This window comes from Lissotriton helveticus, chromosome 2_1, assembly GCF_964261635.1.
Source record: "Lissotriton helveticus chromosome 2_1, aLisHel1.1, whole genome shotgun sequence".
Classification (NCBI taxonomy): Eukaryota; Metazoa; Chordata; class Amphibia; order Caudata; family Salamandridae; genus Lissotriton; species Lissotriton helveticus.
In genome coordinates this window covers 1,458,806,447-1,459,816,207 of record NC_136059.1, presented here as the reverse complement: position 1 = coordinate 1,459,816,207, position 1,009,761 = coordinate 1,458,806,447, and the positions used below count along the sequence as shown (strand labels likewise).

Genomic DNA, 1,009,761 nt, shown 5'->3' with positions numbered 1-1,009,761 from the left:
ACTGGATTCAAGATAGCCTGGCTGTTGAGGATTATGAATCCGAAACCGGTGCCAGGATGCTTGTTTCCGGTCCAGGGAAGACATGGCTTGGCAGTTCGGGCTGGACTGTTCCCATGAGGCACAGGGTCACACTGATTTGCATATGGCCATGTCTGAACTGGGGTGGCTGAGTGGGCTAAAGAATGGTGATGGATTAAACCCAGATCAGTTGACTGGGGGTGAGTGTTTGATTTACTCAAACGCTCCATCCAGGATCCCCTTTTGTATCCCTTTATTCGCCCTAAGTGTGGCAGGGTATGCTCAGACGTGAGTCCCTTGCTCACTTGGCCACTGGATTTAAGAGAGCCTGGCTGATGAGGATTATGAATCCGAAACCGGTCCCAGGATGCTTGTTTCTGGTCCAGGGAAGACATGGCTTGGCAGTTCGGGCTGGACTGTTCCCAAGAGGCACAGGGTCAGACTGATTTGCATATGCCATGTCTGAACTGGGGTGGCTGAGTGGGATAAAGAAAGGTGATGGATTAAACCCAGATCAGTTGACTGGGGGTGAGTGTTTGATTTGCTCAAACGCTCCGTCCATCATCCCCTTTTTATCGCTTTGTTCGCCCTAAGTGTGGCAGGGTATGCTCAGACGTGAGCCCTTTGCTCACTTGGCCACTGGATTCAAGATAGCCTGGCTGATGAGGATTATGAATCCGAAACCGGTGCCAGGATGCTTGTTTCCGGTCCAGGGAAGACATGGCTTGGCAGTTCGGGCTGGACTGTTCCCATGAGGCACAGGGTCAGACTGATTTGGATATGGTCATGTCTGAACTGGGGTGGCTGAGTGGGCTAAAGAATGGTGATGGATTAAACCCAGATCAGTTGACTGGGGGTGAGTGTTTGATTTACTCAAACGCTCCATCCAGGATCCCCTTTTGTATCGCTTTGTTCGCCCTAAGTGTGGCAGGGTATGCTCAGACGTGAGTCCCTTGCTCACTTGGCCACTGGATTTAAGATAGCCTGGCTGATGAGGATTATGAATCCGAATCCGGTCCCAGTATGCTTGTTTCCGGTCCAGGGAAGACATGGCTTGGCAGTTCGGACTGGACTGTTCCCATGAGGCACAGGGTCAGACTGATTTGCATATGGCCATGTCTGAACTGGGGTGGCTGAGTGGGCTAAAGAATGGTGATGGATTAAACCCAGATCAGTTGACTGGGGGTGAGTGTTTGATTTGCTCAAATGCTCCGTCCATCATCCCCTTTTGTATCGCTTTGTTCGCCCTAAGTGTGGCAGGGTATGCTCAGACGTGAGTCCCTTGCTCACTTGGCCACTGGATTCAAGATAACCTAGCTGATGAGGATTATGAATCCGAAACCGGTCCCAGGATGCTTGTTTCCGGTCCAGGGAAGACATGGCTTGGCAGTTCGGGCTGGACTGTTCCCACGAGGCACAGGGTCAGACTGATTTGCATATGGCCATGTCTGAACTGGGGTGGCTGAGTGGGCTAAAGAATGGTGATGGATTAAACCCAGATCAGTTGACTGGGGGTGAGTGTTTGATTTGCTCAAACGCTCCATCCATCATCCCCTTTTGTATCGCTTTGTTCGCCCTAAGTGTGGCAGGGTATGCTCAGACGTGAGTCCCTTGCTCACTAGGCCACTGGATTCAAGATAGCCTGGCTGATGAGGATTATGAATCCGAAACTGGTCCCAGGATGCTTGTTTCCGGGAAGACATGGCTTGGCAGTTCGGGCTGGACTGTTCCCATGAGGCACAGGGTCAGACTGATTTGCATATGGCCATGTCTGAACTGGGGTGGCTGAGTGGGCTAAAGAATGGTGATGGATAAAACCCAGATCAGTTGACTGGGGGTGAGTGTTTGATTTGCTCAAACGCTCCGTCCATCATCCCCTTTTGTATCGCTAAGTTTAAAACTGAGCATGGCGCTGCTTCATGGACACCGCGCTTGATTTCTTAACTTCAACACTGTGCACGGTGTCCTTGAAGTGGGCGCTGCGTTCAGTGCTAAAGTTAAGAAATATATCAATAAACCAAGTGCGACTCACAGAGCGTTTCCCTTGCGGGAGCGAGCCGGGGCACCATATGTTTGCTAGTTAATTACAAACATATGGTGTCAAAGCTAGCTCCTGCAAGGGAATCGCCAAACACGCACACGTTGCCATTGAAAGCAATGCAACGTGTGCACGTTTTTAGGGTGAAAAGCGAATCCATTCCAAAAGGTCTTTTTCCTAAGCAGTGCATGCGCGCTGCATACGCAAGACCTAAAAAGTGGTAAATGATCCAAGTTGAATAACAACCCATGCTATAAATGTGGTATGGCAGATGTGATTGAATAATCAGGAAAAGCCATAAAAGCGCAGTGATAAAAGACTAAAGTCCAGAGATTTAAACATTAGGACCCAATTATTAAAGGAACAGCAGCTAAATTAAAGGAGGAATGCACGTCCATGGACAGAAAAACTGAACTTAGAGCGAATCCTCAGCAGTGCCCAGACATCAATGTGAAACTATGATCAAAAGAGAAATAAGGAAAACAAGGAATCAGGACAGAATCTCAGGTCCCACAATGAACATGAAACATAAGACAAACCGGTCTCTGAGGGAAGGGAAGGGAAGGGTAGGGAAGAGAGAAGTCCATGTTGGGTATCTTTAACCGTAAGAAGCAGAGGAGGTCCCTCTCAGTCAGGTGTGTACCCTGATGCTTCTGGCGTCTCAGGAGATCAGGCCGTGAGTAGAAGAAATCCTTTCAGGAACCGCCTAAATGACGGTGTCAGATACTCTACTTCCAGAGACTCATGGACGAAAAGCCGAAGGGGCAAAGGCCTTGAAAGCTGATTGGAAAGATGTAACATAACAATATGCACCAAGATACTTCTTATCAAGATCATGAAAACGGAAGGAGAACCACTCTTCAGGTCAACATTATTAGTGGGTAAGGATGAGAGAAGCAGCGAAATAAAGAAAAGTCCAAGGACTAGAACTGCAAGGGGGCAGGAAAGTGATAAAAGAAAAAGAAAAAAAGGGAAAATCCTATTGGGAGCTTAAAATCAGCTCAGAACAAGTGGCCCAGAGATGGGCAGTTATGATAAAATACAGGTAAGTGGCCATCCTATGTTTCAAGCGATATGGCAGAGGACAACACCAAAGTCCACCAGAGGATGTTAGATAGCTTGTTCCCATGGAGTGGTTTCATTCAATCTCTGTGTTTGAGAGTTAAGGAGAAAAATCCAGAATACCTCCCAATTTTTATGAAGTTTGGTATCATCGCATCCTCTGTTATGATTTTGGGTGGGGGCATGGCCGGACCGCGCACCAAGATGGCTGCGTAGTTTCAAAGCTCCAACCAACTGCTGGGAGATCTGGCCCGTCCAGCAGCCACAGATGCAGAAAAGCTGCGGCGGGTGTCGCGTTCATCTCCGCAACTCTTCTGGTCTCTTTCGAGCCCCTCCTTGTGTTCCCCAGTGATCGGGAACTACAGCGGCACCGTGCTGTGAATGAGACCTGAGGTGCTTTGCGGAGCCGGGGACTCGAGTAGATCTGCGGCCCACTGGAGACACGCACCCTCGGCGTGATGAGGAGCGACTTCCCTTGACCTGGCCTGCCCGCCTTGGGCACTTTGGACCATCATTGATTGGCGCACAACTCGCCCCTGAGTAGTTGGAGAGCCTGGGAGCGGTGAGTCACACTTATCCAGCGTGCAGGAGCCTGCCTGATACCCCCAGAGACGCCTTGTTGATAGGGTCCACGAGCGAGCCTGCGGACTGGCCGCCCGGCATGATTGAGGTTGGGCCCCTCTCTCACTAAGGACCCCACTCCCGCCTCACCATTCAGCTATCCTGCACGTTTTTGGTGACCTTGTGCCCCCTGAGGCATATTTTAGTGACATTGGCCCTTGCATAGCTGCCGATTTTGCCGACTCACCCCAATGTGCCCTTGCACCATAAGTTGTTGAGTATTGGGGACTCGCTGAGGCACAGGGATATGGGTACAGTCTCTGCAGGGCTTCACCTCTCCTATTGATAGTGCCCTTGATCTGGTGGGCATCCTTTCCGTGAAGACGACTAGTCTGGCTAGCCCAACCCAATTTTGTGTCACTGGGCTACCATCTGACGCCCTCCTCCCGCAAGTCCAGGTGCCCTCCTTTTTTGCTCTCTCCCCCTTCACGGCCATGAGTAAAGTGGATCGAAACAGCGAAAGTTGCTGTTGGAGAAGACGGCGAGCAGCACCGACCCTCCTGGTGGCACCATGGCAGAGGGGGGTGCCTCTGGATGAATGCAAACATTTACAATGCATGCCTTTACAACACAGCTTTTACATCGCAACATCCATAACACCGCATGATTTTACAACGCATACCATATCAACGCATTTTTAGAAACTAACAACATGAGTAAGTGCCTTCTGTGAATCCCAAAATGAGTAAGTGCCTTCTGTGAATACCAAAATGGTAGTAAGTTTAGGATTTTGTCTTAAGTTAGTTCTGTGAATCGTGCCCTACATTTACAACACATGTCACTACAATGCATACCATTACAAAGCATACCATTAAAATGCATATTACTTTTAGGGCAACAGTAGGATGAGTGTTTGATAGTGTAGGGGTGAAATTACTATTCCCACTCCGGTGAGTGCAACAGTAGGGTAAGTGTTGGATAGTGTAGAGGTAAAAATTACTATTCCCACTCCAGTGAGTGCAACAGTAGGGTAAGTGTTGGATAGTGTAGGGTTAAAAATGTACTATTCCTCATTACTTACCTTATAATGCATTCTAATGGCTTACGTTGTAGTGACATGCGTTGTAATGACATGCGTTGTTGTGACATGAGTTTTAATGGCTGTGTTGTAATGGCATGTGATGTGAAGGATGTTGTGTTGTAATGACTGCGTTGTAAAGGTAATGCGTTGTAATGACTGAGTTGTAAAGGTTATTTCCCCTCTGGGTGCCCTCCCCAACCAACCGTGCATGACAATGAGGCCTTGATAGCGGAAGTGTGGGACGGATTCAAAGCCCAGGACACGAGATTTAATGTCCTAGGCAAGAGACTTGACAAAATGGGGGCCATAATAGATAAACACGACTCACGTGGAGGGCAGAGTTTTCCGATCATGAGGATGGCTCGGCCCAGGTGACCAAGCGCCTGGAAAGGATGGAAAAAGTGCTCAAGACCATCACCATGAAAAATGAGGGGAGACATAATAACGTACAAACCATAGGTATTTTGGAATGCATGAATACTGGGCAGCTTGATGGGTTTGTGGAGGGCCTACTCGGTGACCTGTTTGGCTGTGACTCTTTCACTCCTACGTTTGCCGTTGAAAGGGCACATTGCACCCTTGGTCCATGTCCTAGCCATGAGTGACCTCCTCGTCCGATTATGGCATGGCTTCTCAATTTCAAGGACAGGGATACCGCACGGCGCCTGGCCCGGGAACAAGGGTCTTTAGACTTGCAAGGTTCTCTATCTCCTTGTATCCCGACTTCACTGCATTGGTAAAGGAGGCCCGTCGGACGTTTTGGATGGTCAAAATTTCTCTTCATAAAGACAGTCTAAGGGACAGGATGCTGTACCCTGCACGCTTGAAAGTGGACATGGACGGTAGACCTGGGATCTTTGACTCCCCGGCTGAGGTGCAGGATTTCCTCAGACACCGGTCAAACAATACCCAGCCGAATAGGTCGCCCACCCCGGATTGCTCTCCTCGCCTACCAGACTCTGGAGCCAGCTCCGATCTGTTTTCTGCCCACGGATAGCTCCTCTCCACTTCTACGTGCTGATAAATACAGACCCCCTTTTTCTTGACTCGCTCCTCTTAATGACTTATGTAGAACTGCTGGATGTGTGGCCTTTACAATCATTTTCTAAGTGACTTTTTTTAGTTCCGGGGTTTTTGCACCTCTTCTGATTTATACGGTTTGATTGTTGCACTGTTTGTCATGCATCTATTTGGGATTTCTCGTATGTAATGGATATGGGGATGGGTGGGAATGTTGTAGGTTATTGACCTTTTTTTCCTTAGTTGGACTATTTGCTACATTTACTAGATTGTCTTATGGTCCAATATTCTGAAGTATCAGGAATTTTAATAATGTCTCGTAGCGCACACCACACTGAGAATATTACCCTGTTGTCTTGCAATGTTCGGGGGCTTAATGATTCCCGGAAACCCAAGCAGGTGCTTCATTACTTGCAATGCCTTCGGACAGATGTTGCCTTTCTCCAATAGATGCAACTCCCCCCTCACTCCTCCACGAACTTTGCCACGAGTTGGGCCTCAACAGCTATTTTGCAGGATACAGTAATTACACAAGGGGAGAGTTGATTCTGGTGCGAAAGCGTCTGCCGTTTAGAACGGTGGCGGTGCACTGTGATTCCGATGGTAGGTACATTTTGGTAAAGTGTGGGCTCCTTGGCCATACAGTCCTCCTGGTAAACGTTTATGCTCCCAATATAGACAGCCTGGATTTTTTCACAGAGCTTCAATCCTGTATTGATGCAGTGGGATCTGAACACATACTCCTGAGTGGGGACCTAAAAATATTGCTATATCCCCAGTTGGACAGCACTACCACTTATTCAGATTCCAAACCCAGAGTTAGAAGAACCCTTTCCACACTGATTGATACTTTTCGTCTCACAGATGCTTGGCGCCACATTCACTCAGTTGCACCCGCATACACATATGATTCTGCTCCTCACAACACTTGGACCCGTCTGGGCTATTGGTTACTCACCCCCAGCATTGCCACTTGGATGTACGGCATTACAACGCGGGCATTTACACCGCATGCCGGTACAACGCTGTTTTTACAACGTAAGTCGTTACAAGAACTTGCGCTGTAAGGGCTGGATAGTGGAATAGTTTAATTTTCTATTCCAACTCCAGCCCACGTTACAGTAGGGAAGGTGTTGGAATAGAAAATTAACTATTCCCTATCCAATAGCGCCCTCCAGCGCAAGTCGTCGTAACGACTTGCGTTGTAAAGGCAGCGTCGTAATAGCAGCGCGGGGTAATGCCCGCGTTGTTAAGGATGTTTCCCTTGCCACTTGGCCATGCTCAGTCCCCCACCTCCCACGCATCCTCTTGGACCACTCCCCAGTGGTGCTTAGGCTGCAGCTTCTGAGGGCCAGGGACAATGGCGCTTTCCCGAGATGGCCCTATGAGACTCTGTTTTTGAGGAAGAGTTGCATGCCGCTGTTGAAGAATATTTTGAGATCAATGTGAATAATGTTGATTCTAAGGCCACGTTATGGGAAGCTTTTAAAGCTTATATTAGGGGGGTATGTATTTCCAAAAGTACTGGCAAATTAAAGGATCTCCGCTGCATGTTGGTAGGGATAGTGACCAAGCTGGCAGCCCTGGACGCAACCTAGGAAGCTCTCTGCTCCGATCCCGACCTTCGACGTAGGGAGAGGGAGGCCCACTTTCTAGGGAAGTATGCTATAGCCCGGCGGTATGGGGAGGGGGAATGCCCAGGGCACACACTGGCCAGACTGATTCACCCCATCTGTGAGCCCTCATATATCACCACTCTCCGCGGCTCTCAGGGTGCACTAATCACTGACTGTACTGTCATTACCAACAGGGTGTTTTCTTATTATCAGGACCTTTAAAAGACCAGAGTTGACCCTGACCCGGCAGCTAGTAACTCTTACCTTGATGAGATAGCCATGGTTTGGATGGATCAAGCGCAAAGAGACTTCCTTGCTGAGCCCTTCACGTTAGACAAAGTGCTCCAAGCCATCGAAGATATGGAGGGTTCAAAAGCGCATGGTCTTGATGGGTTCCCTGGTTGTTCAAAAAGACCCTTGCCCTGCATTTCATTGATTTATTTCAGGAGGCCATTGAGTGTGGTGAACTACCCCCCATGCTTCGTGAAGCTGTTGTGGCACTCCTTCATGAAGCTGGCCAAGAAACCGTAGCAGTGCGAATCCTACAGGCTCCTTTTGCAAGTGAATTTTGATTACAAAATTCTTGCAAAAATGCTAGCCAACAGGCTCTCCCTGATCATTGATAAGATGATATCGCCCGCACAGGCAGGTTTTATCCCATGCCAGTCCCCCGCCTTGAATTTGCAACCTCTGTTCGCCACTCTCCATCAAGTCAATCCTTCTCTTCTGGCTGCGGCGGTCCTACTGGATGCCGAGAAAGCCTTTGACTCGCTGGAGTCGCCCTTTCTTAGGGCTACTCTGATGAGACTCGGCATTCCACCCAGGTTTATTTCCGTGATTTAATTACTATACACACGTCCAACGGTTAGAATACGGTTAAATGGCACACACTCTTCCCCCTTCAAGTTGTCCAGAGGAACCAGGCAAGGCTGCCCCCTCTCCCCACTCCTCTTTCTCCTTGCAATGGACCCACTCGTAAGGCACCTTTTCGACAAACATTCCGACAGGGGCATTCAATTTAATACGGGCCCCCAATTACTTACCCTTTACGCTGATGAGGTCATTCTTTATGTTTGAAACACAGGTGATGACTTAGAGCCAATCCTTCATGAATTTACCCTCTTTGGCGCCTTGTTGGGATTACAAATTAACTGGAGGAAGTCCGAGGTTTTTCCTCTGACAGATGCCCAATGCTACTGCACTTTGGAGATTCCCCTCAAGTGGTGTGACGACTCCATCAAATATCTTGGCAAACACATTCATGGAGACCAATCATAAATTATTCAACTCAACTATTGTCCGGCCTTAGCGAAACTCTCCGAAATCATACTTCCCTTATCAATGGCCGGCAGAATGGCTCTCATTTCGCAATTGTTATACTTGTTTCAGAATATCCCTATTCCGTTCGGGTTTCCTAATTTCCATATTTATTATTTGATTGCACAGTGTAGCTTATCGCGCCACTGGTTCCACGCTGGTGTTCGAATTCCGTATCTCAGGTCAGAAGTAGATCTCGCCCTCCCCTCCCCCTATCAACTCTATTGCCGATGGGGTTGCGTCGCGATCCCCAAGACTAACAATCCCTTTACACAACCAGTTGGGCTTAGAAACAACTGTCCCATGTTACTGGGCCGGCATTGCTTTACTCTCCATCCCTCCTGTTGGCTGGGGACCTATGGATTCCCATCACAAAGGAGGCTATAGTGCAGTGCACCATTTCAAAATTTAACCTGGGAACCTTTGGAGATCTATTCCCGAATAATCATGTCTTCTTGCGCTGTGAGGACACCCGCTTCTGTGAGGACACCCGCTTCTTGAGGCCACCTTTCTTGACCATTTCATATTGTGCCGGTTATTAGTGCACTGAGGTCTACTATCCCAACTTACCCTATAGAGCCTTCTGACTTTCCTCCGTTGTCACTCCTCTTCAAGGATACCAGCGATGACCACCTGATGTCCAAAATGTATGAGGCCGCTATCGCACTTCTTCCTCTCAGGGATTGGAAACTGAGACAGGCATGGGAGTGCGACCTCGGCCAGCCCCTTTCGGATGCCCATTGGCACTAATGTTGTGAACAAACCCATAAGATTTCCTTTATTTATAGGCATAAACTGTTCCATTTCAAATACCTTTGGCGGTCATATGTCACGCCTAGTATGGTCCACCAGATGGACCCATGCTTGTCCTCGGTGTAAGACCCCCATGGCAGATTTCACACACATGGCAAGGTCTTGTGCCAAGGTTGCCTCATTTTGGGGTAAAGTGTTCGAGGCGATATCTTCAATGCTCGACCGACCCCTCCTCCTTCCTCCCTTATGGCCTTACTGGGATATGTTGGAGATCTCCCCAAGTCCTGTAGGTGTTTTTGTGCTCTCGCACTATTGTTGGCTAAAAGGGAGGTCGCTACTTTTTTGGGGCAACAAATACTCCCCCACTTTGAAGGGCTGGTTGTATAGCATGACTTATTGTAACACCAATGCAGAATTGTACGCCCAGTACAGCCCAATGCCTCACACCCTCTTGATATTTGGCAGCCATACAGATCGTACCTGTTAGCCCAGACCTCGGTGAGCTTGCAAACTGAACCGGAGCCCGCTACTGAGCCGTGATAAAGTACTTGTTGTATTTCTTATGCTCTACAATGTATGTAATCAGGGGAACAGAATGAAAAAAACTGTTATGTTGTGGTGGAGGTGTATAGTTGTGGATCTCATGGTCTATTGATTGTCTTTGTTGGGAACATTTTTAAATAAATGTTAAAAAAAAATTTTTCGACTTGTGTTATCCAATGCGCGTTCTTATTTCTCTGCCAGTCTCCCCCACATAACAAAGGCTACACCGGCAGAGGATACAGTATACCACATACAGGTCCTACAGTTGGTCATATTGGTAAGTTCAATCGTTTTGTGTCCAATGTCGATTCAGTCAGATGTAATGGCATTGTCACATGCCTGGCATGCCCAGCAGCTATGGTTGCCATTGATGGGATTGGTGCCTGTGATAGATTTCTGCGCAAAGGTATTTGTTGCCTTAGGTTTGGCTCTCACTAGAAAGTTACGTAGATTCATGTTCCGTCTAAAGGAAAACGTGGGTCTGGGTAACTTGGCGACATCCTCTCTCATGTTGAGGAGATGTCACTCCGAGTATATGGCCTGTTTGATTTTTTGGTCTAGGCTTGAGTGGGGGCAAACATAGTTACCCTATTATAATATCTGGCTCTTTTGAATGAATCACAAACCAGTCTTTTAGGGTATCCTTGAGCTAAAAGTTTGTGCTTAAGGTTCTCAGCATGTCTAACGAACTCCAAGATGTTTGTACAGTTTCTGCGTTGACGTAGAAATTGACTAAAAGGAATGACATCCTTCTTACCGCGCGGTTGGAAGCTGCTGCAATGGAGTAATGTATTTCTTGTAGTGGGTTTGGTATAGAGAGATACAGAAAGATGTTGATTATCATGCTCTATCCCAGGGGTACTCATAGTACGGCCCGCGGGCCAGTGGCGGCCCGGCAAGCCTGCCCTGGCGGCCCGCGGACCTCGCAGACATCATACCCGTGTTTTAAAAGAACACATTTTTAAAGAATGTCTGCAAACAGCAGCAACACTCGGAGAGACTCTGCTGCTCTGTGGGGGCCGGGTGATTCATTCCAGTGATATGCAGAGCAGCAGAGTCTCTCTCACACACACAGCCGCACCCGAGCACTTTGACAGGTCTTTAAAAAAGACCATTTGTATGTTAGTGGAGCTTTGTTGATTTCACCTCTTCTTAGGCCCCTGCAGCTCCGCTCTGCCTATCACTGGAATTAATCACCCGGCCCCCACAGACCCACAGAGCGGAGCTGCAGGGGCCTAAGAAGAGGTGAAATCAACAAAGCTCCACTAACATGCAAATGGTCTTTCTAAAGACGTGTGAAGTGCTCGGGTGCGGCTGGAAGCGGGAAGCGGTTTCAGCCCTGGCAGACACAGTCATGTTAGCAGTCTACTCAAGGTGACATTTTACCACAGAGATGCACTGCTCTAAATGTAATACATCTAGTTCCTTCAGTATCGAGTCAAAGGCAGTTTAAATTTGAATATTGGAGTTTGAATTTGAATAAATAAATAAAATTAATAAATAGGTTTCCGATATGGTGGTGGGGGTCATGCACGTCTTCATCCTGCTTGGGAGTGCCGAAGAAGAGCATTTATCTATGCTGCTTTTGGAGAAACATGCAATGATTTTAGCATTAGAATATAATGCATCATAGTATGGCAAGGGTCTCGGAACACCTCAGGGTTCACAAGGTTGGTGGCACTCTGTCTGGAGTGAGGGCACGTAAGAGATGCTACTTCCAGAAAGTAAAGTGAATCAAGATTAGCCACTGCTAAGAATTAGTCCTATTGAATAGGAGTTCATGGGGCAAGAGCATTCTGAAGGTAGTGAAACTCTTTACGTCGAGGGAGGTAGAGGGAGACAGAGGGAGAGGGAGAGGGAGGGAGGGAAACAGAGGGAGAGGGAGGGAAAAGGAGGGAGGGAGACCAAGAAATGGAGACAGAGAAATGGAGACAGAGGGAGGGAGGCAGAGGAGGGAAGCAGAAGTGAGGGAGTGAGGGGAGTGGGGGGGAGGCGGAAGTGAGAGAGTGAGGGGAGGGGAGTGAGGGGAGTAAGGGGAGGGGAGTGAGGGGAGTGAGGGAAGGGGAGTGAGGGAAGGGGAGTGAGGGAAGGGGAGTGAGGGGAGGGAAAGAGGGAAGGGGAGTGAGGGGAGGGAAAGAGGGAAGGGGAGTGGGGAAGGGGGGTGGGGGCGAGAGGGAAAGAGAGTGGGGAGGGACAGAGGGAAGGGGAGCAGGGGAGTGAGGGGAGTGAGGGAAGGGGAGTGAGGGAAGGGGAGTGAGGGGAGGGAAAGAGGGAAGGGGAGTGAGGGGAGGGAAAGAGGGAAGGGGAGTGGGGAAGGGGAGGGAGAGAGCGAAGGGGAGTGGGGGCGAGAGGGAAAGGGAGTGGGGAGGGACAGAGGGAAGGGGAGCGGGGTAGGGGAGGGAGAGAGGGTGGGGGAGAGAGGGAAGGGGAGTGGGGAGGGACAGAGGGAAGGGGAGCGGGGTAGGGGAGTGAGGGAAGGGGAGTGAGGGAAGGGGAGTGAGGGAAGGGGAGTGAGGGAAGGGGATTGAGGGAGGGAGTAAGGGAAGGGGAGTGACGGAGGGAGTGAGGGAAGGGGAGTGAGGGAGGGAGAGAGGGAAGGGGAGGGAGAGGGAAGGGGAGAGAGAGAAGGGGAGAGAGGGAGAGAGGGATGGAGGGAGGGAGGGAGACAGAGAGAGAGAGAGAGAGAGAGAGAGAGAGATAAAGAGAGATGTGTGTATGCCGGGTCTGGTGGCTCAGTGGACGAAGGCGTCCGCTGCAGGGACCTGTGTTCAACCTCGTGGTCACAGTTTTTTGTTGTTGCTCTAGCCCCGCCCCCTCTCCCATTGACCCCGCCCCCACCGGTGCGGCCCTCGGACCCAAACCACAATGTAAATTTGGCCCCCGAGAGAAAGTTTGTGAGTACCCATGCTCTATCCAGATATCTAAGAATTTGACCCTGTCACTACTTTCTTTTGGAGTGAATCTGAGGTTGATTTGTTCTAGAGTGGGTTGTTGACCCACTCCAGAAATTGATCCAAATCATCCTCATTGATGAACCAGTACTAGGCTGGTATATTTTCAAAAAAGGGTGCAATTTTTTTATGAATGAATTGTTTTTCGAAGTTGCCCATATACAGGTTAGCTATACTGGGGGCGTAGGCTGCCCCCATTGCTCTGTTTGTATAGCTCTCCGTCAAATTCCAAAAAGGTTTCATTTAGGACAATCTCCATGCACTGAATAAGAAAGTTGCGTTTATGTTCAATCCTGACCAAGATCAAACAGTTTTGGGTCACTTCAAGTGCCTGTTGTTGAGGCACAATGGTGTATAAGGCCTCGATATCCATTGTGACCAATATTTGTCTTTGCTTGTTAAATTGAATCCCTTCTATATTGGAAATAAGGTGGCCAGTGTCTCTAGTATATAAGGGTAAAAGGCTCAAACAATGGCTTGAAAAATATATCAATATATTTAGATAGGGGTTTAGTGGCCCCCATAAATAACTGGTATACAAGTGACTTTAGGGGTAAGAAATTCAAATTCTTTTTTGCAAATTATGCCTTCCTGTTCTGCCCTTTATCTGATGTCAAATATTTTGCTTTTGATTCTTGTCTCTGGGTCACCTCTCACTCTGCTATTGTACTCTTGTTCATCAAACATGGCCTTGCGCAGGGGCCATATATCTCCTCTGTTTCGTTCCAATTTTACTATGTGTGCCACCAAATTCCTGGCCTGTAAAAAACAATTTAAATAATGGTCTCGAAAAGTGTGATACAGTGTGCAAAAAAGCATTAAGTGTGAGGTAGATTGAGCTGAAATGCCATCACATGGGCAACACAGGAGGGATTTAAATCAAGACCCTGTTTGAGAAAAAGCCCCTAGGTAATGAATTGTACATAATCGTAAACGGGTCAGGTAAAATCTGAACTCAAGGGTCTCTATCCAACTAACACATGGTTCAATATCCAAGGTTGTAGCGAGTGGGACATATCGAGAAATGGTGACAATATTTAAAGAAAATGCAATTCTATCTTTCTCCCTCTCTGAAAATACAAAGCCGTGTTTGCTAAATATAAAAAAGCCATTATGACCAAGAAGGCTGAATACTATGAGTCCAGGATTTTGATAATAAGCAGAATGAAACTTTACAAATTCTAAAAGAACTTAGGCAGAAACAAGAACAGAAATCCACTGCTAGCCTGGATGATTGTAATAAGTTCCAGTCATTCTTCCTCCATAAAGTCAGGGACATCCTTACTGACATACACAATATGCCCGTTGACCAGTGCTCCCTGGTGGTGGACCCACATCCTATACCTGTGGCAAGTTCCTCACCATTGTTCCAAGGCTTGCCTGAGACTCTCTGATCCATCTGATGGGCCGTGTCAAGTCCAGCTCGCCAGCGGACACCTGCCCACCAAGGGTGTCCGAATGGATCTACCCGGGGTAGAGAGGGACTTCCTCAAACTGCTCAATCGGTCTCTGGAAACAGGTTGTGTCCCAGCCAACTTCAAGGAAGCCAGGGTACACCCCCTACTGAAAAAACCAGGGGCAGATGCAGCCAACTTTAAGACTTAATGCCCCATCTCCCAACTTCCCTTCTTGGCAAAAGCTGTGGAACAAAATGTCCTTAAAACTCTATCAAACTTTATCGAGGAACAACAGCTACTCCAGGTGCGACAGGCAGGTTTTAGGGTCCATCACAGCACAAACCTGGTAATGCTGGCAGTGATAGACAAACTTAGACTCACGATAGACAGCAGGAAGCCATGCGCCCTGGTCCTACTAGACCTATCCGCATCATTCGACAAGGGTCAATCATGATCAACTATTGTCGCAGATTTCGGAGCTGGGTATCCGTGGGCTGTCACATCAATGGATCTCGTCCTTCCTGTCAGATTGGTCCCAAAAGGTCCAGCTGGGTGACCGTGTGTCCATATCGGCGCATTAACATGCAGAGTCCCCCAGGGTTCAGCGCTGTCCCCCCTTCTCTTCAACATCTATCTACAGCCACACGTTGAGGCTTTGGCCCTCATGGATTGCCAAGTTTTCAACTACGCCAATCACACTCAAATAATCATCCAGATTGACAACTCCTCTTCTGCCCACGCACACATGCAAAATATACTCAGGAATACTGTTAACTGGATAAAAGCCAATTCACTTAAAATCATTTGACAAGACCGAGGTTCTGGCCATCACCATTGGAAACAACCTGTGGAGCGACCTCTTCTGGCCACAAGTGTTGGGTACCACCCCTTCGCCAGTCCCGGTCGTAAAAAGCCTTTGCATAAAAATAGATGCAAAGCTCTCCATGTTGAACCAGGTATCCACTGTGGCTGAGACCTGCGTGGGCTTAGCCCCCTTTTCTGAATCATTTTGTCTCCTTTCTGGTGAAGAATTGGCTTGGTAGTTTGGTCTGCCCTGTTCCCATGATGCACTGGGCCAGGGACAGACTAATTTGCATATAGCCAGGTTCTGAGCTGGGATGGGGCAGTGAGCTAAATAACGGTGATGGATCAAGCCCTGATCTTTGGACTGGGTAAGAGTGGTCTGCTTAATTCAGACACTCTGTTCATCACCACCCCCTTTTCTGAACCAGTTTACATCAAGGCGCGCCTCAACAATTATGTGCCAGGACGTTACCCTTCGCTCATCTGAGGCAGGCAGACTGGTCTGCCCACGCTTCAGTACTACCACCAAAGGGGGCAGAGCCTTCTCTCTAGTGATCCCTCAACTGAGAGATGGACTACCGGAGAGTTTACGTAAGGACACTACCCTTCTCCCATTTAGAAAAAAGCTTAAGAAGCTTCTTTTTATAGAAGCTTGGGGCACAACATAGGCAAAGACCAGGAGCTGCTACATGCTGATCTTTGGCGTGGTTTAGTCTCACTCTCACAGAGCTAAGAGACCTGTCGGTGAACATGTGCTCTATAAATCCCAGTTAACAATAACAATAACAATGAGGTAATTATCGTAGAAGCACACTTGGCTTACAAGGATAGAGGCTTGCTGAAGCAGCTAGGTTTCAAAATAGTTGAGTGTACATCACAGGGAGTAGCAATATTCAAGGATAAGGGCTAATCTACCAAATACTCTATCGACCAACGAGGTAGATAGGTCATCGAACAATTCAAAATTCATGATAAAAGTATTTTGTTCTGTGCAGTTTTTAGCCCAAACACGGATTATCCCACTATTTTCAATAAATTAATGCTTGAAATGCTCGACTGGCCCAGGGAACTGATCATTATGGAAGACTTCAATCATACACTAAATTATGATATTGATTCTTCTAATAGGATGGTTTATCCAAGAATTCGGAGTGTTTGAAATTAGATCCATGAACTGGCTCGCCTACACTGCTTATCCGACGTATGACACTTCACCTCACATCACCGGGATAGAAATATTAATCTGCCACTCATCAGCATTATTCTAGAATAGATCTGGCCATGGCTAACAATAGTATCTGAACAACAGCCCTAAGTTGCTCACTTTGCCACTTGATTCAAGATAGCCTGGCTAATGACGACTGATTAGCCAGATACTGGTCCCAGGATGCCGTTTTCAGTCCAGAGAAGACATGGCTTGGCAGTTCAGGCTGGACTGTTCCCATGAGGCACAGGGTCAGACTGATTTGCATATGGCCATGTCTGAACTAGGGTGGCGGAGTGAGCAAAAGAATGATGATGGATTCAACCCAGATCAGTTGACTGGAGGTGAGTGCTTGCAATGTTCAACACTCTGTCCATAAACCCCTTTGGTTTTGCTTTGTTCGCCCTAAGTTGGCAGGGTATGCCCAGACGTGGGTCCCTTGCTGACTTTGCCACTGGATTCAAGTTAGCCTGACTGATGACGGCTGAGTAGCCAGAAACCGAACCCAGGATGCTTGCTTCCGGTCCCGGGAAGACATGGCTTGACAGTTCGGGCTGGACTCTTCCCATGAGGCACAGGGTCAGACTGATTTGCATATGGCCATGTCTGAACTGGGGTGGCGGAGTGAGCTAAAGAATGATGATGGATTAAACCCAGATCAGTTGACTGGGGGTGAGTGCTTGCAATGTTCAACACTCCGATCATCATCCCTTTGGTTTTGCTTTGTTTGCCCTAAGTTGGCAGGGTATGCCCAGACGTGGGTCCCTTGCTCACTTTGCCACTGGATTCAAGCTAGCCTGACTGGCGATGGCTGAGTAGCCAGACACCGGTCCCAGGATGCTTATTTCCGGTCCAGGGAAGACATAGCTTGGCAGTTCGGGCTGGACTGTTCCCATGAGGCACAGGGTCAGACTGATTTGCATATGACCATGTCTGAACTGGGGTGGTGGAGTGTGCTAAAGAGTGATGATGGATTAAACTCAGATCTGTTGACTGGGGGTGAGTGCTTGCAATGTTCAACACTCTGTCCAGCATGCCCTTTGTTTTTTCTTTGTTCGCCCTAAGTTGGCAGGGTATGCCCAGACATGGGTCCCTTGCTCACTTTGCCACTGGATTCAAGCTAGCCTGGCTGATGACGGCTGAGTAGCCAGAAACCGGTCCCAGGATGCTTGTTTCCGGTCCAGGGAAGACATGGGTTAGCAGTTTGGGCTGGACTGTTCCCATGAGGCACAGGATAAGACTGATTTGTATATGGCCATATCTGAACTGGGGTGGCGGAGTGAGCTAAAGAATGATGATGGATTAAACCCAGATCAGTTGACTGGGGGCGAGTGCTTGCAATGTTCAACACTCTGCCCATCATCCCCTTTGGTTTTGCTTTTTAATTTCCTAGACATTTGCTGACGGACGCAGAATTTATAACATCTACCCAAGTAGCTCTGAGTTTTTAAAGTCTAATGTCAATACTGCATCTCCTACCATAGTTTGGGACAAAATTAAGGCTTACGTACATGGCACCACACAACATTATATCTACTGCATAAATAAAATTAATGAGAATAATGCAAATCCATCTTGTAATGCACTAACACAATTAGAAATCCTGCATGTGGGGGAACTCAGGCTGGGAGTGCCAAACCAAGATTAATTATATGCGTCTTTAATAGATTTGCGTCTACGTTTGGGCAGAATATTATGGGAAAAGATTGCGGCTGCTTATAACAAGAACTGCTCTCTGCAATATGAATATGTGGATGAGGTTGGGAGAATTTTGGCATACGAGGTGGCAGACAAAAATATCTAAATAGCAGATAGATGCAATAAGGGACAGATATGGCAGGCTACATACTTCCCTGAATTCAATCTTAGAGCAATTTACTCCATTTTACAATGCACTTTACACTTCATCTTGTAACTTGGACAAAATGGGACTTGAAGACTTCTTAAAACTCTGCGACCTTCCATCTCTGTTTTATACAGTATAGGACAGGGTATTTAACAGATGAGGGAAATACTGGGCGCACAGCTCACTGGTAATACGCAGTAGCTATGGTGAGGCAAAGGTGCAAATGGGTTAGAGGTGAGACCCTAGACCTCTCAAAGTTGTGTCAATTGACACAACGTGAACAATCAAAACAGGACCCACTGCACACTTATAATGAGGGTTAGAGCAAATCAGATGTCACAATGGACATTAAAGTTCGGTTTTATCAGAGGACATGAAAGTTCGTTTTCAGCATTCAAAAAATGGGGACACCAATGTTCCGGCTCCTCTTTTATTCTTCAAACAATGCCAGCTGACACGTGTTTCGTCGCCGGGAAACACCTTTTCCCACGACTCATCAGGGCTGGGGTGGATACAAAATTACAGGATGGAGTACATGATGTTCAAAAAACAGCAATGATGCACACTCAGTTGAGATTAACAACGGTGCGGTCGTGCAGTGTGGGTGAGAGAGTATGATCATGCAAATAACACGAGTGGTGGTTGCATATTACACCAACCCACATGTCACTGTGAGCTAATCCGATTATTCGTGTATATGGAAGGTGAATGGACGGTGAATTTATAAGTGTTACGTGAAAAACCAAAATGAGGTAACCAAAGTGCATTCACCGGAGGCCATGTGAAGACGGTGAGTGCAAGGTATTGTGCAAAAACACGATATCATTGGATAGTGCAGTCTATGTTGGATAAACCGACCGGGGGTCGAGGTCCCGTCAATAATTCCAAAAGGTTGATAGTGTGCATCCTACCTGTAGATGGTCTGTGTAGGACCAAAGGTCTGTAATGTCACAAAACGAAAGGAGACAGAGAACCATAAGGTTGTGTACACGTGAACTGTGAGCTATTAAAAAATAGTTGCACAGTGAGTGATAATTTAGATTATTTACAAAAACTCACCGCAGTGCCGGTGATAATTCCGTCCCGGCCCTGCTCGAGACCGGGTTCCTCTTAGTACAAAATAAGTTCTTGGTCTAAGAATTAAAAGGTTCCCAACGAGTAACCAAAGTAGCTAGAATAAAGGTAAATGCAACCGATTAGGGTTAGCAAAGAGTAGGTCAGGGGTAAAAACTCTGCGAAAGGATTTCACCAAACATAAAACATTTGTAGTCCATTAAAGCTCACCTTTGTTTAATGGTGACACTTGTTAAAGTGGGGATCCAATCGCTAATTCCGTCTAGACTTCTAGTCAACATGTGTTGGGTGCAAACACTTGTAGTTTCCTTACGTGTGACACCCTTAGGGATGAAGAAAACGTCCACGTAGCATAGCGGGAGATGAAAGATAAAAAGGGGGGGGGGGAAAGGAGAAATTATAATTTTAACCTTTGCCCGGTATCCAAACAAAAAATAAATAATATCCATTCAAGTGCATGGGCCAACAATTGGATCAGTGTTAAGAAAGTTAGTTTAACGATACTTTCTTATAACAAAAGGAAAAATATGATCCCCGAGTACGATCCGTCCTGTGACGGACAATGGACCCCGAACGTGAAGGACAATATCGCTGGGGGATCTCGAGTTAGATAGTCGCCGGGGAGTTACCCGATGGCAAATAAAATAATATGTAACTGATAGTAACTGAGCCTCGAATTGCCTCTATCACGGAGGAGTACGAAACTCAGTGACCTCACGTACATTGTGTTGAGAATTCGTAAATTGCGTTGCGTGGGATCAAATTAAAATCACAGAACCTGTTAATGAGATGAAAGACCACAAGTTCATGTAACAATGACAATATAAAAGACATTTTATACATTTATAGCTGTTTGTCTCTAGGTCAGTAACAGTGTAATCGGATTAATCACCAAGGAAATATTGCATCTCCTGGTCGAAATTCAAACCCTGGTCAACCGATCGAAGACGAAGAATCCAAGTGGCCTCTAGTCGTCTGAGCTTGAGTTCCCTGTTGCCACCTCTGACACCTATAGGGACAGTATCTATTCCATAGAAGGACACTTGTTTATCGACACTCTGGTCACAGCATGCAGCCGCATGCAATGCTACTGGGTATCTGGGGTCCTGCTTGTGGATAGCCCTGATGTGTTCTGCTATTCTTTCTTTCAGTGGGCGAATGGTGCTGCCTACATATAACTTCTTACAGACACATTCAATGATGTAAACTACAAAACGTGTAGTGCAATTAATATTTTCTTTGATGGTGTATCTGTTACCTGTCGTATCATAGAATTCTTTCGTTTTGTGCTTAGCCCAACGGCACATGGAGCAAAAGCCACATTTGAAAAAACCTGAATTTCTGGTTGTGAGCCAGTTAGATGTGGTTTGCCTGGGAGTAGTGGGACTAAGTCTGTTTCTCAAAGTTCTCCCTCTTCTGTATGTAATTTGTGGATTTTCTCCTATAAACTCGTGGATGCTCTTGTCGGCTCTTAGGATTTTCCAATGTTTTGTTAAGCTCTTGCGCAGCAGTCTGTTGTGGCTATTGAATTCAGTTATCAATCGAATTCTGTTGGAGCTAGTTTCAGTGACTATGTGCTTCTTCTTGAGTGTGTCTGCTCTGGTGATTTTCTTAACACGGGTGGTAGCCCTGTCAAGAAGTTCATCAGAATAACCTCTTTTTCTGAAACGTGTTTGCATTTCTCTCAAATTCTGCTCAAATTCTCTGTCATTGCTACAATTCCTGCGTGCTCTTAAAAATTCACCATAGGGGATGGTGCTGATTTGGTGAGGTGGATGGGCACTCTGTGCATGCAAGATCGCGTTACAGGCAGTGCTCTTTCGGTACAGTCTGCTGTTAATTTTGTTATCGGCAATGTAGATTTCTAAGTCAAGGAATTCAACTTTTACTGTACTGGAACTGATGGTGAAACTCATATCCCAAGTATTGTTGTTCAAATGTTTGTGGAAATCCATTAGAAGCTCTTGTGAGCCAGACCAGATTAAAAAACAATCGTCTATGTACCTCCCCCAGAAAACTATGGAATCAACAAAAGTCGCACCCTTGATGCCCCAGATGAGGTCTTTCTCGAGGGCGCCCATGAATATATTCGCAAAGGAGGGCGAGAATTTAGAGCCCATGGTTACGCCTTTGATCTGTTTGTACCATGAATTGTTAAACATGAATACATTGTTTTTCAGGATGAGTTCCATCATAGTCGCCAGCATATTAGTATGTTGCCACATGGTGGCAGGTCTATTATGCAGTGCCTTAGTGACTGTTTCTAAACCAAGTTCTGGTTGGATGCTGGTGTAAAGAGCCACCACATCCAATGTCGCTAGAATGTTGCCTGATTGCCACTGTAGATCGGAGAGTAGGCTTAGAATGTGTTTGGTGTCTTGGATATAAGACGGAAGGTTACGTACAAGGGGTCCCAGAAATAGATCAACGTATTCTGCTAGTTTCTCAGTAGGTCCCCCTATACCGGATATGATGGGCCTCCCAGGAGGGAAAGGCAGATCTTTGTGTATTTTCGGTAGGGTGTATAGATAGGGGAAAGTAGGTTTAAAGACTTTTAGATAAAGAAATTCGTCTTCATTGAGTAGACCCTCCTCTTTCCATTGGAGAAGGTGTCTATTAATCACTGTTGTAAGGGAAGCCATAGGGTTATGATCAAGTAGTTGATAGCATGTGTTGTCATTAAGTTGCCCAAGTATCTCATCTTGATAATCTTTCTTGTTCATAACCACAATGTTCCCCCCTTTGTCCGCCTCTCTGATGACGATGTCTTGGTCTTTAGTTAGGGTATTGAGAGCGGCCCGTTCCCCTGGTGTTAAATTGTCTCTGAATCTAAAGGTATGATGGTTTCTTACTTTGTCCATTTTGTCTAAGTCTTCTAGAACTCTTTTGTGAAAATTGTCTATGGAATTCCCTCCTGGCAAAGTTGGGATCCATTTGGATTTGGACTTAAGTCCACTAGCAATACTGTAATCTGACTCAATATTCAATTCTTCAAGTAATCTCTCCATATCGTAGGGAGTGTGTTCATCATCAGTTAAGGAGAGTAAAAGCTGAGTGGCATGCATATCATTGATTGTTAAAGTACTCGGGTCAAAATCAGTAGGAATGTTCTTGGATTGTTTATTAGACAAATTTCTATTAGAAAAATGCTTCTTAAGTTTCAAATTCCGCACAAACTTAAACAGATCAATTTTGAGTTTACAAATGTCAGTGTAAGCGTATGGATTGAAATTTAAACCTTTGCTTAGAAGGGAGATGGAGGTAGGAGATAGAGGTTTGGAGGATAAATTAATCACTTGGACATCCCCTCCCTCGTTTCCCACTATTTCGGATTGTTCCCAGACCTGAGTTTCCTCGTGTATTCGTTTACGTTTCCCCCTTCTGCCCCTGCGGGTTTTGGATTTTGTAAACGATTGCCTTTCCTGATCCGTTGTATCTCGCATAAAAAAGGCGTGCTTTCGCTGTCAGTTCTATTTGAGTCATCTTCGCTGACACTGATGGTGCTAAGTGATGTATTACTTGAAGAGGCGGAACTCGCCTCTACTTCTACACGTTTGTCTTTACCTTTTAGTGTGGATTTCTTGATCATGAAGTCGTACTTCCTATCATAAGTAAAGATTCTGCCCTCTGCATAGTCAGCCTCGTCTCTCTTTAACTGTCTGGCTTTACGGTTCTTAATCTCATTCTGATGTTTTAGTAGAATTTCATCTAATGTGGTGTAATTCTTTACTGTGGGTTCAGGACGGTTCAAGTCCTTAATCTCCTGTTCAAGAGTGGCAATTTCGGCTTGGAGTTTCGTAACCTTTCGGTCTGAACTCTCAATTAAAATGTCCATGAGGGTGTAAGAGTTGTTGGTGAGGGAATCTTCCCATTTAACTAGGAGATCACCATCTAGGTCATCATAAATAGGAAAGATCTGTGCCCTTAGACCCCTTGGTATGCGTCTAAGTCTAACATATTGTTTCAAGGTGGTGCCATCCCACCATCTTGAGTTCTCCTGTTTTTTTAATTTCTCCAATTTAACAAACTTGTCTCTGAGACCTTCTTGCTTAGTGACACTAGGTGTGCCGCTAGTGGCAGCTCTGTGTGTTGACATACCCTTGGCAAGGTTGTCAAAGAGTTCCTCTGCTGCTTTGTCTCTGTTCATGATAAGGGATGGGAAGTGCCTATCCCTAGTGGTGTGTAGGATAGCTGCGCGGCGGCCGCCCCCCTCCAACAATAATATACAGTATAGGACAGGGTATTTAACAGATGAGGGAAATACTGGGCGCACAGCTCACTGGTAATACGCAGTAGCTATGGTGAGGCAAAGGTGCGAATGGGTTAGAGGTGAGACCCTAGACCTCTCAAAGTTGTGTCAATTGACACAACGTGAACAATCAAAACAGGACCCACTGCACACTTATAATGAGGGTTAGAGCAAATCAGATGTCACAATGGACATTAAAGTTCGGTTTTATCAGAGGACATGAAAGTTCGTTTTCAGCATTCAAAAAATGGGGACACCAATGTTCCGGCTCCTCTTTTATTCTTCAAACAATGCCAGCCGACACGTGTTTCGTCGCCGGGAAACACCTTTTCCCACGACTCATCAGGGCTGGGGTGGATACAAAATTTCAGGATGGAGTACATGATGTTCAAAAAACAGCAATGATGCACACTCAGTTGAGATTAACAACGGTGCGGTCGTGCAGTGTGGGTGAGAGAGTATGATCATGCAAATAACACGAGTGGTGGTTGCATATTACACCAACCCACATGTCACTGTGAGCTAATCCGATTATTCGTGTATATGGAAGGTGAATGGACGGTGAATTTATAAGTGTTACGTGAAAAACCAAAACGAGGTAACCAAAGTGCATTCACCGGAGGCCATGTGAAGACGGTGAGTGCAAGGTATTGTGCAAAAACACGATATCATTGGATAGTGCAGTCTATGTTGGATAAACCGACCGGGGGTCGAGGTCCCGTCAATAATTCCAAAAGGTTGATAGTGTGCATCCTACCTGTAGATGGTCTGTATAGGACCAAAGGTCTGTAATGTCACAAAACGAAAGGAGACAGAGAACCATAAGGTTGTGTACACTTGAACTGTGAGCTATTAAAAAATAGTTGCACAGTGAGTGATAATTTAGATTATTTACAAAAACTCACCGCAGTGCCGGTGATAATTCCGTCCCGGCCCTGCTCGAGACCGGGTTCCTCTTAGTACAAAATAAGTTCTTGGTCTAAGAATTAAAAGGTTCCCAACGAGTAACCAAAGTAGCTAGAATAAAGGTAAATGCAACCGATTAGGGTTAGCAAAGAGTAGGTCAGGGGTAAAAACTCTGCGAAAGGATTTCACCAAACATAAAACATTTGTGGTCCATTAAAGCTCACCTTTGTTTAATGGTGACACTTGTTAAAGTGGGGATCCAATCGCTAATTCCGTCTAGACTTCTAGTCAACATGTGTTGGGTGCAAACACTTGTAGTTTCCTTACGCGTGACACCCTTAGGGATGAAGAAAACGTCCACGTAGATTAGCGGGAGATGAAAGATAAAAAGGGGGGGGGGGAAGGAGAAATTATAATTTTAACCTTTGCCCGGTATCCAAACAAAAAATAAATAATATCCATTCAAGTGCATGGGCCAACAATTGGATCATGTTAAGAAAGTTAGTTTAACGATACTTTCTTATAACAAAAGGAAAAATATGATCCCCGAGTACGATCCGTCCTGTGACGGACAATGGACCCAGAACGTGAAGGACAATATCGCTGGGGGATCTCGAGTTAGATAGTCGCCGGGGAGTTACCCGATGTAGATAACACGGGAAACTTCCCCACATTCCCACCTAGGAAGAAGAACTGTATGTAAGAAATCTTACCCGTAGTGCGGGATGCGACGCCGACAGAGTGAGTAGGCTCAATGGCAGTTCCGGGTACAGTCACGTGTTCTGACGACCCGGAAGTGTATTAAATACTTCAGAACAGAGGCACCCGGATACGGGTGACTAGTGCGTCAACTAGTGATCAGGAAGTGGAATTGTAATGCAGAATAAAGACCCCGGATTCAGGTCACTAGTACGTCCACTAGTAATGTGGATTGTGCTTATAAGTGGTTGTGATACCCTGCGCTATGTAGCAACAGGCAGAAAAAGAGTCGCATGCAAAGAAAATTTTTGATGATGAGTGTAAAACACGCCGTAAGTGTGCAAAAACCGTTGTTGCATACAAATATGTGGAATATCGAGTATGCAACATATCACAAAGTATTTATGACAATTTCTAGAGATCACGTTATGGTATACATAAATGGAAGAATCGCAAGCTTATCTTTCCTCATACCTTTTGGCAAAATTAATGAAGCATTAAAATGATTCTGTCAGCGTTCACAAGTGCAGTAAATTTCTAAACTATGTACAATCATAGATCGAGTTATGGTTTTACAATAATTCATCAGTGGACAAATCAAAATCCCATAAGGCAAATAAAATAATATGTAACTGATAGTAACTGAGCCTCGAATTGCCTCTATCACGGAGGAGTACGAAACTCAGTGACCTCACGTACATTGTGTTGAGAATTCGTAAATTGCGTTGCGTGGGATCAAATTAAAATCACAGAACCTGTTAATGAGATGAAAGACCACAAGTTCATGTAACAATGACAATATAAAAGACATTTTATACATTTATAGCTGTTTGTCTCTAGGTCAGTAACAGTGTAATCGGATTAATCACCAAGGAAATATTGCATCTCCTGGTCGAAATTCAAACCCTGGTCAACCGATCGAAGACGAAGAATCCAAGTGGCCTCTAGTCGTCTGAGCTTGAGTTCCCTGTTGCCACCTCTGACACCTATAGGGACAGTATCTATTCCATAGAAGGACACTTGTTTATCGACACTCTGGTCACAGCATGCAGCCGCATGCAATGCTACTGGGTATCTGGGGTCCTGCTTGTGGATAGCCCTGATGTGTTCTGCTATTCTTTCTTTCAGTGGGCGAATGGTGCTGCCTACATATAACTTCTTACAGACACATTCAATTATGTAAACTACAAAACGTGTAGTGCAATTAATATTTTCTTTGATGGTGTATCTGTTACCTGTCGTATCATAGAATTCTTTCGTTTTGTGCTTAGCCCAACGGCACATGGAGCAAAAGCCACATTTGAAAAAACCTGAATTTTTGGTTGTGAGCCAGTTAGATGTGGTTTGCCTGGGAGTAGTGGGACTAAGTCTGTTTCTCAAAGTTCTCCCTCTTCTGTATGTAATTTGTGGATTTTCTCCTATAAACTCGTGGATGCTCTTGTCGGCTCTTAGGATTTTCCAATGTTTTGTTAAGCTCTTGCGCAGCAGTCTGTTGTGGCTATTGAATTCAGTTATCAATCGAATTCTGTTGGAGCTAGTTTCAGTGACTATGTGCTTCTTCTTGAGTGTGTCTGCTCTGGTGATTTTCTTAACACGGGTGGTAGCCCTGTCAAGAAGTTCATCAGAATAACCTCTTTTTCTGAAACGTGTTTGCATTTCTCTCAAATTCTGCTCAAATTCTCTGTCATTGCTACAATTCCTGCGTGCTCTTAAAAATTCACCATAGGGGATGGTGCTGATTTGGTGAGGTGGATGGGCACTCTGTGCATGCAAGATCACGTTACAGGCAGTGCTCTTTCGGTACAGTCTGCTGTTAATTTTGTTATCGGCAATGTAGATTTCTAAGTCAAGGAATTAAACTTTTACTGTACTGGAACTGATGGTGAAACTCATATCCCAAGTATTATTGTTCAAATGTTTGTGGAAATCCATTAGAAGCTCTTGTGAGCCAGACCAGATTAAAAAACAATCGTCTATGTACCTCCCCCAGAAAACTATGGAATCAACAAAAGTCGCACCCTTGATGCCCCAGATGAGGTCTTTCTCGAGGGCGCCCATGAATATATTCGCAAAGGAGGGCGAGAATTTAGAGCCCATGGCTACGCCTTTGATCTGTTTGTACCATGAATTGTTAAACATGAATACATTGTTTTTCAGGATGAGTTCCATCATAGTCGCCAGCATATTAGTATGTTGCCACATGGTGGCAGGTCTATTATGCAGTGCCTTAGTGACTGTTTCTAAACCAAGTTCTGGTTGGATGCTGGTGTAAAGAGCCACCACATCCAATGTCGCTAGAATGTTGCCTGATTGCCACTGTAGATCGGAGAGTAGGCTTAGAATGTGTTTGGTGTCTTGGATATAAGACGGAAGGTTACGTACAAGGGGTCCCAGAAATAGATCAACGTATTCTGCTAGTTTCTCAGTAGGTCCCCCTATACCGGATATGATGGGCCTCCCAGGAGGGAAAGGCAGATCTTTGTGTATTTTCGGTAGGGTGTATAGATAGGGGAAAGTAGGTTTAAAGACTTTTAGATAAAGAAATTCGTCTTCATTGAGTAGACCCTCCTCTTTCCATTGGAGAAGGTGTCTATTAATCACTGTTGTAAGGGAAGCCATAGGGTTATGATCAAGTAGTTGATAGCATGTGTTGTCATTAAGTTGCCCAAGTATCTCATCTTGATAATCTTTCTTGTTCATAACCACAATGTTCCCCCCTTTGTCCGCCTCTCTGATGACGATGTCTTGGTCTTTAGTTAGGGTATTGAGAGCGGCCCGTTCCCCTGGTGTTAAATTGTCTCTGAATCTAAAGGTATGATGGTTTCTTACTTTGTCCATTTTGTCTAAGTCTTCTAGAACTCTTTTGTGAAAATTGTCTATGGAATTCCCTCCTGGCAAAGTTGGGATCCATTTGGATTTGGACTTAAGTCCACTAGCAATACTGTAATCTGACTCAATATTCAATTCTTCAAGTAATCTCTCCATATCGTAGGGAGTGTGTTCATCATCAGTTAAGGAGAGTAAAAGCTGAGTGGCATGCATATCATTGATTGTTAAAGTACTCGGGTCAAAATCAGTAGGAATGTTCTTGGATTGTTTATTAGACAAATTTCTGTTAGAAAAATGCTTCTTAAGTTTCAAATTCCGCACAAACTTAAACAGATCAATTTTGAGTTTACAAATGTCAGTGTAAGCGTATGGATTGAAATTTAAACCTTTGCTTAGAAGGGAGATGGAGGTAGGAGATAGAGGTTTGGAGGATAAATTAATCACTTGGACATCCCCTCCCTCGTTTCCCACTATTTCGGATTGTTCCCAGACCTGAGTTTCCTCCTGTATTCGTCTACGTTTCCCCCTTCTGCCCCTGCGGGTTTTGGATTTTGTAAACGATTGCCTTTCCTGATCCGTTGTATCTCGCATAAAAAAGGCGTGCTTTCGCTGTCAGTTCTATTTGAGTCATCTTCGCTGACACTGATGGTGCTAAGTGATGTATTACTTGAAGAGGCGGAACTCGCCTCTACTTCTACACGTTTGTCTTTACCTTTTAGTGTGGATTTCTTGATCATGAAGTCGTACTTCCTATTATAAGTAAAGATTCTGCCCTCTGCATAGTCAGCCTCGTCTCTCTTTAACTGTCTGGCTTTACGGTTCTTAATCTCATTCTGATGTTTTAGTAGAATTTCATCTAATGTGGTGTAATTCTTTACTGTGGGTTCAGGACGGTTCAAGTCCTTAATCTCCTGTTCAAGAGTGGCAATTTCGGCTTGGAGTTTCGTAACCTTTCGGTCTGAACTCTCAATTAAAATGTCCATGAGGGTGTAAGAGTTGTTGGTGAGGGAATCTTCCCATTTAACTAGGAGATCACCATCTAGGTCATCATAAATAGGAAAGATCTGTGCCCTTAGACCCCTTGGTATGCGTCTAAGTCTAACATATTGTTTCAAGGTGGTGCCATCCCACCATCTTGAGTTCTCCTGTTTTTTTAATTTCTCCAATTTAACAAACTTGTCTCTGAGACCTTCTTGCTTAGTGACACTAGGTGTGCCGCTAGTGGCAGCTCTGTCTGTTGACATACCCTTGGCAAGGTTGTCAAAGAGTTCCTCTGCTGCTTTGTCTCTGTTCATGATAAGGGATGGGAAGTGCCTATCCCTAGTGGTGTGTAGGATAGCTGCGCGGCGGCCGCCCCCCTCCAACAATAATATACAGTATAGGACAGGGTATTTAACAGATGAGGGAAATACTGGGCGCACAGCTCACTGGTAATATGCAGTAGCTATGGTGAGGCAAAGGTGCGAATGGGTTAGAGGTGAGACCCTAGACCTCTCAAAGTTGTGTCAATTGACACAACGTGAACAATCAAAACAGGACCCACTGCACACTTATAATGAGGGTTAGAGCAAATCAGATGTCACAATGGACATTAAAGTTCGGTTTTATCAGAGGACATGAAAGTTCGTTTTCAGCATTCAAAAAATGGGGACACCAATGTTCCGGCTCCTCTTTTATTCTTCAAACAATGCCAGCCGACACGTGTTTCGTCGCCGGGAAACACCTTTTCCCACGACTCATCAGGGCTGGGGTGGATACAAAATTACAGGATGGAGTACATGATGTTCAAAAAACAGCAATGATGCACACTCAGTTGAGATTAACAACGGTGCGGTCGTGCAGTGTGGGTGAGAGAGTATGATCATACAAATAACACGAGTGGTGGTTGGACCACAAATGTTTTATGTTTGGTGAAATCCTTTCACAGAGTTTTTACCCCTGACCTACTCTTTGCTAACCCTAATCGGTTGCATTTACCTTTATTCTAGCTACTTTGGTTACTCGTTGGGAACCTTTTAATTCTTAGACCAAGAACTTATTTTGTACTAAGAGGAACCCGGTCTCGAGCAGGGCCGGGACGGAATTATCACCGGCACTGCGGTGAGTTTTTGTAAATAATCTAAATTATCACTCACTGTGCAACTATTTTTTAATAGCTCACAGTTCACGTGTACACAACCTTATGGTTCTCTGTCTCCTTTCGTTTTGTGACATTACAGACCTTTGGTCCTACACAGACCATCTACAGGTAGGATGCACACTATCAACCTTTTGGAATTATTGACGGGACCTCGACCCCCGGTCGGTTTATCCAACATAGACTGCACTATCCAATGATATCGTGTTTTTGCACAATACCTTGCACTCACCGTCTTCACATGGCCTCCGGTGAATGCACTTTGGTTACCTCGTTTTGGTTTTTCACGTAACACTTATAAATTCACCGTCCATTCACCTTCCATATACACGAATAATGGGATTAGCTCACAGTGACATGTGGGTTGGTGTAATATTCAACCACCACTCGTGTTATTTGCATGATCATACTCTCTCACCCACACTGCACGACCGCACCGTTGTTAATCTCAACTGAGTGTGCATCATTGCTGTTTTTTGAACATCATATACTCCATCCTGTAATTTTGTATCCACCCCAGCCCTGATGAGTCGTGGGAAAAGGTGTTTCCCGGCGACGAAACACGTGTCGGCTGGCATTGTTTGAAGAATAAAAGAGGAGCCGGAACATTGGTGTCCCCATTTTTTGAATGCTGAAAACGAACTTTCATGTCCTCTGATAAAACCGAACTTTAATGTCCATTGTGACATCTGATTTGCTCTAACCCTCATTATAAGTGTGCAGTGGGTCCTGTTTTGACCTTCCATCTCTGAATCAAGATGCAGCTGACCTCTTTCATCAGGAAATCACTAATGAAGAAATCGTGATAGCTATAGCCGTATTTCCGTCTGGTAAGGCCTCTGGGGATGATACCTTACCAATCAAATTTAATAAAACTTTCAAAAACTCTTATTTACCGCTACAGAATGATGTTATACATCAGATAGGGGATCAAATGAAAGTCCCTAAATCATGGCATATGACTAACATCGTCTTTTTTCTTAAAAAGGGGAAGTCAGCGGACCACTGCGGGTGTTACCGCCCAAAATCTCCCATCAACTCTGACACTAAAATCTTTGCCAAGATACTGGCTAACTGTTTAGCGCTTTTTATGCCAGATCTAGTATCCGATCAACAGCATGGGTTCATAACAGACAGAGATACTACGGCTCATGTCAACACAGTCATAATGGTATTCAACTTTGCAAATAGGACATCTTGCAATTTGGGCATGGTCCTATTAGATTCTGAAAAAGCATTTGATTGAGTGGTGTGGGAAGTACTATGGGCAACACTAACTGCTAATAGATTACAAGGCTGATTTACTAAATGGGTCCTTGCACTATAAATTAATCCACAGGCTAAACTTATTTACACTAACTTATACTCTGTGCCCTACCAGATACATCGTAATACTTGGCAGGGGTGCCCACTCTCACCGATGCTGTTTGCATTATACATTGAGCCGTTAAGTCCGCAGTAGACTTGCTGGCACCGGAAAAGAAGTTACCAGCAAGCGCACAAAGAAATCTGAACCCTAGTTCTGTGATGCCTTGCTCAAACAGAAGCGGATCTGTAGGAAAGCCGAACGGCGCTGGAGAGGCAACTATACTGTGGCTGAAAGAGAATTATATTCCCAATCACTGAACACTTACAAAAAGATGATAATGGACAAGAAAAGTAAATACTTCTCAGAAAAAACACAACAAGCAGGCAACTCCAGTAAAGAATTATTTTCAATACTGTAGAAACTTGTCAAACTCCCAGAACCTAAAATAAAAGTCACTAGTGTAGCATTCTGCAACCAACTTGCAGCTTATATCAAGGATAAAGTGCTCATCATCTTCGAATCCCTTTCAGACTGGGATAATGACGTGACAACCACCTCCGCTTCAAGCATCCTTTGTCCCATCAGCGTCCTAGACTCCTTTGCTCCACCTAGCATTGAACTTATAACACAAACTATCATGTCCATAAATTCTGGAGCACCATCAGACCCATGCCCACCCATGATATTCCACATGACACCAGACACATTCAGTGAACAACTCAGTACACTCTACAAAGAAGTCATAACATCTGGCATTTTTCCAGACGCCTGGAAAACTGTGTAAATTCTGCCTTTATTAAAAAAAGCCAATTCAGATCACAATGATCTGATGTAATTATAGACCATAGCCAGAACTCCTTTCCCTGCCAAAGTACTGGAAAAAATCCTTAACACCCAACTAACAATCTTCATTTCCTCAACAGACCTACTGGATTCCTCCCAGTATGTCTTCCGACAAGGGCACGGCACAGAAACTGCCCTGGTTATGGCAGCAGAGGAGATTCGGGCAATTCTGGACACTGGAGCAAGGGTCACCCTAATCCTATTGGATTTGTCGGCAGCTTTTGACACAGTGAACCATGACATACTAATCAAACAGATCGAAGAAGCAGGAGTCAAGAACTCTGCCCTAAAATTGGTCAAATCCTATCTGAACAATAGATATCAATATGTTCAGATCGGCAGCTCCCGCTCAGAGGAGTTTAGGCTCCCATGTAGAGTTCCGCAGGGCTCTGCACTGAGCCCCACCCTGTTTAACCTTTACGTAACTCCTCTGGCCAATCTCATCAGGAAATACAGATTTAAAATATTATCTTATGCCGATGACACCCAAATTGTGGTGTCAATTTCAAGCTGCCTTGAAGACACTGCCGATACCTTCAGACAATGTATGTCCCACATAAACCAATGGATGGGGTTGAATTGTCTGAAGCTTAAGGGCGCTAAAACTGAGGTCCTGCTATTCGGATCAGATACCTCGTTTTGGGCTCAGAACTGGTGGCCCCATATCATGGGAGTGCTCCCCACCCCTGTTCAAAAAGTGAGGATCTTGGGCGTCATCTTTGATGACAAATTGTCCTTTCAACATCAGGTCAAAAAAGTTATATCAATGACATTCCTGACTTTAAAAACCATACGAAAAATATGCACTTCCATTCCCCCTGAAGCAGTAAAAATTTTATTCACAGTTCTAGCACTGGCTAGACTGGACTACGGAAATGCCCTATACTTAGGCATCCAAAAACAGCATATGGCCAAGCTCCAGCGGATTTAAAACGCAGCTGCCAGAGTAATATTGAACATCCCTAAATTTCAGCCCATTTCGGAAGGGCTAATAAAACTCCATTGGCTCCCCATGAAAAAGAGAATAGATTTTAAGGCTCTCTGTCTAGCATACAAGGCATTACATGGTATGGGACCAGCCTTCCTGAAACAACATCTCACCTGGTACCATCCACCAAGACACCTTCGCTCAGCACAGAGCAAACTCCTCCGGACTCCAAAATTTAGGAAAGTCAACTAGGGCGGAAGAAGCTTTATCCTGGGCACAGCAAAACTATGGAACTCGCTTCCAATAAACATCAAGAGCTGTCCTATGCTACTCGGTTTCAAGTTCAGAAAGATTTTATTAAGTTTTAAGACAAAAATGAAAAAATACAATACAAAAAAGAGGAAGGAAGTTACAAGCGGAAATGATCAAATAAACAATATGAAATGCATTAAACCAAAATACGCAATAGTAATATATAATAATAAAAAGAATCGCAATTAAAGAGGAAGGAGAAGGAGGAAAAAAGGGGGGAAGAGGGGAGGGAAATAACATGTCATAGGATCATAAATTCATAAACTACAGAGTTACAGTGAAAATGTAATGTAAAAAGAGAACATAAGAAAATATATAACAATATCATTGCAGAACATATGAATCAATAGGAGACCAAAACCACTGAAATGATTGTGAATTATGAGTGACGCCTTTAAGAGATAGCTGCGCACCTCTTCTCGTAAAGGTGATCCATGACCACCAAGCATGGACTGAAAGAGAAGAAGCATCCTTCCAACAGAAAGTAATGGATTTTAAGGCAGCTGTGATTAGAAAATTAAACAATTTTGCCTCTGGTTCAGTAAGGGGATAAGTGAGGGCAATCAATTTGCAAATTAACAAAGTAAAGGAAAGATCATCTTGTAAAGGTAAAATTTTCAAAATTACACTCCATACTTCTAACCAAAATTTCATAATAACTGGACAATCAAATAACATATGGCAAAGTGAACCAGGGCTAGCTTTGCAGTGCCAACAAACATCAGAAGGTAACAGTTTTGCACGACATAGACGTGATGGAGTCCACAAAGTGTTAAATAAAATATAAGCATTGGTTTGGTAAAGGGACACTGGGAGCCAGCCAGAGATACTGTTAAGCCATATAGAGGATCAGGAGTCATCTGACAGGGAGATGGAAAGTTCATTGTTCCAGAACGAGGAAATAATCTGAACATTGGAGCCCTGTGAGGTGGTAAGTTTTTTATAAAAAACAGAGACAGCTTTTGGGGACGATGTTACAGCTGTAAGGTAAATTAATACGTCATTTGTGGTGGAAGAGGGAATACCATTGGGGAAGGAATCCAAAATAGAGTTACATAAAAATTGATATTTCAAAAGGTCTGTAGCTGGGATACCAAACTTTAACTGTAGCTGTTCAAAAGGAATAAAAGCATTACCTTTAAATACATCTTTAAGATATAAAAGCCCTCTTGAAATCCAAGAGGACCAGAAGGAAATGTTTCTGTTCAATTTAAGTAGTGCACTGTGCCATAAAGACAAGTGTACTGTGGAGAGTAGGGGTAATTCAAAATTAGAATCTAAATCATTTATTATCAATCTGGAGGACTTAATGATAGAGGATAGATGAACAACCTTCGCTGTGGAAGACATCGACAACAAGGAGGGTAAAGAAAAGGGCCGCACAATGGATGCTTCGATATCCAACCAAATTGGAGGTTTTACCATATGTGAATTATTAAACCAAAGGGCACTCTGTTTTAAGATAAAAGCTTTATGGTAAAGGTGAAAGTCTGGAAGGGAAAAACCCGCCTGGGACTTAGGAGTTTTTAACTTCTTATAAGCAATACGGGGAACTTTGTCAGACCAAAGGAATTTAGATAAGAGAGTGTCTACAGTTTTATAAAATCTGAGAGGAAATTGGGTGGGGATCATAGCTAAAGAGTAAAAGACTTTAGGCGCAATATTCATTTTTATAGATTCCATTCTTCCCCACCAAGTGAGATAAAGGGCAGACCACTTGGACGTTTTGTTTTTAATGTAGTCAATTATGAAATCAGAGTTAAGTTTCAATGTAGCTGGCAGCGATGACGCAAATAGAATACCCAAGTACTTAATTTTAGTTGATTGCCAAAGAATATCTGTGTTCTGAAGCATCTCCGATGTACAAAACATATTCAAAGGAAAAAATTCAGTCTTGCTTACATTCAATTTGTAACCTGAAACCATAGAATATTGAGCAATAATGTCTAATAGGGAAGGAACAGAAGATAGAGGTTTATTAATAAATAATAAAACATCATCTGCATAAGCTAAAGTTTTAACAGTAACATCATTGATCACAATACCCTGAATGTCATCACAAAGGCGAATATAGTTAAGAAAAGGTTCAATACCTAAGAGGAATAACAGTGGAGAAAGGGGACAACCTTGCCTAGTACCTCTAAAGAGAGGAAATTGACTAGAAATTTGACCATTAATAAACAAACGAGCAGTAGGGGCAAAATATAACGCAGAAATCATACGAATAAAAGGGGCACCAAAATCAAAGGACAATAAAGTTTTAAATAAAAATTGCCAGTGAATCTTGTCGAATGCTTTTTCTGCATCTAAGGCCATCACTCCCGCAGGAGAGGTAAGGTGAGAACTTTGCTCAATAATGTGTAGTAGAGTTCTAGTATTATTAGCAGAATATCTATTTTTCATGAAACCAAATTGATCTGGGTGAATAATGGAATGGAGGACAGGAGCTAATCTGGTAGCAAGGATTTTCGCATAAAGCTTACAATCCTGGTTTATTAGGGAGATGGGGCGATAATTAGATACCAAGGTAGGATCTTTATCAGGCTTGGGCAGAACAATGATTAAGGCGTCTGTAAAAGAGCCCGAGATAGTACCAGTGGAGCCAAAATGAGTGAAAAGGGTATTCAAATAAGGGAGGAGATGAGATTGAAATTCTTTGTAAAATTCTGCTGGGATACCATCCGGACCTGGGGATTTATTCTTGGGAAGTGACTTGATGGCAAGCAAAATTTTCTCTGAAGTAATTGGTGAATCTAGACTTGTTCTATCTGACAAAGAAATATGGGGTAAATTGCACTTATTTAAAAAAGAATCAATTAAAGATTCAGGGCAGGTGTCAGGTTTACTATAAAGGGTAGAATAAAAACGTAAAAATTCTTGTACAATATCGTTATGGGAAATAGCCACTTGGCCTTGAGATCCTCGTATTGAGGTAATCTGAGTCTTATCTCGTTTAATCTGCAAGTAATTAGCAAGGACATTTCCAGATCTATTGGCATTAAAACAAAATTTAGCATTGGATTTTGTAAGTTGGAGTCCTGCTCTCTGACTAAGGATAGCATTAAATTCATAGCGGAGTTTTTGAAGTGTAAGTTTGTACTGAAGGTCATTAGAAGAGATAAACAAACGCTCAATTTTAGCAATTTGTTTTTCCAAATGCTTAATGTTAGCGTTAAATTGTTTGTTCTCATGAGCCATAATAGAAATAGTGGCACCTCTAATGTAGGCATTAAATGCATCCCATCTGGTGACAATTGTAAATGTAAATGTAAATGTAGTTGAGCTTATATAGCGCACAGCTACCCGCAGTGGGTTTCCCGGCGCTTGCTTAGGGAACCCTTCCTGGTATTCCCCTGTGAGATAGCAGGGTATCCACAAGGTGAAAGTCAGGCATCCCGCCGCGAAGGGCCGTTGTGGAGATTAAGCAAGCTATTGCCCAGAGTCGCAGAGTGTGAACCCGTGAGTCGAGGAGGCACCGGGGCGAGAATTATCGAGTCCGTGGAATTTTTACCCCAAGACCCCGCCGAGGCGGGGAATTGAACCCTGGACCGATCTCAGCTTCCGGGTCTGCTGCCTCTAACCCCTGAGCCACACTTCTCCACAATTGATGTGGTATCTTCAGGGTTGAACAGAAAGTAGTCTTGTATAGCCTGCAATAATTTAGGTTTATGCTTGTCAGTAAGGACAATGCTCGAGTTCATACGCCATCTATTTTGTTTAGTAAAAGTAGAAGAGATATTTAAGACAAATGAAATTAGAGCATGGTCTGAAATGTCTATAGTACCTATAACAGGATTTGTAGCTGACTGAAGTACGGAAGGCGAAATCAAAAAATAATCAATCCTTGAATGAGAATTATGGGGATTAGAGAAAAAAGAAAAACATTTTTCAGTGGGAAAGTGCAGTCTCCATTTGTCAGCCAGTTTGGTTGTACTAAGGAAAGATTTAAAAGCATGAAAAACTTTAGGGGGTCTAAACTTGGTCGTAGAAAGTCTATCAAGTAGTGGATCAATGATCACATTAAAATCCCCTCCAACAATCAAAGGAACTTGTCCCAACTTTAGAACTTCTGTAGATAAGTTAGACCAAAACAATGGGTCATCGGCCGTGGGGCCATATATATTAAGCAAAAAGAAGGTGGAGTCATGAATTTTAACTTTAACAACAATAAATCTACCTTCTGTATCTGTAAACTTACTAATAATTTGACAGTGCAATCTCTTTGCAAAGAAAATCGCAACCCCATTTTTTTTACCAAGGGCAGGCGATGAGACAATATTGCCCACCCACTTTTTCTTCATATATTGTAAAATGTTGTCATCAACATGTGTTTCTTGAAGAAAACATATGTCAGCTTTAGAAGCCCCCAAGTAGTCTAAAAGTTTTGTTCTTTTAACTGGGTGTCGCAGACCTTTAACATTAAGAGAAACAATTTTAACATCATGAGTAGCAGCCATGAAGAAGTAAAATGAAGAGAAAGAAAGGAGTTAAAGGAAGAGAAGAGGGAGAACAGCCATGGACGATAAGTAACTCTACGTAGAAAGCCAGAAAAGGTAAGGAAAGACACAAAAGGAAGAAACAGAAAAGGAGGAGAAAGCTACAAACAGGGCACATAAATAAGGACACAGAGACGCACACCCGTTCCACAAGCATGGCCGGAAACCGTTGGAGCCCATGAAGAAAGAAGAATCGCCAGGAGTGCTCAAATTATATGCATTCAGGTAATAGGAGCTTGAGTATCCATTGATGACGAAGCTTGTTGGTCCAGAAAAAGTCTTAAGTCTTCAGGACGATGAAAAGATTTGGAGAAGGTATCTTTCCAAACTCGCATTGTAGACGGATCAAATAGACCATACTTAAAACCAAGGCTTCTCAATTGTGGACGAAGAGAGGAAAATTCCTTGCGAATAGCAACCGTTTTCTTGGCAAAGTCTTGATGGATAAATATTTTGGAACCATTTACCAGAAGCGAAGGAATGTCTCTGGCAGCTTTCCTTATGAGGACCAAGTGATGGTGACGCAAGACCTTGAAAATCATTTGCCTGGGTTTGGTGTGGCGTGGATTCCTGTGTGAGGGAATTCTATGCGCTTTATCCACCTCAAATTTTTCCGGAAACTTGATATTTAGAAGACCAGGAAGCAAAGATTCCAAGTACAAGCGACAGTCGGATCCCTCAACTTCTTCATGCAGATTGAAAATGCGGAGATTATATTGCCTATTACGGTTCTCCAATTCCAGTAATTGGTTATGCATTGGTACTATCTGAGCCATCAAAGGAGTAAAAGCGTCGAGCTTAGTTTTATTGTCCTGAATTTTAATAGTATTATCAGAAACTTTCATGGATATGGACGCCATATCTTTGCGAACATTTTTCATTTCATTTGCAATAGTATCAGTGTTCATGCGCAGCACTTTAATTTCTTCCAGTATCAGAGTAAGCGAGGGTTCAGAAGTTTCCACAACCTTAGATTTATTTGGGGGAGGAGACACCTGCTGCTTCCTTTTGTTAGTAGCAGAATTTTTGTTTTCCATTTTGAGGAGAAAAACCAACTTCTTACGTCAGAAAAATGCAGCTAGTCAAAAACCACCTCAAAACATAATAAATATGAGGGAAAAGGGTATAAAAAGCTCCAGAAGCTCTTGATAACAGGCAGTGCAAGAGTTAAGGTGGGACGTGGGAGTGGCTAGGCCCAAGCCAGGCCCTTTCTTTGTAAATGCACCGCCCCCTGTGCTGAGGAAATCGGCAGAGCTGGAGCAGAAGCAGGGGAGAGGAGCCAGGAAGCAGGCAGAGGGACCCCCTTGTGAGGAAACCGCTTGAAAAACACAGGTAAGGTAGGGGGTCGGCGAAGGAGACAAGCGGTGATAAAATTGAGCAAACCTTGACAGAAAAATCGGCGTAATTCAGCTCATTGGGCTGAAGAAGTTACGGAGCTCCGGTGGCGGCGGCCATCTTGTCGACGCGCTCGCGCGACTCCGTATGCTACTTGGTTTCAGAAAGCTTTTAAAGACATGGCTTTTCTCAAATTACTTTAACCTAAATTAGCCACACCTTGGAATTCAGGCCTCTCTCCTCTGCTATTGAGCGCCTAGACGCCTTCGGGCATTCGTGCACTATATAAATCTTTCTCACATCACATCACATAAAAGCACTAAATCGGAACACCCACATTGTTCCATTCAGTAACGGGACATGTGAAATAAAAGTTATCGCCTATGCTGATGATATCGCGTGTTTCTCTTCTGATCCGGTAACAGCACTTATTTCAATACAGGAAGAGGCGGAACATTTTGGCAGTCTTTCAGGGTATAAATTGATCCCTCACGAAACTCAAATTCTCCATAATTTAGATCCGACCACACCTATAACAGGCGGCCATACTATCACAGCTTATTTAGGGGTACGGATTTCCCCTCTTGTTGAACAGGTATGGAAACTTAATTATGAGTCACTGCTACACTCGGTCAATCAAAGCTTAAAGAAATGGAAAACATTTCTGATAACCATAATTGGCAGGTGCAACATCATTATAATGACTATTTTGCCTAAGTTTCTATACCTGTTTCGAGCTGTCCCTCTCTGCATCCCCAAATTATTTAAAAAAAAACTAGAGGGTGTCATTTAAAGTTTTATATGGGGATATAAGCAAGCAGGCAGTGAGATTCATCGTCTTAAATTCCCATTTAAGCAGGGTGGACTCCCCAATTTTAAACGTTATTTCTGGGTGACATTCACTGGGTGCTTAGAAAGCTTACTAACTGAAAAGAAACCATACTTTGGCTTCTTTCTCGCACTAGGTACAGACTGCAATATGTTTCTCTATAGGATCAATGATCCAAATTACTATAAAGTTTCTAACTTAAGACTATTACGGACATGGCACGCATATGGCATGAAATTCTTGATCACTGCTCACTGTCCCCTGAAGATCTAGTGCAACACGCTTATTTCCAACTATGGAATAATTCTACTATTCCATGTCTCTACGGCTTGGCGGTGGGCAAACCATGAATTGAGCGGCTAAGTCAGCTTTACGATCCTGATGGCTTCCGCACTTTCGTGTCTTTACAATCTGCCTATGATCTTCCGCAACAATTAATTTTTAAATACTTACACATTAGGGATTACTTTTTAAAGCGGCAACTGTTACAACCACCACACTCTCACGATTTACTGACATGCTTGCTAAATCTTAAGCTGAAATCACGAATTAGTACAACATATTTACAACTTTGTCGATTCAGGAGTGATGATATTCAAAGTCTAACTCTTACATGGAGGTAAGCTTTAGGCATAACTACGGCTACCACAGAAAGCCTCTGCTTTAGATATTTTATTTAACTCTATCCAGCTATACACAGCTCTATGCCTAAAGCTGCAACAATCTTGAACTATCTGCATGCTTTATTACACTCCTGAAAGTATTGGGAAATGGGCACAAAGGGCACAGGGGTATGGGAGGATGGGGGAGATAGGTCACGTTGCCCAAAGTGCGGTTTGGTTGCAGCTAACATTGTCCATATGTTCTGTACCTGTCCCATGTTAGGTATTTCTGGGGGGAAAATCATGCAATTTATAGATCAACGTCATGGCTATGATGTTCTCCCTACTAACAAGGAAACCATGTTAAGTCTTAAAGAGAATGCTGATAGAGGCATGAGATCTTTTTTCTATTGCTTTAGTGTCTGCTTGTCTTTGCATTGCAATAGCATGAATTTCGCCAAACCCCCCTGTCTTTTCTGAATGGTTTGCCTTTATAAAAGACATATACGAGCGGGAACGGGCATTGGCTAAAGTCAGAGGCATATGGGCATTACAAAAATTAGACTGAATGTGAGACGGCTTTGTCTGATCTTCCCTATTTATACACTTTTTCTTTCTCTTTCTAGTTTTCTAGTTTTCTGCTTTTTTCTTTTTCATATTTTTTGGGGGATGGGGATCACAATCTACATGTACGAAATAAATGCTACCTATTTCTTTATACCCTTTGTGAAAAATAAAAAATTCTATAAAAAAAAAAGAGGAACGAGGGAGAAAGTTCAGTTAATGTTAAGGTACAAAACTTACACCAAGTCCCCTTTGAGTAGCTATAAATCAAAGAACGTCCAAAGTCTTCTATAAATTATAGGGCCAAGAGCCGTAGTTCAGCCTCGGATGGCCATGGACGGGCGTAAACGGGCCTGCCCCTCACCCGGGCTTTGCCCAGTCGCATTCCACGATGCGGAGGAGGAGGCAGCGCCATGAGCAAGTTCAAGGCAACTCCCTCTCCGTGCAGCTGAAGCTGCTGCTGGTGATGAGGGAAACAGGACCCTGGGACTGCGAGTCCCACCAGGGTCACCAGGAGCCGTGGCTCAAATACGAAACCTTTTGGTCACAATCTGATAGAATATGTTTTTTCTCTGTGTTAAAGGAGTGGATTTGGTTATTAAGCAGGTTACATTTGTAATTATCTGAATATAAAAAATGGCATTCTGCAATCTCTGTATAAAAACCCATCTCTTATTTATAATCTTCGACTTGAGATGCAAGCAGTCACCAATTATAAAGAAAAGACGTCAGAACTCAACTGTAATAACTTCTTACAGTTGAGTTCTTATGTCACAATGCCTGCTGCCAGGGAAAGGCAGGTCTGGCCATTTAATTAAAGCAGCTGTTAAAGGCACAAAAGGAAGTGTGGCTTATCTTTCTTTCTGCTCTTATCTAGCTTTACAGTGACAACCAAAAAGGAGATATTCATGAAAACGTTAATTTTTTTGCAACTTAGGAAATTACAGAAAAGGTAAAATGTGTATGCATGCTGCTACAAGTTTTAACCCCTTCCATGCGTCGGGCGGTCCCTGGCCGTCCGACGTCACAGTGGGCGTGTGCAGAGAATGGCAAGACCGCGCCCACTCAATAAATCACCAGCACTGCGGCGGAATTCGCATCGCGGACAAGGTGTTAAGCTACTGTACCTTTTTTCTTTGAAACTCATCTGTATTAAACTGATTATAATATATTTTTATAACAAATATCTAACAGGTTTTTGATGTATTTTATTTTGCACTAGAGGTTCTACATGTTTACTTCATGTTTGCTATAATGCTCTCTCTTTTATATGAAGGAGCTACATACAAGCCCATTGTGAAGTAGGTGCGTCAAGTTTTATAAGGGAAAAGTGAATTACCGGCGGCGCAAGGTGTTTGTAAATAAGCCCCTAAGGTTTTAAGTGGTTGGTAGGAAAGGTGAGGATGTGACCCTATATTATGAGGGATAAAGTACCCCCTGTCATACATAATGGATGTTGCAAGTCACTCCGAAGTTTCACAATCTTATGAAGGAACATGCCTGATGACTTTGTTCCACTGTATGGGTATGGACCTCCTCTGTGACTTGCAATATTCTCATAATGCATTGCGGGGGGTACTTTTCACCAATGTATATTAGGCGACTTCTGATGCAGCCAGGCACCTATTATAAAGAAATGATATCACAACTCACCTGTAATAAACTATTACAGTTGAGTTCTGATGTCATAAGGCTTGCTGCCTGAAATTTAAAGCAAAGGCAAATAGGTCACGGAGCAAAATTAAAGCAGCATTTTAACCCCTTCGCTGCGGCGGCAATTCCGCCGCAGCGCTAGGGGGGCGGAGCGGCTCCGTTATGAGCATGGGAGGGGTTAAAGAACAAAAGCAAATTGGTACTTTTCATTTTTCTGCTGTTCTTCTAACTGAATCGTGATAGGCAGAAAGGAGATATTTGTGGATAGCTGTTTATTTTTTACACTTTTTTGTAGTTATAGAAAAGGCAGAATTTTTATTCATGTTTGTAAACATTCCAAGTTACAGTACCCTTTCTTTAAAAAAAACTGACTTGTATTAAACTGACTCTGATAGCTTTTTCCACAAATATACTCACAGCTTTTGATGTGATAAATTTAGCACCAGAAATTATATTTTCATTTTTCATGTTTGCAAACATGCTCTCACTTTCATATGATGAAAGAGATACACATCAAGGAATTAATTGGTTTGTGGGAAAGTTGATGGTATTACCATGTATTATAAGGAATAACATACTACCGGCTGTCCATGATAAGAATATCGAAAGTCAACTTGGAGTTTCATTAGCTATATGGTCATTGAACACTTTGTTGACTTGCAGTACTTTTATAATGTACACCCAGATTATTTTATGCTATATAGAAAATATCATTTGATAAAGTCTAAATAATGCACTATTTTATAAAACGTTCTGTATGGCTAAATGTTAGATCCATGGCTATGTTATTCAGCCATAAATTCACTAGCACACCCTTCTGACAACTCAGACAGCAATATCATTTCACATTATTATATACAAACATGTTGTTCTTTTGTTTGGTCATTCAATTAAATACTCATGACAACCTCAAGACATACACAAGCTGTTTTAAAGAAAAAAAATCCGCTTGTCTCTCTTACTGAAGAAGTTCTTCTTCGAATACTAGGTTCAAAGACTTCATCTTCTAATTCAGATCCAGACGGTTCATCACCTAATAGTACTGACTTATCCATAATATTTGCTGCACATCTGCTCCTTCGACAGATTGGTGATGGAGCGAGGCTGAAAAACAAAATTTTGTATACCCCTCATGAAGTCACTTACTCATAACAATAACATAAATTAATCATGTGGTTTTAGAAAACTAATCAACGTAGAATAAAATGCACATACACAAGTACACGCGGGAAACTAATTTGCCTATGTTGAAACCATAATCGACTAATTAAGTGATCTTGTCATGTCCTAAATTAATCAAGCAGCTATAAACTAACCAAAAGAGGCATAAATGTGCCTTTTGTTTATGTATTTGTGGCAAAAACATGAAGACAGGTGAGAATATCACACATATATGTGGCTTTATTTGCTAGGTAATACCTAATAGGGATACCTTAGTAAGGGGGAGGTAAACAGAAGGGTTATAATTCAATAATTAACATTTAATTGTGTTTGTTTCTGTAATAGTTCCGGTTTTGGCCGATGAGGCCTAAAACAAAATGGATGTTTTTGAGACTCCAAGGTTAAAGTGCAGTACGCATGCGCCGGAATGAAAGAAATTGTAGTCAAGCTCGAGATGCCTGTGCCTGTACTGGATGGGTCAAGGACAGCGTGCCCTGAAAACCTGACTGACTGCCAACAAAATGAACACGCATATTGAAAATCGTGTGAACACAAAACAGAGTATATCAATTTAAAGGACATGGACAAAGTAGACTTTACCAGAACAATGGCAAAATTCATTGCGCTGACTTTGCAGAAGTGTAATAATAAGATGCTCAGGTTATGCTCATCCACCCCTTGGACTGACCAATCAGAACTGTTGAAGACCCCAAATGTTTCAGAAATTAGATAGTTTAGTTAGAGAAAAGGGTATAAAAGAACGAGGCCAGAATTAAGAAAAAACTTTCTTCTTCGATTTCCATCTGTGTATCCTGGCATGCTGCCAGAATGCTGAATTTTCCTGGAGCGTAAGAACTTTGAATTCTTTTGAAATTTGACTTTATTTGCGTGAGTACAGAGTCTTTAGATGAGGCTAATAGCTAGGGAGAATAAGGAGATGAACTTTGGGAACCATTATGTCTTTTGCTAATATTTATGTTCTATAATCTCAATAATAATGTGCTTATTTCTGAGCTTTGAATTAAATTAAATATAAATGTATGAGTTAAATTCTATCTTTCCTTTAAATCTATTTGCAATAAACGAATTTAGAAGTGAATAAATACAGGTCATGCTAGGAGATTTTCTTTAAATAGATAAATGTAGAATTAAGCTGGTCTTGTTCATCTTTAGCCTAATTTTTTACTAGCAGATCCATTGACAAATAATGGTGGTGTGTCTGAATAAAATGTCTCATTGATAAAACCATGGTAAACAAGTTAAACTGCAAATGTATATATTATAAATAGTTAGTTTGATTTAGATACTCCGCTATGACACAGCAGCTTTTCTTTTGAGACATACCAATCCATGAAGTAGAGAGAAAGTGTGTAAGAGTGATTTGCAGTGTTATGGGCCCCACTGATGAATAAATGTGTGATTTGAAACTTCAGGGAAAGGTAATGAGGTTCTAGAAATTATTTCCAGAGTAGCGCTGCAACAGTATTATAACTTGGTAGCAGAGCATTGTTTGCTATAGAATTAGCTAGGATAATGTATAGAGCGACATATATAGGATTTGATGTACAGAATTATGACTAACTTCTTTCGAGTTCTTATTACGTTACATGTAGTCCTGAAAAGGCTTCTGGAAAGTGTGGGAAGCTAGTTACTCTGTCTGCAGGCAGAGGAAGTGTGACAAGTGAAGTCGCACATCACATAGTCTGTTTCAAAGTAGTGGTATCGTCGTATATCACAAGTTTAGGGACCTTTACGAGTGAAAGGGTGAATGTATAGCGAGGGCAACCTATAAAATCTTGGGCTTAAGCACAGGAATCATTGTGTATTCTGACTTAAAACTTATCCCTGAGAAAGTAATAGAGTTTAACCTAAGTTTGAAAGAAGGGTAAGGTAGAAGGAAGTGCTACTTTATCCGCGAGAGTCTAAAATTCTGTGGTAGAGAAGAGTTAAGTGCTGTCTACTGGAAATAAAGAATACTTGTGTGATTAAGTAAACTATCACTTTGGTTTAGCGAAACAGACGAATGGACTTGTTTTATGTAGTTACTAACCGATTCAGTTGTATAAAAGTGTAAATACGGCTTTCTTGAAAATCTTTGTAAAGGAGGGGTTAGTCAGCGCTGCAGAAGCCGGAGCACTGCTGACGTCAAAAGTGTTGCGCAGGGATTGGTCCTCATGACCAAGACAAAGTAAGAGCTGATTGGTGCATCAGTAAAGCAGCGAAACTATTGGTTAAGCACTAAGACAACGCATCTTGTTCTAATTGGTGCGATAGTGTGAACCGCGCTGTGATAGGCTGGTGTTGCGAAGCAGTATACGGAAGAGTGCGCAATCTTTTGAAAGACAGGAAATTATCAGAGAAATGGAGTTTTATTATGGAGAAGAAAATGAGAAACCTTCATTGTTTAAGAGATTGAAAAATGTATTCAAGAAAGACAAGGCGATAGTAACAAGAGACGGAAAATTATTACCTCCGCCAAAAACGCCTGCTTCTTATATGATGACGAAATTTGGCTATCATACATGTATTTGGTTAGAGAATTGGGCAAGATATACCAAGATTGATGGTGCACTAGCATTTCCAGAAGTAGGATCTTTTCATTTGGGAGTTTTGCGAAATTTGAGAGAAAAGATGATGAAGCTTGAACTGAGACCTAGACCAACTCAATTTGAAGCACTAGCTGAGTGGGAAGATGAGATGCATGAGCTAGAACGAGAAAGGCTGGAAAATCATCGAGGAACAAGCGGTAGAACACGTGGATTATAGGGAGAGACGCATGAAAGTAGAATGCGAAGATGGAGAAATGCTGACATGCGTGATGGAATTTATCCGGTTAGATTGGCAGACAAAATAGAAGGGCGAAAATGTACAGAAAAAAGGAATAATGTGGAGACAGTAAGGAAAAATTATGGAAAAATTATTCAGAGAATACGGTGCGGGAGGAGATATTAAATAGGAGACTACCCCCTTATCAACCGGGTTCTATATGGACCACTTCAAATGCTCCACCAATAGAGGATAGATTTACTGAAACCCCGAAATGATTTTCAAATTTTAGAGGCCTTCCAGAAAGGGTAGAAATGAGATATGATTCAAATACTCCAATGGTAGAAACTAGATTTACTGGTAGTCCTACACAAAATGATGAAATCAGGAAGAGTATAGCAAGAGTAGAGAGGCAAGCTGATGAAAAACCAAGTACTTCTGAATATATACGTTCTACAAATGAATTAACCGAAAAGATACAGGAGCTTACAAAAATATAGAAGCTGTATTAGTCCCAGTAACAATAGGTCCTGTAATTCCAGTATTTGAAAATCAGAAAATAAAAAAAACCAACTTTTACGATTCCTTTAAACCAGAGTTTACAAAAAGTAAGAGAAAAGATTTATCCGGATTTGACTGAAATTAAGCGAACAAATAACATAACACCGCCCGACTTGACTTTTAATCAAAGCTTAGAAAGAAATATAGAGAAAATAGATTTAACAAAAAACCCCACTAGGAGCATCGGAACAGGAATTGAGTGATTGGCTTAAAACTTTGAAAGTAAAGGATCATGAACCTAAAGTATTAGATGTGGCTAGATTAAAAATTGACATGGAAGAATTCATAATTGGGAGGACAATTGGAACAGATAGACTAAAAACATACCAAGATGATGAATTAATGTTCATGTGCAAAAGTATTATTTGGAAAGCGAAATTCATACATGACAAGTTGGAAGGATTAGCTAGTGATTTAGATGTGGATTTTTTTACAAAGAATAAAACACTACAAAAATCCTATAGAGTAGACAGACAACTGAATATCCTTGAGACAGAGTGACAGGTGCTCCTTCACCTGAAGAGATGAATGAATATGAACAAATAATAGTGTTTTTGAAGAATAAAATTCCACCAAGAGAGACAGAGTGGGTAAAGATTGACAGCACTTTACAAGAACCAAAATAATCTGTACATTCATTTTATGAGAGACTGTTGTTAGTGTTTAAGCAATACAGTGGATATGAAGAGTTGAGTGAAAAAGATATGAGTCATTTTGTGTATAGATTTGTGTTTGTATTAAGGAGATAGGAGACATGATTAAGCATAATTTAATGGGATGACAGTCATCCTCAGTTGATGAGGTACTGAGACATGCAAAATACTGTAGTGATGAAATTGAAGCTAAGCAGAAAAAGCTCAAAGAGAAAGCAATGTGGGCACAAGTGAAGGTAGCAGAACATCAAGTGTCACACTTGGAAAATAAAAATGCTGATGGAAGTCAGGGAAAATTGAAAGGGAATTTCAATAAATCTAAATTAGTAGGGAACATAGATGAGCTTAAGAAAAAGTACCCTTGTCACAATTGCGGCAGGATAGGGCATTGGAAGAAAGAGTGTAAATGTCCACCAAGAGTTAATCCCGAAAATACATAATTGAATCCACAGGTGCAGAATGAGGTAATTCAACAACCACCGCAACAGCAACAGGTAGTTACCCAGCAAAGTCAGGCGCCACAACTGCCACTACCACACAGTGTAAATCTACAGAGATACAGTGCAGAGACAGGATTCAGCGGAGGCGAGCACGTAAACCGATTGTCCAGAGTGAATGTGAGTCCTCAGTATTGGTTACAAGAGAAAGGTGGGAGTGAGTCGGATGACAGCTTCGACGGTGCCTGAGAGAGGAAGAAGAGTGTGTGCTTGGAACCACACTTGAGGTAGATCAGTCTGGTCCGTTTGTGAATGGAAAAGTGAATGATGTAAAAGGAACTTTCCTAGGGACACTGGTGCTACCGTTCTACTGTTAGATCAGTGGAAGCTCAAAATCTTCCTCTCTCGGGAGAAAAGATTCAGGTTGTAGGTGTAGCTAATAGACAAATTCAAACCTCCTAAACGAAACCTGTTGAATTAGAAATCGGAAATTTCAAAGACATGCATCGATTTGTGGTGTGTGAAAGTAGTCCCGTAAGTCTGTTAGGCAGAGACATTTTATGCAAGATGAACTGTGCCATATATTGTTCACCAGATGGCATAGAGCTCCGAACCCCAGATGAAGATAGCCTGTATAAAATGACCATGTCAATGATAGAGTCAGAAAAGCGTGAATTATTTCCTGTGTTTGATCGAGAAAAGATACCTGCTGAACTAAAAGAAACAGTAAAAGAACAAGTGTGGGATTTTACAGGAGAAGACATTGGATTAATGAAAGATGTAGATCCTGTGAAAGTGTCTGTAAAAGAAAGAGTGAGTTTCCCAAACATCCCCCAATATAAAATGACAGCAGAGGTAATTGAAGGAATAACGTGAGTAATAAACAAAATTATTGAACAAGGCATTTTGAGAGAAATAGAAAGCAGTCCTTGTAATTCACCGATAATGGGATTGAAAAAGCCAAATGGAACATTTAGGATTGCACAAAACCTTAGAAAGATTAATAAAATCGTTGCCCCATGTTGTCCGATTGTACCAAATACACCAGTAATTTTATATATAATTCCACATGATGCAGAATGATATACTGTGATTGACCTGTGCAATGCATTTTTTACGGTTCCATTACAACCAAAAAGCCTACCAATATTTGCGTTCAGGTTCGGAGACCGCATTTTGGCATGGTGCCGAATTCCTCTGGGGTATACTGAGAGTCCCTCCATTTTTAACCAATTGCAGAAGACATCGTTAGAAAGTTTGAGCATGCCTGGAGAATCGGTATTAGTTCAGTATATTGATGACCTACTAGTGGCATCAAAGACAAAGGATGAATGCATATCAGATACTGTTGCATTGTTTTTTTTAATTTCTATTTTGCATTTTTTTTATATTTCTTTTTATTAACAGCAGGCATTTCAATCAGTGTACAGTACAGAGAGTGAACCTTTCCACAATCGTTACATCATGTCAACAATACATTTGGGGATATAAGAAGAAAGGAGGGGGGGTCGTAAACCTTTACATACACGAGTTACGGGGATGCGAGTATATCTGGTATTAAATTAACTGGAGGCACACAGATCTCACCACTGTACCGATTCCATTGGCCCCAGACAGTTTCCCATTTGCGAGGTCTACCTCTGGCCAGATAAACAGTTTTCTCCCGAAACATGCACCAGTCCATACTTTCTTTCCAGTCCTCTAGCTTAGGTGGTGTCTTGGATGGTATACAACGGTAACCACGCAGTTTTTTACAACGCGGTACCGTTACCACGCTACTTTTACCACGCAAGTCGATACAACGACTTGCGCTGGGGGGCGCTCCAGGATAGTAAATAGATTAATTTACTATCCAACTCCTTTCCCTAGAGTCCACGGGGACTGGAGTTGGAATAGTAAATTAAAAAATGTACTATCCAGCGCCCCTCCACGCAAGTCGTTGTAACGACTTGCGTGGTAAAAGTAGCGTTGTAACGGTACGCGTTGTAAAAGTACGCGTGGTACCGTCATTTATCCGTCTTGGATCCCCACTGCTGTGCTATATTTCTTTTCGCTATCATAGGCCCTAGAGTAGCCCACCTCGTATGTGCTGTATTCAAATCTGTAGGTTCCCAAATGTTAAGGAGGCATCTCCTAGCCTCCGGTGACACTGTTACTCCGAATACCACTTGCATAACCTCGTGTATCGCACCCCAATAACCCACCACATAAGGACATTCCCAGAGGGTGTGGAGGAACGTGCCCACCTGACCACAGCCTCATCTGCACAAATCATCTTCGATAGCCCCATCCGGGTCAAGCGCGGGCCTGTGACATACACCCGATGTAGTATTTTCAACTGGACTAACCGCAATCGTGCCGGGATCGCAACCTCCCTCGGGGAGGACACAGCCGATTGCCAGTTCTCGTCGTCTAGTTCAACACCATCCCTCATCCATTTATCTCTCAACTCTGACAATAATTCTGCTCTATGGTTGATCAACTTCCTATAAATGAGGGAAATAGTTTTCTCCGGCAAATGACCATCCAATATTCTATCTTCCAAAGGTGAGGCCTCAGAAATGTCCTTCCCTACCGTGATCACCGACCTCAACGCATGTCGGACCAGCGCATAGCGGAAGTATTCCGCCCCATTCAACTCAAACTCAGTTTGCAGTTCAGTGAACGTCTTTATCCTATCCTTGACCCAGACATCACCAAGCCTAGCGATTCCTATCAAATTCCACTTATCGAAACCTTTCGTGTTCCAAAGTTTACCCAGCTTTTCCGAGCCAAATAATGGAGTGGCCAGCGTGATGCGGCCCCTCCATCCCAAAGAGTTAGTGGCGTCATGCCATATCCTGACTGCCAGATTAGTGGGTCTTGTCAAACTTTTCCTCGCCGATTTAGTATATAGGGCTCTATTATAGTTACCACCTGGGAGTATCCACCTATCCATTGCGTACCCCGGGTCTGAACCAGGCCCATATGTGCCTTGGTTTATGGCCGCCAATTGAGAATCCCAATAGTATCGTCTGATGTCCGGAGGGCGATACCACCATCATACCATGATAACGTCAACTTGGCCAGAGCGATACGTGGTCTACCCTCCCATAATAGTCTACGCTGCACTCCCTCCACCTCTCGGAAATACCTGTCTGGAACTATATCTAACGTATTTTGAAGGTCCTAGAGAAAGCGAGGTAGGGACATCATCTTAAAGAGTGTGGCCCTCCCCAAAAGGGAAAGAGGCAACTTCCTTCAATTGTCTACATCACTTTTTAGTCTAGCCAAAGGGGGAAGAAGGTTGCTTTCATACCGAATTTTAGGATCGAGTGAGATAAAAATCCCCAGGTATTTAAACCCATCAGTTGCCACTTGTATCGGGCAATTTTGTGGGGGAATCGGGGTATCGAGGTATCACCACTTAGAACATACATATAAGATTTCCCCCAGTTTATAGTGAGCCCCGAATTTCTACACTAGGAGGCCAAAACATCACAGACGACTATTAGGGACTTTCTGGGTCATGTCAAATAAAGTAAAATATCATCCGCATACAGGGAGATCCGGTCTTCCACCCGAGGGGACCACCGTATACCTCGAATAGAACGCTCCCATCTAATCCAGGCTGCCAACGGTTCAAGTGCAAGTGAAAACAACAAGGGGGAGAGTGGGCATCCCTGTCGGGTGCCTCTTCCCAAACCAAATGCCACCGAGACTCGATTATTGACCACCACTTGGCTCAGTATATAATAGTCTGACCCAGGCAATAAATTCCGGTCCAAATCCAAATTTAGCCAAGACCGCCCATAGATAGGGCCATTCTATAGTATCAAAGGCCATTGTTGCGTCCAGCGATGCTACTATCGCTTGTTCTCCCAAAGTATGGGCCCTGGCCAAAACTCTGAGTAACCTGTGAAGGTTCAACGCCGTGTTTCTGTGGGGAATAAAACCAGATTGATCGGCATGTATCAACCCAGTAATAACCTTGACAAGTCTATTAGACAACACTTTTGCAAGAATCTTAGGTTCTGCATTTAATAAAGAAATGGGCCTATAAGAGGCACACTTGGCCCTTGATTTACCTTCCTTGTGGATAACAACTATAGTGGCCACTCTTTGGTCATAAGGCAAACTTCCTTCCTCCCGAGCTGCTAAAAACATATCCCTAGGATAGGGCGCAATCCTATCGGGTCTGAGTTTACACAATTCAATTGGGAGACCATTAGGGCCCAATGCCTTACCCGAATTAAAGGCGCGTATTGCCAGGGCCACTTCATCCGCAGTGAGGGCACTGTCCATAAAGTCACGGTCTCCCTCAGTTAGGCCGAGGAGTTGTGTATCTCGCAACAACATGCGGGAGTCTTCTTCTGGTCGTCCCGCAACCGGAGTGTATACTGTACGAAAATAATCTGCAAAATTGTCTACTATACTCTGGGGATCTGTTATTTTTACGCCCTCTGATGTCTCCAGTTCCGGAACCACCCGATCAGCCATGTCTTTTTTATCCAGCCATACAATAAGCTTCCCGGCCTTATCTCCAACATCGTATATCCGGCCCTGCTGCTCTCTACCTAAGGCTCTAGCACTATCTGTGACCAGTGCTTTATATTCAAGTTGCTTAAGATGCAGAACATGCAGTTTGTCCCTGGTCACCTCTTGTTCTAAGTCCGCCTCTATCCTAGTAATTTCAGATTCTATGTTAACCACTTCTTCACCCCGATCCTTCTTCGCCCCTGTAATCAGTGACAGAGCCTGACCCCTTATGACTACTTTAAAGGCCTCCCACAGCGAAAGGGGAGATGTTACTGATCCTTCATTCTCTTGAAAATAGTGCTCCAACGCCTTTAGCAACTCCTTACGAATTTTAGGATTACGTATATACCAGGGATTGATGGGAGCTATACTGCCACTTGAGTCCGACGTAATGTCAAACCTGACCCAGATCGGTGAATGATCTGAGATGCCCCTAGCCCGGTGTGTAGCCTCGGTAATATAGTGTGCCTGTGCAGCCGGTATTAAACAGTAAACTATACGTGAGAGACTACCATGTGCCCCAGAGTGAAAGGTGAATTGTCGCTGGTCCGGATGAAGCAACCTCCAACTATCAGTCAGACCCAATGTATTAATAAACTCAGAAAGCCATAGTTGTGCTCGTCCCGTGCCCCCGGGGGGGTGTCTGTCCATCATGCCTGGGACCACCGCGTTAAAGTCACCTCCCAACATCAGAAGGCTACTCGGGAAGTCCAGTAGGGCTTTCCCTAAATCCAGAAACGTGGATGCTTGCATTCCTGGAGGAACGTACACTGACATCATGGACAGGATATGCCCCTCCCAACGGCCCGATATTCCCACGTACCTGCCCCTGTCGTCTACAACCACTGTATCAATTACCATCGGAAACATTTTCTTAACCATAATCCCCACCCCTCTGGACCCCGAGGTGAATCCTGCATGTGCAGCCAATCGGTACCCCTTTCTGTGCATAGCCCTACATGCGTTACCCACTAAATGCGTCTCCTGCAATAGAACAACATCCAGAGCATGACCTCGAAGATACTGAAGGACCACACCACGCTTAATTTTGTCCCCCAACCCATTAACATTACAGCTTAATACTGTCGGACCTCTACCCTCCATCTCGAAACATGAGGTGGGTCAATCCTCTCTCCAGTTCCTGCACCCAGTACATGCCACAATTCTGAATGATGCCTTGAAACATAATGCTTACAACATACAAAAAGAAGAAGAAAGAAATAAGTCCCCCCCAAAACAAACCCCGCTCACCACCCCCCACCCTGCACCCCTGCTCACGGTATCTATCCGTCCCAACTAGCAGTGTGCCTGTCACCCCATCATCTATCTACTAAACTATCGAAGAGTAACTGTGAGGAGGAGAATAGCTCCCATTGTCCTGCTCAGCCCCAGCCACGATATCAGGCTCATCTAAGCTATACAGTCAATCAACCATTTACCACACTGATCTACATGCACCCCACCCCAACCCCTGCCGACCACACCTGCAATGCCAGCAGTTCTTATTCTGTTTCTTGAATGCCCTCCTCATCAACTCCGCTCCGTCTCTGTCGCTCCTCTCAAGGATGAATCGTGTCCAACCAGTTTCGCTGCAACTTCGGGAATGTCAAAGAAAAAGGCCCTCCCCTCGTGTTCAATTCGCAGCTTGGCAGGATAAAGCATTGCATATTTTAATCCCTTGTCTCGAAGTCTCCACTTAATGCCCATAAAGGTCTGCCTTTGTTTTTGCACTGCTTGCATGAAGTCCGGGAAAAAACTGAGCGCAGAGTTTTCATACTGAAGTGGACCTCCATTTCTGGAGGCCTGCAGGATAGCGTCTCTGTCCCTAAAGTTAAGCACCCTCGCGATCATTGGCCGGGGAGGGGCTCCCGTGCGTGGTCTCCCACCAGGAACTCCGTGCGCCCTTTCTACTGTAAAAATGTTTCCAAGTCCTCGAGGCTTCAAATGGTTTAGAATGATATCTTCAACAAAGAGATCAGCAGACTGTCCTTCAGCCTTTTCCGGCACACCAATAATACGTACGTTGTTTCTACGAGCCCTCCCTTCGTATTCGTCCAACTTACGACTCGCAATATCACTGGCAGTTTTGAGATCACAAACTTCTCCCAGTAACAATGCCACATCATCTGTAAGACTAGCTGTTTTAATGTCCAGGGATTTCACTTTTTCAATGGTTTTAGTGAGGTCCGCACGGAGTAAATTAACTTCTATCGTTACCGTGTCCAATTTATGATCCAAGGACTCCATCTTCTTTCCTAGCGACGTACGTACCCCCTCGATTGCCGCCATTACATCCTGCAGCGTAGGTTCTACCGTGGTGGACAACGTTTCCAGCGCCCACCTCCTGAGACTTCCCAGTTCCAGACGGCGAGCCCCTTGGCTGCGTATAGCGATCCAACTTGTTGGTTTGTGTGAACCTAGAGCCCCGGGGCGCCTTCGACTGCTGCTTATCCGTCTCAAGCTTTGACGCCATGTTGTGACCCCTAAAGAGCTGTCCAAGCCTCTGCAGCGCTCCCACCACCGAAGATTATATACCGGAACTAGACGCAAAGTATTCGCGCCGGCGCGGGTGATACGATGAGTCGGCCAAATCCTGGGGGGTTTTATGCTCAGTTCCAACTATAGTCCAATACCCTGCAAATCCAAGAACCAGGAGGCCCTCACCGGCACCGGTACAGTCTTTAAGGGCGCTAATGTTGGCCAGGCAGGCGAAGGAAGTATGTTACAGAAGTGCGCCGTGCTACCGACATCCACCCAGGGTTCATCACCTGTGTATCCAGTATGCCCCACCAGGGTTTGTCGCATTACTAGATATAGGCCTCCTCCAACTCCCGGGGTCCAGTGCAACAATCACCCTAATAAACTTCAATGGGGGGAGAGGGCGACAATGGTCTGTTCGGGGGGGGCAATATTTTATCAGTTCCGCGGTGGACGCAAATGTTAGTAATGTACAAATGTTGCAGGGACCCAGGCCAAGCTTCTCAGGCCTCAATGCACCGTAGGGGGAGACGATCCAGTCAACGGCGAACTTTGTCTCCCCTAGCCACCATCCCGGCAACAATCACAAGTAGGAAGGGGGGGCGCTCCACTCAACCAAGGTGCGCCGCTGCCCTCGACCCTCCACAGCCCTGTACTCGTTCACCACACACTCCGGGGATGATTCGCGGCTCTCCCCACAGTCCAGGGGGAGGGGGGGGAAGGCGTCCTGAGCAAGGTATAAAGCGCCACACTGCGCCGGGCGATCGATGGCCCCTCCTCCACTCCCCACACACCTCTGATGGTGGCCGCTGCAGTAATTGATCCGTGGGAGGCTCACATGGAATTGCCACAACTTGTTCGGGCCGAGCCGGAGTCTTTCTAAATCTGCCCCGCTGTTGACGCACTGCAGCCGGGGCACTGCTGCAACTCAAGTCCCCGGCTTCTGGAGTCCAAGGCCGCAACTTTCAGAAGCCTCTCCCGTCTGTGCCTGACGTCCGATCAGAGCGCCGATTGCAGCTCCCTTCACTGCTTCAGTTCCCTCATCAGCGCTCCTAACTTGCGCTCAGGATATGTGACAGGGTGAGATCCGGGGCGGCGGGGGTCTCGGGAGCCCAAAACTCACGCGGCCATTTTGGTCGCAGTCGTAGCTCCTCCACTGTTGCATTGTTGAACCATCTGGCAGAAGGAGGACATAAAGTGTCTCCATCGAAATTATAATTTTGTCAGAAAGAAGTGCAATACTTAGGTCATAAGATTGCTAAAGGCACTAGACTAGTCACCGCAGAGAGAATCAAAATGATACAAGGAATGCAACCACCAAAAACACAAAGACAAGTGAGAATGTTTCTAGGAATGGTGGGTTTCTGTAGGCAGTGGATCAGTGGATTCTCACTAATAGCAAAACCTTTGCAGAGACTAACAAAAGCAGATATCAAAGACCCTATTGTATTGAATAAAACTGAAATGGAAGTATTTGAACAGCTAAAAACAAGTCTCTGTGAAGCTCCAGCTTTGGGAATGCCTGACTATAAAAAAGAGTTTGAGCTGTATTGCAGTGAACGAGAAGGGTGTGAATTGTCAGTGTTAATTCAAAGACATGGAAAACTAAGGAAACCAATTGCATATTTCTCAGCTGTTTTGGATCCAGTTGCAAAAGCCTTGCCAGGTTGTTTAAAAGCAGTAGCAGCTACAAGTGTGAGTTTGGAACAGAGTGAAGGAATATTGATGGAATTTCCTGTGAGGGTGTATGTACCTCATTCTGTAGAGATTCTGCTCCCTAGAACAAAAACCCAATACCTTACAAAAAACAGAATGACAAAATAAGAGAAAAAAATTCTAGGTGCAGACAATGTAACAATTTCACGTTGTGTCAACATCAACCCATCCACATTGTTGCCTGATGCTATGGAAGCTGAAGTAAGAAATTATGTTGATCACAAATGTTTGAATGTTCTTGAGTATTGTACCAAGCCAAGACCTGACATTAGAGATGAGCCATTGCCTGAATCTGACTATGTGATGTTTGTTGATGGGTCATGCCTAAGAACAGAGGAGGGTGCTTTGAGTGCTGCATATTCTGTATGTACAGTAGCAGATGTCCTGGAAGCATCTTGTCTGAAAGGAATTCGTTCTGCTCAAATAGCAGAATTGATTGCTTTGATTCAAGCATGTGAATTAGGAAAAGAGATAAGAGTTACCATAGTGACTGACAGTCAATATGGATTTGGGGTTGTCCATGACTACGGGCAATTGTGGTCTCAAAGAAGTTATTTAACTTCTTCAGGATTCCCCATCAGAAATGCTGAATTTGTGAAAATTTTGATTGATGCTATTCAATTGCCTGATAAGAATGCAGTAGTGAAATGTGATGCACATCAAAAGGGAGATGACTATATTACCAGAGGCAACCAGTGCATTGATTCCATTGCAAAATATTGTGCCAGAAACCTTGCATCCATAAATCGGGACAGAAAAGAAGAAAATGTTTCAAGTCCTTTAATGCTAACCACAGTAGTTGAGACTTGGCAAGAAGTGAGACAGATGCAGGAAGAAGCTAGTGAAGAGGAGAAAAACATTTGGCTAAAAGCAATGTAGACAAAGGGAGGAAGATGAAATCTGGGTTTACAAAGATGAAAGACCAGCAATGTCTGATAACATGATTTCAAACATGGCACGAATGTACCATGGTCAAGCTCATGTTGGGAGGGACGCTATGATTAGATTATTCAGACAAACATGGTATAATCCTAATTTCAGGATGATTGTGGAAAGCTTGTGCCAGAGGTGCCTGGTGTGCCAACAGTTTATTCTAGGGAGAAAACCAATTGTGAGCTTTGGAACCATAGTACGGGAGGGAGGTCCATTCACAAGAATGCAGTTGGATTTCATCAAACTGCCACCCTGTAACAGACTCAGATATGTGCTGGTAATCATCTGTTTGTTCTCTCGGTATATAGAAGCTTTCCCCACCAGGAGGAATGATGGAATAACTGTTGCAAAATTGCTTTTACGTGAAATCATACCAAGTTATGGTTTTCCATTAACAATTGAAACAGATCGCGGAGGTCACTTCCAAAATGAACTATTACAAATGATTTGTGAAGCACTGGAAATTCGGCAGAAACGGCATTGTGCTTACAGACCAGAGGCTTCAGGGGTGGTTGAACAAGTGAATGGAACAATAAAAAACAGAATTGCAAAAATGTGTTTGACAACAGGACTAAAATGGCCGGACGCATTGCCACTTGTTTTGATGACCTTAAGGAGTATACCTGACAAAAAGACTGGATTAAGTCCACATGGGATTTTGATGGGAAGAGTGCTGAAACAGGCATTTGTACCAGTTGATAAACTGTTAACTAATAATGATGACATCATACTGCATTACAGCAAAAATCTGTCTTACGTGGTAACTTCTGTGTTCCATCAGGTGGGAACTGAACCAAACACGAAAGATAAACATCCAGCTCATGATCTAATTCCTGGAAATTGGGTTCGGATAAAGGTACATCGAAGAAGAAACTGCTTGGTGCCTTGCTGGCAAAGACCAAGGCAGGTCATTCTGGCCAGCACGACTGCAGTTACGTGTGCTGGAGTAAAAAGATGGGTATATGCAAGTCACACCATCCGTGTGCCAGAACCTGAAGATCCACACGAAGAAGGTGAAAGCACAACTGATTCTGATTCTGAAGGAGAACCAGAAAGAAATCCAGGTACTCAAGCTGGACAAGAACGTCGACATCTGGAGGTATCAGATGCTAGTTCTGCACCTGAAAGAAAAGGTAAAACTGTTGAAATACCAAATTTTGAAGATCGACCTGAAAGTCGAGATTTGGTAAAAACTAATACCAGTAAAGACATTGAGCAAAGTGCAGATAAAACTGGTAATCAAGAGATTACTGAAGAACAGGCTGAAAGCTCCGGAAATAGGGGCCAAAATCCTGACACTGGAAAAGAGGAAATATCTCACAACAAGGATGAGATTCCAAGTACCAGTTATGGAGATGTTCCTAACAGAGTGAAACTGCTTAGTAAAGAAAAGACAGAGTCTGAGAAAGAAGCAGACATTATAAAGTTGATCATAAATGAAACTGTTGAAGATACTGAGAGTGAAACTGATGACAGTGGAGAAGAAACTCAATTGAGAAAGAGCTCAAGGTAAAGAGCTTGGAGAGTGGAACATAACACTACAGAACCAACGACAAAAAGAGCTTGTAAAGGAGACAATTGGCCTAGAGAAAATGATTGACTAGGATTCAAACTGGTTAACAAAGCAAGAAAACCAGAAGATCAAGTGAATGAGATAACAAGTCAGAAAGAACTGTTGGTAAAGAAAATAGAAGTTGTTCAGAGGCCAAAAAGAGTAAGGAGACCAAACCAAAAGTACAAATCACCTGAATGGACTTACCTATTTTTGCCTCCTATTGAGGAAGTAAACAGCAGCCAAGAGAGCCTAAATTCAACAAGTCAGGGAAAAGCAAGTGAGTAAAAGACTAAAATTCTAAGAAAGAAAAGAGATATTTGAACTGAGATTGCAAGGTAAGTAAGACTTGAAACCCTGATATAAGAAAAACACCATGAATGTAAAGTGTGAAGTGAAAGTCTATCAGAAACAGAAATCTGAGTAAAGAGAACTGTGAAAATCGCTGTGTAAAAAATTGCTGTGTAAAAAAAAAAATGGCTACTACTACTAATCATGTAACTACGAAATGTTCTATTTTTAGAAAATGGTGCAAGATGTGGCTGATATGTACTGGACTATTATTATTAGTATGTCTGATTTTAGTTATTATTATTCCTTTTAGAGAAAAGTTTGAGAAAATGAAACCAAATGGGACTATGAATGGGAGAAATAATTAATTAAAAACTGATTCACCACATGTGTATAAACCAGAAATTCATCAGGATAGGTCGATCAGCGACTTTTCCAAGAATACATTTTCAAGATTATTATCTGACCCCCCGGGAGCCCAGAGGGGGAACACCTTGAAGCATACCTGTCCTTCTGCCAGCGGGCAGTGCCGTGAGGGAAACGGCCGAGGCACAACACGCCAGGAGGCTGCAGGAGGCGGTCGAAGACAACGGACCACACTCCCCAGCAACCTCTTGGGCGGCGGCGCGCCCGTGACGCGTGCAGAGCGCCCGGAGGCGCCAGTAAAAGCCTGACCCCCCGGGAGCCCAGAGGGGGAACACCTTGAAGCATACCTGTCCTTCTGCCAGCGGGCAGTGCCGTGAGGGAAACGGCCGAGGCACAACACGCCGGGAGGCTGCAGGAGGCGGTCGAAGACAACGGACCACACTCCCCAGCAACCTCTTGGGCGGCGGCGCGCCCGTGACGCGTGCAGAGCGCCCGGAGGCGCCAGTAAAAGCCTGACACCCCCTCTCGCCCCGCGAGTCGCGCGCGGGAGCGCCCGGGGCTAAGCCCGGGCAAAGGGCGGGCCCTCTGTGGTCCTCCGTGGTCATCAGTGGTCGGGCGGGCCACCCCTCTAACCCTCTAAACCCTCCCGTGGTGAGTCTTTCTTACGTTCCTCTCCTAGTATGGCGTCTGCCAATATTGGTGTTACACAGGATGACTTCCCTTTTCCTCCCGCTACATTTGAGTCCTTACTCGAAAATGCACTGACCTTGGTTTCTAATGAAATAGCTGATACTGAGCGAAGAATGTCTATGAGTTTTACCAATAATGTTACACAGCCTATATCACTGACAAATAGTCCTGGTATTCCACTATCTCCAGCTGTTGTCATCACAAAACCGGCATTGGCATTAACACCCCCCCTGCCCTTATTGTCTGAAATTGTTCCAACTATTATAATTGCCTCCCAGGATGAAGCTACCACCCCGGGATCTTTGGAAACTGAAAATAAACAGGGAGGGGAAAAACGCAAAAGAGGCATCGCTAAGCCAAGTGCCAATAAAAGGAAGCAACCATTAATTAGTAAAAATCAGCCCACGCCCCAGAGTTTGTGGAACAAACAAAAACCGACTGGGGTACTAACCGTTACTGTGGATAAAGATTTAGTGGATGCAGATGATATCCCTACAGTAACTACCATTTCAAATGGGACCTCTAACACGATATGGACCCAAACAACATTAATGGGATACAACTATCATCTCACGAAACAGAATGGGAATTTAATAGAAACCATAGTTGAAACCATTTTTAATCGTCTACAGAAACAAATGATCAACCAGTTTAATAATGTTTTTAAAAGACTCGATAGACTAGATAACCTGGTTAAAAACGAAGAAGCAAAAAGAAAGGGGTCTGTTATCCTGGATCAAATCAGAGCTGACCGTCTCTTAAAAGAACTTGAATCGGTAAGCAACACACTGTCATCAAAGAAACAGGAAACCTCCTCTTTACTGGGTGGGAATATAAGTAACTCTGGATCATTACTACAGTCTACTGTACCACCCATGACTCTACCCCGATCTGCTAATGAAGGGAAGAACTTGGTAAAACCTAACTTACCCTTAAAATCCGTTCCAATACCTGCACCTAGAAAAACTGCCCCTCCTGTTATTCCTAATAAAAACACTACAAATGACAACGATTTGATCCATTCCACCAAAGCAATAAGATCAACTGCTGCTAGCAACAAAGGTACTGGGGAGGCAGGGTCAAACAGGCCTTTTAAACATCAAGGGCCTGCACTACATCTGCCACCGGACGCTTGTCCTTTTGTCCTGGTCCTTGCAGGAGTACCACCTTTGAGGGTGGACCAGGGGGAATCATGGGTGCAACTGCGAAATAAATGCACAGACTGGCTAACTAAACACAAAGGCGTCGGATATGATATCTCAAGTGAGATCCTATCGGCCCGCAGGGTGTCTTGGGTTGGGCCCTTACTCAAAGATAAGGAAGGTGACTGTATAGTTCTCAATTTTAAGAACCCTGGAACTGTAAGACACCTTCTCAGTAGAAATGGTAATTGTTCTGCTATCTCTACTGTTGCAACTATGTTACCTTTGAGCTATTTTTACAGACAATCGTTAATGCAATCTCGGCCACCCCTAATGCAGTTTCAACCCCCACCTATGCACTTTCAGCCACTCCCTATGCAATTTCAACCAGCTTCATTCCCACTCAATATGTTTAATAGATTTGCCCCTTTGTCAGATTTGGATATGTTAGACTGACCCACAACGTCTAATTCAGTTGAATCATTAGTGGCACCTATCATTGAAACCTTGGAAGTCCCACAACCCATACAACGGACTGTAATTAGAGAAAAACCCTTGAACCAAAGACTAATGCCCGAGGATTCCGATATATCTCTCGTGAGCTGGAACATAGCGGGTCTTAACTCCAAATTGAAAATTAAAGAATGGTCAGACTGGGTCAGTAACAACTGCGACATCTTGATGTTACAAGAGACTTGGTGCACTACCACACCCGTAATGGAGGGTTTTTGCTGCTATAATCTACAGGCTTCCCCCTCACTTATGGGTCGTCCCAGTGGGGGCTTATCCATCTGGACTAAAATAAAATCCGGGGTACAAACACAATTGATCCCTACTGTGGTAAATAAATAAATAATACCTCTATTTTTGACTAGATATAACAATAACAGATAGCTCAATAAATAAGAGTCAAGATTCGAGGTAGTAGGAGTTTGCAGGTTTAATACAGCATAAAGGACAGGAACAGGACAACCTGCACGGGCAAGATCTGGGATGGCTAGCCAACAGGGGGCCCCGACAGCTGTCGGGCAGGATCTGGAATGAGCGCGCTGACTTTTAATAACAGTACACAAGTATATATACTAAAACAATTACATTACAGTACATACAATAGGCGGAACAGTGGGTGGGGCCTGTAACAGTCGCGAGAGATAAGGCAGAAAGGAGGTGTAACAAGAGGCGTGAACAGGGCGTATACATAGACATGTGATGTAAACGTAACGGAATATGTCACAAATGGGGCGGAAACATGGAGGGGGCTACCTAAGGAGCCGGGACCTCTAACCTAGTGGTGCGCGCAAACTGGCAATGACGTGTTACCAGGGAGAAGCTGGGGGCTATGACTTCTGAGCTAGAAGGAGAGACGAAAGTCTGGAGAGTCAGAGCGACATGTACCTAAACACTATCTAGTATCTGATGTTTAGAGAACATATTGATAGAATCCAAAAGTTATCAGGGTAAAGGCTAACAGACACTAAGACTGGTGCATGCATTATTCTACATGTAGTGTGTGTTGAGGAATATTAAATGACCATAAATACAGTATTTCTCTTACATGGAGACGTAAAGGCTAGACGATGACTGAAACTATTGATGCGATTCAGTAGCTTTAGGAATGCAGAGAAGGAGGGCTGGACTGATAACTAGAATCATAACATACTCTTGGCAGACTGGCAGGCAGAGCCAGGCCGAGCCGGGCACTGTGAGGCAGGAAGTAAGTGAAGGGTCAGGGATACAGGTGGGGGCTGTATCGCTCCTCAGCGAGGGTTCAGGAGACAGGAGCTGAATCTGGTGTCCGGGCCCTTTTGAGGCCTAGAAACGGAGACTTTTCAATGAATTTAACGTGCACACTGTAAAACGTGGCAACATAACTTTACATAGGCCTGATGCTCGTTGTATTCACGAAAACTAGGAACTGGCATACTAGAGATGGACACAGCTGTAATTGCGTCTTTAATCGATCATGGGGAATACATATGCATATTAATCATGCACATACAACATAAGATGGGGGACACGTAGGGACACAGAACATGGCAAAATTTACTTTTCCACATTCCCTCCTTGTCACTACGTTTCCATCAGGAAACATCAATATTCATGATACCATCTATCATTTCATACAGTATCATTTGTTCGTCTCGAATTTTCTTGGAACGGGATTTAGGACGGGACTTGGGACTAGGAATACAAGAGGTAGCACAAATGCCGCAAATCGCAGGGCCACATTGTAAACAGAGGCAGCAACTGAAAATGATCATTACTGCTATACCTAGGAATGACAATACTTTCCATCCCCAGGCAGAGATTATACTCCAGAGCCAACCGGACCATGTCCAGGTGCCTGGATTCTGGTGTAACTGATGGGCAATTTTATGAAGTCTGGTTATAGCTGAATAAACAGACGGTGCGTTATTAGGAATGAAAATGCAGCAACTAGATCCGATGACTCTACATGCTCCTCCTCTATCGGCCAGTATGACGTCAAGAACAAGACGATTTTGGAGCACGACAAATCTCATAGCAGATTGCTCTTCGGTTAAGTTACCTAGGGCAGAAGCAGTCTCATTCACTACTGCTTCAAGGGTTCTGGTCAATCTACGGATTAACTTACTATTCTGGATAGGTCCTATAAAGAAAAAGAATCCTCTATTGAAATCTGTATACTGTTCTAGAGCAGTTTCAGTTTGATCGACAATCGGGGACTCAATCTCCCTTCTATGTCTAATGTGTACTAGATGTGTGTTTCTGTGATAATCAGATGGGGCTAGGAAAACTGGTGGCAGCAGGAAGGCAATGTAACAGGTTCCCTCCCAATCGAGGGGCAGACGAACATATACGGTCTGACCACAAACAAAATAAGAATGACGTGAAGCTTTAAAAATAGATTTCCCACTGTCACTATACTTGACAATAGTAGTACAATCACTATGTCCTACATGTACGGAACCATTATTTCTGACACATAATTCGCCTTTGACTGGTAATACTGAAATAGCAGGTAAGTCTGGAGTAGGATCAGACTGAACATTCAGGACCATAAAATTCGAAGAATAATTACCTAAATTATAAACTTCATTTTCTAGATCTAACCCTGTTCTGTGGGGAAGACCTTGCTTGTCTGGAAAACATGTACTGTTCAGAAGGGACATATCAGTTGAGGATGACGTTAACGTGGACCATGCTCCACACGAACCATTATGTGAGAACGGATAAGGAAACAGTGGCAGAACTCCCTTAGGTGTCTGGAAAGGGGGGAGTCGACCACACACCCAACAATTTGTGGCATTGCTGGTCTGGTGTGAATAATGTAACATACGGATAAATGAATTGTTGCGCATAGCAAGACGATAGGATAGTTCATGAGGAGGCAGATCACTAAACGTGTGCTCTACTGTAGCATTAGAAAACTTATTTACATGAGAAGTTGGAAAACATAAATGAAATGCATAACTCGTGCAGGTAATCATTAAGCTTAAAAACAATATAAAACTTAGAAAAACGATACATCGGATTGAGTTTTGACTAACTCTCTCACTATGGGGGTCTATTTCATACATGTCAGATACCTGTCTAACCGTTTCACCTAGGGGAGGACTTAGACAATTAAACTGGCTGACTTATTTTACTAGACCGTAGCTTACTTTTATACTCCTGCTGCGGAGTTTTTTCTAACAGGGAGGGCTTGATATCAATGTCATTTGCGGGACAGTCCTTAAGAATAGTATCTTGGCAGTCTTTAAAATCTTGACAATCCTTGGAAAAGTTCTTGGAAACAGCTTTTAGTCCGTGAAATGTCTTGACGTGTGACAGATGCACCCAGCCTTTCCTGCCTTCCAACTTCACGGCTGTGCGGGTGGTTAGAAGGACTAACTTCGGCTCCTTCCAGCGAGGCTCCAGCGGACTTGAACGATCGAAATTCCGGACAAGCACTAGACTTCCTGGAACGATTTCATGCGGTTTCACCTCGGTATTGTCTGGAAATGCGGCGGCAACCTGTGAACGACAAGAGTGTAGGGCAGACATCAAGGAAGCTAGGTAATCTGTCAGCATATTACTGGAAACATCTGTAATACTTCGGGGTCTAGGTGTACCCCACATATTCGGGGGACGGCCGAATACGACCTCATAAGGGGACAGACCTGATCTGGAATGTGCGATCATGCGCATATAAAAATAGGGCGACTGGCAGAGCTACTAGCCAGTCTACACCTTTCTCTTTACAAACTTTGGCGATACGGATTTTTAGGGTCTGGTTATGTCTCTCTACGAGACCGGCTGCTTCTGGATGGCGTACACAATGGAACTTCCACTGGTACCCTAGTAAAAGGGAAACATGCTTCATGAGTTCAGATGAGAATGGCTGGCCGTTATCAGAATACACGACCCTAGGGAGTCCATAACGGGGGAAGAATTCACGAACCAGCTGCTTGGCAGTGGTCGCGGCCGTATAATCTGGGACTGGATATGCTTCTGTCCACCTGGACAAAGCGCATACAACTACAAGGACATACTTGAAACCTCGACATCGCTCCATCTGAATATAATCCATCTGGAGGACTTCAAAAGGGTGGTCAGGGGGCTGGAATCCACCTTGTTCCACCGGGACACTTTTACCTGGATTGAACTGGCAACATATCATACAGGTACGGACTTTCTGCTTGGCTGCAGCTCGTAAATGCTTGTTAAACCAAATGTTCTGGATACTGTCTAACATGGCTTTTTCTCCTAAATGTGCAGGACTATGTGCGGTATTGATAATGACTTGAACCATTGAGTCGGGGAGAAACCATGTGGCTTTTCCCTTCGTCAACCATCCTTGATCTGTCTGGACCCCTCCTTGTTCGGACCATTTCTTGATTTCATCGGGAGTAGCATGTAACTGGATATCTATGACATCTTGAGTGGGGTCCTTAACTGTCATACAAGTAGTCGGATCTAGAGTGGATGTCGGTGTCTTGTTAACTGGTATGTCTGGTGTCTGTGCTGTAAGCTTGGCTGTTCGATCTGCTAGATCATTACCTTGGGAAATAATGTCAGTGACTTTCGTATGTGCTTTGCACTTCATGATAGCGATAGCTGTCGGTAAATGTATTGCATCTAACAGAGCTTGAATCAGGAAACCATGCTGAATCTTGGTTCCATGAGAAGTCATGAAACCTCTCTCTTGCCAGAGCACTCCAAAGTCGTGTACAACTCCGAATGCGTAGCGTGAATCTGTGTAAATATTAACTTTCAGGTTCTTGGCACGTATGCAGGCTTGTGTCAGAGCAACTAGCTCTGCTGCCTGAGCAGACAGGGTGTCAATACGGTGTGTTTCAATAACTTCAGTGTCAGTAGTCACTGCATACGCGGCTACTAGTTCTCCTGTACTCGTTCTCATACATGAACCATCCACATAAAGTGTCAGGTCTGGATCTGGTAATGGAATATCTGTCAGATCTTGTCTTGGCTTAGTCATAGTGTTAACAACTTCCACACAGTCATGTGTGGCAGGATTTGAAGTAACTGACGGTAACAGTGTAGCAGGATTTAGAACGTTGCAGCGTCTGATTTCTATGTGTGGCTGGAACAGTGTCAGTTCATAACCTGTCAAACGTGCAATTGTCAAGTGCTGGGTCTGTGTTCGGTTTAAAAGAACTTCCACGGAGTGTGGAACTTGTACTGTCAGGGAGTGTCCCAATACTATGGAATCACTTTGTCTGATAGCTAGTGCTGTGGCTGCAACTGACTTGAGGCACGCAGGCAGAGCCTGGGCTACTGGGTCTAGTGTACTCGAAAAATAAGCACAGGGCTTGTATTGTCCGGCTTGATCTTGTGTGAGAACAGATAATGCTGTACCATCGCGTTCTGTGACAAAAAGTGTAAAAGGCTTACTGTAGTTCGGTGTAGCTAGAACAGGAGCTTGGCATAAAGCTTTCTTTAATTCATTAAAACTAAGTGTATGTTCAGATGTCCAAGGGAGAACAGTCGATACGGCTGCCTCCTGTGTCGTTAACTGTATCAGTGGTTTGGCTAGAAATGCATACTGAGGAATCCATTGTCTGCAATAAGAAGTAAGGCCGATAAAAGCACGTACCTCCTTCTGTGTCTTGGGCTGAGGGAGACTCGCTATTAACTGGATACGGTCAGGTGTCAACTGCCTACCCCACTTGGACAGTAAGTGGCCTAAGTAGATCACTTGCTGGACACAGAATTGAAGCTTCGAAGGGGACACCTTGTGCCCCATCTCGGCTAGGAAGTACAAAACTGTAAGTGATGCTCGCTCGCAAGCACGTTCAGAACGGGCTGTGATCAGTAGATCATCGACATATTGGAGCAGGGCAGTGTCAGTTGGCATGTGAATATTGTCTAGTTGTCTCTTAAGTGCTTGACTGTAAATGCTAGGACTTTCTGTGAAACCTTGAGGAGCTCGTGTGAATTTATAGCTCCTTCCATTTAAACAAAAACCGAAAAGGTACTGGCTGTCTGGATGAATTGGAACACTGAAAAATGCGTTTTTGAGGTCTATGACTGTGAAAAATGTAGCCTCAGAATCAATGGCTGTCAATAGGGATGAGATATCTGGAACAACTGGATACTGGGGAATGATACATTTATTGAGTTCTCGAAGATCAATCACTAATCGATATACTGGGGGTGCATTTGGATCAGTACGTTTCATGACTGGAATGATAGGAGAATTACATACATTGGAGTCAGTTTCTACAACTACTCCTTGAGCAATGAGCTCGTCAATAATTTTGGATAAGGCTGCTACAGCCTCAGGTGGCAATCTGTACTGTCTGATTCGTGGCAAGACTATACCTTGCTTGAGAGTCACACGATGGGGTGTGATTTGCATGAAGCCAACATCAGTTGGACCTTGCGCCCATAGATGCTGCGGAACATTAGACAATCTCGGATCAAAATCTCGTAAAACATAGTGACCCTTGAAGTCACGTAAAAACAAACGTATTCCCTCTGGGGAACAACAAATAACTGCACCTAATTCTTTCAGTGTCTTAATACCTAACAAATTTTCTGGACAGGACTTCGTAAGCAATAGATCAGTAGTTCGGGACAATGGACCTACTTCTAGAGTAACTGGTTTGGAAATCTCGTTAACAATTGGCTTTCCTGAAAATCCAAGGGAAACATTTCTAGAGCCTGAGAGCGGAGCCCCTGGAACCTCGTCGTGACTAATGGTAGTCCTACTTGCCCCTGTATCAATCAGAAACTTTCTGTCTTTTTCTAATACTTGACTGTGAACATAGGGACCTTCTTGATCTACAGGAATCTCGATGAGAGGCAAGCCTACCTCCCTCTCTAGGCTGTTTCATGAATACGCTTGATACTCTGGATACTCTGTCTGTGCATACTGGTACATCTGCTGTGTAACATGCTGTGTTGCAGCGATAGGCTGCGGTGCTGGAACTGTCTGTTGTGCATTCTGTGGCTGAGAAGTCTGTGAAACTTGTTCTTGTCTAGGCGGACGTGGTCTTTCTTTAGTTTTACCAGTGGCTATATTGTGTTTCAGAACTGCACACTCGTTTATAAAATGACCTGGCTGTTTACAATAATTGCATGTCCCTTTAACGGGAGCTGCAGGATGACTGGCTTGATTCGGACCCCTCTTCTGACTGTCTTGTGGAACAGATTGTGCAACTAGTACTTTCATTTTCGTGTCTTTCATACGTCTTTTCTCGTGTTCTTGCTCTTCCCTGATTCTATTCTGGTGATACTGGAGCATCTGTAACATCTGGGATGGGGTACTAGCTTGCCAAGTACTTTCGACTTTCAAAACTCGATTTTTAACTTGTGGACTTGAATTCTCGACTAATTTAGTAACAAAAAGATGAGGGTATGACTCGCTACTCGTCTTCAAACCACTGTTTATTATAAAGCATTTCTCAAATCTGGAATAAAAATCACTAGTATCTTCGTCTTGTTTCTGTTTACAGGCTGAGATTGCATCCCAGTCTTCCATTTTAGTGGCTAATAATCTAGGTAAAACTTGTATTAATAATTCTGGTAATTCTTTACACTTGTCTCCAAGACCGGTACCTGGTACTCGAATCTTATCTTCAGCTTCTAGAGCTGTCCAATCGATCTTTTTCTCTCCCACCTCCCAATCCTTTTCCTTGAGTTTTTCATATATGCCTGCAGGCAACAGGACTTTTAGCATTTTAATAATATCTGGATACGTGTATTCTCCCATACGGAGCATGTCCTTTAATTCTCGGTGGAACCCTGCTGGATCTTTGTCGTGACAGGGAATTAATTTCTTCATCTCTAAGAGTTCCATCTTGGTAACTGGGGTGTAAACAAATACTCGTTGCATTTCACCATCTGGTGTCCTAACTGGGTGTACTTCTCGTAACGGATGCTGTCTATCTATGTAAAACGGTTTACTTTCTGGAGGTGAGACATGAACAAAATGCGGGTTCAAAAACGTTCTGTATTTGTGGCGTTGTTCTAGAATGACACTAATTAAATCGGTGCCTAAACCTTTCCATCTATACTGGAGTAACTCGTTCAGGACATCATGTAACGGACCTGGATCAGAATGTTGACCCTCATACAGTGTAATGAGGTGCTGGATCATATACATACCCACCAGTCGCTGCTCGGCTGGGGGCAGTTTCAGAAACATTTGTGCCACTATTTCGTCTGGAAAAGTGGTAGAATCAGTAATCCATCGGACTGCTGATCGGGCTAGTTCTTGTTCATGCATGGTACTTAATTCACTATAACCGATTCGTGATTTCAGAATTTGATCGGTAGCTTGAAATACTTGTTCTAGGGAACCTTGTTCCGGTGCTGGAAGATGAAAGACTTTCTTGTGTTCTAGGCGTAAATGTCGGTCTGGAAGTCTAGATTTACCTACATACGCTATTCTGGCGGTATTCTCGTCGTCTACCTCTTCAGTAGAAGAGTCATTTTCTTTCTCGCTTACTTGTGCTTCTTTGCGTTGTTCGTGTAACCTTATTATTTCTTTACGTATTTTCTTGTACATACTCTCTATACTATTGAGTGTCTTGTGCTTACCCTCGGCTATATTATCACTCCACTTTGTCAGAATTCTCATTTCGGTCGGATCTTTAGTCGGGGAATCTTGTTCCCGTATTAAACAATTGATCAGAAACTTTAATAACATGAACTGGATCTCAGCTTTCCTGAGAGACATGACTTCACCAATACTTTCTGGATCTTGTCCTGTACGAATGAAACGATACATTCTGTCTAGATCTTCTTTCATATTCGGTAGGGTGACCAAATACTCGGACACCTGTCTTATACGTACGGAATATATAACCATACTATCCTCGCCTGGGACTGGATCATAACAGCATTCAGTAAGAAGTCGCCTGATTTCTGCAACGGACTTATATTTGGGCGTACGCTGTAACGCACGTTCATGTAACTCGACTGCTCCTAAACGTCTACTTGGCGGCGGGGTACCAGGAGGACCTCCTCCCGCGGCCCCTAAACTGGAATCGTCGACTGATACTCTTCGTGCTGGCAGAGTGACTGATGTGGCGGGAATTTGTACTACGGGCTGGACCGGGGGTACCGTAACAGGTACTGCAACAGGTGCCCCGGTGGCTGGAGGAGCAGGAATTACATTATTCACGGGAGCTGGCTGAGCAGGATTTGCATATTCTGGGACTGTGTCGTCCAAATAGGACGAGAGAAAAATATCAGCTGCGGTCGGTTTGTGACGTAGCTTGGTCGGAACTAACGGTGGCGGAAAATTACTGGATGCTTCCGGGGTTGCTTTTGGCAAGCCCTCGGCAAGAAGAGGATACATACCCTTAATGAGGGCATTCCTCTGTCTGTCTGACTGTTCGGTTTTAACTCGTTCACCTATTTCGATTAATTCCCTTTCTTGGGCTCTTTCTAAGGATTCTCTACTTAATTCTGACTTTCTGATTTCTTTTTCGGTTCTTTTATGAGATTCTTTGCGCCATAACTCGATGGCATCTTTCTGTGACTGTCTGGCTTTCTTTTTCCATAATACTTCTTCTACTCGCATGATGCACTCGGCATCCCATGTACCCGATACGGGCCATCTGTACTTTTCTTCTAACTGTTTGGTGTACTCCACCCATAAATCTAGATATAATATGGCACTTATGCCATGCTTCTGATACATAAAATGACCTGGACTGTCCCTAGGCGGGACAGGAACTGCTTCTTCTAACAGACCTTTTCTAGTTTTTAACTGACGTAACTTGGAAAACAATGGCATGACTGGGCTGGAGTCTAGACACAATACAATACACAATGAACACGATGATTACTAAACAACACATTCATACCACGACATTGAAATACATGAATGACATTTAAATTAACAGTTTTGACAAAATACTACCTGGAATACTGAAAACAGAATACATGAATTTCTCGAGAACAGAACGGACTAGAACAGAAACTAGATGCACTGCTAAAACAGTACGAAACTTACCGGTCTCATAAAGAGACACGTCAGGACCCGCATCCACCTAAGTGGACACTTCGTGTTGGATCTGCGTACCCAAACCCACGTACCAGAGACAATGCAATTGACCCTGTCTAGATACTACCCCAGCAACGGTACTCACCGGGCAGCAAGAACGGAAGGCCTCGGACTGGACTGGACTGCTATGACGACGGACGGACTTCGGACTTCTGTTACGGGTGGGCCTCCGGATACCTCGGACCTTAGACTCTCGGCTTAGGCTCTGGTCGGGACTCGCCGCGTTCCTCCACCGCCTCGTCTGGATGCTGGACCGCAACCTCCGTCTCCTCCGTGGGCCTGAGGGATACTTGAAGCAGAAATATCTGCACGTGCACGGTATGGTTCCGTCACGGCTGCAGAGGATCAGGGGGCTTGCGTGGCTTCTCCGGCGCGTGGGGAAAGGGCAAGTCCCTATTCGGGCGCCATTATGTGGTAAATAAATAAATAATACCTCTATTTTTGACTAGATATAACAATAACAGATAGCTCAATAAATAAGAGTCAAGATTCGAGGTAGTAGGAGTTTGCAGGTTTAATACAGCATAAAGGACAGGAACAGGACAACCTGCACGGGCAAGATCTGGGATGGCTAGCCAACAGGCGGCCCCGACAGCTGTCGGGCAGGATCTGGAATGAGCGCGCTGACTTTTAATAACAGTACACAAGTATATATACTAAAACAATTACATTACAGTACATACAATAGGCGGAACAGTGGGTGGGGCCTGTAACAGTCGCGAGAGATAAGGCAGAAAGGAGGTGTAACAAGAGGCGTGAACAGGGCGTATACATAGACATGTGATGTAAACGTAACGGAATATGTCACAAATGGGGCGGAAACATGGAGGGGGCTACCTAAGGAGCCGGGACCTCTAACCTAGTGGTGCGCGCAAACTGGCAATGACGTGTTACCAGGGAGAAGCTGGGGGCTATGACTTCTGAGCTAGAAGGAGAGACGAAAGTCTGGAGAGTCAGAGCGACATGTACCTAAACACTATCTAGTATCTGATGTTTAGAGAACATATTGATAGAATCCAAAAGTTATCAGGGTAAAGGCTAACAGACACTAAGACTGGTGCATGCATTATTCTACATGTAGTGTGTGTTGAGGAATATTAAATGACCATAAATACAGTATTTCTCTTACATGGAGACGTAAAGGCTAGACGATGACTGAAACTATTGATGCGATTCAGTAGCTTTAGGAATGCAGAGAAGGAGGGCTGGACTGATAACTAGAATCATAACATACTCTTGGCAGACTGGCAGGCAGAGCCAGGCCGAGCCGGGCACTGTGAGGCAGGAAGTAAGTGAAGGGTCAGGGATACAGGTGGGGGCTGTATCGCTCCTCAGCGAGGGTTCAGGAGACAGGAGCTGAATCTGGTGTCCGGGCCCTTTTGAGGCCTAGAAACGGAGACTTTTCAATGAATTTAACGTGCACACTGTAAAACGTGGCAACATAACTTTACATAGGCCTGATGCTCGTTGTATTCACGAAAACTAGGAACTGGCATACTAGAGATGGACACAGCTGTAATTGCGTCTTTAATCGATCATGGGGAATACATATGCATATTAATCATGCACATACAACATAAGATGGGGGACACGTAGGGACACAGAACATGGCAAAATTTACTTTTCCACACTACACCGGGCAAATGTTTTATGGCTATGAAGTACACTAAAAGGATGAAACTATGTATAATTAACTTTTATAATAATGATTTTGTTAACCGTCCCAATGATAATTTTATCTTACTGTTTAATTTTATTGATGAGATTATGGAGGGGCAGAAGTATGGGCCCTTTGATGGCATTTGCATCGGAGGGGGATTTTAATGCTCATATGCACCGCGATAGCCCTGTATGTAGAAACGGTGAAGAGTTGAAAAACCATCTAGCCTCCCGTGATCTAGTAAATGCAATGGAAATTGCTGGTTCTAGTCTAAACAATACACTAACACCTACATATATAGGCCAGGGCTGCTCCTCCACGATAGATTATATTTTCACTTGTCCAATATTGAGTGACATAATTTTTAAAGCAGAAGTCATCTGTTCCGCATATAGTGACCATTATCCGCTTAGAATATATATTGACAATCCACAGAACCCGAAGGCAGCAGTGAGAGTAGAGATTGGGGTAGAAAATTTGTCATTATCTACTGATAGACTAAGATTAATATGGAAAGGGGTGGATAATAAAGAAATCCTAGCTAGAGTCATCAAAAAACACCCCAAGACAGTAGAGACTTGTCTGTCGTACACTAGTCCAGGCAACGATGTGGTTGTTGCCTTTGGTAATCTCTGTGGGGCTATCAAAAGAGAGTCCTCTAAACCAGCTAGGCATAATATAGATCATGGCCCACGCTGGTTCGACTCCTCTTGTTCCAAGGCTAACAGGGACCTGAGGGCGGCCTTAAAAATTCATCCCAGGGACGTCCAACTTGTGAGAGAATTAAGATCAAAATATAAATCCGCGCTATGCACTAGATCTGAGGCCCTAGTGATTAATCACTGGGAAACTCTCACACGTACTGCCTCACTAAAAGATACGACCGGTTTCTGGAGAGAAGTCAAGTCCCTCAGATCTTTTGGCTCTAACATCCAACCAATTAATTGCAACATAACTGGTGAGGTGTGGGTAGAGCATTTCTCTAAAATCTATGCTATATCAGCCTCTTCTTTAGATATTGTCTCCCTATCTAGTACAGCAGAACGACTGAGTTTTTTATTATCTGAGGTCGAGGATGCTATATTTGAGAGTGCTAGTGATAAAGCCCCCGGCCCGGATGGCCTTTCTATCGATCAGATTAAATCCGAAATCAATTTCTGGGCCCCTTTATTATGTAACCTATTTAATAATTTGACTGACAGCTCCATTCCTGAATCTTGGTCGAACAGTGTCATCGTACCGATTTTTAAAAAAGGTGACAGGGCGGATCCTGCCTGTTACCGCCCGATCTCACTGATCGATAACACACTAAAGGTCCTTGGAAGAGTAATTTTTAAAAGGATAAGGGATTGGGCTGAGGATAATAATGTTTTACACTATAGTCAATTGGGATTTAGAAGCCATGTGGGCACTGTTGAACAATGTCTTAATTTGAATTTGATCATGGCCAAATATACAATTGTTAAAAAGTCCCCGCTTTATTTAGGTTTCATGGATTTGAGTTCCGCTTTTGATTTTGTTAATCGTTCTAGGTTGTGGTCACTTTTGCTTGATTATGGTTTGGATGAATCATTGGTATATTTTCTTTCGTATTTACACAGAGATCTAAAGGCCAGAGTACGTATTAATAATGATGGCGAATTATCTGATGATATTTTAATTAGCAGAGGAGTTAGACAGGGCTGCGTACTCGCCCCACTGCTTTTTATTCTATATATTAATGGGTTGAGCAGCACTCTGAGCAAAATTACTAAGGATGTTCCAATTATAAACGGTTCCCCCATTACTACCTTACTGTATGCGGATGACGCGGTACTAATGGGGCGTACCCCAAATGCTTTACGCATTTTAATTACTGGGTTTGTTGATTTTATGTCCGATTTGGGCCTAAATACCAATTTAAAAAAATCTTTTATCATGAATTGTGGACCAAAAAAATATAAATCACGTCAATTAAGTCAGGTGACAATATATTAAAATGCACTAGCACTTTTCCTTATTTAGGGTTACTATTTTCTAACACAGGTTCATGGCAGCCACACGCTGCTTATGCGAGGAATAAAATTGGTAAGTCAATAAATTCAATTTTATCCCTCCGACAACCCAAATTGGCTGACGTTATTACCCCCCTGCTCAATATTTATCATACCTAATGTCATCCCACTGGTACATATGGAGCAGAAGTGTGGGGATATTGCAATATTACGTCCCTCCAATCGGCAGAAAATAGATTCTGCAGGAAGGTGCTGGGGGGAGTTCCCTGTGCCCCCACTTTTATCTGTCACAGCGAATTGAGGCTGCCATACATTGTTGATTTTATTAGATCAAGGCCCGCGCTTTTTTGGATAAAAATATGGACAAACCCAGCAGCATCCTTAACACGCAGTATAGTATCTGACTGTTTATTACATGAAAGATCCCACCAAATACCATGGTTAAATGTTGTTAAGAATAGCCTGTTAAGTGTGAGACATGGCTCCTTGTTCAGTTCCCCTAATACCATTGTCCCCACTCATAAGAACAGTGTAAAACGGGCATTATACGATTTATATAAGGAGGAACGAATGAGATCCGAATTTGTAAAACCGGCTGTCATTAAATATTTGCCACTTACAGAACCAGGCAATGATAATTTAAATAGGCCTTGCAGATACCTGACAACCCCAAAAGGAAGATGGAACCGGAGCCTTTTGTTTAGGTTCCGAGACGGAAGCATTGTTAACTTGCTACGCTTCCCCCTTGGCTATAATAAAAGCTTAGAAGAGCTGGATTGTCCCTGCTCTGTAGGTGGGAAACAAAGTCTGTTGCATTATTTCTTTTTCTGTGGCCACTATAAATTATACACCCGTCATTATTTAATGCCGATTCTCCGCAAACGCAACTTAGGGACTTTAATCTGGCATTGAGGTTCCTACAAATGTTGTCAACCGATGAGACTATTTACACTGTAAGCTGTTTTATAAAAGTCTGTGTAAGATCAAGGGCAAGTATGGAAAAAGCATAATTTAATAATGGCATTGTACTTGAACGCACATTGCACTTTATCACTTTGATATAATTTGCATATAGAAACATTTACTTGCGTATTTTGGATCTGTATGATTATTTTCAGGTAAATGCACTTTGTATTTTGCATTTTTGATTATTTCAGGAGTAGATAAATTGAAATTCATGGTAAAAACCATATCAATGGACCTATGTTATTTCTTACATGTAGTATGCACTTTACGATATTTATGCTGCTTTAAATCCAATTGGAAATTTGTTTTTAACTTTATAGGTTTTTATGTGTTTTTAATGTGTTTCATTCTGTATGTACTTTTATGGATGTATCAAAATTCCGAATAAAGATCATTTGAATTGAATTGAATTGATTATTATCTGAGTATGCTAGAACTATGGATGCTAGTGACTGTTATGTTTGTGTGAAATTGCCAGCATCAGTGTCAGAGGGGGTGACTTACCATCATCTCCTGCTTGCATATGGGATTACATGTAGTGTAATAGCAAGTTTGTTTTACAATACAGGGGAATTAGAATATTATTATTCGAATTCAGATGATGTTTTTGTAAGATTGAAAGGTATAAATGCAATGAACAAAGTCAAGCCTGAAAAAGTTATGGGGGAATTTTTCTTAGTAACTCAAGAATTGACTCATGATTACGCTTTTAGACATAATTTGATTTGTAAAATGAGAAATGAAGAAAAAGCATTTTTAGATATGGTTGAGGAAAGAAGAACTGTATACAAGAGGAATGAAAAAATGAAACATACTAAATCCAAATTTTGGGAGTCTGAAGATGAAAAATTAGATGGACGAAATGTGAATGTGGCCATAAATATAGACACACCTTCTTTAGTAAAATGTTGTATTCATAGAGATAATACTGTGTATGACAACTATTTTGTGGGAGCGAGTGAATGTGTATAATTCACTTATCGTATAATAGGGGGTTGGGGATTTAAAGGTGGTAGACATCCAATTTTTCCTGGGATCTATTTTATTTGCGGGAACAATGCTTATTACAAATTGCCAGATCATTGGTACGGGACCTGTTATGTAGGCCTGCTCTTTCCTAAAATTTTCCATGTAGATAGAGGTACTAATGGAATACATGAAATAGGTAAACATTCAAGTCGTAGAAAAAGGAAGAGTGTAGCAGAAATAATAGGTGATATTTTTGGAGCACTGATACCAATGATGGGGATATCTTTTAATGCAAACAAGATTCGGAAACAATGATAGTAGATCGTTTGTCAACAGACACTGCAGGTGGATTTTTAATGGTAAATACTGAATTAGTTGCCGTGAGAGCTATGGTGATGCAAAATCTTCTTGCTCTTGACATAATTTTAGCAAAAGAAGGAGGAGTTTGTGGAATTTTACATATACAGCACTGCTGCACATACATTCCTGATAAACGTCAAAACATTGAGAAATATATTAAAAACATTACAGAATTGCACAAGGAAATTGAACCACTAGAGGTTGATGGTGTTCTTGAACGACTTGGTAGAAGTTTTTCAGCAGTTAAGCATTGGTTACATGAAATAGGTCGTTCTATTATAGGTAAAATATTTTTTCCAGTTATAGTAAGAATAATAGTGATTTTGATATTAAGATTATGTTGCATGATTAGAAAAAGAAAACGTGCTAAAAGATCAATGAAGAAAGTGATTCAGGAGAAACAAGAAAGAGAACATGAAAAGAATTACAGAAATGGAAGAGGTTCAAGAGAAACTTTATCAAGACCGCAGAAAGATAGAAGATACTAGAGTATAGTTCATACTTATCGAAAAGAATTTGAAACATGTTCAAGATAAAAATTTGCTAAATTTTGGGAGGTATTTGGTGATAAATCACCAAAGGAGGGAGTTGATGGAGCGAGGCTGAAAAACAAAATTGTATATACCCCTCGTGAAGTCACTTACTCATAACAATAACATGAATTAATCATGTGGTTTTGGAAAACTAATCAACGTAGAATAAAATGCACATACACAAGTACACGCGGGAAACTAATTTGCCTATGTTGCAACCATAATCGACTAATTAAGTGATCTTGTCATGTCCTAAATTAATCAAGCAGCTATAAACTAACCAAAAGCGGCATGAATGTGCCTGTTGCTTATGTATTGGTGGCATAAACATGAAATCAGGTGAGCATATCACACATATATGTGGCTTTATTTGCTACGTAATAACTAATAGGGATACCTTAGTAAGGGGGGAGGTAAACAGAAGGGTTATAATTCAATAATTAACATTTAATTGTGTTTGTTTCTGTAATAGTTCCCGTTTTGGCCTATGAGGCCTAAAACAAAATGGATGTTTTTGAGACTCCGAGGTTAAAGTGCAGTACGCATGCGCCGGAATGAAATAAATTGTAGTCAAGCTCGAGATGCCTGTGCCTGTACTGGATGGGTCAAGGACAGCGTGCCCTGAAAACCTGACTGACTGCCCACAAAATGAACACTCGTATTGAAAACTGTGTGAACAAAACCGAGTATATCAATTTAAAGGACATGTACAAAGTAGACTTTACCAGAACAATGGCAAAATTAATTGCGCTGACTTTGCGGAAGTGTAATAATAAGATGATGAGGTTATGCTCATCCACCCCTTGGACTGACCAATCAGAACTGTTGAAGACCCCAAATGTTTCAGAAATTAGATAGTTTAGTTAGAGAAAAGGGTATAAAAGAAAGGGTCTGGAATTAAGAAAAAACTCTCTTCTTCGATTTCCATCTGTGTATCCTGACATGCTGCCGGAATGCTGAATTTTCCTGGAGCGTAACAACTTTGAATTCTTTTGAAAGTTTACTTTATGTGGGTGAGTACGGAGACTTAGATGAGGCTAATAGCTAGGGAGAATAAGGAGATGAACTTTGGGAACCATTATGTCTTTTGCTAATATTTATGTCCTATAATCTCAATAATAATGTGCTTATTTCTGAGCATTGAATTAAATGAAATATAAATGTATGAGTTAAATTCTTTCTTTCCTTTAAATCTATTTGAAATAAACGAATTTAGAAGTAAATAAAAACAGGTCATGCTTTGATTCATACCAATCCTTGAAGTAGAGAGAAAGTGTGTAAAGAGTGATTTGCAGTTTTATGGGCCCCACTGATAAATAAATGTGTGATTTGATACTTCAGGGAAAGGTAATGGGGTTCTAGAAATTTTTTCCAGAGTAGCGCTGCAACATTGGTTTATATCGATACAAGTCATACAACATCCCCATCCCCGCCCATGGGTCCGTAACTGGCACTGCCACCGGGATGGGACTGTAATACAAAGTGCAATAGTTTTGTTAATTGAAATTTATATATATTTATACAGAAACTTATGTCTAAAATACATTTTCGCCGAAAACAGTGGAAAAGAAGTCATTTTTGCAATCCAAATCCTAATAGTCAATAAGGTTTAACAATAATGCCCCAATGCACAGCCCATAACCTCACGCATGGTATCACAGATGATATCATTTTGATGACTTTACTTGTGGCAGAGCCGGACTGGGGTTCAAACTGGGGATCAAATGCAGCCCTGGAGAGTATGTTCTCATCATTTTCGCACTGTACCGAATAAGGAGTCGTAAGAAGAAAAATGCTCAGTTTCTATTTCACTGTCATTGCATCCAGGGTTGACTTACGTATTGGCAGAGCATGTAAAAAACATATAGGGTACTAAAGGAATACCTTAGATCCTTACTAGCTAACACAATATAAATGTCGCAGTTGCCCTCCAGTTTTAGTTAGGTGACTGTAATGTCGTGTTCTCCTCCTAAAGGATCACAGGACAACAGTTGCCTTGGTCTGCTTTATTACGAGAGGGGGATCGGGCTCCCACTGCTGCCAGTGCCCGTTACATCTGTGGCGCTCCGCCCGTGTCACACAGGGCTTAGCGGCAGTCACGTGGTGCAAGAACAACTTGTGCGCGACACCACACATATTCCCCCTTAACACAACAAACAAAACTAACTGAGCAATACCCCTCGCATTACAAGAGCATTTGGTTGACATTACCGTGATCAACACATTGGATAAGCTATAAGGCACTTTGAGGAGGAGCCGCGGAAGAGCCACAATGAGAATACTTATACCCCGGATCAGGTGTCAGGGCGAAGGGGAGGGACAGAGAGAGAGAGAGAGAGAGAGAGAGATGGAGAGTGAGAGAGATGAAGATGGAAGAGAGTTACATATCACACGCTGTACTTCTTGGGTAACACCCCTGTCCTGCCAGTGTGGGTGCGCCTGTGTGGGACCTGTGGTTCATGAGCTTCCCCTATGCGGGAGCTGCTGTCCTTCGTGCTCCCCTCCAGTCCATTGTCATGGGAGGAGGAAACCCCTTGTGTGATGTCTGGGTTTTCTGTGTCAGTTGTTTCCTGAGGTCCTTAGTGCAGATGTTTGTAGATTATGTCATATACTTTTGATTAAATTGTTAGTAAAATCCCTGTATGCTTGTGTGAGGGTATAAGTTTAGTATTGATTAGATCATATCTTCGAAAAGTGGCATTTCTGAAATAGTAATGAATCTGTTTTCACCAATAAGCAGGATTTATCATCACTGTGGCGCTACCCATCTCATGCCAGGAATTACCACTGAAGCACATACCAGGGAATCCCCCATGCATCCCTATGAGAGGGCAGCCTCACAACAGCGAGAAACCAAATAGGCTGTTAGTCACTACCAGGACATGCCACACAGTTAAAGTACATGTCCTACCTTTTACCTACACTGCACCCTGCCCATAGGGCTAGCTAGGGCCTGCCTTAAGGATGACTGATTTGTTTTAAAAGGGGAGTTGTAGATATGGCAACCACTTTATATGCCATGTCACGCAGCAGTAAACTGCATGTGCAGGCCCTGCAGTGGCAGAGGCCTGAGACAGGTTTCAAAGGCTACTTAGTTGGGTGGTGCAAGCAGAGCTGCAAGCCCACTAGTGGAATTTTATGTGCAAGCCCTGGGTAAATGGGATACCACTGTACAAGGGACTCACAGGTAAATTAAATATCAAAGTATCAAAATATCTTTATTTCGGTTAAAACAAGAACCATAAAAGATGTACATAAAATATAAATGCAGAAACCAATTTCCAATTCCACGCCCATATTTCCCACAGTTCATTTATGCTAATTGAGGGCCAATCAGAGGCACTTGCGATAATAAAACAAAAAATACATTTTTTAGATCTAAAAACATGAACCATTCATCAAAGGTAATATAATTACAACATTACAGTTAACAATTCATTAAAACATACTTTCTATGAAAGGTATTATTATTTTTTTTTCCTATTGAAAGAAAAAGAAACTAGATATATAAAAGTTATAGGCAGTACAGACAAAAACTCGTAGTTCCACATCCAGCCTCTAGTATTTGTAATGACTCAACTAAGAGTCTATCCAGGGGACATTATAGCTTAAAACCCCTTCTCCTTTGTACTTTTTCCACAGAAAAAATATATCTGCTTACACTAAAAACAATGGATTGGGTTGTTTCAGTTCTAAAAATTCTTTCCGCCTCACTGAAACGTCTGAAGCCTAAAAGACGGCAAAAAGGTTTTATCCATTTTCTTCTGAGGAGTGTATACGCAGTACAGAAGAGTAGTACAAGTGCTTCGTCCTCTATGGCACCATTACTACACAGTTCGCAACTAACCAAGTCGTCCTTCCCTGCATTACCTTTATTACATGCCCATCTCGCAGTATTTGCTTTGATTTGTAGTATGCCATAATGGAACTTTAGATACAGCGATTTAGCTAGGCCTGGTAGGATCTCATCCATAAAGGATTCAAACCTACTCTCTGTCTTCATAGCAAGGTACCTCAAAGTTAGGGTCCCCAATTCAGGGTTATGTAATTTTGAGTGTAAAACAAACGCCCAGTATCTTACTTTTAACACCTTTTTACAACGCAGAGTTAGGCCTTCAGGATCTTTTCAGTATGACTCAGCCCCAGCTTAACAAACCAGTTCTCAATGTGATTCAGCCATATCAGCTTTGTGGTATTCTTTATTTTCAAAATTTCTTTTAGGGCTTCTCTGTAATCAACTAATTCGTCTGTTGACCACACGCGGACTCAATACAGCAAGGGTTGTAAAGCCGCATGGTTATGAGTACGATGAATATCCAAATCCATTGTGAATGGTAGTAAAGGTGTGCGCTGTGGGACTGCTAATAATTTCCTAAAAAAAATGTTCTCTTGTGTCATAAAGGAATATTTGGCCGCATAACCCCATAGTTCGGCCCCATAAAGAAAAGCAGATTGGGCTTTGTTATACAACTCCAATGCTGGAGACACAGCTTTGGAGTAGCTACTCTTGTGTTGTCTCGCGATCAAGACTAGATTCTGGGTAAGGATTTACTTTTATCTACTTGAGTTTTCCAATCTAGTTTGATGTCTAGGGTAATGCCTAAATAACTAAAATTATGCACATGTTCGATCCTTTCTGTATTAACAGTCAGTGTTTTTTTTAAAGTTCTATGAGGATTAACCGCCTTATACTTAGTTTTAGACGAGTTGATCTCCAATCCTCTAGTCTCACAGTAAGACCAAAAGGTATCTAATAATATTTTGTAATCCTTTGGGTGTCTGTGATATTAAAATAGTATCATCTGCAAATAACAGTGCGGGCACATGGTCACCGCCCATCTTGGGAGAATCGTGTTCGCAGAGCAAGAGTGTTTCTGGTATATCATTAACATACAAGGAAAACAATGTCGGTGCCAACACGCATCCTTGCCTAACACCTCTATTTATATTGATAGGGTCAGTCAATTCTCCATTTGGGCCCCATCTCACCCTGGCATAGTTTGCCTCGTGCAACCTAACAATCTGTTCCAGAATTTCCCCAGGAACACCCTGGTCCCTCAATTTTAGCCACAGTGAATATCTAGGGACCAGGTCAAAGGCCGCCCTGAGGTCAACGAAGGCCACATAGAGGTGAGCCCTTTTTATTTTAATATACTTCCAGATGATACATAAAAATCTAAACACCTGGTCGATTGTGCTAAATTTGTCTCTAAAACCTGCCTGGTACTTGGTTAGGGTACTAGTTTCCCCAATCCAAGAACTCAGCCTACTTAAAACTTGTCATGCAAATACCTTCTGTAGGATATCTATTAGACTAATAGGTATATAATGGGCTGGATTCATACGATCTCCCTTTTTAAAGATGGTTACGATCTCGGCGCCCCACCATGTGTCAGGGATAGGGGCACCCTTAGCAAAAACGTTACAGAGACAGTTAATGTATGGGGCCCTTCATGTTTCCATAGGTCCCCAGGGATCCTGTCTGGTCCAGGGGCCTTCCCTGGTTTTATTGCTTTAATGGCTTCAATAGTTTCTGTCAAACTAAACAACAAGGAGTCAGGCTTGGATTAAGTCCTAAGTCGTCATTAGCAAGGATAGGCTCATTATTGGTTGGGGAGTACAATTCAGAAAAATGTGACACCCAGATATTGGCTTCTAAAACATATCCCTACTAGGGGTTCCATCTCTGGTGCTCTTAGCAATCAGGCCCCAGAATTAAGCCTGGTCATTTACCTTGCATGAATCGAGTAGTTCAGACCAGATTTTATCATCCCAGCATTTCTTTGCTTTAGAGTGTATACCCTTATAATACCTCCTTTCCTCCCTTAGTGCAAATACATCCTTGCTTATTGCGGCCGCTATAAGTTCCTTTTTAGTGTTGCGTCAGCCATTGTCATACCATATATCAACCTTGACTAAATTTCGCTGTCTGCTTTTTTTTATTGGCTTAATGGTTTTAGTTAATATTTTTGCCAGTCCCAGCAACATATTTCCATGGATCCCCATAATGGGGATCTCCTCTGCTGGGAAATTGATATAAGGGGAGACTGAATCTACATACATCTCATCATACAGTAATTTGATTCCCCAATACTGTTGGCCATTTTAATGCTCTGCGATTATTTGAAACCAAGGGATCAATATCAGTATGTTGAGGGCTATTCCTTCCATTGGGAGAAACATAAAATACTGACGCACTAAGCGTCAAGCTGAGAGGATAATGATCACTTTCAATACGGTTCTCCACTGCAAGGTCACTTACCATCGGCCAGAGTGAGATTGAAATCATTACATAGTCTATATGGCTATTGCAACTGCCCCGCTTGAAGGTTGGTTGACTTGGACTGTCTGATGGTAAACGCCCGTTGCAGGCGCGTAGGCCATGCACTGCGGTTAATCGCAGTAGCTGTGCTGCAGCAGTTGGGCATGGCACTGCTGGGATGGTCTCAATCCCAGGTATATTATTAGCATTATCCTCTGGTTCAAAAATATTTTCCAGGCCTATTATCGGCTCAAATTTACGATTAAACCCCCCCCCCAATAATAACCAAAGTTCTCTGATCGAGCATGGAGATAATATTATCTAATTGCTCGACAACTTCTGCCTCTTTATTGGCCGCTAATGGCCTACTTTAGACATTCAAAATACAAACTTTTCTTTTGGTGGGCCCCGCAAACCTGACTCCTAGGATGTCCGGACTATTAGATTCGATTTGCTTGAAGTCGGTCCCAAGCGTAATTTTTGTCCAAATTACCAGGCCTCCTGAAGGTCTTCCTTTAGTTGCAGTAATTGCAGGTACACTAAATGATCTATAACCAACTTTAAAAGGACTTTCAACAGCCCAAGCTTCTTAAAATAATACAATTTCACAATTATCAATGTATTCCCGCCACATGGGGTCACTTAAGTTTTTTTTAATACCTGCTATTTTCCAAGACCTCAATTTAATGCTAGGTTCAGCGCCCGTATCAAGTATGTTGCAGTTTATTATTGTGGTATTAACTTCTGTTACTTGCGGAGACTCTATATTAATGTATTGATCACTACTATTTGAGAAATCACCTTTGATTATGTCACCCCGGTTCTCTCGCACGAAATAGAAATCGTGCACCTTTGCTTGAGGGATTATGTGCATATGGTCAATCTCACAGACTCTTTGATTCGGTATTTCGATAATCGTAGTATCAGTGTTAGTAGTAGTACCCAGGTCGAAACCCTCACCATTACTATTTAGGAGCGGTGTAGGGTCCGTGTTATTAAAAATTGACCATGCTTGCACCTTAGGGTGTTTTCCAAAGTCATTTTGCTACTCACACATACTAATCTTTCATCCCCCATATCCAAAGCTGCTAGTCTGCTCAGTTCTTCATCTCTCAGTCAATCAACCCCTTCAAGGCCATGTAGCTCCGCAAAACGATCTGTAGTGGAGATGGTGAATTGATTTTTAAACCCACCCGTAGTCCCTACTCGTTGCATCCCAAAGGGATCATAATTGGATAATGCCAAGGGAGTTGGGCGATAAAAGTAGCTCAAATCGTGGGTGTGGATGCCACTGCTATCGCTTGGATAAAATCGGTCACAGATGTAGCCAACCAACTGTCTATCCCTAAAGTTAACAGTAACAGAATCCCTGGCTATATCCTTAGAACTTTGCCCAACCCAGCTTACTCTTCTGGCATACAAGATTTCCCCATCAATATTGCTTGGGAGGGGTCTATTCTTGTTTAATCAAAAGGTTACCTTGTTCTTCAATTCTGGGTAAGTTTCTGTTTTGTCATTCTTTAGCTCAGGAACCCCAGTGAGTACAACAACGTCTGGTGGCAGATCAATGCCTTAAGGCTTGTTTTTGCTTTGTAATATTAGGCGTTTCCCTAACTAGCAATAGATTATCCTTAATATGCCTCGCGGCACCATGCTCATTTATTGGCCTCCCCTCCCTCACCCCTCGGCTACTTCTCACTAGATCCCTTGTCCTGCTTTCAAGAGGTGTGGCAGCATGATTATTAGTAATGGGTATCACAGGGGTTGTATTAGGTGCAGTCAGGATGCACGGCGAAGTTGCTACAGCTACGGGATACTTTTGGTATATTTATTTCAGCCGTATTGTCTCTCGGTGTAGACTCAAGCAACTTTTTTAATATTCCAAAGTTCTCTATGGTATTCTGCTCGAGTCTCCCCAATCTTTCACTGATTACCTTTGTCCTCTCTAGAAGAGGTAAAATTAAGGACTTCATCAGTTGTTCAACTTGGACCATAGAGCCTTCCGGTGGTTTGCAACGAAGGCCAAGTTGGGTCAACCGTCTTAGTGGTTGGGGGTATTAGCGATGGGGTAAGTGTCAGTGCCTGTGATGGTGGTACAGTAACTTGTGAGGTCGAGATCTCTTCTACAGTATTATTAATCACTTTGGAGGTTTTTGATATCTTTGGGCATCTTCCCTTTTGGGCGCCCCATCCCCGCTTCCTCTTAGCAGCAGAGGCTGGTCCCGCAGTTTGCTCTGAAATTTGGGTTCTTGTGCTATGTTTTACAGAGGGCCCTGTAGAGGAGTAAGGTGCGACATTGTTAGGTACATTCTCAGGGGCTAGACTATTGGATAAAGCAGAAAGGCTAATCTCATTTGACACTGGTATATCGAGCAAATTATCCGCCTCGTGTTCGTTGTCTCCCTCATTAGTGTGTGTGTTATTAGCTTGGCTTTCTAAGTGGTTTGGGGAGATAACCGACATTATAGCCCCTAGGGAAGATCTCCTTACATACATTGGTTCAAGAGAAAGGCGACGTTCTGTCAGGGCTATTTCATGCTCGAGTCATGATGCTGCCCTGGTAATAAATTGGTCAAGTGTGCCACTTATGGTTCCTCGCACCCTTCCTCTCTTTCCCTGCGCGTGCTGCCAGCAATGTAATAAACGCAGATCAGGCTCGCCTAATCTGCTCCCCCACAATAGGCTACCAATCAATGCAGTACAACAATCTACAGGAAAAATGATAGTGTCCTTACACTTCTGAAGTTGTTCGGGAGTGGCCCAGCCTAGTCTCCTCCGGACTACGACGGCCCCACTCTTGGCCCGGGCTTTGTCTCGCTACGGGAGTTTGCGGTCCAATTTGAGTGCCTCCTGGCGCTGGGCTTTGACGCGCTGTTCCTGTGCCACCTAGGACTCTGGGTGATGTAGTCCCCCTTTGTTACGAGCACCAGTGGCGGTGTGGCAAGATGAATGCACCACGCCAAACAACAGCAGCCCCCCTCCTGAGGCCAAGCAGGAGCAGGAAAATGTGCAAAAATCCGGTAAGGGCGGGCACGGAGCAATATAGGTTGAATGCTTCACAGATGGAAATAAAATGCAGAGCCACGAGCCGTGGCCCAGCCCAGCCTCTTCCAGTTGATGACGGGCGCAGGATGGGCCTGTGCGCGTCCTGTGCCTCGGGAGCCCGCCGCAACATTTATGGGCCTGCTCCTCCCCTCCTCCTCCCTTCGGGGGACTACGCTGCCTCCTGGATGGTGTAGTACGCAGCCAGCGGTCCGCAATTGGTGCGGGTTGCGGGAGCTAAGGGCTGGCAGCAAGTCTTCACCCACACAGGGCACTGGGCAGCAAGAGACCCGGGCAGCAGAGCACAGCACAAAGAAAAGCGCGGCCACAGGTAAGGGTGTCCCGCGCCGCCGGAGCCCACCGCAAGATTTATGGGACTGCTCCTCCCTTCCTCCTCCCCTCGCGGGACCCTGCTGACTCCAGGATGGTGTAGTACGGCAGCCAGCGGTCCGCGATGGGTGGGGGTTGCGGGAGCTGACGGCTGGCAGCGAGTCTTCACCCACACGGGGCACTGGACAGCAAGAGAGCCGGGCAGCAGAGCGTAGCACAAAGAAAACCGCCGCCACAGGTAAGGGCGTCCCAAGCAGCGGGAGCGCGCCGCAAGATTTATGGGGCGGCTCCTTCCCTCCTCCTCCCTTCGCAGGACCGCGCTGCCTCCTGGATGGTGTAGTACGGCAGCCAGCGGTTCGCGATGGGTGCGGGTTGCGGGAGCGGGAGCTAAGGGCTGGCAGCGAGTCTTCAACCACACGGGGCACTGGGCAGCAAGAGAGCCGGGCAGCAGAGCGTAGCATGAAGAAAAACGCGCCCACAGGTAAGGGCGTAAATATGCCAAACAGGTGTATCTTATCAGGTGACTAATCTTATCAAGTATACAAAAGGGAGCACATGCACCTTAGCACTGATTAGCATTGGTAAAGTGCCCAGAGTCATAAAACCACCAACAACAGGTCAGAAAAAATACAGGAGGAAGGCAAAAAGTGCTGGGATGACCCTGCAATAGGGCCAGGTCCAACAACATCCATGATAATTGGTTTGAGTAATTAAGATTGAGGTTCGTTACCAAACCTTACTCAAACACGAATTCCGCCACAAGTTTGGTATGTGGTTTAATAGAAACTACAGAGTAGCCAAAAGCCATCTCCTTGGTGCCCTCAAGGGACGGCCCCACATTAATAGTCAGGCTGCTAAAACCAACTATAAAGCAGTAAAGAGATTTGCAAAAACAGACTGGGATACGGCCATTCGGACCTATATATTAACTGCTGCACATACAGGGACCTGGCAGTATTTTGGCATGTCATCTCACATGGCTCCAAGACATCGAGAGTGAAACTTGAATCCCACATTATTCCCCAGGACTGGGTATCCCATTTTAAAATACTATACTGTTCCGCTTCCTCTAACCCCGTACATGAGACTTCTGATAATAATGACTCCATACCGGCCACTATATATTGGCTACCTGGTTATAATACTGACTCAGGGATGAAGAATTCCTCACCAATGTCATACAAGCACAGAACCCAGGGAAAGCTCCTGACTTGATCAAATTCCATCAAACTATTTATTTCCGAACCCACTATCTGGACCCAATACTTTACCAACGTTGCTAATGCCGTGATGGCAGGTCTGGATATTCCAATGTCTTGGAAGGGCACGGAAAAGATTCCCATCCACAAGAAAGGTTTAAGTCAAATCCAGCAAACTATTGCCCAATAAGCCTTATCAATTCCAGTAAAGAGATATTCTGTGAATTAATACTAGATTGAGTGTTTCTCTGGATTGATGACTTCCTGAAACCATGATTCTGACTCCATTCCAAGATGGATTTTGCACCAAAACCAGTATGGTGTTTAGGTTCCAACTAATAGGAAGAAAGGAGGATGACCTTAGTAGAAGCAGTCTCAATGGTGTATTTGTCGATCTCAAGGCGGCATTTGACATGGCTGCTAGCCATGGTCCCTAGAGGTAAATTATGGTGTATTCTTAATGATCTGGAACTTTCTGCCTCCCTTCTAAATATCATTATTCGGCTTCTCTGAGATAATTTTGCACAGGTTCGCAGGGGAGTGAATGGGGAAACCACTGATCCTTTTGAGATCAACAAGGGGTAAGGCAAGGCTGTGCACTTGCCCCTACGCTGTTCCTGGTGTTTATCAATGGGTGTATTGACTATCTATTGGCCTGTGACAACAATTCTCTGATACTACAAGAAACTAAAATACCAGCTCTGTTGTTCGCAGGTAATACACTGTTAGTATCCAAGACTCCCAAACACCTTGAAACCCTTATAAAAAACTTCAATTTATTTTGCCTAGACCATGGCCTAACAATCAATGAAAGTAAACTAAGTTTATGATCATCCACCTCCACAGAGGGTTTTTAGAGGGAATATAACCCTAGAAGGGCGGAACCAGAGCGAGTGACAGATTTTATCAACCTTGGCATAAGCTTATCCACTTCCAACTCCTAGGCCAACCAGGGTGCCAAAAGCACTCCTATTCTGAAACATAGGGCAGCTGCTATTTAAAAATTTGCAAGTAAGACCATCTCACATCTACTTTTCCCTTAGCTTGAAGTCTGGAGGGTCCAAGCTGTAGCTGCTGCTACAAATGGAGTAGAACGCTTAGGCCAAGGGAAAGTAATAGCTTGAAAATAGCTGAAAATAAATTCCTGATAGCTACCATCAAACTACCTCAAAGTACTATATTAGTCTTCGAACATGACTGACTTAGAAATATGATCTATTGTTTCTGTAATTCGCTTGAAACAAATACTTTACTGGTGTCAAGTATAGTCTACTCCTGAATTGGCACACTATAGGGAGGGGTCTAAGGGATGTTTTGGATAGGTCCCAGGGTGGGGTGAAAAGTAAGTGGTTTGCCTACATCAAACAGTTTCTTTGTGCTAGGTTTTTTGCAAGAGCATTGGCTAGATCCAAGCACGTTTACTCTCCCCGCCATAATCAAAAGTTAAAAATCGCCTTTAGGGAGCATGAGGAAGCTAAATTATGCAATCAGAAAAGGCCTGGGGCACTTGACTGAAAGTTTCCTTGAGTTCAAACCTCTACCCTTGTTTGAGAATTACATGGATGAGATAGATCCTCCATTCACCAAAGCTCTAAATCTAAGATTTAAGCTAGGCTCACTTCCACAAGCTGAAGTTACAGCTAAATGCAAATGTGGCCAAGGAGGCAGTAAATCCTGTCCTCCATGTGGCTGGGGTGAGGAAACGTCTGATCATCCCTTGTTCTTCTTCCCCATCTTCTGAAAACAGAGGAAATGCTTGATTGTTTCCCTATTCTGCTATCTCGGTGTCCATCAGCAAAAGGCAGCCATGATTCTGCAAAGCAGATATATCTCCTGTCATAGCCTTTTATGTAGCTAAGTACCTTGGGAGTATCTGGCCCATTCAGTGTAAAATTCTCTCTGAACACCCTGGCCAAACCTTTGTTAGGTAGCACAGCACTTTGGCCTCCAATAGTATAGACATCATCACACAATATTGTACTGTATGGTTTTATTATTTTTATCAAATTAGTGTCATTTTTAGGTCTTGGCATCGAGACCTATTGTCGCCGAGTTCGCTCTCAAGGGAAGACAGAGCGGTGCACGAGCCTACCAGGGTCTGTGGACGCGCACACACACAGGCAGGCAGGCAGGCGCACGCCAGACACACACAGACAGACACACGCACGCATGCACATGCACACACGCACACACACACACCCCCTCCCTCTCTGCCCACTCCCTCTCTGCCGCCCCACCTCAACCCCCACTCACCGGGCTCTTTCCCTCCGCAGCGGGTCAGTCACGGCAGCAGGCAGACTCGGTGTCTTCTCCGGCGATCTTCAGCTGATGTGCACGCCCACGCTGCGTCTCGTGCGCGCCCACCACGCTGTTTCCGTTGATCCTCAGCTTGTGATTACTACTCCTTCTAAACCGGATTCTAAATTACTATTTCTTGGTTCTCTAACTCCACTCTGTTGATTCGTAACAAACTGATATTCAGCACATTTCACAGTCTCGCTTTTGCTTCTCATAAATACAATAAGATTATTTTAAGCAAATGTCTACCCTTCTTTTGGTCCTGTGCCTATTATGCTTCGGACTATAGAGTTTTAGAAAGTGTGGTGGAAGATTCCATGATATCAGCGGCGCACACAGTGCGGAACCTGGGTGTCATAGACATAGAAAAAGACTGGCCATGTGCCAACCTGTGTGCTGAGTGCAGAGTGTGAGTGCAGAGTGTGAGTGCAGAGTAGTGAGTGCAGAGTAGTGAGTGCAGAGTGCAGAGTAGTGAGTGCAGAGTAGTGAGTGCAGAGTGCAGAGTAGTGAGGGGAGAGTGCAGAGTAGTGAGTGCAGAGTGCAGAGTAGTGAGTGCAGAGTGCAGAGTAGTGAGTGCAGAGTAGTGAGTGCAGAGTTGTGAGTGCAGAGTTGTGAGTGCAGAGCGTGAGTGCAGAGTAGTGAGTGCAGAGTGCAGAGTAGTGAGTGCAGAGTGCAGAGTAGTGAGTGCAGAGTGCAGAGTAGTGAGTGCAGAGTAGTGAGTGCAGAGTGCAGAGTAGTGAGTGCAGAGTGCAGAGTAGTGAGTGCAGAGTAGTGAGTGCAGAGTGCCGAGTAGTGAGTGCCGAGTAGTGAGTGCAGAGTAGTGAGTGCAGAGTAGTGAGTGCAGAGTAGTGAGTGCAGAGTGCAGAGTAGTGAGTGCAGAGTGCAGAGTAATGAGTGCAGAGTAGTGAGTGCAGAGTAGTGAGTGCAGAGTAGTGAGTACAGAGCAGTGAGTGCAGAGTAGTGAGTGCAGAGCAGTGAGTGCAGAGTAGTGAGTGCAGAGCAGTGAGTGCAGAGTAGTGAGTGCAGAGTAGTGAGTAGTGAGTGCAGAGTAGTGAGTGCAAAGTAGTGAGTAGTGAGTGCAGAGTAGTGAGTGAGTGCAGAGTAGTGAGTGAGTGCAGAGTAGTGAGTAGTGAGTGCAGAGTAGTGAGTGCAAAGTGCAGAGTAGTGAGTGCAGAGTAGTGAGTGCAGAGCAGTGAGTGCAGAGTAGTGAGTGCAGAGTAGTGAGTAGTGAGTGCAGAGTAGTGAGTGAGTGCAGAGTAGTGAGTGAGTGCAGAGTAGTAAGTAGTGAGTGCAGAGTAGTGAGTGCAGAGTGCAGAGTAGTGAGTGCAGAGTAGTGAGTGCAGAGTAGTGAGTAGTGAGTGCAGATTAGTGAGTGCAGAGTAATGAGTAGTGAGTGCAGAGTAGTGAGTAGTAAGTGCAGAGTAGTGAGTAGTGAGTGCAGAGTAGTGAGTGCAGAGTAGTGAGTAGTGAGTGCAGAGTAGTGAGTGCAAAGTAGTGAGTGCAGAGTAGTGAGTGCAGAGTAGTGAGTGCAGAGTAGTGAGTAGTGAGTAGTGAGTGCAGAGTAGTGAGTGCAGAGTAGTGAGTAGTGAGTGCAGAGTAGTGAGTGCAGAGTGGTGAGTGCAGAGTAGTGAGTGCAGAGTGTGAGTGCAGAGTGTGAGTGCAGAGTAGTGAGTGCAGAGTAGTGAGTGCAGAGTGCAGAGTAGTGAGTGCAGAGTGCAGAGTAGTGAGTGCAGAGTAGTGAGTGCAGAGTTATGAGTGCAGAGTTGTGAGTGCAGAGTTGTGAGTGCAGAGCGTGAGTGCAGAGTAGTGAGTGCAGAGTGCAGAGTAGTGAGTGCAGAGTGCAGAGTAGTGAGTGCAGAGTGCAGAGTAGTGAGTGCAGAGTAGTGAGTGCAGAGTAGTGAGTGCAGGGTGCCGAGTAGTGAGTGCCGAGTAATGAGTGCCGAGTAGTGAGTGCAGAGTAGTGAGTGCAGAGTAGTGAGTGCAGAGTAGTGAGTGCAGAGTGCAGAGTAATGAGTGCAGAGTAGTGAGTGCAGAGTAGTGAGTGCAGAGTGGTGAGTGCAGAGCAGTGAGTGCAGAGTAGTGAGTGCAGAGCAGTGAGTGCAGAGTAGTGAGTGCAGAGCAGTGAGTGCAGAGTAGTGAGTGCAGAGTAGTGAGTAGTGAGTGCAGAGTAGTGAGTAGCGAGTAGTGAGTGCAGAGTAGTGAGTAGTGAGTGCAGAGTAGTGAGTGCAGAGTAGTGAGTGAGTGCAGAGTAGTGAGTAGTGAGTGCAGAGTAGTGAGTGCAGAGTAGTGAGTGCAGAGTGCTGAGTAGTGAGTGCAGAGTAGTGAGTAGTGAGTGCAGAGTAGTGAGTGCAGAGTAGTGAGTGCAGAGTAGTGAGTAGTGAGTGCAGAGTAGTGAGTGCAGAGTGGTGAGTAGTGAGTGCAGAGTAGTGAGTGCAAAGTAGTGAGTAGTGAGTGCAGAGTAGTGAGTGCAGAGTAGTGAGTAGTGAGTGCAGAGTAGTGAGGGCAGAGTAGTGAGTGCAGAGTAGTGAGTAGTGAGTAGTGAGTGCAGAGTAGTGAGTAGTGAGTGCAGAGTAGTGAGTGCAGAGTAGTGAGTAGTGATTAGTGAGTGCAGAGTAGTGAGTAGTGGGTGCAGAGTAGTGAGTAGTGAGTGCAGAGTAGTGAGTGCAGTGTGTAGAGTAGTGAGTGCAGAGTAGTGAGTAGTGAGTAGTGAGTGCATAGTAGTGAGTAGTGAGTGCAGAGTAGTGAGTGCAGAGTAGTGAGCGCAGAGTAGTGAGTAGTGAGTGCAGAGTAGTGAATGCAGAGTAGTGAGTGCAGAGTAGTGAGTGCAGAGTAGTGAGTAGTGAGTGCAGAGTAGTGAGTAGTGAGTAGTGAGTACAGAGTAGTGAGTAGTGAGTGTAGAGTAGTGAGTGTAGAGTAGTGAGTGCAGAGTAGTGAGTAGTGAGTGCAGAGTAGTGAGTAGTGAGTGCAGAGTAGTGAGTGCAGAGTAGTGAGTAGTGAGTAGTGAGTGCAGAGTAGTGAGTGCAGAGTAGTGAGTAGTGAGTGCAGAGTATTTAGTAGTGAGTGCAGAGTAGTGAGTGAAGAGTAGTGAGTGCAGAGTAGTGAGTAGTGTGTGCAGAGTAGTGAGTGCAGAGTAGTGAGTGCAGAGTAGTGAGTGCAGAGTGCAGAGTAATGAGTGCAGAGTAGTGAGTGCAGAGTAGTGAGTGCAGAGTGGTGAGTGCAGAGCAGTGAGTGCAGAGTAGTGAGTGCAGAGCAGTGAGTGCAGAGTAGTGAGTAGTGAGTGCAGAGTAGTGAGTAGCGAGTAGTGAGTGCAGAGTAGTGAGTAGTGAGTGCAGAGTAGTGAGTGCAGAGTAGTGAGTGAGTGCAGAGTAGTGAGTAGTGAGTGCAGAGTAGTGAGTGCAGAGTAGTGAGTGCAGAGTGCTGAGTAGTGAGTGCAGAGTAGTGAGTAGTGAGTGCAGAGTAGTGAGTGCAGAGTAGTGAGTGCAGAGTAGTGAGTAGTGAGTGCAGAGTAGTGAGTGGTGAGTAGTGAGTGCAGAGTAGTGAGTGCAAAGTAGTGAGTAGTGAGTGCAGAGTAGTGAGTGCAGAGTAGTGAGTAGTGAGTGCAGAGTAGTGAGGGCAGAGTAGTGAGTGCAGAGTAGTGAGTAGTGAGTAGTGAGTGCAGAGTAGTGAGTAGTGAGTGCAGAGTAGTGAGTGCAGAGTAGTGAGTAGTGATTAGTGAGTGCAGAGTAGTGAGTAGTGGGTGCAGAGTAGTGAGTAGTGAGTGCAGAGTAGTGAGTGCAGTGTGTAGAGTAGTGAGTGCAGAGTAGTGAGTAGTGAGTAGTGAGTGCATAGTAGTGAGTAGTGAGTGCAGAGTAGTGAGTGCAGAGTAGTGAGCGCAGAGTAGTGAGTAGTGAGTGCAGAGTAGTGAGTGCAGAGTAGTGAGTGCAGAGTAGTGAGTGCAGAGTAGTGAGTAGTGAGTGCCGAGTAGTGAGTAGTGAGTAGTGAGTACAGAGTAGTCAGTAGTGAGTAGTGAGTGTAGAGTAGTGAGTGTAGAGTAGTGAGTGCAGAGTAGTGAGTAGTGAGTGCAGAGTAGTGAGTAGTGAGTGCAGAGTAGTGAGTGCAGAGTAGTGAGTAGTGAGTAGTGAGTGCAGAGTAGTGAGTGCAGAGTAGTGAGTAGTGAGTGCAGAGTAGTGAGTAGTGAGTGCAGAGTAGTGAGTGAAGAGTAGTGAGTGCAGAGTAGTGAGTAGTGAGTGCAGAGTAGTGAGTAGTGAGTGCAGAGTAGTGAGTGCCGAGTAGTGAGTAGTGAGTAGTGAGTGCAGAGTAATGAGTGCAGAGTAGTGAGTAGTGAGTGCAGAGTAGTGAGTAGTGAGTGCAGAGTAGTGAGTAGTGAGTGAAGAGTAGTGAGTGCAGAGTAGTGAGTAGTGAGTGCAGAGTAGTGAGTAGTGAGTGCAGAGTAGTGAGTGCAGAGTAGTGAGTAGTGAGTGCAGAGTAGTGAGTAGTGAGTGCAGAGTAGTGAGTGCAGAGTAGTGAGTGCAGAGTAGTGAGTAGTGAGTGCAGAGTAGTGAGTGCAGAGTAGTGAGTGCAGAGTAGTGAGTGCAGAGTAATGAGTAGTGAGTAGTGAGTGCAGAGTAGTGAGTGCAGAGTAGTGAGTAGTGAGTGCAGAGTAGTGAGTAGTGAGTGCTGAGTAGTGAGTAGTGAGTGCAGAGTAGAGAGTGCAGAGTAGTGAGTAGTGAGTGCAGAGTAGTGAGTGCAGAGTAGTGAGTAGTGAGTGCAGAGTAGTGAGTAGTAAGTAGTTAGTGCAGAGTGGAGAAGCGTGGCTCAGTGGTTAGAGGCGGCAGACCCGGAAGCTGAGATTGACCGTGGACCAGGGTTTGATTCCCTGCCTTGGCGGGTCTTGGGCTCAAAAATTCCATGGACTTGACAATTCTCGCTCTGGTGCCTACTCAACTCACGGGGGTCACACTCTGTGACTCTGGGCAATAGCTTGCTTAATCTCCACTACGGCCCCTCGCGGCGGGATGCCTGGCTTTCACCTTGTGGACACCCTGCCGGGGTTTCTCACAGGGGAATACCAGGACGGGTTCCCTAAGCAAGCGCCGGGACGCTTACGGGCAGCCGTGCGCTCTACAAATCCAGCACATTTACATTTACATTTAGTGAGTAGTGAGTGCACAGTAGTGAGTAGTGAGTGCAGAGTAGTGAGTAGTGAGTGCAGAGTAGTGAGTGCAGAGTAGTGAGTAGTGAGTGCAGAGTAGTGAGTAGTGAGTAGTGAGTGCAGAGTAGTGAGTAGTGAGTAGTGAGTGCAGAGTAGTGAGTAGTGAGTAGTGAGTGCAGAGTAGTGAGTAGTGAGTAGTGAGTAGTGAGTGCAGAGTAGTGAGTGTAGAGTAGTGAGTGCAGAGTAGTGAGTAGTGAGTGCAGAGTAGTGAGTAGTGAGTGCAGAGTAGTGAGTGCAGAGTAGTGAGTAGTGAGTAGTGAGTGCAGAGTAGTGAGTGCAGAGTAGTGAGTAGTGAGTGCAGAGTAGTGAGTAGTGAGTGCAGAGTAGTGAGTGAAGAGTAGTGAGTGCAGAGTAGTGAGTAGTGAGTGCAGAGTAGTGAGTAGTGAGTGCAGAGTAGTGAGTGCCGAGTAGTGAGTAGTGAGTAGTGAGTGCAGAGTAGTGAGTAGTGAGTGCAGAGTAGTGAGTAGTGAGTGCAGAGTAGTGAGTAGTGAGTGAAGAGTAGTGAGTGCAGAGTAGTGAGTAGTGAGTGCAGAGTAGTGAGTAGTGAGTGCAGAGTAGTGAGTGCAGAGTAGTGAGTAGTGAGTGCAGAGTAGTGAGTAGTGAGTGCAGAGTAGTGAGTGCAGAGTAGTGAGTAGTGAGTGCAGAGTAGTGAGTAGTGAGTGCAGAGTAGTGAGTGCAGAGTAGTGAGTGCAGAGTAGTGAGTGCAGAGTAATGAGTAGTGAGTAGTGAGTGCAGAGTAGTGAGTGCAGAGTAGTGAGTAGTGAGTGCAGAGTAGTGAGTAGTGAGTGCTGAGTAGTGAGTAGTGAGTGCAGAGTAGAGAGTGCAGAGTAGTGAGTAGTGAGTGCAGAGTAGTGACTGCAGAGTAGTGAGCAGTGACTGCAGAGTAGTGAGTGCAGAGTAGTGAGTGCAGAGTAGTGAGTAATGAGTGCAGAGTAGTGAGTAGTAAGTAGTTAGTGCAGAGTAGTGAGTAGTGAGTGCACAGTAGTGAGTAGTGAGTGCAGAGTAGTGAGTAGTGAGTAGTGAGTAGTGAGTGCAGAGTAGTGAGTGCAGAGTAGTGAGTAGTGAGTGCAGAGTAGTGAGTGTAGAGTAGTGAGTGCAGAGTAGTGAGTAGTGAGTGCAGAGTAGTGAGTAGTGAGTGCAGAGTAGTGAGTGCAGAGTAGTGAGTAGTGAGTAGTGAGTGCAGAGTAGTGAGTGCAGAGTAGTGAGTAGTGAGTAGTGAGTGCAGAGTAGTGAGTGCAGAGTAGTGAGTAGTGAGTGCATAGTGAGTAGTGAGTGCAGAGTAGTGAGTGAAGAGTAGTGAGTGCAGAGTAGTGAGTGCAGAGTAGTGAGTGCAGAGTAGTGAGTAGTGAGTGCAGAGTAGTGAGTGCAGAGTAGTGAGTAGTGAGTGCAGAGTAGTGAGTGCAGAGTGGTGAGTGCAGAGTAGTGAGTGCAGAGTGTGAGTGCAGAGTGTGAGTGCAGAGTAGTGAGTGCAGAGTGCAGAGTAGTGAGTGCAGAGTGCAGAGTAGTGAGTGCAGAGTAGTGAGTGCAGAGTTATGAGTGCAGAGTTGTGAGTGCAGAGTTGTGAGTGCAGAGCGTGAGTGCAGAGTAGTGAGTGCAGAGTGCAGAGTAGTGAGTGCAGAGTAGTGAGTAGCGAGTAGTGAGTGCAGAGTAGTGAGTAGTGAGTGCAGAGTAGTGAGTAGCGAGTAGTGAGTGCAGAGTAGTGAGTAGTGAGTGCAGAGTAGTGAGTGCAGAGTAGTGAGTGAGTGCAGAGTAGTGAGTAGTGAGTGCAGAGTAGTGAGTGCAGAGTAGTGAGTGCAGAGTGCAGAGTAGTGAGTGCAGAGTAGTGAGTGCAGAGTGCCGAGTAGTGAGTGCAGAGTGTGAGTGCAGAGTGTGAGTGCAGAGTAGTGAGTGCAGAGTGCAGAGTAGTGAGTGCAGAGTAGTGAGTGCAGAGTAGTGAGTGCAGAGTTATGAGTGCAGAGTTGTGAGTGCAGAGTTGTGAGTGCAGAGCGTGAGTGCAGAGTAGTGAGTGCAGAGTGCAGAGTAGTGAGTGCAGAGTAGTGAGTAGCGAGTAGTGAGTGCAGAGTAGTGAGTAGTGAGTGCAGAGTAGTGAGTAGCGAGTAGTGAGTGCAGAGTAGTGAGTAGTGAGTGCAGAGTAGTGAGTGAGTGCAGAGTAGTGAGTGAGTGCAGAGTAGTGAGTAGTGAGTGCAGAGTAGTGAGTGCAGAGTAGTGAGTGCAGAGTGCAGAGTAGTGAGTGCAGAGTAGTGAGTGCAGAGTAGTGAGTAGTGAGTGCAGAGTAGTGAGTAGCGAGTAGTGAGTGCAGAGTAGTGAGTAGTGAGTGCAGAGTAGTGAGTGCAGAGTAGTGAGTGAGTGCAGAGTAGTGAGTAGTGAGTGCAGAGTAGTGATTGCAGAGTAGTGAGTGCAGAGTGCTGAGTAGTGAGTGCAGAGTAGTGAGTAGTGAGTGCAGAGTAGTGAGTGCAGAGTGGTGAGTAGTGAGTGCAGAGTAGTGAGTGCAAAGTAGTGAGTAGTGAGTGCAGAGTAGTGAGTGCAGAGTAGTGAGTAGTGAGTGCAGAGTAGTGAGGGCAGAGTAGTGAGTGCAGAGTAGTGAGTAGTGAGTAGTGAGTGCAGAGTAGTGAGTAGTGAGTGCAGAGTAGTGAGTGCAGAGTAGTGAGTAGTGATTAGTGAGTGCAGAGTAGTGAGTAGTGGGTGCAGAGTAGTGAGTAGTGAGTGCAGAGTAGTGAGTGCAGTGTGTAGAGTAGTGAGTGCAGAGTAGTGAGTAGTGAGTAGTGAGTGCATAGTAGTGAGTAGTGAGTGCAGAGTAGTGAGTGCAGAGTAGTGAGCGCAGAGTAGTGAGTAGTGAGTGCAGAGTAGTGAATGCAGAGTAGTGAGTGCAGAGTAGTGAGTGCAGAGTAGTGAGTAGTGAGTGCAGAGTAGTGAGTAGTGAGTAGTGAGTACAGAGTAGTGAGTAGTGAGTGCAGAGTAGTGAGTGTAGAGTAGTGAGTGCAGAGTAGTGAGTAGTGAGTGCAGAGTAGTGAGTAGTGAGTGCAGAGTAGTGAGTGCAGAGTAGTGAGTAGTGAGTAGTGAGTGCAGAGTAGTGAGTGCAGAGTAGTGAGTAGTGAGTGCAGAGTAGTGAGTAGTGAGTGCAGAGTAGTGAGTGAAGAGTAGTGAGTGCAGAGTAGTGAGTAGTGAGTGCAGAGTAGTGAGTAGTGGGTGCAGAGTAGTGAGTAGCGAGTAGTGAGTGCAGAGTAGTGAGTAGTGAGTGCAGAGTAGTGAGTGCAGAGTAGTGAGTGAGTGCAGAGTAGTGAGTAGTGAGTGCAGAGTAGTGAGTGCAGAGTAGTGAGTGCAGAGTGCAGAGTAGTGAGTGCAGAGTAGTGAGTGCAGAGTGCCGAGTAGTGAGTGCAGAGTGTGAGTGCAGAGTGTGAGTGCAGAGTAGTGAGTGCAGAGTGCAGAGTAGTGAGTGCAGAGTGCAGAGTAGTGAGTGCAGAGTAGTGAGTGCAGAGTTATGAGTGCAGAGTTGTGAGTGCAGAGTTGTGAGTGCAGAGCGTGAGTGCAGAGTAGTGAGTGCAGAGTGCAGAGTAGTGAGTGCAGAGTAGTGAGTAGCGAGTAGTGAGTGCAGAGTAGTGAGTAGTGAGTGCAGAGTAGTGAGTAGTGAGTAGTGAGTGCAGAGTAGTGAGTGCAGAGTAGTGAGTGAGTGCAGAGTAGTGAGTAGTGAGTGCAGAGTAGTGAGTGCAGAGTAGTGAGTGCAGAGTGCAGAGTAGTGAGTGCAGAGTAGTGAGTGCAGAGTAGTGAGTAGTGAGTGCAGAGTAGTGAGTAGCGAGTAGTGAGTGCAGAGTAGTGAGTGCAGAGTAGTGAGTGAGTGCAGAGTAGTGAGTAGTGAGTGCAGAGTAGTGAGTGCAGAGTGCTGAGTAGTGAGTGCAGAGTAGTGAGTAGTGAGTGCAGAGTAGTGAGTGCAGAGTAGTGAGTGCAGAGTAGTGAGTAGTGAGTGCAGAGTAGTGAGTGCAGAGTGGTGAGTAGTGAGTGCAGAGTAGTGAGTGCAAAGTAGTGAGTAGTGAGTGCAGAGTAGTGAGTGCAGAGTAGTGAGTAGTGAGTGCAGAGTAGTGAGGGCAGAGTAGTGAGTGCAGAGTAGTGAGTAGTGAGTAGTGAGTGCAGAGTAGTGAGTAGTGAGTGCAGAGTAGTGAGTGCAGAGTAGTGAGTAGTGAGTGCAGAGTAGTGAGTGCAGTGTGTAGAGTAGTGAGTGCAGATTAGTGAGTAGTGAGTAGTGAGTGCATAGTAGTGAGTAGTGAGTGCAGAGTAGTGAGTGCAGAGTAGTGAGCGCAGAGTAGTGAATAGTGAGTGCAGAGTAGTGAATGCAGAGTAGTGAGTGCAGAGTAGTGAGTGCAGAGTAGTGAGTAGTGAGTGCAGAGTAGTGAGTAGTGAGTAGTGAGTACAGAGTAGTGAGTAGTGAGTAGTGAGTGCAGAGTAGTGAGTGTAGAGTAGTGAGTGCAGAGTAGTGAGTAGTGAGTGCAGAGTAGTGAGTAGTGAGTGCAGAGTAGTGAGTGCAGAGTAGTGAGTAGTGAGTAGTGAGTGCAGAGTAGTGAGTGCAGAGTAGTGAGTAGTGAGTGCAGAGTAGTGAGTGAAGAGTAGTGAGTGCAGAGTAGTGAGTAGTGAGTGCAGAGTAGTGAGTAGTGAGTGCAGAGTAGGGAGTGCCGAGTAGTGAGTAGTGAGTAGTGAGTGCAGAGTAGTGAGTAGTGAGTGCAGAGTAGTGAGTAGTGAGTGAAGAGTAGTGAGTGCAGAGTAGTGAGTAGTGAGTGCAGAGTAGTGAGTAGTGAGTGTAGAGTAGTGAGTGCAGAGTAGTGAGTAGTGAGTGCAGAGTAGTGAGTAGTGAGTGCAGAGTAGTGAGTGCAGAGTAGTGAGTGCAGAGTAGTGAGTAGTGAGTGCAGAGTAGTGAGTGCAGAGTAGTGAGTGCAGAGTAATGAGTAGTGAGTAGTGAGTGCAGAGTAGTGAGTGCAGAGTAGTGAGTAGTGAGTGCAGAGTAGTGAGTAGTGAGTGCTGAGTAGTGAGTAGTGAGTGCAGAGTAGAGAGTGCAGAGTAGTGAGTAGTGAGTGCAGAGTAGTGACTGCAGAGTAGTGAGTAGTGACTGCAGAGTAGTGAGTGCAGAGTAGTGAGTGCAGAGTAGTGAGTAGTGAGTGCAGAGTAGTGAGTAGTAAGTAGTTAGTGCAGAGTAGTGAGTAGTGAGTGCACAGTAGTGAGTAGTGAGTGCAGAGTAGTGAGTAGTGAGGAGTGAGTGCAGAGTAGTGAGTGCAGAGTAGTGAGTAGTGAGTGCAGAGTAGTGAGTAGTGAGTAGTGAGTGCAGAGTAGTGAGTAGTGAGTAGTGAGTGCAGAGTAGTGAGTAGTGAGTAGTGAGTGCAGAGTAGTGAGTAGTGAGTAGTGAGTAGTGAGTGCAGAGTAGTGAGTGTAGAGTAGTGAGTGCAGAGTAGTGAGTAGTGAGTGCAGAATAGTGAGTAGTGAGTGCAGAGTAGTGAGTGCAGAGTAGTGAGTAGTGAGTAGTGAGTGCAGAGTAGTGAGTGCAGAGTAGTGAGTAGTGAGTGCAGAGTAGTGAGTAGTGAGTACAGAGTAGTGAGTGAAGAGTAGTGAGTGCAGAGTAGTGAGTAGTGAGTGCAGAGTAGTGAGTAGTGAGTGCAGAGTAGTGAGTGCCGAGTAGTGAGTAGTGAGTGCAGAGTAGTGAGTAGTGAGTGCAGAGTAGTGAGTAGTGAGTGCAGAGTAGTGAGTAGTGAGTGAAGAGTAGTGAGTGCAGAGTAGTGAGTAGTGAGTGCAGAGTAGTGAGTAGTGAGTGCAGAGTAGTGAGTGCAGAGTAGTGAGTAGTGAGTGCAGAGTAGTGAGTGCAGAGTAGTGAGTAGTGAGTGCAGAGTAGTGAGTAGTGAGTGCAGAGTAGTGAGTGCAGAGTAGTGAGTGCAGAGTAGTGAGTGCAGAGTAATGAGTAGTGAGTAGTGAGTGCAGAGTAGTGAGTGCAGAGTAGTGAGTAGTGAGTGCAGAGTAGTGAGTAGTGAGTGCTGAGTAGTGAGTAGTGAGTGCAGAGTAGAGAGTGCAGAGTAGTGAGTAGTGAGTGCAGAGTAGTGACTGCAGAGTAGTGAGTAGTGACTGCAGAGTAGTGAGTGCAGAGTAGTGAGTGCAGAGTAGTGAGTAATGAGTGCAGAGTAGTGAGTAGTAAGTAGTTAGTGCAGAGTAGTGAGTAGTGAGTGCACAGTAGTGAGTAGTGAGTGCAGAGTAGTGAGTAGTGAGTAGTGAGTAGTGAGTGCAGAGTAGTGAGTGCAGAGTAGTGAGTAGTGAGTGCAGAGTAGTGAGTGTAGAGTAGTGAGTGAAGAGTAGTGAGTAGTGAGTGCAGAGTAGTGAGTAGTGAGTGCAGAGTAGTGAGTGCAGAGTAGTGAGTAGTGAGTAGTGAGTGCAGAGTAGTGAGTGCAGAGTAGTGAGTAGTGAGTGCATAGTGAGTAGTGAGTGCAGAGTAGTGAGTGAAGAGTAGTGAGTGCAGAGTAGTGAGTGCAGAGTAGTGAGTGCAGAGTAGTGAGTAGTGAGTAGTGAGTAGTGAGTGCAGAGTAGTGAGTGCAGAGTAGTGAGTAGTGAGTGCAGAGTAGTGAGTAGTGAGTGCAGAGTAGTGAGTGCAGAGTGGTGAGTGCAGAGTAGTGAGTGCAGAGTGTGAGTGCAGAGTGTGAGTGCAGAGTAGTGAGTGCAGAGTGCAGAGTAGTGAGTGCAGAGTGCAGAGTAGTGAGTGCAGAGTAGTGAGTGCAGAGTTATGAGTGCAGAGTTGTGAGTGCAGAGTTGTGAGTGCAGAGCGTGAGTGCAGAGCGTGAGTGCAGAGTAGTGAGTGCAGAGTAGTGAGTGCAGAGTAGTGAGTAGCGAGTAGTGAGTGCAGAGTAGTGAGTAGTGAGTGCAGAGTAGTGAGTAGCGAGTAGTGAGTGCAGAGTAGTGAGTAGTGAGTGCAGAGTAGTGAGTGCAGAGTAGTGAGTGAGTGCAGAGTAGTGAGTAGTGAGTGCAGAGTAGTGAGTGCAGAGTAGTGAGTGCAGAGTGCAGAGTAGGGAGTGCAGAGTAGTGAGTGCAGAGTGCCGAGTAGTGAGTGCCGAGTAGTGAGTGCCGAGTAGTGAGTGCCGAGTAGTGAGTGCAGAGTGCAGAGTAGTGAGTGCAGAGTGCAGAGTAATGAGTGCAGAGTAGTGAGTGCAGATTAGTGAGTGCAGAGTGGTGAGTGCAGAGCAGTGAGTGCAGAGTAGTGAGTGCAGAGCAGTGAGTGCTGAGTAGTGAGTGCAGAGCAGTGAGTGCAGAGTAGTGAGTGCAGAGTAGTGAGTAGTGAGTGCAGAGTAGTGAGTAGCGAGTAGTGAGTGCAGAGTAGTGAGTAGTGAGTGCAGAGTAGTGAGTGCAGAGTGCAGAGTAGTGAGTGCAGAGTAGTGAGTAGTGAGTGCAGATTAGTGAGTGCAGAGTAATGAGTAGTGAGTGCAGAGTAGTGAGTAGTAAGTGCAGAGTAGTGAGTAGTGAGTGCAGAGTAGTGAGTGCAGAGTAGTGAGTAGTGAGTGCAGAGTAGTGAGTGCAAAGTAGTGAGTGCAGAGTAGTGAGTGCAGAGTAGTGAGTGCAGAGTAGTGAGTAGTGAGTAGTGAGTAGTGAGTGCAGAGTAGTGAGTGCAGAGTAGTGAGTAGTGAGTGCAGAGTAGTGAGTGCAGAGTGGTGAGTGCAGAGTAGTGAGTGCAGAGTGTGAGTGCAGAGTATGAGTGCAGAGTAGTGAGTGCAGAGTAGTGAGTGCAGAGTGCAGAGTAGTGAGTGCAGAGTAGTGAGTGCAGAGTTATGAGTGCAGAGTTGTGAGTGCAGAGTTGTGAGTGCAGAGCGTGAGTGCAGAGTAGTGAGTGCAGAGTGCAGAGTAGTGAGTGCAGAGTGCAGAGTAGTGAGTGCAGAGTGCAGAGTAGTGAGTGCAGAGTAGTGAGTGCAGAGTGCCGAGTAGTGAGTGCCGAGTAATGAGTGCCGAGTAGTGAGTGCAGAGTAGTGAGTGCAGAGTAGTGAGTGCAGAGTAGTGAGTGCAGAGTAGTGAGTGCAGAGTGCAGAGTAATGAGTGCAGAGTAGTGAGTGCAGAGTAGTGAGTGCAGAGTGGTGAGTGCAGAGCAGTGAGTGCAGAGTAGTGAGTGCAGAGCAGTGAGTGCAGAGTAGTGAGTGCAGAGCAGTGAGTGCAGAGTAGTGAGTGCAGAGTAGTGAGTAGTGAGTGCAGAGTAGTGAGTAGCGAGTAGTGAGTGGAGAGTAGTGAGTAGTGAGTGCAGAGTAGTGAGTGCAGAGTAGTGAGTGAGTGCAGAGTAGTGAGTAGTGAGTGCAGAGTAGTGAGTGCAGAGTAGTGAGTGCAGAGTAGTGAGTGCAGAGTGCTGAGTAGTGAGTGCAGAGTAGTGAGTAGTGAGTGCAGAGTAGTGAGTGCAGAGTAGTGAGTAGTGAGTGCAGAGTAGTGAGTGCAAAGTAGTGAGTAGTGAGTGCAGAGTAGTGAGTGCAGAGTAGTGAGTAGTGAGTGCAGAGTAGTGAGGGCAGAGTAGTGAGTGCAGAGTAGTGAGTAGTGAGTAGTGAGTGCAGAGTAGTGAGTAGTGAGTGCAGAGTAGTGAGTGCAGAGTAGTGAGTGCAGAGTAGTGAGTAGTGATTAGTGAGTGCAGAGTAGTGAGTAGTGGGTGCAGAGTAGTGAGTAGTGAATAGTGAGTGCATAGTAGTGAGTAGTGAGTGCAGAGTAGTGAGTGCAGAGTAGTGAGTGCAGAGTAGTGAGTAGTGAGTGCAGAGTAGTGAATGCAGAGTAGTGAGTGCAGAGTAGTGAGTGCAAAGTAGTGAGTAGTGAGTGCAGAGTAGTGAGTGCAGAGTAGTGAGTAGTGAGTGCAGAGTAGTGAGGGCAGAGTAGTGAGTGCAGAGTAGTGAGTAGTGAGTAGTGAGTGCAGAGTAGTGAGTAGTGAGTGCAGAGTAGTGAGTGCAGAGTAGTGAGTGCAGAGTAGTGAGTAGTGATTAGTGAGTGCAGAGTAGTGAGTGCAGAGTAGTGAGTAGTGAGTAGTGAGTGCATAGTAGTGAGTAGTGAGTGCAGAGTAGTGAGTGCAGAGTAGTGAGCGCAGAGTAGTGAGTAGTGAGTGCAGAGTAGTGAATGCAGAGTAGTGAGTGCAGAGTAGTGAGTGCAGAGTAGTGAGTAGTGAGTGCAGAGTAGTGAGTAGTGAGTAGTGAGTACAGAGTAGTGAGTAGTGAGTAGTGAGTGCAGAGTAGTGAGTGTAGAGTAGTGAGTGCAGAGTAGTGAGTAGTGAGTGCAGAGTAGTGAGTAGTAGGTGCAGAGTAGTGAGTGCAGAGTAGTGAGTAGTGAGTAGTGAGTGCAGAGTAGTGAGTGCAGAGTAGTGAGTAGTGAGTGCAGAGTAGTGAGTAGTGAGTGCAGAGTAGTGAGTGAAGAGTAGTGAGTGCAGAGTAGTGAGTAGTGAGTGCAGAGTAGTGAGTAGTGAGTGCAGAGTAGTGAGTGCCGAGTAGTGAGTAGTGAGTAGTGAGTGCAGAGTAGTGAGTGCAGAGTAGTGAGTAGTGAGTGCAGAGTAGTGAGTAGTGAGTGCAGAGTAGTGAGTAGTGAGTGAAGAGTAGTGAGTGCAGAGTAGTGAGTAGTGAGTGCAGAGTAGTGAGTAGTGAGTGCAGAGTAGTGAGTGCAGAGTAGTGAGTACTGAGTGCAGAGTAGTGAGTAGTGAGTGCAGAGTAGTGAGTGCAGAGTAGTGAGTAGTGAGTGCAGAGTAGTGAGTAGTGAGTGCAGAGTAGTGAGTGCAGAGTAGTGAGTGCAGAGTAGGGAGTGCAGAGTAATGAGTAGTGAGTAGTGAGTGCAGAGTAGTGAGTGCAGAGTAGTGAGTAGTGAGTGCAGAGTAGTGAGTAGTGAGTGCTGAGTAGTGAGTAGTGAGTGCAGAGTAGAGAGTGCAGAGTAGTGAGTAGTGAGTGCAGAGTAGTGACTGCAGAGTAGTGAGTAGTGAGTGCAGAGTAGTGAGTGCAGAGTAGTGAGTGCAGAGTAGTGAGTAGTGAGTGCAGAGTAGTGAGTAGTAAGTAGTTAGTGCAGAGTAGTGAGTAGTGAGTGCACAGTAGTGAGTAGTGAGTGCAGAGTAGTGAGTAGTGAGTAGTGAGTGCAGAGTAGTGAGTGCAGAGTAGTGAGTAGTGAGTGCAGAGTAGTGAGTAGTGAGTAGTGAGTGCAGAGTAGTGAGTAGTGAGTGCAGAGTAGTGAGTAGTGAGTGCAGAGTAGTGAGTAGTGAGTAGTGAGTAGTGAGTGCAGAGTAGTGAGTGTAGAGTAGTGAGTGCAGAGTAGTGAGTAGTGAGTGCAGAATAGTGAGTAGTGAGTGCAGAGTAGTGAGTGCAGAGTAGTGAGTAGTGAGTAGTGAGTGCAGAGTAGTGAGTGCAGAGTAGTGAGTAGTGAGTGCAGAGTAGTGAGTAGTGAGTGCAGAGTAGTGAGTGAAGAGTAGTGAGTGCAGAGTAGTGAGTAGTGAGTGCAGAGTAGTGAGTAGTGAGTGCAGAGTAGTGAGTAGTGAGTGCCGAGTAGTGAGTAGTGAGTAGTGAGTGCAGAGTAGTGAGTAGTGAGTGCAGAGTAGTGAGTAGTGAGTGCAGAGTAGTGAGTAGTGAGTGCAGAGTAGTGAGTGCAGAGTAGTGAGTAGTGAGTGCAGAGTAGTGAGTATTGAGTGCAGAGTAGTGAGTGCAGAGTAGTGAGTGCAGAGTAGTGAGTGCAGAGTAGTGAGTGCAGAGTAATGAGTAGTGAGTAGTGAGTGCAGAGTAGTGAGTGCAGAGTAGTGAGTAGTGAGTTCAGAGTAGTGAGTAGTGAGTGCTGAGTAGTGAGTAGTGAGTGCAGAGTAGAGAGTGCAGAGTAGTGAGTAGTATGTGCAGAGTAGTGACTGCAGAGTAGTGAGTAGTGACTGCAGAGTAGTGAGTGCAGAGTAGTGAGTGCAGAGTAGTGAGTAATGAGTGCAGAGTAGTGAGTAGTAAGTAGTTAGTGCAGAGTAGTGAGTAGTGAGTGCACAGTAGTGAGTAGTGAGTGCAGAGTAGTGAGTAGTGAGTAGTGAGTAGTGAGTGCAGAGTAGTGAGTGCAGAGTAGTGAGTAGTGAGTGCAGAGTAGTGAGTGTAGAGTAGTGAGTGCAGAGTAGTGAGTAGTGAGTGCAGAGTAGTGAGTAGTGAGTGCAGAGTAGTGAGTGCAGAGTAGTGAGTAGTGAGTAGTGAGTGCAGAGTAGTGAGTGCAGAGTAGTGAGTAGTGAGTGCATAGTGAGTAGTGAGTGCAGAGTAGTGAGTGAAGAGTAGTGATTGCAGAGTAGTGAGTGCAGAGTAGTGAGTGCAGAGTAGTGAGTAGTGAGTAGTGAGTGCAGAGTAGTGAGTGCAGAGTAGTGAGTAGTGAGTGCAGAGTAGTGAGTGCAGAGTGGTGAGTGCAGAGTAGTGAGTGCAGAGTGTGAGTGCAGAGTGTGAGTGCAGAGTAGTGAGTGCAGAGTGCAGAGTAGTGAGTGCAGAGTGCAGAGTAGTGAGTGCAGAGTAGTGAGTGCAGAGTTATGAGTGCAGAGTTGTGAGTGCAGAGTTGTGAGTGCAGAGCGTGAGTGCAGAGTAGTGAGTGCAGAGTGCAGAGTAGTGAGTGCAGAGTGCAGAGTAGTGAGTGCAGAGTAGTGAGTGCAGAGTGCCGAGTAGTGAGTGCCGAGTAGTGAGTGCCGAGTAGTGAGTGCCGAGTAGTGAGTGCCGAGTAGTGGGTGCAGAGTGCAGAGTAGTGAGTGCAGAGTGCAGAGTAATGAGTGCAGAGTAGTGAGTGCAGAGTAGTGAGTGCAGAGTGGTGAGTGCAGAGCAGTGAGTGCAGAGTAGTGAGTGCAGAGCAGTGAGTGCAGAGTAGTGAGTGCAGAGCAGTGAGTGCAGAGTAGTGAGTGCAGAGTAGTGAGTAGTGAGTGCAGAGTAGTGAGTAGCGAGTAGTGAGTGCAGAGTAGTGAGTAGTGAGTGCAGAGTAGTGAGTGCAGAGTAGTGAGTGAGTGCAGAGTAGTGAGTAGTGAGTGCAGAGTAGTGAGTGCAGAGTAGTGAGTGCAGAGTGCTGAGTAGTGAGTGCAGAGTAGTGAGTAGTGAGTAGTGAGTGCAGAGTAGTGAGTGCAGAGTAGTGAGTGCAGAGTAGTGAGTAGTGAGTGCAGAGTAGTGAGTGCAGAGTGGTGAGTAGTGAGTGCAGAGTAGTGAGTGCAAAGTAGTGAGTAGTGAGTGCAGAGTAGTTAGTGCAGAGTAGTGAGTGCAGAGTAGTGAGTGCAGAGTAGTGAGTGCAGATTAGTGAGTAGTGAGTAGTGAGTGCAGAGTAGTGAGTAGTGAGTGCAGAGTAGTGAGTGCAGAGTAGTGAGTGCAGAGTAGTGAGTAGTGATTAGTGAGTGCAGAGTAGTGAGTAGTGGGTGCAGAGTAGTGAGTAGTGAGTGCAGAGTAGTGAGTGCAGTGTATAGAGTAGTGAGTGCAGAGTAGTGAGTAGTGAGTAGTGAGTGCATAGTAGTGAGTAGTGAGTGCAGAGTAGTGAGTGCAGAGTAGTGAGCGCAGAGTAGTGAGTAGTGAGTGCAGAGTAGTGAATGCAGAGTAGTGAGTGCAGAGTAGTGAGTGCAGAGTAGTGAGTAGTGAGTGCAGAGTAGTGAGTAGTGAGTAATGAGTGCAGAGTAGTGAGTAGTGAGTAGTGAGTAGTGAGTGCAGAGTAGTGAGTGTAGAGTAGTGAGTGCAGAGTAGTGAGTAGTGAGTGCAGAGTAGTGAGTAGTGAGTGCAGAGTAGTGAGTGCAGAGTAGTGAGTAGTGATTGCAGAGTAGTGAGTGCAGAGTAGTGAGTAGTGAGTGCAGAGTAGTGAGTAGTGAGTGCAGAGTAGTGAGTAGTGAGTGCAGAGTAGTGAGTGCCGAGTAGTGAGTAGTGAGTAGTGAGTGCAGAGTAGTGAGTGCAGAGTAGTATGTAGTGAGTGCAGAGTAGTGAGTAGTGAGTGCAGAGTAGTGAGTAGTGAGTGAAGAGTAGTGAGTGCAGAGTAGTGAGTAGTGAGTGCAGAGTAGTGAGTGCAGAGTAGTGAGTAGTGAGTGCAGAGTAGTGAGTAGTGAGTGCAGAGTAGTGAGTGCAGAGTAGTGAGTAGTGAGTGCAGAGTAGTGAGTAGTGAGTGCTGAGTAGTGAGTAGTGAGTGCAGAGTAGAGAGTGCAGAGTAGTGAGTAGTATGTGCAGAGTAGTGACTGCAGAGTAGTGAGTAGTGACTGCAGAGTAGTGAGTGCAGAGTAGTGAGTGCAGAGTAGTGAGTAATGAGTGCAGAGTAGTGAGTAGTAAGTAGTTAGTGCAGAGTAGTGAGTAGTGAGTGCAGAGTAGTGAGTAGTGAGTGCAGAGTAGTGAGTAGTGAGTGCAGAGTAGTGAGTGCAGAGTAGTGAGTAGTGAGTGCAGAGTAGTGAGTGTAGAGTAGTGAGTGCAGAGTAGTGAGTAGTGAGTGCAGAGTAGTGAGTAGTGAGTGCAGAGTAGTGAGTGCAGAGTAGTGAGTAGTGAGTAGTGAGTGCAGAGTAGTGAGTGCAGAGTAGTGAGTAGTGAGTGCATAGTGAGTAGTGAGTGCAGAGTAGTGAGTGAAGAGTAGTGAGTGCAGAGTAGTGAGTGCAGAGTAGTGAGTGCAGAGTAGTGAGTAGTGAGTAGTGAGTAGTGAGTGCAGAGTAGTGAGTGCAGAGTAGTGAGTAGTGAGTGCAGAGTAGTGAGTGCAGAGTGGTGAGTGCAGAGTAGTGAGTGCAGAGTGTGAGTGCAGAGTGTGAGTGCAGAGTAGTGAGTGCAGAGTGCAGAGTAGTGAGTGCAGAGTGCAGAGTAGTGAGTGCAGAGTAGTGAGTGCAGAGTTATGAGTGCAGAGTTGTGAGTGCAGAGTTGTGAGTGCAGAGCGTGAGTGCAGAGTAGTGAGTGCAGAGTGCAGAGTAGTGAGTGCAGAGTGCAGAGTAGTGAGTGCAGAGTAGTGAGTGCAGAGTGCCGAGTAGTGAGTGCCGAGTAGTGAGTGCCGAGTAGTGAGTGCCAAGTAGTGAGTGCCGAGTAGTGAGTGCCGAGTAGTGAGTGCAGAGTGCAGAGTAGTGAGTGCAGAGTGCAGAGTAATGAGTGCAGAGTAGTGAGTGCAGAGTGGTGAGTGCAGAGCAGTGAGTGCAGAGTAGTGAGTGCAGAGCAGTGAGTGCAGAGTAGTGAGTGCAGAGCAGTGAGTGCAGAGTAGTGAGTGCAGAGTAGTGAGTAGTGAGTGCAGAGTAGTGAGTAGCGAGTAGTGAGTGCAGAGTAGTGAGTAGTGAGTGCAGAGTAGTGAGTGCAGAGTAGTGAGTGAGTGCAGAGTAGTGAGTAGTGAGTGCAGAGTAGTGAGTGCAGAGTAGTGAGTGCAGAGTGCTGAATAGTGAGTGCAGAGTAATGAGTAGTGAGTAGTGAGTGCAGAGTAGTGAGTGCAGAGTAGTGAGTAGTGAGTGCAGAGTAGTGAGTGCAGAGTGGTGAGTAGTGAGTGCAGAGTAGTGAGTGCAAAGTAGTGAGTAGTGAGTGCAGAGTAGTTAGTGCAGAGTAGTGAGTGCAGAGTAGTGAGTGCAGAGTAGTGAGTGCAGAGTAGTGAGTAGTGAGTGCAGAGTAGTGAGTAGTGAGTGCAGAGTAGTGAGTGCAGAGTAGTGAGTGCAGAGTAGTGAGTAGTGATTAGTGAGTGCAGAGTAGTGAGTAGTGGGTGCAGAGTAGTGAGTAGTGAGTGCAGAGTAGTGAGTGCAGTGTGTAGAGTAGTGAGTGCAGAGTAGTGAGTAGTGAGTAGTGAGTGCATAGTAGTGAGTAGTGAGTGCAGAGTAGTGAGTGCAGAGTAGTGAGCGCAGAGTAGTGAGTAGTGAGTGCAGAGTAGTGAATGCAGAGTAGTGAGTGCAGAGTAGTGAGTGCAGAGTAGTGAGTAGTGAGTGTAGAGTAGTGAGTAGTGAGTGCAGAGTAGTGAGTAGTGAGTAGTGAGTGCAGAGTAGTGAGTGTAGAGTAGTGAGTGCAGAGTAGTGAGTAGTGAGTGCAGAGTAGTGAGTAGTGAGTGCAGAGTAGTGAGTGCAGAGTAGTGAGTGCAGAGTAGTGAGTAGTGATTAGTGAGTGCAGAGTAGTGAGTAGTGGGTGCAGAGTAGTGAGTAGTGAGTGCAGAGTAGTGAGTGCAGTGTGTAGAGTAGTGAGTGCAGAGTAGTGAGTAGTGAGTAGTGAGTGCATAGTAGTGAGTAGTGAGTGCAGAGTAGTGAGTGCAGAGTAGTGAGCGCAGAGTAGTGAGTAGTGAGTGCAGAGTAGTGAGTGCAGAGTAGTGAGTAGTGATTAGTGAGTGCAGAGTAGTGAGTAGTGGGTGCAGAGTAGTGAGTAGTGAGTGCAGAGTAGTGAGTGCAGTGTGTAGAGTAGTGAGTGCAGAGTAGTGAGTAGTGAGTAGTGAGTGCATAGTAGTGAGTAGTGAGTGCAGAGTAGTGAGTGCAGAGTAGTGAGCGCAGAGTAGTGAGTAGTGAGTGCAGAGTAGTGAATGCAGAGTAGTGAGTGCAGAGTAGTGAGTGCAGAGTAGTGAGTAGTGAGTGTAGAGTAGTGAGTAGTGAGTGCAGAGTAGTGAGTAGTGAGTAGTGAGTGCAGAGTAGTGAGTGTAGAGTAGTGAGTGCAGAGTAGTGAGTAGTGAGTGCAGAGTAGTGAGTAGTGAGTGCAGAGTAGTGAGTGCAGAGTAGTGAGTAGTGAGTAGTGAGTGCAGAGTAGTGAGTAGTGAGTGCAGAGTAGTGAGTAGTGAGTGCAGAGTAGTGAGTGAAGAGTAGTGAGTGCAGAGTAGTGAGTAGTGAGTGCAGAGTAGTGAGTAGTGAGTGCAGAGTAGTGAGTGCCGAGTAGTGAGTAGTGAGTAGTGAGTGCAGAGTAGTGAGTGCAGAGTAGTGAGTAGTGAGTGCAGAGTAGTGAGTAGTGAGTAGTGAGTAGTGAGTGCAGAGTAGTGAGTGCAGAGTAGTGAGTAGTGAGTGCAGAGTAGTGAGTGTAGAGTAGTGAGTGCAGAGTAGTGAGTAGTGAGTGCAGAGTAGTGAGTGCAGAGTAGTGAGTAGTGAGTAGTGAGTGCAGAGTAGTGAGTAGTGAGTGCAGAGTAGTGAGTAGTGAGTGCAGAGTAGTGAGTGAAGAGTAGTGAGTGCAGAGTAGTGAGTAGTGAGTGCAGAGTAGTGAGTAGTGAGTGCAGAGTAGTGAGTGCCGAGTAGTGAGTAGTGAGTAGTGAGTGCAGAGTAGTGAGTGCAGAGTAGTGAGTAGTGAGTGCAGAGTAGTGAGTAGTGAGTAGTGAGTAGTGAGTGCAGAGTAGTGAGTGCAGAGTAGTGAGTAGTGAGTGCAGAGTAGTGAGTGTAGGGTAGTGAGTGCAGAGTAGTGAGTAGTGAGTGCAGAGTAGTGAGTAGTGAGTGCAGAGTAGTGAGTGCAGAGTAGTGAGTAGTGAGTAGTGAGTGCAGAGTAGTGAGTGCAGAGTAGTGAGTAGTGAGTGCATAGTGAGTAGTGAGTGCAGAGTAGTGAGTGAAGAGTAGTGAGTGCAGAGTAGTGAGTGCAGAGTAGTGAGTGCAGAGTAGTGAGTAGTGAGTAGTGAGTAGTGAGTGCAGAGTAGTGAGTGCAGAGTAGTGAGTAGTGAGTGCAGAGTAGTGAGTGCAGAGTGGTGAGTGCAGAGTAGTGAGTGCAGAGTGTGAGTGCAGAGTGTGAGTGCAGAGTAGTGAGTGCAGAGTGCAGAGTAGTGAGTGCAGAGTGCAGAGTAGTGAGTGCAGAGTAGTGAGTGCAGAGTTATGAGTGCAGAGTTGTGAGTGCAGAGTTGTGAGTGCAGAGCGTGAGTGCAGAGTAGTGAGTGCAGAGTGCAGAGTAGTGAGTGCAGAGTGCAGAGTAGTGAGTGCAGAGTGCAGAGTAGTGAGTGCAGAGTAGTGAGTGCAGAGTGCCAAGTAGTGAGTGCCGAGTAGTGAGTGCCGAGTAGTGAGTGCCGAGTAGTGAGTGCCGAGTAGTGAGTGCAGAGTGCAGAGTAGTGAGTGCAGAGTGCAGAGTAATGAGTGCAGAGTAGTGAGTGCAGAGTAGTGAGTGCAGAGTGGTGAGTGCAGAGCAGTGAGTGCAGAGTAGTGAGTGCAGAGCAGTGAGTGCAGAGTAGTGAGTGCAGAGCAGTGAGTGCAGAGTAGTGAGTGCAGAGTAGTGAGTAGTGAGTGCAGAGTAGTGAGTAGCGAGTAGTGAGTGCAGAGTAGTGAGTAGTGAGTGCAGAGTAGTGAGTGCAGAGTAGTGAGTGAGTGCAGAGTAGTGAGTAGTGAGTGCAGAGTAGTGAGTGCAGAGTAGTGAGTGCAGAGTGCTGAGTAGTGAGTGCAGAGTAATGAGTAGTGAGTAGTGAGTGCAGAGTAGTGAGTGCAGAGTAGTGAGTGCAGAGTAGTGAGTAGTGAGTGCAGAGTAGTGAGTGCAGAGTGGTGAGTAGTGAGTGCAGAGTAGTGAGTGCAAAGTAGTGAGTAGTGAGTGCAGAGTAGTTAGTGCAGAGTAGTGAGTGCAGAGTAGTGAGTGCAGAGCAGTGAGTGCAGAGTAGTGAGTGCAGAGCAGTGAGTGCAGAGTAGTGAGTGCAGAGTAGTGAGTAGTGAGTGCAGAGTAGTGAGTAGCGAGTAGTGAGTGCAGAGTAGTGAGTAATGAGTGCAGAGTAGTGAGTGCAGAGTAGTGAGTGAGTGCAGAGTAGTGAGTAGTGAGTGCAGAGTAGTGAGTGCAGAGTAGTGAGTGCAGAGTGCTGAGTAGTGAGTGCAGAGTAATGAGTAGTGAGTAGTGAGTGCAGAGTAGTGAGTGCAGAGTAGTGAGTGCAGAGTAGTGAGTAGTGAGTGCAGAGTAGTGAGTGCAGAGTGGTGAGTAGTGAGTGCAGAGTAGTGAGTGCAAAGTAGTGAGTGCAGAGTAGTGAGTAGTGAGTAGTGAGTGCAGAGTAGTGAGTAGTGAGTGCAGAGTAGTGAGTGCAGAGTAGTGAGTGCAGAGTAGTGAGTAGTGATTAGTGAGTGCAGAGTAGTGAGTAGTGGGTGCAGAGTAGTGAGTAGTGAGTGCAGAGTAGTGAGTGCAGTGTGTAGAGTAGTGAGTGCAGAGTAGTGAGTAGTGAGTAGTGAGTGCATAGTAGTGAGTAGTGAGTGCAGAGTAGTGAGTGCAGAGTAGTGAGTGCAGAGTAGTGAGTAGTGAGTGCAGAGTAGTGAATGCAGAGTAGTGAGTGCAGAGTAGTGAGTGCAGAGTAGTGAGTAGTGAGTGTAGAGTAGTGAGTAGTGAGTAGTGAGTGCAGAGTAGTGAGTAGTGAGTAGTGAGTAGTGAGTGCAGAGTAGTGAGTGTAGAGTAGTGAGGGCAGAGTAGTGAGTAGTGAGTGCAGAGTAGTGAGTAGTGAGTGCAGAGTAGTGAGTGCAGAGTAGTGAGTAGTGAGTAGTGAGTGCAGAGTAGTGAGTGCAGAGTAGTGAGTAGTGAGTGCAGAGTAGTGAGTAGTGAGTGCAGAGTAGTGAGTGAAGAGTAGTGAGTGCAGAGTAGTGAGTAGTGAGTGCAGAGTAGTGAGTAGTGAGTGCAGAGTAGTGAGTCCCGAGTAGTGAGTAGTGAGTAGTGAGTGCAGAGTAGTGAGTGCAGAGTAGTGAGTAGTGAGTGCAGAGTAGTGAGTAGTGAGTGCAGAGTAGTGAGTAGTGAGTGAAGAGTAGTGAGTGCAGAGTAGTGAGTAGTGAGTGCAGAGTAGTGAGTAGTGAGTGCAGAGTAGTGAGTGCAGAGTAGTGAGTAGTGAGTGCAGAGTAGTGAGTAGTGAGTGCAGAGTAGTGAGTGCAGAGTAGTGAGTAGTGAGTGCAGAGTAGTGAGTAGTGAGTGCAGAGTAGTGAGTGCAGAGTAGTGAGTGCAGAGTAATGAGTAGTGAGTAGTGAGTGCAGAGTAGTGAGTAGTGAGTGCAGAGTAGTGAGTAGTGAGTGCTGAGTAGTGAGTAGTGAGTGCAGAGTAGAGAGTGCAGAGTAGTGAGTAGTGAGTGCAGAGTAGTGACTGCAGAGTAGTGAGTAGTGACTGCAGAGTAGTGAGTGCAGAGTAGTGAGTGCAGAGTAGTGAGTAGTGAGTGCAGAGTAGAGAGTGCAGAGTAGTGAGTAGTATGTGCAGAGTAGTGACTGCAGAGTAGTGAGTAGTGACTGCAGAGTAGTGAGTGCAGAGTAGTGAGTGCAGAGTAGTGAGTAATGAGTGCAGAGTAGTGAGTAGTAAGTAGTTAGTGCAGAGTAGTGAGTAGTGAGTGCACAGTAGTGAGTAGTGAGTGCAGAGTAGTGAGTGCAGAGTAGTGAGTAGTGAGTGCAGAGTAGTGAGTGTAGAGTAGTGAGTGTAGAGTAGTGAGTAGTGAGTGCAGAGTAGTGAGTAGTGAGTGCAGAGTAGTGAGTGCAGAGTAGTGAGTAGTGAGTAGTGAGTGCAGAGTAGTGAGTGCAGAGTAGTGAGTAGTGAGTGCATAGTGAGTAGTGAGTGCAGAGTAGTGAGTGAAGAGTAGTGAGTGCAGAGTAGTGAGTGCAGAGTAGTGAGTGCAGAGTAGTGAGTAGTGAGTAGTGAGTGCAGAGTAGTGAGTGCAGAGTAGTTAGTAGTGAGTGCAGAGTAGTGAGTGCAGAGTGGTGAGTGCAGAGTAGTGAGTGCAGAGTGTGAGTGCAGAGTGTGAGTGCAGAGTAGTGAGTGCAGAGTGCAGAGTAGTGAGTGCAGAGTGCAGAGTAGTGAGTGCAGAGTAGTGAGTGCAGAGTTATGAGTGCAGAGTTGTGAGTGCAGAGTTGTGAGTGCAGAGCGTGAGTGCAGAGTAGTGAGTGCAGAGTGCAGAGTAGTGAGTGCAGAGTGCAGAGTAGTGAGTGCAGAGTGCAGAGTAGTGAGTGCAGAGTAGTGAGTGCAGAGTGCCGAGTAGTGAGTGCCGAGTAGTGAGTGCCAAGTAGTGAGTGCCGAGTAGTGAGTGCCGAGTAGTGAGTGCAGAGTGCAGAGTAGTGAGTGCAGAGTGCAGAGTAATGAGTGCAGAGTAGTGAGTGCAGAGTAGTGAGTGCAGAGTGGTGAGTGCAGAGCAGTGAGTGCAGAGTAGTGAGTGCAGAGCAGTGAGTGCAGAGTAGTGAGTGCAGAGCAGTGAGTGCAGAGTAGTGAGTGCAGAGTAGTGAGTAGTGAGTGCAGAGTAGTGAGTAGCGAGTAGTGAGTGCAGAGTAGTGAGTAGTGAGTGCAGAGTAGTGAGTGCAGAGTAGTGAGTGAGTGCAGAGTAGTGAGTAGTGAGTGCAGAGTAGTGAGTGCAGAGTAGTGAGTGCAGAGTGCTGAGTAGTGAGTGCAGAGTAATGAGTAGTGAGTAGTGAGTGCAGAGTAGTGAGTGCAGAGTAGTGAGTGCAGAGTAGTGAGTAGTGAGTGCAGAGTAGTGAGTGCAGAGTGGTGAGTAGTGAGTGCAGAGTAGTGAGTGCAAAGTAGTGAGTAGTGAGTGCAGAGTAGTTAGTGCAGAGTAGTGAGTGCAGAGTAGTGAGTGCAGAGTAGTGAGTGCAGAGTAGTGAGTAGTGAGTGCAGAGTAGTGAGTAGTGAGTGCAGAGTAGTGAGTGCAGAGTAGTGAGTAGTGATTAGTGAGTGCAGAGTAGTGAGTAGTGGGTGCAGAGTAGTGAGTAGTGAGTGCAGAGTAGTGAGTGCAGTGTGTAGAGTAGTGAGTGCAGAGTAGTGAGTAGTGAGTAGTGAGTGCATAGTAGTGAGTAGTGAGTGCAGAGTAGTGAGTGCAGAGTAGTGAGCGCAGAGTAGTGAGTAGTGAGTGCAGAGTAGTGAATGCAGAGTAGTGAGTGCAGAGTAGTGAGTGCAGAGTAGTGAGTAGTGAGTGTAGAGTAGTGAGTAGTGAGTGCAGAGTAGTGAGTAGTGAGTAGTGAGTAGTGAGTGCAGAGTAGTGAGTGTAGAGTAGTGAGTGCAGAGTAGTGAGTAGTGAGTGCAGAGTAGTGAGTAGTGAGTGCAGAGTAGTGAGTGCAGAGTAGTGAGTAGTGAGTAGTGAGTGCAGAGTAGTGAGTGCAGAGTAGTGAGTAGTGAGTGCAGAGTAGTGAGTAGTGAGTGCAGAGTAGTGAGTGAAGAGTAGTGAGTGCAGAGTAGTGAGTAGTGAGTGCAGAGTAGTGAGTAGTGAGTGCAGAGTAGTGAGTGCTGAGTAGTGAGTAGTGAGTAGTGAGTGCAGAGTAGTGAGTGCAGAGTAGTGAGTAGTGAGTGCAGAGTAGTGAGTAGTGAGTGCAGAGTAGTGAGTAGTGAGTGAAGAGTAGTGAGTGCAGAGTAGTGAGTAGTGAGTGCAGAGTAGTGAGTAGTGAGTGCAGAGTAGTGAGTGCAGAGTAGTGAGTAGTGAGTGCAGAGTAGTGAGTAGTGAGTGCAGAGTAGTGAGTGCAGAGTAGTGAGTAGTGAGTGCAGAGTAGTGAGTAGTGAGTGCAGAGTAGTGAGTGCAGAGTAGTGAGTGCAGAGTAATGAGTAGTGAGTAGTGAGTGCAGAGTAGTGAGTAGTGAGTGCAGAGTAGTGAGTAGTGAGTGCTGAGTAGTGAGTAGTGAGTGCAGAGTAGAGAGTGCAGAGTAGTGAGTAGTGAGTGCAGAGTAGTGACTGCAGAGTAGTGAGTAGTGAGTGCAGAGTAGTGAGTGCAGAGTAGTGAGTGCAGAGTAGTGAGTAGTGAGTGCAGAGTAGTGAGTAGTAAGTAGTTAGTGCAGAGTAGTGAGTAGTGAGTGCACAGTAGTGAGTAGTGAGTGCAGAGTAGTGAGTAGTGAGTAGTGAGTGCAGAGTAGTGAGTGCAGAGTAGTGAGTAGTGAGTGCAGAGTAGTGAGTAGTGAGTAGTGAGTGCAGAGTAGTGAGTAGTGAATAGTGAGTGCAGAGTAGTGAGTAGTGAGTAGTGAGTGCAGAGTAGTGAGTAGTGAGTAGTGAGTGCAGAGTAGTGAGTGTAGAGTAGTGAGTGCAGAGTAGTGAGTAGTGAGTGCAGAGTAGTGAGTAGTGAGTGCAGAGTAGTGAGTGCAGAGTAGTGAGTAATGAGTAGTGAGTGCAGAGTAGTGAGTGCAGAGTAGTGAGTAGTGAGTGCAGAGTAGTGAGTAGTGAGTGCAGAGTAGTGAGTGAAGAGTAGTGAGTGCAGAGTAGTGAGTAGTGAGTGCAGAGTAGTGAGTAGTGAGTGCAGAGTAGTGAGTGCCGAGTAGTGAGTAGTGAGTGCAGAGTAGTGAGTAGTGAGTGCAGAGTAGTGAGTAGTGAGTGAAGAGTAGTGAGTGCAGAGTAGTGAGTGAAGAGTAGTGAGTGCAGAGTAGTGAGTAGTGAGTGCAGAGTAGTGAGTAGTGAGTGCAGAGTAGTGAGTGCAGAGTAGTGAGTAGTGAGTGCAGAGTAGTGAGTAGTGAGTGCAGAGTAGTGAGTGCAGAGTAGTGAGTAGTGAGTGCAGAGTAGTGAGTAGTGAGTGCAGAGTAGTGAGTGCAGAGTAGTGAGTGCAGAGTAATGAGTAGTGAGTAGTGAGTGCAGAGTAGTGAGTGCAGAGTAGTGAGTGCAGAGTAGTGAGTAGTGAGTGCAGAGTAGTGAATGCAGAGTAGTGAGTGCAGAGTAGTGAGTGCAGAGTAGTGAGTAGTGAGTGTAGAGTAGTGAGTAGTGAGTAGTGAGTGCAGAGTAGTGAGTAGTGAGTAGTGAGTAGTGAGTGCAGAGTAGTGAGTGTAGAGTAGTGAGTGCAGAGTAGTGAGTAGTGAGTGCAGAGTAGTGAGTAGTGAGTGCAGAGTAGTGAGTGCAGAGTAGTGAGTAGTGAGTAGTGAGTGCAGAGTAGTGAGTGCAGAGTAGTGAGTAGTGAGTGCAGAGTAGTGAGTAGTGAGTGCAGAGTAGTGAGTGAAGAGTAGTGAGTGCAGAGTAGTGAGTAGTGAGTGCAGAGTAGTGAGTAGTGAGTGCAGAGTAGTGAGTCCCGAGTAGTGAGTAGTGAGTAGTGAGTGCAGAGTAGTGAGTGCAGAGTAGTGAGTAGTGAGTGCAGAGTAGTGAGTAGTGAGTGCAGAGTAGTGAGTAGTGAGTGAAGAGTAGTGAGTGCAGAGTAGTGAGTAGTGAGTGCAGAGTAGTGAGTAGTGAGTGCAGAGTAGTGAGTGCAGAGTAGTGAGTAGTGAGTGCAGAGTAGTGAGTAGTGAGTGCAGAGTAGTGAGTGCAGAGTAGTGAGTAGTGAGTGCAGAGTAGTGAGTAGTGAGTGCAGAGTAGTGAGTGCAGAGTAGTGAGTGCAGAGTAATGAGTAGTGAGTAGTGAGTGCAGAGTAGTGAGTAGTGAGTGCAGAGTAGTGAGTAGTGAGTGCTGAGTAGTGAGTAGTGAGTGCAGAGTAGAGAGTGCAGAGTAGTGAGTAGTGAGTGCAGAGTAGTGACTGCAGAGTAGTGAGTAGTGACTGCAGAGTAGTGAGTGCAGAGTAGTGAGTGCAGAGTAGTGAGTAGTGAGTGCAGAGTAGAGAGTGCAGAGTAGTGAGTAGTATGTGCAGAGTAGTGACTGCAGAGTAGTGAGTAGTGACTGCAGAGTAGTGAGTGCAGAGTAGTGAGTGCAGAGTAGTGAGTAATGAGTGCAGAGTAGTGAGTAGTAAGTAGTTAGTGCAGAGTAGTGAGTAGTGAGTGCACAGTAGTGAGTAGTGAGTGCAGAGTAGTGAGTAGTGAGTAGTGAGTAGTGAGTGCAGAGTAGTGAGTGCAGAGTAGTGAGTAGTGAGTGCAGAGTAGTGAGTGTAGAGTAGTGAGTGTAGAGTAGTGAGTAGTGAGTGCAGAGTAGTGAGTAGTGAGTGCAGAGTAGTGAGTGCAGAGTAGTGAGTAGTGAGTAGTGAGTGCAGAGTAGTGAGTGCAGAGTAGTGAGTAGTGAGTGCATAGTGAGTAGTGAGTGCAGAGTAGTGAGTGAAGAGTAGTGAGTGCAGAGTAGTGAGTGCAGAGTAGTGAGTGCAGAGTAGTGAGTAGTGAGTAGTGAGTGCAGAGTAGTGAGTGCAGAGTAGTTAGTAGTGAGTGCAGAGTAGTGAGTGCAGAGTGGTGAGTGCAGAGTAGTGAGTGCAGAGTGTGAGTGCAGAGTGTGAGTGCAGAGTAGTGAGTGCAGAGTGCAGAGTAGTGAGTGCAGAGTGCAGAGTAGTGAGTGCAGAGTAGTGAGTGCAGAGTTATGAGTGCAGAGTTGTGAGTGCAGAGTTGTGAGTGCAGAGCGTGAGTGCAGAGTAGTGAGTGCAGAGTGCAGAGTAGTGAGTGCAGAGTGCAGAGTAGTGAGTGCAGAGTGCAGAGTAGTGAGTGCAGAGTGCCGAGTAGTGAGTGCCGAGTAGTGAGTGCCAAGTAGTGAGTGCCGAGTAGTGAGTGCCGAGTAGTGAGTGCAGAGTGCAGAGTAGTGAGTGCAGAGTGCAGAGTAATGAGTGCAGAGTAGTGAGTGCAGAGTAGTGAGTGCAGAGTGGTGAGTGCAGAGCAGTGAGTGCAGAGTAGTGAGTGCAGAGCAGTGAGTGCAGAGTAGTGAGTGCAGAGCAGTGAGTGCAGAGTAGTGAGTGCAGAGTAGTGAGTAGTGAGTGCAGAGTAGTGAGTAGCGAGTAGTGAGTGCAGAGTAGTGAGTAGTGAGTGCAGAGTAGTGAGTGCAGAGTAGTGAGTGAGTGCAGAGTAGTGAGTAGTGAGTGCAGAGTAGTGAGTGCAGAGTAGTGAGTGCAGAGTGCTGAGTAGTGAGTGCAGAGTAATGAGTAGTGAGTAGTGAGTGCAGAGTAGTGAGTGCAGAGTAGTGAGTGCAGAGTAGTGAGTAGTGAGTGCAGAGTAGTGAGTGCAGAGTGGTGAGTAGTGAGTGCAGAGTAGTGAGTGCAAAGTAGTGAGTAGTGAGTGCAGAGTAGTTAGTGCAGAGTAGTGAGTGCAGAGTAGTGAGTGCAGAGTAGTGAGTGCAGAGTAGTGAGTAGTGAGTGCAGAGTAGTGAGTAGTGAGTGCAGAGTAGTGAGTGCAGAGTAGTGAGTGCAGAGTAGTGAGTAGTGATTAGTGAGTGCAGAGTAGTGAGTAGTGGGTGCAGAGTAGTGAGTAGTGAGTGCAGAGTAGTGAGTGCAGTGTGTAGAGTAGTGAGTGCAGAGTAGTGAGTAGTGAGTAGTGAGTGCATAGTAGTGAGTAGTGAGTGCAGAGTAGTGAGTGCAGAGTAGTGAGCGCAGAGTAGTGAGTAGTGAGTGCAGAGTAGTGAATGCAGAGTAGTGAGTGCAGAGTAGTGAGTGCAGAGTAGTGAGTAGTGAGTGTAGAGTAGTGAGTAGTGAGTGCAGAGTAGTGAGTAGTGAGTAGTGAGTAGTGAGTGCAGAGTAGTGAGTGTAGAGTAGTGAGTGCAGAGTAGTGAGTAGTGAGTGCAGAGTAGTGAGTGCAGAGTAGTGAGTAGTGAGTAGTGAGTGCAGAGTAGTGAGTGCAGAGTAGTGAGTAGTGAGTGCAGAGTAGTGAGTAGTGAGTGCAGAGTAGTGAGTGAAGAGTAGTGAGTGCAGAGTAGTGAGTAGTGAGTGCAGAGTAGTGAGTAGTGAGTGCAGAGTAGTGAGTGCTGAGTAGTGAGTAGTGAGTAGTGAGTGCAGAGTAGTGAGTGCAGAGTAGTGAGTAGTGAGTGCAGAGTAGTGAGTAGTGAGTGCAGAGTAGTGAGTAGTGAGTGAAGAGTAGTGAGTGCAGAGTAGTGAGTAGTGAGTGCAGAGTAGTGAGTAGTGAGTGCAGAGTAGTGAGTGCAGAGTAGTGAGTAGTGAGTGCAGAGTAGTGAGTAGTGAGTGCAGAGTAGTGAGTGCAGAGTAGTGAGTAGTGAGTGCAGAGTAGTGAGTAGTGAGTGCAGAGTAGTGAGTGCAGAGTAGTGAGTGCAGAGTAGTGAGTGCAGAGTAATGAGTAGTGAGTAGTGAGTGCAGAGTAGTGAGTAGTGAGTGCAGAGTAGTGAGTAGTGAGTGCTGAGTAGTGAGTAGTGAGTGCAGAGTAGAGAGTGCAGAGTAGTGAGTAGTGAGTGCAGAGTAGTGACTGCAGAGTAGTGAGTAGTGACTGCAGAGTAGTGAGTGCAGAGTAGTGAGTGCAGAGTAGTGAGTAGTGAGTGCAGAGTAGTGAGTAGTAAGTAGTTAGTGCAGAGTAGTGAGTAGTGAGTGCACAGTAGTGAGTAGTGAGTGCAGAGTAGTGAGTAGTGAGTAGTGAGTGCAGAGTAGTGAGTGCAGAGTAGTGAGTAGTGAGTGCAGAGTAGTGAGTAGTGAGTAGTGAGTGCAGAGTAGTGAGTAGTGAATAGTGAGTGCAGAGTAGTGAGTAGTGAGTAGTGAGTGCAGAGTAGTGAGTAGTGAGTAGTGAGTGCAGAGTAGTGAGTGTAGAGTAGTGAGTGCAGAGTAGTGAGTAGTGAGTGCAGAGTAGTGAGTAGTGAGTGCAGAGTAGTGAGTGCAGAGTAGTGAGTAATGAGTAGTGAGTGCAGAGTAGTGAGTGCAGAGTAGTGAGTAGTGAGTGCAGAGTAGTGAGTAGTGAGTGCAGAGTAGTGAGTGAAGAGTAGTGAGTGCAGAGTAGTGAGTAGTGAGTGCAGAGTAGTGAGTAGTGAGTGCCGAGTAGTGAGTAGTGAGTAGTGAGTGCAGAGTAGTGAGTAGTGAGTGCAGAGTAGTGAGTAGTGAGTGAAGAGTAGTGAGTGCAGAGTAGTGAGTGAAGAGTAGTGAGTGCAGAGTAGTGAGTAGTGAGTGCAGAGTAGTGAGTAGTGAGTGCAGAGTAGTGAGTGCAGAGTAGTGAGTAGTGAGTGCAGAGTAGTGAGTAGTGAGTGCAGAGTAGTGAGTGCAGAGTAGTGAGTAGTGAGTGCAGAGTAGTGAGTAGTGAGTGCAGAGTAGTGAGTGCAGAGTAGTGAGTGCAGAGTAATGAGTAGTGAGTAGTGAGTGCAGAGTAGTGAGTGCAGAGTAGTGAGTGCAGAGTAGTGAGTAGTGAGTGGTGAGTAGTGAGTGCAGAGTAGAGAGTGCAGAGTAGTGAGTAGTGAGTGCAGAGTAGTGACTGCAGAGTAGTGAGTAGTGACTGCAGAGTAGTGAGTGCAGAGTAGTAAGTAGTGAGTGCAGAGTAGTGAGTAGTAAGTAGTTAGTGCAGAGTAGTGAGTAGTGAGTGCACAGTAGTGAGTAGTGAGTGCAGAGTAGTGAGTAGTGAGTAGTGAGTGCAGAGTAGTGAGTGCAGAGTAGTGAGTAGTGAGTGCAGAGTAGTGAGTGTAGAGTAGTGAGTGCAGAGTAGTGAGTAGTGAGTGCAGAGTAGTGAGTAGTGAGTAGTGAGTGCAGAGTAGTGAGTAGTGAGTGCAGAGTAGTGAGTGCAGAGTAGTGAGTAGTGAGTAGTGAGTGCAGAGTAGTGAGTAGTGAGTGCAGAGTAGTGAGTGAAGAGTAGTGAGTGCAGAGTAGTGAGTAGTGAGTGCAGAGTAGTGAGTAGTGAGTGCAGAGTAGTGAGTGCCGAGTAGTGAGTAGTGAGTAGTGAGTGCAGAGTAGTGAGTGCAGAGTAGTGAGTACTGAGTGCAGAGTAGTGAGTACTGAGTGCAGAGTAGTGAGTAGTGAGTGAAGAGTAGTGAGTGCAGAGTAGTGAGTAGTGAGTGCAGAGTAGTGAGTAGTGAGTGCAGAGTAGTGAGTGCAGAGTAGTGAGTAGTGAGTGCAGAGTAGTGAGTAGTGAGTGCAGAGTAGTGAGTGCAGAGTAGTGAGTAATGAGTGCAGAGTAGTGAGTAGTGAGTGCAGAGTAGTGAGTGCAGAGTAGTGAGTGCAGAGTAGTGAGTGCAGAGCAATGAGTAGTGAGTAGTGAGTGCAGAGTAGTGAGTGCAGAGTAGTGAGTAGTGAGTGCAGAGTAGTGAGTAGTGAGTGCTGAGTAGTGAGTAGTGAGTGCAGAGTAGAGAGTGCAGAGTAGTGAGTAGTGAGTGCAGAGTAGTGACTGCAGAGTAGTGAGTAGTGACTGCAGAGTAGTGAGTGCAGAGTAGTGAGTGCAGAGTAGTGAGTAGTGAGTGCAGAGTAGTGAGTAGTAAGTAGTTAGTGCAGAGTAGTGAGTAGTGAGTGCACAATAGTGAGTAGTGAGTAGTGAGTGCAGAGTAGTGAGTGCAGAGTAGTGAGTAGTGAGTGCAGAGTAGTGAGTAGTGAGTAGTGAGTGCAGAGTAGTGAGTAGTGAGTAGTGAGTAGTGAGTGCAGAGTAGTGAGTAGTGAGTAGTGAGTGCAGAGTAGTGAGTAGTGAGTAGTGAGTAGTGAGTGCAGAGTAGTGAGTGTAGAGTAGTGAGTGCAGAGTAGTGAGTAGTGAGTGCAGAGTAGTGAGTAGTGAGTGCAGAGTAGTGAGTGCAGAGTAGTGAGTAGTGAGTAGTGAGTGCAGAGTAGTGAGTGAAGAGTAGTGAGTAGTGAGTGCAGAGTAGTGAGTAGTGAGTGCAGAGTAGTGAGTACAGAGTAGTGAGTAGTGAGTGCAGAGTAGTGAGTAGTGAGTGCAGAGTAGTGAGTGCTGAGTAGTGAGTGCAGAGTAGTGAGTGCAGAGTAGTGAGTAGTGAGTGCAGAGTAGTGAGTAGTGAGTGCAGAGTAGTGAGTAGTGAGTGAAGAGTAGTGAGTGCAGAGTAGTGAGTAGTGAGTGCAGAGTAGTGAGTAGTGAGTGCAGAGTAGTGAGTGCAGAGTAGTGAGTAGTGAGTGCAGAGTAGTGAGTAGTGAGTGCAGAGTAGTGAGTAGTGAGTGCAGAGTAGTGAGTGCAGAGTAGTGAGTGCAGAGTAGTGGGTGCAGAGTAATGAGTAGTGAGTAGTGAGTGCCGAGTAGTGAGTGCAGAGTAGTGAGTAGTGAGTGCAGAGTAGTGAGTAGTGAGTGCTGAGTAGTGAGTAGTGAGTGCAGAGTAGAGAGTGCAGAGTAGTGAGCAGTGAGTGCAGAGTAGTGACTGCAGAGTAGTGAGTAGTGAGTGCAGAGTAGTGAGTGCAGAGTAGTGAGTGCAGAGTAGTGAGTAGTGAGTGCAGAGTAGTGAGTAGTAAGTAGTTAGTGCAGAGTAGTGAGTAGTGAGTGCACAGTAGTGAGTAGTGAGTGCAGAGTAGTGAGTAGTGAGTAGTGAGTAGTGAGTGCAGAGTGGTGAGTGCAGAGTAGTGAGTAGTGAGTGCAGAGTAGTGAGTAGTGAGTGCAGAGTAGTGAGTAGTGAGTGCAGAGTAGTGAGTAGTGAGTGCAGAGTAGTGAGTGCAGAGTAGTGAGTGCAGAGTAGTGAGTAGTGAGTGCAGAGTAGTGAGTAGTGAGTGCAGAGTAGTGAGTGCAGAGTAGTGAGTAGTGAGTGCAGAGTAGTGAGTAATGAGTGCAGAGTAGTGAGTAATGAGTGCAGAGTAGTGAGTGCAGAGTAGTGAGTGCAGAGTAGTGAGTGCAGAGTAGTGATTAATGAGTAGTGAGTGCAGTGTAGTGAGTAGTGAGTGCAGAGTAGTGAGTGCAGAGTAGTAAATGCAGAGTTGAGAATGCAGAGTAGTGAGTGCAGAGTAGTGAGTGCAGAGTAGTGATTAGTGAGTAGTGAGTGCAGTGTAGTGAGTAGTGAGTGCAGAGTAGTGAGTGCAGAGTAGTAAATGCAGAGTTGAGAATGCAGAGTAGTGAGTGCAGAGTAGTGAGTGCAGAGTAGTGAGTGCAGAGTAGTGAGTGCAGAGTGGTGAGTGCAGAGTGGTGAGTGCAGAATAGTGAGTGCAGAGTGGTGAGTGCAGAGTAGTGAGTGCAGAGTAGTGAGTGCAGAGTAGTGAGTGCAGAGTGCAGAATAGTGAGTGCAGAGTGGTGAGTGCAGAGTAGTGAGTGCAGAGTGCCGAGTAGTGAGTGCTGAGTAGTGAATGCAGAGTAGTGAGTGCAGAGTAGTGAGTGCAGAGTGCAGAGTAATGAGTGCAGAGTAGTGAGTGCAGAGTAGTGAGTGCAGAGTAGTTAGTGCAGAGCAGTGAGTGCAGAGTAGTGAGTACAGAGCAGTGAGTGCAGAGTAGTGAGTGCAGAGTAGTGAGTGCATAGTAGTGAGTAGCGAGTAGTGAGTGCAGAGTAGTGAGTAGTGAGTGCAGAGTAGTGAGTGAGTGCAGAGTAGTGAGTGAGTGCAGAGTAGTGAGTAGTGAGTGCAGAGAAGTGAGTGCAGAGTAGTGATTGCAGAGTGCAGAGTAGTGAGTGCAGAGTTGTGAGTAGTGAGTAGTGAGTGCAGAGTAGTGATTGCAGAGTAGTGAGTGCAGAGTAGTGAGTGCAGAGTAGTGAGTGCATAGTGAGTGCAGAGTGGTGAGTGCAGAGTAGTGAGTGCAGAGTAGTGAGTGCAGAGTAGTGAGTAGTGAGTAGTGAGTGCAGAGTAGTGATTGCAGAGTAGTGAGTGCAGAGTAGTGAGTGCAGAGTAGTGAGTGCATAGTGAGTGCAGAGTGGTGAGTGCAGAGTAGTGAGTGCAGAGTAGTGAGTGCAGAGTAGTGAGTGCAGAGTAGTGAGTGCAGAGTGCCGAGTAGTGAGTGCTGAGTAGTGAGTGCAGAGTAGTGAGTGCAGAGTAGTGAGTGCAGAGTGCAGAGTAATGAGTGCAGAGTAGTGAGTGCAGAGTAGTTAGTGCAGAGTAGTGAGTGCAGAGCAGTGAGTGCAGAGCAGTGAGTGCAGAGCAGTGAGTGCAGAGTAGTGAGTGCAGAGTAGTGAGTGCATAGTAGTGAGTAGCGAGTAGTGAGTGCAGAGTAGTGAGTAGTGAGTGCAGAGTAGTGAGTGAGTGCAGAGTAGTGAGTGAGTGCAGAGTAGTGAGTAGTGAGTGCAGAGTAGTGAGTGCAGAGTAGTGAGTGCAGAGTGCAGAGTAGTGAGTGCAGAGTTGTGAGTAGTGAGTAGTGAGTGCAGAGTAGTGAGTGCAGAGTAGTGAGTAGTGAGTAGTGAGTAGTGAGTGCAGAGTAGTGAGTAGTGAGTAGTGAGTAGTGAGTGCAGAGTAGTGAGTGTAGAGTAGTGAGTGCAGAGTAGTGAGTAGTGAGTGCAGAGTAGTGAGTAGTGAGTGCAGAGTAGTGAGTGCAGAGTAGTGAGTAGTGAGTAGTGAGTGCAGAGTAGTGAGTGAAGAGTAGTGAGTAGTGAGTGCAGAGTAGTGAGTAGTGAGTGCAGAGTAGTGAGTGAAGAGTAGTGAGTACAGAGTAGTGAGTAGTGAGTGCAGAGTAGTGAGTAGTGAGTGCAGAGTAGTGAGTGCTGAGTAGTGAGTGCAGAGTAGTGAGTGCAGAGTAGTGAGTAGTGAGTGCAGAGTAGTGAGTAGTGAGTGCAGAGTAGTGAGTAGTGAGTGAAGAGTAGTGAGTGCAGAGTAGTGAGTAGTGAGTGCAGAGTAGTGAGTAGTGAGTGCAGAGTAGTGAGTGCAGAGTAGTGAGTAGTGAGTGCAGAGTAGTGAGTAGTGAGTGCAGAGTAGTGAGTGCAGAGTAGTGAGTAGTGAGTGCAGAGTAGTGAGTAGTGAGTGCAGAGTAGTGAGTGCAGAGTAGTGGGTGCAGAGTAATGAGTAGTGAGTAGTGAGTGCCGAGTAGTGAGTGCAGAGTAGTGAGTAGTGAGTGCAGAGTAGTGAGTAGTGAGTGCTGAGTAGTGAGTAGTGAGTGCAGAGTAGAGAGTGCAGAGTAGTGAGTAGTGAGTGCAGAGTAGTGACTGCAGAGTAGTGAGTAGTGAGTGCAGAGTAGTGAGTGCAGAGTAGTGAGTGCAGAGTAGTGAGTAGTGAGTGCAGAGTAGTGAGTAGTAAGTAGTTAGTGCAGAGTAGTGAGTAGTGAGTGCACAGTAGTGAGTAGTGAGTGCAGAGTAGTGAGTAGTGAGTAGTGAGTAGTGAGTGCAGAGTGGTGAGTGCAGAGTAGTGAGTAGTGAGTGCAGAGTAGTGAGTAGTGAGTGCAGAGTAGTGAGTAGTGAGTGCAGAGTAGTGAGTAGTGAGTGCAGAGTAGTGAGTGCAGAGTAGTGAGTGCAGAGTAGTGAGTAGTGAGTGCAGAGTAGTGAGTAGTGAGTGCAGAGTAGTGAGTGCAGAGTAGTGAGTAGTGAGTGCAGAGTAGTGAGTAATGAGTGCAGAGTAGTGAGTAATGAGTGCAGAGTAGTGAGTGCAGAGTAGTGAGTGCAGAGTAGTGAGTGCAGAGTAGTGATTAATGAGTAGTGAGTGCAGTGTAGTGAGTAGTGAGTGCAGAGTAGTGAGTGCAGAGTAGTAAATGCAGAGTTGAGAATGCAGAGTAGTGAGTGCAGAGTAGTGAGTGCAGAGTAGTGATTAGTGAGTAGTGAGTGCAGTGTAGTGAGTAGTGAGTGCAGAGTAGTGAGTGCAGAGTAGTAAATGCAGAGTTGAGAATGCAGAGTAGTGAGTGCAGAGTAGTGAGTGCAGAGTAGTGAGTGCAGAGTAGTGAGTGCAGAGTGGTGAGTGCAGAGTGGTGAGTGCAGAATAGTGAGTGCAGAGTGGTGAGTGCAGAGTAGTGAGTGCAGAGTAGTGAGTGCAGAGTAGTGAGTGCAGAGTGCAGAATAGTGAGTGCAGAGTGGTGAGTGCAGAGTAGTGAGTGCAGAGTGCCGAGTAGTGAGTGCTGAGTAGTGAATGCAGAGTAGTGAGTGCAGAGTAGTGAGTGCAGAGTGCAGAGTAATGAGTGCAGAGTAGTGAGTGCAGAGTAGTGAGTGCAGAGTAGTTAGTGCAGAGCAGTGAGTGCAGAGTAGTGAGTACAGAGCAGTGAGTGCAGAGTAGTGAGTGCAGAGTAGTGAGTGCATAGTAGTGAGTAGCGAGTAGTGAGTGCAGAGTAGTGAGTAGTGAGTGCAGAGTAGTGAGTGAGTGCAGAGTAGTGAGTGAGTGCAGAGTAGTGAGTAGTGAGTGCAGAGAAGTGAGTGCAGAGTAGTGATTGCAGAGTGCAGAGTAGTGAGTGCAGAGTTGTGAGTAGTGAGTAGTGAGTGCAGAGTAGTGATTGCAGAGTAGTGAGTGCAGAGTAGTGAGTGCAGAGTAGTGAGTGCATAGTGAGTGCAGAGTGGTGAGTGCAGAGTAGTGAGTGCAGAGTAGTGAGTGCAGAGTAGTGAGTAGTGAGTAGTGAGTGCAGAGTAGTGATTGCAGAGTAGTGAGTGCAGAGTAGTGAGTGCAGAGTAGTGAGTGCATAGTGAGTGCAGAGTGGTGAGTGCAGAGTAGTGAGTGCAGAGTAGTGAGTGCAGAGTAGTGAGTGCAGAGTAGTGAGTGCAGAGTGCCGAGTAGTGAGTGCTGAGTAGTGAGTGCAGAGTAGTGAGTGCAGAGTAGTGAGTGCAGAGTGCAGAGTAATGAGTGCAGAGTAGTGAGTGCAGAGTAGTTAGTGCAGAGTAGTGAGTGCAGAGCAGTGAGTGCAGAGCAGTGAGTGCAGAGCAGTGAGTGCAGAGTAGTGAGTGCATAGTAGTGAGTAGCGAGTAGTGAGTGCAGAGTAGTGAGTAGTGAGTGCAGAGTAGTGAGTGAGTGCAGAGTAGTGAGTGAGTGCAGAGTAGTGAGTAGTGAGTGCAGAGTAGTGAGTGCAGAGTAGTGAGTGCAGAGTGCAGAGTAGTGAGTGCAGAGTTGTGAGTAGTGAGTAGTGAGTGCAGAGTAGTGAGTGCAGAGTAGTGAGTAGTGAGTGCAGAGTAGTGAGTGCAGAGTAGTGAGTAGTGAGTGCAGAGTAGTGAGTGCAAAGTAGTGAGTGCAGAGTAGTGAGTGCAGAGTAGTGAGTGCAGAGTAGCGAGTGCAAAGTGCAGAGTAGTGAGTGCAGAGTAGTGAGTGCAGAGCAGTGAGTGCAGAGTGCAGAGTAGTGAGTGCAGAGTAGTGAGTAGTGAGTGCAGAGTAGTGAGTAGTGCATGCAGAGTAGTGAGTAGTGAGTGCAGAGTAGTGAGTGAGTGCAGAGTAGTGAGTGAGTGCAGAGTAGTGAGTAGTGAGTGCAGAGTAGTGAGTGCAGAGTAGTGAGTGCAGAGTAGTGAGTAGTGAGTGCAGAGTAGTGAGTAGTGAGTGCAGAGTAGTGAGTGCAGAGTAGTGAGTAGTGAGTGCAGAGTAGTGAGTAGTGAGTGCAGAGTAGTGAGTGCAGAGTAGTGAGTAGTGAGTAGTGAGTGCAGAGTAGTGAGTAGTGAGTGCAGAGTAGTGAGTAGTGAGTGCAGAGTAGTGAGTAGTGATTAGTGAGTGCAGAGTAGTGAGTAGTGAGTAGTGAGTGCAGAGTAGTGAGTAGTGAGTGCAGAGTAGTGAGTAGTGAGTGCAGAGTAGTGAGTGCAGAGCAGTGAGTAGTGAGTGCAGAGTAGTGAGTGGTGAGTGCAGAGTATTGAGTGCAGAGTAGTGAATAGTGAGTGCAGAGTAGTGAGTAGTGAGTGCAGAGTAGTGAGTGCAGAGTAGTGAGTGCAGAGTAGTGAGTGCAGAGTAGTGAGTAGTGAGTGCAGAGTAGTGAGTGCAGAGTAGTGAGTAGTGAGTGCAGAGTAGTGAGTAGTGAGTGCAGAGTAGTGAGTAGTGAGTGCAGAGTAGAGAGTGCAGAGTAGTGAGTAGTGAGTAGTGAGTGCAGAGTAGTGACTGCAGAGCAGTGAGTAGTGAGTGCACAGTAGTGAGTGCAGAGTAGTGAGTAGTGAGTGCAGAGTAGTGAGTAGTGAGTGCAGAGTAGTGAGTAGTGAGTGCAGAGTAGAGAGTGCAGAGTAGTGAGTAGTGAGTAGTGAGTGCAGAGTAGTGACTGCAGAGCAGTGAGTAGTGACTGCAGAGCAGTGAGTAGTGACTGCAGACTAGTGAGTGCAGAGTAGTGAGTGCAGAGTAGTGAGTAGTGAGTGCAGAGTAGTGAGTAGTAAGTAGTGAGTGCAGAGTAGTGAGTAGTGAGTAGTGAGTGCAGAGTAGTGACTGCAGAGCAGTGAGTAGTGAGTGCACAGTAGTGAGTAGTGAGTGAAGAGTAGTGAGTAGTGAGTAGTGAGTGCAGAGTAGTGTGTAGTGAGTAGTGAGTGCAGAGTAGTGAGTAGCGAGTAGTGAGTGCAGAGTAGTGAGTAGTGAGTGCAGAGTAGTGAGTGAGTGCAGAGTAGTGAGTGAGTGCAGAGTAGTGAGTAGTGAGTGCAGAGTAGCGAGTGCAAAGTGCAGAGTAGTGAGTGCAGAGTAGTGAGTGCAGAGCAGTGAGTGCAGGGTAGTGAGTGCAGAGTAGTGAGTAGTGAGTGCAGAGTAGTGAGTAGTGAGTGCAGAGTAGTGAGTGAGTGCAGAGTAGTGAGTGAGTGCAGAGTATTGAGTGCAGAGTAGTGAGTGCAGAGTAGTGAGTGCAGAGTGCAGAGTAGTGAGCGCAGAGTAGTGAGTAGTGAGTAGTAAGTGCAGAGTAGTGAGTAGTGAGTGCAGAGTAGTGAGTGCAAAGTAGTGAGTGCAGAGTAGTGAGTGCAGAGTAGTGAGTGCCGAGTAGTGAGTAGTGAGTGCAGAGTAGTGAGTAGTGAGTGCAGAGTAGTGAGTAGTGAGTGCAGAGTAGTGAGTAGTGAGTGCAGAGTAGTGAGTAGTGAGTGCATAGTAGTGAGTAGTGAGTAGTGATTAGTGAGTGCAGAGTAGTGAGTGCAGAGTAGTGAGTGCAGAGTAGTGAGTAGTGAGTGCAGAGTAGTGAGTAGTGAGTGCAGAGTGGTGAGTGCAGAGTAGTGAGTAGTAAGTGCAGAGTAGTGAGTAGTGAGTGCAGAGTAGTGAGTGCAGAGTAGTGAATAGTGAGTGCAGAGTAGTGAGTAGTGAGTGCAGAGTAGTGAGTGCAGAGTAGTGAGTGCAGAGTAGTGAGTAGTGAGTAGTGAGTGCAGAGTAGTGAGTAGTGAGTGCAGAGTAGTGAGTAGTAAGTAGTGAGTGCAGAGTAGTGAGTAGTGAGTGCAGAGTATTGAGTGCAGAGTAGTGAGTAGTAAGTGCAGAGTAGTAAGTAGTGAGTAGTGAGTGCAGAGTAGTAAATGCAGAGTTGTGAATGCAGAGTAGTGAGTGCAGAGTAGTGAGTAGTGAGTAGTGAGTGCAGAGTAGTAAGTAGTGAGTAGTGAGTGCAGAGTAGTAAATGCAGAGTTGTAAATGCAGAGTAGTGAGTGCAGAGTAGTGAGTGCAGAGTAGTGAGTAGTGCGTGCAGAGTAGTGAGTGCAGAGTAGTGAGTGCAGAGTAGTGAGTGCATAGTGAGTGCAGAGTGGTGAGTGCAGAGTAGTGAGTGCAGAGTAGTAAGTGCAGAGTAGTGAGTGCAGAGTAGTGAGTGCAGAGTGCCGAGTAGTGAGTGCAGAGTAGTGAGTGCAGAGTAGTGAGTGCAGAGTGCAGAGTAGTGAGTGCAGCGTGCAGAGTAATGAGTGCAGAGTAGTGAGTGCAGAGTAGTGAGTGCAGAGTAGTGAGTTCAGAGCAGTGAGTGCAGAGTAGTGAGTCCAGAGCAGTGAGTGCAGAGTAGTGAGTGCAGAGTAGTGAGTAGTGAGTGCAGAGTAGTGAGCAGCGAGTAGTGAGTGCAGAGTAGTGAGTTGTGAGTGCAGAGTAGTGAGTAGTGAGTGCAGAGTAGTGAGTGAGTGCTGAGTAGTGAGTGAGTGCAGAGTAGTGAGTAGTGAGTGCAGAGTAGTGAGTGCAGAGTGGAGAGTAGTGAGTGCAGAGTAGTGATTAGTGAGTACTGAGTGAAGAGTAGTGAGTGCAGAGTAGTGAGTAGTGAGTGCAGAGTATTGAGTGCAGAGTAGTGAGTAGTGAGTGCAGAGTAGTGAGTGCAGAGTAGTGAGTGCAAAGTAGTGAGTGCAGAGTAGTGAGTGCAGAGTAGTGAGTGCAGAGTAGTGAGTAGTGAGTGCAGAGTAGTGAGTGCAGAGTAGTGAATGCAGAGTAGTGAGTGCAGAGTAGTAAGTGCAGAGTAGTGAGTAGTGAGTGCAGAGTAGTGAGTGCAGAGTAGTGAGTAGTGAGTATTGAGTAGTGAGTGCAGAGTAGTGAGTAGTGAGTGCAGAGTAGTGAGTGCAGAGTAGTGAGTGCAGAGTAGTGAGTAGTGATTAGTGAGTGCAGAGTAGTGAGAAGTGAGCGCAGAGTATTGAGTGCAGAGTAGTGAGTGCAGAGTAGTGAGTGCAGAGTGCAGAGTAGTGAGTAGTGAGTAGTGAGTGCAGAGTAGTGAGTAGTGAGTGCAGAGTAGTGAGTAGTGAGTGCAGAGTAGTGAGTGCAAAGTAGTGAGTGCAGAGTAGTGAGTGCAGAATGGATAGTGAGTAGTGAGTGCAGAGTAGTGAGTAGTGAGTGCAGAGTAGTGAGTAGTGAGTAGTGAGTGCAGAGTAGTGAGTGCAGAGTAGTGAGTGCAAAGTAGTGAGTAGTGAGTGCAGAGTAGTGAGTAGTGAGTGCACAGTAGTGAGTGCAGAGTAGTGAGTAGTACGTAGTGAGTGCAGAGTAGTGAGTGCAGAGTAGTGAGTAGTGCATGCAGAGTAGTGAGTAGTGAGTAGTGAGTAGTGACTGCAGAGTAGTGAGTGCAGAGTAGTGAGTAGTGAGTGCAGAGTAGTGAGTAGTGAGTGCAGAGTAGTGAGTAGTGAGTGTAGAGTAGTGAGTAGTGAGTGCAGAGTAGTGAGTGCAGAGTAGTGAGTGCAGAGTAGTGAGTAGTGAGTGCAGAGTAGTGAGTACAGAGTAGTGAGTGCAGAGTAGTGAGTGCAGAGTAGTGAGTGCAGAGTAGTGAGTAGTGAGTAGTCAGTGCAGAGTAGTGAGTGCAGAGTAGTGAGTAGTGAGTGCAGAGTAGTGAGTAGTGAGTGCAGAGTAGTGAGTGCAGAGTAGTGAGTAGTGAGTGCAGAGTAGTGAGTGCAGAGTAGTGAGTAGTGAGTGCAGAGTAGTGAGTGCAGAGTAGTGAGTAGTGAGTGCAGAGTAGTGAGTAGTGAGTAGTGAGTGCAGAGTAGTGAGTAGTGAGTGCAGAGTAGTGAGTGCAGAGTAGTGAGTGCAGAGTAGTGAGTAGTGAGGGCACAGTAGTGAGTAGTGAGTGCAGAGTAGTGAGTAGTGAGTGCAGAGTAGTGAGTAGTGAGTAGTGAGTGCAGAGTAGTGCGTAGTGAGTGCAGAGTAGTGAGTAGTGAGTGCAGAGTAGTGAGTGCTGAGTAGTGAGTAGTGAGTGCAGAGTAGTGAGTAGTGAGTGCAGATTAGTGAGTGCAGAGTAGTGAGTAGTGAGTAGTGAGTGCAGAGTAGTGAGTAGTGAGTGCAGAGTAGTGAGTAGTGAGTGCAGAGTAGTGAGTGCAGAGTAGTGAATGCAGAGTAGTGAATGCAGAGTAGTGAGTGCAGAGTAGTGAGTGCAGAGTGCAGAGTAGTGAGTAGTGAGTAGTGAGTAGTGAGTGCAGAGTAGTGAGTAGTGAGTGCAGAGTAGTGAGTAGTGAGTGCAGAGTAGTGAGTAGTGAGTGCAGAGTAGTGAGTGCAGAGTAGTGAGTGCAGAGTAGTGAGTAGTGAGTGCAGAGTAGTGAGTAGTGAGTAGTGAGTGCAGAGTAGTGAGTAGTGAGTGCAGAGTCATGAGTGCAAAGTAGTGAGTAGTGAGTGCAGAGTAGTGAGTGCACAGTAGTGAGTGCAGAGTAGTGAGTAGTACGTAGTGAGTGCAGAGTAGTGAGTAGTGAGTGCAGAGTAGTGAGTAGTGCTTGCAGAGTAGTGAGTAGTGAGTAGTGAGTGCAGAGTAGTGAGTGCAGAGTAGTGAGTGCAGAGTAGTGAGTAGTGAGTGCAGAGTAGTGAGTGCAGAGTAGTGAATAGTGAGTAGTGAGTAGTCAGTGCAGAGTAGTGAGCGCAGAGTAGTGAGTAGTGAGTGCAGAGTAGTGAGTAGTGAGTGCAGAGTAGTGAGTGCAGAGTAGTGAGTGCAGAGTAGTGAGTAGTGAGTGCAGAGTAGTGAGTAGTGAGTGCAGAGTAGTGAGTAGTGAGTGCAGAGTAGTGAGTAGTGAGTGCAGAGTAGTGAGTAGTGAGTAGTGAGTGCAGAGTAGTGAGTGCAGAGTAGTGAGTAGTGAGGGCACAGTAGTGAGTAGTGAGTGCAGAGTAGTGAGTAGTGAGTAGTGAGTGCAGAGTAGTGAGTAGTGAGTGCAGAGTAGTGCGTAGTGAGTGCAGAGTAGTGAGTGCAGAGTAGTGAGTGCTGAGTAGTGAGTAGTGAGTGCAGAGTAGTGAGTAGTGAGTAGTGAGTGCAGAGTAGTGAGTGCAGAGTAGTGAGTAGTGAGTGCAGAGTAGTGAGTAGTGAGTAGTGAGTGCAGAGTAGTGAGTGCAGAGTAGTGAGTAGTGAGGGCACAGTAGTGAGTAGTGAGTGCAGAGTAGTGAGTAGTGAGTAGTGAGTGCAGAGTAGTGAGTAGTGAGTGCAGAGTAGTGCGTAGTGAGTGCAGAGTAGTGAGTGCAGAGTAGTGAGTGCTGAGTAGTGAGTAGTGAGTGCAGAGTAGTGAGTAGTGAGTGCAGATTAGTGAGTGCAGAGTAGTGAGTAGTGAGTGCAGAGTAGTGAGTAGTGAGAGCAGAGTAGTGAGCAGTGAGTGCAGAGTAGTGAGTGCAGAGTAGTGAATGCAGAGTAGTGAATGCAGAGTAGTGAGTGCAGAGTAGTGAGTGCAGAGTAGTGAGTAGTGAGTAGTGAGTGCAGAGTAGTGAGTGCAGAGTAGTGAGTGCAGAGTAGTGAGTGCAGAGTAGTGAGTAGTGAGTGCAGAGTAGTAAGTCGTGAGTGCAGAGTAGTGAGTAGTGAGTAGTGAGTGCAGAGTAGTGAGTAGTGAGTGCAGAGTAGTGAGTGCAGAGTAGTGAGTAGGGAGTGCAGAGTAGTGAGTGCAGAGTAGTGAGTAGTGAGTGCAGAGTAGTGAGTGCAAAGTAGTGAGTAGTGAGTGCAGAGTAGTGAGTGCACAGTAGTGAGTGCAGAGTAGTGAGTAGTACGTAGTGAGTGCAGAGTAGTGAGTAGTGAGTGCAGAGTAGTGAGTAGTGCTTGCAGAGTAGTGAGTAGTGAGTAGTGAGTGCAGAGTAGTGAGTGCAGAGTAGTGAGTGCAGAGTAGTGAGTAGTGAGTGCAGAGTAGTGAGTGCAGAGTAGTGAGTAGTGAGTAGTGAGTAGTCAGTGCAGAGTAGTGAGCGCAGAGTAGTGAGTAGTGAGTGCAGAGTAGTGAGTAGTGAGTGCAGAGTAGTGAGTAGTGAGTGCAGAGTAGTGAGTGCAGAGTAGTGAGTAGTGAGTGCAGAGTAGTGAGTAGTGAGTGCAGAGTAGTGAGTGCAGAGTAGTGAGTAGTGAGTGCAGAGTAGTGAGTAGTGAGTGCAGAGTAGTGAGTAGTGAGTAGTGAGTGCAGAGTAGTGAGTGCAGAGTAGTGAGTAGTGAGGGCACAGTAGTGAGTAGTGAGTGCAGAGTAGTGAGTAGTGAGTAGTGAGTGCAGAGTAGTGAGTAGTGAGTGCAGAGTAGTGCGTAGTGAGTGCAGAGTAGTGAGTGCAGAGTAGTGAGTGCTGAGTAGTGAGTAGTGAGTGCAGAGTAGTGAGTAGTGAGTGCAGATTAGTGAGTGCAGAGTAGTGAGTAGTGAGTGCAGAGTAGTGAGTAGTGAGAGCAGAGTAGTGAGCAGTGAGTGCAGAGTAGTGAGTGCAGAGTAGTGAATGCAGAGTAGTGAGTGCAGAGTAGTGAGTGCAGAGTAGTGAGTAGTGAGTAGTGAGTGCAGAGTAGTGAGTGCAGAGTAGTGAGTGCAGAGTAGTGAGTGCAGAGTAGTGAGTAGTGAGTGCAGAGTAGTAAGTCGTGAGTGCAGAGTAGTGAGTAGTGAGTAGTGAGTGCAGAGTAGTGAGTAGTGAGTACAGAGTAGTGAGTGCAGAGTAGTGAGTAGGGAGTGCAGAGTAGTGAGTGCAGAGTAGTGAGTAGTGAGTGCAGAGTAGTGAGTGCAGAGTAGTGAGTGCAGAGTCATGAGTAGTGAGTGCAGAGTAGTAAGTTGTGAGTGCAGAGTAGTGAGTAGTGAGTAGTGAGTGCAGAGTAGTGAGTAGTGAGTGCAGAGTAGTGAGTGCAGAGTAGTGAGTAGGGAGTGCAGAGTCGTGAGTGCAGAGTAGTGAGTGCAGAGTAGTGAGTACAGAGTAGTGAGTAGTGAGTGCAAAGTAGTGAGTGCAGAGTAGTGAGTAGTGAGTGCAGAGTAGTGAGTGCAGAGTAGTGAGTGCAGAGTAGTGAGTAGTGAGTAGTGAGTGCAGAGTAGTGAGTAGTGAGTGCACAGTAGTGAGTGCAGAGTAGTGAGTGCAGAGTAGTGAGTAGTGAGTGCAGAGTAGTGAGTGCAGAGTAGTGAGTAGTGAGTGCAGAGTAGTGAGTGCAGAGTAGTGAGTAGTGAGTAGTGAGTAGTGAGTGCAAAGTGCCGAATAGTGAGTGCAGAGTAGTGAGTGCAGAGTAGTTAGAGCAGAGTAGTGAGTAGTGAGTGAAGAGTAGTGAGTGCAGAGTAGTGAGTGCAGAGTAGTGAGTGCAGAGTAGTGAGTGCAGAGTAGTGAGTAGTGAGTGCAGAGTAGTAAGTCGTGAGTGCAGAGTAGTGAGTAGTGAGTGCAGAGTAGTGAGTAGTGAGTGCAGAGTAGTGAGTGCAGAGTATTGAGTAGTGAGTGCAGAGTAGTGAGTGCAGAGTATAGAGTGCAGAGTAGTGAGTAGTGAGTGCAGAGTAGTGAGTAGTGAGTGCAGAGTAGTGAGTAGTGAGTACAGAGTAGTGAGTAGTGAGTAGTGAGTGCAGAGTAGTGAGTGCAGAGTAGTGAGTAGTGAGTGCAGAGTAGTGAGTGCAGAGTATTGAGTAGTGAGTGCAGAGTAGTGAGTGCAGAGTAGTGAGTAGTGAGTGCACAGTAGTGAGTGCAGAGTAGTGAGTAGTACATAGTGAGTGCAGAGTAGTGAGTAGTGAGTGCAGAGTAGTGAGTAGTGCATGCAGAGTAGTGAGTAGTGAGTGCAGAGTAGTGAGTGCAGAGTAGTGAGTAGTGAGTGCAGAGTAGTGAGTAGTGAGTGCAGAGTAGTGAGTAGTGAGTGCAGAGTAGTGAGTGCAGAGTAGTGAGTAGTGAGTGCAGAGTAGTGAGTGCAGAGTAGTGAGTGCAGAGTAGTGAGTGCAGAGTAGTGAGTGCAGAGTAGTGAGTAGTGAGTAGTGAGTAGTCAGTGCAGAGTAGTGAGTGCAGAGTAGTGAGTAGTGAGTGCAGAGTAGTGAGTAGTGAGTGCAGAGTAGTGAGTGCAGAGTAGTGAGTAGTGAGTGCAGAGTAGTGACTGCAGAGTAGTGAGTAGTGAGTGCAGAGTAGTGAGTGCAGAGTAGTGAGTAGTGAGTGCAGAGTAGTGAGTAGTGAGTAGTGAGTGCAGAGTAGTGAGTGCAGAGTAGTGAGTAGTGAGGGCACAGTAGTGAGTAGTGAGTGCAGAGTAGTGAGTAGTGAGTAGTGAGTGCAGAGTAGTGAGTAGTGAGTGCAGAGTAGTGCGTAGTGAGTGCAGAGTAGTGAGTGCAGAGTAGTGAGTGCTGAGTAGTGAGTAGTGAGTGCAGAGTAGTGAGTAGTGAGTGCAGATTAGTGAGTGCAGAGTAGTGAGTAGTGAGTGCAGAGTAGTGAGTAGTGAGAGCAGAGTAGGGAGCAGTGAGTGCAGAGTAGTGAGTGCAGAGTAGTGAATGCAGAGTAGTGAATGCAGAGTAGTGAGTGCAGAGTAGTGAGTGCAGAGTAGTGAGTAGTGAGTAGTGAGTGCAGAGTAGTGAGTGCAGAGTAGTGAGTGCAGAGTAGTGAGTGCAGAGTAGTGAGTAGTGAGTGCAGAGTAGTAAGTCGTGAGTGCAGAGTAGTGAGTAGTGAGTAGTGAGTGCAGAGTAGTGAGTGCAGAGTAGTGAGTAGGGAGTGCAGAGTAGTGAGTGCAGAGTAGTGAGTAGTGAGTGCAGAGTAGTGAGTGCAGAGTAGTGAGTGCAGAGTAGTGAGTGCAGAGTAGTGAGTGCAGAGTAGTGAGTGCAGAGTAGTGAGTAGTGAGTGCAGAGTAGTAAGTCGTGAGTGCAGAGTAGTGAGTAGTGAGTAGTGAGTGCAGAGTAGTGAGTAGTGAGTGCAGAGTAGTGAGTGCAGAGTAGTAAGTCGTGAGTGCAGAGTAGTAAGTAGTGAGTAGTGAGTGCAGAGTAGTGAGTAGTGAGTGCAGAGTAGTGAGTGCAGAGTAGTGAGTAGGGAGTGCAGAGTCGTGAGTGCAGAGTAGTGAGTGCAGAGTAGTGAGTACAGAGTGGTGAGTAGTGAGTGCAAAGTAGTGAGTGCAGAGTAGTGAGTAGTGAGTGCAGAGTAGTGAGTGCAGAGTAGTGAGTGCAGAGTAGTGAGTAGTGAGTGCAGAGTAGTGAGTAGTGAGTGCACAGTAGTGAGTGCAGAGTAGTGAGTGCAGAGTAGTGAGTAGTGAGTGCAGAGTAGTGAGTGCAGAGTAGTGAGTAGTGAGTGCAGAGTAGTGAGTGCAGAGTAGTGAGTAGTGAGTAGTGAGTAGTGAGTGCAAAGTAGCGAATAGTGAGTGCAGAGTAGTGAGTGCAGAGTAGTTAGAGCAGAGTAGTGAGTAGTGAGTGCAGAGTAGTGAGTGCAGAGTAGTGAGTAGTGAGTGCATAGACTCCAAGAAGATCTGCCGCACGCTGGTCTGCGGTGATCTTGCTCCAATTCCTGTGAGGTACTACTCTGCACTCACTCACTACTCTGCACTCACTACTCTGCACTCACTACTCTGCACTCACTACTCACTACTCTGCACTCACTACTCACTACTCACTACTCAATACTCAATACTCTGCACTCACTACTCTGCACTCACTACTCACTACTCTGCACTCACTACTCACTACTCTGCACTCACTACTATGCACTAGTGAGTAGTGAGTAGTGAGTGCAGAGTGCAGAGTAGTGAGTAGTGAGTGCAGATTAGTGAGTGCAGAGTAGTGAGTGCAGAGTAGTAAGTGCAGAGTAGTGAGTAGTGAGTGCAGAGTAGTGAGTAGTGAGTGAAGAGTAGTGAGTAGTGAGTGCAGAGTAGTGAGTGCAGAGTAGTGAGTGCAGAGCAGTGAGTGCAGAGCAGTGAGTGCAGAGTAGTGAGTACAGAGTAGTGAGTGCAGAGTAGTGAGTAGTGAGTGCAGAGTAGTGAGTAGTGAGTGCAGAGTAGTGAGTAGTGAGTGCAGAGTAGTGAGTGCAGAGTAGTGAGTAGTGAGTGCAGAGTAGTTAGTAGTGAGTGCAGAGTAGTGAGTGCAGAGTAGTGAGTGCAGAGTAGTGAGTGCAGAGTAGTGAGTGCAGAGTAGTGAGTAGTGAGTGCAGAGTAGTGAGTAGTGAGTGCAGAGTAGTGAGTGCAGAGTAGTGAGTGCAGAGTAGTGAGTAGTGAGTGCAGAGTAGTGAGTAGTGAGTGCAGAGTAGTGAGTAGTGAGTGCAGAGCAGTGAGTGCAGAGCAGTGAGTGCAGAGCAGTGAGTGCAGAGCAGTGAGTGCAGAGTAGTGAGTGCAGAGTATTGAGTGCAGAGTAGTGAGTGCAGAGTAGTGCGTAGTGAGTGCAGAGTAGTGAGTGCAGAGTAGTGAGTGCAGAGTAGTGAGTAGTGAGTGCAGAGTAGTGAGTGCAGAGTAGTGAGTAGTGAGTAGTGAGTGCAGAGTAGTGAGTAGTGAGTGCAGAGTAGTGAGTGCAGAGTAGTGAGTAGTGAGTGCAGAGTAGTGAGTGCAGAGTTTTGAGTAGTGAGTGCAGAGTAGTGAGTGCAGAGTATAGAGTGCAGAGTAGTGAGTAGTGAGTGCAGAGTAGTGAGTAGTGAGTGCAGAGTAGTGAGTAGTGAGTACAGAGTAGTGAGTAGTGAGTAGTGAGTGCAGAGTAGTGAGTGCAGAGTAGTGAGTAGTGAGTGCAGAGTAGTGAGTGCAGAGTAGTGAGTGCAGAGTAGTGAGTAGTGAGTGCACAGTAGTGAGTGCAGAGTAGTGAGTAGTACGTAGTGAGTGCAGAGTAGTGAGTAGTGAGTGCAGAGTAGTGAGTAGTGCATGCAGAGTAGTGAGTAGTGAGTGCAGAGTAGTGAGTGCAGAGTAGTGAGTAGTGAGTGCAGAGTAGTGAGTAGTGAGTGCAGAGTAGTGAGTAGTGAGTGCAGAGTAGTGAGTGGTGAGTAGTGAGTGCAGAGTAGTGAGTGCAGAGTAGTGAGTACAGAGTAGTGAGTGCAGAGTAGTGAGTGCAGAGTAGTGAGTGCAGAGTAGTGAGTAGTGAGTAGTGAGTAGTCAGTGCAGAGTAGTGAGTGCAGAGTAGTGAGTAGTGAGTGCAGAGTAGTGAGTAGTGAGTGCAGAGTAGTGAGTGCAGAGTAGTGAGTAGTGAGTGCAGAGTAGTGACTCCAGAGTAGTGAGTAGTGAGTGCAGAGTAGTGAGTGCAGAGTAGTGAGTAGTGAGTGCAGAGTAGTGAGTAGTGAGTGCAGAGTAGTGAGTAGTGAGTAGTGAGTAGTGAGTGCAGAGTAGTGAGTGCAGAGTAGTGAGTGCAGAGTAGTGAGTAGTGAGGGCACAGTAGTGAGTAGTGAGTGCAGAGTAGTGAGTAGTGAGTAGTGAGTGCAGAGTAGTGAGTAGTGAGTGCAGAGTAGTGCATAGTGAGTGCAGAGTAGTGAGTAGTGAGTGCAGAGTAGTGAGTGCTGAGTAGTGAGTAGTGAGTGCAGAGTAGTGAGTAGTGAGTGCATATTAGTGAGTGCAGAGTAGTGAGTAGTGAGTGCAGAGTAGTGAGTAGTGAGTGCAGAGTAGTGAGTAGTGAGTACAGAGTAGTGAGTGCAGAGTAGTGAATGCAGAGTAGTGAATGCAGAGTAGAGAGTGCAGAGTAGTGAGTGCAGAGTGCAGAATAGTGAGTAGTGAGTGCAGAGTAGTGAGTAGTGAGTGCAGAGTAGTGAGTAGTGAGTGTAGAGTAGTGAGTGCAGAGTAGTGAGTGCAGAGTAGTGAGTGCAGAGTAATGAGTAGTGAGTGCAGAGTAGTGAGTAGTGAGTAGTGAGTGCAGAGTAGTGAGTAGTGAGTAGTGAGTGCAGAGTAGTGAGTGCAGAGTAGTGAGTGCAAAATAGTGAGTAGTGAGTGCAGAGTAGTGATTGCACAGTAGTGAGTGCAGAGTAGTGAGTAGTACGTAGTGAGTGCAGAGTAGTGAGTAGTGAGTGCAGAGTAGTGAGTAGTGCATGCAGAGTAGTGAGTAGTGAGTAGTGAGTAGTGAGTGCAGAGTAGTGAGTGCAGAGTAGTGAGTGCAGAGTAGTGAGTAGTGAGTGCAGAGTAGTGAGTAGTGAGTGCAGAGTAGTGAGTGCAGAGTTGTGAGTAGTGAGTGCAGAGTAGTGAGTAGTGAGTGCAGAGTAGTGAGTGCAGAGTAGTGAGTAGTGAGTGCAGAGTAGTGAGTGCAGAGTAGTGAGTACAGAGTAGTGAGTGCAGAGTAGTGAGTGCAGAGTAGTGAGTAGTGAGTAGTGAGTAGTCAGTGCAGAGTAGTGAGTGCAGAGTAGTGAGTAGTGAGTGCAGAGTAGTGAGTAGTGAGTGCAGAGTAGTGAGTAGTGAGTGCAGAGTAGTGAGTGCAGAGTAGTGAGTAGTGAGTGTAGAGTAGTGACTGCAGAGTAGTGAGTAGTGAGTGCAGAGTAGTGAGTGCAGAGTAGTGAGTAGTGAGTGCAGAGTAGTGAGTAGTGAGTAGTGAGTGCAGAGTAGTGAGTAGTGAGTAGTGAGTGCAGAGTAGTGAGTGCAGAGTAGTGAGTAGTGAGGGCACAGTAGTGAGTAGTGAGTAGTGAGTGCAGAGTAGTGAGTAGTGAGTGCAGAGTAGTGCGTAGTGAGTGCAGAGTAGTGAGTAGTGAGTGCAGAGTAGTGAGTGCTGAGTAGTGAGTAGTGAGTGCAGAGTAGTGAGTAGTGAGTGCAGATTAGTGAGTGCAGAGTAGTGAGTAGTGAGTGCAGAGTAGTGAGTAGTGAGAGCAGAGTAGTGAGCAGAGAGTGCAGAGTAGTGAGTGCAGAGTAGTGAATGCAGAGTAGTGAATGCAGAGTAGTGAGTAGTGAGTGCAGAGTAGTGAATGCAGAGTAGTGAGTGCAGAGTAGTGAGTGCATAGTAGTGAGTAGTGAGTGCAGAGTAGTGAGTGCAGAGTAGTGAGTGCAGAGTAGTGAGTAGTGAGTGCAGAGTAGTGAATGCAGAGTAGTGAGTGCAGAGTAGTGAGTGCAAAGTAGTGAGTAGTGAGTGCAGAGTAGTGAGTGCAGAGTAGTGAGTAGTGAGTGCAGAGTAGTGAGGGCAGAGTAGTGAGTGCAGAGTAGTGAGTAGTGAGTAGTGAGTGCAGAGTAGTGAGTAGTGAGTGCAGAGTAGTGAGTGCAGAGTAGTGAGTGCAGAGTAGTGAGTAGTGATTAGTGAGTGCAGAGTAGTGAGTAGTGAGTGCAGAGTAGTGAGTAGTGAGTAGTGAGTGCATAGTAGTGAGTAGTGAGTGCAGAGTAGTGAGTGCAGAGTAGTGAGCGCAGAGTAGTGAGTAGTGAGTGCAGAGTAGTGAATGCAGAGTAGTGAGTGCAGAGTAGTGAGTGCAGAGTAGTGAGTAGTGAGTGCAGAGTAGTGAGTAGTGAGTAGTGAGTACAGAGTAGTGAGTAGTGAGTAGTGAGTGCAGAGTAGTGAGTGTAGAGTAGTGAGTGCAGAGTAGTGAGTAGTGAGTGCAGAGTAGTGAGTAGTAAGTGCAGAGTAGTGAGTGCAGAGTAGTGAGTAGTGAGTAGTGAGTGCAGAGTAGTGAGTGCAGAGTAGTGAGTAGTGAGTGCAGAGTAGTGAGTAGTGAGTGCAGAGTAGTGAGTGAAGAGTAGTGAGTGCAGAGTAGTGAGTAGTGAGTGCAGAGTAGTGAGTAGTGAGTGCAGAGTAGTGAGTGCCGAGTAGTGAGTAGTGAGTAGTGAGTGCAGAGTAGTGAGTGCAGAGTAGTGAGTAGTGAGTGCAGAGTAGTGAGTAGTGAGTGCAGAGTAGTGAGTAGTGAGTGAAGAGTAGTGAGTGCAGAGTAGTGAGTAGTGAGTGCAGAGTAGTGAGTAGTGAGTGCAGAGTAGTGAGTGCAGAGTAGTGAGTACTGAGTGCAGAGTAGTGAGTAGTGAGTGCAGAGTAGTGAGTGCAGAGTAGTGAGTAGTGAGTGCAGAGTAGTGAGTAGTGAGTGCAGAGTAGTGAGTGCAGAGTAGTGAGTGCAGAGTAGGGAGTGCAGAGTAATGAGTAGTGAGTAGTGAGTGCAGAGTAGTGAGTGCAGAGTAGTGAGTAGTGAGTGCAGAGTAGTGAGTAGTGAGTGCTGAGTAGTGAGTAGTGAGTGCAGAGTAGAGAGTGCAGAGTAGTGAGTAGTGAGTGCAGAGTAGTGACTGCAGAGTAGTGAGTAGTGACTGCAGAGTAGTGAGTGCAGAGTAGTGAGTGCAGAGTAGTGAGTAGTGAGTGCAGAGTAGTGAGTAGTAAGTAGTTAGTGCAGAGTAGTGAGTAGTGAGTGCACAGTAGTGAGTAGTGAGTGCAGAGTAGTGAGTAGTGAGTAGTGAGTGCAGAGTAGTGAGTGCAGAGTAGTGAGTAGTGAGTGCAGAGTAGTGAGTAGTGAGTGCAGAGTAGTGAGTAGTGAGTGCAGAGTAGTGAGTAGTGAGTAGTGAGTGCAGAGTAGTGAGTAGTGAGTTCAGAGTAGTGAGTAGTGAGTGCTGAGTAGTGAGTAGTGAGTGCAGAGTAGAGAGTGCAGAGTAGTGAGTAGTATGTGCAGAGTAGTGACTGCAGAGTAGTGAGTAGTGACTGCAGAGTAGTGAGTGCAGAGTAGTGAGTGCAGAGTAGTGAGTAATGAGTGCAGAGTAGTGAGTAGTAAGTAGTTAGTGCAGAGTAGTGAGTGCACAGTAGTGAGTAGTGAGTGCAGAGTAGTGAGTAGTGAGTAGTGAGTAGTGAGTGCAGAGTAGTGAGTGCAGAGTAGTGAGTAGTGAGTGCAGAGTAGTGAGTGTAGAGTAGTGAGTGCAGAGTAGTGAGTAGTGAGTGCAGAGTAGTGAGTAGTGAGTGCAGAGTAGTGAGTGCAGAGTAGTGAGTAGTGAGTAGTGAGTGCAGAGTAGTGAGTGCAGAGTAGTGAGTAGTGAGTGCATAGTGAGTAGTGAGTGCAGAGTAGTGAGTGAAGAGTAGTGATTGCAGAGTAGTGAGTGCAGAGTAGTGAGTGCAGAGTAGTGAGTAGTGAGTAGTGAGTAGTGAGTGCAGAGTAGTGAGTGCAGAGTAGTGAGTAGTGAGTGCAGAGTAGTGAGTGCAGAGTGGTGAGTGCAGAGTAGTGAGTGCAGAGTGTGAGTGCAGAGTGTGAGTGCAGAGTAGTGAGTGCAGAGTGCAGAGTAGTGAGTGCAGAGTGCAGAGTAGTGAGTGCAGAGTAGTGAGTGCAGAGTTATGAGTGCAGAGTTGTGAGTGCAGAGTTGTGAGTGCAGAGCGTGAGTGCAGAGTAGTGAGTGCAGAGTGCAGAGTAGTGAGTGCAGAGTGCAGAGTAGTGAGTGCAGAGTAGTGAGTGCAGAGTGCCGAGTAGTGAGTGCCGAGTAGTGAGTGCCGAGTAGTGAGTGCCGAGTAGTGAGTGCCGAGTAGTGAGTGCAGAGTGCAGAGTAGTGAGTGCAGAGTGCAGAGTAATGAGTGCAGAGTAGTGAGTGCAGAGTAGTGAGTGCAGAGTGGTGAGTGCAGAGCAGTGGGTGCAGAGTAGTGAGTGCAGAGCAGTGAGTGCAGAGTAGTGAGTGCAGAGCAGTGAGTGCAGAGTAGTGAGTGCAGAGTAGTGAGTAGTGAGTGCAGAGTAGTGAGTAGCGAGTAGTGAGTGCAGAGTAGTGAGTGCAGAGTAGTGAGTGCAGAGTAGTGAGTGAGTGCAGAGTAGTGAGTAGTGAGTGCAGAGTAGTGAGTGCAGAGTAGTGAGTGCAGAGTGCTGAGTAGTGAGTGCAGAGTAGTGAGTAGTGAGTAGTGAGTGCAGAGTAGTGAGTGCAGAGTAGTGAGTGCAGAGTAGTGAGTAGTGAGTGCAGAGTAGTGAGTGCAGCGTGGTGAGTAGTGAGTGCAGAGTAGTGAGTGCAAAGTAGTGAGTAGTGAGTGCAGAGTAGTTAGTGCAGAGTAGTGAGTGCAGAGTAGTGAGTGCAGAGTAGTGAGTGCAGAGTAGTGAGTAGTGAGTAGTGAGTGCAGAGTAGTGAGTAGTGAGTGCAGAGTAGTGAGTGCAGAGTAGTGAGTGCAGAGTAGTGAGTAGTGATTAGTGAGTGCAGAGTAGTGAGTAGTGGGTGCAGAGTAGTGAGTAGTGAGTGCAGAGTAGTGAGTGCAGTGTGTAGAGTAGTGAGTGCAGAGTAGTGAGTAGTGAGTAGTGAGTGCATAGTAGTGAGTAGTGAGTGCAGAGTAGTGAGTGCAGAGTAGTGAGCGCAGAGTAGTGAGTAGTGAGTGCAGAGTAGTGAATGCAGAGTAGTGAGTGCAGAGTAGTGAGTGCAGAGTAGTGAGTAGTGAGTGCAGAGTAGTGAGTAGTGAGTAATGAGTGCAGAGTAGTGAGTAGTGAGTAGTGAGTGCAGAGTAGTGAGTGTAGAGTAGTGAGTGCAGAGTAGTGAGTAGTGAGTGCAGAGTAGTGAGTAGTGAGTGCAGAGTAGTGAGTGCAGAGTAGTGAGTAGTGAGTGCAGAGTAGTGAGTGCAGAGTAGTGAGTAGTGAGTGCAGAGTAGTGAGTAGTGAGTGCAGAGTAGTGAGTAGTGAGTGCAGAGTAGTGAGTGCCGAGTAGTGAGTAGTGAGTAGTGAGTGCAGAGTAGTGAGTGCAGAGTAGTATGTAGTGAGTGCAGAGTAGTGAGTAGTGAGTGCAGAGTAGTGAGTAGTGAGTGAAGAGTAGTGAGTGCAGAGTAGTGAGTAGTGAGTGCAGAGTAGTGAGTAGTGAGTGCAGAGTAGTGAGTGCAGAGTAGTGAGTAGTGAGTGCAGAGTAGTGAGTAGTGAGTGCAGAGTAGTGAGTGCAGAGTAGTGAGTAGTGAGTGCAGAGTAGTGAGTAGTGAGTGCTGAGTAGTGAGTAGTGAGTGCAGAGTAGAGAGTGCAGAGTAGTGAGTAGTATGTGCAGAGTAGTGACTGCAGAGTAGTGAGTAGTGACTGCAGAGTAGTGAGTGCAGAGTAGTGAGTGCAGAGTAGTGAGTAATGAGTACAGAGTAGTGAGTAGTAAGTAGTTAGTGCAGAGTAGTGAGTAGTGAGTGCAGAGTAGTGAGTAGTGAGTGCAGAGTAGTGAGTAGTGAGTAGTGAGTAGTGAGTGCAGAGTAGTGAGTAGTGAGTGCAGAGTAGTGAGTGTAGAGTAGTGAGTGCAGAGTAGTGAGTAGTGAGTGCAGAGTAGTGAGTAGTGAGTGCAGAGTAGTGAGTGCAGAGTAGTGAGTAGTGAGTAGTGAGTGCAGAGTAGTGAGTGCAGAGTAGTGAGTAGTGAGTGCATAGTGAGTAGTGAGTGCAGAGTAGTGAGTGAAGAGTAGTGAGTGCAGAGTAGTGAGTGCAGAGTAGTGAGTGCAGAGTAGTGAGTAGTGAGTAGTGAGTAGTGAGTGCAGAGTAGTGAGTGCAGAGTAGTGAGTAGTGAGTGCAGAGTAGTGAGTGCAGAGTGGTGAGTGCAGAGTAGTGAGTGCAGAGTGTGAGTGCAGAGTGTGAGTGCAGAGTAGTGAGTGCAGAGTGCAGAGTAGTGAGTGCAGAGTGCAGAGTAGTGAGTGCAGAGTAGTGAGTGCAGAGTTATGAGTGCAGAGTTGTGAGTGCAGAGTTGTGAGTGCAGAGCGTGAGTGCAGAGTAGTGAGTGCAGAGTGCAGAGTAGTGAGTGCAGAGTGCAGAGTAGTGAGTGCAGGGTAGTGAGTGCAGAGTGCCGAGTAGTGAGTGCCGAGTAGTGAGTGCCGAGTAGTGAGTGCCGAGTAGTGAGTGCCGAGTAGTGAGTGCAGAGAGTGCCGAGTAGTGAGTGCCGAGTAGTGAGTGCCGAGTAGTGAGTGCCGAGTAGTGAGTGCAGAGTGCAGAGTAGTGAGTGCAGAGTGCAGAGTAATGAGTGCAGAGTAGTGAGTGCAGAGTAGTGAGTGCAGAGTGGTGAGTGCAGAGCAGTGAGTGCAGAGTAGTGAGTGCAGAGCAGTGAGTGCAGAGTAGTGAGTGCAGAGCAGTGAGTGCAGAGTAGTGAGTGCAGAGTAGTGAGTAGTGAGTGCAGAGTAGTGAGTAGCGAGTAGTGAGTGCAGAGTAGTGAGTAGTGAGTGCAGAGTAGTGAGTGCAGAGTAGTGAGTGAGTGCAGAGTAGTGAGTAGTGAGTGCAGAGTAGTGAGTGCAGAGTAGTGAGTGCAGAGTGCTGAGTAGTGAGTGCAGAGTAATGAGTAGTGAGTAGTGAGTGCAGAGTAGTGAGTGCAGAGTAGTGAGTAGTGAGTGCAGAGTAGTGAGTGCAGAGTGGTGAGTAGTGAGTGCAGAGTAGTGAGTGCAAAGTAGTGAGTAGTGAGTGCAGAGTAGTTAGTGCAGAGTAGTGAGTGCAGAGTAGTGAGTGCAGAGTAGTGAGTAGTGAGTGCAGAGTAGTGAGTAGTGAGTGCAGAGTAGTGAGTGCAGAGTAGTGAGTGCAGAGTAGTGAGTAGTGATTAGTGAGTGCAGAGTAGTGAGTAGTGGGTGCAGAGTAGTGAGTAGTGAGTGCAGAGTAGTGAGTGCAGTGTGTAGAGTAGTGAGTGCAGAGTAGTGAGTAGTGAGTAGTGAGTGCATAGTAGTGAGTAGTGAGTGCAGAGTAGTGAGTGCAGAGTAGTGAGCGCAGAGTAGTGAGTAGTGAGTGCAGAGTAGTGAATGCAGAGTAGTGAGTGCAGAGTAGTGAGTGCAGAGTAGTGAGTAGTGAGTGTAGAGTAGTGAGTAGTGAGTAGTGAGTGCAGAGTAGTGAGTAGTGAGTAGTGAGTAGTGAGTGCAGAGTAGTGAGTGTAGAGTAGTGAGTGCAGAGTAGTGAGTAGTGAGTGCAGAGTAGTGAGTAGTGAGTGCAGAGTAGTGAGTGCAGAGTAGTGAGTAGTGAGTAGTGAGTGCAGAGTAGTGAGTGCAGAGTAGTGAGTAGTGAGTGCAGAGTAGTGAGTAGTGAGTGCAGAGTAGTGAGTGAAGAGTAGTGAGTGCAGAGTAGTGAGTAGTGAGTGCAGAGTAGTGAGTAGTGAGTGCAGAGTAGTGAGTGCCGAGTAGTGAGTAGTGAGTAGTGAGTGCAGAGTAGTGAGTGCAGAGTAGTGAGTAGTGAGTGCAGAGTAGTGAGTAGTGAGTAGTGAGTAGTGAGTGCAGAGTAGTGAGTGCAGAGTAGTGAGTAGTGAGTGCAGAGTAGTGAGTGTAGAGTAGTGAGTGCAGAGTAGTGAGTAGTGAGTGCAGAGTAGTGAGTAGTGAGTGCAGAGTAGTGAGTGCAGAGTAGTGAGTAGTGAGTAGTGAGTGCAGAGTAGTGAGTGCAGAGTAGTGAGTAGTGAGTGCATAGTGAGTAGTGAGTGCAGAGTAGTGAGTGAAGAGTAGTGAGTGCAGAGTAGTGAGTGCAGAGTAGTGAGTGCAGAGTAGTGAGTAGTGAGTAGTGAGTAGTGAGTGCAGAGTAGTGAGTGCAGAGTAGTGAGTAGTGAGTGCAGAGTAGTGAGTGCAGAGTGGTGAGTGCAGAGTAGTGAGTGCAGAGTGTTAGTGCAGAGTGTGAGTGCAGAGTAGTGAGTGCAGAGTGCAGAGTAGTGAGTGCAGAGTGCAGAGTAGTGAGTGCAGAGTAGTGAGTGCAGAGTTATGAGTGCAGAGTTGTGAGTGCAGAGTTGTGAGTGCAGAGCGTGAGTGCAGAGTAGTGAGTGCAGAGTGCAGAGTAGTGAGTGCAGAGTGCAGAGTAGTGAGTGCAGAGTGCAGAGTAGTGAGTGCAGAGTAGTGAGTGCAGAGTGCCGAGTAGTGAGTGCCGAGTAGTGAGTGCCGAGTAGTGAGTGCCGAGTAGTGAGTGCAGAGTGCAGAGTAGTGAGTGCAGAGTGCAGAGTAATGAGTGCAGAGTAGTGAGTGCAGAGTAGTGAGTGCAGAGTGGTGAGTGCAGAGCAGTGAGTGCAGAGTAGTGAGTGCAGAGCAGTGAGTGCAGAGTAGTGAGTGCAGAGCAGTGAGTGCAGAGTAGTGAGTGCAGAGTAGTGAGTAGTGAGTGCAGAGTAGTGAGTAGCGAGTAGTGAGTGCAGAGTAGTGAGTAGTGAGTGCAGAGTAGTGAGTGCAGAGTAGTGAGTGAGTGCAGAGTAGTGAGTAGTGAGTGCAGAGTAGTGAGTGCAGAGTAGTGAGTGCAGAGTGCTGAGTAGTGAGTGCAGAGTAATGAGTAGTGAGTAGTGAGTGCAGAGTAGTGAGTGCAGAGTAGTGAGTGCAGAGTAGTGAGTAGTGAGTGCAGAGTAGTGAGTGCAGAGTGGTGAGTAGTGAGTGCAGAGTAGTGAGTGCAAAGTAGTGAGTAGTGAGTGCAGAGTAGTTAGTGCAGAGTAGTGAGTGCAGAGTAGTGAGTGCAGAGTAGTGAGTGCAGAGTAGTGAGTAGTGAGTGCAGAGTAGTGAGTGCAGAGTAGTGAGTGCAGAGTAGTGAGTAGTGATTAGTGAGTGCAGAGTAGTGAGTAGTGGGTGCAGAGTAGTGAGTAGTGAGTGCAGAGTAGTGAGTGCAGTGTGTAGAGTAGTGAGTGCAGAGTAGTGAGTAGTGAGTGCATAGTAGTGAGTAGTGAGTGCAGAGTAGTGAGTGCAGAGTAGTGAGTGCAGAGTAGTGAGTGCAGAGTAGTGAGTAGTGAGTGCAGTGTAGTGAATGCAGAGTAGTGAGTGCAGAGTAGTGAGTGCAGAGTAGTGAGTAGTGAGTGTAGAGTAGTGAGTAGTGAGTAGTGAGTGCAGAGTAGTGAGTAGTGAGTAGTGAGTAGTGAGTGCAGAGTAGTGAGTGTAGAGTAGTGAGTGCAGAGTAGTGAGTAGTGAGTGCAGAGTAGTGAGTAGTGATGCAGAGTAGTGAGTGCAGAGTAGTGAGTAGTGAGTAGTGAGTGCAGAGTAGTGAGTGCAGAGTAGTGAGTAGTGAGTGCAGAGTAGTGAGTAGTGAGTGCAGAGTAGTGAGTGAAGAGTAGTGAGTGCAGAGTAGTGAGTAGTGAGTGCAGAGTAGTGAGTAGTGAGTGCAGAGTAGTGAGTCCCGAGTAGTGAGTAGTGAGTAGTGAGTGCAGAGTAGTGAGTGCAGAGTAGTGAGTAGTGAGTGCAGAGTAGTGAGTAGTGAGTGCAGAGTAGTGAGTAGTGAGTGAAGAGTAGTGAGTGCAGAGTAGTGAGTAGTGAGTGCAGAGTAGTGAGTAGTGAGTGCAGAGTAGTGAGTGCAGAGTAGTGAGTAGTGAGTGCAGAGTAGTGAGTAGTGAGTGCAGAGTAGTGAGTGCAGAGTAGTGAGTAGTGAGTGCAGAGTAGTGAGTAGTGAGTGCAGAGTAGTGAGTGCAGAGTAGTGAGTGCAGAGTAATGAGTAGTGAGTAGTGAGTGCAGAGTAGTGAGTAGTGAGTGCAGAGTAGTGAGTAGTGAGTGCTGAGTAGTGAGTAGTGAGTGCAGAGTAGAGAGTGCAGAGTAGTGAGTAGTGAGTGCAGAGTAGTGACTGCAGAGTAGTGAGTAGTGACTGCAGAGTAGTGAGTGCAGAGTAGTGAGTGCAGAGTAGTGAGTAGTGAGTGCAGAGTAGAGAGTGCAGAGTAGTGAGTAGTATGTGCAGAGTAGTGACTGCAGAGTAGTGAGTAGTGACTGCAGAGTAGTGAGTGCAGAGTAGTGAGTGCAGAGTAGTGAGTAATGAGTGCAGAGTAGTGAGTAGTAAGTAGTTAGTGCAGAGTAGTGAGTAGTGAGTGCACAGTAGTGAGTAGTGAGTGCAGAGTAGTGAGTAGTGAGTAGTGAGTAGTGAGTGCAGAGTAGTGAGTGCAGAGTAGTGAGTAGTGAGTGCAGAGTAGTGAGTGTAGAGTAGTGAGTGCAGAGTAGTGAGTAGTGAGTGCAGAGTAGTGAGTAGTGAGTGCAGAGTAGTGAGTGCAGAGTAGTGAGTAGTGAGTAGTGAGTGCAGAGTAGTGAGTGCAGAGTAGTGAGTAGTGAGTGCATAGTGAGTAGTGAGTGCAGAGTAGTGAGTGAAGAGTAGTGAGTGCAGAGTAGTGAGTGCAGAGTAGTGAGTGCAGAGTAGTGAGTAGTGAGTAGTGAGTAGTGAGTGCAGAGTAGTGAGTGCAGAGTAGTGAGTAGTGAGTGCAGAGTAGTGAGTGCAGAGTGGTGAGTGCAGAGTAGTGAGTGCAGAGTGTGAGTGCAGAGTGTGAGTGCAGAGTAGTGAGTGCAGAGTGCAGAGTAGTGAGTGCAGAGTGCAGAGTAGTGAGTGCAGAGTAGTGAGTGCAGAGTTATGAGTGCAGAGTTGTGAGTGCAGAGTTGTGAGTGCAGAGCGTGAGTGCAGAGTAGTGAGTGCAGAGTGCAGAGTAGTGAGTGCAGAGTGCAGAGTAGTGAGTGCAGAGTGCAGAGTAGTGAGTGCAGAGTAGTGAGTGCAGAGTGCCGAGTAGTGAGTGCCGAGTAGTGAGTGCCAAGTAGTGAGTGCCGAGTAGTGAGTGCCGAGTAGTGAGTGCAGAGTGCAGAGTAGTGAGTGCAGAGTGCAGAGTAATGAGTGCAGAGTAGTGAGTGCAGAGTAGTGAGTGCAGAGTAGTGAGTGCAGAGTGGTGAGTGCAGAGTAGTGAGTGCAGAGCAGTGAGTGCAGAGTAGTGAGTGCAGAGCAGTGAGTGCAGAGCAGTGAGTGCAGAGTAGTGAGTAGTGAGTGCAGAGTAGTGAGTAGCGAGTAGTGAGTGCAGAGTAGTGAGTAGTGAGTGCAGAGTAGTGAGTGCAGAGTAGTGAGTAGTGAGTGCAGAGTAGTGAGTGCAGAGTAGTGAGTGCAGAGTGCTGAGTAGTGAGTGCAGAGTAATGAGTAGTGAGTAGTGAGTGCAGAGTAGTGAGTGCAGAGTAGTGAGTGCAGAGTAGTGAGTAGTGAGTGCAGAGTAGTGAGTGCAGAGTGGTGAGTAGTGAGTGCAGAGTAGTGAGTGCAAAGTAGTGAGTAGTGAGTGCAGAGTAGTTAGTGCAGAGTAGTGAGTGCAGAGTAGTGAGTGCAGAGCAGTGAGTGCAGAGTAGTGAGTAGTGAGTGCAGAGTAGTGAGTAGTGAGTGCAGAGTAGTGAGTGCAGAGTAGTGAGTGCAAAGTAGTGAGTAGTGAGTGCAGAGTAGTTAGTGCAGAGTAGTGAGTGCAGAGTAGTGAGTGCAGAGTAGTGAGTGCAGAGTAGTGAGTAGTGAGTGCAGAGTAGTGAGTAGTGAGTGCAGAGTAATGAGTGCAGAGTAGTGAGTAGTGATTAGTGAGTGCAGAGTAGTGAGTAGTGGGTGCAGAGTAGTGAGTAGTGAGTGCAGAGTAGTGAGTGCAGTGTGTAGAGTAGTGAGTGCAGAGTAGTGAGTAGTGAGTAGTGAGTGCATAGTAGTGAGTAGTGAGTGCAGAGTAGTGAGTGCAGAGTAGTGAGCGCAGAGTAGTGAGTAGTGAGTGCAGAGTAGTGAGTGCAAAGTAGTGAGTAGTGAGTGCAGAGTAGTTAGTGCAGAGTAGTGAGTGCAGAGTAGTGAGTGCAGAGTAGTGAGTGCAGAGTAGTGAGTAGTGAGTGCAGAGTAGTGAGTGCAGAGTAGTGAGTGCAGAGTAGTGAGTAGTGATTAGTGAGTGCAGAGTAGTGAGTAGTGGGTGCAGAGTAGTGAGTAGTAAGTGCAGAGTAGTGAGTGCAGTGTGTAGAGTAGTGAGTGCAGAGTAGTGAGTAGTGAGTGCATAGTAGTGAGTAGTGAGTGCAGAGTAGTGAGTGCAGACTAGTGAGTGCAGAGTAGTGAGTAGTGAGTGCAGTGTAGTGAATGCAGAGTAGTGAGTGCAGAGTAGTGAGTGCAGAGTAGTGAGTAGTGAGTGTAGAGTAGTGAGTAGTGAGTAGTGAGTGCAGAGTAGTGAGTAGTGAGTAGTGAGTAGTGAGTGCAGAGTAGTGAGTGTAGAGTAGTGAGTGCAGAGTAGTGAGTAGTGAGTGCAGAGTAGTGAGTAGTGAGTGCAGAGTAGTGAGTGCAGAGTAGTGAGTAGTGAGTAGTGAGTGCAGAGTAGTGAGTGCAGAGTAGTGAGTAGTGAGTGCAGAGTAGTCAGTAGTGAGTGCAGAGTAGTGAGTGAAGAGTAGTGAGTGCAGAGTAGTGAGTAGTGAGTGCAGAGTAGTGAGTAGTGAGTGCAGAGTAGTGAGTCCCGAGTAGTGAGTAGTGAGTAGTGAGTGCAGAGTAGTGAGTGCAGAGTAGTGAGTAGTGAGTGCAGAGTAGTGAGTAGTGAGTGCAGAGTAGTGAGTAGTGAGTGAAGAGTAGTGAGTGCAGAGTAGTGAGTAGTGAGTGCAGAGTAGTGAGTAGTGAGTGCAGAGTAGTGAGTGCAGAGTAGTGAGTAGTGAGTGCAGAGTAGTGAGTAGTGAGTGCAGAGTAGTGAGTGCAGAGTAGTGAGTAGTGAGTGCAGAGTAGTGAGTAGTGAGTGCAGAGTAGTGAGTGCAGAGTAGTGAGTGCAGAGTAATGAGTAGTGAGTAGTGAGTGCAGAGTAGTGAGTAGTGAGTGCAGAGTAGTGAGTAGTGAGTGCTGAGTAGTGAGTAGTGAGTGCAGAGTAGAGAGTGCAGAGTAGTGAGTAGTGAGTGCAGAGTAGTGACTGCAGAGTAGTGAGTAGTGACTGCAGAGTAGTGAGTGCAGAGTAGTGAGTGCAGAGTAGTGAGTAGTGAGTGCAGAGTAGAGAGTGCAGAGTAGTGAGTAGTATGTGCAGAGTAGTGACTGCAGAGTAGTGAGTAGTGACTGCAGAGTAGTGAGTGCAGAGTAGTGAGTGCAGAGTAGTGAGTAATGAGTGCAGAGTAGTGAGTAGTAAGTAGTTAGTGCAGAGTAGTGAGTAGTGAGTGCACAGTAGTGAGTAGTGAGTGCAGAGTAGTGAGTAGTGAGTAGTGAGTAGTGAGTGCAGAGTAGTGAGTGCAGAGTAGTGAGTAGTGAGTGCAGAGTAGTGAGTGTAGAGTAGTGAGTGCAGAGTAGTGAGTAGTGAGTGCAGAGTAGTGAGTAGTGAGTGCAGAGTAGTGAGTGCAGAGTAGTGAGTAGTGAGTAGTGAGTGCAGAGTAGTGAGTGCAGAGTAGTGAGTAGTGAGTGCATAGTGAGTAGTGAGTGCAGAGTAGTGAGTGAAGAGTAGTGAGTGCAGAGTAGTGAGTGCAGAGTAGTGAGTAGTGAGTAGTGAGTAGTGAGTGCAGAGTAGTGAGTGCAGAGTAGTGAGTAGTGAGTGCAGAGTAGTGAGTGCAGAGTGGTGAGTGCAGAGTAGTGAGTGCAGAGTGTGAGTGCAGAGTGTGAGTGCAGAGTAGTGAGTGCAGAGTGCAGAGTAGTGAGTGCAGAGTGCAGAGTAGTGAGTGCAGAGTAGTGAGTGCAGAGTTATGAGTGCAGAGTTGTGAGTGCAGAGTTGTGAGTGCAGAGCGTGAGTGCAGAGTAGTGAGTGCAGAGTGCAGAGTAGTGAGTGCAGAGTGCAGAGTAGTGAGTGCAGAGTGCAGAGTAGTGAGTGCAGAGTAGTGAGTGCAGAGTGCCGAGTAGTGAGTGCCGAGTAGTGAGTGCCAAGTAGTGAGTGCCGAGTAGTGAGTGCCGAGTAGTGAGTGCAGAGTGCAGAGTAGTGAGTGCAGAGTGCAGAGTAATGAGTGCAGAGTAGTGAGTGCAGAGTAGTGAGTGCAGAGTAGTGAGTGCAGAGTGGTGAGTGCAGAGTAGTGAGTGCAGAGCAGTGAGTGCAGAGTAGTGAGTGCAGAGCAGTGAGTGCAGAGCAGTGAGTGCAGAGTAGTGAGTAGTGAGTGCAGAGTAGTGAGTAGCGAGTAGTGAGTGCAGAGTAGTGAGTAGTGAGTGCAGAGTAGTGAGTGCAGAGTAGTGAGTAGTGAGTGCAGAGTAGTGAGTGCAGAGTAGTGAGTGCAGAGTGCTGAGTAGTGAGTGCAGAGTAATGAGTAGTGAGTAGTGAGTGCAGAGTAGTGAGTGCAGAGTAGTGAGTGCAGAGTAGTGAGTAGTGAGTGCAGAGTAGTGAGTGCAGAGTGGTGAGTAGTGAGTGCAGAGTAGTGAGTGCAAAGTAGTGAGTAGTGAGTGCAGAGTAGTTAGTGCAGAGTAGTGAGTGCAGAGTAGTGAGTGCAGAGTAGTGAGTGCAGAGTAGTGAGTAGTGAGTGCAGAGTAGTGAGTAGTGAGTGCAGAGTAGTGAGTGCAGAGTAGTGAGTGCAAAGTAGTGAGTAGTGAGTGCAGAGTAGTTAGTGCAGAGTAGTGAGTGCAGAGTAGTGAGTGCAGAGTAGTGAGTGCAGAGTAGTGAGTAGTGAGTGCAGAGTAGTGAGTAGTGAGTGCAGAGTAATGAGTGCAGAGTAGTGAGTAGTGATTAGTGAGTGCAGAGTAGTGAGTAGTGGGTGCAGAGTAGTGAGTAGTGAGTGCAGAGTAGTGAGTGCAGTGTGTAGAGTAGTGAGTGCAGAGTAGTGAGTAGTGAGTAGTGAGTGCATAGTAGTGAGTAGTGAGTGCAGAGTAGTGAGTGCAGAGTAGTGAGCGCAGAGTAGTGAGTAGTGAGTGCAGAGTAGTGAATGCAGAGTAGTGAGTGCAGAGTAGTGAGTGCAGAGTAGTGAGTAGTGAGTGTAGAGTAGTGAGTAGTGAGTGCAGAGTAGTGAGTAGTGAGTAGTGAGTGCAGAGTAGTGAGTGTAGAGTAGTGAGTGCAGAGTAGTGAGTAGTGAGTGCAGAGTAGTGAGTAGTGAGTGCAGAGTAGTGAGTGCAGAGTAGTGAGTAGTGAGTGCAGAGTAGTGAGTGCAGAGTAGTGAGTAGTGAGTGCAGAGTAGTGAGTAGTGAGTGCAGAGTAGTGAGTGAAGAGTAGTGAGTGCAGAGTAGTGAGTAGTGAGTGCAGAGTAGTGAGTAGTGAGTGCAGAGTAGTGAGTGCTGAGTAGTGAGTAGTGAGTAGTGAGTGCAGAGTAGTGAGTGCAGAGTAGTGAGTAGTGAGTGCAGAGTAGTGAGTAGTGAGTGCAGAGTAGTGAGTAGTGAGTGAAGAGTAGTGAGTGCAGAGTAGTGAGTAGTGAGTGCAGAGTAGTGAGTAGTGAGTGCAGAGTAGTGAGTGCAGAGTAGTGAGTAGTGAGTGCAGAGTAGTGAGTAGTGAGTGCAGAGTAGTGAGTGCAGAGTAGTGAGTGCAGAGTAGTGAGTGCAGAGTAATGAGTAGTGAGTAGTGAGTGCAGAGTAGTGAGTAGTGAGTAGTGAGTGCAGAGTAGTGAGTAGTGAGTGCTGAGTAGTGAGTAGTGAGTGCAGAGTAGAGAGTGCAGAGTAGTGAGTAGTGAGTGCAGAGTAGTGACTGCAGAGTAGTGAGTAGTGACTGCAGAGTAGTGAGTGCAGAGTAGTGAGTGCAGAGTAGTGAGTAGTGAGTGCAGAGTAGTGAGTAGTAAGTAGTTAGTGCAGAGTAGTGAGTAGTGAGTGCACAGTAGTGAGTAGTGAGTGCAGAGTAGTGAGTAGTGAGTAGTGAGTGCAGAGTAGTGAGTGCAGAGTAGTGAGTAGTGAGTGCAGAGTAGTGAGTAGTGAGTAGTGAGTGCAGAGTAGTGAGTAGTGAATAGTGAGTGCAGAGTAGTGAGTAGTGAGTAGTGAGTGCAGAGTAGTGAGTAGTGAGTAGTGAGTAGTGAGTGCAGAGTAGTGAGTGTAGAGTAGTGAGTGCAGAGTAGTGAGTAGTGAGTGCAGAGTAGTGAGTAGTGAGTGCAGAGTAGTGAGTGCAGAGTAGTGAGTAGTGAGTAGTGAGTGCAGAGTAGTGAGTGCAGAGTAGTGAGTAGTGAGTGCAGAGTAGTGAGTAGTGAGTGCAGAGTAGTGAGTGAAGAGTAGTGAGTGCAGAGTAGTGAGTAGTGAGTGCAGAGTAGTGAGTAGTGAGTGCAGAGTAGTGAGTGCCGAGTAGTGAGTAGTGAGTAGTGAGTGCAGAGTAGTGAGTAGTGAGTGCAGAGTAGTGAGTAGTGAGTGAAGAGTAGTGAGTGCAGAGTAGTGAGTAGTGAGTGAAGAGTAGTGAGTGCAGAGTAGTGAGTAGTGAGTGCAGAGTAGTGAGTAGTGAGTGCAGAGTAGTGAGTGCAGAGTAGTGAGTAGTGAGTGCAGAGTAGTGAGTAGTGAGTGCAGAGTAGTGAGTGCAGAGTAGTGAGTAGTGAGTGCAGAGTAGTGAGTAGTGAGTGCAGAGTAGTGAGTGCAGAGTAGTGAGTGCAGAGTAATGAGTAGTGAGTAGTGAGTGCAGAGTAGTGAGTGCAGAGTAGTGAGTGCAGAGTAGTGAGTAGTGAGTGGTGAGTAGTGAGTGCAGAGTAGAGAGTGCAGAGTAGTGAGTAGTGAGTGCAGAGTAGTGACTGCAGAGTAGTGAGTAGTGACTGCAGAGTAGTGAGTGCAGAGTAGTGAGTGCAGAGTAGTAAGTAGTGAGTGCAGAGTAGTGAGTAGTAAGTAGTTAGTGCAGAGTAGTGAGTAGTGAGTGCACAGTAGTGAGTAGTGAGTGCAGAGTAGTGAGTAGTGAGTAGTGAGTGCAGAGTAGTGAGTGCAGAGTAGTGAGTAGTGAGTGCAGAGTAGTGAGTGTAGAGTAGTGAGTGCAGAGTAGTGAGTAGTGAGTGCAGAGTAGTGAGTAGTGAGTGCAGAGTAGTGAGTGCAGAGTAGTGAGTGCAGAGTAGTGAGTAGTGAGTGCAGAGTAGTGAGTAGTGAGTGCAGAGTAGTGAGTGAAGAGTAGTGAGTGCAGAGTAGTGAGTAGTGAGTGCAGAGTAGTGAGTAGTGAGTGCAGAGTAGTGAGTGCCGAGTAGTGAGTAGTGAGTAGTGAGTGCAGAGTAGTGAGTGCAGAGTAGTGAGTACTGAGTGCAGAGTAGTGAGTACTGAGTGCAGAGTAGTGAGTAGTGAGTGAAGAGTAGTGAGTGCAGAGTAGTGAGTAGTGAGTGCAGAGTAGTGAGTAGTGAGTGCAGAGTAGTGAGTGCAGAGTAGTGAGTAGTGAGTGCAGAGTAGTGAGTAGTGAGTGCAGAGTAGTGAGTGCAGAGTAGTGAGTAATGAGTGCAGAGTAGTGAGTAGTGAGTGCAGAGTAGTGAGTGCAGAGTAGTGAGTGCAGAGTAGTGAGTGCAGAGCAATGAGTAGTGAGTAGTGAGTGCAGAGTAGTGAGTGCAGAGTAGTGAGTAGTGAGTGCAGAGTAGTGAGTAGTGAGTGCTGAGTAGTGAGTAGTGAGTGCAGAGTAGAGAGTGCAGAGTAGTGAGTAGTGAGTGCAGAGTAGTGACTGCAGAGTAGTGAGTAGTGACTGCAGAGTAGTGAGTGCAGAGTAGTGAGTGCAGAGTAGTGAGTAGTGAGTGCAGAGTAGTGAGTAGTAAGTAGTTAGTGCAGAGTAGTGAGTAGTGAGTGCACAGTAGTGAGTAGTGAGTAGTGAGTGCAGAGTAGTGAGTGCAGAGTAGTGAGTAGTGAGTGCAGAGTAGTGAGTAGTGAGTAGTGAGTGCAGAGTAGTGAGTAGTGAGTAGTGAGTAGTGAGTGCAGAGTAGTGAGTAGTGAGTAGTGAGTGCAGAGTAGTGAGTAGTGAGTAGTGAGTAGTGAGTGCAGAGTAGTGAGTGTAGAGTAGTGAGTGCAGAGTAGTGAGTGCAGAGTAGTGAGTAGTGAGTGCAGAGTAGTGAGTGCAGAGTAGTGAGTAGTGAGTGCAGAGTAGTGAGTGCAGAGTAGTGAGTAGTGAGTGCAGAGTAGTGAGTAGTGAGTGCAGAGTAGTGAGTGAAGAGTAGTGAGTACAGAGTAGTGAGTAGTGAGTGCAGAGTAGTGAGTAGTGAGTGCAGAGTAGTGAGTGCTGAGTAGTGAGTGCAGAGTAGTGAGTGCAGAGTAGTGAGTAGTGAGTGCAGAGTAGTGAGTAGTGAGTGCAGAGTAGTGAGTAGTGAGTGAAGAGTAGTGAGTGCAGAGTAGTGAGTAGTGAGTGCAGAGTAGTGAGTAGTGAGTGCAGAGTAGTGAGTGCAGAGTAGTGAGTAGTGAGTGCAGAGTAGTGAGTAGTGAGTGCAGAGTAGTGAGTGCAGAGTAGTGAGTAGTGAGTGCAGAGTAGTGAGTAGTGAGTGCAGAGTAGTGAGTGCAGAATAGTGAGTGCAGAGTAGTGGGTGCAGAGTAATGAGTAGTGAGTAGTGAGTGCAGAGTAGTGAGTGCAGAGTAGTGAGTAGTGAGTGCAGAGTAGTGAGTAGTGAGTGCTGAGTAGTGAGTAGTGAGTGCAGAGTAGAGAGTGCAGAGTAGTGAGTAGTGAGTGCAGAGTAGTGACTGCAGAGTAGTGAGTAGTGAGTGCAGAGTAGTGAGTGCAGAGTAGTGAGTGCAGAGTAGTGAGTAGTGAGTGCAGAGTAGTGAGTAGTAAGTAGTTAGTGCAGAGTAGTGAGTAGTGAGTGCACAGTAGTGAGTAGTGAGTGCAGAGTAGTGAGTAGTGAGTAGTGAGTAGTGAGTGCAGAGTGGTGAGTGCAGAGTAGTGAGTAGTGAGTGCAGAGTAGTGAGTAGTGAGTGCAGAGTAGTGAGTAGTGAGTGCAGAGTAGTGAGTAGTGAGTGCAGAGTAGTGAGTGCAGAGTAGTGAGTGCAGAGTAGTGAGTAGTGAGTGCAGAGTAGTGAGTAATGAGTGCAGAGTAGTGAGTAATGAGTGCAGAGTAGTGAGTGCAGAGTAGTGAGTGCAGAGTAGTGAGTGCAGAGTAGTGATTAATGAGTAGTGAGTGCAGTGTAGTGAGTAGTGAGTGCAGAGTAGTGAGTGCAGAGTAGTAAATGCAGAGTTGAGAATGCAGAGTAGTGAGTGCAGAGTAGTGAGTGCAGAGTAGTGATTAGTGAGTAGTGAGTGCAGTGTAGTGAGTAGTGAGTGCAGAGTAGTGAGTGCAGAGTAGTAAATGCAGAGTTGAGAATGCAGAGTAGTGAGTGCAGAGTAGTGAGTGCAGAGTAGTGAGTGCAGAGTAGTGAGTGCAGAGTGGTGAGTGCAGAGTGGTGAGTGCAGAATAGTGAGTGCAGAGTGGTGAGTGCAGAGTAGTGAGTGCAGAGTAGTGAGTGCAGAGTAGTGAGTGCAGAGTGCAGAATAGTGAGTGCAGAGTGGTGAGTGCAGAGTAGTGAGTGCAGAGTGCCGAGTAGTGAGTGCTGAGTAGTGAATGCAGAGTAGTGAGTGCAGAGTAGTGAGTGCAGAGTGCAGAGTAATGAGTGCAGAGTAGTGAGTGCAGAGTAGTGAGTGCAGAGTAGTTAGTGCAGAGCAGTGAGTGCAGAGTAGTGAGTACAGAGCAGTGAGTGCAGAGTAGTGAGTGCAGAGTAGTGAGTGCATAGTAGTGAGTAGCGAGTAGTGAGTGCAGAGTAGTGAGTAGTGAGTGCAGAGTAGTGAGTGAGTGCAGAGTAGTGAGTGAGTGCAGAGTAGTGAGTAGTGAGTGCAGAGAAGTGAGTGCAGAGTAGTGATTGCAGAGTGCAGAGTAGTGAGTGCAGAGTCGTGAGTAGTGAGTAGTGAGTGCAGAGTAGTGATTGCAGAGTAGTGAGTGCAGAGTAGTGAGTGCAGAGTAGTGAGTGCATAGTGAGTGCAGAGTGGTGAGTGCAGAGTAGTGAGTGCAGAGTAGTGAGTGCAGAGTAGTGAGTAGTGAGTAGTGAGTGCAGAGTAGTGATTGCAGAGTAGTGAGTGCAGAGTAGTGAGTGCAGAGTAGTGAGTGCATAGTGAGTGCAGAGTGGTGAGTGCAGAGTAGTGAGTGCAGAGTAGTGAGTGCAGAGTAGTGAGTGCAGAGTGCCGAGTAGTGAGTGCTGAGTAGTGAGTGCAGAGTAGTGAGTGCAGAGTAGTGAGTGCAGAGTGCAGAGTAATGAGTGCAGAGTAGTGAGTGCAGAGTAGTTAGTGCAGAGTAGTGAGTGCAGAGCAGTGAGTGCAGAGCAGTGAGTGCAGAGCAGTGAGTGCAGAGTAGTGAGTGCAGAGTAGTGAGTGCATAGTAGTGAGTAGCGAGTAGTGAGTGCAGAGTAGTGAGTAGTGAGTGCAGAGTAGTGAGTGAGTGCAGAGTAGTGAGTGAGTGCAGAGTAGTGAGTAGTGAGTGCAGAGTAGTGAGTGCAGAGTAGTGAGTGCAGAGTGCAGAGTAGTGAGTGCAGAGTTGTGAGCAGTGAGTAGTGAGTGCAGAGTAGTGAGTGCAGAGTAGTGAGTAGTGAGTGCAGAGTAGTGAGTGCAGAGTAGTGAGTAGTGAGTGCAGAGTAGTGAGTGCAAAGTAGTGAGTGCAGAGTAGTGAGTGCAGAGTAGTGAGTGCAGAGTAGCGAGTGCAAAGTGCAGAGTAGTGAGTGCAGAGTAGTGAGTGCAGAGCAGTGAGTGCAGAGTGCAGAGTAGTGAGTGCAGAGTAGTGAGTAGTGAGTGCAGAGTAGTGAGTAGTGCATGCAGAGTAGTGAGTAGTGAGTGCAGAGTAGTGAGTGAGTGCAGAGTAGTGAGTGAGTGCAGAGTAGTGAGTAGTGAGTGCAGAGTAGTGAGTGCAGAGTGCAGAGTAGTGAGTAGTGAGTGCAGAGTAGTGAGTGCAGAGTAGTGAGTAGTGAGTGCAGAGTAGTGAGTAGTGAGTGCAGAGTAGTGAATAGTGAGTGCAGAGTAGTGAGTGCAGAGTAGTGAGTAGTGAGTGCAGAGTAGTGAGTAGTGAGTGCAGAGTAGTGAGTGCAGAGTAGTGAGTAGTGAGTAGTGAGTGCAGAGTAGTGAGTAGTGAGTGCAGAGTAGTGAGTAGTGAGTGCAGAGTAGTGAGTAGTGATTAGTGAGTGCAGAGTAGTGAGTAGTGAGTAGTGAGTGCAGAGTAGTGAGTAGTGAGTGCAGAGTAGTGAGTAGTGAGTGCAGAGTAGTGAGTGCAGAGCAGTGAGTAGTGAGTGCAGAGTAGTGAGTGGTGAGTGCAGAGTATTGAGTGCAGAGTAGTGAATAGTGAGTGCAGAGTAGTGAGTAGTGAGTGCAGAGTAGTGAGTGCAGAGTAGTGAGTGCAGAGTAGTGAGTGCAGAGTAGTGAGTAGTGAGTGCAGAGTAGTGAGTGCAGAGTAGTGAGTAGTGAGTGCAGAGTAGTGAGTAGTGAGTGCAGAGTAGTGAGTAGTGAGTGCAGAGTAGAGAGTGCAGAGTAGTGAGTAGTGAGTAGTGAGTGCAGAGTAGTGACTGCAGAGCAGTGAGTAGTGAGTGCACAGTAGTGAGTGCAGAGTAGTGAGTAGTGAGTGCAGAGTAGTGAGTAGTGAGTGCAGAGTAGTGAGTAGTGAGTGCAGAGTAGAGAGTGCAGAGTAGTGAGTAGTGAGTGCAGAGTAGTGACTGCAGAGCAGTGAGTAGTGACTGCAGAGCAGTGAGTAGTGACTGCAGAGTAGTGAGTGCAGAGTAGTGAGTGCAGAGTAGTGAGTAGTGAGTGCAGAGTAGTGAGTAGTAAGTAGTGAGTGCAGAGTAGTGAGTAGTGAGTAGTGAGTGCAGAGTAGTGACTGCAGAGCAGTGAGTAGTGAGTGCACAGTAGTGAGTAGTGAGTGAAGAGTAGTGAGTAGTGAGTAGTGAGTGCAGAGTAGTGTGTAGTGAGTGCAGAGTAGTGAGTATTGAGTGCAGAGTAGTGAGTAGTGAGTGCAGAGTAGTGAGTGCAGAGTAGTGAGTGCAGAGTGCCGAGTAGTGAGTGCTGAGTAGTGAGTGCAGAGTAGTGAGTGCAGAGTAGTGAGTGCAGAGTGCAGAGTAGTGAGTGCAGAGTGCAGAGTAATGAGTGCAGAGTAGTGAGTGCAGAGTAGTGAGTGCAGAGTAGTGAGTAATGAGTACAGAGTAGTGAGTAGTAAGTAGTTAGTGCAGAGTAGTGAGTAGTGAGTGCAGAGTAGTGAGTAGTGAGTGCAGAGTAGTGAGTAGTGAGTAGTGAGTAGTGAGTGCAGAGTAGTGAGTAGTGAGTGTAGAGTAGTGAGTGCAGAGTAGTGAGTAGTGAGTGCAGAGTAGTGATTAGTGAGTGCAGAGTAGTGAGTGCAGAGTAGTGAGTAGTGAGTAGTGAGTGCAGAGTAGTGAGTGCAGAGTAGTGAGTAGTGAGTGCATAGTGAGTAGTGAGTGCAGAGTAGTGAGTGAAGAGTAGTGAGTGCAGAGTAGTGAGTGCAGAGTAGTGAGTGCAGAGTAGTGAGTAGTGAGTAGTGAGTGCAGAGTAGTGAGTGCAGAGTAGTGAGTAGTGAGTGCAGAGTAGTGAGTGCAGAGTGGTGAGTGCAGAGTAGTGAGTGCAGAGTGTGAGTGCAGAGTGTGAGTGCAGAGTAGTGAGTGCAGAGTGCAGAGTAGTGAGTGCAGAGTGCAGAGTAGTGAGTGCAGAGTAGTGAGTGCAGAGTTATGAGTGCAGAGTTGTGAGTGCAGAGTTGTGAGTGCAGAGCGTGAGTGCAGAGTAGTGAGTGCAGAGTGCAGAGTAGTGAGTGCAGAGTGCAGAGTAGTGAGTGCAGGGTAGTGAGTGCAGAGTGCCGAGTAGTGAGTGCCGAGTAGTGAGTGCCGAGTAGTGAGTGCCGAGTAGTGAGTGCCGAGTAGTGAGTGCAGAGAGTGCCGAGTAGTGAGTGCCGAGTAGTGAGTGCCGAGTAGTGAGTGCCGAGTAGTGAGTGCAGAGTGCAGAGTAGTGAGTGCAGAGTGCAGAGTAATGAGTGCAGAGTAGTGAGTGCAGAGTAGTGAGTGCAGAGTGGTGAGTGCAGAGCAGTGAGTGCAGAGTAGTGAGTGCAGAGCAGTGAGTGCAGAGTAGTGAGTGCAGAGCAGTGAGTGCAGAGTAGTGAGTGCAGAGTAGTGAGTAGTGAGTGCAGAGTAGTGAGTAGCGAGTAGTGAGTGCAGAGTAGTGAGTAGTGAGTGCAGAGTAGTGAGTGCAGAGTAGTGAGTGAGTGCAGAGTAGTGAGTAGTGAGTGCAGAGTAGTGAGTGCAGAGTAGTGAGTGCAGAGTGCTGAGTAGTGAGTGCAGAGTAATGAGTAGTGAGTAGTGAGTGCAGAGTAGTGAGTGCAGAGTAGTGAGTAGTGAGTGCAGAGTAGTGAGTGCAGAGTGGTGAGTAGTGAGTGCAGAGTAGTGAGTGCAAAGTAGTGAGTAGTGAGTGCAGAGTAGTTAGTGCAGAGTAGTGAGTGCAGAGTAGTGAGTGCAGAGTAGTGAGTAGTGAGTGCAGAGTAGTGAGTAGTGAGTGCAGAGTAGTGAGTGCAGAGTGCAGAGTAATGAGTGCAGAGTAGTGAGTGCAGAGTAGTGAGTGCAGAGTAGTTAGTGCAGAGCAGTGAGTGCAGAGTAGTGAGTACAGAGCAGTGAGTGCAGAGTAGTGAGTGCAGAGTAGTGAGTGCATAGTAGTGAGTAGCGAGTAGTGAGTGCAGAGTAGTGAGTAGTGAGTGCAGAGTAGTGAGTGAGTGCAGAGTAGTGAGTGAGTGCAGAGTAGTGAGTAGTGAGTGCAGAGAAGTGAGTGCAGAGTAGTGATTGCAGAGTGCAGAGTAGTGAGTGCAGAGTTGTGAGTAGTGAGTAGTGAGTGCAGAGTAGTGATTGCAGAGTAGTGAGTGCAGAGTAGTGAGTGCAGAGTAGTGAGTGCATAGTGAGTGCAGAGTGGTGAGTGCAGAGTAGTGAGTGCAGAGTAGTGAGTGCAGAGTAGTGAGTAGTGAGTAGTGAGTGCAGAGTAGTGATTGCAGAGTAGTGAGTGCAGAGTAGTGAGTGCAGAGTAGTGAGTGCATAGTGAGTGCAGAGTGGTGAGTGCAGAGTAGTGAGTGCAGAGTAGTGAGTGCAGAGTAGTGAGTGCAGAGTGCCGAGTAGTGAGTGCTGAGTAGTGAGTGCAGAGTAGTGAGTGCAGAGTAGTGAGTGCAGAGTGCAGAGTAATGAGTGCAGAGTAGTGAGTGCAGAGTAGTTAGTGCAGAGTAGTGAGTGCAGAGCAGTGAGTGCAGAGCAGTGAGTGCAGAGCAGTGAGTGCAGAGTAGTGAGTGCAGAGTAGTGAGTGCATAGTAGTGAGTAGCGAGTAGTGAGTGCAGAGTAGTGAGTAGTGAGTGCAGAGTAGTGAGTGAGTGCAGAGTAGTGAGTGAGTGCAGAGTAGTGAGTAGTGAGTGCAGAGTAGTGAGTGCAGAGTAGTGAGTGCAGAGTGCAGAGTAGTGAGTGCAGAGTTGTGAGTAGTGAGTAGTGAGTGCAGAGTAGTGAGTGCAGAGTAGTGAGTAGTGAGTGCAGAGTAGTGAGTGCAGAGTAGTGAGTAGTGAGTGCAGAGTAGTGAGTGCAAAGTAGTGAGTGCAGAGTAGTGAGTGCAGAGTAGTGAGTGCAGAGTAGCGAGTGCAAAGTGCAGAGTAGTGAGTGCAGAGTAGTGAGTGCAGAGCAGTGAGTGCAGAGTGCAGAGTAGTGAGTGCAGAGTAGTGAGTAGTGAGTGCAGAGTAGTGAGTAGTGCATGCAGAGTAGTGAGTAGTGAGTGCAGAGTAGTGAGTGAGTGCAGAGTAGTGAGTGAGTGCAGAGTAGTGAGTAGTGAGTGCAGAGTAGTGAGTGCAGAGTGCAGAGTAGTGAGTAGTGAGTGCAGAGTAGTGAGTGCAGAGTAGTGAGTAGTGAGTGCAGAGTAGTGAGTAGTGAGTGCAGAGTAGTGAATAGTGAGTGCAGAGTAGTGAGTGCAGAGTAGTGAGTAGTGAGTGCAGAGTAGTGAGTAGTGAGTGCAGAGTAGTGAGTGCAGAGTAGTGAGTAGTGAGTAGTGAGTGCAGAGTAGTGAGTAGTGAGTGCAGAGTAGTGAGTAGTGAGTGCAGAGTAGTGAGTAGTGATTAGTGAGTGCAGAGTAGTGAGTAGTGAGTAGTGAGTGCAGAGTAGTGAGTAGTGAGTGCAGAGTAGTGAGTAGTGAGTGCAGAGTAGTGAGTGCAGAGCAGTGAGTAGTGAGTGCAGAGTAGTGAGTGGTGAGTGCAGAGTATTGAGTGCAGAGTAGTGAATAGTGAGTGCAGAGTAGTGAGTAGTGAGTGCAGAGTAGTGAGTGCAGAGTAGTGAGTGCAGAGTAGTGAGTGCAGAGTAGTGAGTAGTGAGTGCAGAGTAGTGAGTGCAGAGTAGTGAGTAGTGAGTGCAGAGTAGTGAGTAGTGAGTGCAGAGTAGTGAGTAGTGAGTGCAGAGTAGAGAGTGCAGAGTAGTGAGTAGTGAGTAGTGAGTGCAGAGTAGTGACTGCAGAGCAGTGAGTAGTGAGTGCACAGTAGTGAGTGCAGAGTAGTGAGTAGTGAGTGCAGAGTAGTGAGTAGTGAGTGCAGAGTAGTGAGTAGTGAGTGCAGAGTAGAGAGTGCAGAGTAGTGAGTAGTGAGTGCAGAGTAGTGACTGCAGAGCAGTGAGTAGTGACTGCAGAGCAGTGAGTAGTGACTGCAGAGTAGTGAGTGCAGAGTAGTGAGTGCAGAGTAGTGAGTAGTGAGTGCAGAGTAGTGAGTAGTAAGTAGTGAGTGCAGAGTAGTGAGTAGTGAGTAGTGAGTGCAGAGTAGTGACTGCAGAGCAGTGAGTAGTGAGTGCACAGTAGTGAGTAGTGAGTGAAGAGTAGTGAGTAGTGAGTAGTGAGTGCAGAGTAGTGTGTAGTGAGTGCAGAGTAGTGAGTATTGAGTGCAGAGTAGTGAGTAGTGAGTGCAGAGTAGTGAGTGCAGAGTAGTGAGTGCAGAGTGCCGAGTAGTGAGTGCTGAGTAGTGAGTGCAGAGTAGTGAGTGCAGAGTAGTGAGTGCAGAGTGCAGAGTAGTGAGTGCAGAGTGCAGAGTAATGAGTGCAGAGTAGTGAGTGCAGAGTAGTGAGTGCAGAGTAGTGAGTAATGAGTACAGAGTAGTGAGTAGTAAGTAGTTAGTGCAGAGTAGTGAGTAGTGAGTGCAGAGTAGTGAGTAGTGAGTGCAGAGTAGTGAGTAGTGAGTAGTGAGTAGTGAGTGCAGAGTAGTGAGTAGTGAGTGTAGAGTAGTGAGTGCAGAGTAGTGAGTAGTGAGTGCAGAGTAGTGATTAGTGAGTGCAGAGTAGTGAGTGCAGAGTAGTGAGTAGTGAGTAGTGAGTGCAGAGTAGTGAGTGCAGAGTAGTGAGTAGTGAGTGCATAGTGAGTAGTGAGTGCAGAGTAGTGAGTGAAGAGTAGTGAGTGCAGAGTAGTGAGTGCAGAGTAGTGAGTGCAGAGTAGTGAGTAGTGAGTAGTGAGTGCAGAGTAGTGAGTGCAGAGTAGTGAGTAGTGAGTGCAGAGTAGTGAGTGCAGAGTGGTGAGTGCAGAGTAGTGAGTGCAGAGTGTGAGTGCAGAGTGTGAGTGCAGAGTAGTGAGTGCAGAGTGCAGAGTAGTGAGTGCAGAGTGCAGAGTAGTGAGTGCAGAGTAGTGAGTGCAGAGTTATGAGTGCAGAGTTGTGAGTGCAGAGTTGTGAGTGCAGAGCGTGAGTGCAGAGTAGTGAGTGCAGAGTGCAGAGTAGTGAGTGCAGAGTGCAGAGTAGTGAGTGCAGGGTAGTGAGTGCAGAGTGCCGAGTAGTGAGTGCCGAGTAGTGAGTGCCGAGTAGTGAGTGCCGAGTAGTGAGTGCCGAGTAGTGAGTGCAGAGAGTGCCGAGTAGTGAGTGCCGAGTAGTGAGTGCCGAGTAGTGAGTGCCGAGTAGTGAGTGCAGAGTGCAGAGTAGTGAGTGCAGAGTGCAGAGTAATGAGTGCAGAGTAGTGAGTGCAGAGTAGTGAGTGCAGAGTGGTGAGTGCAGAGCAGTGAGTGCAGAGTAGTGAGTGCAGAGCAGTGAGTGCAGAGTAGTGAGTGCAGAGCAGTGAGTGCAGAGTAGTGAGTGCAGAGTAGTGAGTAGTGAGTGCAGAGTAGTGAGTAGCGAGTAGTGAGTGCAGAGTAGTGAGTAGTGAGTGCAGAGTAGTGAGTGCAGAGTAGTGAGTGAGTGCAGAGTAGTGAGTAGTGAGTGCAGAGTAGTGAGTGCAGAGTAGTGAGTGCAGAGTGCTGAGTAGTGAGTGCAGAGTAATGAGTAGTGAGTAGTGAGTGCAGAGTAGTGAGTGCAGAGTAGTGAGTAGTGAGTGCAGAGTAGTGAGTGCAGAGTGGTGAGTAGTGAGTGCAGAGTAGTGAGTGCAAAGTAGTGAGTAGTGAGTGCAGAGTAGTTAGTGCAGAGTAGTGAGTGCAGAGTAGTGAGTGCAGAGTAGTGAGTAGTGAGTGCAGAGTAGTGAGTAGTGAGTGCAGAGTAGTGAGTGCAGAGTGCAGAGTAATGAGTGCAGAGTAGTGAGTGCAGAGTAGTGAGTGCAGAGTAGTTAGTGCAGAGCAGTGAGTGCAGAGTAGTGAGTACAGAGCAGTGAGTGCAGAGTAGTGAGTGCAGAGTAGTGAGTGCATAGTAGTGAGTAGCGAGTAGTGAGTGCAGAGTAGTGAGTAGTGAGTGCAGAGTAGTGAGTGAGTGCAGAGTAGTGAGTGAGTGCAGAGTAGTGAGTAGTGAGTGCAGAGAAGTGAGTGCAGAGTAGTGATTGCAGAGTGCAGAGTAGTGAGTGCAGAGTTGTGAGTAGTGAGTAGTGAGTGCAGAGTAGTGATTGCAGAGTAGTGAGTGCAGAGTAGTGAGTGCAGAGTAGTGAGTGCATAGTGAGTGCAGAGTGGTGAGTGCAGAGTAGTGAGTGCAGAGTAGTGAGTGCAGAGTAGTGAGTAGTGAGTAGTGAGTGCAGAGTAGTGATTGCAGAGTAGTGAGTGCAGAGTAGTGAGTGCAGAGTAGTGAGTGCATAGTGAGTGCAGAGTGGTGAGTGCAGAGTAGTGAGTGCAGAGTAGTGAGTGCAGAGTAGTGAGTGCAGAGTGCCGAGTAGTGAGTGCTGAGTAGTGAGTGCAGAGTAGTGAGTGCAGAGTAGTGAGTGCAGAGTGCAGAGTAATGAGTGCAGAGTAGTGAGTGCAGAGTAGTTAGTGCAGAGTAGTGAGTGCAGAGCAGTGAGTGCAGAGCAGTGAGTGCAGAGCAGTGAGTGCAGAGTAGTGAGTGCAGAGTAGTGAGTGCATAGTAGTGAGTAGCGAGTAGTGAGTGCAGAGTAGTGAGTAGTGAGTGCAGAGTAGTGAGTGAGTGCAGAGTAGTGAGTGAGTGCAGAGTAGTGAGTAGTGAGTGCAGAGTAGTGAGTGCAGAGTAGTGAGTGCAGAGTGCAGAGTAGTGAGTGCAGAGTTGTGAGTAGTGAGTAGTGAGTGCAGAGTAGTGAGTGCAGAGTAGTGAGTAGTGAGTGCAGAGTAGTGAGTGCAGAGTAGTGAGTAGTGAGTGCAGAGTAGTGAGTGCAAAGTAGTGAGTGCAGAGTAGTGAGTGCAGAGTAGTGAGTGCAGAGTAGCGAGTGCAAAGTGCAGAGTAGTGAGTGCAGAGTAGTGAGTGCAGAGCAGTGAGTGCAGAGTGCAGAGTAGTGAGTGCAGAGTAGTGAGTAGTGAGTGCAGAGTAGTGAGTAGTGCATGCAGAGTAGTGAGTAGTGAGTGCAGAGTAGTGAGTGAGTGCAGAGTAGTGAGTGAGTGCAGAGTAGTGAGTAGTGAGTGCAGAGTAGTGAGTGCAGAGTGCAGAGTAGTGAGTAGTGAGTGCAGAGTAGTGAGTGCAGAGTAGTGAGTAGTGAGTGCAGAGTAGTGAGTAGTGAGTGCAGAGTAGTGAATAGTGAGTGCAGAGTAGTGAGTGCAGAGTAGTGAGTAGTGAGTGCAGAGTAGTGAGTAGTGAGTGCAGAGTAGTGAGTGCAGAGTAGTGAGTAGTGAGTAGTGAGTGCAGAGTAGTGAGTAGTGAGTGCAGAGTAGTGAGTAGTGAGTGCAGAGTAGTGAGTAGTGATTAGTGAGTGCAGAGTAGTGAGTAGTGAGTAGTGAGTGCAGAGTAGTGAGTAGTGAGTGCAGAGTAGTGAGTAGTGAGTGCAGAGTAGTGAGTGCAGAGCAGTGAGTAGTGAGTGCAGAGTAGTGAGTGGTGAGTGCAGAGTATTGAGTGCAGAGTAGTGAATAGTGAGTGCAGAGTAGTGAGTAGTGAGTGCAGAGTAGTGAGTGCAGAGTAGTGAGTGCAGAGTAGTGAGTGCAGAGTAGTGAGTAGTGAGTGCAGAGTAGTGAGTGCAGAGTAGTGAGTAGTGAGTGCAGAGTAGTGAGTAGTGAGTGCAGAGTAGTGAGTAGTGAGTGCAGAGTAGAGAGTGCAGAGTAGTGAGTAGTGAGTAGTGAGTGCAGAGTAGTGACTGCAGAGCAGTGAGTAGTGAGTGCACAGTAGTGAGTGCAGAGTAGTGAGTAGTGAGTGCAGAGTAGTGAGTAGTGAGTGCAGAGTAGTGAGTAGTGAGTGCAGAGTAGAGAGTGCAGAGTAGTGAGTAGTGAGTGCAGAGTAGTGACTGCAGAGCAGTGAGTAGTGACTGCAGAGCAGTGAGTAGTGACTGCAGAGTAGTGAGTGCAGAGTAGTGAGTGCAGAGTAGTGAGTAGTGAGTGCAGAGTAGTGAGTAGTAAGTAGTGAGTGCAGAGTAGTGAGTAGTGAGTAGTGAGTGCAGAGTAGTGACTGCAGAGCAGTGAGTAGTGAGTGCACAGTAGTGAGTAGTGAGTGAAGAGTAGTGAGTAGTGAGTAGTGAGTGCAGAGTAGTGTGTAGTGAGTGCAGAGTAGTGAGTATTGAGTGCAGAGTAGTGAGTAGTGAGTGCAGAGTAGTGAGTGCAGAGTAGTGAGTGCAGAGTGCCGAGTAGTGAGTGCTGAGTAGTGAGTGCAGAGTAGTGAGTGCAGAGTATTTATTTATTTTATTTTATTTAGCAATTTGTATAGCGCCTGGTGACCCGAGGGCATCCCCGCGCTGTTAATATTGAATCCTGCTGAGGAGGTGGGAGGTAGAGGGTTTATTTAGGGAACAGAAGGGTTTTAAGTTTTTTCCTGAATGTCAGGTGGTTGAGTTCCAATCTGAGGGAACGTGGGAGAGAGTTCCAACCGGTGGACGCCTTAACAGAGAAGCGTCGGCCTCCAGTGCGTGCTCTTTTGAATTTAGGGATGTTGGCCAGGTGCTCGTTCTCCGACCGTAGGGCCCTTGGTGCAGTGTAGGGGGTGACCAAACCCCTGAGGATCGCAGGTCCCGATCCGTTAATTAGTTTATGGGCCGTACACATGGCCTTAAACTCCACCCTTTGGCGGACTGGCAACCAGTGCAGCGCCTTGATGGCGGGTTTGGCGGATACCCTAGGAGGTACGCTCATAATTAGGCGGGCTGCAGCATTCTGGGTTCTTTGCAGTCTCGCTAAGGTGGCTTCCGGCGCACCTAGATAGACCAGGTTGCTGTAGTCCAGCCGTGACAGTATGAGGCCCTGTACTATTAGTTTCCTGGACACGGGCGGTAGGAGGGGGAGAATTTTGCGAACAGTTCGCAGAAGCCCCAGACAGGTTCCGGCGGTTTTGGCCGCTTGGGTCTTCATTGAGAGAGCGGGTTCTAGCCAGACTCCGAGGGTCTTGATTTCGTGTTTCGGGGTGGGAATTTCCCCGAACACGTCTGGCCATATTGCCGGGGGGATGGTCGCCCATTGTTTGCCCATGAGCATCACCTCGGTTTTGGAACCGTTGAGTTTTAATGACGATTCACACATCCACCCATGAATTTCGGTGAGACAATTTGATAATTTGTCTGGGTGGTCGTCAAGTTGGGAGAGGGAGACGACTAATTGTGTGTCGTCGGCGTAGCTCACGATTTTTATCCCGTATGGTGTTACCACATCTTCCAAGGGGGCCATGTACACATTAAAGAGTGTAGGGCTCAGGGAGGAGCCCTGAGGAACCCCGCTGGAGAGTGGAAGTGTGGCCGAGTGGAATTCGCCGTCCCAAACCTGGAATGTACGTTCAGTGAGAAAGGACTCTATCCATTTGAGTGCCGTCCCGGTGAGCCCTGCTTCAGTCAGTCGGTGAAGAAGAACACGGTGATTAACCGTGTCAAAGGCGGCACTCAGATCCAGGAGGATCACTGCCACTGATCCCCCTGAGTCTAGAATGCGCCTTGCTTCCTCGATGACGGCAAGCAGGGCGGTGTCTGTGCCGTGTCCCGGACGGAACCCAGTTTGGGATTGCCGCAGGATGTTATTAGTCTCGAGAAATCTGGAGAGTTGACTATTCACCAGTTTCTCGGTGATCTTGCTAATCCCCGGGAGAAGTGATATGGGCCGATAGTTAGCCATATCAGTAGGGTCGAGCTGAGGTTTTTTAAGGAGTGCCTTCACCACTGCCTTTTTCCAGCTGTGGGGGACTGATCCTTGAGCAAGTGAGCTGTTGATAAGCTCCGTGATTGTAGGGGTGATAGCGGGGGCCACGTTTTTAAGGAATCTCAGAGGTGCAGGGTCTAAAGGAGATCCACTTTTTATTTTATTCAATATCGTTTCCACCTCATTGGGCGTTGTCGGCTTGAATGTCTCGAGTTGGGGACGTAGTCCCGTCTCATTGGGGGGTTGAATAATGTTTCTACGGGAAGGGGAGCTGGAGGGAGGGAGGGATGTGAGGATGCGGGCAATTTTGTTGTTGAAGTATGAGGCTAGGTCATTACTTCTATCTACCTGAGGGGTGATGGGCGAGGAAGCGATGGGAACTTTCAGAAGCTCCTTCACAATGAGATAAGATTCCCTAGAGGAATTGGAGGATTCCTTTATCCTGGTGTCATAATGAGAGGCTTTGGAGAGCTTGATTGCGATTTTATAGGTTTTGACTGAGGAATGGTATGCCTCTTTGCTGGCGTTGTGCCAGTCTTTTCTCCAAAGCCGTTCAGCTCTTTTACAATTTTTGCGGAGCTGGCGGAGCTCTGGGGTGTACCACGGGGCAGAGCCGATGTTGTTGGTCTTATCTTCGCGCATTCTGAGTGGAAGCACAGAGTCAAGGGAGGTCGTGATCCAGTTTCTGAAGTTGCCATCGGCATTGTCCGGGATATTGTCGAGAGTAGGGGTGGTAGATGTCAGGGTGTTGGCCCATTCTTCAATCGGTAGTTTGGACCAAGTCCTGCCTTTGGTGAAGGAGGGGGGTTTCTGAGGTTTCTTGAGGGGTCCTGGGAGTTGGAATAGGACCAAGAAGTGGTCCGTCCAGGGAAGGGGAATGGAGTCTATTTCTTGCATCGCGGGGGTGCTGGTGAACACCGGGTCCAGCAGGTGGCCTTTGATGTGAGTGGCTCCTGCGTTAATGAGACGAAGGTCCGAGGCCGCTAGTTCGGAGATCAGGTCGACTACTCCAGAGTCTGCCGTATCTTCAAAGTGGATGTTCAAATCTCCCACTAAGATGAAGTTCGAAGCGGAGTGAGCCTGTGTTGCTACTATGTCTAGGAGGGCATTGGAAAAAGGGCCGGGGTGGCCGGGGGGACGATAGATTAGAATCCCTGAAAGGGAGTTCGTAGGGTCAAGTTTAATTGAGAATAGAAGACTTTCCGAGTCTGGGATTTGTGCATCGCTAACATTGCAAGTGAAGAAGTCACGGTAAATAAAGGCGATGCCTCCCCCTCTGCCAAGTGGTCGAGGGAGGGACTGGATGAGGAATCCCTGAGGTGTGGCTGACACTGTGTCCGAGTCAGAGTGTGGGGTGAGCCACGTTTCCGTTAGGAAGAGAATGTCAATCTTACAGTCTTCTATAAGATGGTGGATTTGTGTCGCATGTTTAGGGAGAGAGCGACAATTGAGTAATGCAAGTTTGAGGGTTGAGTGCTTCAGTACTCGTGTCGGGATTTGAAGCTGTGCAGGCTGGCAGTTCGTGCATCTGGCAAAGGGTCCATCCATGTCATGTATATATCTGCATGAGGAGGCGAGGGAAGGCCTGAGGCTTAAAAGATCACGGCGGGAATATGTGATTTTGGCGGAGGCTCTGGCAGCCAGGGGGTCTGGCCCTAGGCCCGGTCGTGCGCGGACGGGCGCAGACGGGCTTGCCTTAGGCGCGCCTTAGGCGCGCAAACGGCGCTCCCGCTGCGCTCGTCCGCTGCGCTGGGGGGGTCGACACATTTGTGCCGGAAGTTAGTGGGCGTGGCCTCGCAGGGGGCGTGGCTTCGCCTTTAGCGTGCTCTCGGTAATGGTGATTCCCCGAGGCTGATGAGCTGGATTAGCGCGTGTCAGCAGCGCTTCCAGTAGGTAAGGCAGAGCGTTTGTATGTTTAAAAAGAACAGTGCAAACAAGTTATTTCAGTGACAGTTTTAAAATCGAGCAGGTTACAAACACCTCCGGCTTTCCGCCTCAGAGGCTATCAAGTGATTGGGGATCGGTGCGCTAGGAGAGCGTTTATAGGCTGGGTCGGTGGGCGTGGCCTCGCAGGGGGCGTGGCTTCGCCTTTAGCGTGCTCTCGGTAATGGTGATTCCCCGAGGCTGATGAGCTGGATTAGCGCGTGTCAGCAGCGCTTCCAGTAGGTAAGGCAGAGCGTTTGTATGTTTAAAAAGAACAGTGCAAACAAGTTATTTCAGTGACAGTTTTAAAATCGAGCAGGTTACAAACACCTCCGGCTTTCCGCCTCAGAGGCTGTCAAGTGAGTAGTGAGTGCAGAGTGCAGAGTAGTGAGTGCAGAGTGCAGAGTAATGAGTGCAGAGTAGTGAGTGCAGAGTAGTGAGTGCAGAGTAGTGAGCAATGAGTACAGAGTAGTGAGTAGTAAGTAGTTAGTGCAGAGTAGTGAGTAGTGAGTGCAGAGTAGTGAGTAGTGAGTGCAGAGTAGTGAGTAGTGAGTAGTGAGTAGTGAGTGCAGAGTAGTGAGTAGTGAGTGCAGAGTAGTGAGTGTAGAGTAGTGAGTGCAGAGTAGTGAGTAGTGAGTGCAGAGTAGTGAGTAGTGAGTGCAGAGTAGTGAGTGCAGAGTAGTGAGTAGTGAGTAGTGAGTGCAGAGTAGTGAGTGCAGAGTAGTGAGTAGTGAGTGCATAGTGAGTAGTGAGTGCAGAGTAGTGAGTGAAGAGTAGTGAGTGCAGAGTAGTGAGTGCAGAGTAGTGAGTGCAGAGTAGTGAGTAGTGAGTAGTGAGTGCAGAGTAGTGAGTGCAGAGTAGTGAGTAGTGAGTGCAGAGTAGTGAGTGCAGAGTGGTGAGTGCAGAGTAGTGAGTGCAGAGTGTGAGTGCAGAGTGTGAGTGCAGAGTAGTGAGTGCAGAGTGCAGAGTAGTGAGTGCAGAGTGCAGAGTAGTGAGTGCAGAGTAGTGAGTGCAGAGTTATGAGTGCAGAGTTGTGAGTGCAGAGTTGTGAGTGCAGAGCGTGAGTGCAGAGTAGTGAGTGCAGAGTGCAGAGTAGTGAGTGCAGAGTGCAGAGTAGTGAGTGCAGGGTAGTTTGTATGTTTAAAAAGAACAGTGCAAACAAGTTATTTCAGTGACAGTTTTAAAATCGAGCAGGTTACAAACACCTCCGGCTTTCCGCCTCAGAGGCTGTCAAGTGAGTAGTGAGTGCAGAGTGCAGAGTAGTGAGTGCAGAGTGCAGAGTAATGAGTGCAGAGTAGTGAGTGCAGAGTAGTGAGTGCAGAGTAGTGAGCAATGAGTACAGAGTAGTGAGTAGTAAGTAGTTAGTGCAGAGTAGTGAGTAGTGAGTGCAGAGTAGTGAGTAGTGAGTGCAGAGTAGTGAGTAGTGAGTAGTGAGTAGTGAGTGCAGAGTAGTGAGTAGTGAGTGCAGAGTAGTGAGTGTAGAGTAGTGAGTGCAGAGTAGTGAGTAGTGAGTGCAGAGTAGTGAGTAGTGAGTGCAGAGTAGTGAGTGCAGAGTAGTGAGTAGTGAGTAGTGAGTGCAGAGTAGTGAGTGCAGAGTAGTGAGTAGTGAGTGCATAGTGAGTAGTGAGTGCAGAGTAGTGAGTGAAGAGTAGTGAGTGCAGAGTAGTGAGTGCAGAGTAGTGAGTGCAGAGTAGTGAGTAGTGAGTAGTGAGTGCAGAGTAGTGAGTGCAGAGTAGTGAGTAGTGAGTGCAGAGTAGTGAGTGCAGAGTGGTGAGTGCAGAGTAGTGAGTGCAGAGTGTGAGTGCAGAGTGTGAGTGCAGAGTAGTGAGTGCAGAGTGCAGAGTAGTGAGTGCAGAGTGCAGAGTAGTGAGTGCAGAGTAGTGAGTGCAGAGTTATGAGTGCAGAGTTGTGAGTGCAGAGTTGTGAGTGCAGAGCGTGAGTGCAGAGTAGTGAGTGCAGAGTGCAGAGTAGTGAGTGCAGAGTGCAGAGTAGTGAGTGCAGGGTAGTGAGTGCAGAGTGCCGAGTAGTGAGGGCCGAGTAGTGAGTGCCGAGTAGTGAGTGCCGAGTAGTGAGTGCCGAGTAGTGAGTGCAGAGAGTGCCGAGTAGTGAGTGCCGAGTAGTGAGTGCCGAGTAGTGAGTGCCGAGTAGTGAGTGCAGAGTGCAGAGTAGTGAGTGCAGAGTGCAGAGTAATGAGTGCAGAGTAGTGAGTGCAGAGTAGTGAGTGCAGAGTGGTGAGTGCAGAGCAGTGAGTGCAGAGTAGTGAGTGCAGAGCAGTGAGTGCAGAGTAGTGAGTGCAGAGCAGTGAGTGCAGAGTAGTGAGTGCAGAGTAGTGAGTAGTGAGTGCAGAGTAGTGAGTAGCGAGTAGTGAGTGCAGAGTAGTGAGTAGTGAGTGCAGAGTAGTGAGTGCAGAGTAGTGAGTGAGTGCAGAGTAGTGAGTAGTGAGTGCAGAGTAGTGAGTGCAGAGTAGTGAGTGCAGAGTGCTGAGTAGTGAGTGCAGAGTAATGAGTAGTGAGTAGTGAGTGCAGAGTAGTGAGTGCAGAGTAGTGAGTAGTGAGTGCAGAGTAGTGAGTGCAGAGTGGTGAGTAGTGAGTGCAGAGTAGTGAGTGCAAAGTAGTGAGTAGTGAGTGCAGAGTAGTTAGTGCAGAGTAGTGAGTGCAGAGTAGTGAGTGCAGAGTAGTGAGTAGTGAGTGCAGAGTAGTGAGTAGTGAGTGCAGAGTAGTGAGTGCAGAGTAGTGAGTGCAGAGTAGTGAGTAGTGATTAGTGAGTGCAGAGTAGTGAGTAGTGGGTGCAGAGTAGTGAGTAGTGAGTGCAGAGTAGTGAGTGCAGTGTGTAGAGTAGTGAGTGCAGAGTAGTGAGTAGTGAGTAGTGAGTGCATAGTAGTGAGTAGTGAGTGCAGAGTAGTGAGTGCAGAGTAGTGAGCGCAGAGTAGTGAGTAGTGAGTGCAGAGTAGTGAATGCAGAGTAGTGAGTGCAGAGTAGTGAGTGCAGAGTAGTGAGTAGTGAGTGTAGAGTAGTGAGTAGTGAGTAGTGAGTGCAGAGTAGTGAGTAGTGAGTAGTGAGTAGTGAGTGCAGAGTAGTGAGTGTAGAGTAGTGAGTGCAGAGTAGTGAGTAGTGAGTGCAGAGTAGTGAGTAGTGAGTGCAGAGTAGTGAGTGCAGAGTAGTGAGTAGTGAGTAGTGAGTGCAGAGTAGTGAGTGCAGAGTAGTGAGTAGTGAGTGCAGAGTAGTGAGTAGTGAGTGCAGAGTAGTGAGTGAAGAGTAGTGAGTGCAGAGTAGTGAGTAGTGAGTGCAGAGTAGTGAGTAGTGAGTGCAGAGTAGTGAGTGCCGAGTAGTGAGTAGTGAGTAGTGAGTGCAGAGTAGTGAGTGCAGAGTAGTGAGTAGTGAGTGCAGAGTAGTGAGTAGTGAGTAGTGAGTAGTGAGTGCAGAGTAGTGAGTGCAGAGTAGTGAGTAGTGAGTGCAGAGTAGTGAGTGTAGAGTAGTGAGTGCAGAGTAGTGAGTAGTGAGTGCAGAGTAGTGAGTAGTGAGTGCAGAGTAGTGAGTGCAGAGTAGTGAGTAGTGAGTAGTGAGTGCAGAGTAGTGAGTGCAGAGTAGTGAGTAGTGAGTGCATAGTGAGTAGTGAGTGCAGAGTAGTGAGTGAAGAGTAGTGAGTGCAGAGTAGTGAGTGCAGAGTAGTGAGTGCAGAGTAGTGAGTAGTGAGTAGTGAGTAGTGAGTGCAGAGTAGTGAGTGCAGAGTAGTGAGTAGTGAGTGCAGAGTAGTGAGTGCAGAGTGGTGAGTGCAGAGTAGTGAGTGCAGAGTGTGAGTGCAGAGTGTGAGTGCAGAGTAGTGAGTGCAGAGTGCAGAGTAGTGAGTGCAGAGTGCAGAGTAGTGAGTGCAGAGTAGTGAGTGCAGAGTTATGAGTGCAGAGTTGTGAGTGCAGAGTTGTGAGTGCAGAGCGTGAGTGCAGAGTAGTGAGTGCAGAGTGCAGAGTAGTGAGTGCAGAGTGCAGAGTAGTGAGTGCAGAGTGCAGAGTAGTGAGTGCAGAGTAGTGAGTGCAGAGTGCCGAGTAGTGAGTGCCGAGTAGTGAGTGCCGAGTAGTGAGTGCCGAGTAGTGAGTGCAGAGTGCAGAGTAGTGAGTGCAGAGTGCAGAGTAATGAGTGCAGAGTAGTGAGTGCAGAGTAGTGAGTGCAGAGTGGTGAGTGCAGAGCAGTGAGTGCAGAGTAGTGAGTGCAGAGCAGTGAGTGCAGAGTAGTGAGTGCAGAGCAGTGAGTGCAGAGTAGTGAGTGCAGAGTAGTGAGTAGTGAGTGCAGAGTAGTGAGTAGCGAGTAGTGAGTGCAGAGTAGTGAGTAGTGAGTGCAGAGTAGTGAGTGCAGAGTAGTGAGTGAGTGCAGAGTAGTGAGTAGTGAGTGCAGAGTAGTGAGTGCAGAGTAGTGAGTGCAGAGTGCTGAGTAGTGAGTGCAGAGTAATGAGTAGTGAGTAGTGAGTGCAGAGTAGTGAGTGCAGAGTAGTGAGTGCAGAGTAGTGAGTAGTGAGTGCAGAGTAGTGAGTGCAGAGTGGTGAGTAGTGAGTGCAGAGTAGTGAGTGCAAAGTAGTGAGTAGTGAGTGCAGAGTAGTTAGTGCAGAGTAGTGAGTGCAGAGTAGTGAGTGCAGAGTAGTGAGTGCAGAGTAGTGAGTGCAGAGTAGTGAGTGCAGAGTAGTGAGTGCAGAGTAGTGAGTAGTGATTAGTGAGTGCAGAGTAGTGAGTAGTGGGTGCAGAGTAGTGAGTAGTGAGTGCAGAGTAGTGAGTGCAGTGTGTAGAGTAGTGAGTGCAGAGTAGTGAGTAGTGAGTGCATAGTAGTGAGTAGTGAGTGCAGAGTAGTGAGTGCAGAGTAGTGAGTGCAGAGTAGTGAGTAGTGAGTGCAGTGTAGTGAATGCAGAGTAGTGAGTGCAGAGTAGTGAGTGCAGAGTAGTGAGTAGTGAGTGTAGAGTAGTGAGTAGTGAGTAGTGAGTGCAGAGTAGTGAGTAGTGAGTAGTGAGTAGTGAGTGCAGAGTAGTGAGTGTAGAGTAGTGAGTGCAGAGTAGTGAGTAGTGAGTGCAGAGTAGTGAGTAGTGAGTGCAGAGTAGTGAGTGCAGAGTAGTGAGTAGTGAGTAGTGAGTGCAGAGTAGTGAGTGCAGAGTAGTGAGTAGTGAGTGCAGAGTAGTGAGTAGTGAGTGCAGAGTAGTGAGTGAAGAGTAGTGAGTGCAGAGTAGTGAGTAGTGAGTGCAGAGTAGTGAGTAGTGAGTGCAGAGTAGTGAGTCCCGAGTAGTGAGTAGTGAGTAGTGAGTGCAGAGTAGTGAGTGCAGAGTAGTGAGTAGTGAGTGCAGAGTAGTGAGTAGTGAGTGCAGAGTAGTGAGTAGTGAGTGAAGAGTAGTGAGTGCAGAGTAGTGAGTAGTGAGTGCAGAGTAGTGAGTAGTGAGTGCAGAGTAGTGAGTGCAGAGTAGTGAGTAGTGAGTGCAGAGTAGTGAGTAGTGAGTGCAGAGTAGTGAGTGCAGAGTAGTGAGTAGTGAGTGCAGAGTAGTGAGTAGTGAGTGCAGAGTAGTGAGTGCAGAGTAGTGAGTGCAGAGTAATGAGTAGTGAGTAGTGAGTGCAGAGTAGTGAGTAGTGAGTGCAGAGTAGTGAGTAGTGAGTGCTGAGTAGTGAGTAGTGAGTGCAGAGTAGAGAGTGCAGAGTAGTGAGTAGTGAGTGCAGAGTAGTGACTGCAGAGTAGTGAGTAGTGACTGCAGAGTAGTGAGTGCAGAGTAGTGAGTGCAGAGTAGTGAGTAGTGAGTGCAGAGTAGAGAGTGCAGAGTAGTGAGTAGTATGTGCAGAGTAGTGACTGCAGAGTAGTGAGTAGTGACTGCAGAGTAGTGAGTGCAGAGTAGTGAGTGCAGAGTAGTGAGTAATGAGTGCAGAGTAGTGAGTAGTAAGTAGTTAGTGCAGAGTAGTGAGTAGTGAGTGCACAGTAGTGAGTAGTGAGTGCAGAGTAGTGAGTAGTGAGTAGTGAGTAGTGAGTGCAGAGTAGTGAGTGCAGAGTAGTGAGTAGTGAGTGCAGAGTAGTGAGTGTAGAGTAGTGAGTGCAGAGTAGTGAGTAGTGAGTGCAGAGTAGTGAGTAGTGAGTGCAGAGTAGTGAGTGCAGAGTAGTGAGTAGTGAGTAGTGAGTGCAGAGTAGTGAGTGCAGAGTAGTGAGTAGTGAGTGCATAGTGAGTAGTGAGTGCAGAGTAGTGAGTGAAGAGTAGTGAGTGCAGAGTAGTGAGTGCAGAGTAGTGAGTGCAGAGTAGTGAGTAGTGAGTAGTGAGTAGTGAGTGCAGAGTAGTGAGTGCAGAGTAGTGAGTAGTGAGTGCAGAGTAGTGAGTGCAGAGTGGTGAGTGCAGAGTAGTGAGTGCAGAGTGTGAGTGCAGAGTGTGAGTGCAGAGTAGTGAGTGCAGAGTGCAGAGTAGTGAGTGCAGAGTGCAGAGTAGTGAGTGCAGAGTAGTGAGTGCAGAGTTATGAGTGCAGAGTTGTGAGTGCAGAGTTGTGAGTGCAGAGCGTGAGTGCAGAGTAGTGAGTGCAGAGTGCAGAGTAGTGAGTGCAGAGTGCAGAGTAGTGAGTGCAGAGTGCAGAGTAGTGAGTGCAGAGTAGTGAGTGCAGAGTGCCGAGTAGTGAGTGCCGAGTAGTGAGTGCCAAGTAGTGAGTGCCGAGTAGTGAGTGCCGAGTAGTGAGTGCAGAGTGCAGAGTAGTGAGTGCAGAGTGCAGAGTAATGAGTGCAGAGTAGTGAGTGCAGAGTAGTGAGTGCAGAGTAGTGAGTGCAGAGTGGTGAGTGCAGAGTAGTGAGTGCAGAGCAGTGAGTGCAGAGTAGTGAGTGCAGAGCAGTGAGTGCAGAGCAGTGAGTGCAGAGTAGTGAGTAGTGAGTGCAGAGTAGTGAGTAGCGAGTAGTGAGTGCAGAGTAGTGAGTAGTGAGTGCAGAGTAGTGAGTGCAGAGTAGTGAGTAGTGAGTGCAGAGTAGTGAGTGCAGAGTAGTGAGTGCAGAGTGCTGAGTAGTGAGTGCAGAGTAATGAGTAGTGAGTAGTGAGTGCAGAGTAGTGAGTGCAGAGTAGTGAGTAGTGAGTGCAGAGTAGTGAGTGCAGAGTGGTGAGTAGTGAGTGCAGAGTAGTGAGTGCAAAGTAGTGAGTAGTGAGTGCAGAGTAGTTAGTGCAGAGTAGTGAGTGCAGAGTAGTGAGTGCAGAGTAGTGAGTGCAGAGTAGTGAGTAGTGAGTGCAGAGTAGTGAGTAGTGAGTGCAGAGTAGTGAGTGCAGAGTAGTGAGTGCAAAGTAGTGAGTAGTGAGTGCAGAGTAGTTAGTGCAGAGTAGTGAGTGCAGAGTAGTGAGTGCAGAGTAGTGAGTGCAGAGTAGTGAGTAGTGAGTGCAGAGTAGTGAGTAGTGAGTGCAGAGTAATGAGTGCAGAGTAGTGAGTAGTGATTAGTGAGTGCAGAGTAGTGAGTAGTGGGTGCAGAGTAGTGAGTAGTGAGTGCAGAGTAGTGAGTGCAGTGTGTAGAGTAGTGAGTGCAGAGTAGTGAGTAGTGAGTAGTGAGTGCATAGTAGTGAGTAGTGAGTGCAGAGTAGTGAGTGCAGAGTAGTGAGCGCAGAGTAGTGAGTAGTGAGTGCAGAGTAGTGAATGCAGAGTAGTGAGTGCAGAGTAGTGAGTGCAGAGTAGTGAGTAGTGAGTGTAGAGTAGTGAGTAGTGAGTGCAGAGTAGTGAGTAGTGAGTAGTGAGTGCAGAGTAGTGAGTGTAGAGTAGTGAGTGCAGAGTAGTGAGTAGTGAGTGCAGAGTAGTGAGTAGTGAGTGCAGAGTAGTGAGTGCAGAGTAGTGAGTAGTGAGTGCAGAGTAGTGAGTAGTGAGTGCAGAGTAGTGAGTGAAGAGTAGTGAGTGCAGAGTAGTGAGTAGTGAGTGCAGAGTAGTGAGTAGTGAGTGCAGAGTAGTGAGTGCTGAGTAGTGAGTAGTGAGTAGTGAGTGCAGAGTAGTGAGTGCAGAGTAGTGAGTAGTGAGTGCAGAGTAGTGAGTAGTGAGTGCAGAGTAGTGAGTAGTGAGTGAAGAGTAGTGAGTGCAGAGTAGTGAGTAGTGAGTGCAGAGTAGTGAGTAGTGAGTGCAGAGTAGTGAGTGCAGAGTAGTGAGTAGTGAGTGCAGAGTAGTGAGTAGTGAGTGCAGAGTAGTGAGTGCAGAGTAGTGAGTAGTGAGTGCAGAGTAGTGAGTAGTGAGTGCAGAGTAGTGAGTGCAGAGTAGTGAGTGCAGAGTAGTGAGTGCAGAGTAATGAGTAGTGAGTAGTGAGTGCAGAGTAGTGAGTAGTGAGTAGTGAGTGCAGAGTAGTGAGTAGTGAGTGCTGAGTAGTGAGTAGTGAGTGCAGAGTAGAGAGTGCAGAGTAGTGAGTAGTGAGTGCAGAGTAGTGACTGCAGAGTAGTGAGTAGTGACTGCAGAGTAGTGAGTGCAGAGTAGTGAGTGCAGAGTAGTGAGTAGTGAGTGCAGAGTAGTGAGTAGTAAGTAGTTAGTGCAGAGTAGTGAGTAGTGAGTGCACAGTAGTGAGTAGTGAGTGCAGAGTAGTGAGTAGTGAGTAGTGAGTGCAGAGTAGTGAGTGCAGAGTAGTGAGTAGTGAGTGCAGAGTAGTGAGTAGTGAGTAGTGAGTGCAGAGTAGTGAGTAGTGAATAGTGAGTGCAGAGTAGTGAGTAGTGAGTAGTGAGTGCAGAGTAGTGAGTAGTGAGTAGTGAGTAGTGAGTGCAGAGTAGTGAGTGTAGAGTAGTGAGTGCAGAGTAGTGAGTAGTGAGTGCAGAGTAGTGAGTAGTGAGTGCAGAGTAGTGAGTGCAGAGTAGTGAGTAGTGAGTAGTGAGTGCAGAGTAGTGAGTGCAGAGTAGTGAGTAGTGAGTGCAGAGTAGTGAGTAGTGAGTGCAGAGTAGTGAGTGAAGAGTAGTGAGTGCAGAGTAGTGAGTAGTGAGTGCAGAGTAGTGAGTAGTGAGTGCAGAGTAGTGAGTGCCGAGTAGTGAGTAGTGAGTAGTGAGTGCAGAGTAGTGAGTAGTGAGTGCAGAGTAGTGAGTAGTGAGTGAAGAGTAGTGAGTGCAGAGTAGTGAGTAGTGAGTGAAGAGTAGTGAGTGCAGAGTAGTGAGTAGTGAGTGCAGAGTAGTGAGTAGTGAGTGCAGAGTAGTGAGTGCAGAGTAGTGAGTAGTGAGTGCAGAGTAGTGAGTAGTGAGTGCAGAGTAGTGAGTGCAGAGTAGTGAGTAGTGAGTGCAGAGTAGTGAGTAGTGAGTGCAGAGTAGTGAGTGCAGAGTAGTGAGTGCAGAGTAATGAGTAGTGAGTAGTGAGTGCAGAGTAGTGAGTGCAGAGTAGTGAGTGCAGAGTAGTGAGTAGTGAGTGGTGAGTAGTGAGTGCAGAGTAGAGAGTGCAGAGTAGTGAGTAGTGAGTGCAGAGTAGTGACTGCAGAGTAGTGAGTAGTGACTGCAGAGTAGTGAGTGCAGAGTAGTGAGTGCAGAGTAGTAAGTAGTGAGTGCAGAGTAGTGAGTAGTAAGTAGTTAGTGCAGAGTAGTGAGTAGTGAGTGCACAGTAGTGAGTAGTGAGTGCAGAGTAGTGAGTAGTGAGTAGTGAGTGCAGAGTAGTGAGTGCAGAGTAGTGAGTAGTGAGTGCAGAGTAGTGAGTGTAGAGTAGTGAGTGCAGAGTAGTGAGTAGTGAGTGCAGAGTAGTGAGTAGTGAGTGCAGAGTAGTGAGTGCAGAGTAGTGAGTAGTGAGTGCAGAGTAGTGAGTGCAGAGTAGTGAGTAGTGAGTGCAGAGTAGTGAGTAGTGAGTGCAGAGTAGTGAGTGAAGAGTAGTGAGTGCAGAGTAGTGAGTAGTGAGTGCAGAGTAGTGAGTAGTGAGTGCAGAGTAGTGAGTGCCGAGTAGTGAGTAGTGAGTAGTGAGTGCAGAGTAGTGAGTGCAGAGTAGTGAGTACTGAGTGCAGAGTAGTGAGTACTGAGTGCAGAGTAGTGAGTAGTGAGTGAAGAGTAGTGAGTGCAGAGTAGTGAGTAGTGAGTGCAGAGTAGTGAGTAGTGAGTGCAGAGTAGTGAGTGCAGAGTAGTGAGTAGTGAGTGCAGAGTAGTGAGTAGTGAGTGCAGAGTAGTGAGTGCAGAGTAGTGAGTAATGAGTGCAGAGTAGTGAGTAGTGAGTGCAGAGTAGTGAGTGCAGAGTAGTGAGTGCAGAGTAGTGAGTGCAGAGCAATGAGTAGTGAGTAGTGAGTGCAGAGTAGTGAGTGCAGAGTAGTGAGTAGTGAGTGCAGAGTAGTGAGTAGTGAGTGCTGAGTAGTGAGTAGTGAGTGCAGAGTAGAGAGTGCAGAGTAGTGAGTAGTGAGTGCAGAGTAGTGACTGCAGAGTAGTGAGTAGTGACTGCAGAGTAGTGAGTGCAGAGTAGTGAGTGCAGAGTAGTGAGTAGTGAGTGCAGAGTAGTGAGTAGTAAGTAGTTAGTGCAGAGTAGTGAGTAGTGAGTGCACAGTAGTGAGTAGTGAGTAGTGAGTGCAGAGTAGTGAGTGCAGAGTAGTGAGTAGTGAGTGCAGAGTAGTGAGTAGTGAGTAGTGAGTGCAGAGTAGTGAGTAGTGAGTAGTGAGTAGTGAGTGCAGAGTAGTGAGTAGTGAGTAGTGAGTGCAGAGTAGTGAGTGCAGAGTAGTGAGTAGTGAGTGCAGAGTAGTGAGTGTAGAGTAGTGAGTGCAGAGTAGTGAGTAGTGAGTGCAGAGTAGTGAGTAGTGAGTGCAGAGTAGTGAGTGCAGAGTAGTGAGTAGTGAGTGCAGAGTAGTGAGTGCAGAGTAGTGAGTAGTGAGTGCAGAGTAGTGAGTAGTGAGTGCAGAGTAGTGAGTGAAGAGTAGTGAGTGCAGAGTAGTGAGTAGTGAGTGCAGAGTAGTGAGTAGTGAGTGCAGAGTAGTGAGTGCCGAGTAGTGAGTAGTGAGTAGTGAGTGCAGAGTAGTGAGTGCAGAGTAGTGAGTACTGAGTGCAGAGTAGTGAGTACTGAGTGCAGAGTAGTGAGTAGTGAGTGAAGAGTAGTGAGTGCAGAGTAGTGAGTAGTGAGTGCAGAGTAGTGAGTAGTGAGTGCAGAGTAGTGAGTGCAGAGTAGTGAGTAGTGAGTGCAGAGTAGTGAGTAGTGAGTGCAGAGTAGTGAGTGCAGAGTAGTGAGTAATGAGTGCAGAGTAGTGAGTAGTGAGTGCAGAGTAGTGAGTGCAGAGTAGTGAGTGCAGAGTAGTGAGTGCAGAGCAATGAGTAGTGAGTAGTGAGTGCAGAGTAGTGAGTGCAGAGTAGTGAGTAGTGAGTGCAGAGTAGTGAGTAGTGAGTGCTGAGTAGTGAGTAGTGAGTGCAGAGTAGAGAGTGCAGAGTAGTGAGTAGTGAGTGCAGAGTAGTGACTGCAGAGTAGTGAGTAGTGACTGCAGAGTAGTGAGTGCAGAGTAGTGAGTGCAGAGTAGTGAGTAGTGAGTGCAGAGTAGTGAGTAGTAAGTAGTTAGTGCAGAGTAGTGAGTAGTGAGTGCACAGTAGTGAGTAGTGAGTAGTGAGTGCAGAGTAGTGAGTGCAGAGTAGTGAGTAGTGAGTGCAGAGTAGTGAGTAGTGAGTAGTGAGTGCAGAGTAGTGAGTAGTGAGTAGTGAGTAGTGAGTGCAGAGTAGTGAGTAGTGAGTAGTGAGTGCAGAGTAGTGAGTAGTGAGTAGTGAGTAGTGAGTGCAGAGTAGTGAGTGTAGAGTAGTGAGTGCAGAGTAGTGAGTGCAGAGTAGTGAGTAGTGAGTGCAGAGTAGTGAGTGCAGAGTAGTGAGTAGTGAGTGCAGAGTAGTGAGTGTAGAGTAGTGAGTAGTGAGTGCAGAGTAGTGAGTAGTGAGTGCAGAGTAGTGAGTGAAGAGTAGTGAGTACAGAGTAGTGAGTAGTGAGTGCAGAGTAGTGAGTAGTGAGTGCAGAGTAGTGAGTGCTGAGTAGTGAGTGCAGAGTAGTGAGTGCAGAGTAGTGAGTAGTGAGTGCAGAGTAGTGAGTAGTGAGTGCAGAGTAGTGAGTAGTGAGTGAAGAGTAGTGAGTGCAGAGTAGTGAGTAGTGAGTGCAGAGTAGTGAGTAGTGAGTGCAGAGTAGTGAGTGCAGAGTAGTGAGTAGTGAGTGCAGAGTAGTGAGTAGTGAGTGCAGAGTAGTGAGTGCAGAGTAGTGAGTAGTGAGTGCAGAGTAGTGAGTAGTGAGTGCAGAGTAGTGAGTGCAGAATAGTGAGTGCAGAGTAGTGGGTGCAGAGTAATGAGTAGTGAGTAGTGAGTGCAGAGTAGTGAGTGCAGAGTAGTGAGTAGTGAGTGCAGAGTAGTGAGTAGTGAGTGCTGAGTAGTGAGTAGTGAGTGCAGAGTAGAGAGTGCAGAGTAGTGAGTAGTGAGTGCAGAGTAGTGACTGCAGAGTAGTGAGTAGTGAGTGCAGAGTAGTGAGTGCAGAGTAGTGAGTGCAGAGTAGTGAGTAGTGAGTGCAGAGTAGTGAGTAGTAAGTAGTTAGTGCAGAGTAGTGAGTAGTGAGTGCACAGTAGTGAGTAGTGAGTGCAGAGTAGTGAGTAGTGAGTAGTGAGTAGTGAGTGCAGAGTGGTGAGTGCAGAGTAGTGAGTAGTGAGTGCAGAGTAGTGAGTAGTGAGTGCAGAGTAGTGAGTAGTGAGTGCAGAGTAGTGAGTAGTGAGTGCAGAGTAGTGAGTGCAGAGTAGTGAGTGCAGAGTAGTGAGTAGTGAGTGCAGAGTAGTGAGTAATGAGTGCAGAGTAGTGAGTAATGAGTGCAGAGTAGTGAGTGCAGAGTAGTGAGTGCAGAGTAGTGAGTGCAGAGTAGTGATTAATGAGTAGTGAGTGCAGTGTAGTGAGTAGTGAGTGCAGAGTAGTGAGTGCAGAGTAGTAAATGCAGAGTTGAGAATGCAGAGTAGTGAGTGCAGAGTAGTGAGTGCAGAGTAGTGATTAGTGAGTAGTGAGTGCAGTGTAGTGAGTAGTGAGTGCAGAGTAGTGAGTGCAGAGTAGTAAATGCAGAGTTGAGAATGCAGAGTAGTGAGTGCAGAGTAGTGAGTGCAGAGTAGTGAGTGCAGAGTGGTGAGTGCAGAGTGGTGAGTGCAGAATAGTGAGTGCAGAGTGGTGAGTGCAGAGTAGTGAGTGCAGAGTAGTGAGTGCAGAGTAGTGAGTGCAGAGTACAGAATAGTGAGTGCAGAGTGGTGAGTGCAGAGTAGTGAGTGCAGAGTGCCGAGTAGTGAGTGCTGAGTAGTGAATGCAGAATAGTGAGTGCAGAGTAGTGAGTGCAGAGTGCAGAGTAATGAGTGCAGAGTAGTGAGTGCAGAGTAGTGAGTGCAGAGTAGTTAGTGCAGAGCAGTGAGTGCAGAGTAGTGAGTACAGAGCAGTGAGTGCAGAGTAGTGAGTGCAGAGTAGTGAGTGCATAGTAGTGAGTAGCGAGTAGTGAGTGCAGAGTAGTGAGTAGTGAGTGCAGAGTAGTGAGTGAGTGCAGAGTAGTGAGTGAGTGCAGAGTAGTGAGTAGTGAGTGCAGAGAAGTGAGTGCAGAGTAGTGATTGCAGAGTGCAGAGTAGTGAGTGCAGAGTTGTGAGTAGTGAGTAGTGAGTGCAGAGTAGTGATTGCAGAGTAGTGAGTGCAGAGTAGTGAGTGCAGAGTAGTGAGTGCATAGTGAGTGCAGAGTGGTGAGTGCAGAGTAGTGAGTGCAGAGTAGTGAGTGCAGAGTAGTGAGTAGTGAGTAGTGAGTGCAGAGTAGTGATTGCAGAGTAGTGAGTGCAGAGTAGTGAGTGCAGAGTAGTGAGTGCATAGTGAGTGCAGAGTGGTGAGTGCAGAGTAGTGAGTGCAGAGTAGTGAGTGCAGAGTAGTGAGTGCAGAGTGCCGAGTAGTGAGTGCTGAGTAGTGAGTGCAGAGTAGTGAGTGCAGAGTAGTGAGTGCAGAGTGCAGAGTAATGAGTGCAGAGTAGTGAGTGCAGAGTAGTTAGTGCAGAGTAGTGAGTGCAGAGCAGTGAGTGCAGAGCAGTGAGTGCAGAGCAGTGAGTGCAGAGTAGTGAGTGCAGAGTAGTGAGTGCATAGTAGTGAGTAGCGAGTAGTGAGTGCAGAGTAGTGAGTAGTGAGTGCAGAGTAGTGAGTGAGTGCAGAGTAGTGAGTGAGTGCAGAGTAGTGAGTAGTGAGTGCAGAGTAGTGAGTGCAGAGTAGTGAGTGCAGAGTGCAGAGTAGTAAGTGCAGAGTTGTGAGTAGTGAGTAGTGAGTGCAGAGTAGTGAGTGCAGAGTAGTGAGTAGTGAGTGCAGAGTAGTGAGTGCAGAGTAGTGAGTAGTGAGTGCAGAGTAGTGAGTGCAAAGTAGTGAGTGCAGAGTAGTGAGTGCAGAGTAGTGAGTGCAGAGTAGCGAGTGCAAAGTGCAGAGTAGTGAGTGCAGAGTAGTGAGTGCAGAGCAGTGAGTGCAGAGTGCAGAGTAGTGAGTGCAGAGTAGTGAGTAGTGAGTGCAGAGTAGTGAGTAGTGCATGCAGAGTAGTGAGTAGTGAGTGCAGAGTAGTGAGTGAGTGCAGAGTAGTGAGTGAGTGCAGAGTAGTGAGTAGTGAGTGCAGAGTAGTGAGTGCAGAGTGCAGAGTAGTGAGTAGTGAGTGCAGAGTAGTGAGTGCAGAGTAGTGAGTAGTGAGTGCAGAGTAGTGAGTAGTGAGTGCAGAGTAGTGAATAGTGAGTGCAGAGTAGTGAGTGCAGAGTAGTGAGTAGTGAGTGCAGAGTAGTGAGTAGTGAGTGCAGAGTAGTGAGTGCAGAGTAGTGAGTAGTGAGTAGTGAGTGCAGAGTAGTGAGTAGTGAGTGCAGAGTAGTGAGTAGTGAGTGCAGAGTAGTGAGTAGTGATTAGTGAGTGCAGAGTAGTGAGTAGTGAGTAGTGAGTGCAGAGTAGTGAGTAGTGAGTGCAGAGTAGTGAGTAGTGAGTGCAGAGTAGTGAGTGCAGAGCAGTGAGTAGTGAGTGCAGAGTAGTGAGTGGTGAGTGCAGAGTATTGAGTGCAGAGTAGTGAATAGTGAGTGCAGAGTAGTGAGTAGTGAGTGCAGAGTAGTGAGTGCAGAGTAGTGAGTGCAGAGTAGTGAGTGCAGAGTAGTGAGTAGTGAGTGCAGAGTAGTGAGTGCAGAGTAGTGAGTAGTGAGTGCAGAGTAGTGAGTAGTGAGTGCAGAGTAGTGAGTAGTGAGTGCAGAGTAGAGAGTGCAGAGTAGTGAGTAGTGAGTAGTGAGTGCAGAGTAGTGACTGCAGAGCAGTGAGTAGTGAGTGCACAGTAGTGAGTGCAGAGTAGTGAGTAGTGAGTGCAGAGTAGTGAGTAGTGAGTGCAGAGTAGTGAGTAGTGAGTGCAGAGTAGAGAGTGCAGAGTAGTGAGTAGTGAGTAGTGAGTGCAGAGTAGTGACTGCAGAGCAGTGAGTAGTGACTGCAGAGCAGTGAGTAGTGACTGCAGAGTAGTGAGTGCAGAGTAGTGAGTGCAGAGTAGTGAGTAGTGAGTGCAGAGTAGTGAGTAGTAAGTAGTGAGTGCAGAGTAGTGAGTAGTGAGTAGTGAGTGCAGAGTAGTGACTGCAGAGCAGTGAGTAGTGAGTGCACAGTAGTGAGTAGTGAGTGAAGAGTAGTGAGTAGTGAGTAGTGAGTGCAGAGTAGTGTGTAGTGAGTGCAGAGTAGTGAGTATTGAGTGCAGAGTAGTGAGTAGTGAGTGCAGAGTAGTGAGTGCAGAGTAGTGAGTGCAGAGTGCCGAGTAGTGAGTGCTGAGTAGTGAGTGCAGAGTAGTGAGTGCAGAGTAGTGAGTGCAGAGTGCAGAGTAGTGAGTGCAGAGTGCAGAGTAATGAGTGCAGAGTAGTGAGTGCAGAGTAGTTAGTGCAGAGTAGTGAGTGCAGAGCAGTGAGTGCAGAGTAGTGAGTGCAGAGCAGTGAGTGCAGAGTAGTGAGTGCAGAGTAGTGAGTAGTGAGTGCAGAGTAGTGAGTAGCGAGTAGTGAGTGCAGAGTAGTGAGTAGTGAGTGCAGAGTAGTGAGTGAGTGCAGAGTAGTGAGTGAGTGCAGAGTAGTGAGTAGTGAGTGCAGAGTAGCGAGTGCAAAGTGCAGAGTAGTGAGTGCAGAGTAGTGAGTGCAGAGCAGTGAGTGCAGGGTAGTGAGTGCAGAGTAGTGAGTAGTGAGTGCAGAGTAGTGAGTAGTGAGTGCAGAGTAGTGAGTGAGTGCAGAGTAGTGAGTGAGTGCAGAGTATTGAGTGCAGAGTAGTGAGTGCAGAGTAGTGAGTGCAGAGTGCAGAGTAGTGAGTGCAGAGTAGTGAGTAGTGAGTAGTAAGTGCAGAGTAGTGAGTAGTGAGTGCAGAGTAGTGAGTGCAAAGTAGTGAGTGCAGAGTAGTGAGTGCAGAGTAGTGAGTGCCGAGTAGTGAGTAGTGAGTGCAGAGTAGTGAGTAGTGAGTGCAGAGTAGTGAGTAGTGAGTGCAGAGTAGTGAGTAGTGAGTGCAGAGTAGTGAGTAGTGAGTGCATAGTAGTGAGTAGTGAGTAGTGATTAGTGAGTGCAGAGTAGTGAGTGCAGAGTAGTGAGTGCAGAGTAGTGAGTAGTGAGTGCAGAGTAGTGAGTAGTGAGTGCAGAGTGGTGAGTGCAGAGTAGTGAGTAGTAAGTGCAGAGTAGTGAGTAGTGAGTGCAGAGTAGTGAGTGCAGAGTAGTGAATAGTGAGTGCAGAGTAGTGAGTAGTGAGTGCAGAGTAGTGAGTGCAGAGTAGTGAGTGCAGAGTAGTGAGTGCAGAGTAGTGAGTAGTGAGTAGTGAGTGCAGAGTAGTGAGTAGTGAGTGCAGAGTAGTGAGTAGTAAGTAGTGAGTGCAGAGTAGTGAGTAGTGAGTGCAGAGTATTGAGTGCAGAGTAGTGAGTAGTAAGTGCAGAGTAGTAAGTAGTGAGTAGTGAGTGCAGAGTAGTAAATGCAGAGTTGTGAATGCAGAGTAGTGAGTGCAGAGTAGTGAGTAGTGAGTAGTGAGTGCAGAGTAGTAAGTAGTGAGTAGTGAGTGCAGAGTAGTAAATGCAGAGTTGTGAATGCAGAGTAGTGAGTGCAGAGTAGTGAGTGCAGAGTAGTGAGTAGTGAGTGCAGAGTAGTGAGTGCAGAGTAGTGAGTGCAGAGTAGTGAGTGCATAGTGAGTGCAGAGTGGTGAGTGCAGAGTAGTGAGTGCAGAGTAGTAAGTGCAGAGTAGTGAGTGCAGAGTAGTGAGTGCAGAGTGCCGAGTAGTGAGTGCAGAGTAGTGAGTGCAGAGTAGTGAGTGCAGAGTGCAGAGTAGTGAGTGCAGCGTGCAGAGTAATGAGTGCAGAGTAGTGAGTGCAGAGTAGTGAGTGCAGAGTAGTGAGTTCAGAGCAGTGAGTGCAGAGTAGTGAGTCCAGAGCAGTGAGTGCAGAGTAGTGAGTGCAGAGTAGTGAGTAGTGAGTGCAGAGTAGTGAGCAGCGAGTAGTGAGTGCAGAGTAGTGAGTTGTGAGTGCAGAGTAGTGAGTAGTGAGTGCAGAGTAGTGAGTGAGTGCAGAGTAGTGAGTGAGTGCAGAGTAGTGAGTAGTGAGTGCAGAGTAGTGAGTGCAGAGTGGAGAGTAGTGAGTGCAGAGTAGTGATTAGTGAGTACTGAGTGAAGAGTAGTGAGTGCAGAGTAGTGAGTAGTGAGTGCAGAGTATTGAGTGCAGAGTAGTGAGTAGTGAGTGCAGAGTAGTGAGTGCAGAGTAGTGAGTGCAAAGTAGTGAGTGCAGAGTAGTGAGTGCAGAGTAGTGAGTGCAGAGTAGTGAGTAGTGAGTGCAGAGTAGTGAGTGCAGAGTTGTGGAAAAGTAAATTTTGCCATGTTCTGTGTCCCTACGTGTCATCCATCATATGTTATGTGTGCATGATTAAATATGCATATGCATTCCCCATGTCTGATTAATGACGCAATTACAGTTGTGTCCCCCTCTTGTATGCCAGTTTCCAGTCCTCGTGAATAATACGAATATCAGGCCTATGTAAAGCTACGTTGCCACGTTTCTCAGTGTGCACGTTATTCCATTATAAAGTCCCCGTCTCTAGGCCTCAAAAGGGCCCGGACACCAGATTCAGCTCCTGTCTCCTGAAGCCTCGCTGAGGAGGGATACAGCCCCCACCTGTATCCTCGACCCTTCACTTACTTCCTGCCTCGCAGTGCCCGGCCCAGCCTGGCTCAGTCTCTGAGTCTGCCAAGAGTATGTTATGAGTCCAGTTATCAGTTCAGCCCTCCTTCTCTGCATTCCTAAGCTACTGAACTGCATCAATAGTTTCCGTCATTGTCTAGCCTTCACGTCTCCACGTTAGAGAAATACTGCATTTAATGGTCATTTCATATTCTTCATCACGCACTACATGTAGAATAAATGCATGCTCTAGCCTTAGAGTCTGTTAGCCTTTCCTCTCCTAACTTCTAGTTCATATCAACATGTTCTCTAAACATTAGATACCAGATAGGGTTTAGGTACATGTCGCTCCGACTCTCCAGACTTCAGTCTCTGCTCCTAGCACAGAGTTCATAGCCCCCAGCTTCTCCTAGTGATACGTCATTGCTAGTTTGCGCGCACCACCAGGTTAGAGGTCCCGGCTCCTCAGGTAGCCCCCTCCATGGTTTCCGCCCCATTCATGACATATCCTGTTACGTTTGCATCACATGTCTATGTATACGCCCAGTTACACCTACTTTTGTCCTTATCTTTCGCGACTGCTACGCGTCACACCTACTGCTCCACCCACTGCTACGCCCACTGCAATGTAATGCTATGTGTTTGCGTTATGTATATATGCTCATGTATTGTTATTAAAAGTCAGCGCGCTCATCCCAGACCCAGCCCCAGCAGCTGCTGGGCCCTGTCACCCTGTCATCCTATTCCTATGCAGGTTGTCCTGTTCCTGTCCTTATGCTGTATTAAACCTGCAAAACTCCTACTACCTCGAATCTTGACTCTTATTTTATTGAGCTATCTGTTATGATATACGTCTAGTCAAAAAAGAGAGGTATTATTTATTTATTTACCACATAATGGCGCCCGAATAGGGACTTGCCCTTTCCCCACGCGTCGGTGAAGCCACGCCGACCCCCTGACCCTCTGCAGTCGTGACGGAACTCTTCTGCGCAGTGGCAGATATTTCTGCTCAAGTATCCCTCAGGCCCACGGAGGAGACGGAGGAGGCGGTCCAGCATCCAGACGAGACGGTGGAGGAACGCGGCGAGTCCCGACCAGAGCCCAAGCCAAGAGTCCAAGGTCCGAGGTATCCGGAGGTCCACCCGTAACTGAAGTCCGAAGTCCGAAGTTCGTCGTCCGTCGTCGTAGCAGTCCAGTCCAGTCCAGGGCCTCCCGTTCTTGCTGCCCGGTGAGTACCGTTACTGGGGTGGTATCTAGACAGGGTCAATTTCATTGACTCTGGTCTGTGGGTTGGTGGTACACAGTCCCACAAACGAAGTGTCCACTTCGGTGGATGCGGGTCCTGACGTGTCTCTTTATGAGACCGGTAAGTTTCGTACTGTTTCAGCAGTGCATCTAGTTTCTGTTCTAGTCAGTTTCTGTTCTCGAGAAAATTTATGTGTTCTGTTCTCAGTATTTCCAGGTAGTATTCTGTTCGAACTGTTATTTTAAATGTTTTTCATGTATTTTAATGTCGTGGTATGAATGGGGAATAAGTATCGTGTTCATTGTGTATTGTATTGTGTCTAGATTACAGTTCAGTCATGCCCATATTTTCCAAGTTACGTCAGTTAAAAACTAGAAAGGGTCTGCTGGAAGCAGCAGTTCCCGTCCCGCCCAGGGACAGTCCAGGTCACTTTATGTATCAGAAACATGGCATAAGTGCCATATTGTATCTAGATTTATGGGTAGAGTATACCAAACAGTTAGAAGAAAAGTATAGATGGCCCGTATCGGGTACATGGGATGCCGAATGCATCATGCGAGTAGAAGAAGCATTATGGAAAAAGAAAGCCAGACAGTCACAGAAAGATGCCATCGAGTTATGGCGTAAAGAAGCTCATAAAAGAACTGAAAAAGAAATCAGAAAGTCAGAATTAAGTAGAGAATCCTTAGAGCGAGCCCAAGAAAAAGAATTAATCGAGATAGGTGAACAAGTCAAAGCCGAACAGTCAGACAGACAGAGGCATGCCCTTATTAAGGGTATGTATCCTCTTCTTGCCGAGGGCTTGCCAAAAGCGACCCCGGAGGCATCCAGTAATTTTCCGCCACCACTAGTTCCGACCAAGCTACGTCACAAACCGACCGCAGCTGATATTTTTATTTCGTCCTATCTGGACGACACAGTCCCTGAATATGCAAATCCTGTTCGCGCTCCGCCAGTCCCTGTAAATCAGGCACATCCTGCTCCTCCAGACACCGGGGCACCCCATGCAGTACCTGCTACGGTACCCCCGGTCCAGCTAGCATTTCAATTTCCCGCTCCGCCACGAAGAATATCAGTCGACGATTCTAGTCTAGGGGCCGCAGGAGGAGGTCCTCCTCAAACCCCGCCGCCACGCAAGCGTTTATCAGCACTCGAATTACATGCTCAAGCATCACAGCGTACTCCCAAGAGTAATAAGTCTGTTGCAGAAATCAGGCAAGCCCTTGGCGAATGTGCCTATGACCCAGTCCCAGGCGAGAATAATATGGTTTTATATTCAGTACGCGTAAGGAGGGTGACCGAGTATCTAGTCACCCTACCCAATATGAAAGAAGATCTAGACAGAATATATCGTTTCATCCGTACAGGGGATGATCCAGAAAGTATTAGTGATGCCATGTCTCAAAGGAAAGCTGAGATCCAGCGTATGATATTAAAGTTTTTAATTAACTGTCTAATAAGAGAACAAGATTACCCGTCTAAAGATCCGGCCGAAATGAAAACCCTGACAAAGTGGAGTGATAATATAGCCGAGGGTAAGCACAATACCATTAGTGCCATGGAGAGTATGTACAAGAAAATCCGTAGAGAAATAATAAAGATACACGAACAACGTAAAGCAGCACAAGTAAGCGAGAAAGAAAGTAACTCTGATCCTGAAGAGGAAGACGACGAGAATCCCGCCAGGATAGCGTATGTAGGAAAATCTAGATTTCCAGATCGCCATTTACGCCTAGAACACAAGCCAATTTTCCATCATTCAGCACCAGAACAAGGTTCCCTAGAACAAGTATTCCAAGCTACCGATCACATTCTGAAATCACGAATCGGTTACAGTGAGTTAAGTACCATGCATGAACAGGAACTAGCCCGATCAGCAATCCGATGGATTACTGATTCTACCACTTTTCCAGACGAAATAGTGGCACAAATGTTTCTGAAATTGCCCCCAGCCGAACAGCGACTGGTGGGTATGTATATGATCCAGCACCTCATTACTCTGTATGAGGGTCAGCACTCTGATCCAGGTCCGTTACACGATGTCCTGAACGGTTTACTCCAGTATAGATGGAGAGGTCTAGGTACCGATCTAATTAGTGTCATTCTAGAGCAGCGCCACAAATATAGAACGTTTCTGAACCCGCATTTTGTTCATGTCTCACCCCCAGAAAGTAAACCATTTTACATGGAAAGACAGAACCCGTTACGAGAAGTCCACCCAGTTAAGACAGAGGACGGTGAAATGCAACGAGTGTTTGTTTACACCCCGATTACAAAGATGGAACTCCTCGAAATGAAGAAATTAATTCCCTGTCATGACAAAGATCCAGCAGGGTTCCATAGAGAATTAAAAGACATGCTCCGTATGGGAGAATACACTTACCCAGATATCATTAAAATGTTAAAGGTCCTGTTGCCCGCAGGGGTGTATGAAAAGCTAAAGGAAAAAGAATGGGAGGTGGGAGAGAAAAAGATCGATTGGGCAGTTCTAGAAGCTGAAGACAAGGCACGAGTACCAGGTACCGGTCTTGGAGATAAATGTAAAGAATTACCAGAATTATTAATACAAGTTTTACCCAGATTATTGACAACTAGAAAAGAAGACTGGGATGCAATCTCAGCCTGTAAACAGAAGCAAGACGAAGATATTAGTGATTTTTATTCTAGGTTTGAAAAATGTTTTAGCATCAATAGTGGCCTCAAGACAAGTAGTGAGTCATACCCTCACCTTTTTGTTACTAAATTAGTCGAGAATTCAAGCCCACAAGTTAAAAATCGAGTTTTGAAAGTCGAAAGCACCTGGCAAGCTAATACCCCGTCCCAGATGCTCCAGATGCTCCAGTACCACCAGAATAGAATCAGGGAAGAGCAAGAACATGAGAGAAAACGTATGAAAGACATGAAAATGAAAGTACTAGTTGCACAATCTGTTCCTCAAGACAGTCAGAAGAGGGGTCCGAATCAAGCCAGTCATCCTGCAGCTCCCGTTAAAGGGAATTGCAACTATTGTAAACAGCCAGGTCATTTTATAAACGAGTGTGCAGTTCTGAAACACAACATAGCTACTGGTAAGACTAAAGAAAGACCACGTCCGCCTAGACAAGAGCAAGTTTCACAGACTCCTCAGCCACAGAATGCACAACAGACAGTTACAGCACCGCAGCCTATTGCTGCAACACAGCATGTTACACAGCAGATGTACCAGTATGCACAGTCTGAGTATCCAGAGTACCAGCAGTATTCATGAAACAGCCTAGAGAGGGAGGTAGGCTTGCCTCTCATCGAGATACCTGTAGATCAAGAAGGTCCCTATGTTCACAGTCAAGTATTAGGGAAAGACAGAAAGTTTTTGATTGATACAGGGGCAAGTAGGACCACAATTAGTCACGCCGAAGTTCCAGGGGCTCCGCTCTCAGGCTCAAGAAATGTTTCCCTTGGATTTTCAGGAAAACCTATCGTAAATGAGATTTCAAAGCCAGTTACTCTAGAAGTAGGTCCATTGTCCCGCACTACTGATCTGTTACTTACTAAGTCATGTCCAGAAAACCTATTAGGCATTAAAACACTGAAAGAGTTAGGTGCAGTTATATGCTGTTCCCCAGAGGGAATACGATTGTTCCTACGTGACTTCAAGGGTCACTATGTATTACGAGATTTTGATTCAAGACTGTCTAATGTTCCGCAGCATTTATGGGCGCAAGGTCCAACTGATGTAGGTTACATGCAAATCACACCCTATCGTGTGACTCTCAAGCCAGGTGTAGTGTTACCACGAATCAGACAGTACAGATTGCCACCCGAGGCTGTAGCAGCCTTATCCAAAATTATTGACGAGCTCATCGCTCAAGGAGTGGTTGTAGAAACTGACTCCAACGTATGCAATTCTCCGATCATTCCAGTTATGAAACGTACTGATCCAAATGCACCCCCAGTATATCGATTAGTGATCGACCTACGAGAGCTTAATAAATGTATTATTCCGCAGTACCCAGTTGTCCCAGACATCTCTTCCCTATTGACAGCCATTGATTCCGAAGCCACGTTCTTCACTGTCATAGACCTCAAGAACGCATTTTTTAGTGTTCCAATTCATCCAGACAGCCAGTTTCTTTTCGGATTCTGTTTAAATGGAAGGAGCTATATGTTCACACGCGCTCCTCAAGGTTTCACAGAAAGTCCTAGTATTTACAGTCAAGCACTCAAGAGACAACTAGACAACATTCACATGCCAACTGACACTGCCCTGCTCCAGTATGTCGATGATCTACTGATCACAGCCCGTTCTGAACGTGATTGCGAGCGAGCGTCACTAACAGTTTTGTATTTCCTAGCCGAGATGGGGCACAAGGTGTCCCCTTCTAAACTTCAATTCTGTGTCCAGCAAGTGGTATACTTAGGACACTTACTGTCCAAGAGGGGTAGGCAGTTGACACCAGACCGTATCCAGTTAATAGCGAGTCTTCCTCAGCCCAAGACCCAGAAGGAGGTACGTGCTTTTATCGGCCTTACTTCTTATTGTAGACAATGGATTCCTCAGTATGCATTTCTAGCCAAACCACTGATACAGTTAACGACACAGGAGGCAGCCGTATCGACTGTCCTCCCTTGGACATCTGAACATACACTTAGTTTCAATGAGTTAAAGAAAGCTTTATGCCAAGCTCCAGTTCTAGCCACACCGAACTACAGTAAGCCTTTTACACTTTTCGTCACAGAACGTGAAGGTACAGCATTATCTGTTCTCACACAAGATCAAGCAGGACAATACAAGCCCTGTGCTTATTTTTCTAGCACATTAGATCCAGTCGCCCAGGCTCTGCCTGCGTGCCTCAAGTCAGTTGCAGCCACAGCACTAGCTATTAGGCAAAGTGATTCCATAGTTTTAGGACACTCCCTGACAGTACAGGTTCCACACTCAGTAGAAGTTCTTCTAAATCGAACACAAACTCAGCACTTGACAATTGCACGTTTAACAGGTTATGAATTGACACTGTTCCAGCCACACATAGAAATCAGACGCTGCAACATTTTAAATCCTGCTACACTGTTACCATCAGTTACTTCGAATCCTGACCCACATGACTGTGTGGAAGTAGTTAACATTACGACAAAGCCAAGACAAGATCTGACAGATATTCCGTTACCAGATCCCGACCTGACACTTTATGTGGATGGTTCATGCATGAGAACAAGTACAGGAGATCTAGTCGCCGCGTATGCAGTGACTACTGACACTGAAGTTATTGAAACACACCGTATTGATACTCTGTCCGCTCAAGCAGCAGAGCTAGTTGCTCTGACACAAGCCTGTATACACGCCAAGAACCTGAAAGTTAATATTTACACAGATTCACGCTACGCATTTGGAGTTGTACACGACTTTGGAGTGCTCTGGCAGGAGAGAGGTTTCATGACTTCTCATGGAACCAAGATTCAGCATGGTCTCCTTATTCAAGCTCTATTAGATGCCATACATTTACCGACATCTATCGCTATCATGAAGTGCAAAGCACATACGAAAGTCACTGACATTGTTTCCCAGGGTAACGATCTAGCAGATCGCACAGCCAAGCTTACAGCCCAGACTCCAGACATTCCAGTTAACATGACACATATTCCAGATCCGACTACATGTATGACAGTTAAGGACCCTACTCAAGATGTCATAGATATCCAGTTACATGCTACTCCCGATGAAATCAAGAAATGGTCCGAACAAGGAGGGGTCCAGACAGATCAAGGATGGTTAACGAAGGGTAGAGCCACATGGTTTCTCCCCGACTCTATGGTTCAAGTCATTATTAATACCGCACATAGTCCAGCACATTTAGGAGAAAAAGCTATGTTAGACAGTATCCAGAACATTTGGTTTAACAAGCATTTACGAGCTGCAGCCAAGCAGAAAGTCCGTACCTGTATGATATGTTGTCAGTTTAATCCAGGTAAAAGTGTCCCGGTGGAACAAGGTGGTTTCCAGCCTCCTGACCACCCTTTTGAAGTCCTCCAGATGGATTATATTCAGATATACAAAACACCAAACAGGGGTATCAGGCAAAATGCTCTGCACATTTATCCTATCTAGTATGGTTCGGTAAATTTCTTGTGGGTGCTATTAACCTGAAGTCATATACCCCTAGACTCCCAATAATTCAAAGCAGCACAATGGTACAGCACCCCACACAATATATCATTTACAATAACATTGAATACATTCTTCAAAGAGACAATTCAGTAGGACTGGAGGTTCTTTTTTTCTTTGCTTTTATTAACAATTTTCAAAATTTTAAAATGAAGAAACGTAGCCAACGCGTTTCTTCCGTAGGACTTCTTCAGGGCTACAATAAACAAACATACAAATACATATATTATACAAAGAGCTATTTACACTTTAAAACATAAATTCATGATACATTTTCTGATTATAAAAAACAATTAAATCACATCATATATTGTTTCATAAATGTCCTACTGATCTGAATGATTTAGTGACATTTTCGGGTTTCTTAAAAAGTAGAGGACAACAGATTTACATCAACTTGTTCACTAGTTTATTTGACTATCTTTTTAGTAACATATAATTTTCTTTATCAAAGACAATCATTGGAATTACATAAGCATAATTTCCATCATTGTTGTGATGAAGCTGGGCATGCTCCGCATTTAACTAAAGTCAGAGAGGAACTGAATTGTATGGAGACCCTATACTGTGATTTTTTCTCTCATCTTTATAAAAATCACAGTATTTTTTAAGAAACCCGAAAATGTCACTAAATCATTCAGATCAGTAGGACATTTATGAAACAATATATGATGTGATTTAATTGTTTTTTATAATCAGAAAATGTATCATGAATTTATGTTTTAAAGTGTAAATAGCTCTTTGTATAATATATGTATTTGTATGTTTGTTTATTGTAGCCCTGAAGAAGTCCTACGGACGAAACGCGTTGGCTACGTTTCTTCATTTTAAAATTTTGAAAATTGTTAATAAAAGCAAAGAAAAAAAGAACCTCCAGTCCTACTGAATTGTCTCTTTGAAGAATGTATTCAATGTTATTGTAAATGATATATTGTGTGGGGTGCTGTACCATTGTGCTGCTTTGGATTATATTCAGATGGAGCGATGTCGAGGTTTCAAGTATGTCCTTGTAGTTGTATGCGCTTTGTCCAGGTGGACAGAAGCATATCCAGTCCCAGATTACACAGCCGCGACCACTGCCAAGCAGTTGGTTCGTGAGTTCTTCCCCCGTTATGGACTCCCTAGAGTCGTATATTCTGATAACGGCCAGCCATTCTCATCTGAGTTGATGAAGCATGTTTCCCTGTTATTAGGGTACCAGTGGAAGTTCCATTGTGTACGCCATCCTGAAGCAGCCGGTCTCGTTGAGAGACATAACCAGACTCTGAAAGTCCGAGTCGCCAAAATATGTAAAGAAAAAGGTGTGGACTGGCTAGTAGCCCTGCCAGTTGCTCTATTTTACATGCGCATGGTCGCACATTCCAGATCAGGTCTGTCCCCGTATGAGGTCGTTTTTGGCCGCCCCCCTAATATGTGGGGTACTCCTAGACCCCGAAGTATTACCGATGTTTCAAGTAATATGCTGACAGATTACCTAGCTTCCTTGATGTCTGCCCTCAACTCATGTCGTTCACAGGTTGCCGCCGCATTTCCAGACAATACCGAGGTGGCACCGCATGAAATCGTTCCAGGATCCATGGTGATGGTCCGCAACTTTGACAGATCAAGTCCGCTGGAGCCTCGTTGGAAAGAGCCCCGACAGGTCCTCCTCACCACCCGTACAGCCGTGAAGTTGGAAGGACGCAAAGGCTGGGTGCACCTTTCTCATATTAAACTTTTTAATGGACTAAAACCCGTCTTAAAGAACATTTCCCAGGATTCAAAGGATTGCCAGAATATTGTTCTCAAGGACTGTCCCGCAAATGACATTGTTACAACCCCTCCCCTGTTAGAGAAAACTCCGCAGCAGGAGTATAAACAGAAACTACGGTCTAGTAAAATAAGTCAGTCAGTTTGATTGTCTAAGTCCTCCCCTAGGTGAAACGGTTAGACTGTTTCTGACATGTATAAAATAGACCCCCATAGTGAGAGAGTTAGTCAAAACTCAATCCGATGTATCGTTTTTCTATGTTTCATATTGTTTTCCAGCCTTATGATTTCCTGCACCAGTTATGCATTTTACCTATGTTTCCCAGTTTCACATGTAAATAAGTCTGCTAATGCTACAGTAGAGCACACGTTTAGTGATCTGCCCCCTCATGAACTGTCTTACCGCCTCGCTATGCGAAACAATACTTTTATCCGCATGTTACATTACTCACACCAGACCAGCAATGCCACTAATTGTTGGGTATGTGGTCGACTCCCCCCTTTCCAGACACCGAAGGGAGTTCTGCCACTCTTTCCTTATCCCTTTTCACATAATGGTTCGTGTGGAGCATGGTCCACGTTAACGTCATCCTCAACAGATATGTTTTTCCTTAACAGTACATGTTTCCCAGACAAGCAAGGTCTCCCCCACAGAACAGGTTTAGATCTAGAAAATGAAGTGTATAATTTAGGTAATTATTCGTCGAATTTCATGGTCCTGAATGTTCAGTCTGATACTACTCCAGACTTACCTGCTATTTCAGTATTACCAGTCAAAGGTGAATTATGTGTCCGAAATAATGGTTCCGTACATGTAGGACATAGTGATTGTACTACTGTTGTCAAGTATAGTGACAGTGGGAAATCTATTTTCAAAGCTTCACGTCATTCATATTTTATTTGTGGTCAGACCGCATATGTTCGTCTGCCCCTCGATTGGGAGGGAACCTGTTACATTGCCTTCCTACTGCCACCAGTTTTCCTAGCCCCACCTGATTATCATAGAAACACACATCTAGTACACGTTAGACATAGAAGGGAGTCCCCAATTGTCGATTATACTGAAACTGCTCTAGAACAGTATACAGATTTCAATAGAGGTTTCTTCTTCTTTATAGGACCTATCCAGAATAGTAAGTTAATCCGTAGACTAACCAGAACCCTTGAAGCTGTAGTAAATGAGACTGCCTCTGCTCTAGGTAACCTAACCGAAGAGCAATCTGCTATGAGATTTGTCGTTTTGCAAAATCGTCTCGTCCTTGACGTCATACTGGCCGATAGGGGCGGGGCCTGTAGAGTCATCGGATCTAGTTGCTGCATTTTCATTCCAAATAACGCGCCGTCTGTTTATTCAGCTATAACCAGACTCCATAAAATTGCCCATCTGTTACACCAAGATCCAGGCACCTGGACATGGTCCGGTTGGTTCTGGAATATAATTTCCGCATGGGGATGGAAAATATTGTCCTTCCTAGGTATTGCAGTAGCGATCATATTCAGCTGCTGCCTCTGTATACAATGTGGCCCTGCGATTTGCGGCATGTGTGCTACATCCTGTATTCCTAGTATAACTCCTAGTCCCAAGTCCCGTTCTAAATCCCGTTCTAAGAGAATTCGAGATGAGCAAATGATACTGTATGAAATGATAGATGGTATCATGAATATTGATGTTTCCTGATGGAAACGTAGTGACAAGGAGGGAATGTGGAAAAGTAAATTTTGCCATGTTCTGTGTCCCTACGTGTCATCCATCATATGTTATGTGTGCATGATTAAATATGCATATGCATTCCCCATGTCTGATTAATGACGCAATTACAGTTGTGTCCCCCTCTTGTATGCCAGTTTCCAGTCCTCGTGAATAATACGAATATCAGGCCTATGGAAAGCTACGTTGCCACGTTTCTCAGTGTGCACGTTATTCCATTATAAAGTCCCCGTCTCTAGGCCTCAAAAGGGCCCGGACACCAGATTCAGCTCCTGTCTCCTGAAGCCTCGCTGAGGAGGGATACAGCCCCCACCTGTATCCTCGACCCTTCACTTACTTCCTGCCTCGCAGTGCCCGGCCCAGCCTGGCTCAGTCTCTGAGTCTGCCAAGAGTATGTTATGAGTCCAGTTATCAGTTCAGCCCTCCTTCTCTGCATTCCTAAGCTACTGAACTGCATCAATAGTTTCCGTCATTGTCTAGCCTTCACGTCTCCACGTTAGAGAAATACTGCATTTAATGGTCATTTCATATTCTTCATCACGCACTACATGTAGAATAAATGCATGCTCTAGCCTTAGAGTCTGTTAGCCTTTCCTCTCCTAACTTCTAGTTCATATCAACATGTTCTCTAAACATTAGATACCAGATAGGGTTTAGGTACATGTCGCTCCGACTCTCCAGACTTCAGTCTCTGCTCCTAGCACAGAGTTCATAGCCCCCAGCTTCTCCTAGTGATACGTCATTGCTAGTTTGCGCGCACCACCAGGTTAGAGGTCCCGGCTCCTCAGGTAGCCCCCTCCATGGTTTCCGCCCCATTCATGACATATCCTGTTACGTTTGCATCACATGTCTATGTATACGCCCAGTTACACCTACTTTTGTCCTTATCTTTCGCGACTGCTACGCGTCACACCTACTGCTCCACCCACTGCTACGCCCACTGCAATGTAATGCTATGTGTTTGCGTTATGTATATATGCTCATGTATTGTTATTAAAAGTCAGCGCGCTCATCCCAGACCCAGCCCCAGCAGCTGCTGGGCCCTGTCACCCTGTCATCCTATTCCTATGCAGGTTGTCCTGTTCCTGTCCTTATGCTGTATTAAACCTGCAAAACTCCTACTACCTCGAATCTTGACTCTTATTTTATTGAGCTATCTGTTATGATATACGTCTAGTCAAAAAAGAGAGGTATTATTTATTTATTTACCACAGAGTAGTGAATGCAGAGTAGTGAGTGCAGAGTAGTAAGTGCAGAGTAGTGAGTAGTGAGTGCAGAGTAGTGAGTGCAGAGTAGTGAGTAGTGAGTATTGAGTAGTGAGTGCAGAGTAGTGAGTAGTGAGTGCAGAGTAGTGAGTAGTGAGGGCACAGTAGTGAGTAGTGAGTGCAGAGTAGTGAGTAGTGAGTGCAGAGTAGTGAGTAGTGAGTAGTGAGTGCAGAGTAGTGCGTAGTGAGTGCAGAGTAGTGAGTAGTGAGTGCAGAGTAGTGAGTGCTGAGTAGTGAGTAGTGAGTGCAGAGTAGTGAGTAGTGAGTGCAGATTAGTGAGTGCAGAGTAGTGAGTAGTGAGTAGTGAGTGCAGAGTAGTGAGTAGTGAGTGCAGAGTAGTGAGTAGTGAGTGCAGAGTAGTGAGTGCAGAGTAGTGAATGCAGAGTAGTGAATGCAGAGTAGTGAGTGCAGAGTAGTGAGTGCAGAGTGCAGAGTAGTGAGTAGTGAGTAGTGAGTAGTGAGTGCAGAGTAGTGAGTAGTGAGTGCAGAGTAGTGAGTAGTGAGTGCAGAGTAGTGAGTGCAGAGTAGTGAGTGCAGAGTAGTGAGTGCAGAGTAGTGAGTAGTGAGTGCAGAGTAGTGAGTAGTGAGTAGTGAGTGCAGAGTAGTGAGTAGTGAGTGCAGAGTCATGAGTGCAAAGTAGTGAGTAGTGAGTGCAGAGTAGTGAGTGCACAGTAGTGAGTGCAGAGTAGTGAGTAGTACGTAGTGAGTGCAGAGTAGTGAGTAGTGAGTGCAGAGTAGTGAGTAGTGCTTGCAGAGTAGTGAGTAGTGAGTAGTGAGTGCAGAGTAGTGAGTGCAGAGTAGTGAGTGCAGAGTAGTGAGTAGTGAGTGCAGAGTAGTGAATAGTGAGTAGTGAGTAGTCAGTGCAGAGTAGTGAGCGCAGAGTAGTGAGTAGTGAGTGCAGAGTAGTGAGTAGTGAGTGCAGAGTAGTGAGTAGTGAGTGCAGAGTAGTGAGTGCAGAGTAGTGAGTAGTGAGTGCAGAGTAGTGAGTAGTGAGTGCAGAGTAGTGAGTAGTGAGTGCAGAGTAGTGAGTAGTGAGTAGTGAGTGCAGAGTAGTGAGTGCAGAGTAGTGAGTAGTGAGGGCACAGTAGTGAGTAGTGAGTGCAGAGTAGTGAGTAGTGAGTAGTGAGTGCAGAGTAGTGAGTAGTGAGTGCAGAGTAGTGCGTAGTGAGTGCAGAGTAGTGAGTGCAGAGTAGTGAGTGCTGAGTAGTGAGTAGTGAGTGCAGAGTAGTGAGTAGTGAGTAGTGAGTGCAGAGTAGTGAGTGCAGAGTAGTGAGTAGTGAGTGCAGAGTAGTGAGTAGTGAGTAGTGAGTGCAGAGTAGTGAGTGCAGAGTTGTGAGTAGTGAGGGCACAGTAGTGAGTAGTGAGTGCAGAGTAGTGAGTAGTGAGTAGTGAGTGCAGAGTAGTGAGTAGTGAGTGCAGAGTAGTGCGTAGTGAGTGCAGAGTAGTGAGTGCAGAGTAGTGAGTGCTGAGTAGTGAGTAGTGAGTGCAGAGTAGTGAGTAGTGAGTGCAGATTAGTGAGTGCAGAGTAGTGAGTAGTGAGTGCAGAGTAGTGAGTAGTGAGAGCAGAGTAGTGAGCAGTGAGTGCAGAGTAGTGAGTGCAGAGAAGTGAATGCAGAGTAGTGAATGCAGAGTAGTGAGTGCAGAGTAGTGAGTGCAGAGTAGTGAGTAGTGAGTAGTGAGTGCAGAGTAGTGAGTGCAGAGTAGTGAGTGCAGAGTAGTGAGTGCAGAGTAGTGAGTAGTGAGTGCAGAGTAGTAAGTCGTGAGTGCAGAGTAGTGAGTAGTGAGTAGTGAGTGCAGAGTAGTGAGTAGTGAGTGCAGAGTAGTGAGTGCAGAGTAGTGAGTAGGGAGTGCAGAGTAGTGAGTGCAGAGTAGTGAGTAGTGAGTGCAGAGTAGTGAGTGCAAAGTAGTGAGTAGTGAGTGCAGAGTAGTGAGTGCACAGTAGTGAGTGCAGAGTAGTGAGTAGTACGTAGTGAGTGCAGAGTAGTGAGTAGTGAGTGGTGCTTGCAGAGTAGTGAGTAGTGAGTAGTGAGTGCAGAGTAGTGAGTGCAGAGTAGTGAGTAGTGAGTGCAGAGTAGTGAGTGCAGAGTAGTGAGTAGTGAGTAGTGAGTAGTCAGTGCAGAGTAGTGAGCGCAGAGTAGTGAGTAGTGAGTGCAGAGTAGTGAGTAGTGAGTGCAGAGTAGTGAGTAGTGAGTGCAGAGTAGTGAGTGCAGAGTAGTGAGTAGTGAGTGCAGAGTAGTGAGTAGTGAGTGCAGAGTAGTGAGTGCAGAGTAGTGAGTAGTGAGTGCAGAGTAGTGAGTAGTGAGTGCAGAGTAGTGAGTAGTGAGTAGTGAGTGCAGAGTAGTGAGTGCAGAGTAGTGAGTAGTGAGGGCACAGTAGTGAGTAGTGAGTGCAGAGTAGTGAGTAGTGAGTAGTGAGTGCAGAGTAGTGAGTAGTGAGTGCAGAGTAGTGCGTAGTGAGTGCAGAGTAGTGAGTGCAGAGTAGTGAGTGCTGAGTAGTGAGTAGTGAGTGCAGAGTAGTGAGTAGTGAGTGCAGATTAGTGAGTGCAGAGTAGTGAGTAGTGAGTGCAGAGTAGTGAGTAGTGAGAGCAGAGTAGTGAGCAGTGAGTGCAGAGTAGTGAGTGCAGAGTAGTGAATGCAGAGTAGTGAGTGCAGAGTAGTGAGTGCAGAGTAGTGAGTAGTGAGTAGTGAGTGCAGAGTAGTGAGTGCAGAGTAGTGAGTGCAGAGTAGTGAGTGCAGAGTAGTGAGTAGTGAGTGCAGAGTAGTAAGTCGTGAGTGCAGAGTAGTGAGTAGTGAGTAGTGAGTGCAGAGTAGTGAGTAGTGAGTACAGAGTAGTGAGTGCAGAGTAGTGAGTAGGGAGTGCAGAGTAGTGAGTGCAGAGTAGTGAGTAGTGAGTGCAGAGTAGTGAGTGCAGAGTAGTGAGTGCAGAGTCGTGAGTGCAGAGTAGTAAGTTGTGAGTGCAGAGTAGTGAGTAGTGAGTAGTGAGTGCAGAGTAGTGAGTAGTGAGTGCAGAGTAGTGAGTGCAGAGTAGTGAGTAGGGAGTGCAGAGTCGTGAGTGCAGAGTAGTGAGTGCAGAGTAGTGAGTACAGAGTAGTGAGTAGTGAGTGCAAAGTAGTGAGTACAGAGTAGTGAGTAGTGAGTGCAGAGTAGTGAGTGCAGAGTAGTGAGTGCAGAGTAGTGAGTAGTGAGTAGTGAGTGCAGAGTAGTGAGTAGTGAGTGCACAGTAGTGAGTGCAGAGTAGTGAGTGCAGAGTAGTGAGTAGTGAGTGCAGAGTAGTGAGTGCAGAGTAGTGAGTAGTGAGTGCAGAGTAGTGAGTGCAGAGTAGTGAGTAGTGAGTAGTGAGTAGTGAGTAGTGAGTGCAGAGTAGTGATTAGTGAGTGCAGAGTAGTGAGTAGTGAGTGCAGAGTAGTGAGTGCAGAGTAGTGAGTGCAGAGTAGTGAGTAGTGAGTGCAGAGTAGTGAGTAGTGAGTAGTGAGTGCAGAGTAGTGAGTAGTGAGTGCAGAGTCATGAGTGCAAAGTAGTGAGTAGTGAGTGCAGAGTAGTGAGTGCACAGTAGTGAGTGCAGAGTAGTGAGTAGTACGTAGTGAGTGCAGAGTAGTGAGTAGTGAGTGCAGAGTAGTGAGTAGTGCTTGCAGAGTAGTGAGTAGTGAGTAGTGAGTGCAGAGTAGTGAGTGCAGAGTAGTGAGTGCAGAGTAGTGAGTAGTGAGTGCAGAGTAGTGAGTGCAGAGTAGTGAATAGTGAGTAGTGAGTAGTCAGTGCAGAGTAGTGAGCGCAGAGTAGTGAGTAGTGAGTGCAGAGTAGTGAGTAGTGAGTGCAGAGTAGTGAGTAGTGAGTGCAGAGTAGTGAGTGCAGAGTAGTGAGTAGTGAGTGCAGAGTAGTGAGTAGTGAGTGCAGAGTAGTGAGTAGTGAGTGCAGAGTAGTGAGTAGTGAGTGCAGAGTAGTGAGTAGTGAGTGCAGAGTAGTGAGTAGTGAGTAGTGAGTGCAGAGTAGTGAGTGCAGAGTAGTGAGTAGTGAGGGCACAGTAGTGAGTAGTGAGTGCAGAGTAGTGAGTAGTGAGTAGTGAGTGCAGAGTAGTGAGTAGTGAGTGCAGAGTAGTGCGTAGTGAGTGCAGAGTAGTGAGTGCAGAGTAGTGAGTGCTGAGTAGTGAGTAGTGAGTGCAGAGTAGTGAGTAGTGAGTAGTGAGTGCAGAGTAGTGAGTGCAGAGTAGTGAGTAGTGAGTGCAGAGTAGTGAGTAGTGAGTAGTGAGTGCAGAGTAGTGAGTGCAGAGTAGTGAGTAGTGAGTGCAGAGTAGTGAGTAGTGAGTGCAGAGTAGTGAGTAGTGAGTAGTGAGTGCAGAGTAGTGAGTGCAGAGTTGTGAGTAGTGAGGGCACAGTAGTGAGTAGTGAGTGCAGAGTAGTGAGTAGTGAGTAGTGAGTGCAGAGTAGTGAGTAGTGAGTGCAGAGTAGTGAGTGCTGAGTAGTGAGTAGTGAGTGCAGAGTAGTGAGTAGTGAGTGCAGATTAGTGAGTGCAGAGTAGTGAGTAGTGAGTGCAGAGTAGTGAGTAGTGAGAGCAGAGTAGTGAGCAGTGAGTGCAGAGTAGTGAGTGCAGAGAAGTGAATGCAGAGTAGTGAATGCAGAGTAGTGAGTGCAGAGTAGTGAGTGCAGAGTAGTGAGTAGTGAGTAGTGAGTGCAGAGTAGTGAGTGCAGAGTAGTGAGTGCAGAGTAGTGAGTGCAGAGTAGTGAGTAGTGAGTGCAGAGTAGTGAGTAGTGAGTGCAGAGTAGTGAGTAGTGAGTAGTGAGTGCAGAGTAGTGAGTGCAGAGTTGTGAGTAGTGAGGGCACAGTAGTGAGTAGTGAGTGCAGAGTAGTGAGTAGTGAGTAGTGAGTAGTGAGTGCAGAGTAGTGAGTGCAAAGTAGTGAGTAGTGAGTGCAGAGTAGTGAGTGCACAGTAGTGAGTGCAGAGTAGTGAGTAGTACGTAGTGAGTGCAGAGTAGTGAGTAGTGAGTGCAGAGTAGTGAGTAGTGCTTGCAGAGTAGTGAGTAGTGAGTAGTGAGTGCAGAGTAGTGAGTGCAGAGTAGTGACTGCAGAGTAGTGAGTAGTGAGTGCAGAGTAGTGAGTGCAGAGTAGTGAGTAGTGAGTAGTGAGTAGTCAGTGCAGAGTAGTGAGCGCAGAGTAGTGAGTAGTGAGTGCAGAGTAGTGAGTAGTGAGTGCAGAGTAGTGAGTAGTGAGTGCAGAGTAGTGAGTGCAGAGTAGTGAGTAGTGAGTGCAGAGTAGTGAGTAGTGAGTGCAGAGTAGTGAGTGCAGAGTAGTGAGTAGTGAGTGCAGAGTAGTGAGTAGTGAGTGCAGAGTAGTGAGTAGTGAGTAGTGAGTGCAGAGTAGTGAGTGCAGAGTAGTGAGTAGTGAGGGCACAGTAGTGAGTAGTGAGTGCAGAGTAGTGAGTAGTGAGTAGTGAGTGCAGAGTAGTGAGTAGTGAGTGCAGAGTAGTGCGTAGTGAGTGCAGAGTAGTGAGTGCAGAGTAGTGAGTGCTGAGTAGTGAGTAGTGAGTGCAGAGTAGTGAGTAGTGAGTGCAGATTAGTGAGTGCAGAGTAGTGAGTAGTGAGTGCAGAGTAGTGAGTAGTGAGAGCAGAGTAGTGAGCAGTGAGTGCAGAGTAGTGAGTGCAGAGTAGTGAATGCAGAGTAGTGAGTGCAGAGTAGTGAGTGCAGAGTAGTGAGTAGTGAGTAGTGAGTGCAGAGTAGTGAGTGCAGAGTAGTGAGTGCAGAGTAGTGAGTGCAGAGTAGTGAGTAGTGAGTGCAGAGTAGTAAGTCGTGAGTGCAGAGTAGTGAGTAGTGAGTAGTGAGTGCAGAGTAGTGAGTAGTGAGTACAGAGTAGTGAGTGCAGAGTAGTGAGTAGGGAGTGCAGAGTAGTGAGTGCAGAGTAGTGAGTAGTGAGTGCAGAGTAGTGAGTGCAGAGTAGTGAGTGCAGAGTCGTGAGTAGTGAGTGCAGAGTAGTAAGTTGTGAGTGCAGAGTAGTGAGTAGTGAGTAGTGAGTGCAGAGTAGTGAGTAGTGAGTGCAGAGTAGTGAGTGCAGAGTAGTGAGTAGGGAGTGCAGAGTCATGAGTGCAGAGTAGTGAGTGCAGAGTAGTGAGTACAGAGTAGTGAGTAGTGAGTGCAAAGTAGTGAGTGCAGAGTAGTGAGTAGTGAGTGCAGAGTAGTGAGTGCAGAGTAGTGAGTGCAGAGTAGTGAGTAGTGAGTAGTGAGTGCAGAGTAGTGAGTAGTGAGTGCACAGTAGTGAGTGCAGAGTAGTGAGTGCAGAGTAGTGAGTAGTGAGTGCAGAGTAGTGAGTGCAGAGTAGTGAGTAGTGAGTGCAGAGTAGTGAGTGCAGAGTAGTGAGTAGTGAGTAGTGAGTAGTGAGTGCAAAGTGCCGAATAGTGAGTGCAGAGTAGTGAGTGCAGAGTAGTTAGAGCAGAGTAGTGAGTAGTGAGTGAAGAGTAGTGAGTGCAGAGTAGTGAGTGCAGAGTAGTGAGTGCAGAGTAGTGAGTGCAGAGTAGTGAGTAGTGAGTGCAGAGTAGTAAGTCGTGAGTGCAGAGTAGTGAGTAGTGAGTAGTGAGTGCAGAGTAGTGAGTAGTGAGTGCAGAGTAGTGAGTAGTGAGAGCAGAGTAGTGAGCAGTGAGTGCAGAGTAGTGAGTGCAGAGAAGTGAATGCAGAGAAGTGAATGCAGAGTAGTGAGTGCAGAGTAGTGAGTGCAGAGTAGTGAGTAGTGAGTAGTGAGTGCAGAGTAGTGAGTGCAGAGTAGTGAGTGCAGAGTAGTGAGTGCAGAGTAGTGAGTAGTGAGTGCAGAGTAGTAAGTCGTGAGTGCAGAGTAGTGAGTAGTGAGTAGTGAGTGCAGAGTAGTGAGTAGTGAGTGCAGAGTAGTGAGTGCAGAGTAGTGAGTAGGGAGTGCAGAGTAGTGAGTGCAGAGTAGTGAGTAGTGAGTGCAGAGTAGTGAGTGCAAAGTAGTGAGTAGTGAGTGCAGAGTAGTGAGTGCACAGTAGTGAGTGCAGAGTAGTGAGTAGTACGTAGTGAGTGCAGAGTAGTGAGTAGTGAGTGCAGAGTAGTGAGTAGTGCTTGCAGAGTAGTGAGTAGTGAGTAGTGAGTGCAGAGTAGTGAGTGCAGAGTAGTGAGTGCAGAGTAGTGAGTGCAGAGTAGTGAGTGCAGAGTAGTGAGTAGTGAGTAGTGAGTAGTCAGTGCAGAGTAGTGAGCGCAGAGTAGTGAGTAGTGAGTGCAGAGTAGTGAGTAGTGAGTGCAGAGTAGTGAGTAGTGAGTGCAGAGTAGTGAGTGCAGAGTAGTGAGTAGTGAGTGCAGAGTAGTGAGTAGTGAGTGCAGAGTAGTGAGTGCAGAGTAGTGAGTAGTGAGTGCAGAGTAGTGAGTAGTGAGTGCAGAGTAGTGAGTAGTGAGTAGTGAGTGCAGAGTAGTGAGTGCAGAGTAGTGAGTAGTGAGGGCACAGTAGTGAGTAGTGAGTGCAGAGTAGTGAGTAGTGAGTAGTGAGTGCAGAGTAGTGAGTAGTGAGTGCAGAGTAGTGCGTAGTGAGTGCAGAGTAGTGAGTGCAGAGTAGTGAGTGCTGAGTAGTGAGTAGTGAGTGCAGAGTAGTGAGTAGTGAGTGCAGATTAGTGAGTGCAGAGTAGTGAGTAGTGAGTGCAGAGTAGTGAGTAGTGAGAGCAGAGTAGTGAGCAGTGAGTGCAGAGTAGTGAGTGCAGAGTAGTGAATGCAGAGTAGTGAGTGCAGAGTAGTGAGTGCAGAGTAGTGAGTAGTGAGTAGTGAGTGCAGAGTAGTGAGTGCAGAGTAGTGAGTGCAGAGTAGTGAGTGCAGAGTAGTGAGTAGTGAGTGCAGAGTAGTAAGTCGTGAGTGCAGAGTAGTGAGTAGTGAGTAGTGAGTGCAGAGTAGTGAGTAGTGAGTACAGAGTAGTGAGTGCAGAGTAGTGAGTAGGGAGTGCAGAGTAGTGAGTGCAGAGTAGTGAGTAGTGAGTGCAGAGTAGTGAGTGCAGAGTAGTGAGTGCAGAGTCGTGAGTAGTGAGTGCAGAGTAGTAAGTTGTGAGTGCAGAGTAGTGAGTAGTGAGTAGTGAGTGCAGAGTAGTGAGTAGTGAGTGCAGAGTAGTGAGTGCAGAGTAGTGAGTAGGGAGTGCAGAGTCGTGAGTGCAGAGTAGTGAGTGCAGAGTAGTGAGTACAGAGTAGTGAGTAGTGAGTGCAAAGTAGTGAGTGCAGAGTAGTGAGTAGTGAGTGCAGAGTAGTGAGTGCAGAGTAGTGAGTGCAGAGTAGTGAGTAGTGAGTAGTGAGTGCAGAGTAGTGAGTAGTGAGTGCACAGTAGTGAGTGCAGAGTAGTGAGTGCAGAGTAGTGAGTAGTGAGTGCAGAGTAGTGAGTGCAGAGTAGTGAGTAGTGAGTGCAGAGTAGTGAGTGCAGAGTAGTGAGTAGTGAGTAGTGAGTAGTGAGTGCAGAGTAGTGAGTAGTGAGTGCAGAGTAGTGAGTAGTGAGTGCAGAGTAGTGAGTAGTGAGTGCAGAGTAGTGAGTGCAGAGTAGTGAGTGCAGAGTAGTGAGTAGTGAGTGCAGAGTAGTGAGTAGTGAGTAGTGAGTGCAGAGTAGTGAGTAGTGAGTGCAGAGTCATGAGTGCAAAGTAGTGAGTAGTGAGTGCAGAGTAGTGAGTGCACAGTAGTGAGTGCAGAGTAGTGAGTAGTACGTAGTGAGTGCAGAGTAGTGAGTAGTGAGTGCAGAGTAGTGAGTAGTGCTTGCAGAGTAGTGAGTAGTGAGTAGTGAGTGCAGAGTAGTGAGTGCAGAGTAGTGAGTGCAGAGTAGTGAGTAGTGAGTGCAGAGTAGTGAGTGCAGAGTAGTGAATAGTGAGTAGTGAGTAGTCAGTGCAGAGTAGTGAGCGCAGAGTAGTGAGTAGTGAGTGCAGAGTAGTGAGTAGTGAGTGCAGAGTAGTGAGTAGTGAGTGCAGAGTAGTGAGTGCAGAGTAGTGAGTAGTGGGTGCAGAGTAGTGAGTAGTGAGTGCAGAGTAGTGAGTAGTGAGTGCAGAGTAGTGAGTAGTGAGTGCAGAGTAGTGAGTAGTGAGTAGTGAGTGCAGAGTAGTGAGTGCAGAGTAGTGAGTAGTGAGGGCACAGTAGTGAGTAGTGAGTGCAGAGTAGTGAGTAGTGAGTAGTGAGTGCAGAGTAGTGAGTAGTGAGTGCAGAGTAGTGCGTAGTGAGTGCAGAGTAGTGAGTGCAGAGTAGTGAGTGCTGAGTAGTGAGTAGTGAGTGCAGAGTAGTGAGTAGTGAGTAGTGAGTGCAGAGTAGTGAGTGCAGAGTAGTGAGTAGTGAGTGCAGAGTAGTGAGTAGTGAGTAGTGAGTGCAGAGTAGTGAGTGCAGAGTTGTGAGTAGTGAGGGCACAGTAGTGAGTAGTGAGTGCAGAGTAGTGAGTAGTGAGTAGTGAGTGCAGAGTAGTGAGTAGTGAGTGCAGAGTAGTGCGTAGTGAGTGCAGAGTAGTGAGTGCAGAGTAGTGAGTGCTGAGTAGTGAGTAGTGAGTGCAGAGTAGTGAGTAGTGAGTGCAGATTAGTGAGTGCAGAGTAGTGAGTAGTGAGTGCAGAGTAGTGAGTAGTGAGAGCAGAGTAGTGAGCAGTGAGTGCAGAGTAGTGAGTGCAGAGAAGTGAATGCAGAGTAGTGAATGCAGAGTAGTGAGTGCAGAGTAGTGAGTAGTGAGTAGTGAGTGCAGAGTAGTGAGTGCAGAGTAGTGAGTGCAGAGTAGTGAGTGCAGAGTAGTGAGTAGTGAGTGCAGAGTAGTAAGTCGTGAGTGCAGAGTAGTGAGTAGTGAGTAGTGAGTGCAGAGTAGTGAGTAGTGAGTGCAGAGTAGTGAGTGCAGAGTAGTGAGTAGGGAGTGCAGAGTAGTGAGTGCAGAGTAGTGAGTAGTGAGTGCAGAGTAGTGAGTGCAAAGTAGTGAGTAGTGAGTGCAGAGTAGTGAGTGCACAGTAGTGAGTGCAGAGTAGTGAGTAGTACGTAGTGAGTGCAGAGTAGTGAGTAGTGAGTTCAGAGTAGTGAGTAGTGCTTGCAGAGTAGTGAGTAGTGAGTAGTGAGTGCAGAGTAGTGAGTGCAGAGTAGTGAGTGCAGAGTAGTGAGTAGTGAGTGCAGAGTAGTGAGTGCAGAGTAGTGAGTAGTGAGTAGTGAGTAGTCAGTGCAGAGTAGTGAGCGCAGAGTAGTGAGTAGTGAGTGCAGAGTAGTGAGTAGTGAGTGCAGAGTAGTGAGTAGTGAGTGCAGAGTAGTGAGTGCAGAGTAGTGAGTAGTGAGTGCAGAGTAGTGAGTAGTGAGTGCAGAGTAGTGAGTGCAGAGTAGTGAGTAGTGAGTGCAGAGTAGTGAGTAGTGAGTGCAGAGTAGTGAGTAGTGAGTGCAGAGTAGTGAGTGCAGAGTAGTGAGTAGTGAGGGCACAGTAGTGAGTAGTGAGTGCAGAGTAGTGAGTAGTGAGTAGTGAGTGCAGAGTAGTGAGTAGTGAGTGCAGAGTAGTGCGTAGTGAGTGCAGAGTAGTGAGTGCAGAGTAGTGGGTGCTGAGTAGTGAGTAGTGAGTGCAGAGTAGTGAGTAGTGAGTGCAGATTAGTGAGTGCAGAGTAGTGAGTAGTGAGTGCAGAGTAGTGAGTAGTGAGAGCAGAGTAGTGAGCAGTGAGTGCAGAGTAGTGAGTGCAGAGTAGTGAATGCAGAGTAGTGAGTGCAGAGTAGTGAGTGCAGAGTAGTGAGTAGTGAGTAGTGAGTGCAGAGTAGTGAGTGCAGAGTAGTGAGTGCAGAGTAGTGAGTGCAGAGTAGTGAGTAGTGAGTGCAGAGTAGTAAGTCGTGAGTGCAGAGTAGTGAGTAGTGAGTAGTGAGTGCAGAGTAGTGAGTAGTGAGTACAGAGTAGTGAGTGCAGAGTAGTGAGTAGGGAGTGCAGAGTAGTGAGTGCAGAGTAGTGAGTAGTGAGTGCAGAGTAGTGAGTGCAGAGTAGTGAGTGCAGAGTCGTGAGTAGTGAGTGCAGAGTAGTAAGTTGTGAGTGCAGAGTAGTGAGTAGTGAGTAGTGAGTGCAGAGTAGTGAGTAGTGAGTGCAGAGTAGTGAGTGCAGAGTAGTGAGTAGGGAGTGCAGAGTCGTGAGTGCAGAGTAGTGAGTGCAGAGTAGTGAGTACAGAGTAGTGAGTGCAAAGTAGTGAGTGCAGAGTAGTGAGTAGTGAGTGCAGAGTAGTGAGTGCAGAGTAGTGAGTGCAGAGTAGTGAGTAGTGAGTAGTGAGTGCAGAGTAGTGAGTAGTGAGTGCACAGTAGTGAGTGCAGAGTAGTGAGTGCAGAGTAGTGAGTAGTGAGTGCAGAGTAGTGAGTGCAGAGTAGTGAGTAGTGAGAGCAGAGTAGTGAGTGCAGAGTAGTGAGTAGTGAGTAGTGAGTAGTGAGTGCAAAGTGCCGAATAGTGAGTGCAGAGTAGTGAGTGCAGAGTAGTTAGAGCAGAGTAGTGAGTAGTGAGTGAAGAGTAGTGAGTGCAGAGTAGTGAGTGCAGAGTAGTGAGTGCAGAGTAGTGAGTGCAGAGTAGTGAGTAGTGAGTGCAGAGTAGTAAGTCGTGAGTGCAGAGTAGTGAGTAGTGAGTAGTGAGTGCAGAGTAGTGAGTAGTGAGTGCAGAGTAGTGAGTGCAGAGTATTGAGTAGTGAGTGCAGAGTAGTGAGTGCAGAGTATAGAGTGCAGAGTAGTGAGTAGTGAGTGCAGAGTAGTGAGTAGTGAGTGCAGAGTAGTGAGTAGTGAGTGCAGAGTAGTGAGTAGTGAGTGCAGAGTAGTGAGTGCAGAGTAGTGAGTAGTGAGTGCAGAGTAGTGACTGCAGAGTAGTGAGTAGTGAGTGCAGAGTAGTGAGTGCAGAGTAGTGAGTAGTGAGTGCAGAGTAGTGAGTAGTGAGTGCAGAGTAGTGAGTAGTGAGTAGTGAGTAGTGAGTGCAGAGTAGTGAGTGCAGAGTAGTGAGTGCAGAGTAGTGAGTAGTGAGGGCACAGTAGTGAGTAGTGAGTGCAGAGTAGTGAGTAGTGAGTGCAGAGTAGTGAGTAGTGAGTGCAGAGTAGTGCATAGTGAGTGCAGAGTAGTGAGTAGTGTGTGCAGAGTAGTGAGTGCTGAGTAGTGAGTAGTGAGTGCAGAGTAGTGAGTAGTGAGTGCATATTAGTGAGTGCAGAGTAGTGAGTAGTGAGTGTAGAGTAGTGAGTGCAGAGTAGTGAGTGCAGAGTAGTGAGTGCAGAGTAATGAGTAGTGAGTGCAGAGTAGTGAGTAGTGAGTAGTGAGTGCAGAGTAGTGAGTAGTGAGTAGTGAGTGCAGAGTAGTGAGTGCAGAGTAGTGAGTGCAAAATAGTGAGTAGTGAGTGCAGAGTAGTGATTGCACAGTAGTGAGTGCAGAGTAGTGAGTAGTACGTAGTGAGTGCAGAGTAGTGAGTAGTGAGTGCAGAGTAGTGAGTAGTGCATGCAGAGTAGTGAGTAGTGAGTAGTGAGTAGTGAGTGCAGAGTAGTGAGTGCAGAGTAGTGAGTGCAGAGTAGTGAGTAGTGAGTGCAGAGTAGTGAGTAGTGAGTGCAGAGTAGTGAGTGCAGAGTTGTGAGTAGTGAGTGCAGAGTAGTGAGTAGTGAGTGCAGAGTAGTGAGTGCAGAGTAGTGAGTAGTGAGTGCAGAGTAGTGAGTGCAGAGTAGTGAGTACAGAGTAGTGAGTGCAGAGTAGTGAGTGCAGAGTAGTGAGTAGTGAGTAGTGAGTAGTCAGTGCAGAGTAGTGAGTGCAGAGTAGTGAGTAGTGAGTGCAGAGTAGTGAGTAGTGAGTGCAGAGTAGTGAGTAGTGAGTGCAGAGTAGTGAGTGCAGAGTAGTGAGTAGTGAGTGTAGAGTAGTGACTGCAGAGTAGTGAGTAGTGAGTGCAGAGTAGTGAGTGCAGAGTAGTGAGTAGTGAGTGCAGAGTAGTGAGTAGTGAGTAGTGAGTGCAGAGTAGTGAGTAGTGAGTAGTGAGTGCAGAGTAGTGAGTGCAGAGTAGTGAGTAGTGAGGGCACAGTAGTGAGTAGTGAGTAGTGAGTACAGAGTAGTGAGTAGTGAGTGCAGAGTAGTGCGTAGTGAGTGCAGAGTAGTGAGTAGTGAGTGCAGAGTAGTGAGTGCTGAGTAGTGAGTAGTGAGTGCAGAGTAGTGAGTAGTGAGTGCAGATTAGTGAGTGCAGAGTAGTGAGTAGTGAGTGCAGAGTAGTGAGTAGTGAGAGCAGAGTAGTGAGCAGAGAGTGCAGAGTAGTGAGTGCAGAGTAGTGAATGCAGAGTAGTGAATGCAGAGTAGTGAGTGCAGAGTAGTGAGTGCAGAGTAGTGAGTAGTGAGTAGTGAGTGCAGAGTAGTGAGTGCAGAGTAGAGAGTGCAGAGTAGTGAGTAGTGAGTGCAGAGTAGTAAGTCGTGAGTGCAGAGTAGTGAGTAGTGAGTAGTGAGTGCAGAGTAGTGAGTAGTGAGTGCAGAGTAGTGAGTGCAGAGTAGTGAGTAGGGAGTGCAGAGTAGTGAGTGCAGAGTAGTGAGTAGTGAGTGCACAGTAGTGAGTGCAGAGTAGTGAGTAGTACGTAGTGAGTGCAGAGTAGTGAGTAGTGAGTGCAGAGTAGTGAGTAGTGCATGCAGAGTAGTGAGTAGTGAGTAGTGAGTGCAGAGTAGTGAGTGCAGAGTAGTGAGTAGTGAGTGCAGAGTAGTGAGTAGTGAGTGCAGAGTAGTGAGTGCAGAGTAGTGAGTAGTGAGTGCAGAGTAGTAAGTCGTGAGTGCAGAGTAGTGAGTAGTGAGTAGTGAGTGCAGAGTAGTGAGTAGTGAGTGCAGAGTAGTGAGTGCAGAGTATTGAGTAGTGAGTGCAGAGTAGTGAGTGCAGAGTATAGAGTGCAGAGTAGTGAGTAGTGAGTGCAGAGTAGTGAGTAGTGAGTGCAGAGTAGTGAGTAGTGAGTACAGAGTAGTGAGTAGTGAGTAGTGAGTGCAGAGTATTGAGTGCAGAGTAGTGAGTAGTGAGTGCAGAGTAGTGAGTGCAGAGTATTGAGTAGTGAGTGCAGAGTAGTGAGTGCAGAGTAGTGAGTAGTGAGTGCACAGTAGTGAGTGCAGAGTAGTGAGTGCAGAGTAGTGAGTAGTGAGTGCAGAGTAGTGAGTAGTGCATGCAGAGTAGTGAGTAGTGAGTAGTGAGTGCAGAGTAGTGAGTGCAGAGTAGTGAGTAGTGAGTGCAGAGTAGTGAGTAGTGAGTGCAGAGTAGTGAGTAGTGAGTGCAGAGTAGTGAGTGCAGAGTAGTGAGTAGTGAGTGCAGAGTAGTGAGTGCAGAGTAGTGAGTACAGAGTAGTGAGTGCAGAGTAGTGAGTGCAGAGTAGTGAGTGCAGAGTAGTGAGTAGTGAGTAGTGAGTAGTCAGTGCAGAGTAGTGAGTGCAGAGTAGTGAGTAGTGAGTGCAGAGTAGTGAGTAGTGAGTGCAGAGTAGTGAGTAGTGAGTGCAGAGTAGTGAGTGCAGAGTAGTGAGTAGTGAGTGCAGAGTAGTGACTGCAGAGTAGTGAGTAGTGAGTGCAGAGTAGTGAGTGCAGAGTAGTGAGTAGTGAGTGCAGAGTAGTGAGTAGTGAGTAGTGAGTGCAGAGTAGTGAGTGCAGAGTAGTGAGTAGTGAGGGCACAGTAGTGAGTAGTGAGTGCAGAGTAGTGAGTAGTGAGTAGTGAGTGCAGAGTAGTGAGTGCAGAGTAGTGCGTAGTGAGTGCAGAGTAGTGAGTGCAGAGTAGTGAGTGCTGAGTAGTGAGTAGTGAGTGCAGAGTAGTGAGTAGTGAGTACAGATTAGTGAGTGCAGAGTAGTGAGTAGTGAGTGCAGAGTAGTGAGTAGTGAGAGCAGAGTAGTGAGCAGTGAGTGCAGAGTAGTGAGTGCAGAGTAGTGAATGCAGAGTAGTGAATGCAGAGTAGTGAGTGCAGAGTAGTGAGTGCAGAGCAGTGAGTAGTGAGTAGTGAGTGCAGAGTAGTGAGTGCAGAGTAGTGAGTGCAGAGTAGTGAGTGCAGAGTAGTGAGTAGTGAGTGCAGAGTAGTAAGTCGTGAGTGCAGAGTAGTGAGTAGTGAGTAGTGAGTGCAGAGTAGTGAGTAGTGAGTGCAGAGTAGTGAGTGCAGAGTAGTGAGTAGGGAGTGCAGAGTAGTGAGTGCAGAGTAGTGAGTAGTGAGTGCAGAGTAGTGAGTGCAGAGTAGTGAGTGCAGAGTAGTGAGTGCAGAGTAGTGAGTAGTGAGTGCAGAGTAGTAAGTCGTGAGTGCAGAGTAGTGAGTAGTGAGTAGTGAGTGCAGAGTAGTGAGTAGTGAGTGCAGAGTAGTGAGTGCAGAGTAGTGAGTAGGGAGTGCAGAGTCGTGAGTGCAGAGTAGTGAGTGCAGAGTAGTGATTACAGAGTAGTGAGTAGTGAGTGCAAAGTAGTGAGTGCAGAGTAGTGAGTAGTGAGTGCAGAGTAGTGAGTGCAGAGTAGTGAGTGCAGAGTAGTGAGTAGTGAGTAGTGAGTGCAGAGTAGTGAGTAGTGAGTGCACAGTAGTGAGTGCAGAGTAGGGAGTGCAGAGTAGTGAGTAGTGAGTGCAGAGTAGTGAGTGCAGAGTAGTGAGTAGTGAGTGCAGAGTAGTGAGTGCAGAGTAGTGAGTAGTGAGTAGTGAGTGCAAAGTAGCGAATAGTGAGTGCAGAGTAGTGAGTGCAGAGTAGTTAGAGCAGAGTAGTGAGTAGTGAGTGCAGAGTAGTGAGTGCAGAGTAGTGAGTAGTGAGTGCATAGACTCCAAGAAGATCTGCCGCACGCTGGTCTGCGGTGATCTTGCTCCAATTCCTGTGAGGTACTACTCTGCACTCACTCACTACTCTGCACTCACTACTCTGCACTCACTACTCTGCACTCACTACTCACTACTCTGCACTCACTACTCACTACTCACTACTCAATACTCTGCACTCACTACTCTGCACTCACTACTCACTACTCTGCACTCACTACTCACTACTCTGCACTCACTACTATGCACTAGTGAGTAGTGAGTAGTGAGTGCAGAGTGCAGAGTAGTGAGTAGTGAGTGCAGATTAGTGAGTGCAGAGTAGTGAGTGCAGAGTAGTAAGTGCAGAGTAGTGAGTAGTGAGTGCAGAGTAGTGAGTAGTGAGTGAAGAGTAGTGAGTAGTGAGTGCAGAGTAGTGAGTGCAGAGTAGTGAGTGCAGAGCAGTGAGTGCAGAGCAGTGAGTGCAGAGTAGTGAGTACAGAGTAGTGAGTGCAGAGTAGTGAGTAGTGAGTGCAGAGTAGTGAGTAGTGAGTGCAGAGTAGTGAGTAGTGAGTGCAGAGTAGTGAGTAGTGAGTGCAGAGTAGTGAGTAGTGAGTGCAGAGTAGTGAGTGCAGAGTAGTGAGTGCAGAGTAGTGAGTAGTGAGTGCAGAGTAGTGAGTAGTGAGTGCAGAGTGCAGAGTAGTGAGTAGTGAGTGCAGAGTAGTGAGTGCAGAGTAGTGAGTGCAGAGTAGTGAGTAGTGAGTGCAGAGTAGTGAGTAGTGAGTGCAGAGTAGTGAGTAGTGAGTGCAGAGCAGTGAGTGCAGAGCAGTGAGTGCAGAGCAGTGAGTGCAGAGCAGTGAGTGCAGAGTAGTGAGTGCAGAGTATTGAGTGCAGAGTAGTGAGTGCAGAGTAGTGCGTAGTGAGTGCAGAGTAGTGAGTGCAGAGTAGTGAGTGCAGAGTAGTGAGTAGTGAGTGCAGAGTAGTGAGTGCAGAGTAGTGAGTAGTGAGTGCAGAGTAGTGAGTAGTGAGTAGTGAGTGCAGAGTAGTGAGTGCAGAGTAGTGAGTAGTGAGTGCAGAGTAGTGAGTGCAGAGTATTTAGTAGTGAGTGCAGAGTAGTGAGTGCAGAGTATAGAGTGCAGAGTAGTGAGTAGTGAGTGCAGAGTAGTGAGTAGTGAGTGCAGAGTAGTGAGTAGTGAGTACAGAGTAGTGAGTAGTGAGTAGTGAGTGCAGAGTAGTGAGTGCAGAGTAGTGAGTAGTGAGTGCAGAGTAGTGAGTGCAGAGTATTGAGTAGTGAGTGCAGAGTAGTGAGTGCAGAGTAGTGAGTAGTGAGTGCACAGTAGTGAGTGCAGAGTAGTGAGTGCAGAGTAGTGAGTAGTGAGTGCACAGTAGTGAGTGCAGAGTAGTGAGTAGTACGTAGTGAGTGCAGAGTAGTGAGTAGTGAGTGCAGAGTAGTGAGTAGTGCATGCAGAGTAGTGAGTAGTGAGTAGTGAGTAGTGAGTGCAGAGTAGTGAGTGCAGAGTAGTGAGTAGTGAGTGCAGAGTAGTGAGTAGTGAGTGCAGAGTAGTGAGTAGTGAGTGCAGAGTAGTGAGTAGTGAGTGCAGAGTAGTGAGTGCAGAGTAGTGAGTAGTGAGTGCAGAGTAGTGAGTGCAGAGTAGTGAGTACAGAGTAGTGAGTGCAGAGTAGTGAGTGCAGAGTAGTGAGTGCAGAGTAGTGAGTAGTGAGTAGTGAGTAGTGAGTAGTCAGTGCAGAGTAGTGAGTGCAGAGTAGTGAGTAGTGAGTGCAGAGTAGTGAGTAGTGAGTGCAGAGTAGTGAGTGCAGAGTAGTGAGTAGTGAGTGCAGAGTAGTGACTGCAGAGTAGTGAGTAGTGAGTGCAGAGTAGTGAGTGCAGAGTAGTGAGTAGTGAGTGCAGAGTAGTGAGTAGTGAGTGCAGAGTAGTGAGTAGTGAGTAGTGAGTAGTGAGTGCAGAGTAGTGAGTGCAGAGTAGTGAGTGCAGAGTAGTGAGTAGTGAGGGCACAGTAGTGAGTAGTGAGTGCAGAGTAGTGAGTAGTGAGTAGTGAGTGCAGAGTAGTGAGTAGTGAGTGCAGAGTAGTGCGTAGTGAGTGCAGAGTAGTGAGTAGTGAGTGCAGAGTAGTGAGTGCTGAGTAGTGAGCAGTGAGTGCAGAGTAGTGAGTAGTGAGTGCAGATTAGTGAGTGCAGAGTAGTGAGTAGTGAGTGCAGAGTAGTGAATAGTGAGTGCAGAGTAGTGAGTAGTGAGTACAGAGTAGTGAGTGCAGAGTAGTGAATGCAGAGTAGTGAATGCAGAGTAGTGAGTGCAGAGTAGTGAGTGCAGAGTGCAGAGTAGTGAGTAGTGAGTGCAGAGTAGTGAGTAGTGAGTGTAGAGTAGTGAGTGCAGAGTAGTGAGTGCAGAGTAGTGAGTGCAAAGTAGTGAGTAGTGAGTGCAGAGTAGTGAGTGCACAGTAGTGAGTGCAGAGTAGTGAGTAGTACGTAGTGAGTGCAGAGTAGTGAGTAGTGAGTGCAGAGTAGTGAGTAGTGCATGCAGAGTAGTGAGTAGTGAGTAGTGAGTAGTGAGTGCAGAGTAGTGAGTGCAGAGTAGTGAGTGCAGAGTAGTGAGTAGTGAGTGCAGAGTAGTGAGTAGTGAGTGCAGAGTAGTGAGTGCAGAGTTGTGAGTAGTGAGTGCAGAGTAGTGAGTAGTGAGTGCAGAGTAGTGAGTGCAGAGTAGTGAGTAGTGAGTGCAGAGTAGTGAGTGCAGAGTAGTGAGTACAGAGTAGTGAGTGCAGAGTAGTGAGTGCAGAGTAGTGAGTAGTGAGTAGTGAGTAGTCAGTGCAGAGTAGTGAGTGCAGAGTAGTGAGTAGTGAGTGCAGAGTAGTGAGTAGTGAGTGCAGAGTAGTGAGTAGTGAGTGCAGAGTAGTGAGTGCAGAGTAGTGAGTAGTGAGTGTAGAGTAGTGACTGCAGAGTAGTGAGTAGTGAGTGCAGAGTAGTGAGTGCAGAGTAGTGAGTAGTGAGTGCAGAGTAGTGAGTAGTGAGTAGTGAGTGCAGAGTAGTGAGTAGTGAGTAGTGAGTGCAGAGTAGTGAGTGCAGAGTAGTGAGTAGTGAGGGCACAGTAGTGAGTAGTGAGTAGTGAGTGCAGAGTAGTGAGTAGTGAGTGCAGAGTAGTGCGTAGTGAGTGCAGAGTAGTGAGTAGTGAGTGCAGAGTAGTGAGTGCTGAGTAGTGAGTAGTGAGTGCAGAGTAGTGAGTAGTGAGTGCAGATTAGTGAGTGCAGAGTAGTGAGTAGTGAGTGCAGAGTAGTGAGTAGTGAGAGCAGAGTAGTGAGCAGAGAGTGCAGAGTAGTGAGTGCAGAGTAGTGAATGCAGAGTAGTGAATGCAGAGTAGTGAGTGCAGAGTAGTGAGTGCAGAGTAGTGAGTAGTGAGTAGTGAGTGCAGAGTAGTGAGTAGTGAGTGCAGAGTAGTGAGTGCAGAGTTGTGAGTAGTGAGTGCAGAGTAGTGAGTAGTGAGTGCAGAGTAGTGAGTGCAGAGTAGTGAGTAGTGAGTGCAGAGTAGTGAGTGCAGAGTAGTGAGTACAGAGTAGTGAGTGCAGAGTAGTGAGTGCAGAGTAGTGAGTAGTGAGTAGTGAGTAGTCAGTGCAGAGTAGTGAGTGCAGAGTAGTGAGTAGTGAGTGCAGAGTAGTGAGTAGTGAGTGCAGAGTAGTGAGTAGTGAGTGCAGAGTAGTGAGTGCAGAGTAGTGAGTAGTGAGTGTAGAGTAGTGACTGCAGAGTAGTGAGTAGTGAGTGCAGAGTAGTGAGTGCAGAGTAGTGAGTAGTGAGTGCAGAGTAGTGAGTAGTGAGTGCAGAGTAGTGAGTAGTGAGTAGTGAGTGCAGAGTAGAGAGTGCAGAGTAGTGAGTAGTGAGGGCACAGTAGTGAGTAGTGAGTAGTGAGTGCAGAGTAGTGAGTAGTGAGTGCAGAGTAGTGCGTAGTGAGTGCAGAGTAGTGAGTAGTGAGTGCAGAGTAGTGAGTGCTGAGTAGTGAGTAGTGAGTGCAGAGTAGTGAGTAGTGAGTGCAGATTAGTGAGTGCAGAGTAGTGAGTAGTGAGTGCAGAGTAGTGAGTAGTGAGAGCAGAGTAGTGAGCAGAGAGTGCAGAGTAGTGAGTGCAGAGTAGTGAATGCAGAGTAGTGAATGCAGAGTAGTGAGTGCAGAGTAGTGAGTGCAGAGTAGTGAGTAGTGAGTAGTGAGTGCAGAGTAGTGAGTGCAGAGTAGAGAGTGCAGAGTAGTGAGTAGTGAGTGCAGAGTAGTAAGTCGTGAGTGCAGAGTAGTGAGTAGTGAGTAGTGAGTGCAGAGTAGTGAGTGCAGAGTAGTGAGTGCAGAGTAGTGAGTAGGGAGTGCAGAGTAGTGAGTGCAGAGTAGTGAGTAGTGAGTGCACAGTAGTGAGTGCAGAGTAGTGAGTAGTACGTAGTGAGTGCAGAGTAGTGAGTAGTGAGTGCAGAGTAGTGAGTAGTGCATGCAGAGTAGTGAGTAGTGAGTAGTGAGTGCAGAGTAGTGAGTGCAGAGTAGTGAGTAGTGAGTGCAGAGTAGTGAGTAGTGAGTGCAGAGTAGTGAGTGCAGAGTAGTGAGTAGTGAGTGCAGAGTAGTAAGTCGTGAGTGCAGAGTAGTGAGTAGTGAGTAGTGAGTGCAGAGTAGTGAGTAGTGAGTGCAGAGTAGTGAGTGCAGAGTATTGAGTAGTGAGTGCAGAGTAGTGAATGCAGAGTATAGAGTGCAGAGTAGTGAGTAGTGAGTAGTGAGTGCAGAGTAGTGAGTAGTGAGTGCAGAGTAGTGAGTAGTGAGTACAGAGTAGTGAGTAGTGAGTAGTGAGTGCAGAGTAGTGAGTGCAGAGTAGTGAGTAGTGAGTGCAGAGTAGTGAGTGCAGAGTATTGAGTAGTGAGTGCAGAGTAGTGAGTGCAGAGTAGTGAGTAGTGAGTGCACAGTAGTGAGTGCAGAGTAGTGAGTAGTACGTAGTGAGTGCAGAGTAGTGAGTAGTGAGTGCAGAGTAGTGAGTAGTGCATGCAGAGTAGTGAGTAGTGAGTAGTGAGTGCAGAGTAGTGAGTGCAGAGTAGTGAGTAGTGAGTGCAGAGTAGTGAGTAGTGAGTGCAGAGTAGTGAGTAGTGAGTGCAGAGTAGTGAGTGCAGAGTAGTGAGTAGTGAGTGCAGAGTAGTGAGTGCAGAGTAGTGAGTACAGAGTAGTGAGTGCAGAGTAGTGAGTGCAGAGTAGTGAGTGCAGAGTAGTGAGTAGTGAGTAGTGAGTAGTCAGTGCAGAGTAGTGAGTGCAGAGTAGTGAGTAGTGAGTGCAGAGTAGTGAGTAGTGAGTGCAGAGTAGTGAGTAGTGAGTGCAGAGTAGTGAGTGCAGAGTAGTGAGTAGTGAGTGCAGAGTAGTGACTGCAGAGTAGTGAGTAGTGAGTGCAGAGTAGTGAGTGCAGAGTAGTGAGTAGTGAGTGCAGAGTAGTGAGTAGTGAGTAGTGAGTGCAGCGTAGTGAGTGCAGAGTAGTGAGTAGTGAGGGCACAGTAGTGAGTAGTGAGTGCAGAGTAGTGAGTAGTGAGTAGTGAGTGCAGAGTAGTGAGTAGTGAGTGCAAAGTAGTGCGTAGTGAGTGCAGAGTAGTGAGTGCAGAGTAGTGAGTGCTGAGTAGTGAGTGCAGAGTAGTGAGTAGTGAGTGCAGATTAGTGAGTGCAGAGTAGTGAGTAGTGAGTGCAGAGTAGTGAGTAGTGAGAGCAGAGTAGTGAGCAGTGAGTGCAGAGTAGTGAGTGCAGAGTAGTGAATGCAGAGTAGTGAATGCAGAGTAGTGAGTGCAGAGTAGTGAGTAGTGAGTAGTGAGTAGTGAGTGCAGAGTAGTGAGTGCAGAGTAGTGAGTGCAGAGTAGTGAGTAGTGAGGGCACAGTAGTGAGTAGTGAGTGCAGAGTAGTGAGTAGTGAGTAGTGAGTGCAGAGTAGTGAGTAGTGAGTGCAGAGTAGTGCGTAGTGAGTGCAGAGTAGTGAGTAGTGAGTGCAGAGTAGTGAGTGCTGAGTAGTGAGCAGTGAGTGCAGAGTAGTGAGTAGTGAGTGCAGATTAGTGAGTGCAGAGTAGTGAGTAGTGAGTGCAGAGTAGTGAATAGTGAGTGCAGAGTAGTGAGTAGTGAGTACAGAGTAGTGAGTGCAGAGTAGTGAATGCAGAGTAGTGAATGCAGAGTAGTGAGTGCAGAGTAGTGAGTGCAGAGTGCAGAGTAGTGAGTAGTGAGTGCAGAGTAGTGAGTAGTGAGTGTAGAGTAGTGAGTGCAGAGTAGTGAGTGCAGAGTAGTGAGTGCAGAGTAATGAGTAGTGAGTGCAGAGTAGTGAGTAGTGAGTAGTGAGTGCAGAGTAGTGAGTAGTGAGTAGTGAGTGCAGAGTAGTGAGTGCAGAGTAGTGAGTGCAAAGTAGTGAGTAGTGAGTGCAGAGTAGTGAGTGCACAGTAGTGAGTGCAGAGTAGTGAGTAGTACGTAGTGAGTGCAGAGTAGTGAGTAGTGAGTGCAGAGTAGTGAGTAGTGCATGCAGAGTAGTGAGTAGTGAGTAGTGAGTAGTGAGTGCAGAGTAGTGAGTGCAGAGTAGTGAGTGCAGAGTAGTGAGTAGTGAGTGCAGAGTAGTGAGTAGTGAGTGCAGAGTAGTGAGTGCAGAGTTGTGAGTAGTGAGTGCAGAGTAGTGAGTAGTGAGTGCAGAGTAGTGAGTGCAGAGTAGTGAGTAGTGAGTGCAGAGTAGTGAGTGCAGAGTAGTGAGTACAGAGTAGTGAGTGCAGAGTAGTGAGTGCAGAGTAGTGAGTAGTGAGTAGTGAGTAGTCAGTGCAGAGTAGTGAGTGCAGAGTAGTGAGTAGTGAGTGCAGAGTAGTGAGTAGTGAGTGCAGAGTAGTGAGTAGTGAGTGCAGAGTAGTGAGTGCAGAGTAGTGAGTAGTGAGTGTAGAGTAGTGACTGCAGAGTAGTGAGTAGTGAGTGCAGAGTAGTGAGTGCAGAGTAGTGAGTAGTGAGTGCAGAGTAGTGAGTAGTGAGTAGTGAGTGCAGAGTAGTGAGTAGTGAGTAGTGAGTGCAGAGTAGTGAGTGCAGAGTAGTGAGTAGTGAGGGCACAGTAGTGAGTAGTGAGTAGTGAGTGCAGAGTAGTGAGTAGTGAGTGCAGAGTAGTGCGTAGTGAGTGCAGAGTAGTGAGTAGTGAGTGCAGAGTAGTGAGTGCTGAGTAGTGAGTAGTGAGTGCAGAGTAGTGAGTAGTGAGTGCAGATTAGTGAGTGCAGAGTAGTGAGTAGTGAGTGCAGAGTAGTGAGTAGTGAGAGCAGAGTAGTGAGCAGAGAGTGCAGAGTAGTGAGTGCAGAGTAGTGAATGCAGAGTAGTGAATGCAGAGTAGTGAGTGCAGAGTAGTGAGTGCAGAGTAGTGAGTAGTGAGTAGTGAGTGCAGAGTAGTGAGTAGTGAGTGCAGAGTAGTGAGTGCAGAGTTGTGAGTAGTGAGTGCAGAGTAGTGAGTAGTGAGTGCAGAGTAGTGAGTGCAGAGTAGTGAGTAGTGAGTGCAGAGTAGTGAGTGCAGAGTAGTGAGTACAGAGTAGTGAGTGCAGAGTAGTGAGTGCAGAGTAGTGAGTAGTGAGTAGTGAGTAGTCAGTGCAGAGTAGTGAGTGCAGAGTAGTGAGTAGTGAGTGCAGAGTAGTGAGTAGTGAGTGCAGAGTAGTGAGTAGTGAGTGCAGAGTAGTGAGTGCAGAATAGTGAGTAGTGAGTGTAGAGTAGTGACTGCAGAGTAGTGAGTAGTGAGTGCAGAGTAGTGAGTGCAGAGTAGTGAGTAGTGAGTGCAGAGTAGTGAGTAGTGAGTAGTGAGTGCAGAGTAGTGAGTAGTGAGTAGTGAGTGCAGAGTAGTGAGTGCAGAGTAGTGAGTAGTGAGGGCACAGTAGTGAGTAGTGAGTAGTGAGTGCAGAGTAGTGAGTAGTGAGTGCAGAGTAGTGCGTAGTGAGTGCAGAGTAGTGAGTAGTGAGTGCAGAGTAGTGAGTGCTGAGTAGTGAGTAGTGAGTGCAGAGTAGTGAGTAGTGAGTGCAGATTAGTGAGTGCAGAGTAGTGAGTAGTGAGTGCAGAGTAGTGAGTAGTGAGAGCAGAGTAGTGAGCAGAGAGTGCAGAGTAGTGAGTGCAGAGTAGTGAATGCAGAGTAGTGAATGCAGAGTAGTGAGTGCAGAGTAGTGAGTGCAGAGTAGTGAGTAGTGAGTAGTGAGTGCAGAGTAGTGAGTGCAGAGTAGAGAGTGCAGAGTAGTGAGTAGTGAGTGCAGAGTAGTAAGTCGTGAGTGCAGAGTAGTGAGTAGTGAGTAGTGAGTGCAGAGTAGTGAGTGCAGAGTAGTGAGTGCAGAGTAGTGAGTAGGGAGTGCAGAGTAGTGAGTGCAGAGTAGTGAGTAGTGAGTGCACAGTAGTGAGTGCAGAGTAGTGAGTAGTACGTAGTGAGTGCAGAGTAGTGAGTAGTGAGTGCAGAGTAGTGAGTAGTGCATGCAGAGTAGTGAGTAGTGAGTAGTGAGTGCAGAGTAGTGAGTGCAGAGTAGTGAGTAGTGAGTGCAGAGTAGTGAGTAGTGAGTGCAGAGTAGTGAGTGCAGAGTAGTGAGTAGTGAGTGCAGAGTAGTAAGTCGTGAGTGCAGAGTAGTGAGTAGTGAGTAGTGAGTGCAGAGTAGTGAGTAGTGAGTGCAGAGTAGTGAGTGCAGAGTATTGAGTAGTGAGTGCAGAGTAGTGAATGCAGAGTATAGAGTGCAGAGTAGTGAGTAGTGAGTAGTGAGTGCAGAGTAGTGAGTAGTGAGTGCAGAGTAGTGAGTAGTGAGTACAGAGTAGTGAGTAGTGAGTAGTGAGTGCAGAGTAGTGAGTGCAGAGTAGTGAGTAGTGAGTGCAGAGTAGTGAGTGCAGAGTATTGAGTAGTGAGTGCAGAGTAGTGAGTGCAGAGTAGTGAGTAGTGAGTGCACAGTAGTGAGTGCAGAGTAGTGAGTAGTACGTAGTGAGTGCAGAGTAGTGAGTAGTGAGTGCAGAGTAGTGAGTAGTGCATGCAGAGTAGTGAGTAGTGAGTAGTGAGTGCAGAGTAGTGAGTGCAGAGTAGTGAGTAGTGAGTGCAGAGTAGTGAGTAGTGAGTGCAGAGTAGTGAGTAGTGAGTGCAGAGTAGTGAGTGCAGAGTAGTGAGTAGTGAGTGCAGAGTAGTGAGTGCAGAGTAGTGAGTACAGAGTAGTGAGTGCAGAGTAGTGAGTGCAGAGTAGTGAGTGCAGAGTAGTGAGTAGTGAGTAGTGAGTAGTCAGTGCAGAGTAGTGAGTGCAGAGTAGTGAGTAGTGAGTGCAGAGTAGTGAGTAGTGAGTGCAGAGTAGTGAGTAGTGAGTGCAGAGTAGTGAGTGCAGAGTAGTGAGTAGTGAGTGCAGAGTAGTGACTGCAGAGTAGTGAGTAGTGAGTGCAGAGTAGTGAGTGCAGAGTAGTGAGTAGTGAGTGCAGAGTAGTGAGTAGTGAGTAGTGAGTGCAGCGTAGTGAGTGCAGAGTAGTGAGTAGTGAGGGCACAGTAGTGAGTAGTGAGTGCAGAGTAGTGAGTAGTGAGTAGTGAGTGCAGAGTAGTGAGTAGTGAGTGCAGAGTAGTGCGTAGTGAGTGCAGAGTAGTGAGTGCAGAGTAGTGAGTGCTGAGTAGTGAGTGCAGAGTAGTGAGTAGTGAGTGCAGATTAGTGAGTGCAGAGTAGTGAGTAGTGAGTGCAGAGTAGTGAGTAGTGAGAGCAGAGTAGTGAGCAGTGAGTGCAGAGTAGTGAGTGCAGAGTAGTGAATGCAGAGTAGTGAATGCAGAGTAGTGAGTGCAGAGTAGTGAGTGCAGAGCAGTGAGTAGTGAGTAGTGAGTGCAGAGTAGTGAGTGCAGAGTAGTGAGTGCAGAGTAGTGAGTGCAGAGTAGTGAGTAGTGAGTGCAGAGTAGTAAGTCGTGAGTGCAGAGTAGTGAGTAGTGAGTAGTGAGTGCAGAGTAGTGAGTAGTGAGTGCAGAGTAGTGAGTGCAGAGTAGTGAGTAGGGAGTGCAGAGTAGTGAGTGCAGAGTAGTGAGTAGTGAGTGCAGAGTAGTGAGTGCAGAGTAGTGAGTGCAGAGTAGTGAGTGCAGAGTAGTGAGTAGTGAATGCAGAGTAGTAAGTCGTGAGTGCAGAGTAGTGAGTAGTGAGTAGTGAGTGCAGAGTAGTGAGTAGTGAGTGCAGAGTAGTGAGTGCAGAGTAGTGAGTAGGGAGTGCAGAGTCGTGAGTGCAGAGTAGTGAGTGCAGAGTAGTGATTACAGAGTAGTGAGTAGTGAGTGCAAAGTAGTGAGTGCAGAGTAGTGAGTAGTGAGTGCAGAGTAGTGAGTGCAGAGTAGTGAGTGCAGAGTAGTGAGTAGTGAGTAGTGAGTGCAGAGTAGTGAGTAGTGAGTGCACAGTAGTGAGTGCAGAGTAGTGAGTGCAGAGTAGTGAGTAGTGAGTGCAGAGTAGTGAGTGCAGAGTAGTGAGTGCAGAGTAGTGAGTAGTGAGTGCAGAGTAGTGAGTGCAGAGTAGTGAGTAGTGAGTAGTGAGTAGTGAGTGCAAAGTAGCGAATAGTGAGTGCAGAGTAGTGAGTGCAGAGTAGTTAGAGCAGAGTAGTGAGTAGTGAGTGCGGAGTAGTGAGTGCAGAGTAGTGAGTAGTGAGTGCATAGACTCCAAGAAGATCTGCCGCACGCTGGTCTGCGGTGATCTTGCTCCAATTCCTGTGAGGTACTACTCTGCACTCACTCACTACTCGGCACTCACTACTCTGCACTCACTACTCTGCACTCACTACTCACTACTCTGCACTCACTACTCACTACTCACTACTCAATACTCTGCACTCACTACTCTGCACTCACTACTCACTACTCTGCACTCACTACTCACTACTCTGCACTCACTACTATGCACTAGTGAGTAGTGAGTAGTGAGTGCAGAGTGCAGAGTAGTGAGTAGTGAGTGCAGATTAGTGAGTGCAGAGTAGTGAGTGCAGAGTAGTAAGTGCAGAGTAGTGAGTAGTGAGTGCAGAGTAGTGAGTAGTGAGTGAAGAGTAGTGAGTAGTGAGTGCAGAGTAGTGAGTGCAGAGTAGTGAGTGCAGAGCAGTGAGTGCAGAGCAGTGAGTGCAGAGTAGTGAGTACAGAGTAGTGAGTGCAGAGTAGTGAGTAGTGAGTGCAGAGTAGTGAGTAGTGAGTGCAGAGTAGTGAGTGCAGAGTAGTGAGTAGTGAGTGCAGAGTAGTGAGTAGTGAGTGTAGAGTAGTGAGTGCAGAGTAGTGAGTGCAGAGTAGTGAGTGCAGAGTAGTGAGTAGTGAGTACAGAGTAGTGAGTAGTGAGTGCAGAGTGCAGAGTAGTGAGTAGTGAGTGCAGAGTAGTGAGTGCAGAGTAGTGAGTGCAGAGTAGTGAGTAGTGAGTGCAGAGTAGTGAGTGCAGAGTAGTGAATGCAGAGTAGTGAATGCAGAGTAGTGAGTGCAGAGTAGTGAGTGCAGAGCAGTGAGTAGTGAGTAGTGAGTGCAGAGTAGTGAGTGCAGAGTAGTGAGTGCAGAGTAGTGAGTAGTGAGTGCAGAGTAGTAAGTCGTGAGTGCAGAGTAGTGAGTAGTGAGTAGTGAGTGCAGAGTAGTGAGTAGTGAGTGCACAGTAGTGAGTGCAGAGTAGTGAGTGCAGAGTAGTGAGTAGTGAGTGCAGAGTAGTGAGTGCAGAGTAGTGAGTGCAGAGTAGTGAGTAGTGAGTGCAGAGTAGTGAGTGCAGAGTAGTGAGTAGTGAGTAGTGAGTAGTGAGTGCAAAGTAGCGAATAGTGAGTGCAGAGTAGTGAGTGCAGAGTAGTTAGAGCAGAGTAGTGAGTAGTGAGTGCGGAGTAGTGAGTGCAGAGTAGTGAGTAGTGAGTGCATAGACTCCAAGAAGATCTGCCGCACGCTGGTCTGCGGTGATCTTGCTCCAATTCCTGTGAGGTACTACTATGCACTCACTCACTACTCGGCACTCACTACTCTGCACTCACTACTCTGCACTCACTACTCACTACTCTGCACTCACTACTCACTACTCACTACTCAATACTCTGCACTCACTACTCTGCACTCACTACTCACTACTCTGCACTCACTACTCACTACTCTGCACTCACTACTATGCACTAGTGAGTAGTGAGTAGTGAGTGCAGAGTGCAGAGTAGTGAGTAGTGAGTGCAGATTAGTGAGTGCAGAGTAGTGAGTGCAGAGTAGTAAGTGCAGAGTAGTGAATAGTGAGTGCAGAGTAGTGAGTAGTGAGTGAAGAGTAGTGAGTAGTGAGTGCAGAGTAGTGAGTGCAGAGTAGTGAGTGCAGAGCAGTGAGTGCAGAGCAGTGAGTGCAGAGTAGTGAGTACAGAGTAGTGAGTGCAGAGTAGTGAGTAGTGAGTGCAGAGTAGTGAGTAGTGAGTGCAGAGTAGTGAGTAGTGAGTGCAGAGTAGTGAGTGCAGAGTAGTGAGTGCAGTGTAGTGAGTAGTGAGTGCAGAGTAGTGAGTAGTGAGTGCAGAGTAGTGAGTGCAGAGTAGTGAGTGCAGAGTAGTGAGTGCAGAGTAGTGAGTAGTGAGTACAGAGTAGTGAGTAGTGAGTGCAGAGTGCAGAGTAGTGAGTAGTGAGTGCAGAGTAGTGAGTGCAGAGTAGTGAGTGCAGAGTAGTGAGTAGTGAGTGCAGAGTAGTGAGTGCAGAGTAGTGAATGCAGAGTAGTGAATGCAGAGTAGTGAGTGCAGAGTAGTGAGTGCAGAGCAGTGAGTAGTGAGTAGTGAGTGCAGAGTAGTGAGTGCAGAGTAGTGAGTGCAGAGTAGTGAGTAGTGAGTGCAGAGTAGTAAGTCGTGAGTGCAGAGTAGTGAGTAGTGAGTAGTGAGTGCAGAGTAGTGAGTAGTGAGTGCAGAGTAGTGAGTGCAGAGTAGTGAGTAGGGAGTGCAGAGTAGTGAGTGCAGAGTAGTGAGTAGTGAGTGCAGAGTAGTGAGTGCAGAGTAGTGAGTGCAGAGTAGTGAGTGCAGAGTAGTGAGTAGTGAGTGCAGAGTAGTAAGTCGTGAGTGCAGAGTAGTGAGTAGTGAGTAGTGAGTGCAGAGTAGTGAGTAGTGAGTGCAGAGTAGTGAGTGCAGAGTAGTGAGTAGGGAGTGCAGAGTCGTGAGTGCAGAGTAGTGAGTGCAGAGTAGTGATTACAGAGTAGTGAGTAGTGAGTGCAAAGTAGTGAGTGCAGAGTAGTGAGTAGTGAGTGCAGAGTAGTGAGTGCAGAGTAGTGAGTGCAGAGTAGTGAGTAGTGAGTAGTGAGTGCAGAGTAGTGAGTAGTGAGTGCACAGTAGTGAGTGCAGAGTAGTGAGTGCAGAGTAGTGAGTAGTGAGTAGTGAGTGCAGAGTAGTGAGTGCAGAGTAGTGAGTAGTGAGTGCAGAGTAGTGAGTGCAGAGTAGTGAGTAGTGAGTAGTGAGTAGTGAGTGCAAAGTAGCGAATAGTGAGTGCAGAGTAGTGAGTGCAGAGTAGTTAGAGCAGAGTAGTGAGTAGTGAGTGCAGAGTAGTGAGTGCAGAGTAGTGAGTAGTGAGTGCATAGACTCCAAGAAGATCTGCCGCACGCTGGTCTGCGGTGATCTTGCTCCAATTCCTGTGAGGTACTACTCTGCACTCACTCACTACTCTGCACTCACTACTCTGCACTCACTACTCTGCACTCACTACTCACTACTCTGCACTCACTACTCACTACTCACTACTCAATACTCTGCACTCACTACTCTGCACTCACTACTCACTACTCTGCACTCACTACTCACTACTCTGCACTCACTACTATGCACTAGTGAGTAGTGAGTAGTGAGTGCAGAGTGCAGAGTAGTGAGTAGTGAGTGCAGATTAGTGAGTGCAGAGTAGTGAGTGCAGAGTAGTAAGTGCAGAGTAGTGAGTAGTGAGTGCAGAGTAGTGAGTAGTGAGTGAAGAGTAGTGAGTAGTGAGTGCAGAGTAGTGAGTGCAGAGTAGTGAGTGCAGAGCAGTGAGTGCAGAGCAGTGAGTGCAGAGTAGTGAGTACAGAGTAGTGAGTGCAGAGTAGTGAGTAGTGAGTGCAGAGTAGTGAGTAGTGAGTGCAGAGTAGTGAGTAGTGAGTGCAGAGTAGTGAGTGCAGAGTAGTGAGTGCAGAGTAGTGAGTAGTGAGTGCAGAGTAGTGAGTAGTGAGTGCAGAGTAGTGAGTGCAGAGTAGTGAGTGCAGAGTAGTGAGTGCAGAGTAGTGAGTAGTGAGTGCAGAGTAGTGAGTAGTGAGTGCAGAGTGCAGAGTAGTGAGTAGTGAGTGCAGAGTAGTGAGTGCAGAGTAGTGAGTGCAGAGTAGTGAGTGCAGAGTAGTGAGTAGTGAGTGCAGAGTAGTGAGTAGTGAGTGCAGAGTAGTGAGTAGTGAGTGCAGAGCAGTGAGTGCAGAGCAGTGAGTGCAGAGCAGTGAGTGCAGAGCAGTGAGTGCAGAGTAGTGAGTGCAGAGTATTGAGTGCAGAGTAGTGAGTGCAGAGTAGTGCGTAGTGAGTGCAGAGTAGTGAGTGCAGAGTAGTGAGTGCAGAGTAGTGAGTAGTGAGTGCAGAGTAGTGAGTGCAGAGTAGTGAGTAGTGAGTAGTGAGTGCAGAGTAGTGAGTAGTGAGTAGTGAGTGCAGAGTAGTGAGTGCAGAGTAGTGAGTAGTGAGTGCAGAGTAGTGAGTGCAGAGTATTTAGTAGTGAGTGCAGAGTAGTGAGTGCAGAGTATAGAGTGCAGAGTAGTGAGTAGTGAGTGCAGAGTAGTGAGTAGTGAGTGCAGAGTAGTGAGTAGTGAGTACAGAGTAGTGAGTAGTGAGTAGTGAGTGCAGAGTAGTGAGTGCAGAGTAGTGAGTAGTGAGTGCAGAGTAGTGAGTGCAGAGTATTGAGTAGTGAGTGCAGAGTAGTGAGTGCAGAGTAGTGAGTAGTGAGTGCACAGTAGTGAGTGCAGAGTAGTGAGTGCAGAGTAGTGAGTAGTGAGTGCACAGTAGTGAGTGCAGAGTAGTGAGTAGTACGTAGTGAGTGCAGAGTAGTGAGTAGTGCATGCAGAGTAGTGAGTAGTGAGTAGTGAGTAGTGAGTGCAGAGTAGTGAGTGCAGAGTAGTGAGTAGTGAGTGCAGAGTAGTGAGTAGTGAGTGCAGAGTAGTGAGTAGTGAGTGCAGAGTAGTGAGTAGTGAGTGCAGAGTAGTGAGTGCAGAGTAGTGAGTAGTGAGTGCAGAGTAGTGAGTGCAGAGTAGTGAGTGCAGAGTAGTGAGTGCAGAGTAGTGAGTGCAGAGTAGTGAGTGCAGAGTAGTGAGTAGTGAGTAGTGAGTAGTCAGTGCAGAGTAGTGAGTGCAGAGTAGTGAGTAGTGAGTGCAGAGTAGTGAGTAGTGAGTGCAGAGTAGTGAGTGCAGAGTAGTGAGTAGTGAGTGCAGAGTAGTGACTGCAGAGTAGTGAGTAGTGAGTGCAGAGTAGTGAGTGCAGAGTAGTGAGTAGTGAGTGCAGAGTAGTGAGTAGTGAGTGCAGAGTAGTGAGTAGTGAGTAGTGAGTAGTGAGTGCAGAGTAGTGAGTGCAGAGTAGTGAGTGCAGAGTAGTGAGTAGTGAGGGCACAGTAGTGAGTAGTGAGTGCAGAGTAGTGAGTAGTGAGTAGTGAGTGCAGAGTAGTGAGTAGTGAGTGCAGAGTAGTGCGTAGTGAGTGCAGAGTAGTGAGTAGTGAGTGCAGAGTAGTGAGTGCTGAGTATTGAGTAGTGAGTGCAGAGTAGTGAGTAGTGAGTGCAGAGTAGTGAGTAGTGAGTAGTGAGTGCAGAGTAGTGAGTGCAGAGTAGTGAGTAGTGAGTGCAAAGTAGTGAGTGCAGAGTATTGAGTAGTGAGTGCAGAGTAGTGAGTGCAGAGTAGTGAGTAGTGAGTGCACAGTAGTGAGTGCAGAGTAGTGAGTGCAGAGTAGTGAGTAGTGAGTGCACAGTAGTGAGTGCAGAGTAGTGAGTAGTACGTAGTGAGTGCAGAGTAGTGAGTAGTGAGTGCAGAGTAGTGAGTAGTGCATGCAGAGTAGTGAGTAGTGAGTAGTGAGTAGTGAGTGCAGAGTAGTGAGTGCAGAGTAGTGAGTAGTGAGTGCAGAGTAGTGAGTAGTGAGTGCAGAGTAGTGAGTAGTGAGTGCAGAGTAGTGAGTAGTGAGTGCAGAGTAGTGAGTGCAGAGTAGTGAGTACAGAGTAGTGAGTGCAGAGTAGTGAGTGCAGAGTAGTGAGTGCAGAGTAGTGAGTAGTGAGTAGTGAGTAGTCAGTGCAGAGTAGTGAGTGCAGAGTAGTGAGTAGTGAGTGCAGAGTAGTGAGTAGTGAGTGCAGAGTAGTGAGTGCAGAGTAGTGAGTAGTGAGTGCAGAGTAGTGACTGCAGAGTAGTGAGTAGTGAGTGCAGAGTAGTGAGTGCAGAGTAGTGAGTAGTGAGTGCAGAGTAGTGAGTAGTGAGTGCAGAGTAGTGAGTAGTGAGTAGTGAGTAGTGAGTGCAGAGTAGTGAGTGCAGAGTAGTGAGTGCAGAGTAGTGAGTAGTGAGGGCACAGTAGTGAGTAGTGAGTGCAGAGTAGTGAGTAGTGAGTAGTGAGTGCAGAGTAGTGAGTAGTGAGTGCAGAGTAGTGCGTAGTGAGTGCAGAGTAGTGAGTAGTGAGTGCAGAGTAGTGAGTGCTGAGTAGTGAGTAGTGAGTGCAGAGTAGTGAGTAGTGAGTGCAGATTAGTGAGTGCAGAGTAGTGAGTAGTGAGTGCAGAGTAGTGAGTAGTGAGTGAAGAGTAGTGAGTAGTGAGTGCAGAGTAGTGAGTGCAGAGTAGTGAGTGCAGAGCAGTGAGTGCAGAGCAGTGAGTGCAGAGTAGTGAGTACAGAGTAGTGAGTGCAGAGTAGTGAGTAGTGAGTGCAGAGTAGTGAGTAGTGAGTGCAGAGTAGTGAGTAGTGAGTGCAGAGTAGTGAGTGCAGAGTAGTGAGTGCAGAGTAGTGAGTAGTGAGTGCAGATTAGTGAGTAGTGAGTGCAGAGTAGTGAGTGCAGAGTAGTGAGTGCAGAGTAGTGAGTGCAGAGTAGTGAGTAGTGAGTGCAGAGTAGTGAGTAGTGAGTGCAGAGTGCAGAGTAGTGAGTAGTGAGTGCAGAGTAGTGAGTGCAGAGTAGTGAGTGCAGAGTAGTGAGTGCAGAGTAGTGAGTAGTGAGTGCAGAGTAGTGAGTAGTGAGTGCAGAGTAGTGAGTAGTGAGTGCAGAGCAGTGAGTGCAGAGCAGTGAGTGCAGAGCAGTGAGTGCAGAGCAGTGAGTGCAGAGTAGTGAGTGCAGAGTATTGAGTGCAGAGTAGTGAGTGCAGAGTAGTGCGTAGTGAGTGCAGAGTAGTGAGTGCAGAGTAGTGAGTGCAGAGTAGTGAGTAGTGAGTGCAGAGTAGTGAGTGCAGAGTAGTGAGTAGTGAGTAGTGAGTGCAGAGTAGTGAGTAGTGAGTAGTGAGTGCAGAGTAGTGAGTGCAGAGTAGTGAGTAGTGAGTGCAGAGTAGTGAGTGCAGAGTATTTAGTAGTGAGTGCAGAGTAGTGAGTGCAGAGTATAGAGTGCAGAGTAGTGAGTAGTGAGTGCAGAGTAGTGAGTAGTGAGTGCAGAGTAGTGAGTAGTGAGTACAGAGTAGTGAGTAGTGAGTAGTGAGTGCAGAGTAGTGAGTGCAGAGTAGTGAGTAGTGAGTGCAGAGTAGTGAGTGCAGAGTATTGAGTAGTGAGTGCAGAGTAGTGAGTGCAGAGTAGTGAGTAGTGAGTGCACAGTAGTGAGTGCAGAGTAGTGAGTGCAGAGTAGTGAGTAGTGAGTGCACAGTAGTGAGTGCAGAGTAGTGAGTAGTACGTAGTGAGTGCAGAGTAGTGAGTAGTGAGTGCAGAGTAGTGAGTAGTGCATGCAGAGTAGTGAGTAGTGAGTAGTGAGTAGTGAGTGCAGAGTAGTGAGTGCAGAGTAGTGAGTAGTGAGTGCAGAGTAGTGAGTAGTGAGTGCAGAGTAGTGAGTAGTGAGTGCAGAGTAGTGAGTAGTGAGTGCAGAGTAGTGAGTGCAGAGTAGTGAGTAGTGAGTGCAGAGTAGTGAGTGCAGAGTAGTGAGTGCAGAGTAGTGAGTGCAGAGTAGTGAGTGCAGAGTAGTGAGTGCAGAGTAGTGAGTAGTGAGTAGTGAGTAGTCAGTGCAGAGTAGTGAGTGCAGAGTAGTGAGTAGTGAGTGCAGAGTAGTGAGTAGTGAGTGCAGAGTAGTGAGTGCAGAGTAGTGAGTAGTGAGTGCAGAGTAGTGACTGCAGAGTAGTGAGTAGTGAGTGCAGAGTAGTGAGTGCAGAGTAGTGAGTAGTGAGTGCAGAGTAGTGAGTAGTGAGTGCAGAGTAGTGAGTAGTGAGTAGTGAGTAGTGAGTGCAGAGTAGTGAGTGCAGAGTAGTGAGTGCAGAGTAGTGAGTAGTGAGGGCACAGTAGTGAGTAGTGAGTGCAGAGTAGTGAGTAGTGAGTAGTGAGTGCAGAGTAGTGATTAGTGAGTGCAGAGTAGTGCGTAGTGAGTGCAGAGTAGTGAGTAGTGAGTGCAGAGTAGTGAGTGCTGAGTAGTGAGTAGTGAGTGCAGAGTAGTGAGTAGTGAGTGCAGAGTAGTGAGTAGTGAGTAGTGAGTGCAGAGTAGTGAGTGCAGAGTAGTGAGTAGTGAGTGCAAAGTAGTGAGTGCAGAGTATTGAGTAGTGAGTGCAGAGTAGTGAGTGCAGAGTAGTGAGTAGTGAGTGCACAGTAGTGAGTGCAGAGTAGTGAGTGCAGAGTAGTGAGTAGTGAGTGCACAGTAGTGAGTGCAGAGTAGTGAGTAGTACGTAGTGAGTGCAGAGTAGTGAGTAGTGAGTGCAGAGTAGTGAGTAGTGCATGCAGAGTAGTGAGTAGTGAGTAGTGAGTAGTGAGTGCAGAGTAGTGAGTGCAGAGTAGTGAGTAGTGAGTGCAGAGTAGTGAGTAGTGAGTGCAGAGTAGTGAGTAGTGAGTGCAGAGTAGTGAGTAGTGAGTGCAGAGTAGTGAGTAGTGAGTGCAGAGTAGTGAGTGCAGAGTAGTGAGTACAGAGTAGTGAGTGCAGAGTAGTGAGTGCAGAGTAGTGAGTGCAGAGTAGTGAGTAGTGAGTAGTGAGTAGTCAGTGCAGAGTAGTGAGTGCAGAGTAGTGAGTAGTGAGTGCAGAGTAGTGAGTAGTGAGTGCAGAGTAGTGAGTGCAGAGTAGTGAGTAGTGAGTGCAGAGTAGTGACTGCAGAGTAGTGAGTAGTGAGTGCAGAGTAGTGAGTGCAGAGTAGTGAGTAGTGAGTGCAGAGTAGTGAGTAGTGAGTGCAGAGTAGTGAGTAGTGAGTAGTGAGTGCAGAGTAGTGAGTGCAGAGTAGTGAGTGCAGAGTAGTGAGTAGTGAGGGCACAGTAGTGAGTAGTGAGTGCAGAGTAGTGAGTAGTGAGTAGTGAGTGCAGAGTAGTGAGTAGTGAGTGCAGAGTAGTGCGTAGTGAGTGCAGAGTAGTGAGTAGTGAGTGCAGAGTAGTGAGTGCTGAGTAGTGAGTAGTGAGTGCAGAGTAGTGAGTAGTGAGTGCAGATTAGTGAGTGCAGAGTAGTGAGTAGTGAGTGCAGAGTAGTGAGTAGTGAGTGCAGAGTAGTGAGTAGTGAGTACAGGGTAGTGAGTGCAGAGTAGTGAATGCAGAGTAGTGAATGCAGAGTAGTGAGTGCAGAGTAGTGAGTGCAGAGTGCAGAGTAGTGAGTAGTGAGTGCAGAGTAGTGAGTAGTGAGTAGTGAGTGCAGAGTAGTGAGTAGTGAGTGTAGAGTAGTGAGTGCAGAGTAGTGAGTGCAGAGTAGTGAGTGCAGAGTAATGAGTAGTGAGTGCAGAGTAGTGAGTAGTGAGTAGTGAGTGCAGAGTAGTGAGTAGTGAGTGCAGAGTAGTGAGTGCAGAGTAGTGAGTGCAAAGTAGTGAGTAGTGAGTGCAGAGTAGTGAGTGCACAGTAGTGAGTGCAGAGTAGTGAGTAGTACGTAGTGAGTGCAGAGTACTGAGTAGTGAGTGCAGAGTAGTGAGTAGTGCATGCAGAGTAGTGAGTAGTGAGTAGTGAGTAGTGAGTGCAGAGTAGTGAGTGCAGAGTAGTGAGTGCAGAGTAGTGAGTAGTGAGTGCAGAGTAGTGAGTAGTGAGTGCAGAGTAGTGAGTGCAGAGTTGTGAGTGGTGAGTGCAGAGTAGTGAGTAGTGAGTGCAGAGTAGTGAGTGCAGAGTAGTGAGTAGTGAGTGCAGAGTAGTGAGTGCAGAGTAGTGAGTACAGAGTAGTGAGTGCAGAGTAGTGAGTGCAGAGTAGTGAGTAGTGAGTAGTGAGTAGTCAGTGCAGAGTAGTGAGTGCAGAGTAGTGAGTAGTGAGTGCAGAGTAGTGAGTAGTGAGTGCAGAGTAGTGAGTAGTGAGTGCAGAGTAGTGAGTGCAGAGTAGTGAGTAGTGAGTGTAGAGTAGTGACTGCAGAGTAGTGAGTAGTGAGTGCAGAGTAGTGAGTGCAGAGTAGTGAGTAGTGAGTGCAGAGTAGTGAGTAGTGAGTAGTGAGTGCAGAGTAGTGAGTAGTGAGTAGTGAGTGCAGAGTAGTGAGTGCAGAGTAGTGAGTAGTGAGGGCACAGTAGTGAGTAGTGAGTAGTGAGTGCAGAGTAGTGAGTAGTGAGTGCAGAGTAGTGCGTAGTGAGTGCAGAGTAGTGAGTAGTGAGTGCAGAGTAGTGAGTGCTGAGTAGTGAGTAGTGAGTGCAGAGTAGTGAGTAGTGAGTGCAGATTAGTGAGTGCAGAGTAGTGAGTAGTGAGTGCAGAGTAGTGAGTAGTGAGAGCAGAGTAGTGAGCAGAGAGTGCAGAGTAGTGAGTGCAGAGTAGTGAATGCAGAGTAGTGAATGCAGAGTAGTGAGTGCAGAGTAGTGAGTGCAGAGTAGTGAGTAGTGAGTAGTGAGTGCAGAGTAGTGAGTGCAGAGTAGAGAGTGCAGAGTAGTGAGTAGTGAGTGCAGAGTAGTAAGTTGTGAGTGCAGAGTAGTGAGTAGTGAGTAGTGAGTGCAGAGTAGTGAGTAGTGAGTGCAGAGTAGTGAGTGCAGAGTAGTGAGTAGGGAGTGCAGAGTAGTGAGTGCAGAGTAGTGAGTAGTGAGTGCACAGTAGTGAGTGCAGAGTAGTGAGTAGTACGTAGTGAGTGCAGAGTAGTGAGTAGTGAGTGCAGAGTAGTGAGTAGTGCATGCAGAGTAGTGAGTAGTGAGTAGTGAGTGCAGAGTAGTGAGTGCAGAGTAGTGAGTAGTGAGTGCAGAGTAGTGAGTAGTGAGTGCAGAGTAGTGAGTAGTGAGTGCAGAGTAGTGAGTAGTGAGTGCAGAGTAGTGAGTGCAGAGTAGTGAGTAGTGAGTGCAGAGTAGTGAGTGCAGAGTAGTGAGTACAGAGTAGTGAGTGCAGAGTAGTGAGTGCAGAGTAGTGAGTGCAGAGTAGTGAGTAGTGAGTAGTGAGTGCAGAGTAGTGAGTGCAGAGTAGTGAGTGCAGAGTAGTGAGTAGTGAGTGCAGAGTAGTAAGTCGTGAGTGCAGAGCAGTGAGTAGTGAGTAGTGAGTGCAGAGTAGTGAGTGCAGAGTAGTGAGTGCAGAGTAGTGAGTAGTGAGTGCAGAGTAGTAAGTCGTGAGTGCAGAGTAGTGAGTAGTGAGTAGTGAGTGCAGAGTAGTGAGTAGTGAGTGCAGAGTAGTGAGTGCAGAGTAGTGAGTAGGGAGTGCAGAGTAGTGAGTGCAGAGTAGTGAGTAGTGAGTGCAGAGTAGTGAGTGCAGAGTAGTGAGTGCAGAGTAGTGAGTGCAAAGTAGTGAGTAGTGAGTGCAGAGTAGTAAGTCGTGAGTGCAGAGTAGTGAGTAGTGAGTAGTGAGTGCAGAGTAGTGAGTAGTGAGTGCAGAGTAGTGAGTGCAGAGTAGTGAGTAGGGAGTGCAGAGTCGTGAGTGCAGAGTAGTGAGTGCAGAGTAGTGATTACAGAGTAGTGAGTAGTGAGTGCAAAGTAGTGAGTGCAGAGTAGTGAGTAGTGAGTGCAGAGTAGTGAGTGCAGAGTAGTGAGTGCAGAGTAGTGAGTAGTGAGTAGTGAGTGCAGAGTAGTGAGTAGTGAGTGCACAGTAGTGAGTGCAGAGTAGTGAGTGCAGAGTAGTGAGTAGTGAGTGCAGAGTAGTGAGTGCAGAGTAGTGAGTAGTGAGTGCAGAGTAGTGAGTGCAGAGTAGTGAGTAGTGAGTAGTGAGTAGTGAGTGCAAAGTAGCGAATAGTGAGTGCAGAGTAGTGAGTGCAGAGTAGTTAGAGCAGAGTAGTGAGTAGTGAGTGCAGAGTAGTGAGTGCAGAGTAGTGAGTAGTGAGTGCATAGACTCCAAGAAGATCTGCCGCACGCTGGTCTGCGGTGATCTTGCTCCAATTCCTGTGAGGTACTACTCTGCACTCACTCACTACTCTGCACTCACTACTCTGCACTCACTACTCTGCACTCACTACTCACTACTCTGCACTCACTACTCACTACTCACTACTCAATACTCTGCACTCACTACTCTGCACTCACTACTCACTACTCTGCACTCACTACTCACTACTCTGCACTCACTACTATGCACTAGTGAGTAGTGAGTAGTGAGTGCAGAGTGCAGAGTAGTGAGTAGTGAGTGCAGATTAGTGAGTGCAGAGTAGTGAGTGCAGAGTAGTAAGTGCAGAGTAGTGAGTAGTGAGTGCAGAGTAGTGAGTAGTGAGTGAAGAGTAGTGAGTAGTGAGTGCAGAGTAGTGAGTGCAGAGTAGTGAGTGCAGAGCAGTGAGTGCAGAGCAGTGAGTGCAGAGTAGTGAGTACAGAGTAGTGAGTGCAGAGTAGTGAGTAGTGAGTGCAGAGTAGTGAGTAGTGAGTGCAGAGTAGTGAGTAGTGAGTGCAGAGTAGTGAGTGCAGAGTAGTGAGTGCAGAGTAGTGAGTAGTGAGTGCAGAGTAGTGAGTAGTGAGTGCAGAGTAGTGAGTGCAGAGTAGTGAGTGCAGAGTAGTGAGTGCAGAGTAGTGAGTAGTGAGTGCAGAGTAGTGAGTAGTGAGTGCAGAGTGCAGAGTAGTGAGTAGTGAGTGCAGAGTAGTGAGTGCAGAGTAGTGAGTGCAGAGTAGTGAGTAGTGAGTGCAGAGTAGTGAGTAGTGAGTGCAGAGTAGTGAGTAGTGAGTGCAGAGCAGTGAGTGCAGAGCAGTGAGTGCAGAGCAGTGAGTGCAGAGCAGTGAGTGCAGAGTAGTGAGTGCAGAGTATTGAGTGCAGAGTAGTGAGTGCAAAGTAGTGCGTAGTGAGTGCAGAGTAGTGAGTGCAGAGTAGTGAGTGCAGAGTAGTGAGTAGTGAGTGCAGAGTAGTGAGTGCAGAGTAGTGAGTAGTGAGTAGTGAGTGCAGAGTAGTGAGTAGTGAGTAGTGAGTGCAGAGTAGTGTGTGCAGAGTAGTGAGTAGTGAGTGCAGAGTAGTGAGTGCAGAGTATTTAGTAGTGAGTGCAGAGTAGTGAGTGCAGAGTATAGAGTGCAGAGTAGTGAGTAGTGAGTGCAGAGTAGTGAGTAGTGAGTGCAGAGTAGTGAGTAGTGAGTACAGAGTAGTGAGTAGTGAGTAGTGAGTGCAGAGTAGTGAGTGCAGAGTAGTGAGTAGTGAGTGCAGAGTAGTGAGTGCAGAGTATTGAGTAGTGAGTGCAGAGTAGTGAGTGCAGAGTAGTGAGTAGTGAGTGCACAGTAGTGAGTGCAGAGTAGTGAGTGCAGAGTAGTGAGTAGTGAGTGCACAGTAGTGAGGGCAGAGTAGTGAGTAGTACGTAGTGAGTGCAGAGTAGTGAGTAGTGAGTGCAGAGTAGTGAGTAGTGCATGCAGAGTAGTGAGTAGTGAGTAGTGAGTAGTGAGTGCAGAGTAGTGAGTGCAGAGTAGTGAGTAGTGAGTGCAGAGTAGTGAGTAGTGAGTGCAGAGTAGTGAGTAGTGAGTGCAGAGTAGTGAGTGCAGAGTAGTGAGTAGTGAGTGCAGAGTAGTGAGTGCAGAGTAGTGAGTACAGAGTAGTGAGTGCAGAGTAGTGAGTGCAGAGTAGTGAGTGCAGAGTAGTGAGTAGTGAGTAGTGAGTAGTCAGTGCAGAGTAGTGAGTGCAGAGTAGTGAGTAGTGAGTGCAGAGTAGTGAGTAGTGAGTGCAGAGTAGTGAGTGCAGAGTAGTGAGTAGTGAGTGCAGAGTAGTGACTGCAGAGTAGTGAGTAGTGAGTGCAGAGTAGTGAGTGCAGAGTAGTGAGTAGTGAGTGCAGAGTAGTGAGTAGTGAGTGCAGAGTAGTGAGTAGTGAGTAGTGAGTAGTGAGTGCAGAGTAGTGAGTGCAGAGTAGTGAGTGCAGAGTAGTGAGTAGTGAGGGCACAGTAGTGAGTAGTGAGTGCAGAGTAGTGAGTAGTGAGTAGTGAGTGCAGAGTAGTGAGTAGTGAGTGCAGAGTAGTGCGTAGTGAGTGCAGAGTAGTGAGTAGTGAGTGCAGAGTAGTGAGTGCTGAGTAGTGAGTAGTGAGTGCAGAGTAGTGAGTAGTGAGTGCAGATTAGTGAGTGCAGAGTAGTGAGTAGTGAGTGCAGAGTAGTGAGTAGTGAGTGCAGAGTAGTGAGTAGTGAGTACAGAGTAGTGAGTGCAGAGTAGTGAATGCAGAGTAGTGAATGCAGAGTAGTGAGTGCAGAGTAGTGAGTGCAGAGTGCAGAGTAGTGAGTAGTGAGTGCAGAGTAGTGAGTAGTGAGTGCAGAGTAGTGAGTAGTGAGTGTAGAGTAGTGAGTGCAGAGTAGTGAGTGCAGAGTAGTGAGTGCAGAGTAATGAGTAGTGAGTGCAGAGTAGTGAGTAGTGAGTAGTGAGTGCAGAGTAGTGAGTAGTGAGTGCAGAGTAGTGAGTGCAGAGTAGTGAGTGCAAAGTAGTGAGTAGTGAGTGCAGAGTAGTGAGTGCAGAGTAGTGAGTGCACAGTAGTGAGTAGTACGTAGTGAGTGCAGAGTACTGAGTAGTGAGTGCAGAGTAGTGAGTAGTGCATGCAGAGTAGTGAGTAGTGAGTAGTGAGTAGTGAGTGCAGAGTAGTGAGTGCAGAGTAGTGAGTGCAGAGTAGTGAGTAGTGAGTGCAGAGTAGTGAGTAGTGAGTGCAGAGTAGTGAGTGCAGAGTTGTGAGTGGTGAGTGCAGAGTAGTGAGTAGTGAGTGCAGAGTAGTGAGTGCAGAGTAGTGAGTAGTGAGTGCAGAGTAGTGAGTGCAGAGTAGTGAGTACAGAGTAGTGAGTGCAGAGTAGTGAGTGCAGAGTAGTGAGTAGTGAGTAGTGAGTAGTCAGTGCAGAGTAGTGAGTGCAGAGTAGTGAGTAGTGAGTGCAGAGTAGTGAGTAGTGAGTGCAGAGTAGTGAGTAGTGAGTGCAGAGTAGTGAGTGCAGAGTAGTGAGTAGTGAGTGTAGAGTAGTGACTGCAGAGTAGTGAGTAGTGAGTGCAGAGTAGTGAGTGCAGAGTAGTGAGTAGTGAGTGCAGAGTAGTGAGTAGTGAGTAGTGAGTGCAGAGTAGTGAGTAGTGAGTAGTGAGTGCAGAGTAGTGAGTGCAGAGTAGTGAGTAGTGAGGGCACAGTAGTGAGTAGTGAGTAGTGAGTGCAGAGTAGTGAGTAGTGAGTGCAGAGTAGTGCGTAGTGAGTGCAGAGTAGTGAGTAGTGAGTGCAGAGTAGTGAGTGCTGAGTAGTGAGTAGTGAGTGCAGAGTAGTGAGTAGTGAGTGCAGATTAGTGAGTGCAGAGTAGTGAGTAGTGAGTGCAGAGTAGTGAGTAGTGAGAGCAGAGTAGTGAGCAGAGAGTGCAGAGTAGTGAGTGCAGAGTAGTGAATGCAGAGTAGTGAATGCAGAGTAGTGAGTGCAGAGTAGTGAGTGCAGAGTAGTGAGTAGTGAGTAGTGAGTGCAGAGTAGTGAGTGCAGAGTAGAGAGTGCAGAGTAGTGAGTAGTGAGTGCAGAGTAGTAAGTTGTGAGTGCAGAGTAGTGAGTAGTGAGTAGTGAGTGCAGAGTAGTGAGTAGTGAGTGCAGAGTAGTGAGTGCAGAGTAGTGAGTAGGGAGTGCAGAGTAGTGAGTGCAGAGTAGTGAGTAGTGAGTGCACAGTAGTGAGTGCAGAGTAGTGAGTAGTACGTAGTGAGTGCAGAGTAGTGAGTAGTGAGTGCAGAGTAGTGAGTAGTGCATGCAGAGTAGTGAGTAGTGAGTAGTGAGTGCAGAGTAGTGAGTGCAGAGTAGTGAGTAGTGAGTGCAGAGTAGTGAGTAGTGAGTGCAGAGTAGTGAGTAGTGAGTGCAGAGTAGTGAGTAGTGAGTGCAGAGTAGTGAGTGCAGAGTAGTGAGTAGTGAGTGCAGAGTAGTGAGTGCAGAGTAGTGAGTACAGAGTAGTGAGTGCAGAGTAGTGAGTGCAGAGTAGTGAGTGCAGAGTAGTGAGTAGTGAGTAGTGAGTAGTCAGTGCAGAGTAGTGAGTGCAGAGTAGTGAGTAGTGAGTGCAGAGTAGTGAGTAGTGAGTGCAGAGTAGTGAGTAGTGAGTGCAGAGTAGTGAGTGCAGAGTAGCGAGTGCAGAGTAGTGAGTAGTGAGTGCAGAGTAGTGACTGCAGAGTAGTGAGTAGTGAGTGCAGAGTAGTGAGTGCAGAGTAGTGAGTAGTGAGTGCAGAGTAGTGAGTAGTGAGTAGTGAGTGCAGAGTAGTGAGTGCAGAGTAGTGAGTAGTGAGGGCACAGTAGTGAGTAGTGAGTGCAGAGTAGTGAGTAGTGAGTGCAGAGTAGTGAGTAGTGAGTGCAGAGTAGTGCGTAGTGAGTGCAGAGTAGTGAGTGCTGAGTAGTGAGTAGTGAGTGCAGAGTAGTGAGTAGTGAGTGCAGATTAGTGAGTGCAGAGTAGTGAGTAGTGAGAGCAGAGTAGTGAGCAGTGAGTGCAGAGTAGTGAGTGCAGAGTAGTGAATGCAGAGTAGTGAATGCAGAGTAGTGAGTGCAGAGTAGTGAGTGCAGAGTAGTGAGTGCAGAGTAGTGAGTGCAGAGTAGTGAGTAGTGAGTGCAGAGTAGTAAATCGTGAGTGCAGAGTAGTGAGTAGTGAGTAGTGAGTGCAGAGTAGTGAGTAGTGAGTGCAGAGTAGTGAGTGCAGAGTAGTGAGTAGGGAGTGCAGAGTAGTGAGTGCAGAGTAGTGAGTAGTGAGTGCAGAGTAGTGAGTGCAGAGTAGTGAGTGCAGAGTAGTGAGTGCAGAGTAGTGAGTAGTGAGTGCAGAGTAGTGAGTGCAGAGTAGTGAGTAGGGAGTGCAGAGTCGTGAGTGCAGAGTAGTGAGTGCAGAGTAGTGAGTACAGAGTAGTGAGTAGTGAGTGCAAAGTAGTGAGTGCAGAGTAGTGAGTAGTGAGTGCAGAGTAGTGAGTGCAGAGTAGTGAGTGCAGAGTAGTGAGTAGTGAGTAGTGAGTGCAGAGTAGTGAGTAGTGAGTGCACAGTAGTGAGTGCAGAGTAGTGAGTAGTGAGTGCAGAGTAGTGAGTGCAGAGTAGTGAGTAGTGAGTGCAGAGTAGTGAGTGCAGAGTAGTGAGTAGTGAGTAGTGAGTAGTGAGTGCAAAGTAGCGAATAGTGAGTGCAGAGTAGTGAGTGCAGAGTAGTTAGAGCAGAGTAGTGAGTAGTGAGTGCAGAGTAGTGAGAGCAGAGTAGTGAGTAGTGAGTGCATAGACTCCAAGAAGATCTGCCGCACGCTGGTCTGCGGTGATCTTGCTCCAATTCCTGTGAGGTACTACTCTGCACTCACTCACTACTCTGCACTCACTACTCTGCACTCACTACTCTGCACTCACTACTCACTACTCTGCACTCACTACTCACTACTCAATACTCTGCACTCACTACTCTGCACTCACTACTCACTACTCTGCACTCACTACTCACTACTCTGCACTCACTACTATGCACTAGTGAGTAGTGAGTAGTGAGTGCAGAGTGCAGAGTAGTGAGTAGTCAGTGCAGATTAGTGAGTGCAGAGTAGTGAGTGCAGAGTAGTAAGTGCAGAGTAGTGAGTAGTGAGTGCAGAGTAGTGAGTAGTGAGTGAAGAGTAGTGAGTAGTGAGTGCAGAGTAGTGAGTGCAGAGCAGTGAGTGCAGAGCAGTGAGTGCAGAGTAGTGAGTACAGAGTAGTGAGTGCAGAGTAGTGAGTAGTGAGTGCAGAGTAGTGAGTAGTGAGTGCAGAGTAGTGAGTAGTGAGTGCAGAGTAGTGAGTGCAGAGTAGTGAGTGCAGAGTAGTGAGTAGTGAGTGCAGAGTAGTGAGTGCAGAGTAGTGAGTGCAGAGTAGTGAGTGCAGAGTAGTGAGTGCAGAGTAGTGAGTAGTGAGTGCAGAGTAGTGAGTAGTGAGTGCAGAGTGCAGAGTAGTGAGTAGTGAGTGCAGAGTAGTGAGTGCAGAGTAGTGAGTGCAGAGTAGTGAGTAGTGAGTGCAGAGTAGTGAGTAGTGAGTGCAGAGTAGTGAGTAGTGAGTGCAGAGCAGTGAGTGCAGAGCAGTGAGTGCAGAGCAGTGAGTGCAGAGCAGTGAGTGCAGAGTAGTGAGTGCAGAGTATTGAGTGCAGAGTAGTGAGTGCAGAGTAGTGCGTAGTGAGTGCAGAGTAGTGAGTGCAGAGTAGTGAGTGCAGAGTAGTGAGTAGTGAGTGCAGAGTAGTGAGTGCAGAGTAGTGAGTAGTGAGTAGTGAGTGCAGAGTAGTGAGTAGTGAGTAGTGAGTGCAGAGTAGTGAGTGCAGAGTAGTGAGTAGTGAGTGCAGAGTAGTGAGTGCAGAGTATTGAGTAGTGAGTGCAGAGTAGTGAGTGCAGAGTATAGAGTGCAGAGTAGTGAGTAGTGAGTGCAGAGTAGTGAGTAGTGAGTGCAGAGTAGTGAGTAGTGAGTACAGAGTAGTGAGTAGTGAGTAGTGAGTGCAGAGTAGTGAGTGCAGAGTAGTGAGTAGTGAGTGCAGAGTAGTGAGTGCAGAGTATTGAGTAGTGAGTGCAGAGTAGTGAGTGCAGATTAGTGAGTAGTGAGTGCACAGTAGTGAGTGCAGAGTAGTGAGTAGTACGTAGTGAGTGCAGAGTAGTGAGTAGTGAGTGCAGAGTAGTGAGTAGTGCATGCAGAGTAGTGAGTAGTGAGTAGTGAGTAGTGAGTGCAGAGTAGTGAGTGCAGAGTAGTGAGTAGTGAGTGCAGAGTAGTGAGTAGTGAGTGCAGAGTAGTGAGTAGTGAGTGCAGAGTAGTGAGTGCAGAGTAGTGAGTAGTGAGTGCAGAGTAGTGAGTAGTGAGTGCAGAGTAGTGAGTACAGAGTAGTGAGTGCAGAGTAGTGAGTGCAGAGTAGTGAGTGCAGAGTAGTGAGTAGTGAGTATTGAGTAGTCAGTGCAGAGTAGTGAGTGCAGAGTAGTGAGTAGTGAGTGCAGAGTAGTGAGTAGTGAGTGCAGAGTAGTGAGTAGTGAGTGCAGAGTAGTGAGTGCAGAGTAGTGAGTAGTGAGTGCAGAGTAGTGACTGCAGAGTAGTGAGTAGTGAGTGCAGAGTAGTGAGTGCAGAGTAGTGAGTAGTGAGTGCAGAGTAGTGAGTAGTGAGTAGTGAGTGCAGAGTAGTGAGTAGTGAGTAGTGAGTGCAGAGTAGTGAGTGCAGAGTAGTGAGTGCAGAGTAGTGAGTAGTGAGGGCACAGTAGTGAGTAGTGAGTGCAGAGTAGTGAGTAGTGAGTAGTGAGTGCAGAGTAGTGAGTAGTGAGTGCAGAGTAGTGCATAGTGAGTGCAGAGTATTGAGTAGTGAGTGCAGAGTAGTGAGTGCTGAGTAGTGAGTAGTGAGTGCAGAGTAGTGAGTAGTGAGTGCAGATTAGTGAGTGCAGAGTAGTGAGTAGTGAGTGCAGAGTAGTGAGTAGTGAGTGCAGAGTAGTGAGTAGTGAGTGCAGAGTAGTGAGTGCAGAGTAGTGAATGCAGAGTAGTGAATGCAGAGTAGTGAGTGCAGAGTAGTGAGTGCAGAGTGCAGAGTAGTGAGTAGTGAGTGCAGAGTAGTGAGTAGTAAGTGCAGAGTAGTGAGTAGTGAGTGTAGAGTAGTGAGTGCAGAGTAGTGAGTGCAGAGTAGTGAGAGCAGAGTAATGAGTAGTGAGTGCAGAGTAGTGAGTAGTGAGTAGTGAGTGCAGAGTAGTGAGTAGTGAGTAGTGAGTGCAGAGTAGTGAGTGCAGAGTAGTGAGTAGTGAGTGCAGAGTAGTGAGTAGTGAGTGCACAGTAGTGAGTGCAGAGTAGTGAGTAGTACGTAGTGAGTGCAGAGTAGTGAGTAGTGAGTGCAGAGTAGTGAGTAGTGCATGCAGAGTAGTGAGTAGTGAGTAGTGAGTAGTGAGTGCAGAGTAGTGAGTGCAGAGTAGTGAGTGCAGAGTAGTGAGTAGTGAGTGCAGAGTAGTGAGTAGTGAGTGCAGAGTAGTGAGTGCAGAGTTGTGAGTAGTGAGTGCAGAGTAGTGAGTAGTGAGTGCCGAGTAGTGAGTGCAGAGTAGTGAGTAGTGAGTGCAGAGTAGTGAGTAGTGAGTGCAGAGTAGTGAGTACAGAGTAGTGAGTGCAGAGTAGTGAGTGCAGAGTAGTGAGTGCAGAGTAGTGAGTAGTGAGTAGTGAGTAGTCAGTGCAGAGTAGTGAGTGCAGAGTAGTGAGTAGTGAGTGCAGAGTAGTGAGTAGTGAGTGCAGAGTAGTGAGTAGTGAGTGCAGAGTAGTGAGTGCAGAGTAGTGATTAGTGAGTGCAGATTAGTGAGTAGTGAGTAGTGAGTGCAGAGTAGTGAGTAGTGAGTAGTGAGTGCAGAGTAGTGAGTGCAGAGTAGTGAGTAGTGAGGGCACAGTAGTGAGTAGTGAGTAGTGAGTAGTGAGTGCAGAGTAGTGAGTAGTGAGTAGTGAGTAGTGAGTAGTGAGTGCAGAGTAGTGAGTAGTGAGTGCAGAGTAGTGTGTAGTGAGTGCAGAGTAGTGAGTGCTGAGTAGTGAGTAGTGAGTGCAGAGTAGTGAGTAGTGAGTGCAGATTAGTGAGTGCAGAGTAGTGAGTAGTGAGTAGTGAGTGCAGAGTAGTGAGTAGTGAGAGCAGAGTAGTGAGCAGTGAGTGCAGAGTAGTGAGTGCAGAGTAGTGAATGCAGAGTAGTGAATGCAGAGTAGTGAGTGCAGAGTAGTGAGTGCAGAGTAGTGAGTAGTGAGTAGTGAGTGCAGAGTAGTGAGTGCAGAGTAGAGAGTGCAGAGTAGTGAGTAGTGAGTGCAGAGTAGTAAGTCGTGAGTGCAGAGTAGTGAGTAGTGAGTAGTGAGTGCAGAGTAGTGACTAGTGAGTGCAGAGTAGTGAGTGCAGAGTAGTGAGTAGGGAGTGCAGAGTAGTGAGTGCAGAGTAGTGAGTAGTGAGTGCAGAGTAGTGAGTAGTGAGTGCAGAGTCGTGAGTGCAGAGTAGTGAGTGCAGAGTAGTGAGTACAGAGTAGTGAGTAGTGAGTGCAAAGTAGTGAGTGCAGAGTAGTGAGTAGTGAGTGCAGAGTAGTGAGTGCAGAGTAGTGAGTGCAGAGTAGTGAGTAGTGAGTGCAGAGTAGTGAGTTGTGAGTGCACAGTAGTGAGTGCAGAGTAGTGAGTGCAGAGTAGTGAGTAGTGAGTGCAGAGTAGTGAGTGCAGAGTAGTGAGTGCAGAGTAGTGAGTGCAGAGTAGTGAGTAGTGAGTAGTGAGTGCAAAGTAGCGAATAGTGAGTGCAGAGTAGTGAGTGCAGAGTAGTTAGAGCAGAGTAGTGAGTAGTGAGTGCAGAGTAGTGAGTGCAGAGTAGTGAGTAGTGAGTGCATAGACTCCAAGAAGATCTGACCCACGCTGGTCTGCGGTGATCTTGCTCCAATTCCTGTGAGGTACTGCACTCACTCACTACTCTGCACTCACTACTCTGCACTCACTACTCTGCACTCACTACTCACTACTCTGCACTCACTACTCACTACTCACTACTCACTACTCTGCACTCACTACTCTGCACTCACTACTCACTACTCTGCACTCACTACTCACTACTCTGCACTCACTACTATGCACTAGTGAGTAGTGAGTAGTGAGTGCAGAGTAGTGAGTAGTGAGTGCAGATTAGTGAGTGCAGAGTAGTGAGTGCAGAGTAGTAAGTGCAGAGTAGTGAGTAGTGAGTGCAGAGTAGTGAGTAGTGAGTGAAGAGTAGTGAGTAGTGAGTGCAGAGTAGTGAGTGCAGAGTAGTGAGTGCAGAGCAGTGAGTGCAGAGTAGTGAGTACAGAGTAGTGAGTGCAGAGTAGTGAGTAGTGAGTGCAGAGTAGTGAGTAGTGAGTGCAGAGTAGTGAGTAGTGAGTGCAGAGTAGTGAGTGCAGAGTAGTGAGTGCAGAGTAGTGAGTAGTGAGTGCAGAGTAGTGAGTAGTGAGTGCAGAGTAGTGAGTGCAGAGTAGTGAGTGCAGAGTAGTGAGTGCAGAGTAGTGAGTACAGAGTAGTGAGTAGTGAGTGCAGAGTAGTGAGTAGTGAGTGCAGAGTGCAGAGTAGTGAGTAGTGAGTGCAGAGTAGTGAGTGCAGAGTAGTGAGTGCAGAGTAGTGAGTAGTGAGTGCAGAGTAGTGAGTAGTGAGTGCAGAGTAGTGAGTAGTGAGTAGTGAGTGCAGAGTAGTGAGTGCAGAGTAGTGAGTAGTGAGTGCCGAGTAGTGAGTGCAGAGTATTGAGTAGTGAGTGCAGAGTATAGAGTGCAGAGTAGTGAGTAGTGAGTGCAGAGTAGTGAGTAGTGAGTGCAGAGTAGTGAATAGTGAGTGCAGAGTAGTGAGTAGTGAGTAGTGAGTGCAGAGTAGTGAGTGCAGAGTAGTGAGTAGTGAGTGCAGAGTAGTGAGTGCAGAGTTGTGAGTAGTGAGTGCAGAGTAGTGAGTAGTGAGTGCAGAGTAGTGAGTGCAGAGTAGTGAGTAGTGAGTGCAGAGTAGTGAGTGCAGAGTAGTGAGTACAGAGTAGTGAGTGCAGAGTAGTGAATAGTGAGTGCAGAGTAGTGAGTAGTGAGTAGTGAGTAGTGAGTAGTGAGTGCAGAGTAGTGAGTAGTGAGTGCAGAGTAGTGAGTGCAGAGTTGTGAGTAGTGAGTGCAGAGTAGTGAGTAGTGAGTGCAGAGTAGTGAGTGCAGAGTAGTGAGTAGTGAGTGCAGAGTAGTGAGTGCAGAGTAGTGAGTACAGAGTAGTGAGTGCAGAGTAGTGAGTGCAGAGTAGTGAGTAGTGAGTAGTCAGTGCAGAGTAGTGAGTGCAGAGTAGTGAGTAGTGAGTGCAGAGTAGTGAGTAGTGAGTGCAGAGTAGTGAGTAGTGAGTGCAGAGTAGTGAGTGCAGAGTAGTGAGTAGTGAGTGTAGAGTAGTGACTGCAGAGTAGTGAGTAGTGAGTGCAGAGTAGTGAGTGCAGAGTAGTGAGTAGTGAGTGCAGAGTAGTGAGTAGTGAGTAGTGAGTGCAGAGTAGTGAGTAGTGAGTAGTGAGTGCAGAGTAGTGAGTGCAGAGTAGTGAGTAGTGAGGGCACAGTAGTGAGTAGTGAGTAGTGAGTGCAGAGTAGTGAGTAGTGAGTGCAGAGTAGTGCGTAGTGAGTGCAGAGTAGTGAGTAGTGAGTGCAGAGTAGTGAGTGCTGAGTAGTGAGTAGTGAGTGCAGAGTAGTGAGTAGTGAGTGCAGATTAGTGAGTGCAGAGTAGTGAGTAGTGAGTGCAGAGTAGTGAGTAGTGAGAGCAGAGTAGTGAGCAGAGAGTGCAGAGTAGTGAGTGCAGAGTAGTGAATGCAGAGTAGTGAATGCAGAGTAGTGAGTGCAGAGTAGTGAGTGCAGAGTAGTGAGTAGTGAGTAGTGAGTGCAGAGTAGTGAGTGCAGAGTAGAGAGTGCAGAGTAGTGAGTAGTGAGTGCAGAGTAGTAAGTCGTGAGTGCAGAGTAGTGAGTAGTGAGTAGTGAGTGCAGAGTAGTGAGTAGTGAGTGCAGAGTAGTGAGTGCAGAGTAGTGAGTAGGGAGTGCAGAGTAGTGAGTGCAGAGTAGTGAGTAGTGAGTGCACAGTAGTGAGTGCAGAGTAGTGAGTAGTACGTAGTGAGTGCAGAGTAGTGAGTAGTGAGTGCAGAGTAGTGAGTAGTGCATGCAGAGTAGTGAGTAGTGAGTAGTGAGTAGTGAGTGCAGAGTAGTGAGTGCAGAGTAGTGAGTAGTGAGTGCAGAGTAGTGAGTAGTGAGTGCAGAGTAGTGAGTGCAGAGTAGTGAGTAGTGAGTGCAAAGTAGTGAGTGCAGAGTAGTGAGTAGTGAGTGCAGAGTAGTGAGTGCAGAGTAGTGAGTGCAGAGTAGTGAGTAGTGAGTGCAAAGTAGTGAGTTGTGAGTGCACAGTAGTGAGTGCAGAGTAGTGAGTGCAGAGTAGTGAGTAGTGAGTGCAGAGTAGTGAGTGCAGAGTAGTGAGTGCAGAGTAGTGAGTGCAGAGTAGTGAGTAGTGAGTAGTGAGTGCAAAGTAGCGAATAGTGAGTGCAGAGTAGTGAGTGCAGAGTAGTTAGAGCAGAGTAGTGAGTAGTGAGTGCAGAGTAGTGAGTGCAGAGTAGTGAGTAGTGAGTGCATAGACTCCACGCTGGTCTGCGGTGATCTTGCTCCAATTCCTGTGAGGTACTGCACTCACTCACTACTCTGCACTCACTACTCTGCACTCACTACTCTGCACTCACTACTCACTACTCTGCACTCACTACTCACTACTCACTACTCACTACTCTGCACTCACTACTCTGCACTCACTACTCACTACTCTGCACTCACTACTCACTACTCTGCACTCACTACTATGCACTAGTGAGTAGTGAGTAGTGAGTGCAGAGTAGTGAGTAGTGAGTGCAGATTAGTGAGTGCAGAGTAGTGAGTGCAGAGTAGTAAGTGCAGAGTAGTGAGTAGTGAGTGCAGAGTAGTGAGTAGTGAGTGAAGAGTAGTGAGTAGTGAGTGCAGAGTAGTGAGTGCAGAGTAGTGAGTGCAGAGCAGTGAGTGCAGAGTAGTGAGTACAGAGTAGTGAGTGCAGAGTAGTGAGTAGTGAGTGCAGAGTAGTGAGTAGTGAGTGCAGAGTAGTGAGTAGTGAGTGCAGAGTAGTGAGTGCAGAGTAGTGAGTGCAGAGTAGTGAGTAGTGAGTGCAGAGTAGTGAGTAGTGAGTGCAGAGTAGTGAGTGCAGAGTAGTGAGTGCAGAGTAGTGAGTGCAGAGTAGTGAGTACAGAGTAGTGAGTAGTGAGTGCAGAGTAGTGAGTAGTGAGTGCAGAGTGCAGAGTAGTGAGTAGTGAGTGCAGAGTAGTGAGTGCAGAGTAGTGAGTGCAGAGTAGTGAGTAGTGAGTGCAGAGTAGTGAGTAGTGAGTGCAGAGTAGTGAGTAGTGAGTAGTGAGTGCAGAGTAGTGAGTGCAGAGTAGTGAGTAGTGAGTGCTGAGTAGTGAGTGCAGAGTATTGAGTAGTGAGTGCAGAGTATAGAGTGCAGAGTAGTGAGTAGTGAGTGCAGAGTAGTGAGTAGTGAGTGCAGAGTAGTGAATAGTGAGTGCAGAGTAGTGAGTAGTGAGTAGTGAGTGCAGAGTAGTGAGTGCAGAGTAGTGAGTAGTGAGTGCAGAGTAGTGAGTGCAGAGTTGTGAGTAGTGAGTGCAGAGTAGTGAGTAGTGAGTGCAGAGTAGTGAGTGCAGAGTAGTGAGTAGTGAGTGCAGAGTAGTGAGTGCAGAGTAGTGAGTACAGAGTAGTGAGTGCAGAGTAGTGAATAGTGAGTGCAGAGTAGTGAGTAGTGAGTAGTGAGTAGTGAGTAGTGAGTGCAGAGTAGTGAGTAGTGAGTGCAGAGTAGTGAGTGCAGAGTTGTGAGTAGTGAGTGCAGAGTAGTGAGTAGTGAGTGCAGAGTAGTGAGTGCAGAGTAGTGAGTAGTGAGTGCAGAGTAGTGAGTGCAGAGTAGTGAGTACAGAGTAGTGAGTGCAGAGTAGTGAGTGCAGAGTAGTGAGTAGTGAGTAGTGAGTAGTCAGTGCAGAGTAGTGAGTGCAGAGTAGTGAGTAGTGAGTGCAGAGTAGTGAGTAGTGAGTGCAGAGTAGTGAGTAGTGAGTGCAGAGTAGTGAGTGCAGAGTAGTGAGTAGTGAGTGTAGAGTAGTGACTGCAGAGTAGTGAGTAGTGAGTGCAGAGTAGTGAGTGCAGAGTAGTGAGTAGTGAGTGCAGAGTAGTGAGTAGTGAGTAGTGAGTGCAGAGTAGTGAGTAGTGAGTAGTGAGTGCAGAGTAGTGAGTGCAGAGTAGTGAGTAGTGAGGGCACAGTAGTGAGTAGTGAGTAGTGAGTGCAGAGTAGTGAGTAGTGAGTGCAGAGTAGTGCGTAGTGAGTGCAGAGTAGTGAGTAGTGAGTGCAGAGTAGTGAGTGCTGAGTAGTGAGTAGTGAGTGCAGAGTAGTGAGTAGTGAGTGCAGATTAGTGAGTGCAGAGTAGTGAGTAGTGAGTGCAGAGTAGTGAGTAGTGAGAGCAGAGTAGTGAGCAGAGAGTGCAGAGTAGTGAGTGCAGAGTAGTGAATGCAGAGTAGTGAATGCAGAGTAGTGAGTGCAGAGTAGTGAGTGCAGAGTAGTGAGTAGTGAGTAGTGAGTGCAGAGTAGTGAGTGCAGAGTAGAGAGTGCAGAGTAGTGAGTAGTGAGTGCAGAGTAGTAAGTCGTGAGTGCAGAGTAGTGAGTAGTGAGTAGTGAGTGCAGAGTAGTGAGTAGTGAGTGCAGAGTAGTGAGTGCAGAGTAGTGAGTAGGGAGTGCAGAGTAGTGAGTGCAGAGTAGTGAGTAGTGAGTGCACAGTAGTGAGTGCAGAGTAGTGAGTAGTACGTAGTGAGTGCAGAGTAGTGAGTAGTGAGTGCAGAGTAGTGAGTAGTGCATGCAGAGTAGTGAGTAGTGAGTAGTGAGTAGTGAGTGCAGAGTAGTGAGTGCAGAGTAGTGAGTAGTGAGTGCAGAGTAGTGAGTAGTGAGTGCAGAGTAGTGAGTGCAGAGTAGTGAGTAGTGAGTGCAGAGTAGTAAGTCGTGAGTGCAGAGTAGTGAGTAGTGAGTAGTGAGTGCAGAGTAGTGAGTAGTGAGTGCAGAGTAGTGAGTGCAGAGTATTGAGTAGTGAGTGCAGAGTAGTGAGTGCAGAGTATAGAGTGCAGAGTAGTGAGTAGTGAGTAGTGAGTGCAGAGTAGTGAGTAGTGAGTGCAGAGTAGTGAGTAGTGAGTACAGAGTAGTGAGTAGTGAGTAGTGAGTGCAGAGTAGTGAGTGCAGAGTAGTGAGTAGTGAGTGCAGAGTAGTGAGTGCAGAGTATTGAGTAGTGAGTGCAGAGTAGTGAGTGCAGAGTAGTGAGTAGTGAGTGCACAGTAGTGAGTGCAGAGTAGTCAGTAGTACGTAGTGAGTGCAGAGTAGTGAGTAGTGAGTGCAGAGTAGTGAGTAGTGCATGCAGAGTAGTGAGTAGTGAGTAGTGAGTGCAGAGTAGTGAGTGCAGAGTAGTGAGTAGTGAGTGCAGAGTAGTGAGTAGTGAGTGCAGAGTAGTGAGTAGTGAGTGCAGAGTAGTGAGTGCAGAGTAGTGAGTAGTGAGTGCAGAGTAGTGAGTGCAGAGTAGTGAGTACAGAGTAGTGAGTGCAGAGTAGTGAGTGCAGAGTAGTGAGTGCAGAGTAGTGAGTAGTGAGTAGTGAGTAGTCAGTGCAGAGTAGTGAGTGCAGAGTAGTGAGTAGTGAGTGCAGAGTAGTGAGTAGTGAGTGCAGAGTAGTGAGTAGTGAGTGCAGAGTAGTGAGTGCAGAGTAGTGAGTAGTGAGTGCAGAGTAGTGACTGCAGAGTAGTGAGTAGTGAGTGCAGAGTAGTGAGTGCAGAGTAGTGAGTAGTGAGTGCAGAGTAGTGAGTAGTGAGTAGTGAGTGCAGCGTAGTGAGTGCAGAGTAGTGAGTAGTGAGGGCACAGTAGTGAGTAGTGAGTGCAGAGTAGTGAGTAGTGAGTGCAGAGTAGTGAGTAGTGAGTGCAGAGTAGTGCGTAGTGAGTGCAGAGTAGTGAGTGCAGAGTAGTGAGTGCTGAGTAGTGAGTAGTGAGTGCAGAGTAGTGAGTAGTGAGTGCAGATTAGTGAGTGCAGAGTAGTGAGTAGTGAGTGCAGAGTAGTGAGTAGTGAGAGCAGAGTAGTGAGCAGTGAGTGCAGAGTAGTGAGTGCAGAGTAGTGAATGCAGAGTAGTGAATGCAGAGTAGTGAGTGCAGAGTAGTAAGTGCAGAGTAGTGAGTAGTGAGTGCAGAGTAGTGAGTGCAGAGTAGTGAGTGCAGAGTAGTGAGTGCAGAGTAGTGAGTAGTGAGTGCAGAGTAGTAAGTCGTGAGTGCAGAGTAGTGAGTAGTGAGTAGTGAGTGCAGAGTAGTGAGTAGTGAGTGCAGAGTAGTGAGTGCAGAGTAGTGAGTAGGGAGTGCAGAGTAGTGAGTGCAGAGTAGTGAGTAGTGAGTGCAGAGTAGTGAGTGCAGAGTAGTGAGTGCAGAGTAGTGAGTGCAGAGTAGTGAGTAGTGAGTGCAGAGTAGTAAGTCTTGAGTGCAGAGTAGTGAGTAGTGAGTAGTGAGTGCAGAGTAGTGAGTAGTGAGTGCAGAGTAGTGAGTGCAGAGTAGTGAGTAGGGAGTGCAGAGTCGTGAGTGCAGAGTAGTGAGTGCAGAGTAGTGATTACAGAGTAGTGAGTAGTGAGTGCAAAGTAGTGAGTGCAGAGTAGTGAGTAGTGAGTGCAGAGTAGTGAGTGCAGAGTAGTGAGTGCAGAGTAGTGAGTAGTGAGTAGTGAGTAGTGAGTAGTGAGTAGTGAGTAGTGAGTGCAGAGTAGTGAGTAGTGAGTGCACAGTAGTGAGTGCAGAGTAGTGAGTGCAGAGTAGTGAGTAGTGAGTGCAGAGTAGTGAGTGCAGAGTAGTGAGTAGTGAGTGCAGAGTAGTGAGTGCAGAGTAGTGAGTAGTGAGTAGTGAGTAGTGAGTGCAAAGTAGCGAATAGTGAGTGCAGAGTAGTGAGTGCAGAGTAGTTAGAGCAGAGTAGTGAGTAGTGAGTGCAGAGTAGTGAGTGCAGAGTAGTGAGTAGTGAGTGCATAGACTCCAAGAAGATCTGCCGCACGCTGGTCTGCGGTGATCTTGCTCCAATTCCTGTGAGGTACTACTCTGCACTCACTCACTACTCGGCACTCACTACTCTGCACTCACTACTCTGCACTCACTACTCACTACTCTGCACTCACTACTCACTACTCACTACTCAATACTCTGCACTCACTACTCTGCACTCACTACTCACTACTCTGCACTCACTACTCACTACTCTGCACTCACTACTATGCACTAGTGAGTAGTGAGTAGTGAGTGCAGAGTGCAGAGTAGTGAGTAGTGAGTGCAGATTAGTGAGTGCAGAGTAGTGAGTGCAGAGTAGTAAGTGCAGAGTAGTGAGTAGTGAGTGCAGAGTAGTGAGTAGTGAGTGAAGAGTAGTGAGTAGTGAGTGCAGAGTAGTGAGTGCAGAGTAGTGAGTGCAGAGCAGTGAGTGCAGAGCAGTGAGTGCAGAGTAGTGAGTACAGAGTAGTGAGTGCAGAGTAGTGAGTAGTGAGTGCAGAGTAGTGAGTAGTGAGTGCAGAGTAGTGAGTAGTGAGTGCAGAGTAGTGAGTGCAGAGTAGTGAGTGCAGAGTAGTGAGTAGTGAGTGCAGAGTAGTGAGTAGTGAGTGCAGAGTAGTGAGTGCAGAGTAGTGAGTGCAGAGTAGTGAGTGCAGAGTAGTGAGTGCAGAGTAGTGAGTAGTGAGTGCAGAGTAGTGAGTAGTGAGTGCAGAGTGCAGAGTAGTGAGTAGTGAGGGCAGAGTAGTGAGTGCAGAGTAGTGAGTAGTGAGTGCAGAGTAGTGAGTGCAGAGTAGTGAATGCAGAGTAGTGAATGCAGAGTAGTGAGTGCAGAGTAGTGAGTGCAGAGCAGTGAGTAGTGAGTAGTGAGTGCAGAGTAGTGAGTGCAGAGTAGTGAGTGCAGAGTAGTGAGTGCAGAGTAGTGAGTAGTGAGTGCAGAGTAGTAAGTCGTGAGTGCAGAGTAGTGAGTAGTGAGTAGTGAGTGCAGAGTAGTGAGTAGTGAGTGCAGAGTAGTGAGTGCAGAGTAGTGAGTAGGGAGTGCAGAGTAGTGAGTGCAGAGTAGTGAGTAGTGAGTGCAGAGTAGTGAGTGCAGAGTAGTGAGTGCAGAGTAGTGAGTAGTGAGTGCAGAGTAGTAAGTCGTGAGTGCAGAGTAGTGAGTAGTGAGTAGTGAGTGCAGAGTAGTGAGTAGTGAGTGCAGAGTAGTGAGTGCAGAGTAGTGAGTAGGGAGTGCAGAGTCGTGAGTGCAGAGTAGTTAGTGCAGAGTAGTGATTACAGAGTAGTGAGTAGTGAGTGCAAAGTAGTGAGTGCAGAGTAGTGAGTAGTGAGTGCAGAGTAGTGAGTGCAGAGTAGTGAGTGCAGAGTAGTGAGTAGTGAGTAGTGAGTGCAGAGTAGTGAGTAGTGAGTGCACAGTAGTGAGTGCAGAGTAGTGAGTGCAGAGTAGTGAGTAGTGAGTGCAGAGTAGTGAGTGCAGAGTAGTGAGTAGTGAGTGCAGAGTAGTGAGTGCAGAGTAGTGAGTAGTGAGTAGTGAGTAGTGAGTGCAAAGTAGCGAATAGTGAGTGCAGAGTAGTGAGTGCAGAGTAGTTAGAGCAGAGTAGTGAGTAGTGAGTGCAGAGTAGTGAGTGCAGAGTAGTGAGTAGTGAGTGCATAGACTCCAAGAAGATCTGCCGCACGCTGGTCTGCGGTGATCTTGCTCCAATTCCTGTGAGGTACTACTCTGCACTCACTCACTACTCTGCACTCACTACTCTGCACTCACTACTCTGCACTCACTACTCACTACTCTGCACTCACTACTCACTACTCACTACTCAATACTCTGCACTCACTACTCTGCACTCACTACTCACTACTCTGCACTCACTAGTGAGTAGTGAGTAGTGAGTGCAGAGTGCAGAGTAGTGAGTAGTGAGTGCAGATTAGTGAGTGCAGAGTAGTGAGTGCAGAGTAGTAAGTGCAGAGTAGTGAGTAGTGAGTGCAGAGTAGTGAGTAGTGAGTGAAGAGTAGTGAGTAGTGAGTGCAGAGTAGTGAGTGCAGAGTAGTGAGTGCAGAGCAGTGAGTGCAGAGCAGTGAGTGCAGAGTAGTGAGTACAGAGTAGTGAGTGCAGAGTAGTGAGTAATGAGTGCAGAGTAGTGAGTAGTGAGTGCAGAGTAGTGAGTAGTGAGTGCAGAGTAGTGAGTGCAGAGTAGTGAGTGCAGAGTAGTGAGTAGTGAGTGCAGAGTAGTGAGTAGTGAGTGCAGAGTAGTGAGTGCAGAGTAGTGAGTGCAGAGTAGTGAGTGCAGAGTAGTGAGTAGTGAGTGCAGAGTAGTGAGTAGTGAGTGCAGAGTGCAGAGTAGTGAGTAGTGAGTGCAGAGTAGTGAGTGCAGAGTAGTGAGTGTAGAGTAGTGAGTAGTGAGTGCAGAGTAGTGAGTAGTGAGTGCAGAGTAGTGAGTAGTGAGTGCAGAGCAGTGAGTGCAGAGCAGTGAGTGCAGAGCAGTGAGTGCAGAGCAGTGAGTGCAGAGTAGTGAGTGCAGAGTATTGAGTGCAGAGTAGTGAGTGCAGAGTAGTGCGTAGTGAGTGCAGAGTAGTGAGTGCAGAGTAGTGAGTGCAGAGTAGTGAGTAGTGAGTGCAGAGTAGTGAGTGCAGAGTAGTGAGTAGTGAGTAGTGAGTGCAGAGTAGTGAGTAGTGAGTAGTGAGTGCAGAGTAGTGAGTGCAGAGTAGTGAGTAGTGAGTGCAGAGTAGTGAGTGCAGAGTATTTAGTAGTGAGTGCAGAGTAGTGAGTGCAGAGTATAGAGTGCAGAGTAGTGAGTAGTGAGTGCAGAGTAGTGAGTAGTGAGTGCAGAGTAGTGAGTAGTGAGTACAGAGTAGTGAGTAGTGAGTAGTGAGTGCAGAGTAGTGAGTGCAGAGTAGTGAGTAGTGAGTGCAGAGTAGTGAGTGCAGAGTATTGAGTAGTGAGTGCAGAGTAGTGAGTGCAGAGTAGTGAGTAGTGAGTGCACAGTAGTGAGTGCAGAGTAGTGAGTGCAGAGTAGTGAGTAGTGAGTGCACAGTAGTGAGTGCAGAGTAGTGAGTAGTACGTAGTGAGTGCAGAGTAGTGAGTAGTGAGTGCAGAGTAGTGAGTAGTGCATGCAGAGTAGTGAGTAGTGAGTAGTGAGTGCAGAGTAGTGAGTGCAGAGTAGTGAGTAGTGAGTGCAGAGTAGTGAGTAGTGAGTGCAGAGTAGTGAGTAGTGAGTGCAGAGTAGTGAGTAGTGAGTGCAGAGTAGTGAGTGCAGAGTAGTGAGTAGTGAGTGCAGAGTAGTGAGTGCAGAGTAGTGAGTACAGAGTAGTGAGTGCAGAGTAGTGAGTGCAGAGTAGTGAGTGCAGAGTAGTGAGTAGTGAGTGCAGAGTAGTGAGTGCAGAGTAGTGAGTAGTGAGTGCAGAGTAGTGACTGCAGAGTAGTGAGTAGTGAGTGCAGAGTAGTGAGTGCAGAGTAGTGAGTAGTGAGTGCAGAGTAGTGAGTAGTGAGTGCAGAGTAGTGAGTAGTGAGTAGTGAGTGCAGAGTAGTGAGTGCAGAGTAGTGAGTGCAGAGTAGTGAGTAGTGAGGGCACAGTAGTGAGTAGTGAGTGCAGAGTAGTGAGTAGTGAGTAGTGAGTGCAGAGTAGTGAGTAGTGAGTGCAGAGTAGTGCGTAGTGAGTGCAGAGTAGTGAGTAGTGAGTGCAGAGTAGTGAGTGCTGAGTAGTGAGTAGTGAGTGCAGAGTAGTGAGTAGTGAGTGCAGATTAGTGAGTGCAGAGTAGTGAGTAGTGAGTGCAGAGTAGTGAGTAGTGAGTGCAGAGTAGTGAGTAGTGAGTACAGAGTAGTGAGTGCAGAGTAGTGAATGCAGAGTAGTGAATGCAGAGTAGTGAGTGCAGAGTAGTGAGTGCAGAGTGCAGAGTAGTGAGTAGTGAGTGCAGAGTAGTGAGTAGTGAGTGCAGAGTAGTGAGTAGTGAGTGTAGAGTAGTGAGTGCAGAGTAGTGAGTGCAGAGTAGTGAGTGCAGAGTAATGAGTAGTGAGTGCAGAGTAGTGAGTAGTGAGTAGTGAGTGCAGAGTAGTGAGTAGTGAGTGCAGAGTAGTGAGTACAGAGTAGTGAGTGCAAAGTAGTGAGTAGTGAGTGCAGAGTAGTGAGTGCACAGTAGTGAGTGCAGAGTAGTGAGTAGTACGTAGTGAGTGCAGAGTAGTGAGTAGTGAGTGCAGAGTAGTGAGTAGTGCATGCAGAGTAGTGAGTAGTGAGTAGTGAGTAGTGAGTGCAGAGTAGTGAGTGCAGAGTAGTGAGTGCAGAGTAGTGAGTAGTGAGTGCAGAGTAGTGAGTAGTGAGTGCAGAGTAGTGAGTGCAGAGTTGTGAGTAGTGAGTGCAGAGTAGTGAGTAGTGAGTGCAGAGTAGTGAGTGCAGAGTAGTGAGTAGTGAGTGCAGAGTAGTGAGTGCAGAGTAGTGAGTGCAGAGTAGTGAGTGCAGAGTAGTGAGTGCAGAGTAGTGAGTAGTGAGTAGTGAGTAGTCAGTGCAGAGTAGTGAGTGCAGAGTAGTGAGTAGTGAGTGCAGAGTAGTGAGTAGTGAGTGCAGAGTAGTGAGTAGTGAGTGCAGAGTAGTGAGTAGTGAGTAGTGAGTGTAGAGTAGTGACTGCAGAGTAGTGAGTAGTGAGTGCAGAGTAGTGAGTGCAGAGTAGTGAGTAGTGAGTGCAGAGTAGTGAGTAGTGAGTAGTGAGTGCAGAGTAGTGAGTAGTGAGTAGTGAGTGCAGAGTAGTGAGTGCAGAGTAGTGAGTAGTGAGGGCACAGTAGTGAGTAGTGAGTAGTGAGTGCAGAGTAGTGAGTAGTGAGTGCAGAGTAGTGCGTAGTGAGTGCAGAGTAGTGAGTAGTGAGTGCAGAGTAGTGAGTGCTGAGTAGTGAGTAGTGAGTGCAGAGTAGTGAGTAGTGAGTGCAGATTAGTGAGTGCAGAGTAGTGAGTAGTGAGTGCAGAGTAGTGAGTAGTGAGAGCAGAGTAGTGAGCAGAGAGTGCAGAGTAGTGAGTGCAGAGTAGTGAATGCAGAGTAGTGAATGCAGAGTAGTGAGTGCAGAGTAGTGAGTGCAGAGTAGTGAGTAGTGAGTAGTGAGTGCAGAGTAGTGAGTGCAGAGTAGAGAGTGCAGAGTAGTGAGTAGTGAGTGCAGAGTAGTAAGTCGTGAGTGCAGAGTAGTGAGTAGTGAGTAGTGAGTGCAGAGTAGTGAGTAGTGAGTGCAGAGTAGTGAGTGCAGAGTAGTGAGTAGGGAGTGCAGAGTAGTGAGTGCAGAGTAGTGAGTAGTGAGTGCACAGTAGTGAGTGCAGAGTAGTGAGTAGTACGTAGTGAGTGCAGAGTAGTGAGTAGTGAGTGCAGAGTAGTGAGTAGTGCATGCAGAGTAGTGAGTAGTGAGTAGTGAGTAGTGAGTGCAGAGTAGTGAGTGCAGAGTAGTGAGTAGTGAGTGCAGAGTAGTGAGTAGTGAGTGCAGAGTAGTGAGTGCAGAGTAGTGAGTAGTGAGTGCAGAGTAGTAAGTCGTGAGTGCAGAGTAGTGAGTAGTGAGTAGTGAGTGCAGAGTAGTGAGTAGTGAGTGCAGAGTAGTGAGTGCAGAGTATTGAGTAGTGAGTGCAGAGTAGTGAGTGCAGAGTATAGAGTGCAGAGTAGTGAGTAGTGAGTAGTGAGTGCAGAGTAGTGAGTAGTGAGTGCAGAGTAGTGAGTAGTGAGTACAGAGTAGTGAGTAGTGAGTAGTGAGTGCAGAGTAGTGAGTGCAGAGTAGTGAGTAGTGAGTGCAGAGTAGTGAGTGCAGAGTATTGAGTAGTGAGTGCAGAGTAGTGAGTGCAGAGTAGTGAGTAGTGAGTGCACAGTAGTGAGTGCAGAGTAGTCAGTAGTACGTAGTGAGTGCAGAGTAGTGAGTAGTGAGTGCAGAGTAGTGAGTAGTGCATGCAGAGTAGTGAGTAGTGAGTAGTGAGTGCAGAGTAGTGAGTGCAGAGTAGTGAGTAGTGAGTGCAGAGTAGTGAGTAGTGAGTGCAGAGTAGTGAGTAGTGAGTGCAGAGTAGTGAGTGCAGAGTAGTGAGTAGTGAGTGCAGAGTAGTGAGTGCAGAGTAGTGAGTACAGAGTAGTGAGTGCAGAGTAGTGAGTGCAGAGTAGTGAGTGCAGAGTAGTGAGTAGTGAGTAGTGAGTAGTCAGTGCAGAGTAGTGAGTGCAGAGTAGTGAGTAGTGAGTGCAGAGTAGTGAGTAGTGAGTGCAGAGTAGTGAGTAGTGAGTGCAGAGTAGTGAGTGCAGAGTAGTGAGTAGTGAGTGCAGAGTAGTGACTGCAGAGTAGTGAGTAGTGAGTGCAGAGTAGTGAGTGCAGAGTAGTGAGTAGTGAGTGCAGAGTAGTGAGTAGTGAGTAGTGAGTGCAGCGTAGTGAGTGCAGAGTAGTGAGTAGTGAGGGCACAGTAGTGAGTAGTGAGTGCAGAGTAGTGAGTAGTGAGTGCAGAGTAGTGAGTAGTGAGTGCAGAGTAGTGCGTAGTGAGTGCAGAGTAGTGAGTGCAGAGTAGTGAGTGCTGAGTAGTGAGTAGTGAGTGCAGAGTAGTGAGTAGTGAGTGCAGATTAGTGAGTGCAGAGTAGTGAGTAGTGAGTGCAGAGTAGTGAGTAGTGAGAGCAGAGTAGTGAGCAGTGAGTGCTGAGTAGTGAGTGCAGAGTAGTGAATGCAGAGTAGTGAATGCAGAGTAGTGAGTGCAGAGTAGTAAGTGCAGAGTAGTGAGTAGTGAGTGCAGAGTAGTGAGTGCAGAGTAGTGAGTGCAGAGTAGTGAGTGCAGAGTAGTGAGTAGTGAGTGCAGAGTAGTAAGTCGTGAGTGCAGAGTAGTGAGTAGTGAGTGCAGAGTAGTGAGTAGTGAGTGCAGAGTAGTGAGTGCAGAGTAGTGAGTAGGGAGTGCAGAGTAGTGAGTGCAGAGTAGTGAGTAGTGAGTGCAGAGTAGTGAGTGCAGAGTAGTGAGTGCAGAGTAGTGAGTAGTGAGTGCAGAGTAGTAAGTCTTGAGTGCAGAGTAGTGAGTAGTGAGTAGTGAGTGCAGAGTAGTGAGTAGTGAGTGCAGAGTAGTGAGTGCAGAGTAGTGAGTAGGGAGTGCAGAGTCGTGAGTGCAGAGTAGTGAGTGCAGAGTAGTGATTACAGAGTAGTGAGTAGTGAGTGCAAAGTAGTGAGTAGTGAGTAGTGAGTGCAGAGTAGTGAGTGCAGAGTAGTGAGTGCAGAGTAGTGAGTAGTGAGGGCACAGTAGTGAGTAGTGAGTGCAGAGTAGTGAGTAGTGAGTAGTGAGTGCAGAGTAGTGAGTAGTGAGTGCAGAGTAGTGCGTAGTGAGTGCAGAGTAGTGAGTAGTGAGTGCAGAGTAGTGAGTGCTGAGTAGTGAGTAGTGAGTGCAGAGTAGTGAGTAGTGAGTGCAGATTAGTGAGTGCAGAGTAGTGAGTAGTGAGTGCAGAGTAGTGAGTAGTGAGTGCAGAGTAGTGAGTAGTGAGTACAGAGTAGTGAGTGCAGAGTAGTGAATGCAGAGTAGTGAATGCAGAGTAGTGAGTGCAGAGTAGTGAGTGCAGAGTGCAGAGTAGTGAGTAGTGAGTGCAGAGTAGTGAGTAGTGAGTGCAGAGTAGTGAGTAGTGAGTGTAGAGTAGTGAGTGCAGAGTAGTGAGTGCAGAGTAGTGAGTGCAGAGTAATGAGTAGTGAGTGCAGAGTAGTGAGTAGTGAGTAGTGAGTGCAGAGTAGTGAGTAGTGAGTGCAGAGTAGTGAGTACAGAGTAGTGAGTGCAAAGTAGTGAGTAGTGAGTGCAGAGTAGTGAGTGCACAGTAGTGAGTGCAGAGTAGTGAGTAGTACGTAGTGAGTGCAGAGTAGTGAGTAGTGAGTGCAGAGTAGTGAGTAGTGCATGCAGAGTAGTGAGTAGTGAGTAGTGAGTAGTGAGTGCAGAGTAGTGAGTGCAGAGTAGTGAGTGCAGAGTAGTGAGTAGTGAGTGCAGAGTAGTGAGTAGTGAGTGCAGAGTAGTGAGTGCAGAGTTGTGAGTAGTGAGTGCAGAGTAGTGAGTAGTGAGTGCAGAGTAGTGAGTGCAGAGTAGTGAGTAGTGAGTGCAGAGTAGTGAGTGCAGAGTAGTGAGTGCAGAGTAGTGAGTGCAGAGTAGTGAGTGCAGAGTAGTGAGTAGTGAGTAGTGAGTAGTCAGTGCAGAGTAGTGAGTGCAGAGTAGTGAGTAGTGAGTGCAGAGTAGTGAGTAGTGAGTGCAGAGTAGTGAGTAGTGAGTGCAGAGTAGTGAGTAGTGAGTAGTGAGTGTAGAGTAGTGACTGCAGAGTAGTGAGTAGTGAGTGCAGAGTAGTGAGTGCAGAGTAGTGAGTAGTGAGTGCAGAGTAGTGAGTAGTGAGTAGTGAGTGCAGAGTAGTGAGTAGTGAGTAGTGAGTGCAGAGTAGTGAGTGCAGAGTAGTGAGTAGTGAGGGCACAGTAGTGAGTAGTGAGTAGTGAGTGCAGAGTAGTGAGTAGTGAGTGCAGAGTAGTGCGTAGTGAGTGCAGAGTAGTGAGTAGTGAGTGCAGAGTAGTGAGTGCTGAGTAGTGAGTAGTGAGTGCAGAGTAGTGAGTAGTGAGTGCAGATTAGTGAGTGCAGAGTAGTGAGTAGTGAGTGCAGAGTAGTGAGTAGTGAGAGCAGAGTAGTGAGCAGAGAGTGCAGAGTAGTGAGTGCAGAGTAGTGAATGCAGAGTAGTGAATGCAGAGTAGTGAGTGCAGAGTAGTGAGTGCAGAGTAGTGAGTAGTGAGTAGTGAGTGCAGAGTAGTGAGTGCAGAGTAGAGAGTGCAGAGTAGTGAGTAGTGAGTGCAGAGTAGTAAGTCGTGAGTGCAGAGTAGTGAGTAGTGAGTAGTGAGTGCAGAGTAGTGAGTAGTGAGTGCAGAGTAGTGAGTGCAGAGTAGTGAGTAGGGAGTGCAGAGTAGTGAGTGCAGAGTAGTGAGTAGTGAGTGCACAGTAGTGAGTGCAGAGTAGTGAGTAGTACGTAGTGAGTGCAGAGTAGTGAGTAGTGAGTGCAGAGTAGTGAGTAGTGCATGCAGAGTAGTGAGTAGTGAGTAGTGAGTAGTGAGTGCAGAGTAGTGAGTGCAGAGTAGTGAGTAGTGAGTGCAGAGTAGTGAGTAGTGAGTGCAGAGTAGTGAGTGCAGAGTAGTGAGTAGTGAGTGCAGAGTAGTAAGTCGTGAGTGCAGAGTAGTGAGTAGTGAGTAGTGAGTGCAGAGTAGTGAGTAGTGAGTGCAGAGTAGTGAGTGCAGAGTATTGAGTAGTGAGTGCAGAGTAGTGAGTGCAGAGTATAGAGTGCAGAGTAGTGAGTAGTGAGTAGTGAGTGCAGAGTAGTGAGTAGTGAGTGCAGAGTAGTGAGTAGTGAGTACAGAGTAGTGAGTAGTGAGTAGTGAGTGCAGAGTAGTGAGTGCAGAGTAGTGAGTAGTGAGTGCAGAGTAGTGAGTGCAGAGTATTGAGTAGTGAGTGCAGAGTAGTGAGTGCAGAGTAGTGAGTAGTGAGTGCACAGTAGTGAGTGCAGAGTAGTCAGTAGTACGTAGTGAGTGCAGAGTAGTGAGTAGTGAGTGCAGAGTAGTGAGTAGTGCATGCAGAGTAGTGAGTAGTGAGTAGTGAGTGCAGAGTAGTGAGTGCAGAGTAGTGAGTAGTGAGTGCAGAGTAGTGAGTAGTGAGTGCAGAGTAGTGAGTAGTGAGTGCAGAGTAGTGAGTGCAGAGTAGTGAGTAGTGAGTGCAGAGTAGTGAGTGCAGAGTAGTGAGTACAGAGTAGTGAGTGCAGAGTAGTGAGTGCAGAGTAGTGAGTGCAGAGTAGTGAGTAGTGAGTAGTGAGTAGTCAGTGCAGAGTAGTGAGTGCAGAGTAGTGAGTAGTGAGTGCAGAGTAGTGAGTAGTGAGTGCAGAGTAGTGAGTAGTGAGTGCAGAGTAGTGAGTGCAGAGTAGTGAGTAGTGAGTGCAGAGTAGTGACTGCAGAGTAGTGAGTAGTGAGTGCAGAGTAGTGAGTGCAGAGTAGTGAGTAGTGAGTGCAGAGTAGTGAGTAGTGAGTAGTGAGTGCAGCGTAGTGAGTGCAGAGTAGTGAGTAGTGAGGGCACAGTAGTGAGTAGTGAGTGCAGAGTAGTGAGTAGTGAGTGCAGAGTAGTGAGTAGTGAGTGCAGAGTAGTGCGTAGTGAGTGCAGAGTAGTGAGTGCAGAGTAGTGAGTGCTGAGTAGTGAGTAGTGAGTGCAGAGTAGTGAGTAGTGAGTGCAGATTAGTGAGTGCAGAGTAGTGAGTAGTGAGTGCAGAGTAGTGAGTAGTGAGAGCAGAGTAGTGAGCAGTGAGTGCTGAGTAGTGAGTGCAGAGTAGTGAATGCAGAGTAGTGAATGCAGAGTAGTGAGTGCAGAGTAGTAAGTGCAGAGTAGTGAGTAGTGAGTGCAGAGTAGTGAGTGCAGAGTAGTGAGTGCAGAGTAGTGAGTGCAGAGTAGTGAGTAGTGAGTGCAGAGTAGTAAGTCGTGAGTGCAGAGTAGTGAGTAGTGAGTGCAGAGTAGTGAGTAGTGAGTGCAGAGTAGTGAGTGCAGAGTAGTGAGTAGGGAGTGCAGAGTAGTGAGTGCAGAGTAGTGAGTAGTGAGTGCAGAGTAGTGAGTGCAGAGTAGTGAGTGCAGAGTAGTGAGTAGTGAGTGCAGAGTAGTAAGTCTTGAGTGCAGAGTAGTGAGTAGTGAGTAGTGAGTGCAGAGTAGTGAGTAGTGAGTGCAGAGTAGTGAGTGCAGAGTAGTGAGTAGGGAGTGCAGAGTCGTGAGTGCAGAGTAGTGAGTGCAGAGTAGTGATTACAGAGTAGTGAGTAGTGAGTGCAAAGTAGTGAGTGCAGAGTAGTGAGTAGTGAGTGCAGAGTAGTGAGTGCAGAGTAGTGAGTGCAGAGTAGTGAGTAGTGAGTAGTGAGTGCAGAGTAGTGAGTAGTGAGTGCACAGTAGTGAGTGCAGAGTAGTGAGTGCAGAGTAGTGAGTAGTGAGTGCAGAGTAGTGAGTGCAGAGTAGTGAGTAGTGAGTGCAGAGTAGTGAGTGCAGAGTAGTGAGTAGTGAGTAGTGAGTAGTGAGTGCAAAGTAGCGAATAGTGAGTGCAGAGTAGTGAGTGCAGAGTAGTTAGAGCAGAGTAGTGAGTAGTGAGTGCAGAGTAGTGAGTGCAGAGTAGTGAGTAGTGAGTGCATAGACTCCAAGAAGATCTGCCGCACGCTGGTCTGCGGTGATCTTGCTCCAATTCCTGTGAGGTACTACTCTGCACTCACTCACTACTCGGCACTCACTACTCTGCACTCACTACTCTGCACTCACTACTCACTACTCTGCACTCACTACTCACTACTCACTACTCAATACTCTGCACTCACTACTCTGCACTCACTACTCACTACTCTGCACTCACTACTCACTACTCTGCACTCACTACTATGCACTAGTGAGTAGTGAGTAGTGAGTGCAGAGTGCAGAGTAGTGAGTAGTGAGTGCAGATTAGTGAGTGCAGAGTAGTGAGTGCAGAGTAGTAAGTGCAGAGTAGTGAGTAGTGAGTGCAGAGTAGTGAGTAGTGAGTGAAGAGTAGTGAGTAGTGAGTGCAGAGTAGTGAGTGCAGAGTAGTGAGTGCAGAGCAGTGAGTGCAGAGCAGTGAGTGCAGAGTAGTGAGTACAGAGTAGTGAGTGCAGAGTAGTGAGTAGTGAGTGCAGAGTAGTGAGTAGTGAGTGCAGAGTAGTGAGTAGTGAGTGCAGAGTAGTGAGTAGTGAGTGCAGAGTAGTGAGTGCAGAGTAGTGAGTGCAGAGTAGTGAGTGCAGAGTAGTGAGTGCAGAGTAGTGAGTAGTGAGTGCAGAGTAGTGAGTAGTGAGTGCAGAGTGCAGAGTAGTGAGTAGTGAGTGCAGAGTAGTGAGTGCAGAGTAGTGAGTGCAGAGTAGTGAGTAGTGAGTGCAGAGTAGTGAGTGCAGAGTAGTGAATGCAGAGTAGTGAATGCAGAGTAGTGAGTGCAGAGTAGTGAGTGCAGAGCAGTGAGTAGTGAGTAGTGAGTGCAGAGTAGTGAGTGCAGAGTAGTGAGTGCAGAGTAGTGAGTGCAGAGTAGTGAGTAGTGAGTGCAGAGTAGTAAGTCGTGAGTGCAGAGTAGTGAGTAGTGAGTAGTGAGTGCAGAGTAGTGAGTAGTGAGTGCAGAGTAGTGAGTGCAGAGTAGTGAGTAGGGAGTGCAGAGTAGTGAGTGCAGAGTAGTGAGTAGTGAGTGCAGAGTAGTGAGTGCAGAGTAGTGAGTGCAGAGTAGTGAGTAGTGAGTGCAGAGTAGTAAGTCGTGAGTGCAGAGTAGTGAGTAGTGAGTGCAGAGTAGTGAGTAGTGAGTGCAGAGTAGTGAGTGCAGAGTAGTGAGTAGGGAGTGCAGAGTCGTGAGTGCAGAGTAGTGAGTGCAGAGTAGTGATTACAGAGTAGTGAGTAGTGAGTGCAAAGTAGTGAGTGCAGAGTAGTGAGTAGTGAGTGCAGAGTAGTGAGTGCAGAGTAGTGAGTGCAGAGTAGTGAGTAGTGAGTAGTGAGTGCAGAGTAGTGAGTAGTGAGTGCAGAGTAGTGAGTGCAGAGTAGTGAGTGCAGAGTAGTGAGTAGTGAGTGCAGAGTAGTGAGTGCAGAGTAGTGAGTAGTGAGTGCAGAGTAGTGAGTGCAGAGTAGTGAGTAGTGAGTAGTGAGTAGTGAGTGCAAAGTAGCGAATAGTGAGTGCAGAGTAGTGAGTGCAGAGTAGTTAGAGCAGAGTAGTGAGTAGTGAGTGCAGAGTAGTGAGTGCAGAGTAGTGAGTAGTGAGTGCATAGACTCCAAGAAGATCTGCCGCACGCTGGTCTGCGGTGATCTTGCTCCAATTCCTGTGAGGTACTACTCTGCACTCACTCACTACTCTGCACTCACTACTCTGCACTCACTACTCTGCACTCACTACTCACTACTCTGCACTCACTACTCACTACTCACTACTCAATACTCTGCACTCACTACTCTGCACTCACTACTCACTACTCTGCACTCACTAGTGAGTAGTGAGTAGTGAGTGCAGAGTGCAGAGTAGTGAGTAGTGAGTGCAGATTAGTGAGTGCAGAGTAGTGAGTGCAGAGTAGTAAGTGCAGAGTAGTGAGTAGTGAGTGCAGAGTAGTGAGTAGTGAGTGAAGAGTAGTGAGTAGTGAGTGCAGAGTAGTGAGTGCAGAGTAGTGAGTGCAGAGCAGTGAGTGCAGAGCAGTGAGTGCAGAGTAGTGAGTACAGAGTAGTGAGTGCAGAGTAGTGAGTAATGAGTGCAGAGTAGTGAGTAGTGAGTGCAGAGTAGTGAGTAGTGAGTGCAGAGTAGTGAGTGCAGAGTAGTGAGTGCAGAGTAGTGAGTAGTGAGTGCAGAGTAGTGAGTAGTGAGTGCAGAGTAGTGAGTGCAGAGTAGTGAGTGCAGAGTAGTGAGTGCAGAGTAGTGAGTAGTGAGTGCAGAGTAGTGAGTAGTGAGTGCAGAGTGCAGAGTAGTGAGTAGTGAGTGCAGAGTAGTGAGTGCAGAGTAGTGAGTGCAGAGTAGTGAGTAGTGAGTGCAGAGTAGTGAGTAGTGAGTGCAGAGTAGTGAGTAGTGAGTGCAGAGCAGTGAGTGCAGAGCAGTGAGTGCAGAGCAGTGAGTGCAGAGCAGTGAGTGCAGAGTAGTGAGTGCAGAGTATTGAGTGCAGAGTAGTGAGTGCAGAGTAGTGCGTAGTGAGTGCAGAGTAGTGAGTGCAGAGTAGTGAGTGCAGAGTAGTGAGTAGTGAGTGCAGAGTAGTGAGTGCAGAGTAGTGAGTAGTGAGTAGTGAGTGCAGAGTAGTGAGTAGTGAGTAGTGAGTGCAGAGTAGTGAGTGCAGAGTAGTGAGTAGTGAGTGCAGAGTAGTGAGTGCAGAGTATTTAGTAGTGAGTGCAGAGTAGTGAGTGCAGAGTATAGAGTGCAGAGTAGTGAGTAGTGAGTGCAGAGTAGTGAGTAGTGAGTGCAGAGTAGTGAGTAGTGAGTACAGAGTAGTGAGTAGTGAGTAGTGAGTGCAGAGTAGTGAGTGCAGAGTAGTGAGTAGTGAGTGCAGAGTAGTGAGTGCAGAGTATTGAGTAGTGAGTGCAGAGTAGTGAGTGCAGAGTAGTGAGTAGTGAGTGCACAGTAGTGAGTGCAGAGTAGTGAGTGCAGAGTAGTGAGTAGTGAGTGCACAGTAGTGAGTGCAGAGTAGTGAGTAGTACGTAGTGAGTGCAGAGTAGTGAGTAGTGAGTGCAGAGTAGTGAGTAGTGCATGCAGAGTAGTGAGTAGTGAGTAGTGAGTGCAGAGTAGTGAGTGCAGAGTAGTGAGTAGTGAGTGCAGAGTAGTGAGTAGTGAGTGCAGAGTAGTGAGTAGTGAGTGCAGAGTAGTGAGTAGTGAGTGCAGAGTAGTGAGTGCAGAGTAGTGAGTAGTGAGTGCAGAGTAGTGAGTGCAGAGTAGTGAGTGCAGAGTAGTGAGTGCAGAGTAGTGAGTGCAGAGTAGTGAGTGCAGAGTAGTGAGTAGTGAGTAGTGAGTAGTGAGTGCAGAGTAGTGAGTGCAGAGTAGTGAGTAGTGAGTGCAGAGTAGTGAGTAGTGAGTGCAGAGTAGTGAGTGCAGAGTAGTGAGTAGTGAGTGCAGAGTAGTGACTGCAGAGTAGTGAGTAGTGAGTGCAGAGTAGTGAGTGCAGAGTAGTGAGTAGTGAGTGCAGAGTAGTGAGTAGTGAGTGCAGAGTAGTGAGTAGTGAGTAGTGAGTAGTGAGTGCAGAGTAGTGAGTGCAGAGTAGTGAGTGCAGAGTAGTGAGTAGTGAGGGTACAGTAGTGAGTAGTGAGTGCAGAGTAGTGAGTAGTGAGTAGTGAGTGCAGAGTAGTGAGTAGTGAGTGCAGAGTAGTGCGTAGTGAGTGCAGAGTAGTGAGTAGTGAGTGCAGAGTAGTGAGTGCTGAGTAGTGAGTAGTGAGTGCAGAGTAGTGAGTAGTGAGTGCAGATTAGTGAGTGCAGAGTAGTGAGTAGTGAGTGCAGAGTAGTGAGTAGTGAGTGCAGAGTAGTGAGTAGTGAGTACAGAGTAGTGAGTGCAGAGTAGTGAATGCAGAGTAGTGAATGCAGAGTAGTGAGTGCAGAGTAGTGAGTGCAGAGTGCAGAGTAGTGAGTAGTGAGTGCAGAGTAGTGAGTAGTGAGTGCAGAGTAGTGAGTAGTGAGTGTAGAGTAGTGAGTGCAGAGTAGTGAGTGCAGAGTAGTGAGTGCAGAGTAATGAGTAGTGAGTGCAGAGTAGTGAGTAGTGAGTAGTGAGTGCAGAGTAGTGAGTAGTGAGTGCAGAGTAGTGAGTGCAGAGTAGTGAGTGCAAAGTAGTGAGTAGTGAGTGCAGAGTAGTGAGTGCACAGTAGTGAGTGCAGAGTAGTGAGTAGTACGTAGTGAGTGCAGAGTAGTGAGTAGTGAGTGCAGAGTAGTGAGTAGTGCATGCAGAGTAGTGAGTAGTGAGTAGTGAGTAGTGAGTGCAGAGTAGTGAGTGCAGAGTAGTGAGTGCAGAGTAGTGAGTAGTGAGTGCAGAGTAGTGAGTAGTGAGTGCAGAGTAGTGAGTGCAGAGTTGTGAGTAGTGAGTGCAGAGTAGTGAGTAGTGAGTGCAGAGTAGTGAGTGCAGAGTAGTGAGTAGTGAGTGCAGAGTAGTGAGTGCAGAGTAGTGAGTACAGAGTAGTGAGTGCAGAGTAGTGAGTGCAGAGTAGTGAGTAGTGAGTAGTGAGTAGTCAGTGCAGAGTAGTGAGTGCAGAGTAGTGAGTAGTGAGTGCAGAGTAGTGAGTAGTGAGTGCAGAGTAGTGAGTAGTGAGTGCAGAGTAGTGAGTGCAGAGTAGTGAGTAGTGAGTGTAGAGTAGTGACTGCAGAGTAGTGAGTAGTGAGTGCAGAGTAGTGAGTGCAGAGTAGTGAGTAGTGAGTGCAGAGTAGTGAGTAGTGAGTAGTGAGTGCAGAGTAGTGAGTAGTGAGTAGTGAGTGCAGAGTAGTGAGTGCAGAGTAGTGAGTAGTGAGGGCACAGTAGTGAGTAGTGAGTAGTGAGTGCAGAGTAGTGAGTAGTGAGTGCAGAGTAGTGCGTAGTGAGTGCAGAGTAGTGAGTAGTGAGTGCAGAGTAGTGAGTGCTGAGTAGTGAGTAGTGAGTGCAGAGTAGTGAGTAGTGAGTGCAGATTAGTGAGTGCAGAGTAGTGAGTAGTGAGTGCAGAGTAGTGAGTAGTGAGAGCAGAGTAGTGAGCAGAGAGTGCAGAGTAGTGAGTGCAGAGTAGTGAATGCAGAGTAGTGAATGCAGAGTAGTGAGTGCAGAGTAGTGAGTGCAGAGTAGTGAGTAGTGAGTAGTGAGTGCAGAGTAGTGAATGCAGAGTAGAGAGTGCAGAGTAGTGAGTAGTGAGTGCAGAGTAGTAAGTTGTGAGTGCAGAGTAGTGAGTAGTGAGTAGTGAGTGCAGAGTAGTGAGTAGTGAGTGCAGAGTAGTGAGTGCAGAGTAGTGAGTAGGGAGTGCAGAGTAGTGAGTGCAGAGTAGTGAGTAGTGAGTGCACAGTAGTAAGTGCAGAGTAGTGAGTAGTACGTAGTGAGTGCAGAGTAGTGAGTAGTGAGTGCAGAGTAGTGAGTAGTGCATGCAGAGTAGTGAGTAGTGAGTAGTGAGTGCAGAGTAGTGAGTGCAGAGTAGTGAGTAGTGAGTGCAGAGTAGTGAGTAGTGAGTGCAGAGTAGTGAGTAGTGAGTGCAGAGTAGTGAGTAGTGAGTGCAGAGTAGTGAGTGCAGAGTAGTGAGTAGTGAGTGCAGAGTAGTGAGTGCAGAGTAGTGAGTACAGAGTAGTGAGTGCAGAGTAGTGAGTGCAGAGTAGTGAGTGCAGAGTAGTGAGTAGTGAGTAGTGAGTAGTCAGTGCAGAGTAGTGAGTGCGGAGTAGTGAGTAGTGAGTGCAGAGTAGTGAGTAGTGAGTGCAGAGTAGTGAGTAGTGAGTGCAGAGTAGTGAGTGCAGAGTAGCGAGTGCAGAGTAGTGAGTAGTGAGTGCAGAGTAGTGACTGCAGAGTAGTGAGTAGTGAGTGCAGAGTAGTGAGTGCAGAGTAGTGAGTAGTGAGTGCAGAGTAGTGAGTAGTGAGTAGTGAGTACAGAGTAGTGAGTGCAGAGTAGTGAGTAGTGAGGGCACAGTAGTGAGTAGTGAGTGCAGAGTAGTGAGTAGTGAGTGCAGAGTAGTGAGTAGTGAGTGCAGAGTAGTGCGTAGTGAGTGCAGAGTAGTGAGTGCTGAGTAGTGAGTAGTGAGTGCAGAGTAGTGAGTAGTGAGTGCAGATTAGTGAGTGCAGAGTAGTGAGTAGTGAGAGCAGAGTAGTGAGCAGTGAGTGCAGAGTAGTGAGTGCAGAGTAGTGAATGCAGAGTAGTGAATGCAGAGTAGTGAGTGCAGAGTAGTGAGTGCAGAGTAGTGAGTGCAGAGTAGTGAGTGCAGAGTAGTGAGTAGTGAGTGCAGAGTAGTAAGTCGTGAGTGCAGAGTAGTGAGTAGTGAGTAGTGAGTGCAGAGTAGTGAGTAGTGAGTGCAGAGTAGTGAGTAGTGAGTAGTGAGTGCAGAGTAGTGAGTGCAGAGTAGTGAGTAGGGAGTGCAGAGTAGTGAGTGCAGAGTAGTGAGTAGTGAGTGCAGAGTAGTGAGTGCAGAGTAGTGAGTGCAGAGTAGTGAGTGCAGAGTAGTGAGTAGTGAGTGCAGAGTAGTGAGTGCAGAGTAGTGAGTAGGGAGTGCAGAGTCGTGAGTGCAGAGTAGTGAGTGCAGAGTAGTGAGTACAGAGTAGTGAGTAGTGAGTGCAAAGTAGTGAGTGCAGAGTAGTGAGTAGTGAGTGCAGAGTAGTGAGTGCAGAGTAGTGAGTAGTGAGTAGTGAGTGCAGAGTAGTGAGTAGTGAGTGCACAGTAGTGAGTGCAGAGTAGTGAGTAGTGAGTGCAGAGTAGTGAGTGCAGAGTAGTGAGTAGTGAGTGCAGAGTAGTGAGTGCAGAGTAGTGAGTAGTGAGTAGTGAGTGCAAAGTAGCGAATAGTGAGTGCAGAGTAGTGAGTGCAGAGTAGTTAGAGCAGAGTAGTGAGTAGTGAGTGCAGAGTAGTGAGTGCAGAGTAGTGAGTAGTGAGTGCATAGACTCCAAGAAGATCTGCCGCACGCTGGTCTGCGGTGATCTTGCTCCAATTCCTGTGAGGTACTACTCTGCACTCACTCACTACTCTGCACTCACTACTCTGCACTCACTACTCTGCACTCACTACTCACTACTCTGCACTCACTACTCACTACTCACTACTCAATACTCTGCACTCACTACTCTGCACTCACTACTCACTACTCTGCACTCACTACTCACTACTCTGCACTCACTACTATGCACTAGTGAGTAGTGAGTAGTGAGTGCAGAGTGCAGAGTAGTGAGTAGTCAGTGCAGATTAGTGAGTGCAGAGTAGTGAGTGCAGAGTAGTAAGTGCAGAGTAGTGAGTAGTGAGTGCAGAGTAGTGAGTAGTGAGTGAAGAGTAGTGAGTAGTGAGTGCAGAGTAGTGAGTGCAGAGCAGTGAGTGCAGAGCAGTGAGTGCAGAGTAGTGAGTACAGAGTAGTGAGTGCAGAGTAGTGAGTAGTGAGTGCAGAGTAGTGAGTAGTGAGTGCAGAGTAGTGAGTAGTGAGTGCAGAGTAGTGAGTGCAGAGTAGTGAGTGCAGAGTAGTGAGTAGTGAGTGCAGAGTAGTGAGTAGTGAGTGCAGAGTAGTGAGTGCAGAGTAGTGAGTGCAGAGTAGTGAGTGCAGAGTAGTGAGTAGTGAGTGCAGAGTAGTGAGTAGTGAGTGCAGAGTGCAGAGTAGTGAGTAGTGAGTGCAGAGTAGTGAGTGCAGAGTAGTGAGTGCAGAGTAGTGAGTAGTGAGTGCAGAGTAGTGAGTAGTGAGTGCAGAGCAGTGAGTGCAGAGCAGTGAGTGCAGAGCAGTGAGTGCAGAGCAGTGAGTGCAGAGTAGTGAGTGCAGAGTTTTGAGTGCAGAGTAGTGAGTGCAGAGTAGTGCGTAGTGAGTGCAGAGTAGTGAGTGCAGAGTAGTGAGTGCAGAGTAGTGAGTAGTGAGTGCAGAGTAGTGAGTGCAGAGTAGTGAGTAGTGAGTAGTGAGTGCAGAGTAGTGAGTAGTGAGTAGTGAGTGCAGAGTAGTGAGTGCAGAGTAGTGAGTAGTGAGTGCAGAGTAGTGAGTGCAGAGTATTGAGTAGTGAGTGCAGAGTAGTGAGTGCAGAGTATAGAGTGCAGAGTAGTGAGTAGTGAGTGCAGAGTAGTGAGTAGTGAGTGCAGAGTAGTGAGTAGTGAGTACAGAGTAGTGAGTAGTGAGTAGTGAGTGCAGAGTAGTGAGTGCAGAGTAGTGAGTAGTGAGTGCAGAGTATTGAGTAGTGAGTGCAGAGTAGTGAGTGCAGATTAGTGAGTAGTGAGTGCACAGTAGTGAGTGCAGAGTAGTGAGTAGTACATAGTGAGTGCAGAGTAGTGAGTAGTGAGTGCAGAGTAGTGAGTAGTGCATGCAGAGTAGTGAGTAGTGAGTAGTGAGTGCAGAGTAGTGAGTAGTGAGTGCAGAGTAGTGAGTAGTGAGTGCAGAGTAGTGAGTAGTGAGTGCAGAGTAGTGAGTGCAGAGTAGTGAGTAGTGAGTGCAGAGTAGTGAGTAGTGAGTGCAGAGTAGTGAGTACAGAGTAGTGAGTGCAGAGTAGTGAGTGCAGAGTAGTGAGTGCAGAGTAGTGAGTAGTGAGTATTGAGTAGTCAGTGCAGAGTAGTGAGTGCAGAGTAGTGAGTAGTGAGTGCAGAGTAGTGAGTAGTGAGTGCAGAGTAGTGAGTAGTGAGTGCAGAGTAGTGAGTGCAGAGTAGTGAGTAGTGAGTGCAGAGTAGTGACTGCAGAGTAGTGAGTAGTGAGTGCAGAGTAGTGAGTGCAGAGTAGTGAGTAGTGAGTGCAGAGTAGTGAGTAGTGAGTAGTGAGTGCAGAGTAGTGAGTAGTGAGTAGTGAGTGCAGAGTAGTGAGTGCAGAGTAGTGAGTGCAGAGTAGTGAGTAGTGAGTGCAGAGTAGTGAGTAGTGAGTGCAGAGTAGTGAGTGCAGAGTAGTGAGTAGTGAGTGCAGAGTAGTAAGTCGTGAGTGCAGAGTAGTGAGTAGTGAGTAGTGAGTGCAGAGTAGTGAGTAGTGAGTGCAGAGTAGTGAGTGCAGAGTATTGAGTAGTGAGTGCAGAGTAGTGAGTGCAGAGTATAGAGTGCAGAGTAGTGAGTAGTGAGTAGTGAGTGCAGAGTAGTGAGTAGTGAGTGCAGAGTAGTGAGTAGTGAGTACAGAGTAGTGAGTAGTGAGTAGTGAGTGCAGAGTAGTGAGTGCAGAGTAGTGAGTAGTGAGTGCAGAGTAGTGAGTGCAGAGTATTGAGTAGTGAGTGCAGAGTAGTGAGTGCAGAGTAGTGAGTAGTGAGTGCACAGTAGTGAGTGCAGAGTAGTCAGTAGTACGTAGTGAGTGCAGAGTAGTGAGTAGTGAGTGCAGAGTAGTGAGTAGTGCATGCAGAGTAGTGAGTAGTGAGTAGTGAGTGCAGAGTAGTGAGTGCAGAGTAGTGAGTAGTGAGTGCAGAGTAGTGAGTAGTGAGTGCAGAGTAGTGAGTAGTGAGTGCAGAGTAGTGAGTGCAGAGTAGTGAGTAGTGAGTGCAGAGTAGTGAGTACAGAGTAGTGAGTGCAGAGTAGTGAGTGCAGAGTAGTGAGTGCAGAGTAGTGAGTAGTGAGTAGTGAGTAGTCAGTGCAGAGTAGTGAGTGCAGAGTAGTGAGTAGTGAGTGCAGAGTAGTGAGTAGTGAGTGCAGAGTAGTGAGTAGTGAGTGCAGAGTAGTGAGTGCAGAGTAGTGAGTAGTGAGTGCAGAGTAGTGACTGCAGAGTAGTGAGTAGTGAGTGCAGAGTAGTGAGTGCAAAGTAGTGAGTAGTGAGTGCAGAGTAGTGAGTAGTGAGTAGTGAGTGCAGCGTAGTGAGTGCAGAGTAGTGAGTAGTGAGGGCACAGTAGTGAGTAGTGAGTGCAGAGTAGTGAGTAGTGAGTGCAGAGTAGTGAGTAGTGAGTGCAGAGTAGTGCGTAGTGAGTGCAGAGTAGTGAGTGCAGAGTAGTGAGTGCTGAGTAGTGAGTAGTGAGTGCAGAGTAGTGAGTAGTGAGTGCAGATTAGTGAGTGCAGAGTAGTGAGTAGTGAGTGCAGAGTAGTGAGTAGTGAGAGCAGAGTAGTGAGCAGTGAGTGCAGAGTAGTGAGTGCAGAGTAGTGAATGCAGAGTAGTGAATGCAGAGTAGTGAGTGCAGAGTAGTAAGTGCAGAGTAGTGAGTAGTGAGTGCAGAGTAGTGAGTGCAGAGTAGTGAGTGCAGAGTAGTGAGTGCAGAGTAGTGAGTAGTGAGTGCAGAGTAGTAAGTCGTGAGTGCAGAGTAGTGAGTAGTGAGTGCAGAGTAGTGAGTAGTGAGTGCAGAGTAGTGAGTGCAGAGTAGTGAGTAGGGAGTGCAGAGTAGTGAGTGCAGAGTAGTGAGTAGTGAGTGCAGAGTAGTGAGTGCAGAGTAGTGAGTGCAGAGTAGTGAGTGCAGAGTAGTGAGTAGTGAGTGCAGAGTAGTAAGTCTTGAGTGCAGAGTAGTGAGTAGTGAGTAGTGAGTGCAGAGTAGTGAGTAGTGAGTGCAGAGTAGTGAGTGCAGAGTAGTGAGTAGGGAGTGCAGAGTCGTGAGTGCAGAGTAGTGAGTGCAGAGTAGTGATTACAGAGTAGTGAGTAGTGAGTGCAAAGTAGTGAGTGCAGAGTAGTGAGTAGTGAGTGCAGAGTAGTGAGTGCAGAGTAGTGAGTGCAGAGTAGTGAGTAGTGAGTAGTGAGTGCAGAGTAGTGAGTAGTGAGTGCACAGTAGTGAGTGCAGAGTAGTGAGTGCAGAGTAGTGAGTAGTGAGTGCAGAGTAGTGAGTGCAGAGTAGTGAGTAGTGAGTGCAGAGTAGTGAGTGCAGAGTAGTGAGTAGTGAGTAGTGAGTAGTGAGTGCAAAGTAGCGAATAGTGAGTGCAGAGTAGTGAGTGCAGAGTAGTTAGAGCAGAGTAGTGAGTAGTGAGTGCAGAGTAGTGAGTGCAGAGTAGTGAGTAGTGAGTGCATAGACTCCAAGAAGATCTGCCGCACGCTGGTCTGCGGTGATCTTGCTCCAATTCCTGTGAGGTACTACTCTGCACTCACTCACTACTCGGCACTCACTACTCTGCACTCACTACTCTGCACTCACTACTCACTACTCTGCACTCACTACTCACTACTCACTACTCAATACTCTGCACTCACTACTCTGCACTCACTACTCACTACTCTGCACTCACTACTCACTACTCTGCACTCACTACTATGCACTAGTGAGTAGTGAGTAGTGAGTGCAGAGTGCAGAGTAGTGAGTAGTGAGTGCAGATTAGTGAGTGCAGAGTAGTGAGTGCAGAGTAGTAAGTGCAGAGTAGTGAGTAGTGAGTGCAGAGTAGTGAGTAGTGAGTGAAGAGTAGTGAGTAGTGAGTGCAGAGTAGTGAGTGCAGAGTAGTGAGTGCAGAGCAGTGAGTGCAGAGCAGTGAGTGCAGAGTAGTGAGTACAGAGTAGTGAGTGCAGAGTAGTGAGTAGTGAGTGCAGAGTAGTGAGTAGTGAGTGCAGAGTAGTGAGTAGTGAGTGCAGAGTAGTGAGTAGTGAGTGCAGAGTAGTGAGTGCAGAGTAGTGAGTGCAGAGTAGTGAGTGCAGAGTAGTGAGTGCAGAGTAGTGAGTAGTGAGTGCAGAGTAGTGAGTAGTGAGTGCAGAGTGCAGAGTAGTGAGTAGTGAGTGCAGAGTAGTGAGTGCAGAGTAGTGAGTGCAGAGTAGTGAGTAGTGAGTGCAGAGTAGTGAGTGCAGAGTAGTGAATGCAGAGTAGTGAATGCAGAGTAGTGAGTGCAGAGTAGTGAGTGCAGAGCAGTGAGTAGTGAGTAGTGAGTGCAGAGTAGTGAGTGCAGAGTAGTGAGTGCAGAGTAGTGAGTGCAGAGTAGTGAGTAGTGAGTGCAGAGTAGTAAGTCGTGAGTGCAGAGTAGTGAGTAGTGAGTAGTGAGTGCAGAGTAGTGAGTAGTGAGTGCAGAGTAGTGAGTGCAGAGTAGTGAGTAGGGAGTGCAGAGTAGTGAGTGCAGAGTAGTGAGTAGTGAGTGCAGAGTAGTGAGTAGTGAGTGAAGAGTAGTGAGTAGTGAGTGCAGAGTAGTGAGTGCAGAGTAGTGAGTGCAGAGCAGTGAGTGCAGAGCAGTGAGTGCAGAGTAGTGAGTACAGAGTAGTGAGTGCAGAGTAGTGAGTAGTGAGTGCAGAGTAGTGAGTAGTGAGTGCAGAGTAGTGAGTAGTGAGTGCAGAGTAGTGAGTAGTGAGTGCAGAGTAGTGAGTGCAGAGTAGTGAGTGCAGAGTAGTGAGTGCAGAGTAGTGAGTGCAGAGTAGTGAGTAGTGAGTGCAGAGTAGTGAGTAGTGAGTGCAGAGTGCAGAGTAGTGAGTAGTGAGTGCAGAGTAGTGAGTGCAGAGTAGTGAGTGCAGAGTAGTGAGTAGTGAGTGCAGAGTAGTGAGTAGTGAGTGCAGAGTAGTGAGTACAGAGTAGTGAGTGCAGAGTAGTGAGTGCAGAGTAGTGAGTGCAGAGTAGTGAGTAGTGAGTATTGAGTAGTCAGTGCAGAGTAGTGAGTGCAGAGTAGTGAGTAGTGAGTGCAGAGTAGTGAGTAGTGAGTGCAGAGTAGTGAGTAGTGAGTGCAGAGTAGTGAGTGCAGAGTAGTGAGTAGTGAGTGCAGAGTAGTGACTGCAGAGTAGTGAGTAGTGAGTGCAGAGTAGTGAGTGCAGAGTAGTGAGTAGTGAGTGCAGAGTAGTGAGTAGTGAGTAGTGAGTGCAGAGTAGTGAGTAGTGAGTAGTGAGTGCAGAGTAGTGAGTGCAGAGTAGTGAGTGCAGAGTAGTGAGTAGTGAGTGCAGAGTAGTGAGTAGTGAGTGCAGAGTAGTGAGTGCAGAGTAGTGAGTAGTGAGTGCAGAGTAGTAAGTCGTGAGTGCAGAGTAGTGAGTAGTGAGTAGTGAGTGCAGAGTAGTGAGTAGTGAGTGCAGAGTAGTGAGTGCAGAGTATTGAGTAGTGAGTGCAGAGTAGTGAGTGCAGAGTATAGAGTGCAGAGTAGTGAGTAGTGAGTAGTGAGTGCAGAGTAGTGAGTAGTGAGGGCAGAGTAGTGAGTAGTGAGTACAGAGTAGTGAGTAGTGAGTAGTGAGTGCAGAGTAGTGAGTGCAGAGTAGTGAGTAGTGAGTGCAGAGTAGTGAGTGCAGAGTATTGAGTAGTGAGTGCAGAGTAGTGAGTGCAGAGTAGTGAGTAGTGAGTGCACAGTAGTGAGTGCAGAGTAGTCAGTAGTACGTAGTGAGTGCAGAGTAGTGAGTAGTGAGTGCAGAGTAGTGAGTAGTGCATGCAGAGTAGTGAGTAGTGAGTAGTGAGTGCAGAGTAGTGAGTGCAGAGTAGTGAGTAGTGAGTGCAGAGTAGTGAGTAGTGAGTGCAGAGTAGTGAGTAGTGAGTGCAGAGTAGTGAGTGCAGAGTAGTGAGTAGTGAGTGCAGAGTAGTGAGTGCAGAGTAGTGAGTACAGAGTAGTGAGTGCAGAGTAGTGAGTGCAGAGTAGTGAGTGCAGAGTAGTGAGTAGTGAGTAGTGAGTAGTCAGTGCAGAGTAGTGAGTGCAGAGTAGTGAGTAGTGAGTGCAGAGTAGTGAGTAGTGAGTGCAGAGTAGTGAGTAGTGAGTGCAGAGTAGTGAGTGCAGAGTAGTGAGTAGTGAGTGCAGAGTAGTGACTGCAGAGTAGTGAGTAGTGAGTGCAGAGTAGTGAGTGCAGAGTAGTGAGTAGTGAGTGCAGAGTAGTGAGTAGTGAGTAGTGAGTGCAGCGTAGTGAGTGCAGAGTAGTGAGTAGTGAGGGCACAGTAGTGAGTAGTGAGTGCAGAGTAGTGAGTAGTGAGTGCAGAGTAGTGAGTAGTGAGTGCAGAGTAGTGCGTAGTGAGTGCAGAGTAGTGAGTGCAGAGTAGTGAGTGCTGAGTAGTGAGTAGTGAGTGCAGAGTAGTGAGTAGTGAGTGCAGATTAGTGAGTGCAGAGTAGTGAGTAGTGAGTGCAGAGCAGTGAGTAGTGAGAGCAGAGTAGTGAGCAGTGAGTGCAGAGTAGTGAGTGCAGAGTAGTGAATGCAGAGTAGTGAATGCAGAGTAGTGAGTGCAGAGTAGTAAGTGCAGAGTAGTGAGTAGTGAGTGCAGAGTAGTGAGTGCAGAGTAGTGAGTGCAGAGTAGTGAGTGCAGAGTAGTGAGTAGTGAGTGCAGAGTAGTAAGTCGTGAGTGCAGAGTAGTGAGTAGTGAGTGCAGAGTAGTGAGTAGTGAGTGCAGAGTAGTGAGTGCAGAGTAGTGAGTAGGGAGTGCAGAGTAGTGAGTGCAGAGTAGTGAGTAGTGAGTGCAGAGTAGTGAGTGCAGAGTAGTGAGTGCAGAGTAGTGAGTGCAGAGTAGTGAGTAGTGAGTGCAGAGTAGTAAGTCTTGAGTGCAGAGTAGTGAGTAGTGAGTAGTGAGTGCAGAGTAGTGAGTAGTGAGTGCAGAGTAGTGAGTGCAGAGTAGTGAGTAGGGAGTGCAGAGTCGTGAGTGCAGAGTAGTGAGTGCAGAGTAGTGATTACAGAGTAGTGAGTAGTGAGTGCAAAGTAGTGAGTGCAGAGTAGTGAGTAGTGAGTGCAGAGTAGTGAGTGCAGAGTAGTGAGTGCAGAGTAGTGAGTAGTGAGTAGTGAGTGCAGAGTAGTGAGTAGTGAGTGCACAGTAGTGAGTGCAGAGTAGTGAGTGCAGAGTAGTGAGTAGTGAGTGCAGAGTAGTGAGTGCAGAGTAGTGAGTAGTGAGTGCAGAGTAGTGAGTGCAGAGTAGTGAGTAGTGAGTAGTGAGTAGTGAGTGCAAAGTAGCGAATAGTGAGTGCAGAGTAGTGAGTGCAGAGTAGTTAGAGCAGAGTAGTGAGTAGTGAGTGCAGAGTAGTGAGTGCAGAGTAGTGAGTAGTGAGTGCATAGACTCCAAGAAGATCTGCCGCACGCTGGTCTGCGGTGATCTTGCTCCAATTCCTGTGAGGTACTACTCTGCACTCACTCACTACTCGGCACTCACTACTCTGCACTCACTACTCTGCACTCACTACTCACTACTCTGCACTCACTACTCACTACTCACTACTCAATACTCTGCACTCACTACTCTGCACTCACTACTCACTACTCTGCACTCACTACTCACTACTCTGCACTCACTACTATGCACTAGTGAGTAGTGAGTAGTGAGTGCAGAGTGCAGAGTAGTGAGTAGTGAGTGCAGATTAGTGAGTGCAGAGTAGTGAGTGCAGAGTAGTAAGTGCAGAGTAGTGAGTAGTGAGTGCAGAGTAGTGAGTAGTGAGTGAAGAGTAGTGAGTAGTGAGTGCAGAGTAGTGAGTGCAGAGTAGTGAGTGCAGAGCAGTGAGTGCAGAGCAGTGAGTGCAGAGTAGTGAGTACAGAGTAGTGAGTGCAGAGTAGTGAGTAGTGAGTGCAGAGTAGTGAGTAGTGAGTGCAGAGTAGTGAGTAGTGAGTGCAGAGTAGTGAGTAGTGAGTGCAGAGTAGTGAGTGCAGAGTAGTGAGTGCAGAGTAGTGAGTGCAGAGTAGTGAGTGCAGAGTAGTGAGTAGTGAGTGCAGAGTAGTGAGTAGTGAGTGCAGAGTGCAGAGTAGTGAGTAGTGAGTGCAGAGTAGTGAGTGCAGAGTAGTGAGTGCAGAGTAGTGAGTAGTGAGTGCAGAGTAGTGAGTGCAGAGTAGTGAATGCAGAGTAGTGAATGCAGAGTAGTGAGTGCAGAGTAGTGAGTGCAGAGCAGTGAGTAGTGAGTAGTGAGTGCAGAGTAGTGAGTGCAGAGTAGTGAGTGCAGAGTAGTGAGTGCAGAGTAGTGAGTAGTGAGTGCAGAGTAGTAAGTCGTGAGTGCAGAGTAGTGAGTAGTGAGTAGTGAGTGCAGAGTAGTGAGTAGTGAGTGCAGAGTAGTGAGTGCAGAGTAGTGAGTAGGGAGTGCAGAGTAGTGAGTGCAGAGTAGTGAGTAGTGAGTGCAGAGTAGTGAGTGCAGAGTAGTGAGTGCAGAGTAGTGAGTAGTGAGTGCAGAGTAGTAAGTCGTGAGTGCAGAGTAGTGAGTAGTGAGTAGTGAGTGCAGAGTAGTGAGTAGTGAGTGCAGAGTAGTGAGTGCAGAGTAGTGAGTAGGGAGTGCAGAGTCGTGAGTGCAGAGTAGTGAGTGCAGAGTAGTGATTACAGAGTAGTGAGTAGTGAGTGCAAAGTAGTGAGTGCAGAGTAGTGAGTAGTGAGTGCAGAGTAGTGAGTGCAGAGTAGTGAGTGCAGAGTAGTGAGTAGTGAGTAGTGAGTGCAGAGTAGTGAGTAGTGAGTGCACAGTAGTGAGTGCAGAGTAGTGAGTGCAGAGTAGTGAGTAGTGAGTGCAGAGTAGTGAGTGCAGAGTAGTGAGTAGTGAGTGCAGAGTAGTGAGTGCAGAGTAGTGAGTAGTGAGTAGTGAGTAGTGGGTGCAAAGTAGCGAATAGTGAGTGCAGAGTAGTGAGTGCAGAGTAGTTAGAGCAGAGTAGTGAGTAGTGAGTGCAGAGTAGTGAGTGCAGAGTAGTGAGTAGTGAGTGCATAGACTCCAAGAAGATCTGCCGCACGCTGGTCTGCGGTGATCTTGCTCCAATTCCTGTGAGGTACTACTCTGCACTCACTCTACTCTGCACTCACTACTCTGCACTCACTACTCTGCACTCACTACTCACTACTCTGCACTCACTACTCACTACTCACTACTCAATACTCTGCACTCACTACTCTGCACTCACTACTCACTACTCTGCACTCACTAGTGAGTAGTGAGTAGTGAGTGCAGAGTGCAGAGTAGTGAGTAGTGAGTGCAGATTAGTGAGTGCAGAGTAGTGAGTGCAGAGTAGTAAGTGCAGAGTAGTGAGTAGTGAGTGCAGAGTAGTGAGTAGTGAGTGAAGAGTAGTGAGTAGTGAGTGCAGAGTAGTGAGTGCAGAGTAGTGAGTGCAGAGCAGTGAGTGCAGAGCAGTGAGTGCAGAGTAGTGAGTACAGAGTAGTGAGTGCAGAGTAGTGAGTAATGAGTGCAGAGTAGTGAGTAGTGAGTGCAGAGTAGTGAGTAGTGAGTGCAGAGTAGTGAGTGCAGAGTAGTGAGTGCAGAGTAGTGAGTAGTGAGTGCAGAGTAGTGAGTAGTGAGTGCAGAGTAGTGAGTGCAGAGTAGTGAGTGCAGAGTAGTGAGTGCAGAGTAGTGAGTAGTGAGTGCAGAGTAGTGAGTAGTGAGTGCAGAGTGCAGAGTAGTGAGTAGTGAGTGCAGAGTAGTGAGTGCAGAGTAGTGAGTGCAGAGTAGTGAGTAGTGAGTGCAGAGTAGTGAGTAGTGAGTGCAGAGTAGTGAGTAGTGAGTGCAGAGCAGTGAGTGCAGAGCAGTGAGTGCAGAGCAGTGAGTGCAGAGCAGTGAGTGCAGAGTAGTGAGTGCAGAGTATTGAGTGCAGAGTAGTGAGTGCAGAGTAGTGCGTAGTGAGTGCAGAGTAGTGAGTGCAGAGTAGTGAGTGCAGAGTAGTGAGTAGTGAGTGCAGAGTAGTGAGTGCAGAGTAGTGAGTAGTGAGTAGTGAGTGCAGAGTAGTGAGTAGTGAGTAGTGAGTGCAGAGTAGTGAGTGCAGAGTAGTGAGTAGTGAGTGCAGAGTAGTGAGTGCAGAGTATTTAGTAGTGAGTGCAGAGTAGTGAGTGCAGAGTATAGAGTGCAGAGTAGTGAGTAGTGAGTGCAGAGTAGTGAGTAGTGAGTGCAGAGTAGTGAGTAGTGAGTACAGAGTAGTGAGTAGTGAGTGCAGAGTAGTGAGTGCAGAGTAGTGAGTAGTGAGTGCAGAGTAGTGAGTGCAGAGTATTGAGTAGTGAGTGCAGAGTAGTGAGTGCAGAGTAGTGAGTAGTGAGTGCACAGTAGTGAGTGCAGAGTAGTGAGTGCAGAGTAGTGAGTAGTGAGTGCACAGTAGTGAGTGCAGAGTAGTGAGTAGTACGTAGTGAGTGCAGAGTAGTGAGTAGTGAGTGCAGAGTAGTGAGTAGTGCATGCAGAGTAGTGAGTAGTGAGTAGTGAGTGCAGAGTAGTGAGTGCAGAGTAGTGAGTAGTGAGTGCAGAGTAGTGAGTAGTGAGTGCAGAGTAGTGAGTAGTGAGTGCAGAGTAGTGAGTAGTGAGTGCAGAGTAGTGAGTGCAGAGTAGTGAGTAGTGAGTGCAGAGTAGTGAGTGCAGAGTAGTGAGTGCAGAGTAGTGAGTGCAGAGTAGTGAGTGCAGAGTAGTGAGTGCAGAGTAGTGAGTAGTGAGTAGTGAGTAGTGAGTGCAGAGTAGTGAGTGCAGAGTAGTGAGTAGTGAGTGCAGAGTAGTGAGTAGTGAGTGCAGAGTAGTGAGTGCAGAGTAGTGAGTAGTGAGTGCAGAGTAGTGACTGCAGAGTAGTGAGTAGTGAGTGCAGAGTAGTGAGTGCAGAGTAGTGAGTAGTGAGTGCAGAGTAGTGAGTAGTGAGTGCAGAGTAGTGAGTAGTGAGTAGTGAGTAGTGAGTAGTGAGTGCAGAGTAGTGAGTGCAGAGTAGTGAGTGCAGAGTAGTGAGTAGTGAGGGCACAGTAGTGAGTAGTGAGTGCAGAGTAGTGAGTAGTGAGTAGTGAGTGCAGAGTAGTGAGTAGTGAGTGCAGAGTAGTGCGTAGTGAGTGCAGAGTAGTGAGTAGTGAGTGCAGAGTAGTGAGTGCTGAGTAGTGAGTAGTGAGTGCAGAGTAGTGAGTAGTGAGTGCAGATTAGTGAGTGCAGAGTAGTGAGTAGTGAGTGCAGAGTAGTGAGTAGTGAGTGCAGAGTAGTGAGTAGTGAGTACAGAGTAGTGAGTGCAGAGTAGTGAATGCAGAGTAGTGAATGCAGAGTAGTGAGTGCAGAGTAGTGAGTGCAGAGTGCAGAGTAGTGAGTAGTGAGTGCAGAGTAGTGAGTAGTGAGTGCAGAGTAGTGAGTAGTGAGTGTAGAGTAGTGAGTGCAGAGTAGTGAGTGCAGAGTAGTGAGTGCAGAGTAATGAGTAGTGAGTGCAGAGTAGTGAGTAGTGAGTAGTGAGTGCAGAATAGTGAGTAGTGAGTGCAGAGTAGTGAGTGCAGAGTAGTGAGTGCAAAGTAGTGAGTAGTGAGTGCAGAGTAGTGAGTGCACAGTAGTGAGTGCAGAGTAGTGAGTAGTACGTAGTGAGTGCAGAGTAGTGAGTAGTGAGTGCAGAGTAGTGAGTAGTGCATGCAGAGTAGTGAGTAGTGAGTAGTGAGTAGTGAGTGCAGAGTAGTGAGTGCAGAGTAGTGAGTGCAGAGTAGTGAGTAGTGAGTGCAGAGTAGTGAGTAGTGAGTGCAGAGTAGTGAGTGCAGAGTTGTGAGTAGTGAGTGCAGAGTAGTGAGTAGTGAGTGCAGAGTAGTGAGTGCAGAGTAGTGAGTAGTGAGTGCAGAGTAGTGAGTGCAGAGTAGTGAGTACAGAGTAGTGAGTGCAGAGTAGTGAGTGCAGAGTAGTGAGTAGTGAGTAGTGAGTAGTCAGTGCAGAGTAGTGAGTGCAGAGTAGTGAGTAGTGAGTGCAGAGTAGTGAGTAGTGAGTGCAGAGTAGTGAGTAGTGAGTGCAGAGTAGTGAGTGCAGAGTAGTGAGTAGTGAGTGTAGAGTAGTGACTGCAGAGTAGTGAGTAGTGAGTGCAGAGTAGTGAGTGCAGAGTAGTGAGTAGTGAGTGCAGAGTAGTGAGTAGTGAGTAGTGAGTGCAGAGTAGTGAGTAGTGAGTAGTGAGTGCAGAGTAGTGAGTGCAGAGTAGTGAGTAGTGAGGGCACAGTAGTGAGTAGTGAGTAGTGAGTGCAGAGTAGTGAGTAGTGAGTGCAGAGTAGTGCGTAGTGAGTGCAGAGTAGTGAGTAGTGAGTGCAGAGTAGTGAGTGCTGAGTAGTGAGTAGTGAGTGCAGAGTAGTGAGTAGTGAGTGCAGATTAGTGAGTGCAGAGTAGTGAGTAGTGAGTGCAGAGTAGTGAGTAGTGAGAGCAGAGTAGTGAGCAGAGAGTGCAGAGTAGTGAGTGCAGAGTAGTGAATGCAGAGTAGTGAATGCAGAGTAGTGAGTGCAGAGTAGTGAGTGCAGAGTAGTGAGTAGTGAGTAGTGAGTGCAGAGTAGTGAGTGCAGAGTAGAGAGTGCAGAGTAGTGAGTAGTGAGTGCAGAGTAGTAAGTTGTGAGTGCAGAGTAGTGAGTAGTGAGTAGTGAGTGCAGAGTAGTGAGTAGTGAGTGCAGAGTAGTGAGTGCAGAGTAGTGAGTAGGGAGTGCAGAGTAGTGAGTGCAGAGTAGTGAGTAGTGAGTGCACAGTAGTGAGTGCAGAGTAGTGAGTAGTACGTAGTGAGTGCAGAGTAGTGAGTAGTGAGTGCAGAGTAGTGAGTAGTGCATGCAGAGTAGTGAGTAGTGAGTAGTGAGTAGTGAGTGCAGAGTAGTGAGTGCAGAGTAGTGAGTAGTGAGTGCAGAGTAGTGAGTAGTGAGTGCAGAGTAGTGAGTAGTGAGTGCAGAGTAGTGAGTGCAGAGTAGTGAGTAGTGAGTGCAGAGTAGTGAGTGCAGAGTAGTGAGTACAGAGTAGTGAGTGCAGAGTAGTGAGTGCAGAGTAGTGAGTGCAGAGTAGTGAGTAGTGAGTAGTGAGTAGTCAGTGCAGAGTAGTGAGTGCGGAGTAGTGAGTAGTGAGTGCAGAGTAGTGAGTAGTGAGTGCAGAGTAGTGAGTAGTGAGTGCAGAGTAGTGAGTGCAGAGTAGCGAGTGCAGAGTAGTGAGTAGTGAGTGCAGAGTAGTGACTGCAGAGTAGTGAGTAGTGAGTGCAGAGTAGTGAGTGCAGAGTAGTGAGTAGTGAGTGCAGAGTAGTGAGTAGTGAGTAGTGAGTGCAGAGTAGTGAGTGCAGAGTAGTGAGTAGTGAGGGCACAGTAGTGAGTAGTGAGTGCAGAGTAGTGAGTAGTGAGTGCAGAGTAGTGAGTAGTGAGTGCAGAGTAGTGCGTAGTGAGTGCAGAGTAGTGAGTGCTGAGTAGTGAGTAGTGAGTGCAGAGTAGTGAGTAGTGAGTGCAGATTAGTGAGTGCAGAGTAGTGAGTAGTGAGAGCAGAGTAGTGAGCAGTGAGTGCAGAGTAGTGAGTGCAGAGTAGTGAATGCAGAGTAGTGAATGCAGAGTAGTGAGTGCAGAGTAGTGAGTGCAGAGTAGTGAGTGCAGAGTAGTGAGTGCAGAGTAGTGAGTAGTGAGTGCAGAGTAGTAAGTCGTGAGTGCAGAGTAGTGAGTAGTGAGTAGTGAGTGCAGAGTAGTGAGTAGTGAGTGCAGAGTAGTGAGTGCAGAGTAGTGAGTAGGGAGTGCAGAGTAGTGAGTGCAGAGTAGTGAGTAGTGAGTGCAGAGTAGTGAGTGCAGAGTAGTGAGTGCAGAGTAGTGAGTGCAGAGTAGTGAGTAGTGAGTGCAGAGTAGTGAGTGCAGAGTAGTGAGTAGGGAGTGCAGAGTCGTGAGTGCAGAGTAGTGAGTGCAGAGTAGTGAGTACAGAGTAGTGAGTAGTGAGTGCAAAGTAGTGAGTGCAGAGTAGTGAGTAGTGAGTGCAGAGTAGTGAGTGCAGAGTAGTGAGTGCAGAGTAGTGAGTAGTGAGTAGTGAGTGAAGAGTAGTGAGTAGTGAGTGCACAGTAGTGAGTGCAGAGTAGTGAGTAGTGAGTGCAGAGTAGTGAGTGCAGAGTAGTGAGTAGTGAGTGCAGAGTAGTGAGTGCAGAGTAGTGAGTAGTGAGTAGTGAGTGCAAAGTAGCGAATAGTGAGTGCAGAGTAGTGAGTGCAGAGTAGTTAGAGCAGAGTAGTGAGTAGTGAGTGCAGAGTAGTGAGTGCAGAGTAGTGAGTAGTGAGTGCATAGACTCCAAGAAGATCTGCCGCACGCTGGTCTGCGGTGATCTTGCTCCAATTCCTGTGAGGTACTACTCTGCACTCACTCACTACTCTGCACTCACTACTCTGCACTCACTACTCTGCACTCACTACTCACTACTCTGCACTCACTACTCACTACTCACTACTCAATACTCTGCACTCACTACTCTGCACTCACTACTCACTACTCTGCACTCACTACTCACTACTCTGCACTCACTACTATGCACTAGTGAGTAGTGAGTAGTGAGTGCAGAGTGCAGAGTAGTGAGTAGTCAGTGCAGATTAGTGAGTGCAGAGTAGTGAGTGCAGAGTAGTAAGTGCAGAGTAGTGAGTAGTGAGTGCAGAGTAGTGAGTAGTGAGTGAAGAGTAGTGAGTAGTGAGTGCAGAGTAGTGAGTGCAGAGCAGTGAGTGCAGAGCAGTGAGTGCAGAGTAGTGAGTACAGAGTAGTGAGTGCAGAGTAGTGAGTAGTGAGTGCAGAGTAGTGAGTAGTGAGTGCAGAGTAGTGAGTAGTGAGTGCAGAGTAGTGAGTGCAGAGTAGTGAGTGCAGAGTAGTGAGTAGTGAGTGCAGAGTAGTGAGTAGTGAGTGCAGAGTAGTGAGTGCAGAGTAGTGAGTGCAGAGTAGTGAGTGCAGAGTAGTGAGTGCAGAGTAGTGAGTAGTGAGTGCAGAGTAGTGAGTAGTGAGTGCAGAGTGCAGAGTAGTGAGTAGTGAGTGCAGAGTAGTGAGTGCAGAGTAGTGAGTGCAGAGTAGTGAGTAGTGAGTGCAGAGTAGTGATTAGTGAGTGCAGAGCAGTGAGTGCAGAGCAGTGAGTGCAGAGCAGTGAGTGCAGAGCAGTGAGTGCAGAGTAGTGAGTGCAGAGTATTGAGTGCAGAGTAGTGAGTGCAGAGTAGTGCGTAGTGAGTGCAGAGTAGTGAGTGCAGAGTAGTGAGTGCAGAGTAGTGAGTAGTGAGTGCAGAGTAGTGAGTGCAGAGTAGTGAGTAGTGAGTAGTGAGTGCAGAGTAGTGAGTAGTGAGTAGTGAGTGCAGAGTAGTGAGTGCAGAGTAGTGAGTAGTGAGTGCAGAGTAGTGAGTGCAGAGTATTGAGTAGTGAGTGCAGAGTAGTGAGTGCAGAGTAAAGAGTGCAGAGTAGTGAGTAGTGAGTGCAGAGTAGTGAGTAGTGAGTGCAGAGTAGTGAGTAGTGAGTACAGAGTAGTGAGTAGTGAGTAGTGAGTGCAGAGTAGTGAGTGCAGAGTAGTGAGTAGTGAGTGCAGAGTAGTGAGTGCAGAGTATTGAGTAGTGAGTGCAGAGTAGTGAGTGCAGATTAGTGAGTAGTGAGTGCACAGTAGTGAGTGCAGAGTAGTGAGTAGTACGTAGTGAGTGCAGAGTAGTGAGTAGTGAGTGCAGAGTAGTGAGTAGTGCATGCAGAGTAGTGAGTAGTGAGTAGTGAGTAGTGAGTGCAGAGTAGTGAGTGCAGAGTAGTGAGTAGTGAGTGCAGAGTAGTGAGTAGTGAGTGCAGAGTAGTGAGTAGTGAGTGCAGAGTGGTGAGTGCAGAGTAGTGAGTAGTGAGTGCAGAGTAGTGAGTAGTGAGTGCAGAGTAGTGAGTACAGAGTAGTGAGTGCAGAGTAGTGAGTGCAGAGTAGTGAGTGCAGAGTAGTGAGTAGTGAGTATTGAGTAGTCAGTGCAGAGTAGTGAGTGCAGAGTAGTGAGTAGTGAGTGCAGAGTAGTGAGTAGTGAGTGCAGAGTAGTGAGTAGTGAGTGCAGAGTAGTGAGTGCAGAGTAGTGAGTAGTGAGTGCAGAGTAGTGACTGCAGAGTAGTGAGTAGTGAGTGCAGAGTAGTGAGTGCAGAGTAGTGAGTAGTGAGTGCAGAGTAGTGAGTAGTGAGTAGTGAGTGCAGAGTAGTGAGTAGTGAGTAGTGAGTGCAGAGTAGTGAGTGCAGAGTAGTGAGTGCAGAGTAGTGAGTAGTGAGGGCACAGTAGTGAGTAGTGAGTGCAGAGTAGTGAGTAGTGAGTGCAGAGTAGTGAGTAGTGAGTGCAGAGTAGTGCATAGTGAGTGCAGAGTATTGAGTAGTGAGTGCAGAGTAGTGAGTGCTGAGTAGTGAGTAGTGAGTGCAGAGTAGTGAGTAGTGAGTGCAGATTAGTGAGTGCAGAGTAGTGAGTAGTGAGTGCAGAGTAGTGAGTAGTGAGTGCAGAGTAGTGAGTAGTGAGTGCAGAGTAGTGAGTGCAGAGTAGTGAATGCAGAGTAGTGAATGCAGAGTAGTGAGTGCAGAGTAGTGAGTGCAGAGTGCAGAGTAGTGAGTAGTGAGTGCAGAGTAGTGAGTAGTGAGTGCAGAGTAGTGAGTAGTGAGTGTAGAGTAGTGAGTGCAGAGTAGTGAGTGCAGAGTAGTGAGAGCAGAGTAATGAGTAGTGAGTGCAGAGTAGTGAGTAGTGAGTAGTGAGTGCAGAGTAGTGAGTAGTGAGTAGTGAGTGCAGAGTAGTGAGTGCAGAGTAGTGAGTGCAAAGTAGTGAGTAGTGAGTGCAGAGTAGTGAGTAGTGAGTGCACAGTAGTGAGTGCAGAGTAGTGAGTAGTACGTAGTGAGTGCAGAGTAGTGAGTAGTGAGTGCAGAGTAGTGAGTAGTGCATGCAGAGTAGTGAGTAGTGAGTAGTGAGTAGTGAGTGCAGAGTAGTGAGTGCAGAGTAGTGAGTGCAGAGTAGTGAGTAGTGAGTGCAGAGTAGTGAGTAGTGAGTGCAGAGTAGTGAGTGCAGAGTTGTGAGTAGTGAGTGCAGAGTAGTGAGTAGTGAGTGCAGAGTAGTGAGTGCAGAGTAGTGAGTAGTGAGTGCAGAGTAGTGAGTAGTGAGTGCAGAGTAGTGAGTACAGAGTAGTGAGTGCAGAGTAGTGAGTGCAGAGTAGTGAGTGCAGAGTAGTGAGTAGTGAGTAGTGAGTAGTCAGTGCAGAGTAGTGAGTGCAGAGTAGTGAGTAGTGAGTGCAGAGTAGTGAGTAGTGAGTGCAGAGTAGTGAGTAGTGAGTGCAGAGTAGTGAGTGCAGAGTAGTGATTAGTGAGTGCAGAGTAGTGAGTAGTGAGTAGTGAGTGCAGAGTAGTGAGTAGTGAGTAGTGAGTAGTGAGTGCAGAGTAGTGAGTGCAGAGTAGTGAGTAGTGAGGGCACAGTAGTGAGTAGTGAGTAGTGAGTGCAGAGTAGTGAGTAGTGAGTGCAGAGTAGTGTGTAGTGAGTGCAGAGTAGTGAGTAGTGAGTGCAGAGTAGTGAGTGCTGAGTAGTGAGTAGTGAGTGCAGAGTAGTGAGTAGTGAGTGCAGATTAGTGAGTGCAGAGTAGTGAGTAGTGAGTAGTGAGTGCAGAGTAGTGAGTAGTGAGAGCAGAGTAGTGAGCAGTGAGTGCAGAGTAGTGAGTGCAGAGTAGTGAATGCAGAGTAGTGAATGCAGAGTAGTGAGTGCAGAGTAGTGAGTGCAGAGTAGTGAGTAGTGAGTAGTGAGTGCAGAGTAGTGAGTGCAGAGTAGAGAGTGCAGAGTAGTGAGTAGTGAGTGCAGAGTAGTAAGTCGTGAGTGCAGAGTAGTGAGTAGTGAGTACTGAGTGCAGAGTAGTGAGTAGTGAGTGCAGAGTAGTGAGTGCAGAGTAGTGAGTAGGGAGTGCAGAGTAGTGAGTGCAGAGTAGTGAGTAGTGAGTGCAGAGTAGTGAGTAGTGAGTGCAGAGTCGTGAGTGCAGAGTAGTGAGTGCAGAGTAGTGAGTACAGAGTAGTGAGTAGTGAGTGCAAAGTAGTGAGTGCAGAGTAGTGAGTGCAGAGTAGTGAGTAGTGAGTGCAGAGTAGTGAGTAGTGAGTGCACAGTAGTGAGTGCAGAGTAGTGAGTGCAGAGTAGTGAGTAGTGAGTGCAGAGTAGTGAGTGCAGAGTAGTGAGTGCAGAGTAGTGAGTGCAGAGTAGTGAGTAGTGAGTAGTGAGTGCAAAGTAGCGAATAGTGAGTGCAGAGTAGTGAGTGCAGAGTAGTTAGAGCAGAGTAGTGAGTAGTGAGTGCAGAGTAGTGAGTGCAGAGTAGTGAGTAGTGAGTGCATAGACTCCAAGAAGATCTGACCCACGCTGGTCTGCGGTGATCTTGCTCCAATTCCTGTGAGGTACTGCACTCACTCACTACTCTGCACTCACTACTCTGCACTCACTACTCTGCACTCACTACTCACTACTCTGCACTCACTACTCACTACTCACTACTCACTACTCAATACTCTGCACTCACTACTCTGCACTCACTACTCACTACTCTGCACTCACTACTCACTACTCTGCACTCACTACTATGCACTAGTGAGTAGTGAGTAGTGAGTGCAGAGTAGTGAGTAGTGAGTGCAGATTAGTGAGTGCAGAGTAGTGAGTGCAGAGTAGTAAGTGCAGAGTAGTGAGTAGTGAGTGCAGAGTAGTGAGTAGTGAGTGAAGAGTAGTGAGTAGTGAGTGCAGAGTAGTGAGTGCAGAGTAGTGAGTGCAGAGCAGTGAGTGCAGAGTAGTGAGTACAGAGTAGTGAGTGCAGAGTAGTGAGTAGTGAGTGCAGAGTAGTGAGTAGTGAGTGCAGAGTAGTGAGTGCAGAGTAGTGAGTGCAGAGTAGTGAGTGCAGAGTAGTGAGTAGTGAGTGCAGAGTAGTGAGTAGTGAGTGCAGAGTAGTGAGTGCAGAGTAGTGAGTGCAGAGTAGTGAGTGCAGAGTAGTGAGTGCAGAGTAGTGAGTACAGAGTAGTGAGTAGTGAGTAGTGAGTGCAGAGTAGTGAGTGCAGAGTAGAGAGTGCAGAGTAGTGAGTAGTGAGTGCAGAGTAGTAAGTCGTGAGTGCAGAGTAGTGAGTAGTGAGTACTGAGTGCAGAGTAGTGAGTAGTGAGTGCAGAGTAGTGAGTGCAGAGTAGTGAGTAGGGAGTGCAGAGTAGTGAGTGCAGAGTAGTGAGTAGTGAGTGCAGAGTAGTGAGTAGTGAGTGCAGAGTCGTGAGTGCAGAGTAGTGAGTGCAGAGTAGTGAGTACAGAGTAGTGAGTAGTGAGTGCAAAGTAGTGAGTGCAGAGTAGTGAGTGCAGAGTAGTGAGTAGTGAGTGCAGAGTAGTGAGTAGTGAGTGCACAGTAGTGAGTGCAGAGTAGTGAGTGCAGAGTAGTGAGTAGTGAGTGCAGAGTAGTGAGTGCAGAGTAGTGAGTGCAGAGTAGTGAGTGCAGAGTAGTGAGTAGTGAGTAGTGAGTGCAAAGTAGCGAATAGTGAGTGCAGAGTAGTGAGTGCAGAGTAGTTAGAGCAGAGTAGTGAGTAGTGAGTGCAGAGTAGTGAGTGCAGAGTAGTGAGTGCAGAGCAGTGAGTGCAGAGTAGTGAGTACAGAGTAGTGAGTGCAGAGTAGTGAGTAGTGAGTGCAGAGTAGTGAGTAGTGAGTGCAGAGTAGTGAGTGCAGAGTAGTGAGTGCAGAGTAGTGAGTGCAGAGTAGTGAGTAGTGAGTGCAGAGTAGTGAGTAGTGAGTGCAGAGTAGTGAGTGCAGAGTAGTGAGTGCAGAGTAGTGAGTGCAGAGTAGTGAGTGCAGAGTAGTGAGTACAGAGTAGTGAGTAGTGAGTAGTGAGTGCAGAGTAGTGAGTGCAGAGTAGAGAGTGCAGAGTAGTGAGTAGTGAGTGCAGAGTAGTAAGTCGTGAGTGCACAGTAGTGAGTGCAGAGTAGTGAGTGCAGAGTAGTGAGTAGTGAGTGCAGAGTAGTGAGTGCAGAGTAGTGAGTGCAGAGTAGTGAGTGCAGAGTAGTGAGTAGTGAGTAGTGAGTGCAAAGTAGCGAATAGTGAGTGCAGAGTAGTGAGTGCAGAGTAGTTAGAGCAGAGTAGTGAGTAGTGAGTGCAGAGTAGTGAGTGCAGAGTAGTGAGTAGTGAGTGCATAGACTCCAAGAAGATCTGACCCACGCTGGTCTGCGGTGATCTTGCTCCAATTCCTGTGAGGTACTGCACTCACTCACTACTCTGCACTCACTACTCTGCACTCACTACTCTGCACTCACTACTCACTACTCTGCACTCACTACTCACTACTCACTACTCACTACTCAATACTCTGCACTCACTACTCTGCACTCACTACTCACTACTCTGCACTCACTACTCACTACTCTGCACTCACTACTATGCACTAGTGAGTAGTGAGTAGTGAGTGCAGAGTAGTGAGTAGTGAGTGCAGATTAGTGAGTGCAGAGTAGTGAGTGCAGAGTAGTAAGTGCAGAGTAGTGAGTAGTGAGTGCAGAGTAGTGAGTAGTGAGTGAAGAGTAGTGAGTAGTGAGTGCAGAGTAGTGAGTGCAGAGTAGTGAGTGCAGAGCAGTGAGTGCAGAGTAGTGAGTACAGAGTAGTGAGTGCAGAGTAGTGAGTAGTGAGTGCAGAGTAGTGAGTAGTGAGTGCAGAGTAGTGAGTGCAGAGTAGTGAGTGCAGAGTAGTGAGTGCAGAGTAGTGAGTAGTGAGTGCAGAGTAGTGAGTAGTGAGTGCAGAGTAGTGAGTGCAGAGTAGTGAGTGCAGAGTAGTGAGTGCAGAGTAGTGAGTGCAGAGTAGTGAGTACAGAGTAGTGAGTAGTGAGTGCAGAGTAGTGAGTAGTGAGTGCAGAGTGCAGAGTAGTGAGTAGTGAGTGCAGAGTAGTGAGTGCAGAGTAGTGAGTGCAGAGTAGTGAGTAGTGAGTGCAGAGTAGTGAGTAGTGAGTAGTGAGTGCAGAGTAGTGAGTGCAGAGTAGTGAGTAGTGAGTGCCGAGTAGTGAGTGCAGAGTATTGAGTAGTGAGTGCAGAGTAGTGAGTAGTGAGTGCAGAGTAGTGAGTAGTGAGTGCAGAGTAGTGAATAGTGAGTGCAGAGTAGTGAGTAGTGAGTAGTGAGTGCAGAGTAGTGAGTGCAGAGTAGTGAGTAGTGAGTGCAGAGTAGTGAGTGCAGAGTATTGAGTAGTGAGTGCAGAGTAGTGAGTGCAGAGTAGTGAGTATTGAGTAGTGAGTGCAGAGTAGGGAGTAGTGAGTGCAGAGTAGTGAGTAGTGAGTGCAGAGTAGTGAGTGCAGGGTAGTGAGTGCAGAGTAGTGAGTAGTGAGTGCAGAGTAGTGAGTGCAGAGTATTGAGTAGTGAGCGCAGAGTAGTGAGTGCAGAGTATTGAGTAGTGAGTGCAGAGTAGTGAGTAGTGAGTGCAGAGTAGTGAGTGCAGAGTAGTGAGTGCAGAGTAGTGAGTGCAGAGTAGTGAGTAGTGAGTGCAGAGTATTGAGTGCAGAGTAGTGATTGCAGAGTAGTGAGTGCAGAGTAGTGAGTAGTGAGTGCAGAGTAGTGAGTGCAGAGTAGTGAGTAGTGAGTAGTGAGTGCAGAGTAGTGAGTAGTGAGTGCAGAGTAGTGAGTGCAGAGTGGTGAGTGCAGAGTAGTGAGTAGTGAGTAGTGAGTGCAGAGTAGTGAGTAGTGAGTACAGAGTAGTGAGTAGTGAGTACAGAGTAGTGAGTAGTGAGTGCAGAGTAGTGAGTGCAGAGTAGTGAGTAGTGAGTGCAGAGTAGGGAGTGCAGAGTAGGGAGTGCAGAGTAGGGCGTGCAGAGTAGGGAGTGCAGAGTGGTGAGTGCAGAGTGGTGAGTGCAGAGTGGTGAGTGCATTGTAGTGAGTGCAGAGTAGTGAGTGCAGAGTAGTGAGTGCAGAGTAGTGAGTGCAGGTGCAGAGTGGTGTATGCTGTTGAGTGCAGAGTGGTGTGTGCTGTTGAGTGCAGAGTGCTGTGTGCTGTTGAGTGCAGAGTGCTGTGTGCTGTTGAGTGCAGAGTGCTGTGTATTGGCAATGTAAATGACAATGCCATTTATTTATGATTTAAAGAAAAAAAAGAAATGTCATGAGCAATGCCAATAGCTCTACCTTTAATGATGCAGAGACCATTTCATTGTAAATGCTTGTTTGAGTATGTAATACATTTAATTTATAAGAACAGTTTTTATCTTTTTTAATCTATGTTGTATTTGTACTTGTTTTAATGTACTTTTATTGTCTGACAGAATAAAGTACCAACTGACTGAAGATTGCTTCTCCCTACATGTAACTGTTTCCGGGAACCTTGCTGGTACCCTTTACTGGCTCCCTGTCTGAGTTGGTCACTCAAGGTAAATGAAAGTAATCAATTGATATTTACCCAGGTTTTTCTTGTTGGGTTGGAACTGAGTGGATTGTGGAGTGCTAGGGTTCACACTAAAGAGTCAGGACCCAAATGACGCTGTCGGCAAACTTCTCCCAGATGGCTACACACATGAGCCTCCAAAAATTTAGACACAGAAATATGCTTTGGAGGAGGACTATGCGAAATGTTCAGTGGTATTCTGGAGAATAATTCCCAAAGTCCAAACTTCTTTTCAGGGCATGGTGTGCCGTTTTAATTCAGAGGTGCAATTTAAAAAAAAGAGACAGAAAAAACAGCTGACGTTTTTGCCCGGTGGCTCACTGGTCTAGGGCTTTTTCAAGTCTGACATTTACAGTACAAATTACATGTGAGACAAATAGGCGATAAAATGACATTGGTACAAATGGCAAGTGAGACGAGGAGCAAGGAAAAAGGAAGGAATCCCAATCCCAATAGGCGGTTACAGGGGAACATGCAAGTGTACACACAATATTGGGGAGAGGAAGGAAATGGGGGAAAAATATGAAAAATGACATTAGACTTTGAGATTAAAGATACATAAATAAGGCCAGAATGAAAATAAATATAAGATAAATGTATGCAGATAAAACTAGGTGGAAATCAAAATGGACGAGTATACATGCGGCAACCTGCATAGGTCAAGGGAGTTACATGGGTTCTGTGATTAATTCTTACATAGAATCTGTGCATACAGCAGAATATAGTGCACGTTATCAAGGTAATATCAAGATTCACATCAAAGGGTCAGCCTGGACTCAACCCAGAAACTTGTGAGATTAAATCAAGGGGTAAGAGCATCCAGGGGGAGGGAGGCCACATTGTAAAAACATTAACATTTGAAACCATTGATAAAAGTCAAAATAACCAGCACTCGTTTGGCTCAGTAATTGCAGCTGAGTGTAATAGTCGGTAAAAATATGCTCACTTACCAAGAAATCCCTTGCGGTCAATTGATCTGTGGGAAGCGGTGGGAGTAAACAAACTCTGAGAAATGCTTCAAAATAGGTCGCACCGGTAATAGTGATTAATGAGTGGCGGGGATGCGAAAAACTAGCAGGCATGTAGGCAGGCCAAAGCGCCGCAAGAGTCCATGCTAGAGGTACATGAACAGATGCAATTAATGAGTGCCGGGGATGCGAAAGGCTGGGATGCGTGTAAGCAGGTAAATGAACTGCAATAGGCCATGCTTAAGGTACGTGAAAAGGTGTATGGCAGGATTGAGCTAACCAAAAACGTGTTGAAAAGATCCGAGCTGCAAGCCCATAAGTAGAGGTGGGCGGAATTTGCGTAGTCGCGCTACGCAGAGCTCAGCGAAACAGTAAAAAGTCTCCACGAGCACGCAAAAGTTCAGCGAACACGTGGAATTGCTTGTTCCGCCCGTTCGTAATGCTTTTTTCCTGTTCGCAACGCTGTTTGCGTGCTCGGGGAGAAATATCTTGTGAACATGCATTTTGAAAGCGCGAATAAGCAAAAAATTCTGCTAAGCCGCGGATCGCAGAATTTTGGGCAATTCCGCATTCTCCGCGGAACGCAAAATTATCCAAATTCCGCAAATTCCACAAGCGGAATGGAATTTACCGCCCAGGCCTACCCATACATGAGCGGGCACAAACCAAGCAAGCTGGAGGCATGGGCAATGTGGAAGAGTAAAATAATATTATTATTATTTTTTTTTTCTTTTTTGTCCTCATATTCGCCCTTGGTGACCAAATAATAGTGGCTGGAGATGGAAATATTACTGTCACAGATAAACTGGTAGGGGCACTAGATGGTGGTAGGGAGTGAGTCACCCAACAGTAAAGAATACCAAACTCCAACAACACCACTTTGGAACTATCGACAGGGAAGTAGCCTGCAGTGAAATACCCAATCTTATATCTAGCCCGCCCTATTGGGTATACAAGGGTGCAAACCGGTGTCAAGCAGCTTAATCATTGGACCTTGGGGGGAAAAAAAAAAAACCCCAAGGTGAAGTATACCCAGTTTAGTAAAAGCCAGAAGTTTCTCTTGTCGGTATTACCCGATCTTAATAGGTCCATCTTGGATGTTTGTAACACTGAGGTGCGCCAGTCCAGCAAAGTAGGAGGTAATGGATCTTTCCACTTCTTGCATATCTCCCTCCTGGCCAGCAAGATCCAATAGAAAAGTAGATTTTTAGCTCGACCCTGAATCTCTGGTGCAATCCCAAAAATGACAAGAGAGGGACATGTCAAGATCTGAGATTCCAAGGCAGTATTGAGTGATGAGCAAACCATGTTCCAAAAAGGTGATAAAAGTGGGCAATCGAAAAATATGTGCAGGTCAGAAGCAGCTGTTAGGCCACATTTGGGACATGCCACCGCAGCGTTATTCGAAAACTTTGACAATCTTTGTGGCGAATAGTAACCCCTATGCAGGGTGAAAAGATGATTTCGGCGTAGCCAAGAAGGTTTCACTATATTCCACATGATCTTAAAAGACTCAAGCCACAGATTCCCCAGACTATGATTGATAATATGCCCAGCCCACAAGAAATCAGGCAAATGGAACTCACTCTCAACCTCATCCAATAAAAGATTATACCAGAGTGAGACCTCTTTCTTAGTTGGAGGCTTATCTATTCTGAGGGATACCATGTTACTATCCCCCCCAACAGAAACCTACCCTTAACAGAAATCTGTGAGTGCGCCCAGCTTTTCATTTGGAGGTACTTAAACCTGGAAAGACCTGCCCCTATTTTGGAACTCAGCACCTCCCACGGGAGTAAGTGACTTGGAATCTGCTAAATCTTTTGGGTGGCGCTGTTGAGCAAGTTTGAGAGGAGTCCGTGGAGGAGAGAGGTGCGAGAGAGGAGCATGCTGCACCGCCGTTGAGGTGCCGCTGAGGTACCGCGAGCCGGGGGACTGCGTTGTACACAGCCGGTCTCCTCATTTCTTCATTTCCTCCCTCCCTCCCTCGTGAGGACGCAGTCCGTCAGCGGCGGCGGAAGAGGAGCGAGCCGAGAGCCGCGAGCCACAGGCTGCTAATCCCAGAGCCGCGAGGAGCAAGGAGCAGCTGTGCCGGGAGGAGCTGCGAGGGGGGTTGTGAGAGGGCAGCCTGAGCTGCGACCATCGGAGCAAAGCGGCGGGGGTTCTATCCATCTACCCACCTTGCTGCATTCTGCTCCCTTGCTCCCCTGCTCTCCTGCGTTGGAGGGAGCCGTGTATGGTATCATGCAGCAGTAGGGGACTGCGGAAGCGGCAGTGGGAGTGGAAGTGAGCAGCCACCACCACAGGAGACACAGGGGACACAGGTCAGGCCGCGAGTGACAGAGTGGTTGCACATTCTAGGTGCTGCTTGTCTACCCTATTCCTCTGGAGCCTCCCTGCTGCTGCAAAGCCCGTCAATTCTGCTGTATCGCGCTGAAAGCAGTAAGCGCGTTGGGACCTGGTCTCTCGCTTTCAGGCAGCCAAGACTTTTGTCTGCTACATCGCGCTGCTAGCGCGCCAAGTCCTGGGCTGTTGTTCCCCCCCGCCGCCACCAGTTCCATCAAGTGGCTGCAGAGCGGGGGGACCACAAGTCCCACAATTCCTGGTGGCTCCTCCCCACCCACCATCGCCGACTCTCGCACCTGGAGGCGCAAAAAGCATTGCGGCGCTTCCCGCGTCGCGGGACCGCGTGCGGGACAGTGCTTGGGGCTAAGCCCGGGCAAAGGGCGGGCCCTCTAAGGCCCTCAGAGGTTGAAGCAGGCTGGGCTGGGCCCACTCATTTTAATTTTATTTTCTTTTTTTTTTTTTCGTTTGTTTAATTACATTGTTTGTTTACTCATTCTCGGCATAGACATTGACTCTTTTATAGATAACTTCAGCTCCATATAATTTTTCTTGCCCTAACCCTTATATTGTCATCTTATTTATTTATTAGCCTGTATTAAGTATTGCACTTGGTCTCTCTCTGTTACAAAATTAAATATGACAGCTAAAAAGCTTCGTTCAGGGAGACTCTTGGTGGGAAGGTCTTGTGCAAAGACTAAGTCTAACCTACTTCGAAACAAGGATGTCCAAAACCTGCAACTAAAGGGCCAGTGCCAGCTATTCCACTTATGGGAAAAGTCTAAAGATAAGAATACGACAACAGGGGCTGGCTCGGAGCAATTTACTGTAAACAAGGTTATTGGTGTAGTCTGTTCCCCAGTGGAGACGCCTGGGCCGGCATTGGAGGGTCCGATTTTGGAAAATAACTTAGCCGAAAACTCACAGGTTTGTGAGGGAATTAATCCAACACAATTTTCTGCTTCCCTTAGCGCTAAGTCGCCTGCTTTTAGAGCTGAGTGTGTGTAGCAGCATAATATTTCCCCAAAGTCTGGGATCAACTTGATACATGAACTAGCAGGTGGTTCCCACCCAAGGGAAGTAGATAATGGGGATTCCCAACTGCTAGATATTGATCTGGAGCTTTGTGGGCGGTATTTAGCAGATGGATCCTTGAAACTATTTGAGACCACTAAGTTCCCGTTCGTCTCTATTCCTTCAGGCCTTCAACTCTATAGTAGTACCCCTTCCGTTAAATCCGAAGAGATATCCTTGCAGTCCAACATCTCATAGAGCCCCGAGCTGAACATATCAGGTATTCATCCAATTTCCCCCCCCCCCTGTCCAGATAGACTTGATAAACCCCTTTCCGAGTCCTTGATCGCTTTAGAACATCTGCTGTCCTCTATACTATTGTTATTAGGTAAATTTGTGGGAAGTTCTGACTGTGTCTTGGAAACAGTTACCCAGATACTGAAGGTCCTATTAAATAAATCTCCGGAAAAGGTACCCTGTTTAGATCCTCATGTTGGTTTGCTAGGGCCCAAATTCTGTAGTGATATCTCTCCAGGAACTAAGCCCTTGGACTCCTTCCTTAAATAAGTCCAGAATGCCCCGGCTGTCACCGTTAGAAACGAGTTACTACCGGCACCTAAATCTTCTGCATATAATTGTATTGTGGACTCTGATCTTGAAGTTGTAGAGGAAGCTGGTGAAGTAGTTGATCTAAAACCTGATAAAGAGCTATTCCCTATTTTTACCCTAGAGACTAAGGAGAAGGAGGAAAAAGTAAAAATGGAAAAGCCAAAAAGGAGTAGAGGAAAAAAGAGGAAACCTATCCGCAGATATAGAAAAAAGAGGCAGAGACAAATAATTTTTGATGATTTTCAAGACTCGCATATTAAGAGCGATGAAAATAATTCTCTGCCCGTCTCTGCTGGAATCAACGATGGAAATCTGAGGCAGGGTTCAAATACGCAAATAGACGATGTTCTAGCTCCCCCCTTAGAGCACAATGACATCATCTCCAGTTGCACGAATCCCAATTTAGGAAGTCCTAATATTGGCTTGGGAAGGTCTACAAATCTCTTTCCGATAGTGAAGATGATAAATCCTGTTCCCAGCGTAGCATCGGCCCTCAATCCAACGGCTCCCTCTTTTTATGCCACGGTAGAAGGTGCAGTATGCTCTAAAAAATCAACGGTAAACTTCTTAGAGGAAAGTATAGACACGCTCACGTTAGACTTCCTCCCTCTCTTTGACCCTGACTTAATACTGAATAGAACCTTGCTTCTTAAATGCTTCAAAGAGATGGAGAGTTTGAAGTTAATCCAATCTAATGACATCGATTTGGTCTCAATTTTGAGAGTTGAGGCTGGGTCGTGCATTAGGGTAAAGTTCTATTCCAAACTTATTGTGAACCTTATTCTGAAGCAGGCTGAGAGCTTTCAGAGTCGTGGGATTGACGTAATGCCTCGTTTCCCCAACTGTAGAGACAGCTCCTCAGAAAGGAGGTCTCTGGGTTCGAGACAAGCCGGTCCTCCTACTATTTTTGAGGACTTAAAGATCTGCATATCCAAAACTAAACGGCTAGTGACACATGTAACTCCTCCCTCTCTACCCATAAACAGTAATAAAGCAGAGGACAGTCAGCAATGGAATTGGTTGCCTGGTGCTCTTTCAAGTAAATCAACAGACAACCCTAAACTATTTTCTCATCTTTAGCTGCAGCTTAAAAATTCTCTCATGGAACGCTGCTGGAATTAATAACAGTCCCGAAAAGTTGCAGTATCTCTATTCTCTGAATGCTAGTGTGATCTGCATTCAAGAGACGTGGTGTGTGGACAAAATGATTGTGGGGAGGGACTATTTTGTCCTGGAAGGAGGGGCTTCCCCCTCTAAGAGAGGGCACGCAAAAGGGGAGATTGCGTGCCTTCTCTCTAATCGGATAAAGTGGAATTACTCCCACCACTTAGATCCTAGCAACCTTTTCCAAGCAGTGACATTGTTTAGTCTCGACAATGTGGCAAAGAAGAACCCCCTGGTAATAATAAATGCTTATATCCCCCCTGATGATTGTTTTAATACAGTACTAAAACAAGTCTTTGTTTTTATTAAACATATAAAGGATACAGTTCCTACCCCCATGTAATTTTATTGGGAGATCTTAACTGCAAAGTTTCGAACTCAAGCCTGGACATATTTAGAAACAAGTTTAAAGAGGAATCCTTTCAGATTCCACAAGCTCTATTTCCAGTTAAAATTAGAACAAATAAGAGAGGGAAACTGCTCCTGGAAGAACTGTCCGAAACAGAGGGTATCATAGCAAATGGAAGGCTTCCTTCCGATATTCCGGCAAACTTTACACATAACTCCAATCAAAGTGAGTCGATCTTGGATTACGTAATCATTGAGTATTGCTTCTTTTACCTCCTGAGAGATCTGGCGTTCTCTCAGACTATATTCAGTGACCATAAGGTGATCACTATAACCCTTTCTATATACCCTCCCAATGCTGACCCTGGGTCCCTTAATGGTGACTCGGTCAATTTCAGTAATAAAACAGGAAGATGCTTTTGGAACTCAAAAGCCATGAAGGGCCTGGAGCACATCCTGGATAAAACAGTAAAAGATCTTCATTTCTGGCAGGGGGCGAATTAATTCATTTTGAGGATTTTATGAAGGAGGTTACTTTAGCCGCAAGAAAATCCAATCAAACCACAAAGAAGACCATACTCCCCAGATCGGTTATCCTCCTAAATAAGGAAATAAATAAGCTGGTGAGGGAACAATATTTGTACAGATCCCCCGAAAGATACCGCAAAATAGTCCTCTTAAAAAGAAGGAGACGTAGGGCCAAGATTAAAATAAAAAAAGAAAAAGAGGATTCTCTATGGATCAATTTGCGAGAGGCCGTAGTCAACGGTCACGCAAGATTATTCTGGTCTCTAATCGGGGAGGGCTGTGGAACAAGAGTCAGTCCCCGTCCAATCCCCATTTCTGAACAAGTATTGGTCAATTACATCGCTAATTTATATGCTAGTAATGGGCCGGTGGCCGAGTATAGGGGATCCTGTGCAGATAGTAATTTTCCAATAGATTTCCCTTCTGAAAAAACTATTGAACTGGCTATAAAGGAACTGCGCCCCTCCGGCGCAATGGGGCCTGATGAACTCCCGGTATCAGTCTTGAAACAGGACTCAGTCGCCTGGAGCAAAATTCTTTTTCCCATATTTAGGTTCTGCTTCATGAGTAAAACTGTCCCCTTGTCTTGGAAAGGGAGCATATTGGTGCCATTGTTTAAGAAGGGCGATAGGAATGCACCCAAGAATTATCGCCAAATCGCCCTGCTCAACGCTATTGGTAAAGTCTTCTCTAAATGTCTCTTATCCTTTATTAATGATTGGGTTGATAGGAGTCACATATTACCCTTAGAACAGACAGGCTTTCATAAGGAACATGGCACCCTGGACAACCTTTCCGCTCTTCAGATAATCTCTGATAAATATGTACGGGTTCGTGGGGGAAGAATCTTTGCGGCTTTTATTGATTTCTCCACAGCGTTTGACAAAGTGGATCGGCCCTTGTTGTGGAGAAAGTTATCTGTCCTAGGCATGCCTCGTCTCCTATTAGATTTGGTTCAGGCTCTCCACTCAGATACATGGTGCCAAGTCCTTCAAGGAGGGGAAAGGGGGTTGTCTCAAGCCATTCCTTCCATTAACGGACTAAATCAGGGCTGTCTTTTGGCTCCTCTGCGTTTTTCCCTGTACATTACAGATCTCTCTATGTCTTTATCTACTTGTGATGGTATAGCCCCAGTATTGGGGGGAACTCCAATTTCCTGTTTGCTATATGCGGACGATATCCTTATATTGGACTTAACACCCAAAGGGTTAAACAATCGTCTGCACGCTCTGCACCATTTCGCAGAATCCCACTACTTGAAGATAAACGCAGAAAAAAGTAAAATCATGTGTATTTCAGGGAGGAAAAAATCAAAATATGAGAACTTTGGTTGGTCAGTAGGAGGTCATAAGCTGGAGGTGGTAAAGTCTTATGTCTTCCTGGGGAAAATAATATCCGATAACCTAAGTGACAAGGCCCACATTTATAATAACACCCGGAAGGCCCTGTCTCAGGGTAGAAGCTTGAGTGCATTATACTCTGCCACTGGGAGAAGACATTTCTCTTACTTGCTAGAGGTCTTTCGGGCAAAAATCCCGTCATCCCTCTTGTACGGAATTGAAATAGTCGATCTGGGGCAATGGGGTTTTTTACACGTTGCAGAAGGAAAAATCTTACGGTCTTTAGCCTCTACTAACACCGCCTGTACAGTGGCAGCTCTCAGACTTGAATTCGGCATCCGTAGTAGTTGGGTGCAGGGCTTTGGCAGGGTTAGTGCGCTGGGTTAGCTGTCTGGCTAGAGGGGAAGTGGGGACTTTGAGACACTTGATGAAGAATGAATTGCTGGGCTCCTTAAGGGAGTACTCCTTAACTGTAAAGAATTTTAGAAGGGCTGTAGCCCTTCTACAATTGGAGGAGAGTACGCTTTTTTCCCTGTCTGCCGGCCAGTTAAAATCACTTTTGAAACAGGCCTCATGGGATCTTAGTTTTAGGTTGGACAGGGAGTCCATTCTCGCAAAGAAGGGAGTCACTCCTCTTACTGATACTTGCGTATTAAAACATATGCAACCCTATGTCGCCTGGAACTTATCCCACGGCATACGGCGGTTTTGGATTCTCCTGAGGCAGTATCTGCTGCCCTTAAATAATCTTATGGCTACGTGGTATGGTTGTTCGGCAATTTGTAATTTTTTTAACTTGTTTACTCAAGATTGTATACACGTTCTCTTTATATGTCCTGTACTTCGATCATCTTGGCGTAAGTGGCTGAGACAAATATGCTTGAAATTAAGTATTCTTACTGCCAACTCCTTTCTAAACGCTTCATATAATCCCCCCAATGAAATGTTTTGTTTTAGTATTTTTAACTTTTTTAAAAGTTTTTTTAGATATTTATTAGATGGTCTTTTAACTGTGTTGTGCTGATTATCTTGTATTTTGGTAAATTTTGTAAATGTCTTTTGTATTTGAATGAGCACTCTGTATTGTGTATCTTTTTATGTGAACCTCTTTGGAGTTCCAAAACATAATAAAAAATAAACTTGAACTTGAAACTTGAGTAAGTGACCATCCGCAAAAAGGTCCCCCCAGACCTCCATTCCTGCCTCTCTCAGCGGCGCTGCAAGACTATCAAGTAGCCAACTCGGGGACCCGGGCAAATTCCATAACGGAGCCCTAGCAGAATAATAGTAAATTTTAATGAAACGTGTAAGTTTCACCCATGTCTTTGATGTTTCCCGTAGCACCTTCAATTTTACTTTTTTTTAAAACTTGTGGTCAACTTTTCCCCTCTAAGCAATGCCGCAAACATGTGCCCACAGCCAGAATTTATAGGAGATTTTAATAACATCCTAGCATGGGAGAGTTGAAAAGCCCACGCATAAAGTTGTAGATCAGGCGCAGCCAACCCACCCTTCTCTCCACGACGTCTGATCTTCTTCCAGGCTATTCTGGGAATACGATTGCTCCAGATGAAAGAGCTTATGTCACTTTGAAGTTTAGCTATCATCGAGGGTTCAAAAAAAAGAGGGATTGTGTTAAATAAAAAAGTAACCTTTGGGAGAATGATCATTTTAATTAAGTTTGATCTGCCCAGTAGTGATATTGGAAGCGATGACCATGATTTCATTAACCTACGACACTCCTTGGCAAAAAACGAAAAATTTGATGGAACTATTTCATTTATATCATTATATATATTTAGGCCCAAGTAACGCAGGACTGGACTCAACTGAACCCCTGCCACCGGCTCAGGATCATTCCAGACCATTATATCCGTCTTTGCGGTGTTGACTTCATAGCCGGAAACGGATCCGAAATCTTGGGCCAAAGCAATTACTGTGGGGAATGCTAAACGGAGTTCTGAGGTGAAAATGAGAACATCATCTGCATACAAGGCAGCTTTCCTCTCCCATCCTTCATAACTAAAAGGCTTGATGTTACAGTCGTCACGTATCCGTTGAGCAAAGGGCTCAATGTATAGATCGAATAGGAGGGGAGAAAGAGGGCAGCCCTGACGAGTACCCTGCCTTATATTAAAAGGGTTTGACAATTCCTCATTGACAAGCAAAGAAGCGGATGGGTTCTGATACAGAAGCCTATCTGCACGCCTAAATTTCTCACCAATGTTAAATTTTGCCAAGACCTCCGATAGGTAGATCCAATTAACCCTATCGAAGGCCTTGGTGGCGTCCAAGGTGAGAACTGCCAGGGGGAGTGATGCCATGGAAGCCATATCTATGGCACCTATGAGATCGTAGGTCAACTCACACAGGTGACGACCCCTTACAAACCCCTTTTGGTCTACGTGCAAGATATTTGTTGCCACCAACCTGTTTGCCAACACTGACGCGAAGATTTTATAGTCAGTGTTTAAGATAGAGATTGGTCTATAAGACCCGCAACAGGCTGCCGATTTTCCTGGTTTCAATATCAGCGTTATCGAGGCATTATTCCAAGAAGCAGGAGGAGGCATTCTGTCTTGAAGGATCTTATTAAACAGCTCAGTTAAAAAGGGGAGAATTATTGATGTTAGGGCCTTATAGATTTCTGACGGCAACCCGTCTGGGCCTGATGCTCTACCCTTTTTACTGCTGATAATTGCCAGTCTTACTTCTTCCTGAGAGATAGGATCTTCGAGCGCCGTGCTTTGTTCTGATGACAATGCAGGAAGAGAAATTCCAGTTAACCAATCTTCAGCTTGTTTGGTCTCAATGTTTTTATCCTCATGATATATTTCGCTAAAATAATCACGGAAGGCGCCCCTAATGTCTGCATCCGAGGAGTATGTTATGCTGCCAGAGATAATTGAATCAATATTATTTCTGATCTGCTCGGTCTTTGTCTTCCAGGCGAGCAGCTTTCCGGCCCCCTCCCCATACTCAAAATGTGCCAGTTTACTGGTTTCCCATCTCTCTAAGACCCTGGCATTCAAAACTGATCCCAATTCCCCTTTTAAGGAGACCGCTTTATTTTGCCACTCCTGTACCGTGGTGGAATGGGCATCCGGGTGCATAGCTATTTCTGATTGTATTCTAGTCATCTCTGATTCCAGAGAAGCCACTGCTTCCCTGTAGCTCTTGTTCTTATATGCCGCTTTATTAGTTATATAGCCCCTTAAAAATGATTTTAAGGCATCCCAAACGCCCCCCGGAGAGGCAGTTCCAATATTTTCTTCACGAAAGTGTTGCACCTCCACATTCAAAGCGTTGATAAAATCCAACGAGGAGAGTAATGAGCGATCAAGAGACCAGTTTCTTTAAACGACTCTTAGGAAAACCCTCAAACTCAAGATAATTTGCTGCATGGTCTGACAAGTGAAAGGGTAAGGGGGAAGCCGATTTAACCAGATTAACTAATGATTGACTAATCAGAATAAAATCAATGCGTGACTGGTGATGGTAGCTATAATTACGAAATGTAACACCTTTTTGCCGCCCATGTAATGTTCTCCAAATGTCATTATACCCTAACTGCTTCATGTTATCTAGCAGGTAAGACCTAGTTTTAGATGGAATTTTAGCTCTATTGGAAGGGGATTTATCCACAAGGGGATCCAAAACTATATTAAAATCCCCTGCAAGGATAACCGGCTCGGGAAATAAATACAGATGTGAAAAAAGAGTTTTCAATGCTGATGGGTCATCCTGATTAGGACCATAGTATCCCACTATAGTAATTGGGGACCCTGATATTATAACTAATGCAATTGCCCACCTACCTCCAGGGTCAACCAGCTTAGAGACCAATCTCGCCTTTATGGGTTTTTTAAAAATAATTGCCACTCCTCTAATGTGTGTAGATTGTGATGTCATTATACAATTATCAATCCACCTATTCTTACTAACCAGAGAAAGCATTTCAGATTCAGCAAGGTGGGTCTCCTGAAGCACTATAATCTGTGCGTCTGAGTCTCGAAGATATTGCATTATATTGTTTTTTCTCGGACTAGTACGCAATCCATTAGTGTTCCAGGAGAGAATCGCTAATTTACTCATCATAATAAGAAACTCTCGCCCTGTATTTTCCCACCAAGCTCTTCATCATACCTATGTCAATACAACATATTTTATACAAGCAAACCCACCAAAAAATTAGGAATACAGTCACATGTCCCATTAAAAGAGTCAACAGACATAAAACAAGACTAGAGCGAAAATGAGGATTTTTTTGTTTTTTCCCTGTGCACCCCAACCCCCCCTTGCTCTCCTGACTACCCCTCCACCCCCCCCCCCAGGGAAACCCTTGCTCTATATATCTGGAAAAAACAGAAGATAGCACCCCATCGTGGGTTCCCGTCCAATTCATGACCGGGAAAAAAGTGTTTTATATATTTATATATTACTTTTTTTTTTGTCATATGTGCGTTTTCTTTTTCTTTTTTCTTTCCCTTTTCTTTTTTTTTTCCCTTTTCCTTAATTATACTTTTGTTTCCCACTATACTAAGGCTTTCCAGTTTTCAGAGGACAGACTAACATTATCTCACCAAGACATATCAGGTAGCAAAATGTATTCACTATTCCCACCTATTTCTTTAATTACTTAACACTCAGACACTCAAAATCACCTTGGGCAAGCCTAGCTTAGCCCCGTTCCCCCTACTTTGATGCTCCTTTCTCTTCCCATGGTCAACAGTAGCTCGTCCGCTGCCTGCACTGATCTAATGTTATGCATAGTATTCTTGTACATAACTTTCAATGCTGCCGGAAAAACTAATTGAGCCACTGCACCATAACTTCTGAAAGCCTCAAGTCTTTTTCCAAACTCCCATTGTTTGTCAAGGGTGACCCTAGACAAATCTGAGCGAATCTGAAAGTCGAACCCCTTGCCACTCACAGATTTCTGCTTCAGAGCCAGGTTTAAGATAGACTCCTTAAGGGAGTAAGTGTGGAAGTTGACCAAGATTTTTCTAGGCTTAGACCTATGGGGGTTCCTTCTGAAAGGCTCTCTATGAATGCGTTGAATGTCTAAGGCTAACTCTTCCTCTGACTGATCCAAACGCAATGCCTCTCTCGGTAGTGAGATGACAAACTGTTTAATGTCCGAACCTTCTTTGTCTTCAGGAATATTCAGGATACGGAGATTATTCCGTCGGGCATTGTTCTCTAACGTCTCCATCCTTTCTACTAACACTTGATCCTCCTTCCTGAGCGCGTTAATTTCCACTTTTGCTTCGTCTAGATGTAAGGACAAGCCCGTTACTGTATCCTCTAATGACGCTATTCTCAAAGAGAGATCACTTAGCTTTTTGTCCAGGGATTCACAAAAACATCTAATATCTGCCTGATTTGCAGCAGAGGTCTCAAATCCCTTTCTTATATCAGCTGGCAAAGATGTAAACATACCCTGTAGAGACACCTGCAGGGAAGTGGTCAAATTTACGTTATCCGAATTAACCGGCAAAACGCTGGACCAGAGAGCAGGTGTCCCCTCTTGCATATTATCATGAAGACTACCCCCTTGCGAACCCCCATCAAGAGTGCCAGGTATCAAAAATGGGGGAGCCAACAAAAGTGGTGGAGCCGGTGGAGGGGCCAGAACTAAGGCAAGAGGTGGAGGATAACCCGATGAACCAGAAGGATCCAAATTTTCCGTCACTGAGACAGAACTGTCAGCAACTTCGGTAAGAATTGGAGTAAGGATCGGGACGCCAGGAATGCCATGTATTCCATTGATCTCGCCTTCTTTAACTCTGTCTCCATCTCTGTCCAAATCAGGTTCCAAATTAGCGCCCAAGTTTTCTGTGCCCTCAACATTACCTGTCGCCATATCAATTGGAGTATTATTAGGTGTAAGCCCAGTATTCACTTGTTCCTTAGGGCCTATCACCTCTAATAATGACTTTTCCAAGGGAGCCGTGGGAGAGATATTATCTGATAATAGTAACACTTGAGGGACCACCTTGAAGAAAGACCTAAGAGATGGTGTTATTTTAGACCCAGCACTAGCAGAGCTAACAGAACTTGAGGTTTTGCACTTAGCAGTAGGGCCTTTAGACCCCTTAGACCCCTTAGTAGATTTACACGTATGGGCTCACTTCACCTTAACTTGCCCTGTCAAATAGGTGGAAAGTTTCTTCTTGGCACTACCAATGTTGTTGAAAGTGGTGTTAACAGGCTCCACAAGGACTGCAGGCTTAACCACGTCTAAACCTAAGGCAGGGGCAATGGCAGGGCTTGAACGACTTACTACAGGGAGCCTAATATTTTGAATTTGTTCACTCCTAGTGTTCTCCCCTCTTTTACACTCTCTCTTGTGCCCCCTTGCGTTTTCGCATATAATATGTGCTCCCTGTCTCGGGCTGCACTAAGCCCACACCGCCATTGTCACTGTTAGCCCCCTACCGTTGTTACCACTGCTGCCGCCGCCTATACCAAATTCGTGGCCGTGCTTGACAGAGGGCTGTCCGTCCTCAGGATCACCCTCCGACGTCTCTACCGGTACCTCTGACTCAGCAACGGAGCCCACAGCAGCACCAGGATGACCCGGAAGAAGACAGCGGGTCCAGCAGCCGCGTCGGAGCTCCAGGGCGGCAAGACTCCAAACTGGTGGACCCGAGGATAGCGGCAAAATCACAGGTGAGCTCCGGTGCACCTTCAGACCCCCGGGCCGGGTTACGGTGTCAGCAGTACTCGCGGCGGCCGGAGCACTGGTGGTAGTTTCCACGGTAGAACACGCCCCCTCCAAACACATGAGGGCTAATGGAGACAGGACGGCAAAGTAAACACTGCAATTTTACTCCAAGGAAACTCGCTTACACAGCGCTTACACTGCACTGAGTAGGAACAGCCTCACACCGATCATAGGGAGTTTTTCTCAGCCTGGTATCATAGTAAAAAAAATTACGCGAACGGGAACCCAGGAACAGAGAGCTGCAGCAGCTCAACTAGCTGCCGCCATGTTTCCCCCATCTCGGGACCGGAACCTAATTGTCAAAACCATACTTAGAAAAGTCTACTTTTATATAAGTTTGTGTGTAAGGACCGTGTCGAAAGAAGACTAATGAATTAAAGAGAAACAAAAACACTCTGTGACTAACAGTGCAGCCGGAGGAAAGACGTCTTTGAGAGAGACACAAGCAGGCAAAATAGCTCTGTCGTGTTACCTGCTGGTCAGTCAGGAAATCGTCTCTTCAGTCATGCAGGAGGTTATGTCTGCGTAAGAAAAGCGTATGTTCAATAGGTCATGGTGTGAAAAAACCTCAAACATCACAAATGTGTCAAGAATGATGGGGGAAGTGGCATGGTAGAGTTACTAGACCTCTGGAACCCGGGTGCCATAGGGGAGGGGTTGTGAACCAGGAAAGGAAAGGGGAAAAGTAAGCAATGAAGAAAAATATCTCAGACACTACAGAAACTGGAACACAAATAAAAATCAAATAGGACTATGTCATCACAACAGATCAGGTGGTACAATACGTGAATCAGTAAACATGATAAAATAAAAGTATGTCACCAAAACAGGTCGGGAAATGCGATACGTGAATTGGTGAACTAGTGAGTTGTGCAAAACTGCTGATGATGCAGTAGTGGTAGCACAGGTTGGATAGCCAACACAAAGTCCAAAATCAAGGGAAGAAACTGGTCTGACAGTGGTGAGACAATCTACAAACAATAGTTGGCATACAGTACACAATAGAGATATAGTGAAAGTCAGTTGATACTTAGCTTACTGTGGTGTCAGGGAGCTCCTTGGAGCATAGGGAGTTCAGCACAGCGCTAGGGGAGTAGAAAGGGGATGTGCTCAAAGTGCTGTGCAAATGGTCCCGGCAGCAGAGAGTGAAGGGAAAAAAAGTGAAGGGGAAAAAAAGAAGTTCTAAAGGAAGGTAGGGGAAATCAGACTTGCACCAAAAAAGCATGAGGATAGTAGCGGAAAGTGTGCTTAAGAGGAGGAGAGATTTACAATACACCAGTGAGATGTCTAATATTAGAGACTTGAAAACAAAGAAGAGAGCCTGTAGGGACAAACCTGTATTAACGTGAGGGATAACTGCGAAGATGGTGGTTGCAAAACAATCAGTCAATGCGGCCAATATTGCATTTCTGCATCTTTGTTCAGTCCTTTCATGACAGCGTCCATGTGCAAGATGTATTCACTCTTCCTCCTCTTCAGGTGTAATTCATGGTTACCACCTCTTGGTAGTGGTTTCACATGTTCCAATCCAAAGAACTTGCATTTGTTACCATTGGGGTGGTGTTCTTGGAAATATTCTGTCAAAGAGGGTCCTGTTTCAGTTTTATCAATGTTCCGGTAATGTTCAAAATCCTGATTTTTAGAGGTCGGATGATACTGCCAACATATACTTTGTTGCAGGGACAGATTATGACATAGATTACGTATGTTGAATTGCAGTTCATCCAATCTCTGATCATGATTGTGCTATTTGACTTATCTCTCCATTGGAGTTGTTTATTCATTCCCAGTTTGCATGTGTTGCAGTTGTGGCAGGTGTAGAAACCGAATATATACCTTTACAATGCAGATTTTACTCCGCAATACAATCACAATGCGGTCGTTACAACGACTGTGTTGTAACCACACAATGCCATTACTACGCATTTCATTACATCGACCTGCAGTAGAAGGTGCCGTAACATTAGAAATGTATAATTTACTATTCCAACTCCTACGTAATAGTACGGAAGGTCTTGGAATAGTAAACTATACCAATCCTTATGTTAGAGCGCCATGTACTGTAAGTCGATGTAATGACTTGCGTAGTAATGGCACTGCATGGTTACAACACGATTGTTGTAACAACCGCGTTGTTATTGTATTGCGGAGTAAAATCCGCGATGTAAAGGTTGTTTCCCGTAGAAACCACATAGTTTGCTCATGAAATTGGGTCACAGTATCTTTTGTCGGTCAGTTTATTCCGATCTGCATAAAATGTGTTTCAAGTATTTTGCTCTCCTGAAGCCCATTTGGGGAAAATCTTTAATCCGTTCCGTTAATGTTATATTGATTGGTTAAAAGGTACCAGTGTTTTTTCAGGATTTTACGGATGTGATAGTGCCAATTGTAAAAAGTCAGCTAAGAACCTGATGGTGTCCGATTTTTCATTCTTGGTTGGATCTTTAGGTTGTAAAAGTTTGGTGCATGGTATTTTTTCGATTTCCTTCGCTGTTTTCTTCAATTGTGCGGTAGGGTACCCGGGTTGTGTAAGTCTGTTCGTCAAGTATTTTGCCTACTCTTTGTATATGTTCATATCACTGTAATTCCTTTGTATTCATTTGAATTATCCTTCCGGAATGTTCTGTACTGTTTTCGATGGGTGACAACTGTCTGCCCTGAGAATGGAATTGGCTGATGTGTGTTTGTGGAAGGCCTTCGTGTGTAATTTATCCACTTGCACATAGTGATGTCCAGAAAATCAATTGATGATTTGGATGTGTTCGAAGATGTCTGGATATTCCATTTGTTGGTATTGTATTTTTGTAGGAACTCATTAAGGGAGATCTCTGTGCCCTGCCTGTTGCACACAATGTTGTCGATATATCTCCCCCAAAAAGCATGTGGGGGGTGTATTTCCAAAAGGTGTTGTCCCATAACCAATATTTGTTAACTTCTCCCAGAAAGATACAGGCATATGGTGGTGCAAATTTTGCGCCCATGGCGCTGCCCTGTAGTTGTAGATAGTACTTGATAAATGAAAACACATTGTGAGGCAAAAGAGGAGCCTTTCCAAAATCATCTGGTTGGACTGCCTAAAGTGCACCAGTTTTGTGGGTAGTATTTTCCATACTGCTTCCAGTCCATCCACATGATGAATCGAAGTGTGGAGACTCACTAAATCGATGGTAGTGAGAATGTAATCCTTATCCCATAGTTGTTATCCAGTTTTAGTAGAATGTATTTTGTATCCCTTATGAATGATGGAAGATCTTTTATATAAGACTGGAGTTAGTAGTCAATGTAATCTCCATGTTTGAAGCAGATGGGGATCATGCCAGCTATAATCGGTCTTCATGGTGGGTTGGTGACATTTTTGTGTATTTTAGGCAAGAAATAAAGTGTTGCCATAGTGTGATGTTCTATAAAAAGGTAATTCTTTTCTTCGGCAGATGGTACGTTTTTTGCTACCATATGTCCATTTTGATTTTAAGGTTTTGGAGAATTCTTTCAGTAGGGTTGGTTTCTAGTACCTTATAGCATGTTTTGTCACCCAGCTGTCTATGTGCCTCTGCAATGTAGTCATCTGCTTGTAGTAAGACTATGTTACCCCCTTTGTCCTCATTCTTAATCACAATTTCAGGATTAGGCTTGAGTTCTTTTATTGCAGTAATTTCCAAATCATCCCGTTTTTTTTGGGTAGGAAACGCTTTTTCTTCTGATATTTGTGGTATTCCAAAGCCAAGTCCTTAGAACCTGCTGTGTGAAACTGATCAATAGTGTTTCCAGCTGGTGATTAGGGACAGAGAATCAATTTGGGGTTTACGTTACTCTGAGCGGTGTACGTAGTGTCAATTCCCAGCTCTTGGGCCGCTTTAGGTGGAGACAGCAGTTGTTCATCCAAATCCTCCAATAAAGTGGGTAGTAGATGTATGTTTTCTAGGTCTAGGACCATTAAGGAAATAGAGACAGTTGGTCTGGTATCTCTCTGAACATCTAGCTTGTTGTAGAAAAAGGTGGCCAGTTTCAGTTTGCGTGTGAACTTGAAGAGATCTTTCATTGTTTTGGTAGGGTCCCACAAAGCTGTTGGGCAAAAAGACAATCCCCTATTGATAATATTTTCAAGTGGCATTGTGTTCTGTTGACCAGTGGTGTTAATAATTAAGTTGCTTGGTTCTTCCGTTCCTTGTTTCCTCCTTGCTCGTGATGTTACTCCTCTGTTTGGGTCTCCTGTTGGAGTATTTGGTGCATTTTTTCGGTGGGGATTCTGTATCTTCAGGAGTTTGATTTCGAAAACCTCTTAAAACTTTCTCTAAAAAATTCACCCCTAATCTAGTTGTTGAGGCTGTCATTTCAATTCCTGGAGATTTGGCTTCAGAGCTTGTCACTGAGTCCTGTGTCTCTAGTGTTTGGGAAGATAATACACTTTGTGTAATGTTATCGTAGCGTTTGTCAAATGTATACTCTCTCCCTAACTGGTAATCAATCTGGTCACGGAGGAATTTTCTGTTTTTACGATGAATCAAATCCTCTTCATATTCATCAATACCTCTACTCAAAATTTCATAATTCTTGGTCGTAATGTCTACCCAGTTGGAGTCCTCAATTTTCTTGGTCAGCTCATCCACTTCCAATTTGTAATTAGTATGCTCTTCTTCTGCCATGTCAATAAGTTCTCAAACCATGTTATTAGATGCTTCCCTTAGATTTTCTTCCTATTTCGCAATTTGATCTACTTTGTCGTTTCCACTGGCGGAAATATCAGGATGCGAAGTGCTCTTGGTATTCTTTATGCTTCCAAAAATTTCTTTAGGCTAGCTGCTCCCACCATTTGGTCGTATCCTTCTTATTATGCTCACCGATTAACGTATCATACCACCTGATCTGGTTTTATGACATACTCCTATTTGATTTTCATTTGTGTTCCAGTTTCTGTATTGTCTGACATATTTATTTTCTTTCTGGCCGTATTTATGTATTTTTAGTCTCAAAGTCTAATGTCATTTTTCATATTTCTTTTTCCACATTTCCTTCCCCTCCCCAATATTGTGTACCCTTGCATGTTCCCCTGAAACTGCCTATTGCGATTCCTTCCTTTTTCCTTTATCCTCCTCTCACTTGCCATTTGCACCAATGTAGATTTATCGCCTAATCGTTTCACATGTTATATGTACTGTACATGTCAGCCCTGAAAAAAAAGTCGTCCAGTCAGCCACCGGGCGAAACACGTGTAAGCTGTTTTTCTATCTCTTTTTTTTTTAGTTGCACCTCTGAATTACAATGGCACACCATGCCCTGAAAAGAAGTTTGGACTTTGGGAATTAGTCTCCAAAATTCCATCGAACATTTGGCATAGTCCTCCTCCCAAGCCTATTTTCACATATTTCTTGAAACAGTTTCTGTCAAATTCATGCATATTTATATATGTTGTAAAACTTGTATGTCTGGAACCCTCTAGTCTGATCTTTTTCATTGTGGTGTTTAAAAATGGTGTCTAATTTTAATTTTGGTGTCAGATTACGTGAGTGCTTTGTTTATTGCTTCTGCAGTTGTCTTGGTGCTGTTTAAATGCTTTACACCTCCTTCCCTTGTATATGTCTTGCTGCTCAGTGCCACAGCTACCCAGGGTTGAGCTAGAGGGTTTAGCAAAAGAAACCTATTGGTGCTAAAGGGATTAGTAAGTATGTTACATAGAGAAGTTGCACAGCCACACCAGGTTGTGCACCCCTTTTCATCAAATAGAAGTTTCATACGGCTCCATATCAATCAACTGTCCTAAACAGAGTTTTCAAAAGGTTGTTATTCACTGCACGTATGTCGCAGCAGTGAGAAATAAACCTTGTTTTTCACTGCTGTGATGTAACAATCCTCAATCCAGGAGCACCCCTCCTTCAACACATGTTTATTTCACTTAAAAAGTATTTTTAGAAGTGAGGGCAGGTTTTAAGCCCATATTAAAAACACACGTTCAAATTGCCATGACAGGAAACTAAAGCTTCCCTCTCAGTGCCTCTTTTAGATTAGTCCTGGTCTGGGCTAAAGCTGCCAAAAGCCACCAAGGACTGCAGTGAACAGAGAATGAAGCATGAATTGATTATTTCATATGCTGACCAAAGGCTGAAAAGAGACTGTCTTAGAAGCCTAAATTTCACACTCATGAAGAAGACCTTCAATTCTGAATGAGGTCTAATAAAGAGAATGACCTACTGGAAATGGTCATGTTTTGTATGAGCACTTTATTATTCATATATTGCTGTGTGTGAAAGTAACCTATGTTTAATGCTGACCTGGGCTATGGAAATGCTTATGGCCAAGATTATGTCATTTGTGTTTTATTATTGTGCCAAAACCCAAAGTGCCACTTTTTTTGTCCCTGAAGTCTGGGGTTATACTGGCTCTCAGAAGCTGGCAGTGGAAGAAAATCATTTTGTTAAATCTCTTATTCGGGTGCCTACCAGCACCCCGATTACTCCACTGTTCTTTGACTTTGACACCAAACCATAGCAGGTATGGCTCAGCTAAAACCATTGATGTACTGAATAATAATAATGATAATAATGATCATCTTTATTTGGCATGAGTCACAACCATCAAAGAAACAACATTAAAAAGAATAAAAACGTCGACAACAGGATCAATTGTTAGTAGCATAATGCCAGGGTGCAAGCATCACAAATTAACAATGTAAGCATTAATTACTTCCACCATCAATTGAGAAACAAGATACAGTTCTGATACACCCACCGATCTGATTGTTGACATAGAAGAAAACCCAATATTAAAATCCTGGACCAATTTGTTAGAGCCAACTTATCACATAAAGTGTGTAAGTAAGTAATTTTTATTTGCATAGTTAATTAAAACCATTGCAATTCAAAACATCAAGACTTAAAACCGATCTAGTTACATTATTAAAATAGTATTTCATAATCCATCATTTTTCGTTTTGTTAAAATCATAACATTATATACTTTTAGGCGTAACTGAAAATACTGTTTTGTGTTATAATACTTTCTTATAGTTAATTATGATTCTAATCTTGGCATTTTCCTATCCACCACCTTCATAAATTTTACAAAGCTGCAGTTCAGCTGTGGGTCCTGGGGTGCAAAGCACGCAAGAACTGCTTATCTTCATGAGTGTATCCCTCGCTGATTAAAATGGCCTTTTAACAGATACTTACGTTCTTCCAAGAGTTCGTCACAAGAACATAACAAATACAGCATATCTTCAGGTGCCGCACCACATAGAGGACAGGAGGATTCCACGTTATCCTTGAGCCAGTATGGAAAATGCTGAATACAGGGTAGCAGGCCCAGCCTGTACTTTAAGAACTTCATTTTAACAGTTTTGGCATGACCCAATTCAAAGTAGTTCTGTAGTGCTGGTGTGGAATACGAGTTCAAGGTCATCCAGCCATGTGACCTTTTTGTGAGGGATGCCTTGTCTTCAACCTACGAAATATGTTTGATTGTTTTCCTGACCAGTTTTTTGAGCATTAAGTGATTTGTAGGAGTATTTCAAAGCTGATTTAAGCCAGTATTTGATAGGCTTCAGTTTAGGTACTTGGCAGCTGGTGAAGCTGAGTTTTGCTCTAACTCCTTCCATAAAAAATAATTTAGAGTCCCTTCCTTGGATTTTCGCACTTTGTCCCAGGTAGTTATGTACGCCCCTTGTATTGCCAGGAGCTGTTTCTGGACACCAAACTCTTGCCTAATTTGGGTCGGTGAGGTATGTTTGGGCAAGCTAAAAATAATCCTGTATGCAGCTATGCCTATTATCAACAGTTGTTGCATCTCTGCCTCTCTATACTTCACTCCCATAAGTGATTGTCGGCAGGAGTTTGGCTCGTATTACTTGTACCAGAGGTAAGAGAGATGGGTCAGTGAGTTTACGGTTTAATGCTTTTAAAGAGATTGTTAAGGCGAGGCCTTTACCTCTAATGATGGTTGTATGTACTGTGAACTGACCGCCTTTATCGATTTTTACTCCCAGATATTTATATACAGACGTGCCCTCAATACGAGCGTTGTTCCAAAACCAGGTAGATGATTTTTTACTACTTTTGCTGATGGTCATTGTCTGTGTTTTCTCCAGGTTTATGGTCAATCCATTTCCTTCTGAATAGCCCTTTGTAGCATTAATAAGATGCTGTAGCCCTACTTTTGTATGGCTAATTAGGACTATATCGTCCCCATAGAGAAGGCAGGGTAATAGTATCCCGCCTAACTTAGGAGCGTGAGAGTTACAACTATTTAAGATCATCGGAATGAGGTCTGCTAAAAACAAATTAAATAGTGTGGGTGCTAAAACGCAACCCTGTTTGAGGCCTTTGTTAGTTGGTATGCGTCTTGACAGGTGTGATCCATCACCCAGCTTTATCTGGACCCATGTTTCTGTGTGAAGGTGAATCAGTAAGTCTAACAGAGACCTTGGTATCCCCCGGCTGTTCAACTTGGACCATAAGATGTTCCGATTTATATGGTCAAAAGCAGCCTTATAGTATATAAAGCAGAAGTGCATGGGCATTTTAGTTGATCCTGCCTTATCTATTAACATACGCATGGTTAGGGTATTAGTGGATGTTCCAACTGATTTAGCGAAGCCAGTCTGATTAACCAGAATTAAAGAATTCTCTATGGCCCAGGCCAGCAACTCCTCCAAGAGTAAACCTGCAAAGTACTTTGCCTCATTATCCATTAGGGTCACTAAAATTTTGAGGGAGTGATTTGTCCCCTGACTTAAATATTGGAGAGATAATTGAGCCCTTCCAGGAGCCAGGCAATCTGTTAAAATGTCTTATTACAAAAAAAGTGTGGGTAATAGCCAATCAAATCAAATCAAAAGAGACTATATTTGATTGCTTTTTGAGACAATCATAAAAGTACATATAAACAATTCATTCATTAAAATTGTGAAATAGAAAAAAAAACTATACATGATTACATTAATAAAATCAACATACAAACAATCTTAATAGTCTCCAAAGTTACAAAGTTTTACATCTCCTGTGCCTAGGGACTTTTAAAAAAAAACATGCCAATTTGCTAGCCTCTATGTACATCGTCCAGGAGCTGCAGCACCAGCAATGCAGGGCGACATTGTCTCAAGTCCAGATCCTTTAGAATGGGGACAATCCAAAGTTTCTTCAGGTTACTATAAAACCTGCAAAATACCAGGACATGAATTGTCGATTGGACCAAACAGTTGTCACACGGACACAGTCCTAAAGTTCGCGACCAATCATTCATTCCTGGGAAGCTTACTAGCCTGTGGAAAATGTTACTTCTAAAACGGGTTAATAAAAATCTGTCACAGCCACCAGGTACAATCAATAAATAGGACTGAATGTTAAAAGAGGATAAAATCAATTGATTATATTGCACAGTGGGATTTGAGCTCTCGCAAGCCAATCTAATTGAGTCCAAGTGAAGTAGGCCCTGTTTTTTCAATTCCTATCTACTGATCGATTACATTGAACTCGGGTTATTATAGTACTCCGAGTGGCCGAGATCAGACATAAAATTTCTAATAAACCTCAGCCATGAGATCAGCAGTGCCCCTTCAAGCTTTAGACTATCTGCTAAAACTTCCTGATTTAGCTTGGTCTCAGGTTTCGACCAAATTCTGTGCCAAAGAAGGATGGGCTCTATTTTTATCAGGTCTGAAATAAAAGGCAGCCCGAGCTCTGAGTGACAGGCGTATACTGAGATACTACTGGGAACAGCTAAAATATATCTCAGAAAGATATTCTCCACCGTTTGAAGTGAATGAGTCTCCACAAACCCCCATACTCCCGCTCCATACATAGCTGCAGAGACGCACTTCGCTTTAATAACCAATCGCCAATCATCACACCTTTTTAGTCACCTCTAGAATGTGCAGCTCTTAAAAAGCTAACAACACAAAATAGGTTTTGGGCATTAGGCAGAAGTTGTAAATACAGTAAAGCTACACGGGCATTCCTAAATCTCATTTCTTTTAAAAGTGGTTTAAGAAAAGGTTGCCTAGGGTACATAAAATATTGGCAAAAAACCCAAAATGTTCCTCTGGAGACGTATTGTCGCAGCCACAGGGACCTCTATCTTCTACATGCGCAAAAAATCCAAGAGGTGATGATAATAAATTATACAACAAGTTCAATCTAAAGCGGGTAATTAAAAATGTATCATAGGAATTTGTTAAAATGGATAAATAAGTCTTTTCTAAGCACCATTTCCTCCCTAGAGGCCATCGCGTGCTTAAAAAGTAATTATTTCACTAGGTGCTTATCCTGTACTTTCACTGTGTCGTGTTGTATGAAGATATTTGCTCTGCTTAGAGCCATAATGGTAACCTTAACTTATCTTATCCATGGGATTTTTAATCCATGATCAAGCGAGAGACAATACTCAATCACTAGTTGATTGAAACCCACCTAATTACTGGATCAAATCTTTACTCAACATAACGATGGTTTAACCTCCACTGAATCCAGGATATACTTCATTTCTAATTCTTAGTGTACTGTGTACACGGCAATACCCTGGGGCACTTTCAAAATTCTTCTGAGGTATTTATTTTCTGTGGTTTGAAAATTGTTAACTGCTAAATAATAAGCATGGGCGTAAAATCCGTTACGCTCGCGGATTTTTCGTATTTTCGGGGAATCCGCAATCCGCGAACTCTCGCGGATGCGGCGAGAATACGCAAAATCCGCGCGAAGCGGATTTTTTGTTTGTGTTCGCACTGCTCGCGCTGCTCGCGGTCCGCGGCGCGGGCAGGAACAATCTCGCACTAGCGAAAGTACAAAAATTACTTAGTAAAGGAAGTGGCCCAGTCTCCAACTTCCTGTTCCTGTCCAGCAAGCTCCTCCCATAGGGGTGGGGTGAAGGAAGTGCCCCAGTCTCCAACTTCCTGTTCCTGTCCAGCAAGCTCCTCCATTTCCTGGCCACTTTTCGATCATTCTTGACTGGGAAGGATTACTTTTTGTGGTTGCTGCTGGATATTTGGATTTGAGGCTTATTGGATTAATTTTGGATTCGAATTTTGATTTCACAAAGAAGTAAGTTGATGTTGTTTGTTTGTGGTGATTTTTGTGTGTGTTTTTTTTTTCGACTTTTTGGGGGGAAAATCTGCAAGTTCGCGAGCTGAGGATGTTTTTGCTTGTGTTCGCACTGCTCGTGTCCCGCGCAGCAACAATCTCGCACTCGCGAAATTGTAAAAATTACAATTCTGCTGCACATGAATTGAAAACCACCAGGCTTATTTATGGGTGCATGGATGATACAACTGTTTTGTTGAAATTATTTTTGTTAACATGATTCTGTGCTCTGATGTCATCCATTATGCCCAGGGGGGCCCAGAATCGGTCTGTTCGCGGATTTTGTGGGTTTTTGCCACGTTCGCGCCGTGAAGCAACAATCTCGCACTCGCGAAATTGTAAAAAATGCAATTTTGCACCGGAAAACCACCAGCAGGCAGCATAAGCCTTCTGAAAATGGATGGATGGCATTGGATTGTGGTGATTTGATTTGTGTTGTGTGTTTTCACTTTTTGGAGTAGGGGTTGGGTGCTGGCTATGTTGGTGGTGGCCATTTTGAGGCATGGTCCTGGCCATGTGGATGGGGGGGTCAAGCGGCCATTTTGAAGGCAGGCAGTGAGCTATGAGACATAGGCCTACACCCATTGTGCCTTGCTTTCACCCATGGTGCCCAGGCGGAGTCAGGGGTACATGAAAGCACAACCCTCTGTGTGTGTGCTCTCTTGGATCATTGTTAAATTCCTGTTTCCCAAAAATTTAGCAAATCCTAATTATGAAAATTCCATATTGTGTGGTGTGCACGTGTGTATTCATAAATGCCTACTTGCTAACTGTTTATTCAAGCGCTAGATATGCAACATTTATATTTACTGATGTTCCTCTGTCTTCATTTGCGTTTAGGTGCACAAAACTACGCATCATCATTGAGCATCAGTGCCAGGAAGAAGTGCTGCTGCGGCCTGTTGTTAAGACATCTGAAGAAGATGGCTCCAAAAAGAGGTGCCCGTAGGTCCTCTTCCAAGAAAGATGTCTCTACTAAGGAGAAGAAGAAGCAAGTGGCACCACTTACCAAGGCGACTGGTTGCTCAACCAAGACATTTTTTGGGCAACAACAACCAAAAAAACAAAGGCCCACCATGAGTGCTGCACAGGTAGCCTGTTTAGTTGTTGAATCACCAACGACCAGTGATGTTGGATCATCGCAAGAAAGTAGCAGCACGCCATCAACACAGGTTTTAACTCATCTCACAAGTACTATTCAACAACCAAAGCCGCAACAACAACTGCATGGGCTACTAGTACAAGCAGAAGTACATGCGCAAGGAGCTGTCCGAGAAGGAGCTGTCCGAGAAGGAGCTGTCCGAGAAGGAGCTGTCCGAGAAGGAGAAGGCCGAGAAGGAGAAGGCCGAGAAGGAGAAGGCCGAGAAGGAGAAGGCCGAGAAGGAGAAGGCCGAGAAGGAGAAGGCCGAGAAGGAGAAGGCCGAGAAGGAGAAGGCCGAGAAGGAGAAGGCCGAGAAGGAGAAGGCCGAGAAGGAGAGGTCCATGGAGACTTGCAAGTAGAGGTCAGTGAAGATGGCCATGGAGCGGTGCAAGTTCCCACAATGGTTGTTCTTCCAGAAGTAGGGGCACAGGAGGAAATTGACTTTGGAGCCGGGGTATCATGTCAGGAAGACGAAGCCACTCCTCCTGATGATTCATTTTCTCCCAGCTCCCCAGCAAGGAAAAGATCAAGGAGGATGTGTAGAAGTTCCTCTTCAAGCCCCGCTCCATCAGACGATGATCTGGATCTGGATTGGCAACCATCTCCGATGTCTGAGAGGGAGGCACACCATGAGCTGCGAAAGGTATCAAATGTTAAAAGGAAGGGCCCCGGAAAGCTTATACTTATGGATCCGAACGTCGGACTTGATGAAGTGGTGCATTCTGATGTTGTTGAAGAGGATGACAGCAATGACCTAGTCATCACACATGTCAGTCCAGCCACACCGGCCATGCAGCAGACAGACATTTACACCCTATCCCGACGTCATGCTGAGCGTGACCCTGGCGACGTGCCACTGGTAGCACCACCAACGCAGTCAAGTAGTACCACAAGTTCAACAAAACCTACAGCTCCCATATTTTCTCCCCGGAGGGGGACTCCATCCCGCTCGACTCCCTCAAGTAAGGTTGCTGCAATAATTGCACAACCCAGTAGATGTCTGCAAGGCTCATCCACCACTGCTTCATCTGGCATTGGCAGCAGTATCACCTCGTGCGGCAAAACCAGAAGTTTCCAGTCCCCAGTTTGGAACTTTTTTAGTGTCCATGAAAAATATGATAACATAGCCGTTTGTTGCATTTGTAAGACTAGAGTTAGCCGTGGTAAGACTGGTACCAACTATGGAACCGGAGGCCAGATAGGTCATCTTGAAAGAAAGCACGCTGTCGAATGGTTTCCGCACCTAGCAAAAGTCAAGGGAAAGCGATCCCAAAGGGCAAGTGGCCAAAATATACCCATAGTAGGTGTTTCATCTGAAGATGATGGGGAGGTAGAAGAAGCGTCAGACATGTGTCCGGTTGCACCCAGTACCCCTTGCAGCATCACACCCTCCGTAACACATAGCAGGCACACTGAGAGTCTGGGAGACACACCAATGCGGAAAATGTCAACACTGATCAGAAGTGGGTCGAAGAAGGCATCCGCATCATCCCGTAAATTTGTCCAGCGCACCATTTCAGGCATGTTCTCCTCAGATGCGCAATTTCAACGCAACCACCCAACTGTACGCCTCTATAACACTAAGCTGGCAAAAATGCTAGCGGTGGACCTTCTCCCTTTTTCGTTTGTCGAATGTGTGGGTTTCCTTGAACTCGTGGCAACATTGGCCCCTAAATGGAAGGTTCCTAGCCGGTACTATTTTGCCAGGGTTGCTGTTCCAGCACTACACAAAGAGGTGCTTGAGTTGGTGGGGGCAGCTTTGCAGAAGAGTGCTGTTCACACTATACACCTGACAACAGACATGTGGACCAGTTGCCAAGCCCTTGATTACATGTGCATCACTGCACACTGGGTCTCTTTTTCAGGGGTTATTAAACAGATAAATGCAGGTGGTGATTTGGTCGAGATTTTTAAGGGTGCTCGTAAACATGCAACATTAGCCATGTTTGGCATGGAGAAAAGTCATACTGCAGTCAACATTTTGGCTGACTTTAACAAAAAGGTCTTGAAATGGCTGCGCCCAAGAAATTGCAAGGTTGGTTATGTTTCTACAGATAATGGCAGGAATGTAGTTAAGGCCATGGAGGACGGTTTCTATATCAGAGTGCCGTGTTTGGCGCACTGTATCAACCTTGTTGTGCAAAATTTTTTGAAAAAAGAACTTGCAGTCGACAAAACACTGACCATCTGCAGAAGAATATGCACACATTTCAACCATTCTTTTAAGGCCCGGAAGGAGCTGAGGCGCAAGCAAAATGAACGTAGAATGCCAGTGAAAGCACTTATCCAGGAGGTAGCAACACGTTGGAACTCAACCTTCTACATGCTTGAGCGTCTGCATGAGCTGTTTCCAGTAGTCAATGAGTATTTCTACAACCTGGGTGGTGATACGACAGGAATGATGCTAGCGGTGGAGCAATGGCAGCTAGTTAAAAGCCTGACAGACATGCTTCGGCCTTTTGAGGTCTTCACGCGTGACGTGAGCAGGGAGGACTGTTCTTTGAGCAAAGCTATCCCACTGTTGCTGAAGCTCGAGCACCAAGTCAAGGTGGTGTCTTCACAATTAAAGGACGTTGGAAAGAACGAAGCACATGAGTTGGCGCAGAGATTATTACAACGCCTAGTTAGCAATGAACGGCTTGTAAATATCAAGAAACAACAGCACTACATTTGTGCTACTATTCTGGATCCACGTTACAAAAAGCCATTGTTTGGCAAAGTAATAATTCCTTTTGAAACATCGGATGTTACAGAGTACAAAGGTTGGCTAGCTCAGTCAGCCATTCGTTTTGAAATAGAACGGAAGGAAACTGTAGGAGAAGACAGTACTACTAGTCAATCAGCAGGCGATCAGGCGTCCCAAAAAAGCACTTCACCATCTGTGCCTGTGGCAGAAGTGAGTGACTTTCCCTCTGAGCCGTTAACCACACCAGCAACCGTATCATCTGCACCAGGCACATGCGATATGTCTGAAGCGAGTTGGCTAACTCAGCTAGGGTTTCCTGGTCCTAGAAAGGACACAGAAGTGCAAAGTACAGGAATCCGGGAGGACATTCTTTCAATGGTGCAGGCCTATCTGGATGACTCAACAGAGGTCAATATTACTGAGGACCCATTGGCGTATTGGCATGGGAAAAGAAAAATATGGCGAGAGCTCACCAACCTGGCTATCAATTACTTGTCTTGCCCACTCGCAAGCGTGTCTTCAGAACGTGTTTTTAGTTCTGCTGGTGGCATTGTGACTTCCAAAAGGTCCCGCCTCTTGCCCGCAAATGTGGAGCGGCTCACCTTGATAAAGATGAACCAGCACTTCATACCACCAGATTACAGAGTACGAGAATGCACGCAGGAAGAAGAGGACACCGCCCTACCCGAGGAAAGTTCTCCTCAGTTACCAGAAGTAACCCCGACTGATGATTTAGCAGAGTATGAGGACGAGTTCTGCTTCCCTGACAGCGAGTTCTGAAAATGACTCAATCAATCATTCATTAATTGTAAATAGTCCTCCTTATTCACTTTTATTCCTGTATGTCTGTCTTTCTTTAGCAAGTGCTTCATCACATTCCCAACAAAACTGTAATCACCCAATCAAACAACAAGCACATCAGCAGAACTGTCTTGATTTTGATGCAGCAGCATTCCACCGGTTCACAACAGTTAGTTGACAAGAACTCAGTCCTGGTCGTCTATCCTGAGTCCTCCTCCTCCAGACTCACCCTATCCATTACCCATAATGCTGATGCCTGGATTCTGCACAATGAAGAAATGAAGAAATGAAGGAGCCAGCCCTCAAACACAAATTACAGGTAAGATAAGCTTTTGGATGGGAGGTAGTATAAAGGAGTATTCGGAGAGGCGAGAGAGTGACAGTGGTACTAGCAGCAAAGTCCTAGGGCTCTTGAATTAACAAAGTCTGTGACAGGCATTTACTTAGGAAAAAATGTGGCCTATTGCACGTGAACGTGTAGGCGTTCTATTGCTCGCTTGCCTGTCTCAGGGGTGCTGTCTCTGGGGTTTCTAGGTTTTAGGGTTGTGTCAGCACCGCTACCACATTTCTAATGTTGATTGCTTTTGATTTGCAGAAAATCCACGCCGGGAAACTCCAGTTGTGGCCCTGCTGCAGAACGCGTTAGGACTCTGTGAATTCCAGGTGGAGCCAGCCCTCAAACACAAATTACAGGTAAGATAAGCTTTTGGATGGGAGGTAGTATAAAGGAGTATTCGGAGAGGCGAGAGAGTGACAGTGGTACTAGCAGCAAAGTCCTAGGGCTCTTGAATTGACAAAGTCTGTGACAGGCATTTACTTAGGAAAAAATGTGGCCTATTGCACGTGAACGTGTAGGCGTTCTATTGCTCGCTTGCCTGTCTCAGGGGTGCTGTCTCTGGGGTTTCTAGGTTTTAGGGTTGTGTCAGCACCGCTACCACATTTCTAATGTTGATTGCTTTTGATTTGCAGAAAATCCACGCCGGGAAACTCCAGTTGTGGCCCTGCTGCAGAACGCGTTAGGACTCTGTGAATTCCAGGTGGAGCCAGCCCTCAAACACAAATTACAGGTAAGATAAGCTTTTGGATGGGAGGTAGTATAATGGAGTATTCGGAGAGGCGAGAGAGTGACAGTGGTACTAGCAGCAAAGTCCTAGGGCTCTTGAATTGACAAAGTCTGTGACAGGCATTTACTTAGGAAAAAATGTGGCCTATTGCACGTGAACGTGTAGGCGTTCTATTGCTCGCTTGCCTGTCTCAGGGGTGCTGTCTCTGGGGTTTCTAGGTTTTAGGGTTGTGTCAGCACCGCTACCACATTTCTAATGTTGATTGCTTTTGATTTGCAGAAAATCCACGCCGGGAAACTCCAGTTGTGGCCCTGCTGCAGAACGCGTTAGGACTCTGTGAATTCCAGGTGGAGCCAGCCCTCAAACACAAATTACAGGTAAGATAAGCTTTTGGATGGGAGGTAGTATAATGGAGTATTCGGAGAGGCGAGAGAGTGACAGTGGTACTAGCAGCAAAGTCCTAGGGCTCTTGAATTGACAAAGTCTGTGACAGGCATTTACTTAGGAAAACATTTGGCCTATTGCACGTGAACCAACACGATGACAGTGTTCTGTTAAATGAAATTACTGCAAAACCACCACCCACCCAGCTCAAAAGTAGTAAAAAAACAGGTATGCTCAGATAAAGTTTGAAAAAGTATATTTATATCCCTAACAAAATAATCTCCCGCAAGACCCTCCCTAACCCCAACAAATAGTCCTCAAAAGTCCCCAAAAAACCCAACTCCCAATTCCCACCCCCCAAAAGTCTCAAAAAAAGGGGCAAGGGACACTCTATGGATGCAAGCTGGTAAGTTTGGCCTCCAGGGCATCATGCTTTAGGGCCAGGGCATCATATTTTTCCTGGAGGATGGCTTGCTCTAGGCGGAGGCCCTCCACCACATTTTGAAATTTGTGCCATTTCTGGACCTCCGCCTCTAGGTCTGACACTCTGCGGAGTGCACGGCGCAAGCGACCTTTAACAGTGCTGCGAGGTGCAGCTTTTGCTGCTCGGCGGTGGCGTCTTCCGGCACGGCTCCGGTTCGCTGGAGCACTGTGCTTACCGGCAGAACGTGGGGTAACAGAGGAGGATGTAGACGATGTTAAGTTGGATGCACTGGAGTGCGTGTCATCCCCCTCGAGTTCCACCAGTCGCCGATATTCCGCAACAGTTGCTTCCAGCCTCCGTTGCCGGGCCAGTACAGCCAGCATACTCCTCGTTGGTTTGGAGGTTTTAGTATTGCCAACTATATGAAGAAAGAAAGACATAATCTGTAAGCAATGCTCTTTAGGAATATGATTAACACAAAATGATTCAGCAGGAAGTTGTGTCACAGTACAACTAGCAACTAGCCAGGGCAGTACAAAACTATTCAGGCCAGTATCATGGGCGTCCGCAGGGAGGGGCGCTTGAATCACCATTTCCCTTCCCACAACTCTCTTGTATCCTTGGTTTGGTGCTCTTTCATATGAAAGAGATCTGGCAGAAGTGAGTGATTTTTCCTCTGAGCCGTTAACCACACCAGCAACCGTATCATCTGCACCAGGCCCAGGCGATATGTCTGTTTCCCTCCCTCTCTCTCTCTCTCTCTTTCTCTCTCTCTCTCTGTCTCACTCTTTCTGTCTCCCTTTGTCTCCCTCTACCTCGCTGTCTCTCTCTCTCTGTCTCCCTCCCTCACCCTCCCTCTGGCTCCCTCCCTCTCTATCTCTCCTTCTGTCTTCCTCTCTCTCTGTCTCTGCCTCTATCTGTCTTTCGGTCCCAGCCTGCTGTAATTACCATATTGTAATTTGTCACTGGGCCACCACTGGATACACATCATATCCTATCTAAGAGTCAGATAGTACCATGATCCAGCTTACCTGTACTCGCCACCGCCACTGTCTCCTGCCTCACAGTCTGTACTTGTTCTTGGTCCGACTCCTCCCCAGATTGACCCTCGGACTCCGAGTCAATGATGACCACATCCGAGCTGGCCCCGCCACCAGATGTTCCACCTACAAAATAGATTTAAGAATGTTAGATTACACCACTCCACTAGTATTTGGACTATGAATGAAAAAATGTGAAAACAACTGAAAAAGTAATTGACTGTCTACTGTAGTCTAAAGTAAATGTCCCTCCTTCCAGGGAAAGCTGTTGTCTTGCTTAATTTTTTTGTCACAATTGTTGAATGCTTGCTTAATTTTTTAACACACATTATTTTTCTCTGAACAGACAGAAACTGGACTTCTAATGACAAGAGAGGAACATCAACTTGAAACCAGGTGAAAGCTCGGCTCGACCACAAGAAATGTGTACCATTCCAGAACTCATCAAATCAGCACCAAGCACTTTTCCATTTCCAACTAACTTTATTTTAATATATGTGTTTACTTAAACTTTTAATAAAGCTTTTAAACTTGAATTGACTCTGTAGTTTTTCCTCTAGAGAGTCCGGACTAGAGTGACTGAGCGAAAAGTTTTGCAATTTTTGGAAGGAGGAATCTGTGCTGCTGACACTACCAGGTTTATTTATACAGTGTGCCAAACACGCCCCTCTGAAATATTATTACTCTGGTCTTTGGTGTCCATAGTTCGGTTTGTGGAGAATTGTCCCTGCAACAGTAGGATTATTGATTTTGCTCCTATCTAAACACTATTTCAAAACAATTAAATTAGGAATGCTTGGACAACAATAGGTCCTCTATATTTAAAAGAAAACTTACTGGGGCCAGCAAAGGAGCACTCGCCGCCCTGGCCTGCATCCTCCTCCTTTGGAGCCACTGCTGCAGCAGATTTGCCCCTGGGCGGACCTAACGTACAACATGAAAGAAATAACAGAAAACATTGATGATTGCTGCTTGCCGATGTCCTTGTCAACCAAATCAAACATTTAGAAAGAACAAGAACCTACTATTTCATCCAAAAAGAGGGCTACAAAGGAAGGACTGCACCTGAGCCTCTACTCTAGGGGCAGATTTACAAGCCCCTTGCAGCTCTTCTGCTCCATTCTTGCGTCAATTTTGTGACGCAGCGCCACAAGAGAGGCGCCATGGTGTGGCGTATATTAACACCCACCCCCCACTCCCCCCCTGCGTGGGAACGCACCCATTGAGGCGCAGGCCCAGGCATTCACGTGGCGCATCTCATTAGATGCATCACGTTGTGCATGACTCGCAGGGATGCGCCACGTTTACGTCGCTGTGCATCAGGTAAGGCAGTGTAAACGTGGAACAAGGGGCTTGTAAATCTGCCCCTTTGTGTCTAGCATTACGCAGTTCTGTAACATACACTCATACTCAGCCCAATTAAATGAACACAAAATAGATAACAAATAAGCAGTGGCACCGGCACAGAGAAGGAGAACAGTGCACATGAAATGCACAGAAGATTTTGAAATATTAATGAAAAAATTGCTACTACTACTCACCAAGACCGGGGACCTCCACTCCCAGCACGTCTAGCAGGTCACGCTCTCGGTCAAGGATGTCGGTCCAGCGGTGGGTGACCTGATTGTAGGTGCGCTGGACCCCCGTGATCTTAAAAAGGGCCCGGCACACCTGCGCCCACCGCTTCCGTCGCTCCTGGCTGTTGGTGTAACCAGCAGCAATCCTGCCGCCTGCCGCGATGGTCCTGGGGAGACGGCGCTGCACGTAAAAAACAAGTGCGCCCACCTCCTCAGGGCTGAAAATCTCCCGAGGCACCACCATTTCCGCCCTCAATCGACCACACGGGAGCCGGGCACGGGCTGCGGTGCCCGTCTTGGGCAGCTTCACAGCTGTCTTGACCATGTTCTTGTTCTGGGCAGGTGTGAGCAGTAAAGAAGAGACAAAATGAAAAAAAATAAGAGTAGGGAAGAAGGAAAGTAAAAGTTTAAAAAAGTAGTTCAAAAGTAAACAAAAATAGCCTAAAACACAAAAATATAGATCTAGAAAAATACAGGGATAGAAAATAAGTTAAATAGATCAAAAAAATAGTAAAACAAGCAAAGGATGGCAGAGATATAGAGAGGATAGAAACACCATACCCAGACACATAGGAATGAATGAAAAACAAGATGGCGGCCCGATCACGCGCGAGTAAGTAAGTTCGCACGCGATTTCTCTCGCGAACTCGTGCGAACTTGTATTCGCAAGGCGCGAGTCGGGCGAGATTACACTTAGCGGGCGGAAACGGAAATACGTCACGCAAACAAAATGGCGGCGCCCATACTCAACCTTGAGGTAACTCGCACGAGTTCGCGGCTTCCACGGGCGAGTTCGCACTACGACGCGCCCCGCGAATAGGGCGAAATTACCGAAAAACGAGTTTTGCAAAAGCAAAACGAACGAGCAGGTGCAAAAGTTCGAGCTATTCATTTGTAACCATTTACCTGTAGTGCTTCCTGAAGGGGCCCTCCAGAATCCGGTTGCCTACTTGCAACTATTGTGTGACCCTGCTCTATCAGTCACAGAATAGTTACAAGTATGCCATTGCATCCTGTTAAAAAAAATTATTTACTTTGCATTTGCAACAAAAAGGAAAGGGAGCAGACAAGCAGGTGCCAGCCTTCATTAATGTCAGTTGGGGCAGGGCAGGTGTTGTTGTTTGCAAAACTTAAGGCACTTAGCAGGTGTTTGTTCACTCAGTGGTCAATCAGAGGGTGTTGTGATGACACTGAGGGTGGCATGGGTGTGCCAGCCAGAGGGTGGCATGGGTGAACCAGAGTGCCAGTGTTGACAGAGGATGGCAGTGCTTTGCTTTGCCCCAATAATGTACACTGGTGAACTAGAGGGTGATGTGATGACACAGAGGGTGACATGGGTGAGCCAGAGGGTGGCATGGGTGACCAAAGAGAGTGCCAGTGGTGACAGAGAGTGGCAGTGATGAAGAAAGCTTAGCAAACAGACTGGGCACGTACAAACAACAAGTTCGCTAAACTGGCGACCCGACAAGTAAGTTCGCAATTTGCGAAATAGTACAAAACCCTCGCGAACTTGCAGAAACCCGTGCGAACACACACACCCCCAAAAAATCCGCTAATCCGCGAGAATTCGCGGATTTCGCGTATTTTCGCAATCCGCGAATACGCAAATCCGCAAATTCGCGGATCGCGAATCCGCAAAATCCGCCCATGCTTACTAAATAACCCCATACCTCATTTCCATATAGCGCCTTAGAAAAACATAAAGAGTTGTACAATTTACCCCCAGTGACCATGCACCTACCCTGTGTGTATAATTTGCGATTGCTCCCTTTGATTTTCTCACATCAAGTGTCTTTGCCTCCAGCTAAAGTATAAAATTAAGCTTTTCATCAAATAAAATGTTGAAATAAGAGAAGGCCGGTAGCTTTGCTAGCCTATGAGTACTTACTTTATAGGTATTGTTTCTAGTGGCCTGCTTACCGAATTCCATAACATACTATTTTGACAAGTTCGGTGAAAGGTCCATCCCACTCATAAAGGCCACAAATCCATCCAATACAACCTGCTTGTCTCTAGGGGTTCAAGCTAACAATACTGCGTCATTTGCATACAACAGGACTGGGACAGAATTGCTGCCTATTCTGGGGGTATCAGCCTGTAAAGCGGTTAGAGATGCTTCCAGTCCATTAATACATGCGTAAATACAAATGAGGCCAATATACATCCCTGTCTCACCCCTCTAGAACATTTAAAAGGATCAGTCACATTCCTATCCTGGGTGTATCTGACTGTAGCAGTAGTATTAAAATGTAAGGTCATTAAAATATTTATAATCGCAGGGTCAACCCAGAGGTCTCTGAACAGGGATCAAAGTTTGCTGCGGTTCACACGATCAAATGCTGCGGTAAAGTCCACAAAACCAAAAAGCATATGGTTTGGCTATTGTATATTTCGCTACCAAATGATAGATGTTTATGCATTGGTCCATTGTTGACCTACCTATGCAGAACCCATATTGTACCTCTGAAATGATTTGGTTAGTGTCCGCCCAGTCTAAGAGCCTGCTTAATAGTACTAATAGGGTCACCCGACTCGTTTTTACCATACGCACCTGGGCCCATAAAACAACATATGATGAGTTTTAATCAGGTAACCTGTGAACTTTCCTCTAATCAGTGAGTTATATAAATACGTTTTTAGGACCTATACCATTGACTTACCAATCCTTGTCACCGGTACCTAAAAGTCCTAAAGAATCAGGGAGTTAGAAAGAAAATAGGTAGAAAAATAACATTTGCACTCATATAATAACCACAAACTCGGGAACAGTTTAAACACTTTATCTAAAATTCTTTAAAAGTCATAATCCAAACATTTGTAACCAGAAAACTTTTGATCAGGAAAATAACGATTAGAATAAGTATATGCAAAGATTTTATAAGGCAGTCTTTACGCATTTGACATTAGGGTGGGAAGAGAGAAGGAAACAGCACAATGACATACCCACATGGAATATTACCTAGAATGGTGTGAAGAACTAACCCTGGCCACGGGTCAGTTAGAGGATAGAACACCAAAAGTGCAATTGCCAGCAATACAACAGGTGCCGACCAGAAATCAGGACAGGTTCAGCCAAATTGATCAGGATAGGACCACCACAGGCTAAGACCGGCACCCACAGTTAAAGTTGCTACGCCAGCGCCACAACCCTCTCTGCAGCTAACAGCCTAACCCTAATTGGCTTATCGAATCTTCCATCAGAGGGCTCCGCCAGCACCCTTGCTCCCGAACCCCAATTGGGTTGTCGAATCTTTTGACAGAGTGCTCCGCAAGCACCTCTGCTCTCGATCACCTATGGGTCAGTGACAGGTCAGCTATTCGGACAAGTCGGACAAATTAGCTAACTAAGCCTACCCTAGTTATACTATTTTCCAGGTCAGTGTACCACCCCCAATGTTGCAAGTGTAAGGATCCCCAATGTTGATTGGACAAGAAGAGAGGAGAGGTCATCACACCATACCAAAATGAAACTTTTCTAGATGATATTAACATTGATGTTCCCGCCCATAACTTTATTTTCCCATGCACTTTTATTCCACCCGGCAATGAATGTATCAATCAGTAACAATAGCGTTCAGTATTGTACAGTACAGCTTCCTCTCCTGGGGTTGAAAGTTCACGCTCCCAGGCACATCTTCTCACAAGTTTGGACTTGGCTTCCATTCAATGCCAATGACTCTTGAGCTTTTGGAGTCTTGTGCGCATGTTTGAAATGGGTGCAGTGGGGTTTCATCAGGCCCGAAATGTTACATGTAAAAAATAAAAGACAAACAATTTTAGAACAAAGAATAAATTAATGTTCAGTATACCACCTATCACTACTCTATTCCCATTATTTTATTTTAACTATTGTATTAGAAATTAGGCAGAATGAACAGCTTAGCAAAAGCAGCTATGCAAGCTTCTTGCACGTTAATAACACATAGCAGCCATCTTAGTTCTAGAGCGCAGAAGCAAAAGTTTCCCTCCAAGCAGAATAATACGTCATGTCAAGCGAGTGAGACAGACGCATGGGCAGTAAGACATCCCGCGTAGCAGCAGCCATTTTAGTGCAAGCGAATTATGTTTAGTAAAAGCACATAGACAAGCTTCCTCTAGATATCTAATATGTTGTGTAATGCAATATTAATAAGATACACATGTTAGTACATTAGGAGTTATTAGAGAGGGTTGAATACAAGCAAGTCACTTTACATGCGCAACCTTGCTCCATCAGTACTCGGTCAATGAGGGATATAGGGCGGTAGCAGTGATTATTGTCCCTGTCCCCCTTTTTGAAAATTGGGACAATAGTGGCCGTAGAACACAAAGGGGTCATTATTGTCCTCACAGCAGTATTTAGTACCCTAGTTAAAACAGTGGCCCAGACCTCTATGTTGTCATGAAAAAGGTCCGGGGGGATCCCATCAGGACCAGGGGCCTTATTCTGTGACAACCCCTCAATGGCCAATATTACCTCATCAAAACTAAAAGAGATAGCTCTGGTGCCAGAGAGAGAACTGTCATCCATGATGGGTTCCTCACTATGCCCATAATTATACACACCCTCGAAATGGTCCTTCCACTGGTCAGGGGTAATGTTATGAACTAATACTGGCTACTCTGGGCAGTTTTCAAGCATTCGAAGCAACTGCTCCCATAAGGAACGCTAAATGAATGAGTCCAAGAATTTAATGGAACGTCTCATCCAGCGGGGATATCCAAAAAGACTGGTCAAAAGAGCGAGGAAACGGGCGTGGTTCAGCCCTCGTGAATCTCTTCTGCAACCCAAGGAACATGTGAACCCTGAGGAGCAGCGTCTGATTTCTGTAATAACTTTTTCAACCAAGAGCAATGACATCAAAAAAACGATAAACAAACATTGGAACCTGATATCTGATGATCTCGGTAGTGACATGCCGCCCATGCATTCCTTCAGGAAGGCCAAGAATATCTGTGACCACGTGGTTCGATAATTTTTGGATCCACCAGCAGCGACTACAATATTATCACTTTGGAACTTTCCTCCTGTCCTCGGTCATCAGAAGTGTGGTAATTGTAAGGCCTGCGCTAGCAGCATTCAGACCAAAGAATTCCAATTCAAACAGCACAAAAGTCCCTCTCAAATCGCATACGAACTGCAATACATCTGACGTCATATACTGCATTATTTGCCCATGTGACTTAATCTATGTCGGACAAATTCGACAGAAGATAAAAATGAGGATTTTACAACACTGCAGTCGGATTAGATGAGAAGTAGTTGGCGCACCACTGGTGGAACATTTCGTGCAAGCCCGACACTCCCTGGAGTGTTTTAAATGGATTGTCCAGGAACGAGTGACCCTTGGCCCGAGGGGAGGCAACATTGGCCCATTACTCAATATTCGAGAACTCAAGTGGATAACTACTTTTGACTCACAGTGGGCTAAATTAATCAGGCAGTAGCTATGCACAACTTGCAACATTATAATCTATCTATAACCTTACTGTTCTCTCGCTTTGACATAGTCAGGCACCTACATGTCTTTACCTTCATGTTTTGAATGGTACACAAGTTAGGGTTTGGCCGTGACCTTCTTTTCTTTAATCTCTAATTTTGGAATTAGACCAGAGCATTTTTACCACCCTGCTTGGCAGGTATGCGCACGGTTTAAATGGTTAGTTATGTTTGCATACATGTGTCCGACTCCCCAGCGCCTTTACCACCCTGTGCGGTAGGTTCGCGCTTTTAGTAGACTTATATATTTATACATTTTACATGCCTTTTGTGCAAATTCGTGTGGGTTGACCTCTCAGTGCCTGTACCGCCCTGCGTGGCAGGTTCGCGCTCTGAGCCAAAACCACTTTACTCCAATTAAATGTAGGTCCTTTGATTGCTGCTACCATGTGCCACACTGCTATGACTGGCCATCTGCGTTGCGCTACTATGTAACCTATTATACATGATTCAACTTGTTTATACATGCGCCTATAACCACCATGGTTAGCTGGTATGCGCATTATATTTTATTTCTTGGTTTGTCCTTACCATTTATTGAATTCTGACTGGGCTGTTATTTTATGTATATTGAATTCCAAAAACACGATCAGTTACCATGGTTACTATGAGCCATAATCTTTCTACCATTTCAATCATGACGTCACACGCTCCTTAACTCCCTGTCAATCGCTACCCTTTGGCTGCCACATATCGACATGAGGTTACAAGCCGTCATCCGTTTTTCTCCCGATTAAATCAGCAGCGTTGCCAGGTAACCACGGGCCGCCAAACCCCCAACCCCCAGTGGCGTAACGATAATTGAGGGGCCCACCTGCCAGGTACGTGGAGGGGCCCCCTCCGGACTCTATTAAGAGCTCTCAGGCCGAAGTGCAGTGCTGAGGAGGCCCCTTTGAGCTTGAGGGCCCCTCCGCACTGCGGGGGATGCGTGGGCCTGTGTTACGCCCCTGCCAACCCCCCCCAACCCAGCCCCCCGCCCCTTGTTTCCTTCCTAACACGGTTCCGCCGCTTTATTTATTTCTCCAGCTACCGACGGCAACAAACTTTTACAATCAATCCGAGGCCCACGTCGAGGTGGAGTTCCAGCCTCAGTTATTTGAAGGTACCTGTCATGGTATACATTGTAAAAAATGAATTTTTCGATCGCAGACGCTAATCCCCAGCCTCGCCTGATGGTACTAGTAATACGAGGTTTTTCTACCCCATTAGAGGACTGCGCCCTTCCACAAATGTCTCCCGATTGCCTGACCTTGTTTTTTGAAGTTCGTTTGTCAAGCAGTAAGTGCTCGTATTTAATGTCAACCAGGTTTTGCTACAAGTTCCTAACAGTCCCCTTACGGCCTGACCTTGATTTCTGAAGTTCTTTTTACAAGCAGCTCGTGCTCGCATCTAATGTTAACAGTTATGCCTGTAGCACAGTTTTGCCACACATGGATTTTATCGGCCTGATTACCTTATGCATATAGTAAGTGCTTCCGTGTCTAATCTACAGCCCACTATGGGGGTCCACTGTATTCATGAACGTCTGTCTGAGGCTCAATGGTTTATTTATTATTTTTTAACATTGTGTTAGCAGCTAGGTTTCCTGTATTCAGTCCTCAACCAACATGGTTGGTGTCCAGCATAATTTGGCCACCATGTAATGATCCTCTGTGAATCTTATTCCTGGGATCCCATAAGGCCCTCTACTAACTCTTAATTTATGCCACCCTTTAGGAACTCTGCCCACCCCTCCTTTCCTGTCCTGAAGAAGACCCGTTCATAAGTGAACAATTACCCTACACCAGTCAGGGTCGAAACGTAGACATCTACCCCCGTACCAGCTTCTACCCCCAGCAAGAATTACACAGCTTACGTCGGAAGCCTGGTTGCTTGAAAAACTATATGACCATTTGTGATACTCTTGTTTGGCTCCTGTGGGAAGCCAAGAACTTTGTTTGTTTGTAAATAATGTATTTCCGACCTGCACCAAGTTCCCTACCATACACCACTTCCTACCACATCACCCCCTCTTTCTCACCCCTCCCCTCTTTTTGGGCACTAATGCATATCAATGGATATTTCTCATGCAATGTATACCAAAGATGTGGTTGAGTACTCTCTGAATTAATAACATGGTACTCCTAACTCAACGAATATTTTTCAATTTCTTTTGACTTGTTTTATCTGTCCTCCCGTTCTGGGACCCTTTCCACTAAAAACTTCATATGCAGGTCCCAGTGACTGTTTTTGGGTTGATCCTACTTTTGTAATGGACTTAACTTTCAGCAATTTTTTTCAGAGTGTCTCCAAGGGCTAGAGGTAGAACTTTCCCCCTGTTTAAGAAGTCTCAGGAGCAATAAATACTTTAAGTTAATTTACTACCCAATGCCTCTGCCGGCTCTGTGATCTGAAGGCACCACAGAGGGCACTGCAGCATCTTGCACCGTAACCTGATCTCACCGATGACGCTGTTCAACCACACCTCCAAGCTGCTGCTTGCACTGTGACCTATGGGTACCACACTCTGCACCGCCTCTCTTCACACCACTACCCTGGTATCCCCGACGACACTCAGATTCTGTCACTGAGGCTGCTACCTGCACTGTGGCCTGTGGATACCACTTGGGGAGAACATCGAGCACCTGTCGCGCTTCACACCGCAGCTCTGGTCTCACCAATGCTGCCGCTCCAAGCTGACCTTGATGCTACTGCCTACACCGTGGTTTTGGGGGCACCGCTCATTAGTTACACAATGCACTGCCCCATTAAACACTGCAGCCTCAGCCTTCTGGTGCCATCAACTCCATTTTGTCAGCTAACAACAGCGCTGCAACTACAACAACACTGATGCCTGCACCACGACGAGCATCGCCCCACTTCGCACAGCAGGCCTTGTCTCACTGATGCCACTCGGTGCTGTCACTGAGCCGCTGCCTGCGCTGCAACCTGAGGGCACCACACGCCGCACCACTCCACTTCGCATAACAGCCTGATGCCCTCCAAAGCTCCCGCCTTCAACCGCAGAGAATTTGTTCTGCAACGTGTGTGACTTCAAGGGTCTGACGACTCCAGCGCCGATCTCCTGAACCGACACCTGCCAATGCCAGCTCTTCAGAGCTCACTGCTAAGTCTCCAATGCCCTATATTTCTTAAGGGACTGGTTGTGGGTCTTCACAACACCATAGCTGGCCCGCGATGCAGCTCTATGCCAGAACTGCTGGATTTGTTCACAATGCAGCGATTGCCCTGGACAGAGCTCGCAACTTCAAGGAACTGTTTTTTAAGTCTATCTTTGCTTAATTAGATTTATGAATAACTATCTTGGATTCCGGGGTGCGCTAGAGGGCGCCAAGCAAGATGGCTACACTTACGTGAGGCTCTTGCTGTTCGGGCTGTTATCCGCCTGATATCCTGGTCATCTCTCTGGGAAAACAGCTGTGGAGAATGGATATGGCTGTGTAGACGGCCCGGCACTGTGCTGAGACCGAAAGCGGCGGTGTATTGGCCACTGGAACTCAGAGACCTGTCACCCGACTCCGGAGCTGCGGCCCGTAAGATGGCGGCAGCCGAATCTGACTGCTAGCGGAGGTGGGGCGTGTGCCGTGCTCATACACTGTGGAGGAAGCGCTGGAATTAACGGGTGGCGGGGAACGCGACCGACTGTTGCCCATAATATGCGGGGGACACCTGCCCGTGCCAATCTCAGGGCGATCTGCCGACGCTGTGTGGAAGGCCCCGGTTAAGACCACACTGCTGCCTGGTGGAGGAGCAGAATGTGCAGCGGCCCCCTGGGCTGCCCTTTGCTGACTAGCAGATCTGGGCTCGGAGCTTGCCTGTAACAACTGTGGGGGGGGGAGGACGGTGCGACGGCTCTGCCACCACGCACGTGAAGACCCGCTGCAAGCCCCCACTCGCGGCCTTGGGAGCTGTAGAGACCGTCGATGTGCGGGATCCCTGCTGGGCATACCTGACCCCCGCCATCCCTCCAGCCAACTTAGGGTATTCTGCCTGCATTGCTGGGGACATCGTCTTGAATCGCTGTGGACCGGGGAGCCTGCGCTCGGCCCGCCGCGACTCTGCTGAGGAGCATAGGAGTGGCGAGGTTGCCTGCCGTGGGAAGAGGCCTGGTCCCCGCTGCCGCCCCCCCACGGTCAACCGATCCTCTTGGGGCTGCGTGACGCTGGTGCCCGTTGAGGGTGTGTTAACCACTGCGAGTGTGGAGGACATCGGGCTGCCTGCCTGTTTCGAGCCCCCCTGCCCGGCCGGCATGGCGAGACCCTGCGCGCCGGTGTAAGACATCAAGGCAGAGCTGGGTGTGAAGAATCGTGGGACGCGGCGAGGCTGTGGGACGCCGCGAGAAGCCGAGCTGGCCCCGTCCCTGGAGGAGGCACCCAGAGGGAGAGAAGGTGGTGAGTGGGACCTGAAAGGGGCTTCTGGGCCTGCCACCGAGATTGAGATAGACAATGCGGGCATATATAAACATCTTTATTGCCAGTTTGAGTTCTGGGCTGAAAGGACATTGTGGAGGGTCTGCTGACTGTCTGGACCGGGGCCCAACCCTTGGAGTGTTGAGTAAAAGGCAGTGAGCCTGCACCATACATAGAAGGGCACAGCGGACTGAAGATCCTGGGGAGGCGATATCACCGGCCCAGCAGAGGGCACTGCAGTGTAGCTGGAGCAACTACTGACCGCTGGGACTGGGGCCCTGTTGGGGACCTGGACAGCACTGAAGGGGGGGCATCCAACTTTGAAGAGGGCCTGCTTGCAATAGCACTTGGGACACCCCCCCTGCTTGCCCCATCCCTGGTGTGAGAAGAATTGGATTCTGGCCCTCTCCCCCCTGAGTGCCTCCTGCTGCGTGGCATTGTGTTTGGAGGTGAGAGACTTAGAAGGGGGCCATCATCTTTACTATCTGACCGGGGAGGAAGTCAGCCGCTGCGGGCCGCGCTCCGTAACTGGACACCATAGTTAAACTCAACGGCTGCCAGCCAAAACTAAACTTTGAAGCGCAAAAAGGCATGCACTCGAAGGAGCAGGCGGAGGCCCAGGCTCCCTCAACGGCCGACCTGAAGGAGCTTCTCCTGGCCATGCAGTCCAGTTTGACCTCCATAGAATCCAAAATGGACTCCATGTCTGCGCGGCTGGATGGAGTGTCGCATAAAGTAGACAAACATGAGGAGCGCCTGGGGGAGACTGAACAGCGGATTTCGGATCTGGAAGACGCATCTACCATGACTACGACTCGCACACTGGAAATGGAGAGGGTGCTACGTGTGATTGAGGCCAAAAACAAGGATCTTGAATCCCGTTCTCGAAGGAACAACCTCCGCATATTGGGCATGTCAGAAACAACTGCGACTGGGAGGATGGAGGATTATGTGGAGCACCTTCTCGTTGCTTTATTCAGAAGGGTGACTTTCTCACCGGTCTTGGTGGTGGAACGTGCTCATAGGTCGCTTGCGGCCCGCCCGGTACCTGGGGCGACACCACGCCCAATAATCGCCCGCCTGCTCAATTACCGAGACCGGGACATGGCCCTGCGCCTATCCAGAGAGAAGGGACAGCTCCTACACGAGGGGATGCACATCTCGATATACCCGGATTTCACCATGGCGGTCCAAGAGCAGAGACGGAAATTCCTACCGGTGAAGAAGGAACTACAGTAACTTAACATCCCTTATGCAATGCTCTTCCCCGCAAAACTTAAAGTAACCTATCAGAGTAAGCAGCATTTCATCAACACTCCGCACCTAGCTCAGGACTTCCTAAAGACCCTACCGAAGGCGGCGGCGGAGCAGGCTTCACCGCCTCCTCGTCCTGAGGCTGGCGGAGGCGCCTCGTATGGGCAAAATTTGCGAATTTATGGTACAGGAATTCGCGCGAAAGCGAATCCGCGGTCTGCAAAATCTGTGAATTTGTGGATTTTTTTTGTCGTGTTCGGGGGCACTTTGCGTGTTCGCAGGGACTTTTTCGGCGCGTCGACCGCAAAGTTACCCATGCGGTCGTACATTGGTACGGCCATCTTGTTTTCAGTGTTCGCGTTGCGTATTTCCGTTTCCGGGCTCTCGTTGCATGCTCGCGTTGGGCATTTCCTACGTGTGGGGTGCAATTACGTGTTCACGTGCGTTTTTGCGTGCTCGCTGGGGAAATATCGTGCCAACTTACCCACATGGTTGCAATGGGCGCGGCAATCTTGTTTTTCATTCATTGCTATGGTTCTGAGCATGCTTTTTCAATCCTCCCCTAATTTTTGCAATCCTTTGTTTCTTTGAACTTTTTTTGATCTTTTTTACTCATTATATATCCCTCTATTTTTCTACATTTATATTTTGTGTTTTTTTTCAACTTTTTCTTACTTTAAAAACTACTTTTTTTACCTCTTTTATTTTATTTACTTTTTCCCTATTCTTTCCTATTTTTTATTTAACTTTCCTGTCCAGGACCATGGCAAAGGGAGCCGGGAAGAACCAGAAGGGGAAGGGTCCCGCGTCCGTACCCGGCTCCCATGCAGGCCGCTTAAGGGGGGAGGCAGTAATAGCCCAGGAAATTTTCAGCGCGGTGGAGGTGGCAGGACTGGTTTTCTTCGTTCAGCGCCACCTCCCCAAGACCGTAGCGGCAGGCGGCAGGCCCGGTACCGGGTACAGGCTCCGGGAGCGTCGCAAGCTATGGGGGAAGGTGTGCCAGGCCATGTATGGGGAGTCTGGGTTCCGGCGCACCTACAACCAGGCGACATACCGGTGGTCCGACGTCCTGGACCGGGAACACGATCTGCTCGACCTGCTAGGCGTCGAGATCCCTGAGCTTGGTGAGTAGTAGCAGCTATTTAATCACTACTCTGTTTTCTCCTGCTCTATGTTATCATATTGCAAATGTTTGTTTTTTCCGAAGAGCAAGAATGCTGCCAATTACATTGCAGGTAAATTATGTTTCAAAATCTTCTGTGATTGCAGGTGCTCGCCTGCTCAGTGGCGGTGCTACTATGCTTACTTATTTTCAATTTTGTGCTCATTTGGCCTGGGTGATGATTATGTATCAGTGTACTTTACAGAACTGCGTAATGCTAGACATTAGAGACTCAAGTCCAGTCCTTCCTTTGTACTCCTGCCACTAAGAAGAGATAGTGGTGGTGATCATGACGGACTGTGTCTGTCACTTTGCATGCTGCGGAATGCTGCCTGCCAGTCCTAGTAGAACCTTTTTGCAGTTGGTTTAGTGAGTTACATAACTTTCCAAGTAGACAGTCCGCGAATCCAGCAATACTATATCCTAGTAGACCACATCAGATAGGTCAATACATTTAGTGCAATTGTTATCTATTTCACCGAAATAATTTGTTATTGTTTTTTTTAAATGTTTGATTTGGTTGACCACAATCATCCATGTTTGTGTCTTTCTTTCATGTTGTACATCAGCTTCCCCCAGGGGCAAGAGGACACAGGAGGAGGTAGCGGCGCTGGCGGAGCAGGAACAACACCAGGAAGGCCAGGATAGGTCCGCCGAGGGCTCCTCTGCTGGACCCAGTAAGTTTTCCTGTTAATATTAATAATTATACATTATACTTCCCTATCTTTTGCAGCCCCTATTTTTTCTAAATGTTCTTCATTCTATTTTTTCCTAAATCGTCTTTGATCTTCTTGTAGACTGTTTCTAAATTCTTATCCTGCCTTTACTATGACTCCCTGTGGTACTACTAGATTAATATTAGTTAGTCTGTTTAGCTAACTTAGCTTGCACAGTTGGCAAAAGGTGTTAAACAAAACTCCTATTCTATTCAGCAATAGCTCTATGCACTGAGTGCAGTCCTCTGGGTTGTCCATAATGTATATTGAAGTCTTCTAAATGTTTATGCTTTGACAATTCCCAACAATAAAATGTCAAAGGCCACCAAGAATAAGATACTAGTTTACTTTTTGATTGGAGAGGAGGACAATCCATTCTTCTACTGTTACAGGGACTATTCTGCACAAACAGAACTATGGACAAGAAATAGGGCATTGATTATAAATTATAATAGGCGCAGTTAGACTTTCCACATACCTTAGTCATAACAGAAGTTCAACCCCCAATCTCCTTACTGACTAGCTAGTGTGTCAGAGTCATTATTTAGCTCCCGAATGCAGCGATGATCCCCAATGATTATACAACCCAGAGCATAAGACTACGGAGTCAGAGTACCGACCTCTCAGAGCCACGGACTCATGCTTGCAAATTTCAAACCCTTTCGCTCACTCACTCATGAGCAAAAACCAGAGTCCATGTAAGTTTTAAAGCTTTATTAAAAGTAAAAACATGTATTAAAATCAACCTCATATAAGATAAACGGTAAAGGATTCAAAACTGAAAAGTGGCTGATTTCACACATTCATTGTGGGAGAGCCCTCACCTGGTTGGAACTTAAAGTCTTGATGGGGATGAATCATTGACGACTCCGTCCAACATTATATGATGATGATCTTGCTCTTGTTCTTAGAAGGGAAGCTTCTGTCTGTTATGAGAAAAATGGTGCGTGTTAAAAAGCAAGCATTCATCAGTTGTGCCAAAAAGTGTAGCATCACATGTTATGGCTAAACATAAATAAAAAACACCCTTCCCTGAAGAAAGGGAAATTTGTAGTATAGACTAGAGTCACAAATTAGTAAATTTGTTTATGTAGTACTAGTAAAACATTTTAATTCCTAGACTAAATAGGGAGTAGTGTATATGGCATCTAAAAATATTAAATGTATTTTCTAGGCGGAACATCGGCACAGCCAAGCACCAGTGCCGGGGCCAGTGCGGAGGTGGGCACTCCAGGGTCAGATGCCGCGCAAGAGCCATCAGGAACTGCTGTGGGGGATGCCACCTGAGTGGCGGGCAGTGGTAAGCAAAGCTATTATATTCCTTTACTTATTGAGATTACAGACTGCAGAGTGGGCTCTCTGCAGGGATGTATATTTTGTACAGTACAAGTACACTTTACTGTTAAGAAGACTTACACGTTTAGAACTAAGTTTTTGTCAACCAGGTAGAAGACATTCACCCTTGACTTCTTATTAGCAATAGCATTAGCGGCGGGAGTTGACGAGTAACCAATGGCCTCCTCTAAATTTGACTTCAACTCAGCTGTGAAAGTTTTATCGAGAAGCCAAGTTAGATCAGAGATGAACTTGATGGATGGGATGAACGAAAAGGGAAAGAAGGGTGTAAGGAAGGACGAGCGAGTTAAAAGTAATGACTGGCAAAGAATAAGCATTTTTGAATGCTGCCCGAGGTGGCTGGGAATATGATGCATGGCAGGTTGAAGGCTGAAGCAAGGATGTGTGGAAGGAGAAAGGAAAGAGGACTGCCTGGGTAGGTGAAACAGAAACTGTATGTGTGCGCAATATATCCTTTGGTTCAAATTCAAATGTGAGTCATGCATGGATGCATGGCTGGCGGTTTAAAAATAAAATAAAAAGGTAGTTTTTCCGTGAGAAAAAGTAAGGTTTGTCCAGTTGAGACATTAAGAAGAATGATTGACATTTACTTTGAATGGATGGATGCCTGAATGATGGTACTCAGATGTAAGTTGACTGCGCTGGCATTATGCCGGCTTCCACAAGTTTACGTACCAATTTCGCTAAACAAGAGAGAAGAAGAAGAAGACTGGTGTACTGTCTGAGTCTAATGCAGTGAGTCCATATAGTGCTAGTAGAATTCCTGAAACTCCCACTAATGTTAGAGCAGAGGCCGACGAAGTGGGAGGTTAGATAAATACAGGCCATAAATGTTATGTACTGTGCTTGCAAGTTTCTAGTGCTACTGTGACACAAGTTTCTGCTGAATTATTTTGTGTTATTCTTAAAGAGCACTGGTTACAGAATATTTTTCTTTCTTCATATAGAGGCTTCTTCCAAACTAACACGGAAGGAGCTGGCTAGACGGGCACGGCAATAGAAGCTGGAGGCGATTGTCGCCGAATATCGGCAGCTAGTGGCCCAGGAGGAGGAGGACACGCAGTCTCAGTCGACATCTACAACATCCACGAGAGCTGCATCCTCCTCCGCTCATCCTGGGTCATCCAGTCAGCGCAAGCCTTCAGCGTTGTGGAGCCGTGGTACCTTAGCCACCCGCCACTGCCAAGCAGCAAAAAAATCAGCTGCCCCCCACAGCAGCTGCAAGGCTCGTCTGCACCGCTTGACCCTCAGGGTATCCAATCTTGAGCAGGAGGTGGAGAGACTGAAAACCCTGCTCAAGGACCTCCGCAGGGAGCATCAGGACCACCTGGCCAAAGGACACCGCTGGCGGCAGTAGAGGAGGAGAGACTGTCCCTTGCCCATTTTTTAAAGATTTTTGGGGGGGGGGGAATTAAGCGTTGGGGTTTTGGAACTTTTCTTCGGGACATTTCATGGACATTGGTTAGGGTTAGGGAGGGGGTGGGTCTGATCTTGTGGGTTAGTTTATTTTTGTTAGAGTGTAAATAATTATTTATTTTCAACTTAAACAAAGCCTACGCGTTTTTACTGTTTGGTGGGCGAGGCGGGGGGGGGTTTACTCTACTGTACGTTTGTTTTCCTGAAATTTAACTGGCTGGTTGATTCAAATTGTCTAATCGCCCACATTTTTAGAAAAGTGCCACTGACAGAGTTAGTGAATTCAATTGTCCTACTACTTTACTAGTACTACCGTCAGTCTCTCCTCTCCTCCTACTCCATTATTCATCCTCCCCCAAAATGCTTATTTACCTGTGATTCGTGTTTGAGAATAGGGCTAAGCACAGGGCTGGGTGCATGGCAAATGGCGATTAAGGTTGAATCCTGGACAGATGAAATGTCATCGTTGTGGTAGTAGTAGTAGTATACTACACACTGGCAGTAGCAGCATATAAAAAAAAAGGATATGAAACATTGAGTGGCCCGAGCGTAGCATTAGAACAGTACGATAGATAGTACAGTGCATAGTAAGAACATATCCTTGATTCCTTCACCATCCTTGAAATTTATTTTCTGTTGCTTTGACCTTATCCTCACCAGCAAGTGTGTGGAATTATTGTTGTCATTTAGTCACACCTCAATGAAAACCACACATCCCGGGGGAAGAGGGTTAGGGTTTGAAAATTGGATGGGAATGGGGGTTTTTGGGTAAGTTTTGTGGAGAGAGGAAAATAAAACACAGCAAGGACAAACAGCAAATGAAGAAAAAACAATCTTTGGATACGAAGATATCCATTAATCTTTTAAGGGACATAAAGAAAGTGCATGCACTACTGCATGCATGAAGTTGCTTGCTAAATGGATGGTTAGGTTACTGAAAAGTAGTACTTACTACAACTTACTAACTATGAAGAAACAATGTGACAGTACAGGGCTGCAGTAATTACACAATTTCACTTGCCTATCTGCCCTCAGAGAGAATAAACACTTAGTACATTACATTAGTTTTAAAAATAGCAAAGAAAAAGCTAAACAATGGCTGGAGGGATGAATTTGAAGCAGAGAGCAAACAAATGCACAGTCACACTCATAGAAGTTCACAGCAATAACATTATTTAAAAGATAAGGAGAAGTGAAGAGGATACTGTAACTGTATGTTGTAGTGGTCCTGTTGAATTTGGGAAGTTGCATGCATCCAGCCATTCCTCTTATTCGCAGTACTCCTCCATTCCATCTGACACTCCGTCGATCAATCTTGGTGACCAGACACACTGTCCACTGCCTGACTGGCGGATGCGGAATTGCGGATCGCTAATGGTAAGACTGAGTTAATCGTTCTTCCCATCGCACAGGGTAAAAGCCGGCCTGTAATTGTTGATGGAAAAACAGGAAGTGATATTAAAACACCACGGAGAAAAAAATATAAGGTACGCTGTGTAGTGCACAAATAACACTTTCTGTTTCAGAGGCGACAGTATGACATACAAGCATCATTTCTAAAGTGCGTACTCTGAGTCTCCTTTTCAAGGATAGTAATTAGCACACAGCAGGCCAGGGCCATGCAACCGGTCAAGGCAGGCACCACTGAGTGAAGCAACCTGATGTAGCATACCTCTTTGACACAGACAGACAAAGCATATCTAATTGTATGCAGCAAGCCACATAGCCGCAATTTTACATGAACTGGTGTCTGGACTCTGGCATAACAACACTACACTGGCTCGACCACTCCATACCACGACTAGACAGACATGTAGTTCTGCTGTAGTAGTTGTTGTTGACTGGTTTACCTGTTTGCCACTCACGAATTGGCTATAGTTCTTCCGTAAACCGACGATGATGATCCATCCATCTCAGTGAGTGACTGTAAAGAAAAAAGATATATTATTTAACTTTGATCATCAACACTCATCATCATCATGGTATATTGGCAAACCTTGAGTCCAAGGACATTTTGCATATTGGAAAATGCTACGTAGTCAATCAATCAATCAAGACATTTATATAGCGCACTACTCACCCGTAGGGTCTCAAGGCGCTAGGAGGGGGGGTGCCGTTACTGCTCGAACAGCCAGGTCTTGAGCTTCTTCCTGAAGGCGAGGTGGTCTTGGGTCAGGCGCAGGTCGGTCGGGAGGGAGTTCCAGGTCTTGGCGGCCAGGTAGGAGAAGGACCTTCCTCCTGTTGTCGCTCTTCGGATGCGTGGGACATCGGCGAGGGCGTGGCTGGTTGATCTGAGGTGGCGCTTGGGAGCGTAGAAGTTGATTCGGTTGTTGAGGTAGCTCGGGCCTTGGTCGTGTAGGGCTTTGTGTGCGTGGGTGAGGAGACGGAAGGTGATTCTTTTCCTGACGGGGAGCCAGTGCAGGTCTCTCAGGTGTCCGGAGATGTGGCTGTTTCGTGGGAGGTCGAGGATGAGTCTGGCTGAGGCGTTCTGTATCCGCTGGAGTCTCTTCTAGAGCTTGGCGGTGGTTCCGGCGTAGAGGGCGTTGCCGTAGTCCAGTCGGCTGGTGACGAGGGCCTGGGTGACGGTCTTCCTGGTCTCGGTGGGGATCCACCAGAAGATCTTCCGTAGCATGCGTAGGATGTTGAAGCATGATGAGGAGACGGCGTTGACTTGTCTGGTCATGGAGAGGGAGGAGTCCAGGATGAAGCCCAGGTTGCGTGCGTGGTCCGTTGGTTTGGGTGCGGTGCCCAGGGCGGGGGGCCACCAGGAGTCGTCCCAGGCGGAGGGCGAGGAGCCCAGGATGAGGACCTCCGTCTTGTCTGAGTTCAATTTCAGGAGGCTGGTCGTCATCCACTCGGCTACATCTCTCATCCCTTCGTGCAGGTTGGTTCTGGCGGCGGCGGGGTCGTTGGTCAGGGAGAGGATCAGCTGGGTGTCATCAGCGTAGGAGATTATGTTGAGGTTGTGTTTGCGTGCGATGGCCGCGAGGGGGCTCATGTAGACGTTGAAGAGGGTGGGGCTCAGCGAGGATCCTTGGGGGACGCGGCAGATGACTTCGGTGGCCTCTGACTTGTACGGTGGTAGGCGGACTCTCTGTGTTCTTCCTTCGAGGAAGGAGGTGATCCATTCCAGTGCCTTCTCCTGGATTCCGATGTTGCCGAGGCGCTGTACTAGGGTGCGGTGGCAGACAGTGTCGAACGCCGCGGAGAGGTCTAGGAGGATGAGGGCCGCTGTTTCTCCGTTGTCCATCATGGTTCGGATGTCATCGGTGGCAGCGATGAGGGCGGTCTCGGTGCTGTGGTTGGCTCGGAAGCCAGACTGTGAGGGGTCGAGGGATCCATTCGTCTCGAGGAAGGCGGCCAGCTGTTTGTTGACGGTCTTCTCGATGACTTTGGCCGGGAACGGAAGGAGCGAGATGGGACGGTAGTTCTTGAGTTCGGTGGGGTCCGCTGTAGGTTTCTTCAGTAGAGCGCTGAGTTCCGCGTGCTTCCAGCTCTCCGGGAAGGTGGCGGTGTCGAAGGAGGTGTTGATGATGTCCCGCAGGTGGGGTGCGATGACAGTGTCGGCCTTGTTGAAGATGTGGTGAGGGCAGGGGTCGGTTGGAGATCCGGAGTGGATGGAGTTCATAGTGCGGATGGTGTCTTCGGTGCTGATCGGAGTCCAGGCGCGGAGGGTGGTGGTGGGTGGCGTTGCTGTGGTCGTGGCGTGCGTTGGTTGGATGCTGAAACTGTTGTGTATGTCCGCGATCTTGTTGTGGAAGAATGAGGCGAGGGAGTTGCAGAGGTCTTGCGACGGGGTGATGTCGTTGTTTCCGGCGTTGGGGTTGGAGAGCTCCTTTACTATGTTGAAGAGTTCCTTGCAGTTGTGTGCGTTGTTGTCTAGCCGGTCCTTGTAGGCATTTTTCTTGGTGGCGCGGATCAGTTGGTGGTGTTTCCGGGTGGCGAGCTTGAGGTTGGTCATGTTGTCCATTGTTGGTTCCCTTCTCCACACTTTCTCGAGGGCTCGGCAGTTCTTCTTGGAGCTCTTGAGTTCGTCGGTGAACCATGGGGCTTTTCTGCTGCCGGGTCTGCTGGGCGGGGTCCTCAGAGGGGCGAGTTCGCCCGCGCAGTTGCTGATCCACTTGGTGAGGTTGTCGGCGGCCTGGCTGGGGTTCGTTGAGCCGGCGGGAGGGTGCTGGCTCAGGGAGGTGGTGAGCTGGTCGGCTGTGATCTTGTTCCAGCTTCTTCGGGCAACCTGTTGCTGGTGGTGGTGGATCGTCGTTCTTTTGAAGGTGAAGTGGACGCAGCTGTGGTCCGTCCAGTGGAGTCCTGTGGCGTGGCTGAAGGCGATGTCTTTGCTGGATGAGAAGACGGCGTCGAGTGTGTGTCCGGCGAGGTGGGTGGGGGTGGTCACCAGCTGCTTGAGTCCGAGGTTGGCGAGGTTGTCGAGCAGGGTGCTGGTGCTGCGGTCGCTGTTGTTCTCCAGGTGGAAGTTGAGGTCCCCCAGGAGGATGTAGTCGGCGGAGGGGAGGGCATGCGGGCTGATGAAGTCGGCGATGTCTTCGCTGAATCGTGTGCGTGGTCCTGGGGGGCGGTAGATCAGGGTGCCTCTGAGGGTTGTTCTGGGGTCCGTGTGGATCTGGAAGTGCAGGTGTTCGGCGGTGGTTAGGGTGTCGTCGGTGTTGGTCGTGATGCGGATGGTGTCTCTGTGGATGATGGCGATGCCTCCTCCCGTCTGGTTGGCGGTGCGGTCCCTCCGTGTGATCTTGTAGCCCTCTGGGATGGCGATGGCGATGTCGGGCGCTGAGGAGGCGTTCATCCAGGTCTCAGTGAGGAAGGCGACGTCAGGGGCTGTGGTGTCGAGGAGGTTCCTGAGTTCGATGGCGTGTCTGTGGACGGAGCGGGTGTTGAGCAGGATGCACTTGAGGTGGTTGCTGCTGGTGTTCGGCTTGGCGGGTGGTGGAGCAGGGTAGGTCCGTATGCAGGTGAACTTGCAGGCGTGGCAGCTGAAGGGTCCGTGGGTGTGCTTCGGGGTGGCTCGGTGACATCCCGGGATGCCGCCGGTGTTGAGTGCGAGGAGGTCGGCGGCGTTGTAGGTTCGTCGGGTCGGCTTCCGTCGGTGGGGGCCAGGGGTCCTGGCCCTGGGCGCGGTCCAGGCGCGGACGGGCGCAGACGGGCTTACCTTTGGCGCGCCTTCGGCGCACAATCGGCGCGCCCGCTGCGCGTCAACGCTGCGCGTTCGCACGGTCGCCATATATGGCGAAGTGCGCGGGTGGGCGGAGCAGCTGGGAGGCGGGAGCGGGGAGGGAACAGAAGGAAAAAAGGGGTGGGGTCAGCGTTGGTGGCGGGAAGCGGGGAGCAGGGAGGGACGACGGAGGGCGGCAACAGGCAGGAAAGAAACAGGAAATACAGCGGGAGAAACAACAATTATAACAAATACAATTCTACTCAGTAAATACAGTAAATACACCAGGGGCACAGGGAGAAGAGCGCTGATCACGGACCACGCCGCTCGAAGGAGGGGGCGTGGTCACGAGGCGGCAGTCGGGCAGCAAGGCACAATGGAAGGGGAAGCACACGCAGCAGCTGGTGGCCGTGCGGCGCGGGAGCGTCCTAGGACTAGGACACACTCACCTGCGTCGCACGGTCGCCATATATGGCCAAGTGCGCTTGGGTGGAGCAGCTGGGAGGCGGGTGTGGGGAGGGAACAGAAGGAAAAAAGGGGTGGGGTCAGCGTTGGTGGCGGGAAGCGGGGAGCGGGGAGGGACGACGGAGGGCGGCAACAGGCAGGAAAGAAACAGGAAATACAGCGGGAGAAACAACAATTATAACAAATACAATTCTACTCAGTAAATACAGTAAATACACCAGGGGCACAGGGAGAAGAGCGCTGATCACGGACCACGCCGCTCGAAGGAGGGGGCGTGGTCACGAGGCGGCAGTCGGGCAGCAAGGCACAATGGAAGGGGAAGCACACGCAGCAGCTGGTGGCCGTGCGGCGCGGGAGCGTCCTAGGACTAGGACACACTCACCTGCGTCGCACGGTCGCCATATATGGCCAAGTGCGCGGGTGGGCGGAGCAGCTGGGAGGCGGGAGCGGGGAGGGAACAGAAGGAAAAAAGGGGTGGGGTCAGCGTTGGTGGCGGGAAGCGGGGAGCGGGGAGGGACGACAGAGGGCGGCAACAGGCAGGAAAGAAACAGGAAATACAGCGGGAGAAACAACAATTATAACAAATACAATTCTACTCAGTAAATACAGTAAATACACCAGGGGCACAGGGAGAAGAGCGCTGATCACGGACCACGCCGCTCGAAGGAGGGGGCGTGGTCACGAGGCGGCAGTCGGGCAGCAAGGCACAATGGAAGGGGAAGCACACGCAGCAGCTGGTGGCCGTGCGGCGCGGGAGCGTCCTAGGAGTGGCCCCTGCAGTTGAAGTACAATTTGAATTAAACAAGGTAAAAAAAACTGCAGAGTAGACTTGAGTTACATTTACTGTGTAAAAGAATAAATAATAACAGTAGACTTATGATTCATTTCATGCACAACAAACAAACAGCAATTGCTTTCATCAGACCCAGACAGCCATTGCTGTCCACTGCATGCCATGCCATCTTCTCATTATTCATTACCTGTTCCACTTTTTGTCCGCATCTTGTTTTTAAAGGCCCACAGGGCAACCTCTCCTGTCAATTTCAGAAGTAACTGTCAGCAATCAGCATGTAGTCAGTAATTCCAGTCCCACTTGAGGGGACTCGTCTACGAAGCCAAAGTTTCTTAATTCTGCGTAATCTAGCCATCTGCCTTGAGGGAAATGGATAGGGGGAGTCTGGAGGAGGAGGATAAAGGAGCATGACTGAGTTGTGAACTTGTGAACCTCAGGAATGCAGACAGCGGCACCTTCAAATCAGTAAGGAAATATGCTGATGGATTTGTTGTGATTAGGTGATTAGAGTTTTGTTGTGGTAAAAGTTGCAAAACAAAGAAAGATGCACAGGAATAAAAGTGAATAAGGACAGAAAAAAAGGAATCATTTTCAGGCCTCGGTGTCAGGGAAGTAGAGCTCGTCCTCAAACTCTGTGAATTGAGACGGGAGTAGGTCAGCTAACAGAGAAGAACTTCCGTCACCTAAGTCGGTGTCCTCTTCTTCCTGCGTGCATTCACGTATTTTGTAATCTGGTGGTATGCAGTGCTGATTCATCTTGATCATTGTTAGCCTCTCCACATTTTTGGGCAAGAGGCGGGTCCTTTTTGAAGTTACAATGGCACCAGCAGCACTGAAAACACGTTCAGAAGAGACACTTGCGAGTGGGCAAGACAAATAATTTAGAGCCAGGTTGGTGATCAGTGGCCATTGACCCTTTTTCCCATACCAATACAGCAATGGGTTCTGATTTAAGAAGACCTCTGTTGGGTCATCCAGATAGGCCTGCACCATCCACTCAAGGTTCTCCAGGGGTGCTCCACATTGCGTACCATCTGTGGCCTTTGCATCAACGCTGGAACGAGCAAACCCTTGATGAGTTAGCCAATTCGCTTGCAACAATATTATGGCTGGGCCTGGTGCAGGTGAGGATGATGATACGGTTGCTGGTGTCGGTAACGGCTCTGAGGGAAAGTCACTGCCTTCGGTCACAGAAGTGGACCTTGACGCCAGATGGCCTGCTGATTCAGTAGTACTTCTGGCGGTTCCTTAAATTTCCTGCCGCTCTTTTTCTAACCGAGTGGCTGACAGAGCTAGCCAATGTTTGCACTTTGAAACATCTGCTTCATCAAAAGGAATGAATGTTTTGCTGGCCACTGCCTTTTTGTACTGTGGATGCAGAATAGTGGCACAATTGTAATGTTCTTCAGAATGTATTTTTTTAAGCCTTACATTGTCAAGTAGGCGGGTTAATAATCTCTCCGCCAACTGATATACGTCTTGCTTTTCAGTATCATCTTTGAACGTTGAAGACGCCGCCTTCAGTTGGTGCTCTAGCATGCGCAACAATGGGATAGCTTTGCCCAAAGTACAGTCCTCCCTGCTTACTTCACGCGTGAAGATTTCAAATGGACGAAGCATGTCTGTCAGGCTTTTAACTAGGTCCCATTGTGGAAAATGACAATGTATATGTACATAAGCGGCGTTCATTTGTGTTCACCATACCCCTCGCTGTAAGCAGAACGAGTACCACGAAGCATTGACCGCATCATCTCGCCAATATAGGCCCATGCACGCACGTACACGTCAGCCATTTTAGGCACCAAGGCCTCTCTGCCCACTCCCGATAGCCAGCGTCTCTCTCTCTCCCCCTCACTCCCCAGCCTCGCAAGCATCCCCGACAGCCCCCGGTCTCTCATGCATAGGCCATAAAACCCTCTCCCTCTGCGCGACCCCGCTCTAAAAGTGACACCCCTGCCTGACCGACACCCCCTGCATTCCTCCCAGGAACACCCTTCCCCTCTTCTGATGACCCCACCCCGGCTACACCTGGCCTCTCGACCCGGTCCCATGTCATAAAACAAAGCCTCATGGATGTACTCCCCCTGGCCCCACATAGCAAAACGTGATACACCAACCGAAGTGCCCGATCTTATCGCCTGCCCAACCTTAGATCTGACCACCCCCTCTTGCCCTCGTGTCCTGTTGGAATGTCCGGCTGCAAGATTAGAATCACATGTTACATTTGGGAGGGGAAACGACATCCGAGCGACTGGTGTGGGAATAGGCCTGAAGCTGGGATTCCAAACGTGCCTTCTCGTACTTAAAAGTTTCTTTATTGCAATAAGGAATGTTTGTGCATCATAAACCTGTGTATAAAAGACGGAGCCTCAGAGAAACTTGTTAGAGCACCTCCTGAAGACATTGTGCGTATGTCCGAAATGACAAGCTCTCCTCATGAGAAATAAAAACTCTGTTCTTGCACTCCCGCTTCCAGCGCCCGTCTCTTTATTTGGTAACTGATCAAGATGGGAACTAAGAGGCGTCTTGTGCCAGCAGCCTGGGCATCTGTTGTAAATTGGGCTGTTTTTCCTCAATTGGCGACCCAACGCGGGGCCCATCAGCGACATAAGGTCCGGTAAGAGAGGTCCAGACGATGGGGTGAACATCTGAACGATTGGAGTATACCTGCCTTGAGAGGGCCCTCGTCCGGCTGCCGATTGAATGAACTTCACCGATTCCCAACGGACCTCTCTCAAGTGACCTACTGTCCTGACTGGGATCCCACAGGAATGCTGCGGTAAAAACATGGAGTAAGAGAACGATCGGGCGCTGGAAAGGGAAGGCGAAGAACTGTCCACACGGTCCGGTCTGGGTAAGGTTAAGTAGGACGTCTTTACGTCTGATTGATTGTTTATATTGGAATCGGTATTTAAATACTGGTATTGTTCATTGATTGGTTCATTTAGCCTTGGTTGCTACTTAAAGTATTGGTTCTCTTTGAGACATTCTCTGTTTGCAAACAGCGACGAATAGGAACGTTCCTCTCTCTTTGCAAATAGTGAAGGATAGGTAATGCAGACTTTTGTCCCCCGTTGTAATCCGTCATGCCTATTTTTCTCCCCACTGATTGATTGGTTGCTCTGTTGCTCTTTGAGACATTCGCTGTCTACAAACGGGGAAGAATAGGAATATTCTGTCTCCCTTTGCAGATAGCGAAGGATAGGTAATGCGGACTTTTGTCCCCCGTTGTAATCCGTCATGCCTGTTTTTCTCCCCACTGATTGATTGATTGTCTGGACATTTATTGTTCAAGGAATAGTTCTTTTGAGGTATTCTCTGTTTGCAAATAACGTGGAATAGAAATATTCTGTCTAGTCTTTGCAAGTAGTGAAGGGTAGGTAATGCGGACCTTTGTCCCCCGTTGTAATCTGTCATGCCTATCTACTCCCCACTGATTGGTAAACTAGTTCCACCCGGACCATTTATTAGAGGTAGATCATCTGGCTCAACCGGAGGACGCCCCTAATAAAAAGGACATATGTAAAATACGAAGTAACCACCGTATCCTGTTAACAGAAACATTAGCGCAAAAACACACTAGAAAAGGAAGAAAAAAGAAATCGAGCAAAATCAGTAGGCCACTGATGAGTTTTTTGACTTCGCTAGAAATAAGAAACGTTAGAAATAGCCCGCAATAAGAAACATGAAAGTGGTGAGAGAAGCCAAGCTTGACATCACGGCAGCCACGAGGTAGCTAGGCTCCGCCGCCCCTCACTGCTCCAAACATGTCTGTCCCACCGCCCGCCACGCCCAATAACGGTAACATAAGATAGATACAAGTCAGCAGATACCTACCCCCATTCCGGAAGCTCCCGAAGTGCAACAGGTCCACGGTCACGCCCATCCGGAAGACGAGGCCTCGACACGTGCAGGGCGGGGCTGGCCGCCATCGGCCGGAGAGGTCGTGGGGTGGATGGCCCGGAATGTACTGGTCTTCCCATCCTCTTCTTCTAGCGCCTTGCAGGCCACGGGGGGGGGTGATGTCTTGCTTATGCCTCCGACCCCCTCCCCCTCTCTCATCGCCTGGTCCGGCCATCACGAATGTCAGCGGCCGGAGAGGTCGTGGGATGGATGGGCCGGAATGTACTGGTATTCCCATCCTCCTCTTCTGGCGCCTTGCAGGCCACGGGGGGGGATGTCTTGCTTATGCCTCCGACCCCCCCCTCTCATCGCCTGGTCCGGCCATCACGAATGTCAGCGCCAGAAGACGGCGTGGGGTGCACTGGGAGGGAGAGGCGGCGCGGACGAGCCTCTCCCACCTCCCCAGGTGGAGGCCCCTCAGCTGCACCCCCAACGCTCCACTCACCCGACAAGGGTTCGTCCACTGTTGCGGTGCAACGCCACGCCCGACATGCTGGAGTCCGTCTGCTCTTACGATCCAGCGACTGCCGGTTGCCGCGGAACTCATAACATGGCGGTCGACTCTGCAGGATTGGGCCTGGCGTGCAAAGATGGCCAGGTCGCTTGCCAGCTAGAAAATGAGTCCCCCGTCCAGAAGCGTTCTCCTCAGCTTTGAAGATTCTATGAGAGCTGCAGGGGCCCCCGACCCCCGCGGGCCCCCCGATGGGGAATGACCGCCATGATTGCCCGCGGAACGACCAAGACGTAGCCACGAGACGTCGGCGCTCTCATGCTGGCGCCAGCCTCAGTTTGAATGACCAAAATCCTGCAGACTACCAATTTGATCAGTTCCGGTGGAACACCAGTATGACCCGGTAGGAAAGATTGTTGCCTCCTTCCCCGCTTTGACTGATGGTTCTTATCGACGGCCCCTTCTGTTGCCCTTTAATGAAACTTTTGGACTGCCGAAAGAGGCTCTGGTCCAACCACGAGTTGGCGGAGACATTTTGACTATACTTGGACCTGCCTGACCTCACCCAAAATGGCGCCGGTAGAAATGAAACTCGCAACTCCCTGTTGTGTTCCGGTTGCTCAGCCTTGATATCATGAGATATGTATGCAGTGTTTGAAGCACATGGCGGGAGGGGATGGGTACTGATCGAACATTCGGACAATGAATTGATATTAAGTTCTGACGCGTCACTGTTTACCGTATTATTGAAAGTTCGAATTTTCGACACTTATGGTACTTGCCCACAATGAATTTTCGATATGATTTTTATTGCACTTGTCACACCTTTATGAAATCAACGACCACCGACTCCGTTACGTTTTCCTCATATAAATATCCCCTCATGTACAGTTCCAGTCTGCTCCGTGGCTGGCTCACGTGGTTGTAGGCCCGTATTTGTGCGCCAACATTTTTAAATAAAGGTTTTTCTGAAAAGCAAACATAGTTGTAGCGCTTAGATTGGTAAGTTTCGAATAAATGGCCACTGTTTCCGATATAAGTAAAATACAGGTGAAATGAAGCAACTCGATTACTTAAAGGTTAAAAAGCAAAGTACACAGAAATATTGCAAATGTAAATGGTCCAGGTTTGTTGTGTGTGTGTTTTTTTTATATATATATATATTTTTATTTTTGTGCAACGTAAAGCAATCAATAAAGGTCCCGGTATTTAGCCTTTACTTTATGTGCCACATGTATCAGGGAAGTTGTTCAGATGCCCCTAAGCCACTCCGAAGGAATGCCACCTAGCCCCTCTAGTTTCCGTGCCTGATGAACAAAAACGACCCTGTAGACCATCCCTCCTCCTCGAAGGAGAGCACGAGTTCACCCCCCACTTTACACTGACTCCCCTTTGTTTTGACCCTTCCCTACACACAATCCGTAATACCGCACTTGGGCGATCTATGCAATACACAGTCCATCAATGATTATCTCTCCCGCACTACCGGTCCCTCTGGGCTTAAACGCCGAGATGAAAGGGACTGCATCCCGCGGAGATAGGTCGAGTATGTGGTAAGTAAAAACATTTTCGGGTTTATGCGCGCTGATGTGTTTTAAAACGCTGCCCCCACCCCTTCTTTTTCCCTTCTTTTCTGCAGGTCACATCGGAACGTCGACTAAAGTATGGAGAAGACCTAAGCAACACGCCATGGTTCCGCACGAAAAAACAAATTGTATATTGTCTATGGGGACTGCCCCTGAGAACGTGACGAATTTGTGTGATATGAATGCACGCGTGTATGCCCTGATGTGTATAGCTCGACTGAATATACGTTGCACACGTTTGGATTGATAAGAGAAATGTTTTATGTATGACTTAAGTGATGATCGAACGGCCGATGGAATGGGGAAAAGGGGTCTGAACATGGTGCCTATACACGACGAACAAACAAAGATATAGCACTCCCTTACTTAGAAACGACTGTCTCTCTCTCTCTCTCTCTGAACCAAGCGACTGGGAGGGTGGCCTGAAGCAGAAACTTGACGGGTTATTGCAGTATGACAAAATATGACTCCAACCGGCGCCCCAAATAATGCAACCAAGAATGACGTGCACCCATGAGTAAATTGATACGGTAACTAAATAGGGAGAGGTTCAGGAATATTCCGGGGTGAGGTTTACCCAAGTACCCTCCTCCTGGAAGGCTAGGAATATTGCCAAATGTTTAAGATTTACCACCTCCTTCTTGCACCCTCATAGACATGAAACTCAAAGCTGCCCCATTGTTCTCCCGACTGACACCCTCCGTTGCCTCAGCCTGGATACCCATTCACTAAAAATGATTTGAAGATCCCACCGTGAGTATTAGCCCAACCAGGTTAGTTCCCGAACAATTGACAAAGGTGTATTTGCAACCGAGGCCACCAGCAAAGGCAGCCAGATGAATTAAGTAGGATACTAAGGATGCGCAGCATGCAGGAAGGAATCTTTTTGGCCAAGTACTGTTCTATGTTTTGTCTTGGATTCTTGTATATAATACATGTACTATTCCCCCCTCCGCCTGAATTCATGTGTACGTAATGTATGGATCTACCTCTTCCCTCAGCCTGTGTTTCTATATAACTTGACCCCTGCTGTTCTGTGTTGTGTGCGCACTAAATGGCCTATTATTGTACACGTTTCTCTCTCTCTCTTTCTCTCTCTCTCCATGTCGTACGTGTACCGAATAGTTTGTTTAAAATGCGGACGACTCTCTCTCTCTGAGGGTCCCCCTGCTCCCTCTTCCTTTGTGTGGTAACATTGTGCCCTGCCGGCACAAGCCTAATTGGTTTTTGAACACAAAGGTGTTCGGCAAAATTGACAGAAACTAAAACAATTGTAATTTGCCATATTACTACCTCTCCTTTCTGTAAAATGATGGAACTTGAATTGGCTAAGAAGGAAAGGACAGGTAAGACGACTGATGTCCCCTAACCTGGCCTTTTTTATAGGGGGACTATATGTCAGTGGCCTTCTGTTCTCAGTTCGTTAGAAACACAATCCCCAATGCTCAGATTGCCCCACCTCTCTGCACCCAAGTACGGATGTCCAAGGCGTCCTCGTTTCTCCGGATTGACCCCAGCTCCATATCCCGAAGTATAACTGATGACCCTGATTAACCGTTGCTCCCCGAGAAAAGAATGTTTAGCCTCTGTCCCTCTCTCATGATAATAGAAGATTGCCAGGGCTTGGGTTAGAAAGACGAGTCTCTACCGTAGGATCCGATTTCGAGTTTGATGGAATACGCAGTTGATAGGAGTCTGACTTCTCTCCATATACGTCATGAATGAACGCCAAATAGACTTAGTACAAACTCAGTAGAAATGCCCGCATACATACTCCATAGTGATAACTTCTGACCGTGACCGATGAACGTATCCCCAACTACTTAAGATTGGGGGCGGAATTGAAATGTATAAATGTCTTCTCCTGCCAGTTCTCTAAAGCTTGTTTTGTACCCATTCAAAGATACACAATCACCGGAGGAGAGGGGCCGGACGTGACGCACAGCCTAGCCGCAGATCATGAAGCACATGTGACCTCGACCAAAGGTGGAGCCGCAGAGCAACGAGACGCGGGACGAGGCACCACTCTCAAACACGGAAAATGAAAGGATGGAGGGCTGCCTTGAAACCCTCTGCTTGCTGACCCACGTGTGCCAGAAGTCCCCGCCCCTTTGAGCCCGATTGATGGGCCTGCCTGCTCGTTATCCTTTTCTCCCTTGGTTTGTCTCAAAGATCTGATCCCACTCCGCCCTCTCTTCCCTCGATTATCCGACAACACCCCCTTTTTTTTCACATGGATTTTGACTCAGAGAAGAAGAACAGCATTTAGGTAGGATAGGGTTTGCCACGAAAGGAGAAAGAAATGCAGGTGCCCAGCATGAGGCACCCTTAAAAAGATTAGTTAGGAAACAGGACTGTGGTCTAACAGCAGAGGACAGATCGCACCCTGCGACGTGTAAGGATGGATCCGAGCTGGACCTATAGCTCCACCGCCGGTGCTCAACAGCGCCAACGGAAGAAAACAAACTACTAGAGCCTACCAGTGATGGCTCACTGCTAAAAAGACACTGTGACGAAGACCACCCCCTCCCCTTTCCGAACTTTCTACCCCCCCCTGACTACTTGCTTGTATTGAACTGAATTCCTCCCTCAACCACTTTGTATTGCTTTCAAAATGTTTCATCGGTCACTTTTGACTGTACATTGATGCCGCCGGAGAAAGAGTCAGAACATGGTTCCATAATGTGTATATAACACGACAAATGTAAATTCATCTGTATTGCACCTCGTCTATCGCATCGACTGCACATGGGTATATGCAATCCGCCAGTATTGACAAACGCTATTTCATTGACCACACATGGCTATATGTACACCCCGTCAGTTATGATAAACACGGAAATGAACTAACTTATGTTAAAAAGCGGCGACTGTGGAAAATGACAATGTATATGTACATAAGCGGCGTTCATTTGTGTTCACCATACCCCTCGCTGTAAGCAGAACGAGTACCACGAAGCATTGACCGCATCATCTCGCCAATATAGGCCCATGCACGCACGTACACGACAGCCATTTTAGGCACCAAGGCCTCTCTGCCCACTCCCGATAGCCAGCGTCTCTCTCTCCCCCTCACTCCCCAGCCTCGCAAGCATCCCCGACAGCCCCCGGTCTCTCATGCATAGGCCATAAAACCCTCTCCCTCTGCACGACCCCGCTCTAAAAGTGACACCCCTGCCTGACCGACACCCCCTGCATTCCTCCCAGGAACACCCTTCCCCTCTTCTGATGACCCCACCCCGGCTACACCTGGCCTCTCGACCCGGTCCCATGTCATAAAACAAAGCCTCATGGATGTACTCCCCCTGGCCCCACATAGCAAAACGTGATACACCAACCGAAGTGCCCGATCTTATCGCCTGCCCAACCTTAGATCTGACCACCCCCTCTTGCCCTCGTGTCCTGTTGGAATGTCCGGCTGCAAGATTACAATCACATGTTACATTTGGGAGGGGAAACGACATCCGAGCGACTGGTGTGGGAATAGGCCTGAAGCTGGGATTCCAAACGTGCCTTCTCGTACTTCAAAGTTTCTTTATTGCAATAAGGAATGTTTGTGCATCATAAACCTGTGTATAAAAGACGGAGCCTCAGAGAAACTTGTTAGAGCACCTCCTGAAGACATTGTGCGTATGTCCGAAATGACAGGCTCTCCTCATGAGAAATAAAAACTCTGTTCTTGCACTCCCGCTTCCATCGCCCGTCTCTTTATTTGGTAACTGATCAAGATGGGAACTAAGAGGCCTCTTGTGCCAGCAGCCTGGGCATCGGTTGTAAATTGGGCTGTTTTTCCTCACCATTCCTCCATCTCTAGCCTCATCTCTTTCATAGTAGAACCCAGTGCATAGACATACTCATTGATTACCAAGCACTGCTCAGTCAGACGCTTAAGCATGTAGAAGGTTGAGTTCCAACGTGTAACCACCTCCTGGATGAGTCCTCTGACTGGCAGTCTACGTGCACGTTGCATGTTCCTCAGATGCTTCCGGGCCTTAAAAGAATGGCTGAAATGTGTGCAGATTCTTTGGCAGGTGGTCAGTACCTTGCTGACTTAGTTTTCTTTTTTCAAGAAATCTTGAACAACTAGGTTAATACAGTGCACCAAACACGGCACTCTGAAATAGTCACCATCATTCATGGCCCTAACTATATTACTAAGAAAGTTTAGGAGGCCCCCTCTATTGGTTTGTCTGGGACCAGGGGGAATAAGAAAGAGAATCACGATGTGTCCCACAACAACAAATCCTCACCCTGAACTCAAGGGCCACTGTGTAGATATTATTGTGGATCTAATAGTAAACACAAATAAGCCTATCTGATGTAATTAATAAGAGGACAAAGACCAAGAGGTAAGAGGTTTCAATCCCACAGAATATAAATGAAAAGAGTTTTCACAGGTTATCATAATATTTGGTACACAATTCTAAAACACACTATATGAATAAAGTTGTTCTCAAAACGTTAATGGTAAAAACCATATTCGAAATTTATTATTGGTAACTCATAAAAATGTTGTGACAACAATTAATTAAAAACATGAGAGAAAATACATTTCAATTTCCTATACAATTCATAAAATACAAAACATAATACATAAAAAAGAATCACAATTTATGATTCTTTTTTGACTGACCTTGTGCACCTAAAAGCAAAGGAAGCCAGAGGAACATCAGTTAAATAAATGTTGCATATGTCGTGCTTCAATTAATATTTGCAACTAGACATTTATTTTTACAACACACCCAAAAACGGAACGACCCAAAATAAAAATTGCAATTCTAATGAAAAATGGATGTTTGTTTACATTAATAGAAGAGAGACAACACAGACAGAGTTGTTTCATGCACCACTGAGTACCCCTGGGCATAATGAATGAAAGCAAGGCAAACTAGGTGCAGGCCTGAGCACACTGCCTGGCTTCAAAATGGCCCCTTGACCCCCACCCACATGGCCAGGCCCTGCCTGTACCAGGCCTCAAAATGGCCCCCACCCACGTGGCCAGGCCCCAACAACCCACCAAAAAGTCAAAGAACACACAAAAATCACCACAATCCAATGCCATCCATGCCCTCAGTGATGGTTAAATTCAAGACACCCCACAGAAAGACTTGGTCCATGCACCACTTAGTACCCCTGGGCATAATGGATGAAAGCAAGGCAAACTGGGTGCAGGCCTGTGCACACTGCCTGGCTTCAAAATGGCCCCTTGACCCCCACCCACATGGCCAGGCCCTGCCTGTACCATGCATCAAAATGGCCCCCACCCACATGGCCAGGCCCCAACAACACCCCAAAAAGTCGAAAAACACGCGAACATCAACACAATCCAATGCCATCCATGCCCTCAATGATGTTTAAATTCAAGACACCCCACAGAAAGACTTGATCCATGCACCACTCAGTACCAATGAGCATAATGGATAAAAGCAAGGCAAACTGGGTGCAGGCCTGAGCACACTGCCTGGCTTCAAAATGGCCCCTTGACCCCCACCCACATGGCCAGGCCCTGCCGGTATCAGGCCTCAAATGACCCCCACCCACATGGCCAGGCCCCAACAACCCACCAAAAAGTCGACAAACACACAAAAATCACCACAATCCAATGCCATCCACGCCCTCAATGATGTTTACTTTTCAGACACCCCACAGAAAGATGTGGTCCATGCACCACTCAGTACCCCTGGGCCTACTGGCTAGTGTGGCTTTACAGGCACCCCAACATTTAAAAAAATTCCTCATATAACAGTGAGCTAAAATTACATGACATAAATGAGATTTAAGTTCAACAAAACTCACAGAAACAGTTGTATCATGCACCCATGACTAACCCTGGGCTACTGGATACTGTGGCTACCCTCAATATATATTTTTTAAAGTTGTGAAATAGTTTTAAAATTGTAGTTGCAGCAACTGCAATGCCCCAAACAAACAACAGCAACTTACTTGTAAAATCTCAAATCCAAAAGTGATCCCTTCCAAAGTCCAAAAAGTCCTCAAATACAAATATCCAGCAGCAGCCACAAAAAGTAATCCTTCCACCTCCAGATCCAAATGAAAAGTGACCAGGACATGGACAAAGCACTGGGAGGAGCCTGCTGGACAGGAACAGAAAGTTGGAGACTCTGGGGCACTTCCTTCCTCCCACCCCCCCACCCTCAAAAATGGACTCCTTGCACAAAAAAGTGCAGCCAAATCTGAGGAGTTATTCTGATCAAAATCATAATTTTCAGGAGGTTTATGCTGGCTGCGGTGGATTTCTTGAGCAGAATTGCAAATTTTGCAAGTTCGGGAAAGTGAGCTGGTCAAATCTCCTGGCGGAAGTCAGCTGCGCGCCGCATCTACGTGTTCGCAACTGTTTACTCCCGCGATGCGTGTTCGTGGCCCCTTATGACGTACTCGCGTTGTCAAACTCTCGCTGGTCAAGATGGCGGCCTGCGATGACGTACTCGTGGTCATAGTTGGGAAAGGTCGGAAAGACGTTTGATACCGCTAGTGTGCGGTGCGGGGCCAAACGGGCAGGGCTTCTATGCGTGTTCACAAACATGCCTCTTGTGTAAAGGGTCAGAGAGTGAGCAGGGCAGCAGGTGAGGAGAAAGCATATAGCCAGTGTCTAACCCAGGGTGGTGTGGAGTGCAAAAAAACGATGGATTTAGGCCCAGATCCTTGTACTGGGGTGAAGGTAGGACATTGTTCTACATTCTGTCCATCAACTGTGTTTTTTGCAATTTTCACCCAGAGTGGGCTGGGTATGCTCAGACGTGAGTCCCAGGCTCTCCACACCACTGGAGTCAAGCTATCCAGGCTGATGAAGGCTGATAGCCAGAAACCGGTCCTTGGATGCTTGATTCCAGTCTGGGAAAGACATGGCTTGGTAGCTCGGACTGGACTGTTCCCATGAGGCACAGGGTCAGAGCTGATTTGCATATAGCCAGTGTCTAACCCAGGGTGGTGTGGAGTGCAAAAAACGATGGATTTAGGCCCAGATCCTTGTACTGGGGTGAATGTATGACATTGTTCTAAATTCTGTCCATCAACTGTGTTTTTTGCAATTTTCACCCCGAATGGGCTGGGCATGCTCAGACGTGAGTCCCAGGCTCTCCACACCACTGGAGTCAAGCTATCCAGGCTGATGAAGGCTGATAGCCAGAAACCGGTCCTTAGATGCTTGATTCCGGTCTGGGAAAGACATGGCTTGGTAGCTCGGACTGGACTGTTCCCATGAGGCACAGGGTCTGAGCTGATTTGCATATAGCCAGTGTCTAACCCAGGGTGGTGTGGAGTGCAAAGAAACAATGGATTTAGGCCCAGATCCTTGTACTGGGGTGAATGTATGACATTGTTCTACATTCTGTCCATCAACTGTGTTTTTTGCAATTTTCACCCCGAGTGGGCTGGGTATGCTCAGACGTGAGTCCCAGGCTCTCCACACCACTGGAGTCAAGCTATCCAGGCTGATAAAGGCTGATAGCCAGAAACCGGTCCTTGGATGCTTGATTCCGGTCTGGGAAAGACATGGCTTGGTAGCTCGGACTGGACTGTTCCCATGAGGCACAGGGTCAGAGCTGATTTGCATATAGCCAGTGTCTAACCCAGGGTGGTGTGGAGTGCAAAAAAACGAATGGATTTAGGCCCAGATCCTTGTACTGGGGTGAATGTATGACATTGTTCTACATTCTGTCCATCAACTGTGTTTTTTGAAAGCAGCCTCCTGGTCACAGGAACTACAAGGGGATCACGCTCAAGAAACTCATGGATGCAAAGACCTCCCCAAAGTAGTAAACCTAATTTCCGTCGGCAGAGAAAAGGGTTAAAGCACACTTGCTCAGCCTCGACCGTGCTCACTAATGTTTTGGGCTGATTAAAACATTACTGAATTTGAGCTTCAACTCGGGCACCTGCTTTATCTGTAAGTGCTTCCTGTTGAGGTTTCATTTTTGTGACTGGAGCCTCGTGCCAGAATGAGTCCTGCCTGCATAGTTATCCACGAAGATGCCACCATTTTGTGCAATACTTCTACTCAACTGGAGTACTTTTACTGGCTAATCAGTAAGTGCTACCTCTTTGGGTACATGTATAGTGCTTTTCCTACACTGCAGCTGCATAAAGGGCCAGAAGATTTGCCTCCAGTGACCCTTTGTGCCTGTAACTTTGCCAGCGCGCCAAAAGGCGCCGAGGTCCCTTGAGTGAGCTGTCCATCATAGTTGGAAAAGGGCGGGTAGACGTTTGATACTGCTAGTGTGTGGTGCGGGGCCAAACGTGCAGGGTTTCTATGCGTGTTCACATGCCTTTTGTGTAAAGGGTCAGAGAGCGAGCAGGGCAGCAGGTGAGGAGAAAGCAGCCTCCTGGTCACAGGAACTACAAGGGGATCACGCTCGAGAAACTCAGGGATGCAAAGACCTCCCTCAGGTATTACAGCTAATGTTAGACAGCAGAGACGGGGTTAAAGCACACTTGCCCAGCCTCGACCGTGCTCACCAATGTGTTTGGGCCGATTAAAAAAACGTTACTGAATTTGAGCTTCAACTCGGGCACCTGCTTTATATCTGTAAGTGCTTCCTATTGAGGTTTAATTTTTGTGACAGGAGCATTGTGCCATACTTGTAACTATTCTCTGACCCTGCTTCGAGGGTCAGAGCAGGGTCAGAGAATAGTTGCAAGTAGGCAACAAACTCTCTGGAGGCGCCACTCAGGAGGCACTTACAGGGTTACAGCAGGTGCCAAAGTTGAAGTTAATTTCTTTGTAACCATTTTGTAAATGGTTACAAAGAAATTAGCTTCAACTTGGGCACCTGCTGTAACCCTGTAAGGGCTTCATGTACTGCAGTTTTGGAAAATTCGTCCCGCTCGCGGATTTGCGGATTTTTCGACAAATTTCGCGAGATTCGCAGATTGCGAAATTGCAGAAAATCTGCAAATTCCGCAAGCGGAACAAATTTTCCGCTCACCGTTAATCGGATGTAGAATGACTGCCGACCTCCTTTATGGTACACATGGAGGAACATACAAACCTGAGGATCCTGATTCGACTATATATAGGGGAGAGGGGCAGTTATGTAAAGCGGGAGGACAATTGTAGGGGTTGCAGCTCATCCTCTCCTAGAGGGGAGCGAGACCTAGTTGAGAACTCTGCTGTGCTGGCGGTCACCCTGGTGGCGTTGATGGAGATTATTGGATTGACATTGTTTGGGATTGGTGCCCGCCCCCGGCCCGCTTACATAGATATGGACATTTATAATTCGCCCCTATGCCTGCTGCAAGAGGGGGTTGTTCTAGTCCATGTCTTTATATGTAACTAAGTTCTGGATGACCACTATATACCTTCCCGAGCACCCTCGCTATGGGGAGGACGACCCCTGGACACCCTCTGGACGCCACCTCGCAGGTGACCCCTTACTGAGATGACTATGGACTTGCACCACTAGTTATGGAAATGGTAAAAATGTTCTCCCCTGTTGGGAGTCTATTTTTGTGGGAAGGTGGGATGGGGAAGGGACTTTGGCCACAGCAGGATTGGACTGCTGATGTGGGTGAGGGGTCTGGAACTGTTGGTTGAATTTTTGAATGATGATCACTCTCAGGCCCTGCCACAGGCCACTGTTCTTTGAGCTAATTGTGTAATGAGTATAAAGTACTGCAATGCCACTGGATGTTGCTGGAGAATGCAATGCCCTAGGTTGTGTAATGGATGAGCGCTCAGGACCCCCTGCCTACCACTTCCTTACCTGGAACGTCAGAGGTATGGGGGAAGCCCGTAAACGCAGACACATACTATTGTATTTGGATAGACACCACATAACACTATGCTATGCTACAAGAGACGCATTTCAGCCCCACTGTCCCCCCTACCTTTGCTGCTCGATGGGCCAGTCACAAGTGTTTTTCTTCTTACTCTACATATTCAATTCAATTCAAAATCCACTTTATTCGATTATTTAAAATCATAAAAGTATGGTATTCAATTACATTTTTAAAATCACATTTACAAAAATAATTATATTTACATATAATACAATTCATATACACAACTCACGTAGTTCATCAAGTACACAAATGTCCAAAATATCTTGTCAAATGTACACACGATCTCTAGGTCAAGTCGACAGGAGTTCTTATTCATTTGTCTAATCATTTAGATCTTTAAGTTCTCTTCCTTCATTTAAAAATTGTTTTTACTCTTGCTCACGATTTGTATCCTCTAGGTCTCTAGTTTTTTTATTACGGATAGATGTTACAATAAAATTAGCTACCCCGAACATGACAACCGAGGATTCCATCAGCTGTAAGTATATTAGGGCAGGTTTTGCTTGTATAAAACCCCTATTTTTCAACAGTGGTATAATAAACTTTTTCCTTCCTCCCGTAAGGAACAAAAGAACACAAAATGCATCGTGTCCTGGTATGAATGATGATCACAGTTACAGGGGGCGGTGTCCTCCGGTTTACTCCACTCCCTGTAGTTTCCCAATAACACATACAATTGATTAAAACGGAATTTAGTTAACAGCCATCGATAGTAAGGTTTGGTAACAATTGTCAAATAAGGTTGAATAGACATTGTCAATAACAATAGATAATGAGCCCTCACTGTCGGTTTTCAAATTTCCTTAGCCTCACGTTCCAAATCCCTAGATTTTGTGAAATTGTTTTTTACCCAATTAATATCAGCTTTGATTAAGGTTTCTGGGTTTAAAAAAATTTCTGGGCGCCCAAGGTAGTTAGATGTTGTTTTAATATAAGACAACCATTTTATTTCTGCTGCTTTATCTAGTGCCAAGCAATCTTTAATAATCTTATGGTTCAGGGTCAGGGCCGGGTTTATCCATGTTTTAATCCATTGCAGGATAGGGGCCATATTTAGATAATCTGAGATGTATCCCATCCCTAACTCACAATGTACCGCAAAGCTGGGAGTTGATTGAGGGAGGCCCAACAGGGCCCGCAAAAATTTATTTTCCTCCCTCTGTATACGAGTTATATCCTTGCATCCCCATATTGCCGCCCCATACCTGGCCATGGCCACAGATTTCGCTTTATAAATAGACAAAATTGCTTCTCCCGGTTTACCACCCAGTCTCTTAGCAAAACCAAGAATAGCAGATGTTGATCTCTTTATTGCAGCTACTTTATTTAGTAATTGGGGAACCCAGGAGCCTACATCATCGAAGACCACTCCTAAATAGGTGAAGACTCTAACCTTAGTTATTATATTGGCATTACATGACACTGTTTTAAATTGCTTTCTACTTTTCCCTAGAGACATAACATGGGATTTCTCTGTGTGTTAACAACCAAGTCTAACTTGTCCATAAACTCTCCAAATGAGTCTAGCAATCTTTGTAAGGCGTTAGGTGTTCTTGCCAAAAGTACTGTATCATCCGCGTATAGGAATGTACGTTCCTCCCATACGCGGAATATCTGTTGTTACAGTTGCCAGAACTTTTTCTAGGGAGTTGATATAAAGTGTGAACAGCATTGGGGCCAATATACAGCCTTGACGCACCCCTCTACCTGACTTAAATTTGGCAGTGCATTTTCCCTCTTGCGTCATTCTGATTGATGCCGATAGGTCCCTGTGTAGCTCGGCAAGAAAATTTACCAGAGCCTGGTCTAATCCCAACTCCAGGAGCATTTTCCACAGCTTTGATCTGTTAACTAAATCAAAAGCTGTGGATAGGTCCATGAATGCCAAAAAAATTGAGCCTTTTGATGCTATTGTATATTTATTCACTATTAGATGTAAATTTAGGCATTGATCTTCCGTACCTCTTCCTGCTCTAAACCCGTATTGGGCGTCACATAATATGTCTTTATCCATCAACCAAGCATTTATCCTTGTCAAAATTACTTTTCCTAATATCTTGATCGACGTGTCAATCAAGGAGATAGGGCGATAACATCTTGGGTCCCCTATTTGGCCCTTCTTGAATATCGGTATTATAATAGAGCGGGACCAAGTCTTGGGGAAGATAGACGGGCTAGAGTTAGCTGCTAAATTGAAAACATTAGTGAGTATTATGGACCAGAACTCGGGGTTGGCTTTATACAAGTCAGATGGTACCCCATCTGGTCCTGGTGCTTTCTTAGCAGATGTTTCAGCTATTGCTAACTGTACCTCTTTGATCGTGATAATCTGTACGGGGCCCACTATTTCTTTAGGGCACGTCTCATAACTATCCAGTTCCAAATTACTGCCATAAACATTCTCAAAATGGGTTAACCATTCTTGTTCAGTAATGTTTACTTCTAATGGGGCATTATCCTGCCCATTGAACAAAGGAGAATTGACTATAGTCCAGAATTTGGAACTGTTCCTTAAAGTGTCTTTTTCAAATAGTGAGTCCCATGCGTCTTGTTTTATATCATTTTTCCTAATTTGTAATGTCTTTTTGTATAATTTCCTTAAAAAGGAGACCTTACTCTTATCTCTAGGTTTCTCATTTAGGGCTTGCAGGAGCTCGCCATGTATTTTGGTACAATTGTGGTCAAACCATCTATGCTCCCTTTTTGGTTTATGTGATGTCTTCACTGTGAGTTCTGATGTAACCTGTTGGCAGATCTTTTCGAACGAGGTTATAACATCACCCCCAAATCTGAGTGGGTCTATACAGGTATCAATTTCATTCCCCACCTTAGTTTTAATTGTAGATAAGAGTTCCTCAGGTATGATTTTGTTCCATTGTAGCCTCCTCCCTTGATCCTTGGCTGCAACACTAGTGATAATTTTAGCAGTCTCCATTTTGTTAAAAGAAAGTGTGGTATTAGCCAGTTCCATAACCACTGGGTTATGGTCACTAAACGTAAATTGAATAGCATTGTAATATAAAACAAAACTTAATAAAGCAGGGGATATAAACATATAGTCTATTATGGTTTTGCTTTCCCTTGCATTATATGTAGGTACACGGTCCTTTATGTTTGCAAAGCCAGGTTCGAACAGGTCTGCCTCTGTGAGTAGTTCCTCTAGGGCAGATCCCTTTGCTGAGTGTTCGAAGTGCTGATAACTTGAATAGGCCGGGTAGTCAGCTTCTAAATACTGACAATTTAAATCACACAAATGCACGTTAAAATCACCCATTAGAATAATGGAAAAAAAGTGGTTTGAGCTTCTTTATATGCGTATAAAAATTTGGTTAATGCATCAATGTTCTCATTTGGGGAGTCTCCCTGTGGTGCATTGTAAAAATTAATGTATAACACTTTATTTTTGTTTGGCATTAAAACTTCTATAGCTAAGATATTGGGGGAAAGTGGAATTTAGTTCTTTCACAGATCCCAGAATATTTACCGCAATTAGAAATATCAATCCTCCTTTATCCCTCCCTGATTTGGATATACATGAAGGTACAAAGTAAGAGGTGAACCCATCCACCCAAAAATTGCACTCCCTATCCCAAGTTTCTTGCAATGCTACTATATCATATTGCCTCAGGAATTCTATCCATGTCTTATTATCCCTCTTAGCATGTAATCCTGCGATATTCCAACTCATAAGCTTCACAGGGATCTCCCTTTTTCCTGTTGTTCTATCGGGCGTGTGAGAGGGTTAGATGAGCATTCTTTTGTCAGTCAATCATTGTCCTCCAATTGGGATAAAGGTGTAAATCTATTTGACGTTACAATTCCCTCGTTTGGTGCAGCACTAGTATAGTAACCTGCTTTAGGGTGTAATCCAGGTTTTTTTGTTGCCCAACTATTTAAGGGAGGTAGTGCAGTTTCTGGGTTTCTTGCTGATTCAGTTCGCACAGTCTCTTGTAAGCTCTTCCTACAGGAATGTGGTCTGGGATAAAAGAACCCTAGTGGTAATGCTCTTATCTCTCCCTCTTGTGGGAGCATGTCCGTCGCATCCCAAAATAACCGTGAAACTTCATATGGTCTATTAAAATTCACAATCAGACAGTCTCCCTTGAGATGTTTTTTGGTGTTTCCTACCCAGCTCACCCGTCTCCCCATATTTATATTAACAGAGAGATTTTTCCCCCCGTGCAGTTTTCATCACACCACACCTTTATATTTCTTAGTAGGGTGTCATGTGACTCTAGCTCGCCAGGGTGGTACATTAACTAGAATCGCACGTAAGGTGTGGCCTCTGGGGGTAAATGCACGGTACGTTTCAAATCCGCATCCTTATTATTAGTGTGATGTCTCTCGATCAAAGGGTTCTCTAGATGAGGTTGTGAGCTGTCTTTGGCACTAAGCTGCCTGCTCTCTTCAGGAACCTTGACACGGTCTGTTAATGACATTACATTATGTTCCATGGGTGAGATTGGTCGGTTCGGGACTGTTGATGTACTGCAGGCATTTAAAGACCTCTTTGTTACACTAGACTGGGATCTTGGTTTTTTAATCAACTTAGTGTTGTCAATACTGACAGAGTGATCCTTGGAAGCTAGGAATGTGTTTATCCGTTCACATTTTTTCAATATTTCTAGTACACACTCTCTTAATGTTTCAGTAATATCACTGCAAATTTGAGACAAGGTGGTTTCCAATTTTTCTGTGAGTATATCCTCAACCAAATCTCTCATCGAGGTTTCAAAATGTCTAGATACAGCTTGTCCTTGTTTCATTTTAGACGGTGTAGGTTTTGTTGCTTTTTTTGACTGCTTCTTAACATACTTAGTACCTACAGTTTTAGCCTCCCCCGTAGGTATTTTGTCATTTGGGATGTTTACACCCTCTTCATTCTCTGGGTTAGCTATACTGGTGGAAGGTATGATATCAGTCGTTTTCCTAATAGTGACCTTAGGTTCCAGGGGGATGTACTGTGTATCAATTACAGGGCTTTCGGGGAGTTCAATTATGGATGTTTCAAGTCCCAATTCGCGTTCTGTGGTTGCAATTTCCTTGTTTAATTTACCCACAGCAGAGGTGAGGTATGACAGTATATTGGACGGGTTATTGGAATTTCGTGGGACTTTAGATATGACACCAGTCGCATTATCAGAGGTTTGTAGCTTACGCTTACCCATTTTGATCGATGCCTCTCAAGGGGGTAGCCCGTCCCGTCCCCTGTCGACCCCGGACGGCCACAGGCAGCCCGCCCTTTGCCCGGGCTTCGCCCGGCGCTGCCCGCGCACTCCCACGACGCTGGGATACGCGCTGGTCTTTATGCGCCTCCTGGCGCGCTGTTGTGCAGTGTCGGTTTCCTGCCGCAAAAGGTGCTGGGAACTGTAGTCCCGCTCTCCGGACTCCGCTCGGCGGCCGCTCTCGAGTGGTCAGTGGAGCGGCGGCGGGAGGCGGGAGGCAGGCGAGTGCTGTGGCCCCGATGATCCCTAGCTCCGCAAGGTACGGCAGCTTCTGGTGATGTTAGGTCCCCCTCTACATATGCCAGAGGCACGTGTATACTGGTGAGAAAGTCCCTCCCATACACCCCACTGGGAAATGTCACTGATAAGCAGGGGAGGTACTCCATCCTATGGGGGCAGATGGCTAATCAAACATTCACCCTGGTGTCATGTTATGGACCTAATACTGATGATCCGGAATTTTTCCGGGTGCTTTGGGGAAAGATATTGGAGATTGGGACGGTACATCTGTTATGGGGAGGAAATCTCAATGTGACAATCGCTCCTGGTATGGACTGCTCCCACCCGCAACCACACCAATACTCCCGTTCACAGGCTGTCCTTAAGACATTACTTGAGGATTATGATCTGGTTGATGTTTGGCGACAGTTACACCCGACTAGGCAAGAGGGTACTTGTTATATTACCGCTCGAGCGTCTTGGTTAAGGATAGATGTGTGGATTATTTCAAAGGGCCTTGCCATATGGGCTACACATTCTTAGCATTTGCCTCAGACGTATTCTGATCACTCCCCGGTACTGGTTGCTGTGACCCTCCCGCACACGGACTCTCCTTTCCAATTCTGGCACTTTAACCCGCTCTCCGTACTGGACCCAGTTTTCAAGCAGGAGTTAGAACAGGAGATCACAGACTTTTTCCCCAGGAATGAGGGCTCGGTGGTGCATTACTCCACCTTGTGGGACGCCTTCAAGGCTAAGGGTGCGGGGACTATGTATTGCGAAGAGTGGCATAGTCCTGAGGGACATCCGTTCCACTTTGCGCCATCTGGAGACAGACATTGGGCACATCGAGACTGAGCTGCAGCAGTGTCCCACCCCTGATTTGCAGGCTAGACTCCATAATGCTCTTAGTGAACATCAAGAGACAGCAGAGAGGGAATGCAAACACAGAGGGAAGTATCATGGGGCACGACAATATGGGGAAGGAGATAGGCCCGGAAAGATCCTGGCGGTTTTGGTCCGACCCCCACGCTTCTCGAACACGGTGCTGGAGATTGAGGGGGACGATGGGCAAATGCACAATGACGCGACCGAGATTGTGGAAATTTTTAAGCGATTTTATAAACAGATGTATAAAACTCATAGAACTTAGACCGTAGACTTTACTTCCTTCTTTGAGGATACCGCTATTGCCTGGCTGGGAGATGGGCAGCGGGCATTTCTTTTACGACACCATGAAGATGAGGAAATCCCGGCTGAATTTTATAAGACCTTCCATCATCTCCTTATCCCAGTGCTGAGACGGGTGTTTGAAGAGGCTTGGGAGAGCAGTATACTTCCCCCCACTATGAGAGAGGCGCGTATCATTTCAATACCTCTCTTTACTAAATGTTGACGCGAAAATCATGGCCAAACTTATTGCTAATCATATCAGCCCCCTTATGACAGCACTGGTGCGTCCGGACCAATCAGATTTTGTGCCTACTCGAGGCACGACCATCCCATAACCTGAGGACGCTGTTCGCGCTCCTTCATGACATTGATCCGAATGCCAACGCCGCAGCTGTATTTCTTGATGCCACTAAGGTGTTCTATTCTTTAGAATGGGACTTCCTTGCATTTGTCCTCCAGCGCATGGGATTCCCAACCCCTTTTCTGGAGTGGATCAACCTGCTCTACTCTGGGGTGCGTGCCAGAGTGGTGGTGAATGCAATTCAGTCAACACCCTTCACTATCACACGGGGAACCCATTAGGGATGCCCCCTGTTGCCGCTGCTTTTTGCCCTAGCCATCGAGCCCCTAGCAGCGAAGTTCCGGCAGCACTATCGTGAGCATGCCCTAATATATCCTGAAAGACACATTTTGATCTCCTTATACACGGATGACTTAACACTCTACTTGCGGGACCCTGCAGTTAGCCTAACCCCATTCTCCGCTTGCTCATCCTCTTTGGACAGCTTTCTGGCATGAATGTGAATTGGGGTAAATCCCAAATCTCAGATTTTCCACTGAAATGGTGCGGAGACACCATTACCTACCTGGGTATTCGAGTCTCTTGATGTCCGAAGGAATTGATGTGATCCAACTATGGCCGTGCGCTTGACACTATCAGACAAAGTGACTGGCTGGGTCTCGATGCCTCTTTCTATGGCAGCTAGAGTGTCGCTGATCAAGATGATCATTTTACCTCAACTCCTTTATCTTTTTACTAACATCCCCTATGCCCGAGCCGTTTTTTATTTAACTGTATTAAACGCAGTTGATCCGATTAACGTGGGGAGGGAAACAGCCAAGATTGGGTGGGGCATTATGACTTGGCCCTTCGAGGATGGTGGATTTGAGATCCCGGATTTGGATCTATACTTTGCTTGTGCACAAGCACACTTTGCGGCTTACTGGTTCCATCCCCCCATATATGCCTCATCTGGCTATTGAAGACGGGTATATGGCGCCCACACCTTGCACTGCATACCTTAGCACGACCACGGTGCCTAGGCACTTGGCGGCCACCACGGTTCAGTGCACGACCAGCGCCTGGCGCGACTTAGCACGTATACTTCAGTGCCCCCTTCTTTACTCGCCACTAGTGCCCCTGCACGGGAGGCAGGATATACCAGTCACTACGGAGGGACGGTGCCGTCGCATGCTGTGAAAACTGTCTTATCCCACTTGGGGTCACTTATACCAAAATGGGAAGTTTAAGACGAGTGAGGAGTTTTTTGGCCCCTGCACCCCTACTTCTTTTTTTATTATGTACGACTTAGACAAGATATCCGATCACTAACCCAGGACTTCCCATTGGAACCCCCATCATGGTCCCTTTACATACCTTACTGCAACAGGACCCCCCTGAACATGTGGTGTCGCGTTGATATAGTTCCACTCACAGAGCTAAAGGGAAATGGAAGAGGAGTTGGGGGCTCCCATTTCGGAGGAGCAATGGGCATATTGCTGTCGCCAAACAAGGGCTATCTCTGCAAATAGCAGGCTATGCATAATACACTACAAATACATTTATCGGTTATATTATACGCCTGCTAGGCTGCACCGGCTACGCTTACGCGACACGGACTGCTGCAATAGATGCGGGGCTGCAGGCGCTGACTTTGGGCACTTGGCATGGGACTGTGCGCTTGTTCTGGAGTACTGGAGAGAGGTACTGCATGCGCTGGATGCAATGACTGCGATACATGTGTCTGATGATCCCCATAAATAAATAAGTGGAAAAAAAAACTATCTTGGTTTCTGATCACTTTGGTCTTCTTTTACACAGATAAATATTGGCTATTTTTCTGAAACTGGTAGTAATTTAGTAGTAATTGCACTGTATTACTGCATTGTTATGTCCAAATGCTTCACAAACTGACACTAAGAGAAGCTTGACTGCTCGTGCCAAGATACCGAGGTGGTGATTCAGGGGTGATATCAGAACTGTACCTCCCTTATCCTGACCAGGAAGAAGGGTCTCTACCTTAACAGGGTAAGAACCTGCTAACTAGAGACCCCATTTCTAATAATTTGTCATCAGCATTTGACACTGTCTCTGATACGATTGTATTGAATAGGCTCAAGGACATTGGAATCCAAGGGTAGGCTTGGGCTTGGCTTAAATCTTATCTTGAAGACAGATCTCAAGCAGCATTTTTCTTGCCCCTTTTATGTCTGCCACAAATCTTCTTGATTGTGGGGTACCCCAGGGATCTGCTTTGAGCCCTACTCTTTTTAATATTTACCTGGAACCCCTGGCAAATATGGTAGAATCTTGGAGCTTGAAGGGGAGCTCTTATGCTGATGACACACAGCTTACTTCTGTCCTTCCAAGATAAAGTGACTGATGCTTTCAATTCTTTCAGTTGGTGATTGGATGAGTGATAGTTGCCATACATGGAATTTTGACAAAACTGAAATATTTTTGGCACTAGTCTGTACCCTCATTCACTCAACTTGTGGCCTTCAGAGCTTGGTGCTCCTCCTGCTCAATCCTCCTGCGTCAGAAACCTTGGGTTTCAAATTTCATACCACCTTGGAATTTGAACCACAGGTCAAATGGTTTAACCTAGCTGCTTTGCAACTCTGAAGTCTCTCAGGAGGAGGCTATGGCTATACCTAATTCCGGTAGCTGCCCAGAAGACCATTGTCGATGCTCTGCTCACCTCAAAGTTAAACTAGACAATTAGTCTATATTTGGCTCTGCCAACCTACTTACTCCATCGACTGCAGATCATTCAAAATGGTGCTAGACATCCATAACTGCCAACTAAGGCCAAATTTTCAGTGCGAGGATGGGGGCAGGTATTGGAGGGACATGGCCTTAATGGATGTCAGCAGTTCAAAGCCCCCGGAAATGAGCTGGAAATCCTCTGTTTACAATGGATTTCCAGCTAGTTTTTCCTGCCACATAGTGATTGGTAAAGGGAGCTTGTGAGTTAGGTATGCATATCATATCCTTCAAGTTCCAATGCACCAGTCAGTGTCTGCCTATCTACGCCAGCTGCACTGGCTACTTATCGCTAGCTGAATCAAATTCAAGGCATTCATATTGCCAACAGAGCACTGGAGCAGAATGGTCCATAGTACCTTAGAAGGAGGCTTATGGCCTTCTGACAGGGCAGATCATGGAGGTCTAATACTTTAGAACTCTTGCAGCATACCCCTAGGGTCTGCAAGATGAGGCGAGCTGGAAGGTCCTTTGCATTCTTAACTGTGAAACTTTGGAACTTGCTTCTGACTGCTCTCCGTTGTTTCCCCATTTGCAACTGTCTTTGGAAAAAGTCAGAAGATGTATCTCTTTAATGCTTAGGCTAGTTGTCCAGGAATGGGATGTTAGTGTGTCTGTGATCCTTCTGCTGGAGCACAGGCACTTCTTCAGAAGAAGCTGTGTGCTTTAGAAATGCATATTGTATTTTATTGTTATGCCACCGATGGTTTATCTTGCTCCAAAAGGGTAACCCTTTGATCGAATAACCTGCATTGTGGACACAGCTGCCCTGGGTAGTGTGGTAAATAAATAAATAATACCTCTCTTTTTGACTAGACATATATCATAACAGATAGCTCAATAAATAAGAGTCAAGATTCGAGGTAGTAGGAGTTTTGCAGGTTTAATACAGCATAAGGACAGGAACAGGACAACCTGCATAGGAATAGGATGACAGGGTGACAGGGCCCAGCAGCTGCTGGGGCTGGGTCTGGGATGAGCGCGCTGGCTTTTAATAACAATACATGAGCATATATACATAACGCAAACACATAGCATTACATTGCAGTAGGCGTAGCAGTGGGTGGAGCAGAAGGCGTGACGCGTAGCAGTCGCGAAAGATAAGGGCGAAAGTAGGTGTAACGGGGCGTATACATAGACATGTGGTGCAGACGTAACAGGATATGTCATGAATGGGGCGGAAACCATGGAGGGGGCTACCTAAGGAGCCGGGACCTCTAACCTGATGGTGCGCGTAAACTGGCAATGACGTATCACTAGGAGAAGCTGGGGGCTATGAACTCTGTGCTAGGAGCAGAGACTGAAGTCTGGAGAGTCAGGGCGACATGTACCTAAACAGTATCTAGTATCTGATGTTTAGAGAACATGTTGATATAAACTATAAGTCAGGAGAGGAAAGGCTAACTTGATTCTAAGACTGGACCATGTATTATTCTACATGTAGTGCGTGATGAAGAATATTAAATGACCATTAAATGCAGTATTTCTCTAACGTGGAGACGTGAAGGCTAGACAATGACGGAAACTATTGATGCAGTTCAGTAGCTTAGGAATGCAGAGAAGGAGGACTGAACTGATAACTGGAACTATAACATATTCTTGGCAGACTCAGAGACTGAGCCAGGCTGGACCGGGCACTGCGAGGCAGGGAGTAAGTGAAGGGTCGAGGATACAGGTGGGGGCTGTATCGCTCCTCAGCGAGGCTTCAGGAGACAGGAGCTGAATCTGGTGTCCAGGCCCTTTTGAGGCCTAGAAACGGAGACTTTATAATAGAATAACGTGCACACTGAGAAACGTGGCAACGTAGCTTTACATAGGCCTGATATTCGTAGTATTCACGAGGACTAGTAACTGGCATACTAGAGGTGGACACAACTGTAATTGCGTCATTAATCGGACATGGGGAATGCATATGCATATTTAATCATGCACACATACCATATTATGGATGACACGTAGGGACACAGAACATGGCAAAATTTACTTTTCCACATTCCCTCCTTGTCACTACGTTTCCATCAGGAAACATCAATTTTCATGATACCGTCTATCATTTCATACAGTATCATTTGCTCGTCTCGAATTATCCTGGAACGGGATTTAGAACTGGGCTTGGGACTAGGAATACAAGAGGTAGCACAAATGCCGCAAATCGCAGGGCCACATTGTATACAGAGGCAGCAGCTAAATATGATCGCTACTGCAATACCTACAAAGGACAATATTTTCCATCCCCATGCGGAAATTATATTCCAGAACCAACCGGACCATGTCCAGGTGCCTGGGTCTTGGTGTATCAGATGGGCAATTTTATGGAGTCTGGTTATAGCTGAATAAACAGACGGCGCGTTATTTGGAATGAAAATGCAGCAACTAGATCCGATGACTCTACAGGCCCCGCCCCTATCGGCCAGTATGACGTCAAGGACGAGACGATTCTGTAAAACGACAAATCTCATAGCAGATTGCTCTTCAGTTAAGTTACCTAGAGCAGAGGCAGTCTCATTTACTACAGCTTCAAGGGTTCTGGTTAATCTACGGATTAACTTACTATTCTGGATAGGTCCTATAAAGAAGAAGAAACCTCTATTGAAATCTGTATACTGTTCTAGAGCAGTTTCAGTATAATCGACAATTGGGGACTCCCTTCTATGTCTAACGTGTACTAGATGTGTATTTCTATGATAATCAGGTGGGGCTAGGAAAACTGGTGGCAGTAGGAAGGCAATGTAACAGGTTCCCTCCCAATCGAGGGGCAGACGAACATATGCAGTTTGACCACAAATAAAATAAGAATGACGTGAAGCTTTGAAAATAGATTTCCCACTGTCACTATACTTGACAATAGTAGTACAATCACTATGTCCTACATGTACAGAACCATTATTTCGGACACATAATTCGCCTTTGACTGGTAGTACTGAAATAGCAGGTAAGTCTGGAGTAGTATCAGACTGAACATTCAAGACCATGAAATTCGACGAATAATTACCTAAATTATACACTTCATTTTCTAGATCTAAACCTGTTCGGTGAGGGAGACCTTGCTTGTCTGGGAAACATGTACTGTTAAGGAAAAACATATCTGTTGAGGATGACGTTAACGTGGACCATGCTCCACACGAACCATTATGTGAAAATGGATAAGGAAAAAGTGGCAGAACTCCCTTCGGTGTCTGGAAAGGGGGGAGTCGACCACACACCCAACAATTAGTGGCATTGCTAGTCTGGTGTGAGTAATGTAACATGCGGATAAAGGAGTTATTTCGCATAGCGAGGCGGTAGGAGAGTTCATGAGGGGGCAGATCACTAAACGTGTGCTCTACTGTAGCATTAGCAGACTTATTTACATGTGAAACTGGGAGATACAGGAAAAATGCATAACTGGTGCAGGAAATCATAAGGCTGGAAAACAATATGAAACATAGAAAAACGATACATCGGATTGAGTTTTGACTAACTCTCTCACTATGGGGGTCTATTTTATACATGTCAGAAACAGTCTAACCGTTTCACCTAGGGGAGGACTTAGACAATCAAACTGGCTGACTTATTTTACTAGACCGTAGTTTCTGTTTATACTCCTGCTGCGGAGTTTTCTCCAACAGGGGAGGGGTTGTAACAATGTCTTTTGCGGGACAGTCCTTGAGAACAATATTCTGGCAATCCTTTGAATCCTGGGAAATGTTCTTTAAGACGGGTTTCAGTCCATTAAAAAGTTTGACATGAGAAAGGTGTACCCAGCCTTTGCGTCCTTCCAACTTCACGGCTGTACGGGTAGTGAGGAGGACCTGTCGGGGCTCTTTCCATCGAGGCTCCAGCGGACTTGATCTGTCAAAGTTGCGGACCATCACCATGGATCCTGGAACGATTTCATGCGGTGCCACCTCGGTATTGTCTGGAAATGCGGCGGCAACCTGTGAACGACATGAGTTGAGGGCAGACATCAAGGAAGCTAGGTAATCTGTCAGCATATTACTTGAAACATCGGTAATACTTCGGGGTCTAGGAGTACCCCACATATTAGGGGGGCGGCCGAAAACGACCTCATACGGGGACAGACCTGATCTGGAATGTGCGACCATGCGCATATAAAATAAAGCGACTGGCAGGGCTACTAGCCAGTCCACACCTTTTTCTTTACATATTTTGGCGACTCGGACTTTCAGAGTCTGGTTATGTCTCTCAACGAGACCGGCTGCTTCAGGATGGCGTACACAATGGAACTTCCACTGGTACCCTAGCAAAAGGGAAACATGCTTCATAAGTTCAGATGAGAATGGCTGGCCGTTATCAGAATATACGACTCTAGGGAGTCCATAACGGGGGAAGAACTCACGAACCAACTGCTTGGCAGTGGTCGCGGCTGTGTAATCTGGGACTGGATATGCTTCTGTCCACCTGGACAAAGCGCATACAACTACAAGGACATACTTGAAACCTCGACATCGCTCCATCTGAATATAATCCATCTGGAGGACTTCAAAAGGGTGGTGAGGGGGCTGGAATCCACCTTGTTCCACCGGGACACTTTTACCTGGATTAAACTGACAACATATCATACAGGTACGGACTTTCTGCTTAGCTGCAGCTCGTAAATGCTTGTTGAACCAAATGTTCTGGATACTGTCTAACATAGCTTTTTCTCCTAAATGTGCTGGACTATGTGCGGTATTAATAATGACTTGAACCATAGAGTCGGGGAGAAACCATGTGGCTCTACCCTTCGTTAACCATCCTTGATCTGTCTGGACCCCTCCTTGTTCGGACCATTTCTTGATTTCTTCGGGAGTAGCATGTAACTGGATATCTATGACATCTTGTGTAGGGTCCTTAACTGTCATACATGTAATCGGATCTGGAGTGTGTGTCATGTTAACTGGAATGTCTAGAGTCTGTGCTGTAAGCTTGGCTGTGCGATCTGCTAGATCATTACCTTGGGAAATAATGTCAGTGACTTTCGTATGTGCTTTGCATTTCATGATAGCAATGGATGTCGGTAAATGTATGGCATCTAACAGAGCTTGAATAAGGAGACCATGCTGAATCTTGGTTCCATGAGAAGTCATGAAACCTCTCTCCTGCCAGAGCACTCCGAAGTCGTGTACAACTCCAAATGCGTAGCGTGAATCTGTATAAACATTAACTTTCAAGTTCTTGGCGTTTATACAGGCTTGTGTCAGAGCAACTAGCTCTGCTGCTTGAGCGGACAGGGTATCAATACGGTGTGTTTCAATAGCTTCAGTGTCAGTAGTCACTGCATACGCGGCGACTAGTTCTCCTGTACTTGTTCTCATACATGAACCATCCACATAAAGTGTCAGGTCGGGGTCTGGTAACGGAGTATCTGTCAGATCTTGTCTTGGCTTTGTCATAATGTTAACTACTTCCACACAGTCATGTGGGTCAGGATTCGAAGTAACTGATGGTAACAGTGTAGCAGGATTTAAAATGGTGCAGCGTCTGATTTCTATGTGTGGCTGGAACAGTGTCAATTCATAACCTGTTAAACGTGCAATTGTCAAGTGCTGAGTTTGTGTTCGGTTCAGAAGAACTTCCACAGAATGTGGAACTTGTACTGTCAAGGTATGTCCTAAGACTATGGAATCACTTTGTCTGATAGCTAGGGCTGTGGCTGCAACTGACTTGAGGCACGCAGGCAAAGCCTGGGCGACTGGATCTAATGTGCTCGAAAAATAAGCACAGGGCTTGTATTGTCCTGCTTGATCTTGTGTGAGAACAGATAATGCTGTACCTTCACGTTCTGTGACGAAAAGTGTAAAAGGCTTACTGTAGTTTGGTGTAGCTAGAACTGGAGCTTGGCATAGGGCTTTCTTTAATTCATTAAAACTAAGTGTATGTTCAGATGTCCAAGGGAGGACAGTCGATACGGCTGCCTCCTGTGTCGTTAACTGTATCAGTGGCTTGGCTAGAAATGCATACTGAGGAATCCATTGTCTACAATAAGAAGTAAGGCCGATAAAGGCACGTACCTCCTTCTGGGTCTTGGGCTGGGGAAGACTCGCTATTAACTGGATACGGTCTGGTGTCAACTGCCTACCCCTCTTGGACAGTAAGTGTCCTAAGTATACCACTTGCTGGACACAGAATTGAAGCTTAGAAGGGGACACCTTGTGCCCCATCTCGGCTAGGAAATACAAGACTGTAAGGGATGCTCGCTCGCAAGCACGTTCAGAACGGGCTGTGATCAGTAGATCATCAACATACTGGAGCAGGGCAGTGTCAGTTGGCATGTGAATGTTGTCTAGTTGTCTCTTAAGTGCTTGACTGTAGATACTAGGACTTTCTGTGAAACCTTGAGGAGCGCGTGTGAACATATAGCTCCTTCCATTTAAACAGAATCCGAAAAGGAACTGGCTGTCTGGATGAATAGGAACACTAAAAAATGCGTTCTTGAGGTCTATGACAGTGAAGAACGTGGCTTCGGAATCAATGGCTGTCAATAGGGAAGAGATGTCTGGGACAACTGGGTACTGCGGAATAATACATTTATTAAGCTCTCGTAGGTCAATCACTAATCGATATACTGGGGGTGCATTTGGATCAGTACGTTTCATGACTGGAATGATCGGAGAATTACATACATTGGAGTCAGTTTCTACAACCACTCCTTGAGCCATGAGCTCGTCAATAATTTTGGATAAGGCTGCTACAGCCTCAGGTGGCAATCTGTACTGTCTGATTCGTGGTAACACTACACCTGGCTTGAGAGTCACACGATAGGGTGTGATTTGCATGTAACCTACATCAGTTGGACCTTGCGCCCATAGATGCTGTGGAACATTAGACAGTCTTGAATCAAAATCTCGTAATACATAGTGACCCTTAAAGTCACGTAGGAACAATCGTATTCCCTCTGGGGAACAACATATAACTGCACCTAACTCTTTCAGTGTTTTAATGCCCAATAGGTTTTCTGGACATGACTTAGTAAGTAACAGATCAGTAGTACGGGACAATGGACCTACTTCTAGAGTAACTGGCTTTGAAATCTCATTTACGATAGGTTTTCCTGAAAATCCAAGGGAAACATTTCTTGAGCCTGAGAGCGGAGCCCCTGGAACTTCGGCATGACTAATTGTGGTCCTACTTGCCCCTGTATCAATCAAAAACTTTCTGTCTTTCCCTAATACTTGACTGTGAACATAGGGACCTTCTTGATCTACAGGTATCTCGATGAGAGGCAAGCCTACCTCCCTCTCTAGGCTGTTTCATGAATACTGCTGGTACTCTGGATACTCAGACTGTGCATACTGGTACATCTGCGATGTAACATGCTGTGTTGCAGCGATAGGCTGCGGTACTGTAACTATCTGTTGTGCATTCTGTGGCTGAGGAGTCTGTGAAACTTGCTCTTGTCTAGGCGGACGTGGTCTTTCCTTAGTCTTACCAGTAGCTATGTTGTGTTTCAGAACTGCACACTCATTTATAAAATGACCTGGCTGTTTACAATAATTGCAGTTCCCTTTAACGGGAGCTGCAGGATGACTGGCTTGATTCGGACCCCTCTTCTGACTGTCTTGAGGAACAGATTGTGCAACTAGTACTTTCATTTTCGTATCTTTCATACGTTTTCTCTCGTGTTCTTGCTCTTCCCTGATTCTATTCTGGTGGTACTGGAGCATCTGGAGCATCTGGGACGGAGTATTAGCTTGCCAGGTGCTTTCGACTTTCAAAACTCGATTTTTAACTTGTGGGCTTGAATTCTCGACTAATTTAGTAACAAAAAGGTGAGGGTATGACTCACTACTTGTCTTGAGGCCACTATTGATGCTAAAACATTTTTCAAACCTAGAATAGAAATCACTAATATCTTCCTCTTGTTTCTGTTTACAGGCTGAGATTGCATCCCAGTCTTCTTTTCTAGTTGTCAATAATCTGGGTAAAACTTGAATCAATAATTCTGGTAATTCTTTACATTCCTCTCCTAGACCAGTACCTGGTACTCGTGCCTTGTCTTCAGCTTCTAGAACTGCCCAATCGATCTTTTTCTCTCCCACCTCCCATTCTTTTTCCTTTAGCTTTTCATACACCCCTGCGGGCAACAGGACCTTTAACATTTTAATGATATCTGGGTAAGTGTATTCTCCCATACGGAGCATGTCTTTTAATTCTCTATGGAACCCTGCTGGATCTTTGTCATGACAGGGAATTAATTTCTTCATTTCGAGGAGTTCCATCTTTGTAATTGGAGTGTAAACAAACACTCGTTGCATTTCACCGTCCTCTGTCTTAACTGGATGCACTTCTCGTAACGGGTTCTGTCTTTCCATGTAAAATGGTTTACTTTCTGGGGGTGAGACATGAACAAAATGCGGGTTCAGAAACGTTCTATATTTGTGGCGCTGTTCTAGAATGACACTAATTAAGTCGGTACCTAGACCTCTCCATCTATACTGGAGTAACTCGTTCAGGACATCGTGTAACGGACCTGGATCAGAGTGCTGACCCTCATACAGAGTAATGAGGTGCTGGATCATATACATACCCACCAGTCGTTGTTCGGCTGGGGGCATTTTCAGAAACATTTGTGCCACTATTTCGTCTGGAAAAGTGATAGAATCAGTAATCCATCGGACTGCTGATCGGGCTAGTTCTTGTTCATGCATGGTACTTAACTCACTGTAACCGATTCGTGATTTCAGAATGTGATCGGTAGCTTGGAACACTTGTTCTAGTGAACCTTGTTCTGGTGCTGAATGATGGAAAATTGGCTTGTGTTCTAGGCGTAAATGGCGATCTGGAAATCTAGATTTTCCTACATACGCTATTCTGGCGGGATTCTCATCCTCTACCTCTTCAGTATCAGAGTTACTTTCTTTCTCGCTTACTTGTGCTGCTTTACGTTGTTCGTGTATCTTTATTATTTCTCTACGGATTTTCTTGTACATACTCTCCATGGCACTAATGGTATTGTGCTTACCCTCGGCTATATTATCACTCCACTTTGTCAGGGTTTTCATTTCGGCCGGATCTTTAGACGGGTAATCTTGTTCTCTTATTAGACAGTTAATTAAAAACTTTAATATCATACGCTGGATCTCAGCTTTCCTTTGAGACATGGCATCACTAATACTTTCTGGATCATCCCCTGTACGGATGAAACGATATATTCTGTCTAGATCTTCTTTCATATTGGGTAGGGTGACTAGATACTCGGTCACCCTCCTTACGCGTACTGAATATAAAACCATATTATTCTCGCCTGGGACTGGGTCATAGGCACATTCGCCAAGGGCTTGCCTGATTTCTGCAACAGACTTATTACTCTTGGGAGTACGCTGTGATGCTTGAGCATGTAATTCGAGTGCTGATAAACGCTTGCGTGGCGGCGGGGTTTGAGGAGGACCTCCTCCTGCGGCCCCTAGACTAGAATCGTCGACTGATATTCTTCGTGGTGGAGCGGGAAATTGAAATGCTGGCTGGACCGGGGGTACCGTAGCAGGTACTGCATGGGGTGCCCCGGTGTCTGGAGGAGCAGGATGTGCCTGATTTACAGGGACTGGCGGAGCGCGAACAGGATCTGCATATTCAGGGACTGTGTCGTCCAGATAGGACGAAATAAAAATATCAGCTGCGGTCGGTTTGTGACGTAGCTTGGTCGGAACTAGTGGTGGCGGGAAATTACTGGATGCCTCCGGGGTCGCTTTTGGCAAGCCCTCGGCAAAAAGAGGATACATACCCTTAATAAGGGCATGCCTCTGTCTGTCTGACTGTTCGGCTTTGACTTGTTCACCTATCTCGATTAATTCTTTTTCTTGGGCTCGCTCTAAGGATTCTCTACTTAATTCTGACTTTCTGATTTCTTTTTCAGTTCTTTTATGAGCTTCTTTACGCCATAACTCGATGGCATCTTTCTGTGACTGTCTGGCTTTCTTTTTCCATAATGCTTCTTCTACTCGCATGATGCATTCGGCATCCCATGTACCCGATACGGGCCATCTATACTTTTCTTCTAACTGTTTGGTATACTCTACCCATAAATCTAGATACAATATGGCACTTATGCCATGTTTCTGATACATAAAGTGACCTGGACTGTCCCTGGGCGGGACGGGAACTGCTGCTTCCAGCAGACCCTTTCTAGTTTTTAACTGACGTAACTTGGAAAATATGGGCATGACTGAACTGTAATCTAGACACAATACAATACACAATGAACACGATACTTATTCCCCATTCATACCACGACATTAAAATACATGAAAAACATTTAAAAATAACAGTTCGAACAGAATACTACCTGGAAATACTGAGAACAGAACACATAAATTTTCTCGAGAACAGAAACTGACTAGAACAGAAACTAGATGCACTGCTGAAACAGTACGAAACTTACCGGTCTCATAAAGAGACACGTCAGGACCCGCATCCACCGAAGTGGGCACTTCGTTTGTGGGACTGTGTACCACCAACCCACAGACCAGAGTCAATTTAAATTGACCCTGTCTAGATACCACCCCAGTAACGGTACTCACCGGGCAGCAAGAACGGAAACCTCGGACTGGACTGGACTGCTACGACGACGGACGACGAACTTCAGACTTCGGACTTCAGTTACGGGTGGACCTCCGGATACCTCGGACCTTGGACTCTTGGCTTGGGCTCTGGTCGGGACTCGCCGCGTTCCTCCACCGTCTCGTCTGGATGCTGGACCGCCTCCTCCGTCTCCTCCGTGGGCCTGAGGGGTACTTGAGCAGAAATATCTGCCACTGCGCAGAAGAGTTCCGTCACGACTGCAGAGGGTCAGGGGGTCGGCGTGGCTTCACCGACGCGTGGGGAAAGGGCAAGTCCCTGTTCGGGCGCCATTATGTGGTAAATAAATAAATAATACCTCTCTTTTTGACTAGACATATATCATAACAGATAGCTCAATAAATAAGAGTCAAGATTCGAGGTAGTAGGAGTTTTGCAGGTTTAATACAGCATAAGGACAGGAACAGGACAACCTGCATAGGAATAGGATGACAGGGTGACAGGGCCCAGCAGCTGCTGGGGCTGGGTCTGGGATGAGCGCGCTGGCTTTTAATAACAATACATGAGCATATATACATAACGCAAACACATAGCATTACATTGCAGTAGGCGTAGCAGTGGGTGGAGCAGAAGGCGTGACGCGTAGCAGTCGCGAAAGATAAGGGCGAAAGTAGGTGTAACGGGGCATATACATAGACATGTGGTGCAGACGTAACAGGATATGTCATGAATGGGGCGGAAACCATGGAGGGGGCTACCTAAGGAGCCGGGACCTCTAACCTGATGGTGCGCGTAAACTGGCAATGACGTATCACTAGGAGAAGCTGGGGGCTATGAACTCTGTGCTAGGAGCAGAGACTGAAGTCTGGAGAGTCAGGGCGACATGTACCTAAACGGTATCTAGTATCTGATGTTTAGAGAACATGTTGATATAAACTATAAGTCAGGAGAGGAAAGGCTAACTTGATTCTAAGACTGGACCATGTATTATTCTACATGTAGTGCGTGATGAAGAATATTAAATGACCATTAAATGCAGTATTTCTCTAACGTGGAGACGTGAAGGCTAGACAATGACGGAAACTATTGATGCAGTTCAGTAGCTTAGGAATGCAGAGAAGGAGGACTGAACTGATAACTGGAACTATAACATATTCTTGGCAGACTCAGAGACTGAGCCAGGCTGGACCGGGCACTGCGAGGCAGGGAGTAAGTGAAGGGTCGAGGATACAGGTGGGGGCTGTATCGCTCCTCAGCGAGGCTTCAGGAGACAGGAGCTGAATCTGGTGTCCAGGCCCTTTTGAGGCCTAGAAACGGAGACTTTATAATAGAATAACGTGCACACTGAGAAACGTGGCAACGTAGCTTTACATAGGCCTGATATTCGTAGTATTCACGAGGACTAGTAACTGGCATACTAGAGGTGGACACAACTGTAATTGCGTCATTAATCGGACATGGGGAATGCATATGCATATTTAATCATGCACACATAACATATTATGGATGACACGTAGGGACACAGAACATGGCAAAATTTACTTTTCCACAGTAGGGATAACAGGCAGGGGCCCCCGGACCCAGGGAGAAGGCTCTCTGTGAGTCAGGGTCATTATGTGTTTTGATTTTAATAAATAAACTCAGTTTGGTTAATTTTTCCTTTGTAGTAAAAAATGTTGACAAGCAAGAGCATCAAACATGATATCAAGCTGGTAAGCCTTCAGTGCGTTCAGCAGGGCTGTTTAAGTTTAGTGGCACAGAGATCCAAGCCAACACGGCCAGGATCTCAAAATAGGGTGGGTGGCCTCCAGTATGGGAGTAGAGGTTGTACCCTACGCTGGCCCGGCAGGACAGTGGACTGCCCACTTTGTCTTGAAAGGGCCGAGCCCATACGTTCTAGATCTGTTCTAGACTCACAAGTCAATCGTTCTGTTTCTCAGCATGAAAGCGTGGAGGGGGGAGAAATCATAAAAATGTCAATCAGTTTAAAAGCAAGATCCCCTTGCCACATGGTAACCACAAATTACTAAGTAAGGTTAGTTAATGTATTACAAATCCAAATATAACTGGACATAAAGACACCTCAAGATGAGAGTGTAGAAATACAATGGAATCAACCGAAAGACAAATCTGTGAATAAAGTTGTTGATGCAGCAAACACAAGCCCTTAACTCAGGAAATAGAATGCAGAGCATCAAAAAGCAATGGTCCAAATTTCCCTGCATTGAAGGTTGATGGAAATAAAGCATTAATCTATCCCTTCACTAACGCTAATGTGACATCCCTACTTAAGCATAATTCGGGGTAGGATAGAGAAAAGGTGTCAGCATGTAGAGTCTTCCTTGGAAGTCTCTCCACGCCAGTGGGTCAGGTAGCATGAAGCTACTGAGAACACAGCTCATTCTAAGATGCTCTCTCTCGAAAGGCAGAGACGAAGTGGGGCTCTTTCCCAACATTATAGCAGGTATCGTCCCAGGATGCCTTTCAGGTCACGTCATTCACTCTGACCACATTCTCACAGGCTCTTTTCCAGAAGACAGTGTTGTTTCTGAGCAGTAACATGTTGACCTTGATTCCCGGGCTTTCTCCAATGTGTAAATAAAACAGTTTTAGAGGCCTTAAATCTCAATGCATCCTCTTCTCTCCTTGCCTAACTTCTAAAAACAAAGACATTATTCTAACTAACAAGGGCGCTTCTTCCACCTCAGACACAAACATGAGAAAGAACCAAATCCACAGCACACCTGAAATTTCCTGTTACGTCTAAAGGGAGAGCTTTCAGGGAAATGTATTTCAGGCCTACAAGATTCAGCTAACATAAGAAAAATGGAACATGAGCTTTACAAATTACTTAGAAAACAAGTAAGATGGGGCAGTAAACTCTGCTCCGTTCACAGAGTTTTCAGAATTTTCCAAACTCTGTGCTCCACGGAGAATGCAGAGTTCGGAAAAACTCATTTTCCTCGCTCTCGCTCCCAAAAGTCAAGTCGGTGTGCATGAGTGAGAAAAATCCGCATCCCGGCAAGATTTCTCAACGCCGGCTGTCGGATTTCTCAACGTGTGCAGTCGCAGGTGGTCGCGTCCACTCGTGTTTGGAAACCTTCTATTCATGTTAAAAAAATTGCTTCTCGAGTAAAAAATCTACTCGACCGGCAAATAAGAAGCAGCGCACTCTTGCGCTGTGCATGGGGCCAATGACGTTGATTGTCCAGCACAGGACAAACACCTGGCGCTGAAAATTGTGGATGTCCGAGCAGTGCAGCGAAGTTACACGTAACTCCACTCAGGCTTTAAAATAAGGCTCATTCTGTTAACATCCCTACCTACGTAAAAAATTACACAAACTTATAAACTTATTCAATAACAGTTGTCAGCTGTACACCACAAATTCTTCACGTTTGTGTGTTTCCTGCTAGTTACATTTGGCTTCCGCATAAATTCTTCATGTTTTCTATGCAACGGCCTAAATACATTACATTTATGTTATTACGATTCAAAGTCCTAACACCTTATGTTAGCACGACAAAGGATTATAGGCCAGATGAAGGTAGCCCAATACCGGTCGGTATCGGCCGAAATTACCGAATTTCGGCCGTTACCGACCGGTATTTAGGGTTTGAGATGTAGGAGGCAGGTTTAAGGATTCGGTAATTTACTGAACGGAATTTAAGGAATCAGTAAATTATCGAATTCTTAAAATACCCATTCGGTAAATTACCGAATCCTTAATGTAGGGAGCACTCAAGTGAGTACATTTTTCATTTAAGGATTCGTTATTTACCACCAACTACAAGTTGGTGGTAAATACCAAATACCTTTAAAAAAGCAAGTATTTGCTTTTTTTTAAAGTTCCATGTGGCAGACATACATGCCCTTGCACCCATGCACTATTCAGGGGTGCAACAGGGTGTCAAAGTGACACCCTGCCACCCTTGAAAATGTTTCCCCTATTACCGATTCGGTATTTGCCGAATCGGTAATAGTGAATGGCTTCCCATTCATTGCTATGGGCCTCCAGGCCCATGGGAATGAATGGGAATTACCGATTCGATAAATACAGAATCGGTAATACCGAATTTTACAGATTTGGTAAAATTTACCGAATACTTATCTACATACTATTTACCTATTCTTAAATACTGAATTGGTAAAATTCGGTATTTAAGAATCGGTAAATAGTATTTACCTACATCAGGCCTATATGCGGATGCACTCCATACACTCCACATGTGTGACTATAATGCACCCCAACAAATGAAAATTAATTTTGCGTTACATCAGTCTAAATGACCCAATGGCTCCTAATTTATACATGACCGGAATTTAGAAGCTTGTGCTTTGTTTTCTTCAGCACTGATGTCACATGGTTTTAGATATGGCTGTCAATGCTTTAATAACCTTTTGCCTTTGCTTATTTATAATTCAACTTTATTTAATTATGCACTTTTGTAGCATCCTCACAGCACTGGCTGACAGCATCACAGCAGAGGGAAGGGAAGGCGGAGAGATCGGAAGAGAGGTTGAGTTGAGGGCAGTCTGACAGAGTAGCGTTGTGACCTACAAACCATAAATGTGCATAACAGATGGCTCTTTAAGACTTCTAATGTTCGGTTTTAGGGGTGAGTGGGAGTTAAAAAGTGACAAGTCTTCTAAAAGTAAGGATCGCCCCAAAACAGTAGGTTGTAGGAAGCTATTGGTAAAGCTATTGGTTGTCACATCATATGATACTGTACCTGGGAGAGCGTGGAGGTGTGTTGCATGAAATGCACGGGGCAGCACCAGGCTAGAAACAAGAAAGACAAATGCTTCTATTAGATTAACATATAGCAACAACTCAGTAATAAAGCCTAAACTATAACTGGAATATTTTAAAAACACACACACACACGCACACACAGACAAGTCTGTTTGATTACTAAAAGTTGTGTGTTGAGTTTACGGACTCACTTATCGTGCATGGTCTGTCACTCATCCTTGTACTGATGTGTCCATTCAGCCGTTGACTCATTTTTGTATCCACTTATTCACCCATCAAAAATAGCACATAGTCACAAACTCATCAATCAGTCAAAAGGCATTTTTAGCAGCAAGCCATTCCAACAGGCTTTGTCAGTACATATTTCAAAATAATTGACCCAACATGGGCGTAGCTTCAAGGAGATGCAGGGCACTTTACAGCCCCTTCTAGTTTAGAGAATGGTACTTAATTCACTCCTCGTGCTTAATTTGCAAAACCGTAAATGCCAGGGCTCTCTTCAGGAGGCCACTGCACGTTGCCCCTGCCAGTGCCGCCAATGATAGTAAAAACAGAAGTTCTAACATTCACATTCCTACAAGTGTGACAGTTCGGACTATTTCGGGGCCCCAAAGCAATAAGAATGGCTAGGACGCAAGGTAATATTTATTTTTGATGTACATTGAGTTAATATTTAACTATTGTTGTGGTTATCTTTAAATTAGTCAGACAGCGCCACCTTGTAGCAGAATGTCACAGGCCCTGATGCTGACACTTATGCGCCTGTGCTGAGCACTGGAAACAACTGGCTCAAATTAAGCACTTCGCAAGACTCAATTAGGGGTCATCGAGGTACCCAAGCTTTGCAATCCAAGGTAACTGTCATTTCCCACCCCGCTTGAAGGCGCTTCTAATGCAATTCACAATATGAAGGGCGAATTGCATTTCCCACACACATCTCTTTCCAACAACTGCATAAAGTACTTGTTCCTTTTTAGGCATGAGATTAGGATGTTACTTGCGTTGACGTAATGCTTTGAAGTTTGAGGTAGAAGAGATAAACTCGAGAATATTTTTGAATGAGATCTGATTGAGATATTCCGCGAGGATTACCTGCAAGAAGTTTGGAACCAGTGATAAATAGAACTATGTATGAGAAGAAGGCTGGAGTAGATAGAACAACAGTGCCTTGTACCCTAAGTAAAGCACAAGGAATGTGCAGCCCTATTCTAGTTAGGTACTATATAATAGCCATAACTTGGCTGCAGTGGGCCTCGCATCAGTGTCATTGAGCATGCTACAGCGACGGTGGCAAAGCTCCTGCGAGAGTGTCTGCTGGGCTGGGGCAGTTATTCACATGTTGGCCCATCAACTTCAACCTAACTGCATCTCTCTCTCTTCCTCTCTGCAAATGAGTTAAAACCACATTATATTGGAGTGACAGACGCTCCATAAAGAGTGGGTGATAGTGGGGAGACATTGCCATTGTGGACTCCACTAAATCCCTTGGAATAACCCTAGACAGCAGCTTAAACATGCGGGCCATATCAACTCAATGGCCAAAACTGCTAGATTTTACCTGAGTTACCTAAAAAACCTGAAACCCTTCCTCAAACCTTCCAACCTAAAACCGGCAATCCAGGCACTAGTCATCTCTAGACTAGAATATGGATGCTCTACTCTCGCAGGTCTACCCAAGATGTCTCTGGCCCCATTGAAAGCCTGCCTCAATGCCACAAGACTCCTAACAGGTTCTAAGAAATTCATCCACATCTCTCCCCACCTTAAAGCCCTGAACTGGCTTCCCCTCGAGGCCAGAATCCAATTTAAGCTGGCCTACATTACTCACAAGGCTCTATACTGCAATTCCCCTGCATTTCTCACCCAGAAACTCGTGATATCCGGAGGAGCCAGAAACTCCTGATCTGCCAGAGACCTGTTGCTCCAACCAGCACGCTTTTGGAAAAAAAAACTACAATCGGGCCTTCTCTGGGGCTGATCCAAGAATATGGAACTCTCTCCCGCCCGCCATCAGAAGACTTCTGTCTTTGGCACGCTTTAAAAAGGAGACCAAAGCTTTCCAAATGGGCAAATTTCTCGCCTAACGATCACATTACAATCACCTAAGCGACCTGTTCAACCCACCATTAAGTCATTGTCCATGGCTTTTCCGGATGATACCTTCCCCGCACTTCTGGGCATCCCACCCAAGAGTTGAGACTGCGTGTTGTCTTGTATAATGTATCTACCTGTTTTTATCCCAAAAGTATCTGGGACATGAGACTGTTTGTTGTCCTTGTATAATATATCTACCTGTTTTTATCCCAATGATATCCTCCCCTCCTAAGTCTTTTGTATACCACCCGTCAATCCTGTAAAGCGCTCTGATACCCTCACAGGTCTGGTTTGCGCTCTATAAAACTTTACAATAAATAAATACAAATAAATAAAATTGCCAGGAAGAAATAATGAGGCACTGCAATATGGAGAGGGAAGAGTGACAAAACGAGAAAATGGTGTTTGTATGATAGAAAAATCAAAGGAAGGAAAGGAGAAAGAGAGGACGAAAGAAAGAGACTCAAATTAAATCGAACTTTTTTGTGGCTAAAAGAGATAGTGCGATACAAATGGGGATGATGGACGGAGCACTTGAACAAATCAAACACTCACCCCCAGTCAACTGATCTGGGTTTAATCCATCACCATTCTTTAGTTCACTCAGCCACCCCAGTTCAGACATGGCTACATGCAAATCAGTCTGACCCTGTGCCTCATGGGAACAGTCCAGCCCGAACTGCCAGGCCATGTCTTCCCTGGACCAGAAACAAGCATCCTGGGACCGGTTTCGGATTCATAATCCTCATCAGCCAGGCTATCTTGAATCCAGTGGCCAAGTGAACAAGGGACTCACGTCTGAGCATACCCTGCCACACTTAGGGCGAACAAAGCGATACAAAAGGGGATGATGGACGGAGCGCTTGAACAAATCAAACACTCACCCCCAATCAACTGATCTGGGTTTAATCCATCACCATTCTTTAGTTCACTCAGCCACCCCAGTTCAGACATGGCTATATGCAAATCAGTCTGACCCTGTGCCTCATGGGAACAGTCCAGCCCGAACTGCCAAGCCATGTCTTCCCTGGACCGGACACAAGCATCCTGTGACCGGATTCGGATTCATAATCCTCATCAGCCAGGCTATCTTGAATCCAGTGGCCAAGTGAACAAGGGACTCACGTCTGAGCATACCCTGCCACACTTAGTGCGAACAAAGCGATACAAAAGGGGATGATGGACGGAGCGCTTGAACAAATCAAACACTCACCCCCAGTCAACTGATCTGGGTTTAATCCATCACCATTCTTTAGTTCACTCAGCCACCCCAGTTCAGACATGGCTATATGCAAATCAGTCTGACCCTGTGCCTCATGGGAAGAGTCCAGCCCGACCTGCCAAGCCATGTCTTCCCTGGACCGGAAACAAGCATCCTGGGACCGGTTTCGGATTCATAATCCTCATCAGCCAGGCTATCTTGAATCCAGTGGCCAAGTGAACACGGGACTCACATGTGAGCATACCCTGGCACACTTAGGGCGAACAAAGCGTTACAAAAGGGGATGAGGGACGGAGTGATTGAACAAATCAAACACTCACCCCCAGTCAACTGATCTGGGTTTAATCCATCACCATTCTTTAGTTCACTCAGCCACCCCAGTTCAGACATGGCTATATGCAAATCAGTATGACGCTGTGCCTCATGGGAACAGTCCAGCCCGAACTACCAAGCCATGTCTTCCCTGGACCGGAAACAAGCATCCTGGGACCGGTTTCGGATTCATAATCCTCATCAGCCAGGCTATCTTGAATCCAGTGGCCAAGTGAACAAGGGACTCACGTCTGAGCATACCCTGCCACACTTAGGGCGAACAAAGCGATACAAAAGAGGATGATGGACGGAGCGCTTGAACAAATCAAACACTCACCCCCAGTCAACTGATCTGGGTTTAATCCATCACCATTCTTTAGTTCACTCAGCCACCCCAGTTCAGACATGGCTATATGCAAATCAGTCTGACCCTGTGCCTCATGGGAACAGTCCAGCCCGAACTGCGAAGCCATGTCTTCCCTGGACCGGAAACAAGCATCCTGGGACCGGTTTCGGATTCATAATCCTCATCAGCCAGGCTATCTTTAATCCAGTGGCCAAGTGAACAAGGGACTCACGTCTGAGCATACCCTGCCACACCTAGGGCGAACAAAGCGATACAAAAGGGGATGATGGACGGAGCGCTTGAACAAATCAAACACTCACCCCCAGTCAACTGATCTGGGTTTAATCCATCACCATTCTTTAGTTCACTCAGCCACCCCAGTTCAGACATGGCTATATGCAAATCATTCTGACCCTGTGCCTCATGGGAACAGTCCAGCCCGAACTGCGAAGCCATGTCTTCCCTGGACCGGAAACAAGCATCCTGGGACCGGTTTCGGATTCATAATCCTCATCAGCCAGGCTATCTTTAATCCAGTGGCCAAGTGAACAAGGGACTCACGTCTGAGCATACCCTGCCACACCTAGGGCGAACAAAGCGATACAAAAGGGGATGATGGACGGAGCGCTTGAACAAATCAAACACTCACCCCCAGTCAACTGATCTGGGTTTAATCCATCACCATTCTTTAGTTCACTCAGCCACCCCAGTTCAGACATGGCTATATGCAAATCAGTCTGACCCTGTGCCTCATGGGAACAGTCCAGCCCGAACTGCCAAGCCATGTCTTTCCTGGACCGGAAACAAGCATCCTGGGACCGGTTTCGGATTCATAATTCCCATCAGCCAGGCTATCTTGAATCCAGTGGCCAAGTGAACAAGGGACTCACGTCTGAGCATACCCTGCCACACTTAGGGCGAACAAAGCGATACAAAAGGGGATAGTGAACATGTGTGTTTGGGGGCAGAGGATGCAAGCGCAGGTTTTTGGTGGGCAGAGGATGCTAGAGCGGGCTTTTGGAGAGCAGAGGATGCAAGTGTGCATGAACATTTTTTGTTTATAAACACTGCATCCGTAAAACTGGACACAGTGGGTTTATTTCATCTCAGGGGGGCACAATAGGTAAAAATAATTCTATGTCTTGTGGCTTCTGACAGAGCTTCAGCTGATTTGAGGCACATGTTAGAACGGAAGCAGATTCACTTTAATGCCCCATTCTGTTGTAATCCATTGAACACTGGAAATGACAGTTTAGCCATGTGCTCGCAACACAAGTTGCAAGCTTACGCAGGAAATGCAGATTCGGTTCCAAAAACTTTATTTGGAATGTTTAAAATAACTACAAAAGTATACATAGATTAAAAAAAGCTAAATGCATTACACATGGATAGCATAAGAGTTATAAAAGATTTCACAAAGCAATACTCGGTATACAAAAAGGAAGCAAAATTGGTCATGTCTTAAAACCTTTAACATTTTTTAAAAGGGGTACAATCTCCAGTTGAAAATGTAGTTGAGTCATCACTATGATGAAACAGAGATGCTTTTATTTATGGTAATTGCATTAATAATAAGAAGTGCTACATTAAGCCAAACCCTGGCATCATTTATTTCGGGCAAGTATTTTAGGGCTGCAATATGCGATCCATTGCCATACGCAAGCAGAATTAGTTTCAGGAAATAACTTCTAAGAGCAGAATAAAAACCACAAAACAACATAAGGTGCACAGTATTATTGCTTACTCTGTCCATCAAACTGACAAAGAGTCAAATCCAGGGGACAAGTTTTCATGTTGGGGAAAGCAACAAGGTGGTGGACAATTCCCAATCTGAGTTTAACTAGTGCAAAACAATGCATAAGATTAGGAATAAAAGTTAAATAGTCTTGACAACCTTCCCCATCACAGTAAGTGCAAGATAAAACTTGACAGTTGGTTTTCTTATCTCGCAATCCAGCTGGACTTCCCTCTGAATATTCATAAAAGCTTCTCTAATAGACTGCTTACTAAGTGATGAGATTAGTAGAGGGTTAGTCCGGGCTGAAGCCTCAAATAGTTTACTGTACATAAAATCAATGTAGTGTAATCAAGGGATCGCCAATGCATTGTAAAACAATCTAAAATGATGGACTTTGTAAAACTAGTTTCTTCTTTGATCCATGTGGAATGCCAGGGCAGCAGAGGTCAAAGTGCAACTATCTCTAAAAGGTGCTAGAGCTCTACTTCTCTGTGAATGATAATGTAGGAAGCCCCAGTGGACCGACAAAAAAGGCGTTTGAGGAAACCATTTTCCTCAGTCTGAAGCACTTTACTGTTGTAGTAGCCCCACACATCAGCCCCATATGTGGCAATAGATAAAACCATTGCCCTATAAATTGATGTCCTCTCCTTAACTTACCTGGAGGACAGCTTGGCAGAAGATCTAAAGACTCCATGAGTGTTTCTGTTAATTTTTCTTCTAACGTTAGTAATTTCATGGGACCATGAACCGTTACCCGAGAAGATAATACCCAGGTAGGAAAAGGTATCAACAGAGGCTAATGGCAACTTATCCATAAAGAATGTTCTAAAATGCTTGTCCCTTAACCCACAGGCCAGTGTATTAGTTTTACTTTTGTTAGTAATCAATTTCCTAGTAGCAATAAAATCCCCAAAGGTATCCATTAAATGTTGCAGCCCCACCAGAGTCCTGGCCAGCAGGACAGCATCATCTATTTACAAAAGCACTGGTGTGGGACGCCCGCCACTTGTGGGGCATCAGCATGCACACATTGTAAAGTCTGGTCCACCCCATTTATAAATAAAGAAAATAAGAAGGGGGCAAGTACACAGCCTGGCCAAATGCCAAGTTTAACTGTGAAGTTGATGGTACATTTACCCCATGGGCCATAATGTACTTTACTCGCCAGATTCTCATATAGTCTTGCCAGAAAGAAGATAAAATACCAGCATTTGTAAAGCGCACAGCTACCTCCAGAGAGGTGTCCTGGCACTGGGGGCAGTCGGGAAGATTAAGCAAGCTATTGCCCAGAGTCACATGGTGCTGGGCTTACCTGCCGTCCGAGCCGGGGATCAAACCATGAACCCTGTGGTCCGGAGTCAGGCACCCTGCCCGATGGCCACACCTCTTCCAGATGATTGGTAAAGGCGCCCCCATCGAGAGCAAAGCGGACCAGAGAATTGTATGTTCTACTAGGTCAAAAGCACTGCTCAGGTCAGCAAAGCAGAGGTATAATCTTCCACCTTGGCACGTGCATACTTCCCTCTGAGTAAATCCAGATTCAAACATTGCTCAAGGGTTCCCACACATTTCCTGAAACCAAACTGTGCTGGTGAGAGTATTGGTACAGAAAAGGGGGTGGTGATGAACAGAGTGTCTGAATTAAGCAGACCACTCTTACCCAGTCCAAAGATCAGGGCTTGATCCACCACCGTTATTTATCTCACTGCCCCATCCCAGAACCTGTGAGAGTATTGAGCAATTGAGCAATCCCAAGCCCATTCTTCTAATATCTTGAGCAATATTTTGCTCATCGCTTTTGCCGATGAATCTAACAATAAGATTGGCCGATTGTTCTTAGGGTCTGATTTATTACTCTTCTTGAAGATGGAGACTATAATAGATGTCCCCCATGAAGGCAGGATTGTTATTGTCGCAGTCAAATTAAAAACTCTAGTAAGGATTGTGGCCCATAAGTCAGTGGCAGTCTTAAAAACATCGAATGGGCCCTTCAGGGCCCACGACATTCTCTCAGATCGTAATGTCCAGAGGTAAGGGGGGCCAACTTGGCTGTTCCTTGATGGAAGTGGTTACCATTTCAGCCGTTGAGTAGTTAAAAACTCCAAAGAAGTGAGAAACACAAGCGTGACAGGTGATGTGTGACCCCAATTCGGGGAAGGAGTCATCCTTCAAAAAAGGGGAATTAACAGCATCCCAGAATAATTTACAATGTCCTATGTCAGCAGCGTGTGACAGTTCAGACCATGCCACATCTTGTAGTTCCTATTTCCTAGCTGAAAGCATCTCTTTTTATTTAAATCTAAGTGATTCAATCAGCAAATGATCTCTAGGTCATTCTCAAAAGGCCAATTTCAGGATCCTAGAGGCAGTGGTACATGTATGGACGAACAAACCTAAGGTTTGGCGTGGCCTGTCATAGATGGACGAATTAGAAGGTCATTTATTGTCTTGGTAATACCAACAAAACTATAAAGTAACTGCTTAGGGGTAACCATATCATCTAAGCAGCAAATAATATCATTAAAACCCTTAGAACAAATATTGTGTAAAACTTCAGTCAGGTCCCATTTAATACGGACTCCGTTAGGTCTTATTGGGGCAATGTCAGTAGAGCGACTGGGAGTTGTGCCACTGACATTGCCCCATTAAGAAACTGTCAATATGATCAAGTTATGGTCTCTGAGGCCCAGACAGGTAACCCTTGGTATTGTATATCACTTACGTGCATTGGCAGATATCAGGATATAATCAATAACCAAAGCTGAATTCCTCCCTATAAAGATTGGAATAGGGTCCCCATTACTGTCGTGTTCACATTGTAATAAATGTAAGTCAAACTTGGTAATTAAGGAATTCAATTGATTGCCATAGTCATTGTGGTGGATATGTGAGTAACCAATCCCAGCCTCAGCAGTGACTCCGCATACATGTGTATCAGAGAGTCTGCAGAGACGGGTATTAAAATCTCCAGTCCAAATTATTAAAAAGTTATCGGTAATCGACTATAGTAAAGATTCCAATATGCCTTCAAGGGCTAAAACCACCTGAACCCCGGGCATTGTTAAAAACGTAGGGCCCGATTCACAAAACTAATCTGAAACAAAATTCTGACTTTACGACTTTCGGTATTCACAAAAGGCATTTAGGAGTAGTAAAGTTAGGATTACTAACTTTACTACTCCTAAACTGAGCCAAAATACTAACTTTATGACTTTTGGTATCCACAAAAGGCATTTAGGAGTAGTAAAGTTAGGATTCCTAACTTTACAACTCCCAAACTGAGAAAAATCCTAACTTTACGAATTTCGGAATTCACAAAAGGCATTTAGGAGTGGTAAAGTAGCTACCAAAAGTCGTAAAGTTAGGATTTCTCTATTTTAGGAGAATTAAAGTTAGGATTCCTTTTACATGAGCGACAAATTGTAGCATATTTATCTAAATGTGTTGACACCAGGTCATTGTAAACACAAAAGAATATGAATGAGGATTGGATGTTTATGTCTTGATTGAAGTTAATTTCTTTGAAGCACAAACAATTGTGTTATAGTAGAACAACTTGTATTATAAAATGCATTTCAAAAACCCATATCTGTAGACCTTCACCTCACCTTTCTTTTCTGTGAGGAGATCGATTTGTAGCATATTTATCTAAATGTGTTGACACCAGGTCATTGTAAACACAAACGAATATGAATGAGGATTGGATGTGTAGGGCCTGATTCACAAAGTTAATTTCTTTGAAGCACAAACAGTTGTGTTAAAGTAGAACAACTTGTATTACAAAATGCATTTCAAAAACCCATATCTGTAGACCTTCACCTCACCTTTCTTTTCTGTGAGGAGATCGCCGCACACCTGGGTATATGATTCAAAATATTTACTATGAAATGACAGGGCTTAGGGAAAGGTATGGAGGTGTGTAGGGAAGCACATTATTATAATCCAGAAAGTACATCAACATAAGTGTAAAACCATTTCAATACGTAATATGCACTTATAAAGCTAAAATAGTGTTAAAAATGTCAAAACAAGCCTTGGAGTAAGTGATACACCATACATTGCCAACCACTGGTAATGTGGCCTACCTACTCCCACACCACTGCAACTCGTATTTAGGACCTTAGAGCCTGTGTACGACCATGTCATTTAGCAACTCGCAAATTGCTCTCTATTGCGAGTCGTAATTTGCTAGTCGATCAAGGACATGTACAACAGTGTCTGAGACACTGTTAGCGATTCCTAATGGGGTCGCAAGTTGCATGCCTCATGCATACTAATGAGGCACTCGCAATTTGCAATCCCATTAGGAATGGCTGACACTCCCAGGTATGGAGGTCTGCTGGGCTCAGCAGACCTCCATTACTGGGACGGCTTTAAAATAAAGCATTTTTTTTTCAAATGCAGCCAGTTGTCCTTAAAGGAAAACGGAAGGCATTTAAAAAAAGAACAAGCATTTGCAATGCAATAGGTCTCGCAATATTAAAGTTTGAGCTATTGACATTGCTAAATAATGCAACACCAAAAGCTTAAACTTTAATAATGCGAGACCTATTGCATTGCAAATGCTTGTTTTTATGTTAATCTTGACAGAAGTGCAGGATTGCATTGCCCTGGACACGCACGCACACACATAGAGGCTCGCGCACACACGCACACACACACACATGCTTTCACATACACATACAAACATACACAAGCATGCACACACACACAGATACACACACATGCCCAGGCACGGACACACACACAGAGGAGCATACACGCCCTGGCATGCACAAACAGGCCCAGGTATGCACGCACACACACACAGATGCGCATACATATACAGGCACACACACATAGGGACGCACACATCCCCAGACACAGATGCTTTCACATACACAGACAAACACACACCCACAGATGCTTTCACATACACAGGCAAACACACACAGATGCACACACACGCCCAGGCATGCACACACACACTGATGCACACACACACAGATGCGCACACATACACAGGCATATACACATACACAGATGCGCACACACGCAGGCACGCACACACACAGATGCATTCACATAATCAGGCAAACACACACAGGCATGCACACATACACAGATGTGCACACACACCCAGGCACACACACACCAAACACACACATAAATTCATGTTTCCGGCTGCGAGGCTGCGAGAAAGAGTCAATTCCAAACTCAACAAGTAGAAACCCTTGGTGCACAATTTGCACCACAGCTGGAATTCCGTTTTGGATGCAAATTTCTTTTGCAGCACATCGGGATGTACACGGCCCTTGAAATACAGAAACAGTGTCCATCAGAAAACAAGTAACACAGATTAGGAGGCAAGGCCAGCTTTCAGACTGCAGAGCTATCCCTAGGGTTACGTGGCCAATGTACACTCATGAATCATACAGCATACAGGTTACAGAGATCCAGACCTACTAGTTCATACATTTTTGTCCATCGCTTAAAGAGGGGCATTGCCGGGACTGAGGCACTTTAAATTCACCGCCTTCAACACCAAAAAACAAAATGTGGTGTAGTCCAGTACACTTACTTTTATTTGAGATCGAGTTTCTTGAACCGATCGCTAGAAATGGCACGAGAGCAGAGGGCGACCCCCTGTAGTCACAAAGTCATCAAGGGTGGTGCACCGCCACCAATTTGGTCCCTCCTGGTGCCGGGATGTTTTTTGTGTGTGGATACTTACTTTGATGATGGTGTAGTAAAGTGTTTTCCTTCTCCCCCGTACCTTGTGTTAAGTTTGTGACCTCATGGGCACAGGTTCAAATCCTAGAGGGTCCATTCAGCCTTTCATCCTTCTGAGGTTGGTAAAATGAGTTCCATTGAGTTGGGTAGCAATAAGCATCTGTTATTCAGCACCAAGGCCTGCTCGGTGAATGTATTTTTTACAAATACGCATGTTGTGTTATTATTCAGCCTGCATGAACTACAAGCGGTTATATATGAAGTGACGTCACCAGGCACTACTCAGGCCAGACACAGGCCCACTTCTCGTACACATCAGTGATGCAGGCATGCCTGACAGGGACGGCTGAAGGAATGCCACTGTGTGGAGGTGCCAGCTTGCCCTCCCATGGGGGAAGGGGGGCACGGCAGGGGGGGAGCCTATGCCTCGCTGCAGGAATGCCGGGCGCGGCGGCTCCATCAGATGCGGCCTGGTCCTCATGCTTCAGGGAGCCGCCCTGCCCCGCTGCCCTGCAGTTGCCCGCCGCTGCCCCGCAGCAGCCCCGCATTCCTTCCTCCTCGTTTGCCAGAAACATATTGAGCATCAGTGTCCGAGGGGCTCGCATCTGCTTCAAAGATTGGGGAAGAGGAGCATTCCTCAAAGCAAACTCAATGACGAACACAGATGTTGCCGGGGCACTGATGTGTTCTACGCAGGACCTTGTGTTCCACAGATCAAGTAAGCATTGGCAAGGCCAGTGGGTCGGACTTTTGTGCAGTGTGCGTGTAGGGGAAACGGTGCATGTGTGGCAGGCACAGTGGTGCTGTCAGCCACCCTAGCCTGCCCCGTGCTCTCTCTCAGTGGACTCGAGTCTCTGTCAGTCCACGGGGCCGCTCCAGGGGTTCAGTGGCCAGCGCCAGCAGAGCACCAGCCTGTGATCTTAGACACAGACCCCTTTAACCAGGCATCGGGGCGCGTGATGTTCACGGGCTGCTGATAGCAGTGAGGGGAGCACGCCGCCATCTGCGCCCTGCAAGGGAGGCGGACTCTCTCCAGCCCCCCTTTACATGGGGCCAGTGTTTAACTTGTAAAACAAAAAACTACAATGGGAACAAGCATGCATAGCTGTGTAAAGAAGCACAGTGGCAGAGAGGAGGGGGCAGAGAGGAGGGGACCAAAGGGGAGTGGGGAGGGAGGATAAAGGCGATTGCTTTGAAACCGAAAGTGATCGCCTTTGTGAAAAACAAAGCCGCGAGTGGTGCTTGAGCACCCACATGCTTTCAATTATCACACCCGTGTCTGGGCATGATAATTCAAAGCATATGGCAGGAAATGCGTGTAATAGACACCAATAGGCCAGGGGCGGAGGTATGCGCCCGCCTCTGGCCTTTTGGTGTCTATTTTACAAAACAACATGCAGGGAAAGGCCAATAGCAGGCCGCAAATGGAAAATCACATGCACGAGCGTGTGCATTTGCCAGGTCCATTTTTAAAACCCGGCCAAAAGGACTCTCGCTGCGCGAACACTGCTGCGCAGTGTATCGCTAGGCGCGAGACCTAAAAATGAAATGCTTTCGATTAATTTGGGATCACTGCCTGCCCCTAAAAAATGTTTCCCCTGCCTTCGCAAAAAGGCAGGGGTCCGCGGCGACCCCTTACCATTTGCAAGTGCTTTACCATTCTCTTGAAGAGAGCAGTAAAGTGCAAGTAATTGCAGTAGCAAAACATTTTTACATAGGTCTCTGACTCGCTATTAGGAAGGGACGCCCTTGGAACGCCCCTTCCTAATAGCGAGTCGCAAATAATTTGTGACTCGCTAAATAGGGTAAGTACATGGCCCATTTGTATTTTGCATATGCGAACGGGTCGCAAACACGTTTGCGCATGCATAATAGGGTCGTACATCTGGTCCCTGGTTTTCTTCTGCATTCAGGCCCACTATCTCATTTTCTACAGACTGGAAACTTGGAATATGCTTGGCAGTACAGCGGCTGTCCCGCCAAATGTATTGCTGGCTCTATCCTGCTGTGCCAATACCTGGAAATGACGGTTTACTGCAGGCAGTCCCTGAGCGGTCCGACTGCCCAACTCATATTAGGACTGTCCAACCGCCGGTGCAGCAGTCACTGGACCACCAACGCAGGGCTACCATGAGTCTGGCTGGCCCTAAGGCTCTTACCAGTGGCCATAGGAAAACAGGCAAATATCAAAGTATCAGTACAAGGAAAGTGAGAGTCTTGCAAATGAATACAATGGAGCAAAAGATTGATGCAAGTAGTGAGGCAGCATTGAGTTCATGACCTTCGATAGGGTGCCTGAGAAGGTTCACTGACTCAGCTAAAGGAGCAGAATCTGATTTGGAAGAGTACTGCTGCCTCACTTTCAAAGACATCAAACTGTGTGACTATATTCATGGAGGAACAAAGCTATTCTGCAAACAAGCAAGGCAGGAACTTAAGGGTACACAGTGTTCTATGTTATCACAGCATATTTCAGCTGCATGAACTACTTCACAGGTGGGCAAAATATATACCATCTAACATGCAAAAACATTCAAACACTAATTACCTGTGTCCGCAGGAGCTTTTTTATTTTGTAACCAGAATAATTTTAGAATCATTTTTTTAAGTTTATTGGTTGGAATATGGGCATTCCCAGAGCGGACCTTTAAAGGTCAGAGTGAAAATGTTCCACCATCCTCAAACATCAATATGTATATTCACAAATATCTCGACTGAGGGATTCCACCAAACAACTGGCATTATCTCAGAGTTTCCTTCCAATACACCATTTTGGGGGCTTACTGTGCCACTAATGGTCATGTTCAACCATTTTCTCACCGATCTCTTGACTCCGCCCCAAAAGAGACAGTTCATGTGAAACTGCTAGCCCACATCCCATCCAAAGATCAATACATACAACCCCTGGTGTGCCCCACTGTAATGGAGCTCCAGTTAATGTGACACAGTAGGCTACAGAACCCAGGTCTAGGCATACCTTGACACCCAACGTGGCCAAATGAGAAAAACAGTGATAGATTTAAACGCTTGAACTCATGATAATTAGTGGAAGTTACTCTGTATCGGGAAACTATTAAGTACAGAAACTGAAGAAATACTATATACTTTGGAGAAAAAGATTCTTTGGAGAAAATGAAATCAATTTAAAGAGGTAATCAAATACACTCAATTCAAATATAGGAAAGACTGATCTGCTCTGGGAAAAATAGGTGTCAACAATTAATATAAATAATGATTTCAAAGGGAATCCATCCAAAGTTATGCAGCCGATGCATAGATAGGATAAAGTATATATATTACTACAATATTAAATATTGAAACAATGTAGAAAAATGATTGAAAAATCAATAGGATTTAATCATGAATAACCCCAAATGAAGCAAGATAAAGATGTTCTTTTACGAGGCCTCAGAAATAAGGCAATGGTATAATGCATACTTTGTCAATTATAGAGTTAAGTTCCAAACACAAACACAAAGGGACGCTTTAAGGAAGTTTAGGGAGGAAGAAACAAAAATGGTCATCAAATAATTCACAACAAATCAGCACAAGAACAATGTACACAAATGTTTTGGGCACATCCAATTTTATGGACCAGATTAATTAAATCTGGATAGAGATTCATAAAACCACGCACAATCCTGTAAAAAAATGAAAAATAAATATTGACAACATTATAGAATTGTCAGTGGGAAACCCTAATCAAATAGCCAAAGAACATCTGCCCTAAGTAGTGTAAGATATTTTAGAAATGGCAACACTTGAATGTCACATGAAATACATCGTCAGGGCAACGTGACCACAAGTAGAAGAAGACAAAGCCAGAAAGGCTTAAACAAAAAGACCCATACCTCAGTGGTAGCTGCACCCCTAAGTCATTAATATTAGACTTCATTCCAGTCCAAATTAATTTAGAAAATGGCGCAAACAGAATATGTGAGGACGCTAGGAAGTCCAAGGTCCAAGTAAAGCAGCACAAAGAAAATGTTAATATATATATTTAGAAAGAGGCAGAGCGCCCCACTGTCTACAGCAGCTACAGTCACAATATAAAAAAATACTAATTTATCTACCATTAGTGATTGGAAAATCTGTGATTTTTTCTAAGGCAATGTGACATGCATACTATGCAAAATAACATTATTACTACTTACAATAGCAATCACAGATAATTTGAGGGAAGCATTATGACATTATTAACGGCCCTTACAAGTGCAAATAACAAGACCCATATAGCCTCCTTATTGTGGAGAAACGTAGAACGAACAGCAATAGAAGTCCCAGGGAACAATGTGGACAAAACATCAGGGAATGATGACAAGGGGCTGGAAAAGTAGGACACAGTAGAGTAACAGAATAAATCACTCCCAGTCAAACCTAGGAGGTTAGGATAAACCTGCAAGAAAAGGAACAACTTGGAAGATAATGACGATTCTCCAATTATTATGCAGAGAGAATCTTGATTTCATTAAAGACATACAGAGGCCACTCTTTTGTTAGGTGCATAATGGTAGCCTCTGGTCTTGTAATAAAAACAGGGAAACTACTTAGAAAATAATGGTCAAGCTCAAAGTGACATAGAAAATACGAAATAAGACCCACTATCTTGGAAAGGTGAAACAGATAATATACTCACTTTAATGTCTTTAATGCATTTTCATATTTCCAGTACCCTGAAGCTAGAGAAAACTGATTTTATTGGGAAACAATGAGGCAGCATCCTATCCTGCTTGAAACCCATTGAAGTGGCTAATCAGTTATGTGATCCACTGCTTTAGTGTAGAACTTGCAGAAGGTGGCTGCTCGAGTTCACATTTGCAATTGCTCGACTTCACATTTGCATTTCAGAGGATGTTTTCCAGCCACAAGCTAATGATGTAAGCATTAACATGGTGGAGGTGCCCACAAAGAGAGAAGTATCAATGGATAATCAGAACACATTTCCGATCTACTTATTTGAAAAAATTCAAATCATCTGAGACTCCCAATCTCCCATAATATGTCACCACGACCAATTAACTCTCAAAACAAGCATACAATGCTGTTATTTCAAATCTATATGCCTGAAGATCTCACCTGTATCATTTAGAACTTCTAGCCTGCCTACCTATTACCATTAATATTTATCACAGGGAACAACACCAAAGAGACCTTTACCACTGCTACTGAGAAATAGAGTGAAATAATGCACTACTCTATCTCTGGATCATCCTGGAACCTCGAAAATGTGGTTAAATAACAACTCTTCTACAGAATGTGAACTTCAAGTTCAGTCTTCCTTTGAAATAATTACCCATAACCAACCTCTTAAACTTAAGAAAAGCAACCAAAAAGGTGTGTAACCACTCAAAGTTGGCAAATCTCCCACCTTGGTGTACATGAGTCCACCCAGGTTATAATGGTAACACAACTAAGGTGAAAGTCCTGCACAATTTACACAGGATGGAGTTAATTGCATCAGCTGGCACTTATATCTCAAACGGTGCCATTTCACATAATTGAACATGGGCACCTACTGTCCGTTTTGGAAAGTCTCATGGGAACTTGTTCACCTTTTTCATGTCAAAGGGATTCCAGTTAGTAATTTTGATTGCCATATATCAGTCGCCACTTTTATGTCCTTGGGGTGCCTCAGATCTGTCATGGCACCCAGGTTATTCAAAATAAAATGAATTTGTTCTCTATATCAGAATGCAAACAATGCACACTTCTACCTTAAAACCTCACTGATTCAAAATATCATCATAATGCGTTCTGTGCTCAGCAAGTTCAAATATGGACAACAAAAAATATAGAGTTTAAACTGTTCTCACTGAAATTCAAAAACAGCTTTGATTCTGGATTTCTTTAAAAAATTGGGCCTCGGTGATAAACTCCGCTTCGCTGGCAGAGTTTGCAGATTTTGCCACTCTGTGCTCTGCTTGAAGTGGAAAGTTTGGAATCCTAACTTTACTACTCCTAAACGCCTTTTGTGAATACTGGAAGTCGTAAATTTCGGATTTTTCTCAGTTTAGGAGCAGTAAAGTTAGGAATCCTAACTTTACTACTCGTAAATGCCTTTTGTGAATGAAAGTCGTAAAGTTAGGATTTTGACTTAGATTACTTTTGTGAATTGGGCCTGTAATGTTTACTCCTCCGCTGTCCAACACTTTCTCTGGTGAGTGGAAATAGTAATTTTAAGCTCTCCACTGTCCAGCACTTTCGCTACTGTTGCACTCACCAGAGTAGGAATAGTATTTTTGACCCCTCCGCTGTCCAACACTTTCCTACTGTTGCACTCACTGGAGTTGGAATACTAATTTGTACCCCTCTGCTATCCAACACTTTCTCTACTGTTGTACTCACTGGAGTGGGAATAGTACTTTTTACCCCTTTGCTATTGAACACTTTCCCTACTGTTACACTCACTGGAGTGGGAATAAAACATTTTCTACCTCTGCTAACCAAAACTTTCCCTACTGTTGCACTCACAGGAGTGGGAATAGTAAATGTTACCCGTCCGCTATTAAACACTTATTCCAACACTTGCACTTACTGGAGTGGGTATAGTCATATTTACCCCAACGCTATCCAACATGTTTTCTACTGTTACACTCACTGGAGTGGGAATAGTAATTTTTACCCCTCCGCTATCTAACACTTTTCCTACTGTTGCACTCTTTGGAGTGGGAATTGTAATTTTTACCCCTCCGCTATCCAACACTTTCCCTAATGAAGCTCTCACTGGAGTGGAAATAGTAATTTTTACCCCTCCGCAATCCAACACTTTCCCTACTGTTTCACTCACTGGAGATGGAATAGTAAATTTAATTCCTCTGCTATCCAACACTCACCCTACTTCTGCACTGACTGTAATGGGAATAGTTATTTTTAACCCTTTGCTATCCAACGCTTTCCCTAGTGTTGCACTGATTGTATTGTGAAATTTTAGTTAAAACATTTTTTTAATTGTTTAATGTTTTAATTATTATAGATTTTTGTTTTTTTATATTTTCAACCATTACTATATATATATATTTTTATTTTTCAATTATTTTTAACTTTTAACATACATTGAAAATAATAGTTTATTAATTGTTTTAAAGTAAATATATATGTATGAATTATTATGTTTGTTTATTTTCTTATTTACTTTTTTGTTACATTTTATTAAAATATATTACATTTACTTCATTTTGTAAAAATTATATTTAGTATTTAATATATTTACTATATATTATTTTATGTTATATTTATATAAAAGTTGATATGTTATACATCTATATGTTTCACTTCGATATTTTTTTGTTGATATTTATGTACTTACCTGTTCAGGTATAGGAGTCGATATTTTTGTTGTCTATATTTTTTCATTGATGTTTTTCACATCAATATTTTTTACATCAATGTTGTGACAGTGAACCTTGTGGCGCCACCTCCATCTCATGTTGTGCGCGTCATTTGATTTCCTGAGAGTTAACTTGCTACAGTTGAAGACAGAGATGCTGCGCAAGCCTGCTCGATTGGAGAAAGGTAAAAATTGCCCCATTGACTGTGCGTATCTCTCCTCCATTGAGGGTGAGGGCATCTGGTGTGAGGGATGCACAGCAGTTCCCATGGTTGGACAGGTCTGTAGCTTCCTTCAATTCTACAAGGGGCATCTCAGCGCTTTTCAGATGCCATTTTTGGACAAAGGGCAGAGTCTCCAAGGGGTCTAAAAGTTAACAGCCCACAGGAGCCAGCAGCCTGCTGGCGATGGTGGTCTCAAGATGTGTGGGGAGTGCTAAACCAACCAGACCTTTGTGAACAATAATGGAAGCATGCAGATGTACACCGCAAGGTACTGTCAGGATTGCCCCTCCCGATCTCTCAGTTACATTTAGACCTGCTAAGACAAGGGATGTCACTGGATTGGTAATGGTTCTGTCAAGCCTGCAGTGACATGGTTTCAGGCGAGCCATTTCAACTCCTGCCAAGCTCTGGTCACAATTAGTGCATAGGAGATTGGTACGCAGCATTTGCAAGAATCTTAAGATGGCCGCCGGTTTGCCAAACCGGTTGCCGGTCTAGTTGTTTGTCAGGAATCACAGCAGTTGTTGTCGCGAGCTTACTGATTTTCATCTGCGCACTTCAACTGTTCGTTTCCCCGAAGCGGCTGCCTATCCTCCGGTGGCGCTTCAGTTTTTGTATTTCAGGCGGTTCGTGAGTATAATTTTCCTCACGAGGCAATTCCTGCTTACAGTGTAAGGTGAGATATTCCTGTAATCTCGTTAGGTGAATTTGTATATATTTTCTTCGACAAAGAATACGACAGTTCGTCACAGGAATTCTGGCCAAATTGAACTCAACTCTTAGTGACTCTTAACTAGAGATAATTCGAAGGCCAGTTACTAAGTTAAATCCAGAGACTCTTGTACTCGCAACTATAGAGACTTATATTCAAGTTTGGTTGACATTCTGAAGAAGACACCAGTCCAGTAGAGAATCTACAAGTAGGTGTGCATTATATATATATATATATAAAGATACTTACCACCTTTAGAGAAGACTCCTCCACTCTACGTTTTCTGGTGTTGAATTTCAAGGTTCCAGTTTAAAGACTATTAAGATTTAGTTTAGGTAACCAGATTTACATCCCATGCAGTAAGGTCAGCAGTGAAAGCGAGTGGAGAATAATCAGGTGTTTTATGTTCTAGGTACACTACCACTGAAAGTAAGACAAAATTCCAGTACAAGAACTCAGTAGAGATTCGCTAGCCACCCTGAAGGTTAAGGTAACATAGATATAAGGTTTAGAGTCTAATCTTAGTACAACGAATTCCCAATATTTGAATGCATGAATTTGGTTGCATAATAACTCTTTTGACAGGAAGAAGAACAAAGCTGATTCCAAACTCCCTTCAGGCAAGAAGACGTGGCGTGTTTCTCTCTCTCAATCCACTTCTCCTTTCCCCCCTCCTTGCTGTCGGAATCTGTACGATTTCGACATCGAGGTGTGGGAGTTAGAGGCTTAGCATCGGCTCCTGCGGAACTCATCGTTGGAACTCAGGTACTTGACAGATTGAAGTGCCAAAAGAACCAACTTCCGCTTGAGCAGGATGGCTGAAGGGATTGATTTAAAGTTGTTAGCCACAGTTCTAGATGGTATCCAAGCCCAATTGAATGACACAATGTTAGAAAATCAGGTCCTAAAGGAAGAGATAAAGAGGTCCAATCAAGAGACTCAGTTTTTGAGAAAGAGAGTAGACGAATTATCTACTGCGTCAGTAGTGGGTCACAAGGGCAGTAAACCTCAAGCTTTTGCTCCAGCCCCCTCAACAACAGAATTAACCACTCAGGTAACCCATGCTATGTCCCCTACTATACCCTTGTCTGCTCCAGAGAGGTTCAATGGGGATCCGCATAAGGCCCAGATCTTTCTCACACAATGTTCTTTGCACTTTCTTTGTAAACCAGTCATATTTAAGGAAGACCAATCGAGGGTGGCGTTCATGTTGTCCTACCTGAGCGGCGATGCAGCGTCTTGGTCATTGCCATTAGTGAATAAGGATGATCCGATTCTGTATAATTTTGATAACTTTAAGAAAGAATTTCTGCGAATTTTTGATCGTCGTTCAGTATCGCAAACCACTGACAATGAGTTGTTAGACCTAAAACAAGGCAATCGAGAGCTGGTAGCCTATCTGGCACAATTTAATAAACTCATTGTAGAGACAAATTGGCCGGAGGCAAAGCGAGCTTCCATTTTTTATCGTGGTCTCAAAGATGAACTGAAGGATTGCCTGGCTCAAATACCTCGCAGGCCTACAGAGGTTTCAGAGTTGATTGACCTGGTCTTGCAAATTGATCAGCGACAGGAGAACGAAAAGGTGAAAGAAGGAAAGACGGTAGAATCTTTACTCCTCGTTTTGATCGCAGCAAGTTTGAAGGCTTGAGGACCAAGGAGGTCCAGTCTGAGGAAGAGCCAATGCAGATAGGTTCAGTTCGAGGACCCCTCTCTAAAGAAGAAAGAGAAAGAAGACGGGCTGGAAAGTTATGTCTATACTGCGGGGATTCAGGACATTTCCTGAAAGATTGTCAAAAGAAACCCAAGAGTCAAATTCCGTTAAAAGACAGGCTCCACCAGTAAAAGGGGTTGCCCTGGTGGAAGCGAAAGAAGAGTCAACTCCAGAGACACAATCGGCAGCAAATACATTGCAATCAGCAGCTCCCCATTTAATTGTGTTGAGCAGAATTGAGTTTGGGGAAAAAGGTCAGGAAGACATTTCAGTAATGATAGATTCCGGAGCAACGGGAAATTTCTGTGACATCGGGTTTGCAAAGGAATTGGGAATTCAATTTATCAAGAAGGAGAGACCGGAACCAGTTTGTGCTGTCGATGGCACCAGTTTGTCCTCTGGACCAATTGTTTATCATACAGAGGAGATTCGTTTGTTTGGTCCAGGGGAGCATGAGAGTGTTTTGAATTTTAGTCTCATTGATGCTCCTCAATTTCAGTTCATTCTGGGCCTTCCATGGCTAACAGAACACAATCCAAAGATAGATTGGGCAAAGAGAACTATTCAAATGGATTCAGAATATTGCTTAATGAATTGCAAGCATGTGAATACTGAGAAGGTTCCAATGTCGTCATGTTGTTTGCTTGCCAGTTCGGCTTCCTCCATTTGTTCTGTTTCAGTTCAAGAAATTCCAGAGGAATACGCTGATTTGTCTGCAGCTTTCGATGAGGTGGAGGCTAATAAGTTGCCGCCTCATCGGGACTACGATTGTAAAATTGAGCTTGAACCGGGAACTTCATTGCCCTGTAGTCGCATCTACGCACTCACAGAAAAAGAAAATCAGCATTTGAAGGAGTATATTGATCGATATTTGGCAAATGGGTTTATTCGACCTTCCACATCTCCTGTTTCTTCGCCGTTATTTTTCATTCCAAAGAAGGATGGCAATTTAAGAACTTGTATCGATTATAGAGCGCTGAATTCTGCAACTAAGAAAAATCGAAATCCATTGCCTTTGATCTCAGAGTTGCTAGACCAAGTAAAAGGGGCCAAATATTACACCAAATTAGATCTGCGTGGTGTTTACCACTTGGTCCGAGTAGCTGAAGGAGATGAATGGAAGACTGCTTTCCGCACCAGACTGGGGCTTTTCGAATATCAGGTCATGCCTTTTGGTCTCTGCAACGCTCCTGCAGCTTTTCAGCACTTTGTGAATGACGTATTACGGGAGTGTTTGGATCGATTTGCAGTCGTCTATATTGATGATATTCTAATTTTCTCTGAGAATTTTCAGGAGCATATTGAACACGTACGATGGGTATTGAAGAAATTATTGGAGCACCAGTTATTTGTCAAGTTGGAGAAATGTGTGTTCAATGCTCAAAAGGTGGAATTCTTGGGGTTTGTACTCTCTCCAGAAGGTATTGCTATGGACGAATCTAAGGTGAAGGCAGTGGAGAATTGGCCGTCTCCTCTCTCAGTGAAACATGTGCAGAGTTTTATTGGCTTTGCTAATTTTTATCGACGTTTCATCGAAGGATTTTCGGAGAAAGTTGCCCCGTTGACGAAGTTGTTGAAGAAAGGAGCTAAATTTGTTTGGTCCGAGGAAGCCGAGAATGCCTTTAAGAATCTCAAAAGCAAGTTTATCTCTGCTCCGATACTACGACATCCCAAACCTGAAGAACCATTTTTTGTGGAAGCCGATGCTTCAAATTCAGCTCTAGGAGGAATCTTGTCTCAACGAGACAAGGTTACCGGACAGCTTCATCCTGTGGCCTTTCGCTCTCGTAAGTTGTCTCCTGCAGAGTTAAATTATTCAATTGCAGATAAAGAACTGCTAGCAGTGAAGGATGCTTTTCGGGAGTGGAGGCATTATCTCTTGGGTGCCAGGCATGAGATCACAGTATATACAGATCATCGAAATCTTCAATTTTTGAAATCGGCTCGAACTTTGACTCCTAGGCAACTGCGATGGTCACTTTTCTTTGCAGACTATAATTTTATTCTCACTTATAAGCCTGGGTCTAGCAACGGAAAAGCTGATGCCCTGTCACGTTTAGATATCAAGGATAACGCTTCAGTTCCACAGACTGAGTTAATCATTCCTAGAGAAAAAATTATTGGATTGGTTCAATTTGCGGATCTCGAAGAACGTTTAAATCAAGAATTTGCCTCCTTAAATCTTGCAGAATGGGAACAGCAAAGTGAGAGTCATGAGATCAAGGATGGTCGGCCTTTCGTCCAAGGGAAACTATTTGTTCCAACTGAAGAATTACAAACTGTGATCATTCAGCACTTTCATGATGAACTGTTGTCTGGTCATAAGGGTACAAAGAAGACGCTGGAATTGATTCAACGAGAATTTTGGTGGCCATCAATGGAAGCTCAGGTGGGAAAATATGTGGCCTCTTGCGAACAATGTTTAAAGGGAAAAACTGTCCGGCAGGCTCCCCAGGGGTTGTTGTTACCATTGCCATCCGCACCATACCCTTGGCATACAGTATCCATGGATTTCATTGTTGAACGTCCCTCTAGTCAGGGTTTTACAGTAATCTGGGTGGTGGTAGACCATTTCACCAAGATGAGCCATTTCGTACCTTTGCATTCCCTTCCCAATGCACCTCAATTAGCTGAACTTTTCACTCAACACATAGTCCGAGCGCATGGTATTCCTAGAGTGGTTATTTCTGACAGGGGACCACAATTTGTATCTCGATTTTGGAGATCTTTCCTGAAAAGATTAGACATCGATTCTCGTTTGTCTTCCAGCTTCCATCCGGAGACTGATGGTCAAACGGAACGGGTGAATCAGGAACTGGAGCAGTATTTGCGACTGTTTCTGATGGACCATGAATCTGAGTGGCCAGAAATCCTTTGGGCTGCTGAATTCGCATATAATAATGCGGTTCATGCTAGTACTGGGTTTTCCCCTTTTTACCTAAATTTTGGTAGGCATCCAAACACCATGATAGGTAAACAAGACAGTGAAGCCCCTGCTGTAGAGGAAGTGATACAGAATCTCCAACAAGTCCATAAGCAGGCCACAGTTAATCTAAATAGGGCCAAGGCTTCTTATAAGAAGTATGCTGACAAGAAAAGACGTCCTAGTCCTAGGTATGAAAAGGGAGATCAGGTCTGGGTTTCTACACGTAATCTGAGATTAAAAGGGAATAGAAAATTTCAGCCAAGGTTTATCGGTCCTTTCTCGATAGAAAAAGTGATCAACCCTGTCTGTGTGAAATTACAGCTTCCCTCAAAATTTAAGATTCATTCGGTTTTTCATGTTTCCTTATTAAGGAAAAGTCCTCCCAACTTAAGACAGAAAGGCCCACCAGATCCAGTGCAGTTTCAGTCTGAAGAAGAATATGTGGTTAAACGGATCCTAGACTCCAAGATTAGGAAAAATCAGTTATTTTATCTAGTGGATTGGAAAGGGTTTGGTCCTGAGGAAAGAACTTGGGAACCAGAGGACAATATTCATGCACCCAGATTGTTAAGAGAGTTTCATAAAAGACATCCATTGAAACCCAAAAGAGCAGAGGGAGGAGTTTTGGTGGGGGGTACTGTCAGGATTGCCCCTCCCGATCTCTCAGTTACATTTAGACCTGCTAAGACAAGGGATGTCACTGGATTGGTAATGGTTCTGTCAAGCCTGCAGCGACATGGTATCAGGCGAGCCATTTCAACTCCTGCCAAGCTCTGGTCACAATTAGTGCATAGGAGATTGGTACCAGCATTTGCAAGAATCTTAAGATGGCCGCCGGTTTGCCAAACCGGTTGCCGGTCTAGTTGTTCGTCAGGAATCACAGCAGTTGTTGTCGCGCGCTTACTGATTTTCATCTGCGCACTTCAACTGTTCGTTTCCCCGAAGCGGCTGCCTATCCTCCGGTGGCGCTTCAGTTTTCGTATTTCAGGCGGTTCGTGAGTATAATTTTCCTCACGAGGCAATTCCTGCTTACAGTGTAATGGTGAGATATTCCTGTAATCTCGTTAGGTGAATTTGTATATATTTTCTTCGACAAAGAATACGACAGTTCGTCACAGGAATTCTGGCCAAATTGAACTCAACTCTTAGTGACTCTTAACTAGAGATAATTCGAAGGCCAGTTACTAAGTTAAATCCAGAGACTCTTGTACTCGCAACTATAGAGACTTATATTCAAGTTTGGTTGACATTCTGAAGAAGACACCAGTCCAGTAGAGTATCTACAAGTAGGTGTGCATTATATATATATATATAAAGATACTTACCACCTTTAGAGAAGACTCCTCCACTCTACGTTTTCTGGTGTTGAATTTCAAGGTTCCAGTTTAAAGACTATTAAGATTTAGTTTAGGTAACCAGATTTACATCCCATGCAGTAAGGTCAGCAGTGAAAGCGAGTGGAGAATAATCAGGTGTTTTATGTTCTAGGTACACTACCACAGAAAGTAAGACAAAATTCCAGTACAAGAACTCAGTAGAGATTCGCTAGCCACCCTGAAGGTTAAGGTAACATAGATATAAGGTTTAGAGTCTAATCTTAGTACAACGAATTCCCAATATTTGAATGCATGAATTTGGTTGCATAATAACTCTTTTGACAGGAAGAAGAACAAAGCTGATTCCAAACTCCCTTCAGGCAAGAAGACGTGGCGTGTTTCTCTCTCTCAATCCACTTCCCCTTTCCCCCCTCCTTGCTGTCGGAATCTGTACGATTTCGACATCGAGGTGTGGGAGTTAGAGGCTTAGCATCAGCTCCTGCGGAACTCATCGTTGGAACTCAGGTACTTGACAGGTACATCTCAACTACCTTCTCTTACTTGTGCCCTTATCAGGGACAGGTGCCCTTTAAGTGAGCTAATCAGCCAACCGTGTGAAACCCAGTGGCAATGATTCTATCTTTCATCCTTCCGAGGTCAATAACACAATTCACCATTAAGTATAATACAATGGGATGAGCTTTTTCTACTGGTTTGGAAGGTGCAGGAGAACGGAGATGTAGTGAGTTTGGCACTTTGCAAGGTTACCTATGTATGGAACATAAGCATTGGACATGTTTTATGGATACAAATAATAGAAAGTCAGGACGACCTACCCCGGTGGTGAGTGGAATCAACGGGAGAGTGCAACTGATACCAAAAAGCAGAAGAGCACCCCCCTTGCAGCAGTTCCGATCAGAGCACAACAGATGGTTGTTTCTGACTACGGCCAAAGAAAATTAAATCAGCATGCCTTAAAAGCATGAAGAATCCTAGGAACTTTCAGCCACAGGTCGACAGCAGCTGTAAAGTTAATGGTTACATGATTAGGCCAGAGAGGTAGCCTTTTGGAACCGCTTATTATATCTGATGGCTAGATAGTGAAGGGGAACCTATTCCCCATGAGCTGCAACAACCAGGAGTCGCCACTGCTGTATGGTGTAAGTGATTTGAGACTTCTCCGATGCCGCTGTGGTGCTGCTGTTTTCTTCATCTCAAGATGGCACCAGTTGCCACGCTCAGCCAGGAGGAGTCGGCCTGAGCTGGGGCGCAGACAGTGCTTCCTTTTTTATCAATTGGTCAGCGGCCTCCCCTCTGATTTTGAACATTGTTGGTAAGTGTGGGGTGCCCAGGGCTGCATATTCAAATAGTGCTTGGTAGGTCAATGCCTAAGCGCATTGAGGTGGCGGACCCGTCCCTCTTTTTCATTCTCTCGGAGTGCAGCCATTTAAAGTGCTTGGCCCGACCCAACCCAGAGTCCTAAGGGCATCCCTTATAAGCCACACTGCAGCGGCACAAAAACCACAACCAGGATGTTATCCCAGGTTCTATCTGCAAATCTCTTGCCACACACCTTCTCCCCATATGGACCACCCCGGTGAAATCTTCTCTCAAACAGGGTCTCTTCCCAAAACAACAAAAAAAGGGTCAAATTGTTCCTCTCTTGAACAAAAACTCTTGATGCAGGGAACCTGGACAACTACCACCCAGTCTCCACATCAAAAGTTGTGTAGCGTCCTAACTAGCCTCACACATTCGAACAAACGACCTCCTAGACTCTCTCCAATAAGGTTTCCGATAGAACTGGGTGGAGTTTGCAGAATTCTGTGTAATAGAACTCCGCAAATTGACAAAAAAATTCCATGCACTCCGAGGAGTTCAGAAAGGAGTGGAGTGAGGTAAGTTGCCCTGCTCGCGCTGATCTTTAGTGCAGTGAGTTTGTCCTGTGCTGTAAAATCAATGAGCATTGCACCACAAGCAGCACAAGAGGTCAAAGCTTCTTTCTGCAGCTCAAGTAGAAGTTCAATTCGAGCAGCAGCTTCCTCAACACGAGCGTTGTTCGCAGATGGTTCATAACATAGCAATGGTCGTGAAGCATTTTTGATGTTGATTTGTGCATGTTGGTGCATGTACTATGAACTTGACAGTTTGAAGGACATTCAGTGGGTTTGAGAGGTGTTACACTGGAATATATGTTTGGGTCTGAGTTTAGTTGAACACGTATACATGTTTCCAACTTCTTATAATAGGCTATAAATTAAAGGAAATTGTGTTATATTTGCAGTGAATTTAAGCCAAACCCTGATGACGGTCCGTACAGCTCAAAAAGCATTGAGTGTACATTATACAAGGCTAATTATTTGTGAGGAGGCAAAGAATTATGCTGACAATGTAAAAATAAAAATTGGGCTTTAGCTAACCCACAACTACATGATTGTTGAAGTGGATTGCTGCCTCATCCCTATGGAGAGTGTGCAGGATGAACCGAGGGCAGAGTAACCATAAAAATATTTTATGAGGTTGGCATTGGCAATGAACCACGAACAGGCTGGAATCTACTAACACATTATTTGCCGGTATTACAAAGCCAGTTCAGTGCTAGAGCAGTGATCAGCTGCCTGCAAGGGTCCATCCAAACTTTGATACTAGCAATGTGGCAGCTCGTTATACTGTAAAAGACACCTGCAACATGGGCACCAAGAGCTGGTGCCAGATGAAGCCCTGACAGTGTGCTGTACTTGTAGTATCAAGGCAACATATACCTCAGTAATAAGATTCTCCCAGACTGCCTTGAGTGCATCAAGTGTCAATATCTACTAGCAGATGACACATGGAAGTCTCACCACCGGAATGTCATAGGACTACTGTGAGATTTATTTTACAATGCACCACCTGGCATGACCTTAGCCAATGCTGTCAGTTGCATTCCAATCTAAGTGACAGGAGGCAGAGGACGTGGGCCTCCAAGCATTCAAAAGGAGACACACATGCATCAGGAAGAGGAACCAAGGACAGGGAATACTTCTCCCACTAAGACTGAAGCTAAAAATCATGTTCAAAGATAAGCTCTGGTCTGATACAGAAAATGTAGGGGACAGGGACATTGATAAAAAATATATTACCCTGCCTCTGCTTGCACTTCATCCTTATTGTTTAGATAACTGAAGAATTCATAAACTGCCAATAGGCAGATGTCCCTGCCATTGTTGCATCATTCTCTTTCCATGCTGAATGGCAGCTCTTCTGAACCATCTGGACAGTGGCTGCAGATTATGGATCCTCCGGATGTAGTTAGCGTCATGAAATTTGGAACTAGCACGGTGTGTGAAGTGATCTGTCTATCGCTATTTTGAACATGTCCGCTGAGCCTTTTTCCTCAAGTTTGCTAAGCTCACTCTCTTCATTTTGGGAAGTTTACGGTTAAGCTTCCATATTCTTCATTGGTACAAATTATATCTCAGGCAAGGTTGTGCCCCAATGTTTCTTCATGATGAAATTTGTAAAGATATGAAGCTTTACTAATCAGCAATTTTAGAAAATACCAAAAATATAGCAATGTATTTCTGAAAAAGTAAAGAAAGTGATGTGCCAGAAGGTTTATATGTGGAATCAATAATAAATTTGCTGTGCTAGGAGATCACGCTCTTTCCTATTTCCACAAACCAGAGGGTTAAAATAATTTCTTCACCAAATTTTTGAGATTTATAAGTAGTGGGCCATATTTCTAATTGTTTTGGTTTCTTACTATTAGAAATTGGGTTACTGGTTGACTGAGGTATGAGCCCTGGTCAAGCAGCAGTCACTAATCTAGTCCGGGCAAGAAACAAGAAAATCCCAAAGTAACCTGTTCTCAACCTCTCTGGTAGCTTGGCACAGAGCAATATAGCTTAACTTGTAGGCATGTGTAAACTATGTGTGCAACACTTCAAACAGTAAAACATAATTTTAGGCCAAAACAACAAAAATCCAAATCGGTAGTACTGAAGTTATGAATTTTTAAAGAACAAATAAAAAAATTGTTCCTAAAAGCATAACGCGCCCATCGCAGCTTTCTGGTCCCTCTTGACAGGGTCAAGAATAGATTTTCAGGCTGATCACGAGTATGGGTGGGTTGGATATAGTCCCAGATTAGTCCCACTGCACTTTTACCTTCTAATGTTTTGTGTTAAGAATTCTGTTTACAATGGAGGGGGTCCTGGGAAGCAAGGAATGTTGCAGATGGTGGTTGACATGACATGAAGAGCAGGCCGGTAATTTGGGATAGGTGGTTTGGAGCTTTGCTTTGGTGGGCCTCACCAGATGATCAATGCTTGCTGTGCGAAGAGATGGAATATTGGCGTTGCGCGCTGATTTTCTGTGCCAGTGCCACAGTTAGGGTGTGAACAGGCCCGTTCAAGGTTGTGCAGTGCCCTAAAGCTTGATTTCAAGAGCCCATTAGCAACACCAAGGTTCCAGGATCTGAGAGCCACCACTTAGGTATCAGGAACGTGACTGTTGGAGAGCCTTTATGTCCCTGAGGCTCAGATCATGATGTCAGAAAACTAGTCCTTTGAGAAACTCTGGGGTTCTGGGTTCAAGATAAAGTTTCAGGTCCAGTTCTTCTTCCTGAGCCAAGAGGACAGCAGGTCAGTACAGCAGGGCAGCATTTCCTTCAGAGCAGTAGTTCAGCAGGATGGCAGTCCTTGTAGCAGCACAGCAGTCCTTGTTCCTGCCAAAGTATCTTCAGGTCCAGAAGTGTAATGAAGTGTTGGGGTCTAATATCTTTTTTTATAGAAAGTTATGCCTTTGAAGTGGGAAGAAGCTTCAAGAGGCATGTCTATGAAGTTCACAGATGCCCTGCCTTCCCTGCCTTGGCTTCAGATGAACCTACAGGGTGTATGCAACCCTGTGTGTGGAGGCAGGACACAGCCTATTCAAATGCAAGTAACGCTGCGCCCAGCTTATCTATCCCATCAAGCCAGTGATGGCCCATCCAGACAACCTAAGTCCCCTCCCCATTTTGTGTGGTGGTACCCAGTCATGTGACAGAGAGACAGGCTGCAGACATCAAATGGCTAAGACTAGAAAATGCCAACTTTCTAAAAGTGGTATTTTCAGAATTGTAATTTAAAATCTAACTTCACCAATAATTAAGATTTTAAATTGTGATTCCAGAGACAACAAACATGAGCTGATTATCTCTTCTCATTTGGAAATGACACTTTTAAAATGTAATAAGGAACTCCAATGTTATCCTCTGGGAGAGGTAGGCCTTGCAGTGGTGAAAAATGAATTTAAAAGGTTTTAACTACCAGCACATGTAAAAATGAAAAGTACATGCTCATCATTTTAAATAAAATGCACCTTGCCCTTGGGGTTGTCCAGGGCACACCTTAGGGGTGACATGTATGTTTTGAAAAATGAAGGTTTGGGCATGGTAAAAGATCTACTTTGCCAAGGCAAAATGACCGTTTGAAACTGCACATGCAGGCTCTGCGATGTCAGGCCTAAGTCATGATTTAAGTGCTACGTAAGTGGATGGCACAATCAGTGCTGCAGGCCCACTAGTAGCATTTAATTTACAAGCCCTGGACACAGGTAGTGCCTGCTGTAAAGGGCCCTTTTTTGGATGATCATCCCCCATTTTTTGCTGGTAGATGCTGTGATAATTGATCTTAAAGTGTGCTGGGTCTTGCCAACCAGGCCCAGCATTAGTGCTCATTTCCTCAAAGTGAAAATGTTAATTGGCACACCCAATTGGCAAAGTACTTTTCATCCCTGTAAGGCCCCAGCATATGGTACATGTGGTACCCAAGGCAGGGATGTAGAAAAGGAAGCAGAACCGCAACATGTATTGTGCCACCATGAGTGACCCGAGCAAAGTACAATACTCTAGGTCTGCCATGTCAGACCTGCACAAGCAGCTTGCATGCTCAAGTTCGAATCTACACACCCCATGTGTGACAGGGTCACCTCACTGCATGTAATATATGCCAGTCACCGCTAAGGTAGGCCTTCTATGGCTCAGGAGGCAGCGTGCATTATATTATATGTGTGGCAGTACATGTACAAGCTTATACTGCCCTGTGGTAGCATTCTAAACATAATTCTACTGCAAGTGACCAACGGTCCATAAGATACCATGGGCTTGCATTAGAACGCTACCTATATATCCAGCTCTATGGGAGATCGATTAATTTCTTTTGGGTTTGTTGTGAAACATCATGCTTTTTAACCCCTAACACACTGGTGGTGTTCAAGGTTTAACCAGTATGTACCCAGGTGGCACTTTAGACAGTGCCAACGTAGTTTAACCAGCACTCTCATGCCCTGGGTGTGATTTTTTGAAGCGTTGCCACCAAGACAGAAGTCTGACCTCAAGCTGAGTAGTGTGTGCCACTTCCAGAGGTCAGACACAAAGGACCTGTGTGACCAAGAGGTACACCTCTGCTCACACAGGATGGCTAGTGAATTGCACCGATGTGGGAGTGAGCCTTAAAAGCTTTGCTGGTGCCATTGAACAAAGGAACTGTGCCCCACTCAAGGACAAAGCCTCCCAATGCCCCAGGCACTGTTTTTCACAGGCAGGTGGAGAATTAGGGATGCAGGATGCGTACACCTCCACAACACTGACCACACCTCTAGAGGCTGGCAGCTGAGGTGTACAACGGAGTATGGTTCTGGCCGTCTTGAATTTAGGCTTTAAAACAGGTTTTGACTAGTTTTAGTAACATACACCCACAGGATGTTGTCACTACAGGGGCAGATTAACCTGCAGGACTAGATTCCTTTTGTCTACTAGTCCTCACACACACTAGCTTGAAATATAGGACTTAAGGGGCACACCAGACACAAGACCCTCAGATTCAATGTGATACTAAGAAGAGAACCATTTACACATCAAGGCAGGACTCAACAAAGATACGTGCTAAGTTCTGCACCTGTTTTGAAAAGGACAATGGTTCATAAAAGGCCAATCGGTCCATAGAAAGACCTATTATCAAAAGGAGTTTATTAATCCTATAAAGTCTGCCAGGAAAAAAACTCTGTTCAGCAAATGTTCGAAGAGACATAAAAAAAACTCTAGAAAATTATTATTTTTACAGAAAACAGTTTTGTATATTCAGTAGTATTGGTTGTTTAGATTTAAAGAACCAGTGGTCACATAGACATGAAAAAGGGCGTGAAGTGGTGAGAGAAAAAAACAAAACCATACATCGCATTGACAACAAAGGTAAAAACTCCTTGGTACAAATCATTAAGCTTAAATGGAGTTTTTGTTGTTACCAAGTCGACAAAGTAGTCCTAAGGCAGACCCCCATTGTGATGTTTTTATGAACACGCTGTGTTGAAAAGGGCGAAATGTTGATGATATGAATAGGTGTTCCGTACCATAGTCTCACATATCTGCTGTCAAGATATGAGGAAACGTGTTTGAGTATACAGGAGTTGTAAATAGACACCCAACTGAATCTTTTTTTTGTATACTGTTCTGTGTTTTGTATTATATCACCTGTGACGCACGCTTTTTATGTAGCCAATTTATCTTACATAACAGTCCAAGATATGTAACATTTGCGTATCTCCACTATATATAAAAGTTCATATACCATGCAAAGTACGTTTTTGTGTTGGTATTGAGTATTTTTCTTTTGTCAGACAATATGTATATGTCACTCCGTTCATTTGAATTTCCTGGGTAATCAGGATATAAATGTTCTAACTTGAAATGAGTTGAAAAATATGGCTCTGGTGCCCCACCCTTATTCATAGAGACAACCTCTAGCTAACCCCCCATAGATTACTCACTGTGGAATGTACAACTAGGGTGTGGGAGCAACTGGGCAGGAGAGCAGGTGTGGGGCCATCATTCTCCGCTGTTTCCTGCAGAACTTCCACCCCCCCGCTGGCAATCACACATCAAAAGCTCAAGATATCCCACCTTTGGGAGAATTGGCTGATCAGTTGAGGCAACCTCTATTGGCAAGCAGTCTTCCTCACTCTAGCAGGTTCCAAGAGAGCTTGCCTTGTGCCACAATGTATACCTTTATTTACTATCGACTCTGAAGTAGCTGCAGACTTGCATTGCCAGAATTCCCAGCAAAGTCCTCTGCTGTCCCTAAGTTGGATAGACTACTAGCTGGCCACCTTTTCCTAACATCTAATCACAACACTTTAGCTCAGAAGGAGGTTGGGGTGATACCCTGAGTATCTATACTGGGATGTGAAAAAGTGTTAGGACATTTGCTTTTGGAGAAGAGGTGACGATTCTGATGCACACAGGCAGGACTGACCTCCCCCATTAGTCGTCCCAGGATGCCTCTATGTACTTCCGTAGATTTGAACTACGCAAGGATGAATGCTAGATATTGTCATCTACGGCAAGGTTCCTTCATCTGGTGTGGCTCTGTTCAAGTGCGTATTCATATTAGGAGGTCGCCGCTGCTCTATCCACAATGATAGATGAAATTGTGCGATTTGATACCTTGGGGGTGTTTTCTGGGCTATGTTAAGGATATAGTGCAGTGGTTCCCAATCTGCGCACCGCTGCATCCCTGTGCACCATCAAAAGTATCCAGGGGTACCGCGCACCGCGCACATAGTTTGGGAACCACTGCTTGAAGCAAATATATGTCACTGATTGTGTTGACATTTAAAGCAAGTTTCAGATAATGTGCAGCTATTGAATTACAGAGCCTTATGGCCCAAAGAAGAAAAATATCTAGAAACACACACAAAAAAGCTATGTAATCATTTAACAGTAATAGCACATGGTGGAGAAACATGCAAAAGGACGAAATATAGTTTCTAGTAGACAAAACTTCTACGGATTTCCCAAGAAGTTGATCTCATTATTTCACATAATCCAAAAGGCAACTGCCAGAGCATGCAGTGTTTCCCACCAGGTTCATGCATACATCCCCAGTATTTAAGAAGACACAATGGCTTTAAATTTGCTTCAAGTATTGCATTTTAAACGTGCCCCATATGTACCACTTCCCATTGAGCCTTCCCACTATATCTGAAATAGATACTGACATAGCGTGCAGTGTTAGCTCTTCAACTGTGAGAACGTTTCTGTTATTTATTTGTATTATTTGGTTTAACTGGGTATGTGAGAAGTTGGTCTGGTATATGCTGTCCACTAATTAAAGTGGGCACCTTGCACCAGTCCAAATGACCCTTACTGATGATTGGGTTAAAGACAACCTTTATTGAAAGCTATCCTAGTGGTACCTGTGGAGAGCAACCTTCAGGCTAAGTCTCGAAGGAATGTAAAGCAGCTTGTTTTACCAGATCATAACCTCCTGAATGACCAAATGAAAGGAGAACCACACAGGAGAGATATATAATATATATATATTTATTACTAAGCACTGTCTACTAACCTCTTTATGAGATTAGAGAACAAAGCACACAATATTAAATCACTAGAACAACAGTAAATAGCACAATACATAGTGGGCTCCAGGGGGAGACCAAACCATATGCTAAGAAAGTGGTATAACAACCACAACTTGACTAGACACAGTGCCTAGAGCACGTAGAATCACTGGGACCCCAAGGTAGTGACACAGGGGACCCACGGAGGTTGAGTGCAGTGTTGAACACAGGCATGAGCTCCGTACAACTCTATGGGAAAGTTGCGGATGGGAATTTAAAGATTAAGGACACTTCAGAGAGAACTTTAGGCAAACCCAGTTAAACATAAAATGTTCTAAGGCCAGCAACCTTGAGAGTACCGAGGTACCCGTGTTACCTATCCCAGAGGAGCTGGGTGCATAGGTGTCAAGTGATGTTAGAAACCTTCGTCGTTTTCAGTGGCGTGCTGCTGGCGGGAAGATGAAAAGTGTCCGGTGGGATCCAAGCCTGGATCCGAGGTGAGAAGAACCTGAAAGCGGAGGGGACACAGTCTGGGTCACTTCACAGTGACCAGGGGTATGATAAACGAATGCCCACCGGTGTCAGGTGAAGCTTGACTCTGCAGTCACGGGGACCAGGAGTTGTCGATGATAACCATAGTCTGGAGGTGAGCTGTCCCACAAAGTATGTCGAGTGCTGGGGGTTAGTGTCCGGATTGAACACTAACAAGCCTTGGCAACTGCAACCCACGCGGGCAGAAGAAAGATGCTTCAGTGAGGACCAGCAAGTCCTGGGTACTCTTTAAGCTATCGAGAGTCAGGGCACATCTGGAGCAACCAGGAAAGCCCACAGAAAGTCAAAGCTACCTTCACAGGGACCCAAAGGTTGACGGACCAGGGATCGCGAAGGGACCTCGAGCTGAATCACAAAGTACCAGCCCACGGAACACTCATGAAATGTGGGCTGGAAATCTTCAGAGGAATTACTGCTCAAGGTCAGGACTACAAGTAGCTCAAAGCACAGCCACAGGGATCGCCAAAAAGCATATGCTTCTGCAAAGTTACATGGTGCACAGGGGTTTGGGTTGCACAGTACCCACGAGGGATACAGACCTCAGAAATGCTGAGAGCACAGATCAACCTCAGAGACTTCAGAAACCCACCTCCTGTGTTTCAGAAATCTTCGGAGTCCTCAGGAGCTCGGGAGATGCAAACCGGTCAAATGCGTTTTAGGTCCCTGCCTTGCAGGGGAGTAACTCCTTTACTCCAAGGGAGATTCTTCAGTCATCCAGTGTCGTGCAGATCGACAAAGTACTTGGTTTCTGTAGAAGAGTTTAGTCCAGGTAAAATCTTAAGTCCTGTAGTCAGGGGTTCCTACTTTATACCCAAGGAAGGGATAGGACAAACTCTGGGGACCCACCTACATGCACCACCTTACACAGGCTGCTGTAGCAGACCTGTGGTGTCATTTTGAATGGTCTCTCAGGGGTGGCAAATACATGCTGCAGCCCCTGGGAGGCCACTGCGGTACTTAGGTCCTGGGTACATAGTATAACATATACTAGGGACTTATAAGGGTACCACAGAATCAATTCTGTAGTGTACCTAAAGTACATGCAATCAATTTAGAGGAGAAAGCAGCTAGACCGGAATCCTCAATAGCAGGATCCCAGTCAGACTAAGTCAAAAACAGTGTTACACCAGCAAAAAAGTGGGGGTAACTATAAGAAGCAGATCCTACTCTCCAATAGGGTATATGACAGGTATAGCAGTTGTAAGGAGTGCAATATTTGTTAGCAAGGTTTTTGGATGCGAAAAAAGGTCTAAGTTGATACGGGTGTGACAACAAAATTTATCAAATCATTTAGTGTTGAGTGTTTTGCAATAATATGTGTATCTGTCTTCATGGAGTCGTTTCCTTTCTACTGCAAACCTCGGTTCCTCTCTGCCCTTGCTGCAGAGTTCCGAGTGACACATTATAACTGTTCTGGAATGCTTAACGAAATAGCCCAGCTGTTTGGGAGCCAGTGTGCTAACACTTTTTTAACTTGTGAGAAAGCTCAGTGGGCATAAAGTACTTGAGAAATGTATCAGTAACTGTGTTGAGTGTAACATGCCAGTCACTGGTCCACACTGACCAAAACATTTCAGAATCTTTAATCTGATGACTGCCGAGATCAGTGCACTAGCTCAACAGGACGTGTGCCATTAAAGATAGCTCAGCGGGCTAAGGCACCTGTCATAAAGATCATCAGTAGCCCACAGAACATAACATCCAGTCTTTAAAGTGCTATTCGCTGTAACACTGAATTTGCAAGGGACACAGTTGTATATTACTGAGGCAAATAAATTTGGTGCACCTATGCTACATAAATAGTTACCACTTACAGGGCCCTGCTGGGGAAAAGTCATATTACTTGAAAGCGTCATCTGCTCCAGGCTTTCTATACCACAAGCAATGTCTGCTCCTCATTCAGAACTCACTGTTCAGTGCTGATCTGAAGCTCAGTCCGACGAAGAGCTGTTATTTGCTCAGAAACAGAAGCAAAAACTAGTTCAAACCTGAGTCAGCATCATGAACCAGGACCAATTCAGACCTCAACGTTCATACAACACAAAGTTACATGGATTCACCCGGGACACCAACCTCATATTTAAGGACCACAATGCCAAAGAAACAAGTACAGACTGCTAACATCAGACTGAATGTGTAAAAAACGAAAAATTGAGATATGCACCCAGGATCTAAAACCACATTCCTATATCTATCAGGTCCTCACAAGCCCTGCTCAAGAAAAGGTATAGACACTGCTCTTAGACAAGCAATACATCACTGTTAGAAATGGGGTAGCGTGGTGCAGAGCGGGTGGGCCAAACTCCAGAGGACATGTGCAAAGCATTCACGCAGTACACACAGGCGACACACAAAGCACTCTCCAAAAAGAGACACGACACCAGGTTGTGTAAGTATAACATTTGTATTGGGTCAAACATGCAATAGTAATCACAGTAGTCACTATACTGCGCCAACTGGCGCCAGGGCAATATGTACAAGGGGATTATTTACATGGCAGGGCCAATCAGGCCGCTGCCAGAACCATTGCAAAAAGAACAAGTGATAAAGTAAGGGTGAAGAATAAAGGGGAGCTCTATCACTACATATACAACCGCCAGGACCTTCAGGCTAGATCCCGACCTGGGCGACCCTGTCAAAAGTATCAGGCCTAAACATAAGGCATCCTTATTAGCATAAAGCATAAACAATGGGCCCAGAATACACGTCAGGTTAGCATATAAACACATTGAGCGCAAGCCTGGAAGGAAGAACACGTTAGTCATCTAACAGTAGGCATGAAAACTCTAGTAGATTGTGCATACCGGTATTGGCATAATTCACGTGGACCTAAGCATGAAGCACTATAACATCTGTGTTCAGCATCAATCCCCTTTGCCGTAGGCCTGGAAGGAAAACCAGCATGGCATAACATCTGGCAATAACTGCATGAGGCATAGAAACAACCAGTACCGACAGGAGCATAGGTGTTTGGCATGAATATCAGCGATCCTCATAGGGATCCACCTGTGGCCTTAAGAGCATTAGGCACCGACTCACCAGCGCACACACTAGGGGAAGCAAAAACACATTTGCCGTAAATACATTAGCGTAAAACCTGCATAATCTCATGCAGTAGGCATCAGGCGCATGGGTGCATTAGGCATCAATCATGAGCAGGGAACTGAGTGCTAACATAAGTCCCACCCTGCATTGGGCAAAATCCTGGGAGCTCAAGGGGATCAACCTTAGTAAACACCCATTAGGCACATTAGTATTGATGCATCACCATGGGGGCTACACACATTACCATTGGGGACATTCGCCTGCGACGTAAGCAGTAGGAGCAAACAGCCTATCCTGTATTAGGCATGGATCCTGACGTAGGAAACCCCTTTACACCTAAAACCAGCACTTAACCCCCTGGAGCTGCAAGTCATAGGAGGCCCCGCAGGCATAAACTCTATGGGCCCCAACCGTTGCCACTACCCACTGTCCACCTGGGCAGTGGGATAAAGTCAGTCCTGTACTGTTGGCGTGTGGGAGTCCCTCTTCTGGGGCTCTCTAATTACACAATTGCCCCCAGTGTTGGAGTCCCCTCCCGGGACGCAGTAATGGGAGCACTGTGGCCCCCAGTGTAGCAGCTGCCCTCACTCTAGCAGGGCAGCGGCGAAATTCCTGGAACGAGGGTGGGCACCGGCAATGTACCCCGAGGCCCCCTCCACACTGCCTCTTCAATGTCGGAGCATCCCGCCGTCCCGCGGGTCCGCTCAGTCGACCAGGCACCAGCAGGGTGTCACCCGCTCGCTTCCTCGGGCAGCCCCCACTCACAAGCAGTCTGGGCGCTGCTGGCGTCTCTCCTCAGGGGCTCGCAGGGCTCTCCTCACCTGCGAGAGCCCCTCCTGGACCCCGGCAGTACTCGGGGCTCTCCTCCTCCTCCGGAGAGCCCCCACCATGGAGCGGAGTCTCTGTCGATGTAAGCCTGCGCGGGGTAGGCTCCCGCCTGGCTTCTTCTGCCACCACGGGGCTCCCTCGGCACCACAGGAGCCACGCAACTCCTCTACTGGCTTTCGGCACTCATGAGGCTCTGCGTGTCTTCCTGCAGGCCCCGCCCACAACTAGACGTGGGCTTCTGGGTCGCCGCAGGCAGAGCAGCGGCCCCAGCTACTCCCTGGGTCGTGGCGGTGATTCCCGGCGAGTTGACAGCGCGGGGTAGGCTCCTGCTTTTGAAATAAGCCTACGGGTGGCTCCACTCCTTTTTAGGGGGCAAAGCGGGGTGGGCACCTGCGGGGTTAATTAAGCACAACAACGTGGCAACATTTGCATAAGGCGGGGTAGGCACCCGCCAGAGGACACCAAAACGCGGGGAAGGCACCCGTCATTTCAATTAGGCGAAAGCGCGCCAAAACGCGGGGTAGACTCCCGCTCCGCTACCACTGCCCACAATGCGAAAGGGGGGGGTAGAAATATAGTGCTTTCTCAGGCCAGCGCTTCAGCCACCAGCTCCCCTCTTCTCCTGGGCAATACCCCTATAGCGCTCTTCTTGGGAGGGGTGCAGGCAGGAGACAGTCACCTGAAGTATAGCGCCCACCAGATACAGCACTCACACTCCTCACCTCCTTCTTCTTCTTGGGGGAGTAAGTTACAGCGCTCACCATGCGCTGGAAGGCACAGTCCATGGGGGCATAGCGCTTTCTCAGCCCAGCCCTGCAGAGGACTGACACTCCTCTTCTCCTGGCACTTTTAGATGTATCACTCTTGAGGTCAAGGTCCCACCAGCAGCCTCAGGGACCTAAGATGGCACTCCTTCCTTCTTCAGGGGACAGATAGCAGAGCAGCAGGGACTACTGGGCAAGGACGAGCCGTCAGTGGGCACTCATCAGAACAGAGCGGTAGGTCTTAGAAACCATCCTCTTCTGTAGCGTGGCACTCCTCCTGTACAGCAGCCTTTACTCCTACAGTGGGGCTTCCACTAGCCCTGTGGACAGCAGAGGGGTTTCAGTTGGGTGCAGGGTCCAGCACACAGGTCCAAGTGGCGTTACCTACTGACAGCAGGACCCCTCACGTTCATGTCCATGCTCTGACTGAGCACATGGTGGCACAGCCCCCTTATTTATATGCCCCTCACACCACCTACCAGACAGTGCCAGAAGCTTCTAGAAGAGTCTGGGGAAACTGGTTTTAACTGGCTCAGGGGGAGGAGTAGAGCACCCTGGGTGCCAGGCGTTCCCTCCAAAAGCTGGGATGGCTGGGAACTGAACATCTAGACTGCTGACCCACCACAGTCAGGTGGCACCAGACACAGCCATGGCATCCATTTTAAAAGCAACATTTCACCAGGGTGCATTATTGCTTTCAGGGAATTACAGGTGCGCACACCATTGTATTACATTTAACATGGCATCTCACACCACACATGGCTTATACATTTCCCTACCATGGGGGAGACATCCTAACACAGGGGGGTGAAAAACGAAAAATGTTGGGAAAATCGGCCAAGTCCAACAATCACAATGTAGTACCAGTTCACTTCTCTGAGAAACACATGTTCCTCCAATCAGACGTTGACACTGCTACAGGCTACACAGTCGATATGATAGGATTACATTTAGGATTATAATACCTTCAATGGCTTCAACCCAATGATTTTCAGGGAGAAAATGATATACTCCCGAGGCCGGGATTACATCCCTTACCACTTGACAAATATAAAGTAACATAATAGGGAGCCGCGGCCAATGGCAATACGTCGAGGGAGCCATGGGTTGAAAATGCTTAAGAACCACTGTTATAGGAAATTTGTGTCCTTTACTTTTTCGATGGAGGGAGGGCCCCTCAGTTTAAGCATTGGCTTGCAGATCGTGTATGCTGAAACTAATAGTTGGATCTATATTCTGATTAGCTGCACCCATCTCCACACCAAAATACTTATGTAAGCATCTGAAGTCATTCTTCCTAAACCATGTAGAACTGTTGTCAATTAGACTCTGGATAAGGTTCCTCAGGTGATTATTGCAAAATTGAAACAAATGCTATGATTCCTGCTAAGATCATGACAGTTGAGGGTAGCTCGTCTGTGCTTCTTGTCTATGTATTAGCTAGCCTCCTTACAGGAACATACAAACTAATGGATTTTGTGCTCATTTCCGGCTCCATGGATCATATGTTCTACTCGCCATGCTCTACTATTGTTTCACTGCAATGCAATTACTATGCACTATTTGTCTGTTCACTTTGACACTATTGTACTTAATTAGTATTAATGCAGATTTTTTTTTTAAAGATGTTACATAATCAATATAAACGATAATGATATAATAATCTTTTTAAGACTGTATGTTTTTTGGGTATAATCATTTTAGTGACATTTTTATGATGTATTGTGTCTTTTATGATTGGAAAATTAACATATAAAGACTGATTGAATTGAATTGACAATATAAACTATCTGAGTAGGATTAAAATAGCCTCCAAGTTATATCTATATAAAGGACTTCACCATCCCAAACTGAACTGATGGGCACATTACAGATACTTCCACTTTATCAACACATAACGCTTCACCTTAGGCATATTTTATGCTCTACTTGTCACCTACGTAACACTATATTAGCTATAGTGACCTTGTCCTGCTATTAGAAAGAACAAAAATGCACATCTTAATGCAGTTCCAAAGTGTGCTCCGCCCTTCATAATCCAGCCAAGCAGCATTTCAGAACCTAAAGATTGAGCTGCCTTCCGAAGAATGCTGGACACACTTTAGCAGTAAGCACACTGTAGACATGAGTCTGGTGTGGCTAGGTGTTAGTCGTACAGGTCATGCTTGGCCACATTCAGTAAGATGAGAGATCTAATATATCAGGTGGATTTTAATGAAATTGGAGCACATGTACTTCCAGCTTGAAAGTCAATGGTTAGCTATTATACTGGACTGTGACCACCATTGGATATTTTTGTACAGAAAGCCCTTTGCCATAGTAACTGATGCTTACCTTTTGATCTATTTATGGCAAACTTATGCCCAAAATGCAGTACCAGATTGCAGTATGGGAAATCAGGAAGTTAGACTTAATTTCAAAATAATCCCGCAAGTTTTGGACATAATGCTATCCTGTTACACATCTAGTGTAACACTATAACTCTGAAACATATCTCAAGAGCACAGGGAAAGATAGATGGCTGGAGACAGCAATTTGCAAGAATTCCTGCCGGACCGGGAGACATAGCTGACTCTAGAGGGATGGCGGGTACCCCCCACCCCAACCCTCCCTTGTGGGTGGCAACAAAGGCCGAGGCAGCGACCTGAGTCATGAAAGCACAACAAACACCAGATCTGTTCACATATCCCGATGCGATCAAAGGGGCACTGCCACAAACGCAGGACCAGAAGGCGACCGCACCAAGCAATCCTGAGTATTGTCACTGGAGTAAATCATCCTATTCCTTCATACAAAATATTGAGAGTGTTGCAGCCCCTAGGAAGAAGTGTGGGCGAGCGACAAGGATTTAGGAATAAATATCATAATGCAAGGATAGAAAAGGACAATTGCCTGGTCATGGTCCTTGGGATGCCTCACGGCAGGGACAATAGAGGGTACACAAAACAGGCAGCGCAGGGTGGGACACAGCCCTTCCAGCCCCGGCACAGGGCCAGGAACACTAGACATTCGGTAGCAAGGGATGCCTCAATACTGTGACCCACTGTACAAAATAAACGACAGAAGGAGAGCTGTCACAGCAGTTGATAAAAGTGATTTATGGCAACCATTTAGAAGATGTTATGATTGTGACAGTGTGGCTCAATGGTTAGAGGAGGCAGACCTGGAAGCAGAGGTCAGCCCGGGACCAGGGTTCAATTCCCGGCTCGGCGGGGTCTTGAGTCCTAAAATGTCCATGGACTCGACAATTCTCGCTCCGGTGCCTACTCGATTCACGGGTTCACACTCTGCGACTCTGTGCAATAGCTTGCTTAATCTCCACAACGGCCCCTCGTGGCGGGATGCTTCGCTTTCACCTTGCGGATACCCTGCCGGGGTTATCTCACAGGGGAATACCAGGACGGGTTCTCTAAGCAAGCGCTTAGAAACCGCTTGGTGATTTGCGCTATATAAATTCCTGTACATTTACATTACATTTACATTTACAACATGCTATGCAAGTTATGTTTTAGAAACATGCAATAAAAATAAAGCTGTTGCAATCAATCAAATCAAGCTTTATTCGGTTAAAAAAGTACAACCATAAAAGCATCCTAAGAATAATAATGAACATATTCACATTTCATCGCAGTCTATATATTAAAGCACATAAAAAGTTTTTTTTAATTCTACTATAAACGAATATATGCAATGTACGCAATATATTCAGTGCAATAATAAGCAAACACGAGAGATAATTTGTACATAAAGTGCTATGGGCATAATATACAGTGTAGCAACAAAACTAAAACCCTGGACATCATTAGTCAATATGCATCCCATTTTCTTCATAAACAAGGGCATTCAGGTGTGAATTATTTTTTCTTCTTCTAATTGCCATCTGAACATAAACGGCCACTTCATTACAAACTGTATCATTTTCTAAATTGCAAATAAAATCAAAAGCAGTTTTATAGGTGAACAATCTTTCCTTTAAAAATAATGGACGTATTATGCTCTTTCTAATGTCTCTATAAAATTCACAAAATAACGTAAAATGTAAACTTGTCTGATCAGATTTTCCATCTCAGGGGCAATTTGGGAGCATGGTTGGAAAAGTTATAAAAATGTGCAATCCCCATTCATAACCTAGTTAGATAAAAACCTATGTTTTGTATTTGAGACCTGGAGTAAAATAACGTTGTGTCCCTGGTCCAATTGGCCTTTCACAGTATGCCCTGGTCAGCAGCTTAAGAGTCTGCCTCAACTTCCCTTAGCCATTCCCTCGATTCTATGAGTCCAGTTTTTAGGTCCTTTTTACTATATTCAAGTATTAGCAAGGGGTTGTTAAAATCAACGTTCTCAACGCATTCTTTTAAAAGATTACTAATGGACATCAACCATGGAATTTGTTACTATGCTCAAGAGTGAGGCAATCCATAATAATTTCCTGTGTACATTTAGCACCCTCCTTACTCCATATCCCATACCAAACAGTGAGACCTGCTACGCTAATAAAATCATTAATATAACAGGCAGCAAGCGCGTTGTGCAGGCTATATATAGGGGTAGAGTTGGGGATGACTGGCAATCTTCTTGAAAATATGTTTTCTTGGGTCTGAAGCATAGCATGGTTAGCTGCTCCCCAGAGCGCAGCACCATAGCAAGTTTCAATAAGGCACTTACTCTTATACAAGGTCAAAATAACCCTAATGGGTTATTTCCCATTTTTCTTGAAAATCTAAAAATTGCTTCTGTAATCCGTGTACATTTTAGTTTAAATTAATCAATATGGGGTCCCCAATAACCATTTGCAGTAAATAGCACACCTAAATGTGAAAATGAATGTGTGTTCAGAGCAGCCCCCAGGTCACATAGCCCCAGGTGACCCCAGCAGTGCTCAGAGCAGCCCCCCTCAGGTCACATGGCTCCAGGTGACCCCAGCAGTGCTCAGAGTAGCCCCCTCCGCCTCCAGGTCACATAGCCGCAGATGACCCCAGAAGTGCTCAGCGCAGCCCCCTTCCCAGGTCACATAGCCCCAGGTGCCCCCAGCAGTGCTCCGAACAGCCCCCTCCCCCCTCCAGGTCACATAGCCCCAGGTGACCCCAGCAGTGCTCAGAGCAGCCCCCCTCAGGTCACATAGCTCCAGGTGACCCCAGCAGTGCTCAGAGCAGCCCCCCTCCCAGGTCACATAGCCCCAGGTGCCCCAGCAGTGCTCCAAGCAGCCCCCCAGGTCACATAGCTCCAGGTGCCCCCAGAAGTGCTCCAAGCAGCCCCCTCCCCCCTCCAGGTCACATAGCCTCAGGTGCCCCCAGCAGTGCTCCGAGCAGCCCCCTCCCCCCTCTAGGTCACATAGCCCCAGGTGACCCCAGCAGTGCTCAGAGCAGCCCCCCTCAGGTCACATAGCTCCAGGTGACCCCAGCAGTGCTCAGAGCAGCACCCCCACCCCCAGGTCACATAGCCCCAGGTGCCCCCAGCAGTGCTCCAAGCAGCCCCCAGGTCACATAGCTCCAGGTGACCCCAGCAGTGCTCAGAGCAGCCGCCCCCTCCCGGCTCACATAGCTCTAGGTGACTCCAGCAGTGCACAGAGCAGCCCCCCCCTCCCAGGTCACATTGTCCCAGGTGACGCCAGCAGTGCTCAGATCAGCCCCCCTCCAAGGTCACATAGCCCCAGGTGACCCCAGTGGTGCTCAGAGCAGCCCCTGCCCCCCTCCAGGTCACATAGCCCCAGGTGACCCCAGCAGTGCTCAGAGCAGCCCCCGCCCTCCTCCAGGTCACATAGCCCCAGGTGACCCCAGCAGTGCTCAGAGCAGCTCCCAGGCCACATAGCCCCAGGTGACCCCAGCAGTGCTCAGAGCAGCCCCCCAGGTCACATAGCCCCAGGTGACCCCAGCAGTGCTCAGAGCAGCCCCCACCCCCTCAGGTCACATAGCTCCAGGTGACCCAGCAGTGCTCAGAGCAGCCCCCCTCCCAGGTCACATAGCTCCAGGTGACCCCATCAGTGCTCAGAGCAGCCCCTCCAGGTCACACAGCTCCAGGTACCCCCAGCAGTGCTCAGGGCAGCCCCCCCTCCAGTCACTTAGCCCCAGATGACCCCAGCAGTGCTCAGAGCAGCCCCCCCCTCCCAGGTCACATAGCTCCAGGTGACCCCAGCAGTGCTCAGTGCAGACCCCCGGTCACATAGTCCCAGGGCCCCCCAGCAGTGCTCCGAGCAGCACCCCCCTTCCCTGGTCACATAGTCCCAGGTGACCCCAGCAGTGCTCAGAGCAGCCCCCCCAGGTCACATAGCCTCAGGTGCCCCCAGCAGTGCTCAGAGCAGCCACCACCCCTCCCCACCAGTCACATGGCCAAAGCTGAGCACTGACCATAGCCCCGGGTGACCCTAGAAGCGCAGACATCAGACCCCCAGGATACACCCGGCTGCCACACACCATCATAAATATTTTTTTCAACTTAAGTACCAGGTGCTTTTCCTGCATATATTCTGCTAATTTCTTAATTAGGCACTGGAGCCCATTAGTGGTTCTAGATAAAGGGACTGCGTCATACGCATAAAGCAGGGTGGGGACGGCATATTACCAACTTTTGGGACATCAGTGTTTAACTTTTGCAAACCTTCATCTACACCATTATATAGAGAGAAAACAGGAGTGGAGCAAGAACACATATCTGCCTTATTCCCTGTGTTACTCTAAAACGGGTAGTGCACTCTACTTTATATATTTATGCAATAATGTCATTCGGAGCACCATGAGAGCGAAGGGTTCCCATAATTTAATTTGAATCACTATGTCCAATGCACTTGTGAGGTCAACAAAACACAGAGGTAGACTGCCCTTTTTTGCTATTGTGTATTTACTAATTATTAAATGAAGGTTAATATACTGCTCAATGGTCCCTATCACCCTTCTGAATCCGTGCTGTGATTCTGTAAGAATTGAGTTTTCAGCTTCCCAAATTTCCAATCTCTCCAAGAGGATTCTGCCCATTAGTTTTGACGTTGTATTGAGAAGGGTAATAGGGTGATAGCATATGGTGTTACTTTTGTCGCCCTTCTTAAAAATCGGGACTATAATACTTTCTGTCCAAGTTCTCTGTACCAGACCACCTGCTCCAGCATTAAACACTTTTTGTAACATTGGGGCCCAGAGATCCTTATCCACCGTAAAAATGTCTACTGGAACCTCATCAGGTCCTGGTTCCTTCCCATTTGCGCACCTGTCTAGGGCCACTATGACCTCATCCAAAGTAATATGGACCCAAAGTAATAAAAACTCTATTATCTAAAGGTGCTGAGGTTCCATTATGATCACTTTTATCTACCAATACAGAAATGTTATTGTCTGGTTAAAAACCTGTCCAAAATGTGTTATCCATTCCATGGGCTGGACCAAGCTCTCAATTTTAACTGCAAAATGGTCGCTATCTCCCTTTTGAATCCATACTGTGATTATGTAAGAATTGAGTTTTAGCTTCCCAAATTTCCAATCTCTCCAAGAGGATTCTGCTCATTAGTTTTGACGTTGTATCGAGAAGGGTAATAGGGTGGTAGCATATGGTGTTACTTTTATCGCCCTTCTTAAAAATCGGGACTATAATATTTTTTGTCCAAGTTCTCTGTACCAGACCACCTGCTCCAGCATTAAACACTTTTTGTAACATTGGGGCCCAGAGATCCTTATCCACCATATAAATGTCTACTGGAACCTCGTCAGGTCTTGGTTCCTTCCCATTTGCGCACCTGTCTAGGGCCACTGTGACCTCATCCAAAGTAATATGGACCCAAAGTAATAAAAACTCTATTATCTAAAGGTGCTGAGGTTCCATTAAGATCACTTTTTTATACCAATACAGAAATGTCATTGTCTGGGTTGAAAACCTGTCCAAAATGCGTAATCCATTCCATGGGCTGGACCAAGCTCTCAATTTTAACTGCGGAATGGATTTTAATATAAGGGTGGTTAATTGTTTCCAGAAAAGGGGGTCATCCTTTGTACTAGTGGCCTGAGCTAATTTCTCCCATGCCTGGTCTTGTATCTCCCTTTTCCTTCTAGTAAGGGTCTGTTTATATATTGTCCTCTGTGTTTTTATGAATTCAATATCTCTAGGCCTAACCTTTAGGGCAATTTTTAAAGCTTTATTAGCTTTTGTACATTGGCTATCAACCCAACTAACATTTTTTGGAGCTATCTTCTCATTCCTAATGTTTAATCCCCCGAGATTACAGAGGTGATACTGCAGAAAGCGCCCATAATGTCACAGTCAGAAGAATCCCCCTTGTTACAAATCTCAATGTCATATTCCCAATTGTGCATTCATCCATCCAAAAATTCAGTTGGGTTAACACCAGACCATTTGATAGTGATTCGATTCTCTCCTTGTGTTGATATAGTAGGGGCTAATCGAAGCCCCTCCTGTGGAGTTTCATTAAGTCCAAAGGTTAGGAATAGCGGGTGATGATCACTAAGACAGATATCTATCACTTCCATGTTCACCATCTGTCCTCGTCCAGATTCTGAGATCAATATATGATCAATGATTGAGCACTGTCTATGGCCTTTGTATGTTGGTAACTGGGGTGTCCTTCTGCCGTCGACTGATCCAATAGTTCTAAGTTATATTTATGCATTGTCCCGTTAATAGTCTCACCATATAAATTTATGGAAAATGGGAATCATTTTTCCATACTCGTTCCCGTATCCACAATATTTCCCTTCATGGTTTTCACATTTCTTGCTGTTAAAATCCCCAGCCCCAATAAAAAAACAGTCACTTCTAATGTGTTTTCAAAATAAATCTAGCTCCTTCTCAAGTGCCAGCATGACCTGATTTCTAGTACTATCAAAAACATTATAAAAGTTGATTACAAAACACTGATTATCAATAGTTAAAAAACAAAGGAATTGAAAATAGTGTGAATTGATGTAAACGTTCTTAAGAGTTAAAGGGCATGTAACGGAAACTAAAACAGCGAGTCCTCCTTTGGCCCTTTCATTCCGAGAGGGGGTTGCTGGTGTATCAACCGTAGAAAATCCATCGATATGGAAAGGTTCTGTATGCCAAGTTTCTTGCTAATAAATGATTTGACAATTTCTTATCAATTCAAGCAATGCTTCATCATTCAGGTTATTTTTAATACCCGCAATATTCTTTGTTATTACTATCAGGTTCTTTCGTGGCAAAACTTTAATCAAGTCCAGATTAGTCAGATCATAGATATTTTTTGCTATAATTGTAATTTGGCATGTTTTTCAAAATGTTAATGTAAGAAGTTGCCTCAGGTGGTAGCTAAATGCAGGGTTCTTCAACGGTTTCTTAGTAGTTGAGGAAATATATCCGTATTTTTGTTTTTAGTTATTATTGATTTTATATCACTGGTAGTCAGCAACACAAAAGGCCTATTACACTTGCCCATAGTGTCCGTATTGTTTTTTACTCAGCTTGTATTGTAGTGTAGTTCCTATATTCCCAATAGGGTCTGCGCATTGGAATAATATACACTATAGATTTGACATAGGACTGAGGTCAGTATGTCTCTATTGATTATACTAAACTTATTTGTGTGTGCCAGCTAACTCAGAGGTCACTAGAAACTTTCTTGAGTAAACAAGAAGGGATTAGTTTCTGACAACCACATAAACATGACAACTTTGTTTCTCCTAGAATCGAAACGTATCTTTAGAGTCATGGAAACAATAGATAACTATCTCACTCAGTCAAACATGCATTCTTCATTTCTACAGAGTTGCCCAGAAATATAGAGATGGCCGTTTCAATAAAAGATTTATTGAACAGTCTTTTTTCTCATGCAAGCGAGATGAACTGCTACAATCGTTCGACAGTATGTGAAGTATAATGCGTACAGCGAAAACAGTAATATGAAATAATACTGTAATAGCATTGTCTGTTGCTATGACATATATTAAAATACATACATAAATAACACAGGCTAAAATACTCAACTGGTGCTTCTAAAATACGCCTACCCCAGTGTACCTAACCTAGGTCTAGTACGAGGGAAGAAGTAGGTGTTGTCTTTAGCATAGGTTTAGTTTTGCTAAGAATTGCCAAAGGTTTCTCTAGGTTCTAATCAGCTCCATACCTTAGAATGACCGAGGTTGGTATCTCTGTCTCGGGACTCGATTTCCCAACACCTTGTAAGGGGAGTCAGAAACACTGGAGCTGGATTTATTGGCAGGAGGAATACAGCTTCTTGTCAGTGCGTCAGCTGGAGAGTTGGCTTCCTTCTGCCCTTGCTGTAGCGAGCTGCGTCATGCAAGTAGGTAGTCGAACTGCACCGAACCACACCGCCATAGCAAGTGAAGATATATTTATACCTTGAAGGTGTTTAGGAATGCCAGCTTTGACGTAAAGTCGGGCATATGAACGTCATGAATGAACCCCTAAAGAATAGTTGTTCATACATAATAAATGAGTTCTTGGAGGAATCAATATCCAAGCAAGGGGAAGTCCCTAACGGCTTAAGAGTCTGATTTTCCAAGAAATCGCTGTGACGTAGATGAGCGGATGGAAGTAGCCATGCCTGTATTTGGGTAGCATGGGCTATGCCTAAATAAGGACTGGATTTATATGCCTATATAAGGGCAATGCGAATTGTACCTATATAAGGGCATGAATCGGGAAAATCCATACGGAATCTAAATCGACATACAACAGTATTGCTGAACCTGATGAGCCTGATACAATGTCATTTGATGTAGCCCGTGGGTTTTGTTCCATAACTATGCTACCAATTGTGGCCTTTGGATTGTGCACACTGGATAAAGAGGTTCAATGTTTGATCAATTATGAACAAAATGCATCACATCGAAGTGCAAGGTATACAAAGAGTTGAGCATGTTAATGCCCAATGCTGTCGTGATAGCGTACGTACCAGTTTATAATGTTAATAAACTGCAGCCGTTCTCACACCACAAAGGTCTTGGTATACATGATTGATGAGAGAAAGGGAAGGGTGGTAGGGCCTGTAATTAGTACGCATAGCTGGGGTGGGAGGGTTCTCTGCAAGATAGTGTCATAAACGTACTAACATCATTTGTCTTCACTGTTTTGACACAAAAGAAGCTTGTTAGATAAAAACAAGCCAGATAAGAGCTTTCACTGATGACTAGATTGGTCAAGACCTGCCAACTAAAACAAATATTTCACTATGTGACAAGGGGGTGGGACCTTGGATGAGGCGGGGTCTTGTGCCAAGATCTGCCTATGAGTCACTTTTCCTGCCCTCACCCTGCCCTCAAATGTCCTCCTCCTCCAAAAAAAGAAGACCACTGTGGCTGGTGCCAATGTCTTGGGGAGTTTTCACACCCCTTAATAACCATTAGCAGTTCAAAGTTTCCAAAAGGTTCACTGATAGAACATCGATGACACAAATATCAATGTTAAAAATATCGAAAAAAATATCGACTCCAATACCTAAACAGATAAGTACAAAAATATTGAATCAAAAATATTGATGTAAAAAATATTGGTGGAAAAAATATTGATTTAAATATATATATATATATATATATATATATATATATATATATATATATATATATATATATATATATATATATTACCTACTGGCGGTCGCCAGTAGGTATATATAGTTAGGATTTTTTCTCTATGGGATTTTTGAAAATTCTATGTCTAATAACTTTGGCGTTTGTGGACGGAATTGGCTGAAATTTTCTGGAAAATTGAACATTTTGTTTCTGAGCAGCCCCTGGAAATTTGGGGGGGGTTCGTCAAGGGGGGGCCGAGAAAAAAGGGGGGTCCCAAAACGTGTTTTTAACATTGAGTTTTCCATAGGGCGGTTGGCCTCACTTTTAGCCTGAACGGCTGAATGGATTTGCACGAAACTTGGCAAAATTGTAGGGACTGGTAGCCCGATGTGCCTTTGCTAGGTCTCAATATATGTGCTTCAGTGGATTTTGAGAAATTAACGTTCAAAAAAAGATATATATCTGTAAGCGCGCTCCGGGCAGCGCTCCGGTTCGCGGACTTTACGCGTACCGGAACTTCGCGTAGCGAAGCTGATTGGCTCTCCGGTGTCTGTCAACATTCTAAACAGTCCGGAGCGGCCGCCATCTTGTCTCTCGGTAGGATTGAGAGACAAGAGGAGGCCAAAACAAAGGGGGAAATGACCATAAGGGGGCATAATATATCCTCCCTGACCCCCTAGGTTTAATGTGGAGGCTTTAAAAGGGCCCCGCGGGGCAAAAAAAGAAAATATTTTTTTTTGTTTTTTTGCGTGGGTAGCGCCCGGTTCGCGAACCGGGAAGCGTTCTGGGCAGCGTACTATAATGAAAAATGAATGATAGACTTTTCAAATACTGTATGTTAATTGATTGTTGGTTTTGTTGATTATTTTTTAATTTTTTTATTTTTTAAGCAATTATTTATTATTGTGATTGTGTTTCAAAATTTAATAACATTTCTAACATTTAACTAGTTTATGAATTACATATAAAAATGATTAAAGACTCAAACAATTTTTTAATATTACATACAATGTTATTTTTCAGATTGTTTTTCAAAATTTAATAGAACGTCTAGCATTTGACTGTCCGATATGTCCTCTTGTTGAGTGAACATAAGTTCCCACATTTGACCGTCATCATAATGGAGTAAATGATCGACAGATTCTACACATTGAAGTAATTCATAGTCCAGTGACTCATCCATGAATTCTAAGTCATCAATGGGTTCCATAACTTGTTCATTGTTGCTGTCCAGAACAATTTCGAAGGAAACATTCTGCTCACCTTCCATTTTATTGCTGTAATTTGCATAAAAAATAAATATATCAGTAGTGATAGGGCACTGTTGGGTTTAAGTTCAGACAGGTACTTGTGAGTTTATAACAGAGAAGTAATCTATGGGCACTGTATGGTTTCAGGCGTGAAGTAGTACTATTAAAAAGTGCCTGTGAAGAAGCCTAAGTAAATTCATAATTATACCACAGAAACCTAAATCAATCCATAATTATAATAAAGAAGCCTTTCTCAATGTCTAACTCTTACAGAGGGATAGTAGAAGAAGCCTAAGTAAATTCATAATTATACCACAGAAACCTAAATCAATCCATAATTATAATAAAGAAGCCTTTCTCAATGTCTAACTCTTACAGAGGGATAGTATATAACTATCTGAAAATGTTTTCAAATTTATAAAATAATATCTCACCTTCTAAAAACAAGTTTAAGTTGTGAGTGAAAATGATCTTGCAATGTAATTCAGGAAGTAGTAGTCAAAATGGCTGTGTTTCTCTCTCTTTCTTTATATATATTCAGGTACATAACCAATCAAATGTCAGGTAAAAAAAGTAGAAAATGAAAGTAACATTTTAATTGGTTGTCAATTCCAACACTTCAGATGTGTTTTGTGAAGTAATTTACCTCAGGGTATTTAGAGAGGTCTACAGGCTAAATGGTTAAATGGAATTTCAATCAAATTTGTGAAAATGGTAGACATTGGTATGTAGTATGAGGTAATCTATATTTGGTGAAATTGTCTCCAGTCGCTTTTCTGTAAACTACTTTCCCACCTTTTTTGATGGTGCGCTTCCCAGGGAGCGACCCGGTACGCGAACTGGTGAGCGCCCCGGTTCGCGAACCTTAAGCGTTACGGGAGTCCACCATTTTGTGTTTCGGTCGAATTAAGATACAAGATGGAGGGCAAATAATGTTCAGAATGGGTAGAAGGGGGCACGGTAGACTTATCTTGACCCCCTAGGTTTTCTGAGGGTGGCTGAGGAGGCCCATATGTGCGAAAAAAAAACATTTTTTTTAAAATTTAGCGAGGTTAGCTCCCGGTTCGCGTACCGGGAAGCGCCCCAGGGAGCGTACTTTGTTGAAAATTAGTGAAAAAAGTTAGAGTAAAATAATAATTGTGAGTGATCAGATGTAGGGTAGCTCTGAGAAGAGCTTTTGGGTTTATGGTACATTTAGGTACTTATAAGTAGGTACCAATGCACAGTCTTAAATTCAGAATGAAAACTCTGTTACCCTCCTCTGAGAAGTGAACTCCATCTCCTCTGTAGATATCTTGCATGTAGTAACGCAAGTTATTGTTGTACAGGGAGCCCATTCCATGGTCTCTCATGTAAGCTGAAACAGATTTGTTTACATGCTTCCTCGACTTCTCAATTTGTGGACAAAATTGGTTTGACCACCTCCATTTCTGTCTTTGGCATATATTTGAATATACCAAGGCAGTCTGAGGAAAAAGTGCCATCAATTGCTCAAAGGTGTCCTTTAAAAGCATTTCCAGACCTACCCCAGTCAAAGTGCCCAAATCATTACCTCCACAGTGCACAATTAACAGGTCAGGTTTTGGCAAATGCATAAAGGTTTTCACCAATGGTATCAATTGGTGACATTTTAATCCTCTGTGGCCAAACCACTTAATTTCCACATCTTGTAAATTGAGGTTAGGTAAATTCCTGTTCTCAGCATACCTCTGAGCCCAATAGATGTAACTATGTCCAACAATCCAGACAGAAAACATGGTGAGAGAAGGTTCTCCTGCAGTCAGATGAAGTGTGGCAATGAAATGGCAGTTGAAAAAATAAGAGTTTAAAATGAAAAAAACTGTGGAGTTTCTGTGTTAATGAAGCAGCAACAGTGATTGGTGGAATTTGATTGCTGAAAACAGAAAGTTAGGGTGCATGGATGAGTTGTTTGAAAGATGTATTTTGAGTGGTCAGGAAAAAATCATTAAATGAAAGAATGCACTGGATATGAGGTGCACTGAGAGTTCAGAGTTCAATTGCAACATTGTTGTGTGAACTTGCAAACACCAGAAGTCTTCCAAGAGGTGGTTGCCATGCAGAAAAGGCAGAAAGGGCAGAGGGGGGAAGGGTTTTCATTTGAAAAAAAGTGAGGGAAGAGTTTTGATTGGGTGACATGAGAGATATGTGTGAAGAATTACAGCATTTCTGTGCTTTTGATAGCTGCAGACTCTGGAGTGCATACCTTTTGCTCTGCTGAAGACAAATTGGTGTGTTTCTGAGACTGTTTTCAAACTCAAAGTATTTGCTAAGGTGAGAAAATATTTCTTTAATTTAGATAGAGAATAGTGTGCTTTAAGGAGAAAATTATGAAGAAAGTTGTGTTTTTCAAATGTTGCTTTGTCTCAAGTGTTTTACAAATAGATTTTGTTTCTTTGAGAAAATGTAATTGGAGAAAATGTGAAGTATTAGTACTGACAGGGTGTTTTTCTGCATAGGAGCTGTGGAGTCTTTTCAAATTATGACTAGGAAATCGTTTTTGAGGAAAATTAATGGTTATAATATTTCTGACAAGGACATAATGGTGTATGCTTCTTTATAATGCAATTGACTGTCTCTGATGTTATTTTTCCCATTTTAATGTAAGACCTTTCTCTGTGGCGCAAATTGCTTGTAAATATGCTCCCACCTGTGCATGGCAAATTTAGATTTTGAATGTTTGTGTTACATAGCCATGTTAAAAGTGATACAAACATGCTGCAAAGGCAATCAAAAAACGCTTTTATGTGTTTTAAGGACATTTTAAGTAATTTTCCCATGTGCAGTGTTTTGAAATTATGATTTGAAAATCGTTTTTGGGGAAAAGGAATTGTTTTTAAATTTATGACAAGGACATAATGGTGTATGCTTCTTTATAAGGCAATTGACTGTCTCTGATGTTATTTTTCCCATTTCAATGTAAGACCTTTCTCTGTGGCGCAAATTGCTTGTAAATATGCTCCCACCTGTGCATGGCAAATTTAGATTTTGAATGTTTGTGTTACATAGCCATGTTAAAAGTGATACAAACATGCTGCAAAGGCAATCAAAAAACGCTTTTATGTGTCTTAAGGACATTTGATGTCATTTTTCCCATATTTCATTAAAAGACCTTTCTCCGTGGGGCACATTCCTTGTAAATATGGTTACACTTGTGCATGGTAAATTTAGATTTTGACTGTTTGAGTTACATAACCATGTTAAAAGTGACCCAAAAAAATTGCAAAGGCTTTCAAAAAACACTTTCATGTGTCTTAAGGACATTTTAAGTCATTTCCCTGTGGGCAGTGTTTTCAAATTATGAGTTGAAAATCGTTTTTGAGGTAAAGGAATGTTGTTAATTTTTATGTGCGCCATATGCCCCCAAATTTCTTTTTCAGGGGTGCAGCAGGGTGTTCTTGAGACACCCCTGCACCTTTGGAAAAATTACTAATTTGCGATGAGCTAATTGCTAATCGCAAATTGCACCTTCATTCCTATGGGCATCCTGGCCCATGGAAATGAATGGGTAATTTGCAATTAGCAATTTGCTCATCGCAAATTAGGAATGGTAAAGAATCGCTATTTATTCTTTAAAATTCGCTATTTTGGAAATGCAAAATAGTTTGATGATACATATGGCGGTTGATCTCTAACAAGATAAGAAGCTTAGGGATACATTTATGATGACTGGCGCAATGAAGTGGACATCACTTACTTCATTGGTAGAGCTTTACATGTATTATCTCCTCTGTATTCTTCATCAAGCGTAACTTTAATCTGCAATCCTGAGTAGGCCTCACCTTAAACAAACCTCTGGATAGGCCACACCTTATCGTCATCATGAATTAATCATTTAAAATGCTAGGGACAGATTTATGATAGGTGTATGCCTCTTTTGCGCCACTTACAAAACACTGCCCATGGGGAAATGACTTAAAATGTCCTTAAGAAACATGAAAGTGTTTTTTTAAAGCCTTTGCAATTTTTTTGGGTCACTTTTAACATGGCTATGTGACTCAAACAGTCAAAATCTAAATTCACCATGCACAGGTGGGAGCATATTTACAAGGAATGTGCTCCATGGGGAAAGGTCTTATAATGTAATATGGGAAAAATGACATCAGAGACAGTGAAATGCCTTATAAAGAAGCATACACCATTATGTCCTTGTCATAAATTTACAAACCATTCCTTTTCCCTAAAAACGATTTTCTAATCAAAATTTGAAAACACTGCACATGTGGAAATGACTTAAAATGTCCTTAATTCAAAATTTGCTATTCCTTATTTTGCGATTGCACTGAAGGATTTGCAAATTTTGCGATTCCTTAAATGCAATGTATCAAACAAAAAATATGTAAAAAATGACATTAAGGATTTGGAAACTACCACCAACTTCTAGTTTGTGGTAATTTGCGAATTCTTTTCAAAAAGCTTTTTTTCCAAAAAACAAAAGGTGCCATATGACGCCAATACATGTCCTTAGGGCATGTATGTGCGCCATATGCCCCCAAATTTATTTTTCAGGGGTGCAGCAGGGTGTTCTTGAGACACCCCTGCACCCTTGAAAAAATTCCTAATTTGCGATGAGCTAATTGCTAATCACAAATTGCACCTTCATTCCTATGGGCCTACTGGCCCATGGAAATGAATGGGTAATTTGCAATTAGCAATTTGCTCATTGCAAATTAGGAATGGTAAAGAATTGCTATTTATTCCTTAAAATTCGCTATTTAGGAAATGCAAAATAGTTTGATGATACATATGGCGGTTCATCTGTAACAAGATAAGAAGCTTAGGGATACATTTATTATGACTGGCGCAATAAAGTGGACATTACTTACTTCATTGGTAGGCCTTTACATGTATTATCTCCTCTGTATTCTTCATCAAGCGTAACTTTAATCTGCAATCCTGAGTAGGCCTCACCTTAAACAAACCTCTGGATAGGCCACACCTTATCGTCATCCTGGATTAATCATTTAAAATGCTAGGGACAGATTTATGATAGGTGTATGCCTCTTTTGCGCCACTGTGCGTCACTTTTATGATGCAGCGGCGGTGCAAAAGATTTGCTATGAGGCGACAAAATTACAAATTGATGCATTTAGGCAGATGTGTCATGGTGTAAAAAAAACGTGCCACATGAAACTGATGCAGCAGTGATGCAAAAGATGCACCATGTTGCAAGACAGGCCTCACTTGGGACATATGTATCAAGCTAATTAGCATTCGCAAAGATCAAAATTCTGCAAATTTCGGCCTTTGCGAATGCTAATTAGACAAATGGTATGTATCAAACAAGTTTGATGCAAAATAAGGAATAGCAATATTTGCTATTCCTTATTTTGCGATTGCACTGAAGGATTTGCAAATTTTGCGATTCCTTAAATGCAATGTATCAAACAAAAAATATGTAAAAAATGACATTAAGGATTTGGAAACTACCACCAACTTCTAGTTTGTGGTAATTTGCGAATTCTTTTCAAAAAGCTTTTTTTCCAAAAAACAAAAGGTGCCATATGACGCCAATACATGCCCTTAGGGCATGTATGTGCGCCATATGCCCCCAAATTTCTTTTTCAGGGGTGCAGCAGGGTGTTCTTGAGACACCCCTGCACCCTTGAAAAAATTCCTAATTTGCGATGAGCTAATTGCTAATCGCAAATTGCACCTTCATTCCTATGAGTCTCCTAGCCCATGGAAATGAATGGGTAATTTGCAATTAGCAATTTGCTCATTGCAAATTAGGAATGGTAAAGAATTGCTATTTATTCCTTAAAATTCGCTATTTAGGAAATGCAAAATAGTTTGATGATACATATGGCAGTTCATCTGTAACAAGATAAGAAGCTTAGGGATACATTTATGATGACTGGCGCAATAAAGTGGACATTACTTACTTCATTGGTAGGCCTTTACATGTATTATCTCCTCTGTATTCTTCATCAAGTGTAACTTTAATCTGCAATCCTGAGTAGGCCTCACCTTAAACAAACCTCTGGATAGGCCACACCTTATCGTCATCCTGGATTAATCATTTAAAATGCTAGGGACAGATTTATGATAGGTGTATGCCTCTTTTGCGCCACTGTGCGTCACTTTTATGATGCAGCGGCGGTGCAAAAGATTTGCTATGAGGCGACAAAATTACAAATTGATGCATTTAGGCAGATGTGTCATGGTGTAAAAAAAACGTGCCACATGAAACTGATGCAGCAGTGATGCAAAAGATGCACCATGTTGCAAGACAGGCCTCACTTGGGGCCATATGTATCAAGCTAATTAGCATTCGCAAAGATCAAAATTCTGAAAATTTCGGCCTTTGCGAATGCTAATTAGACAAATGGTATGTATCAAACAAGTTTGATGCAAAATAAGGAATAGCAATATTTGCTATTCCTTATTTTGCGATTGCACTGAAGGATTTGCAAATTTTGCGATTCCTTAAATGCAATGTATCAAACAAAAAATATGTAAAAAATGACATTAAGGATTTGGAAACTACCACCAACTTGTAGTTTGTGGTAATTTGCGAATTCTTTTCAAAAAGCTTTTTTTCCAAAAAACAAAAGGTGCCATATGACGCCAATATATGCCCTTAGGGCATGTATGTGCGCCATATGCCCCCAAATTTCTTTTTCAGGGGTGCAGCAGGGTGTTCTTGAGACACCCCTGCACCCTTGAAAAAATTCCTAATTTGTGATGAGCTAATTGCTAATCACAAATTGCACCTTCATTCCTATGAGCCTCCTAGCCCATGGAAATGAATGGGTAATTTGCAATTAGCAATTTGCTCATTGCAAATTAGGAATGGTAAAGAATTGCTATTTATTCCTTAAAATTCGCTATTTAGGAAATGCAAAATAGTTTGATGATACATATGGCGGTTCATCTGTAACAAGATAAGAAGCTTAGGGATAGATTTATGATGACTGGCGCATCACCAGGGATGTGCCAGTCATCCTGCGCCGCTGTTCCGCCACCCATGGTGTGCTGCATTTACAATGCGGCGCAGCATGGGGCAAAAATGGCACAGATGCGTGACGTATCTGTGCTGTAAAGGTGGCGCATTGCTGGAGTTGTATTGCAAGTGTGATGCAGCTCCAGCAAGGCTCAGAGGTGCCCCATCTCCACAATGTTGCGTCAAGACCTATGCCTGCTTAAAGCAGGCGCAGGGTTTTGACGCAGCTTTCTCCTATCTGATTGTAAATGCGGCACACCATGGGTGGCAGAGCAGCGGTGCACGTTAACTGGTGCATGCCTGGGGATGTGCCATTTAACATAAATCTGCCCCTTTACATTTAAGTATCTGCAGGGGACACAGAGTCGGTGAGGCTTATCCAAGGTTAAGAAGAAATGAGTCCTGTTCACTGAAAAATTAGACATAGGCTTCACCTGCTCAGCATCGCTGGACATGGCTAAATAATAGCTGCAAAATGTTACTCTTGTTAAACAATTTTACTATTATAATCTCTGAGATTTGTCTCTTACTCTGCAACATCTCATTGTTGTTATCTTTCTTTAAAGATTAAGACAACATCAACATGAGCGATAATCTGCAATCAGTTGATTTTGACCTCATCATTGAACTTGTAATTGAAACATCAGTGGATGTTGATCCCTTGGATAATTTAAATCCTGAGGATGAAGAAGAACGTGATGAGGATGCAGATTTGTCCGAATTATATGACATAGGGTGGGAAGCTGACCTGCTTGATCCTATGGAACTATAAACATTTATTTTTAAAATTTATAATAAATAAAAAGTAAAAATGTAAACCGTTTAATTTAAAAATAAAGACACCTTCAAAAACAGGTTATGTGTAGTGTCTTCAATAAAATATTAAAATATGCTCATAAAATTAGATCAGATTCACATATAAGATAGCACAGGTAACATGATTATAAATTCCATTTCTTTTCTGCTATTTCTGTATTCTAAAATTGCCATGCACTAAAAAATCTTATATGTAAAAATGTAAAGTAGTGTTTTAAGTTTTTGATTACTGTTATTGATGTACTGTTGGGTAATAGTGGTTAATAACATTTTTTAATATATTTTACCACAGATTCAACTACAGATCATTTCAACATTTCACCATGCCAACGAAAGAAAGACTGAGAAAGGCTGCAAAACGTCAAAGACAGCAGGTGATTGAAAAAAAGCAGCAGTCCTCTAACAAAAAGATTTGTCAAGTCAACAAGAAAGCACCGGGTAAGAGTACAAAAACATTCATAAGAAATATTTGCAGTAAAAAAAATATTACTACAGAAAATGTTTCAGTCCAGAAAAAGAGAACCAATTCAAATGGAAAGGAAAGGCCAATCAAAAATGTTACTGCTAGAGCAAGAGATAACTCTGTGCATGATAGTAGAAGGAAACAACAGTTTAGGGACATTCGTAAACGAATGTTCCGCAACAGGATAATTGGCAATTTGTTAAAAAATATTAAGAAAGGTCAACAGAAAGTGGTTTTTTATAAGAGAAAAAAAAAAGTTGAGAAAGTTATTGATCAGGCATTTGAAATTAAACGTAAGTTATTTATTTTGATAATCAATAGAATTAGGAAGCTAAACAAGGCAATTTATGATTTCAAAAGAAATAGTAGATGGAAGAGAATAGTTAATCGTAGTAATTTTTGTGAAGTTTTTTCTGGAGAATGGATGCATAGTTCAAGCTGTGAGGCATTTTTTAATGAGGAGAGTTATTTCCAGGATAATGATTTGGTGCATGCAGTTGACACCAGTGGTCGTGCTTATGAAGTGAAAGATGGTTGTCCAGTTGAAAAAGAAAAACTTGTGACAACAGAGGCAGAAGAGGTGTTAGGTAATGAGGTTTTAGGAAGACGTGCTAAGGGTCCTGTGTACACCTGGAAGTGTAGTAGTATTTGCAGTGTGCGACAGGATTCCATCAATTTGCTTTGTGATTTTGTACGGTCATTTAATAAGAAAAGTTTGAAGCAGAAAATAAGGTTGTTGCAAGAATTAGATCCTTGCAGAGAGAGAGAAGTGACAGGTTTGCATGGTCATTCACTGGCTTGTCTTTCCAGGAGAGTATGCCAGAGTGTTTTTCATCATTTCAGGATGCTAGCAGTGCATCATAATAAAGTGAGGAAATTAGTTAGAATGTTGTATTATGCTAAGAGTCCAGCAATTATGCTTAAAAAATTATGTGCTGCTCTTTTGCATGGTTCTGAAATAGATGTGAAGAATATATGTGAAGAAATTGAGTTTTGTTACTTTGGAAGTAAAGAGGAGAATGTTGAAATTGACCAAGAAGAAGCGGGTAATGTGGAAGATAGTGTACAGGTTTCCAGTACAGATAATTTCCAGAGGGAAATTGCCACGTTTCAGGTCAAATCAAGTGAGAGGCCCAATTTCACTTGTGTGTGTTGTCGACGCACTTATTATAAGAATCAGACTAAGTTAGTGGATTTATATGCAAAAAGTGAAAGGGAAAATAATAGTGAATGGAAGGATTTCGCAACATACTTGTTGGTAGAAAATTGTTTTGATTTGGGATTGGATCAACGTGTGTGTACTTATTGTTGTTGAAAATTAAATCAAAACCAGATGCCTGCTAGAGCAGTTCATAATAATCTGGAATTGGTTGAGATTCCTTCTGAATTGAAGGATTTAAATACTTATGAATCTATTTTGATTCAAAGTATCCATCCCTTTCAGGCTATTGTAAGAATGGAGCCAAAGACAGGGACATTGCCTCCATCAGATTTACAGAGAGTATTAAAGGGAAGAGTTGTTTATTTGCCTCTAGATTTGAAGAAAAACATTAACACAATTGGAGTAGAAAAAGTGGACGAGGAACCTCTGGTTATCTTAGTTAATGGGGCTCCGACAAAGAATAAGAAAATATGGCAAGATTTAGTAGATGTTAGGAAAGTTAAAAAGGCAACATTGTATTTGAAAAAAAATAATAAATACTATAAGAATGTATATGTTGCAGAAGAGGAAGTAAGTGAGGAAGAGGATAGCGATTTGTGTGCTGGTCAAATGGAGAAAGTAGAAACTTCTACTAGTGAAGAAATATATGAACATTATAGTGTTCATCCTTTGCATTCCAAGGAAGTCATGGGGAATGCTATTGAGTTGTTTCAAATGAAACAAGCCAAAGGGAGTCCCATTAGTGTTTGGGAGGAAAGTTTGGAAGCTCGGTGTTTCCCACAGCTTTTTCCAACAGGTCAGGGAGGAAGATATGATGAGCGACCTCATCAAATTCCTGCTTCTGAATACCGGACTTTGCGATTGTATGCAGGAGATGCTAGGTTTCGACAATGCATTCCTTATTTGTTTCATCTCCTGTTTGAAAGCAATCTGTCTGGACTGTCATATGCAGTGAACCACATCTTGAAAAGTGGTATACACATGCAAAACATCTCGGCAAGTGACTTTATGGATAAAGTCAATGTCCAAGACAGTATTTTGGATTCTCACCTGATTAATCTCATGGCGTGTCAGCGTGGTACTAATGAGTACTGGTACCGTCGTCATGGTGATTTAAAATGTATGCTGAGGAACTTAGGTACTCCCACATGGTTCCTCACTCTGAGCTGTGCCGAGTATGGCTGGGAAGACTTACTTGAATTTCTACGAGAGGCAAATGCTAACGTAGAAAACATCGAATTCAAGACACCCGGAGAACTGTGCTCTTTGGATCCAGTCAATGTATGTAGGTACTTCAATCATAGATTTGAAGCTATGATGTCTTTCATCATGAATAAGAAGAATCCACCTCTTGGAGAGGTGTTGGATTTCTTCTGGAGAAAGGAGTACCAAGCAAGAGGTGCTCCTCATATACATATGTTGCTGTGGATCAAGGATGCACCTAAATTTGGAACGGATCCAGAAGACTCAGTGATGAGTTTTATACAACAGTATTCTACGTGTGCTGTTCCAAACGCAAAGGAGAAGAAAAGCCTAAGAGAAAAAGTTCTGCGTTTCCAAAGCCATCGATGTGGAAAGTACTGTCGTCGTAAATTCCGAAACAAGGACAAGTTCTACACCAAATGTCGTTTCGGTTTTCCACGACCGGTGATTTCTAAAGGAAGAGTAAACAGTTTGATGTCTTCGCTGCGACATAATGTGATGAAGAAATCACCTAAAAACACATACAATTTGAAGAGGAACGAAGAGTCCAAGTACATCAACGACTACAACCCGGTGATTTTGTCCATGTGGAATGCTAACATGGATATACAGTTTGTGGCTGATAACTGTATGGCTGTGGCTCGGTATGTGACGTCTTACATCACCAAAAAAGAGAAGACAGAATTGAAGGATATGTGGGAGGACATTTCCCATGAAAAGAGCCTCAGCAAGAAGTTGTACAGTTTCAGTCTGAAGATGTTGTCGCATCGAGAAATCGGAGCGTACGAATGTTCTGACCGGTTGTCTTCAGCAAGTCTCTATGCCAAGTCCAGGAGTATCATTTGGGCGAGTCTTGGTCTTGCTGCAACGCGTAATCGAGTTCTCAAACCTGTGCGGGAAATTGAGTATTTGGCGGAAAAGGAGCCAAACAGTACCGACATTTTGAAGACCAACATGTTGGATACATATTATCCAAATCGAAGCAGTCACCTCGAGAATGTTTGTCTGTATGAGGTTCTGCAAAATTACATATTCAAGAGGAACATCAAAGAAGATACTGAGAAAGGAGTGTATGCTGTAATAGGAAGTGAGGGATGTCTGGTCAAGCAAAGAAAATGCCACTTGGTAAACCATCGAAAATTGAGTGGCGACTCTCCTGAAAAAAAGGAGTTTTTCTATTTAGCACTTTTGCAACTTTTCAAGCCTTGGCGTGCAGAAGAGGAACTGCTTGGAGATTTTCTCTGTTACGAAGACTCTTTCAATGCCGCCAAGGAGACCATAGAATGTCCTGCTTTTCCCAAATATGTAGAAATGTTGAATGCGGAAATTGAGCAGGAAGCAATGATTGCAGCCGAGATTGCCAGAGACAGTTCTCAGGACAGTCAGAGTTCTGCTTCATTGAGTCAGGATCCACTAGGAGGACCTGTTATCGAAAATGAAGCTGCCACTGCTATGAATGAAGTGGAAAGAGCCATGGCACATGCTCAGGAGGATGCAGTTAACTTAGAAGAGTTGGAAAGACAACTCAACGTTGAGCAGAGGAAAATATATGACGAAGTTACCATGCAAATTGATCATGGATTAAGTCATGACAAGAAAGAGTGCTCATGTACGTCGTTGAAGCCTGTCCGACTGTACGTGAGTGGAGAAGCGGGAACTGGAAAAAGTTTCCTCATTAAAGCAATTTCATGCTATTTGCAGGAAAGGACAGAGTCATCGCTGTCTTGTGTTGTCACCGCTCCAACTGGACTGGCAGCACATAACATTAAAGGGATTACTTTACATCGTTTACTGATGCTGCCAGTGGAGCATGACAACAAATTACAATATCACAAGCTATCTGGAGATGCTTGTTTTGAAGTTTCAAGAATCTTGAGGAAAATGAAACTTCTTATCATTGACGAAGTAAGCATGGTTTCCAATGTCATGCTTGCCTTTGTGCATTTGAGAATGCAAGAAGTTCTCAAAACAGAGTATGATGTGTTATTTGGTGGCAAACACATCATTGTTTTCGGAGATCTTCTGCAGCTGACACCAGTGAAAGGGCAACCTGTGTTCAAAATGCTCACGCATGAAGATACCAGGAAGTGCCTAGGCAGCATTGGCAACGTCAATATATGGTTAAACTTCAATTATGCTGAACTGCATGAAAATATGCGTCAGGCGAAGGATGAAGTTTACAAGACTATTCTACAAGATGTTAGAATTGGAAAAGTGACCGAGCATGGGAAAGAAGCTTTACATGCACGATTACTGTCAAATTTATATCCAGAACAAGATGTTGTGCCTGAGAATATTTTTCAGAAAATTACTGAGAAGAAATCTGGAATATGTTTGATGCCAACTCTTGCAGAATGTGCCAAATTCAACAACAAAATGTTGCATTTAGAAAAGCAAGAGATTGTGAAACTGGAAGCTATTGACAGAGTAGAGCATATGGGATCAACAATTATTTTGTCTGAGAATCTGAAAACAAAATTGGATTCATTAGAGAAGAGTATATCTAAAACTGCAGGTTTTGAAAAGACTCTGAATGTGTGCTTGAACTGCCGTATAATTTTAAGAAGGAATTTACATGTTGAAAGAGGTCTGGTAAATGGATCAATGGGTAATGTTGTTGATTTTGTAAAATACAGAAATAGAGATGGAATTGAATTTTTAAAAATTAAATTTGATGGCATTGAGGAAGTACAGCTAATTGGTCGTTGCTCTGCTAGATTTTTGCTTGTAAAAGACTTATATGTTCGCCGTAAGCAGTTTCCTGTTTGCTTGGCATATGCGGTGACAATCCATAAATCGCAAGGTTTAAGTGTAGACAGTGCATTGGTGAATATTGGCAGTTCTGTGTTCAAGGAGGGTATGGCATATGTGGCATTGTCACGAGTTAGAACTTTATCGGGATTGTACTTGATTGAGTGTGATGTCACAAGCATTTGTGCGGATCTAGATTGTGTTAAGGAATACAATAGGTTAAGAAGAGAGTATGCGCCACATTTGCCTCAATATCCTTTGTTTGAGAAACGTGTGGTAGGCCGGAAACGAAGAAATGTAACCAATACTGGGGAGGTTGTAGCAAAAAGACGAAAAGTCGATGAACCTGAAATTATAAGCAGAAACAAAAAGAATTCTGTTGAAGATGTTGTTGGTTTTCAATTTGAAAACAGTTCTGGTGTCAACTGCTATGCTAATGTAGTGGTTAATGTTTTGTTTTCTCTAGAAAATGTAAAAGAAGAGATTGTGGTCAATTCTGATCAAAGATTTTGCAGTTTGTTAAATTCTGTGTTAGAGAAATGTAGCACTGATAGAACAAACATAGAAAGTGTGTCTGAAATTCGAAATCTGTTAGACAGATGTTCAGGCCAAACACAATTCTCTCAAAATATTCAGCAAGATTGTCAGGAGTTTTTAATGTATATGCTTGATGTATTGCATGCTGAAGGTGTAGATGTAGATCAGCTGTTTGGGCTTTCTTATCAATGGCAGCATGACTGCGAGAACTGTATGGTATCAAGTACTACTAGTGTAGACTCAGAAAGATTTATATATTTAACTTTGCCAGACAGTAAATCAGTCTCCTTTAATAAGCTAGTAAAAGCAGCTGATCACAACATGGAGTGTAGCCAATGTAAATCTGAAATGATGTCCACATTATTTATACGAACATATGGCCAGTATGTCATTTTAATGTTCCAACGATGTAGGCCTGATGGAACAAAATTGACAACTTTAATTAAAAATTTTGTGGCTTCGCAGTTGTCAATATCAGGAAGGACTTTTGTAACTGCAGCAATTATATATCATGACGGTCCTTCAATAACATCAGGACATTACACAGCTTATTTAAAGTCTAGAAATGGCTGGTCATTCTGCAATGATTCTGTTTTAATTTTCAAAAAAAAATTGCCGTATGACCTTAAAAACTCTTAGCTGGTGTTTTTAAAACCAAAATTTTAGGGAAAGAATCTCGGGATGTGCTCTGTGGAATTTCAAGAAGTTCTAATGGCTCCTACACGATTTGGCCTTGAGGATAAGTGTAGTTCAGAGACATAACTTCTAACCATAAGACTGGACGTCATGGAGAAATAAGTGCACTTTGAATGAGTTCAGAAAAACTATTTCTTTTTATAAGCTAATTGAAGCAGCCAATCAAAACATAGAGTAGAGGGAATGTAAGTCTGCAATGCTGTCTACTGTTTTACATTGCTTTGTGATTAAAAGTGATGTAGAGAATTAAATAATTGTAGTAGTCATAGAGGTAGTGTAAGTCTGCTTCATAGTAAGCAGTATCAGTGTCATAGGAAATGTAGAACATGACTGAGCAAGAAGGGGAAGATATTACTATTCCAGGATTGTGAAAATGATCTTCAACATTTTAATTCTGAAAGTTGCAGAAATGCCAAATGACGGGATTGGCTTACAAGAAATCCAAGAGTTATAAATGGCTCTGACAAGATTTGGCTTTGTGGAAACTTGTGGTAGAGAGCAAGAAGTCATTTATTGCATGTAACATGTTTTTAAAAACGATGGAGGTTTTCTTTCAGAAAGTGGCGGGCTGAAAGTAATAACAGCACAACAGAGTGTAAGCTGTTCATAGGACATCCTTTGACGTCATGGAAAGTAAGTTAACTTTAAGGAGTTCTGAATTCTGATTTGTTATGTTGTATGGGTTTTTTAAACACAATCATTTTGATTGTGTTTTTTTCCCCGCTGTTATATGATGAATACCTTCAAGTCACTGTTTTTAGTGAATTTTGATACATTCTGAGAACAGCAAAAATAAACCATTTAACATGTATAATTAATTCTGTACTGTTTGCATTTATGATGTATATGTAGAACTGTGTAGGAGGCATGGAGAAGGTGAGGCTTCTGTAAGTGTCAAAGTTGTTGCATGCAGTGCTGCACTTCTGCGTACTCTTTCATATGCTGGACTACATCTGCACAATGAGATACCTAAGCAAAGGAAACACAAGTGATGTGATTGTGAAATGAGCAAAAGAAATTGCACGTATTTCAATTACATCACCTGTGTTTCCTATCATTACGAATCACATTGTGCAGATCAAGTTTAGGTCTGTCCAGGGAAACATAGGAGGTTTGGACTTTGTTCAAGAGTGCAGTGGACATGACTCACTTCATTGGTAGACCTTCACATGTATTATGTCCTCTATTCTCTTCAACAACTCGAAATTTCATCTGCAACCCTGAGTAGGCCTCACCTCAAACAAACCTTTGGATAGGACACATCTTATTGGCATCCTGAAGCAATCATTTAAAATGTTAGTGTCTTGCGACACTTTTCTGAGACAACAGCAATGCAAAAGATGCACCATGTTTTAAGATAGGCCTCACTTCATCTGCATCAAGATACTGTTAGTTTAAAATGTATATCTTTAGGACTGTGTAGGGGGCCTGGAGAAGCAGAAGCTTCTGTAAGTGTCAAAGTTGTTGAAAAACTGTTTGTCCTTCAATCTTTTCCCTTGTCTTTTGTAATTTTTAAATACATGTTTTAATATTTTTCAAATGTTTGTTCTCTCTTTCACAGATTGAAAGTATAAAAACAAAAAGTGAGTAATTTAACGACAATTATAAGGTAAATGTTTTGTACTCTTTTCGTTACATTTCTATCACATTTAACTTCTATTAGTTCCACTGCTTCATTTCTTTAACCCTCAGTTTCCTGCCTTTGCTACTTCCCTCATTCCTTTCTCTATTACCTACTTACTCAACTCCTTCCACTCTTTTTCTCAGTCCCTCTCTTCTCATAGTTCCTCACTCTTGTTCACTCACTCCGTCTCTATTACTCTTAGTATCTTTGACTGATCACTCTATCACTATTTGTTCATAATGCTTTCTCTGTGTAGTTGAAGCACACTAAGGGGCATATTATGAACACAGCCAATAAAATTATTGCTGTTTTTATTGGCAGAAAACTGGTGCAAAAGTGGTTTTAGCGGCAGTTTTCTGCCGCAAAAGCGGCTTTAGCGACACATTTCTGCCAATAAAAGCTGCAAAACTTTTATTGCCTATGTTGATGATATGGCTCTATGTTACTTACATTTCTTTGCTGTTTCAATTAATCTTTTTCTGTTATTTTTTGTTTTCTGTTTTCTATTTTTTCTCTCTGTTATTCCCCATGTTTTAATCTTATTTTGAACATTCACTCACATTCTCCAAGAAACTCTTCTTTGTTAATGTTATACTCTCTTTTTTTTTCTTTCACTTCCTTATCTATTTTGTTTTTCACAATTATACCCTCTTCCGTCTTTTCTTCGGTAAATAGATCTATTAAACAGTATCTCTTCTTTACTCCCTATAGCTGTCTTTCTTTTAACATCACTCTCTGTTTACTTTCCTTATACTTACTCTTTTTTTTTTTTTTTTTTTTTGGTTAGCTCCCGGTCCGCGTACCAGGAAGCTAACCGGGAAGCGAACCAAAAGAAATAGAGCTTGCCAGAGTGCTAAACATTCTAGCAATTTTTTTTGAAAGGGGAGGTAGTTCTGAAAAGAACTTTTTTTTAAATATTTTTGTTGTTTTATATATATATATATATTTTTTTGGAACATTTTTTGTTTTTTTTGTATTTTTTGAACGATTTTATATTTTTTTGGGGTTTTTTTGGGGGGGAAACAACAAAAAACAGGCATTGAAAAGGGCTCAACAGGAGCAAAAAAAAAATTACTGGGGGCGGTTAGGGCAATTATGATGTTCATAAGCCATGTTGATAGCATTTATACTCATATTGCCACATGCTATCAACGCACCACAGTGCATACAAGTATGTTTCATGTGGCCAAAATTCTCTTGTATGTTTGGCACAGTTTCCCGTGCCTCTGCTGGTGTCAATGAAATTGACGATCTTGATCTGGCCACAGGAGTTGATGTAGGATTTTCCTCCAAATCCCGTATTTCCGCCCGGCTGTAATTAAGTGGATGCTTCCTGGTCATGTGCCTGTGCATAGTATAGTTCCCATAACTATACTTCTTATCCGTCCCCCTTGATAATTTATCTTTGCAGATGAGGCAGGTGACATACCTCGCATTCACTTTTTTTTGGCCAGGAGGGATTGAATAAAACTGCCAGATGAAACTGGCTTTCTTATGGGAAACCCGGGGCACCTCTTCGAGGAACTGTGGTTCTTCTCCCTCCTCTTCCTCCATTTCTTCCTCTTCCTCCTCTGTGTTGGTCATGACCTGGGGAGGTGGTCCTCTCTTCCCATGAGGAGGTGGAGGTGGTGGTGGGGGTGCACCAGCTGAAGCAACTACTGAAGCCATTTCTGAAGTATTGAAGTACTAATAAAGGTCTTCCTCTCACAATGATGAAAGTCAGTGTGAGGAAAGAAGGAGGGGTTTTCATCATTTGGGAAAAACAATAGTTCTCAACCAATGAAAAGTGTTATTTTTAGGTCACCTGACCTAGCCTTACATGATTATGAAACCAAAAGTGAAATGAACCAATGAAAAGTTTTATTAACAAGTCACATGACCTCTGACGCTCATGTTACGCGCTGCGGAACGCGCCCCGGTTAGCTTCCGGGTCGCTGCGCTTCGCGCCTCGGTCCGCGCCCCGGAGCACTTCCGGGTGCGCTAACGCGGTACGTCACAAGACGCATTACGCGGCAACGCGATACGTCGCGCTTTCGCGACGCGCCGCGGATCGCTTCCGGGGAGCTGCGTTTTGCGCCTCGGTCCGCGCCCCGGGGCACTTCCGGGTACGCTAACGCGGTACGTCATAAGACGCATTACGCGGCAACGCGATACGTCGCGCTTTCGCGACGCATCACGATGTTGATTTCTTACCGGTTCGCGGACCGGGTCGCGGCATCAATTTGAGCTAACGGAAAGCTTTCCGGTTCGCGGACCGGGAGCGAAACAAAAAAAATATTTAAAAAAAAATTATTAATAAACATATAAAATATATTTTTCGATTTAAAGAAGAATACATTTTACAGCTATAGATATTAGCTTTTAAAAAACCAATGAAATTCACTGAAAAAACCATAGGTTATAGACCATATATAGTTAGGAATTAGCATTTACAAAACCTTGAAAATTCACTGAAAAAACCATAGGTTATACACCATATATAGTTAGGAATTAGCATTTAAAAAACCTTATTTTACTCACACAAAACCATTGAAATTCCATATATAGTTAGTTGTACTAACTATATATCGCGCACCCGCAATCCACTGCTGATCATGTCACATATTACATCATTCATGACATGGTCAGTGACATCACTGATGACATCACTGATGACATCTCAAATGACATCACTGATGACATCACTGATGACATCTCAAATGACATCACTGATGACATCACTGATGACATCTCATTTGACATTACTGATCACATCACTGATGACATCATTCATGTGATAATACGATGAAGCTCTTCAGACTCTAATATAACCTTAGATACACTCAGTGTAAACAGACACTCACAGACTCACTCATCCATGGAGTTACTCACACACCTAGTCAGTCATGCAAAGAATCAATCACACCTCCATTTCCTCAACTATACAGTTATACACACCTTACTTATTCAAACATATACTAACACATATTTACTCTCTTATACAATCCCTGATACAAGTTCACAATGATCCATACAGCCACTCACACATTCACTGGCTCTTTTGCACAGTTATTTATATATGTCAACTCTCACATGTACTGTGTTTTACATATGTACTTACTTTGACATGTAGCACTGAGATATCCATTCACTCACCAATACACTCATGCACACAGTCAACCGCCCATACAGCTGTTTCCACATGCACTTTTGAACCCATACATCTAGTGAATCAACTGCTCACACATCTATGCACAGAGTCATACACCTCCCAGCCACCCATACACACTCTAAGTCTCCCATACAAATACTTGGGCAACCAATCAATAACCCATATAGTTAATCATATAGCTAATGATCAACACATGCAGCAGTTTATAGAACAACAGACATAATGATGCACAAATTGAGACAGTTTAGTCACTAACCCATGCACTCAGTGAGACACATTTAATCACTCATACAGTCAGTCATGCACCTACTAAATCCTTCATCCAGACATTTATACATCCACTCATTCTTAAATATGTAAGACATATTTTAACTTTACAGAAAAATACAGTCACTGGATGTTGTCATCAGTGATGTCATCAGTGATGTCATTTGAGATGTCATCAGTGATGTCATCAGTGATGTCATTTGAGATGTCATCAGTGATGTCATCAGTGATGTCACTGACCATGTCATGAATGATGTAATATGTGACATGATCAGCAGTGGATTGCGGGTGCGCGATATATAGTTAGTACAACTAACTATATATGGAATTTCAATGGTTTTGTGTGAGTAAAATAAGGTTTTTTAAATGCTAATTCCTAACTTTATATGGTGTATAACCTATGGTTTTTTCAGTGAATATATATATACATATATATATATATATATATATATATAATATATATATATATATATATATATATATATATATATATATATATATATATTCACTGAAAAAAACCATAGGTTATACACCATTTATAGTTAGGAATTTGCATTTACAAAACCTTGAAAATTCACTGAAAAAACCATAGGTTAGAGACCATATATAGTTAGCTGGACATTTTATTGACATAAAACCAATGAAATTCCATATATAGTTAGTTGCACTAACTATATATCGCGCACCCGCAATCCACTGCTGATGATGTCACATATTACATCATTCATGACATGGTCAGTGACATCACTGATGACATCACTGATGACATCTCAAATGACATCACTGATGACATCATCTAGTGTCTGTGTGTTTTTGTAAAGTTTAAATATGTTTTACATATTGAAGAATGAGTGGATGTATGGAAGACTGAGTGTGTGTGTGGCTGGCTGGGAGGTGTGTGACTCTGTGCATATCAATGTGTACTTGTATCAGTGATTGTATAAGAGAGTAAGTATGTGTTAGTATATGTGTGAAAAGTATGGTGTTCTGTGTTTAACTGTATAGATGAGGAAATCGAAGTGTGATTGATGCTTCACAGGACTGACTAGGTGTATGAGTGCATATGATAGTGTTGTAATAATGAGTGACTGTATGTATGAGTGATTGTATGGGTGAATGAGTGAATGTGTGTGTAGACGTAGGAATCAGTGAGTGCGTATGTAGTAACTGGTATTGGTGTGTCATGATGTCATTTGAGATGTCATCAGTGATGTCATCAGTGATGTCACTGAAGTATGGTGTTCTGTGTTTAACTGTATAGATGAGGAAATGGAAGTGTGATTGATTCTTTACAGGACTGACTAGGTGTGTGAGTAACTCCATGGATGAGTGGCAGTGTGTGAGTGTCTGCATAGGTGTATGAGTGCATATGATAGTGTTGTAATAATGAGTGACTGTATGTATGAGTGATTGTATGGGTGAATGAGTGAATGTGTGTGTAGACATAGGAATCAGTGAGTGCGTATGTAGTAACCGCGTTCGGTTTAGGGATGGAAATATAATAGCCTAAGGGTTTGGGCTTTGGAATACACCCTGACAGACACGAACGAATTAGATGACCTTTCCCCTCATCTTTATTTAAATCAGCCCACTGGAGGGCATGAATATGTTAAACTCTTGCAAACCTTTATGTTACTCTCAAAAATGTATAATGCCAAAAAGCCAATAGATAAAATTTGGGGTAAATCCTTCTTGTTATCTATGAAAATGTATTAAGGACACAGATCGTTTTTTGCACATAAAAATTGTAAATAATGCTAAAAAACTAAATTTCCCATGACACTTCCTGTGTCTTCACAGGAAGTGAGGTCATCAGCATGATGGGTGTGGCGTTTCCTTCGAAAATATAGAGGGATTCGTTACTTGTTGTGAAACTTACCGTGAACAAGCGACCGGTGGGTTGCGAAACGCGTTGGTTTTTGTGATTTGGAATGCTGAAACATTGACAAATAAAACGGAAAGACTGGGACCAAACCCTTTTGTGAGTGCGAACTTTTTCCCTTTTCTAAGGGAGTTGGAGAATATAATTGAAGCAGGGCTCTGCTTGGCAGTTCGGCACCGGTGATGGGAGCGCCATGGGATTACAAATAACTTTGAGCCAAATCGTACAATTTACTTGGTAATCCTGGTGAACGCCAAACCTGAGTACAAACGGCTGAAAGTGACAGACGTCGGACAAGGAAAACGCACACGAACTGGCGGATCGACATCGGAAGGTGGAGGTAAGCACAGGGAGTGTTGCGTGTTACTTGGACTGTGTCCTAAATAGCTGAATGATACAAACAAGGCTTGGCTACATTGCGAACTGACTAACCACTTTAAAGTACCAGAATTAATATACCGCATTTTTGTGTATGAGACACGACAGCGGATAAAACTTTTCATGAGTAACTTTAATACATGTGGTTTTTTCGCACAAAAGGTTTCCCAGGAAAACTCATCCATATTATAAAATAATTGGATTCACGTACAAGTTACTGTCAATATAGAAAATAATTTGCGTTTCAAAATACAATCACGAATTGTTTCTCTTTGAAAAATCAAATTGAAAAATGGATAAACGAGATGCTGAAAGGACAGAATTATTGGACTCTCGCTTTTTCGAACAAAAGGCTACAACTACTAATAAAAGCAAAAATAAGAATGAAAATCAAAAAACAGACACCAAAAGTAAACTCAGATTGTGGGAGAAGCTGAGCAAAAAGGAAATTAATAAATGGTGGGAACTAATCACCTTGAAGAAATATGTGGAAGTCCAAAGAGTACCTAGGGGTTGGAGGATCTCTCTGATGCCTAGTCAACAAGACGTATCGGATGAATTATTACAAGAATGGGGTGAATTTGTGTTGGAATCCTCTCTAGGATTGATGAAAATCCTGATCAAACATCTGGAGATTACTTTGGCGAAAGTAAAGGAAGAATTGGCTGACTTGGAAAAAGAACTAGCGACACTGGAATTAACATTGGAACAAACCAAGTTAAAGGAGGATCTAGACAAATATGTCAATAAACACGAGGAAGTGGTAAGAAATCGAAAGCAATCGAAATTCCAACGTGACGAGGAAGATTACACAAATGGGTGCATTTTCACATATGCAAGAAAATACGATTTATTTAAAAAACATGGAGGAATAGGACAAGCTACTCAAAGTGCTTCAAGTGCCACATCCCTCACATCAACTGGAACAAGTGATGATGGAGCAGATATTACCAACCAATCTAACAAAGATTTTTTAGGGGATATGAGACTGGTACTTCAACAAAGATCTTGGGAATTCAGCCAGACTCAAGGAACAAGAGGAAGAGGTCGAGGGCGCAAATGGGTGCCCAGATCAGGAACATCGTCATCAAAAAAACAACGAGAAGAGGACAAAGGAAAAAATGGCTCAGAAAAGGTGGGAACAGAGACAAGAGCAATGCGACAGAAGAGACATAAATAACAACCACAATGGAAGGAGAATTGGTTATTATGAATCTGTCTGACCGAATCATGGATAAAAATGAAATATCCCTCTTGAAGAAAGGAATTACATTCTGCCCAACGGAATCGATGAACATGGCACAAACGAGAATAGATATTTACAAATATATTCGTAAAATCAAATTAGCCAAAACTTTTGAGGAAAATGAGAAAATGGCAAGATATGCGAAAATAAAAGAAAGGTCACGATTGGAAACAATAGGAGAAGGACAAGGACTAACTACAGTCGACTTACCTGCTTTGGTAGCTATAACTAACCTAGATTCAAATATCGAGGAAGATACAATCTCAGCATCCGGAGTAGCACCACAAAAAGGAGCAGGCCTAACTGGCATGAGAGTTCCTTCTAAATTCTACCCACAGTTACCCCAAGGTAATAAAATTGATTTATTTCAAGAAGCAGTCATTAAAGACATCTACAAAATCAAAGGATTGAAGTATAAAGATAACCTGACAAAAGAAGAAAGGACTGCCCTAAAAAATCTTTCAGATGATAAATCAATAACAATAAAAATTGCCGATAAGGGAGGAAACATTGTTGTTTTAAACACAAAGGACTATGTATCAGAGGCACACTCTCAATTGAATAATACCAAGTATTATAGGAAACTGGAAACTAACCCAACTAAAATCTTCAAAGAAAAATTAGATCAAAAATTAAAAATCTGGAACAGCCAAAATCTAATTGATCTTGACGAAATGAAATTCTTGAGCACGGAACATCCTAAAACGGCTACGATCTACTTTTTACCTAAAGTGCACAAGAACCCACTAAGACCACCAGGAAGACCTATTGTTTCATCAAAAGAATCCTTACTGGAACCAGTGGCTAACTATTTAGATTTCTTTTTGAACCCCTTTGTCACCAATCTGAGTTCATACCTTAGAGATACAACGGACCTCCTTAAACACCTGGAAGATCTACCTTGGCAACCTAATGTCCTATTGGTCACAATGGACGTTGTATCTTTATATACAAACATTGACAATGACATTGGCCTAAATGCATGTGCATTCTTTCTCAAAGAACGTGATATTCAATTTCAAAAACACAATCAAATGTTGATAGACATGGTTGAAATGTGTCTAACACAGAATGTTTTCCTGTTTGGTGATGAAATTTATCAACAGATCCATGGATGTGCCATGGGTTTCTCTTTCAGTCCTGCATATGCCTGCCTCACCATGGGGTGGTGGGAACAAGTGGCATGGCATACTGATAATGATTGTTTTGTGGAAAAAATTGCCAAATGGACAAGATACATTGATGACCTTCTAATAATATGGGAAGGCACAGCTCAAGAGTTTGACACCTACTTTCAAATTCTTAATTCCTCGACCTCCAATCTGAGATTTACATATAAGATCAGCAAAGATAAAGCACTCTTCCTAGACACAGAAATCTATATTCAAAACAACAGAGTAGAAACAACTCTTCATAGGAAGGAAACTGCTACAAATTCAATATTTCACTTTGACAGTTTTCACAAACCATCAGTGAAAGAAAATATCCCATATGGGGAATTTCTCAGATTGAGAAGAATATGTTCTGAGGACAGAGAATGGCAAATAAAAAGTGAAGCAATGTCCCAAAGATTCAAAAAACGAGGATATAACAAACAGATCATTAAGAAAGGACGGCAAAGAGCTAACTCAAAAAATCGCAGAGATGCATTAACCACAAAACGTGAAAAAAGAAAAAACAACAAAGAAGACACAAAAGGGGAAGACAGAAAAGTAAGATTAATTTTGGACTATACGAGAGAATCCAAACAGATTGCAAATATTCTGAGGAAAAATTGGAAATTATTACAATTGGATACAACGACTGGAAAAATAATGGGCAATCATCCCCTGATCACGTACCGAAGAGCGAGAAATTTAAAAGATAGACTGACACAGAGTCATTTTCAAGACCATACCAAAAGGAAAAAAGGCATCCAATGGCTCAAGTCCAAGGGATTCATCAAATGCCAACATTGTAAAGTTTGCCAAATTGCAGTAAACAAAAAAGAAGTAATGTTACCGAACAAGAAAATGTGGCAAATAAAACAACTAATTGATTGTGTCAGTACACATGTCGTATATGTATTAGAATGCCCGTGCCCTCTAAAATACATTGGGAGTACCAAAAATGAATTTAAAAAACGCATTCTGGAACATATTAGAGCGACAACAAATAAAGATCGAAGCAACGCAGTCGCGAAGCATATGGAAGTGGCACACAAGAGCGACTGGAAACTGCTAAAGACATATGCACTTGAATGCATTCTACCACATGAGAGAGGGGGTGATCAGGAAAAAGAACTGAGACGCAGGGAATCAAGACATATCCTGAATTTCCGAACAATGACCCCATGGGGATTAAATCAGAGCGAAGAACTCTATGTTCATTTGTAAATATTACTCTACTATTTGAGCAAACTACAAGTACCGATTTTGTAGGTGGGGGGGGTGTGTTATGGTTATGCTTATTAATTTTTGCCTTTTGTGAACAGAAAATGAAAGTCTTTTTTGAAATTTACAAAATAATCTCTTTTATGGTTAGGAAATAACCGCAAAAATAGAAAAATAATCACGATCTGTGTAAATGAACATCAATTCAAGGTAACCCAATAGAGAACTAAATCATCCTGGGACAACTGTGGGATGTTTGGGTTTTGCACATAATTGGATGATTCATAAATTTATATGAATTTAGCCCTGAAGAAACCTGGGAATGGTTACTAATTTATAATTCCATTTTGTTATTACCCACTGGAGGGTTTGAATGTTTTGGATATCGCGTTCGATTTAGGGATGGAAATATAATAGCCTAAGGGTTTGGGCTTTGGAATACACCCTGACAGACACGAACGAATTAGATGACCTTTCCCCTCATCTTTATTTAAATCAGCCCACTGGAGGGCATGAATATGTTAAACTCTTGCAAACCTTTATGTTACTCTCAAAAATGTATAATGCCAAAAAGCCAATAGATAAAATTTGGGGTAAATCCTTCTTGTTATCTATGAAAATGTATTAAGGACACAGATCGTTTTTTGCACATAAAAATTGTAAATAATGCTAAAAAACTACATTTCCCATGACACTTCCTGTGTCTTCACAGGAAGTGAGGTCATCAGCATGATGGGTGTGGCGTTTCCTTCGAAAATATAGAGGGATTCGTTACTTGTTGTGAAACTTACCGTGAACAAGGGACCGGTGGGTTGCGAAACGCGTTGGTTTTTGTGATTTGGAATGCTGAAACATTGACAAATAAAACGGAAAGACTGGGACCAAACCCTTTTGTGAGTGCGAACTTTTTCCCTTTTCTAAGGGAGTTGGAGAATATATATATATATATATATATATATATATATAAATATATATATATATATATATATATATATATATTCACTGAAAAAAACCATAGGTTATAGACCATATATAGTTAGGAATTTGCATTTACAAAACCTTGAAAATTCACTGAAAAAACCATAGGTTAGAGACCATATATAGTTAGCTGGACATTTTATTGACATAAAACCAATGAAATTCCATATATAGTTAGTTGCACTAACTATATATCGCGCACCCGCAATCCACTGCTGATGATGTCACATATTACATCATTCATGACATGGTCAGTGACATCACTGATGACATCACTGATGACATCTCAAATGACATCACTGATGACATCATCTAGTGTCTGTGTGTTTTTGTAAAGTTTAAATATGTTTTACATATTGAAGAATGAGTGGATGTATGGAAGACTGAGTGTGTGTGTGGCTGGCTGGGAGGTGTGTGACTCTGTGCATATCAATGTGTACTTGTATCAGTGATTGTATAAGAGAGTAAGTATGTGTTAGTATATGTGTGAAAAGTATGGTGTTCTGTGTTTAACTGTATAGATGAGGAAATCGAAGTGTGATTGATTCTTCACAGGACTGACTAGGTGTATGAGTGCATATGATAGTGTTGTAATAATGAGTGACTGTATGTATGAGTGATTGTATGGGTGAATGAGTGAATGTGTGTGTAGACGTAGGAATCAGTGAGTGCGTATGTAGTAACTGGTATTGGTGTGTCATGATGTCATTTGAGATGTCATCAGTGATGTCATTTGAGATGTCATCAGTGATGTCATCAGTGATGTCACTGAAGTATGGTGTTCTGTGTTTAACTGTATAGATGAGGAAATGGAAGTGTGATTGATTCTTTACAGGACTGACTAGGTGTGTGAGTAACTCCATGGATGAGTGGCAGTGTGTGAGTGTCTGCATAGGTGTATGAGTGCATATGATAGTGTTGTAATAATGAGTGACTGTATGTATGAGTGATTGTATGGGTGAATGAGTGAATGTGTGTGTAGACATAGGAATCAGTGAGTGCGTATGTAGTAACTGGTATTGGTGTGTCATGATGTCATCAGTGATGTCATTTGAGATGTCATCAGTGATGTCATCAGTGATGTCATTTGAGATGTCATCAGTGATGTCATCAGTGATGTCACTGACCATGTCATGAATGATGTAATATGTGACATCATCAGCAGTGGATTGCGGGTGCGCGATATATAGTTAGTGCAACTAACTATATATGGAATTTCATTGGTTTTATGTCAATAAAATGTCCAGCTAACTATATATGGTCTCTAACCTATGGTTTTTTCAGTGAATTTTCAAGGTTTTGTAAATGCAAATTCCTAACTATATATGGTCTATAACCTATGGTTTTTTTCAGTGAATTTCATTGGTTTTTTAAAAGCTAATATCTATAGCTGTAAAATATATTCTTTATTACGTGACGTATCACGTAGCCACGTGAGACGCCTCATGACGCGTCGCATAACCGTGACGTATCGGCTCTGCAGCGCAAACAAAACCCGTAACGTAAGCGTGCCGGAGCACGCTTACAGATATATATATTTTTTTTAACCTTAATTAGACAAAATCCACACGTGCACATATCTTGAGGCCTTGCAAAGGCACATCAAACAAACAGTCCCTACAATTTTGCCAAGTTTGCTGGAAATCTATTCCCTTAATTTTTTTAGGTTTTGACTGGCGATGCGCCAAAAAACCTTATGATTTCTCTGTGGAGTCGGGTATCCGCCCCCTCCTCCCATTGGCTAGCTCCATAAATGGAGGCTAGCCATTGGGAGAGGGCTCTGTCCGTCAATCTCGGACCAGATTCGGCGTTCCCGAGAATTTTTGGCTTTTGGCTACGTCAGCCGAAAGCCTCTTCTCGTCAACGCCCCCAAATCTGGTCCGGCATTGAGGGCACCCGCCTTCCTGCTCGCGTGGGCGTGGTCGCCTTTCCCGCCCCCTCTCCCGCTCCTCTTCCATGCCGACCTTGGCCGCCGGAAGAAGTCCAGGTCAGTGTTTTTTTTTTGTGCCTTATGTCCGTGTGTGTCTGTTCCCGCCCCCCCCTCCGCTGTCAGTGTGTGGCCGTTCCCGCCCCCCTCCCGCTCTCCGTGCCTTTCCGCCCCCCCTCCGTTGCATTGTAAATGCTTGTTGTTGTTGTTGTCTTCTTGTGACGAGTGTTTGCAATATAGCTGTAACTTAAGTTGCAGCAACTTGTGTAGACGTGTAGGGGCTGTTTGAAGAAAATTGAATCAAGAGCAACTTGTTCGCCCCCCCCAGTCAACCTCTATTTAACCCCGTTAATTGCTTACTTCCTCTCACAACATATTATTTTGTACGTATTTTCGACTATAGGTAATCTCTCGGTTTGAGCTGTCAGCTGTTTGCCTTCTTCACGCTCATTTGCTGCACATTTTTTTTAATTGATGGGAGGATGTTATTAAGGTTCGAGTCAAGCGGAAGGTTGTGTTAAGACATGGGAATTCAAACGACAAGCACAATTAAAGTGAATGCACTAAAAAAATAACCTCATGCTTCAAACGTAATTCTGCTGTCGCTTCCTTTATTTGACTTTATGAACCCAGCTTTAGTTTCTACATTTCCAGTGGCTAGTGCTGCATTTGACAGTGACTCTACCCTTCTGCATGTACATTACCTATATTGCTTTTTGCTAAATATGTGCTATTACCACTAAGGGGCAATTACAACACTGTGAGTAAACGAAAATTCAATGTAAGTGCAGCCCTACTGGCTGGCACTGCTTCCTCCCCGTAAATCTAATCCAAGGAGTATCACCATCGTATTCCCAGCTCTCCCATGCAGCTATTCATTGCAGTATTCAGAAGATAGATGTGTGCACTCGCTATACGCAATGACACATCCATTCCCAGTTTCCTCATTAGCACAGGTCAGTCAGAGCTACTTCCATCTAGTGTTATTGTTAAGAAAGGCCACATCATGATATTTATTTACGTTCCCTCCTCTGTCCACAGTACTTGCAGTTTATTATCCCGTTTCTGGGTCTCACACAACTGCAAACTGCTGTTAACTCGGAATTCCTCACATTTTCTGCCTCAGTTTCACTGGGGGAATTACTCGGGTTTCAATGACCCTAAATTGCCACGAAATTAACGTGTCCTCCAGACAAAGACAGTGCGAGGAAATTAGGCTCAAAGGCCCAGCAGGTGAGGAATGTTACACAGTTAGGTGATGTCTTGTTTTGTAGCCGTGGTTAAATAAACACAAGTGGGTGAAAATGGTAAACGTTAAATCACAGTGCCCGCCAAGGGCCTGTCCCACCAGCATCCGCCTCCTTCCCCTAGTTACGACTATTACATTGAAACAATTTTCGTTAATGGAAATCTTGAGAATTCTCGTGTTTTTAAAGTATTCTATTGTGCAAAGGTTTTCACGGGCATAGATCACACGATGTTTGCCTATTGTTTTAATCTCAACATTGCACTACTTGTATGTTGACAATACCTTCTGTGTTTTTTGGCAAACAAAAGGGCAACAGGCAAAACCATTGCATTGAAAATGCTTGTTTTTACTGTTTTTCTTGGTTTTCCCCTTGTTACGCTTACCGGGACGCTACCCGGTACGCGAACCGGACGCTCCAAAAACACAAGATGGCGGACTCCCGTTACGCTGCCGGTTAGCTGCCCGGTTCGCGTACCAAGAAGCGCCTCTACCGCGAAAAATCGCGGGGGACTTTAATATCCCCCTCATCAATCCTAGGGGGTCAGGAGGGGTTTACCTTGCCCCCTTTCCTTCATTTCCCCCTTCTTTTTTCACCACATCTTGTCTCTCGAACCTACCGAGAGACAAGATGGCGGCCGCTCCGGACTGTTTACAATGTTGACAGCTACGCTGCCGGTTAGCTGCCCGGTTAGCTGCCCGGTGAGCTGCCCCTCTACGGCGTAAAATCGCAAAAAAATTATTATTTTTTTTTTTTGCCCCGCGGGGCACTTTAATATCCCCCTCATCAATCCTAGGGGGTCAGAAGTGGTCTACCTTGCCCCCTTTCCTTCATTTCCCCCTTCGTTTTTCACCACATCTTGTCTCTCGATCGTACCGAGAGACAAGATGGCGGCCGCTCCGGACTGTTTAGAATGTTGACAGACACCGGAGAGCCAATCAGCTTCGCTTCGCGAAGTTCCGTTACGCGTCAGGTACGCGAACCGGGGCGCTAACCGGAGCGCTGTCACAGATATATATATTTTTTTAAACGTTAATTTCTCAAAATCCACTGGAGCACATATATTGAGACATAGCAAAGGCACGTCTGGCAAACCATATCTACAATTTAGCCAAGTTTCATGTAAATCTATTCAGCCGTTCGAGCTAAAAGTGAGTCCAACCGCCCTATGGAAAAATGAATGGGAAAAACGCGTTTTGGGACCCCCCTTTTTTCTCGGCCCCCCCCTTGACGAACCCCCCCCAAATTTTCAGGGGCTGCTCAGAAACAAAATGTGCCATTTTCCAGAAAATTTCAGCCAATTCCGTCCACAAACGCCAAAGTTATTAGACATAGAATTTTCAGAAATCCCATAGAGAAAAAATCCTAACTATATATACCCACTGGCTATCGCCAGTAGGTAATATACATATATAAACATATATAATCTGCATATCTATATAAATATAAATGCATGCATACATATACATATATGCATACATATGCATGTTATTTACATGAAAGTTTTAAAAACACTAATAAAAGCAAAGCTAAAAAGCCACCTCATTACAAACAGAATGGCTTTAACTTAAACGAGGGCGAGATCTATTGCATTTTCAATGCTTGTTTACTTTGGTTCTATCAAGAAGGCATTCAGATGTGTCACACATTTGCCATAAATTCTGAATGTTAGCACTCTAGTTGCTCATTAGATCTCTGTAGTAAAGCTAGTGCTCACCAGGGAAGTCTGCTGCTAATCATGGTTTGCAGCCATTTTCCCGCATTTTTTATCCCGCAGACTTTCAGTCCGCATACCATTATCCCGCAAGGTCATTGACCTCGCATACCATTATCCCGCACTTTTTCAAAACGCATGTGCATTTATCGCGCATGCCTTTACAAAGAATTACGTTTTAAAGGCATGTATTGTAAATGCATTTGCGTTGTGAAACCCACGATGACGAGAGAGGTAAGTGGGTTTGTGTTAATTTTTTCGTGGGTTAGTGATTGTGTAGTGTAGTGTAGTGTTGTGTAGTGTAGTGTTGTGTTAGTGTAGTGTAGAGTTGTGGTGGTTGTTTAGTGTAGGGTCATGCTGGGGGTAGTGTTTTAGGGTTTAGGGTTGTGTTGTAGTGTTTGCGTAGTGTAGGGTCATGCTGGGGGTAGTGTTTTAGGGTTTAGGGTAGTGTTGTAGTGTTTGCGTAGTGTAGGGTGCGTAGTGTAGGGTCATGCTGGGGGTAGTGTTTTAGGGTTTAGGGTTGTGTTGTAGTGTTTGCGTAGTGTAGGGTCATGCTGGGGCTAGTGTTTTAGGGTTTAGGGTAGTGTTGTAGTGTTTGCGTAGTGTAGGGTCATGCTGGGCATAGTGTTTTAGGGTTTAGGATAGTGTTGTAGTGTTTGCGTAGTGTAGGGTCATGCTGGGGGTAGTGTTTTAGGGTTTTGGGTAGTGTTGTAGTGTTTGGGTAGTGTAGGGTCATGCTGGGGTGTAGTGTTTTAGGGTTTAGGGTAGTGTTGTAGTGTTTGCGTAGTGTAGGGTCATGCTGGGGGTAGTGTTTTAGGGTTTAGGGTAGTGTTGTAGTGTTTGCGTAGTGTAGGGTCATGCTGGGGGTAGTGTTTTAGGGTTTTGGGTAGTGTTGTAGTGTTTGCTTAGTGTAGGGTCATGCTGGGGTGTAGTGTTTTAGGGTTTTGGGTAGTGTTGTAGTGTTTGCGTAGTGTAGGGTCATGCTGGGGTGTAGTGTTTTAGGGTTTTGGGTAGTGTTGTAGTGTTTGCGTAGTGTAGGGTCATGCTGGGGTGTAGTGTTTTAGGGTTTTGGGTAGTGTTGTAGTGTTTGCGTAGTGTAGGGTCATGCTGGGGTGTAGTGTTTTAGGGTTTTGGGTAGTGTTGTAGTGTTTGCGTAGTGTAGGGTCATGCTGGGTGTAGTGTTTTAGGGTTTTGGGTAGTGTTGTAGTGTTTGCGTAGTGTAGGGTCATGCTGGGGGGTAGTGTTTTAGGGTTTTGGGTAGTGTTGTAGTGTTTGCGTAGTGTAGGGTCATGCTGGGGGTAGTGTTTTAGGGTTTTGGGTAGTGTTGTAGTGTTTGCGTAGTGTAGGGTCATGCTGGGGGTAGTGTTTAAGGGTTTAGGGTAGTGTTGTAGTGTTTGCGTAGTGTAGGGTCATGCTGGGGGTAGTGTTTTAGGGTTTAGGGTAGTGTTTGCGTAGTGTAGGGTCATGCTGGGGTGTAGTGTTTTAGGGTTTTGGGTAGTGTTGTAGTGTTTGCGTAGTGTAGGGTCATGCTGGGGGTAGTGTTTTAGGGTTTAGGGTAGTGTTGTAGTGTTTTCGTAGTGTAGGGTCATGCTGGGGTGTAGTGTTTTAGGGTTTTGGGTAGTGTTGTAGTGTTTGCGTAGTGTAGGGTCATGCTGGGGGTAGTGTTTTAGGGTTTAGGGTAGTGTTGTAGTGTTTGCGTAGTGTAGGGTCATGCTGGGGGTAGGGTTTAGGGTTGTGTTGTAGTGTTTGCGTAGTGTAGGGTCATGCTGGGGGTAGTGTTTTAGGGTTTAGGGTTGTGTTGTAGTGTTTGTGTAGTGTAGGGTCATGCTGGGGGTAGTGTTTTAGGGTTTAGGGTGGAGTTGTAGTGTTTGCGTAGTGTAGGGTCATGCTGGGGTGTAGTGTTTTAGGGTTTTGGGTAGTGTTGTAGTGTTTGCGTAGTGTAGGGTCATGCTGGGGGTAGTGTTTTAGGGTTTAGGGTAGTGTTGTAGTGTTTGTGTAGTGTAGGGTCATGCTGGGGGTAGTGTTTTAGGGTTTAGGGTAGTTTAGTTGTTTAGTGTATGCTAAAGGCATATTCGTTCTAAAAGTTTTCGTTATTTTAATTTGCGGCCCAATAGTACATGCAGGATTTTTTTTGCGGACTGATGGTATGCGGGATTTCGTCATATATTCGCTAATCATACTTTCTATGGCAAAATGAACCCCCTCATTTTGTTCCTTTTTAAATTAAATGTTTTAAGAGTTACCACTTTATTCCAATCAAGATGGCTTCAGGTGTGCCATACCTTTGTAATAGGCAGGACTGTTAGCACTCTAGTTGTTCTTTAGAACACTCTGGGACATTCTGTCATTGGGCTATAGTTGGGCTACATCTGGCTGATATTTGGGCTACATTTGGTTTTTTTTGTCTCTGGTGGCCATCTTTGGGCTACATTGGGCTACATTGGGCTACATTGGGCTACATTTGGGCTCCAACATATATATAGCCCAATGTAGCCCAATATATATTTTTCAAAGTTAATTTTCGTAAAAACCACTGGAGCCTATATCTTGAGACATAGCAAAGGCACATCGGGCTACCAGTCCCTACAATTTTGCCAAGTTTGGTGTAAATCCATTCAGCCGTTCAGGCTAAAAGTGAGGCCAACCGCCCTATGGAAAATTGCATGGGAAAAACACGTTTTGGGACCCCCCTTTTTTCTCGGCCCCCCCTTGACAAAACCCCCCCAAATTTTCAGGGTCTGCTCAGAAACAAAATGTTCCATTTTCCTGAAAATTTCAGCCAATTCTGTCCTCAAACGCCAAAGTTATTCGACATAGAATTTTCAAAAATCCCATAGGAAAAAAATCCTAACTATATATACCTACTGGCTATCGCCAGTAGGTAATATATATATATATATATATAATTTTTTTTTTGTTTAAGAAATTTTTATTTGCATTTTGAGTAAAATACAAAACATATGTCAGGAGTAAATGGAAAAGTACCAATATGAAGAAGATTTTACAAAACAGATGAGATGGGCAATATACCAATAACAATCAGGATATAGAAAGAAGAAGAAAGAAAGACAGAGAAAGAAATATGCAGGCGAAGTAGAAAAGAAGAATAGAAGGGCAAAGAGGAGAAGGAGATAGAAAAAGAAGGAGAGGGGAAGAGGAGGAGAAGGAGGAGAACTAAGAGTCATTCAGGGAGTCGCTTGGAGGAAAGATAAGAAGTAAAAGGAAGCCAAAGAAGATCAGATTTGATTTTCAGGGGGACAGAAGAGCATGAAGTGATAGCAATTCTATGTTCATCACAAACAAAATTCCACCAAGTGTGAACTGAGATTTTAGAATTATCTTTCCAACACAATAAAATAACTTTAAATGCAAGGGAAATAAACAAGTCCAACAATCTTGCAGGAGAAGAAATAATATCAACTTCTGATGATAACGAACCTAAGAAAACATTCTGAAAGGATAACGTAGTAGAACAACAAAATATTCGCATACATATCTTCCAAATTTGCCGCCAAAAAGATAAAACAGGGAAACAGTCATACAACATGTGTTTAAGCGACCCAGTTGCTGTAGAACAAGACCAGCATAGTAGGGAAGATGTAGGGGAAAACTTATGAATACTTACAGGGGTGAGAAGGACTCTATGGTATAGGAAAAGGAGGGATTGAGTAATGCGAGCAGCAGGAGATACTTTAAACAGTCTGGACCAAATACGATCCCACAGTGAGATGGGGAAAGTAGTATCAAGGTCATGTTCCCAAGCAGTCTCAACAATTGATTTATGACGGTCAGTATCCAAGGACATTAATGAAGAATACACAAGGGCAGCCTTAGGTTGTCGATGCGAGAATAAGGGGTACAATGAAGAGGTAGGAACAAGGGAAGGTAAAACGTCAGGCATAGAGAGGGATGTTAGGTGAGATTGAATAGCAGACGTAATAATAACATATTCAGTAATATATGACATAGGTAAGTTAAAACGTAGTTGCAATTCCGGAAACGGAATGAGAGAAACATTATCAAAAAATTGATGAACAAATGAAATACTCTTTTCTTTCCAATGCTTAAAGTAGAATGTCTTGCCTTTATATCTAAGAAACTTATTATACCATACCACAGATAATAAGAAACATTGTAAAGGGGACAATTTGGAGGAGAAGACATTATACAGTACTGTTCGGGAATATTGTAAAACAGGAAAGTTGGTTAAAAAAGAGCATTTTGACATAAAAACAACATGTTGAAAGGGAAAACCTTTCAGTAGAGAGCGTTCTAAAAGAACCCATGTGGGTATAGGAGTGTCATTAAAATCATAGGCCAAAGAAAAAGATTGTTTAATCAAGAAGGCGGAGTGATACGTTTTAAAATGGGGAAAGCGGACACCTCCCTCAGACTTAGGACGGATGAGCTTATGCATAGCTATTCTGGGATGCTTATCATTCCAGAAAAATTTAGAGCATATAGCATTGATACGGGAGAAATATGAAATGGGAATTTTAAATGGAAGCATAGAAACAATATAAAGAACATAGGGAGTAATCATCATTTTAATCGTATCTAACCTACCCCACCAGGATAGAAATAGTGGGGACCAAATTTGAAGAAGGGATTTGATTTTCTTAATGAGATAATCAAAAGTAAGTTTAAGGGTATCTCTCAAGGAAGGGGCAAACCAAATACCAAGATACTTAATTTTAGAGGGACACCATGCAAAATCAGTATCATTGAACATGTATTGATAACAAAGAGAATTAAGTGGGAGAATTTCAGTTTTTGAGAGATTCAATTTGTATCCCGATACAGAGGAATACAACTGGACCTCATCCAAAAAGGGGGGAAGGGAGGATTCAGGATTTGACATATATACCAACACATCATCCGCATAAGCAGACAATTTGATTTCAGTGGAAGACATTTTAAAACCAGTAATGCCAGGGTTGGAACGAATTCTTTCCAAGAAGGGTTCTAGACAAAGGATAAATAATAAGGGAGAAAGGGGTCATCCTTGACGAGTGCCTCTAGATAAGGGGAAAGACTTGGAAAATTGGTTGTTAACAAAAATACTGGCACAAGGAGAGGAATAGAGAAGCTTGACCATTGAAATAAAAGAGGGACCAAAGCCAAACCATTGTAGGGTACGAAATAAAAACTGCCAATTTATTCGATCAAAAGCTTTTTCAGCATCAAAGGAGAGCGCTGCTAAAGGGACTTTAAGATGCTTGCTGTGAGCAATGACATTAGAGAACAAACGTGCATTGTCCGCAGCAAGTCTGCCCTTCACAAAGCCCACTTGATTTGTATTGATTAGACGGGGGATAAGTGAATCAAGACGTGTAGCAAGAATTTTAGCAAAACTTTTGCAGTCGTAATTGATTAGGGATATAGGACGATAATTTTTACACTGGGTGTGGTCTTTATCAGGTTTCGGGATTATGATAATTAGTGCATCTAAAAATGACCCAGATGCCTTTGCAGTAGAAATAAAGGAATTAAAAAGTTGAAGGAGTTTAGGAGCAAAAATAGCATGAAACGAGGAATACAATTCGACAGGCATACCATCCGGACCAGGAGCCTTTGATCTTTTGAGTGAATTAATGGCTCGAGTCACTTCCTGGAGAGTAATTTCTTTTTCCAAGATAGCAAAATCATCCGGTAATGAGGGGGGAGCCGGAAGGCTATCAAAAAAGGACGATAAGTTCACATCAGTGGGGTGTGTGTCATCAGTGTACAAGGATTGATAGTAGGAATGGAAAACTTCAGCGATATCCTCATCCGCCGAAACCAATTTATTTAGAGAATCATTAAAAATTGGGCCTACATTTTTACGTTCAGTTTTAATTTTTAGGTAGTTAGCCAGCATCTTCCCCGCTTTATTCTGGCCACCATGAAATTTAGATTTAATTTTAAGTAGGGTATTACATGCCTCATTAGTAATAATTTTGTTGAGTTCTGTTTTGGCCAAAATTAAATCATGAAGGGAAGAAGAGGATTTAGAAGAAAAATACATATGTTCAAGGTTTTTGATTTGTCGAAGTTTGTCATCATATTGTTTCCGATTAAGTTTCTTTTTCTTAGCAACATATGATATAGTAAAGGCACGGAACGCGGATTTAAATGCATCCCAATTATTGGGAATAGAGGTATCAGAGGGATCATTAAAAGAAAAAAATTCATTGAAAAATTGCACACTTTCCTTCATGAAACCTGAATCTGATAAAAGAAAAGTGTTAAACTTCCAACGACTAAATTTAGATGAAGTAAGGGAAAGATCAAGTGTGGTGTAAACAGGAGCATGGTCAGATATGAATATGGAACCTATTTCAGATTTCTGAATGGAGGGGAGTAGGGACTTGCTGACCATAACAGAATCAATCCTAGAACGGGTGTGGTGAACATTAGAGAAGAAGGTATATTCCAACACATCAGGAATACACAATTTCCAAGAATCATACAAAGGACGTGAGGCAATGGCAGATTGGAAACTCTTATGCGATTTGTCTGGTTGAAATTTACTGGAAGATAATCTGTCAGCAAAAGGGTCTAACCATTGGTTAAAATCACCAGCAACAACAAAATTGGGGCAATCAATAGAAGAGATCAGGGTTTTGATGGCAATCCAAAACTGAGGGTCAGGACGAACCGGGCATAAATATTTAGGAGCACCAGAGTCTTATCATGGATAATAACCTTAACCATTGCCCAACGTCCTTCATCATCATGTTGAGAGGAGATAATTTGTACATTCAATGCCTTGTGAAATAAAATAGCAACCCCTCCCTTTTTATGAAGAGCAGGAGAAAAAACAACTTGACCAACCCACTGTCTCTTTAACTTGAGTGATTCGAAATCAGAACAATGCGTTTCTTGGAGAAAAACAACTTGCAAATTAAGTTTGGATAAATGAGACAATACCTTTTGACGCTTGACAGGGTGACCAAGACCACGCACATTCCATGAGACAAAATTACACACCATTGAGGAAAGGGACGATGGGCGACACGTGAAGAGGACACATGGCAAGGGAGGCACTACATGAAGGGAAACTGTAAAGACAAAAAATACGCGTGAGAATAGCTCTCAAATTACACATAGCACAAATAAAAAATCTGGTTAAGAGAACAAAGTACGTCACAGAAAAGAGTAAATGCGGAAGAGACTGCAAAGGGAAAGAAAAGTATATAGCAAAATGGATGAGAAAAAGAAAAATAGAAGGAGAAAACAAAAAAAGAGGGGGGAAAGAAAGGAGAACAGATGAAAGAAATAAAAGAGGAAACAGATCAAGGCACAGAAGCCTGATCAGAGAGACAGAAAACAAACAAGACATCAGGGGCAAGGAGACACCAGATGGGGGACATAACCCCACGAGCTACCGGAAAATAGACAAATATAAGACATAGAAAAGAATGTAAGAGCAAAAAGAGTAGTAGATGAATAACAAGTGTAGAATAAATAGAGTTAAGATTCAAGGAATGACAGAAAAGAGAAGGAAGAACCACAGTTAAAAAGAAAAAGAGCTATAGGTACGAGAATGCTGAATAGGAGTAGTGAGCCACATTATGAAGCAGCTTCCATCGTGGAAGGAGAAACAGATTGTAGATAGGCATTAAGTTTTTGGGGATCATCAAATGATCTGGTTCGACCATTATGAGTGATCTTGCAAAAGCAAGGATGAAGTATGCCATATTGAATGTTAAGTTGCCGCATAAGAGGTCGTAGATTCAAGAATTCTTTTCTTCGGGCATTCGTTGCTGATGAGAGGTCCTGTGAGATAAAGATGTTGTGACCAGACCACTGGAGACGTCGTTTGAGTCTGGCAGCTTTCAGAACAGCCATTATCTCTGTGAATTCCAAAAAGAGCATAATATTTCCACGAGGTTTGTTAGATGCAGAGTTAATTCGGCCGAGACGATGAGCCCTTTGAATGTTAAGCGGGTGAGATGATGATTGGAGATCCAGAAGATCACGCACATTTTTTTGCATAAAAGACACCATGTCAGGACCTTCCAAATTTTCCGGAATACCATAAACGCGTAGGTTGTTGCGGCGATTACGATTTTCCAAATCCTCTGTGTGCAATTTAAGTTTGTGGATTTCTTGCTCTAATATTGGGATTTTTGCGGAGACATCTTGAATGTCACTAACCCTTTGTTCCAAACTCAAAACGTTGCCTTCCATAAGAACCCAACGGTCCTCAGTTTCTTTAAGTCTGTCATTAGTAGCAATCATAAAATGTTGAAGACCACGTACCTCTTCAAGGATGAAGTCGAGAACCGGATTCGAAGACGATTTGATGGGGGAGGGAGGATCATTCTTAAGACGTTTTGGTTTGGTACCTGTTTGAGATAATTTGGAATCGTTGGCCATTGCAAATAGCGTGAGTAGGATCCAAAAGGCGCAGGAGAAATGAAAGCACCACAAGCCACTGCAAAAAATAGAACTTGAGAAGAGGTGCACCAGAGTCTTATTCAGTAGATAGCAAAAAATGCATAATAGCCACTATGACAAACACGCAGGCTAGTAGAAGCTGAAAAACGAGTAAAAAATAGCCCGAAAAGTAGCCCACATGTCAAGATGACCCAGAACTGCGAGAGAACACATCCATGATAATTCGCATTAGGAGCTGAATGCGAGCGTATCCAATTTCGATAAGATGTGCGAAGAAGGAGCAGCACATGCAGGGTAGTGAACATAAAATACACAACCACAAGTGCCAATAACTGTGGTAAATGAAGCGAAGAAGGTAGAAAGAGTCATGAGTAAAACTGCATACTTAAGATGGCGGCAGTTGTTCCTGTCACAGCATACATTTTCAGTCACAAAAAACGTCAAAAGAGCAAAAAATGGCAAGGTAGTAGTCCAAAAATGCCATAATAACAGGAAAGAGGGCAGCGCGACCGTTTATTTGCTGGATAGAGAGTTGGATAGAGGGTTGGGGAGTCAAGCGGTAAAGAAAAATGCGACACGCAAATACAGAAATGTTACCGCTAGTCCAAAAGGACTCCACAGATGACGAATTCCTCCTTCAGCAGCACCATTAGGTTCGCGAAGGATTCCGCCGCCCTTGGAAGCTTTTCCGCCGTTCAGGCAGCCAGGAAATGCGCTCTCACGGCATACGCGGGAATGTCCGACACGGAGCTCACGGAGAAGCGGTCCTCTCCAGCTGGCGCGCAAGCCACGCCCCCCATATATATATATATATATATATATATAATAAAATATATTAAATATTAATATTACATTTTATAAAATTAGTTAAATGTAATATACATGTTAACATAACATGATAGTTGATACATTTATATATATACTTACTTTAAAATAATTATTAAACTATTATTTTAAATTTATTTCAAAAGTTCAGAATTATATAAAAATAAAATATATATATCAATTATTTAAAATATAAAAAAAAAATAATATAATAAATTAAAACATTAAACTATTACAAAATATATAAACTTACATTTCCCAATACAGTCAGTGCGACAGTAAGGAAATTATTGTCTAGTACAGAAATTACATTTACTATTCTAACTCCAGTGAGTACAATAGTAGGGAAAGTGTTGGCTAGCGGAGGGGTAAAAATACTATTCCCATTCCAGTGAGAGAAACAGTAGGGAAAGTGTTGGATAGCGGATGGGAAGAAATGCCTATTCCCACTTCAAAGGAAGCAACAGTAGGGAAAGTGTTGGATAGCAGAGGGCTAATTCACACTTCAAAGAGTGAAACAGTAGAGAAACTGTTGCACAGCGGAGGGGTAAAAATTACTATTACCACTCCAGTGAGTGCATAGCGAAGGGGGTAAAAATTACTACTCCCACTCTACACTCCTATAAACACCAAAACACACACCTAATTACACAATTACCATAATTACAAATTAATTAATTAAAATTAATGAACAACAAATTATTAATTCATAAATTACTTCCCACCCCTTTGCACCTATAAACACCACACGCACCCAAAATTAATTACACAATTACCATAATTAATTACCAATTATTAATTAGAATTAATTACCAAGCAATTATAAATTAATTATTAATACATTACTTTACACATTTAACACAATAAAATCTCAATTAAACAAATTTAAATAAAAAATAATCAATAAATGTAATATTGTTAAATTACTTCCCACCCTATGACCCTATAAACCCACAACCCGCTACGGAACTAAAAACGCAAAGTTCAAATATATTTTTTTAAACTACTAAAATGTAACACAATTATTAAAAATGCAAACAATTCTTATACAAAAACAACCCATACATATAAAATACATACTAAAATATATAACATTAAGAAAACAACGATATTTTTAACAACTATATTTTTGTAAACAACATTAAACACTTCAATATTTTTAAAACCGATATTACCTACCTTAAGTCGATATTCTTGACCACGATATCCTTGCTGTTGATTTTTCTGCATTATGATATTTATGACAATATTTGTGCAACTCGATATTTCTTACTCGATATTCTGTCTCTGCACCCCTCCAAAAACGTGCTGGAAATCCACAGTTGACAGTCATTTTCAGCCTGTTTTCCTGCCACCGTGTGATATAGGCTCCTCCTCATCAGGAGACCGTATGAAGAGAGGCGATATCGTGTGTCACATCGTGGCACCGTGTAAGTTGGCAGGACCATGAGGCTCACATCATACATAGGAACGGGGGTCAACCAAACAATGACATTTCACACGAGTGCCTACAATGAATAGTTGCCACCAAATATTCACCTTAAGATAAGGTGTGTTTGCCCATCTCTGGATGAAATACTACAAAGGTTGCCATATTACTAGGAGCTCAAGAAAATCACCACACGCTGAACCACTCATGACAGTCCTAATAGATGCTGCGTTGATGTTTTTGGTAGCAGGCTCCTAAGGGTCACTAAATTCCAATATTATCTTCCTGATTTCTTGGATGAGCATTCCAGAATTCCACTGGTAACCGAGGTGGATTTCATAATAGTAATGATGGCACTTCATGTCAAGAAACAAGTGCGTGGAATCTAAGAAACACTTCAAACAAACATACGACAACCCCTCCCCTTTCAAGGACAGAATGCTTCTGAAGTTCCTCAAGCATGTAGCCCTATAGGATCCCCCCCTCCTCCCTCGGGTGAAAATAGTGAGCGATTGAAGTCTAAAGTTAAAAAGTGGTTCATATAGCAAACTTTTTGCAAGATTTTTAGACACTATGAAAGCAACCAACACAGATTCAGAGTTCAGTGGCCACTGAACAGATATTACGATATCTATACAGAGATATCTGTCAAAAGTGAAGTGAGAACCACAAAAGACCATTTCAGTATTTCAAAATGTAAGGAAAAGTTAAGAAACCTGCAGAATTGTCGGGGGGAACAAGTTTTACAGTATCAGAAGTCAACCTGAAAGACAAACCCATTGTTCAATTGCCCACACCTTGCGATTCACACACAAAGGAAGCAAATTGTCTGCCATGTAATATCAGAGTTCAAATGCCGCAAATTGGTGTTGATTACATACCTATCAGCGGTAATACTACTCCACTCTCTAAAAGACAGAAATTTCACAGGGAAACCGAGCCTCATCCAACACAATTTAAATAGAAAATCTACTTATTGTCGACATTCACATATTATCCGAGTACCCCAGCATGCTGAGTTATTAAAAGATGCAACCATCTTCTCACCAAAATGGTGCACTGAGAGATCCTGTTGCAAACTCAGTGACAGTGGCCAGAGATGGGTCACCCACTATCAGAAGGCTAGATAAATGGAGCAGGAAGATGAGCTAGCAGGAGCCAGGAAGCAAAGCCAATCGTGTCAAGGTGTCTGTCCAACGTGAAAGCAGGTTCATATGGGAACTGCATGTCTCTGCATCGTCCTCTCTGCATAAATCCAACGCCATCCACTCGTGTTGTACTGCCCTCTGCTGATTCATAGTAAATATGCAAGTTGTTTTGTCTGCGTATGTTTTACAGAAAGTATCCCCTCCTCCCCACGGCACCACGATTTCCACTAGAGCTGCAAATTGTGTCAGCTTATTGTCAAATGTTGTCGGGCCATATGTGAATGCTCAGTAAGAAAACCCCTCTGTGTTGGAAATACTGTTTTCCTTGTCATTGTCCTATTTTACTCTACAATGAGAAGTAACATTATATCATATATCAGAGTCCCGCTATCACTCACGTGTAAGACGCCCATGTACAGATGTTCACAGTCACCCACCCTATGTATTCTACATATGGGGCTTTATAAGTAAATCATCGTGGTATATTGGGTTGTGTCGACCTCTTTCATCGCCCAGGAGTCACCCTACAGTTATCTTCTGGTTGTCTGTGATATAATAATATGGTTGACAATATCATATACTGTCTCTGTATTGAGACAAATGGGCTTGGTCATGGGTTGAATGGACTTGCCACATCAGGGAGTTCTAGGCAGCATAGTTTATGGAAATGACTCAGAGTGCACTTCTATCCTCTGACTATGCAAGGCTACAAGCTCATCATGGTTTCTGCCCAGCATGGTGTTCTCGTATTTTGAGCACCGCTGACATGTGTCAGGGAGCATGTCTTCTAAAGAGCAAGAGAAGCTCATATATGTGGCAAATCCAGGTTCTTTTATCCCCAGTGCATGTGTAATTCTGTGATATGTTCTGCAGTTTGGAAATGTGCCTTCAAGGAGATGAGGACACCATGCAAATCAGTCTTGATCCGGCTCCTTTTGGGAACAGTCCGGCCTTAACTGCCAAGCTGGGTCCTCCCTGTACTAGAAGCAAGCATCCTGGACCCAGTTTTGGGGAATAACCCCTCATCAAAAAGGCTAGCTTGAATCCAGTGGCACAGTGAGCAAGGCACCCACATCTAGGCATACCCATCCGACTTACGGCAAAAAGTGCTGAGGAGACAAATGATGGACCGAATGCTGAATAAATCAAACATTCACCCCCAGTCAAGAGATCTGGGTTAAATCCTTTGTTCTTTTACTCACTACAACACCCCAGTTTGGACCCAGCCTTATGCAAATTAGTCTACACACTGCTCCTCATGCCAAGCTAGGTCGTCCCGAAACCATTCCCAGGATGCTTGTTTCTGGTCCAGGAAGGACCAGGCTTGGCAGTTCGGGCTGGGCTGTTCCCATGAGGAGCAGAGTCAAGACTAATTTGCATATTGCTGGGTCTAAGCTAGGGTGACATGGTGAGCAAAAGAACAATGCATTTAACCCATATCTCTTGATTGGAGGTGAATGTTTGATTTGTTCCGCATTCCGTCCATCATTTGTGTGTCTTCTGCCTACATTTCCACAGGGCACAAATAACATGTTCATTACCTCTTTGGTCCTACCCTTGACCAAGTGCATACTGAGTTGTATTGAACTCCCCATGGGCACCATGTGAGTAAGAAACAAAATAGCCCTTTCTTTCCTACAGAATCATATTACGCCCACCTCTAAAGGGGCTGAAAAGAAATCCCTTATTCCTACTATACACTTTTCCTTGTTTCTCCTTTCCACCGGCATCCCATTCACCATGGCAGGGCCTGATCATTTTCCAATAATTCTTTTTTAAAATTATTTTTTCTTTTTGTATGTTTTCCTTTTTTCTTTACAGAGAAGCAGGGATTTTCTTCTTCTTAATTATCATGTCATTTAACATATTTTCTTTCCCTCCTGGAGTTGGGCTGAGAGTTTTGTCATTGTGCTGAATTGCTGTAAGAGAGCTGATAATTGTATTCAGTGGGTTGATGTGACACAGCATTTCAGAAGCTCGGGCACAGGAGTGCATATTTTCTGTGCTTGGCCGAGAGGATACTGATGATTGTTGGGAAATCTGAAGCATCACCTCGCCTTCTTGCTGATTACTAAACGGGGAGTGAGGGGTGGGAGTGATTATGTTATGTTAAAAGAAAAACAGATTTGATTCCCCACTGAAGGGTGAGTGGCCGAGTAGGCAGCCACTTCTCTGTTAGGGACATAATCTATTAGGTATGAACATTGTAAAAGATTGATATTTTAGGTCTTACATGCTGCTGTCAGGATCCTACATTTATCAACGGGAAGAATGATAATGCTTTGGGTTCCTGTTTGGTTACTGAGTGTATTGCTCTAAGAGCCATTCAGTTTTATGCTCAGGTTTCTCACTATCTGCCAGGCAGCAGCAAGTCTAAGTATGCCTTCTTTTATATTTACTCATACAGCAGGATAGAGATTGCACCTTTTTCTAGGAACCACCGTACCTTCTTAGCAGAAGATGAGACGGAGAGAAGTGCAGCTCATTGGTTAAGTTTGGTCCAGAATCATCTCTTCCCTTGTCTGACAATCACATTCTGACTTTGATTAAATATCTAACAAAATTGTTACAGAGTTCCAGAACTGCGCCAGTGTTGGAGAATCCTTTGGTTGAGAAGTCTATTCAATCATGAAATTTGTACAGCGCGCTACTCACCCGCTAGGGTCTCAAGGCGCTGGGGGGAAGGGGAGTCGCTACTGCTCGAACAGCCAGGTATTTTGGCCCCTGCATCTTCAGTTTCTGCAGGGGAGTTTTGTTCCCTTCCGTAATGTCGTGGAATGACGATTGGAACAGGTGGGTGCGCTTTGCAGGGTTCAGGGGCCGGCAGACATACACCTGAACGGGCCATGCATACATAAGAAGACTGTTACACATTTACGATATTCCCGTTGCTATGCAGAGCACCTCCCTGAGGTCACGTCCGGCAGCAGCAGCCTTTATTTACTCTGTCCCACGTGATGTGAGATAAACCATTTGACATTATGGGCATACCAACACTTCACCCCGGTACAATGGACTACCCACGTCCGCTGGGTTGACATCACAAAACGTCCGACATTACATTCCTCCCTAAAAACTAACCAAAATATAAACAGGGATAAAGGAACACTCTCAATGAAATAGAAACAATAAACATCTTCATAGATAAACTTCCGATCAACTCCAAGTCAAAACTTTTCCAACAATACCCGGAAATCAGGAACTGCACCTGCCCGCAGGCCGACTGTCTCATCAGATCACATTGTCCTTTAAGTGGACTGAAGGCCGGGTTTGCTTCTAAGACCATACCTGGTTCGGGAGTCCCGACCCAGTTGGGGATCAGTCTGTCCAGGCAAAGGAACATCACAGTGTGTGAGTCCGGGACTGGGACTCAAGAGATTGCAGACTGTCATTCCCATCAGTAGAGTCCTTCAACTATTCAAGTTCAGACCACACATCAAGATCAGATTTCATATCATCAGAGTTCTCAATAGTTGTGGTACAGAGTTGACCACAGTTTTCTCGTGGGAGGGCGCCATGGTGTCTGATGGAGTGCAATGTTATCCGCACCCCGTAGGCTGATTATCCAATTCAGCCACCCTGCGAAGTTGGCTTTGCTGGTGTTTTTCCAGTTGCTAAGGACTGTCTTGACCGCCGCTGTGAGGAGGAGGTCAAGTAATGCTCTATCGTCTGCGTCAAGGGATGGGTCCTGGGTGAAACCGAAAACTAGGTAAGGGAGCTCCTTTGTTGGTGTGATATGGAATAGTTTAGAAACAAATTCGAATATCTTTTCCCAAAATTGTGCTACACAATCGCATTCTAGGATAATGTGCGATAAGTCCCCCTCCGCACGTTTGCAGTTCCAGCAGAAGGCGTCTTGGGTGATGTTGTGTGCAAATAAACGCGCTGGGGTCCAGAAGGCCTTATGAAGGAGCCAGTATTTCGTCTGAGACAGTGTAGGGCTGATTTTGTGTCTTGTGCAAGATACCCATGTGTTGGTCCAATCTAATTCTGTGATTAGCCTGGATGAAAGGTTATTCCAGAATTGTGTGATAGGGGCAGTAAGGCTAGTATGTTGGGGACGGCTGAGTTTATAGAGAAAGGAAACCTGGTGACCTAGTCTGTTTAATCTGGCCAGGTACGTTGGGAGGGAGGGTGGTGTCGGGGAGAGTTTGGTTTTGGACAAAGCTGTTTTTACGTTTAGGAAGTTGTAAAATTCAATTGGTTCAAGGTCGTATTTGATTTGTAAGGCACTGAACGGAATAGAGTATGCCCCCGCAAACAGTTGGTATGGGAACAGTATGCCTTTTTTGATCCATGTCGCATTGTGCAGAGGTTTACCCTTATACATAATGTTACGGTTGTCCCATAGGGATTCCCACTGTGAGCCCCGAATGCTGTCTTCTAGGATTCTGTCAATCTGCAGGAGAGCGGATTTGGTGTTATGAAATATTGATTTAGAGTGGGTTAGTTTGTTAAGGTTAGACGAGAGAGCCGCGCTAGGGGTAATACCGTCTAGAATTTCTTTCTCGATTTCTAGCCACACTGGAATGTAGTCAGGTGAAGGTGTGAGCCAATGGGCTCCCTGTTTGGCTAGAAAGGCGGTTTCATACCTTTTAAAGTCTGGCATATTGACCCCACCCGCGGATTTGTCTAAGCGAAGCTTTTTTATGCTGATTCTAGCTCTTTTCCCTTTCCAAAGGAAAGTTGAGATAGCCATGGCGCCCTCCCACGAGAAAACTGTGGTCAACTCTTGACAACTACTTCACGACACATAAACCACCTTAAAATGGCCCACACACCGCCCGTGATCCTCTCACATGTGCTCACAGACTACCATCATTGTATTGAATTGCTATCTACCATAGTACGTTTTCCTTGCTGTATGAGTAAAATGCTGTTGAAATACAATGCCTGTTACTAAAATGTTATTGAGTATAAATTACGTGCTCCGCTGCCTTAGGCAGGATACAAGCCATGTACTTTTGTATTGACATCTATTGTGGATGTATTGTAGCATACAGTAATTTTGACCAGTGAAATTGGAACTCTAATTATGCTACTGACCTACTTCTTATATGTCTTGCTGAAACAACCAATAAAAAACTTCTGAAATTAAAAAAAAAAAAATAGTTGTGGTACAGCACGGGCCGGGACAGAATTTCTTAAATGCTGAAATGTGCCAATGACACACAGTAACCCGTGTACCACACTTAAAGACCACCTTCCAATGGGTACTCTTGAAGGGCAGCTGAAATTTACTCCCCGGATGCTGGTCTCGTGCCAGTACCGAGTCCTCTACTCCAAGACTGGAATTCTTTGCTCTTCTCCTACTGACCTTCTCATTGATCCCATTTCTCTGCTCATAGACCCGATGGTTATTCAGAGTGCTGGGATATCAATCAGGTGGTGAGGAATAGAGTCCGCAATGACCTTTCCCATGGAAAGATGTCCCGGGGCTTGGCTGGTGGTTGAGTGAGGGGTTTGCCCCTAGTCTCGTAGGAAAGAATAAATTGCCTGTTCAGGTGACCTGAGGATCACAGATGAACTCTTAATAACCTTATTAAGTGTCCTAATAAATCTCTCAGCTTCTCCTTTAGTTTGAGGCCACCTGGGAGTTGACATTCTTGTGAATAATACCCAAAGAGCTGAGGTATGATTCTATCTCCTGAACCTGAAAGGGAGGACCATTGTCCATTCTGATCTCTTTGATTAATCCATGGGTGACCATGATTTTTCCAATTTAGGAATTACTTTAGATGCGCCCAAGGATGACAGGATTTCCACTTAGGGATACTTCGAGTAATCATCTATCACCTTAGTATGTCTCCCATCTGGGAGACTCCCGAAGTCCATGCTAGCGCACATCTAGTGTTTATTGGGACCTTTCTCGTTCAAGGTTGGGGAAGAGGTTTGCAAATCCGGCTGCTTGACACCAGGAGATCGCTCTGACAGCTTCTCCTTTCTCATCCATCGGAGGGAACCATATCTTGGTTCGAAGTTGCCCCTTCATCTTTACCTTTGCCCAGGTGGCCTGCATGAGCCAAATGAATCACCAGTTCAGTGAGGAAAGTAGGCATGACCAGGCGAGGCCCTTGTAGAAGACACCCACTTGGATCAGTGTTCAACTCATTACGTACATGGTATAGACTTTCTAGCAATCGTTCGGCTTCAGCCGTGAGTAGAATCCACTGGCTCTTGAAACTGAGCCACTTGTTTGTTTTCACTGCTTCTAGTTCCTTCTGTATGCAGTCATCCTTGGAGGTGACAGAGAGAGGTATAGTGGGTGGGACCTGTCAACAACATACCACACATACTTCTCCATTTCCTCTGCATCATCCTCCTCACTGGCTGTGGTGGCTCGAAAATGCCAGGCTAGATAATCGGGCGGATTGTTATATCCACGGCGATACTCCACTCTGCACTTATACTCTTGGAGCTGGAGCATCCATTTTTCTATCCTCGTGGTGGTTTTGACACAGATCCCATGAATAGGGGAATGAGCGGTTTATGATCAGTTGTGACCAGGAATGATTTCCGATATACCGACAACAACTATGGGGGATACCCACAGGGTGGCCCTGGCACCTTCTCAATGATTCTGGCAGTCTCCAACTTGTTGATGTTCCTTTTTCACTAGGGGTCACAGGTGAAACATGATGCGGATCACAGATACATTTTCTCTGTAAAAAATATTGATGACAAAAATATCGAAGAAAAAATATAGAATGCAAAAATATCGACTCCCTATACTTAAACAGGTATGTAAAAAAATATCAAATCAAAAATATTGAAGTAAAAAATATACATTTTTAAATATCGGCGGACGGATGAGCTGGAAGCACTTGCTCATACTGAATTGCACGCTATGTTTTTTAACTTGTTTTATTAAAATTATCACTGTGCCCATATGTTAAATATACTTTAGTTACCTTCTGCTGCTATTTCCTTCCTGCCAGCGCCCCATTCCACCGCGGGTTCTCCCGTTTATTGTGGAGGGTGCCGGCATATACTCTAGGGTCCTTCCAGACTTAGTGGGTGGAGCTAGATCGTTTAGCGCTCTAGCGCTTTTCCCTATTTAAATAGCTTTACCGCGAGCGGACGCACTGGAAGCACTTGCTCATATTGAATTGCAAGCTATGTTTTTTAACTGGTTTTAGTAAAATGGTCACTGTGCCCATATGTTTAATATACTTTGGTTACCTTCTGCTCCTATTTACTTCCTGCCAGCGCCGGTTCCACCGCAGGTTCTCCCGTTTGTTGTGGAGGGCGCCGGCATTTACTCTAGGCTCCTTCCGGACTTAGTGGGCGGAGCTAGGAGACAGTTTAGCGCTCTAGAGCTTTTCCCTATTTAATTACAATGGCTGGTTCGTCGCGGCCGTGCCAGGGGCCAGGAATGCTGCCCGCCTTACCTCAGATCTTCAGGCTAGGATTTGCCACACCAGAGAGGGTTTGTTGGATCTTCCACCGGCAGCGCTGTCCTGTTACCACACATGGGACCCTGGGCTCCTCTCCAGTAGGTTATACCGAGGGTGCACAGGCTGCAATATTAGCTGGAAGCAGGAAAGTAAGAACTGCGCAGATCTTATTGCCATTAGGCCCCCCTCTAATCATATGGTTGCACTGGGCTTCCTTTTAACCCCTTTGTTGCTAGGCCTTTTCCCCTGCTGTGCTAAGCCTTTTTTTGGCGATTTGGGGTGGTGCGTGCTTAGGCCCCTGTAACTTTTTGACCACATAAGGTATCCAAGCCAAATTTGTGTTCTTTTCTTCCAACATCATGTGGATTCTGCAGGTGCCCAGGGTTAGTGGAGTCCCTTGGAGGGGTCCCAGAAATTAAGTAAAGTAAAGTAAAATTTTTGATTTTTTCAGACAAATGGGAATAACGGGTTGCAAATGAAAGCCTCTGGGTTTTTCCCTGCAAATGTTATCAAAAAAGGGTTTGTGGGGCTGAAATCATCATTTTCCCAGCTTTTAGGGAATGACAGTCTTTTGTCAGAGAACCAACATTTTTCACACAGTTTTGGCATTTTTCTGGAACAGAGCCTATTTTTGCTATTTTTAGAGCTTTCAACTTCTTTCCAGTTAATGGTAGAAATAAGTTTGAAAGCAATAATGGATCCTGGAAAGCTATACATTTTAGAAAAGAAGACAGAATTCTGAATTCAGAAAGGGGTCATTTGTCTAAATCCATGAAGGTTTCTTTATAGACCTTCCTGGTTGTGGGGATATACAGGACTTATAGTTTCGCCAAGAACCCGACGAACCCAGAGCCAAAAACTGAGCAGCAACTTGCAATGCTATTTTATTATGTACCGGGTATAGAGCAATTAATCTGGGAAAATGTAGACATGGAAAAATCGGTATGAAAGACACCTATGTATTTTTGAATTGGGTACAAATTATATAGTTTAGAAACAGTGTATATTTCCACATTTTCAAAATTTGGAATACTCATACTAGCATAAGAATTATTGATCATTTTTCAAAATGATTTTTTTTTTACACAATGTCTTTCATTTTGAAGGAAGAAATGCGTGAAAACTTAATAGGTAATAACAGTCGATCTACAAATGTGAATTACCCTAAGTCTCCCTATAAAAACAATACCTCAATTGTGTCGGTCGGCCTTGTGCCTGTGTCAGGAAACGGCGCAAAATGCAACATGGTTGCACCTCAATTTCGTAGTGAAAAATTCAGGATGGGGTGAATTGACTGCCTCCCACCAGGTTCAGTTACCCAGAATCCCTTGCAAACCTTTTTTGCAGTGAAAAATTGCCCTTTTTTGGCATAGTGCCTACCTGTCGTTTTTTAACCCTAGCTCTCCCGGCAATTAGGGAAACTTAGCAAACCTATACTTTTTTGAAAACTAGACACCCATGGGAATTTAGGATGGGGTGACTCGACTGCCTCCCCCCAGGTTTTGTTACCCAGAATCCCTTGCAAACCTAAAACATTGACAAAAAAAATGCATTTTTCTCACATTTCTGTGTTGGAAAGTTCTGGAATCTGCATGGCTCAATAAATTTCCACCCACTCTGTGTTCCCGAAAGTCTTCTGAGAAAAATGGTACCTCACTTGCATGGGTCTGCCTAGTGCCTGCATCAAGAAATGGCGTAAAATGCAACGTGGTCGCACCTCAATTTTGCAGTGAAAAATGAGCCTTTTTTGACAAAGTGCCTACCTGTAGTTTTTGAACCCTAGCTCTGCCAGCACCTAGGGAAACCTAGCAAACCTATACATTTTTGAAAACTAGACACGCAGGGAAATTCAGGATGGGGTGACTCGACTGCCTCCCACCAGGTTCTGTTACCCAGAATCCCTTGCAAACCTAACAAATTGACATAAAAATGCATTTTCCTCACATTTCTGTGGTGGAAAGTTCTGGAATCTGCATGGATCAACAAATTTCTACCCACCCTGCGTTCCCCAAAGTCTTCTGAGAAAAATGGAACCTCACTTGCGTGGGTCTGCCTAGTGCCTGCATCAGGAAACGGCGCAAAACGCAAGGTGGTCGCACCTCAATTTCGCAGTGAAAAATGGGCCTTTTTTGGCAAAGTGCCTACCTGTCATTTTTTAACCCTAGCTCTCCCGGCAATTAGGGAAACTTAGCAAACCTATACTTTTTTGAAAACTAGACACCCATGGGAATTTAGGATGGGGTGACTCGACTGCCTCTCACCAGGTTCTGTTACCCAGAATCCCTTGCAAACCTAAAACATTGACAAAAAAAAATGCATTTTTCTCACATTTCTGTGTTGGAAAGTTCTGGAATCTGCATGGCTCAATAAATTCCCACCCACCCTGTGTTCCCGAAAGACTTCTGAGAAAAATGGTACCTCAATTGCATGGGTCTGCCTAGTGCTTGCATCAGGAAACTGCACAAAACGCAATGTGATCACACCTCAATTTCATAGTGAAAAATTGGCCTTTTTTGGCAAAGTGCCTACCTGTCGTTTTTTAACCCAGGGAAATTCAGGATGGGGTGACTCGACTGCCTCCCACCAGGTTCTGTTACCCTGAATCCCTTGCAAACCTAACAAATTGACAAACAAAATGCATTTTCCTCACATTTCTGTGGTGGAAAGTCCTGGAATCTGCGTGGATCAACAAATTTCCATGCACCCCGCGTTCCCCAAATTCTTCTGTGAAAAATGGTACCTCACTTGAATGGGTCTGCCTAGTGCCTGCATCAGTAAACGGATCAAAACGCAACGTGGTCGCACCTAAATTTTGCAGTGAAAAATGGCCCTCTTTTGGCAAAGTGCTTACCTGTCGATTTTTAACCCTAGCTCTGCCAGCACCTAGGGAAACCTAGCAAACCTATACATTTTTTAACACTAGACACCCAGGAAAATTCAGGATGGGGTGACTCGACTGCCTCCCACCAGGTTCTGCTACCCAGAATCCCTTGCAAACCTACAAAATTGACAATAAAATGCATTTTCCTCACATTTCTGATTTGGAAAGTTCTGGAATCTGCGTGGCTCAATACATTTCCACCCACCCTGTGTTCCCCAAAGTCTTCTGAGAAAAATGGTACCTCACTTGCATGGGTCTGCCTAGCGCCTACGTCAGGAAACGGCGCAAAACGCAACGTGGTCGCACCTCAATTTTGCTTTAAAAAATGGGCCTTTTTTGGCAAAGTGCCTACCAGTTGTTTTTGAACCCTAGCTCTGCCAGCACCTAGGGAAACCTAGCAAACCTATACATTTTTGAAAACTAGACACCCAGGGAAATTCAGGATGGGGTGACTCGACTGCCTCCCACCAGGTTCTGTTACCCAGAATCCCTTGCAAACCTAACAAATTGACAAAAAAAATGCATTTTCCTCACATTTCTGTGGTGGAAAGTTCCGGAATCTGCGTGGATCAACAAATTTCTACCCACCCTGCTTTCCACAAAGTCTTCTGAGAAAAATGGAACCTCACTTGCGTGGGTTGCCTAGTGCCTGCATCAGGAAACGGTGCAAAAAGCAACGTGGTCGGACCTTAATTTCGCAGTGAAAAATGGGCCTTTTTTGGCAAAGTGCCTACCTGTCGTTTTTTAACCCGAGCTCTGCCAGCACCTAGGGAAACCTAGCAAACCTATACATTTTTGAACACTAGACACCCAGGAAAATTCAGGATGGGGTGACTCGACTGCCTCCCACCAGGTTCTGCTACACAGAACCCCTTGCAAACCTACAAAATTGACAACAAAATGCATTTTCCTCACATTTCTGTGTTGGAAAGTTCTGGAATCTGCGTGGCTCAATAAATTTCTACCCACCCTGTGTTCCCCAAAGTCTTCTGAGAAAAATGGTACTTCTCTTGCGTGGGTCTGCCTAGTGCCTGCGTCAGGAAACGGCGCAAAACGCAACGTGGTCGCACCTCAATTTTGCTGTGAAAAATGGCCCTCTTTTGGCAAAGTGCCTACCTGTCGTTTTTTAACCTTAACGCTGCCGGCACCTATGGAAAACTAGCAAACCTATACATTTTTAAAAACTACACACCCAGGGGAATTCAGGATGGGGTGACTCGACTGCCTCCCACCAGGTTCTGTTACCCAGAATCCCTTGCAAACCTAACAAATTTACAAACAAAAATGCATTTTCCTCACATTTCTGTGGTGGAAAGTCCTGGAATCTGCGTGGATCAACAAATTTCCATGCACCCCGCGTTCCCCAAAGTCTTCTGTGAAAAATGGTACCTCACTTGAGTGGGTCTGCCTAGTTCATGCATCAGGAAACGGATCAAAACGCAACATGGTCGCACCTCAATTTTGCAGTGAAAATGGGCCTTTTTTGGCAAAGTGCCTACCTGTCGTTTTTTAACCCGAGCTCTGCCAGCACCTAGGGAAACCTAGCAAACCTATACATTTTTGAACACTAGACACCCAGGGAAATTCAGGATGGGGTGACTCGACTGCCTCCCACCAGGTTCTGTTACCCAGAATCCCTTGCAAACCTAACAAATTGACAAAAAAAATGCATTTTCCTCACATTTCTGTGGTGGAAAGTTCCGGAATCTGCGTGGATCAACAAATTTCTACCCACCCTGCTTTCCACAAAGTCTTCTGAGAAAAATGGAACCTCACTTGCGTGGGTTGCCTAGTGCCTGCATCAGGAAACGGTGCAAAAAGCAACGTGGTCGGACCTTAATTTCGCAGTGAAAAATGGGCCTTTTTTGGCAAAGTGCCTACCTGTCGTTTTTTAACCCGAGCTCTGCCAGCACCTAGGGAAACCTAGCAAACCTATACATTTTTGAACACTAGACACCCAGGAAAATTCAGGATGGGGTGACTCGACTGCCTCCCACCAGGTTCTGCTACACAGAACCCCTTGCAAACCTACAAAATTGACAACAAAATGCATTTTCCTCACATTTCTGATTTGGAAAGTTCTGGAATCTGCGTGGCTCAATACATTTCCACCCACCCTGTGTTCCCCAAAGTCTTCTGAGAAAAATGGTACCTCACTTGCATGGGTCTGCCTAGCGCCTACGTCAGGAAACGGCGCAAAACGCAACGTGGTCGCACCTCAATTTTGCTTTAAAAAATGGGCCTTTTTTGGCAAAGTGCCTACCAGTTGTTTTTGAACCCTAGCTCTGCCAGCACCTAGGGAAACCTAGCAAACCTATACATTTTTGAAAACTAGACACCCAGGGAAATTCAGGATGGGGTGACTCGACTGCCTCCCACCAGGTTCTGTTACCCAGAATCCCTTGCAAACCTAACAAATTGACAAAAAAAATGCATTTTCCTCACATTTCTGTGGTGGAAAGTTCCGGAATCTGCGTGGATCAACAAATTTCTACCCACCCTGCTTTCCACAAAGTCTTCTGAGAAAAATGGAACCTCACTTGCGTGGGTTGCCTAGTGCCTGCATCAGGAAACGGTGCAAAAAGCAACGTGGTCGGACCTTAATTTCGCAGTGAAAAATGGGCCTTTTTTGGCAAAGTGCCTACCTGTCGTTTTTTAACCCGAGCTCTGCCAGCACCTAGGGAAACCTAGCAAACCTATACATTTTTGAACACTAGACACCCAGGAAAATTCAGGATGGGGTGACTCGACTGCCTCCCACCAGGTTCTGCTACACAGAACCCCTTGCAAACCTACAAAATTGACAACAAAATGCATTTTCCTCACATTTCTGTGTTGGAAAGTTCTGGAATCTGCGTGGCTCAATAAATTTCTACCCACCCTGTGTTCCCCAAAGTCTTCTGAGAAAAATGGTACTTCTCTTGCGTGGGTCTGCCTAGTGCCTGCGTCAGGAAACGGCGCAAAACGCAACGTGGTCGCACCTCAATTTTGCTGTGAAAAATGGCCCTCTTTTGGCAAAGTGCCTACCTGTCGTTTTTTAACCTTAACGCTGCCGGCACCTATGGAAAACTAGCAAACCTATACATTTTTAAAAACTACACACCCAGGGGAATTCAGGATGGGGTGACTCGACTGCCTCCCAGCAGGTTCTGTTACCCAGAATCCCTTGCAAACCTAACAAATTTACAAACAAAAATGCATTTTCCTCACATTTCTGTGGTGGAAAGTCCTGGAATCTGCGTGGATCAACAAATTTCCATGCACCCCGCGTTCCCCAAAGTCTTCTGTGAAAAATGGTACCTCACTTGAGTGGGTCTGCCTAGTTCATGCATCAGGAAACGGATCAAAACGCAACGTGGTCGCACCTCAATTTTGCAGTGAAAAATGGCCCTCTTTTGGTAAAATGCCTACATGTCGTTTTTTAAAGTTAGCTCTGCCGGCACCTATGGAAACCTAGCAAACCTATACATTTTTTTAAATTAGACACCCAGGGAAATTCAGGATGGGGTGACTCGACTGCCTCGCACCAGGTTCTGTTACCCAGAATACCCTGCAAACCTAACAAATTGACTAAATAAACTCAATTTCCTCACATTTCAGTGATGGAAAGTTCTGGAATCTGCGTGGTTCAATAAATTTCCACCCACCCCCCGTTCCCCAAAGTCTTCGGAGAAAAATGGTACCTCACTTGCGTGGGTCTGCCTAGTGTCTACGTCAGGAAACGGCGCACAACGCAACGTGGTTGCACCTCAATTTCGCAGTAAAAAATGGGTCTTTTTTGGCAAAGTGCCTACCTGTCGTTTTTTAACCCTAGCTCTGCCAGCACCTAGGGAAACGTAGCAAAAGTATACATTTTTGAAAACTAAACACCCAGGGAAATTCAGGATGGGGTGACTCGACAGCCTCCCACCAGGTTCAGTTACCTAGAATCCCTTGCAAACCTAACAAATCAACATAAAAAATGAATTTTCCTCACATTTCTGTGGTTGAAAGTTCTGGAATCTGCGTGGATCAACAACTTTCCACCCACCCTGCGTTCCCCAAAGTCTTCTGAGAAAAATGGAACCTCACTTGCGTTGGTCTGCCTAGTGCCTGCGCCGGGAAACGGCACAAAACGCGATATGGTCGCACCTCAATTTTGCAGTGAAAAATTGCCCTTTTTTGGCAAAGTGCCTACCTGTCATTTTTTAACCCTAGCTCTCCCGGCAATTAGGGAAACTTAGCAAACCTATACTTTTTTTAAAACTAGACACCCATGGGAATTTAGGATGGGGTGACTCGACTGCCTCTCACCAGATTCTGTTACCCAGAATCCCTTGCAAACCTAAAACATTGACAAAAAAATGCATTTTTCTCACATTTCTGTGTTGGAAAGTTCTGGAATCTGCATGGCTCAATAAATTTCCACCCACCCTGTGTTCCCGAAAGTCTTCTGAGAAAAATGGTACCTCACTTGCATGGGTCTGCCTAGTGCCTGCGTCAGGAAACGGCACAAAACGCAATGTGATCACACCTCAATTTCATAGTGAAAAATTGGCCTTTTTTGGCAAAGTGCCTACCTGTCGTTTTTTAACCCAGGGAATTTCAGGATGGGGTGACTCGACTGCCTCCCACCAGGTTCTAGTACCCAGAATCCCTTGCAAACCTAACAAATTGACAAAAAAATGCATTTTCCTCACATTTCCGTGGTGGAAAGTCCTGGAATCTGCATGTATCAACAAATTTCCATGCACCCCGCGTTCCCCCGAACTCTTCTGAGAAAAATGGTACCTCACTTGTGTGGTTCTGCCTAGTGCCTGCGTTAGGAAACGGCGCAAAACGCAACGTGGTCGCACCTCAATTTTGCAGTGAAAATGGGCCTTTTTTGACAAAGTGCCTACCTGTCGTTTTTTAACCCTAGCTCTGCCAGCACCTAGGGAAACCTAGCAAACCTATACATTTTTGAAAACTAGACACCCAGGGAAATTCAGGATGGGGTGACTCGACTGCCTCCCACCAGGTTCTGTTACCCAGAATCCCTTGCAAACCTAACAAATTGACAAAAAAATGCATTTTCCTCACATTTCTGTGGTTGAAAGTTCCGGAATCTGCGTGGATCAACAAATTTCTACCCACCCTGCGTTCCCCAAAGTCTTCTGAGAAAAATGGAACCTCACTTGCGTGGGTTGCCTAGTGTCTGCATCAGGAAACGGCGCAAAACGCAACGTGGTCGGACCTTAATTTCGCAGTGAAAAATGGGCCTTTTTTGGCAAAGTGCCTACCTGTCATTTTTTAACCCGAGCTCTGCCAGCACCTAGGGAAACCTAGCAAACCTATAAATTTTTGAACACTAGACACCCAGGAAAATTCAGGATGGGGTGACTCGACTGCCTCCCACCAGGTTCTGCTACACAGAACCCCTTGCAAACCTACAAAATTGACAACAAAATGCATTTTCCTCACATTTCTGTGTTGGAAAGTTCTGGAATCTGCGTGGCTCAATAAATTTCTACCCACCCTGTGTTCCCCAAAGTCTTCTGAGAAAAATGGTACTTCTCTTGCGTGGGTCTGCCTAGTGCCTGCGTCAGAAAACGGCGCAAAACGCAACGTGGTCGCACCTCAATTTTGCTGTGAAAAATGGCCCTCTTTTGGCAAAGTGCCTACCTGTCGTTTTTTAACCTTAACGCTGCCGGCACCTATGGAAACCTAGCAAACCTATACATTTTTAAAAACTACACACCCAGGGAAATTCAGGATGGGGTGACTCGACTGCCTCCCACCAGGTTCTGTTACCCAGAATCCCTTGCAAACCTAACAAATTGACAAAAAAAATGCATTTTCCTCACATTTCTGTGGTGGAAAGTTCCGGAATCTGCGTGGATCAACAAATTTCTACCCACCCTGCGTTCCCCAAAGTCTTCTGAGAAAAATGGAACCTCACTTGCGTGGGTTGCCTAGTGCCTGCATCAGGAAACGGCGCAAAACGCAACATGGTCGGCCCTTAATTTCGCAGTGAAAAATGGGCCTTTTTTGGCAAAGTGCCTACCTGTCGTTTTTTAACCCTAGCTCTGCCAGCACCTAGGGAAACCTAGCAAACCTATACATTTTTGAACACTAGACACCCAGGAAAATTCAGGACGGGGTGACTCGACTGCCTCCCACCAGGTTCTGCTACCCAGAAGCCCTTGCAAACCTACAAAATTGACAACAAAATGCATTTTCCTCACATTTCTGTGTTCGAAAGTTCTGGAATCTGCGTGGCTCAATACATTTCTACCCACCCTGTGTTCCCCAAAGTCTTCTGAGTAAAATGGTACCTCACTTGCATGGGTCTGCCTAGCGCCTATGTCAGGAAACGGTGCAAAATGCAACATGGTCGCACCTCAATTTTGCAGTAAAAAATGGGCCTTTTTTGGCAAAGTGCCTACTTGTTGTTTTTTAACCCTAGCTCTGCCGGCACCTAGGGAAACCTAGCAAACCTATACATTTTTGAAAACTAGACACCCTGGGGAATTCAGGATGAAGTGACTTGACTGCCTCCCAGAACCCCATGCAAACCTACAAAATTGACAACAAAATGCATTTTCCTCACATTTCTGTGTTGGAAAGTTCTGGAATCTGCATGGCTCAATAAATTTCCACCCACCCTGTGTTCCCCAAAGTCTTCTGAGAAAAATGGTACCTCACTTGCATGGGTCTGCCTAGCGCCTACGTCAGGAAACGGCGCAAAACGCAACGTGGTCGCACCTCAATTTTGCTTTAAAAAATGGGCCTTTTTTGGCAAAGTGCCTACCAGTTGTTTTTGAACCCTAGCTCTGCCAGCACCTAGGGAAACCTAGCAAACCTATACATTTTTGAAAACTAGACACCCAGGGAAATTCAGGATGGGGTGACTCGACTGCCTCCCACCAGGTTCTGTTACCCAGAATCCCTTGCAAACCTAACAAATTGACAAAAAAAATGCATTTTCCTCACATTTCTGTGGTGGAAAGTTCCGGAATCTGCGTGGATCAACAAATTTCTACCCACCCTGCTTTCCACAAAGTCTTCTGAGAAAAATGGAACCTCACTTGCGTGGGTTGCCTAGTGCCTGCATCAGGAAACGGTGCAAAAAGCAACGTGGTCGGACCTTAATTTCGCAGTGAAAAATGGGCCTTTTTTGGCAAAGTGCCTACCTGTCGTTTTTTAACCCGAGCTCTGCCAGCACCTAGGGAAACCTAGCAAACCTATACATTTTTGAACACTAGACACCCAGGAAAATTCAGGATGGGGTGACTCGACTGCCTCCCACCAGGTTCTGCTACACAGAACCCCTTGCAAACCTACAAAATTGACAACAAAATGCATTTTCCTCACATTTCTGTGTTGGAAAGTTCTGGAATCTGCGTGGCTCAATAAATTTCTACCCACCCTGTGTTCCCCAAAGTCTTCTGAGAAAAATGGTACTTCTCTTGCGTGGGTCTGCCTAGTGCCTGCGTCAGGAAACGGCGCAAAACGCAACGTGGTCGCACCTCAATTTTGCTGTGAAAAATGGCCCTCTTTTGGCAAAGTGCCTACCTGTCGTTTTTTAACCTTAACGCTGCCGGCACCTATGGAAAACTAGCAAACCTATACATTTTTAAAAACTACACACCCAGGGGAATTCAGGATGGGGTGACTCGACTGCCTCCCACCAGGTTCTGTTACCCAGAATCCCTTGCAAACCTAACAAATTTACAAACAAAAATGCATTTTCCTCACATTTCTGTGGTGGAAAGTCCTGGAATCTGCGTGGATCAACAAATTTCCATGCACCCCGCGTTCCCCAAAGTCTTCTGTGAAAAATGGTACCTCACTTGAGTGGGTCTGCCTAGTTCATGCATCAGGAAACGGATCAAAACGCAACGTGGTCGCACCTCAATTTTGCAGTGAAAAATGGCCCTCTTTTGGTAAAATGCCTACATGTCGTTTTTTAAAGTTAGCTCTGCCGGCACCTATGGAAACCTAGCAAACCTATACATTTTTTTAAATTAGACACCCAGGGAAATTCAGGATGGGGTGACTCGACTGCCTCGCACCAGGTTCTGTTACCCAGAATACCCTGCAAACCTAACAAATTGACTAAATAAACTCAATTTCCTCACATTTCAGTGATGGAAAGTTCTGGAATCTGCGTGGTTCAATAAATTTCCACCCACCCCCCGTTCCCCAAAGTCTTCGGAGAAAAATGGTACCTCACTTGCGTGGGTCTGCCTAGTGTCTACGTCAGGAAACGGCGCACAACGCAACGTGGTTGCACCTCAATTTCGCAGTAAAAAATGGGTCTTTTTTGGCAAAGTGCCTACCTGTCGTTTTTTAACCCTAGCTCTGCCAGCACCTAGGGAAACGTAGCAAAAGTATACATTTTTGAAAACTAAACACCCAGGGAAATTCAGGATGGGGTGACTCGACAGCCTCCCACCAGGTTCAGTTACCTAGAATCCCTTGCAAACCTAACAAATCAACATAAAAAATGAATTTTCCTCACATTTCTGTGGTTGAAAGTTCTGGAATCTGCGTGGATCAACAACTTTCCACCCACCCTGCGTTCCCCAAAGTCTTCTGAGAAAAATGGAACCTCACTTGCGTTGGTCTGCCTAGTGCCTGCGCCGGGAAACGGCACAAAACGCGACATGGTCGCACCTCAATTTTGCAGTGAAAAATTGCCCTTTTTTGGCAAAGTGCCTACCTGTCATTTTTTAACCCTAGCTCTCCCGGCAATTAGGGAAACTTAGCAAACCTATACTTTTTTTAAAACTAGACACCCATGGGAATTTAGGATGGGGTGACTCGACTGCCTCTCACCAGATTCTGTTACCCAGAATCCCTTGCAAACCTAAAACATTGACAAAAAAATGCATTTTTCTCACATTTCTGTGTTGGAAAGTTCTGGAATCTGCATGGCTCAATAAATTTCCACCCACCCTGTGTTCCCGAAAGTCTTCTGAGAAAAATGGTACCTCACTTGCATGGGTCTGCCTAGTGCCTGCGTCAGGAAACGGCACAAAACGCAATGTGATCACACCTCAATTTCATAGTGAAAAATTGGCCTTTTTTGGCAAAGTGCCTACCTGTCGTTTTTTAACCCAGGGAATTTCAGGATGGGGTGACTCGACTGCCTCCCACCAGGTTCTAGTACCCAGAATCCCTTGCAAACCTAACAAATTGACAAAAAAATGCATTTTCCTCACATTTCCGTGGTGGAAAGTCCTGGAATCTGCATGTATCAACAAATTTCCATGCACCCCGCGTTCCCCCGAACTCTTCTGAGAAAAATGGTACCTCACTTGTGTGGTTCTGCCTAGTGCCTGCGTTAGGAAACGGCGCAAAACGCAACGTGGTCGCACCTCAATTTTGCAGTGAAAATGGGCCTTTTTTGACAAAGTGCCTACCTGTCGTTTTTTAACCCTAGCTCTGCCAGCACCTAGGGAAACCTAGCAAACCTATACATTTTTGAAAACTAGACACCCAGGGAAATTCAGGATGGGGTGACTCGACTGCCTCCCACCAGGTTCTGTTACCCAGAATCCCTTGCAAACCTAACAAATTGACAAAAAAATGCATTTTCCTCACATTTCTGTGGTTGAAAGTTCCGGAATCTGCGTGGATCAACAAATTTCTACCCACCCTGCGTTCCCCAAAGTCTTCTGAGAAAAATGGAACCTCACTTGCGTGGGTTGCCTAGTGTCTGCATCAGGAAACGGCGCAAAACGCAACGTGGTCGGACCTTAATTTCGCAGTGAAAAATGGGCCTTTTTTGGCAAAGTGCCTACCTGTCATTTTTTAACCCGAGCTCTGCCAGCACCTAGGGAAACCTAGCAAACCTATAAATTTTTGAACACTAGACACCCAGGAAAATTCAGGATGGGGTGACTCGACTGCCTCCCACCAGGTTCTGCTACACAGAACCCCTTGCAAACCTACAAAATTGACAACAAAATGCATTTTCCTCACATTTCTGTGTTGGAAAGTTCTGGAATCTGCGTGGCTCAATAAATTTCTACCCACCCTGTGTTCCCCAAAGTCTTCTGAGAAAAATGGTACTTCTCTTGCGTGGGTCTGCCTAGTGCCTGCGTCAGAAAACGGCGCAAAACGCAACGTGGTCGCACCTCAATTTTGCTGTGAAAAATGGCCCTCTTTTGGCAAAGTGCCTACCTGTCGTTTTTTAACCTTAACGCTGCCGGCACCTATGGAAACCTAGCAAACCTATACATTTTTAAAAACTACACACCCAGGGAAATTCAGGATGGGGTGACTCGACTGCCTCCCACCAGGTTCTGTTACCCAGAATCCCTTGCAAACCTAACAAATTGACAAAAAAAATGCATTTTCCTCACATTTCTGTGGTGGAAAGTTCCGGAATCTGCGTGGATCAACAAATTTCTACCCACCCTGCGTTCCCCAAAGTCTTCTGAGAAAAATGGAACCTCACTTGCGTGGGTTGCCTAGTGCCTGCATCAGGAAACGGCGCAAAACGCAACATGGTCGGCCCTTAATTTCGCAGTGAAAAATGGGCCTTTTTTGGCAAAGTGCCTACCTGTCGTTTTTTAACCCTAGCTCTGCCAGCACCTAGGGAAACCTAGCAAACCTATACATTTTTGAACACTAGACACCCAGGAAAATTCAGGACGGGGTGACTCGACTGCCTCCCACCAGGTTCTGCTACCCAGAAGCCCTTGCAAACCTACAAAATTGACAACAAAATGCATTTTCCTCACATTTCTGTGTTCGAAAGTTCTGGAATCTGCGTGGCTCAATACATTTCTACCCACCCTGTGTTCCCCAAAGTCTTCTGAGTAAAATGGTACCTCACTTGCATGGGTCTGCCTAGCGCCTATGTCAGGAAACGGTGCAAAATGCAACATGGTCGCACCTCAATTTTGCAGTAAAAAATGGGCCTTTTTTGGCAAAGTGCCTACTTGTTGTTTTTTAACCCTAGCTCTGCCGGCACCTAGGGAAACCTAGCAAACCTATACATTTTTGAAAACTAGACACCCTGGGGAATTCAGGATGAAGTGACTTGACTGCCTCCCAGAACCCCATGCAAACCTACAAAATTGACAACAAAATGCATTTTCCTCACATTTCTGTGTTGGAAAGTTCTGGAATCTGCATGGCTCAATAAATTTCCACCCACCCTGTGTTCCCCAAAGTCTTCTGAGAAAAATGGTACCTCACTTGCATGGGTCTGCCTAGCGCCTACGTCAGGAAACGGCGCAAAACGCAACGTGGTCGCACCTCAATTTTGCTTTAAAAAATGGGCCTTTTTTGGCAAAGTGCCTACCAGTTGTTTTTGAACCCTAGCTCTGCCAGCACCTAGGGAAACCTAGCAAACCTATACATTTTTGAAAACTAGACACCCAGGGAAATTCAGGATGGGGTGACTCGACTGCCTCCCAGAACCCCATGCAAACCTACAAAATTGACAACAAAATGCATTTTCCTCACATTTCTGTGTTGGAAAGTTCCGGAATCTGCGTGGATCAACACATTTCTACCCACCCTGCGTTCCACAAAGTCTTCTGAGAAAAATGGAACCTCACTTGCGTGGGTTGCCTAGTGCCTGCATCAGGAAACGGTGCAAAAAGCAACGTGGTCGGACCTTAATTTCGCAGTGAAAAATGGGCCTTTTTTGGCAAAGTGCCTACCTGTCGTTTTTTAACCCGAGCTCTGCCAGCACCTAGGGAAACCTAGCAAACCTATACATTTTTGAACACTAGACACCCAGGAAAATTCAGGATGGGGTGACTCGACTGCCTCCCACCAGGTTCTGCTACACAGAACCCCTTGCAAACCTACAAAATTGACAACAAAATGCATTTTCCTCACATTTCTGTGTTGGAAAGTTCTGGAATCTGCGTGGCTCAATAAATTTCTACCCACCCTGTGTTCCCCAAAGTCTTCTGAGAAAAATGGTACTTCTCTTGCGTGGGTCTGCCTAGTGCCTGCGTCAGGAAACGGCGCAAAACGCAACGTGGTCGCACCTCAATTTTGCTGTGAAAAATGGCCCTCTTTTGGCAAAGTGCCTACCTGTCGTTTTTTAACCTTAACTCTGCCGGCACCTATGGAAAACTAGCAAACCTATACATTTTTAAAAACTACACACCCAGGGGAATTCAGGATGGGGTGACTCGACTGCCTCCCACCAGGTTCTGTTACCCAGAATCCCTTGCAAACCTAACAAATTTACAAACAAAAATGCATTTTCCTCACATTTCTGTGGTGGAAAGTCCTGGAATCTGCGTGGATCAACAAATTTCCATGCACCCCGCGTTCCCCAAAGTCTTCTGTGAAAAATGGTACCTCACTTGAGTGGGTCTGCCTAGTTCATGCATCAGGAAACGGATCAAAACGCAACGTGGTCGCACCTCAATTTTGCAGTGAAAAATAGCCCTCTTTTGGTAAAATGCCTACATGTCGTTTTTTAACCTTAGGTCTGCCGGCACCTATGGAAACCTAGCAAACCTATAAATTTTTTTAAATTAGACACCCAGGGAAATTCAGGATGGGGTGACTCGACTGCCTCCCACCAGGTTCTGTTACCCAGAATACCCTGCAAACCTAACAAATTGACTAAATAAACTCAATTTCCTCACATTTCAGTGATGGAAAGTTCTGGAATCTGCGTGGTTCAATAAATTTCCACCCACCCCCCGTTCCCCAAAGTCTTCGGAGAAAAATGGTACCTCACTTGCGTGGGTCTGCCTAGTGTCTACGTCAGGAAACGGCGCACAACGCAACGTGGTTGCACCTCAATTTCGCAGTAAAAAATGGGTCTTTTTTGGCAAAGTGCCTACCTGTTGTTTTTTAACCCAGGGAAATTCAGGATGGGGTGACTCGACTGCCTCCCACCAGGTTCTGTTACCCTGAATCCCTTGCAAACCTAACAAATTGACAAACAAAATGCATTTTCCTCACATTTCTGTGGTGGAAAGTCCTGGAATCTGCGTGGATCAACAAATTTCCATGCACCCCGCGTTCCCCAAATTCTTCTGTGAAAAATGGTACCTCACTTGAATGGGTCTGCCTAGTGCCTGCATCAGTAAACGGATCAAAACGCAACGTGGTCGCACCTAAATTTTGCAGTGAAAAATGGCCCTCTTTTGGCAAAGTGCTTACCTGTCGATTTTTAACCCTAGCTCTGCCAGCACCTAGGGAAACCTAGCAAACCTATACATTTTTTAACACTAGACACCCAGGAAAATTCAGGATGGGGTGACTCGACTGCCTCCCACCAGGTTCTGCTACCCAGAATCCCTTGCAAACCTACAAAATTGACAATAAAATGCATTTTCCTCACATTTCTGATTTGGAAAGTTCTGGAATCTGCGTGGCTCAATACATTTCCACCCACCCTGTGTTCCCCAAAGTCTTCTGAGAAAAATGGTACCTCACTTGCATGGGTCTGCCTAGCGCCTACGTCAGGAAACGGCGCAAAACGCAACGTGGTCGCACCTCAATTTTGCTTTAAAAAATGGGCCTTTTTTGGCAAAGTGCCTACCAGTTGTTTTTTAACCCGAGCTCTGCCAGCACCTAGGGAAACCTAGCAAACCTATACATTTTTGAACACTAGACACCCAGGGAAATTCAGGATGGGGTGACTCGACTGCCTCCCACCAGGTTCTGTTACCCAGAATCCCTTGCAAACCTAACAAATTGACAAAAAAAATGCATTTTCCTCACATTTCTGTGGTGGAAAGTTCCGGAATCTGCGTGGATCAACAAATTTCTACCCACCCTGCTTTCCACAAAGTCTTCTGAGAAAAATGGAACCTCACTTGCGTGGGTTGCCTAGTGCCTGCATCAGGAAACGGTGCAAAAAGCAACGTGGTCGGACCTTAATTTCGCAGTGAAAAATGGGCCTTTTTTGGCAAAGTGCCTACCTGTCGTTTTTTAACCCGAGCTCTGCCAGCACCTAGGGAAACCTAGCAAACCTATACATTTTTGAACACTAGACACCCAGGAAAATTCAGGATGGGGTGACTCGACTGCCTACCACCAGGTTCTGCTACACAGAACCCCTTGCAAACCTACAAAATTGACAACAAAATGCATTTTCCTCACATTTCTGATTTGGAAAGTTCTGGAATCTGCGTGGCTCAATACATTTCCACCCACCCTGTGTTCCCCAAAGTCTTCTGAGAAAAATGGTACCTCACTTGCATGGGTCTGCCTAGCGCCTACGTCAGGAAACGGCGCAAAACGCAACGTGGTCGCACCTCAATTTTGCTTTAAAAAATGGGCCTTTTTTGGCAAAGTGCCTACCAGTTGTTTTTGAACCCTAGCTCTGCCAGCACCTAGGGAAACCTAGCAAACCTATACATTTTTGAAAACTAGACACCCAGGGAAATTCAGGATGGGGTGACTCGACTGCCTCCCACCAGGTTCTGTTACCCAGAATCCCTTGCAAACCTAACAAATTGACAAAAAAAATGCATTTTCCTCACATTTCTGTGGTGGAAAGTTCCGGAATCTGCGTGGATCAACAAATTTCTACCCACCCTGCTTTCCACAAAGTCTTCTGAGAAAAATGGAACCTCACTTGCGTGGGTTGCCTAGTGCCTGCATCAGGAAACGGTGCAAAAAGCAACGTGGTCGGACCTTAATTTCGCAGTGAAAAATGGGCCTTTTTTGGCAAAGTGCCTACCTGTCGTTTTTTAACCCGAGCTCTGCCAGCACCCAGGGAAACCTAGCAAACCTATACATTTTTGAACACTAGACACCCAGGAAAATTCAGGATGGGGTGACTCGACTGCCTCCCACCAGGTTCTGCTACACAGAACCCCTTGCAAACCTACAAAATTGACAACAAAATGCATTTTCCTCACATTTCTGTGTTGGAAAGTTCTGGAATCTGCGTGGCTCAATAAATTTCTACCCACCCTGTGTTCCCCAAAGTCTTCTGAGAAAAATGGTACTTCTCTTGCGTGGGTCTGCCTAGTGCCTGCGTCAGGAAACGGCGCAAAACGCAACGTGGTCGCACCTCAATTTTGCTGTGAAAAATGGCCCTCTTTTGGCAAAGTGCCTACCTGTCGTTTTTTAACCTTAACGCTGCCGGCACCTATGGAAAACTAGCAAACCTATACATTTTTAAAAACTACACACCCAGGGGAATTCAGGATGGGGTGACTCGACTGCCTCCCACCAGGTTCTGTTACCCAGAATCCCTTGCAAACCTAACAAATTTACAAACAAAAATGCATTTTCCTCACATTTCTGTGGTGGAAAGTCCTGGAATCTGCGTGGATCAACAAATTTCCATGCACCCCGCGTTCCCCAAAGTCTTCTGTGAAAAATGGTACCTCACTTGAGTGGGTCTGCCTAGTTCATGCATCAGGAAACGGATCAAAACGCAACGTGGTCGCACCTCAATTTTGCAGTGAAAAATGGCCCTCTTTTGGTAAAATGCCTACATGTCGTTTTTTAAAGTTAGCTCTGCCGGCACCTATGGAAACCTAGCAAACCTATACATTTTTTTAAATTAGACACCCAGGGAAATTCAGGATGGGGTGACTCGACTGCCTCGCACCAGGTTCTGTTACCCAGAATACCCTGCAAACCTAACAAATTGACTAAATAAACTCAATTTCCTCACATTTCAGTGATGGAAAGTTCTGGAATCTGCGTGGTTCAATAAATTTCCACCCACCCCCCGTTCCCCAAAGTCTTCGGAGAAAAATGGTACCTCACTTGCGTGGGTCTGCCTAGTGTCTACGTCAGGAAACGGCGCACAACGCAACGTGGTTGCACCTCAATTTCGCAGTAAAAAATGGGTCTTTTTTGGCAAAGTGCCTACCTGTCGTTTTTTAACCCTAGCTCTGCCAGCACCTAGGGAAACGTAGCAAAAGTATACATTTTTGAAAACTAAACACCCAGGGAAATTCAGGATGGGGTGACTCGACAGCCTCCCACCAGGTTCAGTTACCTAGAATCCCTTGCAAACCTAACAAATCAACATAAAAAATGAATTTTCCTCACATTTCTGTGGTTGAAAGTTCTGGAATCTGCGTGGATCAACAACTTTCCACCCACCCTGCGTTCCCCAAAGTCTTCTGAGAAAAATGGAACCTCACTTGCGTTGGTCTGCCTAGTGCCTGCGCCGGGAAACGGCACAAAACGCGACATGGTCGCACCTCAATTTTGCAGTGAAAAATTGCCCTTTTTTGGCAAAGTGCCTACCTGTCATTTTTTAACCCTAGCTCTCCCGGCAATTAGGGAAACTTAGCAAACCTATACTTTTTTTAAAACTAGACACCCATGGGAATTTAGGATGGGGTGACTCGACTGCCTCTCACCAGATTCTGTTACCCAGAATCCCTTGCAAACCTAAAACATTGACAAAAAAATGCATTTTTCTCACATTTCTGTGTTGGAAAGTTCTGGAATCTGCATGGCTCAATAAATTTCCACCCACCCTGTGTTCCCGAAAGTCTTCTGAGAAAAATGGTACCTCACTTGCATGGGTCTGCCTAGTGCCTGCGTCAGGAAACGGCACAAAACGCAATGTGATCACACCTCAATTTCATAGTGAAAAATTGGCCTTTTTTGGCAAAGTGCCTACCTGTCGTTTTTTAACCCAGGGAATTTCAGGATGGGGTGACTCGACTGCCTCCCACCAGGTTCTAGTACCCAGAATCCCTTGCAAACCTAACAAATTGACAAAAAAATGCATTTTCCTCACATTTCCGTGGTGGAAAGTCCTGGAATCTGCATGTATCAACAAATTTCCATGCACCCCGCGTTCCCCCGAACTCTTCTGAGAAAAATGGTACCTCACTTGTGTGGTTCTGCCTAGTGCCTGCGTTAGGAAACGGCGCAAAACGCAACGTGGTCGCACCTCAATTTTGCAGTGAAAATGGGCCTTTTTTGACAAAGTGCCTACCTGTCGTTTTTTAACCCTAGCTCTGCCAGCACCTAGGGAAACCTAGCAAACCTATACATTTTTGAAAACTAGACACCCAGGGAAATTCAGGATGGGGTGACTCGACTGCCTCCCACCAGGTTCTGTTACCCAGAATCCCTTGCAAACCTAACAAATTGACAAAAAAATGCATTTTCCTCACATTTCTGTGGTTGAAAGTTCCGGAATCTGCGTGGATCAACAAATTTCTACCCACCCTGCGTTCCCCAAAGTCTTCTGAGAAAAATGGAACCTCACTTGCGTGGGTTGCCTAGTGTCTGCATCAGGAAACGGCGCAAAACGCAACGTGGTCGGACCTTAATTTCGCAGTGAAAAATGGGCCTTTTTTGGCAAAGTGCCTACCTGTCATTTTTTAACCCGAGCTCTGCCAGCACCTAGGGAAACCTAGCAAACCTATAAATTTTTGAACACTAGACACCCAGGAAAATTCAGGATGGGGTGACTCGACTGCCTCCCACCAGGTTCTGCTACACAGAACCCCTTGCAAACCTACAAAATTGACAACAAAATGCATTTTCCTCACATTTCTGTGTTGGAAAGTTCTGGAATCTGCGTGGCTCAATAAATTTCTACCCACCCTGTGTTCCCCAAAGTCTTCTGAGAAAAATGGTACTTCTCTTGCGTGGGTCTGCCTAGTGCCTGCGTCAGAAAACGGCGCAAAACGCAACGTGGTCGCACCTCAATTTTGCTGTGAAAAATGGCCCTCTTTTGGCAAAGTGCCTACCTGTCGTTTTTTAACCTTAACGCTGCCGGCACCTATGGAAACCTAGCAAACCTATACATTTTTAAAAACTACACACCCAGGGAAATTCAGGATGGGGTGACTCGACTGCCTCCCACCAGGTTCTGTTACCCAGAATCCCTTGCAAACCTAACAAATTGACAAAAAAAATGCATTTTCCTCACATTTCTGTGGTGGAAAGTTCCGGAATCTGCGTGGATCAACAAATTTCTACCCACCCTGCGTTCCCCAAAGTCTTCTGAGAAAAATGGAACCTCACTTGCGTGGGTTGCCTAGTGCCTGCATCAGGAAACGGCGCAAAACGCAACATGGTCGGACCTTAATTTCGCAGTGAAAAATGGGCCTTTTTTGGCAAAGTGCCTACCTGTCGTTTTTTAACCCTAGCTCTGCCAGCACCTAGGGAAACCTAGCAAACCTATACATTTTTGAACACTAGACACCCAGGAAAATTCAGGACGGGGTGACTCGACTGCCTCCCACCAGGTTCTGCTACCCAGAAGCCCTTGCAAACCTACAAAATTGACAACAAAATGCATTTTCCTCACATTTCTGTGTTCGAAAGTTCTGGAATCTGCGTGGCTCAATACATTTCTACCCACCCTGTGTTCCCCAAAGTCTTCTGAGTAAAATGGTACCTCACTTGCATGGGTCTGCCTAGCGCCTATGTCAGGAAACGGTGCAAAATGCAACATGCAATTTTGCAGTAAAAAATGGGCCTTTTTTGGCAAAGTGCCTACTTGTTGTTTTTTAACCCTAGCTCTGCCGGCACCTAGGGAAACCTAGCAAACCTATACATTTTTGAAAACTAGACACCCTGGGGAATTCAGGATGAAGTGACTTGACTGCCTCCCAGAACCCCATGCAAACCTACAAAATTGACAACAAAATGCATTTTCCTCACATTTCTGTGTTGGAAAGTTCTGGAATCTGCATGGCTCAATAAATTTCCACCCACCCTGTGTTCCCCAAAGTCTTCTGAGAAAAATGGTACCTCACTTGCATGGGTCTGCCTAGCGCCTACGTCAGGAAACGGCGCAAAACGCAACGTGGTCGCACCTCAATTTTGCTTTAAAAAATGGGCCTTTTTTGGCAAAGTGCCTACCAGTTGTTTTTGAACCCTAGCTCTGCCAGCACCTAGGGAAACCTAGCAAACCTATACATTTTTGAAAACTAGACACCCAGGGAAATTCAGGATGGGGTGACTCGACTGCCTCCCAGAACCCCATGCAAACCTACAAAATTGACAACAAAATGCATTTTCCTCACATTTCTGTGTTGGAAAGTTCCGGAATCTGCGTGGATCAACAAATTTCTACCCACCCTGCGTTCCACAAAGTCTTCTGAGAAAAATGGAACCTCACTTGCGTGGGTTGCCTAGTGCCTGCATCAGGAAACGGTGCAAAAAGCAACGTGGTCGGACCTTAATTTCGCAGTGAAAAATGGGCCTTTTTTGGCAAAGTGCCTACCTGTCGTTTTTTAACCCGAGCTCTGCCAGCACCTAGGGAAACCTAGCAAACCTATACATTTTTGAACACTAGACACCCAGGAAAATTCAGGATGGGGTGACTCGACTGCCTCCCACCAGGTTCTGCTACACAGAACCCCTTGCAAACCTACAAAATTGACAACAAAATGCATTTTCCTCACATTTCTGTGTTGGAAAGTTCTGGAATCTGCGTGGCTCAATAAATTTCTACCCACCCTGTGTTCCCCAAAGTCTTCTGAGAAAAATGGTACTTCTCTTGCGTGGGTCTGCCTAGTGCCTGCGTCAGGAAACGGCGCAAAACGCAACGTGGTCGCACCTCAATTTTGCTGTGAAAAATGGCCCTCTTTTGGCAAAGTGCCTACCTGTCGTTTTTTAACCTTAACTCTGCCGGCACCTATGGAAAACTAGCAAACCTATACATTTTTAAAAACTACACACCCAGGGGAATTCAGGATGGGGTGACTCGACTGCCTCCCACCAGGTTCTGTTACCCAGAATCCCTTGCAAACCTAACAAATTTACAAACAAAAATGCATTTTCCTCACATTTCTGTGGTGGAAAGTCCTGGAATCTGCGTGGATCAACAAATTTCCATGCCCCCTGCGTTCCCCAAAGTCTTCTGTGAAAAATGGTACCTCACTTGAGTGGGTCTGCCTAGTTCATGCATCAGGAAACGGATCAAAACGCAACGTGGTCGCACCTCAATTTTGCAGTGAAAAATAGCCCTCTTTTGGTAAAATGCCTACATGTCGTTTTTTAACCTTAGGTCTGCCGGCACCTATGGAAACCTAGCAAACCTATACATTTTTTTAAATTAGACACCCAGGGAAATTCAGGATGGGGTGACTCGACTGCCTCCCACCAGGTTCTGTTACCCAGAATACCCTGCAAACCTAACAAATTGACTAAATAAACTCAATTTCCTCACATTTCAGTGATGGAAAGTTCTGGAATCTGCGTGGTTCAATAAATTTCCACCCACCCCCCGTTCCCCAAAGTCTTCGGAGAAAAATGGTACCTCACTTGCGTGGGTCTGCCTAGTGTCTACGTCAGGAAACGGCGCACAACGCAACGTGGTTGCACCTCAATTTCGCAGTAAAAAATGGGTCTTTTTTGGCAAAGTGCCTACCTGTCGTTTTTTAACCCAGGGAAATTCAGGATGGGGTGACTCGACTGCCTCCCACCAGGTTCTGTTACCCTGAATCCCTTGCAAACCTAAAAAATTGACAAACAAAATGCATTTTCCTCACATTTCTGTGGTGGAAAGTCCTGGAATCTGCGTGGATCAACAAATTTCCATGCACCCCGCGTTCCCCAAATTCTTCTGTGAAAAATGGTACCTCACTTGAATGGGTCTGCCTAGTGCCTGCATCAGTAAACGGATCAAAACGCAACGTGGTCGCACCTAAATTTTGCAGTGAAAAATGGCCCTCTTTTGGCAAAGTGCTTACCTGTCGATTTTTAACCCTAGCTCTGCCAGCACCTAGGGAAACCTAGCAAACCTATACATTTTTTAACACTAGACACCCAGGAAAATTCAGGATGGGGTGACTCGACTGCCTCCCACCAGGTTCTGCTACCCAGAATCCCTTGCAAACCTACAAAATTGACAATAAAATGCATTTTCCTCACATTTCTGATTTGGAAAGTTCTGGAATCTGCGTGGCTCAATACATTTCCACCCACCCTGTGTTCCCCAAAGTCTTCTGAGAAAAATGGTACCTCACTTGCATGGGTCTGCCTAGCGCCTACGTCAGGAAACGGCGCAAAACGCAACGTGGTCGCACCTCAATTTTGCTTTAAAAAATGGGCCTTTTTTGGCAAAGTGCCTACCAGTTGTTTTTGAACCCTAGCTCTGCCAGCACCTAGGGAAACCTAGCAAACCTATACATTTTTGAAAACTAGACACCCAGGGAAATTCAGGATGGGGTGACTCGACTGCCTCCCACCAGGTTCTGTTACCCAGAATCCCTTGCAAACCTAACAAATTGACAAAAAAAATGCATTTTCCTCACATTTCTGTGGTGGAAAGTTCCGGAATCTGCGTGGATCAACAAATTTCTACCCACCCTGCTTTCCACAAAGTCTTCTGAGAAAAATGGAACCTCACTTGCGTGGGTTGCCTAGTGCCTGCATCAGGAAACGGTGCAAAAAGCAACGTGGTCGGACCTTAATTTCGCAGTGAAAAATGGGCCTTTTTTGGCAAAGTGCCTACCTGTCGTTTTTTAACCCTAGCTCTGCCAGCACCTAGGGAAACGTAGCAAAAGTATACATTTTTGAAAACTAAACACCCAGGGAAATTCAGGATGGGGTGACTCGACAGCCTCCCACCAGGTTCAGTTACCTAGAATCCCTTGCAAACCTAACAAATCAACATAAAAAATGAATTTTCCTCACATTTCTGTGGTTGAAAGTTCTGGAATCTGCGTGGATCAACAACTTTCCACCCACCCTGCGTTCCCCAAAGTCTTCTGAGAAAAATGGAACCTCACTTGCGTTGGTCTGCCTAGTGCCTGCGCCGGGAAACGGCACAAAACGCGACATGGTCGCACCTCAATTTTGCAGTGAAAAATTGCCCTTTTTTGGCAAAGTGCCTACCTGTCATTTTTTAACCCTAGCTCTCCCGGCAATTAGGGAAACTTAGCAAACCTATACTTTTTTTAAAACTAGACACCCATGGGAATTTAGGATGGGGTGACTCGACTGCCTCTCACCAGATTCTGTTACCCAGAATCCCTTGCAAACCTAAAACATTGACAAAAAAATGCATTTTTCTCACATTTCTGTGTTGGAAAGTTCTGGAATCTGCATGGCTCAATAAATTTCCACCCACCCTGTGTTCCCGAAAGTCTTCTGAGAAAAATGGTACCTCACTTGCATGGGTCTGCCTAGTGCCTGCGTCAGGAAACGGCACAAAACGCAATGTGATCACACCTCAATTTCATAGTGAAAAATTGGCCTTTTTTGGCAAAGTGCCTACCTGTCGTTTTTTAACCCAGGGAATTTCAGGATGGGGTGACTCGACTGCCTCCCACCAGGTTCTAGTACCCAGAATCCCTTGCAAACCTAACAAATTGACAAAAAAATGCATTTTCCTCACATTTCCGTGGTGGAAAGTCCTGGAATCTGCATGTATCAACAAATTTCCATGCACCCCGCGTTCCCCCGAACTCTTCTGAGAAAAATGGTACCTCACTTGTGTGGTTCTGCCTAGTGCCTGCGTTAGGAAACGGCGCAAAACGCAACGTGGTCGCACCTCAATTTTGCAGTGAAAATGGGCCTTTTTTGACAAAGTGCCTACCTGTCGTTTTTTAACCCTAGCTCTGCCAGCACCTAGGGAAACCTAGCAAACCTATACATTTTTGAAAACTAGACACCCAGGGAAATTCAGGATGGGGTGACTCGACTGCCTCCCACCAGGTTCTGTTACCCAGAATCCCTTGCAAACCTAACAAATTGACAAAAAAATGCATTTTCCTCACATTTCTGTGGTTGAAAGTTCCGGAATCTGCGTGGATCAACAAATTTCTACCCACCCTGCGTTCCCCAAAGTCTTCTGAGAAAAATGGAACCTCACTTGCGTGGGTTGCCTAGTGTCTGCATCAGGAAACGGCGCAAAACGCAACGTGGTCGGACCTTAATTTCGCAGTGAAAAATGGGCCTTTTTTGGCAAAGTGCCTACCTGTCATTTTTTAACCCGAGCTCTGCCAGCACCTAGGGAAACCTAGCAAACCTATAAATTTTTGAACACTAGACACCCAGGAAAATTCAGGATGGGGTGACTCGACTGCCTCCCACCAGGTTCTGCTACACAGAACCCCTTGCAAACCTACAAAATTGACAACAAAATGCATTTTCCTCACATTTCTGTGTTGGAAAGTTCTGGAATCTGCGTGGCTCAATAAATTTCTACCCACCCTGTGTTCCCCAAAGTCTTCTGAGAAAAATGGTACTTCTCTTGCGTGGGTCTGCCTAGTGCCTGCGTCAGAAAACGGCGCAAAACGCAACGTGGTCGCACCTCAATTTTGCTGTGAAAAATGGCCCTCTTTTGGCAAAGTGCCTACCTGTCGTTTTTTAACCTTAACGCTGCCGGCACCTATGGAAACCTAGCAAACCTATACATTTTTAAAAACTACACACCCAGGGAAATTCAGGATGGGGTGACTCGACTGCCTCCCACCAGGTTCTGTTACCCAGAATCCCTTGCAAACCTAACAAATTGACAAAAAAAATGCATTTTCCTCACATTTCTGTGGTGGAAAGTTCCGGAATCTGCGTGGATCAACAAATTTCTACCCACCCTGCGTTCCCCAAAGTCTTCTGAGAAAAATGGAACCTCACTTGCGTGGGTTGCCTAGTGCCTGCATCAGGAAACGGCGCAAAACGCAACATGGTCGGACCTTAATTTCGCAGTGAAAAATGGGCCTTTTTTGGCAAAGTGCCTACCTGTCGTTTTTTAACCCTAGCTCTGCCAGCACCTAGGGAAACCTAGCAAACCTATACATTTTTGAACACTAGACACCCAGGAAAATTCAGGACGGGGTGACTCGACTGCCTCCCACCAGGTTCTGCTACCCAGAAGCCCTTGCAAACCTACAAAATTGACAACAAAATGCATTTTCCTCACATTTCTGTGTTCGAAAGTTCTGGAATCTGCGTGGCTCAATACATTTCTACCCACCCTGTGTTCCCCAAAGTCTTCTGAGTAAAATGGTACCTCACTTGCATGGGTCTGCCTAGCGCCTATGTCAGGAAACGGTGCAAAATGCAACATGCAATTTTGCAGTAAAAAATGGGCCTTTTTTGGCAAAGTGCCTACTTGTTGTTTTTTAACCCTAGCTCTGCCGGCACCTAGGGAAACCTAGCAAACCTATACATTTTTGAAAACTAGACACCCTGGGGAATTCAGGATGAAGTGACTTGACTGCCTCCCAGAACCCCATGCAAACCTACAAAATTGACAACAAAATGCATTTTCCTCACATTTCTGTGTTGGAAAGTTCTGGAATCTGCATGGCTCAATAAATTTCCACCCACCCTGTGTTCCCCAAAGTCTTCTGAGAAAAATGGTACCTCACTTGCATGGGTCTGCCTAGCGCCTACGTCAGGAAACGGCGCAAAACGCAACGTGGTCGCACCTCAATTTTGCTTTAAAAAATGGGCCTTTTTTGGCAAAGTGCCTACCAGTTGTTTTTGAACCCTAGCTCTGCCAGCACCTAGGGAAACCTAGCAAACCTATACATTTTTGAAAACTAGACACCCAGGGAAATTCAGGATGGGGTGACTCGACTGCCTCCCAGAACCCCATGCAAACCTACAAAATTGACAACAAAATGCATTTTCCTCACATTTCTGTGTTGGAAAGTTCCGGAATCTGCGTGGATCAACAAATTTCTACCCACCCTGCGTTCCACAAAGTCTTCTGAGAAAAATGGAACCTCACTTGCGTGGGTTGCCTAGTGCCTGCATCAGGAAACGGTGCAAAAAGCAACGTGGTCGGACCTTAATTTCGCAGTGAAAAATGGGCCTTTTTTGGCAAAGTGCCTACCTGTCGTTTTTTAACCCGAGCTCTGCCAGCACCTAGGGAAACCTAGCAAACCTATACATTTTTGAACACTAGACACCCAGGAAAATTCAGGATGGGGTGACTCGACTGCCTCCCACCAGGTTCTGCTACACAGAACCCCTTGCAAACCTACAAAATTGACAACAAAATGCATTTTCCTCACATTTCTGTGTTGGAAAGTTCTGGAATCTGCGTGGCTCAATAAATTTCTACCCACCCTGTGTTCCCCAAAGTCTTCTGAGAAAAATGGTACTTCTCTTGCGTGGGTCTGCCTAGTGCCTGCGTCAGGAAACGGCGCAAAACGCAACGTGGTCGCACCTCAATTTTGCTGTGAAAAATGGCCCTCTTTTGGCAAAGTGCCTACCTGTCGTTTTTTAACCTTAACTCTGCCGGCACCTATGGAAAACTAGCAAACCTATACATTTTTAAAAACTACACACCCAGGGGAATTCAGGATGGGGTGACTCGACTGCCTCCCACCAGGTTCTGTTACCCAGAATCCCTTGCAAACCTAACAAATTTACAAACAAAAATGCATTTTCCTCACATTTCTGTGGTGGAAAGTCCTGGAATCTGCGTGGATCAACAAATTTCCATGCCCCCTGCGTTCCCCAAAGTCTTCTGTGAAAAATGGTACCTCACTTGAGTGGGTCTGCCTAGTTCATGCATCAGGAAACGGATCAAAACGCAACGTGGTCGCACCTCAATTTTGCAGTGAAAAATAGCCCTCTTTTGGTAAAATGCCTACATGTCGTTTTTTAACCTTAGGTCTGCCGGCACCTATGGAAACCTAGCAAACCTATACATTTTTTTAAATTAGACACCCAGGGAAATTCAGGATGGGGTGACTCGACTGCCTCCCACCAGGTTCTGTTACCCAGAATACCCTGCAAACCTAACAAATTGACTAAATAAACTCAATTTCCTCACATTTCAGTGATGGAAAGTTCTGGAATCTGCGTGGTTCAATAAATTTCCACCCACCCCCCGTTCCCCAAAGTCTTCGGAGAAAAATGGTACCTCACTTGCGTGGGTCTGCCTAGTGTCTACGTCAGGAAACGGCGCACAACGCAACGTGGTTGCACCTCAATTTCGCAGTAAAAAATGGGTCTTTTTTGGCAAAGTGCCTACCTGTCGTTTTTTAACCCAGGGAAATTCAGGATGGGGTGACTCGACTGCCTCCCACCAGGTTCTGTTACCCTGAATCCCTTGCAAACCTAAAAAATTGACAAACAAAATGCATTTTCCTCACATTTCTGTGGTGGAAAGTCCTGGAATCTGCGTGGATCAACAAATTTCCATGCACCCCGCGTTCCCCAAATTCTTCTGTGAAAAATGGTACCTCACTTGAATGGGTCTGCCTAGTGCCTGCATCAGTAAACGGATCAAAACGCAACGTGGTCGCACCTAAATTTTGCAGTGAAAAATGGCCCTCTTTTGGCAAAGTGCTTACCTGTCGATTTTTAACCCTAGCTCTGCCAGCACCTAGGGAAACCTAGCAAACCTATACATTTTTTAACACTAGACACCCAGGAAAATTCAGGATGGGGTGACTCGACTGCCTCCCACCAGGTTCTGCTACCCAGAATCCCTTGCAAACCTACAAAATTGACAATAAAATGCATTTTCCTCACATTTCTGATTTGGAAAGTTCTGGAATCTGCGTGGCTCAATACATTTCCACCCACCCTGTGTTCCCCAAAGTCTTCTGAGAAAAATGGTACCTCACTTGCATGGGTCTGCCTAGCGCCTACGTCAGGAAACGGCGCAAAACGCAACGTGGTCGCACCTCAATTTTGCTTTAAAAAATGGGCCTTTTTTGGCAAAGTGCCTACCAGTTGTTTTTGAACCCTAGCTCTGCCAGCACCTAGGGAAACCTAGCAAACCTATACATTTTTGAAAACTAGACACCCAGGGAAATTCAGGATGGGGTGACTCGACTGCCTCCCACCAGGTTCTGTTACCCAGAATCCCTTGCAAACCTAACAAATTGACAAAAAAAATGCATTTTCCTCACATTTCTGTGGTGGAAAGTTCCGGAATCTGCGTGGATCAACAAATTTCTACCCACCCTGCTTTCCACAAAGTCTTCTGAGAAAAATGGAACCTCACTTGCGTGGGTTGCCTAGTGCCTGCATCAGGAAACGGTGCAAAAAGCAACGTGGTCGGACCTTAATTTCGCAGTGAAAAATGGGCCTTTTTTGGCAAAGTGCCTACCTGTCGTTTTTTAACCCGAGCTCTGCCAGCACCTAGGGAAACCTAGCAAACCTATACATTTTTGAACACTAGACACCCAGGAAAATTCAGGATGGGGTGACTCGACTGCCTCCCACCAGGTTCTGCTTCACAGAACCCCTTGCAAACCTACAAAATTGACAACAAAATGCATTTTCCTCACATTTCTGTGTTGGAAAGTTCTGGAATCTGCGTGGCTCAATAAATTTCTACCCACCCTGTGTTCCCCAAAGTCTTCTGAGAAAAATGGTACTTCTCTTGCGTGGGTCTGCCTAGTGCCTGCGTCAGGAAACGGTGCAAAACGCAACGTGGTCGCACCTCAATTTTGCTGTGAAAAATGGCCCTCTTTTGGCAAAGTGCCTACCTGTCGTTTTTTAACCTTAACGCTGCCGGCACCTATGGAAAACTAGCAAACCTATACATTTTTAAAAACTACACACCCAGGGGAATTCAGGATGGGGTGACTCGACTGCCTCCCACCAGGTTCTGTTACCCAGAATCCCTTGCAAACCTAACAAATTTACAAACAAAAATGCATTTTCCTCACATTTCTGTGGTGGAAAGTCCTGGAATCTGCGTGGATCAACAAATTTCCATGCACCCCGCGTTCCCCAAAGTCTTCTGTGAAAAATGGTACCTCACTTGAGTGGGTCTGCCTAGTTCATGCATCAGGAAACGGATCAAAACGCAACGTGGTTGCACCTCAATTTTGCAGTGAAAAATGGGCCTTTTTTGGCAAAGTGCCTACCTGTCGTTTTTTAACCCGAGCTCTGCCAGCACCTAGGGAAACCTAGCAAACCTATAAATTTTTGAACACTAGACACCCAGGGAAATTCAGGATGGGGTGACTCGACTGCCTCCCACCAGGTTCTGTTACCCAGAATCCCTTGCAAACCTAACAAATTGACAAAAAAAATGCATTTTCCTCACATTTCTGTGGTGGAAAGTTCCGGAATCTGCGTGGATCAACAAATTTCTACCCACCCTGCTTTCCACAAAGTCTTCTGAGAAAAATGGTACCTCACTTGCGTGGGTTGCCTAGTGCCTGCATCAGGAAACGGTGCAAAAAGCAACGTGGTCGGACCTTAATTTCGCAGTGAAAAATGGGCCTTTTTTGGCAAAGTGCCTACCTGTCGTTTTTTAACCCGAGCTCTGCCAGCACCTAGGGAAACCTAGCAAACCTATACATTTTTGAACACTAGACACCCAGGAAAATTCAGGATGGGGTGACTCGACTGCCTACCACCAGGTTCTGCTACACAGAACCCCTTGCAAACCTACAAAATTGACAACAAAATGCATTTTCCTCACATTTCTGATTTGGAAAGTTCTGGAATCTGCGTGGCTCAATACATTTCCACCCACCCTGTGTTCCCCAAAGTCTTCTGAGAAAAATGGTACCTCACTTGCATGGGTCTGCCTAGCGCCTACGTCAGGAAACGGCGCAAAACGCAACGTGGTCGCACCTCAATTTTGCTTTAAAAAATGGGCCTTTTTTGGCAAAGTGCCTACCAGTTGTTTTTGAACCCTAGCTCTGCCAGCACCTAGGGAAACCTAGCAAACCTATACATTTTTGAAAACTAGACACCCAGGGAAATTCAGGATGGGGTGACTCGACTGCCTCCCACCAGGTTCTGTTACCCAGAATCCCTTGCAAACCTAACAAATTGACAAAAAAAATGCATTTTCCTCACATTTCTGTGGTGGAAAGTTCCGGAATCTGCGTGGATCAACAAATTTCTACCCACCCTGCTTTCCACAAAGTCTTCTGAGAAAAATGGAACCTCACTTGCGTGGGTTGCCTAGTGCCTGCATCAGGAAACGGTGCAAAAAGCAACGTGGTCGGACCTTAATTTCGCAGTGAAAAATGGGCCTTTTTTGGCAAAGTGCCTACCTGTCGTTTTTTAACCCGAGCTCTGCCAGCACCCAGGGAAACCTAGCAAACCTATACATTTTTGAACACTAGACACCCAGGAAAATTCAGGATGGGGTGACTCGACTGCCTCCCACCAGGTTCTGCTACACAGAACCCCTTGCAAACCTACAAAATTGACAACAAAATGTTTTTTCCTCACAATTCTGTGTTGGAAAGTTCGGGAATCTGCGTGGCTCAATAAATTTCTACCCACCCTGTGTTCCCCAAAGTCTTCTGAGAAAAATGGTACTTCTCTTGCGTGGGTCTGCCTAGTGCCTGCGTCAGGAAACGGCGCAAAACGCAACGTGGTCGCACCTCAATTTTGCTGTGAAAAATGGCCCTCTTTTGGCAAAGTGCCTACCTGTCGTTTTTTAACCTTAACGCTGCCGGCACCTATGGAAAACTAGCAAACCTATACATTTTTAAAAACTACACACCCAGGGGAATTCAGGATGGGGTGACTCGACTGCCTCCCACCAGGTTCTGTTACCCAGAATCCCTTGCAAACCTAACAAATTTACAAACAAAAATGCATTTTCCTCACATTTCTGTGGTGGAAAGTCCTGGAATCTGCGTGGATCAACAAATTTCCATGCACCCCGCGTTCCCCAAAGTCTTCTGTGAAAAATGGTACCTCACTTGAGTGGGTCTGCCTAGTTCATGCATCAGGAAACGGATCAAAACGCAACGTGGTCACACCTCAATTTTGCAGTGAAAAATGGCCCTCTTTTGGTAAAATGCCTACATGTCGTTTTTTAAAGTTAGCTCTGCCGGCACCTATGGAAACCTAGCAAACCTATACATTTTTTTAAATTAGACACCCAGGGAAATTCAGGATGGGGTGACTCGACTGCCTCGCACCAGGTTCTGTTACCCAGAATACCCTGCAAACCTAACAAATTGACTAAATAAACTCAATTTCCTCACATTTCAGTGATGGAAAGTTCTGGAATCTGCGTGGTTCAATAAATTTCCACCCACCCCCCGTTCCCCAAAGTCTTCGGAGAAAAATGGTACCTCACTTGCGTGGGTCTGCCTAGTGTCTACGTCAGGAAACGGCGCACAACGCAACGTGGTTGCACCTCAATTTCGCAGTAAAAAATGGGTCTTTTTTGGCAAAGTGCCTACCTGTCGTTTTTTAACCCTAGCTCTGCCAGCACCTAGGGAAACGTAGCAAAAGTATACATTTTTGAAAACTAAACACCCAGGGAAATTCAGGATGGGGTGACTCGACAGCCTCCCACCAGGTTCAGTTACCTAGAATCCCTTGCAAACCTAACAAATCAACATAAAAAATGAATTTTCCTCACATTTCTGTGGTTGAAAGTTCTGGAATCTGCGTGGATCAACAACTTTCCACCCACCCTGCGTTCCCCAAAGTCTTCTGAGAAAAATGGAACCTCACTTGCGTTGGTCTGCCTAGTGCCTGCGCCGGGAAACGGCACAAAACGCGACATGGTCGCACCTCAATTTTGCAGTGAAAAATTGCCCTTTTTTGGCAAAGTGCCTACCTGTCATTTTTTAACCCTAGCTCTCCCGGCAATTAGGGAAACTTAGCAAACCTATACTTTTTTTAAAACTAGACACCCATGGGAATTTAGGATGGGGTGACTCGACTGCCTCTCACCAGATTCTGTTACCCAGAATCCCTTGCAAACCTAAAACATTGACAAAAAAATGCATTTTTCTCACATTTCTGTGTTAGAAAGTTCTGGAATCTGCGTGGCTCAATAAATTTCTACCCACCCTGTGTTCCCCAAAGTCTTCTGAGAAAAATGGTACTTCTCTTGCGTGGGTCTGCCTAGTGCCTGCGTCAGGAAACGGTGCAAAACGCAACGTGGTCGCACCTCAATTTTGCTGTGAAAAATGGCCCTCTTTTGGCAAAGTGCCTACCTGTCGTTTTTTAACCTTAACGCTGCCGGCACCTATGGAAAACTAGCAAACCTATACATTTTTAAAAACTACACACCCAGGGGAATTCAGGATGGGGTGACTCGACTGCCTCCCACCAGGTTCTGTTACCCAGAATCCCTTGCAAACCTAACAAATTTACAAACAAAAATGCATTTTCCTCACATTTCTGTGGTGGAAAGTCCTGGAATCTGCGTGGATCAACAAATTTCCATGCACCCCGCGTTCCCCAAAGTCTTCTGTGAAAAATGGTACCTCACTTGAGTGGGTCTGCCTAGTTCATGCATCAGGAAACGGATCAAAACGCAACGTGGTTGCACCTCAATTTTGCAGTGAAAAATGGGCCTTTTTTGGCAAAGTGCCTACCTGTCGTTTTTTAACCCGAGCTCTGCCAGCACCTAGGGAAACCTAGCAAACCTATAAATTTTTGAACACTAGACACCCAGGGAAATTCAGGATGGGGTGACTCGACTGCCTCCCACCAGGTTCTGTTACCCAGAATCCCTTGCAAACCTAACAAATTGACAAAAAAAATGCATTTTCCTCACATTTCTGTGGTGGAAAGTTCCGGAATCTGCGTGGATCAACAAATTTCTACCCACCCTGCTTTCCACAAAGTCTTCTGAGAAAAATGGTACCTCACTTGCGTGGGTTGCCTAGTGCCTGCATCAGGAAACGGTGCAAAAAGCAACGTGGTCGGACCTTAATTTCGCAGTGAAAAATGGGCCTTTTTTGGCAAAGTGCCTACCTGTCGTTTTTTAACCCGAGCTCTGCCAGCACCTAGGGAAACCTAGCAAACCTATACATTTTTGAACACTAGACACCCAGGAAAATTCAGGATGGGGTGACTCGACTGCCTACCACCAGGTTCTGCTACACAGAACCCCTTGCAAACCTACAAAATTGACAACAAAATGCATTTTCCTCACATTTCTGATTTGGAAAGTTCTGGAATCTGCGTGGCTCAATACATTTCCACCCACCCTGTGTTCCCCAAAGTCTTCTGAGAAAAATGGTACCTCACTTGCATGGGTCTGCCTAGCGCCTACGTCAGGAAACGGCGCAAAACGCAACGTGGTCGCACCTCAATTTTGCTTTAAAAAATGGGCCTTTTTTGGCAAAGTGCCTACCAGTTGTTTTTGAACCCTAGCTCTGCCAGCACCTAGGGAAACCTAGCAAACCTATACATTTTTGAAAACTAGACACCCAGGGAAATTCAGGATGGGGTGACTCGACTGCCTCCCACCAGGTTCTGTTACCCAGAATCCCTTGCAAACCTAACAAATTGACAAAAAAAATGCATTTTCCTCACATTTCTGTGGTGGAAAGTTCCGGAATCTGCGTGGATCAACAAATTTCTACCCACCCTGCTTTCCACAAAGTCTTCTGAGAAAAATGGAACCTCACTTGCGTGGGTTGCCTAGTGCCTGCATCAGGAAACGGTGCAAAAAGCAACGTGGTCGGACCTTAATTTCGCAGTGAAAAATGGGCCTTTTTTGGCAAAGTGCCTACCTGTCGTTTTTTAACCCGAGCTCTGCCAGCACCCAGGGAAACCTAGCAAACCTATACATTTTTGAACACTAGACACCCAGGAAAATTCAGGATGGGGTGACTCGACTGCCTCCCACCAGGTTCTGCTACACAGAACCCCTTGCAAACCTACAAAATTGACAACAAAATGTTTTTTCCTCACAATTCTGTGTTGGAAAGTTCGGGAATCTGCGTGGCTCAATAAATTTCTACCCACCCTGTGTTCCCCAAAGTCTTCTGAGAAAAATGGTACTTCTCTTGCGTGGGTCTGCCTAGTGCCTGCGTCAGGAAACGGCGCAAAACGCAACGTGGTCGCACCTCAATTTTGCTGTGAAAAATGGCCCTCTTTTGGCAAAGTGCCTACCTGTCGTTTTTTAACCTTAACGCTGCCGGCACCTATGGAAAACTAGCAAACCTATACATTTTTAAAAACTACACACCCAGGGGAATTCAGGATGGGGTGACTCGACTGCCTCCCACCAGGTTCTGTTACCCAGAATCCCTTGCAAACCTAACAAATTTACAAACAAAAATGCATTTTCCTCACATTTCTGTGGTGGAAAGTCCTGGAATCTGCGTGGATCAACAAATTTCCATGCACCCCGCGTTCCCCAAAGTCTTCTGTGAAAAATGGTACCTCACTTGAGTGGGTCTGCCTAGTTCATGCATCAGGAAACGGATCAAAACGCAACGTGGTCACACCTCAATTTTGCAGTGAAAAATGGCCCTCTTTTGGTAAAATGCCTACATGTCGTTTTTTAAAGTTAGCTCTGCCGGCACCTATGGAAACCTAGCAAACCTATACATTTTTTTAAATTAGACACCCAGGGAAATTCAGGATGGGGTGACTCGACTGCCTCGCACCAGGTTCTGTTACCCAGAATACCCTGCAAACCTAACAAATTGACTAAATAAACTCAATTTCCTCACATTTCAGTGATGGAAAGTTCTGGAATCTGCGTGGTTCAATAAATTTCCACCCACCCCCCGTTCCCCAAAGTCTTCGGAGAAAAATGGTACCTCACTTGCGTGGGTCTGCCTAGTGTCTACGTCAGGAAACGGCGCACAACGCAACGTGGTTGCACCTCAATTTCGCAGTAAAAAATGGGTCTTTTTTGGCAAAGTGCCTACCTGTCGTTTTTTAACCCTAGCTCTGCCAGCACCTAGGGAAACGTAGCAAAAGTATACATTTTTGAAAACTAAACACCCAGGGAAATTCAGGATGGGGTGACTCGACAGCCTCCCACCAGGTTCAGTTACCTAGAATCCCTTGCAAACCTAACAAATCAACATAAAAAATGAATTTTCCTCACATTTCTGTGGTTGAAAGTTCTGGAATCTGCGTGGATCAACAACTTTCCACCCACCCTGCGTTCCCCAAAGTCTTCTGAGAAAAATGGAACCTCACTTGCGTTGGTCTGCCTAGTGCCTGCGCCGGGAAACGGCACAAAACGCGACATGGTCGCACCTCAATTTTGCAGTGAAAAATTGCCCTTTTTTGGCAAAGTGCCTACCTGTCATTTTTTAACCCTAGCTCTCCCGGCAATTAGGGAAACTTAGCAAACCTATACTTTTTTTAAAACTAGACACCCATGGGAATTTAGGATGGGGTGACTCGACTGCCTCTCACCAGATTCTGTTACCCAGAATCCCTTGCAAACCTAAAACATTGACAAAAAAATGCATTTTTCTCACATTTCTGTGTTAGAAAGTTCTGGAATCTGCATGGCTCAATAAATTTCCACCCACCCTGTGTTCCCGAAAGTCTTCTGAGAAAAATGGTACCTCACTTGCATGGGTCTGCCTAGTGCCTGCGTCAGGAAACGGCACAAAACGCAATGTGATCACACCTCAATTTCATAGTGAAAAATTGGCCTTTTTTGGCAAAGTGCCTACCTGTCGTTTTTTAACCCAGGGAATTTCAGGATGGGGTGACTTGACTGCCTCCCACCAGGTTCTAGTACCCAGAATCCCTTGCAAACCTAACAAATTGACAAAAAAATGCATTTTCCTCACATTTCCGTGGTGGAAAGTCCTGGAATCTGCATGTATCAACAAATTTCCATGCACCCCGCGTTCCCCTGAACTCTTCTGAGAAAAATGGTACCTCACTTGTGTGGTTCTGCCTAGTGCCTGCGTTAGGAAACGGCGCAAAACGCAACGTGGTCGCACCTCAATTTTGCAGTGAAAATGGGCCTTTTTTGACAAAGTGCCTACCTGTCGTTTTTTAACCCTAGCTCTGCCAGCACCTAGGGAAACCTAGCAAACCTATACATTTTTGAAAACTAGACACCCAGGGAAATTCAGGATGGGGTGACTCGACTGCCTCCCACCAGGTTCTGTTACCCAGAATCCCTTGCAAACCTAACAAATTGACAAAAAAATGCATTTTCCTCACATTTCTGTGGTTGAAAGTTCCGGAATCTGCGTGGATCAACAAATTTCTACCCACCCTGCGTTCCCCAAAGTCTTCTGAGAAAAATGGAACCTCACTTGCGTGGGTTGCCTAGTGTCTGCATCAGGAAACGGCGCAAAACGCAACGTGGTCGGACCTTAATTTCGCAGTGAAAAATGGGCCTTTTTTGGCAAAGTGCCTACCTGTCATTTTTTAACCCGAGCTCTGCCAGCACCTAGGGAAACCTAGCAAACCTATAAATTTTTGAACACTAGACACCCAGGAAAATTCAGGATGGGGTGACTCGACTGCCTCCCACCAGGTTCTGCTACACAGAACCCCTTGCAAACCTACAAAATTGACAACAAAATGCATTTTCCTCACATTTCTGTGTTGGAAAGTTCTGGAATCTGCGTGGCTCAATAAATTTCTACCCACCCTGTGTTCCCCAAAGTCTTCTGAGAAAAATGGTACTTCTCTTGCGTGGGTCTGCCTAGTGCCTGCGTCAGAAAACGGCGCAAAACGCAACGTGGTCGCACCTCAATTTTGCTGTGAAAAATGGCCCTCTTTTGGCAAAGTGCCTACCTGTCGTTTTTTAACCTTAACGCTGCCGGCACCTATGGAAACCTAGCAAACCTATACATTTTTAAAAACTACACACCCAGGGAAATTCAGGATGGGGTGACTCGACTGCCTCCCACCAGGTTCTGTTACCCAGAATCCCTTGCAAACCTAACAAATTGACAAAAAAAATGCATTTTCCTCACATTTCTGTGGTGGAAAGTTCCGGAATCTGCGTGGATCAACAAATTTCTACCCACCCTGCGTTCCCCAAAGTCTTCTGAGAAAAATGGAACCTCACTTGCGTGGGTTGCCTAGTGCCTGCATCAGGAAACGGCGCAAAACGCAACATGGTCGGCCCTTAATTTCGCAGTGAAAAATGGGCCTTTTTTGGCAAAGTGCCTACCTGTCGTTTTTTAACCCTAGCTCTGCCAGCACCTAGGGAAACCTAGCAAACCTATACATTTTTGAACACTAGACACCCAGGAAAATTCAGGACGGGGTGACTCGACTGCCTCCCACCAGGTTCTGCTACCCAGAAGCCCTTGCAAACCTACAAAATTGACAACAAAATGCATTTTCCTCACATTTCTGTGTTCGAAAGTTCTGGAATCTGCGTGGCTCAATACATTTCTACCCACCCTGTGTTCCCCAAAGTCTTCTGAGTAAAATGGTACCTCACTTGCATGGGTCTGCCTAGCGCCTTTGTCAGGAAACGGTGCAAAATGCAACATGGTCGCACCTCAATTTTGCAGTAAAAAATGGGCCTTTTTTGGCAAAGTGCCTACTTGTTGTTTTTTAACCCTAGCTCTGCCGGCACCTAGGGAAACCTAGCAAACCTATACATTTTTGAAAACTAGACACCCTGGGGAATTCAGGATGAAGTGACTTGACTGCCTCCCAGAACCCCATGCAAACCTACAAAATTGACAACAAAATGCATTTTCCTCACATTTCTGTGTTGGAAAGTTCTGGAATCTGCATGGCTCAATAAATTTCCACCCACCCTGTGTTCCCCAAAGTCTTCTGAGAAAAATGGTACCTCACTTGCATGGGTCTGCCTAGCGCCTACGTCAGGAAACGGCGCAAAACGCAACGTGGTCGCACCTCAATTTTGCTTTAAAAAATGGGCCTTTTTTGGCAAAGTGCCTGCCAGTTGTTTTTGAACCCTAGCTCTGCCAGCACCTAGGGAAACCTAGCAAACCTATACATTTTTGAAAACTAGACACCCAGGGAAATTCAGGATGGGGTGACTCGACTGCCTCCCAGAACCCCATGCAAACCTACAAAATTGACAACAAAATGCATTTTCCTCACATTTCTGTGTTGGAAAGTTCCGGAATCTGCGTGGATCAACAAATTTCTACCCACCCTGCGTTCCACAAAGTCTTCTGAGAAAAATGGAACCTCACTTGCGTGGGTTGCCTAGTGCCTGCATCAGGAAACGGTGCAAAAAGCAACGTGGTCGGACCTTAATTTCGCAGTGAAAAATGGGCCTTTTTTGGCAAAGTGCCTACCTGTCGTTTTTTAACCCGAGCTCTGCCAGCACCTAGGGAAACCTAGCAAACCTATACATTTTTGAACACTAGACACCCAGGAAAATTCAGGATGGGGTGACTCGACTGCCTCCCACCAGGTTCTGCTACACAGAACCCCTTGCAAACCTACAAAATTGACAACAAAATGCATTTTCCTCACATTTCTGTGTTGGAAAGTTCTGGAATCTGCGTGGCTCAATAAATTTCTACCCACCCTGTGTTCCCCAAAGTCTTCTGAGAAAAATGGTACTTCTCTTGCGTGGGTCTGCCTAGTGCCTGCGTCAGGAAACGGCGCAAAACGCAACGTGGTCGCACCTCAATTTTGCTGTGAAAAATGGCCCTCTTTTGGCAAAGTGCCTACCTGTCGTTTTTTAACCTTAACTCTGCCGGCACCTATGGAAAACTAGCAAACCTATACATTTTTAAAAACTACACACCCAGGGGAATTCAGGATGGGGTGACTCGACTGCCTCCCACCAGGTTCTGTTACCCAGAATCCCTTGCAAACCTAACAAATTTACAAACAAAAATGCATTTTCCTCACATTTCTGTGGTGGAAAGTCCTGGAATCTGCGTGGATCAACAAATTTCCATGCACCCCGCGTTCCCCAAAGTCTTCTGTGAAAAATGGTACCTCACTTGAGTGGGTCTGCCTAGTTCATGCATCAGGAAACGGATCAAAACGCAACGTGGTCACACCTCAATTTTGCAGTGAAAAATAGCCCTCTTTTGGTAAAATGCCTACATGTCGTTTTTTAACCTTAGGTCTGCCGGCACCTATGGAAACCTAGCAAACCTATAAATTTTTTTAAATTAGACACCCAGGGAAATTCAGGATGGGGTGACTCGACTGCCTCCCACCAGGTTCTGTTACCCAGAATACCCTGCAAACCTAACAAATTGACTAAATAAACTCAATTTCCTCACATTTCAGTGATGGAAAGTTCTGGAATCTGCGTGGTTCAATAAATTTCCACCCACCCCCCGTTCCCCAAAGTCTTCGGAGAAAAATGGTACCTCACTTGCGTGGGTCTGCCTAGTGTCTACGTCAGGAAACGGCGCACAACGCAACGTGGTTGCACCTCAATTTCGCAGTAAAAAATGGGTCTTTTTTGGCAAAGTGCCTACCTGTCGTTTTTTAACCCTAGCTCTGCCAGCACCTAGGGAAACGTAGCAAAAGTATACATTTTTGAAAACTAAACACCCAGGGAAATTCAGGATGGGGTGACTCGACAGCCTCCCACCAGGTTCAGTTACCTAGAATCCCTTGCAAACCTAACAAATCAACATAAAAAATGAATTTTCCTCACATTTCTGTGGTTGAAAGTTCTGGAATCTGCGTGGATCAACAACTTTCCACCCACCCTGCGTTCCCCAAAGTCTTCTGAGAAAAATGGAACCTCACTTGCGTTGGTCTGCCTAGTGCCTGCGCCGGGAAACGGCGCAAAACGCGACATGGTCGCACCTCAATTTTGCAGTGAAAAATTGCCCTTTTTTGGCAAAGTGCCTACCTGTCATTTTTTAACCCTAGCTCTCCCGGCAATTAGGGAAACTTAGCAAACCTATACTTTTTTTTAAACTAGACACCCATGGGAATTTAGGATGGGGTGACTCGACTGCCTCTCACCAGATTCTGTTACCCAGAATCCCTTGCAAACCTAAAACATTGACAAAAAAATGCATTTTTCTCACATTTCTGTGTTGGAAAGTTCTGGAATCTGCATGGCTCAATAAATTTCCACCCACCCTGTGTTCCCGAAAGTCTTCTGAGAAAAATGGTACCTCACTTGCATGGGTCTGCCTAGTGCCTGTGTCAGGAAATGGCACAAAACGCAATGTGATCACACCTCAATTTCATAGTGAAAAATTGGCCTTTTTTGGCAAAGTGCCTACCTGTCGTTTTTTAACCCAGGGAATTTCAGGATGGGGTGACTCGACTGCCTCCCACCAGGTTCTAGTACCCAGAATCCCTTGCAAACCTAACAAATTGACAAAAAAATGCATTTTCCTCACATTTCCGTGGTGGAAAGTCCTGGAATCTGCATGTATCAACAAATTTCCATGCACCCCGCGTTCCCCCGAACTCTTCTGAGAAAAATGGTACCTCACTTGTGTGGTTTTGCCTAGTGCCTGCGTTAGGAAACGGCGCAAAACGCAACGTGGTCGCACCTCAATTTTGCAGTGAAAATGGGCCTTTTTTGACAAAGTGCCTACCTGTCGTTTTTTAACCCTAGCTCTGCCAGCACCTAGGGAAACCTAGCAAACCTATACATTTTTGAAAACTAGACACCCAGGGAAATTCAGGATGGGGTGACTCGACTGCCTCCCACCAGGTTCTGTTACCCAGAATCCCTTGCAAACCTAACAAATTGACAAAAAAATGCATTTTCCTCACATTTCTGTGGTTGAAAGTTCCGGAATCTGCGTGGATCAACAAATTTCTACCCACCATGCGTTCCCCAAAGTCTTCTGAGAAAAATGGTACCTCACTTGCATGGGTCTGTCTGGTGCCTGCGTCAGGAAATGGCACAAAACGCAATGTGATCGCACCTCAATTTCATAGTGAAAAATGGCCCTCTTTTGGCAAAGTGCCTACCTGTCGTTTTTTAACCTTAGCTCTGCCGGCACCTATGGAAATCTAGCAAACTTATACATTTCTGAAAACTACACACCCAGGGGAATTCAGGATGGGGTGACTCGACTGCCTCCCACCAGGTTCTGTTACCCAGAATCCCTTGCAAACCTAACAAATTGACAAACAAAAATGCATTTTCCTCACATTTCTGTGGTGGATGGTCCTGGAATCTGTGTGGATCAACAAATTTCCATGCACCCCGCGTTCCCCAAAGTCTTCTGAGAAAAATGGTACCTCACTTGCGTGGGTCTGCCTAGTGCATGCATCAGGAAACGGCTCAAAACGCAACGTGGTCGTACCTCAATTTTGCAGTGGAAAATGGCCCTCTTTTGGCAAAGTGCCTACCTGTCGTTTTTTAACCTTAGCTCTGCCGGCACCTATGGAAACCTAGCAAACCTATACATTTTTTAAAACTAGACACCCAGGGGAATTCAGGAATTCAGGATGGGGTGCCTCGACTGCCTCCCACCAGGTTCTGTTACCCAGAATCCCTTGCAAACCTAACAAATTGACATTAAAAAATGCATTTTCATCACATTTCTGTGTGGAAAGTTCTATAATCTGCGTGGCTCAATAAATTTCCAGCCACCCTGTTTTCCCCAAAGTCTTCTGAGAAAAATGGTACCTCATTTGCATGGGTCTGCCTAGTGCCTGCGTCAGGAAACGGTGCAAAACGCAATGTGATCCCACCTCAATTTCATAGTGAAAAATTCGCCTTTTTTGGCAAAGTGCCTACCTGTCGTTTTTTAACCCTAGCTCTACCGGCACCAAGGGAAACCTAGCAAACCTATAAATTTTTGAAAACTAGACACACAGGGGAATTCAGGATGAAGTGACTCGACTGCCTCCCACAAGGTTCTGTTACCCAGAATCCCTTGCAGACCTAAAACATTGACAAAAAACACATTTTCATCACATTTCTGTGGTGGAAAGTTCTGGAATCTGTGTGGTTCAACAAATTTCCACCCACCCCGCGTTCCCCAAAGTCTTCTGAGAAAAATGGTACCTCACTTGTGTGGGTCTGCCTAGTGCCTGCGTTAGGAAACGGCACAAAACGCAACCTGGTCGCACCTCAATTTTGCAGTGAAAAATGGCCCTCTTTTGGCAAAGTGCCTACCTGTCGTTTTTTAAATTTAGCTCTGCCGGCACCTATGGAAACCTAGCAAACCTATACATTTTTGAAAACTAAACACCCATGGAAATTCAGGATGGGGTGACTCGACTGCCTCCCACCAGGTTCTGTTACCCAGAATCCCCTGCAAACCTAAATATTGACAAAAAAACGCATTTTCCTCACATTTTTGTGGTGGAAAGTTCTGGAATCTGCGTGGTTCAACAAATTTCCACCCACCCCGCGTTCCCCAAAGTCTTCTGAGAAAAATGGTACTAAACTTGCGTGGGGTTGCCTAGCGCCTACGTCAGGAATTGGCGCAAAACGCAATGTGGTCGCACCTCAATTTCGCAGTGAAAAATGGGCTTTTTTGGCAAAGTGCCTACTTGTTGTTTTTTAACCCTAGCTCTGCCGGCACCTAGGAAAACCTAGCAAACCTATACATTTTTGAAAACTAGACACCTAGGGAAATTTAGGATGGGGTGACTCGACTGCCTCCCACCAGGTTCTAGTACCCAGAATCCCTTGCAAACCTAACATATTGACCAAAAAAATGAATTTTCCTCACATTTCTGTGGTGGAAAGTCCTGGAATCTGCGTGGATCAACAAATTTCCATGCACCCCGCGTTCCCCCGAAGTCTTCTGAGAAAAATGGTACTAAACTTGCGTGGGTCTGCCTAGCGCCTACGTCAGGAAACGGCGCAAAACGCAACGTGGTCGCACCTCAATTTTGCTTTAAAAAATGGGCCTTTTTTGGCAAAGTGCCTACCTGTTGTTTTTGTACCCTAGCTCAGCCGGCACCTAGGGAAACCTAGCAAACCTATACATTTTTGAAAAATAGACACCCAGGGAAATTCAGGATGGGGTGACTCAACTGCCTACCACCAGAATCTATTACCCAGAATCCCTTGCAAACCTAACAAATTGACAAATAAATGCATTTTCCTCACATTTCTGTGGTGGAAAGTCCTGGAATCTGCGTGGCTCAATACATTTCCACCCACCCTGTGTTCCCCAAAGTCTTCTGAGAAAAATGGTACCTCACTTGCGTGGGTCTGCCTAGTGCCTGCATCAGGAAACGGCACAAACCGCAACGTGGTCGCACCTCAATTTTGCAGTGAAAAATGGCCCTCTTTTGGCAAAGTGCCTACCTGTCGTTTTTTAACCTTAGCTCTGCCGGCACCTATGGAAACCTAGCAAACCTATACATTTTTGAAAACTAAACACCCAAGGAAATTCAGGATGGGGTGACTCGACTGCCTCCCACCAGGTTCTGTTACCCAGAATCCCCTGAAAACCTAAATATTGACAAAACAAGCATTTTCCTCACATTTTTGTGGTGGAAAGTTCTGGAATCTGCGTGGTTCAACAAATTTCCACCCACCCCGCGTTCCCCAAAGTCTTCTGAGAAAAATGGTACTAAACTTGCGTGGGGTTGCCTAGCGCCTACGTCAGGAATTGGCGCAAAACGCAACGTGGTCGCACCTCAATTTCGCAGTGAAAAATGGGCCTTTTTTGGCAAAGTGCCTACTTGTTGTTTTTTAACCCTAGCTCTGCCGGCACCTAGGAAAACCTAGCAAACCTATACATTTTTGAAAACTAGACACCCAGGGAAATTCAGGATGGGGTGACTTGACTGCCTCCCACCAGGTTCTACTACCCAGAATCCCTTGCAAACCTAACAAATTGACCAAAAAAATGAATTTTCCTCACATTTCTGTGGTGGAAAGTCCTGGAATCTGCGTGGATCAACAAATTTCCATGCACCCCGCGTTCCCCCGAAGTCTTCTGAGAAAAATGGTACTAAACTTGCGTGGGTCTGGCTAGCGCCTACGTCAGGAAACGGCGCAAAACGCAACATGGTTACACCTTAATTTCGCTGTGAAAAATGGGCCTTTTTTGGCAAAGTGCCTACCTGTTGTTTTTGTACCCTAGCTCAGCCGGCACCTAGGGAAACCTAGCAAACCTATACATTTTTGAAAAATAGACACCCAGGGAAATTCAGGATGGGGTGACTCGACTGCCTACCACCAGAATCTATTACCCAGAATCCCTTGCAAACCTAACAAATTGACAAAAAAATGCATTTTCCTCACATTTCTGTGGTGGTAAGTCCTGGAATCTGCGTGGCTCAATACATTTCCACCCACCCTGTGTTCCCCAAAGTCTTCTGAGAAAAATGGTACCTCACTTGCGTGGGTCTGCCTAGTGCCTGCATCAGGAAACGGCGCAAAACGCAACGTGGTCGCACCTCAATTTTGCAGTGAAAAATGGCTCTCTTTTGGCAAAGTGCCTACCTGTCGTTTTTGAACCTTAGCTCTGCTGGAACCTATCGAAACCTAGCATAACCTATACATTTTTTAAAACTACACACCCAGAGGAATTTAGGATGGGGTGACTCGACTGCCTCCCACCACGTTCTGTTACCCAGAATCCCTTGCAAACCTAACAAATTGACAAACAAAAATGCATTTTCCTCACATTACTGTGGTGGAAAGTCCTGGAATCTGCGTGGATCAACAAATTTCCATGCACCCCGCGTTCCCCAAAGTCTTCTGAGAAAAATGGTACCTCACTTGCGTGGGTCTGCCTGGTGCATGCATCAGGAAACGGCTCAAAACGCAACGTGGTCGCACCTCAATTTTGCAGTGAAAAATGGCCCGCTTTTTGGCAAAATGCCTACCTGTCGTTTTTTAACCTTAGCTCTGCCGGCACCTAAGGAAACCTAGCAAACCTATACATTTTTTAAAACTAGACACCCAGGGGAATTCAGGATGGGGTGAGTCGACTGCCTCCCACCAGGTTCTGTTACCCAGAATCCCCTGCAAACCTAAACAATTAACTAAATAAATGCATTTTCCTCTCAATTCTGTGATGGAAAGTTCTGGAATCTGCGTGGTTCAATAAATTTCCACCCACCCCGCGTTCCCCAAAGTCTTCTGAGAAACATGGTACCTCACTTGCGTGGGTTTGCCTAGTGTCTACGTCAGGAAACGGCGCACAAAGCAACGTGGTTGCACCTCAATTTCGCAGTAAAAAATGGGTCTTTTTTGGCAAAGTGCCTACCTGTCGTTTTTGAACCCTAGCTCTGCCGGCACCTAGGAAAACCTAGCAAAAATATACATTTTTGAAAACTATACACCCAGGGAAATTCAGGACAGGGTGACTCGACTGCCTCCCACCAGGTTCTGTTACCCAAAATCCCTTGCAAACCTAAAAAATTGACAAAAAATGCATTTTCCTCAGATTTCTGTGGTGGAAAGTTCTGGAATCTGCGTGGATCAACAAATTCCCATGCACCCCGCATTCCCCAAAGTCTTCTGAGAAAAATGGTACCTCACTTGCATGGGTCTGCCTGGTGCATGCATCAGGAAACGGCTCAAAACGCAACGTGGTCGCACCTCAATTTTGCAGTGAAAAATGGCCCTCTTTTGGCAAAGTGCCTACCTGTCGTTTTTTAACCTTAGCTCTGCCGGCACCTATGGAAACCTAGCAAACCTATACATTTTTTAAAACTAGACACCCAGGGGAATTCAGGATGGGGTGACTCGACTGCCTCCCACCAGGTTCTGTTACCCAGAATCCCCTGCAAACCTAAACAATTAACTAAATAAACGCATTTTCCTCACATTTCTGTGAGGGAAAGTTCTGGAATCTGCATGGTTCAATAAATTTCCACCCACCCCGCGTTCCCCAAAGTCTTCTGAGAAAAATTGTACCTCACTTGCGTGGGTCTGCCTAGTGTCTACATCAGGAAACGGCACACAACGCAAAGTGGTTGCACCTCAATTTCGCAGTAAAAAATGGGTCTTTTTTGGCAAAGTGCCTACCTGTCGTTTTTGAACCCTAGCTCTGCCGGCACCTAGGAAAACCTAGCAAAACTATACATTTTTGAAAACTAGACACCCAGAGAAATTCAGGATAGGGTGACTCGACTGCCTCCCACCAGGTTCTGTTACCCAAAATCCCTTGCAAACCTAAAAAATTGACAAAAAATGCATTTTCCTCAGATTTCTGTGGTGGAAAGTCCTGGAATCCGCGTGGATCAACAAATTTCCATGCACCCCGCGTTCCCCCGAAGTCTTCTGAGAAAAATGGTACCTCACTTGTGTGGGTCTGCCTAGTGCCTGCGTTAGGAAACGGCACAAAACGCAACGTGGTCGCACCTCAATTTTGCAGTGAAAATGGCCCTCTTTTGGCAAAGTGCCTACCTGTCGTTTTTGAACCTTAGCTCTGCCGGCACCTATGGAAACCTAGCAAACCTATACATTTTTGAAAACTACCTACCCAGGGAAATTCAGGATGGGGTGACTCGACTGCCTCCCACCAGGTTCTGTTACCCAGAATCCCTTGCAAATCTAACAAATTGACAAACAAAAATTCATTTTCCTCACATTTCTGTGGTGGAAAGTCCTGGAATCCGCGTGGATCAACAGATTTCCATGCACCCCGCGTTCCCCAAAGTCTTCTGAGAAAAATGGTACCTCACTTGCGTGGGTCTGCCTAGTGCATGCATCAGGAAACGGCTCAAAACGCAACGTGGTCGCACCTCAATTTTGCAGTGAAAATGGCCCTCTTTTGGCAAAGTGCCTACCTGTCTTCTTTTAACCTTAGCTCTCCCAGCACCTATGGAAACCTAGCAAACCTATACATTTTTTAAAACTAGACACCCAGGGGAATTCAGGATGGGGTGACTCGAATGCCTCCCACCAGGTTCTGTTACCCAGAATCCCCTGCAAACCTAAACAATTAACTAAATAAATGCATTTTCCTCTCAATTCTGTGATGGAAAGTTCTGGAATCTGCATGGTTCAATAAATTTCCACCCACCCCGCGTTCCCCAAAGTCTTCTGAGAAAAATGGTACCTCACTTGCGTGGGTCTGCCTAGTTTCTACGTCAGGAAACGGCGCACAAAGCAACGTGGTTGCACCTCAATTTCGCAGTAAAAAATGGGTCTTTTTTGGCAAAGTGCCTACCTGTCGTTTTTTAACCCTAGCTCTGCCGGCACCTAGGAAAACCTAGCAAAAATATACATTTTTGAAAACTATACACCCAGGGAAATTCAGGACAGGGTGACTCGACTGCCTCCCACCAGGTTCTGTTACCCAAAATCCCTTGCAAACCTAAAAAATTGACAAAAAATGCATTTTCCTCAGATTTCTGTGGTGGAAAGTTCTGGAAACTGCGTGGATCAACAAATTCCCATGCACCCCGCATTCCCCAAAGTCTTCTGAGAAAAATGGTACCTCACTTGCATGGGTCTGCCTGGTGCATGCATCAGGAAACGGCTCAAAACGCAACGTGGTCGCACCTCAATTTTGCAGTGAAAAATGGCCCTCTTTTGGCAAAGTGCCTACCTGTCGTTTTTTAACCTTAGCTCTGCCGGCACCTATGGAAACCTAGCAAACCTATACATTTTTTAAAACTAGACACCCAGGGGAATTCAGGATGGGGTGACTCGACTGCCTCCCACCAGGTTCTGTTACCCAGAATCCCCTGCAAACCTAAACAATTAACTAAATAAATGCATTTTCCTCTCAATTCTGTGATGGAAAGTTCTGGAATCTGCATGGTTCAATAAATTTCCACCCACCCCGCGTTCCCCAAAGTCTTCTGAGAAAAATGGTACCTCACTTGCGTGGGTCTGCCTAGTTTCTACGTCAGGAAACGGCGCACAAAGCAACGTGGTTGCACCTCTATTTCGCAGTAAAAAATGGGTCTTTTTTGGCAAAGTGCCTACCTGTCGTTTTTGAACCTTAGCTCTGCCGGCACCTATGGAAACCTAGCAAACCTATACATTTTTGAAAACTACCTACCCAGGGAAATTCAGGATGGGGTGACTCGACTGCCTCCCACCAGGTTCTGTTACCCAGAATCCCTTGCAAATCTAACAAATTGACAAACAAAAATTCATTTTCCTCACATTTCTGTGGTGGAAAGTCCTGGAATCCGCGTGGATCAACAGATTTCCATGCACCCCGCGTTCCCCAAAGTCTTCTGAGAAAAATGGTACCTCACTTGCGTGGGTCTGCCTAGTGCATGCATCAGGAAACGGCTCAAAACGCAACGTGGTCGCACCTCAATTTTGCAGTGAAAATGGCCCTCTTTTGGCAAAGTGCCTACCTGTCTTCTTTTAACCTTAGCTCTCCCAGCACCTATGGAAACCTAGCAAACCTATACATTTTTTAAAACTAGACACCCAGGGGAATTCAGGATGGGGTGACTCGACTGCCTCCCACCAGGTTCTGTTACCCAGAATCCCCTGCAAACCTAAACAATTAACTAAATAAATGCATTTTCCTCTCAATTCTGTGATGGAAAGTTCTGGAATCTGCATGGTTCAATAAATTTCCACCCACCCCGCGTTCCCCAAAGTCTTCTGAGAAAAATGGTACCTCACTTGCGTGGGTCTGCCTAGTTTCTACGTCAGGAAACGGCGCACAAAGCAACGTGGTTGCACCTCAATTTCGCAGTAAAAAATGGGTCTTTTTTGGCAAAGTGCCTACCTGTCGTTTTTTAACCCTAGCTCTGCCGGCACCTAGGAAAACCTAGCAAAAATATACATTTTTGAAAACTATACACCCAGGGAAATTCAGGACAGGGTGACTCGACTGCCTCCCACCAGGTTCTGTTACCCAAAATCCCTTGCAAACCTAAAAAATTGACAAAAAATGCATTTTCCTCAGATTTCTGTGGTGGAAAGTTCTGGAAACTGCGTGGATCAACAAATTCCCATGCACCCCGCATTCCCCAAAGTCTTCTGAGAAAAATGGTACCTCACTTGCATGGGTCTGCCTGGTGCATGCATCAGGAAACGGCTCAAAACGCAACGTGGTCGCACCTCAATTTTGCAGTGAAAAATGGCCCTCTTTTGGCAAAGTGCCTACCTGTCGTTTTTTAACCTTAGCTCTGCCGGCACCTATGGAAACCTAGCAAACCTATACATTTTTTAAAACTAGACACCCAGGGGAATTCAGGATGGGGTGACTCGACTGCCTCCCACCAGGTTCTGTTACCCAGAATCCCCTGCAAACCTAAACAATTAACTAAATAAATGCATTTTCCTCTCAATTCTGTGATGGAAAGTTCTGGAATCTGCATGGTTCAATAAATTTCCACCCACCCCGCGTTCCCCAAAGTCTTCTGAGAAAAATGGTACCTCACTTGCGTGGGTCTGCCTAGTTTCTACGTCAGGAAACGGCGCACAAAGCAACGTGGTTGCACCTCTATTTCGCAGTAAAAAATGGGTCTTTTTTGGCAAAGTGCCTACCTGTCGTTTTTGAACCCTAGCTCTGCCGGCACCTAGGAAAACCTAGCAAAAATATACATTTTTGAAAACTATACACCCAGGGAAATTCAGGACAGGGTGACTCGACTGCCTCCCACCAGGTTCTGTTACCCAAAATCCCTTGCAAACCTAAAAAATTGACAAAAAATGCATTTTCCTCAGATTTCTGTGGTGGAAAGTTCTGGAATCTGCGTGGATCAACAAATTCCCATGCACCCCGCATTCCCCAAAGTCTTCTGAGAAAAATGGTACCTCACTTGCATGGGTCTGCCTGGTGCATGCATCAGGAAACGGCTCAAAACGCAACGTGGTCGCACCTCAATTTTGCAGTGAAAAATGGCCCTCTTTTGGCAAAGTGCCTACCTGTCGTTTTTTAACCTTAGCTCTGCCGGCACCTATGGAAACCTAGCAAACCTATACATTTTTTAAAACTAGACACCCAGGGGAATTCAGGATGGGGTGACTCGACTGCCTCCCACCAGGTTCTGTTACCCAGAATCCCCTGCAAACCTAAACAATTAACTAAATAAACGCATTTTCCTCACATTTCTGTGAGGGAAAGTTCTGGAATCTGCATGGTTCAATAAATTTCCACCCACCCCGCGTTCCCCAAAGTCTTCTGAGAAAAATTGTACCTCACTTGCGTGGGTCTGCCTAGTGTCTACATCAGGAAACGGCACACAACGCAAAGTGGTTGCACCTCAATTTCGCAGTAAAAAATGGGTCTTTTTTGGCAAAGGGCCTACCTGTCGTTTTTGAACCCTAGCTCTGCCGGCACCTAGGAAAACCTAGCAAAACTATACATTTTTGAAAACTAGACACCCAGAGAAATTCAGGATAGGGTGACTCGACTGCCTCCCACCAGGTTCTGTTACCCAAAATCCCTTGCAAACCTAAAAAATTGACAAAAAATGCATTTTCCTCAGATTTCTGTGGTGGAAAGTCCTGGAATCCGCGTGGATCAACAAATTTCCATGCACCCCGCGTTCCCCCGAAGTCTTCTGAGAAAAATGGTACCTCACTTGTGTGGGTCTGCCTAGTGCCTGCGTTAGGAAACGGCACAAAACGCAACATGTTCGCACCTCAATTTTGCAGTGAAAAATGGCCCTCTTTTGGCAAAGTGCCTACCTGTCGTTTTTGAACCTTAGCTCTGCCGGCACCTATGGAAACCTAGCAAACCTATACATTTTTGAAAACTACCTACCCAGGGAAATTCAGGATGGGGTGACTCGACTGCCTCCCACCAGGTTCTGTTACCCAGAATCCCTTGCAAATCTAACAAATTGACAAACAAAAATGCATTTTCCTCACATTTCTGTGGTGGAAAGTCCTGGAATCCGCGTGGATCAACAGATTTCCATGCACCCCGCGTTCCCCAAAGTCTTCTGAGAAAAATGGTACCTCACTTGCGTGGGTCTGCCTAGTGCATGCATCAGGAAACGGCTCAAAACGCAACGTGGTCGCACCTCAATTTTGCAGTGAAAATGGCCCTCTTTTGGCAAAGTGCCTACCTGTCTTCTTTTAACCTTAGCTCTCCCAGCACCTATGGAAACCTAGCAAACCTATACATTTTTTAAAACTAGACACCCAGGGGAATTCAGGATGGGGTGACTCGACTGCCTCCCACCAGGTTCTGTTACCCAGAATCCCCTGCAAACCTAAACAATTAACTAAATAAATGCATTTTCCTCTCAATTCTGTGATGGAAAGTTCTGGAATCTGCATGGTTCAATAAATTTCCACCCACCCCGCGTTCCCCAAAGTCTTCTGAGAAAAATGGTACCTCACTTGCGTGGGTCTGCCTAGTTTCTACGTCAGGAAACGGCGCACAAAGCAACGTGGTTGCACCTCAATTTCGCAGTAAAAAATGGGTCTTTTTTGGCAAAGTGCCTACCTGTCGTTTTTTAACCCTAGCTCTGCCGGCATCTAGGAAAACCTAGCAAAAATATATATTTTTGAAAACTAGACACCCAGGGAAATTCAGGACAGGGTGATTCGACTGCCTCCCACCAGGTTCTGTTACCCAAAATCCCTTGCAAACGTAAAAAATTGACAAAAAAATGCATTTTCCTCAGATTTCTGTGGTGGAAAGTTCTGGAATCTGCGTGGATCAACAAATTTCCATGCACCGCGCGTTCCCCAAAGTCTTCTGAGAAAAATGGTACCTCACTTGCATGGGTCTGCCTAGTGCCTGCGTCAGGAAACAGCGCAAAACGCAACATGGTCGCACCTCAATTGCGCAGTGAAAAATGGGCCTTTTTTGGCAAAGTGCCTACCTGTCCTTTTTTAACCCTAGCTCTGCCGGCACCTAGGGAAAACTAGCAAACCTATACATTTTTGCAAACTAGACACCCAGGGGAATTAAGGATGGGGTGACTCGACTGCCTCCCACCAGGTTCTGTTACCCAGAATCCCTTGCAAACCCAAAAAATTGACAAACAAAACGCATTTTCCTCACATTTCTGTGGTGGAAAGTTCTGGAATCTGCGTGGTTCAACAAATTTCTACCCACCCCTCGTTTCCCAAAGTCTTCTGAGAAAAATGGTACCTCACTTGCATGGGTCTGCCTAGCGCCTACATCAGGAAACGGCGCAAAACGCAACGTGGTCGCACCTCAATTTTGCAGTGAAAAATTGTCGTTTTTGAACCCTAGTTCTGCGGGCACCTAGGGAAACCTAGCAAACCTATACATTTTTTAAAACTATACACACAAGAGAATGAAGGATGGGGTGACTCGACTGCCTCCCACCAGGTTATGTTACCCAGAATCCCTAGCAAACCCAAAAAATTAACAAAGAAAACACATTTTCCTCATATTTCTGTGGTGGAAAGTTCTGGAATCTGAGTGGATCAACAAATTTCCACCCACCCAGCATTCCCTTAGGTCTCCCAATAAAAGTGGTACTTCACTTGCGTGGGTGGCTCAAGGACCCGCAACAGGCAAGGGCCCAAAACCTAATGAGGCGACATCAAAATTAGCTATCACAAACCAGCCTGGTTTTGCAAGGGGGTTCCCATGAGTTTTTGGCTCTGCGCCCATCCAGGGAAACCCACCTAACCCACACATTTCTGGAAAGTAGACACCCGGGGGAGTCCAGCGAGGTATGGCTTGTGTGGGTCCCTCATCATTCTCCTACCCAGAATCAACTGCAAACCTCAATTCTCGGAAAACAATTAGCTTTTTTCTCACATTTCTGTGTGGTAAAGTTGTGGAATCTGCGTGGATCCTCAAACTTCCTCAATGCCTCCTGGAAACTCTGGGCTGCTGTGGTTTTGCACAGCTAGTCGGAAGTTCCACTCACATTGCGTGGCATACCCTTGAAGGGCTTTTCTCTAATGATCCCAGGCTAAAGGTGGGGCAGCCAATCCCCCTAGCCTGGTTTGACCACTTTTCTGTCCCGTTTGACTTATATTTTCAGGCGTCAGTATCGCCTACCTCTAGCGACAGGAAACTGGAGGAAAGAAGAAACTTTAATCTTATAAATAAGGATGCACTCTCGCATTTCCTTAATAAGCTGGAGCCCTCTAAGCAGCTTGATGCTAATTCTGCTGCCGTGAAGCTATCCCAAATATTGACAGTACCAATGGATTCCCTTGCTCCGGTCAAGAAGCATTATTCTGAAAAATTAAGGCCTTCAGCTCCCTGGTTCACAGAGAGACTCAGAAAACTCAGACAGGGCTTTTGTAAACAGGAGAGTTTGTGGCTTGCTCACTTAGAACTCCCAGAGAGGGAATGACATAAGTAATGTCTGAAAGACTATAAAGCGGCCATTATGGAAGAAAAGAGACTATACTTTTCCAGGGTTACCGCTTCCCTGAAATCCTTTAGGGATCTCTTTAATTTGATTGATTCTCTCATTTCCCAGCAGGTATCTGATCCCTCAGAGGTTTCACAGGAACTCTGTGATAAAATTTCGGATTTTTTTCAAGCCAAAATTTCCGATATTTATGCTCTGTTGTAAACAGCGAACTCCAGTATTAGGGCCGGATGCAAACCTCTATTCCTTCCGGTGAGATCCTGCTCTCTGGGGAGACTCCCAGGCTCCTTACCTTCCCCCCATTTCATTGGACGTGACAGATAGGCTCCTGGACCGTGTCAACTCAGGCTCCCCTCTAGATCCCTCCCCTCTTAAGGTGTTAAAAATCTGCAGGCAATTCGTGATACCCCCTTTTATGGAAGTCATGAACACCGCCATTTCGGAGGGAGTCTATCCCTCACTGTGGAATATAGCGTTTGTGAAACCTCTATTGAAGAAACCCTCTTTAGATCCTGGCGAACTGAAAAATTTCCGACCGATCTCCTTGCTTCCCGTTCCCGCCAAGATTATGGAGACTTATCTAAATCTCCAATTTAGCACTTACCTTAATGAACACCATCTCCTGGATGGTTCTCAACATGGTTTCAGGAGATACCATAGTGCAGAGACAGTCCTGACGGCAGTCTTTAATAACATACGGACTCAGGTTGATGCTGGCCATTACACTCTTCTGGTGCTTTTGGGTCTCACCGCAGCCTTTGACACTCTGTCTCCTCTGGCTGGTGGCTTGCCTTGGAGAGATAGGTGTCAGGGGTACTGCTCTGAGTCTCCTTGCCTCCTTCCTTAGTGAACGAGAGCAGAGGGTGAAGCTGGGCCAGTTCTTTCAGCCCCTACATTTTTGCAGTGTGGTATCCCTCAGGGTCATCTTTGAGCCCTACACTTTTAATATCTATGTGGCCCGCTCGCAAAAGTGGTGAGATCTTTTGCGCTGGAGGTGTTGTACTATGCGGACGACACCCAAATAATGGTTTCCATAACGCATACTGTAAAAGATTCTACCCTCAATTTTAGGAGCTGCATGGAGGCAGTTTCCCTTTGAATGGTGGAAAACTTTCTGAAACTGAATGGAGAGAAGACCGAGGTTTTGAGTTTTGGGAGCAATCGGGAAATCTGGCCCAGCCTCGCTTGGTGTTTGCCCCTGTCCAGTTTCTCATGGGAAGAACCTAGGGGTGATTGTGGACAATGCCCTCTCTCTGGATCTTCACGTAAACAGGACTATCTCCACCTGTTTTGGCATAATCGGGATTCTCAGAAAGATCCCCCACTACCTTTCTTTCGAAGCACCCAAGCACGCTGTCATGGCCTTAGTAACGTCCAGATTGGACTATTTCAATGTCCTTTATCTAGGCATTAATACAGGTCTTATTCACCGGCTACAGATGGTGAAGAATGCCGCGGCTAGGCTGGTATTGAATCTCCCTAGACATCATTCAGTTATGGCATCGATCAAGCTTCTGCACTGGCTTCCGATGGACCATAGGATCATTTTCAATAGGATCATTTTCACGATGCTATGCCCGACTCATGAAGCCTTTTATGACTCTGGCTCCGAGGGCATCACGTCGATTGTCCATCATTATGCTCACACTAGATCCCTTTGGTCTGCGAACAAAACATACTTACAGTTCCCAGGTTTAGGAAGGTTAAATGGGGTGGCAGAGCTTTCTCCACTGCTGCGCCCAAACTGTGGAACTCCCTTCCAGTAGAAAAGTCTAGTCTGGTCTCTCTTCCATTATTTTGCAAGGCCTTAAAGACCTGGATTGTTCTTGTTTCCTCAGTTTGAGCATGTTTTTCTTCTCTCTCTCTCCTCATGCTTGCATCCTGTGCCTTGACACCCTTGGGCTAAGTTCACGCTCTACAAGTTTAAATTAATTAATTCATTCATATATAAACTAAAATACAATGTATTAAATATATCAAATATTAATATCATTTTTAACAAAATTAATTAGAATTATTATGCATTTTAACTAAATATTAAAGATAAAGCTAATTAAAATAATATAAACACACTAACATAATAATGTATACATATACATATATTTACCTAAAAATAATTTATTAACAATATTCTTTACTTAATTTTTAAACAGTTTAATTATATAAAAATAAAAATAAATATTTTTGAAATTAATAAAGAATGATTTTATAATGAATTCTAATATTTAGCTGTTAAAAAAAATTAAAACATACATACACAGGACACAGTGAGGACAGCATCAACCTTTTTGATCCCACCCAATTAGGTATCGCAAAAGGCTATAGCACTGAGACCGCGATCCTTAACATCATAGACGATATCCACAAACCCCTTGATACGACCAATGTTGCCTCCTCATTCACCTGGATCTATCGGAAGCCTTTGGCACGGTTGATCACCAATTACTCATCAAGGCTTTACAAGAAAGGGTAGGGGCTGATGAGGTGGTCATACACTGGTTCTCCTCCTTCTTAGACAGCCGCTCACGAAGGATAAAAATCAAAAACCTTACTTCCGACTTACACCCAGTCAGCAGGGGCATCCCTCAAGGTTCAGTGCTCTCATCACAACTGCTCAACATATACATGGAACCCCTCACCACCATACTTAAAAATGCCAACATCTCTATCCACCTATATGCAGATGACACTCAGATCTATTTAGAAACCTCCTCCAGAGATGTCATCCAACACTGGCTGGCTCTAAACCACTTACAACTCAAACAAGAAAAAACAGAGCTCCTCCTCATCTCCAACAAAGAGAACACTCAAATTTCAGAATGGCTAAAAGCAATGGATGCTCTCAACGGCAACCTCACTCTGGCCAACTCCGTAAAATAATTAGGAATCACCCTAAACCTAAAACCTGACATGGCCATACACATTAAGAGCCCCGTAAAGAGTGCCTTCCTCAATCTGAAGCTACTCAACAAAATAAAACCCTTCATCCCAACCAAAGACCTCAAACAAGCCACCCAATCACTGGTGCTATCCATACTTGAGTATGGGAATGCAACCCTCACTGGTACAACAAAATCTCACCTAGCTCCCCTCAAAACAACTCTCAACGCAGCAGCCAGAATGATCACTGGCGTTAAGAAATACGATCACATCTCACCAGCACTCAGAGAACTAAAATGGCTCCCAGTCGAATTGCGTGCCAGCTTCAGACCTGCCTGCCTCACGCACAAAGCCCTGCACACAGGAAAACCTGACTATCTTGCCGCCAAACTCAAGAGGACCCATCAGACAAGGAACCTCAGGAGCTCCAATTCCCTAATACTTATCCCTATAAAAATGCAAACAAAAAAGGTCCTTTGCCGGAAACGCTCCCAAAATCTGGAACTCCATCCCAGCAGCTTACAGGACTATCCCGTCATTCACAAAATAAAAAAAAACACCTGAAAGACCTCTTCCTCAACCGCTCCCTCCAGGACAAATAGCCACCGGGTGAACACAAAACCCTGCTCGCCGTAGCTACCCGACATTGTATCACTAAGACATACCGCCTCCTCGCTCTTTGACCCCTACCTGTTCCCTCCCCCCAAGGAGGTTCCACCCAAGACAACATACACTCAATGAGACTATCTCAGGACTTACTTACTACCTCAATGCTGCACAGCACACTTGGACTTTCGAACCAATATGTACAATACTGATCTATTGTATGACACTTGCATTAAAACTGTTGTAAAGAGCTCCGATACTCCCAGGTCCTGCCATAGGCATATAAAACTCCTTAATAAATAACAAATACAAAAGTAGGGAAAGTATTGGATAGCAAAGGAGTAAAAATTACTATTCCAACTCCAAAACATGTAACAGGGAAAGTACTGAATAGCGGAGGGGAAACAACCTAAACAACACGGTTAAAACACCGCAATACATTTACATTGTTGCTTTTACAACGCAAGTCGTTACCACGACTTGCACTGGAGGGTACTCTAGACTAAGGAATAGTGTGATTTACTATTCCAACACCTTCCTACTGTACGTAGGCTGGAGATGGAATAGATAAATCATAATATTCCTAAGTCCAGCGCCCTACAGCGCAAGTCGTTGTAACTTCTTTCGTTGTAAAAACAGCAATGTAATGTACCGCGATCAAGATGATTGCATTGTAACATCATACATCCAAAGCGGAGGGGTAAAAATTACCATTTCAACTTCAGTGAGTGCAACAGTAGGGAAAGTATTGGATAGCGGAGGGGTAAAAATTACTATTCCAACTCCAAAAAGTGCAACAGTAGGGAAAATTTGAAATAGTGGAGGGGTAAAAATTATATTCCCACTCCAGTGAGTGAAAAAGTAGGGAAAGGGTTGGATAGCGGAAGGGTAAAAATTACTATTCCCACTCCAGTTAGTGCAACAGTAGGGAAAGTGCTGGATAGCGGAGGGGTAAAAATGACTATTACCACTCCAGTGAGTGCAACAGTAAGGAAAGTTTTGGATAGCAAATGAGTAAAAGTTATTATTCCCACTCGAGTGAGTGCAACAGTGGGGAAAATTATGGATAGCGCAGGGGTAAAACAATTACTATTCCCACTCCAGTGAGTGCAACAGTAGGGGAAAAAAAGTGGATAGCACAGGGGAAAAAATTACTATACCCACTCCAGTGAGTGCAGCAGTAGGATAAGTGTTGGATAGCGGAGGGGTAAAAATTACTCTTACCACTCCAGTGAGTGCAATATTAGGGAAAGTGGAAGATAGCGGAGAGGTAAAAATTACTATTCCAAGTCCACTGAGTGCAACAGTAGGGAAAATATCAGAGAGGTAAAAATTACTATTCCCACTCCACTGAATGCAACAGTAGGGAAAGTGCTGTATAGCGGGGGGATAAAAATGACTATTTCCACTCCAGTGAGTGCAACCATAGGGAAAGTATTGGGCAGTCGAGGGGTAAAAATGACTATTCCCTGTGCAGTAAGTGCAACAGTAGGGCTAGTGCTTGATAGTAGAAGGGTACAAATTACTATTCCCACAGTATGTGCAACAGTAGGGAAAGTGGTGGATAGAGGAGGGGTAAAAATTACTGTTCCCACTCCAGTGAGTGCATCAGTAGGGACATTTTGGATAGTGGATGGGTAAAAATACTATTCCTACTCCAGTGAGTGCAACAGTAGGAAAAATAGTGGATAGCGTAGGAGTAAAAATTGCTATTCCCACTCCAGTGAGTGCAACACTGGGGAAGGTGCGGATGGGTAAAAATTCCTTTTCCCACTCCAATGAGAGCAACTGTAGGGAAAGTGCTGGAAGGTGGATGGGTAGAAAATACTTTTACCACTCCGTTGAATGCAACAGTAGGGAAAGTGTTGGATAGCAGATAAACAAAAATTGATAATAACATTTAATCAATTGATTTTTTTTAAATTCATCTTAAAAATAAATAAACAATATTTTAAACATATCAGATTAAATATATCAAACAATAACATTTATATATATTTATTACATATAACAACAAGGTACAATTATTATCTGAAATAAATTCATTCATTTATAAACAGAATATATTTAAAATAAGCAAATATTTTAAAACCTAAATGTATGTATTTTGTTTCCTACCCCATAACACCACACCATGCCCCCCAAAAATCAATATTTCTATTTACATTTGTTATGTTATGTTATGTTATGCGTATTTATTAAGCGCACAGATGCTCCAGCGAAGGAGCGTCCTGGCGCCCGACAAGGCAGCAGCACAACACAACTAAACAACACAGAACCGAAAAAACAGAATACTAAGTGAACAAAAAGGTTTTAACAGCTCGGCGAAAAGAGAGCAAGTCCCTAAGGGCGCGAATCGCCGGGGGGAGGGAGTTCCATAGCACTGCAGCACGGACTTGAAAAGAGCGTCCGCCAGCCCTGCTACGCTTAAAGCGGGGGACGACAGCCAATTCTAGGTCTTTAAAGCCCTGCACACAGGAAAACCTGACTATCTTGCCGCCAAACTCAAGAGGACCCATCAGACAAGGAACCTCAGGAGCTCCAATTCCCTAATACCAGCCAATTCTAGGTCTTTAAAGCCCTGCACACAGGAAAACCTGACTATCTTGCCGCCAAACTCAAGAGGACCCATCAGACAAGGAACCTCAGGAGCTCCAATTCCCTAATACTTATCCCTATAAAGACCGGACAGGAACATAGCGAGACAAGAGCTTGGAAAGGATCGTAGCTGGGGATCCCTTAAGGATTTTATAGGCAACGCAGAGGACCTTAAACCGGATCCGCTGTGCCACCGGGAGCCAGTGCAGCGAACGCAGGGTGTTTGTAGTGGAACAAAATCTGGGTAATCCCACCACCGCTCTCGCTGCGGCATTCTGAATGCGCTGAAGGCGTCCAATTTCCGCTTGATTCAAGCCCACTAAGAGGGAACTAATTTATTTCCATAATGAATAATGATTTTACAAATTATTATTAATAAAAAAGAATAAACCTTCTTTGAATGTGAATTCTTTAACACTATAATATGCGCAACGCACACCTAAAATAAACTACACAATTACCATAATTGTGTACTAATTCATTATTTTTTTTATCAATTGACAACTAATTATTAATTTATCAATTGAAAATAAATAACTTGCCATCTTTTTAACCTATAAACACCACAGCACACCTAAAAGTAATTACACAATTACCATCAATAATTACTAATAATGAATTAAAAATATTTAGCAACTAATTATTAGTTCATCAATTAAAAATAAATTACTTCCCACCCTTCCCACCATGTTACCCTATAAACACCACAACATACACCTAAAACTAATTACACGATTAACATAATTATTTGCCAATTAATTAATTAAAAAGTAATTATAAAATAATTAATAGAAAAATAATTTACACATTTAACACTCAACATCTCAAATTAACAAATATTAATAAATAAAAGTTAATCAATAAAGTTACTATAATTAAATTACTTCAAACCCTATTCCCCTATAAACCCACAACCCACTACGGTACTAAAAACGTAAAATTCAAATAAAAAAATATATTAACTGCTAAAAATAATCAACCAATGTTATATAATTCAATTACTTCCCACCCTATTCCCCTATAACCCCACACCTTGCCCTTCAGGGATGGAATTAACTGTGGTCCGTGCAGCACGCTCCTTTCCTGAGTAGCAGACTATGAGAAGTTGGCCTGGTATATGCTGTTCACTAATTAAAGTGGGCACCTTGCACCAGTCAAAACCACCCTTATGGTGATTTGAGAGGTCAAAGAAAACCTTAAAAACCTATCCAAGTGGTAGCTGTGGAGAGCAGCCTTCAGGCTTAGTCTTGAAGGAATGTAAAGCAGCTTGTTTTACCAGAATTCAACCTTATAATATTGATTAAAAGAAAGAAGAACAACATATTAGTTAAAAAATATGTATTCATTAATATAACACTCTACAGTACAGCACAGTATCTTCTACATGAAGATAATCACCTAACAAACAATACTTTATCACAGAATCAACAGTAAGTAGCAATAATACACAGTGGGCCCAGAGGGGGACGAAACAATATCCTAAAATATTGGTATAAAAACCACGACTCAAGTCAAGACAGTGTCCAGAATTGCTGGGACCCCAAGGAACCACCCAAGGTGAGTAAGCAGGGACCCCACGGAGGACGGGTGCAGTGTGGGAACACGACTGCATGCTCCGTACAATCATATGGGAAAGTCACGGTTGAAGTTTTAAAGTTTAAGGAGCCTTCTAAGTGGACTTTGAAGAAACCCTGTGGAACTTAGGTTGGAGGGCCACCCCATCGGTGGATACCATAGTACCAGAGTTACCTGTCCCACGGAAGCCCGGTGCATAGGTCTGAAGTGGTGTTGGAAACTGCTGTTGATCTCAATGGAGGACTTTGAAGACGAGCGACTGCTGGGAAGAAGTGTCCATCGGAATCCAAAGGTGGATTCTTGATGAAGAGTGCCTGAAAGCAGAGGGAACAGAGGCTGGGTCACTCAGGAGGGACCAGGGGCTCAGTAGATGAATGCCCATCGATGTCGGATGCTTCAGGGGCGTTGAGGGGGTTCTTGACTCTGCAACCACACGGACCATGAGATGGTGAGGACAACCAGGAGCTTGATACGAGCTGTCCCACAAAGATGTTGAATGCTGAGGGGTTGGTGTCAGGCAGGAGCACCAACAAAGCCTTGACAGCAACAACCCACGCAGAAGGTCAATTAAGGTTACGGATCAAACCAGCAAGGTCCAGGATACTCACCAAACACAGGGGACTCAGGGCAGGCCTGGAGCAACCAGGGGAGCCTAAGAAAAGCAGTGTTGACCCTCAAGAGGACCCGCAGGCTGTAGGCACAGGAGTCACAAGGGGACCTCAAGCATGTTCGCAATGCAACAGCCCACGGAGCACTTGGTGTGAGGAGGCCAAAGTTCTTTGGTGAATATAGTGCCAGAGGTTGGTGCTACTCGGAGCCTAGTACACTTGTTTTGAAAACGCCAACAAGCATATGCACTTGCAAAAGTACGCAGTGCACAGGGGTACAGGTATTGCAGCCCCCACAAGGGATTCTGACCTCAAACTTGGTGAGAGGGCAGCTCAGACCTCAATGGAATTGGAAACTCACTGCCTGTGTTGCTGGAGCCTTCGGAGTCTGTAGGAGCTCAGGAGCAGCAGACCAGTCAGTTGAGATGTGGTGCCTGTGGTTGCACGGGAGTGACTTCTTCACTCCAAGGGAGATGTCTTCAGTTGTTATTGATGCTCCACAGGTCCTATCAGGAGCCTGTATGTTGCACGGGCACATACGATGCTTTGGACGGAGAGGGAGATGAAGTTTTGACCAACCGTTGTCCAGGGAAGTCCAGTGTCTAGACGGTCGAAGTTAAGTGGTTTCTTGATCAGAATCTTGTCCACGTCGAATCTAGGGTCCTACAGCCAGGTAAGCTCATAAGTACCCATGTAGATGGTTGGACAGATTCAGTGGACCCTCCCAGTAGTGGGGAGGCTACTCTCATGTCCTTTGTCTAGTTTCGCACCAGAGCAAGAGCCAACGGCTCCCAGGACTGATTTGAACTGGACTATACACAGGGACAACAAATGTGCCCCTCATGCAGACTTTCGGTAGCTGGCAAGTGCACCCACTCAGGCCTAATACATTAAATCCTGTCTGGGAGGTGGTCACACCTCCCTTTGACAAGATGCCTATTGTTCTGGCTTCCCCTGCTCAGGCTTGGCTCAGCAGCAGGAGGGCAGAAATGTGTCTCTGGTCGGCAGAAACCCTTTTGGGCTTCCCGGGACTAGAAGGCTGGTACACCAGGGACCTCACAAAGCTCAGTTCTAAGGGGAGGAATCATACCTCCCACACCGATTACCGGTGTGGGGGTATGATTCCACGATGTTTGATACCAAACACAATAGCATTACTCTCAGCCATTTTAGATTTAGAGTTGGTCATCACACAGTCGCATAATGCCACTCTATATGTTGTAAATGGCCGCAGCAATAACAACCCGGGAGAATGCATTCCGTCAGCTGCAGGGGTGTCCTGCTCATGCTGTGGCACCTTCTCACTTAGATTAAAATCTACTTATACTCCTCCTCCTCATACAGTACCACCAGAACTACTAGCTTTTGAACAAGCTGTTTTTAACAAAGTCGAGTCTTTGGAAGAACCTACCCCTTAAAAGAACTTAAAAGCAACAGAATTTCAAGCAATACAATCGCTTCAGAATAACACCAAAATAGTCATTAAGAGTGCTGACAAAGGGGGTGGCATCGTCATCCAAGATGCGGAAGCCTATTATCTAGAGTGCAGACGACTCTTAGACAACAGAACCAACTATGTTCGGCTCAGAGAAGACCTCTCACTCGCTCTCAAGGATGATATCTTTGAAATAGTGACGACAGCAGAGCGTGATGTGTTGATTTACAAACAAGAAGCTGATTTTTTGACTACTTCGGAAGGTAAAATACCCTATTTTTACACCCTTCCAAAAACACATAAAAACCAACATCCGCCCACAGGACGACCTATTGTCTCTGGCATAGGGTCGCTCCTTGAACCCCAGCCCAAATATTGCGACTTCTTTTTAAGGCCATTGATACAGGCAACCAGCACCTATATTAAGGACACTAAAAGCCTTTTAGCGATGCTGCGGACAATCACAATGCCTGAAGAACCATGCTTTCTAGTCTCTTTAGACATTGAAAGTCTGTATACCTGTATCCCACAGGACACTATCAGGGTCTTAACCGAAACCCTAGAACAGTCCACATGGTAGTTCACTACCTCACGGACCTTTGTAATTGAGTGTGCAACACTGGCACTTAAACACAATTTTTTTGAGTACCAGGGTGACTTCTACCTGCAAGCCACAGAGTCCTTAATGTGCAGTAAATTTGCCCCAAGTGTAGCGGGTCTATACGTTTACAATATTGAATGTAAATACATCCTTTCTTCTACCAACCCCTTTTCATCAAATGTTATCCTCTGGCAAAAGTACATTGATGATGTACTGATCATCTGGAAGGGGTCAGAAGCGATCCTACATTCCTTTTTTGACTGGGGGAACACTTGAGGTTCACACATGAAAATAAACATGCCACAGATACTATTGTCTTCTTGGATGTTACGATCTCCAGAGAGGGCGACCATCTACGGACCAAGACTTATCAAAAACCTATGGCCAAGAATAACCTCCTTTATTATTCAAGCTTCCACCCGCGTCCTTTGAGGGAGAATCTCCCTTTTGGCCAATACCTTCATATTCGAAGCATTTGTAGCAAGTTGGCAGACTTCAAAGAACAAGCTGAAGAGCTAACAAAGAAACTGCAGATAAGAGGCTATCAGAACCACATCCTGAATACAAACTGTAAAAGGGCTAAGAACCAGCACAGAGATGCCCTTTTGGAGGATTACCCTAAGAGTGTGGATGAGAGTGTTCCCCTAACATGTGTGACCACCTACAGTTCTGTCTCAAATGCCGTGAGTCGCTACATTGGAAAACATTGGAATATACTCAAGAGCAACAAGCATGATTGGAAAAACACCCTGTTTTCCTATAAACGGGCAAGGAGCCTGAAAGATTCCCTTGTACAAACCCAACCGAGGAATCACCAAAGTGATAATGAGCAGAGTGTCTTGAATGCCTGGGGCCTGACACCAGTTACTGGCCATTTTCCTTGTGGGGGTTGTAGCGTGTGCCATCTGACTGCAAGCACTAAGACTAGAGCCAGGGAAACAATGGCAACTACGTAACCATACTAATTGTAACTCATGCAATGTTATATATATGATCATATGCCACTGCGGATTGAAATATGTGGGCATGATGGCAAGACGAGTAAAACTGCGTATCTGCGAGCATCGCAGCAATATTAGATGCAAGAAGAACACAACAAAACTGACGGCGCACTTTGTACACATGAAACACACCCCTAATGACATTAGGTGGACTATTATTGAACAGTTATATCAAGGAACAGAAGGTGGCCTTTTTGAAAACGAACAACGGTGGATTTACCGTCTTTCCACCCACCTTTCAGGTCTAAATGATGGCATTCCATGGGGGTCAGTACTGAGGCGATGAAAATCATGCAACTATATCCCCTGTGGACAGCAAGACTGAACGTAACACCCTAATAACAAGAACTTGACCTTATACAATGACAGGGAATTCCTAAGCATTTGATATTCGGAAATACTACTGAATAACATCAGTATAGTCATTAGTATATCTTAGGGATACCCTTAGACAACATGGTTACCCCTTTAATCACTAAAGTATCCGATTGTCATTGGACAGGTTTATCAATAAAGTTTTCCATTCCACGGCGAGAACATCCTTTCCTAAGTGGGTCAATTATTTCATTGGGTTTACAATCTACATCATTATGTGAGGAGATGCTCGGCTGACTATAAGAAGGTGATTTTTAATTTATCACGATTGCCATCCGCAGATTTGTTTAATTCTATATCCCTGTAGATAGATGCATAGCCCTTTAAGAATAAAAAACCATGACGCGGCACTGACGGCTGTCACGTGATTGTGGTGGGAGGAATGTCACTTCTGGGTTTCAATCGCGCTGGTTGTATTCGGGCCACAGATGTGTTTACAATAGGTAGCCAGAGGGGAGTCGCCGGTTTTGAAGTAAGTGTAATTCCGGGTAATTGCTCGGCGATTTGTCCGTTCGTTGAGCTATGGCTTGCTTAATCTTCTCAGACAATGCGAGTAGACGGGATGCACTCCATATTTATTCTGTATTCCAATTTAATCCATCAAATTTTTGAAAAGTGCGTGCAACTTGATCAAGTGCTTTGCCCTGGTTGCACTTATATTCAAATAAATGGCAATGAGGCAAGTTAGCGCCCCAAATCAAGTGCACTGCAGAAAAGTGCCAACTCTGCTCCAATATTCGAACAGTAATCCATCATTTTTTTCAATTTTACAAATTACTCCATGATTTCACCAATACTCCGTTTTTCACTCCTCTTTTTTATCAGGCTCTACGTGAGGGGTTTCTTATGGCTATTTCCCATGCTTCTTATGTATAAACTGTGCCCATCCAGGCCTCTAGCTTAAACACGACAGATGCCAGGGTTCGTTACAAGCAGTGTTTATTTCTCTCCCAATGCATTTCGGGCGGGATACGCCCTTCGTCAGGGGACACTGTAATTTAACAATAAAAACAAGTCTATATTATAAACTGATTGATTAGAAATTCTTGCTTTTATAAAAAACGTATTATTGATAAACTATAACATAGGTACGAGGGAGGTGTTGAGTAAGTATACTGTGGAGTGGAGGCAATCTCGGGACAGATGGGAAATAGGCGAGTAGGTTTGCATGTAGAAATATAGAGGGAGACATTAGTTCGTAGTATGGGTTCAGCGCAAGAGCTCCATTAAACAAAGATTTTCCAGCAAGGACATTTAAATGTGACGTGATACAGAGGCTTCGTTTATGTGCATGGAACGAATAAGCATAGCATGATTAACGATGTATATCAATGAGGAGGCATTATGATTCACAGTAATTAATTTGGTTTATTGTGTAGACACTACTATTGCAACATGTAGTTTGAAATGCATGGATATATGTTATAGTTTATTAATAATAAGTTTTTTATAAAAGCAAGAATTTCTAATCAATCAGTTTATAATATAGACTTGTTTTTATTGTTAAATTACAGTGTCCCCTGACGAAGGGCGTATCCCGCCCGAAATGCATTGGGAGAGAAATAAACACTGCTTGTAACGAACCCTGGCATCTGTCGTGTTTAAACTAGAGGCCTGGATGGGCACAGTTTATACATAAGAAGCATGGGAAATAGCCATAAGAAACCCCTCACGTAGAGCCTGATAAAAAAGAGGAGTGAAAAACGGAGTATTGGTGAAATCATGGAGTAATTTGTAAAATTGAAAAAAATGATGGATTACTGTTCGAATATTGGAGCCGAGTTGGCACTTTTCTGCAGTGCACTTGATTTGGGGCGCTAACTTGCCTCATTGCCATTTATTTTAATCTTCTCAGACAGCGCGTTTCACAACTGCGCTTGTTTCCCTTGTCATGTCCATTGCAGATAGAACTCGGCGTGAAGGTTTCCCCTGCCATGAGAGCCCATGATGTAAAGCTTACTAATCTTGACAGTGAGTTTTTAGCCTTTGAATCTTCCATTTTACCGGTGTATGTATTTTTTAACGGTGACCTCTTTCCCCTTCAGGGAAGAAGGGGCAGTCTTTAAGGGGATAAGCACAAATATTCATTCTCAATTGCAGGGCTCAGTTCGGTTGAAACTCTTCAGATTAAATAATATTTCGGACAATTAATATGCACATTGTTTAAAGGCGCTTAGTACATAATAATTTTGTTAATGCCAGAGATACCGAAAAGATGTTGATATACAGGTATTTTTCCATGCGGTCAGCACTGGGGTCACATGCAAATGACTATTTCCCCAGTTTACCACTATAAGCACAGCCAGGTGAGAAAGGTGGTTTTCAAATTGGTTTGATTCACATCTAAAGGTTAACGGAGGGTGTTACAACGGATGTATGACGTTACAACGCATACTTTTACATCGCATGCCTTTACAACGTGGTTTTTACATCGCATACCATTACAACGCATAATGCTTTTAGGCGCTGGATAGTGATTTATTTAATTTACTATTCCAACTCCAGTCCCCGTGGATAGTAGGGAAGGTGTTGGATAGTATATTAAATACATTCCCTATCCTAGAGCGCCCCCCAGCGCTATGCGTTGTAATGGTTTGTGTTGTAAAAGTTGCGTCGTAATGGTAGTGCGTTGTAAAAGTTTTGTTGTAATGGATGTTTCCCGTTACAACTATACAATGATTATATGAATTATCATACTGTTGCTCACGTTTTATCCTTTGTGAGTTAACCTTTTGTTTTTCAGATTTCAGGCCATTGGGAATACAGGGAGAGCCCACACGAGTAAAATTCGTGAGTTTGTATTTTAGTTTCACATATCCCCACGGATAGGATACGCCTTTGCGTGAGTAGACCACCGGGGGATATAACCTGGTCCTGATGAATGCTGAGCGTAATTAGCACCAACAGCAGAAACATGTTGACCTCCACAGTTGCATAGGACACATTGGTTCAAATTTACCTAACCACGACTTTCGGGGGGCGTGGCCGACGACATGGCCTGGTAAGACCTGCTCCTGTGCAGCTCCTGGCGAGCTGATCCTAATCTGCCGTCCGAACAATGTCCTGAAGCCCCGTTTCCACAACAACGGGACAATAGGAGACCCGACTTGCACCCGGGTCAGCAACCGACTCAAAATCACCAAGAAAAGTGAGAAACGAGACGCTGGAGGAGGGATGGGTCCGGACGCGAGACACAAGATGGTGGTGAGGCCCTGAGTGCTGGGAGCGGGACTGAGGCGAAAGAGGCCGCCGCGTAGCACTCCGGGGAACGGAAGAAAGAGCTACCCGGGCCCTGAGACACAGTGCTGCACCTGGAGACAGGCGGGGGAGACCGGGGTGAGGCCACGACGCAGGAAGTGAAGCACTGGCTGGGGCCGCCCCGACACCGGGCACAGAGACGCAGCGAGAGGTGCCTTAACCCCGCAGGGTCCGGCGAGAGGGCTGAAGCATTGCGGGGCCTGCCCACCCCGCCGCAGGCACAAGACACCGTCCGCGGATTGAAATGGGGCGGAGCAGCATACGTGGGGCCGGAATCAGGCTTTGACACCAGGCAGAGGAGACACCCTTTCTGTGCGGACACCCGGCCCTGCGGGGGGATACGGAGGGTGCTTTGGCCTCCCCCGTCGCACGGACCGAGAACTCTACCACGGAGGTGATGAGCAGCCCACCCCGCGGGCTACACAGCCCGACCACGCCCCCCCCTCCCTTCGGAGGCCTGGAGGTGAGCTGTGGAGGGAGCCGGGGCAGGCTTGGAGACTGATTGGTGCAGGCAGAGAGGGGGCAAAGATCCGGAGATGGAGGAGGCAGGTGCGAGTCCCAGGAACGGGGGTGAGTGATAGCAAACTGGGGCCAAGTGGTGGAGGATAAGGGGGGACTGCGACTGAGGTTCCCCGGACCCCCCCGCCCCGTCCGTGGGGCAGATTGGAGACCTGGGCCCAGAGAGGCATCTTGGAGGCTGGAGAACCCCCCAGGGTCGACGGGGCTACTACTGCAGGCTAGGGCACGTCCCTGGGGGAATTCAGAGGCCTTGATGGCCCAGGAGTTCACAAGAGCCGGAAGCGAGACATTCCCTGCGGCATACCCCCCACTGTCTAAGGCCTGTGGATTTGGGCCCATCTAGCCACACGTGGGTCCGGAGATACTTCGACCTGCTCTGGGAGACGGAGAGGACGCACCGAAGGGGCCCGGGGGTGTGCTGGATGGCCCAGGGTTCAGAGCCAACTACCAGGAAGGTGTGAGCATGGTGAAAGAGGTTTATGGCCTAGCCCAGAGCTGCTAGCCCATCACTTTACAGGGCCGTAGAGGCGTGCCAGTGCCGTCGCCGGCGACTCAGTGCAACGCAACTTGGTAGAGGGAGAAGCGGCAGGCCCCCCGAGAGGTTCGAGAAGAGCTGCCAGAGACCAGCGGCGCTAGCGGGGTGGAAAAACCAGCTGATCTCACCAATAGCCACCCCGGGTCGGATAGAATGGAGAAGAAAGACACGGTCCCCAAGACTCCCAGACACGGGACCATGGATCGATATGCCACAGCCCACCCTCAGACAGAGGCCCCAGCCCTGGGCCCCCTCTTGGACACCAAGTTACTGATGGAAGCGATTCAGGCATCCAGGACCGATATACAAGAGTCCAACGCAGCACTGGAAGATAAGATCGGAGAGGTGGGGTCAGAGGTAACGCTACTGCGACAAGATTTCCGAAATCTGACGGAGAGAGTGACTACAGCAGAAACGCGGATAGGTGAGGCAGAAGACTAGCTCAACACCCTTCGGAAGGATATGGCGGAACTCCAGGCTTCTCACCGCCAACTACTGTGGACAGTGGACGATGCGGAAAATAGGGCCCGATGCAACAACCTCCGCTTCGTAGGTTTTAGGGAAGGAATCGAAGGGACCGATATGGTGACATTCCTATATAACTGGATACCGAAGACCTTCCCAAAGACACAATTCTCAAACTGTTTTGTGATTGAGCGTGCGCACGGAGCGCTGCTGGTGAAACCGCCGGAGGGAGCGCGACCACGGCCGGTCATAGCCCGCTTCCTCACTTTTGCAGACAGAGACCTGATCTTGAGAGAAACTAGAAAGATTGGGGAGATCCGACTGGAGAACACCAACATCATGATCTTCTTGGACTACAGCCAGGAGGTACAAAAGCAGCGGCACTCCTTTGAAACGGTGAGAAGAAAACTGAGAGACCTGAATATCCAGTATATGTTGTTGTTTCCAGCAAAATTGAAAGTAATATACAAAGACCGGGCAAACTTCTTCACCCATCCAGACGATGCATGGCAATGGCTGGAGGAACACCCCTCAACTCGGAGATCGGAGGCAGAGGACGCGGGTATCGATGCTCGGAGGACAGCAACTGGATTTCAATGGGACGGGCCGAAGACACAGAGAACGAGGAGACCAAGGAACAGGAGAGGTATGCAGACGACGCCATATCCGGGCCCCTCTGCGGCAGGTCGTCGAAGGAGGAACTCGGACTCACCCGGAGGGAGGGGTACGGCGGGGTCCAGGTTCAGATGCCTAGGGAGAAATGCCCTCTCGGAGGGGGAGGAAGAAGCGGGGGGCCACTCCTCTGTAGGAGAAGAGGAAGGGGCACGATCCTTACACCCCCTTGTGGCAGCTATCCGAGATCTGGAACAAGGTGCATCTGGCCAAGCGGAAGACCCAAGAACTGACTCCCAGGACTCCCATTCATGAACGGTGGCAGTTTCGGACGCTTGAGATCTCAGCTTATCGCCATGGAGCACGCATGTTGAATCATCCCACCACCCTTTTCCCATTTGTCACCTTGTTGTATTGTTTTTCTTTTGGGACACACTATTGTACTGACTTTACTGGGTTGCCCTAACAGGGAGGCGTCGCATGTCCCCTGATTAGTTTGAGAGCCTAGGTTAAGGGGGTTACAAGGGAGGGCGACAGACCTTCTCTGCAGACGGTCCTATTGCACTGGAAGATGGGATTGAAGGGAGGGAGAGGTAGGGTGGGGGATAGAGGGGGGAGTTGCAAAAGTTCTAAGTGTTGGGAAGTTGAGGGTAGGGGCAGGGAATGGGTAGAGAGGAGAGGGGGGGAAGCTGGGGGGGAGGGATTGGGGCACGCCATCACGGTCACATATACCAAACTACAGGTTAATTCACCAGCACAACACCAGCTCGCTAACACATTCAGTCCATGGCAAGATGTCGGGTAGGCATATAGAAACACAACAAAATCTAGAGGAATTTTCAGTATTAACGTGGAATGTAAATGGCCTGGGTAGCAAACTCAAGCGGGGCCTAGTGAATGCCTATGTGAAAAGGGTGGGGCCGGACCTTATTCTGTTACAGGAAACTCACCTCCTGGGTACCAACTGCGGTATTCTGGCGAGGGGACACTATAAAGTGTTGGCACACGCGACTTCACAAAGGGCTCGAGAGGGGTGGCCGTACTGATACGGAAGAGTCAGCCATTCCGGGTGGCACAAATTTGGGCAGACCCACAGGGGACATACGTAGGGGTCCGAGGTACATGGAGAAGAAAGGACTACACGATTATATTGACCTATGCCCCTCCTAAATTACAGGCAGCCACATTACGCGGGGTCACGGACGTCCTTCTTAGCACATCGGATACTATACAGATATTGGGGGGGGACTTTAATGATGTGATGTTCCCGCCCCTAGATAGAACAGGGGATAGTCCAAGAGATCAGGTCCAGACCTCCCTCTCTAATATGATCAATACTGTGGGGCTGACAGATGTGTGGAGGTGGCTACACCCGGAGGATAGGTCATATTCCTTCTTTTCTGGAGCTCATAAGGTCTATTCCAGACTAGACTATATCTTTATGGCCCGGCATGTAGTTTCAAGAGATGATGCAGTGGAATACAAGGCCAGGGGGATATCAGACCACTCCCCGCTACTAGTGAAGGTAGGACGAAGGACACAGCAGAGAAAGGGGCTGTGGAGACTGGCGGCATGGGACCTGCAAGACCCGGCAGTATTGAAGGGCCTGAAGGCGGATGTCAAGGTATACATAGCTGAAAATTTAGGCTCAGTATCGTCCAAGGTAGTCTTCTGGGAAGCCTTTAAAGCGGTCATGAGAGATAGAGCCCAAAATAGGCTAGCGGAAAGGAATCGGGAGACCCAGAGAGAGCTTGAGGCGCTGGAAGCCCAAATACTGGAATTGGAAGGGGAATTCCAGGGTACCAGAGACAGGACGGCGCTTATTGGCGTGGTTAAGTAGGAAAGAAAGACACGCACGGTGGATAGACCAAGTTAGGGACATCCAAGGAAACCTCACAGTGTCGGATGGCCAGATTGCAGAGGCATTTGCCACACACTACCAACAATTTTATGAGGCGAGAGATCTGGGAACGCAAGAAGCTGCTATGCGCTACATGGAACACTTAGAGCTTCCGAGACTGGTGGACACAGACCTAGAAGATTTAGAGGCCCCAATTACACTCAAGGAAGTTAAGGAGGCCATAGCTAAGTTACGTGCGGGGAAATCCCCTGGCCCGAATGGGTTTCTGGCAGAGTTCTTTAGGAAAACGAAAGACCTCCTGGCTCATCACCTACTAGGTCTGTTTGAAGGGGCGGCCCAAGAAGGTGAACTCCCTCCAGATCTGCGCATGGCTCCGATCATCCCGATATTTAAGGAAGGCAAGTCGCCGGATGAATGCTCCTCCTACCGTCCTATATCTCTTTTGAATATCGAGGTAAAGTTACTGGCAACTGTACTAGCACTTAGGCTACAAAGGGTGATCCCGGGCTTGGTCCATTTGGACCAGACGTGGTTCCTACCGGGTAGGGCCACTAGGTTTAACCTAAGACGGACTCACAACTGGCTGCAGGAGGTGGGCATTAGACAGGACCCGCACTGGTTCCTTTCGCTTGACGCGGAGAAAGCATTTGATGCGGTGCACTGGCCGTTCCTAGAGGAGGTCCTGGTCCGGCTAGGTTTTGGTCCAAAATTCCGGCAGTGGATATGAAGTTTGTACACGGATCCCAGGGCAAGGGTCAAAGTAAACGGGGTCCTGTCATGGGATTTCCCAGTGCGGCGGGGAACAAGACAGGGGTGCCCTCTGTCCCCATTGCTCTTCACGTTGACAATCGAGGTGCTTGCATTGGCAGTTGGACAACATCCGGAGATAAGAGGCTTTAGGGTAGGGCCCCTAGAGGAAACAGAGGAAAAAATATCACTATACGCGGACGATGTCCTTCTATATGTGACACAACCGGAGACAAGGGTACCGGTGCTATTCTCAGAGCTAGAACGTTACGGAGCGCATTCAGGATATCAAATTAACTGGCATAAATCGGTCATATACGACCCTAGCGGCAGACAACAATGGACAAACCTCCCAGAAAGGCTACAAAAGACAGTGGAGGGGATCGTCTATCTTGGAGTATTTCTGACAACGGATAGGCAAAGTTCATACAATAAAAATGTAAGACGGATAGTGCGCAACTTTATAGAGGACGCGGCCAGGTGAAGCTACTGCCCCTAACGCTGCTGGGTCGTGCGGCTATGTTCAAAATGGTGACACTACCTAAACTCCTATATGCGTTCCAAACTTAATATTACCCCCTCCCACAAAGAATATTCCAGGAAATAAACCCTGAAGTCCGGGCCTATCTGTGGTTAGGTAAACAGCCTAGAGTAGCACTGTCGACCCAGCAGAGACACCAATACTGCGGGGGGATCTCCCTTCCCAATGTCTAGGCTTATTACTTGGCAGAGCAACTGATAGCGATTAACTACTGGGTCCACGCCTCGGCTATTCACCCCACATACGCCTTGGAAAGAAGTACTATGGGTCCCCGCCCATATACCTACTATTTATATGGGGTAAAGGGAAGGGACGATTACTGCCAGCCACCAGACTGACGCTGACGATATGGAATAGAGTGACTAGAATCTTAGGGTGGGAGAAAAAGATTACAAGACAAACACCACTGTGGCATTGCACCTGGCTACGAGAACTGAATACACTGAGGGGGTTCAAGAAATGGGATGATATAGGGATATCTACGATAGAGGACGTGACGGTAAGGGGAGTTTTGAAATCATTCTCAGCCTTGAGGACAGAATACGGATTGGTCCCCACGCAATACCTTAAATATGCTCAATTGTGTCATGCATGGAGGGCGGAGGGGATGCCAGAAGACACGCTACCGGAATATGCCCCCTTAGAAGGTAGGTTATTACAGGAACAAATACCTGAAAGGGCAGTAGCACTCATGTATAGGACCCTCATGAATAACATGCCGGATGGTTTGGCTACCCTTAAAACCAAATGGGAGAGGGATTTGTATATCTGGCTAATTAACTGGACTCCTCCTGAGGCGATAAGCCAGGAGGTAGACTGTTACTGAAATTTGTCTGTTAACTTGCTGAATGCGAGCGTATGTTAACTGCATTTTAAACGGCGATTTTTAAAAACTTATTTTCATTTACTGCACCTACCTAGAATTCTGCCCTCACTTTACCTTTTCCCTGCACATCGACGGTAACTGCCGATTTTCGGGCTGAGTACCGAGTTCAAGGGAACATACTCCCAAACGGCAGACATCTTAGGTGGGAGGCGTGAGCTTCGTCAGCGCTCTAGCCATCCCTACATAAGGAAACGGTAATCTTCCGCGATAGCGGACGCGATTTGTGGACGCGCCTTCTTCAGCGCCGGAGTCACGCCAGAGTCAGCCCGTCTGCGCCCGTCCGCGCCTCGGACGAGCCCGACGGCCATGCCTCTGAATCTCTTGCATCCCAGATACTTATCACAGGTACCAACTAGTAAAGTAATAAACACACCCTATACAACTCCCTGCCTCGTAAAATATAGTCCCGAGCAATTAATGGCTCTGAGACCCCCTATACAACCGCCCTGCTGTCTTTTTGAGTTAGCCAGGGAGAATAATGTTTGTCACAACTGTACTCTTGCTATAAACTCTGCTGGGACCAAAAATATGGAGGATAGAATCCATAAGAAATATCCTAATCTTGATTCTGGATCATTTACATTTCTTAGCCTGAATTGCCGTTCCCTACCAAAACACAAGACTGAGATATTTAACCTATTACTAGATGAAGCTCCTGACGCCTTGTTCGTTACTGAAACCTGGCTTCAGGAAAGTTCCGGACCTGATGTTGTCATGGCTCTCCCGGATTCATATGCGATTACACGACTTGACCGGATAGATAAGTTGGTTGGTGGCATAGCCATCATTTTTAAAAAAATCTACAACTGTGATTTCAAAAAACTCCCATGCGCCGGGTGCGAAGGTGCCATTTTTAAAATCATACTTGCCCCTAATTTCACCTTTTCAGGAGCACTTATCTATCACCGCCAGGTGCGGCATCAAACTGGCTGACCAATATGTCAGAACTGATTGGCCCCTTAGTAATGAATAGCTAAATAACGGTGATGGATCAAGCCCTGATCTTTGGACTGGGTAAGAGTGGTCTGCTTAATTCAGACACTCTGTTCATCACCACCCCCCTTTTCTGAATCATTTTGTCCACCATAAGCGTGGAAGGGTATACTCAGACATGAGTCCCTTGCTCACTGCTCCATCAGGATTCAAGCAAGCCGGGCCGACGACGCCTGAAATGGCAGAAACCGGTCCCCGGAAGCTTGTCTCCTTTCTGGTGAAGAATTGGCTTGGTAGTTTGGTCTGCCCTGTTCCCATGATTCACTGGGCCAGGGACAGACTAATTTGCATATAGCCAGGTTCTGAGCTGGGATGGGGCAGTGAGCTAAATAACGGTGATGGATCAAGCCCTGATCTTTGGACTGGGTAAGAGTGGTCTGCTTAATTCAGACACTCTGTTCATCACCACCCCCTTTTCTGAATCCTTAGTAATGAAGGCTGCTAATTTCACAATTATCGGTGATTTGAATCTACATCTGGACAAAGATCACTGTATAAATGCCACCGAATTGATTGCTGATCGTGCGTCTTAACCTAACCTTGAAAAATTGACAGACCGAGCGATCTTACTGATATACTAGGCCCTAGTGTCTGTGACATTCATACCGCTTCAGTAGAAAATTGGCCCTTGCTCAATATTGATACTGTTATTGACCTAATTACCACGATCAAATGAGGCTCACCAAGAGACCCGTTACCATGCCCTATCCTAAAACTACTTAGTAGGAAAGCTATGTCTATTATCACCGACCTCTTAAATACATCCCTGCAGGAAGAACATGTGCCGGATGAATGGAAACATGCAATGATCCATCCACTGTTAAAAAAAGCTGATGCTGATCCAAACCTGCCTTCTAACTTCCGCCAATTTCTCTCCTCCCCATTTTTGCTAAGATTCTGGAAAAACACGTCCACCGATCACTCACGGATTTTATACCCACGCACGACCTGTTGCCCTCCCATCAGTCAGGTTTTTGTGCAGGCTTCTCTACTGAGACTACCTTGTTGGGTGTTACAGAGAGTATCCGAGCCTTGATAGATAGAGGAGAAACGGTGGCACTTGTGTTTCTTGACCTTAGTGCCGCATTTGATACGGTGTCACATGCGGTACTAATGCAGACACTCTATTAGATAGGCATTCGTGGCGCTGCCTTAAATTGGATCAAATCATTGCTAGAGAATAGAACGTTCCAAGTCTTCTCTCAATCTGCCTGCTCAGATACCCTGACCTTCAAACACGGAGTACCACAGGGCTCGATTTTAAGTCCGCTACTTTTTAATTTGTACGTGAGTCCGCTTGCAAAAGTAGTAGAAGAGACTGGATTGCTGATGTTCTCCTATGCTGAAGACTCTCAGCTTCTCTTCTCTCTTTCCTCCACGGAAAGCGATAATCCCTCTACCTTAAATCTAGGATTGGGAAAGATTGCAGGGTGGATGCAAGAAAACTTCCTCAAATTAAACGGTGATAAAACCGAGTTAATTGTCCTGGGAAAAAACAAAGAACTTTGGGGGACACAACATTGGCCATTAGAAATGGGTACTCCCCCGATTCCAACTAAACAGGCTCGTAATCTAGGTTTCATTGTGGATGACTCGTTGAATATGCACCAGCAAGCTGTGAAAACATTGGCTACTTGCTTCGCAATTCTGAAATGGCTAAAAAAAAATATGCTGGATGCTACCTGAACACACCAAAAAAACGGTAATCAATGCCTTAATAACATCCAGGCTTGATTACGGCAATGTGCTATATTTGAGGGCAAAAAAGGCAACGATCCGCAGACTGCAAACAGTGCAGAACGCAGCGGCGAGAATGTTAGGGAAAATTCCCATCTTCTCATCCACCTCCAAATTCATCCGAGAGCTGCATTGGCTGAGAATAGAGAACCAGATCAAATTCAAATCCCTATGCTTCATGCACAAGATATCTACCAAAAAAGCCCCCAAGTATTTACAAAATCTGGTCCGCCCTTACCACCCTTCTCGGACTCTAAGATCTACAACAGCCAACAATTTTGTTATCCCTAAAATAAAACTATCACGCATGGGTGGCAAATCCTTTGCTTTCCTTGGACCCTCACTGTGGAATACTATGCCACATGCTCTGCGCTCTGAGGTGAGCTATATGAAATTCAGGAACGCCTTAAAAACTTGGCTATTCAACATCTAGGTTGGTTGTCCTGTCATTTACTACTGAATCATAGTGCCGGGAAACCCTTTGTTGGGTAGCTGTTGCGCTATATAAGCTAAATAAATAAATAATAAATAAATAAATGTAGGAGAGATGGACCTGGTGGACTGGGACACAGTTCTCATGCACCCGAGAGAGGTAGCCATTAAGTCTCGGCTACGACTTATACAATTCAATGTCCTTCACAGAACCTATTTTGATAGGGTAAGCTTACACAAAATGGGGCAGATAGGAGATACAAATTGCCTCCGATGCGGCCAGGAAGGGGGGGACTTTTACCATATAATCTGGTCCTGTCCAATAATCCAAGTATACTGGGGGGAGATACTGAAGGAACTGGGAGCGGTACTGGAAGCCCCTTTGCCCATGGACCCCAAGCTAGTCCTGCTGGGTATGACCAATGATATAGATATTGCACGCCCACTGCTAATCTTTTTAGTCCTGGCCCTGGTGGTGGCAAAGAGAGATGTTGCGAAACACTGGGGGGTGGCCACGACACCGCAGATTGAAGAATGGAGGAAAGGTATGGACCTATACATGGCAGCAGAGAGGGTCACATATAAGGCTAGAGGCTGCCCCAAGAAATTTGGTAGAGTCTGGAATAAATGGAGGAAATACCATGGCCTTGATGGGGGACTGTAAAGGGGTGAGCAGAGAAAGGGCATGTCCAGGGAAAAGAAGGCTTGGAGGGAATCAAGACATGGCGATACGGACAATGATATGGACAGCGCCAATGAGCTGGGCTAAAAAACAGAATGAAGTATTATTTTTAAGCATGTGGGGGGGTGGAGGACTAGAGGGCGGGAGATGTTGACCGAAGATGACATGATTGTATTGTTATTACTGGATAAAATGCAAATAAAAATATTTTTTTTTTAAAGAAAATTTACCTAACCACTATAGTGTCCGCTTCACTTGTTTTTATTCATTGTTGGCTGTCCCATTATTAAAATTGGTACAGGGAATAGCTGGCCTTTTAAATCACTTTCCACTTTATTTTTGGGCACCAATTCACTAGCCCAACTCAGAAAAAACAGCTACGCTGTAAATTCAGGCGTTGCAGCACACCGGGGAGACATTCGGTCTCCTTGGTGGAACCCTATGATGAAGCAAGTCACCAACCATGTTGGTGAGTGAGGGTTCTTTTAAAAAACTAAGGTTTTTTCCACGAATCACACTTTTTTCGGGCTTTATGGTAATTTGTTTAGTTCTAAAGTAGGTCGCAATTAGATAATTCCTTTGCACCTTTCTGTCACTCTTTTGTTGTTGTATAGACCCTCTCACTTAGAACCGAGCACCCTGCCTTCAGGACTGTTAAGGCCTGCTATAGGAGTGATTTATAGGTTTTAAGTTGTGACCCTTGGATATAGCAAACCTATATCTCAAGTAAGTGGTGCATGCACCAACTTACACAGGCTGAAATGGCAGACCTGTAGTTCCATTTTGCATGGCCTCTCATGGGTGGCATAATACATGCCTCAGCCCATGGGAGGCCTCTGGGGTACCTATGCCCTGGCTACATGTGTACCATATACTTTGGTCTAACAAGGGTACCCCAGTATCCAATCTGGAGTGTTCCTAAGTACATGATATATATAACCAATTTAGGGAGAAAGCAGAAAGATTGGGGTCCTGATCAGTAGGCTCCAATTCAGACCAGTCAAAACAGTATCACATGAAGCAAAAAATGGGGGTAACCATAAGAAGCAGATCCTACTTTCCTACACAGACCTTCAAGAAATGATTAAGCTTTCCACATCCCATGCACTTATTGCCTCTTTCCGGACACTCCGACGGTCTATGGGAGGGTCCGCCTCAGTACCCACAGTGTTCATGCCCTTGTGTTTTTTTTGCCTGTCCTGTGGTGTAGCGGGACCTGCGGTGACAGCATTAATTGGTTCCGTTTTGATAGGTTTTTGTAGGGCTGTTTCTATGTGCGCTGCCTGAGCTCTGGACAGCTCTTTGTTCCTGTCTAGCATCAGGATATGGGCAGGGACTTGCTTGACTCGTCCAGAATTCACTCTCACAGTTAGGCTAAGGCACACCCTTGTATTATTTGCCCTCTTATTTTTCGGTCTTGGCATGGAAACCGCAGATGCTGGCTAACTCCTTAAGGTGGGCATAGAAGACATCAATGATTCTTCTGCTTGTTGCCTTGCGCGTCTGATCACAAATCCTTCATAGTCCTGATTTGCCATATGTTCAAAATGAGCCATCAGAGCAGTTATGAGGGTGATGTGTGTCTTTGGGGCTGCTTCTGTGATTGATTTGAATATCTTGTAAATGCCCCTTCCCCTCGGTGGAGCAGTATTGCATGTTTTTGAGCATCATCAATTTTCATGTCTTCGAAGAATAGCAGTACTCTCTCTACCCATTCCTTCCACTTAGGGGCCTGGGCTGACGGAGCACCTTCCACTACAAATGGCTCTACTGCTGGAATATTTGCCATTTCTGTACACCGTGGGGGTATTGAGGACAGTGTTCATCAGTGTGTTTTGAATGGTGCAAGATGTGATGTTAGTGGGTATCCACCTTCTGGATTGTTAGGGAAAGCAGTCCACCTCTTGCTGTGAGTTCAGCAATTTTCTTAGTCTGGGTCTGGTTAGTGTCTTTTGCTTAAGCCCCCCTCTTTGCTTCATGTGTCCAGCAGTATGTCCTCTTTTTTTTTTTTTTTAGCTCCAGTGGTGATGCTTAGCTCACCTCTCTTATTAGTTTCACTGCCTTTGGCCACCGGTCGGTTCTTCGCCGTGTGTACTCACAGCAACAACCACTGGGCAGGACTTGGCACTCCCTCACTCCTCGATTCTGATCAATGTGTTGCAGAGGCCACTCCTGCAGTTGGTGCCGAAACGGGGATTGATCTCACCTCTACGCCGATGTTATTGGCTGAACTGGCTATATAGCACGAGCACCACGCACACATGTGTTGGGTCCGTGGCCTCTATTAGTCCTTGGGGAAGTCGTAGCCGCTCTTGTTGCCACTGTAATGTCCCGGAGTGCCGATTGGATCAGGTGGAGGCGCCTTGCCGGTTGAAAGACGTAAGACATACACCTGAGCGGGTCATGCATAAATAAGAAGACTGTTACACATTTACGATATTCCCATTGCTGTCCGGACACCTCCCTGAGGTCACATCCGGCAGCGGTGGCCTTTATGAACTCTGTCCCACGTGACTTAGGATAAACCTCTTGACTTGCCACTGCAGGGCATACCAACACTTCACCCCAGCACAATGGAATACAGCACGTCTGCCGGGGTGACATCAGAAAACGTCCGACGTTACACCTTTCTCAAGAACTTCCTGGCCTTCTTCAGAATATGAGAAACATGAGGAACCTCATCCTAACTGGTAGGTGGTCACCTCCAGACTCAAGCCGCTACAGCTCTGCAAACATTCAATTTCAAGAAATCCAACAACCCGAAACCACATTTTAGACAATTTAATCCATTATAATCCATATTTTACTCCAACGGTTCCTAGATGTTATAACAGTGATAGTCAAGACAAAAAGGTGCTGAGTTGTTCCTCAGGTGGAGAAATGTATACGTCACACTAGTGTTGTGGTGCCACTGGTCTCAGTGAGGTCACAGTTGGGCATCCATTTTGTTGGATGTAATGCCCTCACACACCCTTGCAGGTGTCATGCTTCATCATCTGGGCTGCTCCTCGTTGGGTCGGCGCTACAATACCCAATGGGCTCACCTCTAGGAGGGGCACTTTATCGGAGATCTTTTACCCAACAGCCGTTTTGTGAAGTGCGGGTGTGGGGCCAGAGTTGTGTAGACGAGTAAGTGAGTTAAAATAATGCTGGGAGTACCTATGAGAAACGTTTATTCTAGGGGTCTCCTGTTTTAGTTAATAGGTATAATGACAAGCACTGAAATGAGTGTAATGTTCCTATTGCAGTCCAGGTCAGTGTGTGTTTTTACTGGTCAACATGTTTCTCACGTTAATGTTAATGCAACTCGCGATTCTTCAGGACCTTGAGTAATGATGTGTCTACACTAGAGGACCTAGTCAGTATCCTAGAGGCTAATATGGATATCACAGGAAGGAGGCAATTCTTGTGTCAGTGAATCTGTGCAGCTCTGGATCTACCTGTAATAATGAGAAAAACAGGGCATAAAAAACAGATGTAAGCTTCCAGGCTGTTAATAGTGGTGACGTGATACGTTTCTCCAGAACACGCTAAATAGGTGCAGCTAGCGTGCTCAGTGATTAAAAGATGGTTAAAAACATTGAGACAACATATCAACAGTGAGCAAGTCGTGTACTACATGCCCCTGTGAATATTCAAGCAGATCAACTGGTGGTCAAAATACATATAGGAAGCACCTATTGCAGAGGTCTTCAAACTTTTGAAGGTTGAGCCCCCCCAGCTGAATTTTTTTAAATGTCGGGCCCCCCACCCACCTGATAGAAATTTCTGGAATCTGGTACACTACATAATCGACCGCCACCCACATATCCCGGGCCTTATCCGGCAAATATTGTTCAAAACAATGAGTGTTTCCTCCTCCATGAACTCCCTCACTACCACCCACCAACAATGCACCTCATCTCTCTATAGCACCTTTCTGGCAAACATATAATTTTTTTATAGTGCTACTCATAGTTTCATCATACTTAGGGGCATATGTACAAGACCCTATAGACACAACACCGTCACTTTTTACGACGTTGTTGTGGCGATAGGGGCATTGCCGTATTTACAAGTCAGAGTTAAGCCACTTAACTTGGCTTAACGCTGCCTTGTAAATAAGGCCCCCTTTCATGCTATGCTTAGCGTGAAAGGGTGGGCAGTGGGTGTTGCCGTTGGCGTTCCACTGCAACAGGCACTGATTTTGATGTTGCGCCCTATTTACAAATGCAGCGTAAAAGTGAGGCAGCGTTAAAATTATGAACAGGGAAAACCTGGTCTAAAGCTGGCGAAACTAGGAGAAATGCATTATTTCTCCTCATTTTTGCTTCATCCATGTGGGCTGCCTTGTGCAGCACACATGGAAAAAGCAAAATGCTTTGTATTTGTAATGTTTAAAAAAAATCCATTGTGTGATTTCTGTGTGTGCTGCATTAAGCAGCACACATGGAAGTGGGACAAATGACATTTAAAGATTGTTTATGTACAGGAAGGTCACCCTCCTGTACATAAAAAATATTTTCCCTTTACCCAGACGCCCTTGCAGTATGGTGCAATGGTGTCTGCGTTGGCACTACACTGCTAAGTGTAGCGCCAGCGCAGGGGAAACGCAAGGCTGCAGCATATAGTTGTAAATATGGTGCAGCCTTCTTTTTCTGAAGTGGTGGAGAGAGGCCTTAACCCCTGACTGCTAACGCCTCACTCCGCAACTTCCTTGAACATATGCCCCTCAGTTCTTTGATCTGCATCGTACACCTTCTTTGTAGCAGGCACATTAACCCTCTGTGCTGTGAGGGTGGCAGGAGTGCTCATGTGAGTGCACAGTGAGGTATGCGACAGTGTGAGAGTAGGGTAAGTGGAGTGACTTCAGGGTGAGTGAGGTGACCATATGAATTTGGGTGTGCATGTTAGTGCAGAGTGGGACTAATGAATGTATGGTTAGTGATGGGCTTGTTTAAGTGAGATTGTAGATTGAGCAGTGAGCGGGACAGGTAAGTGACGTGTCACATGAGTTCAGGGTTGGTAGTGTGCTTGTGTGGTTGCAGGTTGAGGTTCAGGGAAAACCGCGCAAGTGCATTGTGAGATCAGAGTGATCACTGAGTCCAGGGTGAATGGTGTGAGTGTATGGGGGTCAGTGAGAGGGAATTGTGATCGCTGTGAGTGCAGGGTGAGCATGAAAGTGAAGGGCGAGAATGAGGAGCAAGTTGTCTGAATGCAGGGTGCATTTCCAGACACTTGCAGTAACTCAGCATGCTATTGAAGGCAGCACAGGGTTTCAGATATGTTAAACTAGGCCCTGGGCAACTTTTAGAGTCGTCAGTGAATGTATTTAGGAATATTTGAGGCATACGGTACGTGCACTCTATATGGTCTACACCTCAGACATGCCCTGCCTATCCGCCCTCCCTGGGGCCCAGGAGCTAAGTTATTGGCCTCGCCGCCTGCCGTGAATTATTTCCGAGCAGCTGGCCTTCTCAAGGCCACTGGGAGAGGGGGACTGCACTGCTGCATCATGCAGCCAGGACACCGCAGAGAGAGGGCCGGTTGTCAATGGAGGAGAGTCACGCTGTTATCAACTTGGGGGCAAAAGAAAGAACAAAGTTTGTAAATCAGGACAGCTGAATTGGTGAGGTGGAGCCGCGCTTGCAAAGGTCGGTGTGTTAACTGTTGTGCGCTTTTCGGCTGTTATAAAGTAGGTGTTCGCTTTCCTGTATTAGCCCCCCCACCCCCAACGCCCCGTGTGTGGCAGCCTGATGTGACAGCTTCCCAGTGCGCACACCGCCGCACCGAGTATTTCACAGGTCATTAAAAGACCTTTTTTCACGTTAATGAGGCTTTGATGGCTTTCACTCCTTCTTAGGGCCCCTGCAGCTCCACTCTGCCGTTTGCTCGAATAAGTAGAGGACAAAGCTGAGATTTCAGTGTGGAGTTCGCGCCCCCCCTGAGACAGTGTCGCGCCCCCCCATGGGGGCGCGCCCAACAGATTGAAGAACTCTGACCTATTGTGTGAAGAACCTAGGCATCATCAGTACCCGGTGGTCTGCACACTAGTTTATAAGGCTACCATGTTGTATGGCTGTGTATAGAAGGAGACAATGTCATATGTTCTACCATCTCAAGTAGATGTTCTGTTGTATTGTGGCGTTTTTCATAGCCGTATAGTGATGGATAACTTGTGGTTCCTTCTCTGCCTGGTGTGCTGTGGTGTCTAATCTAGGCAGATTGATGAACGGCTGTGTTGTTTATGGTTATAATTATCGTCATTATGTAGAGTTCAGTTAGAGCTCAGAGTTACGATGGGTCTTTACGTGAGAATCGTGTTAGTTTAGTATTGACGCTTACCACTCAATATTTGCTTAGTTGTAGGGGCTGTTTTGGCCTCCGATGTTATGCAATTTGAGAGGCATCTCAAAAGTATTCCCCATTCTGCATGAACCTGTGTTCCGATGCTTATAGATAAATTGCCTAAGGTTGAATTCTATTACCCTGATTAGTATGGAAGCGGTAGCTAGATTGTTCAGGCTCCCCCCCACACACACACACCGTGTGCGTAAACTGGCTAACATAACATCGTACTCCAACGGTTGTTGGAATCCGCTAATTGTTAATGTGAGGCAGTCTTATAATCTTATGATCATCACTTAGCTCTTTTACTCTTTAGTACAGCAGTGGAGGTGAGTTTAGTTCCCTGGGCTGGTGCGACGGGCTGGAGGTGTTAACCGTCGTTCCTTCACCCTTGCCCCGTCATTATTCGCGCAAGCTCCACACATATACGCGTGTGCGGCGGTGGTTGAAAAGGGGAAAGATTCCTACACCGCTCCCTTGTGTCAGTGCGCTATTAAATCAGAGACCAAAGACAGCAGTGGTTTGTTCTTTCTCATCGTTAGTGCAACATACTACTCTGTACTAATCCGCACATGTAGCGGTGGCTAAAAAACAGGTAGAGTATTACTCAGCTCCCCCGTGTTGTCGCACTAATTAATCCAACTCCAGATTTAGCGGAGATCTAGCTGTTACCATTCCACGCGTACCGGTCCTAGGATGCTTGATTCCGGTCCAGGAAAGACATGACTTGGCAGTTCGGGCTGGACTGTTCCCATCAGGCACAGGGTCAAGGCTGATTTGCATATGGCCATGTCTGAACTGGGGTGGTGTGGAGTGCAAAAAAACGATGGAGTTAGGCCCAGATCTCTGTACTGGGGTGAATGTATGACATTGTTCTGCATCCTGTCCATCAACTGTTGGTTTTTGCATTCGTCACCCCGAATGGGATGGGTATGCTCAGACGTGAGTCCCATGCTCTCCACACCACTGGAGTCAAGCTATCCTGGCTGAAGACGGCTGATAGCCAGAAACCGGTCCTAGGATGCTTGATTCCGGTCCAGGAAAGACATGGCTTGGCAGTTCGGGCTGGACTGTTCCCATGAGGCACAGGGTCAAGGCTGATTTGCAAATGGCCATGTCTGAACTGGGGTGGTGTGGAGTGCAAAAAAACGATGGATTTAGGCCCAGATCTCTGTACTGGGGTGAATGTATGACATTGTTCTGCATTCTGTCCATCAACTGTTGGTTTTGCATTTGTCACCCCGAGTGGGATGGGTATGCTCAGACGTGAGTCCTATGCTCTCCACACCACTGGAGTCAAGTTATCCTGGCTGAAGACAGCTGATAGCCAGAAACCGGTCCTAGGATGCTTGATTCCGGTCCAGGAAAGACATGGCTTGGCAGTTCGGGCTGGACTGTTCCCATGAGGCACAGGGTCAAGGCTGATTTGCATATGGCCATGTCTGACCTGGGGTAGTATGGAGTGCAAAAAAACGATGGATTTATGCCCAGATCTCTGTCCTGGGGTGGATGTCTGACATTGTTCTGCATTCTGTCCATCAACTGTTGGTTTTAGATTAGACACCACAGCACACCAGGCAGAGAAGGAACCACAAGTTATCCATCACTATACGGCTATGAAAAATGCCACAATACAACAGATCATCTACTTGAGATGGTAGAACATATGACATTCTCTCCTTCTATACATAGCCAGACTACATGGAAGCCTTATAAACTAGTGTGCAGACCGCCGGGTACTGATGATGCCTGGGTTCTTCACACTATTGATATGTTGTCTCAATGTTTTTAACCACCTTTTAATCACTGAGCACACTAGCTGCACCTATTTAGCGTGTTCTGGAGAAACGTATCACGTCATTACTATTAACAGCCTGGAAGCTTACATCTGTTTTTTATGCCCTGTTTTTCTCATTATTACAGGTTGATCCAGAGCTGCACAGATTCACTGACACAAGAAGTACCTCCTTCCTGTGATATCTATATTAGCCTATTGGATACTGACTAGGTCCTGTAGGGTAGACACATCATTACTCAAGGTCCTGAAGAATCGCTAGTTGAATTAACATTAACGCGAGAAACATGTTGACCAGTAAAAACACACACTGACCTGCACTGCAAAAGGAACATTACACTCCTTCCAGTGCTTGTCATTATACCTTTTAACTAAGACAGTAGACCCCTAGAATAAAAGTTTCTCATAGGTTCTCCTAGCCTTATTTTAACTCACTTACTCGTCTACACAACTCTGGCCCCAATGCCACACTTCACAAAACGGCTGTTGGATAAAAGATCTCCGATAAAGTGCCCCTCCTAGAGGTGAGCCCGTTGGGTATTGCAGCGCCGACCCAATGAGGAGCAGCCCAGATTATGAAGCATGACACCTGCAAGGGTGTGTGAGGGCATTACATCCAACAAAATGGATGGCCAACTGTGACCTCACTGAGACCAGTAGCATCACAACACTAGTGTGACGTATACATTTCTCCTCCTGAGGAACAGCTCAGCACATTTTTGTCTTGATCTTCGGGGGCACCCGCTGTTGCTGGACCTCCCACTCTGAGTGAGTCGAACTCGCCCCTTCTCCCCTCTCCCTCTTGTTAAATACACATAACAGTGATAGTGTCATTCCATACTTTTAATGCTACTGAAATACCAATCCAGGCCTTATTCATAGCACGTTAGAACCCAACATGCATTCTTGTAAACCGTGAGTTTATGTACCCAATGCATTTCGCGCTGTTGAACCCTTCCTCAGGGATCTGGAATATAAATGAAGCCCATCAGTTAACAAAGATTAATCATAACTGTACATGTGAGTATAAATACATGAACTTAACCTACCTAAAGTCCCTGCAGTACAATGTGTTCTGAATTTAAATTTATTCTAAAACTAAAACCATATTCGACGATTTCGCCATTAACAAACTCCCATAATATGTGCTCTTTTGCAACGAAAACGTTCCTCCCTGGTTTAAACTTGTGCAGAAACTGAATATGTATCTCCCTCTGACAAACCAAAGTAGTTGTGATTCACTCACCCCGCTGTCCATATGCAATTCAAATGTCTGATGATGCGCACCGTAACCGGCAGCATCGCTATTTGTTACAAGCTTTCTTACAGGTTGTATCCAGAAAGACCAAATATAAAAGAAACCCTTCTTGCCCCCTTAGGTGAAACCTATGTGAGCACTGTGAAGTTTACACTTCCCAAAGTGATTGCTGTAGCGGACTCTGCCAAAGGAAACAAAAATAGAAAAAATATGTGCCTGTTCGAAACCCCTCTAGTGCAAAAGTATAAATTAAACGGGTTTCTGCTTCTAAATATTTCTAATGTGCTAGTGAACAATGACAATAACAATGAATATATAAAAATTAACCCATGCGATGTTTTATAATGAAATGTCCAATGTCTTAAACCATTGTAGCTCAGTTGTGCTTTAAATGTCTCCACGATTCCCAAGTGAATTTCATATTTTTCATTCATCCCTTCTTTATGTGTCCGTGCTAGGTGCAATCCATGGATTAGGACAGTGAAATGTTACATGTCCTGAATAATGGGATGCACACCGTTTTTTGCTCTTTCTTTAGGTAGCTGCTCAGTGGCCATAATTTAGCGTGTTGGCTTGAACTGTGCTCTGTCCTAGTAGCGCTGACGAAAATGAACTTTTCAAACTGGTAGGTGGTCACCCCCAGACTCAAGCAGCTACAGCTCTGCAAACGTTCAATTTCATGAAATCCAACAATCGGAAACCAAATTTTAGATAATTTAAGCCGTTATAATCCATTTTATACTCCAACAGTTCCTCAATGTTATAACAATAGTAGTGTCATTCAATACTTTTAATGTTACTGAAATGCCAATTCAGGCCTTATTCCGCAGCACGTTAGATCCCACTATGCATCCTTGGAAACCGTGCGTTTATGTACCAAATGCATTTCGGGCTGTAGAACCCTTTGTCAGGGGTCTGGAATATAAATGAAGCCCATCAGATAACAAAGATTAATCATGACTGTACATGTGAGTAAAAATACATGAACTTAACCTACCAGTATACCCTGAAGTACAATGTGTTCTGAATTTAAACTTATTCTAAAACCAATACTATATTCGATGATTTCCCCATTGACAAACTCCCATATTATGTGCTCACTTGCAACGGAAATGTTCTTCCCTGGTTTAAACTTGTGCAGACACTGATTATGTATCTCCTTGATTATGTATCCTGACAAACCAACGTAGTCATGGTTGCACGCAGCAAGGACACATGAGAAGAGAAGAGTGAAAAATACGAAATTCACTTGGGAATCGTGGAGACATATAAAGCACATCAGAGCTACAATGTTAAAGACTTTGGATATTTCATTATAAAACATCCCTTGGGTTTATTTTCATATTTTCCATATTATTGTCATTGTACACTAGCACATTAGAAATATTGAGAAGCAAAAACCTGTTTCATTTATACTTTTGCACTAGAGGGTTACGAACAGGCACATGTTTTTTCTATTTTTAGGTCGAGGCTAGAGTCAGCGCACAAGCGCTGCTCTGGTGAAGTTCTGCTGTAGTTCACTACGTGAGGGAAGCCTCGCCCACTGCCACGCCCATTTATTCATTGGCTTCTGTCTGTGTCCTATATAAATCTGTCTTCTGATTGATTATGAGGCGTGTTAGTCCCTCCTTTTAACGGCTATGTCATCATGTGTAACCTCCCATGGATAATGGCTCCTTTACTTCCAAGTATCACACGGTACGTGATATTTAGATTGTGAGCACTATTTCTTTAGTGGGGTTCTCCTACTGCCTTCTCTACTCCCCTCTCCGACCCGCTGGGCGTGCCTTCTCATCCCCTCTCATCGCCCGCACTTCCGTTGTCCATGCCTTCTGCCCCCTTGCCCCCGTCTGCCATCCCATTGTCCGTGCCTCCCTCTCTCTCCTGGTGTCCGTGTCTCCCCCTCCCTCCCATTGTCCATGCCTACAACCCCCTCTCGCTGTCCGTGATGACAACTGTTAGCAATGCAATAGGTCTTGCATTAATGCGATTCCTATTGCATTGCACATGCTTGTGTTTCTTTGCTGATGCCATGACTCCAGGGCCTTGCAGTCAGCGTCTAATCAAGAGTCTTAGCAGGTCGCAGAACCCCGGCTCAGCGCCTGCTCACGTTACTGCCTTTTAAAGGGGATGCTGCCACTCCCCGGCTCTCCGATCTCCAGAGCTGCTCAAGCATCGGGGGAGAGGTCCAGGCTCTGACGACATGACGAGGTGAACCTCCTGCTCCCCTCTGCAGACTACCAGTGAGAGCACAGAGCTTTATGATGTCACGGCGTAACACTAATAAAGTATTACGGTAGAGTCGCTGCCCTATTTTTATATCACAGGTGACTAGTGATGCAACATATAGAATGAAATAAGAAAATATGAGTCAGGTTTGTTTACAGGGTTAGCAGTCTTATTTGTTGTTTACACAAATATAATTTTACATTCGGTTTGGAAAAAACATCAAAGCACACAAAACAGCAAGTATGAATATAAATAATACAGTATGAAACAATCATTTTTGTAGGTATATTTACAATTGATCACACCAGCAATAAGTTCAGTGGTATGGTTTGCAACACATGAAAAAAAATACATTAAAAACGACCTTACGTAATTGGCACATGAAATTAAATGAAAAGGGTTTTTGTAAAGCGCAGGGCTACACGGAGGCATCCTAGCGCTGTGACAGTAACTAGAGTGGGAGTGAGCCTCTACGGGAAGAGCCAGGTCATTGGATGTTTTCGGAATGTGAGGTGGTTGGGTTCTTTACCGAGGTACAGCGGGAGGGCGTTCCAGAGTTTAGCAGCATTGTAGGAAAAGTGTCTTCCCCCGCTTCTGGCTTTTTTAATCTTGGGTATTACTGCTAGGTGGTGCTCATCTGAGTGTAGTCTTCTGTTGGCCTTGTAAGGGCGGATCAGATTTTTGATAATAGATGGTCCGCTCCCTACCAGGGACTTGTGGGCAATGCACAGGGCTTTAAAATGGATTCTTAGATGCACCGGGAGCACATGATTAATATACAATGATATATGCAATAATAAAGAATAATAAATAATAAAGAAAAACAAAAAGAACTAAGTTAATTTCAAGTAACATTGTTCAATCAAGTACTAGCTATAGTAAACAAAGACTAAACCACCCAACTTGCGCTGGCTATTGTACTTCTTTACTACCAATGTCTCACTATAGTCAATTGACACGATTTTCATGTCATCATGCAATGACCACAATCTTACATCTAGCAAAATGTAATAGATAACACTAATACTAAGGCCCTCTTAAAAGTAAACTGCCTTGCTGTGTCGGAAAATGTCTGTCCATTGCAAGCCCTCAAGCTCCTTCCCACCAGCAAGGAAGCAAACTGGAGAGCTGCACAAGAAAGACATATTTATCCCTGTGGCACTTGGAGACGACCATAAAGATAAAGGCCTGATAATGAAAAAATGGCCAGTATGGAAATAAATGTACTGAGTTAAAAACACCAAGAACATTTCCTCTAAGTGACCAAAAAATATTGAATCAGGCCCTTTTATTACAACTGAACTCCAACTCCCCCAATCTATATCTTCTAGAGATCTCTAAAGTAACCAAAACAAGCATTGGCATAGCCAATAGGTCTCGCCTTTGGGACCTTATAAGTATTTATTTATGCAGCACATTATCCTTGGTGCGACATCAACTGTTGCATGGCTAAACACTTATAATGTCCCAAAGGCGAGACCTATTGCCAATTTCGTTTTTAGGTTAGGCATTCAAGATCTGTTGAATATACTTTAGTATATACTTATATGTGTATGTACTTTGTGGGCTCTGGAGATCAGTCCTAGGACTTGTCTGCTTCCGCTAAGGGACCTTTTTTTTGCCTCTATTTAACTGTCTTGATAGAAAACGTCCAGTAGGGGTCAGTAAAATACCAAAATTGCTTTCCGCTGAGGGACTTCCTTTTTAAAAAATTTCTGGCAACTTCCTCTATATTTAACGTTTTTGATAGAAAACGACCAGCAGAGGTCATTAAAATACCAAGATCACTTTAGCATTGTCTAGATTCCAGTCAATAAACATTGTCTTCCATGAGCACCCATAGACAATAATATTTTTTTCAAATCTTGAATTTTCAGTGATGTGAACACCGAGGGCCCTGATTTTACGTTAAAAACAAGAGCTTTGGACTACATCATTTCCCGCTGAAAGGCAATATTTCTCTCTGTGTGTTCCCATACCTGGCGTGTCACGCAGTTTGGTGCTTACTTTCCCTACATGTTAAAGAACAGTAGATGTTTCAGTACCCAGGCTCATGTGCTGCATAGCTAAATATATATAAGGTCCCAAAGGCGAGACCGATTGCATTGCAAATGCTTGTTATTTTCGTTGGCAGAGTCGGTTAAAGCAAAATGTTGGAAGTTTAAACTTCACAGTGTTCAAATAGGTTTCACTTGAGGGGGCAAGAAGGGTTGCTTTTAGAGCAGTTCATTCTGGATACAACCTGTAAAGAAGCTTGAAACAAATAGTCATGCTGCCGGTTACGGCGCGCAACATCAGAGATTGTAATTTCATATCGACAGCGGGGTGAGTGAATCACGACTACTTTGGTTTGTCAGAGGAGAAGTGTAATCAGTTTCTGCACAAGTTTAGACCAGGGAGGAACGTTTTCATCGTAAGTGAGCACGTTTTATGGGAGTTTGTTAATTGGGAAATCGTCAAATATGGTTTTGGGTTTAGTATAAGTTTAAATTCAGAACACATTGTACTGCAGGGTATAAGGGTAGGTTACGTTCATGTTTTTATACTCACATGTACAGTCATGATTAATCTTTGTTAACTGATTGGCTTCATTTATAATCCATACCTCTGACAAAGGGCTCAACAGCCCGAAATGCATTGGGTACATAAACTCATGGTTTACAAGGATGCATAGTGGGTTCTAACGTGCTACGGAATAAGGCCTGAATTGGCATTTCAATAGCATTAAAAGTATGGAATGACACTATCATTGTTATAACATTGAGAAACTGTTGGAGTAAAATATGGATTATAATGGATTAAATTGGGGCATGGTTTGGATCGCGGAAAGATGGCAGCTTGAGCCTGCGTCTCCTCCCAATGATGAAACTTATAAGCCTATTTATACACTTTTTTGCGGTGCTTAAGGACATCTCCCTTGCCTAAATCTCTGCTGAGAATCAGAGGAATCAAGCGTTATCAATAATTGGGAGATCTACATACCGGCTGAGCAGAGGCCCATTCTTCGCCAGTCTGTCCATCGAACATCGTGCCTACGGGGCCGTGATGCGTGCCTTGCTCAGGCTTCTCGTGGATTCTCGTGGCGGCTCCTCGACGACCATGCAGCGCTATGGGGCTGCGGTCTGAATTAAGAGTGCAGTGAACGCAGTGAATGTGGGTAGTGGAGTCTACAAACAAGTAAAAGCATGCACGTGTGAATCCGTGAATCCCTCATGCTCAGTCTGCCTGATTCTAAAATGGCGCCCGTAATGAAGGTCTATTGTAAGATCCCCTACTGAACTGGCTAAATATACTAATTCTGTCATCAGTACAATGACCAGGCAGCATCTTATTGTAACGGGCTGGATGGTGAATGGGGTCGATGTGATCAAGTGCAAGCAGAGCAGGCACCCTAAATCCCTCACACTGTCTTGCAAGATTCCCTGCTAAACCTGATAAATCCTGCCACCAATACAGCCTAACAGTCTACTAGCCCATTGCTCCTATAATATCAGGCTATTTTCTTATGACTTTAGCGTTCATAGAGCGAATATTGTGCCAATCAGTGCTTATGCATGTCTGTAGTGTCTGAACTTGCTATGGCCCCTACTGTGGTCTAAGAACATTCTAGAAGTTCCAGCAGAGGACAAGCAGACTTGCAGACCTCTTTAATATTTAGTATTCTCCAGCAGACCTCTCTAGTACTTTGTGTTCTCTGTGACCAGCAGAACTCTCTAATATTGGTATTGGTGTTCTCTGTGCTTTCTGCGCTGTGCCGTATATTTTTCAGTCTCAATTTCAACAGTGCTACAAGAGTCAGCATACAGCTTCGGTGATACTGGTGTACTGGTATATTGATATACAGATGTTCTGGTATACTGGTACTGGCATACCCATTCCACAGCACAGCATAATTGTACCATTGTATCAGCTGACCATACTCATTCCACAACACAGCACAACACTATTGTGTCATCATTGTACCAACCAACCATTGTGAGGGCACCGCTGCACTGTGGACATTGTGAGGGCACTGCTGCAGACAGCTGTTTAGCACGAAGGCATTAATAAATAGAAGGGGCAGCAAGATCATCTAAACTGTACAAGCATTGGAGTCAATTGGAGTCAATAAATGGGCACTGAAGGGGTAACCTGACCCCCTTGGTGTCAACGGCTTCACCGGTACACTGAAGAAGCACGGTTCTTGCACAAAAATGGAAGACAAAGAGATGAAGACAAACCTCAAAAGAGTCAAAGTGGATCCGCCCAATCCGGCCTCACCCACTAAAGGCAAGCAGGACATCAGTACCACTATAGAAACCATCTTAAGTAAATTAGCAGAAGTTCACAAACTCGTCTAAGTCCACAAAAGGAAATACTGATCGGATGCAAACCGATATTTCTACCACCCGACAAGATATAAGAGAGACCAATGTTAGGATAACAGAAACAGAAAGCAGAATTAGCCAATTGGAGGATACGGAGAACAAAATGAGTAAATCCCTCCAGTGTCTAACCATTACTACGGATTCGCTCACGAAACGTCTATCTGGCCTGGAAGATAGCAACAGAAGGGGGAATCTGCAAATCTTTGGAATTCCAGAAGGAGAGGAAGACCCATCCGTGTCATGCATCTCTTTTCTGGAAAAATTGATTTACTCAAGCCACAAACCTGACTTTCAGTAAACCCGTGGAGTTTAATAGGGCTCACAGGGTACCAGCAAGAGTTCTCACAAATCAGAAATCACCGAGATCAATAGTGTGCAAATCTCTCCGTTATCAACATCTTAAGCTGACCCTCGCCTTCATGCGGAAAAATAACATTCTTTGGAAAAACAATCAAATCTATATCTCGCAGGATTATAGTAAATAAACTGTCGACACAAAAAAAGGTTTCCAGGCTCTTCGCCCCAGTAAAGGCCATGAACTACCAGTTCGCCTTTGCAGGCCCAGCCAAGTATCGAGGCACGATTCAGGGGACTCCACACTTCTTCAAGGATCATTTAGCATTGAAAAAATTACTCGATGGGAAAGATGAAACACTCATTGACATCTCAGTCCCTGGTTCTTCTGCTGCAAGATCTTGAGTTACCATTGTTTGGAGAAAGCACATCTTTGAATCTTCTGTCCTCTCTGTATGTTACACATCTAAGGTTTGCCGGATTTCTTGTCATGTGAGATCCTTCGACGAAACCCAGTTAAGAAATCTCCGACGTTTTCCAGATAAGTTAATATTCGCTAAATTGCTAAGTGATCAATTGCCAAGCAGATTTCTCTGACGTAATTCAGTTAAGTGTACTTTTGTAAAGTTGCTAAGCGACACGCTTGCTAAGTTAAAGTTATGTTCGGTTATCATAAACGGTTGTTTTGTCATAAGATATTCTCCAAAGAAATCCATCGAAAAATAGCTCTGACATATGTATAAAATTGTACTGAATTGGTTTTGACTTTGTCACCTAATCGATTCGTTAATGTTATGACATGGCACTATATATGCTCAGTCATGCTGTTAGTCCACTGTTAGGCCCCCACACTTTTACACTACACACTACCCACATCCACAGATAGAACCCTTCATTGTGTAAGCAGTAGAGTAGTCTTCCTCAGCCGTCGGCTGCATAATTACATAAAAAATACACATTATTTAGTTATTTACTACTGCTCGTACAAGTGGATCTAAACAAGCATGTTCTGTCCTTCTTACTGCAAGCCTCATCCTCTAACAGATACTTAATATAGTGCCTGAGTACATAAACCATGCAAATAACACCATACAAATGGTTATACTAACTAGCTTGTTCCAAATTGCTCATACGTTTAACCGAGCAGTCAGTTTATCTCCAACAGAGAATTTTATCTCCATCTTATTATTGTTTTACATGCCTCAAGGCCTAGGTTGGTCGTATGCGTTCTGATTATTCAAATCTGTTTTTTTCCCATGGGAGGGGAGCTCTCTATCCCTGTCACCATGCCAGTTCACTACTTTTGAGGTTGGGCGGAAAGGATTGTGGGAAGGGAGGGAAGGGCATGGGTCTTTGATCCTATTTTCCCTTATGTAGTTTTTTTGCTTTTCTTTGTCTGTTGTTATTATTATTATTATAATTATTATTGTGTTTATTATTCTGAGGTCAGGAATTGTGGTGAAATCCTTGTACATATGGGTGCTCCCTCAATGGGATGAGTGCCCTATATGTTCACGATTCAACTCAAGGTACCACCTGAGCTCATAATGATCCTATTAAACAAACAAAAGGGAGGACCACTCCTTACCCATATCGAGAGAAACCGATCCAACAGGATTCGCCTTTGTAGAGAAACACACACTATGACCATATCAAATCTATCAGGTCTCTGTCCTTACCGATAGCTATGGCCCGAAAAAATATTAAGATCGTCTCGCTGCATGTTAAAGATATAAACCACCCAATCAAAAGAAGGAAGATTATTGAGCAGAGGGGTGACATCTTGTTACAAGAAACTAAGCAAAAGAAAAAAACGGTGTTCTGACTTTAATTGCCAAAAAGCCAATATAGACCTTGTATCAAGCTCAACAGACACAAAGGGTAGGTGGGTTCCAACAACATTTATTTATTTGTAAAGCGCAGCATTCATCCCTGAGGATATCAAGGCGCTAATGGCGAGAAGACCAGGCTGCTGGTGGGGGGAAAGACAGGTGTATGTTAATCTTTGGGGAACAGATTAATTTTTAGTTTATTCCGGAATGCTAGGTAGTTGGTTGTGAGACGTAGATCCAAGGGGAGTTCATTCCATTTCCTAGCCGCCAGATATGAAAAAGAGTGCCCTACTGTCCTCACTATCTTGATGCGCTTTTTTCTGGCTAATGCTTGATGGAGTGACCGAAGGCTCCTTGTAGGAAAATAGAACTCAATTTTCCCCTGCAGTATTCTGGGGCCGCTCTGATGCAGTGCTTTATGTGCATGCCTGAGCAGTTTGAATACTGCTCTCTGTCGCATAGGTGGCCAATGCAGGTTTTTCATGCACATTGATGCTGAGATTAGTCTGCTTTTGTTGCACACTAGTCTGGCTGCAGCGTTTTGCAGCACCTTTAGCCGCGTGAAGAGGAGCTCGGTCATGCCCATGAATAGGGCATTTCCACAATCGAGCTAGCTTATGAGCAGGGCCTGCATGACTGTTCTTCTACAGTCCAGCGGGATCCATGGTAAGAGTCTAGTTAACAATTTCAGGGTCGCAAAGCCCTTTCCACAGAGGTCCCGCACATGGTCCTTCATGAAGAGGGTATTATCGATAAGGATGCCCAGGTTTCTTGCGCACTGCTTGGGGATTGGGACAACACTAAGGGTTTGAAGCCACCATGTGGCATCCCAGATTAGGTTGGCACCTCCAAAAAGCAGGATTTCTGATGTCCCTGCATTTAATTTCAGACAATGCTCAGACATCCATTGTGCCATCTCTGAAAAGCAATTATGCAGTTTTATTTTAGTGACTTCAGGTCTTTCCTCGAGGGCTACCATCAGCTGTGTGTCATCCGCATAGGAGCAGATGCCGATTCCCCATTTTCTACTGATTTTCGCCATTGACATTGACAAAACATAACACAGAATTCTACATCACAAACATTTACGCTTCTAAAAAGGACGATTCGGTTTACTGGAAAGATCTTAGTAAACAAATGAGAACAATTCCAGATACTGCCATGCACATAATTGCGGGAGACTTTAATCTTTCCCTGGACACAACCTTAGATAGGAACTCACGCTGTCCGTTTCATGCTAACAAGTCACACAAAACTCTTAACAATTTATGTAATCGTTTTGGTATGATTGACACCTGGACATTACAGAATTCCACAGGTAGGGAGTAAACCTTTCATTCATCTCCCTAAAATTCCTATTCACACATTGATATAGATTCAAACAGACAAAGCATTGAATGTACGATCCATAACTATCTCATGGTCAATAAAATTGGAGACACCTCAGAGCTCAGGAGATGGGAAGCACTAAAAAGCCCTCTTGGGCGTGAGATCATTAAAATCAGGTCCACCGTGAACAGGGAAACCAAGAGCAATCTTCAAAAACTAGAAAAGGAGATATCTATACTGGAAGGGAAACACATTGCCTCTAGAAAAACCTCTGTCTTGAATGAACTGGTGAAAAAGAAATATGAGTATAATAAAATAATAAGTAATAGGACAGGAATTTGGATTAATAAACAAAAGAGCATTAGGCTCTGTGAATCCAACATGGCTGCGAAGAGCTTAGCTTCCTACCTTCAATTTACAGAAAAATATGATGAAGACTCTATTGGACCCGAAGGGCGATGCTCAATCTGATCCTGACAAAATAGCAGAAATATTTAAGAATTTTACAGCAAATGTGACCTACCTGCCCTCTCAGAACAGGACAAGTATGAAATCAATGGCCCGATTTCCGCTAACTAAATTGGGGACACAATTAAATTCCTTAAAGTAGGGAAAGCGCCTGGACCTGACGGGTTCAATGAAAATTCTACAAGATATTCACAACTGTTCTGATTTCCCCTCTTCTAAACATGTCAAGGATGCCCACTCTCACCTTCCTGGTTCCTATTAGCAATAAAACCGTTCCTTTATCATCTATGGAACAACAAAGATCACAGGAATACGCTTCAACAACCACACGGTTAAAATAACGGCTTACGCAGATAATGTTATTAGTCATCTCCGAAAATGTGGAGTCTGCTATAACTGCCCTAATTTCCTCAATAGAAGTCTTTTCCGCAGTATCTGGTTATAAGCTCAATAAAGATAAGACTGAGTTAAAACTGCACAGCAATCTTTGAGACAAAGAAATAATTGGTTGCTCGGGCCTTACATGGCAATCAAATAGTATCAAATACCTAGGCTTAGACTTCACCAGAGACCTAATCACCCCCCTGCAGGCGAATAAGAACGCCATTCTCAAACAAAATCCACGTTACTAGACGTTTTGTCACCAAAATGTTTATCCTGGTGGGGAAGAGCAGACATTAAAAATTATGATCACCACATTACTCAACTATATGGCCAGTATGTTTCCTTTGACACTCTCTAACTAGTTCTTGACCAAAATTTACAAGACTTTCAACATGTTCCTCTGGCAAGGAAAGAGACCCAGAATTTTCCTGAAGAAACTTCACTATCCAAAGAAAAAGGGGGTTTGGGTCTTCCAAATTTTAGGAACTATCAAACTGTGTATCTTTGCAAGCAAGAATTCATCTGGCTGGTAAACAACCCTGACTACATCCCAGTATGGGTGGACATAGAAAGGTCAATCATCAATGAAATCCCTCTACCTGCTCTCCTAACCATGGATACCTCTTCCATCCCTCATTCCAAATATATCAGTCAAAAAACAAGAGCCCTACTATACCTGGATAAAATGTCTATGGTAAAAAACAACAAATCCGACTTAGCTTCACTGTGGCGCAACCCTTACCTGAAGGTGTACAGAAACATTTTATTGTGGGAAAATTGGTTGAAAAACGGCAGAAACCTAGTAAAAGACCTATTTTCAGAAAAATTCCCTTCTCCAAACTACAATCACAGTGTGGCTTGGACCCCCTTCCATTTTTAGAAATTTCTGAAACTAAAGGCACAGTTCACGCTATGCTCCATACTACCCACCAACCCTTCAATCCTTCCAAGGATACTGCAGCTACTAAAGTCAGGACACACTGTATCTAAAATCTACAAACTACTGATACTAAAACTACGCAAATTACACTTGACTAACAAGGTAAAATGAAATCTGAATCTAACACTAGAAACATCCCTTTGACTGGGATAAGATACATAAACTCCCTTTCCAAATAAAATCTCTCCAATACTTTTCCAAACGAATCTCATGCCAATAAACAGAACGTATTGGACCCCGGAAAGGATCTTTAAGCTTAACCTCAGCCAGAGCCCTACATGCTGGAACTGCAAAGCACATGTTGGTGATCTAGCTCACATGCTCTTTCACTGCCTCATCCTACAAACATACTGGGATAAAATATACAAGTGTATAAACAAAACATTTAATATCGATCCCCCCAGCGAATTCTTCTACATCCTTCTTGGATTTCTAGATCCAAAGCTGACGGCTGGGAATTACCGCTATCTGTTGGACCTAATGTTAACACTTGCCTGCAAAATAGTACTTAATAACTGGAAGAACTCCAAAGAAGTCTCCTTCAGAAAGTGGCAAGAATGGTTGTCCTATCTCAGAGGGGCTGATGATATCTCTCTACACTCTTCGCACTGGCATCCCCCACATAGGACACTATGGAGGCCCCTTGATTCCTTTTCCTTAAAATATGATCCTCCTTGAATAATATAATTTCCATTAAACTAATTCATACATTTTACTGAACCTCTTGGTAACTACCATTGCACAACCACCTGAAATAGAACACCCTCCCTATGGGTCTCTATCACGAACGTGGGCCCTCTCTCCTGTCCCTCCACATAAGGACTGTTACACATAAGATTAGCCTCACGCTGCCCCATTATGTCTTTTATTATTATATTGACGGACACGATGTGGGGGGATATGTGAGAGTTTTTTGTTAACTGCTGCTTTGACATTAGGTTAGTGTCTAGGATATGTGACTAGGATTACTATATCACTGTAAATGACGTTCTAACATGATATGCCTACCATGTGACCTTCGGTAGACGGATGGAAAAATGTCATATACAAAGACCATCTATGACTCTAACCTAACTGCAATTCCAACTGCCACTTAATCCGTAACTTCTTTTGTAGTTCTTTCTTTCATTCTATTATCCTTATAATTGTTATTATAATTTTATTATCATTTATAATCACACATGTAACTGTACTTCAACTCATGTGATTTTCTTTATTTTCATGTATGTTCTTGTTTTTTTTCGAAAATCCAGTAAAAATGATTTGAAAATAAAAAAGAATAATGGATTAAGTTGTCTAAAATGTGGTTTCGGATTGTTGGATTTCTTGAAATTGAACGTTTGCAGAGCTGTAGTGGCTTGAGTATGGGGGGTAACCACCTACCAGTTTGGAAAGTTAATTTTCGTCAGTGCTACTAGGACAGAGCATGGTTCAAGCCAGTACTCTAAATTATGGCCACTGAACAGCTACCTAAAAAAGGAGATAAAAAAGGAGCAACAAATGGTGTGGATACCATTATTCAGTGCATGTAACATTTAGCTGAACCTCATCCTAAACCAGTAGATAGAGGCAAAGACATACAACATTTAAAAAAAATGGCTATAGTGAAAGATTAACATCATGAAATGAAATACAAGATCAAGAGTACCAGTATAGGCATGTCCCATCAATTTCAGATTGGCTCTCCGCCCAGAATTCCAGTTAACAGAGAGGTTCTTGGGACTTGCTTCTCCATGAGCGGACTTTTCTTAGATTTCCTCCGGGGACTCTATCTTTTCGCTAACAGTGAACTGGATCTTCCCGCTGCGCTCAACAATAGTCTTATGTTTACAATTTGGTGGGGAAATCAGAAGTGGTTACAGAAGAGGTTTCAGGGAATAGTCCTCTGGTTGGGATTTGGAGGTGGCTCTCCTGAAGTATTTTGCAGGTTTGAACTCACCCATTAGGGCACCCTTATTTGCAGGTTACACCTCTAAATCATTGGTTAAGGGCTATCAATCTGTGGGGACAGAAATTCAGACCAAGGAACATGGTGCAAATCTTTTGGATAAAATGGAACTTCAGGTGAAGTTTATTTCCGATGTCACATTGAAGAGTGACAAGCTACTGTCTTTGCAACAAGAGCAATCACAGCAGCAAGAAGAATTAACTATCTGCATCAATGAAAATCTTATGAAGCACAAAGGTAGCCCTTGTGAAATTACTCTTTGATGGGCCATCTTGTCATGAACACAATGTTTCAAGAGTGTCAGTGTTAAGGTAAATCCTTCCATCTTGCTCTAGAACTCTACTTAACCACTTTGCATAAGACCAAAGATGTTAAAAAAGACACAAACTAAGTGGAAAAGGAGGTCAGAAGTGAACAAGACTGTCAGACCCTGCTCAGGAGGTACAGAGCAGGCAGGAAATACTGGATCACAACAGGGTCTTTTACCTCTGCAGTCCCAAGGTCTGCTCTACTATGGCTCTGCAAACTGAGCCATGTACAATCATTTTCAAACTTGACTCTCAGTAGTAGAGAGGATGAGCAGTTGCAGGCTTCTCAGGGAAATTAGTGCGGGGGTTTCTCAGGCTCAAGAATCAATACCCCCCACCAGCAGCGTAATACGATAAACGTCCAGCTAGGTGCTTCTCTTTGTGCAAAAGACAAGTACTTTATGACACACAGAAAACATAGAATTCTACTATAAAATCAAATATTCACAAATTCCCTGTTCACATGTGCAAGTCTTTGTGCTCTAGGGGCTTCTGTCGACTAGTCCTCAATCTGCCCCTCATGAGTCCTCCTCTCTGAGTGTTCCCCACCTCATGTTCGGTGTAAAAATTAGATTGGTGAGTACAGCTTGCACTCCCCCACCCTTGGATCTTGTTTTAGCAGTCAATCTTGCAGGCTTAGGGCTGCTCAGTCTCTCACCAAGTTCATCATACCAATGCAGGGCCATGTTCGGGTCTCCAGTGGTGACAGGAAACCACCAGCAACAGGAGCCTCCATCAGGCATGAGACAGTCTTCTGAGGAGCTACTAGACAGCTGTCTATGCAGTGTGCAGCTTGGAGGAATGCAGCAGGAGTGGATGCTTCTGACGGGGATCCTCTTCGATGAGGCGAAGTATAAATCGCCGCTCATTCTGATCTTCTGGTGGTTCTTGATTCACAAAGTGGCTGACTCCAACAATCCAGTGAGTACTTGGCGTTTCTTATTGAACACTACAGTCACATGCCCACAGGTGAGGATTCTTCAGTGAGGAGACACCACATAGAGTGCCTCGAAGCAACGACCTTGTATTTTCTCCAGACAGAATTGGGTATTGCTGGTATCGCCTAGATCTAGTGGTGGTGGGGGGGCATCAGACGTTATGGCGCAGAAGAGCACACACTCTTTCTATAGAAGTGTCAGACTCCTTCCTGACACATGGTACTGTAAATGACTCTGACTGTAGCTGGCAGGGGGTACAGAGTGAGCCCTGCAGTATCTGTTGTGAGGTAAAACAGCCCTTTGAAGGGATACAGATCTGGGTTAAATGCATTGTTGTTTTACTTACCATGCCACCCCAGTTTAGACATAGCCATATTGTTAGACCTGGCACCTTGGCATGAGTCTCCCTTCCACTTTTTGCTGATGTGCCTCGGATATTTTGCTGGTGTTCGCTGCTTAGGGCACTGCGCCACGGCCAATCCGTGCCGCAGTTCAAGTGCTCCCAATATTAAACTGTACCTATAATTGATCTCCATGATTGGCTGATTGGATTTACTGTCAGTCCCCAGTAAAGTGCACCAGGAGTGCCAGGGCTTGTAAATACCAATACTGCTAGTGGGCCTGCAGCGCTGGTTGCGCCAACCACAGAAGCAGCCTTTTAAATTATGTCTAAGGTCTGCCATTGCAGAACCTGCGCGCAGTCTGGTACTGTCATGCTGGGTGGGCAAGTGCACACACTTGCCAGCCTCTAAACCTTCCCTTTACTTCATGTGAGTCACCCCCATGGTAGGCCCAAGGGCATTGTGCATTGTAAGCATAAGGGGTGCCGCTCGTAGTCGCGGTCTCCGAGGCAATAGGTGTTTGGTTTTTTCCCTGCTCACCTGGATATTGGACCTGGACATTGGGGCTGACTGTCGGGGGAAATTGGACAGAGCGGGACTGTGAGTTCCAGCAGTGACTGCGGCGCTCCACCGGCCGCACCTGGTGACTCTTCCCGCCCCCCGCCTCCTCCTACCTAAACACGCCCAAACCCGCGATACGCGGGACGCGCGCGGGCAGCGCCGGGCGAAGCCTGGGCCAGGGGCGGGCCCGTTTTAGCCCGTTCGAGCACGGGAGAGACCGGACCGGGCCACCCCCTTTGGCTCTACATTCCCAGCTTCTGCAAAACCATCTATCCTGGACGAAGGGACCATGGCTGCAAGAGAAACCAGGAGCAAATCTATGCTGGGAGGAGGTAAAAAATCAGGTACTTTGGACAATTACTTTGTGAAAGCCGGCTCCCTCCTAATTGTCACAAATGCATACCTGTGCCAACCAGAGACCCCCAAATCTAACATTGGAGGCAGCGGGAAGGATTTTCGAATTTGCCTTTATGATTTATGTACAGTGAATTATTGATCACCACATAGTGAGAGCAGACTGATAACGCAGCCACAGATTTATTTATTTTTATTTTTAATTTTTTTTTTGTTATTTTAATTTTGCAGAGAGATCTCCAATCCTTGAAATCATGCCTGGTTCACGCCGTGGTGGAAGGGCAGCCTCTGTAATTTCTGGACTACATGACGTAAATTGGGAAGGACTTGATAACTACACAGTGGCGCCCGAATAGGGACTTGCCCTTTCCCCACGCGTCGGTGAAGCCACGCCGACCCCCTGACCCTCTGCAGTCGTGACGGAACCATACTGGCCAAGTGCAGATATTTCTGCTTCAAAGTATCCCTCAGGCCCACGGAGGAGACGGAGGAGGCGGTCCAGCATCCGAACGAGACGGTGGAGGAACGCGGCGAGTCCCGACCAGAGCCCAAGCCGAGAGTCCAAGGTCCGAGGTATCCGGAGGCCCACCCGTAACTAAAGTCCGAGGTCCGAAGTTCGTCGTCGTCGTCCAGTCCAGTCCGAGGCTTTCCGTTCCGTGCTGCCCGGTGAGTACCATTGCTGGGGTAGTGTCTAGACAGGGTCAGTCTAAATTGACTCCTGGTCCGTGGGTTGGTGGTACCCAAGCCCACAAACGAAGTGTTCACCTAGGTGGATACGGGTCTTGATGCGTTCCTTTATGGGACCGGTATGTTCCGTACTGTTACAGCAGTGCATCCAGTAACTCTAGTCTGTTCCGTTCTCGAGAATTCTGTTCTGTTTCTGTTTTCAGTATTTTCAGGTAGTATTCTGTTCGAACTGTTATGTTATGATATTGTTTAATGTATTTCCAATGTCGTGGTATGCCTGAATTGTTTTCCCAATTGTTATTGTTTTTCGTGTATTGTATTGTGTTCCGATTCAAGTTTAGAATGCCGCTCTTTTCCAAGTTACGTCAGTTAAAAACTAGAAAGGGTCTGCTGGAAGCAGCAGTTCCTGTTCCGCCTAGGGACAGTCCAGGTCACTTTATGTATCAGAAACATGGCATAAGCGCCATATTGTATCTAGATTTATGGGTAGAGTATACCAAACAGTTAGAAGAAAAGTATAGATGGCCCGTATCGGGTACATGGGATGCCGAATGTATCATGCGAGTAGAAGAAGCATTATGGAAAAAGAAAGCCAGACAGTCACAGAAAGATGCCATCGAGTTATGGCGTAAGGAAGCGCATAGAAGAACGGAAAAGGAAGTCAGAAAGTCAGAGTTAAGTAGAGAATCCCAAGAACGAGCCCAAGAAAGAGAATTAATCGAGATAGGTGAACAAGTCAAAGTCGAACAGTCAGACAGACAGAGGCATGCCCTTATTAAGGGTATGTATCCTCTCCTTGCCGAAGGCTTGCCAAAAGCGACCCCAGAGGCACCCAGTAATTTCCCGCCACCATTAGTTCCGACCAAGCTGCGTCACAAACCGACCGCAGCTGATATTTTTATTTCGTCCTATTTGGACGACACAGTTCCTGAATATGCAAATTCAGTTCGCGCTCCGCCTGTCCCTGTAAATCAGGCACTTCCCGTTCCTCCAGACACCGGAGTACCTGTTACGGTACCCCCGGGTCAGCCTGTCATACAAGTTCAGCCCACGTTACAATTACCGACCCTGCAAGCACGAAGAATGTCAGTCGACGATTCTAGTCTAGGGGCCGCAGGAGGAGGTCCTCCTCAAACCCCACCGCCACACAAACGTTTATCAGCACTCGAATTACATGCTCAAGCATCACAGCGTACTCCTAAAAGTAATAAGTCTGTTACAGAAATCAGACAAGCCCTTGCCGAATGTGTCTATGACACAGTCCCAGGCGAGTATAATATGGTTTTATATTCCGTACGCGTAAGAAGGGTGACCGAGTATCTAGTCACCTTACCAAATATGAAAGAAGATCTAGACAGAATATATCGTTTCATCCGTACAGGGGATGATCCAGAAAGTATTGGCGAGATTATGTCTCAAAGAAAAGCCGAGATTCAGCTCATGGTATTAAAGTTCCTGATCAATTGTCTAATAAGAGAACAAGATTACCCGTCTAAAGATCCCGCCGAAATGAGAATCCTAACAAGGTGGAGTGATAATATAGCCGAGGGTAAGCACAAGACCATTAGTGCCATGGAAAGTATGTACAAGAAAATTCGTAAAGAAATAATAAGGTTACACGAACAGCGTAAAGCAGCACAAGTAAGCGAGAAAGAAAGTATCTCTGATCCTGAAGAGGGAGACGAGAATCCCGCCAGAATAGCGTATGTAGGAAAATCCAGATTTCCAGATCGCCATTTACGTCCAGAACCTAAGTCTATTTTTCATCATCCAGCACCAGAACAAAGCTCTTTAGAACAAGTATTTCAAGCTACCGATCACATCCTGAAATCACGAGTCGGTTATAGCGAATTAAGTACTATGCATGAACAAGAACTAGCCCGATCAGCAGTCCGATGGATTACTGATTCTACCACTTTTCCAGACGAAATAGTGGCACAAATGTTTCTGAAATTGCCCCCAGCCGAGCAACGACTGGTGGGTATGTATATGATCCAACACCTCATTACCCTGTATGAGGGTCAACATTCTGATCCAGGCCCGTTACATGATATCCTGAACGAGTTACTCCAGTACAGATGGAGAGGTCTAGGTACCGATTTAATAAGTGTCATTCTAGAACAGCGCCACAAGTATAGAACGTTCCTGAACCCGCATTTTGTTCATGTCTCACCCCCAGAAAGTAAACCATTCTACATAGACAGACAGAATCCGCTACGAGAAGTCCACCCAGTCCAAGGGGCGGGTGGCGTAATGCAACGAGTGTTTGTATACACTCCGATATCAAAGATGGAACTTCTTGAAATGAAGAAATTAATCCCCTGTCATGACAAAGATCCAGCGGGGTTCCATAGAGAATTAAAAGACATGCTCCGTATGGGAGAATACACTTACCCAGATATCATTAAAATGTTAAAGGTCCTGCTACCCGCAGGGGTGTATGAAAAGTTAAAGGAAAAAGAATGGGAGGTGGGAGAGAAAAAGATCGATTGGGCAGCTCTAGAAGCTGAAGACAAGGCACGAGTACCAGGTACCGGTCTTGGAGATAAATGTAAAGAATTACCAGAATTATTGATTCAAGTTTTACCCAGATTATTGACAACTAGGAAAGAAGACTGGGATGCAATCTCAGCCTGTAAACAGAAACAAGATGAAGACATTAGTGATTTTTATTCTAGATTTGAGAAATGTTTCAGTATTAACAGTGGTCTCAAGACAAGTAGTGAGTCATACCCTCATCTTTTCGTTACCAAATTAGTCGAGAATTCAAGTCCACAAATTAAAAACCGAGTTTTGAAAGTCGAAAGCACCTGGCAAGCAAATACTCCGTCCCAGATGCTCCAGATGCTTCAGTATCACCAGAATAGAATTAGAGAAGAGCAAGAACACGAAAGAAAACGTATGAAAGACACGAAAATGAAAGTGCTAGTTGCACAATCTATTCCTCAAGACAGTCAGAAGAGAGGTCCGAATCAAGCCAGTCATCCTGCGGCTCCCGTTAAAGGGAACTGCAATTATTGTAAACAGCCAGGTCATTTTATAAACGAGTGTGCAGTTCTGAAACACAACATAGCTACTGGTAAGACTAAAGAAAGACCACGTCCGCCGAGACAAGAACAAGTTTCACAGACTCCTCAGTCACAGAATGCACCACAGACAGTTACCGTACCGCAGCCTATTGCTGCAACACAGCACGTTACATCGCAGATGTACCAGTATGCACAGTCTGAGTATCCAGAGTACCAGTCATATTCATGAAACAGCCTAGAGAGGGAGGTAGGCTTGCCTCTCATCGAGATACCTGTAGACCAAGAAGGTCCCTATGTTCATAGTCAAGTATTAGGGAAAGACAGAAAGTTTTTGATCGATACAGGGGCAAGTAGGACCACAATTAGTCACGCCGAAGTTCCAGGGGCTCCGCTCTCAGGCTCAAGAAATGTTTCCCTTGGATTTTCAGGAAAACCCATAGTTAATGAAATATCTAAGCCAGTTACTCTAGAAGTAGGTCCATTGTCCCGTACTACTGATCTGTTACTTACTAAGTCATGTCCAGAAAATCTATTAGGTATTAAGACACTGAAAGAATTAGGTGCAGTTATTTGCTGTTCCCCAGAGGGAATACGTCTGTTCCTACGTGACTTTAAGGGTCACTATGTATTACGAGATTTTGATTCAAGATTGTCTAATGTTCCGCAGCATTTATGGGCGCAAGGTCCAACTGATGTAGGTTACATGCAAATCACACCCTATCGTGTGACTCTCAAACCAGGTGTAGTGTTACCACGAATCAGGCAGTACAGATTGCCACCTGAGGCTGTAGCAGCCTTATCCAAAATTATTGACGAGCTCATGGCTCAAGGAGTAGTTGTAGAAACTGACTCCAATGTATGTAATTCTCCGATCATTCCAGTCATGAAACGTACTGACCCGAATGCACCCCCAGTATATCGATTAGTGATTGATTTACGAGAGCTTAATAAATGTATTATTCCTCAGTACCCAGTTGTTCCAGACATTTCTTCCCTGTTAACAGCCATTGATTCCGAAGCCATGTTTTTCACTGTTATTGACCTCAAGAATGCATTTTTTAGTGTTCCAATTCATCCAGACAGCCAGTTTCTTTTCGGATTCTGTTTAAATGGAAGGAGCTATATGTTTACACGCGCTCCTCAAGGTTTCACAGAAAGCCCTAGTATTTACAGTCAAGCACTCAAGAGACAACTAGACAACATTCACATGCCAACTGACACTGCCCTGCTCCAGTATGTCGATGATCTACTGATCACAGCCCGTTCTGAACGTGCTTGCGAGCGAGCATCACTTACAGTTCTGTATTTTCTAGCCGAGATGGGGCACAAGGTGTCACCTTCGAAGCTTCAATTCTGTGTCCAGCAAGTGGTATACTTAGGACACTTGCTGTCCAAGAGGGGTAGGCAGTTGACACACGACCGTATCCAGTTAATAGCGAGTCTTCCCCGGCCCAGAACCCAGAAGGAGGTACGTGCCTTTATCGGCCTTACTTCTTATTGTAGACAATGGATTCCCCAGTATGCATTCCTAGCCAAGCCACTGATACAGTTAACGACACAGGAGGCAGCCGTATCGACTGTCCTCCCTTGGACATCTGACCATACACTTAGTTTCAACGAGTTAAAGAAAGCCCTATGTCAAGCTCCAGTTCTAGCTACACCGAACTACAGTAAGCCTTTTACACTTTTCGTTACTGAACGCGAAGGTACAGCATTATCTGTCCTCACACAAGATCAAGCAGGTCAATACAAGCCCTGTGCTTATTTTTCGAGCACATTAGATCCAGTCGCCCAGGCGTTGCCTGCGTGCCTCAAGTCAGTTGCAGCCACAGCACTAGCTATCAGACAAAGTGATTCTATAGTTTTAGGACATTCCCTGACAGTACAGGTCCCACATTCAGTAGAAGTTCTTTTAAACCGAACACAAACTCAGCACTTGACAATTGCACGTTTAACAGGTTATGAATTGACACTGTTCCAGCCACACATAGAAATTAGACGCTGCAATATCCTGAATCCTGCTACACTGTTACCATCAGTTAATTCAAATCCTGACACACATGACTGCGTGGAAGTAGTCAACATTACGACAAAGCCAAGACAAGACCTGACAGACATTCCGTTACCAGATCCTGACCTGACACTTTATGTGGATGGTTCATGTATGAGAACTAGTACAGGAGAACTAGTCGCCGCGTATGCAGTGACTACTGACACTGAAGTTATTGAAACACACCGTATTGATACCCTGTCCGCTCAAGCAGCAGAGCTAGTCGCTCTGACACAAGCCTGTATACATGCCAAGAACCTGAAGGTTAATATTTACACAGATTCACGTTACGCATTCGGAGTTGTACACGACTTCGGAGTGCTCTGGCAGGAGAGAGGTTTCATAACTTCTCATGGAACCAAGATTCAGCATGGTCTCCTTATTCAAGCCCTGTTAGATGCCATACATTTACCGACATCTATTGCTATCATGAAGTGCAAAGCACATACGAAAGTCACTGACATTATTTCCCAAGGTAATGATTTAGCAGACCGCACAGCCAAGCTTACAGCACAGACTCCAGACATCCCAGTTAATATGACACATACTCCAGATCCGATTACATGCATGACAGTTAAGGACCCTACTCAAGATGTCATAGATATCCAGTCACATGCTACTCCCGATGAAATCAAGAAATGGTCTGTACAAGGAGGGGTCCAGACAGATCAGGGATGGGTAACGAAGGGTAGAGCCACATGGTTTCTTCCCGATTCTATGGTTCAAGTCATTATTAATACCGCACATAGTCCAGCACATTTAGGAGAAAAAGCTATGTTAGACAGTATCCAGAATATTTGGTTCAACAAGCATTTACGAGCTGCAGCCAAGCAGAAAGTCCGTACCTGTATGATATGTTGTCAGTTTAATCCAGGTAAAAGTGTCCCGGTGGAACAAGGTGGTTTCCAGCCCCCTGACCACCCTTTTGAGGTCCTCCAGATGGATTATATTCAAATGGAGCGATGTCGAGGTTTCAAGTATGTCCTTGTAGTAGTATGCGCCTTGTCCAGATGGACAGAAGCATATCCAGTCCCAGATTACACAGCCGCGACCACTGCCAAGCAGTTGGTTCGTGAATTCTTCCCTAGATATGGACTCCCTAGAGTCGTATATTCTGATAACGGCCAGCCATTCTCATCTGAACTCATGAAACATGTTTCCCTTTTGTTAGGGTACCAGTGGAAGTTCCATTGTGTACGCCATCCAGAAGCAGCTGGACTAGTCGAAAGGCATAATCAGACTCTGAAAATCCGTATAGCAAAAGTCTGTAAAGACAAGGGTGTGGACTGGTTAGTAGCTTTGCCAGTCGCTCTGTTTTACATGCGTATGGTCGCACATTCCAGATCAGGTCTGTCCCCGTATGAGGTCGTTTTCGGCCGCCCCCCTAACATGTGGGGTACTCCTAGACCCCGAAGTATTACCGATGTTTCATGTAATATGCTGACAGATTACCTAGCTTCCTTGATGTCTGCCCTCAACTCATGTCGTTCACAGGTTGCCGCCGCATTTCCAGACAATACCGAGGTGGCACCGCACGAGATCGTTCCAGGCTCCCTAGTGATGATCAGAAATTTCGACAGATCAAGTCCGCTGGAACCACGTTGGAAGGAGCCACGTCAGGTCCTCTTGACCACCCGAACTGCCGTCAAGTTGGAAGGCAGGAAGGGGTGGGTCCACCTTTCTCATGTAAAACTTTTCAAAGGACCGAAACCAGTCTTCAAAAGCATTTCCGAGAACATTTCCCAGGATTCGAAGGATTGCCAGAACATTGTTTTAAAGGACTGTCCCGCACAAGACATTATTACAACCCCTCCCTTGTTAGAGAAAACTCCGCAACAGGAATATAAGTTAAAGCTCAGGTCTAATAAGTCAGCCAGTTTGATTGTATAAGTCCTCCCCTAGGTGAAACGGTTAGACTGTTTCTGACATGTATAAAATAGACCCCCATAGTGAGAGAGTCAGTCAAAGCTCAATCAAATGTATCGTTTTTCTGAGTTTCGTATTATTCATCAGCATAATGATTTCCTGCACCAGCTATGCTTTCTATCTGTGTTTTTCAGTTCCTCATGTAAATATGTCTGCTCATGCTACAGTAGAGCACACGTTTAGTGATCTGCCTCCTCACGAATATGCATACCGCCTCGCTATGCGTAATAACACATTTATCCGTATGTTACATTATTCACACCAGACCAGCAATGCCACTAATTGTTGGGTGTGTGGTCGACTCCCCCCTTTCCAGACACCGAAGGGAGTTCTGCCACTCTTTCCTTATCCATTCTCACACAATGGTTCGTGTGGAGCATGGTCCACGTTAACGTCATCCTCAACAGATATGTCTTTTCTTAACAGTACATGTTTCCCAGACAAGCAAAGTTTCCCCCACAGAACAGGTTTAGATTTAGAAAATGAAGTATATAATTTAGGAAATTATTCGTCGAATTTCATGGTTCTGAATGTTCAGTCTGATACTACTCCAGACTCATCCGCTATTTCAGTACTACCAGTCAAAGGCGAATTATGTGTCCGTAGTTATGGTTCTGTACATATAGGTCATAGTGAATGTACTACTGTTATCCAGTATAGTGACAGTAGGAAATCTGTTTTCAAAGCTTCACGTCATTCTTATTTTATTTGTGGTCAAACTGCATATGTCCGTCTGCCCCTCGATTGGGAGGGAACCTGTTACATTGCTTTCCTACTGCCACCTGTTTTTCTAGCCCCACCTGATTATCATAGGAATTCTTTCTTAGTACACACTAGACACAAGAGAAATCTCCCGATTGTCGATTATACTGAAACCGCCGCAGAGCAATTCATTGATATAGATAAAGGTGTTTTCCCTTATTTAGGCACAGTTGTAAATAGTAAGCTAATCCGTAGGTTAACAAGAACCCTTGAAGCAGTAGTAGATGAGACTGCCTCTGCTCTAGGTAACTTAACTGAAGAACAATCCTTTATGAGAATTGTCGTTTTACAGAATCGTCTCGTCCTTGACGTCATACTGGCCGATAGGGGCGGGGCCTGTAGAATTCTCGGATCCAGTTGTTGTATTTTCATTCCTAATAACGCGCCGTCTGTTTATTCAGCTATAACCAGACTCCATAAAATTGCCCATCTGTTACACCAAGATCTAGGCACCTGGACATGGTCCGGTTGGTTCTGGAATATAATTTCCGCGTGGGGATGGAAAGTCCTGTCCTTTTTAGGTATTACAGTAGCGATCATATTTAGCTGCTGCCTCTGTATACAATGTGGCCCTGCGATTTGCAGCATGTGTGCTACCTCTTGTATTCCCAGTCCCAAGCCCCGTTCTAAATCCCGTTCCAAGACAATTCGAGACGAGCAAATGGTACTGTATGAAATGATAGACGGTATCATGAATATTGATGTTTCCTGATGGAAACGTAGTGACAAGGAGGGAATGTGGAAAAGTAAATTTTGCCATGTTCTGTGTCCCTACGCCGAATCCATCATGTGTTATGTGTGCATGATCAATATGCATATGTTATTCCCCATTTCTGATTAAAGACGCAATTACAGTTGTGTCCACCTCTAGTATGCTAGTTTCCAGTCCTCGTGAATACTACGAATATCAGGCCTATGTAAGTAATGTTGCCACGTTTCTCAGTGTGCACGTTATTCAATTATAAAGTCCCCGTTTCCAGGCCTCAAAAGGGCCCGGACCACAGATTCAGCTCCTGTCTCCTGAAAGCCTCGCTGAGGAGCGATACAGCCCCCACCTGTATCCTCGACCCTTCACTTACTTCCTGCCTTGCAGTGCCCGGTGCACCCCGGCTCTGCCTCTGAGTCTGCCAAAAGTATGTTATAGTTCCAGCTATCAGTTCAGTCCTCCTCCTCTGCATTCCTAAGCTACTGAACTGCATCAATAGTTTCCGTCATTGTCTAGCCTTCTCGTCTCCACGTTAGAGAAATACTGTATTTAATGGTCATTTAATATTCTTCACGCACTACATGTAGAATAATGCATGGTCCAGTCTTAGAATCAAGTTAGCTTTTCCCCTCATGACTTCTAGTTTATATCAACATGTTCCCTAAACATTAGATACCAGATAGGGTTCAGGCACATGTCGCTCCGACCCTCCAGACTCTAGTCTCTGCTCCTAGCACAGAGTTCGTAGCCCCCAGCTTCTCCTAGTAACACGTCATTGCTAGTTTTCGCGCACCATTAAGGTTAGAGGTCCCGGCTCCTTAGGTAGCCCCCTCCAATGTTTCCGCCCATTCATGACATATTCTGTTACGTTTGCACCACATGTCTATGTATACTCCCAGTTACACCTCTTTTTACTGTTATCTCTCGCGACTGCTACGCGTCACGCCTCCTACTCCACCTACTGTTACGCCTACTGCAATGTAATGCTATGTGTTTGCGCTATGTATATAAGTCAATGTTTTGTTATTAAATGTTAGCGCGCTCATCCCAGACCTAGCCCCAGCAGCTGCTGGGCCTCTTTTCCCCTGCTGGGCCCCAGTTGTCCTGCTGGGCCCTGTCATTCTGTTCCTATGCAGGTTGTCCTGATCCTGTCCTTATGCTGTAATAAACCTGCAGAAACTCCTACTACCTCGAATCTTGACTCTTATTTATTGAGCTATCTGTTATGCTATAAGTCTAGTCAAAAATAGGGTATTATTTATTTATTTACCACATAATGGCATGTGGTAAATAAATAAATAATACCCTATTTTTGACTAGACTTATAGCATAACAGATAGCTCAATAAATAAGAGTCAAGATTCGAGGTAGTAGGAGTTTCTGCAGGTTTATTACAGCATAAGGACAGGATCAGGACAACCTGCATAGGAACAGAATGACAGGGCCCAGCAGGACAACTGGGGCCCAGCAGGGGAAAAGAGGCCCAGCAGCTGCTGGGGCTAGGTCTGGGATGAGCGCGCTAACATTTAATAACAAAACATTGACTTATATACATAGCGCAAACACATAGCATTACATTGCAGTAGGCGTAACAGTAGGTGGAGTAGGAGGCGTGACGCGTAGCAGTCGCGAGAGATAACAGTAAAAAGAGGTGTAACTGGGAGTATACATAGACATGTGGTGCAAACGTAACAGAATATGTCATGAATGGGCGGAAACATTGGAGGGGGCTACCTAAGGAGCCGGGACCTCTAACCTTAATGGTGCGCGAAAACTAGCAATGACGTGTTACTAGGAGAAGCTGGGGGCTACGAACTCTGTGCTAGGAGCAGAGACTAGAGTCTGGAGGGTCGGAGCGACATGTGCCTGAACCCTATCTGGTATCTAATGTTTAGGGAACATGTTGATATAAACTAGAAGTCATGAGGGGAAAAGCTAACTTGATTCTAAGACTGGACCATGCATTATTCTACATGTAGTGCGTGAAGAATATTAAATGACCATTAAATACAGTATTTCTCTAACGTGGAGACGAGAAGGCTAGACAATGACGGAAACTATTGATGCAGTTCAGTAGCTTAGGAATGCAGAGGAGGAGGACTGAACTGATAGCTGGAACTATAACATACTTTTGGCAGACTCAGAGGCAGAGCCGGGGTGCACCGGGCACTGCAAGGCAGGAAGTAAGTGAAGGGTCGAGGATACAGGTGGGGGCTGTATCGCTCCTCAGCGAGGCTTTCAGGAGACAGGAGCTGAATCTGTGGTCCGGGCCCTTTTGAGGCCTGGAAACGGGGACTTTATAATTGAATAACGTGCACACTGAGAAACGTGGCAACATTACTTACATAGGCCTGATATTCGTAGTATTCACGAGGACTGGAAACTAGCATACTAGAGGTGGACACAACTGTAATTGCGTCTTTAATCAGAAATGGGGAATAACATATGCATATTGATCATGCACACATAACACATGATGGATTCGGCGTAGGGACACAGAACATGGCAAAATTTACTTTTCCACATTCCCTCCTTGTCACTACGTTTCCATCAGGAAACATCAATATTCATGATACCGTCTATCATTTCATACAGTACCATTTGCTCGTCTCGAATTGTCTTGGAACGGGATTTAGAACGGGGCTTGGGACTGGGAATACAAGAGGTAGCACACATGCTGCAAATCGCAGGGCCACATTGTATACAGAGGCAGCAGCTAAATATGATCGCTACTGTAATACCTAAAAAGGACAGGACTTTCCATCCCCACGCGGAAATTATATTCCAGAACCAACCGGACCATGTCCAGGTGCCTAGATCTTGGTGTAACAGATGGGCAATTTTATGGAGTCTGGTTATAGCTGAATAAACAGACGGCGCGTTATTAGGAATGAAAATACAACAACTGGATCCGAGAATTCTACAGGCCCCGCCCCTATCGGCCAGTATGACGTCAAGGACGAGACGATTCTGTAAAACGACAATTCTCATAAAGGATTGTTCTTCAGTTAAGTTACCTAGAGCAGAGGCAGTCTCATCTACTACTGCTTCAAGGGTTCTTGTTAACCTACGGATTAGCTTACTATTTACAACTGTGCCTAAATAAGGGAAAACACCTTTATCTATATCAATGAATTGCTCTGCGGCGGTTTCAGTATAATCGACAATCGGGAGATTTCTCTTGTGTCTAGTGTGTACTAAGAAAGAATTCCTATGATAATCAGGTGGGGCTAGAAAAACAGGTGGCAGTAGGAAAGCAATGTAACAGGTTCCCTCCCAATCGAGGGGCAGACGGACATATGCAGTTTGACCACAAATAAAATAAGAATGACGTGAAGCTTTGAAAACAGATTTCCTACTGTCACTATACTGGATAACAGTAGTACATTCACTATGACCTATATGTACAGAACCATAACTACGGACACATAATTCGCCTTTGACTGGTAGTACTGAAATAGCGGATGAGTCTGGAGTAGTATCAGACTGAACATTCAGAACCATGAAATTCGACGAATAATTTCCTAAATTATATACTTCATTTTCTAAATCTAAACCTGTTCTGTGGGGGAAACTTTGCTTGTCTGGGAAACATGTACTGTTAAGAAAAGACATATCTGTTGAGGATGACGTTAACGTGGACCATGCTCCACACGAACCATTGTGTGAGAATGGATAAGGAAAGAGTGGCAGAACTCCCTTCGGTGTCTGGAAAGGGGGAGTCGACCACACACCCAACAATTAGTGGCATTGCTGGTCTGGTGTGAATAATGTAACATACGGATAAATGTGTTATTACGCATAGCGAGGCGGTATGCATATTCGTGAGGAGGCAGATCACTAAACGTGTGCTCTACTGTAGCATGAGCAGACATATTTACATGAGGAACTGAAAAACACAGATAGAAAGCATAGCTGGTGCAGGAAATCATTATGCTGATGAATAATACGAAACTCAGAAAAACGATACATTTGATTGAGCTTTGACTGACTCTCTCACTATGGGGGTCTATTTTATACATGTCAGAAACAGTCTAACCGTTTCACCTAGGGGAGGACTTATACAATCAAACTGGCTGACTTATTAGACCTGAGCTTTAACTTATATTCCTGTTGCGGAGTTTTCTCTAACAAGGGAGGGGTTGTAATAATGTCTTGTGCGGGACAGTCCTTTAAAACAATGTTCTGGCAATCCTTCGAATCCTGGGAAATGTTCTCGGAAATGCTTTTGAAGACTGGTTTCGGTCCTTTGAAAAGTTTTACATGAGAAAGGTGGACCCACCCCTTCCTGCCTTCCAACTTGACGGCAGTTCGGGTGGTCAAGAGGACCTGACGTGGCTCCTTCCAACGTGGTTCCAGCGGACTTGATCTGTCGAAATTTCTGATCATCACTAGGGAGCCTGGAACGATCTCGTGCGGTGCCACCTCGGTATTGTCTGGAAATGCGGCGGCAACCTGTGAACGACATGAGTTGAGGGCAGACATCAAGGAAGCTAGGTAATCTGTCAGCATATTACATGAAACATCGGTAATACTTCGGGGTCTAGGAGTACCCCACATGTTAGGGGGGCGGCCGAAAACGACCTCATACGGGGACAGACCTGATCTGGAATGTGCGACCATACGCATGTAAAACAGAGCGACTGGCAAAGCTACTAACCAGTCCACACCCTTGTCTTTACAGACTTTTGCTATACGGATTTTCAGAGTCTGATTATGCCTTTCGACTAGTCCAGCTGCTTCTGGATGGCGTACACAATGGAACTTCCACTGGTACCCTAACAAAAGGGAAACATGTTTCATGAGTTCAGATGAGAATGGCTGGCCGTTATCAGAATATACGACTCTAGGGAGTCCATATCTAGGGAAGAATTCACGAACCAACTGCTTGGCAGTGGTCGCGGCTGTGTAATCTGGGACTGGATATGCTTCTGTCCATCTGGACAAGGCGCATACTACTACAAGGACATACTTGAAACCTCGACATCGCTCCATTTGAATATAATCCATCTGGAGGACCTCAAAAGGGTGGTCAGGGGGCTGGAAACCACCTTGTTCCACCGGGACACTTTTACCTGGATTAAACTGACAACATATCATACAGGTACGGACTTTCTGCTTGGCTGCAGCTCGTAAATGCTTGTTGAACCAAATATTCTGGATACTGTCTAACATAGCTTTTTCTCCTAAATGTGCTGGACTATGTGCGGTATTAATAATGACTTGAACCATAGAATCGGGAAGAAACCATGTGGCTCTACCCTTCGTTACCCATCCCTGATCTGTCTGGACCCCTCCTTGTACAGACCATTTCTTGATTTCATCGGGAGTAGCATGTGACTGGATATCTATGACATCTTGAGTAGGGTCCTTAACTGTCATGCATGTAATCGGATCTGGAGTATGTGTCATATTAACTGGGATGTCTGGAGTCTGTGCTGTAAGCTTGGCTGTGCGGTCTGCTAAATCATTACCTTGGGAAATAATGTCAGTGACTTTCGTATGTGCTTTGCACTTCATGATAGCAATAGATGTCGGTAAATGTATGGCATCTAACAGGGCTTGAATAAGGAGACCATGCTGAATCTTGGTTCCATGAGAAGTTATGAAACCTCTCTCCTGCCAGAGCACTCCGAAGTCGTGTACAACTCCGAATGCGTAACGTGAATCTGTGTAAATATTAACCTTCAGGTTCTTGGCATGTATACAGGCTTGTGTCAGAGCGACTAGCTCTGCTGCTTGAGCGGACAGGGTATCAATACGGTGTGTTTCAATAACTTCAGTGTCAGTAGTCACTGCATACGCGGCGACTAGTTCTCCTGTACTAGTTCTCATACATGAACCATCCACATAAAGTGTCAGGTCAGGATCTGGTAACGGAATGTCTGTCAGGTCTTGTCTTGGCTTTGTCGTAATGTTGACTACTTCCACGCAGTCATGTGTGTCAGGATTTGAATTAACTGATGGTAACAGTGTAGCAGGATTCAGGATATTGCAGCGTCTAATTTCTATGTGTGGCTGGAACAGTGTCAATTCATAACCTGTTAAACGTGCAATTGTCAAGTGCTGAGTTTGTGTTCGGTTTAAAAGAACTTCTACTGAATGTGGGACCTGTACTGTCAGGGAATGTCCTAAAACTATAGAATCACTTTGTCTGATAGCTAGTGCTGTGGCTGCAACTGACTTGAGGCACGCAGGCAACGCCTGGGCGACTGGATCTAATGTGCTCGAAAAATAAGCACAGGGCTTGTATTGACCTGCTTGATCTTGTGTGAGGACAGATAATGCTGTACCTTCGCGTTCAGTAACGAAAAGTGTAAAAGGCTTACTGTAGTTCGGTGTAGCTAGAACTGGAGCTTGACATAGGGCTTTCTTTAACTCGTTGAAACTAAGTGTATGGTCAGATGTCCAAGGGAGGACAGTCGATACGGCTGCCTCCTGTGTCGTTAACTGTATCAGTGGCTTGGCTAGGAATGCATACTGGGGAATCCATTGTCTACAATAAGAAGTAAGGCCGATAAAGGCACGTACCTCCTTCTGGGTTCTGGGCCGGGGAAGACTCGCTATTAACTGGATACGGTCGTGTGTCAACTGCCTACCCCTCTTGGACAGCAAGTGTCCTAAGTATACCACTTGCTGGACACAGAATTGAAGCTTCGAAGGTGACACCTTGTGCCCCATCTCGGCTAGAAAATACAGAACTGTAAGTGATGCTCGCTCGCAAGCACGTTCAGAACGGGCTGTGATCAGTAGATCATCGACATACTGGAGCAGGGCAGTGTCAGTTGGCATGTGAATGTTGTCTAGTTGTCTCTTGAGTGCTTGACTGTAAATACTAGGGCTTTCTGTGAAACCTTGAGGAGCGCGTGTAAACATATAGCTCCTTCCATTTAAACAGAATCCGAAAAGAAACTGGCTGTCTGGATGAATTGGAACACTAAAAAATGCATTCTTGAGGTCAATAACAGTGAAAAACATGGCTTCGGAATCAATGGCTGTTAACAGGGAAGAAATGTCTGGAACAACTGGGTACTGAGGAATAATACATTTATTAAGCTCTCGTAAATCAATCACTAATCGATATACTGGGGGTGCATTCGGGTCAGTACGTTTCATGACTGGAATGATCGGAGAATTACATACATTGGAGTCAGTTTCTACAACTACTCCTTGAGCCATGAGCTCGTCAATAATTTTGGATAAGGCTGCTACAGCCTCAGGTGGCAATCTGTACTGCCTGATTCGTGGTAACACTACACCTGGTTTGAGAGTCACACGATAGGGTGTGATTTGCATGTAACCTACATCAGTTGGACCTTGCGCCCATAAATGCTGCGGAACATTAGACAATCTTGAATCAAAATCTCGTAATACATAGTGACCCTTAAAGTCACGTAGGAACAGACGTATTCCCTCTGGGGAACAGCAAATAACTGCACCTAATTCTTTCAGTGTCTTAATACCTAATAGATTTTCTGGACATGACTTAGTAAGTAACAGATCAGTAGTACGGGACAATGGACCTACTTCTAGAGTAACTGGCTTAGATATTTCATTAACTATGGGTTTTCCTGAAAATCCAAGGGAAACATTTCTTGAGCCTGAGAGCGGAGCCCCTGGAACTTCGGCGTGACTAATTGTGGTCCTACTTGCCCCTGTATCGATCAAAAACTTTCTGTCTTTCCCTAATACTTGACTATGAACATAGGGACCTTCTTGGTCTACAGGTATCTCGATGAGAGGCAAGCCTACCTCCCTCTCTAGGCTGTTTCATGAATATGACTGGTACTCTGGATACTCAGACTGTGCATACTGGTACATCTGCGATGTAACGTGCTGTGTTGCAGCAATAGGCTGCGGTACGGTAACTGTCTGTGGTGCATTCTGTGACTGAGGAGTCTGTGAAACTTGTTCTTGTCTCGGCGGACGTGGTCTTTCTTTAGTCTTACCAGTAGCTATGTTGTGTTTCAGAACTGCACACTCGTTTATAAAATGACCTGGCTGTTTACAATAATTGCAGTTCCCTTTAACGGGAGCCGCAGGATGACTGGCTTGATTCGGACCTCTCTTCTGACTGTCTTGAGGAATAGATTGTGCAACTAGCACTTTCATTTTCGTGTCTTTCATACGTTTTCTTTCGTGTTCTTGCTCTTCTCTAATTCTATTCTGGTGATACTGAAGCATCTGGAGCATCTGGGACGGAGTATTTGCTTGCCAGGTGCTTTCGACTTTCAAAACTCGGTTTTTAATTTGTGGACTTGAATTCTCGACTAATTTGGTAACGAAAAGATGAGGGTATGACTCACTACTTGTCTTGAGACCACTGTTAATACTGAAACATTTCTCAAATCTAGAATAAAAATCACTAATGTCTTCATCTTGTTTCTGTTTACAGGCTGAGATTGCATCCCAGTCTTCTTTCCTAGTTGTCAATAATCTGGGTAAAACTTGAATCAATAATTCTGGTAATTCTTTACATTTATCTCCAAGACCGGTACCTGGTACTCGTGCCTTGTCTTCAGCTTCTAGAGCTGCCCAATCGATCTTTTTCTCTCCCACCTCCCATTCTTTTTCCTTTAACTTTTCATACACCCCTGCGGGTAGCAGGACCTTTAACATTTTAATGATATCTGGGTAAGTGTATTCTCCCATACGGAGCATGTCTTTTAATTCTCTATGGAACCCCGCAGGATCTTTGTCATGACAGGGGATTAATTTCTTCATTTCAAGAAGTTCCATCTTTGATATCGGAGTGTATACAAACACTCGTTGCATTACGCCACCCGCCCCTTGGACTGGGTGGACTTCTCGTAGCGGATTCTGTCTGTCTATGTAGAATGGTTTACTTTCTGGGGGTGAGACATGAACAAAATGCGGGTTCAGGAACGTTCTATACTTGTGGCGCTGTTCTAGAATGACACTTATTAAATCGGTACCTAGACCTCTCCATCTGTACTGGAGTAACTCGTTCAGGATATCATGTAACGGGCCTGGATCAGAATGTTGACCCTCATACAGGGTAATGAGGTGTTGGATCATATACATACCCACCAGTCGTTGCTCGGCTGGGGGCAATTTCAGAAACATTTGTGCCACTATTTCGTCTGGAAAAGTGGTAGAATCAGTAATCCATCGGACTGCTGATCGGGCTAGTTCTTGTTCATGCATAGTACTTAATTCGCTATAACCGACTCGTGATTTCAGGATGTGATCGGTAGCTTGAAATACTTGTTCTAAAGAGCTTTGTTCTGGTGCTGGATGATGAAAAATAGACTTAGGTTCTGGACGTAAATGGCGATCTGGAAATCTGGATTTTCCTACATACGCTATTCTGGCGGGATTCTCGTCTCCCTCTTCAGGATCAGAGATACTTTCTTTCTCGCTTACTTGTGCTGCTTTACGCTGTTCGTGTAACCTTATTATTTCTTTACGAATTTTCTTGTACATACTTTCCATGGCACTAATGGTCTTGTGCTTACCCTCGGCTATATTATCACTCCACCTTGTTAGGATTCTCATTTCGGCGGGATCTTTAGACGGGTAATCTTGTTCTCTTATTAGACAATTGATCAGGAACTTTAATACCATGAGCTGAATCTCGGCTTTTCTTTGAGACATAATCTCGCCAATACTTTCTGGATCATCCCCTGTACGGATGAAACGATATATTCTGTCTAGATCTTCTTTCATATTTGGTAAGGTGACTAGATACTCGGTCACCCTTCTTACGCGTACGGAATATAAAACCATATTATACTCGCCTGGGACTGTGTCATAGACACATTCGGCAAGGGCTTGTCTGATTTCTGTAACAGACTTATTACTTTTAGGAGTACGCTGTGATGCTTGAGCATGTAATTCGAGTGCTGATAAACGTTTGTGTGGCGGTGGGGTTTGAGGAGGACCTCCTCCTGCGGCCCCTAGACTAGAATCGTCGACTGACATTCTTCGTGCTTGCAGGGTCGGTAATTGTAACGTGGGCTGAACTTGTATGACAGGCTGACCCGGGGGTACCGTAACAGGTACTCCGGTGTCTGGAGGAACGGGAAGTGCCTGATTTACAGGGACAGGCGGAGCGCGAACTGGATTTGCATATTCAGGAACTGTGTCGTCCAAATAGGACGAAATAAAAATATCAGCTGCGGTCGGTTTGTGACGCAGCTTGGTCGGAACTAATGGTGGCGGGAAATTACTGGGTGCCTCTGGGGTCGCTTTTGGCAAGCCTTCGGCAAGGAGAGGATACATACCCTTAATAAGGGCATGCCTCTGTCTGTCTGACTGTTCGACTTTGACTTGTTCACCTATCTCGATTAATTCTCTTTCTTGGGCTCGTTCTTGGGATTCTCTACTTAACTCTGACTTTCTGACTTCCTTTTCCGTTCTTCTATGCGCTTCCTTACGCCATAACTCGATGGCATCTTTCTGTGACTGTCTGGCTTTCTTTTTCCATAATGCTTCTTCTACTCGCATGATACATTCGGCATCCCATGTACCCGATACGGGCCATCTATACTTTTCTTCTAACTGTTTGGTATACTCTACCCATAAATCTAGATACAATATGGCGCTTATGCCATGTTTCTGATACATAAAGTGACCTGGACTGTCCCTAGGCGGAACAGGAACTGCTGCTTCCAGCAGACCCTTTCTAGTTTTTAACTGACGTAACTTGGAAAAGAGCGGCATTCTAAACTTGAATCGGAACACAATACAATACACGAAAAACAATAACAATTGGGAAAATAATTCAGGCATACCACGACATTGGAAATACATTAAACAATATCATAACATAACAGTTCGAACAGAATACTACCTGAAAATACTGAAAACAGAAACAGAACAGAATTCTCGAGAACGGAACAGACTAGAGTTACTGGATGCACTGCTGTAACAGTACGGAACATACCGGTCCCATAAAGGAACGCATCAAGACCCGTATCCACCTAGGTGAACACTTCGTTTGTGGGCTTGGGTACCACCAACCCACGGACCAGGAGTCAATTTAGACTGACCCTGTCTAGACACTACCCCAGCAATGGTACTCACCGGGCAGCACGGAACGGAAAGCCTCGGACTGGACTGGACGACGACGACGAACTTCGGACCTCGGACTTTAGTTACGGGTGGGCCTCCGGATACCTCGGACCTTGGACTCTCGGCTTGGGCTCTGGTCGGGACTCGCCGCGTTCCTCCACCGTCTCGTTCGGATGCTGGACCGCCTCCTCCGTCTCCTCCGTGGGCCTGAGGGATACTTTGAAGCAGAAATATCTGCACTTGGCCAGTATGGTTCCGTCACGACTGCAGAGGGTCAGGGGGTCGGCGTGGCTTCACCGACGCGTGGGGAAAGGGCAAGTCCCTGTTCGGGCGCCATTATGTGGTAAATAAATAAATAATACCCTATTTTTGACTAGACTTATAGCATAACAGATAGCTCAATAAATAAGAGTCAAGATTCGAGGTAGTAGGAGTTTCTGCAGGTTTATTACAGCATAAGGACAGGATCAGGACAACCTGCATAGGAACAGAATGACAGGGCCCAGCAGGACAACTGGGGCCCAGCAGGGGAAAAGAGGCCCAGCAGCTGCTGGGGCTAGGTCTGGGATGAGCGCACTAACATTTAATAACAAAACATTGACTTATATACATAGCGCAAACACATAGCATTACATTGCAGTAGGCGTAACAGTAGGTGGAGTAGAAGGCGTGACGCGTAGCAGTCGCGAGAGATAAGAGAAATAAGAGGTGTAACTGGGAGTTTACTTAGACATGTGATGCAAAACGTAACAGAATATGTCATGAATGGGCGGAAACATTGGAGGGGGCTACCTAAGGAGCCGGGACCTCTAACCTTAATGGTGCGCGAAAACTAGCAATGACGTGTTACTAGGAGAAGCTGGGGGCTACGAACTCTGTGCTAGGAGCAGAGACTAGAGTCTGGAGGGTCGGAGCGACATGTGCCTGAACCCTATCTGGTATCTAATGTTTAGGGAACATGTTGATATAAACTAGAAGTCATGAGGGGAAGAGCTAACTTGATTCTAAGACTGGACCATGCATTATTCTACATGTAGTGCGTGAAGAATATTAAATGACCATTAAATACAGTATTTCTCTAACGTGGAGACGAGAAGGCTAGACAATGACGGAAACTATTGATGCAGTTCAGTAGCTTAGGAATGCAGAGGAGGAGGACTGAACTGATAGCTGGAACTATAACATACTTTTGGCAGACTCAGAGGCAGAGCCGGGGTGCACCGGGCACTGCAAGGCAGGAAGTAAGTGAAGGGTCGAGGATACAGGTGGGGGCTGTATCGCTCCTCAGCGAGGCTTTCAGGAGACAGGAGCTGAATCTGTGGTCCGGGCCCTTTTGAGGCCTGGAAACGGGGACTTTATAATTGAATAACGTGCACACTGAGAAACGTGGCAACATTACTTACATAGGCCTGATATTCGTAGTATTCACGAGGACTGGAAACTAGCATACTAGAGGTGGACACAACTGTAATTGCGTCTTTAATCAGAAATGGGGAATAACATATGCATATTGATCATGCACACATAACACATGATGGATTCGGCGTAGGGACACAGAACATGGCAAAATTTACTTTTCCACAGAAAGGCTTCTGCACTAAGTTTAGAGTTCCCCACTCAGGATGTAAAAAGAAGCCCCACTACCTAAAGGCGCTAAAGGCCTGGAATGAATCCAGGGCACCAGAGAATATGGTGGAAGTAGAGCTAACAGAAGGCCTGGTTGATTTTGGTAGAGTCCTGTCACCAGATGAGCTGGCAGACAGGGCAGCAACCAGGGCACACGAAGTGGAGATGGCGAAATTAAATGGACAAATGGAAATGGAGAAACAAAGATTGGCAATGGAGGAGAAAATACTCCAAATGGATCATGATATGGGATTGAAGGAGTTGGAGCTGAAAGTAAAAAGTTTGGAGACAATTCCCTCTGGTGGCAGCACAATGCCGGTGCAGGTAGAGTCAAGGGTGTATATGCCTAAGGACGTGGTAAAAGAATACATGAAGGGGGATGGCATAGGGCAGTGGTTCCGGGCCTATGAGGTAGCCATGTCCTCCCACCGAGTCCCTGAGAGAGATTGGGGAGCGGGGTTGTGGGGGAAGTTCCTTAGCGAGGGGCGGGACACACTGCTAGACTTACCCTTTGAAGTATACAATTCCTATTCCCACAGGAAAGATGCTTTGATGACCAGGTTTGGGTTAACTCCTGAAATGTATAGACAGAGGTTCAGGGGTTGTACTAAGATTCCTGGGGGTACCTATGTGGAGTATGTAACTTTTTTTGCAGAGCACTGAATGGTTGGGTGAAGGGTAGCAAAGTAAATGATTTTCAGGATCTCCTTGACCTAATGGCTTGGGAGCACTTGTCCAGTAATTGTTTTCCTGAGCTACGCCAGCACCTAATTGATAGCAAGCTGTCCAACCCTAGGAAGCTTGCTGAGGAGGAGGACGCTGGCTCAGCACCAGGGTCCACAAGGGTCCAGTGGGAGACTCAGCCAAGAGTGGGCAGGGTCCCCAGCAGAGGAATGGGGAGGACAGGGGAAAACAGAGGGAGTTCCAAAGAGGGCCCCAAAGTAATACCCAAGGGAACCAAGGGAATGGTTCTCAGCCTCCCCCACCACAGAAGCAGACCGGGGCCCCAACCGGTAATCCTGTTCAAAGAGGGCCCCCCACGTGTTATAAGTGTAGGGAACTGGGTCATGTGGCCAGTGATCCCCGGTGTCGCCTTTTTGTTAAACCTGCACCCACTGGTAGTCCCCCCCGACAGATGGCTAGTGTAACCCTGGGGGAGGAAGAAGTCGTCCAGGGTGGGGGGGACCCAGTTCACATCACCCTGGTCTCTCTAGGAGACAGAGAGATGGTCCCTGAGAACTACCTGCCCTCTAACACTAGGAAATATGGGCAGGTGGTGACCATCAATGGCAAGAAAGTGGAGGCTCTTAGGGACACAGGAGCCAGTGTGACTGCAGTTCGGCAACACCTGGTGTCTTAAGAGCAGGTTGTCCCCCATGCATTCTGCCGTGTTGTCAATGCTGACAACACAGAGAGTCATTGTCCAATGGCTCAAGCTCCCTTTGAGTGGGGGGGGGGTCTCTGGTACTCTGCAGGTTGCTGTGAGAACTGCCATGCCTGTTGACTGTTTGCTAGGGAATGACTTGGAGAGCTCCCCTTGGGAAAAGGTGGAGAAGGCAACTCACCTGAGGATGGTGGCTCAATCAATCAATCAATCAGAACATTTATAGAGCGCGCTACTCACCCGCGAGGGTCTCAAGGCGCTGAAGGGGGGGGCGCTGCTACTGCTCGAAAAGCCAGGTCTTGAGGTGTTTCCTGAAGGTGAGATGGTCCTGGGTCATTCGTAGGTGTGCGGGAGGGAGTTCCATGTTTTGGCTGCCAGGTGGGAGAACGATATTCCTCCGGTGGTGGTTCTGCGAATCCGTGGGACGGTGGCGAGGGCGAGGCTGGTGGAGCGGAGCTGGCGGGTGGGAGTGTAGAACGAGAGGCGGTTGTTGAGGTATTCGGGGCCCATGTTGCGGAGCGCTTGGTGTGCGTGGGTGAGGAGCCTGAACGTGATCCTCTTGTTGACGGGGAGGCAGTGCAGGTTTCTCAGGTGGGCAGATATGTGGCTGTGGCGAGGGATGTCGAGGAAGAGTCGTGCGGAGGCGTTCTGTATGCGTTGGAGTCGTTTCTGAAGTTTGGCGGTGGTTCCTGCGTATAGGGAGTTTCCGTAGTCCAGTCGGCTGGTGATGAGGGACTGGGTGACGGTCTTTCTGGTTTCGGTGGGGATCCACCTCAAGATTTTCCGGAGCATGCGCAGGGTGTTGAAGCAAGAGGACGAGACGGCGTTGACTTGTTTAATCATCCTGAGGGAGGAGTCCAGGATGAATCCCAGGTTGCATGCGTGATCTGAGGGTGTCGGCACGGAGCCCAGTGCTGTGGGCCACCAGGAGTCATTCCAGGCGGATGGGGACTGTCAGATGATGAGGACCTCCGTCTTGTCTGAGTTCAGCTTCAGGCGACTGAGCTTCATCCATTCTGCGATGTCCTTCATTCCTTCCTGGAGGTTGGTTTTGGCGGTGGCTGGGTCTTTGGTAAGGGAGAGTATCAGTTGGGTGTCATCAGCGTAGGAGATGATGTTGATGTTGTGCCTGCGTGCGATGGCGGCGAGGGGGCTCATGTAGATATTGAATAGGGTTGGGCTAAGAGAGGAGCCTTGGGGTACGCCACAGATGATCTCGGTGGCCTCTGAGCGGAAGGGAGGGAGGTGGACTCTCTGGGTTCTGTTGGAGAGCAACAAGGGGATCCAGTCCAGGGCCTTTCCTTGGATCCCTGTGTGGAAGAGGCGGGTTATTAGGGTGCGATGGCAGACGGAATCGAAAGCTGCCTAGAGGTCTAGTAGGATGAGGGTGGTTGTTTCTCCGTTGTCCATCAGGGTCCTGATGTCGTCGGTGACTGCGATGAGGGCAGTCTCGGTGCTGTGTTTGGCTCGAAATCCTGACTGGGACGGGTCGAGCGAGTTGTTTGTCTCGAGGAAAGCAGTCAGCTGTTTATTGACGGTCTTCTCGATGACTTTAGCCGGGAAGGGAAGAAGAGAGATGGGGCTGAGGTTTTTGAGGTCTATGGGGTCCGCTGTGGGGTTTTTCAGAAGGGCGTTGATTTCCACGTGCTTTCAGCTCTCGGGGAAGTCGGCTGACGTGAACGAGATGTTTATGACGTTCCCGAGATGGGGTGCGATGATGGTGTCAGTTTTGTTGAAGATATGATTGGGGCATGGGTCAGAGGGGGAGCCGGAGTGGACGGAGTTCATGATGTTGGTGGTGTCTTCTGTGCTGTTGGGGGTCCAGGCGCTGAGGGTGGTGGTGGGGGTCGCTGGTTTGGTGACTGGAGGCAGAGTCTGGGGTCCGAAGCTGTCGTGTATATCTGCGATCTTTCGGTGGAAGAACGTGGCGAGGGAGTTGCAGAGTTCTTGTGACGGGGTGATGTCGTTGTTGCTGGCGCTGGAGAACTCTTTGACGATGTTGAAGAGTTCCTTGCTGTTGTGGGTGTTGTTGTCTAGTCGCTCTTTGAATGATGTCCTTTTGGTGGTGCGGATCAGCTGGTGGTGTTCGCGGGTGGCGTTTTTGAGGGCTGTCATGTTCTCTGTAGTTCGTTTGTGGCACCAGGTTTTATCGAGGGTTCAACAGGATTTCTTTGATTCGTTGAGGGCGTCTGTGAACCATGAGGTTTTCCTGTTGCCGGCCGTGCCTGGGGGCTTCCTCAGTGGTGCGAGGTCGTTGGCGCAGTTGGTTATCCACTGTGCGAGGTTGTGGGCTGCGTCGTTGGTGTCGGCGGTGATGGCTGGCGGGTTCTGGCTCAGCGATGAGAGGTGCTGTCACAGAAGCTGGGGACTATGAGGTTGCTGCTGTAATCCGCCTACGTGGCTTTCTAGGCTGCTTGCTGCTTGTTGCCCACGCTATCTTCAAAGGACTCCGTGATCAATTAAGGAGCCGTCGAGGGACGCCTGCACCCCTGCGGGACTGCGAGGACCAGCGGGCGCTGCGCTATTAGATTCGCCGCAGCTGGTCCTCTTCCCGCCCCCCTCCCGCTTGGATTAAAGCACTGAGGGCAGGGTGCGTGTTGTGCTGTCACAGAAGCTGGGGACTACGAGGTTGCTGATGTAATCCGCCTACGTGGCTTTCTAGGCTGCTTGCAGCTTGTTGCCCACGCATCGCGGCCCCCGCTTCGCGGGTGCCGCTCGAGGCTTCATCTTCAAAGGACTCCGTGATCAATTAAGGAGCCGTTGAGGGACGCCTGCACCCCTGCGGGACTGCGAGGACCAGCGGGCGCTGCGCTATTAGATTCGCCGCAGCTGGTCCTCTTCCCGCCCACCTCCCGCTATTTACAGTCAGCCCCAGACGCGCTAGCGGGACGCGCGCAGGGCAAAGCGCGGAGCGAAGCCCGGGCAAAGGGCGGGCCCTCTGAGGCCCTCAGAGGCCTGAGGAGACTGGACTGGGCACGAGACGCTGGTACCTTTTGGACATTCTTGTTACAGGTATCATAACTACTTTGCTTTTCAGAATCTGTATAAAAATAAGTTAGCATGCTGTCTAAGGAGAAACTATACAAATGGCCTATGGATAACTATTTAATTCAGAAAGTAACCCAGATTAACTGTAATAGACGGGCCTCTTTAGGTCATGGGAATTTTTCTTTCGTCCAGGATGAGGTGCAGTCAATTGACAATCCTACACATACAAACCCCCCTATTACTTTTGGAAAACTGGTCACTGCGATAGCACAGGTGCATGCCGCAAGACCTACTGACCGTCCAGATATTGTGGAAAAAGAACACTCTATGTCCCACATACGTCCAGTAAGAATATTTAAAAAGGCAAGATTAAGAAAGAGAAGGGGGAAGCAAAACCAAAAAGTACATATGGTTAAAAAGAGCCCTCAATTGGCCACCCCGACTTATAAAAATTCCTCCTTGGGATGTACAAGGACAGCCCCGTCGATAACCCATATACATAGTAGTATGGAAGACATTGGGTTATCTAGTATAGGAGATAGGGGGGAAAAAGGGGAAGCATTAGATTATTCTACTAATGAGATTTCTATTTTGAATACCTCTGTCATTATGCAAGTCCCCCTTACGAGCTTGTGTAGTACTTATGTTGATGAAAGGTTATCAAATTCCCCTAGATTTTCTCCAGCTTCATCTCCAAATATAATTCATGTGTCATCATCTAATACCAATACTAACATCACTAAAAAAAGAGGGGGTTGCCCTATGAAGACTCGGGAAGCTAAATTACAGAAGAGGAGCCCAATTGTAGCAGTGACTGATGTGGTTACTTTATTAACTCCTCCGACTGTATCTCAAATGACAACTCACCCTTGTTCTCTTAGTGAGAGTGGCCTACTAGTAAAACTGGAAAGCTTGGTAAAAGCGTTAATTCACCCAATGTTAGAAAAAATGAATTTGTGTAACACTAAACTTGACCAGTTAGATAAAAAGGTAGGGAAAAATTCGTTATTACTAGCTGATCTGGCAAAGGGAGTGAATACTATAAAATCTAGTGGTCCATCTGCCACAACGATGACAGCCATTAAACAAGCTTTACCTTGCTCAACTTCCCCTACAAAAATGGTACACTCTGGGGTAAAAACAACTGGTCCGATTCCAAAAAAAGCTCTACCATCACCTTTGTTAAAAAAGAACCCCGACCCTGAAATTAAAGCCATAAGCAAAATAGGCGTCCAAGGTGGGGAAAATCTGATTCTGGAAGTAAGGTCAGAAATACCGCACACCAAGGCTATTAAGGAGAATGGTACAGCACATTCTCAGAATAGAAATTGCCATCCACAGAGAATTGTTGACCTACCACCTGAGGCTGCTCCTTACACAATAGTAATGGCGGGTGTACCTGAACTACCTACGGACACTAGGGAAGACCATCGAGCCCTAAGAAATAAAGTGATACATTGGCTATATAATAATAGACCACTGCCTGCCCATATTAAAGGAGAAATTTTAACCGTGAGGCGATCTTTCTGGGTGGGCTCTAGACCGAAAGACAAGAAAGGTGATGTTATTCTTGTAAATCTTAAAGACCATAGAGCGGTACGACATATAGGAGATTGGTATGATTCAAGAAGTAGCGATTTTATTACCACTCACTATCTTAGCTACTTCTATCCTTATTGTCCAGGGCAAAAGTCCAGAGACAAAGACAAAGTAAGGTACCCTGTTAATTGGTTCACCTCAAACCAATGTGGATACGGTCAGACTCCTTTCTCCCAAACTCAGAGACACCATAATTTTAATCAAAGGCAATTTGTTCCAACAACTCCTGGATTGAATTATGGAAATAATAATCTCTATTGGGAGAATAGAGGTCCTGCCCTACCAGTTTATAATCTACCAACCTACAATAGATTTGATGTTTTCTCGAGCTTAGACTATGTCGATTGGCAAGAACAGGATACACACCAGATAGATATTCTGCGTGTAGGAGTAGTCGCTGACTCTAAAAAGAATCTAAAAGAGCATACCGCAGGGGAAGTTTGTAAGATTATTTTACCATTAGAACTGACCCTAAAAACAAACTATGGAGACATTGAAGAGTACCCCAGTAACATTTTGAGTACCCAGGAGGCAGAGGTGGGGAATAATAGTGGAGGAGTAAGTCCCCCATGTAAAAAGTTATCTTGTAATACCCCTCAGGTAGATATGGAAGTAAATAAGAAAAGGAAATCCTGTACATTCCTATTTTGGAATGTAGCAGGATTAAAGAACAAGATTAATAATCCATCCTGGGAGACAATCCTAACTGGGCGGGACGTTGTGGCTCTTCAAGAAACTTGGACCATGGACCCAGTGTATATAAGTGGGTATAGAACCTTTTTTACCCCGGCTGAGGGGAGTAAACATGGTCGTGCTAAGGGAGGTCTAATAACATTTCTCTCCAATCAGCTTAAACATGAGAAAGTACATTTTATGTCTAAATCCAGTTATTACCATCTAATAACCCTAAGCTCAAAAAAGGGATTCAATGTAGTTCTGATAAACTTATACAACAATATTCCGCAGGATGAAATCCCTAACATTTTAAAAATGCTTAGGAAAGATATACAACATGAAATAGACAAATCGAGTAAGGAAATTACAATTTTATGGGGGGGGGGGGGGGGGGGGGATTTTAACTGTCCACTCTGTACCAAGGGAAAACAGGGGATTTGTGGCCTAATGTTAGAACAAGATATAAATCTAACACATTTTGATCACTCTTTGATCGGGGACCTACTCAACGAATTAGTGTTCATGTATGATCTGGGTTTTGCTAACGAAATAGCTCAGAATCCTACTTCTTTTGGGCCTACATTCATTGGTAGAGGAGCTTCTTCAACTATTGATTTTATTCTTGTTTCAAATAGTTATAGCCACAAGATTAATAGGTCAGAGTCCCTAGATTTACTACTAAGTGATCATTTGCCCCAATTAATAGAGGTTGAGAACCCTTTTTATGAACATTGTGAAGATATTCTTGCCTCACATTCTGCCCCTGACGTGATTTTGGGAAGGCAAAATGGGTACACTTTAAAATGGGGCAAGGTCACGCCAGAAATGTTTCTTGCAAAGTTGCTAAATGTTTGTTCAGAGAGTTTCTCTGTTTGCCTTGGGGAGACGTCTCAGTGTGACCAGATATTAGAGCATTTTGATAGAATAGCTCTTGAAATCAAAAAAAGTCTGTGGGTAGAGGCAAAAAACAGGATTAGGCGTACCAAAAGTTGGTTTGATACTGCTTGTACCAGGGCACTAACCAATTTAAAACACGCCATCCATAGGTCTCCCCGGGATTGTTTAGTAATAAGAGGGTTGAGGAAAACCTATAATGAGGCCCTAAAAAATAGAAACATTTTTATAAAAAAGGAGGCCTTAGAAGCCCTCTGCGAGGCCGCACAATCGAAGGATTCATCTGCTTTTTGGAGGGCTGTTAATACTCCCTTCCTCTTTGATAGTCATAAGGCTCGTATAGAGACGGCGATTACCGAAGATGAATGGGTGGAACATTTTTCAAACTTATATAGCTCCCTAGATGATCCTTCCATTACAAATGTACCTAAAATGGTTAATGGTGGAATGGGGGAAGGGAATTTAGTGATAACTCTGGAGGAAGTTATAACAGGGTTGAAAGCTACAAAGGGTGGCAAGGCTGCTGGCCCCGACGGGATCCCCGCAGACCTATATAAAGCAAACAAAGAAATCTGGGGTCCCATGCTGGTAGAGCTTTTTAATGCCGCACTTGCCAAAGGCTTAATTCCATCCTGGTTTACCTCGATTATTGTGCCGATTTACAAGAAGGGTGACAGACAAAATTGTGCGTGTTACAGGCCAATTTCCCTCCTTGATTCATCTGTAAAAATCTTTGGCAGAATTATTTTGGCAAGACTCCAGAATTGGGCGGAGGAAAATGAAATAATGAGCGACCTACAGTATGGTTTCCAGAAAGGCATGGGAACTGTTGAACAATGTTTAAATTTAATGATTGTTCAACAAAAGTATACTAGGGTTAAAGGCGAACGGTTATACCTTATGTTTGTCGACTTGTCTTCGGCATTTGACTGTGTATCACATATTAAATTGTGGGAAATTTTGAAAGGGCTAGGTGTGGAAGCTCCCATTATCTGTTTTCTGAGAGAATTATACTCAGGAGCCACAGCCATAGTCCGATATGGCCGTGGGGGAGAATGTACTAGGAGATTAAGAGTGGGACGCGGAGTACGCCAGGGGTGTGTTCTGGCCCCCTTCCTATTTCTCCTTTACATAAATGGACTCGAACGTCGTCTCCTGCAGGAGTGCAGGGATATGCCCAGGGTGGGGAGGAGGATGATCCCTGCACTCATGTATGCGGACGACGCCGTCTTAATGGCTCGTACCCCCTTGGCCTTACAAATTTTTTTATTATCCTTTGAAAAATTCATGTTGAGTTTAGACCTGAAAATCAATTGTGGTACAACATACTCCATGAACTGTGGTACCAGATCTGGGAAAAAGATGAAAAGTATGTATTTGAATAATGTTCCCTTGGAAAATATCACCTCTTTACCTTACCTGGGTATTTTGTTCCATGAACTGGGGGGATGGACAAGTGCCATAAAGGCCAGAACTCTTTTGTTCCAAAAAACTATAATGGCCATGAAGACTTTTTTAAAAAAGTTGGGTAACAAACCAATAAGAGAAATCTTGAACATATATAACGCCACATGTACATCTGTAGCCCTGTATGGTGCGGGACTTTGGGGTTTTCTAATATAGAACCATTACAAATTGTTGAAAATAAATTTCTGCGGGATATCTTGGCTGTACCGCAGAGTTTTTTGCAACATATATTTGTCATATAGAACTGGGTCAACCCCATTTATCAGATCTAATCAGAATACAGCCTATTCTTTTGTGGCACAGGGTATGGACTACTAATGAATGTGTAGTTAATCGGGCTGTGCTACAGGACATAATAAATATGGAAAATATGGGTACCGTTGACTGGCTAGCCTACATTAAACACTTTATGATTGATATTGGATGCCGCGAATACTATGAGGACCCATCCTCTATGGGAAACATACCCAGAAAACTTTTGAAAAAACTGAGTTTGGATTACCTTGAGGACAAAAGAAGGCGAGTGGAAATTAGTAAAAAGACAGTTGCCTCGCATAATCTAATATTGACTGGTGTAAAAGTACAGCCCTATTTGACCCTGTTGATGACAAATCATGATCGATTTCTCTTAACCCGTTTTAGATTAAATCTTGTTTTTAGACTCTTGTCCTTCCCAGAAATGAACTTATGGTCGCGACATTTACCTACCTGCCCTTGTGATAATTCCTCACCCCAATCTGATATTCACATTTTATTCTTTTGTAAATTTTATATTATACCTCGCAGAAAAGTCATAATCCCCTTTCTCAAAGACATGAACTTAAATAGATGCCGTTTAGCCTTTTTAGAATGTCAGAGAATGGACACATTTTTAACTGTTGTTGTACTTTTAAGCTTTTTTAAATATGTTTTTAAACTACGAAAATCTATTGGAGCGAACGAAATATAATGAAATAATGTGTTTTTCATTTAAATAGATCTGTATAAATTGTAATTTCGTTCATGTTGTTGCTTTTATGGTTAATGATTTTTAACCGAATAAAGTACTTTCTGATTCTGATTCTGAGAGGAGCTGGTCTGTGGTGATTTTGCTCCAGCATCTGCAGGGGATCTGTTGCGTGCGGTGATGGGATGTATTCTTTTTGAAGGTGAAGTGGATGCATCTGTGCTCGGTCCAGTGTAGTCCGGTGGAGTGGCTGAAGGAGACGTGGTTGTTGGCGGAGAAGATGGGGTCGAGCTTGTGGCCAGCGAGGTGGGTGGGGGTGTTCACCAGTTGCTTGAGTCCCAGGTTGGCGAGGTTGGTGAGTAGGGTGGTGGTGTTGTTGTCCCTGTTTTTCTCCAGGTGGAAGTTCAGGTCCCCTAGGAGGATGTATTTTGGTGAGGCTAGGGCGTGCGGGCTGATGAAGTTGGCGATGGTTTCGCTGAATTGTGTGCGTGGGCCCAGGGCCTGTAGATGAGCGTTCCTCCAAGGGTGGTCTTGGGGTCGGTGTGAATCTGGAAGTGTAGGTGTTCGGCGGCGGATGGTGTGTCTTTGGTGACGGTCATGATGTTGATGATGTTCCTGTAGATGATGGCGATTCCTCCTCCGGTTTGGTTGACGCGGTCCTTCCAGGTGATCTTGTAGCCATCCGGGATGGCAATGGCGATGTCGGGGGCCGAGGATGCGTTCATCCAGGTTTCTGTGAGGAAGGCGACGTCTGGTGCTGTTGTGTCGAGGAGGTCCCACAATTTGACGGCATGTTTGTGGACTTAGCGGGTGTTGAGGAGGATGCACTTGAGGTGGCTGTTGTTGCTGCGAGGTTCGGGGGTGGGGGGCAGGTTCGGAGGCAGGTGAATTTGCAGGCTTGACAGGTGAAGGGTCCGTGGGTGCGCTTCGGGTTGGCTTGGTTGCAGGCGGGTGGTCGACCGGTGTTGAGTGTGTGGAGGGCGGCGGAGTTGTATCCCAGTCGAGTCCCCTGTTTCCGGTGGGGGCCAGGAGTTCTGGCACTGGGCGTGGTCCAGGCATGGACAGGCGCAGACGGGCTTGCCTTAGGCGCGCCTCCAGCACGCCAGCGGCGTGGCCGCTGCGCAGCAGCTGCACGGCCTCCATATGAGGGGCTGTGGGAGGGAGGAGAAGCTGGGAGGCGGGAGCGGGGTGGCGAACGGGACAGCGGTGGGCGGTACCGCAGGGACGCAGCGGCGGGACAATGGCACGGAGGGAGAGCGGGAAAAGGTACACAGAAGGCAATAATGGGAGAGGGGGCACAGAGGGTGAGAAGTACGGCGGGATACAATGGAAATTAAAAAAGGCAACAGTGAGGGGCACAGTCCAGAAACGGGGGAGGGGTCACAGAAAGCAAAAACGAGGGTGGGGGCACAGGCTGATAAGTAAGGCGGAAATACAATGGAAATTAACAAACAGGCAACAGTGAAGGGGCACAGTCCAGAAACGGGGGAGGGGGCACAGAAAGCAAAAACGAGGGAAGGGGGACACAAAAGGGCACAGCAGTAAGTGGAAATGGGCACAAGGGCACAAAGGGCACAACAGTAAGTGGAAATGGGCACAAGGGCACAAAGGGCACAACAGTAGTAGCGGACGTAAGCACAGGCTAAGAGAGGCCTAGGAGTGCACAGCAGTAGTGATGGAAATGAGCACAGGCAAGAGCCTAGGAGACTCACGTAGCACCAGTAATCAGGAGCAAGATACAGCGGGGGCAGCTACACAGGGGGACCGTGTGGCGGCTGGGGGGGCAACCTACCTGCAGGCAGGGTTTACCTGACTGGGCGTGTGTGACCACCCGGTCAATGGCAGCCAGTAGGGGTGCTCAAGAGATCCTGGAGCCTGAAGGAGGCCCGGCCCCTGAAGTTTCCATGGCCCAGGAGGAAGCAGACCTTGAGGGGGATGCCCTGGAGCCTACTGGGGAACAGATTGCTGAACTGAGGGACCTGCCTGAGCTGACCCATTGGCAGCAGGAAGGAGGCCCCTCCAGGGAGGAACTCTGCCGGGAGCAGAAGGAGTGCCCTTCTCTCGTGGGTATGCAGCAGCAGGCTGCAGACCAGGCCAACGGTGTTCAGTCTGGGACACATTTTGTTTACTGGGAAAATGACCTCCTGTATTCTGAGCCTAAGGTTGCTGAACCTGGGTCAGCACATGCGCTGGTGGTACCCCAGAAGTTCAGGGACTTCCTACCGGGGCTGGCTCATGATGTACCCTTAGCAGGACATTTGGGGATGGACAAGACCTATGACAGGCTTGTCACCCACTTTTATTGTCCCCAAATGTGCAGGAGCTCAGATGCTCACTGTAGGTCATGTCAGACTTGCCAGGCAAGTGGTAAGAGCGGAGGGAAGCACAAGGCTCCTGTGCAGCCCTTCCCCAAGTGGGCATTGACATTGTGGGGCCTCTGGACCCCAAGACAGCCATGGGCAACAGGTTCATCCTGGTCTTGGTGGACCATGCCACCCGGTACCCTGAAGCCATCCCTCTGAGGACAGTGACGGCCCCCGTGGTGGGACGAGCACTGATGTGAATTTTCTCCCGAGTGGGATTCCCTCTAGAGGTGGTGAGTGACAGGGGAACCAATTTCATATCCAAATATATGAAATCCCTTTGGCAAGAGTGTGGTGTATCCTACAAGTTCACCACCCCTTACCACCCCCAAGGAAATGGGTTGGTTGAGAGATTAAACCGAACCCTAAAAGGCATGATTATGGGTCTGGAAGAACCCATGAAGCGTAAGTGGGACGTCCTCTTGCCATGCCTTCTGTTTGCATACCATGAGGTACCACAGAAGTCTCTAGGGTTCAGCCCCTTTGAGCTCTGTATGGTCACCCAGTGAGAGGACCTCTGAGTTTGGTAAAGGAAGGCTGGGAGCAATCTCCCAGGAAACCTCCCCAGAATGTATATAGTTACATGCTGGCCTTCAGAAACCAGACCAGGCAATTCAGGCAACTTGCTGAGGCAAATCTGGAAGCCAGCCGGGAAGAGATGAAACGGTGGTACGACCAGAATGCCACTCTGGTAGAGCTTCAGCCTGGACAAAAGGTGTGGGTTTTGGCCCCAGTGGAGCCTTGTGCACTTCAGGATAAGTGGACAGGTCCATTTGAGGTTGTGGAGCGCAAGAGTGATGTCACCTACTTGGTGGACATGCAGTCTCCCAGGAACCCTTTGAGGGTCCTACATGTTAACCGCCTTAAGCCTCACTTGGAGAGGTCCGAAGTGGGCATGGTCTTGGCCACAGATGATGGGATGGAGGAGGAGACTGAGCCTATTCCTGAGCTACTGGTGGCCTCAGAGGAATATGGGTCAGTGTATGGATTTAACCTTTCACCCACACTGACCCCTGAGCCACAGGGGGACTGCCGCCACTTGCTGGGGCAATTTCCTGATCTGTTCTCCCTGGTTCCTGGTGTCACAGATTGGTGCGTCCATGATGTGGACACAGGAGACAGCTTGCTTGTAAAGCACAAGGCTTACAGAGTAACTGACAGGGTCAGAGCCTGCATCAAGGAGGAGGTATCCAAAATGCTTGCACTAGGGGTGGTTGAGTCATCCAGCAGTCCTTGGGCCAGCCCAGTGATCTTGGTCCCAAAGGCTGCAGCGCCGGGAGCCACACCTGAACTCCGGTTCTGTGTGGACCACAGAGGACTCAATTCAGTCATCAAGACTGACACGCACCCCATCCCCAGAGCTGATGAGCTCATCGATCGGTTAGGGGCTGCCCGGTTCCTCAGCATGTTTGATTTGACATCTGGGTATCTGGCAGATCGCCTTGACTGATGGGGCCAAAGAGAGGTCAGCATTCTCCACACCAGATGGGCATTTCCAGTTCCGGGTTATACCCTGTGGGATGAAGAATGCCCCTGCCACCTTCCAGAGATTGGTCAACCAGGTGTTGGCTGGACTGGCTGAGTTCAGCGCCGCCTACCTGGATGACATCACAGTGTTCAGCAGCACATGGGAAGAACACTTGCGACACCTCTGGGAAGTGTTGATGGCATTGCGCAAGGCAGGCCTCACGATCAAGGCAAGCAAGTGTCAGATCGGGCAGGGTTCAGTGGTGTACTTGGGACACCAAGTGGGGAGTGGCAAGGTGGCACCCCTGCAACCCAAGATTGAGACCATCCTGGCTTGGGAACCCCCCAAGACCCAATCTGCAGTGAGAGCCTGCCTGGGTCTCACAGGGTACTACAGGAGGTTTGTCAAGGGGTATGGCAGCATTGTTGCACCCTTGACAGAGCTGACTTCTAAGAAGCAGCCCAGGAATGTGATCTGGACTGACACCTGTCAGAAAGCTTTTGACACCCTGAAGGCTGCCATGTGCACGGCGCCCGTGCTCCTGGCCCCTGATTTCTCCAAAGAATTTCTAGTGCAAACAGACGCTTCAGAGCATGGTGTAGGGGCTGTTCTCTCACAGATGACTGAGGAGGGCTGGGACCACCCTGTAGCCTTCATCAGTAGGAGGTTACTTCCCCGGGAACCGAGGTGGAGTGCAACTGAGCGAGAAGCTTTTGCTGTGGTCTGGGCACTGAAGAAGCTAAGACCCTACTTGTGTGGGTCTCACTTCCGGGTTCAGACAGACCACAGGTCCCTCACATGGTTGATGCAGATGAGGGGTGAGAAACCAAAGCTGTTAAGGTGGTCCATTTCCCTACAGGGTATGGACTTCACGGTGGAACACCTCCCTGGCACAGATCACGCCAATGCTGACGGTCTGTCCAGGTTTTTCTGCCTTAGTGATGAGGAACTCCCTGGGGTAGGGTAGTTCTCCCCACATTTCAGCTGGAGGGGACACGTGTTAGACCTAGCACCTTGGCGTGAGTCTCCCTTCCACTTTTTGCTGATGTGCCTCAGATGTTTTGCTGGTGTTCGCAGCTCAGGGCACTGCACCACGGCCAATCCGTGCCGCAGTGCAAATGCTCCCAATATAAACTGTACCTAGAATTGATCTCCATGATTGGCTCATTGGATTTACTGTCAGTCCCCAGTAAAGTGCACCAGGAGTGCCAGGGCGTGTAAATACCAATACTGCTAGTGGGCCTGCAGCGCTGGTTGCGCCACCCACAGAAGCAGCCTTTTTTTTTTGGTCCTCATTTACCACCATGGTTTCAGGTGTAGTCGCAGGTGGGAATACGAACATGCTGTCACAGTTTATTAAACTGGCAGGGATTTAATTAGGGTGGATTATCAACATCCCTCAGCAATAACGCTTCCTCCAGAGACAAGCACAAAGAAACCAGAAAAAAAAGTATAATAGCAGGTGGAAAATACAGCCGTTTAGGTACCGGGCTTGCAACCGAGTAGAGGCTTTACAGGGAGAGTGAATCACAGCTGTGTAATCATCGGACCCGGGGGAAAAAAATAAAAATAAAACCCAAGGCAGATCAGTGTTCCCAGACCAATAGGTGCCAAAATGCTCTCTTATTCTGATTGCCAGCCCTAGCCAGATCTAGTCTGGAGACCTGCAAGACTGAAGAATACCAGTCATTAAGAGAAGGTGATATAGAATCTTTCCATTTTTTACAGATCTCCCTTCTGGCAAGCAAGATGGAATAAAACTGCAAACTTTTTGCCGGGCTCTGGACCCCGTCTGATATATCAAAGATCACAAGAGGGAGCTCTAGCACTACTTGAAAACCCAGAGATGCAGAGAGTGTGCTACCTATAGCAAGCGTGGGCATTCAAAGAACATGTGGGCGTCCGAGGCAGAAACCAGTCCACACTTAGCACAAGCAACTGAGTTCCCTTGAGAGAATTTTGAAAGTCTAAGAGGGGAATAGTATGCTCTGTGAAGTGTAAAAAGATGGTTCCTACGTAACCATGCAGGCTTGATGATGTCCCACAAAACCTTACACAATGTAATCCCAGATCATGCACATTGCGGCCAGTAAAGAGGGAGCCCCACAGCAAATCTGGTAGCCGAAAGTCGCCATCAACTTCTTCCAGGATCAGATTGTACCATGGGAAATCTCCTTCCTAGCATGGGGCTTGTCTACTAATAGGCATACAAATTGACTGTGACCTCCAAGTGGGAACCTATTCCCATGGAAGGCAAGGAAACATAAGAGTGGGTCCAGCTGGCAATCTGCATATATTTAAACTTTGCTAAATTTGGGCCGATCCTATTCCTTAAACATTCCCATGGGAGCAAGCCCCCCTCCACAAAAAGATCTCCCCAAACCTCCAGCCCTGCTTCTCTCAACGGAACAGCTAAACTATCTCCCAGCCAAACCGGGCTCTTAGGGAGACCCCATAGAGGTGTCCTACTGTAGAAGTACCCCAACTTTATAGACATCGTTAGCTTAGCCCAAGTTTTTGCCATCAATTTGATCTTCTTAAAGTACTTGGGGTCACCAAATTTTAACAGAAAGCCTGACTGACTAACTTCTTCCCCATTAAGCAGAGCTAAAAACAAGGTCCCAAGCCCAAGATCTGTAGGCATCTTTAACAGCATTCAGACATGGGAAAGCTGGAACGCCCATGCATACATCTGCAGATCCGGAGCTGCCAACCCGCCCTTCTCCCTGCCCCTCCTAAGTTTCCAAGCAATCCTAGGAAGGTGCTTATCCCAGATAAAGGAAGTAATTTCCGCCTGTAATTTTACTAATAATGAAGAATCAAAGAAAAGAGGGATGTTATTAAATAAAAAGGAAACTTTAGGTAAAATAGACATTTTAATCAAATTAACTCTCCCTAATAAAGATAGTGGAAGTTGTGCCCATGATCGCATAAGTTTACGATAAGCTTTTGCGACAGCTGTGAAATTAATTAGAGCAATTTGATTGATGTCTTTCACTATATGGAGACCTAGATAACGCATACTAGACCCAGGCTGTATGCTAATATCACACTCCTCGTCATTCCAGACAAGCATCTTGGTTTTTGAGGCATTGACTTCGTACCAAGATATTCCCCGAACTCTGAAGCAGCCTTGAGTACTGCAGGAAGTGCACTATGTGCTTCTGATGAAAAAATAAGAACATCGTCCGCCTACAGGGCCACTTTCCTCTCCCATCCCCTATACATGACAGGTTTGATATTAACATCCTCCCTCAAATATTGAGCAAAAGTTTCAATGTATAAATCGAATAGGAGAGGAGAGAGCGGGCAGCCTTGCCTCCCTCTTGTGATGTTAAAGGGGTCCGATAGATCTCCATTGACCAGAACACGAGCCGTGGGGCTCTGATATAAAAGACCGACAGCACGACAGAAGTCCCCACCGATGCCGAACCTGGCCAAGGCTCCCGACAGGTATAACCAATTTACCCAGTCGAAGGCCTTGGTTGCATCCAACGTGAGAGTAGCCAGAGGGAGGGCCTCGGCCGATGCCATGTCGATAGCCCCCACCAGGTCATATGTCAGCTCGTATAATTGCCGCCCCTTAACGAACCCCTTCTGGTTGCGATGTAAAATATCGGGGGCCACCAACGCCAGCCTCTTTGCAAGAACTGTAGCAAAGATTTTATAATCTACATTAAGAATTGAAATTGGTCTATAAGACCCACAGCAAGAAGCTGGCTTCCCTGGTTTCAAAATCAGGGTAATTGATGCACTGTCCCAGGATGCAGGGGGACGCAGGCCATCCTGTAAGATTTGATTAAATAAAATGGTGAGAGGAGTTACTATCTCTTGTTCCAATGCTCTATAGATTTCGGCTGGTAGCACATCGGGTCCTGCCGCCTTTCCTTTCTTACTACTCTGGATGGCTATCCTGACCTCTTCCTCCAAAATAATACTATCGAGGAATGTTTGCTGCTCCGCAGAGAGTGCCGGGAAAGAAATTCCACTCAACCAAGCCTCAATAACATCTGGATCGATCTTGTTATCCTCGGGATAGATTGATTGAAAGAACTCTCTGAAGCCTCATCTATTATCTTCATCTGAGGAGAATATAGTATTACTAACAGTAATAGAATCAACATTGTTGCGGACCTGGTCTGTTTTGGCCTTCCAGGCCAATAGCTTCCCTGCACCCTCACCATACTGAAAATGGACCATCTTACTAGCCTCCCATTTCTGCTGGTTTCTATGGTTTAAAACCGAGCTCAAATGGCCCTTTAGAGAAAGTAGTTTATTATATAGCGGCTTTAAAATGGAGTCAGGGGAAGCAGCATTAACATCTATATCAAGTTGTGTTTTAATTATGTCTGCTTCAATGGAAACAACTTCCTCCTTATACTGTTTTCTTCGGTATGTCACCTTACCAGTGATGAGACCCCTCAAAAAAGCCTTGAAGGAGTCCCAAACAACTCCAAGTGCCGCTGAGCCGATGTTAATGCTCATAAAATTTTGGCTTTGGTTTTAAAAAACTCAATATCATATGGATGTGAGAGTAAAGAGAGGTCAAATGACCAACTCTTAAGGGAAACCTTCGGAAGCCCCACAAGATCCATAAACACCGCTGAATGGTCAGATAGGTGTAGAGGAAGGTAAATAATACTCTTAACGGTATCCACCATTCTCTGACTGATTAATACAAAGTCTATTCTAGACTGGTGATGATATTTATACTTCCGGAAAGAGATACCCTGTTGCTGCCCTGACCTTACTCTCCAGATATCTACATACTCATATTGTTTCATAGAGTTAAGCAAAAAGGTCCTAGTTTTGGAAAGGACTAGGGGACGACTATTAGGAGTTTTATCTAAAACCGGATCCAATACTATGTTAAAGTCCCCCGCCAGGATGATAGGTTCAGGGAAGGACAATAGATTAGAAAAGATAGCTTCTAAGGTTGAGGGGTCATCTTGGTTAGGCCCATAATAGCCCAGAATTGTGAATTGTACCCCAGCAATGATGACCGTGGTAATGACCCATCTGCCACCTGGGTCAACCAACTGGGATACTAACTTAGCCTTTAGTTGTTTCTTAAAGATAACCGACACCCCTCTGTTATTCATAGTTTGTGATGTCGATACCGAAAAGTCAATCCACCTATTCTTCTTGACTAGAGCCAGCATTTCAGTCTGGGTCAAATGGGTCTCCTGGAGTATAATGACCTGCGCATCCGAGTCACGCAGATACTGCATGATTTTATCTGCTCTTGGTTTGGTGTGGAGGCCATTAACATTCCAGGAGATACATTTAAACTACCCATAAGAACTAACCCAGAATCCACCTAACCACCCATGTAAAAGGAGATTACCAGTATCCTGCCCCAACTGTAGAAACAATTCATTAAACGTTACCTGCTTAATACCATACCCAACAAAGCTCACTTTGGAAATGAGGAAGTTTTTTTAATTTTTCCCACAACCCATGGCCCCCGCCCTCCCCTCGGAAAACCCTTACTATATATAAACCGGAACAAGTCCAGTAGATAGCACCCCAGCCCCAGCTCCCATTAGGCCACCCAGCTACAAACTCTAGTTGCTACAAAATATGAGATATACAATAAGGGGAGACCAGAATCACCCCTCATCGTTGTATAAAAGTATGTCGAGAGCATGTCCTCCCACTACTAAGAATTTTATGAGATATTTGAACAGGGTTATACTCTCCCTTTTTTTTGTTTTTTTATTTTCCTTTATTTTTTTTTTCCTTCCCCTTTTCTTTTACATTTCATTAGTGAAAAAGATTTCTCTTTACCATCACCCACCTAAATAATATTTTTTTTCCTTTATCATAGTCCCCTTTTCTTTTTCCATTTTGTTTACTTAATCAAGCTTATCCAAGCTTCCATTCATAATTTAGTGGCCAATAACCTAGTTACCAGGAAAATACTAGCCTAGGAAGGCCTACTCAGAAGAGCCCTTATTACCCAGATCCAGCAATAACTCATCTGCTGCCTGCACTGATCTGATGTTAAACATCTTGTTATTGTGCATTACTTTTAAAGCAGCAGGAAACATGAGTTGTGCGGTCACACCTAACTTCCAAAATGCGTCTAACCACCTGCCAAACTCCCACTGCTTTTCTAAAGTGACCCTGGAGAGGTCAGACCTCATTTGAAAGTTAAACCCTTTCCCAGCCAAGGACTTCTGTTTTAGGGCCAGATTAAGGATCTGTTCCTTAAGTGTTTAAGGGCCATATGTATTATCATCACCATTTGCGATTTCTAAATAGCGATTTTTAAGGAATCGCTATTTAGAAATCGCAAAATGGTATGTATGTAGGAAATCGCTTTTTTTTTCGATTCCTTAACATTCCTAAATTGCGAATAGCAAATTGCTAATCGCAAAATGTCCATTCATTTCTATGGGCCAGGAGGCCCATAGGAATGAAGGGGAAATTTAAGGAATCGCAAAATTTGCGATTCCTTAATGCAATAGCAAAATAAGGAATGGCAAATTTTGCGATTCCTTATTTTGCTGCAAAAATGTTTCATACATACCATTTAGCAAATTAGCATTCGCAAAGGCCGAAATTCTGCGAATTTCGGGCTTTGCGAATGCTAATTTGCTTGATACATATGGCCCTAAGTGTGGAAGTTTACGAGGATCTTACGAGGTTTAGACCTTTGAGGGTTTCGTCTGAAAGGGTACCTATGAACCCGCTGGATGTCAGTAGCCAGATCTTCAGGCAATAGGTCTAAACAAAGCGACTCCTTCAATAGTAGGGTAATGAACTGTTTGATATCCGACCCCTCAGACTCTTCAGGAACATTAAGGATACGGATGTTACTCCGTCTGGCGTTATTTTCCAACGTTTCCATCCTGTCGGACAAAGCCAGGTCCTCCCTTCTAAGCTTAACAATATCTTCTTTAGCCTGATCCAGGTGAATCGATAATGCAGCAACAGACTCCTCCAGTTTCCCTTTTCTTGAAGAAAGACCGTCGATCTTGTTTTCCAGGGAGTCACACAGGTTCCTAATCTTAATCTGATTTGCCGAAGACTCATCAAAACCCTTTTTTATGTCCAAAGACAAAGAGGAGAACATAGCTTGTAAGGAGGCGGTAGTAATGCCAGAATCAGGACACTCTGAATCGGTGCTGCGAAGAATAGTAGGACAGCCTTGGTGACACCCCCCTTGGTCATTCCGTTCCTCTTCACCTGCAACTGCATGTGCTCCTAAGCCACCTATAAGCCCTTCATAAGAGGTAGAAGATTCACCAATTATTCTGCTGTGAGCATCGTCGTCCCCCGGAAGTTCCCCCAAAGATGACAGCGGGTCTAACAATGACTGAGCCATCTCTCGGGTTGGCCCCACAGATACTGCACCCAGTTCAAGGGAGACCTTTTCACCAAGACCGGGCAATTCCAACACGTTGCACAGCGCTGGGCTAGATGGTAACAACCATGACGACACAGGATCGACACCTGTAGAGAGAGTGTTTGGCTTAAAAGCAGGGGCAATGGCAGCGGTAGTGGTAGTATTTAATGGACCAGACATAACCCGATCCTCTGTAAGATCTAATACCTGCCGGACTCCTTTAAAATAGGAACAAAGCGATGGAGTGATTTTAGTTCCCAAACTAAGCACCGCCTTGAGGTTTTTTGTGGCTTTAGAGGACCTGGTCTGTTTTCTCTTTACCTCAGTGCATAAATATGAAGAAGGCTTCTTCTTTATTGAGGATTCCACAGGGCTACCGACGGACCCCAAGCCCAAGGGAACAGGCTTTACAAGTGCCTCTTTCTTTTTCCGCCCAGGCTTACTTCTGATTTTATGATTAGATAGCTGAGGCAACACAAATAATGCAGGAAGATGAGCAGAAACGCCAGTCTTACCGCTCTCTTCTAAACAGGCTACCTCTGATCCTTCCGCCACCACGGCAGAGACCGGCAAAGCCTCCTCCACCACCGCCTCTCACCGGTAAGTCCCAGCGGAGCTGCTGCAGGTAGCATGCACGAGACTTCGTGACTTCCTGCCCCTTCTGAGCTCCTGTGCGGCCAAATACCAAAGCCTCAAGCTCAGCGGGGTTGTTTGCAGCGCGGGAAACACTAATTCCGCCACCGGAGGACGGAGCAGTACAGGAGCTCCGACATGTACACAACAATGAAGACCCGGCATAGAGAAGAAAAACAGACTCCACTCGGGTCAAAGGTGATAAGCGCGGTGCCGGGTTGCCCCCACAAAACCAGCTTCAGGACAGATTTTCACCTACCGGGGAGTCAGCGCGATCATCCTCGACAAATCAAACTCGCGCCATTCCGGGAAGTCTTGACTGGGTAGCTTCTAACAGGAGCTCGGTCGCGGAGCGCTGTGGCAGCTTAGCAGAGAAGCAGCCTTTTAAATTATGTCTAAGGTCTGCCATTGCAACACCTGCGTGCAGTCTGGTACTGTCATGCTGGCTGGGCAAGTGCACACACTTGCCAGCCTCTAAACCTTCCCTTTACTTCATGTGAGTCACCCCTATGGTAGGCCCAAGGGCAGGGTGCATTGTAAGCATAAGGTAGGACAAGCTCTGATGTGTGTGGCATGTCCTAATCGTGAATTACAGCCATTTTTGTTTTTCACTACTGTAAGGCTACCTGTTCTCATAGGCCAGGATGGGCTGCTGGAATTATTACACCCTATAATCCCAGCAGGCTCAGGGAACATGGTTGAAGGTCAAGTTTAGAATGCCTGAACTCAGAATATTAAAATACTTCTTTTAGTAAAGTTTATTTTAATATTCTGTGTTTGCAAATGCTACTTTTATAAAGTTAGCATTTGCTTGCCTCACCATTTCAGCCCGCCTCTGCCAGGATGTGTATCTGCTGTCTGGGTTTTGTGAGTGACAGGGCTGGGGATGACAGGTGGTGAATGGAGGGATTACACCAGGATGGGTGGTGGGAGTGCCCCTTGACTCTGAATAGGGCTATGCTCTGCCACCACAATGCTGGCTCCACCCCCTGGGGAGCGACTGACGACTCTGCCCTGCACCTGGTCCAGGAAGAGGGAGGACTGTCAGCAGAGTGCTCCGGACTGTACTTGTCCTCGCAATGCTGGCTCCACCTCCTGCTGAGCGTCTGCTGTCCTTGCCCCACACACTGAAAGAAGCAGCCAGGGGCTGCACAACAAAGTGCTCCAGAGTTGAATGGAACTATGCAAAGGCCCCCCTGGCCTGAAAAGACAAAAGAAACTGACTATAAATTTAGGAGCCTGATCCTAAGAAAGGAGATCCTGTTCTAACCACGACAAACCTCTGCTTGAGGAGAAGGACCCTGAGAAGCTGAAAGAAGAAGAACTGCCCCTGACCTGGGGGACTGGACTGCAGCTGGTGCCTTGCTACACGGAAGGAGAGGAGAAGACCCAAAGGGACTTTGCAGATTTGTTCCTGGAACTGATCTCCAAGGGCTGGAACCAGAGCTAGCCCCCTGAGCTGAGCCCTGGGACCATTGGGCTTATACTCCCTTCCCTGATGATTTATTGCGATCAGCCTGACCCCTCCGTGCCGCCGTGGCCTCGCCGGAAGTGCGCCTCGACCCCCCTTGGCAGCTCGTGCCTGGCTGCCCCCGCCTTGAGCCGCACCGCTCCTCGATGAGCCGTGCCCCGCTCAGCTGGACCGCCCGCATCCTGCCCCTTTGTCCCCCCGGGCTGCACTGCACTTGGCCGCCCCGGCCGCTGGAAGCCCGGAGTCTTGTGCGAGGCGCCGCCTGCCCGTACGCTGGTAGCATACCGGCCGCAGCACTCCGAGGTATCGAGAGGTCACCCGCTTTTGATCCTCTGTAAATTAGATGGAAGGTATGGCGCGTAGAAAGTAGCATCCGCACCGCACCTGATTCAGCCACCGGTACTGGCCGAGTACGAGCCGCTAGGTGCCTGTACTGTACGCCTACGCTTTGCCCCCAACTTTAAGAATCGTGCTCTCCCCCCGTACGCCACGTCCGCTGGGCGCTTGACCTTGCCAGTGCGTACGCAGGGAGTATGCCAGCAGTACCCTTGACCTTGCCAGTGCATACCAGAAGAGTACGCCAACAGTACGCTTCTCCGATCCCGGTGTACCCAACAAGTACGCCAGCAGTACGCTTGACCTTGCCAGCGCGCACCCGAAGAGTACGCCAACAGTACGCTTGCCTGATCGCGGTATACCTAATGAGTACGCCAGCAGTACGCTTGACCTTGCCAGCGCGTACCCGAAGAGTACGCCAACAGTATGCTTGTCCGATCCCGGTGTACCTAACGAGTATGCCCCGCGCCTGCAGCGACGGGAGCATCCTTCACCAAGTCCATTGTGCAATTACCGTATCCAGGGTCCGCACTGTTTGTTTTCCCTGTTGTGCACACACGGATCAGCGGGTCACATCGCCAGTGCATGCGGAGCACACGAGACCCATCAACAAGCCTTGGTAAAACCCACGGAAGAACTCCTATTCATAACTAAGCACTGTGGCCATATTGTGACAGCGTTATTTGTCTTGTAATAGTAACTGCCTCAAATCCTATATTTTTACATAAAGTACCAGTATTTTTACATAAACTACAGCCTGGTGTCCATTTGTGGTGGGTCATTAGTTTTTACTGTGGATAATCATAAATGCTTAACTGACTTGTGCCCTGAGGATTAGCCTTGTCTGTTTGCGCCACGCAACCTAGAGGGTGAGCAGGGGTTATTCTTGAAGGGTAGTTCCCTTGGCCTGACTAGAGGAGAGGGTCCCTGTTTGACACAAGTGCATACCTGTGCCAACCAGAGAAACACAAATCTAACACATTTGCAAATCAGTCTTGACCCTGTTTCTCATGGCAACAGTTCAGCCCGAACTGCCAAGAAAAGGCCCTCCCTGGCCCAGAAACAAGCATCCTGGGACCGGTTTCAGGGTATCACCCCATATCAGCCAAGTTAGCTTGAATCAAGTGGGACAGTGAGCCTGAGACCAACGTATGGGCATACCTGGCGCACTTAAGGCGAGAAAGCAAAAGACACACAGATGATAGGAGGAATGCCGACCAAATCAAACATTCAACCCCAGGCAAGAGATCTGGATTAAATTCATTGTTATTTTATTCACCAAGCCACCCCATTTTATACCCAGCCATATGCAAATCAATCTCAATCCTGTTCCTTTTGCGAACAGTCCAGCCCAAACTTACATGTCAGGTCCACCTTTGACCCAAAACAAGCATCCTGGGGCTGGTTTTGGGGTATCACACCTCATTAGCCAGACTACCTGGAATCCAGTGGCACAGTGAGCCTGGGACACACGTCTGGGCATACCTGGTGCACTTAGAGTGAGAAGGCAAAAGCTACACAGATGAAAGACAGAATGCGGGACCAATCAGGCTTGGGGAACACATCTATGCATTCCACAGTGACAGCTATAAACATTGGGCATGCAACTGGAATAACAGACCTCTGCCATTTGAGGGCCTGGCTGGATAGGTTGGAGGGAGAGGCTTTGACACTTAGTCTCTGGGAACCAGATCATTGACCAACTAAAGATTATGGGCCAGATGTAGGTCGCCAAATACCGGTCGGTAACGGCGATTTTGGCCGTTACCGACCGGTATTTGGGATTTGACATGTAGGTGGCCTTAATGTTACAGAATCGGTATATTTACAGATTCGTTAAATTTACAGAATCGGTAAAATACTGAATCGGTAAATTTACCGATTCTGTAAATCAATATGTAGGTGGCACTGTAATCAGTGCCACAGGCCCTTACCGAATCGTTATTTACCATGGAATACTATTCCATGGTAAATAACGAATTCCAGTGTACATGCACATCTGTGCATGTACACCTGTGCCATGTGGCACAGAGACATGCCCTAAGGGCATGTATGTGTGTCACATGGCACAAAAGCCAGAAACAGGGGTGCAACAGGGTGTCAAAGTGACACCCTGTCCCCCTTGTAAAATCGGTAATTTTACCGATTCGGTAATTACCGAATCCTTATTTGCTATTGAATCCTATGGGCTTCAAGGCCCATCGGAATCAATGGCAAATACTGATTCGGTAATTACCGAATCGGTAATTACCGAATCTTACCGATTCGGTATTTTTACCGAATTTTTTATCTACATAGCAATTACCAAATAGTAAATACCGAATCGGTAAAATTCGGTATTTACCATTCGATAATTTGCTATTACCTACATCTAGGCCTAAGATCTGCACTGCACAGCCTCGTGGCAGATGGGAATGACATTTAGGGGAGACATCTGTGGTTCGAAGGGAAACCCTTTGAGCTACCCTCAACTTCAAAGGCATACTACAGTATAACTACTGGTGACATACTTTAGCAGGGTAGAGTTGCACTTGTGGGGATGTGGGACTGGACATCCTGGAACTGCATTGTGTACAATGCCATAGGAATCTGTTATGCACAAGGAGGATTACTGCCATTGAAAGGGACTGTGTCCCCTTCTTGAATAGTGGCTGGCCTGGGATGACTATCTCCTACCATGTGGCACCTTGAAGTGTGCTCTCCAAGGGCTTGTTGGCTTGCCCCCTGTACTCTTGTGGAGGTCACTGGGACAACAAAGACCTCCCATGAGGGACCCTGACTGTCTACTTGTGAAACTTGGGAGCAGTACCCTCTTAAATGCCTGCATCATCTGCTGGATCCCAACTGGTAGTGCGCCTGGAGACATTATTGCCTTGTGCAAAACCCCAAAAGTACTACCCGCATCTAAGGAGTGTGGCCCCTGCATTGTGAGGCCTCAACACTCATAAGCATCTTGTTGGGGGTGTTTTTTACTGGTTGCAGGATCCGGTGTGGCCCGCTATGTCAACTAATGCATCTCTCTTGTGCAACACGCCAATTGCATGCTCATTGCTTGCAGTGTCCGATTCAGGGGTTGCGACGCATGGAGGTGAGGGCACACCCATAGTAGTGCCTCATTCTTCCTTATGTGGCAATGCTAAACTTGCACCTGTGTGTGTGACTTGTGTGTCACCTGTATTATCTGGTGCACCTTGTCTCAATGTGCACCAGGTGTTGCGCCTCCTTTCCAAGGAGGTACGGAGTTGCAACTCTTCATTGTGTGTGACCGGAACAGACTGGTGCAACTCAGATCACCATGCATCAGATGTTGGGCCTCATTTCCAGGGAGGCACGGGAGAGCGGATTCGTGTTCCGGTGTCCCTGGATTGCCTGGGTGATACTTTGATCGACGCGTGTCTGACGGGGTGCCTCATTCTTCCGAGAGGCTCCCCTGCTTCTTCCCCCTGCATCATCCCCCATTCATTAATTGTTCCTTTTGTGCCCTTAGTGAGGCGGACCAACTGCCCTCTCCTCACCCAGCCCCAATGACATTGTGTGGCCAGGTCGTATTGCCCGGATGGGGCCTGGGTGGTGACAGTGATTGACTGGGATGCCCTGATGCTTACTAGAGCGATAGGAAGTGGGTCAAGAGACAGCGTGCTCTTACAGACACATTGACAAATCCTTTGTTTCCTTTGTTTTAATGAGTATCACCCTTAGCCTGCTTCTGCTCTGCATCCTGTGGGTGAACTTTACGAGTGGTGGCCAAACTCCCTTTTACTGACTTCCTCCTAATCAGTGCTGCTACCTACCACCACCTTCTTCCCGGGGACCCTGACTAAGTGTGACTCTGGCTCCAATCAACCTAGCACCAGGGGGAGGGTTGTTTATCTCCAACCGATGAGTATAGGGTTAGGATTAGCTGAAGGTTGCAGTAGGGCTAGGGCCACAGGGTCTGCATTGATATTATCAAATAACCTGCTGTATATCAGTTGCACCGCATTACGGTTCTGTGTGTGTGTGTGCCAGTACACTCCATACAGACCTGCCTGATATCTTTGCTAACACACATTGGTGCTGAGGGAGTGATTGTGTGTGTGACTGCAAGAGAACCGCCTGGTATAAATTACATTCACCTGCTGTATTGCTTTACATGTTGATTCATTGCAAAAAGAATACTACATTTGACATTGTTTTTTACCCATGCGGCCTGGGCCAACAGTGCAGTTTAAAAGTGTTTTAATTATCTGTGTACAATGTAAACCAAAGGGGGGAGGGAGAGGGAAGGTACAAGGTGGACTCAGCCTCCTGTCATACGTATATAAACAAAAAAAGTCCACTTGTGACTGTCCTATCGATAGTAAGTTTTATCAGAGAAAATTATTTGTTTTCCTAAAATAACCCTCACCCACCAAAATGTCCCATGGTGGAATAAAATATAAAAGGAATGAGCGAAGTAGATGAGGAAGAGGACACACAAAAACAAGGAGAGGGTGTGAAAACATGAAGGGAGAGAAAGAAAGAGGAAAAGATGAGAGGAGAGGAGAGGAGAAGAGAAGAGAGGAGAGGAGAAGAGAGGAGAGAAAAAGCAAAAGAGGGAACAAGAGATGGGAGGAGTTATGGGAATGTGAGAGGTAAGAGGATAAACGAAGAAAAGAAAGAAAAAAGTAAAGAGGAGATTGAAAGCAAGAAAGGAAGAGGAGAAAGAAGAGAGCAAGAAAGAAAAAGAGTAAAGGAAGAACAATGGCACAACAAGGAACATGAAAGAGGAGAGAATGGAAAAAGAGCAAAACAACATAAAGAGAAGAAAAAGAATACAAGGAGAGGGAGAAACAAAGGGGAGGAAGGAGCTGATCGCAAACTAGCCTCTCTAACTGCTTTTCAGCTATTTTAACACACATTGTGTGCTCCATGAACATAATTCCTCCTGATGCTCCCCCCACCCACATCAATACATTTTAATGACACAGAAAAAGTAACTACACTCCTTCGCAGTATCTATTTTCACATCGTGGATCTGCTGTTTTTGTCTGGGTCCATTTCTAGTCCACGCTTCACAGGCTTGTTGTGCTACATACACAAATGATGTCCCTTATCACTGGCGCTGTCTGTGCTCCGTGGTGCATGCATTAGCAGAATATATATTTTTTGGGGGCGGACGGGGGGAGGGATGGGCATGAGGGGAACATTTGAAATGTTTTTTGTAGCTTCCTGAGAAGTAATTATTTGGATCTGTACTACACTGCTAGGGTGAAGGGGCGAGGGGAAGCGACGTAGGTAGCATTGCTGCAAAGGACGTTTTCTAAATGCATGCTGATACAATTTTGTACAATCTCACACATACACACAGTCAAATACACAAACACTGGTGCAAGCTCGCAAACAATATGGACATGCTCTCAGACATACACATAAGGTCAAACTTACCGGAGGCAGTCCTTGACGTGCCCTTTACGAATCACGATTTCCAACTGCCCAGATTCAGGAAAAAAAAGGCTGAGGCTCAGATAGGATGGAAGGCTGTCCTTTTTACATTATCGTGGCTTCTGATAGGGACAAGCCCCAATTCACCGTAATCTGAAATGCTGCACAGCATGTCGGATATGTATTGCATCTGTGAAAGGATAGCTGGAACAGCTCACACCTGTCACATGCGCAATACAGCCACAGGAGCCCTCTTCTGGTGAAGGGTGATGTTACAGCTTTTATATGCAAACAAACCATCTGTAAGATCGTTTCTCTCATGCAAAAGCTGTAATATCATAACAATTAGATGCAGAGTGAGGAGGATGGTTTGCGGAGTCACCGCCTTTTTCTCCCTTATCAAGGAGCCGCCACTGATGCGCACTCTGCCCCTCTGCATGTAGGCTCAGCCTACATGGAGAACATGCCATCCCTACAGCCCCTGTTGGCATCCCGACCAATCACAATGCTCCACTGGAGCGGGGGGGGGGGGGCGCTGGGTCGCATGGGGAGGGAGGGTCGCATGGGGTTGTAAATCTTGGTCGAGGCCCCTCTATAGTTTAATTGCTGAAATACTACACAGAAATTATTTTTAATGCTTTTAGGAACTTTTGTGATCTTCCTCCGCACAACATCACAAATCCAATTGCTGTTTAATTTGAACCCTCTACTGTGCAGACTTTTCAAAAGCAGAGACGTTTTAAGGCATAGGAAAAGTGGACTCAGGCCCAGGGCCCCAGCCTTTAAGGGGCCCCCTTGGTTGATCTGCTTCTGTTCACCACACAGTCTTGCCCTGAATACCTTGAATACTTTTTAAACATAGATTATTTCCAATACCATTTTCCTTCAATGTAGTATATGTGGTAGTCTATTACAGACATTTTTCAGAGAAATGGAGTGTTAATGTTTTCAACACCATGCAAACATCTATAAAAAGGTTGTTTTAGATCAACACAGGACATCACATTTAAGAAATGGTAGTGGGTCTCCTATTTGCAATAATGTTAGTATGCTGGTGCTATATTGCAGTATTCAAAACACATATATATTCCTCAGAAGAAAACACATTTAGAATTTGGAGCAGTCCTACTGTGCAGTGTCAGTGACCTGGACAGAGAGAGAGGGATGAAAAAGCTGGAATTGGACCATCAATTCAAAGCGGATTTGCACAGAGTCACTAAAATATGTTTGGCCCAGGGCCCCCAAAATCCTTAAAATATCCCTGTTCAGAAGGCTGCCTGTGTGCTCTAAACATGTTACTCACTGGGGTGGCCTGAGCGGCGTTTATCTTTGCCCTTTTCTGTTCCATGTATTTTAGGAGCTGTTCATAGTACTCGTCATCGTCAACGTCGTCGTCGTAATTAAACGCGTCAGATTCGTAGCCCGATGGTGACTGGTCGTACACGGGGATGCCATCAAACGACACGTTATAACTGTCATCGCCGAGGGAAGGTGACCTCATTTCGTACATGCATGGTGTAGCAGTATAGTCGTGCCCCGGCCCGGGCACGTACCCACCCCTTGGTGTAGGCAGTTGTGTTGCAGTCCTCTCGTAATAAAACCTGTTAGGGTTGTCGAAGTAGCGCATGGGAGGAGCCATAGGTATCTTCCCCGGACCGCACTCCGGCTGCCTTTCTTCGTCGTCAAATAAGCGCCGCCTCGTTGGGGGTTTTCTGGCTGGGGATTAAACAAAGACATCAAGATTACTCTGCTTGTTTGCTATGTGGGCATTACTAATAATTCAATGGGGACAAGGAAAAAGCATGAGCTAGTCCCCGGTCTCGTGATGCAATGTCTCTTAAAATGTAGCCTCTTTTAACAGGGTCGGATTGGGATCACAATTCGGCCCGGCACTGACGAAAAAAGTGGCCCACATTCAAGGGGCGTGGCCCATATTTAAGGGGCGTGGCTCACATGCAAGGGGCATGGCCCATTTTTAAGGGGCGTGGCCCACATTCAAGTGGCGTGCCCTTTCATGAAACAAAATGTGCACAGACAAGGAATGAAAGTGGGAGGATACTGTTCTTGCGCAGGACACAGGGCCCAGGGGACAATGACCTACATGCTGAGCAACTAAAAAAAATAGTAAGGCCCCTCTCTGTCCCAAAATTATTCCAGCCCTCCAGCACAGGAGCATCTCAAAAGCAGCAAAGCCCCTGCTATTACTAACCTACTTAGCCCTCCCCAGACCTTCAGCTCAGGAGCACATGAACAGAGATAAGGCCCCTGCAATTAGTAAATTAATCAGCCCTCCAGGCCTCGGGAAAATGTCCTGGCAGGGGAGCACAAAACACATCTTTCTGGGTCATCCAAGGTAGCCAGGTAGCCAGGGGGAGGCTGAGGTGAAGCTGGAGCATGGGAAGTGCCTTCCAAGTGTGTTCTGGCAGTTTGAGTGTTTACCATTTACTGTAGTATTACCCTTGTACCTGTGTATGGTACCCTTTTGTAACTTGCACCCGTCACTTTTCTCTGGTATCACACTGTATGCTACCTCTCACTTTTGTTTGCTTTAGATACTTGCACAAGTGCCACCATTGCCTACGTAACGTTTGTTCTTGTGCTGGAGTGTTTGCCATTTATTGCAGTATTATACCTCTACTTGTACTTTGTACGCTTTTGTAAGCTGCACACATCACTTTTTCCTCCTGTAATGTACCGATTGCTACCTCATGTATTTTGGTTGCTCACTATTGTCACTTTTGATTCATGTAACTTAACGTTTGCTTTTGTAATTTGTCCACTTGTAATTTTTCTCCTCATGTATTATTGCTGTTCCTAGTGTGAAGCGCTCTGACACCTTCGGGTAAAGTCTGCGCTATATAAAATCGCATGAATAAATAAATAAAATAAAAAAAATCCAAACATCACCTGGCCCCCACAGCAAGACCCATTCTTCCTCGCCCACTATGCCCTGAATGTGAAGGGCTGTGGGCGAGGTGTTAAGACTAACACTCTTTCTGGGCTGCATGGGCCCCAGGGGGGCCGAGGTGAAAATGGCTCAAAGGCCAGAGAAACACCTGGCCCCTAGGGAGGCCGATTCTTGCAAATAATCACCCCTCCCCAGCCCAGCCTCAGCTTGATTGCTTGGCAGGGCAGGGGTGAAGGAGAGGCCACACAGCTGACAATCGCTGTCCGGCCGCACAGCGAGGCTGCTTTCATTTTCTCTGTCTGTCTCCGTTCACTCTGTGGGCCGTTTTTTTTCTCCCCTTTCCTAGTCCACTCTCTGTGGACTGGGACAGGGGAGAAAAAAAACGGCCCACAGAGGGCACCTGAGGCACCGGCCCTTCGGCCCATGCCCGAATGCCCGCCTTGCCAATCCGCCCCTGTCTTTTAATGATCAGACCGATGGAAAACATTCAACTGCAAGATGAGACGCTCACTGAATGTTCCTGCAGAGTCGCGCCCACGGAAGTCTGCTCTCTTACCTACATGCATCGTGGCTATGAATGTATGTACCTTCTGCCTTTCTCCCGTCGGTGCCTTGCTCATTCTCTCCTTGCCTCTCTCACCACCTGTCTTTTCATCTTTATCTCTCTGTCTTTCTGTTTCTATTTGGCTTCTCTCTCTCTCTTAGTCTTGCGCTCTCTGTTCCTCTATCTCTTCTCTCTCTTTCCCCTTTTCCCAGTGCATTTCTTTTGAGTATTCCTGACTTTCTCTGTCTGACTTTATTCTTCTCTCTGTGTCTCTCTTTTCCATTCGCCTCTATCTTTGAATTTCTGTCCCTCCCTATTTTTTCTCGTCTCTTCTTCTTTCGCTCTCTTTGCCTCTTCTGATCTATTTCCCACTGTTTTTTTTTATCATAGTGTAAGTTTTTTTTTCTACCCTCTCTCTCTTGCATTCTGTCACTTTCTTTCAGTTTCTATCTGTTTTTCGCTCTATCTTTCCATATTTCACTCTCATGTTGGTTCTTATAGATGTCTTTATCTGTCTCGAGCTCTCTTTCCCTTTCCCTCTCCTTCTCAGTCTGCCTTTCCCTGTGCCTCCTAGAATTTTCTCTGACTCCCGTCCTTGTCTCTTTTTCTCTCGCTCTCTGTTCATCAAGAACCTTCCCCCAGATACATTATGGTTGAGGCAAGACTCAGTCAGAGTGACTTTAGCTCACTCACAGGCCATATGTTGCCAGTGCTGTGTATGTGAGGAGCATAGGTGACACGTGTGCTGATAGTGACGTCAGGCAGCATGCGACCCTCGCCCCTGTGGCTCCTTCTTAGATGTGCTGCCTGAGGAGCCCCTGCGGATACACCTGCATTTTGGGAGAGGTACTTAGCCTAAAAGCCATTTACCGTTCACCCTCATTCTGACGTGTTACTATCTGTTGCTGAAGGGCAGTAATCCAGAAACAAATCTATCCAGAGAAGCTCAGCACTGGCTGCGTGAACATTTGGCAAACCCTTCAATACGTTTGAATGAGCCTAGGTAACTCTACACACTGCCTTTAGCATAACACATCTGCGGGAAATGAATACTGACTGGTATGCCAGACGTTGGAATCCCTTCCCCCTTTGACTAACTCTCACAGGAAGTTATCGGCTGGCTTTTTACAAACTTTTGCATGAAAAAATACAAGATGAGCACCCATTGGACCTGAATGTCTCCCACATGTTCCAGTAAGAGGTTCAACTCCCACATCCACAGTATCCCTCCACTACCAAGATCAACAAACATTTTCAATGCAATAGGTCTCGCATTAATGACAGTCTGAGCTAATGGCGTGCAAATGAAAAAGTATGTTAGATTTTCTCCACAAAATAAATATCCTAGCAGTAGCATAAGATATACAATGTAATTTATGAAGCAAGGAAAGGGTGAATGGAAACCTATGCTCAGCTGCAATCGTTTTCATTATAATGGCATTAAGGATGCAGTACCTTATTTGGCTAATAGAGGTTCCTTTTCAAATCCACAGGCACACCTAGTAACAGCCTGTGGCACTGCAGCCTTTCCTTGCTTCATAAAAGGAAGGGAGGGCCCAAAGAGGAGGGAGAGAGTGGAAAAACCTAGACATCAACAAGCTTGAGATCCGCTGCAAAACTGACCTACCCCCCACCCCCCACCCCCACATCACCTCGGTCAGTGACCTCAATGATCATTACTCGGCTACTATGTCAAGCATCTTGGATGTCCTAGCCCCTCTTAAACTAAAAAGAACTCAAGTCAGAGATAAAAACCCATGGTTCACTGGTTCCCTCAACGACGAGAGAAGATCCCTCCGACATCATGAGAGAACCTGGAGACAGCACCCCTCAACAGACCACCTAAAACTCATTCGCCAGGCCAGAAATATCTACAACAAGAAAATCGTCAACTAAAAAAAAGAATTCTTCAGAGCGGAACTAGGAAATGCCCAGAAGAGAACTCGCAAACTCTGAGATGGTTAAACTACAATCAAACAAACTGCCAAAACAGTGAAAGAAAACCCCAAGTCTCTCATCTCCTCTGAGGTTTTCTCCTCATTTTTCACAAACAAAATCAAAACTTTAGATACTGAACTCAAGGCCGCCTCCTTCCCTCCTCCGAACTTTGACCCTTTGCTTCCTCCTTCCTTGCCGCCACGATCCTTACCAAAGAATTTAGCTCACTGGTCCGAATTTTCTTCCTTTGACGAAGTCGCTGTCGTGAAAATCCTTGCCTCCCTGAACCCCAACAACCACTTCAATGACCCGCTCCCTTCAAACTGTCTCGTGAAAGTTACCAAATCCATAATTCCTAGCTGGACTGCAATCATCAATGCCTCCCCACGACAGGGATTAATACCGACCTCGCTGAAAACAGGCCAAGTCCTACCCATTCTGAAAAAAACGTCGCTGGACCCAGCCTCCCCAGACAACTGTAGACCAATTTCCAACATTCCGCTCCTGGCGAAAGTGCTGGAAAAGTGTGCACAATTACAGCTAAGTCACCACATCAACAACTACCATCTACTCGATGACTGTCAATCAGGCTTCCGACCGGGGTACAGCACTGAAACCACCATGCTCCACATCGTTGATGACGCTCTTCAAGCCCTTGACCAAGACAAAACCTGTCTCCTGATCCTTCTTGATCTATCATCAGCCTTCGACACGGTCAACCATGTGATGCTACTCAAACGCCTTAAACTCAGGATGGGATTAGAAGGCACAGTCCTTGACTGGTTCTGATCCTACCTCCATAACCGATCTCAGAGATTTCTAGTCAATGGCGAACTGTCCGCTCCCCCCGTGGTCACGGTGGGAGTCCCTCAGGGATCAACATTGTCCCCCACCCCCTTCAATCTTTATCTGGAACCCCTTGCCGAAGACCAGCGCAATGCAAATATCTCCTTCCATTTGTACGCTGATGACACTCAGATCTACATAAAAATCTCATCTCTTGCAGAGATCTTCACCCTGAATGAAGCCCTGAAGCTGACCGTCAGATGGCTCTCCTCCAATCAACTAAAACTAAATGCCAAGAAAACTGATTTCCTTCTAATCTCCCCACCCAAGAACAACCCCGACATCCAGACATGGATTAAAGCCATCACAGCCTTAAACTGTTCACCGACCATTGTGAATTCAGCCAAATCTATGGGAATGACCTTGGATTATAACCTAAATACGCGAGATCACATCAACACAATGGCGAAATTGGCCAGATTCCACCTGAGCTACCTATGGAAATTGAAACCCTTTCTAGACGCTCCGGACCTAAAACTCGCTGTCCAATCATTAGTCATCTCTCGACTGGAATACGGCTGCTCCACCCTCTCTGGCTTACCTAAGATCTCGCTGGCACCCTTAAAAACCTGCCTCAACGCAGCCGCCAGACTACTTACAGGCTCAAAACAATTCGATCACATCACTCCTCACTTGAAAGCGTTAAACTGGCTCCCCTTCGAGGCGAGGATTCACCTCAAGCTGGCATGCATCACCCACAAGGCCCTTCACTCTAACTCCCCTGCGTATCTTACACAGAAGCTTGTGTTATCTGGAGGAAACAGAAACTCAAGATCGACCAAGGCCCTCCTACTCCAGCCTGCACGCTTTAGGAAAATAAAAACCTACAATCGGGCTTTCACCGGAACTGCACCAAGAAAATGGAACTCCCTCCCTCCTGACATTAGAAAAATCCCTTCCTTTGCTCGCTTAAAAAAAGAGGCCAGGGCCTTTCTCATGGGTAAATTCCTTGGCTAATCTCATTCCCTCAGCCACCTGAGAGACTATTGCCTTATCCTGCGTCCTTGTACATTACCTTTCTTGTTCATTGTATTATATTTGTCCTGCTGTATAGCCTATCCTATCCCCCAGGTTACAGTACCTGTTTGCTACCCTGTCCCACCTTCATCCCCCTGATTTTCTGTAAGCTCTCATATCTACTAATTTTTATCGTTTTACCTTTTTTTTGTTGTGCTATGGCCTGCCGTGACCCTGTATTACTCTATTGTATCTGTAGAGCGCTCTGATACCCTCACGGGTCATGTTCGCTCTCTATAAAACCTTAAAATAAATAAATAATAGATTGTGGTGATAAAGGAGAGGAAGGTTGGATATACAAAGGTGAGTGGAGGGAATAGTGGAAAAGACTGGGGCAGAGACTGGCTTGAGGTGAACCACAAAAGACTCCCTGTTCTAAGTACTGGTACGAGCAAGAAGTCTGCCAACATTAACTTCAAAATAGCTGGTCTAATGCTACCATTGCACATTTCAGTAACAAAAGAAAATTATATATATGCCAATATATTGGTAGTATATTGTGATTTGTTTACAAAAATTAACTCTTTTAATTGAAGTTATACTAAACATTCATTACACTATGGGACTGTGGATAATTCAATGTGCATAGACAATCTGCCAACCGATCAAGTTAAATACTGTATTATATGAGGGATGCACTATACCTTACTGCATGAATTGTAATCAGTGTGGAATACAGATGATAAAGATATACTTAATGTGAAAATAATAATACCATGTTACCGTGTTGTTGGTTGAACCGATATTCATTGTATAGTATCATATCCCGAAGAAATTGGGAGTCACATTAATAAGTTGCAAAATACATATAATTGTTTTTTATATATCGAACATTGTCTACGTACATTAAATGAAGCGAATAGGAGCTCCCACAAAATAATCTAACAATAGATACAATACGGCCTGATGAGGGTAACAACGTAAAAACAATCTAAAGTAAAAAACGGGGTTACACTCAAATATATTCTTTATAACTAAAGAGCCGTTAGGTCTGTTCACATAACCGAATACTAAAATGAATATTGTCAAATAAAAGAACTAATTTAAGGATCGCTACACACTCTGTAATGGCCGATCCGTTAGATCAAAATGCATCTATGTATTAAATGCAGACATAGGCGCGTTTCGTTACGTGATGACGATGTTTAACGCTACCTCAGAGTTAAAAATTACTGAGAACTACCAAAATGGAGGACTGTCATGTCGAATCAAGGAGATAATTCATACCAATGAAGTAATTAACTTAGACTGAATCAGTATAAATATCTGAAGCCGCCGTCCCCTCTCATTCCACCGGCGAGAGAGATAACGTGTCGGATGTAACACCAATTGAGTCCGAAGGTAAGGGGCTGATGAGTGCGGGATGGCGTTTGCTTAGTACGGCTCAGGGGCAAGACGGGCTACACCGATATGCTATCCTCCTAACGAGTCTTTTAGCCGTTTTGTTTAATCTGTGAAGTGAGACCTTGATTAAACAGGGAAACGGTAGCTGTTTAGCGGCTTTGTCAATTGAATGTGACCAGAGCGGATAGTTTCCCTCTAGGGGTAGATGGGTGGTACGGGACATCTGGTAACCCATCTTTTTAAACGAGCCGGCGTATTGTTTTTGTTAAAACCGCCATGGGCGGTCCTATTCTAACGGGCAAAATTGCACTGGCCTAGCAGTAGTTACGCTGATTAAATATGTTTAGTACTGTGCCCGGGGAGAAATTCAATATCAAATGTGAATATAATTATGAACATTTCAGTATGGAGACTTTAATATCATGGAGCACCTGAAATTTCGAATCTTTAAGACTAGAAGCTTAAAGAGACGCTTTCATTTTTCCTCTCCTTTGTAGGTTATCAGTGCAGGAGTAAGGACTTGAACAATATAACTGAGGGCAATTGTGTAAACACCCCAAGATAAAACAGAAGTTGAACAACGCTGCTAAAAATTTCCAACTAAATGGGAAAGCACCTGTAACTCCATTGGTATGTACTCACTGTATACTAGAAAAACAGGAGGATAGCTGTCTCAATAGTCTAAGATCGAGATGGGTACAAATAAACATCCCTATTCTTTTTAGGTAACATCACAGCCAACATAAGTGAACTTGCGCAGATTGAAAGTCGCAGTTAGTATTTCAGACACGAGGAACATCAATCCTCCCGGTTTAAAGTGAATGTGAAGGATAACATAAACCATTCCTCCCTCAAAATTTTGAACTAAAATTTTGATCCAGTATAACAAGTAAAGTTATCTTCTCTACTATAGAACTCGTTTTACTCATGAAGAAAGAATGACGATGAAGTGGACCTAGTAATAAATGGTTTCAGCTTGGTCCAGAACCCTATACAACAAGGTTCAAGGCAAAATATCTTAAGTAGGAGTGCCTCTTGTATAAACAATTTTTAACATAATAGTGACAATCTTTGCAACCAGTAGTTAAATTAATTTAAATGAGCTGTACTCTCCAACAAAAACAAAAAGACTAATTGTATGTATTTATTTTTAGATTGAAGATACACAGTTTTTAACTTTAAGATCTGTCCTGAAGAAGGTGTGATAACAGAACAAAGCATCGAAACGTGTCGACTAAGGATTTTTATTATTGTTTTATTTATGATATGATGTATTTTGTGTTTAATATGAAAAATTAATTATCATGTATGAGATGTCCACCCGATAACTTGTTTTGTATAGGATTTGTTCTCATTTAGTGTAACAACATGTATTTAAATATACAACTGTCTTGAAATGGTACATGAACATGTGTTGTGTATATAAAAAATGTTTTTAATCAAAATTTAATGAACTAATAAATATATGAGAGTTTCAAATAAGCTCACTGGTGTATAGATATAATCATTAGTGTCACTATTACATGTTATAAGGTCATATTAACGTGTAGGCCTGTCGGTCACATACAAAAGAATAACACAGAAAGGAATCGCCTTTTTTTACTACATATACCCAGTCCTTTCTGGTCCTTTGGGAAACTCTAGTTTTTTGAAGTTGGTAGTATCTAAAACATATTGCCCATACCGGTGTGCTACTAATCACCATTATATGCAGATATAGTAGACTGTAAACTAAAGGACACTTGTGGTAAGGGAGTGTGTGCATAACATGTTAGACTGCAATAAATGATTGATTTAAATAATGATATTACAAAGAAAAAAAAGAAAAGTCTATGGATGTGATTGGTAGAAATTACCCCAAGCTGGGCTATTTTAGTTCGGCCTGGTTATAATAAAATATGCCCTGTTGTAGAAGAGAAATCCCATCGTGGTCCGTATTCCAACAATGGAACGTGATGACATGGGGTGATGGGTATATTTGGAGTGGAAGAGCTGCCGCCAAAGAGCACCTTTGTTGTCAGGTCCAATCCAGAGAGAAAGGGGTGAAGATAAAGACAAAGGGTGAGGGAGAACAAAAAACGAGAACCAGCCAGTAGGATATGGATGAGCAACAGGGAGAAGAAGGCAAAAAGAGTGGACGTGGTAAAAGGAATAGCGAGGTCCTAAGAGGAAGAGAATTCACTGTGCAGGAGACAGCGAGAGAATAGCAAAGGAGAATACATAAAGTTCCTGGGGCAGGAATGGGTAGAGGAGAGATCAAGATAAAGCAGAAGTTTGAAAGTAAAGCACTAGCATCTGTTATAAAAAAAAAAACTGGAGTAGCCAGCTATGTGTTATATCAATGTTCGTTTCCTTTGGCATAGGTCAATCCATTTTGTCGTTGTTCTGGAAAGGTACCACCGTTGTGCTACAAGCCCCCGAAAACACAGAAAGCAAGGAGTGTTGGGAGGGTGAAGTACCACAGGCTGTCAGTAGGTGTCCCGTGGGACCCCTTTTGGCCATAAATGGCACTGCACCCTGCAACACGGCTCGGCAAAAGATGTAGAGCAGCGATGAGAGGTGTCGATGGAAAAGCTGGGGATCCGTGTTTGAGTCTGCTGTCAGGCTAAACGGGCTGATTGCTAAAAGTAAAGCACCGGAATCTGCTAAAAAAATAAAACCACGAATAGCCAGCAATTGATTTTTTAAATGCTCGCTATCTTTGGCAGAGGTCAAGGCTTTTTGTCGATGTTGACAATAGTAACTCAGCAGTTGCCACGAACTCCCATTGTTGGTCATTTTTCACTGACTTTTGTACATTACCCTTTTTGCTGAGCAGCAGCACGTTCTCCTAGTGGCGCATGTTGCCGTTGCTTCTTTTCCACTTTGCAATGACAGCAGCCAGCATTGGTCCATAGCACCAGTATTTACACAGCTCCAAGCGGGGGGGGGGGGGGGGGGGGGGGGGTGTTGACCCCTATAAATATTTATAAACATGTTCTGTCTGCAGAAAAAAAACCTCATAAAAAGAAAGGGAAATCCAGAACAGAGAACAGGGGTGGGAAGCCAATCATAGTAAATGAGCCCTAAAAGGTGAAATGATGAGAGAAAGAGAATGAAAGAGTTTGCAGGGGCATAGTGTCAATTGGTGCATCAGTTCGTGTGCACCAGGACCCAGAGGGCACTGAACCCAATTTATTGCCGTATTTTATCAATCAAATAGTAGCTGTGGGGCCCATTTATTTCCTTACAGTGTGGCCCACCATTCACTGGCTATGATACTGAGAGCGTGAGAGAGATTGCTAGAAAGACAAACGAAATGAAGAACATATGCAAAAAAGAAAGAAACTGACAAGTAGGAAGGACAAAAAGAATGACAATATGAATGCACGGTTGAAATAATTGATGGATGAAAACATTGCATTGGTGGGTGAAAGAAAGAATGGCTGGAATGATGACAGGCTGGATGAATGGGTAGATTGATGAATTGAAGTTTGGATGGATGGGTGACTTTATAAATGGAGAGGGAAATGATGGATGGATGAACAAGAATCGATGGGAACATTGAAGGATTGAAGGATGGGTGGAAGATTGATGACAAAAGGGTGGATATACCGAATTATAAAGGAAGGAAGCATGATAGATGGACGGAAGGTGGGATGAAGGGACTAAATATAGTGTGAGTAAGGCTTATCCCTGGGCAGTAAGAGACACAGATCAAGAGAGGGTATTTTAATTTACTGGCTCTCTGTTGAGACAGATCCTTTTTTTGTTACTTCTAGGGAGTGTATTGTCTCCTCTTTTGTCTGCAGTCCCAAACCTCCGTTATCAAGTTTAAAAGAACCCTGGTTATGTTTATTTAGAATCGCCTATATTCCTTAGCAATATTATTTCCAGCTCTGTGTTGGTTTAACTTTGTTCAGCTCTAAGAAGCTTAGGTGATCGAGATCTTTAGAGAATATTTTGTCTTAACTGAACCAAACAAACTATTCAAAGCAAGGTCAAATGAGTTACAGGTTTCCGTAGACTTACTAGGCTGATCATGGAGTCAGAAGTAAAAGGAGGTAACATGCAGGGCCGGCTTTAGGGCAGTGCGACTGGTGCTGCTGCACTGGGCGCTAACCTTTGGAGGTGGGTGCTGTGACCTCAGGGGGGCACTGTGTTTAGCAATATCTTATGATAGGAGAGATGAGGGTAATTTTTGTAGGTAGTAGGGAGGGAATCCAAGGAGGCAGTCATGGGACGTGGGGGCGCCAAAAGTGATTGCCGTACAGGGCGCTACCAGCGCTAAAGCCGGCCCTGGTCACTTGTTCCCCCTGCTGGAGTCTTTCAGAAATAAGAGGACACTGAACCTAACCTTGTAGACATTCAGATGTGCCCTGCAATGCTGTGACATTTTAGTATTTTAGGATAGGCTTCAGACCGCAAAACCCCCCAAGAAGTTGAATACACAGTTAAAGTATAACACTAGGGGGGGCGTGACCAAGATGTCGGGGGGGGCGTGGCCAAGATGTCGGAGTGAGCAGACGCTTCTCCCCGGAGCTCCTCCGTACCGACTGGGCCCAAGCCTTAACCACAGCGTTCTCCCCCCGCTACAAGACAGCGGAGAAGGGAGAGGTCAACGAGGCGCACCGGGATCGCCCTAACACCCAGCGAGACCCCCGGGGCGTTCGAAGCGGGGGGTGGCGGAGCTGACCGTAGCGGACCACCGCAGCGCCACGGCCGGAGGCGGCGCGCATCGGGACCACCTAGGAGAAGCTGCGGCGGACGCCTACCGGAGTGAGCGCCTGTCTTCCGGAAGTGGCGTGGAGACGGTGCCCGACCCTGCGGCGCTGAACGGTCCCGTGTTCCGGCGGGGGCCGGCGGGGGCCACGCTGGGAGGCCCCGCAGCGGCGAGGACAGCCGCCCGGGCTGTAAATCGAGGCTGCGGCCTACGTGGGCGGAGCCTCTTTTGGCGCACGCCGAGTCGCATTGTGTGGCCCTGCGAGGGCGCTCCCCCCCGCCGACTCCTCGGCCTACCTGACTTGGGCTACGGGTCCCCCGCGGAGGCGGTGGCAACAGGGACCCCGGCCTAACTGAACGTTCTGGTGGGGCGGCCGGCCCCGAGGCGAGCGGCCGCCATCTTGCCGAAGCACACCCGAGCCTGAGAGCACCTCGCACCACTGCGGCCCGGCCGGTGCTCGCGGCGGCTGCGGGGCCGCAGCCCGGACCCCCGGCCCTGATCCCAGCGAAGTGACAGCCCCACGACCTGCACCTGCGGACACCTGCTGGCCGCCCGGATCCGAGCCATTTGATGGGGGTCTCCCTGGCGGGCCCTGGCTGCATCAGAGGGATATCTTGGTGACGCAGCGCTGGAGGTGAGGGGGCTTGCTTATCTACTGAGACATAGACGAGGCACGGGCAAGGGGGGAATCGGAGGGACAGAAATACCCCAGTCAGCCGCCCACAGGTTCTCCTGCCCCTGTGCCCATCCTCCCGGCCCGCGGACTGCCACATTCATCGCGGTCAAGCCGCGGGACGCGCCGCCATTTTCAGACCCGCATTGCCTCCACACACCGCCTGGCCGGGTAAGCGGCTTGAGGCCTGGGATCAGAGCCCTACTCAACTTCGCCACGAAGCTCCGCAGCTGCCGCACGCACTTGTGACAGAAGCGCCGCGGCTGTGGTTGGCCCCCGAGTGGCGGGTACCCCTCTCGACATGGCTGCCCAGAGGGGGGGAAGAAGGGAGAGAGGACCCTATGGGAGATGCTGAACAAGGCTCAGTCAAAGGCAGAGGGGGAAACCCATCTCCGAGCCAGTCAAGGACCCAGCAAGACACCGACACAGGGGAAATACCAATTACCCGCTCCTTCCTGGAATCCCTCTTCAACTCCCTTAGAGAGGATTTCCACACCCTGAAACAGGAGGTAGTGGGCGAGGTTCGAGAGGTGCGGAGAGAAGTGGATAGCCTTGGGGAGAGAGTGGTCGCCATAGAAGAGGCAAACACCGCCAGAGATGAGGAGATAGTGCAGTTGCAGCAAGAGGTGATACGCCTGAAGGACCAGCAGCTGGACCTCCAAGCCCAAACGGAGGATCTGGAAAACAGGTCCCGCCGGAACAACATTCGGGTCCGAGGCGTACCATCAAAGGAAGAAGGCACTGACGTGACGGGCTACCTGCAGGATCTGTTCCGTAGCATTCTGGGCGAACCCGCCGACTTTCAAATCCGGATCGATAGGGCGCATAGAGTGGGCCTCACAAGACGAGCATCGGCCCCGCCGCCGGATATCCTGGCCTTCCTCCCAGACTATCCACTCAAGGAGCGCATCCTCAGCAAAGCCAGGAAGAAGCAACCTCTACAGTTCCGGGGACATCCAGTGGCCCTATACCAGGACTTATCCGCAATAACGCTTCAAAAACGTAAATCCTTTAAAATTGCAATGGACTTCCTGAGGGAACACGGGACACCATATGCCTGGGGTCATCCCTTCCGTATTATATTCAGGTGGAATGGGACTTTGCACCAACTCCGCTCTGTTCAGGACACCTCTGAGGTACTGGGGATCACGGCCACGGAGGAAGATGCGTCCACTCCGCGGCGGCCCACAAGGGATGGCTGGCAACAGCTCTCGCGGTGCCTAACATCGGGTTCCAGTGCGCGGCCTGATACGCAGACAATCAGAGCGGACATGGTCAATGCGGTGCGAGAAGTGGCCCGAGACACCGCACCAACAGCCTGAGACAAACTCAGGGGGAGAACACTTCAGAAACTATTCTTTAGCAGGTATTGGGCTCTGGGGGGGTGATGGGGAGAGGCCTGGTGGCGGGACGTCCACTCAGGTAATCTTCCATTGACTTGTCCCTTAGTGGGACTGGACTTGGACAATGATGAGTAAGGGGACAGATGTTGGGGGGTCTCTTCGGGAGTTCTTTGTTGGGGTTAGGGGGGGAACCGGGTGGGGTTGGGGTGAGGGGTTAGCGGGCGTTGGAAGAGGAAGAGGGGATGGGGAAAACGGCTGGGGGCTCCTCCTTGTCCACGAACACTGAGCGGGGTTGTTCTACCTTTCTCACCTACAAGACACGAGCGCACTACGCAGATGCTTCACCTGAAGGCTTGACATGGCACGCCCATTGACCATTCTATCTCTCAACGTGAGAGGACTGAATAACCCGGTCAAAACGCAAAGCGATCCTCTCTCTCCTGGAGCACTCGGGGGCGGACATCTGCCTACTACAGGAAACACACCTACTCCCCAAAGACCACCATAGACTTAAATCATGTTCCTTCCCATGGCAATTTTTCTCCTCTGCACACAGGAAGGTGGCTGGGGTGGCGATCCTGGTGGCCAAATCCTTTGAGGGACGGGTCCTACAAAGGGAAGCAGAGATCAAAGGCAGGCTACTGGCGCACCGCTTCCTCATTGCAGGGCAGTCCCTACTGATAGGTTCCATATACGCACCTAACGATGGACAGGAGGCATTCTTACACAAGGCCCTGGAGACGGCCACAGCCACCACACATCCACATTTATTACTGGGAGGCGACCTTAAGCTAGTATTTTACAATACAGGGGACCGGTCGGGCCAGCGCTCTAGCCAGGTGGGGGCGCTCTCGGCGGCGGGTCACACTCGCCTTGCAGACCTAGGCCACATCGACTTGTGGCGGCATGCACACCCACAGGCCACAGCGTACACTCACTACTCAGCGGCTCATAAAACATACGCGAGGCTCGACTATTTTTTGTGCTCCTCTCAATTAGCATCTCGCGCACGAGACGTCGAGATACAACCCGCTTCCCTGTCGGACCATTCTCCGGTGGTGGCGTCCTTCCTGATGCCAACCACGCCTGGACCCCAGCGGCATTGGTGCCTGCGCTATAGCCTACTGTAGAGTCCGGCTGTGCTTGAGCGAATCAAGACGGTGCTCGGCCAGTTCCTGGTCCATAATGCTAATGGGGACACCACTAAAGCCACCCAATGGGCAGCTCAAGGACGTCCTCCGGGGCGAATTCATATCACTGGCTACGGCCAACAACAAGGAACGCGCACAGAAGAGGGCCGAGATCACCCAACGCGTGGCTGAGCTGGAACAAATGCATCAGCGCACGGGGCGGCACGAGCGTGGCGTCAACTATGCGCCGAACGAAAGATGCTTGCAGCCTTGGACCAGGATGTGGCTGAATACGCCGCCCTGCGGTTGCGCCATGCATATTACACAGGGGGATTGCTGCGGGAGACTACTGATGAGCAGGCTGCGGGAGCAGCAACAGAGGCAACACGTTCGGACCCTCCAACAAGGCCACGGTGACCGGATTACAGAGGATACGGCTATTGCCGCTACCTTTGGGGACTTTTACGCTGACCTCTATGCAGCGGATCGGCTGGACCTGCAGGCGGGCAGCGACTACTTGCGGGGAGCGACCCTTCCCTCCTTGAGTGAGGCACATGCAGAGTTCCTCGACCGCCCTATTGGCTTGGAAGAGGTGATTTCGGCGATATCCCGCCTCAAACTGGGTAAATCCCCGGGGCCAGACGGCTATTCAGCAGCCTTCTACAAGGCGTTCTGCCCGCAAATAGCCCCCCTGCTACGCGACCTCTTTAACACCTTTGATCAGCCCGGTGCTATACCACCAGACCTCCTAGAGGCCGCGATATCAGTGATCCCCAAAGCCGGCCGGGACCCCACCCGATGCGGCTCTTACAGACCAATATCCCTGTTGAATATTGACCTCAAGCTCTACACGGGAATCATCGCGAGCAGACTCGCCCCATATATGCAGCAATTGGTGGAACCCGACCAGGCCGGGTTTATTCCGCAGCGGCAAACCAGTGATAATACTAGGCGCGTCCTTCACTTGATAGAGGCTGGGTCCCGAACGAGACCGGGTTGCATGATGCTTACCATCGACGCTGAGAAAGCATTCGACCGAGTGCACTGGCCGTACCTGGATTTGGCACTGCAGAAGTTCGGCATGGGTGAGACTCTCCGCAACCGTATCTTTAATTGTTATCAGCAACCAAACGCAACGGTCAGAGTCAATGGCCATACCTCCCCACGGTTCCCGATTGGACGAGGGACCAGACAGGGCTGCCCGCTTTCCCCCCTGCTGTTTGCGTTATATATGGAACCACTAGCGCAACGTATAAGACAGCATGACCTCATTGAGGGAATCCCGTTCGGCGGTGACACGCATAAGGTCAGCCTCTACGCTGACCATATTTTACTCTCTCTGATGAAGCAGATGCAGTCCCTCCGATCGCTCTTCGTGGAGCTTCATACCTTTGCGCTGGCCTCGGGTTTCAAAGTCAACGTAGGGAAGTCGGAGCCCTTAACATATCCTTACCGCCAGACGTACTGACGGAAGCCAAGGCTGAATTTGACTTTCAATGGTCGGGCTCTCCCATTTCGTACCTGGGGGTCTTGCTGGTGCCGACTGTGTGAGATACGGCAAACGCCAACTATGCGAGGCTCAGCTCGCGTCTTACCAAGGAACTTAGGAGATGGAAACACCTCACACTCTCCTGGCTGGTCCGCATAGCGGCCACCAAAATTACCCTGCTGCCGCAGATTCTCTATGTCTTCCAGACCCTTCCCCTCCGCCCACCAGTAGGATGGCTCCAAAAAAAGCAGTCAGACTTAGCTCGCTATATTTGGAATGGCCGCCGCCCGCGCTTTAAACATCTGATCGCTACACTTCCCCCTGCACATGGCGGAGTAGGAATACCCGACCTCACTTTATATTTTCAGGCTGCCCAGTTACGCACGCTTGTGAAGTGGCACCAACTGGGATCCAGTAAACACTGGCTCTTCCAGGACCGGCAGTGGCAGGCCGACCGCTTCAGGGCGTCCCGTTCTTACCGCGCCGCCACAGGCCACCCAAATCTTTATGCGTCGCAGATCACGAGCACGGTCCTGAACACATGGGACAATGCAGCAGTAAGGCGGGGTCTCACCTCATTTCCCTCCCCAATGACACCGATCTTTGGCAATCCAGACTTTTCCCCTGGTCTCGACCGTCAGGCGTTTGAGATTTGGAGGAAGACGCCTTGCAGAGTGGTGGGACACATGTTTGACCTCAACGGTATCCTTCCCTTCCAGAAGGTGAAGGAGGACTTCGGCATACCGGAGACAGATCGCCTGCCCTACCTGCAGGTTCGTCACTGGGTCCTACACACGACAATTACACCTGGCGCGCAGCGACTCCTCACACCGTACGAAAAATGGCTTCTGACACGCACTTCCGACAAAAACTGCTCTCTGACCTGTACCAACATCTACTTCTCACCAACACCCACTCATATAATGCTGGGAGGGCCCGATGGGGAGAGATCTGGGGAGAGAGCTCACACGCAAGGAGTGGGAGGGCATATATCACAGAGCCAGACACTCAGCCTACCACATGGGCCTAACCGAAACATTGACCAAAGTGACCGCCTATTGGTACCACACGCCTGAACGCCTACACCGCTGGGACCCCCGAATTAGTGATCGCTGCTGGAGAGAATGCGGGGGGCTCGGCACACTGGAACACCTATTATGGAGCTGTGAACGCCTACAACCTTACTGGACCTCAATATTAGATTTAATAGACATGCACCTGGACACACAACTTCCCCGATTCCCCGCCTATGTGCTGCTTGGCCTCCCTAACTCCTTGATGTACCCCCTGAAGTCCATGAGGGGGAGACTTATAGCGATTGCACTGGGAGCAGCAATACAGAACATTGTGGCGCATTGGAGGGACACTCAACCCCCTCTGCAGCTTGGGTGGTTACATAGGTTATGGATGGTACTAGGTATGGAGAAATTATCGTTGGCAAAAGCGGGGAAGGGTGCACAGTTCGCGGAAATCTGGCGACCGTTCTTGACCCTACTCACAGAGGAGTTCAGGGAACTGAGCTGCCCCCGCTACCTGCGATTGCTGCGACTGGCAGATACCCCACTTGCAGACCCTAAAAAACAGTCACGTAAGACGACAGCCCGGAAGTGAAACACCCTCCGTGAAACCCCTTGGAGTGATGTTGGCCTCCTGCTGTTTGCTTGCTCGATGGACAAGGAGGGGGGTGGGGCGGATGGTGTTGAGAGGAGGGCTTGTTGGGATTGTTTTTCCTTTGTTGTATGACATATTGTAACCAAAGATGGCTCCTGATCCTTTACTGCGCGGCCGGCCCTGTTGGGTTGTAGGCGGCTTGCTGTGTATAAACGCAACTGTAAGGAGCTTGTTACAGAGCTGCCTACATCCCTGTATTGTCATTGATGGGCCCCTGCCACTTCAAATGCGAGCCGCTGTATCACCTGTGATGTCTTTTCTCTCAATAAAAAGATTTAATACTAAAGTATAACACTAAGACAGAATTCCATGTTGCAGCTGAATCAATATGGTTCCAGTGAAATCGGAAAACATTTCCATACGTAGTTTGTGTCTCTCTCAAAGACCATTATGTGGCACAGTTACCTATGAGTCCTAGTGGTGATCCCTTGTAGGTAGAAATATCTGGAAGTGAGGTCTGGTTGTGAGTCTTGGTGATAATCAGTAAAACGTTCTGGGCCATGCGCCGCCGGTATGTCACTTTTTCCCATTTTAAAAGTGGCGCACCGGTGGCGCAAGGCCTTCATAAACAAGGCCCTCTGTGTGAAGAAATTGTGCAAAGTCATCAATGAGGGCCGGTCCACTGGGGAGGTGGGGGGGGGGAGCTGTCATGTCCCACAGCTGTTTGCCAATAATTCCTGGAAGAGGCAATGGTGGGACTGCAATTCCAAACATGGAACATAGGTTAGGACTCATCTTAGCAGCACAAGAAGGGCTCGCCTTTGCAAACGCAGGAGTTTCTGCCACAGTATCAATATTAACCCCTTCCATGCTCATGACGAGCTCAGCTCGTCATGCAGTACACTGCTCGTGTGCTGATGACGAGCTGAGCTCGTCATGAACAATGGATTTACATATTATTCAGCACAGGAGGGGAAAAGTCATAGCACCCAAGGTGTTAAAACGGAGATATTGGTGGCCCCGCATGAGGAAACAAACTAGAAACTATGTTCTAGAATGTGAAATCTGCCAAAAAATGAAAGTTTCAACAGTGAAACGACCTGCACAGACGCCCCTTCTAATTTCAGATAAACCATTAGCATGCATTTACCTGGACCACTGTGGTCCCTTACAAAGGGATGGCAACTATAAATATATCATGGTCGCAGTGGATTCCTGCTCAAGATTCATTTTGGATTTTAGTGTAGTTCCTATATTCCCAATAGGCTCTGCGCATTGGAATAAGATAAACAGTAGTGTAGACGTAGGACTGAGGTTGACTAGGTCTCTACTGACTATATTAGACTTAATTAGTTTCGCCAGCTAGCTCAGGGGTCACTAGAAACTTTCTCGAGTAAACAAGGAGGAGTTTAACTTCCCTGGATAGACAAGAAGGGATTAGCTTCTAAAAAACATATAACATGACAACTTTGCTCCCTCAGAATAAGAGTGTATCTCTAGAGTCGTGTGAAAACAATAGACAGCTATTTCACTCAGTCAATTGTGCATACTTAGTTTCACCAGAGTGCAGAGAATAGAGAGACGGGCGTTTTCAATAAAAGGTGTTATTTATTGAGCAGTCTTCTTTCTCATGCAAGAGAAATGAATTGCCACAATTGCAATACTCATAGTAAAGTAAAGTGCGTACAGTAATAGGAGTATTATAAAATAATACTGTAAAAGCATTGATATGGTTTCTTAGCCATATAATACTTTAAAATAGATAAAATATATACATACATAAAAACATTGACTAACGTACTCAACTGGTGCTTCTAAATACGCCTACCCCGGTGTACCTGACCTAAGCCTAATACGTGGGAAGGAGTAAGTAAGTAGCAGTTTAAGTTAAGTTGGTTTTGCCAAGGATCTGAATCAAGAATTCTCTTTAAGGGTTTAGTCAGCTCTGTACCTGGGTAATAGAATGCAGGAGGTCTGGTATCTCTCCTCTCAGGCCTCGATCTCCCAGCAATCCGCAAGGGTGGCTGGAAACAAAGGAGCTGGATTTTCTCGGCTGGAGAAAAAGACAGCGTCTTCCTCAGTGCGTCAAAGGGGAGGGGCGGCGTCCGTGGGCTCTCGCATCAGCTGGGCTCTCGGGCAAGTAGATAGCCACTCTGCTCCAAACCACTGTGTGTTTGCTTAAGGCAACGTTGGTATATTTATACCTGAAAGGTGCCGGGTTTGACGTAAGGTTGGACATAAGACGTCAATAAAAGATGTCACTAAGAACTGGCCGTCCTTTCAGTGCTCGCAGGAGTTCTAGGACAAATCAAAACAGAAGCATGAGGAATTCCCAGGTTGCTGGAGGTTTGGTTTGTTTAAAGAACGCGTTGTACTCGCTAGGAGTCTGGGGAACAAGCCTTGCTTAATTTGGACTGCATGGGCTATGACTAAATATGGATATGATTCTTATGCCTTTATAAGGATATTATTTATTATAGCCATACAAGGGCATAAATTGGGAATATCGAATTTAGGGTCCTAGAAAGAAATACAACAGGATGTGGCCTCAGCGCTTGGCTGACGCCCGAACTGTTATAAATGATTTGCGAGTCTTTATCATCACATATGCAATCGGCACGCTACATTCTGCGTTTAGCTCCAGAGCTTACAAGGAGGCCATGGCCAGCATGGGCGTTGCATTGCGGTAGTCAAGTCCATTCCATCCTGAGGGAAATGCGGTAGTGGAAAGAAAAAAAACGTGACATAAAGCAATCTATAACAGCTAGGGTATTAGGCTCAGGTGACAGGTGGGTCAAACATCTAATAAGTGTCCAACGTAGTCTTAACAATCTGCCAAGAAATTCTCTGGGTGGAATCACTCCATATGAATTACTTTTTGGTACTAGAATGCTTATGCAGGATCTTGATCGTCACACTTCAGTGGTGGAACAGAAACCCTTTGATATCAAAGACCGTCTGGCTGTTTTGCAGGACTTAAATGAAACAAGAAAGAGTTTGAGCAACACCCAACAGAAGCCAACAACCACTGAAGAACAACCACTTGTCACAGCAAGGTCTGTCTGGATTCCAAAGATTGGGGATCTAGTCAGAGAAAAGATCGCGGACAAGGACGAATTTGGGCCTTCTTACAGGAAACCAGTACCTGTACTAGCAATCCTCGATCAAGAACAGTGTTACTGCCGCCCCTTGCTGGAAGAAAGGAGAACAGGTTCGCATCCATAGACCTGGTCAAACCACATCATGTGGCCGATAATAAGTAGTAGGCCCAGTGGACTCCAAAGATGTAGCCGACCGCCAAATCTGACTACAATCCAAGAGGTTCAAACTGAGCGACTAATCACCTTTGATAAACCTGCAGTGAGAAAAGAAGGACTATGCAACAAAGCCATGGAACTTGTGCCTCTTGAAACCCAAATATCAGTTTGTCAAGAAACTCCTGTCTACAATGATATAGCTTCAGACTATACAAATATGACAAAGGAAGAAGCATCTCCAGCGATTCCCAAAAATCCTGATGAGACTCCAACAATTGGCAGAACTGCCTCTGGCTATTTCATCAACTTTGATACATTTTCTGAGGATCCCAGTGAGCCCGAAACAACACCAGCAAATAAAAATGTTAAAGAAAAAATAACAGAACTCTTTCATCAACTTGAAAATACATATCTGGTTTCACCATGGGTAGAATTTTGGATTGTGATAGGGGTACTTTTTCTCCTACTTTGGCTCATTCTTGGTTTAAGTTTGGGAAAGCTGATACATGGAAAATACAGTACAATGGACACAGCAAGTAAGAACATCAACTTGCTCCTGAAACCTCACAAATCATCTCCTCGTGAGCGGAGAGACCTCTCATCAGTGAACATCACAGCCGTTCCTATACCTGGTGGTATAGCATGGGACACAACTGATTATGGCATTTATGGCCCGGTAGAACTGTTGAAGATTCTACACCAGTTTAAGGTTTCTTTGAGTGACTTTGTTTCACCCAGCACATTTTCTGATGATTGGGACTTTGAGACTGTTAATAACATGATGACAGATTTAGAAATGTCAGATTAATTCACAAAACATGAATACTTAGAAGGTTCATCAGATTATGAACAAATGTGTTGTTTTAATCATTATGGTCACCATTATTTGCACAAATCTGCAAACCCTAGAAATGTTTTTACTTATAATCAATGGGAACATTGTCCAACGCCGCCAAAGGGCAGCTCAAAAACATTTTATGAAAAGTTTCCATACTTCTCAGGTTTTAATGTCACAAATCCAGAAAGGTTTTATTTAAAAAAAAATGTGAATAAGACGGGAATGAAAAACATGTTGACTAACACTAAACAAATTTACTCTGCGGCCTTTTATGCTCAGCTGTCTACATTAGGTTTTGACTTTTGGAAAGACAACATTGAGACAAAAACTGTGCGGGGCACAAAAGACTGGCAAGTGCTGGGATTAGAAGCCTTATTCAGAGCCTGCATCATCCCAGATCAAATAATGTTTTTAAATGACACTGTTGCACAAACATCTTGTCTTGGCTTAGCTAAGATAAAGGATTTAAACAAACCGTCTATACCTAAACCCACACCTAATAGTAATGACACTACAGATGAGGAGGTAGACGTAAAACATATTTTACAACAAAAGAGAACTAATCTTGATTGGAAAAAATGGTTAATCTGGCCCACAGACACGAATAACTGTCAAGATAGATTCCTGAACCGAACACAAGGGTTTACAGTGAATAGGCCAGATCCAAGATATGCCCAGAGACAACATCCAGGGATAGTAACAACATACAGTGTAGGAAAACTATGCCTTGAGTGGCTACAGAAATCCATACTTCTAGAAATAAAACAACACTTAACTTTACTTAAAGATGGCGTTGATTTGAGAGACTTCTTACTAGGACCTCATTAACCACGTCATAAACGTTTCATATACGCCGGTATATAGGGTGCTTATAATGAAGCATGGAAAGTCACGCAAATGGAAACTGCAGAACGAATACGAGAAATTGATCGTATTAATTTAGAGAAAGCTCTCTCTGTAGTAGACAATGGGCTAATGACTCCAGAATTTATTCTTTGGACAGCATTGTATCCTCTGCCATAGATATATGCCATAGATATAATAGAACAGGACTTGCTCATGTTACAACATGGACAGTCTCAATTGCGTTCTATAATGCTACTAGGCTGGACATTACAAAATCTCCGTTCACGCTACGTGCCATGTCGTCTAATCAACACCACGTCATTGTTTACTGGATTTAACCTAACAGATAAACAAATGTCTTTGGCACAAAAAGGAACAGACTATATGGTGCTGAGCATAGAAAAACTGGAAAGATTAGTATTAACTGTTTCTGAGAAACCTGTCCTAGAATGGATAATAAATGGCACCATCACGATGCCAGTGACGATTTTCCAGTTTCAGTATTGCTTAAGACACATACCAGCTGGCCTGTATGAAAGGTTGGGTAAAGTGTACATTACGTCGACTTGGAATTTACTATGCACACACAAATGTTGGAGTGGGGGAAAGGAGGTATTTCTTAGTGGAAGAAATTGAAAAAACTCACTAAGCGGTACACTTTTGTGTCAAGGTATTAATTTACACTGAGCCTGTGAGGGTTCTTCAAATAGCCTTTCTTGCCACCTGCACGGTTCTCTGGTAGCAGTGATAGATCCAGTTTTTAGGCAGCTATCCAATGGTAGATACATAATGTTGAGTGATCACAGCTGTTGTGGAATGATGCCAGGAATAGCCTATCTCGTTAGTCTGTCAGCCAGGGTCACTTGTTGTATGCAAGTATTGTTTCCTAAAAGCAAGACAGACAGGGAGTCGCCGTTATGGCCTCCACTGAACATCTCTTCTATACAAATTGATACTTTAAGCAGAATGAAAGCCATTCTTTTTAAAAAAACTGTGCCACTGAGCTCGTCCAGACAGACGTATGATCTGCAAGTTGCAAGGACTTCTGCGGAGATACATGCCCTATTATCAACAAACTGTCCCATACATTTCGTAGAAATGTTAGGTCGTATCTTAAACATGTCTGATACGAGTGGTATTGCACATGTATTTAAGACAGTTTTTTCGGGACTGTTAGCACCCTTTGAAGCAGTCCTAGGCATTTTTCCAAACTTCGTGCACTCTGTGTTCGGCGGCCTGCCTCTCATTTTGGGACTCGTAGCAGGAATTCTATTTTTGTTTCTTCTGCTTCGATATGGCAAGTCCAGTCACCAGCGATACTCAGACTACAATGGAGAACGCTCTCCTTGCCATGCAGTATCGTGAACGAATTTCACGGACTCTTGGCTTGGCTCATTTAAGAGATCTGAATACCACTTGGTTCCTTTCATTCAGACCAATCTGGCAAGATTGCATCTTACCTGTTCTACGATGCCTGCTTTGCGGAGAAGAATGCGTGTTAGACGTTTGTTTGACACTTCCATCAGCACTGGCAACGGATGTTGACGCTTTGCTTAGTTAGGTAACGGCTCATGCATCGTGTTGCCCCCAAATGCTTTTGAAAGTGGCACGATGAGTTTTGAGTGATTTGTAGTCCTAATAACCCAAGTGTCTTTTGAACTACGATTCCCTAACCAAGGATAGTCTCTTTTCTAGCTCCACAACAGTAGTCCCGCCCCCCCTCAAGCAACTAGGAAGTGGTGCTACCTCGGCGTCAGCTCTAAGTGAGAGTTACCGGCGAGTTGATGTCAGTGTAGCAACGGCTTGGCGTTCAGAGCAATCATATATTTGAGGAATACCCGACGATCTTTTGGACTATTTCACGACTTCCTAAGGTATTTACTGCGAGCCCCGCGTTCATTTAAAAAAATCGCGCTATAAACACGAGACACCGTTTAAAAACGTGGTTGTCTACTTTATTGTCCAACAGAAAGCTGTGAACAATCATATATTTGAGGAATACCCGACGATCCTTCGGACCAATTCAAGACGTCCTAAGGTATTTACTGCGAGCCCCGTGTTCATTTAAAAATCGCGTTATAAACACGAGACACCGTTTTAAAACGTGGGTGTCTGCTTTATTGTCCAACAGATAGCTGTGAACAACCTATAGGATCCAGTCTTTCTCCGTTGACAGTCATCATCTGTTGAAGGTATAAATTAAAGACTTTGTGATTCCTCTGAGATCGCGAACATCTGTTAAATATTAATTGTAAATGACTTTCTCTTACATTTTTAGGCTTTATTCCTTACTTCTCCTACCTGATAGGAGCCACGCTAAGGGAAAGCGGTAATTTCAAAGTATGATCATAATAGCAATACTATACCCTCTCTTTTTTTTGAGTGATCACGCATACTAAGACAATCAATGTATGATTTTACTTGTCATTTTACGATTAAGGTTTCACCTACCATTCACGCGATTATGATTTTGAAATAGAGCTCACAGGAAATAGTAACTCGATGCTGAACCCAATAGTACTACCAGAGTAATCCGGATGGTTTTTTGAAGCACGCTTTGAGGTACGGACATACTAAATATATTGTGGTAGAATACCAATCACGCCTAGAAAATGATAACCAACCTCCCTTTATTTTGTAGGTTGCCTAACTTACTGAGAAAGAAAATTTATCACAAATCCTCTTAAAGCTGACTTTTTAGAGGCCAATAGGTAAAATTACAATGTGTTATTCTCTAACGTGTGCGTAAATGCTCTCAGTGTTTTTGAGGTCTCTTTGTGGTCTAGGACCAAATACGATTGAACTGGTTTCACTAAGTCTGAATTTCCTTTTTCTTTAGACATTATCAAGTACGCTGCACAAACAAACTTACTATCTACGTCACAAGAAAAAAAGATTGTATTTAGGATCAGATAATCCATCTTGAAGTAGTTCCTACTTCCCTCGCCTTCGGCGTTAGGTGAGAACTAGTTGTGTACGTAGTGTTAGACGTAACAGTGTGCTATTCAGACACTGATAGACGACACGGTTTTAATTGTCATCTTTTCCACCATCCATTGAAAATATAACTGGATGTGTCGGTTTCTAATTAATTTTTTTTAATTATTCCCTAGGAGGTTGCCCGCCCACAACTTCTTTGTCCTGATGAAGACCCAATCGTAAGGAAAAGACTCCTACTGTCCTTTCGGGTCGAAACGTAGACGACTACACATCACCGACCAACTCCTGCCCCAATATAGACACTGACCGCTTCAAGGGAGTTAGGTTCTTTCTACTTGACCAAATTCGGACTCTCTACGAGCCTTGTAATGTGGCCTTTATCTCAAGGGACCACCTATATGTATTGTTTTGAATAAGAATAAGACTTGTCACCGAATGACTCAGATCACGTTTATCCTTTTCCCGACACTCCCTTCACTTCACCCCTCCCTGTTGTGAATGTGGGCACAAATATGTTCGAAAATGTGTTTATTGTCACATAAGTTCTAATCCATTGAAAAGGATATATATGCAAATTTTGAATTAAATTATTTTGCATCGAATAGCTTTGCTTCTTTGAATTGATTTAATTTAATATAATGGAATGAATTTGTAAAATTCGTTGTTCTAAGTCTTAGGACCTTTTTCTTTCATCCTTACTGTTACCCAGGTCCTTTTTGACTTAATTGGGTCCAACCCATTGTTTATAAGCACGATCTGTACAGGCGCTGGCCTGTGAGGTTATAGTACCTCCTCCCGGAGGTTCTCTCCCGTGTCTTCTCTCAGTTCTGAAATTTGTGTTGAAAATCATCTTCCCAAGTTTACATGACTTTCCAATATGGTAGATAAGGAAATACTCACTTATACAGAAGACTACATTGATCAATTGCTACACGATCCGGCGAATAACTTTCTATCAGTAGGCACACCTATTATTGACATCACCTTAAATGACAAGATATCCCAGCTAGAAAGATTAGAAAAAAAGTTGATTCGCACAAAACTACACGGTCACTTTCTCGCACAATGCCTCCAGAATAATATCATACCTGTAGGGCTACAAGTTAGAGTTGAGCCTGCAATCTTTGTGGACATCCCCAAATTTCGTGAAGGCTTTAGCTTTGTTGCAAATAATTGTTCCAGACATTGGATGGTCCTGGGGATAGAAACTGCAGCAGAACAAGTTGGGGCCCTTACCAAGCAGATAGCCGAATTGAAGGCAAGCATTTCAGGTGACAGCACGCTTACAAATTCCAAAGAGGCACTATCCAAACTGGTTGCGACTCTTCAAGATTTTGAGACATCGACCATCAAAAAGAAGCTTGACAAATTAGCTCGCGATCTCAAATTCTATGATAAGAAGAAAACCTATCCATATCTATCTGAAGATTTCTATCGACAGGACCAACAGGGACTCTTCACGAATCGGGGCTTTACAGGCGGTAGATCTAGAGGACAATTTACTACATTCTCAGACTCTTCTTACAGTTCTGGAGAGGATTCAGAGCAAGCAGGTAACAGCAACTCCTACAGTTACCAGGACAACTATCGTCCTCAATACCAGTCGAACTCTTTTTTAGAACAAGGCACATGGAGACCACCATGCGGACGAGGCAACAACTGGAACCGAGGGACAGGACGTGGACAGCAAGGTCCCCCGATGCAGTGGGACAACGACGGTGGCAGAGGGCGAGGCCAGAAACAGGTCAGATTCCCACCGGAGGAACACGGGGAACGCTCCACCAGACGCAAGAACTACAGGTGGTAGGAACCATGGATACACCTATCATTAACCTGTCATCGCATGAACTTAACGAGGACGAACTCGGGGTGCTAAGTAAGGGCTTGTCTTTTGTCCCAACAACACCACCGAATTGCTTTAACACGATTATGGAACTCTCCAAATTCTTTCGGAAAATAAGACTGAGGTTCTTTTTCAAAAACAGACCACCACCAAGGAACATCTCGGTAACAGGACTTAGGATACCATCTACATTTGTACCCCATTCGAATACGATGAGCCATCGAATACTGGCATATGAGAACATCATCACTGATGAGGTCAAGGAAATTTTGAGTGAAAAAACCTATGTCAAATATAATATTAAGAAGACGGAAAGGGCAGCACTGGATACTCTTAAATCCAATCCCAATGTGGTTGTGAAGCCAGCCGATAAGGGTGGGGCCATTATCATACAAGACGTATCCAAATATAAAGAAGAGATCCTGCGCCAATTGAACGATGGTGTAAGTTATAGAAGACTAACATCTGATCCCACACGTGATCTGGCCACTGAAATACAACGAGTAACCCAGGAAGGAGTCCAACAGGGTTTCCTAACTGATCAGGAATACCAATATCTCAATCAGAGTCACCCACGTATACCAACGATATACACCTTGCCGAAGGTGCACAAAGATCTACACAATCCCCCGGGGCGACCTATTGTCTCCGGGTGTGGTTCCATCCTTGAGCCTCTAAGTCGCTATATAGACTTCTTCTTAAAACCACTAGCAGAAGCTACTTCCACCTATTTGAGAGACACCACACAGACCATCACCTTAGTTGACGGCAAAGCGTTCAATCCGGACGAAGAGCTACTTGTAACCTGTGACATAGTGTCACTGTATACGAGCATCCCGCAGGACGAAGCCCTTATGGTGGTCACTGAAGCCCTAGACAGTCGTGAAGCCCCAGTACAAGTGCCCACCTCATTCATAATTCTCCTACTGAAAATAGCAATGATGAGAAACTTTTTCATTTTCCAAAATGTATTTTACCTGCAAACAAAGGGCGTGGCAATGGGGGCAGCCTTTGCCCCAGACCTGGCCATTCTATTCATGGCCTTCTATGAAAAGACATTTGTCATCTGTGACCGTAATCCCTTTCAACACCATATACAACTTTGGGTTCGGTACATAGATGATGTGCTGTTACTTTGGAAAGGCAACAACAATGAACTTACACTTTTTCATACATGGCTTAATTCACGGTCTCCTGACATCCAGTTCACCATACAAGCCAGCAATGAAAAGATTGATTTTCTAGACATCACGGTAGTGGCAGAAAATGGCACACTACATACTACTCTGTTTAGAAAACCTGCAGAAAGGAATTCCCTGTTACAGTATTCTAGCCACCACCCTAGGAACCTTCGAGATAACTTGCCCTATGGGCAGTTCCTTCGTGTCCGAAGGAACTGCAGTAAAAAAGAAGACTATATGCTGCAATCGGAGATTCTGATGAAACGCCTAATAGAGAGAGGCTATCCAAAACGGCTCACCAAACGATCCAGGAAAAGAGCCTGGTTTTGTCACCGCGAAACACTTCTGGAACCTGCAACACGAAATAACCAATCAGAGGAACGCATGATTTGTGTGACTACTTTTTCCACGAAGAGTAATTCCATTAAGAAGGTCATCAACAAACACTGGAGCATGGTTGCTAAGGATCTTGGAATAGCAAACGTACCGATGCATGCATTCAAAAAGGCCAGGAATGTTAAAGACTATGTAGTCTCATCGTTTTTAGAGTGCCCACCTGAACCTACTATAGCCTCATGCTGGAAACTCCCGCAGATAGTGGGACACTATAGATGTGGGAAATGTAAGGCTTGCCCTTCAACGATTCAATCGAAAGACTTTGTTTTTAAGAACCATCGCCATACTCACAAACACCACACGAACTGTAACACTAAAAATGCGATCTATGGAATAATTTGTCCATGCGATCTCATATATGTAGGTCAGACTCAACAGTGCGTAAAGGCACGTTTCCTTTCACATTGCAGTAGAATCAGATGCAAGGTACCTGGTGCACCTCTAGTTGAACATTGCACGAAACATAATCATTCACCTGAATCACTGAAATGGGTAATTTTGGAACACATCACACTTGGCCCAAGGGGCGGAGATTTGTCCAACATTCTGAATATTAGAGAGCTAAAGTGGATGCACATTTTTAACTCTGTGGCTGAAGGTCTTAATGAATCCGAAAATAGCTTTGCACAATTAGTGAATCTCTAGGTAAATACGTTGAACTCTCCCCGAGTCGGATAACTGTGAGCCTTAATGTATAACTCTGCTTCAGTATTAACATGACAAACCGGTAGAGTCTTCACTATCCTATGAGATAAGTGCACTCTCCCTGTCTTTCAACTAGTAATTTCCCATAGGGAACAATACAGTGTAATGTGATATGATGGTGAATAATCCATTCCGTTTTATTTAATGTCCACTACAGTAATCACGTGATCCATTGAATTTGTACCGCTCTGTGTGGTTTGTGCTTGCTTCAATTCCACACTGAACATCTGAATAGATGTGCAATAACGTGATTATTCGTAGCGAATTGCTGGGAAACCCCTTTCTTCATTTTGTATATAGAAATCTTGTAGAATTTAATCGCATTGTTCACTGAAGTGATGAGTCTACACTAACCTGTGAGTCAAGTGCACTCGAATCGCTTTTTCGTATATATGAATGTGTGTAGAATTTAACCGCGATTTTGACTATAGTGATGAGTCTACACTAACCTGCGCGTTAAGCGCGCTCAGCACATGTGAAAATGGTATGAAAGTAAATGACCATCAGGCATGACCATAAATGAAGGATTTCGCTTGACCTATATATATGAATATGGGGCCATCTTTTGAAAGTGGCACGATGAGTTTTGAGTGATTTGTAGTCCTAATAACCCAAGTGTCTTTTGAACTACGATTCCCTAACCAAGGATAGTCTCTTTTCTAGCTCCACAACAGTAGTCCCGCCCCCCCTCAAGCAACTAGGAAGTGGTGCTACCTCGGCGTCAGCTCTAAGTGAGAGTTACCGGCGAGTTGATGTCAGTGTGGCAACGGCTTGGCGTTCAGAGCAATCATATATTTGAGGAATACCCGACGATCTTTTGGACTATTTCACGACTTCCTAAGGTATTTACTGCGAGCCCCGCGTTCATTTAAAAAAATCGCGCTATAAACACGAGACACCGTTTAAAAACGTGGTTGTCTACTTTATTGTCCAACAGAAAGCTGTGAACAATCATATATTGGAGGAATACCCGACGATCCTTCGGACCAATTCAAGACGTCCTAAGGTATTTACTGCGAGCCCCGTGTTCATTTAAAAATCGCGTTATAAACACGAGACACCGTTTTAAAACGTGGGTGTCTGCTTTATTGTCCAACAGATAGCTGTGAACAACCTATAGGATCCAGTCTTTCTCCGTTGACAGTCATCATCTGTTGAAGGTATAAATTAAAGACTTTGTGATTCCTCTGAGATCGCGAACATCTGTTAAATATTAATTGTAAATGACTTTCTCTTACATTTTTAGGCTTTATTCCTTACTTCTCCTACCTGATAGAAGCCACGCTAAGGGAAAGCGGTAATTTCAAAGTATGATCATAATAGCAATACTATACCCTCTCTTTTTTTTGAGTGATCACGCATACTAAGACAATCAATGTATGATTTTACTTGTCATTTTACGATTAAGGTTTCACCTACTATTCACGCAAGTATGATTTTGAAATAGAGCTCACAGGAAATAGTAACTCGATGTTGAACCCAATAGTACTACCAGAGTAATCCGGATGGTTTTTTGAAGCACGCTTTGAGGTACGGACATACTAAATATATTGTGGTAGAATACCAATCACGCCTAGAAAATGATAACCAACCTCCCTTTATTTTGTAGGTTGCCTAACTTACTGAGAAAGAAAATTTATCACAAATCCTCTTAAAGCTGACTTTTTAGAGGCCAATAGGTAAAATTACAATGTGTTATTCTCTAACGTGTGCGTAAATGCTCTCAGTGTTTTTGAGGTCTCTTTGTGGTCTAGGACCAAATACGATTGAACTGGTTTCACTAAGTCTGAATTTCCTTTTTCTTTAGACATTATCAAGTACGCTGCACAAACAAACTTACTATCTACGTCACAAGAAAAAAAGATTGTATTTAGGATCAGATAATCCATCTTGAAGTAGTTCCTACTTCCCTCGCCTTCGGCGTTAGGTGAGAACTAGTTGTGTACGTAGTGTTAGACGTAACAGTGTGCTATTCAGACACTGATAGACGACACGGTTTTAATTGTCATCTTTTCCACCCTCCATTGAAAATATGACTGGATGTGTCGGTTTCTAATTAAATTTTTTTAATTATTCCCTAGGAGGTTGCCCGCCCACAACTTCTTTGTCCTGATGAAGACCCAATCGTAAGGAAAAGACTCCTACTGTCCTTTCGGGTCGAAACGTAGACGACTACACATCACCGACCAACTCCTGCCCCAATATAGACACTGATCGCTTCAAGGGAGTTAGGTTCTTTCTACTTGACCAAATTCGGACTCTCTACGAGCCTTGTAATGTGGCCTTTATCTCAAGGGACCACCTATATGTATTGTTTTGAATAAGAATAAGATTTGTCACCGAATGACTCAGATCACGTTTATCCTTTTCCCGACACTCCCTTCACTTCACCCTCCCTGTTGTGAATGTGGGCACAAATATGTTCGAAAATGTGTTTATTGTCACATAAGTTCTAATCCATTGAAAAGGATATATATGCAAATTTTGAATTAAATTCTTTTGCATCGAATAGCTTTGCTTCTTTGAATTGATTTAATTTAATATAATGGAATGAATTTGTAAAATTCGTTGTTCTAAGTCTTAGGACCTTTTTCTTTCATTCCCAAATGCTACCAAACCTGATGACGGCATTCATTGAGTTCTCACCGGCAATTCCAGCTTAGGGTGAGATACGTGGAACAACTGGAACACAGGTACTATCTGCTGCGAACATTGCTAATACGTATAACTCTGATGGCGATGCTTCTCATCTGTGCACAATTTATCTACTTAATGAAGTAGTACAACTTTCACCTACTGTGGTAGATGATTTCTTTGCCAGCTTAGAAGATGCAATGTTTTCTCCTGACAGCGAGAATAACTTTTGAGCTTAGCACACAGTGTTCTATCTACTGTGAAGTTGACCTTCGCTTTTTAAAACAAAACTTCTACACTTGGGAACTCTATTTGTTCTACAAATTTGATTTGACTTTTTCCAAAATTGAACTTTTCTTGGCACAAAGTGCTTAAAGTAGAACTATTCTTAGAGAATATGAATACTTTGAATACTTCCTAGAGACAATATTTGACCTTGTCCTCACAACCAAAACAGTATATATATATTGCTATGGGATGGTCTCGACCTTTTTTTTCTGTAATTAAGAGCCATTTCATAAATGTAATTTCATGATTCATTAGGTTAGCATTTAATACTTTCATGCTGCATATTTTATATGTAAACACTATTCACAAATGCGTACAGTTCAAATGCTCATTTTCGTGTACAATCTTTTCAAATGCATTTCGTGTATTTTGGGTGGGATTGTAAACACATGCTTTAGATATGTTTTATACATAGAATTTAGTAAAGTTAAACATAATAAAGTGGAGTGGGTGTTGTAGAGCATTTTAGGACCCTAGTGTAATTTTCCCGATTCATGCCCATATATAGGTATAAATCACCATGTCCTTATATAGGCATAGAAAGCATAACCATATTTAGACTTAGCCCATGCAGTCCAAATACAGCATGGCTACTTCCACTAGTTCCGAAAATCCACAACGATTTCTTGGAAAAACCCGCATTCAGCAGTAAGGGACTACCCCTTGCTTCAATATTGATTTGTCCAAGAACTCATGGAGTTTTCAAAGAACTGCGAGTCTTTGATGACGTTATTATGTCTAACCTTACATCAAACTCTGCACCTTCAAGGTATAAATATGCCCACACTTGCCTTAGCAAACACACGGTGGTTTGAAGCAGTTCGACTATCTACCTACACGACACAGCTCGCCGCAGCAAGTGCCGAAGGAAGCCGACCCTCCAGCAGACGAACTGAGAGAGACGCTGTCTTTTCTCTTGCCGAGAAATCCAGCTCCATTGTTTCTAAGCTCCCCTTGCAGGGTGTTGGGAAATCGAGTCCTGAGAGAGAGAGATACCAGACCTCCTTCATTCTAAACCAAGGTACGGAGCTGATTAGACCGTAGGGAATTCTTGGATAGATTCTTGGCAAAGAATACTAAAACTAAGCTACACCTCACTTACTTCTTCCCTTGTACCAGACCTAGGTTAGGTACACCGGGGTAGGCGTATTTTAGAAGCACCAGTTGAGTACTTTTAGTCTTTGTTATTTATGTATGTTATTTTATATGGCTTAGAAACCATACCATGCTTTTACAGTAATATTTTATAATACTCTTCGTACTGTACGCATTGTACTTTGCAACGAGTTTTACGATTGTAGCAGTTCATTTCTTTTGCATGACAAAGAAGACTGTTCAATAAATACCTTTTATTGAAAACGCCTGTCTCTCTATTTCTCTGCACCTCTGGTGAAACGAAGCATGCACAATTGACTGAGTGAAATATCTATCTATTGTTTTCACGACTCTGAAGATACGTTTTATTCTTGGGAAACTTAGTTGTCATGTTTATGCGGTTGTCAGAAACGAATCCCTTCTTGTTTATTCGAGAAAGTTTCTAGTGACCTCTGAGCTAGCTGGCACTCACAATTAAGTCTAATATATTCGATAGAGAACTAGTCGACCTAAGTCCTACGTCAATTCTATAGCATATATTATTCGAATGCGCAGAGCCTATTGGGGATATAGGAACTACACTATACCACAAGCATGTACATCCTGGAAATCACCCCTTTTGAGCATACCCATTTTTCTAAGACTGAGATGGAGAGCAGGACCCTGGCCAGATTGTCACTAAGGCAATGTTATGTTATTAAATTTGTAAAGCGCGCAAATACCAAAAAGGTGTCTTGGTGCTGGTAGTACACAGTGAACAGGACCTCTATTAACAAGCATTGGCATAGCCAATAGGTCTCGCTTTTGGGACTTTATAAGTCTTTAGTTATGCAGCACAATATCCTTTGTCAACAGCATCAACTGTTGCATGGCTAAACACTTATAAGGTACAAGGTTTAGCCATGCAACAGCTGGTGTTGTTGCACCAAGGATATTGTGCTGCAAAACGAAATACTTAAAAGGTCCCCAAAGCGAGACCTATTGGCTATGCCAATGCTTGTTATAGATAGATGGTGACGACATTTAAAGAACCTCCTGCATTCAATATAATACATTTTACCTACCGAACAAAATTGTGAAAATTAAAATCTTACTCTGCAACTGTATTTTATATCCCGTCTATATTTCTTCCTGATAGACTTTCCCTCTGATCATTTAAATCTATTTAGCGCAGACCCAAACTTTTGAGAGTTGGTTTCTTGGTAGCTAAAAACGGCTGGGGCAGAAACATCAACCAGAAAATTACTGTTGTCTGTCTCGCTGCCTCCCACACCTCTTTGAAGAAGGGGGTTGTAGGCTTAGAGCTGCTAAACAAAGTGGAAATTCAACATTTTCAGCATATTGAACTAGCACAGTGAGAGCTCCCCTGGCCCTTCCATCCCCTCCCCTTGTCAAGTCTTGTTTTCAGCGTGGAGCTGCCGTCTGCTGTAAGTCCAGGTCAACCCCGAAGGAAGCCCTCTGTGCACCCAGAGGCCCAGGGTAAGAGGGTGGGGGAAGGGGCGCGCAGATCAGCAGGAGGAGGCTTGAGCACGTTAGGCCAAGCCCGCCCTGGGAAGAGTGCGAATATCATAAGAGCTCTGCCAGTAAAGGAAGCGACTTTTGTGAAACCTGATGTTAGGGTTGATCTCACTGCCAAGGTTTCTTGAAACAACATACTGTCAGAGCTGAAGATAGCATGGTTTAACTGGACTTGTTTCATTAGGATGGGGTTTTTGAGAAAAGGCGATGGAGGGCGAACAGATGGAGATAATTATGGGGAGGAGCAAAGCAGATAAACACGGTGGGTGGGTTTGGATTAGAGATAAAAAAGACAGTGAATACAAAGTGAAACGAGATATGAATTGTTTGTTATGTGTTAATGTTACTAACCAGCGGCGGCGTCACAGAGCTTCAACTCAATGACAAGCATTGGCCCGCGCAGCCGCGAAATATAATTAAAAAAATTAAAAAACACGAGTGGTGACGCGAGTTGTGCGCACGTGCGCGACTGGAAAAAGTGCTCTGCACGTCGTGCACACGCATGCGCGTTCTAGCAAGCTGGTGGCCGGCAAAGTAGCGCTTTTTGAAGCTGCTACTAAATGTCTCTCTGAGCAGCGCTGTGATGTATTCCTATAGGTACTGTATCGATTCCCCTATTCCTGACCCTGGTCTGGTTAATAATTAACTAGCAGCCATCTAACGGTGCAAAAACCGTTATCTGACTAAGCCACACCACGGCACAGAAGCACGTTATCTGATTAGGTCATAACGCATGCCATCTAATTAGACAAGCGATATTCCTCCAGCCCCTGATAAGGCATACGGAGTTCTAAAAACAAATCAAACCTACAGCGACCTGGGAAATTCCCATAGCCATTGTTTTGATTTCACAGAGAACTTCAGCAAAAGAATGTGCGAACGAGCCCGTTCATATGACATCCTTATTGACGTATATATGTCCATCCTTACGTCAATCTCGGCACCTTTCAGGTATAAATATTACCGACATTGCCTTAAGCAAACACTTGCGGTGGTGACGAGATCGGAGCAGCGAGACGTGCCGAGGAGCCCAGCAGAGAGCGAAGCCCACAGGCGCTGCCCCGCCTTCCTGACGCGCTGAGAACGAGACGCTGCCTTTCTCCTGCTGAGAAATCCAGCTCCGGCGCTTCCAAGCAGCCCTCGCAGGCAGCTGGAATATCAAGACCTGGGATAAGAGATACCAGCCCTCCATCATTCTAGATCTCAGGTACAGAACTGAATAACCCCTTGCAGAGAATTCTCGAATCAGTCCCTTGGCAAACAAACTTAACTTAAACTGCTACTTATCTACTCCCGCCCACGTATTAGGCTTAGGTCAGGTACACTGGGGTAGGCGTGGTTAGAAGCACCAGTTGAGTATGATTAGTCAAATGTATATATGTATGTATCTATTTTATCCATTTTAAGGTATCATATGGCTTAGAAACCATATCAATGCTTTTACAGTATTATTTTATAATTCTGTCTTTACTGTATGCACTTTACTTAACTATAAGTATTACAATAATAGGGATTCATTTCTCTTGTATGAGAAAGGAGACTGATCAATAAATAACATCTTTTATTGAACACGCCCGTCTTTTCCTTTTCTCTACAATCTGGTGAAACTAAGAATGCACTGAACTGACTGAGTAAAATAAGTTGTCTTTTGTTTTCACACGACTCTAGAGATACACTCTTGATTAGGGGAGAGCAAAGTTGTCATGTTCTATGGTTGTCAGAAACTAAATCCCTTCTTGTCTATCCAGGGAGGTTAAAATCCTCGTTGCCTATTCGAGAAAGTTTCTAGTGAACTCTGAGCTAGCTGGCAAACACAAAACTTTAAGTCTAATATCGTCGGTAGAAGACCTAGTTAACCTCTGCCCTAGGTCTATACTATTGAAGATATTATTCCAATGCGCAGAGCCTATTGGGATGATAGGAACTACACTACATGGCGCCCAACGTTTGGATAGGCGATAAAACTAACGCAAGACATTAGAGTAACTCAGTCGTGCTTTTTCACACAGAACCCCTTTTTTCCCATAATACTCCAAAGACGTCTGGAGTGGGTGAAAGGTCATATCCGCCAAACCTCGCAGGAGGAGACTCCTATGTATGGTTCTTGGTTAATTCAACGTTGAAGGATACACTGTTCCAAAATATTGTGCATCTAATCTTTGTTTCCATAGAAACCTGATCTGCAAACAAACAGAATAACCTTCCTGTCAGTAAAATGACAGAAAGTGAAGAAGAAAGGGAGACAGTTAGACTAGCAGCTGAACTCCTAGTAGCAGACAATACTCTGCTGGAAAATGACCCAGATGCAATACTCATCCCGGTCAACATAAGGAAATCTATAACCCTAAAACTTATAGAAAATGGACTGACACCAAGAGGTGGTACAGTCATATTCGTAATTGAGGCACACGAATATCGGCAGACAGAGGTATTCTATTCATGGATAAACTTTCCAGCAGCAAACGCTGTAACAAAGGACTTCCACTATTACAAAATAGAGGAACCTCCTAGTGAGTACACTCCTTTCGAGGAAGTGGAAATACCACTCAAATTCCAAGAGCACCTGCTCTTGTTTCATGGCGCCCTAAAACATAATAATCACATCACCAGGCTCGGTCCACTAGGTAGACCAGGAGCAACGTGGCCGGTCCTAGCCGGATATACACCACATCCAGACATTGAAGAAATGCCTGCACCAGAGCTTTTTGCACAGCTAAAACAATTAATAAAAATACATAGACAATTAGTCCAATATGTAATGCGGACTTCAACAATCCAACCAGCAATTAAAATTCCACATCTGACCACTCATCAGGGGAACACAAATAAAATTACACCTCAAAACATACAGTCCTGTCTAGGTAAAGTACCCGCAAAACGGGAACAAATTCCTTTCTGGCTAGCACAAAAAATCACTCAAATAGAGGCGGTGTTTCCAGATACCACCCCTGTTGAGAAACATAGGATTCTGACTATCTGTCTTCCAATGGGAATCGCACCACATGTGGAGGACTGTGACACTTGGGGAACAGTCTTTGCTTCCATTTACACAAAAACACATGGTGTACCATCCATGTCAGTAATACCAGATGTGCTAAAACAGATTCAAGATGAATACGGTCCAGAACCCGCTTTAACTCTCGGTATGAAACTACTGAAAGATTTCAAGCAGGTCTCGGCAATATTATTAGCCAACATAAAGGGAGAAGCAGCAAATGTGGCGATTCGCCAGAGGTTAAAAGAGACAAATATAGCAGACCAACCATCTGAAATTGCCAGAATCATAGAAAAATCCTATGAAGAACTAGGAAGAGATAGTTTGGGTTTAATACCAGTGAAACCTCAACTAGTTGAAAGTCCTGAAAAGGTATTTATAAAAAATAATTTAAACACTCAAAAAAAGAGCTGGGATGGAAATAAACAATCCAATCCTAAAGAAAAAAGATTCCAGTCCAGAGGAAGGTCTCCTCGGCGGAGAGAAAGATCTCCTGATCAAGGATGCAAGTCTCCCCAAAGGGAGCCCTCTGTGAAAAAATACAACCTTAGAAATAGGGATAATAAAAAAAAAACTGATAGATATCAAGATATTGATACACGTCCCTCTCAATCTTTTCAGACTTCCTCGCAGAAATCGGAAAGAAGAGGACGATCAGAACACAGGGAAGAGCTCGTCAAGTCCAAAGACAAAGAACCTGCTCATCAGAATAAAAAATTACAATTTCCAAAAAAGAAGGTAGCCAGTATTAAAGTAATTAACAATGCCGAGAATACTGAGGACACAGCTGAAAAACGGAGAATGGGCTCAGACAATGCTAGACAGCGCAGCAGAAGTGAGCATAGCTCGCAAAGTCCTTATGAATCATCTGGAGACAGTGGACACGAATGAATACATTCAGCTGGAAACTGCAGATACCAGAGTTAGCAAACCTCATAAAATATATGAAATAACATTGCGTATAGACGGGGATAAGACTAGAAAAATAAGGGGTCTATTTTGGGATAATCTCTCCAAGGGCTATGACATCCTTCTAGCTGAACGAGACTGGCCTCCAGAGTTTGTCAGGGAGTGCCCACATGGCGAAGAAATAATTATGCCTGCCTTCTCAAACCATATTCCAATTCATAAAAAATATACACTTGCAAGAAAGTGGGCAGTAGCTCAAGCCCCTGCCTTATATAAAAATCATGTGGGATGGAATGAGGACTCTCCTCCTCACAAAATCCAGTTAAAATCACAACTTACTGCACAGAGGCAGTACCCGATTAAGCAAGCAGCTAAAAAACAGGTAAAAGAGATCCTAGATCAACTTGAATACCAGGGGGTGATTGAAACTTGCACCTCACAAATGAACAACCCTTTGTTTCCTGTCTCCAAGCCAGACAATTCATATCGTCTTGTTTTGGACTACAGACACCTTAACTCATGTTGCAAAACATTTGCGGTACAAAACTCGCATAGTGCTGCACTAATGAATAACATAGTGCGCAAAAAATACAAAACCACATTAGACATTTCTAATGGATTCTTTTGTCAAAATATAGCACCAGAGAGCAGATATTTGACGGCGTTCTCAATAAATGGCACGCAAAAAAAATTCTGTCGTTTGCCCCAGGGGTTCAAGAACAGCCCAGGATTATTCTCAGCGAGAGTAACTGAATTACTACAAACATATGATGACGAGGCATTATCTTATGTCGACGACATCTATCTAACAGATGATGACTTGGATACTCACTTGAAGAGAGTGAACACCATAATACTTGGGTTCGCAGCAGAGGGTTACAAATTCAACTTTAAAAAGTCAAGAATTGCCCATCTAACAGTCCTGTTTTTAGGATATGAACTATCAAGTGAAGGCAAAAGCCTGGCTGACAATTTCCTAGAGAAATGTGCTGTAATCCAAGCACATAGAACACTGAAAAACTTACAATCAATTCTAGGCTTCCTAAATTTCGGAAGAACTTACATTATAAATTATGCAGAGAGAATTAAACCTCTCTATGATCTAATAAAATCAGATTTTAAAAGAATCAATTGGACTCAAAAACACACAGAAATTTTGAGATCTTTACAAACAGATATGTTAGTTAAAACAAAATTACAAACACGTGACAACACACGCAACCTTGTGATTCGAGTCATCCCAGGAAGATGCGGATTCACATACCTGACCTCTAATGAAGGAGAGAAGGTACCAATAGCATACAAATCACATTTGTACACAGAAGCTGAAAAAAGGTTCAGCATTAAGGAAAGCATTGTTCATGCAGTTCAAACAGCTGTAGCAAAGGAAAAATGCAAAGCAGACGGTAGACAGGTTACAGTCAGAACAGCAGAATCAGCTTTTGAGGCATTAACAACACCATGTAATTTACCGACAACTGCACTAAATCCAGAATGGGTACAATGGGTAAATTCAGTGCTACAGACAAAGTAAAATACTATTTTGACCCGGAAATGAAAGAATTAAAATTTCTAAAATATGAGAGAGAATACCCTCTGCCAATCGAAATTCTGCCTTTACGACAGTACGCCTGTGTAATATATACAGACGGACATGCTCAACCCTCAGTTTGGGGAGAGCTGGCTTACAACGCCACGTGCGAAATTGTAAAAGAAGTGTGGCGCGGAGGCAAATTAAGACCTCTACTTACAAAAACACACTCAGTGGAAAATAATTCAGAACAACAAACTGAAATAATAGCGTTAAAAATGGCGCTAGATAATGCCGATCGCAAATTCCCGACACTTATAGTGTGCGATTCGTATTTCTGCGTCAAATCATACAATAACGACTTACAGAAATGGACTCAGAACGGTTACAAAGATGACACAGGTGCCACAATAAAGCAGAAAGCGCTTTGGGAACAATTAGTTCTTTTAAAGAAAGAACCACCAAAAACTCACGTGATACATTCACTGAGTCATCAGCGTGATGGCGTTCACGTTGCAGGGAATTCATTGGCTGAGACAGCCACAGCGGTAGCAACAAAATCGGCTTCCGTAGCTACAAAAAAGCGTGCAGTAAAACACATTGACGGTGAAACTGTGCTGGCGGTGAAAACGTCATCAAAAGGCGACTGCTCAGCGCTACCGATCAATTATCCACTCAATTATACATACATAATCGATGCAAACTCAGTCCCTTTTGCTCGAATCCCTGGAGTGGGGGATAGAGTAATTCCAAACACGGACAGGAGAGGCTTGTTAATAGCGGACGCACATATGGGTGAGGGTCTCAGACACCTTAAGCTAAAAGATTCTCTAGAAGAATTACAATCAGTGTACTGGTGGCCAGGCATGAGCCTGCATCATCACATTTTTGTAAAAAACTGCCCAGACTGCAATAGAGATCGCAGTGGCGAGCGAGGAGGACTATTGCCATGGCACTTCGCTCCAGAAAAACAACAACAATAAGAATGTACCCATCACGAAAAAGCGTTATATTAACATAAAAAGACTAATTTTCACTTATGATGTAGACCCCAGCGCTCGGCTGACGTCTGGACTGTTATACAAGGATTTGCAAGTCTATAATGGCATATACGCTAGGAGCATGCTACGTTTTGAATAATGCGTTCCCTTTAGCCCTCAGGCTTAAAGGGAAGCATGGCCAAATGAGCATAGCATAGCGGGACTCTTCTCACTTCCTTCCTGAGGGATACGGGATGGTGTAAAGAAAAAACCAAGACATAAAGCAATCTATAACGGAAAAGGTATTAGGTTCGGGAGCTGGGTGGGTCAAACATTTAATAAGTTTCCAACGTAGTCTAAATAACCTGCCAAGGAATTCTCTGAAAGGGTTCAGTCCGTACGAACTATTGTTCGGGACTAGAATGATGATCCAAGATCTTGATAGTCAGACTTCAGTGGTTAAAGACAAAAGCTTTGATATCAAAGATCGTTTGGCTATTTTACAGGACTTAAATGAAACAAGAAAAGACCTGAGCAACATAAAGTTGAAACAACAGCCAACAACCACTGAAGAGAAACCACCTGTCCCAGCAAGGCCTGTCTGGATTCCAAAAGTCGGGGATCTAGTCAGAGAGAAGATCGCGGTAAAGAAGGAATTTGGGCCTTCTTACAGAAAAGCAGTTCCTGTCTTGTCTGTCAACGGGACAAGATCAGTAGTACTACCGCCCCTTGCTGGTAAAAAGGAGAACCGAGTTGTATCCATCGACCTGGTTAAACCACAATCATGTGGCCGATAACAAACAGTAGGCCAAGTGGACTCCCAAGAAGTAGCAGAACACCAATGTTTGCTACGAATACAGAGGCTCAAACTGGAAGACTGATCACATTTGGAAAATCTACAGTGAATCAACAAGGACTATGCAACAAAGCAATGGAACTTGAACCTCTTAAAACCCAAATTAAAACTTTTCATCAAGAAACAACAACCTATGATGATGTAACTGCAGACTTTGCTAATGAAACAAAGCAAAATCCAAAAACAATTGGAACAATTGACAGAACAGCATCAGGCTACTTCATCAACGTTGATGATTCATCTGAAGACCTGAGTGAAGCAAAGAAACAGCCATCAACAAAAACTTTTAAAGACAAAGCTAAGGAACTTTTTCAACAGCTGAAAGAAACCTATCTGATTTCTCCATGGATTGAATTTTGGGTGGCCTTCGGTGCATTTATCCTCATTCTTTGGCTCATCATGGTACTATGCTTGGGACATTTCATTGAAGGAAAATATGCTAAAATGGACACAGCAAGCCAGAAAATCAACTTGGTCCTTAAACCACACACATCTTCACACATCGAGAAAAGAGAACTTTCTCCAGTGAACTTCACAGCCAATCCTATACCAGGCGGTGTAGCATGGGACAAAACTGATTATGAAATCTATGGTCCGGTTGAAATCCTGAAGTATCCACACCAATTCAAGATCTCATTGAGTGACTTTGTAAAACCGAGCTCATTTGCTGATGATTGGGACTTTGAAAGTATTAATGATATGATGTCTGATCTTGTGATGTCTGCTAAATTTACAGAACATGATTATTTGCAGGGTTCGTCTAATTATGATCAGATGTTCTGCTACAACCACTATGGTAACCATTATGTACATAAATCTGCTCAACCTAGAAATGTTTTAAATTATAACCAATGGGAACATTGTGCTACTCCTCCAAAAGACAGCTCAAAAACATTTTATGATAAATATTCATACTTTTCAGGGTTTAACACAAGTAAGGCAGAAACATTTTATTTCAAATTGTCAAATAAGACAGGTATGAAGACCATGCTTACAAACACAAAATTGATATATTCCGATTAATTCTTTGAACAAATGAATACATTTGGGTTTGATTTCTGGAACAATAATATTGAAGCAAAAACTGTTTGGGGTACAAGAGATTGGCAAGTACAAGGTATAGATTCATTGTTTAGAGCCTGCATGATCCCAGAACAAATTATATTTTTGAATGACACTATTCAACAAACTACCTGTCTTGGCTTAGCCAAAATCAAAGATTTGAACAAACCGTCTATTCCAAAGCCAACAGTGAACAGTAATAGCTCTATAGATGATGAGATAGACGTAAACCATATATCAAACCAAAACAGAACACATCCTGAATGGAAAAAATGGTTGATCTGGCCCACAGATACAAATAACTGTCAAGACAGATTCCTGAACAAAAAACAGGGGTTCACATTGACTAGGCCAGACCCTAGATATTCCCAAAGACAACATCCAGGGATAGTAACCACCTACAGCGTGGGCAAGCTCTGCCTTCAATGGCTACAAACGTCCACACTGGCTGAAATTAAGCAACACCTAACTTTACTTACAGAAGGTGCTGACTTGCGTGATTTCATATTGGGACCACGCAAACAGCGTCAAAAACGTTTCATAGCGGCCTCTATATATGCAGCTTATAACGAAGTTTGGAAAGTAACTCAAATTGAGACAGCAGAAAAAATACGGGAAATTGACCGTATTAATTTGGAAAAATCACTTTCTGTGGTGGACAATGGGTTAATGACTCTGTCCTCCAGAATATATTCTCTGGACAGCATTGTGTCTTCAGCAATCGATATAATATCACAAGACTTACTGATGTTACAACACGGTCAGTCCCAATTGCGTTCTATTGTACAGCTTGGCTGGACGTTACAAAATCTGCGTTCTGGCTATGTGCCTTGGCGTTTAATCAACACAACGTCATTATTCACTATCTTTAACCTTACTGATAAACAAATCAGTCTGGCGCAGAAGAGTGCTGACTATACAATTCTGAGCATTGAAAGACTTGAGAGATTACCATTGACAATGTCAGAACGACCTGTCATTGAATGGATAATACATGGAATAATAAATATTCCGATAACTACTTTCCAGTTTCAATTCTGCCAAAAATATATACAGGCAGGCCAGTATGAAAGGTTGGGTAAAGGGTACATTAAGTCAATATGGAACTTGCCCTATACACACGAATGTGTCAGTAATAAAGGCCAGAAAGTGTTTCTCAGTGACAATAATTGTGCAAGATCACTAAGCGGTACACTTCTGTGTCAGGGTATTAGCTTACATGGAGCCTGTGAAGGGACTTCAAATAACCTTTCATGTTACCAGCTAGGCACACCTGCAACACAAATAGAACCATTCTTTAGGAGACTCTCGAACGGGAGTTACATTCTAATAGTAAATTGCAGATGTTGTAGTTTGCTGCCCGGAAAACCTTATCTCATAACCATGACTAGGAAGGTCATGTGCTGTGAACGAGTATTGTTCCCGAACGATTCTCCAGACAGGGAGGCAAGGTTATGGCCCGATTTGAAAATTGCTTCTATTCGAATAGATACTTTAAGCAGAATGAAGACTGTGCTCCTACAGACGCCGACCAGGCTCACGTTATCAAAACAAAACGTATGATCTCCAAGTTGCAAGGACAACAGAAGAGATTCATTCATTATTATCAACTAATTCCCCCATACATTTCGCAGAAATACTGAACAAAATCTTAAATATTTCTGAAACCACTGGTGTCTCCAGTGTATTTAAAGCAGTGTTTTCGGGTGCTTTAACTCCATTCAAAGCCATCCTGGGTATTTTTCCAGACTTTGTCCATTCCATTTTTGGCGGACTTCCACTCCTTTTGGGACTAGTAGCGGGTATTCTATTTTTGATCCTGTTATTTCGCTATGGCAAACCATGTCACAGACAAAACACCTGCGACAAGGGAAGAAATGATCCTAGCCATTGGCTACCGGGACCGGGTAACTAAACTCCTTGGACTATCCCGGCTTAGAGACCTGAACATGACTTGGTCTCTTTCATTTAGACCAATGTGGCAAAGTTGTGTTATGCCTGTATTAAGGTGCTTGCTATGCGGCGAAGAATGCGTGTTGGACACCTGTCTGGCACTACTATCGGATGTGCCAATGGACGCAGATACCTTGTTGGGTCCGGTAACGGCTCATGCATTGTGCTGTCCCCAGCGGCTACCAATCCTGATGACGGCATTCGTGGAGACTTCACCACTACGATTGAGGGGTAGTGAAGCACAAGATGAAAGCAGCATCGATCAGGTACGACCTTCAGTCAGCTATGCTGATCAAAACATCAATGGAGGCAATCATGCTCAGGCTCATGAATGCATGGTAACAACCTTTTCCGAATTAGTGGAACTTACGCAAGAAGCTGTTGACAGTTTTTTCAACAGTCTAAATGATATGATGTTTTCACCAGAGCAGCAGGAATAACTTTGAGCAAACTAGCACTTGGAGTTCCCTACATGCTGAATTTGGCCTTCAACTTCTCAAAAAGCGATATGAAAATATTTTCTCTCATCATTTTTTCAGACTGCAAGAGTTTTTTTTTCTCCCCAATTCAAAAATATTTACGATTTTTTGGGACACTTATCTTCTGCTTAAAGTAGACATTATTCTTAGAGAACTAAATTTCTATTTTTAGGTAGTCACGAGACATTCGCTATCCTCTAGCACTATTATACATAACTTTATGATTGTGATGAAATGGTCTCGCACTTTTTTTCTGTATTAAGAGCCATTTCATGTGTATTTTTCGCATTTTTTCATGATAAATTTAAAATATGCGGTATATGTTTAGCATTATTAGACTGCTTGTGCATATGGTAGATGTGATAGTACATGTGATTATGTTTCAAAATTTTCAGGATACATATGAATGTATTTTGGGGTGGTACGATATACACAAACGCTACTGGTTTTACTATGCCTAGATTTGTAAATATGGACATAGTCTACGTGGAGTGGGTGTGATGTATTCCTATAGGTACTGTATCGATTCCCCTATTCCTGACCCTGGTCTGGTTAATAATTAACTAGCAGCCATCTAACGGTGCAAAAACCGTTATCTGACTAAGCCACACCACGGCACAGAAGCGCGTTATCTGATTAGGTCATAACGCATGCCATCTAATTAGACAAGCGATATTCCTCCAGCCCCTGATAAGGCATACGGAGTTCTAAAAACAAATCAAACCTACAGCGACCTGGGAAATTCCCATAGCCATTGTTTTGATTTCACAGAGAACTTCAGCAAAAGAATGTGCGAACGAGCCCGTTCATATGACATCCTTATTGACGTATATATGTCCATCCTTACGTCAATCTCGGCACCTTTCAGGTATAAATATTACCGACATTGCCTTAAGCAAACACATGCGGTGGTGACGAGATCGGAGCAGCGAGACGTGCCGAGGAGCCCAGCAGAGAGCGAAGCCCACAGGCGCTGCCCCGCCTTCCTGACGCGCTGAGAACGAGACGCTGCCTTTCTCCTGCTGAGAAATCCAGCTCCGGCGCTTCCAAGCAGCCCTCGCAGGCAGCTGGAATATCAAGACCTGGGATAAGAGATACCAGCCCTCCATCATTCTAGATCTCAGGTACAGAACTGAATAACCCCTTGCAGAGAATTCTCGAATCAGTCCCTTGGCAAACAAACTTAACTTAAACTGCTACTTATCTACTCCCGCCCACGTATTAGGCTTAGGTCAGGTACACTGGGGTAGGCGTGATTAGAAGCACCAGTTGAGTATGATTAGTCAAATGTATATATGTATGTATCTATTTTATCCATTTTAAGGTATCATATGGCTTAGAAACCATATCAATGCTTTTACAGTATTATTTTATAATTCTGTCTTTACTGTATGCACTTTACTTAACTATAAGTATTACAATAATAGCGATTCATTTCTCTTGTATGAGAAAGGAGACTGATCAATAAATAACATCTTTTATTGAACACGCCCGTCTTTTCCTTTTCTCTACAATCTGGTGAAACTAAGAATGCACTGAACTGACTGAGTAAAATAAGTTGTCTTTTGTTTTCACACGACTCTAGAGATACACTCTTGATTAGGGGAGAGCAAAGTTGTCATGTTCTATGGTTGTCAGAAACTAAATCCCTTCTTGTCTATCCAGGGAGGTTAAAATCCTCCTTGCCTATTCGACAAAGTTTCTAGTGAACTCTGAGCTAGCTGGCAAACACAAAACTTTAAGTCTAATATCGTCGGTAGAAGACCTAGTTAACCTCTGCCCTAGGTCTATACTATTGAAGATATTATTCCAATGCGCAGAGCCTATTGGGATGATAGGAACTACACTACAGCGCATGCGCGCAGACTCAGCGAGACCTTAAAAACAGGTTTTCAAGGCCTTCCTAAAGGCAGACTGATAGGTAAGCATTCTAATGGCAATAGGTTCCAGAGCTTTGTAGCTGCCAATGTGAAACTCCTGCCGCCCCAGTTGGCTTTATGAAATTAAGGGGAAGATATCAGTTTTGCTCCTTCTGAGCGGAGATGTCTGCTAGCGACATACCAGTGTTCCCACCTTCTCAGGAACTGGGGAGCTATACAATGAAGTGCCCTATATGTAATGCAGAGGGCCTTGAAAATAATACGGCTCCTAACAGGGAGCCTATGCAACTTCTTAAGGTGTTTTCCAACTGACTGAAACTTAGGAATCTCTAACAAAAGCCTAGCAGCAGCTTTCTGAAGCATTTGCAGCTTACATAGCTACTTCTGGGGCACACCAAGATAGAGTCCAATGCAATAGTCCCGTTTGGCAAGAACTAGCGATGTGACTATGGTTTTCTTGCTATCCATAGGGATAAAAGGTTAACAGTTTCTTAATCACCTTCAGTAATAAAAAGCTAGATGAGGAGACAGCATTAACTTGATCCTCAAAATTCAATAACTTTTCCATGATCATGCCTTACTTCTTGTCCTTAGAAGCTGAAATAGGTGCTGCCCCCGAACATTCACCCACCAACTATGTGACCAGCTTGGGGAGAAATTGCCAAAGATGACCATGTCCGTCTGAGTTTAACCTGAGGCAGTGTGCGCTCATCCTGGAACTAGCTGCCAACATGCACTCCCTAAATCTTTGCTTCGGTGGCACACTGTTTTTAGAAACCTGACAGGACAATTTGTGTGTTGTCTGCATAAGAGGTTAGTGCCAAGCCGAAGGATCTGATAAGTGCCGCTAGTTCCGACACAAAGATATTAAAGAGAGTGGGACTCAATGCAGAGCCCTGTGGAACACCACATGGAAGAGCAGAAGAATGGGAGTCGTAGCTACCTAAGGCGACCAATTGTGTTCTCTCAGATAGAAAGAAAGAGAGCAGTGTGAGAATATTATCCCTGGTGTCAATAGAGTTCAGACAATTAAGTAGCAGATTATGGTCGACCTTGTCGAACGCCACTGACAGGTCTAGCAAAATCAGAGCTGCAGCACCTCCTGCATCCAAAACTGTTCTGATTTCATCTTTAGCTTTTATCAGGACCAATTTGGTGCTGTGTTCTGCCATGAAGCCGCCCAGGTCTCATCTAGGCAGTTGTGCTCATGTAGATAGAGAGTTAACTGGTCATTCATAACTTTTTCCACCACTTTAGCTAGGAGAGGAGGATGTGAGATTGGTTTATGTTATTAGGTTCAGTAGGGTCGAGGCAGTTTTTTATTCAGCAGGGGTGAGATTGAAGCTCTTTTCCCAATAGATGGGAAAACACCCTGTATAAACATGGAGTTGAAGATGACGGTTAAACTTGGGCCAAAAATCTCAGGGGCTTGCCTGAACATCTTGGGGGAAAGCGGATCATGGAGATAGCCTAATTTGGCCTGTAAAAACCAGAGCTTTGGGGAAACAGATTATCTGAAACGTGCACCTCTGACCGTGTCATGTTATCAAAGCTGGCATAGATTTGCTCCACTTTATTTTTAAAATGCTACGCTAATGAATTGCAAAAGACTTTTGAGTGCTCAATAGCATTTTTCTCTAAGGGTATGGACAGTTTAGTAACTACCTAAAAAGTTCCCTAGTGTTGTTTTTTGCCCCCTCAATTGGCTTGGCATAGTAAGAGCGTTTCTCCGTAAGATTCAGATTTATGTATTCAGCCAGTAGAGATTTGTAGTTGAAGAGTTCGTTTACACTATAGTTAGATCTCCAGCGTCTCTCCTGTCTTCTTCAATCTTGTTTCTTAGCTCTAAGAATTTGTGAGAACCACGGAGTGGTTGAAGATTTTCTCTTGCTAGAGTTTTTATTATAGGGGGCTACCTTATTGGCAGCCGATGTGAGACAATGATTATGTTGGGAGGTGGCCAATTCTGTGTTCTCTTGGTAGTTTGGTTTGTGATAGAGAGAGTTGGAGGTTAAGCATATTGTTGTCAGCCTAATTCCAGTTGCGATAAGTCCTCAAATATTGTTTCAGATGGGGGGAGGAGCCTAGCTCGCGGCCGTGATGGTCGCCCTTTAGCTCGGCTCCCGCAGCCCTCCATCCTGACTGCCTATCCTGTCTTTTATCCTGCCCCGGGACGGCACACTTTTGGGGAATTGGAAACATTACGGCTTGTTTGTACTTACCATCTGACCCCGGGGTCTCGACGTGCAGTGGCTCCGGAGTTCTGGCTTCCGAGAGATCGGGGCCTCTGCGAGACTTGGACCGGGACCTGGCCGGTGGGATCCGACGGCTCTCGGCCCCGGCCGAGAGCGAGAACCAGTGTTGGGAGCCGATGTGCGAAGATCCCGGCGATCCTGACCCGGACCTGCCCTGGTGGTCGCGTGGCCGACGTGGGTGAGAAGCCCCGGGACCTGATTCTGAGAGGGGGTCCCCCCGCCGCTGCTTTGTCCGGCGGCCCTGGTCCTCGGGGCCCGGACTCCGCTTGTTTGGAGCACCGGTGCTGGTGCGGGCGGAGACCCATTTTGGGCGGACATCCTTTTGGCATCGAAGCCGCCCTTGCTGGGACCCCCGGCGCTTGTAAAGTCCTACATTTGAGAACTGTTATTTCCGGGGGTCCTCGTGGGCGGCGATTGGGCTGATTCACGAAATGGCGGCCGGCCCTCTGGAACGAGAGTCACCCGGTGGCGGCGGGCCCGAGTTGCCTGATTGTGTGGGGATCGGATCTGGTGGGCGTGAGCCGACAGTCAGAGATGTCCTGGAAGCTCTCAGATCCCTGCACGCTTCCCTCGCCCTGGGCGTCTCGGTGGGTCCGCCACGATCCGTCGCCATTTTGGGCGGCCGTTTCTTCTTGTCGCCCTCTTGTTTCGATGCCTCCATTGCCTCACCCCCCTCGATTGACCTGAGTGTCTCCACCACTGATCGAAGATCGTGTAGTGTGCTGGTGACTTTGGGGCGCCCTGCTTTTCAAGGTTCGGACCCCGGGGACTCGGATGCTGTACAGCGACTCTGTTCGACATTGTTGCCTGGAATTGTGGACGGACTTCCTCCTGCGCCTGCTTCGATGACTTTGCCTGTGTTTAAAATTGGGACCACCTCGCCCGCTTTAGTGGCGCAACTGAACTCCTGTTTCTCATGGCTCGTGCTTCGATTGTTGATGCATCGATACTTTCAATTTGGACTACTGCTCACTTGTCGATCTATATACCCCCCACGTAACTATGCTAGTCACCATTCCACTCGATTATATGCGGACTTCATATTTAGTATGTGGTTGTACATTTCCATGTGGTGGGTGGGGTTTGTCGCTCGGAAGGGCTGGGGGTGAAATGTACGACTTCTGCTTGATTCCCGGTATGCGATTTCGTTGCACAATTGTCTCTGATCGTAGAGGGGTGGGGGGTCCCCTTCTCCTAATATTTTGGGTCATGTGATGGGGTGTCGTCCTGGTCCGTTTTTGATTGTACTTGTCGGGTTGGGCGGAGGGCTGTGGCCTACCGTTTGTATTATAGTTATTCTGCTCCTCCCTCCTGTTTTCTTTCTCCGCCTTTGTGGCCTTTTTGTCTTGTTTTTCTTTCTTTCTTCTTGCTATATTTCGGGTTCTGGTTTAGGGCGACAGGCACGCTGTTTGAAGGGTAGGCCGTAGCCTTCTACAGGGGTGCAGGGTGGGACGGGTGGGTTGGGTTCTGTTTTTTGTTTGTCTTCTGGTTCTATGGCCCTTTTGTATCTCTTTTTCGTGAGGCCGCGTCTGTCCCGACCTCTGATGGTGTGTTTCGGGTGGGGGTATGGCATCGTTACTCCTCCTGCTACATTTCGGCTGTCCTTCCTTCCGATTGCCATGCCCCACTTGGACCGCTAATCCTTTTGTCTCCTGTCCTCCCACCACGGGGAGCCGTGTCGGCGTGTCTTTTACCTTCTTTTTTTCTTATTTCCTTATCCCCTTTTATTGTTTGGTTTTTCTTCCCTCCATTTTCCTTTCCCTTCCTCTTCCCCCCCCCCTACCTAGTCCCCCTTCCCTTTTTCCTTCCTGCGTCCCAGGGGGTACTGTGACGGGCGGGTTTTCATGCATTGTCTTCCGATCCCTCTGTTCTGGCTTGGTGGTGTCCCGGGTGGTGGGCGTGTTACGAGGATAATGCTCAGGGGCTGACTGTATCTCACATATCCTGATTTTTTGAATGCGTTGTGTTGTCCCCCTGATATTTTGCCCCATGCCCCCTTCTTACTGTTGTGGTTGATTATGGGATGTCGGATGCCTCCGTATTGCGAGTGTGCCTGTCATATGTCCTCTCCCCTTATTGTAAAATTAAGCCTTATTTACTCCTGTGTTTTGGCCCTTTAGTTTCTGTATTTCTTCTCCCCTATTACGATTGTACGGCCTCTGCTTTGTATTGATTGAATATGTACTATTTGCCTGATGACACCGGGTGACCGGGAAGCCTTTACGGAGAGGACGTTATGTACACACGGCCCATCAGAGCCCTTCATTTTCGTCTAAACCAGGTTCCTAACATTAATTGGCCAAGAAACGTACGAGTCCATAAGAATAGACAAGTCTGAGGTTGCCTACCTATGCACCAAAAAGATGAAAAATTAAGGACAAAAACTATATAACATTAGACTCTACATATGGGACAATGAACTCAGAAGAGTCCACGTAATTTGTTAAATCTAGATCTGATTTTTCCATCGCTTTACAGTGGTTTTGTCCGACACACTCTGATTTTTGAATCCTAAGATAACCTTTGCATTGTCTCTGAGATTAACAGTACGTAAAGCACGGGCAGAATCATTGAGTTACAGCAATTAGGAGCAACTTAAATACTTGGACAAAAACCTTCAGGTTGCCTCTGAGACTAACAGTACTTAAAGCACGGACTGAATCAATGACTTACAGCAATTAGGAGCAACCACAATATTTGGATAAAGCCATTCAAGATTGAAACTCCTCAACTGTGAAATTTTCACTGAGGAAAAAAGGAAAATAAAAAGACATAGACGTTCAATCCTGTTCTATAAAATATTCAGAAGCCTTGAGGAAGTCACATGACGTGACAAAACACGTGTCGGCTGTTTTTTCATGTGGATCAGGAAGAGGAGGACATATAAAATCTATCATTTGTCCTGTATATTTTGTTTACGGTTCCCTCCTGACCAACTATGTATTAACATCGGTCTAAATGTATATACTATTTTGAGTCTGCTCACTAATGTGTGTAAATAAAAAACTTTTTTGTTACCAATAAGAACCAAAATTGTCACTTGTGGATAAATACCTAGATTTTGTGTACAGAACAATTCCTATACCTTGATAATTTAAGGAACTGAAATCAATATAACTGGAGTGCCGGGAAATTGGATATTTTAGTTGGAATTACTAAGGGATTATCTTTGATAACCCTTGGTATATACGCACCTAGGTAGTAGGGTGTTGTTCCCGAGAGGCACTGACCCGAAATAATATCACGCTGATGACTTATACTTTGTCGCTCCCTAAATATATGGCCCAATCTGATTGTATTGTTCAATGAAGTGCGCCCCAAAAAACATTACTGCCAGTACACGTGTATAAAATGCATCCTGGGGTGACACTGCAGGACGATCAGGGGCCCCCAATGCAGTGAGAGCCAAATGGACATCCATCCTCCCCACTTTTGCAGGGCTCCATCTTGGGGCGTGGTCGGCGTGGAGGGGCTCCTGCGCCCACCGGACTAGCGCGGACTGCAAGACGCTGATTCTGGAGGTGTCGACCTGTGGGGAATGGATTGGAAGGCGTGAGTCGCCATAGCACGCTCAGCGGGTGGGGCCACCACCATAGTAGACTCTGCGCTGCCCCTCGCTGCTGCGGCTGCCCCCCCTCGCTCTCCTCTTCTTCGGGCGTCCATGCTGGTGGGGGCGCGGCCTGTCACCCCGGCACTGTCGTGCCGCTGTGAGGCCTTCAGGAGATCGCTGGCCCAGAGCGCAGCCCAGGCCATAAAGGGGGACCCTGAGTGGGCTGAGGTGGCGCAGGGTCACTGATTGGACCGGATTCTGCACGTAGCTATGTGGCCCGGTCTTCAGCGGCTACGTCTTCCCCACGCTCCCAGCTTCCGGACTTGCGGAGTTGTGCCTTCCTCTCGTAAGTTGACCTGTGTGGGTGCCTTGAGAGATGTGTAGGGCTACATTGTCTTTGTTGCTGCTGGGTTAAAGACTTGGGCCGGATCCTCCACCAGGTTGCCGTTCCCCCCCACATCCAGGCCCCTCAGAGATGGGCAAGGGAGGTCTCGGGTGTGCGGGCCCCAAGCTGGGCTCCATTGACCAATTCATGACGCCCACTGGGGGGGATGTGGGAGGAGACGGGGGTGCTGCTACACCCGACAATGCAGCTCTCCTGGCAGTAATCAACCACGCAAGTCACACTCTCGATGCCAAGATAGGCGCAGTGGGGTCAGAAGCCTCCTTCCTGCGCCAGGATCTCCGCAAAGCAGTGGATTGGATTACAGAAGCCTAATCCCGGGTCTCGCCGGTGGGGGACACTGTATTCTCCCTCCAGAACAAAGTGAACAAGCTCCCTGTGGTGTCGCAGGAGCCCACCTCCAGAGTGGAAGATGCAGAAGGATGCACACAGCGCAACAATCTACGCTTTGTGGGTCTGCTGGGGGGTATGCGAAGGTGGCTCAATGACCACCTTTATTACGAAATGGATCACAGATATCTTACCAAAAGATCTCCTTTCTTCGTCCTTTGTAGTGGATCAGGTCCACCGAGCCTTGACACAAAAACCTTCACCAGGGGCGGCCTGAGGCCGGTCATCGCCAAGATTATGGACTATGCTGACCGCGATGCGATCTTAAGGTTTGCTAGAACTCACTAAGATGGCCTCCAGCATGACTCTCACCCCATCATGGTGTTCCCGGATTACACATACCTGGTTCAGCAACAGAGCCAATCCTTCACGGCTGCAAAGAGGAGGCTATGCGAGCTGAACCTGCAATTCATGTTGCTGTATCCAGCCAGGATGAGGGTGATTTACAACTCCAAATCCTTTTTCTTTGATGCCCCTGAGGCCGTTTTTGCATGGACTGATGGACTGATGAGTGCCGGCAGCTGAGGCCTAACTTTCCGCCTGTAATGGATTCGGATTCCTCTCGCAGTTCTCGCACTCAACACCCACGGCGCAATAAATCCAAAAAGTGGTGCGGCTCTGGATCCAGTAGAAGATCGGCAAGTCCGGAGTGGCCACCTTGATGATCTGGAAGTTGACTTGGGGCTGGTCTATTTAGTAACATTTGCTTATTAATCTCCTCTGGGTGGGCGTGGGGCATGGCCATGGGAGTGTGAGGCCACAGACTCATTGTGCCCCGTTTTTTGTGAATGTTTGTGGGTTGGGAAGGGTTCCATTGGGCTGGATTTGCGGGGCCCCCGGTTGGGGTTCTCCTGGGTTACACACCCCGAAAGATACTCGTACTTCTTAGCAGTGTCAGTAGGGGGGGGGGTTAAGGGAATTTAGTTGTGTTATGTGTGCAGTAATATTTTTTTTTTCGCAGACAGGTCATGCTCTCTGTCCTCTTCTTGTTGCGATTGTGACTCTAGGGCGTGTTAGTGTCAGGTAAGGCTACCCAGGTTGGGGATCTAACCGTAATAACCTGGAACGTTAGGGGTCTTTTCAACAAGGTGAAACAAGGTGCAATCTTACGCCAAGCAAAAAGGTATGGGGCCGATGTCTTATTATTTCAAGAAAGCCATTTATTAGGCACTAAGACGCCCTGCCTGGCTCGATTTGGCTTTCATCATGTGTATCACGCCGGTTTCACCCGGGATCGAGAGGGGTGGCTATTCTCATCCATCATAGGGTCGAAATTTCAATATATTACACATCAGGCTGATTTCGGAGGCAGGTTCCTCTTTGTCACAAGCACATTATCCGGGGAGTGGAGCAGTATAACAGGACTTGCTACACCAGATCACTGAAGACAATGTATTTGTATTTTGTATTTGTAGTTACATTTATAAGGCGCGCAGCTACCCACAAGGGGTCTCCCGGCGCCAGTTGAAATAGCGCTACAAATAGCAGTTGTTATTGAGGGTTGAGCCAGGTTTTAAGGTCTCTGCGAAATTTCATCAGGGATGGTTCAAGTTTCAGTGTTACCAGAAGAGAGTTCCACAGCCTAGGAGCAACACAAGAGAAGTAACGTCCACCCATTCTCATCAGTTTGAAACGCGGAGTAAAAAAGTTTCCTTGAGATGAGGATCTGAGAAGGCGAGATTTAGAATATTGTTGGACGAGAGACTGTAGGTAGGCGGGAGCCAACCCTTGCTTGATCTTATGCATAAAGCAGAGGGCTTTAAATTTGACTCAGCTTTCAATACGGAGCCAGTAAAGGTCCTTAAGAAAGGGGGAGATAGGGAATCTACACGGGACCTTACAGAGGAGGCGAGCAGCCGAGTTCAGGACAAGTTGAAGTTTCCTCTGAATCTCCAAGGTAACTCCAAGATAAAGCACATTACCGTAGTCCAGGCAAGAAGTGATCAAAGCCTGGACCACAGTGGGCCTTGTCGAGACTGGGAGCATCCAGGCGATTTTCCGGAGCCACCCTAAGATGGAAAAGCAGGTGGCTGCCACCTTAACCACTTGTTGCCGCATGGAGAGCGAGTCATCCAGAACAAAGCCAAGATTGCGTACCTGCGTAGCTGGAATGTAATGCAATGAATTTATGTATTACTATGTTTCATTGCACACTGGCAATCTCCACAGCCTTTGTTTTGCTGCTCTGGCTATTACACTTAGGAGACTCTCTTCCGAATCATTCTCTCTATTCTAATGACCCTTGCATTCATATTTACGGTCCTCAAAATAGCGGCCGGTCATAAGTACTACTCAACATTCTATCTAATCTGCCCATCCTGTGAGCATATAAATTGAAGAAGGTCCGATCTAATTTTTTTTTACTCCTTTTTTTACCCTCCTAATTTCATTTTATGACTTTTTGGGTGGAACAGACACCCTATAATTAAACTGATCAGCGGCTAGATTTTTGACACCTTTAATCTTACGAGTACCCAAATTTACTCATCTCTATCTTTTTGCATCATGTTGTTGAATAAGCAGATTTTCCCCAGATATCCTCAAGCACTGCTTGGCATTAGTCGCCTCTAATTCAATCGGTAGTTATCAAATAAAGAGGCGGGCGCTGGATATTGGAAAGCAGGAAACGGATTTATTTCTTCGAAGGAAAACACGTCGGGTCGGACGAACAGGGCGTCGTTTCGAGGTGCTCTAACTGCATCTCTGTGGCCTGGCCTTTTATACACAGTTTTATCTCTTTATTGCAGTGTAACACATTCCTGACATTACTTTGATGCATGGTAAACCATCTTTGGAATCCCCGTTTCAGGCCCGTTCCCACACATATCAACAGTACTGTACCCCACCCCTCATCTCAGCAGGTGATTGCTATCGCGCAGCCGGGCATTCCGGCAGGAGCTAAAAATCGGTCGGATCTCATGGGGTCAAGTCAGTGATTAAGTCCGGCTCCTTTGATGGGAGGTAAGATCCTACTGTACGGGGGCAATAAACTGTATCCACAGGGGTTGGTTATGGCCTGGGATCGGATCGAACAGCCAGGTGCAGGGGAGGAGATTATCGAAGGGCCTGTTCATGCACAAGAGATGAAAGGGCATGTGGGTTCAGCACGGGAAGTGGCTACGGGGCAGGGTCGCGCTGAGAATGCTTTATGACTCTAGCATATGTGCTTGGGGGCTGCCAGCACGTGGGGGAAGATTGCGAGGTCGGGAAGACGTGCAGGCGATCGGCAATGTTACGAAATGGCCACAGTGTCTAAAATGGCTGCCGCTTACGCGCTCGCAAAGGCCTAAGTGGGACAAGATGGTGCCGGTAATGTTCACATCGCATTCTAATATTTAACAGTCCTTCCTTTGAACATGCCTCGTCATGTTGTCAATCTATATCAATGTTCATAATATTCAGTATCTCTCTGTCATACATTGCTTTCATATTTTCAAATTTTTTGTCCAAAGTCTTAGGGCATATTGAGTTCATAAGAAGAGAATATAAGGGCGGTATGCATTGTATTCCCAAGCAGCAACCACATATTACAAAAACTGGCACCAATATTATTATCAACAGTTTCCAGCCCCAGTCTTTCAAAATGTTCCGAAACCAGCTTCCAAGTGTCCAACCTTCTTGTTCCTGATGGATCTCTGATGTCAGTTTGTGAAGGTGTTCGATTGCTTTGTAGACGGAAGGTGAGTAGACGAAGGTGCAACAGCTGGCACCGATGATGCGGCATGCTCCTCCACGATCCGCTAGTACCACATTTAGCACAAGGCAGTTCTGCAAAGCCACAAGGCGGACCGCCTGCAGCTCAGCTGTGTTGTTGGTGAGGATGCCGGCCGTGATGTTCAAAGCTGTTTCGACTGCTTGGGTCAGATGTCGGATGGCTCGACTGTTTGCCATCGGACCCCACAAAGGGATGAGTCCTTTTTCTGCATCGAGGAACTGTGATGCGGTGGAGTCTGCTTGCTCTGTGTCTTTTGAGCGTTTCTGTCTGTGATAGCTTGCTGGTGCTACGTACATTGGAGGAAGGACAAAGGCGATGTAGCATGTGCCCCCCCCAGCCTTTTGGGAGCCAGGTGTAAGCTTTTGTACCGCAGACAAAGTACATATTTGGTGATGCAACAAATGAAGGGGGATCAACAGTGTTCAGAGTCCTTTTTATGGGGCAGGAGCTGTGGCCCACGATTTTCGTCCCATGGCCCTCAGTGCAAACAAGGCCTGAGACGTTCACCACAGATAGGGCCACAGTCAGAGTTGCAGCAGTCCATCTTTGTAGATATGGGAAGGTGGGTCTGGCTGGGTTGTTGAACACTTGCATTTCGATTCGTTCTTTTTCCGGGATGTTCATTTCAAAAGTTGTGTTTGAGGTCAGAGGGCAAAAGGGAGCAGAGGTTTTTCCAGTTTTTTTCAGCCAGAACTCGTTGTAGAACTGTGTGATTGTTCCGTCGGATGTAGCATTGTCTTTGTAGCTCTTTTGCAGGAGCATTAGCCAGGCAAGGCAGGACCCATGAACAGAGAAGGGTGAAGGGATGAAGGGAATAGAATGTTCGGTAGCATGTGGTAGCAGCCCACAAATCCAACTGTTCGTGGCATTGGCAGCAAGGTTGTGTTGATGCAGCAGTTGTACAAAGGAGTTGTTCCAAAATTCTTTGCGTCGTTCTCGGAGATGGGGTGATAGTGAGACCAGATAATGTTCTTTCTTGGTGGTGGGCTGCATAGTGGGTGATATTGTCCGGTGAGCAGGAGCACTCTCTTCTATGATCCAGACTGTAACCATTAGCAAGAGGCAGATGAGGGATGCGATGAAAAGTACAATTGTCTTTGTGCTATGCAGCTCGGCAGTCTTGGGGTCTTTGCGATGGGTCTTTGGTCGTCCGGGATCTTCCATCACCTTCAAGAGGCTCGGTGACTGGCAGGACCATATACTTTGTCTGGCGTCTCTCCTGGTAGCCTTTGTAGTATTAGCTACCGCTCTGAGATTTTTGACTCAGCCAGTGGTCTGCTTTGCCGAGGCACGCTCCTTTCGTCGCAAGTTGTACCCTTTTCTTGATGGCACAGTGGGATCGGGAAATTCTGCCAATTAGAGTGTCTCTGATTCTGGGTAACAACTCAGGGCTGGTCTGTCTTTGGTCAGGAGCTCTTCTTGGGTGTCCACGTTTTCGTTCGTTGTCAGGGTCGGAGATATTCTTTTGCAATGGTGCGCATGGAGCCAGTTTTTCTTCCCTTCCACTCGAAGTGCAGTTCCGGTGGTGATCAAGACTTGCCAGGGGCCCGTCCACCTGGGTTCCAAACTCTTCGATCTCTGAAAATTGCTGGTTAGGACATACTCTCCAGGTTTGATGTTGTGTCCGGGGCCCCTGGATGCGTCTGGTATGGCTTGCTGCAACTGTTGGGGGATAACAGTTAGTTCTTTGGTAAGATTATGCAGATAATCAGACATTAGGATGTCCGGGACATCATGGATGGAAGTTGGCTTCGGCGCAGCACAAATGTTTATTGGCCGGCCAAAGACAACCTCGTACGGAGTCAAGTGGTGTCTTGTTGGGGTGGAGCGCATTGATAGCAATTTCAGTGGGAGGGCGTCAGGCCATTTCAGTCCTGTGGTGGCAACTATCTTTGCTAGCTTTAGCTTCAGTGTGGCGTTGTGCATTTCTACCAGGCCTGCAGATTGGGGGTGGAAAACTGCATGGAACTTTTGTTTTACTCCCAACTCTTTCAATATGAGTTGGATAACTTCGGCTACGAAGTGGGGGCCATTGTCGCTCCATAAAATTCTACAAAGGCCGTAGCGTGGGAAAAACTCTTTTAACAACACCTTTGCAGTAGTGGTGGCGGTATTGTCGCGGGTGGGGTAAGCTTCCACCCATTTGCTAAATGCACATACAATAACTAGGACGTATTTCAGACCATGGCACCTTTCTAACTGAATGTAATCCTTTTGGAGGATTTCAAACGGATGGTCAGGGACTTCAAACCCTCCCCTCGGTACTATGGTCCCTTTCCCTGGATTGTGTTGTAGGCATATCATGCATTGTTGAACTAGGCGTTTTGCTGAGTCTGCTATCCTGTCATTATGCCATACTCTAGTGATCAGTTCGGTGATGGGAGCGGAACCTATGTGCGCCGGTAAGTGTGCCATGGTCAATATGGGGATCAGATATGCATTGGGTAACAGCCATTTGTCTTTGTCCTTTGTCCTCCAGCAGTCTTCATCGTCTTTTAGTCCCACCCGAGCCCATTCAGTCAGTTCGTGTGGTGTACTCGTCAGTTGGATATCCCTGATAGTGGTCCTAGCATCTGTCCATTTCTCTGCTTGTGACCTGGTCACATACATTTGTGTCGTCGTTCTGTTTTCAGCTGTGGCTCGGGCAGTAACGTCAGCTAGTGCATTTCCCTGTCCTATAATGTCTGTTACTTTCTTATGTGCTTGGCATTTGATAAATGCTAGCTGTTTGGGGAGGAGGACTGCTTCGGTCAGGGCGGAGACTAGATCTCCATGTAAGATCGGTGTGCCTTGTGAAGTCAGGAATCCTCTTTCCCTCCAAAGGAGCCCGAAATGATGAACTACCCCGAAGGCATACTGGCTGTCCGTGTAAATATTTACTGTCGTCCCTGCTGCTAAGATACATGCTCAGTTCTGCCGCCTGTGCGGATCGCTGGGCAATTCGAGCTGTTTCAATAATGGTTCGGGCTGTGGTGACAGCATATGCGGCTGAGGTGGTGCCGTCGGGGAGTTTGATGCATGAGCCATCTACCCATAGTTCTCCGTCAGGTTCTGGGAAGGCAGTGTATCGGAGGTCTACTCTACTCTTCGTCTGTTCGTCGGTGAGGGTCACACAGTCATGTAGGGGAGTTACATTAGGGTCGTTTTCAGGCAGTGGTAACAATGTAGCCGGATTCAGAGTGGTGCATCGTTTCAGAGTAATGTGTGGTGGCAATAGGGTCAGTTCGTATCCAGTCAGTCGGACGCTCGTCAGGTGCTGGGTCTTGGTCTGATTCAGGAGGGTGTCAACAGCATGGGGTACTAACACTGTAAGGGGATTGGAAAGCACAATTCCTTCACTGTGTCGTATCGAGACTGCTGCGGCTGCAACAGCTCGTAGGCAAGCTGGTAATGCTCTGGCTATGGGGTCAAGAGTGGCTGAGAAATAGGCGCAAGGGCGCTGTTTGGGGCCAATCGATTGGGTCAGGACAGATAATGCACATCTCTCTCTTTCGTGTGTGAAAAGGGAGAATGGTTTGGAGTAGTCTGGGGTTCCTAGGATGGGTGCCGAACAAAGGGCGTCTCGCAATTCTTTGAACGAGGTCTGGCATTCAGGGGTCCAAGGGAGGGGAAAGGGAACATCTTTGGCTAGAAGGGAAAGTAAGGGCTTAACAATGAGACTGAAGTTCGGCAACCACTGTCGGCAGAATGAGGTGAGGCCTACCAGAGAGCGGACTTGCTTCTGGCTCTTAGGGACGGGAGTGTCTAGGATAGTCTGGATTCTGTCAGGTGTGAGTTTCCTTCCTTCCTTTGATAAGAGGTGTCCTAGATATGTCACTTGGGATTTACAAAACTGCAACTTCTTTCGGGAAACTTTGTGACCATTCTCTGCAAGGAAGTGTAGGAGCTGGATGGTGGCTGTGACTGCAAGTGGAGTGGTGTCGGCTGCTAAAAGGATATCATCGACATATTGTATCAACACCACTCCGTCCGGTAACTGAACTGCATCTAGCTTACTTTTGAGCGCTTGGCTATAGATACTCGGACTTTTGGTGTAACCCTGGGGTGCTCGGCAGAATCTAAACGAGCGGGATCTTAGGGTAAATCCGAAGATGTAGCGGCTGTCTAGGTGAATGGGTATGGAGAAGAAGGCGTTTTTGAGATCGATGACAGTGAAGGTGGTGGCAGTGGACGGGATCAGGGTTAGGATGGTGGTAATGTCAGAGACTACAGGGTACTGTGGCACAACTATCTTGTTGACCTCTCGTAGCTCGATGATGAAGCGGTACGCTTTCTCATCTCCCTCTCCTTGTCTTTTGACGATCGGTAGTATTGGGCTATTGCAGATGTTGCTAACTACTTCTACTACTACTCCTGCGTCTACTAGCGACTGTATTATTTCAATTAGTGCTTTCTCGCCTTCTGGTGATATCTTGTACTGAGGTACTTTCGGTAGGGTCGCGTCCTGTCGTACAGTCACAAGCACTGGGTCTATCATCATTCGTCCTACGTCTGAGTCAGCTTTCGCCGATAAGTGCGATGGTAAGGTATCAAGTAGGGATATGTCTGTGTCGGCAATGGGGTACATGTGTTGTGGAGAGCAAGATCTGAGTCTGGGGTTGTCATACAGGATGACGCGGACTCCGTCGGGCGAGCATCTAATAGTTGCTCGAAAATACTTCAGCAAGTCAAGACCCATAGTGGCGTCTGGGGTATTGGAGGAAAGGAGAAATGTCGTGTCAATGATATTGTCTTCAAGATCAAAAGGGATCGGTTTGGACAAGGGGTTGGTGGAGGGCGTACCATCAAATCCTATTGATGTCACGTGTGAGCCAGAAAAGGGTGCCCTTGGAATCAGTCGTTTGGATAATGCAGTACGTGTTGCTCCCGTGTCTACCAGAAATGGAAACTTTGTGCCTAGGACCTTTGCGGTAACATAAGGGCCTTGCTGCTCAACCTAGAGCTCGACTGGATCCCTCCCTTGCCCGTGGCAGTCCTATGCATAGTTGTATGCGTTGTCGTAGTCAGACTGCTGGTACTGATTCTGTCCGGGACGGTCAAATGTATTCGTTCTACCTGGCCTTTCGTCACTAGTGTCGTTTGTGTACCCACGTCCACGTCCTCTATTTCTTGGTCCATTCGCTAGTTCTCTTGTCTCTTTGTTCCTATTAATTTCGAACATGACCGGACATTGGGACTTCCAATGCCCGTACTCTTTACAAAAAGCACATTGGTTCTCGCCGAAGTCTCTACGTCCAGCGTAGGGTGCGAGTGCATTGCTTTGGGCCGGTGGAGTTCTAGGGGTATTCCGTTGATAACCTCCTTTGTATTGTTCTTTCCCTATACTCACTCCTTGTAATTGGGCTATCATAACTCGTTCCTTTAAATCCTTCTTTTTCCTTTTGGAAGCTCTATCGCTTTCATTCTTCTGGTGCTCGTAATACTGGGCCATTTGGAGGATGGCCACGGGCTTTAAGGCAGCCCAGCTGTTTTCACTGGTTTGTAATTTCTGTGACACTTCCGGTAACAGACCTTTAACGTAATTCTGTACAAACAAGTTATGTCCAGTTGCAGTGGTCATGTTGTAATCGGAGAACACCGTTTCGAACCGGGAGAAGTATTCGGAGACATCTTCTTGGGGTTTCTGGTGGCAAGCTGTTACTATAGACCGGTCTACCTTTTTCTCGGGGATTAGAGTCTTTACTTTTTGTACGATCTTATCTGGGAGGTCTAGTATGGCTTTCAGGGGTTTCTGTCCAGGGTTTCGTTGCTTATCTAGATTGTCGAGTTGTTCCCAGGTAAGCCCGAACAGGTCAGTGTGGTTGACTTTCCGGATTTGCTTCCACACGTCAGCTGGCAGACATAGCCCAAAGAATAAGTCGATATCCGCAAGGGTCATGATTGTTGATCCTAAAGCGGTACCTAATTCCGTATAGAACGCGGTGGGATTCTTTCGCAAATCCGGTAAGGATTTGCGTAACGTCAGGATGTCCTGTCTATCCCAAGGCTGATACACCCAGTTGTAAACTACTCTACCTTTTGCGACCTGGTGATTTATGTCATCGTGATTACCCTGTCCACTAGGGGGAACCCAATTGGGGGCAGCTTCTTTTATGGGCATCATATTGTCAAATCTCTCTATCGGGGGTTCAGCTATTACAGGTGTGACGCTCTTGACTATTCGTCCCTGTTCTATGAGGTGGCGGAAGGCTTCTAAAGTGTAGGAGAAGAGTTCTGCTATGTCGCAATCACTCTCGTCCCCTGTGTCCACCTTCCTATATAGAGTCATGAGTCGGTCAGGTCCTATTTCCTTATATTTTTCTTCGTACGCTGTGAGGGTGTGATAACAAAAATGCACGACGAAATGTCGTTTGTAATTGCCAGCGTACGAGTTACACTTGTCTGTAATATGTTCTTCGGTTTCCTTCCTATCGACTAAGGTCTTAACTACTTTGTCGATGCGGGCCCGTTCAGTTTTGCTCAAACGGGGAATTCTTGCCGGTTCTTTCTCTTGGGTTTCAATCTTTTCTGAGGTGCCTTTTGACGAGGTGTTTAGTACGAGAGGCTCGGTCGGTGCGGAGGCCGTGGGTACCGAGGCCCTGGCACTACCTTCAGTTAAGTTCTGGGGTTCTAGGTGCTGTACTAAGGGATGGGTAGGGGCATAAGGAGGAGGCATGTAGATGATTCGGGGACCTAAGAGTAAATCATCGTCCGTCCTTTGCTTTGATGGGAGCTCAGGGTAAAGCGCTGAGGGTGTTCTGACATGGCACTGGCCTGAGGTTTCTGATTCTCGTTCTTTTATAGCTTTTTCCCTTTCCTTTATTTCTTCTTCCAACTTTTTACCAGTTAAGTGAGCTGCTTTTCGTAGCTCTTTATCAATCTTTGCTTCGTCTCTTTTCTTACGTTGCGTTGCTTCTTTGCGCCACATGCCGAGACTATCAAGCATGGTTGGTGTGGTTCTATTTTTGCGAAGGGCTATCTCTAGCGCTTCTATTTTAGCGAGGTCAAAAGTTCCCATCAGTGGCCACTGACTTTCTCGATCTTTTTTACTAATTGTATGCCATAGTTTACTGTAAGCTACGGCGACTAGTCCATATCTAACATACATGTCCTTATTAGGGGTGCCTTCCAGTGGAGCTGGATGATCTACCTCTAATAAACGGTCCGGGTTGAACCAATTTACAATCAGTGGGGAGAAGATAGGCATGACGTATATCGGACAAGTGAAGATCTCAAATAATGTTGGACAAAGGTCCGCACTACCTATCCTTCACTACCTGCAAAGACTAGACAGAAAATTTCTATTCTTCGTTGTTTGCAAACAGAGAATATCTCAAAGAGAACCAATATATCGAGTAGCAACGAAGGCTAAACGAACCAATAAATATAAGTAACCAATATGTCGAGTAGCAACGAAGGCTAAACGAACCAATAAATATAAGTAATACTAGTATTTTCCAAACAATCAATCAATCAATCAATCAAAAACAGTCGTGCTGCACAACCTTATCCGGACCGTGTGGACTGTTTCTCGTCTTCCACTTCCAGCGCCCGATCGTCCTCTATTCTCCGTTGTTGCCGCGGCACTCCTGTGGGATCCCAGTCAGGAAAGTAGATCACTCGAGAGAGGTCCATTCAGAACCAGTGAAGGTTGGGTGATCGGCTGCCAGATGAGGGTCTATCGGGCAGGAGCACTTCCCGATCGTTGTAGTCGTTCACTCCGTCGTTAAGACCTCTCTCACTGGACCCACGTGTCGCTGATGGGCCCTGCGTTGGGACGCCAATTGTTGAATAAGCAGATTTGCCCCAGATATCCTCAAGCACTGCTTGGCGTTAGTCACCTCTAATTCAATCGGTAGTTATCAAATAAAGAGGCGGGCGCTGGATATTGGAAAGCAGGAAACGGATTTATTTCTTCGAAGGAAAACACGTCGGGTCGGACGAACAGGGCGTCGTTTCGAGGTGCTCTAACTGCATCTCTGTGGCCTGGCCTTTTATACACAGTTTTCTCTCTTTATTGCAGTGTAACACATTCCTGACATTACTTTGATGCATTGTAAACCATCTTTGGAATCCCCGTTTCAGGCCCGTTCCCACACATATCAACAGTACTGTACCCCATCCCTGATCTCAGCAGGTGATTGCTATCGCGCAGCTGGGCATTCCGGCAGGAGCTGAAATACGCGCAAACTGTCGGATCTCATGGGGTCGAGTCAGTGATTAATTCCGGCTCCTTTGATGGGAGGTAAGATCCTACTGTAGGGGGGCAATAAACTGCATCCGCAGGGGTTGGTTATTGCCTGGGATCGGATCGAACAGCCAGGTGCAGGGGAGGAGATTATCGAAGGGCTTGTTCGTGCACAAGGGATGAAAGGGCATGTGGGTTGGGCACGGGAAGTGGCTCCAGGGCAGGGTCGTGCTGAGGATGCTTTATGACTCTAGCATGTGTGCTTGGGGGCTGCCAGCGCGTGGGGGAAGATTGCGAGGTCGGGGAGACGTGCAGGCGATCAGCAATGTTACGAAATGGCTACAGTGTCTAAAATGGCTGCCGTTTACACGCTCGCAAAGGCCTAAGTGGGACAAGATGGCGCCGGTAATGTTCACATCGCATTCTAATATTTAACAATGCGCTCCCAATTTTTTTTTCATTTTATCTTATATTTTAAAGGCTTCACTCTCAGCTGCTCGACAAACTACATCCTATGCCCAATTTCAACCAGACGTTTGTCACCTATTGCGCTACATGCACTCAAACTGAACTACCTCATAGGGAGGCTTTTTTATCACAAATGTTTCTTTACCTGCTGCTAAACAATCTTTATCTTATTTGGACAGCTCCAAGAGGCCTTCTACTTAATGTGCAATGTGCCCCCTTTATTATCTACCTCATTTCGATGCTTTAATATTTTATATGTTTCCTTACCTGCTGCTTGACAACCTGTAATTTTTCTCCAGAACTGTTAGTAGATGTTTTTAACCTTTTGCGATCTGTGCATCCAAATTGACCTACCTCCTCTTGATGCTCTTATATTTCAAATGTTTTGTTACCTGCTGCTAAATTATCGGTATTTTTAACCTTATGCGCTACGTGCACCCACATTTATTTACCTCATTTTGATGCTTTATATCTCAAATGTTGCTTTGCCTGTTGCTAGTCTATCTGTATTTTATTTGGAATTGTGACTTGATGTTCTTTATCTAATGTGCTTCATGCTCCCAACCGAGCTTCGTCATCTGGATTTTAATTGCCTTGAATGTTGCATTGCCGGCACCTTAATTAGCCACACAATTGCACATAGCACTTTGCCTCTTAGTATTATGTGGATCACCCTCCTACTTTTTACTTCTTCCTCCCATTTGTCCCTATTGTGTGGTCTCCCCAACCGGTAAACAACTATTTCATACTCTCCTTCGCCATCGTGCTGACTTAGATCATCATCTCAACTTCTGGATATCCCCCTTTTTCCAATGCCTCCCTGTCTCAAGCCACCTCAATACAAGGCCCATTCACTGACTTTTCTCCCCCCTTCCACTCTCCCCCATCCTTGCGCCTCCCTCCAATCTCCTGCCCAAACAACTGATCATCCTAGCTGAATTACCATGCCTCCCCTCAATCATACCCTCACAGCACTGGATTCACTCATTACTAGATGTGGTCTCAACTCCTGGTCCATCCTTTACCCTCCCAGCCTCTCTAAAAATGCTAAGAAGAACTTGAAACTCAAACAATTAATACTTCACCAAGAAACCTTATGTTGATAATTATCTTAGTCTCACCTCCATTATTGAAACTAACTACATCTTTTACTCCAGATGCCCCTCTAAATGGAAAAGTATACATCCCCATAACGAAATCTTGCAAAATCCCATATGGTTTGAAACTGTCCACCACCCCTTCCTCCACTTTTGTAGACGAAATTGACATCTTTATTTTTAAATCCGGGAATATCCTCATACAAGCCACTGAAAACCACCCCTCCATCTTTGATCACCACTTCTGCTCTTTATACCATCTACTATCTTCACTTCCCATATCTCTGCAACCTCTCAATCACAGGAAATCCTCCCGGCTTCGCCCCTTTTGACGCCAACCCCCCAGCTCCCTGATTCTGCAACTACGTATGAAGTCTCCCAATCCCAGACCTCTGATCCAACCGCTCCCTTAGCATCCTCTCCCTTGCTTGACATTTCCACATCATACTTAGCCACTCAAACACTCTCTCCCCTTGCCTCATCTGTCTCTCCACCTTCTCCTGATATTCCGTCATCGCACTCAGCCACTCAGCCACACAAACCCTCTCCCCTCCTCCTGACACTCTCCCACTCAACCCTAATCACTCCCTTCTTACCTCTCATTCCTCCCAGCCCCCTCAGACTGATCCCCCTACTCTGATATCCCTACACACTGCGTCCCCTCCACCAACCCCCCTACTGTTCCACTATGGACACCAATCTCTTCCAATCTAAATGATCCCCGCCCCCATAGACAAGATGGCATCCCTCCTCACTCGCCCCATGCCCCCTCATCTTCTCATTATTACTAAAGGACAAGGGAACCCTCTAGGTAACCAAGGACCTGGGGTATCAATTGAGTAAAGAACAACGGTCCTTGACAAGGAAGAATAACAGTTTCAATAATTATAGGCCACAATATGCACTATAATGAACATAAAGTCCAGCCGGACTTCAGAATTTGTTCGATAAGTCAAATCAAACAACACAACAAGAAGGCAGTGGGACACCGTCCTGTATCTGCAGTGCTAAACATACAGTACACGGTACAATTCACTAGGGATTTTCAGGCATTTAAAAGGTACAGGAGCACAAAGGTAATTTTTCAATCTATTTGCTTCACATATGTAGAAAACACATGATTTGTAGCACATGATTGTGAACTAGTGTTTAAACCACATATTTTGTTGACGGCGTTTCGATCCCGTAAATTTGTGGATCATCATCAGGACATTCAATGCTTGCCTGAATTGAAAGCCTAGGCGTGGTAATTTGGACCAGGTAAGGAATCACGGTCGGTCAGGCTGCCCGATGTGGAGCCTGGGAGGATTAGGGCCGATGTCAATTCCAGGTTGGCTAGTAGTCGGATTAGGCGTGTTGTGCCTCGCAATTTAGGAGTCAGCGGGTTGCCTGGGAGGGTTAACCTATGAATCAAGGTTAATTGCTGGAGGGCTGGTTTTTTGGATTAGGCGTGTTATGCCTACACGGATGCCTTACGGATTGGGAGTCTCCAGATAGCGCAAGGGGCTATACGATCAATGTGGATAGCGCGCAGCCCATGAAACAAGGACCGGTGGTTTGGGCCAGCCAAGTGATGCAGAACCGGTAGAAGTAAAGGCACCTACGGGGTCGCCGATTTCGAGAATGGGCTACGGAGCGCGGTAGCCTATAGTAAGGCTCCTAAAGTTCGCAATGGAACTTCCGCAGAAGTCTCGGGGCACGATCGCGCCACTCAACCCTAATCACTCCCTTCTTACCTCTCATTCCTCCCAGCCCCCTCAGACTGATCCCCCTACTCTGATATCCCTACACACTGCGTCCCCTCCACCAACCCCCCTACTGTTCCACTATGGACACCAATCTCTTCCAATCTAAATGATCCCCGCCCCCATAGACAAGATGGCATCCCTCCTCACTCGCCCCATGCCCCCTCATCTTCTCATAGCACCCATCAGGCCCCTGGGTACGCGGGCTCTCACACTACAATTCATCCTCACTTCCCGCCACCTGGGTTGCATCCCCGTCCACTTCCTATACCTCTCTCTCTGTCTAATGTGGAACATGGCCCTCTCTGCCCGGCATTCTTGCCTACTTACCTTTCCACGCTTTTAACCCAATCGCTTCTTAACATTGAACTCCACCTCTCTATCCTGACGTTGGAACTTTAATATCTCAGAAAAACGTTAACGCCCTCTCTTATACTAATCCTACCAATCATCCCTTTACCATGGGCTCCGTACAAACTAACACTGCTTTACCTCAACAAGGGTGTACTACTCCTTACGGTATTTCAGCCGATGGACCTCCCAGTAACTGTCCTCTTATACCATCCCAAGCCCCGATCCATCTCTCCTCCCCGGACCCCTGGGACTTAAATAATACCAAACACCCTAGCACCATGACTACTGCCCCTTTTACACTTCACTCCACTATTCCGGTGATTCTGGGGAGCAGCCGTATCCCTACCTCCCCTGGCTCGCCCAGGCCTTCTCCACAACTCACCATGACTACTGACCCTCCTACACTTCACTCCACTATTCTGGTGATCCTGGGGAAAAGCTGTATACCTACCTCCTCTGGCCCGCCCATACCTCACCCACAACTCACCGCTATCCATTCCTGCTGTCCCCCCAAAACCAACCCTAAACCCCTCAACTGCATGCTGGTCAACTGTCGATCGGCCGCACGACATGCAACAGAAATCGCGGAAACCATCCTTAGTGAAGCCATTGACATGGCTTTTCTTATGGAAACCTGGCTCAAGGCTCACTCCTCATCTATTCTTGACCTGCTCTCTCCTCTGGGTTACTCCATCCTCAGAAAAGATAGGCTTGACAAAATTGTTTGGGGCCTAGCCATAATCTATAAAGATGAACTCCAACTCTCACTTGTTCAGAATTCCGATCAAGCCACTTTCGAATACATTAGAGCCGAACTTAAAGTTCAGGGTTCCCCTCCTTTTCGGCTACATAATATCTACCATCCCCCTGATGACCCTTTGCCCTTTGTGGAGGAATTGTCTGACCTACTTTCCCAAGCCTCGATTTCCAACTCGAAAAACCTCTTTCTCTGAGACTTTAATATTCACTGAAACAATAAGGATAATCCCTCGGTTAACATCCTCAATGACCTCCTCAACGTTACTGACTTGAATCAACTCTGCCATTCGTCAACACATTCCAAAGGGGCTACTCTTGACGCTATCATTACTAACAAAGATCTGGGTTCCCTTTCCCACATTGTCCCCATCGACTGGTCGGACCATCACCTTATCCTCTTCACGATCAACAGCGCCATACCTCCCCCTTCCCCTAAAAACATAAAAAATAGCAAATTAACCAGAAATCTGCACCTTATTCCTCCAGGTGAACTGAAGACTACCATTAGAGCAAAAATTCAACTTTCACCTCCCTCACACAATGCTAATGACCATACCGAACACACTACAACAAATCCATCATCGAGGTCCTTGACCAAATTGCCCCAGCCAAATTAAAACCACAAAAAACATCCCCGCCTTATCCTGGTTTAATGCTGATCTCTGAAATAAGAGAGAGGGGCCCTAATGAACCAAAGAGACAGGACACCAACAATAGACACTTCTGTCAAAAAGAACAATCGCTTTGTACTCTTTTATTTAAACATACCAAGATTACTCTCAACCATCCTTTATCATCCCATTAGTTAACACCAAATAGAGACCAAAAACATAATATAAATTCTATAGATATGTTATTTTTAGGATCCTTATAGATTCAATAGATGTACAATTTTTTTTAATTATATGTATCTTCAATACACACACTACAAATATTTCTTACACAAACAGGGAGAATATATCAAACTTTTATATCAAGCTTTTTAAAACCAGTTTCAACAACCAAATGAATTAGGTAAGCACTCCAAGTTTATAAGCAAGTATTTTTGGTGACTCTGGAATGATATTTGATCACGTTCCTCCTTTTGTTCTTTACTACTCAGACCAGGTATTGCTTGGGTGCTATTCTTAACCAAAGCAAAGCGTTTCGGTGGTATAATTGGACTCACCACCTTCTTCAGGCTTTAAGAATTTCATGCAATGTCTCCCACCACATATATCAGATAAATAGTGTGTGCAAGGGGGGTCTTTCTCTCCCCAAAGAGCTATGGCCCCAAAATGATAAAAAATCCTATTATTTAATACGAAGCAGCGCCCCGTCAATTCCTGTGTAAGGGCTTCCAAACTGCCCGGCCTCGAGACTAAAGAGTCTCCTTGCGCGCTTCTTGCTTCTGTACACAAACCGATATTGTTTTGAGGGCCATAGCTCCTGTGGCTGAGAATATACGAAGAGAGAATTAAGTGTAACCAGTGAGGTCATGTCCCCTGATTGTTACACATATTTCATCTGAGCCCACAAAAAGAACGAGAAAAAGAATGTACTAAGGGAATATATTCACGCCCCTAGAGCCATATTTAGTGCTGTGAACACACTGAAACGGTCTTTGGGGAGAGAAACACACCTCTTGTGCACATTTTTTATCTGATGTATGTGGTGGGAGACATTGTATTAAATTCTTAAAGCCTGAATAAGGTGGTGAATCTAATTATACCACCGAAACGCGTCACTTTAGTTAAGAAAAGCACCCAAGCAATACCTAGTCTGAGTAGTAAAAAACAAAAGGAGGAATGTGATCAAATATCATTACAGGGTCACCAAAAATACACTGTTATAAACTTGGAGTGCTTACTTAATTCATTTGGTTGTTGAAACTAGTTTTAAAAAGCTTGATACATTCTCCCTGTTTGTGTAAGAAATATATTTAGTGTGTGTATTGAAGATACATATGTTTAAAACATTTTTTGTACATCTATTGAATCTATAAGGATCCTAAAAATAAAAAAATCTATAGAATTTATATTATATTTGTGTTCTTTATTTGTTGCTAACTAATGGGATGTTGAAGGATGGTTGAGAGTAATCTTGGTATGTTTCAATAAAAGAGTCCAAAGGGATTGTTCTTTTTGACTGAAGTGTCTCTTCATGCTAATCTTAACAATGAGAGACACTCGCTTGGCTGACCAAACACATGTGGAGACAACACCCCTCCCCCCAAAATGTTGCCCTCCTCAGCACCGTAAGGGCTAATTACAAAAAACACACCCTTAATGAAAAGGCCTCCTTCTTCCGCGCACACCTCGATCAAGCTAAAAATAGACCCAGGGAACTATTAAGCATTATCATAAATCAAACAGCTTCTGCCCCTCCCCCCCAAATTGATGGCCTCTATCAAAAGATGTAAAGAAATTGCAAACTTCTTTTCTGAAAAAATTGCAAAGATTGATCTATCCTTTGCCGTAACCCTCCCACCACAGTGCTCATCACCCCTCTATGACCTCCCATCCAAGTCTTTTTTTACACCTTCCCCCTCCTGACTCTGTTCATCTCCCTGCCGCCGTAGCCCCTCTGGAACATTTCCTCACCAGCCCACAACTAAAAAATAATGCATCTTGGCTTAACTTCAGCCCAGTTACAGAGCAGGAAGTCTTCACCATCATCACTAAGCTTAAACCGTCCTCTCATACCTTGGACCCTCTCCCCGCTAACCTCGTTCCAGATTTAAAGCATATCATCGCACCTTATGGAACTACCATCGTCGTCTCCTCCTTGGCCACAGGGTGTGTTCCCTGTTTCCCTCCAGCTTGGCCAAATCACTGCCACCTTAAAAAATGCTACTGCTGACCCCACCGACCGTAACAATCTACGTCCTATCAATAATCTTCTTCTTCTATCCAAGGCCCTCGAAAAATTAGCCATGCTCCAACTGGACAAGCACATTGACACTTTCAGCCTTTTGGACATATTACATCCAGGCTTTAGAAACGGCTAGAGTACTGAAACTGCTATGCTCAGCATTGTTGATGACATCCATTACTCCCGCAGCAAGAGGGAGGTCTCCCTTCTCATTCTTCTTGACCACTCTGCTACTTTCGATACTGTTAACCACTCCGCCTTACTCAACACCCTCAAAGATCGGCTCAGCTTCAATGGTCCTGTCCTCGAATGGTTAACTTCCTTCTTTCAGCACAGAACCCAACAAATTAAAATCAGCAATTGCCTCTCTAAACCTATTCCAGTTTCCCTGGGTGTGCCCCAGGGTTCTGTTCTCTCTCACTCTCTATTTAACCTCTTCATGGAACCCCTCATCCTCATTCTTAAGCAAGCAGGAATCAACTACCACCTCTTTGCTGAGGATACCCAGCTTTACTATAAAATCAAACCCCAAGCTGACATTCTGCACCTCAACGATGCCCTGACTAAGATTCAACAATGGTTCCGTCACAATCACCTTAAACTGAACCCTAAAAAACAGAAGTCATTCTCTTCGCTCCTAAAAACAACTGGCTACCCATTCAACACTGGATCTCTGACCTTAAAGCTCTCAACTGCTCTATGTCTACCTCTAAATCAGTTAAATCCCTCGGAATAAGCATTGACCAGAACCTCAGCCTTCCTCCCCACATAAAAAATGTGGCCAAAGGCGCTCCCTTCTCTCTACATCACCTCAAGAAAATTAAACCCTTCATTCCTGCTGATGACTTTAAATTAGTTGTTCAATCACTAGTACTTTCTAGATTGGACTATGGTAATGACATTCTCCTCAGAACACCGAAAGTCCACATAGCCCCAATCAAATCAGACTTTAACCTCGCGGCCAGGCTTATTTCGGATTGTAAGCGGCTTGATTACATCCCCCCCATCCTCAAAAGATCTCAAATGGCTTCCCATCGAAGGCAGATCCACCTACAAGAATGCTTGCATTACGCATAAAGCCTTGCATCATCATACCCCATTGTATCTCTCAGACAAACTCCACGAAGTGGGCTGCTCTAGAGAAATGAGGAGCACACACACTCTCATGCTAGTACCTCCCTTGGTAAACAAGAAATCTACCTAGTTACGCTGTTTCTCCGGAAATGCGCCTACTATCTGGAACTCACTTCCTAAAGATCTACGTTGCAACCCCTCCTACTTCAGCTTCAAAAAAGATCTCAAGCGGCACCTTCTCAACAAATACTGGGGTCCTTAATCCTGCCACCTAACAGGGTTTCACAACCTGCCCATAACAGTGCTATGTTCCCACCAAATTATACCTAACTTACTACCCCCCTCCTCTCATTCTCACATATACTTCCACCATCCACCTACTAGTTCTCTTATAATCTCTGCCTACTCCTACATGCTATCTCCTCTCCCATAACCCTCCTCAGTTTTCCCCTACCTCCTTACTTCCCCCCACATCCCTGACCACCCATGCTAGCTCAACTATCCAATTCTGGTTATGGACTAATTGTACTCCTTATTTTCTTGTCCATGTATTTCCTATTCTTTGCATGTTGTTCTTATTATCTTGCACTTTTCCTTTTTGTACAAATGTTATATTGTAATTTGTTCCACTCCCAACCCTTGTAAAGCACTCTGATACCCTTGGGTCTAGCCAGCGCTATATAAAACCATTTAAATAAAAATAAATAAATATATGGCCCCCCTCCTTTAGGGATTTCATTCATTGACAAACTAGTAACAACGTGGGTGAGGTACACAAGAATTTGACCCTGTTGGGGGGCGACTGGAAGGACACAATGGGGCCCCTTGACTGCCAGTGCAACCCAAACAGTGCACCCTTGTGGAGCCCAACTATGCTGCATACCTTGGTCAATGCCCTGGGGTGGGAGGACATATGGCGCGAATATCATCCCACCGACCTTGACTTTACTTATCTTTCTACAGTACATGGTTCACAATCGCGGCTGGACTACTTCTTTGCCCCGCAGATACAGTTGTACAGATTTCTCGGGTGAATCATATGCCCCGCGTGCTCTCCGACCACTCTCTGCTCCGATTAAAGTTCCACACCCTTTCCCGTAAATGCCCCTTCCGGTGGCGGATGTCACCGTGGCATCTCCGGGATCCGGCATACCAGGATATGCTTCATACCGCAGTCACTACATATCTGGAAGATGATGGCCCCACAGCTCTCTCTCAGACTATTCTATGGGAAGCCCTAAAACCGACAGTTCGTGGGTTTGAGATTAGTTACCACATGAAGGAAAGACGGGTGCGACGGGAGCAATTGGTGGCTCTAGAGACACGTCAAGCATCCCTGGCTTTACAACTCAATACTGATGCTAACCCAGTTTTTCACCTAAATCTGTTGCAGGGGCAACAGGATCTTCAACAGCACCTCATGGGTGAGGAAAAGGAGATATGGGAGGCGTCACAGCATCGAATTTATCAATGGGGTGATGAGTGCAGTAAGATGCTTCATAGACTCTGCAGGGGGGATGAGTCTCCAGTGATTGTCCCTGACATTCGCGGTACCGATGGGTCCCTCCATATGACACTACAGGGTATTTCTACGGCATTCGCGGAGCACTTTACTACCTTCTGTACTAGGTGCGAACAAATTTCACCTGAACTGATCGTTAAATTCTTGGTGGATATTCCCCCGTCGTCTTTCCGATCATCTCCGTGAACAACTGGACACCCCCATTACCACAGAGGAACTCACTGGGGCACCCAATGCACTTCATCCAGGCCGCGCTCCTGGACCTAACGGATCACCAATGGAATTCCTGAGGCCGAACATACACATGTTGGGACCTCGTTTATTGGCGACTGTTAGATTTGAGGGTCTCTTGTTGGCACAGGTAGGTACTTGTGACAAATAGGGACCCTTGCCTATAGTAAGGGTAAGGGGGTACACTCCTAAAATAACCCCTGCTCACCCCCTTGGTAGCTTGGCACGAGCAGACAGGCTTATCTCAAAAGCAGTGTGTAAAGCATTTTTGACCACATACAGTAATCCAGTGACAACACTACAGATGGACATCACACCAGGTTTTATATCAAAAATAAGTATTCTTTATATAGATTTACCACAAGACCATAAACGACAAAAATCCACAATACTATACTTAAAAATGGTAGTTTTAGATTAGTTCAGTTCACTTCAGTTCTTAAGATGCGACACTTTGCGTCAATGTACATTACGATGCGTTGCACTTCCACAAGCAATGTTGCAGCAATGGAGATGCCGCAAAGTTCCGGTGCAAAGAAATAAAGACGTGAAGATCTTCTAGATGCGGCACGCTTCTCCGAAGATGCGAGAAGTCTCGGTGCGATACGTCAACTGCAGCGGCACCACCCTTGTTCAGCGATGCGGCGGCAACAGCCTCAGCTGCGGCACTCTTCTCTGACGTTGAGACAGGCTTCCGCACAATGCGACAACTACACCGGCGACATCCAAGATCTGATGGCGGCACGCTACTCCGGGGGATGTGAGGCGCTTTCCTCGATGCGGTGCAATACAACAGCTACAGCGCCGACATTCAGGATGCGACAGCAGCAGCAGCGATGGTGACACGCTTCCTCCTCGTTGAGAGACACTTCTCTCGATGTGGTGAAATACGACAGCAACAGAGCCGACATTCACGATGCGACGGCAGCAGCAGCGATGGTGACATGCTTCCTCTTCGTTGCCAGACGCTTCTCTCGATGCGGTGCAATACGACAGCTATAGCGCCGACACTCACGCTGCGACGGCAGCAGCAGCAACGGCGACACGCTTCCTCTTCGTTGCGAGACGCTTCTCTCGATGCGGCGCAATGCGACAGCAACAGCGCCGACATTCAAGATGCGACGGCAGCAGCAGCAACACGCTTCTTCCTTGTTGAGTCACGCTTCCAGTTCCTGGCAACATACAGTCCCTCAGAAGGCCCAAAACAGCAGCAGGCACTTACAAAAGAACTCTGGGGAGCTGGGGGTTGAAGTCAGTTTTCTCTGAGACTTCAGCAGGAGGCAAGCTCTATTCCAAGCCCTTGGAGATCCTTCACAACTTGAAAATAAAGTACACAAAGATCCTTTCTCCTTCCTTTGGCAGTCAGGCAACCACTGCAGGCCAATCCCCCAAGCAGCACTCCAGCTTAGGGAGAGTTTCTTTAGGTTCCTCTCCTCAGCAAAAGTTTCTTCTTTTAGTCCAAAAGTGATCTAATTTCTTGGGATCGAGGTCCCAATATTTATACCCCAAAATCCTTTGTCCTCTGAGGCAGAGGGGCCTTTGCCCAGTGCAAACCAGTTCTGGAGCACACTGTTTACATGTCCCCTTCTTTCCTTTAACAGTGCAGGGCAGAAACATCAGACGCCCCACAGGAGGTGGAGCCAGCATTGTGGAAGGAAAGCACAGCCCTGGAGCACTTTGTTGACATGATTCCTTCTCTCCTTTCACAGTGCAGGGCAGAGACATCAGATGCCCCACAGGGGGTGGAGCCAGCACTGTTAGGGGCAGGCACAGTCTTATTCAGGTCCTAGGTGCAAATCCTCCTTCCCATCTAGATGCAGATCTCTCTATTCACCACTGGGCAGACTCACCCTGTCTCCTGGAATCCCCCAGCACTGTCACTCAAAAACTCCAAACAAGGAATACGCAACCTAGCAGAGGCAGGCTTGGTAAGTTAGGCAAGAAAATACCTACTTTCTAAAAGTGGTATTTTCTACACAGAATTTTAAAATCAACTTCATTAAAAGATGTGTTTTATCATTCTGAGTTCAGGCATACTAAACTCGAATTTCCACCATGTTCCCTGAGTCAGTTAGGATTATAAAATGTAATAATCTAACTGCCCATTCTGGCCTATGGAGAGCAGGTAGCCATGTAATAGTGAAAAACGAAAATGGCTGTAATTCACTATTAGGACATGCCACACACACAAGGGCATGTCCTACCTTATACTTACAGTGCACCCTGCCCTTGGGCCTAACTTAGGGGTGTCTGATATGAAGAAAAGGGAAGGTTTAGGGACTGACAATTGGGTGCACTTGCCCAGTCAACATGGCAGTACCAGACTGCACACAGGCTCTGCAATGGCTGACCTTATATACACTTTTACAAGGCTGTGGGTGGCACAACCAGCGCTGCAACCCCACCACCAGCATTTGAATTATTTGAATTATCAGCCCTGGGCACTCCTGGTGCACTGTACTAGGGTCTGACAGGTAAACCAAACCAGCCAATCATGGAATCTTTAATTCATACATTAATTTATAATAGGGAGAGCATATGCCCTTTAGCACTGATCAGAAATGGTAAAGTGCCCAGAGTCATAAAACCAACAAAAATAGGAGGAAGGCAACAAGTTCAGGGATGACCCTGCAAAAAAGGCCAAGTCCACTAGCGACCATTCAGGAGGCCGTGGAGTTTGCCATTCTGCCCCGGGTCTGGCGTCATGCAGAAATTGCACTTTTTCACAATCCGGGTCGACCCCCTAAAGATCCATCCTCATATCGCCCCATTTCCCTTATAAACTTTGAACCAAAGCTGTTGTTCAAGGTATTAGCTGATCGCCTGCGCAGCTGCATCGTTGAAGTGGTGCATCCAGACCAATCGGGCTTTATGCCACACAGGGCTACTAGACATAATATCCGACGAGTTCATAATGCTATGGCGGCAGCCCCGACGCCGGGCCGGCCAACCGCTTTGCTTCTTGCCGACATAGATAAGGCGTTCAACTCCCTGAGCGGGGTGTATTTATTCCAGCTCCTCGAGGCGATAAATTTGGGACCTCGCTTTTTGGCTTACTTGCGTCTGTTACACATAGAGCTGACAGCGTAGGTCTGAGTTGCTGGCCATCATTCACTGCCCTTTTCTATCCAGCGAGGTACCAGACAGGGCTGCCCCTTGTCCCCGTTATTATTTGCTCTGGAGATAGAGCCTCTGGCGGCGTGGCTTTGGGGTGATCCGGTTCTTCGAGTGTTCAACTGGTCCCAGTCGCGCTTGGACCGTATAGCATTATATGCGGATGATGTCCTTGTTTTCATGACTGATCCCTGGAACTCGGGTCGCCGTATATTGGAAATCCTCAGGGTTTTTTAGGGCATCCCGGGCCTCCATGCTAACCCCGCCAAATCTATTCTATTCAAGGTGTGTGGGCAACAGAGAAGCGACACTGGGCATCACAGCTTTCTCGGGCGACGGAGGGCTTCAAATATCTTGGTATATACATTTCCCCATGTTTGAAAATCTCCTGGGAATGCAATATTTCCCCCTTATTGGCTAGCCTTCACAACAAAACCACTGTGTGGGCCTCTCTCCCTCTTTTCCTGTATGGGCGCTCAGCCATCTTTAAAATGGTATCGCTGCCCCGTATTCTGTATTGCTTTCAGAATTATCCATATCCCATTCCACGAACATGGTTTGCACAAGAGGCAGCCATACAAAATAAATTCATGTGGAAAGTCGGGGCGGTCAGAGTGGCACTTCGCACATGTGTACTATCCACATATTGTGGTGGGATCGCCGCAGCAGACGCCTATGCTTATTAGAAAGCGTCCCACGTGATGGTAATAAATGAATGGTGATATTGCTCCCCCACAGATCCAGCATATTCGACGGAACATGCTGCTATGGATCAGGTCCCACTCCTCCATTTATTATACAGCACGGTTCGTCTTGATCACCTACCATGGGCTGGCAGGGTGGTGATACAACTCTGGTGGGTTAAGACCTGACAGATGGGCTGACGTGGGACACTTACTCAAATGACTCCCCTATGGCAGGGCACATATCTCTGATTTGTACCGACATTAATGGGGTTCAGGGAGTGGGATCGTGTTGGGATTTCGACCCATGGCGATGTAATGCGTGGCGCCACAATGAAATCTTTTCACCATCCACAGACTGACTTTGATTTACATAAATCACAATTCTATAAGTTCCTCCAGCTTCGACATGCACTTCAACCCCAGATCCACACATTAGAATCCCTCCCTGAGTATCAACCCTTAGAGGGACGACTGCTTCCAGGAGTTCTGGGACCTCACAAGATCAGCCAGGTCTATCAGACACTGACGACCCATGCACCCACCACACTAGATAAGAAAAGGCTTGCCGGGCAGGCAGATATACCTGAAAGTACCGACGATGATTGGGCCGAAGCCATCGCCAGCCCTCGGGGTGCAACAGTGTCCATGCGCTCTTCAATTTAAGTACCTACACCGCGCATATTACACTAGGGTACATTTATGGTGAATGGGCGTTTTCCAGTCCACCATGTGCCTGATGTGTGATAGGGTGGAGGGGTCATTTTTACACACGGTTTGGAGCTGCTCGGCGTTACAGCCATTTTGCCGCCAAATTCGGTTGTTGCTTCATGAGGTGCTGTCATGGGATCGCCCGTTCAACCCTCATCTTTTCTTGTTACACTCCACAGAAGACATAGGGGGGAATAGGTATAAGCAGCACCGCCTGTTCTTAGCAATCTCTGTGGCCAAACGGGACCTAGCACAAGTGTGGAAGGCAATATCTCCTCAACCCTGGGCAAATGGAAAACTGAACTAGATAATTGTATGGGTGCTGAGATAGCTTGTTTTTGAAGTCCGGGAAAGCCCCTCTAAACACCGCAAAATCAGGACTCGATGGGTGAACTATCGTGGTATGGATCTCCCCCTACTTGCCCAAGGCAGTCCCCTAAAAATGTGTCACTTTGTTTTATGTGTTGGTGTATCCCCACCAAGAGTTTTGTAAAAATATGTATGTGTATGTATTCAATGTGGCACACTATGATGACTGCACCGCCTGTACGAACATGGAGACCAGAACCTGTCTGTAAGTTTTTCGTTTATCTCACCTACATGTTTGGTGGGTGTTGTTATAGATTTGAAATTTGGTTATTGAAACACTCACAGAGCCTCTCTCTGGCCATGGAGGGGCTGCGACCCCTACATATTGCAAAATAACCTAATAAAATTGAATAGATGAATGCAGACTCCTCTGCAGGAGTGGAGTACTGGTAAATGAAACAAAAGGCAAACAGTGATAAACATAACACATTAAACAAGTGAAAAACAGGAGTCTTACTCCCTTTTAAGATGGTGCCCAAATGCTTAGGGATCCAGGCATATTCTACCGGTAATAAAAGTATGGGTGAGGTCCTGCTCAGGAGGAGCTGCGCCGACATAGGTGGCCCTTAAACGGGGTGGATACCAAGAAGGCAGTGAAACAGGTGGGCAACTGAATAGGGGCTTAAAACTGGGGTCCAGCAACCCCCACAGATGAATGCAGACTCCTCTACAGTAGCTGAGTACTGATAAATAAAAAGAAAGACAAATAAAGAGTGATAAACAAAAAACATAAAAAGAGGAAAAAACGGGAGGATTAGTCCCATTTAAGATGGCTCCCAAATGCTTTGGGATCCAGTCACATCCCAACATGGCAGAGTGCCTACAAGGAAATAAAATTATGGGCAAGGTCCTGCTCTACCCATCTGTAGATATTTTTACTGCAGCGACGGATGAAGGTCATATTCTTCACAGATCTCCAAAGGGTTTCAAGGTATGTTCTGTGATTAACTGGTCTGGCCTGTGTATACCTTATTCTTTCCATGCAGCCTAGTTCACCACTTACCCTTCCACTAATAGACCTGAATTATTCTAGAGGACAGCAGAGGCATCCACCTGCTGCACTACTTTCGGTAAGGCTTGTGCCTGTTTCCATATGTAAAACAAATTTCTAACTATAGGGTTATCAATTGCACGTGCCACCAGTTTGAATTTGTAAAGAGCCTTTGGCTAACTGTGAGAATCTGGCTCTGTATATACTATACCAAAAATAAGGTATAGTGTGCACATATTCCAGTGGATCCCCAGAGGTATAGCAGAAGCTAAAAGATAATACCTTACTCTCTTTTGTGGTAGTGTGGTTGAGCAGTCAGGCTTATCAGGAGGGTAGTGTTAAGCATTTGGGGCCTCATTTATAGGCTTTTACCGTAGGGCAGCACCGCAAGTCTTCTTGCTGCGCTGCCCAAAGGCAAAACAAAAGGGCAGGAATGCGCAGTATCTATGTGATTGGTTGGGGGCTGCTCATGGGCAGGCCACTCGAACTCAGGAGCCAAACTCCTAGGGTTATGGTTAGGGCAAAGGGGTTCCAAGATTTGCATCAAGTCCACACCACTAGCAGCACTGGGACGGCCGGGTGCAGGGTGCTCATGAGGTGTCGGAACCCAATGCTTTTAAAGGAAGATGTTGGTGGTGAAAAAGGACTGCAGACTGGAGCCAGGAGACAGGACGAAGGGAATCAATGACTGGAGGATGAAAAGGAAGAATTGCTGGACACCAGAACACCTTCATTAAGGCACCTTAAGACTCAGGAGCTGCATGTGCAGGGTTGTGTTGACTTCTTCTCACCAGTTCCGGTCGCAGTTGCGGGGGGTCCCTTCGGGATGAGACTGAAGGCGCTGAGTAGAAGGTTGGTAGAGGTCATCCAATGCTGGATCACAGGTCAGGATCGCCGGAGGGACCTCACTGGGGTGTTAGGCGACTTGAACTCGGGCCGTGGACTTCGAGTGCAAAGTTGTGAGGGCTCACAGATCTGGCTGGATCTGGAGTGTTGGCTTTGGTTGGTGTTGGATAAATCATGTGTCCATAGGAGATCAGAGTTCTTTAGGAAAGCAGGGCAGGTCTCTGGGGTTCTTGAAGGCTTCTGGCTGCAGGACATGCTGGGTTCAGGTTGCAGGGGTTTCAGAGTAAGAGACAGGCCGGTAGGGCGGGGCCAAAGCGGCTGTCTTTGTCCTACTCTTCCGCAGCACAGCTTGTCCTTCTTGTCACTTTGAATCTAGAGAGGGAAGGTTTAGGGGTGTCCTTAAATACTAGATTTAGGGGTGCGCAGGTTGGGACCAATGGGTCCATTCCATGGGGTGTCTACACCCCCTAGTATGTCACTCTCCAGTGGGAGGGGGGCATAGGCCTCTTCCAGATTGGAGGGTCCCCCATCTACAAGATGACATGAACTGAGATGTGGGCTTCACCTTGCCTCCCACCCCTGAGGGGTGGAGTTGGCGAAGGTGGGCACACCTCTCTTCCTAGCTAGGTTTTCCCACTGGTTCTCGCACACAAGATTGGGGTCATAATGAGTGGCAGGTACTTGCTGATAGCAGCAATAGACTGGGGGCCGCTAACAAAGGTGACAGGGCCTTTGACGCTCCCTCTCCATGGACCATGCCCATCCTTGAGGAGGAGGCATGACTCCTCTGTCCAGGATGTTTGTTGCTTCCAGACCCAGAGAGCATGGGCCTGCTACCCAGGGGTCCATAAACCTGTCTGATGTTGGCAGATGGGTGAGAGCCAGTCAGGAAGCACAAGAAAGTTGGTCATATTTCGGGGGGCATCTCTAAGATGCTCCCTGTGTGCATTTTTCATTAAATCCAACACTGGCATCAGTATGGATTTAATGTGCTGGGAAGTTTAATTCCGAACTTCTCATTTTTCAGTGTAGCCATTATGGTGCTGTGGAGTGCGTAATGACAAACTCCCAGGACCATATACTCTTAATGGCAGCACTGCACTTACAATGTCTAATAATGGACTTGGCACTGTAAGGGTACAGGGCTTGTGCACCTGTACCCCTACCATCGGTATAGTGCACCCAGCTAGAAGGATGACTGATCTATGCCAGGGCAGTTGTTTGTAGGCATGGCACACAGGGATGTGTGCCATGTCGACTCTTCACTTTGTTCTGCACCAAGACACGCAGCCTGCAAAGGCAGTGTGTGAGTGAAAATGTGCAGGGCCTCTAAATGTGGCACAATAAGTGTGTCACGTTGAGGAAACTCTAAAAATGGCATAATACATGCTAAAGCCCTCAATGGCCCTCTCTTGTCACAAGGCCCTTGGTACCAAAAGTACCTTTTGCAAGGGACTTACATGTGGCCCAGAGGTGTGTCATTTGTGGGAACAAAGGTACAGTTTTAGGAAAGAACACAATGCTGGAGCTTGGTTAGCAGGATCCCAGCACACACTTAGTCAAGCTGCCATCAGGTGTCTGGCAAAAAGTTAGGGGGTAAATATGCAAAAAGAGGCACTTTCCTACACAACCTGTGGAAATCGCTCTATTTTAGTCTTCACTCGCAAAACAAAGAAGCCAGTAGTAGGAGGTCTGCCAAAGCAACTCGTATTTAATAGTAACGCACATAATCAAGCGCTCAGGTGGCTATTGACAAGAGCAGTAAATGTACACAGATCTGCAAGGTCAGTTATAAATGTGGTACAAGCGGGGGCTGTGCAAAATATGTACAGAAGGAACACTCCCTAACACAAAAACAAACATTTACAATGCAATAGGTCTCGGGTTAATTAAGCTTGAGCTATTGGCATTGCTAAATATTGCAACACCAACTGCAACAAAAGTCCATAAATTGTAGGCCAAAAAAATGTGTATTTATTTTTGTAACAATGGTGGCATGCTGCGCTTTAGATGAATATGTTTAAAAGTAAAGTGCAAAACAACAACGTAGGAGCGTCAATTCTAAGAAGGACTACAGAATGCAGCAAAAAGGTTGTCTTTAAACCGTTATTGGGGTTGCTTGTGAGAAACCTCAGTGGGTTTTCTTGAAGGCCCTCACTCACCGACCTGGTCGGTGACATGCTTCATCATCGGGCCCCACCAGAAGTGGCCGAATGCCACCCCGGTGTGCTACAACGCCAGATTACTGCGGAGCCGGTTTTGTGAATGTGAAGTGAATGATAAAATGGCCAATTGAGACAAAAAAAGTTTTCTTCGTTTCGCCAATTGTACAGGGATAAAAATAAATACAGGATAACAGTCCAAATTAAAAGTCTAATGTTATCCTAATGTGAGGTCGGTCAACATGTTTCAGCCTATGTGAAGTGTTCTTTCAGGCATTCGTCAGGACCAGTGATTTTGAAATATATACAGTGTGTGTTTAGAACCCCGGTGTTATGGGCGCACTAAGGCCCACCCTACCCTGAGGTTGAATGTGTTAAAAATAGAAAAAGTTTGTCTAGGATTCCCAAAAATAATTAGAGTGGAACCGAGATTATTGGGGGGGGGGCGCTAAATTTTAAGACGCCATGGATCTCGGGAGGGGGGTGGTAGCAAATTGGCACACCGCCTTGAATGCTGGGCACCCGCTCGGTACCTGCAGATGCGCTCCTACGTTGTTGTTTTGTATCTAAGCCCGAGGGGAATAGGGGCGGTCTTGTTTTCCCTTCCTCTCTTGTTGTTACTAAAAAACAAATAAAAGTAAGGTGCGCCATACTGCGATTGCTACAATAGTTAATTGTGGATGCGTTAACAATTGATGTGTGCACTGATGGCTGGGGGTGCGTGTGTGCCTGTAGAAATTGTGCACTGATGGCTGGTGGTGTGTGTGCCTGGTGGAAGTGTGCACTGCCGGCTGGTGGTGTGTGTGCCTCGTGGAAGTGTGCACTGCCGGCTGGTGGTGTGTGTGCCTCGTGGAAGTGTGCACTGACAGCTGGTGGTGTGTGTGCCTGGTGAAAGCGTGCACTGACAACTGGTGGTGTGTGTGTGCCTGGTGAAAGCATGCACTGACGTCTGGTGGTGTGTGCCTGGTGGAAGCGTGCCCAGATGGCTGGTGGTGTTTGGGCCTGGTAAAAGCATGCACTGACGGCTGGTGGTGTTTGTGCCCGGTGAAAGCGTGCACTGACGACTGATGGGGTCTGTGCCTGGTGAAAGTGTGCACTGACGGTGTGGTTGTGTGTGTGGCTGTGTGTGTGGTTGTGTGTGGTTGTATGTGTGGTTTTGTGTGTAGTTGTAGTTGTGTGTGTGGTTGTGTGTGTGGTTGTGTGTAGTTTTGTGTAGTTGTCTGTGTGTGGTTGTGTGTGTGGTTGTATGTGTGTGGTTGTGTGTGGTTGTTTGTGTGTGGTTGCGTGTGTGTGGTTGTGTGTGCGGGGTTGTGTGTGTGTGGCTGTGTGTGTGTGGCTCTGTGTGTGTGGTTGTGTGTGTGTTGTGTGTGTGGCTGTGGTTGTGTGTGTGTGTGTGTGGTTGTGTGTGTGGCTGTGTGTGTATGGATGTGTGTGTGGAGTTGTAAGTGGTTGTGTGTGTGGTTGTGTGTGTATGTGGTTGTGTGTCTGTATGTGGTTGTCTGTGTGCACAGTGTACGCTAGGCCGAGACCTAAAAACATTAGCCGGATTGTTTCTTTCCTCTTGGGTGCTTACCCAGGGTCCGTTCACCACTTTGAGTCTTTGTCAGATGTTGGCGCCCTCAGGCAGGGGTCTTTCATCATATGGTGACCTATAAATTAGACCTGTTTTGCCACGAGGGCATGGAGAGGGGGTTATCCATGCCACGGAAGTAGGGACATGTCATCATGCAAGTTTATGTGTATTTGAGGGGTAGGTGTTTCCTCGATATCTGTCATGGGGTGGGGGCTTGGGTGTATATACGGTTGCTAATGCTGTTTAAATTGATGAATTTACCCACGGTGCCCCCCCCCCATGTGTGGGGTTGCCTTGATTTCTGCCACAGAGTTTCACATGGTGTTTGCACAGCTCTTCTGTTCAGGGCTTTGTTCTGCCCATAATGTATCGAGGGAACTGAGGCAGATGGTCCTTGAAGGGTTAAACTTTTGTTCACCGTGGTGTTTTCGTGGAATGTCTTGTGGGATTCCTTTCAACTGCGGTAAGCACTGCTGTTATTTCTGGAGCAGCTCTCAATCCCATGGTCACTTAAAAAAGATCTGAGATACACAACTGCAGCTAGTGTGAACCCGGGAAGGACTTAAGTAGATTTAGAGCACGTGTTATGTGAAATACATACCGACCCTGCTGCCGGCATATACCATGGATATATAATGTACTGAACGTAAAGTACTGCAGATCTATGAGATTCGGGTACTGATACATAAAATACACCCAAGCGTGCTGCTAAGTACTGGCTTAGGAGGTCCTTGTGCAGATTTACATAATATATATATACCGAGTTTGATGCCAGTCCAAGCTTGGGAGAGCCAAGAGACTAGATGTGATATATGTACACAGACACGCCTCTGCACGTTTGACGATTCTTTAGGATCTTTGTGCGTGTGCACATATAAAGTACAGGCATATGTCTAGCAAAGGTATGTGCAGGGGTATAATCATGTGGTATTCATTTTTAACGTATAAAGTGTAGTTTACCAGATCGCATGTGGCGTTTTCTGTGTGCATGTATATATCCGAGGGTGTGTGCTTGGGAACGTGAACATAATTTGCCTGCATTCGGCCGAAAAGGAATCGGCTGACGTCTGTAAAGAAAGCTGCCCTAGCGGGGGTTAGGAAGGCTGTGTTATTTCCAGGACACATGCAATAACTACCGTATTGGTATGCATCGAATAACAACAATGTGTGCAGTAAGAACCCCACTTCCCTCAGTTACCCCAGTAAACTTTGACAGGCCATGCTCTTCGGAAACTTGGCAGGGAATAACATAACCAGCAAATGTAAACCCTACGGTTTTTGGTCTGGAAAGCACCGTAACATGCGTGTTATGCCTCATTTTGGGTAACAGCAGTACTTGGCGCTTTTTGTCACATCAGGTAAGTTCATATTGATGTATCCAGGTGAGAAATATGGCGGCCGCCTCTGGGGCAACTGGAATCCGGGCGACATCAGCATTTAGCGGACAGAAGCGGCGCCTCGACATCTAAGCAAGCCCGCCAGAACAGGATGGTTTCAGTGCCTCAAAACTGCCGGCCTCTGGGCGCAGCTCTGAAGCGTCAGTGACACAACAGCCCTAGGACATGTGCGTGGGTGGCACAACCCGTGTGTCATGGTGCCCGCAGAATACAAAAAGGGCTCAGTGCCTCTAACACAACTATTGATCTGACGGTCACGGATTCGAATCCGTGCATGGCTGACTCAACCTTTCATCCTACCGGGACCAGTACAGCGGCCACGATTAAAACTGGGAGACATAAACACCCAAACTTAGAAATGGCAGACTGATGTGCTAGGAAGTTATTAAAGCGCTTCGTACAGCGTTGAGTGCTGCCTCAAAGCACGGGGTGGTGGGGTTCCCTATACAGGATTCTGGCCAGGCAATGGGCAGCAGATCGTGTAACGAAAAGTAGAGGGTCTCCCTACAGCTAACTACTTTGAAATATGCCTGACCCTGGGACAATCTACCACAATTCCGAAGAACCGAGTGAAGCTGTCATAAATACGCTTAATTGACATGTCTACAAAGTGTGATGGCCCCAAGCTCGCTCGCGGTAACAGGAAGGAGAGGTGGATGTTTGGGGTGCATATAGGATATACAAGAAGTTGGCCTGTCGTGCTTACGAGGGCTAAGGCAACATGTCATGAAAGCCAGGGGAACAGAAGGGTGGCACAACTCGGGACTGTTTATTTTCAATGCTATGTGCCATGTTCTTGTCAAACATCAAACGCTTGCCACCCTGTAATGAGGTGTCGCGCGGAAGACTCGCTGTAGAAGTAACGGAAATCCCATTCAAAAGGTCAGTGACGGCAATGGTCGCTGATGAAGGTCAGCAGTGACAGAATGATTTGCAGGGAAAACAAAAGGAAAAATACAGAAGCATGAGGCAGTGAACAGCTATCCACCCTTTGTTTCTGGTGAATATTGGTAAAGGAAGAAAGACTACCTGTGCAATCCCCTAAGTGAATGGTTGCACTAGCGTTGGCCTCCACAATATACATAGTTACTGTTGTGACCAGACAGCTGGGCACTAGGACCCACGGGTCAAGGACACTGGGGAAAGGACACCGGACACCACATCTGGTCAGGGGGGCAGGACGCAGAGCACAGGCAGCTTGGACAGGGGAAGGACTCAGATGCATGAGGCTGTATGAGAACAAAGAATAAAGGTACCTGAACGACGATACCGAGTGGTGTGTAATCCTTGGGGGGACCCTCTAGGACATTACAACTGGCAATGAAGGTTTGAAGAGGCCACGCGTGTCGTTTGCATCGGATCGCCCGCATCGCGATTAAACCAGGAGCCCACCCTGGATCGCGTCCGTCGTGTACAAAGTGAAGAAGGTGAAGATTTGGCACCATGAGGAAGAGCAGCGACGAGGGAGCCCACCCCGACCGCTGCGAGAGCAAGATCTCCTGTGCCCGGTAATCGCTGTGTGAAAGAGCGCAAAATCAAAGAAATTGGCGCGAGCTCTCGCGAGAGTCTCGGCGGCCATTTTAAAGTCAGGCGGAATCAATGAATCAGCGCGCAGGAAAGACGGGTGGCCATTTTGAAGTCAGACAAAGCCCGATTGGTCGCGAAATCTTGCGTGAATCTCGGCGGCCATCTTGAGGTCAAGCAAAGGAGCCAATCAGAAGGCAGAAAGAGCCGGCGGCCATTTTTAAGTCAGGCAAAAGCGAAAAAAGTTGAAAAAAGGCCGAAAAGAGCCCAATAAGCAAGAAAAAAGGTGGCAAAGAAAGCCAAGAACAAAATAAAGAGCAAGGAAGAGCTCCAGACGACGAGAAAAAGCCAAAAAGGGCCTGAAAGAGCCCTGAAGGAAACAAATGCCATAAAGAGCACCACGAGGTGGAAATAAAGAAAGGAAGTAACAAAGAGAAAGACATAACAAAAAAAAACAAAGAACAAAGAGAGGAGATATGGCAGAGCCAAGACAGAGCGCCCAATATCGCAGACCCCTCGTATTTAATATATCAGAGCCACAAGTGGGAATAAGATGGGAGCGATGGATCGCAAGATTTGAAAGATACATGGAGGCTACTGACGTAGTAGAGGCCAAGAAACTGGGCCTGTTTCTAAACTTAGTGGGTGATGAAGTGGATGAACTATTAGTGACCTTACCAGCAAGTGAGATATCAACATACAAAAAGCTCATCAAATGCCTGACAGACAAATTTGACCTTCAAAGAAACATTTATTTCGAAAGATACTCTGTCACCATAGCCTTCCAGCATACAAATGAGTCGTTGGATGACTTTGCGACGCGACTAAGGAAGCTAGTAACGCACTGCGAGTTTGATAAATGTGACAACGAGCAAGCAATTCGCCTACGAATCATCGAAGGGTGTTGTGACACCGAGTTCCGCACACGAGTCTTGAAGGAACCCACATCGCTAGAGAACATCCTGTCACTAGCAAGAGCAAAAGCAAGGGCTAAACTACAATCAAAGCAAATGGAAAGGCGAATTGAACAGGTGCACCGCATGCCAGACAACAGCCGTGCCGGCAACTGGAAGAAGGGACAAAACGAACATACAACAAAGAAACAACAAGAGTCACAGTGTTACAGATGGGGTTTGGAATTTCCACATAGAGGCGCATGCCCAGCGTTTGGTCAAACTTGCAGAAAATGCACTGGAGCAACCACTTTGCCAGTGTGTGCCAAGGAATGCAGTTTAGAAATGAAAGAGGAAGACTAGGAAGACCGCGGATGACGACAAGCAGGCAGGTCACGCACTTTGAAACAGCAAACAGAAGCTCATCAGTAGAGTCAGGAGACGAGGAAGAAGAAGAAAAAGTGGAGCGAGTTTACCTCATGTGCACAGATGAAGGCAAAACTGAGGAAAGCATTCGCCTGGTGGATAAGAAAACAATCAAAAAGAAGGAATCTGTGACAATAGACGTCAGACCACACAAGGCACGGTTAGTGCTTGACAGCGGCGCCACATGCAACATTATGTGTGCATCGGAATATGAGAAGATGGAAATAAAACCAGGGCTTCAACCATCAAGAGTTGAGGTGTTCACATGGGGTTCAAGGAAACCAGTAACGAACCTAGGGAAGTTCACAGAAAACCCAACATACAAAAACCAAACAACAAAAGAGGAGATTCATGTGTTGAGAGGGGACATTCCAGCACCATGCCTGCTGAGCAATGTCACAGCACAAGTGATGGGCCTGCTCGAAATGCCATACAACATGTCAGAAAAAGGAAGCATCCTAAAAGAATAATAAAAACTACTGAAAGGACTAGTGAAGCTAAACTGGCGACAAATCACGCCACATATCGACGAAACAAAAAAACGGTAGCTCAGCACCACCAGCGAGTACCAATACACCTGCAACCAAAGGTAGAGGAAGAAATAGAATCACTACTGAAACAGGACATCATAGAGCCGGCAGAAGGACCAACGCCCTGGGTGTCGCCAATAGTGGCCGTACCAAAGAAAAACACATCAAAGATCAGGATCTGTGTCGACATGAGGACACCAAACATGGCAATTGAAAGAGAAAGACACCCTTGACCGCACCTTGACGACATGATCAGCTTCCTGACAGGAATGAGACGATTCTCGAAACTGGACTTGTGCAAGGGATATCACCAGTTAGAGCTGGATCCGCAATCAAGATACATAACAACATTCTCCACACACCTAGGTTTGTTCCGCTATAAACGTCTGAGCTTTGGGATATCGTCAGCAGCCGAAATATTCCAAGAGACTATTAGACAAGTGATAAGGCCAGTGAAAAACAGTTTGAACTACAGCGATGACATCCTGGTATTCGGCAAGACAGATGAAGAACACGACTAGGCGTTGCGAGAAGTATGCTCCCAGCTAGAACAGGCTGGCCTCACACTAAATGAAGACAAGTGTGAACTGCGACGAGATGAACTGGTGTTCTTTGGACACATTTTTTCAAAAAAAGGAATGCGGCCAGATCGCAGCAAGGTAGACACGTTGGAAAAAGCGAAGCCACCAAGCGATGTTGCAGAAGTCCGGTCATTCCTTGCTCTTGCCAGCTACTGTGCAAGATATATCAAAGACTTTGCGACAGTAAGTGCACCACTGCGGGAACTGACAAAAAAAGGACAGATTTTTGCATGGACAAAAGATTGCAGCAAGGCCTTTGAGGAAATAAGAGAGGCCATGACTGCGTAGATCATTTAGCATATTTTGATCCACTGTTGTGTACCAAACTAACAGTAGACGCAAGCCCAGTAGGGTTGGGGGCAATACTGGCGCAACACAGACCAGGAAAGGACTCGCCAAGATGCATAGTGGCCTATGGGAGCAAAAGCCTATTAGACATTGAGAGAGCAGAGCATACTCTCAACCGGAGAAAGAGAGCCTGGCAGTTGTGTGGGCCGCCACCATTATCACATGTTCATATATGGGAAACCATTCACGATAGTAACAGACCACCGACCAAGCTCTAATTACAATCTATGGAAATCCAAACGCCAAGATACCACCAAGAATAGAGAGGTGGGGAATAAGGCTAATGGACTATAACAAAATAATACACAAGCCTGGCAAAGAACACAACCCAGCTGACTATATGTCCAGACATCCATTGCCACACAAAGCTGAGGCCACGACAATGGCAGAGGAATATCTGACTTTCATCTTGAAGCACAACACGCCAGCCTCAATAACAATGTCAGAGTTGGAACAGGAGACAAAACGAGACCCCACCATGCATCCATCCAGAAAGTGACCAGACAGCAAATGTGGAGGCACATAAACAACAACAGCATTCTGGATGAAGGGGTGATAAAGGAGGAACTACTAGCATTCAAGAAGATTAATGAAGAGCTCTCAGAGACCGAAAATGGCATCCTGATGAGAGGAACAAGGATAGTGATGCTCCGCACGCTGAGAAAGCAAACAATTGAATTGGCACACGAGTCACACAGAGGAATAGTGGCAACCAAGAAAATGCTGAGAGAAAAAGTGTGGTTCCCGGGGCTAGATAGCATGGTTGAAGCGATTGTCATGCGTTGCCACGTCTGCCAAGTGGCGGGGCCACCACCAAAACCGGAGCACTTCAAATGTCTGAACTACCAAAGGCGGTGTGGACCGAATTGGCGGCAGATTTCTATGGACCACTAGAGACAGGAAACTATCTACTAGTCTTCATAGATGAGTTCTCCCGTTTCCCAATAGTCAGACAAGTAGCATCAACGTCAGCAAATGCAACCCTACTAGTAATGAATGATGTGTTCGCCGCATGGGGCTCGCCCCAAACACTAAAGACTGACAATGGCCTGCCATTTTTGGGAGAAGAATTCCGAAAGTTCATGGAATACCTTGGAATCAGACACCGGAAGATAACGCCTCTGTGGTCACATGCAAATGGAATGGCGGAAAGGTTCATGGGGACCATCAAGAAGGCAGTCCAAAGAGCAAAATGAACACAAATATCAATAGGACAGGCACTATGCCAGCTACTAAGGGACTACAGGAACAGCCCTCACAGTTCCACAGGCCGATGCCCGGCCGAACTGGTTCTAGGGCGTTCGAGCAAGACCAGGTTGCCACAAATGGAAGCAACGATGAACGCAGACCGAAGCGACATAGTTGTCAAAGATGGAGAAGCAAAGGCAAAAATGAAGGCCTACGCTGATCAACGGAGGCATGCCTCCAAACCAAAAATAAAGGAAGGCGACACAGTGGTAGTGCGGCAACAACAGCAGAGGAAATCAGACAGCACATTCTCGAAAGACCCGCTGACTGTGATGGAAGTGAAAGGACCGATGATAACCGCGGCGGTGGGGCGGTACAACATCACAAGGAACAGTTCGCATTTCAGAGAATTGAAGACCGAAGAAGAAGAACCACTGAAAACAGCTACAACAGCAGTGAAGGAAGAAGACAATAGAAAAGGGAACAAAAATGAAATAAGACCGAGAAGAACGTGCAAGAAACCGCAGAGACTGATTGAAGAGATGTAATGTGACCAGGTCTCTCTCTCTCTCTCTCTCTCTCTCTCTCTCTCTCTCTCTATCTCTCTCTCTCTCTCTCTCTCTCTATCAGCACTCACTAGCAGTGACCGCAGACTACGTCATGGAAAATGTTTGTTTGCAACTAAGGGAGAGATGTCGTGACCAGACAGCTGGGCACTAGGACCCACGGGCACGGACACTGGGGAAAGAACACCGGACACCACATCTGGTCAGGGGGGCAGGACGCAGAGCACAGGGAGCGGGGAAAGGGAAAGGATGCATATGCATGAGGCTGTATGAGAACAAAGAATAAAGGTACCTGAACGAAGATACCGAGAGGCGTGTAATCCTTGGGGGGGTCCCTCTAGGACATTACAGTTACAAAGCGCAGATGTGCACGTCATCAACTTGGTTTTCTATTTTCTAACATGGCAATAAAGTGTGACTGCCAGAGCAAGACCCTGCAATGTAATGACGAGGAGTGACCCGGCAGCACTTGAGCTGGAGATCGGCAAACGAAAATAACTGAGCGTACAGGGGCCATGGATGTGGGTTCTTTATTGCTGGCAGGAAGTCCTTAGGTGGTCATAAATCCATCATTTAGATGCCAACCCTCCATTTGCAACTAGCTGTGTTATTCGAAGGTTTCTGACTAAACAGTTAATCAAGTACTGAGGCATCTTTTCTTGAGCTGGACTTTTCAGCATACAATATGGGGGCCAATGCTACTATGATTATTAATTGCCAGTGGCGCTTGTTTTTTGAATGTGGCAGAGCGCCGCCCTCCTCCCCTTGCCTGTGCTCTCTGACGAAATCACTTCGCTGTCTTGAGGACTCAAGGAACAAAATTGGTTGCTGCTAACATTTTTTGTTTGCACGGGTTGTTATTTCTTTTCCGAACAGGGCCGACACAGCTGTTTAATCTTCTGAGGTCGATAAACAGAGTGCTGGTAATGTGTGCAGTTATTTTAGAACACTTAGGATGGCCGAATTTGAGACTTTACGTCCACAGATCCCAAGCAGGTTCAAAGCAGAGGCATAATCGTAAAGCAGGTCCAACACAATTTTGCTGCCCATGCACAAACAGCACTCAATCACGTTCAGCAATCAAAGACACTTTACATCCTGTGCAGCTCATATGTGCTATTCACTTGTCATGCTTTCAGAATAAAAAATTCCAACGGGTTTCTAATGGCCCAAAAATCTTAATGTTATAGTGAGAGAAACAATGAAAATGAACGAAGCGCTTCAACGCCTTGTCAGGGGCAGTGTGCGCTATATAAATCAATTGGCATGCTCTTGCTAATTTAGCAGCTGATTATAACAGCCAGAGTGTCCCATTGATGTGTTAAATTGTCTGAGATGAGCACAGAAAGTGCTTGGTTTCTAGAACAGAAGCAACACGGCCTTTTGAAGTCTCTGGGCTCACACCCTGCTGAGAACAGGGCAATTAGATGCTCTCCCTCCCCAGTTATCTACAGACACCTCCATATGCCACTCCAGTAGCCCCAGACCAGTTCCCCATGGAAATGCAAGGGTGAGGGACACAGGGGTGTTACTCCAGGCTGTCCTGACTGAGGCGTAAATGCCAAGATGCCCCACTTCCTAATTACATTTGTCGGCCATCCCCGGGGCCATCGCATGATGGATCTGGATGACGTCAGAAGCAGAACACTGACTGGAATCAGTATTCAGCCACGTTCGGAAGGATACTTCCTGGTTACTTTCATTACCATGTGCCGATAAAGCATGTAGTGTATCGGACATCCCTTTATTTATCAGCTAATCCTTTATCAGCACAGCTGTTACTTTAAAATGCTAAATAAGGCCTCTTTCCGTCACTTCCTGTTCCTTACGTTCGTATTATTCAAACTTTCTACAGTCGTTCTCACTCTTCTTCAAAGTTCATTTTTTTAAAACAATTTTATTGAGTTTAGCAATATCACGCACACATTTACAACGAAAATTAAATTAAAAAAGCAGCACTGTATGGTAAAAAAGAAAAACGTGCGCGCCACTGCGAGCATATGTTTTCAATTATCGTGCCCGTGTCTGGGCACAATAATTGAAAACATATGGGCTTTGGTGCACGTAACAGACACCAATAGGCCATAGGTGGAGCTATGCGACTGCCTATGGCCTATTGTGTGTTCTGTTAAAAAACAACCCGCACGCAAAGACCAATCAAAATGGACCATAGAAAATAAACACGCACGAGCGCTGTCATTTTCTAGGTCCATTTTCAAAAACCCGAGAAAAGGACTCTTGCTGCGCGAACACTGCTGCTCAGTGTACTCTAGGCCGAGACCTAACAAGGTCAAGGTTTGTTTCAAATCCTACAATACTGACATACAATTAAATAAATGAGCACACACATTATCGGGAGACATTGCTTGTTCCTTAAGAAATTGGTATACAATTGAAGAAACATGGATAAACATTACAAGTTGACATTGCTTGCTCCTTCTCCTACAACTGCAATTGTACAATCAAGTATAAACATTGCTAGATTAGCCTCAGACGGGGAAAGGGCAGGTATGTCAACATCAGGTGTGAAAAGACACAAGCAAAACAAGTCTGTTTGTGCTGACTTTAAAACACGTCAGCAAGGCACCAAAGTTCATAATCAGAAACATTTCAGTGGAATACAAATGGAAGAACTGATGTTCAATATAACAAATGATTTTTTTTCTTCCAAATTAACCCTTTGAAATCAGTTCTGAACACTTCAGTATTGTTTAACGCAAACCACCAATGTGTGCTCAGTTGCATTGTTCACTATTTTTCACCAGAGAATAAGTGTTCATCCATTTGCATCAACATCAACACTTCCTCCTGTTGAACCATTGCCACATTGGTCTGCTGCTTGAGTGTTGGAGAGGTGTGGCAAACTTTTGCCAGTATGCCACAGCATATTGGCAGCCATTGTGCGCATAAACAACATCCAAAAACTATACTTCCCAGTATAACAATGATCATCAATAATTTTCAATCCCAACTAGTGAAGAATGAGGTAATATTACCCGCTCGAGGCTGCGGACATTGTTTTCTTTTCTCTGGCCAATTCATTAAACCTTCGGGACTTGTTGAGTCAACCCGCACGGACGTTGCCGATATTATTCCTCGCCCCTGCTAGCAGACCCAGGGACGCCGATTTGGGGCTCTATCCGGGCGTGCAGCGGGACTGCGAGGACCAGGGGGCCAAGCAACACCTTCACCGGCCGCACCTGGGTCCTCTTACGGCCCCGCCCCTACGGCTTTAACAGCGCCTGGCGGCCCCCGCTACGCGGGAGCCGCGCGAGGCTGCGGACATTGTTTTCTTTTCTCTGGCCAATTCATTAAACCTTCGGGATTTGTTGAGTGAACCCGAACGGACTTTGCCGATATTATTCCTCGCCCCTGCTTGCAGACCCAGGGACGCCGATTTGGGGCTCAATCCGGGCGTGCAGCGGGACTGCGAGGACCAGGGGGCCAAGCAACACCTTCACCGGCCGCACCTGGGTCCTCTTCCCGCCCCGCCCCTACGGCTTTAACAGCGCCTCGCGGCCCCCGCTACGCGGGAGCCGCTCGAGGCTGCGGACATTGTTTTCTTTTCTCTGGTCAATTCATTAAACCTTCGGTACTTGTTGAGTGAACCCGCACGGACTTTGCCGATATTATTCCTCGCCCCTGCTTGCAGACCCAGGGACGCCGATTTGGGGCTCAATCCAGGCGTGCAGCGGGACTGCGAGGACCAGGGGGCCAAGCAACACCTTCACCGGCCGCACCTGGGTCCTCTTCCCGCCCAGCCCCACGCGGCCACGCCTACCATCTGCAAACTATAATATCAGTCTTCTTCCCCGCACCGCGGGACGCGCGCGGACGAGTGCGGGCGAAGCCCGGGCCAAGGGTGGGCCTGTTGTAGCCCGTTAGAGACCGTGTAAGGCCGGGCCGGCCTCCCCTCTAAACCGAGCTGGACTGAACGTACGTGCACATACTATATACTATTGTATAATTGTTTTTCGGTTTTCACTTTTATATTTCTGTCTGATATTTGATAATTATGTGCACACGTGCGAGCAGAAGTAAAACGGCAGCGGGGGGGGCACTACAAATAGGTACTCTAGATAACTTCATAATAAGGGAAATTTCATCAATGGAGCACAGAGTATCCCAAGACCTTGCCCTGGCAAAAAGATCATCTATGGGCCACTTTGCAACAGCTAAAACCCAGATCAACCAAAGGGCGTGGTCCCTTTGGAAACCCCCGTAGTAACCCATGCCGATATTCATGTTCATAGACAGAGTTTGCCTGGCACGGTAGACCTATCAGTATCTCATCTCTCACTTGAATCTCAATTAAGCACAGATCTAGAAAAAACTCCTGACATAGCTGTTATTACCTCACCTGATGATCTGAGTGTTAGCCAGCTGAAGGGTAAGAAGGAGGGAGCTATCCCTAAAAAACTCAAGCCGAAAAAAGCAAGGGATAGGGGTAAACAATTGAAAAAGACTTGTGGGGATCCTGTTTTAACCCTGGACACAGAGCATGATGCTTCCTGTAGTGTACCCTGCAAAGAGGCCTTGAGTAGAGTGAATGTAGAGGCCTCGAAAAATCTGGACAGAATTAGTGTCAGGGACGACGAGGTCAATATTTCACTCCTACCTAGGATAGCTGATCTCTTCAAACTATATCTTACACCCTTAGAGATAAGACTAGCCCACATCGAAAAACATCTAGGCGACCTGTGCGCTGTGCCCAAAAAACAAAATCTACAGGGGGTTCAAAAAACAGGGGGAAAAAAATCAAACATTAATAAACCCGCTGATCATGCTTCCAAAAAACCACCAACACTAGTGATTAACCCAAAACCTAAGTTGGTTTCGGCCCCCGAGAAGACAGTTACAGCAAAAACTAAAACCTGCGCCACCCCCCCTAGAGAGGGGCAGACTTCACCTAGGGTACACACCATGCAAGTAAATAAGAATAAGAATGATGGAGGTTCACTTAGGAGAAGAGCGGTAAACCTGCCCCCCGAGGCAAGCCCCTACGTTGTGGTTATGACGGGGGTCCCTGACCTGGGTGAAGCCAATAAGGAAGCTAACTGGTCATTAAAAAAAAAGGTCCAACATTGGCTTAACTCAAATCGGCCCTTACCACCTAATCAGACAAGCAGGATCTTGACGGTGCGCAGGGTTACATGGGTGGGACATGAGAGGAAATCTGTTCAAGGTGATTGAGTCCTGATTAATTTTGCGGATCCTCACACGGCTGACCATGTTTGCGCATGGAACAATCAGGAAAGATTTGAGGGAATTGCAACTAGACGACTTTCCTTCTTTTATCCCCCTAGGAGTGGACCAACACGTGATTGGGATATTGATAGAAATTGGCACATAGTAGGGCATCGTGAGCGGGGCGGAGACTGGGGAATGTGGGGGGCGCAGCGCCCCACATCCCCCAGTCTTACAGCTTACAGGGAGAACTGGGGTGGTTTCTCAACTGCAAATAGATTCAGTTGCCTGGAGATGGTCGACTGACGGCTAAATCCTACTAGTTTATCAAAGAGTGAGAGGACGGATCCTCTAGTTTTAAGGGGGGGTGGTAGTGGGCTCGGAGGGTCTATAAGCGGTGGTTCTGTAGTACAAGATGTCCAGGAGGGTGGGGGAAGAAAGTGTGGTTCATATCTCTCGTGGTCTGGTATCCATAGGAACAGACAGCACCGCTGAATTAGGGTCAATTCCCACAAATGATGATAGTGAAGTAAATATTTTGAATATGACTTGTCATACTTGTCCAGCTGTAGTAAAGGAGGTTGTGGGAGAACCTGTAGGGTTTGGCTTAGTAATGTCATCACAGCTGGATGGTATCCAAGACGTTATCCGTCCAGTATCAACAACTGCCGCCACATTGAACGCCCACGGGGACAAACTGGTCTTACTATCATGGAATATAGCAGGTCTGGCTAGTAAAGTGAAGGATCCTGACTTCCTAGCATTCATAGACAATTTTGATGTAATTTGCCTACAGGAATGCTGGGAATTATCTGAGATACACCTAAATGGTTTTCGCACCTTCTTTACTCCAGCGCAGCATTCTAGCAGGGGCAGGCCCTCAGGCGGATTATGTACTTTTATATCTAACACCGCTAATGTGTCAGTTAAATGCCCATTGGATAAGGGAAAACATCATTTTTATCAGACTTTAACACTTATGACGGGAGGAAACCAGTACATTAATCTGATCAACCTTTATAATAACATTCCAGGGGAAGATCGAATTAGGATAATGGATGACTTAAAGGCAGACTTGAGCAGGGGAACTGGCCCAGAACAAGAGGGTAGGTGCACTTTAGTGACGGGAGATTTCAATTGTCACCTCTGTCCTTTTAGTAATCTGACTTATGTGGCATGGTTAACTTGAAGGGAGATCCCTGTACCCATTTTGAACACTCCCTGTTTGGGAATCTATTGAATAGCTTGCTATTTGATTATGATTTAGGTTTTGTTAATGAGCTCTGTAACCCCCAGGCTGAGTTTGTACCAACTTTTATCGGGAGGGGCTTGAACTCGGTGATCGATTTTATGTTGATCACTGCACGTCATCATTGTAATGTCCGATCAATTAATACCGAGAATATTGCTCTTAGTGACCACCTCCCAATCTCTGCAACTCTCAGCAGGGCAGTGGGACGAGCTAAAAAACCCAATGTTATAGAAAATCTACACAGCCATGGGATATACCTAAGTTGAACAAATGGCTATGCCATAAAATGGAGCAAGGTTGACCCTTTAGGTTTCTTGCAAAATTTGGTAGCAGAACATTTACAAGATTTTATGATCTGACTCGCGGAAAATCCAAAATTCGTAGAAGTCGCGGCAGCCTTTCAAAATATTAGTGCACAAATCCCTAGCAAATTAACAGGGATTGCCCGGGGGGGATAGTCGCAAAGTGAAGGGCTGGTTTAATTCTGATTGTAGTAAGGCGCACGCCCTTCTTAAAAGTACTCTAAAATTAGTGCCAAGAATTCCCCTAGAAATAAAGACTGCTAGAGCAACTTTTAAACTCGCCCTCCAAAAGCGCAAAAAAGAAGTGAAAGAGGCGGCATGGGGAGATTTACTTAAGGCGTGTACACTAAGAGACAATACTGCTTTTTGGAGAGCAGTAAACGCTCCTTTCTTTGTGGACAGAAGTTGTGATGTGATGGAGATCGCCATAGAGGAGATGATCTGGGTTAGCCATTTTACTGAACTCTATAAAATAGACGACACTGTCAAAATAGGCAGGACAAATACAAACGAGCACTTAACATTAGACTCTACTTCCCATGAACTGCTTCCTTTAGAATTAGTTTTCTCCCTAGCAGAGGTGGAACTGTCTATTGTAGAAAGTTTGAATAGCAAGGCCCCAGGACCGGATGGGATTCCCATTGATATTTATAAGGAAAACACCTCTCTTTGGGCACCGCTCCTGACAAATATGTTAAACAGCTTAAATCAAGTTGGATTTCCGTCCACTTGGCAGGATGCAATAGTAGTGCCAATATTCAAGAAGGGTGATCAAAATGATCCCAAATGCTAGAGGCCCATTTCACTGCTTGACTCCCTTATGAAGGTGGCAGGACGAGTTATATTAAATAGATTGCAGGGATGGGCTAAGGATAAAGGCATTCTATCTAAATTTCAATATGGGTTTAAGTCCGGTCTTGGTACTGTCGAACAAGGACTCAATTTGGCATTGTTGATAGGGAAATAAAAGACCGCAAAAAAGGGAAACTTATTTATGACATTTGTTGATCTTAGTTCAGCATTTGACTGTCTAAATCACGATGTCTTGTGGGATACCCTGACACGGCTTGGAGTGGATCCAAATATTCAATATTTTATCATGGAACTATAAAAAGGGGCAGGGGCGAAGGTGCGATACGGAAAGAAAGGCGAATGCTCAGAGAAGTTCCCAATAATGAAGGGTGTTCGCCAGGGATGCATCCTGGCGCCCTTTCTTTTTAACCTTTATATTAACAGTGTAGCAGATCACTTAACACATTTGGCCGTGGACTTTCCTCAAATCGATGGCACGGCGGCGCCTATTTTACTTTACGCAGATGATGCGGTCATTATGTCAAGAACTCAAGTAGGTCTCCAGAAGGCGCTAACTGGATTCTCAGCATACATGGGTTCTAGGGGCCTAAAAATAAATATAGGGAAAACCTACACTATGTGCTGCTCATCAAAAAATAAGGTTTCTTGCTACACATTTTTAGAGCAGTCAAAGATAGAAAAGATAGAAATGACAAACACTTTTTCATATCTGGGGTTGTTTTTAATAGTAATTGTTTATGGACTACAGCTGTTACTTCTAGGTGTTTAGCTTTTTCTCGAGCAATTGGGGCATTAATGCAGTTTGCAAACAAGCTGGGCGGCAGGCCTGTACGCATTTTGCTTGATATTTACAAAGCTAAGTGCGTATCGACTGCCATATACGGGGCTGGCATCTGGGGTATCTCAGATTGCCAGGAAATACAAGTGAAGGAAAACGGATTTCTCAAATATCTGTTAGCCGTTCCTAGGTCCACCCCAACCTACGCCTGCCATAAGGAACTTGATTTGATCCATATCATTGATTTAATTAGGATCAGCCCAGTGCTGCTCTGGTATAAAATATGGACCTCCACAGAAACTGATCTCAATAAGGCAATCATTACAGATTGCATGCGGCTCGCGGGGTCGAAAAATATAAAGTGGCTTTCCTACGTACAGGATTTTCTAACAAACATAGGGCACCCAGAATTTTATCACACCCCCGTATTAATAACTTCCATCTCCAAAAAGACTCTTAAAGAAAAATGTATCTCCTTCTTGGCCGATCAACGCTGGTATGTTGAGAGTAAGAAGGCTTTAACTCTTTCATTTTCTTATCTGTTTTCCCCTTTTCAGCATGAGTTTTATTGTCATAAAAACAACTCTGCTGGATTCTTTGCTGTACTCTCATATGACTTTATGATGTCTCTAAAATCAGTGAATACATTATTGACAAACTGAATGGCAAATATCAGTTGCCATGCCACTGTCACCAAATCCTGCCCACTGAGTCATGAATGTTCCCTCAAGTCTACTAAAGAAATCAGTTACTTCCTCACTCTCCTTCTTCTTCTATGCTATTAATTTATCCCAAGCAACCTTTTCTCTGGGCAGAATCAGTTGCTATCTCCTAATCCGTAGTTGAGGAAACTGTAAAAATAGTTTGCAGGGGCAAATCTCCTGTGTGTCTTTCCATCATCTCGTTCTAAGCTATCCCAAACTATGTTCAGTTGGGTATGGTAATTCAATCTTACCTCATCCCATTTTACCTCATCCCATATTTCACATGGGAGGACATAACCAAAAACATTGTCAATATCTTTCAGAGTCAGAGGGCAATATTAGTGGCATTTTCTGAATTGTCATAGAATTCCTTGGGGTCTTTTCTAGGATCAAGGAGATCCTTTTTTAGTGCCATTAATTCAGCCTTTGTCCATGCAGTATGAGGAAACTGTGGGATAGGATCTTCCTGTCCAGCCAGAGTGGGCAAAGGATTTATTTTTCTCGGGCGTGGCTTGGCAAGATGTCCGCACTTTAGTGGGCCTTGCCGGCCAAGCTTTATAATCCGGCATAATCCTGCAGGCTATCCTATCCTACCTGCACTTCAACACCGATTCCTGAATCCCACGGCAAGGGGAATCGTTAGGAGCTGATTCTGCTCTCCTGCTCGGCGGGGTGGCTGTGATACGTCGTTGTGCGGCTGCGCCTGGCCTGTGATCCGGCTCCCATGTGGGCTGCGACGACTTCCTCTAGGATCGCGAGAACTCTTGGCGCCGCAGTGGTAGTGCGGCAACGACAGCAGAGGAAATCAGACAGCACATTCTCGAAAGACCCGCTGACTGTGATGGAAGTGAAAGGACCGATGATAACCGCAGCGGCGGGGCGGTACAACATCACAAGGAACAGTTCGCATTTCAGAGAATTGAAGACCGAAGAAGAAGAACCACTGAAAACAGCTACAACAGCAGTGAAGGAAGAAGACAATAGAAAAGGGAACGAAAATGAGATAAGACTGAGAAGAACGTGCAAGAAACCGCAGAGACTGATTGAAGAGATGTAATGTGACCAGGTCTCTCTCTCTCTCTCTCTCTCTCTCTCTCTCTCTCTCTCTCTCTATCTATCTCTCTCTCTATCAGCACTCACTAGCAGTGACCGCAGACTACATCATGGAAAATGTTTGTTTGCAACAAAGGAGGAGATGTCGTCACCAGACAGCTGGGCACTAGGACCCACGGGTCATGGACACTGGGGAAAGAACACCGGACACCACATCCGGTCAGGGGGGCAGGACGCAGAGCACAGGGAGCGGGGACAGGGGAAGGACGCATATGCATGAGGCTGTATGAGAACAAAGAATAAAGGTACCTGAATGAAGATACCGAGTGGCATGTAATCCTTGGGGCGGTCCCTCTAGGACATTACAGTTACAAAGCGCAGATGTGCACGTCATCAACTTGGTTTTCTATTTTCTAACATGGGCAATAAAGTGTGACTGTCAGAGCGAGACCCTGCAATGTAATGACGAGGAGTGACCCGGCAGCACTTGAGCTGGAGATCGGCAAACGGAAATAACTGAGCGTACAGGGGCCATGGATGTGGGTTCTTTATTGCTGGCAGGAACTCCTTAGGTGGTCATAAATCCATCATTTAAATGCCAACCCTCCATTTGCAACTATCTGTGTTATTCGAAGGTTTCTGACTAAATAGTTAATCAAGTACTGAGGCATCTTTTCTTGAGCTGGACTTTTCAGCATACAATATGGGGGCCAATGCTACTATGATTATTAATTGCCAGTGGCGCTTGTTTATTGAATGTGGCAGAGCGCCACCCCTCTTACCCTTGCCTGTGCTCTCTGACAAAATCACTTCGCTGTCTTGAGGACTCAAGGAACAAAATTGGTTGCTGCTAACATTTTTTGTTTGCTCGGGTCGTTATTTCTTTTCCTAACAGGGCCGACACAGCTGTTCAATCTTCTGAGGTCGATAAACAGAGTGCTGGTAATGTGTGCAGTTATTTTAGAACACTTAGGATGGCCGAATTTAAGACTTTACGTCCACAGATGCCAAGCAGGTTCAAAGCAGAGGCATAATCGTAAAGCAGGTCCAACACAATTTTGCTGCCCACGCCCAAACAGCACTCAATCACGTTCAGCAATCAAAGACACTTTACACCCTGTGCAGCTCATATGTGCTATACACTTGTCATGCTTTCAGAATAAAAAATTCCAACGGGTTTCTAATGCCCCAAAAATCTTAATGTTATAGTGAGAGAAACAATGAAAATGAACAAAGCGCTTCAACACCTTTTCAGGGGCAGTGTGCGCTATATAAATCAATTGGCATGCTCTTGCTAATTTAGCAGCTGATTATAAAAGCCAGAGTGTCCCATTGATGTGTTAAATTGTCTGAGATGAGCACAGAAAGTGCTTGGTTTCTAGAACAGAAGCAACACAGCCTTTTGAAGCCTCTGGGCTCACACCCTGCTGAGAACAGGGCAATTAGATGCTCTCCCTCCCCAGTTATCTACAGACACCTCCATATGCCACTCCAGGAGCCCCAGACCAGTTCCCCATAGAAATGCAAGGGTGAGGGACACAGGGATGTTACTCCAGGCTGTCCTGACTGAGGCGTAAATACCAAGATGCCCCACTTCCTAATTACATTTGTCGGCCATCCCTGGGGCCATCGCATGATGGAGCTGGATGACATCAGAAGCAGAACACTGACTGGAATCAGTATTCAGCCACCCTCAGAAGCATACTTCCTGGTTACTTTCATTACCATGTGCCGATAAAGCATGTAGTGTATGGGACGTCCCTTTATTTATCAGCTAATCCTTTATCAGCATAGGTGTTACTTTAAAATGCTAAATAAGGCCTCTTTCCGTCACTTCCTGTTCCTTACGTTCAGATTATTCAAACTTTCCACAGTCGTTCTCACTCTTCTTCAAAGTTCATTTTTTTAAAACAATTTTATTGAGTTTAGCAATATCACACGCACATTTACAACGGAAATTAAATAAAAAAAGCAGCACTGTATTGTAAAAAACAAAAAACGTGCGCGCCACTGCGAGCATATGTTTTCAATTATCGCGCCCGTGTCTGGGCACGATAATTGAAAACATATGGGCTTTGGTGCACGTAACAGACACCAATAGGCCGTAGACGGAGCTATGCGATCGCCTATGGCCTATTGCGTGTTCTGTTAAAAAACAACCCGCACGCAAAGCCCAATCAAAATGGACCGTGGAAAATAAACATGCACAAGCACTGTCATTTTCTAGGTCCGTTTTCAAAAACCAGAGAAAAGGACTCTGGCTGCGCGAACACTGCTGCTCAGTGTACGCTAGGCCGAGACTTAACAAGGTCAAGGTTTGTTTCAAATCCTACAATACTGACATACAATTAAATAAATGAGCACACACATTATCAGGAGACATTGCTTGTTCCTTAAGAAATTGGTATACAATTGAACAAACATGGATAAACATTACAAGTTTTACATTGCTTGCTCCTTCTCTTACAACTGCAGACAATTGTACAATCAAGTATAAACATTGCTAGATTAGCCTCTGACGGGAAAAGGGCAGGTATGTCAACATCAGGTGTGAAAAGACACAAGCAAAACAAGTTTGTTTGTGCTGACTTTAAAACACGTCAGCAAGGCACCAAAGTTCATAATCAGAAACATTTCAGTGGAATACAAATGGAAGAACTGATGTTCAATATAACAAATAATTTCTTTTCTTCCGAATTGACCCTTTAAAATCAGTTCTGAACATTTCAGTATTGTTTAACACAAACCACCAATGTGTGCTCAGTTGTATTGTTCCGTATTTTTCACCAGAGAATAAGTGTTCATCCATTTGCATTAACATCAACACTTCCTCCTGTTGAACCATTGCCACATTGGTCTGCTGCTTGAGTATTGGAGAGGTGTGGCAAACTTTTGCCAGTATGCCACAGCATATTGGCAGCCATTGTGCGCATAAACAACATCCAAAAACTATACTTCCCAGTATAACAATGATCATCAATATTTTTCAATCCCAACTAGTGAAGAATGAGGTAATATGACCCAAAAGGGAGGACATTACTTCATTGGCAAATGCATGTACCTGTTGTGCTATTTTTAACATGTTCTTTATAGCTTGCTGTATGTTTTTGGAATTGTCAGATATATAAATGCAGCATACAGTATGCAGAACCTTACATACACTTCCACGTTTTGCAAGTAGCATATCTAGAACCATGTGGTTTTGGAGTACCTCAGAATGCATAGTGGACATTTCTACGGTTATGTTTTCTAATGCTGACATTGTTTCAATTAAGGTGGCCTCCAGTAACTGTCTCAATCTTCTAATACAGCAGGAATTCATAACTACCCCAAGTAGAGGTAGTATTTCTAACCTAAAGCCATTAGCTTCCTGTCCAGCAGTATCTGTTCTATGTAAAACCTATTTGAGGTATCCCTTCTGTGATGACCAAGGGAGTTGTGAAATTTAACAAAGCCAAGGTCAGTGGAAATTGCTCGAATGTATGGAAAAGCCATTACCAATTAACAGGATCCCTCCCACCCTGGTGGCCGCCATGGGTAAGCCTTGGAACCACAAATAAAATACATACCTTTACCTAGCGGGAGGGCACGATGAATATGAAAGACACTAGCCCTTTAAAAATGTAGTTTGCAAACACTATTACCCAAAAACAGGGAACCATTAGATTGTAGACATATCTCCCCATGTGATAATGGTTACCTGGAGAGACTGTGGGGAAGAATTAGCTGAATCAGTGGGTGGAACAGTAGTGTTCATCCTAGTCAGGAATTCAACATAACGAGAGGACATACTTGGACATGCACCTCCAGGGGTGGGGGACAAGGAGTCTCTGACCAGTTGGTGAATTTCAGATAGTCTGTTAGTACTTTACAATAATCCAACAATACAGGGTGTGGCTGTTGGACCCGGCCTCGTGGCGTGGTCCTACCCCTCCCGCATGGCGGGCCCCGGGCGACATCGGCCCTCCATCCAGCCCGGGTCGGCCTCGGGCACACCTCTGCACGCCCTCCAAACCACCAGATCCGCCACCCGGCGGCCCACAACCACTGACATGGCAACCTCGGGCTGCCCCAGCATTACCGGTCCGGTGCCCACCCCGGACCCTCATTCCAGGCCCGACGCCATCTTGGGCCCATCACGTCACAGACACGTGGTCCCGGACCAGCCGCGGCCACGGCCCCAGCGAGCCCGCCATCGAGGCACCAAGAACCCTCCGGGTGGTAGAGTGGCCACTCCACCAGAGACAAGGAGAGGGGAGTTTCGATGGCTCTCCAACCATCCCCGGATGCCTGGTTTCGATCACCCTCCGACCTCCCTGGTCTCCGGCTCCACCCCCCTGCTGGGTGTCTGGACACCATCATCCCGGCCCCTCTGACCCCCAGGTGAGAGGGTCCGGACATCAAAGGACTCCAGACCTATATCTGGGCCAGCCCCGGAGTAGGACGGGAGTTGTATCCCGGAGTCGAGAAGCCCTGCTGACGCTGTTGCGGCTGACCCTGAGACGAACTCACCTTGCTGTTCTACCTGGAGCCTGCTGGCGCTGCCGCGGTCCATCTTTGCTGTGACCACCTTGGAACCTGCTGGCGCTGCCGCGGTCCACACTCGCTGAACCATCTTGGAACCTGCTGGCGCTGCCGCGGTCCACACTCGCTGTACCATCTCGGAACCTGCTGGCGCTGCCGCGGTCCACACTCGCTGAACCATCTGGGAACCTGCTGGCGCTGCCGCGGTCCACACTCACTGAACCATCTCGGAACCTGCTGGCGCTGCCGCGGTCCACACTCGCTGAACCACCTTGGAACCTGCTGGCGCTGTCGCGGTCCACACTCGCTGAATCATCTTGGAGCCTGCTGGCGCTGCCGCGGTCCACACTCGCTGAATCATCTTGGAGCCTGCTGGCGCTGCCGCGGTCCACGCTCGCTGAACCATCCTGGAGCCTGCTGGCGCTGCCGCGGCCCAACCTTCCGGAACCCCCCAGCTCGAGGATTGAGAGCTGTGCGTAGGGTCCCATTGCAACCGACCTTCTATAAGACTGTCCCGCTACCTTGCCCCTTGCCACGAGACTTTCCAGATCTCTGGATCTGCTGTATATATTGAAACAATACTAATTGCCCGATAAAGATTGAAAACTCTATCTACGTGTGGTGTATATTTGTAGTGGTGTGGTTGCTCTGCTGTACGATTCTAGGAGAGGGCCCTCCCGTCGGAGGCCTCTCGACATCGCTTGGTCCCTTCTCTGAAGGAGGGGTAGACCTAGGGGTGGTCAGTCAGACACCTTCTGCCTCCCCCGGGTTCGCCTTTCTAACATTGGTGGCAGGCGCTGCGATCCGAGCCAACGCAAAATCGTACAGAGAGTGATCTACCCGCTACGACGGAAAAACACACAGAGACCATGACGACCCAAGGAACCAACCTACCTGCCGAATTCCAGAAAGAGAAGATAGAAGAATACAGCCACAAAGAACTAAAACAATTCTGTAAAGACATGGGTATCGCTACCACTGGCCTGAGCACAAAAGAGGACTTCAAATCGGCCCTACAAGCCTGGGTGGAAACCCGAGACAGACCACCCCAAGAGGAGAATGGCCCGAACGGGCAACAGGAAACCAGCGCACCCCCAACAGGGGAAAGAACCGCAACACTAAACGCGGACCTCATCTATGAAGACGCTCGAGAACGAGAGCGCAACCGGCTACACGAAGTGGAACTTGCACGACTCCGGCTAGACGGAGAACTCCAGCTAGCGGAGAAAAAGATAGCCCTCGAGCAACTACGGCTGGAGGGGGATCTAGAAGAGAAACGGAGACAACAAGACCTCGAAGAAAAACGACTAGCCTATGAACACGAACGAGGCCTGAGAGAACTAGAAATCAAGGCCAAGATCAACGAAGATAGCGTGGCAGGGGCCTCCCGTGGACACCAAGGTTCACCTACCGAAAGATGTAGTCAAAGAATACTACAAGAACGATGATATCCAACAATGGTTCAAAGCCTACGAGGTGGCCATGACCGCCCATCGGGTGCCCCTGAAGGATTGGGGCGCCGGCCTGTGGGGAAAGTTCGTCAACGAAGGGAGAGACGCCCTGCTGGAACTCCCTGACACCGAAATGACCTCCTATGAACACATGAAAACGGCCCTACTCACGCGCTACGGACTCACCCCCGAAATGTACCAGCAGAGGTTCCGAGACTGTAAAAAAATCCCCGGTACCACTTGGGTAGAATATGTGAACTTTTTTAGCAGAGCCTTCGAGGGGTGGGTCAAAGGCAGTCAGGTCACTACCTACCAGCAGTTGGTCAACCTGATGTTATGGGAGCACCTCTCCAACAACTGCTTCATTGAACTACGACAGCACCTCCTTGACAGCAAGTTGACCGAGCTGCGGAAGCTAGCGGTCGAAGCAGATCGGTGGGCGAGCAACCGCGTCCACCGGAACACCACAGTAGAATACGGAAGAGGGTCCCCGGGGAACCACCGGCCGTGAGGCGGCGGGTCTGGCATCAGCCGAGGTCGAGACCTTCCGCCGGGGTCTTTGCCCGCCTCCTCTACACCAGCCGCCAGCCCGAGGGGGGCCCATCCAGCCCGACCGGGGCCACGCCCCAACGTTACGTGCCACAGATGCCAACGGCTGGGTCACTATGCCAATGATCCTCTCTGCCCCATGAACCAGCGGCCCGGCACCACGGGGCCCCCCGGTCGACAAATCACTGCAGCTGCCCTGAGCGCAGAAAAGGATGAAGAAGAAGAGGTCCCTATGGAACCAGAAGAATGGGAGTCCGCGGCCATGTGCCTCGCCTCCCTGGGCGACAAAGACATGATCCCCCGAGACCAGATTCCGGTCAACACCCAGAAGTACCGCCAGTGGGTCACCATCAACGGACGCCGGGCCGAGGCTCTCCGTGACATGGGGGCCAGCATAACCGCCGTCCGCTGCCATCTGGTGACCCCAGAACAAATCTTGCCCCACGTTCTGTGCCCTCTCCGGTCAGCGGACAATTCCGAGAGCCTGTGCCAGATGGCCCGCATCCCCTTCGAGTGGGGAGGAGTGTCCGGCCTGCTGAAAGTCACCGTCCGAGACGATGCCCCGGTGGACTGCCTCCTAGGGAACGACCTGGAAAGTTCCCCCTGGGCACAGATCGAGCGAAGAGAGCATCTGGGGATGCTAGCCTTCCTGAATGGGTTTGTGTAACGACCCGATCCATGTCCACCCGGGACGCCGTCCCAACCGAAGACAATCTGCCCGAAGAACCTGAATGGCCGGCCCCTCCGCCACCCGCCACTGCCACGGCCGAACCCGAACTGGGGCCGCAGGGCCTCAGCCATGAAGAACTTCCTGAGCTCGGGCCACTTCCCGAACTAGCCCAGTGGTGCCAAGAAGGGGGCCCCACCCGCAAGCAGTTCCGTCGGGAACAAAAGACATGTCCTTCCCTTGAGGGACTCCGACAACAAGCCGCCACGCAAGCCACAGGCGACTCCTCGGGGTCCCACTGGATCTATTGGGACCAGGACCTCCTGTACAGTGAACAAAAGATCGCCGAGCTGGGGGCCGGCCGAGTGTTAGTCGTCCCCCTCCACTTCAGAGACTTTCTCTTAAACCTGGCACATGATGTGCCCCTCGCCGGACACCTGGGGCAGGACAAAACCTACAGCCGCCTGGTGACCCACTTTTATTGGCCGAAGATGCGCCGCGATGTGTACAACCACTGCCGAACCTGTCCGACCTGCCAAGCCAGCGGAAAGAGTGGGGGGAAAATCAAGGCCCCACTCCAACCGTTTCCCGTGGTGACCACTCCCTTCGAGCGAGTAGGGATCGACATCGTGGGGCCCCTGGATCCTCCAACCTCCCAGGGGCACCACTTCATCCTCGTCCTGGTGGACCATGCCACCCGCTACCCAGAAGCTATCCCCCTCCGGACTATCACAGCCCCCGTAGTGGGTCGGGCGCTAATGGGGATCTTCCCCCGAGTCGGCTTCCCCCGAGAGGTCGTCAGTGATCGGGGCACAAACTTTATATCGAAATATATGCGGTCCCTGTGGCAACAGTGCGGGGTCACGTATAAGTTCACCACCCCGTATCACCCTCAAGGAAATGGACTAGTGGAGCGATTTAATAGGACCCTGAAAGGAATGATCAAGGGCCTAGAAGAGCCCCTCCGGCGCAAATGGGACGTTCTGCTGCCATGCCTCCTGTTCGCCTACCGGGAGGTACCCCAGAAGTCCCTGGGGTTCAGCCCCTTTGAACTATTATATGGACACCCGGTGCGAGGCCCCCTCAGCCTGGTCAAGGAAGGCTGGGAGCTGGCCGCCTCCGATACTCCGCCCGATGTTTTCAGTTACCTCTTAACTCTCTGCAACCAGACTCGGAAGTTCCGGGAACTGGCCGAAACCAACCTGAAGGCCAGTCAAGAGGAGATGAAGCGCTGGTATGATGAAAATGCCTCGTCCATTGAATTCGAGCCGGGCCAGCAGGTCTGGGTCATGTCCCCGGTCGACCCCGGCGCCCTCCAGGACAGATGGACGGGGCCCTTCAAAGTGGTGGAGCGCAAGAGCCCCGTCACCTACCTAGTGGACATGGAGTCCCCCCGGAACCCCCTCCGGGTCCTACACGCCAACCGGCTCAAGCCCCACTTTGTCCGCACCGAACTGAGCCTGTTGTTGGCTACCGATGATGGAGCAGAGGACGACTCTGAGCCTCTACCAGACCTCCTGAGCACCTCCGAGAAAGATGGCTCCGTCGAGGGAGTCTCCCTCTCTCCCGCGCTGACACCCAAACAGCGCCAGGACTGCCAGGAACTGCTGGGTCAATTTGCGAACTTATTTTCCCTCACCCCCGGAGTCACCCAGTGGTGTGTTCACGACGTCGACACCGGGGACAGTCCGCCCGTGCGGCACCGAGCCTACCGAGTCCCCGACCGAGTCCGGGCCTGCATCCAAGCCGAAGTTTCCAAGATGCTAGCCCTAGGGGTAGTCGAACATTCAGACAGTCCATGGGCCAGTCCCATCGTCCTGGTCCCTAAGGCCGCTGCCCCCGGGGTGCCCCCGGAGCTGCGGTTCTGTGTCGACTACCGGGGACTGAATGCCGTCACCAGGACCGACGCCCATCCCATTCCCCGAGCGGATGAACTGAACGATCGCCTGGGAGCCGACAGGTACCTCAGCACCTTCGACCTCAAGGCCGGATACTGGCAAATCTGCCTCACGCCAGGGGCACAAGAACGATCCACTTTCTCGACCCCCAATGGCCACTTCCACTTCAACGTGATGCCCTTCGGCATGAAGAATGCTCCGGCCACCTTCCAGAGACTAGTGAATCGGGTGCTGGCGGGGCTGGAAGAGTTCAGTGCCGCCTATCTGGACGATATTGCGGTGTACAGCCTCTGTTGGGACGAGCACCTGACCCACCTCTGGAAGGTCCTGACGGCCCTCCAACGGGCCGGACTAACAATAAAAGCCAGCAAGTGCCAGATCGGTCAAGGGTCCGTGACCTATCTGGGACACCAAGTGGGGAGCGGCCAAGTGGCTCCCCTTCAACCCAAGATCGACGTCATCCAGGCCTGGGAGCCCCCCGTCACCCAGACCGCCGTCCGAGCCTTCCTGGGGCTCACTGGATACTATCGGCGGTTCATAAAGGACTATGGGAGCATTGTGGGGCCCCTCACAGAACTAACCTCCAAGAGACTACCCCCGAAGGTGCACTGGACCCCCGAGTGCCAAGTAGCCTTTGAGACACTAAAGACTGCCATGTGCACCGCCCCGGTGCTCCAGGCCCCCGACTACAGCCGAGAGTTCATCGTCCAAACTGACGCCTCGGAACACGGCATTGGGGCCTTATTGTCCCAAATGAACTCTGACGGAGTTGACCTTCCGGTGGCCTTCATCAGCCGGCGCCTGCTGGCCCGAGAACAACGATGGAGCACCATCGAGAGGGAAGCATTCGCCGTCGTATGGGCCCTAAAGAAGCTCCGGCCCTACCTCTTCGACACCCACTTCCGAGTACAGACCGACCAACGGCCCCTGCGCTGGTTGATGCAGATGCGGGGCGAGAACCCGAAGTTGCTACGTTGGTCCATCTCCCTCCAAGGGATGAACTTCACCGTGGAACATCGCCTGGCAACGACCACGCCAACGCTGACGGCTTCTCCAGATTCTTCCGCCTTGGCGAGGAGAATCCCCAAGAAGATGGGTGACTCTCCCCTGCCTTCAGCTGGGGGGGACGCGTGTTGGACCCGGCCTCGTGGCGTGGTCCTACCCCTCCCGCATGGCGGGCCCCAGGCGACATCGGCCCTCCATCCAACCCGGGTCGGCCTCGGGCACACCTCTGCACGCCCTCCAAACCACCAGATCCGCCACCCGGCGGCCCACAACCACTGACACGGCACCCTCGGGCCGCCCCAGCATTACCGTTCCGGTGCCCACCCCGGACCCTCATTCCAGGCCCGACGCCATCTTGGGCCCATCACGTCACAGACACGTGGTCCCGGACCAGCCGCGGCCACGGACCCTGCGAGCCCGCCATCGAGGCACCAAGAACCCTCCGGGTGGTAGAGTGGCCTCTCCACCAGAGACAAGGAGAGGGGAGTTTCGATGGCTCTCCAACCATCCCCGGATGCCTGGTTTCGATCACCCTCCGGCCTCCCTGGGCTCCGGCTCCACCCCCCTGCTGGGTGTCTGGACACCATCATCCCGGCCCCTCTGACCCCCAGGCGAGAGGGTCCGGACATCAAAGGACTCCAGACCTATATCTGGGCCAGCCCCGGAGTAGGACAGGAGTTGTATCCCGGAGTCGAGAAGCCCTGCTGACGCTGTCGCGGCTGACCCTGAGACGAACTCACCTTGCTGTTCTACCTGGAGCCTGCTGGCGCTGCCGCGGTCCATCTTTGCTGTGACCACCTTGGAACCTGCTGGCGCTGCCGCGGTCCACACTCGCTGAACCATCTTGGAACCTGCTGGCGCTACCGCGGTCCACACTCGCTCAACCATCTCGGAACCTGCTGGCGCTGCCGCGGTCCACACTCACTGAACCATCTGGGAACCTGCTGGCGCTGCCGCGGTCCACACTCGCTGAACCATCTCGGAACTAAGGGTGGGCGGCCAGCTACGCTCCGTGCACGGAGTGCACGGAGTGCCGTCTCCTACGCCTTTTGCGTAGCGGGCGTAGCCAGGCGGCACTCCGCGCGCTCCGCAGACGGTGCGTAGCCGGCCGCCACCCGCCTCCCTCCCGCCCTCCCCAAATACATAAATAAAAGTAAAAAAAGCTTTTAAAAACACTTACCTTGTCTGCCTGCGTCCCCGGGGCTCCCTCTCGCCGTCCCGCGATTCGCGCCGCCATTTCGGATCCTAATGCGCATGCGCGGGCGGCCGCACATGCGCATTTCTCATGAGGAATGCGCATGCGCGGCCGCCCGCGCATGCGCATTAGGATCCGATTCGGTGGCGGCGCGAATCGTGGGATGGCGAGAGGGAGCCCCGGGGACGCGGCAGACAAGGTAAGTGTTTTTAAAAGCTTTTTTTACTTTTATTTATGTATTTAGGGAGGGCGGGAGGGAGGCGGGCGGCGCGGAGTGGGGCTACGCGGAGTGCGCTGGTGGGCGTAGTTGTGCGCCCACTTCGCGTAGCTCCGCGGAGCCCCACTCCGCCCACTACGCCCAGGGTTACTCGGAACCTGCTGGCGCTGCCGCGGTCCACACTCGCTGAACCACCTTGGAACCTGCTGGCGCTGTCGCGGTCCACACTCGCTGAATCATCTTGGAGCCTGCTGGCGCTGCCGCGGTCCACACTCGCTGAATCATCTTGGAGCCTGCTGGCGCTGCCGCGGTCCACGCTCGCTGAACCATCCTGGAGCCTGCTGGCGCTGCCGCGGCCCAACCTTCCGGAACCCCCCAGCTCGAGGATTGAGAGCTGTGTGTAGGGTCCCATTGCAACCGACCATCTATAAGACTGTCCCGCTACCTTGCCCCTTGCCACGAGACTTTCCACATCTCTGGATCTGCTGTATATATTGAAACAATACTAATTGCCCGATAAAGATTGAAAACTCTATCTACGTGTGGTGTATATTTGTAGTGGTGTGGTTACTCTGCTGTACGATTCTAGGAGAGGGCCCTCCCGTCGGAGGCCTCTCGACATCGCTCGGTCCCTTCTCTGAAGGAGGGGTAGACCTAGGGGTGGTCAGTCAGACACCTTCTGCCTCCCCCGGGTTCGCGTTTCTAACAGTGGCATATCGCGCAATCTTGATGGAGATGCAAACCCATGGACATAGGCCGCCCTACCCATCTCCATTTTAGAGGGCGATAATATTTTCTTTGCTGTTACGGTTGTTCTCATGGAGAGCAAGGCTAGGGGCAAGGCATCCACCCCCACTTAGTTCACTAAATGCACATATTTTTGAAAACTTGTTTTTCAATGTTCAGTTATACCGCTGAACTAACCTTGCAGCGGCAGCATGCTAAACTGAATGGAATTTTTGTCTTATACCCAAACTTTTACGCATCAAATCCATTTTTCGATCTGAAAAATGTACTCCATTGACAATCCAAATGGTCCGGGCAAGTTAAACCTTGGAAACTATTCTTTGAACAGTAGCATTGCCGTACAGAAGGATGTGTTGTTTTTCAAAGGGAAGGCCTATACCCAAGTGCTAAAACTGCATATCACAACTAGTGCAAAATGTTTCCCATTGCTTGGAGGCATTTGGATGAAATCCATCCGTAAGCATTCAAAGGAATACTCTGGCATATAAAGATGGCCTGTTGGTACTTCAATTCCGTTTTCCACATTATGTTGAGCACAAACGATACTTTTCTTACAAACATTTATAGCCACATATCTGACTGTATTGTTTTCCTATATTCTTGAAATGGTGTTTACTATCCCATCTGCTCCAACAAGAGCTGGTCCATGTTTCATATGGACCATGGACAAAAATAAACTGATAGAATCCATCTATTTCCATTTGAACCTCCCATCTATGTCTGATAGTCTTGGTCAAACATATATTCTTCTTCCTGTCATTTGTTCTTTTTTTCCTCATCTGCCAAATGTTGTACTTCTTTCACTTCAGCATAATGATCAGATTCCTTCCTTTCTTCATCAGATCTCTCTGCCACATACATCAGTGACAGTTCTGCCCAGGCTGTAGTCTGTGCTATCTCATCTACAAAAGCAATTCCTTGACCCACCTCATCTGTTATTTTCTTGTGTGCACTGCATTTAATGATACCTACTCTTTTGGGGATAGTGATAACATTCCGAAGCCTAGAAATGAGAGGTCCATGCTGTATTTTGGCTCCATAGAGGTAATAAATCCTCTTTCTGCCCAAAGGCAGCCAAAGTTAAGGGCCACGCCAAAGGTGTCCTGACTATCAGTGTATATGTTTACCGTAAGCCCTTCTGACAATTCACATGCTCTAGTCAGGTCTATCAATTCTGTAGCCTGTGCTGATTTTTGTTCTATTCGACATGTCTCAACTATAGTACAATTAGTACTGATGGCATAGGTGACTGAAATACCATCTACACATAAAGTGTCATCAACAATTGGCAGTGGTACATCCACCAGGTCCACTCAACCTTTTGTCACAGTTTCAGTAACAATCGCACAGTCATGTTGTACTTCATCCAAAAAGAAGAGGCATCAGAGTGGCTGGGTTTACTGTGATACATCATTCCAGAGTGACATCAGAGTCAATTCATTTTGCACCAGGCATTAGTTATATGTTGCATTTTTTTTGTTCAATAGTATGTCAACTGAGTGAGGTACACATACTATAATCTCATGTCCAAAATAAAAGAATCTGCCTGTTTTAATACCATCCCAGCAATATTTTCGAGAGTTTTTAGGTTGCGCCTCGCCGAAAGCTGCGCAAGCAGACTTTCGCACAAGCGAAAAACTTTTGTTTACATGTATGGGGCTTCGTCCCGCCTCTCTGTCCCATTGGCTAGCTCCATAAATGGAGGCTAGCCATTGGAACAGAGATGCGTCACTCATTCCCCGAGCAGATTTGAGGGCGTTCCGGGGATTTTTACTCATCCCGCCCATTTTCGTGCGTCATGCGGCTGTGGGCGTTTTTTTTTTATTTTATTTTTTTCGAAGGTTGTTTTTGGTCATTTCTCCAGGCCGACCGCCGCCGGAAGAAGTCCAGGTGAGTGCTCCCCCCCTCCCGCTGTCCGTGTGCCGTTCCCGCCCACCCCCCTCCCGCTGTCCGTGTCTCCGGCCTCTGGGCTCCCCAGTCTGCTTACCGCTTGTTTATTATGGGAAGGTCTGAGTTTAAACTCGGCAGAAAGGGAAAACAGATTGGGAGACTGTGCCCGAAGGGATACACAAGGTAAAACCTCACTGCGTGAGGACTGGACGAGGAAGGAAGAATCAATGTAATGAAGGTACTGAGTACCAGCGCTTTGATTTTGCGAGGGAGACTACCGGCACTTCTCAGAAACAAGCCCTTTTATTTTTTCCATTTCAAGCACTAGGTTACTGGTATATAATCTGAGCACTCCTCGCTGCCGTTACTGCTGCGCCGATGTTGGTCCCACTGTCCGGCCCCTCTGGGCGAGGCTGGAAGATGAACTTGTGAATCCCAGTGATCTGAGACGTTGTCTGCACATTCCTCTCGGACTGGAATCTCCCTTCCTTGGCAGGCTAGTGTGATGACAGTTGCTTCTCTTGACGCGAAGGGACAGGGCGCGCAGACTTGCCTCCAGAGCGTTGCTGTAATGAAGAAACGGTCCGTTTACGCCTCCTGTCCGGTCTAGACTCGCATTCGTGTGCATTGTACTCTGGCGACGACCCAGTGTGTCATTGGCTCTAATGCAATGAAGGAAATGCACCCCCACGCTGTTTGAATTGTAAAACACTACAATGACCGGAGTACAGGATTCTAAGCCCCGGTGCCACTGCACCTGCTTCACCAACGGAACCTACTCCCCTGGTTTTACCGGACCCTTCTGTTCTAAGGTGTACTTAATTGTATTGTCTAGAGACTCTAGTGCAAATGTGGTGCGTGTTTCTGCCGTTCAAATCCAAGTCACTTTTAGAAAATGTCCAACGGAATGACGTCACTAGCCGTGTTCTTAAACCGGTGTTTGGCTGACTACTGAAAGGACCGGCACCGTTCCCTCTGTGGCATGCCAGGTGGTCGTCAGGAGTGCACATACCTTTTCAAGGCTGGTATGTATTCTTTACTACTGCCCCCATCGCCTTAAGGTTTCATGTTCCTGTTCTCTTGTTAAAAGCCAGGCACTACTTGCAGTTTGTTGGCAGTAGAGCGAAGACTCGGTAGCTGTCCCTGAATTTGCAAGTATTTATTTTCTGTTTCATTATTTTATCTTTCTTGGATAAATGCGCCTAACCGACAACAGGCTCCTTCTAGGCGCTGGTGAAAATCTGAGATTGCTCCGGATTGGATGTATTCGCACTCTATTTGTGTTACTTGTAGACCGTTAGTCCATGTGTTTTATTTGCTGCTTAATTTCAATATTGACGTGTATTCTAATAAATTACCATCAATACCATGTGTGGTAAGACTTATGTGCTACGAATCATCACGGATGTGGCGAGGAGAGGTAGATCATCCGTGATGGCAGAGCAGAAAACCTCGGGATTGTTGAATACCTTTAGTATGCGTCGAATTAATGGGACTGTGGACTCATTCATCTCCATAATAAACATGAGAGAGAGAGAAACGTCAGTTTTCCCTAAATTAATTCAACAAAACACAAAAGAAAGAGTTCGCTACCTACCTCACCAAGGATCATTAAGGGTCTCTAGATCAAGACCAGGTGGGGGGAGGGGTTAATTATTATTAAACCCTCACTCACCAGCCTAGTTGCTGACATGTTTCATCATTTGGTTCCCACCCTGGTTGCTGAATGCTTGTAGGTGTGCTTCAATGCCCTTTTTTTTTGGTGCATTGTAGGTGTAAGTGATTTAAAGCTTACTTTGCAGTGTGACTAGGGATTGCTAGGGAGTGAAGAGTGACTAGGGAGTGCTAGGGAGGGCAGAGTGACTGCAGAGTGACTAGGGAGTGCAGAGTGACTGCAGAGTGACTGCAGAGTGCTAGGGAGTGCTAGGGTGTGCTAGGGAGTGCAGAGTGACTGCAGAGTGCTGGGGAGTGCAGAGTGACTGCAGAGTGCTAGGGAGTGCAGAGTGACTAGGGAGTGCAGAGTGACTAGTGCAGAGTGACTAGGGAGTGCTAGGGAGTGCTAGGGAGTGCAGAGTGACTGGGGAGTGCAGAGTGACTAGGGAGTGCTAGGGAGTGCAGAGTGCTAGGGAGTGCAGAGTGCAAGGGAGTGCAAGGGAGTGCAAGGGAGTGCTAGAGAGTGCAGGGTTACTAGGGAGTGCAGAGTGACTAGGGAGTGCAGAGTGACTAGGGAGTGCTAGGGAGTGCAGAGTTGTGAGTGCAGAGTTGTGAGTGCAGAGTGGTGAGTGCAGAGTGCAGAGTGACTAGGGAGTGCTAGGGAGTGCAGAGTGACTAGGGAGTGCTAGGGAGTGCTAGGGAGTGCTAGGGAGTGCAGAGTGACTAGGCAGTGCTAGGGAGTGCAGAGTGACTAGGGAGTGCTAGGGAGTACTAGGGAGTGCAGAGTGACTGCAGAGGGCTAGGGAGGGCTAGGGAGTGCTAGGGAGTGCAGAGTGACTAGGGAGTGCAAAGTGACTAGGGAGTGCTAGGGAGTGCAGAGTGCTAGGGAGTGCAGAGTGACTAGGGAGTGCTAGGGAGTGCAGAGTGACTAGGGAGTGCTAGGGAGTGCAGAGTGACTAGGGAGTGCTATGGAGTTCTAGGGACTGCAGAGTGACTGCAGAGGCTAATGGCAATGTAAATGACAATGCCATTTAATTATCTGTTTTCAAAACCAACACATAAATACAAATTTTGTCATTTACAATGCCTATAGCTCTAACTTTTCCAAAGGCGAAACCATTGCATTGTAAATGCTTGTTTCAAACCTCTTGCTACCGGATCCAATGTTGAGGAAAAGTAGGCACACAGTCTTTTCTTCTCTCCTTGTTTTTGTGTTAGTACAGCCAAAGCACAGCCATCTTTTCCATGTAAAAATAAAGCAAAGCATTTAGTATATTCAGGTGTACCCAAAGCAGGTGCATTACAAAGAGCATCTTTCAAGGTGTTAACCTATGTTGATGCTCATCATGCCATGGTACTGGGTCAGATATATCTTTATACTTCAAGGACAGTTAAGGTTTTGCTATTAGGGACACAAATGTTACCCATTGTCTTTAGAATGAGACTATACCCTTATAAGGCATGCATGTCTTTTTGTGTGGTAGGTTGAGGTATGTTTTGGATTACCTTAAGGCGGTCAGGTGACAGTCTTCGGCCCCCTTTCGATAAATGTGGATCTATGAACAACAATTCTTGGGGAAAACCATTGCGTCCTGTCACCATATCGTTTTATGTTAGTGCATCTTTTTTGTATGTCAGGTATACGCTGTCTAGTGAACAATATATAGTGGCATACATAATGTCTAACGCTTTCAAGCCCAGCAAATTTAGGGAGCATTTGTCATTCAATATGAATGGCATTAATCCTGTCAGAGGACCAATAGTAAAATCAAGTTGCTTTGATATGGGGCTAGTCACAACAATATTTTGAAAACACACCAACTTATCTATTTTTCTCTAGAGAGATGCATGAGGTAGTGAGCAGTGAGAAATAGAGGTGTTAGTAGCACCTCTATCTATAAAAAATACTTGTTCACCAGCAGTCATTTTTCCATATGGTCTATAGGTAGTGGTACTTGCTCCTCTCTTTCTCGGGCCTATCTATTCAGTGCATTCATCATAATCCTCATTATACCAATATTCCTATGCATGAAAAGCAAAATAATTAGCACTTACACCGTGCCCTGTAGTTGCTGTCCTTGTCTGTCCTTGGTCTCTACCTCTGCCCCTGCCTCTCACTAATTCTGTTTTTATCGCTTGTCCTCTACCCTGAACATAAGGACATTCATTCTTCCAGTGCCCTTCTTGCAAACAATAGGCACAGTTATTAAAGCATATCCCAGTTCTCTGGGATGGCAGAGCTGGTTACGCTCGGCCCCTCCCTCTATTACTTCTTCCCATCATATTACTTCCAAATACCCGCAATCTACCTCTTTCTGGATAGGCCTGCTGCATCAATGCTTTTGTTTTTAACTCTTTCATTTTCTTATCTGTTTTCCCCTTTTCAGCATGAGTTTTATTGTCATAAAAACAACTCTGCTGGATTCTTTGCTGTACTCTCATATGACTTTATGATGTCTCTAAAATCAGTGAATAAATTATTGACAAACTGAATGGCAAATATCAGTTGCCATGCCACTGTCGCCAAATCCTGCCCACTGAGTCATGAATGTTCCCTCAAATCTACTAAAGAAATCAGTTACTTCCTCACTCTCCTTCTTCTTCCATGCTGTTAATTTATCCCAAGCAACCTTTTCTCTGGGCAGAATCAGTTGCTATCTCCTAATCGGTAGTTGAGGCAACTGTAAAAATACTTTGCTGGGGCAAATCTCCTGTGTGTCTTTCCATCATCTCGTTCTAAGCTATCCCAAACTATGTTCAGTTGGCTATGGTCATTCAATCTTACCTCATCCTATCTTACCTCATCCCATATTTCACATGGGAGGACATAACCAAACAACATGTCAATATCTTTCAGAGTCAAAGGGCAATATTAGTGGCATGTTCTTCATTATCATAGAATTCCTTGGGGTCTTTTCTAGGATCAAGGAGATCCTTTTTTATTTCCATTAATTCAGTCTTTGTCCATGCAGTATGAGCAAACTGTGGGATAGGATCTTCCTGTCCAGCCAGAGTGGGCAAAGGATTTATTTTTCTCGGGCGTGGCTTGGCAAGATGTCCGCACTTTACTGGGCACTGCCGGCCAAGCTTTATAATCCGGCATAATCCTCCAGGCTATCCTATCCTACCTGCACTTCAACACCGATTCCTGAATCCCACTGCGAGGGGAATCGATAGGAGCTGATTCTGCTCTCCTGCTCAGCGGGGTGGCTTTGATACGTCGTTGTGCGGCGGCGCCTGGCCTGTGATCCGGCTCCCGTGTGGGCTGCGACGACTTCCTCTAGGATCGCGTGAACTCTTGGCGCCGCCCGCTGCAGGCCTGCATCGTAGATCTGACCATTGAGTCCCCGGTGAGTGGTGCCACCTCGGGGGGGCTATTGCTGGCATGGTTTGGGGTCCGCTGGCCTAACCACCGGGTCTAGGACACTGCAGCCTTGCAACTGCTATCTTGCCCCACCCTCCCTCTGGCTGTCTTCAATGGTTGCCACCTAAGTATGGACCCTCTGATGGGGGCAGCAGTACCCCGTGCCTCCTCGCCTGCCTTTCCCCCTGAGTGCTGCGTGCCCCCTGCTTGTCTTCTGCTGAGGCCTGGCCAGGCTGGGACCCCCTGCGTTACTTCCACCGGGCTGTGACATCTCCCTGGCAGCTCGCGTGGACTTTGCCTCTGGCCCACCTGCTATTTGGGCCCGAGCTTGTTCTCTCCGGCGCCCCATCGCCTGGCTCCTGTGACTGGCGGAGAGGCCTGGGGCGCATACCTTGCAGGGCCTTGCCCTTGTGGACTCCCGTGCCGTCCTCTTGTTGGGCCTTGCATCAGGCTCCTGCTGACTGCTGCTGGCCACTGCAGCCTTTGCGGAAGCCCATCAGCATTGGGCATCCTCCTCCTGTTGCTGGTGCATGGTGTTGTGGGTGCCCCCCGGACGCTGCCTGATTGGGGGACCCGCCTACGCCTTGTCTCCCCGCCTGAAGGGCTCTCCTGTGCATACCGCGAGCGTCGTGGGACTGGGAGTGTCCACACCCGGCTATCTAATCCTGTGTAATCTCCCCCTGAACCTGCTCTCCTGTGTCCTTTGTGCCTTGCTGGGGTGCCTGAGGCTGCCCTTTGGGCTGCTGACCTTCTTATATTACTAGTGGTGTCTACGGGTGACTGTGGATGCAGATTCGCTGTTCATTAGACAGACCCACTGGCTTGGCGGCCCCTGACCTCTCCCATCGCCCCGGGAGTCTATCCTCTGGGCCACGGCTACTTCCACTGCAAGGGCTCTGCTGAACTACATCTGGCCTCGTAATACCAGCTACTGTGGAACAGTTTGCTCCTTTTCCTCTGTTGCATCTCCGCCTTCCGTTTGCCTTCTTCCAGTCTGCTGGGTCTTTCATCATGGGGAAGACTGACCCAAAACAGCCCAAAATTGCTTCTGTGCTCCGGAGGTCTTCTCGACAGGACAGAGCTAGCTACGAGGGTGATGACTCTGCTGCCATGATGGATGCCCCCCCCCCCAGTTGCGATGACGATCTGAAAGCCATAATAATCGCGACCCAATTGGACCAACTCTCTGCCCGTCTGGACTCGGTCAAGGCCCATGTTGACTCCCATGGCAATCTTCTGCTTCATGTCGAGTCCAGGGTGTTGGACGCCGAGGATGCTGCCACCCAGGACTGTCAGAAACTTCTTCAAATGGATAAAATTCTGGCGGTCATCCGGGAGAAGAACAAGTACTTGGAGGCCCGCTCCTGCCGAAGCAACCTCCGTATTACAGGCATTTCGGAATCCACCAACATTTCAAGAATGGAGGACTTTGTGGAACAGCTGATAAGCGAACTCTTCAGCGATGCCCTCTCTCCAGTTTTCGTTGTGGAGCTCGCACTTTGCTCCCTTGGCAGGCGTCCCAGCCCTGGGCTCCCTCCACGTCCCATCATTGCAAAAATTCAGAATTTTTAGAGATCGAGCCACCATTCTTTGAGTGGAACGAGACAGGGGCACCATTAACCATTATTATTATTATTATTATTATTATTATTATTATTATTATTATTATTATTACTGAGTTTTATATAGCGCCTGGTTACCCTTGGGCATCCCCGCGACCATCAGGGTAACAAACTCTCCTTCCACCCTGACTACATCCTTACTGTACAGGCGGCCCGGCGGGAGTTCCTTCCGGCCAAGCGCATTCTTCGAAAGCATGAGGTCTCTTACTCCCTGGCTACCCTGCAAAACTGAGAGTCCGTCAGGGGCAAAAGCACTGGTCTTTCCGGACTCAAGCGAGGCCCTCGCCTTCGCCAAGAAGCTTGACAAAGTGACCCACTCCTCTCCTTCTAAATCTCAGACTGACAGTGTAGATCGCCTAAGTGACAATGATTGAAGTGTGAACATTCATTCTCATTTATTCTTGTTTTGTGTGATGCCTAACACCACCTAAGCTTGGCAACCCTGCTTCACTGCAGGGGTGTATACATAGCCCTGCCATGCCCCACAGGATGATTCCCTATTCTAAAGTTGGATTTTCCTCTCCTAGTTGTGGGTTCCCAGGGTGGCGTGGGTGGGTTACTCAGCCTAATTGGGGGGTTGGAGTGGGTGCGGGGTTGAGGGGTTTTTGGTCGCCTGGGGGATTGGGTTGGGGTGGCGGGATGGTTCTTTATCTGTGATGGTTGGGCTGGGATGGGGTGGGGGGTTCCTTCCTGGGGATCTCTGTACCCCTATGGGGGTCTGGGTGCATGGGGCATCACCCCTGCTCACCAGCGTGTTCTGCGCTCCAGTGCCACATCGCTGGTTCGCTGGCTGCGCGCTCTCCCCATGTTGCCCTGTTAGTGGACGTCCCCACTGTGCTGCTTACACCTGTCTGTGGAGCCTCCCACCTGCGCTGCATTTGGCTGCACTTAGGACCACCTTCTCATGACTGCTGCGTCTGCTTGTGGCACTCCCCGCCTGCACTGCGTAGCATTACACTCTGGACCACCTTCCCATGACTGACATTGTCTGCTGGACCTGGAATCTCCGTGGTCTGAATGACCACTGTAAGGCCAGACTAATCCATTCACACTTACAGCGACACCGGGTAGATATATGCCTCTTACAGGAGACGCATCTTATGTCCGGATCCCTCTTCAAACTCCAAGCTCGCTACTGGGGGAATCCCACTCTTCTACCTACTCGGCTTATGCTAGGGGGGTTTCCGTTATGATACGCAGGGTCTCCCTTGGCACACCGCCCAGGCACTTATTGATCCAGAGGGCAGGTATGTTATCCTCCACGGCTCACTCTTCGCTCAGCCCGTGACAATTGCCGCGGTCTATGGTCCCAACTCAGATGATCCAGACTTCTTCAATCATATTTGGCATCTCATTTCCGCTTGTGGCCCTGCGGCTGTGGTATGGGGAGGGGACTTTATTGTCACCCTATCGGCGGCCCTTGATATGTCTGCTTCCTATATGTCCCACCAACGTGCCACCGTGGCCCTCACGTCCATCTTAACTGATAACTCTCTTTACGATGCTTGCCGCCACCTTCGGCCTGCGGCCTGTTAGGGTACCTGGGTTACCTGTGCGAGGGGCTGTTGGTCGCGCATAGATTTATGGCTGACTTCCCCGATACCTTGACCTGGCTCACTGATGCTGCACACATGGCACGTACCTTTGCCCACCATGCACCGGTCCAGATCCGCCTCCGTCCCCGCCATTTACCTGGCGTCTCCCCCACAAACGCCCTCTGGGACACTGTCTTTTTTGCGGAAATTCAAACAGCCATAACTAATTATTTAGACTTAAACATGGGATCCGTGAACTCGGCTTTGGTACTGTGGGAAGGGTTAAAGACCGTCATTCGGGGTGAATGTATAGAATTCTAAACAGGCTGGTGTCCTCCGTTCCATCCTCGCTACTCTGGCTGAGCTCGAGGCGGAAATCAAAGATCTGGACGCCGCCCAGCCTGCACGCCCCAGCTGGCATTAATACATCAAAAACAAACTGAATTCTCTAAAGAAGCTGACAGCGAACTATCCTTCTTGGGCAGCGAGGTTCGGGCTCGTCGTTTCGGTGAGGGTGCCCGCCCAGGACGTACTCTTGCCATTCTCCTCCACCCACCATGAGCTGCTTCCTATATAACAGCCCTTAGTGACGGTGGTTCGTGTAGGACTACCTCCCCGGAGGAAATTAAGTCCAGCTTCCTGGACTTCTATTCACAGCTATATTCTGCCGGTACTCCTCTGCGACGGGAGGCCTTTGATCAATATTTTGAGCCCATTGCGCTGGTCTGGCTAGAGGACTATCACCGGAAATTTCTTGACGAACCATTCTCTAGGGAGGAAATACTTGCTGCCATTAGTAGCTTACCCGGGGACAGGGCCTGGATGGCCTGCCGGCCTCATTCTACAAAAAGTATGCTTATATCCTAGAACCACACTTGCCGGCTATGTATAATGAGTCCTTCGATAATGGTCTCTTTCTACAGTCTCTCCGTGAGGCAATGATAACCTTGCTCCTCAAACCCAACAAACCTGCTGACCACCGTGATTCCTACTGCCCCCTTTCCCTAATTAACATTGATAACAAAATTTTCGCTCAACTGATCGCCTACTGTTACTTATGCCCCTCATCGCCCTTCCTGACCAATCTAGTTTTATTCCCGGTAGGGCGACCTCGCACAACCTCTGTACAATTTTCTCAGTTTTACATCAAATCAATCCCAATCTTCCGGTGGTGGCTGCTCTGCTGGATGCTACAAAGGCGCTCGATACGCTCGAGTGACCCTTTTTCTTTTACATATTGCCACGCATGGGCTTCAACAAGATGTTCATGCGTAAGATGAAGCTCCTCTACACCAATCCCTCGGCACGTCTCCGTATCAATGGCCAGGTCTGCGACCCCATTAGTATTGCTCGTGGCAAGCGGCAGGGGTGCCCTTTATCTCCCATGCTCTTACCCATTGCTTTGGAGCCCTTGGCCACCAGGCAACGGCAGCGCCACACCCACAGAGGAATAGGTTTTTCGGCCCGCTCTCTTCTCGTCTCCATGTATGCGGACGATGTAACCCTACACGTCTGTCATCCTCAGGAAAATCTCAGCCCACTGGTCCGGGAAATCATATGTTTTGGCGGACGTTCTGGTATCAAAGTGAATTAGAGCAAGTCAGTGTTGTTTCCCTTGACTGATGCCACCACGCCGTTCACACCGGACTTTCAGTTTGTGTGGGCCACGGGCCCCAAGTGCTATTTAGGCATCTGGTTGAGTAGGGACATGGACGAACTGTGGAGATCTAATTTCGGCTGTGCAGTTGATTGGCTGGAATCTAGGATTCCATCTTGGAGCCTGCTTCCGCTATCCCTGGCAGGCCAGATCGCAATTGCTAAGATGGTGGTTTTGCCTAAATTTCTCTACCTGTTTTTGAATGTCCCCATCCCTCTCACCTCTAATTTCTTCTGCAAATTACGCTCCCTAATCATCTCACTTGTCTGGGTGGTTAAACAGCCTAGAGTCGCATACGACATCCTCACTCTCCCCATGTCGGTTGGAGGTATGGTCGCTCCAGATTTCGAGATCTATGCCCTGTGTGCCCAGGCCAGCTTCCTGCACTTTTGGATCCACCCTACCCCTTATCAACCTCACGTTGCTATTGAGACGGATATAGAATCCCCTTGGGCCCTGTCCACTGCCTTGTTCGTACTGGCGGTACGCCCGTGGGCGCAGGTCGATACGGTCGAGACATTGCGCTGGACCTGGTCCGGCCTTTGCCGGCTCTCCAATCTCCCCTTGCTTTCTGCTAATGCTGTGCCAATAGTGAACCACCCGGATATTCCCCAACTTCAGCCTTCTGGCATGTCTAGGCACGCGACACGTTTGGGTCTGCGGACGGTGGCGGACCATTACCCTGGGAACACTTTCTACTCTCCTCCTGACTCCTCGGGCCCACTGGACACGGTTTTACTCTACCAGCTTCGTGCTATATGCCGGAAACTACATTCTACATTCCCTCAGCCCCCACCCACCATGCCGGCTCTGGACTTCATGTATGCATCCTTGTCCCCGCACAAATTAGTTACAAAATTATATGCTTTCACTCTGACGTCCACCTCTATTTCTACAGATCGGGCGCGGGAGGCTTGGGGTGCTGATCTAGGTATGGACATTGCGCAGGCTGACTGGCTATATTGTTGTAATCAGACGAAGAAGCTGTCACCCAATTACCGGGTCCGTCTGATACATTTTAAATATTTACATAGGTTGTACCGCACCCCTGTTCAGCTCCACAGGCTTGGGATCATTCCACGGGACACTTCTATGCGTTGCGCTGGCCCTGCCGCGGACTTTGCACATTTGGTGTGGTTATGCCCTAAGGTCTCTGAATTCTGGCGGGAGGTGTGTTCCACTATTTCTGATATTACTAGTGCCACAGTGCATCCTGACACTCCCATGTGCCTCCTTGGTTTTGTAAAATTCTGTCCTGATGCTTCCCGATGCCTGATATAATTTTGATGGTCCTGGCTAGGCGTAGGGTGGCCATGTGTTGGGGTCGTAGGCCTGCTCCTAGAGCTGAAAGCTGGCTGGAGGACGCCTCGCGTGTCAAACTCTGTTATCAGAAATCTGGGATTTACTGCCTACCAAGTCCCAACCTGTTGACATTTGGGGCCCTCTGGTGAATTATCTCCATTCCTGTTCCCACCCCAGTGGTGATGCCTCTCCCACGCTCCCCGCTGGCCCTGCGCCCGCAGCGGCAGCCAGTGCTGGTCAGTGACTGCCACCTTACTTCCTATTGCCCCCCCCGCTTTTCGGCACTCCCCACTGATGTTTTTTCCATATGTGTGTCCCCCCATGAGCAGAGGGACCCCTGGTAGTGATGCTGAGATTTCCATCTTAACGTATTCCTTTGTGTTGCAAGGTGTAATCTACTTGTTTCCGACTGGATGACTTGATTTTTCCTGTGTCAATTTGAGCTGTTATGTTGCACAGTGTAATGTGTCTGACTTAAATTTCCTCAATAAAGGTTTTGAATTTTTTTAGTTAAAAAAAAAGAATTTATTTTTCTCATTTTTACTGTGCTAGCATTTTCCTTCTCTACTATTATAATCTAAATCTGGAATCTCCAAAAGTAGATGGGAGGCATGTGCGTGCCACGAGTAACACTGCTCAAACCAATCTTCACATTTGTTCTCAGACAAGGTGCAAAAATCCCTATTCCTCCATAACTCACTAAGGGCCCGATGTAGGTAATTTTATTTTACCACTTCTTAAATACCGAATCATACCGATTCAGTATTTAAGAAGTGGTAAATATGAAGGGGGGAGATGTAGGTATTTCCAGATGTGGAAATACCGAATCGTTAAGATTCGGTATTTACCGAATCTGGAAATACCGAATCGGTATTTCCTATTGATTCCTATGGGCTGTGAAGCCCATAGGAATCAATGGGCAATACCGATTCTGTAATTACAGAATCGGTAAATACCGATTTTAGCAAGGGTGCAGGGGGTGTCACTTTGACACCCTCTGGCACCCCAAAAATAGGCATGTGCGCCATGTGGCACACAGACATGCCCTAAGGGCATGTCTGTCTGTCACATGGCTAGGTGTGCATGCACACATGTGCATGCACACCTGAATTCGGTATTTTAACACCCAATTGGATTGGGTGTTAAAATACCGAATTTGTAGGGCATTTGGGACTCCGAAGAGTCCCACCTACATATGGATTTACAGAATCGGTATATTTACCGATTCGGTAAAATACCGAAGTGGTAAATTTACCGAATCGGTAAATATACAGATTCTGTAAATTCAGAACCACCTACATCTCAAAAGCCAAATACCGGTCGGTAACGGCCGAATTCGGCCGTTACCGACCGGTATTTGGCTACCTACATCTGGCCCTAAATGCCAATCAACTACACAGCACTCCTCTGCATGCTATTTTACTGCATGCCACTACACTCTATGCTACTCTGCTCTATGCCACTCTACTGTTTGCCACTTTACTGCATGCGACTCCATTCTACGCTATACCATTGGACACAACTCCAAAGTATGCCATTTCACTGTATGCTATTATACTCTATCCAACTCAACTGAAGTTACGCCATTCTACACTACTCCACTATGCACTATTACACTCTACACCGCTCCACAGTACAACACTTCACTCTATGCCACTCCATTTATGCTATTACACTGTATACCACTCCACTCTACCCTATTACACTATTAACTCAATGCCACTTCAATCTATTCCACTCCGCTATATGCTACTCCAGTATGTGCTATTTAATTCTACACTATTCCACTGACACAATTGCACTCTGTGCTATTCCAGTGTAAGCCACTCCACTGTACACTACTGCACTATTACACTCTACGCTACCCTACTGTACAAGTCCACTCTACGCAAGTCCACTATACACTATTACACTGTACACAACTCCATTCTACGCTACTTTAATGTGTGCCACTCAACTTTATGTCACTCTGCTACATGATACTTCAGTATATGCTATTACACTCAACACCATTCTGCTGTATGCCAATCAACTCTATGCTATTCTGCTTTATGTCACTCCACTGTACAACAATTTACTTGTAAGCTATTTCACTGTAAGCCACTTCACTGTACACTACTCCACTCTATGCCACTCCAGGGTATGCCACTGCACTCTGCGCCACTCCATTCTAAGATATTCATTTGGACACCACATCACTGAACACAAATTCACTCAATTCTTTTACACTCTACTCCAGTCTACACCACTTCATTTTATGCCACTCCAGAGTACACCACTTTACTCTATGCCACTCCATTCTATGCTAGTCCTTTGAATGTCACTCTACATTGCGCCAATCCACTGCACTCAATTCCAATCTATGCTATTCCACTGTATGCCACTCCACTGTACGTAACTCTATGGCATTTCAGTTTATTTGAGTCACTATATTCTGCATCACTTAATTCTACGCTATTTGTTTAGACAAGATTCCAATGTACACAACTCCACTGTATGCTATGTCACTCTACTCTGGTCCAGTGTATGCCACTCCAGTCTACACCACTTCAATTTATAAATGTAAATTGATACTTGTATAGCGCACTACTCACCCGCAAGGGTCTCAAGGCGCTTGTACGAATACCACTGTGGAACCCATCCTGGCTTTCCCTGTGAGGTGTCCACTCCTGGGCACCCCCAAGGTGGAGGCCAGGCATCCTTAGCGGTATGGGGGCCGTTGTGGAGATTGAGCAAGCTATTGCCCAGAGTTGCAGAGTGGGACTCCATGATTGGAATAGGCACGAGGCGAGAATTATCAGGTCCGTGGAATTTTTTAGCCCAAGACCCGCCGAGGCGGGGAATTGAACCCCGGTCCCGGGCTAGACCTCTGCATCAGGGTCTTCCGCTCTAATCATTGAGCCACACTTTATGACACTCCACTGTAAGTTACTCCACTGTACACTATTACATTCTACACCACTCGATAGTACAATGCTCCACTCTACACCAATCCATTCTGTGATATTACAGTGTATGCATATCTACTCTACGCATCTTCAATGTACGCCACTCTGCTGTATGCCACTGCTATACGCTAAACCAGTATATGCTATTCCACTCTTTGACATCCACTGTACGCCACTCGATGCTAATTCACTGTATGCCACTCAACTGTACAGCACTACATTTGTACATGATATTTCACTGAACGCCACTTCATATGGTGTATTCTACTCTACTCTGTAACTCAAAAGCTACATTATTCCATTGTCCACCACTCCACTGTATGTTAGTCTATCCCATTCCACTATTCACTATGCCAGTCTACACTGTTCCACCGTACACCACTCCACTGTATGCATCTCCACTTCACACTATTACAATCTACACCACTACACTAAAAAACACTCCACTCTACTCTGTGCTATGACACTGTAAAGCAATACACTGAATGCCAATCCACTCTATGCCATTACACTGTACACAACTCCACTCAATACCTTTACAATGTATGCCACAACACTATGCCTCAGTCTGCTATATGGTACTCCACTATGTGCTATTCCACTCTGCATCATTCCATTGTATGCCACTCCACTATACACTACTACACTCTACCCCACTCCACTATACAACACTCCAATCTACGTGAAGCAACTCTGCAATATTACAGAGTATGCAACTACACTCCATGCAACTTAAATGAGTGCCACTCAGCTGTATGGCACTCCACTATTAACTACTCCAGTATATGCTATTTCACTCTATACCATTCCACTGTACACCACTCAATGCTAGTCCACTATATGCCACTTTATTGTACAACACTCCACGGTATACTAGTTTACTGTGTGCCACTACACTGTATGCTACTCTACTCTATGCCACTCCAGTATATCCTACTCCACTCTATGCCATTCAATTCTATAATATTCCATTGGACGCCACTCTGATGTACACTACTCCACTGTATGTTATTATATTCTACCCCACTGCCATATACCCCAAGTAAGTCTACACAGTTCCACTGTAAGATACTACACTGCAAACATCTCCACTATACACTATTACACTCTATGCCATTCCACTGTACAACACTACACTATATTGCCTTGTAAATCACTACACTGTATGCCAATCCACTCCATGCTATTCCACTGTACGAAACTTCACTCAATACCACTTCAGTGTACAGAACTACACTATACGCCACTCCACTATATGCTAATCCAATATGTGCTATAACACTCTCCACCATTCAAATGTATGCCACTACACTAGTCCTTTGAATGCTACTCTATTCTACACCATTCCCCAGTATGCCACTTCATTCTACTCTATTCAACTGTGTGCCATTACACTGTACCCTACTGCACTCTGTGCCATTGCAGTGTATTTTTTAACTTTACTGTGTCGCTTCATTCTTCGCTATTCTATTGGATGCCACTCCAATGTATACCACTCCAGTGGATGCTAAGACACTGTATCCCACTCTGCTGTAGACCACTCTAGTCTACACCACTCCACAATGTGCCACTCCACTGTACATTACTCCACTAAACACTATTACACTCTATGCCCTTCCACTGTACAACACTCCACTCTACAACAATCCACTCTACCCTATTACACTGTGCGCAACTACACTCTACACCACTTCAATGTATGCCACTCAGCTGTTTGCCACTCCCTTATATGCTACTCCAGTATATGCTATTCCACTCTATGCCATTCCCATGTAAGCCATTCTATGCTATTCCACTGTATGCCACTCCACTACATGCTATTTCACTGTATGCCACTACAATGTATGCTATTTCACTCTATGCCACTCAGTGTATGTCACTCCACTCTACGCCACTCCCTTCTATGCTATTCTATTGGCTGCCACTTCACTGTACACGAATCCACTGTATGCTTTTCCACTCTAACCCACTCCAGTCAACTCCACTTCACTGTATGCCACTCCACTGAATGGCACTCCAGTGTACACCAGTCCACTCTATGCCACTTCATTCTATGCTAGTCCTTTGAACAACACTCTATTGTATGCCATTACACTGTATGCCACTCTGCTCTATGCTATTCCACTGAATGCCACTCCACTGTAATCTACTCCACTTTACGACATTCCAGCTTATTTTTTCCCTTCACTCTGCACTACTTCGTTCTACACTATTCAATTTGACGTCACTTCAATGTATGCCACAACACCATATGCTATGACACTCAAACCCATTCTTCTGTAGCCAATCCAGTCTACACCACTCCACTGCACATCACTCCCCTATATGTTACTCCACTATACACCATAATAGTATACGTCACTACACTGTGCAATACTCAACTGTAAACAAATCCACTCTTTGGTAATACAATGTATGCAACTCCACTCTATGCCACTTCAATGTACGCCACTTGTCTGAATGCTACTCCACTGCATTCTACTCCAGTGTATATTAATTCACTCTGTGACATTCAACAGTACTTCAAAAACACAATAGAAGGCCAATAGGTCTAGTACGAGAATGAAGGATTGGTGAATCCTATTCTTAGGACTGAGGGATAAAATCCAAATTCTCTTATTTTAAGTAGTATTAGATGTATGCGTATATATTATTAGCACGATGTATCTATAGGTACTTTCCTTGTAGATATACAAAATGCCTAATCTGCATTGATTTAGCTAAATAGTAAGGGTAATACGCTGTTCGCGTATTAGGTAGGCCATAACCAGACAAACGCCATCTTTGCTTTCCTCTGTCCGGCCCAAGCAGTGAACACGTGTTACCGCCCAATAGATATGTTGAGTTATTGAGAGCAGCTGAATGCACTCTATTCTTCTCCTGCCCTGGGAACCCAAGGTCGCATCTGGCTTCGAATGCGATAAGCCCATTCTTGGAGGCGCCGTGCCTGTGCTCCCAGGCACCAGGACGAAAGGGAGTCACCCCTCCTGACCTAATCCCATAATAACTTTGCGTATCTTTGAACTAATCATGTGTGCCATATATGTTCCTTCCCCTGGGACCAGGTGCCAAGGGGTGTTTTTCCATTTACGGTTACTTCATGTACTATGCAGAAAGTATATATGCCTTTTTTGGATGTAAGCCAGCAGTCTTCTCCGCACACCTTGAGGGGTGAGGATGAGAGAGGCTCCTCTATAGAGTACTTTCATCTAATGAACGATTGACCTTTCTTCACTGCCAACTGAATGGTTATTTGGTAATTGGTATTTGGGCTATTGGTAAGTATAGCTCCTTATGTTATGATTTATGGTACTTCAGTTGGCGACTCTGGTGGGACCCCGCATTGGGGTCGTCCTCCCGTAACCGGGTTGAAGAGAACAAAGAAAGGGGTGCTCTTGTTGAGGGGTTGGACCAATCGAGAATCCTGACTTGCTTTGCTCTCGCGATCAGGGAGCCTCGGCTGCTAGTGACCCTTCGCCGGAGTCCTGCGGGTGTGACCCAGAAGCTGACCGTGTTGGTCTTCAGGAGTTAGCAGTGCAAAAACTCGCAATTGTACATGCGTGCACCAGGTGAGTGAATTGTCTTTGGTGTTTTTGAATTACGCTATAAAAGCAGCGCTTGGAAGCAATTAACTGTATTGAGTTTGGTGGTCGTTGTACCACGGAGAATTTGGGGGTCTGATGGGGCAGCATTGTGCTGCACGGGTAGATGCCCCGCGGACTTGTTTGGTGAATAATAGAGACAACAATCAGACGCCTTGTTGTGGCACGTGTGGTGTGCACCCGGCCGGACTGCTCTCGGAAAAGCCTGTGGTGGTACGGGGTAGCCTTTGGGACACATCTGAAGCGACACTAAGGCAGTGGGCTTAGTCAGAATATCCCTGAGCGTGAACCGGGAAGGTCATGGGATGGTCTGTAGGTCGGTCTGTGGTTAATTCCTGTCTGACGATCTCTGGGTAGTCTCTGGACTGCCTGTTTTGGTATCTGATTGGTCTGAAATCTATATTGATTGGTTCTCCACGAACGAGAGTCGACGGGCTCCGTTTTTTTCTTTGGGAAAGATATGTTGCTTTGAATTTTTAAATAGGACACATGTTGCGTATTGTTTTCATTGTATTTGTAACTTTGACTGAGGGATGGAATTAATGAATGCATGAATGAATGAGCATGGCCATGTTTGTAAGATTGCTTTGTTGATTAGAACGAGCTATTAATGAATAAAGATGCTGTGTTTTAGTAAATTGTGTTTTGGATGTTGTTGTCGCCGAAAAGGCGTACGATTGGATGAAAGCCAGCCTGCCCCGCCGGAGGGTAGTCCTAGTTATGATATGTATGTCAAACATGGTATTTCACCGATTTTGTTTAATACGTTGTGGCCTAAATACACAAAAGATAATGTGGTATTACAATGGCCTCTAACCGGGTCTTTTGATGAAAAGAAAATACATTATTTGCAGGACCAAATATTTTCCAAATGTAGTAGACAGGCAATGTTTGATTCTTTGAATATGTGGCAGAAGGAAGCAAAGCGTAGACGCATCAGGGAGGAGAAGGTATCTAAAATGAAAGGGGGCCAGACAATTACTCAAAAGGCTGTAGCCTATGATAGGGAACGTACTAAGAAAAATATCGACTGCACAAACAGACAATTCAGGCTGCAGGTGGATAAAAGCTATGCGACCAGAACAGAGCCTGAGGATGAAATAGAGGATTTATTGAATGTGCGTACACCTCCTCCTTATGCCCCTCAACGAATTTACCCTGCGATCTCTGTAGCCCCTACCGTGGCCCCAATAGCTTCGGCGCCTGTAGTATCCGCCTCCTCTGCCCCTCTGGGAGCTGCTTCGTTGACCCCTCCCTCAGCCTTTGAATTGGCCACTCATCCCTGCCCAATATGTCCCCGGTGGTTCTGTCCATCCAAACTGTAGCGTGGGCCTCACATTCTTCGAGTACCACCCCAACTCTAACTGACGCCACTCCGTCCCGTGTAACGGGGGATGTTGGCACCCGGCGGCTGTTCACTCAATCATCTGTGGGGTCAGAAGAGGAATTGATGGTTGTGAATCAGGCATCTCAATGGATGCGGAATGCTATTTATACTATAATGGATATATGGAGCACCCTTCAGAGATTATGAACCTTTTATGTAGCAGTTTGCTTTAGAACACATGGCTACACGTCTTATTTCCTTATGGGAACAGAGTTTCCCAGATGGAAGAGCCCCTCAAGTATTATTCAAAATTCTAGACAGAGCCCCTAGATTTGAATTTGAATTGGAAGATGTGTATAAGAATGTTGTGACTTTAGTAAGATATCAGGAACAAATGCATTTGAAATCTCCAAATTGGGATTCTCAGCACCGAAAAAGGGAAGTTCACCCTATTTATCATCCTGAAATACCAGAATTAAAGGATGATCAGAATCAAGTGATTAGGGCTTGTGTGGAGTGGCGATTTCAGGAACAATGGGTTTATACCCCTTAGAAGAGGAGTGAGGTCCTCTCCCTGAAGTCACAACTTCCCGACCCCCGAAATAACCCTACAGTGTATTATAGGGAGCTTACTGAAGCGGCTTCTTCAGCTGTTATGACCTTGGCTGACATTGAGTTATTTTTCGGCCTGCTAGTCCCTGTCGACGTATGGCACCAGGTGCATGCCATGGATCATGCTACAGAACTGGGAGGAACGTGGGAGCAGCTTAAGGAATGGGACAAGGACCGAAAACCTGGTGATAACCCTAAACCTGAGATATTGGCTTTGCCGGGTCGGATCATTACGTACATGCACTCTTTGATTCGGCCTCTTAAGGTAGATTGGGATAAATTGAGTGCATGTAAACAGAAAAAGGACAAGAGTGTTTCAGACTTCTTTACCAGGTTTGAGGGTGTATTTATTGATTTTAGTGGGCAAGATCTCTCAGTGGAAGGTGGTATACTGTTATTTGTTTATTGTTTTGTTACGAATTTGTTACCAGAGATCTCTGCACGGCTACAAGCCCCTGAGAGTACTTGGACCACTTTCACCCCTTCGGTTATACTGAGTATGGCTCAATACTATGAACACCGGGAAAACAAGAGTAAGGATAAGTTGGAAAAGAAGGCCAAGGATCTCAAGACGCGAGTATTACTACAGCAAGTTATTCGGGGATGAGGCAGAGAGAGGGGCGGTAGAGGGCCCTTCCCGAGAGAGGCGGGAAATGGAAGGGGAGGAGGTCCAGCTGTTGTTTTGGGAATAAACCAATGCTCTTTCTGTAAACAGGAAGGGTATTGGCGAGCTCCGTGTGCCCTGCTGTTGGCTCGAAACGGGGCAGTAAAAGGGAGAGGACCCGGACGAGGTGGTGTGGATCAAAGTGATATGCGCCGAGAGGATGCATCACACTGTGAGTCAAAAAATAATTATTTCGATAACCCACAGGGGAGGCAGTATTACAATGAGGGTTGTATGTTTTATGGACCAGATGGGGGCCAGGTGTCTGTTCCCGTTGATCAGCAAGGACCCTATGTAAAAGGGCTATTGATGGGAACTTCTGAGATCTTCCTAGTTGATACGGGTGTGATGAATAGTTCCATTGCTCATTCACTGGTCCCAAGGGCTGCTCTGTCTTGGGGGAAATAATGTTTCTGTGGGATTTTCTGGAATCCCGGTGGTGAGCCCGATCTCTAAACCTATCCCGTTCACAATTGGTCAAGTCACAGTACACTCTTCGTTCTTGTTAACTTCACATTGCGGAGAAAATCTATTGCGAATAGATTTACTGAAGAAACTCCGTGCAAAGATTCATTGTTCCCCTGATGGTGTTTGTTTGACCATACAATCTCCTGGTAAGCATACCCTGCAATGCTTTGCTAAAAATGAACCCCTCCCTCCAGAATTTGCTGCTATCCCATCGACCCTGTGGGCAACTGGTGATACGGATGTTGGTCTATTAAAAATTCCGCCTGTTTCTATTACTTTGAAACCAAATGTTTGCTTGCCAAGCATTCCTCAGTACAAAATTTCACCGGCTGGTGAAAAGGCTCTGCTTGCCATTATTCAGTACCTAATTGATAGAGGCGTAGTGGAAGAGACGGTGGCAAATGCCTGCAATAGCCCCATCTTACCGATTTTGAAGAAGGCACCTCTTGATAATGACCCTGACCACATAGATACTTACCGTTTTGTAATTGATCTGCGAGAAATTAATAAAATAGTGGTGCCACAGTACCCAGCTTCCCTTCAAAGTAAAAGCGCCACAGACTGTGCTGGTCTGCAACAGAGCCAATCTCAACATCCTGCATGGGTTCGGTTTGCCAAGGCTTGTTGGGTCCAATCTGGATACCGACACCGCAGTCAACTAGACCCTTTGTGGGACAGCTAGAACCCAGCACCTGGTTTTGGTCGATGCCTCCTGGACCTCGTGGCTGAAGAGACAAACTCACCTTCTTCACCTTCAAGCACGCGACATCGCCTGGTTACTTCCTGGTTCCTTCCTGGTCACTGGCTAGTGAGCCAGACTCTGTCCCCTCTGCTTTCAATTTCTTCACATCCCCGATCCACCCTTGGATCCACCCAGACACTTTTCCTCTGGTCGCCTGCAGCACTTCTTTGCAGATCTCCATAGAAAACGACGACGAAACCCGACACGAAAAAACACCTGATAATTCTTGCCTCGGTGCCTATTCTAATCATGGGTCTCATTCTGCAACTCTGGGCAATAGCTTGCTTAAACTCCACAATGCCCCCAACAGTGCTGGGATGCCTGGCTTCACCTTGGGGGTGCCCAGGAGTGGACATTTCACAGGGAAAAGCCAGGAAGGGTTCCACAGCGGTATGCATTACAGCGCCAGGACACCCATGGGTATTAGTGCGCTTTTTAAGTACAAATTACATTTACATTTACATTACAACTCCTAGAGAGGTTCTAGTAGGAAAACATTTACTGCAGGTAGGTGCACACACCACACCTCAGTAGGAAAGGTCCATGGATGCAGGGCTTAGCGGGCCTCTGCCAGAAGCTGACCCTCCCAGGGTACCTTCTAAATATGACACATTCACTTTTAATGAATTGAGAAGCCTGTGTACATCCAGAAGGCTGAGACAAGGACAGAGTCCAACCTTTAACCACCTAGTAGATATTTTAGTGGAGTATGATGTAGAAAAGGCATCCAACCCAGATCAAACAGGTAGTAGAGAGGGGGCCAACCCTCAACAGAAGATCCCACTGGTGAGAACCCAGAGGATGATGATGTGGTTGCTAACCAGGTAGTAGTTAGGGAACTGAACCTGGTTAACCTAGGACTACATGGGACTGGAGAGGGAAGGATCCAATCCAGAGCCCCAAGTAGGCCTAATTGTGAATACAGAAGACCCATATCCCTTTCCAGTGCATCTGACCATTCTGATTCATCAGTGGGGTTGATGCCTCTGCTCTGAGGAGAATGCCTTTACCTCAGAGGCTAGGATTAGGGAATCCAAGCTTAGAATCAAGAGGCAAGAAGTTGCCCTTGGAAAAGAGATCCTGGCTCTTGAGAGAGAGAGAGAATATTGTGTGTGCTAGAGCCCACTGGTGGCAGCATAATTCCAAGAGATAGGGAAAGGTATTATGACCATAAAAACCTAAATAAGATTGTCCCTCCTACAAGAGTGGGGATGACATCCACAAGTGGATAACTGCTTTGGAGAGGGCCTGCAGGGTACAGCAGGTACCCCAGAGTCAGTGGGCAGCAATCTTATGGCTCTCCTTTTCAGATAAAGGGAGAGACAAGCTCCTCACAGTTAGTGATGGGGATGCTGACAACTACACTGTCCAGAAGAGTGCTCTAATAGATGGGTTTGGCTTAACCACTGAGCAGTATAGGTTGCTGTTCAGAGACACCCAAAAGACACAGACTCAGGACTGGATTGACTTGTAGATTGTGCTACTAAGGCTCTGGAAGGATGGTTACTGGGCAGTAAGGTCAATAACTATACAGGATTGTATAATTTGATTATGAGAAAACAAATTCTTAACACCTCTCAGAACCAGTTATTGCATCAGCACCTGGTTGATTCTGATCTGTCCTTTCCCCAAGAATTGGGAAGTAAGGCAGACAAATGGGTCAGAAACAGGGTGAAGCAGAAGGTACAGAACCAAGGTGGTGATCAGAAGAAGCAAGACCAAAAGGGTGGGGAGAAAGCAAAAGACCAGAAGTCTTCTCAAGGTCAACAAAAAGCTTCTAATGGAGGGGGTCCCCAACAATCAAAAAAGAAAGAAGGTCCTAAGAAACCATGGCGCAATGTATGTAAGGTAAATACTCACTGGACCAGTGATTGCACCAAAAAGGAGGCAGCTCCAGCCACCATTGCCCCTAAGGCAACTGTTCCCCCTAGTATAGCTAATAGTGGTGGTTCTCAACAGAAGGTTGTAGTAGGGTTAACCCTGGGAACTGAGGTGGATTCTGGCCTAGTGAGAATACCAACTCAAGCTGTTCTTGTCTGTGATATGGACATGGCTATGTCCTCTTCTGTGAGCCCCAGTAACTTGGGCAAGTACAGACAGACTCCTTTAATTAATAACAAAGTGGCTCAGGCCTACAGGGACACATGTGCTAGTGTCACAATGGTGACACCCAGCTTTGTGGACCCTGGACAGATAATACTAGATGACAATGACCTAGTGACCAACACAAGCAATGTCACTACCACCCATGGTATGGCAATTGTTAATTTCTCCTGTGGAGGGGTAACTGGCCTCAAAAGAGGTTTTGTTAGTTCAGACCTCCCTGAAGAATGTTTGCTTGGCAATGACCTAGAATCTTCAGTCCGGTCTGAAGTGGAGTATAGGACTCATGCAGAGATGTTAGGTATATAAGCACAAATCCTTGCTGTGACCAGGCCACATGTCAAAAATTGCAACACTGAACAGGCCCTGGATCCTGAAATAATGGACCAGTTGCCTACCAGGAGGAGACGCAGTAGGGTTAAGGCAGGGTCTTCCCCCTTGCCTCGGGAAGATGATCAGCCTTCTCAGGAAGCTGATTGTGAGACCCAGGAGGAAACTGTCCTAGAAGAGCTTGTGCCTGATCAGGTTGAGTTTCTTGGGACAGGGGGACCCTCCAGGGCAGATCTGAGGCAGGCGCAGTTGGACTTCCCTTCTCTTGAACCTCTCAGATAGCAAGCTGCTGCTGAGGCTGCTGGGAAAGCTAGTGGGACCCACAAAGTCTATTGGTATGATGGGCTCCTGTATTCAGAGGCTATAGACCCCAAGCCTGGTGCTACCAGGTAGTTGGTCATACCTTTGGCATTCAGGGGCTTCCTTCTCACAGTAGCCCATGATATTCCCCTTGCAGAACATCTTGGCCAGAACAAGACTTGGGACAGGCTTGTCCCTCACTTTCACTGGCCCCACATGTCAGAAGACACCAAGGAGTTTTGTCGCTCCTGTGTCACCTGCCAAGCCAGTGGCAAATCAGGTGGCACCACAAAGGCCCCCCTAATACCACTACCGGTGGTGGGGGTTCTCTTTGAAAGAGTAGGGATTGACATTGTTGGACCAATGGATCCCCAAACAGCCTCTGGGCACAGGTTTATTCTGGTGGTAGTGAGTCATGTCACCAGATACCCAGAAGCTATTCCCCTAAGGACCATAACAGCACCTGTTGTGGCAAGAGCCCTCCTCTGAGTTTTCTCAAGAGTGGATTTTCCAAAGGAGGATGTCTCAGACAGAGGTGCAAACTTTATGTATGGATATTTGACTGCTATATGGAAGGAGTGTGGAGTGAACTACAAGTTCCCCGCACCATATCATCCGCAGTGCAATGGTCTGGTGGAGAGATTCAACAAGACCTTATAGGGCATGATTAAGGGTCTCCCTGAAAAGCTTAGGCAGTGATGGGACATCCTGATGCCCAGCTGTTTGTTTGCTTACCGAGAGGTCCCACAGAAGGTGGTTGGCTACAGCCCTTTTGAGCTTCTGTTTGAGCACCTATAAGAGGACCCCTTTGTCTGGTGAAGGATGGGAGTTACCTCTCAAACCTCCCAAGCAAGACATTGTGGACTATGTACTTGGTCTCCGCTCCAGGATGGCTGAGTACATGAAAAAGGCATCCAAAAACCTTGAGGCTAGTCAGGAATTGCAAAAGGCCTGGCACGACCAAAAGGCTGTGCTGACTGTTTACCAGCCAGGACAGAAAGTGTGGGTGTTGGAGCCAGTGGCCCTAGCACCTCTCCAAGACAAGTGGAGTGGATCCCACACTATTGTTGAACAGAAGGGAGAAGTCACCTATTTAGTTGACCTTGGAACTTCCAGGAGCCCCCACAGGGTGCTTCATGTCAACAGATTGAAACCATATGTTGACAGGGCAGACATGGGCTTGGTCATGGCTACAGATGAGGGACAGGAGGAGAAGAGTGACCCTCTCCCAGACCTGCTTTCTCAGAACCCTGATGATGGTTCAGTTGATGGTGTAGCCTTGGCGGGCAGCCTCACTGACCAACAGCAGCAGGACTGCAGAAAAGTTCCACAGTCCTACAGACATATGTTTTCTCTGACTCCAAGTCAGTCTACCTGGTGCACTCATGAAGTGGACACTGGGGACAGTCTGCCTGTTAAAAGTAAGATTTACAGACAATCTGATCATGTCAGGGACTGTATCAGGACAGCGGTCCAAAAGATGTTGGAGTTGGGAGTCATTGAGCCCTCAGAGAGCCCTTGGGCCAGTCCAGTAGTCCTGGTGCTTCAACCTCACACCCAAGATGATAAGAGAGAGATGAGGTTTTGCATGGATTACAGAGGCCTCAATGCTGTCACTAGGACAGATGCCCACCCAATATCAAGGGCAGATGAACTCATTGACAGATTGGCATCTGCCAAGTTTTTGAGTACATTTGACTTAACAGCTGGCTAATGGCAGATCAGACTAGCTGATGATGCAAAATCCAAGACAGCATTTTCAACCCCAGGAAGACATTATCATTTTATGGTAATGCCCTTTGGTCTGAAAAATGCACCTGCCACATTCCAAAGGTTGGTGAACCAAGTCCTCTCAAGTCTGGATGACTACTGTGCAGCTTATCTATATGATATTGCTGTCTTTAGCTCCACTTGGGAAGATCACCTGATCCACCTGAAGAATGTTTTAGAGTCACTGCAAAAGGCAGGCCTAACTATCAAGGCTACCAAGTGCCAGATAGGGCAGAGCAAGGTTGTATACCTGGGCCACCTTGTAGGTGGAGGTCAGGTTCAACCATTGGAGAGCAAGATCCAAACCATAAAGGACTGGACTGCTCCCACCACCCAGACACAGGTCAGAGCTTTCTTGGCCCTGACTGGGTACTACAGAAAATTTGTCAAGGGATATGGGTCCATTGTGACACCCCTTAATGACTTAACTTGTAATAAAAAGCCAAAGAAAGTTCAGTGGACGGTAAGCTGTCAAAAGGCATTTAATGACCTGAAGCAGGCAATGTGCACTGCACCTATCTGCAAAGTCGAGACTACTCCAAATAATTCATTGTTCAAACAGATGCTTCTGAGTTGGGGGTAGGTGCTGTTCTTTCATAATTGAATAAAGAAGGTCAAGACCAGCCAGTAGCTTTTATTAGCAGAAGGCTGACCCCTCTAGAAAAATGTTGGTCAGCTATTGAGAGGGAGGCCTTTGCTGTGGTTTGGGCCCTGAAGAAGCTGAGGTCATACTTGTTTGGTACTCACTTCAAGATTAAGACAGACCATAAGCCCCTCTTGTGGCTAAATCAGATGAAGGGTGAAAATCCCAAACTGCTTAGGTGGACCATTTCCCTACAGGGGATGGACTTTACAGTAGAATATAGACCTGGGACTGACCATGCCAATGCAGATGGACTCTCCAGATATTTCCACTTAGAACATGAAGACTCAACTGGTCAAGGTTAGTTTAATGTCCCTATGTTTGGGGGGGGGGGGGCGTAGGAGAGTAGGGTCTGCTTCCTATGGTCACCCCCACTTTTTGCTGTGATTTTCTGGTTTTTCGACTTTAGTGTGGCTGTGGGCCTGCTAATCAGACCCACAGCCCAGCTGTTCTCTCTCTAAATTGATAACATGTACTTTAGGTACATACCAGATTGGGTATTGGGTCACCTTTGTGAGCCCCTGTATAGTGTACCATAGGTACCCAGGTCATAGGTGCATCCAAGGCCTACCAGGGGCTGCAGCATGTATTATGCCACCCTTGGCTGGCCCTCCAAACTGACACCACAGGCTGATCACTCAGCTTGGGTCAGGTGGTGTAATCACCCCTCACTTAGACATAGTATATCTATATCTACCTATGCATATAGACACATATGCACCTATAAGTCACTCATATGGTAAGCCTCGACAATCCTGGAGGCAGAGTGCTTGTTTTTATGTGAGAGGGTGCCCTAGCATGTGCTGAGCCCCTCTGCAGCTTTCGGAACAATCTCCTTATAGCTGTTCTATGATATAGCCATACCATATACTCTTAAGTGCATTATAATCCTCGCGGTTAATGCTAACTTTGGTTTGGCTTTATCAAAACATGTTTTGTAAGGTGTAAAACACTTTGGAATACTACCCCCGCCAATTCTGGTGGCGGGGGTAGCATTCCACCCTAGAGGGAGAAGACATGTAGTTACTGCTTTAACCGGTTAAAATTAAACAGAGCCTTAGCATCACAAAATGGATGCTGCTGCCACAGACACAAGTCTTACCTCCTGCTGCTGGACAAAACTCTGGCAGGGGGGGCCTAGACAATAGGTTTCCTGTCCAGAGAGGTGCCAGCACCTCCCCAGACAGTCAGATCTGTATTGGGACAGGGAGGGCTGCATCAGAAGATGAAACTGGACAAAGGGAAAGGGGTGTAACCACACCCCTCACAGGTCCACCCATAGGAGGGACCTACCAGGTAATCCAGCCCCTTAGCTTAGTATAAGTATAGCAGCTGTGTCCCCAGGACTTAAGATTATCCAGGAAAGAAACTTTGATACAGAACTCTTGGACCTTCGACATTTTATCCTGACTAGAAGATGGAAGACATCTCCCTTGTGGTCAAGGAGTGACCACCCTGTGCAAACAGGCACCACAAGAAACTTGCCAGTCTGCTTTGTCGATGCTCCCGCCAGAACCCAAAGACTCAGCAACACAGGAACTGGAGTCTCAGACTGAGACCTGTGGTGGACACGAGAGACGTGGGACCGGACTCCCTGGACATTCTTTATTTTGCTAACTGCATCAACTCCTGAGGTGACTCGCAGTTGTGCATTGGAGTACTAGAAGCCCCAGACCCGAGCACCATTTGCACTGAAGCTCAGCCCTCCACACTCCATGAGTGCCACGTGGGGCCCGCTCTTGCATGTCAGCTTGATGCGTCTTCCCGGTTCCTTGCCCATTGGCTAGTGAGCTCCCTGAAGACTTTTCTTTTGAACTAAACTATTTTCCTGGTTGCTCCAGCTTCCCTTCAAAGGAGAAGCGCCACAGACCTTTCTTGTCTGCAACAGAGCCAATCTTGACATCCTGCATGGGTTGCATTTGCCAAGGCCTGTTGGGTCCAATCTGGATACCAACACCGCAGTCAACTAAATCTTTTGTGGCACAACTTGAATTCAGCGCCTGGTCATCGTCGATGCCTCCTGGACCTCGTGGCTGAAGAGACAAACTCACCTTCTTCACCTTCAAGTACGCAACATCGCCTGGTTCCTTCAAGGTCAATGGCTAGTGACCCAGACTCTGTCCCCTCTGCTTTCAGGTTCTTCACATCACCAATCCACCCTTGGATCCACCCGAACACTTTTCCTCTGGTCGCCTGCAGCACTTCCTTGCAGATCTCCATAGATAGCAACGACGAAACCCGACACGAAAAGACACCTATGCACCCGACTTCCCTGGTTGAGGTAACACGAGCCCTCCAGTGCTCTGGTGGGTCTTGACTCTCTAAAGGTCCTAGTTTAAAAGGGTTCCATCCTAGTCCATCCGGAAGTGTCCTTAAACAGTAACTTTGTAACTTCTTTGTTTCCCTTTATAAGTCAATGGTAACTGGCGACTGTGTTTAGACACTGCACGCGTCTCCCATGGGCCTCCTACTTCCTAACCTTTGGTTCTTTAGTGAAGTCCCAGCAATTCTACAGGCCCTAGGCCTGCTTTCTAACTCTCACGTGGCTCTTATACCACTTTCTTAGTATATGGTTTGTGAGGCCCCTAGGGCATAACTGTATATGTGCAACTTATCGTATGCTAATTGAGTAACTTGTGATGTACTTTGACCTCTGACCTCATAAAGAGTACAGAGGGGTTGCGTTAGAAATAAATACATATATATTTGATAGATACCTTGTGTGGTGTCCTTTCATTTGGTATTCGAGGGATTATAATTGGTAAAACAGCTTGCTTCACATGCTTTCTGAAGTCTTAGCCTCTGACTGCTGGTCCATGCTACCACTAGGATAGCTTGTCTATGAAGTTGACTTTACAACCACCATCAATAAGGGTCGAACAGACTGGTGCAAGGTGCCCACTAGAATAGTGGACATCATATGCCAGGCTAACTTTTCACAGTTACAAGCTGAAATACTCGATTTTGCAGAATTTAACTTTACTCAGTATTTCCAGCAATTTTAGGAAAGAAATGTTACGAATGACAAAGCAATGCTGGTGCCGATTTTGAACAGTACTTCTGCCTTTTGTGTTCAGGGAGCAGGTCACATCTCGGCAGGGAAAGTCGGTGCAATTATACTTATCTGTTGCTCACCTGTAGTAGCCCCCCGTTGTTGACCCCTCCCAACGTGTATTTTGTCTGTGAATAAAATACATATACATGGCATCCCCCTGCCTGGGCCGGACGTAGTTATTTGTCTTTTCTGTATACTCCAGTGTACATAGCTCCTTCCAATTATCATAATGATCATCGATTAGAAAAGCGAATTCTGCCCCTCATTAGACAGGAAAGGGAGATAGACATAACTGACATTGACCAGACAGATACCCCTGATAAGCATTTTATTGACATAGCGAAAGGAGTATTTCCTATTTGGGGACCCTTTATCACCAGTAAGGAAGTAAGGCATCAGTCTAGAGTAGTTGAAAGGGTGATCAATACTACCGCAGGTATATAGACCAATCTGACTGTGGAGCTTCAGGCGACGAGACTCGTCTGGCTCCAAAATTGTATGGTTTTAGATGTTTTCCTGGCTGATCGCGGGGGGGGGGCATGCTGCGTTATAGGCAGTTTCTGCTGTGTATACATTCCTGACTTCGCCCCTTCTGTCCATTTAGCCATTCAGAAGTTACATCGTTTGGCATCTGAAATTTATGCGGATACCGGTACCTGGGCACTATCTGGGTGGCTTTGGGGCCTCCTATCTTCCTGGGGATGGAAGATTTTGATGATACTAGCAGGTATAGCTGGTATCATATTTACCTGTTGCCTCTGCATTCACTGTGGGCCTGCATGTTGCTCTTACTGCGCTACTAGACTTACTTCCTCGGTGTTCAAATCCTCTCCTGCGGCAGTTTAGGCTCAGTTACTTCAGCAGGAAATAAAGGACCTTATGCATATTGATGAAGGAATTTTCGAAGACTGATTTCCCTTTTAGTTACCTACATCATGCTAAAAGGGTGGTTCTGAGGGATAAAATCCGATTTCTCTTATATTAAGTAGTATTAGATGTAAGCGTATATATTGTTAGCACGATGTACCTATAGGTACTTTCCTTGTAGATATACAAAATGCCTAATCTACATTGATTTAGCTAAACAGTAAGGGTAATACGATGTTCGCGTATTAGGTAGGCCATAACCAGACAAACGCCATCTTTGCTTTCCTCTGTCCGGCCCAAGCAGTGATCACATGTTACCTCCCAATAGATAGGTTGAGTTATTGAGAGCAGCTGAATGCACTCTATTCTTCTCCTGCCCTGGGAACCCAAGGTCGCATCTGGCTTTGAGTGCGATAAGCACCTTCTTGGAGGCGCGGTGCCTGCGCTCCTAGGCACCAGGACAAAAGAGAGTCACCCCTCCTGACCTACCCCCATAATAACTTTGCGTAGCTTCGAACTAATCATGTGTGCCATTGTAGTGTGTTTATCTAGGGACCTGTATCGATACTCCTATTTCTGACCCTTGCCCAGTTATAAATCACTAATATCCATACAACGGCACAGAAACCCGTTTCATAAATTAGTCATAGCGCATGCTGTCACATTAAGCAAGCACTATTCCTCCAGCCGCCTAGAAAGCACACCGAGTTCTTAAACAAATCCAAGCCTCGAGCAACCTGGGAAATCCCCGCCTGCCATGTTTTGATTTAGTCCAAGAACTCCTGTAAAGCACTGCAAGAACGCTCAGTTCTTAGTGACATCCTTATTGACGTCTTATGTCCATCCTTACATCAAACCCAGCACCTCTCAGGTATAAATATACCAACGCTGTCCTAAGCAGAGACACGGTAGTGATGAACCTGGAGCAGTGACTACTTGCCGGAGAGCCCAGCTGATGCGAGAGCCCACGGACGCTGCCCCTCCCCTTTTGACGCGCTGAGGAAGACGCTGTCTTTTCTCTTGCCGAGAAATCCAGCCTCCAGTGTTTCCAGCCCACCTTCACGGGTGACTGGGATACCGAGTCCTGAGAAAGAGATACCAGACCTCCAGCCTTCTAAATCCCAGGTACTGAACTGACTAAACCCTTATAGAGAATTCTTGAGTCAGATTCTTGGCAAAATAAACTTAACTTAAACTGCTACTTACTTACTCCCTCCCATGTATTAGGCTTAGGTCAGGTACACCGCGGTAGGCGTAGTTAGAAGCACCAGTTGAGTACGATTAGTCAATGTATATATGTATGTATATCTTTTATCCATTTTAAAGTATCATATGGTTAAGAAACCATATCAATGCTTTTACAGTATTATTTCATGATCCTGCTTTTACTGTATGCACTTTACTTAACTATAAGTATTGCAATTGTAGCGATTCATTTCTTTTGTATGAGAAAAGAGACTGATCAATAAAGAACACCTTTTATTCAAAACGCCCGTCTCTCCTTTTCTCTGCAATCTGGTGAAACTAAGTATGCACGTATTGACTGAGTAAAATAGCTGTCTTTTGTTTTCACACGACTCTAGAGATATACTCTTGATCAGGGAGAGCAAAGTTGTCATGTTCTATGGTTGTTAGAAACTAAATCCCTTCTTGTCTATCCATGGAGGTTAAACTCCTCCTCGCTTATTCGAGAAAGTTTCTAGTGAACTCTGAGCTAGCTGGCACACAAAACTTAAGTCTAATATCATCAGTAGAAGACCTAGTTAACCTCTGTCCTACGTCTATATTATTGAAGATATTATTCCAATGCGCAGAGCCTATTGGGAATATAGGAACTACACTACATGGCGCCCAACGGTTTGGTAAGGCGATAAATCTAACGCAAGACATTAGAGTAACTCAGTCGTGCTTTTTCACACAGACCCTTTTTCCCGTAAATACTCCAAAGACGTCTGAAGTGGGTCAAAGGTTAAAATCCGCCAGAACTTAGTAGAAAGAGATTTCTACGTATAGTTTTTGGTTTATTCAACGTTGAAGGATACAGTGTTCCAAAATATTGTGCACCTAATCTTTGTTTCCTTGAAAACCTGATCTGCAACAAAAAACCTTCTTGTCAGTAAAATGTGAGACAATGAAGAAGAAAGGGAGGCAGCTAGAATAGCAGCTCAACTCCTAGCGGATGACACAAGTCTCCTACAGCAAGACCCGGGTGCAATACTCATCCCGGTCAGCATAAGAAAAACTATAACTCTTAAGCTAATAGAAAATGGACTAACATCAAGAGGTGGTACGGTCATATTCATAATTGAGGCACATGAATATCGGCAGACAGAGGTATTCTATTCATGGATCAACTTTCCAGCAGCAAACGCTGTCACACATGAGTTCCACTATTACAAAATAGAGGAACCACCGGATGAGTACACTCCTTTCGAGGAGGTGGAAATACCATTAAAATACCAAGAGCACCTGCTCTGGTTTAAAGGCGCCCTAAAACATAATAATCACATCACCAGGCTCGGTCCACTAGGTAGATCAGGAGCAACGTGGCCGGTTCTAGCCGGTTACACACCACATCCAGACATTGAGAAAATGTCTATACCAGAACTTCTAGTCCAACTAAAAGTACTAATTAAAATACACAGACAATTAGTCCAATATGTAATGCGGACTTCAACAGTCCAACCAGCTATTAAAATTCCACAGCTGACCCCTCATCAGGGGAACACAAATAAAATCACACCACAGAACATACAGTCATGTCTAGGTAAAGTACCCGCAAAACGGGAACAAATTCCATTCTGGTTAGCACAAAAAATCACTCAAATAGAGGCGGTATTTCCAGATACTACCCCTACTGAGAAACACAGAATTCTGACTATCTGTCTTCCATTGGGGATCGCAACACATGTGGAGGACTGTGACACTTGGGGCACAGTCTTTGCTTCCATTTACACAAAAACACATGGTGTTCCGTCCATGGCGGTAATACCAGACGTTCTAAGACAGATTCAAAATGAATACGGTCCAGAACCTTCTTTTAACTCTGGGTATGAAATTACTGAAACACTTCAAGGAGGTCTCGGCTATATTACTAGCCAACATAAAAGGGGAAGCAGCATCTGTAGCGATCCGCCAGAAGTTGAAAGAAACAGATATAGCAGAACAACCATTTGAACTTGCCAGAATCATAGAGAAATCCTATGAAGAACTAGGAAGAGATAGTTTGGGTGGGAAACCAATGAAACTCCAACTAACTGAAAATCCTGAAAAGGTATTTATTAAAAACAATCTAACTGCTCCAAAAAAAAGAGCTGGGATGGAAATAAACAATCCACTCCCAAAGAAAAAAGATTCCAGTCCAGAGGAAGGTCTCCTCGGCGGAGAGAAAGATCTCCAGACCAAGGACACAAGTCTCCCCAGAGGGAGCCCTCTGAGAAAAAATACAACCTTAGAAATAGGGATAATTTGAAGAAACCTGATAGATATCAAGATATTGATACACGTCCATCTCGATCTTTTCAGACTTCCTCGCAGAAATCGAAAAGAAGAGGACGGTCAGAACAAAGGGAAGAGCACTTCAAGTCCAAAGACAAGGAACCTGCTCATCAAAGTAAAAAGTTACAATTTCCAAAGAAGAAGGTAGCCAGTATTAAAGTAATCAAACATGCCGAGGATCTTGAGGACACAGCTGAAAAACGGAGAGTGGGCTCAGACAATGCTAGACAGCGCAGCAGAAGTGAGCATAGCTCGCAAGATCCTGAGGAATCATCTGGAGACAGTGGACACGAATGAATACATTCAAGTGGAAACTGCAGACACCAGGGTTAGCAAACCTCATAAAATATACGAAATAACATTACGTATAGAGGGAGATAAGACTAGGAAAATAAGTGGTCTATTTTGGGATAACCTCTCCAAAGGCTATGACATCCTTTTAGCTGAAAAAGACTGGCCACCAGAGTTTGTCGGAAGTGCCCTCATGGCAAAGAAATGATTATGCCTGCCTTCTCAAATCACATTCCAATACATAAAAAATATACACTTACAAGAAAGTGGGCAGTAGCCCAAGCTCCTGCATTATATAAAAACCATGTAGGATGGGATGAGGACTCACCTCCTCACAAAATCCAGTTAAAATCTCAACCAAGTGCACAAAGGCAGTACCCAATTAAGCAAGAAGCAAAAAAACAGGTCAGGGAGATCTTAGATCAACTTGAACACCAGGGGGTGATTGAAGCATGCACCTCACAAATGAACAATCCTTTGTTTCCTGTCTCCAAGCCAGATGATTCATATCGTCTAGTTTTGGACTACTGACACCTTAACTCATGTTGCAAAACATTTGCAGTACAAAACTCACACAGTGCAGCACTAATGAATAGCATAGTGCGCAAAAAATACAAAACAACATTAGACATCTCTAATGGATTCTTTTGTCAAAATATAGCACCTGAAAGCAGATATTTGACCGCTTTCTCAATAAATGGCTCGCAGAAAAATTTCTGTTGTTTGCCACAGGGGAACAGCCCAGGATTATTCTCAGCGAGAGTAACAGAGTTACTACAAATATATGATGATGAGGCATTATCTTATGTCGATGACATCTATCTAACAGATGATGACTTGGATACTCACTTGAAAAGAGTGAACACCATAATACTTGGGTTCGCAGCAGAGGGTTATAAATTCAACTTCAAAAAGTCAAGAATTGCCCATCTAACTGTCCTGTTTTTAGGATATGAACTATCAAGTGAAGGCAAAAGCCTGGCAGACAATTTCCTAGAGAAATGTGCCGTAATCCAAGCACCAAGAACGCTGAAAAACTTACAATCAATTCTAGGTTTCCTGAATTTCGGTAGAACGTACATTATAAATTATGCAGAGAGGGTTAAACCTCTCTATGACCTGATAAGACCAGATTTTAAAACAATCAATTGGACTCAAAAACACACAGAAATTTTGAGATCATTACAAACAGACATGTTAACTAAAACAAAATTGCAAACACGCGATAACACACGCAACCTTGTAATCCGAGTCATCCCAGGAAGATGCGGATTCACATACCTGACCTCTAATGAGGGAGAAACGGTACCAATAGCTTACAAATCACATTTGTACACAGAAGCTGAAAAAACATTCAGCATTAAGGAAAACATTGTACATGCGGTTCAAACAGCTATAGCAAAAGAAAGAGCCCAGGCCCAAGGCAGACGATTACTGTGTTAACAGCAGAATCAGCCTTTGAGGCATTAACAAGCCCATGTAATTTACCTAGTGTGGCACTAAATCAAAAATGGATACAATGGGAAAATTCTCTTGCAACAGACAAAGTGAAATACTATTTTGACCCGGAAATGAAAAAATTAAAAAATATAGAATATGAAAGAGAATACCCTCTGCCAATCGACATTCTGCCCATACGACAGTACGCCTGTGTAATGTATACAGACGGACATGCACAACCCTCGGTTTGGGGAAAACAAGCCTATAACGCCACATGCGAGATTGTAAAAAATGTGTGGCGCGGAGAAAAATTAAGACCTCTGTTAACGAAAACACACTCAGTGGAAAATAATTCAGAACAACAAACTGAAATAATAGCGTTAAAAAATGGCGCTGGATAATGCTGATCGCGAATTCCCGACACTAATAGTGTGCGATTCATATTACTGCGTCAAATCATACAATAACAATTTACAGAAATGGATTCTAAACGGTTACAAAGATGACACAGGTGCCACAATAAAGCAAAAATTGCTTTGGGAACAAGTAGTTCTTTTACAGAAAGAACTACCAAAGACTCACGTGATACATTCACTGAGTCATGAACGTGATGGCGTTCACGTTGCAGGGAATTCATTGGCTGAAACAGCCCGAGCGGAAGCAACTAAATCGGCTTCCGTAGCTACAAAAAAGCGTTCTGAAAAATACATTGATGGGGAAACAATGCTGGCGGTGAAAACGTCATCAAAAGGCGTCTGCTCAGCGCTACCCATCACCTATCCACTCAATTATACATACATAATCGATGCAAACTCCGTTCCTTTTGCTCAAATCCCTGGAGTGGGGGATAGAGTAATTCCAAACACGAACAGGAGAATATTGTTAATAGCAGATGCACATATGGGTGAGGGTCTTAGACACCTTAAGCTAAAGAATTCTCTGGAAGAATTGCAATCCACATACTGGTGGCCAGGAATGAGCCTGCAACATCACATATTTGCAAAAAACTGTCCAAACTGCAACAGAGATCGCAGTGGCGACCGAGACGGTGTTTTGCCATGGCGTTTCGCTCAAGATGGGATTAAACAATAAATATATAAAACCCAGTATGAATAATGCGTCATATTAAACATATAGAGACTATCATCACTTAAAATGTAGGCCCCAGCGCTCGGCTGACGCCAGAACTGTTATAAAAAGATTTGCGAGTCTATAATGACATATACGCAAGGGGCATGCTACATTCTGACCATTGTCCTGCTTTTAGCTCTCAAGCTTATGGGGGGGGCATGGCCAGCATGGGCATTGCATTGCGGGACTCTTCTCACTTCCTTCCTGAGGGAAACGGGATGGTGTAAAGAAAAAACCAAGGCATAGAGCAATCTATAACGGCAAAGGTATTAGGTTCGGGGGCTGGGTGGGTCAAACATTTAATAAGTGTCCAACGTAGTCTTAATAATCTGCCAAGAAATTCTCTGAGAGGTCTCAGTCCGTACGAACTATTGTTTGGGACTGGAATGTTGATCCAGGACCTCGATAGTCAAACTTCAGTGGTTAAAGAAAAATGCTTTGATATCAAAGATCGTTTGGCTATTTTACAGGACTTAAACGAAAAAAGAAAAGACCTGAGCAACATAAAATTGAAACAACAGCCAACAACCACTGAAGAAAAACCACCTGTCCCAGCAAGGCCTGTCTGGATTCCAAAAATCGGGGATCTGGTCAGAGAGAAGATCGCGGTAAAGAAAGAATTTGGGCCTTCTTACAGAAAAGCAGTACCTGTCTTGGCTATGAACGGGACAAGATCAGTTGTATTACCGACCCTTGCTGGTAAAAAGGAGAACCGAGTTGTATCCATCGACCTGGTTAAACTACAATCATGTGGCCGATAATAAGTAGTAGGCCAAGTGGACTCCCAAGAAATAGCAGAACACCAAAGTTTGCTACAAACATAGAGGTTCAAACTGAGAGACTAATCACATTTGAAAAACCTACAGTAAATCAACAAGGACTATGCAACAAAGCCATGGAACTTAAACCTCTTGAAACCCATATCCAAATCTTACATCAAGAAACACCAGTCTACAATGATGTAACCACAGACTATGCTAATGAAACAAAGAGAATTCCAAAAACAAAAAGGAATCCAGATGCAATTGAAACAATTGACAGAACAGCATCAGGCTACTTCATCAACTTCAATGATTTTTCTGAGGATCCGAGTGAACCTGAGGAACAGCCGACAACAACAAAGACTTTTAAAAACAAAGCAGAGGAACTCTTTCATCAACTAGAAGAAACGTATCTGATTTCTCCATGGATTGAATTTTGGGTGGCACAAGGTGTATTTGTCCTCATACTTTGGCTCATCATGGTACTATACTTGGGACATTTCATTGAGGGAAAATATGTTACAATGGACACAGCAAGTCAGAATATCAACTTGGTCCTGAAACCACACAAGTCTTCACACATCGAGAAAAGAGAACTTTCTTTAGTAAACTTCACAGCCAATCCTATACCCGGTGGGGTAGCATGGGACAAAACTGATTACGAAATCTATGGCCCGGTCGAGCTCTTGAAGTATCCTCATCAATTTAAGGTTTCATTAAGTGACTTTGTAAAACCGAGCACATTCGCTGATGATTGGGACTTTGAAAGTATTAATGATATGATGTCAGATCTAGTGATGTCAGCTAAATTTACAGAACATGATTATGTACAGGGTTCATCTAATTATGACCAGATGTACTGTTACAACCACTATGGTAACCATTATCTGCATAAATCTGCTCAACCTAGAAATGTTTTTAATTATAACCAATGGGAACATTGTGCAACTCCACCAAAAGGCAGTTCGAAAACATTTTATGAAAAATTTTCATATTTTTCAGGGTTTAACACAAGTGATGCAGAAACTTTTTATTTCAAACTGTTAAATAAGACAGGAATGAATACCATGCTTACAAATACAAAATTAATCTATTCAGAATCATTTTTTGACAAAATGAATACATTCGGTTTTGATTTCTGGAACAATAATATTGAAACGAAAACAATCATGGGGACAAAAGATTGGCAAGTGCAAGGTACAGATTCCTTATTTAGAGCCTGCATGATCCCAGAACAAATTATATTCTTGAATGACACAATTCAACAGACTACCTGTCTTGGCCTAGCCAAAATTAAAGACTTGAACAAACCGTCTATTCCAAAGCCAACACCTGACAGTAATAGCACTACAGATGTTGAGATAGACGTATCCCATATTTTTAACCAAAACAGAACACATCCTGATTGGAAAAATGGTTGATCTGGCCCACAGACACAAATAACTGTCAAGATAGATTCCTGAACAAAATACAGGGGTTCAAAATGACCAGGCCAGACCCTAGATACTCCCAGAGACAACATCCAGGGATTGTAACTACATACAGTGAAGGGAAACTCTGCCTCGAATGGCTACAAACATCCACACTGGCAGAAATTAAGCAACACTTGACTTTACTTAAAGAAGGTGCTGACTTGCGTGATTTCATTATGGGACCACGCAAACAGCGTCAAAAATGTTTCATAGCGGCCTCTATCTATGCAGCTTATAACGAAGCTTGGAAAGAAACTCAAATTGAGACAGCAGAGAAAATATGGGAAATTGACCGTATTAATTTGGAAAAATCACTTTCTGTTGTGGACAATGGGTTAATGACTCTGTCTTCCAGAATATATTCACTGGACAGTATTGTATCATCTGCAATCGACATAATAGAGCAAGACTTACTGATGTTGCAACACGGTCAGTCCCAATTACGTTCTATTGTACAGCTTGGCTGGACGTTACAAAATCTGCGTTCAGGCTACGTGCATTGGCGTTTAATCAACACAACGTCATTATTCAATATCTTTAACCTTACTGATACGCAAATCAGCTTGGCACAAAAGGGTGCAGAATATACAATTCTGAGCATTGAAAAACTTGTGAGATTACCATTGACAATGTCAGAACGAACTGTCATTGAATGGATAATACATGGGATAAAAACATATTCAGATAACGGCTTTCCAATTTCGATACTGCCAAACATATATATAGGCAGGCCAGTATGAAAGGTTGGGTAAAGGATACATTAAGTCAACATGGAACCTACCTTATACACACACATGTTATAGTTAAAAAGGACAGAGTGTATTTCTTAGTGGTAACAATTGTGAAAAATCACTAAGTGGTATACTTCTGTGTCAGGGTATAAGTTTACATGGGGCCTGTGAGGGGACTACAAATAACCTTTCATGTCACCAGCTCGGCACACCTGCAACGCGAATAGAGCCATTATTTAGACGGCTTTCTAACGGGAGCTACATTCTAATTGTGAATCACAGATGTTGTGGCTTGCTGCCAGGAAAACCTTATCTAGTAAGCGTGAGTTCCATGGTCACTTGCTGTGAGCGAGTATTGTATCCAAACGACACTCCAGACAGGAAGGGAAAAATTTGGCCCAGTTTGAAAATCTCTTCTACTCGAATTGATACTTTAAGCAGAATGAAGACTGTGCTCCTACAGACACCAGTTCATTTGACGTCATCAAAAGAAACGTATGATCTCCAAGTTGCAAGGACAATGGAAGAGATACATGCATTGTTATCGACAAATTGCCCCCTACACTTCGCAGAAATGCTAAACGAAATGTTAAACATTTCGGATACGAATGGTATCGCGAGTGTATTTAAGACCGTTTTTTCGGGACTGTTAACCCCATTCAAAGCAGTCCTGGGTATATTTCCCAATTTTGTCCATTCTGTCTTTGGCGGACTTCCACTCCTGTTGGGACTCGTAGCAGGCATCTTATTTTTGCTACTCCTGCTTCGTTATGGCAAGCCATGTCACAGACAAGACTCCAGCAACAATGGAAGAAATGATCCTAGCTATACGCTATCAGGACCACATAACTAAAGTCCTTGGATTAGCCCGGCTAAGAGATCTGAATATGACCTGGTTTCTTTCGTTCAGACCCATATGGCAGAATTGTGTCTTACCTGTATTGAGGTTCATGCTATGCGGCGAAGAATGCGTGTTGGACACCTGTCTTACACTACAATCAGAAGTACCATTGGATACAGATACTTTGTTGGGTCCAGTAAAGGCTCATGCATCGTGCTGTCCCCAGCGGCTACCTATCCTGATGACGGCATTCGTGGAGACTTCACCACTACGATTGAAGGGTAGTGAAGTACAAGATGAGAGCAGCATCAACCAGGTACGACCTTCAGTAAGCAATGCTGATCGAAACATCACTGAAAGCGAACATGCGCACGACTGCATGGTAGCGACATTTTCCAACTTGGTCGAACTTTCACCTGAAGCGGTAAACTGCTTTTTTGAAAATCTGTCTGACATGATGTTTTCCCCCGAACAGAAAGAATAACTTTAAGCAATCGAGCACACAGCGTTCCCTGAACTCTGAATTTGGCCTTCAGCTTTAATAAACAGAGCTACTGAGACAATTTGGAACTATTTTTCTTCTTCCCCTGAAAACGAAAATGTTTTTCGAATTCCAAAATATTTACCTTTTTTTTTGGGCACTCGTCCTCTGCTTAAAGTAGAACTATTCTAAGAGAACAGAGCTTCTATTTTTAGGAACTCTAGAGACAATACTTTACCTCAGCCTCTAGCATATTTACAAATAATTGTATTTATATGTGATGAAGTGGTCTCGCACTTTTTATTCTGTATTAAGAGCCATTTCATGTGTTATTTTCGCAAATCATTCATGCTGATATAAAATGTGCATCCTTTTTTTAATGATTACACTGCTTGAATGCATACAGTACCTATACTCATTTTCGTGTATTTCGAATATGCCATTTTTCAAATGCAAAAAAATGTATTTTGGGGTGGTTCGGTATACACTTACACTATTAGTTATGTTTACTATTGCTTAGGTTAGTAAATATGGACATGAATTCGTGGAGTGGGTGTAGTGTGTTTATCTAGGGACCTGTATCGATACTCCTATTTCTGACCCTTGCCCAGTTATAAATCACTAATATCCATACAACGGCACAGAAACCCGTTTCATAAATTAGTCATAGCGCATGCTGTCACATTAAGCAAGCACTATTCCTCCAGCCCCCTAGAAAGCACACCGAGTTCTTAAACAAATCCAAGCCTCGAGCAACCTGGGAAATCCCCGCCTGCCATGTTTTGATTTAGTCCAAGAACTCCTGTAAAGCACTGCAAGAACGCTCAGTTCTTAGTGACATCCTTATTGACGTCTTATGTCCCACCTTACGTCAAACCCAGCACCTCTCAGGTATAAATATACCAACGCTGTCCTAAGAAGAGACACGGTGGTGATGAACCTGGAGCAGTGACTACTTGCCGGAGAGCCCAGCTGATGCGAGAGCCCACGGACGCTGCCCCTCCACTTTTGACGTGCTGAGGAAGACGCTGTCTTTTCTCTTGCCGAGAAATCCAGCCACCAGTGTTTCCAGCCCACTTTCGCGGGTGACTGGGATACCGAGTCCTGAGACAGAGATACCAGACCTCCAGCCTTCTAAATCCCAGGTACTGAACTGACTAAACCCTTATAGAGAATTCTTGAGTCAGATTCTTCTTAAACTGCTACTTACTTACTCCCTCCCATGTATTAGGCTTAGGTCAGGTACACCGGGGTAGGTGTAGTTAGAAGCACCAGTTGAGTACGATTAGTCAATGTATATATGTATGTATATCTTTTATCCATTTTAAAGTATCATATGGCTAAGAAACCATATCAATGCTTTTACAGTATTATTTCATGATCCTGCTTTTACTGTATGCACTTTACTTAACTATAAGTATTGCAATTGTAGCGATTCATTTCTCTTGTATGAGAAAAGAGACTGATGAATAAATAACACCTTTTATTGAAAACGCCCGTCTCTCCTTTTCTCTGCAATCTGGTGAAACTAAGTATGCACGTATTGACTGAGTAAAATAGCTGCCTTTTGTTTTCACACGACTCTAGAGATATACTCTTGATCAGGGAGAGCAAAGTTGTCATGTTCTATGGTTGTCAGAAACTAAATCCCTTCTTGTCTATCCAGGGAGGTTAAACTCCTCCTCGCTTATTCGAGAAAGTTTCTAGTGAACTCTGAGCTAGCTGGCACACAAAACTTAAGTCTAATATCGTCAGTAGAAGACCTAGTTAACCTCTGTCCTACGTCTATACTATTGAAGATATTATTCCAATGTGCAGAGCCTATTGGGAATATAGGAACTACACTACACCATATATGGTCCTTCCCCTGGGACCAGGAGCCAAGGGGTGTTTTTCCATTGACGGTGACTTCATGTATTATGCAGAAAGTATATAAAGCCTTGTTATGAAAGATAGCCAGCAGTCTTCTCCACGCACCTTGAGGGGTGAGGATGAGAGAGGCTCCTCTATAGAGTACTTTTGTCTAATAAACGATTGACCTTTCTTCACTGCCAACTGACTGGTTATTTGGTAATTGGTATTTGGGCTATTGGTAAGTATAGCTCCTTATGTTATGATTTATGGTACTTCAAGGACGATTCCCCTCACCCACCTGAGGGTGCCATACTTCATCATAGGGGATCTCCACCCACTATGAACCTAGGCCTAGTGCAGACTACAATCCCCTCTCTGAGAGGGAGGAGCTAAGGGATGTTTTAATAGAGATAATGAGGTAGACTAAACCTCTAGATGAGTGGGGTCTGGGGAGGGGATATGTTAACAAGTCAGGAGGGGTTAAAACTAGCTCTGCATTATGCAAGACTGTCCGCCACTCTATACTAGCCCACTGTATTCCACTCTACTGTACACAACTACGGTTTATGCTATTTTACTCTATGCCACTACACTGTATCCTACTCAACTCTATGCCACTCCAATATACTCCACTGTATTCCACTGTACTCAATAACACTGTATGTGAATCTACTCAACAACACTCTACAACACTGTACTGTACACCACTCCACTCTATAAAACTCAATAGGACTGTATGCCACTCTACTGTACTGTAGTCTACTTCACTTTCTGATACTGTACAACACATCACTACACTCTACTGTACAGCACAGTACTGCAATGCATTTATTTATTTTATTTATGAAATTTTATAGAGCGCTGACCTGACCCTACTAGTGTATCAGAACACATTATAATTGGTTAGTCAAGAAGAAAACATGACAACCAGGCAACACAAATGCCAGTTTAGTGCCTTCAGATCGAGAATGATGTGGTTGTCTCTCTTGAATCCAGTAATGAGCCTTGACACTTTACACATTTATATGCTACACCACTCCACTCTATTGCACTGCACACCACTATAGTCTATTACACGGCACTCAACTCTATTTGAAACATATTTTAATCAAAAAGATAGAGAAATTTGAAATTCAACGGAAAAAAAAAAGGTTAAAGCTTAGATATAGTAAGGAAAACCTTTTTTCCCCCTATAGGGCCTCCCCCACATTACTTAATAAAAGAGTGCCCCTTGTGAGGTGGCGGTCCCTGGGGCAGGGGGGTCACAAGGCCCCCCCATATTGTTTAAATTTGCCCCGAAGAGGTGGTGGTCCTTGTGGCTGCGGACGGGTCCAGTGCAACCGGCCGCATTCATAATGAAAAGTGTCCCGGGGAGGTGCACGTGCTGGTCTTTGTTTGTGGAGGCTTTGTAACCAGAGATTGTCAACAAATAATTAACAGATTTACACCAAATAAGCAAAAGACACTTCACACTTCCTTGAACCAACATCAACCTCCCTGCCAAATTTGGTGTAAGTCCATCAGCGATTCAGGCTGTAGTTGTGGCTAAAGGTTCCTATGTGAATTAACATTACAAGGCATCCTTATTTCATGCCCCAATTTCTCTCTCCTCACTGCCAGATCACCCCCATGACACACAGAACCTACCTTGACAATTTTTTGACAATCTTTCATGAAGATTGGTCAAACAGCGCCAAAGTTATAGTTAAGTCAATTCAATTCAATTCAATTCAAAATAAGCTTTATTCGGTTGGGACAAACAACCATAGAAGCACAATATATAATCACATAACAAGTTAAAAACAATTAATAAAAGGTCCACATCTATATTAAAAGGTGGCATGCGAATACTAATTCCCTTAGACATCATACATAGCGGCAATTCTACTAATGTAAACAGTAGACACATAGCAGCTTTACATAATTTGGTGACAATGATCCAAAACATGGGGCTACAGAAAGTGCAAAATATAAAGTGCGTAAACTGCGGCATATCTCCTAATGTAAACAATAGACTCATAGCAGCATTACATTTTGATAATGGAAGACCAGGACACATTGACTTCGGAAGTGCAAGATATAAAGTGCAAGGTGCTTCATTGTTAGGACCACCTCCAAACATTATGGAGATGATAATTTACGTTAGAACAACATACTCTTTTTAGCCTTAATTGAACTTAAAATAAATGTAGCAGTATATAAACAAATCTCAGGTTCTTTAAGTGCAAAAAGTAGGGTCATAGCAGCATTAGTGGTTTTGGCTTCATACCTTTTAAAAAATGGTTTAAGATAAGCAATTCTTAAAGACAGAAACAAGTCACATGAAAGTAAAAAATGCAAGGTGCTCTGCTTTTTGTTCCCGTCGCAGGGACATGGAAAAACTGGGTGTTGTTTCATCGTAGGGAACGCAACCAAGTGATGCACAAGGCCTAACCTCATTCTAGTTAATACATATCGATGGGAAGGTGTCGTGACAAGTGAAAGGTATGCTTGGAAGCCCACCGTATCTATATGCAGATGATAAAGCCGTTACGTGGTTTGTTTCCTTGCTATTTCCATTCTGCGTTCATTCTTATGAGACAGGAAGGTACTCTTTAACTCCTTTTTTAACAAAGCAGATGTTTCATTGTGATTACCCAAGATAGTTCGGTCAAATATGACCCCAAAAGAGTTGGCTAAATAATTGAGCCAGTGTATCTTTAAATAGTTATCCAAACCCAAACAATCATTTATAATATACTTAATAAAAATAGTCTCCTCTTTCGACCATAACGATCTCCATAACTGAAGCGGTGCCATGGCTATTAAATCCATCAAATAGTTAAGACCAACCTCACAGTGAATAAATTCAGAGGAGGCTGAGACCGGGAGACATAAAAGCTTCTTTAAAAAATAATTCTCTTCCGTTTGTAAATCACAGCATGGTTGGTATCCCCAAAGCCCAGCCCCATAGAGTGCAACCGATGTGTATCTGGATTTATAGATATCAATCCTTTCTTTAATGCAGCCGTCCCCCAAATTAGAAGCAAATTCAAAAACACCGTTTATACTTTTCCTCAATTTGGCCCGAACATGGGACATTTAATGGTTCCATTTCCCATCCGAAGAAAAGGAAATACCTAAATAACAAAAATTGTCCAGATTTTGTACTTTGTTGCCTTCAATAAAAAAGGGTTTCAGACATTTATATTTGGGGCCGCATACCATTGTATAAGATTTGGTCTTATTTATCAACAGCTTTTCTTACTAATAAAAGCTGCAAACCCATCAATTAACCTCTGGAGGCCTACCGGCGTACCAGATAAAAGCACGGCATCGTCCTCATAAATCAGGACTGGGACTTCCTTGCCCTCCACTAATGGGAAATCCGCCTGAATCAGTTTAAGTGCTGCGTCAACTTCATTAATGAACAAGGTAAAAAGCCGCGGGCTAAAACGCAGTCTTGGCAGATACCACGTTTTACATTAAAATTGGGGGTACATTCATCCTTCTGGCCGTACCGTACTTTTGAGGTTACGTAGGTTTTCGGCTCCGCTTCGCATACAGCCGCCATTTTATGCTTAGCCACCATTTTATGTTGCCTCACTCAGGCAGCACGGCTAACGCGGTAAAAATGGTCTTTCTGCCTTCTTCAGCTGCTCCGTGTATTTGCTGCTAAAGAACAACCCTTTTCCTTGTTTACTAAACTGATGTCAGGGTCTGGCCGAGTTCGTAAAGCCATGTCTAGACTGATTAATCCATGTCTTACTCCACTGTTTGGGTCCCACCATTCTTCCCTACTTTATCTTGTTCAACTGGCCTTCACCATTCTCTTGGTGTGTTCTCTTGTTACATAGCCCTTCTTTTGAAGCATTCTACACATGTTTGGCCACCTGCAAATTGAATTACGGGCACTAGTGTTGATTAACCTGAAGGGAGGAGAGCACACGGGGTCTGAAAGGAGGGTGTGTTTTAGACATCCGATAGCTTGTTTTCGAACTATTCCTATTTGTCAGTTTTGTGTGTATTGGGAGTTGTCATTGTAAACTTGTTCTGTATAATAGACTGTGCGCCACCGATTGAAGTGGCAGTCTCTTGAGAACCTACCTGTGTGGTACTTCTTAGATAACTGTACTTAGCTGCAGCTAATAAATCTACTTTTCTACGCCTAACAGAGTGTCTCGTGTCTCTGTCGGTCAAGGCAGGTGAACTCGGAGGTCCTAGGCGTGCCCTGCACCGCCTGGCCCATAAGGTCAGGTTCGCCAATTGGCGGCCCAACCTGTGGGCGACTTCAGCGGTAGTAGTTTTTGCCCGAGAGTCGTGAGGAGCTTCGCAAGAAAATTCCGGAGGATTTCGCGAACCACGTGAGCGACCCCTGCATGTCGAAGTGGACCGAAGGTCTTTTGCAGCATGGCTACTCCTTCCCGACGGCTGCTGACAACTGCTGCCCTGACTGTCGCCCTGCCTTGGCCCTTTGGTGATGATTGGTATCGCGAGACGTTAGACGGACATCTGTTGGCATGAGAAAAACATTTAGCTAAGTATTTGTGGGTAGCGCCCACTCTTTGTTTTTGTTTTTGTTATTCGATTAGCGCGCTAACCGAAGCCAAGGGGTAAGTACGTTTGTGCTGTGACTATATTGTCTGAAATCCCTTGACGTTTGTAAGGAAGTCCAGTTCGTTACGAAATGCCTGGATTTAGTAAGTTTAAGAAATGTTGCTGTTTTGGTTGTTCTAGGGATTCCCGACTAGAGGATTCTTGTCCGATTCCTCCAGTTGGAACTCCTACTTACGAGCATTACTCGAAACATGGTCTGGGTCCTATTGTTTTTAATGAAACATGGATCCGATATACTAAGAAAGATGGCGTTCTACAGTGGCCACAAAATGGTTCTTTTGAGCCCGATATACTAGATAATTTGGAAGCAATTCTATTCAAGAGAAAAGCCCGGCCGGCAATGTTTGACTCTTTCTGCCTCTGGCGTAAGGAAGCCAAACAGAAAGAAATTAAGCAAATGAAGAAAGATAAGAAAGAGCAGAGTATGACGATTTTACAGGCTGCCCAACAGTTTAAAAATGACGAAGCCGATCAGGTGGTTGAGGTGTCGGACAGACAACATCGTATGGCAATAGATAGATGTTATCCTGTGTTACCTACTGTGTCAAAGAGTAAAACTCCAGATGACGATTGTTTTATGTCCCATCTGCTGACGTTACCTCCACCTTATGTGTTAGGTGCTAATGCACCGCCATTACAACATGCTGTTAATCCAGCTGTTTTGGTTCCTGCACAATTGCCTATTCCTGCGATTCCAGCTCCGCCCCCTTTGCCAGCGACTTCTGTACCCCAATCTCCTATGCCCCAGCCTTCTCCATCTGTCGTTTCTTTTGCTACAGATTCTTCCTCTGTTTTACAGAATACGTTGTCTCCTGTTTTAGTGTCAGATTCCCCTACAGCCCAACAACGTCTAGTTGACACTGTTTCAGGTCTTTTGTCACCTTTTCTTGGGCCTCTTTACTTTTCTCCTGCGTCTTCTAGGAGACAATCCCGTAGTCAGTTTCCAGATGTGGAAGAACGGACTAAGTTAGATTCTCTTGCTCGTAATTGGATTATGAGTAGTGTGCAGTACAGTGTACGTGATATTTTAGATACTTTCCTTCAATGGAATGCGCCTACACAGAGATACGTGTTCAAAGCTATGTGTAATACTTTGATTAAAGGATGGGGAGATGTAGATCTAGATTCACCTCCTCAGGATTTATTCGACATACAGGATCAATTTGATAAGGGACTTATTGTGGGTCCTGCTCTGGAGCGCGCTATTCAGAAGCTTGTTGCTTTTCGATCTGCCTTTTTCTCTCAAACTTCTCTTGAGCCTGATCCCTCGGTCCGTCGTAAAATAGCACAATATCCGATGCGAGAAGTTCCTCCGATATGGAGGGATGCGGTTGCACAGGCAGGTAATGTTCCTGATGTTCCTGCTCATTTTCAGCGTATATGGGTACATGATCCTTGGAAAAGGTCAGAAGTATTGGCACTCAAACAGTCATTACCGGACCCCCGTAAGAATCCTGCTGGGTATTATAAAGAGTTGTCCCAGACTGTTGATGCCTGTATTATGAATTTGGCAGATATTGATTTACTTATGGGAAATGTAGTCCCACAAGCGGTATGGACCAAGATTCGTAGACAGGATCATGATGCAGCTTTAGGTGATAATTGGGCTGCTATTACAGCTGCAGATGCAGGACAAATAGGTGGTGCCAAACCTGATGACTTAATTACAGAACTACCTGGTAAAATCATAGATTTAATGAAAACTTTGATGCCTGCGGTGCGCGTTAACTGGGATAAGTTAGCGGCGTGTAAGCAAAAGACGGATGAAAGTGTCTCTGACTTCTTTACTCGTTTCGAGGAGACTTTCATCGACCATAGTGTTCAAGACATGAGTACTGAAGGTGGACAGCGATTGTTCATAGACAAATTTGTTTTTAATTTACTTCCAGAATTATCACATAAATTGAAACAATCAGAGACTTTGTGGGCTGTTTCTTCCACTGCCCAGATATTGCCTACTGCTCAATATTATGAGAATAGGAATAAGGAAGATAAGGAGAAAGCGGAGAAAAAGACTAAATAATTAAAAACGAAGGTTCTTCTGCAACAGGCTTATCCCCCTCATTCTGCTCAGCCCCAATTTCAACAGCCCCCGCAGTTTCAGAGGTTGTTGCAGAAACCGGTACCCTCAGTTCCACGAGTTCGATTGGGTCCTAATCAGTGTGCCTACTGTAGGGAAGATGGTCATTTTAAGAATGCTTGTCCGATTTTATTGCAGCGGTATGGTGGACCATTACCATCACGGGGTCGTGGTGATTCTCGGTCCATATTCAGAGGTAGGGGACGTGGTGCTTCGACTCAGGAACGACGTCCCTCTCCCCCTCAAGATTCTATGAATTACTTTGATCAACAGATTTCTCAGTCCGCACAATATTACAATGATGACTATTGCCTCGATAGTCAGGATGTTGATTTTCAGACTAGCTAGGACAGCCATAGGCAAAGTAAGGGAGTCATATCAGTTCCAGTAGATCAGGGAGGACCTTATGTTAATGTTATGGCATTAGGTGTTACAGAACCATTTCTCTTGGATACTGGTGCAATGAGAAGTTCCATTATGCATTCCAAACTCCTTGGGGCACCTTTGTCTGGCTCAACAAATGTTTCTGTAGGATTCTCTGGCACCCCAGTTTCAAATCCGGTTTCTTGTCCTTTGCCTATCTCTATTGGTCCGTACAATTTGGAAGCTCCGCTTCTTTTAACAATGGCTTGTGGAGAAAATTTATTGGGTTTGGACTTATTGAAATGTTTACATGCTACGCTGTATTGTTCACCCTCTGGAGTGCATCTCACTTTGGGTGATAAATTGACTTCTCCAATGTATGTATCTAAAGAACAGCTACCACTCGAGTTGCGTTCACTTCCTGCTACACTTTGGGCTACGGGTCCGAATGATGTTGGATTGTTGCAAATTCCACCGTATGTGATTACCATTAAACATGATGCTAAGATGCTACGTGTTCCTCAATATAAAATATCTAATGATGGTGAGAGAGCTTTGTTAGCCATTGTCCATGATTTGGTTCAGAAGGGTGTGGTCGAAGAGACTAGAGTGAATGTTTGCAATAGTCCTGTTTTGCCCATTCTTAAACGTACTGATCCCTCTCAGCCACCTGTGTATCGTTTTGTAATTGATCTTCGAGAGGTCAACAAAATTGTTGTCCCTCAGTTCCCTGTTGTGCCAGATATCACTGCTTTGCTTACTATGATTCCTGCTTCAGCGGTCTGGTTTTCGGTTATTGATCTTAAAAATGCCTTCTTTAGCATTCCTATTGCTGAAGAAAGTAGGTATCTCTTTGGCTTCTCTCTCGGAGGCCGAAGCTTCCAGTTTAAGCGCGCACCTCAAGGCTATTGTGAAAGTCCTTCAATATACAGTCAGGCTTTGAAGTCTCAGCTTGACACCTTTTCTTTACCTTCGGGTGCTACTCTTATCCAATATGTGGATGATTTGCTAGTGGCTGCTGATTCAGAAAAAGTGTGTAAAACTGCAACTGTGTCGCTTTTACAACATCTGTCTGATTTACACCATAAAGTATCATCTTCTAAGTTACAATATTGCCGACAAGAAGTTACCTATTTAGGTCATCTCTTGTCGAAGGAGGGAAGGCGATTGACCCCAGAACGTATTCATGCAACTGCACGAATGCCTGTACCATCCACACACCGAGAGGTGCGTGCTTTCTTAGGCATAACCTTTTATTGTAGACAGTGGATTCCGAATTTTTCCCTACTTGCTAAACCTTTGTTAGCACTCACACTTAAAGATACGACCCAGCCTCTTCCTTGGACCGATGAATGTCAAAAGAGTTTTTCTGATTTACGTACTGCTTTGTGTTCTGCTCCTGTGTCGGGTACTCCAAATTACAGTAAACCTTTTACGCTCTATGTCCATGAAAGGGAAGGTTGCGCATTATCAGTGCTGACACAGCAATTTGGCGACAAACAAAGGCCATGTGCCTATTTTTCGGCTACATTAGATCCAGTAGCTAAGGCATTACCTAGTTGTCTCAGAGCAACAGCAGCAGCGGCGATTTCTATTCGTCAATCTGCTGGATTGGTGTTAGATCATACTCTTAATGTTATGGTGCCACATGCAGTAGATACTCTTCTTAACAGGACGAAAACTCAGCACTTAACGAGCGCCCGTTTTTATGGTTATGAGTTAACACTTTTAGCTAGCCATATACATATAAAGAGATGTAATGTTCTGAATCCAGCAACATTGTTGCCTATTTTGGATGAGAAACATGTGCAAGATCAGCATGATTGTTTTCTTCACACTGAAGAGGAAACTAAGGGTCGAATAGACCTGACGGATACACCACTTGTGGATCCGGATGGGATCCTATGGGTAGATGGGTCTTGTTTCAAGCTTCCTAATGGTGAAACGACAGCTGCTTATGCAGTAACGACTTTGCACACAGTGGTAGAAACTGCACGCATTTCGCACAATTCAGTGCAAGCTGCAGAGTTGATTGCGTTGACAAGAGCATGTGTGTTGGCGAAAGGGAAGAGAGTGACTGTTTATACTGACAGTCAGTATGCATTTGGTGTTGCCCATAGTTTTGGTTGTTTGTGGAGGGAAAGAGGATTCTTTACCTCCCACAGCACCAAGATACAGCATGGTCAGTTGGTAACTGACCTTCTTGAATCACTTGCTTTGCCTACTCAAATAGCGATTGTGAAGTGCAGTGCACATAAAAAGATTACTGATGACGTGGGTCAAGGAAATGCATTTGCAGATGAAATAGCGAGGGAAACAGCGAGGAATGTTGAAAGTCGCATGTATGTTGCAGGCCCTGCAAGATGGGTCGCAGAAGGTGGTATGTGTGAAGACCAGGGCTTAATTTGAGCCGGAGCTTGCCGGTGCTCAGCACCGGCACTTAATTATGGGGGCCGGGTCTATCACGCGGCATTAAGTGCACCTGTGCTCCTGCCTTAGAATTTGCTTTTTTAAAGTCGGGACACGTGCGTGTGTGTCACTGGTGAGTGTGGCTGTGCAACGCACCGTGCCAAACTTGTTGACTGTCTGACCAGCCCAGGTCGTCGATGATGCATGCAGTACTTACTACTGCTGTCGGTGGTGCTGACGTCACGCCTGCCATTTCCTCTACTCTAGTCTCTCGTCTTCAAGAAAAGAGTTCCCGCCCCGGCGCGGATCAGGGCCCCTGTGTGGGCGGGACACTGTTTGTTTGTGTCAAGTTGCAGGGGCCAGGCCAGGCACTGGGCAGGGCTCTGCTGTGGGGGTTGGGCAGTGGGTTGGGGCTATGCGCGCCAGAGGAAGCGACGTGTGCGATTGAATGCACCACGTGACGCGCATTTTCTCTGCCCGCGGCCCGCCCCAGCATACCCGCACCTCTCTTCCCTCGCGGCCTCGCCCTCGCCGAGTATCTAGGAGATTCTGCCGGCCGGGCCGCCACCGCCGGCCTTTCAAAGTTGCTGGACTCGGTCGGAGTTGGCCTGCCGAGTGCTCAGCAGGTGAGGGCAGCGAGCGAGGCAGGGGCCGGGCGTTACCGTTACGGTGATTACGGGTGGTCAGGTCACTCAGTCAGGTTTTTAAAATTATGATCCTGATTGGGTCTACCAGCAGCGCTGCGACCTGGACAAGATGGCCTGGGGGGGGGGGGTAGGCGGCCGAAATTATCATCATGAGCTGCGCAGGCAGGTGAGGCGAGGCAGGGCACTGAGAGGGCAGGGCAGGCAGGCAGGGCCTGGGGGCGGCGGGGGCAGCAGGCGCAGGAAGATTACGTTTTTTTAAAATGATCATTGTTGATTGGTTTGGTTATCTTAGTTTATGTATCATTATTATCACATGATGATTGGGGCTAATGTGTGTCGGCAGCGGCCCTCCGATTACGCAATGCACAGTGTGGGCCTCGGGGTATGACCACTGACATTTTATTGTATTGGCAATTTGGCACGTTTTCTGTTCACTGCTGCTTCAGAAAGGCATTAGTGCTTTTCACACTGGACAAAAACGTGGTGCCAGGTCCCAGTTGTCACCCGCCGAGGTTTGTGCTGGCCCGGCCGGGAAGTGTGCCTTCTCGCTTTTGTAGCTCGGCATCCATTGTGCACCGGTAGGAACGTCTAGGAATGCTTTAATTATCGCCTGGTTATGGTGATTGTGGGTCATCATCACCCAGCCGCCTCTTTCCCAGGGCAGAATTTTAGATCAGGAGGGATTACAAAAGTTCAAGTTCGGTATTGTTTAACTTTATGCAATATAACGTTCTGACCGCCGGGGTGGGGGGAGGGGGGCGGGACGGTGAGACAAGCGGCCATAGCCAATTATTAACTTCTAGACCTCATAATATACTTATATAAAACAGCAAATTATTACCTTTATAGACCTCATAATATACTAGGAAAAAAAATGCATTGCTTTCCTTTCTTGCTGTAAAATAAGCCGTGCTGGCCCGACCAATGGCAAAAATTGGACTGATGTACACACGTTTATTTGATGGAGTTTTTGTTTAGTGCGCAGTTTAACTACAGAGCCCCAGACGTTGTATCTTGGTCCCAGTATTTGTTTCTGCCCATCGTTTTCTAACATATATCCATGAACTAAGCATTATTGGCAACACCTGCTGATAACCATGGCTATTAATTATCTGCCCCCACTATTTCGGATCATAACCACATACCTGCCAACTTGAAGGGGGTGGGTCCTCGTGCCGAGAAATACCTACGGCTACGAGGCACTTTTGAACCCCAAGCCCCCTCCTCCCAAAAGGAAGAACAAAAACTTTTGAGGCTGGTTCCGATGTCCCTCAGTTAAAAACCTCGAAAAACGAGCTGGAAAACCACTATTTACAGTGGTTTTCAGCTCGTTTTCCCTGCTACCATATGTTAACGGCTGGCTCCTCATCGGGTGATGGGAGCCGATATCGTGTCACACGGTGGCACCGTGTGAGTTAGCCCGGACTGCCTGGATTTTGGAATCAGTACTACAGGATGCAGGCCAGCCCACGGCAGGATTCAGTTTCGTTTTCAGGGCAGGCCGGGCACGCTCATAAAATCTGTCAGTGGGGGTTGGGGCTGTGCCAGGCAAGCAGCGTGAGCAAATGTTCTTACACAACACAATCATTAACATTTGCAAAGCAGGGCTGGGGTTTTCTGAAGCAATGGATATGGCGTGAGGTGAGACTGGGTGAGAGAGACACACAAACCAAGTACACACTGAAGGCAGGAACAATGGTAGCGATAGCGCGCTGTTATATTGCAAGTGTAGTCATCAACTAGGGAGGGAGGGACACAATAGAATTGAGAGAAAGTGTCCTTTCAGTTTAAGCGATTTTGGTGCTAACCCCATGACCTCCTCCAGACCAGTCCTGTCAATACAGGTGCCTTTTACAAGAGAGAGTTAGTGGACTCAGAGCCAGAATTGCCTAATAAGGGGGTTACTGCTTCTGTCGGAAAGATCCTTTTGTTACTTGCAGTTTGTAAGTTAAAATGCTACCATAGAACAGCAAGCTATTAACTAGTCTGTCTGTAATCAAAGAGCAGCATGCAAACGGCAAGTTATACATTTACAGCTATATGTTTTTTGGGCTAATCTTTCATTATCCTAATCTTGCAAAAAGGGTCTAATGTGGGTAGAAGTCACTTCTTATTGAAGAGAACCCTTAACAATGCTGGTATGTTTTGAATTCTGCATTTACGCTTTTTCAGACTTTGAACTCCTAAACTATATTGCCTACAATGACAATCATGTATGACATGTATGACATGTGACTCCTATACCTTGTAGTCCTGTCTGATGTAACATTCCCTCTGATTTACACACATAGGATTGTATTTATGCAATGTGTGCATGATGCAAACTGCTCTGACACCTTAAACTGGTTTGAGAGGCGCTATTAAACTAAATTAATTGAAGAAACTGGGTACTCCACTACATAATGCTCCCAAACAGGGCGTTGCACGTCGGTGATTGTTCAACAACTTTGAGAAATGTTTTTAATTTTTAAGACACCAAGGTTTTGGTGAAAATGTACTGTATTTTGCTCCGGAGACAAAATATTTCGCTAGTGTAGCCTGCAACTAAACTGTAGTCCAAATTATCTAGATTCTAGAGTATTTTAGGACTTTGTTTCTCACTCCCAAATGTCATTACATTGAACTTTACGTTTTCAAATGTGTAACTTTAATGTGGTAAATAAGTCTGCACAGGTGCTCAAGTCTGAACATAGATAGATGTAAAGTTGTACCTTAGAACTCATAGACTGTTAAAAATGGCATACCCTACCCCAGAATTGTCCTTTCACCAAATCAGCACATACTGCACTGAAATTGTCCCTTTTCAATGCATTAGTGATTGGAGCTAATTTAGTCCAAAATTAGTGATTTTAGCAAATTTAGTCTAAAATTGTGCTTTAAATGCACTTTTGAGTTAATCTTTTTCAAAATGTTCACAGGGCAAGGGAACCTCCTATTAAAACCTTACTATGAGGAAGGCTCCCTTGCTGAAATTCGGATCAGCCAGATATATATTACTTCTGACTTTTAGCAGTGCCAGTTGAAAATGTGGGTGGAGCTAATATAGTAAGTGGGTGGAGCCAGTGGATGAAGTGGGCGGGGCCAGAGAAAAGTAGGTGTGGCCTCTGACAAACATTTGAGCACCTGCACTTCATATTTTACAAATTAAGCACTGGTGAAGACACAGTGGAAAGCGTGAAAGCGATTCAGAAGGAGGCCACAGAGAAAGAATTGAGTACGTGGAGAGAAAGTACGGGAATGTTGGATACAATGGGATGTTGGACGGAATTGTCAGAGCATCAACGATGGTTGTTACCAGATGACTATGTACTGCCTGTAGTCACTATGGCTCATGGACCAGCCTATATTAATGCAAGGGGTATATGCAAGCTTCTAGCTCCAGTATGGCAAAATGAAGGTATTCCTAAATGTGCAGAAAATGTGGTGAACCATTGCATTGTTTTTTTGAGGCACAATCCAGGGAAGGGAACTCCAACTCCAGCAGGTCACTTTGCACCCCCTACGTACCCATTCGAGGTACTGCAAATAGACTATATCCAAATGGAACGATTTAACAATCTCAAGTATGTCCTGGTGGTGGTTTGTGCCTTTTCCAGATGGATAGAGGCCTACCCCCTAAAGGACAACACTGCCTTGTCCACTGCAAAAATACTTTTGAAGGAATTTTTCCCGAGGTTTGGTTTACCGCGCATTGTCTGGAGTGACAATGGAAGTGAATTTGTAGGTCAAATTATGCAGAAGGTGTGTGTGGGCCTAGGTATTAGGCAGAAATTCCATGCCGCAAACCATCCTCAGTCAGCGGGTCTGGTAGAGTGCTATAATGGCACTCTCAAACTTAAATTAGCAAAGATTCAGGCCAGCACAGGCCTTTCCTGGCCTGATGCCTTGCCTTTGGCACTTCTTTCAACTAGAACGACTGTTCATTCTCGTTTGCGGCTTAGCCCATACGAGATTGTTTTCGGACGCCCAGCTAATGTTTGGGGAGTCCCCAGACCCAAAAAGTACTCAGACATTCCATATCCGCTGTTGGTTGACTACTTGCATGATCTCACCACTAAATTGCATGTTATTCGTCAACAGGTCCAAAACGCTTTGCCGGAGGCTTCCTCAGATCCCGGACACTCCATCCAGCCTGGGGACTGGGTGTGTCTGAAGAACTTCCAGAGGAAAAAGAACTTGGAACCTCGTTGGGGGCCGCCGAGACAAGTGTTACTCACAACTTGTACAGCTGTCAAAGTCATTGGAATGAAAAACTGGATCCACGGCGTGCATTGCAAAAGGGTACCATTGCCTTTACCTTATGACCAGTGGGTCCGAGAAGGTGTCGGTGATAGTGAGTGTGAGAAGGTACCCAGGTTCGTACCGTTCAGCAGTGCACGCCTGGATTGGACTAGCTCAGAGAAGGAAGATGATGACGTCTTACAGGAAGCTGTACCTGTACATTTGAGACTTAACACAACAGATCCCGAACATTTATTCAAGGACCAGACGATACCAGGAAAGAAACGATACAATCTGAGAAAGAGATTGCCTAAATACAATTAATTTTGGTTTTCTTTAATTTTGTTTAAAAAGATAACGTCCTTTTTCCTTTATCCATCAAGTTGCAGGGTCACGGTAGGAGTCTTGAGCTGTGACCTGAATAGTGACTAGGTCAACAGGACTTGCAGTGTCATAGGACGGCTAACAATCACAGCCAAGTGATTAAGGAAGATTATCGTGAGCAACGCCTTTAGAGTAATGGATAATACAGGAAAAGGGAGTGATATTAAAATGATGAAAAGAGCTCAATATAAGAAATTATTATTCAGTCGTTGTGGCGTAGCATTGTGTGTTTTAGTATGTTTATGTAGTTTATTAGCATGCATAGGATGGCTTATTCATGTCCTACAGTTAGTACCTGTTCCCACTTCTGTCCCTCTGACTCCCTCTACTACTGTTTCTCTGCATAAATTTTACTCACTCCCAGACCACGAGCAAATGAGAAGAATGGAATATCTTAACAATTCGTTCATTCAGTTGTTACACTAGCATCAATTGATAGTAAACGTTACTGATTGTTGGGTTTGTGGTCTCATACCACATGATACACAGAGAGGAATGCCATATCTAGTTCTCCCATTTTCGTATGAAGGTTCTGCTTGGGCCTATCTGGCTATGTTCTCCAATGCATACCAGAATCAACTTCGGTATCCTCCTGATGGGTCCTATAATGGTGGAGTGGATTTCAGTCACAGTCCTTTGATAAAGAGTATTGTAACCATGGCAAAGATTGCTGATATTAGCAAGATTCCCAAAGATGAGAAGAGAGCATACGATGGGTGGAATATAACTTGTTATACTCTCAGCCTCACTGACAAGGTTAAGCAGAAGAGTTTTACACCAATTTGGGTCCTACCCCAAAGAGGTCATTTGTGCTTACAAATAAATGGCCAGAATACCAAAACTAAACAAGAGAAGAGTAATTGTTCCCATACGTATATTTATACTCCTTCTACTCCCGCACCGTTAGTGCCATCTCAGGGTACATATTTTATCTGTCACGACAGAGCTTATACATGCCTTCCCACATATTTTTCGGGAACGTGTTATATAGCTTTTCTCCTTCCCCCTACATATACAGCTCCTGCTGACTATCATAGAAAGAGATTTAGTAGAGGAGTTGTAGATTCGGAAGATACAGCAGGACAAGAAGGAGGGGATTTTCTGAAAGGGTTTCTTCCCTTTTGGGGTCCAATGGTCAATAGCAGAAACATCCGACATTTAGTTCGCATGGTTGATGCCACAATCAATGTAACTTCTGGAGCATTGAAGAATTTGACCGCCGAACTACAGGCGGATCGTCTTATGACTTTACAGAATAGAATGGTTTTAGACATAGTTCTTGCAGATAAAGGAGGAGTCTGTAAACTGATTGGATCTAGTTGCTGCGTTTATATTCCTGATAATGCCCCTACAGTATACCAAGCCATCTCAAAGCTACATGTCATCTCTGACTCTATTCACCAAGATACTGGAGATTGGTCTGTGATGGGATGGTTTTGGGGACTACTGTCACTTGGGGATGGAAAGTGCTAACTTTCCTTGGAATGATTTTAGCGATCATCTTTTCGTGTTGTCTCTGTCTACAGTGTGGCCCAGCTATTTGTGGACTTTGTGCCACGATCTGTGTCTCCAAACCAGTGGCACAGCAGACAGAGAATATTAGGATGATGGTGCAGCAACACCTCAGTGACCTTATGACCCTTGATATTGACTCTGACTAACATGGGTCTCTTTGTGCTTTGCCTGAGTATGGCAAAAGTAGGGTCTGAGGTTACGTAGGTTTTCGGCTCCGCTTCGCATACAGCCGCCATTTTATGCTTAGCCGCCATTTTATGTTGCCTCACTCAGGCAGCACGGCTAACGCAGTAAAAATGGTCTTTCTGCCTTTTTCAGCTGCTCCGTGTATTTGCTGCTAAAGAACAACCCTTGTCCTTGTTTACTAAACTGATGTCAGGGTCTGGCCGAGTTCGTAAAGCCATGTCTAGACTGATTAATCCATGTCTTACTCCACTGTTTGGGTCCCACCATTCTTCCCTACTTTATCTTGTTCAACTGGCCTTCACCATTCTCTTCGTGTGTTCTCTTGTTACATAGCCCTTCTTTTGAAATATTCTACACATGTTTGGCCACCTGCAAATTGAATTACAGGCACTAGTGTTGATTAACCTGAAGGGAGGAGAGCACACGGGGTCTGAAAGGAGGGTGTGTTTTAGACATCCGATAGGTTGTTTTCGAACTATTCCTATTTGTCAGTTTTTTGTGTATTGGGAGTTGTCATTGTAAACTTGTTCTGTATAATAGACTGTGCGCCACGGATTGAAGTGGCAGTCTCTTGAGAACCTACCTGTGTGGTACTTCTTAGATAACTGTACTTAGCTGCAGCAAATACATCTACTTTTCTACGGCTAACAGAGTGTCTCTGTCGGTCAAGGCAGGTGAACTCGGAGATCCTAGGCATGCCCTGCGCCGCCTGGCCCATAAGATCAGGTTCTCCACTTTGGGTAATAAATTTTCGTACAGCCTAGCTAAAAATTAAATGATAGGTTTCGGGGCGCCGAGGTTGAGTAAAACAGGCCATAAAACGCAGTGATCCACCAAATCAAAGGCGCAAAATATAAGAAAAGCCGACCCTGTTTAACTCGTGTATATTTTCCAACTAAAAGCTCCAAGCTAATACTCTGTTCTAACGTACCTACCCCTTTCTAAAACCATTGTGCCTGGGCCAAAATATCATTATCCAAAATCCACTCCTCCAATCTTAACAATACAACCCTGCTCATATTTTTGACTGAAGAGTTGAGTAGGGAGATGGGTCGATAGTTTTTTGCTTCAGATTTGTCACACATTTTGTAACTGGGAATAATAAGATTCTTCCCATGAGGACGGGCAACCCTCGGTTACTGCAGCATTAAAAACTCTTGTAAGTATAGGCCCCCACCATACTGGTATGGATTTATATACGTCGATAGGGACACCATCAGCACCTGGTGCTTTCCCCCCTTTACTATTACCTATACCTATCAAGACTTCATCAAAAGTGATATCAAGCGGGATAATAGAACAATTATGTTGAATTGTTGGATCTATCATAAATACATGACTAGGGTTAAAAATACTAGAAAAGTAGGCCACCAATTTCTCACAACTCACATGAGTTAAAAGGTCAGGGATGGATTCATTTTTGAGAAGTTTAGAATTTGCTGTTTCCCAGAATAATTTATTGTTACAGGTTTCTGCAGCAAATGCAAGGTTATCCCACGCCTCCTGTTGTAGCTCCTTCTTCCTGCGTTTTAAGTTATAATTGTATTCTGCTCTTAGGTCATAGACTACTGCACTATCCCTTGGTTTATTCGAAAGTGCTGTTTTCAACCCCTGACCTGTGTTTGTTTCCTAGATGACATCGCAGTAAATTATTTGGTAATAGATTCATTGATAATAAGGAAATTGGTCAAGATCTTAATTGGTTCGGTCTTGACCAATAAGCTGTCTTCTATTTCATTACCACAGGCCTGTGCAATTTTTTTTGATATTTCACAGGAGTTGGCACCCTTCCACCCTATCAGGGTGTAGATATCTATTCTGTGGCCCTGTGTGTCTCTCCACTCTTACAGTCAAATTATTATCAACCACAGATGTTGGATTAATGGTCCTTGTATCAATAGTACTCCTAATGGGGCTATATGATTTGCCTATATCACTAGCACTTGTATTAACTGTAACTGCAGTTGTTGTCGGATTTAAATTACGCTCACCTTGTGAATGAGTTGCCTTTGTCCTTATAGATCCACTAACATCTTTTAGAATATTACCAAGTTTAATGACCTCTACATTTAGGTTGTTTATTTTATCAAACAATGGTTTGATGGTTAATTCCATTTTTTGTGATGTAATGGATACGATATAATTAACGTGTTTATCGGACATCGGATATGAAGCAGAGATTTTCTCAGGTACCTTACTTATAACACTCAAAGACGGCCCTTTTTTAGTTTTACTAATGTTCTCTGGTTTGGCTTAGTCTTTCCTACAGTTTCTTTTCCTTTTTGGGGTTGGGGACCCACTAGGAGGTGGTGATCAAGGGACCACATTTTGCAAAGATAAATCTTGAGTGTGAGTGGGAGTCTCCAAACTCGCCAAAAGGATAGGTTCATGGACATTATTCGAGGTAACATCTACCTCCGGGGCAGGAATGTTCTCTGAGCCATTGCCCACTCCAAGAGATAGGCGGCGTTCTGCCCTATTAATTTAAACGTTAATGGCGCTAACCGCCTTGACTAAATAGGCATCAATAGTTGAACCATGGGGATCCATATTTTTAGGGGTTTTTAGTAGTTTACCGTTTGACATCCTACCGCTTAAATATGACTAATAAGTCACCCAAACGCCAGACCAAAAAAAATATAAGCTGTCAAGGGGCCTAGAGCGTCTAATGTTGTTGATGAATAACACTGGATATAACTGCTAAAAACAGGAATATGGGATTATATTATATAAAAGCAACACACAAATATACTAACACAAAAAATCTCATTCCTTGGTTTCTGCCACGGGGCATAAAGGTTAAATAAAAAGGATTATAAAAGGGTAAAATGTCCAAATAGGGAGAAGTCTTAAAATCTTATAATTGCGCCAGTGTCACAAATTAAATTAACATTAATAATTGGGGGAAATACAAAATTAAGGTAAGGCGCAATTGCAGTTCAAACCGTCTCACCATTCACAGTTCCTTTGTGGATACGGGCTGTTCCTGTAGGGTCTGAATACAAATTGCCCTTTGGAGCTTAACTGTTGGTTTTCAATGGGGCGCTGTTTTCAACTATTCAATAATGTGGCCCTGCCCTGCCACGGTCTGGCGCGGACAGGCGCAGATGGGCCCGCCCTTGGCCTGGGCATGTCCGCATGCGTATCTCGCTGCGGGAGCCCTACTCCCATTTTTATTGTGCACCTCCTGGCGCTTGGCGGTGGCGTGGGCGAGAGGCGCCGCAGGAGGGGATGCTGGGACCTGTAATCCATTGTCCCACGCTGGCTGTCAAAGCCGCGGGAGGAACAAAGGGCTAGGGGTGAGCGTTGCGGTCTTCCCTGGACCATTCAAAGAGGTCAGCGACAGCGTCCTGGTATATGGCGGAGCCCAAGCAGCAGAAGCCCCACTACGTTTTTATCATGCGCCTCCTGGCACTTGGTGTTGGCGAGGGCGAGAGGCGCCGCAGGAGGGGATGCATGAGCACGAAACGCGTCCGGCGTGAATCAACAGGCAGGCTGTAAACTGGATCCGCCTGCCGATCCAACTTTTACCTATGTTTATCTATGAAACAAAATGAAATGACAAAAGGGTATATTGACACCATTCGACACATTAAATTTATCTCACCAGAGAGAATGAAAAACCATCGTTCATTGACCAGACAAAAGATTCAACTCACTGGAGACAATCAAATTCAAGTAGCCATTACTCACTCAAAAAGAAGTTGTTGTTGAACTTGGAAACTTTATTGGAACAAGTGACAACAACCGCCAATTGTGGCAATAATACAAACTCACTGGTGAAATTTTATTAAAAAACACTTGCAGAAACGGACATGTTACTAGAACAATAACCACAACTCTAAATGCCCCTGAATGTAAGTAATTTTTGTTGTACTTAAAGTTAATTTGGTTAAATGCACTAGTGAAGAAACTACGTTAACCACAATGCATCAGTCACATAAATTTGTCCTTGCGATGCACTAAAGATAAAAGAAGGCTGAATGGTAAGCACAACATCCCGTGAGCAAGCCTCAGGTAGAGGTGAAATGTGTCGGGCTTTTTGGTTGCAAATAAAGTCGCTGTAATTTAAAAACTATGCTCGAGTGAGTGCGTTCTTACACTGCTAATGTGAGTTAGCTACTGGAAGAAATTTTTTTAACTGACCCTATCGAAAGCATGCACCACGCCAATCACAGAGCACGGGCGTCCAAGTGGGTCAAACAGGACAGATATATATATATATATATATATATATATGCAGCTCCAGAACCCTCTCTCCCAGCCGGGAAAGAAGAAGCGGCACTCACGTGGCGATCGTCAGTTACAGTTTAATTTATTTACAACGCTTCACAAACGAGTTTCGGGAAACTCCCTTCCTCAGTGTGTTCACGACATGTGAACCGAGGTAGCAGACATTTTAAAAGAACCTGCAAAAAGTATGAAAGTCGAGGTAGGACTGCTCACCCATCTAATTTGGCGAGCGCCATATTGTAATGTGCAAATATCGCAATTTTCGCAATAAAATCAATATATACATTAATTGGAGAAGTGTGGCTCACTGGTTAGAAGCGGCAGACCCTGAAGCAGAGGTCGGCCCGGGACCAGGGTTCAATTCCCGACGCGGCAGGGTCTTGGGTCAGTGTCTGCGGACTCGATAATTCTCGCTTAGGTGCCTACGCTAACCATGGGTCCCACTCTGCAACTCTGGGCAATAGCTTGCTTAATCTCCACAACGGCCCCAGCAACGCCGAGGACGCCTGGCTTCACCTTGGGGTGCCCTCTCACAGGGAAATCCAGGACGGGTTCCCCAGTGGTATACAGCGCCAGGACACCACGTAACGAGGTAACAGTGCGCTTTACAAGTATACATACATTACATTACATTACATTACATTACATATTACATAGTAGTTTCCAATCTATGCAAAAATATACATCAAATATGTAAAGACATATACTCATATAATATTCAGCTAAATGCTAAGTTTTAATTCCGACGTTACAAGTTAAGATCTAGCCGTGGATCCGCGTTTGGCGGTTCCATGGAATGGAGCCGCCATATAACCTCACACAAACTAGAATAGATCTCTTTAAATTCACGAGGAAATTAAAACTGCACAAATATTTCAAGACAAAACCAACTATAAAAGAATCAAGACTAATGAAAACGAAAATCAAAGACACAGATTTACTATCACTTGATGACTTAACAACCCTTGAATTGCTGGAAGAAATGAGACATGGAGCCACTATGGAAGATCACAACACTGACACCTTGACACAAAAAAAGTAGGAATTTTGGCATTTGTGAAGCATTGTAAATAAATAAAACTGTAACTGACGATCGCCCCGTGAGTGCCCGCTTCTTCTTTCCTGGCTGGGAGAGAGGGTTCTGGAGCTGCATATTGAACACGGAGCACCACCGTGTAAGCGGCACCCACCTAGGAGTGCCCTGTTGTTTTCAAAGGTGCAAAGGAGCTAAAAAAAATATATATATATATATATATATATATATATATATATATATATATATATATATATATATATATATATATATATATATATATGACAGCTCCAAATCCTCACAATCCCCAGCCGGGTAAAGGAAAACAGCACTCGCGGGCACAGCAGTATCTTAGCAAGGGGTTTATTTAGAACAAACGCTTTTCAGGAGATAAACTCCCTTCATCAGTATTCACATCAGAAAGCCAGGGGCGGCACCATTATCTATGTTTGTAAGAATAATCAAAACAAACAAAGGACTAAGCCCCAGGCACAATATTGCGCGCCATCTTGAAGTGTGCAATATTAACACAAGCCCAAAGAAATTGCAAACTGGTCAGTTTAACCCAAATGACTGCCGTGTATCGGCATAATTACATCCTCTAAAAACAGCCACCTGTAATATACAATCGGAAACATTATAAATCCGAACCTCGTGGCCTCGAGAAAGAAACGCTGCAAACACAACGTTATCACCCGACGATAATCACATATTCACTGTGTATGGAACGGGTAGATCTTGCCGTGGATCGGCTATTGCAGCCCCGTAGGACTGCTCAACAAAGGGTGTGAACCAAAACAGAAACAATTTATAGTGGCAAGTGTGAGACAGTTCAGAATGAGCTTCTTCAATCAAAAACCCGTCTTTCTTTTAGTCATAGTATATACATCAAAACATCATATTATACAGTTTAACACTCATAACACTCATAACACTGATATCCATATTCTAACCCAAGTGTGAGGCCAGTTCTTCTCCCATGTTCAGACCTCTGGGCGCCTTGGTCTCGAGATCAATGATGTAACGAGACTCTAGTCTCCTAAGTGCCAACAATCTATTTCCTCCTCTTGTATTCTCCTCAACATAATCCAAACAAAAATATCTCAGGAGGCTCCTGTCACTGTTATGTTTAATGGCAAAATGCCGGGCCACTGGGTATGTAAAATCTTTGTTCGCGATGGCCCGCATATGCTCAAGTATCCTTAACTTAACAGGATTAATAGTACTTCCAATGTACCTTAACATGCAGGGACACACTAGACAGTAGACCGCATGGTCAGTGTGGCATGACATAAATCTGTTGATTTTCTTGCCACTTTTGCAGCCTGTCACCTCGTATGTTAATGTTCTTTTGCTTGCTGCACAGGCTTTACATTTTCCACAAGGGAAAAAGCCTTTAGCGTCCTTCAAAGTACCTAATTGTTTAGCCAGTGGTGGTAAATAGCTGTGGACTATTTGGTCACGTAAGGATCTCGTCTTCCTGAACGTTATTAATGGTACATTAGGAATGTCGGACCCTACAATTTGATCAGATTTTAAAATGTGCCAGTGCTTAGACATGATAGATCTAAGTTTGAAAGAGTCCGCAGAGTAGGATGTAATCATGCGAAATCTTCCCTCTGTCACCTGGCCTGACTTCTTGACAAAAAGGCTTTTGCGGGGTAACTTCCTGACCTTATTTAAAGTGTCTTGGAGGAGATTAGAGTTGTATCCTCTCATCAAGAATCTCTCTATGCTTTCCTTTGCCGCTTTTTCAAAATCCCCAGTTTGACTGCAGTTACACTTAAGCCGCAAAAGTTCCCCGTAAGGGATGTTGTTAATAAGTTTACGGGGGTGACTGCTCGAAGCGTGTAATACGCTATTACCAGCAGTTGGTTTGCGGTAGAGTTGTGTACAGATATGTCCATCTCTGACACTCACTTGGAGGTCCAAATAATTGACCATTTCGCTGTTTACTTCCCCAGTGAATCTCAAGTGATACTCGTTGTCATTAAGGATTTGTATGTACTGGTTAGCTTCATCAATGGATCCGTTCCACACTAGCAACAGGTCGTCGATGTACCTACTCCATGCCACCACTTTGTTGTTCCATGTGGCATGTCTGGGTGCCCAGGCTACCTGCTCCTCCCACCAGCCTACGAATAAATTCGCATAGCTGGGGGCGAAGCAGGAACCCATGGCAGTACCAGAGAGCTGACGATAGATGGTATCCTGAAAGAGAAAAATATTATTATGCAAGCAAAATGCAATTAATTCCAATAACATCTTATTATGCATTGCAAATTTAAGTTCTCTTTTGTTTAGGAAATATTCCACTGCCTGAAGACCTTATTCATGGTCTATACAAGTATACAAAATTGTGATATCCATTGTGATCAGTACCTATGATGGTTGCCAAGTCAAAAGTTCCACCTTCTCAATAAAGTCTGAAGTGTCTCTGATATATGACTTCAAAGACAATACAAAACTAAACAAGTGGTGGTCCAAAAACTTCGAGAGATTCTCGGTCAATCCTCCCATGGAGGAGATGATGGGTCTCCCTGGGGGATCATCCATGTCCTTATGAACCTTGGGTAGGTGGTAGAAACAAGGCAAAATCTGGTTATTAGTCTTAAGAAAAAGATATTCATCCAGATCTAACATGGACTTGTCATGCCATTTTTTGAGCAATATTTACAACAAGGGGTGGTGAGGGACAGAGTCTCTGAATTAAGCAGAATACTCTCACCCAGTCAAGAGATCAGGGCTAGATCCAACACCGTTTTTTAGCTCAATGCACCATCCCAGTTTCAGAACCTGGCTGTATGCAAATTAGTCTGTTCCTGTCCCAGTGCATGATGGGAACAGGCAAACCAAAGGTATGGCAAACCTGAAGCCATCTTGATTGGAATAAAGTGGTAACTCTTAAAACATTTAATTTAAAAAGGAACAAAATGAGGGGGTTCATTTTGCCATAGAAAGTATGATTAGCGAATATATGACGAAATCCCGCATACCATCAGTCCGCAAAAAAATCCCGCATGTACTATTAGGCCGCAAATTAAAATAACGAAAACTTTTAGAATGAATATGCCTTTAGCATACACTAAACAACTAAACTACCCTAAACCCTAAAACACTACCCCCAGCATGACCCTACACTACACAAACAGTACAACACTACCCTTAACCCTAAAACACTACCCCCAGCATGACCCTACACTACACAAACAATACAACACTACCCTAAACCCTAAAACACTACCCCCAGCATGACCCTACACTACGCAAACACTACAACACTACCCAAAACCCTAAAACACTACACCCCGGCATGACCCTACACTACGCAAACACTACAACACTACCCTAAACCCTAAAACACTACCCCCAGCATGACCCTACACTACGCAAACACTACAACACTACCCAAAACCCTAAAACACTACACCCCAGCATGACCCTACACTACGCAAACACTACAACACTACCCTAAACCCTAAAACACTACCCCCAGCATGACCCTACACTATGCAAACACTACAACACTACCCTAAACCCTAAAACACTACCCCCAGCATGACCCTACACTACGCAAACACTACAACACAACCCTAAACCCTAAAACACTACCCCCAGCATGACCCTACACTACGCAAACACAACAACACTACCCAAAACCCTAAAACACTACACCCCAGCATGACCCTACACTACGCAAACACTACAACACTACCCTAAACCCTAAAACACTACCCCCAGCATGACCCTACACTACGCAAACACTACAACACTACCCAAAACCCTAAAACACTACACCCCAGCATGACCCTACACTACGCAAACACTACAACACTACCCTAAACCCTAAAACACTACCCCCAGCATGACCCTACACTACGCAAACACTACAACACTACCCTAAACCCTAAAACACTACCCCCAGCATGACCCTACACTACGAAAACACTACAACACTACCCTAAACCCTAAAACACTACCCCCAGCATGACCCTACACTACGCAAACACTACAACACTACCCAAAACCCTAAAACACTACCCCCAGCATGACCCTACACTACGCAAACACTACAACACTACCCAAAACCCTAAAACACTACCCCCCAGCATGACCCTACACTACGCAAACACTACAACACTACCCAAAACCCTAAAACTCTACCCCCAGCATGACCCTACACTACGCAAACACTACAACACTACCCAAAACCCTAAAACACTACACCCCAGCATGACCCTACACTACGCAAACACTACAACACTACCCAAAACCCTAAAACACTACACCCCAGCATGACCCTACACTACGCAAACACTACAACACTACCCAAAACCCTAAAACACTACCCCCAGCATGACCCTACACTACGCAAACACTACAACACTACCCAAAACCCTAAAACACTACCCCCAGCATGACCCTACACTACGCAAACACTACAACACTACCCTAAACCCTAAAACACTACACCCCAGCATGACCCTACACTACGCAAACACTACAACACTACCCAAAACCCTAAAACACTACCCCCAGCATGACCCTACACTACGCAAACACTGCAACACTATCCTAAACCCTAAAACACTACGCCCAGCATGACCCTACACTACGCAAACACTACAACACTACCCTAAACCCTAAAACACTAGCCCCAGCATGACCCTACACTACGCAAACACTACAACACTACCCTAAACCCTAAAACACTACCCCCAGCATGACCCTACACTACGCAAACACTACAACCCTAAACTCTAAAACACTACCCCCAGCATGACCCTACACTAAACAACCACCACAACTCTACACTACACTAACACAACACTACACTACACAACACTACACTACACTACACAATCACTAATCCACGAAAAAATTAACACAAACCCACTTACCTCTCTCGTCATCGTGGTTTTCACAACGCAAATGCATTTACCATACATGCCTTTAAAACGTAATTCTTTGTAAAGGCATGCGCGATAAATGCACATGCGTTTTGAAAAAATGCGGGATAATGGTATGCGAGGTCAATGACCTTGAGGGATAATGGTATGCGGACTGAAAGTCTGCGGGATAAAAAATGCGGGAAAATGGCTGCAAACCATGATTAGCAGCAGACTTCCCTGGTGAGCACTAGCTTTACTACAGTGATCTAATGAGCAACTAGAGTGCTAACATTCAGAATTTATGGCAAATGTGTGACACATCTGAATGCCTTCTTGATAGAACCAAAGTAAACAAGCATTGAAAATGCAATAGATCTCGCCCTCGTTTAAGTTAAAGCCATTCTGTTTGTAATGAGGTGGCTTTTTAGCTTTGCTTTTATTAGTGTTTTTAAAACTTTCATGTAAATAACATGCATATGTATGCATATATGTATATGTATGCATGCATTTATATTTATATAGATATGCAGATTATATATGTTTATATATGTATATTACCTACTGGCGATAGCCAGTGGGTAAATATATAGTTAGGATTTTTTCTCTATGGGATTTCTGAAAATTCTATGTCTAATAACTTTGGCGTTTGTGGACGGAATTGGCTGAAATTTTCAGGAAAATGGCACATTTTGTTTCTGAGCAGCCCCTGAAAATTTGGGGGGGTTTCGTCAAGGGGGGGTCGAGAAAAAAGGACTCACTTTTAGCTCGAACGGCTGAATAGATTTACATGAAACTTGGCAAAATTGTAGATATGGTTTGCCCGACGTGCCTTTGCTATGTCTCAATATATGTGCTCCAGTGGATTTTGAGAAATGAACGTTTAAAAAAATATATATATCTGTGACAGCGCTCCGGTTAGCGCCCCGGTTCGCGTACCTGACGCGTAACGGAACTTCGCGAAGCGAAGCTGATTGGCTCTCCGGTGTCTGTCAACATTCTAAACAGTCCGGAGCGGCCGCCATCTTGTCTCTCGGTACGATCGAGAGACAAGATGTGGTGAAAAACGAAAGGGGAAATGAAGGAAAGGGGGCAAGGTAGACCACTCCTGACCCCCTAGGATTGATGAGGGGGATATTAAAGTGCCCCACGGGGCAAAAAATAAAAAAACATTTTTTTGAGATTTTACGCCGTAGAGGCGCGTCCCGGTACGCAAACCGGGCAGCTCACCGGGCAGCTCACCGGGCAGCTAACCGGGCAGCTAACCGGCAGCGTAGCTGTCAACATTGTAAACAGTCCGGAGCGGCCGCCATCTTGTCTCTCGGTAGGTTCGAGAGACAAGATGTGGTGAAAAAAGAAGGGGGAAATGAAGGAAAGGGGGCAAGGTAAACCCCTCCTGACCCCCTAGGATTGATGAGGGGGATATTAAAGTCCCCCGTGATTTTTTGCGGTAGAGGCGCTTCCCGGTACGCAAACCGGGCAGCTAACCGGCAGCGTAACGGGAGTCCGCCATCTTGTGTTTTTGGAGCGTCCGGTTCGCGTACCGGGTAGCGTCCCGGTAAGCGTAACAAGGGGAAAACCAAGAGAAACAGTAAAAAAAAAATTAAGGGAATAGATTTCCAGCAAACTTGCCAAAATTGTAGGGACTGTTTGTTTGATGTGCCTTTGCAAGGCCTCAAGATATGTGCACGTGTGGATTTTGTCTAATTAAGGTTAAAAAAAATATATATATCTGTAAGCGTGCTCCGGCACGCTTACGTTACGGGTTTTGTTTGCGCTGCAGAGCCGATACGTCACGGTTATGCGACGCGTCATGAGGCGTCTCACGTGGCTACATGATACGTCACGTAATAAAGAATATATTTTACAGCTATAGATATTAGCTTTTAAAAAACCAATGAAATTCACTGAAAAAACCATAGGTTATAGACCATATATAGTTAGGAATTTGCATTTACAAAACCTTGAAAATTCACTGAAAAAACCATAGGTTAGAGACCATATATAGTTAGCTGGACATTTTATTGACATAAAACCAATGAAATTCCATATATAGTTAGTTGCACTAACTATATATCGCGCACCCGCAATCCACTGCTGATGATGTCACATATTACATCATTCATGACATGGTCAGTGACATCACTGATGACATCACTGATGACATCTCAAATGACATCACTGATGACATCACTGATGACATCTCAAATGACATCACTGATGACATCATGACACACCAATACCAGTTACTACATACGCACTCACTGATTCCTACGTCTACACACACATTCACTCATTCACCCATACAATCACTCATACATACAGTCACTCATTATTACAACACTATCATATGCACTCATACACCTATGCAGACACTCACACACTGCCACTCATCCATGGAGTTACTCACACACCTAGTCAGTCCTGTAAAGAATCAATCACACTTCCATTTCCTCATCTATACAGTTAAACACAGAACACCATACTTCAGTGACATCACTGATGACATCACTGATGACATCTCAAATGACATCACTGATGACATCTCAAATGACATCACTGATGACATCATGACACACCAATACCAGTTACTACCTACGGACTCACTGATTCCTACGTCTACACACACATTCACTCATTCACCCATACAATCACTCATACATACAGTCACTCATTATTACAACACTATCATATGCACTCATACACCTAGTCAGTCCTGTGAAGAATCAATCACACTTCGATTTCCTCATCTATACAGTTAAACACAGAACACCATACTTTTCACACATATACTAACACATACTTACTCTCTTATACAATCACTGATACAAGTACACATTGATATGCACAGAGTCACACACCTCCCAGCCAGCCACACACACACTCAGTCTTCCATACATCCACTCATTCTTCAATATGTAAAACATATTTAAACTTTACAAAAACACAGACACTAGATGATGTCATCAGTGATGTCATTTGAGATGTCATCAGTGATGTCATCAGTGATGTCATTTGAGATGTCATCAGTGATGTCATCAGTGATGTCACTGACCATGTCATGAATGATGTAATATGTGACATCATCAGCAGTGGATTGCGGGTGCGCGATATATAGTTAGTGCAACTAACTATATATGGAATTTCATTGGTTTTATGTCAATAAAATGTCCAGCTAACTATATATGGTCTCTAACCTATGGTTTTTTCAGTGAATTTTCAAGGTTTTGTAAATGCAAATTCCTAACTATATATGGTCTATAACCTATGGTTTTTTCAGTGAATATATATATATATATATATATTCACTGAAAAAACCATAGGTTTCAGAACAGTTATACTTAGGAATTAGCATTAAAAAAAACTATTACATTCACTGAAAAAACCATAGGTTTCACACCAGTTATAGTTACTTGGAAATTTTACTGACATAAAACCATTGAAATTCCCACGTTATAGTTAGTTGGACTCACTATGACTCGCGCGCCCGCAATGCACTGCTGATGATGACACATATTACATCATTCATGACATGGTTAGTGACATCACTGATGACATCACTGATGACATCTCAAATGACATCACTGATGACATCACTGATGACATCTCAAATGACATCACTGATGACATCATCCAGTGACTGTGTTTCTGTAAAGTTTAAATATGTTTTACATATTCAAGAATGAGTGGGTGTATAAGTGTCTAGATGAAGGATTTCGTTGGTGCATGACTGACTGTATAAGTGAGTGATTAAATGTGTCTTACTGAATGCATGGGTTAGTGACTAAACTGTCTGAATGTGTGCATCAGTATGTCTGTTGTTGTGTAAGCTGCTGCGTGTGTTGATCAATAGCTATATGAGTCGCTATATGGTTTATTGATTGGTTGCCCAAGTATTTGTATGTGAGGCTGAGTGTGTGTGTGTGTGGCTGGTAGGTGTGTGACTCTGTGCATAGATGTGTGACCAGTTGATTCACTAGCTGTATGGGTTCAAGAGTGCATGTGGAAACAGCTGTATGGGTGGTTGACTGTGTGCATGACTGTGTTGGTGAGTGAATGGATATCTCAGTGCTACATGTCCAATTAAGTACATATGTAAAACACAGTGCATGTGAGAGTTGGAATATATAAATGACTATACATGAGAGCCAGTGATTGCGTGAGTGGCTGTATGGATCAATGTGTACTTGTATCAGTGATTGTAAAAGAGAGTAAGTATGTGTTAGTCTATTTTTGAATAATGAAGGTTTTGTGTGTATAAATGTATAGATGAGAACATGGGAGTGTGATTGATTCTTGGCATGGTGTGAGAATAACTCTGTGGATGAGTGTCAGCGTGTGAGTGTCTGTATAGGTGTATGAGTGGATATGATAGTGTTCTATTGATGAGTGACTTTATGTATGAGTGATTGTATGTGTGAATGAGTGGATGTTTGTGTAGACCTAGAAATCAGTGAGTGCGTATGTAGTTACTGGTATTGGTGTGTCAATAATTTCAGGAATGGTATTTTTTATTTAACAGTGGGTGTATTAAATGTTAGATTAGAGTGTGAGGAGGTGCATCATATTATCACATGGATGAAGTCATCAGTGATGTCATTTGAGATGTCATCAGTGATGTCATCAGTGATGTCACTAACCATGTCATGAATGATGTAACATGTGACATCATCAGCAGTGCATTGCGGGCACGCGAGTTATAGTGAGTCCAACTAACTATAACGTGGGAATTTCAATGGTTTTATGTCAGTAAAATTTCCAAGTAACTATAACTGGTGTGAAACCTATGGTTTTTTCAGTGAATTTAATAGTTTTTTTTAATGCTAATTCCTAACTATAACTGTTCTGAAACCTATGGTTTTTTCAGTGAATTTCATAGGTTTTTTAATAGCTAATTTCTGTAGCTATTAAATATTTTACTTTTTTATAATGAATCCTATATTGTGTATTTATATAATACTATTTTTTTTTTTATTTTTTTTTTTGTGTTTTGCCATGGAGCGCTCACGGTGCGCTTCCCGGTAAGCGCCCCAGTAAGCGCCCCTATGCCCATACCGGGGAGCGTCCCGTTAACGCTATTGCCGCGAACGAAAACAACATTGTGACGTATCGTGTAGCCGCGCGGTGCATATGACGCCTGCGGCGTACATGTCCCCGGGCGCGCCCCGGGGCGCGTAGCGTAAGCGCGTCGGGTCATGTGACCTGAAAATAAAACTTTTTATTGGTTTATTTCACTTTTGGTTTCCTAATGATGTAAGGCCAGGTCATGTGACCTAAAAATAACACTTTTCATTGGTTCAGAACAGTTTTCTTTTCCAAATGATGAAAGACCCCACCTTTTTTCCTCATTCTACCTTTGTGCTTTGAGAGAGGTAGACCTGTAGTTATTTCAGTAGAAAATGGCTACATTAGCTGCAGCTGCTGGAGCTTCTGGACCACCACCACCACCACCACCACCACCACAAGGACCACCACAACTTCACAGTGGTGGAGATCAAGAAGAGGAGGAGGAGGAGGAGGAGGAGGAGAGGAGATTCCTCAGAGAGGACAATATTACCTACAAACCTAAAGAGCACATCATCTGGCAGTTTTTTTCAATCCCCAAGGACAAGAAAAAAGTAAATGCGCCTAAGGCAACCTGCTTAATATGTCATCAGGAGCTGTCAAGGGGGAATCCCAACAAAAAATACTCCTTTGGCAACCACACCATGATCAGACATATGCAACGGAAGCATCCAAATAACTATGCTAGGGCAGAGGTCAGGGAACTGGCCAGAAACCCTGTCCAATCGTTTGCCAGCACCTCCCAAACTAATGTTCCCACCCCATCGGGACCGGAAGTTAGGGAGATGTGCTCCACCATACAAACAAAGTTTTCCAATTTTAAAATGGTTTGTATTTTTTGTGGACAAACAATATGCTATGGAGAGAAAAGCATCACACTTATTAACCGTGCTTGGGATAACCACAAGTGCCCAAGGAAACAATAATTTTTTCCGCTTTTTTTTTGCTCCTGTTGAGCCCTTTAGAATTCCGTTTTTTGTTCCTCCCCTTAAAAAATACAAAAAAAATATAAAACTGTTCACAAAAATCAAAAAAAGTAAAAAAAAATTCAAAAAAACAATAAAAAAATATAAAACAATAAAAAGAATAAAAACAACAGTTCTTTTTAGAACTACCTCTAATGTATAAAAAAAAGCAACTTTTTTGGGAAACTCTGTCATGCTTTTTTCTCCACGGTACGCTCCCCGGTACGTGTACCGGGGCACGTACCGGTCGCTCCCCCCGCGAGAATTTTTTTTTTTTCGTTTTCAGCGCCGGGGCCCTTTTATGTCCCCCACATCAAACCTAGGGGGCCAGGGGGGGTCTACCCTGCCCCCTTTTGGTTATTTCCTCCTTTGTTTTTGGCCCCTCTTGTGTCTCTATCCTACCGAGACACAAGATGGCGGCCGCTCCAGTCTGTTTGGAATGTTTACAAACACCCAAGAGCCAATCAGCTTTCCGCTCGCGTATTCGCGGTACGCGCTATTGCGCGCCCCGGTGCGCGTACCAGGGCGCGCTTATAGATATATATATTTTTTTTAACCTAAATTACTCAAAATCCACTGGAGCACATATCTTGAGACATAGCAAAGGCACATCGGGCTACCAGTCCCTACAATTTTGCCGAATTTGGTGGAAATCCATTCAGCCGTTCGAGCTAAAAGTGAGTCCAACCGCCCTATGGAAATTAACATGGGGAAAACACGTTTTGGGACCCCCTTTTATCTCGGCCCCCGCTTCACGAATCCCTCCCAAACTTTCAGGGAAGGACCGGAGCACCGCAAGGCAAATTTGAGGAAAATTTCAGGTAGATTCCTCAACCGGCGCCAAAGTTATTCCAAATAGAATGTTGCGGATTTCCTATGGAAAACAATCCTAACTATAACTACCTACTGGCGACCGCCAGTAGGTAATATATATATATATGTATATATATATATACATATATATATTCACTGAAAAAACCATAGGTTATAGACCATATATAGTTAGGAATTTGCATTTACAAAACCTTGAAAATTCACTGAAAAAACCATAGGTTAGAGACCATATATAGTTAGCTGGACATTTTATTGACATAAAACCAATGAAATTCCATATATAGTTAGTTGCACTAACTATATATCGCGCACCCGCAATCCACTGCTGATGATGTCACATATTACATCATTCATGACATGGTCAGTGACATCACTGATGACATCACTGATGACATCTCAAATGACATCACTGATGACATCACTGATGACATCTCAAATGACATCACTGATGACATCATGACACACCAATACCAGTTACTACATACGCACTCACTGATTCCTACGTCTACACACACATTCACTCATTCACCCATACAATCACTCATACATACAGTCACTCATTATTACAACACTATCATATGCACTCATACACCTATGCAGACACTCACACACTGCCACTCATCCATGGAGTTACTCACACACCTAGTCAGTCCTGTAAAGAATCAATCACACTTCCATTTCCTCATCTATACAGTTAAACACAGAACACCATACTTCAGTGACATCACTGATGACATCACTGATGACATCTCAAATGACATCACTGATGACATCTCAAATGACATCACTGATGACATCATGACACACCAATACCAGTTACTACCTACGGACTCACTGATTCCTACGTCTACACACACATTCACTCATTCACCCATACAATCACTCATACATACAGTCACTCATTATTACAACACTATCATATGCACTCATACACCTAGTCAGTCCTGTGAAGAATCAATCACACTTCGATTTCCTCATCTATACAGTTAAACACAGAACACCATACTTTTCACACATATACTAACACATACTTACTCTCTTATACAATCACTGATACAAGTACACATTGATATGCACAGAGTCACACACCTCCCAGCCAGCCACACACACACTCAGTCTTCCATACATCCACTCATTCTTCAATATGTAAAACATATTTAAACTTTACAAAAACACAGACACTAGATGATGTCATCAGTGATGTCATTTGAGATGTCATCAGTGATGTCATCAGTGATGTCATTTGAGATGTCATCAGTGATGTCATCAGTGATGTCACTGACCATGTCATGAATGATGTAATATGTGACATCATCAGCAGTGGATTGCGGGTGCGCGATATATAGTTAGTGCAACTAACTATATATGGAATTTCATTGGTTTTATGTCAATAAAATGTCCAGCTAACTATATATGGTCTCTAACCTATGGTTTTTTCAGTGAATTTTCAAGGTTTTGTAAATGCAAATTCCTAACTATATATGGTCTATAACCTATGGTTTTTTCAGTGAATATATATATATATATATATATTCACTGAAAAAACCATAGGTTTCAGAACAGTTATACTTAGGAATTAGCATTAAAAAAAACTATTACATTCACTGAAAAAACCATAGGTTTCACACCAGTTATAGTTACTTGGAAATTTTACTGACATAAAACCATTGAAATTCCCACGTTATAGTTAGTTGGACTCACTATGACTCGCGCGCCCGCAATGCACTGCTGATGATGACACATATTACATCATTCATGACATGGTTAGTGACATCACTGATGACATCACTGATGACATCTCAAATGACATCACTGATGACATCACTGATGACATCTCAAATGACATCACTGATGACATCATCCAGTGACTGTGTTTCTGTAAAGTTTAAATATGTTTTACATATTCAAGAATGAGTGGGTGTATAAGTGTCTAGATGAAGGATTTCGTTGGTGCATGACTGACTGTATAAGTGAGTGATTAAATGTGTCTTACTGAATGCATGGGTTAGTGACTAAACTGTCTGAATGTGTGCATCAGTATGTCTGTTGTTGTGTAAGCTGCTGCGTGTGTTGATCAATAGCTATATGAGTCGCTATATGGTTTATTGATTGGTTGCCCAAGTATTTGTATGTGAGGCTGAGTGTGTGTGTGTGTGGCTGGTAGGTGTGTGACTCTGTGCATAGATGTGTGACCAGTTGATTCACTAGCTGTATGGGTTCAAGAGTGCATGTGGAAACAGCTGTATGGGTGGTTGACTGTGTGCATGACTGTGTTGGTGAGTGAATGGATATCTCAGTGCTACATGTCCAATTAAGTACATATGTAAAACACAGTGCATGTGAGAGTTGGAATATATAAATGACTATACATGAGAGCCAGTGATTGCGTGAGTGGCTGTATGGATCAATGTGTACTTGTATCAGTGATTGTAAAAGAGAGTAAGTATGTGTTAGTCTATTTTTGAATAATGAAGGTTTTGTGTGTATAAATGTATAGATGAGAACATGGGAGTGTGATTGATTCTTGGCATGGTGTGAGAATAACTCTGTGGATGAGTGTCAGCGTGTGAGTGTCTGTATAGGTGTATGAGTGGATATGATAGTGTTCTATTGATGAGTGACTTTATGTATGAGTGATTGTATGTGTGAATGAGTGGATGTTTGTGTAGACCTAGAAATCAGTGAGTGCGTATGTAGTTACTGGTATTGGTGTGTCAATAATTTCAGGAATGGTATTTTTTATTTAACAGTGGGTGTATTAAATGTTAGATTAGAGTGTGAGGAGGTGCATCATATTATCACATGGATGAAGTCATCAGTGATGTCATTTGAGATGTCATCAGTGATGTCATCAGTGATGTCACTAACCATGTCATGAATGATGTAACATGTGACATCATCAGCAGTGCATTGCGGGCACGCGAGTTATAGTGAGTCCAACTAACTATAACGTGGGAATTTCAATGGTTTTATGTCAGTAAAATTTCCAAGTAACTATAACTGGTGTGAAACCTATGGTTTTTTCAGTGAATTTAATAGTTTTTTTTAATGCTAATTCCTAACTATAACTGTTCTGAAACCTATGGTTTTTTCAGTGAATTTCATAGGTTTTTTAATAGCTAATTTCTGTAGCTATTAAATATTTTACTTTTTTATAATGAATCCTATATTGTGTATTTATATAATACTATTTTTTTTTTTTTTTTTTTTTTTGTGTTTTGCCATGGAGCGCTCACGGTGCGCTTCCCGGTAAGCGCCCCAGTAAGCGCCCCTATGCCCATACCGGGGAGCGTCCCGTTAACGCTATTGCCGCGAACGAAAACAACATTGTGACGTATCGTGTAGCCGCGCGGTGCATATGACGCCTGCGGCGTACATGTCCCCGGGCGCGCCCCGGGGCGCGTAGCGTAAGCGCGTCGGGTCATGTGACCTGAAAATAAAACTTTTTATTGGTTTATTTCACTTTTGGTTTCCTAATGATGTAAGGCCAGGTCATGTGACCTAAAAATAACACTTTTCATTGGTTCAGAACAGTTTTCTTTTCCAAATGATGAAAGACCCCACCTTTTTTCCTCATTCTACCTTTGTGCTTTGAGAGAGGTAGACCTGTAGTTATTTCAGTAGAAAATGGCTACATTAGCTGCAGCTGCTGGAGCTTCTGGACCACCACCACCACCACCACCACCACCACAAGGACCACCACAACTTCACAGTGGTGGAGATCAAGAAGAGGAGGAGGAGGAGGAGGAGGAGGAGAGGAGATTCCTCAGAGAGGACAATATTACCTACAAACCTAAAGAGCACATCATCTGGCAGTTTTTTTCAATCCCCAAGGACAAGAAAAAAGTAAATGCGCCTAAGGCAACCTGCTTAATATGTCATCAGGAGCTGTCAAGGGGGAATCCCAACAAAAAATACTCCTTTGGCAACCACACCATGATCAGACATATGCAACGGAAGCATCCAAATAACTATGCTAGGGCAGAGGTCAGGGAACTGGCCAGAAACCCTGTCCAATCGTTTGCCAGCACCTCCCAAACTAATGTTCCCACCCCATCGGGACCGGAAGTTAGGGAGATGTGCTCCACCATACAAACAAAGTTTTCCAATTTTAAAATGGTTTGTATTTTTTGTGGACAAACAATATGCTATGGAGAGAAAAGCATCACACTTATTAACCGTGCTTGGGATAACCACAAGTGCCCAAGGAAACAATAATTTTTTCCGCTTTTTTTTTGCTCCTGTTGAGCCCTTTAGAATTCCGTTTTTTGTTCCTCCCCTTAAAAAATACAAAAAAAATATAAAACTGTTCACAAAAATCAAAAAAAGTAAAAAAAAATTCAAAAAAACAATAAAAAAATATAAAACAATAAAAAGAATAAAAACAACAGTTCTTTTTAGAACTACCTCTAATGTATAAAAAAAAGCAACTTTTTTGGGAAACTCTGTCATGCTTTTTTCTCCACGGTACGCTCCCCGGTACGTGTACCGGGGCACGTACCGGTCGCTCCCCCCGCGAGAATTTTTTTTTTTTCGTTTTCAGCGCCGGGGCCCTTTTATGTCCCCCACATCAAACCTAGGGGGCCAGGGGGGGTCTACCCTGCCCCCTTTTGGTTATTTCCTCCTTTGTTTTTGGCCCCTCTTGTGTCTCTATCCTACCGAGACACAAGATGGCGGCCGCTCCAGTCTGTTTGGAATGTTTACAAACACCCAAGAGCCAATCAGCTTTCCGCTCGCGTATTCGCGGTACGCGCTATTGCGCGCCCCGGTGCGCGTACCAGGGCGCGCTTATAGATATATATATTTTTTTTAACCTAAATTACTCAAAATCCACTGGAGCACATATCTTGAGACATAGCAAAGGCACATCGGGCTACCAGTCCCTACAATTTTGCCGAATTTGGTGGAAATCCATTCAGCCGTTCGAGCTAAAAGTGAGTCCAACCGCCCTATGGAAATTAACATGGGGAAAACACGTTTTGGGACCCCCTTTTATCTCGGCCCCCGCTTCACGAATCCCTCCCAAACTTTCAGGGAAGGACCGGAGCACCGCAAGGCAAATTTGAGGAAAATTTCAGGTAGATTCCTCAACCGGCGCCAAAGTTATTCCAAATAGAATGTTGCGGATTTCCTATGGAAAACAATCCTAACTATAACTACCTACTGGCGACCGCCAGTAGGTAATATATATATATATGTATATATATATATACATATATATATTCACTGAAAAAACCATAGGTTATAGACCATATATAGTTAGGAATTAGCATTTAAAAAACCTTATTTTACTCACACAAAACCATTGAAATTCCATATATAGTTAGTTGCACTAACTATATATCGCGCACCTGCAATCCACTGCTGATGATGTCACATATTACATCATTCATGACATGGTCAGTGACATCACTGATGACATCACTGATGACATCTCAAATGACATCACTGATGACATCACTGATGACAACATCCAGTGACTGTATGTTTCTGTAAAGTTAAAATATATCTTACATATTGAAGAATGAGTGGATGTATAAGTGTCTGGATGAAGGATTTAGTAGGTGCGTGACTGACTGTATGAGTGAGTGATTAAATGTGTCTCACTGAATGCATGGGTTAGTGACTAAACTGTCTTAATTTGTGCATCATTATGTCTGTTGTTCTGTAAACTGCTGCATGTGTTGATCATTAGCTATACGAGAGGCTATATGTGTTATTAATTGCTTGCCCAAGTATTTCTATGGGAGATTGAGTTTGTGTGGGGGTGGCTGAAAGGTGTGTGACTCTATGCATAGATGTGTGAACAGTTTATTCACTAGGTGTATGAGTTCAAGAGTGCATGTGGAAACAGCTACATGGGCAGTTGACTGTGTGCATGAGTGTATTGATGAGTAAATGGATATCTCAATGCTACATGTCATAGTAAGTACATATGTAAAACACAGTACATGTGAGAGTTGGCATATATAAATAACTGTGCATGAGAGCCACCGAATGAGTGAGTGGTTGTATCGATCATTGTGAACTTGTATCAGGGATTGTATAAGAGAGTAAATATGTGTTAGTATATGTTTCAATAAGTAAGGTGTGTTTAACTGTATAGTTGAAGAAATGGAGATGAGATTGTTTCTTTGCATGACTGACTGGGTGTGTGAGTAACTCCATGGATGAGTGGAAGTGTGTGAGTGTCTGTATACACTGAGTGTATCTAAGATTATATTAGAGTCTGAAGAGGTTTATCGTATTAGCACAAGAATGATGTCAAATGAGATGTCATTAGTGATGTCATCAGTGATGTCATTTGAGATGTCATCAGTGATGTCATCAGTGATGTCACTGACCATGTCATGAATGATGTAATATGTGACATCATCAGCAGTGGATTGCAGGTGCGCGATATATAGTTAGTGCAACTAACTATATATGGAATTTCAATGGTTTTGTGTGAGTAAAATAAGGTTTTTTAAATGCTAATTCCTAACTATATATGGTCTATAACCTATGGTTTTTTCAGTGAATTTTCAAGGTTTTGTAAATGCTAATTCCTAACTATATATGGTCTATAACCTATGGTTTTTTCAGTGAATTTCAATGGTTTTTTAATAGCAAATATCATAAGCTGTCGAATGTCAAGTACGTGGTAAGTGAAAACATTTTCGTGTTTATGCACACTGATCTGCTTTGAATGGTGCCCCCCCCCCCTCATTTCTATTAGGAGTACTCTCTCTTTGCAGATAGTGAAAGGTAGTTAACGCAGGTCTTTGCCCCCATTGTAATCCGTCGTGCCTGCTTCTCTCTCCATTTGATTCATTGTTATCCAAGTATTTACTGTTTTAGAATTAGTTCTCTTTGGTTCATTCTCTATTTACAAACAAACACAGAGTCGCAATACTCTGTTTAGTCTTTGCAGATAACGAAAAATCGTGTAAAAAAAAAGAAAAGGAATCGAGCAAAATCAGTAGGCCACTAATGGGATCTCTTTTTGACCTCGCTAAAATAGAAACATTAGGAACAACCCCTCATGACAAATACAAAACTAGTGAGATGAACTGAACTCCACACAATTATGGCTGCAAAACAGCTCGGCTCCGCCACCCACCCCGCCCAAAATAACGATAAAGAACGGCTGCCATGATTGGTTGCGGAATGACCACGACGGAGCTACGAAATGGTGCTGCTCTCATGCTAACCCCAGCTTCAGTCTGAAACATCCAGAAACACTGTAGACTACCAATTCGATCAGTTCCGGTAGCGCCCCAATGTAACCCGGTAGAGAAGAACTAGCCCTCCCCTCTTTGACTGATGGTTCTTGTTGCCTGTCCCTTCTGTTGTCATTTAACAGAACTATTTAGCCTGCTGAAAGGGGTTGTGTTCCGACCGCTGGTTGGTGGAGACATTTTGACTATATTCTGTACCTGCGTTGTCGCGTAATGCGTCATATGACGCGCCGCCTTTAGCGCATCCGGAAGTCATCCGGGGCGCGCAGCGCGTAACGTAAGCATAACAAGTCATGTGACTTGTTAATAAAACTTTTCATTGGTTCATTTTACTTTTCTTATTGTAATGATGAAAGGCTTGGTCATATGACCTAAAAATTACGCTTTTCATTACTTCCGAACATTATTTTTTCTTAAATATATGTTATAATGTTCCAGGCTAATGTACTTTCCCGGAAATTTTACAACTGTCCTGCAAGTAAAATATATTCTTTTTTCGAGAAAAAGAGCGTTTCTTCGTCCCATGACGGAGCCGTTGAGCAAAAGAGGGTCGACCTGCTGTCTTAGTCGCCGATACGCCTGAATATGAGATTCTTATCGATCACTTTATGTTGCAGGAATAGAAAACACAACAGCCCTTGACCATTTATCTTTACTGCGTTCCTTCGTATTATACCTTTTACCCTTCATGTAATTGGTCTGCTTTATTTCACTTGCCTTTTAATGATTCTAAAACAGTGACTATTATTAAAAACTTTACCAATGTATATACTACTACCATGTTTTCTTTTAAAAACCTTTATTGTGAAAATTTCATTATACAAATACGAGCCTATAACCACGTGGGCCGGCCACGGAGCAAACTGTAATCGTATATGATGAATAGACATTTACACTGTAGAGGAACGTAACGGGCGGGCCATTAGGTTGCAAGAACTAAGGTGTCTAACAGTTACGGAATCGGTGGACGTACATTTTATAATTAAAATACGACAGGGCCAGTTACAATAAAATTATCTAGATATACATTTGCGGGCAAGTACCATGGGTGACGTTAATTCGAACTTTCAACAGTACAGTAATCAATAACACATCAGAACTTAATATCAATAGGGATGTCGAAATATTCAATCAATTCTCGTCCCCGCCCGCCATGTGCTTCAAAACTGCATACGTATCTCGTGATTTCAAGGTTCTGCAACCAGTACACAACAAGGAGTTACGAGTCCCATTTATTCTGGCGCCATTTTGGGCGAGGACGGGCAGGTCCAGGATATAGTCAAAATGTCTCTACCAACCATCGACTATGATGATGTTCATATGCTGTATTTATTAGAGTAACACTCATCTGTCCACATGAAATTTATTTGCCACAATCTAAACATGTCATTTTAATCTTTCCAAAGTTCTTCTAAATATTTGGGACCGTTTCCCTTGCCTCTGAAGCTCTCAGTGCCACTTCTTTGATGAATGTACTAGCAGGTCAGGGGTTCTCCTCCAAATCTCTCTTTTATGCAGCACTATAATTAATTGGTGCCACCTCTCCATATGACGATGCATGGTATAGTTACCACAACTATATTTTTTTTCGGTTCCTCTGGAGAGTTCATCGTGGCAGATGAAGCGTGTAACGTACCGGGCATTTACCTTTTTTTGCATGTACAGGAAAGGAAAAAAAAATCGAGCGTCCGAGTTCTAAGGTGTCCCAGGGCCACTTTGGTGGACCAGGCCCAAATCCAAAGAACAGCTATCTCACAGGCTAATGGGGCGACCCACGCCGAGTTTCAGCATTGTAGGATGACCACACAAGTACAGCAACTTGCTAGACATCACCTCGGTGCCATCCGGATCTCGGCGCCCCACTGCAGATGAAGTGCCTCTCAACTATGAAACCACCACGGTGACATCCGGATCTTATTTATTTATTTATTTATTTAGAAAGTTTTATATAGCGCGAACGTGACCCTTGGGTATCAGAGCGCTTCACAACATATATGAACAGGAGGTATATTAGAAATACAGAATACATAAACATGAGGTAGATTAGACAAACCATTCACATAGCGTTACCTAAAGGGAATGAAGGTAGGTAGTTATAGTTCCATACATTAGGTGTAACCTACTGCTACAATTCACCTAGCATTGTCTTACTGGAGTATGGTAAGTTATTTGGCGCGTTGTGCTGCCTTCGGCCTATTCGCACATCGGTCCGCTACTGACGCCATCTCACAGGCTAATGGGGCGACCCACGCCGAGTTTCAGCATTGTAGGATGACCACACCAGTACAGCAACTTGCTAGACATCACCTCGGTGCCATCCGGATCTCGGCGCCCCACTGCAGATGAAGTGCCTCTCAACTATGAAACCACCACGGTGACATCCGGATCTTGGCGCGTTGTGCTGCCTTCGGCCTATTCGCACATCGGTCCGCTACTGACGCCATCTCACAGGCTAATGGGGCGACCCACGCCGAGTTTCAGCATTGTAGGATGACCACACCAACTTGCTAGACATCACCTCAGTGCCATCCGAATCTTGGCATCTCAACGCCTAGTGGTATCTTCCATACAAAAAATATTGTTACGCTGCCTTTGGCCCCATTCGCACATCAGTCCGCAACTTAGACATCACCTCGGTGCCATCCGGATCTTGGCATCTCAGCGCCTTGTGGTGTCAGTCAGAAAATATTGTTGTGCTGCCTTCGGCCTATTCGCACATCGGTCCGCTACTGACGCCATCTCACAGGCCAACGGGGCGCCCCACGCCGACTTTCAGCATTGTAGGATGGCCACACCAGTGCGGCAACTTGCTACACACCACCTCGGTGCCATCCGGATCTTGGCATCTCAGCGCCTTGTGGTGTCTTCTACTCCGGAAATATAGTAGAAAATATTGTTGCGCTGCCTTTGGCCCCATTCACACATCAGTCCGCTACTGACACCATCTCACAGGCCAACGGGGCGCCCCACGCCGACTTTCAACATTGTAGGATGGCCACAGAAGTGCGACAACTTACTAGACACCACCTCGGTGCCATCCGGATCTTGGCGCGTTGTGCTGCCTTCGGCCTATTCGCACATCGGTCCGCTACTGACGCAAACTCACAGGCCAACGGGGCGCCCCACGCCGACTTTCAGCATTGTAGGATGGCCACACCAGTGCGGCAACTTCCTACACACCACCTCGGTGCCATCCGGATCTTGGCGCGTAGTGAAGCTGCAGCAGCTGCAAATAAGCTTCAGACAGTGTTACAACCGCTGCTCAGAACTCTCAACTATGACACCACCTCGGTGCCATCCGGATCTTAGCGCGTTGTATTGCCTTCGGCCTATTCGCACATCGGTCCGCTACTGACGCCGCCTCACGTGCCAACGTATTTTCTCCGCATTTTATACCCTATGCCGCATAACAGGTCATGTGACTTGTTTATAAAACTTTTCATTGGTTCATTTTACTTTTGGTTTCCTAATGATGGAAGGCTTGATCATATGACCTAAAAACAACACTTTTCATTGGATGAAAACTTTTTTTTTCCCCCAAACGATGAAAGCCCCACCTTGTTTCTGGATGTTTCAGACTAAACTGGCGTCACCATGAGAGCACCACCATCTCGTAGCTCCGTCGTGGTCATTCCGCGAGCAATCATGGCAGCCGCTCCCCACCAGAAGCCTGCAGGACTCGGGGCCCCCAAAACTTTTGATGAATTCTCAAGGCGGAGGGGACGCTTTCGAGAATGGGGTCCAAGACCTAGCAGACAAGCGTCCGATTTCCAAGGTGTCCCAGGGCCATTTCAGTGGACCAGGCCCAAAAAGGAAACAGCCTGCCGCCATTTTGAGAGTCCTGTGACAGCCGCCTATCGCTGCACCGCAAGAGTGGGCGCAACTCAGCTGAATGGCGGATTTTGACACAGTGGACCAAAAGCGGACGGAATGGCAACTGAAACGGTAAAGGGGCGCCCCACTAAAACAGATGAGACTCCACCTGGAGAGGCCCGTTCACGCCGCCTCCCCCGGGGCGCTCCACGCCGTTATTCGGAGCAGCATTGTAGGATACCAAAACCAGTGCGGCAACTTACTGGACATCACCTTGGTGCCATCGTTCTGCTGCCTTGGAACTATTCGCACAACAGTTTGCTACTGATGACCCACCCCCCGCGACGCCCCACGCCGTTATTTGCTGGGTGGCAACTTACTAGACATCACTTTCGTGTCATCTAGATTTCGGCGCGTTCTGCTGCCTTGGAACTATTCGCACAACAGTTTGCTACTGATGACCCACCCCCCGCGACGCCCCACGCCGGAAATCTGGACGTTGTGCTGCGTTGGGACTATTCGCACAGCCGACCGCTACTTCGTTGTTTTTCTCTAAAAATGTTTATATGTTATTACTATTTTTGTTTTCTTGTATATATTTATAAATTATTAAAGTTTTATAATCTTACTACTTTGTCGGAGTGCTATATATTTTTAATGTGACACATAATTGTAAAAACTTTGATGTACAAAGAGTCATCCCTGGAATCTTCCGCTTCACGCTCGGTCCCCTCCCCAATCACAATACAGGATGGTTTTCAGATAATAGCAACGCTTCTGCTGTGACGGATCTCATCGAGTGTGGGCCTTGATCTACTATAACTCCTTTGAAGACGGGTGATTCTTTACAGCTGTGGCCATAAACTACATCTGCAGGGCTAGCTGATAGCCTAGGACCGGCCTGGACAATCGGACACAGAGGAAAAGGAGTGTCAGAGGGTGCGGTAGTGAATAGGGCGAAAGGGAGGTGTCGGGCGGGCACAGGGTGTGATTCTCAGGGAAGAACAGCGCAGATGGGGGGAGGTTTATTACCCATGCATAAAACAGAGAGCGGGGGTGACCACTGCCTGGGGGAGATGCTTGCGAGGGTGGGGAGCCATGCTAAGGATCGACAGCGTGCACAGAGTGGATCTGGTCAAGGCATCTAAAATGGCTGCCGTGCACGACAAAAGTGTGGCATTTGAAAAAAGACAAGATGGCGCACACAATGTTTTTCAACAATTCCTGATTTCCTTCGAATCGAACGTTAACAGACGTTGGGGCATATTACCAAAGTTAAGCGATATTTATCCCTAACGATGCATTGCAAAGATTTTTTTACCGTCAGAAATTATCGCAGATAAACCTTGCTATTATCAAGGTTTATCGCAAATACGATAAAAAACGAGCGCAATGCATTAATATCGCTGAAAACTCCGCGATATTCATGCATTACCGAGCTAATGCTCTTAGCCATGTTATCCACCTCCCATTGGATAACATGGCTAAGAACTGCTCAGGGCAGCTGTTACTTTTTGGAGATATTCGCGCTTATCTCGAATATTTCCAAAAGTTGATAATAGGAGATAGCGATGTTAGCGACTGTTTCCAGTCGCGAACATCTTGGCATGCCCACTTTGCATGTCATTAGTGATAAATATCACTCACATGCAAAGTGGGACCCAAGATGGTCGCTATCTCCTACTAGCCGTCGCTAACTGGTGTTAGCAACAGCTAGGTAATACAGATATAATTTTATCTCCGCGAAGCGGAGCGCTGTTACAGATATATATCTTGTTTTTGAACGTTAATTTCTCAAAATGCACTGATGCACATATATTGAGACATAGCAAAGGCACATCGGGCTACCAGTCCCTAATATTTTACCAAGTTTCGTGCAAATCCATTCAGCCGTTCGATTATTATTATTATTTATTTTTTTTGCCCCGCGGGGCCCTTTTAAAACCTCCACATCAAACCTAGGGGGTCAGCGAGGATCTACTATGCCCCCTTATGGTCATCAGCCGTTCGATTATTATTATTATTATTTTTTTTTGCCCCGCGGGGCCCTTTTAAAACCTCCACATCAAACCTAGGGGGTCAGCGAGGATCTACTATGCCCCCTTATGGTCATTTGCCCCTTCGCTTTGGCCTCCTCTTGTCTCTCGATCCTACCGAGAGACAAGATGGCGGCCGCTACGTACTGTTTGGAATGTTTACAGACACCGGAGAGCCAATCAGCTTCGCTTCGCAAAGCTCCGTAACGCGAAAAGTACGCGAAGCGGTGCGCTGTTACAGATATATATCTTTTTTTGAACGTTAATTTCTCAAAATCCACTGAAGCACATATATTGAGACCTAGCAAAGGCACATCGGGCTACCAGTCCCTACAATTTTGCCAAGTTTCGTGCAAATCCATTCAGCCGTTCGATTATTATTATTATTATTTTTTTTTGCCCCGCGGGGCCCTTTTAAAACCTCCACATCAAACCTAGGGGGTCAGCGAGGATCTACTATGCCCCCTTATAGTTATTTCCCCCTTTGTTTTGACCTCCTCTTGTCTCTCGATCCTACCGAGAGACAAGATGGCGGCCGCTACGGACTGTTTGGAATGTTGACAGACGCCGGAGAACCAATCAGCTTCGCTTCACAAAGCTCCGTTGCGCGAAAAGTCCGCGAACCAGAGCGCTGCCTGGTCCGCGCTTACAGATATATATCTTTTTTTAAACGTTAATTTCTCAAAATCCACTGGAGCACATATATTGAGACCTACAAAAGGCACATCGGGCTACCAGTCCCTACAATTTTGCCAAGTTTCGTGCAAATCCATTCAGCCGTTCGGGCTAAAAGTGAGGCCAACCGCCCTATGGAAATTAACATGGGAAAAACGCGTTTTGGGACCCCCCTTTTTTCTCGGCCCCCCCTTGACGAACCCCCCCCAAATTTTCAAAGGCTGCTCAGAACAAAATGTGCCATTTTCCTGAAAATTTCAGCCAATTCCGTCCACAAACGGCAAAGTTATTAGACATAGAATTTTCAAAAAACCCATAGAGAAAAAATCCTAACTATATATACCTACTGGCGACCGCCAGTAGGTAATACACACACATATATATATTTTTTTTGTTTTATTACTGAGTTATGTTTCTAGCTGAAACGCATAGTGCCAACGAAATTCACAAGTCATTTCTATAAATGACCACTGCACATACCGTAGCTCATGACTCCCACCATGGTGTTTTCATGATAGCTCTTGCACAAGTAATAATCCTATAAAACCTGCTCCAAAACTTTTTTAAATGCTCAAAAAATACTGAATGGATTTACACCAAACCAAAACAGGACTGCGATCTGAGGAAAGTTCCCCTTCCATGCCATGTTTGGTGTAAATCCAATCAGCCACTTGGGCTGTAAATGAGAGTAACATTTCATATAACTTTTTCCATAACCACCCATACCCCCCTGCCGCCCTACCCCATCAATGTAGATACATTAGGAGTTAAAGATAATTAATTTTACTCTATATTGAACTTCATAGTATTTTCAACTTATTTGTCTGGCTATAATATTTTTGTAGCACAATATTTTTCAGCTTGATATTCTGACAAACAATCCTCTTGCGAGGAAAGATGTGTATCATAAACTTTATTGGTGTAAATGATCTCTTCAGAAGATTCTCAGTATATAGAAAAGTAAAACAAAAATGCCTTCTTGAACCTACAAACTTACCAAACCTAATTTGAAACATCAAACTTACATATATTCATCCAATTAAAATAATCTAAATTTCAACATTTTCATTATATATGCTATACAGGCCTATCCACGTGTACCAGGCATCCAACAAAGAAGCAAAATCAGCGAGTGACATTTCATAAACGATTGTGTTTGTAGTTTACAAACTTTATGACTTTAGACAAGTGATTTTGTATTTAAGCGTGATCTTGCTTCGATCACCTCCTTCTGTCCCTCAAGTGATCAGGAAGTCTTTACAGATGGCTATAAGCCAACATAAATTGCCACCTATAGGATGGGAGAAAGGTTATCGTTTAAGATCTGGAGATCCAACGCTTAGCCAAAAGCGGGAGACTGGATGTGACATGAATTTGGTTCCAAGATTAGAGAACTTTATCTTAACTCTTAAAAGGCAAGGGTTGAGTTTAAAGAAAACTGACAGAGCTCTAATAAATCGTATTTCTGACTTGACGAGTTCTGCTTGTTTTTTAATGCTCTGCGGACATTAGACACTGACAACCGGGCTGTCGTTACCCAGGAAGCCATCTTTTATAGTAAAGATGTCTCAAGAAGTAATATCTAATCGTTCTCAGAAGAGTCTAATAACTGAGAAGTAGCTTAGCAATTAACATTGTAATCTGCAACATTAGAAAAGTGTTATACAATGATATGCAACATGTCCACTTACGCGCTTACTGTGCAATTCAACATTTTGCCAATAAAATAAAACATAGTTGTGATAACAAGGCTTTGAGGGTATATTGTGACACGATTTAGTTAAGCCACTCTAAATCCAGTAGACATCGTTCCCATGGGATAATTCTTGTCACTCTTTAAAAATTCCGATTTCTTACCCTGAAATCTAGCTTTGTCCTCGGGGTTTATATAACAAGCCATGGCGTCCTCTCTTTCATGCTCCTCCTGCTCTTCTTGGAGGTTTAGGGCCCAACTGATCTGCTGTGCCCCGCTTGTCTGTAAAGTAGGGTTTTGGTTATCATGTAATGGCCGACTCAGCGTTTCATCACAATGACCCCAAAGTGATTGACTGGATTTCTAGAGCGATGCACGGTATGAACACTGTTTGAGCTGGGCTGCCAATATCCTACAACACATAGGATTTCAAATGAAATCTATTCTTTATTATTAAATCCATGTAAGTTTTCAGTTGGATACTGGGGCCTATACCCAAACCCCCCAACGGTGGATGAGTCTACAGAATCAAGTGCCTAGAGGAGCTCTCTCCTCGGGGGACGATGGGTGAGCGCCTCCTTCCGGGTCATTAAGGACACTAGTTCCAGCCCTGAACCTTTCTGTGCTAGCCTAATGCCTTCTAGGTGGTGGAGCCGTGTTTGCTTCTATTGAACTAATTAGTCGAACACACCTGAAAACAATTGTGTCCGTAACGACCTGGAGTGAGGTGGTCACTTTCCGGTGATGTGGCTGTCTCCAGGTGGCGCCTAAAGGCTGGTACCCCTCCTCCCTTCCCAATTCACGTGCGCACTCTTACAGGCCTTTGAAAATCTACAGTCACAAGCATAAGTATTTTCGAGTCTATAATTAAATCACCCACAGTATATGAAAAGTGACAATATACTCTGTTTATCAGATGGCTATGAAAAGCCCCAGCCCCTGAACATGTGCCCTTAAGCAGACACAGGACAACACTTTGTAAAATACAACACTCTGCGTTGATTGTTCACTTCGAAAGCTAATATTGGTGTTTTTCTAAAGAGTAATCAGACAGTGATGTTCCTAGCAAGCGTGCTTTATTGGAATAATGGGAATATGGTTGAATACATGGAATGTTTAATTGGGTTGCCAGGTGAATTAGAGTTCTGGTGTGTTAAGAAGGTGTGGCTGCCCATCCCATTCTTGAGTTCGCCGTGACCCGGGGCCATCTCGTCAACGGCATTCTGTTGGGATGCTCTTGTTAACAGGCTCCTTCCCCTGATTCATGAACAACAAATAAAATAATGTAATGGCACGCCTAAAGAATTCCGGAGTGCTCATCACTAGAGGCTGCTGAAAGAAGCTAGACGTTTCTAGAGTGCGAAACATCACATGCAGTATCTCTATGTATTACATTCATATACTACGGCACAATGTAAACGACTCTTTCAGAAGCGAAATTCAATTATACTGAGGCATATGAATAATACAAATAACAATGTTATGCTTTCTTCATGAAAAAAATGAACGTTGCGTTAAATTTGATTGTTGTTCTTGAGTTTAACCTCCTGCTCACTAACAGCAATTATTTTTTTTTAACACAATTTTATTAGGGTTTTGAGATACATAGCAACTTTCATTATCATTTTCATTCCAAAATTCCAATTTTACATGTAGATCAGGAGTATTTTTTGTCAGCAAGTTCTTTGCCACATCGCTGCGGCGGCTATTCCGCCGCAGCGCTAAGGGGACGGGGGGGCCGCGCGGCGGACCCATGCTGGTGACGGAACCGCTCCATCACCAGCCGCGGTTGAACTGTGCTCATGATGGAGCGGTTCCGTCATGGCCCCGCCCGCTTAATAGAACGCGCCGCAGGCGCGTCGGGCGGGCCATGACGGAAGCGCTCCGTCATCAGCACAGCGCCACCGCGGCTGATGACGGAGCGGTTCCGTCATCAGCACGGAAAGAGTTAACTAGTGATGAAATGCAATTTAGAACAAGTTGCTACCTTTGGTAATGCATTATCTGGTAGATGCAATATCTAGCTGCAGATTACTTACCTTTCAATTCTCCGAGCGTCAGACTGGATCCAGAAGATTTTTCTTCAAGCAGTATCCCTGCCCGCTGGTAGGTGGCGTTGGTCGGCTCCATGTGGCATCATCGGCGTTGTCACCGCCAGAAGCGTGAAGCCATGAAGTATACTGCCATTGGTGAGGTTGAGATTTAGGGCCTTGAAAGGGATCAGCCCTGACCCTAGAAACCTGTACGCAGTGTGGTGAGGATGGCTCGGTGAGTAAGGAATCTGCGGCTAGATATTCTCTACCCGACAAGCCTTTTAAAACAAAATTTATACAGAGTTTCATATAGTTCGAACTTGACCCGAAGGTATCGGGTATCAGATAGCTTTACACGAGCACCAGTTGTGTTACATGAGGACACATTCATTTATGTTAGGCACAGGGAGATTAAGTGATTTGCCCATAATCACAGGATGTTGCCCATCCTTGGCAAGACTTGAACCCAGTTCGCCAGATTTCCGCTCGGCCGCCTTAGCCGTTAGGCCAAAGATATGTAACTTGTTCATCTAATAGAGATATCTAGCCGCAGAATTCTTACCTTTGAATAGATACCAAAGCAATACCATCCCCAGAGGAGGGACTGCTGACAAATTTCAGACCAAAAAGTCCTGCAGGATCGAACAGACAAAATGGCCATCTCTGTGGACCTGACTGTCCAGGAAGTAATGCTTGGTAAACATGTGCAGGGATGCCCACATTGCTGCCTGACAGATATCCAGGAGTGGGACTCCCCATGCAAACACAGTGGTAGCAGTTTTAGCTCTGGTGGAATGAGCCCAAAAGCCTTCAAGAGGCTGCTTCTTTGCCAGAGCATACCAAATCTTGATGCAGAGAATGACCCATCGTGAGATGGTCCTTTCCTGCACCGCCCAACCTTTCTTTGCAGCGGCTTAACAAGTGATGAGTGGTCATTCACCCAGGACTCTTTTGTGCATTTAAGGTAGAACGACAATGATCCTTTTGGATTCAGACGGTGGAGTCGCTCCTCTTCTTTAGAGAGATCCGGAGAAGCATAGAAGTGGGCAAGGTGACAGATTCTCCCACATGGAATGGTGTTACCACTTTAGTGAGGACGAAGGCCCTAGTGCAAATCAACAACTTATCAGGGAAGATCCTCAAGAAGGAGGCTTGAACAATAAAGCCTGCAGCACTCTCAGCCTCCTGGCAGATGCAATTGCCACTAAAAAGGCAGTTTTTTGGTGAGCGGCTAGAGGGGACACATATACATGGCCTAAAAAAATTAAGGACCCACTGAGGCATAATGAAAGGAGAAGGAGGGGATATATGTACAAGGCCTTTTAGGAATCTATGTACAATGGATGACTTAAATAAAAAGGGTAGGTCTGTAAGCCTCAGGAAAGCAGACAGAGCAGAAAGCTACCCTTTACAGGTGCTTAGAGCAGAACCATGCTGGACAAGGGTCAAAATAAAAGTCAAAACAGAATAAAGGGATGCAGAAAGAGGGTAAATAGACTTTTCTGCCCAATAAATCACAATTTCCTCCAACAGCAGGCACATACCAAAATAACATTACAAACAGGTCAAAACCTATTTACTGCCACCGCTCAATCTCCACGCAAGTATGTGTAGAATTGACATATTTGGGTGAAGTACCCTCTCCTGCTGTGCAACAGAAGATACTCTCAAAGGGGCAGCCTGACATAGGATTGATGCTCCTTTGTAGATGCTCAGCATACCAGACTCTTTGCACCCAGTCCTGAGCCACAAGGATGACTTGGGCCTGTTGTTCCTGATCTTCTTGAGAAAGGTGTATACGAGGCCTGAGCGACACTCGAGACGAAAAGCACCTCAGAGCGTGAGGCGGCTTGGAAACTCCCAAGTGCAAAACGGCTGACATTGTGTGTTCTCGGCTGCGGCGTACAGATCTACTCAAGGCTCTCCCCACTGCTGAAAGAGAGATTCCGCTCATGAACTGCTAGGGATCGATGGCTGAGTTTGTCCTCCCTGGTTTTCAGGCAACCTGTCAGGTATTGAACCATCAGGTAAATGCCCTGCTGTTTAATCCATATCTTGACAAAGGGTCAACGAGCCCAATCCACCCTGTTTGTGGCAGTACTACATTGTGGTGTGTTGTCTGTGAACACTTGAACTAGCCTTCTCTTGATGGTAGATAGAAAGGCTTTCAATGCCAATCAGATTGCTCAGAGTTCCAGCATGTTTATATGTAGTCCGGATTCCACTGGATGCCAGCGTCCTCTGATCTCCACCTCTCCTAGAGGTGATTTATCTGTCACTACTATGAGATCTGGTTGTGGAAGGGAGAGGGGTCTGCCTCTGACCCAATTGTGGTTTGTTAGCCACCACTGCCAGTCTCGTTCAATTCCCTCCGACCATGTCGGAGAGATTCCCCTGATGCTGCACTTTCTGGAACCCCTTCAGAGCCTGCATATACAATCTAGCATGTGCTACTAACAAGCTGAAGGAGGCCATGAAGCCTAACAACCTCGGAGTCATTCCCACTGAAATCCAGGATAGAGGCTGAAACATTGGTATCATAGCCAGAAAATCTTAGACGCACGCTTGGGAGGATTGGCCCGAAACTGCACTATGCCCAGAATGGCTAAAAAAAAGGAAGATTCTGGGGGGAGTCAAATGTTACTTTGCCATGTTGATAGTGAACCCTAGAGAATGCAGGAGATTCAAGACACACAAAAAAGGTTAGATAGGGTCAGAGGCCAGAGTTTAAAGACCAACTGGAATATGCAGCCCCAAACTGACATGTAAACACAAAATATATACCAGCGTCTATATGATAAGAGAAGAAAAGAAGAAAAATTCTTAACAAGATTCACAAATGTAATATAGCAAAATAACAAACGTTTATGTGTATGGTTTCCCATCAATCACCAAGCCTGGTGATTAGCTTCATCATTTGGGTATCCTTTTGTATAAAGTGACATTCCTGCTCTATAGATATCAGAGCTCTCGGATGTCAAAAGGTATAGTTACCAAGATGAGCAAGATAGAATGTATGGGTTCTAGTTATTAAGTGCAGTGCAAAATGTGAAGTGAATATATAAAATTGATACGTGAACACACTGTGAATTTTATTAGTGTCTGTCACGATCAAAGGTTAAAAACATGACTCAAGGCCCAGTTTTAACAAATAGCTGTCCTCAACAGAAGTGGTCAACATGTTTCAGCACTCAACGGCAAAAGGTTAAGCCATGTGCTTTCATCAGGACCTCTAAAGATAATAAAGCTACTGCTATTTACAAAATTACAAAAAGAATATAGTGTGAGTCTGACGTCTCACAATCCAGAATTCCTCCTAGATTTAACAATGATCTGAAAAATAAAATGACACAAAACACCAATGAATCTTGAAAAAACAATATCCTATTAGTTCTCTAATTATGTGTGGTAAGAAACTATTGAACCATCACACACACACCCTTGGTGATTGATGGGAATCCATACACATAAACTTTTATGTTATTTTGCTATATTACATTTGTGAATCTTGTTAAGAATTTTTCTTCTTTTCTTCTCTTATCATATAGACGCTGGTATATATTTTGTGTTTACAATGCAGGAGATTCACCATAGTCTGGAAGTGGGAGATGACAGCATGGGGCAAGACTGCCTTCAGCAGCCAGTTGTCGAGATAGGGGAAGACTGGCACCCATGATCTGCACATATAAGGTGCGACCTCCACCATTAACTTGGTGAACCCCCAAGGGGCGCTGGTAAGGCCAAAGGGGAGCACGGTGAAATGAAAGAGCTCGTGGCCTTGGTAGCACCGATGGTCAGGCAGAATGGACATGTAAAAATAGGCATCCTGCAAGTCCACAAAACCATCCAGTCTCCCGGGTCTAGGGCAGAAAGGACCTGAGATAATGTGACCATCTTGAATTTTTTATTTTGAGGAAGTAGTTGAGTGCTCATAGGTCTCAGACAGGACAACAGCCTTTGTCTTTTTTAGGGACAGAAATTAGTGGGAATAGCAACCACAGCCTGCTTCTGGTGCCAGAGCCCTCTCTATGGCTCCCTTGGCCAGGAGAGCCATAACTTCCTCCTAGAGCAAAAGTAAATGATCCTTCGTCAGCCGGTCGCAAGATGAAGGGGTTGTATTGAAAGGGAGGGAGTAGCCCCTCCAGCAGATTAGGAGGACCCACCTGCCTGATGCAATGTTTTGCCAGTGGTGAAGGTGATATCTGATCCTGCTCCCAACTGGAAACCCACGGTCTGGAAGGGCAGGACTAGGAGGATGCTGGGGAGGTGGTGGTTTGACCGGACCTCTGAGTACCCAAACCACATGGTCATTGGGAACCGCTATTGTCCGTTCAGCAGTTGTGGAACTTGTGCAGCTCATTGGCTGGGATAGGGCTCGCATAGTTGAAATCTACTTCTGTCGCCAGGAAAGCAGTGAAAGGCAGACTGGGGATGACGGGGCATCTGAGAGGCCCAAGGACTTGGACTTAGCCCGCAAGTCTTTAAAGCGCATCAGCGCCAAGCCTGCATTGTCTCTAAAGAGACGAGGCCTGTCAAAGGGCATGTCCATGAGCGAAGGCCGAACATCCCCTGAAAAGCCAGATGTTCTCAGCCGTGCTCTGCATCTAACAGCCACTATCAAAGGAATCGCTCTGACCTGCGAGTCAGTCGTGTCTAAACCACATCTAATCAAGAACATTGCTGAGTCTCCTCCATCTGATACTGTCTGGGAGAGGACAGTCCGGGCCTCCTTTGGGACCTGTGGCAGCACTTGAACAACCATTTCCCACAAAGAGTGTGAATAAGAGCCCAATAAGCATGCAGTGTTAACTGATCACGATGCTGGACTAGAGGAAGAAAAAATGGTTTTAGCTCCAATTGTTCAGTCTTTTGAATTCCCTGTCTGGGGGAGCGGCAGGAAATGTACCATTGGAAGTAGAGGCTTGAACTACAAAGCTATCCATGGTGGGGTGGGTAGTGAGGAAGTTTGAGTACCTCAGGGCGGGTCAGTGTTTACTGGCAACGGTCCGTTTGCAGGAAGCCTCTGTGTTGGGCTTGTACCAAGTTACCAGTAGGACATCCATTAGGGCTTCATTAAAAGGGAGCGAGGGTTCTGAGGAGGAAGCTTCTGGCTGTAGCACCTTTGTCAAGATGTTAGACTTGACCACCACTGAGGGTAGCTGAAGGTCGCCCTCCACACCACCATTGTACAAGATGCTCCCTCCACCAAAATCACATTAGCGGGAAGCATTTCAGTATCTGGAGAGGTGTATCAACAAGGGGGAATCATAAAAATAGGACAATTTTTAACGGGGTCCAATGTATGTGTCCCAGAAAGTACCAACAACAAAGAATTTACAGAGTTCCCCGGACAAAGTCAACTAAATGACTAACGTGAACCTCTCTCTCATATTGAGTTCAACAGAAAAAGTGAATGTTGTGAACCCTTTACGGAATTTGGGGATGCCTCACACAGGTCACCGGTTGGACGACTGTTGTCATCCCACCCGGCGATCGTCCAGCGTCATCATCGGTATCCTGCCCCTGCGACAGACTGGCGGTGCAATGCCTGTCGGGCAGCACCGGATGCTGCACTTTGGCGGGGTTCTTTTATTCCTTAGCCAAAGGGTGTGTGAGTGTGAGGGGCCTAAAAAAGTGCAATAGTGAGCGTGAGTGTGGTCTAAAAAAAGTCAGTGGAGTCCATGGGGAAAAGAATTTAATAGTATGGCTCACTGCTTTATTAAAAGGAACGATAAGGGGTATTGAGGCGGGACAATTAAAGTAATCGTGCCTCATTCAACCCTTAGTGAACGTGTGGTCAACATGTTTCTTGCCGCTCAGGCAATTCATCAGGACCAAAAAGAAGCTCATATAATTGCTGACAGATCCCTCAGTAATCAGAGGAATCAAGTATACGACCTGGGGTGTGTCGTAGGGACAATCCTTCGTCCAGTCCCTCCCAAGAGCCGTGATCCCAGGGTCGGACAGCTCTCACGCGCTGACCTGGTGGGGCCAGAAATGGGTTACGGAACCTGATTATCGCTGGCAGAGGGCGTCTAGTCACCTCAATCTGGAGAGGTATCAAGTCCGATAGTCTCACCCAATCCCTCATACCAGTCCATCTCTTGATCATAGTGCTGGTATTCTAAAGGGTCCAGTAACCCCTCCTATTCTTTTCCCTAGCCTAGGCTTTCCGAATAAGGGTCAGAGAATAACCTAGGACCTATGGGTCCTGTACCTGCCGGAACAGGCGTAGGTCAATGTGGCTCCAGGTTTGTGTCATCTAGGATTAGAATAAGGCTGGGATCAATGGTGGGCACTGGGGTCACCATGAGCATTGTCATCGGGACTGGCATCGGAGAAGGTCACAGTGGCACGAACTGCACTGGTCCGGATCCTTAGGGAGCCATTGTAGTCAAGCCAGAGCCACTGGTGCGGAACATGATGGCCCCCCTCTGACCCTGCGGGGCCTGAAGGCGTGCCGGAGGGGTCAGGTCACTAAAATATGAGGCGCATGGCTTTATAAAATTCTTTAATTTGAGTGGTGGTTTCTCCGGCTCCTGGAAAAGCAGGGAGTCACAGTGCTGGCCCTAGCTAAGGTTCTGGAGAAGAAGGCCTCTGTTAGCAACGGGACCCCCGGCCGGCCAACGCTCACGCCAAGGTCAGTCAGGGATCGCCGTTTCTAACTCAGGGCAAGGGAGTTACACATCAAGATAACCCCTGCTCACCCTCTAGGTAACGTGACGCGAGCAGCAAGGCTAATCTCGGAGGCGATGTGTAAAGCGTTTGCGCGCGCACCCCAGCGACAACACCCTAGGCCCACCACAAAGGAAACTCCACACAAGGTTATATCAAAAATAGCCTTTGTATTATAATAAAAACACATTAGATAAGACACACACTTTACAATGTGCCAAAGGCACGGGCAAGATTTACAAGTGATTATGTACAGGACAGGGCCACCTGGACCACTGTCAGGGATATGCACTTTTTAGAAATAATACTTGTAGGTATAACACTTAGCACAGAAACATATAATGAATGTAGCACACAAAATAGTTACATGTAGCATACTACCAGTAACTACTGGTAAAGGGTAAATACCTCCTACGCAACCCTAAAACTGTAGGAAAAATCGCGCAGGGAACTAGGACCTTATTATCAGGACCTATGGAAGGGAAACCATCACCTAAGCATGTCACATCTAGCAAAGGGAAGGAAACCTAAAACAATCCTCTAAGCAGGTTACTTTTAGCAAAGGGGAAGAACATAGAGAACATGGCACATGAGGTAGTAAAACACATTCAGAGGTGCAAGTAGAACATTTGCGCAGGAATCACATAAGCATAAATCATAAATTGCGCAGGGTGCATGTAGCACAATACTAGAACTGTCCCTCAGGCCAACTGGCCTCTCAAGGGCTGAAATGCCCTGAATCCAATGTCAGGGAAGGCTGCGCAGGCAGCCAAGAACACAAAGCCTAAACGTAGCAACTGTCCACTAAGTGCTGGACAGTTGTAACTCAGATGATGCCAACGTTGGAGCCACGTGGGCACAAGAACACAGGTGAGGGCAAGTACTGGGGGGAGCCTCGGGGCTCTGACCACTCTAGTGTCCCCAAGAGCCTCTCAGGGCTCGCAAAACAAATATGCTGGCACTATAGAGCTTCAGCGCTCTAAAACAGTGAAAATGCCCCAGAGCCTCTCAGGGCTCTACCTTAATGAACTGGCACTCGAGCCTCTCAGGCTCGTAAAACAACTGTGGTCGATGAGCCTCTCTCAGGGCTCACAGGACAATGGGGAGCTCGGAGCCTCGTGGGCTCGAAAACGCAGATGTGCCCCTGAAGCCTCTCTGGGCTCCCTCGCAATTGGGGGCGGAACGTTGGAGTCCCTCACGGGGGACTCAAAGACAGATAATGCCCCCAGGGCCTCGCAGGCTCGTAAATATAAATTGCCCCCAGGAGCCGCGGGGCTCCAAGCACTAGAAATGCGGGATCGTTGGAGTCCCTCACGGGGGACTCAGGATGCTGAAAGGCCCGCAAGAGCCTCGTGGGACTACACACGGGGAGGGGCGGGCACCGGCAATGTGCCCCGACGCCCTCCTCCCTTCACTCGCTCTCCGGCCCCAGAACAATGATGGAGCGGCCCTCTAATAAAGTAAAGTAAAGTCCACATTTGTAAAGCGCACAATCACCCGTAAGGGTCTCTAGGCGCTGGGGGGCCGTCGGGAAGATTAAGCGAGCTATTGCCCAGAGTCACATGGTGCTGGGCTAACCTGCCGCCGGAGCCGGGGATCGAACCGTGGTCCCCAGATTCCAGCGTCAGTCGCCCTGGCCGCGGCGCCACACCTCTCCCTCAGGCGGGGCCGCTCGACAGTCAGGCTGCAAACCCCTCGGGAAGCCTACACTCACCGGGCGTCCTCGGCGCTGCTCTCTCTGGCGGGACGGCTCTCCGCTCGGGAGACTCGGGACGGCCAAGGCAGGCTGCTTCTTGCTTCTCCGCTCCTCTGATGACGCGGAGGGGGGCTCGGCCGGCTGGGCCAATCCCAGCGCGGCCTTGCGATGACGTCGGCGGCTGCTTCCACTCGGCCCGGTGCTGCGCCGGTGATCACGGGGCAATGCCGGGTGGGCACCGGCTTCCAATACTTAAATAAAACGAGGCAATGCCGGGTGGGCACCGGCTTCAAATTAAAATATAAAGCGAGGTGGGCACTCGCTCGGCCTGGCAAAGCGCTAGTAAGCGCTCGGGGGTAGAACCATCAGCGCGCCCAGCGCTATAATCAAAATAAAGCGCACCCAGCGCTTAGGGGACAAAGAGAATCGCTCACAGCACTAAAGGGCAGAAACAAAGCGCTCCCAGCGCTGGGGACAAGGGAGAGCGCTCCTCAAGCACAAGGTCCAGCACAAAGTCTCTTAGGCAGGCAGGGGGGCAAGGCTGGGCCCAGAGCCAGCACACTGGGTCTCCAGGCAGGGAGACAAGCCAAGTGGCGGTCCTTCTGGCCCCAGCAACAGCAGCAGCCCCCTCTGGCAAGGATCCTGGAAGAGAACAAATTGTAAGGGGACATCGCCCCTTCTTATACTGTGAAATCCTTTGTTTCAGGGTGCAGGGTGGGGGGAAAACCAGTTGCAGCTGGCTTGGGAGTACCCTTGATGGCCCAACCACCCCTTTCATTCACTGGGGAGGCTAGGGTCGTTAGACACACCACAGGGGGGCGGAGCCAGCATTGTGAGAGGAAAAACCCAGCCCATCAAGGAACCAGGTGCACTCCTCCCACACATCACTCATGCTAATCTCACACTCACCACCGGGCAGACCCATCCAGACTTCCTGGAGCCTGGCATGCCAGCCAGCTCCAGCCAATCACGCTCCAGCACCCTTACTGCACACATACATCAATGTCCAGAAGTAGCACTTCCCTTTTAGACACATACAAGCCGCACATACCATCGCGCAGCATTCATTCTCACGAGTTCACACATACCAAACTCGAGCCTGCACTCCCCACACATCAGGAACTACCAGGGACACACACATTCCCCATGCATTCCTATGGGAGGACAGGCCAGCCATACTACACGCACGCACTTTACCCTGGGACACATGTAAAAAGTGCGCAGAGACCCAAAAATCACTAACACTGGGTCACAAATAAAAGCAAAAAGATTAGGGGTGAACCTGCCCTAAGGGCCAAGTCCAACACAACCCCCTTCCAGCCAAAACGCAGGGCAGACCAATCACCACCGTGATGGACTTCCCTGCTTGGGGCGATAAAACACGGACGCGGGCCCGCAACTGCAGGGACACCCTCCTGTTTTACGCCACGGTGAACCCCTGGGGTTCCTTCTAAAACTACTGTAGGGACTAACTGGGGTACCCCACTGGTACTCTCCAGATGCCCTCGGCCAGGACCAGGCACTAGGCCACCCAGGTGCCACTGGATCCTGCCTACTCACAAAGTGGGGGGTAGTAACCCCTGGCACATAATAGCCATTTTCCACCCTTCCTGTCTGCAAGACAGGGCTAGACTGCCACTGGTTCTCCAGCCTAGGGTTTACAACCTCAGGCGGACCAGGAGTCTCAGGGAAGGCTCTCCTCCCCCTACCTCTTCTTCTAGGGTTCCTCCTCCTCCTGTGAGGGGTACCCTCTAAACACCATTCTCCCAACCTAGGGTTTAACCCCTCAGGTTGCACCAGGGTCAGAGGTGGGCTCTCCCACCCTCTGCACCCCCTTCCAGAGTCCTGCTCCCTCCCAACCGGGGCGGTACCTCTGGATGAAGAACTGGTCAGGACACTGATTACAGTAGTCCCACCCTTCAGGTCAGGCTGATCCTGAACCTGGCCTTCCAACCTCCAGTCTAGAACCTTTGGTGGAACCAATGCCTGGCACTCTAGGACTTCTGGGGACTCACATACTATCCCCCAATCACTCCTTTCGCTGGACTCCTGTACCCTCCCTACCGGAGCAGTACTGCCATACTCTAGAACCATAGAAGCTCCGCTGACAGATGCTCCAGGTCCTCTACACACTAGGAGATCTCCCTCAAGTGAACTAACAGGCAAGCCTAGGTTCCCATCCTGGTGTTCCCTAAAGAAACCATCAAGGCTCTGAGGCAGGGCTTCGGGCGTCTGGGGACTCTCGGTCTCACACTCACTCCCGCTCCACTGAGACAGGCAGTAAGCCCCTACACCCTCCTCACTATACTGGGACCTAGCTGGGCTACTCTCACCCTCCTCCACCACGCTGGGCTGGAGGACACCTGACCCACTATTGTTGGAATCACTCACTAATGACTCCAGAGAACCTCTCGCACTGTCCCAGCACTCTGCTTCCTCTGCAAGGTCCCAAGGACAAAAACATTTCAACTTCAGCAGGTGCTGGCGCAACTCTGGACAAACAACACTGAGCAACTGCTCTTTGAGAACCATATTGACTATTCCGTCCACCTCATGGTCCGAGTTAGCCCTCAGCCAATCCCACATTGCATCAGAACAGTCATCCACAAAATACCCCCACTCCGGGTGAGGTGGTTTCCTAAGGTTCCTGAATTTCACCCTGAACTTTTGGGGAAACAGGTACCATACTCGGGGAACTGGGAGTGGGACTGTCTACACTAACATTTAAATAGCTGCCACCACTGGACTCAACCCTCCCTGGGGAATCGAGAAAACCACAACTGCACTCAGGGGATAACCTACCCTCTAGGGTTACCTTCTCCCTGAACAAGGCCCTTTCAGCCTCTAGCTTGGCGTGCTCCAACCTGAGCTGTTCCATCGCTAGCTGATGCTCCCGCTATTCCCTCCTATCCAACCACTCCTCTGGGGACAGGACAAAGGATGGGGCGCTGGTACTGACACTGGACCCAGCAAGGGACTCCCTATCTATGGGGTCCTCACCATCTGCTGGCGCCCATTCACTGTCATCCCCATTCACTTCACATTCTTCAGGGCTCCCCACAGACTCACCACCCTCATGGCGTGCGGCCCGGGCCCTCTCTCTTTCACTGTGCTCCAGATCCCACTGACCCTTTTGCCATTGGATCAGGCTGTCCCTAAGCTGGGACTGAGTATCTGACTCACTCACCTCCATGCCTCCCTCTTCACAGAATCTGACCAGCTCTGACCTACTGTACTTAAAAAGACCACAGAGATCAAAAACAGGCTCCATTTAGGGGGACGTTCTCAAGAAGAGTTTGACACAGGGAACCTGGGGGTCTGAGCTTAACAGGAGTACACAATTACAAAAATTCAGCAAGATTCCTATCTCAGAGAACTTGCACTCCTCTGTCCAGTGTAACACACCACTCATTCACACACACCCTCCCCTCGGACTGGTAAGGCAGTTTCTACCACCCCTGACTTCTCAACCTGACCATAAGCGACACAGGTACCAAACTCTGGGAGCAGGGCGGGGAACAAATGTACTGGACAGAAATACAAAAATTACACCTTTCAGGAGAAGCAATACTGATCTTCCCTAAAAAACAATAATCCCAAAAAAGTGGTTATCTAAAATTGCAGAGTTTTGTAGTGTGGCCTGTCGCCACTGTGGTACAGCGCTAGCGCAAGTCCAATCCGCACCGCTTGCCACCAATGTTAGAAACGGGACCCCCGGCCGGCCAACGCTCACGCCAAGGTCAGTCAGGGATCGCCATTTCAGGGCAAGGGAGTTACACATCAAGATAACCCCTGCTCACCCTCTAGGTAACGTGACGCGACGTGACGTGACGTGACGTGACCGGCTGTCCTGCGATTCCGCCACTGTGGGATGGGTAGGTGCCTACAAGTTTAGCGTCCCGAGCAATCTAGGAAACTCCTTCCTGCTCAGGCTCCCCAAGGACAGACCATTGGGTTCTTCCACCAGGGCTTGCGGGGTGGGAATCCCTGCAGGATCTCCTCCTGCCCTGACATACAGGTTGTATCAGAAATTTATTTCAACTAGGTTGAAATTTCCCATGTGCTGATGAGCATCTATAGGTCCTGACGAATTGCCTCTATGGCAAGAAACATGTTGACCGCACCTTAGGTGAGGGTTGAACGAGGGCAATTTACCTAATTCCTTGTGCCTCGCTACCCCTCCCTTTACCTTTTTAACTAGGCAGTGAGCCATCTCATTAAAGTGTTCTTAATGGACTCCACTGACCTATTTTAAAACCTTCACTCACGCTCACTACTGCACTTTTGAGGTTCCTCACACACATGCATCTATTGGCCAGGAATAAAAGAACTCCACCAAAGAGTAGCACCACGTGCTACCCGGCAGGCATTGCACCGCCAGCCCGCCGCTGGAGCAGGAGGCCAATGATGACACGATACAATCATGAGGGAGGATGGCAACCGTTGTCCAGCCTTGTAATTGTGTGAGGCATCCTTAATTCCGTCAAGGGTTTCTCTGATCCCCTGCTACACTATTTAATCTTCTTGAGAGAGAAAACCAATTTAATTCATCCTTTGGGGAACTCTGTACACACTTTTGTTTTCAACGTGACGCGAGCAGCAATGCTAATCTCGGAGGCGATGTGTAAAGCGTTTGCGCGCGCACCCCAGCGACAACACCCTAGGCCCACCACAAAGGAAACTCCACACAAGGTTATATCAAAAATAGCCTTTGTATTATAATAAAAACACATTAGATAAGACACACACTTTACAATGTGCCAAAGGCACGGGCAAGATTTACAAGTGATTATGTACAGGACAGGGCCACCTGGACCACTGTCAGGGGTATGCACTTTTTAGAAATAATACTTGTAGGTATAACACTTAGCACAGAAACATATAATGAATGTAGCACACAAAATAGTTACATGTAGCATACAACCAGTAACTACTGGTAAAGGGTAAATACCTCCTACGCAACCCTAAAACTGTAGGAAAAATCACGCAGGGAACTAGGACCTTATTATCAGGACCTATGGAAGGGAAACCATCACCTAAGCATGTCACATCTAGCAAAGGGAAGGAAACCTAAAACAATCCTCTAAGCAGGTTATTTTTAGCAAAGGGGAAGAACATAGAGAACATGGCACATGAGGTAGTAAAACACATTCAGAGGAGCAAGTAGAACATTTGCGCAGGAATCACATAAGCAGTAAATCATAAATTGCACAGGTTGCATGTAGCACAATACTAGAACTGTCCCTCAGGCCAACTTGCCTCGCAAGGGCTGAAATGCCCTGAATCCAATGTCAGGGAAGGCTGCGCAGGCAGCCAAGAACACAAAGCCTAAACGTAGCAACTGTCCACTAAGTGCTGGACAGTTGTAACTCAGATGATGCCAACGTTGGAGCCACGTGGGCTCAAGAACACAGGTGAGGGCAAGTACTGGGTGGGAGCCTCGGGGCTCTGACCACTCTCGTGTCCCCAAGAGCCTCTCAGGGCTCGCAAAACAAATATGCTGGCACTATAGAGCTTCAGCGCTTTAAACCAGTGAAAATGCCCCAGAGCCTCTCAGGGCTCTACCTTAATGAACTGGCACTCGAGCCTCTCAGGCTCGTAAAACAACTGTGGTCGATGAGCCTCTCTCAGGGCTCACAGGACAATGGGGAGCTTGGAGCCTCGTGGGCTCGAAAACGCAGATGTGCCCCTGAAGCCTCTCTGGGCTCCCTCGCAATTGGGGGCGGAACGTTGGAGTCCCTCACGGCGGACTCAAAGACAGATAATGCCCCCAGGGCCTCGCAGGCTCGTAAATATAAATTGCCCCCAGGAGCCGCGGGGCTCCAAGCACTAGAAATGCGGGATCGTTGGAGTCCCTCACGGGGGACTCAGGATGCTGAAAGGCCCGCAAGAGCCTCGTGGGACTACACACGGGGAGGGGCGGGCACCGGCAATGTGCCCCGACGCCCTCCTCCCTTCACTCGCTCTCCGGCCCCAGAACAATGATGGAGCGGCCCTCTAATCAGGCGGGCCGCTCGACAGTCAGGCTGCAAACCCCTCGGGAAGCCCACACTCACCGGGCGTCCTCGGCGCTACTCTCTCTGGCGGGACGGCTCTCCGCTCGGGAGACTCGGGACGGCCAAGGCAGGCTGCTTCCTGCTTCTCCGCTCCTCTGATGACGTGGAGGGGGGCTCGGCCGGCTGGGCCAATCCCAGCGCGGCCTTGCGATGACGTCGGCGGCTGCTTCCACTCGGCCCGGTGCTGCGCCGGTGATCACGGGGCAATGCCGGGTGGGCACCGGCTTCCAATACTTAAATAAAACGGGGCAATGCCGGGTGGGCACCGGCTTCAAATTAAAATATAAAGCGAGGTGGGCACTCGCTCGGCCTGGCAAAGTGCTAGTAAGCGCTCGGGGGTAGAACCATCAGCGCGCCCAGCGCTATAATCAAAATAAAGTGCACCCAGCGCTTAGGGGACAAAGAGAAGCGCTCACAGCTCTAAAGGGCAGAAACAAAGCGCTCCCAGCGCTGGGGACAAGGGAGAGCGCTCCCCAAGCACAAGGTCCAGCACAAAGTCTCTTAGGCAGGCAGGGGGGCAAGGCTGGGCCCAGAGCCAGCACACTGGGTCTCCAGGCAGGGAGACAAGCCAAGTGGCGGTCCTCCTGGCCCCAGCAACAGCAGCAGCTCCCTCTGGCAAGGATCCTGGAAGAGAACAAATTGTAAGGGGACACAGCCCCTTCTTATACTGTGAAATCCTTTGTTTCAGGGTGCAGGGTGGGGGGAAAACCAGTTGCAGCTGGCTTGGGAGTACCCTTGATGGCCCAACCACCCCTTTCATTCACTGGGGAGGCTAGGGTCGTTAGACACACCACAGGGGTGCGGAGCCAGCATTGTGTGGGGAAAAACCCAGCCCATCAAGGAACCAGGTGCACTCCTCCCACACATCACTCATTCTAATCTCACACTCACCACCGGGCAGACCCATCCAGACTTCCTGGAGCCTGGCATGCCAGCCAGCTCCAGCCATTCACGCTCCAGCACCCTTACTGCACACATACATCAATGTCCAGAAGTAGCACTTCCCTTCTAGACACATACAAGCCGCACATACCATCGCGCAGCATTCATTCTCACGAGTTCACACATACCAAACTCGAGCCTGCACTCCCCACACATCAGGAACTACCAGGGACACACACATTCCCCATGCATTCCTATGGGAGGACAGGCCAGCCATACTACACGCACGCACTTTACCCTGGGACACAGGTAAAAAATGCGCAGAGACCCAAAAATCACTAACACTGGGTCACAAATAAAAGCAAAAAGATTAGGGGTGAACCTGCCCTAAGGGCCAAGTCCAACAGCCTCGAACACCAATGTTCTGCCATCCTGTTGGCTAACGGATTGGGAGAAGTCAAAGCACGCTTCAACTTCTTGTGCTTTTTATGCTTCTTACCATAGTGTCCCGATGATCTTGAGCTTGACAAAAAGAACTTGGGACTCTTTAATTGGTTCCGAGACATTTCTCTCAACTGTTGATTGAGATCTCTGAGGAGTCGGGCATGGTGTCACCTGCTAGGCCGAGAGCTGCTTCAGGGCCTGCTCACTTAAAGTCTTTGGTGCCATGGACCGGCAGTTGGAGCATTATTTGGGGTCATGGTCACGGTTCAGACACCACAGGCAAACCAAATTTGAGTCTGTTACCGACATGGCGCGATGACATGTGCCACAAGGTTTGAAACCTGTTTTCCTTGATGACATGACTCCTACACACGGAAAAAGGGTTGTCAAACTTTTTATGTCAAAAAATGATAGATGATACTACTCTTCATGGATCAGCGATTGACTCGCGTGGACAGAAAAGAACTGACATCAGCACTCCAAGGTGGCACCTAAATAGATGATGTAGACATAATTTCCGGTGCGGCCGAATCATATGATACCTTGGGAACCCAATAAACGCCACCTACCATCATGCAGGGCTACTGCTTGAAGAAAAATCTTCTGAATCCATTCTGATGCCCGGGAATTCGCTTTTCACAAAAACACGAGTGTAAATTTACTCCAAAAGCACAATTTACACGTGAATTTTGTGAAGAGCTAAAAAAGTAGTAAACTTACTCAAAAGTTTAAATTACTCAAAATTGTATAGCCCCTAGGCCCTTTAATGTGGTGGAGACATGTATGTTACACTTTTGCATTAGGTTTACAGTTGGGTTTTGAGAATAGTCAAAAATTTGTAAACTTACTTAAAGTGAAAATTACTCAAAACTGTAAGTTACCTTTGTGAATCAGGCTCGTAGCTAATTCCGAGGAACCTTAAAGGAAAGGCTGCACAAATGATGCGTCAGGGAAGGACTAATTTATGCAGCAGGGGTTTCTTAAGTCCTGATTTAGGTCTTTACAGTCTCACCAATGTCCTTCGGTGGCAGCAGGCCCAAGTACTCTGCCGAGCTGATCGCATCCCACCTGACATATTCAGATGTTGTGGCTATAGTCAGTTTCCCACCACCGCAGGGGTCTTCTCTGCTGACTGACAGTACTCTGCTGCTGCCGGGCTGGCGGTATCCCAAAGGGCTGATATAGATGTTCCTGATGGGGTGGCAGTGTGCTGGTGGTACAGTCCTGACTGAGTGACGTTCTGCTGCTGAAAAGACAGGTAAGTGGTATGTATTATTATTGCAAAATACATATACAAGTTGTGTATGTGTTGTAAGGCATATGTAGGTTATGTGTACTGTCTATTTTGTTACATGTACAGTAACACAAGGCAAAAGTAACCTTCACCATGCACGATATAGGAGAAGTGACAGAGAAGCCTACCTTCGATTTCGGTGACAACGGAGTTGCTGAGCAAGTCGGCACTCGCACCTGCAATATATATTAAAAAAGCCTTTGATTCAATGTATTGGGACTTCCTATATGTCATGATGACGGGAATGGGTCTGGGCAGTGGATTTATCTGCTGGCCCAAATTACTAAATACGAAACTGGTGGCCCGGGTAAAGCGGGCTATATTGTGTCCACAAGGTTTGTGATGGGAAGAGAGACCAGACATGGATGCCCCCTATCACCAATGTTGTTTGTGATGGCCCTGGAGTCTCCTTTGCCAATGTACTGTGACAAAGTGCCCACTACAACAGACTCAGGATTAAAAAAACTCCCATCTCGTTGTCATTTAACACCGAGGAGAACAGCCATTAAAACGCGTGGAATACCCCGCACTACCATTACAACGCGGGGATTACAACGAAAGTCGTTACGACTTTCGCTGGAGGGCGCTGTTGGATAGGGAATAGTTTAATTTTCTATCCAACACCTTCCCTACTGTCAACGTGGGCTGGAGTTTGAATAGAAAATTAAACTATTCCACTATCCAGCGCCCTTCAGTGAAAGTCGTTGTAACGACTTTCGTTGTAATCCCTGCGTTGTAATGGCATGCGGGGTAAAAAGCCTGCGTTGTAATGACATACAACCAATACCGATGATATATTACTATATAGGCGTTGGAGGCCGAAGATGTCCAGAGGGTGTTCGGGTCACTGGAATAATTTGGGACACTGTCTGGACTGCAGGTCAATTGGGGGAAATCCTGTGCTTTTTCTCTCGTGCGGACTGATGAGGGGTCTAAGTCCACAGCATTTGGGGATTCATTGCAATGGGCATCAGACACGCTAAAATACTTAGGAATTTGCATTCATCACACACCACAACAACTGTTGGATGGGAACGTTCTAACAGCCCTGGCCTCACTGCATGCTGCAGTCAGATTCTGGCTGACTTTGCCATTATCAGTCATGGGCAGAATAGCCCTGGTCAAGATAGTCGCCCTCCCCAGATTACTCTATTACTTCACTGCACTTCCCATAGCAATTCCCAGAAAAATGTCCTGGACAATCGATGCTTTGCTCCTACAACTTATATGGGGCACCAGAAGGAAACGAGTAGCATTAGTAACATTAAAAATATCCACCTCAGAGGGAGTAATGGCAGTACCAGACTTTGAATTATATTGCCAGGTGGCACAGCTACAGTGGGCAGCCAGTGGGAGAGAACGTTGCTGGGGAAATTGCTGGATGGTAGCCCAGATGCTTCACCATAGAACAAGGAGGCAAGGCTACTGTTGGCCCTGGTGGACCCCGGCGCAAGTCAGAGAGGGTAATCCTGGGTGCAACAATACATTATGCATGGAACAGGGTACTCCAAAGTGCATAGACCTGCACACCTTAAGCCAGGGAGCTCCTGTTCCTGGCTCTGCTTGCATTGCCACTCAGCAGGAGTTGGATGGGACTCAGAAATCGGCTGGAGCTCAGACTAATCTTGTGCGGAGCTGGCCTTGTATAAGATGTCCACTAATGTAAGTGGGCATCTTGCACCAGTCAAGGCAACCCCTATGGTGATTTAAGAAGGTCTCAGATAACCTTAGAAAGCTATCCAAGTGGTAGCTGTGGGGAGCAGCCTTCAGGCTTAGTCTTGAAGGAGTGTAAAGATGCTTGTTTTCCAGAATGCAATATTATAGTATAAATGAAAAAAAAACAACACAAAGTATTTATAAAAATATGTATTTATTATATAACAGTATCTCCCACTTGGAGATAAACACAAAACACACAATACCATAGCAAAGAAATCAGTAAATAGCCCTACAACACAATAGGCCCCTGGAGGGAATCAAACCATATACTAAGAAAGTGGTATAAGAACAAATACTCGAGTCAAGACAATTTTAAGAGGACGTAGAATTGCTGGGGACCCACAGAACCACCCAAGGTAAGTAGATAGGGATCCCACGGAGAGCGTGTGCAGTGTGCGAACACAACTGCGTGCATTGTACAAGTCCATGTACAAGTCGCTATTGGATTTTTAAAGGTTAGGGACCCTTCCCAGAGGACCCTGAAAAACCCCATGGAGGACAGATGGTTGGAGAGCAACCCCATCCATGGATACAGTTGTACCCATGTTACCTATCCCAGGGAAGCTGGGTGCATAGGTGTGAATTGGTGTCGGAAACTGCTGTCAAACCCAATGGGGGACTTCAGGAAAGTGCTGCTGCTGGAAGAGGAGAGAGTGTTGGTAGGAATCCAAATGTGGATTCTTGAAAAGGAGTACCTGAACACAGAGGGGACAGGGTCTATGTCACTCAGAGGTGACCAGGAGACTTGGAAGACTAATGCCTTCCGATGTGGGGAGCTTCATGGAAGATGTTGATGACCTTGACTCTGCTGCTGTGAGGGCCAGGTGAATCTGAGGAAGATAAGGACCTGGATACGAGCTGTCCCACCAAGAATATCGAGTGCTGAGGGGTTGGTGTCCGGCAGAGCACCAACAAGCCTTGGCAAATGCAACCCACCCAGGAAGTCAAGAAGGTGCAACATTGGGACCAGTAAGGTCCAGGGGGCGTACCACAAGCAGGGGAGTCAGGGCAGGCTTGGAGAAATCAGGGGAGCCCAGGGAAAACAAAGGTGACCTTCAAATGGGCCCACAGGCCAGAGGCACAGGAGTACCTTGAGCAGCCCATCAAAAGGAGCATGCCACGGTGCCCAAGAGGCAATGAGGCTGAAGATCTTGCTAGAAGAATTTGCCGGAGGTTGGGGCTACTTGGAGCTCAATGCACTCATCACAAAGTTGCCAACAAGCATTTGCACTTGCAAAAGTACACAGTGCAAAGGGGTTCGGTTAATGCAGCCCCCACAAGTTATTATGACCTCAAACTCGGTGAGAGTACTGCTCAGGCCTCAAGGGATGTAGAAAACTACTACCTGTGTTGTTGAATCCTTCGGAGTCCGCAGGAGCTTAGGATCAGCAGACCAGTCAGCAGTGTTGAGGTGCCTGCGAATGCAGGGATGTGACTCCTTCACTTTAAGGGCGATTGCTTCAAGTGTCTTGGATGCTCCACAGGTCCTGCATGGATCCTGTATGGTGCACAGGCAAGGCAATACAGCAGACTGAAAAGGAGACGAAGTCCGGCCCTAACGAAGTCCCGTGAAGTCCAGGGTGCCCAGACGGTAGAAATGCAGTGGTGTCAGTTCTGAATCTCATCCCACGGCGAATCTAATGACCTACACCCAGGTAAGCCCTTAAGTACCCTAGGGAAAGTGCTGAAAAGATTCAGGGGACCCTCCTATGGAAGGGTCTGGACAGGGCGGAGTTTACTCCCATGTCCTTTGTTCAGTTTTGTGCCAGAGCAGGAGCCAACGGCTCCAATTACTGGTTTGAACTGGACTATGCACAGGGACACCAAATGTGCCCCTCACACACAATTTCTGGCACTGGCAAGTGCACTCACCCCTAATACACTAACTCCTGTCTGGGAGGTGGTCACACCTATCTGTGACAGGATGCCTATTGTTCCAGGGAAGACATGGCTTGGCAGTTCGGTCTGGACGGTTCCTATGAGGCAGAGGGTCAAGACTGATTTGCATATGGTCATGTCTGAACTGGGGTGGGATGGTAAGCAAAATAACGATGGATTAAACCCAGCTCTGTGACTGGGGTGAATGTTTTGCCAATGTGCAACATTCCGTCCATCACCTTGTGTGTTTTGCTGTTCACCCTATGTGGGAAGGGTATTCCCAGACGTGGGTCCCGTGCTCACTGCACCACTGGAGTCAAGCTATCCTGGCTGAAGACGGCTGATCGCAAAAAATCTAGTTGGGGGGGAATGAACCACTTGTCCTGTGTTCCCAGGGTCTATGATAACCTGGGAGGGGCCATAGTTGTAAAAAACCCTCATATGCGGACACAGGCGTCAGGCGGTATATCTTGGTTCCATTCAGTGCCGCAACAGCATTATCATTGGGTCTTTTCCTTAGTATGTTATGCTGACCTCCACATGGAGGAAGACCAACTGGAGTGACAGTAGTGGCCAGAAATAACAAGCATTTACAATGCAATAGGTCTCGCAGCATTAAAGTTTGAGTTATTGGCATTGTGTATGACAATGTGTTGCATCAATTTTTTTTCAAACTTTGAATTGGTGTATAAATGAACACCTGGGCTTGGTGGTGCATAGCATGGCGAGAAGGGACAATATGATATTACGTGGTGTCCTAATATAGCGTGCATAAGTCCTAAATCCGCCTTGGGGCGCTAAGTGACAACAATATGTGGAGGAAAGGAATGACAAGTTTAAGCTATTGGCATTGTAATTGTCCATGCTTTTTATTTAGGAAATATGTACTTCTTTGAGCCCGTTTACTAGTGGCCCGTTAAACTGCCATGCCTGCACAAACACCTGTTTACCCGGGACTGCAATTATTAATGGTGCTGTCTTTATCGCATCCGGTTACTACCAAGTGTGATACGGATTACATCCCTTCATTACATTTCGGCAGATCAGACCAGTTAGAATACAAGGTTTGTGCGGAAAATGCCCCCGGAATCCCGCCGCGGCCGCACCGGAAGTCAGGCAAGGTCGCCTGTGACGGGGGCGGGGCCGCGTCCGGACCAGAAGAGAAGGCAGGCAGAGTCAATGCGTCTCGCGGCCCGGGGCTCCTGTGAGCGGTGGAGAGCCCCTGAGCCGCCAGCACGAGGTTGGGCAATGCGTGCTGAGAGCGGAGTCCCCCGAGATTGGCCCAGTAAGTTCAAAAGGGCTGGGGGGGGTCTTAGTGCACTTGTGTGTGTGTGTATGCTCGTGTGTGTATGTATGTGTGAGACGGTGACGGGGGGCGGGCGGGCCTCGGTGCACTTGTGTGTGTGTGTGCGCGCGTGTGTGTATGTGTGGGGTGGGGTGTGTGTCTCTGTATGTATGTGCGTGCGTGCATGGGCGCTCGTGTGTGTGTGTGTGACGATGTATGTAAAAATGGGTAGAATATTTTTGTTTTCTACACATTGTGAACACACTTTCACTCTCACACACGTGCCCTCCTTAAAATATATGTATAAGTCATCAAACGTGGCCAGAATTATTAGTGATCCCAAAAGTACATTATCATATATATGATATATATATATTCTTTTCAGACAAGTATGCCGTGTACTCGCGGGGTGGTTGTAGGCTTGTTTATTCAGTGAGTGGACTGGAATATGTAGCCTCCGACATGTCTCTTGGAATGACCCTCCGACATCAGGAGCTATTTCACTGCGAACGGACCCCTCGGCCTGCAGGTTACACAGATAGGTGTGAGGCAGATACGCAAACCCAATTAGCTATTTTAACTGGGATTGACGTATATGGCTACAGTGTACACATATGTGTTTGCAGCAGACAGAAACTCCCCGGATTGTTTTACTGGGGGTGGAATCTTCGGCTAGTGAGCAGACATCGACACCCCCTGGGCTGCTTTCTTTCTTACCGGGTTAGGGATGGTGCTGCATGCAAAGTGGCTGAACAGCTAGAGCGGCCGACTTTGAAGCTGGGGAACCACCAGGTTCTACTCTGGCGCGAGACTCAAGCATCCGGCAATTCTGGCCAAATCACAATCTCCCCGTGCCGAAAAAAATTAAGATGTCCCTCTGTAATGCAACTGGTACTCACCTTAAAAAGGCTTTAGGGGGCTAAAGCGCTCTAATGCTGCTGTTCGAGTTCGCGCTATATAAAACTGCAACAACAAAAAATAATAATAATAAACAGGTGCTTGACTGATTGACACACCGCTCAACAATATTAGGGGGCAGGTAATTGCAGTACTCCAAAAATTAGCACTCTTCGTGTTTCGGAAGTCAATAAGTCTATAACTCCTCTTGATTTATGAACATGAAAAGACCAGACAAAGAGACGCGGTGGCCTTGTGCCTTCATTTCTATTGAGAGAGTTCAGGGCCTGTTCGCCCCTCTGACGTCACGCTCTGTCTGACAGTGGCTGGTGTTGGTGCGTTCACTCTGGCACGGCCTTTTTCTTTCTTAGGGCGTGTGATAAGCCTACGCCCACCCCCGCCTGCCCCAGCGACTTGCGGCTTACCAGAGCTATAGAAACTGCGTAAAAATATCCGGATGAAATGTCAAATTAGTGACTCACAGGCCGCCGCGCCCTCAGTGAGCACCGGCTGGGACTAGGCCTCAGTGTGGCGCCAACTAAACTCCCGCCATTTCAGGGGATTACCGTCTCGAATTCGGGAGACCCTCCAGCAATTGTACTAATTTTTCATTTTTTTGGGCAGTTTCATTTCTTTTGTCTCATCGCAAGTCTTATGCAGCAGGACACATATCTGTCCTGTCGTTGCGATGCATTTAAAAAGTCAGCCTTCTTAGATTAGAGCGGATTCAATATTTTCTAAGGCCTGGTAAAACGTTTTTAGGTCATTACGTTGTAAATATAGAACCACATAATAACATTCACAACCATCATGCTCTTGCCCGCTCATGCTCTTGCCCGCTCTGTGACATTTAATATCGGCAACACAGGTCTCTTGATCTTAAACACACGCTGCTTTTACAACACTTCGCCAAAAGTAAGCAAAGCCTAATAGCAGCCTGCTAAATGAGCGCGTGTCCATCTGCATGTCGACGACAGAGTCACAATGCCACACTAACAAGGACACTGAAAGCGCCAGGGAGATGCTACTTTCTTTGATATGCCAATGAAGAAGGCAAAGGTGAACATTGCCCTAAGAAGAGTTTTGTTTTTAAAACATTTCGTGCGTTTAGGAAAAAAACTAACTGTTTAATGAGCTAGCCTTAATGCATGTGTGTACGCCCAACAATGTCTACAATAATATCAATTCTTATTGTTTACCCATACTGTCTGTGCTTCTATTCTAAATCAAAAAAAATTATGTTGTAAATATGGAACAACGTAAATGACATTCACAACCATCATACTCTTGCCTGCTCTGTGACATATAATACCACCAGCAAGACGTCTTTTGATTTAAACACACGCTGCTTTTACAACACTTGGCTAAAAGTAAGCAAAGCCTTATTGCAGCTTGCTGAATGAAAGTGTGTCTATCTGCATGTAGGCGAGAGAGTCACAATGCCACAGTAAAAACGAAACTAAAAGCGCTAGGGAGATGCTACTTGCTTTGATATTTATTTATTTTTATTTTATATGCTTATAAAGCGCCAGACTAGACCCCCGAAGGGGTATCTCCGCGCTATAACTGCGAGTATTGAGAGAGTAAGAAACTGTGTCCAAAGATGGGAGGGCAGTTAGTAGCTGGGGAACAGAAGGGTCTTGAGGTTTTTCCTAAACATCATGTGGTTGGTAATTGACCTTAGTTCGAGCGGCAGTGAGTTCCATAAGACAGGTCCAGTGTGGGCCAGTGCACGTCCACCTTGCCTGGCCTTCTTAAATCTGGGTACTTTAAGTAAAAGTTGGTCGCTAGAGCGCAAAGAGCGTCCTGGGGTGTAAGGCTTGAAAATATCTATAAAGTACTTCGGGCCCATCCCCATTAGACTCTTGTGTATGATACACAGGGTCTTAAAATGAACACGCTTCTTCACAGGGAGCCAGTGAAGCTGAGACAATAGGGGACAGGATGGAGTCCTAGGAGGAGCATTCATGATAATCCTTGCGGCCGTATTTTGAATGACCTGCAATTTCTTGATTTGCTCTTCATTAGCTCCTTGGAGCAATCCGTTGCAGTAGTCGATCCTACTAATAACAAGAGCCTGCACCAGGGTTTTCCTGTGGTGATCCGGGAGATAGGGAAAGACACGTCTGAGCATCCCTATAGCCCGGAAACAGGTGCCGGCTACTTGATTGACATGGTCCTTAAAAATGAGTTGTTGGTCAAACATAACTCCCAGGTTCTTGACCTTAACCTTGGGGGTAGGAACAGGGCCAAGTTCCAGAGGCCACCAGTCAGAGGACCAGTGTGTTGTTGCTTGGCCGAACAACACAACCTCTGTTTTCCCGACATTGCACTGCAGACAATTCGATGACATCCAGTCTGCAATGGCTCTCATCCCCTCTGCAAAAGATTTTTTTATTGCAGGTGTGAGAGTTTTGAAGGGAAAAAGAAGTTGGGTATCGTCAGCGTAGGATACAGGGGTGAACCCGAAAGATCTTGCTAGGTTGGCAAGGGGGGCCACATATATGTTGAAGAGTGTCGGGCTCAAACAGGAGCCCTGTGGCACCCCCTTATTGAGCTCCCGATAGGTGGACTTGTGGGAGCCCAGCCTAACCTCTTGGGAACGCCCGGACAGAAAACTCTCCAACCATGCCAAAGCCTCTCCCTCTATTCCTACCTCCTTCAGGCGATGGAGAAGCACCTTGTGAGACACCGTATCAAAAGCGGCGGAAAGGTCCAACAGCACCAGAACCATAGAGCAACCATCATCCAGTGCCATTTTGATGTTATTGGTCACTGTCTGAAGTGCTGATTCTGTGCTGTGGTTAGGCCTGAACCCAGATTGGGAATGGTCCAGGCCTTCCGTCGCTTCAAGGTGTTTCGAGAGATAGGTGTTCACGTGCTTCTCCGTGATCTTGCCTAGGTAAGGTAGGAGGGAGATGGGACGCAGGTTGGATAGGTCTGTCCAGGGGGATGAAGCCTTCTTTCTTATTGGGTTCACCACTGCCTTTTTCCAATCTGCTGGGACTTGGCCTGTTTTGAGGGAGATGTTTACCATTTCCAGAATATGGGGACCTAATAAAGGGATCAAAGGGCCGACCATTTTAGCCGGTACCAGGTCATTAGGGGATCCTGTTTTAATATGAGTACAGAGAGTAAGAAGCTCTGTATGAGTGATGGGAGGGAAAAGCGTCAGGGAGGTTTTATTGTCTAAAACAGAAATAGCGGTGGGACCAATTTTAGTTTGACTTTTGCTGATATTGTTGGCAGCTAATATCTTTCCATAGATAGTGTTGATTTTGTCCTCAAAGAACAGCGAGACTTTATCACACAATTCCTGTGAAAAGTCGTCTGAACTTTCACACGCTGTGGGTTTTATAAAGTTTTGTAAAATATTAAAAAGTTCTTTAGGGCTGTTACCTGCTTCTTCTATTTGTAGTGTCAGTTGTAGTTTCCTTGCTGATTTAATGTTTTTATAGTATTCTGATTGGGCCTTTAGGAAAATCAGACGGTTGTTATCAGTTTTAGTTTTTCTCCAGACTTTCTCGAGACGTCTACATTTTTGTTTCTCTGCTCTCAGTTCTTTTGTATACCATTTTTCTTGTTTTGATACTAGGTGTTGTTTGTGTCTTTTTAGGGGGGCAATGGTGTCAATGGTTTTTTTGATAGATTCATTGAGTTTGACTAATGCAGTATCTGCTGTATCTGACTCCAGAAAAATGGGATCTGTCCATACCTCATGAGCCGTATCAATATTAATTTTGTGCCATTGACGTCTCCAAGAGGGGGGGGGGGGGGGACATTCTTAATAGGTCTCGTAGGAGTAGGGAGAGTGAATTCCAACAAGGAGTGGTCGGTCCACGATATGCTGGTGGCCAAAGAACAGTTTATTTGGTAGAGTTAGAGAAGATAAGATCGAGCATGTGTCCCCCTGTATGAGTAGGTCCATGATTTTTTAATTCCAAGCCCAAATTCAGTAAATCTGTAATTAGAGCCATGGATTCGGTCAACAGTGGCTGGTCAACATGTATATTAAAATCGCCTAGAAGCAGAAAGTCTTCTTTTGATTTAATATGTCGGGCTAAGATTTCTTGGAGAGAGAGTGCAAAGTTGGGATCTGCTCCTGGGGGTCGATAGACCAAAGCCCCTTTCCAGGTAAAATGATTAGTTAAATGAAATTTAAAAAGCAGAGTTTCTAATTGCGCGTTTGAGTGTTGTTCAATAATAGTACAGTGTATATGATCCCTGTATATGATCGCTAAACCGCCTCCGGTTTTAATGTCTCTGTCAAGGTGTTTGATCTTATAGCCAGAGGGAATCCCCATTGCAATGGCTGTGACAGTGTGGGGTTTCAACCAGGTTTCCACAAGGAAACATATGTCCGGTTGGATTGAGTGTATTAGGTCCCAGACCTGATGCTGATGAGGAGAGCGAAGGTAAACTTTGGCCTGAGGAAAGTTTCGTTTCTTAAAGGCAATGTATGTGTTTTCAGTATAAGGAAACGAAACACTACTTCTAAATGAGAAAGAAATTAAATTAAATTGTTCTTTGGCATATGAAACGAAAAATTTGCTTCTAATGAGGTAATCGTAATGCACGTACATTCATGGGCAAGGGTTGTGTGTCGACCCTTGGCATGTAGACTTAGTCCGTCTGATGGGCATTCAGTTGTCAGCCATAGGCAAGGATTGTATGCTGGCCCATGTTTTGTTGAAATTGGTAGCCCTGGGCAACGGTTGTATGCCAGCCCTCTTATAATGGACTTGGTCTTTGGGCTGGAAGATCAGCACACGGCCCTGTGCCATTTCTGTGCCAGCCCATGCCATGTTGGGCTGTCAAGCAGTCGCTCCAGGTAAAAAGGATAGTCTTTGTGCTGTCTGTGTCTCTGCAGCAGGTGCTCAAACCCACCATGTGCTTGGAGGCTGGTCGCTTATAGAACGAGAAGCGGGAAAGAAGCTACCTGGTTCCGGAAGGTGCAGTATTTACATTTCCTAGAGACAGTCAAATATTCTGAAGGCAACACGCCCTACAGTGTACACATATGTCTTTGCAGCAGACAGAAACTCCCCGGATTGTTTTACTGGGGTGGAATCTTCGGCTAGTGAGAACCCACAGGTCTCTTAGCAGACATCGACACCCCTGGGCTGCTTTATTTCTTACCGGGTTAGAGATGGTGCTGCATGCAACGTGGCTGAACAGCTAGAGCGGCCGACTTTGAAGCTGGGGAACCACCAGGTTCTAGTCTGGCGCGAGACTCAAGCATCCAGCGATTCGGGGCAAATCTCAATCTCCCTGTGACGAAAAAAATTAAGGGGTCCCTCTGTAATGCAACTGGTGCTCACCTTAAAAAGGCTTTAGATGGCTAAAGCGCTCTAATGCTGCGGTTCGAGTTCGCGCTATATAAAACTGCAACAACAAAAAATAATAAGAATAAACAGGTGCTTGACTGATCGACACACCGCTCAACAATATTCGGGGGCAGGTAATTGCAGTACTCCAAAAATTAGCACTCTTCGTGTTTCGGAAGTCAGTAAATCTATAACTCCTCTTGATTTATGAACATGAAAAGACCAGACAAAGAGACGCGGTGGCCTTGTGCCTTCATTTCTATTGAGAGAGTTTAGGGCCTGTTCGCCCCTCTAACGTCACGCTCTGTCTGACAGTGGCTGGTGTTACACGTTTACTCTAAACGCGCATTGCAAGAAACTTGCAACAAAGTCCATTCAGCGCTCGTACTTGTGCGCGTGACAGTCTCAAATCGCCTCCAAGGCGATGCGCGCGGCCAGGATTGTCTCCTGGAAAGCAGACACGGCAACAAAAGGTTCTCGGCGAGAACGCACTTCCGCGCTTAGCCGAGACCTAAAAAGAGGGCGTGTTGGTGCTCAGGTGAATGTGAAATAAAATTCCTTATGTGAAGTCTCTCGTGTTTTATTCTATAGATCACTGGTATAGGAAACTAAAAACAGAAACATGCGTTTTCAGGCCTAGTTACTAGCCTTTCGCACTCGTGAGAGCGGTCAACATGTTTCGGCCTCCTGGTATCTCTAGAGGCTTTCGTCAGGACCAATCGATTAAGAGCTTATTGTGGCTCCTAAGTGTGTAAAAGTTGTTTACTCACCACCTTTATGGTTAATAGGTAGATAAGTTGTATCTGTACCTAAAAGGAAAAGAGAAATTTTACAGTAATATCACCATTTGTTAACATTGCTGTTGCGGTATATTTTACTGCTGACATCAAATCACAAACTTCATTCTACAAACATGGGGCGTGTATTAACGCTAGTTAGTGGCAAGCGAGAAAAAGGGGTTTCAGGGACAGTGGTGGATGTTCTGCTTAGTCCGAGAACAAAGGTAAAACTGAAAAGAGGGCCTAAAAACGTCGAGTGGTTCGCTCAACAATGAAAGTAAATACGACGTCAAAAATAAACAACTGTATTCAGAATCGCGTGTAGCAAGTGTTTACAAGGAGATAATAGTGTGCCTTTATTCCCATAGTTGCCTTGGTTAATCTATCATCTCATCCTTATCACTGAGAAAGCATCTTAAAAACAGTAGTTTTGAAAGGAGGATCGCCGTTATGCTATGTGATCGATAGCGGCGTATCTTTCAATGGCTGACTTGCATGCGCAGGTTATTTCAAAGGCAGTTGTCGCGCGTTGCTTGTCATGAACTTGTAAAGCTTGTAATATCGATAATGCCTGATTGTAAATGGTTGCTCTAGCTGATCTCATCCTCATCACTGCGATTATATCTTAGAAACAGTTATTTTGAAAGGCGGGTCGCCATTATGCTACATGATCGGTAGCTGCAAACAAAACAGTGATGGACAGAATGTGGATCAATGTCACACATTCACCCCAGTCAAAAGATCTGGGCCCAAATCCATCGTTTTTCCACTCCACACCACCCTGGGTTAGACAATGGCGATATGCAAATCAGCGCTGACCCTGTGCCCCATGGGAACAGTCCAGTCCGAACTACAAAAGCCATGTCCTTCCCAGAACGGAAACAAGCATCCGAGGACCGGCCCGGTTTCGAGGTAACACCTCTCATCAGCCCGGCTAGCTTGACTCCAGTGGTGTGGAGTGCCTGGGACTCACGTCTGAGCATCCCCAGTACACTTAGAGCGGTAATTGCAAACACAACAGTGATGGACAGAATGTGGATCAATGTCACACATTCACCCCAGTCAAAAGATCTGGGCCCAAATCCATCGTTTTTCCACTCCACACCACCCTGGGTTAGACAATGGCGATATGCAAATCAGCGCTGACCCTGTGCCCCATGGGAACAGTCCAGTCCGAACTACAAAAGCCATGTCCTTCCCAGAACGGAAACAAGCATCCGAGGACCGGCCCGGTTTCGAGGTAACACATCTCATCAGCCCGGCTAGCTTGACTCCAGTGGTGTGGAGTGCCTGGGACTCACGTCTGAGCATCCCCAGTACACTTAGAGCGGTAATTGCAAACACAACAGTGATGGACAGAATGTGGATCAATGTCACACATTCACCCCAGTCAAAAGATCTGGGCCCAAATCCATCGTTTTTCCACTCCACACCACCCTGGGTTAGACAATGGCGATATGCAAATCAGCGGTGACCCTGTGCCCCATGGGAACAGTCCAGTCCGAACTACAAAAGCCATGTCCTTCCCAGAACGGAAACAAGCATCCGAGGACCGGCCCGGTTTCGAGGTAACACCTCTCATCAGCCCGGCTAGCTTGACTCCAGTGGTGTGGAGTGCCTGGGACTCACGTCTGAGCATCCCCAGTACACTTAGAGCGGTAATTGCAAACACAACAGTGATGGACAGAATGTGGATCAATGTCACACATTCACCCCAGTCAAAAGATCTGGGCCCAAATCCATTGTTTTTCCACTCCACACCACCCTGGGTTAGACAATGGCGATATGCAAATCAGCGCTGACCCTTTGTGCCCCATGGGAACAGTCCAGTCCGAACAACAAAAGCCATGTCCTTCCCAGAACGGAAACAAGCATCCGAGGACCGGCCCGGTTTCGAGGTAACACCTCTCATCAGCCCAGCTAGCTTGACTCCAGTGGTGTGGAGTGCCTGGGACTCACGTCTGAGCATCCCCAGTACACTTAGAGCGGTAATTGCAAACACAACAGTGATGGACAGAATGTGGATCAATGTCACACATTCACCCCAGTCAAAAGATCTGGGCCCAAATCCATCGTTTTTCCACTCCACACCACCCTGGGTTAGACAATGGCGATATGCAAATCAGCGCTGACCCTGTGCCCCATGGGAACAGTCCAGTCCGAACTACAAAAGCCATGTCCTTCCCAGAACGGAAACAAGCATCCGAGGACCGGCCCGGTTTTGAGGTAACACCTCTCATCAGCCCGGCTAGCTTGACTCCAGTGGTGTGGAGTGCCTGGGACTCACGTCTGAACATCCCCAGTACACTTAGAGCGGTAATTGCAAACACAACAGTGATGGACAGAATGTGGATCAATGTCACACATTCACCCCAGTCAAAAGATCTGGGCCCAAATCCATCGTTTTTCCACTCCACACCACCCTGGGTTAGACAATGGCGATATGCAAATCAGCGCTGACCCTGGGCCCCATGGGAACAGTCCAGTCCGAACTACAAAAGCCATGTCCTTCCCAGAACGGAAACAAGCATCCGAGGACCGGCCCGGTTTCGAGGTAACACCTCTCATCAGCCCGGCTAGCTTGACTCCAGTGGTGTGGAGTGCCTGGGACTCACGTCTGAGCATCCCCAGTACACTTAGAGCGGTAATTGCAAACACAACAGTGATGGACAGAATGTGGATCAATGTCACACATTCACCCCAGTCAAAAGATCTGGGCCCAAATCCATCGTTTTTCCACTCCACACCACCCTGGGTTAGACAATGGCGATATGCAAATCAGCGCTGACCCTGTGCCCCATGGGAACAGTCCAGTCCGAACTACAAAAGCCATGTCCTTCCCAGAACGGAAACAAGCATCCGAGGACCGGCCCGGTTTCGAGGTAACACCTCTCATCAGCCCGGCTAGCTTGACTCCAGTGGTGTGGAGTGCCTGGGACTCACGTCTGAGCATCCCCAGTACACTTAGAGCGGTAATTGCAAACACAACAGTGATGGACAGAATGTGGATCAATGTCACACATTCACCCCAGTCAAAAGATCTGGGCCCAAATCCATTGTTTTTCCACTCCACACCACCCTGGGTTAGACAATGGCGATATGCAAATCAGCGCTGACCCTGTGCCCCATGGGAACAGTCCAGTCCGAACTACAAAAGCCATGTCCTTCCCAGAACGGAAACAAGCATCCGAGGACCGGCCCGGTTTCGAGGTAACACCTCTCATCAGCCCGGCTAGCTTGACTCCAGTGGTGTGGAGTGCCTGGGACTCACGTCTGAGCATCCCCAGTACACTTAGAGCGGTAATTGCAAACACAACAGTGATGGACAGAATGTGGATCAATGTCACACATTCACCCCAGTCAAAAGATCTGGGCCCAAATCCATCGTTTTTCCACTCCACACCACCCTGGGTTAGACAATGGCGATATGCAAATCAGCGCTGACCCTGTGCCCCATGGGAACAGTCCAGTCCGAACTACAAAAGCCATGTCCTTCCCAGAACGGAAACAAGCATCCGAGGACCGGCCCGGTTTCGAGGTAACACCTCTCATCAGCCCGGCTAGCTTGACTCCAGTGGTGTGGAATGCCTGGGACTCACGTCTGAGCATCCCCAGTACACTTAGAGCGGTAATTGCAAACACAACTTTGCAATTACCGCTCTAAGTGTACTGGGGATGCTCAGACGTGAGTCCCAGGCACTCCACACCACTGGAATCAAGCTAGCCGGGCTGATGAGAGGTGTTACCTCGAAACCGGGCCGGTCCTCGGATGCTTGTTTCCGTTCTGGGAAGGACATGGCTTTTGTAGTTCGGACTGGACTGTTCCCATGGGGCACAGGGTCAGCGCTGATTTGCATATCGCCATTGTCTAACCCAGGGTGGTGTGGAGTGGAAAAACGATGGATTTGGGCCCAGATCTTTGGACTGGGGTGAATGTGTGACATTGATCCACATTCTGTCCATCACTGTTGTGTTTGCAATTACTGCTCTAAGTGTACTGGGGATGCTCAGACGTGAGTCCCAGGCACTCCACACCACTGGAATCAAGCTAGCCGGGCTGATGAGAGGTGTTACCTCGAAACCGGGCCGGTCCTCGGATGCTTGTTTCCGTTCTGGGAAGGACATGGCTTTTGTAGTTCGGACTGGACTGTTCCCATGGGGCACAGGGTCAGCGCTGATTTGCATATCGCCATTGTCTAACCCAGGGTGGTGTGGAGTGGAAAAACAATGGATTTGGGCCCAGATCTTTGGACTGGGGTGAATGTGTGACATTGATCCACATTCTGTCCATCACTGTTGTGTTTGCAACATGATCGGTAGCGGCGTATCTTTTAATGGCATACTTGCATGCGCGGATTATTTCAAAGACAGTTATCACGCATATCTTATCACGAAATTGTAACATTTGTAGTATCGAATGCCCATTACAAAATTAAACATTGTGCCTTCGGGTTGAAAGGAGAGATGTGATAAACATTCTCGGCCGTCATTACCTTGAATCATTTGGATTACAGCGGCATCGAGGAATTCGGCCAGCTTGGCAGACCTGTTGCTGGTGGTCAAAGATAAATACATAGCCATCAAATCAGATAACGTTTACTTACAGTTTGTTCTCGTTTCGGAGGGACAACCATTTTGTGTCTTACCTGTGCTGTCGTCACGAGGACTTGTGCTGACTCTAGATCCTTAGGTGACGTGCTCCTGTGTAGGACAGGTTTTAACAACTCTTGGAGTTAAAGTAAAGAGAGACTATGTGTAAATAGTGGTTGGCAATGTTGGTTAGCATGGGAAGTTGATACCTTGCACTGTTTGAACGGTAGGCAGTCAAAATATCGAATTGTTAATATCGAAGTACAATAATATCGAAGTAGTAATATCGAAGGTAAGTAATACCGAATGTAAGTAATATAGATGGTAAGTAACATCGATTTTGTTAATATCTATGTAAGTAATATCGATGTTACTAATATCTATGTTAGTAATATCGATGTTAATAATATCGATTTTTATATGATTTTTATCTTTATTATTATGTATTTAATATGTATTTTTTTTTGTAATGTAATTTAAGTACATTTTGTATTTTAGTACCGTAGCGGGTTGTGGGTTTATAGGGGAATAGGGTGGGAAGTAATTTAATTATACTAAGTTAATTATTAATTTATTAGGAATTATAAATTAATTTTTAATTAATAGGTAATTAATTTGTATTCATTAGTAATTTATTTTAATTAATTGATTAATTGATAATTATGTTCTGTAGCGGGTTATGGGTTTGCAGGGGAATAGGGTTGGAAGTAATTTAATTATAGTAAATTAATTATTAATTTATTAGTAATTATGAATTAATTATTAATTAATAGGTAATTAATTTTTAGTAATTAGTAATTTATTTTAATTAATTGATTATTTGATAATTATGTTCTGTAGTGGGTAATGGGTTTATAGGGGAATAGGGTGGGAAGTAATTTAAATGTAATTAAGTAATACTTTTTTTATTAATTGTTTTTGGTGATTATATTATTGTTAATTAATAATTAATTGGTAATTAATATTTATTAATTGGTAATTAATTGTTATTAATTTATTAATTGATAATTATGTTGAGTGTATTATTTTATTATTGGTGTTTGTTGTGTGTTCTTTAGGGGAATAGTGTGTAAAGTAATTGATATGTTATTAAGTAGTTATTAAATTCATATTTGTGTATTGGTAATTAATTTATTGAATATTAATTATTAATTGGTAATTATTTTTTATAATTATTTATTAGTATTTGTAAATAGTTTAGATTTATTTAATAAATAATATTTTTAATATTTAAAGATATAAATGTATTTATAAGTATGTTATTTTTAATGTTTACGCTATCCAACACTTTCCCTACTGTTGCACTCTCTGGAGTAGGAATAGTAATTTTTACCCCTACGCTATCCAACACTTTCCCTACTGTTGCACTCTCTGGAGTTGGAATAGTAATTTTAACCCCTACGCTATCCAACACTTTCCCTACTGTTGCACTCTCTGGAGTTGGAATAGTAACTTTTACCTCTACGCTATCCAACGCTTTCCCTACTGTGTTGCACTCTCTGGAGTTGGAATAGTAATTTTTACCCTCCCGCTATCCAACGCTTTCCCTACTGTTGCACTCTCTGGAGTGGGAATAGTAATTTTTACCCCTACGCTATCCAACACTTTCCCTACTGTTTCACTCTCTGGAGTTGGAATAGTAATTATTACTTCTACGCTATCCAACACTTTCCCTACTGTTGCGCTCTCTGGAGTTGGAATAGTAATTTTTACCCCTACGCTATTCAATGTTTTTCCTACGGTTGCACTCTCTGGAGTGGGAATAGTAATTTTTACCCCTACGCTATCCAACATTTTCCTTACTGTTGCACTCTCTGGAGTGGGAATAGTAATTTTTACCCCTACGTAATCCAACATTTTCCTTACTGTTTTTTTGGGGGGAGTTGGAATAGTATTTGATTTACTCTGTAATTTAATATTTTTTGTTTTGTTTTACTTATTATGGTATGTAATTAATTTTAGAAATATGAAAAGTAAATTATTTTTAAAAAATTTGTTTTGTATAATTATTACATTTTTATTTATGTTTATTATTTTATGTTTATAGTTAAACTTGCAATTTATAATATTTTTAATTATTTATAAGTTATTAGAATGAATATTAAAACGGATTATTAAGTAAGTATATATATTATCTATTATATGTATTTGTTTAATATGTTTTATTACATTATGTATATTACTTATTAATTTTAAATAATATAAAATATGTTTAACTATATTTATTATATTTTAAAGTATATTTTAATTAATTTTACATATTGTTTTTTAATTAAAAATAACGATATTTTTTTAAAAACGATATTTTTGACATCTTTATTTATTTTTTGATATTTTTGTACTTACCTTGTTGTAGATAGGATGTCAATATTGTTGACATCGATATTTTTGTTGCGATATTTTTGTATCTCGATATTCTGACTTTCGATATTCTGTCATAGATCCTGTTTGAACATATGAAATGACTACCCATAATGATGCATCAATGGCAGTGATGTCTTAAACACTGAATATATTCAATGTTAGTGAAATGTGGAGCAGTTAAAGTGAGTGCAGACTAGGTCGAATGTTATTGATCTGTGTAAACTGCATTTGCTGTTTGTCAATAGATCAAAAAATCAAATCATCAAAAACAGAACATAATGGCCAATGTAAGGATTCTGAATTGTTCCTATGTGAGGGAATGCCAGGGGATGTTTTCATTCATTCCTTCCCTGTCTTTTTTTTAAACGGTGGACCCAGCGTTGTTCTTTGTCATACAGAACTCGTTCTGCGTTGTAGTGTTTGACAGTAAGGGTCTTCAAAACTACCCATTTAATGTCTTCAATGAAGTGGTTGGTCTCTATAAAGTGTCTGCTCATCTTCGTGGTTGCTTTTTTGCACGAGATGTTGCTTCTGTGTTCAATAATGCGTTGTTTAACCTTGCAGCAGGTCATTCCTATATATTTTAGGTCACAGGGGCAAACAATCATATACGCCACATGTGTGGTGTTGCAGTTCGCGTGACTGCGTAATTCCCAATTCCGATTGGGGAGGAGTTCGAGATTTTTCGTCACTCTTGTGAGTTTACATACAGACCATCCTCCACATGGATAGTGTCCTATTATTGGGTTCAGGTTCCATGCTGTCATCAAGGTGTTGCTCTTCTTCGTAGTGCTCGGTCTCGTGTGCACCAGAATGTCTTTTAGGTTTTTGGTTCTCTTCTAATCAAACCTTGGTTTTGGCCATTTTAGGGTGTGCAAAGTTTTGGTATGCAATGAGCCTTCTTGTACAAAAATAGTGATGTAAAGGAAGTCCAGATTTTTCTTGTGAGCTGTGTAAGTAAATTTCAGGCATTCGTCCCTTGTGTTGATCCACGTGATGAATTCGGTGAGGGCTTCCAGGGTGTACTTCCAGATCATTATCACGTCATCTTTGTAACCCTGCCAGAGTTTGATGCCATCTAGGTATGGATTACTTGAGGTATGAATGTGCTCCTGCTCAAAGGCACTCACATACAGAGCTGCCACGCTTGGCGCAATTGTGCTGCCCATAGATGTACCTTGGCATTGCCCGAACATGGTCCCTTCGTATTCTAAATAGTTCTCGGTGAGGGCCATTCTACAGCACTCCAATACAAAGTGTCTCGGTGTTCTGTGTTCCCAAGTGTCTGTGAAGAGTATCTAGAGTCTTCTGCTGAGGGAGACTCGTGTAGAGACTCTCTACATCTAATCCATTTTGATAATGTGCATCATTCCGTCCATCACCTTGTGTGTTTTGCTGTTCACCCTATGTGAGAAGGGTATGCCCAGATGTGGGTCCCATGCTCACTGAGCCACTGGAGTCAAGCTATCCTGGCTGAAGGCGGCTGATAGCCAGAATCCGGTCCTAGGATGCTTGATTCCGGGCCATCGAAGACATGGCTTGGCAGTTCGGTCTGGACTGTTCGCATGAGGCACAGGGTCAAGACTGATTTGCATTTGGCCATGTCTGAACTGGGGTGGTGTGGTAAGCAAAACAACGATGGATTAAACTCAGATCTGTGACTGGGGGTGAATGTTTTGCCAATGTGAAACATTCCGTCCATCACCTTGTGTGTTTTGCTGTTCATCCTATGTGGGAAGGGTATGTCCAGACGTGGGTCCCGTGCTAACTGCGCCACTGCAGTCAAACTATCCTGTCTGAGGACAGCTTATAGCCAGAAACCGGTCCTATGATGCTTGATTCCCGTCCATGGAAGACATGGCTTGGCAGTTCGGTCTGGACTGTTCCCTTGAGGCACAGGGTCAAGACTGATTTGCATATGGCTATGTCTGAACTGGGGTGGCGTGTAAGCAAAATAACGATGGATTAAATCCAGATCTGTGACTGGGCGTGAATGTTTTGCCAATGTGCAACATTCCGTCCATCACCTTGTGTGTTTTGCTGTTTACCCTATGTGGGAAGGGTATCCCCAAAACGTGTGACCCGTGCTCACTGCGCCACTGGAGTCAAGCTATCCTGCCTGAAGACGGCTGATAGCCAGAAACCGGTCCTAGGATGCTTGATTCCGGTCCATGGAAGACACGGCTTGGCAGTTCGGTCTGGACCTTTCCCATGAGGCACAGGGTCAAGACTGATTTGCATATGGCCATGTCTGAACTGGGGTGGTGTGTAAGCAAAATACCTATGGATTAAATCCAGACCTGTGACTGGGGGTGAATGTTTTGCCAATGTGCAACATTCCGTCCATCACCTTGTGTGTTTTGCTGTTCACCCTATGTGGGAAGGGTATGCCCAAATGTGGGTTCTGTGTTCACTGCACCACTGGAGTCAAGCTATCCTGGCTGAAGATGGCTGATAGCCAGGAACCGGTCCTAGGATGCTTTTGTCCGGTCCAGGGAAGACATGGCTTGGCAGTTCGCTCTGGACTGTTCCCATGAGGCACAGGGTCAAGACTGATTTGCCTATGGCCATGTCTGAACTGGGGTGGCGTGGTAAGCAAAATACGATGAATTAAACCCAGATCTGTGTCTGGGGGTGAATGTTTTGCCAATGTGCAACATTCCGCCCATCACCTTGTGTGTTTTGCTGTTCACCCTATGTGGGAAGGGTATGACCAGACGTGGGTCCTCTGCTCACTGCGCCACTGGAATCAAGCTATCCTGGCTGAAGACGGCTGATAGCCAGAAAACAGTCCTAGGATGCTTCATTCTGGTCCAGGGAAGACATGGCTTGGCATTTCGGTCTGGACTGATCCAATGAGGCACAGGGTCAAGACTGATTTGCATATGGCCATGTCTGAACTGGGGTGGCGTGGTAAGCAAAATAACGATGGATTAAACCCAGATCTATGACTGGGGGTGAATGTTTTGTCAATGTGCAGCATTCCATCCATCACCGTATGTGTTTTGCTGTTCACCCTATGCGGGAAGGGTATGCCCACACGTGGGTCCCGTGCTTACTGCGCCACTGGAGTCAAGCTATCCTGGCTGAAGATGGCTGATAGCCAGAAACTGGTCCTAGGATGCTTCATTCTGGTCCAGGGAAGACATGGCTTGGCAGTTCGGTCTGGACTGTTCCCATGAGGCACAGGGTCAAGACTGATTTGCATATGGGTATGTCTGAACTGGTGTGGCGTGGAAAGCAAAATAACAATGGATTAAACCCAGATCTGTGACTGGGGGTGAATGTTTTGCCAATGTGCAACATTCCGTCCATCACCTTGTGTGTTTTGCTGCTCACCCTATGTGGGAAGGTTATGCCCAGACGTGGGTCCCGTGCTCACTGCGCCACTGGAGTCAAGCTATCCTCGCTGAAGACGGCTGATAGCCAGAAACCAGTTCTAGGATGTTTGATTCCGGTCCAGGGAAGAAATGGCTTGGCAGTTCAGTCTGGACTGTTCCCATGAGGCACAGGGTCAAAACTGATTTGACAACAACGACCGCAACACCAGCACCCTGCTCGACAACCTCGCCAACCTGGGACTCAAGCAACTGGTGTCCACCCCCACCCACCGCGCCGGACACACACTCGACGCAGTCTTCTCCTCCAGCAAAGACGTCAGCTTCAGCCACGCCACAGAGCTTCAATGGACGGACCACAGCTGCGTCCACTTCACCTTCAAGAGAACGACGACCCACCACCACCAGCAACAGACCGCCCGCAGAAGCTGGAACAAGATCACAGCAGACCAGCTCGCCACCTCCCTGAGCCAGCACCCTCCTGCCAGCTCAGCAGACCCCAGCCAGGCCGCCGACAACCTCACGAAGTGGATCAGCATCTGCGCGGACGAGCTCGCCCCTCTGAGGACCCCGCCTAGCAGACCCGGCAGCAAGAAGGCCCCATGGTTCACCGACGAACTCAAGAGCTCCAAGAAGAACTGCCGAGCCCTCGAGAAAGTCTGGAAAAGGGAACCGACACCGGACAACAGGACCTCCTTCAAACTCGCCACCCGGAAACACCACCAGCTGATCCGCGCCGCCAAGAAAACAGCATTCAAGGACCGGCTGGACAACAACGCACGCAACTGCAAGGAACTCTTCAACATCGTGAAAGAGCTTTCCAACCCCAGCGCAGGAAACAACGACATCACCCCATCGCAAGACCTCTGCAACTCCCTCGCTTCATACTTCCACAACAAGATCGCGGACATACACAACAGCTTCAACAACCAGCCAACGCACACCATGACCGAACAACCACCCCCCACCACCACCCTCCACGCCTGGACCCCGATCAGCACCGAAGACACCATCCGCACGATGAACTCCATCCACTCCGGATCACCAACCGACCCCTGCCCTCACCACGTCTTCAACAAGGCCGACGCTGTCATCGCACCCCACCTGCGAGACATCATCAACACATCCTTCGACACCGCCACCTTCCCTGAGAGCTGGAAGCACGCCAAACTCAGCGCTCTACTCAAGAAACCAACAGCGGACCCCACCGACCTCAAGAATTACCGCCCCATCTCGCTCCTCCCGTTTCCAGCCAAAGTCATTGAGAAGAACGTCAACAAGCAGATGGCCGCCTTCCTCGAGACGAACGGATCCCTCGACCCCTCACAGTCCGGCTTCCGAGCCAATCACAGCACCGAGACCGCCCTCATCGCCGCCACCGATGACATCCGAACCCTGATGGACAATGGAGAAACAGCGGCCCTCATCCTCCTAGACCTCTCCGCGGCCTTCGACACGGTCTGCCACCGCACCCTAGTGCAGCGCCTCGACAACGCCGGAATCCAGGGGAAGGCACTGGAATGGATCATCTCCTTCCTCGACGGAAGAACACAGAGAGTCCGCCTACCACCGTACAAGTCAGAGGCCACCGAAGTCATCTGCGGCGTCCCCCAAGGATCCTCTCTGAGCCCCACCCTCTTCAACGTCTACATGAGCCCCCTCGCGGCCATCGTACGCAAACACAACCTCAGCATAATCTCCTACGCCGACGACACCCAGCTGATCCTCTCCCTGACCAACAACCCCGCCGCCGCCAGAGCCAACCTGCACGAAGGGATGAAAGAGGTAGCCGAGTGGATGACGACCAGCCGCCTGAAACTGAACTCGGACAAGACGGAGGTCCTCATCCTGGGTTCCTCACCCTCCGCCTGGGACGACTCCTGGTGGCCTCCCGCCCTGGGCACCGCACCCAAACCGACAGACCATGCACGCAACCTGGGCGTCATCCTGGACTCCTCCCTCTCCATGACCAGGCAAGTCAACAACGTCTCCTCAGCGTGCTTCAACATCCTACGCATGCTACGGAAGATCTTCTGGTGGATCCCCACCGAGACCAGGAAGACTGTCACCCAGGCCCTCGTCACCAGCCGGCTGGACTACGGCAACGCCCTCTACGCCGGTACCACCGCCAAGCTCCAGAAGAGACTCCAGCGGATCCAGAACGCCTCAGCCAGACTCATCCTCGACATCCCACGAACCAGCCACATCTCCGGACATCTGAGAGACCTTCACTGGCTCCCCGTCAACAAAAGAATCACGTTCCGCCTCCTCACCCACGCACACAAAGCCCTACACGACCAAGGCCCGAGCTACCTCAACAGCCGAGTCAACTTCTACGCTCCCAAACGCCACCTCCGATCAGCCAACCACGCCCTCGCCGCCGTCCCCCGCATCCGAAGAGCGACATCAGGAGGAAGGTCCTTCTCCTAACTGGCCGCCAAGACCTGGAACTCCCTCCCGACCGACCTGCGCCTGACCCAAGACCACCTCTCCTTCAGGAAGAAGCTGAAGACCTGGCTGTTCGAGCAGTAGCGGCACCCCCCCCCCCAGCGCCTTGAGACCCTTCGGGTATGTAGCGCGCTTTATAAGTGTCACTGATTGATTGATTGATTTGCATATGGCCATGTCTGAACTAGGGTGGCGTGGTAAGCAAAATAACAATGGATTAATCCCAGATCTGTGACTGGGGGCGAATGTTTTGCCAATGTGCAACATTCCGTCCATCACCTTGTGTGTTTTGGTGTACCTAAGTGTTGGAATATGGCTCTGTATATACTCTACCAAAGTGAGGTATAGTGTGCACAGAGTCCATTGGAAACCAAAGGTAGGCAGAGGCAAAGTTAGATAGAACCTTACTCTCTATTTGTGGTAGTGTGGTCGAGCAGTAAGGCAGTGTCAGAGGACTGTGTTAAGCATTTGTTGTACCCACTTAATCAGCAAATGATTTCACACACTCAAAGACTGGACTTCAGGCCAATTGGTTTTGTATAAAAATATTCTTTTAGTTATTTTATTTTCTAGAACCAAGCAAGCCTGGCTCAGGTACGTTGATAAACACTTTGCAGTAAATATACAGTTTGAAATGTAATTGTAAATGTACTTTGAAATGGTTACAGTTTGAATTACTGGTAAAGCAATATTTTGAAATGCTGTACATATACTTTGTATCGACTTTGCAATGAAAATAACAGGTAAGTTACTTTTATGTTACTTTTGAGATGACTTTTTCTAATCCGTGTGATATGCCTAGATATCATATTGGGACATTTCCTAGAGAAAAGGTAAATAAAATCAGTTTTGCACAATTGTTATTTGTCTGGTTTCCAATCAAATCAACTCCACACTTAGAACGTTTTTCAGAGAAAAACAGTCAATGGATTCCTATAGAGAAAAATAAAGTTAACGGTTACCAGGAAAGTAATCAGTCTTAGGAATTGAGATTCTGGGGTTAGAACAAGGGTTCCCCCAGGGTTGAGGATGCACTCTCTTTACACCCTCAGTGGCAGTAGGGCAGCCAGGTGCAGAGGGCTGTGGCCCAAAATTTTCCAATGGGGGGTGGGGGACTCCGGTTGGTGGCTGCTGGCGAGCAGGCCACAAGGTTGTGGGAGCCAAGCTCCTGGTGTTAGGCTGAGGGCAAAGGGGGATCTGCTTTAGCACACAAAGTGCACCCGCAGCGGCGGCTGGGTGCAGCGTGCTGTTTTGGCGTCAGGTACCCTATTGTTTTCAATTGGGATTTTCGTTTTTGATTTTTAGCTGCAGGCTCGACCCAGGAAGATTTCCGGGAGGATCCAATAGTTGGGCAGGTATGTTGAAGGGCTCGGGACGTGGGTGCACCTTGGGTTCCTTTCTCCAGGGTGCATGGCAGCTAGATGCAGGGATGTCTTTTGAGGTCAGATTTCACCTTACCGGGCCACTCGCAGTTGTGGGGTTCTCGTGAAGAGGCTGCAGGCGATGTCAGGGAGTCTTGGAGGGGTCAACCAACAGTGGACTTGGACTCTGGAGCACTGGGGAACCTTGCTGGGGACAGTGGGCCACTTGAACTCGGGCTGTAGACGACGGGTGCAGTGGTGGTTCCAGTCTTCAGGTTTCTTTTTTCTCAGCAGGCTCAAAGTCTTTGTTTGGTGTTTCTTTTGAACAGGGCTGCTGTTCACAGGAGATCTGGTCTTTTTTAAGGCAGTCAGTCCCCCTGGGGTTCTGGAGGTCACTGGCTGCAGGCCAAGATGATTTTTGGCGCAGGATCTCTGGAAACTGCAGAAGGGCTGACAGGGTTGGGGCCAAGTCAATTGTTCTCTGCAGTTTCCTCTGCTGGCCGTCTTCTTTTGTACTTTTTCTTCTTAGGTTGCAGGAATCTGCTTTCTTAGTTCAGGGCTCCCTCTAAATACTGCATTTTAGGGGTCTTGAGGTCAGTAGCGACTGTGCTACGGACCTTAGGGTGACTACACCCTTGGTGTGCTCACCCCACATGGGGGATTGAGCACAGTCTCTAAACCTGATTGGGTAGTGCCTGCCATCTGCAAGATGGTGAGCACTGAAGAGAGGGCTTCACCTCACCTCCTCCACCTGAGGGGTGGAGTTGTCAGAGGTGGGCACACCTTCTGGGCTGGCTAGTTTTTCCCACCTGTCTTCCTGTTGAAAAGGAGGGGAGACAGGAAGGGGGACGGCTCCTGCTAGCAGGAGAGGCTGGATTTCACATTACAAAGGCTGCCAGGCCTTTGAAGCTCCTGTGCCACATATGGCTCTTCCTGGCCTGGGTAAGGTGTGAACTCTCACACCCAGGAAAGGCTTTGTTTCTGGGCTCCGGGAGTGAAGGTTCACACCCTAGGGGTCCAGAAACATGTCTTGTGGTGGTAGGCTGGTGTGTACCAGTCAGAGGACATTTTTCAGGGGACATTCCTAAAATGCCCTCTGTGTGCATTTTTCATTAAATTCCACACTGGCATCAGTGTGGGTTTAATGTGCTGAGACGTTTGATACCAAACTTCTCAGTTTTCAGTGTAGCCATTGTGGTGCTGTGGAGTGTGTAATGACAAGCTCCCAGCAACATATACTCTTAATGGCAGCACTGCACTTACAATGTCTAAGAATGGACTTAGACACTGTAGGGGTACAGACCTCATGCACCTGTACCCTCACCACTGGTATAGGGCACCCAGCTAGAGGGGTGACTGATCTATCCCTGGGCAGTGGGTTGTAGGCATCGTACACAGTGTGCTATTTCAACTCTTCACTTTGTTCTGCACCAAAACAACCAGCCTGCAAAGGCAGTGTGTGTATGTAAAGGTACAGGGCCTCTAAGTGTGGCACAATAGGTGTTGCAGCCCCTAGAGGTCTTTCCTGGTCACAGTGCTCTGGCGACCAGTGGTACCATTTACCAGGGGCTGACCTATGGCCAGAGATGCCAATTGGGTCAGGTTTAGGAAAGAACACAGGCCCTGGGAACCTAATTAGCAGGGGCCCAGGGCACCTCAAGTCAAAGTGCATCAGTAGTCTGGCAAAAATTGGGGGGTTTCTGCAACAGAATCCCACTTTCCTACACTAAGTACTTAGCACAACAAATTAAGGAGGAAGCAGATAGACTGGGGTCCTGATTAGCAGGATCCCAGTCAGACTATTCAAAAACAGCATCACATCAAGCAAAAAGTAGGGTTAACCATAAGAAGCAGATCCTACTTTCCTGCAAACCACAGTAATGATCTGCATATAAATGATGTGTTGGCAGATTTTGAGAGCCTGCAAGAACAATATGGGGCTCCGGAGAATAGCTTTCTGCTCCATGAGCAATCACTGCAGCAATACGCCAATGCTGGTGAGCTGGGCTAGCAGAGCCTCAGATGCACAATGTCCTGCAGTGCATCTGTGAGATTTACAGCAAGCAACCTGCACCATCGCTACTGTACAAAGGGCTGCAGGACCAGGCAAAAGCAGGACTGGATGTACACAGATAGGTCCAATAAGGGACACAGACTGGGCTAAAATACTGACGAATACACCAACAGTATCATGCAAGGTGAGCTTCAAACTCATCCAATATTACAACCTCCGCAAAGCATACATTACACCCAAATGAATGAACCAGATTAACCCCACTACAAGTGCGGCCTGCCCTTGGTACAGTGAGGACTGGGGTGACAGAGATATCTATAATAGTAACGGGAAGATAGATTTCTAAAACCACAGAAGCATGCCTACTAGGATGGTTCACAAGAAGTAAGACAGAAGCAGTCACAACTAGAGTCATAGATTTGGAATTCATATTTGTCAGATGCCAGATAACAATAGCCTGGAAATCCATAGACGGCCCTAATATATGGAGATGGCTAGCAGAACTCAGTAGATGGGCTAGCTATGGGAGCTGCACTACAGCAAGAAGTTAACAAGGGATTACAGCCTGGGGATGGGCCAAAGCCTGGAATTACATGCTGGCTCAAATCCCCACTAAGGAGATCAGAGGTTCATAAAATACTAGGCGGATGATGGGGACACCTCATATGAGAATGCATTGGCAATATGCCCACAAATTAAGTATTGCACTACCCATGGCCCCCCACCTGATGCTCAACACAAATAATAATTTCAGACAAACAAACCCACTACGGTAACCCACCCCGTCACCATTGCATTGTATTACGCAACATCCCCCATCTTTAGCAAGGCTATTAAGATTTGTTAGTTTGGGGGGGGGGTTCTTTTGTTTTGCCTTTCTTTATTGAAAAAGTCAAAACATATCATTACAAAAGAAATCAGGTCAGGTTGTCATTCAGGTGGACGGGCCGGGCATATGTGCATCCTTCCAAGGACTAAAGGGTATCATTCTTGAAAAAGGGGGCCCATGTGTAGAGGAAAGTTTCAGTTCTGAAGGCTGTAGAACACCCGTTCAAAGGAGGCAGTTTGAAAAATCACCATGAGCCACTCATCAGGGAAGGGAGACGCGGGGAGCGCCAGTGACGCAGGATGTATATCTTAGCCATGGTGAATGACGTGTGCAGGAGACAGCCCTGGAGGAGGTAAAGATCAGGGGAATCTATAAGGTCATGCAGAAAGATCAAAAGATGAGAAAGAGGGATCTCGACCGACAGGGCCTCACTCAGCATGTTGCCAAACGCCTCCCAGACAGGGCAGATTAGAGACAGTCACAAAGGATATGTATCAGGTCATATTGTTCATGGGGGTATCACCAAGTGGCATGGGGTAAGAAGCTCACTGCACACAATTCCATGGGGGTCCAGTGCAATTCATGCAAGGATTTCAATGTGCATCCTTAGTCCCATGGTCAAGCGCTTCCAGTAGGTCAGACCAATCCTGCACCTCGTAGTGCCTCTGCAATCTGGCTCGCCACTTGGTGCGGAGGTCATTGAGGAAAGGTACAGAGAAGAGGTGCCAGTTTAAGAGGCCATAGAAGCAATACTTAACATCCCAGAACCGACACCACCTCCAGAGGAAGGAGACCACAGGAGAGGATTGTAGAACCCAGGGCCATGCACCTAGGCAGTGGTTGAGGCAATTCCACAGTTGGAGGTACCTCCAGAGCTGGCAGGTGGAAGACCAAATTAATTGTGTAAGGTCATGAAGGGTTTGAAGATTCCCTGCTTGTTAGAAATGGGGGTCTCCAGTTGGCGATGATTTGCACCTTTGTCCAAATAGGGACCCTTCCTTCTAGTCAGGATAAGGGAGATGCACTTCTAAAATAACCCCTGTTCACCCTTGGTAGCTTGGCATAAGCAGTCAGACTTATCTCAGAGTTTAGCGTGAAGCATTTGCCCATAACCAACAGTAATACAGTGAAAACACTACAAAAGGACACCACACCCGTTTTAGAAAAATAACCATTATTTATCTGTGCAAACAAGACCAAAATGATAAAAGACCAATATACTGTAATCAAAAATCTTCAGTTTGCAAGAATGACTCTAAAATGCTGTTCTTGAAACCAATAGCTCCGACCCAGCTTGGTTTGTCTGCTGTGTAAGTACATTGACTCCTAAGCTAAGGATATCCATGCAATACAAATATTAAGATCGTGCTTCAGAAAGAGAACGAAGGGTTGATGAGCGTTGATGTAGATCACCATGTATCTTATAGTTTCCCTGCTTAATAACAAGCATTTGAACATTTCTGAGTATTATTATATTGATCACGTGACTAGAGATGGTTACCCTCCCAAGTATGAAATGGCTTAGCTAAGGCTAAAAGAATGGTCTGTTGGAATTAAATGAAAACTCTGATCTGTGCTACCATACATAATGATGCTTAAGTTAGCCTTTGCGGCACCATTTCATATTTAGCCACCAATTCTGGGCCAGGATCAAAATTAATTGCTCCCTAGCTCTGCATGTAGTAGCCGAGCTGAATTTTCTGTTTCTGTCAAAGTTGGGCTTCGCTGTACTAATGAATACATTGTTTTGTACCTTTCCCTTGAGATGGAAGACGCTCCCACTGGCTCAGCTGCAGGCACAGACAGAATGGCCTTGCCAGAGAGACTGTGTGCCCAGTCTCAGACTCTTAGCTCATCTCTGTGTGCCCCTTTTTTCTTGCTGCCTTCTGTGGAAATTTACTAGGCGGGTGTGTCTTCTGCTCGTAAACGGGTCACTTCCTTAATCCATCTTGAATTCCTTTCCTACATTTTTGGGGATGTGTACAGTTCTATTTGAGTACACTGAGGAATCGCTGCCACCATTTTTGCTGGACCTACTTTCTAACTCCAGCTTCTTAATACCACACTCATGATCCAAGATCATCTTCCTTTCTTCCATGGCTATTCCTTTGTCTTCCCTCTCATTCTCTAGCCAAAGTGTTTCCAATTCAAACTTCCTTGCCTTCCGTCTGTTCTCCAGCTCCTCTGGGGCAAGCCACTGCTGCTGGCCTGAAGGGTTCCCCCCACCTAAAAGCACACCCACCATAGAAACAGGTTCTTCAGTCTCCACACTGAGATCTCTAGACAGCCCACTGGCATGCCTGGCTGCTACCCAGGCCCTCAGGGCTTTTTGTAGCTCCTCTTTCCTGGTGAGGCCCCTGATTTGGACTTTGAGGTTTTTGCAGATAGCCTTCAACTCCTTCACACTGTAGGTTTCTAACTTCTCCTCCTCAAAGGCCACATCCAAGGATGCAACCGATGATGTTCTTGCTTCAAGTTCAAAAACAATGGGAGGGGGCGTGGCTTGCACGGCGATGTAAGCAGATGCGCTTTGACGGGGCTCCCGCTGTCGACGGCCTTCATAAGCTATTAAAGTGGAGTCGGGGGGCCTTGAACTCACCTCCGGAGCTTTTTGAGGGCGCTGCAGGATTGCGAGCGGGGACCTGTCTGGAGGCCCGGACGGGAGACGGCAGGCGTGTGGTATTCGGCGGTGCCGGCTGGAGGTTCGGGAGTGGCGACCTGCCATTTTGGGGGCCCTGGCCACTGCGGAGCCCGCTCCTGGCAATCGGAAGGAGAGCGATAGGGGGTGAGCGCTGCCTGTGGGCTCCTGGGGTGTCCTTGCTGACGGACTTTGCCTGGTGGGCGCCTGTGGACACACCTCTGACCCCGGTGAGCAGCTGACGGGCGGAGGCAGTGGAACCTCGACGCGGATCGGGGGAAGAAGACCCGTCATTTTGTCGTGCCTGGAGGGCTGGGACGGAGGTCCGGGGGCCTGGACCTGGTTGCTGCGGGAGCTGTATTGGCCTCGGCACTGTGGCGTGGAGTGCGGGAGTCCTGCAGGCGGATCCCCTGAGCAGCGGAGGCGGAGGTGTGGTGCCGGTAGACCTCTGAACCGCCGTGACCCGCCATCTTGAGGGTCGCGGGAGCGGTTCGAGTGCGACGCTGGACTCCGGAGCCCTCGGGATGCTGAGGGGCAGGTGCGCGGCGCCACACTGGTGAGTGGCAGCACGGACTATTGGCGGACTGCGAGGGACCGGGCCCCGGATGAAGACGGCCCTCGACGTGCTGCGAGGTGGTGCCCTGCCGGTGTGAACGGAGTCGGGTCTCCCGCTGGGCCTGTGCTGGTCTGCCTTTGCTGGCTGCTGTGGGAGAAAATTGGCCTCCAGGGGACTTCCTGACGGCGGGCGAGGCCCTGGGGCATTCAGGTGAGCGGTGTCGTCCCGGCGAGTGTGGCGGAGGAGGACGGAGTAGTCCGCCATCTTCAGTCTGCTGTGGGGTTTGACTGGGGAGGCCTGACGCCCCGAGCAGTGGATTTGTGGGCGAAGTGGGTGTGATCTGCCTCCCACCCTTCATCGGGTCTCTGGCTGTTGCAATCCCCAGACAGTGGGGTGTTTGGAGTGGGGTGGGGGCCAGCTGCGGGGGTATGGTTTTGCCCCTCTCTTGAGACGCCTGTCGTGAATCCCTGGGCCTGTGCGGAGTGGCCCCTACCCTGGGCGCTTGATGCCTTCTTTCTTGCCTGGAACTGTGGGAGAGAGTTGGTTGTGGTGAGGCTTTGGACTGTGGGATGGCTGGCTGATCATCTCCCTGGGCCCAGCTGTCGGAGGGAGGTCTCCTCGCTAATGTGACCTTGTCTTTGCGGGTAGAGGGGTTGCGCCTGGGCCAAGATCTTTGGTGGTGGGTGGGTGGCCTTGTTACCTCCCTGGACTTGCCCACAGTGGGCTGACCTCCTCCGCTAATCAGTGCGGGATTTGTCTGTGTTGCCCGCTCTGAAGAGCACTCAGTGATGACGCGCTCCAATAAAGGAAGCAAGGCCGACTCGGCCGTGACCCCCAAGGACAATACGGTCATGGCCATGTGGGGTAAAGCGTGGGCGCCTGCTGCTGGTGAGGGCCCATCCAGGGGTGTGGAAGACTCTCCGCCGGTCACCCAGGTGTTCATGTCCTCCTTCATGGTGGAGCTGAAAGCAGAGATAGGCTCCCTGAGGTCCGAGGTGCACAGCTGTGTGAAGGAGCTCGGGAAGGAGGTGACGGACCTTGGAGATCGAGTAGATGGGCTAGAACGGAAAATGGATACACGCACGGAGGATCAGGAGCAACTATGGCAGCGCCTGGCGGCCCTGGAGGAGCAGAACATCGAGCTCCAAGTGAAGTAGGAGGACTTGGAGAATAGAAGCCGACGCAATAATCTCCACATCTGGGGCATTCCATTGGGAGAAGAAGGGGAGGACATCATGGGCTACGTGGCGCAGCTTCTGCACGAGGTCTGGGGGGATGAGAACGCCTCACCCCCGACTTTGGATCGGGCGCACCGGGTGGTCGGCCCTGTGGGGAGACCGGGGCTCTTGCCGGACATCCGGACCAGGGTCCATTTTTTCACTGAAAAGGAGGCAATCTGGAAGAATGCACGCGATAACCCCGATCTGAGATATAACGGTCACAAGATTCAAATCTTTCAGGACTTGGCGCCCAACACCCTAAAGCGGAGGCGCGCATTCCGCCCTGTGACCGAGAAGCTGCGCAGTATGGGCATTGCATATCAGTGGGGCCACCCATTCGTGCTTATATTTCAGTGGGAGTCGAATCGCAGAATTGTAAGATCCTACACGGAGGCGGCGCAGCTCCTTCGCCTGGCAACGACCCCTCCGCCGAGCCCGTCGCGGCCCCATAGACAGAAGAGGACACCGGCTGAACCAGACTGGACCACGGTGCATCGGCATCGTCGTGCCTCCCCAGTGGTGGGGGTCTCACCTACTCAGGCTAAACAAGACATCATAGCCCACATACGGTCTCTTGAGGGGGATAAGGCAGTGCTGGACGAGAACCCCCTACCACCTTGAACTATGGGCTGTTACTTTCTTTATCCCTGTTCCGGGGGTGCTGCCCCTGAGCCCGCTTGGCTCTGTGCGCGGCGGCGCGTGGAGGCTCCCTACTTATTACCCTGACTCCGACTGTGTGGGTTGTGGGGACAGCGGGAGCTCCTTAGCGGTATACCCTTTGAGACCGTCACATCCCCCCTTTTTTCTTGGTCTGCCCCTCAGGGAGTGACATCCCGGAGAGCGTCCGAACCTGCGGGTGCAGGATGCCCTGTAATGGGGGCAGGATTCTACGGCCCTGTTGGCCGCGATTGTTCTGTCATGATGGGTGGCTCTTCCGGCCACTAGTTATCCCTTTACCTCTCTCTTCTTTCCTTTGTTTCTTGCTGCTCTTTCTTTCCTTTTTCCTTTCCTCTTGTGGGGGCCCGGGGAGGGGGAGCTGGCTGTGGGTGGGGTGTGGAGGGGTGCGGGCCCAGACTGGTGGTGAGTGTGCTGAGAGCGGAATGGCTGTTGTGGGGTTTAGGATAGCTTCTGAGAAACCCTAGCATGGCTGTGAATGCGCCTAGTCCTATGAAGGTCCTGACCCTCAACGTGAAGGGCCTTAACTCGCCCAATAAGCGCAAACAGGTTTGGCACTCTCTACTCCGTCAGAATCCAGACATCATATTCTTGCAGGAGACCCACCTTTTACAGGCTGACACTGCGCGCATGGCACACCCTAGGTACCCTCTTCAGTTCTGGGCAGCGGCAGACACGATATGGGAGTGGCGATATTGTGCAGGGCTGGCATCCGGCGGGGGGAAGACAGACCCTTCCGGGGTGGTGATGGCCGCTTTCTCAGAGTAAGTGTCGAGGTGGGATGTCGCCGTTTCACACTGTGCAACATTAACGCCCCCAACCAAGCGCAGGATGGCTACCTCAGAGACCTCTTACGAGATCATGTGCCACAGGGCGGCCCCTCGCTTATTATGGGGGGGATCTGAACATGGTCTGGTGCCCAGAAAGGGATCGGAGTGAGGGCTCCTTCAGTGGTGCTGGGGCAATGTCATCAGCGCTACGCAAGCAGATTGCAGACTTAGGGCTGTTCGACGCATGGCGTTATTTCTCCCCGGACAAGAGAGAATACTCATTCTACTCTAATGCTCATCGATCCTACTCTCGCATCGATTATTTGTTTATGTCCCTCGACCTCTCCCGGGATGTCTTAGGAGTGGAAATGTCCGATATCTTGATTTCTGACCACGCTTATGTGGAATTGCTCCTACAAGATCCGGACGCTTGTCCTCCCCGGGAACGGAAATGGTGCTTGCCGCCAAGTATCCTCCGGGATGCAGCGGATGTTGAGGACATACGGAGGGCCATTACCTCCTATTTTGAGAGCAATGACTTGCCTGAGACACCCTTTCCAGTGGTCTGGGACGCTTTTAAGGCCACGATGCGGGGACATATTACATCCTTTGCGATCGCGAGGACGCGTGAGGCGCGAGCGGTGGAGGATAAGCTGGCGGACGACCTAAAGAAAGTGGAGGCACAAGATCAGGGCGGCTCTACTCAGCGGACGAGGCGCCACCTGGCAAATCTTCGAGGCCAGCTCCGGATGTTGCGCACGAATAGGGCAGAAGTTTGCTTTTGGCATTAAAGCAGAAATATTTTGAAGGGGGGGACAAAGTGGGGAGACTTCTAGCGAGGAGACTGAGGGCCAGAGCCGCTAAAACTCACATAGCGAACGTTCAACTACCGAATGGGACCAGGGTTGCGGCGGCGAAGGATAAATGCCAGGCTTTCAGGGATTACTATACATCACTTTACTCTGAGGAGTAACCGCCTCCTGAGCTGGTGGAGGAAGAGTTAGGGCAGTACGGTGGGCCAACACTGCACCCCTACTTTGCGGAGCTCCTGGAGGATTCGATTACACAAGAGGAGGTAACCTCATCTATCCGAGAGCTCCACCTGGGGAAAACACAGGGGCCCGATGGGCTCCCGCTATCCTTCTATCGCATGTTCCAGGCTCAACTGGGGCCCTACCTTCTCCGGCTCTATAACTCTTTCAATGAAGAACAGGGACCTTCCCCGGATATAGGTTTGGCCGAAATTGCTTTAGTCTTGAAGCCTGGGAAAGACTCCCACACTGTGCTCGTCATACCGCCCGATAGCTCTATTGAACACCGACTTTAAAATATACACCAAGTTGCTGGCGAGGCGGCTGGACCCCCATATGCCTGGCCTGATAGACCCTGACCAGGTGGGTTTCATACGCGGCCGACAAGGGGCTGACAACGTACGTAGGGTGGCACATCTTGTAGGGAAGGCCCATCACTGGTAGATCCCGGCCTGCCTCCTCTCGCTAGATGCTGAAAAGGCGTTTGACCTGGTGGACTGGTCTTTCCTCCGGGCGGTCCTCCACAAGATTGGGATTGGCCCAAAGATGGTCGCTAGGATAATGGCGCCTTACTTTGCACCGCAGGCCAGGATTCGCGTGAACGGGCAGCTCACGGAGCCGTTTAGTATAGGGAGGGGAACCAGGTAGGGCTGCCCACTCTCGCCTTTACTATTTGCCTTGGCGATTGAGCCACTGGCGGACATGATTCGTCGGGCTCCGGACATTCATGGCATCCCCTTAGGTGGCCAGGACCATAAAGTGGCGCTCTTCGCTGATGATCTCATCCTTACCCTTATTAGGCCACGGGAGTCCTTGCCATCTGTACATTCTACGCTCTGCCTCTTTGAGCGTGTCTCGAGCCTGAAAATTATTCACAGCAAGTCCTGGACGCTCAACCTTACCGTCCCCAAAACAGAAATCCCCCCTCTAGAGCAGATATGCCCTTACCGCTGGATGGAACACCATATTCATTATATCGGCTTGCAGCTGACCCCCTCGCTGGACGGCTGGTCGCATGTTAACTGGAGGGAATGCCGCAGATCGGTCCTTGAGGATTTGCGGAGATGGAAACTGCTGGTACCGTTATGGCTGGGTAGACTTAACGCGATAAAGATGTCCATCCTACCCAAACTTTTTTACTTATCCCAGTGCCTACCTACTCCCATCCCACTGCATAATATAAGAAGTTTGCAGAGAGACTTAACCAACTTTATCTGGGGGGAAGAGGCCTCAATTCTCCCAGGCACTCCTTATGGCGCCGCGGGATCGTGGAGGGCTGGCATGTTCTAATTTGGTGGAGTACTATTGGGCTGCCCATCTCCGCTTCGTAATTGAGTGGGGCACCAGGGAGAGTGACAAGGGGTGGCTCCACATGGATAGAGCTGTGACTGGACGTACCATCTGGGATTTGGCGTGGAAACATAAGGCGGGGCGTTCTCAGAGCGCCTACTTGACGCTGCCCATGAAAACGGTGTTGGAGATATGGGACAGGATAGCGGTACGTAGGGGCCTCACGACTTTTCCATCTCTACACACCCCAATTGAGGGGAATCCGTGGTTTCCGCCAGCTCACCGTACTAGAGCCTTCCATAGGTGATCTCAGGGCGATTGTAGGGTGCTTACAGACCTCTTTGACGGGGGCGCCCTTAAGACTTTCGCCCACTGCAGGGAGGAATTTCGACTCCCGTCTGAGGCTGAGATGCAATATGTTCAGCTGCGGCACTGGGTGCTGGGGGATGCGACGTACCAGGCGGCTACCCGTGCTTTTACCCCGTTCGAGCGGCTAGCCCGCTCTTGTACGGAAACGAAGGGCTTGATCTCCAAAATATATAAGATTCTGCAACACCCTCAAGCGCCGCCTTCCCACGCCTGGACACAATTTTTGAACTCTTGATACATATGATTCGTACCATGATTTTAAGAAAGATGCTGTTTATTCACATCCTCTTATGCATACATCTTATGTAACACACGTCAACAATATTAACATATGTGCCCATAGAGTGAAAAGGAAAAGGAGGGGTGACACGAAGTGTCGTGAGGGGAGGTTTTGTGCAGGTCAAGGTAGTGGATAGACCATTTACAGACAGATATAGTGATATAACAATATTGGATATGTTTAAAATCACAAAGGTGCTACGTTAGGTCACCACACACATTGATGAATAAGTTATTTCCTATCCCATATGCAATTTTTTACACAATTATTAATACATTGTTGTAAAATTGGGTAGGTCATATGAAAAAACAGTCGACGTTTCGACCCCTGTCGTGTGTAGGTAGGTTGCACCTTACAATGGGGTCTTCATCAGGACGTGGAGTGATAAGGGGGCACCTGGAGTTAAAAAGAAGGGGGGGGTTTGAGTAGCAAACCAAAGGTTCAATGATTATAAAAAGACTTAATCTACCATGAAATAGTTACCAATAATTGGGTAAAGAATCGTAGATGGGCCAGCCGGCTCCGCAGGGTGGTGAGCGTAGGGTAGTGCCTATGAATGGAGAATGGCATATTAATAAACCTGGGTCCCATGAAGGGTTGGATACACCTATGCACCATGTCTATTGTGATGTTCTCTTCCATGCCCCTTTAAGACTAGAGGGCTCAGAGAGCTCTCTCCTGTGTTCTTAGAATGTAGAATGTTATACCTGTGAGATTCTCTTCTTGTCAGTTGCTGTGGGCTGTTGCTGGATGAGGTTTAATAAACCCACCTCTTGCTTCCTAAGAACCTGTTTCTCTCATGATTTACATTTAACGAACTTTACATTGGCGACGATCGGGAGTAAACACCTCAACTCGACAACACAGCGGAGTAACTGACCTGATTTCTCCTCCAGCGGCTGCTCGTAAGGAAGTGAAGCGTGGTCTTCCCTGCGGCTGCGTTTATCTGGTGAGGAGAGCGGGTGGCAGTCGGAGCTTAAAATTTATTGAAGCGCATAGTTTGGGATTGTCAAAAGAGACTTGTGGCTTGTTTTTAGCACAAAACGAGCGTTTTACCGTGCTCGCGCTGAGTTCCTCGCTCGCCTGCTCGCGAGCGTCTACGTCATTCATCTTGCACTGTCTGTGTACTCGCACTGGAGCATACGTCACAATGCGCACAGTACGTGCCGTCTCTTGACTTCCCTGCGTTTCAGCAAAACAGAACGTTGCGTTCCAAGTCTCTGTACAGTTCTATACTTCTTGCGCAACCGGTTTCATTGTTGTGCCTGTTCTAAATAGAACGTCTTCCAAAGGAGTTATATATTGGGAGCATTATTACGCTTTGGCTTCACGCAGAAGAAAAAAAAAAAAGGAAGAAAAGCTGTGTACTTTGTTTATCGTTTTCCAAGCAAAAAAAAAAAAAAAAAACTGCATTTATAAGTGATAAAGTCTAATTGTAAGTAAATTACAAGGTGTATTCTACTAGAAAGACCTATAAAGTGCATATTTAGAAGTAAAAAAAACAAAAAAAAAACATAAGTTTATTTACATAAAGGAAGCAGAATTATAAAATATGCAGAATGTAACCCAACCTGCGTTTTTCTTAACAAGTCCGGGTGAACCGAACGTAAAGTGGAAGAAGTGGAAGAAAATCTTTGCTAACTATGCAAGAGTCTGTGGAACGAACCTGAGTGCAGAAAGAAAGCATTCTCTCTTATTACATTGTCTAGGAGGGGAAGGACAGGATGTTCTTGAACATTTGCCTGATTTGTCAGCTGCTGAACAGAGGAACTTAAATGAGTATGAGATAGCGATTGTTCAGCTTGATAGGCATTACTTACCACGCCTCAGTACAATAATGGAAAGATACCATTTTGGCCTAAGAGAACAAAAGAAAGATGAGTCGGTGGAGGATTATGTATCTTCTTTAAGGAAACTTGCTTCGTCCTGTAACTTTGGTCAATCTCTTGATGAGAGGATTCGTGATCAATTTGTGTTAAGATGTGCGCATGATGAGATCAGAAAGGAACTATGGTTGAAAGATGAACCTCCCCTTGAAGAAGTCTTGGAAATCGCAAAACAGGTTGAACATATGACAAAATGTGTTGGGGAACTTAAAAAAGAAAAAGATAAACCTGTAATGTCTGAATTGAAAGATGAAGCTAAAGTAGATGAGGCGATCTGTCAAGTTAAAAGAACTGTGGGAGATAATTTTGAAGATAAACAAATTAGGCCTTCGAATTCATCATATAATAGGTTTTCATGTTTTCGGTGTGGTCAATTCACTCACTTAGCTAATGCACCGATTTGCCCTGCTTTAAAAGTAACCTGTAATTTATGTAATAAAAAAGTCATTATGCGAAATTCTGCAGGACAAGAACACAAGGTACTGATAACTCTAGGAGGAGATGGTCTCAGCCACAGGTGAGATCCATATGTTTTGAGGTGAAAGATAATAAACCAGATCATCCATCATTCATGGTGAAGGTAGAAAATTGTATGGTAAATTTTAAATTCGATTCTTGTTCTAAGATAACGATAATTGATGAAAAACTGTTCATTGATCTGTTTAAAAAGAAAGTGAAGCTGTTTAAATGTGACATTATGCCTCTAGGTTATAGTGAGAAACCCATTTCCATGTTAGGATATTTTATGGCCGAGATTGAACTTGGTTCTCACATTATTGTGGGTAAAGTTTATGTGTCAAAAAAGGGGGATGCACTCTTGGGTTGGCTTCATCAACGCCAGTTAGGTGTTACACTGGACCCCAATGCATCTCCTCAGGTTCAAGTTCATGAAATATCTGATACAGTAAGCAACATGAGTGATGAAGGGTTGTCTTTGAGTTTGGCTAAACAATTCCCTAATGTTTTTAAAGATGATTTGGGTTGTTTACGTGGTTATAAGCACCACATTAAATTGAAAAATAATGCTCTGCCTGTGGTGGCAAAAGTCAGAAGGATCCCTCTGGTGGAGCAGCCTAAGGTTCAGGAAGAATTAAATAATCTTGTCAAAAATAACATTATTGTGCCAGTTGAAGCTACTGAGTGGCTTGCTCCAGTGGTTATAGCCAAGAAACCTACTGGAGAGATTCGCCTTTGTATTGATCTGAGATCCTTAAATAAGGAGGTAGTAGTTGATAGGTACCCCCTTCCAAATATAGATGAGATGATTTGTACGTTGGAAGGTGCTAAATATTTCACCACACTTGATCTTGCCTCCGCGTACCATCAAGTGGAGTTGGATGACTCTTCTCAAGATTTGACCGCATTTGTAACACCCATGGGTACCTTTAAATTTAAGAGGATGCCGTTTGGCCTTGTGTCGGCGGCCTCTGTCTTTCAAAGAGTTATGTCAAAGATCCTAAGGGGTTTATTGGGTGTCAAATGCTACCAGGATGATTTGCTGATTTATGGTAGCAGCATTGTTGAGCATGATAAAAGAGTCTCTTTGGTACTGGAACGTTTGGATGGTGCTGGTATGACATTAAAAAGGTCTAAGTGTAGGTTTAGGGTACAAGAGGTCAATTATTTAGGTCATCGGATTACTGGTAATGGAGTTTTTCCTAAGAAGGAATTAGTTGAGGCAATTGATAAAGTAAAAGAGCCGAAGTGCAGAGATGAACTTCTCTCATTTTTAGGGATGGTAGAATTCTATGGTAAGTTTATCTTTAATTTTGCCAACAAGACTTGCAATTTGAGGAGGTTAACGGTAAAAAATGCTGTCTTTGACTGGACGGGTGAATGTAAGGAAGAATTTATGTGCATCAAGAATGAGTTAAAAAAGGCACCTTCTCTTCATGCTTTTGTTCCTGGTCTTCCCACTGTCATATTTACTGATGCAAGTGATAAGGGACTTGGGGCGGTCTTGGTTCAGAAGAAGAATGGGAAAGATGCCTTGATTTGCTGTTCTTCTCGCTGTCTCAGGGGTGCGGAATGCAATTATTCTGTAATAGAGAGAGAGTCTCTCGCAATTTTTTGGGCTTTAAGGAAGTTCAAAAATTTGATCTGGGGCACGAAAGTTAGTGTTTTATCTGATCACAAACCCTTGAGAGAGGTGTTTTCAAAGAAAGGGCTGGATGCGATATCTTCCAGGATCAGAAAGTGGATTGTCTCATTACAAGAATTTGAGTTTGATGTGGAGTACATTCCTGGCTTAGCTAATAAATCTGCGGATTGTTTGTCAAGATTAGTTGATTCTGATAACTCTGAAGTTGATGACTCAGGTGACTGGGAGGAGTTTACGAATGTGTGTGATGTGACTGATGGTGCAATTGATGAATCTGAATGGAGAGTAGAATTGGAGAAGGATCAAGAAATTTTTAATGTCATGCAATCTTTGAAGAATAACACTAGGTTGGTTAAACCTTGGTTGCTAATTTCTGATGAACTTTCGGTTAATAATGGACTTTTAACTAGAGGGACCAAGCTTGTTCCTCCTGGCACGTTAAGGAGAAAACTATTAGTACATGCTCATTGTGGTCATTTAGGCATTGTAAAAACAAAGGAAATACTTCACATGCAATTTTGGTGGCCAGGTATGGATTTAGAAATTGAGAGAATGGTCAGAGAATGTCCTGAGTGTTGTGCTAGTGATAAGATTTTAAAAACTAGACACATGCCTATGGTAAAAAGGACTTTGCCGGGTCATCCCTGGGATGAGGTTGCCATCGATATCGTAGGTCCTCTTTCAGGAGTTTCTGATACTCCTTATCTTATTGTGTTAATCGACCTTTACTCTAGATGGATTGAAGTTTCTGCTGTCAGAGATATCACTTCTGAGGCTATCATTAAATTTCTAGAACCTCTGTTCAATAAGGAGAGCTTTCCTAATAGTTTATTATCTGACAATGGGCCTCAATTCTGTTCTTTGGTTTTTGCTGATTTTCTAAAAAAATGTGGGATTGTTCATAAGAAATGTTCTTTGTACCATCCTGAAACCAATGGTGCTATTGAGAGAGTTAATAAGACATTAAAGGAGTCAATCCAGCTCGCTCGCTCATCCAGTCTGAATTGGAAATCCACTCTTCAGGACAGGATCAACACCTACCGCTTTGCTCCTCATGCTTCTACGGGCAGGTCCCCATTTGAACTCTTCAAAGGGAGGGTTCCTAACACGTTGTTGTGCCCTGGGTGGATGTGCATGAATAAAGGTCTGGTGGATAATGACATTGGTGCTTGGAGAGCAAAAGAATTACTCAAACAAGATGCTCGCAAGTCTTACTTTGACAAGGTAAAAAATGTCCGTTATCAGAAAGTCAAGGTTGGAGATTTTGTGAAGATTAAGACTCCTGTGGGATGTAGACCTTGGTCTAAATATACTGATATTAGAGCTGTGATTAAGATCTTTAAAAATGCTGTTAAAACTGATGATGGGAGAATATGGAATAAGAGTCGTGTTGTTGTTGAACCATTTTTGACTTCTCAAAGGGACTCTGTTCATGTTGGTGATTCACATGATAATTTGCATTTTTTGTCTAATTCTTCCTTTGACAGGTTTTCTCCTTCTTCTTCCTTTAGAAGGAGTCAAAGAACCCGCAGAGCTCCCGTGTATTTGAGAGATTATGTTTAAACGTGCTTCTTGTTTTATTATCTTTGCTAATGGTGTTTATGTGAGTTACTTAATTTTAGTTCTCTCATGTTCTCCTAATGTTTTGCATATCTTTCTCATTTTTTTCAAGTGTATGGAAGGGAGATGTGTGATGTTCTCTTCCATGCCCCTTTAAGACTAGAGGGCTCAGAGAGCTCTCTCCTGTGTTCTTAGAATGTAGAATGTTATACCTGTGAGATTCTCTTCTTGTCAGTTGCTGTGGGCTGTTGCTGGATGAGGTTTAATAAACCCACCTCTTGCTTCCTAAGAACCTGTTTCTCTCATGATTTACATTTAACGAACTTTACATCTATCATAAGCCAAATCAAGGAGAATTCTTTCAAGAACCATACATTGAGGCAATGGCTACAAAAAAATGATTTATGTGGAATTATTAAAACAAGAAACTCTTGTATATCTCACTGGTGGACTAGTCTAGATACACGATGAGTCAGACAGGTCACAGTATAGACCGTCTCTTGTTAAGTATACCCATCCGGGTTAAAAACATTCAACCGACTGAGGGACTTAATCAGAAGAAAACGTCCTCATTATATGGCTGGTCGATTTGTTACACCAAGGTTAGCATGTAGGTTGCACATATATCCTGTCCAGGACAATTTGGATTAACGGCAGTTTATAAACCATATCGGGCACAGACACATGATCACGTTCAAAAACGGAGAGTAATCTCATTGTTGCACGGAAAGACAGCCCTCTTACAAACGAACCGCTAGTTAGATAAGATATTTACCTAAACAACGCCTGTCAATGGCAGGGTCGACAAATCGGAATCAGAGACTTACTTCAGATGCGGTATTCCGTGCATTAATCTATAAATAATGCAAATCGTTAGGAAAACCTCTTATGGGCCATTTAGTACATATAGAGTGGCGAAGGTCTCTCGCCAGCTTGCTTACCGCGGAATGGTTCACTAAGGAACAGCAACTCGATCAGGGGACAGCCGCTCCCTGCCGTAGCGAAATGCTTTGTGAGAGGCGCGCGCGCATGCAGCAGCTAGATGCTGGTGCTGGGCGGCCAGTGAAAAAAGACTAGTACCTGGGATCTTCGGATTTGGAAAAGGGCATATTCTTACCAAAAACCTAAACGCAGTAAATTGTGACATTACAATCATTGAAGTGACATCTTACGGGGTATAATATCAAAAACACACATGTTAAGCAGAAACATATATGAAAGGTATTCAATTATCCACAATTGGTAGATGCATTCAAGTAGATTACCAAGGGTTGTTGTAATAGCGAGGCATATGTGTCTTGGTCTGTACTTGTTCTGTGGAAGGGGGTTAGATACAGCACTGTACACATAGTCTAAACAGTTTACAAGCATAATTCAATCAAGGCAGGCTAATTGTACATAGCTTGAATCCTGCTCACTGGGGCCCCAACATGAAAGTTATCCACAACTAGTTGATACATTCAAATAAATTAACAAGGGTTGGTCTGTGCTTGTTCTGTAGAGAGAGGATGAAAAAGAACTCTGTATACACAGACTAAACAATCTACAAGCATAATTCAAGATGATGCAGTAGATGATACAGCTAGTGTTGCAGTTGGTAAATGCCTTGAGATTGATGGTATGTTGTCGGTATATGAATTGTTGGGTTTGGATAGTTGTGTCACAGGCCTTGCACTGCCCACATTTGAAATGACCCAACACTGGTGGAAGATTCCACATTGTTCTCAGAGTGGGCTGTTCGGGGGGGTCCAAAAAGGAGCATACCACATGGTCTCGAATGCTCTTTCCTCTCTTGAAAGCATGCATGGGGGGGTCTTGTTTATCGATCTCGCCAGACACCAGAGTCCAATGTTTATTCACAATTTCATCATCTGTCCGTGTGAACTAGCATATATAGGCCAGACGCAACAGAAAATCAAGGCACGCATTTTACAACACCACAGCAGGATCAGATGTGAGGTACTCGGGGCTCCTTTGGTTGACCACTGCAAAAAACACAAACACACACTGAACGACCTGAGGTGGTTGGTCCTTGAAAAAGTCACTCTAGGGCCCCGGGGTGGAAATGTATCAGGAATTTTGAACCTCAGGGAGAGTAAGTGGATGTTGTTGCTTGATACAATCCTGAGTGGCCTCAATGAGCAGGACTCAAGCTATGCACAATTAGCCTGCCTTTCATATATGTTTCTGCTTAACATGTGTGTTTTTGATATTATACCCCGTAAGATGTCACTTCAATGATTGTAATGTCACAATTTACTGCGTTTAGGTTTTTGGTAAGAATATGCCCTTTTCCAAATCCGAAGATCCCAGGTACTAGTCTTTTTTCACTGGCCGCCCAGCACCAGCATCTAGCTGCTGCATGCGCGCGCGCCTCTCACAAAGCATTTCGCTACGGCAGGGAGCGGCTGTCCCCTGATCGAGTTGCTGTTCCTAAGTGATCCATTCCGCGGTAAGCAAGCTGGCGAGAGACCTTCGCCACTCTATATGTACTAAATGGCCCATAAGAGGTTTTCCTAACGATTTGCATTATTTATAGATTAATGCACGGAATACCGCATCTGAAGTACGTCTCTGATTCCGATTTGTCGACCCTGCCATTGACAGGCGTTGTTTAGGTAAATATCTTATCTAACTAGCGGGTCGTTTGTAAGAGGGCTGTCTTTCCGTGCAACAATGAGATTACTCTCCGTTTTTGAACGTGATCATGTGTCTGTGCCCGATATGGTTTATAAACTGCCGTTAATCCAAATTGTCCTGGACAGGATATATGTGCAACCTACATGCTAACCTTGGTGTAACAATTCTACCAGCCATATAATGAGGACGTTTTCTTCTGATTAAGTCCCTCAGTCGGTTGAATGTTTTTAACCCGGATGGGTATACTTAACAAGAGACGGTCTATACTGTGACCTGTCTGACTCATCGTGTATCTAGACTAGTCCACCAGTAAGATATACAGGAGTTTCTTGTTTTAATAATTCCACATAAATCATTTTTTTGTAGCCATTGCCTCAATGTATGGTTCTTGAATGAATTCTCCTTGATTTGGCTTATGATAGACATGGTGCATAGGTGTATCCAACCCTTCATGGGACCCAGGTTTATTAATATGCCATTCTCCATTCATAGGCACTACCCTACGCTCACCACCCTGCGGAGCCGGCTGGCCCATCTACGATTCTTTACCCAATTATTGGTAACTATTTCATGGTAGATGAAGTCTTTTTATAATCATTGAACCTTTGGTTTGCTACTCAAACCCCCCCCTTCTTTTTAACTCCAGGTGCCCCCTTATCACTCCACGTCCTGATGAAGACCCCATTGTAAGGTGCAACCTACCTACACACGACAGGGGTCGAAACGTCGACTGTTTTTTCATATGACCTACCCAATTTTACAACAATGTATTAATAATTGTGTAAAAAATTGCATATGGGATAGGAAATAACTGTTATTCATCAATGTGTGTGGTGACCTAACGTAGCACCTTAGTGATTTTAAACATATCCAATATTGTTATATCACTATATCTGTCTGTAAATGGTCTATCCACTACCTTGACCTGCACAAAACCTCCCCTCACTACACTTCGTGTCCCCCCTCCTTTTCCTTTTCACTCTATGGGCACATATGTTAATATTGTTGACGTGTGTTACATAAGATGTATGCATAAGAGGATGTGAATAAACAACATCTTTCTTAAAATCATGGTACGAATCATATGTATCAAGAGTTCAAAAATTGTGTGCATGTTAATCCTACATAGTCTGGGACCCCTATCTATGTACTAATCGATACCCAGGTCCCAGTACTTTTGGGTCAACCCTTCTACTGTAACCCCGCCTTCCCACGCCTATCAACAGCGATTTCACTCTATTTTGGGTGCTGACGTCACATCGGCGCAGTGGCTCTGTCTGTGGTGGGATATACCTAGAGTGTATCGTAGCATACCGCAACAGGAAAACACATATAAAATGATGACCCAGTGGTACTACACGCCGCAACAGTACACAAAATGTTCCCAACCTCTTCTCCTGAGTGCTGGAGGTGTCAATCTGCGACTGGGGACTTTTTACAAGTCTGGTGGACCTGTCCCTTGATAACCGTCTTCTGGAAGGAGGTCCTGAGTCACATTAGGGGGGTCCTGGGGTTTCCTCTGCCTGAGGCACAATGTTACTGGGTGTCAAACCTGCGAGTCTGCTGGCGCTGACCCGGAGTGATTGGATACTAGCGCTACAAATGCTGGGTGCAGCCAGGCAACTCATCGCCCTGTACTGGAAGAAGATGGAAGCACCTCTCATTGCTGCGTGGATTGTGAGACTCTGGCATGTCATTACCATGGAGCTTCTTTCAGCTAGATTGCAGACTCGCAACATGCGCTTTAAGGCGGTGTGGCAACCCCTGGTGAAATATTTGTGCAAAGTAGACCATGCGCGAAGCATGCCCCCTAAGCTTAGGGCGCTGCGTTTAGTAGATGATGCTGTGCTCCCCCCTACACCGAACAGGCCTTTGCTTTAACAGCCCTTGTGCCCGAGGTATAGAGGTTGGCGGGCGCTACTGTTCTCTCCAAGGTTTGGAGCGACACTCTCCCCCCTGTCTCCTCCACTGTACTCTAGGCCCTCTCTCTCCTCTTTTCTAATTCTTTCTCCTTACTCTCTTCTACTGTCTTTTCTGTTCTGATGACTCTCTTTTAGGTACTCTGTTACCGTTCAGACCAATCTGGTCCAGTAGTTCCACCAGTTCTAGTTCCTTGATTCCATTCGGCCCTAGGGGTCAGGCTATTTTTGGCAGTGACTGCCCGGTATACCCTGGGTATTTTCAGACGCGGCCGGCCCTATTGGGTTGTAGGCAGAACGCTGTGTATAATGCTGTTACTTACGTGCACTGTCAATGTTTTATTAATGCATTTACTCTGACGCGGCCGGCCCTTCTAGGGTTGTAGGCTTATCGCTGTGTATATATCACTCCTATGCGTACTCCCTGTTTCGGGGGTGAAATAAAAATTGATTTGAAGTCAAAAACAATGGGATCACAAAAATTGGCCAAACAAAAACAGTATGTGGTACGTAATGGGCTGCGATATGGTAGTAGTGTACACCAATGATTGAAAGGTCAAGTGCAAATGCAAGCCCTATCTTCACCACGACAACCAATGTTGTAAATGGGGCTCTCTAGTTGGCGATGGTTTGCACCTTTGTCCAAATAGGGACCCTCCCTTCTAGTCAGGATAAGGGAACACAATTTTTAAATAATCCCTGCTCACCCCCTTGGTAGCTTTGCACGAGCAGTCAGGCTTATCTCAGAGGCAGTGTGTGAAGAATTTGCACCTAACCAACAGTAAAAACATTGAAAACACTACAAAAGGTCACCACTCCAATTTAAGAAAAATAACCAATATTTATCTGTACAAACAAGACCAAAAAGATCAAAGACCAACATACAGTAATCAAAAATATGCACTTAGCAAGAATGACTTTAAATGCAATTCCTTGAAGCCGGTAGCTCTGACCGGGGCTACCACAGTGCTTAAAAGAACAGAATCCAACAGTTCTGGCTGACAGCGGCAGTCCGGACCAACAATAGTGTAAACAGAGTCATAAACATTATCTTTGTTCCTACCGACCGTGTCGGTGCAGGCTGGTCATGGCAAAAGTCGTGGTTGCAATGTGATGCATAGCAGTGCGGTGCCTTCAAGTTGTGGTGCAGGGAAAGGCTGGTGATGGCCGTCTAGCGCCATCGGTGAGATCAGGGCTGTGTTGCGGAGTGAGGCCATGCTCGTGGCGGTTCTGACAGGTCAAGGTGAGAGTGACAGTGACGGTTGATGGGAGCTGGTGTCGGTCTGCCCAACCTGAGGTGTGGGACTAGGCGGTACATCATATGACTTACGAGGAGTGTTCTAAAACCACATTATGGTCACGGTTGTTGAGGTCAGTGGGCAGGGACGTCATTGGTGAGACGAGAGCAGTGAGGATTGCTGTCTCCACAGGTCATGGTGCAAGCAGCGGCTCGGTGGCAGCTACAGTCTTCGCCGGTGAGACTAGGATTGTGGTGCAAAGTGAGGATGTTCCCTCTATGGTGCCTTCAGGACATGGAAACCCACAGGGGTATCAGTGACAGTGTTGGCTGCTTTCCCCTGTGTGGCCACAGAAATCCACAGTTCCAGAGAGGGTACCAAGAGGTAAGTGAAGTCTTTGCTATCCCTGAGACTTTGTGAACAGGAGGCCATATCTATTTCAAGCCATTGGAGATATTTGGCAACAAGTGAAGAAAGTTCAGTCCAGTCCTCTCCCTGTCCAAGGCAGAACCACCAAGTGCAGGCCAACCCAGCAAAGCAACAATACAGTAGAGGGGCAGTACTCCTCCTTGCAGTTCCCCCAGCTCAATTTCTTGGCAGGTTCCTTGATCCAAGCGAGTTCTAAAGTTCTGGGATCTGGGCTCCAATAATTATACTCAGTTTCCCTTTGCTCTCTTGGGCAGAGAGTGTCTGTGCTCATTCCAAACCAGTTTGGTCCTCTCTGGCTTAGCTTCCTGGCAGGAGGTGGAGACAGCATTGTCCACGGCAGACCAGGCCCATTCAGGTGCAAGGAAATCTCCTCCCACTACTTTAAATGGAGCCTAGGTCTATTTAGCCCAGCCATGACTCATCAAGGAAAGGAAGGGCGCACCTCAACCCCTGTGTCTGTCTGAGGGAATGCACATCCCTAGCCCTTGTCCCTCCAAAGACAGACAGTCAATCCACAACTCAGCAGGGGCACACTGGATGGTTAAGCAAGAAAATGCCTATGTTCTAAAAGTGATATTTTCAAACACAGATCATAAAAATCATCTTTACTAAAAGATGCATTTCTACATCTTGAGTTTAGGCATACTAAACTCCAATTCTCCAAATGGGAAGATATTCTCGTAAAATGTTACCAAGTATTCCCTTTTCTATCCTATGGGACAGATAGCCTTTCAATAATGAAAGATGAAAATATACTGTCTTTCACATTCAGGACATATCAATCACACCAGTACATGCCCTGCCTTTCAAATACACTGCACACTGTCCATAGGGGTACTTTGGGCCTACCTTAGGGGTGACTCACATGTAATAAAAGGGGAGGTTAGGGCTTGGCAAGGGAGTGAACTTGCCAAGTTTACATGGCAGTAAAAAACTGTGTGCCGACACTGAAATGGCAGGTCTGAGAAACCTACGAAAGGCGGCTCGTGTGGGTGGCACAATCAGTGCTGCAGGCCCACTAGCAAAAACAACAGTTGATGGACAGAATGCAGAACAATGTCATACAATCACCCCAGTACAGAGATCTGGGCCTAACTCCTTCGTTTTTTTGCTCAGCATGCCATTCCAGATTGATCCCAGCCATATGCAAATCAGTCTTGACCGTGTGCATCATGGGTCAGTCCAGCCCGAACTGCCAAGCCAGGTCCTCCCTGGAATGAAAACAAGCATCCTAGGGCCGGTTTTTGGGTTTCACCCCTCTTCAGCCAGGAAAGCTTGATTCCAGTGGCATGGAGAGCACGGGACCCACGTCTGGGCATACCCGTCCCACTCAGGGTGACAAATGCAAAAACAACAGTTGATGGACAGAATGCAGAACAATGTCATACATTTGCCCCAGTACAGAGATCTGGACCTAAATCCATTGTTTCTTTGCTCACCATGCCATTCCAGTTTGAACCCAGCCATATTCAAATCAGTCTTGACCCTGTGCCTCATGAGGAACAGTCCAGCCCGAACTGCCAAGCCAGGACCTCCCTGGACTTGAAACAAGCATCCTAGGACTGGTTTCGGGGTTTCACCCCTCTTCAGCCAGGATAGCTTTATTCCAGTGGCATTGAGAGCAAGGAACCCACGTCTGGGCATACCCGTCCCACTCGGGGTGACAAAGGCAAAAACAACAGTTGATGGACAGAAAGCAGAACAATGTCATACATTCAAGTCCAATTGGTCGCACACTGCTTGTCCTATCAGCGTGTTGCCCCAAAGCATTGTGGTCCATAAAGTAAGCATCAGCGGGTGCGCCTCTGCCAGGGTCTTGAGCAAAAAATCACGGTCGCGTTTGCCATCCCTGGACACGTGTTTCGAGGTTGTTACCTCTCGTCAGCAGGGAATAGGCATATATGTAGGGGTGCTGCGTAGGCTGCCAAAAAATATCCTCAGGTCCGGTACCACTCGTGGCACGCAGGTGTGTAACCCGGGCTCGTCAGCCCCACCAGCTCAAGAGAGCTTGAATATAAAAGTAAGTCCAATTGGTCGCACACTGCTTGTCCTATCAGCGTGTTGCCCCAAAGCATTGTGGTCCATAAAGTAAGCATCAGCGGGTGCGCCTCTGCCAGGGTCTTGAGCAAAAAATCACTGTTGTGTTCACATCAAAACTGTCCCACACAGAGAACAACACATTTATATAAATTTTTTATATTTTATTTTCAAAAAATATATTCATTTCTTTCAATTAATATTCAATAACTTTTCAATAAATACATTATACATATAATTCATATAATTCAATATGACTCCAATCCACATCGAACTCAAAGGAGTCCCAACATAGACGAAGCAGTGTGTTGAATTGAGGTACATGTCTCAACAGCAAAAAATAATAATATATACACAAACAACAACCACAGAAAGAATTATAAAAAAATTAATAATAAAAAAAAAACAATTTAACAGAAACAATAAATAACAATTGTAGACATCATAGACATTCCTCACAACAAAAAATGCGCATACGCGCGTTTCGGAATCTCATGTACCATCCTTCCTCAGGGCGTTGATGGTATGTTCAATATTTAGATAAGCCTTATATATTCATTTCATTCAACAAGGAATTAAATACTTATAATTGAGGCTTCGTCAATAGAGTCTGCGGGAACAGGTATAACACCATTGAATCCATAGATAAATAATTGAAGTTCCTTCAATAAACGTTAAAAGTCACATAAGAGCAAAATATAACTATGAACTGAGACACAGTGCGGTGTATTAAAACACAGAAAGTGTTTCAAAGGCAGAATAGACCAACCATCACCACAAAGCCAGAATAAAAAGAAATATAAAGGTCACCAAGTGTAGAAAACTCATAAAAGTACTCTGGATATTCTGCTCCTTGTGGCACTTAGTTATAACTTTGGTTTCCTCATACGTGGTTCTCATCGTTTTTGCCAACATTACATTTATCTTCTTGAACGTCAGGTTTGATTTCTATCTGTAAGATATTTTAAATGGATTTTTGGAGAGCCCTCATTTGTTCACGAGGTCTTCCTGCAATAAGATGGCCCCCATCTGAGGCATTCAAGGCTACGTACACTTTCTTATAGCCCCCTTCTATTTTGTTGCCCTTGAGCACGTTGGAATACAATCACAATTTCTTCTATGTGAGCTACCAGTAGCACCCTAATGACGCAAACACCGACAGTAGGAATCCCAGTGCAATTATTGAGAATGTTCTATTATTCAAATACAGTTTGTGTGGGTTTTGAGTAGTGCTCTGTGAATTTGTTCTGATTGCATCACCGTTAGTATGGGGTGCAGAACATCTCGGCACGATTAGTAATATTTTTATATTGGGCGATTCCGGTAAGGGGCATCTCTATCTTGAACTGAACAGACATGGGTATAGGTAATATCCCCTGCCTTTGATGTGGGACCTAGATATTTCCAGATTCTCTACAGTGTCCATATGTTTTTCTTCATAGATTTCTCCAACTCAGCTGAGGTAGCGGAGCGAGTATGGATTGACCTGTACTAGTGGGTTGAAGCGAAGATTAGGATGTATCTGTATATTTGAAAACGAATTACTGAAGTAAGTCTCGCCGGTATGTGCCATAATTGGGGTCTGTAATTATTAGTAGGAGAAACTTTGTGACCTTTTTATGTGTTTCTTTTATTTCTTTTATTTATTTATTTTTGGCATTTGTACAGCGCTCTGTTACCCGTAGGTGTCCTGGCGGTAAGTGTTACTCCTGAGATAGAGGCAGGTTAGGGAATCAGATGGTAAACAGCCATGTCTTTAAAGCTCTTCTAAAGGCCATGAGGTCCGTCATTTTTCTGAGGGCGTGAGGCAAGGCATTCCAAGCTTTGGCTGCGCCCAGCACAAAGCTTCTGCCTCCCCAGCGCACTCTCCTAACACGAGGCACCGTGATCAACCCCATGTCAGCTGATCTAAGATTTCTAGTCGGACGGTACCAATGAAAGTACCGCCGAACAAATAAGGGTCCCTTGCCTTGTAAGGACTTGAATACTAGGCATAATGCTTTAAAAAGAATTCTCTTTCGCATTGGAAGCCAATGCAGCTTAACCAGCTCCTGAGACACGGGACACATTTTGGGATCCCCAAAATGAGCCTAGCAGCTGCATTTTGTAGTACCTGCAATTTATTAAGTACCCCCTTGTTGGGCACCAAGAAATAGACTGTTGCAATAATCCAACTTTGCCATGACCATCATTGTGACCACTGTTTTTCTATCGCTGCCAGGGATGAATGGAAGGATCTTACGGATGGATTTGAGCAGGTAGGCCACCAAGGAAGATAGTGCATTGACCTGGGGACTGAAGTACTGGGTTTTTCAGAACCGGTACCGAATCGGTAACCCAGCGGTGCCAGGGAGAACACCCTAAGACTTCGGGTTCTTCCTGATTCAGACTACAGAAACACAGAGTCTTCTAGGTGAAGTCAAAGATCGAATTTATTGGCTGCAACCAAGTAACAGGTATCCTAGAAGTACAACACGGTGTATATTCTCAGGAGACTGCTCAATCTTACAAAGCCAGCCTTCTCTTTTTATACAAAATATTACGCTTTAGGCAAACATTCTTTACATTTTGGTTGATCATTCACATGTTTTCACTACAAAGGAAAAGCAGAGTCATGATGACAAGCCCATATTTCAGTTTGTCCAGCCCACAATAAATTATCCGGCAAGGCCCAGTTTTCTCATCAGATATCGACGGACCCCCAATAAAATCGGGCACCTCTTCCTCGTAAAGCAAGTCGTAGAGAAAGAAACAGGGACAGGTGTGTGCAAGATTAGGCAGGGTGTGTGTGCGATAAAAAAGGTTATGGTGGGCTGTGCCTTGATGCTATCTTGCTCGGCCACTGGAAAAGAAACTGGCCGGGCAGGTTCGGCCTGGGGCAATGGTTCCAGCTTGCCCAGGTCGCAGAGAAGTCAGCAAAGGTGTACGTGTCCTTCAGAATCGTGTTTGGCCTTAGTTATCTGCCTATGTGAGGGCAACTCACAAAATGGCTGCCGTACACAAAATGGAACCCAAGGGTTCAGGACGAAAACTACGATTTCAGCGTGAAATCGTCACTCGAACATAACAAAATGCTTGTACATAGTGTACTAGCCATTCTCGGTCTTTTGATACCAAATTCGTCATGCTACGATGATGATTATAATACAAGAACGGAATTTTAAGTACTACAGTCCCTCCTTTTGCCCTTACATAGGCAATAACCTATACTCATGCTAATCTGAGTCCAGGTCTATATTCGTAAAGTCATTGAGATGTTGCTGTAGCATCATCCTATTACTTAGCTCGTCCCTCGATACAGGCTTCCTTACACACGATGTAGCACAGAGGCCACATATGGCAGGAGCACACTGTACACACAGACAGAACAGGAAAAGGATGGCTAAGACCATCCCAATGACCATCAGAATTTTCCATCCCCAGCCGGATACCAGTTCCCAGAACCATCCCATTAACGACCAATCTCCTTTATCCACATGAATAGATTCGGAAATCTTATGCAGTTTGGAGATGGCCTCGTACACTGTTGGAGCGTTATCTGGAATGCAAAACACAGCAACTTGATTGGATCAATTTACATACCCCACCTCAGTCTGCAAGGATGACGTCTAACGCGACCCTGTTCTGAAGGGTCATAAGACAATCCGACTGGAGCTCAGCAGTCAAGTTACTAAGGGCACCGGCAGTTTCGATTACAGTGGATTCAACCACCCTTGTCAATTGCCTTATGTTCCTGCTGTTAACCATTGGTCCCCAGAACGGCAGAAAACCCTTTACGAAGTCCCCAAATTCTTGTCCTGCAGTGTCTTCTTTACTGAAGACACCTCTAACTATCCTTGTCTTATGGTAATCTGCCGCAGCTGTGTAGGTGGGAGGCAACAGGAACGAAACAAAACATGTGCCCGAAAAGTCATGGGGCAACCATGTATAGGCTCTATCATGACAGATGAAATAGGTACCCTTAGATGCTAAGAATGATGGGGAAGTCTGAGACGCAAACACATATGTTTCAGTACAGATACTCTTCCCTAGCTGAGCTCTGGGAGTCTTGCCATTACCTTGCAGACATAGGTGACCCTGATGGGGTACAATCCAAATCGGGAAAGATCTCTTAGCTTGCTGTTTCTCACTCAAAGTAGCTCCATATCCGGTTACGTTCCATCCCATATATACTAGTGTCTCATCTCTCGGGATAGTCTTGTAGGAAATATCTTCCTTAATCATGTCTACTATACCCTTAACTAGAGCACTATTTTGTCTGTCACAGAACTTAGGGGGTAGGTCTCATGTGCATAGATGAACATCGTTCTGTATGCCCACACAGAACCGTTATGGCTGAATGCCAGGACCGGATAAGGGATGCCTTTATCTGTTGTGTGAGGCATAAGAGCACACACCCAACAGTTAGTCGTGTTCATTACTAGTTGGTGTTGGTGCAGAAGCTAAACGAAGGAGTTATTAATAAACTCTAATCTCCTAGCGGATTCGTGTTCAGGAAGAGGTTGACAAGAATGCGAGGAAACAGTGGAAGGAGGAGGTATGGACGATGTAGTGGGTGCAAATGTCACTTGAAAAGAGAATAAAACATATCCTATTAAAAACATCATTACACTGAACAACATGAAAATGCATAATATCAAAAATCGTTTCTTGGTCATCATTGTACATATTCTGGCTTTAAAGTTCGTTTTGGCAGGCCTCTCCATCTCGAAAAACTCCATCCTCTCTAATATGCTGCTCGCGATGGTTGGGTGTTCTATGCTAAGGAATGCTTTTGTCAGTCCAGGGCAACTCCCTTAGACCAACCAGAACTGTCGACCTAACGTCTCCAGCTGCACCCCAAAGACTTTGGGCAACCGCGACCCTACAGCGGAACCCGGAGGGTGGTTCGAAAAACAAAAATAAAAAAGTTTCTCAGATGGGAGGGCTGCACTTTCAAAAATAGCAAAGAAAAGGAATATCTTTTTATTAGTTCATAGTTCTCGGCCTTAGATTATATCTTTTCTTTCCCGGTATTGTCTGGTCTCGGAAAATGAGTTCAGGTTCACTCGTGTCCAATCGAATTGATGGTGGTACAGTCTGTTGGAAAATATTGTCACTCTCTTTTTCAGTAAGTGTTCCTTTTAGACGTGCATCGCTGAAAGGCATAAAACGAGGCACAGTTTCAGTCTCTGAGTCGGCGACACCCTCCTGGACCCACTGGTCGTACGGTAGAGGCAAAGGTACCCTCTTGCAATGTACACCGTGGATCCAGTGCTTCTTTCCTTCCACTCAAACAGCTGATCTTGTTGACAGAAGGACGAGGTGAGGGCCGGTCCACCGGGGCTGGTCGTTCTTTGTTCGCTGACATTTTTTTACCAGCACCCAGGATCCAGGATTGATTGGGTGTCCTGGAGATTCAGAGATCTGAGGCAGAGTATGGTGAACCTGTTGGTGTAAAACACGCAATTTAGCCGTCAATTCATACAAATAATCAAGCAAGACAGGGTGTTCGATCTCACTGAATTTGGTTGGCCTTGGCACTCCCCATATGTTGGCCAGGCGGCCGAACACAATCTCGTATGGACTAAGTCCCACTCGCGAATGCACAGTCATCCTGGTTGATAGGAGTGCCAAAGGCAGAGCCTCAGGCCATTTAAGACCAGAGCTCGCTTGAATTTTGGCCAGTTTAAGTTTTAACGTGCCGTTGTAGCATTCTACTAGTCCAGCTGATTGGGGGTGATTTGCAGCGTGGAATTTCTGTTGAATGCCTAGCCCTTCACATACTTTTTTCATCACTTGACCCACAAATTCACTCCCATTGTCACTCCAGACCATTCTCGGCATTCCAAATCTAGGGAAGAATTCTTTCACAAGGGCTTTAGCTGTGGATAAGGCAGTGTTGTCTTTTAGGGGGTATGCTTCTACCCATCTTGAAAAGGCACAAACAACACAAGTACGTATTTTAAATTGTTGCACCTTTCCATGTGGATGAAATCTAGCTGCTAAACCTCGAACGGATACGTAGGAGGCGCAAAATGACCAGCTGGAGTTGGGTTCCCCTACCAGGATTGTATTTCAGACACACCATGCAATTCTTGACAACATTCACTGCACACTTAGAAATTCCAGCATTTTGCCATACTGGGGCCAACAACTTACAAATCCCTTTCACACTGATGTGAGCCATTCCATGGGCCATTGTAACCACTGCAAGCACATACGCATCGGGTAACAACCATCTCTGATGATCTGACAATTCAACCCAACAACCATTGGCATCCAATTTACCTGTACTTTCTCTCCACACACTCAATTCTTTCTCTGGAGCTTCAGCTTGAATAGACTTCACACTCTCTATCGTGTCTTCACACATTCCAACATCACCAATCCATCTTGCAGGGCCCGCTACATACATTCGACTCATCACATCCCTTGCGGTTTCTTTTGCGACTTCGTCAGGAAATGCATTTCCACGACCAACATCATCAGTAACTTTCTTGTGCGCACTGCATTTCACAATCGCAACTTGCAACGGCAAAGTAAGTGACTCGAGAAGCTCATTCACCAACTGACCATGCTGAATCTTAGCTCCATGCGAAGTCAGGAATCCACGTTCTTTCCACAATCGTCCAAAACTGTGAGCCACACCAAATGCATATTGACTGTCGGTATATATGTTCACTTTCATTCCTTTCGACAACACACATGCTCTCGTAAGTGCAATCAACTCTGCTGCTTGAGCGGAATTATGTGGGAAACGTGCAGCTTCAACAATCGTATGCAAAGTCGTGACAGCATATGCTGCGGTCGTATCACCATTCGAAAGCTTGAAGCATGAACCATCCACCCATAATGTACCATCACACTTCACAAGAGGAGTGTCCTGAAGGTCTATTCTCCCTTTCGTCTCTTCTTCTGTCCTGAGAAAACAATCATGCTGTTCAGAAGCATCTAACTCTGCTACAATCGGCAACAACGTCGCTGGGTTCGGCGTGTTGCATCTTTTTATGTGCACATGACTCGCTAACAGTGTCAACTCATAACCTGACAACCGAGCACTAGTTAAGTGCTGTGTCTTGGTCCTGTTTAACAACGTGTCCACTGCATGTGGAACCATCACAATCAATTTATTGTTCATTACTAAACCAGCAGACTGTCGAATAGAAACAGCTGCTGCCGCTGTGGCTCTTAAACAACTCGGCAAGGCTTTAGCTACCGGATCCAAAGTCGACGAAAAATGTGCACATGGACGCTGCTTGTCTCCGAACAAATGTGTCAACACTGACAATGCACAACCCTCTTTCTCATGGACATACAATGTAAAGGGCTTACTGTAGTCGGGGGTACCCAACACAGGAGCCGAACATAATGCTTTGCGCAATTCAGAAAAACTTTTCTGGCACTCTTCAGACCATGAAGGGGATTCGGTGTATCTTTGCAGGTTAACGCCACCAATATGATGTAATACCTAAGAAAGCACGCACTTCTCTCTGTGTCCTTGGCACACTCAATTTCACTATTGCCTGAATTCTTTCTGGGATCAGTTTCCTTCCCTCCTTCGATAAGAGGTGACCTAAGTAGGTCACTTCTTGTCGACAATATTGCAATTTCAAAAGAGACACTTTGTGGTGCAAATCACACAAATGACGCAACAATGACAACGTGGCCTCTTTACATATTTCTTCAGTTTCTGCAGCGACGAGCAAATCATCAACGTACTGAATAAGGGTAGCGCCATCAGTTAAAACAATTGTATCAAGCTGTGTTTTTAAAGCTTGACTGTATATCGGTGGGCTTTCACAGTAGCCCTGGGGAGTGCGTTTAAAGCGGAAGCTTCGTCCTCCTAAACTGAAGCCAAAAATATCCCTGCTCTCCTCGGCAATCGGGATGCTGAAGAACGCATTCTTCAAGTCAATCACCGAAAACCAAGTAGCAGAAGCTGGAATCATGGTCAATAGTGCAGTGATATCAGGAACAACTGGAAATTGTGGCACAACAATCTTATTCACTTCTCTAAGATCAATCACGAACCTGTACACGGGTGGTTGGGAAGGATCAGTACGTTTCAAAACAGGCAGAACCGGACTATTGCAAACGTTGCCTCGTGTCTCTTCAATTACATCTTTTTCAATCAAATCGTAAATGATCGCTAGCAACGCTTTCCCACCTTCACTAGAGATCTTGTATTGGGGAATGCGTGCCATTTTCACATTTGCTTTCAATGTCACAACATACGGCGGTATTTCCAAAAGACCCACATCGTTAGGACCAGTAGCCCAAAGAATATCGGGAAAAGACGACAATTCTGTCGGAAGTTTGTCCTTCGACAAATACATAGAGGAGACCACTTTCTTACCTAGTGTAAGTTGTACTCCCGAAGGAGAACAGTACAAAGTTGCATACAATCTTTTCAACAGATCTAATCCTAACAAGTTTTCACCACAACCTGTCGTTAAAATAAGGGGTGCTTCGAATTCACAAGGTCCAACAGAAAGGGACATAGGACTAGAAACTGGGTTCCTAACCGGGGCGCCAGAAAAACCTACAGAAACATTCGTTTCGCCAGACAAAGTTGCGCCAGGGAGTTTAGAGTGCATAATAGAACTCTTTGTAGCACCAGTATCCAACAGAAAAGGCTCTGACACACCTGATGTAATTACCTCAACATATGGTCCACTCTGATCTACTGGAACTGAAACAACTCCCTCTCTTTGTCTATGGCTGTCCTAGTAATCATTACCTTCCATATTCCCATCTTCTGCATAGTAGTCATCAGCATAGTACTGAGCTGTCCTACCAGATGCAGTATCCTGCTGATCAAACCTATTCATTGAATTTTGCGGCGGAAGAGAACGTGCGTTCTGGGGGAAATTTACACGTCCTCTACGTCTAGGCGCTTGTTGAACACCTCGACCTCTTACACCAGAAGTACCGTTTGTACGCTGTAACAAGATAGGACAACTATACTTGAAATTACCCTCTTCCTTACAATATGAACACTGATTGGGACCTACAGGAACACGTGGTTGAGTATACTCAACTCTTTGCGAGTTCCTCTGATACTGTTGAGGTTGCTGATAATTATTCTGACCACCACGTGGTGGATACGCTTGCTGTAACAGAACCTTCGTCTTTAACTCTTTAGTTTTCTTCTCCGCTCTATTTTTCTCATCTTTATCTCTATTTTCATAATACTGTGCGGTAGCCAATATCTGTGCTGAAGAGGAAATGGCCCAAGAACTTTCTGAATCTTTTAATTTCTTACACAACTCGGGTAGCAAATTATGCACGAACTTATCAACGAACAACCGTTGACCACCTTCTGTACTCATATCTTGACCACTGTGGTCGACAAACGTCTCTTCAAACCTGGTGAAGTAATCTGACACCGTTTCATCTTTCTTCTGCTTACACGCAGACAATTTATCCCAATTCACACGCATCGCAGGCATTAAAGTTTTCATGTAATTAATGATTCTACCAGGGAGGTCTGCTACTAAAGGCTCGGGTTTAGCACCACCAACTTGTCGGTCATCTGCAGCACTAATATTAGCCCATGTGTCACCTAACTCTTGATCGTGATCTGCATGACGAATCTTTCCCCATAAAGGCTGTGGAACAACATTCCCAAACAACATATCGATGTCCGCTAAATTCATAATGCATGAACCTGCAGTCTGTGACAACTCTTTGTAATATCCTGCAGGATTCTTACGGGGATCAGGCAATGTCTGTTTAAGGGCCAAAACTTCAGCTCGCTTCCATGGAACATGTACCCAGACACGCTGAAAGTGTGCTGGAACAGCGTCAATATTACGACCCACATCAGCCTGCACTGCTTCCTTCCATACCGGAGGAACTTCTCTCATTGGATACTGTCTCACCTTCTTTTTAACAGAGGAATCAAACAATGAACGAGAAACGCCTTCACTCCTAAGCGACAACAGCGTCTCAACTGCTTTCTTAACATCTGAACCCACAATTGTCCCCTTTGAAAACTCGAACCGTACACGGCTCAACTCAGGTGGATTAGGCTCCAAATCATTATCCTCTAAATCCTCCCACAGAAAAACACATATTTTCTCAAAGACGTATCTCTGTTTCGGTGCTTCCCACTGATGAAAGACATCCATAACAGACTCTAGGTCGTAACCCGTTGAGTCAGTAACCCATTTACGTGCCAAATAATTCAACGTATCCTTCTCTCTAGAATCAGGCAGTTGACTACGCAACTGTGTACGCTCTGAGGTAGGGGTCGTACTTGTCGCCCCAAAGAATGGATATAGAAGACTTGTGACAGTGCTAGTCACTCTTTGTCGGACAGAGGGAGAAGTCGATGAAAAGACAAGCGGAAAAGCAGGGTGAGGCAAGGCAGATGCCGAGGCAGTGTCAGAAGGAATACCAGGAGTGGGAGTCGATATATTAGTTAAAGTTGTAGGAAGTAAAGGCAAAGCAGATGTCAAAGTCGGTGGCCCTTGAGGAGGCTGCACCAAAGGAATAGGAACCAACTGGAGAACAGCTGGTGGCTGTGGAGGAGCAGGAGGCACAACAACCAGAGGTTGCGCAGCAAAAGGTTGCAGAGGTGCCGTAGCATTTTGCGCATAGGGGCGAGGTGAACTCAACAAATGCGACATTAGGGGGTCTTTTTTAAGTTATTTTGCTGCATCTTGCTGAAGAGGCGGCAAAACTGGATAGCATTTATCGATTACCATTTTACGTTGCCTGTGCAACTGCTCACTCATCTGTTCTTCTTCGTTATCTTTATACTGCATAGCAGCTTACATTATCGAGATACCCCTTTCTCTCTTATTTTTCTTCTCTAATTTAATTTCCTTCTGTTTGGCTTCCTTACGCCATAGGCGGAAAGAGTCAAACATCGCCGGCCGGGATTTCTTCTTGAAAAGTTTGACCTCGAGGTTATCTAGTATTTCCGTGTCAAAGCTACCATATTGGGGCCATTTTAAAACACCATCTTTTCTGGTGTATCTGATCCACACTTCATTGTATGTGACGGGGCCTACTCCATGTTTCACATATAATTCATAGGTCGGAGTTCCAATCGGAGGGACCGGACATGAGTCCTCCAATCGGGAATCCCTATTACAACCAAGACAAAACAAATTTCCAAGTCTGCTAAGACCAGGCATCTTCGCTCACTAGTCTAGCTTCAAACTTCAAAGGATTATCGAATACGATATTCTCGTGAATACACGAGTCCTTCGGCTTTGGTACTTGCAAGTTCCAAATCAAAGATCCCGAAGGGATACCCAAACTAAGAACCAAACTAAGGACAGGGAGACGCTCCACTTATACTTAACTGAGGTATCGATGGCGTCACCAGAAGACTCGTCTATCGTTTCGCTCTACCAAACATCAAGGGTCCAAATCAGGGCGATAGTCAGGGCAGCAGTCCTTCGTAGCCGTCGGGAAGCGGGGAACCTCGCAGCAAAGACTTTCGGACCACGTCGACGTGCAGGGGTCGATGAAGTGGCGGCCTTCCTCCAGAATTTTCACACGAAGCTCCTCACGAACCTCTGGCTTGGACCGGTACCGCTGATATCGCCCCATGTTGGGCGCCAACTGAAGTACTGGGTTTTTCAGAACCGGTACCGAACCGGTAACCCAGCGGTGCCAGGGAGAACACCCTAAGACTTCGGGTTCTTCCTGATTCAGACTACAGAAAAACAGAGTCTTCTAGGTGAGGTCAAAGATCGAATTTATTGGCTGCAACCAAGTAACAGGTATCCTAGAAGTACAACACGGTGTATATTCTCAGGAGACAGCTCAATCTTACAAATCCAGCCTTCTCTTTTTATACAAAATATTACGCTTTAGGCAAACATTCTTTACATTTTGGTTGATCATTCACATGTTTTCACTACAAAGGAAAAGCAGAGTCATGATGACAAGCCCATATTTCAGTTTGTCCAGCCCACAATAAATTATCCGGCAAGGCCCAGTTTTCTCATCAGATATCGACGGACCCCCAATAAAATCGGGCACCTCCTCCTCGTAAAGCAAGTCGTAGAGAAAGAAACAGGGACAGGTGTGTACAAGATTAGGCAGGGTGTGTGTGCGATGAAAAGGTTTATGGTGGGCTGTGCCTTGATGCTATCTTGCTCGGCCACTGGGAAAGAAACTGGCCGGGCAGGTTCGGCCTGGGGCAATGGTTCCAGCTTGCCCAGGTCGCAGAGAAGTCAGCAAAGGTGTACGTGTCCTTCAGAATCGTGTTTGGCCTTAGTTATCTGCCTATGTGAGGGCAACTCACAAAATGGCTGCCGTACACAAAATGGAACCCAAGGGTTCAGGACGAAAACTACGATTTCAGGGTGAAATCGTCACTCGAGCATAACGAAAATGCTTGTACATAGTGTACTAGCCATTCTCGGTCTTTTGATACCAAATTTGTCATGCTACGATGATGATTATAATACAGGTCCGGAATTTTAAGTACTACAGGACGAAAGGTAAGTTGATCATCGATCAACACCCCCAGGTTTTTCACCTTCGCTACTGGGGTGGGGGCCTTGCCCATCTGGTCTGGCCACCAGCTTGGGCTCCAGAAGTTAGTGTTTGAACCAAACACTATAACTTCGGTTTTAGCTGAGTTTAATTTAAGGCAGTTAACTGCCATCCAGTTTCCAACCGCCAGCATACAATCCTGGAAATTCCTTGCTACATCTTCTTCCATCCCTGGTAGTACCAACACCACAATCTGGGTGTCGTCAGCATATGATGTAAGATCAAAACCATGTGCCCGAATTACTGGAGCCAATGAGCTAACATAAACGTTAAATAATGTAGGGCTCAAAGACGAGCCCTGAGGAACTCCGCAGGGCAGGATGAAGGGTTTTGACTCATAGTCTCCTAAGGCCACACTCTGGACTCTGCCGGACAGGAAGGCTTTAAGTATGTCAAACGCTTTCCCTTGTACTCCGCAGGCCTTCAGACGGTCCAGTAGGATCCCATGGTGGACCGTATCGAAGGCCGCGGAGAGGTCCAGCAGCACCAGGGCAGCCCTCCCTCCCGCATCGGTCACCGCTCTGATCTCCTCAGTTGTTTTAATGAGGGCGGATTCCGTGCTATGGTATGGTCTAAAACCATGTTGAGAGGGGTCCAGAGATTGAGTGGCAGCCAGGAAGGAGTTTAGTTGAGTGTTCAGCGCCTTTTCTATTAATTTAGCTGGTAAAGGGAGCCTGCTATTGGGCGATAGTTATTTGGGTCCCTGATATCCAGGTTAGTTTTTTTTAGTAGGGGCAAAATTGAGGCATGTTTCCAACACGCTGGGAAACCTCCTGTCGCAACCATTTTGTTAAAAACGTTCACCAGCGATGAAACTATCGGATCTGGGGCCATTTTTATCACAGCCACCGAGCAAGGGTCTGACGGAGCACCTGATTTTGCCGCTAACAATAGCCGCCTAATTTATTCACCATTTACTGGCGAAAAACTATCCAGATTTTGTCTTAAGGATGACTGCATAACGTTTTCTGAAGAGACCGCCTGGCTATTCAACCTCTCCTGATTAGAGAAGGCTTTAAAAATCGTCTCCACCTTACCTAGAAAGAATCTGGCAAGATCTTCACATAATTCAGAACTTGCGGGGATGGCCGCGGGAACCGGGTCAGCCAAAGCTGCCACCGTAGTAAACAGTTCCTTCGCAGAGTTCTTAGCCAAGTTTATGCGATTGGTATAGTACTCTTGTTTTGCCTTCCCCACCGTTTTTTTTATATGTTAGGAGACTTTTTTTAAGAAGCATTCTGTCACTTTCCCTGTTTTCCTTCCGCCAAGCCCTTTCCAGTTTTTTACATTCCAACTTGTGATTTCTTAATTCCTCCGAAAACCGCGGCGCTGAGGGCTGGGCTCTGGCCAGGCGGCGTAGTTTGGGGGGTGCGAGGATATTGCAGGCTTTATCGATACGATACGATACGATAATGCTTTATTCGATTTCGTTTTAAAATCATAAAAGCATACATATAAAACAATTTTAAAATAAATGCATACATACAATAACAATATGACTACAAGTTAAAAGGACATATGTCCAACCTCAGAATTCCATGATAAGACATGTTAATCGTACAGTTTATCATTATCGACCATGGTAATACATAGAGCACTCAGAAGTTGCGACAATTGTGTAATGATTCGAGTCTATTCGGAGCGAAGAAACTAATGCCACTGGATACACAAACCCCCCTTCCCAACGGGTGGTGATTCTCTACTATTGGTCTGAGCAGGGGAATGTTTGGCGTACAGGGATAAAAATCAAGTAGGTCCCAAGTGCATATGGGGCCATCTCCTTCTTGGGGCGGGCAAGATCTTAGGTACGGGACGATGTTCCTATTCCTGAATTTAACCAATACCAAGTCCCCGGGAATGTTTTTAGGTAACGAGCCCAGCCAGCTCACCCTTCTAACGCTCAGGATTCCGCCATCTTGGTCTGATGGTAGGGGTCTATTTTTCCCCAGCCAGAATATGACCTTATTTAATAGGTCCTGCTGTCTTTCGGCTTTCCCGAAAGCAAGTGGTGGTACTCCTGAAAGAACGGACACATATGGCACGGCTTCTGGGGGAAGGTGTATACATGGTGGTTTGTTTAATTCCGTTCTAACCCCTGTGAACCTTGATGGAGCAGGTTTAAAAGGGGCTTTCGGAGCAGTTGGGGCTGGGATTTTGTGTGATTGTGGTGTAGGTTGGGCGTTTGTACATTTAGGAGTTGGCTTAGATGTTACCAAGGTTGTAAGTGGCTGGGAACAGTTAGATATTACCATTTTATTGATAGGTGTCAGAATGGTCGCAATTGTGTTCTCTTGGCCCGAGAGCCTTTCCCCTATAGAATTGATTTTATCAACTAGTGGAGAAATGATGGCTTTGACTAGGTGCTCAATCTGGGTCAATAGAGACAACTGGGGGTAGAGTATTGTATCGTCTGATTTATATGTAGACTCCATGGTGGTAGGCAGGTTGTTGGCAGGTAAAGTAGGACTTACGGACAGTTTTTGTAATTTGGAATGTTTCCCTTCGGGATTGTCCTCGTGGTGCTTCCTTTTAGTGAGTAAAGGCCGGGGAAGGGCTAGATCTTGGATATTGTCTTTCATAGATGAAAAGGAAGGGTCCCGTAAACTGCCGTTAGTACATGAAGAGCTGGTGCCTTTAACAGGAGAAGGTGATTCCACTACGGCGTACTTGGTGTTGCATAAGATGTTTAATTCGTCCCACAAAGACAGGTTTTGTGCTCTGACTGGAGCTTGTAAGGGAGTTTGCATACTGGGTAGAGAGTGGCAAGGAGAGTTGTAGTCTATCTCATGAACAGTAGGCAGTGTGCTGGTACTATTCACGTGGTGCTCTTGTAGCCCTTGGCACAGGCCCCTCTCAGAAGCAATGTCCGTGCCCCCCTTGCATAACATTATTAAAGTAGGATAAATCAAACCCCAGAGGAAGTCAATTAGTAAAAGGAGTCACTCTACCTCTTTTCACAGTACAGTCAAGGGAATGGTCCCGTCCCGACCCCTTTGGTCCACGGAGGGCCACAGACGGCCCGCCCTTTGCCCGGCGCGTCCCGCGCGCGTCCTCGCGGGACGAGGGAGCAGGCGGGTCTTTATGCGCCTCCTGGCGCGTGGGAAAAGCGCGTTGTGCCCCTGAGGCTCCTGGGGCTTGTGGTCTGGAGCGATGGACCGGCGGAGCAAAGCCCGGCCGGTCGGTGAAGGCGGGGGGCGGAGCCAAGCCCGGCCGCGGGAAGGGGAACCGCAAAAGTCAGTTTCAACACTGGACGCAGGCTTTATCAATCCAACTAGTATGGGCGAGCGCCGCCGCCTCCACCTCTAATGGAGGGGGCTCCTTTGAGGAGAGCAAATAATCTTCCAATGTGCTACCCTCAATTTTATTCCAGGCCCTGCATATCCTGGCTACTTTAGGCGGGCACCACCCACCTTGGGATTTAGGCACAGAGATGGCAAATAGCAGCGCCCTGTGATCGGTCCAGGTGAGCGGTATAGATTTCGTAAAGCCCAGGGTGGGGTGATTTGAAAAAATCCCATCTAGGGTATGGCCAGCCTTATGCGTGGGACCTCTAACCAGTTGTTTAAGCTCAGCGCCATCCATCATGTCAATAAGTGCGTTGGTGTCTGCGTCCATGGGGTTTTCTAAATGGATATTGAAATCTCCCAAGACCGTAAAGTCCTTAGAGCAGAGTCCCTCCTCCAGTATACGTTCCACAGAGCTCAAAAAGATGTTTTTAGAACCAGGGGGTCTATAGACTAAACAACCGTTAAATGCATGATGATTGCCTAAGGTAAAATTAAAAGCTACCGCTTCACAGCCGTCCACAGTTAACGGGTGAAAGAGGGCGTTGAGGGAGTTATGATAAATAACTGCCAGTCCCCCACCTTTCCTCAGTGGCCGGTCTCTCGTAAAACTAAGGTAACCAGGGGGAGTGGCATTAACTAAGTCCGGGCCTGAAGCAGCGTCCGTCCATGATTCGGTCACAAAAGCGATTTTGATATTTTCTTCCTGTATTAACAGCGCGCACTCCAGGCTGTGCTTTACCAGCGACCTAGCATTCAACAGGATGCACTCAAAGTTACATCCCACTGCTTTATAGTTTCCTCGATATACTCTGGATAAGGCCTTAATGGGGGACATTAGTACGGCTGGGATCGCACTCATGCAGCCTGAGCAGGCACACGGGCTTGATGGTTGGTCCTTATTCAGATTTAGGACTATGCAGCTGGGTTTTCTCCCTGGTCCCATCAAGTCTAGCAGTGTTTCTGCGCTATATGTCACCCTATGTGGATACCCCTTGGTGTAATCGGCAGGGTTCGTGGCCCTAGGCCCGGGCCAGGCTCGGACGGGCGCAGACGGGCTTGCCTTTGGCGCGCCAAAGGCGCGGCCGCTGCGCGGTCGCGTCATCGCGACCTTTATGCAACAGGGGAACAGGGGAGGAAAAAGACTAGACTGCTCGGCCTTGGCCCACCACAAGATGGCGGCCGTCCAGGCGAGCGTCCGGTCGCAGTTCCCCCCTCCCTGTCTCCGACCTCGTACCAGGCTAAGGGCACAGGAGCTCGTAAATCAGCCTGCCCCTCCCGCCAGAAAATCGATAATATTTAAAATTCGGGGTAAGTTGATAAAAATACCTCCGTTACATGGGAGCAGCGCACCGGACCCAGTAAAAAACACAGTAACACACAGTAAAAGCTAAGACAGAGTAAAATCCGTGTATCCTCCCTAGCTCCCGGCTCACGCCTCAGGAGCAATTCATGATGCGCCATCGCGTCATCACGACCTTTATGCAACAGGGGAACAGGGGAGGAGAAAGACTAGACAGCTCGGCCTTGGCGCACCACAAGATGGAGCCGTCCAGGCGAGCGTCCGGTCGCAGTTCCCCCCTCCCTGTCTCCGACCTCGTACCAGACTAAGGGCACAGGAGCTCGTAAATCAGCCTGCCCCTCCCGCCAGAAATTCGATAATATTTAAAATTCGGGGTAAGTTGATAAAAATACCTCCGTTACATGGGAGCAGCGCACCGGACCCAGTAAAAAACACAGTAACACACAGTAAAAGCTAAGACAGAGTAAAATCCGTGTATCCTCCCTAGCTCCCGGCTCACGCCTCAGGAGCAATTCAGCTCTATCCTCTATCCAGTCATTGCTGGAGACGGGGGAGTTCATCTGCATTTTGCGATGAGCCCTATTTTATTAATTCAACTTCAACCTTAAATGGATATCTGTGAGTACAGATTAGTGTCATTCTGGTGCCTATAGAATTCCCGCGAGTAGCTTCTGAACTCAACTTACAGTTTGTGTGTTTATTGCATTAGGCTACAGTGCGAATATTTGCTGATCTTTCGGCTCTACTACAATTTATCAAGTAGGCCCATGGATTTATGATTATTTAGTCTCTGCATTAGTGTCTGATAGAATTGAACATTTAACTTATGTTTCGTAATTTCTCTATATAGGACATTGTGAGCCCTACGTCTATGTGGCTGACACTATACGCCGAATCAAGGATAGGATCTTTGCTCCGGATTACTATTCATCCTATAGTTGCCTAGATGCAACAAGTATGTATAGCCTAGCCCTATTATATGGGTGATCCTTGGGTTTATAAGGTGTTTTCTACTTTTATGACTTTTCTACACTTGGTGACCTTTATATTTGTTTTTATTCTGGCTTTGTGGTGATGGTTGGTCTATTCTGCCTTTTAAACACTTTCTGTGTTTTAATACACTGCACTGTGTCTCAGTTCATAGTTATATTTTGCTCTTATGTGACTTTTAACGTTTATTGAATGAACTTCAATTATTTATTCATGGATTTAATGGTGTTATATCTGTTCCCACAGACTCTATTGACGAAGCCTCAACTATAAGTATTTTATTTCTTGTTGTATGAAATGAATGTATGCATAATTAAATATTGAACATACCATCAGCTCCCTGAGGAAGGATGGTACATGAGATTCCGAAACGCGCGTCGGCCTAATTTCTGTTGTCAAGAATGTCTATGATGTCTACAATTGTTATGTATTGTTTCTGTTAAATTGTTTTTGTTTTGATTATTAATTTTTTAATAATTTTTTTTGTGGTTGTTCGTATATATATTCTTATTTTTTGCTGTTGAGACATGTACCTCAATTCAACACACTGCTTCGTCTATGTTGGGACTCCTTTGAGTTCAATGTGGATTGGAGTCATATTAAATTATATGAATTATATGTATAATGTATTTATTAGAAAGATATTGAATATATTTTTTGAAAATAAAATATTAAAAAGTTATATAAATGTGGTGTTCTCTGTGTGGGACAGTTTTGATGTGAATATGATCTAGGGGTTTATTGCTGTATATTTGGTTGTTGTTTCCCTGTTTTCTCCCCTTGATATTCGCTTCACAGGGACCCTTGTATGTATATTTGGATACATTCACCCCAGTACAGAGATCTGGGCCTAAATCCATCGTATTTTTTGCTCACCATGCCATTCCAGTTTGAACCCAGGCATATGCAAACCAGTCTTGATCCTGTGCCTCATTAAAATAGTCCAGCCCGAACTGCCAAGCCAGGTCCTCCTTGGACTGGAAACAAGCATCCTAGTTCAGATTTCGGGGTTTTACCCCTCTTCAGCCAGGATAGCTTGATTCCAGTGGCCCACTAGCAGCATTTGATTTACAGGCCCTAGCACTCTCAGTGCACTGGACTAGGGACTTACCAGTAACTCAAATAGGCCCATCATGGAAACACCAATCCATAATCCAATTTACAATAGGAGCACTTGCACTTTAACACTGAAAAGCACTGAGAAATACACTGAACCAGCAAAAACATAGTTATAAAACAGGTCGAAAAGCAAAAAGACAGGGGAAACCTGCCAAAAGATGCCAGGTCTAACACTCGTCAAATATCTGGCTGAGAGTGTTGACACTCGCCGATCGTCAGAAATTCCAGTCCAGTGTCTCTCCGCGTGATTACAGAGTAGTGTTACCCCACAGGGGCAAGTTTTCATGGAAAAGGGTATCCACCCTGTAGAGGTCATGGGCTCGCGCTTTGATTTAATCACAGCCTATAGAATCAGATTAACAGGACTCAGCATTGTTGCACCACCCTTTTAGAGTGGGCACAGCCCCTGAGGGCAATTCGGTAGTTTGGGTTCAGTCAGCACGTACAGTGGTGGGTCTGTGGTCCGAAGGAAGCATGTAGGCAAGTTGATAGAGGTGGAGGGCCCAAGCATAGTGCTCCACCTTGGGAAGACCCAGTTCCCAGTACTCACAAAAAGAAGGGCTGAGGGTTCGGATTCACCTACCCCGAACCCCCCGTCAATACTTAGAACACCAGAAGGCGTTGGGAGTAATAAAATGTCTATTTCTCGTGCTGGCATGTGCTTTGTGTGCTAATACTGCCCTCACTCACACAAATGTGTGAAATGCTTCATCATAGGGCTGCTTGCAATACACCCCGCCGTAGCCATGCACGGGGTGGAGCAATAGGGTGGGGGGAGAGACAATACAACACAGAGAAGAACAAATGATTTCATAGTGGCTGGGAACGACGGTAGTGAGAGTGTAGTGTGATGTAAGTTAAAACTAGCTCGGAAGTGTTGCTGTGTCTAAGACTTTATTCCTGGACCCTCCGGCCAGGGTTAAAAGCGTGAAGGATGGTGGTGATTGGGAGATGTAACGTGTTCCTAACATTCCTCCTTTACTTCAAGGTGGTCGACATGTTTCAGCTGTGTGGTCCTCGTGAAGGCTCACGGCGGCCTTCCTCAGGACTCTACCTGTCCCAGTTCTATACAGCCCTCACCTCAAGTTGAGAAGAGAGGAAGTCTAAAGCTTGTAGTTCTGTATCAAGGAATTTCCTCTATGATGATAGAGGAATTACTATAGGGGGAAACAACCAGAAAAAGACAGTTAGGAATAGTATTCTCCTGTGTACTTTTTCAAGCTTAGTGTATAATAATCGGTCTACACATGAATTTACTCTAGTGTATCATACAATGCCCCAGGGATACAACTGGTGCCTCACACTTATAGTATTCACGTTATCAATAGTACACAAAATTGAGGTTTAGTGAATTAAATCAGCACAGTTGGTTTCTCTAAATATCAATACCCGCGTTGCATACATCATGTAGTAGTCCAAACAGTCCATACACTGCCTAATAGGTGTCCTATTGAGTGTGGTGTATCAAAGATGGGTTCACCTTCCGGAGGCGGGCACCGAGGACACTAGCAAGGACCTTGATGTTGCTGTTAAGTAAAAAGGTAGGCCTATAGCTCTCACATAGCAGTGGACCCTTCCCTGGATTGGGGAGGACCGTTATCACCACCTTGTTAGAGATGGAGCTAAGGGAACCTGCTTGAGCAGCCTCCCAAAAGGCATAATAAAGGAAGTCTACCATGTTCCCACCCATCCATTTATAGAACTTCGCAGGGAAGACATCCTCTCCGCGGGCCTTATGGTAGGGAAGCCTGGAAATAGCCTGCACAATCTTGCCCTTGCTAATTTCCCCCTCGAGTAGATCCCTGCCAGACTCGTTCAGGCTAGGGGGGCACACCTCATCAAAAAAGTCCTCCAGGTGGGAAGGATAATCCACCGTCTCCGGGGTGTAGGGGGATTTATAGAATTCAGCTAATTAATTGACAGTAGCCTGTGGGCAGGTGAGGACAGCACCGTTCGCTGATTGGATAGCTGGTTGTCCAAAGCCACTTTTTGCTGGTGCAGCTGAGCTGCCAACAGGTGCCCCTCCTTCTCTCCCTGCTTGTAGTGGAGTCCATTAAGTCGTTGTGTGCTAATTCCGCTTTAGAGGCAAACAGGGTGTTGAGATCCATTAAGGCCTTCTAAAGGCAGGGGTGTAGGTTGAGCAAGGTACTCACAGTGCAGAGGTGAGTGAGGGACGCTACTTCGTCCTCTAGTTCCCCCTGCTTTGATGCTCTCTGAGCAGTTACCCAAATATAAGGGGTGAGGGGAAAGATTCTTGATTGTAATATATAGAATTCAAGACATGAGAGCAGAGCTGAGGTTTGCCTTGAGAGATGCTGTGGGTTAGAACATTCAGATGCCAAGGTTTAGAGCCAGGAGAGGTGAGATCCAAATCCAGGGACTGCAAAACTGAGGGGGAAGGGGAAGTGGTCAGAGAGAGCAGCATCCAGGATCTGGGAGTCCCGGGAGAGGGCAACAATTGGGTTTGAGAACAGAAAATAATCCAAACAGGACTGGGTACCATGAGCCGGTGAGAAGAAGGAATGTTCCTGGTCCTCCAGATGGGAAAGCCTCCAGAGGTCCACCAGGCCATGATCAGATGTTATGGCCTCAAGAAGTGCTGATCAGCTTTGTTACCCACATTGAGATGACCAGAGCTGTCAAGTACCAAGTCATGCACCCGGTTCCAGTCTCCTCCAATGAGATAGTAGGATGACCCGATTTCTGTGATTAGACAATTGAGCTTAAGTAAATCGTGGAGCTTGGAGCCTGTGGGTGCATAAACTGAGCAGATGCAGATTGTTCACCAAACATGAATTTTGCAAAGAAGTAGCCACCATCTGGATCCGTCCACATCTAAAGGGTAGTAAAGGGTAGGGACCTGCACAGGTGGATCGCAATGCCACATTTCCTACTGGGGCAGTAACCAGTGCCGATGCAGCCGGGTAGCTGCTATGGATCACACATTCTACCCAGTCTCGATGCAGTTTACCCAACTCCAGTCTGGAAAAGTGGGTTTCCTGCAGGAGGGCCACATCCCCTCGCTTAGTCTACAGGAATGATAGGCACTTTTTGCATTTGATGAACTGTTTCAGGTTATTGACATTCCATGAAATTGCCTTAAGGGGTGAGGAAGGCAAACAGGTGTGGGCCGCCATCTGAGTGGGGCGTGGGGGCAGTGAGAAAAGAAAACAAAAATTAAAAAAACGTCAAAAAGATTTTTAAGAAGACAGATCAAACAGGGGAAAGACAGTGGAGATGGGAGGAAGAGGGAGAAGAAAGGTGTGGTGTATTTATTATGGGTACTGTATCGATCCCCCTGTTTCTGACCCTTGTCTGGTTAATAATTAACTAGCAGCCATTCAACTGCACAGAAATCCGTTATCTGATTAGCCACACAACGGCACAGAAGCCCGTTATCTGATTAGGTCATAGCGCATGCCATCTCATTAGGCAAGCACTATTCCTCCAGCCCCCTAATAGTCATACGGTGTTCTCAAAACAAATCAAACCTACCACGATCTGGGAAATCCCCACAGCCATTGTTTTGATTTAGCCGAGAACTTCAGTAAAGAATGTGCGAACGATCAAGTTCGTATGACATCCTTATTGACGTATTTATGTCCATCCTTACGTCAATCCCGGCACCTTTCAGGTATAAATAATACCGACATTGCCTTAAGCAAACACACGAGGTGGTGACAAGATTGGAGCAGCGAGACTTGCCGAGGAGCCCAGCTGACAGCGAAGCCCACAGACACTGCCCCTCTTTTCTGACGCGCTGAGAGAGAGACGCTGCCTTTTCTCCTGCCGAGAAATCCAGCTCCGGCGCTTCCAAGCAGCCCTCGCAGGCAGCTGGAATATCAAGACCTGAGATAGAGATACAAGCCCTCCAGCCTTCTAAACTCCCAGGTACTGAACTGAATCATCCTTTGTAGAGAATTCTTGAAGCAGACCCTTGGCAAAACAAACTTAACTTAAACTGCTACTTATCTACTCCCGCCACGTATTAGGCTTAGGTCAGGTACATTGGGGTAGGCGTAGTTAGAAGCACCAGTTGAGTACGATTAGTCAATGTATATATGTATGTATCTATTTTATCCATTTTAAGTATCATATGGCTAAGAAACCATATCAATGCTTTTACAGTATTATTTTATAATTCTGTTATTACTGTATGCCCTTTACTTAACTCTAAGTATTGCGATAATAGCGATTCATTTCTCTTGTATGAGAAAAGAGACTGATCAATAAATAACATCTTTTTATTGAACACGCCCGTCTCTTCCTTTTCTCTACAATCTGGTGAAACTAAGAATGCACTGAACTGACTGAGTAAAATAAGTTGTCTTTTGTTTTCACACGACGCTAGAGATACACTCTTGATTAGGGGAGAGCAAAGTTGTCATGTTCTATGGTTGTCAGAAACTAAATCCCTTCTTGTCTATCCAGGGAAGTTAAACTCCTCCTTGTCTATTCGAGAAAGTTTCTAGTGAACTCTGAGCTAGCTGGCACACACATAACTTTAAGTCTAATATCCACAGTAGAAGACCTAGTTAACCTCTGTCCTACGTCTATACTATTGAAGATATTATTCCAATGCGCAGAGCCTATTGGGATAATAGGAACTACACTACATGGCGCCCAACGTGTTTGGATGGGCGATAAATCTAACGTAAGACATTAGAGTAACTTAGTCGTGCTTTTTCACACAGACCCCTTTTCCCCATAATACTCCAAAGACGTCTGGAGTGGGTGAAAGGTTAAATCCGCCAAACTTAGTAGGAGGAGACTTCTATGTATGGTTCTTGGTTTATTCAACGTTGAAGGATACACTGTTCCAAAATATTGTGCATCTAATCTTTGTTTCCATAGAAACCTGATCTGCAAATAAACAAAATAACCTTCTTGACAGTAGAATGTCAGAAACTGAAGAAGAAAGGGAGACAGCTAGAATAGCAGCTCAACTCCTAGCGGCTGACAATAGTCTCCAAGAGCAAGACCCGGATGCAATACTCATCCCGGTCAACATAAGGAAATCTATAACTTTAAAACTTATAGAAAATGGGCTGACACCGAGAGGTGGTACAGTCATATTCGTAATTGAGGCACACGAATATCGGCAGACAGAGGTATTCTATTCATGGATAAACTTTCCAGCAGCAAACGCTGTAACAAAGGACTTCCACTATTACAAAATAGAGGAACCTCCGAATGAGTACACTCCTTTCGAGGAGGTGGAAATACCACTCAAATACCAAGAGCACCTGCTCTGGTTTAATGGCGCCCTAAAACATAATAATCACATCACCAGGCTCGGTCCACTAGGTAGACCAGGAGCAACGTGGCCGGTCCTATCCGGATACACACCACATCCAGACATTGAAGAAATGTCTGCACCAGAACTTTTAGCACAGCTAAAACAACTAATTAAAATACACAGACAATTAGTCCAATATGTAATGCGGACTTCAACAGTCCAACCAGCTATTAAAATTCCACAGCTGATCCCTCACCAGGGGAACACAAATAAAATTACACCACAGAACATACAGTCCTGTCTAGGTAAAGTACCCGCAAAACGGGAACAAATTCCATTCTGGTTAGCACAAAAAATCACTCAAATAGAGGCGGTATTTCCAGATACCACCCCGGTTGAGAAACACCGGATTCTGACTATCTGTCTTCCAATGGGAATCGCACCACATGTGGAGGACTGTGACACTTGGGGTACAGTCTTTGCTTCCATTTACACAAAAACACATGGTGTTCCATCCATGTCAGTAATACCAGATGTGCTAAAACAAATTCAAGATGAATACGGTCCAGAACCTGCTTTAACTCTTGGTATGAAATTACTAAAAGACTTCAAGCAGGTCTCGGCAATATTACTAGCCAATATAAAGGGAGAAGCAGCAAATGTGGCAATCCGCCAGAGGTTGAAAGAGACAGATATAGCAGACCAGCCATTTGAAATTGCCAGAATCATAGAAAAATCCTATGAAGAACTAGGAAGAGATAGTTTGGGTGGAAAACCGGTAAAACCCCAACTTATTGAAAAACCTGAAAAAATATTTATTAAAAATCTAAACACTCAAAAAAAGAGCTGGGATGGAAATAAACAATCCACTCCTAAAGAAAAAAGATTCCAGTCCAGAGGAAGGTCTCCTCGGCGGAGAGAAAGATCTCCGGACCAAGGACACAAGTCTCCCCAAAGGGAGCCCTCTGAGAAAAAATACAACCTTAGAAATAGGGATAATCTGAAAAAACCTGATAGATATCAAGATATTGATACACGTCCCTCTCAATCTTTTCAGACTTCCTCACAGAAATCGGAAAGGAGAGGACGATCAGAACACAGGGAAGAGCACGTCAAGTCCAAAGACAAGGAACCTGCTCATCAAAATAAAAAATTACAATTTCCAAAAAAGAAGGTAGCCAGTATTAAAGTAATAACCCATGCAGAGAATACTGAGGACACAGCTGAAAAATGGAGAATGGGCTCAGACAATGCTAGACAGCGCAGCAGAAGTGAGCATAGCTCGCAAGATCCTTATGAATCATCTGGAGACAGTGGACACGAATGAATACATTCAGGTGGAAACTGCAGATACCAGAGTTAGCAAACCTCATAAAATATATGAAATAACATTGCGTATAGAGGGGGATAAGACTAGGAAAATAAGGGGTCTCTTTTGGGATAATCTCTCCAAGGGCTATGACATCCTTCTAGCTGAAAGAGACTGGCCACCAGAGTTTGTCAGGGAGTGCCCTCATGGCGAAGAAATAATTATGCCTGCCTTCTCAAATCATATTCCAATACATAAAAAATATACACTTGCAAGAAAGTGGGCAGTAGCCCAAGCTCCTGCATTATATAAAAACCATGTGGGATGGGATGAGGACTCTCCTCCTCACAAAATCCAGTTAAAATCACAACCTACTGCACAACGGCAGTACCCAATTAAGCAAGAAGCTAAAAAATGGGTAAAAGAGATCCTAGATCAACTTGAATACCAGGGGGTGATTGAAACTTGCACCTCACAAATGAATAATCCTTTGTTTCCTGTCTCCAAACCAGACAATTCATATCGTCTTGTTTTGGACTACAGACACCTTGACTCATGTTGCAAAACCTTTGCAGTACAAAACTCACATAGTGCTGCACTAATGAATAACATAGTGCGCAAAAAATACAAAACAACATTAGACATCTCTAATGGATTCTTCTGTCAAAATATAGCACCAGAGAGCAGATATTTGACCGCGTTCTCAATAAATGGCGCGCAAAAAAAATTCTGTTGTTTGCCCCAGGGGTTCAAGAACAGCCCAGGATTATTCTCAGCAAGAGTAACAGAGTTACTACAAATATATGATGATGAGGCATTATCTTATGTCGATGACATCTATCTAACAGATGATGACTTGGATACTCACTTGAAGAGAGTGAACACCATAATACTTGGGTTCGCAGCAGAGGGTTACAAATTCAACTTTAAAAAGTCAAGAATTGCCCATCTAACTGTCCTGTTTTTAGGATATGAACTATCAAGTGAAGGCAAAAGCCTGGCTGACAATTTCCTAGAGAATTGTGCTGTAATCCAAGCACCTAGAACACTAAAAAACTTACAATCAATTTTAGGTTTCCTAAATTTCGGAAGAACTTACATTATAAATTATGCAGAGAGAGTTAAACCTCTCTATGATCTTATAAAACCGGATTTTAAAAGAATCAATTGGACTCAAAAACATACAGAAATTTTGAGATCTTTACAAACAGATATGTTAGTTAAAACAAAATTACAAACACGTGACAACACAAGCAACCTTGTGATTCGAGTCATCCCAGGAAGATGCGGATTCACATACCTGACCTCTAATGAAGGATAGAAGGTACCAATTGCATACAAATCACATTTGTACACAGAAGCTGAAAAAAGGTTCAGCATTAAGGAAAACATTGTTCATGCGGTTCAAACAGCTGTAGCAAAAGAGAAATACCAAGCCGACGGTAGACATGTTACAGTCAGAACAGCAGAATCAGCTTTTGAGGCATTAACAACACCATGTAATTTACCGACAACGGCACTGAATCCAGAATGGATACGATGAGTAAATTCTGTTGCTACAGACAAAGTAAAATACTATTTTGACCCGGAAATGAAAGAATTAAAATATCTAGAATATGAGAGAGAATACCCTCTGCCAATCGACATTCTGCCTTTACGACAGTACGCCTGTGTAATATATACAGACGGACATGCTCAACCCTCAGTTTGGGGAGAGCTGGCTTACAACGCCACATGCGAAATTGTAAAAGAAGTGTGGCGCGGAGGTAAATTAAGACCTCTACTTACAAAAACACACTCAGTGGAAAATAATTCAGAACAACAAACTGAAATAATAGCGTTAAAAATGGTGCTAGATAATGCCGATCGCGAATTCCCGACACTTATTGTGTGCGATTCGTATTACTGCGTCAAATCATACAATAACAATTTACAGAAATGGATTCAAAACGGTTACAAAGATGACACAGGTGCCACAATAAAGCAAAAAGTGATTTGGGAACAAGTAGTTCTTTTACAGAAAGAACTACCAAAAACTCACGTGATACACTCACTGAGTCATCAGCGTGATGGCGTTCACGTTGCAGGGAATTCATTGGCTGAGACAGCCACAGCGGTAGCAACTAAATCGGCTTCCGTAGCTACAAAAAAGCGTGCAGTAAAATACATTGACGGGGAAACTGTGCTGGCAGTAAAAACGTCATCAAATGGTGACTGCTCCGCGCTACCGATCAATTATCCACTCAATTATACATACATAATCGATGCAAACTCAGTCCCTTTTGCTCGAATCCCTGGAGTGGGGGATAGAGTAATTCCAAACACCGACAGGAGAGGCTTGTTAATAGCAGACGCACATATGGGTGAGGGTCTCAGACACCTTAAGCTAAAAGATTCTCTGGAAGAATTACAATCAGTGTACTGGTGGCCAGGCATGAGCCTGCATCATCACATTTTTGTAAAAAACTGCCCAGACTGCAATAGAGATCGCAGTGGCGAGAGAAACGGGTTAATACCATGGCGTTTCACTCCAGAAGGTATCAAATCAATAAAAAATAAAAACCAGTATGAATAATGCGTCACATTAACATGTAAAGACTATTTTCACTTATATAGTAGACCCCAACTTTCGGCTGACGTCGGAACTGTTATACAAAGATTTGCGAGTCTAGAATGGCATATACGCTAGAAGCATGTTACGTTCTGACCAAAATCTTCACTCTAGCTCTAAAACAGCTTATGGGGGGTGCCTGGCCAGAATGAACATTGCATTGCGGGACTCTTCTCACTTCCTTCCTGAGGGAAACGGGATGGTGTAAAGAAAAAACCAAGGCATAAAGCAATCTATAACAGCAAAGATATTAGGTTCAGGAGTTGGGTGGGTCAAACATTTAATAAGTGTCCAACGTAGTCTAAATAACCTGCCAAGAAATTCTCTGAAAGGACTCAGTCCGTACGAACTATTGTTTGGGACTAGAATGTTAATCCAGGACTTAGATAGTCAGACTTCAGTGGTTAAAGAAAAATGCTTTGATATCAAAGATCGCTTGGCTATTTTACAGGACTTAAATGAAACAAGAAAAGACCTGAGCAACATAAAGTTGAAACAGCAGCCAGCAACCACTGAAGAAAAACCACCTGTCCCAGCAAGGCCTGTCTGGATTCCAAAAGTCGGGGATCTGGTCAGAGAAAAGATCGCGGTAAAGAAGGAATTTGGGCCTTCTTACAGAAAAGCAGTTCCTGTCTTGTCTATCAATGGGAAAAGATCAGTAGTACTACCGCCCCTTGCTGGTAAAAAGGAGAACCGAGTCATATCCATCGACCTGGTTAAACCACAATCATGTGGCCGATAACAAATAGTAGGCCAAGTGGACTCCCAAGAAGTAGCAGAACACCAAAGTTTGCTACATCCACAGAGGTTCAAACTGAAAGACTGATCACATTTGGAAAATCTACAGTGAAACAACAAGGACTATGCAACAAAGCAATGGAACTTGAACCTCTTAAAACCCAAATAAAAGCTTTTCATCAAGAAACAACAACCTACGATGATGTAACTACAGAGTTTTCTAATGAAACAAAGCAAAAGCCAAAAGCAAAAAGTAATCCAGAAGCAATTGGAACAATTGACAGAACGGCATCCGGCTACTTCATCAACTTCGATGATTCTTCAGAAGAACAAAGCGAACCAGAAGTAAAGCCATCAACAAAAACTTTTAAAGACAAAGCAAAGGAACTTTTTCATCAACTAAAGAGAACCTATCTGACTTCTCCATGGATTGAAATTTGGGTGACATTAGGTGCATTTATCCTCATACTTTGGCTCATCATGGTACTATGCTTGGGACATTTCATTGAGGGAAAATATGCTAAAATGGACACAGCAAGCCAGAAAATCAACTTGGTCCTTAAACCACACACAACTTCACACGTCAAGAAAAGAGGACTTTCTTCAGTGAACTTCACAGCTAATCCTATACCAGGCGGTGTAGCATGGGACAATACTGATTATGAAATCTATGGCCCGGTTGAAATCCTGAAGTATCCACACCAATTTAAGATCTCGTTAAGTGACTTTGTAAAACCTAGCACATTTGCTGATGATTGGGACTTTGAAAGTATAAATGATATGATGTCTGACCTAGTAATGTCTGCTAAATTTACAGAACATGATTATTTGCAGGGTTCATCTAATTATGATCAAATTTTCTGCTATAACCACTATGGTAACCATTATCTCCATAAATCTGCACAACCTAGAAATGTGTTAAATTATAACCAATGGGAACATTGTGCTACTCCACCAAAGGGTAGTTCCAAAACATTTTTTGATAAATATTCATACTTTTCAGGGTTTAACACAAGTAATGCAGAAACATTTTATTTCAAATTGTCAAATAAGACAGGTATGAAGACCATGCTTACCAACACAAAATTGATATATTCAGATTCATTTTTTGAGCAAATGAATACATTTGGTTTTGACTTCTGGAACAGTAACATTAAAACAAAAACTGTTTGGGGTACAAAAGATTGGAAAGTACAAGGTATAGAATCATTGTTCAGAGCCTGCATGATCCCAGAACAAATTATATTTTTGAATGACACTATTCAACAAACTAACTGTCTTGGCTTAGCCAAAATCAAAGACTTAAACAAACCGTCTATTCCAAAGCCAACAACGAATAGTAATAACTCTATAGATGCTGAGATAGAAGTGAACCATATTTTAAACCAAAACAGAACACATCCTGATTGGAAACAATGGTTGATCTGGCCCACAGACACAAATAACTGTCAAGACAGATTTCTGAACAAAATACAGGGGTTCAAATTGACCAGGCCAGACCCTAGATATTCCCAAAGACAACATCCAGAGATAGTAACTACTTACAGTGTGGGCAAGCTCTGCCTTCAATGCCTACAAACATCCACACTGGCAGAAATTAAGCAACACCTAACTTTACTTCAAGAAGGTGCTGACTTGCGTGATTTCATTATGGGACCACGCAAGCAGCGTCAAAAACGTTTCATAGCGGCCTCTATATATGCAGCTTACAATGAAGTTTGGAAAGTAACTCAAATTGAGACAGCAGAAAAAATACGGGAAATTGACCGTATTAATTTGGAAAAATCACTTTCTGTTGTGGACAATGGGTTAATGACTCTGTCCTCCAGAATATATTCACTGGACAGTATTGTATCTTCAGCAATCGATATAATATCGCAAGACTTACTGATGTTACAACACGGTCAGTCCCAATTGCGTTCTATTGTACAGCTTGGCTGGACGTTACAAAATCTGCATTCAGGCTATGTGCCTTGGCGTTTAATCAACACAACGTCACTATTTAATATCTTTAACCTTACTGATTAACAAATCAGTTTGGCACAGAAGGGTGCTGACTATACAATTCTGAGCATTGAAAAACTTGAGAGATTACCATTGACAATGTCAGAACGACCTGTCATTGAATGGATAATACATGGGATAATAAATATTCCGATAACAACTTTCCAGTTTCAATACTGCCAAAAATATATACAGGCAGGCCAGTATGAAAGGTTGGGTAAAGGATACATTAAGTCAACATGGAACTTGCCCTATACACACGCATGTGTTAGTAATAAAGGACAAAGTGTGTTCCTTAGTGGCAATAATTGTGAAAGGTCACTAAGCGGTACACTTTTGTGTCAGGGTATTAGTTTGCATGGAGCATGTGAAGGGAACTCAAATAACCTTTCATGTCACCAGCTAGGCACACCTGCAACACAGATAGAACCATTCTTTAGGAGACTCTCGAACGGGAGTTACATTCTAATTGTAGATCGCAGATGTTGCAGTCTGCTGCCCGGAAAACCTTATCTCATAACCGTGACTACGAAGGTCATGTGCTGTGAACGAGTATTGTACCCGAACGATGCCTGAGACAGGGAGGCAAGGTTGTGGCCCAGTTTGAAAATTTCTTCTATTCGAATTGATACTTTAAGCAGAATGAAGACAGTGCTCCTACAGACGCCAACCATGTTATCGTCATCAAAAGAAACATATGATCTCCAAGTTGCAAGGACAACGGCTGAGATTCATTCATTGTTATCAACCAATTCCCCCATACATTTCGCAGAAATACTGAGCGAAATCTTAAATATTTCTGATACAAGCGGAATCGCGAGTGTATTTAAGACAGTGTTTTCAGGAGCTTTAACCCCATTCAAAGCCATCCTGGGTATTTTTCCTGATTTTGTCCATTCCATCTTTGGCGGACTTCCTCTCCTTTTGGGACTAGTGGCAGGCATCCTATTTTTGATCCTGTTACTTCGCTATGGCAAACCACGTCACAGACAAGACACCAGCGATAATGGAAGAAACAATCCGAGCTATTGGCTACCTGGACCGCATAACTAAAGTCCTTGGACTAGCACGGCTACGAGATTTGAACATGACTTGGTTTCTTTCATTCAGACTGATGTGGCAAAGTTGTGTTATGCCTGTATTAAGGTGCTTGCTATGCGGCGAAGAATGCGTGTTGGACACCTGTCTGACACTACAATCGGATGTGCCAATGGACGCAGAGACTTTGTTGGGTCCGGTAACGGCTCATGCATTGTGCTGTCCCCAGCGGCTACCAATCCTGATGACGGCATTCGTGGAGACTTCACCACTACGATTGAAGAGACGCTGCCTTTTCTCCTGCCGAGAAATCCAGCTCCGGCGCTTCCAAGCAGCCCTCGCAGGCAGCTGGAATATCAAGACCTGAGATAGAGATACCAGCCCTCCAGCCTTCTAAACTCCCAGGTACTGAACTGAATCATCCTTTGTAGAGAATTCTTGAAGCAGACCCTTGGCAAAACAAACTTAACTTAAACTGCTACTTATCTACTCCCGCCACGTATTAGGCTTAGGTCAGGTACATTGGGGTAGGCGTAGTTAGAAGCACCAGTTGAGTACGATTAGTCAATGTATATATGTATGTATCTATTTTATCCATTTTAAGTATCATATGGCTAAGAAACCATATCAATGCTTTTACAGTATTATTTTATAATTCTGTTATTACTGTATGCACTTTACTTAACTCTAAGTATTGCGATAATAGCGATTCATTTCTCTTGTATGAGAAAAGAGACTGATCAATAAATAACATCTTTTTATTGAACACGCCCGTCTCTTCCTTTTCTCTACAATCTGGTGAAACTAAGAATGCACTGAACTGACTGAGTAAAATAAGTTGTCTTTTGTTTTCACACGACTCTAGAGATACACTCTTGATTAGGGGAGAGCAAAGTTGTCATGTTCTATGGTTGTCAGAAACTAAATCCCTTCTTGTCTATCCAGGGAAGTTAAACTCCTCCTTGTCTATTCGAGAAAGTTTCTAGTGAACTCTGAGCTAGCTGGCACACACATAACTTTAAGTCTAATATCCACAGTAGAAGACCTAGTTAACCTCTGTCCTACGTCTATACTATTGAAGATATTATTCCAATGCGCAGAGCCTATTGGGATAATAGGAACTGCACTACAAAGGAAAGGGAGGAGAGATGGTGAAGGAGTGGATTGGGATTTCATGCCACAAAAGGACCCCTAGGACGTGTGGGGGGAGAGAAGCCCACATGAAGAACAAGGTGGGAAGAGGGAGATTAGATGGTGAAAAAACAATCCGATACAAAAGGGGATGATGGACGGAGCGTTTGAGCAAATCAAACACTCACCCCCAGTCAACTGATCTGGGTTAAATCCATCACCATTCTTTAGCCCACTTAGCAACCCCATTTCAGACATGGCTATATGCAAATCAGTCGGACCCTGTGCCTCATGGGAACAGTCCAGCCGGAACTGCCAAGCCATGTCTTCCATGGACCGGAAACAAGCATCCTGGGACCGGTTTCGGATTCATAATCCTCATCAGCCAGGCTATCTCGAATCCAGTGGCCAAGTGAGCAAGGGACTCACGTCTGAGCATACCCTGCCACACTTAGGGCGAACAAAGCGATACAAAAGGGGATGATAGACGGAGCGTTTGAGCTTGGCAGTTCGGGCTGGACTGTTCCCATGAGGCACAGGGTCAGACTGATTTGCATATAGCCATGTCTGAACTGGGGTGGCAGAGTGGGCTAAAGAACGGTAATGCATTAAACCCAGATCTTTTGACTGGGTGTGAGTGTTTGATTGATTCAGATGCTCCGTCCATCACCACCCCCTTTTGTACTGCTTTTGGCCGCCATAAGTGTGGCAGGGTATGCTCAGACGTGAGTCCCTTGCTCACTTTGCCACTGGATTCAAGATAGCCGGGCTGAAGACGGCTGGAATGCCAGAAACCGGTCCTCGGAAGCTTGTTTCCGGTCCAGGGAAGACATGGCTTGGCAGTTCGGGCTGGACTGTTCCCATGAGGCACAGGGTCAGACTGATTTGCATATAGCCATGTCTGAACTGGGGTGGCAGAGTGGGCTAAAGAACAGTGATGGATTAAACCCAGATCTTTTGACTGGGTGTGAGTGTTTGATTGATTCAGATGCTCCATCCATCACCACCCCCTTTTGTACCGCTTTTGGCCGCCATAAGTGTGGCAGGGTATGCTTAGACGTGAGTCCCTTGCTCACTTTGCCACTGGATTCAAGCAAGCCGGGCTGAAGACGGCTGGAATGCCAGAAACCCGTCCTCGGAAGCTTGTTTCCAGTCCAGTGAAGACATGGCTTGGCAGTTCGGGCTGGACTGTTCCCATGAGGCACAGGGTCAGACTGATTTGCATATAGCCATGTCTGAACTGGGGTGGCAGAGTGGGCTAAAGAACGGTGATGGATTAAACCCAGATCTTTTGACTGGGTGTGAGTGTTTGATTGATTCAGATGCTCCGTCCATCACCACCCCCTTTTGTACCGAAAAAACAATCCAGCACAAAACCGAGGATGGGTGCCTCTGGGAGCCGGTAACTGTCGGCTGCGGGTCTTAACCCGTGGGTCCAGAGCACCGGGGTTTCTGTGGGGTAGGGGCCGGAGGAAGAGCCACAATGGAACAAACCCAGGCAATGAGAGAGCCATGGGGGCACAGGAGTCAGAAAGGAGGGGAATGGAGAGTATCATCAAAGCTGTGGCTGTTACGGTGAAAGGGGGGAGGAAGAGGGGCATGGGGACACAAGATGTTATGTTATGTTATGTTAGATCTACTTATATAGTGCACGACTCACCCGGGGGCATCTTGGCGCTGCTTAGAGACAGACCAGAAACTGGGAAATCAGACCATTCAAACTTAAAATAGGTAAGCTTTTAGTTGTTTACTAAATATACTATAGATGGAAATTTCACGCAGAGCAATGGGTAGTTTATTCCAGTATCTTGGAGCAAGGTATGAAAAAGCTTTACCCCCTGTACGACTAAGACGTATTCGGGGCACCTGTAGAAGAGCTAGTGTACTGGATCTAAGATTTCGACAAGGTACACGTTTTGTGAGTTTCTTTTGCAGATAGCAGGGACCTTTGCCTTTCAAGGCATTGTAAGTCATACAGCAGATTTTGAAGTATGATTGTTTCCTCACTGGTAGCCAGTATAATTCTCTTAACAGGGGGCCAGAGAGAGAGCCAGCCGAGCGATTCAGTATAATTCTTGGCCCGGTTTTCTTAATTACCTATAGCTTAGCAAGCAAGGTCTCTCCTACTTCGGCCAGCAGAGCATTCCCGCAATCCAACCTGCTAATCACCATGGCTCGAACCAGAGTTCTACGACAATTTATGGGCAGATAAGGAAAGATCCTGTGTAAAAGACGCAGGCTATAATAGCAAGAACTAGTTGTGGCAATAATATGATCTTTTATTGTTAATGTCCGATCAAGTTTTAGCCCTAGGTTTTTTACACATTGTTTGGGCACGGGTGCTGCTGCCAGCTGTTGGGGCCACGACTCCTCTGACCAAATAGTTGAGGCTTTTCCCATTAGCATGACTTCCATTTTTTCAGCGTTTAGTTGAGGGCAATTCTCCGATATCCAGCTGGAGATTGCAAGCATTCCGGCAGTGAAACAAATTTTCTCAATTTCTAAATTAGGGCCGACAATAACATGAGCTGACTATCATCAGCATATAAAATTATCTCAAAGCCGAACTGCTCTACGATTTTTGCCAGAGGGGCCATATATATATATTGAATAAAGTCAGACTTAGACAGGAACCCTGAGGTACGCCCTTATCCAGGCGCATTTTTCCCGAAAAATAGGGCCCTAACTTAATAGTTTGGTGTCTGTTTGACAGAAAGTGCTGCAGCCATTTTAAGGCGGTACCTTGGATACCACAGGCGCTTGATCTTTCCACAAGCTTTGAGTGCGAGATGGTATAAAACTCCGTTGAGAGATCTAATAGGATCAATACTACTGATCCTCCCGCGTCCATTACCTGCCTAAGGGAGTAACTCACGGCCAGTATAGCAGTCTCAGTACTGAAACCCGGTCGGAAACCCGATTGTGAGGGGTACAGAATTTTGTTGGATTCAAGGTATAAACCCAGCTGCCTATTTATTATACTTTCCAATTTCTTACCCAATAGGGGTAGCAAGGAAATAGGACAGTAATTGCTAAGTACTTGACGTTCAGCTGTGGGTTTTTTCAGTATTGGCCGTACAAGCGCTTCCTTCCATATCATGAGGATGATACCCATTTGTATCGAACAATTAAAAATATTTTGAATTTCTGGGGCGCAGCTGGTGGCTAGAAGAGCCATCGTTTTCGGGGGACAAAGGTCCAGAGGTGAATCGGATTTTGCTGCGGACAGGGAATTAAAAACCTCCTCTAACGTAACTGTTTCAAATGAGTCCAAGGTACTAGGTGTCACCTTTTCTAATTCCCCTAGTCTAGTATTGGATTCTGAGTTCTGTGAGGCAGTGGATTGAAAATTAGCATATATATTAGAGATCTTTTCTTGAAAATAGATTGCAATGAATTACAGAACTCTTGGGATTCCACTGGGGATTTTTTTACAGACTTGTGGAGACACGAAATCCCTAACTATATTAAAAAGAACTTTTGAGGAGTTGCTGGCGTATTATATTTGGTTCATGATAAAAGTTTGACTGGCTGTTTTTATATTCTGATGATAGCTGGACAAAGACTGTTTGTACAGTTGTCTATCTTGGGGATCTTTATTATTCCGCCAGAGTCTCTCCAAAGTTTTACATTTGGATTTTTCAGCTTTTAAATCAGAGGTATACCAAGGGGCTGATGGACGCCACTGTAGAGAGCAATTATTTTTAGGTGGAACTACTGTGTCGAAAGCTGTCACAAAGGCGGAATTGAAGCCTTCCAACAGCTTGGATACTTCCAAGTCACTATCTGATAATTTGGGATGGAATGCCACGTTGAAAGCTTCCAAAGTAAGGTCGCACCATGGTCTACGCACCTCTTTTTTCCAAACTATGTTCACTGCTAAGCCCGTCAGACACAGCGATTGAATAGAGAACATAATCATAGAATGGTCTGTCCATGTAAGAGGGTCCAGAGGGTTACAAGTTAAGTGACCTATGTTAGAAAAAATTAAGTCTAGTGAGTGGCCAGCCAGATGTCCTGGGCCTTTTACTCTTTGAGTAAGTCCTATTAAGTCTAGACTAAAAAGAAGTTTATTAACTTCAGGATTGGTGAAATCTTCTCCATGAAAGTTAAAATCACCCAATAAGTGGGATTTATTGTTTGCGAGCACATGCATGGCCATGTGTTCTACCAATTGATCAGTGAAATTGACCCTAGAAGGGGGGGGGTAGGTTAGAGATATCAACGCTCCATTCCAACTGTCTGTTGGTGATATATTGATCTTAAAGATCGGGAAACACCCATTACACTGAATATATTGCATCGCGCAGCCATTGCAACGCGACTATTACATCGCGGACGTCATCACAACGCATGTCATCCAGACGCATGGTACTACATCGCAATAACATATACATCGTTAGCGATGACATCGCAAGGGATGCTTGCTAGGGATGCCGCAGATAAGAATGCGAAATAGAAATGCCATAACCTGTGTAATGCTGAGAATCTAAACAAGAGCGCGCGTTCATACGCACAAATGCGAAATAGGAACAGGATGTGGTCTGACGGGTAACTATGCGGACTCTGGTGCTGGCAGACAAGGTTCGAGCCTCCTATCAACCCCTCATATCAAGTCATTTACAGCGCAGATTGTAATATTTAATAAACAATGGCTATAGTATGCATAACCTATGTATTGTGTTCATTTTTATAGCCCACATGATAATCTTACTATAAACACTCTATTAAGCAGCAGTAACTGACAGCGAACAGGTTAATATTTAAGCAGCAGTAACAGCGCAGATTTTTATATTTAATCGTTTTTTCATCTTAATAATGGAATGCAGAACATGTGTATTGTTTCGAGGCTGACAGCGAAGAGATGTAAATATAAAAGAAACATCGCACATGATAATCTTTTACATGCAATTAACAAACATGTAGCTAAATTATACAAAATAGCGATGCCAAAGTGTGCTACAAAACGTCCAAACCTTACAAGGCCGCCTGGTCGTGCCCCCAGTCAATCAATCCGTCAGACTTTCGGAAGCGGGGGGGGGGGGGGGGGCTACCTGCAGTGACCATTGGCAGCACGGCTATGAACCGGCCTTTTATTTGCGTCCATTGATGATCATGCACAGCAGGGTCCACTTTTTCATTACCAACCCACGGACCCCCACAGGTGAACCAGCGACTCTGTACCAACGCATGGCAGTCCGAGAATTCACACAGTAGGCCACTCACAGTACATGTGCACCACAGCCAACATGTAAGCACAGATGAAGGGCAGCTGGCTCAGAGCACTCAGGCACTCACTTCAGGAGCTATATGTTTCGCTCTCCTGTCAGGCTCCCCCAAACCATGGTAAGAGACCCAAAATGTTCAGGGACACAGCCCCTTTAGGGTTTAGGGCTCTGCCAATCATCACAGCTGTTTCACGCTTTTGGATCCACCATCACTATGTCACACAGCCACTTCGGGGATCACCCTGCCCATGCACAGTGACTGGCGCAGGCGTAGCACCAGCAATGAGGAAAAGGGGAGAATGATGAGGAGGTAAGAAAGAGCAGGGGGCCACCAGGCAGAGCATTGGCTGCCTCTTATGTTTGCGGTTCACCCACAGTGGCTTCACTACACCCTACCCTACCGGCAGTCGCAGGGGCCATTTATTCATTTATTTATTTATTTATGCAGTTTTATATAGCGCGGACTTTACCCAAAGGTGTCACAGCGCTTTACAATAGGACCGGTTACGTTACATAAGAGGAATGTTACAAAAGTACATGTTACAGAAGCAAACAAAATTAATACACCAATAGATGGCAGTTACTCATAAACAATGCTCTGTGTTCATGCAGCGCTGCAGCAGTGGAGCAATAGGCACTGTGCCTAGCATGCAGGCACTTACAGCATGACCTGCAGTGGCAGCCCACCAGGGAGGACACATAAAAACGCGTTGTTACGGCGTGCGAGTTCAGGGTCTGCGAAGTGACGTACTGCCCAATAGAAAGCAACGCATTGGCGTTGCTACAGCTCTCGATGTAACAGTTGACCGAGGTAAATTCGCGTGCGTTTACCACATGTCTTTTACCTCGCATTGTACATTACGGTAATGTACAATGCGAGGTAAAAGACACGTGGTAAACGCACGCGATGAAAAGGTGCGCGATGTATCGTCATACATCCTTAAAGATCCCCAGTTCCATGCTGCTATTACTTAAGGTGGAAATCCAATTCACATTAAGGGGCTTTTTAAAGGTAATGGCAATGCCCCCACCCGTTTTTTCTTCCCTATCCAGGTGTATACATTTATAACTGTCTGGAATAGTTACATTTATCAATGGGTGATTTGTAGGGTTTAACAAGGCTTCTGTGAAAAAACAAATGTCTGATGAATGTGAGGTACTTAAACCCCACATTTCAATGGGGTGCTTTGCTAAAGATCTAACATTACACAGCATACTGTTTAAACCAACTATATCTTGATCCAGGCTCTTAATTTGAATCGATGAACTACCCATTGTCAAATCTCTTCGAAAGTAACAGTGCATACAGGCCACTGGATCCTCCAACACCTTTGGAAACTTCCTAGGACAACTCATATGAACTGAGCGCTTGGCGCATTCTTGTGTTCTAATCAAGTACAGGGATTTAGCAGAGTATGCTAGGGGGCTAGAATTGGGGCAATTTACCTCATTTTGGCCAGCATTCTTGGCCTCAGGGCTCAGTCGGGCGCAGAGAGGCTTGCCTTAGGCGCACCAGAGGCGCGCACGCTGCACGCGTCAGCTGCGCGGTCGCGTTAGCGCGTGCATTTATGGCGTCAAGGGTAAAGACTAGCCCGCTGCCCTTCAATTTCCCTCAAGATGGCGGCTCGCTTCACCGGCAATCACCGAGGGCAACAATGTCACCTCCCTCCCAGCAACTATCGACGGCTAGGCTGCGGTGAGTGCAGATTAAAAGCCAAGTACAAAGGATAAGATCAGATTTAAAACAGTTTTTAAAAGTTACGAGTACAAAGTGTGCAAAGTGTGCAAATACTTAAAGGTTGGCTCCCGCCTTCCGCCTAAGAGTCTCTAATGCTGCGCAGTCACGTTAGTGCGTGCATTTATGGCGTCAAGGGTAAAGACTAGCCCTCTGTCCTTCAATTACCCTCAAGATGGCGGCTTGCTCCACCGGCAATCACCGAGGGCAACGATGTAATCTCCCTCCCAGCAACTATCTCCGGCTAGGCTGCGGTTAGTGCAGATTACAAGCCAAGTACAAAGGATAAGATCAGATTTAAAACACTTTTAAAACGTTAAGAGTACAAAGTGTGCAAAGTGTGCCGATATGTTAAGGTTGGCTCCCGGCTTCTCCCTCAGGAGTCTCTAAAGATGACAGTAGCTTCAGCAGTGGACGGAAGGTGGGGTGCAGTGAGGGGGCATGGGAGGGCCCAGATAAGTAATAGGATGAGGGGTTAGAGCCGAAGGGGGCCCAGAAATCCAGAGGTACAGTTGTCCAAGGTAATCCCCATGGACTAGGACAGAAGGCAGGCCCATGTATAACTCTATGGAATAAAGACAGCAAATAGCCATCAGGGTGGCAACAGCCAGAAACAATGCAATAGAGCATAATATTGCATCGCATAGTGAGACATTTAGACAAAAAACCATGGCAAGCAGCGAGGTACCATGCATAGTCTAATGAAATGCAACTGGTCAGCAGGAGGCATCACTGAGCATGTCAAATATGCGGAATATAAAGTAAAGCAATGCCTAAAACATTATCTACATATATCCACCCTTCATGTAATATAATCTTACATATGAACAAGAACCATGACAAGGTGGTCAAAAGAATTGTGGAAACTAAGCGAAGCACAGTTGGTCATAAGCAATCATCACAAAGCAAGACAACTAAGTAAAGTGAAATAGAGATACAGTCAGTAACATTAAACCTATCCATCCAACTGGAAGGAGACAGCTAGAAACTCAGCTGCCGAGGTAGGGAAGAGGCAGGTGGGCAAAGAAGAGAGAGTCTAGCCAGGGCCTGATGTAGGAGCAGGCTTCAGTGGGGAACAGGACTTTTTGCAGCCCTGGTCTTGATTAAAGGTCACCACTGCCTTTAGGGCCATGTCCCTGCCATCCTGTGAGTGGATCAGCCTGTCCAGGTCTCTGCCCCGGATGCAGTCTCCATTGAAGCTCCTACAGCTGCCAGAGGTTGTAGGAGGAGAGGGTTGGACAGGAGGGCGGGGGCTGCAATTGGGTTTGATATTGTATGGTTCATGACCTGGTGAGAGTCCTCCCAAGAAGGAGCGAAGAGTGTCTGGGGTAAAGAAGTCTTTTGACCTGCTGTCTTTGGTAATCCAGATAGGGCAGTGTTACAAAGACGCCTGGAAAAGGTAGGTGATGTTCAAGTCACTCTTTAATACGGCCTCCACTCAGTAACCTCTAACACATCACGCTGCAGGGCCAGCAACACTAACTCTGACAGTCAGGCTGCCTTGTCAGCATTCTAAGAGAGCCTCTGGCTAAACTGTAGGAACATTCCAAAGGGTAAGAAAAGGGAGGGGGGTGGAAGGGAGAGCGGGAGGGACCACAGAAGAGAAATGGCATATAATAAAGCAGGCCAGGAATAGAGGGAATTATAACACATCTTCCCCCCATAAAACAATATAAGAGAGAGGTATAACGCTATTGCATTATAAAGTCTTTATGCCATTTGGGTGAAAAGTAGGTCTTCTGGTACTTCTCCTGGGAGGCATGACAGGGCTTTTAGGCCCCCCCAGTGACAGTGAGTCTTCATGAGCGATGTCCTCTGGGTTCGGGCATTTAGCCAACCGGTCCATGCTCCAGTTTTGCCCATTCTCAAGGACCACAGTGTTGTTGTTGATGTCCACTATTCTTCTGGGTTATAAAAACGTAGATTCATGATCCCCCGTGAATGTGGGTTTTTTCACAGCCACCCAATCGCCTACCGACCATTCTCGAGATTTAGTTCCATGATTTTGATGGTATCGGTCTTTGTAGTTGGTTTGATAGGAAGCTATTTTGGGTTTGGCCTTGTCATAGAAGTGTGCTGTTAGCTCTCCACCCCCGATCTAGTTGGGGAAGAACTTTGTACTGGGTTTTCTTCTCCTGAGTGACGAGAATGGGGATATGCCAGTGACCAGGTTGGGGGTGGTGTGATATCCCCAGAGCATATCTTGAATAGAGCGTTCAACAAGTAGGTTGTTGGTGCAAGCAAGCTGTATGTTCTCTTTTACCATTATGTTTACTCTGTCTCTGCCTCTCAGCCCCTCCGCGTGGTTTCTCCAGACAGTCTCCTCAGCTGTGAGAGGAATTCTTTATGTAATCACTCCCTTTCAATCCTTAAGCATGGTTCGTGACTGACATTTCCTCTGCTGGGAAAGATATTCGTTACACACAAGCTCCCTCTGCTGGAGAAAAGGCGCATTACTCTTTTCATTCATAAAACCTCTTGGCTGTTTGAAGGAAAACCCAGTCATCAGCGTTACTATAATTTACACCAGTGTGTGGGAATCTGCCCTGCACAAGCATTTCATGCATTTCAAACATTCCATTCCATTTATTCAAGCGCGGTGACGCTTCTGACATTAAAGCCTTCCTGCTTTTATTAAGATCTTGTGTTATCTATGGGCTGCATCTCTAACCTTTTACATAAAGTCCTGTCTGCCAGCCTGCTCCACGCTGACAGGTACAGCTTTCACATACTGCTTTACACCCGCTTCATCATTCTGGTACTAAATGTCATGTTTCAGCCTCGTCCACGCTGACAGGCCCAGCAGCTTCCACTAAGTGTTTTCACCATTTTGGTTCTTCAAGTGCTGGAATTCTATCACCTCGGCTTATCTGCCAGTGTGCTCACCGCTAACGGGCACAGCTCACATTTTGTCCCTTCACTTTTACCTTGCTCAGCTGCCCATCCAGTCATTCTTCCACCGGTGACACGCGGATGTATGACATTACAACGCATGCTTTTACATCACATGCTTTTACAACGCTGTTTTTACAACGCATACCATTACAACGCATAGTGCTTTTAGGCGCTGGATAGTGAATTGTTTAATTTACTATTCCAACTCCAGTCCCCGTGGATAGTAGGGAAGGTGTTGGATAGTACATTAAACACATTCCCTATCCTAGAGCAACCCCCAGCGCAATTCGTTGTAATGGTTTGCATTGTAAAAGTTGCGTCGTAAAGGCACTGCGTGGTAAAAGTTGCGTTGTAAAGGATGTTTCCCGTGACACGCACACCATTTTGCGTGTCTCATGGTCTTCAGTGACACGCTCACTTTAGTTCTCCATATCACTTCTTCTACAGTGATGGACACACTACTTGCTCTTCACTTGTGCTAAACCTCTACAGTGACACGCACACTTCATGATATTTGGCGTGTCATCTCTCCACCTCCTCTTTTACAACCATCTTCGTTGACACGCACACCTATTTTGTGTTTCTACTTCATGTGCAGTACACCCAGCATTGCTTCCCGGTCTCTACAACAGATCTTTCTTGTCATCCTCATCTGGCACGTACTTATTCTCCCTGAGGTTTCATCTCAGAGTTTGGTTTCCCAACATGGCGGCTGCAAGCATGACCCAGCCCCCGCCTTTTCTAAATGAATGTGGGGAACCCAACCTTCCTTGGAAAGAATGGGTCAAGATCTTTGAGTCGTACCTGATTGCCATTGGGGGGGGGGGGGAAATTCAGTGCTTTAAGGAAACAACACATCCTTCTTCACAACCTGGGTACCCATGGGAGGAAGGTCTTTGATACCCTACCAGAACCAGACCTAGAAGAAGATGGAGACTCTTATGAAACATCCTTAATAAAATTGGAAATACACTTTGGGAACAAAATCAACATAGTGCTGGAATGCCACAAGTTCCTTTGCCAGTGTTACAAAGATGCCTGGAAAAGGTAGGTGATGTTCAAGTCACTCTTTAATACAGCCTCCACTCAGTAACCTCTAACACATCGCGCTGCAGGGCCAGCAACACTAACTCTGACAGTCAGGCTGCTGTAGGAACATTCCAAAGGGTGAGAAAAGAGAGGGGGGTGGAAGGGAGAGCGGCAGAGACCACAACAGAGAAATGGCATATAATAAAGCATGCCAGGAAAAGAGGGAATTATAACAGGCAGGCTCAAACAGGCCAAACTTAATGTCCATCTCCCGCAGCTGGGGCCGCAAAGCCAGCAAGGCCTTCTGCTTGTTGTTGATTTATCATGAATAATGAGCACCTACACATATCTCATTCCCCTCAAAGAGGTACGGCCCATGTGAGCAGGCTGCAGCCAAGAGTTGAAGCACCTGTTCATCGTGTAGAAAGCAAGTGATGAGGGAATGCATGCCCACTTTTGGAACAAAGCGAGGAGGACCCACCCTGTGAGCCCTCTTTATCTCCAGGGCGGGAGAGAAGACAAGGGCCTTAAGCATGGGGAGGAGATCTCTGAGGAAGCCCATAACATCTGTGCCCTCTGCCTAGTTCTGAGAAACTAAAAAACTACCAGTTTCTCTCCGACTTCTGCCTTCCAGGTGTGTGAGTGTGTCACACATGAGCAGAAGTTCCTGGTCTCTTTTCAGCAAGCGGTTGAGGTGATCCTCTACCGCCGTGAGGCAGTGTTCCATCCCCTCCAATTTATACTGAGAAAGGGTGATGTCAGCGTGTATAGACTTGGTCTCAGAAGTGAGGTCTGTGATCTTGTAGTCCATGACCTCCAACCTGCGGCCAACCGCTGTGACCTCCTGTAGTATGCTGCCCATTGTGGTATCCTGCTGCTGGCTGGGAAGATTGAGGTGGTCGGGGCGACAGCAAGCATCATGAGGGCAGCCATGGGCCGATATTGTGTAAATGCTTCCGAGAAAAGTAGCTGGTAGGAGGATTTTCCGGAGGACTTGCCAAAGGGCATCGCCGGATCGAGGGGCTGGAAAGGAAGAAGACAAGAATCTTAAGGGTGCACCGGGGAGGTGGACAGGTAGCCAGCCCTGAGCAGGGACTGTCGATGGAGGGCTGAACGGGAGGTCATGTCCTGGAAGGTAGGCAAGTCCAGATCCCATTCACCTGCAGTGCAGCGAGGGGTGGATGAAACTCCCCGCATGGGCCACTACAAGAATGTGTCACAGAAGGCGGGGAGCAGTCAAGGGTGACCATGGGCTCTCGCAGGCGCCATAGGCACAGCCTTATGATAATGCAGCATGGGGTAACAAAGGGAGTACATTGCTCAGATCTCTTTCATCCTCTGAGGTATCTGCTCAATCAAGAGACCAGTCCTGCGTCTATAAATAGTAAAGTGCACCCACTAAAGGCTAGATGTATAGGGCCGATGCTGGTGGCATGACCCAGGATACCGCAGGCGTGGAAGTCCCACCGCTATGCAGTAATGAAGAGGGGCGTGGGGAGAGGCATTGAAGTCCCAATTGTGGTCCAATTGGGAAGTGGAGGAGCAGGTCCACGGTAGGCTCTCAATTGCTGTGTGTCTGGACAATTGCATGGAAGTCTCCTGGTAGTGGTGAAGTAAAAAGGATTAGGTGGGCCCCAGGTCTCAGGGGCGAGGGGATACCAGCCCAGCACCATAAATCAGACAGTGAGCTGGGACAGGAGGCCTGTTTGGGGAACAATGGGGTGGGGCCCCTGTAATATGGTTGAAGGAGGAGGAAGCCAATGGCAGGCCACCCTCTGAGTCCTAGAGGGCATGATGCAGGAGGTGTTTGGGGTGTCTCTGATGGGCCACAGAGAAGCCCTCAAGTCTGGATGTGCTACAATGCAATTCAGTGCCCCACCGGTAGACCAAGCCGGTCGGGCAAGTTAGATCATGCAGTTGGACCCGGGCCATGCAAAGAGACAATGTGGGCTACGAGCTCTGGGCTGGCAGTGAAGGAGGTGAGAGCGCCCGTACCGACAGGGCATGTCCTATATTGTAGGAGTAGAGCCTGGTCCTACGGCAATTGATGGCAGTGCTCCTTCTCTCTGCAAAGGCCTGTTCATGCAGCTCCTGTGGAGCGTTCAGGCCTCTGTCAAGATGGGAACTGCAGATTCAATGCACCCACCCTGCAGAAGCACCAGGGTCGGGGCGCTGCAGGTCTGGGTCATAAAGCTCCCATGGCTAATACATTATTGAGAAACTATACTCGTTCGTGATTCAAGATAATATTACTAAGAACAACTTTGGTTTCAAAAGCATGAAATGTTTGTGATAGAAAACACATTCCAGAGACTTGACTAATTGACCACTGCTCTAAATTGCCTATTTTGCTTTGCAAACATAACAAAACATGGAGACATATTCTCTAAGAAGTTAGCGCCGCTTTGGGGCACTTTTCTGACGCTAATGCGGCAATAATTTTATTGCTATATTACCAAGCTGTCACTAACAGCCATTAGCGATAGTTTTTTGGCAAAAGAGTCCGTTGTAAAGATCGCCACTATTGTTAGTGATAATTATATGCAATTATTCCACTGCAAAAACAGTTGCAAACACGGCGCAAATGGCTGCAGAATTTTAACGACGGCGCCTTGAACGATGCACGAGTGGTAATGTATGAACTGCATAAAGAGCCACAGGCAGGTGGGTGGCATGGGGGTTGTATGTGCTAAGGGCTTGCTAGGTCACCGCAGGTCAGCACAAATCAGGTCCGAATAGACTGCACCCCCCATCGTATGAACATGGTTGAGTTTGAATGTTACCCATGTTGGGTATCATGGTTTGGACCCCAAGTACGTTTCCTTGGGGACCTTAAAGTTCAGGGGCTGAAAATTAAAATGGCACTCTATTACCAGCGCAGAGTAAACTTGGCTTGCTCACTTACGAGCACAGCGCTTCCTCATTATACGAACAGTCATGGGGTCACTTAATGTATACAACTTGTGCACCTGGAATGTTCGGGCATGGGTTCGATCCACAAACGACACAGAATACTGGCTCAACTTAACCGCAGAGGGGTCATGATAGCCTGCCTCCAGGAGACACATCTGAACGGAGCCGAGAACTTGAAACTGTCAAAGAAATGGAGAGGTCAGCTCTTCGCTACGTCCTTCTCTGCATTCTCAAGGGGGGCGGCTATATGGGTTTGTAACTCTGTGCCCTTCAAACCGGTTGAGCAGAGAATTGACAATGAGGGACGATATGTATTTGTAAGGGGCGAACTGGATGGTGCTACTGTTGTTCTTGGGTGTGTGTATGCCCCGAATTCGGGCCTATCGGTCTTTTTAACTAGACTTAATGGTGTTTTAGCGGATTGGGCGGGCTATCAATGGGTTGTCGGAGGGGATTTTAATGCTGTGCTGGATGTCACAATGGACCGGTCACACCCACATTACACGCCACCGACTGCAGGAAACAGGCGACTGCGCTAACACAATGGGCAGACGGGTGGGACCTAGCAGATGCATGGCGCAGCAAACACTTGCTAGACAAAGAATACACTTTTTTCTCCCCACCTCACCAACTGTACACCAGAATCGACCGCGTGTTCTGCTCCCGCTCTCTACTGGGAGCGATTCTCACAGCACAGCACATGGGTAAGACACTCTCGGACCATAACCCTGTCGAACTGGCAATACAATGGGGTAGGCTCTTGACACCGATACCGACGTGGAGGTTGCCCACGGACCTGTTGGAAGACACTGTCTTCAAATCGTCCATGGCAGACACCATTGAGGCTTACTTTACCACGAACACTGGCACCGCTAGCTCCAGACGGTTGGAGTGGCACACGTTCAAAGTCTACATCAGGGGGAAAGCAATGGCCGCCCGGGTGGGCATGAAGAGGGCGGTACTGGATGGCCTTAAGGAAATAGAGGGTAAACTGGCAATGCTAGAAAACGAAGCAGTGGGCACGCACCTACACTTTACACCACTACAGGAAGCGCATATAAGGCATGCTGAGCTCCTAGAAGAATTAAGGTTACTGGACTACTGCGAATACACTAATAGACAACACACTCAAGCTGTCCGGTCAGGCCCACTGTTGGCCCGCATAATACGGAACACCCCGACACACCTCCCAATCTTGGAAATTACAGACCAGGAGGGTTCAATAGCTTCGACTCAATTAGGAGTCAACAATGCGTTCAAGGACTACTACACCACACTATATGGCCCGCACCAACCCCTCTCGCATACGGCACTCGAGAATTTCATGGAGGGCCTGGTTCTACCACGGCTCACTGATAGACAGAGAGATGATCTGAAACGTACTATCACCACGGCAGAGATTAAACAGGCGATACGCGCCCTACCGAAGAATAAAACTCCTGGGACGGACGGCCTGCCTGTAGAATTTTACGAGACGTTTATTGATCTTCTCGCCCCGCGATTACAAATTATCTATCACGAAGCACTGCAGACCAATTCCCTGCCACAATCATCCCTGCAGGCCTTGATAACTTCCCTATTGAAACCGGGCAGGGACGGAATGCACCTAGCTAACTACAGACCCTTGTCCCTCCTTAATACTGATTACAAAATACTGAGCAAAGTGCTGGCAACTAGACTGACACAATACATTCCCCAACTGATCCATCCCGACCAGTGCGGGTTTGTACCTGGTAGGAGCACGGCCCTGAACCTCCGTAGGCTAGCCCAGCTGATGTTACGAGACCGGGCGACCGGAAACACTGAGGCTGTATCACACTAGATTTAAAACAGGCCTTCGACTCCCTCAGGTGAGATTTCATGTTTGCCACATTTGAGAAATTCGGGTTGCCCCCGGAATATGTTGCATGGGTTAGACTGCTCGACACCCACCCCACGGCGCGGGTCCGAACGTCCAGATGCATCTCTGAACCACTAACCATTGCAAAGGGTACCAGACAAGGGTGCCCACTCTCCCCACTCTTATTCATCCCGGCGCTCGAACCATTGCTTTGTAAGCTCCGGAAGGAAGCTTCTCACCTTGGCATTCAGAGGGGTGGGACGACGCATGTGGTGTCTGCCTATGCTGATGATATTATCCTGTACCTTCATGATATGAGGGGTGACCTACACCCCATACCCACTCTCTTTGAGGACTACAGGTTGCTATTGGGCCTCACGTTAAGCGAACCCAAGTCATATCGTTACTGCTTTAATGACACTGAACCATCTACACCACTACCATTTCCGCCGTACACTTTCCAACTGGCGGACACCACTTTCCGCTACCTCGGAATCCAAATCTACAGAGGAGCGGAGGAAATGATAGACGGCAATTTGGGCAGGGCAATGAGAGCGCTCAAATCACAGGTGCAATTCTGGCTGTCACTGCCGTTGTCAGTCGCAGGTAGAGTGGCAGTCTCCAAGATGGTGGTGCTTCCCCGACTCATTTACTATTTCACTAACTTGCCATTCCTGATTCCAGCCTCTACCTTCAAGGCACTAGACACACTACTAACGGAGCTTATATGGGGATCGGGGCAGAGACGCATCGGCCTGGCTAAATTACAACTTACCTCCGGGGCTGGGGGCATGGGAGCACCGGACTTCAGGGCCTATAACTACGCCTGTCAGTTACAATGGCTGGCTTACTGGCTGGCGGGCAGGAACCTACATGAGATTGACATGACGGAGGAAGACCGGTCCAAAGGGAAACTCCATATCTTCCTTCTGCCCCATTCAGAGCTACCTAGAGACGCTCCACCTCTTCTCCGCCTTGCCATTCAATATTGGTGGAAAGCAGTGAAGTACACGTCCCCCACGACTTCATATGCCCCTACGACCCCACTACTTGGTATCCCACTGGAGTCCGGTCTGCTCACAACCCACGAGCTAACCCCATGGCATGATGCAGGGGTCATGCACATTGGAGACCTATTCGCAGATGGACGCATGTTGTCCTTTGAGGACTTCAGGGCCACACAACGTCCCAGGAGGCTCGTTTCTCCTACATGCTAGTATACGTCACTATGTGACGGAGAAATGGGCGGGGGAGGGCGAAGAGCCGCCCACAAACCCACTACTGTCGATGCAATACCTCATGGGAGCGGGAAGCCACCTGACCAGATGGCTTACTACGGGAATCAGAACCGGGCGAGCGGCCTCCTTACTGCCCCTCAAGGTCAAGTGGGAAGGCGATATAGGGCGACCACTTGAGGAGAGAGAATGGGAGCGAATCCTGCAATTTCCCAAAAGAGTGGCTAGAAGCCCGAAGTTCAAGTTCATTCAACTGATGGTCCTGCATCGGGCTTACCTCACGCCACGCCATATACATGCTATGTTCCCTGACGCTGCTGATACCTGCCCCAGATGCAGAGCAGATGATGCCTCATTAATACACATGCTATGGGACTGCCCGAAATTAGGCTATTATTGGACAAACATACATGACTCACTTGCCAGAGCAGAAACTTCCTTATTACCCCGCACCCTAGAACACACAATTCTAGGGCTAGGGCCAGGCGCGCGTAAAAGAAGTGTGTCGACACGCCTCACTGATATGGCCCTGCTACTTGCGAAACGCGCGATAACCATGCGGTGGAAATCTCCCAAACCACCGGAACCTGACATGTGGAAAGCGGAGGTTGTACGGTGGGGCAGAGCGGAGGGAGAGGCACTGCAGCGCTAGGAACGTAGGGGCCACAGAAAGACACTGATATCGCTGGACTGGTTCACCATACTAGGAGCCTTTGAGTCGGAGGGGGAGGAGGGATCTAATGTCTCGCTATCTGCAGCTTGAACTGTGAACCCCCCTCATTGCACCACATCCTACCACGATACTGACTGGTGCACCTTGAAACGTGTCAACGGGGAAACCCACGCATTTTGTTGTTTCTATCTCTGGCTGATTGTATAGGACAATGTATTAAGAAAGAGCTATGTATGGGAGCAGCCAAATACCACTTGATAACTGCAATTACAAAGTATGAGTGCCAAGGGTGGGTATACTAGGGGTGGTGGGTGGGAGGTTCATGGGGGTTCTGTTGAGCTAACTACGATGCAACAAAATAGAAAATTTACATTACGACTGTTATTATTGTACCGCAAGGAGCATGCCATTATGAGATTGCTTTTTTATGTAGACTGTAATACATTGATGCTCTACCTGACATGCAAATAAACACATTTTCAAAACAAAAACAAAAAAACAGTTGCAAATGATGAAGCAAAGCTTCGCATATTTTGCGACTTGCCGTATTCATGAACCTCGTCTATGTGTAATAAAGTAATAAGTTGTACGTCTTACTAACGTTTATTTTAAGTTTCCATGAAGCTTGCCTATGTGTTTTACTAAAATAATTTACTCGAGTCACTTAACATGGCCGCCGCTTGTATTTAGTTACTGCGCATGCGTCAGTCACACTCACGTGTCCTGACGTGTCCGCAGAGTTGGAGGGAAATTTATGCGCATGCGTAATACATAGCTTTGCCAGTAACGTGGTACTGCTCGTGCCACTGCTCTTGTGTTTGTTTATATGTAGCTAACATTTAGGTTGCATAAGTATATTTTATAGTGATAAGTTGAAAGTACAAACCCTGTGATGTGTTTTCATAATGTTATTTTTATGTATTAATTTGTTTTCGCTTACTTTTCATGTACCGCGGGGAATGGGGGTCTAACTGCACCAAAAGCCATCTTGGAGGTCCCTTCTACGCATGTGCGACTTTCTGGGGCACCGACAACCTTGGCTGATGGAACACTGCCAGTTGGCAGTGATGGGCAAGATGCTCCTGAGAACTGACCTGCAACCCTAGCAGGACGGAATCCCATGTTCTTATTCCGAAACAATGTAATATCTCTATTGTATTTCTATGCAGTTTCTCATGGGAACCCCAATCTCGCTAGGCGGTACCCAGATATGTAAATGAAGCATCCAAATAGTGTGTTATGATTGGTGTGTTACCCAAAGCCTACCTTAGGACCAATTGAAATTGGGGATTCTGACACTTTGCAACATTTGGGGGGTGGTACCCTGTCCCAAAACAGTATATCTACCCTGGGTTCACCTAGGGAATTTGTCCGACTTGTCTGGTTTAGCTGACCTGTCACTGACCCATCGTACTCAATAGGTGACTGAAGATACAGAGCGCTGCGGAGCACTCTGTCCTAAATTGACCATAGACTAAGGTTCTACTGAACCTTAAAGTGCTGACGAAGCACTTTGCTGGGAGTTCGCTGACCCAATCGGGGTCTTGATCGATAGCTGCAGAGAGGGTGGAGCGCAGGCGTTGCTTCCAAACTGCGGGTGCGGTCCTGTCCTGAGCGGTCCTGTCCTGAGGGTTTGCTGTCCTGTCCTGAGGTCCTGTCCTGATTCCTAATCTGAGGGTATCCTGTCCTGTCCTGGGTGTCCATTCTGCACCTGCTGTCCTTTGAGGGGTATCCTTCCTTGAGGGTTTCCTGTCCTTAAACTGACCCGTGGCCAGGGTTTGGTTTCCACACCAGTCTAGGTAAATACTGCTCTAAGTTCTTTAAACTTGCACCTTTCTATTTTTCTGTCTTTGCTTTAATAAAGTGACATCTTGCACATGTTGATTTTTCCATGTTTTGCCGCAAACTATTGAATCATAAAGTCAATTACATATTTTCTTAAATTGTTCCTATGCTATCCTACCTTTTAGAAATCATATTTTTCATTGCAGTTTGTCATTTTCTGATATGGTCTAGAACAGCCTTACTTAAATTTTCTAAAGAGTTTTTGCCTTGAATGCATAGCATATTTCCCTTGCCTCTCATAGTTGCATTTGAATGATTACCCTGACTTTATTTCTCTATAGTTATGTACTTTTCATTATCTTGGTTATTGATTGCCTTATTCTTGTAAGTTTGATGCTTGATGAAAACGAACTTTAGATAAACATTTTAAAACTTCCAGTTGTCCGTGGTCATTTTACAACAGTATTGAATGTCATTTGAACTTGCATTTATTGCCTTTCCTTTTACAGCTAGGCCCCTGATCCATTGAAGTCATAGGTACCCGTGTCGGTGGATGGTAAGTCGGGTACACTAAGTGATAACAGTAGGGAACACACACAATTGGTAGCAGCCCGTGAAGTCGCCCAGTCAATGAATAGTGTGAATTGAAAGTATATGGGCCCTGAAGCCGGAAACGGCGGAATCATTGGCTGGGTGACCTCGCGCGCTCTATCAGTTTTCTGGTAGATCAGAGGATAGTTAGGGACTAGCTAAAGGTTAGGTAGGACTAGTTAGACTAGTTAAGTCGGTAGCTGCTAGTACATTAATGCTGCTATAAGAGCGGCTGTTCCGAGGGACCCGATCAATCTCTTGTGAATACGCTGCTGAAAATCAATGAACTGTTTTTTCATTATTATTCTTGTTCTTATATTGTTATATGTATTAATCCATGCGTTTGTAAATCGTGTCAGTCAGTGTTGTCCGAACTCCCCGGGGAATTGAGAGGGCAAGTGGTGAATAGAATCCATTGTCCTGAGGTCACAGGCTTAAGGAAAGTTAGGTGCAGGTTAGGATAACCGGGAAGCACTAACTAGGGTTTTCTGAATACCTGTGTGAATAAATGTCAGTAACGAGGTTCATTGGCAAAATTCCCATAGTGGCGTAACCTAGTAAGGGTCACATCGGAAAAGTAGCAGGTTCCTCGGAGCTAGGGTGAAAGCAGAGGGGTCCGCTGGGAAACCTTAGACTCGGATATATCCCGGAGGAGTGGATGAGTTTAGGGGAATAACAGGTGCACCGATGCTGGAGTGAAGGGTAGGCGGAAGAGATCTACCCGCAGCGCGTGAAAAGTAAATGGAAATAGTTTACTTGCAGTGAAACAACACTATCCTGTCTAGACACTTGAGCACTGTGGCGAATGTGTATTTGTTGTAAAATAACCAAGCACTGAGCACTTTAGAAAGAAAGAAAGTTTCCGTTACCTTGTGAAGGGAGGGAGTCAGCCACGAAGCGCCTCTGACGTCACTCCGTGCCGCGCTGGTATTGGTAGAAGCAGCGGGCGGGTAGCGGGGCTGGAATTGTAAAGGAGGGGTGAAGCGCCGGAGCGTGAGGACAGTCTCACGAAGGGGCCGCGCACCCATTGGCCGAAATTATTTGAACGCGTGCACCCCATTGGTCGCACGGAATTGCAAGACGCGTTCTGATTGGAGGTGACTTTGTAAACAGAGTTAAGCGTAGAAATTGTATGTGGCACTCGTATTGTCCAGAGACTAGACCCGATCCAAGAAACCAAGGGTTTGAAAGGGATCAGTGGAAAGCTAATAGATACGATATTATGTACGGAGCTAAGAGAAAGATGTCCCTTGTAAATAGGGTAAAGAATTATTTCAAAACGGACAAACCGATTAAATCTAGAGAGGGCGTTACTATCCCGCCACCGAATACTCCCGCCTCATTCATGATGTTTGACCGAGGGTACAATACCTGTGTGTGGTTGGAGAATTGGGTAAGGTACACAAAAGATGACGGAGTATTGGGTTTTCCGTTAGACGGTACTTTCATTGGCCGAATTTTATTTAATTTGAGAACGCGAATGAATGAATTGCATCCCAGACCGAGACTAACGCAGTATGAGGCATTAGAGGAATGGGAGATTGAGGCTTTTGAAAGAGAGAAACCCCGGATGGACAAAGGTCTGACCAAGTGGTACCCAAGGCTGAAACAGGAGACTAGGGACAAGAGGATGAAACAGTGGAGGCAGAGCATGATTGTTGAGGGTCTGTTTCCCATGATGCCAGCAGGTACCCCTTCTGTGGGAGAGAAAAGGACAGAAAAGAGTAAGCATTGGAGGGCCCTTGGGGAGTCAGACGATGAATTGTTAGATGACATCTTTACGAGAAGTCTGCCCCCTTATAATGAGGGAGCCCGACCTTCCAGTGCAGGAAAGAATCCCCAGCGTCCATCTATTAAGGAGGAGGACAGATCCCTATGTAGGGGGGGAGGTGGCCAGGTGTTGCCCTATTTTGAGAACCCCGGACCCGCAGAGGTACGCGATATATATCCTAGAATGCCCGTGAGCTCAGAGGAAAAATATTCCCGTGAAAGAACATTTTTTCCCAGACCTCTGTATGAAAACGAAGAGAAGCCAGTAGGTTCAGGAGTACCCTTTTTGCAGCCTCCATATGGGGAGGAGCGCAGGTCATTTGGCACAGGAATTTTGTTCCCAAAACCAAATTATGGTGGAGGACCAAGTGAAACGCATCCTACTGCCCCGAGTCGTACCCCTCACCTGACCCCACAGATGATACCTGACCGGACATTAGGAAGAGTACTGGATGAAAGGGAGCAAGAGGCCCTAGCTAGACAAAGGACAGAAATAATTCAGAAAATCCCCCAGTTAAATACCAGTCCTGAAGCTTTGACTATTCCGGTAACGATCGGACCAGTAGTCCCGTTGTATGGGAATAGTCAAGGAAGTCCGAACTCTCCAGTTATGAACCCGATAATGGCCCCGCCGAGGCAAGAGCCCCTACTGATAGACGATCAGTCCAGTGAGTGCGAGTCCGAAGTGGTGTTCTTGGATCTGCCAAACAAACAGACCGGAAAGGGAGTGCAGAAGAGGCATAATCCTTTTGATGCGAAAGAAATTAAATGAGAATCAGCAACAGGGACTAGGAGTGTTTCCTTAGTAACGCCGGAAGAGATTGAAAGTTGGAGTCGTGATTTAGAAAAACAGGCTCCGCAAACGAAACCTTTAGACCTCTACAAGCTGAGGGTAGAAATAGAGGAATTGATGGCAGGAAATGTGGGGTTAGACAGATTAAACACCTATTCTGAAGAAGAATTGCTGTTTATGTGTAAAAGCCTTACCAGAAGTACCAGGGTGCTCCACGAAAAGCTGACAGACACCGCAGCTAGTATGGGGGTAGATATTTTAAGATCAAAGCCCTTACAAAAGCCTTACAGAGCTGAATTCTCAGACAAGGATTTAGAGAACCTGAATGTGTCAGGGAAGAAGTTGCAGATTAAAGAGTTGCTTGCAGTTTTGCAAAAATGGGGAGATGTGGAAAAATGGAGAAGCAGGTGGGCACGAAAGAAAGATAAGGCTCGATCCAGACAAGCTACCCCTGAGTTCCCTTTAAGAGAAGTAGACAAGCCTGAAACATTATGCCCCATGCGTGAAGTACCAGGTGGGAGGTATGTGCACGTTCCATGGTCCAGACAGGATATTGTGTCCTTTACTAACGATTTCCTGAAGTTGCGCGAAAAGCCAGTTGAATGGTACCGGCAAGTGGAAAGGTTCGTAAAGGTGCAAAAATGCCTGTGGAAAGACCTGGATGGGTTTTTCGATATTGTGGTCCCGGTCGATCTATGGACCGAGTGTAAAATAGGCATAGGCTGGCCTAGTGAGGAGTACCCGAGGGACTCCGCCACAGGGGAGCCGTCAATTGAAGTGATGAAAAAATATGAACAAGTGATTCAGCATTTGAAAAACAAGGTGCCAGCAAAGGAAACTGATTGGACCAGGATAGATAGAACAACGCAGGAAAGAGAGGAGACAGTGCACTCCTATTATGAAAGGCTGTTGCAGGTGTTTAAAACATACAGTGGTATAGATAACATCGAAATGAAGGATATGACGCATTTCATTTACAGGTTTGTAAACGGTTTAAGGCCTGAAATTTGTCAGTGGATAAAAGATAATAAAATCTGTTGGCATACCAAAAAGGTAGACGAGGTCCTGCGGTACGCAAAGTACTGCGAGGACGAGATGGCAGAAAAGAAAAAGGCTCTCAAAGAGAAGGTGATGTGGGCTCAGGTGAAGCTCGCAGAACAGCAGGAAAAACAGTTGAGTAACATGGTCAAGAACACTCAGAACCAAGGTACTGGGGGTGGGGGAGGAGGTAAGCCCCGGCCCAAAATGAGCAGGGAGGAGGCTATGAAGAAATTTCCCTGTCATCAGTGCGGCGAAATTGGACACTGGCGTAACGAGTGTCCTTACTTGCCGGATGATAACCCCAAAACACCTGATTTAACTCCACAGACGCAGAAAGAAAGACCAAGAAAGACTCAACCACAGGTAAAAACAGTTCAGGTGCCCCGAGCACCAAAGCAAGTATACAAGGGAAAACAAACAGAGGGAGATGAGATAGAAGTCTGGGAAAGCAATGAGAACAGAAATGCAGCAACTTCGCAGTATCTATTAAATGATACCTTCCTTTGTGATGACCAGTACTGACGGGGCCTGAGAGGGGAGGACGAGGAGTGCGTACTTGGCGCCTCCTTGCCTTGCCGGTAGACCAGTCCGGACCATACATTGAAGGAAAGGTTGACGGAAATGATGTCACTTTTCTGTTGGACACTGGTGCTACCCGTTCTACTGTGAGAACAGTGGACGTTCCAAACCTACCCCTCTCGGGAGAAGCCATCCAAGTAGTAGGTGTATCTAATCAATTGATTAGTACTCCTGTTACCAAGCCCATGGAGATCTCAATTGGAAACTTTAAGGAAATGCATAGATTTGTCGTTTGCGACACCAGTCCAGTGAACTTGCTGGGACGTGATTTGCTGTGCAAAATGAACTGTACCATCTTTTGCACACCAAAGGGTGTTGAAATTCAGACCCCAGATGAAGACGGCATTTATAAAATAATGTTAGTCCGCCCTGACTCGGAAATTAAACGAATGACCATGCAGGATTTACCCAAAGAACTCCAAGAAGCAGTGAAGCCAGAGGTGTGGGACTTTACTGGGAAAGATGTAGGGTTAATGAAAAATGTGGACCCCATACAGATAGCCATCAAGGACAATGCAGTATACCCCAATACTAAACCCTACAGAATGAATGCAGAAGTGAAAGCTGGTGTTACTCTGGAAATACAGAAATTGCTAGAAGGAAACATCATACAGGAAGTAATGAGTAGCCCATGTAACTCCCCGATTATGGGCATTAAGAAGCCTAGCGGCAAATACAGGGTAGTGCAGGACCTGCGAAAAGTCAACAAGATAGTGGTCCCCTGTTGCCCTATTGTCCCGAACCCAGCAGTGATTCTGTATCAGATTCCCTGGGATGCTGAGTGGTTCACTGTGATAGACCTGTGTCATGCATTCTTTTCCATTCCCTTGCATCCAGATAGCAAATTTCTTTTCTCATTTGCCTTCAATGGTCACGTGTATTGCTGGAACAGGGTCCCTCAAGGGTACACAGAGAGCCCCTCTATCTTTAATCAGATCTTGAAAAAATGTTTGGAAACTTTGGTCTTACCTGGGAAATCTGTCTTAGTACAATACATAGACGACCTCTTGGTGGCGTCTAAAAGTCATAGGGATTGTGTGATTGACACCATTGCCTTACTGAATCACCTGTGTGAGAAGGGACATAAAGTGGCCCCTGACAAATTACAGTTCTGTGCAAAATCAGTGAAATATCTGGGGCACCAGATAGAGAAAGGGGTCAGGAAAGTGACATCGGAAAGAGTGAGAATAATTCAAAAGATGCAGTTACCCCGTACTCAGAAAGAGATCAGAATGTTCCTGGGTGTGATAGGATACTGCAGGCAGTGGATTCTGGGATTTGCAGTCCTAGCTAGGCCCTTGATAAAAATGACCAAGAGAGGAACACCAGATGTTGTAGAGTGGGATGATGAAAGCTTAACAGCCTTCACGAAACTGCGAGATTGTCTGTGTACAGCCCCTGCATTGGGAATGCCAGACTATTCCAAAGAATTTGCCCTATTCTGTGACACTCGTGATAACTGTGCATTATCAGTCCTGACACAAGATCATGGCACAACAAGAAGGCCTGTGGCATATTTCTCTGCCACCCTGGATCCAGTGGCTGCTGGATTACCAGGTTGTCTGAAAGCAGTAGCTGCTACCTGCGCAAGTTTAGAGCAGAGTGAGTCCATTGTCATGGGACAACCGGTAACTGTGTATGTCCCACATGGAGTGGTAATTTTACTGACCAGAACAAAGACTCAGTATCTCACCCCTAGTCGGCTGACTAAATACGAGAGGATTCTGGTGGGTGCTGCAAACGTAAACATTGTTAGGTGCAGTATTTTGAACCCTGCCACCTTACTCCCCGACCCAATGGATATGGAAGGTGGGGTGGATGATGAGCATGATTGCATCGATTTAACAGAATTCAATACCAAGCCACGTCCAGACATTAAAGAAACACCATTGCCTGTGCATGACAAGGAATTATTTGTGGATGGTTCATGTCTGAGACATGAACAAGGAGGCCTGAGTGCTGCCTATGCGGTAGTCTCCTTAACCAAAATTGAAGAAGCAGGTTATTTATATCACATAAAGTCTGCACAAGTAGCTGAATTGATTGCTATGATAAAAGCTTGCCAAATTGGGAAGAACCTACGCATAACAGTGTATACTGACAGTCAGTACTGTTATGGGGTTGTGCATGACTTTGGCCAGTTGTGGCTACAGAGGGAGTTCCTGACTTCATCAGGTACCCCAATTTGAAATGGAAAAGTTGTTCAAGACCTTCTAGAGGCAATCCAGTTACCCAAGGAACTGGCTGTGGTAAAGTGTGTCGCCCATAAGAAGGACCTGGACACTGTATCACTGGGAAATGATTTTGCTGATCGAGTGGCCCAATGGTGCGCCAGAGATCGGTATATCGTAAATCCAAAGCGAGGGGGGCCAGGAACCAGCTGCCAACTTCAGGTGTTTGAAGAAGTGCCTACATGGGATGAAGTGAAAGAATGGCAGCAGGCGGCACCTTGGCAAGAAAGAGAGAAGTGGAAGGAAGATGGGTGTCGACCAAGACGTGTGGATGGTGTCATTTTGGGCCCAACTGGTATGCCTGTGTTACCTAGACACCTACTTAGCACAATGGCGAGGTTGATACATGAAGGATCACACATTGGTAGGGACGCCATGATTCTAGTGTTCCAACAGACTTGGTACAGTAAAAAGTTCAGGAAAGTAGCAGATTCCCTCTGCCAGAGGTGCCTGACATGTCAAAAGATGAACCCAGGGAAGAAGACGGTGGTTGAACTGGGAAAAATTGGGAGGTCAGGGGGTCCCTTTGTGAGAATACAGGTTGATCTCATCACCATGCCCCGTTGTGAAGGGAAGCGGTATGTCCTTGTCATGGTCTGTTTATTTTCAAAGTGGGTGGAAGCTTTCCCTACTCCCCAAAATGACGCAAAAACAGTAGCTAAGTGTTTATTGAAAGAACTGATACCTAGGTTCGGGGTTCCAGTCACTATTGAATCAGATCAAGGCTCACATTTTCATAATGAAGTGATCGACGAACTCTGTAAGGCCTTTGGAATTTCACAAAAGCTTCACTGTGCCTACCGTCCAGAGGCTTCTGGAGTAGTGGAACAAATAAATGGAACTATCAAAAACAGACTAGCAAAACTGTGTGATGCATCTAAATTGACCTGGGTGAAGGCCCTGCCTCTGGTCCTGATGGGACTAAGAAGTGTTCCTGATCGCAAAACAGGCCTAAGTCCCCATGAAATCATTATGGGAAGAGTGATGAGACAAGCATGGGTGCCTGGAAGCAAACTGTTGAGTATTACTGATGATTTGGTACTTGAATACTGCAAGAGATTGGGTGACCAAGTGCGTTCTATCTCTCGCCAGATCGGAGAAGACGCCATCCTCAATCCAACGACTCCTCTCCACAAACTGGTCCCGGGGGACTGGGTGAAGATAAAGAAGCATACTCGGAAGAGCTGCCAGGAGCCAAGGTGGGGAGAAAAACGTCAGGTGATCCTGGTAACTACCACAGCAGTAAAGTGTGCAGGAGTTCCACGCTGGGTACACGCCAGCCACACCCAGAAGGTACCACCAGACGAGGTGCCTGAAGCAGAAGGACGTCCCGCAGAGGACTCTGCAGGAGCCAGACCAGAAGTAGCTGACGACGTACAGCCCAGTACCAGTCGAGCTACAGAATCAGCAGACGTTGGCCCAAGAATAGTTGACAACGAACTACCAGGAGCCCAGCCTGCTGAAGGGGTCAAAGAAGCTGAGCCAGAAGTAGCTGAAGACGAGCTGCCGAGCATATGGCCAGAGGAGTGGATTCCCTTGATTGATCTCACCGAAGACCCCGTTCGAACAAGTGAACGACTTTGGGAAGGTAGAGAGTGGACTAAAGAGGAAAAGCAAGGCACAGGCGAAGAACCTCAGACTCTTGAGATTCACATCAAAACTGAGGAAGGAGAAGGTCAGACAGGGATAGAGCACGTGGTTGATACAGAACAAGTGAATGCTGCAGAGCCGGTGCCCGATGCTGAACAAGTGAAGGATACTGAACAAGTGAGGAATACAGAGCAAGTGATTGATACTCCTCCACTGACACCTGATATCGGGAAGGGACAGACTAGACATAGCGTAATAGTTCGAGCAGAAGAAAGTCCAGAAATCGAAGTGCTTGAACAGGATCAGATAGAATTAGAAGAACGTGTTCAGGAAACAGAGTCAGAGACACTTGAAGAGCAAACACACAATTTACCTGAACCAGGCCAGATTAGTACCCAGGCAGAAGAAACAGATGCTAGCCCTGGAATTAGTCAGATAGAAGAAGAAGAAACTGAAGCAGAATTGCCACAAGCTAATGAAAATAAGAGGGCAAGAGAAGAAAACGAAGTCCAAGTACCAACCAAAAGACTTAAGAAAAGAAAGCATCTTGAGCCTAGATACATAAAGAAATTGAGACTGAGAATAAAAACGGTAGAAGAAAAACGTGCAGAAGAAAGGAGAAGTGCTCGCATAGCAGAACAACCAGAAGACACTTCCAAAAGAAGGAGTGATCGGATAAAGAGACAAAACAAAAAGTACAAGTCACCTGAATGGACACTTGTGTTGGAAGAACTTGAAGATCTCGATATCACTGACGTAAGCGACGGAGAGCCCGTCCCTGAGTACTCTGACGAAGAGGAAGAAGAGCCACCGTGAATTTGCACAAAGTAAGATACTTGTGTAGAGACACAAAGAGGGGTTGAGAAACTTCTTCTGAAGCCAAAATGTCTGATTCAAACGTGAATGGTAGACCTAGTCGCAGCGGTTGCAAAACTTGCTGCAAGGTATGTGTCTGTAGTATAGTTGTCCTGATATTACTCTGGATAGGACTAACAATTTTCATTCCCTTTGCTGTAAGCAAAGATACTAATATTGTCCCTACTGAAATTGTAAATACTGACAGTGAGGAGCTGACAACACAGAGTGTAGCTAGACATGAGAGAGCACTGAGACAAACAAAACAAAACTTAGAAGCATCAGATGAGGGAGAACTACATTATCATGGAATTAAAAACAGGACACGCTTAAATGTTTTCGCAAACTTATTAATACACTATGTAGAGACTATGGAAATTGAAGATTGCTATGTCTGCATGAAGCTACCTACCTCTGTAGCTGAAGGCGTGACATACCATCACTTGCCGCTGACATACGGAATTTCCTGTAGCATTTTAGCTAGTTTATTTTACAAAAGAGGACCGTTACAGTACTATTACTCTAATAATGACGTGATCTTTTCTGAGCTTCCTATACGTGGGAACTTGAATCCTGTACATACCAAAAGTGACGTGATACGATATATGGGAGATTATTTCCTGACTATTGGTGATATTGACATAGGTGAAGCACACAGAGATAACTTGACTTGTTCTTTGCGTGAGCAGGAAAAGATGTTCCTGAACATGGCAGAGAAAAGGAGAATTAAAATACAAAAGAAAGCAAATGACGAAAGTGAGAAAAGACCAAGGTGGGCAGAGAACATGGAAGGCACCTCAACTGGTGGGGCGGGTCCTGCTCTGTTGCTGGATTTTGAAAAGAAAGGCAAGCTATGTCTTCACCGCGAGAAGACTAGCTATTATAATAACATTTTCATTGGTTCCAGTGAATGCGAACATAATTACAAGGTAATTGGAGGTTGGGGTTTCAAAAATGGGTCAGAGCCTGTGTTTCCTGGAATTTATTATATCTGTGGGGACAAGGCTTATTTCAAATTGCCGGATCACTGGTATGGAAGCTGCTATTTTGGCATTGTCTTCCCGAAAATATACCATGTGAATGGAGTCGCTGGAAGCAGTGAAAATACTAATGGCTTAGTGCGTAGTAAAAGAGAAAGCATAGGTGAAATAATGGGTAGTATTTTCAGTGCATTGATACCTGGAGTGGGAGTGGTTCTGAACACTCACAGAATTTGCAAATTGTCCACTATAGTGGATGTGTTGTCGACTGAGACATCTCATGGATTTCTGCTGGTCAATACCGAAATGGTTGCGATCAGATCAATGGTTTTGCAGAATCGACTTGCTCTTGATACCTTATTGGCAAAAGAGGGCGGAGTCTGCCGGATGTTGAAGGCGCAACATTGTTGCACTTATATTCCGGACAAAAGTGTGCAGCTCAAAAGATATGTGAGAAACATTACTAATTTGGCAAAGGAACTCAGACCACTCGAGGTTGATAGTGCCTGGAAGAGACTGGTAGATGGTCTCTCAAATGTAGGTCATTGGTTTGGTAACATAGGTAAAGGCTTATTGTTTAAAGTACTGATGCCAATTGGAATTATAGGTCTCATCCTATTTTTCATATTTGTCTGTTGCAAATGCCGTAAGCACACCAGAAAGCATGAAGTGAATGCAAGAGGGGTGAAACGAAGTGTGGATGAGCTCGAATTGGAGGAAGTGAATAATCAGATCTATAAAAAGGTGAAGAATTCTCACCCTACCAAAACGGAAAGGGAAAAACTGGAGAAATTGCTGGAAGAGATAGAGTTGTACAAAGTGTGAAAGAAAGTTGGCATCTGGTTCCATTTAATTTGTGATGATAGTAAATATCATCAAAGAGGGGATTGATGAAGCAAAGCTTCGAATATTTTGCGACTTGCCGTATTCATGAACCTTGTCTATGTGTAATAAAGTAATTAGTTGTACGTCTTACTAACGTTTATTTTAAGTTTCCATGAAGCTTGCCTATGTGTTTTACTAAAATAATTTACTCGAGTCACTTAACATGGCCGTCGCTTGTATTTAGTTACTGCGCATGCGTCAGTCACACTCACGTGTCCTGATGTGTCCGCAGAGTTGGAGGGAAATTTATGCGCATGCGTAATACATAGCTTTGCCAGTAACGTGGTACTGCTCGTGCCACTGCTCTTGTGTTTGTTTATATGTAGCTAACATTTAGGTTGCATAAGTATATTTTATAGTGATAAGTTGAAAGTACAAACCCTGTGATGTGTTTTCATAATGTTATTTTTATGTATTAATTTGTTTTCGCTTACTTTTCATGTACCGCGGGGAATGGGGGTCTAACTGCACCAAAAGCCATCTTGGAGGTCCCTTCTACGCATGTGCGACTTTCTGGGGCACCGACAACCTTGGCTGATGGAACACTGCCAGTTGGCAGTGATGGGCAAGATGCTCCTGAGAACTGACCTGCAACCCTAGCAGGACGGAATCACATGTTCTTATTCCGAAACAATGTAATATCTCTACTGTATTTCTATGCAGTTTCTCATGGGAACCCCAATCTCGCTAGGCGGTACCCAGATATGTAAATGAAGCATCCAAATAGTGTGTTATGATTGGTGTGTTACCCAAAGCCTACCTTAGGACCAATTGAAATTGGGGATTCTGACACTTTGCAACATTTGGGGGGTGGTACCCTGTCCCAAAACAGTATATCTACCCTGGGTTCACCTAGGGAATTTGTCCGACTTGTCTGGTTTAGCTGACCTGTCACTGACCCATCGTACTCAATAGGTGACTGAAGATACAGAGCGCTGCGGAGCACTCTGTCCTAAATTGACCATAGACTAAGGTTCTACTGAACCTTAAAGTGCTGGCGAAGCACTTTGCTGGGAGTTCGCTGACCCAATCGGGGTCTTGATCGATAGCTGCAGAGAGGGTGGAGCGCAGGCGTTGCTTCCAAACTGCGGGTGCGGTCCTGTCCTGAGCGGTCCTGTCCTGAGGGTTTGCTGTCCTGTCCTGAGGTCCTGTCCTGATTCCTAATCTGAGGGTATCCTGTCCTGTCCTGGGTGTCCATTCTGCACCTGCTGTCCTTTGAGGGGTATCCTTCCTTGAGGGTTTCCTGTCCTTAAACTGACCCGTGGCCAGGGTTTGGTTTCCACACCAGTCTAGGTAAATACTGCTCTAAGTTCTTTAAACTTGCACCTTTCTATTTTTCTGTCTTTGCTTTAATAAAGTGACATCTTGCACATGTTGATTTTTCCATGTTTTGCCGCAAACTATTGAATCATAAAGTCAATTACATATTTTCTTAAATTGTTCCTATGCTATCCTACCTTTTAGAAATCATATTTTTCATTGCAGTTTGTCATTTTCTGATATGGTCTAGAACAGCCTTACTTAAATTTTCTAAAGAGTTTTTGCCTTGAATGCATAGCATATTTCCCTTGCCTCTCATATTTGCATTTGAATGATTACCCTGACTTTATTTCTCTATAGTTATGTACTTTTCATTATCTTGGTTATTGATTGCCTTATTCTTGTAAGTTTGATGCTTGATGAAAACGAACTTTAGATAAACATTTTAAAACTTCCAGTTGTCCGTGGTCATTTTACAACAGTATTGAATGTCATTTGAACTTGCATTTATTGCCTTTCCTTTTACAGCTAGGCCCCTGATCCATTGAAGTCATAGGTACCCGTGTCGGTGGATGGTAAGTCGGGTACACTAAGTGATAACAGTAGGGAACACACACAATTGGTAGCAGCCCGTGAAGTCGCCCTGTCAATGAATAGTGTGAATTGAAAGTATATGGGCCCTGAAGCCGGAAACGGCGGAATCATTGGCTGGGTGACCTCGCGCGCTCTATCACAAACACCACTACTCCATATTCACAAGAACTTGAACTTCTGAATACCCAAAAAACTGGCTCTATCTACAATTGGAGACAGTTACTTAAGACCAGAAAATAGCAGGTCTTAAAAATGGGGATAACACTTGTGGCCACATCTCAGCAGGTTTTGGTGCTTGACAGCGCTGCAAGCAATGTTGAAGCTCTGCCCTGCGACAAAACTACAATGCAGGAATGCACACCATCAATAGGACAGTGCGCATTCCTGGGCCCCCGTCATGAAAAGTTTTGCAGCGCTGCGACAAGAAAGCGTTACAGCACTTCTCACTGTGCCCTTCTTGCGACAGCACGGATGCGCTGTATTCACTGAACTGCACTCCATGATGCAAGTAATGACAGATACTTCAGGAATCCTGACGTATCTGTCTGCGCTAAAGTCACACATTGCTGCAGTTGTGTCACAACCATGACGCAACTCCAGCAGTGCATGGAGCCATTCTATCCCTATGGCACTGCGTTATCCTCACGCCTGCCATCAGGCAGGCGGAAGGTACTGACGCAGTGCCGTTCATGAGGGGTGCCCGAATGTCATCGCTGTTGGAGATCTATCGGTGGTGTTTGCGAACTGTCATCGTTTGGAAGCATCGGTGGACTGTTGGTGCGGAGGGAGTTGACGAGACGTTCTTCAGTGGCCTTGATCCAGCTGCGAGAGGGTGCAATGATGTCGGTGGCGTCCGGTGGTCAAGGTGAAGACGTGATGTTCCCAATGATGGTCGGTACAGGAGAGTCCAGTGTTGTAGCTGTAGTTGAAGTTCCTGCTGGTGGAGGTGACGTGCTCCACTGTGTGTCCTGCTATGTGGCTTTTTGAGGTGACTTGCTGCTTGAGTCTGATGTAGGGGACCTTCCCCAGGAGGGGGTGGTGTCCTGGTCACTGGTGTTGTCCAGGAGGAACTCGAGTTCCGCAAGTAGGATTTCATTGGTGGATGGGGTACCCTGGGGTACAATCAGGTCTACAATAGTACTGGGGAATGTGGGCCATGGCCCGGGGGGCCTGCAGAGTATGTGCTTGGCTTGGTCTGGATCCGGGAGTTGAGGTAGTCCATGGTCACCTTTTCGTCATTAGAGTGCGTTGTCAGTCGGAGTGTGCTTCTGTAGGTGATGGCAATGCCTCCTCCTTGATGGTTGGGGTGCTCCTTGCTGGTGATACTGCAGCCGTCAGTGCTGGCAATGGCGATGTCCGGTCCTGAGCAGATGTTGGTTCTGGCAGGAGAGGTGGCGTCCAGGGTTGATGGCGAGGGGGGTGCTGGCATCGTAGCAGTGGAGTGTCCAAGAGGAAGGGTCCTTGGTGCTGAGCACGGTCCAGGGGCAGATGGACACAAATGGCGTAGGCTATGGGTTGCCTTTGGCACGGGAGATAACCATTGCAATGCAGGCAGTACATCATCAACAACGCAACTCTGACAATACAGGTGCCTTTACATTGCATTTGATTACAACGCATTGTGAGGTCAGTAATGGGGTAATTTAAAGTTTTTCGGGTGGGTATGGGTTTCAGATGTAAAATATGGAAATTGGGGGGTGTTTTGAGGTAAAATATGGAATTTGGGGGTGTTGTGTGGTAAAATATGGAAATTGGGGTGTGCATTTTGGGTAAAATATGGAAATTGTGGTGTGTTGTGGGGTAAAATATGGTATTTTTTTAAATACATTTTTATCTTTTTATTCAAATAATATCCTTATATTTCTTTAAAGGATAGTACAAAAATGCTTATAAAGATACTGACCCCCTACGAAATGAACAACACTATACCATTAACAACCACACTCAATTATTCAACAGAAATATTCACAGCCTTCTGCCCTCCTACGGAGAGGAGTGAATGAATTTCAGGAAAGAACACAAAAAGACTTGACATTGGCACAGTTGTCACTCTCCCTGACAGGAAGGCCAAACGAAGTGTGAGTCCAAAAGACAAGCGTCAAAGTGCAACCTTCTTTTTAAGGGCAAAGGGAGGCACATACAAGAAGGGTTGCTGTTTTGTCATTGTATCGAGGACAGTGAGGGGGACACCGTGGCTGAACTGTTTTCTCAGTAAGGGTGTAGCCCATAGGTAGACATAGCTTTGCGGGTGGTGTGTGGGAGCTCCACACAACAAGAGAAAGGTTCTGCCATCTTAGGAGTGGGCAGGATGGTGTATTGTCACTAGGTGGGAGGGGGTGTGGTAATATATTTGGGTAATAGTCACCACATCCATGAGGACACAAACTTGGCATAAAAATTACACCCTTGGAACCCAGACCTCCGAACAGACCTATAACAATAAGTGGGCCAAAGAAACACTGCCCTGCTGTTCTGTTGACCCAGCAAAGAGAGGCTGCACTAAGATTGGACTGCTCCTGCTGTCTGTGGTGCCCTTCTTAGAGGAAAAGGCATCATGAGCCCTAGACAGAAGGAATGACTTAATCAGTTGGCTGACTGCCTGATACAGCTACAAGGCCTCAAAGGCTGAAGAAGCCTGCCTTGG

The 1,009,761-nt window shown here is 45.7% G+C and overlaps 1 protein-coding gene across 1 annotated transcript; it reads right to left on the bottom strand.

Annotated features, from left to right (window-relative positions):
• Positions 1 to 42,949: 42,949 nt before the first annotated feature.
• LOC144820269 (uncharacterized) lies at positions 42,950 to 981,371 on the bottom strand. The gene is made up of 6 exons (XM_078677858.1): positions 981,290 to 981,371; positions 889,465 to 889,829; positions 659,733 to 660,145; positions 399,012 to 399,061; positions 43,939 to 44,080; positions 42,950 to 43,024 (listed from the first exon to the last, which is right to left on the bottom strand). The coding sequence occupies exons 3-6, from the start codon at positions 660,066 to 660,068 to the stop codon at positions 42,950 to 42,952; spliced, it is 603 nt and encodes a 200-aa protein (XP_078533984.1). The 5' UTR covers positions 660,069 to 660,145; positions 889,465 to 889,829; positions 981,290 to 981,371.
• Positions 981,372 to 1,009,761: the final 28,390 nt, after the last annotated feature.

Bases quoted from the DNA above. Each gene is read 5' to 3' on its own strand.
- LOC144820269 (XM_078677858.1), bottom strand. From the start codon at position 660,068: ATGGCTCCTCCCATGCGCTACTTCGACAACCCTAACAGGTTTTATTAC. The intron at 399,062-659,732 runs GTGAGTAACATG...TCTTGTTTCTAG, and splicing joins ACGCCGCTCAGGCCACCCCA to CCTGGTGCTGCCCCGTGCAT. The intron at 43,025-43,938 runs GTAAGAGAGACA...TTTAAATTTCAG, and splicing joins TTCGAAGAAGAACTTCTTCA to GCAGCAAGCCTTATGACATC.